Source organism: Apodemus sylvaticus, chromosome 5 (assembly GCF_947179515.1).
Source record: "Apodemus sylvaticus chromosome 5, mApoSyl1.1, whole genome shotgun sequence".
Classification (NCBI taxonomy): Eukaryota; Metazoa; Chordata; class Mammalia; order Rodentia; family Muridae; genus Apodemus; species Apodemus sylvaticus.
Window position 1 is genome coordinate 34,111,426 of NC_067476.1, and position 1,153,433 is coordinate 35,264,858.

The 1,153,433-nt window shown below is 36.7% G+C and overlaps 1 protein-coding gene, 1 non-coding gene and 4 pseudogenes across 2 annotated transcripts; 3 read left to right on the top strand and 3 right to left on the bottom strand.

Annotated features, from left to right (window-relative positions):
• Nucleotides 1-57,539: 57,539 nt before the first annotated feature.
• On the top strand, nt 57,540-60,956 carry LOC127684752 (H/ACA ribonucleoprotein complex subunit DKC1-like; annotated as a pseudogene).
• Nucleotides 60,957-310,386: 249,430 nt separating this feature from the next.
• Nucleotides 310,387-915,001, top strand: Galnt13 (polypeptide N-acetylgalactosaminyltransferase 13). The gene is made up of 11 exons (XM_052182494.1): nt 310,387-310,528; nt 502,891-503,059; nt 635,857-636,023; nt 636,273-636,480; nt 639,026-639,196; nt 657,907-658,024; nt 699,540-699,720; nt 845,568-845,707; nt 855,601-855,699; nt 894,470-894,604; nt 914,861-915,001. Exons 1-11 carry the CDS (start codon nt 310,387-310,389, stop codon nt 914,999-915,001), a joined length of 1,671 nt encoding a protein of 556 aa, XP_052038454.1.
• On the bottom strand, nt 357,539-357,670 carry LOC127686578 (small nucleolar RNA SNORA17). The gene has a single exon (XR_007978185.1). It is a non-coding gene; the product is annotated as a small nucleolar RNA SNORA17 (small nucleolar RNA).
• Nucleotides 547,658-550,144, bottom strand: LOC127686422 (oocyte-expressed protein homolog; annotated as a pseudogene).
• Nucleotides 683,518-684,087, bottom strand: LOC127686423 (dynactin subunit 2-like; annotated as a pseudogene).
• A 200,451-nt stretch (nt 915,002-1,115,452) lies between the features above and the next one.
• On the top strand, nt 1,115,453-1,116,379 carry LOC127684166 (cathepsin B-like; annotated as a pseudogene).
• Nucleotides 1,116,380-1,153,433: the final 37,054 nt, after the last annotated feature.

Genomic DNA, 1,153,433 nt, shown 5'->3' on the forward strand with positions numbered 1-1,153,433 from the left:
CATACATCATATGATGTCCAAGAAGAATGAAGGAGAGGCCCCTGGTTCTAGAAAGACTCAGTGTAGCAGTATAGGGCAATACCAGAACAGGGAAGTGGGAAGGGGTGGATTGGGGAAACAGAGGGAGGGAAGAGGGCTTATGGGACTTTCGGGGAGTGGGAAGCCAGAAAAGGGGAAATGATTTGAAATGTAAATAAAAATATATCAAATATGAAAATGAAAAAAGAAAGGAAAATATAAAATATATGGTTTAAGTATTAAAGAGGGAACAAGAACTGAAATGGAACTGAATCCCATGTTCTAGGAGTTAACAGATTAAGGGATTTGGGGGCAAGATCCTATCCAGCTAAATTTAGATCAAGGTATGGTAGTACACAATTTTAATCCCAGGAGATAAAGCCAACAAGGTCTCTGAGTTCAATGCCAGCCTGGGACAAACCAGGTTCTAGGTGAAGAAAAGCTTAAATCCAGGCATGGTGGTACATGCCTTTAATTCCAGCCTTACAGGCGACAGAGTGATGCAGATCACTGAGTTCAAGTTCAAGTTCCAGACAGAACAAGTTCCAGTAAAGCCAGGCTTGGGCAGAGAGGGAGCTAGAAAACAGAAAGCTGGTAATAGAATAGGTGGGGGGGAGGGGAAGGGAGGAGTATGGTCCAGCCCCAGCAAACAGCTGAGCCACATGGCCAAAGCCCCAGCAAATAGCAGATTTGGCCATATGGCTCTGACTTTAGAGTCAAGAGGAGTAGGGATTACTGGAGCGACTGATGTTGGTCAGCTGGAGCTAAAAGTATCATACTAAGTGAGGTAACCCAATCACAAAAGAATACACATGGAATGCAATCACTGATAAGTGGATATTAATTAGCCCAGAAGCTCTGAATACTCAAGACACAATTAGCATATAAAATGATTGCCAAGAAGAAGGAAGGAGAGGGCCCTGGTCCTGGAAAGGTTTGATCCATGGTTATAGGGGAATACCAGGACAGAGAAATGGGAGGGTGTGATTGGGGATTGGGTGGAGAGAAGAGGGCTTATGGGACATATGGGGAGGGGGAAACTAGGAAAGGGGAAAGCATTTGGAATGTAAACAAAGAACATAGAAAATAAATTTAAAAAAGAAACAAACAAACAAAGAAATTAGTGGTGATTAACAAGAGACTAAAACCACTGTGGTGAAATCTTCTGGGAAGTGTTTTCTGAGTGCTACTTAGTAATGGGTACCCTAGGATGATCACCAAAAACAGCAGCCACAGTGTGAGTGGATCAACCTGAGCTTGGAGTGCTACAGAAGACAGAGATAGAGAAGTAATGCCAGCCTTTTGGAGGAGCCCAGAAGTTCCTGAGTGAATCCCAGACATTGAAACAAAAAGCTGTAACATTGAAGTTGCCCTGGAGCGCCCCACCCCCAAGATTTTACAGTGAAGTGTTTGGATGGATCTCAAAAGAGACTTTGAACTTTGGACTTTTAACATTGTTGATACTACTGTTAAGACTATGGATTTTTTTTTTGAGGTTGGATTAAATGATCTTTGTATTATGTTATGGTTAGATATGGCCCGTATAGACTCATGGGTTTCAATAAGCCTATGGAGGTAGGGAGTACAATGTGATGGTTTGTATATGCTCAGCCCAGGGAATGGCGCTATTAGAAGGTGTGGCCTTGTCCGAATAGGTGCATCACTGTGGGTGTAGGCTATTACAAGACCCTCACCCTAGCTGCATGGAAGTGAATCTTCCACTAGCAGCCTTCAAATGAAGATGTAGAACTCTCAGCTCTGCATGCACCATGCCTGCTTAGATGCTGCCATGCTTCGACCTTGATAATAATGGACTGAATCTGTAAACCAGCCCCAATTAAATGTTGTCCTTTATAAGAAAAAAATTATTGCAAGGACAGCAAGATACTGTACTTGCCTTTCAAACCTTCTGACCCTAGTTTCTTCCTAGGACACCAGTTAAGTGCAAGGAGACAAGCAACTGCTCAAAGTTTTCATGCGATTACACGCATGCAAAGGCATGCATGGGGCCATACAAATGCTAAAAATACAATTATTTTATTATTTTGTTTATTTACATTCCAGTCTTTGTGCCTCTCAATCTACCTTCCCACAGTTCCTCATATCATTCCTCTTTCCCCATTTCCAAGAGGATGTCCCCCACCCTACCAGGTCTCCCCACTCCCTAGAGCCTCAAGTCTCTCAAGTGTTAGGCTTGTCTTCTCCCACTGAGCCCAGACCAGGCAGACTTCTACTATATATGTGCCAGGGACCTCTGACCTGCTTATGCATTCTCCTGATTGGTGGCTCAGTCTCTGGGAGCCCCTGGGATCTAGGATAGTTGAGACTGCTTGTTTTCCTATGGGGTTGCGTGCCCTCCTCTTCAGATTCTTAACCCTTCCCCTAATTCTACCACAGGGTCCGCAAACTTCAGTCTAATGGTTTGATATAAGTATCTGCTTCTGTCTCAGTCAGTTGTTGGTAGGACTTCCTAGAGGACAGCCATGCCAGGCTCCTGTCTATAAGTACTTCATAGCATCAGTAATAGTGTCAGGCCTTTGTGCCTATCCAGGAAATGGATCTTAAGTTGGTTATTGGACCACCATTCCTTCAGTCTCTTTTCCATTTTGTCCCTGTAATTCTTTTAGACAAGAACAATTTTGTTTCAGAAATTTTGACTGTGTGTTAGTAACCCAGTTTCATCACTTGAAGCCTTGACTATCTACTGGATGCAGACTCTTCGTGCTCCTTCTCCCAGTGTTGGGCATGTTGGCTAAGGTCTTCCCCCATTGAGTTCTAAGAGTCTTCTACTCCCAGATCTCTGGTACTTGCTAGAAGGTCCTCCATCCCACACCCCCAGGTTTCTTATCTGCTTATTTCCATTCATTCTATTCATATAGAATATGTATCCTTGTGGTATGGTGGGGCATCTTTTGGGTATATGCTCAAGAATGGTATACCTGAGTGTTCTGGTAGAACTATTTCCAATCATCTGAGGAACCACCAAATTGATTTCCAGAGTGGTTGTACCAGTTTGCAATCCCACCAGCAATGGAGGAGTGTTCCTCCTTTTCCACATCCTCTCCAGCATGTGCTGTCATTTGAGTTTTTTATCTTAACCATTCTGAATGTTATGAGATAGAATGTCAGGGTCATTTTGATTTTCCTTTCTCTGATGACTAAGAACTTTGAACATTTCTTTTAGTGCTCCGTGGCTATTAGAGAGTCTCTGTTACACCATTTTTAAATTGTTTTATTTTTGTTTTGGGGGTTAACTTATAGAGTTACCTAAATATTTTGTATATTAGCCCTTTATTGGATGTGGGGTTAGTGAAGATATTTTTCCACTCTGTAGGTTTCCAATTGCTATTAACTGTATCTTTTGCTTTACAGAACCTTTCAATTTCATGAGGTCCCATTTATCAGTTGTTGATATTAGAGCCTGAGCCATTGGTGTTCTGTTCAGGAAATTTTCTCATGTGACAATGAGTTCGAGCCTCTTTTCTACATTCTCTTCTATTTGATTCAGTGTATCTGGTTTTATGTTGACGCCCTCAAGCCACTTGGACTTGAGATTTGTGAAAGCTATAATATAATTTAAAACATTTTTAAAAATGGTTTTATGGGTACAGAAAGAAGAAAATGTTTTTGGTTTGGTTAATAAAGGATATCAAAGCACAAAGGAGGAACACCTTGTTATAATACTGAAAACCTCTGCAAACATGATACAATGAGACCACAATTTGCACAGAATCTTTTACTTACATAAAGATAAGGAACCTAGCAGAACTTACTATGAAATACATATTTCTGAATATGGGCTTTTCAAAAGACATTTTCTGTTGGAGTAGTTTCAATAATAATGGAGTGTAAAGAGTGTATTTGGTGACTTTGTATACTCTTTCTCAGTTTAGTACTCTTTGTGTAAAACAGAGCAAACCTTATATGTTTCCAAGTTCATGAATTCACAGTTGTGATTTTCCCTGACGCATTAAAAGTGCTATACAAATATTTGTTGAATTAAGTTGGACCTATAATAAAACATCAAACATCATATAATTGATCAAGTATTTGTGAAAATTTACTGGATAGATCTGGAATTGTGAGGCTACCACTTATAACCCAATATGAAGCTGATGTCAGATTGTTTTTTAAAGCCCTTAAGCTAGACATGGTTAAAACACAAGAAAAGAAATAATATTCTAGAAACCTATAATGCCCACCAACACTAAAATATTTACTTTCTGGAAAATTATATCAAATGTTTTATGATTTTTGATCTAAATTGAAAGAATAGTTTCTGGACTTAATCCCAGACATGTGGAACATGTGCAGTAGCATATGCAATAATGTTTTAGATTGGAAAACATTATAAATGGAGGAAACACACCCAACTTCTGCCAAAAATCATCTCGGAAAATTTTAAGTCTTACAAGTGCGTAGATACAGTCTTTTCCTTTGTCACAATATTTGAATGTTGCTGTGTGGGGTCATAACTCCTAAAGATATTGGCAGTCATCTTGAGACAATGAGGAGTGGTCTGATAATTAAAGACAATAAAGAGGTTTGTAGAAAGAAATGATAGATAAAATTAGTGTTCCAATCCTGGGTCTTTAATGATGTTGTTAAACCTCAGTTTTGCCAAACCCAAAAGTATTATAATCATTGATTTTCTTTTAAGTGATATTATGACTACATTTTCTCCCAGTATTTAAGCACATTGAATCACATTTTTTTAAAAAAGTTTAATGACTATAATTAGAATGTGGAAAAATTGTAAAAAGCATTCTTAAATAGTTTGAAATACATGGCTAGCTTTTGTAAATTGCTTAGAAATAAAGAGGACAAGTATATGATAAGTCCACCATCTATCATGGGATTCTAACACAAGAAAAAGAACTACAGGTAACAAATGGTCCTGGGAGAAATAGAATTAACTTCTCTTAGTATTGAACCATTTATTGGTTGCCCATTGTAGAATACTCAGCCTTCAAAACATGAACCACAAAAATGTATTTAGTAGGTTGTATTTATATATTTGTGCATTCATATAGATAAGCATATCTGCATGTAACCAAACTTGTTACATCAACTTGACGATGGGAAGACATAAGAGGAGTCTGAAGAAGAGAACTTGGAAGGGGCTCGAGGACAGAAAGAAAAGGGAAAAACTGTTGTTATTCTAGTTCAATTAGAAATACATTTTAAAATCTATTTGATAATAGCAAGAAGCAGATACATGTACTGTATACATCATAAGTTTATGACATGAGTATATAAAGACTATAGTACTATCAAAAATATAAAAAAGAAAAACTATAATAATTGACATGATTTATTTAATTAGTGCTGTTATTATAGCATACAAGTAGAAAATAGTCCTACTAACATGTAAGACATGATCTTCCCAATTCAGCATAATTGATCATAGAACAGAAAGGACATTCAAACAAGGATGTCATGTATTCATATTTGGGTATAAAGACAAAGCCCTTCAGAAACTATAAATATTACTTGGCCTTGGCCCAGAAAGACAAACACTATGTGTTCTAATTCAGATTTTAGCTTCAAGTCTTAAGTATTTGTGTATTTAACTTGAAGGACAGTTGAAAGTCCAGAAACTAGGGAGGAGACTTAAGGAGAATATTAAGGGAAGACAGATAAATCATATAAATGTAACCAAAGTAGAAATTTGGGAAACTGTGTAGAAAGGCTTAGGCAGGAGAGAGAGAGAGAGTGCAGCTGTGGAGAACTGGAGAGAACAACCTAAAAGAAGAGTATTTAGAAATTCATATGGAAGCCTACTATTTTATAGCTCAATTAAAATGTAATTAGAGGGAAGGCAGAACATATGTAACATGAAAAAAGGGGAGGACCACCGGAGGCTGAATTATTGAATGGGGACAGAGGTAGTAGGAGAAGGAAAGAACAGGGCAGTTGGTAAATTTCCCCAGTGTCACATCTTAATTTCATGTGCTTGATCTATTTGTTCAGCTTATCTATAGACTTAGGCATGTGGAAAATATCACATCTCCGTCATTATTATATCATGTTAATATTGTCACTGAACGGGAAATTACCTGTACTCTGCCAGTTCATATCCACAAGGCCTAACCCCAATTATAGAAACCATTGTCCCTGTATTTTCACTGTTTTTATCATTTTATTCTTTTTGCACAGTGGAATAAGATAGTTGATTGTTAGGGGGGGTCTCTGCAAATGCCATGGCCAGCAAAGAAATGTATAAGAAGTGGCAAGAAAGAGATCTGTGCCAGCTCAGCTTAAGTGGACTGGTTCAAACATTTAAAGTTTGATACCAGTTTTTTTTTTTGTTTTTTGTTTTGTTGTTTGTTTGTTTGTTTGTCATGATTTAAGCATAGCAAATTTTTCAGTTTCCTGATGACAATTAATTCAGCTGGGTGGTATACCAAGACTTAAGACATATTTACATTGAAATTCTGTTACAAAGTACACATGGCTTCTTCCATAAAGATGGATACTGTTGAAACAGTACCAAGAAACAACACTCATGATAAGGGTCTATGGAGGATGGCAAAAGTCATCCAAATAGCCTATGGGAGTCAAGATTGACTTGACCATAAGACAACACAGAATTTACTTGGGACGTTGCAAAATACAAGTGACATTTCACATAAGAATAGGTTTTGTGGTCTCTGAGGTAATGCTGAGGAACTATGAAGTCTAGGATAAACAATATCCTGGAGATTTCAGGTGATGACTGAGCCTACAGATAGCAAAAGACCACAGGGTTTTAAACTGCAATTCTCTCAGTATTCCAGGTGGAAAACAAATAAACACCTCCTCCCTTTGAAGAGATAAGCATGCATGCTTAACTTTGCTGGTTTCCCTAGTACTTATATGTGTGCACAAGAACCTCATACCTTCTACAGGCCAGAGTATATGCCCTTTTCAGACTGGCTTCCTGTACTTAAAATAGTGTTTAAGATTTATTCTAATTTATTTTATTTCATCCATTGTATGGATGTCCCCAAAAGTGCTTATCCCTTTAACCTTTGGAGAGCATCTTGGATGGTTCTATTTGCCAATTTTGAGTAGCATCATTTATGAGTAGTGAGTGTCTTTTGAGTAGAAATTGATTTCTAATGTATTTTCATGGATAGTTAACAAATCACCACAGAGAATCATGCCAAAACTATGTTCAGCTCTGCAAAGACCTGGGAAAGAATCTTACAAGGTAGAGAGGAGTTCTTAGTATCTTACATGTCAAGGAACAATGAATAAATAGTACAGCATATCTCTCCACATCTTCACCAGTATTTAAAATTCTCAGTCAATGATTCACACAAGAATAATAGACAACAAAAATTCCACTACTGGACATAATAAGCCTCCTTTTATTGTTTGGTAAGGGTAGGTCAAGTGGCTCCCAAGAGCTTGAGGGTGGGGTCTCTATTGCTGAAGACATTACACGCAAACTATGATGATTTAAACTAGATCTAATGTGAAAACCACTTGCCTGTAGTTTACCTTCAATGGTACCAAAATGTACTATATAAACTTTCAAAAGAGGAAAGGAATTAAATAGCTCTACCTAGTTGCAAAAATTATGAACCATGAGTGTTACCAATGTGTTATCTATAAGGTGTAAGAAGTGATACTCACCTATTAGTGGTAATCAACATGTAAAGCCTACTCACTATAATGAAATCATGCCTGGTCCTAAAAAGCTAGTCACTTTGACAGGCTAGTGAGGTAGTGAGGTCATGGATATTAGAAATGAATTGACTGCCACCACTTTACTAGATCAGCATAATTTTTTATTACATTCTACACTATTCTTATAGCCACTGAGAAGTGGAGCCTCAACCTCTTATCACAGGATCCTCTCCTTATAGCAAATGGAGATAATCACAGAAAACCAAACTAGACAAAGGGCAGAAATGAATGGATCATGGTGGAGCCCAGTACACAGATACATCTATATCACAGCTCCAGGATTTTTTGGCTCAGACAATAAGACAAACTGGGAGAGGAAAATGATACTTTCTAAAAATCAGAATACTAGGAAGTCTCTTGTAAAACAGTACTTCCTAGAAATGACTGCACAAATGAGACAGAACAGATGGAAATATTAACGTGGAAGGGGGACATTTTCGTGGGTACCGGGCTTAGATGATGAACTACAAGCAGCTAGTGTCTGCAGAGAGCAAAATTACCTCTCCAATGGATGAATTCCATTATTGGTTGTATAATGCAGAATGGTCAGCTCTGAAATACACAAGCAATAAAAGTGGACTCAGCATGCCATAGTTATACATTTGTGTATATGTTCACACGCAATAATGATAATAATAGCAATAATAGTAACAGACTAGCAACTTGAGTTTGGGTCAAAACATAGAAGTAGAGGGCATGTACTTGGGAAAAACAAAAGAGAGGAAGAATGGAAGAATGTAATATGATTCTATTTCAATTAAAAACAGTTTTTAAATGGGAAAATGTTTGCCAGTCTTTAGAAATTTTTTTCTTAGTAAGTATAGCAATATTTCATTGTTTAGTTTATAGTTCTCTAACAGCATACAGTATTGAACATCTTTTCCTATTCTTATTTTATCTCTGTATATTTTTCTATGTGTGTGCTGTGCATTAAGATGTATAGGCGCATAAGTTCATGTGTGCAGGTGAATGTGGCCAGTAATCAACAAAGAATGATTTCCCCTAATTATTAGAAAGAGCTTTGCGCCTAGAGATTTCACTCAGTACAGTAGGACAGCAAGACCCATGATCCATCAGTACTGCATTATAGATAGACACTACTTGTGGTGGTTTGAAAAAGAATGCCCCCTATAGGTTCATGTATTTGAATGGTTAGGGGGTGGCATTAAGTGTTGTGGCCTTGTTGGGGTAGGTGTGGCCTTGTTGGAGTAAGTATGTCACTGAGGTGGGCTTTGATGTTTCAAGTGCTCAAGCCAGGCATAATGACACTCTCTTCCTACAGATCTGGATGCGGAACTCTCAAGTTACTTCTCCAGCACCAAGTTGGCCTAAGTGTGTCCATGCATCCCATCATAGTGACAATGGGCTAAAGACATCTGAACTGTAAGGCAGCCCCAATCAAATGTTTTTCCTTTATGAGACTTGCCTCTGTCATGATGACTCTTCCCAGCAATAAAGCATTGACTAAGAATGAGTATACTTGGCTTCTTCAGAGAATGCTAGTTATCAAACTCATGCTGGCAAGGACAGCACTTTATCCACTATGCCATTTTGTTAGACTTATATTCATCTTTTTTACAGGAAATATGTGCAGAAACTTTACTCTCCTGTTTCTTTTCTTATTGGTGTGACTTTAAAATTCTTTGTTTTGCGTCCTCTTTGTCAGATGCTGCAGTTGGATCTGGAGATCTTTTGTTATTGAACTTTGACTTCAGAAAAGTGAACCATTGTCAGAACAAAGTATGTATCTTGTATGCAACACAAAATTTGGAGACCTGAAACTACTAGAAATGAATGAAGGAAGCATGTTTTCCACCATTACATCATCAAAATGCCAAATCTTAACTATCCTAGCTTGATTGTTTCCACGGGAAGAAGAGACCATTTTATTCAAGGTATTTCTTGTTTATAGTTATCCTTTGAAGCTTTGAGCCTACCATCCAGAACAGTCTGCACACATTTCAGTTGTACATTAACAGTGAAAGTAAAATACAGAATTGCACAGGTTTCAGAGTGGCCATGCTTTTTTCTTCTCACGAAGTCATTCCACCAAATTTCAAGGAAATTGGCAAATATATCTTTAAATTCCAACCCATATTAAATGGAAAAAGTAATCTATGCCTCCCTCTTGCCTTTAGATTGAATCTTTGCGCAGTTCAATCCATATTTGTGCATTACATAACAGAGAGCATAATATATTTTTAGGAAAAATATTTCTCTCAACCTAGAGGTTTTTCCTAACACCCACTTCACCCCCACCCATCCACTCCCTTCATTTTGTCACTCACAACGATAACACATAAATACCAGACTTTTTCTTTCTCCTTTTGAGGTTTAAGAGCATTCTATATAAAGACTAGAAACATATTTGGAAATCTTCTGTTATTTTTATACACTATAAAACCATATCCTCTTCTAAGAAATACAGTCTCTTCTCCCCCCACCCCCCAAGTGTAGTTATTTCCCAACTGGGAAACATCCATCTCTTGATGCTGAATTACTTGCTGTAGTTTCTTAACAAGTCAGTCCTCTGCATATTTTTGAGGAGTGCCTAACTATTGGTTCCAGTGGGTAATCTGCTTATAAGTATAATTTCGACGTTTCTTTCAGATTACATTTTTCCTTGGATCTATGATGCTGAAGATCTGACTTTTTTTTTTTTATTTCCTTGGCAAAAAAAAAAAGTGTTCATAACAGAGCATCCTGTATCCTGTAATACTGTTTTCTCATGTCTTGTGATTTATAAATATCTTATTATAATCAATAAAGTCTGTGGACAGAGCTGTCAATCTCTTTTCTTTTAATAATTCTTGATGTCTGACTTTTAAATCCTCCATACCCTAAAGACTTAAAAATCTAATTAGACACCTTTTGAATGCTGTTGACTTAAGGATCATCATTTTCCATCATCTCATTCAAAGATGTCAGGTACAATGCAAAAGGATTTTCATAACTTCTGGTGGCATATTGACAAATTGTCAGGAAAGTAAACAGAAGTTGTATGGCCATGGTAGTCCAGAACCCATGGGAAAGTGCTTCAATAAATTAGTCAAGCATCATTTGAATTTAATGACTTCACCCAGAAAAAATTCGTGGTGAGCATAAATAACTAAATATAAATCATTAACGAACTAGAATGCTTAACCTTGTATGCTTCCTATGGTGGTGGTTCTGGAAGGTTTTGTCTGAAACAGTGAGACATTCTAATATAATAGAATTCAGTAACTGGCCTCTCATTGTTAAAAGTTTTTTTTTCATAATTTTTCTTCATGATAATATGTTTTGAGAGGTCACTTCATGAATTCCCCACTTAGGGGTCTTGTTTTATACAGAAATAATTGTGGGAAATGAAACAGCATGTCACTACCTGAGTTCTATGTAGTGGTAGAATAAAATAAGGTCTTTATGGAATATAATTTACAAACTAAGCCAGTGATGTATTCTCTGTACATGTGGACTTATCTCTGTGCTTGAGGTTACCTCTGGGATGCCAATATCTGGACTTCCAAAAATGGGAATGTAAAACATGAAGTGTTAAAATAAAGGATTAGTCTCACAGCTGCTGGGTCAACCTGGACTTTGAAAGACAGGAAATCATTTTATAGGAAGGGAATTGAGACAATAGATACTCCCTCCTTCATTTTTGTCTGCTCTTTGTAAGAGACCTAGGTAGTGGTGGTACCCAAATGAAACACCTGTCTCCCTAAGATTTCCTCTCATCCCTAAAGTGATAGGTATAAGAGAATGTTCTTTCCACAGTGTATTCTCTTTTGTTTCAAGTAGTTTGAAGAGATTTCCTGGTATTTGCAACCAAAGAACATTTAACATGATTTTTTTCTTCTTCTTCAATTTTTCTTTCAATACCAGGGCAGAAAAAAAAATATCTTTTTAGACTTTTGAGATTTCAAGAAACTATTTTTTGGATGACTGTAAGAAATTTCAGGGTACACAAAGTAAACTAGGCAAACAGCTGGAAATGTGGGTAAAATCATTTGGAATGTAAACAAAGATATAGAAAATAAAAATATATAATTAAAAAAATGTATGCCAGGCCGGGTGGTGGTGGCGCACGCCTTTAATACTAGCACTTTGGAGGCAGAGGCAGAAGGATTTCTGAGTTCGAGGCCAGCCTGGTCTACAGAGTGAGTTCCAGGACAGCCAGGGCTACACAGAGAAACCCTGTCTAGAAAAACTTTTTAAAAAATGTATGCCAGGTGTTTAGCCTCAGGAGGAGTTTTTGCAGAGTTGAGTAGGTAATTCCCTGCCCCCTGAGGGAAAGAAAGGTCAAGGCCCCTCGTTCAGCTTGCTCCAGGTACAGGCAGAAGACCAAGGACTGCTACCTGCTCCAGCAGTTTCCACAATGAAAGTCATTAAACTTCAAAAGTTCCTCAGATTAATGCGTGGCTTTTTTTTTTTGTACTACCATATTTTAAGAAATAAGCTTTTAGATTTTATCTCAGGCGTGATGCATTCTGAAAAATTAGGACTTCATTTCAATAATGGATTCAACAGAAAATAGGTAAACATGAAGCATATGTGTGCTGGTGGGGAACTCTGTGAAAGAAAAACTCCAGCCTTTCTGTATCTCATTTGTTGATTGCATTTTTAGCATGCTGGGAAGGAAATCAGGCACTAAACAACGATTATGTAACATTCCCCATCCCCAGTTCTCTGGAATCCTTTTGAATGCACACCCACTTATGTATAATTCCACACATTCAAAATGCAGCCACATTCCAAATGGAAAAGAGCTTAAACAGAGACTAGTGGTTAACAACTAGTATTTATTTAAATTCCCTTCTGTTTCCAATTACTGTCTCTAATGCAGAGAAGAACAGTGCAGTACAAGTTTAAATAATTAAATATGCCCCAATAAATAGTTCAGAGCTTCATATTTTATTTCATAGCTTATAACAGTCTAAAAAGAGAATTGAGAGTCTCAGTACATTGGCTAAATGTACTTCTTCTTAGCTTCCTTCTCGAATGGGAATACGGTTCTGTGGCAGAGTGCTAGCATATATGCATGAGGCCTAGATTCAATTCTCCACATTGTATGAGTTAATTAATTTTAAGAATCAGATTTTCATTTGTGCTGCTATTATTGGAAAGTATGTTAAGTGACTACAAATTGTTTTCTACTCTCAAAGTATTTTCTAACTTCAATAAATGTGTGTTAGGTAAATTAAATTATTCTGATTTTAGTTTTGAGAAATTAAGGCTTTTGTAGTAGGTTTTTAGTGAAAGGCATCACAAGTCAATATTTGAAACAATATTGGAATCTAGGCTTCTACTGCCTTCTAAAAGGTGCAGCTCTTGGTCTCCACCATGTATCATTGAAACCTCTTGAGACAATGTGTCCAATTATTATTCCAAATTCCTATGAACTTAAGAAAAGAAATGGAAAATCCAAGGACTCAGTTATGGTTGGAATGTATAGTCTGTACAGGAAAGATAATGCAGTTGGCCTAGTTTGCCTAGAGAAAAGAACACTAAAGATAACTTTCTGCATTTGAGCAAACATTACTTTGGAAAAGGTAGCAAATATGTCTGTGTGGATATGGTAAATTGCAATGGATAACTGGGTTCAATATAGGTAGCCTCTACTAGTACAGTGAATTCACAAATAGACAAGAGGAAAAGATGAAACTTTTCATCACAGTGAAACTTTTAAAAGTTTTATTATCCCTTTTACCTGATTATATTATAAAATGCCTTTTTCAAGCTTGTAATGTTACAGCTCTGATCATGTAGCAATTTGCTTAATTCCTAAAATGTGCTAATCTTATATATGAAGATAACTGTATGAGGTATTAATTCCCTTTGAAGTGCACCTTGCTTCATTGCAAGTGAATCAAATATTCTAAGTGGAAGGAAACGCAGGATATTAAAGTGTATCTTACAATCTTTAATTACCCATGGTACCATAGGCAAAACTCAAACTCTCCTCCTGTGCAATGGGAGGTATCATTCCAGCTTTCTTCTGTCTGTTTTCTCTTTTTTACTTTAGTCACTCTTCTGTATTTCCAAAGATAGTGTATCTTTGCATGTAAAGGCACAAGAGAGAGCTCAATATTTCCTAATGCTTCTATTTCTTACAATGGTTTTTAAAAGCAAAATAAATTAATAAATACCAGAGGAAATCCTTTGTACTTTCTTGAGGCTTTTAGGATTCTACTGTTAATAAGATTTTAACATTCATAACATTTTATAAACACTTAAATTGGTCACTAGTAAAGAAGATATTTACAATAGTGTTCAAAACAATTATTGATAATAATCTACCAACTAACATGGCAAAGAAAAAAACCATTGATATAGTCACTAATAATTGAGCATGTGAAAATACTATGCATATTCCTTCTTTTATACATTCCTTCATTTATACATTCAGTAAAAACATTTCACAGTGCCTGCACAATGCCCAGCATAGAGAGCTGGGAATTCATTCCATCATGAAGCTACAGTTTTAACAAGGGTTAAATGAGAAGCACAGCATGAATTGATCAGTTTGGTGACACTAAAATACAAGAAAATTAAAAAAGGATGGACACAGTAAGACAAGAAGAAAGGTGTTACTAATGTGACTAGCCTTGGGGACCTACATGATTTCCTGTAGACACTGAAGCAAATCTCAGATATCATTGAAAGAACTCCTAAGGAAGGAGTTATAAGTGAATTAAGATTATATTTTTGATTTTATGATGAGAGTAAACTATTAATGAAGAAGAAGGAGAGCTTAGTTATGTATCTCTAGAGAAACAGAACTGATAGAACAAATCTATACCAGACAGGGGATATACTATACTGACTTACATGACACAGGTTATGTAGTCCAAGAATGGCTGCCTGGACTTTGGAGAAGCTGAGAACGTAGCAGCATCTTATTCCCTGAACCTGGATTCCTCAAAAGTTCCAGGCTAGTGCCAAAGGCACAGATGATGTTCAGAGAGCTACTGGCTTCAGCCTCTGTTGGAAGAATCTGGATTCTTTTGTCAATGGAGAATGACAGCAGCCTGGGCAACAACGGAGTTGATGAAAATACTTGCAATCCAACACAATACTTCTTCTTCTCCCTCAGACTTCTTAAAATTTGGCCACTACAGAAGAGGATGCTAGTAAGGAGAGGGTCTTCCCCACTAAGTTAATCCTAGGAAATACAAGAACAGACCCAGTCAGAGGTATGCCTCTCATTGACTCCAGATCTGATCAGAAGATATCCACATTCACTACAGCTATTGGAATGAGTACACAGTAGAGACCAGTTTCTCCATTATGACAACATCAAGGTTGATGCTACATGAAAATAAATGTCCTGAGCTTGATTTAGCTTACAAATAATTAACATGAGCCCAGCAAGAGGAGATAGGTAGGTGAAGAAATGGGAGGAAGCGCTCTTCTGGAGCTTCTGCTTTCTCTTTTGGAGGAGAGATGGCACTAAGACACAAGAGAGCATAGTGGTTTGAAGAATATAGAAAAAGGTGCCATTTTCCTTAGAAAGGAAGAGTAGATCCATTGGCACAGTGAGATGTTTTACTGATCAACACTAAGACTCCACTTGACATCATGAAATTAAAGTCCACATAGAACATCCTTGTACCTTTTTTTTTCTAATCATCTTCCATTGTGTGGGGGCCAAAGGAGTAGGTAAACAGCATGCTTAATTAGTAATTATTCTTTAGCATATGTTAAAGCAGTGATATCTGTTTAATGCTGTTACTTGAGTGAGGAAGGAAAGGGTAAGAGTATGTTGGGATCAGGAAAGGGGGATTCAAATTTGTAGTACTATATCAAATTAATTTATTGAAACTGGAGAACAAAATCATGAGGTAGAAAGGAAGTATAACAATACAATTCTATGAAAATACCTTTTATATTCTATGAGACTGGAACTTTTGCTGCATTCACAGCTGAGTTGGTAAGAAAACATAAGATTATGTGAGACATAATATTGCTGCTCTGCTGTGTAGTCCTATTTGTTAAACCTGGCTTTAAGGGATCAATGTAATGATCAAGCTTTCTTGCTGTGGTTTTTCCATTGTAATCAGCTTTCACAACTGTCTCAATTAGGGATCCCATCACTGTGATAAAACACCATGACCAAGAGCTAATTAAATAAGCAGGATTTATTTAATCTTTCAGTTTATTGGCCAAAATGAAGGGAAGTCAGTACAGAAAATTAAGGCCAAAACCTGGAATGAAGAGCCAAGGAAATGTTGATGGACGGATGTTACTTACCAGTGTGCTCCTCATGACTTGCTCAGCCTGCTTTCTTATACAACTCAGAGCTACCTATGGGTTCCCCCAATATTCATCACTAATTAAGAAAATACCTCCCAGATTTGCCTACATGCTAGTCTGGTGGTTCCCAATTGAACTTGTCTTACCTCAAATATTTATGTCTTGTGTCAAGTTGACATAAAATTGTCCAGCTTAACAACCTAAGCCAGTGAATAATTGTTGTTTTAATTTATGTATTCTTCTATGATGCTGACTCAGCAGTATGTGAACATATGTATTTATGTTAATCATTTGCTGAAAACAGCAAATGCATCACAAGTGATCTTAGGCAACAAATGCTCACTAACAATATTGAACACAGCACAGCTACTCTTGATAAATAAGGCTATCAGTTGGAATAAACATCTTAATCCCTCATAAAATTCTTCTCTTAAAGAATTCTGTAACATATCACTCATTCTTTCCCCATTTAATGCCGTGTGTGTGTGTGTGTGTGTGTGTGTGTGTGTTCTAATAAATATAGAACAAAACCTTTTGCTAAGAACAATAATGAGATACAGGCAATAGAAACAGTTCAGGTACAGGCAGGTACAGATAGGCACACAACTGACAAAGGCCAGACAAGCCAGAAACTATAAGCTACAAACAGAAGACACAGGAAAAGAGATGGAAAAGTCAAACTTAGGTTCACTCTTAGACAAATTAGTCCAAAAGTAAATGTTTCGTTTTCTTTAATGTAACACCAGAACTTTTTGGTACCCACGAGCCTATGCTCTAAGATCAAGAATTGACAAATGGGACCTCATAAAATTACAAAGTTTCTGTACGGCAAAGGACACCATCAAAAGGACAAATCGGCAACCAACAAATTGGGAAAAGATCTTCACCAATCCTACATCAGATAGAGGGCTAATATCCAATATATATAAAGAACTCAAGAAGTTAGACTCCAGAAAACCAAACAACCCTATTAAAAATGGGGTACAGAGTTAAACAGGAAATTCTCACCTGAAGAACTTTGGATGGCAGAGAAGCATCTTAAAAAATGCTCAACTTCATTAGTCATTAGGGAAATGCAAATCAAAACAACCCTGAGATTTCACCTTACACCAGTCAGAATGGCTAAGATTAAAAATTCAGGAGACAGCAGGTGTTGGAGAGGATGTGGAGAAAGAGGAACACTCCTCCACTGCTGGTGGGGTTGCAAATTGGTACAACCACTCTGGAAATCAGTCTGGCGGTTCCTCCGAAAACTGGGCACCTCACTTCCAGAAGATCCTGCTATACCACTCCTGGGCATATACCCAGAGGATTCCCCACCATGTAATAAGGATACATGCTCTACTATGTTCATAGCAGCCCTATTTATAATTGCCAGATGCTGGAAAGAACCCAGGTATCCCTCAACAGAAGAGTGGATGCAAAAAATGTGGTATATCTACACAATGGAGTACTATTCAGCCATTAGAAACAATGAATTCATGAAATTCTTAGGCAAATGGATGGAGCTAGAAAACATCATACTAAGTGAGATAACCCAGACTCAAAAGGTGACTCATGGTATGCACTCACTAATAAGTGGATATTAACCTAGAAAACTGGAATACCCCAAACATAATCCATACATCAAATGAGGTACAAGAAGAAAGGAGGAGTGGCCCCTTGTTCTAGAAAGACTCAGTGAAGAAGTATAGGGCAAAACCAGAACGGGGAAGTGGGAAGGGGTGGGTGGGAGGACAGGGGGAGAAAAGGGGGCTTATGGGACTTTCAGGGAGTGGGGGGCTAGAAAAGGGGAAATCATTTGAAATGTAAATAAAAAATATATCGAATAAAAAAAATAATGAAAAAGAAAAAAAAAACCCTACATCTAAAAAAAAAAGAATAAATATTTTTAGCTATATTTTGTTGTAAAAATATTCCTAATAACCAATTTTTCAAAAAGTTTCATTTTGAATATTGTTTTTTATTTTTAAATTTATTTATTTACATTTCTTTTTATTATAATTTTTATTTTCTATATTCTATGTTTACATTCCCAATGATTTTTCCTTTCCTGGTTCCCCCCTCCCTATAAGTTCCCTAAGCCCTCTTCCTTCCGCCCATTCTCCTATCAACCCCCTCCTACTTCTCTGTCCTGGTACTCCCCTACACTGCTGGAACAAGCCTTTTCAGGATCTGGGACCTCTCCTTCCTGCTTCTTGGGAGTCATTTGACATGTGAATTGTGTCTTGGGTATTCAGAGTTTCTGAGCTAGTATCCACTTATCAGTGACTGCATTCCATGTGTGTTCTTTTGTGAATGGGTTACCTCACTTAGGATGATATTTCCCAGATCCACCCATTTGCCTAAGAATTTCATGAATTCATTGCTTTTAATTGCTAAGTAGTATTCCAATGTGGAAATATACCTCTGGGTATATGCCCAGGAGTGGTATTACAGGATCCTCTGGAAGTGTTATGCCCAGGTTTCTGAGGAACAGCCAGACTGATTTCCAGAGTGGTTGTTCCAACTTGCAACTCCACCAGCAGTGGAGGAGTGTTCTTTCTCCACATTCTTGCCAACACCTATTGTCTCCTGAGTTTTTAATCTTAGCCATTCTGACTGGTATAAGGTGAAATCTCAGGGTTGTTTTGATTTGCATTTCCCTAATGACTAATGATGTTGAACATTTTTTAAGAACTTCCGGGGGAATCAGTATATCATACCTCAAGCAGTACTACAGAGCAATAGTGTTTAAAACTGTATGGTATTGGTACAGTGACAGGCAGGTAGATCAATGGAATAGGAATGAAGACCCAGAAATGAACCCACACACCTATTGTCACTTGATCTTTGACAAAGGAACTGAAATCATCCAGTGGAAAAAAAGATAGCCTTTTCAACAAATGGTGCTGGCTCAACTGGAGGTCAGCTTGCAGAAGAATGTAAATTGATTCATTCTTATCTCCTTGTACTAAGCTCAACTCCCAGTGGATCAAGGACCTCCACATAAAACCAGAAACACAGAAAGTAATAGAAAAGAAACTGGGGAAGACCCTTGAGGACATGGGCACATGGAAAAAGTTCCTGAACAGAACACCAATAGCTTATGCTCTAAGATCAAGAATTGACAAATGAAACCTCATAAAATTACAAAGTTTCTGTAAGGCAAAGGACAAAATGGCAACCAACAAATTGGGAAAGGATCTGCACCAACCCTACATCTGACAGAAGGCTAATATCCAATATATACAAAGAACTCAAGAAGTTAAACCTCAGAAAGCCAAATAACCCTATTAAAAATGGGGTACAGAGCTAAACAAAGATTTTTCACTTGAATCTTGGTTTTAGAGATTTTTGTCTGTGGCTAGTTGATCCGTTATTTTCTGATCTGTTACAAAGTAGAAATCATGTGAGGTATGTATTGAAAGACAACACTGCACAAGGAATTGAGGGTCTGTGACAATGGAAGGAAAAAGGAAAAACACTGTCTTAACATCACTGTTATTTTTTATTTATTTACTTATTACTGTTATTTTTTTAATTTTTTTTATTCGATATAATTTATTTACATTTCAAGTGATTTCCCCTTTACTAGGCCCCCCCCCCCCGCACTCTCCGAAAGTCCCATAAGCCCCCTTCTCTTCCCCTGTCCTCCCTCCCACCCCTTCCCAATTCCCCGTTCTGGTTTTGCCGAATACTGTTTCACTGAGTCTTTCCAGAACCAGGGACCACTCCTCCTTTCTTCTTGTATCTCATTTGATGTGTGGATTATGTTTTGGGTATTCCAGTTTTCTAGGTTAATAACCACTTATTAGTGAGTGCATACCATGATTCACCTTTTGAGTCTGGGTTATCTCACTTAGTATGATGTTCTCTAGCTCCATCCATTTGCCTAAGAATTTCATGAATTCATTGTTTCTAATGGCTGAATAGTACTCCATTGTGTAGATATACCACATTTTTTGCATCCACTCTTCTGTTGAGGGATACCTGGGTTCTTTCCAGCATCTGGCAATTATAAATAGGGCTGCTATGAACATAGTAGAACATGTATCCTTATTACATGGTAGGGAATCCTCTGGGTATATGCCCAGGAGTGGTATAGCAGGATCTTCTGGAAGTGAGGTGCCCAGTTTTCGGAGGAACCGCCAGACTGATTTCCAGAGTGGTTGTACCAATTTGCAACCCCACCAGCAGTGGAGGAGTGTTCCTCTTTCTCCACACCCTCTCCAACACCTGCTGTCTCCTGAATTTTTAATCTTAGCCATTCTGACTGGTGTAAGATGAAATCTTAGGGTTGTTTTGATTTGCATTTCTCTAATGACTAATGAAGTTGAGCATTTTTTAAGATGCTTCTCCACCATCCGAAGTTCTTCAGGTGAGAATTCTTTGTTTAACTCTGTACCCCATTTTTTAATAGGGTTGTTCGGTTTTCTGGAGTCTAACTTCTTGAGTTCTTTATATATATTGGATATTATCCCTCTATCTGTAGGATTGGTGAAGATCTTTTCCCAATTTGTTGGTTACCGATCTGTCCTCTTGATGGTGTCCTTTGCCTTACAGAAACTCTGTAACCTTATGAGGTCCCAATTGTCAATTCTTGCTCTTAGAGCATACGCTATTGGTGTTCTGTTCAGAAACTTTCTCCCTGTACCGATGTCCTCAAGGGTCTTCCCCAGTTTCTTTTCTATTAGCTTCAGAGTGTCTGGCTTTATGTGGAGGTCCTTGATCCATTTGGATTTGAGCTTAGTACAAGGAGACAAGGATGGATCAATTCGCATTCTTCTGCATGCTGACCTCCAGTTGAACCAGCACCATTTGTTGAAAAGGCTATCTTTTTTCCATTGGATGTTTTCAGCCTCTTTGTCGAGGATCAAGTGGCCATAGGTGTGTGGGTTCATTTCTGGATCTTCAATCCTGTTCCATTGATCCTCCTGCCTGTCACTGTACCAATACCATGCAGTTTTTAACACTATTGCTCTGTAATATTGCTTGAGGTCAGGGATACTGATTCCCCCAGATTTTCTTTTGTTGCTGAGAATAGTTTTAGCTATCCTGGGTTTTTTGTTGTTCCAGATGAATTTGATAATTGCTCTTTCTAACTCTGTGAAGAATTGAGTTGGGATTTTGATGGGTATTGCATTGAATCTGTATAGTGCTTTAGGCAAAATGGCCATTTTAACTATATTGATTCTACCGATCCATGAGCATGGGAGGTTTTCCCATTTTTTGAGGTCTTCTTCCATTTCCTTCTTCAGAGTCTTGAAGTTCTTGTCATACAGATCTTTCACATGTTTGGTAAGAGTCACCCCAAGATACTTTATACTGTTTGTGGCTATTGTGAAGGGGGTCATTTCCCTAATTTCTTTCTCAGCCTGCTTATCCTTTGAGTATAGGAAGGCCACTGATTTGCTTGAGTTGATTTTATAACCTGCCACTTTGCTGAAGTTGTTTATCATCTGTAGGAGCTCTCTAGTGGAGTTTTTTGGGTCACTTAGGTAGACTATCATGTCGTCTGCAAATAATGATAGTTTGACTTCCTCCTTTCCAATTTGTATCCCTTTGACCTCCTTATGTTGTCGAATTGCCCGAGCTAGTACCTCAAGTACAATATTGAAAAGATAAGGAGAAAGGGGGCAGCCTTGTCTGGTCCCTGATTTCAGTGGGATTGCTTCAAGTTTCTCTCCATTTAGTTTGATGCTGGCTCTCCATTTAGTTTGCTGTATATTGCTTTTACTATGGTTAGGTATGGGCCTTGAATTCCTGTTCTCTCCAAGACTTTAAGCATGAAAGGATGCTGAATTTTGTCAAATGCTTTTTCAGCATCCAATGAAATGACCATTAACATCACTGTTAAGGGCACCCCTCAAGTGATGCTGTTAAGGACACTCCCTCAAGTAATTAAGAGACAATGGAGCCCACCTACTGAAGTTTCCACCACCCTATAGAAGTGCCAACTAGCAGAGTACTAAATGTGGTTTCCACTGAGTTGCAGTACAAATCATATGGATCGGATTTGTCCTGAAGGTCTGAGAGCAGATACTTAGGGGAATCTGAGAGCTGAGGGTGGCAGGAGGTGATGCAATTTCCAGGTCCTCTACATTCTGTTGTGTGAATGATACTTCCTCATAGTAACACGAACTTTGGGGGGAAAAGGTTGATTTTTAAATCTTTACTAAGATATCCGTGGATTCCTCTTTACACAGCAATGTTGTAGAGGCACAGTGTAATCCAGTGATATTTCAAAAAAAAATATCAAAGGCATTGTACAGATATGAGAAGTTTCGCAGATGGGAGGGGCAATTTGCTACTTTGGAGGTCACATATTGTTGATCAGCATAATGTGAGTTTCAAAATGGGTTCATTTTTTACCAATTCTTTAAAAATATCAAATACAGAGAGAAGATAAAATTATTTCTTTTAACCTTGTCTTATCTTGCCAGGAAACCAAAGATGGAAAGAACCTTTTAGAGATAATTGAGTGCTATGACTTCTGTGATTATCACAGGAAGGCACGGCAGTTCACAGTTCCAGTGCCTAACACTGTATTCTAGCTAGAGTTCTTTAAACATACTCTGATAAGGGCCTGGTACAGCTGTCCCCTGAGAGGTGCTGCCAGCCACTGATTAAAACAGATGCAGATACACCCAACCATTGGACTGAGCCTGGGGACCCAATGGAAGAGTTAGGGGAAGGAGCTGAAGGAGCTGAAGGGGATTGCAACCCCATAGGAAGAACAAGAAGAACAACTAACTGGATTTCCAGAGTTCTCAGGGACTAAACCACAAACTAATGTGTATACACGGAGGGATCCATGACTCCTGCTACATAAGTAGCAGAGGCTTGCTGTATCTGGCATCAATGAGGGAGGGGAGGCCCTTGGTCCTATGGAGATTTGATGTTCCAGCATAGAGGTTTGCTACAGCAGTGAGGCAGGAGTGTAAGAGTGGGTGGAGAAGCACACTCAGAAAGGCAAAGGGGAGGGGGCAACTGGATGGGGGATTGCAGAGTAGAGACCGGAAAAGGGGGACAGCATTTGAAATGTAATTAAATAAAATAACCAATAAACAGTTTAATAAAAAAAGCATACTTAATGTCAATAAGCAAAGTATTTTGCATCATTTAAAAGTGGTCTACATCCTACACATTATTGCTTAGGTTAAGAAAGGGGAATCTGCAGGACACCTACAGAGTTTTAGTCTTTCTATCATCTATCTGCCATACTGTCTGTAAAGTCATTGAGGTCTTTACTGTTGTTGAAGTGATAAATGTATGTAATTTACACGAACTAATAGAAAAAAAATCAAAACATTGAATTTTCTTGGATAATAACTTAATTTCATGCAGATTTATGAAAAATTTCAATATGTTATCTAACAATTATATTCCTTAGATATATTCAGATGATTCAGTATTTTTGCACATTTGATTGGCATTTTCCATGTTAATGCTTGCTTTTTTTGCATTCTTTTATGGAAGATTCCCCCTAATGTTATACAATGAGACTTAAAAATGTGGAGCTATGAACATGTATGCATTTTCAATACAATACTGTGCTTCTATAGCTGTACTAGAAAAGTATTTATGCAGGCAAACTGCTATCTCCAGTAATGGACTCCAGACTTGCCCAAGTCTGGCTATTCCACAACCTGTCTGAGGATTACATATAATAGATTAATTTCCGTGGTGGAGGGGATTTCAAGACAGCTTAATATTCACTTTGTTATATAGTTATAGTGATCACTCTCATGCAGGTTTACAATAAAAATAAAGAGCAATCTGGGCAAAAGGAAATATAAAATGCTGTGTTCTGGAAGAAAAATAACACCAGGAAATTTAATGCTGGAGTCAAGGCTTGTGCTGAAAGAGTTTGGAAGCAATATCTCCTATTTCTCTCAATATCTGTGAGAAATAGTTCACCAGTAAAGGGAAAGGCCCCCTGACCTCCTCCAGTCTTGCCTAGCTACAATTGAGCTCATTCTTATACAAAGTGAGTGAAATTATCCTTGAACATACAAAGCTCCATAATTATTACATATTATCTTGGTTATATATTGACTAGGTGATATCAGTTTACAACTCTCCCGGTCTTACCAATCTTCCTGCTCTTACAGTCTGTTCTGATTCCTCCACAAAGTTTCCTAAGCCTTGGAAAGGATGGCATAAATATCTTATGTAGGGTTGAAAACTCCGTCATCATTTATTTTGAGCACGTTGTAGAGCCATAAATCTTCGCCTTCATCACAGTTCAATAGAGATGCTTCTCTGATTAAGACTTATAATGATAATTACCTGCGTTTGTTATGCACACACACAGACACACACACACCCCCCACACACACAGACACACAGAGTTTGCATTATGTCAATTTAGCTAAGCAACAGGATTAAGACCTCACCTCAGAGTTCTATGATCTCCATAGTCATGAGCTCTTGAAAGAGTTTATGATACTGGTCATATGCTTCCTTTTCTGAAATGAGCCTTGAGTGCAATTACTGAGCTGTTAGCTATCTTCATAATAATCACACCACTATTCCACCAGTAGGTACACTTTGCCTGAGAGGTTGCATCATAGTTTATAGGGGTCATAGCTGGGCAGGACTATTGACTTTTCTCCCTCAGCAGTCTGCTTACCACTTTCCAGTACTCTAATAAATGTGGCAACAGAGAGGAAGTCCCAAGATAACTCCCAATTTGATTCCTTTTTGTTGTGTAACCAAGGTGTGTGTTATGTTTAGCTCTAGGGTCTTATCATACAGTTGTGATGGATGAGCAAGTGGGATGGCAAGAACCTGTACTGTTTTTGGACTCTCTGACGCCTCCATGACCAACTTATTTGGAGTTATCCTATATTGTCACTCAAGTTTTAGTTCAATAACATATAGCTTCAAGGAAAACTCTGTTTCTGCTTTGCAGCCTATCTCCCTTTCAAATTCTTAGCTTGATCACAAAATTATAACTTTCCAGATGGTTTTTTCATACCTCATTCATTTTGGTTGAATGGTCATCTATGTGTCCCTATCTCATTGGTCCATGGATTCCTCCTCCATTAGACTTACAATGTGATATATATTTTCAACATCAACAAAAATATGAAATCTCTATGGTTATTAGAATATCATCCATTAATATCAACTGGGAACAATTAAATTCACCTCTTTGTCTTTCAATATTGTTTTTCTATCTGTTTCTTTTATGTACAGATATATCAAGATGATATGCTATACTGTCTTTGTTTTCATTATTTCAACATTAGTATGAAATGGTTTCTGTATACTTCTTCTTTAAAATTTATGTAAGAAAAAGCTCTATTTGTATATAGTACATCCCAGGATACTTGCTACTGCAAAACATTTTCCCTAATTAAAAACATTCATAAAAATTAACTGTAAAGAGTTAGAGGCAAGGTTACTTCAGATTACAGCCAATATGAAAATGAAGAAAAATGTGAACTTCATGGTATAATGTTCTCTACTGAGCAAGATGCTAGATGTGTCTTTGCTCAAGGTTTGAGTTATATGGTTAATTTTGCACATTAAAATTTAATGACCTTTTAAATATAATATGCCCTTATCAAACAGCTGTGGTTTTTTTCTTTCTCTGTAACATCATTTCATATAATTGTAGAAGTAGTAATTCAAGCATGGCTCATATGTTTTTGGTTCCCCTCTTATACAACATCTATTTTTATTGGTTTTTAGAAGAGCTTCCCTTTAAAAGCACAGTTGAATTTTTCTAGTTCTGACAAAATTCTTAAACAAAGCATTTTAAAATAATACCGTGTTCTTTTTTATGCAGAGAAAAATTAAGGTTACCAAATCCAATCTTTTTTATTGTCATTAAACCTATCAACACATGTGAATGAAAAGCTGAATTTGACTCATGATTTATGGGTTTTGTGAATTAAGGTGATCTTGGACTATAGTATGTATATTTTGAAAATTGACTTTGGAGTATTTGGAGTACATCTTAAGTAGGGAAAGAATTCTTACCTATTGGAGAATGTTCTTACCCCTGAGTGTCTCTGGCAATCTTTCCCTGAATCCAAGTATGTTTAACAAATAGCCTAATTTAAGTGATTCAAACCATTTCAGAAAAAAAGGGCTCTCCTTTGAAGTGCACCAGGAGTGTCACTGGTACTTGTGTACATTTGCTTCTTCTATGATTAATATGAGCCTTTGTGCCTGACTTGGCCAACAGATGAAAGAGGATTTAATTGATCTACATGAAAAAAAAATCATGTGTATGAATAAACAGGTAGCTGAAAAGTAGGATTATCATTACATAGACTTGGTACATAATGTGGTTCCTTCATTAAAAACCAGTATGGTATACTTGAAGTTATTGTAAATGGACAGATCTTATGTTATGAGTTGTTACTATAAACAGGTCATATTGGAAAGGATGAGGAAAGGAAATGTTGAAATGTAAAAGATGCAAATATAGTATGCAGAATGAGATAGACCAGAGAACAAGAAGAGGAGGGTGAGGAGAGAAGAGGAGGAAGAGAAAAAAAATTAATGAGTGTTTGTGAAACAAGTCAGATAGATAAAGCTGGAATTTATGCCTTATATAGAATTAATTTGGGTTACTTATATAAGGGTCAGGTTAAATATACTTTACATTAAAACTATTAGCTCGATGGCTAAAGACAATAGATCAAAACATTTTTTTTTTCGTTTTTAGGATTTACCCTCATAAATACCTATATTTATACATACATTTGAAAATTATAGGATAAGATTTGCATATGCAAAAACCATGGGTTTTTGTTAGTTTTGTTTTGTGTTTTTGTCTCTCTGTATTTGGGTAACCTTACTTTTTTTTTTTAATTTTTTTTTATTCGATATAATTTATTTACATTTCAAATGATTTCCCTTTTCTAGCCCCCCCCTCCCCGAAAGTCCCGTAAGCCCCCTTATCTTCCCCTGTCCTCCCACCCACCCCTTCCCACTTCCCCGTTCTGGTTTTGCCGAATACTGTTTCACTGAGTCTTTCCAGAACCAGGGGCCACTCCTCCTTTCTTCTTGTACCTCATTTGATGTGTGGATTATGTTTTGGGTATTCCAGTTTTCTAGGTTAATATCCACTTATTAGTGAGTGCATACCATGATTCACCTTTTGAGTCTGGGTTACCTCACTTAGTATGATATTCTCTAGCTCCATCCATTTGCCTAAGAATTTCATGAATTCATTGTTTCTAATGGCTGAATAGTACTCCATTGTGTAGATATACCACATTTTTTGCATCCACTCTTCTGTTGAGGGATACCTGGGTTCTTTCCAGCATCTGGCAATTATAAATAGGGCTGCTATGAACATAGTAGAGCACGTATTTTTATTACATGGTGGGGAGTCTTCTGGGTATACGCCCAGGAGTGGTATAGCAGGATCTTCTGGAAGTGAGGTGCCCAGTTTTCGGAGGAACCGCCAGACTGATTTCCAGAGTGGTTGTACCAATTTGCAACCCCACTATCAGTGGAGGAGTGTTCCTCTTTCTCCACACCCTCTCCAACACCTGCTGTCTCCTGAATTTTTAATCTTAGCCATTCTGACTGGTGTAAGATGAAATCTTAGGGTTGTTTTGATTTGCATTTCCCTAATGACTAATGAAGTTGAGCATTTTTTAAGATGCTTCTCCGCCATCCGAAGTTCTTGAGGTGAGAATTCTTTGTTTAACTCTGTACCCCATTTTTTAATAGGGTTGTTTGGTTTTCTGGAGTCTACATTAAAACTATTAGCTCGATGGCTAAAGACAATAGATCAAAACATTTTTTCGCAATTTCCACAATATCTCTGTTACCATTCTCATTCTCAGACAGGAGCATCTTGATCCCAACTCCATGCATTCCTAAAATAATTTTAAAATACTGTGAAGTAGATGGTACTTTTGAGATAAATTGAATTCTATACATGGGATGAACAATTCTTACCTTAATCATGGGGGACTGAGCAGACCTTGGTGCAGAAGGACTGGAGGAGCATAGGGGGATTGCAACTCCATTGGAAGAACAACCTAGGCTGGCCTGACCACCCAGTTCTCCCATAGACTAGAGCACCAGCTAAGGACTGTACCTAACTGGATCTTTGGCTCCAGATGCATATGTAGCAGAGGAGGGCCTTGCTTGACAGCATCAGAAGTGGAGGCCATTGTTCCTGGGGTGTTTTGAGGCCCTAGAGTAGGAGGATTCTAGAGCTGTGAAGAGTGTAGGTTGGTAAGGGAGCATGCTCATACAGGCAAAAGAGAGGGTGGAGGGCAAACGTGAAATCAGGGTGGTGGGGGTGGTGGAGAGGTAACTGGGAAGTGGGATACCATGGGATGGGGGGTTGCTGGAAGGGGTAACTGATAACTGGGAAGTGGGATATCATTTGAGATGTAAACGGGTGGAATTAATAATAATAATAATAATAATAATAATAATAATAAAGCTGGGCAGTGGTAGTGTATGCCTTTAATCCCAGCACTTGGGAGGCAGAGATTACAGTGGTGCATGCCAGAAACCTTTATGAGAGACCAACTTGTAAAATAAAGGAGAAAAAAAGATCAGGAAGCACAAGAAGTCAGGGCTTCAGGATCACCTGAACCACTGGGAGCTTTGAAGAAATAAATGCTCACACTGGACAAAATGACTAATACATATGCAACTTGCTCATTGAGTTATAAGGTATGATTTTCTCTGGGAAAGTTATTATTACGGATGAAGAATCATTTTTGAATACTTTGATTGCTTTAATTATTATGTTTGAAAAAATCTTTACTAGTTAGAATAGCACATGAAATATTGTGAATATAAATATATGTTGCTTGAGATGAAGACAATGTGAGAAACCTGAGTTTAATCAAAAGCTGAGACAGTTTCATGCTCACTCCCACCAAAAGATGACAAAGAATGAAAACCCTGTGGAATATATAATGATACATGAGCTTATCGTAATAATTTTAAATAGCTCCTTATATTAGATGACTGCTTGGGTATCTGGTTATTAATTTGAGAATGAATAGTTGAAATTCCTAGTAAAGTTTCTTCCTTTTGTGACCTTCAGAATGCTAAAGAAGTGCAGGTATGAAGGTGTTCCATTTTGCATGGGAATTTTATGTAACAAATGCAAAGTGAATAGTTAAACATATGATATGAATCCTTTCATATTATGTTATGGAAAATCATAACATAACACAACATAACATAACATATCATAAAAAATCTACACACATGAGACAAAGGTGTTGTTGAAAAATTAACCAATGAATGAGATTGAAATTACTGAAACTAATGATAGATTATTCATAGTCAGGATAATCTTATACTATTTGCTTCCTAATACAACAATTTAAGATATACATGACTATCAATACCTATGGGTACATTAAATGCACAAATATATAATTAAGAGATACTATAATTTACTTGTCTTTAATATGTAATTCTCTGAGTGCCCCAACGTCACCAGTAATGCATTTTCTTAAGGAATAATGTAAATTTAGATGGTGGGATAGAATTTTTTGTCATAGATAATTAACCCATAGTAAGATATCTGAGCTCACACATTTCTGTGTTTCATGATAGGCTGTGACAGTGGCAAAGGAGAGATAAATTAATCATTATTAAAAAGGCTTGATTGACTTTTAAGTAAAGAATGGTTCCACCTGTTCATGTTTCCTAAATAAATTAAGTTCTTAAATTTTAGTATTCCCTAGCAGCCATTTTTGATCCTTTAATTTAAGAGTTTTGCTTAGAGATTTTTCCTGCCAAAATGATGCTGAAATGGTCTATAAAGAGATATATCTTTAGGAGTGCCAATAAATAGATCCAAGTCATTAACATGAGACTGGTAAATAGCCACAGCTTTGAAAATTGCCTGAAGAATGGCCCATGTGAGGCCAGAGGAGGGCACTGAAAGTCACTCAGAACATTGGTTTCTGGATAGTGTGAGAATAATAAAGACTGATATTTTGTAGATACTGGGAATATAGAAACTAAGAGAGTTTCTACACCCAAATTATTCATATAAAACATATTTTGTTTTTTGTTTTTTTAGCGTACTCACTAGGATACTTGATAAGTGCTTATTTTCTTATATTATGTTTATGAGACCTGGGTGGATGATGGTGGATGGCAGGTAAACCTGTTATCACAAAGTTAGCAGATTCATAGTCGAGGGTACACAATGCATTCTGAGACACATCTGAGTATTCTAATAGCTTAATGTTTTAATTTGTATAGTCTGACGACTATCTGATATGCTGTATTAAGCAGGAATGACTATATATCTTAAATATTCTAACTTCTGAATAAAAATTGAACTATCTTTGCAATAAACACCTAATTCTGAGTTCTCTCAAGCATTTTCATGATTATTTGTGTATTTACCTAGCACCAACTAGATGTTAAGGGTAAGTCAGGATTTTCTAGAGGAACAGAAGCAATGAATACATATACATACACACAAACACATATATGTACATATAGTCACTTTACATAATACATATATACGCATATAAGAATTTAGTAAACTACTTTATACAATACCATTGAAATAATAATAGCAAGAGGTTGAGAAACAAGGCATTGCAGTTCATAAGGCTGTGTGCCTCAAATGTCCCAGTCTACTATGAAAAGTTACTAAAATGTCACTGGCTTCTGTCCACAATGAAAGTCTGAAAATTCTTAGGAGGCCATGTAAACAAAAGTTGAATGACCTTTCTTCTTCTACATCCTTATTTATCTGGGCTTCTAGGAGAAAGTGCCTCTCATACTTAGTATGGGCTATCCCACATTCATTAAGGTAATCAAAACAATTACTCATTTGAGATCTTTGCTCAGAGAATTCTAAACTGTAGCAATTTGACATTTAGACCCAACCACCACAATTCACCCTTTGAAAACCTGTCACAAGAACACATCACTTAAACAAATTAAATGACTTACAACTATCTGTAATCCCATTCCAGCAGTTTTGGCATAATCTTCTGGCCTTTGGGGGTATCAGACACACCTGTGGTACACATACACACATGTAAGCAAATGTCCATGCATACAAAATAAAAAGTGCTATAACTTTCCAACCTTTGTCACCCTAATCCTATGTTTATGTTGTAACATAAAATACAGCCAACTTTAAAATGTCCCCATATTCTTAAAAATTTGAAATCATTTAAAGTCTTTTTTTATTTGATGTATTCTTTATTTACATTTCAAATGATTTCCCATTTTCTGGTTCCCCACTCCCTGCAAGTCCCATAAACCTTCTTCCCTCCCCCTGTTCCTAAGAGCCTATAAATATCAAAACCAGATTACATATTTTCAATGGATTATGGAGCAGAGTAAGCATTTTTATTTCAAATGAGACCAACAAAACCATAGCAAATAATTAATTAGAGCAAAGCAAAAACAAGTACAATAGAGAACAAGCCAAAAATTTTAGTTCCAATAACCAACATATGGAACTTGGTTTGGGTAAACAATCCTTCTTTATCTTAAATAATTGTTAGCCCTTTAATACTACTTAACTTAAATAAATAATATGGATTTGCAACACATAACAGTTGATGTTATCTGAATCAGCATTACAAATAATTAAATAGAAGAATTACAATACAAATATCTATGTACTGTGTGCACAATCATGTTCCACAAATAGAAAAAAAGTATTCATTCCGGTTAGAAATCCAGCTCCTGTTACAGATGACATGGCTGTAGCTTATATATAATAACTATCTTCCTCTACTACCAATTCTGTTTCTCCTTCACTGTCACCATGCACCTTAGCAGGTCTTGGTTCATTAGCTGGTAGGGTAATCCTGCCATGCCTTCTTTCTTGGAGGGTTTGGGCCTTTTTCCCTTCAGCCTGGGTTAGATTGTGTTAATTTTCCTATGACCATAATCATAGTTTCAGCAAGAGTTGACCTAAAGGATCTTCTGTACTCTTCATAGAATCTTCCTTTTCTCCACTTTGGAGATGCAATCCAATTTCTCTTTGGTACTCTAAATACATGACTCCTTTTAAACACTGTTTTCCCTTTCTTACTTAACATGTTGACTAAAGAGCATCAAAATCCAAAGACAGCAGAAGTTCTCAGCTTCCAATTCAATGGAATACCTGTTGGTACTGTACTCTGCCCTCTGTAATTGAAACTTCTATGCAAGCACAGTGCAAGATCATATGAACATGAAGAAAACATTTTCCTTGGGGTTCACTAGGGGCACTAGTAAGAGTAGCAATTCATATTTAAATCCTATATTGCTTGGACCTGTGAACCCTGACTACTGATGATTCAAAGTATACTTCAGGAGAATAGCCCTCCAGGTAATTGCTACTTAATTGTTATTTTAGCTATGCCTTTCTACTATACATTTCTATCACACCAGCTGCTTCTAGACTATGAGGAATACAATATGATCAATGAATTCTATGAGCATGAACCCACTGTCATTATTTCCTTACCTATGAAATGAGCTCCCTGCTCAGAAGCAATGGTCTGTGGAAAGTCATGATGGTAACATAAAGTATTCTGTAAGTCCAGGATGGTAATTTTAGCAGAAGCATTATGTGTAGAAAAGGCAAGTACATAAAAAGTAGAAATTTCTGTTCCATCAGTGACAAATACTGTCTTTTCCAAAATGGAAGAGGTCAAATTCAGTCAACTTGCCTTCAGGTCAGTGACTGCAGAAAATGATGTAACCTTGGGGGTTTAGATTTGATTGACATACAGCAGCAGTTGTAGCTAATTCAGCTTTATTAAGTGGATGTCCATGTCGATGAACAAATATATAACCTCCATCTCTGCCACTGCAACTACTTTGCTGATTGTCCCACTAGCAAAAGGCAGGGATTAGAGAGAGTGGCTGTTTACAAAAAATTAATAATGTCTACCCTATTATGGTACTCTTCTTCTGAAGTCATTTTGCCTGGTTATTTATACAGCTTTCTTCATGTCTTTTGCCCCTTTGAAGAGCTCTGTCCACATCCTGGAAAGTTGTAGGTATTCAGTGACTGTTGAATTATAAGCAGAAGGAAAAGAAAATAGTGTTAGCCATGGAGATACAATTCCTGTGACCACTAACTCTCATGGCAGATGATACCATCAACAATAAATCAGAACCTTTTCATACCTACCACCTAGAAATTTTAAGGACTGATACTTTTGAGTAAAATTTCAAAACACATTTCAACATAATGGAAAGTAGTATGGAAATATTTGCCAGGTGATTGTGTTGCAGATGAGCTATAGGAAGCAGGGACATGAAATATTGATTAGGAATTCTTAAGGTGGTAGATAATAGTCATTAAAATCAAGCCTAGTCTAGAATAAGAAGATATTCTGGGAAAATACACAGTGATCTTTTGTTATGAAGTCCTAAATAAAGAATATAAGTTGTTCTATACAGACAAAACTTGGTTGCCAGAATTAATTTGAGAGCTAGAAGTTGAAATATGAGCATCATGGGAAAGTCTTCAATGAGCAGAAGCAGACAATAAATTAAGAATTAAATGTCAGGGAATTGGAAAAAATATATTTGAGATGTGGCAAGCATAGTTTTAAGTTCAGATGGAGTTTCCCACAAGTCTCATGAAACAGACTCTGAAATTCCTACCACATTATAGTGGGGAGGGTAGCACAAGGAGCATGTACAACTTGCTGACATAGCACAGGAAGGTGAAGAACTGAAGCAGGAAGCAAGGTCTCAGAGTGAGTGTTGAGCCCTGGTTACATCACACATAGAGCACACAGATGGCTATCTGCATTTAGAAGGAGAGTTGGAATATCCTTTAGAACACAGCATCTCTTTGAACCAAATTTTTAAAGGTTTATGATAAGTTCATTTAAAACCTCTAATTAGTCTCTTATAGCACAAAACCAATTTGGCATATACTTGAGATCAACTTGGCAAATTTCATTATTAAATATTAAGTCCATGTTCTTATTATCCATTCCTTGTGTGTCCTTTAGAGCTGTAGCTACAGCCTCTGGTTGACTTTGGATATTGATTCCATTTTGCTGCCAACATCCTTCAAGTGATGTAGAAAATCCAGGATGATCTATAAATATGCCTGTTTATCTTCTGTAATATCAGCTGGAAGTAAATTTTTAAAGACTGTGTTTGCATTCAGATATATTTTGAGACCCTTTACTTCATAGGAACACAGACAACAGGTCCAATAAAAATAGATACTACTTGATTCAAGATACCTCAAAAATCATTTTATAAAACCTTTCCAGCTTTAGGTTCCCCATTATTTAACATTGCTTGTAAATCAATTAGGTATTGTACCTGTTTTCCTTTAAAATCCTTGGCTTCTGTGCTTTCCTTTACATGTATTAATTTTACCTGCTTATTTCTTTTTTATTAGATATATTCTTTATTTGCATTTCAAATGATTTCCCCTTTCCTGGTTCCCCCTCCCTGAAAGTTCCATAAGCCCACTCTCCTCCACCTGTTCCCCAATCAACCCCCCTCCCACTTCCCTGTCCTGGTATTCCCCTTCACAGCTGCTTCGAGCCTTTCCAGGACCAGGGACCTCTCCTTCCTTCCTTCTTGGGCATCATTTGATATGTGAATTATGTCTTGGGTATTCTGAGCTTCTGGGCTAATAGCCACTTATAAGTGTGTTCTTTTGTGATTGGGTTACCTCACTTAGGAGGATATTTTCCAGTTCCACCCATTTGCCTAAGAATTTCATGAATTCATTGTTTTTAAAAGCTGAATAGTATTCCATAGTGTAAATATACAACATTTGCTGAATCCATTCCTCTGCTGAGCAACATCTGGGTTGTTTCTAGATTCTGGCTATGATAAATAGGGTTGCTATGAACATATTGGAACATGTGTCCTTATTACATGCTGGAGAATCCTCTGGGTATACACCCAGAAGTGGTATAAAGGGGTCCTCCATGACACGCTTCACAATAGGCACAAACAAAATAAAGTATCTGGTGAGACTAACCAAACAAGTGAAAGACCTCTATGACAAGAGCTTCAAGTCTTTGAAGAAAGAAATAGAAGAAGACCTCAGAAGATGGAAAAACCTTCCATGCTCATGGATTGGCAGGATAAATATAGTAAAAATGGCCACCTTGCCAAAGCAGTATACATATTCAATGCAATCCCCATCAAAATCCCAACTCAATTCTTCAGAGTTAGAAAGAGCAATTCTCAAATTCATCTGGAATAACAAAAAACTCAGGATAGCTAAAAACTATTCTCAACAGTAAAAGAACTTCTGGAAGAATCAGTATCCCGGACTTCAAGCAGTACTACAGAGCAATAGTGTTAAAAACTGCATGGCATTGGTACAATGATAGGCAGGTAGATCGATGGAACAAAATTGAAGACCCAGAAATGACCCCACACAACTGTAGTCACTTGATCTTTGACAAAGGAGCTAAAACCATCCAGTGGAAAAAAGATAGTCTTTTCAACAAATGGTGCTGGTTCAACTGGAGGTTAGCATGCAGAAGAATGCAAATCGATCCATTCTTATCTCCTTATACTAAGCTCAAGCCCGAGTGGATCAAGGACCTGCTTATTTCAAGGTCATATCTCACCACTACAAATGGCCAAAAGCATCAGCTCCTATGCCTTTAACCCTAGATAGAAGTAACCCAAGTTAAAACTTTACTATAGGTGCATTTGTTATTAGAGCCATCTTTGTTAGTGTACCTATCTAAGTTCAGAAGATTATAGAGACTATCCTCCTCCTCAAGTGGTTTAGAGTTTTAGGCTTAAGATTCATTTGTGTTCCTGATGAGCATATTTCTTGTCATTTTGTATTTAGTAAACAATATATCTTCTTTAATTGGCATATTTCTAAGCTATAAAAGCTATCATATTATTAAGCACAAAATTAAATATTGGATGTTTATTTTAGAACTCTAATATTCTAGTATAAAATAGCACTATGGAAATTATTAAAGGCAATAATTTAAAATGGAAACTCTCTGTAAGAATGTAAGTTTAGCTCTACAAGACCTTGAATTTTAAAGCCAGAAATCTATATTTTTGTGCTTTTTCTTCAGTGCTCAATATCTGCTTAAATAGAATTAAATGCCAGGCAAGGTAAAACTAAAACATCTGTTATCCTCTTTATTAGCCAATATTTGTACTTTGCAATATGTATGATACCCTAACATAGTATCTAAAATATGACTTACAGGCATCAACATAAAATTTGAATGCATTAAAATGCATTAATTTTTATAGACAACAGGATAATTAAAAGTAAAAGTAGACCTATCCACATTACAAAATTATATTTCATCTATATATTCAGCAAGGTTTTATGTACAGTTCCTATTTTACAGGAATGCACTAGTGAAGGGAAATGCAGCCATCCACTCTAACATGAGTTACAGTATCATTTATAGAAGAATTAATGTGGACATTTGTCAAGCCCTAATAGCACTTGCCAGATTCTATATCTGTAAGAATGAAACATTTCTGTGAAAACCCAAAGAAGTGTAATCATTGCACATTTTCCCCTGGGTTCAGATTTCAGTTCAGTTTAACCAAAAAACATTGAATGGCTGCGCTGATGGAAACTTTATGTTAGATTGAGAACACAAACATTAGCAAAAGGCTTTACTCTCTCTCTGAACTTCTTTCCATAAACTTTCTTTCCATAAACTTCTTTCTTATTTAAATTTTTCTGTCCCCTCAAAGTTGAATAATTGCTTAAGCAGTATATATGCATATATAAAAATATATAAATTATATAAATATATATTACACATAATATTATATGTATAAATTTTAATATACTTGTATATAAATATGCAAAATATATGTATAAAATACATATGCATAAATATGTGATATATGCACACATTATATATATATATATATATATATATATATATATATATATATATATATATATATATATATATATAATGTAATATAATATATATATTCCAAAGTGCATTATGGGCAAATTTGTAAATCATGTGACAAAATACCTGGGTGTACAAAATTTCACAGTAAATCGTTTTATTTCATCATCATTCTCTGCTGGTTAATTAAAGTTATCAGGTGCAAGTGCATACAGGTAAAGAAGGTGAACATATCAAAGAGATAATTCAGTTATGTGGAAATAGGATAAAGATTCTCTTGAAGCGATAAAGGCAAGTTTACGAGCAACCAGCCATGGGGCTATTAGAGGGTACTATATTATTATTTCAGTATTATAAAGATGAAATAAAGATGTGTATGAGTTATCTGATGTGTCCTACATGACTCAAGATGATAAGAATACAGAGCAAAATACATTGACAGGGTTTCTTTCCACTCTAGACATCAAAGCAAACAATCAAGAATGTCAATTTTGGTTAGCAAAAAATAGCCCACTGATGAAAATAGAAATCTAGTGTTATCAGCATTTATCAATTGTCATTAAAATTGAATAAATCATTGAAATACTTTCTTGAGAAGTAACGAGATGGGTGACTATCAGGAATCCAGGCAGAGAACACAGAAATATACTCTCTAAGTACAAAAAGCAAAGGTGTGTGAAGAGCCAGAATGGGGAGAATCTCAGTAGGAGATAAGAACACAAGTCACATGTGGTCTTCTTGACCAGCAGAAAGACTATTTGAACTGTATTTGGAAATTATTCAAGAGTTTTAAGTTCAAATATCCAAATTATCACATTGTATATTTGAAAGATCACTTTGTTTTTAAAAGACTGGTTGTGTGGCATTTTATTTGTTGAAACAAAATAAAATATTGCCTTCATTTTTGCCAAAAGCATAAAAATGCAAAAAAGTTCTAAGTTTTCCTTGAAATAGCTGATATTAACTCCCTTGTATTGTATTGCATGAACAGACTTGTATATATGACTGCTTCTATAATGCACAATTTAAATATTACTTAAGTTTTACAAATGAGTGTTATCTCCTCTGTGTGCATACAATAAATGACCTAAAAATCTTTATGAAATGTATTATAATATGGCATTAATCTTCAAGGATTTCATAATTGTTCACAATACAAATGTGCTGCAATGAACTTGAAAACTTACTCATGGAAAATATTAAATGTTCTTTAGACAATTTCCATTAAATATAATAATTTCATTGTTTATATATTTATTGATATAAGTGTTACCACATAATTCTTTATATATAAACTTTATATTTATGTTTTTCATTATATGATAATAAAATAATTCTCGTTATAGTCTTAATTCTGTTATGCTGATATAATTACATTTGCACACAGCCATTGCACATACACCCTCATACCATATGATAGATGCTCCAAAGCAGAACTATTATGCAAAGAAGATGCACACTTGTAGTTTGATTGGAGTACCAGACATAGTGTGCTATTTAGAGCTCCATCCACCAATATGGAACCAATACTCTAATTAGCAGAAGTGTTGAGTTCTTCTTTGGTATTTGCTTTCGACTAACAGAACCTGAATAAGCCAGAACCATGGCCATTTCTAAGGAACATTCCATGTCTAAGTACTGGTTGATGTAGGAGTTTGAAGATGTAGTACTTACTCCAAATTGTCAGAGTTGCAAAAAGCTCTCCTAGTTTCTAGTACCCTCATAGAATTCACAGAGCCAATAGTCCACTTATAGCCAGTGGTCAACTTCTCCTTGATGTTTTAAGAGATGTAATGAATTTGAAGGACTCCTATTTCTACTAAAATTTATCTTTTGAAATGTTAAGAATGTAACAAAATTAATGTTTCTTGGGACATATAGAATAATACAGTAGTATCATCAGCAAAGGGATAATTGAACAATAACTAAAATACTAAGAACTGGACTATACAAACTTTTCTTCATATGAGAAAGAGAAGGCCAGTTCAATTTAGGAAGAATATACTTTCCGTTGGTAGACTTCCTCATAATGTGTTGACAATAAATCACTATTTAATTTTGGCCATGTCAAAAAAAAAAAGAGGAGGGGCAAGAAAATGTTTACTGAGGTTTAAGCTATTCCAGGAACTGCATGAAAATACAAGAGATCAATTTCATTACCTGAAAGTAACTGATTGACATTTTGAATGTCAGTTTGAAATATGGCTGTGACAAATCTTATCCAATTAAGGAATGCCCTCATCAGAAACAGAACAATTTTGTGCAGTTCTGTACTGAGGGGCATTGTTGTGCTTATGATAATAAAGTGCAAGGCAGCAGCTGACATTTGAGTTCTCCTTTATTGTCTACACCGTGCCCTGCTAATTAGCTCAACTTCACCCTGGGGAGAGCTGTCTACTGGAGGTAGGGGAAGTTATTCTTTCTCATTGCCAGATTGCTTCTAATTCCTTCCTGAAAAGAAAGTGTCAGTCATGCTTAATTGCTTTAAATTATGTGTGATGGTTTAAAACAGAACACCATGTTCTTAACACTCAGCCAAATCATTCAAATTGCCGTGTCTATCTTGAGTCCTAGGTTGAGCTTTCAGTCATGTCTGGAATTTTCATCCTAGGAATTAAGTAGCCAAGGTCATCTAACCAAATTTTATGATGACATGTCATAATCAAAGTCAAGAGGAGTTAAATGCCAAGATGTTCATGGGTCACTCTAGAACCAGCCCAGAGTGAAAAGCTTGCAGGCCTCTTATTAGCACCATCACTGACTACATAGATGATTACACATAATAAAATTTTTTTATTTATTGTTTTATTGTTCTAGCTTTCAAGTACTATATTAAATACAGGTGGCAAAAGTGGAATACTTTTCCCCAATTTCCCCCAATTTTTATGGAATTGCTCTGAATCAGTGTTGATGATGGCTATGGGCTTCGTGTAAACTGCCTTTGTTAATTGAGGAATGTTGCTCATATTGATAATCTCTCAAGAAATATTATCATGAATGGGTGTTGGATTTTGTCAAAGGCCTTGACTGCCTCTAATGAGATTATAATATAATTTTATCTTTCAGATATCTTTATATTGTGAATTACATTTATTGATTTGCTGATGCTAAACTATTCCTGAATCACTGTGATTAAGCCTACTTAATCATAGTGGATGATCTTTTGAACAAGTTCTTAGATTTGGTTTTCAAGTGTCTTACTGAGAATTTTTCCATTTATGTTCATAAGGGCTATTGGTCTGTAATCCTCTTTCCTTATTGAGTCATTATTTAGTTTAGGCACTTAGGTTAATTTTGACCTCATAAAATAAATTGGGCAATGCTCCTCTGTTTCTATTTGTGGACTATTTGAGTAATATTACCATTAAGTTTCCTTTGAAAATCTGCTTAAACTCTGCACTAAAACCGTCTGTCTCTGACTTTTTGGTGGAGGATTGGGAGACTTAATGACCACTTCCATTTTATTAAGGATTATAGATCCATTTAAATTGCCTATCTGATCTAGATATAACTCTTTAATATAGTATTTATTAAGAAAATTATCCATTTCTTTTAGATTTTCCAATTTGGCAAAAAGAACTCAAGAAGTTAGACTCAAGGGAATCAAATAACTTTATTAAAATGGGATACAGAACTATCAAAGAATTCTCAACTGAGGAATATTGAATGGCCAAGAAGCACCTAAAAATATGTTCAATATCCTTAGTCGTTAGGGAAATGCAAATCAAAACAATCCTGAGATTCCCCCTCACAGCAGTCAGTATGTTTTTATGATTTTCTGAATTTCTCTCAGGCTTTTTTTTTTTTTCTGTTTCTTTTTGTTCAACTCCAAAGTGTTGGTTTTTCATCTCATTTGATTTTGTTACTGATCTGAAAAACTTGCTTATTTTCCTTTTTTTAAATTATGTATATTCTTTATTTACATTTCAAATGTTGTCCCCTTTCCTGGTTCCCCCTTCCCTCAAAAATCCCATAAGCCATCTCCTCTTACCCAATCAACCTTCCCCCGCTTCCCTGTCCTGGTATTCCTCTACACTGAAGCATCATGTCTTTCCAGGACCAAGGGCCCCTCCTCCCTTTGGTGTCCAACAAGACCATCCTCTGCTGCTGATTGTCTGGAGCCATGGGTAACTCCATGTGTATCTTTGATTGTTTTGTCCCTGGGAGCTCTCGGAATGCTGGGTGACCCATATTGTTGTTCCTTCTGTGGCACTGCAAACTCTTTCAGCTCCTTGGGTCCATTCTCCAGCTTCCCAATTGGGGACCTTGTGCTCAGTTCAATGACTGGTTGGGAGTGTCCCCCTCTGTATTTGTCTTGCACTAGGAGAGCTCTCAGGTGATAGCTATATCCGGCTCTGGTCAGCCAGTACTTGTGGGCATCCACAATAGTGTCTGGGTTTTGTAACTGTATATAGGATGCGTCCCTGTATGGGGTAGTCTCTGGATGGTCTTTTCCTCAGACTATGCTCCAACTTTTGTCTTTGTATCTCCCTCTGTGGGTATTTTTTCTCTTTTCTACAAAGGACCCAAGAATCCATACTTTGTTCTTCTTTCTTCTTGGGCATCATTTGATATGTGAATTGTGTTTTGGGTATTCCAAACTTTTAGGCTATTAGTGTTCTTTTGTGATTGGGTTGCCTCACTCAGGATGATATTTTCCAGTTCCATTCATTTGTCTAAGAATTTCATGACTTCATTGTTTTTAATGACTGAGTGCTCTATTGTGTATATATATACCACATTTTCTGTATCCATTCCTCTGTTGAGGGACATCTGGGTTATTTCCAGCTTCTGGCTATTATAAATAGGGCTCCTATGAACATAGTGGAGCATGTGTCCTTATTACATGCTGGAGAATCCTCTGGGTATATGCTCAGTAGTGGTATAGCAGGGTCAGTTTTCTTTTTTTAATTTTTTTAATTTATTGGATATATTTTTATTTACATTTCAAATGATTTCCCCTTTTCTGGCTCCCCACTCCCCGAAAGTCCCATAAGCCCTCTTCCCTCCCCACATTCCCCCATGCACTTCTTCCCACTCCCGTGTTCTGGTATTCCCCTATACTGCTGCACTGTCTTTCCAGAACCAGGGGCCACTTCTCTGTTTCTCTTGGATATCATTTAATATGTGGATTATGTCTTTGGTATTCCACATTTCTAAGCTAATATCCACTTATCAGTGAGTGCATACTATGATTGATCTTTTGAGACTAGGTTGCCTCACTTAGTATGATGTTCTCCAGATCCATCCATTTGTCTAAGAATTTCATGAATTCATTGTTTCTGATGGCTGAATAGTACTCCATTGTGTAAATATACCACATTTTTTGTATCCATTCCTCCATTGAGGGACACCTTCATTATAGCTTCTGGCTATTACAAACAGGGCTGCTATGAACATAGTGGAGCATATATCCTTCTTGCGTGCCGGAGAATCCTCTGGGTATATGTCCAGGATTTCCAGAGTGGTTGTACCAGCTTGAAAGACAGCAAGTGTGTCTGTATTAGAGGGAATAGGAGGAGAAATGTGGAGGAATAGAGTGAGGGGAAAACATAAACAGGATATATTATTTGAAAAAAATCTATTTTCAATAATAAGAAAAATTCATTATTAATTTATTTTTTTTTGTGGTTAGATTCACTAAAAGTTCATTCCAAAGACTTTTCTTTGAGAAAGAATTGCTAATGAAAATAACTAAAATAAGACTTCAGAGACATTTCCTTACAAAAAGAGCTTTTAAAATGTGCACACATTGTTTTCATTTATTTTGTTTTAATTCAATGTGTGTTTAATTATTGTATCTTTAATTATTTATTTAATGCATTAAATGCTTAGTATAAATATTCTAAAACCTAAAAGGAAAAATGTATGGTGAAGCTATTATAACCCTCAAGACCCTGAACTTTTAATTGTTATTAGGTATTTATTGTTAGTAGAATTAAACAAATTACCAGAACATCACTTTTGAAATTTTATTTTAATTTTTGTTTAATTTTCAAGATTCTAGTTTAATTACATTTCTCCATTCACTTTCCTCCCCTCAAACCTTCCAATATACCCCTCTATGGCTTTTCATCTCATGGCTTTAGTCACTAATTGTTATTATATGCATATATATATATACATATGTTTTCCTAAATATAATATGCTGAGTTCATATAATGTTACTTGTATATATATATATTTTTTCAGTGCTGATTTTTTGGTACTGAGCAAACCATTTGGTGAGCCACCATGTGGTGCTAAGAACTAAATACAGGTCTTATTTACCAAGAAGTTGATGTTCTAAAATGCTGAGCCATCCAGCCCTCCTGATTCAGTTTATTTTTAAAACCTATCTACTCAGTTTGTGTTATTAGTATACCCTCAGATGAATAGCCTTCCACTAGAGTGTATCATTTACAATACCCTGAAAACAAACAGAGAAAGCATAGTCCCAGAAATATGAAATAAATCTAGCCAAAGAAGTGAGAGACTTGTAAAATGAAACTTGAAGACCGTGAAGAGAATAACTGAAGAAAATACTAGAAGATAGAAAGTCACAAATAATCATGAACTGGAAGGATTAATAAAGTGAAAACAGATAGGCAGTTCATCTGCCAGACCTCCAGGCGTGGGGCTTGTGTCCTGCCTGGAGAACAGCAGAGGGAGAGAATCCCCGCCATTTTCACTGCCTGCCGGAGCAGAAGAGCATCACAAGGTACTGTATCATCCCGAGCTTTAGATCTCTGGGGGTGCAAGCCACCAGGGGTCTCCCTGCACCCAAGATCTGAGCACATAGGTGGTTCATCTGCCAGACCTCCGGGCATGGGGCCTGTGTCCTGCTTGGAGAACAGCAGAGGGAGAAAATCCCCGCAGCCATATTCGCTGCCTGCTGGGACAGAAGAGCATCACTAGGTACTGCATCACCCTGAGCTTTAGATCTCTGGGGATGCAAACCGACAGGGGTCTGCCTGAACCCAAGAACTGAGCACATGGGCAGTTTGTTTGCCAGTCCACCAGGTGTGGGGCCTGTGTCCTGCCTGGAGAGCAGCAGCAGAAGAGAATCCCTGCGGCCATATTCGCTGCCTGCCGGAGCAGGGAGCAGAAGAGCTTCACTAGGTACTGTATTATCCTGAGCTTAAGATCTCTGGGGGTGAAAATCTCCAGGGGTCTGCCTGCACCCAGAACCTAAGAACATAGGTGGTTTATCTGCAAGCCGGTCAGTCGTGGGGCCTGTGTCCTATGTGAGAATCAGTAGAGGGAGTGACCCCACACACACTATCTTTTCTCCGTAACAGAGCAGTCTGAGAACACCTGGTTCACCTTGACAACCCAAGTATAACATTTCTTGAGGCAAGACTGAGCAGGGCTCCAAAGGCACAAAAGAGGAAGGCAGCATATCAGTAATCTGTGCCAGAGGAAACCCAGTCATCCAGTGTCACGGAAATAGCCCTAAAGGTCCACAGTAGGTTGAAGCACCAGCCAGTGACAATAAGACCATCTAACACCAGTGAGAACTAGATGGCAAAAGGCAAGCATAGGAACATTACTAACAGAAACCAAGGCATTATGGCAGCATCTGAACCCAATGCTCCAACAATAGCAAGTCCTGGATACCCCAACACACCAGAAAAACAAGAGTTGGATTTAAAATCATTGGTCATGATGCTGTTACAGGAACACATGAAGAACATAAATAAATCTCTTAAAGAAATTCAGGAGAAAAATGATCAAAAGCTAGAAGCCCTTGCAAGGGAAACACAAAAATCACTTAAAAAAATACAGGAGAACTTTTATCAACAAGCAGAAGTCATGAAAGAGGAAACAAAAATCTCTCAAAGAATTAGAGGAAAACACAAACAAGCAAATGACAGAACTGAGCAAAAACTTCCAGGATCTAAAAACAGAAGTAGAAACAACTAAGAAAGCACAAAGGGAGACAACTTTGGAGATAGAAAACCTTGGGAAGAAATCAGGGAACATAGATGCAAATATCAACAACAGAATACAAGAGATAGAAGAAAGAATCTCAGATGCCGAAGATACCATAGAAACCATGGACTCAACAGTCAAAGAAAATGCAAAATGCAAAAAGCTTGCAACCCAAAACATCCAGAAAATCCAGGACACAATGAAAAAGCCAAATCTAAGGATTATAGGCATTGATGAGAGTGAAGATTTATAACTAAAAGGGCCAGCAAATATCTTCAACAAAATTATGGAAGAAAACTTCCCCAACCTAAAGAGAGAGATGCCCATAAATATACAAGAAGCCTACAGAACTCCAAACAGATTGGAACAGAACAGAACTACCTCTCGTCATATAATAATCAAAACCCCAAATGTACTAAGCAAAGAAAGAATACTTAGGGCAGTAAGAGAAAAAGGGCAAGACCTTTTTCTGGTCTTCTGATAGGAAGACCTATCAGAATTATACCAGACTTCTCACCAGAGACCATGAAAGCTAGAAGATCCTGGGCAGAGCTCATGCAGACTCTAAGAAAACACAAATGCCAGCCAAGACCACTATACCCAGTAAAACTCTCAATCACTATAGATGGAGAAACCAAGATATTCTATAATAAAACCAAATTTATACAATATCTTTCCACAAACCCAGCCCTACAAAGGATAATAGGGGGAAAACACCATTACAACAAGGGAAACTATACTCTGGAAAAAGCAGGATATTAAGCTTCTTTCATCAAACCCAAAAGAACATAACCACACAAGTATAAAATTAAAATCAAAAATGATAGGAAGCAATAACCACTACTCCTTAATATCTCTTAACATCAATGGACTCAATTCCCCAATAAAAAGACATACACTAACAGACTGGTTACATAAACAGGACCCTACATTTTGCAGCATACAGGAAATATACCTCAGTGTCAAACATAAAAAACTACCTTAGAGTAAAAGGCTGGAAGACAATTCTACAAGCAAATGGTCTCTGGAAACAAGCCAGAGTTGCCATTCTAATATCAGATAAAATTGACTTTCAACCTAGTGTCATCAAAAGAGGGGGATATAGGGGAATACCAGCACAGGGAAGTGGGAAGGAGTAGATGTAGGAATAGGGGGAGGGAAGAGGGCTTATGGGACTTGTGGGGGGTGGGGACCCAGAAAGGGGGAAATCATTTGAAATGTAAATAAAGAATACATCGAATAAAATAATAAAAAAATAAAAAGAAAATAAAGTTAAAACTGTCATCAAAAGCAATCTTCAGATTCAACACAACTTCCATTAAAATTTCATTACATTTCTTCTCAGAAATTGAAAAATTAATCCTACGTTCAAAATGGAAGTACAAAAGACACAGCGCATCCAAAACAATTCTAAATAACTATGACAAAAATGTTTGATTCCTCACTATTAAAGACACAGATATGAGCCCAGAGTTTTACATTCATCTGCTTTTTCTCCGAGTCCAATGATATGATACGTATTTGAGCAAAGATAGAATCTTTAACAAATGTTACTGTATATGAGTGAAATTATATCCTTATTTCTCAGTGTCTTTAAAACTCAATTCCAAATAGAGTAGGGAACTTAATATAAGGCCTGATAACCTAAATCAAAGGGCATATAAATTAGGGAGTAAAAATGAATTCATTTTATAGAGCAGAACATTCTAAAAAAGAGCCCCACAGTACGGAGATTAACATCTGCAACTGAGCAAAGGGATCTTATGGAACTTTACAGATTCTATAGAGCACAGGACACAATCACTAAACAGTCAGTCTACATAATGGGAGAAAATATTTACTAGAAACAAATCTGATAGGGCATTACTGTCTAGAATATTAAAAAAATACTCAAAAAACTAAATATCAAGAAAGCAAATGAAAACATTTTAAAGTAGAACCTGGAACTAACCATAACATTTTCAAAAGATGAAATGCTAATGTCTAAGAAATATATTTTAAAAACACTTGAGAAATATAAAATAATATGATTCCTTTAATCTTTAATAACTATCCTTAATATTATCTTTTCTGTTCTTCCTTGCTCGCCTTGTGTAGCGTCCTCCCTTTTCATTTTCCTAGCTCGAACCCTGTACTCTATTGTACACTCTTTACCAACACTGACATTTTATTTTTTTGGTTTCTTTGTTTACTTTGAATTACATGTTCACATCAGAAGATTCAAAACTAGATACTACAAATGAAAGTTCATATGATGTTTTTCTTTCTGGATATAAATAACCATACCCAAAATCATAGTTTGAGTTCATACATTTATCTGAAAATTTCATGATTCTATTTTTTTAGAACTGAATAGTATTTCATTGTATATATCTATATCTATCTAAAAAATAAATACCATATATATATATAATCCCATTTTCACTATCCATCACTCAATGAGTCATAACAAATATTGTATATCTTCAAATTCCTTTGAATCTTAGACATAACAAATCACATCATATTAAATTAAAACTAAAATTGTTTTTGTTAAAAATAAACAATCCTTAAGTAAGCAAATCAGAAACAAAACATAAGATAGGACCAACATGGTGCAGTGACTCCGAGGATGCATAAGTGCCGTGCATCCTTAGCAATTGCCGATAGCTCTCTGATTGGATTTTGGAGCTGATCAACAAGAGGGAGACCATGTTTGGTACTGGAAACCCAGCTAACTACTCAGTGTTAGAGATATAGTATACTGGAAAAGAACCTACAACCATTAACTTAATAAACAGCATAAGCCCTAATGAGGATCTTTAAATTTTCACTCTTATACCCACAGATAAGTGTACTTACTTATACCCCCTAAGGAAACTTTTGTTTGCAATAGGCATAGACTACTATAGAAAACTACAACTAAGCAAACTGTAGAGCTGTTGAGCCAAGTCATCATGGAAACATCAATGAGACATCCCCCCAATCTAAGGCTCAGGGATCCTTACAGAAGAAAGGGTGGAAAGATTGTGAGAGCTAGTAAGAAGTACAAGGAGTTTGTTGAGGCAATGTGTTTCCTAGTAATGCCAGAAGCTATAGGCATGAAGTCTCGCAAACATGACCACACAAGCTTAATATGGATGACAGCAATGAACATGCCAAACTGGGCAGACAAAAGCCCTTGAGGCCTTAACCCTACACAAAGAACAAGAGATGCCTCAGGTGAGCTGGGGCTGGAAGAGATAGATTTCCCCATGGAAGAGCACAGTAACTGGTTTGTCCAGTACCAAACAATCAGTCCCAAAAATATAACATAAGTAACATTATGTGAACTTAACATACTATATTTAAGAAAATATAAGTATATACATATACACATATAGCAGTAAGTAGTCACTAAATTGTCATGGAATGAAAGAGAATGTAGAGGGGTATTTTGGAAGATTTGAAGGGAGGAAAGTGGATGAAGAAATGAAATGTTATAATTAAGCTATAATATTGAAAATTTTAAAGAAATTGAAATAAAGATTTAATAGTGATGTTCTGGTAACTTGTTCTTCTAACAATAAATATCTAATCATAATTTTAAAAAATCAGTGTCTTAAGGGTTGCAATAGCTTAATCATACTTTTTTTTCCTTCTACTTTCTAGAGTTCACGTTCTCTAAAGCTAGTTCCAGAAGACCGATGATCTTACCTGGGCTTCTTGGCCACCAGACACACACAGCATAAGCATCCATCATAGACCAACCTACCCATACGCATCAAATTAAAGATTTTAACTAAAAATCAAATGAATGAAGAACAGTATTTCAATATTGGCAGGAATCTTTTATGCCAAATGAATTTACTGATGTAGAGTTTCTTCCGGTGTTTCGAACCACTGAATGAAGAGCATGTTCTCTGCTTTAATATTAATTGTGTTAATGTGTTTACTTATGTAGAGGATGATGTGCACCTACTATGGTGAACTTGAGGAACACAGGAGAAAACTTGCAGGAGTCCTTTATAAGAACATGAGTTCCAGGGATCCAACTCAGGTCATCAGGCTTGGCAGAAAGCACTGCAGTTCAGGGTCATCTCTGATGTTCTGGCTAGAGGATTCAGTGCTAAAGAAGGCTAACAGCAAATCTCTTTAGTTTATGCACTCCGACATCCAAAACCTTCACAATCTTTGGAGAACTTTATAAGCCCCTTTTTGAAGATTCGGTGGATTTTTCAGACGAATTTTTTAATTATTATTATTATTTTACTTACTCACTTTACATCCCACTCCCTGTCCTCCTCTTGTTCATCCCCTCCCACAATCCTTTCCCCATCACCCTCTTGTCTTCTGCTCTGAGAGGGTGGGAGCCCCGTGGTTATTCCCCTACCCTGGAACTTCAAGAGTCTGCTACGATAGGCACTTCCTCTTTCACTGAGGCCAGACAAAGCAGCCGAGCTAGAAAAGCATATCCCATATGCAGGCAGCAGCTTTTGGGATAGACCCGACTCAAGCTATTCTGGACCCACATGAAGACCAAGTTGCACATTTGTTAAATATGGCCAGGGAGGCATAAGTAACCTGTGCATGTTCTTTGGTAGGTAGTTCAGTCTTTGTGAACCCCCAAGGGTCCAGGTGAGTTAATTCCATTAACTAACCTGTGGAATTCTTATCCCCTTAGGGGTTTCAATCCTTCCTCCTATTCTTCCATAAGTGTCCTCAAGCTCCATATACTATTTGTCTGTGAGTGTATGACTCTGTCAGAGTCAGTGGGTGGGGCCTCTCAGAGGACAGTCATGATAGACAACTGTCTGCAAGCATAAAAAAGTATCATTTATAGTGTCAGAGATTAGTGCTTGAACCTGGGATGGATCTCAAGTCCGACTAGTTATGGGTTGGCCATTTCCTCAGTCTTTTCTCCATCTCCTATCCCTGCATTTCTTGTACACAGGACAATATTGAGGTCAAAGTTTGGTGTCCCTACCTATCAATTCATAGGGATTCCTGCCTGGCCGTAGGAGGCAGCCTCCCTAGGTTACATATGCCTAATGCTGTGAGTCACAGTTAAGGATATCACCACTGATTCTTGGGCTCCTCTCTTATCTCAGATCTGTGTTTCTTCATCGAGTTGACTTCTACCTCCCAACCCCCCATCAGTTGGAGATTTCCATTTATTCTCGTGGTCATCTGGCCATTCCCACTCCCCCTCCCCACAGCAAACCATTAACCTCCCACTCCTGTCTCATTCCCCTCTCCCACCCAGTTTCCTCCCTCTGTCTGCCTTCCACTATCATTCCATTCCCTCTTCCATGTAAGGCTCAAGCATCCTTGCTTCTGTGATCTTTCCTTTCCAGCCTTCTTGGGTCTATGAAATTTAGCATGGGGAGCCTGTATTTTATGGCTAATATCTACTTATAAGTGAATACAAACCATGCATATCCTTTTGGGACCAGTTAACTCCGGATGATATTTTCTAGTTCCATCCATTTGCATGCAAATCTCAGGATATCTGTTTTGCATGGCTGAAAAGCATTTCATTGTGTAGATATATCGTATTTTCTTTATTCATTCTTCAGTTAAGGGACATCTGGGTTGTTTCTTCTTTCTGGATAATGCAAACCAAGCTGCTATGAACATAGTTGAGTAAATGTGTTTGTGGGATGGTGGAGCCTCTTTTGGGTATATGCCGAGGAGTAGTATAGCTGCGTCTTGAGGTAAAGCTATTTCCAGTTTTCTGAGAAACTCTCAAGTTGATTTCCAAAGTGGTTGTATACATTTGTACTGCCACCAGTAATGGAAGAATATTCCCCATTGCTCCACATCCTCTCCAGCATGTGCTATCACTTGAGTCTTTGATCTTAGCCATTATGATCTGTATATGATGGAGTCTGATTCTGTCTCTGAAACAACATGGAAGTAGGACACAGAAGCTGAGAAAATTTAATGGAGCATGTACACTGAAAAAAATAATTTCTTGAAAAGTACAGTATGTAGAAAATAAATGCATATTATCTGATGAGGGTCATGCTCTAAAAGAAGTGTTGTTTTGATTTGCATTTTGCTGATGACTAAGTACTAGAATAAAATAATTTTAATCGAATCTAAGCACAACAAATTTGTGTTTGAATGCAACATAGGCTTTGAAAAGTGAATTTCAACATATTACAAATAGTATTTTCTTGTTCATTCCAAAGCATATTTCATCCAGAAGTATAAAATTTAGATGAGTGGATTAGCCATGTGATACTTCAGTAGTAAAAACTTCATTTTAAAAATGCATAATTTGATTACATAGATTATTTCCTTCAGGTGATGAAATTCCAGGAGCTCTTAGCAAGTTGCAGCTCCGTTTGCCTGAAAATGAAAACACAGCTTCTGACTAGTTTGAGAATAATTATGTGCACAGTGTGATAAGACAACACTTGGCTAAGTGTGTGTGTTTCAATCACCAGTAGGTTTTCTGCCAAATTTGTGGTCTATATTTGAGTGAATGCAAGGTGTGATTCTGTCTCTGAAACAACATGGAAGTAGGGCACATAAGTTGAGAAAATTTAATGGATGGAGCATGCACACTGAAAAAAATAATTTCTTGAAAAGCACAGTATGTAGAAAATAAATGCACATTATCTGATGAGGGTCATGCTCTAAAAGAATTAGCTACCCATTGCCATAAACTATTTCAAAGAATAAATAGGATTGCAACAATCTGGGCATTATGGAATACCACCAATTCTTCCCAAGTGTCAGATTCTTAAAAATTACTTTTCTCAGATCTGTTCCATTTTAAAGATCAAGTGTTTATGTTATACAGTTTTTATACTATGCATTCATTATCACATTATCGCTAGTAATGGAGATACTGTATAAAGACTACTGGAGCAGCCTAATTCCTCTTATTCGTATCTTCTCAATTTGACTGCCTAAGTATATAACCATAATGCCAGCATTGTAAGTTCTGTGCCCACTCTTATCACATCTGAATCTCCTCAGTAAGTGGAGAGATGTCACTTATCTCTACAAAGACATTTGGGAAGATAAAATCAAGAGATTGGCTGTTTGAGAAAATACCTACACTGTGTGATTCTCTCTCTCTCTCTCTCTCTCTCTCTCTCTCTCTCTCTCTCTCTCTCTCTCTCTCTCATTCACTCTGTGTGTGTGTGTGTTGATGGGTTTTTTCTTTGTTTTAATGGATTTTGCTCAAACAAGGCTGTCTCTCAAAGTATTCCAGGTGAGCCTAGCTTAAACAAGGTACACAGTTACTAGCTATGGTGATAAGAAATTACACTACTTTCTTCCTTTGTTTCTTTGTTTCTTTCTTTGTTTGTTTCGTTCTTTCTTTCATTGGATATTTTATTTTTATTAGATGTTTTCTTTATTTACTTTATTTATTTTCTTTCATCAATAAAGATGTTTCTTTATTTTCCTTATTCACATTTCAAATGTTATCTCTTTTTCTCCTTTCCCCTCTGAAAATTCCCTATCCCATTCCCCGTCCCCATGCTCAGGAACCCACCCACTCCCCCCTTCTCTGTCCTGGGTGTCTCTCCTTTCCTTGATGTCCTACAAGGCTAACCTCTGCTACACATGCAGCTGGATCCAAGGGTCCCTCCATGTGTGTGCTCTTTGGTTGGTGGTTTAGTGCCTGGGAGCTCTGGAGGTACTGGATGGTTCATATTGTTGTTCCTCCTATGGGACTGTAAACCCCTTCAGCTCCTTGGGTCCTTTCTCTAGCTCCTCTTTTGGGGACCGTATGTTCAGTCCAGTGGTTGGCTAAGAGTATCTCCCTCTGTATTTGTCAGGCACTGTTAGAGCCTCTCAGGAGACAACTAAATTAAGTTCCTGTCAACAAGCACTTGTTGGCATCCACAATAGTGTCTGTCTGTGTTTGGTGACTGAGGCAGTCTCTGGATGACCTTTCCTCAGTCTCTGCTCCATACTTTGTATATCCTCCCATGGGTATTTTTTCCCCCTTCTAAGAAAGACCAAAGTATCCAGACTTTTGTCTTCCTTCTTCTTGGGCTTCATGAGGTCTGTGGATTATATCTTGGGTATTCTGAGCTTCTGGGCTAATATACACTTATCAATGAGTGCATACCATGTGTGTTCTTTTGTGATTGCTAACCTCACTCAGGATGATATTTTCTAGTTCCATCCATTGCCAAAGAATTTTTTGAAGTCATTGTTTTTAATAGCTGAGTTGTACTCCATTGGGTAAAAGTACTGCAATTTTTGTATCCATTCCTCTGTTGAAGGGCATTTGGGTTCTCTCCAGCTTCTGGCTATTATAAATAAGGCTGTTATGAATATAGTGGAGCATGTGTCCTTGTTATATGTTGGAGCATCTTTTGAATATATGCCCAGGAGTGATACATCTGGGTCCTCAAATAATACTATGTCCAATTTTCTGAAGAACAGCCAGAGTAGTTGTACCAGCTTGCAATCTCAGCAACATGAGGAGTGTTCCCTTCTTCACATCCTCACCAGCATCTTCTGTCACCTGAGTTTTCACATGTAGAAGAATGCAAATCCATCTATTCTTTTCTCCTTGTACAAAGGTCAATTCCAAGTGGATCAAGAACCTCCACATAAAACTGATACATTGAAACTAATAGAAGAAAAAGTGGGGAAGAGCCTTGAATGATGGGCAAGGGGGAAATTTTTCTGAACAGAACACCAATGGCTTATACTCTAAGATCAAGAATTGATAAATGGGACCTCATTAAATTACAAAGCTTCTGTAAGGCAAAGGACACTGTCAATAGGACAAAAATGGCAACTAACAGACTGGGAAAAGAATTTTACCAATCCTACATCCGATAGAGGGCTAATATCCAAAATATACAAAGAACTCAAGAAGTTAGATTCCAGATAACTAAATAACCCTATTAAAAATGGGCACAGAGCTGTTGTGACTTTCTGTGCTTCTCAAGAAAACTCACGTTCAGTGGAGTTAATAGGGGAGAGAAACTTAAGTACAAAGATGAGCGAAAAAGTCATACAGAGAAGGAAGGGGTTGCGTTTATACGATTTTTTTAAAGCCAGCTGACTAAGAAATGGATAATTTGCTGTATTGCTAGTGCTATTATAAGCTTACAGAGAGTTAAATGACATATAAACTAAGATTGTGTGTAAACAAGTCTGAGAATCAAAAATGTTAGTTTACGCCATAAATTGCATGCTGATTACATTTGTGTAAAAATTTAGACCTCTCCACTGGAAAAAATCAGAAGGCATGGAACCACAGGTTAATATATGATCTTTTTGGTTTTTGTAAGATATTAATTTGTATTAACTAAAATAAAAGATTAATTGGTGAAACAAAAAGAATATTTGAAATATCATATAGGAGTTTACTGTTTTATAAGGCACACACACATGCAAAAGTTTAATTGGAGTTACTCTATGCAGTGTTTTATGCTTACATAACAGGCCAAAATTTGCCAAATTAAAAAGCCAGTGGCAGGTGTGTGGTACCTTCCCTCTAGTTGCTCATCAGTATGCTAATTTCAATGTTTTAATTTATGCATATGAACCCAAAACACTGTGAGCATTAACATCCCTAAACATATAGACCTAGGCTATACAAGAAAGGTAGTTTTATATAAGCCTGAAAACAAACTAGTAAGTAGAATTTCTCTGTGACCCCTGCTTTCTTCAGTTTATACATCATTTTTTCTTATTCCTGAGCAGATTTGTTAACAAGTAGTACAATATATGTACATTAGAGCTATTGTTGCTGTGACAAAAATGACATAACCCAAAAGTAAGTCAGGGAGAAAAGATGTATTGGACTTACACTTCTACCTAGTAGTACATCACTGAAGGAAGCCAGGACAGGAACTCAAATAGGGCAGGAACCTGGAGGCAGGAGCTCATGCAGAAACCATGTAGTGGTGCTGCTTCTGGGCTTGATTCTTATGGCTTTTTTTTTTTTTAAACTCAAGACTCTAAGCCTAGGCACTGCACTACTCACAAGGAGCTGGACCCTCTCCTTAGTTAAGAAATCCTTAGTTAAAAAAATGTTCCACAGGCTAACCCATACACTGATCTTATGAATGCATTTTCTCAAATGAGGTTTTGTTGTTTTAGATGACTATAGTATGTGACAAGTTGAAACCAATTCAGTCAATACACCACCATATGCACTGGACTGAAACTAAATCTTTGTCATCTGCTCTAAAGTGCTTGTGTATTGGTATGATAAACACCATAAAAAAGCAACTTGTAGAGGAAAGAGTTTATTTGGCCTACATATCCCACTCAAAAACCATCACTGTAGGAAGCAAAATCAGCCCCACATACAAGCCCATAGTTCAGTCTCATGGAGGCAAATCATCAACTGAAGTTCTCTCTTTCATGGTGTGTCAAGTTGATAGCTGAGACTGAACATAGTATTCTTCCCTTGTGAAAGTTGATACACAAACATATCACAACAAACTGTAACCCTTCCTGTATTTTTTTGCTCCAAACATCTTATATTAAAATCGCCAGATAAAATACAATATAAATTTTAAGGCCTTTTCACTATAGGCTTTTGCAAAATAGAAAAATAAAAACAAATTAGCCAATTTCTTACTCTAAGAGAGAACAGCAACAGTACAAAATAACCACATTTAAGCAAAACCCAAGTTCAAGTTCAGTGCTGTAGCTCCAAAATCTTATAGCTCAGTGTCTGACAATTGGCAAAATTCTAGGCTCCAGAGGTCATTGGGAGTTCTACTCCTGTGGCTCTGCCTCCCACCCCACACACAGCTTGTTTTATATGATCAAGCCATATCCATTTCATTCCTGCTCCTTTTCTTGAAGAATGTCTCACAGACTTGGCAAATTTAATATCCTGGTGACACCCCTGCAGTGGCATTTTCAATGGCCTTTCCTGCTTTCTTGTGGTTTCATACCTCAGCTTTTATTCATAACCCCTTCAGTCCTGGGATCTCCATTGCAATTGAGCTGCACCTTGTAGCCTCTCCTATCTTCTACCAGTGCCTATTTTTAGCTCCTCTCTGGGAACTCTTCATGTCTTCAAAATCAATATAATGTGCCAAGCTCAGCTATCAGTTTCATATTCACCCTTGGCCTCCTCCATTTTCCATTTCCTGTGCACTGACCCCGAGAAAACACTTCCCAGAAGATTTCATATCAACAATACTAATTTTTTTTATTACAGCTGAACTTTTAGTTATAGCTAACAAGCATAGTTTGTCCTATTAAAATAAAGGTCCCCCCCCCCCACACACACACATCTTATCTGAGCTGCCACCAGAGGGTGCAGCCCAATTTATGGTGGTTCTTCCTCAGCAAATAATCTGATCAAGAAAATCCTTCACCAGAGAACATAAAGATTTATGACTTACATGATTGCACACACTGTCAACAGCAAGAAGGGACCATCATATTCCTGTGCCATGATTAATTTCCAAATGAAAAGAAGGAAATTATCATAAGTCTGTCTAACATAACATTGCTATCTCACATACAATCACAAACAGCATTTGTATTTTATAGTATATAGCTAATTCCCTTGAGGAATATTTAGTCTTCTATTATTTTATAACTTAAATATGATAATACAAATTTATAGTATTTCACCACTGATATCATCTCAATCAATATTACAGCACAAAAAATAGAGGAAAGCTCAAATTTTGTCTTAATACTATGTCTATATGTATGTAGAATCCTGTTAATAAAAAAAATAGGATAGAAATACTCAATTAAAATTATTATTTCTACAAGTTGAAATGTGTCTTTAGCTGGCATTCATGAATACATTTTTATACTTTCCATTCCATATTTCCTCCACCTTTACCAAGTATGTCAGCAAGTGTTGGTTCTTTTACTGAAATGGTGAGCTATACCTCTGTCCCTGAAGGTTCTCTGCCCTTTGTTATTCTGCTTCAGTTAAGGATTGTTGCTGCCTATTCCCTTTTATTAATTACAAAGTATGATAATATCACGAGATGTTCTAAAGTATCTCCTGCACTCTAGATATAATCGTCTATGTTTTTCCATGTAGAGAAGCCGTCCAATTTCCAGCTAAGAGTTTAGATCAATTACCTGTCTTAACACTGTTATTGCTTTATAGCCTGTTGACTTAATGACATCAGAAGCCCCAAGTTGCCAGATGGGAGGCTTAGCTTCCAGTACAGTGGAAATGTTCTATACCTTTGCCCAAAGACTTTCTTTTCTGGATTCAAAACTTATGGACCATGAAAACATGTGGTCAGGAAGATAGGAAGCAAAAATTTTATATTGGGCATCCAGAGCTAATAGTAAGTGAAACCATTCCCATCTTTACACTTTAAACTCTGGGTCTTTGAATCCTGCATATGTGAAACAGGACCTTACATTAGATCCATACACAGCCTTCTGGGGAACTCTTTTCCTGGCCTCCATACCCCTAGGGAATACTGCCACCTATTTGGTCTGTAACTGTGTTGTTAATGAGCCACCCCAATGTTTTCTCAAGCAAGCTCTCAGAGTAGTGGGAAATGTCCTAAAACCAGTTAATTTCATGAACGTGGCTTCACTGATGCACGTCTTTGGCTGTGAAGTGAATTCCTTGGTTTGAAATGGTGCTATATGCAGCTCTGTGATGGTGACTCAAGCATTCTGAAAGCCCGTGGGTGGTTGTTTCAGCAGAAGCATTCCATGGAGGAAAGTAAAGACTGAAAGCAGAGTAAATATCCATTCCAGTACGGGCATCACACTGCTGTTTTTACAATAGAAATGGCTCAGTGCATATAGTCTACAACCAGGCTGCTGACTGGTCACCACAGAAGATGGCTCCATCTTGGGAGTTTGGTGTTGGTATCATATCTGGGCAGACCCTTCTCTCAGGAGAAGCTGTACCAGCTCAGGCTTGGTGAAAGAAAGTCCATTTTGTAAAGCCCATGCATAGTCTCTATATCTGACAGCATGACCATTTTGTTCTTAGGTCCACTTAGCAACAACAAGGATGGCTCCAAAAAGAGTCTGGCTATTCATAAAGGGTATGAATGGGGATGGATAGATAGGCAGATGGGAAAGGGCAATGGGTAAGGGAGGATTAAGCAAAAATAATATAGGAAAATGTCAAGTCAATCTGTTAGTTTGCATTTTAAGTACAAGCAATTAAAAATTACTACAAGAAAGATAATTAACTATTGAGGATGCTGGATGACTCTCACCACTCAAAGGGAGGGACCTTAGATGAAATGCCCAACAGGGATGAGAGGGAACTTGTAGAGTCCACCTCCAGTAGAAAGACAGGGCATCAAGTGGAGGGACAGTGTTGCCATCCCACAGTCAAAAGCTCTGACCCAGATTTGTTCCTGTCTAAAAGTACTGCAAGGACAAAAATGGAGAAGAAACCGAGGGAAAGAAAGTCTAGTGACTGGCCCAAATTGGGATCCATCTCAAGAGGAGGCTTCAAGGTCTGACACTATTACTGATTCTTTGGTATGCTTACAGACAGGAGCCTAGCATGGATTCCCTCTGAGAGGCCCAACAAGCAGCTGACTGAGACAGAGGCAGATGCTTACACCCAACCAATGGACAGAAGCCTGGGATCCCTGTGGTTTTATTAAGGAAAAGTTGGAAGAAGCTGAAGAGGAGGGTGAGCACATAGGAAGACTAGCAGTCTCAACTAACCCAGACCCCTGAGATCTCTTAACTAGGCAGTATACCCTAGCTAGTTCAAGGCCCCTGACATATATACAGCAGAGGGCTACCTGGTCTGGCCTCAGTGGGATAAGATGCACCTAAACCTGGAGAGACTTGAGAGTGTATGGCTTGGGAAGGCCTGGCAGGGGATAGAAGTGGGAGCCTGGAGGCATTGTTTTGGAAATGGGGGTGGGAGATAGGATGAGGAACTTGGGAGGGTGAGTGAGGAGGGGTGTAATGACTAGACTGTCAAGAAAATAAAAGTAGTAAAAAATAAATAAATAAAAACTTCCTCATTTCCAAAAATAGAATATGAGTCAGTCTATGAGATGAGAGAAAATATTTGCCAGTGATTGATTTGATAGACTAGTAAGATCTAGAATAAATAAAGTACTTAAATTATTAAATAACTACAATTCAGTAATCCAGTCAATATATTCATAAAATAATCGAAGAAATACTTTTCAAAATACTAATACAAATGGCAATTAAATCTATGATAAAATTATAAACATCTTTTAAAGAAAAATTACATTGAGATATATCATAGGAACCCAGTCAGACTATATATCACGGGAAAAATATCAAATTCTGAACAAAATGTAGAGAAAATTTATTTATATACCTCAGGGATGTGTTTGTAAATGAAAAAATAGAAAAGGTATCACAACAATAAAGAAGAACAAAATCTAAATCAAACGGTTTCCATGAAAATGGATAGCTTTGGAAGTTAATGTTAATCAAAATGAGCCAGACTTATTTTTTTTATTTATTTTCTAAATTCTTTGTTTACATTCTAAATGCTTTCCCCTTCCCCAGTTTCCCCCTCCCCATATGTTCTATAGGCCCTCTTTTCTCCACCCATTTTCCAATCACCCCCTCCCTTTTCTCTGTCCTGGTACTCCCCTACAATGCTGGATCAAGCCTATCCAGGATCCAGGCCCTCTTCTTCTTCATGGGAGTCATTTGATATGATAATTGTGTCTTAGGTATTCAGGGTTTCTGTGAGCCAGACTTATAAAGAGTATTATAAAGTGGTGCGACCTGACTGGTCACAGACTGTAGGAGTCTGCAACTCTTAGCTTGTGGTGGCTCTGGCAGGATGCAGGCTGTGCAGGGCAAGGAAATTCATGCAGATGCCATGTAGAGCATCCAAAGGTAGGCCAACATGTGCTATAGTCAAGCCATCTTAATGTTTGGACTCACAAACTACTTACTTTCCCAAAGAAGCATATGAAGAAAAAAGACTGAAAGCAATTACAAGAAGATGTAGCTGAAATACAACATGCTGAAGAATTTCTTATCAAACCAGAATTCAACATGACCTAATTGGACACTTCTCAATGGCCCTTACTACTAAAGAATTTTGATAAGTTAAATGTAAGGACAATGCACTATACATTTATACCTTGTGGCTCAAATCCTCTGAAAAGAGGATTTAATGAGGTCTCTTTAACCTTGACAAGCCTTCTAACCCCTCCTCTGATCATGTAGTAGCCTGCATCTGATGAATACTGGGTCAAGAAGACAGACCACAGTGGCACACTGGGTCCCAAAGTGACTGGTTGTTTAATTGTGTGCACTGAATGAGTCATTCGTTTGGTGAAAACACAACAGTGTACAGGTAAAGAATATGTTGGAATTGCCCTGCTGCACAATGCTATTGAAGTGTGTACTCATCTTTCTAGGGTCCTAGACTGACAGAGGCCCTGTTTCAGTAAACCCCACTTACTGCTGCTATAAAAGAGACAGCTATCTATGAGAGCAAAATGGTAGAATATGATCCTGGAAGAAGATTTGGAATCATTTTGCTGAGCTCTGAAGGTGGCACCTACATTCAAAAACCGTGTTTACATCTTGGCTTGTTACTGGAAAACATTGGTTGGATGCAGGAACTTTGGATGGTGCATTCTGAACTCCTGACTGAAAAAGACCACATTGTGACAAATGTGTGATGTGCTTTATGCTCAGTTACTGTATGATAACCATAATGATTAGAGTTACTTGCTGGGAGTGTTGTTTACCCATTGGAAAAGCCATTGACATCTCATAAAGGGCTATGAAAGATATGTGGAGTGAATGTGATCTGCTGTGGAGCCAAGACCATGCATCCTTGTGTTCTTCAATACGAGGTCATGGCATTGAGGTCAACAAGAAGATCATGGTCACTCCCACTTAGGGGAAGCTATCTGCATGGCTATGGCATTGATGACCACAATAGTGATTTCTACCTGTGACCATGGTATAATATAGTAGCCAAGATTTAAAACAGGTGATTGTGAAAAGAGACTCTTATCTTCACAAAGTGAGTTTAAATTCAAAGACAACTCAGAAGATAAAGATCAAGCATGGTAAACCCACAGACAATACCCCTTCCACCTGGAAGCAGGACTACATAGTAATTCTGGCAAGAAACTACTGGTTACTGAAGTGGTATGAGCCCCTCAGTTAGCTGCTGAAGCAGTAAAACCCATGAGAAGGAAGCAAGATAGTGAAAGTGGAAGAGAGTGAAAGGGAAGATGCCTGCAGGACTTTCCTAGTGACTTTCCTAGTTGAAGAAGGAAAAGAAGAAGGATTAAAAAGCCCCAAACTGTGTTAGAAAGTAGGAGCAAGGCTGGAGATGGAGACCGTGACACCACCAAAAAGAAAAAGTAGAAGAAAGTAAAAGTGGTGGAAGAGATATCTGAGTAGTAATAGCCACGTCTTGAAGTATTATGTTCATCTGGGAGGAGAAATTAAAGCCTTATTGAAAAACAAACAAAACAACAAACTTACTTTTGTTTGAGGGAGTAGAACAGTGGTTCCAAACAGAATAGAAACTTCTGATCTACATTAGTTACCACTTGTGACCTCAGTGGTTAGCTGGTGTGACCATTTCATCCAATCCTGTCCTGTTTCAAGGGTATGAGAGATAAAATCAGGTTTTTTTGGTCACAAACCTTTCTACTTACTTGAGGAAACTTCAGATATGGCACTGCCTAGTAATTGTCTGCAGCTGTTTACTAATGACCATGTTAAACAATGTCTTAGGTAGTCCTATCCTTGTTTGCTTTGAAAAAATGTTTGTAAAAATTAAATCTGCTAAATAAAATGGTATAGAATGCTCTGTGAGTAAAAAAGAATGCATTTGAATTATGTTCCCTGGAGAAGTCTTATCTCCATTGTCCCATGAGAAGTTCTTTATTCTGGTATCAGGTATGGACCTTGCTGGCCTGATGGTATCCATGGAGTTTAGGCTAGTATTCTCTGCACTTTTGTTTATAACTCTACCCGGCTACTTATGTTTGTTGTGGAAGCCAAAGCATTCCTATACTTTTCTGTTTTAATGTTTGTTTTCTTTTGAAGAATGGAAATGGTCAGTGCCAGGAGAATATAAACACCCTCATTCATAAAAGAAACTTTAGGAAAGCTCAAAGCATACATTGCACCTAACACAATGATTGTGGGTGACTTCAACACTGCATTTTCCTCAATGGAGTAATCAGGAAAACAGAAACTAAACAGGAACATAGTGAAACTAATTGAAGCTTTGGACCAATTAGATTTAAGATATATATATAGAACATTTCATTCTAAAGCAAAAGAATATACCTTTTTCTCAGAACCTCATGATACCTTTTCCAATACTGACCACATAATTGGTCACAAGACAGACCTCAACAAATATAAGAAGATCAAAATAATCTCATGCCTCCTATCAGATCACTATGGAGTAAAGGTGGTCTTCAATAGCAACAAAAACAACAGAAAGCCTATATACACATGGAAACTGAACAATACTCTACTCAATGATACCTTGGTCAAGGAAGAAATAAAGAAAGAAAATAGACTTTTTAGAATTTAATGAAAATGAAGACACAGCATACCCAAAACTATGGGACACAATGAAAGTAGTGCTAAGAGGAAAACTCATAGCCCTGAGTGCCTCCAAAAAGAAAATGGAGAGAGCATACACTAGCAGATTAATGACACACCTGAAAGCCCTGGAACAAAAAGAAGCCAATTCCCCCAGGAGGAGTAGAAGACAGGAAATCATCAAACTCAGGGCTGAAATCAATCAAGTAGAAACAAAGAAACCCATACAAAGAATCAACAAAACCAGGAGCTGGTTCTTTGAGAAAATCAACAAAATGAATAAACCCTTAGCCAGACTAACCAAAGGGCAAAAAGACAGTATCCAGATTAACAAAATTAGAAATAAAAAGGGAGATATAACAAAAGAAACTGAGGAAATTCAAAAAGTCATCAGATCCTACCACAAAAGTCTATACTCAACAGAACTGTAGAATCTGGAGGAAATGGAGAGTTTCATAGACAGATATCAAACACCAAAATTAAATCAGGATCAAATAGATCATCTAAACAGTCCCATAACCCCTAAAGAAATAAAAGGGGTCATAGAAAGTCTCCCAACCGAAAAAAGCACGGGACCAGATGGCTTCAGTACAGAATTCTATCAGTCCTTCAAAGAAGACCTAACACCAGTACTCTTCAAACTATTCCACAAAATAGAAACAGAAGGAACACTACCCAATTCGTTCTACGAAGCCACAATTACACTGATAACAAAACCACACAAATATCCAACAAAGAAAGAGAACTTCAGGCCAATTTCCCTTATGAACATCGATGCAAAAATACTAAATAAAATTCTTGCCAAACGAATCCAAGAACACATCAAAATGATCATGCACCATGATCAAGTAAGCTTCATCCCAGGGTTGCAGGGATGGTTCAATATAAGGAAATCCTAAATGCAATCCACTACATAAGCAAACTCAAAGAAAAAAAAACACATAATCATTTCTTTAGATGCTGAAAAAGCATTTGACAAAATTCAGCATCCTTTCATGCTAAAAGTCTTGGAAAGAAAAGGAATTCAAGGCCCATACTTAAGCATAATTAAAGCAATATACAGCAGACCACTTGCCAACATCAAACTAAATGCAGAGAAACTTGAAGCAACCCCACTAAAATCAGGGATTAGACAAGGCTGCCCTCTCTCTCCATATCTTTTCAATATAGTACTTGAAGTTCTAGCTAGAGCAATTAGACAACATAAGGAGATTAAAGGGATACAAATTTGAAAGGAAGAAGTCAAATTATCACTATTTGCAGATGATATGATAGTATACTTAAGTGACCCAAAAAACTCCACCAGAGAACTCCTACGGCTGATAAACAATTTCCACAAAGTGGCAGGTTATAAAATCAACTCAAGCAAATCAGTTGCCTTCCTATACTCAAAGGATAAGCAGGCTGAGAAAGAAGTTAGGGAAATGACACCCTTCACAATAGCCACAAACAATATAAAGTATCTTGCTATGACTCTAAGCAAACAAGTGAAAGATCTATACAACAAGAACTTCAAGTCTCTGAAGAAGGAAAGCGAAGAAGACCTCAGTAAATGGAAAAATCTTTCATGCTCTTGGATTGGCAGAATTAATATAGTGAAAATGAGCCGGGCGTGGTAGAACACACCTGTAATCCCAGCACTTGGGAGGCAGAGGCAGGCAGATTTCTGTGTTTGAGGCCAGCCTGGTCTACAGAGTAAGTTCCAGGACAGCCAGGACTACACAGAGAAAATCTGTCTCAATACTACAGAGCAATAGTGCTAAAAACTGCATGGTATTGGCACAGTGACAGGCAAGTAGATCAATGGAATAGAACTAAAGACCCAGAAATGAATCCATACACCTATGGTCACTTGATCTTCGACAAAGGAGCTGAAAACATCCAGTGGAAAAAAGATAGCCTTTTCAACAAATGGTGCTGGTTCAACTAGAGGTCATCACGCAGAAGAATGAGAATTAATCCATTCTTATCTCCTTGTACTAAGCTGAACTTCAAGTGGATCAAGAACCTCCACATAAAACCAGACACACTGAAACTAATAGAAAAGAAATTGGGGAAAGCCCTTGAGGACATGGCACAGGGAAAAAGTTCCTGAACAGAACTACAATAGCTTATGCTCTAAGTTGAAGAAATGACCAATTGGACCTCATAAAATTACAAAGTTTCTGTAAGGCAGGGGACACTGTCAAAAGGACAAAACAGCAACTAACAAATTGGGAAAAGATCTTCACCAACCCTACATCCGATAGAGGGCTAATATCCAATATATACAAAGAACTCAAGAAGTTAGACTCTAGGGAACCAAATAACCCTATTAAAAATGGGGGTACCGATGTAAACAAAGAATTTTCACCTGGAGAACTTCAGATGGCTGAGAAGCACCTTAAGAAATGCTCAACATCCTTAGTCATTAGGGAAATGCAAATCAAAACAACCCTGAGATTTCACCTCAAAATCAGGAGACAGCAGGTGTTGGTGAAGATGTAGAGAAAAGGGAACACTCCTCCACTGCTGGTGGGATTGCAAGATGGTAAAAACCACTATGGAAATCAGTCTGGCGGTTCCTCAGAAAAGTGGACATGACACTTCCAGTGGACCCTGCTATACCTCTCCTGGGCATATACCCAGAGGATTCCCTGGCATGCAATAAGGACACATGCTCCATTATGTTCATAGCAGTCTTATTTATAATAGCCAGAAGCTGGAAAGAACCCAAATGTCCCTCAATGGAGGAATGGATACAGAAAATGTGGTATATTTACACAATGGAATACTACTCAGCAATTATAAACAATGAATTCATGAAATTTTTAGGCAAATGTTTGGAACTGGCAAATATCATCCTAAGTAAGGTAACCTAATCACAAAAGAACACACATGGAATACAGTCACTGATAAGTAGGTATTAATAGGACCAGAAGCTCTGAATAAAGGCAAGACACAATTAGCATAACAAATGACTCCCAAGAAGTGAGAAGAGGGCCCTGATGCAGGAAAGCCTTGATCCAGCATTGTAGGGAGTACCAGGACAGAGAACAAGGAGGGAGGTGATTGGAGAATCAGTAGAGAGAAGAAGGCTTATGGGACATATGTGGAGGTGGGAACTGGGAAAGAGGAAATCATTTGTAATGTAAACAAAGAATATAGAAAATAAAATAAAATAAAATAAAATACAATAAAATAAAATAAAATAAAAACAACGAAAAAACCTGTTCCCGTGGGGCAGTGGTTGTACACGCCTTTAATCCCAGCACTTGAGAGGGAGAGGCAGGCAGATTTCTGAGTTAAAGGCCAGCCTGGTCTACAGAGTGAGTTCCAGGACAGCCAGGGCTACACAGAGAAACCCTGACAGGAAAAAAAATACCAAAAGAACAAAAAAAGTTTTCCTGTTAGATTTACTAATTAATAATAATCTTGGACTGGGAGAAAAAATTGAGAATATTTTTATTAAAAACCTGGGGATCATGTCTCAAAAAATGATGTATATTTAATGTCATATGTCAGAAAGGAAAAGATCAATACAGTGAATAGGACTATTTGGAAGAGGACGGGTTTACACCGAGGCTAAGGGGGCTGCACATAACTAACTTGTTCTATAAATATATGAAAAGCTCACAGTGAAGCACATTTTTGTACAATTAATATAATATTTAAAAACTTCCCTGGTGGAGGGAAAAGCAAGTTTTTAAACTTCCATGGACTTATGGCTTTCAAAGTTTTTTTTTTTTTCTTATTTATTTCTAGCCTTACTGATTTGTTCTGAGAAAAAAAAATATTCAAACAGATTAAAAGTTTTAAATTTTGGTGTTTTGATTATGATATGTAGAGTTACATATCTTTTGTAGTCCAGTCTATTTAATGTTCTGGATGTTTCTTGTACTTTAATAGGTATCACCTTTTTTAGATTAGAAAACTTTTATTTTATGATTCTTTTGAATATGCTTCTTGTACTTGTGACTTTTGTTTCTTTCTTCTTCTTCTTTTCCTACCATCCTCTGATCTTTCATAGAATCTGAGATATTCTTGATGCTTCATGGTATGATGTCTTAGATTTAGCATTTCTTTGTTAAAGATATCCATGTCTTCTATTGTTGTCTCATGGCTGAGAGTCTCTCTATTATCTCCTGTATATGTTGTTTGTGAGGCATACTTTAAGCTTCCTGTCTGAGTTCCTTTGTTTTTCATTTGCAGATTTCTCTCACCTTGCGTTTTCGTGATTGATTTAAAGTTTATCTTCAGGTCTTAAATAGTTCTATACATTTTTTCACCTGTTTATGTTGTGTTTTCATAAAATTTCTTTAACAGAGTCACTCATTCCCATTTTAAGGACTTCTATCATATAATGAAGCTCAAAAAGAAGGAAGATACTTTGGTCCTTCTTAGAAGGGGGAACAAAATATCCGTGGGAGGGGATACAAAGACAAAGTGTGCAGCAAAGACTGAAGGTAAGACCAACCAAAGACTGCCCTACTTGGGGATCCATCCCATACACAGTCACCAATCCCAGAAACTATTGTGGATGACAACAAGCACTTACTGACAGGAGCCTGATGTAGCTGTCCCCTGAGAGGATCTGCTAGTACCTAACAAATGCGGAGGTGGATGATCTCAGCCAGCCATTGGACTGAGCACAAGGTCCTCGATGGAGGAACGAAAGAAAGGACCCAAGGAGCTGAAGGAGCTTGCAGCCCCATAGGAGGAACAACACTATGAACCAACCAGTAACCCCAAAGCTCCCATGAATTAAACCACCAACCAAAGAGTACACATGGAGGGACCCATGGCTCCACCTGCATGTGTAGCAGAGGATGGCCTTGTTGGACATCAAAGGGAGGAAAGGTTCTTGGTCCTGAGAAGGCTTGATGCCCCAGTATAGGGAAATGCCAGGACAAGGGAGTAGGAGTTGGTAGGTTGGTGAGTAGGGGGAGGGGAACAGGATAGGGGGTTTTTAGAGGGGAAACCAGGAAACAGGGTAACATTTGCAATGCAAAGAAAGAAAACATCTAATAAAAAAAGTTTTAAAGTACATGTTAAAATTTGTTTTGTGCCAATCTTTTGCTTTATTCCAGAGACCCTGCACAGACAGGGGATGAAAATGAGTTTTGCCAGGTGTGAGACAGATTGTCCTTCATGCTTTTGTACATTTGGTTTAGGGTACAATTTGATTCTTTTCTTTGTTGGTTTTACCCTGAGAGTTTGTCCATTGTTGATAGTGCAGACTCATAAGCCTCAGATATTATGCTACAGTCTCTCCTCTAAGTATTTGACACATGTTTTTATATATTTGAATGCTGTCATATTAAATGCATATATAGGTACATTTGTATATAATTTTATTTCCAATTTACTTTCATTCCTAATGTGTCCTTTCAGGTGGAGAAAACTTACTAGCAATGCTTATCTTGTTACAGATGAATTGAATTCCATGCAGTTATATTCAGTGTAATTAGTGGTAGTTATGGTTGCACTAAACCTAGTTCTGTTGTAGATCTTTATCTCCCCAAATTTTATACTTTGTTTTGATAATTATATCATTTGTTATATTATTACTATATTTTGAGTTTCTTCTTACCATATTTGGTGTCTTTGCTTTGTAGTTTTCACATGGTGTACACAAATATGTTATGATGATAAAAATCTAATCCTTATTTTTATTTATTTAAAAATTTTTGAGACAGGATTTCTTGTAACCCAGGCTGGGTTTGAACTCATGGAATAGCTTAGGGTAACCTTGAAATCCTGTTTCTCTTGCTTTTACTTTCTAAGTGCTAGAATTTTCTTGGTGCTAAGGCTGTTCTATAGCTCCATCTGTACACACTGGAATGATGAAATATGCAGCCTAAAGTTGTGATCAAATAAAGAGATAGTCATTTGATTATTGATAAGCAGGTAGAAATTAAGCCTATAATATCAGGGATATGTACAGTCTTATAAGGAATGCTTAGAAGTCTAGGGGTTCTATCTGTAGGCTCTTGTCTATATATAGTGGAGTACTGGTTAAGTTTTTTCATCCTAACATAATCTAAAGTCAATCAGAGGGAGAAATCTTGGATGAGAAAATGCCTCCATCAGACTTCATGTAGGCCACTCTGTGGAAGCATTTTCTTGGTTAATGATTAATTAATGTCAGTGTGGACTGTGACACCCATGAACATGTGGTCCCAGGTCATATAAGAAATTAGCTGAGTAGGCCATGAAGAACATGACAGTAAGCATTGGTCCTCCATGGTTTCTGCTTTAGTTCCTGTCTCCAGCTTCCTGCCTTGAGTTCCAGCCCTGACTTCACTCAGTGATAAACTGTGATGTAGACATATAAGGCAAAGAAATCCCCTCTTAAGTTGCTTTTGGTCTTAGTGTTTATTATGATGATAGAAAGAAAACATGAATGGGTGTCTTTATTGCCTTCTAAATAGTTGTCCTTACTGCAGCATACAGACTACTGCATTCTAAGACTTACAGTTTCGCATTTAATCTTTTGATAGGAACTGGATACAGAAAATGTATATTTACACAATGGAATACTACTCAGCAATTAAAAACAATGAATTCATGAAATTTTTAGTCAAATGGTTGGAACTGGAAAATATCATCCTAAGTAAGGTAACCCAATAACAAAAGAATACACATGGAATGCAGTCACTGATAAGTGGATATTAATTAGCCCAGAAGCTCTGAATACTCAAGACACAATTAACATATCAAATAATTCCCAAGAAGGAGGGGGAGGTCCCTGGTCCTGAAAAAGCTTGATCCAGCATTGTAGGGGAGTACCAGGACAGAGATATGGGAGGGGGGTGATTGGGGAAGAGGGCTTATGGGACATATGGGCAGGGGGAACCTGGAAAGGGGAAAGCATTTGGAATGTAAACAAAGAATATAGAAAAAAAAGAGAAGCTGCATTTTCTGGGATCCCTTTATCCTCAGTAGTTAATGTCTTGATACCTTTAAAAACTTCTCTGTTTTCATTTCAAACCAGTGATAGAGAAAGAAAAAAAAAAAAAAACGGAAATGCTGTAAATGTGCGACAAGAAGCAATTTCCACTGCTGTAAAATTAAAAAAAGATATAAATGATCAAAAACCTTCAGCACCTGAAAGTTTGCATTAGAAATCACCTAACAGGAAAGTTAGTAGAGTCAACAACTCTTAAAAATATGATAGTAATATTTCTTCATAATGAGAATGTATACAGATCCTGCAAGCAGTCAAATTTTAACATGGAGAATGCGTGAGAGTACATACAATTAGTGGCAGCAACAGAATAAAAGTTATGACAATCACTAGTGTGAGTTATGTCCATGTTTTCATGTTCAACAATGTTCCCAGTCCATCTCCACAGCAGTTTCCTGGGTCATTGTGTCTGTGTTAGTGCTCTTCTCACAGCTATTATGCATGAATTCTTTATTGCTTCATGAGGAAAAACAGTATTTCATTCCAGTTAAATACTACAAAAAGGACAATTAACCTAATTTTTTTCTGCTTGAGAATCACATCATATCACATATTAAAATATTTAACTAGGGTACTGGGGAGCATCATTAAACACTCATCTGTGGGGAATGGTAAGAAGTGGTGTGAAACACTGTTACAGCACTCATTTATTCTGGCCTCAATGATTCTTTCAAATCATTAATTCCTGATTAATGTCATCATTGCTAGTACTGGGAAGAGTATTCATTTTCCTCTTCAGAATTCATTTTGGTATCACATTTTCAGCTGTTTTATTTACTGTTTCATCCAGTGATACACTGTTTGCATTTGCTCAATAATTAACGGTAAGCAGGGCAAGGTGATACACACCTTTAATCCCAGCACCCTAGAGGCAGAGGCAGTCAGAACTCTGCATTCAAAGTGAGCATATTCTTCAAAGAAAGTTGCAAGACAGCCAGGGCTACACAGAGAACCCTGTCTTGAAAAACCAAAAGCAACAACAACCACAACAAATGGTCATTTACTACATATTGGAACCCGATGAAGATTCAATAACTTGGATCCATTTGATAAACTCTAACCCTATGGAAAGCAAATGTTATTTAGTATTTATGAAAGAACTTCTCAGTCCGTTCCCAAAGATAATTAATGCCAGATTCTGCCAGAAAGTACACAGTGCCTTAACAAGTAACCAAGTCAAATAAAGGAAGTAGAAAGAATTTAGAAATATAAGTATATTTTTAATATTTTAGGTATATCCATTTATATTTCAGTTTATGAAAAAGAGGTATTCAAGGTCTCAATTTATTAAAAAAATCACTTAGGATATTTTAAATATTAATATTTATTACTAATGTTGAAAGAATAGAGCTATGTATTTATTGTTTTCTATTTCAATAACATAAACTAAAGCCTTTAAAGACATCATTTTATCTTATGGAAATGCCAAAAATTGTTCCTGCCTTGGTTTATTAAAAAAAACATAGATAATCTACTTATTTATGTATTACCAAAATATGTGATCATATTGTCAGAGTTGGATAGTAGCAGGAACTTCATGTGTACAAAGCCCAATATATTTATCTTTTGACCACATATAGAGGTTCTCATTTTTGTCTGAAAGGCTTCTGTTAAAAGAAAATATTCTCTAAAACATCTTGAGACCCCTTTCCTCATGCTGGGCTATCTTTTACAGCCTTACTATGAGAGGAAGTACTTAGTGTTATTATAACTTTTTATGCTATGTTTGGTTGATACCCCTGGAAGCCTGCTTTTTACTGAAGGGAAATGGAGGAGAAATGGATCTGAGGGAGATTGGAAGTAGCAAGGATGGGACTGGGAATAGAGAAGGGAGGGAAAAATGTAGTCAGCATGTAATACAGGAGAAAAGAATACATAAAAAAAGAAAATATTCGTAGACAATAAGTTGCTTGAAGGCCACTAAGTTAGTTACTTTATCACAGCTGGGACAAAGCAACTTTGTCTCACAATTTCATAATAGAGTCAATCATGGCAGGGAAGTGAGGGAGGAAAGAGATTGAGCTAGTCACATAACATCTGCAATAAGGAAGCTCAGTTTTCTTTTTCCCTTTCCTTTAGTCTAAGATCCCAGCCCATGCTATGGTGGTACATACAGTTAAGATGGATGTACCAGCTTCAATAAACCCAGTGTAGAAGTTACTTCACTGACGCTAAGAGGCTTATTTCCACAATGACTCTAAATCTCATCACACTGACAAGATTAACCATCATCCCAACTCTACCACTGATCAAGTTGAGATCCAAACATATCTCCATATAGCAGGCTAAATTTCCAAATGAAGACAATAACATACAGATAATTATACTGGATAGAATATAACTATTCCATGAACAATTGAAAAAGGCATTAATTACTTTTCCCCAAAATAGATGGAAAAGTGGTTCTTTTTTGTCTACCACTTAAATGTGATTATGTAGATTTTTCAACCACTATCTCTTGATGTCATCCAAATTTGTGCTTTATTATATGGCAAAGAAACAGAATAATGGCATGAGTGAGCTCACAAAGGCTTTTGTCATATATCTGTTGACCTGAGTTTGATCCCTGTTACCTACATAGAGAAAGTAGAAAACCAATTCTGATCAATGGATTGTGGAGAATTCATCCCCCAAGACACAGTCACATCGCAACTCCTTTATCAAAGGAGTTTATCAAACATGGTACATGTGTTTCCTTTGACAAACATAAATGTAATAAAAGAACAGAAGAAAAAACCTAAACATATAATATGTATATATATACATAATATGTTATACATAACTTGATTTTAAATGAACACCAGTTTTAGACTACTGTTAAAAACTAACACTACTAAACCCATTCCCTTCCATTCTTCCAGATATTCCAGAGTCCCCTCCTTCCAACTCCTTCCATGCCCATTCTCCAACTTAGTAGGTCCTTCTTCCTACATTATAATTGCATGTGGATATGCATGTGTGTCTGTGCGTCTATGTGTCTCTCTGTGTGTAATTTATGTGAATACGAACTGCTGAGTTCATTTTTGTTGTTGTTTGTATGTGTATGGTTTCAGGGCTGCCCACTCTGCATTGGACAACTAATTGAAGGACAAATTCCTAAGAAAGTGTGACTATTCTTCTCCCAGGAGTCACCAGTTGCTGGTAGTTCTTGTCCTGGAGTGGAACCCCATAAAACATTGCCATTGTTTCTGCCTTGTTTGTTTAGTCATTTCAATGAGAGATGGTTTCAAAGCAGACTTCCTGGTATTCCAGCTCTTCTGATATTTTTGCCAGCACTTTTGTACTGATCCCTGAACCACAGATAAAGGAGTTGCAATGTGACTGTGTCTTGGGGGATGAATTCTCCACAATCCATTGATCTCTGCATTGTGTCTAATTGTGGTTTTCTGTGGTAGACGCTATATGCAATAAAGAGAGGCTTCTCTGATGAGGAGTTATAGCTACATTTTCTACATGTATAAGGGTAAGATTTAGAATGTATTTAGAAATAATTGCTGGTCTAGCAAAGTGCCAATATTAGATTCTCTTCTAAAATCCATGGCATCACTTACCTCATGAAGTTGGTTAGAATATCATTACTAGGCATTGTTTCTTTCTTGTTGAGATCTAAATCCAATTAGACAGCTGTTGGTTACATCCAATATATGTGTGCTACTATTGTACCTTTAAGGATATATTGCCATGTTAACAGTTGCTGTGATTTTTAAAGAATATTGTTGGATAGGACTACTGATTTCTTCCGTCCACTGGAAGATTCAATAGTACTTTCTGGAGGTTCCTTCATACTTTCCTATTTTGTGTAGTCACTCTTACTTGAATAGAATAAAGACTTGAATCCAGGAATCACAGCTGATAGACAGTTCCCTTATTAGGTCTGGGTTGCTACAGTCAAGGTCCATTCATTTACCTACAAATTTCATTTTGTTATCTTTACAACAGAGTAATATTCTACTGCATATATGTAACACATTTCATTTTTAATTTATCTCTTCTTTTTACAAACCCCAATTTTATTTATTAATATAGATGCAAAAATACTCAATAAAATACTTGTAAATGGAATCCAAGAATACATCAAAAAGATCATTCTTCCTGATCAAGCAGGCCTCATCTCAGGAATACAGGATGGTTCAATATATGAAAATCAATAAATAGACTCTACCACATAAATAAACTGAAAAACAAAACCACATGATCATCTCATTGGATGCAAAAAATGCCTTAGACAAAAATATAAACAGACATTTATGATAAAAGGTCTGGAGAGACCAGGGATACAAGGTCATAGTCCAATATAACAAAGGCAGTTTACAGAAATCCCACAGCCAACATTAATTTAAATGGAGGGAAACTCAAAGCAATTCCACTAAAATCGTGTATAAGTCAAGGTTCTCCGCTCTATTAATTTTATTTTTTTATTCGATATATTCTTTATTTACATTTCAAGTGATTTTCCCTTTCCTGGATCCCTCCTCCCTGAAAGTCCCATAAGCCCTCTTTTCTCCCACTGTTCCCCAATCCACCCCTTCCCACTTCCCTGTCCTGGTATTCCCCTACACTGAGCTTTTCCAGGACCAGTGGCCACTCCTTTCGTCTTCTTGGGCACCATTTGATATGTGCATTGTGTCTTGGGTATATAGGCTAATATCCATTTATCAGTGAATGCATACCATGAGTGTTCTTTTGAGACTGGGTTACCTCACTTAGGATGATGTTCTCCAGTTCCATCCATTTGTCTAATTCATGAATTCATTGTTTCTAATGGCTGAATAGTACTCCATTGTGTATATATACCACATTTTCTGTATTCATTCCTCCGTTGAGGGAAATCTGGGTTCTTTCCAGCTTCTGGCTATTATAAATAGGGCTGCTGTGAACACAGTGGAGCATGTATCCTTATTACATGCTGGGGAATTCTCTGGGTATATGCCCAAGAGTGGTATAGCGGGGTCCTCTGGAAGTATCATTCCCAGTTTTCTGAGGAACCGCCAGACTGACTTCCAGAGTGGTAGTAACAGCTTGCAACCCCACCAGCAGTGGAGGAGTGTTCCTCTTTCTCTACATCCTCACCAGCACCTGTTTTCTCCTGACTTTTTGATTTTAGCAGTTCTGACTGGTGTGAGGTGAAATCTCAGGGTTGTTTTTATTTGCATTTCTCTAATAGAACTTCTGGGAGAATCAGTATCCTTGACCTCAAGCAGTACTACAGGGCAATTGTGTTAAAAACTGCATGGTATTGGCACAGTGACAGGCAAGTAGATCAATGGAATAGAATTGAAGACCCAGAAATGAACCCACACAATTATGGTCACTTGATCTTTCACAAAGGAGCTACAACCATCCAGTGGAAAAAAGATAGTCCTTTCAACAAATGGTGCTGGTTCAACTGGAGGTCAGCATGCAGAAAAATGCAAATTGATCCATTCTTATCTCCTTGTACTAAGCTCAAGTACAAGTGGATCAAGAACCTCCACATAAAACCAGACACACTGAAACTGATAGAAAAGAAACTGGGGTAGACCCTTGAGCACAGGTCACAGGGGAAAATTTCCTCAACAGAACACCAATAGCTTATGCTCCAAACTCATAAAAGTACAAAGTTTCTGTAAGGCAAAGGACATTGTCAAAAGGACAAAAAGGCATCCAACAAATTGTGAAAAGATCTTTACCAACACTACCTCCAACAGAGGGCTTATATCCAAGATATACAAAGAACTCAAGAAGGTAGACTCCAGAGAGTCAAATATCCCCCTTAAAAATGGGGTACAGAACTAAACAAAGAATTTTCACCTGAGGTGAAAGAATTTTCACATGGTTGAGAAGCACCTAAAGAAATGTGAATTTATCTCTTAAAGGCCGCTTAGGTTGTTCCATTTTCCCAGATATGGTAAATTATGTGGCAGTGAATATTACTGAGCAAGTATCCGTGAAGTAGGATGTTGAGTATTTTAGGCATTTGCCAAGGAGTTTTATAACTAGGTCATATAGTAGATTTATTTTTAGTTTTCTGGGGATTTTCCACATTGATATTCACAGTAGCTGCACAATTTACATTCCCATAAATAGTGAATGAAGGCTCCTTTTTACCTACAATCCCACTACTTTTGTTGTTTTGACAATTTTATACATTTTTTGCAATTTTATACAGCATATATTATGATCACATTTACCCCTCCTTACCTCCTCTCATTCCTGACCACTTCCATGAACCCTATTCTTTCATACTAGTCTTCCTCCATGCTATATCTATTTTTCTTTGACCAAAAGATTTTAATTAGGGTTTCTTGTAAGAGTACAAGATACTGGTAAACGGGTTATTTAATAAACCATAGTAACCAACTTAACCAATGGCTACATCACGGAAACACTTCAGTGAGGGCTAAGATCATGTCCACCACATCTCTAATCCATGATGGGATGTTGAAGAGCCAAATTTTGAGTAGTTCTTGTAGAAATAGCCACAGCTGCTTATATGCTTGTGATACCTGGGAGATACTGCTTCATCACACTCTTCGTTTTACAGCATACACACACACACACACACACACACACAAACACACACACACACACACACACACACACACACACACCAGCCCATGTATGCTCCTTGGTTAGTAACTCAGTCTCTGGGAGCTCCTAAAGTTCCAGGTTAGCTGACACTTGGTTTCCTGTGGGCTTGCCACATCACTCAATTTATTCAATCCTTTCCCCAAATCTGTCATAGGGGTCCTGACCTTTGTTCAAAGCTGGGCTGTGAGTATCTGCATCTGTCTCAATGAGCTGCTGTAGAACCTCTCAGAGTACAGCCATACTAGGCTGCTGTCTGAAAGCAAAACAGCATCAGCAGTTCTGTCAGGGATTGGTTCTTGCCCATGGAATCTATCCCAAATTGGGGTGGTCATTGGTTGGCTAATCAGTCTCTGCCCCACCTTTGTCACTGCATTTCTTTTAGATAGGACCAATTTTGTGTCAAATGTTTTGTATGTGGGTTTGTGTCTCTAGCCTTCCAGTGGAGGTTGTCTGACTGCTGAAGGTTGTCTTTTTAGGATCCGTATTCCCACTGTTGGGCATTTTCTGGCTAAGGTCACCCTCACTGAGTCCTGAGAAGCTCTCTCATCCCAAGTCTCTGGAACTTTCTAGAGGTTCCCCCTGTCTCCCATCCCCAGCAGCTACATATTTGCATTCATTCTCCTGGCACTCTGGGCCTCTCCCCTGTCACCTCTCTTCCCCTCAGCCTCCCAGGATTATTTTATTCCCCCTCCTCCTAAGTGGGATGCAAGCACTTGGGCCTTCCTTCTTGTTTAACTTCTTAGTGTCTATGGAGTATATCCTGGCTATTCTGTACTTTTTGGATAATATCCACTTATCAGTAAGTATATACCATGCATGTATTTTAGGTTCTGGGTTAACTCACCTCTGGATGATATTTTCTAGCTCCATCCATTTGCCTAAAAAATCCATGATGTCCTTGATTTTAATAGCTAAAGAGTATTCCATTGTGTAAATGTACCACATCTTTTGTATCTATTCTTCAGTTGAGAGACATCTGTGTTGCTTCTTTTTTCTGGTTATTATGAAGAAGGTTGATATGAACATAGTGGAACACATGTCCTTGTTCTATGGTAGGGCATTTTTTGGTTATATGCCCAGGAGTTGTACAGCTGGTTCTTCAGGTAGATCTATTTCCAATATTCTGAAGAACCAACAGATTGAATTCCAGGGTGGTTTTCAATTTGCAGTCCCACCAGCTATGGAAGAGTGTTCCTGTTTCTTCACATCCTTCTCACCATGTCCCATGAGTTTTTGATCTTAGCCATTCTGATTGGTATTAAGTGGATTCTCAGGGTCATTATGATTTGCATTTCCCTGATGAATAAGGATATTGAGCATTTCTTTAAGTGCTTCTCTGCCATTTGAAATTATTCTGTTAAATACTCTGTTTCGCTCTGTTCCCCAGTTTTAAATTGAGTTATTTGGTTTTCTGAAACCTTTCATTCCCAGTATTGTCAATCCAATCATTAAGGCTTCTTCACACCATGGTCTGGTCCCTTTCTTACTCCCTAGACTTTTCTATCATTCAATTGCCACAACCACACCCCTCCCCCATGAAAAAGAATCAACGCTAAGATGCAGAAGACAATATATCACTTGTCGTTCTGGGCCTGGGTTACTTTCTCCTTCATCTACTCTCTTGCAATTTTTATAATTTTAGTTTTCTTTAGTGTTGAGTAAGACTCCATTGTGACTACGTACCATACTTTTGTTATCCATTCATAAGTTCATAGCTATGCAGGCAAATTCTATTTCCTAGCTAGTATAAATAAATCAACAATGAAAAGAGATGTGCATATATTTCATGAGTAAGATACAGACTCATTAGATTATTCATTTGAGAGTGGTATAGTTGGGTCATACATTAGCTCTACCTTTTGCTTTTTGAGAAACTGCAGCACAAATTTACATTACATCTATATCAGTTTATACTCCTTTTCCCTTTCACTAGACTCTCAAGTACTGAAGTTGTATAAATAAAACACTATTTCCACATCCTTAATATTTTAAAATAAGATATTTAAATGAGCTCAACAATATTCTTTCAGAATACTTTTTACTCATTTTTGGTAAATAATACATATAGTTCAGTGATATATTACTAAATTAATGCATGTTACTATCATTCAGACTACTAGATAGTTTTTGCCAACGTTTGCTCTGAGGCTTTACCACTCAGAATCTATCACACAAGTGCTGGAGAGTTGACTTCCCAGTTAAAAGCAGCCTCCCTCTTCCAAAGTTCTGAATTCCCTCCTCAGGCCAACATTGGCTAGATTGAACTTCATTTAAAAAGTACTACATGTTATTTCATATGTCTTTTCTTTTCATTCAGCATAAAGTTAGTACTCAAGAGTATTGTAGGAAGCAATGGTTTATTTTTACCAACCCTTAGCCTTAAATTTTATAATAATAATGTTACTTGCTTTTTCTTGAATATTAAAAAAGCATTTAAGTTTTTACAGCTTTATTGGCTATTTGCAGTTTTGTTATGTTTTGTCCAAGAATTTTGGTAAACTTTTGTTTGGTTATGTTTGGTAGGTATCAGGAATTCATTGTTGGATCACAGAAATGTGTGATACCTATGTTTGCACATGTGTGTGCATGTGTGTGCATTTGTGCTTATGATTATGTGTGTGCACATGTGTGCATTTGAATGTATGTGTGCATGGTATGTGTGTTCATATGTGTATGCATTCAGTAAGTACCATCGAAGTGAATTTCTGGGTGAATGGTCCAATTAATTTTTTTACAAATGTTACATGAAACATGTTAATATATACCCATGCTAAAATTCTATATTTAGCTTTTGTTCTGATTATAGTATTACAACATTGCATTAATTTGTGTTTTCTTCATAACAAATATTAAACACATTGTCATACACTAGTATCCATTCTTTTGTTTAACCTATTTGTCCATTATCTGTTTGTCTATGTTGGATTTCATACATATAGAGATAAATATTATTAAAGGAAACTTTGGATTTACTAATGATTTGGAGTTAATAAATCCAACTTGAGGATGTGTTCAATATCTTTAACCTTCAGGGAAATATGTATTAAAACAATTTTGAAATTTAGCTTCATCCCAGTCAGAATGACTATTATCAAGAAAGCAAATGATAACAAATGCTCATAAAGTTGTGAGGAAAAGAAGAACCTGTATACACTGTTGGTGGGGATGTAAACAAGTGCAGCCATTATGTAAATAGGTGTGGAATTTTTTTTAAAAAAGTTAGATATAGAGCTACTATATGATCCAGCTGTACCACTCCTGGATATATACCCATAGGACTCCATACCCTACTTCAGAGATATGTCCATATCCATGTTGATTTTTGCTCTAGTCACAATAACAATGGAAAGCCCGCATACACATGGAAGCTGAACAATGCTCTACTCAATGACAATCTGGTCAAGGAAGAAATAAGAAAAAAATTAAAGACTTTTTAAAATTTAATAAAAATGAAGTCATATTATCCCAAAACTTATGGGACACAATGAAAGCAGTAGTAAGAGGAAAACTCATAGTTCTAAGTGCCTCCAAAAAGAAACTGGGAAAGCTTAGAGTAGCAGTTTGACACCACACCTGAAAGCTCTAAAAGAAAAAGAAGTAAATACACCCAAGAGGAGTAGATGGTGGGAAATAATCAAACTCAGGGCTGAAATCAACCAAATAGAAACAAAAAGAACTATACAAAGAATCAACAAAACCAGGAGCTGGATATCTGAGAAAATCAAGATACATAAACCCTTAGCCAGACTATCCGGAGGGCACATAGGCAGTATCCAAATTAACAAAATCAGAAATGAAAAGGGAGACATAACAACGGAAACCGTGGAAACCAAAACACATCAGATCGTACTACAATAGCTTATATTAAACAAAATTAGAAAATCTAGATGAATGAACAATTTTCTAGATAGATCTCAATTGCCAAAGTTAAAACAGATCAAATAGACCATTTAAACAGTCATATAACCACTAAAGATATAGAAGAAATCATTAATAGTCTCCTAACCAAAAAAAGCCCAGGACCATATGGATTTAGTGGAGGATTCTATCAGACCTTCAAAGAAGACCAATACTCTTCAAACTACTCCAGAAAATAAAAACAGAAGGAACACCACCCTATTTATTCTATGAGCTAGATAAAGGAATTGGTCTTTATTTCCACCAACTGATTGGAAAATGTGATATGTATGTACAACAGAGTTCTGTTAAGTTGTGAGGTAAAGTGAAATTCTAATTTTTTTTTAGGATATATATATCCTGAGCCAGGTGACCAAAGCCTGGAAAGACAACTGTCCCATGACCTCTCATATGTAGATATTAGCTTCAGTTTTTTCGGATTGCTATGCTTAATTTTGAGTGTCTATATAGCATAAGAATAAAAAGGTAGAATAGGCTGATTCCATGTCAGATGTTAAATTGGCAGTTAAGGGAACTAGGCCTAATAACTGGACAAATCCAGGCAAATTCAGGCAAGTCAGTTACTAACAGAAAAAAAGAAACCCAGGCTCCAGCCATCATTACCTGATCATGGTCCCAGAATGTCTAGAGATAGAGTAAAATAAAGCTCATCTATCCTGGAATTCCAACGTGCTTTAAAATGAGCCTGAGTGCACTTGGTTCTCTCTCTATCTTGGTAATGGGAGAACTCAGCATGTTGAAGTTGTGCATGATAAAACATTCTTTGTGTTTACATACTATTTGAGTCCAGGGTATTGCTCTTTGGTGAATCATGGACCTTTACAAAAGGAGGCCTTAGTGTGGGGGATATAGGAGGACACAAATGATATGAAAGTAGAGAGGTTTGAGGAATACTAGAGTTAGAAATGTTAAGGCTGAATAGCTGAGGAAGAATGGAGGAGAGAAGGAGTTGAGGGAGAAAGTTGACTAAAATTAAGGAGATATGAAAATGTCATATGAAAGCATACTCTCATAAGATATTTAAAAACATAGTTTTTTAAAGTGTATGGTTCAGTGGGTAGAGCCAATCACCATACCTGAACATATATGTATTATATCCAGAATCCACATGTTAGAAAAAGAGAACTCCACACATCAGTCATGACATCCATATGCCTATATGTATGTATATATATATATATATGTATATATATATATATATAATACATATACACAAAATGAATAAATAATAAATAAAAAATAAACAAGCAACAATATTTTAAACAGTGTAAGCAGAGACACTTTTCACGAATGACCAATAGTGCTGCAAAATTCATGGTTTTTAAATGAGAATTCAAGTGCCAGATGTAGTACCACCATTGAGTTAAGCAGGTCTGAGAGAAGCCAAAATAAAACAGGTTGTTGCCAAAGCTCTTTCTTACCAATTATAACCATAAGGTAAGGCCCTAATTATGAATATAACTCAGTGTTTGGTTGCAAAGCATAAATAAATCAGGCAGAAACTGAACTGGAAGCTTCCTTTATTCTGACTAGCATTTGTAATGCTAGGTTGCGGTATACAATTTGTATCCCATGCTCACAAAGCCCTACGCCATATATCATGGGTGCTGTAGTGGCATTTTTCTTATGGGGCCAATGAACCATTTTTGACTTGGATTTGAGTCCATTCCACAACAAGAAATCCATGGATTATGCTTTTAAGCTGGTTAAAATCTCATGGCTCATGAAGACAGAGGCTCTATGAGGGTACCTACTAATTGCTTGTTACTACTTGCTATATTGATGCATTGCCGCGTTCTTATCTAAATCAATTTATATTCACAAATGAGTACTTCACTCAGCCTTGGTCACAGATGCTCCCTGCAGTGCTTAATGCAGATTTGTAACAGTCAAAGTTCCGAGAAATAAGCAATCATTAAGATTTTAGACCTAAATGGAACATCTATATTCCCTATCTTCAAGGGTCATGGAACATTTCAGAGACAGAACGCATTTAAGTCAGTGTTTTCAGGGAATGCTTTCATAAATGCTATCTTCTGGATATAACCTGACCTTTGCAATCATGAAATCACTTAGATATAGTTAGCTATACAAGACTTACCTAAAATGTTTCCCTTCAATATTCCTTCCTAGATTGGTGAGGGCTTTGGTGCTCTCCACTTCCCCCTTGTAAAGCCATTGTCAGTTAATGGCTACCTAGAAAGAGGGTATGGTTTCTTCAGTGATGAAGTCATTGATTACTTACTAATTCCTCAATCAATAATCTCTCACCCACACCGTACTAACAGTTCTAATTAAATACAGCAAGTCATGGCAAAAAGAGGAATGAAAGAAGGAAGAAGGAAGCAAGAAAGTAGACAGCCTAGACTAATGCAGACTAGACAAGACCTAAGATGCCTCAACACTACAAAATGAAATGCAGGCAACTAAAGAATGCTGTACCGGACAAATAGTTTTTTCTGGGGTAGAACACACCAGTACATTATTCTGCTTTCTTATATAGCTCAAAACAACCTGCCCATGGATGGCACTACCTTCTGTGTGCTGGGTCCACCCACATCAATCATTAGACCAGGAAATGCTCTACAGACTTGCCTATAAATTCTCAGTTGAGATTTATTTTCTTAGATATCTCTAAATCCAGCTCATGTTTGGTGAAGAAAACACATGATTTTTTTCAAAAAATAATGTTATTTGATTTCCTTTGTGTTGTTGAGCTCAAGTTACACATGTTGAACAGTTTCAACACTTCTATGCTTTTGAAATTGATCTATTTCACAATTTTCAAATTCTGCTTCCTTTTGTGTTTGTTGTACATTTTGTTATTAAATATATGCATTTGAATATTTTCAAATCAATGGTTAGCTTCTAATTTTTTTGTCCATTTTCATCTGTTCCTCTCCTGCTACAATTTTTAAGCTTTCATGTAGCTCTTAAATATGTCAATAGGTTACTCTATACATTTTGGACTATCTGTCTTCATTCTTTTTTTAAAAATTTTTTAATTTATTTTCTATATTCTTTGTTTACATTCTAAAAGCCTTCCCCTTTCCCAGTCCCCCCTCCAAGATGTTCCATAAGTCCACTTCTCTCCATCCATTCTCCTGTCTTTCCCCTCCCTTTTCTCTGTCCTGATACTCCCCTACAATGCTGGATCAAGCCTTTCCAGGATTAGGGCCCTCTTCTTCTTTCTTCATGGGAATCATTTGATATGCTAATTGTATCTTCAGTATTCAGAGCTTCAGGGCTAATTAATATCCACTTATCAATGATTACATTCCATGTGTATTCTTTTGTGATTGTGTTACCTCGCTTAGCATGATATTTTCCAGTTCCGTCCATTTGCCTAAAAAATTCATGAATTAATTGTTTTTAATTGCTAAATAGTACTCCATTGTGTATATATACCACATTTTCTGTATCCATTCCTCCATTGAGGGATATCTGGGTTCTTTCCAGCTTCTGGCTATTATAAATAAGGCTGCTATGAACATAGTGGAACATGTGTCCTTATTGCATGCTGGGGAATCCTCTGGATATATGACCAGGAGAGGTATAGCCCGGTCCTCCAGAAGTGTCATGTCCAGTTTTCTTAGGAACTGCCAGACTGATTTCCATAGTGGTTGTACCATCTTACAATCCCACCAAGAGTGAAGGAGTGTTCCTCTCTCTCCACATCCTCACCAACACCTGTTGTCTCCTGAGTTTTTAGCCTTAGCCATTCTGACAGGTGTGGGGTGAAATCTTAGGGTTGTTTTGATCTGCATTTCCCTAATGGCTAATGATGTTGAGCATTTCTTAAGGTGCTTCTCAGCCATCCAAATTTCAACTATGCCATGGAATGTTTGAGGAGTTTGCTATTGCTGAATTGGGGTGGAGGCTGCAAAGCAGTCAATGTTAGCATTTTCCTTCATGAAGATTTAGTTGTCTTCATACTGATCATTACATTCACGTGTCCTTGATCAAAAATGTGACAGTTTGATGGTAGATTCAGACTTTGTTAAAAGTCTTCTGATTTCAACTGTCCTAACTTAAAATTTTGGGATCAATTACTGGGTGCTGATTTGAAATCCATAAAGACCATTTTGAATCTAAATTGCCAGTGTGTCCACTACCAGCTACATTCTTGAGAAATGACAAGAGATCAGACTAAGAGATAATCTTCATCTTACCTAGGACTTAGTGCAAGGATGAAATGCCATTCCCTTTCCTCTCGGGCTGGACAAATACTGGGAATTCTTCATCCTTGAATAAGAACATTTAAATCATCAAAATAAAGTTCTCATTTTGCTTTGACATGTAAGAAACAAATTCTTAGTTAAGAGGAAAGGAAGTCATATTCAAAAGTACCCTTGGCTTAAAAGCAGTATACTATAGAAGACTAAGGAGTAATGAACAGAAGCAGAAGGACTTTAACTGGTGAGGGGTAAGGGGAGATAATACACAGAGAAAGTGAGTGGAAATGTGTGAAACAGCTATAGAAAATATTTTATGTTGGGCTTACTTAAAAATAAAGTGTGAGGAGGCTGGAGAGATGGCTCAGTGGTTAAGGGTGCTGACTTTTTCCAGAGGACCCTAGTTCAAATCTCTGCACCGACATAGCAGCTCACAACTATCTGTAACTTCAAGATCTGATACTCTCGTGTAGATGTACATGAAAGCAAAACAGCAGTGCACATGAAACAGAGATAAATAAATAAAAATAAATACATTGTATGGAGACATCCCATTTAGGACTGAGTGTTTCAAGATCTCTCATTCTCTGCATAATGTCTGGCTTTGGGTATTTGTGTATCTTTTCATCTGCTGCAGAAGGAAGATTTTTGATGATAGATGAACAAGGCCTTGATCTATGAGTATAGCAGAATATTGTTAGGAGGCATTTCATCACTACCTTTATTTTACTAAATCAATATTATTTAATTTTTTTCTCTTAGGTCCTTGATCTATCTTCTCCCAGGTTCTTGGTTATCCAAGTCTTTTCTCCAAAAGGGTTCCACTGGGTATCCCAACCACTCCAGGACAGGCCTCATGTTCAGGAGTAATTAGCCAACATGTAATAGATTCCACCTTTTCTATGTGTTTTTATGAGGTTACGGGGATGTTTTTGGAGGGGGTGTATCATGATTTTATTTTGTTTCCTTGGTTTTGAGTTGTTGATTTTTTATTGAGAAAGAGCTTAAAGTTTGATTGGTAGGGAGGGCAGAAGAATCTGATAGGAACTGGGTTAAGGTAAAGAAAGAAGAATGTGATCATATCATTTAAATGCAATAAAAATCCATTGTGGTGTTTGTGTTTGTGTGTGTGTGTGTGTGTGTGTGTGTGTGTGTGTGTGTGTGTGAACGCGTGTGCATGCACGTGCATGTGTGAGTGAATGGAAGCAGGCCTCCAATGCTTCCCCAATAACATAGACTATTAACAAACATTTCAGTGCCAGTCCTGCAAGTTCTTCAAGTTCTCAGGTCCAAGCAACTCCAAAATCAAAACAGACTATTGCCTATATGTTTTAGTGTATCTGGTTTTATATGGAGGTCCTTGATCCACTTGGACTTGAGCTGTGTACAAGGAGATAAGAATGGATTGATTTCCAGGCTTCTACATGCTAACTGCCAGGTGAACCAGTACCATTTGTTGAAAATGCTGTCTTATGGGATGGATCTCCAGTGGGGCAGTCTCTAAATGGCCTGTCTTTCAGTCTCTGCTTTACACTTTGTCTCTGAATCTTCTCCCATGGGTATTTTGATCCTCCTTCTAAGACACTTTGGTCTTCCTTCTTCTTGAGTTTTATGTGGTCTGTGAATCCCGTATACAGTTACCAAACCCAGAAACTATTGTGGATGCCAACAAATGATAGCTGACAGGAGCCTGATATAACTGTCTCCTGTGAGGCTCTGTCAATGCCTGACAAATACAGAGGTGGATGCTCTCAGCCAACCAATGGACTGCACACAGGGCCCCCAATAGACCCAAGGAGCCGAAGGGGTTTGCAACCTCGTAGGAGCAACAACAATATGAACCAACCAGTACCCCTAGGGCTCCTAGGGACTAAACCACCAACCAAAGAGTACACATGGAGGGACCCATGGCTCTAGCCACATATGTAGCAGAGGATGGCCTTGTCAGACATCAATGGGAGGAGAGGCCTGTGAAGGCTTAATGTCCCCATGTAACGGAATGCCAGGAAAAGGAAGAAGGAGTGGGTGGGTTGGTGAGCAGGGGAATGCGGGATGGTATAGGGGGTTTTTGGAGGGGAAAAGAGGAAAGGGGATAAAATTTGAAGTGTAAATAAAGAAAATATCTAACAAAATAGGCTCTTGCCATTGTCTTAGGTTACCTCCCAGAACTTGAATGTAAGATTATGTTGCTGGAGATATCACATGTCTTGGAGGAGTTGGGCTGCAACTGACATGAAAGCCTCCTTCATGAGGACTAATTCTCATAGTATCTGAAAAGCATCAAGGAGAAAAGCAGTCAATGGTCCTACCCAGCTATAAAACCTACAAACTACAATAATGACCAAAAATATAAGATATCCCCAAGGAGCAGCACTAGCACTTATATGGTGGGGGTAAATAAGAGTCGTCTAATTGTATTTAATAGCCAGTCATTTAGGAATACTTTATGTCTGAGTTTGTAAAACTAACACACAAGTTTTGGCTGGTATAGTTATGGAGAGGAGAACTTACTACTGCATGTCTCTTAAACCAATATAATTTCTCCTTGGATTCTTTTATATATTTGCTTGTGAGCCTAGACTTTAATGGCTAAGCCATCTCTCCAGTACTAACTACATTCCCAATGGTTATACTCATAGATAAATTTAGCTCTTAGTCTTTATCAAAGAAGTTTCATTTGGCAGCAGAGACCATCACGGAAATGCACATTTGACAATCTGCAACAAAACTAATAAGCCTAAACTCAGAGGACATCACAGAAAGAGATGTGAGAAGAGGATTAGGATATCTTCTGTAGGGTAGTGGCTTCTTTATGACAGAGAAGTTGTATTCATGAAATCTTAACAATATGATTGTCAAAACAAAACCTGCACAATGATGAACCCAGTACACATGTCATAGTGGATGGGAGAAATCTCAAAAGGCCCCATGACTAGTTGAAGAACAATATACAGTTATTGGCCACTGAATGAAAGAGAAGTTTCCTACTATGGAATGGAGAGTCTTGATAAGTTATTCAGTCTCAAGGTATAATTCCTAAACACATGTACATAGAAGCAAGTGAATTCAGCATGTTGTAGTTTATGTCTATACATGTATGAGTGTGTCTGTATGTATGATTTATATAATGTTAATAATTCAAGAGGAAGAAGTCATGAATTTGATAGGGAGTAGGGTGGCAGAAGAGGAGAAAGGGAAGGGAGGAGTAGAATTGATATATTGATATTCACATGCAGTATTCATGTATGACATTTTCTTAAATAAACTAGAAACCATATTGAGAACATAATCTCCTACAATTTTTTCAGGCCTAGTAGGAGAAATATGTCCATAATACCATAATCAAATACTCAGGTGAGTCTTGTTTAAGGAAGAACTTTGAACCAGAACTGGAATAAGTCTTACTACTGTTACAGTCAAGCCTGGCCTCAGCTTGCTCTGTTTTGTTTGTTTGTTTTTTGTTTTTGCTTTTTTTTAGTTGATCATCTTCCCATGTTTTTAGCAGAGGCAGCTTTTATTTCCTCAAATGCTGCTGAAAATTCAAAGAATGTAACTGAATAATGTGAAAATGTACCCAATCTTATTAATGAATCTGAAAAACCATATTATTAAGATCTTAAGAAAAAAATAGCATAGAGAAGATTGTATGTTGTGTTTTAAGTCATATAAGCTATAAAATTTGACAAAAATAAAAGTAAAACTACTATCAGAGATGATCAAGTCTAAGGTAGTTTCAGAGAAATGTAAAATGTTCTTGTCTGTGGTACTATTTGCATGGTTCTATTAGGCAGATGGATGTTCATTCAGCAGTTCACTTACATTTTGTACTTTATACATATTGCACTTTGGTAGAATGGCTTTACATTTATTGAAAAAATGTGAGTATATATTCTTGATGCTTTGTTTCTGTTAAAAGAGATTTTTTCCAAGCCAGGGCATCCCACTTCGTGGCACAGGTGGCAGAAGTCAGCCAGGCCGCCCAGCTTCTCAGTGCAGGTCATAGGCACCACTAAGATGAGCAAATACGTGTGGGAGATAGGGTAGATGAAAAATAAATAGGTCCATGTGCTATGGAGAGAGGTTGCACTGGAGATGCGACTGCACTGAGGGCCATCCATGCTCACATGCCTGGCTTGAGCTATAATGATATGCAGGCCTGTGATGTTACTTAGCTGGGTTCACGACACTACCACAGCCAGAGTCTGTGTTAATGTCTGCATCCCATGTTACCACTGAATGCCATGCTGATGTCAGTTACATGCACTGACTGACTCCTCAAGCCATGTTGATGTCTATGTGACAGAGTTACTGCCAAGGGCCCTTGATAGCCTGAGATGCCACTTGAGGCCATGGTGATGTCTGTGGTCCAGACTGCCTAGGAGTGTCTTGTCTGGGCTAGTCATTCTACTGCCACTGATGGCCATGTTTATAGTCTGTGATGTCACCAGAAACCGTTTGGGAGACTATGACCCATGCTTCCACTAACTGTAAAAAGCAAGGAAGCTACTTTTGCAATGATCTTACTGATTGAAGACACATATTTGAGAAAGACAGGCATGAAAGTCTTCTGTTACAACTCTCATCCCACAAAAAAGTAGGTACTAAACAGGAAGCCATTGAAAAGAACTTTTAAGAAAAGAATTTTGTCTAAACTACATAAAAGGTCTTACATGTCAACATGAGAAAAACTACATTCATTAGGGGAATAATGGACAAAATGCTTGAATAATACACCACACACACACACACACACAAACACACACACACACCAGATAAATGGTTGTACTTTGAATTGAACTATAGAAGGATACCATTATATGCACATTAGTAAATCATAAAGGAAAATGATGGAAAGCAACTGTTGGTCAGTAGGTCGAGCAGCTGGAACTCTCATGCACAGTGGGTGACAGAAAACCAGCACAGCTAGATTGAGAAAAGAAAGTTACTTCTTCCAAGTAAATGTGAGCATGTATAGCTAATAGAACCCATGACTCTGATATAGGAATACAATCCATAGATCATATAATATCTCCAAAAAATGCACTTCAGAATTTTCATAACAGCAGCATAAATGGTGCAAAAATGCAAATAACTCAAGCACTTGCTCTGAAAAGATAATATTTATTATACTTTCACAATAAATTACTACCAAGTAATGGCAATCAAAGATGCCTAGCTCCTTATAATAATACCAGCGAATCTCATAATACATTATTTTTATACACCATATACTATGATATTAGAAAAACTAAATGCAATGCAAAAGGTAAATGATTTATTATTACTCACTCCTTATACATCATATATATATATATATATATATATATATATAAAGGAAGGAAAGCTACACTATTTTGTTAGAGATGAGATAGTGTTTAGTTTATCTTTGGAATGGGTAGTGATTAAGATACACCTGTGGTTTATAGTGGACTGTTACTGCTCTGTTTATCAGGCATCTAGTTGCAGTGTTTACTCTGAAAAATCTGCCAAGCAGTACATTTCTGAGGACTTGAATTACATATGTTAGAGTTGATGAAAACAGTAGCAGCTACTTAGAAATACAGACATATTGGAGCTATTTTCAAAAGGTTTTCTGATAACAGAGAGTACAGCTGGGTCTTGAAGGGCATGGCTGTGTTATCACAGAGTTCATGTGGTCTTGATGTCAGTTGTTACAGATGCTAATTCATTAGATGGGATAAATTAACTAACTCTGTCCCAGATTTCTAGCACACAACTATTGATGTAGCTAAAGGTATTTTCCCTGTATTGATTGCCAAAAATCATCTGAAAAGATTTATTTTCATAATAGCAGCGAAGATTCACTCTGTGGTCCTATGTGTGGGTCTCCGTCTCATTATCCTATACAGTTACTTTGATCAGTATGCCAGATAAGTCATATTGCCGTTCTGTATGTAAAAATAGATTGGTTGAAACAAAAATAAATAATAATGAGAGGATATAAAAAAAACCTTAATGAGACAGGTTCTCAGTTCCATAGGAAGAGGATGTCTGAGATGCTATTACTGGATAGATAAGGGTCAGAGATTAAGTTTGGAACATGATATTTCAAGACAACACCAAGACATTACAATTTGTTACAAATAAAGCAGACAATTAAGGAAAGTAAATTTAGTCAGGGACTTCAATAATTTTAGAATTAAAGAGAGTACTAGTGTAGCTAGAGCTATGTTTTGGAGAGGAGAGTAAGACATAATGAAGCCAGAGGCAACAGCTAGGTCGCAATATGATGTAAGTTTCCAGGGAAAGACTTTGTTGACAATAGAACAGCATTGGTAGTAATTTATTGTGAAATTTGAACAGAATTCAAAACTTCTAATGAATTCTGAACTTAGAGATGATAAGGCTTATGTTTTAATGCTGACTTGGCCTTATTATTCTGTCAATGAGGCAGGCGAGAGGAAGTTGACTGTCATGATCCCAGTGAAAGACAATAATGGCTGAAACCAGGGAGGCTTTCTACAAATACTTTGTATATATAGTCAATACAATTTGCTGGTGTACTAGTTACAGTACATAAGAGGAAACCACACGGATCGCTTCACGTTTGGGACCTAAACCATCAAAGTTGCTATGAGCTCAGGCAGTGCAATGTTCATAGAAGGCACACCAGGATGGATATTAGGCTCTTCATTTCAGGCAAAGATTTTTGTGAGGGGCTTACAGCTAAGAAGATAAATACATGAGCTTGAAGTTCAAAATTAAGATTACATTGAAAATTTACATTTTGTACTAAGAATTCTAAAAGTAGAAAGTAAAGGCATAAATCCAGAGGAGATCACTTGGTGAGTGACCATGACTTAAAGAGAAAGGACTAATCCCTAAACTCCATGGTATCACAAGCTGGAAACATGAAAGGGCAAGGCCCACAAGATAAGATGACAGTAAGGCACATATGCTTCCTGAAGCCAAGTGAAAAGTGATTTCAAGGGGGTGGGGCAAGACACCAACAGATGAGTGGAGGAAAGCAGATGGACAGGTAATGTAAGGTCTGGAATGTGCTGTTAGCTTTGCCAGTGTGACGAGTTTGGTAATTTCCATGACACGATATGAAGGTAAGTGTGATAGACACATGTTCTTCATTCTCACCAATGCTCTCTCGGTGCCCGCTGTCCTTGTCTCCTCTCCCCTTGTCAATAGAAACAAAATTGTTATTCTTTCAAGCAGCTGCCTGTGTTATTTACTGAATCTGATTGTTTTAAGGTTAAAAGCTTCATGCTTGCTTTAACCTTTCACTAGTGTTTTATATGTTCCAAGCTCTTTTCCCAACCTACAGGACACAGAATTTCCATACATTTTCATTGTCTTCTTAGGGTGTATTTCTCTAGAATGTCATTGTCCCTGCCTCTTCCTTTCCATCCTTGCTATTCTATTTGTCTTTTTCTTAGCACTTTTCAGAGTTGTTCTTCATTTATTTAGTTTATTCAAAACAACTCTATGTAAAGCTTTTGTTTATCTAACTATAGCTTGGTAGGATGGACGTCATCTCCTCTTTCATCTTGACTGGGCTTTATGTTTCTCCTTGGCAATATTTTAGTTCAAAACAAGACTCCAGGGACTGTGTGATTGCTCAGCAGTTACTGGTGCTTGCTACCAGGTCTGATAACCTGAATTTGACCCTTGGATCTCATATGGTAGAACGTGAAAACTGACTCTCTAGAGTTTTTCTATGACCTTCACATGTGTACAATGGCATAACTGAACACACATGTGCATACACACCGAGAAAAATAAAATGAATATAAATAAAATAGACTCCAATTAATCTTATATGTCCTTTCCTACAGTGATTAATTTGGTTTGCTAATTATAAGAAAAAAATTGTAGACCACAATGGATGGTTTGCTTAGAGATTTCACCAGGTGTGACAGATTCCTACTATACTAAATAGTAAAATCTGGTAATCACCTTGATAGTTTATTCAGAGTAAATATAGGGATATAGTTTAATTATTCATAAAGGTCTTTTTGTTGGCAATGCCCATTCTTCTATTTACTTATTATTTCTTCACTTCATCAGAATATCCTATTTTTTGTATTCCATAAAATCCTTATTACATATTAAATATACATTTAAAATATCATGATGTTTCATCTTGATTACTAAATATTAATATACTAAATGTTAATATACTAAAGATCAGTAGAAATGACTGACTTTTGTCAATATAGCATTACATTATTTCTAAAAGTTATCTTATCTCTAGAACATTAGGAATAAATATTCAGTATGTTGCCTTAAAGAGGATGATATTGTTAGCTCATTTACTAAATTTGTGATTAAAGGCTAAATTGTTTGTAGACATATTAAATGAAGTTTTTCACTTTCAAGAATTAAAGGAATCAAGGCATGCTTATTCTATGCTGCAATAAAACCCTGTATTGTTAGTACAACTATATTATTTGGGCATCGTATTAAATTTACAGAAACAATGTTAAATCACCTTTTATTTTATCCCACTTTTCACTTCACAGTGAATGGGATGAATATGATTTTCTCATTGGAAACACAAAGCACTGTCCTCCGGTTGTACAAATGCACCTCAGTGTTCAACACAGAAACAAAACTCTCTGCTGGAAGCTTTGGGGCTTGTAGCAATTGTAATGAAATAAGCAAAGTGGCTATTGTCTGAGTGCACATGTGAGCTGGGAGAACTGTCTGGGGAAGAAGGCTATTTTCGTCTCTTCTCTGCAGCAGCGGCCTCCGTTCTGGAATGTAAGTGGCGTCTGAACCACTGACTTATTTCCAATCAGATAGCAAGTTTAGCAAGTGTAGACTGAAGCCTGCAGTTAGGTTAATAGAAATTCAAATATTTTCACACACGCTAACAACACAGGAATTCATTGCAGCACAGAATAAGCATTATATTTCCAATATATTTTTATAAGGTAATAAAAAAAATCCCTGAGGATTGAGCCCAAATAAGTTCCTGTATGCACACACGAGTTATTTGATAAACACTAACATTAAAGCTAGAATTGCAGAAAAATTCAATAACCTCATTTATACTGATCCAGTTAATTTTGGAACGGCCATGTCAACCATTGAACATTGCATACCTCAGCGTTCTTCAGAGCAGTCAACTATATTCAACGGCACTAAATATTTTGCTGCATGTGTAGATTTAGCAGCAGTGGTGGATTTGCTCCATAATCTTGTTCTTATACCATAATGCAACACAAATATTGGTAACAGGCAGGATTTGGAAGTCAGAGCATCAAGCTAAGAGTCAGGTTGACTTTTGAATTACATCATGATTGACAAGTCTTAGATAAGTCACTTGACTTTGCTGTCTGCTCGACCACCCATATATCAGCTATTAGGATTTCTGAGAGCCATGGGCAGCCCATTCAAAATACTTCATGAAAAAAAGCAGTGTTCGTATTATTGTTTGATAAGATAATGTAATAATTGTCATTAGTTAAAAAATCAAAACAACAATAAAAGAAACGAATCTGTCTTTATATTATCTTGGTGCATTACTTTATTTCTCACATCTCTGCAGGTAGTTGGAGTGCAGCTGACATAGGCAGAGTTAGTTGGCTTCCACCCATACAGGTCAGATTCAAGTTCCTCCTACCTTTCTTTCATCTTCCATGAAAAAAAAAAGCCAGCTATCCAAAACCATATTCTTCTCAAAGAAATAGCCAGGCACATAAAAAGTAAGCCTGATTATATTAATGCATCTCAAGCCTTTGATCCCAGCACTCTGTTTATTGCCAAAGCAAGTCACATGACTCAGGCAAGCAACAATGGGACTAGAAAAACTTGTTTTCTACTTCTTATGGAGAGGCAGTGCATAGTGATATGACAAAGGGCATGGATACAAAGTGGAAAAAATTAGCATGCAGTGTCTGACAGCAAATTTTTCTCTTAGCATCAATTTTCTCTAATATTTTACCTATGTTGTACAGATTTTGGAAGGACTACTATAGTCATGACTAGAAAACCATCATTAATAATGATCTTTTAATAATGACAAACCACCATAAAAAGAAATTAAAACTACACAAAACATCACTGGAGATAAATGGTTTTCTTTGTCTCTTTTATTTCTTCTTTTCTTTCTTTCTTCCTTCCTCCCTCACTTCCGCCCTCCCTCATCCCTTCTTCCCTTTATTTCTTCCTTCATTGTCATTTTCTTTATACAAGAATGTGGTTTCAAGCTTATAACCTAGGCTGGCCTTGAACTCATGGCCATCTTCCTATTCCAGTCTTCCAAGAGCTGGATTAGATGGGAGACATCACATTCAATGCTTGTTTCTTTCCATTGTCATCAAATAGCTTCCTTTTTAGCATCTGATTGTCCACAGAGACACCACAAGGCTCCAATAAGCTTCTTATGTATGCATGCACATAACTTTTTGTGGGAGCAGACTTGATTAGACCTGCACATTTTGAACACAGGCTTGATGACTACCTCAAAGTCTTCTTTCACTCTTCTTCATCTTTACTGGGATAAATATTATGGGCTTCATTTCAGGCATTCTCTAACAGTATTGTGAGTGTCCCCTTATGTTATATACTAGTAGAAAAGACAATATATTGTTGTACTAATCTTTCTGATTCTTAGTGGTTATTCAATATTGAATAAGTTTCCTTTATATTCTTAATTTTCTTCCTTGTGTTTAAAGAAAAATGAAGGGAATAATACCCAGAATTTAAGTTGTGATGATAAATGTATTGATTTCTTGACTATTTGTATTGATCAAAGTCTGAACAGGTTACCCTTACCATGTTATATATCACTATACTTCTTATGTTTTTGATTATGTGCCTAGCCTTTAATGGATAAGCCATGTTTCCAGTACCACCATCATAATTCTTGCAGTGTCCAACACCCAAATAAAATATCTTCATCATCATTATGATTTACTTCTGCTGACATCAGAACTCAAATTGTATCCTGATTTCTGTGTGTGGACAAAGGCATGTGAGGTATACATTATGCATCTGGTACACACACTGAAGACAAGGTCACTCTGAAGGTTACTCCCAGAGAGGAATGAGACTGTTTCTATCACGTCTGATTCTCAGCATTCAAAGATTCTTATCCTTTTGTTTTCTGAGAGACCAATTCCAAATTCAAGCTTGACAGGGGAAGATGTCCATTAATAAAAATCTCCATTATACGTATGAGTCAGGAGTATGTTATATAGGCAAGAGAACATGTTTCTTAGATGTAATAGATCAGGCCAAAACTATTAATATCAATATAATAGTGTGAGAAGATTTCTAGACTGAATAGTAAGACTAGTGAGGATTGTGATAAATATATTATTTTGATGATCCTAAAAGTTTTGCTTCTAATGTTCATTAAGTGGTACTTAAATGTCAGAAAATCCTTGCAATCATGAAAGGAAAGATGTCCACATACAGAACATAGCAGCACAAGATTGTGTACTGAAACCCTTCCCTCTATCTCTTTGTTTTCCCATATTAGAGACATACTTGTACACCTTAGTGTCCCACAAAACTCTTTTCTCCATTTTGAAAACATATAAGTGCTATGTGCATCTTTTATTTGTTCTCTGCAAACATGTAATTTTCAGTATGCAACTTCAATCTTTACAAGGGCCCCAAGCTGCTTGCTTTTTCAGGACTGTATAACTCTTAGAGTATATATACTACATAAAAAAAAAAAAACTATTTTTTCCTACTATATAAAATGTAGCAGCTATGCATTTGATTGACTATACTACAAACTAACATTTTTAAAAAATGCATATGCATCTCAGAACCTACTACATTATTCAGACTTAAAATCTTATCAAGTAAAAGTAATCATTTTTCATTAAATTTTGAATTTAAAATTCTTGGGATTCATATGTGCTCCTAAAACTGTGTAGGACCAAATAAACTTGTATATACTGGTTAACTTATTTGTTGATATTATGAAGGACAGTGTCTCATGGTGATGTTAAAAGCTACTCTCTTACCAACACTACATCTGACAGAGAAGTTATATCCAAGATATACAAAGAATTCAAGAAGGTAGACTCTAGAGAGCCAAATATACCCTTTAAAAATGGAGTACAGAGCTAAACAAAGAATTTTCACCTGAGGAATATCAAATAACTGAGAAGCACCTAAAGAAATGTCCAACATCCTTAGTCATCAGGGAAATGCAAATCAAAACAACCCTGAGATTTCACCTCACACCAGTCAGAATGGCTAAAATAAAAAGTCAGGAGAAAACAGGTGCTGTCGTGGATGTGGAGAAAGAGGAACACTTCTCCACTGCTGGTGGGGTTGCAAGCTGGTACTACCACTCTGAAAGTCAGTCTGGTGGTTCCTCAGAAAACTGGGAAAGATACTTCCAGAGGACTCCACTATACCACTCCTGGGCATATACCCAGAGGATTCCCCAGCATGTGATAAGGATACATGATCCGCTATGTTCATAGCAGCCCTATTTATAATAGCCAGAAGCTGGAAAGAACCCAGGTGTCCCTCAACAGAGGAATGGATACAGTGGAGTACTATTCAGCCATTAGAAACAATGAATTCATGAAATTCTTAGACAAATGAATAGAACTGGAGAACATCATCCCAAGGGAGGTAACCCAGTCTCAAAAGAACACTCATGGTATGCATTCACTGATAAATGGATATTAGCCTAGAAGCTTGGAATACCCAAAACACAATGCACATATCAAATGATGCACAAGAAGAAGAAAGGAGTGGACCCTTGTCCAGGAAAAGCTCAGTGCAGCAGTGTAAAGGAATACCAGGACAGGGAAGTGGGAAGGGGTGGATTGGGGAACAGGGGGAGGGAAGAGGGCTTATGGGACTTTCGGGGAGGGAGGATCCAGGAAAGGGAAAAATCACTTGAAATGTAAATATAGAATATATTGAATAAAAAAAATAAGTGAAAAAAATCTACTCTCATAAAGCTTCACCAACATGTCTCTCCAAATATGAGTTGAATGACAGTGAGCATCCCAAAGTGGAAGGAAAGGGCTCCCAAAGCTATAACTCTATACGAAGTATTACAGGCAAGCATGGACTGTTGAAGCTGGGAGAAAAAGTCTTCTTCTGGGAAAAACACAGGAGTCTGTTATCTAATAGCAAATGGTCAGCCCTGAATTCATATATGCAAGAAACATTATATAAGACTGAGAAGTTATATGTAGGAATACTTATGGATGTACATATATGCACACAATAACAATTTAAAAAAATAGGCCAGAAATTGAAAGAAAGCAAGAAGAGGTGTGTAAGGAAGGAGAAGGAGACAGGAAGGAGAAGGAAGTAAGGTTGTAATTATAGTCTCAAAAGTTAAAAAGGGTGTTTGAGAATTGCAAATTTGATGACATGAAAATATAAAGCTATACATTCAATTAAATGTAATAGAGAAAATGTGGTATGAATTCATAAAATAATGCAAGCTAGAAAATGGAATAGCACTTTGATGCTGGGAAGACGAGTTGACCTTGTGGTTCCCTTCAAAAGTCACAATGACAGGAGATCATGAACTACAACATGGTAAGTACATCCAGTTTGAATTATTTGTTTTTAGAGACTGATCTTTCTGCTAAGTTCTCACATAATTATCATCTGAACCTCATGCATAGCCTTTCAAGAAAAAGGAATGTATATTCTGATTTCCCAGTTACACTGTAGCTGCTGGGGGACTCACCCACGGCTGTGCTTTTGTTTAATGAGGGGGTTTTGAAGTCCATCCATCCTAACCATGCCTATTTGCTTATTCCTTATGCTCCTTGTGTATTTCTTTAATTTCATTTTCTGCACATCATGGGAGTAGCTACCAGACATTGGGAATTTTCTAAAATAAGTGACTTACAGTAGGGATAACTAGCCATACATAAAAATTACATACAATATATTTGATTGAGAGCTGGAAAAATAATAGCTCAGTGGATATGAGCATTTATTGCTTTTTCTGAGCACCTGTGTCCAATTCCTAGAACCTACATGGTGGTTCATAGCTCTCTGTAACTCCAGTTCCTTGATATTCAATACCTCTTCTCCTACTCCGAACACCCTCTTCTGACCTCCACATATACTAAGAATGCATGTGGTAAACATGTGTACACACAAACAAAATGTACATAAAATAAATATACCTAAAATATAAAAAAATATTTTGATTATTTATAATAGGTCCCACAACCTCCCCACCTCCCTACCTCCCTACCTCCCTACCTCCCTACCTCCCTACCTCCCTACCTCCCTACCTCCCTACCTCCCTACCTCCTACCTCCCTACCTCTCTACCTCCCTACATCCCTACCTCCCTACCTCCCTACCTCCCTACCTCCCTACCTCCCTACCTCCCTACTTCCCTACCTCCCTACTTCCCTACCTCCCTACTTCCCTACCCATCAAATTTCATGCTCTTTCTCCATCTTAAAAACAAAAGTTAGCAAATGAAAAGTGGGGGGAACAAACAAATAATAAAGCAATTTAAACTAATAAGGCAAAACTACCAAAACAAGGATGTTTTGTATTAGGAACTATGTTAAGACTTAGAGACTGTCTTGGAGTGAAGATGGTATATCTGGTGATACTACTTGATCAAAACTTATTTTTCCTTTCCCAGAAGGGGTCCATGAATAATACTTGGTTAGCGATGAGTGTCTACTTCTCCTTTTATTGCAGGAATTTTATTTAGGTTAAACTTTGCAGATCTTTTGAGTGCTGTCAAAGTTACTGTGAGTTCATATAGGTAAAAGCCCTGTTGTATATGGATGATGTGTTGTTTGTTAACTTGTAACTGACAAGTAGTCTTGAACCCAAATTTCTAAAAACCATTTCCATCCTATATTTTGAAAGCTAATTCTTCTATAGTAAATTTTTTGTTTTCAGTTAATTTCATTTAATAATAAAGTTCTTGCAAGTTTTAGTTCCCCTTTATTTCAAGCTTCAACTCAGAGATTATTTAATATAGTTGCTCATCTCTAACTCAGTTCTCCAGACCATTTTCAGTCACCACTAAAGCCAAGTTTTTGAAGGAGAAATTTATCAATATTACTGAAATGATTAATAAAAATTGCTGTTATGATTTGGCTTATATATGGAGTTTTCTAACACTCATAACATGCATGGAGTTTTATCAATGGATATTAAATAGAAGTCTAGCCTTAAGTTAGTATCTTCATAAGTGGCTTGCTGGATAGGGTTAGCTTAGTGTGATGTGATAGGAATTGTTCAACGCTTTTTATCTCTCCATCGTAATCAATGTGAAAAGTTTATGCATTAGCTATAAATTTCCCATAGATTAAAATATGAAAATTCAGACAAACTGCTGATCTTATCAGTATAACAGTCTAGAAACGGAAATAGCCACAATTCCAATATTTTAATTCTCCTTTAAATGTAGGGTGAACTCCAACAGAAGATGTTGATATTTTGGGAAAATATTGTATAACTGTATCCACTTCCGTGTCTACCATTTAGATGCATGGCAACAGCTGTTGTTAATGGTGTGAATCTAGTCAATATAAATATAGAATTTACTTTACATGTATATTTGTGTGGCAGAGGGGGTTTTATCAGGTAGGAGACCATTATTTCTGAAACCGGCATAGTTGTAACCATCAAACACTTTCTTCTTATAGGTAAAAGACAGAATGCACTTTGATGAAGAACATGCTGCCCATATTTATTTCTCTTGTATAGACTAGTTTAGAGCCAATACAGCTTGAACAGACATCACAATACTGTTGGCTTCAGGGACACTGTGGAAGCTCGAAGCATTTTGTTTCTGGAGTCTTTTCTTCCTTGTTAATGTCTCAGTGCCTCTCACACTGTCAGGTGGATGAAATCTGTTTTCTTTTTCTGTTGTTGACTGTCATTAAAGGCTCCAGGCCCTTCCATCAACAGAGTATTCCTTCCAATGGCCATGATTAACTGGAAAAACTTCAACAAAATTCAGAGAGCTATTCTGTCCCTACTAAATTGCCAACTCTCTCTCTCTTAATGTGATGTCATATTTTGCCACCTTTATGTGAAGACCGTTCCAGTCTGTGACAAACAATTTCAATAGTAACCACTTCTCTCTTCCCTAAATGATGTCTCAGTTGTTAGAGCTCCTTCGCTAAGTCTTGGGGCAAGTTTCTAAGGATGAGTCAGAGGGCATTCAATGATAAAATGTCACTTTTCTGAAGCATCAATATCTCTTGTGAGTCACACATTTCAAAAACACCCCTTAAATCAATCCCACACCATGATGTGTTCCTGTTAATCTGAGACACTAGATAGTTAAACCTTTCATCTTTTCAGTTTAGAATTGATGATTGCACTGAGCCAGAATACCTTTCCTTTCCAAACATCTCAATATTTTCTTCTAGGAGGAAGAAAATTTCTCAACATGTAAAAAATTTTCAACAGATATTTTGATACTTTAGTGAAATAAATGTTATAGGTATATACAGAGTTATCTCTTTTAATATTTTGATAAAATTAAAATATTCTCACAAGTATTCTTCATAGTCTTTGAAATACTGTGTTATGCTTTTCATATTTAAGGATAGTAACATATCCTTGAAAGCTCTCAAAGCCATAATTCTCACTATTCAAAAACTGAATGAATCTGTCATGGGCACACAATTTTTAAGACAGAGAAACACTCAAAGCATTAGTTTTTAACTTTCAAAAGTATAATTAAGGAAGAGAAAAAAGCCATTATCAAATGTTGAATAAAAATTGCTTAAGGTCACTATTCAGTCTTCCAAGAAGACTACAACCTGCTTAAGAGAAACAAAACAAAATGAAATGAACAAACTTGTTGAGTAGAAAGGCTCCTGTGCTAGCTTATTTTGCTATTTAGTCTAAATTTAGATCATGGGGAGAAAACAAAAAGGATAAAGCCATCTCGTGCATAACCCTTCCTTCCTTCTTATTCATCTCTAGTTGCAAATGCCAGTGTTATGAATATTGCCATAAGCTGTTAATTGAGAGCTAATTAAAATTCAAATGCCACTTGGAGATTGCTCATTCCTATTCTCATAGTTTATCCGTGAATGTAAAATACATATCTGGAGAAGTTCATTTTCTCTGTCGGTGTCTGTCATTCAATTGCACATGGTGGAGAAGCTTTTGCTCTTAGCAAACTGTCAGCTTGCAGTGAACAGTGAGCCTCAGGGTTTCACATCACTTTTACCTAAAAACCCAATTTCAGGCACTCATAGCTCTGGGACATTTTCCAGGGACGTGGGTTTCCGATTTGTTATTTAAACTGATTTATAAGGGTTAATTGTAATTGCAGATATCTTTGTGTGCCTACTAAGTGTTAATTGTACCATTGACTTTGCCAGTAGTTTGATCGCCTCTTAAACAGTCGTTAGAAATGTACAGAGCCTGAGAGCAGTTGCTGACTGCCTTGTAGCCCTTCCATCTCTTTGTCTCCCATGAGGGTTAGGCAGGCTTTGGCCTTTCCAGACTGTGTCAGCAGCTCTCTCAACTGTGACTAGTACACTGCCTTTTAACAACTTTAAATGGTAGATGCTAATGGCTCTGCAGCCTTGCCATTCTCCCAGCAGGTTTCAGTGTCTTGTATTACTTTAAGCACTGTACTCTGAAAACATACATAAATTAAGGCTGTAATTCCATCTCCAGCTTTTGGCATGTGATACTTGTCAACGTTTAAAAAAAAAAAAAGCAAATGGCTTCTGCAAGCCTTTCCGGCAGCATTGGGTCAGAGTATTTCCTCCCTCTGCTTCCCTATTAGCCTCTTTCACTCTTCAGTTCATATACTCATCTTTCCTGTTGCTAAGTTTGCAATTTCAATATGAAATCCATGTTCTTCTTAATCAGCTAGCTGTTATCCTCCCTCCCCCTTTCTTCCTCTCCCTGTCTTTCCCTCCCTCCTGACTGTGGCTTGACCACCAGAGCTGTGAACAATTACAATTTTCTTTTCATTTTACACACACATCCTGGAAGTCTTCCATACAAGACCTTGAAGTCTGTAACTATAAGAAATGGGGTAGAATGTCAAAGAAGACATTGTGAGCCAGTGAATAGGAGAAGGATAGAGTTTGACTTGACCATGTAGGGGGAAATTCAGATCCTGGGAATGGCTGAGATCCTTGAGCCTACTCACTGGAGAGGATAATAATCCGTCTTGATATTCATTTAGAAATCATGACTTTTGGGCTAGAGAGATGGCTCAGTGGTTAAGAGCACTGGTTGCTCATGGAGAGGTCCTACGTTCAATTTCCAGCAACCATATGGTGGCTCACAGCTACCTATAATGCAATCTGATGTCCTTTTCTCTCCTGCAGGCATACATGCCAATAGTATTCATATATATGAATAAAAAAGAAAAAAAGAAATCATGCCTTTTGAGACACATCTAGTGGGGGAATGTCCTTAGCTATACACAGCTTAGGTGAAAAATTTGAGATACCCTGCTGAGCACTACTTCAGTATGAAGATCCAAATTGCAACGTAGACAGCTGTATGTGGTTCACTCATAATTCACTGAATTCTGAATAATATTTAACTTAATACTAGAAAAGAACTTGTTATAGCTCCTAATCAGGACTATTAGAAACAACAGTCACCCTGATTACCACAGAAAAGGAGCTAAATAATAAATCACTCCAAGCTTTTCTGTTTCTAAATTAACTAAGTTGGGGGTGTGTCCTCTAAAAGATGTAACATAAGGAAAACATTTCTGTGATCTTCGTAAGGGAGTTGTTCATTTTGCAAGACAGAGCCTAATCAAAATGGACTGTAAGTACTGTGGGTATGTTTCCATCTCTCCTGGCATGCTCTGACCAGAAATGTCCCCACCCATCCCTGCCACATCCTAAGCTCTCCAGTGTATGCTCCACTTACATAGCACATTCCCTGACAAACCTCTCAAAATAACAAGCATTGTGCTTCTGTTTTTTTCTCCCTCCTCTTGGCTGTTTGTTGTTCTTAATTGCTAGCACTGTTACCACTTACGGGAAATAAAAGCTCCTATTAGACAGTTCTGCTTCCGTTCTGCAGGGATTCCGTTCCAATTTGCTATTCTTTTAGACAATAAGTGAAGCAGACTGTGTGGCTGGTGTAGCATTTTTAGGAGAGATTTGAGCATCTAATGAAGAAATAACCTCTAAATGCTTCTGGGAACCCAATTTATGCATTTTTGGAAGCATACCTTTTCAAACACTACTAATTGAGTTAGCTTTTGTTTGGAAAATCAAAAATAGCAAGAGAAAAAAATTAAACATTTTTATAGAGAGAATAAGCACAACTAAAATGTATTTTGTATCAACATTATCTCTTGTACAAGACAAGAGAAACTGGGTTTCTGTATCTAATATTTATAAATAATTTTAAACTGTATATACACAGATTTTTAAGCCTTCATACACTGATGGTACGTTTCATAGCAAGAAAAGAAAGACCCAGCACACATGTTTAATATTTCAGTATCATGCTAAATTTTTAACGATAGAGGCTTGTGATGAGTGCTAAACTAGTCTAATAGTATTCTGGTAACTGGCTTAGTCTGAGAAAAAAAATTGAAGACTACACATTCCTAGTCAGAATCAAAAACTTTCTGATCATAATTTACTGTACACAGCAATCATTGACAGCTAGAGATACTTCCAGTTGACCAGAGCTAGTCAAGATAAGACATCAAAATATAGAACAATGGCAACATGTTTTGACTCAGAGCTTTGGGGGCTACAACTCCTACTTGTAGGTCAGAGTTCTGAAGTCAATTTTGATTCTTTTTAGTTTTTTAAATTTATTTTAATTATTTTTATTTTATTACTTTTTGAGACAGGTTATGTCTGTGCATCCTAAACTTAGGCAGTTCTGTCCCGCTTGCCTCCTATGTGCTAGAACTAAAAGAATGTGCTACCACTGCCTAGCTAATATTTTTTTAATTTTTAAATTTTTTTTGAACTCAATCTGAAAATCACAGAAAGCTTCTCACTTTTCTCCTTGAAATTCGGTAGTAAGATATGGTAAAGTACTGCTGACTGAAGGTCCAGAATTTGTGGAAACTGATTCGATAGAACGGAAATACATATTTTCAGCAATTAGTATCAAAACACAAATTGAACATGCAAGCTGATAAAGCCATTAACCATCAAATGAACAAAGAGGAAGAATAAAAGCAGCAGCAGCAGCAGAAGAAGATGAAAAAGAAGAAGGAGGAGGAGGAGAAGGAGGAGGAGGAGTGGGAGGGAGAGGAGGGGGAGGAGAGGGGGAGGAGGGGGAGAGAGGGAGAAACAAGAAGAGGGAGAGAAAGAAGGAGAGGGAGAAGAAGAAGAAGAAGAAGAAGAAGAAGAAGAAGAAGAAGAAGAAGAAGAAGAAGAAGAAGAAGAAGAAGAAGAAGAAGAAGAATGAATGAATGAATGAATTAAGAATTCATTCCATTAATCACCTTAATCACCTTTGTCTGCTTCTGGTAACAAACATTATGGTACATCTGATATTATGGTCTAAGTAATATATACAGGTATATACACACATTACCCTTTAAATCAGTGATCCTCAACCTTTCTAGTGCTGCAACCTTATGGTGTGGTGATCCCCAACCATAAATTATTTCCTTACTACTTTATAGCTAATTTTACTATAGTTTTGAATCAATGTAAATATCTAATATGTAGATATTAGAAATGTCGCACCTGTGAAAGGGTCATTCCATCCCGAGAGGAGTCAAAAGCCACAGGTTAAGAAACACTGCTTTAAATGCTGGGAAGCCCCCTACAATAATAAATTCCAAGTCTAGAAATATAAGTGGTATTTAAAGCCAATGAGATGTCTAGATAGCTTCACATCATGCCCTTTAGCCCTCTTCATATTCTTATAACTGTGATACTGAGGTAGCAAAGTGTGGACCATAAGATGACCTTGTGGGTTAAGGTCCTACATACACACTGCTTCATTTTGCTCTCACAGTGTTGTGAGGGTCAGTATTGGAATGCATCCTGAAAAACCAGAAACCAGAGACAAGCATGTAAACTGTTCTTCAAGAAGATACTTCTTACACTTTTCATTCAAACAATAATAAGCTTTTTTTCTGTTGTTTGATGTCTGTGAGCTCTGCTTTGTATCTATGTAAGAAGGGATTTCGTTGTACTTACCTTTAGGTAGAGCAGCTCTACCTGAGTTATTTCCCTGATATCCCCTAAGATTCTGTTCTAACAAGTTCTGACAATGATAGTAGGATGCCTTGAGCCTCAGTTCTATATCTTTAGATTTATTATTGGTCTTTTTTGATTCATTACAAGAATCTGATTGTTAGTTGCATAAAGAAAATAGCTCGGAATGAGGGATATGGATGATATATTGAGATAGAATTTATGACTTGAGTGCTTTCAGATGTCTGAATCTCTGTCAGATAAAAAACATGGCCAGATTTATCTATACCCTTTTCTAACTTGCTTGATGGTGAGTTCAAATATCTAGCTTTCAAACACCTTTCTGGAGACTCAATGACCTGGAGAAAAGTCAGCATTGTATGTAATTTATAATGAGGACATAATTGTCTCTACATTTGAAGAAACTACTTATATTAAAATGTAGTTCTCCCTTTAAAATTAAAAACAATATTTATAGCCTGGCAGAGGTGGTGCATGATTGTAATCCCAGCACTCTGGGAAGCAGAGGCAGGCAGATTTCTGAGTTCGAGGCCAGCCTTGTCTACAGAGTGAGTTTCAGGACAGCCAGGGCTATACAGAGAAACCCTGTCTTGAAAAATCCAAATCCAAAAAACCAATATGTGTATATATATTGTACAATATGTGTATATATGTGTATATATATAGTTTTATTATAAATTAAATCCTAAAACAGCATCTATATCTATATCTAATATGTATCTAATCCATATCAAATCTATCTGTATCTATATCTTTATCTATATCATCTATATCTATATCTATATTTCATCTCTAATTTCCATCTCTATCTCTATATATCTATTCATATATACTGTTTTATATATATACCAAGAAATTTTTAAAAATGAATGAGGAAGGCATGGGTTTGAGAAGATATTTTTAGAAAAATAGAGAAAGGAATGTAATATCCAAATCCATAGTGTCCAAGAATCTGGTGTCACATTGCCAGCTTCACAGATGTTACTTTTGAGGAAGATAGATGCTACTGGCAGTTGGTTCCAAAGCTGTAATTTAAAACTTTAATTGGCATTCCTAATGTGCTACACAGTTTAAGCGTGTGAAAGAATGGTGTTTCATGAATTTTCACTTCATAAAGTAACCACATTGTTCTGAAAGTCTAAACAGTTACTTTCCTATCTTTGTCTGGGACAGAAGCAAAGATCATCAGTAAAATTGTTTGTGTGTGTGTAGTTACCATAATTAGCAGTATGGTTTCGTGTGTTACTAGAAAATTCATGGAGCTTCTATTTGTATCTTTAAAATGACATTCTTAGTGTGATTTTCTTGGTGAAGGTTTTACTTTCAATATAATCTCAAAGTGGATCCTTGGGAGATATTCAAACATTTTCCAAGTGTATTTTGAATGGATTTTTATAGTTCTTTATTAGTGTTACATCCACACAAATTCATATTTACACACGTATGGTAAAGGTACACAAAGGAATACTCCTTGAAATAGCATTTTTCCAACCAGCAACCAAGTAAATGTACACATTAATTATACTGAAAGGAGATGAAGAGAGCATCATATATAATATTCTTGTTTGGGAATAATTGCCATTACAGTTGTTTATCATAAAAAATTACTGAGACAGAAGGTATGTATTTAGTTTTTGGATAGCCCAGATAGTTTTGCACTGTAATGTAGCCATAAATTGTAAGCAAGTACCTTTCAGAATTAAATATGAGTACAATGGCTGAACTGAGTCCAAGGCTTCTGTAAGATGATTTAAGTATATCTTCTATACCAAGAAAAGAATTTCAAGTATTTATAAAGGTAAATAAATGAAGCATGCATTTAAGAAAAATATCTATCAGTGATACAAATATAAAATAATTATTAATCATGTACAGAAACTACATTTGATTTTCTAGGTGGTTTGTGCTTCTTTAATTATCAAAACCCTAACCCTCAAAAGGAGATAATAGGTTTCTAAAATAGGAATGAGGATGTAGTCTAACACTGACCAACACATCATAAAAGTAAGCTCAAAAAGAAGTCCCAGATGTTTGGTTTTAAATACAATGTAGAGAAACAGAAAATAGCCATTCTTCTCAAGTTTTTCTTGCCTTATCAAATATTTATAATGATTTTTGTTGCCATAATCACATAAAAACTATAAGGTAACATGCCTTTATATAAAAATTTTCATGAAGAAATGCTAATGAGAAATGCTGGCAAGATGCTTTGTTGTGAATAAACACTCTAAGAGATGAGCTATGATAAATCACTCACAAGCTTCATAATTGTTAACAATGGAAGGAACAATAAACTTTTGTTGAATGCTAAACTGGTAAAAATCATTGTTATCAAACAAATGAGAATAGTGTTTGGCTTATACAGAATCTGAAGAATTCAACCACGTTAGATAATAGGTAAGAAATTAAACTACTGAAATTTAACCTGCAACTCATCTCCCACCATTCTCATGTTCAGAATGGCAGAATCTATAATTTTTAATTCCTATATAGTTTGTAATGCAGTTCTTAAAGCTAAAGGCTTTCAGTAAACTTTTTGAATTGTTTTCTTTATTTTGTAGTGACAAGATTAATAGGTTGCAGCCCTTCCCCTTCCTAATTATTCCTTTCACACTGCAATAACCTTATGAAGACCTATTTGCATAGTCATGCTGCTGTGTTCCACAGCCTCATGTGCAAACCTATTTTCTGCTTTCTTTAAATCACTAATTCCAGTAACCTTGCAATTCTCCCCCTTTTAGTGGAGGCTTTTAGAAGGGATGTTATTAAGCCTCAAAGTAGCTTCCTCTCTGTGTAGGCATTTAAGGTTGCTGGTGAGCAAATGGTTATTGCCAATAACATGGTGGTCTAATGCATAAGCCACTGCAGGCAAAGAGAGCTGAAGTAGTGATTTCATAGTGGGTAAACTTGTGGAATGAGGCTTAATGTAAGTCAAATAATTTTGAATAACCTAAGAGTATGAACTTAGGGACTGTGTTCTTTTAAAATGCCAAAATTCCCTCTCCCATTCAACAACCTTTTATTTCAAATTGTGAAGTTCATCTTGGAGCCTCTATTCTTCACCATTTAGTTAATGTCTACAATTTCTTTTCTATTTTTCTTAGGAAAGCAATCAGATCTCTTGATTGTTATGTACATCCAAGGGCCATGTTGAATATGTCTTTTACTGCTTATGCAGATGGTGAGTAGTCTCAAATAACCTATATGAAAATCCCCAGCGTCTTCAGTTAAGGCTTTTGGCCTCTGGGGGAGTCCCTCAAGCACTTTGAAAAAAAATTTTTTTTCATGTTGCCCACTGAGGTCCTTTTCTCTACTCCATAAAGCCTCCCTTTCCAGCAGTTTTGTTTTCAGTTTAAAGCCATAATTTATGTGCCTCACACAACTGCTTTCCCTTTTACCTCATGTGTGAACGTAGTGACTCTGGGTCCTTGGAAAACCATAGCTGTTAGTAGGAAAACAGAATACAGTCATCTAAACTCTGTTTGATTTGATGACTAATGAAACGATATCTGCCATCTTTGGTGCCCTGAATTTAGAGTAGGCAGATACGGTTTGAATGGAAGCACCAGCCCCACTGGCACAAGTAGCTTGTTTAATCTGCCGTACCTGAGCTTAGGTAGTCTCAGGTATATAAGCTAAAATTGTTGAGTGGTTATAAGAGCAATGGATTCTGACCTGACACATAATAATATGGCTTATATCTCTATAGCACTCAAAAGGTTCTTATTTGAAATGAATTTTCTATTTTGCTTCAGTGTGTTAGAAGTTTCAGTCTGAACATGTTAATAGTTTATGGACTAAGTTATGATTAAACATTTGGGGAATATTTATTTTACTATTTCTCATAATGGTAGGAATTCTTTTTATCTACTGGAAATGTCAACGTTTGAATTTTAGTTTGTAGGTAGCTAGAGGGCCACAGTGAAGACTCACATTCATTTTTCATGTCTCTTCCTTGGTCTCCAGTGATATGACTTTGAGCTATGGCATCTCTATCAATACCTGCAGTTCCCAGCATTCCCATCAAGGTGAGAGCATCACTGCACGATACCATTTGAAATGAAAAACATGAAAATGACAACCACAGGACTGCCACCCCACAGTGTTCAAGTGTCAAGTTAGAAACACATTTCTGAATTTTTACTGTCAAAGAGTTTAATTAAAATCCATAGGCATGTCCTATCTGTTCATATTTCTGCTTTAAATCAAATCTTACTTAAAGGATTTTTTTTTTAAATATGAAACATTGAAGTTGGATTCTGAAGCCTTTTGTTCTTAAGTAAAATAGGTGTATGTGTGTGTGTGTGTGTGTTGAGAGAGAGAGAGAGAGAGAGAGAGAGAGAGAGAGAGAGAGAGAGTAAAGCAAAAAGAAAAGACATTTCCCTAACTTCTTCTGCACTGAGAATATGAAGTTGTTACATACATGGATTTTACTGATTAGCACAAATACCAGCAGCTTTTCTAGATGATTGCAACGCTTTGACCAAGTCTTAGTTGTCTGTAGTTCTTCGTATAGGGCTGAGACTTTCCTCAGGGCACATTCACATATCTGTTGTTCTAGTCCTTGTTTGGTTCACATTAGTTGGTAAAACTCTATGGATGTGGCCTCCAACATTCTTAGAAGAGAGAATTTCAGCAAACTCCCTTCTCCACTGGTTCGTATCTTTCTGTCCTTCCCCTATCATCTCTGGCTCTTGGGTTCCAGAATGGTACTGTAAATGCATTTTGAATAGGTATGCCATCATGTTTCCTAATAGCTAATATTTTATTTTCATTCATTCCATTATTATTCATATTAATCTTTATAGTTTAATTTAGGCTGGGGATTTTTTATAGTTCCATATTTTAACTATATGTGGGTTCTGGTTCTGGATAAATGGTTCAGCAGTTAAGAATAAATCTTGAACACATGGGCCCAGGGGAAAAGTTCTTGAACAGAACACCAATGGCTAATGCTCTAAGAACAAGAATCGACAAATGGGATCTCACAAAATTGCAAAGTTTCTGTAAGGCAAAGGACACTGTCAATAGGACAAAATGGCAACCAAAAAATTAGGAAAAGATCCTTAGCAACCGATAGAGGGCTAATATCTATTGTATACAAAGAACTCAAGAAGTTAGCCTCCAGAGAGTCAAATAACCCTATTAACAATGGGGTACAGAGCTAAACAGGGAATTCTCAACTGAAGAATCTCAAATGGCTCTAAAGCACCTAAAGAAATGTTCAGCATCCTTAGTTATCAGGGAAATGCAAATCAAAACAACACTGAGATTCTACCTTACACCAGTCAGAATGGCTAAGATGAAAAACTCAGGGGACAGCAAATGCTGGAGAAGATGTGGGGAAAGAGGAACACTTCTCCATTGTTGGTGGGATTGCAAGCTGGTAAAATCACTCTGGAAATCAGTTTGGCGATTCCTCAGAAAATTAGACATAGCACTACCCGATGACCCAGCTATACCACTCCTGGGCATATACCCAGATGATGCTCCTACATGTAATAAGGACACATGCTGCCCTATGTTCATATCTGCCATATTTATAATAGCCAGAAGCTGGAAAGAACCCAGATGTCCCTCAACAGAGGAATGGATACAGAAACTATGGTATATTTACACAATGGAGTACTATCCAGCTATTAAAAACAATGAAGTCATAAAATTCTTAGGCAAATGGATGGAACTAGAAAGTGTCATCCTGAGCGAGGTAACCCAGTCACAAAAGAATGCACATGGTATGTATTCACTAATAAGTGGATGGTAGCCCAAAAGCTCAAAATAAAGAATTTACAATTCACCCAGCACAGGAAGCTCAAGAAGAAGGATGTCTGATGTGAGAGTGCTTTGGTTCCTCTGAGAAAGGAACAAAATACAGGAGCAATAAGGGAGACAATGTGTGGAGCAGAGCCTGAAGTAAAGGTCACCCAGAGACAGCCCTACCTGGGGATTCATCCTATAAATAGTCAGAAAACCCCAACACTATGACGAGAAGCGTGTACCAAAAGGAGTATGCCATGGTTATGTCCGGAGGGGAAGTGCCAGAGCCCTACAAATACAGAGGCAGAAGTTAGCAACCAATTATTGGGCTGGATGTGGGGTCTGCAACAAAGGAGCTGGAGAGTGGTCGGAAAGAGCTGAAGGGGTTTACAGCCCCATGGGAAGAACAATGACTTCGGACACCCAGACTCCCCAAGACTCCCAGGGACTGAAACATCAACCAAGGGGTACAGCCAAAAATGTGGTAGAGGACAGCCTTGTTGGGCATCAGTGGGAGGCATTGTCCTTGGTCAGCAAAAGGCTCAATAGAGGCCGCAACAAAGGGAAACCGAGGGGGGGGGTGGAAGTATGTAGGGTAGAGGGGCATATACCTGGAGGCAGGGGTGAGAGGAGAGGTTGGGGTCTTTGGGGAGGGGGGAATCAGGAAAGGTTTTGCCATTGGCAATGTAAATAAAGATGATATTCAATAAAAAAAATAAAAATAAAAAGACTTGCCTCAGTTCAAAAGACTTAAGCCTGATTCTGAGCACCCAAGTCAGTCAGCTCTACAACTGTCAATAACTTTAACTGTTGGAGACGCAACTTTCTTCTGGCTTGAGGGAACCCCAAAGTATGTGAGTATACCAGGTACTTGTACATATGCATGAATAAAAATTAGTTTTTTTTAAAAATGTACTTTTATATAATAGTTAATATATGCAAAGCTACTCTGGGTAATTTGTAAACATCCCATTCATTAGCAGAATTTCAGCAACCAGATTTAACATCTGCCCATAGTTTTGACTGAATTTATTATCACAGTGATAGTTACCAAACAATGGGCCTTCCAACTCTCTATCATTTCTGTTATATATTTTCTAGCCAGTCTACCATAATGGGGGCTTTTCTCCCTATTAATTTATTTGTCTTATCTATACATATATATCAGAAACACATACGCACACACACACACACGCACGCACATGCACACGCACACACACACACACACACTCACACATACACACACAAACGAATTCAGACTTGACAGGTAGCATTGCTTTAATATAGCTTCTGTTTCAATTGACCTGTCTTAATTATTTCTACTGTGTTACAAGATCCTTTGTCTTTTCTTTTATAGCATTGGAATCAAACAGTTCTCCACCTTGGGAATTGTCATTTATTTTGTTGGCATTTTGTGATCAGAAACCAAGATTTATGTTGAAACTGAATTCATTGTTGCTGGAATAATGATGCAACTATGTGCTATTCTGTGGAAAGAAATTAGGAACATGTGAATATATAATAACACAAAATATTCACATTTTAATATACTTATGAAATATATGTATTAATGTATATGTAAAATATATTAGTCCATCAATTAATTATCTACCTATTAAATGATATTAAATGGACATATTATTTAGTCATCCTCTAATGACCTACCACTATTCTCACAGGTTAATGTATCTGTCAACCTTCATCAGAGACATTTCTATTTGCAGTTGATGGTGATTTACACAAATGTTCAACTGGCCAAAGGGAAGAGAACGAGAGGGTGTAGAGTGAGTGTTCAGCCCTAAACTACACACCTATGACACATTCTCTTTTCCCAAAGCTTAAGAGACCACCATGGAAAAGAATGTAAGGTCCTCTGTCATTGAGTGAATACAAGAAAATAATGTTGAACACAGAAAGACACCTGCCCATATGAACTTGTAAAGATTGTGACCACATGCACAATCCCCATTTTAGTTCAAGTCAAACAAAATGCCAACACGGAGTAGAGAGTTGGACATGACGTCCAATCATAACTGAGACACTACTGACAATTGGTTTTTAAGATAGGGAGAGTCAATTTTTTTAAGAGTATTGTCCCTGGCAGGTCAATCATGCTACAATGGAAGACCACATATGCGACAATATTTTGGAAGCACAATGTACTTGATGTGTGGAAAAGGAGAAAAAAGGACACAAAGTTGGGTAGATAGAAAAGTGGAACTCAGTCTGGGAAGGGTGAATATAATTAAAATACATATAAAATTCTCAAAGAACTAATCACAGTAGAGATTAAAAATTCATAATTTAGATTTCTTCATAGTTTATGCCCCTTCTGATTTCTTCACAAAAATAAACTAGCTTTTCATTTTATTCTACTCTAATTGTCTTTGTGTTTACACTGCAGTACATTCTTTAGAGGGTACTTATATTCTCCTTTAACATTCTCAATGTAAATAAACCTGCTAGCTATAAAGCTGTTCTCTTTATTCTAGTGTAAGTTTTTCTGCACATTGATTTTTAGGAGAAACAATCTTAGTGATGTAGTTCTTGAACTATTAAACATGTAAGCATACATAGTATCGATTGTTAGCCTATAGTTTTATCAACTTAGTGTATAGTCCTTTTAACACCTAGTTTACTCTCCAATACAGTGGATATTGCTTTGTTGCATTCTTTAATTCTCTTATAGTTTGTTATAAACTTTGAGACATGAAATTGAAAGAATGTTATAGCCAATACCCAAATGTTGATCACTTATTTTTCATTCCTAGTCTGTTCCAGTTTTTTCATATATATCAGTCCATGTGTGTATATATATATCCCTAAAGGCATTCATTAGTCCAATCGTATATGATACTTTTAAATAAATTAAAGGTAGCATAATAGTTTTCCCTCATGACATTTTAAATAAAGGTATCACTAGTTCTCTCCTGACACTTCACAAAAATATTACTAAATAAAGTTTATTTTATGTTTTTAAATACAGTAATTATATTAGGTGCAATGCTCTGGGGGAAGGCATAACATAAAACACATGCACTATAAAAGGGCTATGAGGGAATCACTAGGACTGGAAGTGTTGATATATGGTTGAAGGTTAGGGGATGGAGTAAATGTGAGGACAAGGGAAAGTGTCAACTACGTATACAAAAGCATCATACAGAAACCTGGGGAGCAAATATTCAAATATATGAACCTATGGGGGTCTTTCTTATTCGAATGACCAGCACAAGTCAAGCTAGAACTGAGAACCCTTCACCCTGATGCCCATTGTCCCTGGTTCTAGAAGGTACAGTGGAAGTTGCTAGGGATGAAAGGGAACAAACAGTCTTAACTGACTGTCAAGCCTTCTTGCTGAATTCCTATCAGTAAAAAGGTAGTTCCACTAGTTCAATAGTTTCACGAATGTTTTGGGAGTGGCCAATGTGTTCTGATTGAATTTCAGGCCCAATTCCATGGGAAGAAATACATACCTGGTCCTGGAATTCTGCCCAAAAACATATAGTTGAATATATCACAAGCCCTAAGTGGTAGGGGAGACTTATAATTAATATCAAGTTAGATGGATATAAAATAGAAATGCCTTTCAGATTTATTTGTTACCTTAGATTTATCTAGAGAAGCTTCTTTTACAGCAATAGTTGATATAGAGACCTATAGTTGATATAGAGACCTATAACTTGCCACAATGCTGAGGATAAATGTCCATTGAGTGCTCATGCCTAAACAGGACATTTATTACTGCTTCCAGTACCTAGGGATCATTGTGAAAAAGGAACAGAGATTGTAAGAGCTGTAGGGTAGGGAGCGGTGCTGTGAAACTCAGAACATGAATGCAGTACAAGATTTAGTTGGAAAGAAAAGGTTCTGAAGGACTTGGATGGTGAAAAAAAAAAAAGAGTAACAGGAATGAATTTCTGATTTAATTTCAGGCCCAACTTCATGGGAAGAATTGCATACCTGGTCCTGTAAACCTGCCCCTAAAGCTTATGGTTGAAGATATAATATATAACAAGCAGGGGGTGGGACAAAATTACTCTTGATACCAAGTTAGATGAATTCACAGTACATTGTATAGATATATGAAATTATCAAAAAATTAAATTTAAAAAGAGGAAACACTCAGATCTCAAGAAATTGCATCCAGCACACAAGGTATTCTGAAAACATTTATCTAATTTCCCTTAGCTCATCTAAATTTAAATGCTTAAATACCTATGTTCCATGTATATTGGAACTCTATTTATTTATAAAATGTGACTTTATATATTATTATTGCTGCTTACCGTTATGATGTTTCTATCAAAACATATTAATGTTTTCTAAAATATAATCACAATACATGCCGAAATCCTCATTTCTCACTTGGGTTTGCCACAGAAGTATGAAATAATAGACAAGAATCTAGCCTGAAGTGATGACTCTTGATTAGTGGTTAGACCATATTGATTCTGGAAAAATCTTTCTGTCATTCTTTGCCGTGCTTCCAATGAAAAGCACCTTTTAAGTAAGTTTAGAAAAGTAGATTAGTACAAAAATTCAATATGAGAAGTGAAAAACAAACTCATATAGTGAAATTGAAGAATTCTAAGCATGCACTCTATTTTTGGAGGCTCTTTGATTTGGATAGAGAGCATATAGTCCTGAAATAAAAGATTTTGTCATCATGGGGCATTCCTATAATTTATGTTATGATGTACACTTATTTACTAGGGTTGAGTAATGTCTATTGTGGAAATGCTAGTTGTCAAAAGGAATATAATCCTTACCTACAAAAAAAAAGTAGAAAGAAAAAATATTGATAAACCTTATGAATTAATGAGAATTTTTATATTTATCAACTGTGCCTAGCTTTGTTAAATAGGTAATTTAAACTTGGCATCACTGGATTAAATTGTTCTTTTTTATATGAGCAAATGTTTAAGTTTATGTTTGTCATGCAGGAAAAAAATCTCAAGACCAACAACTTATATTTTAGAAACTCAATTCAACATTGTTTTACTTTCATTTAAATTTAATATTGAAAAACTCTGTAGTAAATATACACAAAATTAAAAAGAATAAACTAAAAAAATAATTATGATGTGGAAAAAGACATTGTAATACCTAGCAGCACACAGTGTAAGCAGGGACATTATTTTGCTTGAACAGGTGTTCTTTTTAATGTGATTGCACAGCTAGTCATCTAGTTTGTCATTTGGTGGTCACATTTCTTTATCAATTATTCAATGGAATGAATAAAAACACTAACACCTTTCCAGTCCATAAAAATTTATACAATGTGCAAATACATTATTGTTAGTATTTGTGTAACATGCTGAAAATAAACCTTATCTGCATCTGTATTAGTCAGGTGCTGGTCTTCAGGAGGACATAAATAACTTACTTAAAGAAATACAGAAGAACCACACGTAAACAGGCAGAAGCCCTTAATGAGGAAACACATCCAAAAATATTCAGGACACAGTGGAAAGAGCAAACCTAAGAATAATACAAATATTGCCTTTATATCTAAAAATGCAAGGTTGACATGGTGGTTCAGCAAGTAAAGGTACTTGCTCCAAGCCTGAGCAACTGAATTCAACTTCAGGGAAACACATGGTAGAGAGAACCCAGAAATTATCCTCTGATCTCGACTCAAATGCTATAGCCTGTGTGTGCATGTATGTGGGTGTGTGGATGTACATGCTCAGTCTCTCTCTCTGTCTGTCTGTCTGTCTGTCTGTCTGTTTGTGTCTCTGTCTGTCTGTGTTTCTGTCTGTCTGTCTTTCTCTCTCTCACACACACACATACACACAGAGTGTTTTAAAAATACTTTTATTAATGCAACTAAAACTCCTTATTGCTTTTTAGACATATTAATGTAAAATTTAGTAATGATGTCAGTACCTGCTGGATGCTCCAGCCCAGTCCTATATTATCAAATTTCAAGAACCTATCAAGTGTAAATTTCCTCCCTTCAAAGACAATTACTGTTTCACCCTCAGAGAATATGTAAAATGCATGCTCTATTACTTGGGCCTTCTCTTCCTCTTCTTTTTAGAATTTATTTCCAGTCAGTCTCTGTGCCTGTCACCCCTTAAGCCCTCAGGTCACCAATATTCTTCTCTTATTAAACTTCTTATAGCATAGGATATTAAACCAGCCACCTGGCATTTTAATTTGAATAACTGAGATTACTGAGATTTTAAAATATAAAGCCTCATGTGGTATAGACTATACTAACCCATTATTGAAGTGATTTTAAATGTTGAGAAGGTATGTCTATTCCTTTCCCTTCTTTTCTACATTCAAATTCGTGGGGTAAAGGTCCTTGCATCATCCCTGAAGTAATGCTATATGGGTAATCACATTGTGATTTTAAAGGTTTTACAAAGTTCAAGGACGATCCAAACTAATAGAATATATTATCTTAGTATATTGTTTGGGTATAATATATTGCTATTTTTGCACTTCCAAGTATTCAATTATAGTTCAGGGCTTCAGGGGAAGAGTACTATATTAGCTTATAGAAAAGTAGAAAGATTCCTGAAGATCTTAAGGTACTATTAATTTCATAGTCTCTCTTCTTTTTAATCTTAATCCTTATCCCATCACAAGTAAATATATATAATTATAGGTTGGACTATGATGCTTTGATAAAAAAGAGAAGGTACATAAAGATCAACTCCTAAGGCCATAGACTTTGAAGATGGAAATACAGCATGACATGTGCAGAACAAACCACACCAGAACTCGCTGTTCAGAACCCGTTTGTGTTTAAATGAGGTATAAGTCTAACTGTGAGTTTGACTTAACCTTTTATATAGAAGATAATTTTTTCATGGATTCTCCTCTCCCGAATCCTCCTAGTTTTTGCACATCTCCCCATCTACTCAACTCTATACCTTTTTTTAGAAAGAGGAAAAAAGAGAAAAAGAAGAGACATAAGAAACACACAAATGATACACATAAAAACACAAATTTGGAAACTAGAAGATACAAATAGAAAAAAATAAAGCAAAAATTTCCCAATTGAAGCAATATGAAAAGAAATGAAAAAATACTATAGAGTTCATTATGTGTTAGCCATCCATAGCTGGGCATTAGTATATTAATTGTGATTATTATACTCAGGAAAATTTCACTGGGGAAAACTAATTTTTCCTTTTCAAACAGATATGAATTGGACATAGGATCTAGGTTAGGGATTCAACTTCTGTCTACTTCCCCCTGACAGTACTGTGATTCCATATGGCTAGAACCTGTGTGGGGGCTGTGTAGCAGAGCACCATCTTTGTTAGTTCATTTGCAAGTCAGTCGTGTTTTACATGGATGACACTCTTTTCTTGATATCTTGCAGTAATCTCAACTCACTTCTAGATATTAGCACTGTAGTAACACATGCCTATATTTATGTATATAATCAAATCATAATAGATTTGCTTACAGCCTATAGTTATTTTATATTGGTCTATATATTTTATATATTTGATAAAACTTACTAAAATACATAATTTTATGCTATAGAAACTGTAATATGGTTAGAAACTGTAATCTGTATAGAAACATATCTTTTAAATAGTATATGTTAAAATATTTAGTAGTAGAATGATAATGATAACAAATATAAATCTTAAGGGTGTATGAGTAAAATATAATAAATATCTTTAAAAAAAGAAATAGAACACAGTAATATGGAAAATAGCTCTTTAGTTGATATGACCAGACACTGGTAATCAACTATCTTGATTTCATAATAAGAAAATAGTAGATTATGTTGTAACTATCAAAACCATTCAAAAACCTTCTATTTTAAAACATAAGTTACACAGCAGTCTTCCTGATATTCTGAGTCTTGCAATATCTCAGTTCTCTCTTCTGTAGTGTTTTATAAGTAATAGATAGCATGAGTTGTAAAGTAAATGTATATTATAGTTCTGGGCTTTTCATAATTTGTTGATTTCTGAACTATGTTCCATTGTTTACTGTGGGGGTATCCATTTGCAATAAAAAGATAAGCTACTTTGGTGAGGGATGGTAGCCACAGTTATCTTTAGGAGTAAGAATAAAATGTAGAAGAAAGCATTATGCTGGACTTGTAGAAGTCACATGCCATGATTAAAAAGGCAAAACTAGTGCAGGTCTTCCTAGGAAAAGAATTCAAGTTTACTGCTTTATTCAAATTAAGCATGATTTTTTTTTCTGATTCATAAATTCGCTGAGTAGGACAGAGGATGGTTTCTAGGAAAGGTGTAAGTTCTGTGCTCTTTATAGCATCCACTGTAATATTGAAGTCATGGCATGTGGAGGGTATGAGCACTCCCTCTTTAAAACTTATTTAGGACATTCTTCTGGATACAATACTTTATTATGAGCAAAATCAAGTAAAACGTAGAGTCAAAACAAACTGCTATTAAACTAATATTGACTCATTTACCATGGCAGTTTTGAAATTTGGTTTTCAATATATTGTCAAAATATGTAAAGAGTTGCATAGTAACCCTGCATTCCCTCATTCATATGTTGATATATTCTACTCAATTTCAGATTTCTATTAGAGGAAAATTCCAAAGTTATTAGATGGAAATTGCTCATATTATCACACAAGCTATTACCTTACCAACAATAACTTTTGCTGTGAAGTTTCTTTATTCTTTACCATGACTTAAATCTACTTGGACCACAATATATAATTTCCAAGTAGTTTTGAAAACTGTACATCTAATTCTTTTCACCATGTGCTCAGCTTGTATCATGCAACTAATATTTGATTTTATGTTGTCTTGGAAGATTAAAAAAAATTCATGCATTTAACTAAGATCACAGCCTATATTTTCTTCCCCCAACAAAGTGCAATGCACTGCATAATTTTTTATGATTAAGAATTAACAATTTCCAACAATTGTCCATGATAAATATATTCTCTGAAAATTCAATTTCCTCTTCTTTATTACTATGCTTTCTGCTTGCAACTGTATTAAAACTGAGGATTACTCAGAGAAAACTGTGTCAATACTAAATTATGACATTACTCCAAAAATGAAACTGTGATCACCTGCTTGCAAAGACAAGTGAATGAATGGAAACATGAAAAAATAGTGCAGATGCTTTTGTTATCAATAGAAAAACCCAATCTGCCATTCCAAGCATTCTTTTATTTAACTAATAGGCATGAAATAATTTTATGGTATTCAATCATAAAACAAAATAACATTATCTGCTATTTTCATTGAAGAAAAAAATGCTTGAGGCCAACTGCTTTAGAAATCTATAACCCAAAGTAGCCTAAAAGTGAAGGTGTAATGACTTTGTGAATGTTCCCAAGACATTCTAATATTGAAGGTGTGTGTGGGAACTCTGTTGATGTCTTACCAGATCTGATCACTGGCTGCTCTTGCATAGCACTGGTAGTAATTTTCCAGTACCCCATATTGGCTCACTTTTATCTGAACTTCCAATTCCGGGAGATCCAGTGCCCTCTTCTGAATTTTGTAGGCACCAAGTACACATGTAGTACACATCCACATTTTCAGTCAAAACTCTCACATATCAAAAACCAAACCAAACAAACCTAAAATCCATGTTTAATTTCAAACAAAATCAATGAACAAAAATGAAGTGTTTTATAAATTTTCCCTTGGAATGGGCTCATCGAGCCCAAGGAGTTTCCCCTCACATTCCTCCCATGGACCCCTTTACCTTTTTCCAAGCACAATGCATCAATATCCTTCTACAACTATGAAGTGACTTCTAAATGTCAATTCTAGCCATTTAACATCCTAGAGAAGCTTGGTTCAGTTTCTCTATTGTTCAAGCATTTCTCTCCTGATGATTCTATCTGCTCCCAAAGAGTCCTGTCCTAACTCCTTCTAAAGCACACATTTACTGAAAACATTTGTAAAGTGGATGCTTAAGAAAACCCTCTCTAAGCGCCTTGTAGCTTCTTTTCAGCGTGTGACCTTGACATTTCAGTAATTGCTTCACCCTCAGTGAAGCCAGGCTTTGTGCCTCTGCCAGATGAAACACTTCCTGAGATCCTTATTTTAGAAGTTCTCCACTTTGATTACTAGCCACTTGTAGGAAGCCATTAGAGACCCTCACTTTGGCTGACAGGGCTAAGGCCCTGAGAAAAGCAAACAAGAGCCTCTCCCATGGGTATTGGTTTAGCCATTGTCTCGAGATAACTGCAGAATGATCCTGTCTGCGTCAACATCACCGACTCCGGGTATCTTCATCAGATAACCTCCTCACCTCCTGCTGTAAATGCCAGGAATATCTCTGCCCCTCTTTGTCCTTGCCTTGGGGTACTCCCCTTCTGGAAACCTTAAAACCTGGGTACCCCAGTACAATAAAGGAGGCTTTGACAAAACCCAGATTGACTCTGTCTTTCTTGGCGCTTGGCCTCCGTCTCCCTCCCCACCCCTTTTGACCCGCAGGTAGCACCCCTTCGGAACCCTGGAATAACTGACCCGCGGGACGGGTTACAGTGGCGCCCGAACCAGGGACCCGAAGTACGGTCAACTACCGGACGACGGAGGAGAAATCCCGGGAAAAGGAATCAAGGACCCCACAGACCGCATCGCTCGTGCGTCGCTGGAGGGGCAGGTGAGTGGCCAAACATTGTCGTCCGATTGTCATTGGGGGAAAAAAAAAAAAAAAGAGGCTAAAGAGGCTTGATTCATAGGAGAAATCAAGCAATCATTCAGGGAGAGAGGAGTAAGAGTTAAGAAAAAAGATTTAATTAAGTTCTTTTGTTTTGTCATGAGAAATGTCCTTGGTTAATTTTAAGTGGACCTGATATTCACCCGTTAACTTGAGATAAGGTTGGTAAAGAAATTAATAAGATTTTAAAAACAGGTACAGGTGAACCAATGTTTGATACATTCTTTAGTTACTGGAGGCTCATTCAGAGTGCGAACGAGGACCCTGCTGAATATTGCCTCCGCCCTTTGTCTCAGGCAGCTTCTGTGACCTTGCTTTCCCGTAAAAAGAACTCTCCAAAACCTTCCTTGGTCGTTATAGACAGGTCTGAGTCCCCCGCCATCCGCTCCTGTAACTTCTCTTTATCCTCCGCTCCTGAGGGACCCATCCCTTGCTGATATGTCATTAAGTTTAGAGAACCCCTGGGGAGAAAGCCAACTTGGAGGAGAAAAGCTGCAGAGAGCAAGCAGTCCTCTTAAAGGAGCTACGAGGGACAAATGGTCATTCTAACTTCAAGATTTATTTCAAAGTCAAATGCCTAGAAAAAGCCAGAGCCAAAACAAGCCCCTCCACGTGGCCTGCCACCCTATACCCAGCGATAGGCATGCAGCACGGCTCCTCTCAGCAAAGTCCCTCAGACCTTAACTGGGTCCAGGCAATCACCAGAGATCGTCCTATACTCAGCCTTAAAATAAATGGTAAAAGCTTTGAGGGCATCTTAGACTCAGGTGCTGATTCTACTGTGATCTCGCAATGTGCTTGGCCCCCTGCTTGGCCTTTGCAAGCCTCTCTGACCCATCTGCAGGGGATTGGACAATCAAAAAAAAAAAAAAAAAAAAAAAAAAACACTCTCCAGAGCTCAAAGTTGCGGTCTTGGGAGGACAGAGGGAAATACTGGCTCTACTCAGCCCTTTGTGGTTTCTGGTCTGCCTGATAACCTCTGGGGAAGAGACATTCTCTCTCAAATGAAAGTCCTTATGTGTAGTCCCAATGAGGTTATTGCTCAACAAATGCTCTCCCAGGGCTATCTCCCTGGACAGGGACTAGGCAAAAATGGACAGGGGAGACCCATGCAGGTAGAAGTCAGAGACTGCTGCTGAGGCGGCGGAAGAAAAACTGCTCATGGGCAGCATGTAAGACCTGGACTGCAGAGAAATTCCTGGGCTCTCCTCCCCTCTCCACAGGTGTGTGTGTTCGACTAGGCATCCTCCTTCCCCCTTGTTAAATCTTAAGAGAAAAAGCAGGTTGCAGAAAAGCAGTTTTTCCATGTGTAGGACACGGTATCAAAAAAAAAAAAAAGAAAAAAAAAAAAGAAAAAGAAAGAAAGAAAGAAAGAAAGAAAGAAAGAAAGAAAGAAAGAAAGAAAGAAAGAAAGAAAGAAAGAAAGAAAGAAATAGTTAGAAGCTATTTCAAAACTCTCCTGGAAAGGAGAAGAAAATGGGAGACGTCCTGTTTTCTCTCTGAAACCTACTGGAGATCTCCTTAGTTCAGGTTAAGATATTTGGATCTTTTGGGACATCAAGTTCCCTCGTTGTCTATTGTACGTCTTTGGTGCACCAAAACTTGTCTATATGTGTGTCAATTCATGTTGTCTGTTGTTTTGTTTGGCTGAATGATTGGTTGTTTTTATGTTTTATGTAAAAAAAAAAAAAAAAAAAAAAAAGGTAAAAAGGCTTTATCTTGCTGGCAGTCCTGCCAATTGCAGTTTACACAGAGGAGGCTAATTTGAGGTGCCTCACATTCTAAGGTAAGAGTCAAAGACAGCTGGAAAAAAAGCTGCTTCTTAAAGGGCCAGGTGCCGGACAAGTGGAAATGGTTAATTCTCCTAGAAAAATTTCTACCATGATGATGATTGGGTTCAAAGTGCTTTATTCCTCTGAAGTTACAGCTAGAAAAAAATATATATTTGGTTTAAATTTATGAGATTTGTATGATCGCTTCATTTTTATTTCTAATTAGTCTTAAAGTTATAAATGTTTTACATATCTTGGCTATAGAGTTATAAATTAATTGGTTATAATTTAAAAGGTATAGTGTTTTTAAGAAAAGGTTAGTTTAAAACTGGTGATTTAGTGTCAGAGCCATCTTAACTAGCTACACGTGACATGACGCAACCCAGGAAATACAGGCGTTTAAGATGCTTCTAAATTGACATGGTGTTTTGTGTAAATCTTGGCCTGGAGATTGGACTTATAAGAAATACGATTTAAAATAATGTCTCTTCAATAAGTTACAAAGTCATACATTCAAACCCAAGATGATGGACAAACTTTACAATGTAAAAATGTGTTTACCATTAATTTTAAGGAGAAAAGATTGTTTAAAACTGGGTTTTGCTTTCAACAAATTGTAGTTATGCTTTGATATTACAGGTTCCTTTTGTTATTTGACTTCTATACAATAGGGTCTGATTACAGGTTACTCTTTACAGAACCGTGGGTGTAGGTCTGGCCTTAGAGATAACAAACTCTGATCAGGAGATTTACATTTGAGTTAATACAAAGCTCAGAGCTTCCTCAAAGCTGCTCAAAGCTGCAGAGGCTTGAGAGATGCAGTTTTGTCTTGCAGGCCTCACTTAGAGAGTTTCTGGCCAAAAGAACATTTTTAACTGATTCATACAGATATGGTTCAAAATAAAGTTCACACTTAGATCTGTAAAAGATAATAAGGCTATGTAGAAATTATAAAGGCATTAAAATTTGGCCTGTCTACTCCATAGAAAATTATTATAGGTATAGAGGGTAGTTTTTTGCTTTACATTCTGATAATTATAAAAACATTCACTTCTAACTTTAAAGGAGCATAAGCTAACTTTAAAAAACCAATAAAATAATTTCGTTAGAAAGTTATTCCTCAAGAAATGGCTTGCTCTTAACAATGGGCTTTTAAAATTTTTAAGAAAATGATTTTCAAAAGGTGTTAAGATAAATATTTTGCCTAAGAGACTGCTTTAAGTTTGTCATTTAAGCTTCTGATGTTCTCAAGATAGATGCAAAACAAATACTGAGAGACAAAACTTGGAGAAAGCTACCATAAGTATTTGCCAACAGTTTATGATATATGTTCACTTCCATTCCTTAACAAAGAGAACATTAATATAAAATCTCTCCAAATAAGGTTTTGACATGCTCCAATAAAGATTTGATATAATAATAAAATGTTACAAAATAAAATCATAAAAATATTTTTAAAAAGAATGTTTTAAGAGCATGATAAAATGTTTGTTCCTTATTTTAAACAACAATCAAATTGATTATTAATTGTTAATCTATTACATGACAAGCCTTTTTGACAAAATTAATAATTGTTATCTAAAAGATAAATTGTTAAAAATTTGCCTCTATACATGTTTTTATATTGTTATAGATTTATACATGCATCCTATAAAAATGCATCTACTATGGGAGTAAAGCTCATATAATTAGATCACATGTTTATTCTTTTGAGTGTCCTCTTGCTTCAGCACAGATAATTGAATTGGGTGCTGTAGCTGTTCTTTTAAAAGGTTAAAAATCAAACTTTTGATTTTTATATTAATAATATACATATATAGCTCATGGCTTGCAATTGCTTAAAGTTGTTTCTTTTTAATGATACTAATTCTTAAATTTTACAATTATTTATACAAATACAATTCAAAAAATTAATCAAAAATATACATACGACTATTGACAGCTTTTCAGGCTTTCTAGTTATAACTGTTTTAACATAAGAAACAAAAATAAAATTAGTCATTACATATGTTATTTTTAATACTAAATGTTCCAAATCAGATTAAGACAAATATTATAACTGATTATTATAATCAGTCATTTGAGATGTCTTATTAACAATTTGATATTAGTCATATTACTGAGATTCCTCATAATTCGCGAAGAAAAGATATTATAGAACAAGCCCATAGAACTTTACAATATTTTTATAATAAAAGAGGGGAGAATCACATCTCTATATACCACAAAAATTTTAAATTTTAATGCCAGGGAACTCTAAGTGTAGAGAAGAGGTATGTTTGTGTTCTTTCTACAGGATGCTGAAGGAACATGCTAGCTGCCAGAGTATGCTGATGCTGAGATTTCACCCTGGCTTTCCACCTTGCTCTCCAGCCTTTTGGGGCCCCTCCTGGGTCTTTTGTTTCTTTTGTCATTTGGCCCCTGGGCCTTTAACAGATTAACCAGTTTTGTTAAATCACAGATTGATTCTGCCTTGACAGACGTGGAGGTAGCAACCATCGGCCTTCAGTTTTCTACCCTTGCTGCAGGCACAGAGCTTTCTTGGTTCCTAAGCAGTAGAAACGTCAATGCCAGAGAGGGTGACCTCCAGCTCCTAATAGTGGCTGAGGGCCATAAGCTGTGGAGTAGCCAATGACGGGAAATATTGTGGTGCCACGAGCCAGGTGCACACCGCCTCTTGGCTGCAGGGTGACTCCATGACGGGATTATTGTGAGTCCGCTACCTGGATGCCCGTCACACCCACCAAGGGCCTGATTAAGCCATTGGAGTGGGATGTGATGCCAGGAGTGGATGCAACTTACATAGCCTAAGACAGAGGCCCTGCCCTACTAGGATCTAAAAAGGCCTAGTTACTGCGGTGCTGGACGTGGGGGCAAAACCACATAGCCTAAAACAGGCTCTCCACCGACCCTCTTTCCATAGCCACCCCTCAACTTAAGAAAGAAAAAAGGAGGAGTTGTAGGAAGCCATTAGAGACCCTCACTTTGGCTGACAGGGCTAAGGCCCTGAGAAAAGCAAACAAGAGCCTCTCCCATGGGTATTGGTTTAGCCATTGTCTCGAGATAACTGCAGAATGATCCTGTCTGCGTCAACATCACCGACTCCGGGTATCTTCATCAGATAACCTCCTCACCTCCTGCTGTAAATGCCAGGAATATCTCTGCCCCTCTTTGTCCTTGCCTTGGGGTACTCCCCTTCTGGAAACCTTAAAACCTGGGTACCCCAGTACAATAAAGGAGGCTTTGACAAAACCCAGATTGACTCTGTCTTTCTTGGCGCTTGGCCTCCGTCTCCCTCCCCACCCCTTTTGACCCGCAGGTAGCACCCCTTCGGAACCCTGGAATAACTGACCCGCGGGACGGGTTACAGCCACTACTTTCTCTTCTGCCCTATCTAGGGCCTCTTTCACACTGTCAACACAGCTGAATCAAGTGTTTTTGTCCTCTGTAAAAATGGAGAGCCAACGGTGAAAACTGGTTCCATATCATTTGACTTCTTTTAAGACTCATTTTGGTTGTACTAAAGGTATTTTTGAAACTGATTCCTTACTAATTATTTTTAACTAAACCTGATTGACGTTCTATAACATCTACAAAATGGTTCAAATCAGATGTTTATAATTTGATGTTAGTCTCTCATGTATACTGTGTGTTAACTGTTAATATCATTTCAAGTCAAAATGACACAATGTAAGTGAAAAAAAATCAGGAGTTAAGAATGTTATTAGAGAAATAAACCAAAATTAAAGAAAGAATAAGAACCACCTAACTATGTTTTTTCAGGGAAGTATAAATTTTCTCTGTGCTTGAGTGTTGCCTATATAAGTGAGATATTCTGGTGAGGGGGGCAGTAACATCTTGCATGTTGTGTATGTCAAAGTAGTTTCTGTGGTGAATGTTTCTGGACCTCCAAAATTCATGACAAAACTTAATACATGTCTCAGTGAACTAACTACCTGTTGCAAAAAAAAGAAGACTGGAGTTCAAGTCCCCAGCACCCACAAAGAAGGCCATGAATGGTGACTTGTCTGTGATCCTAGCAAAAAGAAGGCAGAATCAAGCTGAACTATAGCTCACTGGCCAGTTTATCTATCTAGTCAATGAGTGTTGAGTTCACAGTAAGAGAGCTTGTCTCAAAAAACAAACAAACAAGCAAAAGACAAAAACACGCAAAACTTGACAATTGAGAAAGACACTTGATATTAAACTGGCCTCCATACACACTCCCATGTGCAAGCAAGTATATGCACACACACACACACACACACACACACACACATATATATGCACACACATGTGAGAAAGGAAGGGAGAGAGAGAGAGAGAGATTAAGAGAGAGAGACAGAGAGAGAAAGAGAAAGAGAGAGAGATTGAGAGAGAGAAAGACAGAGAGAGAAAGACAGAGAGAGAGAGAGAGACAGAGAGAGAGAGAGAGAGAGAGAGAGAGAGAGAGAACAGGTGATGTGCTGTTGTGGCTGGTAACTAGATCATATGAATGTCTGTCTAGGAATCTAGGAATGTTTCAAGCTCCTTACAAGAGTCCTCAAAGAGAATTACCTTGTCCCCTCTTTAACATGAGGAGCCAAATGTGACAACAGCCCTTGTAAACCAGAAAGGATTTCATAGAAAGATCTACTGGTTCCTTGGCTCAGACATCCAGGCTCTAGAGCTTTGAAAAGGAAATTTCTGACTCTATCAGCTGTGCAGTTTGGACAATTTTGTAGCAGCCTAAACAGACTACAAGAGAGGTCCTTTCCTGGAACTAAACTACAAGCTGCTACCTTTTTAAAGGAGATGCAGTGCAATCCTTCAATAGGTTTAACAGTAATAAAGAATGCAATCTATATTAAACACCTCTATGAACAGCATCCTGTCAAAATCTCGTGTATCAATAGTAACTGGTTTCTAAATTTTATAAAATTGAAAAGCATTTGCATATTTTTTCATACTTTCTCTTAGCTATGATAATCCCCAGAATGTAGCCAACAGTTCTAGACAATGTTGTGATACATAACCTTTGTATATATATACTCATTATCTTTGTTTAAAATGTGCTTTTCTAACTTGTCACTATATGCAGATGATTGTGGCTACAGTGCCACATTTTAGAACATGCGATCGATGGCTAATAATCAGATTGGTATTTCTGGCAAGTATCACCTCAGATGTAATTAATTGAAATTCTCATGTTTTCAACTTAATCCCATTATCCTCCTTTGTAAGAGTTAGTGAAGAAATTTTGTATTTTATTTCCATGCTTTTCAATATGGTTTAACCCATATATTTTAAATCTCCATATAGTAGTTTATTTTTTATGATTTCTAACATTCTAGAAGTAGACTTTTGAACATACACTGTGACTCAGGTTTTCTGAGTTTTGTTCTGTTCCTGATTTTCATCTATGCAATGGATGAGCCACTACCTAGTTTATTCTTTTGTGAGAATAAGAAAGAATAGTCCCCTGTCATGAAGTAACCCTCAAATGAGAAAATGAAAATTTGTCCTCATATTTCCTTTGATTCATCATGCAACCAGCTATGTGTTCTTCCATACCCTAAGGAAAAGACAATACTATAAAGGAGAAACAACAAGGAAATGAATTCATTATAGAGATTTTTAGTTCTGCAATCCCACAGTGAGCTTATAAGCGATAGCTTCCTGATATGAAGATATGAATATGGGGCTCAGAAAAGTCCTGCTCTAAACTCTACTTTAATCCCTATTCTGTATCAGGTCAATTTGTTATCTAATGGGAAGAACTTAAATGTAATTTACTGACTCAATTTATTTGCTAAATGTCTATGCTAAAGCACGAATTAACTTACTATTTTGTATTTCTAGGAAAACTGAACTAGAATCAGAATCTGATAATTCCCTCATATTTTGACTGTTCCCAGGAGTACTTCGTTGTATCCTAAGAGTCATATAGAGTATACAAAAACAGAGATTTGAACGCTGGCACCCTGTTTCCTTACAGTCGGGGGAAAACAGCAGAGTAGCAGAGGTATGCATGCCAACATAAAAAAAAGTCCTTTCAGCATCTATTTTGTTCACTGATCTTTAATGGGGATCATCAACACTGGAAACTGAAATAAATTACAAGATTTTTACAGCACAATCTACTTGTGGATCTTATGAATTTAAATAGGCTTAAGTAAATGGTCAAAGACAGTAATTGTGAAATAGTGTAAGTATCTTTGATCCAGTGGAGAGAGAGCTCTTACTAGAGATTAAGTTAAATGTGATGTGTAAAAATAAATATACATTTTCTACTCTGAGTGAGTAAGCTAAGGCTACTATATCTTCTGTCACTTGTTTATATGGTAGCTATTTAAATTCCTGATGTATGTCTAACGTAGAACCATTATTTCAGGTTACATCTAAACTGAGAGCAAGGAGTCTGCCCTAACAAAACTCTCAATAGCAGAAGAACAGAAAAAGCCCAGACCCTTTACAACTACTTCCCAAAAGATTTAAGGCAATGTGGTCCATTCACTGTTAGTCCTGGTCTAAGAAAAGATGATAGCTTGCTTTTAAATTTGGCAAACATGTTGAATCCACAATACGTTTTTAAAAAGGCAAAAGTGTTTCCTTTTGTGCTAAATCCCCTATTTTATTTCCACTCCGTGACTCTGTGGGAAAATTCAGCAATGAAATACTGTTGTAGTGGATTTTGTGAAAACTAGATGTTAAGATGATTATTGTTCACAGAAATTGCTATTTCTGATCATTTTTACTTTCTGACTTTTTCTTTTGCCATAAAAATAAAAAATGCTTTATTCATCATTTCTTTCTTTACTCCTGTCAGTTATTTGTCTTGAATTTGTATATATTTTCTCTCTTATCTCCCACTCATTCAGCATGTATACATTTTCCTTCCTCACAGTCTTTTCTTAACAACACACAGAATACACATAAAGTACAGCACAGAACAAAACTTATTTAATTATGAATTAGCACATTTGATTACTGATCTAAACAAACTTTTCCTCATCTAAATTATTATAAATAAATAATTTAAAATCATGATCATGTAGTCTACAAAAACACTAAGTCTAAAACTACAAAAACAATACTTGACCATAATCGGAATGAGAACAAGTCAAATAAAAATATAACTGTTACAAAATTAGTAGATTTTTAAAATTTTAATGTTGCATGTAATAATAAAAAGAAGAGCAAATTCCCATGCTGTGCCTAGCACCTGTGGGTGCCATCTCAGCAGACTGTCTGGCTTGCGGCTCCTGAAATGTCTCCACCTGACTCGCTAATTTCCCTTGGCAGGTCAGTGCCACAACAGCCTCATGCAGTGACTGCCCATCTCACAATTAAATCTCACAATATCCATTAATCCAGTAAAATCAAAACTCTTGAAGCTTACAATCAACCAGTCAGACGTATATATCAGTAAATTCTCAATTCTTAAGATGCCCACACAAAAAAATTTCAGAGCCAATTGATGATGCAATCATGTTGAATGATGAATAAAGCTGCCCACCTAGATTAAACAGGATACCCAAATTATTTTATCCATATGTGATATTTAAAGCCATGCCGAATCTGAATCATCCGGTTTGTTGCCCTCCATCTTGCTTGCTTCCTCTCTGTGGTGCCCTTTCTCTGCAACTCCTAGATTCACCTCCCTTTTCCCTGTCCAATCACAGACCTCCTGCTGCACTAATATTTTAATTAATTGGACAGGAAATCTCCTGCCACACTTTAAAGATGTTCAAAATTAGTTTGGGTGAAATAAAGAAGTGTAAATTGTGAACATACAGACTAAAAGACATACACATAGATGATGAAATTATAAATTAATACAGTGTTTTTGGCTATACCTATGCCCTATTAGATTATTAGGTATACATGAACAAATAATTTTAAGATTAAGTTTTATGTGACATTAAATTTATAATATATAATTATAGCACAATATGTTATGCATTATCTATAACAACAAAGCTAGACAAGTTTTCAATGTCATTTAGTAGATGATTGATAAATAAAATACTACATGATTACTATGACTACTACTAGTCATTATTATGACTGTGTGTGAGTGAGCTAAACATTCCCTGAATTATGAACAGAAAACTAAGGAACTGAAGTTGAACAATATGACCACCTTGTGTAAAAACAAAGACTACATCTATGTGACTCTCTATGGCTGAATATTTAGAAATCTAAATGCAGGTGGATTGGTGATATATGCCTGTACTCCCAGGATTTGAGCTACTGAGGTAGAAAAGTGGTGAGTTTGGACTTTCTTGAGGTAGATAAAGAATATTTATGAAAAATGAACTCACTAAATATATAAGATGAAGAAACATTTGCTCAATTAGATCAATGCTACTATATAACTTTTGGGGGGGCAGAGAAATAAAAATTAGTAAGAGCAGTTATATTTAGTAAAAAAGACAGACTTCTAAAGTAAAGGGTTGGTACAGGCTTTATCATTTTTAACAAGTATTAAAAAAATAAAAACAAAGCCCAGACACTGTTATGGATGCCCACAAGTGCTGGGTGACCAGAGCCGGATATAGCTACCACCTGGGTGGCTTTCCTAGTACATGACAAATACAGAGGGGGACACTCTCAGCCAGCCATTGAACTGAGCACAGTGTCCCCAATGGGGGAGCTAGAGAAAGAACCCAAGGAGCTGAAGAGGATTGCAGTGTCATAAGAAGAACAACAATATTAGTTACCCACTACTCCCAGAGCTCCCAGGGACAAAACCATCAACCAAAGAGTACACAAGGAGTTACCCATGGCTCCAGAACACCGGCAGCAGAGGATGGCCTTGTTGGACACCAAAGGGAGGAGAGGCCTTTGGTCCTGGAAAGACTTGATGCCATAGTGCAGAGGAACACCAGATCAGGGAGGGGGGGGAGGGCTGACTGGGGAAGAGAAGATGGCTTATGGGATTTTCAGGGGAAGGGGAGAACCAGGAAAGGGGACATTTGAAATGTAAATAAAGAATATACATAATTTAAAAAAGTATAAAAACTGAAGAACATAATTATTAGAAAGAATTCATATATACAAAAGGGTATTTATTAGCATGCTTTATAGGTTGTGGTCCAAATAGTCCACCAATAGCTGTTTCCCAATACAAAGGCCAAGAATCCCATAGTTATTCAGTCCTCAAGCCTAGATGTCACAGCCAGTGTTGAGTGTTCACTTAAATCCCTAAGAAGCAGGTTCTAATACCATTAAAACAGTGCCTCAGCTATAGGTTAGGTAAGCTTGTCCATTAGAGTGAGATCAACCAAGGAAAATATAAAAGCTTCCCTCTTCTATGTCCTTTTATATAGATTACCAACAGAAAGTGTAGCCCAAATTTATAATTGCCCTTCTAATCTCAAAGTAAACAAATGTAGGCTAGAACTTATTTTTTTTCTTTTAATGTTGAAAATTTTGTAGAATCTCTCTTCTTTCCCAGACCTCAAGTTGACCAGGTACCCATACTAAGTTTATGCCTATTTTCACGTGCAATTACTGTTAGTTGGAACTATGTACACACAGGTTATTAACACTAGATGGTTGATAATTGAAGAACTTACCATGCCATCCTTCCAGAAACATTTTGAAGATTGATTTTTAATTAATAACACATTATAAGTCATGGTAGACTTTCAAATGTCATTGAGGTAGTGCAAAGCATATGTTCTTAGAATGAATATCACCTCTGCTATAAAATTATACTTACAACAGAATATTCTATGTAAGGTATATGAAAAATTGTTATTCTTTATATAACAAGAGCTTCTCAATTAGTATAGGGTAGATTTGTTACTGTAAGAAAATGCTACAGTATTTGTATTAGATGTACTTTCTTGATACTATGAGCAGGAAAAAGTAGATGAGAGAGTTGACCCAAAACAATCCTTTCTGGCCATACACACACAGACGTGTTTTTGGTTTTTTTTTTTTTTTTTTTTTTAATTTCCCTATGTGGTCACATGGCCGCATGTACCTAATAAGTGAGGGCATACAATTACCCCTCTCTTAGGAGAAGAAAAGAGATGATGGGGACCAATTGACATGTCTACTGTTTTCATACATTTATTGAACTTCATTTCCCAGTATTTTTACACTAATAAGAGAAGTGTACAAAAGTAACTACACTAGAAGTCTCTAGCTATAATCTCTGCCCTAAATAAATATAGCTCTTCCAACCTCTATTATATACTATACATCTAAGATTTGCATAGTTTCTCTTCCTTTTTTATTTTTGGAATTTTGAAAGCTATCTATCAAACACTATGAAATGGGCAGCACATAGGCAGAAAGAATGACATTCTGAAATGCATGATGTTCTATTAGGGGAGAGGGTTATGATGAACACGTGATTGTTATAAGCTTTTCACCCAGTGCCCAGCACAAATTAAGTACTCAATAAATGAACTGACTTTAAAAGTAGGTGTCTCCTGCTGGTGGGGTTGCAAATTGGTACAACCACTCTGGAAATCAGTCTGGCGGTTCCTCCAAAAATTGGGCACCTCACTTCCAGAGGATCCTGCTATACCACTCCTGGGCATATACCCAGAGGATTCCCCACCATGTACTAAGGATACATGCTCTACTATGTTCATAGCAGCCCTATTTATAAATGCCAGATGCTGGAAAGAACCCAGCTATCCCTCAACAGAAGAGTGGATGCAAAAAATGTGGTACATCTACACAATGGAGTACTATTCAGCCATTAGAAACAATGAATTCATGAAATTCTTAGGCAAATGGTTGGAGATAGAGAACATCATACTAAGTGAGGTAACCCAGACGCAAAAGGTGAATCATGGTATACACTTTCTAATAAGTGGATATTAACCTAGAAACCTGGAATACCCAAAACATAATCCACACATCAAATGAGGTACAAGAAGAAAGAAAGAATGGCCCCTTGTTCTGGAAAGACTCAGTGAAGCAGTATTCAGCAAAACCAGAACGGGGAAGTGGGAAGGGGTGGGTGGGAGGACAGGGGGAGAGAAGGGGGCTTACGGGACTTTCTGGGAGTGGGGGGATAGGAAAGGGGAAATCATTTGAAATGTAAAAAAAATATATATCGAATAAAAAAAATACAGAAAAAAAAGTAGGTGTCTCCATTGACTATAGGATAGCTACTGATTTGTTTGAGTTAATTTTATATCCAGCCACTTTGCTGAAGTTATTTAACAGTTTCAGGAGTTGTTTGGTGGAATTTTGGGAGGGGTCACTTAAGTATACTATCATATCATCCACAAATAGTGATTCTATGACTTCTTTTCCAATTGAATCCCTTTGGCCTCCTTTTGTTGTCTAATTTCTCTAGCTAGAACTTCAAATACTATATTAAACAGGTAGAGAGATAGTGAACAGCCTTGTATAGTCCCTGATTTCAGTAGGATTGCTTCAAGTTTCTCTCCATTTAGTTTGATGCTGGTTACTGGTTTGCTGTATATTGCTTTTACTATGTTTAGGTAAGGGTGTATTGGCTGGTTTTGTGTGTCAACTTGACACAGGCTGGAGTTATCACAGAGAAAGGAATTTCAGTTGGGGAAGTGCCTCTATGAGATCTAACTGTGAGGCATTTTCTCAATTAGTGATCAAGGGGGAGGGCCCCTTGTGGGTGGTACCATCCCTGGGCTGGCATTTTTGGGTTCTATAAGAGAGCAGGCTGAGCAAGCCAGGGGGGAGCAAGCCAGTAAGGAACATCTCTCCATGGCCTCTGTATCAGTTCCTGCTTCCCAACCTGCTTGAGTTCCATCCTGACTTCCTTTTGTGATGAACAGCAATGCAAAAGTGTAAGCTGAATAAACCCTTTCCTCCCCAACTTGATTCTTGTTCATGATGTTTGTGCAGGAATAGAAACCCTGACTAAGACAATGGCCCTTGAATTCCTGATCTTTCCAATACTTTTATCATGAAGAGATGTTTGATTTTTGTTAAATGCTTTCTCGGCATCTAATGAAATGATCATGTGTTTTTTCTTTGAGTTTGTTTATATAGTGGATTACATTGATAGATTAGCATATATTGAACCATCCCTGCATCCCTGGGATGAAGCCTACTTGATCATGGTGGATGATCATTTTGATGTGTTCTTGGATTCGGTTGGAAAGAATTTTGTTGAGTATTTTTGTATCGATGTTCATAAGGGAAATTAGTCTAAAGTTCTCTTTCTTTGTTGGGTATTTGTGTGGTTTAGGTATCAGAGTAATTGTGGCTTCATAAAATGAATTGGGTAGTGTTCCATCTGTTTCTATTATGTGGAATAGTTTGAAAAGTATTGGTATTAGGTCTTATTTGAACGTCTGATAGAACTCTGCATTAAACCCATCTGGTCATGGTCTTTTTGGGTTGAGAGATTATTAATGACTGCTTCTATTTCTTTAGGGGTTATGGGATTATTTAGATCATTTATCTGATCCTGATTTAACTTTGGTACCTGGTATCTGGCTAGAAAATTGTCCATTTCCTTTAGATTTTCCACTTTTGTTGAGTATAGGCTTTTGTATTAAGATCTAATGATTTTTTGTATTTCCTCAGTATCTGTGGTTATGCCTCCTCTTTAAATTTGATTTTGCTGATTCAGGCATTGTCTTTGTGTCCTCTGGTTAATTTGGCTAAGGGTTTATATATCTTGTTGTTTTTTTCATAGAACCAGATCCTGATTTGGTTGGTCCTTTGTATATTTCTTTATGTTTCTACTTGATTGATTTCTGCCCTGAGCTTGGTTATTTCCTGCTGTCTACTCCTCTTGGGTGTGTTTGCTTCTTTTTGGTCTAGAGCCTTCAGCTGTGCTATTAAGCTGTTAGTGTATGCCCTTTCCAGTTTCTTTTTTGAGGAATGTAGAGATGAGGAAACTCTTAGCACTGCTTTCATTATGTCCTGTAAGTTTGGGTATGTTGTGCCCTCATTTTCATTAAATTCTAAAAAGTCTTTGATTTCTTTCTTTATTTGTTCCTTGACCAAGTTATCATTGAGTAGTGTTGGATAAAGAGGCTGATAAAGAAATTAGGGAAATGACACCCTTCACAATAGCCACAAATAACATAAAATACCTGGATGTGATTCTAATCATGCAAGTGAAAGATCTGTATAAGAAGAACTTCAAGTCTCTGAAGAAAGAAATCCAAGATCTCAGTAGATGGAAAGATCTCCCATGCTCATGTATTGGCAGTTAATATAGTAAAAATGGCCATCTTGCCAAAAGCAATCTACAGATTCCCCCACTAAAATTCCAACTCACTTCATAGAATTAGAAAGAACAATTTGCAACTTCATATGGGATAACAAAACACCCGGGATAGTGAAAACTATTCTCAATAATAAAAGAACTTCTGGAGGAATCACCATCTCTGACCTCAAGCTATACTGCAGAGAAATAGTGATAAAACCTGCATGATATTGGTACAGGGACAGGCAGGTAAATCAATGGAATAGAATTGAAGACCCAAAAATGAACCCTCACACCTATGGTCACTTGATCTTTGACAAAGGAGCTAAAATCATCTGGTCGGAAAAAAAAGACTGCATTTTCAACAAATGGTACTGGGTCAACTGGCAGTCAATATGTAGAAGGGTGCAAACTGATCCATTCTTATCTCCTTGTATAGTGCTCACGTCCAAGTGGATCAAGGACCTCCACATAAAACCAGATACAAATAGAATCTGAATCTAATAGAAGAGAAATTAGGGGTGAACCTGGAGCACATGGGTACAGTGGAAATTTTTATAACTAGAACAACAATAGCTTATGCTCTAATATCAAGAATTGACAAATGGGACCTCATAAAATTGCAAAGCATCTATAAGGCAAAGGACATTGTCACTAGAACAAAATGGCAAGCAACAGATTGGGAAAATATCTTTACCAATCCTCCATCCTATAGAGGGATAATATTCAATATATACAAAGAAAACAAGAAGTTAGAATCCAGAGAACCAAATAACCCTATTAAAAATGGGGTACAGAGCTAAATAAAGAATTCTCAACTGAGGAATACTAGGTGGCTCAGAAACACCTAAAGAAGTGTTCAACATCTTTAATCATCAGGGAAATGCAAATCAAAACAACACTAAGATTTTACTACACTCCAGTCAGAATGGCCAAGATAAAAAACTCAGGGGACAACAAATGCTGGAGAGGATGTGGAGAAAGAGAAACACTCCTCCATTGCTGATGGGATTGCAAGCTGGTAAAACCACTCTGGAAATCAATTTGATGGTTCCTCAGAAAACTGGACATAGCACTACCAGAGGACCCAGCTATACCACTCCTGGGCATATACCCAGAAGATTTCCCAGCATGTAGTAAGGACACATGCTCCACTATGTTCATTGCAGCCTTATTTATAATAGCCAGAAGCTGGAAAGAACACAGATGTCTCTCAACAGAGGAATGGATACAGAAAATGCGGTACATTTACACAAAAGAGTTCTGTTCAGCTATTAAAAACAATGAATTCATGTAATTCTTAGGCAAATGGATGGAACTAGGAAGTGTCATCCTGAGAGGTAACCCAATCACAAAAGAACACATGGTATGCCATAGCTGATAAGTGAATATTAGCCCAAAAGTTGGAATACCCTAGATACAATGCACAGAACTCATGATGCTCAAGATGAAGGAAGACCAAAGTATGGATACTTTGATCCTTATTAGAAAGTGGATCAAAACACGCATGGTTCACAGCCAACCAATAGAATGAGAATAGGCTCCATAATGGAGCAGCTAGAGAGAAGACCCAAGGAGCTGAAGATGTTTGCAGCTCCACAGGAGGAACAATAATATGTACCAACCAGTACCCCCATCACTCCCTGGGACTAAACCACCAACCAAAGAGTACACATGATGGGACCCTAATATGTAGCAGAAGATGACCATTTCAGACATCAATGAGAATGGAGGCCATTGGTCCTGTGAAGGCTCAATTGACCAGAATAGGGAAATGCAAGTCAGGAAATTAGGAGAGGGGTGGGCAGGGGGAGGAGAGATGGGATGGGGTTCTCAGTGGAGTAACATGGAAAGGGGTTAACATTCTAAATGTAAATAAAGCAAATATCTAATAAAAACATAAAAACAGGTGCATGTGGTGCTAGTTAGATGAATCAGTAGTTAAGAGTACTAGCTGCTCTTCCAAAGGATCCTGTTGGATTCCCAGTAACAAAATTAAAACTAACTAAATTAATAAATGCATAAGTAAATAAATTGCCTCAATCAAAAAATGGGTGGAAGGGTGCTAGAGAGACTTGGTGGTTAAGAGCCCTGGCTACTCTTCCCAGCAACCTTTATTTCAGGGAATAAACTCAGGACCTCTGGAAGAGGTCTGTAATGAAATGTGATTCCTTTTCAGCTGTGCATGTAAATAGAGCACTCATATACATAAAATAAATAAATAAATCTTTAGAAAAATGGGAATATATGTGGAACAATGAACTTTTCCCAATTTTCTTCTGTAAGGTAGTAGAGAATGCAAGCTCATTTATGCTGTCTGTAGAAATCTTGTCTCCACTGTAAGCATGTGAAGAGATGCTAATGACCACTGAAGGTGGTAGGAATGCACTGTCTTTCCACTAAAACTGAGCCAATTGTGTTAATATGATTGTCAAGTCATGGATTCAGTGAAGTTATTACAGAGACACTGATTCCAATCCTCAGGTGTCTCATTTTTTAAATGTATTATTGTGGTTAAATGCATAAGCACATATGCAATGTTATTTAATGCTTGTATTTCAAATCTTCAGTGAAGTTGAGTATATAGTGTAAATCAAACAAACTATACTTAAATTTCATTATCATGATCTACAAGATAAAGTTTAAATAATACAGCTATTATTTTGGCATATTCCTACGAGTAAGAATTTCAGTATTAGTCCCAAATGCATTTCTATGTTTCATTTCTTTATTATTGAAATAATTTAAAAGGCAACACTGGTGTGTATGCTTCTAGACTCACAATAAAAAGGAAAGATGCAATTCCTCATGAAGGATGATTTTACTTGGCACTACTGCTTTCATAAAACATCTGCATTACAGCAGCTAAACTGGTGCTGGTTTTGCTTAGTTGTAAATGTAATATCTATACATCATAAACAAGAAGATTTTCAGATTTGTTTGTTTTTGTTAGTCTCTGAAGTCTCTGAATAAATCAAGATCTGTTTACCTTTTCTTCACTTTTCAGCTCCATTCCATCTAGTTCTACATTTGGTTCAAGTGTAATGTATCAATTTCAAGGAAATTCTCTATACTTCTGACACCATGCATGATTCAGCAAAACACCATGAGAGACAATAATAGCTCTGGTGAAATACCCTCCTGTCTCAGCCAGACTACTAAAATATACTCTCAGAAGTAGCTGGAGTTCTTTAAAAATTTCATTTTTCATGTTTGTGGCCTACTATATAATGATTTCATATGGCGTGTATTCATGTCAGACATCTAAGGCACCACAATCTTCTGGTTTATAGACTTGAATGTGTGTATATTAGAAACCACTCTTCTGTACAAGCAGCCTTAATCTAATTCCTTCTAAACTTTGCTTTAATCTTCTTCAGAAAATACTAATGGATATTTGCTATCTATTTGGACTGATGGTCCATTAGTGATATTTTCTACAGTTATAGTGGGAGGTCTTAAATTTTCCAAACTCTGATTACTCCAAATTCTGTTCAGGTTCAAACCACTTTTTTGAATTCCCAAGTCTCATCATATTCATGTGCTATACAGTACATAAATATTTGCTTTAAGTAACTGGTGCTTATATAAAAGTTTGATGTGTGTAGAGTCATGCTTTAATAGCAATCACTATATCACTTCTTACAAGTGGTTACAAGACAATTTCTTCTCCATGGAGGAAAATGGAGTACAAAAGGTTCAGGAGAATTCTATTTTACAAAAACCATATACCTCAAATAATTGCCTACTTTTCCCTGAAATTTGAAAAACACTAAAATACCAGTTCTTCACATAAAGAAGGAATTCTATTCCTTGTCATATGCCAATGACTAAATGAGATGCTAAGGAAGATTGATGGCTGGGAAACATGGATGATGTAGTTCCCTCATCCCCAGAGCACATGTGTAGAGGCAAAGATGGACAACTAAACAGGTATAAAAAACAGAATCTGATAAAACCTATGATCCTTTGTTGACGAATATGAACAGATGCATGCTTCTAAAGGTTGATCATTTAAATATGTACCTGAGATGCAATTAGGTATAGGGTAATTGAAGTATGATGACTAAAGCAGGGGAAGCCATGTGTAAGTCATCCAGGCAGGAGGAATATCATGTGGAAAAGGACTAGGGGGTTTTCATTTGCTTTCTGGGAACTGAAGTGCAGGTGCATAAGGCATGGGAATTCATAACAGATTTTACATTACATTTTTTGACTTAGGGTATAACATATTAGACTGTAGAACAATCATAATGTCAGAAAGTATAAAATTGTTGCATTAGCTTTTCCACTGAGCAAGCTCAGGAGTGTGGCATGACTTCCGATTGCTTCATTTTGTTCCTCTTTACCCTATCATCCTGTAGTGTTACAAGAAAATGCACTTACAGATCTCTGGGTGTCACAGAATTAGAATGAACATATCTGTAGAGAATTGATTAGTTTTCTTTCTGGTTGAGATGTACAACATGCACCGGGTGATGAAGCCTTGCTATGCATGCCAGGCAGGAATAAGTAGGCAATCACTCCCCAAGGCATGGATTCTTTTTCTAGCTGTGAAAACTCTGCCATTTGTGAAGAGAGCTTTTGTTTTTATGACCTAGGAAGCTACATTTCTCCTTTTTTTTAACTTCCACAAGGTTACTATAAATGAGGCATTTCTTAAAACTGAAATCTCTGTAAAATTAAAAAGAAATCTAACATAATAAGATATGTGAGGCATTTCCTGCTGCCTCAAAATTAGTCAACAGACATACAGATTGAGGAACAGAAGTGGGAATTACTCTAAATTCTAAAGGGAATTATGAATGAGTGGGGTTAGCCATTACCTGCAGTAAGGAGGATATGAAAAATTGGGATTGGACATCACTTTCAAACATGTATTATAAACATACTCTGGCCTTCTTTGCTCACTCAGGAAAGACAGCTGCCATGGCATCAGCCAACCTGTGGGGAGATCCAAGAACTGATGTTTGTTAGTAGACATTTACTGAGAACCTGAAGCCTGCTCTGGATTGAACTTTACTCATCTAAAACTTACATGTTCCTCAGAATAAGATCTTTATTTCTAAAGTCTTTAAATTAATTATAGTGTGACCATTATGATGGGTGTTAACCCAATATGACAGGTAAAATGAGAAACTTAATACATAGAGAATTTGAGGGTAATACAATAAAAATAGTCATCTATCCACTTCCTCCACTGCTGCCTGCCCCATTCATTCTGCTGTAGTAGACTCATGTCAGTTATGCCACAGGGAAGATCCCATCTCTTGATATTCTCTAGGGAACCAGCAGCATGCCGGGCATTAGACCATTGCCAGGTCTGCCACGGGGAAGAACCCATTTCCAGATACTTTGTGGTGAATCAGCCATATGCAGGGCATTTGAGAGAAAGGGAATCCAAGGAGTACAGAAACACAGGTTTGCAGGACAGAGAAGTCACAGTCAGAGACAGCAAGACCAGCTAACACCATAGATAGCTAGATGGCCAAAGGCAAACACAAGATCATTAGGCCAACAGACACCAAGGCAAAAATGCAGCATCAGAATCCAGTTCTCCCACAACAGCAAATCCTGGATACCCCATCACATTGGAAAAGCAAGAGCTGGATATAAAATCACATCTTGTGATGCTGATAGAGGACTTCAAGAAGGACAAAAATAACTCCCTTAAAAATACAGGAGAACACGGGTCAACAGGTAGAAGTCCTTGAAGAGGAAACACAAAAATCCCTTAAAGAAATACAGGAGAACATGGGTCAATAGGCAGAAGCCCTTTAAAAGTAAACATAAAAACCCCTTAAAGAATTCCAGGAAAACACAAACAAGCAAGTGAAGGAACTCAACAAAACTATCCAGGATCTAAAAATGGAAGTAGAAACAATAAAGAAATCGCAAAGTGAGGCATCTCTGGAGATAGAAAACTCTGGAAAGAATTCAGAATTTATAGATGCAAGCATCAACAACAGAATACAAAAGATAGAAGAATCTCAGATACTGAAGATTCCATTGAAAACAATGACTCAAAAATCAAAGAAAATGCAAAATACAAAAAGCTTGTAACCCAAAACATCCAGGAAAGCCAGGAAACAATGAGAAGACCAAACCTAATGATTATAGGTATAGAAGAGAGTGAGGATTTACATCTTAAAAAGCCAGTAAATATCTTCAACAAAATTATAGAAGAAAACTTCCCTAACCTATAGAAAGAGATGCCCATGCGCATACAAGAAGCCTACAGAACTCCACTGGACTAGAACAGAAATTCCTCACATCACATAATAATCAAAACATCAAATGCACTAAACAAAGAAAGAATATTAAAAGCAACAAGGAGAAAATGCTGAGTAACATATAAAGGCAGACCTATCAGAATTACACCAGACTTCTCCCCAGAAACTATGGAAGCTAGAAGATCCTGGGCAGATGTTATACAGGCACTAAGAGAACATAAAGGTCATCCCAGGCTACTATACCCAGCAAAACTCTCAGTTACCATAGAAAGAGAAATCAAGACATCCCATGACAAAAGCAAATTTACACAGTATCTTTCCACAAATCCAGCTCTACAAAGGATAATGGGTGGAAAATAACAACACAAGTCAGGAAACCACACCCTAGAAAAAGCAATCTTCTTTCAACAAACCCAAAGAAGATAGCTACACAAACAGAATTTCACCTTTAACAAAGAAGATAACAGTAAGCAATAATCACTTCTCCTCAACATCTCTTAGCATCAATGGGCTCAATTCCCCAATACAAAGACAGACTAACAGACTGGATATGAAAACAGGACCCAACATTTTGCAGCATAAAAGAAACCCACCTCAGGGACAAAGGCAGTCACTACTTCAGAGTCAAAGGTTGGAAAACAATTTTCCAAGCAAATGGTCCCAAGAAACAAGTTGGAGTAGCCATTCTTATATCAGATAAAATCGACTTTCAACCAAAATTGTCCAAAAAGATAATGAAGGACATTTTATTCAAATCAAAGGAAAGTCTCCCAAGATGAACTCTCGATTCTGAACATTTATGCTACAAATGCAGGGGCACCCACATTCATAAAAGTAACTTTACTAAAGCTCAAAGCACACATTGCACCTCACACAATAATAGTGGAAGGCTTCAACACCCCACTCTCAAGAATGGACAAATCATAGAAACAGAAACTAAACAGAGATACAGTAGAACTAACTGAAGTTATGGACCAAATGAATGGAACAGATATTTATAGAACATTCTAACGCAAAAGAATATACCTTCTTCTCATCACCTCATCCTTCTCCAAAATTAACTATATAATTGGTCACAAAACAGGCCTCAACAGATACAGAAATACTGAAATTATTCCATGTACCTTATCAGTTCACCACGGCATAAGGTTGTCTTAAGTTCAAACAAAAACAATGGAAAACTCACATATACGTGGACTTTGAACAATGTTCTTCTCAAGGATAGCTTGGTCAAGGAAGGAACAAAGAAAGAAATTAAAGACTTTTTAGAATTTAATGAAAATGAAGATACATCATACCAAGACTTATGGGGCACAATGAAAGCAGTGCTAAGAGGAAAACTAATAGCTCTAAGTGCCTCCAAAAAGAAAATGGAGAGAGCTTACACTAACAGCTTGACAGTGCACCTGAAAGCTCTAGAAAAAAAGAAGCAAATATACCCAAGAGGAGTAGACTGCAAGAAATGATCAAACTCAGGGCCGAAATCAACCAACTAGAAACAAAAAGAACTATACAAAGAATCAACAAAACCAGGATCTGGTTCTTTAAAAAAATCAACAAGATAGATAAACACTATCCAGACTAAGCCAGACTAACCAGAGGCATAGAGACACTACCCAAATTAATACAATCAAACATGAAAAGGGAGATATAACAACAGAAATTGTGGAAATTCAAAAAATCATCAGATCCTACTACAAGAGCTGATATTCAACAAAATTTGAAAATCTGGATGAAATGGAGTACATTCAAGATACATACCAGGTGCCAATGTTAAAACAGGATCAGATAAATTATCTAAATAATCCCATAAGTTCTGAGGAAATAGAAGCAGTTGTTAATAGTCTCCCATCAAAAGAAAATAAAAAATAAAAAATAAAAAAAGCCTAGGACCAGATGGGTTTAGTGGGGAATTCTATCAGATCTTCAAAGAACTAATATCGCTACTCTTCAAACTATTCCACGAAACAGAAACTCAAGGAACATTACCCAACTCATTCTATGAAGCCATAATAATGCTTATACCTAAACCAAAGAAAGACCAAACAAGGAAGGAGAACTTCAGACCAATCTCCCTTATGAACATCTATGCAATAATACTCAACAAAATTCTGGCCATCCGAATCCAAGAAAGCATCAAAACAATAATTCACCACAATCAAGAAGGCTTCATCCCAGGGATACAGGGATGGTTCACTTTACAGAAATCCATCAATGTAATCCACTACATAAACAAATTAAAGGAAAAAAAAACACATGGTCGTTTCATTAGATGTTGAAAAGGCTTTTGACAAAATTCAGCATCCCTTCATGATAAGAATCTTGGAGAGATCAGGAATTCAAGGCCCATTCCTAAATATAGTAAAAGCAATATACTGCAAACCAGTAGCCAATATCAAACTAAATAGAGAGAAACTTGAAGCATTTCCACTAAAATCAGGGACCAGACAAGGCTGCCCACTCCCTCCCTATCTATTCAATATAGTACTTAAAGTCCTAGCCAGAGCAGACAACAAAAGGAAGTCAAAGGTATACAAATTGGAAAGGCAGAAGTCAAAATATCACTATTAGCAGATAATATGATCATATACTTGAGCAACCCCAAAATTTCCACCAGCAAACTCCTAAAGCTGATAAACAACTTCACTAAAGTGGCTGGATATAAAATTAACTCAAATAGTTGCCTTCCTCTACTCAAAGGATAAAAAAGCTCAGAAAGAAATTGGGGAAAAGACACCATTCACAATAGTCACAAAATATATTGCATATCTTTGTGTGACTCTAACCAAGCAAGTGAAAGATCTGAATGTCAAGAACTTCAAGCCTCTGAAGAAAGAAATTGAAGAAGATCTTAGAAGATTGAAAGATCTCCCATGCTCATAGATTGGCATAATTAATTTAGTTAAAATGGCCATCTTGCCAAAAGCAATCCACAAATTCAATGCAATCCCCATCAAAATTCCAAATCAATTCTTCATAGATCTAGAAAGAGCAATTCTCAAATTCATCTGGAATAAGAAAAAACCCAGGATAGCAAAAACTGTTCTCCACAGCCAAAGATCTCCTAAGGAAATCACCATCCCTGACCTAAGCTCTACTGCAAAGCAATAGTGATAAAACCTGTTTGGTATTGGTACAGAGACAGGCAGGAAAATCAATGGTATAGAATTGAAGACCCAGAAAAGAACCCACACATCTATAGTCACTTGAAATTTGACAAAGTAGCTAAACATTGTCTCCATCCAGTGGGGAAAAAAGACAGCATTTTTAACAAATGGTACAGGAACAACTGGAGGTCAGCATGCAGAAAAATGAAAATCGACCCATTCTTGTCTCCTTGTACAAAGTTCAAGTCCAAGTGGATCAAGGACCTACATATAAAACCAGACAAAGTGAAGCTTATCGAGGAGAAAGTGGGGAAGAACCTTGAACACATATGCATAGGGGAAAATTTCCTGGATAGAACACCAATGACTTATGCTCTAAGAACAAGAATCAACAAATGGGACCTCATAAAACTGCAAAGCTTCTTTAAGGCAAAGGACACTGTCAATAGGACAAAAGAGCAACCAACAGATTGGGACAAGTTCTTTACCAGTCCTACATCTGATAGAGGGCTAATATCCAATGTATAAAAAGAACTCCAATAGTTAGACTCCCGAGAGTCAAATAACACTGTTAAACAATGGGGTATAGAGCTAAACAAGGAATTCTCAACTGAGGAAACTTGAATGGCTCTGAAGCACCTTAGGAAATGCTCAGCATCCTTAGTTATCAGGGAAATGCAAATCAAAATCATCCTCAGATTCCACCTCACACCAGTCACAATGACTAAGATGAAAAACTCAGAGGACAGCAGATGCTGGAGAGGATGTGGGGGAAGAGGAACACGTCTCCATTGTTGGTGGGATTGCAACCTGATAAAACCACTCTGGAAATCAGTTTGGTAGTTCCTCAGAAAATTAGACTTAGTACTACCTGAGGACCCAGCTATACCACTCCTGGGCATATACCTAGAAGATGCTCCAACATGTAATAAGAACACATGGTCCACTATGTTCATATCGATCTTATTTATAATAGACAGAAGCTAGAAAGAACCCAGATGTCCTTCAACAGAGGAATGGATACAGAAATTGTGGTATATATACACAATAGAGTTCTGTTCAGCTATTAAAAACAATGAATTCATGAAATGCTTAGGCAAATGGATGGAACTAGAAAGTGTCATCCAGATTAAAAATCCCAATAACAAAACAACACACATGGTATGCACTCACTGATAAGTGGATATTAGCACAAAAGCTCAAAATAATCAAGTTACAAATCACAGACTACAGACAGGAAGCTCAAGAAGAAGGATGTCTGAAGTGGGGTGCTTTGGTTCTTCTGAGAAAGGGAACAAAATACTCACAGAAACAATCAGGGAAACAAAGTGTGGAGCAGAAACTGAAGGAAAGGCCACTCAGAGACTGCCCTATCTGGTGATTCATCCTATAAACAAGTCACCAAATCCAGACACTATTATGGACTACAAGAAGTGTATACTGAAAGGAACCGGTTATGATTGTCTCTGGAGGGACCCTGCCAGAGCCTTACACATACAGAGGCAGATTATAGCAGCCAACCATTGGACTGAGCGTGGGGTCCCCAATGGAAGAGTTGGAGGGCAAACTGAAGAATCTGAAGTGGTTTACAGGCACATGGGAGACCAATGAGGTCGGACACACAGATGCCCCAGAACTCCCAGGGACTAAGCCATCAACCAAGGGGTACACACGGTTCCAGCCAAAAGTGTGGTAGAGGAATGCCTTGTCATGCATCAGTGGGAGGAGAGGTCCTTGGTCCTGTGAAGGCTCAATAGATGCCCCAACAAAGGGAAATCGAGGAGGTGTTGTGGGAGTGGGTCAAGTGGAGGGGCATAAACTTGAAGGCAGGGGTGTGAGGAAGAGTTGGGGATTTTCAGGGAGGGGGTAAACAGAGAAAGGTTTTAGCATTTGAAATGCAAATGAAGAATATATTCAATAAAAAAAAATAGTCGTCTATTAGCCAAGGATTAGCACCTGAAAGAAACCTTAACTTAGAATTCAAAGAAATTCTCATGTTTACCAGCACTTGAGTTTGAATTTCTAGTCCTCTGAACATTTTTGCTGGCTAGACTATTGGGCCTATGAAACATTGTTAGAGCATCACCATTCTTATTGTCTAACAAGAATGTGAATAAATAGAAAATGACATTGAAAGAAGCTTATGCCCAAGTTGAGCTGTAAAAGGTAGAAGTATTGGAAACAGGTATTTCAGGAAAGGGCAGCTGATGTGGTATGAGGTATAAGTTTATGGCTTTTATTGTAACTGATGGATGTGAATTCATCTGAAGAGATGAGAGGTGTTTGAATGAAGAGGACTCTTGCTTGTTCATCCTAGGCAACTACATTTCCCCATTTTCCAAACTTCACCAAGGTTATTAAAAATGAGGCGCTTGCTAAAAATGAAATACTTGTAAAATCAAAAATAAATCTAACATAAAAAATATGAGAGGTCCTTTCTGCTGTTTCAAAAATACTTTGGAGTCACTTCACATGGATATAAGAAGTCTAATTATGAGAACAGGCCACATCTATTGGACAGAAAATCTACAGCTAGAAAATCAATGTGTAAAGCATGAATCTAAACTTTGGGAAATATGTAGCTTTAGAGTGAGACTGGAAGAGAGAATCTGTCATTGAAACCAAGGGGAAGAAATCCTTACAGTTGACATCCATGTGCCTTGAAACCAAGGTGAGAGGAATCATTCAAGGGCAGATGTGTATCTTCTTTCCCCTCACTAGGAGTTTATATTCCAAAAGCCTTTCAGGGTCCCATTTATTTCTTTATCATTGACTTTCAGGATACTTCATCTTTGACGCTTCATTTGAAGTTTAACCTGCATGTTCAGCCCTCCTACGAGCTTCACAAGCCCAATCTTAGCTCTCTCTACAGAGAGTGTGCTGTGACCAGTGGTCCCTTGCCTGCTGCTCTGAGCTTCATATTTTATTTGTTCATTTCTTACATGTTTTACTGCGTCCAGAACAGAACCTTATTAAGCAGTAAATCTTACTGGTGTGCCATTTATGTTATTTTCTAAACATTTTAAGATTTTGAATTATTTTATGATATAAATTAAACTAATGTAAAGTACTCAGATGTTCCTGAAATATAGTAGAAGTTAATAATCCTACTACATTATAGAAACTAAGATTATGGTCTCAAGCTCTAGAGAGATTGATCAGTCTTCAAGAGCATACACTGTTCTTTCAGGAAATTCAAGTTTGAGTCCCAGTACCCATGTAGGGAGAGTAAGGTGTAACTAGAGATCCTGGTGATCTGACATCCTCTGCTGGCTACTGCTGGGGCTGCATTCACATGCAAATATCCATACATAGACAAACATATATAATTTTCAAAAAATAAAAGCCTCATGGCTTATTTTATTAGAATGATATTAAATATTTATTAAAAAGAAATGCTTCTATTATTTCATTTAACTTGAATACATATAATTTTATATTATGCATTTAAATTATATATAATACATAATGTTACCATATATAAGTACATATTATTGTATACGTTGGAATCTTTTTTTTAACCAAGTATCAGTTGTTTTATACTTACAAAGAGGTCAAGGAAAGATTCTCCCCTGTATAGTTATCTTCAAGTCATAATAAATAATATACATGCTATGATAAGTATTCTTATAAAGTCTTTCTTAAAAAATAATTGCCAAAAATAATGTGTATGTGTGTTTCACAAAGTCACATTTTTTTTAAATATTTGTTTTCTAAGTTTGACTAAATCTGATACGGGACCTATAGATATTCAGGGAAGACTGGATAATCTGCTTTTGGTATTTAAGATTCACGGTGATAAGTGTTTCAGCTAACTTTCACTTAAGGTGATCTTCTTAGTGGTTAAACAAAAAAATAGATTTCTACATGTACATTGTGTCTACTTTTATTAGACTTGAGTGATTTCCTTCTATCTAGAAATTTGTATTTGTTTCTCATCTTGTAGATCTAGGGGAACTTTGTAGAAGAGAATAGTCAGGCTAAGGAATTTCCAAATAAGGGAAGAACTGAACTGTGTGCAAACAGGTTTCCAAATAGATTCTCTCCATTCATTCCTTCCAGTTTTGATTCTTTGAGATATTTAATAGTTTTGAATGATTATGGAATTTTTGTGCTGTGCATAACTTTAAGATAAAAACATACTGTTACATAGTCAAACCCTGGACATTTTTCAGAAAATAAGCACAGTACTGGACAATATAAAGTTTCTTTTCTTTTTTTTAACATTCCAAAGATTTTTATGAATTTGTTGAGAATTTCATACAATGTATTTTTATCCTGCTTGTCTCTCTATGCCTCCCTTAGCAAGGTAGATATAATATTCTTCCTAGATCTACCATAGCTTTCAATTCCGTGGTTTTTTTATTCAATAACCCATAAAAATTCAACTTGTGCCACCATCATACTTATGTACCATCTACCAAGGACCATACCTTTAAAAACATGACTCTCCCTGCATCAGAAGGGCATTGGATGTCTATATCTTCTTAATTAGGCACGAAGACACTTCAGTTCTTTGCTATTTGATGCTAGAATTTTAACTAACTTGATTTCTTGCAGATCCTACACAGACAAACACAACTGAGTTCACAAGTACAGTGGCCCTTTCACATCTGGAAGTCACTATTTCTTTTTGGTCCTCCCAGACATCTAGATCATATATATATATATATATATATACATATATATATATATATATATATATAATTTTATATATTATGTGTTTACATTCCAAATGATTTCCCCTTTCCAAGATCCCCCCTCCCCATATGTCCCATAAACCTTCTTCTCTCCACCCATTCTCCAATCACCACTCTCCTTTTTCTCTGTCCTGATACTCCCCTCCAAAGCTAGATCAATCCTTTCCAGGATCAGGACCCTCTCCATACTTCTTCATGGGAGTCATTTGTTATGCATTTTGTGCCTTGGGTATTCAGAGCTTCTGGGATAATTAATATCCACTTATCAGAGATTGCATTCCATGTGTATTCTTTTGTGATTGGATTACCTCACTTAGGATGATATTTTCCAGATCAAACCATTTGCCTAAAAATTTTGTGAATTCATTGTTTCTAATTACTGAGTAGTATTCCATTGTGTAAATATACAACATTTTCTGTATCCATTCCTCCTTTGAGGGACATCTGGGTTCTTTCCAACTTCTGGCTATTATAAATAAGGCTGCTATGAACATAGTGGAGCATGTGTCTTTATTGCATGCCAGGGAATCCTTTGTGTATGCCCAGGAGAGGTACAGCAGGGTCCAATGGAAGTGTCATGTTCAGTTTTCTGAGGAACCGCCAGACTGATTTCCAAAGTGGTTGTACCATCTTACAATCCCACCAGCAGTTAAGGAGTGTTCCTCTTTCTCCACATCCTCGCCAACACCTGCTGTCTCCTGAGTTTTTGACCTTAGCCATTCTGACTGGTGTAAGGTGAAATCTCAGGGTTGTTTTGACTTGCATTTCCCTAATGACTAATGACATTGAGCACTTCTTAAGATGCCTCTCGGCCATCCGAATTTCTTCAGGTAAAAATTCTTTGTATAGATCTGTACCCCATTTTTAAATAGGGTTATTTGGTTCCCTGGGGTCTAACTTCTTGAGTTCTTTGTATATATTGGATATTAGCCCTCTATCAGATGTTGGGTTGGTGAATATCCTTTCCCAATTTGTTGGGTGCTGTTTTGTCCTTTTAACAGTGTCCTTTGCCTTACAGAAACTGTAATTTTATGAGGTCCCATTTGTCAATTCTTGATCTTAGAGCATAAGCTATTGGTGTTCTGTTCAGGAACTTTTCCCCTGTGCCCATGTCCTCAAGGGTTTTCCCCAGTTTCTTTTCTATTAGTTCCAGTGTGTATAGTTTTATGTGGAGGTCCTTGATCTACTTTGAGTGGAGTTTAGTACATGGAGATAAGAATGGATCAATTCGCATTCTTCTGCATGCTGACCTCCAATTGAACCAACACCATTTATTGAAAAGGCTATCTTTTTTTAAATGGATGTTTTCGGCTCCTTTGTCAAAGATCAAGTGACCATAGGTGTATGGATTCATTTCTGGGTCTTCAATTCTATTCCATTGGTCCACTTGCCTGTCACTGTGTCAATACCATGCAGACATCTAGATCTTATAATTTTTCTGACTACTCTTGTATGACAGTTCCTGAGCCTTCTGGAGAGAGTGCTATATACTTTACTGACACTATATTCTGTACTTTGGCCAATTCTGATTTGTATTTGCATTAATCACTATTAAGCTCTCAAGATGTCTGAGAGCTAGTTTAATCTATGGGAATAGATATATGAATTAGAAGGTAATATGATACTAACTCTAAAATGTCTTTAAAAGCCCAATTGAAATCTACTATTTTATTGTATATTCATATATATTATATGTACACATATTCTATATATACATATAAACACATATATATTTTATAACATATACATATAATTATATAAATAAAATTATATATATAAATAAATATACATATATTTAAATATGTATATAATTTTATTTATATGTATTATATGTATATATTATAACATTTAATTGGAGTTACTATACATAGGATACCCAAAGCCATGGGTTACCAAATGAAAACCTCAGGGCCAGATGTGAGATATGTACCTCAAGTTGTAGGTTAGTGGTTTCTGAGAGATCCCCTGCCAAATGATATGGGCTATTGACATTACTCTTGGTTGGCTACCCGGATTTGAGGATAAGACCCTAGTTTTGAAGATACTATATACATTGATCACAAAACATGAAGAAATCAAGTTGGTCCTGACCAGTAAGCTTCTTTTCATCTGGCTAGTTTTTATAATATTGGGAAGTATTATGCAGCCAGTTGGGTAAGAAAGTCATTAGCAGTTTTATCCAACTGTTAACCGTATGCCCCTAAATTTGATAGTAGCACAGATAATATGGAGGTAACCAACCACTTTCTGATTGGACTTAAAGCAACCTCCACAGTCTGCTTTAAAAACCATATACTTGACACCATAATTCTTGCCAGGAAGCCTGGGTAGAGGGGCCTACAGAATCTAGAGATGAATTTATTTTTACTCAATTTAGCTTTTTAACCCCATTATAAAGGCACAGTAGCCAGTGTCTGAACCAAATTCAAATCATGCAAATGATGCTATCCATTGTTGCTCCTTCTGTTACCCCACTTCTGGAACTGGAGTTGTGTAACTAAAACCCACATTGATTTAAAATACTTTCCACAACTTAAAAATGAAGTTTTCTTATATTTTGCTATTTCATAGAGCAAAATCTTCAGATAGATGGTACATTTATATATCAAGGGACAACTCAGTGTTTGGACTTAAGGACTTGTGGTGTATCTTAAGAGAATATAATGAAGGAAGAAGGAAATTTCAATATATGTTATTGTGAATGTTTCTCTTCACCAACTATAAGAAGTCAAATAAAATGATTAAACAAATTAGTGAATAGACTCTCCCACAGTGTGTACATTTTCTCCTTTTAGGAAGTTGAGTCTATTAAGGCATATACATTGTTCTCCTCAATATCAATGTCAGTGACAAATGGAAGAGCTGAGGTTCATTTTAATCCAGAAACCAAGAAACAAACGCAGGTGATATAATCATAAAATTCATTGTTATCCATGATAAAATATAGATTTCTTTCTTTTTTTATTTGATATATTTTTTATTTACATTTCAAATGATTTCCCCTTTTCTAGCCCCCCACTCCCTGAAAGTCCCGTAAGCCCCCTTCTCTCCCCCTGTCCTCCCACCCACCCCTTCCCACTTCCCTGTTCTGGTTTTGCCGAATACTGCTTCACTGAGTCTTTCCAGAACAAGGGGCCACTCCTCCTTTCTTCTTGTACCTCATTTGATGTGTGGATTATGTTTTGGGTATTGCAGGTTTCTAGGTTAATATCCACTTATTAATGAGTGCATACCATGATTCACCTTTTGAGTCTGGGTTACCTCACTTAGTGTGATATTCTCTAGCTCCATCCATTTGCCTAAGAATTTCATGAATTCATTGTTTCTAATGGCTGAATAGTACTCCATTGTGTAGATGTACCACATTTTTTGCATCCACTCTTCTGTTGAGGGATACCTGGGTTCTTTCCAGTATCTGGCAGTTATAAATAGGGCTGCTATGAACATAGTAGAGCATGTATCCTTATTACATGGTGGGGAATCCTCTGGGTATATGCCCAGGAGTGGTATAGCAGGATCTTCTGGAAGTGAGGTGCCCAGTTTTCGGAGGAACCACCAGACTGATTTCCAGAGTGGTTGTAACAATTTGCAACCCCACCAGCAGTGGAGGAGTGTTCCTCTTTCTCTACATCCTCGCCAACACCTGCTGTCTCCTGAATTTTTAATCTTAGCCATTCTGACTGGTGTAAGGTGAAATCTCAGGGTTGTTTTGATTTGCATTTCCCTAATGACTAATGAAGTTGAGCATTTTTTTAAGATGCTTCTCCACCATCCGAAGTTCTTCAGGTGAGAATTCTTTGTTTAACTCTGTACCCCATTTTTAATAGGGTTGTTTGATTTTCTGGAGTCTAACTTCTTGAGTTCTTTATATATATATTGGATTTTAGCCCTCTATTTGATGTAGGATTGGTGAAGATCTTTTCCCAATTTGTTGGTTGCCGATTTGTCCTTTTGATGGTGTCCTTTGCCTTACAGAAACTTTGTAATTTTATGAGGTCCCATTTGTCAATTCTTGCTCTTAGAGCATACGCTATTGGTGTTCTGTTCAGAAACTTTCTCCCTGTACCAATGTCTTCAAGGGTCTTCCCCAGTTTCTTTTCTATTAGCTTCAGAGTATCTGGCTTTATGTGGAGGTCCTTGATCCATTTGGATTTAAACTCTTACATCTAACTTAAAATGTATAAATATATTTTAAAATAATTTCATTATAAAAATTCTAAACAAGCTGTGCATTTTTCCATATCTCTTATTATAGTACTTGAGAGGCAAATGCAGCTAGGTCTCTCTAAATCAGAGACCAACCTGGTCTACAGCTTGTTCAAGGTAGGCTAGGAAATATAGAGATCCTGTCTCAAGAAAACAAAAAACAAAGAAAACAAAGTCTGAAGATTAGCATTCACAGTACAGAATGGGCACAGGACTCATTAGCATTCAGACTACAGAATGAGTACAGGACAGAGCTGATGTTTGCACAGGGTAGATCTATTCCCTCTTTTAGAACATGGCCTATGTTAGTACTGTGAAGTCACTTTGTATTAAATTTAAATATTGGGAATTAATTAATGGGATTTAATTAATGGGTGGTTCTTGTTAAATGAGTCTCCCTTCTAATTTTTTCTTTCTCTCTTTTTTTTGGAATCCCCATACTCTCCTTCCTGTGAAATCATATCTAGTGCTATCAACTGAAGATAGAAACCTGTAATTGAACACAACTCTGCTTAAAGTTTTAAGAGCAGTGACTGTTAGTTTCTGAGAATAGACTCTGTCAAATAGTGTCAAATAAATTTTTACAGTGGCATATCTTAGATATTTTTGAAGAAAAGTGATGGTAGACTTATGAATAGATTTATCTTCTGGTTGTCTAGAAAATAAACACCTCACTTATAGATAAAACAGTACTCCCATAGAGTTATTTCACTTTGTTCTTTTCTGTCACTGTTTCAAAACTCTAGTAATGCTTAAATCAAAAATAATAATAGAGAAAGTGAGGCAAACCTAGAAAGCTTGGCTTTTGGCAGGACCGGAGTAGTAACTGGAGAATACTATTTGTTTGAACTTTCTGCATTTTTTCTTCCTGTCTCTTTAAAAGAAATACTTTTCAAAGGACACTGTCATTCAGAAAAAGCAGCAACCTTCAGAATGGGAAAAGATTTTTTTTTTTACCAAATCTACATCCAATAGAGGGATAATACCCAAAATATATAATGAACTCAAGAATCTACATATCCAAAAATCAAAATAAGCCAATTTTAAAAACAGAGTACCAATCTAAACAGTGAATTCTCAATAAAAGAAACTCAGGTGTCAAAGAAACATTTAAAGAAATGTTCAACATCTTTAGCAATCAGGGAAATGTAAAACAAAACTACTTTGACATTTCATTATACACCTGTCAAGGTGGCTAAGATCAATAATGCTCGTGACAGCTCATACTGGAGAGAATGTGGAATAAGAGCAACTAGTCTATTGTTGGTGGGAGTGCAGACTTGTACAGACACTATGGAAATCAGGATGGTGGTTCCTCAAAAAGATAGGAATTGATCTACTTCAGAATCTAGCTTTGCCATGCTTGGCCATACACCCAAAGAACACTTCATCTTATCACAAGGACACTTTCTCAAATATGTTCACTGTTGCTCCATTTGTAATAGCCAGAAATTAAAGGCAACCTAAATGTCCTTCACTATAAGAATATATTAAGAAAATGTGGTACATTTACACAATAGACTGTTGTTCATTTCAAAATGAGATCATGAAATTTCCAGGGAAATAGAACTAGGAAAAAATTCATCCTGAATGCAGGTGATTTGCCTTGACTTGCGTAATGGAAACTGTGCTCTCTGTTTGTTGACATCAAAGATAAAGGGATTATTCTCAGTAGACCGAATACCCTGATTTAGTGTATGATACACACCTGCTATTGTATTTTGTAAACTGGGCCAAACTCAAGGAACTACTTTGGTGGAGGAACCAGATAAACACATATTTGTTTTGTTTCAGCTAACTGTTAGAGGGCAAAAAAAAAATATATTCTAAAATCAACCTCTGTGGAAACTTGTAGCATCCACACATATGCCTGAATTCCTCTTGGTTGTTAGTTATAGATTACTATAACTAACACTGAGAGAGCCACTTGTGGGAATTCACTGTTGTCTCCTCTTTTGCACTCTGAGGAAAGTTCCTGTGCCAGAGAAGAATTCAACCATTCACTTCCATTGCTTCCCCATATACTTGACAATGTGGTGGTAAGGGTATCTCTGTGAAGGGGAATGGTGTTTTTATACAGGAAGTGTTACTGTTCACCAGACCTATTACCATCCCCAGGCTACTGGGATATCATAAACTGTAAAGAATGTGGGACCAATTACTGTATCAACAGAGGCAGATCAAACATAGCTTGGAGAACATTTTCTCCCAGTGTGCACTGTGTAAAAATATTATAAAAGGTTACCTAAGCTGGGATCCTGTATAATGCATTATTTAGTGAAATCTTTTCTATGTGACATAACTAAGTAAATTCTCATGTTGGTATTCCACAGGGCATCAAGTGAGTTGATGAAATCCATGCCAGTGTAACTAATTTAAGCTTTAATTTATCAATTACCGTGGTAAATGATCTCTTTTGAAAATAAAGATTATAGTCAAACATAATAAAAGTTAGATCATAAATTTAATACATTTCAAAGTACAGGAGAGCGTGGTAGTAGTATAAACTGTTGGAAATTCACTCTTGCTTCCAGATAAGCACAGAAGATGCTGCAACGATATGCATTTCTTTTGTTCTGTGGTTGTTTGCCTAATCTTTTGTTTCTAATGTAGCGAGGTGTGGTTTCATGAAGGAAAGGGTGAACTTGTTTCAAATTATCTTTATTAGCATCCTAATTAAGAAACAAAATTAATGACAAGTTATCCTTCCCTGAATATTCAGAATCATTCATCTCTTCTACTATGGATGTAAAAAATATATTTTTCGAAAATGATTTTAGCAAACAAATGTGACTATTAAAGAAGGAAAATTCATCTTCTACACCTTGGCCCATTGAGTTGAAAGATATGTTTTCATCATCAAATTCACTTTAGTTACATTTCTGACAAATGGAAAAGTGCGATTTCATCTTTACATTTTATGTGATTTGCATTATCAAAGGATGAGTTAATAATGCATTTGATAAGCATTAACATGAAAGCTAGCACTCAGGCCACTATTAATGCTTTCTTTGTCAGCAGACAGAAGAGAAGCAAGGAACAGCCTAATGGAGAGTTTTTCAGATGTAAAATGGTCAGAACCCCCCTCCTCCTTTTCATAGTAAAAGCATCTAATGTTCAGCCTGAGAGAGAACGTATTCAGCAGCATCACCATCATGCTATTAATCACAGTTAAATATGTATATCTTGCATTTCCATAAATGGTTAGAAAGGATGTCCTAGTGATGTCTGTGGTCTTAAGTGCAGAGTTGTAATCTGACCACAGCCTCCCCCCTTACCACTCCATGAACTCATAAAGCCATTCTCAATTTATATGTGTTACAGATTAACCATCCTAAAAATTAATCACCCTGGGTCTACCTGTTTAATCTTAGGGATTCCCTTTAGGACTTTTCTGTGACTCTGCTTCCAATTTCATCTACAGGCAGTGTGGGCAGAAATCAGAGGCTAAAAGTGATTCCCCCAAAGAACTCATCCTCTACAAACCTTTTGGTCCCTGGAAGTGCCTCATGAAAGAATTAGAAACCTCCTCCTGTGATCAGAGGCAAGTACTGCTGTGGGACACAGTCATACCTTCAGAGAAGGAGCTTTGAGGTGAAATAAAGAAAAAAATCAATATAAAGACTGGCAGCAAAACAGGTCTGCCATTTGAGCTTACTGAGACTCAGGGCCCCTGTTGAAGCTGCTGGTGCACAAGGATTCCAGTAAGTAATCTACAAGTAGAACAATTTCTGGTTCAAAGGAGGCCAACAATACTTCTGTATTCTACTACCTTGTCCTTAAGACTTATATCTTCCCAGTTTCTAGCACCTATTTGTGGGTCCAATATCACCATTTCTTAGTAGTTGTTACAAATTAAGAATTTCCCTTGAATCAAAGAACTACATGTTTTAACAAAGCTATGGCTATTTGTTTGTGCCATGAAACAGTAGAGACTCTGTTCTGTATTATTCCTGTTTGATTTAAATTGGCACATGATTTGCTCTGTGCTAATACATAGATTGTCTGGCAATTACAGTTCAGGATTTGATGCTTGTTGCCTTTTTCTCATTAATGGATGAGTGGAGAATGTGTGGTAAGGGAACAGTTTAGCATTCATTCAGAGAAATTATTCTGTTTCAATTAAATGATTCAACAAAAGTTACTCTTTTATGATAATAGGTCTAACATATTCATAGAACAGTTACACAAAGGATGAGACTGGTAAATGTGCATGTTCAGAATTATTCTTCTTATTCACTGTTTTAATCCCGCATTTTTATAATGGGGTTATGTCATGAAAAGGATGTTGTATTTACTTATATTGATGCAATTAGAGAAAACTGGATTATGAAGTCTTAAACTGTGGATTTTAAGTGATACGGAATAATAAATGTGTCCTAGTGGATTTCATAAAAGTCTACATTTGCAACCAGTTGGCTCCTTGCTTCTAATAAACAGAGAAGGGTTAAAGGAAGACTCCTGCAGAGCCAGCCTCAAGAGAAAATGTTCCTTGTAGTATTGAAGAGAAATTCTTTTATATATGTAGTTATAAGTCATTAATTTTCAAACTATGTTCTCAAAATTTATTATAGCATTTGATATCTTTCCATGGCATACTTACTTAATACTTATAGATTTCCTACTAATTTAATATATTTTACTACTTTTAACTGTAAAGCAGTTGAACTGGTTTTTCTATATTCTAATTAGCACTTAATTGAGTAGTGTTAATGAATGTTTTCAAGATGTTATCAATTCTCATATAAAGCTATATACATCAGTGCTTCTTAACCTGTGGGTCATGACCCCTTTGTGGGGTTCTGTCTTAGTTAGGGTTTTACTGCTGTGAACAGACAACATAACCAAGGCAACACTTACAGCTTTTAATTGGGGATAGCTAACTAGTTCAGAGTTTCAGTCCATTATCATCCAGGTGGGAACATGACAGCATCCAGGCAGGCATAGTGCAGGAGGAGGTAAAAGTTCTACACCTTCATCTGGAGGCTGCTAGCAAAATATTGGCTTCCAGGCAGCTAGGATGAGAGTGTCACACCCACAGTGACACACCTATTCCAACAAGTCCCCATCTGCTACAACAGGGCCACACCCTATAATTGTGCCACTCCCTAGGCTGAACATATATAAAACATAATATTCCACTCTGTGGCCCCCATAGGCTTGTTCAAACATATGAGGCTGTAGAGGCTATACCTAAACATAGTATAATGCACAATATTATTTAGTCCTGCTTCAAAAGTCTCCACAGTCTACAGCAGTTTCAACAATGTTAAAAGTCCAATGTTCCAAGTGTCTTCTGAGATTCATCCAATAACATAACTGTAATCCCCAAAGCCAGACAGGAAGCCAGCTGGGATAACTCCAAACTCTGCATCTCCATGTCTGATGTCAAAGTGGTTTTCAAATCTCAACTCTTTTTTCATCTTCATTGACTGCAACAAACTTCTTTCTCCTGGGCTGGTTGTACTCCCTATTAGCAACTTTTCTCAGCAGATTTCCCATGACTCTGGCATCTCTAACATTTTGGGATCTCCAAGGCAATTTCAATATTACAGTTTCTTATTTCAATGTCTGGGATCCACACATTGTCTTCTGGGTTCCTACAAAGGTGTGGTGCTACTTCTCCTGCTCTGCCCTCTGTAGCACTATAAGCTAAGGTTGATCTACTCCACTGCTTCTGCTGTTCTTGGTGATTATCCCATAGTACTGGAATCTCCAATATGCTGGGGTCTTCCACTGCAACTAGGCTTCATCAATATTCTCTCATAGGCAATCTTCATGGTGCCAATCCTCAATTCCTTTGCATGACCCCTTAAGTTCTGGACCATCAACTGCAACTGAGGCTGCACCTTCAACAATTACCTTCCATGGCCTCTCACAGTGCTGAGCCTTAGGTGCTCTCTGTGATTCCTTTGTGCCTTCAAAACCAGTACCACCTGGATGATGCTTACACATTACCAAGTCTAGCTGCAGCGTGAGGTACAACCTTAGCTATCCCTGGAATGCAGCTTCTTTGTGCTCTCACAAAACACTTCCCAGAAGATTTCACCTCAGTCATGCTGGTCTCTTCCTAATTTTTTTTTCTGAGATAGGGTTTCTCTGTTTAGCCCTGGCTGTCCTGGAACTCACTCTGTAGACCAGGCTGGCTTCGAACTCAGAAATTTGCCTGTCTCTGCTTCCCAGAGTGCTGGGATTACAGGCCTGTGCCACCACCGCCCAGCATGCTGGTCTCTTCTTAATCACCACTAATTTCTGAGCTCCAGCTAACCAGAATCAATTGTTGCACTAGTCCCTTCTATTTTTCACTCTAAAGCCAGAGCCACATGGCATAAACTGCCATGTTCTGCTGCTTGCTGGGGCTAGAACATGAAACCCCTTATTCCATTACCAACTTTCTGTTTTCTGACTCACTCTGTGCCTAAATTTGGCTTTCCTGGAACTTGTTCTGTAGATTGACCTTAACTCAGAGAAATGCATGTCTCTGTCTCCTGGGATTAAAGTCACGTATGACCATGCCTGTATTTAAGCTGGCCTTGAACTCAAAGATCTGTTTGGCTTTGTCTCCTAAAATTAAATGTGTACACCACAATGCTTGGATCTAAATTTAGCTAGGTAGGATCCTCCCCCTAAATCCCTTTATCTGTTATCTCCTAGAACACAGGATTCAGTTGCATTTCACTTCCTGGTACCCCTTTAATTCTTAAACCATATATTTTATATTTTTTTCTTTCTAAGCTTGCTATGCTTGTTCAAAACACACTTCATGTGACTTAACCAGAGAACAAAGTCTCTGCTGGACTTTTTGAGACTTTCTTTGTCAATGTTGTTAATATAAATATCTTTACCTTGACTCAGGTAAACTCTTTGGACAAGGGCAAGAAGCAGCCACATTATTCACCAAAATGCCACAAAACAGAATCTAGGCCACATGCTGAAACCTCTTGGGCCACACAATTCAGATCACTCTCAGTGGCAATGTCTTCCATATTCCTGCTAGGATAGCCCATTAAGCCCCATTTAAAGCATTCCATTATTTGCCAAATCTGAAGTCCCCAAATCAACATTCTTCCAAACAAAAACATGGTCAGGACTATCATGGCAATACCCTAGTACCAACTTCTGTCTTAGTTAGGGTTTTACTCTTGTGAACCAATAACATGACTAGGGCAACTCTTATAAGGACAGATTTTATTTTATTTTTTGTTTTATTTTGTTTTGTTCTGGTTTGTTTTGTTTTGTGTTTTTTTTTTTTTTTTTGGATTTGGTTTTTTCGAGACAGGGTTTCTCTGTATAACCCTGGCTGTCCTGGAGTTCACTTTGTAGACCAGGATGGCCTAGAACTAAGGAATCTGCCTGTCTCTGCCTCTCAGAGTGCTGGGATTAAAGGTGTGTGCCACCACTGCCCAGTAATAAAGAGAGCTTTTAATTGGGGCTAGCTGACAGGTTCAGAGTTTCAGTCAATTAACATCAAGGTGAGAACATGGCAGCATCCAGGTAGGCATAGTGCTTGCTGGAGGAGCTGAGAAATCTATACCTTCATCTGAAGGCTGTTAGCAGAATGTTGGCTTCCAGGCTGCTAGGATGAGGGCGTTCAAGTCCACACCCACAGTGACACACCTACTCCAACAAGGCCACATCTACTACAACAGAGCCACTCCCTGAGCTGAGCATATACAAACCTTAACAGTGTCTCATATCAGATATATTGCATATCAGATATTTACATTGCAGTTTTTAAAAGTAGCAAAATTATTGTTTTGGGTGGCAATGAAATAGTTCTATTGTTGGGGGTCATCATAGCATGAGGAACTGATTAAAAGTTTGCAACATTAGGAAGGTTGAGAAACACTGATACACATGAATCCAAGAAATGGCAAATGTTTGTTTTTGCATTATCTTAGCAGAAAGTCTACATGTTTTGTTAGTTCTTATAATATGGAAAGATAGTGATTTTACAAGATGCAAATTTTCTGCTCATTGAACTGCATTGATTGGGTAACTTAAATAACCAGATTGACAGAGTGAGTTATATGCCCCATGGGAACAAATGAATATCAACATAGTTGCGTGTTTTGTGGATATTTTCTATGGATATCCTAATCTATTTTTTTAAAATAAATGTGATCTTACTAAATGTAATGGCATTTTTAAACTAAATGTGATCAATTCTGCTTTATTTGCATACAAGAAATGGAAACTGTAGTCCGATGACACAGTTTCTTGGGACTCAGTGCTTCTCCAGTATCTGTACTAGCTGTTCTGCTTCCCACAGCCTCTTCTCCCAGAAGGGCACCTACAATTGTCAAAAGTCCTTGTCAGCTCTCAATACCTATACAGTAATTATGTTTCATACAACTGGGAGAAATAAAAAGGAATTAGACAGATGTCAAAGAGTCACAGCAATTACCATGCTAAGTCCTGAGACTGATAAATCCTTCAAATCACAGGCATTGCCTTCCTGCTTGAGCGCTCTGCCATTATGCTAGGAGTGGTCAATCATACAGTCTCAAGTTTTTTGTGGCCCATTCCTGTGAAATTCCTGCCTTACATCAGCTCACTTGTATGACATTATTTGGTTAATTTGGACCAAAAATGAGCAAAATGTGGCAAATTATTTCTTTTCAAAGCATCTTTAAATCCTCCTCTCTCAACCCTCAGTTCTGGAATTTTCATGTGATGCTTGGGGTTTTAATTCCTCCTCAACACTGAAACAGAGCAATCGAATCACTGAGTTCTGTTGTATGTAACATGGATTGGAGCTCATATACACATATACACAGTATGTAGAATTGGAGTTGCACTTAGTTTCTCACAAATGGCTTAGCAAATGTTCTACCACTAGGATCCATTGGAGCCCTGTTTTAGATTTTTATTTTGAGATAATACCTCTCTATGTTGCTCAAGCTGGTCTTGAACTCACTTTGTAGCCTAGGCAGGCACTGAACCTAGCTTTTTTTTACTCTCCTGAGTACCATTGCTATAGACTTGAGCCTCCTGGGCCAGATATCATTTTCAATACAAAATAAATTCATCCCCATTGAACGTTCTCACTCTGTCATGCATATGTGTGCATGTGCCTTTTCCTTTTTTGTGTTTCCTATTTGTGTACAGCTTTCATTGATTTATGTCTTCTCCTGGTTTTTGTCCCTTATGTCTTTCTTTTTCGACTACCACCTCCTGCCAACTCTCTGAGTTTCTCATGAATATTCCCCAGCACATTAGTCATTTTATCATCCTTGTTGAGCAGAATGTTCATGCCCAGCCAGTTAATTGGCCACTAGTCAGTCTTTATATTGGCATATATGAGAACTATGTGTGGTATACCATCCACTGCATAAAAATACTTTTGATAACAATTTGCATAATTTGAAAATGTCACATGCCCTTAAGATTTTTTCTTTTTTAGAAATAATGAATAGTTATTAGAATCTCTGTCTGCAAGGCTTTCTTAAAACGTTATCATCTATAAATTGAATAATTGTAACATTGCCATGGATTTTATTCAGGAAATCAAGATGCAATCAAAAGTTACAATACAACTGAAGAAAAATACAAGATTTTCAGTTGAGCTTTCTCTGTATTTACCAAAACACACATTTTAATGAGAGTGACAGGAACCTCTTATTTTAGAATGTTTTATTTGGTTTGTTCTAGTGTTAGTCACTCTAGTATTAGTCACAGGAGACAAATGATGTCATTCTGTTCAATGTTCTCTGTTATCATTTTGTTGCAAACTTTATAGTGGAAAAACTAATCTTCAGGCATTGCTCACTCTGCTGTGTTTATGAGTCTATCTAATTCTTACAACCACATTTTAGGCTGACAATTCTTAAAACACAAGTGGATATGGATGCCAATTTCATGAAATATCCCTGAGAATAATACATCCTGAGCTATTTTTATAACTTGCAGTATTCACCCTGCAGAGAAGAAATCGCTTCAATGTTCTTTCATTTTTTGTTCAATCAATTTTGAGAAATTTGTATTCCTAAGGATGCCTATTTCATTTGGTCCCAGCATTATGGAAACCAAAACCTCAAAATACCTCTAAAACTACTAAATGGGATCCAGTCAAAACGGAATCTCATGCTCCAGTTTAGCATCTGCCCTCAGGGGAAAAAAAAAGAAATGAAGCATTTGCAGAGGTGACTGAGGGAGCAGAGATGGATTAGAAACAGCATGTTTTTAGAGAAAACCCTGCTTCTGCCACTGTTTGAATATGGGATCCTCCCTGCTTAGTGACAGCAATAATGGCATAAGGTAGATTTCATATTCACCACAACCAAATGGTGACTGATTAATATTATCCTTGAGCCTTCTTGTTCTAAAGCCAGAGTTCTCCGAGACTGACAGAATAAAGCACTGTCTCCACAATCCCATGTATCAAATCTAGATGCATATTTGTATTATATTATGTGAAATGAGTCTTTATTTTACCATGTTAATCCTACATGCTAAATAATACTTGCAAAATTCCTATTTGGAAGCCTTAACCATCAAGGAGATTGCATTTAGAGATAGGACTTTCAAGACACAATTATGCTTAATGAGGATATAAGGGCTGAGTTATAATCCAGTATGATTGAATGTCTTTAAAAATGAGAGAAATCTCTCCTTCTATACATATAAGCAACTGAAGTACTGTGAACATACAGCATGAAGGTACAGAGGAGAGCCAAGAGGGAAAGACTCTGGAGGAGCCTATTTTGCTAGTAGCTTGGTAGACTTCTAGTTTCTGGAAATATAATTTTAAAAAAAAAATGATATTTAAGCAACCTAGTCAGTTGTTCTGGAAGGTTAGTGTGATTAACTCCTGTACTGTCAGCCTCTAGTTAGACAACTTTTGGAGTGAACACACCTGTATTTGTCTAGGGCTTCTAGAGACATTCATAAACCAGTAAAAGAGCATTGGCAATCCCAGCACTTGGGAAGCAGAGATAGGCAGAGTTCTTTGAATTCAAGGATAGCCTGTTCTATATTGTGAGTTCCACTGTGAGACCTTGTCTGATGAATGAATGAATGAATGAATGAATCAATCAATCAATCAATCAATCAATCAATCAATGTAAGATCAATGTCAGGCTTGGCAGGGCTAATGAAATAATTTCATATAAAATGAGAAAAAATAATTTTATTTGACAATAAACCATATTAAACTTAAAAAATGCAAGTGAGGAGAATGGTATCTATGGAAAATAAAAGCAGACTAGAGATACATCAACATAAAAAATGTGCAAAATTTATATTTTGTTTCTAAATGATATATGAGGAAATCAAAATTATAGTAAAATATAGGCAATGCTTTGATAAACATTAGAAAAGACTAGGACACAAGAAGAAAGGAGATTAAAAAATTAGTCACAAGTTAAAAGAGACAAAGTAATCTACAGGAAGAAATTCATAACAAGTTACAAATTGTAGCATTATAGTGAATTATTTAATATACATCTTGTGAAATATGGGTGAAAATGAAGGCACACAATATGAAAAAGAAAATTAAAATTGAATTTTTTTTGTAAATAAATAGAAAATTTAAAGAAGAAATAAAACAATGCAACAGCTAAATAAGAAATGGCCAAAAAAAAGCCAACCTGTATGTGATGGGAAATCTCTGCAGGAAAAGACAATAAAGCAAACATGCAGAATAAGTACTGGAAGACAGCAGGTGTCCTCAAGAACATATACCATTGGAAAAAATTATACCAATGATGTAACCAAAACAAAAACAAACTATCTCTTAAAATAATCAAGTCATGGGAATATTAACATGTGATCTTTAGGGTTCCTAACAAAACTGACTTTCTCCCAAAGAGGTATCAGACAAATCACTTTTAGAATGTAAAAATCTCAGGAAATTTTATTCATACCTCTTAAAAATCTATTAAAATGGATGAGTTATAGGGATAATGAATAGGAAGACATTGATAGATGAATTGATGATGATGATGAATGCTCATTATATATTGACTTACACAAAGAATTCTAAATGAGCATTAAGAGAAATATTGGAATATCATTAAGACTGTTCAGACTCAAGAAAACCATATTTGACTCCTGAGTACATGTCACCACTCATGCACAAACATACAGGGTATACTCACAAGCAAAAACGAATATGAAAGAAGATACTTTCTGTGACCAAAAATAAGTATGAAACAAAACATTTTCTGTGGCCACACAGAAGAAGCATGTTCTTTTTTATTGTTTTCACCAAAATGTTTGAGCAGTTCCAACAAATCTTCCTGTACCTCTATCCACGGGTTTCATTCCTGTTTCTTAGTCTAACATATCTGGGACTGCCTTCACAGAAGTTTTCAACTCCACAAAGTCATTCCTGAGAATTGGGATCAGCTTCTCCAAAACTCCCCAGCTCCTGCATTAATCATGAGTTTTCTTGATTGCATCTACAATGGTTATTTCCTTTCCAGAACGTTTTCAATTGACCTTGACCAAATCTAGAAGAGGAATCACTGCCTATAGCAGTTATAGCCTTGGGAAATAAGTTACTTAAAAATAAGAGTTGGAAACTGAAATTACTCACTTATTCACCAGCTGCCAAATGGAAGTCATGTTAATCTCAGTACACATCTACATCAGAGCTCTTTGCTAAACAGAATGCTGCCAGTGTACAGCATTACTATGAAATAATACATTTTTTGGTTTTTTTTGTTTTGTTTTGTTTTGTTTTCTGTTGTTGTTGTTGCTTCTCTGAATAGTAAATCTTGGCAAAGCACGCTGTGAACAGATGAGCTGTCATTCACATTCTGAACACATTCACAGAACACAGTCTGATCAGTTACCAACCACATTAGCACTTAGACCATAACAGAAGTCTCTCCTGAAAGTTTCATTCTTTTTCTCTAGCTATGAGAGTTAATCCCATTATCTCTTGTCAAGGTAGACTTTTAATTTACACTGAAAAACAATCAATTTTTGTGGTTGCCTTTACTGGGGCTCTTAATTAGATTCCCTGGCCAACTTGCTGTAGCATCAACTAAAGAACTTGTTGATTAACACTTTTTTTATGGAGAAAGTTTTTCTCTATATATCTCAAGAACTAACCATTCTGGCTTCAAAATTGCCTCCAGCAACTTCTTCATTTCACTTCAAGGCTTCATAGAATGAATGAGAATGAGGGCATTGTTCTGGACTAGACTTTGGATTACAGAAATATTGTGGGTGATTTATCTTCCACCTATCTCTCCTGTGGGCAATACATCTCTTTTACTTTCTCATTTGTGTGTTTATTGGAATAGCTTTGGATGGACAGCTTGGCCTACTCTGTAACTAGCTAGAGTACTAGTTCTCAGCCTTCAGCCTGCAATGGTTTCTCATATACCTTTCTCAACCAATCATTTCAAGGTTTTTACTTAAAGTGAAAGACATGAGTGTCTTCATTTCACTAGCACCTAAAGACCATAGTAGGGTTATTAAATAGCGTTGTTTCAATATTATTTTATCTCAAGGAAGAAAGAGGCTGGAGAAGAAAGAGATGGGGTATGGATTCAAAGTACATGCATTTATCTGTTGAATTTGCATTTTAAATGGCATGGTTTATGGAGCCCCCAAGCAATCACAACTGGTAACATTATTATATTACTACTTCAATCCAGCATGACAAAGATACAGAATAATGTAGTATCTAAAATTGCCCTTAGAATTATCAAAGTGGCAGAGCAACATAAAACAGGTCCAAGCTACTAGAAACATAGTGCCTACAGACTTGCTGGACTCAGGGGTACCATAAACTTTGAATGTGTTTTTAAAAAGCAGCGTTTTCAATGAGCAATGGAGCAAAGTGAAACGGTGTAATATGCCTGTTTAGCATTAGCACTGATGAGCATGCTGTGAAAATGACTTCTTGAGCAGAGTTCCCTGCGTACCTGTAAGTCCATATCCTCTAACCTCTATTTTCATGTGTATTCCTCCTCCCAACTTCCAGTCCTGGGCATCACCATCTTATTGTTTCTTTGATCAACTTTTAAAATCTCACATAAGAGTAAAAAACACATGTAAGTAGCTTTGCCTGGCCATTTCTCTTAATTTACTACTCCCCATACCCAGGTTTATTCATATGCAAATGACGACAGTTAACTCAGAAGTGAGACTTAATGTAGTGAACAAGCATCCTCAAGGTGATAGCTGTTTGAGGAGAAGCCACTGTTACCTATACTTATTCATCCCATGATGTGCATATATGGTGATGGCTAACCTTGTCAAATTAATGGGATTTAGAAGCACCTGGGTACGTCTGTGAGGAAGTTTCTAGACTGGGTTAGCTGCAGTAGAAAGACCCATTCTCATTGTAGATGGCAACATTCCATAGGCTGGGGGTTCTAGACCTAATGAAACAGGAGAAAGTGAGCTAAGCATTGGCACTGGTCTCGCTGTTTCTTTAGGCAATGGAACTAGATGCCTCATGATTCTGCAGCCATGAATTCCCTACCATGATGGACTATAACCTCAAACCTTAAGTAAAAGTAAAACCTGTTTCCTTGAGTTGATTTTGTCGAATGAGAAAATCCCCTGAACCATCACATTGCACAATTTATCTGTCATTGTAAATTCATCTGACATGGTATCCCAGCCTCCCTCTCTCTCTCTCTCTCTCTCTCTCTCTCTCTCTCTCTCTCTCTCTCTCTCTCTCTTCTCTCTCTCTTCTCTCTCACTCTGTGTGTATGTATGTGTATATGCATGTGTATATGTATGTATGTGTATGTGAGCATGGGATGTGTATAGAAATTTTGTTTGTCCAGAAACAAGGAACAAAACACCTACGCTAAATCTAGGATCTAACACCATCACATTCTCTTGAAAGTCTACTTCTACCCAAGATATAATTCACAGGCCACATGAAGCTTAAGAAGGAAGACCAAAGTATGGATATTTTCATCCTTCTTAGATAGGGTACAAAATATCCATGGGAGGAAATACAGAGACAAAGTGTAGAACATAGACTTTCTATGGAAAGACCATGCAGAAACTGTCCTACCTGGAGATCTATCCCACATACAGTTACCAAACCCAGACACTATTGTGGATGCCAACAAGTACTTTCTGACAGGAGCCTGATGTCACTGTTTCCAGAAAGGTCCTGCCAGTGCCTGACAAATACAGAGAAGGAGGCTCTCAGCCAACCATTGAACTGAACACAGGTCTTCAATGGAGGAATTAGAGAAAGGACTCAAGAAGCTGAAAAGATTTGCAGCCCCATAGGAGGAACAACAATATGAACCAACCAGTACCCCCATAGCTCCCAGGGACTTAACCACCAACCAAAGAGTACACATGGAGGGACCCGTGGCTCCAGCCACATGGGTAGCAGAGGATGGCCTGGTCAGGTATCACTGAGAGAATAGGATTTTGGACCCATGAAGGCTCATTGCCACAGGGTAGGGGAATGCCAGGTCAGGGAAGCAGGAGTGGGTGGGTTAATAAGCAGGTAGAGAGGGTAGATGATAGCAGGTTTTCAGAGGGGAAACAAGGAAATGGGATAGCATTTTAAATGTAAATAAAGAAAATATCTAACAAAAATGTAAAAAAAAGAAAATTCAATGTTAGTATTTTACATTTGCTAGATATCAATAATGTAGGATTTCTGAATTTCTATTACTGATTACACCTCATTTTTGAATTTGTTTGTTAGGGTTTTTTTCATCACCATGGTTAAAATTTGATACATTACACACACACACATACACAAGTCTACTTCTGAACAAAATAGTATAGGTGCTTAGAAAAATGTGTGGCCCACTTAAGTGTACCACTCCATATTATACTAACTTGCAATGGAGCTAGCAAACATTATTAGAGTCATGGCTTAAATTAAGTTAGTTTTGGAGAGGGAAGGGCATAGATAAGCCAGGAGGTAAGTTCTGTGCCTGCATGAGGACCAGAGTTTGTTCCACAGAAGTCATGTAAAATGACTAGGCATGCTGATGAGCACTTGCAATCCCAACACTAGAGAGCAGAAACAGGTAGATCCCTGGCTATTGCTGGCCACACAACCTACCATAGTTAATGTGCCTATGTTTGTGAGAAACCATGTCTCACAAAATAAGGTGGCTAGTAGCTGATGTTGGCTTCTGGCCTCACACCCCCAACACACACACACACACACACACACACACACACACACACATACACACACACATACACAAACACACACACACACACACACACACACACACACACACACTGTGTGCTCACAAAGCACACACACATAAATGTTTAGTTCAGCGTAAATGAGACTATGACTATTTAATGAAGGCCCCTTTGGCCAATGATAGGAAAATTTGTATTTTAGTTTTAATATTACATAAAGTTAACTTAACTACTTCATATACTATATTTCGTACAGATAAATAAGGGTACCTAAATAGGTTTTTAATTTTTACCACAGTACAATTAAGGAATAGGCAAAGTAATTCCTCCTTAAAGTGATATTTAATATAAATTGAAGAAAAATATCACTATATTGCTCTCCCTGATATATTTATAAATTATAATATTGAATAGCACCAGCTGTCAATGGCACTGAAACAGAAGCAACCATATATTATGTGCCTCTATGGGAAAGAAATCAATATCTTTATAGTCTTTTCAATGGACTCAACACAGATTTGTTTAAGCCTCTGTATTTGGCTGTTGATTTGCAGGCATTCACTAGAAGAATGTAAAGGTGTTCATCACAGAGGTGTGAATTCAGAAAAATCCAGTTTGTGAGAAATATCGCAGGTCAAATTATTTGGGTTTCTTTATAAAACATGCAAGCAAAAGCATAGAGGAAGCCTGAAGATTAAAATGAACCTTAAAACAACAACAATAATGACAACAACAAAAATACTTGTGATGATCAAACCTGCAAAGCTACAGTGTCCAGAGACTGCAGAGCAACAATTTGGTGATACAGATAACTATGAAGAATACATGGAAAAAATTACCATAAAAGTTAAAAGGATCTTTATTTTTGGAATAGATCATAGTGATGGAGATTTGAACTGTGTTGGCTTGGCAACGTTCTTATTGAGTCTGGAAGCTTCATGAACTTTCATTATTGTTTATTAAATATGCCTAACATGTATAATAATATAAAATGCAAAATTTATTTTTTGTTTTTAACAACCTCCTTCTAGGTAAGTGATTATGTGAGTCACATTTGTATATACTATCATATGGATTTTTATAATCTTTTATATAATTACTAAATAGAAAGTAGAAAAATACAGATAGTCCAGGCAGATACACAATTGATAAGCAATGTCCAATTGATATGAATGATGTATCCGTTGGGTTTTGTTTTGCTGAAATTAAGAAAAAAATTCAGTCCATTTTTCCCTGTCACCTACCCCATCAGATTTGGAGGCGATATCACTGTCTTCTTTATTTCTCATTACTATTTGTAACCCACTTTTCCTTTCTCTCCTGAAATACTGAGCCTAGTAGAAGGCCTACTATCACATCAGCTCACTGGCTACGTAATTGTACACTAGGACATTGTTATGTATAATCTCCAGTCTTCTTCTCATCTCATTTTCTTTCTGACTTTATTCTCTGTGTCTTCCATATGACTTTATTTACTTTTCTATTAATGTGCCCATTACTCAGCCTCCCTCAACCCTCATACTTAAACACGCTACTCTGACCACAACATGCCCTCTTTGGAGTTATCAGTTTCTCCTTGACAACAATTCTTTTATATCTGATAAAAAAAAATCCAGTTGTTTGACCCAGCCTATTCTTCACTGCCATCTGCCTGATCTTTATCTCAGTTTGCTCTTTACCACTGCCAGCCAGTCTCTGTGATTAACCACTTGAACCACTCCCATGTAGAAGCCCTCAACTCCTTGACCCTTACTCTAGTGTTTAAAAACTTGGCAGGCAAAATGCCAAGCCCATTTAAGCACCTCATTCTGCTTACTGAAAGCACCTGGAGAAAAGCAGCAACATGCTGACAGTGCTTCACTCTGAATTTATAGTCACCAATCTTCAGCATGTGCTCAAAAGCTCTTCCACACTTACCTCTCCCACTGTAGCCATCTACAGAACTTATATGCCTACTCATCAAGATGGCTCCTTCAAGGCCTTTCTCTTTCAAACTGCTTCAACTCTGTCATTGTCTTCCCTAGCAGCAAAATCTATTCCTGCCTTTCTGCTTTCAGGAAAGCCATCAAGAGGAATTTTCTTGCCCTTTTTTCATCATCATCATTATTGTCATCATCATCATCATTATTTTATCTTTCATTCCCATTTGCATGTACATGATTTTTGAAGAGGTTAGGTCAATTTTGGCACCAAAAACTGAGTATAGCACTAAAATTGGGAAGAAACAATGTTTATAATATTATATCAAAGAAAATAAGATATATGTGTTTTTGGTATCAGTTCACTACGGGTGTCTTCTGTGTAATCTTCTTGGCTTTCAGATTTCTTGCAAATATGATCAGTGTTTCAAAACATACATGGTAGCAGTTTTTCATAGTGTTTCTTTTAGTTAAGGGGAAAAAAACAAGCCTCTTCAAGCTCAGACTTTCCTTCTTAACTCTCTATTCATGGCTGTTATATGCCAGCTCCTACGCATATCATTCTCAAAAAGGATATCACACAATAGGTCAGATCTAATCCATTAAAGTGGATGCAGTGAGTGATATTTTAGAAAGACCCTGCAAGCACATAAAAGGATAGGGAAAGAAAGAGCAGTGAGGAACAATTAATATTACACATTACTCATTCACTCTTTGTTATTGTGACCATTCCCATCATAAGCTAAGTCTGTTCTTGCTGAAGATCAGCCTCAGCTCTGCACTAGACTACATCTCCTCTTGGGTGCTTAAAGAATTAGACTTTGAGCCAATTTCTCTTTTTATTAAAAAAACAAACAAAAAACAAAACAAAACAAAAAAAACAACCTCCATTTGTAAACAATGATTGTCATCACTATATAAGATGAAAGATATTTGCATCACAAACTCTTACTTTTGACTTGAAGATAACATTCATTTACATCAGAGGTTTTTCCCAAGGCCTCCGACTATCATTGTCTCCATTTTCTATATCCAGCAAGATTACCTTATGGCTGATTTATAAGGTTAAAAATTTTTATATTCCATAATTACTAAGGTTTATTCTTATCAAAAAATATCTAAATATATTTCCCTGGTTTTCAGAATCTTTTGCTATCTAACTCTTACCTTTTTTTATTTTAAATATCCCTTCAATTGATAACAAAAGGGGAAATAATTAGCATAATTATTTTAGTACATAGGGTAGGCTAGACAGTTAGCCTTTCTCTAATCTAGCCTGATCTCTAATTTCATCATTCATAAAATGAGGATTAGATTTCATTAATGAGGTTGTTCTGAGGGTTGAATCAACTCTACACACAGCAAAGAGAAACCACTGCTGTATAGCTTTAATTGTTGTCTTTGTTGTTTTAAAGGCTGGAAAGTTGAAGTTTAGGAAATTTTAGAGTTTCTTTGTTGGAAATTGATGAATTTATAGTCAGAACCCATGTTTGTTTTATATTTTCATTTTAATCCACTGGTCTTTAATTTATCAGTTTGTTGAACAAAGTGGGTATCACTTAGCATGGATTTTTAACCTACTTTCAGTTTCAGATAAACTTATTTCCCTTTGAAGAGTGATATTTGTATTCTTTCCTGACGATGAGAATTAAAAATCTGATTAGTTTTCCCTCTCTTCACTAGCTGCTGAGACACCGGATCAAATTTAAAGTGCAATCATAACAATTATCTGACTTCTTTGCTTTTTATCTTCATTGCCTTTATCTATGTCTTATTTGTATTCTGCTTTGCCCTGGTAATTACTTTTTACATACATTTTCCTACTAGCTGTCCTGAATTTCTTAAAGAAATTACTCTCAATTGTTGAGCAAATAAATCTCTGCTCCTTACAAAGTAGAGTGGTCTGTGTGAATAACAGATAGATTTCAAGAAAGCCACATTTGGAGCGTCCACCCGTGTGGTCCTTTATTTAGAACTCATAATTGAAGCCACTATTTGTTTTTCCTCTCTGTGATGTCTTAATATATGCAGAATGGTTCTTCCAATTGTCGGCTACACAAGCCTCTTTTATTTTTAAGGTTCAGCTGCTCTGGGGGGGGGGGCACAACAGTCTTTCTTTTGAAGTGCTCAAACCAGGGCTTTTTTTTTTTCAAAATTAACATTTTTTTTCCTCAACAAAGTCCATATATTTTTTTCAATCTCCAGGGTATTCTAAACTTTATATGTTTATATGTGTATATGTTATCAAAGTATGTAAAACATTCCATTCCTAATTAAGCAATTTAATAATTATTTGAATATTTTTACCTTTCCACCCACCATCCAGACCAAGATGCTGATATTTCAAAGATTTTTAAGTATTTTGTGCCAATCTACCTATACTGTTTCTCCCATGGGAATGCTACTGTTCTGCCTTCTAACAGCAGTAATTAATTCAATGAATTATTGAGTCTTCTGTAATAAAACTAGAGATACTGTATGAGCATTTTATGTGTGTCAACACAAATATGAGGTACATCTGTTTTTCACTTGTATATTTGGCGCATTTTTACTACACCTGAAAGCTGCTGTATTTCTCAAAAATAGACTAAATTATTTATCTTCATGTTATATCCCATTATATGAATATACAACAATGTATACATCCATTATTCTTTTGATAAATTTAAGCTATATCCTGTTTGATATTTTTGTAAGGAAATCTTTTATAAACACTCAACTATTGGAAATAAATACATCTTGATATTTATGTAATTCAAGAAGAGGAAAAATAATAGAAACCACTTATTTTGGTTTCAGTCCTGGGTTTCTTTTGTTAATTTTCTCAATCTGATATGGAAAAAAAAATGATGAGGGTAGTTGACTGAAGAAAAAGAAAACTGCAGTGCCTAACATGACTGTGTTAGAATAGGAGAACTTCATTTACTTTAAAAAATATTTAAACATTCTTTCACAGTCCCAACAGTGAGAGATTACTCAACATTCTCTACCTCTGTAACATTCTATATCTGCAACAAAGAGCTTGATCTTTAGACGTAGCTCCTCCCACAAACTCTGCCTCAATCGTTCCCTCACTCCGGTTGTAATTAACAGTTATATTGACCTTTTGTCTCTTTATCTGAGAGAAGCAAGGGCAACCAAGGGCTGTCAACTAATATTTGGAGCTTCAGTGACATTTTCGCTCAACACACATATTCGTTTTCCCTGTGAAGCACAGAGCAGTTCCTTTCTTATCCTATGTAAATAACAATATCTCATAGGAATGTTGACTTTAAAAGATCTTTCATTCTTTCCTCCCAACAAAATTATCTGAATCTTTCTACAGGCAGGTTTTGTGTTATCATGTTCTCTGATATTGTTGATAGATAATAATGTGCAAAAAAAAGTTCAGAGTCCCTCTCCCTTTCATCTTATCTTCTACTTTATATGCTTCATTTCCTTATCAACTTTTTACAGACATGTAACTCCTTATTGGGTTCAACATTTCATTACCATTCTTCCCTCACAATGAGTCAGGGTATGAATTCTGAATTCTTATCTATTTCCTTCCCGTTATTCAAAATCTAGGTATACACATCTGTACTACAAATGAATGAAGAGACACTACCAATGTGGAAGTAAAGGTATGGGGACAGATAGGCAAGATCAAGCAGGGGTTTTCAGAATTCTTTGGAACAGCAATAGCTTGATATTAGGAAAACTGTGTTCTTATTATGTTCATTTAGGTCCATTTTAAATCTACTTTAAATATTTATGGTCCTTGGAGGTTTGAATGAGAATGACCCCTTAGATTCATATATTTGCATGTTTGATTTCTAGCTGGGAAAGGATTAGGAGGTATAGCCTTGTTAGAGGAGGTATGTTACTGCAGGGTGGATTTTGAGATTTCAAAGGCCCACCTGAGGACCATTCTCATTCTCTCTCTCTCTCTCTCTCTCTCTCTCTCTCTCTCTCTCTCTCTCTCTCTCTCTCTCTCTCTCTTGTCATTAACACCCTCCCTCTCTCCCTCTTCCCCTGTGTGTGTGTGTATGTGTGTGTGTGTTTGTTTCTTTGCCTTGTTCTTATAGACAAGGTGTGAGCTCTTAGCTACTTATCTGGTGCCATGCTTGCCTGTCTCCTGCAGTATTTCCTGCCTTAATGGTCCTGTACTTATACTTGGTATAAGGTGTGTTTTCACAGCAATAGACAATAACACAACAAGACTGCAGATGGATAAGTATCTTTGGTTTGCCTATTACTTGTATTTATTCTACTACAGGTAGCTTCTGGAATGAAAACATTAAATCATTTAGGTCATGGCCCATCATCTTCTTGTGTAAACAGAGACCCTATAAAGATGTCTTTGTAGTATTTCATTTGTTAGAAAGGACTACAGAATCCATACATTCCAATTTTCCCTGTTCTATGATCACTATTCACTCTAATGTCCTACAAGCAAGAGGCTTTATACTTGGCATAAGTGCTTCCACAAGTATTCTCTTTCCCTTTGTTAAATCTCTCAGACTTCCCATAGCTCTTACTCTATCTGCCTGTACAATGGTAACTAACTTCTTCAAGTGTAAGGGTTAGGACACTCATTTTAGTTTTTTTCACATTTCATTGGTTCAAACAAGTCACAGACAACCTGTATTCAAGGGATAGAGCTGTAGAAACAAACTTCAAAATTCCAAGCCTCCAAAGGTAAAGCAGAGATATCATGGAAGGCATTGCTGGGAGCATGGGGCCCCATTCAGAATTGAATGTTAGCCTGGACCACTTTTCTTGCTTTACCCTCTGCCAATCTACTTGCCTTGTTCCTGCTTAATGTTGTCTTTATCCACTGTTCAAGACCTTTTTACTCAGAGCTTTAAAATTTCCACTTCTGCCTCTAATCCTAGACTACCTGTCACCTGAAATGTGATATACGAGATAGAAAATTCTGCATCTTAGAAAAAAGCAGAAGTTGAATAGCGCATTCCCTTCCATGTTCTTTATAAAATAATCCAAAAGAATGTTTTGAGTACCACAATTTCACTAACTGAAAATATTAATATTTTTCTGGCTCAATCTATAGATGATTTAAATATTAAATATTATTTAAATAGTAATGACAGTATGAATATTCCCACTCAAAACTTTATTCACTCTTTAATATGCACCTCTTTTTCTGTTTTGTCCTAATCTTATCATTCTCTTATAGACACATTTCAGTTGACTTGCATGTTTTATACTGAAGCAGGGTGAGGGGGGAAAGACCATGGGCCTCCTGTGGGTGGGGGAGTCCCAGAACATGTAAACACACTGAGGAGTAAACTGGAGATCTCGAGCAGGTACCACGGGTATTTTGTCTGTCTCACTGTCAAAGTCTGAGTCTGTAAGTCTGTCTGAACTTTTGGATTGCTTGCAAGCATCTGAGAGCTCAGAGAACCAACAGTGTCTCTGGGGCGGGAGGGAAGGGGGGCAGTCCAAAAGCAGCAGTCAGATGTGCCTTCACATCACAACAGCAAAAAACCTGAAGGACACTTCAGGTCTCTTCCATTAGACCCAGCCCCAGCGTAATCTGGCCACTTCATCTGGTTAACTGGATTCTTCCTTGTCTATGTCTTGATTGTCTTTCTGTATTTCTTAGACTGGGACTGACAGAATTTTTGGACATGGGACAGCAACACTCCATTCTGCTGGTTATTGTCCTGAGTCATTGTGATAATTTCGGGTGGTGGGCCAGTAACTTGTCACTGGAGGTAAAGGAAAAGAAGCTCTGGATGTTGTGCTCATCAGAATAGTTCACCTTCAAAGTTGGATGGCCTCCAGAGGGGACCTTTGACCTCCCTGCAGTTGTAGTTGTCGGCATCCAGTGGAAGGTGGATCTAGATCAGGTGCCCTATATTATGGTCTGGAGGGACTTATTAACTGACCTTTCCTCTTGGATTCAGGCTTTCCTTCCCAGCAGGATTCTGCACCCCCTCCCCCAGGCAAAGACCACACTGCCTGCAGAGTCAGACAAGAAGAAGGAGGTTCTCTAGGATCTGGGGACAGCAGATCCCCAACATTCAAAAAGAGACCATCTCGTATGTCTATCCTCTGCAGAGCCCTAAACAGGTACAGGAATTCCTGGGCACAGGTAGGTTCTGCCGGCTATGGATTCTAGGGTTTGCTGAGTTAACTGCCCCCCTTCTACCCCTGACTAAATTGGAGAGCCCTTCCATTGGGGAAAGAAGAGCAACAAGTTTTTGATGTGATTAAGCAGGCTTTGTTTGAGGCCCCTGCTCTAGGACTACCTGATGCCAGATGCCCGCAGACCTTTCCATGTTTATGTAACAGAGAACAGGGGGATAGCCAAGGGAGTGCACACTTAGTGTCTGGGCCCCTGGAAGCCCCTGGTTGCCTATCTGTCAAAGAAATTAGGTCCTGTCACTGCTGGGTGGACTGCTTGCCTAAGGTTAGCAGCAGGGGTGGTTCTAGTTTAATATTCTGATAAATTAATTCTGGGGAAAAATCTGACCTTGAAAGTGCCCCCCCATGCCTTGAAGAGCATTGTTCTCTAGCCCCAGGATTGATATCTGACCAATGCCTGCATGACTCAGTATCAGACTATGTTGCTAAACTCAGATCTGGTGACCTACATGTCATCAGTGGCTCTCAAGCCAGCCACTCTACTGCCCAACCTTGACCTAGCACTGCCATTTCATGATTGCCAGCAGATTCTAGCTGACCACGAATAGTGAAAGGACCTGTCAGATCAGCTGCTCCCCAATACCAAGGCGATTTGTCTCACTGATGGCAGCTGCTACCTGGTAGAGGGACAACGCAAGGCAGAGTCCACCATTGTGAACTGATGCCAGGTGGTCTTAGAAGAACCTCATCCTCCAGGAATGTCAGCACAGAAGGCAGAGCTAATAGCTCTGATCAAAGTCCTGAACCTGCAACAGGCAAAAAGATCAACATCTACACTGAAGGAAGGTATGCCTTCACCATTGTACATGTACACAGGGCAATTTGCCAACAGAGAGGACTTTTAACATCAAATGGAAGGGAAGTTAAGAATAAGGCCAAAATCAAGGCCCTCCTATGCACCCTCCTTAGGCCAACCAAGGTGAGCATTATCCATTGTCCTGGCCACCAGAAAGGGGAGAGCCATATAGGTAGAGGAAACAATATAGCTGATAAACTGGCCAAGGAGGTATCCCTTAAAGACAGTATATCTGTGCTGATCCAATGGACAAAGCTTAATACACCAACCAGTGGAGAAGTTAAATAATGGACCCATTGGGCCAAGAGCTGCCCATCCCCCAGTCTATACTAAGGAGGAGGAGGCCCAGATCTCTAGCTACCCTACCAACTACTATCTCAAGAGTGAAAGTGAATGGAAAACCCAAGAGGGAAAAGCCATCCTCTCTCAGGACCAGGTCCAGACCTGCTATGACAGATGCATAAGTGGACTCACCTGGGCAGAAGAAAGCTGATAGAAGCCATTGAGGGATCCAGAATGTTCATCATGGACCTAAGATAACTAGTAGAGGAAAGAGTAGAGAGCTGCAGAATCTGTCAACAGGTGCACACCTGCTGCATCAAGATAGGCACAGAGAAAAGATCTAGAAGAAATAGATCAGGAGTTTTCTAGGAGGTAGATTTTACAGAAGCTAAATCTGGAAAATATGGTAACAAATATTTACTATTCTTTGTAGATACTTTTTCAGGATAAGTGTAGGCTTTTCCCACTAAACAGGAGATGGCTCCAGTCATGGCCAAGAAGATTCTAGAAGAGATTTTTCCCAGGCTTGGGGTACCCAAGGAAGTTGTAATGGATTTGTCTTCTTTTCTCAGGTAAGCCAGGGGTTGGCAAAAATCCTGGGGACAGATTGGAAACTTCACTGTGTATACCATCCCCAGAGTTCAGGCCAGGTAGAAAGGAAAACTAGAACCTTAAAGAAGACCTTAACTAAATTGACCTTAGAAACTGTTGGAGACTGGGTGGTACTCTTTCCCTTGGCTTTGTTCTGAGCTCAGAACACATCATATCATTTCTTCTTTTTTTTTTTTTTTTTTTTTTTTTTTGGATTTGGTTTTTCTGAGACAGGGTTTTTCTGTATAGCCCTGGCTGTCCTGGAACTCACTCTGTAGACCAGGCTGGGATTACAGGCATGCACCACCACTGCCTGGCACCTTATCATTTCAAACTAACACCTTTCGAGATCCTCTATGGAGGCCTGGTTCCATTGGTGGCTACTAGACCTAACCTAGAGATCTCCCAAGAAGGAGATCAAGACCCTATCAAAAGACTGGTAGCCCTTGAAGCAGTTCAGAGAGAAATATAGTCCCAGCTGTCTGCCCTTTATGCTCCAGGAATGACTGAAGTGCCACATGGGTTCCAGGTCTGTGATGTTGTATGTTCACTGACATCAGACCCAGTCCCTTGAACCCCAATGGAAGGGCCCCTAGTGGTGTTGCTAACAACCCCTATGGCACAAAGATGGATGGCATAGCTGCCTGTATACATGCTTCTCATGTGAAACCCAACCGGTCCACCCCTTGCAGACCACCTGTCTTGGAGTGTGAAGAAGACAAGCAATCTTTTAAAGCTCAAGATTACTCAGTGAGCTACCAAGGATGAAGAATTTCCTGTCCCTGGTGGAGGTTCTGCCTCTGATAAGGCATAAGGGGCTGAGTGCTGATCTAGCTCTCATCAGCCCACCAGACTGACTTGGATTGTATCATCAACTCTAATGGGCAACGAGGTGACCAGGGTAATCCAAGGCCACCCCTTTCCAGCTGGTGACCACCCTAACTTTCGACCTGTGTGAACTGACAGCTAGGTTAGACACCTGGGACATCCCAAAACAGGAGGTAAAGGGGGGCTTTCCAGAATGTCATGGGAAAGTATCATGCTCACCAATGCCATGCCCAGGAAAGTGGCTAGGGGGAAGCGGCATAGGATGAGGACACCCCCAATTAAGAGACCACCTTCATGATGTCCCAATTTATATATGCCCCCAAGATAAGAGGTCCAGATCCTTAGCCCATCAGTATGGCCAGTTTCTTTTGTCCAGAAAACTTCTACTGTGCTGCCTGGGGCTGTGAGACCTCCGGAGACATCTACTGGAACCCAAGCTCAAGCTGGGATTTAATCACAGCAAGCAAATCCTCTGGAGGAAGGGGACTCACACACAGCAATTGCAGGGGATATAACAGCTCATTGGGAACATTCATTCAGGGGCATGTACCAACATCTGCCGGGGAAGCCAACAGCCCTCAGGGACGTGGGTTGGAGAGGGTCAATGCCTCAATTTTTTTGCAATCCAATCACTGTGCAGTTTACCCAGAAAGGTAAAGAGGCCAAACAAAAATGGCTAAAGAGTAGGACATGGGGCCTCAGCCTATACCAGGAAGGATACAATGATTGACTCCTTTTTATCACCAAACTCAAGATAGAAGCCCCTACCATCCCTGTGGGACCCAATAAGTAGGTTTTGGGTGTCCCCCATACGTTACCCAAGCCCAAGCTCCTGGCACCAACCCAGACAGAGTCTACTACTGTCATGGACACCAACATCCAGGGAACACCCCCTCCTGGTACCTCAGAAATGGCCCCGCTGACTGAGCTTATCAATAAGACCTTCCAAGTGCTCAGTGAATCGAGGCCCCAAATGGCTTTCTCTAGCTGGCTTTACTATGATGTAGCTCCCCCATATTATGAAGGGATTGCCTTTGCTTCCCCCAATATTAGCCTGTCTAAGAAGTCCTCTTCCTGCTGATGGGCCCAGAAGTCAGGTATAGGACTCACCCTACAGCCAGTGACTGGCATGTGACTCTGTCTGGGCCATGCCCCCTCCTCCCATGGGTTCCTTTGCAATACTTTGTATTCCCCTGCCCCAGCTGCTTCATATGTCATCTTTCCCAAGAATGGATGGTGGGTCTGCCCGACGGGGCTTACCTCTTGTGTACACCTCAGTGTCCTAAATATAGATAGAGATCTTTGTATATTAGTTAGCTGGTGCCAGGCTGGTTTACCATCCATATGAAGAAATGTTGGATAGATGCAGTGGGGACTGTCGTAACAAATGAGAGCGCATCACTGCCTTGACAGTGTCTCTCTTACTTGGACTGGGCACAGCCAGGGTAGCAACAATGACTTCTTTCCTTAGTTTTACAATGTAAAAACTACCAAGAGCTCAGGGCTGCCATAGACTTAGACATAGAGAGCATCAGAGAATCAATCACCTACCTTTAAGTGTCCTCCCTCTGTGAAGTAGTCCTACAGAACTGCTGTGGTCTAGATTTATTCTTTTTACAACAGAGAGGGGTTTAAGCAGTCCTAATGGAAGAGTGTTGCTTTTACCTCAACCACTCACAAATGGTTAAACATTCTATGGCAAAGGTGTGAGAGGGACTAGCCAAGAGAAAGAGAGAAAGGGTACAGGCCCAAGGATGGTTCAACAGCTCTCCCTGGTTTACTACCTTAATTTCTGCATTGTTAGGACCCCTGATCATTTTGTTCCTGCATCTGACCTTTGGCCCTTGCATTCGAAACAGCTGAGTTGCTTTTATTAAAGATCGCATAAGTATGGTGCAGTTGAGGGTCATGAGACAAAGATATCAAGAGCTAAGTACAGAGGACCAGGGATATGAGCTGCATAACTATCGACAATAGCTTCACGATTGAAGCATGGACAAAGAAAAGATGGCAATGAAGGGGGTGGGAGACCAACCACCAGCCACCTGTGGGTGAAAGAGGCCCAGAGTATGTAAACACATTTCTGAGGACAGACCAACCTTTGGCCACCTACAGACAAAGGAAGTCCTATAAAGACTAACCAAACCTGCTGCTGGTGATTGCCACTTCTCCTTTGAGTGTAGGGCCACCCAAAAGTGTTAGAACAATAAATTCCTCTTGCTTTTTGCTTCAATTCCCAGCTCTGTGTCTTTTACTCAGGGTGTCTCCAGTAACCTAAGGCTCTCCAGAGACTCACAATACTACAAATGCACTTTATTTAAAAAAAAAAATAGAAAAGTACAAAGATGATGTCATCTACATCCTGGCTCTAGGGACGAAAGACCTTTTACACTTTATTTTGTACTGAGTTTGTGACAAAACAATATCTTTATGTTAGGTTCATACAATTCTTTGCAATCATCTTTTCCTTGTTCTGTAATTGGTACAACCACATTATTTCAGAGAAACAGTGTGTATAGACTTGGATGAACATTTTGAAAGCCAGTTAGAATGGAAGTTCACTTTATTGTAATACCGGTAGAGTATAAAGATCAAATTATGAGATAGACACATTTTAAATAAAATCTATTAAATGAATATTTCAAAACTTAATTACTCTATGGTTTACTCCCACAAATTTCTTAAAGTGTGCAATTTTAAAATAATGTAAGATGAAGTTGATAAGCTACTTTATAACTATTGGAAGAAGAGGGGTCAGACTAAATCATCAATACATGTATCTCATAAGAGGGGAATTTTTAGACTTTCTGTTTTATTTTGTGAATGCTGGAACATATTACAGCATTCAGAAAATGCCATGAAGGATGAAATTATGAAATTCTGATGTAAGACTTCATTAGCCACCTACATTCCTCGTTTTGTGCTTCTATAAAATGTGTTAGTTTGGTCATTTATACTGGGTCTTTACTCCATGATTCCTTATTCATGTTTATTTAATCAGTTAACATGTCAGATGATTCTGTCTACAAATCACTACTCATGATGATCCATTTGTTTCTTAAGTGGATTCATTTAGCATGTTTTCTACATGAAGTCAGGGAACAACACCATGTTCCGGGAAATTTGGTAATTGTCCTTACAGATGAAAATAAACATTTGTGATATATTCATAGACATAAGTTTTGTAGGGCAATTAAACGGAGAATTAGGTTAATTCCACAAATGAAAGAAACATGAGTGATTTTGTGTGTGTGTGTAAGTGTGTATATGTGTATGTGTGTACATGCACACATGTACTTCTTTAAAGGCAGTGAAGACTGTTCTTTGAATCAGAATGCTAGTGTTTGGACAGAATGTGACTCAGCAATAAGAATCCATCTGAAGAGCTGAGTGGGTAGAGCACTTGGTTAGCTTATGGAATATAGCAGAGCCCATAGTTTCATCACAGTCATAGTGTCGGAGTATGAGGAAAGTTATGTGAGCACCAGGAAGTACTCTTGAAATAAGATGAATAAATGTAGTATAGTCTATGCAGTAACTTACACATAATGATCTGTTCAGATTTTAGTTTATTTTCATTATTTTTGAGATTATATTATAATTATATAATTTTCTCCTTTCTTTTCCTCCTTTCAAATCCTTCCATATACCCAACTTGTTTTCTTTCAAAGTAATGTCCTCCTTTTGCTTTAATTGTTGCTGATGATAGTAGCATGTGTCCATGTGAGTGTGTGTGTGTGTTTGTATTCCTAAATAAAATAATAAATAAATAAATAAAACATGGTCAGTTTATTTATAAATATGCATATACATGCACATAGATAGATAGATAGATAGATAGATAGATAGATAGATAGATAGATAGATAGATAGATAGATCAGATAGATAAGGAGTTCAAGATTTATTTTTAAAGTAAGGTAACTACTCTAAAATTGATTATCAGAATGATTTCAAGTGTATAAGTACTTGTAGTCACTGCCCATGGTTACAGCTCAATGCTAGAGCCTTTACATGCTATTCATGAGTCCTTTGGTTCAATCCACAGTTCTGATAAAAAGAAAGGCTGCTATTGTTTTACAAACTTTAAATGGCTACATTTTATCTTTAAAAATCTGTTTTATTTCTCTAAAAAGATGTCTTAGGTTTTTCTAATACTGAAAGTTCATCAAGAATATACTTCAAGTATATGCTTCAGCTCCTATGCTGAAGCAGGGCTGTCCCTAACAGTGATAATAAGTGTTCCCAATAGTTAGAACTTTGAAGGCAACATTAGATTATTACATTAAGAAAGGGAGAATGAATAGTCCATGTAAAACACAGATTCCTAATTAGTGGAAATATTTAGATGACTAGTAAGGGTCATGATGGGAACAATAATGTCTAAGAAACAGGCACTCAGATGGATGTATAGAAATAAACACCAAATATATAGAGCCTTTAGCTCTCATTGATGGCTCTTAGGAACATTAACTACACTGAATAAACAAATGGATAGGCTGATTATACCACAGAGATCAGGCAGTTTCAATGGAAATCACTCCACTGTTTTAATGAAGGGAACCAAAATAGAGGGGAGTTGAGAGGAAGGGTGTAAGAAATGTTGGATCCAGGTTAGTGACTTATAGCTGTAAGGTGACCAGCTGAGAAAGACTTCTGGGTATGCTTTTCCTAAAAAAAAATCAGGACTAACTTCAAACTAGTTGGTTGGATAAGACGTTTTCGAACTTTTGAGGACAGGTATTTAGATTGAAATGTACTGTGAGTGTGGGTTTAGTTTTCATAGAAACAATGCCTCAGCTCCCAGTGACACTGAAAGGTTGACATGGTACCTGATTTACTGAGATGAGTTCACTCAGAATTGCATTATTGTTAAGGAAGTATGGGCCTGGAGAAATTATCATGAACCAAACAATTCAAGGACCAAGAGGACACTAATTTGATAGGAACATCAGAATTCTAAGCTGAGCTCTCAAACCTTCATTGTAGTGCTATGAAGGAATTCTTGCATGTATTTGTCGCCTCAAATTAGTTTGCCTTCTATCACAGTCATTCTCTGAATTGATCTAATGGCTTGATTCCTTAATAGCTGATAATTTTGTCTGTCTAGGATCATGAAGGGAAGTCACAGATTCAAGCCATTGAAATGAATTGGCATGCTGATGTTGGTGTAAAATTGGAAATGGTTTCTTGGTAAAGAATGTAGTGTCTCTTGTCAAGTTGATTGTAGACAAGTGATAAAGAAAAAAAACAATTACATAGGTATAAAATCAATGTAACATGAATAAATTTGGAAGTCATTTTTCCCCATGACCTCTGCATTAGAATTCAACGAAGCCAATTATTTAAGTTCTGGAATATTCTGAACCCAATCAGACTATACATTTGACCAAAAGAATTGTGTACTAATTAGTAAACATTGAAATTCATGATGGTTTGTGGCAATTTTATATTAACAACAACAACAACAAAAAAAAACATGAGTACCAGGGCATGAGATGTTTCTATTAAATGCCAGTCATAAGAGGAGTCAAGGTATATTATTTACTATGAGCTATGAAAAAACTAAGGGTGTGAGGTTAAAGAAGTAGAAATACAAATACAAGAGCCTAATGTTATTCACAAAGTGCTATCCACTTAGAAATGTACACTTTTATTTTTTATCTTTATGAGATCAGCCTCTTGAGGACTAATGTACCTAGCTCTAAATGAAATGAAGAGGCATTTTACAAAGGAAGAACACACAGGTCAAGTCTCACTAAATCACCATCTAGTCTTTTATAAAAGCTTTGTGCAAGTAGAACTGTAGACAATTTAATTGCTTTAGAGATGAGAAGAATGTACTGATTTCATGAAGAGATAGGGCTGCTGTGTATAGTGGTAACAGAGATGAGTATGCCCAGAACTCAGGAGTATTAGTCAATGTTTCTTTCATGCCAGTTGATAGCTGTGCTTAGATACCAGCAACTACAGTAAGACAATGGCACAATAATCTGAGATTCAAATTTTAGAGAACAGAAAATGGTGGTTGATCAGATAGTTGAGCGATACCAGCAACTCTTATCCAGGAGAGGAGAATTTCCCCACTCACTATCCCAACCTCACCTTTCAAGGTTATCAGAAAACAAGTTTGGTGTTTACAGCTTAGTTGGAGGTATGCTGCTGATATCACAACTGAGACCTCCAAAACACAGAATAACCTCTGTAAAGAGAGGTCAAGAGTAGTGTGATAGAATAGCTCAGTATAGATCAGCAAATATGCAGATCATGTTCAAGGAGAAACAGTGGCAGAGAAAGAGCATGGTCATTATAAATTTTAACCTTGAGACTAGTTACAAAGATAGCTACTACAGTTCATATGTCTGTAAAGACTATGGCAGGCCACTGACTTAAAATTTGTTATTTATTAAAGCATTAAATGATTTTAATGTGGGGCTGTAGAAATGCCACAGTGTTTGAAGGTGGAGCCTATTCTTGAGTCCAGTTCTCAGTATTCAAGCTGGGTGGCTCAAAACTGCTTGTAACTTCATCTCTGGGCATTCCAACTCCCTCATCTGAACTCAACAGACACTACACACAAATTCACCCAGAGACACACATGTTTGCACATAATTCAAAATAATTACATTGTGGGTAAAAAACAAGGCTCGGTGGTTAGGAGTGCTTACTGTTTTTTGCAGAAGACCAGAGTTTGGTTCCCAGCACCCATGCTAGTTTCCTCAGCCTGTAACACCATAATGAAGGATCAGAGCTCTCTGGTCTCCTTAGCAACTGATTCCTTCTGCATATAATTGTATAGCCACACACACGTAATTAGAAAATAAATTACTAAATGTTTTTAAAAAGTAGTTCAAAGGTGTACTGTCATACTATTTGTTAGCACTTTGTGTCCCATTCATGACATTTTTCCTTACCTTTTGTAGGTATACAGGTCTGACTTGCAATTGTCAGCTCTTTACCTAGGGATCCTGTGTGTGTGTGTGTGTGTATGTGTGTGTGTGTGAGTGTTTTGGGATTTATGGCACAGAAGTAATTATACATAAGGCTATTTTTACAGGTGAAGAGAGAGATGGATTAGAGCCACCAACTCTGGCCTGGGCTGGATTTGGACAGTCAAATGATAGAGCTAGAGATAGAAAAAAAATTGCCATTTTGGACCAGGTAGTCTTGTGAGTTCTACAGAAGATGAGGAGGGAAATTTTATTAATAAAGACATGCTGGTGAGATAGGCTAGCATAGGAGGGGCACAAATTTCTATGCCTTGGCATGTTCATCTGAGAGCTTCATTAGAATTTTCCATGGAGATGCTGGGTTGACAGTTAAATATGCGTATTGGAGCTCAGGGAAGAAATTCAGAGGTAAAGTTGGAAGTAAAAATACATGTAAATGAGATTTAATCTGCTCCTTAATTTAGAAAAGAAGTTGGTAATATTTGGGAAAAATATCTGACTGCCTTTCAAGGACATTTATAATTTTTTCAAAAAAATCTCCTCAGCTAATATTTAGTAAGATGTGGATTTTTATTCTGTTAATGATACCTTTTATAAATTAATATAGAAATCTTTATGTTTTAGGTTTTGAATATTTAGGCTTTCAAGTTTAAAACATATTTTAGAAAGCAAATTATTATCTAGAGAGCCACTTCTGAGACTAGTTTCTCTTATTTTAAATGTATATTTGGTTTTCTGAAATACTTAGGATCAGAAATATTTGAAAATTTAGAAATTTTTGGAGTGGGGGACTTTTTATAAACTAATCATTACTTAATAATTAATACTAATAGAATTATCCTATAAAGTGCAATTGGAATCTTTACATGTCTTAAATTTTCATACTTTGAAAAATTTTCATGTTCATTACACATACTTATCACGTAGTTTTCAAACACTATCCCATATTTCATCACATGACTTCACCATCACTTATTTATAATTAGACTTGGTAAATTTACAATAGAATTATTATTACAAATGATATGTGTCAAAAATAAAGAAAAACAAATAAATCAATATTTTAAACCTGGTTTCTTCGGTTAAATTACTTCTGCGAAGTTCGAAACAAAAATTATAAAGTGTTCATGTTGCCTACATATTGCTAAGTATAAAGAAGCCCCATTTTCAAAACTTTTTGCCATTTTTTATATTCAAATCATTGCTTACCCCCTCTTTGTCTCTCTCCTTTTTTGTTGTTGTTGTTGTTGATGTTGTTTTGGTTTTCTGTTCTTTGTTTTTTGAGTCACAATCTTTCTGTGTAGCCTTGGCTATCCTGGAATGTTTTTATAGACCAGGTTGGCCTTGAACTCAGAGACATCCCTTGCTCAATTTTCTAAGGCAGAACTTGCAGTTACTATTCATCTGTAAGGCATTTTGGCTGACAAGAACCTTGTCACCTTCTCTGTACATATTTGCTACACTGTTTGGCTTCACCATCCTTTTCTGGTTTTGGTGACTTTACATAGAGTTATTCATTATCTGAAGTCTAAATCATCTTTTGATTACCCCAAGCTGAATCCTTTAAAGAGCACCAAGATTTTTTTCCTTCCTCCCTCCTTTATTTCCTCACCTTTCCTCCCTTTTTTCCTTTGTCTTGTGTTTTTCATTTTATATACTCAATTATTTGATTTAGTTAAAAAGTAATTTTGGTTTTAAGTGTATCAGATTAAGAGAGCTAAAATTCCTTCTAGCAGTTTACAATTGATACACAAAAGTTGAAGATAAATAAAAAGATATAAATTATATCTACTTAATTTTCTCTGTTTAATTGATTTATTGTATATTTAATTTATGGATTGGATTATTGTTTCTATTTTATATTCATGTTTATGGCATTTAACCAATTTTAATCTGCTTGGTGATTAACTTTATTGTTTGGTTTTATTTTTTAATAATTGAGCTTTAAACTGTTTAACTGTGAGGTCTGCTGCCTTGTGCACTCTGATCTGCTGTTGTCTACCACTGAAGCACAACTCTGCAGGACTTTGCCAGCCGTGTTTCCTGTTAGCTGCTGTCTCCAGCTCTGTGGTTACCAGGCACTAGTGAGAGAAAACATGGCAAGGACAGGGATGTAGGATTGCCTTCTTATCTCCCTTTGTGGTCTGCATATTTTCTGTGCTTTCAGTGTCTCCCTAGCAACACATCTCTACTTCAGTAACAACAATTTCTTCCTGTGGGAGCAATAGTATCCATTTTGAATTTTTTTTTCAGTATAGAATAAACTTCAATGCTCCCTCTCAGGGACCAAGCACCAACTGCCATGTCCTCTTTTTTCAACTGTAGCTCTGTATATTTTGTATTTGCTTGTGCTGATCTAGGAAAATAGCTAAGCATGAATAACTTAGAGGGGAAAAAAGAACCCAGAAATCTGCTTCACATGTTTCTGGAGACTGAGGAGGCTAAGGTCAAGGTACTGGCTGTCTAATGAAGGCCTTCAAGATGAAACCTGCAGTGCTGTGCTTCAAAAGGGAGGAGTACCAGGTTCTTGCACTGAAGAAAGTCCAGAAACGATGACAAGGATGAAAAGTCTCCGATCAGACCATTCCACTATGGTACTCAGTCCTCACCACATCTAACCGGCTAACATCTTAATAGACCATACTGGTAACATGACTGTTTCTGAGAAGTAATCTCTAAACCATAGTGAGTCTCCTGCTCAGATATCAAGTATTAACAAGTCCTGGATCCCTTCCTTTGTCACTGTCCCGAACCAAAAGTCTTGTTTTACTGGTGTGTTGGGATATCCAGGGCTTGCTGTGGTAGGAGAATTGGCTTCTGATGCTGCCATGTAGCCTTGGTTTCTGTAGCTAATATTCTTGCCCTTGCCTCTCTCCATTTGTTCTACTCTGGCCATAGATGGAACCCGGAAGGACCCTGTCCCAGGCTGCTCCTCAGTTCCTGTGTCCTGAGGTCTGCCTGCAGGTTCCTCTGAGCAGAAGTTGTTGTCTTACCTGTGTTCACAGGCTTGACAGCATTCCTGGGAGACCAGCTCTTTCCTGGACACATTTCGGTATGGAGTGCTGTGGCACAGACTCTGTTCCTAGTGCAAATAGAATTTCATTAGATTGTAAAAAAGCATTTGACAAAATTCAACACCCCTTCATCTTGAAAGTCTTGGAAAGATCAGGAATTCAAAGCCCACACCTACCCATAGTAAAAGCAATATACAGCAAACTAGTAGTCAACATCTAACTAAATGGAAAGAAACTTGAAACAATCCCACTAAATGGGGGACTAGGCAAGGCTGCTCACACTCTCTCTATCTATTCAACATAGTAATTAAAGTTCTTGCTAGAGCAATTAAACTCTAAATACAAGGAGGTCAACAGGATAAAAATTGGGAATGAAGAATTCAAAATGTCACTATTTATAGATGATATGATAGTATACATAAGTGACCCCATAAATTCTACAGATCCTAGAAAACTCCTACAGCTAATAATCAACTCCAGCAAAATGGCAGGATATAAAATTAACTCAAACAAATCAGTAGCCTTCCTATACTCAAAGAATAAACAGGCTGAGAAAGAAATTAGAAAAATGACACCCTTCACAAGAGTCACAAACAATATAAAGTATCTTGGTATAACTCTAACCAAACAACTGAAAGATCTGTATTGTAAGTACTTCAAGTCTCTGAAAAAATCTAAGAAGACCTCAGAAGATGGAAAGATCTCCCATGCTTGCAGATTGGCAGGATTAGTGTAGTAAAAATGGCCATTATACCAAAAGCAATCTACAGATTTAAAGCAAGCCCCATAAAAATTCCAACTCAATTCATCATAGAGTTAGAAAGAGCAATCCTTAAATTCATTTGGAATAACAAGCAACCCAGGACAGGGAAAACTATTCTCAACAAAGAGAATTTCTGAGGGAATCACCATCCAGGACCTCAAGCTGTACTACAGAGCAATAGTGATTAAAAACTGCATGGGATTGGTACAGTGACAGGCAGGTAGATAAATGGAATGGAATTGAAGACCCAGAAATGAACCCACACACCCATGGAGCTAAAACCATCCATGTGAAAAAAAAGACAACATTTTCAACAAATGGTTCTGGTTCAACTGGAGATCGACATGTGGAGAATGAAAATTGATCCAAAGCTCAAGTTCAAGTGGATCAAGGACCTCCACATAAAACCAGATACACTGAATATAATAGAAGAGAAAGTGGAGAAAAACCTTGAACACATGGGCACAGGGGAAAAGTTCCTGAACAGAACAAGAATGGTTTATGCTCTAGTATCAAGAATTGACAAATGGGACCTCATAAAATTGCAAAGTTTCTGTAAGGCAAAATATACGTTCAATAGGACAAAACAGCATCCAACAGATTGGGAAAAGATCTTTACCAATCCTACATCGGATAGAGGGCTAATATTCAATATATACAAAGAACTCAGTAAGTTAGACTCCAGAGAACCAAATAACCCTATGGGAAAAAAATGAACAACAGAGTTAAACAGAGAATTTTCAAGTGAGGAATACTGAGTGGCTGAGAAGTACCTAAAGAAATGTTGAACATCCTTAGTCATTAGCAAAATGCAAATCAAAACCATCCTGAGTTCTACCTCACACCAGTCAGAATGGCTAAGATCAAAAGCTCAGGTGACAGTTCATGCTGGCAAGGATGTGGAGAAAGAGGAACACTCCTCCATTGCTGGTGGGATTGAAAGCTGGTCCAACTACTATGAAATCAATCTGGTTGTTCCTCAGAAAATTGGACACAGTACAACCTGAGGACTCAGCTATATCACTCTTGGGCATATACCCAGAAGATACTCCAACATGTAAAAGGGATAATAAGCTCCACTATGTTCATAGCAGCCATACTTATAATAGCCAGAAGCTGGAAAGATGCTACATGTTCCTCAACAGAGGAATAGATACAGAAAATGTGGTACATTTATACAGTGCTGTACTACTCAGCTATTAAAAACAATGACTTCATGAAATTCACAGGCAAATGGATGGAACTAGAAAATATCATCTTGAATGAGATAACCCAATCACAAGAGAGCACAAATGGCTCATGGTATGCAGTCACTGGTAAGTGTATCTGTAGCCCAGAAGCTCATAATATCCAAGATACAATTCACAGACCATATAAAGTCTAAGAAGAAGGAAAACCAAAGTGTGGATGCCTCAGTGCTTTTCATAAGGGGGAACAAAAATACTCCCAGGAGAAAATACGGAGACAAAGTGTGGTGCGGAGCAGAGACTGAAGGAAAGGCCATCTGGAGACTGCCACATCTGGGGATCCATCCCATACACAGTCACCAAACCAGGAAGCTATTGTGGATGCTGGGAAGTACTTGGTGATGGGAGCCTGATAATGTCTCCTGAGAGGCTCTGCCAGAGCATGACAGAGTCAGATGCTCGCAGCCAGCCATGGGACTGAGCATGGGTTCTCTGATGGTGGAGTTGGAGAAGGGACTGAAGGAGCTGAGGGGGTTTGTAGCCCCATGGAGGGAGAAACAGTGTCAGTGGGCCAGAACCCCTTGAGCTCCTTGGGACTGGACCACCAACTAAAGAGTACACATGGAGGGACCCATGGCTCCAGCCACATATGTGATAAAGGATGGCCTTGTTGGAGGTTAGTGGGAGAAAAGTCCCTCAGAACTGATGGTGTTCCATGTCCCAGTATAGGGGAATGCCAGGACAGAAAGAAGGGTGACTGGTGGCGCACCTTCATATAGGCAGTGCAAAGCTGAGATGGAATAGGGGGTTTCTGAAGGGGAGACCTGAAAAGGGGAAAGCATTTGAAATGTAAATAGAGAAAATATCAAAAAAAAAGGAGTAGAAACTGAAATGAAACTCTTTGGTGAAAAAAGAGAAAGACAGAGACAATCAGTGTTATTTAAACTGGCAATTTCTTTGGCGAACCATTCTATTGAGAGAATTGTAAAAGTTATTGGTGATTGCTTCTCGGCCTTTTGGCTAAGATCAAATGTACAAATGTTATTGGTGTTATAATCTATGATGACATAAAGGAATTTTAGTTTGCTGGGTGAAAGTATTGATAGATCAGTTGTCTCAGGACCCAAAGAAATGTAAACTAGATAGAGTGATTATGGGTTTAGATTTTTCAGAGACTCAGGTATACTGCAATTAAAGCCCTTCAGATTGACTGAAATGATGGTCTGGGAAGAATAATTAGCATAATAAAAGTTGGAGGGTATGGTTAAGAAATGGCTATTTGATAGCTTACTTCCAGAATTATGTGTGAATAAACACTTTGTAGTGCTACTGAAATGTAATTCTTCACTTCACCCACTTTCAGCATGAATTAAATTAAGCAAAACAAATTTAGACTGGGTAGAAGACCTGTTGTGAAGGGCCATTGTGGTGTAGTTTGAAGACCTAATCTACTTTTCCTATAATAGAGGTTGGTTATTTTCTCTTTTGTCATAATTTGTAAGTATTGTATGTTCTGTGGACCAGACAATCTCTGTCATGGCTACCAACTTTTGCCTTTTTTTGAGAGTGACAGTCACCACAATGGTAAAAAATGAAGGAAACCAGAATGCAAAGTTAATCAATTGGCATCTCAAAAAAGATATATGCAAGAAAAATAGAAACTCAAAAGGGTGTCATAATCACTCTATGGGAGATTTGAGAAGCAGACTGAAAAAGAGAAAGGGAAGGGGAGGGGAGGTATGAGAAGGGAAGGAAAGGGAAGGACAGGATTTCTCCTTGGTGTGGTGGATAAAGCTTATTGTAAATAAAAGGGTGAGGATATCCAGATGCAAGGACATGTGGGAGAGTCCAGAGTGGTCAGGACCCTGAGCTCTGTGAAGAGAGTAGGAGGTGATGAGAGAAGGGAGAGAGAAGAATAAAACAGCAGCAGAGCAAGGAAGACAATGGTACAAAAAAGGTGTAGGTAACCAAAACAGTTGGATTTTAAAGGGAAAAGCTTCCCAGCCATGGGTGCTAGGGAGTTCAGGGTAGGAGGATGGCACAGGTTCTGGGGAGCAGTTAAAATTACTTTGTACGTACAGACACCAGAGTTCAGGACAAGTAGTGAAGAAGAGTCAGACCCTAAAGGAGGCCTTGACGAAATAAATCCTTAAAACTGGGGATGACCCTTCTACCTTGTGCCTTACATAGATAGGGCCAGGAACACACTCTCTACTTTAGGTCTCAGCCCATTTGGGATCATATATGAGAGGCCCCCTCCCATGCTGCCTAATCTTCAGTCTGATAGCTGTATATGACCAACCTAGTTTTCAAAATCCTTAAAAGCCCTCCACAGGGTCCAGAAATAATTTTGGCCTGCCATCTGCTAGGTTTATGAGTCTGTTCTTCCTCTTAACCCTCATTACTTTAAGCTATGTGATTGAGAGACATAACTACCAGACTCTGGAACTACGCTAGACAGTACCCCACACTGTGATCCTGACCAAGCCCACAGCTGTTATGGTGGATGGGATCTGGACATGGATGCACTACTCCCAAGTTAAGCCTGTCAGGAGAGAATCTGGTTTCCTGATCTTCATGTAGATATTAATGACTTCCTGGTTATGATTGCAACTCACCTGGGCCCAATGGAACATATAATCTCGGGCTTTGTACATCTGCCAGGGCATTCTGAAGATCAATCAGCAAACCAAATGTGGAGGTCCAGAGTCCTTTATCTGTGTGGTATGGGAATGAGAATCTTCTGAGTGGATAAGCTAGCAGTGCCCCTCCAAAGATGACTTTATGGCTGTGACCCAGTTTGGAGATACACAGACACCTGGAGCAGGGTCCTACACAATAAAGGACACCCTGCCTCTTAGGAGAGAGACTTAAGGACCTTGTTTTGAGTCCCTTTGTTATCTGGGTATCCACAGGGGGAGACACAAGAGTGTTATGATCAGGTTTATAGCAGCTAACAAGAAAGTCATTTGGGTTGCTGGTAAGACATGGGAACAAAGACTTTACATCTCTGACTACGAACCCGGACTCCTATTTACTGACCAATTGCTCCAACACAGACTTATGAGTGGGATCCATGGTCCCACTAGACCCCAACAAGGTATTAGTGAGGCTGAACCAACCCCCACTCCCCAAACTGCCTCTGCCTACCATCCATCATTCCTTTATCAGGACCTACCACCCTTTTGCCCAATGAGGACTCATTTAATCTAACCAAATGCACCCTAAATCTCTTCCACCTCCTGCATTATCCATTTCATATCCCTAGTCAGGACAACTGCAATTATTAGAAGAAACTTTCTAGGCTCTTAACTCCTCCCACCCAGACTTAACTCAAGACTATTAGTTATGGTTAAATGCTCAGCTCCCCTACTATGATGAAATAACTCTCCCTCGAGATTATTCACAGACTACAGGTAGTACTCAATGTAGATGACAACCAACTAGAGGTAAGCTGGCTCTACATTCAATAGCAGGACAGGGATTCTGTATTCGAAACAAGGTACCCCCAGCCTATTCCCACCTCTATGATTACACTGTCACCCCTACTGTTAAAGGACACATGCTGACCCCAGAGAGCTCTTGGTGGGCTTTTATCTCCAGGTTTATTCCATACATTTTTGGTCTGGCTGTAAATTCGAGTGAGCATTTGTGTGTTCTAATGCAACTTATATCTAGAATGGCTTATTACTCTGAGGAGGATATCATCAACCAGCTAACACTTCCAATTAATTGAGTAAAAAGGGAAGCCATTGCGACTTTGTTACTGGGTTCTCTCTTTGACATAGGGCTAGACAGACCTGCTAATGTGGGGATCTCAGCCCTAATACTCCAAGATAAAAATTGTAAGACCCTACAGATGGCAATAAACACAGATATACTGGAGATGGAAAAGTCCATCGCAGCTCTACAGAATTCCCTATCCTTCCTGGCAGAAGTAGTGTTAGAAAACAAAACATGCCTAGTCTTGCTGTTCCTCCAGCAGAGAGTTCTCTGTGCAGTCATTGTTTCTACGTTGACCACTCAGAGGTGGTGAAAAAGTCTATAACCTTACTCAGAAAGATACCAAAAAAAAAAAAAAAGGGCAACAAAACACAAAACACCCAACCAACCAACAAACAACAACAAAAACAGTCTCAGGGTTGGTATGGGTCCTTCTTCAACCTGTCTCCTTGGTTGACCGTCCTTGTATCTACCCTGACTGTTCCTCTTATGCTACTGATATTGGTTTTGACTTGCAGTCCTGGCTTAATCAATGCTTTAATTAACTTTATTAAAGAACGGCTTTCCACTGTTCAATTGATGATTCTCCAACAACAAAACCAGCCCATAGAAACATTAGAAACAGCTCAAGAATTCAATATGGCTCATTAATGAAAAGGGGGTGGTTGTGAGTGGGATGAAACAGGCTGGTTCTAAGGTAGTGAATTATCTCAATTGTTTGTATACACTCAATTACAGCTTGAACTCCTGTTCTACGCTTTCCTCCCTTTTCACTACTAACTCATGACTAAAGATAAAGCAAGACAAAACCCATTTAACCCTGGATTCCCCTAATGTGCTTTAACTCGAGCTTGCAAGCCCACTTGGTTTTCCACCTTGGAATAAGAGACCTCTACTTGCAGGATTTCTACAGTATAAAACTCTCCTTGCTTTTAAATACTATTTGAGTCTGGAGTATCATTTTTCAACAAACAGCAATGGACTCTTACAGGTCAAAGGCGTTTTGGCTGAATTTTAGTGAAAAATATTTTATATGCCATACATAAAAGATTTGTTAAAACCCACGTAATCTATTCATAATATGAATATGGATTTTATCTATTATCATAACTATTTTCATAATCTCAGTGTTAGAACTGAGTTTGCATATTAGAATATTTTCGATGTACAATTAGGAGAAAATATTAATTTTAAGGATACTTGTACAATTACTCTCAGAATTCAATATATAATGAGCACAATTATTCCAATATGATTCGTGGTAATTTGTCCATTCTGAACAAATAGAATATATTAATCTGTTTTTAGCCAGGTTATTTTTTATTTGGAATAGTGACCCATATCAGCAATACAAATGAAACTGCTTTAATGTAATCATATGAAATAGAGTGAGATCATTTGATCATGTCTATTTATCAGGATTGTGATAAAAACACTTTAGGAAATTAATGGTAGATGATCATTTCAAGTTAGCATATTATCTAAAATATATATGGAGAATATACACAGTTTTAACTTTGGATTAAATGCATTGGCATATAAAGGGAAAAGAACTTAGGAAGGAGAAATACTTCATTAAATATATTTAACATGGACAAAGTGGGTTTTGATATAAAATTCAGTGTGAATTATTATTACAATCAATGAATTTCACACATTAGCAACTTTTATAGCTAATGGTACTTCTTCATAAGATCTTAAAGTCTAGTAGTTAACATGTTCATGTATGACTATGTAAATAATTATCATATTTGTGCAAGCAACATGTTTAACAGAAATGCTAAGTTAGCTGATGAATCTTGACCTCCAGTTCCTAGAATAAAGTTGGTTGATTTTCCATGAGATTCTCCATCAAGAAAGATCAAATTCTACTTAAGCTTGAAATGCCCTTTTCTATTTCATTTGTCCACATGTCTTTTTAAGTAAGTACTACTGTTTTTATTATGTTGGTCTTAGAATATATTTTGAAATTGGATAGTATAATTCCTCTAGCTTTATCATTTTTTTTTCATGGAGATAGTTTGACTATTTTGTTTGATAGAAATTTTAGGACTATGCTTTCATTTTTGTAGAAAACATCATTATAATTTTTGACAAAGACCATTTGCCCCTATAGACCACTGGAGGTAGCATCAATTTTATTAACTCTTTTACTCTATAAATACTATGGTGTTATATTAGTCAAGATTCTGTAAAGTAACAAAAATTATAGAATGTTCAAGTGATTTTTGTCTGTTCACTTTGTATTCTATAAATGTGTTAGCTCTAGTAGTTTATTTGGGGAGGACTTTACTTTTTTATTGATATTTTAGATCATGTCATAAAAAAAATTGTTTCTAACTTTTGACCTTCTTGCCTAAATTTCTTATCTAAATGTCAGAATGTATTGAAGCCGAGAGTAAAAATCCATTTTCTTGTGCCAATGCTGGGCATCTATTAGCTTTCCTTGTACAGTTTGATGTTTTCTGTGAACTCGTTCATGTAACTTGATGTTAGCTGTGGACTCCTTGTTTATGGCCTTTATATGGATGTTCCTGATTTATTGAGTGTTCTTATTGTGAGAAAGTGCTGAATTTTACTGAGTTTTCTCTGTATGTGCAATTATCATGGATTTTACCTTTATAACATTATTCTTAAAGTAATAAATATAAATTGCATAGATATTTTATGATGTTACTTATGGTTTTATATAATTTAAAAATTACTCATTCCTTGTAGCTTCAATAGGTGCTGAACTTTTGATTTGTTTTGAATATGCAGATTTATTATTTTTATTATTAATAAATTGCATACAAGAATATCTGGGCTTATTGTTTGGTTTTGGACCCCAAGACAAAGGCTGGGTGAATATTTTACATATCAAAGCAGACCTGGCCTCTAGAGTCTCTCAGCAACCCTCAGTAACTACCTGACACACCCATCCCTGGACTTTCCAGCCCAGGGCTTGGGCTGCCCTTCCCCCAGAGGCTCTTTTCTCTCTCTCTCTCTCTCTCTCTCTCTCTCTCTCTCTCTCTCTCTCTCTCTCTCTCTCTCTCTTCTCTCTCTGCACATGGGCTCTTTCTCTCTTTCTCTCTCCCTCATCTACTTCCCACCTTTCCTATGGCCTTGGTCCTTGGGAACTTTCCCACCGGAGAGTAGCTTCTCAATAAATCTGCCCTTAATATAATCTAATCTGACTTGAATTAGCTCATTTTACTGGTGGAGAAATAATCTATCACTTATATGGGATTTCTTCTCTAAACCATTGTGTATTTATTGTTTAAAATACTCACAGCTTCAAAACACAGCCCATGTGACACTTTTTAATAAGATAAGTATACTGATACATTTACTGACATCTGTCACTACAGACAGCTTGACTTTGTTACCAGAACCAGATGATAAAAATAGTAATGAGGAGAAGATCATCTAGAACACTTATTCAAGAACTACTGAAAGAGAAGATATGGAAGAGCATTCATGTTAGAGAACCATAGTCAACTACGGAGAGAAAAGATACAGAAGTGTATTCATGCTAGATAACTGTAATCATTTCCTTTATTTTTAATTAATCATGTAATTATACTGAATTTATTACTTTTATTAACATATTTTATATAATATTTTCTCAATGTCTTAAAGAACTTTAACTATCAAACAATAAATATTTTTATAAAATCAGCCAGCACTAAAATTGTACAATGATTTATATATTTTTCTCTGCTTTTGAAAATATTTGGTTTTATGTTCTTATGATGCAGCAACATTTTTTTTTATATCTGCTCACTTGTTTTTAAATTTAAAGGTGCGTATTAAGTAATAAAAAATAGTCACAAGAAATTATGACAGGAAACATTGGCCTTACAAAACTATTTAGGAATCAGGTCATTCTGTGCAATCGGTGCAAGAAATCAATAACCTTCTGGCCAGCAATGGTGTAGTTACCATATTGAGAAGGAGAAAATGAACCACAGCATTCAGAGTTTCCCGTTAAAGAGATGAATTCTGTGCATCAGGGTCACAGCTAGAACAACGATGATACATACAGCTGAGTAATTTGAAGACTATTTCATCCAGGGTAGTGCATAGGTAAAACACATTGGACAACACAGTACTCTGAGGCTTATAAAAGCAGCTTTTAACAGCTGTGTGGTAGAAATTGCCTGGTAGGAAATAAAATCTTAAGCAAAATAGTCTTGACTGACCCCTGGAAGAGGTAGTCTGTTTTCATATATCCTGACCTTATTTTTTCTAATATTCTAATTTTGACCATGTGATGAACTCAACAGCTTTTAAAAACACAGAAAGAAACGCCGAGTGAAGAGAGCAATTGAGAGGTAAGTTGAGGTTACTGATATTTCTTTGTCCTTTTATATAAACACACAGTTAGGAAGTTACTAAAATATTTTGAGTATGAGAATTCTTACACTTTAGATAAAGTCTTTTATAATTAACTGTAAGCTGTCTTAAATCTCTAAAAGCAACCTTGCAATCACTTGGACCTAAACGTTAAGAAAAACAAACATCAAACAACAACAACAACAAAATTTTACCATTTAAATGAACATATCTACAAATTTCATTAAAGATGTCAGCTCAGGCACCGTGGAAAGGTCATGGAACACTTGCCCCTCTGGAAGGGACAGGCTAATTAACATTCCTCAGACCACAGAGGGGAGAACCCACCTGTAGGTGGGGGCACATTCTACAGGACGGACCCACCTCCCTCATTCCCTAGGGAACAATCAGCTTAAAAGTTACACTGTTCTGTGAATCACATTGTGTCTAATGGTGGCTGCCCTGAGGACTGTATAAAGGCTCGTGCAGCCTTCTGCACGTGGTCGTTTCCTCCCCATGTGCAGGGCGACCTGCTCAAGTGAATAAAATTCCTCTTGCTTTTGTATCGGTTCCCATCTCCATGTTGTTCACTCAGGGGTCTCTGGTAAGTCAAGGCTAGCCAGAGTCTTACAGCATCACTATTTAAAGATTTCCTAATTTTTAAATGGTTTTATGATAACCACTTATTCTTAGTTATTTACATAAACTATGATATTAAGGGTTCTATACCAACTTTGCTTATTTATTCTTTTTCTTGCTTTATAGAATGTCAGAATTTATTTATTTATTTATTTATTTATTTATTTATTTATTTTTAAATTTCATATGTATGTCTGTGCACTTACCTGTCTGTATGTGAATCGTGTGCATTCAGGTGCCTGTGGAGGCCAATGGCACAAAAAATTAAGGTGGATTAAGGATCCCAGGAAGGAATGCTGATAGCTGCTAACACCTGTCAGGCTCCAGGAAAGCTCCTAGTAAATGAAGATATGTGGTCTCTCAATATAAGGACATGATGATACTATAAGAAATATCATACAGTTTTTTTTTTTTTCTGTCAATTACTACAAACTCTGTGTTAAGGATGAGAAATGAAGGTGTTTTTCTTTCCTCCACCTTTTAAGACTTGCAAATTGTTTAATCCTACCCAACTAATAAAACCTAGTTGTTAGTGTTTCTTCTAGGCTCTGCCCCATAGTTACCTGGTAAATGCCAGGAAGGCCTGGCTTACTATAAAAGGGGCTATTTGCCACCACAGTGCCCTCTTATTTCTATCTGATTCTCTTTTCTCCTTGACCATTCTCTCTCTCTCTTTCTCTCTCTCTCTCTCCCTCGTCTCTTCCTCTTTCTTTTCCTCTTTTTCTTCCTCTTCCTCTTTCTCTTTCTCCTTCTCTTTCTTGTTCTCTCTGTCTGTCCCTCTCTATGTCTCTGTCTTTCTCCCCCCCCAACTTTCAACTTCCCCATGCCCTAGTTAAATTTTATTTCACATTATACCCACTGTGTGGTTGGTACCTCAAGGGAAAGGGATACCTCAGTATGAGCCAGTCGAGGCACCCCTCCCACCTCACAAGACCAGGCTTCTATCAAACATATCTTGGTCTCTCTTCTATTTATAAAACAAAACAGCCATAGCTGCATTCAAAGAAGTTGGTGGTGTGGAACAGTGACCCTTTTCTCTATGGAACAGAGACTCCTTCACTTCTGTCATTTTCTATGCATCAATTCTTTGCATAGTATCCAACTGAAGAAGACTGTGATATTGGCCCTCACCAATTGGAAACACATATTCACCACCTTTCTTGCTCTAAAAACCAAATATACTTCCTGTCCAGGATTGTTCACTCTTATCCTAAGCTCAAAATCTGATTAAAAGTAAAGTCTATAGACACTTCAGTTGGAATAGTGGTCTCTATTTTTGACCCCAAAAGAACTAACTTCTAAGAAAAATACAACCAGCAGCCACTAGTTCCAGAAACCTCCTGACAAGGGACCCTAAAGGATGGTTAGGTTAGGTCTCATTGGCTAAATAAACTCATTTCTACTTCTGCCATGAGAAGAGTGCCTGAGAACACCTGCCTCCCTAATAAGCTCACACCAACATCCAATAGTAATTAAAACTTTGAGACTTTGGAGAATAGACAGAGAGAAATAGTTTTCTACACCAAGAACTCCTGCAGCCTCTAAAACACAATCCTCCCCCAACCTCTGTGGGGAATGTGCTCATATATTACCCCCCGTTGTCTTATAAAAGGACAGTATTTTCCTGTTGAAAGTCCATTTATTCTTTCTTTTATTTCCACTTTTCTTTGATCAATTCTGATCATCTAATCCCCTGAAGCTAGAGTTACAGAGGGTTGGAAGACACCCAGTGTAGATCCCAAGAACTTGATTCAGTCCTCAGAAGAAACAGCAAGTGGTTTTAGTGTTGAACCATTTCCCTTGTTCCATGTTTTCCTTTCTATTGAATTCTTTTGAATTTGACTCTTTCACTATAATTTATCTTGTTTTATACATAAAATATCTCTAGCCTTAATACTATATAGCTATTCAAGTTATAATAATTCACTCTTTTATTACATTAAAACCAATAATTCTGGTTTATAACCACATATTTTTACTTAACAAGAAATTCATAAAGAGTATGAATGAGCAACTAATACTAATTGAACACTGGGCTCAACTGGGCTTGAATTAAACATTTTACTCACATTATTGCATTTAAACTTATGCAACTCTTACAATGCGTAAATGCTGGATATTTTTTTTTTATCCAAAGAAAACCAAGATATAAATGTAATTAATTTTAGGTCAAGTTATATTCATCTCACTGCAAAACTGAAAGCCTTCTTGAAATACTCAATAGAATTCTGCTATTCTTCTCCATGGTCTACAGCAGATTTTAACATTCATTTGGCAATGTCCTTATAACAACACATGAACATCTGTGTTATGGATGGATTTCAAATACAAACCACAGTGTCTGGAAGCAGGGATGACAAACTGGTCTCTGTTTATTAAGTGGGCATTTCCTCTGTAACAATACATTTTTGAAATTTAAGTGGTCCAAGTCAGCTCTCATAACAAATTTGACAAAAGACAATGTTTATGTTTCTCCTGATTTCTTCTGTTGGCATAATGCAGGATTAAGGTTTAAGCTTGTTGATTCAGAGGGAGACAAGGGAAAGAAGGAAGGGCATCTGAGGAGCTGTGCTTTCTCATGCAAAGTGGTGCAGATTGTGCAAAGGGTGGTTGAGGGAGGGGAGATCCTGTGTGTGCTATGCAGGTGGGGGGGGGCAGGGAGGGAAGGCTGCTTTGAAACAATTCTACCAGTAGACCAAATAGAAAAATATGGGAACAGAAATAAAATCAAAATCTGTTGCACAGTATCAGAAATTTAACTGGTATCCACAGTGTGAAGGAAGGAAAACAAGCTGAAATAAATCTGGTGTTCTTAATCTCTTTCCTTATTTACAAGTTTATGCCACACACAGCTGAGAAAGCCAAGCCCTTGAACAAAATCTTACACTTGATGGATAAGAAATTGAGCAGAACGTCTGCCAGTGTACAGGCAATGGAGACAAATATTAGAAATAAGGGAGTCTGAACAAATAGAAGCCTAAGGTAAGACCCAGGACATATAACAAGCAATAAGATAGTCCAGGACACAAAGAATAGATAATATCTTCAAACCATCTCAAAATAGTAAATTCCTTTTTTTTTTCTACCCATATGGCTTCATACAACTAAAACACATGTTTTTTTGGAGGTGGGGGGGGGAGAGAGAATTAAATATGTGTAAATCTCCATTATTTTATTATGTTTTAAAATTGTAAATTGGTTCTATTAATCCCAGATCCTGGCTCATCATAGGGCTTTCTGGCGAACTAGAGGGTAGAAGGTCTATGTTGTCAGACAGACCACACTCATCTTGGGGAGGCCTTCATTTTAAGACTGGAGAGGTGGTATCAGCCCTAATGTGCCAGGAGATTGGCAGCTGAAGAGGTGGTGAGGATCACAGCATTGGATCCTTTCCACTGGGGCTTTTGAGACTTTGCAGATAACTCCTTGAGGAGTACTTGGTCTCCTTGGGGAAGTGGAGTAGGCTTGGAAACAGTTGAATCTACTAGTGTAGGGGCAGGTAGGTAGTTGTCAGCATGTGAACAAAGAAGGGACCGTAGGAGGGAAAGTTATAGTATGTACCAACTGTGGGGTCTGGGATTGGAGGCAGTGTCTGAAGACAAAGAGTCTTCCATAAAGTATTTGAAAGGACTCAGACCTGTGTGGGTTTGCTTGGAGATGGACAAGGGCAATATAAAGGGAGAGTGAAGATAACCTGAGTTTGAGAGAGAGCTTGGTGAACTCTGTTTGATGAATCCATTGGCTCCCTTAACCTTCCTGAGGATTGTATACAGTAGGAGATGTGGAGTTTCCAGATGTTCAGAGCTCCACACAGGAGATGGATGACCCTGTAAATAAAGTCTGGGTCATTTTCTGTTTGGATGGTCTGTAGCACATCAAATGGAGAATTATGTGTTCAAAGCCCACATGAGCCACTGCATCCACCATTTCCCTGGAGGTGACAGATGCTTAGCTCTACCCTGTAAATATGTCAGCAAGGGTTAGGAGATAGCACAGCTTTTAACAAGAGGACATGTGGATAGACCCAATACATCAGTCCTCACTCAGTTGGTGTCCTACATCTGGTGCTGAGACTGGTGTGTCTGGAGTGCCAACTGTTGGTTGGCTTTGACACATGTCAGTTAGGAAGAGTGGACCTTAAAAACTGCATGCCTGGAGTCAGTGAGAGCCTCCAGAAAGTTGAATAGCACCTTTGGGCCAATGTTCAGTTTGATGGATATCAAAGATGATGAAGAGTACCTGATATTGGGTGGAGGATAGGGTATTTAGTTTTACAGATAGATTTATCCATCCTTTGTCTGTGTGGTCCCTTTATTGAGAATGTGAGGTATTCAGGCTGATACAAGAATGTCAGAAAGAAACTATATACTGTGAACTCAGTAGCAGAAGGGTTGCCTTGACCATTTCAGTGTACAGGCCACCATAGGTTTCCTAAGACCCCATGAAAAGAGGGTAAGTTGAGAGCTTGTGAGGTTTGCTCTAGAAGACTAGGCTGGGGGCAGCCTAGATCCTCCATAGCCTCTGGAAAGGAGTGAGAGGTGCTATCAAATGGATAGGGCCCAGGGAGGAGGATTTAGGGAAGAACTAGAGGTAAAGGTAACTTCGGAGGCAGTTTCTAGATACAGAAGATGAAAGGCTTGGACCCTTGAGGGCCTGAGGTATGAAACAAAGGAATGACTCAGAAGGTCTGAGACATGATAAGTGAAGCATACTATGATAGGTAGGAAGAAAGTGATCATTAGGACCTCTCAGTAGAGTTCTGCCACTGCTGCTAGAATGCTCAAACATGGCTGCCATCCACATATGGTGGGATCTAGATATATGGGCAAAACAGCTACAGCCCTATATGAAGGCCAAACAAGTTGAACTAAAACACCTGTAGCCACTTCAGAAGGGTCAAGGTGGGCTGATAAGAGGTCATCTTGCAGTAAAAAGAAGTGACATGTCTCTGGCAGGGGGAGTGTACAGCTGAGCTTTAGATGGAGAGATGTTTTAACCCAGGAAACCAGAATAGTTTGGGAGTGATGCAGGGATCCATTAAGACAGAGACAGGAAAGGGCTTCAGAATAGAATGCCATCTACATATAGAAGAAGTGTGCTAAAATTAATGTCTAAGGAGGACAGGTCTCACACTAAGACTTGGGGAAAAAAGAGGTCTGTCCCAGAAGGCTGGATGTAGAACTATCCATGTGATTTGTGTTGCAGTTCATGTATCAGGGTCCTCTCAAGTGGAAGCAAGGAGAAAATAGGAGTTTAGATGTAGGGGGATAGTAATGGTCCAAGATGGTAAAGTGGGAAGTTGTAGGAAGAATGTTAGGGAGGAAGGTGTGGGGTGTAGGGATTGATAACCATGGGATGTGTTGGGCTTACTTCCTCATCAATTCAACAGAGGTATTGTACTAAGTGGTAGGCACTGAAGGTCTTATACATTGGAAGAATGAGAGTGGTGCAAGGTGAGGCAAAAGAAATTGCTATTACTAGAGATAGGAGGTTTATGGTAGGCTTGAGACCACAGCAGTGATGGGAAACTGGAATCTGGAGGAAAAGGAAGAAATGTCCTTAAGACAGACTAGTGGGTGGCAATCATCTGTGTGGAGATATTTCATACTTGGAAGTTGAATGGACTTGGTAGTGTAGGGAGAGGACAGACTCAAGTAGGGATCTGAGAGGCAATTAGAGGAAGAACAAGATGGGAGTCAGAAGAGGCTATGGGGGCCAGTGTGAGGGAGGCTCCAAAGTTGCTGAGGATATTGTGGCCAAGTAAAGGCCCTGGGTAGATGGGCATGACCAGGAAAGAGTATGGGAAAGATTATCCCACAAGACTGCAGGGGAGTGGCAAGTGTTTAGGTGGAAAGCAGGGGGTCCCATCCATTTCTGTGACAGAAACTGGTGATGGGATTGTGGGATCTGAGTGAGAGGTTAAAACAGAGAAGGTAGCCCCCATGCTCATCAGGAAGGAGATGGACTTACCTGCTACCTAGAGTTGATGCCATTGACTCTGCATGCTGTCAGTCCTACATCAAGCCAAGAATCTTGAAGGCTGGATGAGTCCATGATACCTGTGCTGTGGGGCAGGGTCTCTGTAGTTGGGCATAGAGGATGAGTGCACAAGGGGGCATTCTGACATTCAGTGGTAGATAGGAGTAATGCAGTGGTTCCCTGTTCCAGCATGCCCAAGAGTGGTTGGTTTTGGTCCCAACTCTTCCTGTATTCTCAGCACCAAGATTATAGGATTTCTCCACCTATGAAATAAACCAGTGTGTCTCAATTAAAAGTTAAAAACATACAACTAAAAACAAACACACAAAAACAAACAAACAGCAACAACAACAAGAAAAGAACAGTGTTATTTAGGACTGGTTCTTGGGTGAGTTCACCAGTATCAGGGGATGTGACTGGAAAAAGTCATACATAGGATATAGTTGAGAAGATTTTTATGGATTGTAAGTGAAGGGAAATGATATGTCAATCTCGTGCTGGGTTTGTTCCCAGGTATGGCTACCTAAGGCAGATATTTGGGTTACTTCTCTGGAGGTGATTGTTACCGCTGTCAGGGATGTGAGAATGTGGAAGTGGGATTTTGATATCTTTTCTCTGTTGGGAGACTTTCTGAGTGGGTGAGGTTGGAAAGAGAGGGGGGCAAATTAGAGGCTCTAATTTAACAAGTATGACCAGGTTAACTTTGAAGAACAAGAAGAGGACAAATTAACACCTTTTCATAGAAGAAATAAAGAATTACATAATAAATAATTGTAAGAATATGATCCAACTTAGTAGGAATATTTTGTTTAAATTTTGATTCATTGAAATATGGAATATGATTTTGTAAAGCTTTCAATAATTTTTCAAGAGGGAAGAATTGATTATTCCATATTTACTAGCATAAAACTGGCACAATTCTATATTTTCTTAATTGAATATATAGAATTATATTTCTCGATTTGTGAACATCTCATTATGTCATACTGTAAAATGCAAATGTATTTTTAGAGTGGGACCTTCATCAGCAAAGAAATACAAAGATGTAGGTCATATTTCCAGGTGAAACTGGAAACACTTTACAGAGATGTTTTATACATCTCTGGGGCAAAGGTAGAGCTAAACAATTTCAGTTACATTTTCTTTAAAAAATTGAATAGTTGCTAATTTCTTAGAGTATCAATTGTGAAAGGTCAGTTTCTATGTTCCATATTAATACCACTGTGTTCTTTAAAGCTAATGGACTTCATTGCTATTACATTATGGTGATGATCTCTCCTCTCCTCTCTCCTCCCCTCCCCTCCCCTCTTCTCTTCTTCTCTCCTCTCCTGTCTTTTATGCCATTAATGATAGCTAATTTTCCCAATGAATGTGTCAATTTCTTGCTGTTTATTATTATAAACATTTCCTTTTCCAATAAAATGGGCATTATATGCAAATTTAAATTGGAAGATATTCTCATTTATATACAAACCCTAGCCAGATATTTAGATATAATCTGAGACCAGAATTATGGCTTCACTTAATACTTTCTACTTCATGTCATGTTCCTTATGAAATGCTGAATAATTTATATGTGTATTTAACATTTTTCTTGGGCAATATCCATAATTTCTGTTTTGTACACTAAATTACAACATAAGTAATTGCTTTGAATAGAATAGTGGAAGAAAAATGAGCCTCAGAAAGAAAAAGCTAAATGATTCTGGGAATGTTTAAAATATTTAAATTTAAAAATAGTGGATTTGATATTTGTCTTTGTTTCTTATTTCTTACTCATCCTAACTGTATTAGCCAACAAGGCAAAAAAGAAAAAGTTATAGCTGTATAGAATAAGAATTGTTGTGAGTCATCTATATAGGCTATCTCTGTTGGATAAAAGACTTTATAGTTATTACATTCATTATGCTGGAGTTATGAGTAGAACCTCAAACAACTAATTAAAACACACTGGGATGTTCCTTATACAAGAGATTGATATTTTAAGAATAGTTTAGATTAAGTCCAAACAAAGACAAATAAAATTCTTTCCGATGTATTAGTCATTTTGAAAAGCGTTCATATTCAAAATTATACATAGGCAAATATTAAATTCATTTTTTCAAGGCAGGGGTTCTCTGTATATTCCAACTGTCTTGATAGCCACTCTGTAGTTCAGAGTTTCCTTGAACTCGGAGATCTGCCTGCCTTTGATCCCTGCCTGCTAGGATTAAAGGCATATGACACCATACCATGCTATAGATCCTTTTATTTATATATTTTAATTTTTTTATTTTCTGATCTTTAATATTCTTAAGCATAAATACATCTTAGCTAGTGTTATAGATTGATTACTCATAAACTTGAATAAGGAAGTATGCTACCCATGGCAGAATAGTATTAATTAGTGCACATTGATTTATATATTATATTTAGTAGATATATCAATACTTACTATGCGTAAGACAGTTTTTAGTATGGGAACCTAAGATATAATCCTTGGTTCATAGGTCTCATTTTAAAGATATAAAGATTATTGATTTGGAAATCCAGTGTGATGGTGCACATATCTCTGAGTTCCAGGTCAGCCCGTTTTACATAGTGTATTCCAATGCAACCAGGACCACATAGGAGATCTCATTTCAAAAAACAACAACAAAAAACACAAATAAAGAAACAACAACAACAAAAAAGAATTCTTGCTTTGAACATCAATGGCACTTAACATTTTAATTAGCATTTGCCTTTTGGACTAATGGAAATGTAGCAAGTTTAACTTGTAATAAAATATTTCCTTGTGTCTGTGTTTTCTCATGTGGACCTGTTTTCTATCTATATACTTTGGTCTTTGAATGTTAGATTCTTGTATAGCCTATCTTTCTTCCTCCTTTTTGTCCTGTACTTTTCTGTGTTTGTATTCTGTATTCAGTGACAGCATAGATGGTAGCATCCACAACTTTGGAAGGCAGGCACTTGCTGCTCTCCATGGTACTGAACAATCAAAGAATCTTAATTTCTTGTTTCTATAATTCTTTGACCTAACTGATTATTGTCCAAACAAGAATTCAAAACAACGAGCAAATGTGTATTGAGGAGAGTGAAAGTCATAATCAGAAAGATTTACACAAAAGATTTATTTCTTAAAAACACCTCGCATAATAGTCAATCAACCAAAAATTAATGTTCAAAGATAGTGCATTCAGTGAAACTACAAGACCTTTCAAATAAACAATTCCATTCGATTTTGTGCATCATAATATTTTTCCCAATCTGTAACATTCATGAATGTATGGCAGTTTTTTGATGATCATAAAAATCCCATTTTCTGAGTAGTTACCGTGCTGTAAGCTATCTTTGTATATTCACTGAGAAAATAGCTACATAAAACTTCCATCAAGTTTGTATCAATTTCCACTTTATTCTTTGACACATACCCATTCCTTAGTGCATAGTGGATGTCTTTGTGAAATTTCTATTGTTGTGATAAGACGCCATGACCAAGGCAAAAGAAAGTGTTTACTTTGAGTTTATGGTTTTAAAGGGTTAGATCATGGCAGGGAACATGGCAGCAGGCAGTCAAACATGGCAATGGACCAGTAACTGAGAGCATATGTCTTGATCCACAAACATAAGACACAGACAACTAAGAAAGACATCGGCTTTTGAAAATGCGATGGCTACATTGCAGCAATGCACTTCTTCCAACAAGGTTACATGCCCAAACAGTTCTACAAACTGGGAACCACATAGTGAAAATTTTGAGAAAATGTGAGCCTTTCTTATTCAAACCGTAACAGTAAGAATTATGTATTATTTACTGTAAGTCACTAAAAGGACCCAGATTGTGCTTTCAATGAGATATTCGCTCATATTTTAGGCATCTAAGTAGGTGGTCCCCATTGGTGGCAGGTTTTGATAGGCTTGGGACTTGTGGCCTTGCTGGAGGAATAATGTCAATGAAACAGGTTTTGAGATTTCAAAAGCCATGCGCCATGTCCAGTGTGCTCTCTCTGCTACCAGTGACATGTGGACATGTCCTCAGCCATCACCTTTAAGTTCCAGTTGCCTATTGCCTCATTTCCCTGTTGTGATAGGGATAGATATTTGCCCTCTAGAACATTAAGCCATCAATATGCCTTTCCTTCTGTAAGTTGCCTTAGATACTGTTTTTTACCACAGCAATTAAAAAAAAAATCCTAAGCAATATAAGATCACTTCAGATATTTTATATTATTCCTTAGAAGTATTGAAAAATGACTAAAATTTTATAATTAAAAGTCATAAGATGTCTGCTTTATAATTTAAAGCTCTTTTTTTCTCTTGATTATGACATTTCTATTCTCATAGTCATATAATCTTACATAGTTAAAATGTTACAACTTTCCCCCCCCTCTCCTTAATTTCTAATTATTTTCCAACATTTGACAACTTAATACCATCAACACACTTAACTAACCCTTTACTTTCCATTTTAATAAGCCTTGGATATTTCCAGAATATATTACTATAGATGTTAATCACACATTGTTGGCTTTGGTCTCTTTGCCAACTTAGTTACTGTCTTAGGGACAGTTTTATTATTGTGAAAAGACACCATGACCCCAGCAACTCTTAGAAAGGAACACATTTCATTGGGGCTGGCTTACAGTTTCAGAGGTTACGTCCAGTGTCATCATGATGGAAAGTGTGGTAGTGTGCAGGCTGACATGCGATTGGAGAAGGAGCTGAGAGTTGTACATCTTTATCCAAAGTCATCAGAAGGAGACTGTGTGCCACTTTGAGTATAACTTGGGTATAGGAGACTTCAAAGCCCTCACAGTGACACAGTTCCTCCGACAAGGCCACACCTACTAATAGTGCCACTCCTCATCTGCCAAGCAGCCAAAAACACAAATCTAAGGGAGCCATACCTATTCAAAGCACCACAGTCAACAAGCCTTATATTTAGTTAATTTTATATCACTGAACACTCCAATTATTTAAACAAATTTCCGTAATTGCTTCTCTTTCACTTAAAATAGGTTTCTATATTTATATTTTTTAAAGCACACTATGAGATTTTTACGACTTTCAAGCACTATTTAAACTTTGATGTTTAGTCTACATGTGGAGTGAGCAACCATTTTGTTATAGATTTTTATTTAACTGACTTTAAGGGAGTTTTACACATTGCTACAAAGCATTTGAATTCTTTATGCAAATTTATCAACAGTGACATGATCTTAGTTTGTGTTATCATACATTGTATCGATATTGCTGGACCATCTGAAAGATTAATAAAATTGAACACCATTTCTTTTTACTTCCCAATATTTCATTATATATTCATTTAAAATTGCTATAAAATTACTTTTAATCATGTGTGCAGGAGTGTCTGTGTGTGCATACGTGTAGGTGGCATAGAAAGCCAGAGACTTTAGGTGTTCTGGAGCTACAGTTACAGGTGGTTGTGAGAGCTGGGAACTGAACTCAGGTACTCTGGGCAAGCAGTACATTCTTTCAGTCATCTCTCCAGCTCCTTATTACCCATTTCTTAAGAGCAAGTGCTTTCTCAGCTATAACCTAGTAAGCTGTCACATGTTAAAAAATAATAATGATTTTTTTGTAAATTATAATAAATTAAGAAAATAAGATATAGGCTGATATTTATTCATCGTTTGCTCCTTGTCCCAGATAGATATCCGCCCCCCAAGACTGTTATTCAGATATGTTTTTCTCAATGAACTTAGCAATGTTCTGTTTTATTATTCTTTAGTGTGGACTTTTTCTTTAACTTTGAGGTGGGTTTCATCACATTCGCAATTTTCAAAACTTTGAATTTGTCTTTGCTTACTCATGAGTGCATCCAGCTAGGCCTTTCAGGACTGGAAATTTAAATAAATTATGCTAATAAAGTTGTTTCCTGCCTCAAGTTATGACCTTTGGCTATCACTTGTCGATTCTAACTTTGATCACTTGGTGAAATATAATGTTCAGATTCATCCACTACAAGTAATTTTTATCCCCTGCTAATTAAGAATACATGTTAGGTGACAAAAATAGCCTTAAAGACTTCATCATCCCTTGCAATAGTACTATGCTGTTTCTTCCATCAAGAAATAGACAGAGCATGCAAGGAAGAAGCCCTCCTTGACAAGTTAGAGAACATGGAGATATTGCAGATGTTTATTGTTTTAGGCCATTAAAACTTCAGATGATATGTTATGCAGCAAAAACTAATGATTTCTAGAAGGCACATAGGGACTCCATAAATACCAGTTACATACATAACTTTTGCCAACGAGATTTATGAATCTTGCCCAAGTTAAGGATTATTACAGAGGTTGTGAAACAGTATTGCTTCTTTTTATAGCAATGACAAATGTAAAGGTGGGGGCTATATGTCTCTCAAGGACACACATGAGTGGTAAGTTATTGTGCCAGTATTTGAACAGTAATCTTTTATTTGTTGGTTCATGGCATTTCTCAATGTGTCACGGAGGTAAACGGCCTGATGTCAGCATTGGAAGTCACAAGTGAGAATAATAAAGACAAATTCTTGAAACTCCCTGGTGTTATCAGTGTGACCTTGTATCTTATCACATATATCAAAGTACCCTGGTTAAAGATTTCATAATTATTGCTAATTTTTAATTTGATACAGGTTTTGCTATATTGTCTTGGTCATCAACAGCTGGATTAGAATCATCTATTACCTCAGTTTCTATAGTAGCAGGAATTGCAAGCTGACGTTCTATATTTATAGTAGCAGGATATGACAATGTGGAAGAAACATTTAATGTGCTTATACTAATTTAGATTGATAATTAATTCATGAAAAGATGCAAAGCTATGTCTCTAGAAATTGCTACTCCTGAGTATAATCAAGAACATCATTGACACATTACATTATAATTAATAGTATCATATGTTTGCACAATATAGCTCTTAATATTTTTGAAGTAGCTGTCATATTGTCCCCTATTGCGCCAAATAAGTCATACGTCATAAGAATACTGTAAGAAGAGCTTGTCTTTTTTTTATGTCTTTTTAAACAGAAGATTAGAAAATGAACAAAATCAAGGACCAAAGGAGCGAATAAACTAAGCAGGTCTTTGAACTCCGCAACCCCGGGTTTCCTGAATTACCCCTCCAGGTCAGTGAGGAAGTTCCCAAGGAATCTTCCAGATTCTACTACTTGAATATTGTCTGCCTTGTGCCAGACACTGTTCTAAAATGCTACATATAATTTAACACCGTTTAGAATGGCAGATCTTCTGTCACAATATACTACACATTAATTTAGCCATGTACACCTTCTGATACTTAAGAGGTGTGGACGAAAATGCGTGTTTACTCGTGGGCGGTCAACTACACCTTCCTGAAGGAGAAATTTAAAGCTCCACTTTTTTTTTCCTTAGCCCCCACCCCAAGATTACACCAGAGCGCCCTCTTTGAGATTGGGTTCAACTACAGGTCTCAGCGGGGCAGGAGGGGGAGGGGGACACTGAGCCCCAGGATCCTGTTAGGGAACATAAACCTTAAAGGAGAAGAGGCCAAAGTCTGTGTATCTCTTCTGCTTCAGAGACTAAGCCCCAAGTTACTGGCTGCATCTCTCTACCGAAGAGCTGACCACCAGGGTGCGGTTTCTGGAACTTTCCCCGAGGGCAGTCCCCAGGTCTTTAGTTCTCTTCTCCGATGCTCGCTGGCGCAGGAGCGAGCACGGGGTATCGCAACCGGGCTTTGTGCCGGGGGAGTGGGGGTGGGGGTCAGGGCTGGCGGCGATGTCCACACACTCTCCGGGCTAGGAGGCGACCCCACAGTTGCTTTTGGGGGCCGTGCCTGCCAAGTATCGCGGGACTTGTGCGCCTCGCAGGAGCCGCGGCTCCGGGAGCAGCTGGAGCGCGCTCGGGTGCGCAGCGCCCCAGCCCGGGGAGGAGCGGGAGCCGGGCGGGGAGGAGGACCGGGGTGCTGGTTACGTAAATGATCCTAGCCCAGTGACAGGCCTCCGGGCTGGGGCTGCGGGAGGGGGAGGGCCCGGCAGAGGGGGCGGGGGCCAAGTGACCAGGCGGTGGCGGCTCTGCCGAGGTGACAATGTGCTAGGAGCCCCGCTCCGTGTCTCCTGTGCCTCCTCGGCCTGGGCGCCTGCTGGCAGCGCTCTCCGGAGCCTCGCGGCTGCCTGCCGCGCTATGAGGGAGCATCTCCCGGGCTGGCCGAGGCCGGGGCCGCCTCGCTCTGCTCGCCGAGAAGTGTGAAGAGAGGCGCGGGCGGGAGCCGGTGCTGCGCGCCGCGGCGGCTCCAGGTGAGCGCGGCTCTCGGCGCAGCCGGCCACTGGCCGGGCTGGATCCAGGCTGCATCCCGTGCGCGGACCGCCGAGCTCTCTCCGCGGGATCCACAGCCACCTTAGCAGGTCTCAGTCTTTCTCTCGCTCTCCTCTGCTTGGTGACGGTTTGGGACGGACCCCTCTCGGACCGCAGGAGAGTCTGCCTGGGCTCCGCAAAGTCCCTCCCGAGAGTGGCAGCTCGCAGAAGCCCAGCAGGGTAGGGGCAGGGATGCGGGTGGATCTGGAGAGTCTGTCTCCTGGGACCTGGGAGCACCGTAGCTCGCGGATGCAGGTGCCGCGGGAGGATGGAGAGGCGCAGAACTTTCTGCAGCTGCCCTCCCTCCTCTAGGCTTTTCCCGCTACCCTCTGAGCTGGGATGCGCCGGTCCCCATCCACGCCCTGGGGGCGCTCTCTGGTGCCTTAAGTGCCTTAGCGTCTCTTCCTAGGCAACTTTCTCTACGAGCTGCGGACACCCCTGGGTGCGATGCTGCCAGTGCTACTACTCTGGACACCGGGCACACTCTGGTTCTTGGATATTTTCCTCGACAGACAGCTTGCTCTTTCTGTCAGTCCCCCAGCCGCCCAGTGTCACATTCTCCTCGTGTATGTCTCTGCCACTGACTCAGTTTGTAGGTCTGGTTTTCTTTCAGGCTTTTGGTCCTAGCTCATATGCACCATCCTTGCGTCTGTTTCTCTTTCATTCTGTTTGCTTGTGTCTTTCTTGAGCTGTCACTGTCGCTGATGTACTGTTTCCTTTGTCGCTCGTGTAGTGTTTCCCTTCTTTCTGTGTTTATGCCCCTTGTTCCCCTGCTCCCAGTCCCTTCATCCATAGATGCTCTTGTTCTGGGAACTCCCAGATGCACAGACCTCCTTATTTTGCGCCTTTGGGAAGGCGGGAGTGAAGCCGCTTTTCAGCATCTGGGCTGCCTTGGAGCTGAATGAAAGGTTCAGGGGCCTGAACGGACGGTGTCGCTCCAGCCTTCCCACCCAGGGTCCAAGGGCGCTGCACTATGGGGACCCAGTTCGCGGAGGAGGCTTCTGGTCTGATCAGCAAAAACATGTGAGAGAGTGAGAGCCCCGCACCTGTCCTGTGCCTTAGACTGTGGTTAGCTGAAATTTCCAGGTGGAGAGTCTTCATTTCCAGCTTTACTGATAGCTACAGGAGATGATTCAGTGGATGGGCAAATAGAATCTTAGGGGTTAAGGCAAGGCAAATGTCAAAAGGTGGATGCTCTCATGAGGGAAGGGCATTGCTAATGGGGAAGGAACTCTGCCTCAGCCATATCATGCTAAGCCTTTAGGAGAGCAGTGTGCCCTGGAGATGTGCCAGCCTCTCTTACCAGAGTACCCTACAGATTTATTTGCAGGATTAAGAGTACGGACCACCCCTATGACATTTTTGGTTTCCTTGGGGTCCCCAGCTTTTGGTGAAATCTGTTGCTCAAAATTAATCAGTCTCTCTCTCTCTCTCTCTCTCTCTCTCTCTCTCTCTCTCTCTCTCTCTTTATCTCTCTCTCTCTTTATCTCTCTCTCTCTCTCTCTGACACATGCACATGCACACAGCTTATATGTTTTTTGTTCATGCCCTCTAGTGTTAAAGAAACCTGCTGGTCTGAGAATTTTGAAAAGTAAGCTCACACTACTGCTCTTCTCTTCTGGCTTCTCCCCTCCAAGAGTCTGCCTCCCTTTGTATACACATTCTTTCCTTTTCCCCATTGACTTTGGCAACTGCATTACTAATCTATTCTTCCCTGATCTGCAGTCTTCCTCCACTGCAGAATTAGATTCTTAATACTGAAACCCTCTTCCTTTGACTTCGGAGAGAGATGGATTTGGAGAATGTCCATTGCCCAAGGCAGGTTTTGAAGGTTTAAGAAAGGTGCATTTCTTTTTCCTGTTTGTTTGCCACAAACCAAGATTTCTCAACTCCTTATTTATGCCCCCCCCATTACCTTCAGCCCCATTGAGAATTTAGCTGGCTGCTCTTGCATGGTTAAACAAAGGCTTTAAATTATTTCCTTTGTTGCCCTTCCTATTTCAGAATGTAAGCTATTTGCTAATAAGGGGCATTTTGTATCAGACTAGGTTTAAGGGAAAAGAAAAGAAGGGATGACAGGGTGTTGCCAGTGTAGATTAGTTCTGAAACAGAAAGTCTACAGTGGAACTGGTGCTCCCTGATATGTAGGCTCTGGAAATGTGTGGGAAGCAAGTACCTAATGAAAACCTGTTGGTTAATGGATTAGAGTGCAGGTCATGTCAAGATTCTAAAGGGCCCAGCTATGCTAATGGGCCTTCTTCCTAGAATCAGATTTATGTCTACCTCTCTACTTCCATCCCTGTTAGTCTTCTATAAGGGAGAGTTGAGAATTAGGAGGGTAGATGTGGGAGCACAATTCTCTACTCTCTTCTCACAGTCCCAGTGAGCACCTTTACCTCTCTCTCTGCAACAATTTGACTTGGCAGATACTGTTGAGAAGTTAGAGGCTCCGATGAGTATCAAATTCAACCTTCGTATCTGGAGGTAAAACAGGACGACGTGACATCATTTTGGGTAATATGTTCGTTTGTTCTCTAAAGGTGAATGCTCATTTTTTAATGTAAATAGCAGGTGCATCAGCTTAAAAATATTTGGGGGCTATAAATTAATCAAAGTTCTGAATCACTTACCCTAAATAGTCTATAGATCCCTTACAGGTTCCAGGGGTCTATGATCAGTGAGATGATACACACATGCAGGGATCTGCCAGACTGAGGAATGACGAACTGCTCCAATCTTCCTTTTGATGCCTTGCTAGTTACCACTTCAAACAGTTTACAATGGATTTGTGCAGGAGCTTGTTTATGCAACTGGGCCTTCTAATATTACTTATAAATTACTTGATGCTGATGTTTCGTATCTAAAAGTTTCATATCTAAAAATAAAAAGGGTAATGAAAATGGAAATTCCAACACTGGTTGAGAAGCCTTCTAATTTCTTATTGATTTACCCATTTAACTGTTAAACAATGCAAATTCATATCAGGTCAAGCAATGTTAGAATGAAATGCATATTATCTTGTAACACTGGCTTTTCCAAGTTATGGTTGCACCAGGAGTTTTTCTATTCAGCATTCTTGTGTGACACGACTTATTTGTTACTGTGAGTTTATGAAACTGGACATTAGAGGAAGAAGGTGTGAAACAACATAAATGTTTTTGGGTTTTTTTCTTCTTTTCTTTAAATTGGGCAAAGGCAGATAGTACTAAAAGAAACAAATTGAGAGCACAACTCTACTAGAATGACGTCTCAGTATGTAAAGTAAGTGACAACCTGTTTTAAATAGATAGTCATTATGTTTACAGTTATAGACAGTTCCCAGAGCCCTGTCCTTGTGCTCCAAGTTACACCTGTGATAGTAACACAATATTGACTGTGACTTTCAATGTATCACCTTCTTGGGGTTGTGTGTCTATAAGTGGGAAAATGTAGACATCTTAAATCTAATGGGATCTGGCAGGATCACTGATTCTGAGTGAGCATGTGGCTACTTATCAAAGAATTGCAGCTGGGCTTTGCAGAACATCGTGATAGAGGAAATTCATAAATATACATACTGAATTGATTAGGTAATGTCTTTGATTGCCTTTCTTATAGCAGCACATTTTCCCAAAACAGATGTCACATACATATCCTCTCCACACCACCAAGTATATATTTGAGACCTTAAAATAAAATTACATTGATGCGATTATAGGACTTGATAAACTGGTTTTGATAAATTAGATTTCTACTTACAGTGCTTATCTTAAGGACAGTGTTTGATTAAAATCATGTGATCCAGGTTTCTAAAGAGTCTAGTTTTCCATTGTGAAATTGAATTCAAAACATCTTGGGAAATGTGTATTTATATTAATTTAGTAATAGCTGGACATACATTTGCAACAGATCCCCTAGAGATGGGGTTACAGGTGGTTGTGAGATGTTTGATGTGGATATTGGAACTGAACCTGGGTCTTTTGCAAGGTCAGTAAGTGCTCTTAACCTCTGAACCATTTCTAAGCTTTCAGACCTTTATTTTTTGAAAAAAGCTATTGAGTCACTGGGTGTTAGCTGTCCAAGATATATGCTATCTGGATTTTAACATGCCAGAAAATTAACTGGGAGTGTTTCAGTTAAACTGCAATGTAGTACCACTAAATCTTATTTACACTCATGTAGAGCATTCAGGGGAAAGTGTGATAAGCCTATTCATCAGCATGTTCTGAATAGAGTACAAGAGGCAAGCAGACACGGTAAACAGAGTTTAAATCCAATCCTACAAATCAAGAGCATCTAGATGATATCACGGACAGTCGTAAATGTCAGCTTAGCCTCTTGCCTTATATTAATTGCTTTGATTTTTATAAGCAATACATCTCTTTTTTCCTATTAATAAAATGGGTTTTTAACATAAGAGGATGATTATGTGGCTTCTTGTAGATCTGAAGCATAATGACTGATTTAATTCCCTCTTAATGGCTTATTATATAATTAGTTTCATATAAAGAGGATGAAATTTATATGACTATCAAGAACAGAACCCTTAGTTCAAATAAAGAAAATGAAAGCAACAAAACACACATGGAATACCACCTTACCTAAGGGGTGATTAAAATTGGTAAATTGAATTATAACTGGCAACATAAAAGAAAATTATTGCATACATAGTTTGTATACAGAATATGCTAAGTAAATACCTGATATGGTTTTAGAATATCGCATCTTTAAAACAGTCATATAAGAGTGGACTGACTAGAAATTTCATAGCTAATATATGTTAGGGCTAAAAATGACACCTGTTCTTCCTGTCTCATCCTGATATTTTCATTAAGAAAAATATACTGTCAACTCCATGTGATCTTTTCTTTTGCAGGTTAAGAAAGATTTAAAATGTCTGCTTATATTCTAATCATTTTACTGTGGTGGACATTTTAACACTGACTGAGATGAAAGAACTGAATTTTAAGGAATAGTTCTTCAAGTTGAGTAAATTTAGCTCCATCTATATTTTTTCCTATTGCACTTTACTTTTTTTCTAAGTTAACAGCTTTACTTAATAGGTGAAAATTGGTCACAGGACATTTTATTCTGTGGAATAACATTGTTCCTGGAAAGTTCTCTCAATCTGAGCCACAGTCATATCCTGCTTCCCCAGGCACCCACATGTTGAACGGCACGGTGGCCATAACTGTGATTCAGTGAGGCTTGGCACCTCCAGCATCTCCCATTTACTTTTTGCTTGCTATCCTGTGTCATAAAATGTAGATCTAGGGAGGATACTAGTAGTTGATTTGGCTTCAGGTTCCCGCACTCCTGACTGCAGAGATGATTGCAGGATGGAAATGAGAAGCTCCTTTGCTGTAGTTAACTACAAGTCAATGTCTCCAAGATGATGTCAGAACAGAGCATGTTGCCAACACTTTTCCTGCTGTCATGGACATAAGGGCTGAGACTCAAACTTTAGACATGAATTTTCTTTTCTTTTCTTTTTCACTTGTTAAGGGTAAAGAATGCTGATAAATAAGATTATATTTAATGGAATTATATAAGATATAACTTATTTTCCTACAGCACTTCTAACAAATTCTTTAAATCACATTAGAATTTATTTATGTTTATTTAAAAGGTAGTGAAAACCATGGTGAATTTCCTAAAGTGTTGTTATTCAGTATTCTATTCTGATTGAATAGCAACACCAATTTATATTTACTTATATAAGAAAAAAATCCCTTACTTTTAATGAATCTTCTGGCTTTTAGTTCTTTGATGTTTTGGCAGTTCATTTGCAAATGAGAATGTAGCCACTGACCACAAATCAGGTTTTACTCAAAAGGATATAAACTTGCCTCTGGTTTCCTTTTAGAGTCAACACCCTGCTTATTACTTCTCATTGTTATTTTTCTAGTCTGCCCAGAGCTTTCTCTTTCTACTCCTTCCTTCTTCATGGAGCCCCCCACTTTAAATTATCTTTCTTCTCTGCATTGTAACTCCTCGTGTAGCTGCCTGAATTATAAACTGGCAATCTTCAGCATGTTGCAAATCAAGTAAATATAAAGCAGGTTCTGTTCGTTTAATCATCTGGTCTGTGTAGGTACGAAACAGACTTGAGAGCTCTTGCATCTGGGTCATTTAACAGGAGGCTGGGGATGCTAAATTCACATCTCATTACCTTTTTCTACTTTTAGAACCCTGTGCCTGGGCCCTGTGGTCACTTGGCATTTGGCTGGCTCATGGCTCTAGAGGAATGCTGTTATTTGAGGATATGCCAATTCCAACCGACACAAGGCTGGTTCTCTCATTTCTTGGTCACATTTTTTCCTTTTAAAACAAACAATGTATGTTTCATTACCAAGTGTAGATTATTGACTTCTTGTCAAAATTTTCTTATGATATTGATAGAGTGTGATGCACACTTTCAATTATTTATGTTCTGCAGTCCCATCTACTTAAGAGAGTAGATACTATTTTCCTACTTGAAGTCCTAGAACAGACGTTTTTCTGCCATACATTTTACAAACACTCTTCTTGTTGTGCCTACGTTGAGATGAATTGTAGGTAATTGGATGGTGCAGCTGAATTAACACACTGAATTGCTAGTTATGAGACACTTCATTTGCTGTTGCCGGCCACAATGGGCCCATTTTGCTCGTACAATACACACATTCTTATTATCCATATAAGATTGTAATTGAAGTAGAACAACATGCATGCTGCACTTCTATTCCTTCCGTAAAGAAAAATGACCCCCCCCCCCAATGTAAGGGACTTGTAGCCATCTCATTAAATAATTTAGAACTTTGATGTTCTTTCATTCATTCTTCCTTGTTTATCTTTTTTCCCTTTCCCTTTTCCTTTTTTTCTTTTTTCTTTTTTTTTTTTTTGTGAGAATGTTAATCTGTTGTCTCCTTCTCCTCTGAAAAGGCTGGGAATAAAACATTTCAGAACCAAGAAGTCAGGGTTTCAACTTCTTTACCATGTCTGTCTTATCATTGCGGATGGGCATGTATTCTGAACAACATTATTGGCATTGTACCTGTAATGATATGCACCAGTGTAGTAGGTTATTCTTAGGGTTTCTTCATTTTGGTGTTTTAGGGATAGTTTGTTGTTGTTGTTTTGTTTTTTTAGGTTACTGGATGTAGTTTTGGATAGCCGAGTGTTCACATTAAGATGAAAATTTGAATGCTCATTCACCTGATTGTTACTTTAACGAGCTGTCAGGTGCAACTGTTGTAAGGTGGAAGAGTAAGCAAGGCAGAGGGTTCTGGAAGCTGTGGGGGAGTGGCGTGAAGTTGGAGTGAGTTACTATGCCCAAGATCTCTCAAGGCTCAATAATGGCAAGAAAAACGGGTTAGAAATTAGGTGCTGGGACCGCATCTTAGCTGAACAAATGCCACTCTGACCAGTGTTTCCTCTCTTTCTCACCAGATCATCCACCCCCTAAACACAAACTAATGAAATCTCGTGAATCAAAAAGGAACAGTGAGCATTAAGGGATGGGTCTTCAGAACATAGAGAAGCAATGCCCTAATATTCTGACCCTGTAGCCCCTCCACGAGCAGGTTCTAGATTACCCTAAAGGAAAGTCTTCTATTAGTCAACCTACTCAAGGACCAAGGGAACCAGCATTTTGTATTCTTTGAACTTTTCTTTATTTTTCTTTTTCTTTTTCTTTTTCTTTATTTTTATTTTTTATTTTTATTTTTGAGACAGATTCTCATTCTGTAACCCACAATGTCTGGGACTTTATCTAGGCAGGCCTCAGACTACTTACAGTCATGCTCTTCCTTCAGCTTCCCAAATGCCAACGTGACAGGCACGCACAATCACATGAGCCTTTTCTCATTCTTTTATTTATAATCTAATTTTAAATTGATGTTTTTCATAAAATGTATTTTTATCATGTTTTCCCTCCTCCCCCCTCCTATAAGACCCTCCCCACCTCCCTCTCACCCAACTTTATGTTCTTTCTCTCTTTCCTTAAAAAAACTAAAACAGCAAAAGAGCTTCATGGAAATGAAAATCAAAATAAACAACCACGGACCAAAGAGCCCAAAAGTCCACCCAAACAGCAACAACAACAGACACCCAAACAGCAACAACAACAGACAGTCCCCCAAAACAAACAACAAACAAGCAATACTCCATGGAGTTCACTTTGTTACCTGTTCCTGGGCACAGGGTCTGTGCATCAGTGTGGTTTATATAATGTGACATTCTCCATGAGAAAACTGACTTTTCCAGTGGTCAGTGTCTATCAATTGCAGATAGCTTTGTGGTTATGAATGAGAGTCAAGGTCTGTTTGTCTTGCAACTCTGAGTGTCTTGAACCTGATAGACACCAATGATCAACAAACATTTTAGAAGTAATTTAAAATCTATTAAGAGACATTTACAATATGAACAATTTTAAAAGGAAGGGAAAGTCAAAAGAAAACTGATTTGAAACCAGACACTGGGACCACATTAAATGTACAAATACAGCCATAGCCAGTTTTTCTTCTCGGTCTCACCAGATCATCCATCCCTAAACATATACTAATAAATTTTCATGGATTGCAAAGTGACCTTGTAAAATACTGAAAGTAAAGAATTATAATTTAGATTTTTAAAGGAATTCAAGAAAACTTTCAGTCATATACTAAACAAGAGGATGATATAGAAATGACACCTTAAATTTGATAATCATTAACTTTTTTTAGAACAATTCATAATTACAAATATAGAAATTATCTCAATAACAAAATCAACTAAAAGTCAAAAAAGTAAAATATAGTGAATCTTTGCAGATTATGTCTTAAATAAAATTCAGATATAAAAACGCATGTAAACATCAGGTATGAATTAATTTAATTTCTCAAATTTATGAACTTGCAGCCTATCAAAAATTTTTAATCAAAGTCAAGGGCAGAGAAAATGGACATTTTCATCAAGTCATTACAAATTGCAGTTAGAGCCAAACAAAGGATAATGTTTCCAGATATAACCATTCTTAAAATGTCACTTCAGGAGAAAGCCCAGCAAAGTATAATGAGCAGAAACATGGTGTGAGTTTGATGATGTCATCCTCTAATCACTCAGTTCTGTTATAAGAAGATGGGCCTTAGTTGGTAGCAGGATCCTGGAAAAAGGAAACATTTAAGGAATTATTGGAAGATAAGTTACAAGAAAAGACATTTGAAATCTACAGAAGAAAAAGAGTACACACATGACAATAACCGTGGGATAATGACTGTCTCTCAGATGAGCAATATGAAAGAAGTGATGTTTGCTGATTTTCAAGTTGTGCTTGACATGTGGCGGCATAAAAGGAAAGATCCTCGTAACCTTGGAATGGAGTGGAGCCGTCATATTCAAAGTACACTTACAGAGAAGAGAGAAGGATGCATGGAAGGAAACAGATTACAACTGTATCAAATGAGATCCCTCAGACTGATAGTGTCTGTAGTTACTACAAGAAATAACGTCTATGATGTAATCCATAAAACTTTGAAGACAACCAATGAAGACTATTGAAGAGAAGATTGATCAAGTGAGGAACATGGTGAAATAATTCAGAAAATATTTAAAGTATTTTGGAACTGTTTAAGTTGGGGGGGGGATCAACGTTGTTCTGATTGTTATTTTTGAAAATGTTTGTATAATTTGGCATGTACCTTCTAGATTTCTTTAAAGTCCAGTGGCTCTCTTTTGATTTACTTAGCTTCAGGAATGTTATCTAAATTTGAATTTTGTTTATTGTAGAACTAATAAATGCTTAAAGTGATTTCACCACAAAGAGAGAGATACTGGTGGGCATTGGGTAAGGAAACACTATATGAAGTAATGTGACTTTTCACTGGATATATTAATATTCACTTGGTTTTCTAATACATCGTTGGGCTTAATAGACAGCATTAGGTTCAAGTCTTGATAAAGACAACTAGTGAACTTTCTAGCAAGTTTCTTAGTTTTTTGGAGACCAGTGCTCTCATCTTTAATATGTTAGAATACCCACTATCATCTATTATTCTAATGTATATACATTTTATGAAGCTGCATGTATCATTTTCAGTGAGAATAAAATTAATTACAACTTTTCTATGTATGTTGAATTCTGAGACAAATGTACAATTATTGTCTTTTCTGGTTAATAGCAGGAAGGTGAACGTTACTGTCTTAACAGCAGTTTTACCTAAGTTAGATATAAAAAAACTTTTTTTTATACATCTGACTTAGATAGCCTTTTATGTCATACCCATGAAACTTTATTTTCTTAATTGGTAGTAATTATTTATCAAATACAGTTTTTTGATAGAATTTTTCATTGTTTAAGGCTTTATTTTTTATATAATTAAAATAATTATCTTTAATAAAAAATAAAGCAAAAGCACTTCTAAACCATTATTTAATATGCGCATTTCACTTCTGTTTTCTGAATAATTTAAAAGTGCTAAACAATAATTTCAAACAACATCTTGATGTGGTTTACAGTTAGTGCAGCAGAAATTTTCTAGTCACCTGAATTATTAAATTACTCCTGCTGCTCTGATTATCTAATATCTTGACATACTCCCAGTAAAGTTGCTGGACAAGAATGGCCCTGTCAGCATTACACACACGGAAAGCTGTGACCATGTTCATTTGCCAGCTGCTCTTGGAATTTTCACTATCCTTAACATTTGGGTTAATGCTTTGATTTTGATGCTGATCAAAAACAAATATTTTAAAGATGCTTTAGCCAGTCCTATGGTTACAGTGTCATTTTTTTCAGACACACCAGAAAGAGGGAATAGGATCCCATTACAGAGGGTTGTGAGTCACCACGTGGTTGCTCGGAATTAAAGACCTCTGAAAGAGCAGTCAGTGCTCTTAACTGCTGAGCCATATCTTCAGCCCATGCTTTAGCATTTGAAAACTATAAACACTTCAGTGAACATGCAAGCACGCAGGTCCCATTGTAGAGTGAATTCAAAATGAAAGGGGGAGAATGATTAGAATGAATGAATTGGTTTGTTTGTTTTGTTTTGTTTTTTCGCTTTTTTCTTTACCTTTGAGCAAATGTTGCATGAAAAAATATGGACATACAATAACAAACATTAACTTTACTATAATCCTTATGTTGTATTCAAGCATTTTGTGATGTACAAGGATAGGGATAAAACCGAATGAACTATAAGATGTATGGAAAACCTGGTTCCTGTATAAAGATGATTGTAATCTGTGGGTCTTTGTCATGTCAGTTTTGAGATAGTGACTTGGGGGAGGGTAACAGATCTTGGTCCTACTATTTCATGTGGTTTGATGAATCAGGGATGCATTGAGTTTTCTTTTAATGGCGAAATTCCTGGCAATTAAATAACATCTTTCAGCATAATGACTACTTGGTTTTAAGAAAATTCTGAAAGTCAAGCTATGAGCAACTGCATCACACAATTAGAGGTAAGGACTTGAGTTTAAGACAGTAGCCTTTGGAATCTCACAAACAGATGAAAAATTCTCACAACTGGAAGACAAAGAACAGTTGCGTCTCACAGCTGGAAGACAAAATATAGACTGGGCACCAGGGTTTCTTTGAGTGCTTTATCTACTGTTACCTCTCTCATCACTGTGAGATGTTTATGCTCATCTTAGCAATTTCAATCACAAGAGGGTTGAGGCGGCAGCATGTGTCATACACTGCTTGCTGTGTTTTGTACATAGTGACTGCTCTGTAGGTGTGCTGTTATTACAGATGCTTCTCTTCCACAGGTCATCCCCTGTCACTTAGTGTGACTGATACCCAGTAAATCTGACCAGCTTTATCAATTTCTAAAATAAATTTCTGAGACTTGAAAGACTCATTGTATGAAGCTACTGCACACTTGAGTTCTGGGTGACAATAAATGAATCAGAGTTAAGAACAGGATTGAAGCCAAGAGAGACAGAAACAGTAAAGCTGTGTCAGTGAAATATTTAGAAATTTATCTAGAAGAGAATAAAAATAACGTCAAACACGCATTCACTTTGGTGTGACCGCTAGAGTGTTTCATACATTGCACATATGCATGATGCTGATATACCCTTTGGGACAAAAAGATCATCTACCTTGAAAGTCATATTATAAGCATTTTCACACAATTTTGGAACTTCCAAAGTCACTGCTGATTTTTGTTACGGGTTCTTGGTTAAAATCACGGAGCCATCAGTATCCCTTCATTTTCTGATCAGTGTTGAGTGCATTGTTTTCTAGTGTGGGCGATATTTTCAGAACTTTGAAGACAAAACTGGGTATTTACCCATGATAAGTTAGTGACAATTCAAAACTTACAGTCATCTCAGCCTTTCCCTCTGAGTCAAGATGACAAAGCAGGTATTTTCGTTTTTCGGAGACACAGGCTTCATTTCTGGTGTATGATGTAGGCTTGTTTTTGAATATATTTGTAGCTGTTTAATTGTGGACTTTGTTTCCTTAGTATAAAATGAAGCGTAATTTGAAATAACAAATTGAGATTCATTTGTCATTTAGAAATATTTGAATTATAATTCTCTTTTCTTATCATAGGAAGAAAATACGTTGTCTTGAGCAGAGATAGTTTGTCATTTCCTTCATAATAATTTGTGCAAATGATGATTATACGTAAATTAATAAACTGCTGGTGGGAATCTAATGATGTCTCATGCTGTTTTTGATTTATTTCTAAATTATTTTCAGGATGTTGAAATGTAGCAGAACTAATTTTTTTAATATAACCTACAACTTTCTCAACTCCAAAAACATTTAATGAAGAAATTTTGTAAACCAAGCCATCAAAGAAATACATTGCATTATGCTTTTTGAAATTGGGGCTGCCTTACAGGTTCAGAGGTTCAGTCCATTATTGCCAAAGTGAGAGCATGGCAGTGTCCAGGCAGACATGATGCAGGAAGAGCTGAGAGTTCTACATCTTCGTCCAGATGCAGACAGAAGACTGGCTTCCAGACAGCTAGGAGAGGGTCTTAAAGCCCAGGCCCACTATCACACACTTCCTCCATAAAGGCCACACCTCCAAATAGTGCTACTCCAGGGGCCAAGCATATGTAAACCACAACATCAACATTGTAAAATCTTCATATTCTAATTAATGACATTATTTAAGTAACAATTTATTTTTTCTCATTGGCATTGAAATATTTTTCTAGTGTTGCTGAACATAATATTAAGCCTCTGGGTTCCATTTCTTCTGTGCTCTGGCTGCCTCCTATCCTGAATTTCTGTGTTGCCTTTCCATGTTTTAGAAGCTACTAAGAAGAATTTCCATTGCAAGCTTCAATAACTCTGTAAAGAATTTCTATTTAAGAAATATTTGAAATCAAGTAATAACTCCTGACTTGTCTGGACACTTTGTGCGAGGTTAACTATTTTCAGCCAATGTTACATTAGTCCGCAGACAGACAATTGATTTATCTTGTATGATTGTACATGTCTGCCAAAATATTACACCTCTGGTAATAATTCCACATTCTGAAAACCCTCTGAAAGTTAACTGTTGATGTTTATATTTGAATAGTTTTGTTTTATTTATCATTCAGTGCTTTGACATAATAAAGTCAGAAAGGACTTCGGAAGTTAGTAATATCAGTAGGTTCTCCATTGTTCTTGCTATCTCTCCTTCTCTTCCCTTTCTTTGTCTCTGTCTGTTTCTTGTTTCATGGTCATATGTTTCTCCAAAGGCTACTATTGTGTCTTTTTATGTTTCCTTCTCTTATTCCACTTTCTCCTTCCTTCCCTCCCTCTCCAGGTTCCCTCCTTTCTTTTCTCATTTTTCTTCCCACTTTCATCTCTATCTCTTTCCCTTCTCTGTCTCTTCCTCCCTCCCTCCCTGCCTCTTTCTTTTTGAAACAGGGTACCATTCTGGTATATTGTAAATCTCTGTGTAGACTACACTGATTGTTGCTTGCCCCTCCCCCCCCACCCGAGTGCTAGAATTAACTGTTTGTGCCAATATTTCAGGCACTGTGGCTATTTTTAAACAAGGACACCCATGGTTTTGTGTTCAGGAGTCACTCAAGCCAAACATAAAGTACTGATCTCTCTTATGGCAGTTTAGATATATTCTTGACTTTCAGTTCTATTGTCTACAGACAGTGGAAGAATTGTTTGCCTACTAGATGTCTTGTCTTGTCTGTCTTGTCTTTCTTTCTTTTTTATTTTTATTTATTTATTTTTGAGATGGGGGAGCCCTGGCTCCCGAAACTTCATATACTAAGGTGACCTTGAACTCAAATATTTGCTTGCCTCTGCCTCTCCTCTTCATGATTGCTGGGATTAATGATATATACCACCACACCTAATTGTCTCTTCTTAAAATCATTATTAAGTAAGAATATAGTTTAAGTAACCCTTCTGTGGTGCTTCTTTCAAACTGAAGGCTTTATATGTGCTGTATATGCGCTCTAATATTGAGCTCTACCCTCAACCAAGTAAACCTGTATTGTGATCTAGTTTTACTCTATAATTCTGATCTTTAACCAACCTCAAAATTTCACATAACCTTTTACCCTTGCTTCATAGTGATATGCCTTAAATGGTATACTAAGTAATAATGTTTTCACTGCTGTGAGTTATTCTATGTTTTTGTTTTCAAATCACATATATCTATTACTTGGTATAAAGTGTTTTATTTCATGGTTTTAATCATATCATACATATTTGTCATTTTATTGCAATTCTCTAAGTGCCCATGAACATTTATTTGTTAAAGGGCCTCATTTCACAATGAGCCAGGGTACAAAATTATGGACCAATAAAATGTTGCCACATTTTAATAAATAAGAGGCTGCACTTCAGTGGTGCATGAAATGGTTTCTGCTTAAGGAGTCAGTTATATACACATTGTGGTAATAAATCTAGCAAGAGGTTTGTGGAATTTACTTACGTTAGGAATTATGCAAATGCAAGATCAGGTGCTCTCAAACTATCATCAGTAGATACTTACCCAAGGGTTTTCCTACTCTTAGCATGCAATGACTGAGTACATTTGCAGTCCATGCACTGGGGCAGGGGGCAGGGTTATCCAGTAAACAAAAAGTCCCCATATTACTCACATGTCTGCACTTCTTCTTGGCTTCCAGAAATCTCCTATTACTGTAGTGGTGGTTTTCTTTTTCTTGTTTCTGAGGCTTATCTTCATGCCCTGCGATGAATAGCATCTGTAGCAGAGATACTTTCTCCACAGGCCCACCCATTCTACCAAGAAAGGACTGTTTTACCATAGACAAGATAAAAGATTATTTTTTGCTCATACAAAAAAAACCCTGCTATTTTTTATTTACATATATGTAATGGTATATTGTTTTATTAAAGGTTTAGTTTTTCTTTGTGTCTTTCTTAATATTTCTGTACTGTGATATAACATCAGCAAGTGTGTGTCTCCTTGGTTCATTTCCTACTGTGCAGAAGCTTCAAGGACAGGGAAAGTCTGTGGTATCCAGAGTACTGATCAAATGAAATGCTTGACTGATTGCTACCAAGGATGTCATTCAGAGTGCTACTTTTTTTTTTCACATGCATCATGCACTGGGTATTAGGGATAAAATTCACTCATGTTGTGTCTCAATTAAAAACCTTTCTGTGATATTCTCTTCTCTTTTTCTTTTTTCTTGAAGACAGCTTTTTTTTTAATTGTTGTTTGTTTTGTTTTGTTTTTCCCGTGTAGTATTGGCTGTTCTGGAATTCACTTTGTAGACCATGGGGGTCTCAGACTCAGAGATCTGCCTACTTCTGCCTCCTGTGTGCTGAAATTAAAAGAGCACACCACGTTGGCTAGTCTTCGCTATTTCCTAAGCCAGGTTTACAATGTCTGCTAAACGGAAAAAGTTCATATGTTCTTGCTTTTGTTCAATATATGCTGGGGACTCCTTCTGTACTACCAAGTATAGTTATTGGAATCTTACACCAACAAAAGAGCTAGTATACCAAGATTGGTGCTGGGTATTATTTTGTGACCCGTTTCTCTTCCCTTTAAGCACAGAACTCCTGCAGCATATTGTACCTCACACAGTTTAACAGCCTTGTCTGTTAATGCTATTAAACCTGGGTAGGAAAGGGTTTTCCATTCTCCAGGGAGAGCTGGTCACTGGTACTTGTTTTCTGACCCTTTAAATCTGCTTACTCTTGAAAAAGAACTAATCTAGGAGTTGTCTTGCTTATTGATGCTCGGGAATCATTTAATGTCACTTTCCTGCTCTGTGGTGATTTAATAAATCAATTTTAACCTGGATTGTAGATACATAGCTACTTTTGTCTCCCTATTACAGGCCATGGCATCCAACGGTAGCCACTTCCTTTCGTGGCTTACCTAGCAAAATGCCTTACACAATTAAGTCCCTACTATGCACATTTAACTAGATTGCATATGCATAGCTAGGCCTGTGGGCTTTCAAGTGCTGCAGCAGTGGCTACTTTGTAAAATGATGCAGGTCAAAAAGTATTTTGAGGTGTTCTTCCCAGTAAGATCATTAAAACTACCTTTCAGCTGGGCTGCTTGAATGTCTCCCATGTGGTTGGTTTTCTTCAGAATTCCATTGTCAATTATTCAGAGACTGTATACTTGATGTATTTCTTGTTAAACTTAGTAGCTGTTTTAAACAGTAGTGTCTTGACAATGTTAACCCATGCCAAGGTTAGGAAGAGATCTTTAACAATTATTGTATTGATTCTTTGTGAATTTCACATCATGCATTACAACCAACCTCATCTCCCCATCTCCATATCTACCCCATGTCCTTGCAACATCCTCTACAAAAGAAAACAAAAAATAAAACTAAAAAATAAATTTAAATAAATCTTGTCATGGAAGCGTCAGTGTGTTATGGTGTACCACACAGTATATACCCTTTTGCCCAAATAACTGTTCTTGCAAATACTCATTTAAAGGACCATTTGGTCTGTTTTTAGGCGTATGACGTCAGCTACCCCTACCCAATACTGGATCCTCTGGAATTCCTTTAGATATCCGGAGGTTTCCCTCTGTCATGGAGATTCTGCAGCTTTGGTTCTGCAGTACTCATGGTTCTTCATGCACTCTAGCAGTTCATATATGGAGTAAATTTTGGGGTAAGGCAACTCAAAACCCCGGATCTGAGCCTGGATTGTAGATGAGTTGGTTAGCCTGCCATCTGACCTGCTTTTCTGAAGAGAGGGATAGGGCCAGCTCTGGTGCTCTCACACCCTTGGCGCTGCATCTCCCATACCTGCACCACCAGGGCCAGCTCTACTGTGCTGCCAAGTCAATTTGCCAGTGCTGTTATAGTTGAGGGGAAGGCCAGTTCTCTCAACCCACCCTATTGAGGGGTAGGGCTAGCTCTGTTTTATACTCACACAGCCACATCCAGCTTTCGCACACTGCTCAGGGAAGGGTGGGAGGTGGGTGCATCTCCACTGCAGAGCCAGCCTGCTCTCCTGTGTTCACTCCTTCCAGGGTCAGCTCTCCCAAGCTCAGCAGGTAGAAAAAGATCTTTAAGGGAGACTCTTGTTAGCTTACCAGCACTCAGGCAAGGAAGTGTTAAATCTAAACCCAGTCATTGTCTTATGCTACTCTAAAATGAAAGTATCACATACTATATTACATCTGTCTTATGCTACTCTAAAATGAAAGTATAACATACTATATTACATCGTCATCTGTATAGTTGTCAGTGAAGGAACCTCTCATAATTCTGATTACGAGAGTTTGTGTTTTATGTATGTCTACATTTTATGTAAATTGCACATGAGGTAGAGTCACTTAAGAGGTAGGAATCTCAATTGAGAGAATGTCCCCCATGAGATGGGGCTGTTGGCAAACTTGTATGACATTTCCTTAACCAGTGATTGATTTGGGATGGTCCAGCTGGTGTTCCTGGGTTCTATAAGAAAGCGAGATGAGCAAGCTCTAAAGAACAAGCAAGTAAGCAGTACTGCTCCATAGTCTATACTTTAACTCCTGCCTCCAGACTGCTGCCTGGTCTGTGCTTCTGCCTTGGTTTCCTATTGTGGACCATGATTCAGGATAGGTAAGGTAGATAAACCATTTCCTCTCCAATTTGCTTTCAGTATTGTCTTATTCAGAGTTTTCTTGCTGTGAAGAGACACCATGAACAAGATAACTCTTATCAAAGAAAAAAAGTTAATTGGTCCTGGCTTACAGTTTCAGAGGTTCGGTTCCTTATCATCATGGCAGGATGCACGGCAACCTGCAGGCAGACATGGTGCTGGAGACAGAACTGAGAGTTCTGCATCTTGATCCAAAGGCGGCCAGAAGGAGGCTATCATCTGTAGGTAGCCAGGAGGAGACTGGACTTTCACACTGGGTAGAGCTAATGCATAGCATAACACAAAGTCTACCCCCACAGAGACACACTTCCTCAAACAACTCCTTATCTACAGGCTACACCTCTGAATACTATCATTCTCTGTGGGGCAAGCATTCAGACACATGAGTCTATGGGGGGTCAAAGCTATTCAAACCACCAAGGTCATGGTCCTTCATCAATGGTAACCTTAAATAAGACAGAAAACTAGCTGATAAATCTTCAAAAGCCCTAACAGTCAACTTTCAACATCTACAGCCTGTCATTCAAAGCTCTTTGTAGGTATATATCCCCAGTGACATGTAGACACATAATGACTGTATATGTCTCATTTCTTTATCCACATTCACTTAAAATGTCACTTGTGGTAGATAATTCCTGGTACTGTAATTTCTCCCCAAAAGAATGATTCTGTTTTTTGTCTTCTCATGATAGTTTGATGCCATTGATGCTGCCATTGCACATTTTATTATTACGGTTTTATCCCAACTGTCTACCCTAGAAGATCATGGGCTCTTTCACAATGACAGTCTATTCTAGAGTGTCCGTAGGCCCCACAAAGGACATAATATAAATAATTCAATAAGTGCCTTGAAAAATTGTTATTATTGATTAAAGAGGATAAAGGGCTATAAAATGAGGCTTCTAATATTGCCTGTCTCTTTTGCTGGAATATGATGAGAAAATAAAAATTACTGTAGTAGCTTGCAAAGACAATTACCACAGAGTTATTACAATCATGGGTCCAGGAGGAGACTAAAAGCCATTTTGTTCCAGGTCATATTCACATTGCACTTCTAATTGGGCTGTGTGGTTCAAAAGGCCACTGTTCTAAATTTAGGTTTAAAGATGTTCAGAAAGGTCTTTGGTGTTTTTTTTTTTTTTTTAAGCAACCTTTAGTCCTGAAAATTCAGTTTTGATTCATAGAAATGATGTCTGCATTTTTCTTAATTTAGCTTTATAGCTTGGTATTTAGGTTAATCTTTCATAAACTAATATAATAAAACTATAACCATTTCACTTTGTGTAATATGAATTTATCAGTTTTGGATTTTAAATATATATCCTAATTTTTTAAATGTCATTTTTCTGTTGTGTTATTATTCTACATATGATTTGATAGGTAAATCACAATAATCATTCAATCCATGACAAATATTTTTTTTTTACTTTTACATGATTATTTTTCAAGACAGTTTCTCTGTGTAGCCCTGGCTGTCTTGGCACTCCCTCTGTAGACTAGGCTGGCCTCAAACTCAGAGATCTGCCTGTCTCTGCCTCCCGAGAGTTTGATATACATGCATTACCTAGAAATGAATACGTTATTATTATACTGAGAAAAAGCAAATTCTTGATATTTATTATTTATATGTAAGTTAACCTTGAAATGTCACCAGGAATCTTAGATCTTTATTGCCCGGGGTCTCTATAGATGCACATTTTGGAGTAGCAACATAAAGAGAGCATGGAGAAAAATTGGGCAAAGAGAAGCCAAACACTATCACAGTTGAGTAACATTTAAAGATTGCATCATTTAGCATCATTTAGCTTATGGGCCAATTTTGTTCACTCAGAATGCCAGCTCTTTTACTCCTGATATTCTATTGAGTTTATAGTCATGCAATTTTTTTTTTTTAACTAAGGCTTTTACTTGGTTGTTTTTAAAATTTTAAACTGGTGAAAGCTTTCGCTGGCCTTGAATTTAGAATCTTACCTCACACTCTTGGGTGCTGGGACTGAATTACCATTTCTAGTCAATTTTCCATTTATATGCATGTATTTTGGCTTATAATTATTTGAGTGATTTTACTTCAGTTTTCTATATTATTTCAAAGTTAAGGGAGTGTGTCACTACCACCACTCAGAAGCATACAATATATTCAGTTCATCCATGCTTATTAGGTATTATCTTAGTCACAATTTTCATTGCTGAGAAGAGATACCATGATCATGGCAACTTTTATAAAGGGCAGATTTAATTGGGACTGGCTTGCAGGTTCAAAGGTTTAGTTCATTTTCATCATGGCAGGAATCATGGCCACATTTAGGGAGACAAGGTGTTAGAAAAGGTGCTAAGAGTTCGACATTTTGATCTGAAGGCCACTAAGAAAAGACTGATTCCCAGGCATCTAGGAATAAGGTCTCAAAGCCTATCCCCAAAGTGACATACTTCCTCCAACAAGGCCATGCCTACTCCAACAAGACCATATCTCCTAATAGTACCACTCCCTGAGTTAACATATTCAAACCACCACAGACATTCTAGATGCATTAATAGATTTATAGTTAAAACCACTATAAATGACACTGGTAACCTTCTTTGAACTTTCCCCCTACATTCATGGTGAATTATTAGAAAAACTTCATGATGTGGTACAGGTTAAGATACAGATATACCCAGAGAAAAGAGCACAGATTTTTCAAAGGCTCTGCAAAAATCAAGTGAAGGTTGTGACGCATGCCATACTTTGAGCATGTATTTGTTGAGAATGGAGGTATGCAGAGCAAAATAGAGGGGTACTGTCTCTCTCTTCAGACAGATGGGTCTAGGGACAAGGAACAAGGCTAACAAGGGTTTGGAACAAATTTTCTGCCATTTCTTTAAACATTCAATTAAATCAGGGAACAAAAATTTGACTGAGATGACAAAATGAGGTAAAAATATACAACTCCGACTTGTTCCTAACTGATTAAATACAGGACTGATAATGGCCTTCAGTTTGTGACATTTGCAATGGGATACTTAATTGTGGTGCAAAGCCTGGATAGGAAGTCAAATAGACAAATTGACACAGGAAAACATACATATTTCCACACACCAGAGGTCCATATTTTTAATGCTTACAATTTAAGCTATTTATTCAACTTTATAATAGAACATAGCATGCACGCAAGTTAGTTTAGGCTATGTGGAGGACAAATTCTGGGAGGGAGAACAGAGAGGAGAGGGAAGAAGGGAGTATGACACTTTAGTGATGACTGGAAGTTATAGATTAATCAGCTCACTTTGATATCTAGGAAAATAGAGGAATAAATCAAAGAGACAATTGATTTCCATACACTTCAAAGGGAAGAAAAAGTAGGATAACAACCAACCTGACTTAAAAAAGTAAATCACTCTGACTTAATCTAATTTCATTCTCTGACACCTTGACAGCACTTAAATATGAGGAGACGTGCAAAGGGTTCATATATCTTTAATTCAGTAAGGTTTAGGCATTGTCTCTCAATAACACTCTCATCAACCAGTAAAGGGAGGTATAGCTTTCTGTTTTTCAGTGAATAGTGACCTGCTGAAGAACACTAATCAAGACTCAGAGTTTATTGTGAGCTTAAATAGGATGTATGTATTAATTTCCATAACCTAATCCACTGTATGGAATCTAAAGAATGGGAAAGTTGTTAAACGTGCAGGAATTTGTAGGACGCTAGATTGAATTTTGGAAGAAAGGTAGGTTGAAATGAATTGAATCTTGAAACGGATCATTGATTTAAGTGGCTCTTTAAAAATATCTATTGCTGGGGAGGTAATCTGACACTCTGCTGCTATAAATTAGAAAAAAGATTTGGTACAGCTTTCTGCATTATTCAAAGGAATCCACTTCCCTGCCTGTCCTTGCACCTCTTGTGATGTATTCACGTCCCTTTGCATGTGCTGATTTATAAGAGTCCAGGTACCCATTGATTTGTGGGTATTTCTTTACTCCTATTTTAAAGTTCTTTATTGGTGCTTTGTGGAGAATGAAGAAAATGGGTTAAGTCCTCCAAAGTGATGATTGTTTTACTAAAGCCTCTCTTCTCACACTTTCCCCCTGATATGTAAAAACATCCTTGGCTTTGGTTATAGTCTTCTGAAAAAAAAATCAAAAGGTTTTTAAATGTATCAAATGTGATCCTGGATATGTGTATAGCTTAGCAAATGTGACTTCATGAAGAACTGGGCCAAAGTAGGGCATTAGCCAGCAACAAATACTGTATTTGAGTACCACTGGCTGCAGTAATTGTGAAATATAACCTGATTTTGGAACCTTGTAAATAGAAAATTATGGACATCAGCATTAATAAAATATGGTTCAAAATGCCATGAGCATCACTTTGGATATCCCAGCCATGCTGTTTCTGGAAAGACAATGGAAAGACATTGTTTGAGATGTGGCAGAAGACATATGAACAAGGCCCTTTGCCTCATTCTGGTTTTGAAACAAATGTTTGGTGATAACCTAAACAGTTTAAAAACAGAATAGCTGATGGTATGTTACAGCAATTGGCTATTGGCCAGTGGCATAGATACCCAGTATGATGCTAAAAATACTCATGCAGCCACACAAGGAAATTCACAGTGAATAAAAAGACCCAGTTTTAAGAGTGTGCTAGGGGTTTGGATAGATGCTTGGAGCTTAAGAGCTGTTTCTGCTTTTGTAGAGGACTAGAGTTTGGTTCTAAGCACCATGTCTGGTGGCTCATAACTACCTATAACTGCAGTTCTAGGGGGATTACTATTCTGAATTCCACTGGCAACTGAATTCACAAATACACACACACACACACACACACACACACACACACACACACACACACACACACACTGTATTTAAAGGTAAAAAAATCTTAAAAAGATTTTTTAATCCATAATTAAAGTATATGGATTCATAATAAGTATATGGATTCTAATCTATTCAATGAAAGTAAAAGACTAAATATAGTGAAATTATGTAATTTTAGAAATTATAAGTCATTTTAAAACTTGATATTTCCTTAAGTAGAAAAAACTTTGGAACTTTTAGAAAAGCAATTATATCAGATAAAAGTCTATGTTGATAATGTTTAAAATGGAGACTTTGATACTGGTCCCTTTTCTTTAATTTCTGTCTGGCTTCATTTATTTGTTTAAATGTCTGCTTACTATTTAACTTTGCTTTAATGTGTCGACAATATTATTATGTTGTGTTTTTAAAAAAAACTTAAAACTATATTATATATTTGTTTTTAACCATGTGTATTTTACTTGTTTAATACATACATATAAATGTATAACATTAATAATAAATAGCTTTAAATATCACATAAGGTTTTTTATCAATTAAATTTGTTCTTTGGCAATTTCATACATGTACTCAGTGTACTCTGATTATGCTCACTAAGGTCTTCTCATATCTTCCATCCATACCACCCTTCTCCCTGTATGACCCTCCACTAGACTCATGTCTGTTGTGTTTGTGACCTACTGGGTTTAACTAGGGCTCTCTGTGTGATCATAGATTTGGGAATATCCATTGGAACCTGGTGAACAAACCCATGGTTCCAAACCTGGAGGCAGCAATTCTTCCAGAATCTGTTGGTAGCCTCTATTTATTTCATCAGGGATCATGGGGCTCTAGGAGTTCCTACCCTGTCCATGGATTATTATGGACAGGGACTTTATTGATCAGACCCAGTGTAGGTAATAACAGCTGCTGTGTCCATGATTGGAAAGACTGTATTCTGCCTCAGATAAGTCATTTCATAGCCTTTCCCCATGTCTTCCACTTTGAGAGGAAGTGTCTAGTTTAGTTGCAGCTTGAATTTCATTCTAATGGAGGTGCATAATACCTTTAGCAATAGTATCTCATCATCTCATTGTGCTGGGCAAGCAAGGGGAGTGGCCTGTAATATTTTATGGGCTTCTGGGAGCTTCTTGAATAACATCTCAGAAGTTTCCCAATCTGCAAGGGGATTTTTGTTTAATATCCCCTGGCTTATAGGAGCATCTTCATTCACCTTAGGCTATTTCCCTATTTTTTTTTTAGATTTTATTTTAATTGGATTACAAGATAATAGGTTGGCATATGACTTTTCTTATATATGTATGCATATATGTACATATGTGCAGGTATATGACATAGGCTTTGAGGATGATACATGTAGTTGACTACATGACACATCTATATATATTTAACTGAATCCTGTCGTGTGTGTGTGTGTGTGTGTGTGTGTGTGTGTGTTAAAAGCAAGGCTTTTCTGTATAGCCCTAGAGGTCACAGAATTCACTGTGTAGACCAGGCTGGCCTCAAACTTAGAGGTCTGCCTGCCTCTGCCTCTACAGTGCTGACATTAAAGACATACACCACCATACCTGACTGACTTTTTCATATATTATTCTTTGAGTTGGGTAGGCAGCTGTTTTTTATATTTTGTTTCCTTTTTCTTAAGCCCCACTCTGCTCACTGCCTGAACTTTTCTGCCCACTGTGTGCCCCTCTCTATTGCATATTTTTTTCTTTATTCAAATATCTCATACCATGGCCCCTTTCTTGGCTTTGTAGGCACCTTACATTGAACACACATATGCAGAAGGATTTATAGCATCTGGGCTTAGGATACCTGAAAATAATTTTTCAACTTTATTCATTTATTTGCAAATTGGTGACTTTCCATTTCCTTTTCTCTTGGAGAAAATTCCACTGTGTGTATGTGTGTGTGTATACATTTTCACTTTCAATCCATCAATTGGTGAACATCTAGGTTGTTTACTTTTCAGGAATACCTTATATCTTTGTCTTCTATTCTTGCTTATTATTTCCTAGCGTTTTCAGTCTCATGCTGAAGCTTTGATCCATTTGAAGTTTATTTTGTGCTGGGTGAAAACTGAGAATCCCATTTCATTCTTTTATAAATGGATATTCACTGTTCCAAATATCATTTGTTAAAGATGCAGTCTTTTATTCCATTGCTTATTTTGAACAACTTTTCAAATCACAAGTGGCTGCTATGACATGGCGTAACTCCACTCTCTGTTAGCCTACATGTCTGTTCCCGTCTTAGTGCCATGCTGATTTTATTCATGGTGTCTTTGAGGTATAACCTGAAGTCTGCATGGTGCTGCTTGCAGGACTCCTATCTAGCTCAGTGTTGCTTTGTCTACTCATGTTTTAAAGATGAATCTAAGATTTTTTTCTGTAGAGAATGACCTGGAGATTTTGATTAGGATTGCATACTTTTTTAGTTGGATGGTAGTTTTCAAAATACTTGTTCCTTCTATCAATAAATGTGGAACATAATCCTAACTTAAGTTTTTCTTGATTTTTTTTCTTCAGAGTTTTGCATTTTTTCATTATAGAAGCCCATCACGTCTTTGGTTAGATTTATATATCTTACTATTTTTTAAACTATTTCTCTATTATTAATTAAATTATTTTCTAGTCCATTCCTTACTAAGCCTGTCATTGCTATATATAGAGACTGCTGATTTTGTATATGTTAATTTTGCATCTTGTTACTGAAAATTTGTTAGTTCTTTGATCTTAGAGATATGGCTATGATTATGGTTAGGGTTACTGGTGAGCTAGGTTGTGCCCTGGCTGTTACAGAATTCATTGTATAGACCAAAGTTAGTGTTAGAGTTAGACTCAAATTAAGTTGTCATTTGGAGTTAGGGTTTGGGTAGGGTTAGGGAAAGATTTAGGATATCACCTAGGGATAAGGTGAGAATCAGCTCTACATCTTCCACTAGTTTATTATTAAGATATTTGAATTCTTTCTAATCTTTTTAAAAATGTAGTTATTTTGCGTGAAAGCTTCCCTTTAGGACTGCCTGTACTGTATCCTGTAGTGTTTGATGTGCTGCCTTTTCCTTTCCGTTTAATTACTTTCATTTAGTTACTTTTTATTTCTTTCTTGATTTCTTTATGATCAATTGCTTGATAGCATGATATTTAAACTACATAATTTTTTTTAGCATTTTCTGATTCTTTTGTTTTGTTTTGAAGTTGATTTCAAGCTTTATTAAAATGGGGGAATGCAAGGTGTACTGGCTGGTTTTGTGTCTCATCTTAACATAAATATGAGTTATCAGACAAAGGAGCCCCCATTGAGGAAATGCCTCTTTGAGATCTATCTGAAAGGCATTTTCTCAATTAGTGATGGGGGTGGAGGGGTAGCCCATTGTGGGTGGTGCTATCCGTGGGCTAGTAGTCTTGGATTCTATAAGAAAGCAAGCTGAGCAAGTCAGGGGAAGCAAGCCAGAAAGTAACATCCTTCCATAGCCTCTACTTTCACTCCTGCCTCTAAGTGCCTACCCTTTGTGAGTTCCTGTTTCTTGGGTGATGAACAGTAATGTGGAAGTGTAAGCTGAATAAACTCTTTCCTCCCCAATTTGCTTCTTGATCATGATGCTTTATGCAGGAATAGAAACCCTGAATATGACAGATTGTACCAGCATATTGGGGTATTACTGTGACAACCTGAGCATATTTTGGGCAGGACTGTGGAAGGACTTTCCAACTTTGGATTAGGAGAGCCATTGTGTCTTAGGAGATCTGTGTGATGTTCTGTAGCTTGGAAGATAATATTGAAAACAGTGCAAATGACGGAAGCCTGGCTTATGACATTTCAGAGGGAAGATTAAAGACTCTTATCAGGGCTGTTGCTGTTTTGATTGTGAAGATTCTGTGGTTTTAGATGGCTGGGGCTGAAGAATTAGTTGTGATTAATAAGACAGAACTACTAAAGCGAAACCTCATTACTGGGACTATTGAGAGTGGTTAGCTGGAGCTAAGAAATTATTCGTGATTAAGAAGAGAAGAGCATAATTGAGGTGAAATTTGGGAAGTGATTTCTGAGAGCACAAAGAATCTGTCTTCTAGAGATAGCCAAGGTTGTACCTTGTGCTGCAGCAGGACTTGGTAATGTCTAAGAGTCACCCAATTGGTTCTGGCTTTGAAGGCAGGAAGGTTCATGAAGAGCAGCTGAGGCTAGGTACTCTGAGAGGCCACAGAAGGCCATTGTTAAAGGTGCAGCCTCAGTTGCAGTTGAAGGCCAGGACTGAAGGGGTCATGCAAAGGAGTTGAGGCTTGGCACCATGAAAAGAGCCTATGAGAGGCTATTGAGGAAGCCTAGTTACAAGAGAAGACAGCAGTGCTTTGTAGATGCCAGTACCATGAGATGACCACCAAGAACAGCAGCAGCAGTGGAGTACAGGCAGCTGGATCCTAGAAGACAAACTGTGTGCTACAAAGAGCAGAGCTGGAGAAGTGACCCAAGCCCTTGGAGGAGCTCAGAAGATTGTAAGTGGATCCCAGACATTGTGCAGTTGGAGCTGATTTTGCTTTTGATTGTGACTGTACCCTGATAGTTTTCCCTCTTAAATTAACAGTTAAGAGACTTTGAACTATAAAAAGAGTGAATTTCAAAAGAGATTGGATATCTTAAAGGGATGGAAATTTTAACATGTAAGAATTTGTAAAGACTCTGGGACTTTTAAAGTTATTTAGATCTTGGGGGTGAATAAGAAAGTATGGGTTGAAGTTTAATAGTGATGTGTTTTTGTGTCAAGTGGACAAGGGGTCAGTTGAACTGGCTGGTTTTGTGTGTCAACTTAACAAAGCTGGAGTTATCACAGTGAAAGGAGCCTCCCTTGAGGAAATGTCTTCACTAGATCCAGTTGTAAAGCATTTTCTCAATTAGTGATCACTACTGGGAGGGCCCTGTGGGGGTGGTACCATCCCTGGGCAGGCAGTTCTGTTTTATTTTTAATTCGTATATTTTTTATTTACATTTCAAATGATATCCCTTTATCTGGCTCCCCACTCCCCGAAAGTTTCATAAGCCCTCTTCCCTCCCCCTCTTCCCCCATCCACCCCTTCCCACTTCTCTGTTCTGGTTTTGCCCTATACTGCTACACTGAGTCTTTCCAGAACAATGGGCCACTCCTCCGTTCTTCTTGTATCTCATTTGATATGTGGATTATGTTTTGGGTATTCCATTTTCCAGGCTAATATCCACTTATTAGTGAGTGCATACCATCATTGATCTTTTGAGACTGGGTTACCTCACTTAGTATGATGTTCTCCAGCTTCATTTTTCTAAGAATTTCATGAATTCATCATTTTTAATGGCTGAATAGTACTCAATTGTGTATATATACCACACTTTCTGTATCCATTCCTCTATTGAGGGATACCTGGGTTCTTTCCAGGTTCTGGCTATTATAAATAGGGCTGCTATGAACATAGTGAACCATGTATCCTTATTGCCTGCTGGGGAATCCTCTGGGGATATGACCAGGAGTGGTATAGCAGGATCCTCTGGATCCTGCCCAGTTTTCTGAGGAACCACCAGACTGATTTCCAGAGTGGTTTTTACCAATTTGCAACTCCACCAGCAGTGGAAGAGTGTTCCTCTTTCTCCACATCCTCACCAACACCTGCAGTCTCCTGAATTTTTAATCTTAGCCATTCTGACTGGTATAAGGTGAAATCTCAGGGTTGTTTTGATTTGCATTTCCCTAATGACTAATGATGTTGAGCATTTTTTAAGATGCTTCTCCGCCATCTGAAGTTCTTCCAGTGAAAATTCTTTGTTTAGCTCTGTATTCCATTTTTAATAGAGTTATTTGGTTCTCTGGGGTCTACCTTCTTGAATTATTTGTATATATTAGATATTAGCCCTCTGTCGGATGTAGGTTTGGTGAAGATCATTTTCCAATTTGTTGGTTTGTGATTTGTCCTTTTGATGGTATCCTTTGCCTTACAGAAACTTTGTAATTTTATGAGGTCCCAATTTGTCAATTCTTGATTTTAGAGCATAACTATTGGTGTTCTGTTCACGAACTTTCCCCCTGTACCCATGTCCTCAAGGGTCTTCCCCAGTATCTTTTCTATTAGCTTTAGAGTGTCTGGCTTTATGTGGAGGTCCTTGATCCACTTGGAGTTGAGCTTACTACAAGGAGATAAGGATGGATCAACTCACATTCTTCTGCATGCAGCAAGCTGAGCAAGCCAGGGGAAGCAAGCCAGTAAGATACATCCCTCTATGGTTTCTGCATCCATTCCTGCCTGTATGAGTTCATTTCCTGACTCTCTTGGGTGATGAACTGCAATGTGGAAGTAGAAGCTGAATAAACCCCTTTCTCCCCAACTTGCTTCTGGATCATGATGTTTTGTGCAGGACTAGAAACCCTGTCTAAGACAAGTGCAGTAAAATTAGGTGCACTCGGGTATGGTGACCATCTTTAGGGTTGTAGTTTCCTTTTCATGGCTTGTTCTCTTATTTCTTCTGATTACTTTTGGCTTAAACTTTATTTTGTCAGCATAGCTCCACTTCCTTTTCCTGATTCCATTTGCTAGAATACTTTCCCCTCATTTTTTCACTCTAAATAGTATCATTTCTTTGAAATGAAATATGTTTCCTGTAGGCAACAAGAAGAAAAGACAGTTCTTAAAATCATTTGACTAGCTTGTGCCTTGAGACTGAGAAATTAAGGACATTAAATTTGAACCTTATTTTGGTGGATTTGTATCAGTTGCTACTATGTTTGTTTATTGGTTTTGCTTTTCAGTTCTATTTTGCAAAGCTGCTCTTCTAGCATCATTTTTTTTCACTATACTTTCTTGGAGATGCTTATCCTTCTCTTCAGTCTAAAGTATTCCTTTCAGTGCTTTTTGTTAAGATGTTTTGGTGGCCTTCAATTCCTTCAGCCCATTTTTATCATGGGAAGATTTTATTTTTCATTCAATTATGATGTAGGTCTGACAGGTGAGTTATTCTGGGTTAGCATCTGTGATCTTTTAGAACTTGATGATCACTTTGCTTCAAGCTCTTCTGACCTTTAAAGTTTAAAAGAAAACTCAGCTGTTATAGTGATGGGCCTGCCTTGATATGTGACTTGGGATTTCTTTCTTGCAGCTTCTAATGCCCTTTGTGTGTTCTGTATGTTTAATGTTTCAACTACATTATGGGAATTTCTTTTATGGTCTTTTCTATTTGATGTTCTCTGTGCCTCTTGTACCTGGATGAATGTCCTTTTTTGCTAGATATTTTTTCTATGACATTTTTTTGAAAATGTTTTTTAAGTCTTTTACCTTCTGTGCACATAATTCATAGATTTGAAAAAAAAAAGTGTAGATGCTTGACAAAATTCCATTCTATTTTTGTGTGGGAACCCCATCAATCAATTGGAATTATCATTCCAATGTTAATCTGTAATGCTGATGAAACAAGCATTATATATACATTTTAATTAAGGAATGTATAATTTGGGCCAGAAAGATGACCCATCAGTTAAGAATGCTTTTGCTCTGTACCAATACCATGCAGTTTTTAACACTATTGCTCGGTAGTATTGCTTGAGGTCAGGGATACTGATTCCCCCAAATTTTCTTTTGTTGCTGAGAGTAGTTTTAGCTATCCTGGGTTTTTTGTTGTTCCAGATGAATTTGATAATTGCTCTTTCTAACTCTGTGAAGAATTGAGTTGGGATTTTGATGGGTATTGCATTGAATCTGTATAGTGCTTTAGGCAAAATGGCCATTTTAACTATATTGATTCTACCGATCCATGAGCATGGGAGGTTTTCCCATTTTTTGAGGTCTTCTTCCATTTCCTTCTTCAGAGTCTTGAAGTTCTTGTCATACAGATCTTTCACATGTTTGGTAAGAGTCACCCCAAGATACTTTATACTGTTTGTGGCTATTGTGAAGGGAGTCATTTCCCTAATTTCTTTCTCAGCCTGCTTATCCTTTGAGTATAGGAAGGCCACTGATTTGCTTGAGTTGATTTTATAACCTGCCACTTTGCTGAAGTTGTTTATCAGCTGTAGGAGCTCTCTAGTGGAGTTCTTTGGGTCACTTAGGTAGACGATCATGTCGTCTGCAAATAATGATAGTTTGACTTCTTCCTTTCCAATTTGTATCCCTTTGACCTCCTTATGTTGTCGAATTGCTCGAGCTAGTACCTCAAGTACAATGTTGAAAAGATAAGGAGAAAGGGAGCAGCCTTGTCTGGTACCTGATTTCTGTGGGATTGCTTCAAGTTTCTCTCCATTTAGTTTGATGCTGGCTACCGGTTTGCTGTATATTGCTTTTACTATGTTTAGGTATGGGCCTTGAATTCCTGTTCTCTCCAAGACTTTAAGCATGAAGGGATGCTGAATTTTGTCAAATGCTTTTTCAGCATCCAATGAAATGACCATGTGGTTTTGTTCTTTGAGTTTGTTTATGTAGTGGATTGTATTGACAGGCAGGAGGATCAATGGAATAGGATTGAAGATCCAGAAATGAACCCACACACCTATGGCCACTTGATCCTCGACAAAGAGGCTGAAAACATCCAATGGAAAAAAGATAGCCTTTTCAACAAATGGTGCTGGTTCAACTGGAGGTCAGCATGCAGAAGAATGCGAATTGATCCATCGTTGTCTCCTTGTACTAAGCTCAAATCCAAATGGATCAAGGACCTCCACATAAAGCCAGACACTCTGAAGCTAATAGAAAAGAAACTGGGGAAGACCCTTGAGGACATCGGTACAGGGAGAAAGTTTCTGAACAGAACACCAATAGCGTATGCTCTAAGAGCAAGAATTGACAAATGGGACCTCATAAAATTACAAAGTTTCTGTAAGGCAAAGGACACCATCACGAGGACAAATGGCAACCAACAAATTGGGAAAAGATCTTCACCAATCCTGCATCAGATAGAGGGCTAATATCCAATATATATAAAGAACTCAAGAAGTTAGACTCCAGAAAACCAAACAACCCTATTAAAAAATGGGGTACAGAGTTAAACAAAGAATTCTCACCTGAAGAACTTCGGATGGCGGAAAAGCATCTTAAAAAATGCTCAACTTCATTAGTCATTAGGGAAAGGCAAATCAAAACAACCCTATGATTTCATCTTACACCAGTCAGAATGGCTAAGATTAAAAATTCAGGAGACAGCAGGTGTTGGAGAGGGTGTGGAGAAAGGGAACACTCCTCCACTGCTGGTGGGGTTGCAAATTGGTACAACCACTCTGGAAAGCAGTCTGGCGGTTCCTCCGAAAACTGGGCACCTCACTTCCAGAAGATCCTGCTATACCACTCCTGGGCATATACCCAGAAGACTCCCCACCATGTAATAAGGATACATGTTCTACTATGTTCATAGCAGCCCTATTTATAATTGCCAGATGCTGGAAAGAACCCAGGTATCCCTCAACAGAAGAGTGGATGCAAAAAATGTGGTATATCTACACAATGGAGTACTATTCAGCCATTAGAAACAATGAATTCATGAAATTCTTAGGCAAATGGATGGAGCTAGAGAATATCATACTAAGTGAGGTAACCCAGACTCAAAAGGTGAATCATGGTATGCACTCACTAATAAGTGGATATTAACCTAGAAAACTGGAATACCCAAAACATAATCCACACATCAAATGAGGTACAAGAAGAAAGGAGGAGTGGCCCCTGGTTCTGGAAAGACTCAGTGAAACAGTATTCGGCAAAACCAGAACGGGGAAGTGGGAAGGGATGGGTGGGAGGACAGGGGAAGAGAAGGGGGCTTAAGGGACTTTCAGGGAGTGGGGGGGCTAGAAAAGGGAAATCATTTGAAATGTAAATAAATTATATCGAATAAAAAAAAAGGAGGGAGGTGATTAGAGAAGGGATGGAGAGAAGAAGGTTTATGGGACATATGGGGAGGGGGGATCCAGGAAAGGGGAAATCATTTGGAATGTAAACAAAGAATATAGAAAATAAAAATATTAAAAAAAAATTGGACATAGTACTACCTAAGGACCCAACTATACCACTCTTGGTCATATACCCAGAAGGTGCTCCAACATGTAATAAGGACACATGTTCCACTATGTTCATAGCAGCCCTATTTATAAAAAAAAAAAAAAATAAGAATGCTTTTGCTTAGGCAGAAGACTACAGTTCAGCTCTAAGCATCCAAGTTAGGTGACTTATAGCTGCCTGTAGCTCTAGCTCTAGAAAGATCTATCACCTTTATCCTCCTTTGACCCACTCACCTTCATGTGCACATTGTACGTGTTGCAGCTCTGAGGGGAAATGTTTTCCTAATGGAAGTGTTAGAGTTCTCAGGTGAAAGGTATTGTCACAGTCAGGAACCAAAAAGCAAACAAACAAACAACAACAACAACCATAAAATCACACCCTACAACAAATACACTTGATTTGTTGGAAAAGACACAAGATGGCAGATACTTCTCTTTGGAGAAACAGAAAGGAAGGTAGGCCGAGGTAGGCTTCGTATAGGGGTTTATTGGTTTGAGGCAGCAGTGGAGCTCTTAAGGGTGGCCTCAAATTGGTGGCATTCTGAGGCCTGATCTTGGAGCAAGCTCAGGGATTGGTGGTACTTTGAGCTCAAGGATTGATGGGATTCTGTGGTCTGGTCTGGGGATTTTTGTTTTTTCTGTGAAGGATGGCCACCTGTATTTTGAGGGGCTGGAAATGGCCAGTAGAGTAGTCTAGAGATGAGGCCTGACCCTTCTTGTGATTTGAGGGACTAACATACAAATTCACTCAAAGACTCATAAAGGATCTCTATATTATATTATTTTAATTTTCATGATTTAAAACTCTTTTAATATTTAAATATATTTTGATCATATTTTTCTCTCTGTGAAGTTCATCCAGATCCTCTTCTCTTCCTGACTCACCTAACTTTAAATTCATTCTCACAAAACAAGCTAAATCCCATGCTTCACTAAAATGCTCCAAACCTAGAAAACCAAATAAGCATCACCACAAACAAAGCAAGACAAACACCACCAAGCTCCTGTAGGTCTGGTGTAGCTCAGAGATTCATGATGGCAATGAATAGATTTTAATAAGAAGGGGCTTTATTATATCTTAGCCCCTGATACTCATGGTACCAGGATTGCAACTGACAGAGCTCTCAAGATCCAGCACCCAGTCAAATCTGTCCAAGGCTTATAAAATCAGAAACCATAAGATTACATGCATTATGTTTATGTGTAGACAGTGTTTTATTTTAACATATATGTCTGGCAGTTGTAGGCATGGAACAGAGTAAAGGAAGTTTGATTACAAAAGCAGAAATAGAAATCAGCCTTATGATCTATTATCTTGCTAGAACAGCAAACTTTACAAGATCAATTTAAGAATAGTTTTCAACATGTGGGAAAAAAGTGGAAGTGGGCTGCTAGTGTCTATGAAAGCTAGGGCCTTACATGTTAGAGGTATTTTTGCTTTTTGTTCCCTCAAGTATAGTAAGTCTAAATTTCAGTGTAATATTAGTCATCACAAGCTATAACCAAATAAAAGCACACATACAAAATATGAGAAGTCCATTATTTGTTGGTCAGCTAATCCTGAACATAAGATCTCTCCTAGAATAGTTGGTAAACCCATCACCGCTCCATTGGAGAAAACTCATTGTTCCTTTCATAGCACATATAAATGACAGTACCCTAGTGGCTAGGTTTGGATTATTCATTTTTGTTGTTGTTTATTTATTTTGTCTTTTAAATATAGTAAAATAAAATATAAGATAAAACAAAAAATGATCACTTCAAAGTTGGACAAGATAGGCCAACAAAAGGAAAAGAGCCCAAGAAAGAGCATAAGAGCCAGAGATGTGTGTTCACATGCTCAGGAAACTCATGCAAGCACTAATCCAGAAGCCACAGTATAAGCACCTGGGACAGACCCATGTAGTTCCTTGCAAACTGCTTCAGTATCTGCGAGTTATAAATCTTGTTGATTTATACTGCCTTGTTTTATTAGTATCTGCCATCTCCCCTGGTTCTTAAATTCTTTACATTTCCTCTTCCACAGAATTCAGTAGCCCTGAGAGGAGGGGTTTGATAGAGCTGTCTCATTTATGGCTGGGGGAGCCAAGGTCTCTCAGTCTCTACGTAATGTTTGGCTGTGGCCTCCGTAGTTGTTCCCATTTGCTGCTGGAGGAAGCTTCTCTGATAATGATTGAAGTGAAGTCTGGGATACTTCACTTAGGATGATTTATGTCTAGTGCCATCCATTTGCCTGTAAATTTCATCAAGTCTCTTCTCTCCTCTCCTCTCCTCTCCTCTCCTCTCCTCTCCTCTCCTCTCCTCCCCTCCCCTCCCCTCCCCTCCCCTCCCCTCCCCTCCCCTCCCCTCCCCTCCTGTCCCCCTCCTTTCCTTTTTTGATGGCTGAGTACTACTCCATTGTGTAAATGTAGCACATTTTCTTTATCTATTCTTCTGTTGAGGGGCATCTAACATGTTTCTAATTTTTTGCTATTGTGAAAGGAACAGCAATTAATGTGGTTGAACAAGTGTCTCTGTGGTATGATGGAGCAACTTTTGGGTATATACCAACGAGTGGTTTCTTAGGGTTTATATTCCTGCAACAAAACGCCATGACCAAAGCAAGTTGAGGAGGAAAATGTTAATTTCACTCCCAGTTCCATATAATGTGTCATCATCAAAACTAGTGAGTGCAGGAACCTATGGAGTGCACCAACCTGGAAGCAGAGGTTTTGGAGGTATACTACATACTATTTTTTCCTCATGACTTGCTTTGTTTTTTGTTCTTGTTTTGTTTTCAAGACGAGGTTTCTCTGTGTAGTCCAGGCTATCCTGGAACTCACTCTACAGACTAGGATGGCCTTGAACTCAGAAATCCACCTGCCTCTGCCTCCTAAGTGCTGGGATTAAAAGCGTGTGCTACCACTGCGCAGCTCCTCATGACTTGCATATTCTGCTTTGTTTTAGAAATCATGACCCCCAGGCCAGGGATGCTACCACTCACAATGGACTACTGTACCCTTGCCTCCCAATCCCTAATTAATAAAATGTCTTTACAGGCTTGTGTAAAAACTAATATTATGGAGGATTTTTGTTAAATAAGACTTCATCATCTCAGAGGACTTTAGTTTTGTCAAATTAACATAAAACTACCCATCATAAATAATCTGGTTGAATCTTGAGGTATTTCTACTTTCCCTAGAAACCACTCTGATTTCGATAGTGGCTCTATGAGATTGCATGGCCACCAGCAATGTATAAATATTCCACTTACACCACATCCTTTTCAGCATGAGCTTGAAACACCATGAGCTGTCTTTTATTTTATTGATCTTATCCATTCTGATAGGTTTAAAATTAAAATCTCAAAGTAGTTCAATTTGCAGTTCTATGATGGCTAAGAAAATTGAACATTTCTTTATTTCTCAGATCTTTGAGTTTCCTCTCTTGAGGATTCTGTTTAGATCTGTACCACTTTTTTAGTTTGTTTTTTTTTTTTTTTTTTAATTTGGGGCATTTTATTTCATGATACCTTGTTTCTCAAGATATATTTTGGATATTAGTCTGCTATTGGATATGTAGTTGGCAAAATCATTTTCCATTCTGTAGAATGCTACTAAATCTAAATGATAGTTTCCTTGACAATGAAGACGCTTTTCTTTTTTTTTCTACTTATTTTATTTTTCAATTTTATCTTTATTTCATAATTTTTAATTTATTTTTATTGAATATCATCTTCATTTACATTGCCAATGGCAAAACCTTTCTCGATATCCTCCTTCCCATAAGACCCCCAACCCCTCCTCTTCCTTCTTCCCCTGTCTCCATGTATATGTCTCTCCACCCAACACACTCCACCTCCCTGTCGTTTCCCTTTCTTCAGGCCTCTATTGAGCCATTACTTGACCAAGGACCATTTCTCCCACTGAAGCCCAACAAAGCCTTCCTCTGCTACATTTTTGGCTGGAACCATGTGTGCTCCTTGGTTGATGGTTCAGTCCCTGGGAGTCTTGGGGTGTCTGGGTGGCCAAAATCATTGTTCTTTCCCATGGGGCTGAAAACCCCTTCAGCCCCTTTGGACCATCCTCCAGCTTCTCAATTGGGGACCCCATGCCCAGTCCAATATTTGGTTGTTAGCATCTGCCTCTGTATTTGTAAGGCTCTGGCAGGACCCCTCCAGAGACAACCATGAAATGCTCCTTTTGGTATACATTTCTTGTAGACCATAGTTGTGTCAAGGTTTGTTGAATGTTTATAGGATGAATCACCAGGGAGGTCATTCTCTGGGTGGCCTTTTACTTCACTCTCTGCTCCACACATTGTCTTCCTTATTGCTCCTGTGACTATTTTGTTCCCTTTCTTAAAGGAATCATAGCACCCTCACTTAAGTCCTCCTTCTTCTTGAGCTTGGTGAATTGTAACTTGTGTATTTTGAGCTTTTGGGCTAGCATCCACTTATTAGTGAGTGCATACCATGCGTGTTCATTTGTGATTGGGTTGCCTCACTCAGGATGACACTTTCTAGTTCCATCCATTTGTGTGAGAATTTCACGTTCTTAATTCAAATTCATTGTTTTTAATAGCTGAATAGTACTCCATTGTGTATATAAAACATAGTTTCTGTATCCATTCCTCTGTTGAGGGACATCTGGGTTCTTTCCAGCTTCTGGCTATTATAAATCAGGCAGCTATGAACATAGTGGAGCATGTGTCCTTATTACATGTAGGAGCATCTTCTGGGTATATGCCCAGGACTGGTATAGCTGGGTCTGCTGGTAGTACTATGTCTAATTTTCTGAGGAATTGCCAAACTGATTTCCAGAGTGGTTTTACTAGCTTGCAATCCCATTTTCATAAAGCCTTGTTTATTAATTGTTGATATTAGTACTCCAGTAATGGTGCTATATTTAGAAAGTCTTCTGTACCACAGCATTGAATTCAAGGCTCTTCCCCACATTTTCTTCTACCAAGTGCAGTGAATCTGGTTGCACATTGAGGTCTTTGACCCATTTAGAGTTGAGCCTTGTGCAGTGATAAGTATGGATCTATTTGCATTGTTCTACATGACCAGTACCATTTTTTGAAGAAGTTGTCACTTTTTTTTCAACTTATTACTGACTTCTTTATAAAAAAAAAGTCAGTAGGTGTTTAAATTTATGTTTACGTCTTCAATCTTATTCTATTGATCAACTTGTCTGGTTTTGTCCCTATACCATGCTCCTTTTACTACTAGAACTTCACTAATACAACTTGAAATTGGGGATCATTTTTTTTTAATCCAGGATTGATTCTGCTGTCCTGGATTTGTTGTGTTCCCATATAAAGCTGAAAATTGTCATTTCAAGATCTGTGAGAAATTGGGTTGTAATTTTGATGCCAAGTGCATTGAATCTCTAGACTAATTTTCATAGGATGTCCATATATACTGTGGTATTCCTACTAATCCATGAGCCTGGAAGATCTTTCCATCTTATGACCTTTTCAAGTTTTCTTCAATGACTTAAATTTTTTTTAATCAAACAAGCCTTTCACTTCTTTGATAAGAGATATCCCAAGATAATTTGTATTATTTGAGGATATCATGAAAGTTGTTGTTTCCTGATTTCTTTTTCTGATGATTTGTCACTTGTATATTTGAGGGCTACTGGTTAACTTTGTATAGAGCTATTTTGATGAAAGTGCTTATTAACTGTAAGAGTTTTCTGGTGGAAGTTTTAAGGTCACTTATGTATAGTACCATATCATCTGAAAATCTTCCTTGCATGTGCAAATACTCACTCATAGATACACAAGCACATAATATTAAAAAAATCTTTAAAAATCTTGTAAAATTTATCCTTAAGTATGCAATACACAAAACAAAGAAAGAGTTTTTTATATCACTAAATATTTCTTATTGCCCTAGTTACTGACAAAACATTGGCCCAATATTTTGATTTTAGAAATTGCATTTATTTATTTTTTATTCATTTGTATGTATGTGCACACACACATGCACAGGCCATAGCAAGTATGTGGCAGTCAGAGAACAACCTGTAGGAGTTGGTGCTTTTCATGATGTGGCTCTAGACCTTAAAGGCTTGTACTAATTGAGTCATCTCACCAGCCCCCTGGTTATTTATATTTGTTTATTTTATTTAATCCTCTTACATTTCATATATGTATACTATGTGTCCTGGTAACAACCACCTTAATTTCCCCATTCCAACTCCTCTAGGACTCTCTGGATACACAACACTCTCCCAATTTAGTGTGTGTGTGTGTGTGTGTGTGTGTGTTGTTTTTTATTTGTTTTTCTTTTGTTTGTTTGTTTTTACCACTTTCCTCTTCCTACTTCTGTTTTTTTTTTTTTCTTGTAACACACTGAATCTAATTAGCACTTTTTAACAGACATCACAACCCTAAAGAATGGGCAATCTACCAGTGGCCAGCTCCAAAGAAAAGTGACTCTATATTAGCAGATATTAAACATTAACGTGCTCTTGGCTAAGTCTAAGGAGCCCTTCTCACCTCCATGGTACGATATGTGATATTTAACTGGCTTGATCCTGTCCAGGTTTTGTACATATAATTACTTCCATGATAGATCCACAAGACAGCACTTAGTAATTAAATTAGTAACCTAATTTCATGGTTAGTTTTAAACTTACACCTGTAGTTGCACTCTGAGAACCTTTGCTACACTCAGTTGTTGATCCTTGGCTTTATGCTTTCTCTCTTATTTCAGCTATACAGACGACCATACATTTTGGGCGATGTCAAAGTCTATGTCTATTACCTAATAATAAGGAAATTTTGTTCTCACACTCAAATCCCAATTATTAAAATTAAGAAATTTTGCATCTTTGCAATACTTTTTTTATCTCATATTATTTCACTTCAATCACAGAAGCATTTGTTTCTCTCCTTTAAATTTATTTTAATCTGAAACATTTTGACAGTTTTTAATTACTTTGGTATTTGAAAGGTTGAGACAGATATTTTGGACAAAGTTGATGTTTATTAATGACCAATTCAGTTTATGTATTTTGGCATGCACATGCAAAGAAGTGTTGAGTATTTAAGTACATCCTGTGTGTGTCCCACTATTGATGCAGTTGTCCTTGACAATTAGGCGAGAGAATCTCTGCCAAGTTTTTCCATTGAAAGTGAAATCTCTTTTATAATTAATAGCAAATTTGTGGGTGGATGCTTCTAGACTTTTGAAATGTACCCCTAAAAGAAACATAGGTATTTTCTTCCCAGTATTATGTTTGCTTAATAGTTGGTTTTCTAACTCCTTCTTACCTCCATTTATTTAGAGGACATTCATAAAAGGAAGAGTTTGCTGTGTTTATTTTATCATCCACTGATATGTTTTTTTAATTTTAATCTTTCAAATAATTATTATTTTTTTAATTTCTATGTTTTTCCAGGTTTATCCTGTGTGACTCTCCTGCAGCTAGTGGCTGTATTCTGTGGTTGACTTCATGCCTTTTTCAAACAACTTATTTTTTGAATATTACTATTTCAACTGTCACCGTAAATTTCACATGTGTGTTTTTTTTTGTTTGTTTGCTTTGCTTTCTTTCATACAGAAAACAATGTGAAAAGGCTCTCAAAGTGACATATTTCATTAGTATACTTAACCCATAATAATACTAAGATCCAATAGTATAATGGGATAGTATAATGTAGGATTTCAGGCCTTTATTTATATAATAAATAAAGATTTATGAAAGATTTTCACTAAGATTTGTGAAAAATGTGTTTGTATTTCAAAACCTTTGCAGTATACCGTAAATGAGGCAGAAGTTTCTGATCTCCCCTTTAGTATTCAGCATTCCCTTGATCAAGTTCATTGAGTTAAATTGAACTTTTTCCTTTATAATTATTATATGGCACAGGCATCAACATAGGAAACTAGTGATGGGAGGGAAGAAGCAACTCCTGTTTGACAATGTCAGGTGTACCTTGGCACATACTTTGCTCCGATAAAATATGCAAAACTGTAAAAATTTAAAAATTATCAAGCATATACTTCAATAAATAGCAGTTCAAACCCACAGATGTTTAAAACATGTATATAGATGAAGCTAATGTGTGAGCATCTGATTTGGGGCATGTTGTGAATGACAGTATCCTAAGGAGTGGTTACAGTAAGTGAAGTAATCATATAAAGTTAAAGGAATGCACAAACTCCAGCTGTACATCACAGAACACTAATGGGTGTTAGCATGAAAGGGCTTAAACCTGGGGCGAGGCATTCCTGAAGTGTTTGGAAAATAACTGCTAGGTGAATATAGAGAATGTATTACATAAGAGAAGCAGACAAAAATATTTTATATGTGCTCTGAGCCCAGCCTCACAGAATATTTATTTTTAATTTACTTGCGATGAATCTTGTTTTTAAACTTCTTATTCTTTATGAGTTTCCCATCATGTAACCCAGTTCCACTCATCTCCCTGTCTCATCATATCCATCCTCTTCTCTTGGAACCTCTCCCCAAAAGAAAATGAGAAACAAACAAAAAGAAACCCCATATAACCAAACAAAATAAGTCATAGAGAACATGTCATGGTAGAAGCTTTAGTGTCACAATGCGCCCCACAGTGTAGCTCTTTGTCAACACATTTTTTTTTTGCTTGAAAATATTCATTGTAATAAATCATTGGTCTGGTTCAAGGTCTCTGGCTTCTACTACACCATCAGTACTGGATCCTCAATGGGACTTCTCTTCATTGTTCTGTTGTTTCCCTGTGTCATGGAGATCCTGCACAAAAGGGACAAAAGTTTCAACATGTTGAAAATCACCGATCTTATTTTCTTAATGGCTTATTTGTGTGCCATTTTCTTTATAAGCTCTGTTGATAATTTCTAGCCCCGCTCCCCCCATTCAGTGACTATGTGAATAGGGATGTAATGAACATGGACACTGGATGTCTCTTCCACAGACTGATGGCCTTTCTACAGGAATAAGATTGCTGTATAATTTGGTGGGTGTTTTTTGAATTTTTTGTGTTCTGTAATATGTATACTAATTACCATTTCTGCCAAACTGTGTAGAGTTTAGAGCTATCTCTTTTCCATGTTCTTTTCTGTTCTTCCTTTCTTCAGTCGTTTTGATAACAGCTATATTTTCTAGAGTGAGTTAATATCTTTTGATTTTGATATGTACTTTCCTGATGAGTTGTGGTACTGAATTATTTTTAACATATTTATGAATTTTGGTAAATGTGTCTTTAAGAATATGTGTGCCTTGAGTTTTTGAAAATTGTTGTATATTCTGAATTTTCTTGTATTCAAAAAATTGGATCCTGTGTCTGCTGATGATTTTCATTTGTTATGCAGAGTATTTCAGGTTACATGCTTTCTTATTTGTTTATCATCACTTTTCTCATCTATACCTTTGTGCTTTTGTCTAACAAATACTTGCTTTTTCCAATGTGTTGACAAATCTTTTTCCTATCTCTTCTTCTGGTGCATTTGTACTTTCTAGTTTTACATTTTAAATTTTTTTATTGGTTCTTTCTTATATAAAGGGTATCAAAGTATCACTAGGGTATGAAGCCTTCACTGAACCAAGGGTCTCCCCTCCCACTGATGCCAGACAAGGCCATCCTCTGCTACATATGTAGCTGGAGCCATGGGTCCCTCCATGTGTACTCTTTGGTTGGTGGTTTAGCCCCTGGGACCTCTGGGGTTACTAGTTGGTTCATATTGTTATTCTTCCTATGGAGTTGCAGCATCTTCTGTCCTTCCTCTGCCTGATCCATTAGAGTCCCTGTACTCAGTCCAATGGCTGGGCTGCAAGTATTCACATCTGCATCATTAAGGCTCTGGCAGAACCTCTCAGGAAACATCAGTATCAGGCTCCTGTCAGTAAGCATTTCTTGGCACCAGCAATAGTGAATGGGTTTGGTACCTACATATGGTATACATCCCCAATTGTGGCAGTCTCTGGATGGCCATTCCGTCAGTCTCTGCTCCTCTCTTTGTCCCTGTATTTCCTTTAGACAGGAGTAATTCTGAGTTAAAATTTTGAGATGGATAGGTAGCCCCATCCCTCAACAAGGGGACCATGCTTAACCTCTAGATATGGTCTCTACAGGTTCTCTTACCCCTCAGTTGGGTATTTCAGGTAATGTCATTCCTACTGGGTCCTGGGAGCCTCTTGCTTGCCTGGCATCTGGGACTTACTGGTGTCTCCAGGTCCCTGTCCCCCGTTGCTACTCACCTCTGTTCAAATTCCTGACCTTCTGTATATCTCCCCATTCTCCTCCCACACCTGATTCTGCCCCCCTTTTTACTCTTCCCCTTCTCTTTTCCTCCTAAGACCCTCCCAACTTCTACCTCCCCTGACTATTTTGTTCCCCCTTCTAAGTAGGACTGAAGCATCCACACTTTGGTCTTCCTTCTTTAGCTGCATGCAGTCTGTAAGTTGTATCATGGGTATTCTGAGCTCTTTTCCTAACATCCACTTATCAGTGAGTACATACCATATGTGTTGTTTTGTGACTGTGTTACCTCACTCAGGATGATATTTTTCAGTTCCATCCATTTGCCTGTGAATTTCATGAAGTCATTATTTTTAATGTCTGTGTAGTACTCCATTGTGCAAATATACCACAGTTTCTGTATTCATTCTTCTGTTGAGGAAGAACATCTGGGTTCTTTCTAGCTTCTGGCTATTATAAAAAAGGCTGCTAAGAACTTAGTGTAGCTTGCATCCATGTTTTATGTTGGAGTGTCTTTTTGTTATGTGCCCTGGAATGGTATTGTTGGGTCCTCAGGTTGTACCAATTTCAGTTTTTTGAGGAACTACCAGACTGATTTCCAGAGAAACAATTAGCAAATAGGGTTATTTGCTTCTCTGAAGTCTAACTTCTTGAATTCTTTGTATATATTGGACATTAGGCCTCTATGGGAAAAGTTCTTTACCAACTCTAGTTTACTTTTAAGTTTGTAATCGACTTTTATACCATGGCGACAGGGGTACTATTTTCATTTTTCTGTGTGTGATGTCCTGTTTCCCATGATCAATTTTTAGACAAGTGGTGGTATCCATAATTTTCCGCTTTTGCTGTTTGAATACAGGTGCGTGTTGATATAAGGGTTTATTCCTAGGCTTTCTATTCTGCTCCATCAGTCTTTGTGTCATTTTAAGCCAGTACTATGTTTTGATTTCTGCAGCGTTACGGTATTGGTATTTTTGAAGTACTGTAGCATGATATGCCAAGAACCATCCTTGGCTCAGTAGTGGGTCCTGAGGAAGTTGTATTCAGGAGGGGTCAAAGAATTACTAGAAGTCAACTGTGGGGTACATGCTGATAGTCTGTGTTCTACAGTGACTACAGTTCTAAAGTGTTGAGGCAACTTTCTCTCCAGATCTCTAAATAGCTCACTCATCAAGACAGCTCTGTTCTTCCAGACCAAAACCAAGTCTTTTATTTACATATCAATTCAGTCATTTACTCCGGTTCCCTTTTTATTATCCCACAAATCAACATTCCATGACCCTAGCCCCTTGATTCTTAGAAAGAGATAGCAAGCACAGTTTTTCAATATTGCAAATGAATTCAGAGACTGCCTGTCTTTGTAAGCACAAACAATTTATTTAGCTGGGTGGGAACAAGTCTTATGATTGCATTCCCCTTTTAAAAGATAAACTCTTTTATCTCCTTCTGTAATATGTTAAAAAGATAAACTCTTTTATCTTCTTCTGTAATATGTTTCTGATATCCAGGCTTTATAATGCAGTTGCCTTTGGTTTTTTAGGTAAGTGAAGCCCCTTATATAATTCATATTACATCCTTATAGTTTGCAGAGTTGAGAAATTACATATTTTCAAGCTCATGTTTTCAGAGTTCTTTCTCACAGCCTTAAGGGATGTCCTGAAGTCTACATAATTCTACCATTTTTGCCGAGTATTCAGAAATACTCTGTCTTCTACTTGTGCTGTCTGTCTCTGACTGACTGATTGATTATTATGGAGTTATCAACCTTGGTGGCCAGAATAACTATATATAATATATATATATATATATATATATATATATATATATATAAATTTCTAAGAATTCTGAAAAGGTAATGCTTAGTGTATGGAATATTTTTACAAGAGTTGTGAGGCAGTGATCACCTCCTACTAGACTGTCTGGTTGAGAAACCACATGAAAATGCTCATGCTCCATTAATGTGCATTTACTTAGTAGATACACTAATATATCAATATGCTTCTTGTTATAGCTTATTTTATTTATCTTCTTTTTGTTTTTATTCAATATATTCTTCATTTACATTTCAAATGATATCCCCTTTCCTGGATCCCCCTCCCCAAAAGTCCCAAAGGCCCTCTTCCCTCCCCCTGTTCCCCAATCACCCCCTTCCTGTTTCCCTATCTTGGTATTACTCTACACTGCTGCATTGAGCCTTTCCAAGACCAGGGGTCTTTCCTCCTTCTTCTTGGGCATTATGTGATAATTGAATTGTTCCTTGGGTATTCCAAGCTTCTGGGCTTATATCTGCTTATTAGTAAGTACATACCATGTGTGTTCATTTGTGACTGGGTTGCCTCACTCAGAATGACATTCTCCAGTTCCACCCACTTGCCTAAGAATTTCATGAATTCATTGTTTTTAATAGCTGAGTAGCATTCCATAGTGTAAATATACCACATTTTCTATATCCATTCCATCATTGAGGGACATCTGGGTTCTTTCCAGCTTCTGGCTACCATAAATAGGGCTGCTATGAACATAGTGGAGCATGTGTCCTTATTACATGCTGGGGAATCCTCTGGGTCTATTCCCAGGAGTGGTATAGTGGGGTCCTCCAATAGTATCATGCCCAGTTTCCTGAAGAACCTCCAGACTGATTTCCAGGGTGATAGTACCAGCTTGCAACCCGACAAGCAGTGGAGGAGTGTTCCTCTTTCTCCACATCCTCGCCAGCACCTGTTTTCTCCTGAGTTTTTGATCTTAGCCATTCTGACTGGTATGAGGTGAAATCTCTGGGGTGTTTTGATTTGCACTTCTCTGATGACTAAGGATGTTGAACATTTCTTTAAGTGCTTCTCATCCATTCAATATTTCTCAAGTGAAAATTCTTTGTTTAGCTCTGTACCCCATTTTTAATAGGGTTATTTGGCTCTCTGGAGACTAAGTTCTTGTGTTCTTTGAATATCTTGGATTTTAGCCCTCTGTCAGATGCAGGGTTGGTAAAGATCTTTCCAAATTTGTTGGTTTCCAATTTGTCCTTTTGACAGTGTCCTTTGCCTTATAGAAACTTTGTCATTTTATGAGGTCCCATTTGTCAAATCTTGATCTTCGAGCATAAGCTATTGGTCTTCTGTTCATTAAATTTTCCCCTGTGCCCATGTCCTCAAGGGTCTTCCCTATTCTCTTTTCTATTAGCTTCGGTGTGTCTGTTTTTATGTGGAGGTCCTTGACCTACTTTGACTTGAGCTTAGTACAAGGAGATAAGAATGGTTCTACTTGCATTCATCTGCATGCTGACCTCCAGTTGAACCAGCACCATTTGTTGAAAAGGCTATCTTTTTTCCCATTGGATGGTTGTAGCTCCTTGTCAAAGATCACTTGACCATTTCTGGGTCTTCAATTCTATTCCATTGATCTATCTGCCTGTCACTGTACCAATATCATGCAGTTTTTAACACAATTGCTCTGCAGTACTGCTTAAGGTCGGGATACTGATTCCCCCAGAAGGTCTTTTACTGTTGAGGATATTTTAGCTATCCTGGGTTTTTTGTTATTCCAGATGAATTTGAGAATTTCTCTTTCTAACCCTATGAAGAATTGAGTTGGGATTTTGATGGGGATTGCATTGAATCTGTATATTGCTTTTGGCAAGATGGCCATTTTTACTATATTAATTCTGCCAATCCAAGAACATGGAATATTTTTCCATCTTCTGATCAGTCTGGAAGTTCCTCAGAAAACTGGGCATGATACTACCAGAGGACCCAGCTTATTTTATTTAAAGTATATGTGAAGACCAATTTATTTATTTTGTTAAGTTCTAAGAACTCTGAAAAGGAAATACTTAGCTTATTGAAAATATGTTTGTTTCATGCTCAACAACCATCAATTCACATGGAAGCCCATGCCCTTCTGGCTCTGTTCCAGTGGCAAGAAACATGTTATGCCATCCTTTCCATGACCATGTAGGACTCAGCAATGATATCTCCTGCTTCATCTTTTTGAACATGTTTTCTTTGATTATCTGTTATTATTGTTGTTGTTGTTATTGGTGGTGTTGTTGCTGTTGTCGGTGGTGTGTATATTGTTTGTGTGTGTGTATGTGTGTGTGTGTGTGTGTGTGTATCCTTCCATATAAATTTTAATACTTGTTTTTATAATTGTATGGATAATGTCATGGGTCAGATTTAATTATACTCCTAGTTTACAGCTTATCACAAACATGTCCAAATTTTTGACATTTTGAAGTTATGTTGTTTTTTTATAATGCTCTTTCTAGAAGACCACAGCCAAGTTTTGGTGTGATCATATGGAAGGTTCTAGCTGGAGAATGACAGAATTGATATAGAAAAGAAAAACAGTCCAAAAAGAAACCCTCAAAATATTTCATGTATGTTTATGACTTTGTATGGTGTTCACTCATAACTATACTCAGCTTTCCATGGCATGGTGAACCCAGGTAGCGCATGCCTCCTAGCAGGTTTTGAAGAGTTAGTTGTGAGGCAGTGATAACTTCCTACTAGTCTGTCTTTCAAGAAACCACATGATTTGTGTTTGACTCAGGCTCCCTTAACGTGCATTTACTTAGTAGGTAAACTAATATAGGAATGTTTCTTATTACAGATTATTTTATTTAAAGTATATGTGAAGACAAATTTATTTATTCTGTTAAATTGTAAGAACTCTGCAAAGGAATACCTAGTTTATTCTTTTCATTTAACTTCAATCCTGATGACTCTATATAGATTTCTTCCTGTTGCTAAGCTATGTGTTAAGTGAAGCAAAATCATTTGTTCATGGGCCAGATAGAAACAACTCTATGCTCTAGAGAACAAATGACAACTTACATTATAACACATTTTGTAAATGTCAGAGATTCCACTGCTCTTTGAAATTAACATTCCTCTAAAGAAGCTTGCTAATCAGGGGAGTAGTAACTACAGTAAGCCTGATCAGTCTGAAATAATATGTAATTTTAATATAATTTTCATTAGTTTGTGGTTTGTTTCTTTTGATTAATTCTTTAGTAAATATATGTTCAATATAAAGTTTACTTAAATGGAAATATTTTTTGTTTCAAAGTTATTGTATACTTTATAATAATAATCCTTTAAAACAAATGAATTAAGACAGCCAGACTAAATACACTTTCTTCTTCGACTCATGTTGGCATTGCAGAAATCAGAAGCCATCTATGGGTGTATTTTTTGTGAGGTATATAAGCATTTTTTTCAGTTCATGATTTCAGTTAGAGTTGACATGCAAATACACTGCGAATTGGTGCAATTCTCTGGATAATTCAAGCAGAATTATCTTCTAATTCAATGATTTTCATATTTAGACAAAAGTACATTTAAAAATTTTGTGTGATTTGAATAATTACCTTAAATATCTACCTAAATTTTCTTAGATCTGTACTATCGTTTTGAGTTGCTTTAATGTGATTTTATTATTTTGTGGAAATGTGTAACTCAAAGTTATTCTGGAGTTTGAGTGCTGTGTTCTTGTATTTTATGAGTATCCTTGACAGTTATTTAAAGTGTTCACTTTTAGATGGACATATTTCTGTTTACTAGCTTTTTTGCTTGCTAGCAATACATGTATTTTGTGAAAATATTATTTCATAATATGAAAGTATGTATTGCCTGTTTATAGACCTTCATCATTTTTTGGTGACTTTGCCAAATTTCTTACATTTTGCATTTTTATTCCTTCACAGACATATTTTGTAGGAGCATTTTAAAGATGGATACTTTCAAATCATTGTGAAACATTCAAACACCATATACAGTAAGTGATCTGTAATTTTGTTTTTCATTCCCTTGTAGTCATGGTGAATTTTTATTGGTCATTCAGAAAAGAAAGCATTCTTATTTCAAGTTCTTGACACTCATGATTGTAGAGAGAATGTTCATAAAGCTAAGAAATAGATAAATCTGAGTTAGGTTGTGCAGTTTTAAGTTTTCTAATGAATGTTATAGTTATTTACTTAAACCATTCTCATTTACTATGTCAGTGGTATTTTATTATCTTTGTCTTTTTTCATTCATTCATTTGTTCATTCATTCATACATTCATTTATTTGCTTTCAATACAACCTCACCACAGCTTCCCTTCCTTCCACTCCTCCCTGTCCCTGCTGCAACTCTCTTCTTGAGATCTGCTCCTTCTTTTTCCTTTCAGAAAAGAGCAGGCTTGCCAGGAATACCTACTGAACACAGCACAACAAGATATAATAAGCCTAGGTGTAAACACTTATGTCAAGGCAGGATGAGGCACCCCAGGAGGAGGGAAAGTTTGCATATATGTTTTTATTCTATATATTCTTTATTTACATTTCAAATGATATTCCCTTTCCTGGATTCCTCCCTCCCCGAAATTCCCTTAAGTTCTCTTCCTTCCTCCTGTTTTCCAATCACCCCTGTCCCATTTCCCTGTCCTGGTATTCCCCTACACTGCTGCACTGAACCTTTACAGGATATTTGCAGATGATATGATAGTATACTTAAGCAACCCAAAAACTCCACCAGAGAACTCCTATAGCTGATAAACAACTTCAGCAAAGTGGCTGAATATAAAGTAACTTGGTGTGACTCTAACCAAACAAGTGAAAAGATCTGTATGATGGGAAGTTCAAAACTTCAGAAGAAGGAAAGACCTCAGAAGATGGAAATATCTTCCATGCTCTTAGATTGGTGGGATTAATATAGTAAAAATGGACATCTTGACAAAAGCAATATACAGATTCAATGAAATCCCCATCAAAATCCCAACTCAGTTCTTCATAGACTTAGAAAGAGCAATTCTGAAATTCATCTGGAATAACAAAAAACCCAGGATAGCAAAAACTATTATCAACAGTAAAACAGCTTCTGAGGGAATCAGTATCCCTGACCTCAGGTACTACTACAGAGCAATACTGTTAAAAACTGCATGGTATTGATACAGGCATATACGTTATTCTTAATTTAGTTGACAGGATAAAGGGAAGCTTAGTGATATCACCCAGGTTCTAATATCAGCTTTTTTTTTTTTCCATGAGCATGGGAGGTTTTCCTGTTTTTTTTTTATTCAATATAATTTATTTACATTTCAAATGATTTTCCTTTTCTAGCCCCCCCACTCCCCGAAAGTCCCCTAAGCCCCCTTCTCTTCCCCTGTCCTCCCACCCACCCCTTCCCACTTCCCCGTTCTGGTTTTGCCGAATACTGTTTCACTGAGTCTTTCCAGAACCAGGGGCCACTCCTCCTTTCTTCTTGTACCTCATTTGATGTGTGGATTATGTTTTGGGTATTCCAGTTTTCTAGGTTAATATCCACTTATTAGTGAGTGCATACCATGATTCACCTTTTGAGTCTGGGTTACCTCACTTAGTATGATATTCTCTAGCTCCATCCATTTGCCTAAGAATTTCATGAATTCATTGTTTCTAATGGCTGAATAGTACTCCATTGTGTAGATATACCGCATTTTTTGCATCCACTCTTCTGTTGAGGGATACCTGGGTTCTTTCCAGCATCTGGCAATTATAAATAGGGCTGCTATGAACATAGTAGAACATGTATCCTTATTACATGGTGGGGAGTCTTCTGGGTATATGCCCAGGAGTGGTACAGCAGGATCTTCTGGAAGTGAGGTGCCCAGTTTTCGGAGGAACCGCCAGACTGCTTTCCAGAGTGGTTGTACCAATTTGCAACCCCACCAGTAGTGGAGGAGTGTTCCTCTTTCTCCACACCCTCTCCAACACCTGCTGTCTCCTGAATTTTTAATCTTAGCCATTCTGACTGGTGTAAGATGAAATCTTAGGGTTGTTTTGATTTGCATTTCCCTAATGACTAATGAAGTTGAGCATTTTTTAAGATGCTTCTCCGCCATCCGAAGTTCTTCAGGTGAGAATTCTTTGTTTAACTCTGTACCCCATTTTTTAATAGGGTTGTTTGGTTTTCTGGAGTCTAACTTCTTGAGTTCTTATATATATGTTGGATATTAGCCCTCTATCTGATGTAGGATTGGTGAAGATTTTTTCCCAATTTGTTGGTTGCCGATTTGTCCTCTTGATGGTGTCTTTTGCCTTACAGAAACTTTGTAATTTTATGAGGTCCCATTTGTCAATTCTTGCTCTTAGAGAATACGCTATCGGTGTTCTGTTCAGAAACTTTCTCCCTGTACCGATGTCCTCAAGGGTCTTCCCCAGTTTCTTTTCTATTAGCTTCAGAGTGTATGGCTTTATGTGGAGGTCCTTGATCCATTTGGATTTGAGCTTAGTACAAGGAGACAAGGATGGATCAATTCGCATTCTTCTGCATGCTGACCTCCAGTTGAACCAGCACCATTTGTTGAAAAGGCTATCTTTTTTCCATTGGATGTTTTCAGCCTCTTTGTCGAGGATCAAGTGGCCATAGGTGTGTGGGTTCATTTCTGGATCTTCAATCTTGTTCCATTGATCCTCCTGCCTGTCACTGTACCAATACCATGCAGTTTTTAACACTATTGCTCTGTAGTATTGCTTGAGGTCAGGGATACTGATTCCCCCAGATTTTCTTTTGTTGCTGAGAATAGTTTTAGCTATCCTGGGTTTTGTGTTGTTCCAGATGAATTTGATAATTGCTCTTTCTAACTCTGTGAAGGATTGAGTTGGGATTTTGATGGGTATTGCATTGAATCTGTATAGTGCTTTAGGCAAAATGGCCATTTTAACTATATTGATTCTACCGATCCGTGAGCATGGGACGTTTTCCCATTTTTTGAGGCCTTCTTCCATTTCCTTCTTCAGAGTCTTGAAGTTCTTGTCATTCTTGTCATCAGATCTTACTACAAGAGCCTGTACTCAACACAACTGGAGAATCTGGAGGAAATGGACAATTTCCTTGACAGATACCAAATACCAAAATTAAATCAGGACCAACTAGACCATCTAAACAGTCCCATAATGCCTAAAGAAATAGAAGGAGTCATAGAAAGTCTTCCAACCAAAAAAAGCACAGGACCAGATGGCTTCAGTGCAGAATTCTACCAGACCTTCAAAGAAGAGTTAACACCAATACTCTTCAAACTATTCCACAAAATAGAAACAGAAGGAACACTACCCAATTCCTTCTACGAAGCCACAATTACGCTTATCCCAAAGCCACAAAAAGATCCAACAAAGAAAGAGAACTTCAGACCAATTTCCCTTATGAACATCGATGCAAAAATACTCAATAAAATTCTTGCCAACCGAATCCAAGAACACATCAAAACGATCATCCACCATGATCAAGTAGGCTTTATCCCGGGAATGCAGGGTTGGTTCAATATACGGAAATCCATCAATGCAATCCACTACATAAACAAACTCAAAGAACAAAACCACATGGTCATTTCATTGGATGCTGAAAAAAGCATTTGACAAAATTCAGCATCCTTTCATGCTTAAAGTCTTGGAGAGAACAGGAATTCAAGGCCCATACCTAAACATAGTAAAAGCAATATACAGCAAACCGGTAGCCAGCATCAAACTAAATGGAGAGAAACTTGAAGCAATCCCACTGAAATCAGGGACCAGACAAGGCTGCCCCCTTTCTCCTTATCTTTTCAATATTGTACTTGAGGTACTAGCTCGGGCAATTCAACAACATAAGGAGGTCAAAGGGATACAAATTGGAAAGGAAGAAGTCAAACTATCATTATTTGCAGACGACATGATCATCTACCTAAGTGACCCAAAGAACTCCACTAGAGAGCTCCTACAGCTGATAAACAACTTCAGCAAAGTGGCAGGTTATAAAATCAACTCATGCAAATCAGTGGCCTTCCTATACTCAAAGGATAAGCAGGCTGAGAAAGAAATTAGGGAAATGACCCCCTTCACAATAGCCACAAACAGTATAAAGTATCTTGGGGTGACTCTTACCAAACATGTGAAAGATCTGTATGACAAGAACTTCAAGACTCTGAAGAAGGAAATGGAAGAAGACCTAATATCAGCTTTTTAAAAAAGTGTTCACTCTATCTATCTATCTATCTATCTATCTATCCATCTATCTATCTATCTTGTACTTTATATATAAACATTATCTTTAGTGTTTCCCCTTCATGATTTGCTCAATGTTTCTTCAAATTAATGACTCCACACTTTCAAAAAAAGTTGTTTCCACCAATAATTTTCGTTCAAGAGCCTACATATTAAGAGTTCACCATGTTCTGATAGCTTTTGAGAAGTTTGGATTTGTGTAAACATTATTTTTATAGGGTTGAAAATGTTTTTCCTGCTATTGTTTGTTCACTTGCTGCCCTTATTTATTATTTCATTGGCTTCTTTTATTCATTTTGAGTGGTGTTTAATTCTTAAACTAGACAGTTTTTTTGTTTTTTTTTGTTTTTGTTTTTGTTTTTGTTTGGATTTGGTATTTTGTGACAGTGTTTCTCTGTATATCCCTGGCTGTCCTGGAACTCACTCTGTAGACCAGGCTGGCCTCGAACTCAGAAATCCACCTGCCTCTGCCTCCCAGAGTGCTGGGATTACAGGCATGCATCACCACTGCCCGGCTTTCTTTTTTTCTTTTGTTTTGTTTTGTTTTGTAGACAGTTTTAAGCTAGAATAAAACTTTAAGCTCATGAAAGAAAGTTGAAATTTTATTTGGTAAAATAAAATTAGAATATTGAATTTGTCAAGTCTTCATTCATTAAATCAAACAAACAAACCTTACAGAACCTATGTTGGGGTATAGACCAAAGGTATGGTACTTGCCTTACGTAAGTAAGGTACAGCAAAGTCAGTATCATAAAAACACCATAATTGAGTGCTGTTGTGAATGGTAGAGACTATAGGGACCATAGCAATTACCTACTCAACTGTCTGGTTTAGTTAAAGAGCATGACGTTGGGGATACATTTGGAGTAAGCTTTCAAAGAAAAAAATAGGAATATAATAGTGGGGGTGCTGATGTTTATGCATTTTTACTAATGTAATCCTATAATATTAGGTATCATGATTAGGTACTTTAGAATCCAGTTAGTAGGTTCAGACAAATTGGCTTTAAATCTTAGATTTCCCAATTACTAGCTATTGGACAATGAACAAATTCCATAAAGTCATTTTTGAATGAATGTAAGAGCAATAATTGTCTCATTCATGTTGAACTGATGTATGTTATAGATATATAGATGTTGAGTAAGTGCTAGAAGTTATTTAGAATTCAGCTACTTGGAATTTTCAATTCAAGTGTTTATTAATTGATAATCATGCAGTATAAAGGATACAATTCAGATATTCAATGAACACTCTTCATTGAAATGATAAACTATGAATTGAATTTCAGTCTTTTTCATAAACAGCAAAATGTTCACTACAGCTTTGGTAGAAAACAAAACACTTGATCAATCAGCATGTATAGTGTGTATGTGTGTGTGTGTGTGTGTGTGTGTGTGTGTGTGTGGTGTAAAATTCTGTGCTAGCTACCAACCTAAGCTAAAAAAATAAGTTTATGAGTTCTTTTAGAGATATGAGGTGGCAATTTGGATGTGCTAATGGAATGAAATTCTTATCTTGAGCAAGACATGAAAAATTTAAAAAGAAATAGTTTTATTTTAGGTTGCCAAAAGTTTTGGGGAACAATCATCCAATTGCTTTATAACAAATTCATGGAAATAGGGTTGTAGTCCAGAGAACATCCATTAAGACTCTGATGTGTACACTTCACTTTCAACAACACAGTTAGCCTGAATAATAGCATCATGATTCTGATATGTTATATTTATTTTCATATTAAGGAAATGTACAATAGAAAGTTTGGCTCTTTCATTTATGGGAGTGCATCTCAAGGCTTATACACATCTACTGCTTTTTTATGCCATTCACCCTAAAGTTAATTACTAAGATGCTATGGTTGACTTTGGTAGGACAATTTCTTTGCATGAAAACACTATTCTCTCTCTTTCTTTTCATTGTGTGAGCATCATAGAGTTTATTTACACAAATTACACAGATCACCTGCTACAGCCAGTAGTACAATGCTGCCCTAGTCTTTAAAAAAATTATTTCATTTATTTATACTTAGAAAGTTGTCCCCTTCCAGTTTCTCCTCCGTATACTTTCCCCTGGTCTCTATGAGGGTGCTGTCCTTGGGGGGGGGTGTCTGGTTGGTTGATATTGTTGTTCTTCCTATGTGGTTGCAAACTCTTTCAGCACTTACAGTCTTTGTCCTAACTTCTCCATTATCCCAGTTCTTAGCCTGATGTGATGCTTGGCTGCAAGCATGCAAATCTGTATCTGTTAGGCAGAGCCTCTCAGGGGACAGCTTTGCCAGGCTCCTGTCAGTAAGCACTTCTTGGCATTAGCTACAGTGTCTGGGTTTGGTGTCAGCAGATGGAATGGATCCCTAGGTGGGTCAGTCTCTGTATGGCCTTTCCTTCAGTCTCTGTTCCTCACTTTGTCCCTGCATTTCCTTTTGATGGGAGGAATTCTGGATTAATATATTTGAGGTGGGCAGGTGGCTCCATGCCAGAGCCAGGTGCTGTGCCTATCTACTGAATATGGTCTGTATAAGTTCTTTCTTTTCATTGTTGGGTATTTCAGCCAATGTCCTCCTTGTTGGGTACTGGGAACCTCTTGTGTCCCTGGCATCTGGGACTTTCTAGTGGTCACCTGCAGTTTCCCATCCCCCACTGCTACACTATTCTCAAACCACAGAATGTATGTTCTTTAGTAATAATGAGTCTTTTATGACCTAATCTGAAATAAAAGAAATAATAATTGCCAAATTTTAAATGCTGATAGGACTTCTTAGGGACCAATTCCCTTGGAAATTATACATTTTTATTTTTTTGCAAAACAACCAAACCAAACCAAACAAGCCAAACCAAAAACAACAAGAAAACCTTTGCATATAAGCTGCTCCTTTTTTTCCTGAGCACAGAGGCTACATGTCTTGTTTCTATTACACTTTTAAAAATTAAAATGGCTGACCACACCTCTTGCTTGCACTCCTCTTTGCTTAGTGTCATGGTGAGCAGTTTAGAATGAGATTTTGAGGTTTTCTACCTGACCCATCTTCTTCTGTTTTCATTGCCTTCAGCTGTGAGGTGTTCTCAGCACCAACTTATGACTGAGTAATCATACTGAAGCTTCATTTTGGGAGATCAAATTTAGCTATTACTGGCTCTAAGTATTTTACACTTCAGTTCTTGAAACAAAATCAGCAATGCATTATTGGGTATATTTTTAAAATGTATTTTTGAAAGATTATTGTTGCAAAATAGAAGAGACTATTTTATTTTTAATGTTCGTTTGTCTTGACCAACAAACATTTAAAAATTTAAATTGTTATTTTACTTTATGTTTATGAATATGCATGGATGGTGTCTGTGGAAGTCAGAAGAAGGCAGCAGATTTTCTAGAATTGGAGTCACAGATGGTTGTGAGATGCCATTTGGGGACTGGGAATTGGTCCTGGGTTCTCTGCATAACAATACTTGTTCTTAACAGCTCACCCCCATCCCCCCACCCCCGCTTTAGGCCCTTGAACAGGGCTATAATGTTCTATCTATATTCATTCTCTTGGTTCGAGTCTGAAAGACTTATAAGATGTTCTGCTTTTATTTTCCTGATTTGGTCTCTGGAAAGCAAATCTAAGGGTTTTGCTTAGTGATTATATTTTATTTAATTCAATTAATACTTAGGGGATATTCCTTAATGCAACAGTAAACAGTGGTAGAAATAGGAGGAAGAAAATAGAATCACTCTCAAGGAAATTTGGCTGTCAGATTGCTCAATTTTACTTAAAACTGTTAAAACTGTTAAAACATGTCATAAAACAATTAAATTTAAAATTTCAAATAGGTACGAAACTGTAAAGTTGTGAAACTGAAAAAATAAAACATGATGAGGAGGTCTGAGGAAGCAGATCTAATGATGGCCTTTTGTTCCATGATTTTGTTATTTGCATTTGGACTAGATCTGGAAGGAGGCAGGAAATGATATCAGGCTAGTAAAAAAAAAATGGGCTAGCAAAGGTAAGAAGAGAAGGGGCATCATGAAGCTCAACTCCTGACAACTGTGTGGTGCACAGAGTAAGTTTATCAAGCAAAGCAAACACTTAGATTGGGATCAAAGGTTAGAGTCACACTTCAAATTTACTGGTAACTATTCAATACATTAAACACAAGTGATAGGCAATTAAAAGGAGAGGAGGGAGAGTATTTTCTCAGCTCTAATCTAGTGAACCAAATTTTCCCTTTCTTTGAATAAAAATTTTGCATTGTCTTCAGAATAGGTTTTGGTTGAAATTTGGTAGACAAGAGGATCAAGTATCAGGAATCATAACCTCGTGAGAATAAAAAGATGATGATAGGACCTGAGGTCATAGCCATGGGAATGGAGAAGCATGATATGGTAGCTGAGATCTAGAAGGGAATAGAGTCAGAGAGGAGTTGAGATTTACCAAGTACAAGGCTCTTTTTAAATGCTACTGACCTTCTTGCTATTCTGCCCAAAAGGATATTGAGACAAACATTAGTTAAATAACTTGTCTGGGTTATCAGGTATAAATATATCACAACCAACACTGGAGCCCCTTGCTCCTGGGACTGCTGTTTGCTTCTCTGCTACTAGTGTTCAAGAAATAATTTATGTTTCCAGGGTGACTGGACTGGGAAGCAAGCTGCTAACAGCCTTTTGCCTATTTTCCAGACTTTGTCTCATCTTTAAACAGGTCCTTGGGCAGGGAGAAAAATCTTTTGACCTTTAGGGAGAAAGCTCCCTTATGTTGAGTGATGAGTCTCTTGTATACATTAACTTGTATGCTAGCAGCAGGAATGGTGTAATTTATGATATTACTCAATTATAAATTAGAATAGTAAATATGTCAACTTAGTGTGATTTATCATCCTTCCTTAGCAGAGCTCAAAATAAAACAAGGCTAGAGTGTTAAATTGAAGATTTAATACCTTGGGTTCATGAAAGACCAATATTTCAGACTTAGTTTACTTATCATGTTGACCAATAATTTTGACAAGGAGAACTAGAGGTTCAGCTTAGGGAGTATCTCCATTTTTTTTTCCTATTTTTTTTTTCCTGTTCTGGAAAAGGGGCAAATCACATTGCTGAAGAAAAGGGCTCAGTTCCTGTGCTGAATATTTTTCATTTTTATTAGATATTTTCTTTATTTACATTTCAAATGTTATCTTCTTTCTTCATTTCCCCTCTGAAAACCCCCTATCCCATCCCCCCTCACCCTGCTCCCTAACCCACCCACTCCCATTTCCCTGTCCTGGCATTCTCTTACACTGGGACCAAAGGCCTCTCCTTTTATTGATATCTGACAATACCATCCTCTGCTACATATGTGGCTGGAGCCATGGATCCCTCCATGTGTACCTTTGGTTTGTGGTTTAGCCCCTTGGAGCTCTGGGGGTACTGGTTGATTCATATTGTTGTTCCTCCTATGGGGCTGCAAAACCTTCAGCTCCTTGGGTCCTTTCTCTAGCTCCTCCATTGGGATCCCTGTACTCATTCCAATGGTTGGTTGAGAGCATCCCCTCCTGTATTTGTCAGAGGTACTAGCAGAGCCTCTCAGGAGACAGCTATATCAGGCTCCTGTTAGCAAGTACTTGTTGGCATCTGCAATAGTGTCTGAGTTTGGTAGCTGCATATGGAATGGATCCCCAGGTGGAGCAGTCTCTTAATGGCCTTTCCTTCAGTATCTGCTCCATGCTTTGTCTCTGAATCTCCTCTCATGGGTATTTTGTTCTCCCTTCTAAGAAGGAACACACTTTGGTCTTCCTTCATATTGAGCTTCATGTTGTCTGTGAATTATATCTTGGGTATTCCAAGCTTCTGGGCTAATATCCACTTAATCTGTGTGTGCATACCATGTGTGTTCTTTTGTGATTGGCTTACCTCACTCCGGATGATATTTTGTAGTTCCATCCATTTGACTAAGAATTTCATGAATTCATTGTTTTTAATAGCTGAGTAGTACTCCATTGTATAAATGGGTCACAATTTCTGTATCCAGTCCTTTGTTGAGGGACATCAACACAGGGTTCTTTCCGATTTCTGGCTATTATAAATAAGGCTGCTATGAACATTTTGGAGCATCTTCTGAGAATGTACCCAGGAGTGGTATAGGTGGATCTATAGGTAGTACTATATCCAGTTTTCTGAGGAACCACCAAACTGATTTCCAGAGTGGTTATATCAACTTGCTATCCCACCAGCAATTGAGGAGTGTTCCTCTTTCTCTACATTCTCTTCAGCATTTGCTGTTCCCTGAGTTTTTTGATGTTGGCCATTCTGACATGTGTGAGGTGGAATCTCAGGGTTGTTTTGATTTGCATTTCACTGATGACTACAGATGTTGAACATTTCTTTAGGTGCTTTTCAGTCATTCAGTATCCCTTAGTTGAGAATTCTTTCTTTAGCACTGTACCCTAATTTTAATAAAGTTATTTGTTTCTCTGGAGTCTAACTTGTTAAGTTCTTTGTATATATTGGATATTTGTCTTCTATCGGATGTAGGATTTATAAAGATCTTTTCCCAATCTGTTGGTTGTCATTTTGTCCTATCAACAGTGTCCTTTGCCTTACAAAAGCTTTGCAATTTTATGAGGTTCTATCTGTCAATTCTTGATCTTAGAGCATACGTTATTTGTGCTCTGTTCAGAATGTTTTCCTCTGTGCCCATGTGCTTGTGGTACTTCCCCACTTTCTTTTCTATTAGTTTCAGTGTATCAGGTTTTATGTGGAGGTTCTTGATCCACTTGGACTTGAGCTTTGTACAAGAAAGTAAGAATGGTTTGATTTACATTCTTCTACATGAGGACTGCCAGTTGAAGTGGCACTATTTGTTGAACATACTCTCTTTTTCCCACTGGATGGTTTTAGCTCCTTTGTCAACGATCAAGTGACCATAGGTATGTGGGTTCATTTCTGGGTCTTCAATTCTGTTCCATTGATCTGCCTGCCTGCCTGTCCTTGTACCAATACCATACAGTTTTTTTTTTTTTTTTTTTAAATCATGATTGCTGTGTAGTACATCTTGAGGTCAGGGATGGTGATTCCACCCAAAGTTCTTTTATTATTGAGGATAGTTTTCATTATACTGTTTTTTTTTTTGTTTTGTTTTGTTTTTTTTTTTTTTTTGTATTCCAGATGAATTTTCAAATTGCTCTGTCGAACTCTATGAAGAATTGAGTTGGAATTTTGATGGGGATTGCATTGAAATTGTAGATTGCTTTAGTAAATATGGCCATTTATACTATTTTAATCCTGCCAATCCACCAATATAGGAGATCTTTCCATTTTCTGAGATCTTTGATTTCTTTCTTCATATTCTGAAATTCTTGTCATATAGATCTTTCACTTGCTTGATTAGAGTCACACCATGGTGTTTTATATTACTTGTGACTATTGTGAAGGATGTGGTTTTCCTAATTTCTTTCTCAGCCTGTTTATCCTTTGAGTAGAGGAAGGCAACTGATTTGTTTGAGTTAATTTTATATCCAGCCACTTTGCTGAAGTTTTTTTAAAAAATAAGGTTTAAAGAGTTCTCTGGTGTAATTTTTGGGTTTACTTAAGTGTACTATCATATCATCTGTGCAAATAGTGATATTTTGACTTCTTCCTTTCCAATTTGTATCCCTTTGACTTCAATTTCTTGTTTAATTGCTCTGGCTAGGATTTCAAATACTATATAATAGGTATGGAGAGAATGGGCAGCCTTGTCTAGTCCCTGATTTTAGTCAGATTGTTTCAAGTGTCTTGCCATTTAGTTTTAATATTGGCTACTGGTTTGCTATATATTGGGTTTACTATCATTAGGTATGGGCCTTGCTTTCTTTTTTTTAATTTATTTTTTTTATTTACATTGCAAATGATTTCCTCTTTTCTGGGTCCCCACTCCCAGCAAATCCCTTAAGCCCTCTTCCATCCCCCTATTCTTCCATCCACCCCTTCCCACTTCCCTGTTCTGGAATTCCCCTATACTCTTGCACTTAGTCTTTCCAGAACCAGGGGGCACTCCTCCATTCTTTTTGGACATCATTTAATTTGTGGATTATATCCTGGGTATTCAAAGTTTCTAGGCTAATATCCACTTATCAGTGACTGCATACCATGATTGATCTTTTGAGACTGGGTTACCTCACTTAGTATGATGTTCTCCAGCTCCATCCATTTATCTAAGAATTTCATGAATTCATTGTTTCTAATGGCTGAATAGTACTCCATTGTGTAAATATACCACATTTTTTGTATCCATTCCTCCGTTGAAGGACATCTAGGTTCTTTCCAGCTTCTGGCTACTACAAATAGGGCTTCTATGAACATAGTGGAGCATGTGCCCTTATTGCATGCTGAAGAATCCTCTGGATATATGCCCAGGAGTGGTATAACAGGGTCCTCAGGAAGTGACATGCCCAGTTTTCTGAGGAACCGCCAGACTGATTTCCATAGTGGTTGCACCATCTTGCAATCCCACCAGCAGTGGAGGAGTGTTCCTCTTTCTCCACATCCTCGCCAACACCTGCTGTCTCCTGAGTTTTTGACCTTAGCCATTCTGACTGGTTTAAGGTGAAATCTCAGGGTTGTTTTGATTTGCATTTCCCTAATGATTAATGATGTTGAACATTTCTTAAGGTGTTTCTCAGCTCTCCGAAGTTCTTCATGAGAAAATTCTTTGTTTAGCTCCGTACCCCACTTGTTAATGAGGTTATTTGGTTCTCTGGGTTCTACTTTCTTGAGTTCTTTGTATATGTTAGATATTTGCCCTCTGTCAGATTTAGGGTTGGTGAAGATCCTTTCCCAGTCTGTTGGTTGACATTTTGTCCTTTTGACGGTGTCCTTTGCCTTACAGAAACTTTGAGTTTTATGAGGTCACATTTGTCAATTCTTGATCTTAGAGCATAAGCTATTGGTGTTCTATTCAGGAACTTTTCCCCTGTGCCCATGTCCTCCAGGTTCTTCCCCAGTTTCTTTTCGATTAGTTTCAGTGTGTCAGGTTTTATGTGGAGGTCCTTGATCCATTTGGAGTTGAGCTTGGTACAAGGAGATAAGAATGGATCGATGCGCATTCTTCTGCATGCTGACCTCCAATTGAACCAGCACCATTTGTTGAAAAGACTATCTTTTTTTCCACTGGATGCTTTCAGCTCCTTTGTCGAAGACCAAGTGACCATAGGTGTGTTGGTTCATTTCTGGGTCTTCAATCCTATTCCATTGATCCGCTTGCCTGATATTGTACCAATACCATGCAGTTTTTATCACTATTGCTCTAAAGTAGAGTTTAAAATCTGGGATATTGAATCCCCCTGAAGTTCTTTTACTGTTGAGAATAGTTATAGCTATCCTGGTTTTTTTGTTATTCCAGATGAATTTGAGAATTGCTCTTTCTAGTTCTATAAAGAACTGGGTTGGGATTTTTATGGGAATAGCATTGAATCTGTAGATTGCCTTTGGCAAGATGGCCATTTTAACTATATTAATCCTGCCAATCCATGAGCATGGAAGGTTTTTCCATTTTCTGAGATCTTCTTCAATTTCCTTCTTCAGAGATCTAAAGTTCTTTTCATATAGGTCTTTCACTTGTTTGGTTAGAGTCACCCCAAGATACTTTATGCTGTTTGTAGCTATTGTGAAGGGGGTCATTTCCCTAATTTCTTTCTCAGTCTGCTTATCCTTTGAATATGTAAAGGCTACTCATTTGCTTGAGTTGATTTTGTAGCCAGCCACTTTGCTGAAGTTGTTTATCAGCTGTAGGAGTTCTCTAGTAAAGTTTTTAGGGTCACTTAAGTATTCAATCATATCATCTGCAAATATGATAGTTTGACTTCTTCCTTTCCAATTTGTTTTCCTTTGACTTCCTTATGTTGTCTAATTGCTCTAGCTAGGACTTCAAGAACTATATTGAAAAGATATGGAGAGAGGGGGCAGCCCTGTCTAGTCCCTGATTTTAGTGGGATTGCTTCAAGTTTCTCTCCATTTAGTTTGATGTTGGCTATCGGTTTGCTGTATATTGCTTTTACTATGTTTAGATATGGGCCTTGAATTCCTGTCCTTTCCAAGACTTTTAGCATGAAAGGATGCTGAATTTTATCAAATGCTTTTTCAGCATCTAATGAAATGATCATGTGGTTTTTTTCTTTCAGTTTGTTTATGTAGTAGATAGCATTTATGGATTTCCTTATATTGAACCATCCCTGTATCCCTGGGATCAAGCCTACTTGATCATGGTGGATGATCATTTTGATGTGTTCTTGGATTCGGTGGGCAAGAATTTTATTTAGTATTTTTGCATCAATATTCATAAGGGAAATTGGCCTGAAATTCTCTTTCTTAGTTGGATCTTAGTGTGGTTTTGGTATCAGCGTAATAGTGGCTTCGAAGAAGGAGTTGGGTAGTGTTCCTTCTGTTTCTATTTGGTGGAAAAGTTTGAAGAGTATTGGTGTTAAGTCTTCTTTGAAGGTCTGATAGAATTCTGCACTGAAACCATCTGGTCCTGTGCTTTTTTTTGGTTGGAACCCTGTCTATGAGCCCTTCTATTTCTTTAGGGGTTATGTGTCTGTTTAGATGGTCTATTTGATCCTGGTTTAATTTTGATAATTGATATCTGTCTAAGAAAATGTCCATTTCCTCCAGATTCTCCAGTTGTGTTGAGTATAGGTTTTTGTAGTAGGATCTGATGATTTTTTGAATTTCTCGGTTTCTGTTGTAATATCTCCATTTTCATTTCTAATTTTGTTAACTTGGATACTTTCTCTGTGCCCTTTGGTTAGTCTGGCTAAGGGTTTATCTATCTTGTTGATTTTTTCAAAGAGCCAGCTTTTGTTCTTGTTGATTCTTTGTATGGTTCTCTTGGTTTCTACTTGATTGATTTCAGCCCTGAGTTTGATGATTTCCCGTCTTCTTCTCCTCCTGGGTGAATTAGCTTCTTCTTGTTCCAGGGTTTTCAGTTGTTCCGTTAATCTTCTAGTGTGAGCTCTCTCGAATTTCTTTTTATAGGCACTCAAAGCTATGAGTTTTCCTCTTAGCACTGCTTTCATTGTGTCCCATAGATTTGTGTATGTTGTGCCTTCATTTTCATTAAATTCTAAGAAATCTTTGATTTCTTTCTTTATTTCTTCCTTGACCAAGGTATCATTGAGTAGAGTATTGTTCAGTTTCCATGTGTATGTGGGCTTTCTGTTGTTTTTATTGTTACTAAAGACCACTTTTACTCCATAGTGATCTGATAGGAGGCATGGGATTATTTCAATCGTCTTTTATTTGTTGAGGTCTGTCTTGTGACCAACTATATGATCTATTTTGGAGAAGGTACCATGGGGTGCTGAGAGAAAGGTATATTCTTTTGCTTTGGGATAAAAAGTTATATATATATATATATATATATATATATATATATATATATATATATATATATCTGTTAACTCCAATTGGTTCAAAGCTTCAGTTAGTTTCATTGTCTTCCTGTTTAGTTTCTGTCCTCCTGATTGGTCCATTGGTGAAAGTGGAGTCTTGAACACACCCACAATTATTGTGTTAGGTACAATGTGTACTTTGAACTTTAGTAAAGTTTCTTTTATGAATGAGGGCACTCTTGTATTTGGGGCATAGATGTTCAGGATTGAGAGTTCTTGTTTGATTTTTCCTTTGACCAGCAAGTAGTAACCTTCCATGTCTCTTTTGATGATATTAGTTTGAAAGTCAATTTTATCTGAAATTAGAATGGCAACTCTGTTCCTGAGTGCAGACAGACCCCCTGGTGGTTTGCACCACCAGAAATCTAAAGCTTAGGGTGATACAGTACCTAGTGATCCTTTTGTGTTCAGGCAAGCAGTGAGTATGACCGCGGGGCTTCTCTCCTTCCACAGCTTCCTCGGGCCTTGATTTGTTGATCTTTCCAAAACTTTTATCATGAACGAGTGTTGGATTTTGTCTAATGCTTTCTCAGCATATAATGAGATGATCATGTGGTTTTCTTTCTTTGAATTTGTTTTTATAGTGGATTACATTGATGAATTTTTATATGTTGACCCATCCCTGCATCCCTGTGATGAAGTCTACTTGATCATGATGGATGATTATTTTGTTGTGTTCTTGGATTTGGTTTGTGAGAATTTTATTGAGTATTTTTGCATCTATAGTTTTAAGGGAAATTAGTCTGAAGTTCTCCTTCTTTGTTTGGTTTTTGTGTGATTTAGGAATCAGAATAATTTTGGCTTCATAGAATGAATTTGGTAGTGTTTCTTTTGTTTCTGTTTTGTGTAATAGTTGCAAGAGTATTGGTATTAGGTCTTCTTTGAAGTTCTGATATAACTGTACTAAATGCAAAGAGTTTCTTGAGTATATGGCTTTGAGATTCACTCAACATTGTTGATCAAGTTCTTCATTTTTTTAAAGGCTATTTTAATAAGAAGTTGTCTTCTACCTATAGTAGATCTGTAGTTCATGCTGGGCTATCAAATTTTATCTCATGCATTAACAATTTTAATTTATCTATCATAATCAGTGAATGTGAATTATTGTTATTTAAGTTTCGATGTGAAATTGTGTAAATCAAATGGATTCACTAACTAGGAATGCATTAACTTTGTAATGTGTTTTATATCACGACTACATCTTAGCATGTATATTCCACATACCATGCCCTGTACAGTTACGTCTATGAAATATATACAACATTTTAAGGAAAAACATTGTTGCAGAGTAAAGAAAACCAGGTACAAATTAGAAATTCTTAATCTCGACTAAAACAAATCTTGCATTTTGTGCAATTATCTTGTATTTGCTGAACAACACTTTTAAACGCATAGTGTTTTTCATTAGGGTTAGGTTTAGGTTTAGAGATATGTTTACGTTAGCACTGAAAGGAACATGAATGCTTTAATTTTGTAATGTGCTTTGTGTTGCATCTATGTCTAAGCACGTATCTTCTTCATAGAATGCACTGTACAGTTATTTCTAAGAAATATAGGTGAGAATACAACAATGTAAAGAAATATAATGTTTCAGAGTAAAGACAACCACGTACAAATTAGAAATTCTTAATAGTTATTAGAACAAATCTAGCATTTTGTGAAATTACCTTGTTTTTGCTAAACAACACATTTGAATGCACAGTGTTTTCCTTAGGGTTAGAGTTAGGGTTAGGGTTAGAATTTTTTTTTGTTAAAAAATTATCCATATAGCCTTCACAAAGACCAAGAAACCTTTTTATATCCCAGATATATTTTATTCCTCCCAAAGATTTCCTGTTTTTATTATTTCCAGAACATTCTGGCCTAAAAATTTAGTTACTTCCTTGCTTTTCAAAATAATTTTTGTACTCTAGCCCGTGTTCCCCACCATACAATTTTAATATAATATGACTTATATACCTCTGACAAATAGTCATGCATTCCACATACATTTTTGCATTTGAGTGGGTCTTTCCTGAATTTGTATTAGTAAATTTTTCAACGTTATGTGAGATTCCCTAATTTTTATTGCCCATGTCATATTCCATTACACAAAAATACTACAGACTATTTATTCAATGCAGTGTTGACGTGGTCTGAGTTATTTCTAGATTTGAGTTATTATGAATCATGTCATTAGCAGTCATTTTGAATCCTTGCTGATCATGCTCATGTATTTCTGTTGGGTGTATACTTAGCAATAGAATTGCTGGGGTCCATTGAATTGAAACCTTCAATTTTAGCAGTTACAACCAGACTGTTTTCCCCAAGTTCTTAACTAATTACACAGCTGTCATCAAGTCTGCAAACTCCCATTGTTTACTCTTACTGAAGCTTAGTATAATCAATCTTTTTAATTTTAGCCATTTTGTTTTCTTCACGTTTCCCTATTAAGTAATGCAGTTCTGAGCTCTGATTTAACTTTCCATGGATATCACTATATATTGTTCAGACTTTTTGTCTCTTTTTCTTTTGGTGCCTTTTTAATTGCTAGCATTCAGAACTTAGTTATCTTTGCGTGAAGATATAGTTGCTTCAGCAAATATGGTAGAATGGATATATTTCCACTGATTGTCCTTGTCTATGATAATTCACAGTTCTCGCTCTTCCCTCCCTTCCTTCTTTCTCTCCCTCCATCCCTACCTTTGTCCCTCCTTCTTCCTTCACATTTATATCTCTCTTTAGCTTTCCTCTCCTTTCTGCTTGACACTCCTCTCTCCCTTTTGCTTCTCTCCCCTCTGTTCTCTTCTCTTCCCCTTTTTTCCTTCTCTTACTCTCCCTTTCCATCCCTTACTCTCCCAGAACTTCACTCCTTACCTTTTCTTCCATCTTTTTGCCCCTCTTCCTTTCCCCCTTTTTCTATTGAATATATTCTTCATTTACATTTCAAATGCTAAAATCTTTCCTGGTTTACCCTTCCCTGAAAGCCCCAAACCCTCCTCCCACTTCCTGCCTCCAAGTATATGCCCCTCCACCTGACCCACTCCCACCTCCCCCCTCAATTTCCCCATGCTGGAGCATCTATTGAGCCTTCACAGGACCAAGGACCTCTTCTCCCCCTGTTGCCTGACAAGGCATTCTTCTGCTACACTTCTGGTTGGAACTATGTGTACCCCTTGGTTGATGGTTTAGTCCCTGGGAGTCCTGGGGCATCTGGGTGGCTAAAATCATTGTTCTTCCCATGGGGCTGTAAACCCTTTCAGCTCCTTCAGTCAACCCTCCAACTCCTCCATTGGGGACCCCATGCTCAGTTCAAGGGTTGGCTGCTAGAATCTGCCTCTGTATGTGTAAGGCTCTGGCAGGGCCCCTCCATAGACAACCATAACAGGCTCCTTTCGGAATGCACTTCTTGTCATCCATAATAGTATCAGGGTTTGGTGACTATTTATAGGATGAATCACCATGTAGGGCAGTCTCTGTGTGGACTTTCCTTCACTCTCTGCTCCACACTTTGTCTCCATAATTGTTTCTGTGAGTATTTTGTTCCCTTTTCCAGAGGAACCAAAGCATTCCTACTTCAGTCCTCCTTCTTTTTGAGCTTCCTGTGGTCTGTGAATTGTAACTTGTTTATTTTGAGCTTTTGGGCTAACAACCACTGTCAGTGAGTGCATACCATGTGGGTTCTTTTGTGCTTGGATTACCTCATTCAGGATGACATTTTCTAGTTCCATCCATTTGCTTAAGAATTTCAAGAATTAATTGTTTTTAATAGCCAAAGAGTACTTCATTGTGTATATATACCACAATTTCTGTATCCATTCCTCTGCTGAAGGACATCTGGATTCTTTCCAGCTTCTGGCTATTATAAATAAGGCTGCTATGAACATAGTAGTACATAATTTATGCTCTTGGAAGATTTTTCTCTTATATTTTCTTGGAAAAAATGATATATCAAAGGTTTTTAGTGTTTGGTGCCTAACCTTTTTAGAGTTACTTGTATGCTTGTATTCAAGAAGAAACCTGGAATCTTTCTCTGTAGCAAAGTATTGCAGTCAGCCATCTAATGCAGTGTTCTTGGTGGCGATAGGAGGTTACAATACCCTTCGATTTTTGTCTTAGATAATAAGCCTGATGCGCTTGGACCTCAGGAACATGGCTCTTTAAATGTGCCTAGCCACATCTCCCATGGACTCAAACTCTTTCCCAAGTCCATAGAGTCCTTTGATAGGAGAGGGGGAATCTCGATCTTTCTCCAAGATCAGCAGAACTTGCTTTGCATTCATGTAGGACATTGGGCACAATAGCTACCTTTAGTACTGACAATGGCCTGTGATATTTCTTCCCATTACCACTTTCAGGAGGATGATATATTTTTCTCATTTTCTCTTAAAGGTTTTCATATGATTGATGCTTCCTCAGAGTGACTGTTCCCTAAGCAATTTTAGTCTGGTTGTTTGTACATGATCCTAGAACTCTTCATGAAGGAAGTCACTATCCTGGTTCTAGCACTTAAATTCTTCTGTCATTAAGGTGTTACACCATTTAGACAAACAACTTCTTCAGTGACTTTCCTTTAATTCAAGACAAATATTAAGATAAGTTGTTATATTTGCATTATGCATAGCAAAAATGAAATAAATAGCATATAAATAACTGGCACATGTCTCTCCTTGGAGAGATCCTCAGCAAGCTCTATTTTATTTCTAGCCATCATTATGTTTAATTATATCTGTAGCTGTTGTATGTAGTATGTCTGTACATATGTACCAACTCTATCATATACCTCGTAGGAATGAAGGGAATGAAACACACTGGATGTACTCTTAGCTATTGTCTCTTAGCAACAAGACACTAACATTTAAGTAGTCTGACTTTGGAAACCAGTTTACCTTGTCTTAGGCAGTATTCTCTTGCATAGAAGAGACAACATGACCACAACAACTCTTATAAAAGAAAGCATTCAATTGGGGCTTGCTTATAGTTTCCAAGGTTTAGTCCATTTACAATTTCAGAGGTTTATTCTATTATCACTATTTCTGAATATATGGTGGTATGCAGGCATACATGGTATGAAGTAGTAGTTGAGAGTTCTATATATGGATTTGTAGGCAGTAGGGAGAGAGGGATGCTGGGCATGGGTTTAGCTTCTGAAATCCAAATCCCACACCCAGGGATATACTTATTCCACCAAAGCAAGCTTACTTCAACAAGACTATACCTCCTAATCCCACTGGAGTAGTGACACTTTTTATAATACATTTGAATATATGAGCCAGGGAGGACCATTCTTATTCAAACCACCAAAGACCAGTACAGTTTCTTTCATGATATGATACTGAATTCTGAGGTATATTCAATAAACTACTAATTACATAGCATCAATTGAAATTCTTATTTGTTATTATATTATCTGTGAAGGGCATTGACCATAATTATGTTGATATGTTTCTGGGGGGTCTATTTCATTCAGAATAATAAATAAATATTATGTATATTCTATTCATTTTGTGTTAATATACATTTTATGAATACAAAGGTAACCTTTTTAAATTCTTGGATAGAGTTTTGTACTTTATTTTTTTCTGTATATGAATTTTTGTCTGTATGCATGTCTGTGCATCACCTGTGTGCCTGATGCCCAAGAGAGTCAAAAGGGGGCTTCAGATACTCTGAAATTAGAAATTCAGGTGACTGTGAGCCACTATGTATGTGCTAGGAATTAAACCTGTGTACTCTTAAGCACCAGACCAATTATCCAGTCTTAAGTTTATAATTTTTTAAATATATTTTGACTTGGTAGTAGTATTACAATTAGTTTTTTTATGATAATACCTTATGTAATATTGCAATAAAATTATGTAAAAAATTCACAATTAGAGTTGGGAATAGATTTTTCCATGAATTTTAAGTGTTTCAGGACTCAGTTTCCTCAGCTGACAAATTAGTCAGGGCGGGAGTTGACCTTTATCATCTGACAGTTTTAAAACACCTTAGTATTGTGATTTTCTTTCTCTAGACAGATTAATTTATCTAAAGATTCCAAGAATGGATAAATGAGTGTAACCAAAGTTTGATTCTTATAAAGATTTTCTTTGTTGAGGTGTTTTACCATAATTTTAACAATGGTTGTAATTGAATAACTTGATTTTGTGTATTAGAAAATTGTCTTATAATTTTTATTTTTGATAATTGCTAAGTCTGACAGCATGTTTAATTTTCAGTGAGTTATTTTAATTTTCTCACCATTAGGTTACACATTAATAACACAGGTAACATATTAATGTCCTGACTTAGACAAAGTAAGAAAATGGTGTTGAAAAGATTTTTTTTTTTTTAATGTTGAGCTCTTTCAGAAAATTCAATGGAAATTGACAGAAAAGCCCCATGATGATCTGGGCTAACAATTATTTGACAGATTTTAAAATTTATGATACAACGACAATGAGCTCTCATTTAAAGCCTATGTTAGCTTTTGCTAATCTTTTGTGTTGTTGTTGCTGTTGTTGCTGATGCAGTTGTTCTTTGTTTGGTTTCTATCCTGCCTATGGCAGTTTTGTGAGTTGGAGTTTGCTGCACGCTCCAGTGGCCAGGCCAGCATGGGATACCTATATTGATTGACTTTTGTGTGTGGAATGTTTCTCTAAGGTATTTTCCACATGCAATCTCTGTTTGCATCTGTAGCATCTGCTTGGGATTCAGTGAAGCTGAAACAATGGGTGTGTCATTTGCTCTATGTGGCTATTACTGCTGTCTGCTTTCTTGAATTTGCTCATCTGAAGTGTTATTTAGGGCTCCATTTCTGTAAATAGTAAGTTATCAGTATAAGCCTGTTTGCCATATGGCAAGAGGGTATATTTTGTTAAACTGATTAAATGCAGTAGAAACTCCTGTTCATTCAGAAGATGCTATCTTCTATTATAAAAGTCTATGGAGTATCTTTATTTTAAAACTAATATATAATGAGTATGTAGTCCTTAGTTTTGTGTGTGTATGCATATTTATTCATACTACCATCACCTTTAACACTCGAGTTGATGTATGTCATATGTACATTAAATTGTGTTAGTATACAGATAAATTTTGCATCCTTCTAATACTGTTGTTTAGATAAAGATACAGAACACAAATAGCTAGGAAGTTCACTTTGCATTTTTATCTTGTCAAAACCCTTTTGCTTTTTAATAATTTTGAAATTTGATTTAACAATAATGGACTTTACAAAACATGTAAGCATCTTAATGGAAATTTTCAACATTTTAAAATTTTCTCAAACCATCAAAAATTTTGACAAGAAACAAAACATCTTATCAATATTGATAAAATGCAGTGGACCACAACAATACCATTATAAGTAGTAAACTTAATTACACACCTGCTGAAATGGAAACAGAATTACCTTGCAAAACCCTCATGAAATTCAATCCAAATATCCCACCTGCAAGCCAGAAAATAGAGTTACCAAACATGCTGCTGAATATTCTGTCTCCTGTTGCCAGGCAACCCACCTTATACACCTAGTTGAGCAGCCAGAGGGTCAAACTTAGAGCTATCTTGGTAGCAGACAGGTCCAATCAGAAATGAAGCAGAAAGAAGGAGAATGAGAAAGATAAGAAAGACAAGAGTGTCATTTCAGAAGTTATACATGTTAATCATGACTCCCTTTTTTTTCTAGTAACATGCATCTAGCTCAGTGAAAATTCACTTGCGATTTTCCTGCCTTAGCCATGACACTCTTTTGTGTGCTTATATATATATGTATATAAAAGATATACATATATAGTGACTTCTTAGAAGAGAGATTGTTATGAACAATTGCTCTCATAATTAGAGTATGTTCCCTAATAGTTCTATGAGATTTTAGTCATATTATATAGTTTGATTGGCTCATGCTCATTTGCTGTGGTACTTGGGATCTAATGCGGGGTATCATGTGGTAAGCAAGCCATCTATACCTTGTTTAGTATCGCCATCTACAAGTCACACTATCAGCTTAATTTAGTCATATTTTAACTGAACTGCAATCTAAAGTGATAACTAACCAAAAGATTGCCAATCCAAATTGAAATATGAACTAATGGTTTTGGAATAAATGAAGGGACAGAGCAGGAAGTGTTCCTTGGTTCCCCATGATGGACCGTGAAGATGAGACATGCCCAGCAGAGGGTGTGAGTTTAAGAGGAGAATCTCTACTCTGAGAAAGATCCTTCCCTGGACAATCTCTGTCTTTCTACATGATTTGATATCAAATGTTTCCACTCAACTGTCCTTCATCCTTACTGTGACTCTTAGTGACACATGACATACAGAGAGAATAGTGTCTGTGATTCTTGAAGATGTGGATGTCTGCCAGTGCAGAGTTGAAGAATCCTTTCACCTTTGCCCTCCAGTGATTCTTCTACCTGTAAGAACCACTGTCTTCATCATTCTGGAGATCTTGTTTCTATATGTTTGTAGAGCCCTAATTTTGATGACTGCCTTCCGTCACATATTCAATATTCTTCCGCTCCGCTGATTTTTCTTGCACATTAAACATATCAATATTTCTTCCTAAAAATACCATACAGGTGTGCATACATTCTTCCCTTTTCTAGATCTGGTTTTGACCATGTTGCAATTCCCATCTCTATTAGTAGCCAAATACTTAATAACTGTGCACACATCACCTATCACCTTTCATAGCTAATGTTTCAAGTCTTTCCTGTATGCTCCTCTGAAGATGCGCTAAGGTCAGCAAATGGAGTCTTATCACTTCACAGAGAAAATACCTTGCTTTTGACCTAGTACAATTTTATACCTTTGATCAGTCCTTGTTTTAGAAACATACTGTCTTGAACATACATTACACTTACCCTGATAATCCTTGCCTAGCTTCTTTCTCTAGCTTATGTTTCTTATAGATTTGTACTTTGTAAGACTCACCTTTTCTCTTGCACATTTTCCCTAAGAACATTTACTTTCTTTCCACAACTTTAGTTAACACTGATTTACTGACTCCCTTATTTTTCCTTCTCTTAGAATTTTATCTGTATACTACTCACTTGCTTCTGGGCACCCCACTGACATACTCCATAGATACTTCAGAGTCAACAAGGCTATCAGTAAACATTCGAATGCCTCTACTCTGACTAATATAAGCTTAATTTTAAAATGTAACACTAGGATATAAAAGGAATAAAATAAAAATACAGTAGTATTATTTACCAATAATGTTGAGCTTAAACTTTATTCCTGAGCATTCTTTAGATTTTTCGCCTAGAAGTGCTATACTATAAAACCCAGTGGACTTGAGTTAAAGACTTTCTAATTCTGCTAGCAATTATTATTGCTTATTTTATTTTTTATATTTCAAATGTTGTTCCTTTCCTGCTTTCCATTCTGAAAATCCCCCAACCCATGCCCCTCCCCTTTGCCTCTATGAGGGTGCTCCCCCTACTACCCATTCCTGCCTTACCTTTCTAGCATCTTCTTAAGTTGGGGTATTGATCCTCCACAGGAGCAAGAGCCTCCCCTTCCACTGATGCCAGATAAGGCAATCATCTATTACATATGTGACGGTACCCATGGGTCCTTCCATGTGTACACTTTGGTTGTTAGTTTAGTCCCTGGGAACTCAAGGTGGTTCAGTTAGTTGATATTGTTTTTCATACAGGATTGCAATCTCCTTCAACTCCTTCAGTCCTTCCCTGTCTCTTCCTTTGTGGTCCCTGGGGTCAGTAGGATGGTTGCCTGTGAGAATCTGCATCTGTATTAGACAGGTGCTGGCAGAGCCACTCAGAGGACAGCTATACCAATCTCCTGTCAGCAAGTGCTTCTTATTATCAGCAATAGTATCTAGTTTGGTGTTTGCAGATGGATGGATCCTTAGGTTGGGCAGTCTCTCAATTTGTATGTGTTTATGTATGTTTTTTTTTAAAGAACAAATAGTGCTTTTCTAGTAATTACTTATTGTTTTGGCCATCATTTGACTATCAGACTTTCTAGAGTTTTAGTACTTCCATATGAATGTACGCATCATCATTCTGAGTCATTATTAATTTTTATCTCATTTTCTGTGTGCTTGGGGGAAAGAACTCGGTGTATGTCTTATGGCCTTTTGCAATAGAAACATTTTCAGTACAATGACATGTGGATACTGAATCCAAATATAAGGATTAGTGTTTCTACATAGAGGATGAAGTAAGTGTGGGAGAGATGGGAAAATAAGAACTATTGACACATAAAAAGGAATAGCTAATCAAATCTCACCAAACCAAATTTTAAGTTAGGTGATTTTTTATAATTAAAAACCAGAGAATATAGAGATTAAATTTGACACACAAAAAAATAAATGTAAGAGTTATGTTAGAAATATAACTTAAATATGCAGAAATAGAATGTATTTTTAAAATATAAAATGAATAGAATAATCAGGAATTAAAATGGCATACTGAAAAAGCTCATACACTGGTTAATATGCTTCACTGATTTAGATTGCTTCCTTTGTACATACCCTCCAGAAATATGAAGCACAAAGGAAAATAAAGAGCTGATTGCTGTTCAGATGGGGTGCAGCTGAATGCATTTGGGAGACCAGAGTTTTATACTGATATTTTTTAAAGAGGGGAATCATACCAGCATTTTCTTTCTCAGTTTGAACACTTTCATTTCACAGAAATTAATAGATAGGAGATCTTTGAATCAAGCACACCTACTGATTTGTTCTGATGCCAATCAGTAGTTAGAATTCATTTATCTTGCTTATCAGAATCAAAGTAAAATATTCTAACTGTTCAGCCTTATAAATGGTGCAGCTTTTCCATGGGCTAAACATATGTTATTGATCTTGAAGCTTTATATCTTTGCTGTTTGAGCTTTAAAAAGCTCCATAAAACCTTTGCTGATGATTTATGAACTATTTGCTTGGAGAATTTTGGCCTTGACTCAAATATGAAATGAAATAAGAAAAACTATTATCTCATTGTATTTCATTGCAACAACATCAGCTATTAAGATACCATTTCTAGAACTGAAGCCTAGCAACTAAGGTAAACTTAGGTAGAGTGATAATCATTCTCTTCGACCTCTTGATATAATGCTCCCAACTGGCCGTGTTCTGCATCGATCACTTATGGGTATATTAAAAAACAAACAATCAAACAAACTTGTCAGACGTGGGTTCATTTGTAAATGTTATGACACACTGATGGTAGAGACTTAGATATATTTTATTTCTTACAATGAAATAGTAGTGAAGTCATGTGGAGTAGCATTCTTGATTAAATATTTGTGAGAGAACTGTAGATTACATAAATTATTTATTTATTCTTATTTAAATTTTTCTCTGAATAAAATCAGAGACCTTGCTTGCTTTTCACAAGTAAGCCCCCTTGTTCATAACTGTACTTCTTAATCTGACCAGTCCTATTATCATCTCAGTCGTAATTTTTATTTTCTATTTATAGTATTGACACTTTTGTATTGTAGCTCTCAGGGTAGTTTCAGGGTCCTCCATTATCATGCAACTTTAGCCTTAACTGTGAAACAATTAAAAATGTTGTGGTCCTAGGATGCATGCCTTCCACATATCAGAGTTTCCTTATGGGAGTGCACAATAAGTTTGGTTCATGTTATGTTAGTTGGAGTTGAGCAGAATTTAGACTTCTAATAGGTGAGTAATTAGAAATGAGTATCATTCCTAATGTCCTATGATCACTGACCTGCTTATATTTTTATCAGTGTGATAAATGTTTTTTAGAAAAAAAGCATTATGACTAAAATCAATTTGAGAAGGAAAGGGATTATTTCATATCATGGTTTACAGTCAACCATCACTCCTGGTAGGAATCTGGAGGCAAAGATCTTGGAGGTATACTGCTCAGCGATCAGCTTGCTCTTGCTAGCTTGCTCAGGCTGTTTATGTATTCTACGCAGGACCTCCATCCTAGGATGGACATCACTCACAGTCAGTTGGATCCTCGCATATTAAGGATGAATCAAGAAAATATCTCATACATTTGCCCACAGGGTAATTGAGTAAGGCATAAAAAAATGCCTTTTTTTTTCAGGAAGAGTTTTCTCTTCCACAGATGACCCCAGTTTGTGTCAAGTTAACAAAGATAGCTATACCATCACTTTGTCTGTTGATATTGATAGATTTGAGAGAGCCATTGGTATCAGCCAAGGTCATATTTACAGTACAATAGCAATGATATAAATTCTCTATGAAAAAGTAGTTTTGGAAACCTAACCATTTTCTTCAAAGGAATGTAAAGTTTTAATAATATTATTTGTTCAGGGTCAGATATATTTGGCAACAATGGTAAGACATTTAAACACTTGTTTAAAGTTGGCCTTATTTAGTGGGAAACTCTGCCTTTCCTTTCTTTCTCACTTTCCTTCTTGTGAATCTTGGGACAGTCTTTTGAGCCTGTTTGTACATGATCTCATGTTAACTCTGTTTTGTTCATATTACTCACATAAGCACAAATACCACATAACATAGAATTTTAGCTTTCATTAATAAACCAGTATATTTTTTGGTTTTCTAATTTACATTTTAACAAAATGCATGTTTTCTGTATCATCAGGTAATATATACCATTTTCTGATTATATAGACATAAAACAATAATAACAAAAAGATTGCCAAGAAAACCCTGTCAGCCTCAACTCCTTTTTGCATACTTTAATGTGAATATATTTGATACAGTTGCACTCATAAGGAATAAATGATGATACCTTAACTTATTGATATTGCCATGTAATATTTCTTATTATACTAAAACTTTTCTTGTATTTCTCATAGCCATGTAACATGCTATTAAATAGTTATATCTACTTCTAATAAAAATTATAGTTACAATATCCAGAAATTAAGGTCTTTCTTCTAAGATGAATTATAAAACATTTCTGGTAGATACATTATTATTTAAAACATAATTTCAATACATGAACTAGGTTAAACATCTTACTTTTAATAAATGTCACTTCTTCCCCAAAATGTTTTTAATTGGTTTACATGACACCTCAAAGTAGCTACAATACTTTGAATTCCCTTTACAAAGCCAGAATTGTTTTTGAATAAAATTTGATTTTAGCATAAAGTTATTAGCACAATTTTCAATTAAAAGATAGGAAAGGCAATGCAGAGACTACCTCACTTAGAGATCCATCTCATCTGCTGACACCAAACCCAAACGCAATAGCTGATTTCCCAAATCTCCCAGGGACTAAACCACCAACCAAAGAGTACATGGACTATCCGTGGCTCCAGCTGGATATTCCTTATCTGGCATCGCTGTGTGGGGAGCCCCTAGGTCCTGTGGAGGTTTGATGAACCAGGGTAGGGGAACTGAGTACTGAGGCAGGAGTGGGTGGACGGGTGGGGCAGAAGAAGTGCTTCTAGACAGGAGGGCGGTGTAGCTGGCTCCTGAGAACCTCTGCCAGTGCTGGACCAATACAGATGTGTACACAGCCAAACATTGGAGCAAGCACGAGGACCCTAATGGGGAAGTTAGGGCAAGGATTGTAGGAGCTGAAGGGGTTTACAACCGCATAGGAAAAATAATATCAACCAACCAGATTTCCCAAATCTCCCAGGGACTAAACCACCAACCAAAGAGTACATGGGCTATCCGTGGCTCCAGCTGGATATTCCTTATCTGGCATCGCTGTGTGGGGAGCCCCTAGGTCCTGTGGAGATTTGATGAACCAGGGTAGGGGAACTGAGTACTGAGGCAGGAGTGGGTGGACGGGTGGGGCTGTATCCTCATAGAGGCAGGGGGAGGGAGGAAGGGATAGGGAGTGGCTTGTGAAGGGGAAACTGGGAAGGGAGATAGCATTTGAAATGTAAATAAAAATAACCAATAAAAAGATGATTTTGATAGGAAAGGCATTGTCATATTTATGGATTAGCTCACTGATTATGTCAGATATTCTAAACACAAAGTGACTGTTATCTTTCTTCATACATTTTAGCAAACTTCTTTATCTTATAGCTTTTCTGAGTTTGTTAAAATTAGATTAGGCAATTTTATTTTGTACTGCTATAGACTGTACAGCAAATTATAGTATTAGTTATGCTGTATTTATTACAAAGTTACCTTGGTAATAAGAACACATGCACTGAACTTTTGAGGATAGAGTACTTTTATTTTGCTGTTAATTAATTGGAGTCTAAGTATTCAATATTCTAATTATTTAGCTCCTTGTTTTCTTATTTTGCTTCTTCCTTCTAATTGCCTGTTTTTCCAGCATGTAATATATGATTAATAGCTTCATCAGGAAAAATTAAAGAAAAAAACTAAAAAAATAAATTAACAAGTAAGTCTGTATATTTAATGAGAGTTTTTGGTATAAAGGCAATTAAATATTTCATCAATTATTACTTGTACAGCTACTTTTAAGAAAGACTCGCAGCTTTTCCTATTGATAAGTTCTGTTTAATAATTCCTTAAATACATAAGTAAGCAAGTCAATTTTTATACACATTTGTGGAGTTTAGTACTCCCCAGAGGAATCTGTGGCAAGGGTGCTTTTGTGCACACTCATTTTTGTTGCTGGAGATCCTTGTGTGCCTTAGAAGTCTGGTTTATTTCTCTTTCTTTGACTGTCTCATTAATTGCTTATCAGGGCAGTAAGAGTGACTCACATAATGCTACATGGTAATTTATCTTATTCTTCATCATTTTCTATAATTGAATGCACCTGTTTTGAAGAAAACACCTAGGTAAGGCATCCACATATAGTCCTGCACATTTCACAGAAAGCAGTTGGAATGCATTCTTTAACTTTTTTTTTTTTTATTCCTTTGGTCAGAAAAAATGTAGAGGCCTTAAGGCCAGCTTGATCTTAAGAATGCCTGTAAGATTGTGTAATCATTTGACAACTCATAAAAGCATTTATTTTCCTTAACCACTCTAGTTTTGTCTTAAATCTCGAGGTTTTATATTTAGTTGGACATTTTAGGTTTGTTTTTCTGCCTTGATGACTACTAACGGATGAACTTAAACCACTGGTGCCAATGAAAAATTTTGAGCACATTATTGATTCTGAAGCAAATTTCAAGTTGATGATTTCTTTCACATAACTTTATTTTCATTATGATGGACATGCACTGCTTTTCATAAGCATCTTTTATATAGACTTAATTGAGTTATCATTGAATAATAATCTATTACTAGTATAATCACCTTATGATGTATTTTGGCTTTTAACAGGTATAGCATCTTCATGGAGTACGGAAATGTTAATGTAGAACCTACTAACTTGACACACAACATTTCTTTTGTGAATGTTGTTATCCTGTGAATATTTTCTGTAAGAGTAAAAATGTTGTACTAAGTTGAACTCATTTATTCTTTGTGGTTGCATTCTTGCCACCTTAATAATTATTCAGTGAAAATGGCCCTTAACGAGAGTTCCACGTCTCTTTCAACTTTTTTCCCTTTCCAGTCTTTCTTCCAGTGCTCTTGATTAAAGTTATCTGCATATTTACTGAATATTAAGACAGAATACACAAAGTATGTTCTTTTACATGTTTTTATCTTTAGTGCTTTGCATAGTGTTAACATCTATATGGGCACTTGCCTTTCTCTTTAGTAGGCATGAAAATCATATTTAACTTTATAGGTCACAGATTTTAAAGGTAATACAAATATGCCAAACATTTTAAAATCAAATTGGAAATTTATCTTAATTTTAATACTAAAAGATTACTAATTGCTTTAATCAGTGTTCTGTTGTTGTGAAGAGTCACCATGACCATGGCCACTCTTACAAAAAAAACAAAGCAAAACAAAACAAAAGCCACATTGGTTTGGGGCTTGCTTACAGTGTTTAAGGTTTAGTCCATTATCATAATGGCAAGGAACATGACCACATGGAAGCAGACATGGTGCTGGAGAGGTAGCTGAGAGTTCTACATGAATATTCACAGACTGTAAGTAGAGTCTGACATTGGACCTAACTAGGGCTTTTGAAATCTCTGTTACTCACTTCTTCCAACAAGGACATACCTACTCAAAAGGCCACACCTCCTAATTCATCTCAAGTAGTACCACTCTTTGATGACTAAGCATATCTGTCTGTCTGTCTGTCTATCTATCTATCTATCTATCTATCTATCTATCTATCTATCATCTATCTATCTATCCATCTATCTTGATATATATTGACATATATTTAGCATATATGGGGTACTATTCTTTTTTAAATAATCGCATTCCACTCCCTGGTCCCTATAGTTCTATAACCATATTATAATGCAAAATTTATTTAATTAAACTTCAACAGAAAAATACAAAATGTATATTTTGAAGAGAAAAAGAGCACTAGTAAATGGAATGCCTCTAAATCTAGTGCTCAAAGAGATAAAAAAAATTAAAGAAAAACCCAATGCAAAATGAGATATTAGGAGTGGTGACTTCAGATCAAGGCCCTATTTCTTATATCAAATTATGTCAATTTTATTTAAAATTTATTTAAAGTTATTATTGCTGTGATGAAACAACATGACCAAAGGAACATGGGGAAGAAAAGTTTTATTTGAACTCAAACAAGACAGAAACCTGGAGGCAGGAGGTAATGTTGATGCCATGGAGGAGTGCTGCTTACTGACTTGTTCAACCTTCTTTCTTATAGAACCCACAAGTTCAGGGATGATGTCACCCACAATTGGCTGCCCCCACTATTCATCAATCACTAATTAATAAAATACCTCATAGACTTGTTACAGCCTAATCTCTTGGAGTCATTTTCTTAATTGAGATTCCCTTTCTCAGATGACTTTATATTGTGTCAAGTTGACATAGAACTATCTGGCACAATTGACTCCTGTTCAGGTTGACACAAGAACATATTACCATTAAGCCACAACCTTCTCATTCATTTTCAAGATCCCACGTTGAAACCACAAATAACTTGTAAAGTTTCACAGGTCTTTACAAATTAAAACACATTAAAAGCCCAAATTCTTTAAAATATCCAGTCTCTTTAAAAATCCAAAATCTTTCTCTGTCTCTTGTCTCCACCTCTGTCTCCGTCTCTCCCTTTGTCTCTCTGTCTTTGTGCCTCTCTCTCTCTCTCTCTCTCTCTCTCTCTCTGTGTGTGTGTGTGTGTGTCTCTCTCTCTTTCTCTCTTGGTCTCTCTCTCCCTCCTCCTTTCTCTCTCTCTCCCCCTCTCTCCTCTCTGTTTCTCTTACTACCACTGTAAAAACAAGGACACAATCTCTTTTAAAAGGTCAAACTCTGAATCTTGCCCTAATGCAAAAATCAAAATTAAGTTAAATAATTATTTGGTTTAAGAGGGAAGATTCAGGGAATAATCAATATTAGATTAAAACAAAATCAAACTCCAAACAACATCAGTAACTCAATATTCTGTGTCTAGAATCCACTAACAATCGTCTTGGCACTTCTAAAGGGCTTGGACATCTCCAGTCTGCCTTCTGCAGCATCCACAGCTTGATATCAAAGCTAGAGTTGACTCCACCCCAATGATGTTGCTGTAGTTATTCTTGGTGCTAATTCCATGGTAGTAGCATCTCCAAATCTCCAAAATACTGGGATATACTGCAACAGTGCTTCACTTTATCCAGTAGCCTTTCCTGGCTTCTCTTCAGGAACTCTAACCTTATAACACAGTCCTTAGCTTCAGCTGCTCTCTATGGACCCTTCACACCTTCCAAAGTAGCAGTACTGCTAAGCTCACCTCCATTGACTCCTGGGTTAAGGTGACAGGAACTCCACTAGAAGTCAGAGACTGAACAACCAGCCAAAGACATAAACAAGCTGGACCTAGGCCTTCCCTCCATATGTAGCAGATGTGCAACGTGACCTTCGTGTGGGTCCTGAACAAATGGAATAGGGGCTCTCAAAAGCTGTTGCCTGTACACGAAATAGGTTCTTCTAGTTGATATGCATTGTCTGGCCTCAGTAACAGATGAAGTGCCTTGACTCAAAGAGATTTGAAGTTCAGGGAGGGGGAGATACTCAGGGGGATACAACCTGCTTACAGAAGAAGGGGAATGGTGATTTGGGAAGATTGTGGGAGGTGGTTACTAGGAGGGGGACAGTGAGTAGGATGTAAAGTGTATAATTAAAAATAAAATTAAAGAAAAAAAAGTAGCACCACTTTGTTGACTCTTACATTTCAGAGTTCAGCTTCCAGTACAAGGTACAACCTTGGCTATCTCTGGAACAGTTTCTGTGTGCTTTCTCTTAGGAAACACTTTGCGGAAGAGTTCATGTAAATGATGTTGGTCTCTTCTTAATCACCACTAATTTCTCAGCTCCATCCAACTGGTATCAAGTATCTTAGCAAAACAAAAGTGATTCACCCTAGTAATTCTGGTATCTTGTTAATCACAGATGGTTCTTAAGCTCCAGCTAACCAACATAACCTGGAAAGGCTCAGTGCAGCAGTGTAGGGGAATACCAGGACAGGGAAGCAGGAAGGGATTGATTGGGGAATAGGGGGAGGGACTTTGGGGGAAGGGGTATCCAGGAAAGGGGAAATTATTTGAAATGTAAATAAAGAATATATTGAATAAAAAAAGGTTAAAATAACAAATTGTTTCAATAGATTCTTTAAACTTTCTCTGAGAATTCACAAACCAGGACTCAGTTGTCTGTGTTGTCTTCAGCATTCTTATGTCCCAAGTGCCTATGAAACAGCCCACTGAGATCTCAATATTCAATGACTTTTCTAGGCAAACGTTTCAAAGTCCTCCCACAATCCACCCTATAACATATGATCAGGTCTTTCATAACAATACCCAACTATCCTGGTTCCAACTTCTGTCTTAGTTTTCTATTGCTCTGAAGAGAAACCATGACAATGGCAACTCTTGAAAACATTTAACTGGTGCTTCCTTATAGTTTCTGAGGTTTAGGACATCATCATAATAGTGGGGTGCACATTTGCACCCACGTAGATATGGTGCTGCAGAGATAGCTGAGAATTCTGTATCAGGATCCATAGGCAACTAGAAGAGAGATACCACTTGGCTTGGACTTTTGAAACTTCAAAGCCTACTTTCAGTGACATACTTTCTCCAACAAGGCCACACCCACTCCAGTAAGGTCACATTTCCTAATCCTTTTTAAGCAGTTCCGTTCTGATGAATAATCTTTGAAATATATTAGCCAAGAGGGGCCATTCTTATTTAAACCACCACACTATTGGTAGCTAATATATCTTTATAGAAATTTTCTGTATATATAACAATGACTACAATTACATATGCTCCCTAATTCTCCCTCTCCTTCCTCCTCCCCTCTCCCTGTCCCTCTATCTCTCCCTCTCTCTCTCCCTCTCCCCCCTCTCCTGTGTATGTGTGTGTGTCTGTGAGAGAGAGGGGGAAGAAGGAGAGAGAGAGGTTATAAAGGGTCTGAAATCTAATTTTACATACTTGAAAGTCCATGTGTTAGCTTCTTGTTATTTCATGGATATTGGCAGAACAAATTCCTATATTAGAGCAAAAGACATTTTTTAACTCATGTCACAGTGAGTAGCATGCATACCAATGTATTTGTATCTGTTCCTCTTGCTGTCATATGCCATGGAGCCTTTGTGAACAGCCCAAATGGATGCCTGCATACTAAATAGATTGTACTGCCGGAAAATCAATAGTATCACCCAAAAATGAACCACAAATGATAATGTCAAAAATCATTTTGTGGGTACCCAACATTGCATGGCGTGTGGGAAGCTTCTTTTCTATGTCCTGGAGGGAGCATCACACTTAATTCTTGAAGATTGTTCACTGCCATGACAACTGTCAAAAGAGTCTGGTATTCCTATACTTGAAAACTGTAGTTTTTGGCATAGCCATTAGAAAGTATAGATGTTCAGGTGGTATAAAAAGGATTGCTCAGAGATTTTAATGCTTTCGTCTCCAATGGCTTCTGCTGAATTTTCACATGAGTATAACATCCATTGAACAATTCATTAATCTGAAAGAAGTTGGAATCAAATTCATTTATTATGTTTTTGGGACTTATTTAAGGCTAATATGAAAGGACTTTCAAGGAGCAGGTAAAACCAATCTGAAACCTCAGCTGAATTGTCCTTGACTCAGTCACAATGATTACATCTCACCAAGAATGATTTCAAACATGCAAGATCTAATTCAAGGGCAATCAACGATCTAGCACAAATAGAGCAAGGTTTCAGCTCATTTGCTGAGCTTTTGTTGATATTTCAGTAGGTAACAAACACTTTCAATTCCAAATGCAGATTGATCATGGTCACTCTAGCCAGTGTACAAAACCATAGTCCAATGGGTCATGCATCTTTCTAGTTCATATTTCTCCGGACCTCACTACAGTTCTTAATATACCATAAGTGAGCTTGGTATATGACCATGAGCTTTAAAGTAGTAGGTCAGAAAGTAAAATTTCACATGTTTTTTCATCATCTATCATTTTGTATCAGACTTTGTTGTGTTTTTGTTTTGTTTTCAAGATGGTCGGTCTCACTATGAAGTCCTGGCTGCTCTGGAATTCTCTCTAGATCAGGCTTAGAACTCACAGAGATCTGCCTGCCTCTGCCTCCAATGTGCTACTAGTTTGTGCCACCATTGCCAGGCTTGACTCTGACTAAAAAAAATATGCATTTTTTTTCTTTCTTTTTTTTTTATTATTCGATATAATTTATTTACATTTCAAATGATTTCCCCTTTTCTAGCCCCCCCACTCCCCGAAAGTCCCGCAAGCCCCCTTCTCTTCCCCTGTCCTTCCACCCACCCCTTCCCACTTCCCCGTTCTGGTTTTGCTGAATACTGTTTCACTGAGTCTTTCCAGAACCAGGGGCCACTCCTCCTTTCTTCTTGTACCTCATTTGATGTGTGGATTATGTTTTGGGTATTCCAGTTTTCTAGGTTAATATCCACTTATTAGTGAGTGCATACCATGATTCACCTTTTGAGTCTGGGTTACCTCACTTAGTATGATATTCTCTAGCTCCATCCATTTGCCTAAGAATTTCATGAATTCATTGTTTCTAATGGCTGAATAGTACTCCATTGTGTAGATATACCACATTTTTTGCATCCACTCTTCTGTTGAGGGATACCTGGGTTCTTTCCACAGAGTGTGTGTGTGTGTGTGTGTGTGTGTGTGTGTGTGTGTGTATGTGTGTGTGTGTGTGTGTATGTGTGTGTGTGTGTGTGTGTGTGTGTGTGTGTGTGTGTTCAGGTTGTATGAGTTTATATGAGTAGAGGACAGAGGGAAATTCTGATTTCCTCCTCTATCACTTTCTACCTACCTTATTCCCTGAGACAAGGCCTCTCATTGGTTAGGTGAATTCCAAGCAAGCAGGAGTGATTCTCTTGTCTCTTTCCTCACCCAGGGCTAGAGTTACAGGCATCAAACTGAGGTCTACATGCTTGATGTGCAAGTGCTTGTACTGATGGAGCTGTCTCCAAGCCCCTTTTTCTAAGATATGTCAAGTGTAGTTTAGGATTATTGAAGACAATTACTGAGTTGATTATTCTGATTGGCCAACTTATTAGAATTAATTAAGATTTTCATGCCATAGCAGGTGCTAAACTATTTGATTTAAGTTAGAACAGGAAGGTAGGGATATGCATATCATGATGATATATAAATCTTTCTTGAAGCTTGCTGTCATATGATATATTCAAATTACTGGATGAATTTCTTCCTCATTATATAATTGGAGGAAATAATTCAGTTGAGAGACACGGACAGTGCAAGTAGAATATTACTTAGCAAAGTGAAACAAAGCATATATTCTATAGAGATTAGCTAGGCTGTCTTGAAGGAGAAGTTGCCGAATGGTAGGCTTGGCATTGTGATTCTTAAGAAACATTTATGAATATTTGTGAGCTTGATGGCCTATTCCTCAAGTAGCAGATAAGCCACAGAGGATGTTGTTTGATGATACTCTTGAATAGCCCACAAATGGGAGTGGTGAAAACCATAATAAAAATGATATAATGAAGGAAGCATTTTGAGATCACAGGCCTGTGTTGAGTTTGGTTTGGTAATTGTGAACCAGGTAGTTTTTCACTTGGGAACTCATTCATTGCTAGGTGAATTTTAGATCAGAAAACAAAGGGTTAAAGAAAGTAACTGCTCCAAGCTATGATAAGGGTGCAGCTACCTCTAGCACAGCCCCAGACTGTTGGTAGTAGCCTGGAGAACCCAACTGGATCTTTACCCAGATGAAGCAAGACCTTGAACATTTCTCAGGAATTTCAACATAAGTCAGAGTGGATGGTGCACATTTTAAACATAGGCACAAGATCTTATCCAGAAGGTCAGGGTCTGAAATCTGCTTATACCCTTCCCTTCAGATCAGGGCAACATAATGAATGTTATCAGATGCAAATAGTTGCAGCTAAAGGCAGATACAAGAGCAAATTAATTCATTTTAAGATAATTGTTAATGTTGGGATACTTATATGGTAACAAGGACTCATTATAGCAGATAAACTGAATCAGGCAAGACAAGCTCATCAATAAAATATTTGAAAATATAAGAAGAGAGGATTTACACTCTGAAATGACAGTTAATCCATTGAATCAATTGTACTTGCAGACATGGACTGTGCTAAAAGGAAGCATGTTGTTGCATTCAATCTGGCAGTATGAAGAAAAGTTCTCATTGTGTTTAATCTGTTCTGCTCACTTAGAAGCACAGTGATAAGCACAGTGGTAACAAACTCGAGATATCAGTAGAAGGAGCAGAGGTAGAAAATTGCCTAAGGGATGGGTTGACTTGTACAGGAACTGCTGAAGTATTGTGAAACAAGGAAAGTTCACTGTGGTAAGGGTTCACAGATTTAAATGTGAATGAATGGAAAAGGAAAGTTGACACAAACTAGAATCATCTGTGAATCAGAAGCTTCAGTTGAAGAATTGCCTTCCTCAGATTAGCCTGTTCGTAAATTTGTGGGGCATTTATTTGATTGATGGTTGATGTGCCAGAGCCCAGATCACTGTGATCAGGACCAATCCTGAGGCATCGTCGTCGTCATCGTCATGGATTATATAACAAAATAATGTCAACAATCCAGAGGATGAATGCTTGTAAGCTGTGTTTGTCCCATGGTCTCTGATTTAGTTCCTGCCCCATTCTTACCCTGAGTTCTTGGCCTTGGCTTCCCTCAGTGAAGGACTGTAATCGTAAGCCAGATAACCCCCTTTTTCCCCATGTTGTTTTTGGTCAGTGTTCTTCACAGCAATGAATTGTATCCACACTTTCCTGCTTTTTTTCAAATTAGGGTTGGAGAAAATTTGCATTAATTGGTATATTACATTGGTGGAGCTTTCTTTACAACGTATAGCGGACTGAGTAGCTTAAACAGTAGAAATTTATTCTCCTAAAGTTCATTTTAGTATGAGAGATCTCTTTGACACTTTTAAAATTAACTTTATTTAGTGTATGAGGTGGGCAGGGTGGGCTCAGGTGCCATGGCATTTGGATACACAGAAAGAGCTTGTAGGAGTGGCTTCTCCCTTTTCACCGTATAGGTGGATCTGAAGATGAATGTTATGTCATCAGGGATGGTGGCAAGCCTGCTGCGCTGTTTCAATGTCCCTCCCACCCTTGGAGCTTACTATGTGTCTGTTACACAGCTGTCTTCAGTCTCTGTTTTCTTGTGGCCTTTACTATACATTTGTGTTTCTTTCTCTTCATACAAGGACTGTAAGTGTTATTGGATTAAGGTTAACTCATAGCGCTTTATTTAACCTTGATTTTTCTTCATTCATTTATTTTATTTTGAAAAAGATTCTGTATTTTCAAAATGGTATGTGTGTGTGTGTCATTGAGTGCATGTTTGTGTGCATGTGTAGGTTACAGTACATCTCTTTGGTTTTGTTTCTTTCCTGCCAGCTTGTGGTATTAATGGATGGAATTTAGGTAATCAACCATGGGACATAACTACTTACCATTGTAGAGCTCTCTTGCTGACCCATAATTACATTCTTAAAGTGATATCTAGTCATGTTATAATATACTGTGATTTAAGACAGCAACATATGCCTCTTTAGCTATGGGAGGAGTGAGAGTTCTTTAATGACTAGTGTTGGAGTTTTAAAATCTAAATATTTTAGAGTAAATAAGAACATAGATGGGAAATATGAAATTATGTTCTCATACAAATTGTTTTTTAATATGACAGGATGCATTGGGAAAAACCAGTTTTTAAATATAGTGTAGACAGATGCTTAGAGAAAAAGTATGGGGGCGTAGGAAGAGGACATGTGTTGTATTAGTGTGTATTGTTAGGGAACAAGAATGAGGGATCTACCAACGTATCACTAGCTTGAGCTAATACTGTGTGCTCATTCCCAAGGCAAAGTAAGAATAAGCATATAAAAAATATCCTGAGGCCCAAGTGATTGGCATGGAGAACAATAGTCTAGAGTGAGATCAGAAAGGTTGTAAATAGATGGGAGTTCTTTTATCTGATATAATTGTGTTGATAAACCAAATCCTGATGAGATCAGAGAATCATGATACTTAGACATAAGATCTGTTTTTACCTTACAAAGAAAGTTTAATTTTCACTGAAGTAAAATGCACATATCTCAAATGCGCACATTTTAATGAGTTTTCAGTATCAAAAAAACTGTGTGATTCATACCTCTTCAGGGGATACATTTATTAAATGCAATATATCTGACATATAATCTATTTATTTTCCAAGTCCCTAAACAGTCACATACTGGACATGTACTGAGTCTGTGAGGGTGCATGAGTATCATCACACTTTTTCTTTTATTTGAAGTTAGTTCTGAAAATATTATTACTGTTATGAATAATACCACCAGCTAATATATGTTTAGTCTCTCCCATGTGGCTGGGAACTTTGCAAGGACTTTACTTGCATTAATCCATTTATATTTATGTCAGTCTTTTGTGGAAGGTACTACTGCTTAGGGTTTATAGACAGAAAAACCAAGTCAATAAACGTTCAAGTAACTTGAACTAATTAGTATTGGGCTCTAGACTTCATGGGTATGTATATGTATATGTGTATGTGTATATGTATATGGTGTATATGTATATGATGCATATGTATATGATGTATATATATATGATGTATAGGTATGGGTATATTCCATACATACAGACAGACATACACATATGTATGTATAAATATACATACATACATACATGCATACATATATACATACATTTAATACTGTTGTGCTTATTTCATGAACTCCGAAGGATCACCGAGGAGCCAATTCTGATGCAATTTCACAATGGTCTTTATTCAAGCTTGAGCTTGGACCATATTCTCATCCTTACTGACACAGCAGGATGGGATGGTTAAGCCCTGAGTCTAATTTCAAGCAAGCATTTATAGAGGCAAGCAGACAAGCAAGGGAGTTTTCAACTTGGCACATGTCTAACTGTTTGGGGGGCGGCTATTAAGAAATTTATTGCCCTTCAAAATGATTGGTTGGTGCTGGGAGCCAAACCATAAACTTTCATATGTAAATATAATTAGGTACAACTGTAACTCTGCTTGCTTCCATACTGGCGGCTGTTAGGGAGTGACCTGGACACCTGTGTGACCTCAAATCAGTGCTATCTAGGTACAGGCCTTGTTTTTATTTTTTATTTATTTATTTTCAATAGTTTTTTAAAATTTTCTATATTCTTTGTTTACATTCCAAATGATTTTCCCTTTCCCAATTCCCCCTCCCCATAAGTCCCATAAGCCATCTTCCCTCCACCCATTCTCCAAACAACCCCCTCCTACTTCTCTGTCCTGGTATTCCCCTACAATGCTGCATCAAGCCTTTCCAGGACCAGGGCCCTCTCTTTCCTTCTTCTTGGGAATGATTTGATATGTTAATTGTGTCTTGGGTATGCAGAGCTTCTGGGCTAACATCCACTTATCAGTGACTGCATTTCATGTGTGTTCTTTTGTGATTGAGTTACCTCACTTAGGATGATATTTTCCAGATCCTACCATTTGTCTAAGAATTTCATAAAATCATTGTTTTTAACTGCTAAGTAGTATTCCATTGTGTAAATATACCACATTTTCTGTATCCATTCCTCCACCAAGGGACATCTGGGTTCTTTCCAGCATCTGGCAATTATAAATTAGGCTGCTATGAACATTGTGGAGCATGTGTCCTTATTGCATGCTAGAGAATCCTCTGGGTATATGCCCAGGAGTGGTATAACAGGGTCCTCTGGAAGTGTCATGCCGAGTTTTCTGAGGAACTGCCAGACTGATTTCCGGAGTGGTTGTACCAACTTGCATTCCCACCAGTAGTGGAGGAGTGTTCCTCTTTGTCCACATCCTTGCCAACACCTGCTGTCTACTGAGTTTTTAATCTTAGCCATTCTTTTTGATTTCTTATCACTGATTTATGTATGGGTCTATAAAGGAAATGTATATAACTGTATGGTCCTTCTCAGTGAGTTTGTAGTTATCTGTAACATCAAAATTTTTCCAAGTAAATGAAACTTCTGAAAGCTCTGTTAGCAATTTCAACCTAGCATCTAGAATTCTCTGGCAGCATTAAGTACAGCCTCATAAAATAGATTGAAAAAAATTCTCATTATGCAATTTTCAACTAAAGAGGATATATGTCTCAGATAAAAATGTCTAATAGCAACTAAGCTATAGTCCCCAGGGAAATAATAACCATCTAATTGAAAACCCAAATAAACAAAGCAATACCCTCATAAGACTTTTGTATTTATCTTAATATGATTGTTTTTAACTCTCTTAAAATTTACCTTGGTTTTAATTTTTATATTTGAAATCCTCTTTCTAATAAAAGTAGGAAAATACTGCACAATTTTAGGTAAAATCTCTATCTCATGTACAATTACTTATGTGTCAAGAAAGAAGGAAATGTGACTTGCAAGTGTGTGCTTGATGAATTTTTGTTTCTTAAAACTTTCCTTCTAGAGCAAAATTATGAAAAGGCTAAAAACTGCTAGACATGGTATTTGTTGTGTGTTTGTGAGCTCAGCACTCAGGAAGTTGAGGCAGGAGGATTTTAAGATGGAGGTCTACAGAGACTATTTTGGGAGATTCTCTGTCTACTTTTTACTTAAAGAAATGTAAGAAATAAAACTAAACTGGGAAATAATTGTACTAAAAGATCTTTGAAGTAATTAGAAAAGCAACCAGATGAGTCTGTCTGTAGATTGTTTATGTTCTGTATTTGATTAGTCAGCCAGATATATTACACAAGTTTGCTTTTGTCATTCTCTGACAAGCAAAAACAATATGTGCAAATAAGTAGAAGTGTAATGCAATAAACACATACTTCAGATGCTGAGTCTCTTAAATAACTGAGGCTACCAAATGGGTTTGTGTTAGTGGTCATGTATACTGTGCTATTTTTCTGTTTGTTAAGGTTTGTTTTCATAAGGTGCATTAGAGTGCACATATAGGAGAATTATTCTACATGTATTAGAGAATGAGATACTGCTTTCCTAGATATACTTAAGTCACACATAGAAATAAAAATGTGACGTATATATGCCAAGTGTGTCTTATAGGCAGACGAGAATATACAACTAAGTATTGTTACTGAAATAGTTGAGTTGAACTCTTTTCACTGTTGTCTTGCGCACATTTAATAGGCTGTGAAAATGGTATAATTTACATAATTCTTGAAGTGGTAATAGGATGTGATTTTGACTATCATAACTGAAGTTAAAATTAAATTCTTCATAACCGCAATTGCTTGGTTCTTATTAGGAAATGACTTATCTTACGCATTTTAATATTTAATATTACATTATTTTAGAGTTTCTTGCAATAAGAAGCATACTTTTCTTTAAAGTCTCTGTCTTGCTTGAGCCTCATAATATTTTGTTTGAGGTGGATAGGGCAGGAAAGATGTTATCAACAAAAATGAAGTGTGCAGACAGGCGGGATGCCTACGGTCATGTTTTCATTTGATGACAGAGCCAAGGGCAGTGCTAACCCCACCTTTAGAATCATTTATTGTGAGGTATTTCTGATAGGGAAGTTTGAAAAGATTCAGTAGGTATTGTTGTTATATACACTTCTCCATAGGTTTCATTTTTTCTACAATAAATTGAAGGCATGAATTCTATCTTAAGAGAAAATTTTATAGACTGGGTTGTCTTATTTTTCAGGTTTAAAAATACACACAGTAATAGAAATACAAATAGGAGAGCTGTACTCTGGTTACTAGCATTGCAGGCTGAGTTCTACCATTTAGTTTTCATTTTTATAGAAAAGTAAAGTAGAAAGGAAATGTACTAGATTATTAACATTTCAACACTGTCTTTTTCAAGAAAAACAAACCCAAAATTATGTAATTTTTGGATTTTCACACATGATTCATCTCTGTCCTTTGATAAATATTTATCTATATATCTGATTGTATATAAATTTTATGTTGTTGAAATTAGAATCTTTGCTCCATTTATATGAATTTTGATTTTGAATGTTATTGGCTTTCATTCGTTGTCACAGGCAACATTTTTATTATCTTATTCTACTAAATTAGTTATGTAAACTTAAAGAGATCTTTTTCTAGCAAATTGTACTTTGTGTTACTATTTTGAAACATAGTCATAAAGTATTTCAATTATCCTTGTATTTCATATTATTCAGCACAAATATCTGTGCCAAAGCAATGTTATTCTTCTTACATATAACAATTTGTACTTTACTTGATATTTATTCATTTATTCTGTGGTACTGGAAATTGATCTTAGGTCCTTGCCTATGCTACCTAAGAACTCTCTACTTGATGTTATCTTTTTTTTCTTTTATTGAAAATAGATTTTCTTCACATGGTTTTTTCCCACAGTTTCTCCTCTGTCTACTCCTCCCAGTTCCTTCCCACCCCCATTCAGATTAATACTTGATATTTAAGAGGAAGTAATATGAGATTGTTTGATTTGATATGTTCATTATATAGAAAATAGTTACATAGTTATTTCTCAATGTTATATATATGTGTATATATATATATAAATATGTATAAGGCATTAATTTTTATTTCTTTGGATGAATCTCAAGAATTTTGTAGCATTTTTGTTTTGTCCTTTACAATGTATATTTATTTTTCATCAATATATTGTTTCCTGCTGATAAGTAGGTCAAATATACACTATGCATGCTGAGACATACACACCTTCTCTGTGTTTTTCTTTGTGGATCAGATAATTTTAAGACTAAGAAGCATTGATTTATTTTATAAATTGCTGATAAGTTGATCATCTTAGAGCTTTTTTTGTTTGAATGTTTTATAAATTTCTGCTTTGAGTCAGGAGCTTCTCTGTGTAACTCTAGCTGTCTTAGAAGTCACTCTGTAGACTAGACCAGCCTCAAAATCAGAGATCTGTTTGCCTCTGCCTCCCAGTGCTAGGATAAAATTCATGTGCCACCATTGCTCAGCTAATTGATAACTGTTCAGTAAGGTCCTTGGTAAGCTTGATTGCACTTAGTCCTAGCAAATCTTTAGATGTGCCACTGTTATGCTTCTTTCACAGATTAGAAAATGGATGCAGAGCAGGTCTCCAAGTACAATCAAGTGAACAGACTGAGAGTTGCCCAGTAGCTAAATGTCAGCTGTTCGACTCTGTGGAACATTGTTATTTCAGGATGATTTATCTTGCAAAACAATATTGGCTAGCCAAAGAACTGTGTCAGAATAAGTGTGCCTTATTGACACCATAGTTCTATATAGGATAACGTGATTATGTATAACGTAAAGTAAATGCCATTGGAAGAAGTCAGATAGTTTTCCCAAGACCCACCTTGCAGCATAGTAAGGACTCAGGGACCATGTGCTAGAATCTTACCTACCTGGCTTGTTAAAGTCTGAGGGGCTTTAGTTTTACATTTGATGACCTGAATGCTGACACATCTGGGAGCATGAATAAATGAACTAAGTCATTTATTTTGTAGTCTACCTACTTTGTACAAAACATCCCTCTATCATAATGAGCATTCTTTCTTTTTTCTGTTCCAATATAGTGGGATGCCTCTTGCTTTTGTCCTGGAGATCACCTCTGTGGCTTGGATTTATCTCAGGAACATCTGTCTTCAGTCTCCGTATTGACTAGAAATCAAGCATGAGGAGATTTGTCTACTGCAAGGTGGTTCTTGCCACTTCACTGATGTGGGTGCTTGTTGATGTCTTCTTACTCCTCTACTTCAGTGAGTGCAACAAGTGTGATGACAAGAAGGAGAGATCCCTGCTGCCTGCGCTGAGGGGTGAGTGCTCATGGAAACAGAGCCAGAGACTTCAAACTAGATGAGTCCTGCTTTACTGTCTTAGAACAGCATTTCAGCGAACTGTTCACACACCTTTAACCATATGGGAGCTGCTATACTTGTGTAGCCTTAAGTGTCTATGTGGAAGAAATGACAGTAGCTCTCCAAACTCTAAGATAACCTTCAGGTTTCACCATTCCAGTGCTATCTCCTAGTATATAATCATTTTGGAATGTTCCTATCAGACAGAATTTGAAGTCTGAGCACTCAGAAACCAATCACCTTAAAGGTGAAGCACATAACACATAGAGGAAATGAAAGAGTGACACGAGAGAAGACTAGGACAATTGGAGGTAAATTCATCTTGGAGGTCACCGAGTCTTAGCTCCAGGGTAAGGGCAAAAATAATTTTAGGTATAGCATAAGGTGACTATTTCTTTAAGGATCAGTTTCAAGGACTAGATAGCAGCAAATTCTAAATAAATATGATAATGTATATTAAAAGGTGATTTATGAAGGAAGACATGAGTTTCAATGTCTGCAAACAGTTTTTGTATATTCTGTTCTTTGACATCAAGATCCAAAATATGTATATTTTTAAAATATTCACAGTAAATGTGACTTCTAATATTTAAAATATGCTTAATGGTATTCAATCCATTGAATTAAAATGGAATCTGTGCTTCATAATAATAAAATAATATATGCATACAAAATAAACATTTTCCTTTCAGTTTAAGGTGAAATGTTTAGATCTATAAATTATTGAGTTAGGATTTTCATTTATTAGTTTTAATTTAGTAATTTAAAGATTATTCTTTAGCAAAAGTACCCTGATAAATGCAATTAAGTTGACAGTATTCGGCTGCAGGAAGCTTAGAAAAGCATAGAGCATTTTTGGAAATTACTTTTAGTTTAAAGTGTTTTATACAGCTTTCAAAAATGATCTTGCTCCGCTGGAAGGATTATAAGCATCTTCCTCTTTTCAAAATTTGTCTGCATCTCTCATTGTGGCTTTGATTTAGCATAGATAATTGAAACTACTGTATTTTGATTTTCTTAGCTTATATATATTTTAAGCCTTTATTCCACAATAATTTGGCAGGGAGAACCTTGTCTTACTTTTGATGAATGAGCATGGGCTCGATTTCCTTGTCTTTAAGGAAAACTCTGGAATTAGTCTTCTCTGCATCTTTACTGGAGTCACTGAGCTGCTGCTTGATTGAGAATAGAGTGTGTTCGATGCATTGTATCAGTGTGGAATGTTCACTTTATCATATTTTTCATTGGAGACACCTAGATTGGGCACAAAGAAATGCTATAATCTGATTCAGCAAAACCAGAGTGGTCTTTCCCACAGCTATAAAAAATATGTAGCTCTGCTGATTTATAACTTTAGTGGTGAATTTTAAATATCCAAATGTGAAATATGATGCCGCCAGGCATGATACTTTTTTTCTGCAGCTTATTTTGTGAAAGTGGCCTCATTTATAAAATACTGCCCTGGTCCATTAGGGCTGCTATAACATGATGGGCAGGCTGGGTGCCATTTACACAGCAGGACTTTATTTTTTTATGGTTTCAAGACCTGGAAAGTCCAAGATCAAGGTGCCTGTTAGATCTCAAAGGAAACCAGGACAATGATTAACTAAGGAGCCAGGACTTTGGCTGCCATTTCTTCTCACCATTGCTTATTCCTATTACAGTCCTGTTTCCTTTGTAACCATTTGTCCTAGGTTTCTTTGAGACCCAACAGTACTGAAAGATGTGATGTTGTGGGAGACCTATTTTTTTTTAATAAAATGCAGTTTTCCTACTAAACTCATATATCTTGTGATTGAAACATTTCTAAGTACCCTTTTTTTTTAAAATCAGTGACCTTTCATGCAATGTCTGAAATTTTAATATTTATAAACATAATATTAAGTAAAGTGATTTATATCAAGCAAATTTCTAGCATATACAGTTCAAAATAAGCACTGATATTGAGGTGCTGTTACTTAAAATCTCTGAGGAAATGGGCAGAATGTGGGAATTTTAATTAGGAAGAGTGTAATGATAATGTAGAATTAAGAGAAGGGGGTAAAACTATGGTAAAGATTTCTGGAAATGTCATAAATATTCACACTGTAATGATCTACATTGAAAAAAACAGTAATCCCACTAGAACACTGAGCTACACAACCATAACATATATGAAGAGAATCACTGACTCTTTTGCCTTCCTTTGAGATTCGGTTTTTGAGATGTAGTAGGAGTACTAGACTGCCTCATCCAGTCTCTAAACGAGACTATCAAGGTTACCTGGTCTTACTGTAGCTTGTTATGCCATATTTCTTCATGTCCCTGGAAGGCCTGTTCTTTCCTGTGGGGATATGACTGAAATGATGGGAAGAAGGAGAAACTGTAGTCAGGATGTAATATTTGAGAGCAGAATAAATAAAAAGGAAAGAAAGCAGAGTATAATGCATGTAAACCTTTTTTAGATGTGTATAGATAGTTTAAACTAAACTGAAAAATTGACCTGAAACCGTCCTATTTGAGGACTTCCTTTAACAGTACAAGAAGGTGCCACGCAAGCCTGCAAAGGAAGAAAACAACCAATGTTTCTACCCAACTGTGATACCTGTGAATCACAGCAGTAGCCAGCATGGTACAATAACTGCAAAGCTACAGTAGGGGTATGCATATCTTTGAGGTAATTAATACCTCTTTAATTGTGTTTAAGACTATCTCTACTAGAAGGAAATCATGCCTAGTATTGGAAACTTAGCTAGCTGCCCAGGGCTAGTGACCTCATGGATCTTGATGGAGAACATACAACAAGCATAATCCTCTAACCATATTCTAAATGTGTTGTTATACCCACAGAAAAATGTAGTTGTCACCCCTCATCAAAGAAATTTCAAATTACAACTGATGGAGACCATTACAGAATACTACAAGGAAACAAAATGCAGAGTTGTGGAGGCCCATTCAAAAGGATGATCTATACTATGGTCTAGGGATATTATGCCATACCATACTTTACCATACCATATTATACTATACTATGGCTTAGGGCACATTGAGGAAGATGATCCAGAAAAACTGTGTGAGCCAGAGGATCAATGAGATTCCTATCATATTGAGTCACCTACTACTTACTGTTACACGATACACTCATGAACTCTCAGCAACATGACTGCCTAAACATAAACTGAACAAGGACAATAACAATAAACATGCTAATATCAACATGTATGGACAAGTGGTGAATGCTGAATTCAGACATAGTCCTTCCCAGGTAAGAACACACGAATCGGTTATCCAATACCAAATGGTTAGCACTAAAAACATTCATACAGTTGACATTATATAGACTGAAATGTATTCATGCATTTAAGAATACACACACACACACACACACACACACACACACACACACGCACACACATTTGTTTGTACCAACAATAAAGAAAGAAGAAGATATGGTTTGAATAGATCAGGAGAATATACATGATACTTTGGAGTACAGAAAGGGGAGGAGGAAATTATATAATTATGTTAGAATTTAAAAAAAAAACAAGAAATTGGCAAAAACACTTCAAACAAATTATGTCATTCTTTTATTTGTTAAATACTGGGCTAATCTCTGAGTCATGTACAAGTTCAATCAAATGAGTCATTGATTGTCTTTAAGAATTACACACTCTTTGAAAACCTCAAAGGAAGAACAACAATATCAAAGAACCGACCCCCCCAAAGCTCTCAGGGACTATAAATCACCAACCAAAGAGTACATGGAGGTACCCATGGCTTGAGCTGAATATGTAGCACCTTATCTATCATCACTGAGAGGGGAGCCCCTTAGTCCTGTGGAGGCCTCATGTATTTGGATAGGAAGTGGTAGGCCACTGAGGCAGGAGTGGGCAGGTAGGTGGGGGAGCACCCTCAGAGGCAGGAGAAAGGGAGGAGGGAATGGGAGCCTGTGGAGGGGAAACTGGGAAGTGGGATAACATTTGAAATGTAAATAAATAAAATACCCCTCCCCCCAAAAAGATAAAGATTTTGGACAAGGCTCAGAGTCAGTATTCAGGGATCAGGGGAAACAAAATGGACTTGGAAGTTCTTCATGTTTATAGCTGACGGTGGCTAGCAGGTGAGAGTAATCAAAACTGAAACAATAAAAATTGGAGGAAGAGCAGAACAAGTTTAAAAGAAAAAAAGAATCATACATTCTAACCTACTAATCTAGCTACATCACAAAGTATAAAGGAGTGACTGCTGAACAGACTATTTTCAGCATTAAAGGTTTTGAGGGATGGAAGACTTCCTGCTTCATGGATGTCGGGAGGGAGGGGATTGCAAAAGGACTAAAGCACTTTCCAAAAGTAAAGAGCCATGCAATCAGTAAATTAACTGATAAAATCTCAATCAGACATAAAAAGAATTACTAGATTGGACACTGAAAGCCAGGATAAAGACAGATTTTAAAGGACCTTGAGTAACTAGAAAAGAATTTTAGCTTCATCTTAGGAACAGCAGTGGTACTGAAACTTGTTAGAAAGGGTAGTTTATATTAATCATCCACACACTTAGAAGAATAGAAGCACATAAACTGTGCCATGGTAGTAGGCAGTTTTATCTTGAATTACAGAAGTAGATATTTAAGTTTTCTTTCTTTATTAAAACCACTTAAATTAGGTGGTAACTAACAGAATACTAACTCATTTAAATTGTTCATTTTGCAAACTCATAAGACAAGTAGAACTTCCATTCTCAAAATTTTATTTTTTTTTAGAATTTATCATTTATTTTTTACTCATTTACTTTATATCACACTCACTGCCCTTCCAGTCATCCCTTCCCACAATCCTTCCCCCATCTCCTCTTCTCTTCCCCTCTGAGTAGGTGTGGTTCCCCTGATATTCCCCTAGCTAGCATTCAAGTCCCTGCTAAGCTAGGTGCTTCCTCTGCCACTGAGGCCAGGCAAGGCACCCAGTTAACAGAACATATCCCAGGAACAGGCAGCTGCTTTTGGGAGAGCCCCTGGTCTACTTGGAGTTTGTATGGCTATAGGATGTGGCCTCTTTAAGTTTCATATCCTCAGTGTAGTGTGTCACAGCTAAGGTCATCTCCATTGATTCTTGGACACCTCCCTGATCCCAGGTTTTCCCCACCTCCTTACCCTTGTCAGTTGCATATTTCCATTCATTTTCCTGGCCATGTTGTCTTTCCCCACACCTGATCCTGAAACTCCCATTCTCCTTTACATCCCCCTTACCCCCAATTCCCTACCTCATCTGACTTTTTATGAGGGGCTATGCTATTCCAACTTCTAAGTGAGATTTAAGCTTCCTCACTTAAGCCTTCCTTCTTGTTTAGCTTGTAGAGCAAGGGGGACAATTCTTCATCTCTCCTGGGAATGCAAACATGTACATCCACTTTGGAAATCAATTTGGCAGTTTCTAAGAAAACAGGGAGAAGTTCTATCTCAAGACCCAGCTATCTTTTTTTTAAATTTGATATATTTTTATTTTATTTCAAATGATTCCCCCTTTTCTGGCCCCCCACTCTCCGAAGGTCCCATAAGCCCCCTTCCCTCCCCCTGTTCTCCCATCCACCCCTTCCCACTTCCCTGTTCTGGTTTTGCCCTATACTGCTACACTGAGACAGAACCAGGCCACTCCTCCATTCTTCTTGTACCTCATTTGATGTGTGGATTATGTTTTAGGTATTCCAATTTTCTAGGCTAAAGGATACATGCTCCACTATGTTCATAGCAGCCCTATTTATAATAGCCAGAACCTGGAAAGTACCCAGGTACCCCTCAATGGAAGAATGGATGCAAAAATGTGGTATATATACACAATGGAGTACTATTCAGCCATTAGAAACAATGAATTCATGAAATTCTTAGACAAATGGATAGAGCTGGAGAACATCATACTAAGTGAAGTAACCCAGTCTCAAAAGATTAATCATGGTATGCACTCACTAATAAAACCCAGCTATCTTATTTCTGGGCATTTCATAGCAGCTTTATTTGTAATATCCAAAAACTGGAAACAATGTTGATGTCTCTCAACTGGAGAATAGATAAAGAAAATGTGGTGTATCTACACGATGGAATACTATTCAGCTATTAAATACAAAGATATCATGAATGTTTCAGGGATGGAACTTGAGAATATCATCCTGAGTGAGGTAACCCAGTCCCAAAAAGGCATGCAGAGTATGCACTCACTTATAAGTAGATATTAGCTATAAAATGCAGGTACCATGTTACATTCCAGAGACCCAAAGCAACTAAACAGGAAGGAAGAAGCAAGCAAGAAGCTTGTATCTCACTTAGATGTGCATATATCACATATGCACATTTTAATTTACCAGTTTACCTCAGTAAATCACTAAAATGTGATTTCTCATCTTTCTGTTTTATTTAAAATATAATTACATTATTTCCCCACTCTTACCTCTTCTATATCCACCTCAATACTTCTTCCAAAATTCAAGTGGCCTTCTTTAACCATTGCTGTTACATATACAGATAAATGAGTAGACACACCAATACAATCTTCTGAATCTGTCAGTGTTGTGTTCATGAATTTATTACTAGGACTGATCACCTTTAATTGGATAATCAATAAGGTGTTTATCCCTGGGGATGAATAGTTCTTCCTCTCTCAGTAGAGCAAATTGCTTATAGCTCTTTACCTAGGGGTGAGGCTGCATGTAATTTCTCCTATCTACATTGGGATGCTAATTGTTCAAATGTTTGGTTCTGCTTTAGGCAACACCAAGGCATGTTCTTGAGATTTCAAGAGAGTAGCTTTCCTGTCACAGCTAGAAGGCATAATTCTCTGGACTTCCTGATCCTCTGGCTCTTAGAATCTTTACACCTCCTCTTCTAGGATTGCTTTTGAGCCTTAGGCACATCAGTTATATTGTAATTGTATAAGTTGTGGATAGGATCCCATGGTTTGTTCTTCTCCATATTTTGACTAGTCATGGCTTTCTTTGATGGTCTCCTTCTACTGCAAAAATAAACTTCTTTTAACAAAGGAGGAGAGCTGTACTGATTTGTAAGTATGAATAAGTATTGAAAATGCAGTTAGAAAATTATACTGGTTTAGGAAGTGGTAGATTGTCTTATAAGATCCTTGACCTCACTAGCTGAAAGTAGCTGTCTAGATTTACAGTACATTTTGTTTAATGTTATGCAAGATCATATTTTATATCCACCAAACATTATTTGAAGAATGGATTCTGTCAGAGCTAATGATAAAATTATAACAAAGAAGACACTGTATGTAGATTTGGCTCAGTGGCCAGATGTTATCTTGGATTCATTCCCTAATACTGCAAAACCAACAAACCAACAATCCATCTAGGCAAACATTAGCAGTGGCATGCCCAGAAGACATGTTCTTGTTTTCATTTTTTTTAGCAAGGAGAAAAGTAATTAGAATTATGCAAATGAAATGTCAAGATACCCATCCTATGCTATCAAGGGAAGTTAGAGTGTATAAGTATTAAATACAGATAACACAATTCATAAGGTATAGTTGTCATTTAGGGGAAAACTATAACTTTTATTTCTGAAAAAACTAAAATGCAGAGTTAACTGACTAGAGAAGATGGGGTGACACTATTTAAAAACTGACCAATAAAATGACTGACTAATCAGGTGCATCCAATGGCAATCAGTGTCACAAATGAGGTGTGTTATATCAGAAACAAGTAAATAATTTAAAATTTGTGTTCATTTTGTCCATTCCTACCATTATTACAGAAGATAGTGCCTGTTTTACAGTGCTCTCCTAGCATTAATATTTTAATGAATTAATGTATGGTCTGATTTATTCTATAGAGGCTTAAAAATGTCATTGCATATATGTGTGGTAATATTGGTAATATTGAAGATGCTCCTAATGGAATGTGTTTTAGGTAGGTATAAAGAATTAATCTATACACAGGAGTGATACTGAGGATTTTGAAAAAAGTCTAGTAAATGGATATGTACTCAGACAGAAAAAGCATGGAGTGAAGAAAATCGGAGATAATGAATGATTATAATAAAACAACACTGGCAGCTTTGAAATGGAAAAATCCAATTAAATAGCAAGAGAATCAAGAATAAACTGATTTATAGAACAGGCCTCATTGTTAGTAAATGAGCAAACCCCTTATGAATACCAGTTTGGGTACAATTAAGGAATGTATAAATTCAAATCATCATATTGAGATATCTATTCAAATGGTTAACATAATTTTGATAGATTTTGAAATATAGGCCTCTGGCTCGTCCTCATATTTATGTACCATTCAAGGCAAATTATTACTTCATATTTCCAGTCAGTTAATTTGATACTCACTAACCTAATTTTGATAAACATTGTTTAGTTTGATCTATTCTAAGAATGTGGAGACTGGGGTCTTGTACCCATCAACGCCCATGCTTGAGTGTGTTTTCTCAGTGTTATGATTTTTGTGTTAATCATGGTTTTGAGCATTATCAGTGAATACCTGACACAGGATAATTTATTTAGAATTAAAGTATATTTTTTCTAGTCTCTGAATGTTGGTAATCTAGGGTCAACTCAGTGAGGTTTCGGTCCCAAGAGGACACACTTTATACTCCAGAGTGAGGCCATTGTCTCTGGGAGATGGGACACCAGATCAGGAAGACCCACTGCCCTCATATTTTTGTAGTATCATGTGTCCACTGAGGTTGGTTCTGCCCCTGTTATCTAAACACTTCTTCTATACTCTACATCTGGACAGCTGCCCATTGAAGAACAGGAAGCCAAGACCTATGTGTGAGACATCCATTGAAATTTAATCCCTGGCATATAGACAGGTAGCAATTGTTTATCTTTTCCCTTGATGGGCGTTTAGGTTATTCTCATTTTTTTACTGTGATGAATAAATCCTCCTGCATTTATGTACAAGTCTGTGTGTAGACATATGTTTTCATAACTCCTGGAAGAATACCAAGGAGTAGAAATGCTGAGTCATATGCTAAGTGTGTGTTTAATTTCGTGAGGTACTGCCAGTCTGTTTTGACAACTTGTTAGACTGTTTTCTGCCCCCCTCAGCAGCGTAGGAGCGTGCTGGATCCCGCACATCCTTGCCAAAGATTCATAGTCACATGTGTTAACTTCAAACCAATTTAGTTAAAGCTTTGTAGTATCTATTGTTATTTGAGTGTCTTGATTGCATATATGCATATATATTACATGTCTGTAGAGGCCTGAAGAGGGTGATAGGTCACCTGAAACTAGAATTAAGGATTATTGTTATCTGTTATTGGGTGCTGGGAATCAAATCCAGGCCATGTGCTGAGGCTTCACTCCAGCCAATAGAATAGATTGTCCTTATTTGCCTTTGATGCTTCCTATCTATAATTTAATTTTGTTTCCTATCTATAAGATCTTTACTTATGCCAAGGCCATGACTGTCTCACTGTGATAAATTTTGCTAGAACATTCATAATTTTTAAAGGCTTGGCTTAATCTTTTTATATAGTAAAACAATGATAATTATAAAGATCTAAGATATTAATAACAGTTAAAAACAATAAAAACAATTATATCTCTGATATATAATTTATTTTTATAAATATTTATTTTATAAAATTAATTTGTCATTTATAATTGACTAGACTTTTATTAAATGAATTTCCAAAATTTGTTAGTATATAAATTTTACTTTTGAATATTTTAATTTTAGTTTTGCTTTTTAAAAATTCTATGTTTGTGTATTATACTTATATCATTCCCCACTTTTTATAGTCCCTCCTTCTTGAATATACATCCATTCCCTCTCAAGTTAATGGTATCAATTTCTTTATTGGTTTTTCATATATATGTGTATCTGTGTGTATATATATTAAATAACTTTCCAAATTTGTTACATATGTAAATATTTCTTTCCAAATCTTTAATCATTGCACTGGAAAAGAAATAAAAAAAATAGTAACTTAATTTGCTATACTTTGTTAAAAGTAGTTCATATTTGTTTTTCCTAATACAATTAATTTATACTAAACATAAAAACCAAACTACAATAAAAATAAGGAAGAAAAGTAGCTTGGAATTATACACTTAATTTTTCTTTATTTTTTTCAATTTGAACATTTATCCTAACTTTAATAACTATCATAAAAATTAAATTATTTGTATTTTTACTACTAAATATCACCAATATTTCATAATGAAGTTTTCTGGAAATGTTATTGATTATTTTCTGTACACTATTGACATACTTTATAGTGGAGTCTAGATTATAAAATGAGTTTTTCAAATATATAAGTGCTCTTCATATAGATATTTTTAGTGAATTTCTGGGAGCCTAATTGATCAAGTCTCATTACCACTATATGAAAATGTTCAATTCATGACTTTATTTATAATATCATTTCTGATGCATCTGATGATTAAATACTTTACAATCATATATTGAATGATAAAAAAAAACTACTAGTGCTTCCTTCTTTTTGAACTTCATGTGGTCTGTGAGTTGTATCTTGGGTATTCCAAGCTTTGAGGTTAATATCCACTTATACACGTGCATACCGTGTGTGTTCTTTTGAGATTGAGTTACCTCACTTAGGATATTTTCTAGCTCTATCCATTTGCCTAAGAATTTCATGAATTCATTGTTTTTAATCGCTGAATAGTACTCTATTGTGTAAATGCACCACATTTTCTGTATCTATTCCTGTGTTGAGGGACATCTGGGTTCTTTTCAGCTTCTGGTTATTATAAATAAGGCTGCTATGAACATAGTGGAGCATGTGTCCTTGTTATATGTTGGAGCATCTTCTGGGTATATGCCCAGGAGTGGTATAGCTGGGTGCTCAGGTAGTGCTATGTTCAGTTTCCTGAGGAACAGCCAAACTGATTTCCAGTATGGTTGTACCAACTTGCAATCCCTCCAGCAATGGAGGAGTGTTTGCTGTCCCCTGAGTTTTTGATCTTGGCCATTCTGACTGGTGTGAGGTGGAATCTCAGGGTTGTTTAGATTTGTATTTCCCTGATGATTAAGGATGTTGAACATTTCTTTAGGTGTTTTTCAGCCATCTGGTACTCTTCAGTTGAAACTTCTTTGTTTAGCTCTGTACCACATTTTTAATAGGGTTATTTGGTTTTCTGGAGTCTAACTTTTTGAGTTCTTTGTATATTTTGGATTTTAGCCCTCTGTCAGATGTAGGATTGGTAAAGATCTTTTCCCAATCATGGTTGCTGTTTTGTCCTATTGACAGTGTCCTTTGCCTTACAGAATCTTTGCAGTTTGACCAAAGAGTGGATTCTTTGATCCTTATTGGAAAGTGGATCAAAATACCCATGGCTCACAGCCAACCAATAGAATGAACATAAGGTCCCCAATGGACCAGCTAGAGACAGGACCCAAGGAGCTGAAGAAGTTTGCAGTCCAATAGAAGGAACAATAATATGTACCAACCAGTACCTCCCAGAGCTCCCAGGGACTAAACCTGCAACCAAAGAGTATACATGGAGGGACCCATAGCTCCAGCTACATAAGTAGCAGGAGATGACCATTGCAGACATCAATGAGAGGGGATGCCTTTGGTCTTGTGAAGGCTTGATTCCCCAGAACAGGGAAATGCAAGTCAGGTAATTGAGGGGGTTGGTGAGCAGGGGAAGTGGGGGATGGGATAAGGGTTTTTGGAGGGGTAAGGTAGAAAGAGGATTCCATTTGAAGTGTAAATAAAGCAAATATCCAATAAAAAAAAAAGAAAGAAAAACAACTAAAAACCAATTAGTGAGAAATTTTAGCTGCTACCTGCAATGTGAAGTATTTAAGAAAAGGTTTTCCTGGTATAACATTGTATGTAACACATTGTAACTTTCATAAACATTTTCCTTTGCATTTTAAAAGGAGAAATAAAAGTTAAAACTGTTACTTTCTCAGTCATTCCTGGCATTGTTACCATGTCCTATGACTGTATTTTCCCTCCTTCTTTAAAATAATCTCTAAAATTTAATTTTTTTGTTTTATTGTATCTGTTTACAACATGACTATATATTTCTTATATAGAGTGTGATTTGGCCTCAAAGACAACTTCCTGGAAGCTGAGAGTTATTCTCCATCCAGGTGGATTATTGCTTTATGTAGGAGGCCTGTGCATGTTGTCAATACCTTCCCTGTCATCAGAGCTTTCAATGACTCAGAATTGACTTTGTGCCAAGCCCACAACTCAAGGTGTCATGTTTTCTTCTCCATCTTCTAACAGCTCTAATGGAGAAAATAAATATCATCTTACAAAAATCCTACATTCCACTAATGAGATCTCATAGCTGGCATGTCCTTATATTGAATAAAAGCCAAGGTCTTCACAATGGCTAACCAAATTTTGTATTGGCGCCCTAAAGTCATTGTCACTAAATGTCTAGTATTCTCTCACATTCATTCCTCCCCCGTGTCCTGACTACTCTGGGATCACAGGCAGTATTTTCCTACCTGAGGGTCTTTTCATTTCTAACTGATCTTTCTGTAATGTTGTTGTTGTTGTTGTTGTTATTGTTATTATTATTATCATATTTTTTACATATTCATAGTCTTGTTTTTTTCCACACTTTTTTCAGATGTCACTGACACAAGTGGCCTTAAAGTTCACAGCTTAAGTGCCTCTTACTCCTTCCTGTGCTTGCTGCCTTACATTATTAACCATGAATATTTCCCTACCTGACGTATTTTATGTTATTTAATGTTTATTTTAAGATTGTATATGCTGCCTAGACTGGCAATCAGATGCCAGAATGAAGAAAGTTCATGATTGCTTCCTGCAGATGGTCACAGTGGAGGGATCTGCAGAGCAAGAATTCAAATTTTGTTCCCACAGTAACACACTACTGGCATGAATCATTTTAAGACTCTAACTAAAAATTTATGTAGAGCAGAAATAATATATAAACATTACCAATAGGTAAAGAAAGCATAAAGATCATCAACATCATTTTGCCACCAGTTTAAAACAACCTTGATTTCTTTTAGTTTGTAACTATATGCATTAAGATAACTGAATATGTCACCACATGGGAAAGATTTCAAGGAAATTTGCCACAATCTTGGCATTTGAAGTGCCATCTAAGCAAAGGAAATAATCTTAATATAAATAGTGTAAATAACACATATAGAAAATAAAACTAAATAATGGTCATTGAACAGCATTACACAAAAATTCCTGGATTGTTGAAAACTAGAAAGTAACTTTATTTGGACACATGGTCTTTGAAAATATGATTAGCTGACAATGGAAGTATTATAGGAATGGATTAGTACCTATGTTAAAACCCAGCATAGTACATGTGACACCCTAATTTTGGACTCAGTGTCAAGGATTGAGAGAATCTTAGTTTTCAACCACCAAGTTAATGTTAGTTTTCTTGTTTTTTTGTTTGTTTGTTTGTTTGTTTGCAGTTGTAGCAAACTTACTTGCAATCTGATACATTCTTATACTTTTCAAATGAAAATAAGCCTGTTCCAAATGATATGGTATTCCATTCTTTTTTTTTTTATTATTCGATATAATTTATTTACATTTCAAATGATTTCCCTTTTCTAGCCCCCCCACTCCCCGAAAGTCCCGCAAGCCCCCTTCTCTTCCCCTGTCCTCCCACCCACCCCTTCCCACTTCCCCGTTCTGGTTTTGCTGAATACTGTTTCACTGAGTCTTTCCAGAACCAGGGGCCACTCCTCCTTTCTTCTTGTACCTCATTTGATGTGTGGATTATGTTTTGGGTATTCCAGTTTTCTAGGTTAATATCCACTTATTAGTGAGTGCATACCATGATTCACCTTTTGAGTCTGGGTTACCTCACTTAGTATGATATTCTCTAGCTCCATCCATTTGCCTAAGAATTTCATGAATTCATTGTTTCTAATGGCTGAATAGTACTCCATTGTGTAGATATACCACATTTTTTGCATCCACTCTTCTGTTGAGGGATACCTGGGTTCTTTCCAGCATCTGGCAATTACAAATAGGGCTGCTATGAACATAGTAGAACATGTATCCTTATTACATGGTGGGGAGTCTTCTGGGTATATGCCCAGGAGTGGTATAGCAGGATCTTCTGGAAGTAAGATGCCCAGTTTTCGGAGGAACCGCCAGACTAATTTCCAGAGTGGTTGTACCAATTTGCAACCCCACCAGCAGTGGAGGAGTGTTCCTCTTTCTCCACATCCTCTCCAACACCTGCTGTCTCCTGAATTTTTAATCTTAGCCATTCTGACTGGTGTAAGATGAAATCTTAGGGTTGTTTTGATTTGCATTTCCCTAATGACTAATGAAGTTGAGCATTTTTTAAGATGCTTCTCTGCCATCCGAAGTTCTTCAGGTGAGAATTCTTTGTTTAACTCTGTACCTCATTTTTTAATAGGGTTGTTTGATTTTCTGGAGTCTAACTTCTTGAGTTCTTTATATATATTGGATATTAGCCCTCTATCTGATGTAGGATTGGTGAAGATCTTTTCCCAATTTGTTGGTTGCCGATTTGTCCTCTTGATGGTGTCCTTTGCCTTACAGAAACTTTGTAATTTTATGAGGTCCCATTTGTCAATTCTTGCTCTTAGAGCATACGCTATTGGTGTTCTGTTCAGAAACTTTCTCCCTGTACCGATGTCCTCAAGGGTCTTCCCCAGTTTCTTTTCTATTAGCTTCAGAGTGTCTGGCTTTATGTGGAGGTCCTTGATCCATTTGGATTTGAGCTTAGTACAAGGAGACAAGGATGGATCAATTCGCATTCTTCTGCATGCTGACCTCCAGTTGAACCAGCACCATTTGTTGAAAAGGCTATCTTTTTTCCATTGGATGTTTTCAGCCTCTTTGTCGAGGATCAAGTGGCCATAGGTGTGTGGGTTCATTTCTGGATCTTCAATCCTGTTCCATTGATCCTCCTGCCTGTCACTGTACCAATACCATGCAGTTTTTATCACTATTGCTCTGTAGTATTGCTTGAGGTCAGGGATACTGATTCCCCCAGATTTCCTTTTGTTGCTGAGAATAGTTTTAGCTATCCTGGGTTTTTTGTTGTTCCAGATGAATTTGATAATTGCTCTTTCTAACTCTGTGAAGAATTGAGTTGGGATTTTGATGGGTATTGCATTGAATCTGTATAGTGCTTTAGGCAAAATGGCCATTTTAACTATATTGATTCTACCGATCCATGAGCATGGGAGGTTTTCCCATTTTTTGAGGTCTTCTTCCATTTCCTTCTTCAGAGTCTTGAAGTTCTTGTCATACAGATCTCTCACATGTTTGGTAAGAGTCACCCCAAGATACTTTATACTGTTTGTGGCTATTGTGAAGGGGGTCATTTCCCTAATTTCTTTCTCAGCCTGCTTATCCTTTGAGTATAGGAAGGCCACTGATTTGCTTGAGTTGATTTTATAACCTGCCACTTTGCTGAAGTTGTTTATTAGCTGTAGGAGCTCTCTAGTGGAGTTCTTTGGGTCACTTAGGTAGATGATCATGTCGTCTGCAAATAATGATAGTTTGACTTCTTCCTTTCCAATTTGTATCCCTTTGACCTCCTTATGTTGTCGAATTGCCCGAGCTAGTACCTCAAGTACAATATTGAAAAGATAAGGAGAAAGGGGGCAGCCTTGTCTGGTCCCTGATTTCAGTGGGATTGCTTCAAGTTTCTCTCCATTTAGTTTGATGCTGGCTACGGGTTTGCTGTATATTGCTTTTACTATGTTTAGGTATGGGCCTTGAATTCCTGTTCTCTCCAAGACTTTAAGCATGAAGGGATGCTGAATTTTGTCAAATGCTTTTTCAGCATCCAATGAAATGACCATGTGGTTTTGTTCTTTGAGTTTGTTTATGTAGTGGATTGTATTGATGGATTTCCGTATATTGAACCAACCCTGCATTCCCGGGATAAAGTCTACTTGATCATGGTGGATGATCGTTTTGATGTGTTCTTGGATTCGGTTGGCAAGAATTTTATTGAGTATTTTTGCATCGATGTTCATAAGGGAAATTGGTCTGAAGTTCTCTTTCTTTGTTGGATCTTTGTGTGGCTTTGGTATCAGCCTAATTGTGGCTTCGTAGAAGGAATTGGGTAGTGTTCCTTCTGTTTCTATTTTGTGGAATAGTTTGAAGAGTATTGGTGTTAACTCTTCTTTGAAGGTCTGGTAGAATTCTGCACTGAAGCCATCTGGTCCTGTGCTTTTTTTGGTTGGAAGACTTTCTATGACTCCTTCTATTTCTTTAGGCATTATGGGACTGTTTAGATGGTCTAGTTGGTCCTGATTTAATTTTGGTATTTGGTATCTGTCAAGGAAATTGTCCATTTCCTCCAGATTCTCCAGTTGTGTTGAGTATAGGCTCTTGTAGTAGGATCTGATGATTTTTTGGATTTCCTCGGTTTCCGTTGTTATATCTTCCTTTTCATTTCTAAGTTTGTTAATTTGGATACTTTCTCTGTGCCCTTTGGTCATTCTGGCTAAGGGTTTATCTATCTTGTTGATTTTCTCAAAGAACCAGCTCCTGGTATTGTTGATTTTTTGTATGGTTCTCTTTGTTTCTACTTGATTGATTTCGGCCCTGAGTTTGATGATTTCCTGCCTTCTACTCCTCCTGGGCGAAATAGCTTCTTTTTGTTCTAGGGCTTTCAGGTGTGTCATTAAGCTGGTAATGTATGCTCTCTCCATTTTCTTTTTGGAGGCACTCAGGGCTATGAGTTTTCCTCTTAGCACTGCTTTCATTGTGTCCCATAGATTTGGGTATGTTGTGTTTTCATTTTCATTGTGTTCTAAAAAGTCTTTAATTTCTTTCTTTATTTCTTCCTTGACCAAGGTATCATTGAGTAGAGTATTGTTCAGTTTCCATGTGTATGTGGGCTTTCTGTTGTTTCTGTTGCTATTGAAGACCACTTTTACTCCATAGTGATCAGATAGGAGGCATGGGATTAGTTCTATCTTCTTATATTTGTTGAGGTCTGTCTTGTGACCAATTATATGGTCGATTTTGGAGAAGGTACCATGAGGTGCTGAGAAAAATGTATATTCTTTTGTTTTAGGATAGAATGTTCTATATATATCTGTTAAATCTAATTGGTCCAAAGCTTCAATTAGTTTCATTGTGTCCCTGTTTAGTTTCTGTTTTACTGATCGGTCCATTGAGGAAAGTGCAGTGTTGAAGTCACCCACAATTATTGTGTTAGGTGCAATGTGTGCTTTTAGTTTTAATAAAGTTTCTTTTACGAAAGAGGGTGCCCTTGCATTTGGGGCATAGATGTTCAGGATTGACAGTTCTTCTTTTTGTATTTTTCCTTTGACCAGCAAGAAGTGTCCCTCAGGGTCTCTTTTGATGACTTTGGGTTGAAAGTCAATTTTATCTGATATTAAAATGGCTACTCCAGCTTGTTTCCTGAGACCATTTGCTTGTAAAATTGTCTTCCAGCCTTTTACTCTAAGGTAGTGTTTGTCTTTGACCCTGAGGTGTGTTTCCTGTAAGCAGCAAAATGTAGGGTCCTGTTTACGTATCCATTCAGTTAGTCTGTGTCTTTTTATTGGGGCATTAAGTCCATTGATGTTAAGAGATATTAAGGAATAGTGATTGTTACTTCCTATCATCTTTGACGTTATTTTTTTAATTTGAATGCTTAACTTCTTTTGGGTTTGATGAAAGGTTACTATCTTGCTTTTTCCAGGGTGAAGTTTCCCTCCTTGTATTGGTGTTGTCCTCCTATTATCCTTTTTAGGGCCGGGTTTGTGGATAGATATTGGGTAAACTTGGTTTTGTCATGAAATATCTTAGTTTCTCCATCTATGGTGATTGAGAGTTTTGCTGGATATAGTAGTTTTGGTTGGCATTTGTGTTCTCTTAGAGTCTGCATGAGATCTGCCCAGGACCTTCTAGCCTTCATAGTCTCAGGTGAAAAGTCTGCTGTGATTCTGATAGGTCTTCCTTTATATGTTACTTGGCCTTTTTCTCTTACTGCCTTTAGTATTCTTTCTTTGTTTAGAACATTTGGTGTTTTGATTATTATGTGACGGGAAGTATTTCTGTTCTGGTCCAGTCTGTTTGGAGTTCTGTAGGCTTCTTGTATATTCATGGGCATCTCTCTCTTTAGGTTAGGGAAGTTTTCTTCCATAATTTTATTGAAGATGTTTGCTGGCCCTTTAAGTTGTAAATCTTCACTCTCATCTATGCCTATAATCCTTAGGTTTGGTCTTCTCATTGTGTCCTGGATTTCCTGGATATTTTGGGTTACAAGCTTTTTGCATTTTGCATTTTCTTTAACTGTTGAGTCCATGGTTTCTATGGAATCTTCAGCATCTGAGATTCTTTCTTCTATCTCTTGTATTCTGTTGTTGATATTTGCATCTCTGTCCCCTGATTTCTTCCCAAGGCTTTCTATCTCCAAAGTTGTCTCCCTTTGAGTTTTCTTAGTTGTTTCTACTTCTGATTTTAGATCCTGGATGGTTTTGCTTAGCTCCTTCACTTGCATGTTTGTGTTTTCCTGTAATTCTTTAAGAGATTTTTGTGTTTCATCTTTCATGACCTCAGCCTGTTGACCAAAGTTCTCCTGTATTTCTTTAAGAGATTTTTGTGTTTCGCCTTTCATGACCTCAGCCTGTTGACCAAAGTTCTCCTGTATTTCTTTAAGTGTTTTTTGCATTTCCTCCTTGTTGGCTTTTGTATTCTCCTGGATTTCTTTCAATGATTTTTGTGTTTCCCTTGCAAGGGCTTCTAACTTTTGATCCATTTTCTCCTGAATTTCTTTATGTATGTCCTTCATGTGTTCCTGTACCAGCATCATGACCAGTGATTTTAAATCCAAATCTTGTTTTACTGGTGTGATGGGGTATCCAGGACATGTTGGTAGAGGAGAATTGGGTTCAGATGTTGCCATATTGCCTTGATTTCTGTTAGTGACGTTCCTGCGTTTGCCTTTTGCCATCTAGTTCTCACTGGTGTTAGTTTATCTTGTCAGTGCTGGACTCACCAGTGCAAGCTGCCCCTTCCAAGTTGGCCTCTGGTGCACAGCTTACCTCCTGCACTGCTTGTAGACAGTGTGCTGCTGCCCAGGCTGTTCTGATCCCAAAGCAGGCACCCGAAGGCTCCCGCTGGGGCCTGCTGGATTCACTGGAGCACACTGACTTCTCCCAGCTGGCCACCCGGAAGCCCAGCTAGCCACTTGCAGGACTTGGAGATGTAATGCTGCCGCCCAGACTGATCTGGATCCGGAAGCGGAGAGAGTAGAGCTAAGGGCTTCTGCCTGAGGCCTTGCCCCAGATTGTGTCTGTGGACCAGATGGAGCCTGTGTGCACCCCCAGGGAGTGCCGACGGTGTATGCTACTGTGACCTCCCCTGTGTTCCGCTCACACCGCTGGGCAGCCGATCCGCCAACCGGGCTGTCGCACACAAGGTTAGCCTGGCCGCCCAGTCCCTGAGTCCAGGCAAAAGCCTGGGAGGCCAAGGTCCGAGCAAAGTTCCCCTAGGGCTATGACTGTTAATTGGGTCCGCCAGGTGACTAGGATGGTGGGCATGCGAGCCCGCGCTCCCTGAAAGCGCCGGGAGTGTCTGCTTTGCTAACAATCACCTGGGCGGGTTGACTCACAGATGGCCCACCAAGCCGCCCAGTTCTTGGGGTCAGTCCTGTGCCTTTTGGGGCCTGGACCCCCGCTTTGTTAGCCTTAGGCTATGCCTGTTACAGGTCTGCCCGCCTGAGCTCTCTGTCGTCCTGCAGGCAAAATGGCGGCGGCGCGCTCGCAGGCCTGGGCAAAAAACCTCCTGGCTGGGTTGGCACCCCGATGGCCCCCCGACCCGCCCAGGGCCTGGGTGCAGGCCAATGCCCGTCGGGCTCAGACCACCGCGGTGTTGGCCTCGGATTATGTTTGTGTACCTCAGTCTGTCCGATCCCTGGAGTACGGAACCAAGATGGATGCACCTCTCCTGACTGGTGGGAGGCCGAGTTCTGAAGTCGGTATTCCATTCTTAATACTGAAGGGATATTTTTTCTTCCCTTTTTAAGATGTAGCTATAATCTAATTGTGTATAATTACAACTTAAATAGTTGGATGAAAGCTATTAAAAAAACTCTACAAGGAGAAGAATACAATTCGAGAGTCTCATTCACATTTGAAAAAGTGAGATAGATATTAAGAATATAAAATTTATACACATTTTGTAGTAGGCTACTCAGTGTCATATTACCTCATTCACTGTTCATCTCATAACCAAAATAAACTACAAATGCTCTCCCCTATATAAACTGCCTCCCCTTTTCTCATATAATTGCCTCATAGTGGGCTCTAACCTTGGTGTTTTATTGACGCCTCACTTCACTGTACATGGGAGCTGGGTTCTATGCTACTGCCTCATTGACCCTGTGTGTGCTCTGTGTGTGCATTTCTCATTCTTTCCATCACAACATCTCTGTTTTATCTCCCGTTTTCTATTTACTCGTCATAGTTTAAGTCCTAAGGGCTTGAAAAACTATTTAAACAGCTTCTTTTTGATATATGACTTAAATACTGAAGAAATATTTGTTGACTGTGGACACCTCTATAAAGAAAACTGGAAATATCAATGAACAAATACTTTTTTCAGCTTGACTCCATCAACATAGGATTCAAAGTTTGATGAAGATGAGTGTAGTTTTCATTTATGTTGAATGAGCAAGATTTATAGCTCTAATATAGAATTGTCAAAATAGTTAATAATACCCTACTATATCTGTGACATTTGTTAAAATAATACATCTTAACCACACCAATTCTATCTCACTACCAAAAAACCCCTCAAAACCAGGATTTGCTTTCTTGTATTAATTTCCTCATAGCCTTTATCTTTTCCTGCCTCAAAGTTTCTCTTAAATATCTTTGTGTCTCTTTGCTTACCTCTTTAAAACTTTTGTTCTATAAAGATAGACTATTTTCCTCATTTGATATTTAATCCTTAGTACTTAGATTATGAAATGTTTGGAAATAGCTACATAGCAATTAATTTTATAAGAGAATGAAACCCTATCCCTAGGATGGATAACATTTGCTATAAAACCACTGAAGGTTAAGGTTTGGTTCTACTTATCCTCATGAACCACTGTCTGTTAAATAAGTTCTCGGAAACTCAAAACTTTCAAGTCTCAAGCTTAGGTACCTCATTTTTCCATATTTAATTTCTTTGCACCCAAGTATTAATTTAGCAGAATATAATATTTGTTACATTTTAATTAAGCTAGTAAAATGATTCTTCTCTAAACAGTGGTCCATGCTGGATTGAGGTGAGATGAGTAAGTAAAACCTTTACAATAAGGTTTGAGCACATGGGCCATTTTGAAAATCCAGATTTAGACTTTACCAGAGAAGCAGGGGGTTTTTGTTGTTGTTGTTGTCTTTGTTTTGTTTTTTTTTTTTTTGCTTTGTTCTTATATATGATTGTTCACATTGAGAATCAAAATAAATATATCAATTTCAAAGTATTTATCGGCTAATTGCTACAGAACATTTGAAACTTTAAAAACATTTACAGATTAGAACATTTTAACAAAAATTTATTACACGAAAATGTGTGAGTTGGCAATCTAGAGTTTTCCAGAAATGCTGTGGAAAAAGGCTTTAAAATTCATTGATGTGAACACATTTGAACTAAATTTGAATTTAGATAGGATAAATTAATCAAATTATTTTATTTTAATATTATTAATGACACATGCCTTCTGTTCTAACAGATCATGGTAATCTTTATTGATGTAAAGACCATCAGTGTATTTTTTTAAAACATTGTGTCAATGTTCTTTAAAACATTGCTTTTACCAATATGAGAGTATATTTCTCTTGAAGAAAGCATTGAGCCCTCGTATTGCACTTTAGATAAAACTGTGAGTGTAGTAAATTACTTTTCATGCTCTACATAATTTGATATAAGTTAAGTAATATTTTGATCCATTCCTGGCCTAATAAAAGGGTACTCATGATAATATTTGAAGTACAAATAGTTGTTTTCTGATAGTACAACTGCTGTTATTTTATTTGGTTTGAATTTCTTGCTATTTAAATCATGGGTTTTTGTTTCTTTGTATTTTTTTTATAATTTTATAGATATATTTTGATCATAGATCATAGTTTCTCTTCTTCCCCAATTCCTCACAGAAACCCTCAAGTTCATGTTTTTAGCTCTCTTAAATGTAAAAGAAAAACAAGGAAAGCAAAAAAGCTTTCTCTCTCTGTGTGTGTGTGTATGCGTATATATGCATATGTATACATATATGTATATACATATATACACACACACATACATAACATACATTCATACCACATACATACATGCATGCATACAAACAAAACATATGGTGTCTGTACTGTGTGCATGAGGCCTATGAGACCTGTTCTAGCATGTCCTTGATATCCCTATGTCACTCTACCGAAGACAGCTGACTTTTCCCTCTCACAGAAACACCAGTTTCAAATAGGTTATTCGCTAGTTGATTTCTGTGCCTACTTCCCCATCTTCATGCTTTCAGGCTGGGCATTTGTCTGGCTTCAGCATGTGCAGGTCTTGTCCATTTTTTTCACAATTTCTATCAGTTTATGTCTACCTGGCCCTCCATTTACCAGGAAAGACAATTTTTTTTGAAGTTGTTCACCATCCTGCACTTTTACAACATTCATCCCTCCACTTCCACATAATTCTGAGCCTTGATGGGAGGTATGTAATAAAGACATTTATTACTGAGTGGTTCACAGTATCTCACTCTCTGCAAAGTTTTCTTGCTAGTTGTGACTGTGTATTAATTAGCCTGAAACATGTTCATTTCATTCAGAATATACTCAGGGATCAAGGAGGAGAAGGGGGCCTTCCAAGAAAGAGGAAATGGAAAATAATGCTACAAATGGATACAGGGGATATTGTAGCAGGAGGATGAGGTGAGAAGAAAATGAAAGGGTAGGGTAGAAGAGGGAATAAGGGAAAGGAAACCTAATATGGAAGGCCTTTTGAAAAACCTTATGAAAATCCACTATTAGAAGTTCCCTAACATATATATATATATATATTACACGTAATACATGTTTAAATGGAGGTATGAAGATATACCTATATAATGGAAATATAATACCATAACTAGACATCATATGCTATCAAATAAAATCATGAATATTAGGAATGGGTTGCATATTTTTAAGTTGTTATCCTAATCCTTACAAATATTACAGACTATTACTGTTACTGAATTCCCTTCATAACCTGATGGTAAAACTTTGTTGCTGCAACTCTGTTGCAATGAATATATAATATATATATATATATCCACTGCAGTGGTCATTTCCTCTGAGGAAACATTTCACCCTGCAGGGAGACTACTTATTACAAAAAAATAAACAATTCAAAATAGCTTTAGGATGTCCTCACCAACCAACCAGATTCATTAGACCCCTTACTCACCAAGAAAAAACAGTCAAGGCTGCTGAAAGTCACTCTCAGACAAATCATGCTGCAAGGAAAACTCTCAGAGGAGTTCAGCTTCAAATAGGACCCAGAGTCCAAACGAGCAGCCACCTAGAAGAAGCAACCAACTAATCACCTGGAAAGTACACTCTCCAGCCTTTTGTGATACCTGCAATCTGTGCAGTGTGTTCTGGCTCTTTTGTGCTGTTATTCATGCTAGAGTGTGCTTTGTGATGCAGCTGTCTTTAGTTTATTCCCATTCCTGCAAATAATCTTTCACCATACTCTTATAAGCATCCATGATAAAGCTCAAGTGGTTCACCTATACTTTGACCTGTTATAGGCTCACTATATGGAATGAGTAGACATTTCTGTGTCTTCCCAGGAAAAATCTGACACAAAGCCTATATCAGAGGAGATACCTAGGAAAGAACGCTTCGAACAACATGCTTGAATTATATGCCTAATGGTCCAAGCATTGAGCAATTATTATGTGTGCAACCAATCACTTTTGCTTGGGATTCAAGGTTTGCTCCATGAGATAGAACTCGCAGGTGACAATATTAATAAGGGCAATAACCTCAGATTGTGAGGTCATGAGTCCAAGGGATAACCTAATACTATTATTCTGCCAAATGAACATAGCACAGAACAACTCCTAATGTCATATTGTTACATCCGCCATAACTCAGGTCTCAACCCTGATCACAGAAGCTTCTTGCAGTAGAGGAAATTGAGATCCAAAGCATGGTTCTCAATATGAAAGTAACAATATTTCCTAAGAACATTTTATAATACTATAATCTCAGGTTTATCCACAGCAACTGGATTGGAATCTGTATAATAACAAAATCCTCAGTATATTTTAGGAACATTCACATTTTAGATTAAAGTTTAAAATGCCTTTCCAGCTTTTGAAATTCTAATGTTTCTCAAGAACACATTCACAGTTACTTCCAAATGAACTTTCTCCTGGAACCTCTAGAATATTCAGGACTTTCAGTCCTGAGAATTATCACATCATTCAAAATTTTGCCTTCAGTCATACTTATTTGGAGAGGCTTGATGTTTGAGGATAGTACATATGTCTATCATCATCTGGCAAAGAATATTTCATACTTCTGTAAAAAAAAGTTTGGTTCAATGATGGCAGCTAAGTTCCTCATAATATTGCGAATCTCTGGTGTACCACATGTAATCCAGCCTAAATATGACAGAAGCAAGGTCAATCACAGCCCACATGATCCTTAAAATACATCTTTAGGTGCTGTGCTTGTTGGTTCTTAATTAGAACATTCCATATTCTTACTCACTGACACAGTGTAGGAATAGAGGGTTGAATACTTTATTCTCTTTCTACTCTGGCTGCACCCTTAAAGAATTTGCTTGAGTCACCCTTTCTATGGGAAGTCAATAGGGCATCTGTGGTATGCCTTCTTCGCTTGTGGGGACTTTGGCTTTCATCTTAATCTTTGATGCCCCAATATTCCTCATCTTAATAACAAGAGTACTTTCTCCATAAAGTTATTTCCCGATTAAGTTATGTTGTATCTGGGGAACATTTTGTACTTTAGTATTTGATGAACACTTGAAAACTGCTGATTTTAGTGCTCATTTTTATTTTATCTTTTATTTTTATTTTTGGGGGGGGTTGTTTTGTTTTGTTTTGTTTCTTGAGACAGTTTCTCTGTATAGCCCAGGCTGTCCTGGAACTCACTCTGTAGAGTGAGTTCAGGCTGACCTTGAACTCAGAAATCCACCTGCCTCTGCATCCCAGAGTGCTGGGATTACAGGCATGTACCACCACTGCCTGGCTGATTTTTATTTTCATTTATTTATTTATTTATTTTGCTATCTGACTGACAAATAGCAGTTGTAAATATTTACACAATTTGAGCTATTGTTCTATCATATTATTTCAGATTTATATTACTTTTACTATAGTCATCTAAGGAAAGCTTAAACGCAACCATTGAAAACAAATTCATAATTACTTTTTATGAAATTTCCAAACTTAATAGCTTTGCGTTTTAAGTACGGGTATTTTTGTAAAGCTCATCACTCAGTTAGCCACAATTGGTTAAGTAATGTTTAAGGTTGCTGAAGGGCAGAGGATCAAAAATTGATGTGACAATAAAAGCTTCCTTACTTTTGAAAAGATCAATATGTGTAAGGGAACAAGAGACACTAACGACTGGATATTCAGAACTGAATTATAATAGAGTCGCATTTGGAGCCTGAGATTATGTTCTCTGTCTAAGCTAGTAACTGAGTGCATTTCTTTTTCTAATACCTTTCTGTTGCACTCATCAATTTTAATAGATATTGACATGCCTGGATGCTTAAAAGGACATTCAAGGGTTGAGCTATTTCTTCAATAACAGCTCTGAAAATACAAATGCAAACTATAATCATTTTGGTAGAATCTTTGTACATAATATCACATGTACAAATAAAATATTTGTATTATGATTCCAGACATTCTTTTCAATCTCATTAGAGACAAAGTGAAGCTGGTAATTGTAGAGGAATGCAATGTCAGCTTTTAATTGAGTCATATATTTTTCTAGGAAAAAAATTGTAAAAGTTGTTCAGTTTTTCAAAACCAGTCACAGTTCTGTGAAAAGTGAGTGGCACATAGACTATATTCTCCCATGTTTTTTATTTTGTGACTGAACATGATGGGATGTCATGCAGCATGCTTCTCTGAAGAATGTGATGCTATGTTCTGTTGAATGATAGAGGTGCAGAGGTCCCAACCTATGTAGAAAACAAACTTTATAGGCTACATGTTGATTTATAATTTTGGTACACCATGTGGGAGCATGAGGGCACATGATCTGCTCTTACCTGCTAAGGTCTAGGAAACCTCACAAGTTGACAATGTTTGAGAGCAGAGACTCTTGGAACTCCAAGATCAAGTCCAGCAGCGCTGTGGTCAAATCATTATAACAGATACTGAATTCTTGCTTATAATTTTTAAAATCAGTGGAATGCCGTGATTTAAAACAGGAAGGATTTAAGGTCAGAGATGAACATAAGAAGTATAACTGCTGTGCAAAGTCATGAAACCTGACAAGTGGCTGGAAAATCAACTGGCAGCATGTTTTTGTCATAACTTGTTTAAATAGATCTAATACTATCCTGGTGCAGTTAGTGGCAGTTCAGCCAGGTGATAGGAGGGTGGATAGATGTGAAAATATAAGATTTAGGATGGTTGGTGGTTATAGTTTAGAGAGTGGAAATAGTTTGGGGTGAGCCAGGGGACTTGTAGGATACCTTTCCTCTTACTTACTGAACTGTTCTCTGGAAATTAGTGATCTTTGGTGAGAGATTGAATTAAGTCTTAGGTAAAGTGCAACTGCTTTCTCATCAAGAGATTCACGGAAAAGTGGGGAATGTGCAGGTCACACCTTCTGAAGCTTAGAGAATTGTGGAGTAACCTTAAAACACTGAAAACTGTCATTACTAAGCAAATGTAGAAGAAATTTCCTTTGTCTGGGGTGGTTACAGTTGGTAAAGTGTTTGCTCTAGGAGCCTGAAGACCTGGATTAAGTTTCAGGTCCTTAGTACTTATACGGGGCTGCCACATGTGGCTGCATTCCTGGATACCGAAGCTCACTGTCTAACTGGTCCTACCATCTTTGCGAGCTTTAAGTTCTGGAGAGAGACCCTATCTCAGGATTTCAGACCTCCATAAGCATGCAAACGTGTACACACTTACTTGCAATCAAGATCATATACACCGTACATTTGAACTAATAATACCAAAGAATATATTTTTAAAAAGAACAAAACATGCTGTTATTTTATACAGGAGCCTAGGAAAATCAATTCTATTCTCGTATGTCTTCAGTGTGTGTAGAAAAAAGAAGGGGGGCTTCCTGTGGGCTAAGAGTCAAACAAAGGGGTTTGCACATCTGATTCCTTAGGGCTCTGAGTACTCATAATGGTAGTTAGAACATCTTGGGTGCCACGAAATGGCAGCATGGAGTGGGTAAGCCACTAACTCATTTGACAACTGAAGGAGCTTTGTTTTTATCTGTTACATGTGTTGTAATTTCCCATGATAGTTTGTGTTGAAATATTTTAAAACATGTACATTAAGGAGAACATATTCCAGCATATTATTAAATGGAAGAGTTCCTAAAAGTTTGATAAGTGATGAGACAGCCATGATGGGTTAATGTCATACTTATATCTCAGACTATTTTTATAGAGACTAAAAAATGGACTGATTACTGTGTAACAACTTAATATCTATATAACCTCATTCAAAAAGCTTTGATAATTATGATCTTTCTTGAGACTCAGTTATTACAAAGTATAATGCATGACTAATACTGTAGTTTGTCCCTTCTCCTCTGAGTATTACAAGGTAATGTATCAGTTTCTCATTTCAGCATTCAGAATGTTTTAGAGTGACTGGCATGGGGGCTCGTGGTCCATATTCAGTAGAATTCTGCCTGAGGTGATATTATAGACACATTTCTTTCCACCCTTTTATTACAATATATACATAATAACATCTGTATTTTGCCAAATATGCATCTTATACTCCAAGATTTTTTGTGAGATTGGTGAGGAATTACATCCTTTGTTCTAATCTCAAGATGAAGACATTCACAAAGAGAATATCCACATTCTTGTATATTCTTGGCGGGCGTTTTCAGTATTCTGATATTCTTGCTGCCTGAAAATCAACACTAACAAAAGACCACATTAACATTTTCTTCTCTCACATTTTATTCCAATTCAAGAGAAAGAACATGATCCTAAAATGTATAATTTCAGGCAGGTGAAACATTAGGAATCTAAGTGACAGGCACAGAGGAAAGTTATATGGTAGAATAAAACTTTATGATCCATTTGCTTCAATGGAAATGCCCTTGGCTCATCTTAGTAAGTAAACACTGCTAAATTTATTTAAATATTGATCTGTTTTCAGTAAAATGAATTTCAAACCGTCAAAGTTATAAATGTAACTGAGTCATTTTTGACTATAATACAAACTGTAAAGTGCTCTTTCACAAGTCTCTAAGTAGGTTGCTGATAACTGCAAATTCTGCTGTAAGTTCAGCAGTCATCTATCAGCGAGTTCATCTGTTGTAATCAGTGAATCCCAGAAGAAACAGTGACAGGAACAGATCAGGTTTGCATAACATCTGTCAGTATAGATAACTACCTCGTTTTATAGGTAAGAAGCTTAAATATCAAAATGCTAGTATGGATCCTGGCTAAAGTTTACCTCTGTCTCCTTTAAGAGGTATCATATAGCTGGAATTTTGAAGTGACTTTCAGAGATATTTAATTAACTCAACAGATATGACTAATTTTTATTTTTGTGAATGTTTATAGAATATGTAACCTATACATTCCCATAACAAATGGCAGGATCATTTTTCTTTATTCTTAAAAAGTTTATATATTTAAAAAATGAAACATCATAGCTACCTCTTCTTTTCTTCAGTTCTATACTTATCTCTTGCAATGTTTTTTCTTCCAAGCGTCATTTCTTGCTGTAATGTTTTTTGAGAATCCACCAAGTGTAATTAGTGCTGTACATATGTTCATTGGTTTGGGGCTTCCCTCTGAAGCATGGGCAACCTACCAGTGGAAATGCCCTTTACAAAGAATGATACTTTATTCCCTAGCAGCTGCCAATTATCAATAGCTCTTCATTAAATTATGGGCCCTGGAGGGCATCTCCCTATGTCAAGTTTTTAGATGAAGTAACTGTAGTTCTTTACCTTTCTGGGGAGAGCAAGAATTTATTCCATAAGAAGTTCTTTTCTGTGTTAGATTGCTGAGAGTTTTTAAAGCTAGGTGAATTTTTGAAATGCTGAGAATTTTATTAACATTGAAAAATGAAACCAAAGAGAGTGAAGTTTCATTTAAATTATGTTTCATTTCAATTTGCTGAAAGAAAATTTGCTTACTTCTACTTAGAAATAATCAAAAAAAAAAAAACCCAAAACAAAACAATCACCCAAAAAGCAAACAGCAAAAACAAACCAGATGGCTAAGTAATGTTAAACTGAATGAAACATTTAAAAAAGGAAGTTTGAAATGCATGTTTATAAACTGCTACCCATGGTGAAATAAGGCATTAATTATGAATAGAAATATTGTGTGGTTTTCTTAAGTATTAAACGATACATTTTCTGTGTGAGTACAAATGCCATTTTTATCTTTATTAATTTCAGGCTGAGATGGAATTTCCAAAACATTATTTTGCATATTATTATAGTAGTTTGACAAAATATAATTATGAGTGCTATTGAAATGTTTCCATCTCCAAAGTTCTCCTTTTTCCTTTACAAATGATGTGTAGTAATATCTACCAAGATTTAAAATAAATGTTGCCATTACTGCTGATATTTGTTTACAAAATCCATATCCATTGAGAATGGCATTCAAAGTCATGCTTTTCAAATAAGGCAATTTAATTCCCTTTCCTTCTTACCCTACATTTAATTTTTGGGTTGGTTGGCTTTACCTGATAGAATTATCCCGCAAGTATACAACGAAGTGTCAAACTGATACTTATGCTCACAGTAATGAAAGATTTAAGCCTTAAACATTTTCTCCAGACCTGATTTCCAAATATAACAAACTCAGAGATTTCATTTGCATAATAAAGTAATAAGCAAAGAATTTCAATATAATTTATTTCACTGCAACCCTTTATGTCCTTGGCATTCTATTTTAATTTCTAACACCCAGCATACGCTGGTCTAAATGAATGAACATATTTCATTCTGTGCCCTTTGTAATGTGCTACAGTGGCATTTTCCGGAAAGGTGCCACTTCCCTTGTTCCATTGAGAGGAAATATTATTGTTCTTCCTAAGGAAAAAGGTAGATGATGTGAAAAGGGAACAGTTAAAGTTTAATACGGCTAGAGAATTATAATGCCTTCTAATGCTTAGCTTAAGGAAAACATGGTTATGTTTGATTATATATATCATCCTTAATTTAAAAGTTTTACTTTTGCAATATAATATTTTAAATAAAATTCACTGAATGACAATGTTTTATTAGTGGTGGACATAGCTTTAATGGTTGGATAATGTATTTTTTGTTAAACCACCTTTCTGGGAAGAATGCTTTTTAGACTTTCAGTCCTAGAATCTCATAATTAATGTAAAGTTTGAACTGAGTGTGGATTTATCTTAAATAATTTTTGTCATCAAACAGACAATTCACATTACTTATTATGTATAGCAGATCATGTGTATGCATCTTGTCCTATATATTTTAAAATATATTTAAATGCTACCTAAGCATGCATGTAATAGCAGCACTACAAGATTTTGAGATACCAGTGCAAGAGAATGTATCGTTACAGTTAAATTTAGCAAAATAAGCCATTCTTTTAAGTGTTATGTAAAAATTATTAGCAGTGAAAAATCAAACCTTGAATTTCCAAATGGACAGTTACTCATTGTTTGAATAATTTTGTCACTTAATATGGTATTTCATAAAAAATAAAGTTCAGCAAATTATTCATGATAGTGTGTTCAGATACAGTGGACATCTGTGTAATCAACATGACCCGAACTTTTACCTCAGTCTCTGGAAATAACAGGGCTGTTTTGAACTGTATTTTCTTTTGCTATGTATGATTGGTAATTGCCCACTATTTTGAATTTTTCCAATTTTATTTCAAATAGTTATTATCAGGTTCAGTGATCTCTTTTGTAGTACCAACTGCTGTTAATTCTACCAAGTTCATCATTCTTTTATTGTATTTTCATATCTGCAGGGATTTCTCTGATGAAATATGCATATTTTTTCGAAAATTTATTCAGTTTCAAATTCTTTAGCTTTATGTTGAGGAGGATATTTAACTGTTCAGCACGCAGGAGTCTTTTATCCACAAAAACCAGTAAAATTATTGCATCTACTTCACAGGACTAAAAGGTAATTCTTCGAATGACATGTATACAGACACTGTAAGTTCCCCATTGACCATTGTCTGTCATGTACCGCTCATGACCCGTTGAGTTTCATTTCTTGCATAACCTTTTTGTTACGTATTTGTAATTTTCTGAAGAAGAGTCGCATCCCTTAGGGCTGCTTCTTTCCAGCTGTAGTCCTGTTTCTTGCTGAGGCAACTCAGATATCATTGTGTTTTTTAAGTATTCTACCAGGTGTTGTCCTCTTCACCCAAGCAAGACTGGCAACACACATTGCAAATATTTGAGCTGGGTCAGAACTCTCTTCCTGTCTCTATGGTATTCCTCATTTGTATAACTTTTTTATGCTAAATTTAAAATTTCCCCTGAGGTCCTATAAAGTCTATCTTTCCCCTCCACTTGTATTTTTACCATCAAACACAATTCCTTGCATATAGTTATTTAATAATGTATGGAAACATAGAAAAAATTAAGCAAGCTATGGAATAAATTAAAAAATTTTTGTTTATGACCGTTTAACATTAGCAGTTTCAATACCCTACAGCAACTTTACATGTTAATGGTGAAGCCACAGAATATGAGGCTCTTACCCTAGTCACTAGCTGACATCACATGAAAGGGAGCCAGGCATTATTAGCCTGATGATGTTTCCTGTTTCATTATTTATTAAAATGTTTTTCAATAGGAAGCTGAATGAGGATATGCCTTGCCATGCTGTGTTTTATTGGAAATCTTTGACTGCACTTAGTTTCCCTGGTGTAAGTGGTTATGTGAGCTTGGAATGCTTGTCCAGGTCAGAGCACAGTTGCATTTGTATGTTAGTTGCGAAGCTGGCCCTTAGCCAGATGCATAAGCATTATCTGTATAGAAAGCAATGTGAAATTGATAGATGGTGATTCCTGTGCCCAGGTATAAAAACACTGGACAGGGGCCGTTTGATCTGGCAGCACAACAATCTCATCCTTGCGACTTTTTCTATTTTTTAAACCATTATCTAACACATGCTTTATATAATAAACACTAGGTTTATATAGTAACGGTACAGGTACATGTACCAGCAAGTAAGTGCATTATGCTTGGCTTTGCTTAGAAATTGTACCACTTTCATATTTTTACTTTGGTTATCCAAAATAGAGGAAAGAATTTCACCCTCAAAAGTATAAAGGACTAATTTAAAGCAAGAAGAATGGACCTGGTTAGTGATAGTACACTTGTCTAACAAGTATGAAGCTGTCGTGAAATCTTCAGTACCATAAACAAAATGAAAAGAGAATAAAGGGACATAAAATGATTGACATACTTATAAATGATATATTCCCATGTAAATTTGATATTATGTATAGTACTGGTAATTGTTAATATTAAACACTACATTGATCCTATAGTAATTGTCAACAGTATAAATACTGGACCCAGTAGGCACACATTTGAAAATTGCTAAACTACAGCCCTTCCCTTGGTAGAAGTTTATTTTTTTTAATTTCATACGTTAAGAACTATTAAACTGCTTCAGACATTTATTTGCAGTCCCTAAACCCTATTAACCCATACTTATCCTCATTACAGTGACCACATTAAATTTTTTAATATTTTTTACAAAGGATCATGAATTTTTATGAGAAATGAGTATTCACATTCTAGAAGTAAATTATAACAAGTAGCATTAATGGTACCATTTCTAATACATTTTATATTCAAGTACAGGATTTTGGTCCATACTACTGTTCCTTTCTTTTGAGAAAATTGATTTTTAAATTATTTTTAAATTTATTCTCTCATATATTACATTCTGATCACAGTTTCCCCTACCTTTCCTATTTCCCAGATCCACTCCTCCACTTTCCTTCAGAAAATATAAGACCTCCACAACACAGCATAACAAGCTACAGTACCAATAGGTACATATCCTCATATTAAGGTTGAATTAGGTAACCCAGTAAGAGGAAAAAGAATCAGAGACAACTTCCATTCCCACTGTTCGAGGAGTCTCACAAGAATGTCAAGCTGACAACTGTAACATATGTGCAGCCGACCTATTGAAGACCCAAGCAAGTTCTGTAATTACCACTTTAATCTCTGCAAGCCTCCATGAGCCCTGCTTAGTTTATTCTGTGGGTTGTGTTCTCCAGGTGTCCTTGACCGCTCTGCCTCCTACATTCCTTTCTCTACCTCTTTTTTGGAGGGCATTTCCAAAGTTCCAACTTATGTTTCCTTGTGAGTCTCTGTATCTGCTCCCAGCTAATGCTGATGGAACCTATCTGATGGAAATTGTGCTAGGCTCCTGTGTATGAATATAGCAATATATGAAAATAGATATTTTCCATTCAATATATTGTGACTATCATTCTACTACCTCTATATCACCCAGTTCTTCTCCATGTTTCCTCCTTTTCTTATCCACCCCTTTTTGTTTATCATTAAAAAACAAGCAGGAGTCTAAGGGATAAAATGTAAAATCTAATAAAATAAAAAAAAATCATAATAAGACCAAAACATAGTCTAAGGAGAAAGAGCCCAAGAAAAGACACAAGACACAGATATAGATACAGAAACACACTCATTTGCATATTCAGGAATCTCATAATTGTACAAACATCAGAAGTAAAAATATATATGCGAAAGCTATATGGGGGACAAAATACCTTGTCACTACATTATGAAACAAAGAACCTCTAAAGATGCCATTGAGTTCGTATTCTAGTCATATTCTCCTCAGCATACATTCTACCATTAAAAGTAGTTTGTTTGGCAGCTAGCACTTTTACCCACTAAGAGGGGAACCTGATCTAGTATTGGGTGATGGAAAAGGAGTAAACCCTGAGTGCCAGCAGAAAGAATGGAAACAGGCAACCTCAGGAGAATAGAGCTTGCGTGGAACCGTCCCGAAGGTACCAGAGGCCTGGGAGGTGGGAAACTCTCAGGACTCAAAGGGAGAGACCTTAGATGAAATGTCCTGACAGTAGGGAGAGGGAACGTATAGAGCCAGCCTACCTCCAGCAGGACCACAGAGCATCAGATGCAGGAGAGGTGGTTGCTGTCCCACAGTCAAAAGTCTGTGACTATATTTATTTCTGTCTGAAAGAACTACAGGGATGGAAATGGAGAGGAGCCTGAGGCCCAAAGTAGGATCCAGCTCAAGGGGAAGTCCCAAGGCCTAACACTATTACTGAGGCTATGGAACACTCACAAAAAGTGACTGTCCTCTGAAAGATTCAACAAGCAGCTGAAAGAGTCAGATGCAGATATTTGTACCCAATCAATGAACAGAAGCTGCTGAGCTCTGTGATTGAGTTATGGGAGAGCTGGAAGAAGCTGAGGAGAAGGGTGACCCTGTAGGAGGACCAACAGTCTCAATTAACCTAGTCCCCCAAGATTTCTCAAATACTGGACCACCAAACAGGCAGCATACACCAGATGATATGAGGCCCCCAACACATATACAGCAGAGAACTGCAGGATTTGTGTTCAGTCAGAGATGGTGCACCTAACCCTCAAGAGATTGGAAGCCCCAGGGAGTTTAGAGGTCAGGTAGGGTGGGGGTTGAGAGGTGAGGGGTGGAGTATTATCATGGAGACAGGGTGGTGAGGAGGAGGTATGGGATGTGGAATGGTTAGAGGGTAGATGGGGGTGGGGGAATAAAATCTGGAGTGTAAATAATAAATAAATAAATAAATACATAAATAACTTTTTTAAAAAGAGAGTAGTTTGTTCCCCAAGACACTCTCTTGAAGCCCCAAGGGAAGATGACTGAATCTTACTCAGAACAGTAGCTAAAATAGACATTGGAGGAGAATGGATGGAGGAAAGTGGGTGCAAAAGGGAATGGTCAGAGGAATGGAGGGGTCAAGTACAGAGGGGGAAAAATACAGAAATCGAGAGCAGGTTGTGGGGCATATCTCGGACTTGCCAGAGACCTGGAATGGTAGTGGGAGGAGGCCCCAGGGAGTCAATGGGGATGACTCTACCTGAGACTCTTAGCAGTGGGGGATATGGAAACTGAAGTACCCCTGTAGCCAGGCAGTACTCCTAATGGGGGGATAAGGGACATGCACACACCTAAAACCCTACTACCCCAAATTGGCACTGCCTACAAGATGTGCAGGGACAAAAATGGAGCAGAGACTGAGGGAATGGCCAATCAATGCCTGAACCAATTGGAGACCCAACCCATGGCCAAGAACCAATTCCTGACAGTATTATTGATACGCTAGTAAACATGTAGGCAGGAACCAAGCATTAATGTTCTCTGAGAGCTCCACCAAGCAGCTAGTGGAAACAGACACGGAGACCTACAGCCAAATATCAGTCTGAGCTTGGGGAGTCTTGTGGAAGAGTTGGAGGGAATATTGAAGGACTTGAAGAATTTAAGAATGGCACAATAAGACCGACAGAACCATCTAACCTGGACTCTTGGTTGTTTTCATAGACTTAACCACCAACAAAAGAGCAAGCATGGGGGTGATATTCAAGTGACGCTTCCCCTCTCTCAGAGGAGAAGAGAAAAGGGAATGGGAGAGGGGTTTTGTGAGGTAGGGACCAAGAGGAGGGGTGGGTTGTAATTGAGGTATAAAGTGAATAAATAAAATCTGTGTGAAAATTTTATGGTAATTAATATATGATCATATTATCTGGAAATAAAGATACTTTGACTTCTAGGTTTACAATTTATATTCCTTTTGTCTTGTTGCTGTAGCTATTACTTCAAGAGCTATATTGAATAGATATGCAGAGTGTAGGCAGCCTTGCCTTTTTTCTGATTTTAGTGAAATTATTTGAGTTTCTCTCCATTTAATTTGATGTTAATCATGGGCTGATGTAAATTGCCTTTATTATGTCAAGCTATCGCCAATCATCCAGGATTTTTATCACAAACGGGTGTTAGATTTCGTCAAAGGGATTTTCTGTATCTAATGAAATGATCATGTTCTTTTTGTCAGTTAGTTTGTTTATTTCTTGGATTACATTAGTTGATTTATTTATGTTATACCATCTCCATATCTCTGGGATGAAGCTCAATTAATCATGGTGGACAATAATTTTGAACGTTCTTGGATTTGCTTTGCATATATTTTATAGAGGACTTTTGCATCTATGTTTATAAGGTGAATTGGTTTATAATAATTTTTTGTTGGGTCTTTATGTAGTTTAGGTACCAAAGTAATCCTATTGTTTTAAAATGAATTGGAGAATATTCATACTTTTTCTAACTTGTAAAATAATTTGAGGAATATTAATTGGCTTTGACTCATTGAATTTCTGTTGAAATCATTTGCTAAAATCAGCTTGCCATCTTTTTTGACTGTTTGGTAACTTTTAATGACTATCATTATTTTACTCTATGTTATAAGTCTATTAAATAGATTATCTTGATCTTGATTTAACTTTTGGTAGGTGGCACATATCTAGAAAATTATCTGTTTCTTTTAGCTATTCCAGTTTGATGGAATATAGGTATTTAAAATATGTCCTTATAATTCCTTAGATTTCCATGGTATTTGATGTGATGTTCTACTTCAATTTCTAATTATTAATATGGATATTCTCTGTATGTTTTTTAGTTAACTTTGATGAGTGCTTGCTTTTCAATCTTACTGATTTTTTCAAAGAACCAAATCTTTGTTTTATTTTTGTTTGTGTTTTTATTGTTTTTTTTCTTTTTTCTTTTCTTTTCTTTTAAATTTCAGCTACAAGTTTGATTAGTTTTTTTCTGCCAGAATCTTTTGATCCTGCCTAATTCTTTTTCTTCTAGATCTTTTAGGTGTGCTATTAAGTTGTTGATATTTAATCTGTTAAATTTCTTTATTCTGGGTCTTGCCTCTTTGAGCTGCCTTCATTCCATTTGATGTTAATCATGGGCTGATGTAAATTGCCTTTATTATGTCAAGCTATCGCCAATCATCCAGGATTTTGGGTGTTGTGGTTTTATTTCCATTGACTTCTACTGATGTTTCAACTTTTTCTTAATGTCTTGATCAGTTTTGTTATTCAGTAGTGAGTTGTTACAAACATTTTCACGAGTTTGTTACCTCTTTTTTGTTTTTATTTTCGTTCATATAGAAACAATACTTTGTGGTCAGATAGGGAATTGGGTGTGATTTCAATCTTCTTGATTCAGTTGAGACTTGTTTGTATCCTAGTGTGTTATTAATTTTGTTGAAAGTTCCATGGGGTGTTAGAAGTGATATATTCTTTTGAGTTTTGTTGAAACATATCTGTAAGTATCTGTTAAGACTATTTGGTTTATAATGCCAGTTAGCTGCAGTATTTCTCTGTTTAGTTTTTTGTCTGGATGACCTTTTGTTGTTATGAGTATGGTAATAAAGTATTGCATGTATCAGTGTTTAAAGTTCAGTATATGATTTAAGTGTTAGTATTGTTTCTTTTATGGACTTAAGGTTTGTTTCATTGTTTCAAAACTGTTAAGAATTTCAGTTTTCTTGTTACAGTTTTACTTTAATGAATATATAGCATCTTTCTTATCTCTTCTAATTAATTTTTATTTGAATTCTAATATGTTAGATATTATAATGGCTATACCTGCTTGGATTTTAAGCACCTTTGTTTTGAATAGCTTTGTCCATGCTTTTACCCTATAATAGCGTCTGTGTTTGATGTTGAGTAGTGGGTTTTTTGTTGTTGTTGTTGTTGTTGTTGTTGTTGTTGTTGTTCTTGTTGCTATGGTTAGAGGAGGAGGGTGGCTCTTGCTTTTGCATTCATTCTATTATTCTGTGTCATTTTTATTTGGCAACTGAGGTCATGGGTGCTTAGAATTATCTTTCAATGAGCACTGTTTCTTGATTCCTGTTATTTGGTGTGTGTGTGTGTGTGTATGTGTGTGTGTCCTCTTTTGATTTTGTGGTATGGAACTATTTATTCCTTGTGGTTTTTTTGGGAACAGTTAACCTTTTCCAGTTGAAATTTTGTTCTACTTCTTTTTATAAAGTTGTATTTTTATATAGATATTACTTATATTTTGTTTTTTCCCATAATATCTTCCCCCCAGATATTGTGATTAACAGTTTACCTGGGATGGCTTGAGCATTTGAAATCTCAAAGCCAACCCACCAGTAACATATTTCTCTAACAAGGCCACGTCAAGTTAAACAAGGTCATACTTATGTAACTTCCTAAGGGCCTAAGAGACATTTTTGTTCAAACCACCACAGGTGAACATTAAACAATACTTTCCCATGGCCTAAGCATAAAATACACAGTTTTTGAATTGAAATATCTCACAGCTCTAGTGGATAGATGCTATCTATTTAAGTATAGTTAGAGCTAAATTGTAGCGCCTAATCTTGCATTTCTTATAAGCAGTTTGAGTAGGGTGATTCATGGCAGAATGGGAAGTTCGGGTTTTTATTACTATAAGGGATTCTTGGAAGAATTGTACTCCAAATGAAATTCTTGTTTCATAGTTGTTAATAAACAGAATTTGCTCCCTTTCTTTATGTTACTAGATAAGTTGTTCCGAACTTATATTTAAATTGTGTTCTGCAGAAAATGATCCTATGAAATCATTCATTTAGTTTCATAACCAATATTGTTTCAACTTTAGTGACAGTGTTAGCTTCAGAGGGCTCTCAGGGTACCATCACTGAAGTGCCTAAAGGAAAGCAGCTAGGTTAAGAAGAGCATGAACCAGGAATTTCAATATTTTCAATTGGCAAATCACAAGTGGATATATCTACAGGGTACAATGTAATTATAGCTATGATGAAATAAATTAAGGTAACATAGTCATTACATCATTTACCTATTACTTTTATACCATGACTTATAAAATTTAATTTTAGATACTTTGAAGTATATGTTCTTGTGGAGTATAAAGACCACAGGGGACAATAATTTGAAAAAAATTTCTGCTGAGACTTTGTACTCTATCCAGTACCTGCCAACTCCATACCTGCCATCAGGTAGAAGTAACCAACATCCTACTCCACAGTTGTTGTTTGATTGGTTATGGCCCCATGTGTAAGTTGGCATAATCAGTACTTTTGTTTCTGTTACTGGCTTACTGTGGTCACCATAACATCCTTAAGATTCATCCATATTGCCACAGATAATTGTAAATTTAACTTCATAAAGGGTAAATAGTTTCTTAGATTACTTATCTTGTTGATTGCTGTGCCAAATTTGACTCAAGTATATTATTTCAAATTAATTGGGAAAAGGTATATTTTGGTTCATAGATTGAGGGTGGATTTCATATATACTTTTAGGAAGGAGTTCATATCAGATAATACGATGGTCCAGAACTTGCAGAATATGTGCACATTGTACAATACTGACACAGTAGGGTCACAATGTCCTTTCCATCTTTATGTTTCTTTAAGTGCTTGATTGTAAGTACAAAAATGTAAAGCCTGCAGGCGTGTTAATAGGCTCATTGAATCCACGATGTTTCACATAAAGAAAGGAATAGTTGTAAATCAATTTGCCACAAGCTGATAATGTTACCTCTAGTAACATTAGTAAGAAGATGTTTACCTGCAGAGATAAAAAAATGAATCAACAACCTATGGATACACACACACATACAAACATATGAATATATGTGTGTAAAATGTACTTCTGAAATCCAATCTGGTATAAATAATATAGATGCTCTTAGTACACACACACTATATAGATATACACAGAGGATGTGTGTGTACAAAGAGAAACTGCACTCATACCAGATTTGTAATTAGAAGTGTGCTTTACATTTAAATATATGGACTGCCCATGTTCAGAATCACAAATTTGGGAAATGGTGACATGGCTGAGAGTAAAGTAAATTGGCATTGCAAGTGAAGACAGGAGGTCGATTCCTGGCACAAACACAAAAAGCAAAGTCTTGTGGCTCTTTCCTGCAGTCCTAGTCCTGGGGAAAAAACAATAGGTTCCCTGGAGCTTGCTACCAGCTCATGTGTGAGTTCCAGAATCACTGAAAGACCGCATCAAAAAGTAGATGTAGAATAATAGATGAAAACACCCTGGATACACATATATGCACATGCACTCACATGTATGCCACACATTCACTGCACACATAATAACACAGTGTATTTAATCAGTGTAGCATAGTGGGAGTTTTAATAAATAAATAAGAAACTAGAATGCATTTTCACTTCCTTAGGAAAACATCTTTAGCATGTATTACAGAATTAATAATGAGCCAATGGAGAATGAGGAACTTCAGTAAACCTCATTACAAGTGAGAAATAATTATTGTAACAATCTGTCAACACCATATCCAGAGGCTATGCATGTCCCCCCGTTTGGGGTATGGGGCCACCCACCAATCTCCAAAATTTTAACCCAGAATTGCTCCTGACTAAAGGAAATACAGGGACAAAGAGTAGAACAGTGACTGAAAGAAGGGTCATCCATAGACTGCCCCATCTGGGGATCCATCCTACATGCAGGCATCAAACCCAGACACTATTGCTGATGCCAAGAAGTGCTTGTTGACAGGAACCTGAAACAGCTGTCTCCTGAGAGGCTCTGCGTTATCCTGACCAATATGTGGATGATTGCAGCCAACCATCAGATTGAGCACAGAGACCCCAATCAAGGAGTTAGGGGAAGGACTGAAGGAGCAGAAGGGGCATTATATATGGCATCAATAGGAGTGGAGGCCCTTGGTCCTGTGAGGGCTTGATGCCCCAGTGTAGAGGAATGCTAAGGCTGTGGCTGGGTGGGTGGAAGAGCATAGAAGCAGGGTAAGGGGGTATGCAATAGGGGTTTGCAAAGGGAATACCAGGAAAGGGGATAACATTTAAAATGTACACAAATGAAATATCAAATTAAAAAAAAGGAAAATGTGTTTGAATTTTAGGATGGCAGTTTTTACTTATCACAGGATCATAGCACCCAAACAAGTATTAAAGGTAGTGATAAAGTAAGACTCAGTGAAGCATCTGATATGTCCTGTCCTAGGCATGCAGCAGACAGAGAATAACCATTTTTTTCCCGCAGCTTCAAATGGCAGCAAACCAATACTTTGGGAAATTGTTGTGCAAATAGTGATAACCATTGTTTCAACATTTGATGAGCAGATTGGAACGCAAAGTTGGCTATTAGCCTAAAGTTTAAGTACTCCGTAGGAAAACAACTGAAGCGAGCAAATTGGCTTCCATTTGGGATGGGTGCCCAGTGTTCTGAATAAACTTGCTCATGGTAACTTCCGAATCACTGGGGCCATATGTTCTTCCTGACCTTTGGTAAATAGAGCAAAGAGACAGCAGGGTATCTTGAAACAGAAACCACCCTCAGGGTTTTACTCAGCAAAACCTCTAAAATACTCTAAATTTTGTTCAAGTAGAACAAATCTAAGCAAACTTTCTTAGAATTTGAAGTGATATTGGGGGATGATCAGAATATTGTTGTAAATATTATGTATAGCACCCTAGTTAGCCATGACTGTTCAGGGAATAAAGCTAGAGAACACTAAGAATCTGATTTTCCTAAGGATTGAGCCTGAATCGACATAAAGGGAGTGGGAACTGCTTTATTCGGATCCATTAGGTGCTAGGATACTGCACAGGAGAATTTAAGTGTAGTTTACAGCTAACAAAGAAAAATAACATACATGTCTAGAGGTCCATGTCAAGGCAGAACATATGGGTGAAAGGTGTAAAGAACATTTGTTTTTTCCTCATGGTTCAGACATTGTTCTTTAAATGAATACATTATCGGTAAACCACTGTTATGTTACTTTACAAGCAAAGCATGAAAGAGGTGTTATTAATACAGATTTAAGGCTTATATGTTAATGTTAAGAAGATAGACCTAACTTCCCAATGGTGGCATGTTGCTTAATGATGAACTATAAAAACAGTAGTGTTTTGTACACTTAGAGTGGACCTGACAGTTTCCTAATTCACATAGTGAATTAGAAGCTAAAGGAAAGATTACAAGTAAGAACAAGAAAACAAATTTAAATTAAGACTCAGAAGGGTTTAAAAACATAACAATCAACATTGACCAGTGTTTAATCATAGACAACAATGTACTAATATTCTACTGTTTGCACATAGAAGGAAAACCACTCCTAAGTTCTATAGTCATAAACTAGTGATCTCTTTACCACTACTAGAAAAGCTTCTTTTTGCAGTTTTTGGAAGTTTATGTAGAAACCAACAATCTGCCTAAGTGCCAGTTGTAAGAGAATAAGACATCATCTTACAAAGTATTAGTTTCTCCAAATACCATGAGTATTTCCTTTGTTGTTTCCCACTCCCATAATTTTGGATGTTTTAGCTCTTAGTGAGACATCTACATCACACACACACACATGGACACACACACACACACACACACACGGACACACACGGACACACATGGACATGGACACACAGTCACATGGACAAATGGGCATGAACACAAGGACATGGACACAGATATATATCTTCACTCACTCATCATGGTACAGAGACAATCATGGAAGAGTGGAAAGGTTGTAAGAATCAGAGGGAGTGAATGCCTGTAGTGAAGAGTACTTGCCAGGTATGACAGTACAGTTACACAAATAAATTTATAATGGCTAATACTACATGCATAGGGTTTGTTCAAGATCAAATCATCCAGAATCCCAGGATGGTTCTGGGAGATGCTCATGCAGGAAGTTGATGGCTACTGGAAGAGGAAGAGTTTGTTTTCTGTGAGAAAAAACCTAAAAAGCTGCCCAGTAGATGGTTCCACACCATGCAAACATAGAGAATGCAATGGATCAAATCATAGTATATGCATGTGTGAATAGCAAGTAAATATTCCATTAAAAAGTGAGAATTGTGGAACTGCGTTTTTCTGAGTGTATCCTTTTGAAATTTTGAACCTTAGTAAATACTCCTACTTTAAGCAGGACAGACTTGTACTTAATGACTCAGGAAGAAAGAAAGAGTGTGTTCTCTAACTTTTAGAAGTTATGGGAGTATGAAATTACAGAGGGAATACTTACATAAGAGCTGCTATTATTTTGAGAAACTAATACTTTCTAATATCATGTCTTATTATTTTGTTTTGACCATCTTTACATATTTATGTTGTACTATTCATTTGTAATTACTAAATATCTAGCCACAGTATTTCCTACTGTGTTTATTACGTATTTGACCACCATGTCTTAAAAGTACCAGAAACGAAACAGTGATAGTAGCCTTACATTTCTATACATATAAATAATTGTGTGTTGAGATAACATACATTTTCATTTTACTAAGCCCCATAGAAATGCTGTTATAAACTGTACATTTCTTATGTCAGAACATGCTTAATCCAATATACAAAATTTGCCTTAGTCATGGAAATGTCTCTAAATCTAAAATGCAATTGGAGAAGATAACTAATGAAACTGCTGTTTTCACATATTGACTGGGATGTCTGTATGGATAAAGTTAAGTTCAAACCAAGGCCTACAGCAGCTGATTATACCACTTGCTCTAAGTGTCTAGATTTCTACACTGTATTCTGGCTCACAGGTCTACCACAATCCCATGGACGTCTCTATCAAGTTTTCAACAAAACAAAATGCATTTTGGTGTGTTATCATTGGTTTGCATAAACAATTAGAGTAGCTAACAAATATTTTCTTTTTTTGATGAAAGGAATTAGAAAAAGCTGATGGGACCCGAGAACAGCCTCATCTTGCTTATTGGAGAATTAGCTATCTGCCTCAAGACCACAGACATAAACTAATGGTCACCAGGGTCATCTTGCTAATCTTCCATCACTTTGATAATGTGTTTTATTCCGTTGTTAAAATATTAAAGTTTTCCAAATGTCTACTTGATTATGACACTTATTGTGAAATCTGACAAGTTGAAGTCTGCAGCAGCATTGATTTGACTAGCAAATGATTATGTAAGCTTTAGTGTGAAGTAAGTAATATTAAGAAACCTGGAGTTGATATATAATTCTAACATTCTTTATATTCCTATCAAACATATAAAGCACAGAATAATTTTATGGCTAATTTTAATAACAAAGATTACAACTACTGATTTGGTGAAGTTACAACTTACCAAAGAGATACTATGTTTGTCTACTAGCCATTCTATACATATACAATTGCTTCATCCTGAAGAGCTATAGTTACAGAATAAAAAAATAATATTGATTTTATGGCCTGATCATTCAAGCTGTGTTACAGAAAGTAAAATGATGTCTCCTAAATTTTATTGCAATATGATTATATTCTACTGGAATATTTAATGATAAGCATTGCAGGATGCAAAATTTTTACTTTCTAAAAATGTGTTGGATCATTCCTTATATAGGAATGATCATATGTAATTACTCAGGATTAAAAAAGTATGACTTAGCATTTGAATTTTCTAAAACCATTCCTTTCCTTCTGGAACTATTGTAGAATATTGTAATCCAAGAAAGTTAAATCCAAAAAAAGTTAGTGAAATAAGATTTCATACATCTAAGAGAACCATAGATTTTATATTACTTCTATACTTTCATATTATTTGCATATAAACTGATTTATGATAATTTTCATATTTGAGAAATTAGCTTATATACGTATACATCTATTTTGAAGTATTTTCATACATTTTAAAGCTGATTTGGTAACTTGATAAAAATGTAGATGTCTAATTTTGTTTTCATTATAAAGTTTAAAATTTATATACTTTATAATTTTATTTTTTACTAATCTAAACTCAGTGCTTGTTTATATATACAAAAAATACTATTGCATATTCATTTGGAACCTAAGAATTATTACATAAAAATTAATATGAACAAGATGCTATTCTTTCACAAGCATTCAAGTATTTTCAGTTATTTCATAATAAACTTCTTAGTTTTCTTTTAATGTTGTTGAATAGAAAGTCTTTTGTCTTCCTTTGATTTCTTTGTTCTTGATATAATTTATTCATGTCTTAGTATTTTTTCTGCTGCAATAGTATTATAAAACAATATTTAAATCTAATGGCATGACTATCAGAGAAAGGGATAGATACTTAACTTTTTCAATTCCACTCATCTCCCTCTCCCTTTATACTTGCTATCCACCTTTTCAGTCTCCCCCACAAAAAAAAGAAAATCTGTGGATGCTGTAGTGTTCCACATTATATCCTTTTGTCCAAACTTCTTTTCTTGCAAATGTTCATTGTAATGACTGGTTGATCTGGTACAAGACTTTTGGCTTCTGCTACTCTATTGATATTTGAACCTCCCTGCAATTCCTCTCAGATATCCTGCTGCTGCTCGGTGTCATAGAGATCCTGTCATTTTATATCTGTAGAAAGCACCCCTTCGTGTACTCTAGCAGTTCTCCCATGGGGTAGATGTTGGGGTAGGACATCTTAAAGCTCTGAATCTGGCTGGTCAGAACACTGGCTCTCCTGCTCCGCTGATCTGGGTGGTGGCTCACCTCCACAAACCCAAAAACCACGGCCAACATCCAGCTCTGCCTTGCTGCCTATGCAAGGTGCACAGCTTGCTTTCCCTAGTGTGGTTCCCTGTGACAGACTGACCAGTTCTCCCACCATAGATGGATAAGGGATAAATAAGGAAGGGGAGGAGGGCATCTCTCCCTCATCCATGACACTGAACTACAACAAGAAGCAGGGCAGGCTTCCCTATGCCCACACTCTTAGGGCCTGCTCACTTGCAGCCCCCATGGCCAGGGACAGCTCTACTGTGCTGCCCAGGTAAGGTGGAGGGACCTCTCTACAAAGTGCTGCAGCTGTTGAGAATTAACAGCCAATTCTATAGGTGGTAAATTGTGTGAGTGTAGAGAGGGCATCTCTTCCTCCCCCATGTCATCACCGTCAAATAGTAGGGCTAGCTCTCCCACACTCACACCCTCAGGCTGGCTAGCTTGTACCTCTGCCACTAGGTCAGCTCTACTGTGCTGTCTAGGCAAGATGCAGGGCCTGCTCTCACAGTAATGTCAGTGAGGGTAGGGCCAGTTCTCCTGTTCTCATGCCCCCAGAACCACCTCTTCCAGGATGCCCAGGTGACATGTGGGACTAGTTCTGCACACTTCTCAGGCATTAACATGTCCCCAGGACGCAGCGCAGACCATGGACATTCATCTGATCATTGATAGTAATAGACCATCTGATGCTATAGGACCATGTACTCACATGTGAACTCTAGTGGCAGCACAAGCCGGAACTGCACAATCATCTGAGGTGGCATCTCTGGATACTCACATCTCTCTATTCCTCATTACCCTTGAGTTTCCAGTTCTTCTTTCTTCACTGTGCCCACATCTTTTTTCTATTTCTCTTCCATTTCTCTACCACCTACTTGCTCATCTTAGTGGTATCCAGGGTCATTGAGTGTCTGATTTCATCTTAGGAGTGGTTTCAAAAGTGCAATGTCCTGCTTAAGCTCTAGGAAGAAGTCATCTTGGGGATGGTCGGCCAGGACTGCACTGTGCCTGATTGGTGGTCAGCTCAGGGCAGCTCCCTGTCCCAGCTCCATGGCTTCAGTCTGGTAGTCATCTCAGGTTCACTCCTTGCTTGGGTCCACCCAAATGCAAGTGGCGCCATGCGAGGGTCATCTGTCTTAGACTCACTCCTGCCTGATGCCTACAGTGAAAGGGTGAAAGTGGGGGTGGGGGGAGAGAGGGCCTGGGGGAGTGTTTCCTCTGGCTTGTTCCATGCCCTGGGAACCTTTCAGTGCCTGCTCAGTGCTGTACCTGTCATCATCTCAGGGTCACTCTTTCCATGGAAGCTACTATATGTTCATTCATATATTCACATTGAGCTTAGACATAGCCTCTCTCCTCTCTGCCAACTGTTGAAGCACATGACACACAGCAGCCACATTTGCAATGCTTGCTTGCCCTAGGGGCAGGGTAAAGAATATTTTCATACACTTCTTTTTCTAAAATGTGTCCCTTATTGCAGAGAGTGAATCTCTACACAGTAATAAGGGAAAAACACTATTATCTGGGTAATGGCTTTCTGATAACCAGCATTTTATACAGTACTTATAGCTCATATTCTTAAAATACTAAATCACTGAAAGATTGCATTCAATTGTTGGTGTATTATTTATTTTGCAATGCTAGAGGGTGAATTAGGACCCCATAAATACCAAGGAATACTCTACGTCCATCGCTATCTTCAGACAAAAAGTGAATTTACTTTTTATTGAAATATTTCTTATTAGGTATATTTATATTTAAGTTAGATATATATTTTATTTTTGTGATTATGCCACAATAACATCGTTTTGCCTCTTTTTAATTGTTGTAGCAAACAGGTAACATTAACATAATTTTAGCAATATGAACTTTTTATTAACTAGGCTGACCGTCACATTTGTTACGTAAAAGTTTAATTTAAATAAGCCTGTGAATTCTTTGTGACCATAGCCTATTAGTCCAGTATAAATCCTTAAAAAGGAGCTTCTTTCACTAAAATAAAATGACAAAAATAGTTATTAGTAATTATTTTCATAGAAATTAGAAGTTTAGTTTTATCTGACAGACAAGAAAGTTTGGTCAATATCTTTAGTGTTGTGTAGCATTATCAATAAATTTTATGTCTGCTTATTAATAAATGTTAAATTTAAAATCTAATATCTATGTTATTCACAGATTTTACTCATTAAAATCAAATAACTTTCTTTTGAATTTTATCATTAGCTACGTTATAAGTGGTGTTCTAGACTTTGTGAGTTGATAGTAACCACTTGTGTATGAGACCTTACAAAATCTCAGAGGTCTTTTGTGTTTCTGGATCAGTGGCTCACATTGTTGCAGAATGCTATATGATATTTGGAACAACATGCTAAAGTGTTACAAATTAAATACAAAATAATTTATAAACACCTCTATGTTTGTAGATTAAATATTTATTAGGGTAAGAACCACTTGAGACTTGGATGGGGGGAGGAATGCAGGAGGGGAGACTAACATTCAATAAAAATGTTCTCTCTTCAATAGCTAATTTGAAAGTGGCATATAACCAAATATGGGAACCAGGAAGGGCCTCAGGTACCTCACTCAGTCTGCACAACCCAGTGGCTGTAGTAAGGATCTGAGTTTTCATTTTATATTACTGAAGGGCCACACTTCATTTGTCAGTGACAAGTGTACATCTAGGCTAGGCCCAAATGTCCCATGCCCTAAATTATCCACTGAATTTGAGCAAATTGGTGCCTGAGATAATATATACTATGATTGTTACTTGTGAGTAGGTTGGAATATGTTGCTAAAAGCAAAAGTTGCTTTGGGATTGGTTCCCTGGCGGTTTAGATTTTTCAAAAACTTCTTAATTTAGGGTTCTTAAATATTTCACCCTCTCTTGTAGCCCATTGACCAGAGGTAGGCGAGAAAGGATAGTAGGAAAAGGGGTTTGTGGACCTGTTGGGAAATAGTTTCTTCAGATGATTTCATTCTTTGGTTTCAGGTCACTATCTGTCCAGTTTAGTAGCAAACAATAAACATGAATTAGGAGTGGTGACTTGATCCAATAGAAAGAGCAAACCTCCAACAAGGTGGCATGAGTCAGCAGATGCAGGAAGAATTAGCTGGAATGCTGACAGAAGATTTTTGGTGGAAAGACCAGTGAAGCATAGTAAAGAACTGAGACAAGCAAACCAGCAAAGACCAGCAAAGAAGCAAAAGATTGCATGGAGTACCAATACAAGAGCATCCTATCACCATTATTGGCATTCCATTTATATTCTTTCTTCCATCATGTGCCTTGTCAAGCATCTGTTTTTAGAAAAACATCTGATGTTCCCTCATAAGACAAATTCCAGAAAAAAAAATTACATGCCACAACTGAATTGGTTTTTTGTTTTTATATTTTTAATTTAAAATTCATTTTAATGGTTATTTTATTTATTTACATTTCAAATGTTATACCCTTTCCTGATTTCCCCCGCCTCCAGAAACCCTCTATCCCATACCCGCTCCTCCTACTTCTATGAGGGTGTATCCCACCCACAAACCACTCCTGCCTCCCTGCCCTCAAATTTCCCTACACCATGGCATCGAGTCTTCACAGAACCAAGGGCCTCTTCTTCCACTGATACCCAACAAGGCCATCCTCTGCTATATATGAAGCTAGAGCAATGGGACCCACTTTGGTTGGTGGTTCAGAACCTGGGGGCTCTGCTTTATTGATATTGTTGTTTTTCCTATGGGCTTGCAAACTACCCCCCTCCCCAACTCCTTCAGTCCTTTGCCTAACTCTTCCCGTGGGGACACCATGCTCAGTCCAATGGTTGTTTTTGGGTATTCACCTCTGTATTTGTCAGGCTCTGGCAGAGCGTCTCAGGAAACAGCTATATCAGGCTCCTGTCAACATGCACTTCTTGGCATACACAATAGGGTTTGGTGACTGTCTATGGGAAGATGTAGGTAGGGCAGTCACTGGATGGCCTTCCCTTTAGTCTCTGCTCCACACTTCGTTTCCATATTAGTTCCTGAGAGTATTTTTTTGTTACCCCTTCTAAGAAGGTCCTAAGGACGCACACTTTGGTCTTCCTTCTTGTGCTTTATGTGGTCTGTGAAATATATTTTGGGTTTTCAGAGCTTTTGGGCTAATACTCAGTTATCAGTGAGTGCTTATTACATGTGTTGTGTAGTGGATAATAATTAAGAAAGATTACCACCCCTGCCATAGACTCTGTAACAGCAGAAATCCCATGGTAAAGCATGACTCTCAAACTTAAATAGTTGACCAAATATCTTTATGTATATAAAACTCCCAATTACATAATGCCAATTTACAATATTAAAGTCTTATGTCAATATTTATAACCTCTCCAAAACACGAGAAATACTTCTGAAGCCATCTGGGTATCCATGTCTCCACCTCTGCTCTGCTAGTCTAGTCTACCAGTTTCTCTACGCCCCTCACTTCTCTTAGCTCCTCCTCATCTCTCCCATCCAATCACTGGCCTCTCACTGCCTCAATGTGAATGGATAGGAAATATCTTGCAACAGTCTTGCTTTGGGATTGCATTATCTCACTCGGGATGATATTTTCTAATTCCATTCATTTGCGTAAGAATTTGATGAATTAATTGTTTTTAATTGTCAAGTAGTACTTCATTGCATAAATGTACCATAATTTCTGTACCCATTCCTCTGTAGAAGGACATCTGGGTTCTTTCTTGCACCACCTTGCAATCCCACCGGCAATGGATGAGTGTTCCTCTTTCTCTACATCCTTGCCAGCATCTGCTGTTACCTAAGATTTTCATCTTAGCTATTCTGAACTGTGTGAAGTGGAATCTAAGGGTTGTTTTTTTTTGCATTTCCCTGATGACTAAGGATGTTGAACATTTCTTTAGCTGCTTCTCAAATATTAAGGTACCTCAGTTGAGAATTCTTTGTTTAGCTCTGTACCCCATCATTAATAGGGTTATTTGATTGTAAAATTTCTTGAATTCTTTGTATATATTGGATATTAGTCCATTATCGGATACAGGATTCATAAAGGTCTTTTTCTAATATGTTGGTTGCCATTTTGTCCTATTGACAATGTCCTTTGCCTTACAGAAGCTTTGCAATTTTATGAGGTCCCATTTGTCAATTCTTGATCTTAGAGTATAAGCCATTGGTGTTCTGTTCAGGATTTTTTCCCCTGTGTCCATGTGATCCAGGTTCTTCCCCACTTTCTCTTCTATTAGTTTCTGTATCTGTTTCTGTATCTGGTTTTATGTGGAAGTTCTTCATCCACTAAGACTTGATCTCTGTACAAGGAGATAAGGATGGATCAATTTTCATTCTACATTATGATTGCCACTTGAAGCAGCACCATTTGTTGAAATTGCAGGCTTTTTTTCCACTGTATGGTTTTAGCTCCTTTGTCAAAGATCAAATGACCATAGGAGTGTGGGTTCATTTCTGGGTCTTCAATTCTATTCAATTGATCTTCCTGCCTGTCTCTGTACAAATACCAAGCAGTTTTTAATCACTATTTCTCTGTAGTACAGCTTGAGGTCAGGGATGGTGATTTCCTGCACAAGTTCTTTTAATGTTGATAAAAGTTTTTTTGTTATTCCAAATGAATCTGAAAATTGCTCTCTCTACTTTATGAAGAATTGAGTTGGAATGTTGATGGGGATTGCATTGAATCTGTAGATTCTTTCATTAAGATGGCCATTATTACTATATTTGTCCTGCCAATCCATGAGGATGGAAGATCTTTCCACCTTCTGAGATCTTCTTGGATTTCAGCCTTCAGATACTTGAAGTTCTTGTCATGCAGATCTTTCACTTGCTTGGTTAGAGTCATATGAAGTTATTTTATATTATTTGTGACTATTTTCCTAATTTTTTCAGCCTGTTTATCCTTTGACTAGACAAAGGGCACTAATTTGTTTGAGTTAATTGTATATCCAGTCACTTTGCTGAAGTTGTATATCAGGTTTAAAAGTTCTCTGGTAGAAATTTTGGGGTCACTAAAGCATGCTATCATATCATCTGCAAATAGTCATATTATAACTTTGTCCTTTCCAATTTGTATCCTTTTGACAAAGGATTTTTGTTTGTTTTCTAATTGCTCTGGCTAGGACTTTGAGTACTATATTGAATAGGTAGGTAAACATTGGGAAGCCTTGTCCAGTCCCTGATTTTAGTGGGGTTGCTTCAATTTTCTTTCCATTTAGTTTGATGTTGGCTACTGGTTTGCTGTATATTGCTTTTATAATGTTTATATATGGGACTTGAGTTCCTAACCTTTCCCTGAATTGTTGAAGAAACCAGAAATTTCCACTTCAGTTCCGAACTATTTTTTCTCACGTTTGAGATAGGGCCTAATCCTGTAATGTTGGCTGGCCTAGAACTCACTTTGTAGCCCAAAGTTCTCTGAAATATGTGCCAATCTTCTCCTCAACCTCTGAGTACTGCTGTTAGAGAGTAAGCTTCCATGGCTGCCTGATTTTGAATTAATAACAAAGAAGTTCACCTTGCAGAGGCTAACCTATTTAGAGAGACCCTCAAACACATAGGGGGAACTTTTCTAAAAATGAGTGTTTACTTTGAGCCTTTGATATAGTAAGGTGGCATTCTGTGAGATGATTCTTTGGCAAGGAACTCTTAGTGCCTTCAACATTTACAACAGCTCCCATCATGAAGAAACAAGATCTTCATTTCTATAACTTAAGTAGAAGGTTGTATAACTTATGTGAGCTTTCAATAATGCTAAATTCCAGTAAGAAAAATGGCCTGATTTACATCTTGATCTTGTTCAAATGTCCCTAAATGATCATATCCTGAGGTCAGCAGAGGCAAAGGTGTGTGTCTGAGGTTAGCCTTGCCCATAGAGAGACTAAAGAAATTAAACAATGGCACACAAATTTGCAACTAAGTCTTATAGTAGAGTTAATCTGTGTCTAGCCTTCTGAACTAAAGAAAATATGAAGATATGGAAAGAAAATTTGAACAGCTTTCATTATATAATATGAATAGTACTTTATACTTCTAAACATATCCCTTATATTTTTAAATATTATTTTATATGATTTTTATTATTTATAATATTTGATATGGTTTTATGTGATACAGTTCCTCAGGGTTATGGAAGTGAAGTTTCAGGAGCCTGTGTTGTAGGGAAGTGTGTGACAGATGCTTGCTCACATCAAAGCAGACTAAGAAGCAGATAGAGTGTAAGAGGCATGAGGCAAAGATAATACACAGCCCACAATCTGTTTTCAGAAACCTCCTTCCTCCAGTTAAGCTTCAAAGTCTCGAGGTTGCTAAACCTCTTAAAACCAGGCTACCAGCTAAATGTTTAATGACATAAATCTGGGAAGGATATTTCATATTCAAAGCACAACACTGTTTCATAAACTACGGATATCTCTAAAACCATCAGTTGTGTATTTAGAGAGCGTGGTAGATTTACATTTTAAATTGATTATGTGACATCTGAAGACGGATTGCTTGGGTATAAAATTTAAAGAAGCTACTTAAAGTCAGGAATCTACTGAAATAGTTTGTGTCAGAAATGTAAGCTAATATTATCATATTAGTATTTGACAGAAATTAAGTTATGGCTATATTGAGCAGATAATTTATGGTACTTGATAACTTAGTTCGCAGACAGAAATTGAAGGATAAAGATAATCTCAGATTCCTTTCTGTTTTCTGACTTATTGATATTTACTGAGTTATAGAATAAAATAGCAGATCCAGTTTTACTAGAAATATAGAATATAGATGTTTGTCATGAGTTACATGCTGGACACTGAGAGAGAAATAGCCAGTAGTTAGGTAACAAACTGGCCTTTTTTGAATGCCATAAAAATAACATAGACTAGTTGGTTCTCAAAAAAAAATTATGGTCTTGCAGGTATAGATATTGATTTAATAATCTGTGAATTCTTATCTACAAAACTTTCTTTCAAATTATGAACTCTTCCTTTAATGTTGTCATACAGATGTACACACCTACTCCTATTTGTATCAATGCAACTTGTTCAGGCTGTATATATGTTTTCAGAGCTGATATATTGGCAGCAGATAATCACTTGGTGTGCTATTCTATGGAAGACTATTTCTTCCACTCTCAACATTAGTTGCCTATATTTCCTTGTGTGGCACTGAGCCTTTTGGGCTTTCATCATTTGTGTAAGTATTGTTGTGTGTGTTCAGGCAGTCATGTTTAAGCAGTCATAGTGAAGACTGGATCTCACAACAAACATCCTAACATCATGGCTCTTACAATCTTTCGGTTTTTCTCTTCTGTACTGATCCCTAAGACATATGCGCAGGAGTTGTGTTCAAGATGTATGTCTTGTGACTGGGATCTATAACTTCACATTTTTGACTGATTGTTGCAGTAATTTCCAACCCCAATTAGTCTATATAATTATAAAGTATGTGCCTAGATCAGTTACATCCAGCACTGTACTAACTTATTCCCCAGCTATAAGACACTTTGCTACTTGCAGTTTCTCCTAGCCATACAGTTCTGATCTGTTGTGCCTTCCTCCTACTCTACTTCCACCCTCTCTTCCCTTCTGGTTCTCCTCTCCTACCTGCCCCAACTCTTAAAGACCTCCTGTCCCAGGTTTACCCTGCATTGCCTAATCACAGGCTTCAGCTTTATTGACAAGTTAAAATGAGGAGAATATTCACATGAGATCACCTGAGTACATGTGGTCTACTGTTTGTTTGGGACAACCCCTATTGAGGGAGCAGAATTAACAACATAATTCAAACAGCATCAGGACAATCCACAGCATTTCTCCCTTTTTTCCCAATTAAAAAGGCTCTTTCTTTCAGATATAAATTGTACACAACCACAATAATTGTGTAAATTATAAAGTATGATATACATTTAACATCTAGTTCATATTTATCAGTTTAGATAAACTCATCTACCATCTATCCTAACTAAAGAGTTTATGATTCTGTGCCTAAATTATCTTGATTTTAACTTATATTACCATCTGAAATCCATCCTTTCCAATCTGAAATGCCTTCTTTAATGCTAAACCACATAAGTTCAATTATGAGACTATAACTAGACTTCAATTCTGCCAGATATCCGAAAAGGAATGAAATATTACTTGAATATGTAGGAAATACAAAAGCATAGCTTTCAAATCTATGTAGAGACAGCTGGATAAGCCCCTAATTTCTTATGACATTGGAGCATTTGTCTTCAACTTCTAGCCCAAAACCATCAGACAATCCTTAAGTGAAGCTGGAATTATGAAGGACTAGCTTCCCTTGTATTGACAGAGCTAAACAGTCTATTATTCCACATCTGTGGGTCCTTTTTGAAAAGTATTTTTGTCTGCAGATGAAATAGGGCAACTCTTGCCTAGTGGCTACCTTGCCATGATCAGCACAACTACACCTGGAGGAAATGGTGCTCAAAATCTTTCTTGAAGTGGAGTGGGGATACTATCAGGAGCACACATGTCATATAGTCAGTTAATCTTTAATAATGACCTCTGACACTTTTGAAGAATATGTATGTATGTATGTATATATATATATATATATATATATATATATATATATATATATGGTCTTATACATATATGTATATACATATATACATATATGTAAAATAACTGACTTATCAAAAACTGATTCTTTTCATGCTGTCTTTCTCTTCTTTCATTCTGCTATATATATAAACCTTACAAGCAAGACATAATTCTGTAAAGATATTTGTATGGAATGTACATGGAACATAGATCAATTAAGAGAGATCAGTAAAAAAAAGACACCTGCCTTTCTTGAGAGGTTAGTTTGTTCAAATAATCAAACTATAATATAAATTTTCATTCATGCCATCCTAAAGAATGGTATGTAATTATGTGAATTTTTTACTCAATAAGAGTTATTGTCTGTAAATTGACATTTAAGTCTCAGCTGGTTTCAATTATGTCTCTGTGTACAGAGACATATACAACACCATATATGTATTATTAATCCTCTTGACCTTGTCAATCTCTTTCCTTTTCTGTCCTTAGTCAAGGTCTTCAAGGAAGTTTCATTTGTCATGTCTGATTTTTATCAAGTTGGAACAAACCCATAACTCTTCTTTTTCTGTGGAAATATAGGCATAACCTCTCCCCCAGCAGAACACACTTCCTGTTTTTATTCTGATGTTAAAACATCCTTAAAATCTGAAAATAAGCAGGATTTTTATTTCTTTTACAACCTAGTGTCTTTTAGCAGCTATAGTTTTTTTGTTCATTAACATTTAAAAATTTAAGGTTAATAAAGCACTATGTACTCTATTTTTGGGGGTCATTGTTGTCCTGTTCTGTCTGTTAAGTATTTCTATCAGAGTATGATTAAATTTCTCTACAACTGTTATTTATTTTGTGTAGGATTATTCAATATGTTTGTAACATGTTTTAAGGATTTGGGGCTCCATCTCATATACAGTTACAAAACTCAGACACTATTATGTATGCCAACAAATGCTTGCTGACCATAGCTGGATATAGCTCTCACCTGGGAGGCTCTGCTAGTGCATGACAAATACAGAAGGGGGCACCCTCAGCCAGTCATTAAACTGAGCACAGGGTCCCCAGTGGAAGAGCTAGACAAAGGACCCAATGAGCTGAAAGGGTTTGCAGCACCATAGGAGGAACAATAATATAAACTAACTAGTACTCCAGAGCTTCCAGGGACTAAACCACCAACCAAAGAGTACACATGGAGTTACTCATGGCTCCAGATGCATATGCAGCAGAGGATGGCCTTTTTGGAAATCAAAGGGAGCACAGGTCCTTGGTCCTGGGAAGGCTGGATGCTGCAGTATAGGGAAGTACCAGGATAGGGAAGCGGGAGGGGGTTGATTGGGGAACAGGAGAGTAGAGATGGGTTATGGGATTTTCGGGAAGGGAGGGGAACCAGGAAAGGGGACAACATTTGAAATGTAAATAAAGAATATATATAATAGAAAAAAAGTTGTTGGGCACCAATTTGTTATACTAAATTCTGACTCCAATAAACCCATAAAAGGATCACAGAATCCAGTTATTATAGTTATAATTATATATCTAAATTAGACATATCTAACACTATATTAACTTATTCTCCAACTATAAGACCCTTTGTTTGTTACTTACAGTTTCTCCTGGCCATGTAGTTCTGTTCCATCATGACTTCCTCTTCCACCTCTTTTGTCCTCTCTCTCTTCCCTTCTTGTCTTCCTCTTCTACCTGCCCCCACTCTTGAAGTCATCTCATCCCACCTTTCCCCTCCACTACCCAATCACAGGCCCTAGCTTTTATTGACCAGTTAAAATTAAAAAAAAAAAAATTAAAATAGATCACCTAAATACATGATCAAATACTTGTTGGATACAACCTCTCTTAAGAAAAGAAAATTAATATAAAAATTCAAACAACATCAATACAAACCACAATTGACTGTTGTTTTTCTATATTGTGCTTCCTTGCTTAGTGGTAAAGTCTACCTAGACTATGTGGGTATAAGGAGAGGTGTTTAGAAGAGTAAGGGGCTGTTTTGTTTTAGTAACATGGCAGTTGTACGTTCTCTTTCCATCATTCTCTAGCCCTGGAAGGATTTGCTAGGTTTTTAGTGTTATGTATGATATACTATTTTTGAGAGCCTCTTAAGTCAAATTTGAGAGCTGTTAATTACCACTGAGGTATTTTCACCAGAAACCTGCAGTTTATTTTTGTGACTACAGAATGTCTGACATTAGGGTTTGTTGCTTTTCTTCAACTATCTCCAAAGAACTTAGAGCGATGAGTTCAGGGTAGGGCCTTGGCATTGTTTTGGAGTGGGTGGTATGGGATGGGGAGTGTTCTTTGCTTGGAGGTAGTCAAACATTAACTTGTCTGAGAAAAATCAAATGAATAAATGTGGCTAATTCTAATATGACAAGATAGCACAAACTTATAGCTAAAGCTAAGAAAATAATCTTATCAAATGTTATAACAATGTACTCTTCCCTTTATGATACTTAGAAATGTCATAGGAGTGCTATAATTTCATTTCTGTTGCTCTGTAAAATACTTTGACCAAAATCAATTTAGGGGATGGTGTATTATATTGCACCCTTTTGTATTGCTTTTAGTTTTGTTAGAGAAATCAATTTGGTTAGCCTGATAAATTCCTTTTCTAATAATTTGGATAATGTTTTCTTAAGTCAAATCCCTTATAATTTCATTCTAGTTTTCTAATTTACTTTATTTTTATGATTTTCTTCAGCATTTTTCTAAAACATAAAACTCTAGATACATTGTTCTGTCATTTTACTATAGTCTACTGCGTGATATAATGAAAGTTGGAACTATATAAACAAGGCTGCACAAAACCGAAAACGAACCAAAAGGAGACTGGCTGAAACACATCCCCTGTTTTTCTTTTATGCTTTTGTTTTTGCTTTGTTTTATTTTGTTTTGTTTGTTTTCTCTAAGAAAAGGGAAAGAATATCTCTTAGCTCTAGAAGTAGATTTTAGGAAGTAAAGGAACTGTAAGGATTCCATCATTTCTAATTTCAGGGTCAGATTTCAGATTTAAGCTAAATCAGAAAAATGAAAATACATGTCAGAAGAATCTTCCGGTAGCCAGACTGACAATCTTCAAATAATAAACAAGAGCAAGGAGAGATAAAGAACAAGCAGAGAGACCTCTGAAGTACTCGAAGATCACACTTGACTTCGAGAGTAGAACAGATACTGGGGAAAACCTTTTTCCTTCTATTGCCCACCTGAAACACAGGATTCTAGTAGAGGTATTTGAAGCATAGATAGTCAGAGAAATTTTGGTAAGAAAAAAAACCCAAACTTTGTTCAGTTGCTAGGTAGATGAATTCACAACACCAGTGCTAACCAAAGGACAACTGCTCTCATTTAAAAACATAAAAACTATTTACTCAGTCTCTAATGTTCCTCACAGGATATTCAGCTTCAGAGAGAATTTATGAGCTGTAAAATGTGACAATGAAAGAAAATGGAAATATTGCCAAGCTAAAAAGATTTCAACCATGTTAAGTATACGACCTGCACAACAGAACTATCAGATAGAACATTTAAACTAACTGCTATTAAAATTGTTAAAACAAATGGAAAAGGGGGACAATATATATATATATATATATATATATATATATCCATAGGTTATTATAGTAGAGAGCAAGAAACCATAAAAACAGATCACATGACAAACTTGCAGGGAAGACCACAGCAGCAAATGTCACAGTGCCTCTACTTGTATGCTTCATATGGGTGAAGAAAATAAATGTTGGCTTGGATGTAAATTAGCAGGACTTAAAGATCAAAGAATAAGTGTAACACAAAACTCACAGAGAATACAGCAAAGTAAAGGCTGGCACAGCATAAAGTGGTATTTTTATGATCTCAGAGAAACGTGTGTTTCACATCTGTGATTCCAAACTGAAATGTGGTGAAACAGCAAACAGAGCTGAAGCACTGTTTGGAGAAATGAAAGCAAAGAATGATACCAAGTAAATATAGAAATATTAATGAGTGCTTAATGAGAAACCCTTAACAAAAGCCTGAAGCACAGATTAAAAATAGCTAAAAATAAATAAGTACATTCATAATACTATAAAGGTAGATTCTATTTAATCTTCTACAAGCCAAAGGCAGAAAGAGAAGTTTGGAGATGTCTAGAGTAGAAAATCCAAATAAATGATGAAGAAATGAATCCAGTCTGAAGAGTTATTATATCTAACTTAATCAAATAAAATATTCTAGTCAGAATTGTATGCTTATAAGGAAAGCACACTATGAAAGAGAAATAAAAGTGACTGATATTTTTGCTAAACATGGAAAAATGTATTAAAGTAGTAAAATTATTTATAATAAATGTTCAGTGGAAATTTATTATTATTATTGTTAGTAGTAGTAGTAGTAGTAGTAGTAGTAGTAGTAGTATGGGTGGTTTTGCCTGTGTATATGTGTGTATGTGTGGTGACCTTGGGGAAAAGGAAATTTTTAAATCCTCTGAAACTGGAGTTACAGAGAGTTGGGAACCTCCACGTGAGTACAGGGACTTGAACACAGTCCTCAGGAAGATTAGTCAGCACTTCTTAACTACTGAGTTATCTCTCTAGAGCAACCGCTTTTAAATTATTTTATTTTATGTACATTAATGCTTTTCCTGCATGCATGCCTTTCTTTATGAAGGTGTTAAATCCTCTGGAACAGGAGTTACAGTTATGAACTGCTATGTGAGTACTGGGAATTGAAGCCAGGTCCTCTGGAAGTACAGCCAGTACTCTTAACTGCTGAATTATTTCTCCAGCCCTCAAGGAAGATTTTTAAGGATAGTGAGTATGATACCTGAATATGTATGTATGTATGTATATCTGTACACACACACACACACACACACACACACACACATACACACACACACACACATATATATATGGCACTAAGAATGAATGAATCAGAGAATCAAAATAAACAAGAATTTTTTAACTTTTATTTGTAACTTACCAAAATTTTCTAAACAAAATATAAGGCCTAGAAATACTTCCCATCAAGCCTGACTACCTGAATTTCAGCACCATGATAAAAAAATGCTAATTCTGATACCTACAACATACATATCACACCACACACATACACACACACACACACACACACACACACACATACACCACTAACACTCTCAATAAGCATTTAAAAGTTTAAAAAAGCAAAATATTATAGAAGCAATAGTTAATTATAATCTATGTAAAACTTGGAAGAAAATAGTAAAATTAGTGGGCAGATAAGGAGTAAGTATATGATGCTGCTAATTTGTTTCATATTGCTTTAATAAAGGCATCATGGTGAAAAGCAAGTTGAGGAAGAAAGGATTTATTTGATCCACACTTCCACATTAGAGTCCATTTTAGAGAGAGTGTAGTCACTATAGATTTCAGGATAGAAACCTTGAAGCAGAACTGAAGCAGAAGCCATTGAGGAATGCTATTTACTGACTTGCTTCATCTGGCTGGTTTAGCTTGCTTCTTAATTATCCATGACCATGTGGCCATGGACTGACTGTACTGTTTCCAGTGGATCAAAAGAGAGTGAGCCTGGGAGAAGGAGGGAGGGAAGAAGGAAGCGGGAGAGAGAGACAGAGACACAGAGAATGTAAATAAGCTGAAAGTAAAATGAAGAAAAATGGGAAAGTTTGGAAGTATTAAGCTCAAAGGAAACAGTATTCGCTATATTAATACTTAAATTCAAACACTGTATATAAACAGGTTAATGAAGACAATTACATTCCAGCTTAATTATGAAAGAAGACATTATTTCATGGTAAACAATCATGTATGTAATGAGGTACATTTAAATTACATAAAATTAAATGGAAACAATTTAAATGTAAATAATGAAGCAATCTACAATTATTAGTAAATACTGTAATATCTCTGACCCACTGATTAATGAACAAATAGCAAATCACTATGGATGAATAAGATTTAAGCAAAGCAATCAACTAATTTTGTATATATGACATTAGGTTAATATAAATGGAAGTTAATATATGGTAAAAAAACATTCAAATTAATAAACTTATATGGATTTTGGCTAAGTAAAATTTCAAGGTGTTAAAAATGACAGAAGTCAAAAAGAAAACATAGCAGCACAGCAAATATTCTATTGAAAAAGCATCTAACAACCAAAACAACTAGAGAATATGCACTCTATATAGCACATGGAATGGTCATTATCAATTTGACTCTTACATGATAAAATATATTCAGAAGTTTAATATATTCAGGGTAAAAATTGGATCAAAGAAAACATGTTCTCTAGACAAATAAATAATAATAAATTAATAGTGGTTCTGGAATAACCTTAAATAATTAGCTACTAAATATATTTCTTTGTAATGTACAAAAATATCAAGACTTAGAAATTGAATTTTGAAAATATAAAATGTTAACAGATATGAAGGCAAAATATCCACTAGTGGGAAATTCATAGTGTAGCATTTTGTTAGAAAGAAAAGAAGAACTCAAAGAATCTAACTTTTCCACTTAGTACATAGGAGGAATGAATTAGATCTTGGAAACCAGGAAAAAGAAAGTTGTATATATAAGGATGGCAGACACTAGAAATGAAAACTGATTCAAGGAGAGGATCAATGGAATGAAAATCTGATATTTGGCTGAAAACACTCAAATTAGTTAACTGGAGGGAAGATTCACCAATCAATTAGGAAATATGGTAGAAATGTCTTTTAAAATGAAAGAATAAATAGTATAAGCTGCACAGCCAACTGAAATGCAATTTATTATAAAAATCATATAACAAATTTACTTCTTAAAAGAAATACAATATAAAATAAAAATCTGGAATTTTATTTGATTCCTATGATATTGGTAAGGGATTAAATAATTTCTTATGACAATTATAATCAGGAGGGATAGTTTTAAGTTAATGTAGATTATCTCCATATACAGTGTGTGTCTGTGTGAGATATATTTTCTTAGAAAGCATTATATTTATTTATTTATTTTGGTTCCAATTCTGCACCTAGAGATAGGCTGGTCACTATTGCCCCATTTCACATGGTCCTCTTTGTTTTTTTTTTTTTTAATTATATATATTTTTTATTCGATATAATTTATTTACATTTCAAATGATTTCCCCTTTTCTAGCCCCCCCCCACTCCCCGAAAGTCCCGTAAGCCCCCTTCTCTTCCCCTGTCCTCCCTCCCACCCCTTCCCAGTTCCCCGTTCTGGTTTTGCCAAATACTGTTTCACTGAGTCTTTCCAGAACCAGGGACCACTCCTGCTTTCTTCTTGTATCTCATTTGATGTGTGGATTATGTTTTGGGTATTCCAGTTTTCTAGGTTAATAACCACTTATTAGTGAGTGCATACCATGATTCACCTTTTGAGTCTGGGTTACCTCACTTAGTATGATGTTCTCTAGCTCCATCCATTTGCCTAAGAATTTCATGAATTCATTGTTTCTAATGGCTGAATAGTACTCCATTGTGTAGATATACCACATTTTTTGTATCCACTCTTCTGTTGAGGGATACCTGGGTTCTTTCCAGCATCTGGCAATTATAAATAGGGCTGCTATGAACATAGTAGAGCATGTATCCTTATTACATGGTGGGGAATCCTCTGGGTATATGCCCAGGAGTGGTATAGCAGGATCTTCTGGAAGTGAGGTGCCCAGTTTTCGGAGGAACCGCCAGACTGCTTTCCAGAGTGGTTGTACCAATTTGCAACCCCACCAGCAGTGGAGGAGTGTTCCTCTTTCTCCGCACCCTCTCCAACACCTGCTGTCTCCTGAATTTTTAATCTTAGCCATTCTGACTGGTGTAAGATGAAATCTTAGGGTTGTTTTGATTTGCATTTCCCTAATGACTAATGAAGTTGAGCATTTTTTAAGATGCTTCTCTGCCATCCGAAGTTCTTCAGGTGAGAATTCTTTGTTTAACTCTGTACCCCATTTTTTAATAGGGTTGTTCGGTTTTCTGGAGTCTAACTTCTTGAGTTCTTTATATATATTGGATATTAGCCCTCTATATCTGATGTAGGATTGGTGAAGATCTTTTCCCAATTTGTTGGTTGCCGATCTGTCCTCTTGATGGTGTCCTTTGCCTTACAGAAACTCTGTAACCTTATGAGGTCCCATTTGTCAATTCTTGCTCTTAGAGCATACGCTATTGGTGTTCTGTTCAGAAACTTTCTCCCTGTACCGATGTCCTCAAGGGTCTTCCCCAGTTTCTTTTCTATTAGCTTCAGAGTGTCTGGCTTTATGTGGAGGTCCTTGATCCATTTGGATTTCAGCTTAGTACAAGGAGACAAGGATGGATCAATTCGCATTCTTCTGCATGCTGACCTCCAGTTGAACCAGCACCATTTGTTGAAAAGGCTATCTTTTTTCCATTGGATGTTTTCAGCCTCTTTGTCGAGGATCAAGTGGCCATAGGTGTGTGGGTTCATTTCTGGATAAGAAAGCATTTTATATTAGCATATTCTTTATTACAGAATGAATAACTCCCCTTTAGACTGATAGTTCACACGACAATCGGTTTTGAAATTCAATTGAATAGTAGAACTTAGAATATTTAGAATTTTAAAATGACTTCAAACTATTCTTTTGCTCAATTTTGTTAATACTTATGCAAAATGTGCTCTCATCACTAGAGTACAAATACTGATATGTTAAAATCAGCATATGTCTTGCCTGTATGTAATTGTGAAAATGTATGATTAAGTATTTTAAAATTGGTGACCTATTTTGAAATGTAGTATTTGAAACTATATTTCACTTTGGAATAAATTTAAGCAGGTTTGTGAGACACATAGAGCCCTTACTGTTGTCAGAAGAGTCTCATTATTAATTACTGGACAAATTATTGGAATGCAGATATCTGACACCTATTTTTAGATAATTTGCATAAATAGTGTTGAAATACATCATAGTAAAATAAAACCATGCTATTCTATAGTAAAATCTGGAAAAAAATATATATATATAGTTAAGGTTTGATTGTCATTATATTATAAATAAGAATTAAACATTTAGTCATGGAAGTTAAATAAATAATTCCTTTGTACATGAAGGGCTCTCTGACATTGTGGCTCTCTGTTTTAAGGTTTACTTTATTTTTTTAATGATCTCTTTTGTTTATGTATATATGTGGCTTTTGAGTGTCCCTGGACCTGGATGTACATGAATTATAAACTGCCTGATTGGAGTCCTGGTCTTCTGGAAGATCTACTGGACCATCTTTCCAATTTTAGGTCTCATTTATTTTAATGATTTTGCTGTTGTTGTTCTAGTATTTTAAACTTATTTCTAATAAGAATGGTGTAGATTTGTTCTAAAAAATCATTTATTGCAGACATATTACCTTCTTATATTGAGTTATATAAGCTTATATACAGCTTGGCTATATAAGTTTAGAAATCTTACTGCAGCAGTAATTATTTCCCCACAGTCTTTAAATTGCAAAGTGAGAATTTAAAACTTGTCACCTCTGAAAATTGACCTTTTGAATGACCTGATATATATTTAATTGCTTAGAATGTGAACCACAATTTCTGCATTGAAGATGTTATAAATGATTATAACAAATAGTTATAATAAGTGCTGTTTAACTTACATAAAATTTATAGAATGATGATGAACTAAAGCTACTAAGAAAAATTATAAGAAGAAACAGTTTATAATTCCCAGATTCTATTCCTCAAGGACAAATTAAGCTTGGGCTGTTATATCTTGGTATGTCATTTACTTGCCTAGTTTGCAGGATGCCTGTAATTCGTTCCCCAAGATTACAGGGAACTGAGCATAATGCTGCTTGTCTGTAATTTAACAACTGGGAAATAGGGATAGGTGGACCTTCTAGAAGTTCAAGCTTCCTTCCTCCATTCTTTTATATGTTTTTAATGAACACTATGTCTGTAAAGGTGTATGAATGTTTATATAGATAGGCACATGTAGATTTTTCATACAATTTCCATATTCAGCTATATTAGTGTTTTATTTTCAGATACATTAGCACATGTAGCTTCTTTGAACTATAACCCCCTCAAATGTTTGAACTCTAATTCAATATGAAGAGGACACACTATATCATAAGAATTTAGGATGACACATTCTGAGAGTCCACAGACTTGGTTCTGATTAGTAGCACTTGAGGAACTTTATAAGATATATTCCCCACTTTCATTCCACCCAAAATGTGTGTAGTAGATTGTAATTAGAATATTATTTTTATAAAGAACTATGTGGTATGGTAGTTTGAAAAAATGGTCCTATAGACCCATAGGGAATAGCACTATTAGGATGTGTAGCTCTGGAGTTGGTGTGGCTTTTTTGGAGAAGGTACAGGTTTATGGATTGGACATTGTGGTTACATGAGTCTCAGAAGATACACTGAACTTTGTACTTTGTCTTCGAGTTTCTATTGATATGAACAGATACCATGACTTTTATAAAGGACATTTAATTGGGGCTGGTTTACAGGTTCTGGGGTTCATTACATTATCTTCATGGTGGAAAGCATGGCACCATCCAGGCAGGCATGGTGCTGGAGGGGCTGAGAGTTCTGTATCTTATTCTGAAGGCAAACAGGAGAAGACTGACTTCCAGGCAGCTAGGAGAAGTCTCAAAGCCCACCTGCACAGTGACACACTTCCTTTAACAAAGTCACACCTACTTCAACAAGGCCACACTTCCTAATACTGCCACTCCAAGACCAAAGCATATTAAACTACCACATACTTTTAAATAAGTTTGATAATTATGAGAACATTTGAAGTTGGACTAAATGCATTTTGCAATATAATATTATTTCAAGTCTATGGGGGATAACAAGTGGAATGTGGTTCTTTGAAAGAAAATGGCCTCTATATGCTCAGAAGAAATGACATTATTAGGAGGTGTGCCTTGAATTAGGTGTGGATTTGTTGGAAAATGTGTATGACTAGGAGTGGGCTCTGATGTTTCTAAAGCTCAAACAGATTCACTTGTTGCCTTATGATACAGATAAAGAACTTACAGATCCTTTTCTAGCACCATATATTCCTATATGCTGACATACTTTCCTTTATGATGATAATAGAGTGAACCTCTGAAACTGTAAGCCAGCCCCAATTAAATGTTTTCCCTTATAAGAATTGCCATGGTCAAGATGTCTCTTCTTAGCAATAAAACCCTAAGACACATGGACTAATGATATAAGAAAATGGATTTTAGAGTATATATTTAAAATATTTATTAATATTATTATTGACATGCATATTTACTGGAAAGATTCAGCAAATCAGAAGCAGTTGGTAAGAAATCTCGTTATTATGTATCTATCCAAGTAATACTTTTTAAATTATCTTTTTTATTGAAAAGAATTTCATACAATATATTTGGATCATGTTTTTCAACTCACTTTCCTCTACAAATTGGAATCATCTCAAGATTATTCTATTGTGAAACAAAGAGTGATGACTACAGGGTTCTTACCCACATTTTGTGTTTGTATGTAATAGGCAGAAGATCCTCATACACTTTTATTTTAAAATTGACTGTAGTTGTTAAACGTTTGTGATGGATTGAAACAACCTCTTTGATGGACTTGTTTGGAAAGGATTACATGTTTGACGTTGTTGGTGAATGTGTCACTGTACCCTCAATTTGATGTTCCCAAAAACTAGCTTCATTTCTAGTGTCTTTCTTCATTCTTGGTCATAGGCTCTTACCTGTATCTGCTGCCATGCCTTTTCTCTGTTGTTATGAACTATAAGACCATGAAACTTTAAGCCTGATTAAATATTATCTTTTATATGTGTTTTCTTGAATATAGTGTTTTTCACAGCCATAGAAAAAGAAAGACAGTTTTTTATCATTTAAAATGTATAGGAGTTATTTTTATAAGTAATTTGAGGTGATTTAATGCACCATGTGTTTCTTTTGGCTACATTCTTCAAGATAATGAGTCTAAATTAAAATATAATCTGTTTTTCTGGTAGAGCATATGCAATAGTGAATGACCAAATTATGTGGAGTGGAGGTTCAGCCATTTCCTAAATACATTGCCAATGATAAAACTTTTATAAAACTCATTTCTTTAAAAAATTGCAGATGGTAAAACACTACTTAGTGTATTTTAAAGATGAAATGGTCTGCATGAGTGTTTTAGAAGGAAAATTTTAAATTTTGAGTGCCATAGGAATTTCTGGATTTATTACTTAGTGCTTTCTATAGCCTGCTTTTAGCATTTTATATGTGTGAATCATTTTTCTGAGACCATTTAGATGAAGGGTATCTATTGTTGATTCACCCATATATTTGGTCATTGAATAATGATCTGATGTTTGTTAGATACTGTCTGTATGTTGGTGATACTAATTTTTTTTGGAAGCTAAAAGTTCAAGCTTTGCATATGTAAAATACAAAATGTCAAATCAACAAGATTATTTAGTCATTAGAGACTAAATCAAATCTCTAAGCATTTTTCAGATGCCTTATAGGCATTGACATTTTGGTGCACTGATTAGCAAATACTATTTATTGGGAGGCAGTATAAATGAATGAGTGGAAATATAGGTTATTTATTTACCCATGTAATGAAAATTTACATAGGAAAACTTTACTCTTCTGTTAATTGTCCTTATCTGTGAGTATGGATAATAGTATTGATTTTCTTAGAGGGAGAATTAATGCAGTAATACCTATAAGTCATTGAATGATGCCTTACATAAGTGAATACCAATATTGCTATTATCTTAAAATTGCTTTTTATGATACGATTTATTATGTTAGAAAAAGATTTCTTCATTTTAAGTCTCAGAATGGTTACTTGAACATATTTCACCTTTAAGAAAACTTAATGAATTGATTGAAAAAATATGTTCATCACCAAACATATTTCACTTTCAGAAAAATAAATGAATTGAAAAAATCATGAATTCATTAGCAAGATATAGGAACAAATTTGCATAAATAAAACAATTTAATTTTAAATGGATAAATTAATGTATTTGTTCTGTCTCTTTTGGCTCACGTTTTCATTATTATTTGGACAGTATTAAAATTCTCTATTTGACACACACACACACAAAATTTAAAATAAAATTCTCTATTCAATAAAATGTTTCTATAAAACATCTGTTTTATAGAAGTAGTACTACTATAGAAAAGCCCTGTTAAGAGACTTTATCAGTAAAAAAAGTAAAGTCATATAAAAGTTTAGAATTGTAGCAAAAGCATGGGGTTATACTGGCTTGCTTTGGCTAGCTGTGAAGAATAGGACACAATTATAAGCTAAACTATATACTTCAGATAGACTGATATTGTAAATTCAGTGGTTATCTTGTTCTTTGTTATAAAATCTTTATTTTATAGATTCCTGGGTCTCTGAAAGGTCACATAGAATATGGTTTCTTCTATAACTGAATACAATTTATCCAAGCAATCTTAAATGGAGCATTCCTTTGACATTTTTAGAATATGCTGTGCTTGTCTTTAACAATAACTGCATTATTACTTTCCTGCCTTGTTTCTGAGAAATTTAGTCATCAATCTTTCTTTTTTTCCTCCCATCTTCCATCTCTCCTATTGTCCCTCCCTCATCTCTGCTCCCCTCTTCTAACCACTCTCTGATAGAGCCATCCCTTGATACATTTATAAGTTGTATGGGTTTTACAGCAGTCCTATTGTGTATGTTTATCTTAGAATATGTTTTATGAACTTTATTCTGGAAAAATATTAGAATAGGATCAATCATAACCATTGTGAGAACTTCATGTTGGAAAATGAGGATAGAAAATGCTGTGAATTAATTGATAGACCTTATCTGGACAGCCTTAATCTACTGAAAAATGAGTTTAGTATTCATTTAGCCTAACTTAATTTGGGAATATGCATTTTAAGCATGTAAAAAAATTTTGAGATACTTTATCAGAGTTTTTTTTATGATGAAACATAGTTTTTTTCACTGAGTGTGGTGCCACATATCTTTATTTCCAGCACTTGGGAGACAGAGGAGGGCAGATCTGTTTGAGTTCAAGTTATTCATCTACAGAGAACATATTCAGTCTCAAACACACACACAAACAATTTTATGCAATTATGGTAATATATTGAATGTTCTATATTTCTAGGGGTTTTATTGTTTTTACATTTTCATGGTTATATTAGTCATTGAAGAATTTTTATCTGCTTTGATCATATCCACTCACTTTACACCCAACTAAGTGTTCACTTTTTTAAAAATTTAAACTTCTCAATTCTACTTATGCTATCCAAATATTTTTGAATGTTGACATCTGACATTCCACTGGAACACAGTCAATCTACCAGGGGCTATAATCTCAAGGAAAATGTACTTTTCCAGCCCTATGAAAGCTGTCCAATAAGAACGATTCTACCAGATCTATACCTGTTTGATTCCTCCATGTTTTGACTATAATTTGTGGTTTCTTCAGCACTAAGGTTTCTTACTTTCAGTAGGGTAATCAAGAGCTTTGGCAATAGCCTGTCATGTTCATTTCCATTACAAATCATGCCACTTCATTCAAATAACAGTGCCCTTTGGTGGACACAATCCTTTTAGCTTCATGAAATCTCATACATTAAATGCTGTTCTTAGCCTGCACCATTAGGACTCCTTTCAGAACTTCCTGTTCCATACCAATGAGTTCAAATGTATTTTCTCTTTCTGTCCAATCAGGTCTTGTTGGGGTTTTAGATGCTTTTGGAGTTGAGGTTTGTACAGGGTAAGATACGAGGAATTAATTTTATTCAGGAAGTCTTATAGAAGAGTGAGGGATAGAATGGAGCCAGTTGTAGAGGTCAAGGATAGCACAAGACCTACAGAACCAATTCAGGTAAGCCATGGGGGCTCACAGAGACTGAACCTCCAACCAAAAAGCATGAAGGGCCTAGACCTTGGTCCCCTATATATTTGTAGCAGATGTTCACCTTCGTCTTCATGTGAGTCCCCTAAGTGGACCACCTAGTTGGACCTAAGTGGGGGAGGATGTATAGACCTATTGCAACTGGATGCTTGAGGATAGGGTAGTGCCCAAGAAGTGCTTCCCTTCTCTGATGAGAAGGGAAGCAGGTAATGGGGGAAGGAACATACAAAGGTAGGACTGGGAGGAACAGAGGGGTTGGGGTGTGCAATTGAGATTTAAATTGAATAATGTTAATAATAACAAATAAGTAACAAGCGAAAACAAAACAAAACAAGCACCCCAAACCCAATGGTTTTGTTCTCTGCTTTTCCCCATTATTTTATTTTTACCTCATATAAACTAGGCTTTAGTAATTTATCAATATCAAATGTAATACTTAGAACTGGAATCATTTGTGATAGACTTTAAAAATTGCATTTATACTCTGCATTTTGTTAACATTAAAAGTGTTACCTCATTACAAGATTATATTTATATTGTTTTGGGTCTATAAGCTTGTGCAAAATGAAGATTTTTCCTGGGCTGGAATACTGGTGTAGATCTTGTATTACAGTTGATTGGAAGGATAACAAGTCAAAGGCTGCCTGTGTTACTGAGTGGATTACATACCAACCTAAACAATTTAGTGAGACTGTCTTGTGTGGTACTATTCCTGGATTGGGGACATGAACAGAAATATACCAACACCAGGTGGATAGACCAAAGTCAGGACACCGCCAATGTCCATCTTAGATACTCAATGTTATTGGGGTTGTTTACAGAATATGGGTGAGGGCTTTTTTATGGGAGCAGAAAAGCCTCAAAATGCCACCCAGAGTTTACCCAATGTGGCTGATGGCTCATAAACAATGGAACTCTGGAGCTTACTACACAGCTTGCTGGCAGCTACGTAGGCTGGAGAGTGTTTCCTTCAGGAAGCTTAGATGGTTTACGCCCCTTCTAGGCAGTTTAGCTTGTCTGATCCTCTATTAGGTAGCCCAGTTGGTCTAAGAATGGGTCACAGCAATCCTTACTGCTTATGTAAGTTTGAAGATAATTGTGCCTGTCAAATCTGGACAGTTCTGGTGATTTCTTGAAGCTTTTGAGTTGTTTTCTTTCTGTGCTTTACAAACTTCCCTGCAGGTAGGAATGCTTAACCTCACTTTTGAAAATGTTTTGTATTTTTTATGTATATTTCTTTTTTATTATTATTCTTTTTACAGTCCAGACTTTATCCCCCTCCTGGTTCACCCCCTGACTATTCCACATTCCATACCTCCTCTCCCACCCCCATATCCAAGAGGGTATCCCCAGTTAGCCTCCCCCACCCTACCAGACCTCCCCACGCCCGGAGGCCACAAGTCTCTTGAGGGTTAGGTGCATCTTCTCTGACTAAGTCCAGACCTGGCAGTCCTCTGCTATATATGTGTCATGGGCCTCATATCAGCTGGTGCATGCTGCCTGGTTGATGGCTCAGTGGCTGAGAGATCTCAGGAGTCCAAGTTAGTAGAGACTGCTGGTCTTGCTATAGGATTTCCCTCTTCCTCAGCTTCTTCCAATTTTTCTAATTCAACCACAGTGGTTACTGGCTTCTGTCCATTGGTTGAGTGCAAATATCTGAATCTGACTCTTCAGCTGCTTGTTGGGCCTTTCTGAGAGCAGTCATGATAGGCCCCTGTTTGTAAGCACAGGGTAGCATCAGTAATAGTGTAAAGCCTTGGCTTCCTTCTAAGATAGGAGGAAAGTGCTATAGATCAGCCCTTACTAACAATATCCTATGGCAGCATGCACAAAGTAACATTTTACCCCATATTTATGTGGGTCTATTGTGTTTGAAAGTACATCATATTTGCACCTGGGAATACTAAGTTAATCAGTTTGGTAGACAGACATTGTGAAACTATATAATTCCATGGAAATTTACATACTACAAGGAAATAGACGAAAATAGGACATGTGTACAGAATAAACCTGTAACCTATCAATTCATCCTCCTGAAGTATAAATCAGAAGCCAAGCCTTGTAAGGAGTTCCATTTGAACTCAGTTTTGGAAGGTTCCATTTAGTTCCATTTAACTCAGATATGAATGAAATAACCAGGCCAGATAATCAGTCATGTAATGTGTAGAGGGTTTGTGATGGGATAATGTGGATCTTTAAAGAAAGCAAATAACTCATGAATATAAACACTATTGTGCATTTGGCAGAGTGGGAGAGAAGTGACTAAGGTTCTGGACTCAGAAGTACAACACTTTGTGGTTTGAGTATATAGTTATCAGAAAGCAAACTGTGAACTGAGGAAATATTGTTAGCAAAAGAAATGACTAAGAAAACATAGTCCTCACATCTTTTATCCTATGTTAGCATATCTTTCATTCTGTGATGTTACATCCTTCATACTGTGTTGTTTTGCTGAGTTACTTTGAAATATAAACATTTTAAAAATATTTTTGCCAAATTTTTATGAGGATTTTCTATATATGCATGTACTACATGCAGAGATAAAGTTTCCATGAAAGGGTTAAATCAACAATTATTTCCCAGTCTTTTAGTTTTATACTCAAAGGATTTATGAGAGTAAAAACAGAAAGGTGACAAACTGAATTAAAAATTCACTTTGGTAGATAAACACTAGAGGATGTTTCACATGAAATAATTACCGTGCAATTAAGTAAAAATATTTGGTGAATATCTCTTCTGCATTCATAGAGATAAGTCATTCATTTTACTTTCAAGGAGTCCACTAGAAAGTAAAATTTACTTACATGAAAAGCATTGTAGCAAACCCATGTCCCCTAGATCTGTTAAAGGAGATAATGAGACATATCTGAACTTGCTTGACTTAAAAAGTTATAAAGACGATAGATTTGAATTAATTTAGTTAAAAAAGATGTTTATTAATAAACCAGTATGAAAAACATGAGAAATATGCATTAGAAATGCATAAGTACTAAGATGGAAAAGAATTGGAAAATGTGAGAAAATAATAGTTATGCTTATACAAAGACCAAGTTCAGTAGTATGAAACCTGAAATCTTGATTGAAAGTGACCTTCACAATATGTAAACTCAGTGTTTTAAATTATGAATTACAGGAAGAGAAACAACTTGCTGATAATATTCCAGAGAAACTGACTTAAACAAACCTTCTAAGGTACAGGAATATAGTTCATATGAAAGTTGTAACATTGAAGGTCAAGTAGAATGTAAATTTATATCAACTGTAATTTAATTCTTAATATATATTCTGTGTCTTTTTGTGAATGTCTGTGCTATCACCATGTTACCTGGCCCTATGTGTGTATGTACAGTGTATACACATGTTTCAAATATTTGTGTTTAGATTTATGCACCCATGGACATGCATGGAGGCCAGAGGATCGTGTAGGTGTTCTGCTGTATCATTTTTGTTATTATTTGCCTTGTTCCTATTAGCTGGGGTCTCTCACTGAACCTGGTACTACTATATCACAGCCAACAAGCTCAAGTCATGTAACATGTAGTGGGTTTGTGATGGGGTCACACGGATCTTTAAATAAAGCAAATAGCTCATGTATATAAAGTCTATTGTTCTATTGAGAGAGTGAGAGAAGTGATTGAGGTGCTGGACTCAGAAGAGCAACACTTTGTGCTTTTTGTATATAGCTTGTCTCAGAAAGCAAACTATGAATTGAGAAAATATTGCACAGCAAGCACACAATACACTATGTCATGCTTCAGACACAAAAGATCGTGTCTCTGTGTGTGTCCTTCCCCAGTTATTTAAGTAATCTTTTTTCTTGTTTCATCAAATTCATTTTAATATTTTTTAAATTTTATTTGATATATTTTTTATTTACATTTCAAATGATTTCCCCTTTTCTGTTTCCCCACTCCCCAAAAGAAACATAAGCTCCCTTCCCTCCCTCTGTTCTCCCACCCATCCCTTCCCACTTCCCTGTTCTGGTTTTGCCCTATACTCCTACACTGGTTCTTTCCAGAACTAGGGGCCACTCCTCTGTTCTTCTTGTACCTCATTTGAAGTGTGGATTATGTTTTGCATATTGAGTCAAACTAACAATTGATGGTAATATATATATATATATATATATATATATATGTATGTATGTATGCATATGTATGTATATATATGTGTAGACTTTATTAAAAGGGACTCAGAAATAGGAAAAGGTTTGGTAAAATTTTTCTTTTTACCAAATTAGTTATAGCAATTGATTCACTGATTTAGTGGATAATTTGCTAATGACCATATCATTTAATGCTGTTATACTTTTCTTACATTCTTTTATTTGTATGGGACATTTCACAAGATATATGACACTTGCTTTACTAGCTGGTTTTGTGTGTCAATTTGACACATGCTAGGGTTATCACAGAGAAAGGAGCCTCCCTTGAAGAAATGCCTCCATGAGATCCAGCTATAAGGCATTTTCTAAATTAGTGATCAACACTGGGAGGGCCCATTGTGGGTGGTGCCATCACTGGGCAGGTAGTCTTGGGTTCTATAAGAAAGCAATTTGAGCAAGCCAGGGGAAGCAAGCCAGTAAGTAACATCTCTCCATGGCCTCTGCATTAGCTCCTGCTTCCTGACCTGCTTGAGTCCGGTCCTGACTTCTTTTGGCGATGAAAAGCAACATGGAAGTGTAACCTAAATAAGCCCTTTCCTCCACAACTTGCTTCTTAGTCATGATGTTTGTGCAGGAATAAAAACCCTGACTAAGACACTTGCATAATAGTAACTAAATTATAACGTTATTAATACTATTGTGTATAGTCTTATTAATAATATACTTCTGCATATATAAACATAAATTATAAGATTATAAAGTTTGTTAACTTTTTATTTATTCTTTAATCACTTTTAAAGTCCAGACTTTATCCTGCTCCTGATCCAGTCCTCTTCTGACTGTTCCATATCCCATACCTCCTTCCCCATCTCCAAAAGAATGTCCCCACTCCCATAGAGTTTGCTAACATTTTGGTGAGTTTTGTTTTGTTTTTTTTTTTTGCCTGCATGTATGTATTTACATCATGTGAATGCCTGCTGTTCATGGAAGTCAGACAGGATGTCCAGTTTCCTGGAATTTTAATTACAGATATTTATGAGCCCCCACATGGGTGCCAAGAACTGATCATGGGGCTTCTTGAAGAGCAGCCATTCTTTCCAAACACAGAGCAATCTCTCCAACTATAATGCTTGCCAACTTTAAGTAATGCTAAGTTTGTTTTTACTAAAATATCTATATTACTCTTATGTATTTGAAAAATAGATGTATTTCAAATGAATAAAATAACAGCAGTATTTACAATGTTGAATTATTACATGCTTTGGTTCTTTTAGTAATATTACTTAAACATTTCATAGAGTAATTATATTGGTAGTTCCTGTTAATATTTAGATTTAAACATGCATGACTCAGGGCCAGAAAATTTAATCAGATGGTAAAAGCCCATGCTGCACAAATTTAACTTCCAGATTTGATAAAATGAATCCTCAATGGAGAAAATGGAATACCCACACTTACACACGCACACACACACACACACACACACACTCACACTGTGCATATAGACTTGGACACAATGACCTCACACAATAATCATGGCCCAAACTTACACAACACTAAGCGTAAAAGATAGAATTTTGCCGGAGGGCTACCTAATGACGCAGTGCTCAATGTACCAGGCTTGTGTTGAGCAAAATTTCATGGACAGGACTGTTAAACAAGGGACACCTAAATTGCCAAAAATGTACACAAGAATGTACCCATAAAAAACAGATTTCCTGTGGAAGAAGTTTCAGATATTTGCTATCCATCATGAAGCAAGTTGCTGCGGCTCTCCTGAGAACATGTTTATGTTTGAGTCTGAGCACTACTTCATGGGCTATGTCCAAATGGATACTGGTTATCTTCATATAAAAGTCTAGTTTTACAGAATGGGAAATGGTGACACTAATGAAGGTTAGGGCCTAAATGCAGCCAGATCCATGGGAAATACTGTATAACAGGGGGAAAGAAGTGAAGAGACGAGAAGAACTAGGGACCCATAGGCACTGAATTCATAGGACTTAGAATTAATCATAGAGGCAATATACAGGGGAAGAAAAAAGAAACAACAAATCTAACATATGCCTAACAACTTCAAGTGGAAACTAGAAGTAGTACACTTGTATATTTATTATAAGATAGTTAAATATGATTTATTTATAATCTGAAGTAGCTAGAGGATAAACTGTAAGACACCTAGTGTGTACGTGTTCACTTAGGTCTAGCCCTTCTTTTATATACTTGAATCTTATAACTTGGGAATAGTTTGAGCTTTACCTGGTTGTTGGAAAATGAGGTGTGTTTTGGTCTGCACAAGATAAAATAGGACACTCTAGAATGTTAAGCATCATGTTCTTAGAGTAATGAGGTTTGAGTCTGAGTATATTCAACGTGTGCTTGAGATAATATATAGTGATTGAACATGGGTGAGTAGAGTGTAGCCATATTGCTTTTGAAAGTAATGAAACGATAAAGAAATGCCATGATTTTAACTATAGTGTGTGTGTGTGTGGGGGGAGTGCCCGAGTGTGTGTGTGTGTGTGTGTGTGTTTGTGTGTGTGTGTGTGTGTGTGTGTGTGTGTGTGTGTGTATGTGTGTGTGTGTTATTTCAGGGCATGAGCATGTGTAACACGGCACATTTTCATGAGTCCAGGCTACAAACAAACTGTCAGATTTGCACTGTTGAGTGTCAAGTGAATATGCCTGCTGAGGCATCTCTCTGGACTCGTGTGCCTTTTAATTGAAGCAAAATTTATGGAAGTAGAATCAAGTCCTAATTATATTATTTAGTGTTTAAACAGACTTGAGTGAAATTAGAGGTTTCTGGATTATAACTTTAGGGGTTCTGGTTGTGTCTGGATGAGAAAGAAGAACATAATAGTCACAGTAGGCATACAGAATAAAGAAATGCAAATTTACAGAACAATCCTTCTACTTGTGACCCACAGAGCTTACAAAATATTTCAGTTGCTCTCCTGTTCCATCTTATATCCCAGTTACCTAAGCAATCTTTTATGAACCTCCCTTTAATCATCCTTTTATTCATTCCTCTCTTCTGTGCTGTCCAACACTTTTTTTTGTCTTGTTTCTGCTAACCCGCTGGGTGTTCCAACAGCTATGAAGGCAAATGCTGTTGCTTCAGGAAGAGAAGGAAAGGCCTTAGTCCTGCAGTTACAATGCTGCTTTCCTGTTGAGCATAGAAAAGCAGTCTTTCAAGTCAAGAAATCTTGAAGCAGATGAGGAATTGCTCTCTCCCTTTACTGATGTGAAGATTTGGTGTGCACTTGTGGTTAGGAAGTGTGTCTGATGATTTCGATTTCCTATCTAATAATACTGTGACATTATAGGACTGTGAATGACACTCTATTGCATGCTCTAAGGTTGATGCATGCCAATTTCAGGACAGGTCTTATATGCAGTCCCCTTTAATCTTGTTCCCTGAATGCCATTATGAGATGTCATGTTGTTATTCATTCTGTTTCTGTCTTGTAGAATTTGGTCCCCAAGAAAATGTTACAGGCTATTCCATTGTCTTCTTATAAATTATTATTCCATATATATTTGCCTAAAGTTACATTTTCCCCAAACTCACATCTTGATGTCTTAATACCAGTGTCTTAGAAATCACATCCAATGAATTTGTGATGTTGAACTTAAGTCCTCCAAGGTTTTGACAGATAATTTTGTTGTTTTAGCCATGTAGTCTCTGCTATTTTGTTCTAGCAGCTATAGAAAACTCTTATGTCTTTCAGTTGGTATGTTGTAACCTTCTCTGAATGGGTTTCTGAAGCATGTAAGGTGTCTCCGAGACGTGATTCTCCAGGGCTGATGATGGTTTGAAGAGCTTCACTTCCCAACTACTTCCCTTTATTCTCTTCATGTTAAGCCAAAGCCATGCACTTTCTGTTCTCATTTTCTTGCTACTGTTATATATTTCATTTAGTTGATTTTTTTATTTTTTAGACATTTTTGAGAATATTTGGTAAAATGAGAATGAGAATCTTAATAAATGAATAAGTAATGATTTAGTGATATCTGCTGTGTGCTTGAAATTTCATTGATCTTCTGGAATGAAATTTTCTAATAGAGACTAATCATGAGGGATTTCTGTAGATTTTATAAAATATGCTTCCCTTTCTATTAAAATATGTATTTCATAAAGCAGCTTTTCCTTCAATTAGTTGTGGTGGTTTACTTCTATGATCTTAGCTTTCCAAGGGTCATGATTTCAAAGCCAGCATGGACGACACAGCAAGATTCACCATCAATTAAAGTACAAATGGACTTTTGGTTTATCATGAAGACATGGAGAGAATGATCAAGAGGATGTAATCTTGATTTCAGATGCTGTGATTTCAATCTCAGATCCACCTTTGAAAATTTTGTGACAATATAGTAATTAATTTAAAGAATTACTCTCCTCACTTAAGGAACAATGATATTTGTATACCATTCTTTTAAAACTGTATTATTTTTATGTTATGAATATGGGTATTCCTTGCATACATGTGTGTGTTCCACATGTGTGCCTTGCTTTTGGAAGAGATAGAAGTAGTATCAGGTTCACTAGAATTGGTGGAATTAAGGATGGCTGTGAGCCGATGGTGCTGTGAATCCAGATTTCTTGAACAACTGGTGCTCTAATAGCTGAGTCAGAAATTCATAGTTCTTCAAGAAGATTGAAAAAGCCTCTTAAGAAGATCATGCGTGATTCTTTGTAGATGCTCCTATACATCTGGGCTCTTATAGTTTTCCTGAATCCTGTTGCCTAATAATCTGATTTAAAAGATTAAGGGATTTAGGATTAAGTGAAACTTTTGGAAGATTATTTATTTTTACTCTTTTGGCATTGTGTTCCTCTTTTAGAGAAGGCTTTCTGATGCTAAATACTGCTAAAATTTTGTGTTAGGCAATTATTTTCCTTGAGAATATTTCATGTACAGAAGACATTTAATAGTAGCTATAAGTTGTAGCAACACATTCCACTGCTCCTTAAGTTATACCAACCCAGTGAAGCTCATGGTAAGTTACATGTACTTTGGAATCAAACTTTGCCTTCAATTGAGATTCCTGAAAAATATTTGACTTAAAAAATATACTTGCCTGGGAAATTATTATATAGGTATTTTATAAATGAACTGGAGCTGATCCTTGTTTTATTTTAAGAACACATGTTAGGATTTTGCCATATGGGTAAAATATGATTTTAAAAAGGTCAGCAGAAATCTAGTTTATAATTTATTTCATTTCAGCACAAGGGCAAAATATATTGACATGTCTAATTTTATGAAACAGTAATGCATAAAATAGGAAATAGAGTTAATATAGAAATTTACGAAAACCTCTTTTGCATGATACAAATTATACCTCATCTTATCAAATGTGACTCAAATGTGAACAGCAACAGGATAATTTCTTTTTACTATTTCTCAAATGATGTGAATTTTGTCTTAAGTAACATTGGAGGTAGGAGAGTTATTCAGATATTCATCAAAGTGTGCTGCAGTATTTAGGGTCGAGGACATAGAGAGAATAGGTTTTATGCAAATATTGCTTATTGTATGTTATATTGACAGAAAGTGAGGTAAATGTCAGTAATGGTAGTGTACATGTGTATATCATCCTTCTAAATTAGAATATTAGTGTGAACTCATTATGGTCAAAGGAATTTGTGCAGAGTTAAAACATCAGTATAGATAGAAAAACTCATGGTATAATAGTACACATGCATCTTGTCAATGGCATCTCTTGTGTTCAGTCAAAGAGGTTAGTACTTTTCAGGAACTGTTAGGTATTGTGTCTAACAGTTGTTGATGGAAAAATTGCAGATCTTCATCACTGATATGCTAGTATCTTGGTTTTGGCTTACAACTGCATTTGTGGATGAATGGACTTTGTGATATTAAGTTAATTTACCTTGTTAAACATTTAGAAAACTTTACTGCCGTGGTGACAAGAGGAAGAGCATGGGTGCCTTTCATAGATTTTTCTTTGGTTGTTGCAAGTTTTCTCAGTGTGGAAATTTTCATTGCTATTTTAGATAACCTCTTTTCTCTTTGTCAGTACTGGCACGTTTTATCAAAAGGAGCATGTATTTTTTGTGTAATCAAATGCCTATTATATTCTTTGGTTAATATTTGAGTTTATGTTATTGTAAACATACTATTTAAAATCCTCTCCTCCATAATAGCAGTGAAGTTTTGCAATATTATTCTCACACATGATTTCCACAGGTTTATAACATTAGTAATGTATGAATATAAATATTCACATCACTGTTTTAGTGCTGTAAAAAGCATATCTATAGGTGAGTGTGAGCTGTAAGTAGAACATGTTATGTGATTCTTCTCACTCCCAAACCTGAGCTCTAAAGCTGCCTCACAGTTTTTTCTAAAGACATGGTTTTGTCACATTTGTCATGAAGATAAAATGAAGATCTTGAAGATTTGAATGGTGAGATCTTCAATAAAGGGAAAATGAGTAATAATGACTAAATATTGACCTGCTGTTTCTGTTGTTAATAATTGGGGCTTACCTGCTTTATATAAGTTTTGCATATATTTCAAGTAGATATTAAAAATAACAGCTAACTGGATAAGGAAATGATAGTAAAGTATAAGTTTGAACTCTAGTAGTTAAATAACAAGAGGGTCAAATAGTTGTAATTTTGTGTTAAATCCATGTGTATGCATATTTTGATTTATGGGTAGATATATTTTAATATTGTTTTAAAGAAACAAAAATATTTATAGAGTGGAGAGAGGGAGTGCCCAGAAATTAAATGCCCATACTTCTTTTTCCATAGTCTCAACTTTAGTTCTTAGGACACACTTGGATGGCTCAGAACCACCTGTAACTCCAGACAATATAAGTAATTAAATGTAAGTAATTAAAAAGAATATTAGGAAAACGTTTAAAAGCAGACAGGAATTGTGATGGTTTCTTATTTAACATGTTTGCCTTTTTGCATTGTATTCAGCACTGGTTACTGCTTACTTTAGAATTACAGCATCCATCTGTAGCATTATCCTACCAAGGATATAACTAAATTTCTGAGAATATTAAAAGAAGTCACACTTTTTGTATTTCAGGAGCCAGAGTTGAGTATTTAATATTTTATCTCACAGCTGCAGTTCTGGACTTTGGCCTCTGGACCATATTGTGATACACTGTAGACTCCAAAGGTAGATTTCTTCTCAGCCACTTTGAGAGAATTGTGTCCTCTTGTGACTGGTGAACAGGGGAGAGTTAGAAACAGTTCAGTTCTCATTACCAGTATCTGCCTTATCATCTGCTGCATCAGTGGTGGTCTTAGAAATCACAAAACAATGCCAAGGAGACTTCAAAAATGCAGAATGTTCCTTTCCATGGAGTATAACTTATTAGATTTCACTTGAATTCAAATCTCGTTTACTAGAAAATGCAGGCATTACTTTGCAGATCACATTTGCTTGCTCTGATAAGAAAGGGCCTAGTGAATACAATGAAAAGGAACCTCAGCTCTTTCTCAAAGGTTAAGTCTTAACAATTAATTATTAATCAGCATTCAAGCCAAGTTAAATGTTCTTTTCATTTACCCTCTTCCTTCTCTGTAAAGTATTTGTGCTTCCGTACAACCATTTTTGAGTGGAGGATTGCTATTAAAATGTATAGTTTCATTCTTTTTTACATAGTCATATAATATGTTTCATCCTCCATATTCTTTGTGGCAAACTTTTGCTTTGGAGATACAACACACAGTACACAAACACACACACACACACACACACAGACACACACACACAGACACACACACACACACACACACACACACACACACACACACACACACATACAAGATAGAATCCATGACGAATGAAAGTAAGATGCCACCAAAATACAACATGGTGAACCAAAGAATTTTATTGGGGTTGCTTAAAGGAATTTGGTTGAAGGGGTTACTTGCAGGAGCAGAAATGATTCAGACCACTGTATCCTCAATGCTCACCCAGCATAACAGTCCTTAAAGGTGGAACTGAAGCCTGAGGCACAGTGGTGGCCTGAAGACAGCTAGCTCAACATGCTGGAGACTACCCTTTCCAGGTGCCTAAGCTGTGTTAAGTATCTTGCTTGCAGCTCTGCTGGTTTCTACTTCTTCTAGGATTGTGATCAGTTTGCAGTCTTCTTTATAGCTCTCATTCCTTACTCTGACAAGGAGGCACCTTCTGGATCTTTTCAGTTTCAGGGAATGCATGAAGCACTTCTGAGTTGTTTATCTTGTGGATAAAGAGCATCACAGCTGTATAAAATGCTTCAGTCTTGAGGAACCTGTTACACAACAGTATATCAGTTATGTATTTTTATTACATAAAGATCTGAGTCACTATTTATTGGAACATTTCAATAAGTTTAAATCATTTCTTATGCTAATTCTGAAATTTCCAATGTCCATTTATGAATGATTTAAAAAAAACAGCACATAATATTAATTGTTTATATTTGTAAATTCAAAAATAACCTCTGAGAGAAAGTAGCTTGAGATATTTTATCTGGAGCCTATGGTTATTGGTAACACTTCTGCATATATATGGTCTCATTTCAAATGTACACAAACTGCTAGAAAATCTTCACCCATAGTCTTTATCTCTTAACTAAATTCTACTTTTCTGAGGCTCTAGACTTGAATCTCTTTGCAGGAAGTTCCTTGTGAATCATACTGGTGGTTAATATTATCCTTACTTGATGACTAAGCACGTTGTACATTTCTTTAGGTGCTTCTTGAACATTCAGGGTTCCCCAGTTGAGAATTCTTTGTTTAGCTCTGCACCCCATTTTCATAGAGCTATTTGACTGTATAGAGTCTAATTTTTTGAGTTCTTTGTATATATTGGATATTAGCCCTCTATTGCATGTAGGATTGGTAAAGATCTTTTTCCAATCTGTTGATTACCATTTTGTCCTATTGACACTGTCCTTTGGCTTACATAAACTTGGCAATTTTATGAGGTTCCATTAGTCAATTCTTGATCGTAGAGCATAAGCCACTGGTGTTCAGTGAACAATGAAAGTTCACTGTTCAGGAACTTTCCCCCTGTGCCCATATGTTCCAGGCTCTTTCCTACTTTCTTTTCTAATAGTTTCAATGTATCTGGTTTCATGTGAAGGGCCTTGATCCACTTGCACATGAGCTTAGTACACGGGGATAAGAATGGTTCAATTTACCCTAAGTGAGGTAACCCAGTCACAAAAGAATACACATGGAATGCAATCTCTGATAAGTGGATATTAATTAGCTCAGAATCCCTGAATACCCAAGGCACAAATCGCATAACAAATGACTCCCATGAAGAAGTATGGAGAAGGTCCTGATCCTGGAAAGGATTGATCTAGCATTGGAGGGGAATATAAGGACAGAGAAGAAAAGGAGGGAGGTAATAGGAGAATGGATGGAGAGAAGAAGGTTTATGGGACATACGGGGAGGGGGGATCAGGGAAAGGGGAAATCATTTGGAATGTAAACAAAGAATATAGAAAATAAAATATTAATAAAAAAAGAAGACAGGTAAAAAAAAAAGAATGGATCAATTTGCATTCTTTTACATGATAACCTCCAGTTGAACCAGCACCATTTATTGAAAATGCTGTATTTTTCCCCACTGGATGGTTTTAGCTCCTTTTTCAAAGATCAAGTGACCATAAGTGTGTGGGTTCATTTCTGGGTCTTCACTTCGATTCCATTTATCTTCCACATAATTTTTATCACTATTGCTCTGTAATACAGCTTGAGGTCAGGGATGGGGATTCCCCCCAGAAGGCCTCTTATTGTTGAGAATAGTTTTGCTCTCCTATTCCAAAGGAATTTGCAAATTGCTCTTTCTAACTCTATGAAGAACCGAGTTGGAGTTTCAATGAGGATTGCATTAAATCTGCTGATGGCTTTTGGCAACATGGCCATTTTTACTAAATTAATCCTGCCAATACAAAGCCAATAAGCACAGGAGATCTTTCCATCTTCTGAGATCTTTTGATTTCTTTCTTCAGAGACTTGAAGTTCTTGTCATACAGATCGTTCGGTTACTTGGTTAGAGTTATACCAAGGTATTTTATATTTTTTGTGACTATTGTGAAGGGTGTTGTTTCTCTAATTTCTTTGTCAGCCAGTTAATCCTTTGACAAGAGGAAGGCTACTGATTTGTTTCAGTTAATTTTGTATCCAGCCACTTTGCTGAAGTTATTTATCAGGTTTAAGAGTTCTAGGGTGGAATTTTTTGGGTTACTTGCTTAAGTATAATATTATATCATCTGCAAATAGTGATATTTGACTTCTTCCTTTACAATTTGTATCCCTTTGACCTCCTTTTGTTGTCTAATTGTTTTGAATTGGACATTGAGTGCTATATTTAATAGGTATGGAGAGAGTGGGCAGTCTTGTCTAGTCTCTGATTTTAATGGGATTGCTTCAAATTTCTCTCCATTCAGTTTAATGCTGACTACTGGTTTGCTGTATATTGCTTTTACTATGTTTAATTATGGGAATTGAATTCCTGATATTTCCAAGACTTTTACCATGAAGGAGTGTTGAATTTTATTAAATGCTTTCTCAGCATCTAATGAGATGATCATGTGTTTTTTTTTTCCTTTGAGTTTGTTTATATAGTGGATTATATCAGTAGATTTCTATATATTGAACCATTCGTGCATCCCTGGGTTAAAGCCTACTTAATCATGATGGATAATTATTTTGATGTGTTCTTGGATTCCGTTTTTGAAAATTTCATTGAGTATTTTTGCATCGATATTCATAAAAAAAATTGGTCTGAAGGTTTCTTTCTTTCTTGGGTCTTTGTGTGGTTTAGGTATAAGCATAATTGTGGCTTTGTAGAACGAATTGGGTAGTGTTCCTTCTGTTTCTATTTTGTGGAATCGTTTAAAGAGAATTGGTATTAGGTCTTCTTTCAAGGACTAATAGTTTTCTGCACTCAAATAATCTGGTTTTGATCTGTTTTTGGTTGGGAAACTTCTAATGACTGCTGCTATTTCTTTAGAGGTTATGGGAAGGTTTAAATGGTTTATCTGATCCTGATTTGACTTTAGCACCTGGCACCTATCTAGAAAATTGTCCATTTCATCCAGATTTTACAGTTTTGCTCAATATAGGCTTTTGTAGTAGGATCAGATGATTTGTTAAATTTCCTCAGTTTCTGTTGTTATGCCTCTCTTTTCAGTTCTGATTTTGATAATTTGGATATTGTCTCTGTGGTCTCTGTTTGGTCTGACTATGGTATAGGTTTATCTATCTTGTTGAATTTCTCAAAGCACCACCTCCTGTTTTGTTTTTTTTTATTCTTTGTATTGTTCTTTTTGTTTCTACTTGGTTGATTTCAGTGCTGAGTTTGATTATTTCCTACAGTCTTCTGCTCTTGGGTATATTTGCATCATTTTGTTCTAGAGCTTTCAGGTGTGCTGTAAAAACCAGTAGTGGATGCTCTCTTCAGTTTCTTTTTGGAGGCACTGAGACCTGTGAGTTTTCCTCTTAGCACTGCTTTCATTGTGTCCCATAAATTTGGATATGTTGTACCTCCATTTTCATTAAATTCTAAAATGTCTTTAATTTCTCTCTTTATTTCTTCCTTGACAAAGTTATCATTGAGTAGAGTGTTGTTTAGTTTCTATGTCTATGTGAGCATTCCATTGTTTGTGTTGTTATTGAAAAACATCCTTCATCCATGGTGATCTGATGGGAGTCATGGGATTATTTCAAACTTCTAGTAGCTATTGAAGCCTATTTTGTGACCAATTGTATGGTTAACTTTGGAATAGGTACCATGACATTCTGAGATGAAGGTATATTTTTTTGTTTTACAATGATGAAATGTTTTATAGATATCTATTAAATCAATTTGGTCGAAAACTTCTGTTAATTTCACTGTGTCACTAGTTTCTCTTTCCATGATCTGTCTATTGCTAAGAGTAGGGTGTTGAAGTCTCCCACTATTATTGTGTGAGGTGCAGTGTGCTTTGAGCTTTAGTAAAGTTTTTGTTATGAATGTGGATGCACTTGTATTTGGAGTTTAGATGTTCCTAATTGAGGCTTCATCTTGGTAGGTTTTTCCTTTGATATGTATGTCATGTTTTTCCTTATCTTTTTTGATAACTTTTTGTTAAAAGTCAATTTTATCCTATGTTATAATGGGTACTCCTGCTTGTTTGCTTGTTTCTTGGGACCAATTTGCTTGGAAAATTTTTTCCAGCCTTTTACTCTGAGGTTGTGTCTGTCTTTGTCACTGAGATATGTTTCTTGTATGCAGCAAAATGCTGTTTATGCATCCATTCTGTTATGTTGTACCTTTTTATTGGGAATTTGAGACCATTGGTGTTAAGAGATATTAAGGAAAAGTGATTGTTGCTTCCTGTTATTTTTGTTATTAGAGGTAGAATTGTATTTGTGTGGCTATTTCCTTTTGGGTTTGTTGGAAGAATTACTTTCTTGCTTTTTCTAGGGTGTAGTTTTCATCCTTGTATTGCAGTTTTCCATCTACTATACTTTTTAGGGCTGGAGTCGTAGAGTTGTGGAAAGGTGTTGTATCAATTTGGTTTGTCATGGAATATCTTGCTTTCTCCATCTACGGCAATTGAGAATTTTGCTGGATATAGTAGTTTGAGCTATTTCTGTTTGACTTTTCTGCTGTCTTAGGGTCTATATGACATCTTTTGTCTTTTATAGTCTCTGGTGAGAAGTCTGGTGTAATTCTGAGAGATCTGCATTTAAATGTTACTTGACCTTTTTCCTGTACTGCTTTTAATATTCTTTCTTTGTTTTGTGTATTTGGTGTTTTAATTATTATGTGACAGAAAGAATTTCTGCTCTGGTCTATTCTGTTTGAAGACTTCTTCAAAGAAGACCAGGCTTCTTGTGTTTTCATTTCTTTAGGTTAGGAAAGTTTTCTTTTATAATCTTGTTGAAGATATTTATTGGCCTTATAATTTGGGAGTCTCTGTTCTCTTCTATACCTATTACCCTTAGGTTTGGTCTTCTCATTGTGTCCTGGGTTTTCTGGATGTTTTGGGTTAGGAACTTTCTGCATTTTGCATTTTCTTTAACTTTTGTGTCAATATTTTCTATGGTATCTTCTGCACCTGAGGTTCTCTCTTCTGTCTCTTGTATTCTGTTGGTAATCCTGCATCTATTACTGCTGATCTCTTTACTTGGTTTTCTATTTCCAGTGTTGTCTCCTTTTGTGATTTCTTTATTGTTTCTATTTCCATTTTTAGATCTCAGATGGTTTTATTCAATTCCTTCACCTATTTGGTTGTGTTTTCTTACAATTCTTTAAGGTATTTCTGTGTTTCCTCTTTAAGGTCTTCTGCTTGTTTACCTGTGTTCTCTTGTTTATCTTTAAGTTGGTTATTTAGATCCTTTTTAAAGTCCTCTATCATCATCATAAGAAGTGATTTTAAATCTGTATATGCTGCATCAAGCCTTTTCAGGATCCGGGACCTCTCTTTCCTTCTTCTTCTTGGGAGTCATTTGATACGTGAATTGTGTCTTGGGTATTCAGAGTTCTGGGCTAATATCCACTTATCAGTGACTGTATTCCATGTGTGTTCTTTTGTGATTAGCTTACATCACTTAGAATGATATTTTCCATATCCAATCATTTGCCTAAGAATTTCATGAATTCATTGTTTTTAATTGCTGAGTAGTATTCCATTGTGTATATATACCACATTTTTGGTATCCATTCCTCCATTGAGGGACATCTAGATTCTTTCCAGCTTCTGGCTATTATAAATAGGGCTGCTATGAACATAGTGGAGCATGTGTTCTTATTGCATGCTGGGGAATCCTCTGGGTTTATGCCCAGGTGTGGTATTACAGGGTCCTCTGGAAGTGTTATGCCCAGTCTTCTGAGGAACAGCCAGACTGATTTCCAGAGTAGTTGTACAAACTGGCATTCCTACCAGCATTGGAGGAGTGTAGAAAGTAGATGTTTGCAAGGATGTGGAGAAAGAGGAACACTCCTCTTACTTTTTAAGTGTCCTGTTTTGTTTCATTTTCTTCTTTTCTTTTTTTATAACTTAATAGTGTATCTGTCCTTCTGGAGTTGGGTGGTGATTAAATACCCATAGAGAAATTAATAGTTTTTATTACTGTTCTTGACACGTCTTTGCCTTATTTATCATGCTTTTTGTTTGTCTTAGTTTTTTCATCTTATTTTATAATTACAGTATTTTTTTCTGATTTTTACCCTCCATATGTAAATGCAGTTCATTGTCTTTCTATGGAGCTCTTTATTTTTCCCCAAACACTTTTAGTATGTATAGATATACAGCAGGGCAAAGGAAATGTTTCTATGTCCTGTGCTGTAGGTCTTTTATTTATTTATTTATTTAGTCATCTTACATATGGATTGTTGAAACAACTCCCTCTTCCCCAGCATAGTCCTTATCCCCATAAGTCCCTCCTCTTCTCTTATGAGAGCGTGGAGCGCCTCCCCCTTCCCCAGGTATCTCTCCAATCTGGCAAATCAAGTCTCTTCAGGGCTAGGTATATCTTCTCCACTGAGGCTAGACAAGGAAACATAATTAGAAGAACAGGATCAACAGACAGGCAAGAGAATAAGGAAAACCTCCATTTTAGTTGTTGGTCTACATGAAGACAGCTTCATATCTGCTACATATGTGCAGGAGGCCTAGGTTTAGCTAGTGTATCATTTTTGATTGGTGATTCAATCTCTGAGGGCCCTCACTCTCCTAGGTTAGTTGACTCCTTTGGTCTTCCTGTGGAGATTCTATCACTTCTGGGTCATTCTATCCTTCCAACTCTTCCATAAGACTCCACAAATATTGTCCAATGCTTGGCTTTGGCCTCTGCACCCATTTCAGTCAGCTGCTGGGTAGAGCTTGTCAAAGGACGGGTATGATATACTTCTTTCTGAAAATATAACAGTATATCATTAGTGGTACCAGGGATTAAAGCTTGCCTTTGTCATGGTTGTCAAGTTGAACCAGTTATTGTTAGGCCATTCCCTCAATATCTGATCTATCTTTGTCTCTAAATGTCTTTTAGACAGGATACATTTTGAGTTGAAATTTTGGTGTGTGGGGGCTCATGTCTTTATTCCTACACCAGGGGTCATACCTGGCTACAGGGGTTGGCCACTTCAGATTAATATTCCCACTGCTAGGAGTCTCAGCTAAGTCCTCCCCATAAACTTCTGGGGCTTCCCCATCACAGGTATCTGACTCATTGTAGAGATGTCCCCCAACACCCGACCCTCTCCAGTAAACAATTTTTATTTATTCTCTGGGCCTTCTGTCTCTCTCTTCTTGTCTCTCCACAAACTTGTAGCCTGAACCCCCATTCTTCTCTCCATCCTGTTTCTTACCTATTTCCTCCCTCTCTCTGTCTGCTATGACTATTTTGTTACCCCTTCTAAGTAAGATTCAAGCATCTTTGCTTGGACCTTCCTTGTTGTTGAGCTTCTATGGGTCTCTGGAATGTAGCATGAGTATCTTGCACTTTTGGGCTAATATCCAATTGAAAGTGAGTACATACAGCACACATACTTTTGGTTCTGAGTTACCTCAGGCAGAATGATATTTTCTATTCCTCCCCCCATTTGCCTGCAAAATTCATGATGTCCTTATTTTTTTTTTTTTTTTGGAGAAAAACCCTATCTTTATATACGCATGTAAGTTGAGCATTTGGGAGGCAGAGAAAGACTAATGATCAGAAATTCAACAGCAGCCTTAGATAAATTTCAAGACACTGTTCTTAAATTTTATTTATTTATTTTTTCAGAGAATATTGGCTCACTCAGAGGTAATCTCTATTTGTGAGTCTCTAGCCTTGATTCTCAACACCTAAAACATACTGAAACAAAAATTACAAGAGAATGCTTAGGTGGCTATTGCCATTGAGTTAGATGTTGGTAGCATTGTGTTTAAACTCTTTAGGGAATTTCTATACCATAACATCATTACATAGTCTGTTTTCATGTTTTCAAACTTGATCTCTCAGTCAAACTTCAGAATGTTCCAATAATTGCAGTATTGTATTTCCTTTCTTTTAAAATATTAACACTGAGTAGAGTAAGCAAAGAGAAAAAATTAATAACAATAGCAATAATGACATTATTTTTATATACTCATTACTTATGTGTCCTGGAAATACAATTAGAAAATTATATTAGTTTTTAGACAATATCAGAAATAAAACTATGGCCAGGTGGTGTTGGTACACGCCTTTAATCCCAGCACTTGAAAGAAAGAGGCAGGTGGATTTCTGAGTTCGAGGCCAGCCTGGTCTACAGAGTGAGTTGCAGGACAGCCAGGGCTACACAGAGAAACCCTGTCTCAACAAACCAAAAAAAAAAAAAAAAAAAAAAAAAAGAAAGAAAGAAAGAAAGAAAGAAAGAAAGAAAGAAAGAAAGAAAGAAAGAAAACTATGATAAAAATGTATTTTTCTCTGTTGTATAATGTTCAAGTATCCATAACTATAATGTCTAAATTATTTTTTTTGAATCTTTTTTTATTCGATATATTTTTTATTTACATTTCAAATGATTTCCCCACTCCCAAAGAGTCCCGTAAGCCCCCTTCTCCCCCCCTGTCCTCCCACCCACCCCTTCCCACTTCCCCGTTCTTGTTTTGCTGAATACTGCTTCATTGAGTCTTTCCAGAACAAGGGGCCACTCTTCCCTTCTTCTTGTACCTCATTTGATGTGTGGATTATGTTTTGGGTAATCTAGGTTTCTAGGTTAATATCCACTTATTAGTGAGTGCATGATTCATCTTTTGAGTCTGGGTTACCTCACTTAGTATGATGTTCTCTAGCTCCATCCATTTACCTAAGAATTTCATGAATTCGTTGTTTCTAATGGCTGAATAGTGCTCCATTGTGTAGATATCCCACATTTTTTGCATCCACTCTTCTGTTGAGGGATACCTGGGTTCTTTCCAACACCTGGCAATTATAAATAGGGCTGCTATGATGTCCTTATTTTTAATAGCTGAATAGTATTCCATTGCATAAATGATCCACATTTTCTATATCTATTTTTCAGTTAAGGGGCATCTGGGTGTTTTCCAATTTCTGGCTATTGCAAATAAAGCTGCTGTGAGCATAGTGGAGCATGTGCCCTTGGTGTATGTTGGAGCATATATGCCTGGGAGTATATACCTTCTATTAGAAGACTTTGAATTACACTGGCCAGACTTAAGCATATATATGAGACCCCAAAGCCTTGCCTCCAGAGTGACATAGTTCTCTAACAAGTCTACACCTTCTACAACAAAGCCACACCTCTTAGTGGTATCATGTCCCATGGGCCAAGCATATTCAAACTACCACAGTTAGCATTTTTACTGCATTATTCTGCCAATCCATGAGCAAGGGAGATCTCTCCATTTTCTCATACCTTCTTGAATTTCTTTCTTTAGAGACTTGAATTTCTTGTAGTAAAGGGCTTTAATTTGCTTAGTTAGAATAATGCTAAGATGTTTTATGCTGTATGTGGCTATTGTACAACGTGGTATTTCCCTTGTCACTTTTCTCAGTTCATTTTTCATTTGTTTAAAGAAATGCTACTAAGTTTTTGAGTTAGTTTCCTGTCCAGCCATATTGGAGAAGGTGTTTATCTGCTGTAGGAGTTGTTTGGTAGAGTTTTGGGGGTCACTTATGTATATTATCATATTATCTGCAAATATCAATATTTTGACTTTTTCCTTTCCAAGTTGCATTCCCTTGATCTCCTTTATTTGTCCTGTTGCAAGCTAGAACTTCAAGTACCATATTGAGGAGATAAGGACAGGGTGTATAGCATTACCTTGTCTCTGATCTTAGTAGAATTGTTTTTAGTTTCTCTCTATTTAATTTGATGTTGACTATTGACTTGCTTTATTGTGTCTTTACTGTGTTTAGGTATATATCTTGTATCCCTTATCCACCATGACTTTTAACATGAAGGGGAGCTGGATTTTTTCCAAAGGCTTTTTCAGTATCTAATGAGATGATCTCTCTCTCTCTCTCTCTCTCTCTCTCTCTCTCTCTCTCTCTCTCTCTCTCTCTCTCCCCATCTCTCTCTCTCTCTCTCCCCATCTCTCTCTCTCTCTCTTTGTGTATGTGTGTGTGTTTTTCTCTTATTTTGTTAATATGGTAGATTACAATGATAGATTTTTATATAATGAACTACTGCTTTATTCCTGGGATGAAGCACACTTGATTATGGTGGATTTGTTTTTGTTGTATTCTTGGCTTTGGTTTGTGAGTATTTTACATCAATGTTCATAAAGGATTGGTCTGAAATTCTAATTCTTTGTTGTCTTTGTGTCGTGTAAGTGCCAGGGTGACTGTGACCTCATATAATGAGTTTAACAGTGTTCCTTCTGTTTTTATTTTGTGGAATAGTTTAAGGAGTATTGTTACTAGCATTCCTTTGAAAGTCTGGTAGAATTCTATACTAAAATTATGTAGCCCTGGGCTTTTTCAGTCAAGATGCTTTCGATAACTGCTCATGTTTCCTTAGGGATTATAGTACTAATTAAATACTTTGCCTGATTTCAATTTAACTTTGTTAAGTAGTACCTATGTAAAACATCATCCATTTTGTTTAGGTTTTATAATTTTGTGGAATACAGGCTTTTGAAATAAGATGTAACTTTTTTTTATTTTCTCACTCTTTGTTTTGATGTCTTTCGTTTCTTTTCTTTTCTAATTTTATTAATTTTCATACTGACTTATTGCCTGTTAGATAGTTTGGCTATGGGTTTGTCTGTATTGTTGACTTTCTCAAAAAACCAACTCTTGGTCTTATTGATGTCTTAGACTGTTCTCTTTGTTTGTAATTGACTTATTTCAGCCCTGACTTTGATTATTACTTGTTGTCTATTTGCTTTGGCAGTTTGCATTTTTCCTAGAGTTTTCAGGTTATCTTTTATATCATTATTAAGGAAACTCTTTAATTTCTTTATGAAGGCATTTAGCATTATGAACTTTCCTCTTAGGACTGTTTTCATTGTGCCGAATATGTTTATGTATGTACCTTCATTTTCATTGAATTTTAGGAAAAATTATTTCTTTCTTATTTCTTCTGTACTGGCTGGTTTTGTGTGTCAAACTGACACACGCTGGAGTTATCACAGAGAAAGGAGCCTCCTTTGAAGAAATGCTTCTAAGAAATCCAGCTGTAAGTCATTTTATAAATTAGTGATTCAGGGGGAGAGCCCATTTTGGGTGGTGCCATCCCTAGTCTGGTAGTCCTGGGTTCTATAAGAAAGCCAGCTGAGCAAGCCAGGGGAAGCAAGACAGTTAGTAAATCTCTCCATGGCCTCTTCATTAGCTCCTGCTTCCTGGCCTGCTTGAATTCTATTCCTGGCTTTCTTTGGTGATGCACAGCAATATGGAATTGTAAGTTGAGTAAACCCTTTCCTCCCCAACTTGCTCCTTGTTCATGATGCTTTGGGCAAGAATAGAAACACTGACTAAGTCACCTTTTTTGACACTGTGGTCACTGAGTAGGGAATTGTTCAGTGTCCATGAGTTTATAAGTTTTCTGTTTTTTTTTTTTTTTTGTTGTTGTTGTTGAAGTCCTATTTTAATCCATGGTGATCTGCTAATATGTAGGGGTTATTTTACTCCTCATCTGTTGAGTCTTGCTTTGTGACCACTTAAGTACATGATCAATTGTGGAGAAAGTTCTATGAGTTTCTGGTAAGAAAGTATGTTTTTAATGTGTGTTTGGGTGAAATACCCAGTAGATATCGGTTAGGGCCATTTGATTCATAACCCCTGGTAGTTTCATTATTTCTGTCTATTTTATGTTTAGAAGACCTATCCACTTGCTAAGAGTGGGGTGCAGAAGTCTAGCACTATTAATGAGTGGAAATCTGACTTAAGCTGTAGTAAGGTTCTTTTACAAATATAGCAGCCCTTGCATTTGAGACATTCAAAATTGAGAAGCCATCTCAGTAAACTTTTCTTTGATAAGTATAAAGTGTCCTTTCTCATCTCTTTTGTTTATTGCTTATGGAACATCTACTTTTTTCAATATTAAACTGTCTACTCCAGCTATATTCTTAGACTTCTTTGCTTGGAAAATCTTTTTCCAGCCCTTTACTGTTAGGTTGTGTCTATTAGGTAGTATTCTGAGATGTGTTTCATGTATTCAACAGAAGGATGCTGTTTGCACTCTGTTAGACTGTGTCTCTTCATTGGGGAATTGAGTCCATTAATTTTGAGAGATATTAAAGAACAATGACTGTTAGTTCTTGTTATTTTGATGTTGGTGGTATTAGTGTGTATGTGTGTTTCTCTTCTTTTGGATGTGCTATAAAATTAATGATTTTTTTTTTTTTGTCTATTCTTAGGTGTAGCTACTCTGCTTGTATTAAAGTTTTCTTCTAGTATCCACTGTAGGGCTGGAATCCTGGAAAGACAGTACTTAAATTAGATTCTGTCATGGAATATCTTGGTTTCTCCATCTATGGTGATTGAAAGTTTTGCTTGGTTTAGTAGTCTTGGCTTCTGTGGTCTCTTATGGTATGCAAGATATCCTTCCAGACCCTCCTGGCTTTTAGAGTCTCTGTTGCGATATAATGTACAATTTTGGTTAGGTCTGCCATTATATATTACTTGGTCTTTGTCCTTGGTACTTTTAATATTCTTTCTTTATTCTGTACATTTAATGATTTGATTATTATGTGATTATTATTATTTGATTATTATTTGATTATTAAGGATTTTATTTTCTTGTCCAATCTGTTTGGTGCCTTGTAAGTTTCATTGAGATTTATTACCAACTATTTCTTTAGGTTAGGGGACTATTCTATAATTTTGTGGAAGATATTTTCATAACCTTGAATCTGATAAATTTATATCATTAAATTCCTAGTAATCTTATGCTTGTCTTTTTCATAGTGGCTCCAATTTCCTGGATGTTTTGAGTTAGAAACTTTTTAAGTTTGTCATTTCTGTTGACCAATATATTGTTTCTTCCATCATTATTTACTGTGTGTGAGATTCTCTTTAAATCTCTTGTATTCAGTTGCTGATGCTTGCCTCTGCAGTTCCTGTTCTTGACCTAGGTTTTTCTATCGCCAGGATTGCCTCTGTTGTTTGTTTTTGTTTTTTACTTTCTTTGATTTTTTTTTTTTTTTGCTTCTTTTACATTTATATTTACAGTTTCAGGTCCAGAGCAGTTCTATTCATTTCCCTTACCTGTTTGATTATATTTTTTCTGTGTTTCTATATATTTATTCATTTCCTTTTTAATGCTTCTAGCTGTTTGATTATATTTTCCTGTATTTATTTAAGTGACTTATTTATTCTTTAAAGGCCTCTATAATTTTCAGAAAATTAGATTTAAAGTCATTGTTTTGATCTTCAGGTGGTTTAGGATATCTGGGGCTTATTGTCATAGCAGAGCAAGGTTCTGATGGTACCACATAATCCTGGCTTATGCTGAGTCTGATCTTGTGCTGGTTTATAGCTATCTGGTTGTCTCTGGGATTGGCTACCATGATAGTTCCTGGTGTTATCAGGAATCTTGGACTAAAGATAGAGATGGTGTAGACATCTCAAATGATTCTCCAGGGAGGCTGGTTGAGATGTGACCTGGGGAGAGGAGTAGAAGATCTGGGATTCTGTGAATTTCAAATAATTCCACTTTGCTACCATGCTATGTGGTGGCATTTTTTGCTTAGGTTATTATTCTTCTCAAAAACAAAAACATAAGAATGATAAAAGAATTTTAAACACAACCATTAAGTGAGTGCCAATTAAAATCTCAATCTAGTAATTTAGAGATATATAAAATATTTTTCATTTTCCTTTAGCATATATTAAATTAAAATGCTTATTTCTTTTTACTAAAATTAATATATATATATATATATGTATATATATATATATACACATATAATCATTCAAATGTTATATTTTTATATATGAATATTCCCAAGTTGGTACCCTTTTATATGACTTTCTCTAGGCATACAGTGCATGAGTGACTTCTGTTCTTTGTAATATCCTTTGAGAAATGCATGGTTGTAGCTAACAAAGCAATGTTTGACTAAGAGGGAAATCAAGCTGACAGTAAATGTATTGATAGTTTTTTCTTCATGGAAAGCTTTATGAAAACTATATTCATAAAATATCTAAGATATTACAAATTCTGAACTCACATAAGCAACCTTTAAATATTCTGCATGAGCAGTGGGTTGAAAGACTCATTTAGTGTCTAATTTTATTGTTGAAACATGACACATACTTTCATTAAAAATAAAATGTATTTTGTCAAACTCTGCATAAACGTGAACATTTACAATCCTTAAGCAAAATTAAGTGGAGGTTTGATCAGAATTCTTGTTCATTAAATCCTACATAATAATGGTTTAATAATTTCCATCATCCACAGGAATTTTTATCATTATTCACTTTATTGCCACACTTTAGAAGAGAGACATCACTTTGAAATAGCAGTGGCGTTTATGAGAAGGTTGTGCTATACCTGTTATTGGTTTATTTACATTTGAGGTCTTTCCTCTTATGCTGTGTCTTCCAACATGTGATTCCTGTATTTTCTTATAATTGAGCTGGTATTGACGATAGAATTGTCCCTGAATTGTAATATATTGCAAATGGGTTTTTAAAAATCAGTGTTATTAGTCCATTCACTATCTAATATTTATTGTGATACCCTGAATTCACAACATAAAGTATGAGTTGAGACACATAAAGTGTATTGCCATGAAAAATGTTAGAGACAAGCCTATAAAAAACTTGAGTCTTCTCTGGAAATCAGTTTGGCAGTCCCTCAGAAAACTGGGCATGTCACTTCTGAAAGATCCTGCTATACCACTCCTGGGCATATACCCAGAGGATTCCCCAGCATGTAATAAGGATATATGTTCCACTATGTTCATAGCAGCCCTATTTATAATAGCCAGAAGCTGGAAAGAACACAGGTATCCCTCAACAGAAGAATGGATGCAAAAAATGTGGTATATCTACACAATGGATTACTATACATCCATTAGAAACAATGAATTCATGAAATTCTTAGGCAAATGGATGGAGCTGGAGAACATCATAGTAAGTGAGGTAACCCAGTCTCAAAAGATCAATCATGGTATGCACTCACTAATAAGTGGATATTAGCTTGGAAAACTGGAATATGCAAAACGTAATCCACACTTCAAATGAGGTACAAGAACGGAGGAGTGGCCCCTAGTTCTGGAAAGACCCAGTGTAGCAGTATAAGACAAAACCAGAACAGGGAAGTGGGAAGAGATGGGTAGGAGAACAGAGGGAGGGAATGGGGCTTATGTGACTTTCCAGGAGTGGGGAACCAGAAAAAGGGAAATCATTTGAAATGTAAATAAAAAATATATCAAATAAAATTAAAAAAAACAAAACAAACAAACAAAAAAAACATGGTGAGTCTTAGCCAAAAGAACTAGAGTGATTAAGCACAGGAAATATTTTAGAATTACATGTAGTAGGAAAGAAAGCCCTTTTGGGTAAGGTTCAGAACCAGTTCATATAAGAATAACACTAGGACTGGGAAGGTGGCTTGATGGTTAAGACTACTGGCTGGTCACCCAGAGGATCCAGGTTCAATTTCAAGAACCCACATGTTAGCTCACAATTGTCTGAAAGTCCAGTTCCAGAGGATCTGACAATTTCACACAGGTTTATATGTAGGCAGAATTCCAATGCACATAAAATAAAAAGAAATAAAATTTTAAAATGGTGCTGGAGAAGGAGCTGCGAGTTCTGCATCTTTAACTACAGGGCACTAGGAGGAGACTGTGGCTCACTGGCCACACTTGAGCATATATATGAGACCTCACAGCACCTTCACTGTAACAAACTTCCCTCCACAAATCCACACCTACTCCATCAAGGCCATACCTCCTAAGAGTGCTACTCTCTATAATTCAACCATTCAAACACATGAGTCTATAGGAGCCACTCCTATTCAAATATCTTCAAACAAATATTGTTAGTATAATAATAAAATATAAGATGACTCATAATTTTGTACATTTTGCTGTACTCATAGATCAATAATTTGTCCTAGTGTTTGTTTAATTTTATCTTCTCTTATTATTCTATAGATGATTGGTTGTTTGCTAACAGCGACATGGGAGGAGTAGACACCTAGAAACACACAAACATATATACACATACAGATAAAAAGGAGAAGGCATGATTTCAAATGGAAGGGGAGGTGAAGAAGATCTTGAAGGAGCTGTGGGAGGTAAAATTTTAATCAGAAATATATAAGAATATATTTTCAATAAAAGGAAAAATAGAAAAGATAATATGAGTAAAGTAAAAATATCCTCCTTTCAAAATTTATTTATTTATTCATGTTACATCCCAATATCAATCCCATCTCTTGTCAGTCACCCTCAAGGTCCTCCCTCATTACCCTTTACCCTTTTCTTCTGAAAATGGAAACATTTCCTCCCTGCTTATCATGAACATCTACATGCACACAAACACAGACAGATAGACAGACATACAGACAGACAGACAGACAGACACACACACACACACACACACATACACACACATGACACGCATACACCATGCTCATATGACATCAGTCAGTGCAGGACAGTACACATCCTTTCCCCTAAGACCAGACAATACAGCCCGAATAGGGGAATGGGATCTGCATAGAGTCAACAAATTCAAGGACGACCCCTACTCCATTTGTTGGGGACCCTCATGAAGACCAAGCTGCACATCTACAAATACCAGGGAGGCCTAGATCCAGTTGCTGTTTGATCACTGCCTGTTGATTCCATTTCTGGGAGCTCCCAAGGATCTAAGTTATTTGGTTTTACTGTTGAGTCCTTATCCTCTTCATATCTCTCTCATTTCTTTTCTAAACTCTTGTACAAGACTCCCTGAGCTCCATTTAATGTTTGGCTAGGGGTCTCTGCATCTGTTTCTTTAATTTCTTTCTTTATTTCTTCCTTGACCAAGGTATCATTGAGTAGAATATTGTTCAGTCTCCATGTGTATGTGGGTTTTCTGTTGTTTTTGTTGCTATTGAAGACCACTTTTACTCCATAGTGATCTGATAGGCATGGGATTAGTTCGATCTTCTTATATTTGTTGAGGTCTGTCTTGTGACCAATTATATGGTCGATTTTGGAGAAGGTACCATGAGGTGCTGAGAAAAAGGTATATTCTTTTGCTTTAGGATAGAATGTTCTATATATATCTGTTAAATCTAATTGGTCCAAAGCTTCAATTAGTTTCATTGTGTCCCTGTTTAGTTTCTGTTTTCCTGATCGGTCCATTGAGGAAAGTGCAGTGTTGAAGTCACCCACAATTATTGTGTTAGGTACAATGTGTGCTTGGAGTTTTAATAAAGTTTCTTTTACGAAAGAGGGTGCCCTTGCATTTGGGGCATAGATGTTCAGGATTGAGAGTTCTTCCTGTTGTATTTTTCCTTTGACCAGCAAGAAGTGTCCCTCAGAGTCTCTTTTGATGACTTTGGGTTGAAAGTCAATTTTATCTGATATTAAAATGGCTACTCCAGCTTGTTTCCTGAGACCATTTGCTTGTAAAATTGTCTTCCAGCCTTTTACTCTAAGGTAGTGTTTGTCTTTGACCCTGAGGTGTGTTTCCTGTAAGCAGCAAAATGTAGGGTCCTGTTTACGTATCCAGTCAGTTAGTCTGTGTCTTCTTATTGGGGCATTAAGTCCATTGATGTTAAGAGATATTAAGAAATAGTGATTGTTACTTCCTGTCATTTTTGACGTTATTTTTTAAATTTGTTTGCTTAACTTCTTTTGGGTTTGATGAAAGGTTACTATCTTGCTTTTTCCAGGGTGAAGTTTCCCTCCTTGTATTGGTGTTTTCCTCCTATTATCCTTTGTAGGGCTGGGTTTGTGGATAGATATTGGGTAAACTTGGTTTTGTCATGGAATATCTTAGTTTCTCCATCTATGGTGATTGAGAGTTTTGCTGGATATAGTAGTTTTGGCTGGCATTTGTGTTCTCTTAGAGTCTGCATGAGATCTGCCCAGGACCTTCTAGCCTTCATAGTCTCAGGTGAAAAGTCTGCTGTGATTCTGATAGGTCTTCCTTTATATGTTACTTGGCCTTTTTCTCTTACTGCCTTTAATATTCTTTCTTTGTTTAGAACATTTGGTGTTTTGATTATTATGTGACGGGAAGTATTTCTGTTCTGGTCCAGTCTGTTTGGAGTTCTGTAGGCTTCTTGTATATTCATGGGCATCTCTCTCTCTTTAGGTTAGGGAAGTTTTCTTCCATAATTTTATTGAAGATATTTGCTGGCCCTTTAAGTTGTAAATCTTCACTCTCATCTATGCCTATAATCCTTAGGTTTGGTCTTCTCATTGTGTCCTGGATTTCCTGGATATTTTGGGTTACAAGCTTTTTGCATTTTGCATTTTCTTTAACTCCTGAGCCATGGTTTCTATGGAATCTTCAGCATCTGTGATTCTTTCTTCCATCTCTTGTATTCTGTTGTTGATATTTGCATCTCTGTCCCCTGATTTCTTCCCAAGGCTTTCTATCTCCAAAGTTGTCTCCCTTTGAGTTTTCTTAGTTGTTTCTACTTCTGATTTTAGATCCTGGATGGTTTTGCTTAGCTCCTTCACTTGCTTGTTTGTGCTTTCCTGTAATTCTTTAAGCGATTTTTGTGTTTCCTCTTTCATGACCTCAGCCTGTTGACCAAAGTTCTCCTGTATTTCTTTAAATGTTTTTTGTGCTTCCTCATTATTGGCTTTTGTATTGTCCTGGATTTCTTTCAATGATTTTTGTGTTTCCCTTGCAAGGGCTTCTAACTTTTGATCCATTTTCTCCTGAATTTCTTTAAGTATGTCCTTCATGTGTTCCTGTACCAGCATCATGACCAGTGATTTTACATCCAAATCTTGTTTTACTGGTGTGATGGGGTATCCAGGACATGCTGGAAGAGGAGAATTGGGTTCAGATGTTGCCATATTGCCTTGATTTCTGTTAGTGACGTTCCTGCGTTTGCCTTTTGCCATCTAGTTCTCACTGGTGTTAGTTGGTCTTGTCAATGCTGGACTCACCAGTGCAAGCTGCCCCTTCCCAGGTGGCCTCTGGTGCACAGCTTACCTCCTGCACTGCCTGGAGACAGGGTGCTGTTGCCCAGGCCGTTCAGATCCCAAAGCAGGCACCCAAAGGCTTCCGCTGAGGCCCGCTGGATTCACTGGAGCACACTGGCTTCTCCCAGCTGGCCGCCCGGAACCCCCTCTTGCCTCTTGCAGGACCTGGAGATGTGGTGTTGCCGCCCAGGCTGATCTGGATCCAGAAGCGGAGAGAGATCAGCTGAGGGCTCCCGACAGAGGCCTCAGGACTGGCTCTGCGTCTGTTTCTATTAGCTGCCAGGTTGAACCGCTTAGAGTACAACTATTCTAGGTTCTTGTCTTAAAGCTTAACAAAGGATCATTGTTAGACCCAGGGATTAGTCCATACCCAGGATATGAGCCTCAATTTGGGGCAGTCATTCATTGGCCATTTCCTCCATCAGTGCTCTTTCTTTGTCTCTGTATATCTTGTATGTAGGACACATTTTAGGTTGTAGGTTTTTTACATGGGTTGCTGTCCTTATCCTTACACTAGGAGTCCTGCCAGTCTCCTAGAAGTGGACACTTCAGGATTCACATTTCACACTGCTAGAAGTATGAGCTAGAGTCATACTTCTAGATACCTCATAGACACCTTGGGATGTTCCCATATCTCAAATTTCTGGCTTATTCTAGAGATACGTCTGCCCTGCCCACTGCCAATTTCCATTTTCTTACTTGTTTTCCCTAGACTTGACCCCTCCACCTGGTTCTGCTTCCCATCCCTTCTCTCACCAAGCTCCTTACCTCCATCCACCTCCAATATATATTTTATGTCCCCTTCTAAGAAAGTTCAACTTGCCTCCCTTTGGCTCTCTGAGATATTTTGGTTATGTGGGTCTGTGGATTGCAACATAAAATCCTGTCCTGTAATTTATAGCTAATATATACTTTTAAGTTAGTATGAACCTCGCATATCCTTTTGGTTCTGGGTTATCTTACTAAAGGTGGTATTTTCTAGTTCTATTTGACTGCAAAATTCAGGATGCCCTTCTCTTTTAGAGATGAGTTCTATTTCATCTTGTGACTGAATCACTTTCTTTTAAATCTGTTCTTCAGTTAAGGCACATCTATGTGTTTTCCAGTTTCTAACTATTATGAATAAAGCTGCTGTGAGCATAGTTAAGCATGTGTCCTTGTGGGATGGTGGAATATCTTTGGGGTATATGCCCCAAGAGTAGATGAGTCTTGAGGTAGAACTTTTTTTCTGAGAAATTGACAAAATAATCTCTAGAGTGGTTGTAGAAGATTGCAATCCCACCAGCAATATAGCAACCCCTTGGTCCACATTCATTCCAGCATGCGCTGTCACTTGAGTTTTTGATCTTAGCTTTTTTCAATGGATGTACAGTGGAATCTCAGAGTCACTTTGATTTGCATTTCTGTGATGAGTAACAACACTGAACATTTCTTTGACTGTTTCTCTGTCACTAGAAATAGCAGCATTATTTATAATAGCCAGAGCCGGAAAGAACCTAGATGTCCCTCAATGGAGGAATGGATACAGAAAATGTGGTATATTTACAGAATGGAATACCACTCAGCAATTAAAAACAATGAATTCATGAAATTTTTAGGCAAATGGTTGGAACTGGAAAATATCATCCTAAGTGGGGTAACCCAATCACAAAAGAATACACATGGAATGCAATCACTGATAAGTGGATATTAATTAGCCCAGAAGCTCTGAATACCCAAGACACAATTAGCACATCAAATGACTCCCATGAAGAAGTAATGAGAGGGCCCTGATCCTGGCAAGGCTTGATCCAGCATTGTAGGGGAGTACCAGGTCAAAGAAAAAGGAGGGAGGTGATTGGCGAATGGGTGGAGAGAAGAGGGCTTATGGGACATATGGGGAGGGGGGAACTGGGAAAGGGGAAAACATTTGGAATGTAAACAAAGAATCTAGAACAAAAAAGAAAGAAATTCCTTTGTTGAGAATTCTATGGTTAGCTCTTTACCATGCATTTAATTAGGTTGTTAGGGTCTAAATTTTTGAGTTCTTTATATATATTGAATGGGTTCAAGGTTATAAAAAGATTCTCTTCCAACAACTTGGAATTAACAGTAGAGACAGCATCACATAGGCAACATGCATTGTATAGGGCAATACCAGAACAGGGAAGTGGGAAGGGGTGGTTGGGGGAACAGGGGGAGGAAAGAGGGCTTATGGGACTTTCAGGGAGTGGGGAGCCAGAAAAGAAGAACTCATTTAAAATGTAAATAAAAATATATTGAATAAAAAATGAGTCACAAACATTTTAAAACACTTCAAAATCCATTTTGCATGAGTTATTAAATTTTCAGGTAATGCTTTTAGAGGATTATGACCCAATCAAAGCAAAGATAATGATATTAGAACTAATGATTATTTAGTGAGTTTGCAAAGGAATGCTTCTAACTTTGGGTCAAGACTTGACTAAGGGAAAAGGACAAGAGAAATCTAAATGTCACTGTTAATCAAAACAGTAACATTGTTTATCTTTGTAATTATAACTCTGTAATAAGCATTTTAACTTGTCAATTTTATTGATACCATAAAGATAAAGGCATACCTAGAAAAATGAGCTAGAGTGTTTTTTTTATTTTACTTTTTTTATTCAATATATTTTTTATTTGCATTTCAAATTATTTCCCCTTTTCTGCCCCCCCCCCCACTCCCTGAAAGTCCCATAAGTCCTCTTCCCTCTCCCTGTACACCCATCCTCCCCTTCCCACTTCCCTGTTCTGGTTTTGCCCTATACTGCTACACTGAGTCTTTCCAGAACCAGGGGCCACTCCTCTGTTCTTCTTGTACCTCATTTGATGTGTGGATTATGCTTTGGGTATTCCAGTTTTCTAGGCTAATATCCACTTATCAGTGAGTGCATACCATGATTGATCTTTTGATACTGGGTTACCTCACTTAGTATGATGTTCTCCAGCTCCATCCATTTGCCTAAGAATTTCATGAATTCATTGTTTCTAATAGCTGAATAGTACTCCATTGTGTATATATACCACATTTTTTGCATCCATTCTTCTGTTGAGGGATACTTGGGTTCTTTCCAGGTTCTGGCTATTAAAATTAGGGCTGCTATGAACATAATGTAGCATGTATCCTTATTACATGATGGGGAATGCTCTAGGTATATGGTATATACATCAGGAGTGGTATAGCAGGATCTTGTGGAAGTGACATGCCCAGTTTTCTGAGGAACCGCCACACTGATTTCCAGAGTGGTTGTAGCAATTTGCAACCCCACCAGCAGTGGAAGAGTGTTCTACTTTCTTCACATCTTTGCCAACACCTGCTGTCTCCTGAGTTTTTAACCTTAGCCATTCTGACTGGTGTGAGGTGAAATCTCAGGGTTGTTTTGATTTGCATTTCCCTAATGACTAATGAAGTTGAGCATTTTTAAAGATGCTTCTCAGCCATCCAAAGTTCTTCAGGTGAAAATTCTTTGTTTAGCTCTGTACCCAATTTTTTAATAAGGTTATTTGGTTTTCTGGGGTATAACTTCTTGAGTTCTTTGTATATATTGGATATTAGCCCTCTGTCGGATATAGTGTTGGTGAAGATCTTTTCCCAATTTGTTGGTTGACGATTTGTCCTTTTGATGGTGTCCTTTGCCTTACAGAAACTTTCTAATTTTTGAGGTGCCATTTGTCCATTCTTGATCTTAGAGTATAAACTATTGGTGTTCTGTTCAGGAACTTTCCCCCCTGTACCGATGTCCTCAAGGGTCTTCCCCAGTTTCTTTTCCATTAGCTTCAGAGTGTCCTTGATCCATTTGGAGGTGAGCTTAGTATGAGGAGATAAGGATGGATCAATTCGCATTCTTCTGCATGCTGATCTCCAGTTGAACCAGCACCATTTGGTGAAAAGGCTAGCTTTTTTCCATTGGATGCTTTCAGCTCCTTTGTCAAGGATCAAGTGGCAATAGGTGTGTGGGTTCATTTCTGGATCTTCAATCGTGTTCCATTGATCTGCCTGCCTGTCACTGTACCAATACCATGCAGTTTATAACACCTTTGCTCTGTAGTATTGCTTGAGGTCAGGGATACTGATTTCCCCAGAATTTCTTTTTTTGTTGAGAATAGTTTTAGCTATCCTGGGTTTTTTTTTTTTTAATTTTTTTATTCGATATAATTTATTTACATTTCAAATGATTTCCCCTTTTCTAGCCCCCCCCACTCCCCGAAAGTCCCGTAAGCCCCCTTCTCTTCCCCTGTCCTCCCTCCCACCCCTTCTCAGTTCCCCGTTCTGGTTTTGCCGAATACTGTTTCACTGAGTCTTTCCAGAACCAGGGACCGCTCCTCCTTTCTTCTTGTATCTCATTTGATGTGTGGATTATGTTTTGGGTATTCCAGTTTTCTAGGTTAATAACCACTTATTAGTGAGTGCATACCATGATTCACCTTTTGAGTCTGGGTTACCTCGCTTAGTATGATGTTCTCTAGCTCCATCCATTTGCCTAAGAATTTCATGAATTCATTGTTTCTAATGGCTGAATAGTACTCCATTGTGTAGATATACCACATTTTTTGCATCCACTCTTCTGTTGAGGGATACCTGGGTTCTTTCCAGCATCTGGCAATTATAAATAGGGCTGCTATGAACATAGTAGAGCATGTATCCTTATTACATGGTTGGGAATCCTCTGGGTATATGCCCAGGAGTAACTCCAAATGGATCAAGGACCTCCACATAAAGCCAGACACTCTGAAGCTAATAGAAAAGAAACTGGGGAAGACCCTTGAGGACATAGGTACAGGGAGAAAGTTTCTGAACAGAACACCAATAGCGTATGCTCTAAGAGCAAGAATTGACAAATGGGACCTCATAAGGTTACAGAGTTTCTGTAAGGCAAAGGACACCATTAAGAGGACAGATCGGCAACCAACAAATTGGGAAAAGATCTTCACCAATCCTACATCAGATAGAGGACTAATATCCAATATATATAAAGAACTCAAGAAGTTAGACTCCAGAAAACCAAACAACCCTATTAAAAAATGGGGTACAGAGTTAAACAAAGAATTCTCACCTGAAGAACTTCGGATGGCGGAGAAGCATCTTAAAAAATGCTCAACTTCATTAGTCATTAGGGAAATGCAAATCAAAACAACACTAAGATTTCATCTTACACCAGTCAGAATGGCTAAGATTAAAAATTCAGGAGACAGCAGGTGTTGGAGAGGGTGTGGAGAAAGAGGAACACTCCTCCACTGCTGGTGGGGTTGCAAATTGGTACAACCACTCTGGAAATCAGTCTGGCGGTTCCTCCGAAAACTGGGCACCTCACTTCCAGAAGATCCTGCTATATCCTGGGTTTTTTGTTATTCCAGATGAATTTGAGAATTGCTCTTTCTAACTCTATGAAGAACTGAGTTGGGATTTTGATGTGTATTGCGTTGAATCTGTATATTGCTTTTGGAAAAATGACCATTTTAACTATATTAATCTTGCCAATCCATGAGCATGGGAGATTTTTCCATTTGCTGAGGTCTTCTTCCATTTCCTTCTTCATAGTCTTGAAGTTCTTGTCATACAGATCTTTCACTTGTTTGGTAAGAGTCACCCCAAGGTACCTTATACTGTTTGTGGCTATTGTGAAGGGTGTCATTTCCCTAGTTTCTTTCTTAGCCTGCTTATCCTTTGAGTATAGGAAGGCTACTGATTTGCTTGAGTTGATTTTATTACGTGACACTTTGCTGAAGTTGTTTATCAGCTGTAAGGAGTTCTCTAGTGGAGTTTTTTTTTTTTGGGTCACTTAGGTAGACTATCATGTCATCTGCAAATAGTGATAGTTTGAATTCTTCCTTTCCAATTTGTATCCCTTTGACCTCCTTATGTTGTCTAATAGCCAGAGCTAGTACCTCAAGTACAGAATTGAAAAGAAAATGAGAGAGATAAGGAGAGAGGAGTAGCCTTGTCTAGTCCCTGATTTTAGTGGGATTGCTTCAAGTTCCTCTCCATTTAGTTTGATGTTGGCTACCGGTTTGCTATATATTGCTTTTACTATGTTTAGGTATCGTAACTTGAATTCCTTGTTCTTTTCAAGACTTTAAGCATGAAAGGATGCTGAATTTTTTCAAATGCTTTTTCAGTATCCAATGAAATGACCATGTAATTTTTCTCTTTGAGTTTATGTAGTGGATTGCATTGGAGGATTTCTGTATATTGAACCATTCCTGCATCCCTGGGATAAAGCCTACGTGTTCGTGGTGAATGATCGTTTTTATGTGTTCTTGGATTCGGTTGGCAAGAAATTTATTGAGTATTTTTGCATAGATATTCATAAGGGAAATTGGTCTGAAGTTCTCTTTCTTTGTTGGATCTTTGTGTGGTTTTGGTATCAGTGTAATTGTGGCTTCATAGAAAGAGTTAGGTAGTGTGCCTTCTGTTTCAATTTTGTGGAATAGTTTGAAGAGTATTGGTGTTAGGTCTTCCAAGAAGGTCTGATAGTATTCTGCATTGAAACCATCTGGTCCTATGCTTTTGTTGGTTGGAAGACTTTCTATGAGCCTTCTATTTCTTTGGGGATTATGGGACTGTTTAGATGATCTATTTGATCCTGATTTAATTTTGGTATTTGGTATCTGTCTAGGAAATTGTTCATTTCCTCCAGATTCTCCAGTTGTGTTGAGTATAGGCTTTTGTAGTAGGATCTGATGATTTTGGGAATTTCCTCATTTTCTTTTGTTATATCCCCCTTTTTATTTCTAATTTTGTTAATTTGGATACTTTCTCTGTGCCCTTTGGTTAGTCTGGCTAATCATTTATCTATCTTGTTGATTTTCTCCTGGATTCATTGATTCGTTGTATGGTTCTCTTTGTTTCCACTTGATTGATTTCAGAACTGAGTTTGATGATTTCCTGACTTTTTCTCCTCCTGGGTGAATTAGCTTTTTTTTTTTTTTGTTCCAGAGCTTTCACGTGTGCCATTAAGCTGCTAGTGTATGCTCTCTCCATTTTCTTTTTGGAGGCACTCAGGGCTATGAGTTTTCCGCTTAGCCCTGCTTTCATTATGTCCCAAAGATTTGGGTATGCTGTGCCTTCATTTTCATTAAATTCTAAAAAGTCTGTGATTTCTTTCTTTATTTCTTCTTTGGCCAAGTTGTCATTGAGTAGAGTATTGTTCAGCCTCCATGTGTATGTGGGCTTTCTGTTGTTTTTGTTGCTATTGAAGACCTCTCTTACTCCATAGTGATCTGATGGGAGGCATGGGGTTAGTTCAATCTTCTTATATGTGTTGAGGTCTGTCTAGTGACCAATTATATGGTCGATTTTGGAGAAGGTACCATGAGATGCTGAGAAAAAGGTATATTCTTTTGCTTTAGGGTGAAATGTTCTATAAATATCAGTCAAATCCAATTGGTCCAAAGCTTCAATTAGTTTTACTGTGTCCCTGTTTTGTTTCTGTTTTCCTGATCAGTCCATTGAGGAGAGTGGAGTGTTGAAGTCATCTACAATTATCGTGTTAGTTGCAATATGTGCTTTGAGCTTTACTAAAGTTTCTTTTACAAATGAGGGTGCCCTTGCATTTGGCGCACAGATGTTCAGAATTGAGAGTTCTTCTTGGTGGATTTTTCCTTTGACCAGCAAGATGTGTCCTTCCATGTCTCTTTTGATGACTTTAGGTTTAAAGTAAATTTTATCTGATATTAGAATATCTACTCTGGCTCATTACCTGAGACTATTGGCTTGTAAAATTGTCTTCCAGCCTTTTACTCTAAGGTAGTTTTTGTCTTTGACACTGAGGTGTGTTTCCTGTTTGCAGCAAAATGTACGGTCCTGTTTCCTTATCCAGTCTGTTATTCTATGTCTTTTTATTAGGGAATTGAGTCCATTGATGTTAAGAGATATTAAGTAATATTGATTATTACTTTCTGTCATTTTTGATGATATTTTTATATTTGAGTGGCTATCTTCTTTTGGGTTTGATGAAAGAAGGTTACTATCTTGCTTTTTCCGGGGTGTAGTTTCCCTCCATGTATTAAAGTGTTCCTCCTATTATTATTTGTAGAGCTGGGTTTGTGGAAAGATATTGTGTAAATTTGGTTTTGTCATGGAATCTCTTGGTTTCTCCTTCTATGGTGATTGAGAGTTTTGCTGGATATAGTAGTCTTGGCTGACATTTGTTTTCTCTTAGAGTCTGCATGAGATCCACCCAGGATCTTCTAGCTTTCATGGTCTCTGTTGAGAAGTCTGGTGTGATTCTGATACATCTTCCTTTATATCTTACTTGGTCTTATTCTCTTACTGCCTTTAATATTCTTTCTTTGTTTAGTACATTTGTGGTTTTGATTATTATGTGGCAGGAGGTATTTCTGCTCAGGTCCAGTCTGTTTGGAGTTCTGAAGGCTTCTTGTATATTCATGGGCATCTGTCTCTCTTTAGGTTAGGTTAAGTTTTCTTCCATAATTTTGTTGATGATATTTGCTGGCCCTTTCAGTTGTAAATCTTCACTCTCATCTATACCTATAATCCTTAGGTTTGGTCTTCTTATTGTGTCCTGGATTTCCTGGATGTTCTGGGATACAAGCCTTTTGCATTTTGCATTTTCTTTGACTGTTGAGTCAATGGTTTCTATGGTATCTTCTGCATCTGACATTCTTTCTTCCATCTCTTGTATACTGTTGATATTTGCATCTATGGCCCCTGATTTCTTCCCAAGGTTTTCTATCTCCAAAGTTGTCTCCCTTTGTGATTTCTTAGTTGCTTCTACTTCTGTTTTTAGATCCAGGATGGTTTTGCTCAGTTCCTTCATTTGTTTGCTTGTGTTTTCCTTTAATTCTTTAAGAGATTTTTGTGTTTCCTCTTTCATGACTTTTGGCATTTGACTCACTTTCTCCTGCATTTCTTTAGTTTTTTTTTTTGTTGTTGTTGTTTGTTTTGTTTTGTTTTTGCATTTCTTCTTTATTGGCTTCTATCTCTTGAGCTTTATTCTCCTGAATTTCTTTAAGTGATTTTTGTGTTTCCATTATACGGGTTTCTAGCTTATTCATGTTCCCCTGTATTTCTTTAAGAGATTCATTTATGTCCTTTTTGTGTTTCTCTAGCAGCATCATGATCGGTGATTTTAAATCCAAATCTTGTTTTTCTGGTGTGTTGGGGTATCCTGGACTTGGTGTTGTTGGAGAGTTTGGTTCAGATGCTGCCATATTGCCTAGATTTCTGTTGGTAGAGTTCCTACGTTTGCCTTTTGCCATCTAGTTATCTCTGGTGTTAGTCGGTCTTGTCTCTGGCTGGTGTTTGAGCCTTCTGTGAGGCTGTAAGGCTATTTTCGCAACACTGGAGGGCTGGGTTTCCCCTGTTGCAGATTGCTGATGTGCTGCCCTCCTCTTGGGTGCCCTTGGAGCCCTCATGCACCTTGCCCCAGATTGTCTCTGTGAACCAGGTGATGCCCGTTTATTCCTTCAGACAGTGCTGATGGTGTATGCTGTGGGGGCCTTTTCAGAGTGCTGATCACTCTGCCGGGCAGCCCATCCCCCAACCGGGTTGTTGCACACAAGGCTAGCCTACCTGCTCAGGCCCTGAGTCCAGGCATAAGCCTTACAGGCTTAGGCCTGAGCAATGTTTGCCTTGGGCTATGACTGCTAACTGGTTCTGCCAGGTAGCCAAGATGGCACTGTGAGTGCCCTCTGCAAGTCCCAGGATAGTCTGCTGCTACTGCTGCTGCTGCTGCCGTCCATCACTAGAGTGGTTTTTATCCTATTATTTGATATATGAATTTTATGTTGCCTGGTGTGGAAGAATAAAATGTCATGTTTTTGATAAATGATAAGTATACTAGAAATAGTAAATACACTATTGAGTTTGTCATTTTCTAAATATGCTCTCATTTTGTCTGAAAATCCATATTGTGTTTTATCTGGTTGATATAACTTCAATATAAGTTAGAGCTAACTTTATTTTATTTATCCTAGAACTATATTAGTTAGTAGTATCTTTGACCTTTTTTTGGAAGTGAAGATACTAATTAGCCCATTCTAGTACATAGGTGTATTACATATTGCTTAAATAAATCCATTGCTTTTTTTCTATTGTGTTTGAACTCATTTTTATTATTTGTCATACATCAAAACTATAAATATAGGGGCTTGATAGATGGCTCAGTGTTTACGAGCACTACCTCATCCTCCAGAAAACCTGTGTTTGGTTTCTGGTATCCACATGGTTCCAGAGGATTCAGCACCCTTTCCTCTAGCATCATTGTGATTCATAAATATACATGGTTTAACAGACAAAACACTCATATACATAAAATAAAAAATTTAAAAAATAGATTAATGTGCATGGTACACTGAACTCATTCAGTTGCCAACTTGCGTGAAATTGTTTTTTTTTTATATAAAATCAGACATTGAGTTTTATAATTAATATACTTACAACACAATCATTACATTTATGGTTCAAGGAGCATTGTGGAAGAGGGAGGTAGAAAGATTTTAACAGCTAGAGGATTAACATCTCTGCTACAATGCAGTCTTTCAAAAAAACAAAACAAAATAAAATATAATAAAAGTCTCAGAAAGCCATAAAGTGTGAATGTGAGGGAGTTGAGACATTGGAGGGGTAGAAGATGATTATAATTAAGACATTATGTAAAATTCTCAAAGAATTGATAAAAATATTAGAATTAAATAGCCACATTGTTTAATGTTAAAAGCATGTCAGACAAAATCATTGAAAAATTAAAATGTAACAGATATAAAATAATTTGTTCATTTCTCCCCCTGGTTTTGTATTTCTAAAATCCAAGAATGACTTTCTTTTATATGATGGCAATGAAATGAAGCATTAGCAAATATTATAGGAAAGAAATCAGGTAATTTTCTTAAGCTTTTATTTCAACAATAGAAAATTGGAATCTGGAGACAAAATGTAGAGGTAGGTTGAACACATTTAGTTACCCCTTTTGTCCCCTTTACTACTTTAATATTTGTTTAATACTGACTATAAATGCTGAGGAAGCTTTCATATGTGAAGGGCATTGTTATTGCAAATTTCATGCTTGACTGTGGAATAAAGATGTATTAATAGCCCTAGGGGAGAAAATTGAGTGCCACAGTGAAGTAGAAAAGTAGAATTGCCAAACCTAGCTTTGAGTCTGAGTGGGTGGGGGATACAGAAGAGAACAATAATGCAGACAGTCTACATGTTTTCACGTGTAAATTATCTGCTCAGATTCGTAGGCATTTCAGATATTAGAAATTATTTTTGTGGCACATAGCATTTAAAATTTTGCTAGTTAAGAGAATAAACATTTGCCAGGAGAATTGTACTTAGGGCTGAGTGTTTCAGTCTTCCACTGTCCACATGCTGCCCAATTCTGGGTCTTGGTGTCAATTACAGTTTCATGCAAGAAGTTGCTCTGATGAGGACTGATTAATACACTGGTCTATGAGTATAGCACTATGATGCCATTAGAAGTTAGTTTATTGGCCTATTATCTTAGGATAATAACAGTTGTATGGTTTCTATGGTCCTATGAATCCATTCTCAGTTTCTTGAGGTCCATCTTATGGAATGCATCATAAATCCTATTGCAGAATAATGTCCAATACATAGCATGCTACATGTTCTTTGGGTGTGTGTGTGTGCTTGTTCTGGTATATTTTGTTTGTTTTATTTGTTTTCTTTCTTTCATTCATTCTCATTCTCTGTATTAATTTTATGTCTTGTTGATTTTCTATTTTGTTGTTGTTGTTGCTTTTTAAAAAAGAGAAGTAGAGGGACAGGAGTTTCATGAAGTTGAGTATTATATGGAGGTGAAGAGAAAGGACCTGAGTGGATTTTAAGGAAGAGTAAGAATATGATGGAATATATTGTGTAGAAATAAATTTAATTAAAAATAAAAACAAACACTGTTAGAATCCAGACAGTCCTGCCATTAGGTCAGTTTTATCATGCTACTACTGGTACCCAAACAATGGTATATGGAGATAAGCACTTTAAAAGGAAAACGATGTTCCAGTAGAATGCATCATTACAAGAAATTCCCAGTGAAATTACTTTTGCTATCTTTCATCTTATGTCTTTCATCCACAAAAGAGCACAGTAATCTTGTACCTTTTTGTAATGTAGGGTGGGTGGGTGAGAGAGTACCCTCATAGAAGCAGGGAGAGGAAGAATGGGATAAAGGCATTCAGGAAGGAACCTGGAAAGTGGATAACATTTGAAATGTAAATAAATAAAATATCCAACAAAAATAAATTTAAAAAAATGAATGAGATAAAACGTTTTTCACCTTTTACTTGAAACCTTTACCAATGGTAGAATTTAGAGACTTTGGTTTTAGAATGGGAACACAAGTTTAAGTAGAGAAGATAAAAGTTGTGGCACTTTGTAGTATCTAAATTGTTATTTTTCTTGATTTATCTTTCCTGTCTTGACTAAGGTTGAAAGGAGAGTGATAAAATTGACATAATAATTTACCATATGAATACTTGGTTCATAATTGCATAGACTTAATTTTGTTTTGATGCATTACCTCTGACTTCCATGTGTGTGCATATGTGTGTGTGTTTGTGTGTGTGTGTTTGTGTGTGTATGTGTGTGTGTGTGAAAATACCATCACTTTATTCACTTACTATTCTATTATGTTACTCTATAGAAATCCACTGCCAAAATGTAGAATTGTATCTTACCACAATTACATTGGTTTACTTCATTGTTTATCTCTGAAACACCTGTTGTAGATCTTTCCAAAATGATTCGTATATACTTTCTCATAAAGCACTTCTAGTAATAGTAGTACTTTCAGGACTTCATGCAGTATGTCTTGATCATATCCACTTTCCAGACACATTTCCCAGATCCACTCCCTTACTTACTCATCCGATTTTATTCTTTTGTTCTTTTTAAACCTTTCATGGACATTTTGTGCTACAGAAAGAGTCTTTGATGTGTGATTTTTTTTTCTATTGCAACATGGTCAGTTCTACCAAGAGCTACACTCTTACAGAGAACTCTCTCCTTATCTTAGCAACTATCAATGGACAGTATCTTCAAGGTTAGGGATATAGATACATACTCCATGCCCTTTTTCATTATTTGGTCTGGCTTAGACTTTCATAGATTTGGTGCATACTATTACAATCATTATACGTTTTTATGTGAAGCTTTCCTGGTGTCCCCAAAACAATGTTTCCTTACAGTCATGCACTGCTTCTGACATTTACACTCTTTCCAGGTCCTCTTCCACAATGATCGCCGAAATAAACAACACACACCCATACACACACACACACACACACACACACACACACACACACACACACACGGGGCGGGGGAGAGAGAAAGAGAGAGAGAGAGAGAGAGAGAGAGAGAGAGAGAGAGAGAGAGAGAGAGAGAGAGAGAGAGAGAAATCTGCATTTTCTTATTCTCTGCATTTTACTCACAGAGCACTGAGGTATTCACTCTATTCTGCAAATGAAAACTTCTCAGATGAAGGTTGAGAGATGCATTCATTTATGAGTTTAATATTAAGTGTAGGAGTTGGTTTAGTACTGTGCCTTTGTTGAAGAATAATATTATAATTTCTCCCCCAGGGCCTATTACCTGTATTTTCATGGATCCTTTGAGCAATAGTTGTGATAAATATGTTTCATCTTAAGGATCAATCCTCAAATCCAATCATAAATTGGTTGTTTTCTCCTCTAATGTTCTTGTCACTATTACACCAGTAGGTGTATATTGTCAAATCAACCATTTTTTAATAGTTCACAGGATTTATAGCTGGGCATGACTTATGATTGATACCAATGCCCTTAGTGCATACCAGAGGGTACCACATAAAAAATGCCAAGAATGGTTTACTTCTTTTGGAATTGTTATCTAGAAAGTTCCCATACATGCCCAAACATTACAAGCTATTGCCATTACTCTTACTTATCCTCCAGACATGTAGTAAGAACCTACTGAGGAAGACACAATGTAATGGTGTCATCAAAAAGATGAAATAAAGCAGCTATAGGTCTATGACCTTCACAACCATTTGCTCAAAATCATACTGTGCACCTAAATAGCTATACTTTTACCACCCACAAAGTATTTTCAGTATCCAAATACTTTATATCATTCCTCTAGTTTCTTCCTATTGGTATACATACAAGATGAGATTTCAAAAGGCATGTAATAGTTTAGTACGAGATAAAGTTTTTTAAAGGTGATATTTTAAAGAGGATCCAAAGGTTAAGGAAAACTTAAAAGGATAGTAAATTTTGGGGAGCTTATGGGACCAAATATATCAATTTTAAATTCATATATTGAGGCCCTACTCCACAGTATGATAGTATTTGTCTTTGAGATGTGATTAGTTTTTGATGATATCCTAAGTCTAGGCACATTTGATGAAATTGTTTTCAATAAGAAGAGGGAGAAAACCACAGAGCTTTTGCTTGCCTCTTGATTAAGGATTTCTAGCATCCATATCACTAAGAAATAGTCAGGGACTATACAGGGCTGCCCCCTTTTTCCTTATCTTTTCAATATTGTACCTGAAGTACTAGCTTAGGCAATTAGACAACATAAGGAGGTCAAAGGGATACAAATTGGAAAGGAAGAAGTCAAACTATCACTATTTGCAGATGATATGATAGTCTAAGTGACCCAAAAAATGCTACCAGAGAACTCCTACAGCTGAAAAACAACTTAAGCAAAGTGGCAGGTTATAAAATCAACTCAAGCAAATCAGTAGCCTTCCTATACTCAAAGGATAAGCAGGCTGAGAAAGAAATTAGGGAAATGATACCTTTCACAATAGCCACAAACATTATAAAGTACCTTGGGGTGACTCTGACCAAACATGTGAGAGATCTGTATGACAAGAACTTCAAGACTCTGAAGAAGGAAATGGAAGAAGACCTCAAAAAAAAAAATGGAAAACAAACCCATGCTCATGGTTCTGCAGGATTAATATAGTTAGAATGGCCATTTTTCCAAAAACAATATACAGATTCAAGGCAATACACATCAAAATCCCTACTCAGTTCTTCATAGAGCTAGAAAGAGCAATTCTCAAATTCATCTGGAATAACAAAAAAACCCAGGATAGCTAAAACTATTCTCAACAACAAAAGAAATTCTTGGGGAATCAGTATCCCTGACCTCAAGCAATACTACAGAGCAATAGTGTTAAAAACTGCATGGTTTTTAACAGGCAGGCAGATCAATGGAACAGGATTGAAGATCCAGAAATGAACCCACACACCTATAGACATTTTATCCTCACTCGACAAAAGAGCTGAAAACATCCAATGGAAAAAAGGTAGCCTTTTCACCAAATGGTGCTGGTTCAACTGGAGGTTAGCATGCAGAAGAAGGCGAATTGATCCATCCTTATCTCCTGGTACTAAGCTCACCTCCAAATGGATCAAGGACCTCCACATAAAGCCAGACACTCTGAAGCTAATAGAAAAGGGACTGGGGAAAACCCTTGAGGACATTGGTACAGGGGGAAAGTTCCTGAACAGAACACCAATAGTTTATACTCTAAGATCAAGAATTGACAAATGGGACCTCAAAAAATTAGAAAGTTTCTGTAAGGCAAAGGACACCATCAAAAGGACAAATCGTCAACCAACAAATTGGGAAAAGATCTTCACCAACCTTACATCAGATAGAGGGTCAATATCCAATATATACAAAGAACTCAAGAAGTTAGACCCCAGAAAACCCAATAACCCTATTAAAAATGGGGTACAGAGCTAAACAAAAATTTTCACCTGAAGAACTTCGGATGGCTGAGAAGCATCTTAAAAATGCTCAACTTCATTAGTCATTTGGGAAATGCAAATGAAAACAACCCTGAGATTTTATTTTATACCAGTCAGAATGGCTAAGATTAAAAATTCAGGAAACAGCAGGTGTTAGTGAGGATGTGGAGAAAGAGGAACACTCCTCCACTACCGTTGGGGTTGCAAATTGGTACAACCACTCTGGAAATCAGTCTGGCGGTTCCTCAGAAAGCTGGGCATGTCACTTCCGAAAGATCCTGCTATACAACTCCTGGGCATATACCCTGAGGATTCCCCAGCATGTAATAAGGATACGTGCTCCACTATGTTCATAGCAGCCCTATTTATAATAGCCAGAAGCTGGAAAGAACCCAGGTATCCCTCAACAGAAGAATGGATGCAAAAAATGTGGTATATATACACAATGGAGTACTATTCAGCCATTAGAAAAAATTTCTTAAATTTATGAAATTTTTAGACAAATGGATGGAGCTGGTGAACATCATACTAAGTGAGATAAGCCAGTCTCAAAAGATCAATCATGGTATGAACTCACTAATAAGTGGATATTAGCCTAGAAAATTGGAAAACCCAAAACATAACATAATCCACACATCAAATGAGGTACAAGAAGAACCGAGGAGTGCCCCTAATTCTGGAAAGACTCAGTGTAGCAGTATAGGGCAAAACCAGAACAGGGAAGTGGGAAGGGGTGTATGGGAGAACAGGGGGAGGGAAGGGGGCTTATGTGACTTTCGGGGAGTGGGGGGGCCAGAAAAGAGGAAATCATTTGAAATGTAAATAAAAATATATCGAACTAAAAAAAAAAAGAAAGAAATTGCCTATGGTATTTTACAGTAGTAGTCTGAGTTGATTAAGGTAACAGGAAGTCTCATAAGACCATGGCTGTTGTTATATGCTCCCTAAATAAGAAGAGTTTTTTTTTCTTAGAACCTGAAGAGAGAAATATTTTAAGTGTGATTAATATTGTAGGAGCAGCTGTTTCAAAAGAAACTTTCAAACTTTGGTAGGAGAACAAACAACAGACTAAAACAGGCTTGATGTACTGGTCTTGCTATTATCTTCCATGATGAAACACAAAAATCTACCTTAGGAGAAAAGGAGATTTTTACTAAATTCCATGGTGGTCATTCTCTAACAAGCAGTAAGACAAGATTAGGAGAAAAATAATAGTTAAAAAAGCAAACTTATATTTTTAATTCTAATTATTTATGTATATTGATTTATATTGAGACTGATCATATTAAATCTTAAAAGCCAATACTTATCTAATCTTTTTTTTTTTTTTTTGGTTTTTCAAGGTAGAAATTCTCTAAGTTTATCTCCTCTGGAGCTCACTCTGTAGACCAGACTGTACTTTAAGTCAGGAATTCACCTACCTCTATCTCCCAAGTCCGGGGATTAAAGGTGTATATCACCATCACATGACTGTAGATAATATCTTTTAGTTTATATGTATTATAGAGATTTTATTAGAAAGTATTTTCAAATTTGCAGAAAAGTTACAAACACAGAAAAGTACACTAAAGAATACTCATGGGCGTGCAGTGGTGGCACATGCCTTTAACGTCAGCACTTGGGAGGCAGAGGTAGGCAGATTTCTGAGTTTGAGACCAGCCTGGTCTACAGAGTGAGTTCCAGGACAGCCAGGGCTACACAAGGAAACCTTGTCACAAAAAAACCAAACCAACCAACCAACCAACCAAACAAACAAACAAACAAAAGAACACTCATATCATTTTCCTAGATTTATATATTTTAAAGCTTTACTGCATTTAACTTATTATAGGTTCATATCTGTATCTTTCTCATATACATTGTATAAGTCTTTTTATAATTATGCTTTCTTAATTTAGACTTCAAATGTTGTCCCCATTCCTGGTTTCCCCCTCCTCCAAAAATCCCATAATCCATCTCTTCTCCAATCAACCCACCCCCACTTCCCAGTCCTGGCATTCCTCTACACTATGGTATCAAATCAAGTCTTTCCAGAACAAAGGGCGTTTCCCCCCTTTGGTATAAGTTTTCAAAAGAGTATGAACATTTTGGCTCTTGACTGAAGAAATTGCTTTATTTAAAAATTTCAAAGTACAGATGGTACAATGTCTGGTGTGGGAATGGTTACTCATTTGATCTACCAAATGATACTATAACTATTCAATTTAAGTCCTGAAAATCCTATGTAGAACATTACTCATGATATAGAAACATCAAAAATTTTGCAAAAATTACAGTTTTGCTTTGGTAATTATCAGTGTTATGTCCTATTCTACAAGTAAAAATCGGCTGCTCTCTTTTAGCCTTCAGCTGGTTATCTTTTCAGTTGGTTAGCCTTCAGTTGTTAGCTTGCTGACAGTGTGCATTGTTTTGCAGTTTCTTCAGGAAGATTCTGTATGTATCATATCTTTGAGCCTGTACACATTTAACTCTATTTTCCTATATGCTATGTACTTGAATATGAATCACGGAATGTCACATTTTATCTGGCATATCTCTTTGTTAATTCATTATTCCATTTGTACCATGTTTTGTATGTTGTTTTGGAGTGGAAAAGTGGAAAAATCTTATTTTATTGCATTAAGAAGTTAGGGCATATCTTTGTTTGAATTCCCTAAAGAATTTGTTTTTAAAATCTACTAACTCTTTGAGATACATACAGAGTTATTGAAATGATATACTTACATTTTGCTTACTAGAATCAAGTCATTTTATTTGGGGAAAGGCCTCATGGTCTTTCTCTGTCTATTTTTTATTGGGAACAATTTTATCTTCTCTCCTTCCTTCTTAAATATGATTTTCAGTTTTTGATGATTTCACTTCCTTATGCAATACCATTTGTTAGGTTTTCATTTGAATATGTTTCTTGCCATTCTTTTTCTTAGACTTTATATCTAATATTCTTTCATTCAGTTTTTTGCCCAACTCTATTAAAATCTCCTGCCATTTCTTCCTATCTGTCCATTTATGAAATTAGGTTTTATATTATTTATTCAAAATACTCATGAGATCAAGTGCATTTGTTTTAGAATGTTTAACTTAGATACGTTATTATTTTTTCTTTTTTATTAGATATATTTATCTACATTTCAGATGATTTCCCCTTTCCTAGATTACCCCCTCTGCAAAAATCCCATAAGCCCTTTTTCCTCCCCTTGTTCCCCAATCCAATCCTTCCTGTTTCCCTGTTCTGATATTCACCTATACGTATGCATCAAGACTTTTCAGGACTAGGGGTCACTCCTTCCTTGTTCTTGGGCATCATTTGATATGTAAAATGTCTTGGGTATTCTGACCTTCTGTGCCAATATCCACTTATCAGTGAATGCATAGCATGTGTGTTCTTTTGTGATTGGGTTACCTCACTTAGGATGATATATTCCAGTTCTACCCATTCGCCTAAGAATTTCATAAATTGATTGTTTTTAATAGCTGAGTAGTATTCCATAGTGTAAATACACCACATTTTCTATATCCATTCCTCTGTTGAAGGACATCAGGATTATTTCCAGCTTCTGGTTATTGTAAATAGGGCTTCTATGAACTTGGTGGAGTATATGTCCTTATTACATGCTGGGGAATCCTCTGGGTATATGCCCAAGAGTGGTATAATAGGGTCCTCTGGTAGTATCATGCCCAGTTTTCTGAGCAACCACCAGACTGATTTCCAGAGTGATTGTACCAACTTTCAATCCCACCAGCCGAGGAGGAGTGTTCCTCCTTCTCCCCATCCTCTCCAGCACCTATTGTGTCTTTAGATGCTAAAAAAGCATTTGACAAAATTTAGCATCCTTTCTTTTTAAAGGTCTTGGAAAGAACAGGAATTGTGGGGGACTTAAACACCCCACTCTCTTCAATGGAGAGATCAGGGAAAAACAAACTAAACAGAGTCACAGTGAAACTAATAGAAGTTTCAGACAAAATGGACTTAATAGATATATAGAGAACATTTCATCCTAAATCAAAAGGATATACTTTCTTCTCAGCACCCCATGGTACCTTCTCCATATAACTGGTCACAAAACAGACCTCAACAGGTATAAGATGATTGAACTAATTCCATGCCTCCTATCAGATCAGTAGGGTCATCTTCAATAGCAACAAAAACAACAAAAAGCCCACATACACATGGAAGCTGAACAATTCTCTGCTCAATGATACCTTGGTCAAAGAAGAAATAAGGAAAGAAATCAAAGACTTTTTAGAATTTAATAAAAATGAAGGCACAACATACCGAAATTTATGGGACACAATGAAAGCAGTCTAAGAGGAAAACCCATAGCTCTGAGTGCCTACAAAAAGAAGCTGGAGAGAGCATACACAAGCAGTTTAACAGAAGACCTGAAAGCTTTAGAACAAAAAGAACCTAATACACCAAGAGGTGTAGAAGGCAGGAAATCATGAAACTCAGGGCTGAAATCAACCAAGTTGAAACAAAAAGAACTATAATGTGAATCATCAAAAGTAGAAGCTGGTTCTTTGAGAAAATCAACAAGATAGATAAACCTTTAGCCAGACTAACCAGAGAGCACAGTGACAGTACCCAAATTAACAAAATCAGAAATGAAAAGGGTGATATAACAACAGAAACTGAGGAAATCCAAAAAATCATCATATCCTACTACAAAAGTCTATACTCAACAAAACTGGAAAATCTGGATGAAATGGACAATTTCCTAGACAGATACCAATTACCAAAATTTAATCAGGATCAGATAGACCATCTAAAAGTAGTTATAAGCCCTAAAGAAATAGAAGTGGTCATTAACAGTCTCCCAACCAATATATATATATATATATATATATATATATATATAAACAGAAGGAACATTACCCAACTCGTTCTACAAAGCCACAGTTAAGGTGATACCAAAACCACAAATACACAAAGATCCAACAAAATATAGAACCTTAGACCAATTTCCCTTATGAATATCCATGTAAAATACTGAATAAAATTCTTGGCAACTGAATCCAAGAACACATCAAAACACTCATTCACCACGATCAAGTAGGCTTCATCCCAGGGATGCAGAGATGTTTCAATATACAGAAATCAATCAATGTAATCCACTACATAGACAAAATCAAAGAAAAAACACATGGTCATTTCATTAGATGCTGAAAAAGCATTTGACAAAATTCAGCATCCTTTCATCTTAAAGGTCTTGGAAAGAACAGGAATTCAAGGCCCATACCTAAGCATCATAAAAGCTATATAGAGCAAACCAGTAGCCAACATCAAACTAAATGGAAAGAAACTTGAAGCAATCCCACTAAAATTAGGGGCTTAAACAAGGCTTAAAACAAGGCTGCCCTCTCTCTCCATATTTATTCAATACAGTACTTGAAATTCTAGCTAGAGCAATTAGACAACACAAGGAGGTCAGGAAGGAAGAAGTTAAACTATCATTATTTGCAAATGATATGATAGTATACTTAAGTGACCCAAAAACTCCACCAGAGAACTCCTACAGCTGAAAAAAAAATTTCAGCACAGTGGCTAGTTATAAAATTAACTCAAGCAAATCAGTAACCTTCCTATGATCAAATGATAAGCAGGCTGAGAAAGAAATTAGGAAATGACACCCTTTACAATAGCCACAAACAATATAAAGTATCTTGGTGTGACTCTAACCAAACAAGTGAAATATCTGTATTATAGGAACTTCAAGCCTTTGAAGAAAGAAATGGAAGAAGACATCAGAAGATGGAAAAATCTTCCTTGCTCTTGGATTGGCAGGATTAATATAGTAAAAATGGCCATCTTGACAAAAGCAATATACAGATTCAAGGCAATCCCCATCAAAATCCCAACTTAATACTTCATAGACTTAGAAAGAGCAATTCTCAAATTCATCTGGAATAACAAAAAACCCAGAACTTCTGCAGGAATCAGTATCCAGGACCTCAAGCAGTACTACAGAGCAATTGTGTTTAAAAAAAAAAAAAACTGCATGGTATTGGTACAGTGATGGGCAAGAAGATCAATTGAATAGAATTGAAGATCTGGAAATAAACCCACAGAACTGTGGTCACTTGATCTTTGATAAAGGAGCTACAACCATCCAGTGGAAAAAAAAAGATAGCCTCTTAAACAAATGGTGCTGCTTCAACTGGAGGTCAACAGGCAAAAGATTGCAAATTGATCCATTCTTATCTCCTTGTACTAAGCTCAAGTCCACGTGGATCAAGAACCTCCACATAAAACCAGACACACTGAAACTAATAGAAAAAAACTGGGGAAGACCCTTGAGGACACGTCATGTGCACAGGGGAGAATTTCCTGAACAGAACACCAATAGCTTGTGCTCTAAGATCAAGAATTGACAAATGGGACCTCATAAGACTACAAAGTTTCTGTAAGGCAAAGGACATTGTCAAAAGGACAAAATGGCAACCAAGAAATTGGGAAAAGATCTTTACCAACACTACATCCGACAGAGGGCTTATATCCAAGATATACAAACAACTCAAGAAGGTAGAATCCAGAGAGCCAAATAATCCCCCTTTAAAAATGGGGGATTTTTACAAAACAAAGAATTTTCACTTGAGGAATATTGAATGGCTGAGAAGCACCTAAAGAAATGTACAACATCTGTAGTCATCAGGGAAATGCAAATCAAAACAACACTGAGATTTCACCTCACACCAGTCAGAATGGCTAAGATCAAAAACTCAGGAGAAAACAGGTGCTGGCATGGATGTGGAGAAAGAAGAACACTCCTCCACTGCTGGTGGTGTTGCAAGCTGGTACTACCACTCTGGAAGACAGTCGGGCAGTTCATCACAAAACTGGGATTGAAACTTCCAGAGAACCCTGCTATACCACACTTGGGCATATATCCAGAGGATTCCCTAGCATGTAATAAGGATACATGCTCCACTATGTTCATAGCAGCCCTATTTATAATAGCCAGAAGCTGGAAAGAACCCAAATGCCCCTCAACGGAGGAATGGATACAGAAAATGCGGTATACATACACAATGGAGTACTATTCAGCCATTAGAAACAATGAATTCATGAAATTCTTAGACAAATGGGTGGAACTGGAGAACATCATCCTAAGTGAGGTAACCCAGTCTCAAAGGAAAACTCATGGTATGCACTCACTGATAAATGGATAGTAGCCTAGAAGCTTGGAATACCCAAGACACAATGCACATATCAAATGATGCCCAAGAAGAAGGAAGGAGTGGCCCCTGGTCCTGCAAAAGCTCAGTGCAGCATTGTTGGGGAATACCAGGACAGGGAAGTGGGAAGGGGTAGATTGGGGAACAGGGGGAGGGAAGAGGGTTATGGGACTTTTGAGGAAGGGGTATCCAGGAAAGGGAAATTCACTTGAAATGTAAATAATGAATATATCAAATAAAAAAATAAAGATTCTTAGTTTTCTTTAAAAAAAAAAAGAGCTGGAATTCAAGGGCCATACCTAAACATATTAAAAGCAATATACAGTAAACCAGTAGCCAACATCAAACTAAATGGAGAGAAACTTGAAGCAATTCCACTAAAATCAGGGACAAGGCTTCCTTCTCTCTCCATATTTATTTGATGTAGTACTTGAAGTTCTAGCTAGAACAATTAGAGAACAAAGGGAGGTCAAAGGGATACAAATTGGAAAGGAAGAAGTCAAATTATCACTTTTGCAGATGCTATGATAGTACACTTAAGTGACCCCAAAAAGTCCACCAAAGAACTACAGCTGATTAACAACTTTAGCAAAGTGGCTAGATATAAAATTAACTCAAGCAACTCAGTAACATTACTATACTCAAAGGATAAACAGAGTGAGAAAGAAATTAGGAAAATTACATCCTTCACAATAACCACCAACAACAAAAAGTATCTTGGTGTGATTCTAACTAAACAAGGGAAAGATCTGTATGACAAGAACTTCAAGTCTCTGAAGAAAGAAATGGAAGAAGAACTCAGAAGTTAGAAAAATCTTCCACGCTTATGGATTGGCAGGATTAATATAGTAAAAATGGCCATTTGACAAAAGCATTATCCAGATTCAATGCAGTCCCCATCAAAATTCCAACTCAATTCTTCATAGAGTTAGAAAGAGCAATTCTCAAATTCTTCTGGAATAAAAAAAAACTCAGGATAGCTAAAACTAATCTCAACAGTAAAAGAACTTCTGGGGGAATCAGTATCCTGGACCTCAAGCAGTACTACAGAGCAATAGAGTTAAAAACTGCATGGTATTGCTTCAGTGACAGCAGGTAGATCAATAGAAAAAAATTGAAGACCCAGAAATGAACCCCTAAACCTATGGTCACTTGATCTTTGACAAAGGAGCTACAACCATCCAGTGGAAAAAAGATAGCCTTTACAACAAATAGTGCTGCTTCAACTGGAGGTCAGCATACAGCAGAATGCAAAGCAATCCCTTCTTTTTTCCTTGTACTAAGTTCATGTCCAAGGGGATCAGGGACCTCCTCATAAAACCAGACACACTGCCACTAATAGAAAAGAAACTGAGGAAGAGGCTTGAGCACATGGGCTCAGGGAACATTTCCTAAAGGGAACACCAATACCTTATGCTCTAAAATCAAGAATTGACAAATGGGACCTCATAAAATTACAAAGTTTCTGTAAGGCAAAGGACACTCTCAATAGGACAAAACAGCAACCAACAAATTGGGAGAAGATCTTTACCAACACTACATCCAACAGAGGGCTAATATCCAATATATACCAAAAAACTCAAGAAGTTAGACTCCAGAGAGCCCCAATAACCCTATTAAAAAAATGGGGTACAGAGCTACAGAAAGAATTTTCACCTAAGGAATATAGAATGGCTTAGAAGCACCTAAAGAAATGTTCTACATCCTTAGTCACCAGGGAAATGCAAATCATAACAACCCTGAGATTTTACTTCATACCAGTCAGAATGACTAAGATCAAAAACACTATCCTTTTTCTAAGGAATATTTATCTGCAACATTTCTGACAGAATTTTATAAGATTTAACAACAAGCCTAAGTCAGATTTTAGAATACTAGATTTTTCTCTGCTAATGGCTGGAGGAAAAAAATGTAAGAACCCATGTGTATATGATATTTGTTCCTGGACTTGCGTAAGAGGGTCTCTCAACTATGCTCCAATACAGGAACTTACAATTCAACATTACCTAGAATTAAAGTAAGAAAGTAAAGAGAAAACTGAAGATGCTTCTGTTACTAAATAAGGGGAACTAGATTGTGTACACTGATTTCTGAAATGTCTGCAGCAACACATTTCACTGACTCCATCCTATAATCACAGCAACAACATTGGTATTGTCAGAAATATTGCATAATAGCATTCAGAATAGGTAAGTCTTTTAAAAGTAAAGAAGAACATAAAAACACTATACATTATTTTAAGTGAATACTCATAGAAAACTCTGTCTTTTCATAAGTAATTCCTGGGTGTTGAAAAGAAACAAAAAAAAAAAAAGAAACAAACAGTATCATCTTACTAACTTTTTTATGCTGTGGTAAATTGAAAATCAAGTTTGTGACTTGGAAAATGGAGAAAATTACCCACTTATAAAGATAAAAATATTTCAATAGGTTCGTGTGTACCTTTAAGTGGATAGAAATGAACTTTTATTTATATATTTCTATATTGAATGCCCCTTTGGACATTTTTGGAATCTATTCATGTCAAGATAACACTAATTTGCAAAAAATAATCCTTTTCAAAATAAAATTTGAGGAGTTGAGAATTGGTGTATGATTTATTTTTGTTGGAATGTAGCATGTTTCTTCCTTAAAGTGTTGTGATTTCACTATCAGTATCCACTCATAACTTGAACTTGGCCCAATAATTGACATATGACCCTTGTAAACATTTGAGTGGAGAACTGAGTATAAAACTATAACTTTTCAAAGCTTATGTTAAATTGTAAGAAGAACTGCAGTCAGCTTGAATCCTCCTATACTGTCACATCCTTAGGTGGCAGCATGTTTATTTTGTTGGTAAAGTAAAACTTTGCTTTCATTTACTTCAGCTTCACCACTCTTACAGTCCTAAATACCTGTGAATTTTATATCTGTTAGCCTCGTCAGTCCCAATTAATATGGAAAGTTTATATGTGAATATAGCTCTTTCCTGAGCATAAATTTGTGATCAGCAAATCGATACTCACATGCTTTTTCCTGCCATTCAGTGGTGTTCTTATAGCCGAGAAAAAATTCTTCTAGCCAAAACATGTGGAGTTGAGTATACACAAAGTCAGGCAACATCCTGTCTGAATTATAGTTAAAATGTACACAATAATTTTGTGATCTATTTAGTACCATATCCTTCAACAATGTGCAGCCTAAGCATAGTATGGAAATACTTTTTGTCCTATGACAAAAACCACAAGAGGACTACGATTTGCTTTGCAAAATGAAAATTTGTGAGACAATTTTTCTTTTGCACAGCCATAAAATTGGACTGTAATCTTCATGAAATTTCAATATGCAAAATCAACAAGAGGATGTGGGCAGACACTGACTGACCTTCCCATGAGTTTACTCTGTAAAGTCTTGATCTACTAACTTTGGAATATTCCAGAGCTACGGCAAAGATGACAAAATTGCCAAGTTTGTCGGATTTATGATATAATGACTACTAAAATTAAAAGTAGAGAGTTTTTTAAGACATAGATAAATAATTTAAAGTCATCTTGTGCAGGTCCTTCAAAACTTTCCATCTTTCTGAGCTAAATAGTTCAAATGTTTATAGCATATATGTAGTATTAAAATATTAAATGCAAAATTAAGGTGATCTTTGCATTTTAGAGGCAGTATATAAGCATTTAAAATTAAGAAAACAAATGTTTTTCAGAAAAGTAGTTAAGAGGAGAGTTGATTTTGAATGATGGTATATTATTTATTTTCAAGAACCATAGTATTCTATACTATAATTTCAGTAATGAAAGTGATAAAGTCAAAGTATTCCTAGAATCCACCCTTACACTGCAAAGTAAAATTGATTGAATCTTCACTAATTTAGTATTCCCATAAACTTTACTGCATGCAACTGTCTAAAATTCAGTAATGTTATAAATATGTAATTAATATATTGGTTAGCATCATGTCTGAATTCTATACAGTGTTGCTGTTCCTGTCCATAATAAAATAATATTTTGTAATTGTTGATACCGGAGCTAGTTTACTTCTTTCTTAAAATATTTTTGGTATATGGGCGATTTACTGTAATCTGCCCCTGTGTGCCATGTATAATTTTGGTGGGAGTGGAGGCCAGAGCAGGGCATCATATTCCTTGACATTGGAGTTACAGAAGGTTTTAAGTGGCCACATAGGTCCTGGGATGCAAATCTGAGTCTATTGAAGATTTGGCATGCTTTTTTCCCCACTAAGCCATCTATTTAAAACTTCAAGTTTTAAGTATTTTCTGTTTTAGTCACCATGTATTGATAACGTCACTCAAAATCCTGTCCATCTGGTGATATTGCTCAATAAATAAAAATGAACTAAATTAATTTAGTTATTTATTGTATGTTTCTAATAGATTACAAAATAATTATGAAAATGTTTAATGATTGCCTTCTTCTCATAAACAACAGAACACAATAGCAGAACAGGAAGCTGCTCATCTGTCTTCTAGGAAACCTTATATCATCCATGCTTCTGGTTGTACCCTCAGCATTGTATAAATCTAAATGATAAGACAGCAATTGGCTTCTAGTTTTTTTGTTTTTTGTTTTGTTTTGTTTTTAAGTAGTGCTGTGAATATTAGTGACACAAAGAATTAAACCGAAGCAGGGGGATATTCCTTCTAATCAAATACAGTGTAACTTTTTTTTTGACTTACTTTATAGAGCTATGAAAGTGCAGACATCTGCATGAGATCAGGACTTAAGGAAAAAAAACATGCTGTGTTAGTGATTCTCAGATTGTGGTCCTTGGATCTCTGTGGGACATTTAAACAATTTCAGAAAGCTCAAGAGGTCCATTAAAAGCATTAGTTATAAGATGCTCTATGCCTTGTTCAGACTGTTAACATTTCTACTTATTAAGCCAAAAAAAAAAAAAAAGTAAGTACATGGTCCAGCTGCTAATGCTTTCAAAGTGTGAAGGTTATCTTGAATAAATGCTAAATGATGTACTTTTCAATTACCTAAGATACAAGCTAACCTAGCCATGTTTTAGAATTATTGGCAGAGATGACATAGATATTTAGTTTGGGAATAGATAGTGTTATTGAACCATAACAAAAGTTATTTACCTCAAGCAAAGCAGTGACTTTTTATTATCAATGATAACATTTGTATTTAAGGTCTCATTAAAATTTAAATATCTTGTGTTGTTCACTGTGATTTTGATAGGTTCCCAAGTCTTAAGGCCAATTCTAAGACAAATAATAATATGTGTTTCATATTTGACATAGGCTGTATCAGTATTTTCAAAATCAATACAATGTTTTAAACAGTGCTTTTAATTTTTTTCATAATTATAAAATATCTGTTTATAAACAAACATACTCACAACTAGTTGTAGTTTAGAAAAAAAAGACTCAAGAATTCCCTGCCCTAAATGATATTTATATTATATACTCTCCTCCCAAGACTCAGGGTTCATTATAGAAGAGGGTGTGGAAAGGTTATAAGAGCCAAGGGTGATGTGTGACTATGAAGAAACAAATAGTTTTTAGACATCCAAGTGTCTAGAAACTGCATATGTGAACCTTCTATAGTACACATCACATACAAAATCTGTACAAGCTCAAACTAGACAAACAGTCACATGGAGACTGGACCTGAGCTCAAAAGTTCAACCCCATGGTGAGCAGCTGGTGGTAATTTAGCTTCTTGGAGCAGGTGTCAGTTTATATTAAGGGTGTAGTACCACATAAGTTGACCATGCTTCGGTGGAACGAACCAAATTCAAGAATATATGGATACTATAAATTAAATGCGAGTGTCAAAAAAAAAGAAAGAAAGAAAGAAAAAAGAGAACACAAAGATGTGTGGGTAGGAAAGACTTGGATGGACCTAGTAAAGATGATTCAAACACATGGTACAAAATTTTCAAAGAATTAAAATAATACAATATTTAGTGCAGCAGTGACTGGTCCAGCTGAAGGGCCATCAGCAGTGGAACCAAGGTGACACAGGGTCCAGTTAGGCCCTGCGCCAATGACCACTGACCTTCTCTGACCAGCCGGGCTGCAAGCAGCAGAGGATTTACGGTGCCTTTCACCGCACAGAAGCCACTTCAGAACTCTGCCTCCCACCAGTCAAGAGGGACTCGCCTCCATCTTGGTTCTCAGACTCCAGAGAGATCAGACAGACTGAGGTACTCAAACATAACCCGAGGCCAACATCGCAGGGGTCTAAGCCCGAGAGGCATTGGCCTACACCCAGGCCTTGGGCTGTTCAGTGGGCCATCGGGGTGCCAACCCAGCCAGGAGATTTTTTGCCCAGGCCAGCATGCAAGCTGCCATTTTGCCTACAAGACACCAGAGAGCTCTAGCAGTCAAAGCTGGCTAACAGGCATAGTCCGAGGCTAACATAGCAGGGGTCTAGGCCCCAACAGGACCTGGACTGACCCCAAGAACTAGGCTGCCCGGTGGGCCATCTGTGTGTCAACCCACCCAGGAGGTTGTTAGCCCAGCAGACTCTCCCGGCACTTTCAGGGAGCACATGCACACCCGCCATCCTGGTCACCTGACAGACCCAATTAACAGTCATAGCCTGAGAAGAACTTTGCTCGGACTTTGGCCTCCCAGGATTTTGCCTAGACTCAGGGTCTGAGCAGCCAGGCTAGCCTTGTGTGCACCAACCCTGTTGGGAGATCAGCTGCCCAGTAGAGTGATCAGCATGCTGAAAAGGTCTCAGCAGCATACACCCTTCAGCACTCCCTGAAGATGCAAATGGGCACCATCAAAAAGGCAAATCGGCAACCAACAAATTGGAAAAGATCTTCACCACCCTACCTCAGATAGAGGGCTAATATCCAATATATATAAAGAACCCAGAAAACCAAATAACCTTATTAAAAAATGGAGTACAGAGTTAAACAAAGAATTTTCACCTGAAGAACTTCGGAATTCAGAGAAGCATCTTAAAAAATGCTCAAATTCATTAGTCATTAGGGAAATGCAAATTAAAACAACCCTGAGATTTCACCTTACACCAGTCAGAATGGCTAAGATTAAAAATTCAGGAGACAGCAGGTGTTGGGGAAGATGTGGAGAAAGAGGAACACTCCTCCACTGCTGGTGGGGTTGCAAATTGGTACAACCACTCTGGAAATCAGTCTGGCGGTTCCTCAGAAAACTGGGCACCTCACTTCCAGAAGATCCTGCTATACCACTCCTGGGCATATACCCAGAGGATTCCCCAGCATGTAATAAGGATACATGCTCCACTATGTTCATAGCAGCCCTATTTATAATTGCCAGAAGCTGGAAAGAACCCAGATATCCCTCAACAGAAGAGTGGATGCCAAAAATGTGGTATATATACACAATGGAGTACTATTCAGCCATTAGAAACAATGAATTCATGAAATTCTTAGGCAAATGCATGGAACTGGAGAACATCATACTAAGTGAGGTAACCCAGACTCAAAAGATGAATCATAGTATGCACTCACCAATAAGTGGGTGTTAACCTAGAAAACTAGAATACCCAAAACATAATCCACACATCAAATGAGGTAGAAGAACGGAGGAGTGGCCCCTTGTTCTGGAAAGACACAGTGAAGCAGTATAGGGCAAAACCAGAACAGGGAAGTAGGAAAGGTTGGGTGGGAAAACAGGGGGAGGGAAGGGGGCTGATGGGACTTTCAGGGAGTGGGAGTCCAGAAAAGGGGAAATCATTTGAAATGTAAATAAAAATATATCAATAAAAAATAATACAATATCTAGAATCTATTAGAGAAAAAAATTGGAATAAAGTAAAGCAAGAAAAACTATGGAATAGTCTTTTTGTGTACTTGTTACCACAAATAGTTATTCGGTCTTAAGCATAATAAATTTTTATATTTATTATGGTTATCTTTATAAAAATTCTAAAGAGTTTAGTACTGCTAATTTAAATATAGTAAATATTGATAGAAAAACAAAAACAAACCATAAGTGATTAAAGGTCCTAAATCCAATAAATGTAGAGATTTTACATGACATATTGAAAATATATTAATAATAGAAAATGTCCATGCTGTAACCCCTAAAACTATTCCTATAAGTTATCTCCATTGTATTTTCTACAAAAATCACCAACTTAGTAATGATATAGTGACATGATAACTTGTCCACATGAAAGAGGACCACAGATCACATATATTCTCTCACTGTAAAATAGATGGCATTAATTCCTCTCCTCCACACATAAGAAATGACACATTTTATTAGAAGATAAAAATAGTCTAACTTGTGAGAGTTTCTTAGTTTTCATATTTTGTAATTATGAAAAGAGAGGTAAAAATTTTATCAGTCTGAAAACAGTTTATTGACAGGACTGGAATGCATATCTGTCCCGTCTATATTTACACCAACTTCACATAAACTATAATCATCTGAGAGGATAACCCTTGATTGAGGAAATGCCTCCAGAAGATTTGGATGTGAGCCAGCCTGTGGAATATTTTCGTAGTTAGTTATTGATGTGACAGCATCCAGCCCATTGTCAGTAGGACCATCCCTGGACTGATTGATGGTCCTGGTTTCTATGAGAAGGCAGGCTGAGCAAGAAATTTGGAGCAAGATAATAAGCAGCACCCTTCAATTTCTTCTGCATTAGATCCTGCCTCCAGGTTTCTGCCATGTTGGAGTTTCTGAAAGGGCTGACTTCAGTGATGGACTACACTGTGCAAGGGTGAATACATTATATCCTATTCTTCCGAACTTGCTCCTTGATCATGAATTTTCGTCACAGCAATAGAAACTCCAATTAAGACAATGCCCCAAACTTAACATTTGTCCAACAATGGTATGTAAAATATGTCTAGAGAAAATGCTTATCAACTTGCAGCATTTTGATGTATATTTCCTAAAATCATTGTCCAAGATCATGTTTAATTTTTCTTCCTTTGATAAGTGATAAATGGTTTGGAAGGCAAGATCTGGTTTAATTTGAGACATTCCCAGGTTAATTAAGATATGTGGTAAGACAAGAGGTAAAATTTAAAAATCACTGTATTAGCAGATACTTATTAAAAGCTTTTGAAGAGTTGGTTATGAATAGTTTTCAAGTAAACACAGAGGCTTCAGCAACAAAATAATAAACTAATAGTCTACAAAATAGTCAATCTGGAACTCAGTGTTTTCTTTGCCAGATATTGTAAGTGGAGCTCATGAACATTTGTAGAGGTTCTGACAATTAAATTTTGTTCTACTTTTGTACATTTTAACTTCTACTTTGAATAATAAATAGTCCATGGTGAGACTGAATGCAGGTTTAAGATTTCAATCACTAAAATAGAGTGATTAATGAGACTTACAATGGAAATTTACTAGTATGAATATGAAAATCATCAAAATTTCTAGGCCTGTGATTATACTCCTATTGTCATTTATATTTAGTAAATTAACTTCTAAATTCAGGAGAATGTATAAACTCTAAAACTTTAATTTTTTTATGTATTAGGAAAATTTAGGAAAGTTTTGATTGTAAACTTTTATAGTTTGTTTTTTGTTTGTTTGTTTTTGTTTTTGTTTTAGAATTCTTCTCTGGTCTTGGCACAGCTTCCCATTAGTTTAAACCTAAGCTTTGAAAATGGAAAACTTACAAATAAAACAAAGTCTCTCCAGAGAAGTAGTCTTAGAATATCAATAAATGTGAAGAAATCTGTAGAAAAGTGCAAATTGATGTCAGGCACATAAAACATGTTCTGTATTTTGATGCTATTATTTTGTTTTAGAATATGATATTTCAATCAATTGAATGTCCAGGGACTACAAATAAAAATTTCACCATTTGTCAGCATTTGCTCCAAGACCCATTATTACGTATTTCTAGTTAGTATCTAAATTACACAAATTGTGGAAAGTAACCTTTTATAACAGATCAGGAAGTCACACGTTCTTAGACACTGTCATCCAAGGATTTATTTTTGTTTTTAATCAAAGTACATCTTAACTTTTGTGCTAGTACTTTTTCTCATATTGAAAAGCTAGAAATATTGATGAAGAGTTATGTTATATCCATATGGAGGAAACTTACATTGCCAATAATGGTAACTCACTTTCAAATATTATGTGTAATTATAACATTTGTTTTACGCTTACAAAATATTTCACAGAGAAACTTAAGAGAAGAAGAGATCTATTTGGACCCTTGTTTCACAGGGTCTTTGTTTACTATAGTTAGGAAGGCATGGTAGATATTTTCAAGGTGGCAGTAATTGTGACAAGAAACAGAACCAGGCAAGATGGAAGGCAAGATTTACCACACAAGATCTCTCATAACTTGCCATATATGCCAGCAAGATCCCTTGTTGTGTATGTGCGTATAGGTGTGCACATTAGTGTGTGTGTGTGTGTGTGTGTGTGGTTAAATTTTAGTGGATTGTTTGTAAGTTGTATAGCTTTGTTTTGTCCTAAAGCATACTGATTGCACTAGTTTAGCAGCCTTGTGTTTCAAAGATCAGTCTCTTCCTGCTTGCCCAGTGCTGGAATTACAAGTACTGGCCATTAGATCCATTTTTTTTTTAAATATGAGTTCTAACAATTGGCTTTTGGTCTTTGAGCTTTAGAAACGCTTTATCAACTTAGCTATCTCCCCAGTCCTGATCCCAGTTCTTCAAGGTCTCACAGCTTTAAATAGTGCCACCAGGTGGAGAGCAGTCATTAGAACATGAGCAGTATATTGCAGATTAAATGCATAATGACGGCACTCGGAAATTTTAATTATTCTCTGTAAGGTTTACATATTTATTGAACACAGGCATTGGGAAATTTTAAAGTTTAAAAATAAGTAAATATTAAATTTCTTTTTCTTTCTTTCTTTCTTTTTTTATGTTTTTTTTTTTTTTTTGATACAGGGTTTCTCCGTGTAGCCCTGGCGAACATCAATAGTAAATTGAGAAAATTGGGGAATTTAATTTGCTTTTGAAAACAGTATTGGTTTATAATATTCTATAAATTTTTATTAATGAAGAAAATTAAACATTTGTTAAATCTGACATATTTTTCTCTGACCATGTTTGTTGACTACTCTGGTGAGAATATAATAATTTCATCTCAGAGTCACTTTATATGTTCTTATATTTCCCCTATTTATTATATATTTTGAAAATTTGAGGATATAGGATCATAAAGTTCTTATTGCTGACATGAATAAACTTGTAATATTTTTTATTTTATAAGAACATAAAATTATCATCTATCACTCAATGGGTTTTATCCTATGGATGAAAGAATAGTTCTTACTATTCTTATTTCATTATTTAATTATTATTTCAGAATAATTTTCTTCCTAAGAGGCTACAATACATAGCTGCATCTTTGAAGAATATAAAATCATATGCTAACGTGCAAAATTTTTTTTACTAGCCTTGTGACTGTGGGAGACAGATTATAATCAATCTGCAGATCCATCATTAAGGTTTCTGGTCAAAGAGAAATGTGGTAAATAGGACGTTTACTGATGACTGACTGTACAATTAGATATCTATACCTATATCTGCATCTATATATATCACATATTATATGATATCCTAAGAACACTGGTAAAAAGGAACTTATGGAATTGGCAAAGGACTGTGTGTTGATAAACAGTTTTAGTTATAAATCAGCCTAGGTCTTTGAATCATTACAAAAAACATAAAAGTATCATCTTGTTGAAATTTTCTTTTTCCAGATTAGATAACTGATAAAAAGTAGATTTTGAAACACTTAAAATAACATGTTTTGATATTTTATTTATATATTTCAAATGTTATACCTTTTCCTACCCCCCCCCAGAAATACCCTATCCAATCCCCTCTCCCCCTGCTTCTATGACAGTGTTCCCTCACATACACAACCACTCCCGTCTCCCCACCCTAGCATTTCCCTGCATGGGGGCATTGAGTCTTCACAGGACCAAAGGCCTCTCCCATTGATGTCCAACAAAGCTACATATGTGGTTGGAGCCATGTTCTTACCATGTATACTCTTTGGTTGGTGGTTTAGTCCCTGGGAGCTCTTGGGGTCTGGTTGGCTGATATTGTTGTTCTTCCTAGGGAGAGCAAACCCCTTCAGGTCCTTCACATCTTTTACTTATTTCTCCAATGGGGACCGCATACTCAGTCCAGTGGCTAGCTGCAAGCATCTGCCACTGTATTTGTCAGGCTCTGGCAGAGTATCTCAGGAAACATCTATATCAGGTTCCTGTCAGCATGCACTTCTTGACTTCCACAATAGTGTCTGAGGTTGGTGGGATAGATCCACTAGTGGAGTACAATCTGGATGGCTTATCCTTCAGTTTCTGCTCCACAATTTGTCTCTGTATTTGCTTTCATTAGCATTTTGTTCCCTCTAGTATGAAGGACAGAAGCATCCACACTTTGGTCTTCCTTCTTCTTGAGCTTCATGGGGTCTGTGAATTGGATCTTGGGTATTCTAAGCTTTTGGGGTACCCACTCATCCATGAATGCATACAATGTGTGTTCTTTTGTGATTGTGTTACTTCAGTCAGGATGATATTTTCTAGTTCCATCCATTTGCCTAAGAATGTCATGAATTCATTGTTTTTAATAGCTGAGTAATACTCTATTGTGTAAATACACCACATTTTCTGTATCCATTCTTCTGTTGAGGGACATCTGGGTTTTTTCCACATTCTGGATATTATAAATATGGCTGCTATGAACATAGTGGAGCATGTGTCCTTATATGTTGGAGTATCTTTTGGATATATGCCAGGTAATGCTATGTCCAATTTCCTGAGGAACCAGACAGACCGATTTCTGGAGTGGTTGTACCACCTTGCAATCCCATCAACAATGGAGGAGTGTTCTTCTTTTTTCACATCCTCACCAACATATGCTGTCACCTGAGGTTTTTTTTTATTCAATATATTCTTTATTTTCATTTCAAATGATTTCCCCTTTCCTGGATTCCCCCTCCCCAAAAGTCCCATAAGCCCTCTTCCCTCTGCCTGTTCCCCAACCCACCCCTTTCCACTTCCCTGCTTTTGTATTCTCCTACACTGCTGCACTGAGACTTCCAGGACCAGGGGCCACTCCTGAGGTTTTGATCTTAGATATTCTGACTGGTATGAAGTAGAATCTCAGGGTTGTTTTGATTTTCATTTTCCTGATGACTAAGGATGTTGAACATTTCTTTAGGTGCTTCTCAGCCATTCAATATTTCACAGTTGAGAATTCTTTTTAAGGAGAAATAGTAATAAAAACTGTATAATGTTGGCATAGAGACAGGCAGGTAGATCAATGGAATAGAATTGAAGTTCCTAAATGAACCCACATAACTAGAGTAACTGGATCTTTGACAAAGCAGGTTAAACCCTCCAGTGGAAAAAAAGGACAACATTTTCAACAAATGGTGCTGGTTACACTGGTGGTCAGCAAATAGAAGAATGCAAATTGATCCATTCTTATCTCCTTGTACAAAGCTCAAGTCCAAATGGATCAGGCATATCCACATAAAAACAGATACACTGAAACTAATAGAAGAGGTAGTGGGGAAGAACCTGGAACACATGGGCACAAGGAAAATTTTCCTGAACACAACACTCAGTGGCTTATGCTCTATTATTAACAATAAACAAATGGGACTTCATAAGATTGCAAAGCTTCTGTATGGTAAAGTACAATGTCAATAGTACAAAACAGCAACCAACAGATCAGGGAAAGATCTTCACAAGTTCTGCATCTGATTGAGGGCTCATATCCAGTATATACAAAGAACTCAATTACTTAGACTTCATAGAATCAAATAGCTCTAATGGGATATAGAGCTAAACAAAAATAACATTTATCTAACTCTGTAACCCATTTTCATGAAAACTATTTATTAATGATTTAATGATCAAATAGAAAATGTATACAAGGCTGGACAGTGGTGGCGCATGCCTTTAATCCCAGCACTTGGGAGGCAGAGTCAGGTGGAATCTGAGTTCGAGGCCAGCCTGGTCTACAGAGTGAATTCTAGAACAGTCAAGGCTATACAGAGAAACTCTTGTCTCGAAAAAAAAAAAAAGAAAGAAAAACAAAGCAAAACAAAAAACAAACAGAAAAAGAAAATGTATACAATATGAAAGTAAATTATTTTGAGCTTTAAATTGTGAAAGATTGACTAAGTAAACATTTATTCTTGAAATTCAACTATCATTTTAATTTTATTTTATGTAACTGAGTTTTTGCTTGTTTGTATGTATATGTACTATATTCATAAATGTAGGCCTAGGAGGCCAGAAAAGGACTTCAAAACTCCTAGAACTTAAGTTACAGAGGTCTGTAATCAGCTATGTTATTACTGAATATGCAATCTGGTTCTTCTGCAAGAGTAGTAAGAGCTTCTAACGTAAGGCAACATATCTCCTCAGAACTTTCATTCTATGGAGTTTTCATAATAAGTTTGGAGTTGAATATATTCAGTACCCAAATACTTGGCACTCATCTCATTCTTTAACTGTCTGAAGGACCTTTAAGTTAACAGAGTGATAGATTTCCTGTACAGTATTTTCCTTTCAGCGTGGAAAAAAAATAACCTTTATGAAAGAACTTAATAGCTTTAGTTGAATTCTATTCACTTCACAAATTATCACTGGACAAATATTTTTCTTCATGCACTGAGGTGACACTTTGATGTTTATATTAAAGCCCACTTATATAATTTATTTTATCAATGAAATTATAATTGTTGAACTAATATCACATTGGGTCACATAATCTTCCTATGTACTTATATTTGACTTGAATGTATCTAATTGAAGACGTTTTCACCTGTGTTTATCACAGATATTGGTAAGAATTTTCCTTTTTTATTTTGCCTATACATGATTTTGGTATTAAGATTACATTGGTTTCACTGATGGAGTTTCAAAGAGCTCTGTCAATTTCATTTTTTTTGAATAATGCAAGAGATATTGCTTATAGTTCTTTGAAGGTCTAGTAGAACTATTCAGTTCTACTTTTGGGACTGGACCTTTAGAAAGATTTTTAATGCAATTTTAAGCTCTTTATTTGTTGAAGGTTCTATTTAAAGTGTGGAGAGTTTGAATGGTTCTACAAATCTATTCATTTTCTTTTTAATTTCCAATGTATTGGAGCACAGTCTCATGTTCTCTCCCACTGTTGTGTTTATTAGATTCTTTGGTTTTCAGATGTGTGTCTATAACCTGGAATAACTGCAGATAAGTGAAAAATAATAAAAACGTGTGTGTGTGTTCTTTAATATATTACTGTAAGCTCTCAGTTAATAATTCTTTTCTTACTCAGAACTAAGAAATTGTTTTCAGAGAACCAATTGGTGCATTCTTCCCTGAGGAATACTGTCCCTCTTTTCTTTCAATATTCCTTATTTGCCTATAGTTCTGTGTAGACTTGATACCCCATGATCTTTTCCCCATTCGTGTTCGCAGCCTCACTGCTGTCATCCTTGCTCAGCTTCTGTTTAATGGGTCATGTTATTGAGACTTTATGGGGAAGGCGGACCTTATGACATAGAATTTTGATTTTGTGTTAATTAAAGAACATTTCCCTTGTCTTATAGAGTAAAGATACTCTGTAGTCCCTTGGTAAACTCAGTGATTCATGTAAGGATACATAAGATGGAGTCAGAGTAACCAGGCCACAGATTTGAAGTAAGTTGTTTGTCATGTTCATAGCTGCCTCTTTTGTAAAATTACTGTGCTATTCAGTCCCATTTCAACACCTGTATTGTGTTATATACTGCCGTTATTCCAAGATCTATAAACTTTTCAGATAAGATTTACAAGAGGAATCTCTGGAATTCAGGTGAAGTGGTAAGCTTCTGCCTCAATTTTCACACTAACCTTCAACTTTGATTTCTTTCATTTTATTTATCCTAATAATTTTCCTCAATTTAAACTATCACATTATTAGCTATTGAGCCTATCTTCTTTATTCCTATTATTCCTTTAGATTGGAAGCTATGCTCGTTATTAATGTGATACATATGTTTATTACCTTTTAGAATTTTCATATCTGTCCTGTCATCTTCAGTATGATAAGAACTGAAACTCAAGTTTAGTATTTTAGACTAGTGAGCAACATAAGAAAAATGAGTTATGGTAGACATTACCCATTCCTAAGTGACTCTTAGACACCACTAAAGTCACACAGCTTAAACACACTGTGATGTATTTCTGCTGGCTTTCACATTAAAATTATTCTCTTTTAAGGCATACTGTGTTTTATTCTCATACATTAGAACATCTTCTAAGTATAAATGCTGTCAGAGATCCGAATCAAATATAGTTTGCTTTGAACAGTAGTCAATTTCAAATACCCATTGATTTATCTTACTAAAGCTTTGATATTATCTGTGGTGTTTGAAAGTATAAAGTTGCCTTAATCTTTAATGGATACTTGTGGTTGAACCACAGTAAAACTGTGCTTGGGTCTTGGTTTTCTTTAGTCTCTAGGCTATAATTTGAGCAATTTTCTTTTTATTACCATAGATTCTTCAAATATCATAGGGATATATGAATGTAGTATAGAACACTGCACTAATATTTTGCTTCTGGTTTAGCAGTGTCAATAGAATATATTCTTAGATATATAATTTTCAGTGTGTCCCTGTATTGTTAAGAGTACTGGAAATCATGAGAACTTGGTGATTATAATACAGTGCTTAAAAGAATTCTCAGTTTTAAGAGATATGACCCATATGATGCATTTAAAAATCTTGTAAAAAATAAACCAGTGTGTTTTAAGTTCCATTATGTATTTAAGCAAGGACAAAAATGGGATGAAATTTGGCACACTGCTCTATGCTATCCAAATAATAGCAATCAAATAAATTGTACTATAGCACTAGATATGTCCACATGACAAAATTCATAATCATTTCATAAAATTTGAAATTATATTTGAGGGTTGATTTTGTTGAAAATTTTTGAGTGTTCTCAGTAGAGAAAAGATAACTAGATATAGCTTTCTCCTGTTGAATGTCATACAATGTCAGTGATGATTTCATTCCTCAGAGAACAAAAGATGAATATCAAATGCAGGGCTAGATATGATAGAGATCAGATTATTTCTCCAAGCCAAAGGAAGATAGAACAGGCTTATTTTGTTTTATTTTTTATTTTTAAGAAACTTTTGAATGAGAACATCTATCCTTACAACAGAAATTTTATGGCTATCTTTTTTTAAAACTCAAAATTTTTCATTTTTATTCGATATATTCTTTCTTTACATTTCTGTTTTTCAAACTCTAACATTATTCACATTTTATTGAGACTGTATTGTCATAAATATATTACCCAATGGACTCACTCAAATGTCCCATCAGTAATTGTTCTATACTTAATTTATTTGTTTGTTTGTTTATTTATCTATTTTCTATATTCTTTGCTTACATTCCAAATGCTTTCCCCTTTCCTTGTTCTCCCCTCCCCATATGTCCCCTAAGCCCTCTTCCCTCCACCCAATCACCCCCCTCCAATTTCTCTGTCCAGGTATTCCCCTACAATGCTGGATCCAGTCTTTCCAGGACCAGGGACATCTCCTTCCTTCTTCTTGGGAATCATTTGATATGTTAATTTTGTCTTGAGTATTCAGAGCTTATGGGCTAATTAACATCCACTTATCAGTGACTGAATTCCAAGTGTATTCTTTTGTGATTGGGTTACCTCACATAGGATGATATTTTCCAGTTCTAACAATTTACCTAAAAATTTCATGAATTCATTGTTTTTAATTACTATGTAGTATTCCATTGTGTAAATATACCACATTTTCTGTATCCATTCCTCCATCGAGGGACATCTGGGTTCTTTCCAGCTTCTGGCTATTATAAATGAGGCCGCTATGAACATAGTGGAGCATGTGTCCTTATTGCATACTGGGGTATATGCCCAGGAATAGTATAACAGGGTCTTCTGGAAGTGTCATACCCAGTTTTCTGAGGAACCACCAGACTGATTTTCAGTGTGGCTGTACCACCTTGCAATCCCACCAGAGAAGTCTTCCTCTTTCTCCACATTACATTTCTAATGTTCTCCCCTTTCGCAGTCTCCTACCCCCTGGAAACTCCCTATTCCCTTCATATTCCCCACTCCCCCTGATTCTATGAGGGTGTTCTAAAAAGTCTAAACTTTTTAGAATGACTTTGACTGAGAATCAAGCAGGAATTTTGCATTGTCTCACAAGGTAACCATATTTCTTCTTGAAACAATTGCTGGTTAAAAGAAGAATGGAGCAGAGTTCTGGTTTCTGGTGACTGCAAATATCATATTACAAGGTGATTGAGAATGGAGTTAACCACTGCAAAGTCAGCTGTTCAAGTGACCAAAATGATTCAAACATGATTTTTTATAGATAATATCACGGTTTAAACGATTATCTTTTGAAAGATTAAATGGGTTACCATTTTCTGTCTGACAAGTGAGAGTGAGTTATTTTGATTTCAATACAACCCATTCGCCATATTTGAGGCCAAAGTTGTAATACTTAAAACATGATATTTTTACTATATGTCACTTTTATTGTAATTTGTTAGAAAGATATGAAATAATCTTATTATTTTTATTACATTTATTTTCCTGATTGGTTACACTATGCATTTGATTTATTATGCACTTTTTGTCTTACATAATTCTTGTTGTACATAAAGTTTAGTATGTCAGTTCTGAGTTTTAAAAGTTAACATACCTTGGCTATGAAAAATAAATTTTAGAAGTAATGTATTTTATACAATATCATTATTCTAATTTTAGCCACAAAATTATATAACATTATTTTTATGTTGAATATAATATAATCTCTAAATTTCTATATTATTTGTGTGCCCTTTGGGAGGTAGTTTAAGTACTGGAACTACTTAATATAATACCAATGCTTTCACCACAGATGTTAAGGAAATTCATTTTATGCTACCTATAATCTTCTTTTTTTTGGCTAGACTAAATGGAAAACTGATTGTTAATATTCATATTATATTTTGTATGAACAGTACTGTTGAAGAAACAATTTATATATTACAAATATTTCCTTTTTTATTCTTTCTAGTTTTGAGCTCTTTGGCACATATATCATGTCTTAGTAACAGTTCATTTGAAATCATTAGAAATATTTTCATGAATTGGATAATTGGTCATGATTGCCAGTTTTAGAAATTACTTTAACTTATAGGCTCGAAATTTAAATTTTTGTATTTCCCTTCTTTGTATATTTTTTTCATGATCAGTAAGGTAATTTCATGGCTTTTTCAGAATTTCAACATCATGCTAGCTACTGGTCCTGTGTCTTTTCAAAGAGGTGTTTCTATAATGGAAATATCAGGAAGCACATTTTCTTCCAATTAATCTCTATTTATTTTCTTACTGAGTGGTATTGATTCTGCAATCTCCTTTTGTTTGTCTAGGAAATTTAAATATATGCTAGGAATAATTCTCTACTGATAAAAACATTTTAAATTGAAGAAAAGTTTCAATTTGTACCAATCCTTTGAAGAAAAAAAAGTGTTTTGTAAATTTCTGCCAAAGTTTGAAATTATAGCAATTGAAAACTGTGAATTGATACTAATTTCCTTTCTGATTCCATGAAAGTAGAAACATAATTTAAATATAAGCAATAATTGTAGTGTTTGAATACTCATTCTCAGCTGTGTAGGCCTTTATTTTCTTTGGGCAAAACAATGGAAACAGAACCTCATAAAGACATAATTGCCTCCTTGTGCTGCAACTGCGGAGAACATGGGTAAAGACTTCATTTAAGTAAATTGCCATCATCGGTTACAGTAGAATCATAATGAGTGTTGGATGTTTTCCATGTTTGTTTTTGTGTTTTTTGTTTGTCTTTTAAAGATGTAGCAAAAGGCTTCGGACTCCAAAGTCTTAGATTTGATACATTTTCTCTTGTGTATTGAAACAGGTTGAGAAAGGCTATCTATGGTCTTATCCTTTTCACTCATTGCTTCTGCAATAGAATTTCCATGAATCTGTGTTTTAAAATCCATGTCAAGCATAAGCACAAGTGGCATCTACAACCAACTTTCTGATTTTTCATTGAATTATTCATCTGTGGACATGATAATCTCATACCAACCTTTTGATTTTGTAGTTAATATTACAAATGCAATATGCACTTGAAAATTAATATACTCTGTTCATTGCCTATATTCAGTGGCCATTTGACTTAAGCAATATGAAATTGATATCATTTCTATTTTTGTTAGTGGTGGGAGTGTGTGTTATAAATAAGTTTAGCATAGCTTTATATACAAGTAATGATTTTCTTTTCCTCTTTTTCACCCACAGTGTCTTTTTCTATTACTACATAAGTATTTATTTTGAACTAAATTTGATTTGAATTTGGGCTACCTTTAAAATTATTAAACTAAATTTGTGTAATTGAATAGTATTTACTAAAGAAACATATAACTTTTTATTTAAATTACAAGGCCTGAAGAGGTCAAAAAATTTCATGTTTGTAAAAGACTGATAATATACTGAATTTATGAATAATTATACAAATTTTGCTTGGTAAAAACTACAAGAATAATGGATGATGAAAATTTGTTCAACATCATTTAATTTTGAATAGGTAAAAAAATATAAATTTTTCTCAACACTCATAAGTTTGCAATTGACACTTCTTAAAGATGAGAAAAAAAGAGATGCATATTTACCCAGATACAAACAGAAGGTGTCTTCTTGTATTTCTCTTTGTAATAAATACCCAGATGCTCATTTTATAAAATAGGAAATGATTAATTTGATTTAGGCTACAAGTATTCCCTCATTTGGAAGCTTGTGAGGCTCCTTCTGGTACCATGAATATTATTAATTAGGGAAGAGGCTTTCAGACCATTTCAAGCTCAAAAGCCTTTCTCCCCTATGTCTGAGGTGCATTTTCTTCAGTAATAGCTGAAAATGTCATAATGAGTCATACAATTGGTATCTATAAAACCTATAATATATGCAATATATTATGTAATAAATGTATATAACATACAAATATATGTATAATATATGTAATATATAATAAGTTAATATATACATATATAGTTTAAATCAATTTTTTTCACCTGAGGAGGAAATGCTCTCTTTAAGAGCCAAAGACTATAACAACAACAACAAATAACACTAGACACTAATTCATGTGAAGACAAAGGACATGAAACATAGTATATATGTAAAATAACCAATTGGAAATGATATTTTCCCTCATGGTAGTTGCATCACTTTCAAGAAAAAAATTAAATCCTGATTAAAGCAGTCATGCTTGCAGAGTCTGTATTAAACATCACAATATATACTAAGACATAGATGAGTTAATATACCTTATAATTGTATTTCATGTATCCTGTATATTTTTATCGTGAAACATAAGATTTTGGCAATGTGGGACTTGAATATGCATGGCATACGGATTGGCACTATTAGAAGGTTTGACCTTATAGGAATTGGTGTGGCCTTGTTGGGAGAAGTGTGTTACTGTGAGTATGAGTACCTCCATCTACCTTCCTGGAAGTCTTCTCCTATTAACCTTTAGGACAAGATAGAGAGCTCTCAGATATTCCAGCATGAAGCTGGAATATCTGAGAGCTCTCTTCCAAACATGGAAGTATCCATGCCTGGATACTTCCATGTTTCCTGTCATGATGATTATGTAGTGAACCTCTGAACCTGTGAGTCAGCCGCAATTAAATGTTGTCATAGAGTTGCCTTGGTCATGTTACAGTAATGGTAACCCTAAGACAGAAGCTGGTACTAAGCATGGGGTATTTCTGTGAAAGACCTGACCATGGTTTTGTTTGGAAGAATGTGTATTTTATGACTTTTGATATGGAAAACACTGAAAAGCTTTAAGTGGGGCTTAATAGACTATCCTCAGGAATATGGAAGACTGTTGCTTAGAATTATTTAATCTGTGGAAAGTAGGCTCTAGAAATTTAGGTGGATAAGAATTTCAGTATGTGGTCTGTTCTTGTAACATTTTGCCCCAATCTGGAAAGTCTGCCTGAGACTAAGTTAAAGAGATTTCAATTAATTGCATTGGAAAGGGAAGTCTCAAAAAAAAGCCCACCATAGGCTTTGTCTTATGGTTTACTCTCCTGACAAGCATTTTGATCAAACATAGCAATATCAGAAAGGAAAAATACAAATTTATGGCTCAAGTAATAAAGCGACACCATACAAGAGCTAAATCCCACATACAAGGATATTAAATGGAATTAAGGGAGTGTTGTTATCAAAACAAAATCCCAGCCTACTAAACTTACTGTTTATATTTTTTCAGTTGAGACAGTTAGTTACTTTTAGTCAATGAAACAAGCTAAAATTCAGATACAAAAGGCAAATCTATGATCCAGATCTTGAGGCATAGTGGCTATGAAAAACATAGGCCTAGGCATGGTACAGACCTTTAAATCCAGGAGAGAGAAATAAACTTATCTCTTGAGTTCAAGGCCAACCTGGTACAGAAAAAAATCAAGGTAAAGCAAAGGACTATGCATGGTGGTATGTGCCTTTAATTTCAGCATCAGGAGACAAAGCCATGGAGATCTCTGTGTTAAATATCTGTCTGTGGAGAGAGTTTCAAGATAGTCAAACCTAGTCAGTGAAAGTGTTGGAAAACAGAAAAATAGAGCTAGTGTGATGTAATAGAACAAGGGACACAGTCCATCCCCAGCAAGCAGCAGAGCATGGCAGCTTCAATCATGTGGTTTTTGGTGTTAGAGTCAAAAATAGAAAATGTTCCTGGGACAGCTGATGCCAGTTAGCTGGAGCTAAGAATTTAGAAGTGATTAAGAAGAGACCAACTCCACTGAGGTGAAATCTTCTGAGAAGTGTTTTCTGAAAGCGCAAAGAAGCAGCATTCCAGAGATAACCAAGGTTGTACAGCATGTTGTAGCTATACTTAGTTATAGGTAAGAATCACTCAGATGGTAGTGGTTTGGAAGGCATGAAGGGGTCATGAAGAGAAGCTGAGGCTTGACATCATGAATAGAACCTATTATAGGCTATTGGTGAGGTTTAATTGCTGTAGAAGACTCCATTGAATTAGAGATTCCAGTACCAAATGATTGTCACCAAGAAAAGCAGCAGTAGTGGAATAGGGCAGAGCTAAAGAAGTAAACCAAACCTTTGGGGAGGACAGAAGATTGTGTGTGGATCCCAGACATTGGAACAAGAATCTATAAAACTGAAATAGCCTTGGAGACACCAAGATGTTAGAGATGCTGAGGGAAGCCACCAATAGGTAGTGGAACCAACCCAAAGCAAAGAAGATTCTTGCAGTCATCAACACTGATAGGCATAGGACATCAGACATTGAGACAGGGAGTTTGAAGTTTGCTCAGCTAGTTTCCTGCCTTGCATTGGTCCAATATTTCCTCACTATGGCATTTTTGGAATGGTAATGTATATCCTATAATGCTGTACTTATATGATCTGCTTTTGCTTTTAATTTTGTAGAATATTACATTTAAGACATTGTATGAATTTCAGAGGTAACTTTGAACTTTATATTTTTTAAATTGTTGATAGTGTTGCAGACTATGGGGAGTTTGGAAGTTGGATTAAATGTACTTTGCATTATGTTATGGCAAAATATGGCTCCCACATTCTTATTGCTTTAAACAAGCCTGTGGGGGACAGGCAGTAGAATGTGATTGTTTGAATATGCTTGGCCCAGGGAGTGGTACTACTAGGAAGTGTGGCCTTGTTGCAATAGGTGTGGTCTTGTTGGAGGAAGTGTGCCACTGTGAGTGTGGGTTTTGAGAACCTTCTCCTAGTTGCCTGTAAGACAGAAGTGTTCTGCTGTTTGCCTTGAAAGGAAGATGTATATTTAGTCCCTGGGAGCTCTGGGGGTACCGGTTGGTTCATATTATTGTTCCTCCTATAGGATTGCAAACACCTTCAGCTCTTTGGTTCCTTTCTCTAGCTCCCCCATTGGGGATGCTATGCTCAGTCCAATGGTTGGCTGAGAGCATCCACCTCTATATTTCTCAGGCATTGGCAGAACCTCTTAGGAGATAGCTATATCGGGCTCCTGCCAGCAAGCACTTGTTGGTATCCAAAATAGTGCCTGGATTTGGTAATGTATATGGGATGGATTCCCAGCTGGGGCAGAGAGGAGAGACCCTTGGTCCTGTGAAGGCTTGTTGCCCCAGTGTAGCGGAATGACAGGACAGGGAGGCAGGAGGAGGTGGGTTAGTAAGCAGGGTAGGGAATGGGATAGGGAGTTTCAGAGGGGAAATGAGGAAAGGGTATGACATTTGAAATGTAAATAAAGAAAATATCTAAGGAAAAAATAACCTATGATATAGAACTCTCAGCAACTCCTACCACATGCTTACCTGGACACTTCTACGCTTCCTGCCCTGGTGATACTGGAGTAAATATATGAACCTGTAAGCTAGCCCCTATTGAATTTTGTCCTTTATAAGACTTGCCTTGGTCAATTGTTGAGTCCACCAAAACCTAGAATGTTACATAGGGACTAGCTGGAAAAGTGGCCACAATCCTTTGGGGGATCCCAGAAGATCATGTGTGGATTCCAGACATTGGCTCAAGAATGTACAAACTTGGAAATCACAGAAAAGATGCTAGAGTCATGGAATACCTGCCAAGAAAAGTTGTTAATAGGGAGTAGAACAACTCTGGAAACACTACATACAATAGCAGTATTAAGTAGAATTGAGGGATAACAAAATGTTTATTTCAAGTATATTTTATATTAAAACGTTATTGTATTGAATATAAATGATTTGGATAAAGAAATGGCTCACTCAGGATAATGTTTGCAACACAAGCATGGGGACATTGGTTTGGATCCTCAGTACATAATTAAAACACAAACACAATGGTGGGCACTTATAATCTGGAGTCTAGATGGTAAGAATGGAGAACCCCTAAAGCCCACTGGCCAGTTAATCTCAAATCTAAGAGCTTCAAGTTCTACTAAGAATCTTGTCTCAAAAAATTATGATGGAGTGTAGTAGAAGACACAAGGCACAACCTTCTGACCCCAACATATACAATGCACATACACACCTTTGTACACACACACACACACACACACACACACACACACACACACACACACATATATATATATCACGTATTTTCTCTTAAAGGTATTCATATTTTCAAATTTCTCTTATAAGATTTCATGCAGACCTATTTTTGTTTTATTTTATACTAGATTAATACAATTTTAAATATTCATTGATACATAAGATATGAATAAAAGATTGGTTTAAAAAAACCAGTGAGCACTATAAGACTGTACAGTCTATAACTAAATGACTAGTTTTGTTTGCAGGACTGATTTTGATGATTGGCTCTTTAACTATACTTTTGAGACCGTATTATGGAAATGTAGAAAGGTAGACCTCTGTCTGGTAATGCAAGCTAAATATAGAGACTGTTGGTGTCTACAGAGGAATTTTATGGTTTTTTGACATTTTTTATAATTTAGGTGTATTCAGTTTTGCAAACGGCTTTATGCTAGTGCTTTAGACATGGCAAGTTTTAGCAGCTCATACCCATGAACCTTACTGTGAAAAGTTATGAAATCTGAGGTTGCTATCTGCGGTCATTCTTGCAAGCTCTCATCATTATTGGTAAAAATTATTGTACATGAATCTCCTTATATTAAATTAAACTTTGAAATCAAGAACTAATTCCATCCATTTCTCTGCAAATTTCATGATGTTCCTGTTTTTAATAGCTTGATTAGTACCCCTAATGGAATAATGTGCCACATTTTTATAATCCATTTTTTAGTTGAAGGCAATCTCAGTTGTTTCTAGTTTCTAGCTATGAATAAAATTGCTATGAATGTAGTTGAGCAAGTTTCCTTGTGGGGTGGTTGAACCTTTTTTTCAGTATATGTCCAGGAATGATATAGTTGTTTCTTGAGGCAGAACTGTTCTCAATGTTTCTGAGACATTGCCAAATTGATTTTAAAAATGGCTTACATTTCCAACAAGAGTGGAAGAATGTTTCCCTTGCTCTATATCTTTTCACTGGCATTTGCTGCCACTTGAGATTTCAAGGACACCACAAGAAGACCTAAACACTCAACTAACCTGGATCATGGGTAATTGAACAACCAACCAAAGAACATGCCTAAGCTGGACATAGGCCTGCCCCATACACATAGCAAATGTGAAGCTTGGTCTTTACATGGGATGCCTAACAATTGGAGCAGTTGCCTATGTTGCCTGACTTTGGGTTGCTTTTCCCTAGCTGGGCTCCTTTGCCTGGCTTCACAAGGACATGATGCACTTAATCATACTGCAACTTGATGTACGATGGAGGGGAATGGAGTAAATGAACTATAAGGGTAAAAGTTGGAGGAGAGAAGCGAGAGGGGATTGTAATCGGGATGTAAAGCAAATAAATTAATTAAAAATAGCAACTAATTAAAATGATTAAGAAGAAAATCTTAGGAATTATTTGACATTATGCATGTATTAGAAAGCCCCATCAATTTATGAAAATGTTTTGCTAGACAACATGATATATGCAAAATGCCTGTCATAAATAAATTGGATCTTTGGGAGTTTAAATTGACTATCCAATTTAAAACACATGTTCAATGCAGGGTTATCTTTAATGCTGAGAATATCTTTCCTATTTACTTAATTACTGAAAATTGTCAGAGTTGGAGTTGTACTAGAATAGCCAAACACTCAAAAAATAATTATTTTTTCTAGATTAAAAAATTCTTTAAATCTACATATTTTTTTTAAAATTTAGGGGTTATTTAACTCTATTAATACTTAGCAATATTCACAATTGTAACAAAATACCCTCTCTTCTAAAATCAACATGCACAGTTTTAATTGAAGTAAGCATGAATAAACACCTCATTTATTTCAATGAGAATTTATTGAGATTACTTTTGATGTAAGAACTATTCACCTTTTAAAACATGGTGTAAGAGATACTTATCTCGGGGAAAAGGCTAATTTTTAAAATCTGGTTGGGAACTATGCTGGTCTAGTAACATGGTAGTAGTAGGTTCTCTTCTAAGGTCCATGACTTCACTAGATGAAGGCAATTGCTTAGTCCCAAGCATTGTTTCATTCCCTGGTGAGTGGACCTTAAGTACAATTACACAGCTGTTGTTTATCATCAATATATCGAGTGTCACTATTACTCATTTCAGAATGTCTTGCTATGCTGGTCATTTTTGTCATTTATAGGCATAGTACTTTTTGATACTACAAAAGCTAGGCTGTAGGAAGGATCATTTTAGTTCAGTTTCTGGTCAAATCTTCTGAGATACTCTTTGTACCCAGTGAGCATCTGGGCAGAATGTTACCTATCTCCCTAGTATGGCAGGTAAGTGCTGTTTACTATCCTTTTTGTTTTTTGTTCTGTTTTTTCAGACTTAACTCTTAGTCCCATAGCAACCTGCTTATAGGAGTTCCTCTTGTGGCCCTCCTATTCACATTGGACTCCACCTTTATGTGTGGACCCAAATACCCTCTTGTGTTGCTCTGAATATTCATGAGTACTGTATACTTGGTCTAGGGAGTGACAGTATTAGGAGTTGTGACTTTCTTGGAGTAGGTATGGCCATGTAGGAGGAAGTGTGTCACTGTCTGTTTGGGTTTTGAGATGTCATCTAGCTGCCTAGAAGTCAGTCTTCTACTGTTGGCCTTCAGAATAAGATGTAGAAATCTTACCTTCTCCAGTTCCATGCCTGCGTGGATGCTGCTATCCTTCCTGTCACAATGATATGAACTGAACCTCAGAATCTATAAGTCAGGCCCAAATAAGTGGTATACTTTATAAGAGTTGTCTTGGTCATGGTATGTTTTTATAGCAATAAAAATCCAAACTAAATAAGTCAATACTTTCTGACAACAGTCTCAGTCTTCCCTTTTACTCCATCTCCATTCTTTTCTGTTAGTTGACCATCCGTTAAAGCATACTCTAACCCTACAACAATTACACTTACATAAAATTTAGAATGAGTAACAGCAAAGAAAAAATGCAGCAACTAACCAACAAGACAACATCAAATTTAATACACATAAATCCTAAATATATCCACATGCCTAGACACTATCACAAAATGACAAACATGAACATCCAAGACAATATGCCTCCAGCAGTAAACCCATTAATATAAACTCTGAGAAATATAAAATAGTTGAGACAAGGGCTTCAAACAGTTATGAGTATGAGTATGAACTTAAATAGGCTGTGAATAAATGCCTCAATAAAACACTCAAAAGCACAAATACCTGAATAAAATAAGGAAAACTATTCAAGACATAAAAGTACAATTTGAGAAGGAGTATGATCACTAAAGAAAACCTAAATTGAAATAAAATAGGAAATGAAAAATTTAGTATGTTAAACAAAATTTCAGAGGTGAACTTCAGACAATATAGAAGAAATGAATACCTATATCCCAAAAAATGTTAAATCTACAAAAGAAAATCAGTCACAAAATATTATGAAACATCAGGACATGATTAAAATGCTAAATTTATGAATATTAGAAATAAAAGAATATACTAAGGTCAAAGTTACACAGAACATTATTTTAACAAAATTAGTGAAGAAAATTTCTCTTACCTAAAGAAGAAGGTGCCTGTTAAATTCCAAGAAACATAGAGAACACTAAATAGACAAGTCTAGAAAAGAAATTTCTCATGACATATAATAATAAAAATACCATATGTCTAGAATGAAGAAAGCTGCAATGTAAAAAGACCAAGTAACATATATAGGCAGGCCAATTCAAATAAAACCTGATTTTTTAATAAAGAATTTGAAAGCCAGAAAAGTTTGGAAGGATGATAAGTGGATATTAATTAGCCCAGAAGCTCTGAATACCCAAGACACAATTAGTATTAACAAATGACTCCCATGAAGAAGTAAGGAGAGGGCCCTGATCCTGGAAAGGCTTGATCTAGCATTGTAGGCAAGTACCAGGACAGAGAAAAAGGAGGGAGGTGATTAGAGAATGGGTGGAGAGAAGAATGGGGAGGGGGGAACTGGGAAAGGGGAAATCATTTGGAATGTAAACAAAGAATATAGAAAAAAAAGAAAAAAAGGAATAAAAGCAGCATGGTATTGACATAAATTGATAAATAGAATTTAACAGAATATACAAACATAACTCTATTTAGCTATGGAAATCTGATTTTTGATGAAGAAACAAAAGATATATATCTGAGAAAAGACATCTGGAAGGAATTGTGGTGGTCAAATGGGATGTACAAAAATGCAATATATAGAAGATCCTTGGACAAATATATTATGAACTTCAATATAAAACTACAGTTAATCTGATCAAAGAAAAATTGGGAAATAGGTTTGAGCTCAAAGGCACATGAAAAGTATTTCTGAATTAGACACTGATAACACAAGTAATAAGACCAACAATTAAGAAAAAGTACTTCATGGAACTTAAAAGATTATGCAAAGCAAACAGCATCATCATTCTGGAAAAGTAGTTAAGGTAGATAATGGTGAAAATTTATGGATCAATTATAGATGATTTAAAGGATATTTATCAAGAAACAAATAACCAAATTTAAAAAAGGGGAAATCAACTAAGCAGAGAATTCTCAAAAGATCAAACACAAATGGCCAAGAAACACTTAAAGAATGTCCACGACCCTTAGTCATCAGGGGAATGCAAATCATAACTACTTTGAGCTTTCATCACATACTATTCAGAATGGTCAAGATCAATAAAACAAATGACAGTTCATAGTGAGGATGATGTAGGGTAAGGTGGAAATGTGAACTTTTATAGCCACTGTGGAAATCAGCGTTGCTTCCTCAGATAGGTGGGAATAAACCTACATTAAGATCCAGCTGTTGCACTTTTTGGGGCTCTACCCAAGGAACTCTACATTATAGTTTAAAGATATTTACTCATTCATTTCACTGTGGCGCCTTTTCATAAAATCAGAAAATTACAGTCATCCTAGATCCATTTCACTGTGGCTCCTTTTATAATATTAAGGAATTGGAAATAACCTAGATGCCCATAAACTAATCCATGGATAATGAAAATATGGTACATTTACATGATCTAATATTATTCACTTGTTACAAACTGTGCAGGTAAATGGATGGAACTAGAGAAAAACCTGAGGGAAGTAAACCAGGTTCAAAAAGACAAATATTATATAATTTCTTATATGTATACTAGATTTATATAATATCTTATATGGATACTAGATTTTAAGCCTTTAATAGGCTTGCTAAAATATTTATATGCACAGAAGTTAGACATCAAGTAAAGGACTACAGGAGAGGGAAGGATATCCCAAGGAAGAGGGAATAGAACATATATTTATAGAGAAACAGGGGAGAGTTAAGTAGGAGGATTAATTATTGTAATAGAAGATAGGCATAAGAGAAGAAATTGTGGGAGAACCAATATTAAGCATTATTTGAGGGACCATTTGCTAACCTACTAATATAGATTACTCATAGAATATATACATATGTGAAAAATATAAATGGAGTCATCAAACAAGGGGCAAGGCAATGCCCTAACTAGGTGATTTTCTTTTCCACTACATGAGACCTCCATTACCACAATGGATTATACCTACTTGAGTTACTGACCATAAGAATCCCAGGGATTTCTCTGCTCATCAGAAATCATTTTCCAAGGTTATTACCTACTCTCTAAAAACTGATTGTAATGCCCTATTACTGATGATAAAAATGATTCATTGAACAAGGAGAAGTTGAATTAGTGCCTAACTAGTACATTCAGTCCTACTGACTAGTGTTTTTGCATCTTAACAGAGGAGAAAGATAATCATGAACCTAGCTAAAAACCCAGTGATTTACAGTGGTGACCTACAAGGAAGATACCCTGGGTCATAGAGTGGCACAAACATAGTGGGAATAGCCAACTACTCTCTAACTGTATTTCACACCTAGTATGTGAGATGGTCACTCATGCTTGACACTGCTTTGGTGACCAAGAAGCTTAGACTTTACAGGCTGTGGGCATAGAAAAGTACTGTATACTAATGTGCTGCTAATAGAATATAATAATAACTCCTAATGACATTTTGCTCTACACTTATGCCAGTGCTTCATTCAGCCATGATCAAAGAAGCCTTCTATATCAGCATATCATTTCTACTACAAAGACCAATAAGTGGATAATGTTCAGAGAGTCTGCCATTTTTGAGAACTTCAGTCCTAAATAGTATGTCTTTACTATCCACATTCCCTAAGGACTCAGGGAGCTATGTGAAAGATGAGATATTAAGATTAGAGAAGTCAAGGGACTAGATTACACAGAGGATACAGGACCCTTCAAGCATAATAGAACTGATACATATGTGAATTAAAAGTCTCATCCACCATGATCAAGTAGGCTTTATCCCGGGAATGCAGGGTTGGTTCAATATACAGAAATCCATCAATGCAATCCACTACATAAACAAAGTCAAAGAAAAAAACCGCATGGTCATTTCATTGGATGCTGAAAAAGCATTTGACAAAATTCAGCATCCTTTCATGCTTAAAGTCTTGGAAAGAACAGGAATTCAAGGCCCATACCTAAACATAGTAAAAGCAATATACAGCAAACCGGTAGCCAGCATCAAACTAAATGGAGAGAAACTTGAAGCAATTCCACTAAAATCAGGGACTAGACAGGGCTGCCCCCTTTCTCCTTATCTTTTTAATATTGTACTTGAGGTACTAGCTCGGGCAATTGGACAACATAAGGAGGTCAAAGGGATACAAATTGGAAAGGAAGAAGTGAAATTATCATTATTTGCAGATGACATGATAGTTTACCTAAGTGACCCAAAAAACTCCACTAGAGAACTCCTACAGCTGATAATCAACTTCAGCAAAGTGGCAGATTATAAAATCAACTCAAGCAAATCAGTGGCCTTCCTATACTCAAAGGATAAGCAGGCTGAGAACGAAATTAGGGAAATGACCCCCTTCACAAGAGCCGCAAACAGCATAAAGTATCTTGGGGTGACTCTTACCAAACATGTGAAAGATCGGTATGACAAGAACTTCAAGACTCTGAAGAAGGAAATGGAAGAAGACCTCAAAAATGGGAAAACCTCCCATGCTCATGGATCGGTAGAATCAATATAGTTAAAATGGCCAAAAGCAATACAATATACAGATTCAATGCAATACCCATCAAAATCCCAACTCAATTCTTCACAGAGTTAGAAAGAGCAATTATCAAATTCATCTGGAATAACAAAAAACCCAGAATAGCTAAAAATATTCTCAGCAACAAAAGAAAGTCTGGGGGAATCAGTATCCCTGACCTCAAGCAATACTACAGAGCAGTAGTGTTAAAAACTGCATGGTATTGGTACAGTGACAGACAGGAGGATCAATGGAACAGGATTGAAGAACCAGAAATGAACCCACACACCTATGGCCACTTGATCCTTGACAAAGAGGCTGAAAACATCCAATGGAAAAAAGATAGCCTTTTCAACAAATGGTGCTGGTTCAACTGGAAGTCAGCATGCAGAAGAATGCGAATTGATCCATCCTTGTCTCCTTGTACTAAGCTCAAATCCAAATGGATCAAGGACCTTCACATAAAGCCAGACACTCTGAAGCTAATAGAAAAGAAACTGGGGAAGACCCTTGAGGACATTGGTACAGGGAGAAAGTTTCTGAACAGAACACCAATAGCATATGCTCTAAGATCACGAATTGACAAATGGGACCTCATAAAATTACAAAGTTTTTGCAAGGCAAAGGACACCATCAAGAGGACAAATCGGCAACCAAGAAATTGGGAAAAGATCTTCACCAATCCTACATCAGATAGAGGGCTAATATCGAATATATATAAGGAACTTAAGAAGTTAGACTCCAGAAAACCAAACAACCCTATTAAAAATGGGGTACAGAGTTAAACAAAGAATTCTCACCTGAAGAACTTCGGATGGTGGAGAAGCATCTTAAAAAATGCTCAACTTCATTAGTCATTAGGGAAATGCAAATCAAAACAACCCTGAGATTTCACCTTACCCCAGTCAGAATGGCTAAGATTAAAAATTCAGGAGACAGCAGGTGTTGGAGAGGGTGTGGAGAAAGAGGGACACTCCTCCACTGCTGGTGGGGTTGCAAATTGGTACAACCACTCTGGAAATCAGTCTGGCAGTTCCTCCGAAAACTGGGCACCTCACTTCCAGAAGATCCTGCTATACCACTCCTGGGCATATACCCAGAGGATTCCCCACCATGTAATAAGGATACATGCTCTACTATGTTCATAGCAGCCCTATTTATAATTGCCAGATGCTGGAAAGAACCCAGGTATCCCTCAACAGAAGAGTGGATGCAAAAAATGTGGTATATCTACACAATGGAGTACTATTCAGCCATTAGAAACAATGAATTCATGAAATTCTTAGGCAAATGGATGGAGCTAGAGAACATCATACTAAGTGAGGTAACCCAGTCTCAAAAGGTGAATCATGGTATGCACTCACTAATAAGTGGATATTAACCTAGAAAACTGGAATACCCAAAACATAATCCACACACCAAATGAGGTACAAGAAGAAAGGAGGAGTGGCCCCTTGATCTAGAAAGACTCAGTGAAGCAGTATTCGGCAAAACCAGAACGAGGAAGTTGGAAGGGGTGGGTGGGAGGACAGGGGGAGAGAAGGGGGCTTACAGGACTTTTTGGGAGTGGGGGGCCTAGAAAATGGGAAATCATTTGTAATGTAAATAAAAAATATATCGAATTAAAAAAAAAAGTCTGTTACAACACACACCGAGTCTTCACAAGCAAGTTCCAGTCATGCAGTATCTCAGAAATGAGAAGGGGAAGTGAACGTGGACTCCTATCCATAACCAAGAGTTAGCTCCATTTGACAACTGCTTTCAAAACAAAAATTAGTTTCCCCAGTTTATTTCCAATAGATGTACGAACCATAATTCAGAGTAGGTCCCTTGCCCAATAGCAGATGGTCCACACAAAAGGAACACAATGACATTTGTAGACATTTTGTGTAATATTGTTTTAGGAGACACTTTTTGTCTTAGTGGTCTTTTCGTTATGATATCTGATTTTGGGATTTCACACATTTCGGGTTTGTGTGTGTGTGTGTGTGTGTGTGTGTGTGTGTGTGTGTGTGTGGTGTGCGTGTGTGTTTTCTTGATTTTTATGTCTATCTTTTGGTTTGCATGCTTGTTTTTAAAGAGAATGACAAAGTGGTTTGGGTTAGGTGAGGGGATCTCATAGGAGGTAAGGAGGGAAAGCAATGATCAGAAGATATTTTATGAAAGCATTTTCGATAGAAAAGGGGACATCATTTGAAATGTAAATAAAAAATATATCGAATTAAAAAAAATCCTACAAAAAAAAAGAAAGAAAAGGAAAGGAAAAGAACAGGGCATGACCTACAGAAAGTGCTTATCATGAACGCAAGGACTTTTTGGACACTCTACTTCCAACCAAAGAAAAGAATGTAGAGGAGCAACACAAACACCTGAAGACAAGAGAAAAGAACTCTGTCATTACCATGCCTGGACAGGACAGAAGAGGCAGAAATGAACAACTTCTTAGAATCTGGGGCTACTTGTGGGGACAGTTGTTATAAAACAACGTTCAACAGGTTCAAACTTGGAAAAAAAAAGAAAAGAAAAGTTAATGTAAAAACTGTAAAACATATATTTTAAAGTTATAAGTTGAAAATAATTCATTATGAGTTCAAGACCTTAAATATAATCACCCAAAAAATTATGTATACTATTATGTGAAAATGATGTAGCCCAATTTTTCTCAACCCATTCTCATTGGTAGAAGAAATACATTAGTACCAATGTAGAAAAATGAGATGGCAAATTATTAGGATGGGCTAAACATTTTTTTTTCAATTAGATTGTATTTCTATAAATGATTTGATTTTAGGTATTTTATCTTTTTTCTTTATGGTTGTTTTTATTATTTTGAGGAGAAATGACTACAGATTATACACAGAAAATTAAATACTAATGTTTATATTTTGAAACTTTCAGTGTATTAGTGCCACAATATTTACTTAGTACCTCTGCAATGCTCTTTCTTCCATTAAGAAAACAGACCATACATAACTGTGTATTTTCAGTAGATAGCATGACACCACATAGAAGAAAAGGGATTTTTTATTTTATTTTTTGTGGGATAATAAGTGTAATAGTTATATTCAAGATATGAGCAAAATTTCTTGGAAATTTTAAAATATTTCATATGAATTAAATTCATATTATATATATATACATATATATATTTCTTTACATATTATTCTCACTGATAATGTATTTATACTCTTACCCAGTGCACATTATGTCAGTAATCAACCAACATAACATAATAAGCAACTTATAATTAATATTGACTCAGTCTTACCATAATATTGCCATTATGAATAAACTGAATAAAAGATAATTAAAGCCATAACTATATGATTCAATGAGCAAACCGACTTGGTGAGAAAGAGCCTTTGTCACACTAAATTATGTTTGTCTATCAAACTTTTCAATGTTAAGAGTTAGACATTTGAGTTTTTAAAGATGTTCTTTAAGGAGCTACCTTATAGATTCTAACAGTAAAGAACCTTTAAACCTGGAGAGAGGATCTATATAGAAAAATCATTGTTATTGTCTTTCCATGGCTTACTGCTTCTGTTTAAAACTCTGTGCTGTTAAGCAATTTGTTAAAGCCAACTGAATAAGGTCCTTTAATAAATATAAGTCACCATGCAGTTTCCAGTGCAATGAAGCACAACTCTCTCTCAAATAGAAGATGGAAGTTTCAAGGAGAAAGGCAGATTTGGGTAGTGTCTGGTTACCTGAGCCTGTTCTTTGTCAGAAAATCTGGGTACTAAGGTTGATGGCTTAGAATTGTATTAATATTTACTAAAATCAACGTTAATTCAATAACACATTAGAGTAGCAAATGAGTCAAAGCCATTTCTCAGCAGTAATAATACTATAAAACTGTAATGTTAGATATATTCTATTGTTTTGTCTAGTTTAGATAAAGTATCCTTGTAAATAAATATTAAATTTTCCATTTGACTTGTGGATATTTTACATTGTATTCAACTCAGCTGCATCTTGCCTATATTCAAGAACCTCTCAGAATTTAATTTAAATCTGAGTAAATATATACCATATTATTGTGGAAGACCAACTTTCACTTTCATAAATAAAGTAATTTTTCTGTTATTCTTTAATCCGTTTTTACAGTCCAGTCTTCATCTCCCTCCTAGTCTGCCTCCAACTGCTGCCATTCTGTACCTTTCCCCATCTCCAGGAGGATGTCCCCACTCCCCACCCCACATTGCCTGACCTCACCACTCCCTAGGCCCTCAAGTTTCATCTTCCCTCACCGAAGCCAGACCAAGCAGTCTTCTGCTGGGTATGTGTCAGGGGCCTCATTTTTACGAAATACAACACTGTCTTAAATGCTCCCATGTTCCAATTAAATCTTACATTTTTTAAGACAGAAATAAAAATAGTTTTATGTTCAAAATAATCAGTTGTTTATTGTCATTTTATCACTCTTAAAATTTTTCATCAACAATTCTTACTTGAAAGCTTTTATTTACTTTATTTTTGTATATTTGTAGTGTGTGTGTATATATGTGTGTGTGTGTGTGTATGACTGCATGAATGTCATGGCATACATGTGGAGCATGTGGAGATTTGAGGTCTCCTATTGTTTCTCTCCTATCATCATGGTGTTCTTGAGGATCTTCCCCAGTCATCAAGCAAATGTTTTTACTCATTGGATCATCTTGATGGTCTTTATAAATTTTAATGCAAGTAATAGGAGTAGAAATCGATAGAAGTTTTCCTGTCACACTCATAAAGCATATTCTGATTTAAAAATTAACTCTTATTTGCCAGATATAACTGTCATCTTGGAAACTTTTTGCTGAATGAGGTCATTATTTCAGTTTTTTTTGTTTTTTCTTTCTTTCTTTCTTTTTTCTTTCTTTCTTTCCTTTCTTTCTTTCTCTTTCTTTCTTTCTTTCTTTCTTTCTTTCTTTCTTGTTTTCTTTTTTTCTGAACTATGGCTGGCTGGTTTCTTTTATCTTCTCAATGAATTTTTCTGCTTTGTCTCAAACAATTTATGGTAATTTATTCTAATCTTCTGGATCCTTCTCATTCTCTGTCTTCAACTTCCTCTGCTGACCTGCAATGAATTGCACTGACTTCAACTCCACTGCACTGATTCACTGAACTCAACTCAACTGACTGACTCTCTTTTTTATTATATATTTTTATTTTCTATATTCTTTGTTTACATTCCAAATGATTTCCCCTTTCCCAGTTCCTCCCTCCCCATATGTCCCATAAACGTTCTTCTCTCTACCCATTCTCCAATCACCTCTCCTGTTTCTCTGTCCTGATACTTCCCTCCAATGCTAGACCAAGACTTTCCAGGATCAGGACCCTCTCCTTACTTCTTCATGGGAGTCATTTGATATGCTAATTATGCCTTGGGTATTCAGAGCTTGTGGGCTAATTAATATCCACTTATCAGAGATTGCATTCCATGTGTATTCTTTTGTGATTAAGATGATATTTTCCAGATCAAACCATTTGCCTAAAAATTTTGTGAATTCATTGTTTCTAATTGCTGAGTAGTATTCCATTGTGTAAATATACCACATTTTCTGTATCCATTCCTCTTTTGAGGGGCATCTGGGTTCTTTCCAGCTTCTGGCTATTATAAATAAGGCTGCTATGAACATAATGGAGCATGTGTCTTTATTGCATGCCGGGGAATCCTTTGGGTATATGCCCAGGAGAGGTATAGCAGGGTCCTCTGGAAGTCTCATGTCCAGTTTTCTGAGGAACCTCCAGACTGATTTCCAAAGTGGTTGTACCATCTTATAACCACAACAGCAGTGGTGGAGTGTTCCTCTTTCTCCACATCCTTGCCAACACCTGCTGTCTCCTGAATTTTTAACCTTAGCCATTCTGACTGGTGTGAGGTGAAATCTCAGGGTTGTTTTGATTTGCATTTCCCTAATGACTAATGATATTGATCATTTCTTAAGGTGCTTCTCAGCCATCTGAATTTCTTCAGGTGAAAATTCTTTGTTTAGATCTGTACCCCATTTTTAATAGGGTTATTTGGTTCCCTGGGGACTAACTTCTTATATCTAATATATTGGATATTAGTCCTCTATCAGATGTAGAGTTGGTGAAAATCTTTTCCCAATTTGTTGGTTGCCGTTTTGTCCTTTTACTAAACTCACCTGCACGTAAAACCAGACACACTGAAACTAATAGAAAAGAAACTGGGCAAAACCCTGGAGGAAATGGGCACAGGGAAAAAGTTTCTGAACAGAACACCAATAGCGTATGCTCTAAGAGCAAGAATTGACAAATGGGACCTCATAAAATTACAAAGTTTTTGTAAAGCAAAGGACACTGTCAAAAGGGCAGAAGGACTCTTTCTTTAGGCTGCTTTCAAATTGCCTCTGCTCCCTTTTCTGTTCCTGTGAAAATTGGGTGTCTCCTATATCTGACTCATTCTGTCAAATATTTCTCTGATTTGGCCTTTTGTCTGCCCCTCAATTAGAGATCACTTTCAAACATGGCTGCTTCCTTCTATAAACTAACTTTACCATCATTTGGGATTAAAGGTGTGTACAAAGTGTCTCATTTCCAGCAGGATCATATAGACCATGGTTTTTGGATGTGATTCCCTTCCAGGGTAGAGACATGTTACTGGGTTAAAATTCCCCTATGTTCTGAGAAAATAGAATCATGATTTATATGAAGTGCTTTCTCATCTCTACCCATAACATCATTACTAAGAGGTACATACTCATTGACCCTTCTTGAAACTGGGTTTGTAGCATATCTAGGTAGTGAAAGAGTAGTTCATAGGAATATATAATATACAAACAGTTCACTTTTTATGCATTCCAACTAGTGTTGGAAAAATGACTCAGAAGTCATTTTGTGGAGGCCAAACAGGTTACTAACGTCTATGTTGGGCAACTCATAGTACCCCTCCCTTTTGGCCTCAGCATGTACCTTCAGTCATAAATATGTGTATGTATACACACTCACACACACATACACACACACACACACATGAATCAATTGGTTCTTACAGGCATTTGGGGGATTCTTTTCATATAAATATTATATTTATAGTATTCTACCTCACACTGTCCTTGTGCCAATTCCTCTCACTCCAAAATCCTCTTAAATTCCTGACCTCCATTCTCTGTGAATAGAGTCAAAGGTTTTTGAAATGTATTAGCATTTGATACCTGTTAGGGGAGACAGGTCCAGTTTTAGCAATGTGATGACTGGTAGGTAGACTACATTCCAGGTCAGTCCCCACTCCCAAGAGTAGTTACACAAACAGACTTGATGTGGGAGTTGAGAAAAGAGACTCTAAGTTGGCAGATAGGGAAGCATAGGTGTAAAGGATATATGACAGAATTGAAGAATGGCAGTGACTATGATAAAAATGCATCCTTTGAAATTCTCAATGAATTAATAAAAATATTATTAAAAACAATATTCAGAGAATAAGTATTTCAGAAGGTTCAGATGCAAAGGGACCATTTATACATCATTCCTCTTTCTAAAAATCATAGATCATTTCCAAAGAGGGAGCTATAAGAATATAAGAGCTAGAGGTATAGAGGAGTATACTCTGGACATAGCAGGGATCTGCAAGCCTGTAGCTCCCTGATAAGACAAACGTGGTCCATCGCAAGACAAATTATCTGAGAATATTTAGATATTCTGAGCAGGTCAAATTGGTCTTGGAGACTTTTACAAACTAAAAATGGAAATGGATACAAAGTTTGTTAGTTATGAAAGGGGCATGGATCTGAGAAGATTTGGCCAGAGAGAACAATGAATTTGATCAAAGCATGTTGTGTAAAATGCTCCAAAAGGTAAAACAATACGCAGATAAAAAGAGTCAGGCACTAACAACTGTATATAATTATAATTACTTGGAAGAAGTGAGTCTAAACTATGATGACAGAGGCGCACCTGTGTGAGCTAATTGTAGAAAAGAGTACAATGTTTCTTCTAGGGAATGACCTATAGCCTCTGTTGTAGTGCTTATACAATGACAGAGGTAATGATTCTTATTATCATTTTATATATATATATATTATATATATATATAAATTTATTATATATATAAATTTATTATATATATAAATAAATTTATTAAATATATAAAAATTATATATAAAAATTTATATATTTATTGAAGCTATTAAATACATTAAATGGATGTATTTTATTATGATTAAGTAAAACATCTAAAAAGGTATATCTAGTAAATGATTATTATTAAGTAGTAGGACTATAAATTTGAAATAATAGTAGTGTAAAATTTTCTTTTAAAACATGGACAAATCCCTTGGTTTGATCTTTAATACCACAAAAATTAAGTATATAAAATGAGAAATATATCAGATTTCACTTTCCTCTTTCATTCCCCAATAGGAGAATAATTAGAATTTACTTCACTGTCAAAGGAAAAGGCTAGGCAATAAAGCAGAGATGAATGTAATTTATGAAATTATAATAACGTAAGACATAATAGATTAGGAACCTTTATATTCCCTTTGTAAACATTACTTTTTAAAGGGAAGGAGAAATCCCAGGGCCTTCTGATGTCTTGTGGGAGGAATGCATTTATAGGATAGAACAGCAGTTGCATAATAAGAATCATTACCTCTGTCATTGCATATTAACATGATTTGTATGTTCTCATGCAGTAAAGGTCATTCTTTGATTCTCTGATATAAGTCTATGTGTAATCGAAGATATGCAGACAATTCCAATACTGAATAGAATTTTGTGTTTCCTAAAGGAATAATTGTACTATTATGAAAAATCACTTTTCCTGTTGAAATATTTGAATATACAGCCTATCATTTATCAAAACCTAAAAGAGTCATAGAATTATAGAATAATAAATTATGTACTATATTTTGTTAATACTTTATGTCTTTCACTGGAATGTAATATTTAATTATTTTTAACTGATGTTATTTTTTTTCCAGTTCAACATGAAGAATTACTAGTCTGGTATTAAAGGGAGACACTTTAAGTCAAAGACAATGAGATTAAATTAAATTATTGAAGAAAATGAGAAATGCCATTCTCTGAGAATTACATAATTAGGCTTGATGATTTTTAATTGATTTATAAGTACATGATATATTTGAATTAGACTCAAAATTCTGAATTGAGTTTAGCCAGCTATTGAGCTCACAATAATGTAGTCATGTTAAAGTCACTGCTCCTAATTATTACTAAAGAGCTTCTAGAAAGATAACAGTAAATAGCACACATTCCTAAACATTGATCAGGGAAAGCTTTGAAGTGTTTTATATACTGTTTCTGTGCATCACCTTCTAGTATGCTAGGACTAGGACATTATAAAAGGCACCCACCTCTTAGGGTTGTCATAATGCTTAAGTGAGTTCCCAAGCTGATTATAGTAGCCATGCCCTCAATCCCCATACTGGAAAGGCAGATATAGGTGGACTCTGGCAAGCCTGGTATATAAAGGAAGAAACAGGATTCTGTTACACAGAGAAATTCTGTCTCAGAAAACCAAACCAATCAACCAACCAACCAAACAAACAAACAGACAAAAAATTCAAAAACAGTTTGGGTGCATAATGGGCACAGCATAATGTTTTAGCATTTTACATGTAGTTTTCTTGGATAAAACAAGTGACCCCTAAATATTATCTAGTGCTGTTTTGAAGAAAGATTATCATAATAGCAAATGGAAGTTTAAAAATAGCTTAAAACTTACAGCTATGGAATTGACAGTATTCTAAGAAGCACAGGAAATTTTCTCTAATTCATTCAAATAATTTTAACTATTTTTAACTATTTAGGTATTTACTAACACCTCCAGCATCTTTATAAATCCAGTCAAAGTGAGTGAATGCTTGAGCTAAACTGAGATGGTTTATCATACTCCAAAGTTAGAACTAAACATCCATATTTATCTCAACAGTTATAATTGCTTAATATACATAAAGGAAGGATTTAGAACTGTTTGGTAAAAGATTACCATAAATTTCAGAAAAGAAATCCTTGAATATTTTACTGACACAAAAAAGGTATACAAAAATATGCCTTGGATTTGGACAGAACAAAGAGAAGGCAACATTCAATAATTCACATCAGATGAGAAACAAATAGGAAATATGGAAAATTTTAAGGAAATATTAACTAATCTTTTGGAATTTGGACTTTATGAGAAAATATGTAATTTTGAGCCTTTCCAGTTAAGCTTAATAATCATTCCATTTCCCCATTTTTATTTTTCTTATCACAAAATTGACAAATGACCAATAAGAATGAAGGTCACTGAACAGTTACAGTAAAAACTCTTGCTCCTTCACTGACAGCTGATATATTTTAATTTTATTTTTGAGATTTAATGTAATGACATCATTTCTCTTTTTCCATTTCCTCCTTTAAAATTCTTCCATATATCTTTCATATTCATAGACACTTTTTCATTAATTGCTGTTAAATTCATATATAGATAGATAGAGAGAGAGATAGATATGCATATATACTATTAAATATAACTTCAATCTATATAATCTTGCTTGGATGCATGTTTGAAAAGCCAACCACTTGATATTGGTTTGCTCTACACTGGGAAAGGTTATTCCTCTCACACCTAGCATTCCATATGTGCAGGTAGTTCTTTCTGTAGGATTGAGGCCTTATATCCCATCCACTTTAGTATGGTGTCATGGTTTGTATATGCTCAGCCCATAGAGTTGCACTACTAGAATGTGTGGCTTGTTGGAGTAGGGGTGGCCGTGTTGAAGGAGGTGTTTCACTCTGAGTATAGGCTTTAAGACCCTCATTCTAGCCACCTGGAAGCCAGTATTCTGCTAGTAGCTTTCAGATGAAGATGTAGAACTCTTAACTCCTTCTGTATCATGCCTTCCTAGATGAAACTTCCTAGTTTCTGCCTTGATGATAATGGACTGACCCTCTCAACCTGTAAACTAGCTCCAATTAAATGTAGCCCTTATAAGGGTTGCCTTAGTTCTGGTGTCTGTTCACAGCAGTAAAACCTTAGCCAATACCAAAGTCTATTATTGTAGTCCTTGTTCTAATCAAGGTTAGACAGTCATGTTGCTAAAATTTTAATGGATGTATCTTCTGACATAACTAGGAAACATAATTTCATAGCAAATTCACTGATCTTTTTATTCTTACAGTGTTACTTCTCTCCCCCACAACACACATTTTTCAATGTTTCCTGATCCTTATGTGGGGAGTAGATAAGGTCAGTTACCCAAATAGGAAGGATGTGCTCTTAACTTTGTGAGTCTATAGATTTGAATGTAATTCTCAACTCAAAGTTACTTTTCTGAACCATTCACTCTCCATTTCTTGATCTGCTTTCCCTAAGACTAGATATTTTTAGCGACTAACTTATTGCAATACATTGTCAAAATGTGAAGATTAATCACAAATCATGGGGAATTGAGTCCATTGATGTTAAGAGATATTAAGGAATAGTGATTATTACTTCCTGACATTTTTGATGTTATTTTTATATTTGAGTGGTTATCTTCTTTTGGGTTTGATGAAAGAAGGTAACTATCTTGCTTTTTCCAGGATGTCGTTTCCCTCCTTGTATTGGTGTTTTCCCCCTATTATCCTTTGTAGGGCTGGGTTTGTGGAAGGATATTGTGTAAATTTGGTTTTGTCATGGAATATCTTGGTTTTTCCATCTATGGTAACTGAGAGTTTTGCTGGGTATACTAGTCTTGCCTGACACTTGTGTTCTCTTAGAGTCTGCATGAGATCCGCCCAGGATCTTCTAGCTTTCATGGTCTCTGGTGAGAAGTCTGGTGTAATTCTGATAGGTCTTCCTTTATATGTTACTTGGCCTTTTTCTCTTACTGCCTTTAATATTCTTTCTTTGTTTAGTACATTTGGGGTTTTGATTATTATGTAACAGGAGGTATTTCTGCTCTGGTCCAGTCTGTTTGGAGTTCTGTAGGCTTCTTGTATATTCATGGGCAGCTCTCTTTTTAGGTTAGGGAAGTTTTCTTCTATAATTTTGTTTAAGATATTTGCTGGCCCTTTCAGCTGTAAATCTTCACTCTCATCTATACTTATAATCCTTAGGTTTGGTGTTCCCAGTGTGTCCTGGATTTCCTGGATGTTTTGGGTTACAAGCTTTTTGCATTTTGCATTTTCTTTGACTGTTGAGTCAATGGTTTCTATGGTATCTTCAGCATCTGAGATTCTTTCTTCCATTTCTTGTATTCTGATGTTGATATTTGCATCTATGCCCCCTGATTTCTTCCCAATGTTTTCTGTCTCCAAAGTTGTCTGCCTTTCTGATTTCTTAGTTGTTTCTACTTCTGTTTTTTAGTTCCAGGATGGTTTTTCTCAGTTCCTTCATTTGTTTGTGTTTTCCTGTAATTCTTTAAGAGATTTTTGTGTTTCCTCTTTCATGACTTCTGCCTGTTGACTCAATTTCTACTGCATTTCATTAAGTGATTTTTGTGTTTCCATTGTAAGGGCTTCTAACATTCATGTTCCCATGTATTTCTTTAAGAGATGTATTTATGCCCTTTTTTGTGTTCCACTAGCAGCATCATGACCAGTGATTTTAGATCTAAATCTTGTTTTTCAGTTGTGTTGGGTTATCCAGGACTTGCTGTTGTTGGAGAATTGGGTTCAGATGCTGCCATATTGTCTAGGTTTCCGTTAGTAAGGTTCCTGTTTGCCTTTTGCCATCTTGTTATCTCTGGCGTTAGCTGGTCTTGTTGTCACTGGCTGGTGTTTGAACCTCCTCTGAACCTGTAAGTCTATTTCAGCACCTCTGGATGACTGGGTTTCCCCTGGCACAGATTGCTGATGTGCTGCCCTCCTCCTGGGTGCCCTTGGAACCCTAGTGTGACCTGCCCCAAGTTGTCTCTGTGAACCTGGTGTTGCCCATTTGCTTCTTCAGGGAGTGATGATGGCAGATGCTGCGGGGACCTTTTCTGAGTGCTGATCCCTCTGCAGGGCAAAAGATCCCCCAACCGGGTTGGTGCACCAACATCCCACCTAGCTGCCCAGACCCTGAGTCCAAGTAAAAGCCTGAGAGGCCTAGGCCATAGCAATGTTTGCCTCGGGCTATGTCAGCTAACTGGTTCTGTCAGGTAGCCAAGATGGCAAGGTGCGCCCCTGCAAGTGCTGGGCAGTCTGCAGGGCAAACGACCTCCGGACCAGGTTGGAGCACAGAGGCCCACCGAGCTGCCCAGGGCCTGTGTGCAGGCAAAAGCCTGACAGATTTAGACCCAAGCGATGTTAGCCTCAGGCTATGTCTGCTAGCTGGCTCTGTTCCTTTTATCACTCTGGCATCCAGTAGCCAAGATGGTGGCACGCAACACTGCAAGTGCTGGGCAGACTGCAGGGCAAACGACCTCCTGGCAGGGTTGGCACACGGATAGCCCACCGAGCTGCCTAGGGCCTGGTTGCAGGTTAAAGCCTGCCAGGCTTAGATACAAGCAATGTTAGCCTCGGACTATATCTGTGTATCTGGCTCTGTCAGATCTCTCTGAAGTCCGGGAGCCAAGATGGTATAGCACTTCTTGTAACTGGCTGGCAGGAGGCAGAGGTCTAATTGGGCTTCAGTGTGGTAAAAAGTGCTGCAACTCCTCACGCATCCCAGCTGGCCAGCAGTGGCCAGTGGCAGCGGGCACAGGACCTGCCTGGTCCCTGTCGCCTTGGTTCTGCTGGTGGTGGCCCTCTCTGCTGGACACACTGCTGCCTTCGCTGCCCTCACCTCCAAACTCTTATTCAATACTGAGATCAAGTATGCCTGAAATAACTTTTTTTCTTCTAGCCAAAATAATTTTTTATGAAACATTCTACCAAATCTTTACAGTTACATTGAACATTTATTTCAGTATCAGGGTCCATAACAACAAATTTAAATTGATTATGTAGCAGCTAGTATAGGATTTAAACTAGCTGTACATGTAAAGAAAATCAAATACTTCTATAAATGGCTGTGAAAAGGAGAAGCTGAGTCATGAAATATTATTAAAAAGCAATATCAATAAAGGTCATTTAGACGGTATAACTGAAAATTAAGGTTCAGTGTATATTACATATATTTATGTTTTAGGAAATGTAAATGCATATATGTAATACATTGATTATAAATGAAAGGACATGTTAAGGGTTTAAAGAAAACAATACAGAAATTAGAGAGAAATACTTTGCTGATTCTCAAGACTAAACATAATGCATTTTATATCACATTTCTACATTAATTTATAGCTTTCAATATCAAAAAATACCCATGATATGGCCTTCATGTTATGAGATGTGCAGAACTTCTTTATAAAAATGAATTGTAGATGCTCAATGTACAGTGTATTTAACAATATTCTATTTTGATGGGATGAGCTAAACTATAGAGAAGCATTGGATGAAGAATTTTACCCGTTGTTACATATTATGTTTATTTTTACCATCACATTTTAAACATTTTATTGAAAATCACTTTTTGTTTTTTTTTAAATATTTTTATTTTCTATATTCTTTGTTTACATTCCAAATGATTTCCCCTTTCCCGAATCCCCCCTCCCCATATGTCCCATAAACCTTCTTCTCTCCACCCTTTCTCCAATTACCACCCTCCTTTTTCTCGGTCCTTATTTTCCCCTCTAATGCTAGATCAATCCTTTCCAGGATCAGGACCCTCTTCATACTTCTTCATGGGAGTCATTTGTTATGCGATTTGTGCCTTGGGTATTCAGAGCTTGTTGGCTAATTAATAACCATTTATCAGAGATTGCATTCCATGTGTATTCTTTTGTGATTGGGTTGCCTCACTTAGCATGATATTTTCCAGATCAAACCATTTGCCTAAAAATTTTGTGAATTCATTGTTTCTAATTGCTGAGTAGTATTCCATTGTGTAAATATACCATATTTTCTGTATCCATTCCTCCTTTGAGGGGCATCTGGGTTCTTTCCAGCTTCTGGCTATTATAAATAAGGCTGCTATGAACATAATGGATCATGTGTCTTTATTACATGCCAGGGAATCCTTTGGGTATATGCCCAGGAGAGGTATAGCAGGGTCCACTGGAAGTCTCATGTCCAGTTTTCTGAGGAACCGCCAGACTGATTTCCAGAGTGGTTTTACCATCTTATAGCCCCACCAGCAGTGGAGGAGTGTTCCTCTTTCTCCACATCCTTGCCAACACCTACTGTCTCCTGAGTTTTTGACCTTAGCCATTCTGACTGGTGTAAGGTGAAGTCTCAGAGTTGTTTTGATTTGCATTTCCCTAATGACTAATGTTGTTGAGCACTACTTAAGGGGCCTCTTGTCCATCTGAATTTCTTCAGGTGAAAATTCTTTGTTTAGATCTGTATCCCATTTTTTAATAGGGTTATTTGGTTCCCTGGGGTCTAACATCTTGAGTCCTTTGCATATATTGGATATTAGCCCTCTATCAGATGTAGGGTTGTTGAATATCCTTTCACAATTTGTTGGTTGCTGTTTTGTCTTTTTAACAGTGTCCTTTGCCTTACAGAATCTTTGTAATTTTATGAGGTCCCATTTGTCAATTCTTGATCTTAGAGCATAAGCTATTGCTGTTCTGTTCAGGAACATTTCCCCTGTGCCCATGTCCTCAAGGGTCTTCCCCAGTTTCTTTTCTATTAGTTTCAGTGTGTCTGGTTTTACATGGAGGTCCTTGATCCACTTGGAGTTGAGCTTAGTACAAGGACACAAGAAAAGATCAATTCGCATTCTTCTGCATGCTGACCTCCAATTGAACCAGCACCATATCTTTTTTCCAATGGATATTTTCAGCTCCTTTATCAAAGATCAAGTGACCATAGGTATGTGGATTCATTTCTGGATCTTCAATTCTATTCCATTTGCCTGACGTTCTTGTCATACAGATCTTTCACTTGTTTGTTTAGAGTCACACCAAGATACTTTATAGTGTTTGTGGCTATAGTGAAGGGTGTCATTTCCCTAATTTCTTTCTCAATCTGCTTATCCTTGAGTATAAGTAGGCTACTGATTTGCTTGAGTTGATTTTTGTAACCAGCCACTTTGCTGAAGTTGTTTATCAGCTCTAGGAGTTCTCTGGTGGAGTTTTTTGGGTCACTTAAGTACAGTATCATATCATCTGCAAATAGTGATAGTTTGACTTCTTCCTTTCCAATTCGTGTTCCTTGGACCTCCTTATTTGTCTAACTGCTCTACCTAGGAGTTCAAGAACTATATTGAAAAGATATGAAGAGAGCGGGCAGCCTTGTCTAGTCCCTGGTTTTAGTGGGATTGCTTCAAAATCACTTTTTCTTTTTGACATAATACATCCCAATTATTGTTTCCCAACTTTCTATTCCTTTCAAGACCATCTCATATCACTTTTTGTCCTCATTCATCCTCTTTTTATCTCTCCTTAGAAAACAAACAAGCTTGTAAGGGATAATAAAATATAATAAGAAAAAACAAAAAAAATCACATTGAATAGAAAAAAAAACCAAACAAGCTAGGAAAAAAAGCCCCAAAAGGTCACAAGAACCAGATATGTATTTATAATTTAAGGTCTTGAATTTTTTGGTTCCTTTTTTTCCCATGGTTTGTATTTCCATAGATTTCTTTAGGAAGTTTATTCATTTCCCCTTTAAGTACCTCCATCGTATTTGTAAAGCCTATTTTTAATTCTTTGTCTTGTGATTCCACTATGTTGACATTTTCATGGCCTACCATAATAGTTGGTGAGCTGTAATGGAGACATATTTTTCTGGCTGTTATTGAGTTTTTATGCTAGTGTCTAGGCATCTGGGTTTGGAAAGAATATGTTATAGGTGCTGATATCTGGTCTTATCTTTGTTGAGTGAGTGTTTTGTTTCTTGGATTCTGGTATTTTTTCTTGATCCTCCCTGTTTCTCTGGACAGCTGGGTGTTGGCATTCCCAGGGCCAGTATGGCCTCATTGTTTTTACAGAATGCCTGATAGAGTTGGGGCTGGGGAAAAGTGACAAATAAAGGAAGAAAGTTTGTGGGAGAAGGTTAAAATGGCTCATTGGCCTTGGGAGCAATGAAGCAATAGCCACAAGTAGTCTTGTGCATAGCTAGGATGAGTCTGTTGGATTAGAATTGAAGGAGTGGAAATAAGTCTAGCAAGAGTATAACTCTTTCAAATATAGTTTGATTTTCAAATTAGCATATATACTCGAATCTTTATGAGATGAGTATGTTGACTTAGATGTGTGTTATCAGAATGGTTAAGCTTCTAGATTCATGTCCTTCACGAAGATAGGGACTGTATATAACTCACTACTAAATGTTTATGGTAAGTTTTCATTCTTCAGTGTATCTCATTCTATTTAATTCTTTTGACAATTAAATAAAGTTATACTTTATTACAGAATGTTGATTTTGTACCCCGGTTCTTTTTTTTATATTAGATATTTTCTTTATTTACAATTCAAATGTTAACCCCTTTCCTCATTTCCCCTCCAACAACTCCCTAGTTCCTTTTATAAGAATTATCTAATAGAAAATGTTTACAGGCCTGAAAAATAGAGTACTCTATATAAATTAATTACAAGTGGTAAGATTTTATAACACTGAGTACATACCAGAAAGGCAGTGGGGTTTATGGCGATGACCAATTAACAGTTGAAATAATAAGAAAATACATGGAAGGGTGGATGGTTGGAGTTGGGGTGACTTTATATTTCATTTCTAAACTTAGCAGTTAGAGTGTCATACTTATTTTTTACACTAGGAAAACATTCCCATTTAAAATATTTATAAATAAACAACATATCTCTTTAGAGTGTCTCTGTAACAGACTTCCTAGAATTTATTTTGAAAATTTGAAATTATTGCAAGGATTTTTAAAAATATCTTCAGAAAGTAAAGAAAGAAGTAAACAAAAATAGATGGAAATCAAGTTATTTTTTACTTTTAAAATAACAAATTTGTAAAAATTTTTATTTCTGAATTTACTAATGAGATATGGGAGTGCTTTCTCACAGCTGTATCTGGTAATTCTGTACTGCACATCACCCAAACATCGATTAGCCTTGGTATTTTTTTTCCTGCAACATTTCAACCTTACTTCAAAGAATGCATTTCAATTCTGATGGGTATTGATAATAAAATTATCAAACAGATATTTCATGATTCTCTTATGCATCCCACCATGATTCTCTTATGCATCCCACCATCTCAAGTCACCCTTCTATTTTTTGTTTGTTGTTGTCAGCTCACATAACTTCACATCACTGTAACACATACCTACAGACAATAGCTTAAAAATACAAGCCACAGAAGGGGAACAGTGAGATTGCTAGCAAAGATAGTAACCTTGTCTAATATTTACACTGTATCTACCTTATAGAACATAGAAATCCTTCCCTCATGTTTCTCTTTTCTTCATATCAAGATTAATAAATAAATCTGATTAGATACTAACATCAACAGTTAGAGTGCTACATACAACAACCAATGAAATACAGTTTGTAAAATATAGTTAAAAATAAGGAGCAATACCCTGTTATCTCTTTATTTTCACAGATTTCCAGAAGCTGAAGCAAATGCGTTATGAAAGCATAAAACTCATAGAAAAATTAAAAATGTTTAACTTTCCTTTACATTTTACTAAAATCTTTTGACATAACTAACTTTCCAAAGAAACTAGAAGTTTCAATGTCAAGAAACTGTATATAGACTTAGGATGGTATCCAACCCAGAAAAAAATAATAATGGATTATTACTAGAAGGATTTAACTAGCCTTTGTCATATAAGTGGGAAATTCATTACAGGTCCCTAATGCCCTTTAAAACTCTATCATAATTAGGAAAATAAAAATATAGTTAAAGTAATTAACTGTCAGTGGTGTAATGCACTATATACTTCTATAGGTGTAGACAGAACTTAGAGAGTACAGAAGGATGGTTTTACATTAAGGAAACTATTAGTTATTTATCTCCCTGACATAGAAAAACAATGTAAATTGAACACAACGTCAAAGAAGAAAGAGTTTATTTTGGCTTACAGTTCCAGAATTTACTGTATAAGAGGTGGACAATCATGAACACAGGACAGGGGATACCTAGTCACATTGCGCCTGCAATCAGGAAACAAAATCCAATAAATGCTTGTGTTTAGTTCTGATTCTCCTTTAGCTCAAGACTTCAGCCCTGTACTCTCTGTAGGTCACTTTGGTCTTAACCCACCTCACTTAACATAGACAATCCTTTACAGACAATATCAGAAGCTTGTCATCTATGTGACTATTAATCCCATTAAATATAAAACCAATATGAACTATTGAAATCTGGGTATTTGAGACCCAATCTCATCAGTCTTAAGAAACAAATTTCTGGCCATATCCAGGTGTTGCAGGGAGGTAGTTAACCACCCAGGAGTATGGAGAGGCCTGAGAGCACAGGTAGGACCACTCCTGGTGCTTAGAGGTCTTTGTCCCGAACCCTCAGGTGGGAGCCCTCTGGTTTCTGTCTCAGGGTAGGGACTATCCTCTGCCACAGAGTGCCATAGCCATATACAGGTAGCAAATGGAGATAGCTAACCTCCCAGGAGTGTGCAAAGGACTGAGAGCTCAGGTAGGGCCACCCCTACTGTGCAGAGGAACTAGTTTGAAACCCTGAGGATGCAAGAGCCCAGGTGCAGCCTAGGACTGGAGTCTCTGGATTTCCTTCTGCACCCAGAGCTGATCCTGGGCCACAGAGCTACATGCACAAATACCACAAGGAAGCTGGTCTCCAAGGTGTGCCTACATACATGTGTGCACAGGTAAGACCACTACATCTCTTCATATTCTTGGCCCAAGAGGGACCTACCCAGAGCTATAAGGATGCAGGATCAGCTGGGGACAGGTTCCTTCTTGTTTCTGTCTGCACACCTGAACTGACCCTGAATCACAACTCTCCATACCAAAATTCCTCCCAGAGAAAATGGGTCTCCCAGGAGTACAGATACACCGACCTCCAGGAAAGATAAGCCACAGTCAGAGACAGCAAGACAAGCTAGCACCAGAGCTAATCAGATGGCAAAAGTCAAATGTAAGAACATTACCAACAGAAAGTAAGGCAGCATGGCACCATCCCATGGTGCCATGTGGGATAATCCAGTTCTCCCACAGCAGCAAGTCCTATATATCCCAACACACCGGAAAAGCAAGATCTAGATTTAAAATCATATTTCCTGATGCTGATAGAGGACTTCGAAAACAACATAAATAACTTCCTTAAAGAAATACACACACACACACACACACACACACACACACACACACCTGTGAACCCAGACAGGAGGGTTCCCCCCCCCAAAAAAAAGAAAAAAAATACAGGAGAGCAAGTGTCAACAAGTAGAAGCCCTAAAAGAGGAAAAATCCCTTAAAGAAATAGAGGAAAACACAAACAAACAAGTGAAGGAACTGAACAAAACCATCCAGGATTTAAAGAATAAAAGTAGCAACAATAAGGAAATCAAAAAGGGAGAGAACGAGATGGAAAACCTTGTAAAGAAATCAGGAGTCATAGGTGCAAACATCAACAACAGAATACAAGAGATAGAAGAAAGAATCTCTGGAGCTGAAGACATAGAAAACCTTGACTCAACAGTCAAAGAAAATGCAAAAAGCAAAAGGCTTGTAACCCAAAACATAGAGGAAATCTAGGGCACAATGAGAAGATCAAATCTAAGGATTATAGATATAAAATAGAGTGAAATTTTACAACTTAAAGGCCCAGTAAATATCTTCAACAAAATTATGGAAGAAAAAAATCCCTGACCTAAAGAAAGAGATGCCCATGAACATACACGAAGCCCACAGAACTCCAAACAGAACAGAAGTTCCTCCCATCACATAATCATCAAAACACAAAATGCACTAAACAAAGAAAGAATATTAAAAGAAGTAAGAGAAAAAGGTCAAGTAACATATAAAGGTAGACCTATCAGAATTACATCAGACTTATCACCAGAGACCATGAAAGCTAGAAGATTCTGGGAAGGTATCATAAAGACACTAAGAGATTCCAAATACCAAAGACTCCTATACCCAGCAAAACTCTCAATCATCATAGATGGAGAAACCAAGATATTTCATGATTAAACCAAATTTATTCAATATCTTTCCACAAATACAGTCCTACAAAGGATAACAGATGGAAAACACCAACACAAGGAGAGAAACTACACCCTAGAAAAAGCAAGAAAGCAATCTTCTTTTAACAAACCCAAAAGAAGATAACCACACAAACAAAAATAGCATCAAGAATAACAGGAAGCAACAATCACTATTTCTTAATATGTCTTAACATCAATGGACTCCATTCCCAAATAAAAAGATATATAACAACAGACTGGATGCCTAAACAGTGCCCAGAATTTTGCTTCTTACATGAACTGCACTTCAGTGTCAAAGACAAACACTACCTCAGAGTAAAAGACTGGAAAGCAATTTTCCAAGCAAGTTCCCAGGAAACAAGCTGGAATAGCCATTCTAACATCAAATAAGAACAACTTTCAACCAAAAGTAATCAAAAAAGACACAGGACATTTTATAATCATCAAAGGAAAAATCTACCAAGAATAATTCTCAATTCTGAACATCTATGCTCCAAATGCAAGGGCACTCACATTCATAAAAGAAACTTTATTAAAGCTGAAAGCATACATTTCACCTCACACAATAATTGTGGGTGATTCAACACCCCACTCTCATCAATAGACACATCAGAGAAACAGAAACTAAACAGAGACGCAGGGGTACAGAGCTAAACAAAGAATTTTCAACTGAGGAATATCGAAGAGTCAGAAGTCCCTATAGTAATGTTCAACATTTTTCATCATCGGGGAAATGTAAATCAAAACAACCCTGAGATTTCACCTCACATCAGTAAGAATGGCTAAGATCAAAAACTCAGGAGACAGCAAATGCTAGTGAAGATGTGCAGAAAGAAGAACACTCCTCCTTGCTGGTGGGATTGCAACCTGGTACAACCACTCTGGAAATCAGTTTGGCAGTTCCTTAGAAAATTAGTCACAATACTACCAGAGGACCCTACTGTACCACTCCTGGGCATAAACCCAGAGGATTCTCCAGAATGTAATAAGGAAACCTGCTCCACTATGTTCAATGTGACCTTATTTGTAATTTCCAGAAGCTGGAAAGAACCCAGAAGTCCCTCAACAGAGGAATGGATACAGAAAATGTTGTGCATTTATACAACTCAGCTATTAAAAACAATGAGTTCATGAAATTCTTAGGCAAATGGATGAAAATACAAAATATCATCCTGACTGAGGTAACCTAATCACAAAAGAACACACATGGTGTGCACACAATGATAAGTGGATATTATTAGTCCAGAAGCTTGGAATAAGCTAAAGATAAAATTCACAGATCAAATGAAGCTCATGGAGAAGGAAAACAAAGTATGGATACTCTGGTTCTTCTTAGAAAGGGGATCAAAATACCCATAGGAAGAGGTACAAAAACAAAGTGTGGAGCAGAGACTGAGGGAAAGAGCATCCAGAGACTGCCCTACCTAGGGATCCATCCCATATCCAGTTACCAAACCCAGACACTATTGTGGATGCCAACAAGTGCTTGCTGACAAGAGCCTGATATAGCTATGACCTGGAAGGCTCAACCAGTGCATGACATATACAGAGGAGGACACTCTCAGCCAACCATTGAACTGAGCACAGGGTCCCCAATGGAGGAGCTAGAGAAAAGACCTAAGTGGTTTGCAGCACCATAGGAGGAGCAAAAATATGAACCAACCACTCCCCTCAGAGTTCCCAGGGACTAAACCACCAACCAAAGAGTACACATGGAAAGACCCATGGCCCAGATGCATAGGCAGCAGAGGATGGCCTTGTTAGATAGCAAAGGGAGGAGAGGCCCTTGGTCCTGTGAAGGTTATATGCCCCAGTATATAGGAATGCCAGGACAGGGAAGCAGGAGTTTGTGGATTGGTGAGCAGAGGGAGGGTTGATGTGTTAGGGGTTTTCAGGGGAGAAACCAGGAAAGGGGACAGCATTTGAAATGTAAATAAAGAGTATATCTAATAAAAATAAATAAATTTATACTCATTGTCTCCATATGCTCATGGACATCTTAAAATACAAATAAATTCAGTCCAACTTAAAATTTTTTCTGTAATCTTTTATAATTTCAAAATAGTTAATGAATTCAAAATCAAGGTTTAGTGTACCATGCAGATTAGATAACATGGACCTTCCATGGCCTGTGCTTTGGCAAAGTGCCATGTTGATGGCTGTGGGTTATACTGCCACTGGAGACCAAGTAGAGGTCCTTGATACATGCTGATGCTGAAGACAATGTGGGTGTTGTCTGTTCTGTTGCCAGATGCCATAGATCCATGATACCAGTTACTGTAAAGAAGAAAACTATTTGTGTATGATACAACTTAGGATGCACAGTTGAGAAAGAGGGACATAGAAGGGTTCTGTGATAACCCTTACTCCCACCCCACTCTCCCACAAAAGTACCAGCCTAAAAATGAAACCATCAAATAGAACTCTTAAAAATTTTGATATGGATGCTGAAGTGTATATCTTTCCACACCTTCTGGCTCTGGGAGGGGGTTCCAGTGATGAAGGACTCAGCTTCCTTTAGAGGGGTGGTCACTGGGAGATTGACCATGCACCAGTGTGTGTATGGACAATACAGAAAACAAAAAAAATGGGCTTTCCCCCTGCCAGGTTTTCTTTTGTGAGAAGTTACATGGTTTGGAGAGTAGACATGGGGGGACTGGGATGTGAGAATGATAGGGATGCTCGATGAGAAATTCCCAAATAATCAATAAAAAATGATATGTTGGGAAAGTAAAAGAAAGTCATCATGAACCTTGATATCTCAGTTTTACTGACTCGTATAATAGGTCAAAGGGCAGAGGTGGGTTACACTACTCGGAATAGAGGGGTCAACAATGAAAAATACTGAACAGTCTGGAGGCAATGAGAATCAGGTAACAGGGACAAACATAAATATTCAATATATGTGTCCTCAAATAAATCTTTTAATTTTAATATTTAAAAGAATAGTTCACTTAATTGTCATGATCCTTCTTATTAACTTATTTATACAATATCAATGTTTACATTTTAAATGAATTTTTGCAGCATATATTTTATTTCTTATATGAAATCATAATAAGCCATCTAATATCACTTGACTTATCTGTGACAAATATTTGTCAAAATTAATCAGGTCTGATCATTTATGCACCTTCATAATAAAAGAAATGCCTCACTCAGAATATATTTAAATAAATATATCTGCTAGATGTGGCCCATAATTGTAGTTCTCTTTTTTTGGCTGAAAGTGAATGTTTTTGCTAGGTAAATAAATCATACCAGAGCAGCTTTTTGTCTATCTTAGAAATAGTTCAAAATAAAAATAATTATTATACAGACTATTATACACATTATAATAATTATTATAAGACTCACCACTGTTCCGCTTGAAATATCCTTATAAAAAATGGTTCCTAAAACATTTGTGAACATGGTGTTTTCCACAAATGATTTATCTTTCCTTGTCTAGTTTTTAACTATGGACATAGAAGTAGAGTTATGAGAAGATTTCCAACTTAAACTGAAATTAAAGCTGCTACTATGACTATTACATGATTAGGGCTTTTGAATGAGGAAGTTCATTCTTAATGCAGAAGGAAATGATTTCATATTTCATCATTATTTTATTACATTAGTGAACACTTAGGAGTTTGGCCAATTGATTCCAGGAAACATTTGTGATGGTAACATGTGCCAGATACCCTCTTATTGTGCTAGTGGTGTGACATTAATGGATGTGTGGAATGCTTTGTAAGGATGATAATTGGAAAAATAAAGAATTTTATTCCACATAAGATCCTTTCCCTAAAAACAGTGCAGGAATGGCACTGATTATATATGTCTATCTTCTGATTAAATGATTTCTTTCTTTTTTTTTTAAATTTGGTTTTTTTGAGACAGGGTTTCTCTATAGAGCCCTGGCTGTCCAGGAACTCACTCTGTAGACCAGGCTGGCCTTGAACTCAGAAATCTGTCTGCCTCTGCCTCCCAGAGTGCTGGGATTACAGGCATGTGCCACCACCACCAGGCAATTTTTCGTAGAGAAGTTTCCTATAGCAAGGTATACCCATAAAGTCTCATGATCACAACCACTCGAAAGAGAGCTTAGCAATGATGTAACCAGTGGCTGTACCAAAGTGGACAGTGAAAAGTCCAGAAAGCCTCAGCCCCATACAAAGAATTAGAGGCAACTAAGGATAGCTGGAAACAGAAGAAGGAATCTTTCACAAAACAAACCAATTGTACTAGGGCCAAAAGTTCAGCCTCGCAAAAATACAGACAAATAACATTATATGAATTGAACCTGTGTGTGTATGCAATAACAATTACTGTTTCAAAAGGGAACTATTGCTGGGCAGTGGTGGCGCACAACTTTCATCCCAGCACTTGGGAGGCAGAGGCAGGTGGATTTCTGAGTTCGAGGCCAGCCTTGTTTACAGAGTGAGTTTCAGGACAGCCAGGACTGCACAGAGAAACCCTATCTTGAGAAAAAAAAAAAGACAAGACAACTATTTAGAGGAAGAATAGAAGAACTGGAGGGAAAAAAGAGAAGGTAGAAATGTAATTAACTTATAATTTCAAAAATTAAAAATAAAACAAATTCTGAAGTATTACCTTCTTGTTTTGACACATAATTTAAGACTTTTGCTTTCTTCCTTGAAGTCTACAATTTTTTTAACCTCTTTATGTCATGGATTTATCCTAACATCACTCTATGCTTATTACTGTAAAATAAAAATGATATTTATTTTTACTTTTGCAAATTTTGTAAGTAAATAGCTGATATTACACTATTAGGTAATGTTGAACAGACTTAAAAATTGAATACAACATAGAATAAAATTGGATCGTCTCTAATTTTAGGAGCCACTGCTAATTTTCCCTACATTATTTGAATCTTTTCTACAAATATAAGCTTATTTTATAACATTGTTTTCTGTGTTTTGAACAGATACTAATTTTTCCCAGATCATGAAACATTTCTGCAGTACAATTTTAATGATACAGTTTTCCCTGACCTAGTTAATATTTTTGGTATATAAATATAAATTGGTGAGACAAGATATTACATTTGTGCGTGTACTGATAAACTCATCTGTAAGTTATATGCATTGTTTTAATAGCCTGGGCAGATAAATCTGTGAGAAAATATTTATTTTCACAAAAGAATTTATGTTTGAAATGGATTCGCAAGTCATTCCTGAGTTTTGAAGGCAAAATAGGTGCTATTAGAAAACAGTGGTAGCATTTTATGTGATATAAGTACGCCCAAAGAGAAGACAGTAGTGTTCTACAGAGTTGATCCAAACTATTGTGTTTGGTGTCACCCTTAGTATATTTTGTACTCTTCCATATGGTCTTTAAATGGACATTTAGAGAAAACACATTTTATGATTTAGGAGACTGTGAGGAGGGAAATAGTAAGGACAAGATGAGCAGAAGGTCTAAGACACCTTGGGTATCCTTTATATCAAAGTCTTTATCAAAAAATGTATCAAACTCTGGCATGTTACTCTCATACCTTCAACACACATAATAAGTATTATAAAAATGAAAAGGCCAAAGTATGTGTCTAGGATACATAGGGAAAAACAGGTTAATATTAACTTACCTCAGTTTAGCAAGTATTCTGTTGATAATCTTTGGTCCTTTAGAAAAATAAATAAGCTAAATATGAATTATTCCTGATGGCAGAGATATGACACAATAGCCAGGGATGTGCTCATTCAAATTCTATTGAAAACAGATTTATGAAGGATAAGACAAAAGTACTATCTTTAGACAATTGATATATTAGTAATAGACTGTTGCTTGCATATCTATGAGAACGACTAAAGTTAAAATTTATAATTTATCATAACTCTCATATTAATAGTGATGGATGTGAATGAAGCATTGCCTTGTTAAATGGAATAAATATTTCCGAAGCACAGAAACAGTAGCAGTAGATTTGACAGTGCTGTTTTGGGTAGGATAATTTTTAAGACCATATTTTGAAAGCATTATATATGTGATAATGTTTTGTTTTTTGTTTAGTATTTAGGTCATCAATATGTATCAGGTATTACTGAGTTCTTTCAGTGAATAAAGCTACTAACTTAAAACAAAATTAATATATTTCACTGCACACTATCTTCTGGGAATAAAGTCCATTTCTCCTACAAATGTCATCATTTGTGACAGAATTCTGAACAAAGTAAAAAGATGGCCATAATACAAGCTGCAAGAACAAATAATACTATTAATATTTGGTAATTAATTTGATATATTGGTAAATTACTTCCCTTATATTTTGTTTGTCCTTTATGAGAACATGCAGATTAAATCAGTTTTCTTCCTCTCCTAAAAATAGTTCCATGTTAAGTTAAATGACAGTGCTAAAAAAAAAAAAAGCTCATGAAATAATTATGCACTTATGATAATTCTAGGGCATTTAGATGATGTTGAATTAAATGTTAATCATTTTAATGATTTTTCCATAGAATGAGCAGAAGGTAACTTGTAATAAACATGTTAATTACTTTTTGTAATCTAAACCAGTCTTTCAATGAGAGCATTTCTGCCCACATATACATCAATCATAGAGAAACTAGAAAGGAGATTTAGCTGCCTTCTCTCCATAGCTGACACTTTGGCATACTGATTGTGGTGTCTATTAGGGGAGATAGGAAGAATAAATATTTTATGGCAATTCATTTTGACTTTGTCCTTTGGCTGTGTAGAATTGTATTTTGTAGTATGTGGTACTCTTATGCTATAAAGTGTAACAGAATGTTCCCTGTCCAATTACTTTAAATATTAATACATCAAGAAGCCTATAACTGGACAGGAGAAAGAGAGGTGGAGTGGAGAGTTTCAGAGATTGGGACAGAGGACAAGGAAGAAAAATGGAAGAGGAACTGGGCAATCCAGATTCTGTGTGGCTTTAAATAGCCACAGGTAGTTATGATTATCTTATAAGGGATAGATAATTACAGGACAATTTGTTTTATATAGGTGAGGAATTTATATCATTATCAACTGGCTTTGAAATTATTGTTTGGGCATCTTGAGTATTGAGAATTTATTGATATTTAAATCTGACTGATTAATTATAAGCTTTTAGAGTTTTGATTTACTGGGTTAAGGGGAATTGTGACCGCCAACCACAGGGGGTGGATGGCTGAGTAGGTACAAGCAACTCTGAGACAGGCGAACCAGAGAAGGGAAGACTGCCAAATGGAACAGACTACCTGGCAGAGAGTAGCTGGGTGTAATGCAGGAACTCTGTGTCTTTTTAAAAAATATTCCCCATAACAATAAAGAGGACAAGAATCAATAGATAAGAAAACTAACAGTTACTGTTTAAAAGTATAGCGTGTCATAAATAAACCACATAAACAAATTGCTTATTGTTTCCCACATCTTATCTATGCTATTTAGAGGACCACTTCTCTCATTTTTCTTTCTTTCTTTTTCTCCACTAGCAAGATGCATTCCTTCAGGTACAATCCAGAAAAAGAAGAAGAAAAATACCTTTGAATCCACACTATAATTAGTTACTGTACTTACCCCCCACCCCTTTTGGAAGGTGAGAAACATCAACCAGTAGGGCTTCCCATACACATATAAAACATTCTTGAAATATCAAATACATTTATTATCTTTGATGAAGAAAATTCATTTACCTTTGTAGAGGAGATACAAATTTTGATAAATCATAAGCTGCTTTTTTCTCCACTAAGGTACTAAGATGGCTAAGGATAATAACCATGTGTGCCTAGTTATTTAACCACGAACAATTTGTTCTTACCAGGACATTTTTCTTTGTAGTATAATAGATTTTTGCCACAGGTATAAGGAGTGCAGGGGTTCAGAGTAATATATTAAAATATACCAATTTGGTAAATTGATTATTTCGATCTGTAGGCACTTAATAAACAACGCATCCAGGGGGAACTCTCTGACCTCTAATCCTAAATTTTACTTAATAAAAGGTGTCACAAATGACCTGTCATGACTGTGGTTCCCTCACTGTACTAAGACAAGTATCAACAATTAGAAAGCCAAAGTCAACACTAGTTCAAAGTCTTAAGTTTGCCGAGATTTGCAATGTTTCCTAGCCTCTGCTCTACTACTGACTTCCTTATCAAAGCTCTTTGTCCTGCAATATACCCACAGCATCTACAGAAAGGAGTACAACCCTGTCTCTATCTCCTTTTCACTTCTAAATATTATCAAGTATGCATATTATCATGTATGCATATAAAATGTGTGCTTTTCTCTTGTTAGAATATCATATATATGTTAAATTATTTTGCTGTATGCATTACCCAAGAGGGTAAAAGGATGCATTTCTTCCCTAGAAACCATATTCCATAAACTGTTAATCCAGACTTGCTTTATCAAAGAACAGGCTAGCATTTTATGCCAAAATTTTATAGTATATTTTTTCTAATTGATATATTTTTTTATTCGATATATTTTTAATTTACATTTCAAATGATTTCCCCTTTTCTGATTGATATATTTTTATCATATAAAATCCATTCATTTTGATATCGATAAGCCTACAGTAAAAATGTGTAAAAAAAATACATAAGGAGAATCTGTGAAGTGTTCTGTACCTGGATTATGCTGTTACTTCAGAATCCAAAGTAAACGTAGAAAGTCATTTAACATTTTCCTTGAAATAAAAACATCTATTCTATTTTAGAAAGTCCTTTATCCCTCAATTTCTGTCTTGATCTATTTTTTTTCATTAGGGAGTTATTCGATTTTCATTGAGCTTGTAAACTTTCTGTTGTTTCTGTTGTTGAAATCGACCTTTAAGGGCCAGGAGATCAGTGGTTAAGAGATTATAACCATGATTGAATTCCCAGCACTCACATGGTGGCTTATAACAGTCTAACTCCAGTCTTATAAATTTATTTATATAATTATATGCATATAATTACATATAATATACTAAGAATATTATAACATAATATATGATATATGATATATATCATATATATGTAACAACTACAATAAATAAACATCAGAAAACAACAAAAAACAAACCACAGAGCAGATGCAAGATGACACATAGCTTCTTGTGGTCTAGAGTCAGAGATCTAATCAAGTCTCCCCAGACCTTCCTGGCTCCAGGTATTTCATACCAGGTCAAAGATGAGGACCCATAGGAGTTCTGCTGAGTTTGGTGTATAGATGAGAGATGCCATCACCAAACTGTTCCCTATTCCTGCTCTGCCATGGTAAAGCCCAAGTATGAAATCCATGCCCAGTCTGTGAACCTTGTCAAAGCCAAGGGACATGCTAATATGTATGCCCCAATATGCCTACCCCAGACTCTGGTAATACTGAGGTCCACGGTCTGTGTTGATGCTGGAGGCCATCTCTATGTCTGTGATCCCTGTTCTTGCTGGAGGCCAGGTGGACAACTGTGGTCTGTGCTATGTCTAAAGGTTATACTGATGTCATAGTTGGGTGTCATGTTGATGGGCGTGGCTTATGCTGCAGCCTAAGACTGTGTTGAACAACAAGATCTGTCCTGATTCCTGGGAGCCAAGTTGATGTCTTGTCTGTGGTTGGTCCTACTAAAGCCACAGGCTTTGGCCCCGTGTTACCCCTGACTGCCATGTGAATATCCACAGCCTATATTGCCTCAGGAGGCCATTCTGATGACCATGGCCCATGTTCTCACTGAAGGCCATGTCTTTTGTCTGTGCTGCTTCCTATACTCATGTGGTTGAAGGCCTTGTCAATGGCCTGCACTCTAACAGAGGGCGATGATGGTGTTTGAGGTCAGTGCTGTGGCCTAGGGCTATATTGATATCCATAGTTTGCACTGCTACCACAGACTATACTGAGGTTGTAGATCTGTGCTGACAACAGATACCATATGGAAATCCATGATTTGTGTTGCCCCTGGATGTAAAAGGCAAGACAGCTTTTTTTGCAATCTTATTGATGACTACAGATTCACAGTTGAGAATAAGAGACAGGGGCTTTTGTAACAACCTCTCTCCCTTATCCCGCTTCATTCGCAACCCACCCCCCCAAAAAAGAAAGAACGCAAGTAATGGAAAAGAAGGCTTAAAATGTGATTAAGGTTGCTTATGTGTAGCTCTTCACATCTGATGGCTTCTGACAATACTGGAAGTGGAGAACCACTTGTTTTCTTTAAGGGGTGGCCATAGGGAGTTTGACAATGCTCCAGTCAGTACATGAAGAACACAAATTAGAACTGGTTTCTTTTTTATTCTTCTTTCTGTAAAAGAAGGTAGAGTGGACATGGAAAGAAGACTCAGAAGTGCATATGATCAAAATGCATGATGTGAAACTCCCCAAAAATCGTTGAAAACATTCTCTTGAGGGAAAAAAAGAAATCCAGTTTAATCAGTTTAATCAGTAGACAGGATGAAAGATATTGCTTCAATTTTCATGATTCTACGGACACTTGCTTTGTGTTACACTATAACTGTCATGTTAGAGAAAGTTAAATGTGGTGCCAAGATGAAGGTACATGCTGTGTTTGGGTGGCATCTTGTGTTCTGAATGTTTGTTAGGTTCATTTGGTTCAGAGCATATACCATTGCTCCAGTATTTATCTGTTTAGTTTTTGTTTCAATAACCTGTCATTGGTATGAGTGGCATATGGAAGTCTCCCACTATCAGTATGTGAGAGTTAATAATTGATTTAAGCTATCATGGTGTTTCTTTTATGAACTTTAGTGTATGCTCATTTGGTTCATAGACATTAAAAATTTTAATGGTCTCTTGGAGACTCCTTTCTTCAATGAGAGCTATTTCTTCTGATTAACTTTGGTTTGAAGTCTATTTTGCCTGATATTAAAATAGCTCCATTTGTTTGATTCTTCGTCCATTTATTCTTTCATATTTTTACTCTAAGTTAATGTTTAACCTCGATATTGAAGTATGTTTCTTGAATGCTGCAGAAGGATGGATTCTGATTTCTCTTCCATTCTGTTAGTCTATAGGATGATGATGATTATTATAATCATTAATCTTTTTATTCATTTATATTTCAAATGATATTCGCCTTCTTGATTTCCCTTCTACAAACTCCTCATTGAATCCCTCCTCCCATTTGCCTCTGTGAGGGTGCTCCTCTACCCACTCACGTACTCACTCACTCCTGCCTCACCACTCTAACATCCCACTATGCTGAGCATTGAAACTCCATAGCACCAAGGGCCTCCCCTTCCACTTTTGCCAGATAAAGCGATCCTCTGCTACATATGTATCTGGATCCATGGTTCCCTCCATATCAACACTATTGCTGCTGCCAAGAAGCACTTGCTGACAGGAGCCTGGTATACTTGTCCCCTGAGAGGGTCTACAAGTACCTGACTAATACAGATGCAGATACTCACAGCACACAGGCAGATTAAGCCCAGGGACCCCAATGGACAAGCTAGGGGAAGGACTGAAGGAACTGAAGGGGATAATCTATATGTTTTAATTGAGGAATTGATACCAGTGTTCTGAAAGATATCAATGAGCATTTTTTGTTGACTTCTGTATATTATTGTAGTGTGTGTGTGTGTGAGAGAGAGAGAAAGAGAGAGAGAGAGGGGGGGAGGGAGAGTGTTGCCTCTTTTGATTTGCTAGTCAGGAAATTATTTATTCCTTGTGTTTTCTTGGATGTGGTTAACCTCTTTATAATTACACACTCCTTCTAGGACTTTCTGTTTGGCTGGATTAGTCAATAGATAATGCTTAAATTTGATTTATCACAGAATGTCTTTTTCCCCCCATATATGGCTATGGAAATTGTTACTGGTTTTAGTAGTCATGTAGTGTTGTCTTGTATCTGTTATCTGTTAGAGTCTTTAATATATAGATATAGATATAGATAGATATAGATATAGATAGATATATAGATAGATGTAGATGTAGATGTAGATGTAGATGTAGATATATAGATATATAGATATATAGATATATAGATATATAGATATATAGATATATAGATATATAGATATATAGATATATAGATATATAGATATATATAGATATATAGATATATAGATATATAGATATATAGATATATAGATATATAGATATAGATAGATAGATAGATAGATAGATAGATAGATAGACAGAGATAGATAGATATAGATGTAGATGATAGAGATGGAGATAGAGATAGAGATAGAGATAGATAGATAGATAGATAGATAGATAGATAGATAGATAGATAGATCCATGCCCTACTGAGTTTCTGCATCACCAATGAGAAGTCACATGTCAGTCTAATGGGTCTGCTTTTGTGTGTTACTTGGTTATTTCCTCTTGCAGATTTTATGTTCTTTCTTTGTTCTTATCATTAGTGTTTTTATTATTATATACTAAGGGGGTTTTCTCTTCCAGTAAAATCTATTTTGTGTCTGTATACTTCTCATTCCTTTATAGGTATCTCCATTAGTTAGGGACATTTCTTCTGTGATGTTTTAAAAACATATTTTCTTTGCGTCCTACTTGGGTTTCTTTCTTATTTCTCTATTCCTAGAGGAATAAGAAGGAATGGAGTCATAAGAATTTCACAGTGTTCCAGATTTTCTGTAAGTTTTGTTCCAGGATGTTTCCAGATGTAACTTTTTCTTTTTTTCCTGTGTATGTTTATTCTGTTGTGTCTCCAATGTCTGAGCTTCTTTCTTCTACGTTTTGTATTCTGGTGGTGTGGGTTGCCTCTGAGATTCATGTTTGTATTCCTAGATTTTTCATTTCCAGATTTTTCACAATTTCAGTTTTCTTTATTGATTCTATTTCTTCTTTCAAGTATTGAGCTATTTTATTAATTTCATTGCACTGATTGTGTTTTCATAGATTTTAAGAGATTTTTTCATTTCGTCGTAAGAACCTCTATTATAATATAAAGGCTATTTTAAGTACTTTGTCTTCTTATACTTTTATGCTTTGATCCTGAGAGTCTATACTATAATAGGGTTGCTGTGCACTTATGGGACATGTTGTCCTAGCTGTTATCGTATTCTAAGCATCTAGTCATTTGTGTTTTGGAAGATTGTGATCCTAGGCTCTGATATTTGGTCTGTCTATTTTGGGTTCTTTGTTTATGTTGCCCTTGATAATTTACAAGAGTATGTGGTGGCTGTGCATGGGATTTTGAACAATGTGCCCACGAGGGATCTTTAGTAAAATAAATTTCTAGGTTGAGAGCTGACATATAGGAATGTGGATGGGCTTGGAGTGGCCAAGGAGTCCACAGTGGAAAGAAAACAAGGTATTCCACTGGTATTGGCTTAGTCCCCAGAGAATGGGCCTGCCAAATGAGGTGAGGCCACAATATGTAACCTGCTAAAAATCTGGATGTGAAATTGAGTTATTGGATTTGGAGAGGAGGAGGGAAAGACATGAAGCTCTTCTACTTTCTTGTCCAGTCTACTTGCTTTTCTAGCACATTTTGCTAGTATAATCACAGGGAATGACCATTGAAGTTTCAGTTGTGGTAACAGTGTAAGTGGGGAGGAAGGCTGGTGAAGGAGATCTACCTGGCTCACTAGATATGGTGATGAACATTGGGGGAGTCTGAGTTGTTCTTAAGAGTTAAGCATGAGACATGAGGATTACATTTTTAAAGAGTGTAGTATAGTGAGCAGGTAACATGATTCCCTGATTGGAGTGGCCTGTTGTATCCCAGGAAATGCCTGTTGGAATTGATATCTTTGATTAAAAATGAGTATGGAGGAACCCATGGCTCCAGCTACACATGTAGCAGAAGATGACCAATTCAGACATCAATGAGAGGAGCAGACATTGGTCCTGTGAAGGCTTGATTCCCCAGAATAGGGGTATGGAAGCCAGAAAATTGGGGAGTAAGAGGGATAAGGGGGAGGGGGATGAGATGGGGGGTCTGGAGGGGTAAAGTGGAAAGGGGATACCATTTGAAATGGAAATAAAGGAAATATATAATAAAAATGAGCAGGGAAAACAAATTTGGATGGGGATATCTGAGCAATCCACTGGAAAATGGGTGTTGGTGGTGGGAGGCTACAAGTCATTTGCTACAAAGCAGGGGATGAGACTAAAGTATTGAATTTGGAAGAGAGAGGCAGGAGATGAAGATCTTCAGTTAAGCTTCCTGTTTCCCTAGTCAGAGTTCAATTTATTTTTGTATAATAATATCAATGGTGAGCAGTATCTTAAAGGTACATTAACATCATCTCAAATCTAGCTTTATGGTTGTTTCAACCCTGTCATCTATATCTATATTTGCCTTCTATCTATCTATCTATCTATCTATCTATCTATCTATCTATCTATCTATCTATCTATCTGTCTGTCTGTCTATCCATCATCTATCCATCCATTTATAAATTATCTATATATCTGCATCTATATATCTAGATATATAGGTATATACACATTGAAACACAGTTTAGAATAGTAAAAAAGTTTATTATAATTATTTCTTGGAAGAAATGGTGAGAGTATTTGTGTGTATCTCAAATGTTTAGTTCTGTGAATGAATTGTCAAGTTGTGGTAGTTTTGTAGTTTTCAAATATGAAATACCCAGGTATCATAACACTTGAAATTATATTTCACCATTGTGAAACACCTTTTAAGCCATTTAAAATGCTTTGACAAAGAATTATCAATCTCTCTTGCTATTGTAAATATCTAATTATAAATGTGTATTGAAACATCAACTTTTAATTGGATTCATAGGTAATTTAAACCTGGCATATATTTTAAAGGCAGTTTGGTTTGCTTATTCTTCAAGTTCACCTGTCTCCGTTAAGTATGTGGCAATTTTGATAAAAATCTTCACGTGTCATTTCATTATGTTGTTTCACTATTAAATATTAGTAGCTGATTAGATCATATTTACTTTGTTCATATTTGAAACATTGCATTGTTTCCTTGTGTACCATGTACTTTGTAACAGATAGTTTAGAGTTTTGTATCATTAAACATTAATTCAGAATAGAATTTTATTTAGAATCTGAGCTTACACTTTTGATTATATGTATGTGTTTATACCTCTATTTTTCTTGTAGCTGTTATTTCAAGAAACCAAGAAGGTCCAGGAGAAATGGGAAAGGCTGTGCTCATTCCAAAAGATGACCAAGAGAAAATGAAAGAATTGTTTAAAATCAATCAGTTTAACCTCATGGCCAGTGACTTGATTGCCCTTAACCGAAGTCTGCCGGATGTGAGATTAGAAGGGTAAGTTTGCCTGTGCAGCGAAACCTTGTGTGTTATAAAATTATATGTTTCACAATTTCTCTTCTGACTATATGAATTTTATATCAAACTGGTTCTGTCAGCCTATGAAATGTAATAAATGACTCTATTTACGTATGCTAAGAAATGTGAATTATTTTCTTTTCAGATAATCCAAACACATACTAGAAAAGGAATTGAAGATTCTGAAAACCTATTAGGATTTTATCCATAGGGCCATCTTTGATTCTTTCTGAATACCAAACATGATATTTCATAAGTTATTTGCATATAAACCTCCTTAGAATACATCACAAACTTCATTTGGAAAGAGAACAAAATTAGCCAATTTATTGCATACTTATTTGACCCTAAATAGTTATTACTAATGAGCACATTTATAGTATTTTGCATTACTATATGGTAATACATTGGCCTAGTATTGTTGAGGCCCTGCATCTAATTCCCCATACCATGCAAAATATTTATCATGACTTTAGAAATGTATACTGTTATTTTAATTGGTTATTCAGTTATCAACAAGAGAAGTTATGTTCCCTTAGAATTAATAATTTGAAATAAATTACATTGAAAATTCTATCATGTATATGATTGACTGTAAGATGCTCTTATAGGTAACCATACTTTAAATATATGTAAAAAAAAATCAGAATATTTAGTGCTGGTTTTACTACCCCACAGTCTTTGTAAAACACTCTCAGCATTCACAAAGACATATTCAGAGATTTTAGAAAGTTGTCACGTTTCCAAGTACATGGCAGGTCACACGTCCTTGTAAATAGACAGTGGTTCTTTTTTATTTTATTTTATTGTTTTGCTACACAATCATAATCTTTATGTAATGACATTATTAGTGGAAGTAATGTTTTCACTAATTATAGACTGTTTTATTAATAGGGGATAATAGCGATATTTTATTTTCTATTTGTGTATTCTTTTCTCTTGTGAAAGTGCTGTGAATAAAACATAAGCCTTACTAAGATTGGAGGATTGGTGATTAGCACAAGATTATTTGGGGAATAAGTGAATGGCTCCTCATATCACACTATTTGGCCTGGAATGTGTCTTTTAACAAAATCAAACTTCAACGTGGTACCATTTCCTGTAATTCCATCAACAGGAGAACAAACTAGAAGGATTTCAGGTTTGACAAGAGAATAGATCAAATTAGACAGTTCCAGACATACTTGGACATAGGAGCATACTGTGTCCAGAGTACTCTGAAGAAGGAAGAAAGACACATGTAATCATATGTCATGCATGCCTTTGTTGCTCAGAAAGTTGATATTGAGTATTAAATGCAATAATCATAAATTTCAAATTTATATATTACATTTAATTATACATGCTTGCATTTGCTTATATGTATTTAGATGTTTTCATTTTAAAGACATATGTGAATCATTTTCAAAATAATTTTGTGCACTTTAAATATTATTTATTATTGTGTCACAGTACTACATGTATTTATTTGTATTATAAGGCATGGTGGGAAAATGTATAAATGTCATGATTCTAGATTTTGAAAAACTAGGCATTTGGTTACAATTTTTAAAATCATTACTTCTAACTGTCATAAAACGAACTGAATTTTGTAACAGATCTATAATTGTTAAGAGAGAAAGAGAGACATGTTTGTTGATTGAAAGAACAAGCAACAATACCAAACAAAACAGCAGCAAAACATGCATTTAACATGTTAGAGTAATGAATATTTGGTAATATCTAAATTGTGGAAAGTTGAACATGCATCAATGGAGAGTTTAATCTATCATAAAAGCACATAAAGTACTATATTTACATGGTTATGGTTATATGAAATCCCAAGAGTTAATAACATCCTATAAGATATTAGTGAAGTACATAAATTTCAGTTGTAATATTTTCTTATTTCACAATGTATGTCATCAGTAACAGAGATAAGATATCTTCAGAAGACCATAGACAAATCATTCTGTATAAAATTTCTCAGGGATGGTCACATGGATTCCTGAGTGATTCAATGTACCACTACTAGCGAATAATTAAACCTGAATCACAAGTCTAGGTTCCAAACTTGTTTTTAAAAATCAAGAAATAATTTTGTATTCATTTTATCTAGAAAATTTGTTTTAGATTTCATTAGCCAAATTTCAATTTTTATATAATTATACCATAATAAAGGCATAAGGATTAAGAAATGTTTCAGCTGTAAAATTCCTTTTTTGGTATGCTTAAAGCACTAAGGAGCATTTTTATTTCTTCAAAAGTGAAGAATGGAAGTAGAGAAGGCATGGATATAGAAATTGGATTTCCCATACTAATAACAAATTAATAGCCATAAAAATGATAAGTTATTACTTGTGTATGTGCAGAAAATTTATAAACATAAATATTTGGCTGAAAGTCTTTCAATTGTGTTTGTGATGAATTTAAGCTACTACTTAGAAATAAACCACCCAATAAATTTCTTCATATATCTATTTTATTACAATAAATTGTTTATAATGAGCTGTCAAAATTATCTAAAAATAATGCTAATAATGTTTACCTTGAATGCCAATCTAAAACATATTCACAGATGGACATTGTGGAGATGTCTCAGTAAAAAAAGTGCTTTACTTAAAGCAAAAGGGCTGAAATTCCATCTAAATAAGCCAGGAATGGCTCCAAGCATGTTCAATCCCAATATTGGGTGAAAAAAGATAGGCAGTTCCCAAAGGTAGAGAGAGGCCGTGCATTCATGGAAGTCAATAGACTCACCAGCCTAGGCCCAAGTTGCAGTGGGAGACCCTTTCTCAAAATGCAAAATGGGAAGATGCAAAGAAATGACATCTGAAATGGATATCTGTCTCCAGACAAATATGCTCACACATGTACACAGCTACATGCGCACACACACACATACACACACACACACACACACACATGCACACACACACACATACACACACATACACACACACACACATTCACTCACACTCAGAGAGAGAGAGAGAGAGAGAGAGAGAGAGAGAGAGAGAGAGAGAGAGAGAGAGAGAGAGAGAGAATCTTAAAATTCTGACCTAGGATGTTGAAAGTAGTTATAGTGACACAATTTGTGAATGTATATTGTCTATATTTCATAACCTTAGTAAATAAACACTTTTGAATCAAAAGAAAATAAATAGAGGTCATTTTGTTCATTTTAATCTACTTTTTCTGTTAAATCTTGGAGAAAATGAAAACCTGTTCAGTGATACTGAGTACATTGTTTTGATCACCAGTTCCCTGTTAAGTACAACACATGAAAGAAATGAGAATGAGTAGACACTAGAGAAGGAAAGTCTCTTTAATAAGCAGCTTGTTTGAGCAAGGTGCATATACCTTGAAGCTATGTTAGGCCATATATTTAATAATGCATAGAATGACCAAATGTTTTATGTATATTAAACAACTATTTCATTATTTTTACATAAGTGTTTGGCTTTTTCTTGCATAAGAATGAGACATTGGACTAAGTCAATTCAGAGTCCAATGTTACATGTGTCACTGGGTTCTCTGGAAGTAGAAGAATCAATCTGACTCTGAAGGTAATCAGTGTTCTGGGAACAGAGTTCCATTCTACAATGCACAAAATTTGCCAAGTGAACAGAGAGAAAATTGTTCTTTAAGCATGCAGCCAAATCATGCAGTTTTAAAACCTGACTCCATGCCTCACTTCTGCTACTTAGCAACTCATTATTCTTCTAAGGCACAGATTCCTTTCACTGCTTGGACCAACTTATCAGTCACTCAGCCAATCAGCAAAGCATGTTGTTTAACTGGTATAGTTAGCCTTCAGGAAAACTAAATATTAAGACTGGGTCTGTTGAGCAATGACAAAATTATTTGTGTAAAATCTAATTATGATATTTTATGAGCACACATAATTGGAAACACTGATGAATACAGTTCCCTTAAGTTCTTAATGATATACATATGTAAAATATTTTCTAGTCTCTATTATTCTTTGCAATTCTTTTATGGCCTCTGGCTATTGGATTGGATTGAAGAAAACCTTTAAGCTATCCACTTCTTTTTCTATACTTTGTAATTATTTTGGAGTAAGAAGTTAACAGTTATTACTGAGTGAATATTTTAAAAGCTGCAAGCAATTGAAATAAAATGGCAAACCTCTTTGCATTTCCTTGAATGCAGAAATTAACAGCACTCACAAGTACTGGCATTGAGCTATTTGAAGGTTGTAATGTAGCTGGCATTTAAATATAATTCATGGGAAAAAACAGGAAATAGGGAATTTATTTCAATTATTTATATCCTAGATCAAATGACTTCTTATATATGCACTCTTGCAAGGTGAAAAATAGAAAACAGTCTCTAGCAGTCTAGCATTAACTGGAAAAGACCCATTGCATACAGATTTTGAGTAAGTTGTTCTCAAAGGATAGAGTTTACTTACTACCTAAAATGAAAATAAGTCATAGTATATATTTTTGCGTGCTCAATTTCAGGAGTGCCTGTCTATTCATATAGATTGCCTTTCCCATCAATTAAAATATGATAAATGTGGCAGTAACTGCACAAAGGAAAAAAGAAAATGAGAATATTAATTGGATTTTTGATCTCTCTTCCACATCTTTTCTTTTTAATTTGAGAATTACTGTAACTCTCATATGCTGGTGGGTTTTTTTCTGTGACAATAGTAATGAGTTCTCTAATGCTTTGGCATATGTGCTCATGTGTGGAATTAATTTCATTACTCACTGTATAAGCTCACCCTTGCTTTCTCCTTGCTCACCTCTCTCCATGTATTACCTTGGTGATAGTAATTCTATTGCCCTATAAGCATTCTTTCAAATGAAGTAGAAGTATCAATCTACTTATGTATGTAGTGGGAACACATTTTAGTACCAATGTTGTCATGGAGCATGCTTTGTCATCATACTTACACTTAACTACTGTTCCACTGTCTCCCCTCATAAGCCAGTTTTGACTTGCTGGTAATGTTCTAATAACTATTATAAACCATATGAAACATAAAACCATCTCTTGTGTTCTTCAATCACAGTTAAATAGTTGTGAATTTAAAGAGAGGTTAGAATGCTATCTCCAAAGATTCAACACTATGACCAAGATAAGTTTTACCGGAGCATATGTGACATTAAAGTAGCTTAGGTAAAATTCATTGTTCCTCTTCATTCACCTAAACATAGTGCACACAATCCTTTTTTATTTTTATTTTTAATTTTAATTTTTTATTTTCTATATTCTTTGTTTACATTCCAAATGATTTTCCCTTTCCCAGATTCCCCCCCCCCCATAATATACTAAGCTCAACTCCAAGTGGATCCAGGACCTCCACATAAAACCAGACACACTGAAACTAATAGCAAAGAAACTGGGGAAGACCCTTGAGGACATGGGCACAGGGGAAAAGTTCCTGAACAGAACACCAATAGCTTATGCTCTAAGATCAAGAATTGACAGATGGGACCTCATAAAAACACAAAGTACATACATTTCAAATGTGATGGTATAGTATACCTCTCATTCAAGGAGGGAAAAAACCAATTTGAACAACAAAATAGATACAAATCCAAGATAAACTTTGTAAACTAAATATTACCGAATCCTTTTTTGTCTTACATTAAATTCCCTCATTAAAAATATCAGTTATAATCTCCCACGCCTATAACATCCCCTCCCTTTTCTTTGTTTTATAATTTCACAATTTATTGCTTATTGTTTGTTTGTTTGTTTGTTCATTTTGTTAGTTATTGTTTTGGATATCTTAATTCTTCTGTGGACCCACATGATTTTTAGGATATCAATCAATTTCTGTGAACGATGTTGTGCAGGCTTTTATTAAGATTTTGTTGAGTTTATAAATCCCTTTTTGTCAAATGGTTCAAGAGACTTCTCAAACTATGTAGGCTACTATCGTTTTTATGGTTGTATCTCAGAAATTGAAGGCAAGTCCCTGCTACCAATGATACTTCATACTTTCAATACAGGCCTGGAAAATCTTAGCTGGATTAGACCTAAAACCTCATTCCTGAGTATTAGCTTTTATGGTACCAGAAGGTTCTACACAAGCTGAAAATAAAGCCAAGCAACATCTGTGATGCCCATAACTCACAACAATCACTAGGATTCCTAAAAGTGCCACTGTGACTCTAAAACCTTGGTGTTATCCAACTGCTGTCTAATTGAATTTGTGTCCCACTCAACAATATGAAAATCATGCCTGATACTGTAAACCTAGCCAGCTACTACCCATGACTAGTGATGACACATTTCTTAGAGGAGAATATATTGATACCACTTTCCTAAACTAATAAAATCTATAACTTGCACTATAAATACTTACCGCTATAACTACAAACAAGTATAATTTTTAGCCTTCATCCAAGTTTTTGACCACAGACTGTGACAATTACAGAAATACAAAACTAGTTAAAATGCAAAGAACAATTGATCTTAGGGTGTCTAGTCACAGTTCATAAATCTAACTATATCTCCTAAAACATGAGGCTCAGAGAATAGGGAAATGGGGGCAAAAATATTTGATGAGCCAGAGGATAAAATCATCTACTACAATAATATGTGTTGTACTTATGCTGAAATATGAACAGTTTGGCTGCTCAAATAAGTCAAATAGTAATGATAACAATGACATGGTCATATAAATGTTTAAAAACAGACTCACGGTGCCCCCACATTTGAGGGGGGACTATAGGGACTATAGGGACTTGAGGGAGCACTATAGACAATGAAAGCAAAGATGTGGAGAATTATTCTTCATCAAGGTTAAGCTTTTGCCTTCAAAGTGCTGTATCAAAGATATGTACTTCCTTCCTGATTATAAACTATAACTTTTACAGCTTCATGTTTGAGGGAGTAGAGACATAGTGGTTTGTCTGTCTGGTTTTGTAAGCATAAATATGAATCATGAGAGAAACTCAAGTACAATCTATATTTACTGTGATGGAACAATAATTCTGCTCATAGGGACATGGAATAGATCAAATTACTTTAGAAACTATTTTCTTAGTGACTTTGGCATCTTTACTAGTGGTATGAAAATTACAGTCCTTCCAAGTTAAGAAAAGATATGTAAAATAGATCAGAAATCCAATTAATGTTCTCATTTTCTTTTTCTCTTTTACAAACCCAGTGTCACATTTATGAATATTATGTCAGAATAATTGTACAATATACCATTTTAAATTATTTTGAGGTTTTTGTTTCCACTTGGTCCTTAACTGGTTCACTGTAGTTAGAATTTGTATATTTTTTACTCATAGAAATATATAATTTAAAAGCTAAAGATGGTTTCATAAATACCATTTGTAGATTCCATTAATAGAATAAAACAGATAAATGTTTAGTTCTGATAAGATTTGAAAAATCTTGAAGAAATATTTGATTTCAGAAACTCTTTCTTCCTTTTTCTAGTCTGCTGTTGACAGATATTTTCTGTGCATATGACAATGTCTTTGGGGAAGTTTGGGTTGATCTAATGCCAACTTACGTTTCCATTCTGCTATAGAAGAATTATATTTCATAGTTAAATAATTTAAGTTGTGATACTAAGATGTAGTTTTATTGACCTGGGAGACATTGACATATGTCTTGAAATTCTCATTGTATATTATAATTAGTTTTCTCAGAAGCATAACATTTTTCCCTGCAGAAATCTGTAAACATCTGAGTGGTAATTGATATGTATATGAGAAAGTTTTTATTTAGGCTTTGAGTGTCACCTTTTACTATTTTATTATTGTTTTTCAAATTGGATGCAATATAGCACATTGAAAATAATTCAGATTTTATTTATATATTTTTATCTCCAACTTTAAAGCAGGAAAACATACATAGTGGTCATAATTTTATGATCAAATATAGTAATACAAATGTATGTATCATATGTTAATGCAGTGCATTGATAGAGTCTCACTTTTCTCTTGAAATAAGAACTTCTTTCTATTACCTGAGTTTGTTTGTGCTTTGCTTAGCATGATTCATGTGGATATATGTGAGACAACTTCACTATTATGGAATAAGAAGATCCTCACAGTATTATATGAGATGGTGTTCTATCTTCAAATAACTATAGCAAAGCTCCAGAGCAATATAGCACTTTAATCATTACTCTATATGAAATAACATGCCGTTTATACCAGAAACACATTAAAAAAATCTATATATAAACTTCTGATTTTAAAAATACACATTCAGTACTCTCTGCCACCTTATTTTATGAGAAATTTAAAATTCAGTTGCACATTGTCTTGTCTTCAATTAGGTTGTACACATTAAATAGAAAATATGGGAAAAATTCCCGGGCTCTTATTAAGAAAAAAAACATATACACATGAATTAACTTAGATGAACATGCCAAAAGTAGTTAGGAGTCAATATTTATTGAATTGTATCTTGGATGCATGAATACACATATAATGAATGTGTTCATTATTCAGCTTTATCATAGTCTCAGGTAATTTTCAATATGCACCTCTTGAAGTGTATGTTATGTTTTATTGTGCTTCTTTTATATATTATAAAATACATTCTCTGAGGATAAAAACCTGCTCTAAGGTCAGTTTTGAGTATGAACCTTCATCCACCATAGAATACCACGTAATGCAAACGAGGAAAAGTCAAAGTTGAGTTTTATATTACTAAAGGTTTCATTAAAAAATCAGTTATGGATTTTCTCTTGAACAATATGGGACATCTGCCATACAATACTCACATTCCTACCCCTTTCCTTCCTTGGAGTAAGAAATGAGATTAACAAAATAGAATGAATGTGTACACTGGGGATGACATTCACAGGGTGTAGGATTTGGGAACCAGTCACAGTGATGCTGCTGTAGAAACTGAATTTGAATTTGTCATTATAGCTCTATGTAGGCCTTAATTCTGTCACTATCACTCTATACTTTCTTTTCTAAACTTCTCTCCACTATGTATATTACCAGTTCATAATTTCATGTTGTCTCAACTTACACTGTCAATCCCCACTCCCAGTCTTCATTGATAAAAATGTAAGCCATTAAAATAAAACCAAAACACAACAACAAAAACCTCTAACTGATTTCACCACAGCATCTATCCATTACTTTAATTCACGTTGCTATTTTCTACCATCTACATTATTGGTACAGATACTTGTCCATGTTTTTAATCACAGCCCTCTGATGCTCTATATAACATCTCCTAAGCTGCCTAAACTGATCCTTCCACCACCACTGGGCTACTTTATGTAAAGTGTCAATTCTTTTTGTTTCTTCTTGTTATTCCAGTGTATGCTCATGGTATTTTTTTCTGGTTAAAGTATAAATCATTTGATATTATTCATGGGTCTGTCTATTTTTTTCTCTAAAACTGTTCATGAAATAGATGGCTAGACTCTTATTTTCCATGTTATTTAATTACACTTCTGTTGAGTTTTATTATCACAAGATCAGTTAAATTCTTTTGTCAAAGGTCACTAATGGTTCCTACATTCATGTGTAGGAATGATTGACAGCTATGTTGCTATATGTAATAGTCAATTACTATTCCTCATATTTCTTGACACACACTAATTTTCCTGTCAGTTGCTATCTGCAATTTGAAACAAAATTTTCTCTTTGATTTTAAGACATTACAATGCCCTAGTTTTCCCCTCAAATTCTCTGGCCACTCCTTTGTTATTTGCATGTGGGTGAATTATCATTTGAAGATTTAATAGGTGCATATAATGTATTTTATCAAGTCCATTCTTCAGTTTCTATCCACCAACTTCTTTCCTGTTCCTTACTACTTTCTCCTACCAGATCAGGTGCTCTTATATAAAACCTAGCAAGCCCACTCAGTGATGCTACCTTATGTGTTGAGTGAAGTCACTTTTAGAATAGGGATAGCATATTCTACATATACTACAATAGTGGCTACTTCCATGGAGAAAACACTCTCCCTACTCCAGTTGGCATCAATCGCAACTCCTCAGCTAGGTGAAGACTTCCAGCACCAATTTACCATCCATGCTGGTGTTGTGGTTAGTGTGATTTTAGGTAGGTATTATGCCTACAGTCATAACTGCTGTGAGCTCATGTGTAGAGAGGTCCTTTTATATCCAAACTACACATTTTCTTATGACCTTCATACATCTTCTGCAATGATACCTCAGCATTTGAGTGAGAGGCATATGATTTTGATGCCTCATATAGTGTTGAGCACTCCATATTCTTATATTCTCTACATGTTGACTTAGTCTGAGTCTCCTTATTAATCACCATGTAAAACAAAATATACCTCTTTTGATGAGATGCAATGAACTATGGATTCAAAGTTAAGTATGCAGGTGACAGTTAAATATGTGAATAAGAATAATAGATTCTTCCCTATGGCCTTTAATCGCATAAAGCATGCATTCCATCTCATTAAGTAGAGTACCTGTTTTTGTTTTTGTTTTTGTTTTTTATAACCCCAAATCCTATACTTAGGAAAGATCTAAGGAAAAAAAGATGTTATACTGTTCAGCATTTTGAAAGTGTTTAATCTCCTAATACATGAGAATCTCTGCCTTTAAAATGTGTTGTGAGTTCAATGAAAACTTCTACTCTATCTCTACAATTTGTATTTTAGCATTCTTTTTATCTTCATTTTAATACATAATATACAAAGTATGACATATCTAAATGTGGGCATCAATTAGTTCTTATAAAACCACCTTTTCCTCTCATAAAAGTGCTCAACCTAGTGAAGCATTATGTGTTCCTTTAGTTGTTCAACACAAATGATGGTGTCTAACTTCAATACTTTACATCACATAGCCAGTATCTCACTTATCCTCTAATTTCACCATTTAGTATTCGTAACCTTTTAACTAGTTACCAGAATTTATTACCTGAATCACTATAGACTACTATTTTTTTGTATTTGTTTTCCTTTGCTGTGCTTTTCTTTTTTTTTCATTTGCCAGCTTCATACCTGAACAATTTAATAGAAGTATCCCTTTAAATATATATGGTTCTAAATCCTATTACAAGTTTGCTTCCATTTCTGTTCTAGACACATGCACACAGTGGGGCACATCAAGAACATTTCTATTTCAAGGCTTTGTACATTCAATTCTGATTGCATTTGACATGTATTTCTTAGTGTTAACATAACATCCTGTTATGATTACTTAGTATTCGTGGTCATCTCCAAAGTTTTATCTTACCCATTGCATAAGATTATAACTTGACATAGTCTATCTCTTTATGCTGCTAACCTAAGAACTTTAGATACTTCCCAACTCTGTTTTACTCTTAAAGCTTTATTTAAGGTTATAATTTCAAGGTGATTTATTCAAAAGATGTTGATCTTTTGAAATTCCTGCTGCCACATAGGTAAGTGATGATCTTCAGTACTTATTTGAAGAGTAAAATGTACCTTTATTAAAATAGGATATACAACAGCATACCCAATAGCTCCCTTCCACCTGAGTCTTTCTCCCACAGATTCTAGGAATGGCTAAGCATGACAGTCACTGTGTCAGCCTGTCTTTTCAACAGCTTCTTGGAAGTTTGGATATTTGCCACAAGCTAACCTCAGGTTTGAGATATGATAGTTTTAGGAAAATATCTTTCCTTATTCATACTTATTCATGTTTCTTTTTATGTAGTATAGAACCCACAAAAGTCATGTTAGAATTTGGTTCTGATCCAAAGTTCAATAGTTTCTTATACCTTTCATTGACTGAAAGAATAGAGAATTGCGAAGTATTTATGAAATGAATAGGAAATTAAGAACCATGATATCTATCATACAATCTAAGTAAGTTTAAATACTGGCAAGTTTACTTGTTTCAATGAGTATCCACACTGTGTCTAAAGACTATACATTCTGATTTAGGATTCAAACTCAGAGGGTATTTCTAAATGTAATAATTCTAAATATATTTATTAAATATAGCTAGAAGGAAGAATGAGCATAAAAGAAAAGTAAATTTGAATTCTACAAGTGACTCACGAAGGGAAGTACAGAATTTCCATGCACATTGGAGAGTATGGGACAGAGCAGAACAATAAGAATCATCAGAGGAGTATGGAAAGGATATGATACAAATTTCAAATGGTTAAATCCATTGTTTAGGGAATAGTAAATGGAATGCCATGGGTATTAAGAAAAACTTGCAAATCCCATGCATGGATCCAAACATTGTAAGTCCTTTGCATATCTACTATGTTTATCTATGAAAAAATGAAATAAAAAATACTTCAAAAGTATTTTTAGTGTTGACTAACATAGAGGACTAGGTTGTAGATAAACATAAGTGGTTGACAAACATGAAAGAAAAATTTTTTTCTGGAAATTTTTTATTACCTCATATGAGAAGCTAGTAAATAACAACAAAAATATGTGGGATAAAATACCACCAGAAAGCTTTACTATTATGATAAAGACATTAGTAGTAGGTCATATATGTTAGCATATATAGAGAGAAATATCTGCTTATTCGCCTCTTGTTTTATGTAGATTTTGAAATTATAACAAGTTTTAAAACCATACTCAGTGTTTTCCATTAAAAAAATGTCATTTGAGGGGCAATTCAGCTGTAAGAATTTTAACAGCATCAAACAATTTCAACTCTGTGCTTAATAGACTGTTTCACAAAACAGAAGTCTGGAAAAGGAGAAGCTGAGGGTATGGTGTCCATGAGATGCACATGATTCATATATTACCATAATAGGTAAAAATCTGTTTTCCATAATATAGACCATAGACACAGACTCTATCAAACAAAATATATTAATTTGTTTAACATATATATATATATATATACATATATATATATATATTTGTCATTTATAAGGTATGTTGTTAGAGACAGAGTCCATTAATATCATGCTCCCATATATACTGTGATTAAAATAACAGTTCAAACAGATTATATTTTATATTTCTGTGTATTTATAGGAAGCTTGTATACAGTAACTAATATATCGATGTGTGTTTCCTAAACACTATTTGCTTTCACCACTCTGAATGTCAGGTATTTTATCTTGTCCTGATTATGCCTATAGATGAGTATATATACTTAGCTTGATTTTTCAAACATATTTATAAAACAACAGAATGCCACCTCTGTGTATATTCTCTGAATATTTTAGTTTTTATGTATTCATCTCACTGAATTGTCCATCCATGTTCTGATGTCTTTGTTATTATCTTGGCAGTTGGACATGCCACCCATACTGTCCAGGAGAACTGTGTGACCCTGCATGTTTACAGTGCAGTTATAATCCACATAATAATAACTAAATGGGAGTCATAAGCACAGATATTAAATTTATGTAAGTATCCTGCAGAATAAAGAAATACTCTGAAAATTGAAAGACATGCTCAAGTTAAGTACAGACACATAGAAATGGCAGTTTTAAGTATTCATTTTAGAATAGCATTGAACAAGAATTGAGAATGATATTTTTAAAAATGTTCTCCTTTATAAACCAACTAGAATCCTTAATGTATAGCACTGATATTCCATAGCTAATGGTATTTTATTTATAATAGTGTTGAACTTATTTTATGTTATTCATGAGTTATTCTATTTCTAAGTATAACTTTATTCAATTGTGAATAATTTCTGATGAAATTTTCTGTGCCACATGACTGGCAATTTATAAAAGACTTTTGTGTCATTATTAAATTATAAAGGCTCGGATATTTTTAAAACCTTCTTGTAGCTCATTTTCCCATATCTACCCTCTCAGAGCTCCCAGAGACTAAGCCACCAACCAATGAGCATACTTGTGCTGGTCCTTCCCCACCCCCACTTGCCCACCCCACTGCCACTCTGACCAGCATGTCTGTAGCAGAGGACTGACTTGTCTGGCTACAGTGGGAGGCGATTTGCATAATCCTGTGGAGACTTGGTATTCCAGTAAAATAGTCTGCTAGGAGTGAGGTGGGGATAGAAGGGTGGGGGAGCACCCTCTCAGACACAGTGTCAGAATTAGCTGAAGAATTCTGAAAGGGAGACCTGGAAAAGGGGCAATATTTAGAATGTAAATAAATAAAATAATTTGATTTTTAAACAGGAAAGAAAAGAAAAAAAAGAATGTAAAAAACTTTAAACCAAAAAATAGTGTCATAATTATTAAGGTAAAATACCAACAAATCCAGAAATGGATAATATTTTAACAATAGAAAATAGCATATAAATACTATAGAAGGATAATCTCTCTCTTTCTTTATATATATATATATATATATATATATATATATATATATATATATATATATATATATAGTATTATATTTATAGGTTATATGAAATAATTTGGAAGTTAGAATGATATCCTATATATTAATAATATTTATATATCATCTCTTTAACTTGAACATGTCATATTATAAACAAAGATAAAAATACATGTGAGGAGAAAAATATATATTCACTGAAGCACATGATAACTTACATTGATATACAAAAAATCTATCTAGGTATCTGTATATCTACTTCCCTACCTATCATCTGTCTATTTTTTTTTTTATTCTGGAGATGAAATTTAAATTACTAAACAGAAATACTGTTAGTTTTATAAAAATTTTGTGCAATTTATGTATGCAATAGTTGATGTTTTATTTTATTTTTTAGTTAAAATTGGAGATTTTCACACAATATATTCTGACCACAGTCTTTCCTCCCTCATTTCCTACTTAATCCTACCAAAATCTCTATACATTTAGCTACTTCTGAGAAAAATTTAAACTTTTATTGCTATATCAAATAATCTATCCGGGGCTGAAGACATGAATCATAGGGGAAAATGTTTACAGCTCATCCATTAGAATTTTGATCAAATTCTCCTTTAGCCAGGTCATGAATGCATATTGTTCCCCCTTGCCAGCACACCATGTATACACACACACACACACACACACACACACACACACACTGATAAAAGATAGTATATATTTATAAAGAATATTTATGTCACCCCTAGTGTCTTTGATTTATAGCTCATTGGCTCAGAGCATGAAAAGCACATGAACATGTATGTAGAACTCAGTCTTTGTCTGCTTGGAATGCTTCTTTGCCTGCCTATGACAAACGGAAAGATAATACAACAATCACAATAATAAATTTGACCTAAGAGGATAGATTTTTTTGTTAGATTTTCCTACACATACATTATGATATTTACTATGTAGCTCAAAATGGGCATATTTAAAGGCTTTCTGATATCATGGTGAACAAAAAACTAATACTATAAATGGAGGGAAGACCTCAGTTAATGGTCTTTTTAAATCCAGCATTTCACCAGTATCCATAATAACTTGTATCCTAAATAAAGTAACATGTATCTTGAAAGTCTAGTAAAATATTATTGACTACCTGTATATACTTACATAATTTAAATAGACAGGTCTGAGGTTCTTCTGCCAGACTGTACAATGTGTGACAAATCATTTATAAATAAAAGAAGAGTATTAATTGTACCACAAAAAGGTCAAAGATACATTTCATGTGTCCATGGATATGATTAAAGAAAAATAAATATACTTCATTAGTATTGAAATACTAATGTGTCCATATCCATGGATATGATTAAAGAAAAATAAACATACTTCACTATTTCTAAATTAGACCCAAGATAAATCATGAGTATAGTCAGAAAACAAGAGGATAATACCTATTTCTTATCATTGAAATATAAAAAAATATATTGTGATTGTAAGTATATGTTGTTTATTAATCCCACCATTCTAAAAATCATAATCATTATCAAAAATGGTTAAGAGAAAAGTAATGGCACAGAACACAGTAATCTATTAGAAGCCAGCTTTAAAATATTTCATGAATCTACATCTTCTTATCTTGCTGCAATTGAAGTTTAAATTTAAAAACTTTATTTTAAATATGAATGCATGGGATAAGTGGATTTCCCGAAAATCCCATGTCATCTTAAAGTTAAGATTCCTGGACCATTCAGTAAAAACATCATTCATGTTATAAATGCTATGAAGAATCCATCTGGCTTAATTATTCCTTCCCCCTGGCTTTCTGGCCACGCTATCAGCATCTTATAACCAATGAGTCCACCAGCCCAGCAGAGGACTATGTCTTCTGACACAGAGCAAATGTCTCCTGATATGTTCTACGAGCCAGGTTATATGATCTCTGTACACTGATTTTACCACAGATTTTAGTAGGGTAAAGATGGAATGAGCTATTACATCATCACTTGTAACACAAAATGCTCCAAAAAACTTAAAGAGGCCACTCCTAATGCTGATTTACAGTCTTTTTCTCTTTTTTTATTCAATATATTCTTTATTTACATTTCAAATGATCTCCCCTTTCCTGGATCCCCCCTCCTTCCTGAAATTCCCATAAGCCCTCTTCCCTCCTCCTGTTCCCCCATCAACCCCTTCCCACTTCCCTGTTCTGGTATTCCCTTACACTGCTGCACTGAACATTTCCAGAACCAGGCCACTCTTTCCTTCTTCCTGGGCATCATTTGATATGTGGACTGTGTCTTGGGTATTCCAGGCTTCTAGTCTAATATCTGCTTATCAGTGAGTGCATACCATGAGTGTTCTTTTGCAACTAGGTTACCTCACTTAGGATACTGATCTCCAGCTACATCCATTTGTCTAAGAATTTCATTAATTCATTGTTTCTAATGGCTGAATAGTAATCCATTTTGTGTGTGTGTGGGTATATATATATATCACATTTTTTGTATCCATTCCTCCATTGAGAGACATCTGGGTTATTTCCAGCTTCTGGCTATTATAAATAGGGCTTCTATGAACACAGTTGAGCATGTATCCTCTTTACATGCTGAGGAGTACTCTGGGTATATGCCCAGGAGTGGTATAGCAGGGTCCTCCGGAAGTGTCATGCCCAGTATTCTGAGGAACCGCCTGAAAAGCAATATACCGATTCAACTCAATCCCCATCAAAATCCCAACTCAGTTCTTCATAGAGGTAGAAAAAGCAATTCTCAAATTCATCTAGAATAACAAAACACCCAGGATAAGCTAAAACTATACTCAATAGTAAAAGAACTTCTGTGGGAATCAGTATCCCAGACCTCAAGCAATACTACAGAGCAATAGTGTTAAAAACTGCATGGTATTGGTACAGTGACAGGCAGGTAGATCAATGGAATAGTATTGAAGACCCAGAAATGAACTCACACACTTATGGTCACTTGATCTTCGACAAAGGAGCTGAAACTATCCAGAGGAAAAAAGATAGCCTTTTCAACAAATGGTGCTGGCTCAACTGGAGGTCAGCATGCAGAAGAATGAGAATTAATCCATTCTTATTTCCTTGTACTATGTTTAACTCCAAGTGGATCAAGGCCATATAAAGGCCAGACACACTGAAACTAATAGAAAAGAAACTGGGGAAGACCTTTGAGGACTTGGTCACAGGGGAAAAGTTCCTGAACAAAACACCAATAGCTTATGCTCTAAGATAAAGAATTGACAAATGGGACCTCATAAAATTACAAAGTTTTTGTAAGGCAAAGGCCACTGTGAAAAGGACAAAACTGCAACCAACAAATTGAGAAAAGATCTTCACCAACCCTACATCTGACAGAGGGCTAATAACCAATACATACAAAGAACTCAAGAAGTTAGACCACAGAGAACCTTGACAATACCAAATACCAAAATTAAATCAGGACCAACTAGACCATCTAAACAGTCCCATAATGCCTAAAGAAATAGAAGGAGTCATAGAAAGTCTTCCAACCAAAAAAAGCACAGGACCAGATGGTTTCAGTGCAGAATTCTACCAGACCTTCAAAGAAGAGTTAACACCAATACTCTTCAAACTATTCCACAAAATAGAAACAGAAGGAACACAACCCAATTCCTTCTACGAAGCCACAATTACGCTGATACCAAAGCCACACAAAGATCCAACAAAGAAAGAGAACTTCAGACCAATTTCCCTTATGAACATCGATGCAAAAATACTCAATAAAATTCTTGCCAACCGAATCCAAGAACACATCAAAACGATCATCCACCATGATCAAGTAGGCTTTATCCCGGGAATGCAGGGTTGGTTCAATATACGGAAATCCATCAATACAATCCACTACATAAACAAACTCAAAGAACAAAACCACATGGTCATTTCATTGGATGCTGAAAAAGCATTTGACAAAATTCAGCATCCTTTCATGCTTAAAGTCTTGGAGAGAACAGGAATTCAAGGCCCATACCTAAACATAGTAAGAGCAATATACAGCAAACCGGTAGCCAGCATCAAACTAAATGGAGAGAAACTTGAAGCAATCCCACTGAAATCAGGGACCAGACAAGGCTGCCCCCTTTCTCCTTATCTTTTCAATATTGTACTTGAGGTACTAGCTCGGGCAATTCGACAACATAAGGAGGTCAAAGGGATACAAATTGGAAAGGAAGAAGTCAAACTATCATTATTTGCAGACGACATGATCGTCTACCTAAGTGACCCAAAGAACTCCACTAGAGAGCTCCTACAGCTGATAAACAACTTCAGCAAAGTGGCAGGTTATAAAATCAACTCAAGCAAATCAGTGGCCTTCCTAGACTCAAAGGATAAGCAGGCTGAGAAAGAAATTAGGGAAATGACCCCCTTCACAATAGCCACAAACAGTATAAAGTATCTTGGGGTGACTCTTACCAAACATGTGAAAGATCTGTATGGCAAGAACTTCAAGACTCTGAAGAAGGAAATGGAAGAAGACCTCAAAAAATGGGAAAACCTCCCATGCTCATGGATCGGTAGAATCAATATAGTTAAAATGGCCATTTTGCCTAAAGCACTATACAGATTCAATGCAATACCCATCAAAATCCCAACTCAATTCTTCACAGAGTTAGAAAGAGCAATTATCAAATTCATCTGGAACAACAAAAAACCCAGGATAGCTAAAACTATTCTCAGCAACAAAAGAAAATCTGGGGTAATCAGTATCCCTGACCTCAAGCAATACTACAGAGCAATAGTGTTAAAAACTGCATGGTATTGGTACAGTGACAGGCAGGAGGATCAATGGAACAGGATTGAAGATCCAGAAATGAACCCACACACCTATGGCCACTTGATCCTCGACAAAGAGGCTGAAAACATCCAATGGAAAAAAGATAGCCTTTTCAACAAATGGTGCTGGTTCAACTGGAGGTCAGCATGCAGAAGAATGCGAATTGATCCATCCTTGTCTCCTTGTACTAAGCTGAAATCCAAATGGATCAAGGACCTCCACATAAAGCCAGACACTCTGAAGCTAATAGAAAAGAAACTGGGGAAGACCCTTGAGGACATCGGTACAGGGAGAAAGTTTCTGAACAGAACACCAATAGCGTATGCTCTAAGAGCAAGAATTGACAAATGGGACCTCATAAGGTTACAGAGTTTCTGTAAGGCAAAGGACACCATCAAGAGGACAGATCGGCAACCAACAAATTGGGAAAAGATCTTCACCAATCCTACATCAGATAGAGGGCTAATATCCAATATATATAAAGAACTCAAGAAGTTAGACTTCAGAAAACCGAACAACCCTATTAAAAAATGGGGTACAGAGTTAAACAAAGAATTCTCACCTGAAGAACTTCGGATGGCGGAGAAGCATCTTAAAAAATGCTCAACTTCATTAGTCATTAGGGAAATGCAAATCAAAACAACCCTAAGATTTCATCTTACACCAGTCAGAATGGCTAAGATTAAAAATTCAGGAGACAGCAAGTGTTGGAGAGGGTGCGGAGAAAGAGGAACACTCCTCCACTGCTGGTGGGGTTGCAAATTGGTACAACCACTCTGGAAAGCAGTCTGGCGGTTCCTCCGAAAACTGGGCACCTCACTTCCAGAATATCCTGCTATACCACTCCTGGGCATATACCCAGAGGATTCCCCACCATGTAATAAGGATACATGCTCTACTATGTTCATAGCAGCCCTATTTATAATTGCCAGATGCTGGAAAGAACCCAGGTATCCCTCAACAGAAGAGTAGATGCAAAAAATGTGGTATATCTACACAATGGAGTACTATTCAGCCATTAGAAACAATGAATTCATGAAATTCTTAGGCAAATGGATGGAGCTAGAGAACACCATACTAAGTGAGGTAACCCAGACTCAAAAGGTGAATCATGGTATGCACTTACTAATAAGTGGTTATTAACCTAGAAAACTGGAATACCCAAAACATAATCCACACATCAAATGAGATACAAGAAGAAAGCAGGAGTGGTCCCTGGTTCTGGAAAGACTCAGTGAAACAGTATTTGGCAAAACCAGAACGGGGAACTGGGAAGGGGTGGGAGGGAGGACAGGGGAAGAGAAGGGGGCTTACGGGACTTTCGGGAGTGGGGGGGGGCTAGAAAAGGGGAAATCATTTGAAATGTAAATAAATTATATCGAATAAAAAAATAACAATAAAAAAATGGGGTACAGAGCTAAACAAAGAATTTTAACTGAGAATTTCAGATGGCTGAGAAGCACCTTAAGAAATGTTCAACATCATTAGTCATTAGGGAAATGCAAATCAAAACAACCCTGAGATTTCACCTCACAGGAGTCAGAATGGCTAAGATTAAAAACTCAGGAGACAGCAGGTGTTGGCGAGGATGTGGAGAGAGAGGAATATTCTTCCACTGCTGGTGGGATTGCAAGCTGGTACAACCACACTGATTTACAATCTTAATACCATATCTTTGTTCGAAAGATGTTTGCAGTAATCTAGATTACTGCTTCTTTTCAGTGACTGGAACACCTAAGTTTACAATCTGCCAAACTGAATTAACACAGTGACAGGGGCCATTACTCATTACTCAGGAAAAAGACACATGATATTATATTAGCATGAACTACCTGCCTACAATTTTATAAAACCTTATGAAAAAGGACTGCTTACCATGCTGAGGCTCTCTCATATAATAGCAGCAGTATAGTAAAATTACCATTAAGGTTCTCCAAGACTGAAACCTCTCTGAATGAAATGTGTGTTAACTGACATACAGCTAAAAATATGTTGGCATTTCTTTAATGTAGTCAGAAAAAAAAATGAAAGATAGCAAAGAACAAACCTTTTCCTGGTGACCTAAAGCTACCACTATTCTGGAAATCATGATGTTATCAGAAGTCTTTATGGAAGAAGAGATGTCGGGGAACACAGTGTTCCGTTGGAAGCTGGCTTTTAAATGCTTCCGTGCCTATGTATCTTCTTCCCATGTTATCCCACTCTTGGAATTGCTTTGAATTTTCAAAGGGCCACTGTGCTCTGTTCATTGAACAATTTTGAAAGTCAGAGAACCAAATGTTAAACTTCTCATAAACACGTATTGAGAAAAAAAAATATATGAAGTATATAATTTATTTTATTTTTATACTAATTTTATTTATTTATTTATTTGATTGAATATTTTCTTTATTTAAATTTCAATTGTTTTCCGCTTTCCAGGTCCTCCCTTCAGAAGCACCCTATTTCTTCCTCCCCTTGCCTTCATGACAGTGCTCCCCCACCCACCCACTCTGGTCCTCCCTGTTGGCATTTCCCTACACTGGGGAATGGAGCACCCTCAGGTCCAAGGGCCTCTCCTCTTACTGATGTCCAACAAGGGCATCCTCTGCCACATATGTGGCCAGCGCCATACTCTTTTGTTGGTGGTCCACTCCCAGGGAGCTCCGGGAGTCTGGCCTGTGGACACTGTTGCTCCATCCTGGGGGCTACAGACCCCTCAATTCCTTCAATCCCTTCTCCAACTCCTCTCTCAGGGACCCCCAAAAGTCAAATCCGTTTGTTTTAAAAAAGCTTTCAAATATTTTCATGTCACTGTATGGAAGTTTGGAAAATTCTCAGACTTACCATCACAACTATCTTGGGTTTTGTTTTTTGTTTTTTGTTTTTTGTTTTTTTTTTTCAAGGCTGTATTGCTCTGGCTGTCCTAGAACTCACTCTGTAGACCAGGCTAGCCTTGAACCCAGAAATCCACCTGCCTCTGCCTCCTAAGTGCTAGGATTAAAGGCAAGCGCAATCACTGCTCGGCGCTGACTTTCTTGTTAATAACAGCATCAACAACTCAGAGTTCATCTGCTTTCCAGGTCACTGACCTGCAGATCACTGCCAGCTTGATTTATGAATCACAGGAGTGACGCCCTAGAGCACTGGTAAGCAGCTCAGAGTGAATGTACCCATGAGTGTCACACAATGACAACAGGAGTGGAATTTGATGCAAACATACAAAGTCCACGTGGGGCTGATTAGCCGACAACATTTAAACCCTACAGATTGTCAGTGAAGGGGTAGGACTACACTTTCAATGCAACTTACATTGCATTTTGAAAAATAACAAACTGGGCCAAAGGTAAAGTTTAAGCTCATTATCATTTTTGATATTCACTGAAAAATGGAAATGAAAAATGACCCTTTACAAAGGCCCTGTTTTCACTTGGCAAAGTTAATGAGAATCCAGGTATATCAGAAATTTAGGTTCATTTTTGGACAATAAAACTTGATAAGAATTAAGAGACCATGATTCAAGTTCAAATGTGTGTCTGTATGTATCCGTATGAGTGTGAGTTATCTCCTTTTGGTACTCACTACAGGTGTTATGTCTTCTTAACAAAATAAAAATTGAATAGAAAGTTATAACAAGTAATTAATAATGAGAAACTCCTAATAGAGTTATCATAACCTAGCCTTTACCATCACCTTCCGAAATGGATTATATCATTAGTGTCTCACAGCAGGCCAGAAGCACAAACCTCTCAAGTGGAACTGCCTTGAAATAGCTGGTAAGTCAAGCTGTGAAGCCGAGAAATAGTTTAGCTCTGATGTGTTCGTACTTCACTGCTGTCTGCCTCAATCAGATATCCAGGAGTTTCTGTTGCAAAGGCCAGGACCTGGGTATGATCAAAGCAGACAAGGCAGTTGCTTTGGAGCTAATGAAGCTAGAGTAGGATCCTGGCTGTCTCTTCTCATTCTCAACTGCATTATCTCAGAGAGTCGGATAACCTCTTGGAATTTCTTATTTACCACCGGTAAAATGAGGTCAATTGATACAGTTAACTCCTAAGTGAGATTTAGTGTGTAAAGCCACTTTATAAACTGAAAGCAAAAAATGCTCAGTCCTGTATATATAATGGCATTGAAGGCAAGACTTTCCACCTGCATCTGGACTGTACCCTTGCCACCCTGCCTTTCAATTTTTTTTCAAATTAAGGTGCATTTAATGATAAAATTGTCTAGCCTTTGTTATGTTTGCTGAAATTTCTGCCAAATCCTACAATAACTTGCTTCATCTCAGTACTTCAAATTTCAGTCACCTTTTTTTTTTCATCAAGAAAAAGAAAATTAACATGAAAGAATGCTAATAAATCCATGAAGGTACTTTAACTAAAATATCTTTTTTTTATAGGTACCAGGTCTTCTATGCATATGTTTTTGTTTCTAGTTTCTTATTATATGAGATTTCACACTGAGTGAACAAATAGATCTCTGATTCTTCTTATGTTTCTTCTTCTTTGATCTTTTTATTCAATTGTTTTGTTTTGTGAAATTCTAATGTGTTATTTTCTTTAAGTTTTATCTAATTATATTATTATCTTTTAGAATCCTCTTTGATTTCTAATGAGAGACAGAAAAGGATGGAATCTAGAGCAGAGGATAGATGGTGAGGACCTAGGAGGAGGAGAGGGGTATAATCAGGATATAATATTTGAGAAAATAAGTATGATTTTCACTAAACGAAAGAGTAGTCAGAAAAAACTCATTCCTAAGACATTGATATATTAATATATAATATATTAATACATCCATGTTTATTAAAAACTAAAAAACTGATAAATCAGTTCCTTAAAAAGCCACATTTATTCTCTTACAAAAGCATAGAATAAGCATAGAAGCCAAAGTTTCTCAACTCAGTTTCCCCTTGGCCTCCATGAATTATTCTTTCCATTAAGATTTCTTCTGAGATTTCTACTACCTTGTCATAGCACCACCAGCTGGAGGTCATGCTCTTAACAGTCACTGATGGGAGACAGTAACCATCTCTCACAGTTTCTGGGTGACTGGCAGTGGCTTCTCCATCAATACCTATAGCACACACATGTACATTTTTGTGAAGATGTCTGCCCTCAAAGCACATCAGGTAAATTCTGCTTGCCTCAGATACTCTTCTGAAAATTCCTCACTTCCAAACCTACATATACTGCACAGCGTTAGAACATGATCCCAATTTATGTCTTGGCTTGAGAATGCTATAGTCATTTTGATCTTTTCAGATGACTAGAACTTTCTCTGTTTCTTCAATAAGGCTATTTTCCTTTCAAACCTCCTATGTTCACTAGAAGAGTAGCTGTGATTTCCTTCAATAACCTTTTCTTCGAATTTAAAACTTAGCCTTCTGGTGGAAGAAGCCGAGTGGCACCCTCTTTCACTTTACATAGCCTTCCTTACTAAGTTTAACACTTTCTGCTGGACTCAAAGTTGTTGTCTCTTTCATTGGAATACTTAGGAATGTTATAATTAGTAATTCACATGAATTTAACAGCTTTCTGTCTCAAGACAGTGATACAAGCAGAGGAGAGAAGGACTCAGAGAGATGGCCCATGGAGTTGGCAGAGCATTCCCAACATATATAATTTATTATCTTACATGGGGATTATTTGTGAAATCTCAAAGAACATGAGAATACCATTGGAAATCAAAATCACATATCAACATAATGAATTCATCATAATGGGGAAAATTGGAATATGTGTACAATTACCTAAATGTGAAAGTAACACATGAAACAAATCCATGTCCTGGGGGAAAATTAGCACTGATGGACTTGATGGATGAAGACTGACTCAATCTTCATTTAAAAAATATAGTATACAAATATAGTATACAAACTGGAAAGGAAAGTTTATAAAACAATATCTGCAAGATACAGTTTGCCCTCTTGTCACTTTTCTTTAGATGGAGTTACTTAATAAATACAATAAACATTTCAATGAATTATTCTCAAACAAGTTAGTTGCTGTATAATTATGTGCACCTATAGGCCCATGTGAATATTCTAAATACATTTAGAAAGTAAAACATAAAGTCTACATTTGATAATTTGTATGTAATAAATCCGTCTTCAACTTATAATAGTTTGATAAGGGCATAATTCTATTACAGGTGGGTAGTGTCTTAATTTGTGGCAATAAATATGGAAAAAGCCATCCACACATAATATATATATATATATATATATATATATATATATATATAATGTAGCCTATAGTTTATATATGTTCACATGCACATTCATTTTATTTATATGCATTGTCTAGATTCAATCATGGATAACTGAACAGGATAGCTGGTGCAACTCTTGTTTCAGGAATGAAAGATTTGTTATACAGTATTCTAAGAGTTCTGTTGACAAAAAGTTCCAATCAGCAATGTTTTGAAGATTGAATAGATTAATAGAGCAGTTTTTCTTAAAACTCTTCTGAAGAAGGCATGTATCCATTAGTAATTGACACAGTGTCTTTTCATCTGATTCAGTTATGTATATGAGACTGAAGAAGATTTTCTTCCTCAAACCCCTCCATAGTTGAAACAACATTCAAAAGGCAGCAAAACCCAACTCAGAAGCATGCTATAGATGGCTAGTACTATATCAATAGAGATGTCATGTTTAAATCTTCTCTACTCCAAATCCAGAATATTAAGTCTGTCACTTAAAACTTAATTATATTTAGTATACTTATGTTTAGAACATACGTCCTAAGTACAATGCTTAATTTTGTCTGTCTTCTTGGCTAGTTCACAGACACTTGATCAAACATTATTTTTACATATCTCTATTAAAGTACTTTTTGTGAGATTTTAATAAATCAGTCATTTCATAATGTTGGTGGGTCACTTTTTGTCAAATTGAGTACCAAAGAAAAGGCTGGGCTGTTCTAGAAAAAAAGGGTTTCTTTCAAACGACTACATTACAATGGGAAATGAAACATTTACTATTCCCATAGCATCACCAGCCTATCCTTCTTAATTTAAATTCTCATGACATATTTTTCTATATAACCTGCCCAAAACGCAGCTCCTTCTGTGGCTCAAGGCTACTGCCTTGGAGCCACTCTTGCTCTGATACTAGTCTGGGAAGAACTCTTCCAAAGATACACTCAAGAATTGGCTCTTCACAACAGGCTATGTCTCATGGAATTAACTCTCTAATCTACAGAAGAACTCATAACCAAACAAGTAGCAAGCTTTCTTTTTTTTTAAAATATTTTTATTTTCTATATTCTTTTTTTACATTCCAAATGATTTCCCCTTTTCTGGGTCCCCACTCCCTGCAAGTCTCATAAACCTTCTTCTCTCCATCCATTCTCTAATGACTTCCCTCCTTTTTTCCTCTGTCTTTATATTCCCCTCCAATGCTAGATCAATCCTTTCCAGAATCAGGACCTTCTCCATACTTCTTCATGGGAGTAATTTGTTATGCGATTTGTGCCTTGGGTATTCAGGGCTTCTGGGCTAATTAATATCCACTTATCAGAGATTACATTCCATGTGTATTCTTTTGTGACTGGGTTACCTCACTTAGGATGATATTTTCCAGATCAAACTATTTGCCTAAAAATTTTGTGAATTCATTGTTTCTAATTGCTGAGTAGTATTCCATTGTGTAAATATACCACATTTTCTGTATGCATTACTCCTTTGAGGGGCATCTGGGTTCTTTCCAGTTTCTGGCTATTATAAATAAGGCTGCTATGAACATAATGGAGCATGTGTCTTTATTGCATGCCGGGGAATCCTTTGGGTATATGCCCAGGAGAGGTATAGAAGGGTCCTCTGGAAGTGTCATGTCCAGTTTTCTGAGGAACCACCAGACTGATTTCCAAAGTGGTTGTACCATCTTACAGCCCAACCAGTTGTGGAGGAGTGTTCCTCTTTCTCCACATCCTTGCTAACACCTGCTCTCTCCTGAGTTTTTGACCTAGGCCAGTCTGAGTGGTGTAAGGTGAAATCTCAGGGTTGTGTAAAACCAGACACACTGAAACTAATAGAAAAGAAACTGGGGAAGACCCTAGAGGACATGGGCATGGGGGAAAAGTTCCTGAACAGATCACCAATAGCTTATGCTCTAAGATCAAGAATTGACAAATCAGACCTCATAAAATTACAAATTTTCTGTAAGGCAAAGGACACTGTTAAAAGGACAAAACAGCAACCATCAAATTGGGAAAGGATATTCACCAACCCTACATCTGAGAGAGGGCTAATATCCAATATATACAAAGAACTCAAGAAGTTAGACCCCAGGGAACCATATAACCCTATTAAAAAATAGGGTACAGACCTAAACGAAGAATTTTCACCTGAAGAAATTTGGGTGGTCGAGTGGCACCTTAAGAAGTGCTCAACATCATTAGTCAGTAGCAAGCTTTCTTAATGCTGTTCTGGTAATCATGCCACTATTGCTGACCTCTTGTATATGCCCTGCCTGAAAGCTTTCTGTCTCTGCTTTGACTGAGCAAGGATCTCATGACCGCTACTACCTCTTCAGTTTGGGCTAAAGTGTATGTAGATAAATGAGAAATCGTGAAAAGAATAAGAGGGAAAGGCATTGATTTATGTTACTTGAAAATTACAAACTGCTCATTCAAAGAAAGGTTGCATTTTCAAAAAGCAACCTTTCTGATCATCACATCCCCTTTACCACAATCCCAATATTTTATCAACTTCTTGGTTTAATAAGTTTTTGAAGTGGTATATGTTGATTCCAGCAACACTTTAACTGATAATGTGGTTTCTAATATGTAAGCCATTCTTTGTGTACTTATCTCTTTCTCTCAACCAGATAGGAAATCTCAGAAAGGCAAAGAATACATCTCACTCACATTTGCAATCACAGGGCTTGGCACAGTTCCTAGAACCGTAACCATATTTATTTAATGAATGAGTTGAGTTTCCTCAGTTCACTCTTACAGAACAAATGTAATACTGATTTGTTTAGTCTGAGATTTAAGAAGAAACTAACTAGTGTAGGAGACCTACATCATAACTTCTAAACTTCTCACAGTCTTAACTAATCTTGTTATGTTATGCACCCAAAGATCCCCAGGAGAAACTCCATTAACTGGTCCTCTCTGGCTTCCACAATCAATTAGAAACCTGATACTCTGTGCAGTTTGACCCAAGAATGTCCTTTCTAATGATTCCAGTAAGAAGTAGCCTCCTTCTTTCTGTGAATTTCCTCTCATCTTGAAGATCATATCCAGGTTTAATTTCACCTTTTTAGCTCTTTGGCTTCATTTGATAACTCTTTGACTAGACTCTCTTTACATCCTCCCAAAAGCTCCAGAACAGCCTTTAGATATTTCACTAGAAGAAATCAGAATTGTTTGTGAGTATCCTTGTAAATTTGATTATATTATTATATAATTATATATTAGATTATTATTATATAATTATTATATTATAATAATTGTGATACAAAATAAACAAATAACTAAGCATGAGTAACAATTTAATCATATCTCAAAATAAAAATTAACTTAATGTGTTTTGTATTTTTATAAAGATTTTTCATGCATATTAGCAACATAGATAAATTATAAAAATATGTTCAAGTTGGCTGCCAACATCCAGATATTGTCAAACTAGCTAATACATGAAAAACAAAATGAAATAATAGAACTAAATACTTCCAAACAAAAACAAGTGGGATAACTACCATTTATTGATTAGGATTTAGAAGACAAGTAAGAATGCAGAAATCTCCAAACTAAAATGTTATATACTTCTAATTTACATTATTTTCTTCTGTTCCTTGAAGAGTAATCCTTTTATATCTATTTTCCACCAATGTCTTAACAATTTAAGTAAGAACAAATAATTGAGAACAAATAATTATATAATAAATACTTTAGTCACATGTTTTAATTGAAACTTAATTTGAACTTTCATTTAAAATACTCTGTGTAAACACGTGTACTGATCAAAGATTTTTTATTTCATGTTCAAGGCTCAACTACACTTTAATTAATTAATTTAATTAAGGTACCTGAATGTAATTGACCACGTACTTTACTAGATGTTGGAATTGTAAGAATGAAAATCATAAGGCCAAACATCTGGTCACTTAAGCTCAAGATCAGCTTTAAATTGCAAACAAAAAATGTACTTTTTAGTTTTAATAAATGGTGGTTATAGTTTTTGAAATATTTTTAATTTCTGAATTCTAAATTTGAATATATTCTTTATTTACATATAGTACATTCAAATATCTAGTGTATAAATAAAATCTAATCTTAAATTCTGATAGTTTCAGATTAATATATTGTGTGTTTTCCTATCATCCATTAAAGTAAAATGTTCTATTAATTACATCTAGGGATATACATGACATATGTAAGCATAAAAAGGTAATTTATATCAAGCCCAATGCTTGATCAACCTAAACAGAGAGAAACTCAAAACATTTACATTAAACAGTACCAAGACATGTTATCCATTCTCTTCATACTTACTGATATAATACCAGAAGACATACCTAGAGCAATTTCATAACTAAAGGAGATCAAGGAGATATAACAAGATTTGAATCTGTCTTTATTAGCAGACAATATCATTTTATGAATAAATGCCCCCAAATCTTTTCAAACATTTCTACAACTTATGAACGTTTTCTGGAAAGTAACAGGGTACAAAATTGACATAGAAAAATCAGTATTGTTAATTTTATTGAAATGATTAATGGACCTAGAAAGAAAAGAAACCTTTCACAATAGTCTCAAATGGAAAAACAATTCAAACAACTAAACAAATCACCACCAACAAAAACAATCCTGCAAACTTCAATATTAATCTAACAAAGTAATTAAAACCTTGTAGAATAAAAATTTTAGGACATTTAAGAATGCAAATGAGCAAATGAGTGCTGGAGCATGCCTGTAATTGCAGCACTCTGGTAGGCAGAGGCAGGCAGATTTCTGAGTTCAAGGTCTACACAGTGAGTTCCAGGACAGCAAGGGCTATATAGAGAAACACTGTCTTGAAAAAAACAAATCCCAAAAAACCAAAAAAAGAATGCAAATGAAGAAAATATCAGAATATGAAAAGATCTCTCATGCTCATGGACCAGTAGGATTAATATAGTCTAAAATGGTCATCCCACTATAAACAAGCTACAGATTCCATGAAGTCCCCATCAAAATTCCAACACAACTATTCACTGAAATATTTTGTCTTCATAAGAAAATAATCAAACAGTGTAGTTAAAGTAATCCTAAGTCATTAAAGAACTGCTGCAATTATACTACAGTGCTATAGTTACAAAATGGAATGTTGTTTGCATTTAAAAACCTTGTAAATCAGTGCAATTCAGTTGAAGACTGAGACATAATTTGACACTCATTTGAAAACCTGCCTTTTCATAGAGACCAAAATACATACTGGAAAAATAACAAAAATCTCAAAAATTGTGCTATTTAAACTTGATGACTGCATGTAGAAGAATGAAAGTTGACACAATATTTATCCACTTGTATATATTACATCTTTAATTGGATCAAGAACCTAAACACAAGGCCAGGAAAAATGAAGCTGATAGAATAGAAAGAGGCAATATTCTTGAATTCATTGGCACTGTAGACGACTTTCAGAACAGCACAACTGATAGCACAATCATAATAAGAATCCAAATAACACTATTAGATATAAAATATGGGACAAAACTCAAATGATCCGCAAGAAATGAAAAAACAATTGGCTGAAAACATTAAAGAAAAGATAAACATTCTCCATCATCTGGGAAATTTAAATCAGAACTATTTTGATATTTTAACACTCCTATCAGAGTATTCAAGATCATTAACTCCAATGATAGCTCATGCTAAAAATAATGGGGAAAAACAAAACACTTATTTAAAGTGTAAACATGGGTAGACAATATGGAACTCTATGTAAAAGTTCTTCAGTAAACTGAAAATAGATTATCCCAAGATCTAATTATACTACTCTCGGACATATTTTGTAAAGTTTCTATATCTTATTACTGGCATACTTGTTCATCAATGTTTATTGGTTCTCTATACATAATACGCAAACTCGAACATTGCCTAAATACTCATCAACAGACTAATGGATCAGGAAAATATGGTAAATTTTAACAAATGGGGTTCCACCATTTGGCACGCAGACTCCAGAGAGATCTAACAGAGTGCTCCAGTTATGCAGACATAGCCTGAGGATAACATCTATTGGGTTTCAGACTGTCATGTTTTGCCTGCACCCAGGGACTGAGAAATTCTGTGGACCATCTGTGTGTCAACCCTGTCAGGGGTCATTTGCCCTGCAGAGTGATCAACACTTGGAAAATGTCCCTGTAACATCAGCCATCTTTACTCCCTGACAGAGCAAACTGGCAGAACCAGGTTCACAGAGACAACCATCTTAAAACAGAAGTAGAAACAACTAAGAAATCACAAAGGGAGACAACTTTGGAGATAGAAAAACTTGGGAAGAAATCAGGGGCCATTAGATGCAAATATCAACAACAGAATGCAGGAGATAGAAGAAAAATTCTCAGATGCTGAAGATACCATAGAAACCATTGACTCAACAGTCAAAGAAAATGTAAACTGCAAAAAGCTTGTAGCCCAAAACATTCAGGGAATCCAGCACTAAGGGCTATGAGTTGTCTTCTTAGCACTGCTTTCATTGTGTCCCATTGATTTGGGTATGTTGTGCCTTCATTTTCATTAAGTTCTAAAAAGTCTTTGATTTCTTTCTCTATTTCTTCTTTGTCCAAGGTATCATTTAATAGAGTATTGTTCAGGCTCCATGTGTATGTGGGCTTTCTGTTGTTTTTCTTCCTATTGAGTGCCTCCAAAAAGAAACTGGAGACAGCATACACTAGCAGCTTAACAGCACACATGAAAGCTCTGGAACAAAAAGAAGCTAATTCACCCAGGAGGAATAGAAGACAAGAATTCATTAAACTCAGGGCTGAAAACAATCAAGTGGAAACAAAGAGAACCATACAAAGAAACAACAAAACCAGGATCTGGTTCTTTGAGAAAATCAACAAGATAGATAAACTCTTAACCAGACTAACCAAAGGGCACAGAGACAGTATTCAAAATTAACAAAATTACAAAAGAAAACAGAGATATAACAACAGAAACTGAGGAAATTAAAAAAAATTAGCAATCATCAGATCCTACTGCTAAACCCTATACTCAATGCAACTGGAGAATCTGGAGAAAATGGACAGTTTCCTAGACAGATACCAAATATCAAAATTAAATCGGGATCAAATAGATCATCTAAACAGTCCCATAACCCCTGAAGAAATAGAAGGGAGTCATAGAAAGTCTTCCAACCAAAAAAAGCACAGGACCAGATGGTTTTAGTGCAGAATTCTATCAGATATTCAAAGAAGGCCTAACACCAATACTCTTCAAACTATTACACAAAATAGAAACAGAAAGAACACTACCCAACTCATTCTGTGAAGCCACAATTAAGGTGATACCATAACAACAAAAAGATCAAAGAAAGAAAGAGAACTTCAGGCCAATTTCCCTTATGAACATCGATGCAAAAATACTCAATAAAATTCTTGCCAACCAAATGCGAGAACACATCAAAATGATCATTCACCATGATCAAGTAGGCTTCATCTCAGGGATGCAGGCATAGTTCAATATACGGAAATCCATCAATGCAATCCACTACATAAACAAACTCAAAGAAAAAAAAAACACATGGTCATTTTATTAGATGCTGTAAAAGCATTTGACAAAATTCAGCATCCTTTCATGCTAAAAGTCTGGAAACAAACAGGAATTCAAGGCCCATACCTAAACTTAGTAAAAGCAATATACAGCAAACCAGGAGCCAACATCAAACTAAATGGAGAGAAACTTGAAGCAATGCCAGTAAAATCAGGCTCTAGACAAGGCTGCCACCTCTCTCCATATCTTTTCAATATAGTGCTTTAGATATTAGCTAGAGCAATTAGAAAACCTAAGGAGGTCAAAGGGATACAAATTGGAAAGGAAGAAGTCAAATTATCACTGTTTGCAGATGATATGATAGTCTACTTAAGTGAATCATAAACTCCACCAGAGAATTCAGTAAAGTGGCTGGTTATAAAATCAACTCAGGCAAATCAGTGAAATGACAACCTCACCATAGCCACAAACAATATAAAGTACTTGGTGACTCTAACCAAACATGTGAAAGATCTTTATGACAAGAATTTCAGGTCTCTTAAGAAGGAAATTGAAGAAGACCTCAGAAAATGGAAAAAATCTTCCTTGCTCCTGGATTGGGAAGATTAATATAGTTTAAATGGCCATCTTGCCAAAGGCAATATACAGATTCAATGCGATCCCCATGAAAAATCCCAACTTAGTTCTTTATAGAAGCAGAAAGAGCAATTCTCAAATTCATCTGGAATAATTTCAGATGAAATTATTCCAGAAAATAAGCCAGGATAGCTAAAACTATTCTCAACAGTAAAATAACTTCTGGGGGAATCAATATCCCAGACCTCAAGCAGTACTACAGAGCAATAGTGTTAAAAACTGCAAGGTATTAGCACAGTGACAGGCAGGTAGATCAATGGAATAGGATTGAACACCCAGAAATTAACCCACACATCTATTGTCACTTGATCTTCGACAAAGGATCTGAAAACATCCAGTGGTAAAAAGATAGCCTTTTCAACATATGGTGCAGGTTCAATTGGAGGTCAGCATGCAGAGGAATGAGAATTGATCCATTCTTATCTCCTTGTACTAAGCTCAACTCCAAATGGATCAAGGACCTCCACATAAAGCCAGACACATTGAAAGTAATAGAAAAGAAACTGGGGAAGACCCTTGAGTACGTGGTATAGGGGGAAAGTTTCTGAACAGAACACGAATAGCTTATGCTTTAAGATCAAGAACTGACAAATGGAACCTCATAAAATTACAAAGTTTTTGTAAGGCAAAGAACACTGTCAAAAGGGCAAAATGGCAACCAACAAATTGGGGAAAGATCTTCACCAACCCTATATGTGACAGATGGCTAATATCCAATATATACAATTAATCAAGAAGTTAGACCCCAGAAAGCCAAATAAGCCTATTAAAAATGGGGTACACAGATAAACAAAGAATTTTCACCTGAACAACTTTGGATGACTGAGAAGTACCTTAAGAAATGTTCAACATCATTAGTCATTAGAGAAATGCAAATCTAAATAACACTGAGGTTTCACCTCACACCAGTCAGAATGGCTAAAATTAAAAACTCAGGAGACAGCAGGTGTTGGCTAGGATGTGAAGAAAGAGGAACATGCCTCCACTGCTGGTGAGATTGCAAGTCTGGAAATCATTCTGTGGTTCCTTAGAAAACTGGGCACAATACTTCTGGAAGACCCTGCTATACCACTCCTGGGGATATACTCAGAGGATTCCCAAGCATGTAATAAGGATTCATGCTCCACTATGTTCATAGCAGCCCTATTTATAATAGCCAGAAGCTGGAAAGAACCCAGATGTCCCTCAATGGAGGAATGGATACAAAAAATGTGATATATATACCCAATGGAATACAGCCATTAGAAACAATAAATTCATGAAATTTTTAGACAAATGGATGGAGCTGGAGAACATCATCCTAAGTGAGGTAACCCAGTCTCAAAAGAACATTCATGGTATGCACTCAATGATAAGTGGATATTAGTCTAGAAGCTTGGAATACCCAAGACACAATCCACATACCAAATGATGTCCAAGAAGATGGGAGGAGTGACCCCTGGTTCTGGAAAGTCTCAGTGCAACAGTGTAGAGGAATACCAGAAAAGGGAATTGGGAAGGGGTGAATGGGGGAAGAGGGGGTGGGTAGAGGGATTATGGGACTTTCAGGGAGGGTGGATCCAGGAAAGGGAAAATCATTTGAAATGAAAATAAAGAATATATCGAATAAAAATATTTAACAATGGAGTATTACTCAGCTATTAAAAAATAAAATCTTAAGACATGTAGCTAAATGGATGGAACTAGAAAAACAAAAATTCAGTATGCATGAGGTAGCCCAGAACCAAAAGGACAAATATATAATGCATTATTTTATGTGTAAACATAGCTTCAGTTCACCAGATGTGTTGTTTGAGAGGCTTGTTCATTCGTTCTAGTTCTTTCTACATTGTGATTGGCTGGTTCAACTCACGTGTTCTGGCTCACTCGAATTTACTTCTTTAGGCTTTGCTTGCCCTCGCACTATCTCTGGCAATTTGTTCTACTCCTCTGGCTCCTTCTTATTCCATGTAGGATGCTCTTCTTAAACAGATCAATCTATGATTCATTCTGTCAGTTATAACCAAGGCTATTGGTTGATCTCTAGAACATAATAAGATCTTATTGCTATAGACAACATTTACAAATATTAATCACCAAGAAGTCATGTTTTTGCCTAAATAGCATCTTTACCACTACTGATTACTATTTATAGTACTGGATGTCATCTTACATGTTACTAAAATAGAAAAGTAAACAACTCAGCTGCAGACCAATCAGTTTTCACCTGCTTGGATGATAAAGGGGAGCAATGGTGGCACAAAGGTATGGAAGTAACCAATCAATCGTTTTCTCATTAGAAATAGAAACAAATTCATGAAACCAAACCCATTCCTAACACTGTGTAGGCCAGATCCTGAGATTAAATAGGCATTGTACCTTGGAGAAAACCAAATCCTTCTAGCTTGCTAAAGGAACATAGCAATAAAATAAATCCTAATGACATCCTGCTATATTCACAGGTAAGTATCTTTTCTCAGCCTTTATCATAGAAACTTCCTCCTGCTATAGAGAGGAACAAATATAGAAACTGAAAATGGGTCTATGTGCAGAGAGTAAAGGGCCTTGGAATACTCAATCCTAAATGAGATATCTTTATCAAATTGATTCTTTCAGAGTTCAGAAAACTGCTGAAACAGATAAGATACTCTGAGCCAGTAATGGTGATGGAAGATAAAAAGGATGCCGTGCCTTCAAGACACAACAGAAGTGATACAAATATAAATTCACAGAGACAGTGGCAGCACGCAGAGGGCCTGCAAACATCAAAATTAGATGTGGTGCCAGGGTTAAGAGCAAAAGTAGAAACAAGCCCTACTAATTAATCTAGAACATGCCTCCAACTGACAACCACTCACACAAGAAAAAACTGTTTCTTCAAATGGTGTCAAACTAGGTATTCAAACCACACTTAAGGGAAGGCCCCTTCTCCAGCCATAAAAGTTAAACACAAAACACAGTCAAAAGTATTTTTTGGAGATGTTTTCTTGTTTTAGTTTGACTAGCTTTTTGTTTTCTTTTGTTTTTGTTTTGTTTTGTTTGTATTCCTTCTGATGTTTTTGGCTCACTGATCTTTTGCTTATATTAGACAGTTTCTGATTTTGTGTTTTCATATGTGAGTGTGTGTTTTCTGCCTGTGTTTTCCATGATTTTCTTTTTTATTACTGTTTGTTTATTGTTTTTTACTCTAGATTGTATAATTTCTCAGGATTTTCTCATTGGTTTTAACAAACGAAGCACGTAATTAACTGTGCTAGAAGGGGGAAAAAGGAAGCAGGATGTGCTTCACCTCTCACAAGATTGATACATTTCTTAAATAAATGGGGACTCAGAGTCACTAGGATAGATATCTGGTGCAACACCCCTCCACAGACTAGTCACTGCCTCTCAGGAGTCAAGAGTCTTTTTACCTTAGTGACAAGATTGTTAAGGTAAGCATTTGACTTATGGCTAGGTGGCAAAACTTTAGTTATGACACAGCATTAATTTTAGTATTCAGGAAGCAGATGCAGTCTGTGAGCTTAAAGCTTCTTGGATTAAGATAGTGAGTTCTAGAACAGTCATGTCTATATAATAAAATTCTGTTTCAAAAAAAAATAAACACACCAAAAAGAAAAAAAAAATGGTTTGTATAATCTAGGCCTCAAAATGCTAATGTGTCAAATAAAGAAACTAAGATTTAGGAACATAATTTTCATTAACTCATTCACTGATTGATTAGTGAAGATGGCAGGGCTGCCACCTCTTTAAGTCTTCATTCATATGTGACTACAGAGGGACAGCCACTTTGCACATGCAAAGTGTCTTTCCTTTTCTAGTCTATTCTTTTCCTCCTCATTCATATTCTTCACATGAGCTAGCTGCAAATATCCAGCAGCAGATTACTGCAGACATCTTACTAAATGGAAAGAGGAGGTGGAAAGGGTGTCTACTACCCTGCCAGACTCCAATGCTAGTAGCCTATATTACCTGTCTATATCAACATGATTCTCGTAACTTTAGCATTCTATAGAATAGCAAAGAATTTTCAAGTTTGAGTTAGAATAGTGTATAAAAATTATTGAAAATGCAAAAATCTGCTCAGCAGACAAACACTGAAAATGGACAGAGCTTTGCTCTTCAACTGTCTGTCCAGCTAACTGTCAACTCTTTTAAGTCCATAAATAAATTACATGTTATTGAACTTTTCTTTCACTTCCAATTCTTCTGTCATTGTCACTGGCTTGCTGAAGTCTCCAATAAACTCTCAGTTTATCTGCCTGCTCACAACTTTGTGATTAACATTTTTCCTATCTAGCAAAGCGTTATTTCTCTCACAGATATTGATTCTCTCACGGTCAGTTTGATTTGATCTCATGGATCTTTGCACATCATTCTCTATGATTCTAATTCAAAGATGGAAACATCCTTTAGAAGTCAGAAGGCCTCTTTTCTCAATGTATCTATAGTTTCTTTGTTGAAAGTGTTATGATAAAGACACACAAAACCCGCCCAATTTATTTAGCAAACATTCTCAGTTTTATACAACCTCTTTTTTGTTCTCTTTGAAAAAATGACTATAATCACAAAATCCACATGATACATTTCTAGACAACATGTTTGACAACCATCTCACCTGTTGAAGGATCTGGTTGATTGGTACTGTTGTTCTTCTTATCGGGTTGCAAACCTCTTCAGTTTCTTCGGGCTGTTCTCTAACTCCTCCATTGGGGACTCTGTGTTCAGTCCAATGGTTGGCTCCACCTCTGTATTTGTCAGGCCCTGGAAGACCTTTGACCATTCTGTATCCTTTGTGATAATTACCTTATTCTCAAAGACCACATAGTGTATCTACAGTCTTCATGCCTACTAAACTATCTCTTCTTCTGGAACATTTTCTTTACATACACACACACACACACACACACACACAGAGAGAGAGAGAGAGAGACAGAGAGAGAGAGAGAGAGAGAGGGAGAGGGAGAGGGAGAGGGAGAGGGAGAGAGATTGAGAGAGAGGGAGAGAGAAAAAGAGGGGGGAGGGAGAGAGCATTAGAGACTAGGTTTTTTTTTGTTTTTTTGTTTGTTTGTTTTTTTTGTCTCTTCTTCCCTAGCAGATCATAAATACTTAGTTGGGTTTTTTGTTTGTTTGTTTGTTTGTTTCTTCTTTCCTAGCAGATCAGAAACACTTAGTTGTTTTAGTGAACAGGTAGATTGGAAATAAATGAGCAAATGTATCTTCACCTAAAATATATGAAACTATTTTTTCAGTAATGGTTAGTTTTATAAGAAATTATGAAATAAAATTTTGAAAAATTACCCATGTGAGTTAACTTCTTGTTATTGCTGAAATTAGACTTAAAAATGAACAAGAAAGAGTTTTACAAGTGAGAAAGCTGGATGCAGATATTCATGCTTGTTATCTTACTTCTCAGAATACTGAGGCAGGAGGATGGTTATAAATGTAAGCCATACAAAGGTACAAAGTGAGCACAAAGGCATCCATGGCTGTACAACAGCACACTGCTTCAAAATAGTGATGTAAATAAATAAAAAAAAAGAAGGAAGAGAAGTAGGGAGGGAGGAAGAATGGATGGAGGGGGGAAATAAGTAGAGAAGGAAGGAGGAACGGAGGGAAGAAACCAGGAGGGAGGGAGGGAAGGAAGGAAGGAAGGAAGGAAGGAAGGAAGGAAGGAAGGAAGGAAGGAAGGAAGGAAGGAAGGAAGGAAGGAAGGAAGGAAGGACGGGAAGATAGGGAGGGATAAGGAAGAAGGGAGGGAGGGAGGAAATAAGGAAGGAAGATAGAAGTGAGTAAGGGAGGGCAGAAGGAAGGGAGGGAGGGAGGAAGGGGAAAAGGAAATGGAAAACAAACAGAAGGGGAGAGTGATAAGGAAGCAAGAGGGGCAGGCACTGACTACTTTGTAGCAGAGTAGTTTTTGCAAGGCTGTTGAGTTGAAGGCTGATGAATGTCCTAATATTTATGTAGAATTTCTGACATTTATTTACTTTACTTTAAAACTGCCTATGAAGAAAATCTAGGTACTAACACATTTTAAAATTTGTTTATTTATTACTCATGTGTATTATGTGTGTATTGTTTGTGTTAGTATGTATTAGTTAGTATGTGTTAGTTACTCTTCCACCAACTCCCCATCCCATCTCCCATCCCATTTCCCCTCCCCTCTCCCCTTTGCCTTGATGAGGGTCCTCCTCCACCCATTCACCAACTCCCTCTTTACCCCTTCAGCATTCCCCTATGTTGGGGCATCAAGCCTCCCTCCCCTCCCATTGATATCAGATAAGGCCAATCTCTGCTACATATGTATCTGGAGCCATGGCTCCCTCTATGTGTGCTCTTTGGTTGGTGGTTTAGTCCCTGGAAGCTCTGGGTAGTTCAGTTCATTGATATTGTTCTTATAGGGTTGCAATCCTCTTTAGCTCATTCAGTCCTGCCCCTAGCTCTTCCAATGGAGTCCGTGGGCTCAGTCTGATGGCTGGCTGTTTCTGCATCTGTATTGGTCAGGTGTTTTTAATGTGATCCAAGTCCTTTAACTGCTGAGCCATGTTACTAGCTCTAGATGCCAGCACATAAGAACTTTTTTCTCTCATCTGACATGTACACCTAAGAGACTTGAGCTACAGTTTTCTACCCAGGCACAGTGGCTTTTGATGAAAAGCTATTTAAGTGTCAGAATTATTGGTATGAGGATCACTTTCCTACTAAATATCTGGGAAGGGATGCTTTCAGCTAACTCTGACAGAATTCTATTTATTACTTGACTTCATAGCCACTTGGGTAGTTTAGGAGACAGATGTTTTGGACAGACATTTTGTAGTAGCTGTCATTAAGTGCATTTTACTATGTGGTTGATTTGAAATCAGATTCCACAGCAAAATGTACTGAGATCTGTTGCTGAGTTTATAATGTGATTCACATACTCACAGTGAATGCTAGTTTATGAAGGTGCCATCAAGTTGTTTAAACCAACCGAAACATCACATTATACAGATGGTGTTGAAGGCATTACTGCCTGGAAAATAATTTGTGACATCTGTGGTTTTTCTCATAATCACTTTGAGTTTTGAGCCTTTTGTTCAGTGGTTCTTAAGCTGTTTCAAAATGGATGCAGACTCACAGCAACACTGAAATTGGTTTAATGAACAGTAGAAATAAAAGCAGTACATAAGATTGTTCCTTTATTTTTCATTACTTTAACATAACTGTTATGTTAAATATATTTTGATAGTTCATTTGCTTTCCTAGAATTTTAGAACTTTTTTAAATCAAGAAATCCATCCTTTAATTTTCACATTGATTTCCTACAATTGTTACTATGGTACAATCATAACTGTGTGTGTGTGTGTGTGTGTGTGTGTGTGTGTATTAACACATGTTCCATTACATAGAAGAGGAACTCAGAGGATGACTTGCAGATATATTTCCATTCACCATGTAATTCCTACAGACTGTGTTCAGACCTTTTTTTTTTAAAAGTTGGATGGCTAATATCTTCAACTAGTGAGACAGCTTGATAGCTCATGGTATTGTTATAATAACCTGTAAGTATACTATCCTTGAAGAAATGCATTCCTGAGCTTTGGTACAAATAAACCATTTATTTGGTAGACCTCATATCTATAGAGCTCCCCTTTTCATAATAAACTCCTAGAGGATTCTTTAGTAAAATAATAATTACTGGCTTTTATTATTTAGTTTTATACTGTTTCCTTAGATTTGCAATTAAAATATGGAGAAGAATCAATATCAATTTGTTTTTCAAAAAAACAAACTTCCATGTCATGAAATATAGCCTTTTAAAATTTAGCACAAAATTCTAAGTATTGAATAGTTTTCAGAAGTGAAAACAGAAATGAATGATCTTATTAGTTATAGGATAATTAGAACTTATAATTTCATGTCTCTTAAAGAATTACACATAAATGCTTACTAGTGTTTCATACTTTACTTAGTTTCTTAGTACTTAAGAATAATATTGGATATTAATGTCAAACAACTTTCATTCATTCATTTCCAAAGACCATTTTTCTTTTTGATTTCTCTATTATTGTTATCAAGTGTCTTTTTTAGAATACTTTTTAGACTTGGAATTTAATAATGATTATAATTTTTACAAATAAGATATTCAATTTTATTATTAGTCATCAACTATATGTTTGCCAGTCTTTTTAAATCTGGGAATATATTAATAACTTATAAGAGTAGTAATAGTACAATTAGTAGTCGCATAATTGAAATACTAGCTGATACCTATTGGGAAATGACAAATTTTATTCCAAAACGTTCATATAATTTGGGTTTTTAAATTTCAGAACCTCCCTCATGGTGGATTATTGTCCTAAAACTGAAATCAAACTAAATCTGGTTTTCAGTGTAATACTGTGGCATCTTCCCAACACTTCTTCAACATTAAAAAGCTTGATTTTTAAAGCAGTGTGTATTATAATAGTAAATTTCTATTAGTTCCAATGAAGCCTGAATTGAAATAAGAATTAAAAAATAATATGGCAAAATTAATTTATGATGTCTATATGGTGATATATAAAAAGTCTTATAGTATTCCTAGTTTTATGTAGCTCATATTATTTTTCTGTATATCTTCATGTGTTCTAGTTACAGGGAACTACCATGTACATATGAGAAAAGGTGATTCTTGAGTCATTAATACATATTGTTTGACCATGATGGAATGATTTGTTTTTCCATAATCAAAGTCTATATTGGACATGTTACAATTTAAGTCTAATATCTGATTTTAAGTTATTTCCTATTGACTTGAAAATTAATTTAAATGCACAAGAGTATTTTGTATTTCCTATATAGTTTCAGTAACTTCTTTGCCCAATCATTCTCCAGAGTTATATTTTTAATAAATGAGTGAACAAGTAAGACAAATGTACAAAGAAAAGATCTAGATATGTTTAGAAGTCCATAATGATTCCAGTTTGAGAGAAATCCCCAGAAACAATCATGGTAACCTACCTCATGAGGACGTTTGGACATCCCTTTCATTTTAAGATTAATTACAGCACTTCATGACCCACAAAATGTTCTAAGCACTTTATCATTTCCTTAAACAACAACTGGTGATCACACTTAGAGAAAACTCTTGAGACTGGAGCTACAGCCAGTTGATAGAAAACTTGTTGCCATCACACAATACCTCTTGGAAGGAATAGAAAGCATTGAGTAATTTTTTTTCATTTTTTTTATTGAGTATCTTCTTAATTTACATTGCCAATGGTAAAACCTTTCCCAATTTCCCCCCTCCCAAAAATCCCCCTCCCCAGCAATTCCCTACTCTTCCTCCAAACCCCTGCCTCCATGTATATGCCCCTCTATCCAATACAGTCCCACCTCCCCCCCAACTCCTCCCCCATCACTTTCCCTTTGTTGTGGCCTCGATTGTGTAATTTATAATACACAAAAAAGACATTAAAAGGTCAATTTTGGCATCTTTCTTAAGAAAAAATTAAAATATTTTGTTTTTATGACTTTATAAAAATTTTCTTGACTATAAGTCATATAACACAGAGAAGAATTGTTTGGGAGAAGGGGCAAGTGGTGTAGAGTGTTCATCCAGCTAGTACTGATAAGAATTTTCTTAGGCAATTCACAGAAAAATGTAGTAGGGCAATTGGGAACCACACATTCTCATCTGTCAGTCATTGTTGTTCTCTCTACATTGGCATGCCTAAGTCCTCAGCATTTTAAATCATCAAACATGGCCTCCTAAATTACTATCAGAAGTCACCACTCTCCTGATTCTAGATATCTAGAAATCACATGAAAGGAACTTATTTTACAGTCAGATAAATATTCTGGGATCAGAACATTGTACTACTGTTGGAGCTATGTAGGCAGAGAATGAGCCCCTGACAATTACCAAAACAAAATTTGTTATTCTCAGAAAAAAAAAAGGGATATTAGCTGGATCAATGATAGCAAGTTTTATACCATAGAGATTCACCATTGCAGTATGATTTTAGTTAAGTCTATTTGAAGTTTTTCTAAATTAGACATATACAATATATCTGTGTTGAATAAAAGTAAAATTCATTACTGGGCTAGTTGCCAGGTGCTGAAAGCAAAAAAGAAAAAGGTACTGTGGTTGTGAGCCCAGGTTCAGATCCAAATTAGTTAGCATTGGTTAATATTAAACCAAATACATAAGTATATTTGTCACCTGAATACCTGACTACTAAGATTACTTTATTTTATAACATTAGTAGTTGAATATTCTATTGTATTTTATGTGCCAAAGTTAGATTTGACCATTTTTTATTATGCTATGCTAGAAACAAAAGTTACCATAGGTAGAAAATACACATAATTTTATATTTAAAATAAAAATCTATCATTAATGCTTAAAATGTGACCTTTTGTTATCTCCACATTTTAGAATGTGGGAAAATATTTTAAGCTTATTTCTAATTGTAGTTGCTTAAACTGAATATAAACAGTTTCTTACTGTAAAAAAAAGTAGATCTAGGAATCCTGTCCAGTACAGTTAGTTTTGTTAATGTAATGTATATTTCACAAAACTGACTAGCTATTTTCATTTCTACATCTTTATTTTTTTGCTCTTCAAATTAGAATATAACCTAAAGTAAACCCAGGATGCTATTTTTTTTTTTGGACTGTTCTTTTAAATGACCTTTAATACACAGCATAACGAAATGTAAATTTTAATGACAAATCAAAAGTGGTTGCCTTCATAACATTCAATAAACTCATTTTAAAATTAAAAAATAAAAAATGGTAGCCAGACATGGTGGAGCACATTACTACAGAACTTAGGAGGCAGAAACAGGTAGATCCGAGTACAAGACCATCCTTGTCTACATAGGAAACTCTAGGACAGGACAGCCAGGGCTATGTAGATATCCTGTCTCAATAAGGAAGAACAAAAGGATCAGAAATTGACATTTTAATGATGCCCTTTTCCCAGTCTGAGTAACTTAAAATAATTTCCTTGACACAGGAGTTAGGGCCCAGCCCAGAAATATATTACCACCATCTCAAACACTTAAACTTAAGTCAACTGTGCCATTCTTGAGTCCCGGACTGAAGTGTGTAAGAAACTGTAGGAATACAACTTCCACACTCCCCCTACATCAAGTGAATAGTCAAGGTTTATAAATTTGACTGTGGCGAAACTAACCGCATACCAAAAAAAAAATTATATTGGAATAGTTTTACAAATTGCTATTTGCAAAGAAAAACAAACAGAAGATGCTCATGAAGGCAGGTAAGAAAACATGTGTAGTGACTTAAGAATCCATCCGCGTTTTTCACTCCAGCGGGAGCAGGCTGCCAGCCAGCTTGAGTCGTTCGATCCTTAAGTTGAAGGCTGAGGACATCTGAGCTTTCAAGTACTCTTTAACTTGTGTAATCTTCCTAGCAAGACGGGCTTCGTCTTCTTTGTGCCAGGCTGCCATGTTCAAAAGAATATTTTTCATTCGAGTCTGTGCTCTGGGTCGTCCAAAGATGATGATTTCAGCTAAGTTCCCAGAGTAGTCCACTCTCAGCAGGGTCTGGGTCATCCACTCTATTTCTGAGATTTCGGCTTGGTCTTGGCCAATGATCATTTTTGCCATCCAGTCTTCCATGTAGAGCACCAAAGGATTACTGAGTTCCTGAACTGGTAACCACCAGGGCTGCACAAGAAGTCGCAGGGACACAGGTGGGACATTGAGTAGCTTCTGAGAGTAAGGGTCTGGCTTGGCATGAGCCTCAGCCGTGTGGGAGCCCACACTGGAACCCTCCGAGTGCAAGCACCAGATAGTGTGCTCGCTGGTTGGCAGCAGGTCTAGCTTTTCAAAGCTGCTCAGCCTGGCCACGCCCCTTCTTGCTGCCCCCCCCCCCCATCAGAGTGCACAGCGCAAGTGCATGGGCTGCCTCCGCCCCCCCTGCCCCCTCCCCCCTGCACTGCGTCCTCTGTCAGGTCTTCAGACTGTCACATTCTAGGCCCTGCCCAGGGTACTGCTGACACAAAGAATTTGATTTGGTGGCTTAACTTGAATCACCTCCTTAATTCCATGTTACTTTCAAAGATGTGGCCCAGGGTAGGCTAGTAGAGTCTGTAGAATGTGTCTCTTCTGCTGTCTGAATTGTTACCTTTAGAAATCCTTTACACAGCTGATTCTTGTTTTAATCTAAAAGAAGTAGTTTTTGAAACACATAACAAGTTTGACAACTTTATTAATTTCAAAGTTCCTAATCGTGTGATTTCTTCAAGTGGAATTAATTCCTGATTAAGGCTTTAAAAAAAATCATTTTAAACCTAATACAATGATGTCTGTCACAGTTCGCATATCTGTTTCCTAGAGGACTTGTCCCTGTCCTGAGGGCTGCTCTGTCTCTGCCAGCAGCACTGACATGTCTGCCTGCCCACTGGAACGCGAACAGCTTCCCACAGGTCCATACATTTGTCTGAGTTATTTTCTGGAAATGCATCCAGATGAAGTTACATTTCTTCACAAGTACACACCAAGCCCACACCCCCTATTCTATTCTATATCTGTTTTCAGATTCCCCCAGGGAGCTGGAGCTAGCCAGGAGCGTTGTTTGTGGGCATCCATTTTTTCAAAGACTTGAGGAAGACAACATCCCTAATCATTCTCATCTGGATGACAGTTAATTTGTGATTTCCTTTTGTTTTGGACACAGAGGTTTTGTTTTGTTTTGTTTTGTTTTGTTTTTTGCTTTTGGAATCCTAGCTTCCAGGATGCTATTTTTAATCATAAACATGGTATTTAAATTTGATGAACTGGATAATGCTATTGACCAAATATTTATGTCTCCCAAAATGGTTATATTGAAGTCCTTATCGCTACTGCCTTAGTATTCATAGCTGTAGCTTAAGGCAAAATGGATATAGTGTCGTGAGATGAGTGCCTTGGAGGGGCAAAGGTAGTCTCTTCACTCCCTTTCAACTTTCCCCTGCTGGAAGGGCACACAGCAGGATGTCACTTTCTATAACAGAGTAGCAGAGTGTGAGTCCTCAATCTTATCTTACAGGTGCCCTGTTCATGGAGAGACAGTTTCTAAAGTCTGTAACAACATTGCTCTACTTTTCAGACACTGCTAAGAAAAATTAAATTAGAAGTTTACTCAGAAAAAAATAGATTGAATTAAAATAGAAAACATACTACTCACAACAGTTTCTATTTACTGTATCACATTTACCTTTAATTCTGCTTTTTACCCTACAAAGGTAGCATCCAGAGAGAATTCTGAACAAAGGGCAAAACTGACCATCATTACTAACAATTATTTCTTAAAAATTAAGAAAAAAAATCTTAGGTAATACTAGTCATATTTGTTTACAAATAACAACACTGCTTAGATTCTTCTATCATATCACCTATAAAATGTCAGTGGTTATCAAATAATAATAAGCATGAATTTGAAGCATTTTGAAGCAGAAATGTGAGCTCAAAAGAAAACACCTTATTGCCATCTGATGTGCATTTCTTTTTGGCATCCTGTTCTCACGAAAGTTCCTCCCAATGTTCCTTAGAGGAATGCTTGTTTTCAGCCAGGCCCATGATGTGAGAGGACTGTAACTCAATTTTCTGATTTAATAGTGCAGGGTTATTCAAGCACGAAATTGCCTCCTTCATGTAGAGCAATCCCCTTTGCCTGTCAAGGCAAGGCTGAAAAGCTTGATGTCTACTGTGATTACCGCTGTTGACCCAACCAATTGTTCCCGGGATCAGAGTTAAGCTTTTCTGTACGATCCACTGAAGAACCATCTCTCCAAACAGTGAAAGGTGAAAACAGGTGTGTGGATACTCTTAAGAGTCTTACCCCTGTATACTCACATTCTGGGTACAAACAAATTGTAGTAAATATTATGTATTAAATTGACTACATTGTTCTTCATAAGTATAAACAAATTTCTTTAAATAAAGTATCTACCGAGCTTAAGAATTACAGAAGAAATAATGTACCTTTGCTTTCTCTGTGGCCATCTGCTATTCAAGAACTAATGGAAAAAATGAGGTACAAGAAGAACGGAGGAGTGGCCCCTTGTTCTGGAAAGACTCAGTGAAGCAGTATAGGGCAAAACCAGAACAGGGAAGTGGAAAGGGGTGGGTGGGAGAACAGGGGGAAGGAAGGGGCTTATGGGACTTTTGGGGAGTGGGGGGCCAGAAAAGGGGAAATCATTTGAAATGTAAATAAAAATATATCAAATAAAAAAAAGAAAAAAAGAATTATGTACTAAAAATAAAACAACTAATGGAAAAAGAATTTTTCCTCAATAAATTAATTAAACACTGCACTGCTGGTTACTTACATTACAAATTTTGAAGCGTGACTATGTTAGTATTGCAGTACAAGCTACAATTGAAGGCATTTATATAGTTGGTGTGTTTTTCTCCAATAATAATAAGTAAACAGAATCATATGAAATTAATATTAGCAACATATATTTCATTTACCCAATGTATTTAGCAGATCATTTCATGGCTTATCTTTTAAGGTATCTTATAAGTATCCTTCTAGAGATTTTATTTTTATTTTTCAAAATTAAGATAAAATTACATCCCTTTTCCCACAAACCCTTACATATACTTCCTTTGTTATGTCTCAAATTAATCGACTCTAATTGTTTTGATAGATAGATAGATGATAGATAGATAGATAGAATAGAGAGGTGAATAATATGGATGTATTCAATGTATGCATATATATTAAGTATAGATATATGTACATATATGTGCACATAAATGCATATATAAATATTTCTAAATATATAAGTGCAAAACTGCTCTGAACAACTAATGTTACTAATATATATATATATATGTATATATATATATATATACATACTGATTTGGATAACCATTTCTTGGGGTTCTTCTCTGGGAAGGACTACTTCTCTACTCTCACAATTCTTAATTTTTCTAGGACTAAGGCCCCATAAGATTTTGCTCTTTCATAGTAACATGTTTATTGGTTTGTGTGTGTGTGTGTGTGTGTGTGAAACTGCTACTGTGTGTTGAGATCCCCTAAAACTGGAATACATACATACTCTGATGTGGTTGATCAGACTTGAACTCAGGATATTTAACTGCTATCCAATAGGTAACCCATAGGTTTATATTTTTCAAAACCTACTTTAATAAGGGTTCAATTCACCAATAAAAAGATATAGGCTAAGAAACAGGATATATAACAGGACTCAGCATTTTGCTGCACACATGAAACACACCGCAGTGATTAAACCAGACACTACCTCAAAGTTAAAGGCTAGAAAAAATTTTACAAGCAAATGTTTCCAAGAAACACATTGGAGAAGCCATTCTAATATCCAATAAAATATATTTCCAACCAAAAGTTATCAAAAAAATAGGTAGGGAAGGACAAACATATTCATCAATGGAAAAAAATTCACCAAAATGAATTCTTAATTCTGAATATCTATGCTCTAAATGCAAGGCCACTCACATTTGTTAAAGAAATATTACTGAAACTCAAAGAATTAATTGAACATCATACAATAGTAGTAGGAGTCTTCAACACACTATCTTCACCAAGGGACAGATTATGGAAACAGAAGCTAAGTAGAGACATAGTGAAACTAAGAAAAGTTATGAACCAAATTGATTTAAAAGATATCTATAGACTATTTCACCCTAAAACAAAAGAATATCACTGTTTCTCAGCACCTCATGATACCTTTTCCAAAACTGACCATATAATCAGTCAGTACGAAACTGACCATATAATCAGTACAAAACGAGCTTCAACAGATACAAGAACATTGAATTCATCCTATGTATTCTATCAGACCATTATGGACTAATGCTGTTCTTCAATAACAACAAAAATAAAAAAGAACACATACACATGTAAACTGAAATTTCTACTCAATATTCATGTGGTCAGGGAAGAAATAAAGAAGAAATCAAGATATTATTATTTGCAGATGGTATGATAGTATGCATAAGTGACCATAAAATTTTTACCTTAAAAATGTTTACTATAGCTGAAAAACAACTTCATCAAAGTGGTTGAATTTAAAATTAACTCTAACAAAACAGTACCCTACAACTACCCAAAGGAAACAAAGGAGACCATATTAGGGAAATGACACCCTTCACAATAGTCAAAAATAATATAAAATATCTTGGTAAGGCTCTAACCAAGCAAGTGAAAGATCTGTACAACAAGAACTCCAAGTTTCTGAAAAAAGACATTGAAGAAGACCTCAGGAGATGGAAAGATCTCCCATGCTCATGGATCAGCAGGATTAACATAGTATAAATGGCCATCTTACCAAAAGTAATCTGCATATTCAATACAATCCCCATCAAAATTGCAACTCAATTTTTCACAGAGATAAAAGGAGCAATTTTCAACTCCAAAGAACTGTATTCCAAAGAATATAAATGGAGGGACCAGTGGCTTCAGAAACCTATGTAGCATAGGATGGCCTTAAGTAACATCAAGGTGAGGGGAGGCCCTTGGACTTATGGAGGCTTGCTGCCCCACTGTCAGGGGATGAAAGAGTGGTGAGGCGGGAGTGGGTGAGTGGTGGAGGAGAACCCTCATAGAATCAAAGGGGAGTCAGTAACCAGGGAGGGGAATATCATTTGAAATGCAAACAAAAAATAATTAATAATAAATGGAGGATGCATGAAAAGGTATATGAAATCCTATTTTCATGCATTTTTCTTGTTGTTTTGCTTTGTTCCTGTTTGTGAATTTGACACAAACTAGTGCCATCTGGGAAATGGAATCACGTTTGAAAGAATACATCCATTGCATTGCCAATAGAACATTTTCTTGATTAATGGATTAGCCAAGGCCAGTCCAGTTTGTGCTTCCACTTAGTGGATGGTCCTGATTCTTGAGCAGTATAGGGAAACAGGATGAGAAAGTCTTAGAAACAGGACAGTACAGAGTTGCTTTGTGGCTTCTGCTACCATTCCTGCCTCTAGTTTCCTCTCTTGCTTTCCCTCAATGGAGTGTGATCCTGGATATGTAACCTTAATAAATCTCCCCAATTACTTTCAGTTCATAATGTTTGTGCTCTGCAACAAAAAACAAACTAAAACACTTAAAATCTAACATTTTCCCATCATTAAAATGGACCAAGAGCACACCCAACAGCAAAGGAGAGGATACTTGGTAGTAAAGTTTTAAGTAAGGGTAGCTAGATTAGAATGAAGAGAACGTATGGAATAGGTTAACTAAAACAAAGTACATATGAAGATGCCAAATGGAAATGAATTATTTACTAAATTGAATAAAGAATATATAATTTTTAATTAAATTTCTTAAGTAAGATATAAATATATATTGCTTTTAAACCATATACATACACATACTCTTATACATTCACATATACAAATATTTATTAAACTGGAGGTGCATGAATGAACAATACACTACTGCCAGAAAGCATAGTTCATTAAATGAAAGTCTCAATGCCAGGTACAAAATATTTTCCTAACAGTTATTGATCAAAGAGTCTCTGGAGGCTTCCAAATTAAGAGATTTTCTCTTAGCAATATACCATAATGAAATGATAGAACCTTACCACTAAAGAGAACATATGCTTTGGTTGCAAGTAGAAAGAAATAAAACTTGAACTTTCCAGGAAACAAACTCTCTCTCTCTCTCTCTCTCTCTCTCTCTCTCTCTCTCTCTCTCTCTCTCTCTCTCTCTCTCTCCCTCCCTCCCTCCCTCCCTCCCTCCCTCCCTCCCTCTCTCTCCCCCTCTATCTCTCTCTCAGCTTACGAAGGCTTCTTGGAAAGAAAGGAAATCTATGATCTTATCTACCATGTGACCCATCATGCTAAAATAACAATATGACAGGGAAGTTGTGCCCATTATACTACAGTGCCATGATATCAATTGCTTGATGATTGGATTTTCAGCTTGCTTTTCAGCAAAGATGCACAACTTTCTCATAAGCCAATGATTGGAAGAGCATAGGGCATAGGTTTGCTACATAATCATGCTGGCAAGCTATCTATTTAATATTTACTTGGCACCCATAGACCATTCCCAACTTTAGTAAAAAAAAAAAAAAAAGCTTGATTTTGTAAAGGACAGTAGCTAATCTCAAGGCTATAACTGGTCAAAATCCCTAGAATAAAAGACTGTAAGTATTCAGGAAGAAACATTATATCAACTCCTCCAATCCTATCCCATGGCCAAGGCTCAGGGAAGAATTGAAGAATGTGGATGTGGAGTGTGAGAGCTTGATGAGGAGCAGAGCTGTAACAGGTAACTTGTAGACACAACATGGTTATTCAGTTTACTCTCATCAGCTGTGGTTGCCTACAAATGATCTGCATCAAATCTACCTAGTGAAAATTCCACTTATTGTCCCACCCTTCAAAGAGGAGCTTTTGGCTGTTTGTAGCTTCTGAGATAAGCAGTGTCATTATTCTTTGAAGACTTCATAGCTGGTGGGTTGCCCAGGTCCCAGTGTATGTACCATTTACATATGGCCAGCACTAATGGAACTCAGAGATTATCAGTAGCAATAAAACAAGAGAACATGAGGTGGAGAGAGACTGAATAAGTTCACTAGAAAGACTTGCTGAGGAGGTAGTGGTGGATATGTATTATCAAAACAGACTGTATAAAACCATGGAATTTTCAAAGAAGAAATAAAATAATTTTATAAGGTAAAAATGACTAGCAAAAACTTTGACTTTACAGTGTCTTGTTTTTGTGTAATAGGTTTCCATTAACCTTTATTGCAGGGTAATTTTAAAACAAAATGTTCAAATATTAATGTTAAAACTGAATTTGGAGCCATGTGTAGCAGAGGATAGCCTTGCCAGGCAACAATGGGAAGATAGACCATTCTTCCTGTGAAAGCTCAGTGTCCCAGTGTAGGGGAATGCCAAGGAAGGGAGGAGGGAATGGGTTGATAGGTAGGGGGAGCACTCTCACAGAAGCAGGGGGAGGGAGGATGGGATTGGTAGTTTGTGGAGGGGAAACCATGAAAGGGGATAACATTTGAAATGTATCTAAAATATCCAATAAAAGAAAAGAAAAAAATGAATTTGGAGGAGGCTCACAGAGAATTAAAATTTAACCAATAAAGATTAATGTAGACAAAAAAATACTCTACGTCCTAGCACACATGTTTTGATTTGGTTGGTTGCTTATATTTGAATCACACAGTAAATACAGATGTATCCATGTTGTTTCCTCAGAAATTCCTGCAGCCTCTTCAGAATACATTTGCACTAGACTTGAGTGAATCTTTTTGTTTGTCCCAGTGTTAGTATAAGTTATGATTTATTAAAGGTCATTTGGGTGCCAAGCATTGTTCTATGGCAATCATATAATATATACCAGCAATACTAATATTGCAATTTAAACAGCCTCTGGCTTATGGTCAGAAAGACTTAACAGAGTGCCATAAGCCATGCTTTTTGTATTTGATGAAGCCAGGATTTTAAGCTGTTTAGCCCTAGCAGTTGCACTCCAGAGCCTCATTCTTAATGCTTTCTCTCATCAGGACTGTAATATCCTTCAACTGCAGTTATTTGGCAGACATGCATGAAAATGAACACGTCATATACCACCATCTCTAGAAAAAGAGCAATATTCCGACCAGGTGCATTGCTTTCTTCTTCCTTCAGTTCTTCCTCAGCCTCCAGTTTTGACCACTGATGTGTCCTTGTACTTGAAATAGCTATTCTTAGCATTTCCAAGTTTTAATACTGTAAAGAACACTTTTCTATTTTCTTCTAAAACCTTACTACAGGATAAATGAAGGATTTTCTCCTTCAAGGTTTTCTTCCTTTCAACATGATTAAATAATCTATAGCAATAAATGAAATCAACCAGGTAAAGCCGGATTCTCAAGGAACTGTAATTTTCCCATGTTTAAACAGCTAAACTCAAATTTCTCAGATAAAGTATTTTCATTTTAAAGTTTATATCACTCGTATTTTGCTAACCTGTGATCCTGTCATTTTTTAAATTTATGACACATTGGTATATGAATTTTAAATTCTTTTATTTTATAATAAAACACAATAGATATCATTTCTTTAAAAATAACTATAGTTTATATCTTCTTTGTGGACATCAGAATGAATCTCTTCAAGTTTTAAAAAAGCTTCAGGAGTTGGATTAAATTAATTTTACTGGTTCATGTCTTATCCTATTAGATATCAATATGCATGATTCAATTTTAGCACTTACAGTGAAGTAATTCCGCAGATCTTTCGATTTCATTCCTCCATCCGGGTAACTGAACCCAGCTCTTCTGGAAAATGTTTCCTCTTCTATTTGTAGAACTATGATTGGGATACTGAGAACCTAGTTCGTCTGGGGTCTAAAACTGTAATCTTATCTTGCCCACGTTAATTTTTTCTAAGTAAGCATGTGAGTCAGCTTCAGCTAAGAGCGTCATATATATGTGCTTTGAATCTGCTAAAGAAGTTTTCTCTTTTCTTGAGAACTATACAATATGTGGTGTGTGCATGCTTAATGTTTGCGCATGCTCATCCATTCATGTATGTGTGCTTGCATATTTATTGTTGGCAAGTTTGTGTGCATGAGTGAGAGCATGTGTGTGCATGTTTATGTGTATGTGGTATACATATGTGTATGTTCACATGTGTATGAATGTGTGTTTGTGTGTTCATGTGTATTTGTTGGGGGCTGCTAGAAGATCTTTTCTATTGAGTATTGGATACAAGAAATAAAGACTTCAATAGTTATTCTCATTTACAATGAAAAGACAAAGGCTAATCTTAGAATTTGATACTCACAGAGAGGAGAAATTATATGAGTTGTTTAATGAGGATTCAGCACAAACAATATGTAAACTGAGAAAACTCTCAGTATTTCATTCCATTTTCCTGCTATAGGCTGTGCTGTCTGTGATTTTGATTAATCATAACAAAAGGGATCCTAAATGGCACTTCAAAAAAATTAATTCATGCTTGAATCATGAACATTTGCAGCACTTATTTGCTTAAAAAAGAAAAGAAAAGAAAGGCCCACAGATGTTAGTCATACCAAATACAGAGAGATTAAATGATTAATTAATCATATATTCAGGATCAGCATGAAAACAAAATAAAAACTCGTGTATGATAAAGCACAATGCTGTTTTAAGGCTTTGGTTTAATCAATATGTAATGATTAGTATGTAAACACTGGTTCTATTACTAGGATGCTAATGTTAGTCATTATGAGTTTGTGTTGAATTACGATCTATAAACTTTATGATATTTTTAAACAAAAACATGTTTAGTCAGTAGTAAGACTCTAAATTTTCAGAATAAAACCTGTTGCTCTTTGAGGGTTTTATATTCATTTGTAAAAGTTTGGTCTTTAAAAATCATTTTATAATCTATCTGCACCAGCCTTCCTGTGACATTCTTGTAATTAAGTGATCTTATTAGCAGGTTGCAAGCACCATGGGATGGGATTTGGTTAGTTTCTACACTTAGTATCATTAAATATGTCCTTGTTTTACCATTCTCTTAATATTATATCAACATTCTACTTAAATATTGAGACTTTTGAAAATTTAAGGTTATCCATCAGATAAAGAGTCATCATTGTTTTTTTAATAGGTATTGTAATAATAATTGTATTTCTTTTTTTTATTCGATATATTTTTTATTTACATTTCAAATGATTTCCCCTTTTCTAGCCCCCCCCCCACTCCCCGAAAGTCCCGTAAGCCCCCTTTTCTCCCCCTCTCCTCCCACCTACCCCTTCCCACTTCCCTGTTCTGGTTTTGGCGAATACTGCTTCACTGAGTCTTTCCAGAAAAAGGGGCCACTCCTCCTTTCTTCTTGTACCTCATTTGATTATGTGTGGATTATGTTTTGGGTATTCCAGTTTTCTAGGTTAATATCCACTTATTAGTGAGTGCATACCATGATTCACCTTTTGAGTCTATTTTATTATTTTCACATCCTGACTGCAGCCCCCCTCCCTCCTCACTAATCTCTCACCCATTAACTCTTCCCTTTTTCCTCAGAGAAAGGGAAGGCATACTTTGCTACTAACCAACCAAGGGATAGAAGTCAAGTTAGGAATACATGCTTCCTCTTCCACTGAGGGCAAATCAGACAGTCCAGCTAGCTGAAGGGGATCTAATGGCAAGTTACAGAGTCAGAGACATCCCACACTCCAATTATTATGGGATACTCATGAAAACCAAGCTGTATATCTGCTACAAATATGTAGGGGCCCTAGGTCCAGGCCCTACACACTCTTTGGTAAGTGGTTCAGTCTCTGTGATGCCCCCATGAGCCCAGGTTATTTGATTCTCTAGATCTTCTTGTGGTGTCCTTGATTTCTTGGATTGATCAGTTCTATCTCCCAAGTCTTCTAAAAGACTGTTAGAGCTTTGGCTATGGCTCTCTATATCTTTATCCATCTGCTGGTAGATGAAACCACTTAGGAGATACTTATGCTAAGGACTTTCCTGTAAGCACATCAGAGAATCAATAGTGTCAGAGGTTGGTACTACCCCATGGGATTCGTCTGAAGTTGGAACAGTCACTGGATAACCAATCTCTAAATCTTGGATCCATCTTTATCACTGCTCATCTTGTACGCATGACAAATTTTGGTTCAAGGTTGTTTGGGTAGATTGATGTCTCCTGTTGCCACTTCAGTCTCCATGATAGAATCTTAGCTACGAGCAGTCCTATAGAATTCCCTTTCCCAGGTTTGTAGCTAGTCTATGAGATGCTCTACACCAATTTCCTTTCTGTATCCAAGCCTACTCTTGCCCATCTCTCCATCAAGTAATACTCATGTAAGCTCTACTCCTTACTCCCCGTCTTATCTAATTATCTCGCTCATTCAATCTCTGAGTTTTATTTCCCCCTTTGAGTGAAATTCAAGCATCCTTCATTTGGTGCTTCTTATGACTTAGTTTCTATAGGTCGGAGTTGTAGCATGATTATACTGTACTTTCTGGCTAATGTCCACTTATTTTTTTATTCAATATTCTTTATTTACATTTCAAATGATTTCCCCTTTCCTAATGTCTACTATAAGTGAGTAGATATCATGGGAGTCTTCCTTGGTCATTCATTCAGGATGATATTTTCTATTTCTATGTATTTGGATGCAAATATCATCATGTCCTTGTTTTTAATAGCTGAATAATATTCCATTGTCTAAACAAACTACAATTTCTTTATCCATTCTTCCGTTGAGGGACCTGTGGTTGTTTCAAGTTTCCAGACTTTTACAAATGAAGCTGCTATGAACATAGTTGATTGAACAAGTGGCTCAGTGTCTGAAAGATCTCAGGGGTCCAGGTTAGTTGAGACTTCCTATGGTTATAGGTCTTCCTATGGGATCAACTTCTTCCTCAGCTTCTTCTAGCTTTTCCCTAATTCAACCACAAAGGTCCCGGCTTCTTTCCATTGGTTGGATGTAAGTATCTGCATCTGACTCTTTCAAATGCTTGTTGGGCCTCTCAAAGGGCAATCATGCTAGACTCCTATTTGGAAGTACACCATAGCATCAGTAAGAGTGTCAGGCCTTGGGGCCTCTCTTTAAGCTGGATCACAATTTGGGGCTGTCACTGGACCCCTTTCCCCTCAGTCTCTTCTCCATTTTGTGTCCCTGTAGTTCTTTCAGACAGGAACAAGTCTGGGTCAAAAATTTTGACTGTGAGATGGCAGCCCTGTCCCTACACTTGATGTCCTCTCTTTCTATCAGAGGTAGACTCTACAAGTTCCCTCTTTCCACTGTAGGACATTTCATCTAAAGTCCTTGCCTTTAAAACCTGAGAATCTCTTTCATCCAGAGTCTCAGATACATTCAAGATGGTGCCCCTACCTCCTACCTCCTGAGGCTGCCTTTGTCTATTCTTTGTGATGGCCCTCTCGGCTCTAGTCCTGTCGCCTCCAATATCCGATCATGTTTTCCTTTTCCCCTTCCAGTTCAATTCCCCATCCCACCCCATGGTCCCTCCCTCCCTCTGCTCCCTATGATTGCTATTTTCTCTCTCCTATGTGAGGCTGACACATACTCACTTGCACCCTTTTTCTTTTTAACCTTGAGTTCAATGGATTTTATCATGAGTATTCTGCTTTTTCTTTTCTTTTCTTTTTTTTTTTTTGCTAGTATTCACTTAGTGAGTACATATCATGCATGTACTTTTTGGTTTGTGTTATGTCACTCAGGATGATATTTTCTAGCTTTATCTATTTGCATGCAAAGCACGTGTCGTCCTCATTCTTAAAAGATGAGGTATATCCCATTGTGTAAATGAACCACATTTTTATAACCATTTTTCCATGTGGGACAACTTGGTTATTTCCAGATTCTGGCTATAACAAATAAGACTGCTATGAACATAAAGGAACATGTGCCTCTGTGGCCTGATGGGGCATCTTTGGGGGTACATGCCCCAAGAGTGGTATAGCTGCATCTTCAGGTAGATCTATTTTCTATTTTCTGAGGAACATCCAAATTGATTTCCAGAGTGATTGTACCAGTTTGCAACCCTAGCAGCAATGGAGAAGTGTTCCTCTTTCTCCACATCCTCTACAAAATGTGCTGTCCCTGAGGGTTTTTTTTTTTTTAATCTTAGTCATTCTAATTGGTTATAGGGTGAAAACTCAGGGTGTTTTTGATTTACATTTCCTTGATGACTAAGGATGTTAAACATTTTTTAGGTGCTTCAAAGTCATAGAAACAGCAATTCTCAAATTCATCTGGTAAAATAAAAACCTAGAATGGCAAAAATAATGTTTAGCAAGAAAAGAACTTGTTGGGGAATCACCATCTCTGACCTCAAGCTATACTACCGAGCAATAGTGAGAAAAACTGCATGAAATTGGTACAGAGACAGACAGGTTGATATCAGAATATGATTAAAGACCCAGAAATAAAACCACACACGTATGGACATTTGGTCTTTGACGAAGAAGCCAAAAATAGACAATGGAAAAGAGAAAGCATCCTCAATAAATGGTGCTGGTCTAACTTGTAGACTATATGTAGAAAAATGAAGATGGATCTATATTGTCACACTGCACAAAGCTCAAGTCCAAGTGGATTGAGGACCACAACATAAAACCAAATAAACTGAATGTAGTAGAAGAGAAAGTAGAAATGAGCCTTGAACTCATTGGAACAGGGGGAAAGTTCCTGAAGAGATTTCCAGTGGTTCAGAATCTAAGATTAAGAATTGATAAATGGGACCTCATGAAACTGGAAAGCTTCTGTAAGGCAAAGAACATAGTCAATAGGACAAATTGGCAACCACAGATTGAAAAAAATTCTCTAACCCCATATCTGATAGAAAGCTAATATCCAAAATATACAACGAACTTCCTTTTCAATTTGAATTTTGTCAAAGCTTTTCAGCATCTAAATGATTGTGAATTCTTTTCTTTCCATTTGTATATGTGGATTACATTGATGGGATTTTCATATATTATACCATCCCTGCGATGTAGCCTACTTTATTATGGTTTCTGATGGCTTTTGATGTGTTCTTGGATTCAGCTTGCCAGTATCAATGTTCATAAAGACATTTCATATGCAATTCTCTTTCTTTTTTGAATCTTTATGTGGTTTAGGTATCAGAGTGGCTGTGGCCTCCTACAATGAGTTTACCAATGTTCTTTTTGGTTGTATATTGTTCTTCACAAATCTGGTAGAACTCTACATCTAAACCATCTGGCTATGGGCTGCTTTTTGGTTGGGAGACTTTAAATGACTGCTTCTGTTTCCTTACAGGTTATAGAATTATTTGAATTGTTTATAGAATCTTGATTTAAATTTGTCAAATAGTACATATTGAGAAAATCATGCAGTTCATTTAGATATATTTTTTTTATTTTGTAGAGTACAATCTATTGAAGTAAGACCTAATGATTCTTTTGATTCCCTCCATGTCTGTTGTTACCTTTATCCTTTTTCCTTCCTAATTTTGTCAATTTAGATATTGTCTCCCTGATTTTCACTTAGTTTTGCTAAGAGTTTGTCATCATATTGACTTTCTCAGAGAACAAGCTCTTGGTTTCATTCATTCTCTGTATTTTTCTTTTTTCTAATTTATTGATTTAAGCACCGAATTTAAGTATTTCTCATTCTCTATTCCTCTTGGGTATCTTTGCTTCTTTTGGTTCTACAGTTTTCAGGTATGTTTTTAAGTCATGAGTATGGGATCTCTCCATTTTCTTTATGAAGTTACTTAATGGTGTGAACTTTTCTTATCACAACTTTCTGTATGTCCCACATGTTTGGCTATGTTGTGTCTTCATTTTAATTGAATTTCATAAAGGTTTTAATTTCTTTCTTACTATCTTCCCTGACCCAGTGATCATTAAGTTGATAGTTATTCAGTTTCATTGAGTATGTAGGCTTTCTGTTGTTTTTGCTGGTGTTGATGTCTAGCTTTAATTCATGGTGGTCTGATAATATACAAGAAAATTTTTCAAATATTTCATATCTGTTGAGGCTTGATTTGTGGCCAAGCATATGGTCAATTTTGGAGAATGTTTTATAGTTATTTTAAAAAGGTATATTATTTTATGTTTTCTGAAATATTCTGTAGGTATATGTTAGATCCATTTGAATCATATTATATGTTAGTTTCATTATTTCTATTTAATGTCTTTTTCAATGACCTCTCCATTGATAAGAGTTGAGTGTTGAAGTCTCCCACTATTAATGTGTGAGATTCAATGTGTGATTATAGCTTTAGTTCTCTTTCTTCTGTGAATATAGGCAAAGACTTGAGGCATAGATATTCAGACTTGAGAAATAATCTTGGTAGATTTTTCCTTTGGTGAGGAATCTCTATTTACTGAATTTAGTTGACAGTCTGCTTTAGAAAATATTAGAATGGCTATTCTAGTTTGCTTCCTGTGTTCACTTGCTTGGAAAAGCATTTTCTAGCCTTTTACTCTGAGGTAATATGTCTAAGGTATGTTTCTTGTATGCAGCAGAATGAAGCATCCTGTTTTCTGCTTCAATGCTGATAGCCTGTGTCCTTTTTATTGAGGAATTGAGTCCATCGATGTTGAGAAATATTAATGAACAGCATTTGTTAATTTCTGTTCTTTGTACATTAGTGTGTGTGTGTGTGTGTGTGTGTGTGTGTGTGTACTTCATTTACTTGAGTTTATTGGTATGGGGTTATTTATTTTCTATGTTTTCTTTGATGTAGTTAGTCTCCTTGTATTGGAGTTTTTTTGGATAGGTATTGTTTAAATTTGGTTCTCTTGTAGTCTTTTAAAGTCTATAAGATATTTGCCCCAGCTCTTTTGGTTTTTAGAATCTCCTTTGAGAAGCTGGGTGCAATTCTGATAGTTCTGCCTTCATGTGTTCCTTGACCTTTTTTTCTTTAAGGTTTTAATACTCCTTTTTTATATACATTTATTGATAAATGGCAGGAGAATTTTTTCCTTGTCCAACCTATTTTGTGTCCTGTGAGTATTTTGTATGTACATAGGCAGATGATTATTCACGTCTTTTCAATTTTCTTACATCATATTGTTGAAACTATTTTCTGGCCCTTGTAGCTGGGAAACTTCTTCTTTTACTCCTCATATTATTTTTAGGTTTGGTCTTTTAATGTTGTCCAAAATATCTTGAATGTTTTGTGTCATAGACTTTTTAGATTTAATGTTTTCTGTGACTAATGTATGGATGTCTTCAGCTGTATCTTCTATGCCTTCTATGTAAGAGATTCTCTCTTCCATCTCCTGTATTATGCTAATGATGCTTGCATCTGTAGTTGTGGTTTTCTCCACTAGGTTTTCCTTTTCCAGGAGTCCCTCATTTTCTGATTTCTTTATTTCTTCTATTCCATTTTCAGTTCTTGGACAGATTTATTTATTCTTTACCTGTTTGATGATATTTTCCTGTATTTCTTCAAGGGATTCATTCATTTCCTCTTTAAAAGCCTCTATTGTCTTTATAAGATTGTATTTATGCTCATCTTTTTTTTTTTGTCACTATGATAGGATGTTCAGGGTGATCCTTTATGCTATAATAGGATAGGTGAGCTCTGGAGGTGCCATATTTCCCTGGTTCTTGTTGACTGTGTCTTTAGGCTGTTCATTACCTATCTGGGTGTTCAAGTTGTTGACTAGATGTGCTTGATACAAGCAGGATTCCACAGGGAGGCAGGCAGAACCTGATAATGAACCTCTGAAAACAGTGTGATGCTCATCTCTGCTAGCTGTGCCACATATCGACCAGGCAGGCAGGGGATTGGCTGGGCATGTGTCTAAGCTGGATAGTCGTGGGGTTCTGCAAGCCTCCTCAGGAAGGCAAGGAAGAGCATAGGCCAGATAATGGAAGTCATGCAACAGCAAGCTGCTCAATCATATAACAATACTTATATTATTATTGTATTTTTACCAGTTCTAAAACTAGTATAAATTGCTTCATACACATCCAACAACCTGTGGCTGATGATGTTACATGTCTTAGAGGAAATCCTGTTATTATTTTACTAAATGGGTATACTTTCTAAATACATACTAGTATATACATAGATTAATGCAGCAGTCATTTTTTATCAGCAAATGCACCTACAGTGGAAAGTAATCAATCCTGAGACTCATAACTGACAGAGTAGAGTGAATGAATGACTGCATAGTGTTCAGCCCTCAACGGGTTTAAGTTATACTTTCTACTGGAATGGTTCAAAGAGCATTGTGAGGAAAAGTAGACAATTGTAAGAATAGTTAAATAGGACTGCCATATTTTGTGCCTTCTAGACAGAGATTTTTGCAGTGATAAACTTGTTGTGATCCTTATCTGCACAGAGCTGCATAGGATCAAATCAGGTAAAATTCCACCATACACCTTGAGGAGGCTCATAATGTCTTTTCTTCTCTTAGGAGTTTGTCAGTTGAAAGCTCTGGTAAAAAGAGTGTATTTTCTCCAGGGACATTGCTGATGGTAGGTTGCTCCAGTGGTCAATCCAATTTCCATGTATTCTTGGACATCACTGATTGGACTCAGGGAAAATGGAGTTTAGTTCTGATCAAAATATATTGTATATGTGTATGTAATGATGACATAATGAAAAAAATAAAAAAATATGGAATCATATTGCATTTGTGTAATTTAAAAAATATAACTTAAACACTTTCAAATTAATATAAATCCTGTATTGATATAAATCTTGTATATATTTTTATTTTACTATGGAATGTGTTCTTTTAAAGGCATGTGAATTGGAGAACGGGCAGAGGGAAGAGGGCTTATGGGACTTATGAGGAGGGGGAACTGGGAAAGGGAAAATCATTTGGAATGTAAACAAAGAATATAGGAAAACAGGCATGTGAAAAATTTTCATCATGACTTTAAAATGTATTTCTCTTATTATGTTAAATATAGTTATATTTAATCTACATTGTTTCTCACTTCCCTTTCCACAACAAAACCTCTGGCCTAAGCATGGCCAAAGCACACACTGATATCCTGATATGTGAAAGACAGAGACACTAAGATCATGACCATTCTGGTTGATGTAGGGAGACACTTTCACACATAAGCAAAATTGCAAATGTAAGACATAAAATATTGTAATATATCATACATTATAATGTATTGTATACATTTGAGATCACTTCTATGTCTCTTTGTAGTCTTTTCAGGTGGCATACATACTACAATATAAACTGTACATTAGCTTGCCAGAGAAACTTTATGTTTTATCTCACAACAATTGCCAAGAAGCTAAATAGAGCTGTCATAGTGCTAATAATGCAATAACCATAGCTCCCTAATGAAGTCAACACTGTCAGTTCTTAATGAAGATAATAGGAAAGCTTATATAAGTTTGCATTGATGACATTTTGGGAGAAGAATTCTCTCTAGGTGCACTTTGAAATTCTGGCATGTCATGTAAGCTATGTTTGATTTGTTGTTGCTGTTCTCCTGACAGAATTCAATTTCGGGAGGAAGCTCTGAGACCAGTGCATCTGTTACCTGCTTTGTGAAGCATGGCCTCAATGATAGGCTCATACCTATTAGCAATCATGAAGAGAAAGCATTTGTAACCATGGCACATATATGCAGCATCAGCCTACTACTTTAGTTAGAGTGTCCTTTAATTTACTGAATAGGTTTAGGTACTTTTACAACTTAAACATATACAGAATATCAAACCATTGACTATAAAATGTATTTCACATCACTATATTTTAAAAATCATCTTTGCTTGTCCACTTCTTTTCCAGTCTTCATTTATCTTTGTTTCATGCAGAAATGAAAGCCATTTCTGAATTTCCTCCCCCCTGCAAAAAAAAATGTATTTGACAAATTCTCTATTTCTTGCTTGTAGAATTGGCATCCAAGTTAGCATACATGTACAGAAAAATTGATTCCTGCCTCACAGTGATTTCCATCCAATTCACTTGAAGTCTTGCTCATTATAAGAGACTATTGACTCGATGGCAGTGCTGTTAGTAGCTTGTCCTTTATCTCTTAGGACTGAGAAGTTCACCTAATTTTATTACAGCCATTTAAAACTATCTCTTGCCAGTCACAGTTTTTCCAACTGAGCTACACTAATGGCAGTGACCTTCATGCTGTCACCCTACTTATCATGCTTACTCATAGAGTTCATTGACCTCAAAACACCTTTATAGAATGCCTGTAGTGTGCTTGGCTATACAGTTTTTGTCTCTATCAGGGAAGACAAACAACTATGTATTAATAATAATGGTGATTTTTTTTTTTATTTAGCAGGAAACCCTTCATTGCAAGGACTGTGTGGAAACAGTTATGCAGGCCTGAATCAAATTACACCTGCACTAGATTTCAAATGTTTTTTGGTGTCAAAGTACATACGTTAACTGTCATGTTTTCCTTAGTGAGATTGTTTTGTCTCTCAGAGGAAAATATTGCTCTCCATGTGTATGGCAATGCAGTTCTTCAACCATGAATACTGATAGTGTTTTATTGTTATTTAAAAAATGTCTCCATGATGAATTCTTCACATTTATGGTTCTGATTATCAAACACTACACTCTTTAAACACAATTAGGGATACCAATGTAATTAAAACCATACAAAAAGATCAACAAAATATAGAAGACACTCTAGATTTAACTATCTGCTAGATAAGAAATAACAATAGTCAGCCATCATGTCTTTTTTTTTCTTTTCTTCTTTTTTTTTTTAGAAGATATATTTTTTTATTTTATTTTCTATATTCTTTGTTTACATTCCAAATGATTTTCACTTTCCCGGATCCCCCCTCCCCATATGTCCCATAAACCTTCTTCTCTCCATCCATTCTCCAATGACCTCCCTCCTTTTTTTTTCTCCGTATATATAGTCCCCTCCAATGCTAGATCAATCCTTTCCAGGATCAGGACCTTCTCCATACTTCTTCATGGGAGTTATTTGTTATGCAATTTGTGCCTTGGGTATTCAGGGCTTCTGGGCTAATTAATATCCACTTATCAGAGATTGCATTCCATGTGTATTCATAAATTTTTAGGCAAATGGTTTGATCTGGAAAGCTTTCATGTCTAAAACGAATTTATATGTTGAATTTTGAGTTAATTAAGACATAGGTATTCATTTTACCACTATGATTGTCCATTGAAAGGTACTAAGGAAGTCATCCTGATTATAATCTGCTTTCCTGTGGCATATTCAGGTAGGTTGTGATCAGTTCACATAGATCTTAAGGGTATACAACAATATCTCATCCCATGATTCCTGCTTCCATTCTAAATGCACATTATCAGCTCCCAGAAACTGTTTTTCTTTTTATTTATTCTTCTCTCATATATTACATCTTAACTTCAATTCTCACCCCCATTCCCTAGTCTTTTCTGCCATGTCCTCTTTTAACCAGATCTATTCCCCCTCCACGTCCCATCAGAGAAGAGGAGGCCTCCCTTCCATGAACACCCACAAAATACATATAACAAGCTATAAGAGCGCCAGGCACATACCTTCACATTTAGGTTGTACTAGACAACCCAGAAGGAGAAAAGGGTCCCAATTAGAGACAGCCATTACTCTCTCCGATAGGATTCCCACAAGAACACTCACTGACCAACACAACCATAACATATATGCAGAGGACCTAGTTTAGACCCATGTAGGCCCTCTGATCTCTGTGAGCCTACATGAGTCCCAGTGAGTTGATTGTGTGGACCTTATTCTTATGGTGTTCTTGATCCCTCTGGCTTCTTCAGTCCTTCCTTCCCCAAAATGTGCAACCCTCAAAATCATGTCCTTCCTACATCTGCCTCTTTTAGCAAATCCAACTGCACATGCCACCATAATTGGCCCACAGAGAGGTTAGTAGAGGTGCACAATCTTGAAGCTGGTATCAGAAATTTTGCCGAAGTAAGTCTGGGTAAAACTAGCAAACTGAGAGTTTGTTTTTATTTGGAAAATAATAAAATTTTAGGCACGGATGGTAAGTACAGCATGCTAAGAGTTATACTTACTGACAGGATTTGTTATATTAGAAAGCGTTCATTCATCAGCTTCTGATACCTAGGCTTTTACAATATCTCTAATATTTGTCATTTATTGGGGGAACATGGAATATCATTTCTAGGTGTTTTAAATTACACCATAGAGTGTTCATTATAATCCCTCTTGACTGATTACAACTAGAACAGCGAAATAGTAGAATAAAAACATTCAGAATATAACGAGCAAATTTGCTTCTGTTAGCCTATGAAAAAGAATGTGGAAACAAGTGACCTAGAGTTCATATTTATACTGTTAGAAATACACTTTCACTCTTCTTATTTATTTATTTATTTATTTATTTGCTTACTTACTTATTATTTTACATTTTCCAATCTATGTGAGACCATGAGTTATTACTAGCCCCTTGTCAAAGGTATGTGAGAATTTACTGTTTATTACAAATATTAGGCAAGAGAACTAGTAAGATATTAAATAATGAAATACATGTTGAGTAGTCCTAACCAGTTAGTCACTTTTGTCTGGAGTAGCTCCAGGAAAAAATGACATGGGGAAAATGATACCTTAAAAAACTATATTTGGTCATTTCAAATTTTGTTTTAATGTTAAACATCTGGGTGGAAAATAGCTTATTAACATTCAACATCAGGACACCTCAATTTATTAAAGTTGACCACCTTGCTGTCCATTTGTCAGGATTGTCATTCTCAGTTGTAACAATAAACTTTTTAATGAACTAACTCAAGTCAGTTTATATTACCTCAAGCTTTTTTTCAAATTTAATACAATTAGTTTTGTATGAATACTTATATGATTCTAATAATCATATTATTATGAAATCTCTTCCTAGTCATGTAATTCATTTCCCATTCTTACAGTATAGGGCTTGGGGATGAGGAGATTGAAATAGCTGAAGATGCCCTACTTTTCTGTCCTCCTCAGCATGAGTAAATAAATTTGTCCATTCTGTAGCTTGGAGAAAACTCTAGGATTATTTCTTGGCTGTGCCTATTTATTGTATGTATCCAATCTTCTCTTTCATTTATTCTTGTCATATGTACTGAATTGATACCCTCTCTCTCTGCCAAGTCATCTTTTCTGACTGAAGTTTTTCTATTGTGTGTTCCATAACCAGTATTCATGAAGTATCACCATAAGACTTTGATGAACTTACATAATACTGCCACATTCTATGTAATTTACTGATATGACTGAATCAAATTTTACTGCCCCTCCCTTAAGAAATAGGGCCTAATGATGTGAATTTTCAATATCCCCCTACATCTATTTAGAGTGTAGCCCATTTTCATCTTTCAGTTTAATTCACGCTTAGACTATGGTGTGTCCTATAGGCCTTCACAATCCTTATTGAGTTGTTACCAACATGGCCTCTTAAGCACTTTACAGCTAAATCTTCATCAGTAGAATACAAGTACAAAATCAGTCTCCTCAAAGAGTTTTTAATAAGTCAACCAAGCTATGCTGTTGGCATTCAACTCATTCTTTTGGAACTTTACTCCTTTAAATTATCTTATGCAACTTAAATTTAAATGTTTTTAAAATCATTATTTTATTATATAAGTCAGCTTCCTGAAAATCATAAGGCTTTGTCTGTCTTATTATTATTATATTGTTAACTGTGTAAAAAAAGGCTTGGATATTATAGGTATAAATATTATTTGAAGAAATCAAATTAGTGCACTTCAAAGCAATAGTAACTTTCATTATTTATGTCATACTTCCGCTGTAAAAATCCCTGCATTGTGAGATTAAGTATTTTAAACCTCAGTTTATAATATTCTGACAATTTTTCTCTCTTTTAGTTTTGGTACTACAAGCTTGATCTTCTGTGAAATTTCAATATCAAATATCTAAACCAGTAGGAGTACTTTGTTGTCATTTTTGAGACCTCTATAATCCATAATCCATAAGATAATGTCAAAATCTGAGCAAGTTCTAAAGGCTTTGTTATTCTTCACTGTTTTTCTACTCTCAGTTCTGCTTCTTGTCCTGTATTTATTGTGCAATCCAAAACTATGACTGAGCCCTGACACCTTGCTCTTTGTTGATTTATGCCCTTACCATACTAGCACCAGGTTCCTTTTAAGTCTCCTGTCATGTCAGTTATTCCAAGTCTGCCATAACACTTGTAAAATATAAAAACTATTAATATATTATTTGTGGTCCTATCTCTGAAGACTAAAGCAGTGATCAGTGTAATATCTATATGATTTCAGTGAGTGGCAGATAGAATGGGGGGATAGCTGGATAGATGGGTAAATTAAAAATGTTTATAATCTCATGATCATCATGTGATTATTGATAGATCCTTTCTAATTTATTAGTCACTCCTGGGAAAGGGCATTAAAAATTTTAGGAACTCAATAACCATGTTGACTAGATGAAATGCCAGGTAATGAATATCATAAATATTAACATTTACATACTTAGTAAAGATAAATTCTCTTCTGAATTTCATTTTCCTATATTATAAATATATATTTTCAAAAATAATATCTATTAATCATCTGATTCTAGCAAGCATGAAAAATATAACTGTTTTGAGATAAATTGCTCCATAAATATAAAGTATAAACTGAATAGAAAAATATAAAAATGTTAAGTAATGATTAGTTTACCTATTGATAAGTCAAAAATTTATATTGAGGGTATTGATTTGTGGAAGGTATGCAATTAAAATGTAATTGACTACTGGTTTTATGCCTTTCATATGATAATAAAAAAATTTTAGAATTATGTATGTGGCCTGAATCTTACTTGTATATTGTCCCAGTTGTAGTACTCACGTTTTACTATATTTGTGTGTCTGCTGTAGCTTATGTATGTATACAGTATGGAAGCTTTCTTTATATCATATTTTGATTTCTATATGAACAAAAGGTTTGATCAGTTCTCTTTTCCCTCCCAGAAAAGTCCTTGTGACCCCTGCCCCATTATGTTGTCCTTGTTACTTAGCATCTTGGTCTGTGTCTTACAGCATGATTGTTTGTTACTTTATAGTCAATAACACTTATAAGTGAGCATATGACATTTTTCTTTCTGTGTCTGGGTTACCTCACTCAGAGTAATTATTTTCTGCTTTCATCTATTTGTCAGCAAATTTTATGATGCCATTTATTTTAACAGCTGTTAAAAACTCAATTGTGTAAATATTCCACATCTTTCCTAATCTTTGTTTGAGAAAAATTTAGGCTGTTTCCAGTTTCTTACTCTTATGAATAAAGCTCCTGTGAATATGGTGAACAAGTCTCTCTATAGAAAGATAGACCGTGCTTTGGGCATATAGTCAGGAATGGTATGGCTGTATTTTGAAGTAGATCAATTTACAATTGTCTGAGAAACCACCATATTGTTTCCTATAGTGGATGTATAAGTTTGCACTCCCACCAGCATTAGATGGGTTTTCTCCCTGCTCTACGACCTCAACAACTTGTGTTTTTGATCTTGGCCATTCTGACAGATAGAAGATGGAATCACAAAGTTGTTTTTGGTTTGCAATTCCAGGATGGCTAAGGATGTAGAACATTTCTTTTTTTTAAATTTATTGATATATTTATTTACATTTCAAATGATTTCCCCTTTTCTGGACCCCCACTCCCCGAAAGTCCCATCAGTCCCCTTCCCTTCCCCTGTTTTCCCACCCAACCTCAGCTGTTTGTAATTCCTCTATTGAGATTTCTCTGTTTAGATCCAATCCCCATTTTAATTGGATTATTTCGCTTATTAATGTCTAGCAAGTAAACTGGGAAGAGAAGGGATGGAGACAAAAGTTTTCAGGTTAGGAAGACTGAGAGAATGCTGGGAGAGAAGAATAGCATTGGGGCTAATTGGGGTGAGTAGAACCATAGTGCAATGGAAATTTCATAGAATCTAAAAGAGTGACATTAGCAAAGAACCCTATTAATGTGCGACATGAAGCCTGAACCTGCCACCTTCTGGAACAGGACCTCATGTGGAAGAATTTGGACACCAACCCTGTCACAAAATAACTGACCTAAAGTTTCTCATACTTTTATGATATGCAGTAAACAAAGCATAGTCTAATTTAATTAGAGAAACCAAAAGGGCTTTATCCAGCAACTGAAGGGAACAGATGCAATGTCCCACGGCCAAATATAAGGAGGAACTCTTGGATTCCTGCAGAAGATTGGGAAAAAGAATCGGAGGATCCAGAAGGATCAAGGACATAACAAGAACAGGGACCAACAGTCAAGTGACTGTAACTCATGTGAGTTCACAGAGAACAGGAAGCCTGTATGGGTTGACCTAGGTCCTCTGCATTTATGTTATTGTTGTGTAGCTTGATGTTCTTACAGGATCCCTAGCAGTGGATGTGGGGGCCATCTCTGACACTATTTACCTGCCTTTAGGACCTTCTATCTCCTACTAGGTTGCCTCATCCAACCTTAATATGAGAATATATGCCTGGTCCTATTGCAGCTTGTTACAACATATTTGGTGGATATTTCTGGAAGACCTGCTCTTTTCTGAAATGGGATGAATCTTGACTAGTGGAGAAATTGGGAGAGACAAGACTAGAGCAGAGTAGATTGGGAAAGGAGAGGGAAGGGAAACTGTAGTTGGGATATAGTATTTGAGGAAAAAACAAAAAATGAAATAAAAAGTAAAAAAAGTTTTGATCAGATGAGTTAAAGATGAGGAAAAGCTCATCTTTTGATCTGTGTTAGTTTTTTTTTTTTTTTTGCATATGTAATTCTAAGTGTTTATTACAGGGGCATGGCAGAAATTTGGATCTTGGAGTTTTTTTTTTTTTTTATCAATAAATGTTTTTTTTATTTGATATAATTTATTTACATTTCAAATGATTTCCCCTTTTCTAGCCCCCCCCCACTCCCCGAAAGTCCCGTAAGCCCCCTTCTCTTCCCCTGTCCTCCCTCCCACCCCTTCCCAGTTCCCCGTTCTGGTTTTGCCAAATACTGTTTCACTGAGTCTTTCCAGAACCAGGGACCACTCCTGCTTTCTTCTTGTATCTCATTTGGTGTGTGGATTATGTTTTGGGTATTCCAGTTTTCTAGGTTAATAACCACTTATTAGTGAGTGCATACCATGATTCACCTTTTGAGTCTGGGTTACCTCACTTAGTATGATGTTCTCTAGCTCCATCCATTTGCCTAAGAATTTCATGAATTCATTGTTTCTAATGGCTGAATAGTACTCCATTGTGTAGATATACCACATTTTTTGTATCCACTCTTCTGTTGAGGGATACCTGGGTTCTTTCCAGCATCTGGCAATTATAAATAGGGCTGCTATGAACATAGTAGAGCATGTATCCTTATTACATGGTGGGGAATCCTCTGGGTATATGCCCAGGAGTGGTATAGCAGGATCTTCTGGAAGTGAGGTGCCCAGTTTTCGGAGGAACCGCCAGACTGCTTTCCAGAGTGGTTGTACCAATTTGCACCCCACCAGCAGTGGAGGAGTGTTCCTCTTTCTCCGCACCCTCTCCAACACCTGCTGTCTCCTGAATTTTTAATCTTAGCCATTCTGACTGGTGTAAGATGAAATCTTAGGGTTGTTTTGATTTGCATTTCCCTAATGACTAATGAAGTTGAGCATTTTTTAAGATGCTTCTCCGCCATCCGAAGTTCTTCAGGTGAGAATTCTTTGTTTAACTCTGTACCCCATTTTTTAATAGGGCTATTTGGTTTTCTGGAGTCTAACTTCTTGAGTTCTTTATATATATTGGATATTAGCCCTCTATCTGATGTAGGATTGGTGAAGATCTTTTCCCAATTTGTTGGTTGCCGATCTGTCCTCTTGATGGTGTCCTTTGCCTTACAGAAACTCTGTAACCTTATGAGGTCCCATTTGTCAATTCTTGCTCTTAGAGCATACGCTATTGGTGTTCTGTTCAGAAACTTTCTCCCTGTACCGATGTCCTCAAGGGTCTTCCCCAGTTTCTTTTCTATTAGCTTCAGAGTGTCTGGCTTTATGTGGAGGTCCTTGATCCATTTGGATTTGAGCTTAGTACAAGGAGACAAGGATGGATCAATTCCCATTCTTCTGCATGCTGACCTCCAGTTGAACCAGCACCATTTGTTGAAAAGGCTATCTTTTTTCCATTGGATGTTTTCAGCCTCTTTGTCGAGGATCAAGTGGCCATAGGTGTGTGGGTTCATTTCTGGATCTTCAATCCTGTTCCATTGATCCTCCTGCCTGTCACTGTACCAATACCATGCAGTTTTTAACACTATTGCTCTGTAGTATTGCTTGAGGTCAGGGATACTGATTCCCCCAGATTTTATTTTGTTGCTGAGAATAGTTTTAGCTATCCTGGGTTTTTTGTTGTTCCAGATGAATTTGATAATTGCTCTTTCTAACTCTGTGAAGAATTGAGTTGGGATTTTGATGGGTATTGCATTGAATCTGTATAGTGCTTTAGGCAAAATGGCCATTTTAACTATATTGATTCTACCGATCCATGAGCATGGGAGGTTTTCCCATTTTTTGAGGTCTTCTTCCATTTCCTTCTTCAGAGTCTTGAAGTTCTTGTCATACAGATCTTTCGCATGTTTGGTAAGAGTCACCCCAAGATACTTTATACTATTTGTGGCTATAGTGAAGGGGGTCATTTCCCTAATTTCTTTCTCAGCCTGCTTATCCTTTGAGTATAGGAAGGCCACTGATTTGCTTGAGTTGATTTTGTAACCTGCCACTTTGCTGAAGTTGTTTATCAGCTGTAGGAGCTCTCTAGTGGAGTTCTTTGGGTCACTTAGGTAGACGATCATGTCGTCTGCAAATAATGATAGTTTGACTTCCTCCTTTCCAATTTGTATCCCTTTGACCTCTTTATGTTGTCGAATTGCCCGAGCTAGTACCTCAAGTACAATATTGAAAAGATAAGGAGAAAGGGGGCAGCCTTGTCTGGTCCCTGATTTCAGTGGGATTGCTTCAAGTTTCTCTCCGTTCAGTTTGATGCTGGCTACCGGTTTGCTGTATATTGCTTTTACTATGTTTAGGTATGGGCCTTGAATTCCTGTTCTCTCCAAGACTTTAAGCATGAAAGGATGCTGAATTTTGTCAAATGCTTTTTCAGCATCCAATGAAATGACCATGTGGTTTTGTTCTTTGAGTTTGTTTATGTAGTGGATTGTATTGATGGATTTCCGTATATTGAACCAACCCTGCATTCCCGGGATAAAGCCTACTTGATCATGGTGGATGATCGTTTTGATGTGTTCTTGGATTCGGTTGGCAAGAATTTTATTGAGTATTTTTGCATCGATGTTCATAAGGGAAATTGGTCTGAAGTTCTCTTTCTTTGTTGGATCTTTGTGTGGCTTTGGTATCAGCGTAATTGTGGCTTCGTAGAAGGAATTGGGTAGTGTTCCTTCTGTTTCTATTTTGTGGAATAGTTTGAAGAGTATTGGTGTTAACTCTTCTTTGAAGGTCTGGTAGAATTCTGCACTGAAACCATCTGGTCCTGTGCTTTTTTTGGTTGGAAGACTTTCTATGACTCCTTCTATTTCTTTAGGCTTTATGGGACTGTTTAGATGGTCTAGTTGGTCCTGATTTAATTTTGGTATTTGGTATCTGTCAAGGAAATTGTCCATTTCCTCCAGATTCTCCAGTTGTGTTGAGTACAGGCTCTTGTAGTAGGATCTGATGATTTTTTGGATTTCCTCAGTTTCCGTTGTTATGTCTCCCTTTTCATTTCTAAGTTTGTTAATTTGGATACTTTCTCTGTGCCCTTTGGTCAGTCTGGCTAAGGGTTTATCTATCTTGTTGATTTTCTCAAAGAACCAGCTCCTGGTTTTGTTGAATTTTTGTATGGTTCTCTTTGTTTCTACTTGATTGATTTCGGCCCTGAGTTTGATGATTTCCTGCCTTCTACTCCTCCTGGGTGAAATAGCTTCTTTTTGTTCTAGGGCTTTCAGGTGTGTCATTAAGTTGGTAATGTATGCTCTCTCCATTTTCTTTTTGGAGGCACTCAGGGCTATGAGTTTTCCTCTTAGCACTGCTTTCATTGTGTCCCATAGATTTGGGTATGTTGTGTTTTCATTTTCATTGTGTTCTAAAAAGTCTTTAATTTCTTTCTTTATTTCTTCCTTGACCAAGGTGTCATTGAGTAGAGTATTGTTCAATTTCCACGTGTATGTGGGTTTTCTGTTGTTTCTGTTGCTATTGAAGACCACTTTTATTCCATAGTGATCAGATAGGAGGCATGGGATTAGTTCTATCTTCTTATATTTGTTGAGGTCTGTCTTGTGACCAATTATATGGTCGATTTTGGAGAAGGTACCATGAGGTGCTGAAAAAAAGGTATATTCTTTTGTTTTAGGATAGAATGTTCTATATATATCAGTTAAATCTAATTGGTCCAAAGCTTCAATTAGTTTCATTGTGTCCTTGTTTAGTTTCTGTTTTCCTGATCGGTCCATTGAGGAAAGTGCAGTGTTGAAGTCACCCACAATTATTGTGTTAGGTGCAATGTGTGCTTTGAGTTTTAATAAAGTTTCTTTTATGAAAGAGGGTGCCCTTGCATTTGGAGCATAGATGTTCAGGATTGAGAGTTCTTCTTGTTGTATTTTTCCTTTCACCAGCAAGAAGTGTCCCTCAGAGTCTCTTTTGATGACTTTGGGTTGAAAGTCAATTTTATCTGATATTAAAATGGCTACTCCAGCTTGTTTCCTGAGACCATTTGCTTGTAAAATTGTCTTCCAGCCTTTTACTCTAAGGTAGTGTTTGTGTTTGACCCTGAGGTGTGTTTCCTGTAAGCAGCAAAATGTAGGGTCCTGTTTACATATCCAATCAGTTAGTCTGTGTCTTTTTATTGGGGCATTGAGTCCATTGATGTTAAGAGATATTAAGGAATAGTGATTGTTACTTCCTATCATTTTTGACGTTATTTTTTAAATTTGATTGCTTAACTTCTTTTGGGTTTGATGAAAGGTTACTATCTTGCTTTTTTCAGGGTGAAGTTTCCCTCCTTGTATTGGTGTTGTCCTCCTATTATCCTTTTTAGGGCTGGGTTTGTGGATAGATATTGGGTGAACTTGGTTTTGTCGTGAAATATCTTAGTTTCTCCATCTATGGTGATTGAGAGTTTTGCTGGATATAGTAGTTTTGGTTGGCATTTGTGTTCTCTTAGAGTCTGCATGAGATCTGCCCAGGACCTTCTAGCCTTCATAGTCTCAGGTGAAAAGTCTGCTGTGATTCTGATAGGTCTTCCTTTATATGTTACTTGGCCTTTTTCTCTTACTGCCTTTAATATTCTTTCTTTGTTTAGAACATTTGGTGTTTTGATTATTATGTGACGGGAAGTATTTCTGTTCTGGTCCAGTCTGTTTGGAGTTCTGTAGGCTTCTTGTATATTCATGGGCATCTCTCTCTTTAGGTTAGGGAAGTTTTCTTCCATAATTTTATTGAAGATATTTGCTGGCCCTTTAAGTTGTAAATCTTCACTCTCATCTATGCCTATAATCCTTAGGTTTGGTCTTCTCATTGTGTCCTGGATTTCCTGGATATTTTGGGTTACAAGCTTTTTGCATTTTGCATTTTCTTTAACTGTTGAGTCCATGGTTTCTATGGAATCTTCAGCATCTGAGATTCTTTCTTCTATTTCTTGTATTCTGTTGTTGATATTTGCATCTCTGTCCCCTGATTTCTTCCCAAGGCTTTCTATCTCCAAAGTTGTCTCCTTTTGAGTTTTCTTAGTTGTTTCTACTTCTGTTTTTAGATCCTGGATGGTTTTGCTTAGCTCCTTCACTTGCTTGTTTGTGCTTTCCTGTAATTCTTTAAGAGATTTTTGTGTTTTTTCTTTCATGACCTCAGCCTGTTGACCAAAGTTCTCCTGTATTTCTTTAAGAGATTTTTGTGTTTCGTCTTTCATGACCTCAGCCTGTTGAGCAAAGTTCTCCTGTATTTCTTTAAGTGTTTTTTGCATTTCCTCCTTGTTGGCTTTTGTATTCTCCTGGATTTCTTTCAATGATTTTTGTGTTTCCCTTGCAAGGGCTTCTAACTTTTGATCCATTTTCTCCTGAATGTCCTTCATGTGTTCCTGTACCAGCATCATGACCAGTGATTTTAAATCCAAATCTTGTTTTACTGGTGTGATGGGGTATCCAGGACTTGCTGGTAGAGGAGAATTTGGTTCAGATGTTGCCATATTGCCTTGATTTCTGTTTGTGACGTTCCTGCGTTTGCCTTTTGCCATCTAGCTCTCACTGGTGTTACTTGGTCTTGTCAGTGCTGGACTCACCAGTGCAAGCTGCCCCTTCCCCGTTGGCCTCTGGTGCACAGCTTACACTCTGCACTGCCTGTAGACAGGGTGCTGTTGTCCAGGCTGTTCAGATCCCGAAGCAGGCACCTGAAGGCTCCCGCTGGGGCCCGCAGGATTTATTGGAGCACACCGACTTCTCCCAGCTGGCCGCCCGGAAGCCCCCACTAGCCTCTTGAGGGACCTGGAGATGTGGCGGCCACCCAGGCTGATCTGAAGCGGAGAGAGTTGAGCTGGGGGCTTCTGCCTGAGGCCTTGCCCCAGATTGTGTCTGTGGACCAGGTGGAACCTGTGTGCACCCCCAGGGAGCTCCGAAGGTGAATGTTGCTGTGACCTCCCCTGTGCTCCGCTCACTCCACTGGGCAGCCGATTTCCCCAACCGGGCTGGCGCACAATAGGTTAGCCTTGTCGCCCGGGCCCTGAGTCCAGGCAAACGCCTGGGAGGCCAAGGTCCGAGCAAAGTTCCCCTAGGGCTATGTCTGTTATTTGGGTCCGCCAGGTGACCCGGATGGCGGGCGTGCGCGTCCGCGCTCCCCGAAAGCACTGGGAGAGTCTGTTGTGCTAATAACCTCCTGGGCGGGTTGACACACAGATGGCCCACCAAGCCGCCCAGTTCTTGGGGTCAGTCCTGTGCCTTTTGGGGCCTAGACCCCCGTTTTGTTAGCCTCAGGCTACGCTTGTTAGCAGTCTCTGCCCTCCCGAGCACTCTGGCTCCTGTAGGCAAAATGGTGGCCCGTGCGCCGGCCGGGGCAAAAAAAAAAAAAAAACTCCTGGCTGGGTTGGCGCCCCATGGCCACTCGAACAGCCCAGGGCCTGGGTGCAGGCCAACGCCCGTCTGGCTCAGACCCCTGCGGTGTTGGGCCTAGGATTATGTTTGTGTACCTCAGTCTGACCGATCTCTGGAGCCCGGGTTCAAGATGGAGGTGAGTCTCTCCTGACTGGCGGGAAGCCGAGTTCTGAAGTGGCTTCCGTGCAGCGAAAGGCTCCGCAGAACCGCAGTTGCTTGCCGCCCGGCTGGTCAGCGAAGGTCAGTGGTCGTGGGCGCAGGGCCTAACTGGACCCTGTGTCGCCTTGGTTCCACCGCTGATGGCCCTTCAGCTGGAGCAGCCACTGCTACCGCCGCCGCCGCCGCAGCCGCCGCCGCCGCCGCCCTGTGTTAGTTTTTTATCATTAATCCCCCTGAGACTTTATAATCTGGTCAACTATTTTTATTTTACCTATATGGCTGTCAAAAATTCTAGAGATAATGTATTTCTAAAATTGAAGGAAATTATTTTTAATTTTCTTTATTTATAGTTAAATTTAATTCTCTATTTGTTGCTTATTAAAGTATTTAAACTTACTCAGAAAATTTTAAACTACTCATATAGTTATTCTATATTTAACATTTGATAGAAGACAAATTTAGTTTTGAACACATTATATATTATTTTTTCAGTTGAGTGAAATTAAATCTAGATACATCTTCTTAATGTCCACTAATATTTTTCGATTAAACATCAAGTAAGTGTGGAGCAGCAATTATCTAAAAATATGATGTAAGGAGAGGCCTGATGCCAAACCCAGAGACCACACAGAATCAACTATCTGGACGTACTAAATTTTTTCATTCTTCTGCTCTCTAGCATCATTAACTTTGCAGTGGCTTTGTTTTTCCTCCCCTTGATGACATCAACAGTCATTTCTCTTGTCTCTATCAAATCTCTCCTACACATTTCTACTGGAGAAATGATTAATTATTTATCATCCCAACATATAATTTCTAGATATTTAATAACTCAGACCCTCTTTGATTCATATCTGTGAAGTCAATGCAGACAGCACATAGCTGGGATCCAGTGGCTGGAGTGTGCAGGGATGCTCCTGTGTACCTGAATCTGTCACTTCTTCAGCACTGCCTCTTACTACTCCCTTTTCTTAAACATATTCTAACAACAATAGCCCCATCTCCTCATCTTTGTTCCCCACTTAGCCTGATTTTTCTGAATCCATGGGTTACCTAGCCCTTAATAATTTATTTTTATATTAAATCCATACTCAATACAATCTTGAATCTACTTACTATGTCTCCCACAAAATGATTATGCTTGTCTCAAATTCTATCTGCTCTGTGTGGTTTATTCTTGTCAGTTAACTTTTTGAATAATGAATTATTTACTGTGTATCATAACTGAATGACAATATATGTGCCTGGAGGATAAGTATCAAAATGTTTGTCTTCTCATGAGTACCATTAAGCTTTACCAGACAGAGAAGTTGTCTGTTACCACACTGTGAACATAGGTTAGCCTCTCTGCAAATCCAGTAAAAGGATTGTAGATCAGCTGATCAGCTACATAATGGGGAGAAAAAAAGAAGTGGCAGTAGAATATTCACATTGGAACTTTCAAAAATGGCATAAAACTAAAATGTCTTGAAGCCAACTTTTCCACGCTTCATAGTGTTATTTCCTCCCTGTCTGAACCTCATACAGCAGCATAGGAATGGTTTGCTCCTGAGGCTCCATTCCTGCTTATTACTTGTCAGTTCCATACAAGTTTGGATCATAGCAACAGACATAGCTTTGGAGTAATTTTCATCATATCTTCTATCTTTGTGTATTGATTTATTTATTATATGTTACAGGTTACTTTCTATTTAAATATTAATTACCCAGAATACTGTTTTAGCAAGCAGTAAGCATTTTAGCATTGAGCATTGCTGTTTTCAAGTGTATTGACATGGAGATATACCAAGTAGAATCAAGTAAGTAAAAGGTCACAACAGAAACTTCAGAAAGGGCAGGAATGTTTTGTAAGAATAAATTGGTGGGTATTTTCTCTTGTCTAGACTCATAATGTTATTCAGTGAGGCTATATACATAGTTTACAGACATCCACTCCTAGTTTTCAGACTTTTGATCTATCATATTGAATATAACAGTGTTTGACACAGAAAAATAGTCAATATTGCATTTATATAAAATATTAAATTACTGTTTATACTTCTCCAAATATAGTATCATAGTGTGTGAAATATAATAATCTTAATTTGAATTTATTGAAAAATTTATTGGTTTTCTATACATAGTCTTTTTAATAATCTATATCTGATGTTGCATGAGCCTCTGGGAGGGGGACACATGGTGTCAGCTCATCAAGATGCAGTCAACATCTGCTTTACCCTAGAGTCTAATATCTGAAGTGTGTGGACACTTTACATTAGTTGTACTGGCTTAAGTTTGTGTGTCTGTGTTTGTATCTATTTAAGCTAGAACAGCACTAGCATTCTATGATAAAAATCATATATTATATTGCCTGATATGATCTCCAGTATCATGGTTTCTCATAAAAGCTTATTATAATTTAGCTCTCTAATCTTCTTAGATATCATTGACATGTTCTATGATGAGATTCTTTATCTTGGTAGCCATGACTATATTACTTGGATTGCAGTAGATAAGGGCTGAAAGTTTTTCTTAATTAACTTTCTTTCCGTCTTGAAGTGAAGGGTTATACATGGCAATCCTACTTTAATGCATAAAGGATAGGACCCTGTTTCCTTTTTATCCTTCCTCTTTGTGCTTTATAATACTGATTTAGATACAGTAATCAGATTCCTTACACCATGTGCCAATTCCTATTAAATGAATAAGAAGCTTCAGTGTTTGGGGACATAACCAAATCTGAAGAATTATGTATTACCAAAGCAAACAAACAAAACCAAAACCCTCTAGATTTGTAAAAATTTAGGAAATAATGTCACTAAGAAATCAAAGGATGTTTCTCACCAGAGAAAATAAGACTTTATAAATTTTCAAAAAAGCCAATGTAATGAAAACTCAGAGTGCAAAAGAGCATAGTGTTGATGGTGGCTGCTGACCTGTATCTAGGTCATAAACCTCAGCAGAAAATGGAAGGAAAGCTGAGGCTGTTTTCAGTCTGCCATAAAGCATGTATGCAAATAAAAACAAACTTTAAAATAAGGTTTCAAGGAATAGTATCCAAAAGATGAACCCAAGGTTAATAACGTCTGACTACAACTGTAAATTGAGGCCATATTCCCGAATGCCTTCAGTTTTCACTTTTCCCCTGCCCACTATCAATTTTCCTCTAAGCATAAATTTTCATTGCTTAATGACTTCTTTTCTCTTATAACATACAAAATCTTATTATTGGTGTTATTTAAGACTTGCAGTGATTTCCGCCCAGTTAAATTTGCTTTAGAAAGAAAAGCATCTTTTTTTTAATATTTTTATTTTGTATATTCTTTGTTTATATTCCAAATGATTTCCCCTTTCCCTGATTCCCCCCTCCCCATATGTCCCATAAACCTTCTTCTCTTCATCCATTCACCAATCACCTCCCTCCTTTTTTCTCTGTCCTTATATTCCCCTCCAATGCTAGATCAATCCTTTCCAGGATCAGGACCTTCTCCATACTTCTTCATGGGAGTCATTTGTTATGCGATTTGTGCCTTGGGTATTCAGGGATTCTGGGCTAATTAATATCCACTTATCAGAGATTGCATTCCATGTGTATTCTTTTGTGATTGGGTTACCTCAGTTAGGATGATATTTTCCAGATCAAACCATTTGCCTAAAAATTTTGTGAATTCATTGTTTCTAATTGCTGAGTAGTATTCCATTGTGTAAATATACCACATTTTCTGTATCCATTCCTCCTTTGAGGGGCTTCTGGGTTCTTTACAGCTTCTGGCTATTATAAATAAGGCTGCTATGAACATAATGGAGCATGTGTCTTTATTGCATGCCGGGGAATCCTATGGGTATATGCCCAGGAGAGGTATAGCAGGGTCCTCTGAAAGTGTCATGTCCAGTTTTCTGAGGAACTGCCAGACTGATTTCCAAAGTGGTTTTACCATCTTACAGCCCCACCAGCAGTGGAGGAGTGTTCCTCTTTCTCCACATCCTCACCAAAACCTGCTGTCTCCTGAGTTTTTGACCTTAGCCATTCTGACTGGTGTAAGGTGAAATCTCAGGGATGTTTTGATTTGCATTTCCTTAATGACTAATGATGTTGAACACTCCTTAAGGTGCCTCTCGACCATCTGAATTTCTTCAGGTGAAAATTCTTTGTTTAGATCTGTACACCATTTTTAATAGGGTTATTTGGTTCCCTGGGGTCTAACTTCTTGAGTTCGTTGTATATATTGGATATTAGCCCTCTATCAGATGCAGGGTTGTACTTTCCCAATTTGATGGTTGCCATTTTGTACTTTTAACAGTTTCCTTGGCCTTAGAGAAACTTTGTAATTTTATGAGGTCCCATTTGTCAATTCTTGAACTTAGAGCATAAGCTATTGGTGTTCTGTTCAGGAACTTTTCCCCCGTGCCCATTTCCTCTAGGGTCTTCCCCAGTTTCTTTTCTATTAGTTTCAGTGTGTCTGGTTTTACAAGGAAGATCCAACAAAGAAAGAGAACTTCAGGCCAATTTCTCTTATGAATATTGATGCAAAAATACTTAATAAAATTCTTGTCAACCGAATCTAAGAACACATCAAAACGATCATCCAACATGATCAAGTAGGCTTCATCCCAGGGATGCAGGAATGGTTCAATATAAGGAAATTCATCAATGCTATCCACTATATAAACAACCTCAAAGAAAAAACATATGATCATCTCATTAGATGCAGAAAAAGCATTTGACAAAGTTCAGCATCCTTTCATGCTAAAAGTCTTGGAAAGAACAGGAATTCAAGGCCCATACCTAAACATCGTTAAAGCAATATACAGCAAACCGGTAGCCAACATCAAACTAAATGGAGAGAAACTTGAAGCAATCCCACTAAAATCAGGGACTAGACAAGGCTGTCCTCTCTCTCCATATCTTTTCAATATAGTACTTGAAGTTCTAACTAGAGCAATTAGACAACATAAGGAGATCAAGGGGATACAAATTGGAAAGGAAGAAGTCAAATTATCACTACTTGCAGATGACATGATAGTCTTCTTAAGTGACCTGAGAACCTCCACCAGAGAACTCCTACAGCTGATAAGCAACTTCAGCAAAGTGGCTGGTTATAAAATCAACTCAAGCAAATCAGTTGCCTTCCTATACTCAAAGGATAAGCAAGCTGAGAAAGAAGTTAGTGAAATGACACACTTCACAATAGCCACAAACAATATAAAGTATGTTGGTGTGACTCTAACCAAACAAGTGAAAGATCTATATGACAAGAACTTCAGGTCTCTGAAGAAGGAAATCGAAGAAGACCTCAGAAAATGGAAAAATCTGCCATGCTCGTGGATCGGCAGGATTAATATAGTTAAAATGGCCATCTTGCCAAAAGCGATCTACAGATTCAATGCAATCCCCATCAAAATCCCAACTCAGTTCTTCACAGAGTTAGAAAAAGCAATTCTCAAATTCATCTGGAATAACAAAAACCCAGGATAGCTAAAACTATTTTCAACAACAAAAGAAATTCTGGGGGAATCAGTATCCCTGAGTTCAAGCAATACTACAGAGCAATAGTATTAAAAACTGCATGGTATTCGCACAGTGACAGACAAGTGCATCAATGGAATAGAATTGAAGATCCAGAAATGAATCCACACTCCTATGGTCACTTGATCTTCGACAAAGGAGCCAAAAACATCCAGTGGAAAAAAGATAGACTTTTCAACAAATGTTGCTGGTTCAATTGGAGGTCAACATGCAGAAGAATGCAAATTGATCCATTCTTATCTCCATGAAAAGCATCTTTTACAACTAGTTCCGCATACCAAGCTGTTCAGTGTATTTGGGCATAACATCACAGTCGGCCTTCATTGTGCCTTTAAAGGTATTCATTAAAAAATAATCTTAGCATTTGTATATACAGTAGAGTATGATATTGTGATATACATAATATAAAAAATAAAGTGAAGATAATTGAATTGTAAATAGTTTTAAAATATTTATTTTGTTTAAACATTTGAAATTTATATCCGAAGAAATTTTTAAAAATATATAAGTATTGCAAAATAAAGTTCACAAACCATAATTTCTCCTTAAATAAAATGTTTTTATTCCTCTTTAGTGGACAACTCCTCTCCTCATTTCAAGCATCTTTGAAATAGTGGAAATCTGTGTTGCGAGTTAAATACAAAGAACAGACATATTTTTACCTATGATTAGTTCTTCTGGTGTGTGTTCTATAAAATATGCTTATTTATCTTTCATTGCAACTCTGAGTCTGTTCTGAGCTGATGGTTATGTGGGATATGAAATAAGAATTGCATTTTTCTGCATGCCTGTTCACATGTAGTTTTCCAAATGCAGTAGTATCTTTATCCTACATCATATTCTAAAGTAACAAGCAACAGTTTAGCATTGGGCTCATTTTTGGTCTCTGTTTTTGTTAATTTTTTTTCCTTTTGGTATTGTTGATTTTGTTTGTTTGATTGATTTAGGTCTAAGAGTCCTTAGTATAAGTAACACTTGTTTCGTCTTTGTTTAATTTTATGACTCTAGAGAATTCTAAGGATTCAACCTTCCCTTATTTTAGTGAATATCATTGACAGAAAATGCCATCAAACATACATATCATGTAGGTATTGTTAGAGTTTAAATACCTTGGAAACGAGAATTTATTTTAAAATCTGATTGCCATTGTAGCTGTGTTGTCAGGTGAACCTTAAAGCGACTGATCATTAAGAGAGAGAAATGGCTTTTTCATGGTACTTAGGTATAAGGGCAGGTAAATTGCAAAAGGCTCCCAGTGATGGTCTGTGTTTTGATATGTATGAGGCTCTCTTGGGTTTTCACTGTGACGTAAACAACTAAAAGACTTTGTCTGATGGTGACATCATTGGCTCCAAGTCTGTAAGTTGTGATGAGCTTTTACCCTTTTAAATTATCCAGTTACATAGATACTGTTGTAGCTACGTCAGACAAGACAGTGAGAAAAAAACTAAAGCTATATTCATGTGAAAAAATATCTGTATACTTTTTCACATTTACATTTAAGATTTGCCAGTATCTATGTTTCTACCCCTGTGTATATTTATTTCTAAGTATTTTTGTTATATCTTAAAGAAAACATGTTTTTTATTTTCCTGAAGATTAATAGTAAAAAGAAATGCAAGTAATATGTGTTTTGTACTTTACATTTTTAGTGAACATGTCCATTGTAGCAATATTATAATCTTTATTATCAAAGGAAACAGTTTTTAAAACTTTTTTATTTTTTGTTTTTACTGCACTTATTTCATACCACTTATACACACAGTGCCCATAGTGGCCAGAAGATGTCATTGGATTCTGTGGAACTGGTGTAACAAACAATGGTGAGCCTTTATATGGGTGAGGGGAATTGCACCTGGGTCTGACATTAGCCAGTGATCTAAATCACCCAGCCATCTATCCAGCCATAGCCTAGACATTTTTTAACAAAATATTTTTGTTAATATTTCTTTTATTTCTCTGCAATACCTTATTGCTCTAATGAGGATTGTACTGGCTAGTTTTCTGTGTCAACTTGACACAAGCTGGAGTTATCACAGACTAAGGAGTTTCAGTTGGGGAAGTGCCTCCATGAGATCCAGCTGTGGGGCATTTTCTCAATGAGTGATCAAGGGGGAAGGGCCCCTAGTGGGTGGTACCATCCCTGGGCTGGTATTCTTGGGTTCTATAAGAGAGCAGGCTGAGCAAGCCAGGGGAAGCAAGCCAGTAAGAAACATCCTTCCATGGCCTCTGCATCAGCTCCTGCTTCCTGACCTGCTTGAGTTCCAGTCCTGACTTCCTTCAGTGATGAACTGCAACAAGGAAGTGTAAGCTCAATAAACCCTTTCCTCCCCAATTTGCTTCTTGGTCATGATGTTTGTGCAGGAATAGAAACCCAGACTAAGACAAGGATACTGTACATTGTAACTTTTTATTTTAAAATTCCAGTCATTTTTCTTTCTAATTCCTAATAACAAATCTATGCATTTAAACCTCTTGAACTATAATAATAATATGTTTTGGTCTAGTAATAATAGTGTTAGTATTATCATTGTAAAGAGATATCATGACCAAGGAAACTTATAAAAGAAAGCATTTAATTAACCACTGTCTTACAATTTTTGAAAGTAGGTAGCTTATATCTTTTATGAAACACTAGAGGTAGGCCACAGTGTTAGAAATTAATCGTAGATGTGTGTTTGGATAAGCTAATTAAGGTAGATTCATAAATAGAGATGTCAAAAATGGGATGAATGGTGGATTGATAGCTGAATTTAGGACATTTTAAATATGAAGTGCCTGCAAAGCATCCAATATGAAATGTCAAGTTCATAGAACAGAAAAGAGATTTTAGCTTCATAAAGAAATGTCTCATCAGCATGCAAATATATGTAAATCCACTAGATGTTATTTCTGAAATGAAAGGAAGAGTGGAGGAAAGGATTTAGTGAGTATGGAGGGTGTTTAGAACATAAAACAAGGAAGACTATAACAAACAATGAGAAACAAATGAGGGTGATAACCAGACAGCAATCTGCGAAGAATTTACAAAGTAGCTCCAATTTCAGAAAAGTGCCCATTGCATTCTAAGTAACATTCCTATAATTCAATGTTTAAAAAATAGACTCAATGGATTCTGAAAGAGAATAAGATAAATGAAGTAAAGGCAAAAGATGTCCATAATTTTGAAAGAAATTGGGTATTGTACTAGAGATGCCCATTTTAAAAATATTTTTAGTTGTATACATTTTGCTCTGTGCATTTCTGTCCCTCTTCTTTTTCCTCTTTTTCTTTCTCCATTTATTTTCTTCTATCCTTATCCTTCTGATTGCTTTCCCTTCATTTGTACCTTTCATCATCAGATATTGTTAATATTGGAGAAAGCATATACCTACAATGATAATTAAATGAATACTATCTTCATTAGTATAACACCATGATTACATAAAACTATATCAATTCCTTTTTCAACAATAGAAGTAAAAGCACGTGCCTCAATATATAGTTGTAGACAGTGGAAGCCATGCACTGTGTAAGCCACTTTAGTTGGTAACTGAACTTATGTGCACTCTTAACAGTGGAAACATCTCAGCCCCAGAAATAATTGTTTTTCATTTTGATTTTCTGACACAGTGAGTTTCCTAGTGACATTATCCTTGTTGTGAATCATTGATTTAGCAAATGTTGTACCCCTTTGACAGAATATCTAATGCAAATTAACGGGAAGATGGGAAGATTGTTAGATAACCATTTCAGGGGTGTCATTCGAAAGTATTGGGTTTTGTTGGTTGGCTACAGTAAGGTATACATTCACAGTAAGGAGAGTGTGTGTCATGCATTATGTAGCTCACTGAAGACAAGTAGAAACTGAAAGAAGGGGTGACTACCTTGATATGATCCAATCTCCAAAGACATAACTCCAGCAACCTCCTTCCTACAATGATGCCTAAATCATCTTCTCATTTCCTGAATATCTTCAAACAGTTCCATCAGTTGAAGAACAATATTACACAAAACAGTACTCTTGTTAAAGTATACTTTATAAAAATCATAACAATGAGGATCAATTTAAAATTAATAATTTTAAATGAAATAGTATCAATCTTAGAAATTATCTCAATATTAATTATTTCTATAATGATGAAATTAAAACAGTAATATATAATATTGAGAATTGCATAATCTCATAATTCTGGAAGGCTAATTCTTCATGGTAAATTTTTTTTCTAAATTCTTTGTTTACAGTCCAAATGCTTTCCCCTTTCCCAATTCCACCCTGCCCATATGTCCCATAAGCCCTCTTCTCTCCATCCATTCTCCAATCATCTCCCTCCTTTTTCTCTGTCCTGGCACTCCCATCAATGCTGGATCAAGCCTTTCCAGGATCAGGGCCCTCTCCTTACTTCTTCATGGGAGTCATTTGATATGCTAGTTGTGTCTTGGGTATTCAGAGCTTCTGGGCTAATTAATATCCACTTATCAGTGATTGCATTCCATGTGTATTCTTTTGTGACTGGGTTACCTCACTTAGGATGATATTTTCCAGTTCCAACCTTTTGCCTAAGAATTTCATGAATTCATTGTTTTTAATTGCTGAGTAGTATTTCATTGTGTAAATATACCACATTTTCTGTATCCATTCCTCCATTGAGGGGCATCTGGGTTCTTTACAGCTTCTGGCTATTATAAATAAGGCTGCTATGAACATAGTGGAGCATGTGTCCTTATTGTTTGCTGGAGAATACACTGGGTATATGCCCAGGAGAGGTATAGCAGGGTCCTCCGAAAGTGTCATGTCCAGTTTGAGGAAATGCCAGACTAATTTCCATACTGGTTGTACCATATTGCAATCCCACCAGCGGTGCAGGAGTGTTCCTCTTTCTTCACATCCTCGCAAACACCTGCTGTCTCCTGAGTTTTAACCTTAGCCATTCTGACTGGTGTGAGGTGAAATCTCAGGGTTGTTTTGATTTGCATTTCCCTAATGACTAATGATGTTGAGCATTTCTTAAAGTGCTTCTCAGCACTGGTTTGTTAAGATCTGTACACCATTTTTTAATAGGGTTATTTGGTTCCCTGGGGTCTAACTTCTTGAGTTTTTTGTATATATTATATTAGCCCTCTGTCAGATGTAGGGTTGGTGAAGATCTTTTCCCAATTTGTTGGTAGCCATTTTGTCCTTTTGAAAGTGTTCTTTGACTTTCAGAAACTTTGAAGTTTTATGAGGTCCCATTTGTCAATTCTTGATCTTAGAGCATAAGCTATTGGTATTCTGTTCAGGAACTTTTCCCCTGTGCCCATGTCCTCAAGGGTTTTCCCCAGTTTTTTTTTTTCTATTAGTTTCTGTGTTTCTGATTTTTATGAGGAGGTCCTTGATCCACTTGGAGTTGAGCTTTCTATAAGGAGATAAGAATGGATCAAGTGGCATTCTTCTGCATGCTGACCTCCAGTTGAACCAGCACCATTTGTTGAAAAGGCTATCTTTTTTCCACTGATGTTTTCCGCATCTCTTTCGAAAATCAAATGCCCATAGGTATGTGGATTCATTTCTGGGTCTTCAGTTCTATTCCATTGGTCCACTTGCCTGTCACTGTGCCAATACCATGCAGTTTTTAACATTATTGCTCTGTAGTATTGCTTGAGCTCTGGGATACTGATTCCCCCCAGATGTTCTTTTATTGTTAAGAATAGTTTTAGCTATCCTGGGTTTTTTGTTATTCCAGATGAATTTGAGAATTACTTTTTTTTAACTCTATGAAGAACTGAGTTGGGATTTTGATGGATATTGCATTGAATCTGTATATTGCTTTTGGCAAGATGGCCATTTTAACTATATTAATTCTGCCAATCTATGAATATGGAAGATTTTTCCATTTTCTGTGGTCTTCTTTGATTTCCTTCTTCAGAGACCTGAAGTTCTTCTCATACAGATCTTTTATTTGTTTGGTTAGATTCACACCAAGATACTTTATATTGTTTGTGGCTAATGTGAAGGGTGTCATTTCCATAACTTCTTTCTCAGCCTGCTTATCCTTTGATTATAGGCAGGCAACTGATTTACTTGAGTTGTTTTTGTAACCAGCCACTTTGCTGAAGTTGTTTATCAGCTATAGGTGTTCTCTGGTGGAGTTTTTTTTGGGTCACTTAAGTATACTATCATATCATCCGCAAATAGTGACAATTTGAATATTTCCTTTCCAATTTATATCCCTTTGACCTCTTTATGTTGTCTAATAGCTCTAGCTAGAACTTCAATTACTATATTGAAAAGATATGGAGGCGGCAGCGGCAGTGGCGGCAGTGCAGCAGTGGCTGGTCCAGCCGAAGTGCCATCAGCAGTGGAACCAAGGCGACACAGGGTCCGGTTAGACTCTTCGCCACAACCACTGACCTTCCCTGGCCAGCCGGGCTGCAAGCCCCTGCAGATTTAAGGTGCCTTTCACCACAGAGAAGCCACATCAGAACTCTGTCTCCCACCAGTCACAAGAGACTCACCTCCATCTTGGTTTCGGACTCCAGAGAGATCAGACAGACTGAGTACACAAACATAACCCGAGGCCAACATCGCGGGGGTCTGAGCCCGATGGGTGTTGGCCTGCACCCAGGCCCTGGGCTGTTCAGGGGGCCATCGGGGTGCCAACCCAGCCAGGAGGTTTTTTTGCCCGCACCAGCACACGTACCTCCATTTTGCCTACAGGACGCCAGAGAGCTCTAGCAGGCAAAGCCGATAACAGGCATAGCCTGAGGCTAACAAAGCGGGGGTCTAGGCCCCAACAGGCCCTGGACTGACCCCAAGAACTGGGCGGCTTGGTGGGCCATCTGTGTGTCAACCCGCCCAGGAGGTTGTTAGCCCAGCAGACTCTCCCGGCACTTTCAGGGAGTGCGAGTGCACATGCCCTCCATCCTGGCCACCTGACAGACCCAATTAACAGTCACAGCCCAAGGGGAACTTTGCTTGGACCTTGGCCTCCCAGGCTTTTACCTGGACCCAGGGCCTGAGCAGCCAGGCTAGCCTTGTGTGCCCCAACCCGGTTGGGAGATCGGCTGCCCAGCAGAGTGATCAGCATGCGGAAAAGGTCCCGGCAGCATACACCATCAACACTCCCTGAAGGTGCAAACAGGCTCCATCTGGTTCACAGACACAATCTGGGGCAAAGCACACTAGAGCTGCAAGGGCACCCAAGAGGAAGACAGCACATCAGCAATCAGCTACAGGGGAAACCCAACCATATAGTGTTGCAGTAAATAGCCCCATAGCCCCTCAGGAGGCCCAAACACCAGCCAGGGACAAGACCAACTAACTCCAGAGAACAAGATGGCAAAGGGCAAACACAGGAACGTTACTAACAGAAATCTAGGCAATATGACAGCATCTGAACCAAACTCTCCAACATCAGCAAGTCCTGGTTATGCCAACACACCAGAGAAACAAGATTTAGATAAAATCAATGATCATGATGCTGCTAGAAGAACACAAAAAGGATATAAATGAATCTCTTAAAGAAATACAGGGGAACATGAATAAGCTAGAAACCCATATATTGGAAACAGAAAAATCACTTAAAGAAATGCAGGAGAATAAGGCTCAAGAGATAGAAACCAATAATGAAGAAACGCAAAAAAAAAAAAAAAAAAAAAAAAAAAAAAAAAAAAACTTAAAGAAATGCAGGAGAACTTGAGTCAAGAAGCAGAAGTCATGAAAGAGGAAACACAAAAATCTCTTAAAGAATTACAGGAAAACACAAACAAACAAATGATGGAACTGAGCAAAACCACCCTGGATCTAAAAACAGAAGTAGAAACAACTAAAAAATCACAAAGGGAGACAACTTTGGAGATAGAAAACCTTGGAGATAGAAAACCTTGAGAAGAAATCAGGGGCCATAGATGCAAATATAAGCAACAAAATACAAGAGATGAAAGAAAGAATTTCAGAAGCCGAAGATACCATAGAAACCATTGACTCAACAGTCAAAGAAAATGCAAAATGCAAAAAAGCTTGTATCCTAGAACATCCAGGAAATCCAGGATACAATGAGAAGACCAAACCTAAGGATTATAGGTATGGATGAGAGTGAAGATTTACAACTGAAAGGACCAGCAAATATCTTTAACAAAATTATGGAAGAAAACTTTCCGAACTTAAAGAGAGAGATACCTATGAATATACAAGAAGCCTACAGAACTCCAAACAGACTGGATCTGAGCAGAAATACCTCTTGCCACATAATAATTAAAACCCCAAATGCACTTAACAAAGAAAGAATATTAAAGGCAGTAAGAGAAAAAGGCCAAGTAACATATAAAGGAAGACCTATCAGAATCACACCAGACTTCTCACCAGAGACCATGAAAGCTAGAAGATCCTGGGCAGATCTCATGCAGATTCTAAGAGATCACAAATATCAGCCAAGACTAATATACCCAGCAAAACTCTCAATCACAATAGATGGAGAAACCAAACATTCCATGACAAAACCAAATTTACACAATATCTTTCCACAAACCCAGCTCTACAAAGAATAATAGCAGAAAAACTCCAATACAAGGAGGGAAACTACACCCTGGAAAAAGTAAGATAGTAACCTTCCTTCATCAAACCCAAAAGAAGATAATCACTCAAATATAAAAATAACATCAAAAATGACAGGAAGTAATAATCACTATTACTTAATATCTCTTAACATCAATGGACTCAATTCCCCAATAAAAAGACAAAGACTAACAGACTGGATAAGGAAACAGGAACCTACATTTTGCTGCATACAGGAAACACACCTCAATGCCAAGACAAAAACTACCTTAGAGTAAAAGGCTGGAAGACATTTTTACAAGCCAATGGTCTCGGGAAACGAGCCGGAGTAGCCATTTTAATATCAGATAAAATTGACTTTCAACCTAAAGTCATCAAAAGAGACACTGAGGGACACTTCTTGCTGGTCAAAGGAAAAATCCACCAAGAAGAACTTTCAAATCTGAACATCTATGCTCCAAATACAAGGGCACCCTCATTCATAAAATGAACTTTACTAAAGCTCAAAGCACACATTGCACCTAACACAATAGTTGTGGGGGACTTCAACACTCCACTCTCCTCAATGGACCGATCAGGAAAACAGAAACTAAACAGGGACACAGTAAAACTAATTGAAGCGTTGGACCAATTGGATTTGAGTGATATTCATAGAACATTTCACCCTAAAGCAAAAGAATATACCTTTTACTCAGCACCTCATGGTACCTTCTCCAAAATCGACCATCTAATTGGTCACAAGACAGACTACAACAAATACAAGAAGATCAAACTAATCCCATGCCTCTTATCAGATCACTATGGAGTAAGAGTGGTTTTCAATAGCAACAAAAACAACAGAAAGCCCACATACACATGGAGGCTGAACAATACTCTACTCAATGACACCTTGGCCAAAGAAGAAATAAAGAAAGAAATCAGAGACTTTTTAGAATTTAATGAAAATGAAGGCACAACATACCCAAATCTGTGGAACACAATGAAAGCAGTGCTAAGAGGAAAACACATAGCCCTGAGTGCCTACAAAAAGAAAATGGAGAGAGCATATACTAGCAGCGTAATCACACACCTGAAAGTCCTGGAACAAAAAGAAGCTATTTCACCCAAGAGGAGTAGAAGACAGGAAATCATCAAACTCAGGGCTAAAATTAATCAAGTGGAAACAAAGAACCATACAAAGAATCAACGAGTCCAGGAGCTGGTTCTTGAGAAAATCAACAAGATAGATAAACCCTTAGCCAGACTGACCAAAGGGCACAGAGAAAGTATCCAAATTAACAAAATTAGAAATGAAAAGGGAAATATTACAAGAGAAACTGAGGAAATCCAAAAAATCATCAGATCCTACTACAAAAGCCTATACTGAACACAACTGGAGAATCTGGTCTAATTGTCTAAATTGTCTAATGGAGACAATTTCCTAGACAGATACCAAATACCAAAATTAAATCAGGACCAAATAGATCATCTAAACAGTTCCATAACCCCTAAAGAAATAGAAGGGGTCATAGAAAGTCTACTAAGTGAGGTAACTCAGACTCAAAAGGTGAATCATGGTATGCACTCACTAATTAGTGGATATTAACCTAGAAAACTGGAATACCCAAAACATAATCCACACATCAAATGAGGTACAAGAAGAAAGGAGGAGTGACCCCTGGTTCTGGAAAGACTCAGTGAAACAGTATTCAGCAAAACCAGAATGGGGAAGTGGGAAGGGGAGGGTGGGAGGACAGGGGAAGAGAAGGGGGCTTACGGGACTTTCGGGGAGTGGGGTGGCTAGAAAAGGGAAATCATTTGAAATGTAAATAAATTATATCAAATTAAAAAAAAAAAGAAAGTCTTCCAACTAAAAAAAGCACAGGACCAGATGGTTTCAGTGCAGAATTCTATCAGAACTTCAAAGAAGAGTTAACACCAATACTCTTCAAACTATTCCACAATATAGAAACAGAAGGAACCCTACCCAATTCTTTCTACGAAGCCACAATTACGCTGATACCAAAACCACACAAAGATCCAACAAAGAGAGAAAACTTCAGACCAATCTCCCTTATGAACATCGATGCAAAAATACTCAATAAAATTCTTGCCAACCGAATCCAAGAACACATCAAAACGATCATCCACCATGATCAAGTAGGCTTTATCCCAGGGATGCAGGATTGGTTCAATATACGGAAATTCATCAATGCAATCTACTACATAAACAAACTCAAAGAAAAAAACCACATGGTCATTTCATTGGATGCTGAAAAAGCATTTGAAAAATTCAGCATCCTTTCATGCTTAAAGTCTTGGAAAGAGCAGGAATTCAAGGCCCATACCTAAACATCGTTAAAGCAATATACAGCAAACCGGTAGCCAGCATCAAACTAAATGGAGAGAAACTTGAAGCAATCCCACTAAAATCAGGGACTAGACAGGGCTGCCCCCTTTCTCCTTATATTTTCAATATTGTACTTGAGGTACTAGCTCGGGCAATATGACAACATAAGGAGGTCAAAGGGATACAAATTGGAAAGGAAGAAGTCAAACTATCATTATTTGCAGATGACATGATAGTCTACATAAGTAACCCAAAAAACTCCACCAGAGAACTCCTACAGCTGATAAACAACTTCAGCAAAGTGGCAGGTTATAAAATCAACTCAAGCAAATCAGTGGCCTTCCTATACTCAAAGGATAAGAAGGCTGAAAAAGAAATTAGAGAAATGGCCCCCTTCACAATAGCCACAAACAGTATAACATATTTTAAGGTGACTCTTACCAAACATATGAAAGATCTGTAGGACAAGAACTTCAAGACCCTGAAGAATGAAATGGAAGAAGACCTCAAAAAATGGGAAAACCTCCCATGCTCATGGATCAGCAGAATTAATATAGTTAAAATGGCCATTTTGCCAAAAGTAATCTACAGATTCAACGTAATACCCATCAAAATCCCAACTCAATTCTTCACAGAGTTAGAAAGAGCAATTCTCAAATTCATCTGGAATAACAAAAAACCCAGGATAGCTAAAACTATTCTCAGCAACAAAAGAAATTCCGGGGGAATCAGTATTCCTGACCTCAAGCAGTACTACAGAGCAATAGTGTTAAAAATTGCATTGGTACAGTTTAAAAATGGTATTGGTACAGTGACAGGCAGGCAGATCAATGGAACAGGATTAAAGATCCAGAAATGAACCCACACACCTATGGCCACTTGATCCTCAACAAAGGGGCTGAAAACATCCAATGGAAAAAAGATAGCCTTTTCAACAAATGGTGCTGGTTCAACTGGAGGTCAGCATGCAGAAGAATGCGAATTGATCCATCCTTGTCTCCTTGTACTAAGCTCAAATCCAAATGGATCAAGGACCTCCACATAAAGCCAGATACTCTGAAGCTAATAGAAAAGTAACTGGGGAGGACCCTTGAGGACATCGGTACAGGGAGAAAGTTTCTGAACAGAACACCAATAGCATATGCTCTAAGATCAAGAATTGACAGATGGGACCTCATAAAATTACAAAGTTTCTGTAAGGCAAAGGACATCATCAAAAGGACAAACCGGCAACCAACAAATTGGGAAAAGATCTTCACCAATCCTACATCAGATAGAGGGCTAATATCCAATATATATAAAGAACTCAAGAAGTTAGACTCCAGAAAACCAAACAACCCTATTAAAAAATGGGGTACAGAGTTAAACAAGGAATTCTCACCTGAAGAATTTCAGATGGTGGAGAAGCATCTTAAAAAATGCTCAACTTCATTAGTCATTAGGGAAATGCAAATCAAAACAACCCTGAGATTTCACCTTACACCAGTCAGAATGGCTAAGATTAAAAATTCAGGAGACAGCAGGTGTTGGAGAGAGTGTGGAGAAAGAGGAACACTCCTCCACTGCTGGTGGGGTTGCAAATTGGTACAACCACTCTGGAAATCAGTCTGGCGGTTCCTCCAAAAACTGGGCACCTCATTGCCAGAAGATCCTGCTATACCACTCCAGGGCATATACCCAAAAGATTCCCCAGCATGTAATAAGGATACACGTTCTACTATGTTCATAGCATCCCTATTTATAATTGCCAGAAGTTGGAAAGAACCAAGGTATCCCTCAACAGAAGTGTGGATGCAAAAAATGTGGTATATATACACAATGGAGTACTATTCAGCCATTAGAAACAATGAATTCATGAAATTCTTAGGCAAATGGATGGAGCTGGAGAACATCATACTAAGTGAGGTAACCTAGACTCAGAAGATGAATCATGGTATGCACTCACTAATAAGTGGATATTAACCTAGAAAACTAGAATACCCAAAACATAATCCACACAACAAATGAGGTACAAGAAGAATGGAGGAGTGGCCCCTTGTTCTGGAAAGACTCAGTGAAGCAGTATAGAACAAAATCAGAACAGGGAAGTGGAAAGGGTTGGGTGGGAAAACAGGGGAAGGGAAGGGGACTGATGGGACTTTTGGGGAGCGGGGGTCCAGAAAAGGGGAAATCATTTGAAATGTAAATAAATATATCAATAAATTTAAAAAATGCAGAAATAAAAAAGAACTAAGTTTCTATTGGCAGGAGAGTGAGCAGAGTTCACATACTCAAAAATCATAAAGCATATGCCTGCCTGAAGTAATGGCTTAGCAGTTAAGAATGTTTGAAAAAAATAAAAAGAAAAGAAAAGATATGGAGAGAGAGGGCAGCCTTGTCTAGTGCCTGATTTTAGTGGGATTGCTTCAAGTTTCTTTCCATTTAATTTGATGTTGGCTACTATTTTGGTGTATATTGTTTGAACTATGTTTAGGTATGGGCCGTGAATTCCTGTTCTTTCCAAGACTTTTAGCGTGAAAGGATGCAGAATTTTGTCAAATGCTTTTTCAGCATCTAATGAAACGATCATGCTTTTTATTTTTCTTTGAGTTTATGTAGTTGATTGCATTGATGGATTTTCTTATATTGAACCATCCCTGCATCCCTGGGATGAAGCCTACTTGATCATGATGGATGATCGTTTTGATGTGTTCTTGGATTCGGTTGACAAGAATTTTATTTAGTATTTTTGCATCGATATTCATAAGGGAAATTGGTCTGAAGTTCTCTTTCTTTGTTGAATCTTTGTGTGGTTTTGGGACCAGCGTTTTTGTGGCTTCGTAGAACAAGTTGGATAGTGTTCCTTCTGTTTCTATTTTGTGGAATAGCTTGAAGAGTATTGATGTTAGGTCTTCTTTGAAGGTCTGACAGAATTCTGCACTGAAGCCATCTGGTCCTATGCATTTTTTGGTTGGGAGACTTTCTATGACACGTTGTATTTGTTTAGGAGTTATGGGACAGTTTAGATGATCTATTTGATCCTGATTTATTTTGGTGTTTGGTAACTGTCTAGGAAACTGTCCATTTCCTCCAGATTCTCCAGTTGTATTGAGTACAGGCTTTTGTAGTAGGATCTGTTGATTTTTTGAATTTCCTCAGTTTCTGTTGTTATATCTCCCTTTTCATTTCTAATTTTGTTAATCTGGATTCTGTCTCTGTGCCCTTTGGTTAGTCTGGCTAAGGGTGTATCTATCTTGTTGATTTTCTCAAAGAACAAGCTCCTGGTTTTGTTGATTCTTTGTATGGTTCTCTTTGTTTCCACTTGATTGATTTCAGCCCTGAGTTTGATCATTTCCTGCCCTTTACTCCTCCTGGGTGAATTGGCTTCTTTTTGTTCCAGGGCTTTCAGGTGTGTCATTAAGCTGCTAGTGTATGCTCTCTCCGTTTTCTTTTTGGAGGCACTCAGGGCTATGAGTTTTCCTCTTAACACTGCTTTCATTGTGTCCCAAAGATTTGGGTATGTTGTGTCTTCATTTTCATTAAATTCTAAAATGTCTTTGATTTCTTTCTTTATTTCTTGCTTGTCCAAGGTATCATTGAGTAGAGTATTGTTCAGATTCCATGTGTATGTGGGATTTCTGTTGTTTTTGTTGCTATTGAAAGTATTGAACACTTTTACTCCATAGTGATCTAATAGGAGGCATGGGATTAGTGTGATCTTCTTATATTTGTTGAGGTCTGTCTTGTGACCACTTATATGATAAATTTTGGAGAAGGTACCATGAGGTGCTGAGAAAAAGGTATATTCTCTCTCTCTCTCTCTCTCTCTCTCTCTCTCTCTCTCTCTCTTTCTCTCTCTCTCCATATATATATATATATATATATATATATATATATATATATATATATATATATATATATATGTTAAATCTAATTGATCCAAAGCTTCCATTAGTTTCACTGTGTCCCTGTTTAGTTTCTGTTTTCCTGATTGGTCCATTGAGGAGAGTGGAGTGTTGAAGTCACCGACAGTTATTGTGTTAGGTGCAATGTGTGCTTTGAGCTTTAGTAAAGTTTCTTTTATGAATGAGGGTGCCCTTGCATTTGGAGCATAGATGTTCAGGATTTTCAATTCTTCTTGGTTTATTTTTCCTTTGACCAGAAAGAAGAATCCCTCAGTGTCTCTTTTGATGACTTTAGGTTGAAAGTCAATTTTATCTGATATTAGAGTGTCTACTCCGGCTTGTTTCCTGGGACCATTTGCTTGTAAAGTTGTCTTCCAGCCATTTATTCTTAGCTAGTGTTTGTCTTTGACACTGAGGTGTGTTTCCTGTATGCAGCAAAATATAGGGTCCTATTTACTTATCCAGTCTGTTAGTCTATGTCTTTTTATTGGGGAATTCAGTCCATTGATGTTAAGAGATATTAGGGAATAGTGATTATTACTTCCTGTCATTTTTGATGCTATTTTTTATATTTGATTGGTTATCTTCTTTTGTGTTTGATGAAAGAAGGTTACTATCTTGCTTTTTCCACCGTGAAGTTTCCCTCCTTGTATTGGTGTTTTCCTCCTATTATCCTCTGTAGGGCTGGGTTTGTGGAAAGACATTGGGTAAACTTGGTTTTGTCAAGGAATATCTTGGTTTCTCCATCTATAGTGACTGAGAGTTTTGCTGCATAGAGTAGTGTTGGCTGGCATTTGTGTTCTCTTAAAGTCTGCATGAGATTTGCCCAGAATCTTCTGGCTTTCATAGTCTCTGGTGAGAAGTCTGGTGTGATTCTTATAGGTCTTCCTTTATATGTTACTTGGCCTTTTCTCTTAGTGCCTTTAATATTCTTTCTTTTTTAGTACATTTGGGGTTTTAATTATTATGTGGCGAGAGATATTTCTGCTCAGATCCAGTCTATTTGGAGTTCTGTAGGCTTCTTGTATATTCATAGGCATCTCTCTCTTTAAGTTCGGAAAGTTTTCTTCCATAATTTTGTTGAAGATATTTGCTGGCCCTTTCAGTTGTAAATCTTCACTCTCATCTATACCTATAATCCTTAGGTTTGGTCTTCTCATTGTATCCTGGATTTCCTGGATGTTCTGGGATACAAGCTTTTTGCATTTTGCATTTTCTTTGACTGTTGAGTCAATGGTTTCTATGGTATCTTCGGCATCTGAAATTCTTCCATCTCTTGTATTTTGTTGTTTATATTTGCATCTATGGCCCCTGATTTCTTCCTAAGGTTTTCTATCTCCAAAGTTGTCTCCCTTTGTGATTTCTTAGTTGTTTCTACTTCTGTTTTTAGATCCTGGATGGTTTTGCTCAGTTCCTTCACTTGTTTGTTTATGTTTTCCTGTAATTCTTTAAGAGATTTTTGTGTTTCCTCTTTCATGACCTCTGCCTGTTGACCCAAGTTTTCCTATATTTCTTTAAGTGATTTTTTTGTATTTCCTCCTTATTGGCTTCTGTATTTTGGCTCATATTCTCCTGGATTTCTTTAAATGATTTTTGTGTTTCCCTTGTAAGGGCTTCTAACTTTTGATCCATTTTCTCCTGTATTTCTTTATGAGATTTATTTATGTCCTTCTTGTGTTCCTCTAACAGCATCATGACCAGAGATTTTAAATCCAAATCTTGTTTTTCTGGTGTGTTGGGGTATCCTGGACTTGCTGTTGTTTGAGAACTGGTTTCAGATGCTGCCATATTGTCTTGATTTCGATTGGTAAGGTTCCTACATTTGCCTTTTGTCATCTGGTTATCTCTGGTGTTAGTTTGTCCTGTTGTCACTGGCTGGTGCTTAAATTTCCTGTGAGCCCATAAGGCTATTTCTGCACCACTGGATGTTTGGGTTTCCCCTGATACAGATTTCTGATGTGCTCCCCTCCTCTTAGGTGCTGTTGGAGCCCTGGTATATCCTGCCCCAAGCTATGTTATACTTGGGTTGTCTCTGTGGACCGAACCTGGTGCTGCCTGTCTGCTCTGTCAGGGAGTGCAGATGGCAGCAGTGATCCTGCAGGGCACAGGGCCCACGCCTGGCTGGCACACAGACAAACCACTGCTCTGCCCAGGTCCTGGACTTAGGAAGCAGCCAGCAACTCGCTGGTCTGCATCCCCAGAGTTCCTAGACTCTGTATATCTCAGTAACTGAGGTCACCTGTTCTGTCCTACTTGGAACTAAGATGAAGGTTGCAGACTTCTCTGCAAGGCACAGGACCTGTGCCTGACTGGCACACAGAGGAACTGCTGCTCTGCCCAGGTCCTGGGCGCTGGTGGCAGCCCACAGCTTGGTGATCTGTGTCCTCAGAGGTCTTAGACTCAGGATATCTCAGTACCTGGGGTCGTGTGTCCTGTCCTACTGGGAGCTAGGATGGTGGCTGCTGACTTCTCTGTTGGGAACATGACTAGAGCCTCTTTTGTGCAGGGAAATTATTTTTTAAACTTAGAAATTCTAAAGATTTGTGTATCTTACTTATTTTGGAATAGAGAAAATGCTTAAGATTACCATTACAAACAGATTCACTCATGTCTTTGCAGATATTTATTCAAAAGAATGTATGAAAGTTAATCATTTTTATCTTTGCTTTAGATTTTTATAATGGCAGTGAGATCAAGTACCTCTCATCTGCTTCTATAATTTTGTTTTTAGTAAGCTATTCCAGTTGCTTCTGTCTTATAAAAAAGAGTCATATTTTATAAAGTTGGTGATTAACTGAGGAGAGTAGCATTTGCCTTATGCTTTATTACCACCATCAACAAATGATATGACAGATAAAAAATAAAATGTGAGCCTCAAATTCAAGCAATGGAATTCTTAGTATTGAAAATACAAGTCACTTGAATTCCTGACTTGAAACATCATAATAAACAAAGTACTATTTCTAGAGGCGATTACATCTGGCTATATATTTTTAAGCCAGCATGGTATACTTAATGGGAAAGTCGAATTGTTTAAACTAGAGGAAACAAAGGGGAACCACAGTATTCTCTAAGTTTGTTTTAATTTTATGCATCACATGTTCCATTCCAATTTAAACATATTGACATTAATAACATCAAATAATATTATACATATGTTCTTACAGTTGTTGACTTCATGAATGTTATTGGTTACTCTCAGTTTGATTATTCTCTTATATACACAAAGCTCTAGAATCACTTCCCATATAACTTCCCATGAAGAATTAGCCTTCCAGTGTTAAGAGAATTATGCAAAAGTAGGATTGGCATGATTTTAATAGTAATACACATTCATCATTATGAAAGAAAAATAAATCATATTCTGCATGATAGTAATATGTGCTTTTAAAGAGTATGCAGATTTTGCATGTGCAGGTTAAGTTTTGCAAGTAGATTTGACAAAGAGCCTTCTTGGGAGTAATTTTTGTGGAATGCCCTCCATCAAACAGTTTTATTGTCAATTTATCCATTCCAGATTGATGTAGGAAAGACCTGCATACTGTGGGTATTATCATTCTTCTACAGGTGGTCTTGAATTATGAAATGAAGATAGCTGAGGAAACCAGAGCAAGGGAATACGTAGTTGTATTAGTTCGTGTTCTCTAGAGAAACTGTACCAATAGAATGAATGAGAGATGGGGGAGGGGGAGGGGGAGAGAGAAAGATAAAGAGAGAGAGGTAATGAAAGGTCTTAAAGACTGTGGTTCAGCTAGTTCATCAATGGCTGCCAACCAAAAGAAGCTCCAATAATTTAGGAGTTGTTCAGTCCACATGTCATAATGCCTTTGTTGGTTTTCAGTATAAATCAGAATACCAAGAAATAGGCTCTAATGGCAGTGAAAGAATGGAGTAGCTAATGAGGGCAAAAGCAAGCAGGGAAAAGATTTAAGTTTCCTTTTTTTCTGGGCCATCAGGAGGTATAGTTCAGATTAAAGGCAGATATTGCTACCTCAAAAGATCTTAATTAAAATGGAGTCATTCCATCTGTCAAGGTTAATTTTATTTCCTCAGATCAAGAGACGAGATGAGAACTGTACCCAAACTGTGGTAACAAATGATGTGGGCTGAGCTAAGAACATTTCTTTTTCTAATCTACCTATTCCTAGTCCAAGGCCAGGAAGCTTTTAGCTTTTAGCCTCTGTACAATCTAATGTTCTGTAAGCCTGGATCTTGCAACTTTTTATCTTCCAGTCTACATCTGCTATGATAGGACTAGATGTTCAACCTTTGAGGCTTATTGCTGAATAAACTCATTCTTTCTCAATTCTGGCTGGTAAAGTCAACTCAGATGTTCTGGCTCAACCACTTCTCTAAACTGACTAACTCAAATTGCTTCTTTTGGCTTCTGAATTAATTTCTCTGATTAGAAAAACTGCATCTGAACTCTCTGAACATAAACTGAACTGCATTGGCTATACTTACTGAACAGAACTGAATGGAACTGCAAAAACTAAACTGAACTTATGTACACTGAATCTAACTGTACAGACTTCAACTGACCTCCCTGCCATTCAACTAAATGGCTCTGAACTCAAATAAACTCCTCTTCATTCTATCCTTTTGTTTTGTTTTTTGTTTGCTTGTTTGTTTGTTTGTTTTTGATGCTTTTTTGGCAGACTGTTTATTTTTATTTATTCTTAATTCAAAATACTAATCTATTGAGAATTTCATGCATGTATACAATGCATTTTGACTATATTAACCCTGTCTTTCCCCTGCAATCTCTTTTTTTTTTGTGGTCAATAATTTTTTTTTTATTTTCTATATTCTTTGTTTACATTCCAAATGATTTCCTCTTTCCCACTTACCCCCTCCCCATATGTCCCATAAGCCTTCTTCTCTCCACCCATTCTCCAATCACCTCCCTCCTTTTTCTCTGCCCTGGTACTCCCCTACAATGTTAGATCAAGCCTTTCCAGGATCAGGACCCTCTCCTTACTTCTTCATGGGAGTCATTCATTATGCTAATTGCGCTTTGGGTATTCAGAACTTCTGGGCTAACATCCACTTATCAGAGATTGCATGTTTTGGCAAGGATGTGGAGAAAGAGGAACACTCCTCCCCTGCTAGTGGGATTGTAAGATGGTACAACCACTATGGAAATCAGTCTGGCGATTCCTCAGACAACTGGACATGATACTTCCGGAGGGCCCTGCTATACCTCTCCTGGGCATATACCCAAAGGATTCCCTGCAAAAAAATAAAAAAAAAAGGCTTGCAATAAGGATACATGCTCCATTATGTTCATAGCAGCCTTATTTATAATAGCCAGAAGCTGGAAAGAACCCAGATGTCACTGAATGAAGGAATGGATACAGAAAATGTGATACATTTCTACAATGGAATACTACTCAGTAATTAAAAACAATGAATTCATGAAATTTTTAGGCAAATGGTTGGAACTGGAAAATATCATCCTAAGTGAGGTAACCTAATTACAAAAGAATACACATGGAATGCAATCTCTGATATTCTATCCTTAAACTGCTTTGAAGTAGCCTCTCTCCTGTCCTCATGAGAGTTGGGCATAACCTATCTCTGACTCATTCTGTCAGTTATTTCTCTGATTTGTTACTTCATCTGATCCTCAATAAGACATCATTATTTTGAGATTAAAGTTATGTACTAAGAGTGTGTGTCTGTATTTTAGGCAGATAATACAGACCTAGGTCTCTGTATGTGATCTTTTGCCAAAGTATCCATGCTGCTGATTTAAATTCTTATATGCTCACCTACAATGTCAAATATAAAATCAAATAGGGGTTTTCTCAATTCAAATGATTTAATTGAGATAAAAACCTCCCAATTAATAGAAAAGTAAAAATGTTTGAAAGTCTACAATAAACCATTATCCAAAGGGGTGATGGGCAAAGTGCTAAATTTTTGGTCTGGCACTGCAACACATTTTTTTGGTTAACTGGTATTGGTAGGGCTCATTATGAAGGGTGATTGTGCTACATAGAGCTATTAGGGGTTCTGAGTGGTAAAATTCACAAAAATTCTTTGTTATTTTTATCAGACTCATTCCTTGTGTGGACGTTGACATAGATGAAGAAAAAGTGGTTTCTCGATCAATAATTGATAGTCTATTTTGTCATTGCCACTACTATCCAGTTTCCTGGACAATCCTGTTGTGGTAGATGTGCAGAACTTCCAACAAGGGAGCAAGAAGAATGTGCTGGAAGAGCAGAGTTTACATCTCTGCTCATTTCTGTTCCAGTATGCTCTTCTGGTTTAAATGCCACGCTATGAGTTGAGGTGGGTAGAAATGTTCAGAGAGGAATTGAACTATTACATTGCCTAGCAAAGAGTCCTTAGAAGAGACCTGGCCTGATGCCATGGGTCTCCTGCATAGAAAGTATGAGAATCCCATATTGAGTGTTCCCCAACTGACCAGATTGATTTTCTGAATAGAGCACATGCATAGTCAAGTGGATTATCTGAACTTCTCTATTGCATGCTATTCTGAAGGGCTTTGCAACCCATAGGAAGAACAATAATATCAACCAACCAGACTCCCCATAGCTCCCAGGACTCCATGCTGTTAGGATCTACCTCCAATAGATAACCCAAGTTATTACTTACTATGTTTTATTTAAGCTGCTCTTAGCTTTAACCAGACAGCCTACTGGAACATCTCCTATTGCCCCAGAAACCATGGTTACTCTTCTTGCTTCACTATCCCATGGCCCCTCTCTTGTCTCCTGCACATTCTTCTAAGGCTTGGCTTCTCTCTCTCTCTCTCTCTCTCTCTCTCTCTCCTCCCTCTTTGTCCTAAGTATAGGAAACTTAAACCCCTTCTATGACTCTTCTCCCCAGCCAATGGCTGCACATATCTTTATTTACAAATCAGAATTAACTGGGGGACAGGGTCTCTTGCTGTCTTGTGTGCAGAATTTCTTGTGTAAGAAGTTTTGAGGGACCCAAATAAGTGCAACAATACAAGCAGCATTGGATCCAACCAATTTCAGGAATCTTCCTCTGTATTTTGCTTATTTATTTATTTTCCTTAATAGATGCAAGAAAAAATATAAACTCTACTTCTTGTCTCTCCTTACCTCTAATGTGTTTCTCTACTTGTTATAATCTTATGCACATCACTCAAGTCTATACCATAGGTCTTCTCAATACTTTCAGAGAGGTCATTATATTGCAAGTAGAAAAGACTATCATTTTCCTCAAATATGCTTTTAATGTATGATGAAGTAGAAACTTAAGAGTTATTTGCAAAGTTGCTTGCATGGTGTTTTCTTAGGGCAAACACATAAAGGAATATTTAGCTGATGTGGACACAGGTAAAAGACAAAGGCAGACTCATGAAGAAACATTTAGCTGATGCAGACTCAAGAGAAAGGATGTTCTGCTAAAGGAAGCAGATGAAAGGACACATGGTGATGGATTCTTTGCTAAGGAGGCATGTATTGCCCTGCCTTACACTGCTTACTTGAGCTGAATTTGTCAGGACTCCATAGAAAGAAATGCATCAAAAGAACTTTTCTTGGTGTGCTACAGTTTCTTGCCACTTTAATGGACTCTGGCAGATTGGCAGGATGATATCATCTGGGACAGATGCTGAGGTAAGACCTGTTGAGAACACATGATATATGGAGGGATATAAATAGGACTTGACAGACGAGGAGGTTGAACTTAGCTTGATTGCATACTAAATGTTTATTGGCCTGGATACTTCTCTGATCTTCACTTCACTAAGAAAGGCACAGCTAAGAACTTTTCCTGGCATTCCTGTAGGCCCAGGCTGTCTCTGCCAGGTAATGCCACTGCTGCTGATTCACATTTGCTATCCCAACTCTACTTCACTAGACTGCTGGTGTATCCATGAAGTGGTTATAAGTTGATCGAGCTGCTGCTACTAACTTGTAAACTGACATGTTATTCAGACAAGACAAACAGGTCCACTTCCCCTGTAGCCTTTCTTTTCCACTACATCTGGTGAATGGTGACCAAAAAGAGAGGTTAAAGTGTTTAAGAACCATCATTAAAAGTAGCATTTGAAAAAGATGAAAGTTACAATATGGTTGGTGAAGATCCTTTTCCAATTTGTTGGTTGCCATTTTGTCTGCTTGACCTTGTCCTTTGCCATACAAAAACTTTGTAATTTTATGAGGTCCCATTTGTCGATTATTGATCTTAGAGCATAAGCTATTGTTGTTCTATTCAGGAACTATTCCCCTGGGCCCATGTCCTCAAAGGTCTTCCCCAGTTTCTTTTTAATTAGTTTCAGTGTGTCTGGTTTTGTGAGGAGATTCTTGATCCACTTGGAGTTGAGCTTAGTACAAAAAGATAAAAATGTATCAATTTGTATTCTTCTGCAAGCTGACCTTCAGTTGAGCTAGCATCATTTGTTGAAAATACTATCTCATTTCAACTGGATGTTTTCTGCTCCTTTGTCAAAGACCAAGTGACCATAGGTGTGTGTGTTCATTTCTGGGTCTTCAATCCTATTCCATTGACCTACCTGCCTGTCACTGTACCAGTACCACACAGTTTTTAACACTATTGCTCTGTAGTACTGCTTGAGGTCCAGGATACTGATTCCCCTGGAAGTTCTCTTACTGTTGAGAATAGTTTCAGCTATCCTGGGTTTTTTGTTATTCCAGATGAATTTGAAATTATTCTTTCTAACTCTATGAAGAACTGAGTTGGGATTTTGATGGGAATTGCATTGAATCTGTAGATTGCTTTTGGTAAGATGGCCATTACAATTCACATATCAAATGACTTCCAAGAAGGAGGAAAGAGAGGTCCCTGATCCTGAAAATGCTTGTTCCAGCACTGTAGTGGAATACCAGGGCAGAGAAGTAGGAGGGGGTTGATAGAATGGACAGAGGGAAGAGGGCTTAGGGAACTTATGGGGAGGGGGGAACCGGGAACAGGAAAATCATTCTGAATGTAAAGAAAGAATATTGAAAATAAAAAAAATTATAAGAAAAGAAAGTTACAGTATATCCTTGACCAAAAAACAAACAAAGAACAACAAAAAAGATCTCTTTTCCTTGAGTCTCAATGGTTGATTTTCTCAATAGTTTTTCCTTTGGCTCCTCTGAAAGTTCTTTTATTATCTTAACTATTACTTCTCACTTTGATAGTATAATTTTTATACATTATTACCGCTTTGAAATTTTTGATGTTTTCATTGTTTTCCATTATAGCTATTAATATTTGGACATATTGTCTGCTTATAACCTTAAATGATACATCTACCCAGTTCTTACTTTTCCCATAATGATTATTTGAGACACACATTATGTTTGTTGTATTATACTTTCAGATCTGTAGCAATTTCCAGTGATCTGTACCTTTTTTATAAACTATAACAAATACCTAAGAATAAAAATATAATTTTTAAAATTGTGATGTGCATCTCAAATTATTTTTATGGTGATGATATCGTGTGAGCATAATAATGATGGCTGCCATTGAACAAGAGATCACTATGACATGGGCATTGTGCCAAGTGCTTCGTATATACCAATTTATTTGATACTCAGAATACATTTAAGAAGTAAACATTATTAATAATTTCATTTTAAGTATGAGGGAATTAAAGCGTGATTAAGCCACCTCATCAAGTTTCATTCCAGAAAACATAAAAGAATCAAGGAGTGGACTTTTGACCCACTCAAGAAGAGTGAAATCATGTCTGCTAGTCAGTGCTAATGATGTCATGATTATTGAAGGAGAATATGCAACCTTTAATTTACTAATCTAGCATAATCTCTAGTAAAAAAAATCTATAAACATTTGTCTTATACATATATAAAGTTTAGACTTCACCTGTCTTCAAGGTCATTTCTCTTGGCAATAGACCACTAGGGAAAAAGCACATTCAATCAAAACACAGGGGTGTAGAGTGAAGTCCCAATTCATGTGTCTTTAAAATACTCATTCAACTAATACTCATGGAAAACTTTTCAAGAAAGGGCAGAAAGATTGATTGTAAGAGTCAGAGTGTCAGAGTTTGCTGTGAGCTTCTGTCTCCTATCAATTTTTGAAGCTACACTTATAACATCTCACAAACATGACCACCCAAATGAGAACTGAATGAGGATGACACAAGTCAATAAGACTTCAAACCTACACAAAGAATTATAGGCAACTGAGGAAAGCTGAGAGTAAGAAACGTGGCTTTCCCTAGGCAAGAACATACAAGTTGATTGTCCAATGACAAAAATTCAGTCCTGAAAGTATGCTTATCAACAACATTAAATAGACTGAGCTGGTTATATATATATATATATACATATACATATATATATGTATATGTATATATATATATATAAAGAGAGAGAGAGAGATTTGGATTTAGATATTGATATAGATATACATAGATATAGACATAGACAGATGTAGATGTAGACATAGATATAGATGATATAGATATGAATATATACATGCTTACATACATAATACATATATGTTTGATCATATATTATAGCAATCCAAATAATAAAGATACAGGTAACCATATTGATTAATTAAAAATATGTGAGTCTTTTATTTGCCAACAACCAACAGAGGGCTCATCCCTCAAAGGTTCTATGTGCTGATGTTCAAGGTTACAGTATTGTTAAATCAAAAATCAAAGATACCATAGTTCACATCAAAATTATGATGAGGGTGAGAGTAAGCCTGAGATATTCATTCCTGGAAGAATATATTTATTTCATATATAACATGATAATAATTTTTTAATTATACCTTCTACAGATATTTTAGTTTAAGTAAATTGTTTTGGTCAATGCATCCAAACCAAAGTAAAGGCCATGAAAATCTCAAATGTATTACCTAAGCAGACATAACTTTTAGAGTTGTAGTGGGGTGAAAATAATCTCAGTAAATTTAAAATTCAATGAGGGCAATATTGTTTTACCTTAGTCACTTCAATATGACATTCATTCATTAATTCATTTGTTTGTTTAAATTTTATTCTGTTGAGATTTAATTTATAATTTATCTGTGAATCTTAGGCTGAACTTGAACTCCCAGTCTGGAAAACTCATCCTTCAACCTTTCACGAAGGTGATACTACATGTATGTTATGCTTTAGGTGGACCATGTGATATTCATATGAGTGAAATAAAGACATGTTATCAGAAAGAAACATACCCATTTCAAATAAGTAAGAAAAGAAGACACAACTCACATATACACAAAGAAATGTGGGACAGTGTTGCCTGTGCCCTGGACAGCTCTCAGCCTGATCCTACCTGTTCTTGGGGGTTGGGGGCGAATTGGCTCAGATCAGACATGTTTTGAAACAGGTGAGAATCCTACAGCAAGCTCATCTGAACATTGCTGCAAGCTCCTTTAATCCCCTCCACCCACAGCCCCACTGGTCCCAAGAAATCATCTCTCCTGAACAGCAGTTCCTGATTGACTAGCACTGTTAGCACCAACAATCCTTGTCCTCTAAGGCAGTTCTCTATTAAATCCTCATGCAGGTATGCTGGTGTCACATATTAGGACATCTTGCAGATACTTCTACAGCTTCCTGGCCCCCCAGCATTTACATAGAGGCAGCCCCACTATTCCTGCTACAGCACAGAAATAGTTTTACATTGTTTCACATCTAGGATAATTTGAGGTTGTCTTGAAGGAAAAGTAATAAATCTCTGAATGTACAATTACTTCTATAGTGATGAATCAGGTTATCAAAGATATGTACATAAAGTGGGAGTTTCAGTTTCTTATATATAAAGTCAGCACACCACTGCTCCAAAACTATGGTTGAGTGGAAATACTTTTTATTATAGATATTAAGGATCATTTAGCCAGGAATGAATCCAAGGCAGGGAGAGAAAGTTGCAGATTAAACATGGCTACAGAATGGACTGTACTATGAAAGGAAGTGAGGAGGGGCAGAAGGAAAAGAGGACCAAGAAAGGAGGACAAGAAAGTAGAGACCAAGAGAGTGAATATAGACAGAATATATTCAAAATGGCAGGATGTACAGGAATGAGAGACTGAGGGGAGAGACTGAGGTAAGAAATTCTCAGAGTAGCCAGAGACCCTGAGTAAGCTAGCGTGTGTTTTGGTATGCTATAGTCTCACAAGTCATCTATTAGTTCCACTTATTTCAGACCAGATAATGTGTAAGCATATTTGGCATTTTGCTGCAGCCACCTCTCTCCACTATCCTGAGCTATGGAGTAACGTCTATGCAACACTTCGCCCAGGAAGGAATGTCCACATATGTTCTAAGCACTGATGACATAGTGTGGCAATATATTACTATAAAAATGATTAGAAGAGACTGTAACTTTTCCTGAATATTAAAAGTGAGTTAATAAAATATGTTGAGGTCATTTAAGGCTTAAAACTGACTCCCGCTATGTGTTAACTTGCTGATTCACCTTCTTGTAGAGATAAATACAACAATCCATTGATTGCCTTGCTTTTCCCATGTAATTACAGTTTATAACCTAAGCGAATGCATAGCTGTAATCTTATTTACTTTTTATTTTTCCATGCCCCTGAGTAAGCAATATAAGTTTATTTATATGTGCTTTAACATAGTAATTTCCTGAAAACATAAAATGGCTTAAAAGTGATATTATAAAACAAATATTAATCATACATTTAGAAAACTGCATGGATATAGTTCATTTGTCATGCTACTTGTTACAGTTGGAGTCACTAATGTTTCATCCCATGTAAAATTTTGTGCAAGATTTCTGTAAAGTATTCCTGAATGCACAGCCAGTTGCAGATTCCGACTCATGCAATACATATCATACAGCTAAACCAGAAACAATGTTTACAGAAAGAAGAGAGACATGGAACGAGGGGTGGAGAATTCCACCTTGGGCTCCTGATGGACAAGGTACCCAAGAAGAAGAGCCAAGGGTTCTTTCTTTAATGTGGTACTGATGTTTCTCTGTATCTCAGAGACTGTGTATAATGTGTTAAAGACACATATCGTAGATGGCTCACAGACCTTCTAGTCCATATATTCCCTCAGCAATTTTAAAGATTATTTCTGCCTAGATCTTAAGACCTTAGATAATAATGACTTTATTTCTTTATCAAAATCTTTAATTTCATGAATATACAAATAGAATCATATGATGAACATATATAAATATGTATAGTTTAATGGATAGGTATGTTTGCATTAAAAACTTGTGATTGAATTTCTACACTATTTAACCATATCCTGAATTTCTTATTATGAATTCTACTTCTGTTGGTGTTAACTAGATCAATGAGGTGAGTTGAAATATATGGATTCATATCCTAATCATCCTGACCATGTGATCAGAAGTTAGTCTTTTTCCAGGAGATGTTTATTTAGATGATTGTGTGAACCTGGCACTGTTCCTTAATCTGAGAATTTGTATTTATAGGATAATGTACCACTTGGGAACTGAGGGAAAATGACCTTGAACATTTAATAACTTCATAGTCACAGCTGTAGTCATTTCTCTATAGAGAGGGAAAGGACAACCTATTTATGGTTTCTTGTGACAACTACTCTCTTCGGCAGCCAGTGGAAAGTGGAATCAAATGTCAGAGAGTGATTATACTTATAGCTCCAGAATCTTCCTTAAGACATAGAAACATTCTGTTTTAAAAGGTGCTAATTAAAATTGTTATTTGACAGTGATATGAATGTTGAAAACACATTATGATAATTTTTTACCCACACACTTTCATATCTCCCTCATTTGCTACCTACATTCATCCTGTCCTCCTTAGAGGCTCCATACCCTCATTTATAGCTTTATTCTTTGTTGTATGACTGACTGGGCCACATATGTGATCATGTCTATAGAACTTTCCAGGCTCATCTGTGGATAAGAACAGTCATAATTTCTCTCTCTCTCTCTCTCTCTCTCTCTCTCTCTCTCTCTCTCTCTCTCTCTCTCTCTCTCTCCTCTCCTCTCTCCTCTCTCCTCTCTCTCCCTCTCTCCCTCTCTCTCTCTCTCTGAGAATCTATCAGTTTAAAAGGAAAGATATGTTGGTTTGTCTATGTCATCTTCACGTAAGATAGAGTCTATTTCGGAAGAGAGATGTTCAATTGAAAAAAAAGTAACTCTGCCTTTCCAATTTGTATCACTTTGACCTCTGGTTTTTTTTTTTTTTTTGTCTAATTGCTCTGGCTAGTACTTCCAGTACTATATATAACAGTTAGGGAGAGAGTGGACAGCCTTGTCTAGTCCCTGATTTTAGTGGGATTGCTTCAAGTTTCTCTACAATTAGTTTGATAACTAAATATCATGAATTTATGAATGAATAGATTAGTTATGAAGACAAAATTTCTGTATTAGTTTAATCCCTAAGTTGTTATTTTACATAGTAAGTTAAATTGGACTGACATAATCATTTTGTTTTTATGCTGTTAGTTCTTCTTAACAGGTGAGCTACTTATAAACTTTTTGTTTACTAGTAAATTTTGACCAGTTGACCAGTTAACCCATGGATTATTCCTGCAGAAGAGAGGCTATTTATTGGTAGATAAAGGAAATACATTTGGTTATACCAGAACCATAGTTGAATTATAAGTTGAATTATAGTTTCCTTTCAAAATTCATGTGTTTGTCATAATGGAAAGGGTGTACAACTTACTTATGCAATACCCTAGGATTTCTTACCATTTTTTTATCTCATATAAATGAATGCTTATTTTTAAACTCTTGACATCATAGTAACAACTATTGTGGGAGCTATTTCTTCAGTATAAATAAGAGCTGAAGCATTCAATATTTTATTTTTTCTTGATATATTGTCAGTATATGACCTAAAGGTATACATTCTCCTTTTCTTTAAATATATCATAATAGTAAGAAAACACATCTCAGGTCATTTTGGCACCATATGCTGTACTTTCCACACCGATAAAAACAGTAAATCTTCAAAAACCATTCAGCTTTCTGATTATATGACTACATCAGAATTACAGTACAAAATGGTAGTATAAGACTTCTATACTTAAAAGTATATACTAAAAGACTCTATTTATTATTTCCTCTTTGCCAGCTTTAAAACTTTCCTTGCTACACCATGTGCCATGATGTCTTTATAGACATGATTTTCCAGGAAGAAAACTGGGCTAATTTTATGGGAGTAAATCCCAATTCCAGGCATCAAGGGATTAACTCCTCTGGAAAGTAATGGAAAGGTGTTAGAAGGGAAATAGAAACTAATCTCCTCATTGTTACTCCTATTCAGGGAAAAAAAGAAACTGGGTGAACATATGTTTTTTCTTCCAAGAATTAGTTCTGCAATTCTCAGTTTTTGGATTGAATTGGCTGAGCAAGAGACTTATTACGTGGTAATAGGTGATATGGATGTCAGCAGAAAAGTGACATAGAAATTTTAAATCCCTTTTTATTCAAAATGTATTTAAGGACAAAGTGAAATTATGACTTTTTGATAAAACTTAAGGTTTAAGACATTTTTTTAAATTCTAGTTGAGAACTGTCATGTTATAGAAAAAGATAAATAATTTCAATTAACTATATGGCTTCTATTTATTAGGTGAACATTACTATTCTTATTTCAATTATTTTAAGGTAGACTCTAGAGTATCCTTAAAATGCAAAATAATAACTACATGATCAGATTGTCTTACATCTTTAAAAATTATTGTAGGGAGCCAAAGAGATTGCTCAGTGGTTAAGGTCACTTAATATTCTCTTAGAGGAAATGACTCTATCTTTCAGTACCCAGTCACAATCAGGCAGGCCACAACCATCTATAACTCCAACTCTAGCCTCCACTGGCACTCACCCATACATGTGCACATACCTATACACAGATACATACACATACACATAAACATACACACACATATACACACACATAAACATAAACACACATATACACACAGACACAAACAAATAACAGTATTTTACAGAATTAACCCATTAATTTTATAATTGCTTTGTTTTCAGTTATTTTCCATAAATACAAATCTGAAAATAAATAATGAAGATAAATAAACATATACCAAGTCTCATAGAGTTCCATATATTAGCTATTAGTAACATATTAAGGCTGATAAGAAGATACCTCATCTATATGGGAAGGATTAAATTTGTTTTTATACTTTCACTATGTAATTGAGTATCTAAAATGGATCTACTTTGATGAAATTTATTATTTTATTTTTAATAAATCATTTGAAAATTATCTCATTACAAGTGGTAATGTGTATCAGCAACAATGCCCAGTCTTCAGTAATAAAGTCTGGCCTTAAGTAGTATAATTCTGACATGAAAAATAGATATGCTTATCAGATTGGTATTGCAGGCACTGAGGCATGACATTTTATGTTGTGTTTAGCATAACAATTGTGCCTGAGTTCATTTATAAGGTGTTAATAATAGGAGGGGTTGATACATGGAAATTGCTTTGACAGGTTATTCAATGTAATTTAGAAAATATTCAGCAGTGTGATACTCTTGAAAATCATGCATATAAAATGTTTACATCATTTTTATATTGGATATATTATATGACATATATTGAAACATGCCATATATTTTTATTTTGTGTGTGTTAAACTTGAAGACAGAGACAAGTAGTATAAAAGAACACCTTTATAAATCAGTGAAGAGTAGACAAAGAGATGGCTCAGCAGTTGAGCATTGGCTGCTCTTCCAGAGGTTCTGAGTTCAATTCTCAGTAGATACATGGTGGCTCATGACTATCTGTAAAGGGATATGATGCTCTCCTCAGGCATACATGTGTACATGTGTTGCAGAGTATTCATATCCATTAAATTAATTAATTAATTAATTAAAAAATAAATTAAATAATGAAGATAATTCATCATAGGACAATAATAACATGAGGAAACAACTAATTATTTGAGTCAAGAGGCAAATCTTAGGAGAATTGTCCATTGCTGTTTTCATTTTTCACATATTATTGGGACATAAGATTATATCAAATGAATCTGTATATGTAACACATTTTGTGTTAAGTAAATATATTGAAGTCAGATTCAATATCTAAGTAGTAGCTATGTTAACAAATAGGAGAGATGCGTGTTAGGACCATGATAATGAAAAAAATATTAGAATATGTAGAGTGGATTTAAGCTGGTATAATATGTCAGAAAATTATTTAAAAAATAGAAAAGCAAAGAAATGCTCAGGTAAAGAATTAGCCTTAACTGATATGAAAACACATTATAAATTTTTATAATTGAACACAATGACAAAGAATCATAGAAACAGTACAGGTAAGTTAAATGAAATAGAAATTATGGCTAGAAAAATACTATTAAAATCGAAGCTTACTTAATGAGAATAACGGTATCTTAAAGCATTGCTACACAGAATGACTTCTGCTGTAGCAACCAGTTAATAGGTATGTTCACAACCATATCTTATATCTCACAGAACTATAAATGCCATGTCAATCAGGAGTAAAACAAAACAAACAAGCAAAAAACAACAAAAGCAAATCTGACAGTGCTAAAATCCCCTGAACAAGGATCAATAGAAATAGTCATGCTCTTGTCACTGTATGCAAACACTAAGAGGAAATATTGATATATCTGAAAACAAGTGACCTCTACATAGCTCATAAAGTAAAAAATATGTATTTGAGAGTCTTCAATGAGGAGTTGGAGGGATAGCTGAGCACGTAAGGGAACATGCTGCTATCGTCTAGTAACCATGTAAGTTTCCTGGATTCACATGGTGATAACAGAATGTTAATCCTTTAGGGAGGATTTAATTCTGAAGCCACTGTTTCTGTATGCTTAAATTCAGACATGCAGACAAAACACCCCTATACCACAATGTCTTAAGAAAAAATTATCAAAACAATATGAATATATTTAGTGGTTTTTCCAATTTTTTGTTTTGTTTTGTTGATTTTAGTTTTGGGTTTTGAGAACAATACTTATAATATGGTGGAGAGTTTTCTGCCCTCCTCTGAATGACTCCACCTTTTTAGCGGGTTAATTTTACCCACAGCCTATTCATATGAAAGAAGAAGTGCTTGAAATGTACTGGGTAATTGATAGAGCATACAGGAGAATATACTTTGAAGAATAAATTGAAAGGAAGAGTGTGCCTTGTGCTTCACCATGGAGCAAATGGGTAATTTCTTGAGAAATGGTACAACCATAAAGAATTCTATAGATCACAAGAGATGATGTCATGAGAAGCTGTCTGTGAAGGAACTTTGAGATGCCCAGTATTACCAGTGTAAGGTGTGATGGCTTCAGGGTCTTTGATAGCAAGCTATGGTGGAAACAGTCTAATCTCAAAGGGATGGAAACAAGTAGAGAGGGGAGTATTGTCACCAGCAAGCAGTCACAGGATTTCCTAGTATCACAGTGTTATCTGAAAGTTTTTTGTTTAAATCAATATATGATCAACTAATACCACAATGCAATTGTCAGTAGAAATCCAGAACCCTCTTCAAGATTATTTAGTTTATTTATATACTGACTGGTTATCTGATGACTTTTTAAAAAACTCTTTTCTGTGCCTTACATAGTTGTCTACACATGAATTATGGCTCCTCACTCAAGTTGGAAATATAGTCACAAAGCCACATTAGTAAGATTTGGAATGGCTTGAATTTAGGGGCCCAATAGGAGAGTGATTGAGATTATATTGAAACCTTGTAGTTAGCCCATAGACTTAAATGTCACCCATTATTTTTTAAATTAATTAATTTACTTATTCACTTTACATCCCAGTATCAGCCCCACCCTTTCTCCCAGTTTCTAGTCACACAGGTCTTCCCCCTATTCCTTCTTCCTCATTCCACACAACTACTTCTCCTGACTCCTGCACATCAAGATTAAATAACTGCAGTGCTACATCCATTCTCTCCCATTGATTCCATTCAAGGTAATCCAGTTAGGAGTAAAGGATCCATTCCACAGTCAGGCAGGCAACAGACTACTGCAATTGTTGGGGTATCCACATGAAAACCAAACTGAGTATCTGTTATATACGCTCAAGGGGCCTAGGTCCAACACTTGCTAACTCTTTGGTTGGTGGTTCATTCTTTAGGAGGTCCCAAGAGTTTAGGTTAGTTGACTCTGTTGATCTTCCTTAGGAGTCCCTGTCTTCTTTGGGTGCCTCAGTCTTTCTCCAAACTTTCCACATCACTCCTTGAGCTCCAACTAAAGTTTGACTTTGTCTCTGTGCATCTCTTTCCATTGACTGCTTGGTGGAACCTCTCAGAGTACAGTTGTGTTAGGTTCCTGTAGGCTGTCAATAGACTTGGGGACAGAGGCAGCTGGAGGTAGGGAAATGGGTAGAAGAGGGGATTGGTAGGGGAGGTGGGGGTCAGATGTAAGGGGAACAGAGGAGAAAGAATGAATATCTCAGTGAAGAGAGAACAAAGTCTGGGAAGTGCCAGGGACCAAGGGACGGAGACCCTTGAAGGTCTATGGGGAGATTCTAGCTGGGACTTCTAGAAGTTTGAGAAATAGATCCTGAATTGGCCACTTTCTCTAACTAGAAAGGATTTAATATTGGAGGGATAAATGCCCTGCAACTGTCATGTGACTTAAGACATCCTGATCTGCCTTTTAGCACTTTTCCTCTTCTCCTCACTGTATCTCTTTGCCCTCTCAGCTCTCCATCTAGCCATTAGGTTTCAAATGTTTTTCCTCCACCTGTTTTATGATGGTATACTATTTTATTTCCTTACTTTTAATTTCCCATTGACATCTAAGCTGTGTTAGGTGGAACGTCACTGCTCTGCTGTTCATTCAGCTCTTTTAATTATTTCCTATTTTATGACTGTCTGTACCTTCAAGCTGATGCCTGTTTCAACTGGATTATTAAGGAATCTTTTCCCCAGAAAGGCATGCTTTCTCTCCACCCCCACCCCCAGGCTTATCCCAGTGCTTAGTGACACAGTAATGACTCTCTTGTTTCCTCAATGTAGAATCCTGCCTATTCTTCATAGTTCAAATACACTATGCTTTCTTCAAATAATCACCCCAAAGTCCTCACTTTTCCATTAATGCTCTTGTTCTAAATGGCGGATTACTTTTCTTTCTTTATTTATTTCATTTGATTAAAACTGGCTGTGCAATTTATTTTGTGAAGTACTAAATTAATTAAAAATAGACCATGAACATTTATTAAAGAAGTTTCATCAGCACTAAAACACTATATAAATCAACTTCTCGTGTGTTATTATTTTCTTCAGAAATCTCTTTCTTATGATTTCAATCAACAGTTCGAGAGAAAAGTTTGTCTTTATCAGTAGAATGGAAAATTAAGCAAAAGATATATTCTTTAGACCAATTTTGTTTTAATTGACTTTTCTATATTTTTCAAAGTAACAGAGGACAACTATATCAATAAGCAATTAAAAACATAGAGATAATGAACTCTCTGTATACACATGTTAAATGGATATTGTATTCTAAGTATTGGCATAAAAGCTTTGGATACACTAATAATTTCTACCCTCCCTGCTCTGTAAGTTAGATGCTGTTTTTTGTTTTCTTTTGTTTAAGTTTTATAACTATGTAAACTAAGAAGTGGCAAATTGAAAATATAAACACCCTGACTCTGAGTTTATACTGCCCCATGGCCTCAGAGCAGCTATTGGATTATAATAGCATTTCAGTATGAAAGACTTGTTTTCTTTGTCTTTGCAGACCTTGAGAGATTCTAGGCACCAAGCTTTGATCGGTATTTAACAGATTTAGACTTCAAATCCATTGTTTGGTTAATCATTACTGAAGGAAGTAAATATATACTCAAATCTTATATATTTCTGTAATGGCTAATGTACAAGAAGAAAGGAGGAGTGGCCCCTGGTTCTGGAAAGACTCAGTGAAACAGTATTCGGCAAAACCAGAACAGGGAAGTGGGAAGGGGTGGGTGGGAGGACAGGGGAAGAGAAGGGGGCTTATGGGACTTTCGGGGAGTGGGGGGACTAGAAAAGGGAAATCATTTGAAATGTAAATAAATTATATCGAATAAAAAAAAGAAAATAGAAACAAATAATTTGCCATTTATTAAACATGTTGCTTAATTAACATAAGATACAACATTGTTACCATAAATAATTCCAGTATTAAGTGAAAAGATACAACTAGTAAATTCCCATCAGGTGAGAGAAACAGAAACAACTCTTGAAATCTAATGTCATTATTTTGAAGCCCAATTTCACCACTGAGAAGCAAGGTACTTACTAGTTTTAACATTAAGTTATTTACTTATTAAGTAGGAGCTCTGGATCAAGAAAAGGATCAGGATTATCAGATGTGCTGCCCCCAAACCACTACAATAGGCTGTTAATGAAAATCTGAGTCCACTTGCATGTCCTAGATATCTTCTGTTTTGTAGAAAGTCTCCTTGTGCTCTCAAAGACAAGCCGTCATGAGGATTTATAGAGCTTGGATGTCCAAGCTTAAACGATATGATACAGATCTTTCAATGTAGATATAGCACCACTGATAAAAAACTATGTGATTATTACTTTTTAGAATTTCTAAACAGTATGACAGTCTTGTACTCTACTCACAATCAACCATGTTCTTCACAGAATATAAATATTGTCCTAGGAAGAGAAGTGCTTGCCCATTTCCATATCCTTCTCTAGAATAAAGGAGGCAGTTTGACTTTACAGCATAAACAAATATTTACTTCAAATTTTTGCAACATGAAAATAATTCATACATGATACTGATGAAATTACACTTTTATTGTATTTCAGATAGCCTATAAGTCATAAAAGTGTCTGGTGTCAGGATCAAATGAGAGTATCAATTTAAACACATATACAGTGGTTGCTATGTAATTAGGGGAATTATTATCATCTCTTGCAATATGTATTTATTGAGTCAGATGTGGTTTAGGATAGTGTGGTCTTACCCTAGCTAAAATGTTCTTTGTTTTTTTATTGGATATTTATTCATTTATATCTCATGTTTCCTCTTTTCTGATTCTCCCCACAGAAACCCCTATCAACCCCCCCTCCTCCTACTTCCATGATAGTATGCCCCTATCCACCCATCCACTCCTGCCTTCCTGCCCTCATATTCTCCTATACTGGAATATCCAGCCTTCAAAGGACCAAGGGCCTCCACTCCCAACAAGGCCATCCTTTGCTTCATATACAGCTAGAGCTGTAGATCCCTCAATGTGTAGTCAGTCCTTGCTTGGTGGTTTAGACCATGGAGATCTAGTTGTTTGATATTGTTGTTCTTCCTATGGGGTTACAAACTCCTTTAGCTCCTTCAGTCCTTTCTCTAACTCCTCCATTGGGGACCCTGTGATCAGTTCCATGGTTGGCTTTGAGCATCAAGCTCTGTATATGTCAGGCTCTGGCAGAGCTTCTCAGAAGACAGCTGTATCAGGCTCCTTTCAGCATGCACTTCTTGGCATATACAATGGTGTCTGTGTTTAGTGACTGCATATGGGATGGATCCCCAGGTGAGGCCTCTCTGGATAGCCTTTCCTTCAGTCTCTGCTCTACACTTTGTCTCCATAATTGCTGTTGTGAGTATTTTGTTACCCCTTTTATAAATGACTGAAGTACCTACACTTCGGTATTCCTTCTTCTTGAGCTTCTTATGATATGTGAATTGTATCTTTGGTATTCCCAGCTTTTGGAAAATTTCAAGACTTGATAATCAAGGCGTCCCTTTAGAACAAGTAGACAACATGAGTCTATTTGGAGAGAAGTAATATGAATTATTATACAATAGACTATGGGTGTTAAAAATGAAACAAGCAGTAAAATATCCAGCAGACAGGCAGACATAACCTCCTTGATTCTTTAAGCAGCAATATTGAGCTGATTTTAAAGAAGTAAGCAGGAAAATCTAAGAGGAGGAAACCAGGAGAAAATCAGAGAAATTTAGAATGAAGGGAAATATATGATATAGAAGGGCATGATGCTCATTGCACTGTCTCATGTTGAATCTCAACTGGTCAAGCAGAACAGTTCTGAATTTTGGTGATCTGTAAATGAAGATGTGTTTGAGATAGGGGGATGTGAAAAGGTAGTCACAGAAGCAAAGAGAAAAATACAAATGACCTTTTAATGGTCAAAATCGTACTAGAAAGAAGGTCAATTTGAGTAATTTTAGAGAATTTGTAATATTTATGTTGTTTTATAATCTAAGTAAGACTCCTATGACAACAGAGTACATTCTTAATATTCATTTATGATTGTATTGCATGTCCTCAAACGTCTTGAATATGTGTTATGACAATCACACTGAACTGAAGTGATGACAACATCGTTTGCATTTAGAGGGTGTACTCATAGGTACTCAATTAAAACAGGACGTTAGTTTTTCAAGGCACAGAGTTTTCTCAATATATCCAAATAAGTACTGTGTTACTTGGCTCTAAAGTAGACGCATTAGAACTGAATGACTTGTGAATCTTTTCTTTAGCTTTCTCATTTCCATATTATTTACCTAATTATTTTTCTGGCTTTCAGTGCCTGTGGAAAATAATCAATGAAAGATTCACAAAATTGTAGAAAAAAATGTATTTGTGTACCTCTAGTTCAGATTATAATAATGGAGAGGTATGACTGGTGAGTTGATCTCAGGCCTTCTATAATAACCTGCCTAATCGTTAAGTTTTAATTAATGTCTTTCATTATCAGATACAATTTTTACAGCATATTGAGTGACAGATAATGGAGTGGCTGAGGGAATGAAATGAAATTTCCTCTTTTGATCTGTTTTAAAGACTCCCCTACTTCCTGGGATGTTAGATTTATTATGAAAGAGTAATAAGTAAAAATGTTGAGGTATATGAGATGTGGAACAGGAAGGGGTTAAATAACTTTACATGGGATTAGATAAGGGAAAAGAAAGAAATTCTCCACTCACTATTTCTGTTCCCTACAGCATATAGTCTAGACAGAGTTCTAAGGTTAGAAGGGCAATATATACAACTAAATCCAAGAAAAATAGTCAAGAAGTAAGAAAATTGTGAAGTAAAATCTTAGCCAGAGGCAATCTTTCCTATCACAACCAATATGTATAAGAAAACAGAAGACTCAAAAGTGGATACAAAAGCAGACTGGATAAAAATAATAAAATTTATACCTGTATTTTAAATAAACATAAAACTTGATTTGCATAAAAGTTAAAGGACTCAGCAAGTTTTGAGAAAAATCATCGGATTCTTGACAACTTTAACAAACTATACATATAAAGCAACCTATAGAAATATATGTAAAATTAAATACTTTATTTTACTTAGGGTCCCCAGCTGTTAAGGGCTGTGAAGGAACTATTTTCTCATTGGCTGAATTTGATTTACATGGAAGCATTGGGATGTGACATAAATTCTGTCTGTGGTTATTCTTATTGGGGAATGGAAGCCACATGTAATTCTGCACATCTCGTAGACCTTAAAAATAAGAAATATATAGAGGGCTTTTGTTACAAGCCTTCAGCTTAATTGCTATTATTAATCTTCTTTATTTGAGGCAGTAAAAGGTAACCACTGGCTCAGTGAGCAGCCTGCCAGCAAGCCAAGTACACCATCGTGTTGACAGACTTTGTTGGGAGTCCTAGATGGATTGTTTCTAACTACACCACTGTGTAGTTGTGGCTCCTTTGTGATTGCACATTCTCATCTTACAGTCAATTCTTCTTCCTTTGATGTATCATGTTGTGTTGAGTAGCTTATCTGAAAACATCAATATGCCTTTGAAAAGGAGAAAATCAAATTGTAACAGTTTATGTTCTCCTAATGTGTGCATAGCCAAGGGGAGAGATGGCAATAGGTACACTGTTTCATGCATTTCCAGATTGCAGCTGTTTGAAACATCCCTGTTCTCCCATATTCCCTTCAATTTGGCGTAACTGAATTTTCTTTTGTATTTATACATCTCCAACCAAAAGGCAGGGAACTGAACATTACTGTACATCTAAATGACATATACATTACAGGTGAAGGAGCTAAGATTCTTCTACTCCTCAGAGCTACAACTGCAGAAAATAGTTTCAAAAGGTATTAATTACGTACATTTAATTTTCAATTATTTTTAGGCAAAGAGGGTGTTTCATTTGTTTTAATAAGTCTGTGAGTAAAAGATTTTAAGGTTATAGTTCTCAGTTTAGAATTCACAAAATATATGTCTAAATATAACATTTTGATTTAACTGTGAAAGTTTTGTACATGTATTCAAGTTATTTTGGTATTATCTACTTAATTACCTTTCCTTAGTTTCCCGTATGAATATCGTTTCTCCAACTTCATTTCCACCTTCTCATTATTATTATTATTATTATTATTATTATTATTATAGTCATTATTTTTATTCCTATGACTACAATTAGTTCTGACCATATGTGCCTGGTATCGCCTCATCCTCTGGGAAACGAGATCTGCTGATGCTAAATCTTTGAAGCAAATCAACTCTGCTTCCCTCAGAGGTCATAAACTGCTAACAAAATTTTAACCAAGGATAGGGCACTGGAAGCATTTCCTTCATCTCTGCTGGAATTTTTACTGGCTTTATCTTGTACAATTCTTCTGCCAACAACCACAGCTGTTGTGAGTCAATGTGCATATCAGCCAGGTTATGTCCAGAAAACAGTATTTCATGGCTGTCTCCTCATCCATCAGCTCTTACATTTTTTCCTTCACCCTCTTTCACAATGTTTCCTGAGCCTTTGAACGATTGTTATAGATAATCTCTTCACATCTGAACACTCACAATCAGTTAACATTTTGAATAATTCTAAACCTCTGCATTAATACTACCTATTGTAGGAAGAGGGTCTTTTAAAAAAGTTGAGAACAACACAAGGTCATGGATATAAATAGAGATACAAAGAAGATATGTTGAGAGTATTACCATCTAGTAAAAGAGCATGATCTATCTGTTCATGGCCTCTTAGCAAGGTTTAACTTATCAGACATTCACTTATGCCGATGAATTAGAAGGTAGCTGGTCTTCCCTGTGATTGTCATACTATTACTGTACCAGTGAATATAGCTTACCTTATAGGTCAGTATTATACTATATAGCATCTAGTTTTGAGCAAGGCAATTGATGCCTTTTTTCCACAGCAGCATACACAGAACCTTCTAGTACTATGAAAACTAACCATCACAGCAAGAGTTTCTTGGTTAACTTTTAATCAGTGCTTGAAACAGAAGTATTTGTGTCCAGGTATAAGAACTTCTTGTTCAGTTATTCTTAATCTCAAATGCCTATATTTTAATGTTCAACATAAAGGTTTTAAAATCTTATTACCCATGCATGAACACATCACTCTTTTAATCAGCATCTCTGTGACTGAAAGCAAGACAACAATATTTTTCAAAGTCATAATCAGGCAATTCTCACATTGATTGAATATGATTAAAGGTCATAAACACATTCTTATGCTTATTCAAAAGATTCCTTTTGTCACTGCTTCTATTTTCTCTCAATGGAGTAACCTGCATATATATATAAAGAATTTTTTTCAAAAGAAGTGAGTTTCAACTTTCTTGCCATCATTCTATATGTTCATCGTCTGATAAGTCTGTATCTTATGATGTATGAAATGTTTATATGACCAAGTTTATGATTTCATTTGAGAACGAGAATACATGTTCTGCCTATAGACATTCACAAATTTATAGTGTAGTCTTTCATTTTTATCAATGTTAACTACATAAACAATGGTTGCAAATGAATGCAAATTTTTAATAATTCTATATGAACAATTATAAAAAACAATAGTGATTTATGAAATATTGCTTGAAATGTATTAACATCTGTATTTATTTACTTATTTATTTAATATTTATTTTACTTTATTATTATTTAATTATGTTTTATTTATTTACATTTCAAATGTTATCCACATTTCCCTCTGGAAAACTCCTAGTCTCTCCCCTTATCCTGCATCTATGAGAGTGCTCCCTCACCCACCTACTCACTAAGACAGTTAATTTTTCCTTATGCTCATATTGAACCCAAGGTCTCATTAAGGACTTGAAAAAGACACTGCAATTCCTAAAAGATAAATTTAAATGTTTATGTTTACTAAAGTAGCCCTAGGGAAATGCCTCTTTCTCATTTCATTTAAACATTCATAAATCAGTTTAATATTAGGTCTATTTTATGTAATGTCTATTTTTTCTGATTAAAAATAGAAAATAGCACTCAAGGCAATGTCAGGGCTGGGCTACTCTCTTGGAATTAGTCTCAAGCTTTACCAGTCATTGATTAGCTACTTCCACATTACTATGCCACCTTTAACCAAGTACATCTTGTAGGCAGACAAATCGTACATCCAAGGTTATGTGGCCAGGTTGGTGTCCCTATTCCTTCACTAGAAGTTTATCCTGGTTGCAGGAGATGGTCAATTCAGGCTCTGTGTTAATTGGTGCAAGGAGTCTTAGATGCTAGGGTTACCAGAAGATGCATAGCCCAGAGACCAAAAATAGAACCAAACAGGACTAAAAAACAATCAATTAAATGATTCCTAATGAGTCTCTGCTATATGAACAGATTGGTGCCTTGCTCAATTGCTATCAGCGAGATTTCATCCAACAACTGAAAGGAGCAGATGCAGACACCCATGGCCAAACATTAGGCAGAGCTCAGGGAATCGAAAAAGATGAAAAGGAAGGGTTATAGGAGCCAGAGGTTTCAAAGACGCTATGAGAATACCCACACAATCAATGAATTTGGGCTGATGAGACCTCCCACAGAATGAATGGATCATCAAGGAACCTGCATGGGACTGACCTATGCCTTCTGCGTATATGTTAGAGTAGTGAAGCTTTGTCTTTTTGTGGGACTCCTAAAATGAGAGCAGGAACTCTCCCAGGCTCTTTTGCTAGCTGTTGGGACCATTTCCTCCCACTTGGTTGCCTCATCCCATCATAATATGTGGGCATGTCTCTAATTTACTGCAACTTGATATCCTTGTTTGATATTCATGGGAGTTCTGCATTTTATGAAGAGAATCAAAGGATAAGTAGATGACAAGGGTGTCAGTGGAAGAAGAGCATATAGTAGATGGGGGTGAGGAACTGGAGGAGATAAAACAGGGAAACTGCAATTTATGTAAAATAGATAGATAGATAGATAGATAGATAGATAGATAGATAGACAGATACATAGATACATAGATACATAGATATATAGATACATAGATAGAAATTAGCAATATTTTTCTAACCAGTATCATTTAAAACTTGAGTAAACATGGAAGATAGTATCAGAAAGATACTATTTTTACAACTAGAATGCAATAAACTGCTTTTTCATTTCACAATGTACTTTTTTCTTTTATTGAAAATAGTATGTATTCTTTTAAAAATGTACCCTGATTACATTTTTCTCTCACTTTACTCCTCCCAGTTTCTTACTACCTCCTTTTCATCAGATTCACTCCCTTTCTGTCTCTCAGAAAATATAAAATATATAAGAAATAATAATAAAATCTAATAAGATGAGATAAAAAATAATTAAGATTAGACAAGACAAATGAATATCAAAAGAAGACAGAAGACTCAGAGAAATACTCTTTTGCACACTAAGGAATTTCATAAAGCACTGAACTAGAAACTATAACATATGCCAAGGTCTGGTGAAGAGCCAATCAGTCTCTCTAAGTTCATATGAGCATTGATCATCTTGATTTAAATTGCCTTGTTTTCTAGGTGCCTTCCATCTTCTCTCAGTCTTAAACTCTTTTGCCTCTTCTTTCCCAAAATTCTCTGAGTCATGAGGGGACAGATTTAATAGAGAAAAGGTCTCCCAATGTCTATTTAATATCTGTCTGTGGGTCTCTGTACTTCACATCTGCTTCAGAAGAATTTAATACTTGATTTCTGGGGTATGAGCTCAGCTTTTGCCTCTAATAAACTAAATGACACAAGTTGAAAATTGAGAATTAATTTTAAAGGAAGTGAAGAAAACTTAAGAGAGTTCAAAATCAATATTACTGATTCAAAAAAATAGATGGAATAATTTCATTGGAAGTGACATCTAAATGAATTTAAAAGTTTTTTCTCTAAAGTCTATTGAACAATTAAATAAACTGTAATAATTAAAAACTTGTGCTGTATTTGCAGCTGGGTCATGGGTTCCTTTATGTGTACCCTTTGGTTGGTACTTTAATCCCTGTGGGAGCTCTGAGGGTTCTGGTTGGTTGATATTGTTGTTCTTCCTATGGGGTTGAAAACCCCTTCAGCTTCTTCATTTCTTCCCCTAACTCTTCCATTGAGATTCATGAGCTCAGTTGTGTATCTACCAATACACACGTGGATGCTAATTGCTGTGAGCATCCACATGTTTACTGGTCAGGCTCTGGCAGAGCCTCTCAGGGGACAGCTCTAAGAGGCTGATGTCAGCAAGTGCTTCTTGGCATCAGCCATAGTATCTGGGTTTGGTGTCTGCAGAAGGGATGGATCACTAGGTGGTGCAGTCTCTGGATGGCCTTTCCTTTAGTCCCTGCTCTACTTCCTGTCCCTGCATTTCCTTTAAATAGAAGAAATTCAGGGTTAATATTTTTGAGATAGGTGGGTGGCCCCATTGCGTTATCTGGCACCACTGTGAGGAGAGGCACTTGGTCCTGTGGAGGCCCAATGCCCCAGCAATAGAAGGATGCTAAGGAAGTAAGGCAGGAGTGGATGGGTATGGGAGGTTTGGGGGAGCACCCTTATAAAAGCAGGGTGGAGGCCAGTGGGTTAGAGGATTTACAGAGGGAAAACCAGAAAGGGGGGCAATATTTGAAATGTTAATAAATAAAATAACCAATAAAAAATGTATAGTTCATTTGTTAAGGTTACTTTTCTTCCCTTGTAGTACATAAAGTCATGGTGTATTTTGCCATAGTTGAACATTATGTGTGTAACATGCAGATATTAATACAAGTTCTGTGTGTTTTATCATCAAATCAGAAAGTAAGGGAATCGCAAAACATTTTTTAAAACGTTAATTGAAAATATATTCTTCTCTTATATGAAACATCCCACCCACAGTTTCCCTTTCTTCTGCTCCTCCTATGTCGATCCCCATCCCCACTAACTCCTATAACCTGCCTTTCCAATATATACTCCTCCATTCCTCTTCAGAAAAGCAAGTCATCAAGAGAGGACAAAACAAGATACAATAAAACAAGGTAAAAGAAAACCCTCATATTGAGGCTGGACAAAACAATCCCCCCCAAAAAAGAACAGGAATAAAAGAATACAAAGAGTAGACAAAAGAGCAAGAAATACACCTGCTCCCACTGTTAGGAGTCCCATAAACACACCAAGCTAACGACGATTACATATACATATATGACATAGCATAGGTTTCATACTTGAGGTTTCAGTCTTTCTGTGACTGTGAGCCTGCTTAGCTTACTTAGTGGGCCATATTCTCCTTATGTTCTCCATACCCTCTGCCTCCTACAGTCTTTCCTTCATGCCTTTTCTGGTTTCTCTAGCTCAGAGGGGTGGGACATGATGAAGACTTCTAATTTAGACTCTCTTGGCATAATGTCTGACTATAGGTCTCTGAACCCCCCTCATATGATGCCATGAGAAGCCTCTCTAATGACTACTGGATAAGGCACCAATATATGAGTATAGCAAAACAGCATTACAAGTCCATTCGTCTTTTCATCTGTGTTTACGTCTCTGGGCTAGCCAGTCTCCAGTTTCTAGCCATTCAGGGAGTGTTGGGATCTTGTGGCCTGAATCTCAAGTTAAATCAAACATTTATTGGCCACTCCCATATATTCTGCACCACCATTGCCCCAGCAAACTCTACAGGCAGGAAAGATTGTAGGTAGAGGGCTTTGTGACTCGCTGAATGTCCAGACTTTTCTTTCGATCGCCTGCAGAATATCTTCTCATGTCAAAGAGACTAGAATTTAATAGTGAAGGCGGTAAACCCACCCCAGCTTGACTTCTCTATGCTCACTGGGCTGAGTGGAAGTTGTCCTCATATCACTGGGAACTCACTCACTGTCAATTTTCAGAGGCCAACCTTCTGTCCTAACATAAGCCTGGTTTATTTAGGGATCACCATGGGAACCAATTAGCCAACAATTCAACTGAATACAATCTACTTTCACCACTAGAAATCTTGCCTGGGTACAAAAGATGATCAGTTGAAACTTTCTCTGTATCCTCTCTTATTAGTCCTCACTAGGTCACCTTTATAGATTCTAGGAAGTTTACACTGCAGTAGGTATCCATACTGTTCTTAGCCCCCCCCAACCCCCATTTCAGCTGTCTCTGCCAAATTCTCTCCTTCCATCCCAATCTGATTCCCTCTATTTCTGCCCTTACCTGTTCCTAATCCACCTATAGAATCTATTCTATTTATTCTTCCAAAAGACATTGAGATTCCTTTATTGAGAATTTTTTGTTTATATCTGTATGGCATTTTAACTGAAGTTTTTGGTTTCTAATATTTAGGTTGTTTTATTTGGTTCTTTACATGGGATCTCTATGGGATGTGGAGTCGGTAAAAATCTTTCCACAGTGGTATGGAAAGTTCCATGACTGCTGAGAAGAATGTATGCTCTATTGTATTTTGGAGGAAATATCTTTGGTTTATAACATCAGTTAACTTCAGCATGTTTTTGTTCAGTTTTTTTCTGAATGACCCAATCATTGGTGAGAGTGGGGTATTAATATCTCCCATTACCAGTGTATGAGGTCAATGCATGAATTTAGCTGAAGTAGTTTTTCTTTTACAAAGGTGGATGCCCTTGTGTTTGGGGTATAGAACTTAAGAATTTAAATGTCAACTTGGTGGACTCTACCCTTGATGAGCATATAGTGTCCTTCCCTAACTTTTGATTATTTTTGGTTTGAAGTTTATTTTATTAGTTATTAAAATGGCTATACCTGCTTGCTTCTTAAGTTGATTTACTTGGAATATCTTTTTCTAACACTTTGCTCTGAGGTAATTATATATATATATATATATATATATATATATATATATATATAATCCTGATATGTAGGAGTGTTTCTTGTATAAAGCAAAATGATGGGTGTTGGTTTGGCAATTAAGGCAATTGATATTGAGAGATACTAATTAACAATTATGGTTAATTCCTGTTATTTTTAGTAGTAGTAGTAGTGGTAGTAGTAGTAGTAGTAGTAGTAGTAGGTGTGGTGGTGATGGTGGTGGTGGTGGTGGTGGTGGTGGTGGTGGTGGTGGTGGTATTTGTGTATGTGCTTTCTTTTAGTTTTACTGATGGGAGATTATTATTTCCCATATTTTCATGTGTGTATTTAACTTCCTTTATTTTAGGCTTTTCCTTTTAGCACCTTCTGTAGGAATGTATTTATAGCTAGATGTTCTTTACATTTCACTTTTTAATGGAATATCTTATTTTCTCCATACATAGTGATTGAAACTATTCCTAGGTATAGTAACTGAACTGGTATCTGTGATTTCTTAGCATCTGGATCATATTAATACAAGTCCATTTGTCTTTTAGTGTCTTGACTGAGTAGTCAGGTGTAATTCTAATAGGATTGACGTCTTGTGTTATTTGATTTTTTTTTCCTTTTTAGCTGTTAATGTTCTTACTTTATTCTTTATGTTTAGTGTTTTGATTATTATGTATTCTGGTCATTTTCTTTTCTGGTCCAATCTATTTGGTGTTTTGCATACTTCTTTTACCTTTATAGGCATCCCTTTCTTTAAGTTAGAAGAATGTTCTTCTATGGTTAATTAAAAAATTTTCTAGGACTTTGCATTGTGTTTCTTCTTCATCTATTCCTATTACTCATAGGTTTGGTCTTTTCATAGTATCCCAGATTTACTGGATGTTTTGTGTCAGATTGTTTTCATATTCTCTATTCTCTTTGACTGATGTATACATTCCTTGAATTGTATTTTCAGTGCCTAAGATTCTCATTTATCTCTTGTATTGTATTGATGAAGCTTGTCTCTGTATTTGCTGTTTGCAGCCCTAAATTTTTCATTTGCAGGATTCCCTCATTTCGTGCTATCTTTGTTGCTTCTGTTTCCATTTTCAAGCCTTGAATACTTTTATTTGTTACTTTCAAATTTTTCTGATCAAATTTCCTAGATAATATCTAAAATTTAACCTTTGTTCTAGTGGGTGATCACCATACCTCTATCACTCTAAAATTCACCTCCATAACTAAAACACTTGTATCCTGTGGTTGATGACTGTTCCTCTATAGTAAAGAGGAAGAACTGATAAATATATTTTTTATATTTTAAATGAGTCATTGGAAAGCTTCTGTTAATATAGTATCTGCATTAAGATTATCTTCCTTCATTATATAAAGAATAGATGAAATGAATATAGAATTAACATTAGTGGGTTTTTTGAAACAAAAAATAAACTTAATAAAAATCATTTAAAGTACTGGAGCTATAGGTCTACATTACTGTTTTCATTATTGTCTCAAATAAGTTCTCAATGTGCAGACAAGGGTGTCCTGCGATTTACTGTGTAGTTAGCCCAGGATATCCTCTAATTCAGGGCAATCCTTTTGCTTCTGACTCAAAGGTGTCGGGCATAATCTATCATACTCAGATAACTTTATTTCTTAAGATAACTGTGTATAGATCCATATTTTCTTAGTTGGCATTTAGAATTCCAAACAGAAAATTCTGTTCTAAAAGAATTTCTTTGTAAAATAACTGACAGTGGGTAGGATTTATTAACTGTTTATTACTGGTTTCAGACAGTAGTTGTTGGCTGTAGGGCTCTCTTCACAATGTTTGTATACATTTACTTCAGCGATGATAATGATTTACTATCATATTTTGCACTTGGCATGCTGAAGTTGAGGGGAGTTTTTGATGAGGCAGAGAGTGCAGGATTGAAGAAAATTGTGGAAAGACACTTGTCATTTACTGGGGTGGCTTTCTCAGTTCATTTGTTGCTGAACTGCCTGGAGATAGAAGTGAGAAGATGACAAAGCCCAAGGACGCTGTTTGAACATTTGCACAGAGTGGAGAGAGCCGTGAGGCCATCACATTTTCTTTTCTTATCTGCACAGTGTCTATTGCATTTTAGAGCTCAGTATGTATTCATTTTCAAATAGGTTCATGCAAAAAATGTTAGAAATTGTATACATGGTCTATAGATATTCATACCTCACTGTATTTAGAAGATTTCACTGACTGGATGAGATTTTAGATTGTTTTAAAAGAGGAAGGTCCTAATGGTAATGCTCAATTTTATTTTATTGTTTGTCTTCATATCCTATGTTACATTGAATGTTTTTCCTTCCCTATGAAATAAATGAATTCTAATAACACTGCATTGTGTAATATATTACCATAAAAGGAAAAAGGTATATGGCTCATTTTTCTTCACAGAATGATTTTATTTATTTTTTAATTCTTGGAGTATTTTAACATTAAACATGTTCTATAGTGAATAATCTTCTACTCCTGCTTCAGAAATCTATGGTGAAGAGGATTTAAAGTTACATGACAGACATATCTAATGGTTTTAAAGTTGACAGAGGAAATGGCCATCTGCATATTTCTTTTCAGGGTGCCTACATACAAAATTACAAAAATCAAACCTTTCTGAATTTATAATGTGAATGCCTGTAGAGTAAGATCTTGGCCCATCTGAATTTGAAACACATTTAAAATTGTTTTTTCAAAATTAGTAAATTGTAAAATATGTGATAATTTCCATTCAACTGCTCATTGATCCATCTTCTCTTGAGGCCAGCAGCAAAGCAGGACTTCAGGCGCCACCTCAGACTTAGCAAATTAGACCTGTGTTTGAACAGACTCTCTGGTGGTGTTTGTACATGTTTTAGTTTGGAAAGTACCAGTAAACTAATTATTTCCCACATGTCCAGAATATCAAGGCATTGTAGGAGCCATGGGTCCTAACCTCCCTTTAAAAGTGGAAATATGGTACTGTATTCTCAAATGCAGTTAAAGCTTATTTTCTAAAATTTTACAATAGATAAATAATCTCAGTCTAACATTCTTTAAAACTGCACAAATGAGGTACAAGAAGAAAGGAAGAGTGGCCCCTTGTTCTGGAAAGACTCAATGAAGCAGTATTCAGCAAAACCAGAACGGGGAAGTGGGAAGGGGTGGGTGGGAGGACAGGGGGAGAGAAGGGGGCTTATGGGACTTTTGGGAGTGGGGGGGGGCTAGGAAAGGGGAAATCATTTGAAATGTAAATAAAAAATATACTGAATAAAAAAATTAAAAAAAAAACTGCACAGATTCATGTCTATTTATACCCATAAAGCTTTTTGAGCTATGTTTTTTTGTGTAAATCAAAGAATAAAATTTGTTTCTAGTAAATGAATTTGTCTGGCTCTATTGTATCTAGTGTTCGTAATTATTTGACAGTTTGAGAATATTATTTCAGTATTCTTAGATTTTTCTCAGAATTATGGAAATCATGCTGCTTTGTTCACTGCAGGAGTTAAAATAAAATATTGGTAATTATGCATATTTAACTTTCAAAAGGCCAAATGATTACTCACAGTGCTTATAAAAAAGGAAAATTATTCCAGATATTCATAAACCATCTCCTTGGTAAAGGACTTTGAAGTCTGAAGTCTTATTGTTATGAATATTCCTACTGAGGAAGATCAGGATGAAACATGAATTTATTATGATCGCTATTCTTTCCCTTTTTTTTCTCAGATGCAAGACTAAAGTCTACCCTGATGAACTTCCAAACACAAGTGTAGTCATTGTGTTTCATAATGAGGCTTGGAGCACTCTTCTTCGAACTGTCTACAGTGTCATAAATCGCTCCCCACACTACCTGCTCTCTGAAGTCATCTTGGTCGATGATGCCAGTGAAAGAGGTATATACGCTTTGCACCTCTGTAAATAGGAATTGTTTTATAGTCATGAACTAGCTGGACAAATATACATCTTGTTGTGTAGAATTATCTAACTGATGCACTTTTTATTTCTGCACTTCTCTTTAAACTCTGTATATGAGATTGTCATGACACACACATTTGATATCTGCATGTATGAGCCCGTGACCGCCCCCCCCTTTGTTTTGTTCTAAAATGTCTCCAATCCTTCCCCATACATTCTTGTTACAGATTTTCTCAAGTTGACATTAGAGAACTACGTGAAAACTTTAGAAGTGCCAGTGAAAATTATTAGGATGGAAGAGCGCTCTGGGTTAATACGCGCCCGTCTCCGAGGAGCAGCTGCTTCAAAAGGACAGGTCATAACTTTTCTGGATGCACACTGCGAGTGTACCTTAGGATGGCTGGAGCCCTTGCTGGCGAGAATAAAGGAAGACAGGTAGGGAGCCCTGTGTTAAGTCTGCAAGGCTTACACCTGGACCTTTGAGGGCAGCTCCAGCTGTCTATCATAATGCCTAGTCCAAATGCTATTTTCAGAAGGTTTATTTCATATGCTTTGAAAAAGGCAGCTTTCCCATTTTTAAGATGAAAATCATACTGATTCGTATTAAGCATGGGTAAGTGATTAGGAATAATCAAATGATACAATGAAAAAAATGTTTGAGCATTTGCAGGTGAAGTTAATCATTCCAGTTTGACAGCATATTATGTTGTAGAAAATTTTCAAAGCAGCTTTGGTTCTCTCAACTCCCCTGTGTAGGGATTGCAGATGTTCTAGCAAACTTATGTTACTGAAAGTGCAGAGAATAATTCAGTTCCTCCCATTCTCCCAGCAGTGTTCTCTTCATTGCCTCTGTGCCTTCAGTCAGTCTAGTTCAACTTCATCTCAAAGTTCTTGAAAATGCACACACACACACACACACACACACACAGCTTCCTAAAATAATACTGTTTCAAAAAATAAGTAGAGCACAGTACAATTATTGAAGCAGTTATTTCTACCTATCAATATCAAAATTTGAGAAATTGAACTTTGTAGAATTAAGACCCCGAAATTCGTCTTAATGAATGTGTCATTTTGTATCTGTTCAAAAGTGTGGCTCCTAAATTAGTGTAGTTCTTAGACCTAATGAAGATAACAAACATTGAATTCTATTTGATGTGATAAATCATTTTAGAACACCTTGCTAGCCTTGCCATTTTATGCGCGGTAGAAGAACCCAGGATTAAATTTTTTAATTAAATGTTTAGAACAGTGAATTATAGTGTAAAATAGCTCAACCCCATTACATAAATGGTGGGATCTGCTCTGTGCCATGAAAAATAGATGGAGGCTATCAATAAAATGTACCCCAACAATTCAAGAAGCCAGTGGGAACTTCTTAGTCAACTCAGTATAGTATACAGCTAATAACAGTTTGTGTATTGTACAGTGCCCACAGAAGAATGAGGCTGACAACGCAAAATGAACTTGGAAAATCTTCAATATATTGTCTGATAATATTTTGTACATTATGCTCTTCTTCAAACAAGTGTTTCACATTTAACTTAATGTTTTAAATGTAATGTTTCATATTTCCATGCATAAACTACTTGCTTTTGTTCTAACAATTCATTTGCATGATGTATATCACACATACGTATATATACATATATATACCATCTGATGTATGTATATATATATACATATATATACCATGCAATGTATGTATGTATGTGTATATATATATATGTATATATAAATGATTCTTTTGTTTCTGATTATACATTTTTACATTGCCATAACTAGACAGCAAATGCATTCAAAAGAATTAGATCTGATTTCTGACCCACTAAAAGTTAAATAATTATATCCAGTAAAAATTAATTAATTAATTAATTAATGTTATGATTTGCTTGTGGCTGATTCATCAAGAAGCTTTCCTTAGGATCGATGAAGCTTAATGTTTTCAAAGAACTTCAGGCCATGACCAATTGTGTAGCATATATAAGACTACAAGATAATGAATGACAGTAATATTGCAGCTAAAACTGTAGTCCTGTTTTGCTTTCCCCACCTGTGAGTGGCTTAGAATGCTCAGGATACTCTGTTCTTCAGAATATCCTACAATCAAAATCATCTTGATTGGACGTGAACATTTTCTGGTGGAGATGATTGAATGGTTGGCCTGTAGTTAACCACTAAAACTACAAAAAGGCAAGAATGAGAGAAGCTACGACATGGATGGAAAGCAAAGTACCCAATGAAATACCTAAGTGAAACATTTGAACCTTAAATAGACTCACAAAAACTTGACAATGCTTTAGTATAGGAAACTAGTGTAAAACACAAACCTAACAGTTACTGCCTTGTTTTAACACAGTATCTGGATTGAGATAGCAATAGACTCTAAGTTCTCTGACAGCTTGCTAATAAGTTCTCATGGTACTGTTGTCCTTCATAGATAATGCTTATTGGTACTTATAGATTGTGATTTTAATTCTTGCTGATTTTTTCCCTAAGGGAAATTTTCTCTATGACAAGTTTTCCTATAATCTTTAAACTAACTTGATCTATTTGAAATTCAAAGCTCCAGATCTAATTTTCTCTCATCTACTCTCCTTCCCTGTATGCTATTGCTTTTCAGTGGGTTATAGCTAAAAATGATACATAATATCAAAGCAATTTGACTAATCATGCTGTGGGTGGTGGTAGCTTATGAAAAATAGGCAGTGTTCATCCTGCTGAGTTAGTACTTAGGAGGCATTCTGAAATCAGCTGGAAGGTCAATTAGAATATTTGATTAGATTTCACATCCTAGCATTAAGGTAAAGGTGAGGAAGAAAAGCAATCTCAGAGGAATTGGTTCAGCATAGAATAAGATAAAATTAAAGGCATAGTAGGGTCATAAACATAATTAAATGTTATTACATCATCTATAATCAAATTGAAAAACTAATGTAAATTATCATTTGTATAAGAATTGGCTTTTGTTTTTCTGTAGGAAAACAGTTGTGTGCCCGATCATTGATGTTATTAGTGATGATACCTTTGAATACATGGCTGGGTCAGACATGACTTATGGTGGTTTTAACTGGAAGTTAAATTTCCGATGGTATCCTGTCCCTCAAAGAGAAATGGATCGGAGAAAAGGAGACAGGACATTACCTGTCAGGTATGCAGATCATTATTTCCAAACTAGTCATGTTTTTATTCCTATGTTTTATTCTTATGTAAGTATGGTCTCAATTTTCAAAAATGCTTAGAAATATTTGCTACTCTCTGTACATTTTTACCCTTTGCACAATCATATAAGAATTAATGACAATATTGAATATGGTTATCATGGGCAAACTTGTATGTTGATATAAATGCCAGGAATTTTGGATATTTTTGTATGTGTATGTTATTACATATATTTAAGATATATAATTTCTAAATACCTTGAAATTTTAAATACATGTGCATAATATGAAATGTATTTCTTATAATAGAAGTGTTCTTAAAAGTGAAATAACCAAAATGTTTTGATAAACATTCTAAACTTACACTCCTAAAAAGTTGTATTCCTGGGCTAGTGAGATGTCTCAGCGGGTAAAAGCACTAACTGCTCTTCCAAAGGTCCTGAGTTCAAATCCCAGCACTCTCACGATGGCTCACAACCATCTGTGATGCTATCTGATGCCCCCTCCTGGTGTCTAAAGACACCAGTGTACTCACATATAATAAATAAATAAATCTTTTTAAAAAATTATATTCCTTTCACAATCATAGAAATAATCATTTGAAAATTTTAATATATTGAAAATATATGTTTTTCATATATCTTTCAAATATATGAACTTTTTTGTTCTGAAGTTTTAAAAGTTCCTTAATTTGAAGCATTCACCAGTGAAATTCATCTTATTATTAGTTTTGAAACACAGTCATCATTATTTTCTAGGAGACCATTCACTTAAATAATACTAGAATGTATCTGTCCTATTGTAAGTCTCTTGCTTGCATCAAAAAATAAATTACCTAAAAATATTTAGAGAATTATTTTGTTAAATTATCTTTTTAACAAATCACTGTTCTCTTGAAAATTTGTGAAAAATGCAAACTTTGAAAGCAACATATATACATTCTGATATGTAGAATGCCTGGCAGTCCACTGTCAGATGGGACGAGTTTACTTCCTAATAATATAATGCATTAAATTAAGATAAAAACTCTGGGTAGTAGAAGAGACCAGTTTAATTATATGTTACTGAATAATGTAGTAGTAAAATTTGTTAACATTTTAGGTGGCATACTACTCAAGTGAGAAAAAATTAGTGTGGCCCCTAATAACTACATAAGACCCATCAATGCTGAGAAAATAATCTAACAATTTTTAAATGCTTTACATTTACCCATCCTAGTTGTCCCTTACATTAACATGTTGAGGATATATAGTAATTCCCACATTTATTAACAATATCGTGTCCTATATTCTAGTTTTATTCAACTTTTTAATGTTTTATCTCAATTGAAAACTATCAGATCACTTCATACACACAAACACAGATACCCTCTTAAATGTTGTTATAATGCAATAAATTGAATGAGTACATATTCTATAGAAGGTGAAGTGTGTGCAAATATGATGAAGAAAGTTTACTGAAATACAGAAGCAAAGGCATACTCTCCACAAAGGCATACTGTACGTTAGCTTGTTATCTCAGTTTGGAAAGGTAAAGATAACGTAGCCAACACTCTAGTAAGACATACCTGATGTCCTTCATAAAGGAAAATAAATGACATAGGAAGCAGCCTCTATGCTCACAAAAGTAAAATGAGAGTCATCTAGCACACTACATATTAAACATGTTGTAGGGTTTTGATAAAAACTTTGAGAAACAGCCAAATCTCTTTCTTTTCTTTATAGACTGAACATTATTTTGTTTTCTAAAATAATGAAAGATGAGTGCAGAAACCTCAGTGTCTGCTGAAGTTTGAAGATTCCTATAGCAAAAGGTTAATTAATTCATGAGCACTGTTGTAACAGCAGGCAGGTAATTTTCATCAACAGTGAACTTTGTATTTCTAATTCATTACTCGGAGATGTGATCATTTCTCTCACCTTCTTGCAAACAGATAAATCATTCTATGTATTGAAGGCAAATTTTCCCCACTTGATTAATGGACCTCTGAATAGCTAAAGGGATCAAAATGAAGTTGAAGTTTTAGTTTTGTTTAGGTGAATGCTTAATTTAAAATCTCCGTTATGACAGAACTTTGTAGTCACTATTATTTGTTAGTCATCACATAAATGTGCAAGCGTGCAACTGCAATCATAGTTCACCAACTTTACCTAGTGACCTAAACTCAGCCATGTTAAAGGCAAAATGTATAGTGTTGATGCTATACAGTACCATAGCATAGATTTAACGATATACTACACTATAATATATCTCTCTTGGCTCTAGAATTTTCATTTGTAAAAGGAAAGGACTTTACAAAATGGAGTTTTGAGCCTGCTTAGTTTTCTTTAATTAGTAAATGTTCTTACAGCATTTAACATCTCAACTGCACAAGACAGTAAGCAGCATTTTAAGCTTGAGAGCGAGATCTAGCAACCGAGGTGGCAAACATGCATGTTACGTGCTTAGTTTTAGTGTTCCATATTTGTAGGAAAAACACTAACATTGAAATGAGATGCTTGAAATATACTTTGGCCCTTGTGGTTATGTTAAAATGGCGCAACATTTCTTCTTGTCTGCACTCAAGGGATCTGAGGAGAACTACCTATACACCAGAGTCATGAGAGCCTAGCGCTTTCCTTGTAACTTCTAGGACTGTCTCTCTGACTCTAATCTTAAGAGTCGGTTGTCATTTTCAGTCTTTATTGTGCTTAAAGAATTAAAATTTATTTTAGCACCTCTAATTCAAACCATATTTAACTATGGTTATGGTCATTTAACCGTATGGTCCATGGTCCCTACCAGGGAAATGATTTAAATTCGAAAGACAATGTACACATTTGTGTCTATGACTGTAAGTATGAAGTAGACAACTGAAATAGACATCTACAAGCAAGGTTGCTTACAAAAGATCTCCCTGCATAATTGGGAACACCTTACTTCAATTTTTTTGGTTTTGTGGTAAAATACCTTGACAAAAGACAACTTGGAATAGAGAGGGTTTGCACTGACTCACAATTCCAGGTTACAGTTCATCATAGCACCTGTGTTAAGGGAGAAAAGAATGAAGCAACTATTCACATCATATTTAGTCAAGAGAAGAGAGAAGGGAACGCAGTATGTGCTCTATTAGGTTTATCTTCTCTTATAATGTCCAGAGTTCAGGAATAGTGCTGATCATTTAGAGCCTGAGTCTTACAACCTCAATAAAGCCATTTGTGGCGATTTGACCTTTACATGGGCATGGGACAGCCCGATCTTCACAGAATCTTAATGAGTATCTCTTCCCCGTGATTCTAGGCTGCATCAAGTTGACAATTAAAACTAGCAATTACAGGAATAATATATGCACTTTGCTTCTACACAAATTTTTTTGAGTTAATTTGAGTTAAATATTGAGATAAATATGATTCTGCATGGAAATGCACATGTATGTAACTTTCTAATCACAGTGTTGGATCCTGAACATATAAAACTCTCACAGCAACCACTTCTGTAGTGCCATTTATTGTTTAATGTTAGACTTACACATTCTAGATGAAGCAAGAGTTAAAATGTGCAGATTTATTGTAGGTGTATGGGATACAACTATGTGAATCCTACAGCAGTGTCTATTTCTGAAAAATTGCCTTATAGATAGCAAACGTATTTTAATTATGCTTGCATGTAACCCTCAATAAATAGTTAAAAAGATACTTGTTTCCACTTTTAATTTCTTACTGATTAAAATACATTTCTGTATTTAATCTTGCTTAATGTAAAATCTTACTGATTAAAATACATAAGAGAGATAGTGGTTACTTCTCATCCATCTAACATTTTGCTCTGCAAAACTTGTGTCCCATTTAGTAGTTATTAATATTCCTAATATAATTTCTTTCATCCTTCAGTCCAGCATACTGTTAAGTGTATTCTAATAATAAGTGAAGAGCTTTAGGCATTTATTTAATTTTTTATCATAGTTAATCACACACCTAGATTTCATTATCAGCTTTTATTCAGGATGTATTTTACTTACTTTTATATCCATGATTATTAATACTTAACCAATACACAATTACTCTTTATTTAATTACAGTTAGGTATGTCTAAAGAGTATCAGACAAGCTTGATAATTTGATTAGTAATAATTTCAATTATAAATGCTATGCCCTAATTTGAAATGATAAGAAATTTCTCAAGTGTTTTATCTACACTATTCTACTGTGCTGTCAGAGAATCAATGTAGAAGCTAGTGTTGGCAAGAAATATGGTTCTTTTCTTAACAACAAAACTGAAAATTATTCTTTCTGCCTTGCTTAAATTATGTAAGGAATTAAAAGTGACACAAAGTATTCAATGAGAAATATCTTTAACAGGAGTCAGAAGTTGAGTTTTAATTTTATTCCTGATAATGAAACGTGTATGCATTGTATAGTCAATGTGACAAATGTATCAACACATAAAAAAGCATAAGACTAAGGGATCCCAACTCAGTTGACATCATATTTCCATCGAAAGCCTCTCTTCAGTTGTACGTAAACATATTTTGAACATTGTAATACTATTCATCTGTATTTTATGCCATTGATCCTGGTGTTGTTTTATGTTTTTGGTTTGGCATAAAGACATTGATTAGATGTTGCTATCTTCCCAGATCATACCCTACTCTATAGCAAAAATTGATTGAACATTCATTTTGTCATTGTTTGTTTTCTGTTTCATTTTGATTTTGGAAATTAGGTCTCTTTTATCTTAGGTTGACTACTAATTTGTTATGGAGCTGAATATGGTTTTTAATTTTTTTATTTTCTATATTCTTTGTTTACATTCCAAAACCTTTCCCCTTTCCAAGTTCCACCCCCCTATTGTCCCATAAGTCCTCTTCTCTCCATCCATTCTGCTTTCTTTCCCCCTCCCTTTTCTCTGTACTGGTACTCCCTTACAATGCTGGATCAAGCCTTTCCAGGACTAGGGTCCTCTTCTTCCTTCTTCTTCATGGGAATCATTTGATATGCTAATTGTATCTTCAGTATTCAGAGCTTCAGGGCTAATCAATATCCACTCATCAATGATTGCATTCCATGTGTATTCTTTTGTGATTGCATTACCTCGCGTAGGATGATATTTTCCAGTTCCAACCATTTGCCTAAAAAATTCATGAATTCATTGTTTTTAATTGCTGAATAGTACTACTCCATTGTGTATATATACCACATTTTCTGAACCCATTCCTCCATTGAGGGATAGATTTCATCTCACACCAGTCAGAATGGCTAAAGTTAAAAACTCAGGAGACAGCAGGTGTTGGTGAAGATGTGGAGAAAGAGGAGCACTCCTTCACTGCTGGTGGAATTATAAGATGGTACAATCACTATGGAAATCAGTCTGGCGATTCCTAAGAAAACTGGACATGACACTTCCGGAGGACCCTGCTATACGTCTCCTGGGCATATACCCAGAGGATTCCCCAGCATACAATAAGGACACATGCTCCACTATGTTCATAGCAGCCTTATTTACAATAGCCAGAAGCTGGAAAGAACCCAGATATCCCTCAATGGTTTTTAATTTTTTATGAACATCTTGCCTCCACCTATGCAGTGCTAGGGTTATACATGGCATACACTATTGCATCTGATTTTTATGCAGAGGTAGAACCCAGTGCTGTGTGCATACTAAGCAAGACCTATACAAAAAGAAGACCAAATAAAAATTTTTATCTGAATTTTAATTCACATTTATCTCTTGTTTTTCCCAAGTACTAGAAATTGAACATGTGTCTTATACTTTGTAGGCAAGTACCGTGCCACTGAAAGACTTCACTCTTTCTATTACACTTTGCTTTTACCACAACTTGTCCAAAGCTATTCTTGCCTTGTTATCTCTTACAAGTTTTGAGATTTTGGCCCCTAAAGTCATTGCTGATCTCAGTTCCTAGTTTCTGTAGTATAAAAAACTAAAAGTATATATTTTATTCTGTAAAATCATCTACAGAGAAGAGATTCTTATATGTAATTCTTCATAAAGCATCAAAACAAAACCATAGAGAGTATCAGCGAATTTAAGCAGAATGTTTGAAAAAAACAGTGAGCAGTGACTGTTGGGCTGTTCCCATTCTTGCATCCTTAGCTTCAAGTCTAATATATGTAGTTTGGAAAGAGTGTAAGCATTTCATCTTAAATAGAACTTTTGAAGCTATAGTCTTCACAGAAAGAATATATTTGCATTTTCTTACTTTCCTCTCGTTAACAGGACATTCGTAAGATTTTTATTAAAATCTGTTGATTTGAAAATAAACAGAAGAATACAAAATTTCAGTGAGATTAATTAGACTGTATGATATTTATCCACTGAATTATGTTCCCACATTAGTCAAAGCATTTCAATGCAGCTAGTTTCTCTTAGTTCTTTTGTTTATTCAACTAGTCTTTAATACAAAATTAAAGTAAGTATAACAACAATAATAAAAACCCTATTGCACCAAATATTAAACAAGAATATTAAGCATACTTTTGGAGATTAAAATATCAGGTGTGAATATTAGGGGAAAAAAGGAGATTGAGAGATGAGGCAGGATTTTCTGTTCTGGAAGTGAGGTCTTTAAGCACAAGACACAATATTCGAGTTCCAAACTTGTTAGGAAATGGTTTCTTAACCAACAAAAAGTGAGTTTGACTCTCAATAACTAAAACTGAGTTTTTAGACTCTAAAAACAGCACTGGAATTGTGTTTTCCAGCTTCTAAGAATTGAATAAGTTTCCTTGCCGAGTATGTAAGCCCGTGTAAATTCTTCTAAATGTGGGAGAACATGTTGGCGAGGGAAGAAGTGTCCAAGGAAGGACTTGGAGGGGTTGACATTTGTGATATAAATAAATAGAATAATTAATAAAAAAATAAACAAGCATAAAAGAACAATCCCTGCTCCTGAGTCAAATGCACTTCACTCACACACATGCCCAATGATCACTGTGCTCTGCAATATTCCAAGGAGCTTATTTTGAGTGTAAAACTTTTAAGTCACATTCAGTATTTAACAGCAGTCATCTTGAGAGAAAGGCGCTGTGTCTTTGCCCACTTCCTTACTTCTGGATGCACTGTACAATGAGAAAAGCATTTAATTTTCACCTAAATTCTGACTGTGTAAAGTACTAACTCATATGAAGCCATCATATAAAATTAAATATATACTGAAAATAAGTTAAAAATACTCCATATTAATATTTGCTGTTATATTAATTTGTAATAATGAGGCACATTATTTTTAATTTTTTCTTCTATTGTAAATTATAGTGCAACAATAGTTTCCCCTCTCTCTTCTCCTCCCAGAACCTTCCCCTACTCCCACCCCATTCATCATCTACTCTTCCTTTTGTCTTGCATGCCCCCATGGATATCAACCAAATATGGCATATCAAATTGCAATATGGCTAGGCACCGCCCCTCTTACTAAGGCTGGATAAGGGACAAAAATACATTATTAGAACAGATTTAGACATAAAATCTAAAACTTATTTTTATATTGCATAAGTCTAGAAATGTCTTTTGAAGGAAATGTGTAGTGAGTAATAAGAAAGATGTAGTTAGTACAAGACAAGAAGTGAGAAAACACAGATTAGCAGTCAGCCTCCCAACTGAAAACACATGATGAATGAATGACCTAAAGAACTAAAGAACACAGAATAAGAATGGCACCCAGGGACACCCTAGGAAGTGATCACACAAGCCTTGATAGTTATTAAATAGATACACAGACAGAGCTTGTAATGCTGTATTTTACATAAGTGACATTTACTAATTTAAGCACATGCCACAAAATGGCAGCAAGTTAAGGAAGTGGAGGGTCCATCAGTAAGAATCATCAAAATAGGAAATGCAAGAGAGTCACCATTGGAAAGAATTTGAAGCAGGTCTGCTGATGAATTGTGCTAAATACTTTCAGAGGAAGCAGTTAAAGAAGTCTGACTGAGTTCAGAATCAATGGGGATCCATGAGAAATAACTCACTGCAGAGGTGGCAGACAGATCCAGCTTCACTTAGGAGGTGAAAGGGAATCCAGGGAGCATGCAGAAAGCATCCCTTCCATATGATATTCAGTGAGGCCATAGATCAGACAGTCCCTCATGTGAAAGAGTCCTGAGATGGAGTAAAGATTATTTTGGTTCAGTGTAGACTTTAACTGAGCAGGTATTTGGGCTCAAGGGGACAATCTAGAAATCCAAGGCATGAAACATAAATGAAACAAGAAATGAACAAGGGGCTAGCTGTAGTCAGAACACCTGAGATCATGGCATGAATTTTAATGTATAAGAGAAAGTAAGATTTATTTTCTTATGAAATAAGAAACACTAGAGATGTATGGGATGGCCCACTAAAAATATTCAGAAAGAGCATGGGTAGTTTGCATTTAACGATTGAGGACTTTGGATTATGTGTATTGCATTAATTTCTAGACAATTAAGAACAATCCATATTTAAAAAAAAATGTAAGTAAGACAAATGAATGGATAAGGACTCACAAAAGAATGGTTTGTATATCAAGTCCAAAATCCATAGCTTGGACTTTAATAACCAATTAGATCATCTCACTATTCTTACTAGAATTCTCTGGGTCTCTTTATCAAAAGTATAAGAAGCAAATTAAAAATTTACTCAGGCATATTGCATTAAAGAAAGAATATGCTTTTTCAAAACAGGGGCATACGAGTACTTTTCACCTGTTGCAGAACATTAGAGAAGGCATAGGATGACGGGAAAAAAATTTCCTCAGATGTTATTAATGTGAGATTGTGGATAAATTCAGGAAACTTATCTGCCAACAGAGGATGATAATAATCAAACAACCAGTTGAGCATGGATACAGTGGATAATATATTAACCTCATTAATGGTTTATTGAATGCTGGGTACTGTGCTGAGTATTTAGTCTCTGAGATCTTAATTCATCCTCATAAAAGTTGGAGTGTTTACAATCAGCAGGATCATTATTACCATTATTACCATTATTACTACGTTGGTGGTTTTGGTTGGTAGTTTCAGGCACACCTTGCAAAATAATTTAAGTTAATTCAATAATAACCTAGCCTTTTCATTTTCTAGGCACTGAACACTGAAATGGCACATACTTGACTACATAACTCATTTGTGATATGATAAAACAGTTAACAGGATGAGCATGCTGAAAAACATGGGAGATGTTTATAATTATTTAAAAATATTATACAGTGTTCTATTTATATAGAAAACATATAAAATCATAATATAAATTCAATCCATCTCAAAGCTTCTGTCTTCAAAAAATACAAGATTATTTTTGGGAATTGATATTCTGTTTTTGTTTTCAACTATTCAAATGTGAGTGAAAATTATTTGATTTGTCCTTATAATTTCATGTAATTTCTTTTTATCTATTCTTTATTTCTCACACACTCACAGGGATGAAAGCCAGCTCTAGGATAAAATTTAATGCACGTCCTTCAAATGCATTAGTTCTTTGTCAGAAAGAAGCTAAGTTGGTGACTTCAAAACTGATCATTAATAATGCATCACTTAATAGTCCCAAGCATTTGGTTGCATTATGGTAGGGCAATTGCAGCAATTTTGTCACTAATTGTATGAAATATGCTCTGTAGTACTATAATATCTGTGTGGATATTATTATAGAGTTCCCAAGGCCCAGTCAGGTGAAGTGATGTCCACATTTTAGAGTTTTACTTTAAAACTCAGAAGGTCATTGATATGGTATATGATAGGGAACCAGCAAGAGTACATGAAATAGAGTGGCTCTGAAGCCATCAAGACGAAACTACTTCAGCTAATCGTCAGCTCATAAGCTGAGCAAAAAACTGTGAGAATACTGGAGAAATAGTTTTGCCGATGATTGCTGTCCATCCATAATATTATTTGACAGTCTTACAACAAAGTACATTATTTAGGTAGAAAACATTAGTGTTATTTCTAACACTAGGTAGTATAATTTCTATAACACAGTGAGTTTTATGGGATTATTCTTAAAATTTCAGGAAATAGGCATGTACATTAAAAATCTATATTACTTTTTCACTACTTCTCTTATTTAGCAAAACATCAAAACAAGCAAGAAAGTCTTGTTACTATTAGGGACCCAGCCCCATGTCAATATGACCTCAGTCTATAGTGGACAGTAAACAAGCATGAACTACAACACAGTATTGTGTGTTCCAGGCCTGCCTGAGTAACAAACTGAGATCTGGCCACAAATTAACTAATTATTAAAGAACTGGGTCTGGTTGTCTGTGGTAGAGGCTGGAGCCATTATGCTCTGATAGTGTTCAAACTTCATTGCCACTGTAGTTCTACCTGGGAGTAGGCAAAATTTATCTTAGCATGTTTCCCATTCCCTAAATGAAAGAGAGTTTATACATGAACTGTTAGCTTAACTACTGAATCCAATTTAATTAAACTTTTAGAATCTATTGGTTCTTTTTTATAGTGAAATAAAGTGAAATATGATAAGAGTAAGCAAAAAGCAACACATCAGAATTAGACAAAACAAAAAAATAGAAGGAAAAGAGCCCAAGAGAAGGCAAAAGAAACAGAATCCCATTTGATTACACACTGAGGCATCCCATAAAAACACTTTACTTGAAGTCATAATATATATACAAAAGACCTGTAGTATAAAAAGAAGAAAAAATGTATTATTAAATAAAATAAATATAAAAATTATAACATTTGTTTAAAAAAAAAAAACAAGGCATAGCCCTGACATGACATTGTTAGACAACCTCCAGAGATGAAATGAAGTTCATTTTTTGTTTCACTTTTTTTAAACTTTTTTATTGGATATTTTATTTATTAACATTTCAAATGTTATTCCCTTTCCTGAAATTCTGTATCCCATCCTCCACCCTGCTTCTGTGAGTGTGCTCCTCCATCCATCCTGACATTCCCCAACACTGGAGCAACACTAGAACCAAAAGCCTCTCCTCCCATTGATGTCTGACCAGGCCATCTTATGCTACATATGCAGCTGGAAACATGGGTCCCTCCAATGTGTACTTTTTGTTTGGTGGTTTAGTCCCTGGGAGCTCTGGGTAGAGGGGCGTTTGATATTGTTGTTCTCCCTATGGGATTACAAATCACTTCAGCCTCTTCAGTCCTTCCCCTAACTCCTCAATTGGGAACCCTGTGCTCAGTCTAATGGTTGGCTGTAAGCATCTTCCTCTCTATTTGTTAGTGTCTGGCAAAGCCTCTTAGGAGATAGCTATATCAGGCTCCTGTCAGCAAGAACGTCTTGGCATCCACAATAGTGTCTCATTTGTTGTCTGTATATGGGATGGATCCCTAGGTAGGGCAGCCTCTGAATGGCCTTTACTTCAGTCTCTTTTCCACACTTTGTCTCCATATTTGCTCCTATGACTATTTTGCTCCACCTTCTAAGAGGGACTGAAGCATCCACATTTAGGTCTTCCATCATCTTGAACTTCATGTGGACTGTGAATTGTAAATTGGGTATTCCAAGTTTTTGGACTAATATTCACTTATCAGTGAGTACATATCATGTGTGTTCTTTTGTGACTGGTTACCTCACTCAGGATGATATTTTCTAATTCCAACCATTTGTCTAAGAATTCTATGAAGTCATTGTTTTTAATAGCTGAGTAATACTTCATTGTATAAATGTACCACATTTTCTGTATCCATTCCTTTGTTGAAGGGCATCTAGGTACTTTCCAACTTCTGGATATTGTAAATAAGGCTGCTATGAACATAGTGGAGCATGTATTCTTATTATATGTAGGAGCAACTTTTGGGTATATTCTTAGGACTGGTATAGCTGGGTCCTCAGGTAATAATATTTTCAGTTTTCTGAAGAACCGCTAGACTGATTTCCAGAATAAGATGTACTAGCTTGCTATTCTGCCAACAATGGAGGAGTGTTCCTCTTTCTCCACATCATCACTAGCATGTGCTGTCAGCTGAGTTTTTGATCTTAGCCAATTTGACTGGTGTGGGGTGGATTCTCAGGATTGTTTTAATTTGTATTTCTCTGATGACTAAGGATGTTGAACATTTCTTTAGGTGCTTCCAGCCAGTCGGTATTCCTCAGTTAGCTACTTAGTCTCAGGACTTGGTCAACCAAGCAGTGTAAGATATAACTTCTTTCTCCTGGAGTAAGCTTTAACTCAAATCAGATATTCCTCAGTTACTTCCAGAAATTTTGTGCCACTATTGCCCTGGTATAACTTGTAGGCAGGATACCATTTTTGATCCAAGGGTTTGTGGTTGGGTTGGTGTTTACATTTCTTCCGCAGTATATAGTGCATCTTACTGAACTAAAATGCTAGGATATAGGGGTGAAGAATCATTGTGGGCACTCAGTTTCTCCATGTTCAATGAATTTTGTTGTCTTCAGCAATGAGATGTGGCTGTCAGTTGGTAACAAGCAATCTGTAGTCTTGTAAATGGCAAGGGTTGTGTGTTGTTCTCATGTGATACTTCGTAACTCAATTAGTTGTCACTTAATCCTGGTATTGGAAGCTTCAGTTGGAGAAATGAGATGGCAATTTGGGTATCTTTATTCCTCAGTATTTGCTGATTTAATTTAGATTATAAGTGTGTGTAGGTGTGTGTGTGTGTGTGCGTGTGTGTGCACACACACACACCCACACACACATGCCCCCACACACAGAAGCTATGACTGTGCTGTTTCCATACTACTTCTCAAATGGCCCTTTCCTTCCTCACATATCCCACCTCATCCCTTGTACATTCTTTATCCCCTCCCTTTACCTCCATAACTACTCTATTTCCTTATTCCAGCTGCATCTTCCCCCACCTTGTCCTTTACTCTTAACCTCTGTATTTCTATTGATTGTAACTTTCTCTTCACTGACGCAATGGCTAATACTCACATATAAGTGCATACATAACATATTTGTCTTTCTGTGTCTGGGTTATCTTTCTCAGAATGATCCTTTTTCTAATTCTATCCAATCCATGGCAATTTCATCCTTTTAATTTTTCACTTCTGAAAGGTGCCTCTTAGTATAATTTTGCCACAATTTATAATCATATTTCTGTTGTGTCACTTCTAGTTAGTTTCAATTTTGGGCTAATATTCACAGATCAGTAATAAATATGTCTAAGCATGTATTTCTGTTGTATAATTTAGCTTCCTTCAGGTATATGGTTAAGAGTGGTCTACCTGGCTCTTAGGATAGATCCATTTCCAACTTTTTGAGGAACCACCATACTGATTTTACTATACATGTTCATACTTCCATCAGCAATTGATTAGTGTTCTACTTACTCCACATCCTCACCAGGATGAGTTATTACTTGCTTTATCAAACTAAGCTATTCTGACAGAGCAAGATAAAATTCTGAAATAGTTTTGATTTGCAATCCCTTATGACTAAAGATGTGGAATATTTCTTTAAGTGTTTCTCACCATTTTTTTTCTTCTTTTGTGAATTCTGTTTAGCTCTATACCTTATTTTTTCAGTTGGGTTATATATTTCAGTTGGGATATATGATTGCTACTGTTCTTTATATATTTTGAATATTCTCCCTCTATCAGATATGTAGTTGACAAAAATCTTTCTTATTATGTATCTGGACAAAAGGTCTGAATTATGGTGTGCTTTGTTGTGTAGAGGCTTTTGAGTTTCTTGAGGTCACATTATCAGTTGTTGATCATAGCATCTTTGATAAGGGTGTTCTGTTCTGAGTCTTTTCCTGTGCCAATAAGTTCAAGGCTATTCCCCCACTGTCTATTTTAACAAGTTAAGTGTATCTGGATGTATGTTGATGTATTTAAGCCATTTGGAGTTGAGTTTTGTTCAAGGTGAAAAGGATGTATATATTTGGATACTTGTACATGAAAACATCCAATTTGACTAGCATCATTTGTTGCAGATACTGTCTTTTTTTGTACTGGGTATTTATAGCAAATTTATCAAAAATCATACATCCATAGGTATGTGGATTTATCTCTGGATCTTCAGTTCTATTCAATTAATTAAATTGTCAGGTTTTGTGTGAATACCATGCTGTTTTACAACTATGGATCTGCATTACTACTTCAAATTTGGGGATGATGATAATTCAAACAGTTCTATTATTATTCAGGATTGCATTATGTGTATGTGTGAGTGTATTTGTGTGTGTGTGTGTGTGTATGTGTGTGTGTGTGTGCTTCTGTGTGTGTGTGTGCGTGTGCTTCCATTTTATTAAGATGAATGTAGACCTTTCAAGATCTACACTAAATGGTGTTGTAATTTTGATGGGGATTTCATTCAATCTATAGATTATTATTGGTAGGATGGCCATTTTATTATGTAAATAATACTGAGCAATGACCATGAGAAGTCTTTTTGTCTTCTGATATCTTCTTCAATTTCTTTCTTCGATGTCTTAAATTTATATTATTAAGTTTTCCACTTACTTGATTAAAGTATTATTTATGAATTTTGAAATGTGTTTCCTCAATATTTTTCTCAGGCTATTTATCAATTGTGTATGGAAGGACCCATGAGTTTTGTGAATTAATTTCATACTCAATACATTGCTGAAAGTGCAGAAGTTTCTTATTGAATCTTTAAGGAAGAGACAACATCACTTATAAATAAAATTATAAATAAGAAAATGTAATTAGGACTGGCTTACAGGTTCAAAGATGTTCAGTCCATTATCATTGAGACAGGAGCTTGGCCGCACCTAGGTAAGCTTGGGGCCTAGAAGAGCTGAGAGTTCTACATCTGAAGGCAAACAGGAGAATACTGGCTTCCAGGCCCACCCCCACAGTGACACACTTTCTCCAACAAGGCCACTTCTATTCTGTTAAGGCCACACTTCCTAATATTCTGCTCCCTAAGCCAAGCATATTCAAATTACTTCAGTCATGTATACTATCATATCACTTTCAAATGAAGATACTTTGACTTCTTCAATTGCAATTTGTATTCTCTTGAACTCCTTCTGTGGCCCTATTGCTGTAGCTACAACTTCAAGTGCTATAGTAAATATGTGTGAGGAGAAAGGGCAATGTTGTCATTTTCTTGAATTTAATGGATTATATTGAATTTCTTTACATTTAAATTGATGATTGTCTTTGACTTTCTGTAAACTATCTCTAGTATGTTGATATATGTTCATTGTATTCCTTATCTCTCTAACACCTTTATCACGAAGAGGTGTTGGATTTGGTCATAAGACTTTGTGCATATGAGATGGCATGTGGTATTTATATCATGGATTGCATTTTTGATTCTTATATGATGAATCATCCCTCTGTCTCTGGGATTAAGGTTCCTTGATCATGTAATATGAACTTCTTGAAGTTTTTTTGGATTCTATTTTCTAGTGTTTTATTCCAAATTTTTGCATCCATAATTATAAGAAATGTTTATCTACATTATATCTCTGTTCCGTTTTGACATGATTTAGGGCTTGGGTGTCAGAGAAAATGTGACCTCCCAAAACAAATTGCATAATGTTCTTTCTGTTCCTGATTCATGGAATAATTTGAGGAATGTTGGCATGGTTATGATTTTTATTATTTTATGAAGATTAGACTTTCTTTTCTCAACCTATCTATTTGCTGTTCTGTATGCTTCTTGTACCTTGGTAGGCTTCTCCATCTTTAAGGTAGGGATGTGGGGCTTTTTTGTTTGTTGTTGTTTGTTTATTTGTTTTATGAAGAGTTTAAAATATTTCTGTGCCTTTGATCTTGTTTTTTTCCTTCTTCTATTCTTATATTTCTTAGATTTTTGTCTTCTCATATTCTTTCAAATTTCCTACATATTTTGTGCAATTCTTTTAAATTTAACATTTTCTTTGACCTTGGTATTTTCTCCATGTCTAAACTGAGATTTTCTCTTTCATCTCCAGTATTCTATTAGTGAGGCTTGCCTCAGAGGTTCCTGTTTAACCTCATAAACTTTTCATTTTCAGATTTCCCTCAATTTGGGTGTTATTTATTGGTCCTGTTTCCACTTTCAAGTCCCCAACTATTTTATTCATTTACTCCTACTCTTTCCATAGTATTTCATAGGTTTCTTTAAAAGATTTATTTGTTTCCTTTTTAAGGTTCTTTGATATCCATAAACATTATTTTAAAGGTTCTCTATATATCCATAAAGGACTTTGCTTTATGCTATAGTTATGGTGTGATTTACTGGGCCTTCTGTGACAGCATGGCTGGATTCTACTGGAGTCATGTTCTTTTTTTTTTTTTCTCTATATTCTTTGTTTACATTCCAAATGCTTTCCCCTTTCCCAGTCTAACCCCCCCATATGTCCCATAAGTCCTCTTCTCTCCATCCATTCTCCTATCTTTACCCCTCCCTTTTCTCTGTACTGGTACTCCCCTACAATGCTGGATCAAGCCTTTCAAGGATTAGGGCCTTCTTCCTTCTTCATGGGAATCATTTGATATGCTAATTGTATCTTCAGTATTCAGAGCTTCAGGGCTAATTAATATCCACTTATCAATGATTGCATTCCATGTGTATTCTTTTGTGATTGTGTTAACATGCTTAGGATATTTTCCAGTTACAACCATTTGCCTAAAACATTCATGAATTCATTGTTTTTAATTTCTGAATAGTATTCCATTTTGTATATATACCACATTTTCTGTATCCATTCCTCCATTGAGGGATATCTGGGTTCTTTCCAGCATCTGGCTATTATAAATAATGTTGCTATGAACATAGTGGAGCATGTGTCCTTATTACATGCTGAGGAATCCTCTGGGTTTATGCCCAGGAGAGATGTAGTAGGGTCCTCCGGAAGTGTCATGTCCAGTTTATGCTCTAAGATCAAGAATTGACAAATGGGATCTCATAAAATTACAAAGTTTCTGTAAGGCAAAGGACACTGTCAAAAGGACAAAATAGCAACCAACAAATTGGGAAAAGATCGTCACCAGCCCTACATCCAATAGAGGGCTAATATCCAATATTTACAAAGAACTCAAGAAGTTAGACACCAGAGAACCAAATAACACTATTAATAATGGGGTACAGACCTGAACAACGAATTTTCAGCTGAAGAAATTCAGATGGCCAAGAAGCACCTTAAGAAATGCTCAACATCATTAGTCATTAGGGAAATGCAAATCAAAACAACCCTGAGATTTCACCTCACACCAGTCAGAATGGCTAAGGTTAAAAACTCAGGAGACAGCAGGTGTTGGAGAGGATGTGGAGAAAGAAGAACACTCCTCCACTGCTGGTGGGATTGTAAGATAGTACAACCACTATGGAAATCAGTCTGGAGTCATGTTCTTATGACTGTATCCTTATTCTAGAGTCTAGCTATCTGGCTTTGGGAAGACAGCAATTCTAGGTGTTGATATCTGGTCCTGTCTTTCTATGTGGATATTTTGTTTCTTTTATTGGGAGGAGGTGTCTGTTTGTATTGTTTTGGTTGTTTTGGTTTGGTTTGGTTTGGTTTGGTTTGGTTTTTCCTCTCTGATCCTTAGGAGAATATGGTATATTGTACGGTAGGAAATACTTCTGGGATCCTGTTTTATGGTGGCCATTAGGTATTACTTCTAAAATGTGTATAATAATTGGCAGGCTATGAGAAGTGAAGATGATCTGGGTGGTATCCGCCGCAGTGTCAGGATCTGGGTAGTCTTGAAATGATGAAAAGGGTGAAGAGAAACCAAAGCATGTGGTCTGTTGCAATGCTCTTGGAATTAGGCTCAGGGATTGGATTTACAAGAGTTGAGGGAGAGGGGAAGATCTACAGTTAGGCTGCCTGATCCCATGTTTTCAAAAGCCTGTGGGTTCCCAGGTTGTACCTTCAGGATTTGGGCCTTAAATAAAGTCATAAGTGGAGGGATAGTAGTTACGAATGGAAGACTTACCTCTATGATCCACTGCAGATTGGTGCAGACCGTGAGGAAATATTTTGGTAGGTGCTCTACTCCAGAACTAGGGATGAGACTGGGAGATTGGATTTGTAGGTAAGGAGCAAGAGGTGAAAGTATGTACATAACCAATTTCCATGGCCATATCTGATGCTTTGTCTTTGTAGAGATATTTCAAGAATAAAAGCCAAATACAAATTTATTTGTTGGTGGAAATTTTTAAATTCTATGTGAAAATCCTTTTAAACCCCTGAATAGCATGTAAGATACATGTGTATATCTAGAGTTAAATAAATAATCATCTTTAAAAATATATAATGAATAATAAACCATTGATTGTAAAACTCATTTACTCACTTTGCTTAAAACCCTTGTGATTAAGATTATGTATTTTCTACAAACATTGTCATAGCAGTTTATACTTCTGTATTAAGATAGATCTATTTTTATAGAGAAAAAATTTTCAGATTCCTGGAATTTGCATTAAGGTGATTTGTAATTCTGTGGCCAAGATCATAACTGGTATTTTTGAGACTAGGTAATCTCTTTAAGGACCATGTAAGGCAGAGCCCTCTCCTTGCTTTGCCTTGGGGAAAGTAGGAGCTGCAGATTTAACTGGGCAATGTTTCTTCAGTGTTTCTATTTTTATCACCTATAATAAAACAAAGTAATTTAATCTAATTTTGCAAAATGTGTGAAATACAAATGTGATTTAAAAGAATTAAATGCTTTCACACCTTGACATTGTGTTTCTAACTTGATTTTTTTGAGGACTATTCTAATATTTAAGATGTCAAAAGTATTTGCTGTAGTGTCACTAAACTCCACACATTGTTTTCAAAACATATTCTTTTCTTTTTGTTTTGTTTTCAACTAGGACCCCTACTATGGCTGGTGGCCTATTTTCTATTGACAGAAACTACTTTGAAGAGATAGGAACTTACGATGCAGGAATGGATATCTGGGGTGGAGAGAATCTTGAAATGTCTTTTAGGGTAATTGTATTTTTCTTTATTTTTAAACTCTGAACATAGTATATGGTAGCATGCACCTATCACACCCAATAATTTACTGTCATTTTTTCTAAGTGATTCAACTTAGTGCTGTTTTGTTTTATATGTTTCTTTTAAAAAATTAATTGAGTTCTATTGCATGTAAATTTTACTGTTAAAATTGGAATTTCACATTTTCTAAATCATTTTTATTATTAGCCACAATATATTAAGGTATTCATTTGTTGAATTAGAGTAGCCTTATTTTCTAATTGAAGCTTTCCCCATAGATCATTCTTGTGTTATTTATTTGATACTTAGAAGTGTTTATGTGACCTGAATTGCAAGTGCTGCACGAGTTTCTTCTTAAGGAACATTAAGTGTAACTGTAGTCAGAGAATTCTGATAATCCAGCTAGAGTCATGACTGTTTTTTTCAACCATAGACATGTTTGTTTCTAAGTTTTGTTTTTTGTTTTTGTTTTTGAAAAATATAAATTCCCTAAGTAAAAAATAAATGAAAATTCAGAGCTAAACTTAGTGAATATTTTATAGGCAAAATTGGAAACATAGGCTCCCAAATGTGTTTTTATTTTAGTACTAGAAAAGAGTTTTCAAGTATGTTACATTCAAGCATACATATTATTTTTAAATGAATTGGTTTAATAACTAGTTATATTTTAAGAAAATTTAATTCAATATACTTAAAACAGTTTCATTTAAAATTATACCAGTAAGTCTGTACACATTATGTAAGTATTTGAAAACTAGTTTTGAACATCAAGTTGAAAAAAAAATGTGTGATGCCTTGTAAGAAATTACTAAATTTTGAGGGACTAGAAAAATGACTCAATGGTTAAAAGCACATGCTATTCTTACAGACTCTACAAGAGTATCCTAGTGTAATTCTCAGTACCTATATGGTTCTTCACAATAATCTATATTGTTAGTTCTAGGAATCTGTTATCCTCATGTGACATGTTCATGAACCAGGCATATGTGATGCTCATATATACAAGAAGATGAAAATTTAAAAATAAAATTTAAATTTATATAATAAAATATTAAGTAAAAATTTACACGTTTCCTCCCAACATTTTAAAAGGTAGTTATTAAATTATTGGATTAAGCTTGTTTTTTCTAATGTAGAATTTAGTTTGTTTGAGATTGTATGGGATTTTTCAAAAGCAATAGAACAACCATTTTGTTTTACATTTGTCTCTAAATGGCATTCATGAACATAAATAGAATATTTTATTATTTATATATGTATATATATGTATACTGTGTATAAATTGTCAACAAAAGATTAAAACTGTCTTCCTGCTATCAAGTATGTGTAATGTTTTGCAGAATCTTTAAAGGCATTTAGAAATCTAATCTTGTTAACATAGACCCCCAAAATGACAGAAATAAATTTATTCTCCCCTAAATCAAAACAAGTAAGAAAATATAGCAAAAATGGAAAATATTGATAAACATAAAAACAATTTGCCTTTATTCTTAGAGGAAATAATCAAAATCTGTAAGGTTTTGCTCTAAGAGAGTCCTTGTGCACGTGCCATGCTTGTGGAAAGAGAAAAAATTTCAGCAAGTGCTTACCATATGTATGTATGTATGCATGTATGTGTATATGTGTATATATATATGCTTTAAAATATTCTCTTGCATATTTTTACATATTAAGCTATATTATCTAGCAGTACCCTCCCTTGTCTTTATTACTTCTCTTACATTAGAGGGAGACTTCATGATATTGTTGACAATAACTACAAAACTAATAAGACCATTAAGAAAGGCCCAGTGAGGAGAGGGCTGTGCAGATGTCAGGAAAGCAAAATGAAGGTGACTGGGAAATACAAGTTGTCATTCTCCAGAGTTGTGATTATTCTCAGAGCTGCCAGTCACCTTCCTCATTGTTATGTGTCCTGGCATTAAATGCTCATCCCTTCTTGTACTATAGTGTGCTGAAAAGTTGTTGTCGTGAAGACAGATGAAACTACCACACAAATATATTCTCCTTCCAGATTTATGTCTTGTTTGCTTCATCTGTGATATCACCTTTCTTTGATTGTTCTCTTCTGTGGTAGAAAATATATAGCCAGAAGCAGCAACAATAGCTACAGAGAGATCCTAATGGCTCTGCAAAAAATAATTTCCCATATTTCTTCTCATTAAATTGTGCATGTCACTGACATAACACAAATCCTAAGAATGATATCTAAACATAAATCAATTAATTTAATGTCATAGAAGATGCACCTAACCCTCTAGAGAGTAGAGGCGCCAGGGAGTTTAAGAGGTCTGGTGGGGTGGATGGTGGGGGTTTGGTAGTGGGGACATCTTTATGGAGACAGCGGGATAGGGAGGAGGTATGGGTTGTGGAACAGTCGAAGGGTAGACCAGAAGGGGAATAAAATCTGGAGTGTAAAAAAGAATAAACAGTTGAATAAATAAAATTGTAAATATAAAATACTTGTAGACAAACTTGAAGGGCTTGTGGTACTTACATTTTAATAAAGGCGATTGATGATATCCAAGATCAATCAATTGTATTAACGTATTAGTAATTATGAATAAAAAATACAGAAAGGATTAGGATGGTGAGCTATTAGTTCTTAGGAGGTGGTTCTGGGTTGGTATTTTATAGAGATTATGGATTTGTAGATTTTATGGAAAGAAGGTTAAGAGAAGAAAAATGATAAAATGAAAATTAAGTTTGAATTACTCTAATGATGTCATCTGTCTTTAAATGGTAATTGTACAAGAATGCCTCCCAACATACATTGCTACTAGAATCCCCTAAATTTCATGAACAGGAAAAAATACATGGAACAGTTGTCATGACACAAAGTGCAATAGACCTCAAAGTCTGTATCAATTTGTGCATGTGATGAAGACCATAGACCACCATCAACTGAATCAGAATTAGTTGGCTTGATTCTGTTAAGGAATCAAAACAGAAAAGTCCTTCCTCTAAGCCAAAATAGAATAATGCTTAGAACATAAAGAACATGCTTTTCAAAAAGAAAGAGAGAAAGAAAGAAAGAAAGAAAGAAAGAAAGAAAGAAAGAAAGAAAGAAAGAAAGAAAGAAAGAAAGAAAGAAAGAAAGAAAGAAAGAAAGAAAGGAGAAAAGAAAAAAGAAGCTTGTACTGGGAGTTAATCAGCCTGCATCTAAACCCCATCTTTTTGACTCTCTATCGGAGTAAGATGGAATAAGTTATCAAATCTGCGAAGTTTTAGTTTTGTCAATCTCTAGAATGGAAAAGATGGACAAATAATTTTTATGTTGGAAAGAAGGATAAAATGAATTGTGGATACAGATTTTAGTACACTGTTTACACACTTAGTGTTTAGTACACTAAGAATTGTATCTTAGAAGTGATGTCTTGAAATATGGTAATAAAGTTTGCAGTTTTAAGCAAACCACACCATTCTTGAGTATCATTTAAAAAAAGCTCATCCTTAAAATATGGCCATGAGAGAATGCCATAAAAAGCCCTTCAATACCTGAATATCTGACACATATATAAAGTGTCTCCCAAATTCCCCACTCAAGAAGAAATAATGAGGATGAAAGCAAAGGTGAATAAATTATAAAGAAAGAAAAATTTTTAAAGAAACATGGTGAATACAAAACTCTGTTTCCTTAGGAAAATTAGTAAAATATTTAAATTTCTTTCTGAACTTGTGATAAACAGAGAGGTGACAAACATTACCAATACTGAAAAAGGGAAAGGAGATATAGTGATGGATTTTTGAGTTTATTAAAGATGTGTAGGATTTGCATGGACAGTACAGCATTATATAATACCCTAGAAAACTTGATTAAATGGATTGTTTCCTTAAAAGAAAGTGTCAAAGCACATAGGAAATCAACATATTAGTCTTGCATCTGACAAATATATGAACCTTGAGAAATATTCTTTGGGCAGGAACTCTTTAGACAGATAACACTGCTGCTGAATTAAAAAAATCAAAGGGTTCTTCAGGAATACATAAATTTTGGCACATATATTTTCAGAAAATTAAAAAATATAATATCTCCCCATTGGTTTTATAAAACCAGCATTTCTCTAATAAAATAAGCCACTACAATATTTTGCTACAAACCAGTGTACCTTGTATGCATAAATCTAAAAAATATTCTTACAAGATTTTAAGTTGATCTTTAATATGATAAATATTAAACCTAAGTGAAAGTAATCACGGAGATGCAATATTGGTTTAGTGTTGAAAATCAACATAAATATCCATGTTAACAAATGAAAAAAGAAAAATGAATTGATCTAAGAAATGGATTTGAAAAGAGTTTTATCTAAAAGAAGATTGCTCTATTTTTAGGAAAGAGAAAGGAAGAAATTCTTTGAATAGTTAAGCTAGTAAAGTTGATAAAGGGGTCACAGTGTGGGGAAAAGTTGATTGAGATTACATATAAGATTTACACACTTCTAGCAAGAAGAAAATATACTACAGAAACTGGGGAAATTTCTTGGTGATTAAATCTTTATTTGAACAAGCAGAGGGTCAAGATCCAGATAAACTTACATAAATTCCATTTGGGCGTGGCAGCCTACCCATTTGTACCCAGAGATAAATGAACAACAAAGCAAGCTAGCTACTAAAACTACTCAAGTCTTTAAACTGCAGCTTTGATCAGGAAACCTTACTAACTTCAATAAATAAAGTGGAATAGGAATAGAGGATAATTATTAACAGCAACCTTGAGTGTGTAGTCATTGACACCAACCTTGAATCTATATACAAACTCTCTCTTCCTCCCCCCACATACACATACACACATGTACAGACATAAATACACATACATTCAGCAGTGCATGTGACCTCACATACATGCACACATGGGTATTTCATGTGCACATATAAAAGAAGAAAAAAAGTGAAATGGAATACTATCTCACACAGAGAGATAAGGAAAAGATGAAGTTGGTATTCTAACCAGCTCTACTTAAATTTATAGTGAAGCTTTTGTAGTGCAATAATGTTAAAAATTCAAAGCAAGACACACACTGAAAGGAGCAAAGTTAAGGACTGTCATTGTAGATTATCTAAAAATGCCCATAGAATTTATAAACTGCTCTTAAAATTTGCGGTAGTACTTTGCAATTTTACATAGGTCCCAACTCTATCAGACTGAAGAAAATATATTATCATATGAAAAATATGATACAGTGATTATCAGACAGTAATTATATTGTATTTTTTACCATGAGAATAAAAAGATTTAAATAAACTAATTAATGCACCACATTTATTGATTGATAGCTTCTACATCATAAAGACACCTTCCCCATGTTTTTCATTAAGACTAAGTAAGCTTTGGGAGACTTTTCTCCTTAAAATTTGACTGGTTCTTCTAAAACCTATATGAAAACATTTGTGTTACAGAACCCTTAAAGTCACTTTGGTAAAACAAAAATATCAACAACAGTAAGATTTCAAAATGCATTGTAAGTTATAGCAATTATGATTGTGGAATAGCAAGACAGTGAAACAAAACTGAAAGTCTGGAAGCAAACCCAGAATATATTGGCATTTTATTGTCAGCAAGTATTCAAAGGTTGGTGAGGGAAAAAAAAAAAGCAGGACTTTTCAATAAATGAGTTTGGAACATTGAAAACACTGGTAGAATTCAAAATGATGTTTCTCCATGTCTTGAACATAATCAGATTGATTAATTAACTCAAGTGTAAGTCTACAGTTAGAAAAAAACAAAAAATTGCACTTCATAAAATATAGTTTGATTATACTTATGGGATTTTTTTAAATTTATTATTGTTATTAGCCTAAGTAATACATGTTTTTACCAGTAACTGAGCATTTACTTAGAGGAATTTACTTTCTGTGTACTAATTTTCTTTTCTTACAGTTTCCATTCTAAAGTGCAATATGTTTTTTGGTTTCTATAACCAAGGAAAACATCATCTTGGTGTATGAAATTGACTTTTTTTCAAACCGTACAAGCAATGGTGTGGAAAGAATTTAGGAAACATAATAAACAGCAGAAAATTAAAAGCAGAGTCTCCAACAAATAGTGTGAGAGATGCTGAAGAAACTGTTTTATGGTATTACAAGAAACTAAAAACTTTCCCATCCAACTTTAATTTTAACAAATGAGTCAGTCAGAATGATGTGCTAGTTGTAAATCTCTTTTGACAAACATCTTTCTGACATACTTCTTACTAGAAGCCCCTGCCTTTTTTATAAACTTAATTCTTTTGCATAAGGAAAGTATATATCTGTCAATGTAGAAAACTTGACTCCAATTTCTTTATATTTGAAATTTATAGGACCTAGAATATGAAGCAAGTCTTTCATTGAGTTGAAATTAATCTTAGTATGCTCATATTTTGTTCATAATTTTTATTTATATGGCTTTTCCTTAAATATTATAAATGAGACTATAATATATAGGTCATATAGAGATTAATTTTGCCATCTTTTACTAATTATTGGATGATAAACTGAGATCATATGTCTACATGACCCCATCATATGAAATTTACAAATTATCAGTAAAATGTTTTTTAAACATTATAAACCAATACTAACGAAATGATCCACCAAACACCTCCCTGATTACCTGTTGACTAGATGCTAAGTCTGACATGCTTTGCTGCACTTTATATTTTTCCTTCTTCTTTTTGCTGCTCCATTTTTTGTTTTGTATTGTTTCTAAAGAATGTCACTGGATATCCCAACCTGATCAAGAACTTACAACAACCACATTCTGATTGCTAGCATTAAAACTACCAGGTCTGGTCTGGTTTTCAATGTCTACTCTATTCTTTTAGATTGACCCATTATGTACACATTTCTCTCTGTTCTTTTTTTTAAACAAAGATTTACTTATTTTTTTCAAAGATTTATTTATTATTATATGTACGCCCACTGTAGCTGTCTTTAGATACACCAGAAGAGGGTGTCAGATCTCATTACACATGGTCGTGAGCCACCATGTGGTTGCTGGGATTTGAACTCAGGACCTTGGGGAGAGCAGTCAGTGCTCTTACCCGCTGAGCAATCTCACCACCCCACACTTCTGTCTATTCAAATGGAGAGAAGTTAAAGGTAATTCATAGAGTAAAATCCCAGAGTCTTTAACTTCTATAATTTTAATGGCATAGAACAAAAATCATATAAGAAATTTGGTTGTTTTAATAGTACTCTGAAGACTTTGTTTTCTGGGGTGTGTGTTTGTGTTTTATTTATTCATTTTTGTTCAGATTGTTTGTTTGGTTGGTTGGGTTGTAAAGAGAAAGAGAAACAGCATGGGGCTTGGTAAGTGGGTGGACCTGGAAAGAGGTAGAGGTAGCGAAGACCATGATCTTTTTTTTTTTATTATTTTATCTGATATATTTTTTATTTACATTTCAAATGATTTCCCCCTTTTTGGTCCCCCACTACCCGAAAGTCACATAAGCCCCCTTCCCTTCCTCTGTTCTTCCACCCATCCCTTCTCACTTCCCTGTTCTGGTTTTGTCTTATACTGCTACACTGAGTCTTTCCAGAACCAGGGGCCACTCCACCGTTCTTCTTGTACCTCATTTGATGTGTGGATTATGTTTTGGATATTCCAGTTTTCTAGTCTAATATACACTTATTAGTGAGTACATACCATGATTGATCTTTTGAGATTGGGTTACCTCACTTAGTATGATGTTCTCCATCTCCATCCATTTGCATAAGAATTTCATGAATTCATTGTTTCTAATGGCTCAATAGTAGTACTCCATTGTGTATATATACCACATTTTTTGCATCCACTCTTCTGTTGAGGGATACCTGGGTTCTTTCCAGATTCTGGCTATTATAAATAGGCCTGCTATGACCATACTGGAGTATATATCCTTATTACATGCTGGCGAATCCTCTGGGTATACGCCCAGGAGTGGTATAGCAGGATCTTCAGAAGTGACATGCCCAGTTTTCTGAGGAACCGCCAGACTGATTTCCAGAGTGGTTGTACTAATTTGCAACCCCACCAGCAGTAGAAGAGTGTTCCTCTTTCTCCACATCCTCCCCAACACCTGCTGTCTCCTGAGTTTTTAATCTTAGCCATTCTGACTGGTGCAAGGTGAAGTCTCTAGGTTGTTTTGATTTGCATTTCCCTGATGACTAGTGAAGTTGAGCATTTTTTAAGATGCTTCTCCACCATCCGAAGTTCTTCAGGTGAGAATTCTTTCTTTAAATCTGTACCCCATTTTTAATAGGGTTATTTGGTTTTCTGGGGTCTAACTTCTTGAGTTCTTTGTATATATTGGATATTAACCCTCTATCTGATGTGGGGTTGGTGAAGATCTTTTCCCAATTTGTTGGTTGCCGATTTGTCCTTTTGATGGTGTCCTTTGCTTTACAGAAACTTTGTAATTTTATGAGGTCCCATTTGTCAATTCTTGCTCTTAGAGCATAAGCTATTGATGTTCTGTTCAGGAACTTTCCCCCTGAACCCATGTCCTCAAGGGTCTTCCCCAGTTTCTTTTCTGTTAGCTTCAGAGTGTCTGGCTTTATGTGGAGGTCCTTGATCCATTTGGATTTGAGCTTGGTACAAGGAGACAAGGATGGATCAATTCACATTCTTCTGCATGCTGACCTCCAGTTGAACCAGCACCAGTTGTTGAAATGGCTATCGTTTTTCCATTGGATGTTTTCAGCCCCTTTGTCGAGGATCAAGTGGCCATAGGTGTATGGGTTCAGTTCTGGATCTTCAATCCTGTTCCATTGATCTGCCTGCCTGTCACTGTACCAATACCATGCAGTTTTTAACACTATTGCTCAGTAATATTGCTTGAGGTCAGGGATACTGATTCCCCCAGAATTTCTTTTGTTGTTGAGAATAGTTTTAGCTATCCTGTGTTTTTTGTTATTCCAGATGAATTTGAGAATTGCTCTTTCTAACTCTATGAAGAATTGAGTTGGGATTTTGATGGGTATTGCATTGAATCTGTATATTGCTTTTGGCAAAATGGCAGTTTTAACTATATTAAGCCTGCCGATCCATGAAGGCACAACATACCCAAATCTTTGGGACACAATGAAAGCAGTGCTAAGAGGAAAACTCATAGCCCTGAGGGCCTCCAAAAAGAAAATGGAGAGAGCATACACTAGCAGCTTAATGAACACCTGAAAGCCCTGGAACAAAAAGAAGCCAGTTCACCTAGGAGGAGTAGAGGACAGGAAATCATCAAACTCAGGGCTGAAATCAGTCAAGTGGAAACAAAGAGAAACATACAAAGAATCAATGAATCCAGAAGCTGGTTTTTTGAGAAAATCAATAAGATAGATAGACCCTTAGCCAGACTGACCAAAGGACAGAGAGAAAGTATCCAAATTAACAAAATTAGGAATGAAAAGTGGTATATAACAACAGAAACTGAAGAAATTCAACAAATCATCAAATCTTACTACAAAAGCCTATACTCAACACAACTGGAGAATCTGGAGGAAATGGACAATTTCCTAGACAGATACCAAATACCAAAATTAAATCAGGACCAAATAGATCATCTAAACAGTCCCATAACCCCTACAGAAATAGAAGGGGTCATAAAAAGCCTTCCAACCAAAAAAGCACAGGACCAGATGGCTTCAGTGCAGAATTCTATCAGACCTTCAAACTAAACTTCAATACTCTTCAAACTATTCCACAAAATTGAAACAGAAGGAACACTACCCAATTCCTTCTATGAAGCCACAATTACGTTGATACCAAAACCACACAAAAATCCAACAAAGAAAGAGAACTTCAGACCAATTTCCCTTATGAACATCGATGCAAAAATACTCAATAAAATTCTTGCCAACCGAATCCAAGAACACAAAAAAACGATCATCCACCATGATCAAGTAGGCTTTATTCCAGGGATGCAGGGTTGGTTCAATATACGAAAATCCATCAATGCAAACTCAAAGGAAAAAAACCACATGGTCATTTCATTGGATGCTGAAAAAGGATTTGACAAAATTCAGCATCCTTTCATGCTTAAAGTCTTAGAAAGAACAGGAATTCAAGGCCCATACCTAAAAATAGTAAAAGCAATATACAGCAAACCAGTAGCCAGCATCAAACTAAATGGAGAGAAACTTGAAGCAATCCCAGTAAAATCAGGGACTAGACAAGGCTGCCCACTTTCTCCTTATCTTTTCAATATTGTACTTGATGTACTAAATTGGGCAATTCGACAACATAAGGAGGTCAAAGGGATACAAATTGGAAAGGCAGAAGTCAAACTATCATTATTTGCAGATGATATGATAGTCTACATATGTGACCCAAAAAACTCCACTAGAGAACTCCTACAGCTGATAAACATCTTCAGCAAAGTGGCAGGTTATAAAATCATCTCAAGCAAATCAGTAGCCTTCCTATGCTCAAAGGATAAGCAGTCTGAGAAAGAAATTAGGGAACTGACACCCTTCACAATCACCACAAACAGTATAAAGTACCTTGGGGTGACTCTTACCAAATATGAAATATCTGTATGACAAGAACTTCAAGACTCTGAAGAAGGAAATAGAGGAAGACCTCAAAAAATGGAAAAACCTCCCATGCTCATGAAGACCATGACCTTAATATGTTGTATAAAAAGTTCAATAATATTTCCTTTTGAGTTATGATGTTTTAATTATATGATGATTCTCTGTATGTCCATGGGTAAAACAAAGGCAATGGCCAAGTGTATTAGACACTAATAAAACCTTAGAATGTTACTGATGATCCTTCATTGCTTACATTGCTTCTAAATGTATTAGAACATGGAGCAATTAATGTGTTAAATGAAACCAGAAAATGTAAAAGAATTATTTTATATGTTCTTCAATGCCTTCTGTAACTTGCATGAGTATTATATAAGGAAAGGGCGTGCAGCATTTTCTTTTAAGTAGAGATTCTCTCATTTAGGGAATCATTTATTTTCTAGTTTTGTCATGACCTACCCATTTTTGCAGTTTAATAATAATCCATTTTGTACATGTATTACATGTTCATCATTCTTTCATCAGTTGAAGGTCATTTTATTTGTCTTTATTTCCTAGATCTTATAAATAGACAGATTATCAACAAACATAATAGAGCAAGAATTTATAGAGCAGGATATTGAGTCCATTGTGCCTATGCTGAGGAAGGGAATAGCAATATCACATGGTTGATCTATTTTAGTTTGTTGATGATGATATTGTTTGTTTTGATTCTTCTCTTCTCTTTTTTAATCTCCCCTCCTCTCCTCTCTTCTCCTCCTCTCCCTTCCCCTTCCTTCTCCTCTCCTCTCCTCCCTTCCCTTCCTCTCCTCTCCCCTCCCCTCCCCTCCTCTCGTCTCCCTCCCTTTCCCTCCCATCCCCTCTTCTCCTTGTCCCTCCACTCTGTTCCCTCCCTTCCTCCCTCCCTTCTCCCCCTTTTCTCTGAGATTTGTTCAGACTGATTTCCAGAATGGCTAAAGTATGGTTCTAATCTGACCAACCATTCTTTGCATATTTGTCAGAATTTTTACTTGCTTTCATAGACTAAAATACTCTGATTAGAGTAAGACAAAATTTGAAAGAAGTTTAACTTGCATTTACTTTAATTTCTGAAGATTTTGAAGATTAAGATATTTCGTATTCATTTTGTTTCTTATTTTGAGTACTCTCTTTATTGTTGCATTAGCCTATTGATTAATTGAATTATTTTCTTCATTCTGTTTTTCTTTTTGATGATTTTATATATCCTTGACAGCAACACTCTATTAAATGGACCGCTGTAAAGTAAAATGTGGTCATAAAGACATACATTTTTGTTTGTGTCTTCTATCTCATTCTGCAGGTATCTGTGTCTGTCTCTGTGACACTACCATCATTTTTCAATTACTAGAGCTCCATGTAAGAGCTTGAAATCTGCTAAGGTACCTTCCATGACCTTCCATGACTTTACTTTTTGCTTATGATCACTTTTGGCCACCTATAGTGTCTTGTGATTCACATTAATTTGAGACTGTGTTTTTCTCTTTCTATGGAGAATGATATGTGGGTTTTGATTTAGATTCCATTGAACCTGTCCATTGCTTTTGGTTTCTCAACCACAGTTCTACCAATCCTTTCCACAGGGAGTCTATTTTCTAATGTCTTCTTCAATCTATTTCATCAGAAATTTAAACCACTGTCAACCTCCCTAAATGAGCAATAATCAACAATCACCAGGCAACTGGGGCTCTAGCATTTACATCCTCTGAAAAGGTCCCAGTATTCCAAATGTCACACAGTCAGAGAAATTATTTGCAGCTGGCATAAAGTTCCTTCTGACAGAGGGCACAGCAAATTATAGACAGGTACTAGAGACAGACTATACCCACTTTACTACCTAAAAAATAGATTTCAAAAATGATCACGTTCTTATATTTCTGTTTTTAAAGAAATCAAAATTACAGAATTCTAAGTACAATGTTGAAAGGATTTGGCATCAGTCTTATTACTGATTTTAATGGGGTTGCTTTCATATTTTTCTGCATTTAGAATGGTATTAGCTGTGGGTGTGTCATATACAATTTTTGTTAAATTGAGGTATAATTCTTCCAAATCTAGTTTTTCTGAATTGTTATTATGAAAATATGGTGTATTTTTTCAAAGCCCTTTTCAGAATCTATTGAGGTGAATATGTGAATTTTTGCATTCAAGTCCATTTATATCACTGTTTTTTAAAAATATGAAAATGTCACTGCATTTGTGAGATAAAACTGACTCTATCATGGTGGATAATATTTTTCACATATGTCTGTATTCTGTTTGCTAGTATTAGTGAGGATTTTCACATGCATGTTTATCAGGCATGTTTACTGCAGTTTTCAAGTGTTTTTACCTGGTTTATAAATTAAAGTGATACTGGCTACTGGCTTCACAAAGAAATTTGAAACTGTTCCTTCTGGGTTTTATTATATTTTTGAATAAATTAACTATTTCTGTATATCTTATTTGAAAGTCGTATAATTGTTCAGTTAATTGACCAGGGCCTGGTTTATTTTTTTAATCTAAAGGCTTTTTATTAATCTTTCAATCTTTTAATTTGTATAAACTATTAATGTCTTCATTTTAATGTCTTCCCTTCACTGACACAGTGGAATATTGCAATTACTTCCTTATACTGAATTGGAATTTAACTGTGTCTTTAAGTCCTATAGTAATCTGTTTATGATACTGAGTGTACCAGGGTTCATTTTGCATACAGTTAGGATTGTGGTGTCTTCTGTGTTAATTGTTTCTTTGATTAGAATGAAGTGTGCTTCTTCATCTCTTCTGATTGATTTAATTTCAGTAGTTTTGATAAATCTAGAAACATCCTTTTAAAACTTCAAGTTTAATTATACATATACATATGTATATACATATACAGCCTGCTTTTGAATTCCTTGATCCTTTATAAGGATAGAACTTTCAAGTAGGTTAATTTGCATAAAATTATACATAGAAAATCTGTTGTATTATCTTTTCACCAAGTCTTGTATAGCCTCACATTAAATATACTTAATCAAACAAAATAGGGTTGAGCAGGCCCAGGAGTTATGGGCCAACAAAAAATAAACATTATGGTACTTTGTATACGTTTTTTTCCCTTTTTGCTTTGTCATTATTTGTCTTATTGTTTTTTTCTAAGTATTGATCTTTTTGTGTTTTTATTGAGCTAGTTTGACTCTTGTTTGTATTTCTTGTTCAGGAAGAAGTTTGAGAGAGCAAAAGACAGACACACACAGAGAGAGAGAGAGAGAGAGAGAGAGAGAGAGAGAGAGAGAGAGAGAGAGAGAAGCAGAGGAAGCATATTAAATTGTGTAGGTTTGAAAGTGAGATGGTTTAGGGAGGAGTTTAGGAAGGTGAAAATATCATTAAAATATAGTGTATGAAAACTATTTTAATAGAAATATAGGATGAAAAGGAAATATTATCTTACTGATTTATTATTCATGTATCCTGATGTATTCTTTTAAGAAATGAATGTTTCTTTTTATATCTAAATATGAGTAATGAACTTAACACACTTTATCTTAGATACTGAGCTTTGATTTTTCTCATAAAAGTGGAAATTTTAAGAAAATACTACATTAAAAGGTTTAATTTTTATCCACATATATATGTATATATATTTCTGTTGCTGAGATACCTGCCATTAGATTAAAATGTTATTTACAAATCATTTAAATTGGACCATTTACTCTTTATCTAAAAAATACCTTCATATATTCAGAACATGTACACATGATGTCTCATGAAGCTCATGCTACTGGGAAATGAGACACAGACAAAAAAATGAGGAAATTCTAAATAATCACTCTTTAATTTTAGATAAAGAGATGCACCTAGTTTAAAAAATGTTATATAAGGATCATAACAAGTATGATGGTGAGTGATGAAGAATTTTATAATTTAGAGTATCCTAGATAATTTTTAAAGGATATTTGAGCCTAAAACAACATCATATGAAGAAATCAATTGTGCAAGTTTTTGTAGAGTGATGCTTAGATAAAGCATATAATGCACATAAAAATGATTTGGGGAGCCATGAAATTTGCTGTGTCTGTTTTTGCTAAATGTACAGGATCACCACATCTGAAAGACATGAAAATGTTGAAAGTACAACTTATCATCTCAGAAAAAAAATATGCCAGTTGACTTGCTTATTTGCTATTTATGAAGCATTGTTTTAAGTATAAGACATAAAAAATAGACACTTCAGGTCATGTTCTAAGAGTTTATATTATTTTGAAGACCTTATTTTTCACAGGACATCATAACACATTCTTATGCAAATTGTCACAATATGTTTCAGCATCTATTAGGCATATATGGTAGTGTTTCTCTTACTAGTTTGAGTCTTCAAAATGCTCAGTTTCTGTTCTGTCACCTCTAATTATAGCAAACATGTGCCCAACTATTCACACTACATATAGTTAACATAATGTTTGCCTAAAAGCCCCCTAGACTCCATGGAGGCTTCCACAATATATGGCTTCTTGATTTCCATTAAAGTTTCCATTGTGGATCTTTAAGGGAAAATGCCATAAAATGGTACAACTCTAGGTCCCTTGACATTGTACATCATAATTACAGAGGAGAGAAATTACTGGGATTTCATAAAGCCAGGGGTGAATTTATAAATTACCAAGTACAGGTCTTAGTGAGAGCCTTCAATCGGTAAATATGCTTGTCATGCAATTCTGGCAATGTGAGTTTAATTTCCAAAGTATACTGTTAGAGGAAAAACAATGACTCCTTAAAGTTGGTTTAGGCTAGAATGGTTCAATAGCATTGTAGATAATGCAAGACATGCAGAGCATGGGCATCAGCAGTCTTGGTTTTTTATACTCTTTATGGGTTCCTTCTTTGCTGTTTGTTATTCAATTTTGTTCTTCTTTATAACTGAATACTAGAATATTTGGATTCAGGTTTGTGGATGTGAAGAGGGAGATAAAACACAGCAAAACAATCTGTGGTTGGATCCCCACATAAAGAGCCTTGTGTGTGTCGTCTTATGGACTGTAGTATCTGCACTGGGGCTCAAAGCCAGGAAGTTCACTTGGAATATAGTTAACCAAAAAGTGGTGTCTGATGTTCTGTGAAAAACTCATTTCAGGAAGTCAGTTGGAAATCAATAGAGGATGGTGCCAGACATCTCTTATTGGCCTTCCTTGGACACACTTGCACATATACACACCACATGAACACACACATACACACATGCACACATAGAGAAAGAGACAGACAGACAGACAGACAGACAGAGGCAGTCACAGAGGCAGACACAGAGACCGACACAGAGATTTCATGTCTTTCCTCCTGTCTCCCCTCTGAGAAATTAAATGAATGAGCTATCGCAAAAGAACTGCATATGTGGTTCTTAGAGCTAGCATTTCATTGACAGACAGAGTAAGTAAAGTATCCATTAAAACCTCATGAAATCAATTTTGATAATCGTAAGAATGTGGTCCCACAATGACTTCTAGGACCAAGTTCCAACACTGCTGCTTTCTTAAACAGTTGAGTAGGAAATCTATTGCTAGTCAGAATTAATGCATTCAAAGACAATCCCGTGTACTTTTTATTAAAGAGCCAAATTTAAATCTCTATGGTAACTACTGCAATAAATGTGCAACATCTTAAGCTATGATTATACTGTCACCCTTAGCGATGTCTATCTTAAGTACTTGACTACCAATCATTTCACTGTTGTTCTAGTCAACTAGAACTGTAGTTAAAAAAAGAAACTAATTATGAAATTCGTTTAAGTAAGCCTCAGCAGTTTCTGCAATAACAGATCCTAGATATGAGAAATGACTCTGAGGTGTAAGATAATACTAAGAGGAGGTTTTGATCTAACTTCAAAAATGAGTTTTATGTACTACTGAAACAGTAATTAAGGATCACTGAAAAACTGATTGTAGAATTTAGCATATTTTTAATTATCTTTGAAAATTATCAACTTCACACTTTTCACAGCCTATGAAAACCTTACTGGATGGATGAAAGGTACTAAGAATGTTTGCATTAATTTTCAAACCAACTACTAATTTGCACTACAAATATGCTAAAATGGATAGGAAATTTTCTTGTGAAATTATTAAGCCACTTTTAGTACCAAGGCAATTCTTAGTTTTAAATCTTTTTCCATGATGTCTCACTCCACTATGAAAGTTTTTTTCTTTTTTTACATTTCCATTTATATCACCATTTTATAGCTAAACAACTTCCAATCTTTGCTTTATACCGTTTCTTTATTTTAATCAAAGAATTAAATTCTGTATTTATGCTTTTTTGTGTTCTATATTTTAACAGGTCAAACAACTGAGTGGTCTATTTCTTAAATGGCCTTCTAAAATTCATGAGGTTTGGAGAAGTCATCCAAATGTTTGAAAGTATTCAAATGAGAAACTTTCATAGTCTATTTAGAAAATGTATCTCAGAAATCCTATGATGACATGTTTCAGTTTACTAATTAGCCCTGAAAGTGGCTATTCCTTGGTCATCTCTGTAACTCTGCAGAAAGAGCCCAGGAACTCAAATCGTTGTCATCATATTTGGTGATGAGAATGGAAACTGGAGACTCCTCAAGGTCATGTGAAGTCAAAGATATACTCGATGAAGTTAGAGATTGTGGTGCAGAATTTAGGCAAAGTATAGGCAAGGTGACACATTTGCAAACTAGCTTTACAGATTTCTACTTAAATAAGTATCAGAGCATGGATAGGTTTGCTAAGAGAGAAAATGGGGAAAGAAACAGAGCAGGGCATGTCCTTACGTCACACCTACATCCACGGGTGGGAGAAGGAAGCGAAGGCGCAGGCAAAGGCAAATCTGTCACAGAGGAACTAATATAATGTCACAAAAACTTAGAAAGTTATGGCGATTGTCAACAGTGTCACCTGCTGCAGAGAGGCAAGAAAGTAAGAAGAATGAAAACTCATAAAAGGCTTCATGAGCACTTCTGGATGATGGATTCAGGATTCTGTAAAATAAGATAAGGTAATTGGATTTTGAAGATATGTAGGGGAAGAAAAACTTTTAAACTACATTTACTAGCAAATGGGAAAGAAACTGCATAACAACTTAAGGGGCAAATATGATCAAAATAATTATTTTATATTTTCTATAATTTTAGCCTAAGGTAATAAAAGAAAATATAAACTGATACCAAATATTTAAATATACAGGGATATGGAAATAAAATGGGTAGATGATTAAATAAATGCCTACAACATTGGAGGTGGTAAAGCAATGTGTCTTATACATTTTGTTGTCAAGAAAGCTGCAGATTAATGATTTGACTACATCCTTAGCAGAGTACTGTAAGTCCTGTAATTTCATTATATAGCTGAGCATTTTGAGCATCATAGATAAAGCTATATGGTTTGCAGTTGGTAATGCTGAATATCAAAACATCCTCTCTTGGGTCCAAGTCTAGATCTCATGTCTAAGTTCTGTAAGCACAGGGTAGTTCATAATTTTAGAGAAGAGTATGAAATGTCTTCATGAAGGAGGAGAGAGGAAAATAAATCTGCTTGAGATATTCTGGTTTTTGTAAATGAGTCCAAGGTGTGGTCAAGTCTTTAATAGCTCAAGAAATGTGAAAGAGAAGACTGAAGTGATAATGGCATCCAATAAGAAACAAATGTGTTTTACTAACCATGGCTTCTTTAGAAAATATTTATCAGGAAGTAACCTTAAATGTCAAAAGATAGGTATCTAGCAAATAAAGAGAAAGACAAGAGGAAATTATCCTTATTATACTTTAAGCATTATGTTGGGTGTGATCAATATTATTTCCACGGATTACACTATATGTAGTCACTATGAGTGGAGTAACATGTTAAATTCTGTTTCGTGTATCATCTATGGTACATACACACACAAAGACAGACAGACACACACACACACACACACACACACACCTCACACTGAAACCAGGACGTTGTGCATGCTAGGATATGCCACTAAGCTATATCCTCAGACTTCTCTTGGTTCTAGAATGCAATGCTATTGAGATTGACTAGTATTAATATATTTTACTAATTAAAACCTGCAACCAATATCATCATCACCTCGCAGTAGGGTTTGTAGACTATGATGAGCCCTGGGGATGACACTAATGTGGTTGTTTTATGTGTTTCATACATGTCTTACTTTACAAAAAGTTACCTGCAAGATAATTGTTGAAAGAAAACCATAGATTCTCACTGGTGGCATTACAATTATTTATACTGACTTGCACATCTGAAAAGATACTTATTTGAAATAAAACTCGAAAAAAAATTTACTTGTCTGTAACAAGATAACAGTGAAGGAGTTGTGAATCCTGGCCCAGAATGGAGTTAGCTTGGCATGAATCATATCCCCTTTGTAAGCATCTTTCCTAAAGTCATGAAATTCTGCTCTTCTGCTGTCAAATGTAAATAGAGGACTAGACTTTGATATGCCCACTTTTGTCATTCACAATTCAGCTACCCCGTGGGCTGCTTGAACACAGAGCAACTTGGTATTATTCCTTCTGTCCATTCATAGCTCAGCAGGGTGCTTGACAAAAAGCTAATGGCCAATGTGTATTGGCTGAACAGATGACAGGCAAATTCTTAGAGAAAATGCTGAGAGGAAGATTCCCTGCCCCAAAGACCATCATCATGAAGGCAAATCACTTGACCCTTTTACAAGTTATACATGAAGCCCACTTTACATATTACACAAGAAGAGCACTTAGGAGTTACACTGTAGACTTCACTTCATCTCAATGAGTCAGCTTTAATGAGACAACAAAAGTTTGGTGTGGATTTACTGTGGAGCATCTCGGGAACAGAAGGACAACTATTTTCTGGGATACCAGGTTTTTCTCTTAGTTCTTTATATATATTTCTGGCTTGTGTAGAAGAACAAGAGATGCCACATACTGCAGCTGTGCACCCAGGTGGTCTACTGATATTCAGAGGGGGATGTTTTGGCATGAATTATAGGGCAGCCTCATGCAGCTGTCGTGAATTTCTCTGGCGTAAGAAGTAGCAGATGTTACTGATTTCTGACAATTTTATCAGATGCAGGATGACATCAATATATAAGTAAAGTGTATTACTTGAATTTCATTAACAAATCATAGACATTTTATTCCAGTACTTGGTGTTGACTACATATGATCAGTTGAGATTGCTTAATGATGTTAATTGTAAATCAATGGAATTATATAATCTAATTTTTTTTCAATATCCTGGAGACTACTTTGTATTCTTCATTCCCTGATTGCTCTATTTATACAATCAATTTAAGGAGAAGGTAGAAGATTTACAACAACACAGTCATGGTCATGGCTTGCCCTGAGTATCTAAAGGAGACAAACAGTTTTTACTAAAAATATCAGCAGTGCTAATAAGATGCAGAAAAATAACTTCACAAAATGCAGTTCTGTAATGCAGTAATTATAAAACTCAGAAAACTTCAGGGTCAGAATTTTTTTTGAAAGGCTAAAGTGTCAATAGTATAAAGATGATCAAATATAGACATGTCCATACTATGAGAATTTTCACTGGGGATATGAATTGTAAAGGATGGGGATTTTTGTTTTAAGAGTATAAAATAAAATTAACAACTCCGTTAGGCCACCACAAACTTTTGCATAAACACAACTGACTTAAGTTTAACCCTGTAGTTTCCCTTAATTCCATTCTCAGTAAAAGAATGCTTGTTTTGTCCTCCTTTTTTAAGTTATACTTTTCCTTTTCGTGACTCAACTTCCCTCCAATAACATTCAATAGTAATGGCAGTGGTAAGACAAACAAAGCAGCTAAGGTTAAAGGCTTTTGAAAATTTAGTTCTTTGAGAATTTTGTACAATAAGTTCTGACCATCCTCATCCCTTCCCTTAACTCCTCCCAGGCCCACAGTCTTTTCCTTATCATACAACCATCTTAGCTCTTCCATCCCCTCCTTCTCCCCAATGAATCCAGTCCAGTTTGTGCTGCCCATAAATTAATGGTTGTGTGACCTTCCACCACTGGAGCTTTTTAGACCTACTAGAAGCAAAATTTTCAAGAAAATTGACTCTCCATTCACAGCAGCTATCAGTTCACAATGTTAGCAGGATTTGGGAGGGATTGCATGTTGAGCTCCCTTCTTTTGACTAGGGTTTTTTTTCTGGCTTAAACTTATTTGAGAAACCTAATTTAGATCCAATTTATGATGTCCTTTAGGAAGGGAGTAGATGTAAAAAGCAAAACTCTACTGCTTTTAGGAAGCTTATTGCTATGTTAAGTTGGGTAATCCTTAAGAAGTAAATTTATAGTCTGCTCCTCATCCTCCTGCTCCTCCTCCTCCTCCTCCTCTTTCTTCTTCTTCACCTTCTCCTCCTTCTCCTCTTTCTCCTCCTCTTCCTCCTCCTTTTCCTCCATCTTCTTTCTCCTCCTCCTACCCCTCCTTCTTTTTGAGACAGGGGTTCACTGTCCTCAAACTTATACTGCATCTGCTGTATAATTGGGTTTCTTAGATCACATATAAGCTGCTGTGAACTGATAATGTTTTTTACATGATTACACGTATAGAGATATACAAAATTGATATACCAATTAAACATTTACAGAAAATACATTATAAGCATTTAATTTAAACTTATTAAGAATGACATTTAGATATATTAAATAGATATATTGTTTATTTGGTACAAATAACTTTGAATGAGTTTTTGGTAATTTAGGACTTGGTTCTTACCCTGTGAGTTGTAACTGCTTTGTGGGTTCGACGACTCTTCTTACATGTATTGCCTAAGAGTGTAGATGTTTCCATTGTGACTCAGATCATGAGAAAAATTTCAGTTATGAAGTAGCAACAAAAATACTTCCATGATTGGAAATCACTGCAACATGAGAAATTGCATGAATGTGTCATAGCATTAGGAAACTTGAGAACTACTGCTCTAGGACATAGAAAATGTTCAATGATTTTCAGAATTGATCCATATTTTCAATTTTATAATTGTTAATGGTGAGAACACCACTAACTATAAATATACAGTGCAAAAATGGCACATTTATATATAAAGCCATTTTAATAAGAGTTGACATTTTTACCTTAATTCAAGCCAAAATTTATTTTAAAAACAATACCCTTTATCAACGATTTCAACAATTTGTAACTCAAGCATCCTAATGTAATATAAATACTAATGTAGATGATAGTAATATAGATGATAGTAATGTAGATGTAGATATTTAGATGACAAGCAATGATGATAGGAAAATGTCACCTTTCTTTTTCAAAATTCAGTCATGAAGGCTTGCCATATAGAGTAGAACAAAAGCTTGCAATGTAGAGTAGAAAGATTGCTAGCCGCTGTGTACAGTTGCCTGAGATCTAAGCTGGTTTACTTCAGGAGGTATGGACTTGCATAACGTCAAAGCAGGCATGGGCAGTACAGAACCAAGGCTTTAGTCTTACATGGCACTGCAAGTCAATGCTTAGTAATGCCAGATATCACTACGATGCAGTAAACATATGATTTTAATTAGTCTTTTAGTCCATGCGCATTCAGAAGACATTTTTTTTTTTTTGCTTTCAAACCTTTATGGCCGAACATTTAGTTTTGTTGCCTCTATATGATGTGAGGTTAAGAAGAAGCTGTGGGAGAGATAGATTGATCCAAATTACTAGTTTTCCAGTTTCCACCTTTGTTGTGCTCATATTTCAGAGCTGCATGTCTATATTTGATGTTTTACTAATTTTATAAAATCTGAGACTACCTCAAAATACACTTCTCTGGCCGGGGGAAAATGTATTGATTTTTTCATAATGAGCTTGACAAGATTACCGTTTTAGATTTTCTCTTCTGTACTGTGTGTGTGTGTGTGTGTGTGTATGTGTGTGTGTGTGTGTGTGTGCATGTGCCCACTTGCACGTGTGTATATGTGTGTGTGTAATGTGAGTTTGTGTAATATATAGGCATTTGTATATATTGCATGTAGAGGTTACATTTCAACCTTTAAAAACATTTTTGAAGTAATATAATTAATATTATTTTTCTCTCCCCTTTCCTCCTTCCAAACCTACATATAGAATTCTTGGTTTATTTCAGTTCTCTGACCTCCCATTTTTCATTAATTTTTGATATATATGTATATATATATATATATATATGTATATATATATATATATTGAAACAGGGTTTCTCTGTATAGCCATGACTGTCCTGGAACTCACTCTGTATACCAGGATGTCCTCAAACTCAGAAATCTGCCTGCCTCTGCCTCCCAAGTGCTGGTAATAAAGGCATGTGCCACCACTTCCCAGCTCTCTCTATATTTCTTAATACACACTTGCACACTGTAAGATGTTACTCATATGCTTGTTCTCAGTGTAGAACATTTGTTATTGGCTAAGCATTGCTGCAGTCTTCCTAGGTCAAACCTATTTATTCTGCATTCAGCATTTCTTATATAGCTGTTCTTTGAGAGGGCTGAGTCCTCCCTGTGCTTGTCCCATTCACATTAGCATGTCCATTGTTGGTGAGGTTGTTCAGCCTATGTTCATGAAGGCTGCAAGTTCACAAGACTTTAAGGTTTCAGCTTCTATCTACAAGAAGACAATCGCAGGTTTTTTAAATATTTTTATTTTCTATATTCTTTGTTTACATTCCAAATGATTTCCCCTTTCCCGGATCCCCCCTCCCCATATGTCCCATAAACCTCCTTCTCTCCATCCATTCTCCAATTACCTCCCTCCTTTTTTTCTCTGTCCTTATATTCTCCTCCAATGCTAGATCAATCCTTTCCAGGATCAGGACCTTCTCCATACTTCTTCATGGGAGTCATTTGTTATGTGATTTGTGCTTTGGGTATTCACGGCTTCTGGGCTAATTAATATCCACTTATCAGAGATTGCATTCCATGTGTATTCTTTTGTGACTGGGTTACCTCACATAGGATGATATTTTCCAGATCAAACCATTTGCCTAAAAATTTTGTGAATTCATTGTTTCTAATTGCTGAGTAGTCTTCCATTGTGTAAATATACCACATTTTCTGTATCCATTCCTCCTTTGAGGGGCATCTTAGTTCTTTCCAGCTTCTGGCTATTATAAATAAGGCTGCTATGAATATAATGGAGCAGGTGTCTTTATTGCATGCCGGGGAATCCTTTGGGTATATGCCCAGGAGAGGTATAGCAGGGTCCTCCGGAAGTATCATGTCCAGTTTTCTGAGGAACCGCCAGACTGATTTTCAAAGTGGTTGTACCATCTTACAACCCCACCAGCAGTGGTGGAGTGTTCCTCTTTCTCCACATCCTCGCCAACACCTGACAATCACAGATTTAACTCTCTGATAATCTAGCTCAAATAATCTTTCAGGTTCCCTTTTCTGCAATATTTCCTGAGCTTTAGGTTACAGAGTTGTTTTTTCAGATGTATACATTGGGCCTGGGCTCTATAACCCTGTATTTTGATTTGTTAGTGTTTTCTGTAATGATATTGAAAAACAGATTTCTCTCTGTTCCAAAGAGAAATTTCTTTAATGGGAGATGAGGATTATACTTATCTCTGTGTATAAGGGGAGATATTCATACTGAGGGCCATGCAAGAGGAGTGGAAAATGGCTTTAGAACCCATGGAGGGCAGCCCTCTGGTTACCATAGATACATGTGGACTACATGTTCTTAGAACTTTAGGCTGATATGGAGTTCTGCTCTGCTTTCTGCCTTCACATCCCTTTCAATGTAAAAATTATATAAAAACTCTAAGGGTGCTTCCAGTCCCTCACGAGGCACTTTGACATTAACAATAGTAATGTGTGATCTCTTTCAGGTATTGCTACACAAGCAGATTGATGATTCAAGATAGTGATACTAGGAAAGAACTTAGAGACACAGATTCTCAGAAATGACCATCATATGTAGAAACATTTGAAAAAATAAAATTGTTAGTGGAGCCAGGTTGAGATATTTTTATGACTTGCTCTGACAAAGAAAATTTTAAGGAACAAATTGAAATTCAGAAAGGCATCCTAATATTAGTTAAGCTGGGACTTTTATGGTCTGGGGACAAGAGCAATGGCAGGTAGCACTGGCTGACACGACTCTCACTGAGGCTGGACTGCTGCTGCTTGATTTCTTATACACCATTTTGTGTTCAGCTTCCTGATATTATTTATTAATAATTTCTCCTATGGTGCTGCAAACCCCATGAGCTCCTTGGATCTTTTCTCTAACTAGTTCATTGGGGACCATGTGCTCAGTTAAATGACTGGCTGAGAGTTTCCCCTTCTGTATTTGTCATGCACTGGCATAGCCTCCCAGGTGACAGCTATATCAGGCTCCTGTCAGCACTTGTTGGCATCTACAACAGTGTCAGAGTTTCGAAACTGTATATGGGATGGATTCCTAGGAGGAGCAATCTCTGGATGGCCTTTCCCTCAGTCTCTGCTCCACACTTTGCATCTCTTCCTGTGGGCATTTTGTTCCCCCTCTAAGAATGACAAGAGTATCCATAGTTTGTTCTTCCTTCTTCTTGATCTTCATTTGATCTGTGAATTGTGTCTTGGGTATTCCAAACATCTGGGCTAATATCCACTTATTAGTGAATGCATACCATGTATGTGTGTTCTTTTGTGATTGGGTTACCTCACTTAGGATGCTATTTTCCAGTTCCACCCATTCGCTTAAGAATTTCATGAATTTTGTTTTCACGGTACAACAGCATTTAATGGTCAGAGATGGCTGTACAGTACTAGACTCAGCCAGAGATGTTGGAGGACACCATCCTGTCCTCTCCCACAGCAGGCAAAGCACTTACTGGATGTGAACTGCATGCGGCTGGGCCCACAACCTCATTCAATAAGCATCCCCAGATCCTACTCTGTTTGTCAGGGGAGGGTGCACACCCCACATGCAAGAAGAACCCTTGCCCTTGTCAGGTGGGTTGGGGCTGTGTGTGACCCTGTGGAAGCAGCTGACAAAGCTCAGGGACAAGGGTCGCCTCCTCTCCTCAGCTCCCCATGGTGCTCACTTTCCCAGCCTCTTCATCCGAGCATCAGTGCTGTCAAAGTTCCCCTCAACTGTGGCCAAGTTTTCAAGCATCCTCATTTGCACCTGGGTCAGGAGAGCAGCATTATCCTTAAGGGAACTGGCCATCATCTGCTGGGTGGTATCCAAGTGTGTCAGGAGCTGACCAAACTGCATAGCTTGATCATGCAGCTGCTAGATGGTGACAAGTCGCTGTACCAGGTCAGGGAGGGTGGCGGTGACAGGGCTCCAGTGCTGGATGGTCTCATAGAGCTGGTGCACCTTGTTTTGTGTGTCTGTGTCCTCCACAGACGCCTTGTGCTTAGCAATCTCATTCACCTTTCCAAGGACACTCTGTAGTTGAGCCTCTACTTGGTCCAGAACTGCAAGGTCCAGGGTGCTCACTTTGGCTTGCAACAGTTCTACAGTTTCCATAAGGCAGACTCCCTATAGATCTACAGACAGGGGATTCTGAACATCCTGATCACAGTGGACAGTGGCCTCTAGTTCTGTCAGATGCTTCTCAAGTTCTGAAACTTTGGCACCTTGCAAGAACTTGTTGAGAGACATCTGGGTTCTTTCCAGATTCTGGCCATTAGGGCTTCTATGAACATAGTGGTGCATATATATCCTTAATTCATGCTGGAGAATCCTCTGGATATATGCCCAGGAGTGGTATAGCTGGGTTTTCTGGTAGTATTATGCTCAGTTTTCTGAGGAATCATCAATCTGATTTCCAGAGTGGTTGTACCAGCTTGCAACAGCAATATGAGACAACCAATACCCCCCAGAGCCCCCAGGGACTAAAAGACTAACCAAAAAGTACACATGGAGTGACCCATGGCTACAGATGCAGCACAGGATGGCCTTGTTGGACATCAAAGGGAGGGGAGGCTCTTGGTCCTGAGAAGGCTAGATCCTGTAGTGTAGGGAATACCAGGACAGGGAAGCAGGAGTGGGTAGATAGGTGAACAGGGGAGGGGGGATGGGTTGGGGGATTTTCAAGGAGGAGACCAGGAAAGGGGACAACATTTGAAATGTAAATAAAGAATATATCTAACAAAAAAGAATTTCTCATGAGTAGATAGGCATTCTGAGGATTTAAGATAGATAAGACTGATTTATATATAAAATCTTAGATTTGTGATTCTTTTAAAATTCTTACTAGATTTCATTTATAGATAAATAAAATAATTATTTGTTTTTACTCTGTTCTTTATAAACACAAATGCTGCCTTCTAGTAAGAGAAACTGGCTGAGAAAACTACCTAGTTTGATTACACTTTGTTAATATATAACAAGCTTTTTAGTTACAAATGTATGTAGGTTCTTGGGAATAAATTTATTTTTTTATCTGTACTATGTAGTGTTGTTTCTTATAAAGGTACTGAAGACATACTGTTTTTTTATAACCATTGACAAGAAGAAAACTAAAACATAATTACATTACAATTTTATAGTGCTTGAAAGATTTTGCAGGGATATACATGTGATGGAAGAAAGAATAAATTATGAAGGTTAGAGCATCCATCAACTATGATTATGTGTAAGGTTTGTGTGTGTCGTGGGTTGGAGCATTGTTTCTTCCATCCATCAAATATGTGTATGTATTTATGTGTAAGTCTTGTGTGAATTGGGGCTGGAATATCTTTTCTTCCATCCATTACCTATTACACACACACACACACACACACACACACATACACACACACATCTTAAATGAGTCTGGGTATTTGTTGGCGCTTGCTCCATCTACCAATTATATGTATTTATGTATTTATGTGTGAAAGGCTTGGAGCCTGCTTGCCTGTACTTTGATCTAACCATTCTATGTGTGAATGTGTATAATCTGTCTGTAGTTCTGTATGTATGCATATATGCATATATATATGTGTGTGTGCATATGTATATATATTTATACATATATATATGTATATATATATTTCTGTATATGAAGCTATTGGATTCTGGCTTTTATTTCATTTACTCAGTGTGTGTCTCTTTCTTACCAGCTGCAAGGAGTTAAAAGAGTTCATAGTTGTCCACTGGTCACAGGGAGCACCATATCCAGTATATTAAGCTTTTTTCCTTTAGAAAAAAAACTGCTGAGTAACTTCTATAATTGCTGGCTGCCTTTGGCAGTACGTATCTTGATCACCTCTCACAGCAACACTATGCATAGATCCCAAACAGCTGCCTGCCTCAGTTTATCCACTACATGGAAACATATTTAGAATGTAGTTATGCAATATGTTGGGTTTCTAAAATGTGGTAGTTGCAGTATTCCTCCAAGAATGATAACTTCACAATCCCCAGCTAGTTGGCTAGATTTCTAGAAAAGGCATGGTTTCTTTCTTGTTGAGTTCATCTGAAATAAAATTAGAGAGCTATTGGTCACAGACATATCACCTTCAGTTTTTAATGCTTTGTTGTTCTCAAATGTGAGGGCATATCCAAGAGTAACTACATAAGCCAGGAAAGTAAAAACAAAAAAGACCAGTGTCGGGTCAGGGACCAATAAAGAGGGGAGTAAACAAGAGACAAGTGATCTAATGGATGGAAATGTGGCTTCTAGTTCGAGACAGAGATGAAGACAGAAGGAGAAAGAAGGTGGAATAACAGTAAGAATATTTGAAACAAGTCATAAGGAATCATTAACTAGCTCCCACCCAAACCCTATAATACACATAAGTCTCCATGTAAATGTAAATACTCACACATAATTTAAATGAAATTTTATATCTGAACTAAGAATGTTCATTCCAAGAAGCCAAAGACCATTCAACAAAACTACAACACTGTTTTTGTTGTTGTTGTTGTTGTTTGGTTTCTTTTTTGGGTTGTTGATCAGGCTTTTCCAAGAGACTCTCAAGACATTAGAGACTATTACCATTACATTCTGTTAACTCCTTAGAGGTAGAAGTTAAGTTCCTATTGCTGAAGACACCATGTACTTTAGACACAAGACCCAGAATTGACACAAATGCCTCCTCCTTAAAGACCATATTTCATGGTACCAGAAGGGGCCTTGAAGTTTACAAAGGAGGGAAGCACCCCACATTCCTACCCAGATATGGCATCTGTGAATCAGACTTTGATTTTGGAAACAAGGTCAGAGACTGGCCTAGAACTTGCCATGTAGGTAGGTTGGCTGGCTAGGGAGGCTCTGACATCTATCTGTATCCCTGGAGGTACAATTGTGAATGGACATCATGATTTTCTTCTTTTCATGTGTGTTCTGGCATTAAACTCAGGTTCTCATACCAGGGTGGCACATACCTACTGACAATGATCCCCTCAGCACCCATCAAGATTTTTTTCATATTCTTCTAATATAGGTAAAGAAAATTTGGGTTACCTAAGTAGGGATGTCTTAATTGAAAATTTATTTTATGGATCCAAAATCATTTTCAACCTTGCTTCTTCTTTTATCTATTCTCTGTTTTCTCAAGATGCTCAGGACCTTAGTACCTTTTACAAATTCTATAATCTCATTGTATCTAATCGGAGAACAAGTCCATCATTAAAAGTCTAAATATAATGCTTTCAGTTATTTTTCAATAAAAATAAGTTCATTTCCCAAGATAAATTTTCAATTGGACTGAGTTGTAGCTTAGTGCTAGAAGGCTTGTTTGGCCTGCATAAACTCTGGTGTGATCCACAGTATTATAAAACAAAAGAAAGCATTGGGCTATGAAGAAGAACGTACTGTATAGATTATTTTAGAAGCTGAATCTTTCTGTTACCTCTGAAACATGACAAGATAAAAGTCACAGTAGTTTGACATACGCAATTCTTTTTTTTTTTTTTTTTTTTTTTTTTTTAGAAATTCACAATTTTTTTTTTTTACTTTTTTTTTTTTATTATTCGATATAATTTATTTACATTTCAAATGATTTCCCCTTTTCTAGCCCCCCCCACTCCCCGAAAGTCCCGCAAGCCCCCTTCTCTTCCCCTGTCCTCCCACCCACCCCTTCCCACTTCCCCGTTCTGGTTTTGCTGAATACTGTTTCACTGAGTCTTTCCAGAACCAGGGGCCACTCCTCCTTTCTTCTTGTACCTCATTTGGTGTGTGGATTATGTTTTGGGTATTCCAGTTTTCTAGGTTAATATCCACTTATTAGTGAGTGCATACCATGATTCACCTTTTGAGTCTGGGTTACCTCACTTAGTATGATATTCTCTATTACCTCTAAATCTATCTACATTAAGATATTATTCCATAGTAAGATACAGATATGGTGGCACACATCTGTAATATAGCATTGAGGGGGCAGATGTAGGAGGATTGTGAGTTTAGACAGCTAAATCTATATACAAGAACTTGTCTCAAATCACATGAATCTCCCCTTACAAAGTAAGATGTAGAACACAACTCAACCAGCAAAGATGGACTCCTCAGTCACAATAATTATTAGGTGCTTTGCTGGTAATATTTGGCCAACACTACTCTTTGAGTGTGTTTTGTTTTGTTTCACTCTTCCTCCCCCTCCTCCTCCCTCTATCTCTCCCTCTCCTCTTCCCTCTCTCTCCCCCTCCCCTTTCTCTCTCTCCCCCTCTCCCTCCCTATCTCTCCCCTTCCCCCTCCCTCTCTCTCCCCTTCCCCCCTCTCTCTCCCCTTCCCCCTCCCTCTCTCTCCCCTTCCCCCTCCCTCCCTCTCTCTCCCCTTCCCCCTCTCTCTCCCCTTCCTCCTCCCTCTCTCTCTCCCCTTCCCCCTCCCTCTCTCTCTCCCCTTCCCCCTCCCTCTCTCTCTCCCCTTCCCCTTCCCCCTCCCTCTCTCTCTCCCCTTCCCCTTCCCCCTCCCTCTCTCTCTCCCCTTCCCCTTCCCCCTCCCCCTCTCTCTCCTTCCCCTTCCCCCTCCCCCTCTCTCCCCTTCCCCCTCCATCTCTCTCCCCCTCTCCCTCCTTCTCTCTTCCCCTCTCCCTGCCTTCCCCCTCCCCCCTCTTTCCCTCTCTCTTCCTCCTCTCCCTCTCTCTTTCTCTCTTTCTCTCTGTCCCTCTGTCTCTGTCTCTGTCTGTCTCTCTCTCTCTCTCTCTCTCTCTCTGTGTGTGTGTGTGTGTGTGTGTGTGTGTGTGTGTGTGTATGTAGGTGTATGTGTGCATGTAATATAGAGTGGTAAAATCAATGATGATTAGAATATACACCATCATTATCACCAGTTTTCTCTTTGTAAGGACAAGGAAATCAATAGTTCTTACTCCTCATACATGGCTACTTAATAAATTAAGCATTATTTATACTATGAACCTAAATTTGATATATAGTTAATTAGAGCCTCGACTTCTTCATCTTTTTAATAAAAATTCAGAAAATTTTAACTATCTAAATTGCATCTCAGGTTTACACAGTAAAACATGATACTTCTTAAATACAATGTATGTATGCATATATGCATTCATTGTGTTTGCATAAATAAAACTCCCGAATTCCAACACAGATATAAATATATATAATGATATAAAAATCTGAACATTAAGTGCTGAGTGGCGAGTTATAGGGGGATAGTGTTATATTTTGGTATAAACCAATCACTGAAAGATAGCAGAGTCAAGAACTGCTTACAAGAAGCAAGCCTGAGAGCAAGGCCTGATAGAGGACATAACGTGTAGAAAAACACATGCATTAATTCATAATTTTAATTTTCCAAATTGTGTCAGGCTATTACACGCCTCTCTGTTTCATTATCATCACCCCAGGACATTATCATCTCACCCCTAGATTATTGCAATGACTCCATAATACATCTCTCCAGTTTACTGTGTTCAAATTCATTTTCTCAGTAAAGGCTAAATGTCTCTATGTAGCTTACTTTGCCTTAATCATCACAAAAGCCCTCTTGGGTACATCTTTCTAATCTTTTTTATTACCTACAACCTAAAACGCAAAGAGAAGCAAGTGAGGTTACTCAGCTGGTAAGGGGCCAAGCAGGAATTGAATTTCTGCATCTAAATACATACTCATAACCATTGTTCCATGTGGCCCCCATTATATATCATTTGTTTTTATTATTGAGGATTTCATGAACAATGGTTTGATGTGGTAATGGTGACAGATAGGGAAGAAGTTGAAACTCAGAATAAAACAGGCAGCTGTATCAGTCTGGGAACAACCTTACATTGGAAACAGTTCATTTTGAAGTACAATTCCAGAGGCTAGCTTATGAAATTTGTCTTTATTGTTTATTTACATTTACTTAATTGAGACATGGTCTCATACTCTAGATTAGGCTGGCCTAAGACTAAGTACAAAGCTCAGGCTAAGTTTGAACTTGTCGGGATCCTCCTGCCTTAATCTTTGGAGTTCTGAGATTATAAGTATGAGCCACCACAACCAGCTGTTTGTGAATTCTATGACCCTTAATTAGAATGTCACTGTTGTAGGTACACACACACACACACACACACACACACACACACACACACACACGAGATAAATTTAATTTTTTTGACAGTGAGAAGAAAATCAGATGAGCAATGGACATTTTACATCTTGATTAATTACTCCACATCATCAAAAGAAGTTTATAAAAACCATCTGGAAACAAGCACAGTTACTAACTTCAATTTCTATGGGTACAAGGCTGTGTTTTTCACACAGTCAAATTAGGTTGAAAGAGATAAAATACATAAATTTTAATCTGTTGGGAGCCTACAAAACAATAATCACATATGCTGGATGATACAAAGAAATTTGTGCATTATAAGCTCATCTGGAAGGAACAACTGTTTTATTCTGCTTATCCTATTTATTTAGCTATTATAAAATATTTTCAGAAAACATACTATTATATTCTAGTTGAAAAGTATCTGACTATACTTTTAAACTCATCATTGTATACCTAAATGTTAAACATTATAATTCTTATAGAAATGTAAAATTCAAGATTGCATTTTCAAAATACAAGGGTCAGCAATACTGAGTGCTCTGATTCTAAGAGGCAAGTGCACATATGTGGCACGAACATTCTTCTAGAAGTCCTTTTATTCTATTTCTATGCTTGTTCACAACTTTCTAGCCTTTCTTCTAAAACATTTAATAAAGAAGCTGGTAGAGAAATCACCAAGGTAGGTCACCCTCCATGCAACTTGTGAGATTCACCCACATATTTTAATTTAGAACTTATGTTTTACCTTCATAATTTTGATCCTACATAGTAATTCTCAACCTGTGGGTCATAACCCCCTTTGAAGTCACATATCTCGCATATCAGATCTTTTTACTATGGTTCACAACAATACCAAATTATAGTTAATGAAGCATTTCTCATTGTATTTATTACATCCCAAACAATGCACCCCTCCCCGTCCCACACTCATAGCGTCCTGCCCCTCATTTCCACTTTTCCTTTGAGATACCCTTTTCCCTGCCCCTGACTGAGATCAGACAGGAAAGCTCTATTGGGGAACAGATACCACAGCCAGGGCTATAGATTTAGAGAGAGCCGCTGCTACACTTGTTGGGGGTCCCACATGGAAACTGAGGCGAAAGTCTGCTACATTTGTGCCAGGAGCCTCATTCCAGCTCATTTATGTTCTTTGGTTGGTAGCTTAGTTTTGAGAGATCCTAGGAGTCCAGGTCAGTTGCCTATTAGTCTTCCTTTGGGGGCTCACATCTCATTCAGGGCCTGCAATCCTTTTCCCAATTCTTCCATAAGAGTTCACTGCCTTCCCCCAATGGTTGGTTGTCAATTTCCGCATCTGTTTCAGTCTCTGCTAGCGGAGGCTCTCAGAGGCTAGTTATGCCAAGCTCCAGTCTGCAAGCCTAACAGTGTATCATTAATCGTGTTAGGGATTGGTGCTTGCCCATAGGTTGCATTTCATATTGGGCTGGTTATTGCATGGCCATTCCTTCAGTGTATGCTCTAACTTTGAGCTGGAATTTCTAGTAGACAGAAGAAATTTGGGGAACAAGTTTTGTGGGTGTGTTGGTATTATTTCCCACTGGAGATCCTGCTTGGATAAATGAGGTAGCCTTTTCTTTTTCTTTTTCTTTTTTTTAATTCGATATGTTTTTTATTTACATTTCAAATGCTTTCCCCTTTCCTGGCTCCCCACTCCCAGAAAGTCCCATAAGCCCTCTTCCTTCCACCTGTTCCTCCATCCACCCCTTCCCACTTCCCTGTTCTGGTATTGCCTTATACTGCTGCACTGAGCCTTTCCAGAACCAGGGGCTACTCCTCCGTTCTTCTTGGACATCATTTGATATGTGGATTATGTCTTGGGTAATCCAAGTTTCTAGGCTAATATCCACTTATCAGTGAGTGCATACCATGATTGATCTTTTGAGACTGGGTTACCTCACTTAGTATGATGTTCTCCAGCTCCATCCATTTGTCTAAGAATTTCATGAATTCATTGTTTCTAATGGCTGAATAGTACTCCGTTGTGTAGATATACCACATTTTTTGTATCCATTCCTCCGTTAAGGGACACCTGGGTTCTTTCCAGCTTCTGGCTATTATAAATAGGGCTGCTATGAACATAGTGGTGCACGTATCCTTATTACATGCTGGGGAATCCTCTGGGTATATGCCTAGGAATGGTATAGCAGGATCTTCCAGAAGTGACATGCCCAGTTTTCTGAGGAACCTCCAGACTGATTTCCAGAGTGGTTGTACCAATTTGCATTCCCACCAGCAGTGGAAGAGTGTTCCTCTTTCTTCACATCCTCACCAACACCTCTAGTCTTCTGAGTTTTTAATCTTAGCCATTCTGACTGGTGTAAGGTGAAATCTCAGGGTTGTTTGATTTGCATTTCCCTAATGACTAATGATGTTGAGCATTTTTTAAGATGCTTCTCAGCCATCCGAAGTTAATCAGGTGAAAATTCTTTGTCTAGCTCTGTACCCCATTTTTCATAGGCTTATCTTTTTTATCTAATACAAACTTTAATATTTTTTATTAGATATTTTCTTTATTTACACTTCAGATGTTATCACCTTTCCCAGTTCTACCCCTGAAACCCCCAATCCCTTCCCCCTTCCCCTACTTCTATGATGGTGTTCCCCCCACCCACCCACTCTAACCTCCCAGCCCTCGAATTCCCCTACACTGGGGCATTGAACATTCACAGGAACAAGGGCCTCTCCTCCCATTGATGCCGGACAAAATCATCCTCTGCTATATATGTGGATGGAGCCATGAGTCCCTCCATGTGTACTACTTGGTTGGTGGTTTAGTCCCTAGGAGCTCTGTGTGTGGGGGGGGGGAATCTGTTTGGTTGATATTGTTGTTCTTCCAGTGGGGTTACACACCCCTTCATCTCTTTCATTCCTTTCTCCAACTCCTCTATTGGAGAGACCCCATGCTCCAGTTGACTGTGAGAATCCACCTTTGTATTTGTTAGACTCTGACAAAGCCTCTCAGGAGACAGCCATATCAGGTTCCTGTCAGCATGCAATTCTTGGCATCCACAATAGTGTCTGAGTTTGGTCACTGTATATGAGATGGATCGCCAGATGGGTCAGTCTCTGGATGGCCTTTTCTTCAAGAAGGGAAACTTTTCAAGTTCCATGTCCCCACTGTTAGGCATCTCAGCTAAAGTTGCCTACACTGACTACTGGGAACCTCCCCTCTTGCAGATCTATGCTACATCCTAGAGATTCCCTCCACCCTCTATCCATCCAGCTGCACATTTCCATTCATACTCTTGTCTTTCTCTGTCTCTTTCCTGTATATCTCCATACCTGAGCCTACTCTCTCATTCCTCTGCCTCTCCTCTGTCCCAACCAAACCCCTCCCTCCCACTGCCTCCTATGACTGTTTTGTTCTATGTATGATTAAAGCATCCTTTCTTGGGCCTTCCTACTTGTTTAACTTATTTGGGTCTTCGGGGTGTATCAACAGCACTCTGTCCTTTATGGGTAATACCCACTTATTAGTGAGTACATACGCTGTGTATCCTTTTGGATCTGGATCACCACTCTTAGGATATTTTCTAGTTCAGTCTATTTGCTGCAAAATCCATGATGTCATTGTTTTAATAGCTGAATAATATTCCCTTCTGCAAATGAATCACATGTTCCTGAACCAAAGACTGGATACAGATATCCACACTTCAGTTGAGGGACATCTGGATTCTTTCTAGTTTTTGACTATTGGGAAAGTTGCTATGAACACATGTCCATGTACTATGGTTTACTATATTTTGTAAATACAACCAGCAGTGGTGTAGTTCAGTCTTCAGGTAGAACGTTTTCCAATTTTTGAAAAAAATGCCAGATTGATTTCCAGAGTGCAATCCCACCAGCAATGAAGGAGTGCTTTCTCCACATCCTTGCCAGCACATGCTGTAGCTTGTTTTTGATCTTTGGCTTCTGATTGGCTTAAGCTGAAATCTTGATCTTAGCACATAAGCTATTGGTTTTTTGTTCAGGAACTTTTCCCTTAGGACCTTTGCCCATGTCCTCAGGTCTCTGAAGAAGGAAATTGAAGAAGACCTCAGAAAATGGAAAAATCTCCCATGTTCATAGATTGGCAGGATTAATATAGTAAAAATGGCCATCTTGACAAAAGCAATCTACAGATTCAATGCAATCCCCATCAAAATCCCAACTCAGTTCTTTATAGAGTTAGAAAGAGCAATTCTCAAATTCATCTGGAATAACAAAAAACCCAGGATAGCTAAAACTATTCTCAACAGTAAAAGAACTTCTGGGGGAATCAGTATCCCATACTTCAAGCAATACTACAGAGCAATAGTGTTAAAAAGTTCATGGTATTGGTACAGTGACAGGCAGGTAGATCAATGGAATAGAATTGAAGACCGAGAAATGAACCCACACACCTATGGTCCCTTGGTTCTTCAACAAAGGAACTAAAACCATCCAGTGGAAAAAAAGATAGCCTTTTCAACAAATGGTGCTGGTTCAACTGGAGGTCAGCTTGCAGAAGAATACAAATTGATCCATTCTATCTCCTTGTACTAAGTTCAACTCCAAGTGGATCAAGGCCCTCCACATAAAACCAGACACACTGAAACTAATAGAAAGGAATATTTGTTTTAAACTATGTATCCAGCAAGGGAAGCACATGGAAATCAGAGTGACCTTTTGGATAGCTTTTATTCCCAAATTCCATGTTCAGATATTTGGAATTACTATCTTCTGAGCCCTATTGTTAACATAGAAGCCTTAAAACTAATGCTATGATAGTGCCAATAAGTCCCTTAATTATTTTCTCCAACCATGTTTTTACATTTTGAAATACTGCCATTCACAGTGCTAATGATTGTAATTTAAGATAAAGTCTCTGTTTTTTCTGATATGCTTCCAATTATTAAAATTTCTTCTCACCTGTGTAAAGACCTTGTTACATAAACAATGGCTGACAGTTGTGTCTTTGCTTATGTTCCCATGATGATGGAGCATATTTGAGTGTCTATTATTAATGGTTAAATATGCTTTCTCACCATCTATTCCAGGTCCAAGTCGGCTAGGGAAATATCATGTATAATATGTTGGATTACATTATGGCTTGCTGTGATTGGCTCTGTATACATCTACCTGCTCTTAGTTGCCTTGACACACTTCCATCATTTTTTATGGTGCTTTAGTTTTTTCTTTATTGGATATTTTTATCTACATTTCAAATGTTATCCCCTTTACTTGTTTTCTCTCTACAAACCCCCTATCCATTCCCCTTTCCCCTGTTTCTATGAGGGTGCTCATCCACCCACTGACACCCACCTCACTGCCCTGACATTTTCCTATAGAAAGGCATCAAGCCTTCATAGGACCAAGGGTCTCTCCTCCAACTGATGCCAGATAAGGTCATCCTCGGCTACATATGCATCTGGAGCCATGGGACAATCCATATGTGTACTCTTTGATTGTTGGTTTAGTCCCTGGGAGTTCTGGTGGGGGGGAGACTAATTGGTTGATACTCTTATTCTTCCTATGGGGTTGCAAACCTGCAGTTCCTGTGCCTTGTGGGCTCCTGGTGGGTCCTTTTTGGTTCAGGTATTGGAGCAATAGTGGTCATCTCACCTGTGCCCTTAGGTTTACCAGCACTCCCGGGAGGCCAGCTCTTTCCTGGTAGGATTTGGGTATGGAGAACTGTGGCATAGGGTTAGCTCCAGTGTGCATGTTCTTTCAACTGTGCTTAGCTTTAAGCAACATCTCTCTGATTGACAAGGGTCTTTAAAAGAGGGTAGTCTCCATCTCCCTGTCACAGTAGAGAGCCAACAACTGTCTTTCTTACGTGTGCTAACACAGTCTGTTCAGCTTTATAGATAGCTTATTCTCTCTCTTATGTGCACCAGATTATACAGGGAGAACCCAGAAACCAGTTGAGGATAGCAATACTTTTAGTTTGTACATCGTTTCACCTATAAGTTCTGCTATATCATTATCCTCTAAACGTATTCTCAAAATTCCCTAGATTAGATACTATTTTCATTGCATTAGAAACACACTTATATTCCATGCTAGATATTTTTCCAAAAACATTAAACACATATTTCTTCATTCAAATGGCAGTACTTGAGTAGATATGTGCTTAATGTTTATGACTAAGTCAATGATGTTGACATTGAAAACAGAGGTGTATCATGATTTGATAAATAGTCTTCTAAAATTCATAGGTTGAAGGGCAGAATCTTATATGACTACACCTGGAGAATGAATTTGTAAGTAGTTGATCTTTAGTTCACAAAAGTGGCACTCTAATCCAAAAGATCTGGGAATGTTATAAGAGAAGGAAGTGACAAGCTAGCTTTCTCTGTATTAGTCTGTAAGGAGACATAAAGCAGGTGACAATTTATGATCTGGGAATATTCTAGCAGCATGATGGTAGATGCACCAACTTTATCAACATTAAAACTGCATTTCTGTTGTTGAAATCAATGTCTAGCTGGTATCTAGTATTTTGTAATGGCATCCTGACCAAGTGAATATTCTCTAAATTATCTGTAATTTCCAATAAGAGTTAATACATTCAATGTGTTAAAAAAAAAGATGAAGAGAAACCAGCAATGACAATAGGTTTGATTTTATTTCCTTGTTTATTTTGACTACTGATATGAGAGACTGGTGACCTTTACTGACAGTTTTTGAATTTCTGGAGCAAAATAATGCCAGACTGGTAGAGGAGGATTAACTTAAAAATTCAACTATGGACATATGTATTTGTTTGTCTCTGAAACAAAATTATTTTCAGTAAATATTTGGCTCTATTAAACCATTTGCTATTCGTAAAGTATAGTCTGAGGTATGAGCATTTAGATCCTATCTATATTAATACACAAATGAGACTAACTGCAAACTTATGGAGATTGAATATTTTTTATATTTTATTTTTATTGGATATTTTCTTTATTTACATACAAAATGTTATCCACTTTCCTGATTTCTCTTCCACACACCCCTTATCCTATTACCCCTCACACTGCTTCTATGCGGGTGCTCCCCCTCCCACCACCACCCCCCTCTCTCTCATGTGTGTGTGTGTGTGTGTGTGTGTGTTTACATGTACTCTGGTAGTCTTTAAAATGTATGGGGATGGGACAATTAGTTCAAAGTCCTGTTACAGTCTCTTACAGTTTCTATTACTCTGAAGACATGCCATGGCCACAGTTAGTATTATAAAGGAAAACATGAAGTTCAAAAGTTTCATCAATATGCATCATGGTGGGAAGCATGGAGGCATACAGGGAGGCATGGTCCTAGAGAAGTAGCTGAGAGTCCTATAGTTCTTTCTGGTTCCACAGACAGCAGGAAGAAATAGTCAGACATCAAGCATGGCTTGATCATCTGAGACCTCAAAGACTAGCGCTACCCTAGTAACACCTGTTTCACTTCCTCCAATACGGCCATACCTACATACCTCCTAATAATACCAAGTCTGTATCAGCACATGAAGGCATTTTTATTCAAACTACCATACACCATGTGTCAAGAGTTGTGACTATTCAAGTCCATTATATAAAAATCATAATATTTGAATATGAACATTTCATCCCTTTCTGTGAACTTGAAAATATCTGAAGATTGGTTGTATATTTTAATACATTGCAAATGTTGCTATGGAATAGTTTATATTCTGTATTTCTATTCCTTTTATATTTGTGTGTGTGTGTTTGTGTGTGTGTGTGTGTGTGTGTGTGTGTGTGTTTTGTAGGTTAGAGAACAACCTTCTAGAATCATGTATCTCATTCCAACATTCAGTTTCTGGAGATTTAACTAAGCTTCTCAGGCTACAGAAAGAGTCCTTATTCCATGAGCCATCTTACTTGCCAAATTGTCTATTTTCAACAACATAAAATCCTGTGCATATTTAATAAAGATAACATTTCCCAATATTTCAATCCAAAATTAATTGAATACACAGATTCAAAAGTTATTGACATGGGAACCAGTGCAAATACTGGTTCATACATATAAAATAATAATAAAGTTTAGCTATACAATGACGTTTCTGAAGTAAAACTTTGTGAAAACTCTATATATCACTTGCCTTCAACTACACACATCTGAAAATATCAAGAAATCCAAGGTGTGTTTTCCAAGAGTTCCTACTTTCAAAGAATCTTTAATAGTATTTTCCTTGAATAAGTAAATGGTCACAATGTAAGAAAATCTGGTCATTACTAAAGCAATGCTATGGTTTAATTAATTAAAATAATACTCAGTCTCTCCAAAGAATGACTTAGAAAAATTAATTTGAAGTATATATACATTGTTAGCAGAAGGAAAAGTATCCTAAAACATTAGTAAGAAGAATGACATTGGTGTATATATGGTTTAAAGAAAAATTTGATGCTAGGGCTGGATTTAACAATTCCAAATGGAGAAGTATTATGATAGACTTTTATGCAAATGAAATTTGGATTTTGACATTGTTTCTCTATATCACTTCACAATGAGATTCACTTATAGCAGAATTCAACTACTAAGTTATCTACTAAATAATAACTAGGTAACTACTGGGCACTATAACTTGGGTTACCTAGTAAAGTGTCATGAAAAGAATTACATCTTAGCTTCAAATATTTAAAGAGATGATCTTCCTTAATAAAATGAAATGGAGAACTACTTGGATAGTAAAAACAGTGAATTTACGAAATTCTTAGGCAAATTGATGGAACTAAAAAATAGCATTCTTAGCAATGTAATCCAATCATAAAAGGACATACATGGTATGTTTTCCCTGATAAGTGGATATTAGCCCAGAAGCTTGGAATACCCAAGATATAATTCACAGATCATTAGAAGCTTAAGAAGGAAGACGAAAGTGCAGATACTTTGGTCTTTCTTAGATAGGGTACAAAATACCCATGAGAGGAAATACAGAGAAAAATTGTAGAGCAGAGACGGAAGGAAAGACCATACAGAAACTGCCCTACCTGGAGATCCATCCCATATACCGTTAGCAAACCCAGACATTATTGTGGATGCCAACAAGTGCTTGCTGGCAGGAGCCTGATATAGTTGTTTCCAGAGAGGCCCAGCCAGTGTCTGACAAATACAGAAGGGGATGCTCTCAGCAAACCATTGAACTGAGCACAGGGTTCCCAACAGAAGAGCTAGAGAAAGGATCCAAGGATCTGAAGGAGTTTACAGCCCCAAAGGATGAATAACAATATGAACCAACCAATAGTGCCAGAACTCCCAGGACTTAACCACCAACCAGAGTACACATGGAGGGACCCATGGCTCCAGCCACATGGGTAGCAGAGTATGGCCTGGTCTGACATCAATGAGAGGAGTGACCCTTGTTCTGGTGAAGGGTAGTGGAATACCAGGACAGAGAAGAGTGAATGGGTAGGTTAGTGAACAGGGGTATGGAGGATGGGATGGGGGTTTCTGAGGGGAAATAAGGAAAGGGATGACATTTGAAATGTAAATAAAGAAAATATATAATATATTATTCAAAAAAGTCACTATTCTAGCACAAAATCTGTGTCTATAGAATATTTTGTTGAAATATAGAACATCTTTAGGTTCTGCCTAAGCTTTGGTCATGACCGGAATTTTCATTGTATAATTTCTACTGGTTCTTACAAGGGATTCTTCTTCTTTCCAGATCTGGCAATGTGGAGGCTCTTTGGAGATTGTGACTTGCTCTCATGTTGGTCATGTTTTTCGAAAGGCAACTCCATACACATTCCCTGGTGGCACTGGCCATGTCATTAACAAGAATAACAGAAGACTCGCAGAAGTGTGGATGGATGAATTCAAAGATTTCTTCTATATAATTTCTCCAGGTATGTAGTGCTGAAATTTGACATCTTCTAGAAGGGGAAGTAAAATTTTAAACATGTTGAATATCTGTTTCATTGTTCTTATTATCCTAAGAGCTAAAGTAAAATGTCATTCATTAGCAGAATATCATGGAAAATTTTGTGTGAGAACACTTTAGGCTAAAGTAATTTTCCCCTAAAATAAGAATCTCAAACAGACATTTTTAAATCTTTCCTTTTTTATTTATTACCCAATTAAAGAAACATGTACATACAGATATTCAAATTTATTTTAATGCATACTAGGACATTTTTAACCTATATTTAAACAGGAATGATTTAGTAAACTGTTAATAAATTTAAGTAAAAAAAGTATTGAAACTTTTTTATATTATCTAAAATCTATAAACATTTAAATATTATTTATTTGAAAAATATTTTAGGAATAAGGAATTTTATAATAATTCAATTTCATGATGGTAAAATTGCATGGGGATTATATTTATTCTTTCCTTTTGATTTACTTCTCTCTCTAATAGTCATATTACTTATTTCTAGAAAAAGAAAGAATATTAATATATTAAAATGAGAAGGAAATAACAGAAAATGTAAGCATGAACATCAGGGCTTCAGGTATATTAAGGTTTATATAAAAAAAACAAATAACTAAATAAATAGATAAATGTTGCAAGAGAAGAATGATTGCCTTCAAGGTGTCATTGACTTTGAATGACATACCTAAATAGAAATAAAATGGAATGGAATACCAAAATAAAAATGAAAGGAATTTGGATATATTAATGAAACTATTGAATGTTTTTTCTTTGATATCTTAAATATGACTTCAATATATTCAGTGACCTTCTTATGTTACCCATAAGAACAACAAAAATTTACACCTTCATATTCTTTCTCACAAAGTAATCTATTATATATAGCTTAAAAGGGCAATGTGCATTGTAAATGGTATGCACTGATTTATGAAGCTATATATAATGTTGGTAATTGATTTTATAATATACAAGTATGAAGAATAGAAAAGTCAGTAAAGACCTTCTTAAAATCCAAAATTCTATATGAGAAAGAAAAATTGAGTCATTGTGTATGTGTGTGAATGTTTGATTAGAAAGACCTTTTCATACTTTTTTCAAGAGCCGTATGTGTCAAGTCAAAATGCTATTTCAAGAACACTGCTTTGTGACTAGAAGTATTTCCTTTTATAGTAGAAATTCTGTCCAGATGTTCAGAGTTCAACAGAAAATGTAAAATCTGCAGGAAAGAAGTGACATTTATGCAACCTTTACATATTGCTTTGTTTATATTTCTTGAATGGAAATCATTACTTATAGAAAATTTTAAAGTTCAATAAAAATAAAGAACTAATGGATGAAGAAAATATATTATGAGGAATTATGTGAGGCTTGCATTGACAATGAGAGTGACTGGGGATCACTGGAAACATGTGCAATGGATTAACTCTCAATGATCATCATGGGTGTCAAGTAATGCTAGGGCAGTCTAAGAGGCCTTCCTTCTCCAATCTCTGAAAGTTGAATGAAATTAACTGACAAGAAAAAACAGCAGTTAAACACATTAATATGCAAAGGAGACGAATGCTCACGGGATTGTGAACCAGCAATCAGCCCGTATGAGCTGAAAAACATCCATACCATTTTCTATAGGAGATGTGGGGCTGTGGGATCATAAATAAATTTTAGAGAAGATTAGGAAGAAGCAGAGGTGTTCCTTTCTTCATTGGCAGGTGGAAAGCTTTGAACTCCTATAGACTGTGGATAAAGCTTATTCCTGTCCTGGTCCAGGGAAAGATAGCTGGGAGATAAGCTTTGGGCTCATTTTTAAATGTATTTTAATTTGTTCCATATCAAATTGATCTTAAAACTTCAGTAATAGATATTTTGTATCATTTTTAGTTGATTGCAAAATGTAGACGAAGGACAACTGTTTTGTAAACTGCACAGAAATTGTCAATTTTGGAGTTTATATAATGTAGTTTCTATGTGAACTAAGGACTTGACACTGAAGAGCAGAGCTGATTGTGTAACTTGGAAGGCGCCCATTTTCCATCACATTCACCTTGGGATGTTCTTGTTCTTACTACCTAGGTTTGTACCTGTGAAAAAGGAGATGGGCAGAATGAACTGTTATTACCCAAGACATTTAAAGGGGCTGTTGAACTTAGGGAAAGGGGGCAATTGGCTTGCAAAGGTAGAAGCTAAGGAAATGATAACTTCTCAGTAGGAAAAGGAGAATTTAATTAGATCAGAATCTATATCTGAATGACTCCAAACAAAAACAAACCATGGCAGGTTGCAAATCACCCTCAATCACGTAGTTAAAATTTTCAAGAAGCTAACAGTCATTTTTAGGATAAAGATTTTAGCCACTACTCAATTATGCTATAGATTATGGTGAATACTACAATCTAAAAGTCAAAATCACAAAAGTATTTATGATTTTCTTGAGTGATGAAAGTTTGCTTCTGTGTGCCCCATGACAATAAGTGGATTTCTAAAATTGAAATACAGGCTTTTACATGTGTACCTAAAATTATATCATTCACTGTATTAAACACAGAGATATGTGTGCTTTAGTTGACGAAGACCCAGCCCACTGTGAGAAGTACAATCCCCAAGGCATTGGGACTTGTATAAGGGAGGAGAAATGAATCAAGGAAGCAAGTGGTCAGGCAGGCCTGAATATATGTATTTCTCTCATCCTACCGTGTGACTTCCTGCTGTGATGATCTATAACCTAGATGGCTAAGCTACCCATTGTATCCTAAGCTGTTTTCTGATCAGAGTATTTTGTCAGAGCAATGAAAATGAAGTGACTGGAGACTAGACAATGTACCTTTAGCACTTACATTGCCATGTTTGATTTATTTACTTATCTCTCTCAATAATGTCCTTTCAGATTTATGTTCCTAGTATCTAGAATTTTCCCTAAGCTTTGTAGGGCTTAAAAGTATTTGTTGACTAGTTTGAAGAACTAACGAATAAGAAATGCATTTTGATGGGAGCCCCTTTGCTTTCTGTTGAATTTCCTATCTATGCATGTCCAGCTTACACCAACGAATCTCATCACTACTGTTGTCCATCCTCTCATATCCACAACAGGGTAAATATCCACATATGCCTAGAAAGAATGTCTAACTGGTTCATTTGTGACTTGTCTTTATAATTTTTACATAATATAATAATAAATAGAACTACACTGCCAAGGGCCAGCCTCAGTTTTCTCGGGGGTCCTGAAGAAAATGTGTTTGGGAGGAACTGAAGAACAACTGGAAGTCAATCATGAGTATTGGCTAGCAGCTCTGTTACCTGTTTGAGATGGCTCTCTAGATAGTCCTCTGTAGATACCTTTGGGCTCTGCAGTCTATTCAAGATAGCTTTCTAATCTCTCTTGCTAGACACAATTCTAAAAGCTCTCAGGATAGCTCATGCATTTCTGACCAAAGTCAAAAAGGCTGCAAAAAGATCTAAACAGCATTTTGGTTTTCTAAAGTCAGAAATCCAGGTACAAAAATTCTAAAGGAGCTTATTTACTCTCCAGGCAGTTCTCTCTGGGAAGCTGTCTCTTGCAGTCCAAAGCCTATCTCTTATTTACATATCAATTCAATCCTCCGTTCCAGGATTCCTTTTGATTACCCCATGAAACAACATTTTATGACATTAGCACCTTGATTCTTAGAAAAGACAAGTATAAATTTTGACATAGCAGTGAATTCAGAGATATGCCTGCTTTTCTAAGCACAGACAATAAACTAACAGGATCCACACTAAGATCAACATCCCAGCCATACCTGGGCCTAAACTAACTCTATCCCAGCCTGACCCTGAACTGAAGAATCTGCCTGTCTTTGTAACCACAAACAATAAACTTAGCTGACAGGATCCTGCCCTGCACTCATTAATCCCCAAATCTCTTCATCTCTTTCCTTAATATTTTTCTGAGAAGCTGTCTCATAGTGCTGCTGCCTAGGTCTGTGAAGCCCTTCATATAATTCACAATGCATCCTTATATTTTGCATAGTTGAGAAATTGTAGTTTCTTGAAGTCATGTATTCTTTTCTTCTCTTTTTGGTGATTTTTTATTAGATATTTTCTTTATTTACATTTCAAATGCTATCCCCTTTCCTGGTTCCCATCCAAAAACCCCTATCCCATTCCCCCTCCCCCTTGCTCACCTACTCCCACTTCCCTGTCCTGGCATTCCCCTATACTGAGGCATCAAGCCTTCTTAGGTCCAAGGGCCTCTCCTGCCTTTGATGTCCAACAAGGCTATCTTCTGCTACCTGCAATTGGAGCCATGGGTCCCTCTATATGTACTCTTTGGTTGGTAGTTTAGTCCCTGGGAGCTATGGGGGTACTAGTTCGTTCATACTGTTGTTGCTCCTATAGGGCTGCAAACCCCTTCAGCTCCTTGGGTCCTTTCTCTAGCTCCTCCATTGGGGACCCTGCGCTCAGTTCAAGGTTGGTTGAGAGAGCATCTCCCTCTGTCAGTTTTTTTTTTTTTTATCCCACAGCCATATGAGCTGTCCTGAAGGTCACGTGTTCCCCATTCTTGCTCAGGAACATAGACACACCCTTGCCTTCCCAACTCATGCTTATTCTAATTATCATGGTGTCATTAACCTTGGCAGGGAATATCTCAAGAGGAAGGAGCCTTATGCCTAGTACGCATCAGCACTCTTAGAGGTCCATACCCTGCTGGCTCTGCTCCAGGGGCAGAAACCCTGTTAAATACCTCTTCTGCCTTGCAGAAATTGGCACTTTATTAATACAGTCTTCCTCACTGTAACTAATTTAAAAATTTTAAAGATACAAAGAAACCTCCCATGCTCATGGATCTGCAGGATCAATATAGTTAAAATGGCCATTTTGCCAAAAGCAATATACAGATTCAATGCAATACCCATCAAAATCCCAACTCAATTCTTCACAGAGTTAGAAAGAGCAATTCTCAAATTCATCTGGAATAACAAAAAACCCAGGATAGCTAAAACTATTCTCAGCAACAAAAGAAATTCTGGGGGAATCAGTATTCCTGACCTCAAGCAATACTACAGAGCAATAGTGTTAAAAACTGCATGGTATTGGTACAGTGACAGGCAGGCAGATCAATGGAACAGGATTGAAGATCCAGAAATGAACCCACACACCTATGGCCACTTGATCCTCGACAAAGGGGCTGAAAACATCCAATGGAAAAAAGATAGCCTTTTCAACAAATGGTGCTGGTTCAACTGGAGGTCAGCATGCAGAAGAATGCGAATTGATCCATCCTTGTCTCCTTGTACTAAGCTCCAATCCAAATGGATCAAGGACCTCCACATAAATCCAGACACTCTGAAGCTAATAGAAAAGAAACTGGGGAAGACCCTTGAGGACATTGGTACAGGGAGAAAGTTTCTGAACAGAACACCAATAGTGTATGCTCTAAGATCAAGAATTGACAAATGGGACCTCATAAAATTACAAAGTTTCTGTACGGCAAAGGACACCATCAAAAGGACAAATCAGCAACCAACAAATTGGGAAAAGATCTTCGCCAATCCTACATCAGATAGAGGGCTAATATCCAATATATATAAAGAACTCAAGAAGTTAGACTCCAGAAAACCAAACAACCCTATTAAAAATGGGGTACAGAGTTAAACAAAGAATTCTCACCTGAAGAACTTCGGATGGCAGAGAAACACCTAAAAAATGCTCAACTTCATTAGTCATTAGGGAAATGCAAATCAAAACAACCCTGAGATTTCACCTTAAACCAGTCAGAATGGCTAAGATTAAAAATTCAGGAGACAGCAGGTGTTGGAGAGGATGTGGAGAAAGAGGAACACTCCTCCACTGCTGGTGGGGTTGCAAATTGGTACGACCACTCTGGAAATCAGTCTGGCGGTTCCTCCGAAAACTGGGCACCTCACTTCCAGAAGATCCTGCTGTACCACTCCTGGGCATATACCCAAAAGATTCCCCAGCATGTAATAAGGATACATGTTCTACTATGTTCATAGCAGCCCTATTTATAATTGCCATAAGTTGGAAAGAACCCAGGTATCCCTCAACAGAAGAATGGATGCAAAAAATGTGGTATATATACACAATGGAGTACTATTCAGTCATTAGAAACAATGAATTCATGAAATTCTTAGGCAAATGGAGCTGGAGAATATCATACTAAGTGAGGTAACCCAGACTCAAAAGATGAATCATGGTATGTACTCACTAATAAGTGGATATTAACCTAGAAAATTGGAATACCCAAAACATAATCCACACATCAAATGAAGTACAAGAAGAACGGAGGAGTGGCCCCTTGTTCTGAAAAGATTCAGTGAAGCAGTATAGAGCAAAATCAGAACAGGGAAGTGGGAAGGGTTGGGTGGGAAAACAGGGGAAGGGAAGGAGACTGATGAGACTTTCGGGGAGTGGGGGTCCAGAAAAGGGGAAATCATTTGAAATGTAAATAAATATATCAATTAATTTAAAAAAGAAGCTTAATACAAATCTCTTGAATATATATATGTTATATAATATATATAAAATATAATATATATATATATATATATATATATAAAATACTTTTACACTTGTCGATTTCTATGTTTTCTGAGTCCTGATTTGCTTAGTGTTTGAAGAGCTCTGATTCTGTGTAAAGCTACACATGTAAACTACATTTATCTGTTTACTCTGCTGTTTATTTTATATCCTGATTCTATTGGCCTTCATTCGACTTTTGGCTGCTTTGAGAGCATGAGAACTAATTCTATCTGTACCTGGAGTTTAATGAGGAGCAATAACACTTAGAAGCACTGCTAAGAAAAGTCTCTAACAATTGTTTAGTGTGCTTTGTGCCTGTCTTCCCAAAGATGCCAATACTCCGTCTAGCATCATGGATTTTAAAGCCCATAGGCCTTTAAAGCCTGAGGCAGTTTTTACTAGTAATTGGGCTGTTTCAGCTAGAGCCAATCTGATGGCCCTAGCAAATCCTTTAAAATGAAGGCATGTACTTAGAAATCATTCTTCACAGAGCACACCTTGTAAACAGATATTTTTCCTTCCTTTTCCTTTTTCTTCCTGTTGGTCAGAAGCATAAATTTTAGGAACTTGAAAATCAAATATAATCATAAAATCACATCTTTGAAACAGTTACTTTTCTATGAACATTTATGTCCTTTCTTTGGGGAGGTGACTTTCCAGCTGTTTGTCAACAGTCAGGGTGATTAGGGCCAGCTATCCTGGATCCTACCCTGTGTTCTCCTTTTCTCAGTTGACAGTTTGTGATCTTGCCTTGAACAAAAACAAAGAGGAAATTAAATAGGAAGTGTCTAGGAATGCACCTCTAATGATTTTATGGAAACAACATATTTTCTTCAGAAATATTGAAGCAATATGATTTCTATTATAGGCAAGAAAAAATCCATATTTAGAAAAAAATCTTGAAGTTCTCTTTGAAATTTAGCACTTGAGAGACAGAAAGAGAGAGAGAGAGAGACAGAGAGAGAGAGAGAGAGAGAGAGAAAGAGAAAGAGAGAGAATACAAAGTTACCTTACCAGAGTATTTAAACAGTATCATCAGGCATCTGCTGAATTTTAAGATCTCTACAAGTTATTTTTTAAAACAATATATGAGAAGTATTTACTCAACTGATTTTCTTTGAGAATTCATGAAAATGTGTTTTTATAACCACTGGTTTGACATTCTCAGGAAAATGTACAGTATGAAAAATGTTATCAGTCTAGTAATATTTTTGCTGAATGTCTTAACATTAATTTCTCAGTAAAGACTATAACATTTCTAAAAAAAGGATAGCTTTGGTGAATTTTGATTTTTTTCATTAAATTCTTTTCCACAGCAGCTAATCTGATCGGATACTGATAGCATCTGACTTGATGATGAGCAAAAGTTTGATAGATGATATTTGTTAATCTTTTTGGTACATTAAGAACCTACATTTTGAAATGTGTATGAGAGTTGCTTTTCATGTTCATGAATGTTTCTCTCAAAAATTTTGAATTTTTAGCTACATGTGGCTTTGAGTTGGTTTTCATTTGAAATTCTTTTGTTGTTTAGCCATATTTGAATTATGGGTTTTTAAATTATTTTCTCTAGTTCTTTGATAATTTTCTTTAATGTGCTTTTATTATATATACATTACCAGCCAACTTCTTTGAAAACAATCTCTTTTGTATGCACTCATATCTGTGTCATCTTTTTGTTTTAAACATTGCAAGTCCAGTTTCTGCTACCCATGTGTTCATGAACACTGACTTTTCAATGAAGCCTGGTTAACCTATAAGAGCTTACGTTCATATAGAAAATCAGCTTCCCTTCCTGTGCCAGACAGTGATTGCCAGGAGCTATTTGGGTACAGATATGACTACATATATTGGCAACTCCCCCCTCCATTTTGATATATTGTCTGGCTTGCACTTGCACAGCTCTTATGTGTGTTGCCAAAGCTGTACTGAATTCAGATGTGTATCCACCCACCCTTTAATGTATAGAAGACATATATCTATGCATTTTATGAAGTTTTCTTAGCGCTGGATAGTTTTTGATATGAGTTTTTCTGGTACCCCAAGTTTGATAGAGAAAAAAGTGGGGCACATACTTGAACTTACTGGCTCAGGAAAGGGCTTTCTGGCCAGGAACTGAATCTCAGAGCAAACTCCAGGATCCCCTGGGTCTTATTATCATCTTTCCGCCCTATTTTCTGGATTTCCTGTTTTTTGTTTTCTTCCCTGCAACTAGTTCTTGTACTCTTGCAAATTCAATCAACTCTCAAAATTTCTCCATCCTGGATTTTACTTATATGCATTTTTTCATCACCATCTCATTGGGTCTGTTTGCATTCTTCCCAATGAGTCAACAACTTCTATGTTATTTTTTTGTTGACATTTGGATTTCTTTTGTGAAGAAAGCTTTTGTAAATTTTAAAACAAATACTTTTGATTCAAGTGCTATTGGATAGTTTGTCACTTTATGGATTAATAAATCTTTATATATTTTGGCAATGAAATTTTATGTGTTACTAAATATTTTCTTTAACTATTTATATATATTCAATTGTTGGCAAAACAGTATTTTAAAGAATTTATGTTTTAAAATACATCTATTTTAAAATTCATTGTTTCTTTGGACAGTATGTGTTTTTTAATTATATGTCCCAATTCTCACATAGTTTAGACAGTGAAAAATATTGTTTAATATATTATTTAATTTCATAAAGGTCACCCTCCTTTTTCAGTGAAAGCAGTAATGTTTCAGAAAAATAAGCATAACCCAAGCTCAGGATTAGATAGTTCAACACCTGATTATGTTTATAATTTTTTTCATAAAAGTATCATGTATAATAGTTATGCTATTAAATATATTAAAGTAATTGTGTTATTTCTCATATTAATTTTAAATATACAGAATTTATTCATGATCTGTAAAACTTTTCAACAAATGATATAAACCATACTTACTGGAAATCACAGAAACTTGGATTTAAAGATTAGCAATACAACAATCTCTTCAGATAATTAACCCCACATAATACTTTTATCATTATCAAATCTAAGTAGTCTCCAAAAACATTTAAAGTGAGCAGTACTAAATTCTACTATGAATTGATTTGCAGTATAGCAATATTCAAACAACAAAATACCTATGCATTTAAATGGACTTTTGTCCTTAACACATACATTACTCTAACTTAATTATAATTTTCTGCAATTCTAGTGAATGAAGCAGTTTAAAATTTCCAATATGTAAGTTTTTCCCCAAATAGATTGGAAGAAGTCATGATTAATTTTCAAGTCTCCCAGTCTTGTTGAACCAGTCAAAGTAGGAAATGTAATAATTATTGAGTTTGGGCAAATGATCCAAATCACTTTATAAGATGCATATTTTTTCTTAGTCTTTTTTAGGGTCAGGAGATGGCTGACAATTTTATTTAATGTAAGAGGATTAAAAATGAATCAAATGTGACTTGAGCACATGCAGTGAGGTTTTATCATAACTACTTTCATCTTGTCAGTGTTTTCAGAGTGTCCTCATTTTATTATTTAGTTCTGTCATAACTAAAATTGAGCAGCTTATGGTTATTTAATGTTTAATTATTTTTAAACGTTCAATTCTAATTCTTAGCAGAATTGAATGGATCATTCTGATACTAAGCAGCAGTCATTTAGAGGAAGCCACCAGTATCCAGGCAGGTTAGACTACAGACTTCTTATTTCTAATATTCTCAGACTAAGTCTCCAATATTAGTTGTTCTGGTAAATCATTTTTACAAGATCATTATGTTATAATTTTTTGTTATTTAAAATAAAATATGAGTTCGAATCTGGAATGACCAAGTTAAATAAAATCTTAGGAAAGTTAAAAAATGTTAAGCTGAATTTGATATATTTGGAATATCTCATCTTTTCTAGATTGAATAATAGAAACCGTTGACTATACTTCCCTCAATGTTCTAAGTTGAAGTTATGGTAGTCACTTTCAAAAGCAAAAGAAAACAAAAGAAAAAAGGAAAACAAATAAAAACATGACATACATTTATCTTCCTCTTATACACATAAATGCTTAGTGACCTTAGTATCAGATTACTTCAGAGATATTGCTTAAAATGCTGTGTTCCATGGTGGTCATTTTCCATTTATATAATCACACAAATCAGTTAGAAAATGTTTTTAATACATATCTGTATTAAACAAGCTACACAAGTCTTACATGGAAGAAAATTCAGGACAATAGATATGGGCTGGGAACAAAAAGACACATAAGAAGTGTTTGTTTAGATTTTGACAAGTCAAGAGAAATTTTTTTCTATTAACAAAGATAGAGACCTATTTAATAAATAGACCCACTGCATAATGTTATCAGCATCACAATAACTATCCAGTCATCAACTATGAAGAGGTGGTAGCCAATGTGTTGTTAAGTGTTTGGCTATAACCTACATAGTGTGAAAGATCTGCCTTAGACCATGTAAATACCTATGAATTATTCATTAAGGTAGTTAATGAGGAAGGTACTAGCCCAGGCACATAAACTAAATTATTTCAATGAAATGTATCAAACAATGAAAGTTTTCTAATTTATGCATGTTGGATTGAAGAGAAGGACATCTGTTCCTATTAAATAAAAAGAATTTTCAGATCTGACTTCTCCACAGCTGGGTTTCGTAGCATACATATATAATTCAGCATCTAAGCCTCAATTATGAAGGTAGTCCGGGTTACATAGTGAGGTTGAGGCCAGTTTGACCTTGCTTAAGGAGAAATAGCAGGAAATAAAGAAGAGGCATTGTCACTACCATCTATTTGTAACATGCAATCATTTCATTTTCTTAACATTTTATATAGCTTTTGCATTCCTAGTGCAGTATGTCTACTAATAAACATCACATATTTTTTAAGAATGGTAAACTAAGGATTTTGGACTACTTAGTAGTTTAGAAATTTGTCCAAGGACCCAGCTATAGTACTCCTGGGTATATACCCAGAAGATGCTCAAACATGTAATAAGGACACATGCCTCATTATGTTCATAGCAGCCTTATTTATAATAGCCAGAACCTTGAAAGAAGCCAGATGCCCTTCAATAGAAGAATGGATACAAAAAATGTGGTATATTTACACAATGGAGTACTATTCAGCTATTAAGAATGATGAATTCATGAATTTCTTAGGCAAATGGATGGAACTAGAAAATATCCTGAGTGAGGTAACCCAGTCACAAAAGAACCCACATGGGATACACTCACTGATAAGTGGATATTAACCCAAAAGTTCTGAATACCCAAGATATAATTCACATACCACATGAAGTTCAAGAAGAAGGAAGACCAAAGAGTGGGTGATTTGGTTCTTCTGAGAAAGGGAACAAAATACTCACAAGAGCAAATATGCACATAAAGTGTAGAGCAGAGACTAAAGGAAAGGCCATCCACAGACTGCCCCACCTGGGTATTCATCCCATATACAGCCACAAAACCCTGACTCTACCATGGATGGCAAGAAATGCTTGCTGAAAGGAGCCTCATATAGCTGTCTCCTGAGAGGCCCTGCCAGAGCCTTATAAATGCAGAGGCATATGCTGACAGCCAAACATTAGACTGAGCTCAGAGTCTCCAATGGAGGAGTTAGAGAAAGGACTAAAGGAGCTGAAGGGGTTTGCAACCTCATAGAAAGAACAATGATATTAACCAACCAGACGCCCGCCAGAGCTCCCAGGGACTAAGCCATCAACCATGGGGTACACATGGCTCCAGCTGTATATGTAGCAGAGGATTGCCTTGGCAGGCATCAATGGGCGGAAAGGTCCTTGATCCCATGAAGGCTTGATAGATGCCCCAGTGTAGGGGAATTGTGGCTGGGAGGTGGGAGTGAAGTGGGTGGAGGAACACCCTCATAGAAGTAGGGGGAGGGAGGATGGGATAGGGGCTATCGGTTAGTGTGTGTGGGGATCTGGGAAAGGGGATAACATTTTAAATGTAAATAAAGAATATATCCAATAAAAAAGAAAATTTTATCATTATAGTGTATTTAATTGTAATTTTATTTAAAAATCTTAATTGAAGTCAAGAAAATACAAATCTCAAGTGCCTGCATAAGGTTTTAATTAAACAAAATGAATAGAAGATTAAATAAAGCTATATATTTATATATACTATTGTGTATCATATATATATGTATACACTACAAATATAGTACACACACACACACACACACACACACACTAGTATTTGATCAATGTCATATAAACAAAGTAAAAAAGTCAGGAATTCATTGTAAAGATCACCTGAGAGAACAGAGTGTTTTTACTAAAATAATGTGTTACACAGAATACCTTGTATATTTTTACAGATTCAGAAAATAAACTATAAGAAGGAATTTTTACATTTGATACAGATAAGCCTTCTAGAATTACAATGGATTCCGTTGCCATTAAATAAGCTTCCTGTTTGGAACTGGTAAACCAGAGATAAAATGTTTACCTTCTAAGGAGTTATGGTGACAATTGAATGAGCCTTTTTCTATGAACCCTTACCACAGTTTTCATTTCTAAAAACCCTGATATCATGGAACCATACATCAATGATTAGAAACATACTTTGATAGCCACAGTACTTAAAATGGAAAGGTAATAGATTTCCATTCAACATGATAAATTTTAACATATTTTTCAACCATGGAAATAGAGAAGCCCTGACATCTGTGTGTGGTAAAAACAATGTGAGTTTCCAACTGATATCTGGGAATAATTAGTAATAACACCCCCTTTCACTAACATCAGTGTCTAGCTTTGAGCATTCAGTTATATGGATGTCATTGTGTAGCCTGTCTATTGAAGTGAGTATTAGAGAGGAATCAATGGACTGATATCCTTTGCAGCCATTCTGTGTGGAGATGTTTCTCTCATTTGGAAAGACCTTTGTTTCACATAATTCTCAGGAAAAACTTATAAGTACTTTAGACTTCTAGCTAATTGGTATGCATGTAACATCTCTGATTTAATGATTTTCTTGATACTTACTAGAAATGGTCCTTATTAAAATGTTCCCTAAAAGAGCCTACACATAGTTTTTATCTTTTTTGGGTTAAAATTATATCACTGTTATATCATAGTCCTTTTGGAAATATACTTTCATGCATCTCTTTTATTAATTTGTGTAGTTAAATTTCCAACTATAAAAAAGTGAAGTTGCCAATGGAATACGAATGATCTAATTTTAATGTTTGTGACACCTCAGAATATCTTCAGTCGTCTCCATGAGAATTTCAATTTTTTACCAAATGTCCTTTGAAATCTAGTGTATGTTACAAATCAATTGAATCCATGGTATACATTTTGATAAGAAGGGGCAATTGATGAGTGAGTAACTTTACCTGCTTAACCACAAAATAATGATGATAAATGATGATTGCAAATCAATATTTAAATTATTTATACAGTAATTGCCTCCAAAGGACTAGGGAGTTCACATACTCAATGAATCACCACCTTATGCTTATATATGATCCTTCAGTCTATTTATCTGCTTATGCCTCTCCCTGTGATTCTCAGCTTCTTTCCATGAATATGTGTGTATGTGTGTGCATGTATGTGTATGTATGTGTATGTATGTATATCTTTTTGTGTTTATAGTTGAATATAACCTGTATCTTTGATTACTATTTATATCTAACACTATACACCTAAGAAATAAACTAAGATTCATCAAATGTTTATCATATTGATAGCATTTTTAGTGAAGACTAAACACAGACATTTCCTCTTAATACACATTTAAATCTTAAGGCCCGGTGAGGTAGACAGAGGAGAAGTGACAACTCGGTTGAAATAACACATCTCATTTTAATTATTTATATTGAAGATTAAATGTGAAAACTATGGTGAATTATGGAAAATAAAAGGAAATAGAAGTTTAAAGGTCATAAAAAATTTAAAGAGATTATTGTTAAGAGAAGGTTTTGTTTCACTTTGAAAGCCTGAGAAAAATGAGCAGTGATGTATAATTAATGCAAATGCCTATTTAAATCACTCTATCACAATACTGAATGGGGCTCAATTGGCTGCCATTTTTATATGCGGTAAATTCTTAATAATATGATTGATTCTACTTCAGATTAAATTTTATCTTGATGATTGTTTCATAAATTTTATTTAACATGATAATTATTTCAATATTAGCTATAATATTGAACTCAAGATATTATTTTTATTTAATAATGTGCTGTGATTCATTTTGTTTATGTATGGTTACTTTGTAAACTTCTTATATTAAATTATATAAATTTGGTTTATTAAGTTAAAAAATAAATTTATTTTAATTGTTTGCTAGATTTTTACATACATATAATGTATTTGGATTGTGTCTGCTATCAATTCCCTCTAGTCTTGTTCTTCCACTATCCTCAACCTTTATACATTCCCAGTTTTATGTACCACCTATATGTTTTATCATCTATTTTTCTATCTTCATGCTTCCTTCCTTCATTCATTTCTTTTTTCTTTTTCTTTCTTTGTTTTCTTTATTTCATCAATCTCTCATCTATCTACCAATCTATCACCTATCAATCATCTATCTTCTCTTTATCATGTTAAGCTTAGAGTAATTGATTAGCGTAGCCAAATTTACATGGGTGCAGGACCATTTACGAGAGAATAGTTAGCTTCTCACAGGCTGCATTCATAAAGAAAATTAATCCTCACCTTTCAGCAACCCCAGATGATGACATATTCTCAGCTAAAGGTATAACATCAAGAACATCTTTCCCACCATGCTGAAATTATCTGACTTTATCTTGTGCAGCTTTGTGCATAGTGTCTCAATTGCTGTGAGTTTATGTGTGCCCTATTTTATCAAGTTGACAAGTTGTTTTTTGGGGTCATATGGCTCTTATAATCTTGATGATTGCTCTTCCACTATGATCCCTGAGCCTTGAGAGGCTTGGATGTGATGTAGTTATCCTATTTAGGGCTAAGTTTACCAAAGCCGCTTATTACCTTGACCATTTGTTGGTCTCTATGTTAATCGTCATCTACTGTTTAAGGAAGCATATGTGGTGAGGATTAAGAGATGCACTAATCTATAAGCATGAGGATAAGTAATTAGGAGTTAGTTTAAAACTGTGTCCATTTAGTAGATTAATAGTAACAAGTTCTTCCCAGAGCCTATCATCTGTCTAGTCATATATTATTGTTCTTGACAAGGTCCTGGATGTGGGTTCCATCTTAGGGAGTATTAAATCAAAATAGGAAGTTGTTGATTACTCCTGTGATATTCTTGCTGCCATTGCATCAGTGGGCATGTCTTTTCATTTGGGCCATTGTTTTATCTCACAGGGATGACTGCATGGTAGAATTGATTTATTTTCTCATTTGACAATGAACATATCTCTATTCAGCACTGTGAAAGCTATTCAGTAGGGATGATGATTCTAGTTCAGCATCAGTTGTATTTTTCCCTTGCTCTTTATATCAAGTATGTGACATATTTAATAACAATTTTTTTCATTAAGTTCTGGAAGTTATTTAAGAGTAATATAAGTAGTTTGTCATGTATGGAGTCTATACGTTCTACTAATGAATAACTCATACAGAGATATTCTATTTCCATAATTGGGTTATTATTTGAGAGCCAGTAATTTTCAGGAAGGGCGCTGTCTTTCTTTTTTAGGGAAAACTTCATTTGAACTTTTCATGTTTATGTTTATATGTATTTGAGAAAGCGTCTTCAATAATAGGTTTTCCATATGACCTTTTCCATGGTCTTTATTGTTAGTATTGTCACCCAATACTTCCTAGTCTAACCTGCCTTAAATCCCTCATCCACTAAATCCTCTGTAATTTCTCCTTCCTTATTTACATCACATGCACTCATCTCTCCTCCAATTAAGCCCCTCCCCCTTGGCTGTCTAATAGTTTTTTGCTCTTTGTATATATTCTAATTAATGAAAAAAATTTATGTAAAGTACTGATGTGTAAGTCTATTTCATATTTTTTAGGATAAGATTTTTTGAGAAACACTGACTATTATTGCAATCTAACTTCTGATATTTTAATCAGAATCTTTTTTAATGACACTAGATCAGTCTTACTTTAACTTTATTAAAAAGAGAATCTTACAAAATAAACATTTTATTGGTAGGTCTTGATAGATTACAATAATATTATCATACTTGATCACAAATTTTTGTTGCAGATTTCTAACTCTATGTTCCAGTCTAAAAATATTTGCCTATAATTCTTTTTAATAATCAAAAGTACTCCTCCCATAAAGAGATTATACAAATTCCATCCTATGAAAGCGTGTTCTTTCCCACTTCAATACTACTTCTGTTATTACTTTGTATAGCAGACATCTGTGTGCTTGTCCCTGCCATCAGTTTCCATGGCACCCAGTCAACACGTGCATTCTTTAAACACATTATCTTCTCATTTATATTTATCCATGCTAAATAGTTGTACTTCTAGTGGACATAGAAATGTTTATGTGTTTTATAGAAAAATAAGTCAATAAATGAAATCACATATGTTAGATGAAATATGAATGAGGTCAATGATTTTTAAAAGATATAGGTCTTTCTTTTGTGAAATTTTGGGTATCTACCGAACTATTGCTTATGTGTATACTACAGATCAATAACTAGAAACTTACATTTGCAGGTGCTGTTTTTCAGTATCTGATTTTTTTCCTGCTAAATACATATGTCATAAAATCGCCATGCATGTATACTCTCAAACTATAATTTACCATAAATAAAAACTCCAAGCAAAAAAAAAAAAGAAAACCTAGAAGCCAATGCTGATGACCTATTGACTACCAAGTGACAATTTATATCTATTCTGCTCTATTTCCTCTAACAGTTTTTTTTCCCATTTTTTCTTTTCCATGTTTTGTTCAGTGAGAAAAGCAAGGAAGGAAAGCAGTGAGTTCTAGACTGCTTGACAGGATTCTTTATGCATATTCTGAAGAGATGTCAGCCAGCAGTGTTCACTTGTGTCCTTGTGCTCACAGAAGTCTGTTTTCCCTATTGTTTTTGTCCAATACTATGGTATTGAAGCAGGTGGCTATGTGAGAAAAAATAACAAATGCGTGAATTAAAATATTATTTATGTTTCATTTATAAAGAAAACTCATGTCCCATGTCTAATCTTCTCCACTTACCCTGAAATGTTTCTTAAGTCTATTTTCAGGGGACAGTCCAGCCTGCACAAGACCTTAACCAGACAGGTTAAAGGTCTCTTGTTTGTTATTTTAAGATGATTTCCTAGTTTAATACTAACATGAAAATATCTCTGAGCAATCTAACATCTTAAAAGAGACCATATATGGCCATAAAATCCATCCCAGATTATACTACTAGTTCAGTTATATTAAAATTGTATTTTCCTATTAGAAACTTTTATAATCAAAATTACATGAAATTCTGACTCATCATTTCCTTCTGTAATATACTAAATACTTTTTGGAGAAAATAGCAATAGAGATGATAAAGACAATATGTGTGAAACACATGAATGAAAACGTTCTACCAACTGGTAACAGAAATATACTTTGTTTGGATTGGGCAAACTTAACTGGATTTAATCAGTTAAGTCTCTATTAACTAAGTATAAGAATCTGAATTTCATTCCCAGCATTCAGTCTATAGAATATCTGTGCACAGCAGCATGCACCTGAATATACTAGTGCTGGATACACAGGGTTCCATGCTCAAGCAGACTATCTGTATCTCTACATTCTAGTTATAGTGAGAGACTGTGTCAAGACTAAAGTAAAAAGTGTTTGACAAATACAACCAACACTGACATCTGGCCTATGCAGGAACATATATACAAGTAATCGAACCAGATCTATGGTAGTTTCAATGAGAATGACTTACACAGTTCATATATTTGAATACTTTGCTCCCAGTTGATAGATTGCAAGGAAGAATTAGGATATGACCTCGAGGAGGAGATATGTCACTACAGTTGGGCTTCAAGAGTTCAAAAACCAACACGAGGCACAGTATCTCTTTCTCTCTGTGCCTGAGGATCAGGTCATAGAGCTCTCAGATACTGTCCCATTGCCATACCTCCTGGATCCCTGCCAAGGTGATAATTGACTAATCCTCTGAAAATGTAAGTTTTCAATTAAATTTTTTCTTTCATAAGTGTTGCCTTGATCATGGTATCTCTTCTCAGCAAGAAAACAGGGATTAGGGTATATAAGCACACACACACACACACACACAGTATATATATATATATATATATATATATATATATATATATATATATATATATATATATATATGTTCATGGAAAAATATCTGTAATTACCCACTTCACTTGGAATAGGAGAATCTGCAAGGTGTGTAGTATAAAGATGAGGCAAAAAAAAAAAGAGGAGATATATGGCATCTTAGAGGAGAAGGAAACCTCATGTTTATAAACCTAGAGTCACCTAGGATACTTCCCAGTGAAAGGCACATACCTAGATGACAAAACTTGTAGGACCAGAGCCCATCTCCCAAACCAGGGCTATGTTCATTATACCAATTATCAAGCCTTTTGTTTTCTCTTGTATTAGGTTTCATTGCAAGCAATATTTTATTTTTGTTTGTACTCCCAAATGTTCCAGTCAACTGGGTTTTAAAAAATATTAATTTATTCAGTGTAGCCAAAACCTGCCATATCTTTTTATCCTCCTCTTCCTCCTGCTCCTCCTTCTCCTCCTCTTCTGCCTCCTTCTCCTCATTAGCAACTTAACTTTTATGGTCAAACATGTCCTAATGGAGCACTAATTATTAAAACTTAAGTTATACAGACTGATCTTATATCAGTTTCTGTATGAACTATATAGGACTGTTACTATTTACCTGAAAATATTTGTAAAAATCAATAAAGTACATGATTTGAAAATAATGCCACAGTACTCAAGTTGCAGCAAAGATTTGGTGATTTATATCTGCAATACTAAAGTTATCTAGAGAAAATAATAGATACAACTGAGATACAAAAACTATAAAAAATATAATATATATATATATAAAAATAAATGTTTATGTTCATTCATTTTATATTTGTTATTACTTAAAGTGTTTTCATACTTAGAGGCTGTTAAAAGTTTATGTGTTTTTTTATAGATTAATATAGTTTTATAGTCATGCAAATTGGTAAAGTGAATAAATTTACATTCAAAGAAATACATATACTCAAATTTATTCATGCAAATCTGAACTTCATGGAAGCGATGATTTCTATTGATGGAATTCCTCAAGAGTCTTACGACCCTAGAGCTAAGATTCTAGCTTTAAAGACAAAAACTAAAGTTAACATTTGAATTAGAATCTATAGATTAGACATTCACAATTTTAATTTGGGGAAATTCATTTAATTTTGTCAGTAATGAAAAACTTTGTACCTATTTCCAACTCTGACTTCCATACTTTTTAAATCTTTTGCTCTCTGAGACCATTTTCTGCCCTTGATTTTTTGGTATAAACATGATGATTCAGTAATACAAAAGAAGCTTATTATCCTCAGACTTGGGCCTTTGCTTTAGGTACAGCCTTGAAGTGAAGGACTCTGATTGAGCTTGGGAAGGCTCTTCAGAATGTTAAGAAGTCTATTTTTGTCTTTAATTCACATTGATTTCTTACTTGTTTTCTTTAAAATAGTCTCTTTTGGTGTCTGTTTTGGTTCTGGATTTTTGATACTGCTTCACTAATTATCTGCAGATTTAGTGGCTTGTTCCAAGCATGTAAATATTAGGTGGTGATTCTGTGAATCAGGAATTGAGGTAGGGTCTAGAACAGAAATTCTTCTGATGCTGTGTTATATAACTCCTTACTATTTCCTGTTAGTTGAAAAAGTCCACTTAATGGTGATGTTCAGCTCTAAACAGGCCTGTTCTGGGAAAACCAAGATGGCTTCTGTCTCCTTTGACCTTTAGGTGTGATGGTTGGGTTAAATTACAGTTAGTAACTGTATTAGTTTGGGTTCTCTAGAGTCACAGAATGTATGGGCAGTCTCATCCTAGTTAGCGAATTTGTCGATGACTTACAGTCTATAGCCCAACTCCCCAAAACTGGGCAGCAGCAGCTGTGGATGGAAGTCCAAGGATGTAGCAGTTGCTCAGTCCCACGAGGCAAGCAGGCAAGTAAAATAGGAGTGAGTAAATCTTCCTTCTTCCAATGTCCTTATATAGATGTCAACATCCAGGTCAGAAACTTATATCTCTGAGCCTCCAGATTAGGATCATAGGTGAGCCTTCCAATTCTAGATTGTAGTTCATACCAAATATAGTCAAGTTGACAACCAGGAAAAGCCACTACAGTAACTATCATGCTAACCATTGGCTGTAACTGCATTGTGTCTGTCAAAAGCAGTAGCTTTGAGGAAAGTTCCCTTCCCCTGGAGCACAAGCTGTGAGTATTGTGACTATATAGACTTGAAGAGCCTAATATGACTCACACACACACACACACACACACACACACACACACGCACACGCACACGCACACACACACACACACACACAAACACACACACACACAAACACACACACACACACACAAAAAAAAACAGATCTTAGACTTCATGTCTCACAAAGTGGAATAGCAAAGACTTGTGGCTCTCTTTGACATACCCTAATTCTCTCACACATTTCAGGTATAGAGTATTTAACTCAAAGGTTTGTAGATCAACATATATTTACATCTAACTTCCTTAAATTGTTTATGTACTTGCTTATTTTTATCCCATCATAGACAATTGAATTTTAAGTATTTTTATTTACCTATCTGTTTATTTAAGTATTTTACTGAAAAAAATGTGGTACTTATATTAATTGACATAAAATTATGCCATGTAACTTGTGTTTCTATAGCATAAAGGTGGTATTGTAGAAACTCATTCCTGGTTTCACATCTGTAAGCTACAAAATAATCAGTAACTAAAATGCACTGTGCTTTAGCTTGACCACGTGGCAACCATTTAAATTTGGTTGATTTAATTCCTGTTGATATTAATAAGTTAATTCCTGTTGATATTAATAAGTTAATCCTTCACCAAATAGAATCAAACATTTCCTATACAAAATAATGCTTAAGTTAAAAGTAACACACACATTCTTATTTGAGATTTTGGTGAATAACATGAATATCTAGGAGCTACAGTCCTTGGCTTTTTATAATATCCTTACAAGTCTCTTCCCATAGATACCTCTTAAGGTCTGTCTATGGTGTTTTAATTAAGTAGATCATTAATTTTTGTTCTGATTTTGATTATGTTGTATATTTACTTGGTTAAAATCTAAAGGACTACAACAATGTTAGTATTGAGAAACATTAATTATATTTCTTCTAATACTATTTCTTTCCTGTATCTTATTTTAATTGTATGTCTTCTTTCTTTTTTTAAACAAACACAAACAATTTGTTAAAACCAATACTTAAAATGAACACAACATTGAAAAGATCAGAAAGGCTATTTCTCAGGGGAGGGGAAGGCTGGCTTGTGGGACTGGAACTATTGCTGGATTGAAATCAGGGGACTGATCATGTGGGGCAGGAGCAGCAGTTGAGATATAGGATAGTCTCAAATTGATGACCAGGGGTGACAGGACCATTCTCCGAATAACTAGGCCCACTGTAGCAGGAGATAACTGAAAAATACACTGAATCTATAAACATGTTGAGACAGAGGTTCCAAAGCTACTGTCAGTCCTGTTGGCTGGACTGATTCTGCCACATCTGGCTGCAGTTACACATGCATCACAGAACCTTCTGGTGAATTTTTGTGCTGTCCAGATCTGGTGCACAAGTTGGATCTGGCTCCAGAGTTCCTGATTTCCCTTCCAATTTACACCCATTGAATCTCTGGATCTGAGCATGTATGTCTCCCCAGATATGAGTCTTCCTTATCCTTGTCCTGTGAATCCTTGGCCTGTTCTTTCTGTAACTGGGTGCGAAGCCTATTGACATGGACAATAAGATGTGAGTGTGGAGTGTACACACTCAGTAGGCCTGAAGGTATGTCAAAGGGAACAGGTCTGTGGGCTCACAAAAGTCCTCCAGGTTCTTGTCCATCCATGTGTCCAGGAAACTACTGAGGGTTTTCTTTACTTGTTCATCTTTTAAACTGGTGGATGTGGCTGAGCCCGATGTTTACAAGGAGCTAAAATTTTGATTACGGAGATGGGAACTGATTCTGGAAAAGTCAGTTCTTATGTAGGAACACTGGCATGATGGGGCTGATGGCTGTCACAGGTATGCATGTGTTCTCATTCCACACAGAACATATACAAGCTCACATAAAATCAAGGAAAGATGGCTTAGGTTTATGTTCGATTGGACTAATTAGGGCTGAGTTTATGATTACGATTACAGATGAAGTTCAAAAGTAAAGACCTAGATTGCAAAGTTGAGGTACTGTAGAAATCCAGAAATCTCTGGAAACATTGGAATGGAAAACACGCGTATACCTGTGTTGATTTGTGCACCTGGGAAGTGGGGGTGCCCTTTAAGAACATCCTGTTGAAAAAGGGACAGTAATGGAACCACCCTTAAGCCAATGACCTAACAATGAAGAACCTTGGTATCCAGGCAACCCACTGGTTAGAGTAAGGTCTACAGGCTCAGTTGTCAGTTACACTAGAGAGGGCAGGATGTTCTCTTGCTCTCTTCAGACTCCTCTAGGTTCCGGCCTCAAGAAAGACAAGGGTAGGCCATGGTGGTGTCTAGAGGCACAGGGTTCACTCTTCCCTTCAACACCTGTGGCCAGTTTTCAGAAATAGAAAAATCTTGACCAAAGGCAGCCAAGACTGGGACTGCTGAGACCTGCATGAGAAAGCTTCTGCCCAACTGGATCTGAGGGAATCCCATAGAGAGCCATGCATCAAAGCAGAGACTGAAGTTGTGAACAACCTGGTGCCTTCTCTGCTGGAAAGGGGCCCCTTTGTCCCTGCCTTTCTTTCCAAATACTGAAGATTTGCCATACTGCTACAGGTATGCTATTTATGAGGTATGCATTATTTAGCCCTTTCTGAAGAGGATGAACAATTAGAGAACCCTCTGTAGTTTTTCTTTGTTTTTATTATTGTTGTTGCTGTTGTTTGCTGTGTGTGTAATTAATAACTTTCAAAATTTAGTTTATGCTCTTAATTTTTTATTTCTTTCTTCATTTAATATATTCTTTCTTTATCTCATTATTATTTGGTATCTTCCTGCCTTACTTTCAATCATTTCTTTACTTATTAACTCTTAAATCATATAAAATGTGATTTTACTAGTTGCTGGATATTTTCATCTTTGTTCTCTAGAGGTTATGAGAAAGTGATATATTTAAAAGACTATTGCTTAGATCCTTTGTGAATGAACTGACAAATGACACTAGAGCATATCTTATGCAACCTTATTCTGTGGGTGAGGATAAGGTAGATTGGTTTGCACAGGGGTATTTCATTGTGTTTGTCATGAAGTAAGTAATCATCTCCCCAATTATAGATCTACACATTAAATGGGGGTGAACACAAAACAGAGAATGGATTATACAGCAAGAAGAAATGGATTTCTAGACTAGTTCCATCTCTGAGATACAAAGGAAGAGAGGAGATATCATAATTCTAGTGCATATCAAAAGATGAAGCCACAGGTTATCATTCTTAGCACTAAGTGCTAGCTGCTATCCATGGAATATGAGACATTAGGCACTGAGTATGAGAGTCCTGTATCTCAGAGTACTGTCACTGCCCCTCTGATATATGTTCAGGAGTCTCTAAAGCTCCAGAAGTTGAGTTTTTCCAATGAAGAGACTTGACCTTCTTTGTGACATGGGCCACTGGTTAAAACAATTACCTTATTTTTCTTTCTGTCAAATTAGGGAATCCAACCTAGCTATTGTTGCTGAGTTCTGCATGCAGTGACACTGCTATACTCTCATAATCTGTTATTGTATTTCTATGTAGACAAATCCTGGCACATCCTAGCTCAGGAAATCAGAAATATTTCATAACGGAACTTCAGATCATGTCTAAACCTGAATATCCACACTGCTAATTATAAACCTGAGATATGTCCAGGCCATATGTAGAAGAGAATAAAAGACCATCGTCATCACATATAGTATGTTTCTAATCCTGCCCTTTTACATAAGCAAGTAGTCGAAATCAAAATAAGCTAATGTTTCTCTATTATTTTCACATTGAAAAAGACTATTAGGTTGGAATCAGATTCACCTTTGAAAGATATTTGTCTACATTAACATAATGAATCCAGACCTTGAAACAGATCTTACTATTATTGGTACTAGGATTTAAATTGTATAACCTAGGGCTATTTGAGTTATATAGCCTGTACTTTATACATCATTATCCTCATGTACCCTCCATTGTATATATTTAAGTTATTCTTTTATCTTTTAAAACATTTCTATAGGCAGGCATTTCCTCTTTATTATATATAATTAAGCACAGTTCCTTGTTTAGTCTTCTTCTTTCATTAACCCATGTAGATACCAAATTTGAAATTATTTTTCTCTAAACCTATAATCTTTTGCCTACCAGCCTACTTCTTTTCTCAACCAGCAAATCCAACATCAACTGATTATTTATTAGAAGCGAATTGTGAAATCAGGTGGTAGAAATCTGATTTTGATCTCTCTAGCTGATTGCATTGGCAGTGAAGCTTCATTCAGACTCTATAGACACTTTCTATATTATGTGTACTATGATCTTTTGTGCTTGCTAAGCATAACTGGTTATTTTTATTGTTATATATTCTTTCCTTCCCTGTTCTTGCCTCTTTAGCCCAAATTCTTATGAACAAGATAATCAATTGTTAAATCTTTAAAATATAAAACTTCTAACTACATGTAGAAGTAAATTCTTAAAAAGAGAGATTCCTTAGCCTTGAATGTCAGATCACAGCAAGCATTTAAATACATGTATGTCCTATTTAATACTGACATCCTTACAATAAATTTTTGTTGAAATGAAACTAATGTTAAATTGGAGTGATTTCTTTCTAATTGCTATGTATAGATCAAATCTGACTTCCATCAGTGTTAACAAATCTTACTAGATTCAGCATTAACACATTTTAAGATAACACTGTAGTTTTACATGTTTTTTTCAGTTCCTTTTGGAAAAGAAAATTTGAATTTGATGTTTCCACTCCCTACTAAACAATTATCTTGGTGATCTTTTGTAATTACTAAGCATATTTAAATAAGCAATAGAGCCTAGCTTTGTCACTTCAGATGAGAACTGAGTTTAGCATATAAATCATCCTGTTATATAACCCTTGTTAGACCAAAGCACTGGAAATATATGCCATTAAAGAAAATTATGACTGGGAAACTTTCTCTAACATATAAAAGTCAGCATCAACTAATTCACAGTGGTAGATTATAACATCATGAGCCCTAAAGCCCATTTTACATCTGAAATTCCAGCTTATCTAGAAGGAAATTTTATTGCCTTAAATTTGATTCCCCATCTACTTGACAGATGATATATAGTCTTCCTGTATTAGGAATGTGTGGCAACATTTGCTGTGAACAGTTCCTCACCAACTCCTTGGATATCCCTTTAGATTCAGTGTCCCTGCTGTGATCTCTGAAAAAAATTGCTGTCAAATACAGGCTAAATGTGGCAAAGAACTAAGCTACTTTTCAGAAGATATCTCTTCTAGTCACTCTCAGCACAAATTTTTCTAGGCATGAAGTACGTTTTTATTTTCATGAAGGTGCTCTATGACAACAAATCTAAATTCAATAATTAGATGGTAAAATCTTTCCTGCTGTCTTTACTTATCAGAAAGTATGTAAATATCACTAATGTACAATGTCATAGAATTAAAGTTTAGAGTAATACCATAGAAATACAATCTGAGGGTCCTTCATTTGTTTTATATTTTGATATATTTGGCCAGTTCATTTTTTCTGGCCACTTAAACTTGTATGTTTTTGAAAATCAAGTCCATGCAGAAGATCACATGCTTAGACTTAACAGGCCACCTGTTCTAGCCTGTGAGTTCCTAGGATGTACACACACACACACACACACAAATACACTGACAATGAAGTATGGCAACTTTTCCCATACTTCAATTTAGGCAATGAATCATGTCCTTAAAGAAAGTGGTTACAGCTGTGGGAGTTCTTTGATAGAATTTTTTGGAGGTCACTTATACACAAATAGTGATATCTTGACTACCTCCTTCCAACGTTGTTTCCCTTTGATTTACTTTTATTGTCTAATTGCTCTGGCTAGAACTTCTAGTACTATATTGAATATATAGGGGAAGAGTGGGCAGCCTTGTCTTGTCTCTGATTTTAGTGGGATTGCTTTAATTTTCTCTCAATTTAGTTTAGTGTTGACTATGGGTTTGAAGTATATTGCTTTCATTATGTTTAGGAATGGACTTTGAATTCCTGAACTCTCCAATACCAAAGGGTTGCTTTGTTTTGTCAAAAGTCTTTTCACCATTTAATGAGATGATCATGGGATTCTTTTTCTTTGAGTTTGTTCATATAGTTGGTTACATTGATGGATTTCCATATATTGAACCATCCTGTATCCCAGTGATGAAGTGTACTTATCATGTTGAATGATCATGTTCTTTTTTTTAATTTCTTATTCTTTTTTAAAATTAGGTATATTCTTTATTTACATTTTAAGTGTAAATATAGCTATCACCTTGGAGGATCTCCTAGTGCATAACAAATACAGATGCGGACACTCTCAGCTAGCCATTGAACTGAGCACAGGGTCCCCAATGGGGGAACTAGAGAAAGGACCCAAGGAGCTGAAGGGGTTTGCAGCACCACAAGAGGAACAACAATATGAATGATCATTTTCATCTCTTCTTGGATTCAGTTTGCAAGAATTTTATTAAGTATTTGTATATCGATATTCATATGGGAAATTGTTGTGAAGTTCTCTTTGTTGGGTCTTTGTGTGGGTTAAGGATCATCATAATTATGGCTACACAGAATTGTCCAAAGCTTAAGTTCAAGTGGATCATGGACCTCTATATAAAACCAGATATGCTGAACCAAATAGAAGAGAAAGTGGAGAAGAGCATTGAACACATCAGCACAAGGGAAATTTTCCTGAACCAATGTCTCATATTCTAAGATCAACAATCAACAAATGGTACCTCATAAAATTGAAAAGTTTTTGTACGACAAAGGAGGCTGCCAAAGGACAAAACAGCAACCCATAGGTTAGGAAAAGATCTTTACCAATCCTACATCTGATAGAAGCCTAATATCCAAAATATATAAAAAAAAACTCAAGAAGGTAGATTCTGGGGAACCAAATAACCTTATTAAAAATGGGGTACAAAGCTAAACTAAATTCTCAACTAAGAAATCTTGAATGACTGAGAATCACTAAAATAAATGTTCAACATACTTAGTCATCAGGGAAATGCAAATCAAACAACCCTGAGATTCTTTCTCACACCAATCAGAGTGGCTAAGATAAACACCTCAGGTGACAGCAGATGCTGGTAAGGATATAGAGAAAGAAGAAAAGTTCCTCCATTGCTGGTAGGACTGCAAGGTGGTAAAACCACTCTAGAAATCATTCTGGCAGTTCTTGAGAAAACTGAAAATAGTTCTATCTGAAGACCCAGCTATTCTGCACCTGGACAAATACACAAAAGATAAACCAAAATATAACAAGGGCACATGCTCCACTATGTTCATAGCAGCCTCATTTATAATAGCCTGAAGCTGGAAACAACCAGGATGTCTGTCAACAGAGGAATGGATACAGAAAATGTTGTACATTTACACAATGGAGTACTGCCCAACTATTAAAAACAATGACTTCATGAAATTCACAGGCAAATGGATGGAACTAGAAAATATCATCTTGAGTGAGTAAACCAGACAAAAAAGAACAAACATGGTATGTATTCACTGTTAAGTGGATATTACCCCAAAAGCTCAGAATACCCACAATACAATCCACAATACATATGGAACTTAAGAAAAAGGAAGATCAAATGTGGGTGCTTCAATCTTATATAAAAGGGGGAACAAAATTATCACAGGAGGTAGAGGGTAGCAGGGACATGGCACTGAGAGAGGAAGAGGAGGTAAAAAAAAATAGGGGACAGTATCAGGTATTAGAAGGACAGGAGAGAAATACAGAAGGTCTGGAAATCAAATAGAAATATGTGGCAGTTGGGGATGGGGAACTTGATGTAGCCACTAAAAGTCCCAGATTCATGGGAAGTAAGAGGCTCCCAGGAACCAATGGAGAAGATTTTAGCCAAAATACCCAACAAAGGCGAGATAGAACCTGTAGAGACCAAAACCAGTAGATAGACATGGCCCTCAGTTGAGGAATGGGGCCACCGACCCATCTAAAAATTGTTAACCCAGAAATGTTCCTGTCAAAGGAAAGACAGGGATAAAACAAGGTACAGAGACTGAAGGATAGGCCATCCAGAGACTGCCTACCCAGGGATCCATCCCATCTGTTGACACCAAAACATGATACTATTGCTGATGCCAAGAATCACTTGCTGGCAGGAGTCTGGTATGTCTCTTCCCTGAGAGGCTTTACCATCACAATACAGAAGCAGATGCTCACACTCAACCATTAGACTGAACCTCAGTAGCCCAATGAAAGAGTTTGGGGAAGGACTGAAGGAGCTTAAGGGGGTTGCAACCCCATAAGAAGAACAGTATCAACTAACTGGATCACCTAGAGCTCCTAGAGACCACCCACCAAAGAGGATACATGGAGGGATCCATAGCCACATATAGATCCATACAGATATATATGTAGTGGGGATGTATCTGGCATCAATAGTTGGGGTTCTTGGTCTTGTGGAAACCTGGTGCCTCAGCATAGTGGCATGCTAAAGCCGTGAGCGAATGGGTGGAGTGCCCTCAAAGAGGCAAAGAAGATGGGGGATAGGATAGGGATAACCAGGAAGGGTGATATCATTTGAAATGTAAATGAGTAAAATGATTTTTTTAAAAAAGTGATTACAGTTTGACCTAGAAGTTCAGTAAGAGGGAAGTTTAAAAAAAAAGAAAATGAAAAAAAATTGAGTGCAGAAAGAATGATCAACATACCTTCACTCAGCCACGAGGAAGTAACAAGGGTCAGAGGGGAACAGAGCCTGAATAACTGGGATAAATTGGTAAAGGGTAAGCTAGAAAAGATGGTTTTGTGATCCATTTGGGATGGGGTCATAAAGGAAAGGGAGACCACAGCAGATTTCCTCTTACAGATCTGGAGATAAGACAGGAGTCAATCTCAGGAACAGTAGAACAGGTTTGCATCATTCTTCAGCCTATTTGTTTATCTGGGAAAAGAGACCTTTCGGTTAACAGTGGATACCTGCTGGAGTTGAGGTCTGGGACAAAGCAACAAATGAGTAGAGATGGAAGCAGGGGTTAGAGGCAAGGGAGGGTCTCTAGGGTCTTCTGCTCTGTATCTAGGGATAAGGCTAGTGGACTAGAACTTGGGTAACAGAGAAGAGAATGTCTACCGGCAACCTGTTTGGTTTTCTGGCAGTCATGGCCTATGAGCTATCAGGGAAGGTCTGCTGGAGTTGGGGCTGTGAGAAAACCATGAAAAGAGGGAGTGATGTTAAAAAAGGATGATCTATGGGATCCTGAGGAGATGGGAACAGGGGTGAGGAGTGGCAGCGAGTTGGGAGAGACTGGGGATTGGAGCTGGGAAAGCAGAGAAGAGAAAGTCTGCAGCCTACCTGACTTTCTCCATGTCCATTTTTCTTTGCCCTTTAATAGCACCCCATTTTCAGTGTTCTGTCGGTTTCCTTAAATCTGGATTTTAAATGGCATACAGCTTCAGTATGAATAGTTCTTGGGTCTTCTCCTTCACACGAGGAATTTTAGGGTCTTTCTTTTCTTCTGGCCAAGCTTTTCCAGTTCTGTAATTGTGACTCAATGATGCCAGTGAAGTTATTTTTTTTTTTTTACAAACATGGGGGCTTGTAATATTTCCTCCAGACCCCGTAGAAATGAATAGTTTGTGAAAATGGAAGGAAAGGAGGCATGAATCCTGACATAGAACAAAGAATAACCACATGAGCTTACTTTTCAGAAACTTTGGTAAAAATGGACTGCTGTCTCACTGCTTCAACATAGCATGGAAGGTAACAGGAACTTTTCACTTATTTTTGCCTTGCACTTCTTTCATGCATGAACATCTATTGAAAGGAAAATGGAAAGACTCACTTATTCCTAGGTGAATATCTGTGGTGTTTTGCAGTGTAAGGTCTCACCTATAAAATAAGTAACTTCCCTGTGAGAGTCACATAGGTTTAATTTGACTAGAAAACAGAAAAATTCCTAGTCTCTGAAGAGAGGGGGAAAGAAAAGAAAATTATTTGAAGTAGTATAAAAATAATCATGTCTATAGAATTTTCTATGACACTGTCTTATATATTTAGAGAGAAATAAAGAATGGAATGCCCTAGACAGAAAAAATTTCAAATAATTTGACAATTAATCTGAGTCATACCAAGGGGTGTTTGTAAATAACAGTTCTTGCCATTGGATCTTAAGTCACTCATTTTTTTTCCTTTAATAAATGTGAAACAAGGAATCATTCTGCTAATTTTTATTCTGTAATTTACAGAAGAGAATACCCCAAGTACACAATCAGTTGTAGTGACATCCAAAATAAGATATAATATGAAGAATGAATGACAAAACATAATTTTGAAAGAACGATTTCAACAATAACTTTACAAAGTCAGAGGAATATTTTGAATTCATTGACTTCTAAAATGAATAGAAGTTAACCTCAGAAAAAGGAAAATAGGGAAATAGTGATGGAATACAACAGCTTATGCCTGCAGAGAATTAGGAGTGAGCATGAAGCTGTCGAGAAACTAATAAGAAAAATAATTCAATTGGAAGAGTTTAGCACCACCATAGGTTCTCAAAGGCAATTGCTTGCCAGTGAAGGACATAAATGGAGATTGAATCACTTCAACCCTTACACAACAACAACAAAAAAAAAATCAGATGATTTGAGACAGCATTATGAGTTTTTGTAAACCAAACATAAAATTTAGCTGTTATGAATACATGCTTAGTGATCATGGGAAGAAAGAATAGAGGTATTTTAGAAGTAGAAATAATAACATATAGTAACAACTTGAAACTTCTATTAAGGGGGGTGGTGTTTGATGGCATAAGATGATAGTTCCTGATGTAAGCTAAATGGTGTATGTATTACCCTTCCTTTTATTGCAGTGATATATCACCCTGTTACATACACACAGGTTTAATATTTTAGCCTCTGATGATAGACAACATAGATTTTAAATCATATGAGTTATTTTCCATTGCTCGCTGAGTTATATTTAAAGGACATTATTTTTCTGTATTGAGAATTATTTTTATTTTCAATTCTGTTTAAGAGCTGTTGATTGTGTGTGTATGTGTGTGTTCGTGTATATGTGTTTGTGTACATCAATGAGTGACCCTTCCTGAAGTAACAAGAATCATAAGGAACTTATGGTATGTGAAATCCTCCATCAGGCAAAAAAGAAGAGAGTTATCAAGATAATAGTAAAAAGTGGATTCAAAACTTTTTGAGATTAGTTTGAGGACTCAACTTTCTAATAGTGATTTAAAAAAAACATCTTAATTCTTTATTATGAAGGGATTCTAAAAAGGATCCTCCAAAATATTATTTGTAAGGAGATAGAAATGAATGTTTAAAGACCCCATGAACAAGATGAGAAATATCTCTGAAGAAACATAGCAATGGGAGATCACCAGCAATACAAATGACTGGCTGTGGTGCTGACAGCCTGAACAAGATGAATGCAGCTGCCTGTGAAGCTTTGAAAGTTACTGTGATTGTGGCAGTGGCCCCTCTTATATTATCAGCCATGATTAGAAAGCAAGCAAAGACATTGTTATTTTCCTTTGTGGAAACAAAAGGCAACTTTGAAATAAAGCATTAGCTTTCATTTGCACATTTGTCAATATAGCTCATTTTCCCCTCTACCAGGAGAAATATTTGTCATTTTAATTTTTCTAAGAGGAGGGATAAGGTGTTAATTACTTTTACAATAGCTGGAGTTGCTCACTTTGGACGAGTATTAGCATTGCCCAACAAGGCCAATTCAAAACATTTCTACATTTCTTTCATAGTTACACAGAGGTATAGAGTGTTTTTTGTCGAGGTAAGTATATTCAGATTTAATATAGTGTGACGTCCTAGACCAACAATTTACAACAAGTTTTTCTATGCATGATTCTTGGGATTTTGTTAGTCTAGGATTAGGATAGGAAGTATTCTCACACCCAATATTATAACTTCACATATGTATATATACACATAAAATTATATGTATACTATAAATAATGTAACTGTATAAAATAATAATTTCCTATATTTTTAAAGCCATCATTAAGTGCTTATATTTCTGAGCATGTTGATGCATGCATGTAATAACAGTGCTCTGGGAGTTAATAAAATACTTTGCCTTGAGATCAGGTTTGAGGCCAGCCTGGATAACCTATTAAATTTGACTTAAATAAAATAAAGCAAACTAAAATTGTTAGTCTGAGGAGCTAAATGGGTTTTTTACATGCAGGCTATGAAGGAAATGCACAGCAGTTCTAAGAGCCACTTTCAGATCATGGACCTTCTTGGTAATTGGTTTTATTTAACTCACTGAACCTCTTCCTTTAGACAGTGAAGTTAGTGAGCAGACAAGATAGATCATTTCTTTTCAAATGTGCTTTTCTTAAGGGGAGCTTTTAGAATTTAATATTCAATTCAGATATCCTCGACTCTTCCCTTTATCTAAGCAAACAATAGGAACACACATCTTTTGGATATAATTATAAGATGAAATTGAAAATTAACCAATTTATTTTCTGATTAGAGATCCCTGGAAGAATTATAATTATAGCTAGGCACTGTTTTTTTACTGTTAATGTTTCTGTTTTAGTAAGGAGAACTGCAGTGAAATTATTTTTACTTAATGTGGTGTTTCTTCTGTTACAGGGTTTTGTAACTGCAAAAAATGTAACTGAACTGGTTAAAAAATCTGTAACAAGCATACTGATTTTCTCAGAAAGTTAGTTTTCCCATCTAATATTCTGAATATCACTTAAGCAAAATCAAATAACCTCATAATTATTAACTAAAGAGTAAAATTTTATATATTTAAAATATTCATTTAAAATCTGTTATTATTAAGTGATTCTGATAGACTTGTCAAACTACAGTAGCTACTATCAAAAAATATTCTGAGTTAAAAGTTGAAAACAATGTCCAAAGTAAATTTCTACAATTTTAAAATGAAAAGTTGTAAGGTACACTGACATCAGTTGAATAGGAAAAGATGCTGTAGTATCACTCCAGATAATTTTAAAATGGTTTTGCTGATTATAAAGTAATTCATGTTCAGAGTAGAAATTTCAAAAAAAATTATGAAAGATAGATTGCTTTTGTTGTAAATTATGATCAAGAAAGAAGAGGGATGGGAGCATTTTTTAAGATGCTTCTCCGCCATCCGAAGTTCTTCAGGTGAGAATTCTTTGTTTAACTCTGTACCCCATTTTTTAATAGGGTTGTTCGGTTTTCTGGAGTCTAACTTCTTGAGTTCTTTATATATATTGGATATTAGCCCTCTATCTGATGTAGGATTGGTGAAGATCTTTTCCCAATTTGTTGGTTGCCGATCTGTCCTCTTGACGGTGTCCTTTGCCTTACAGAAACTCTGTAACCTTATGAGGTCCCATTTGTCAATTCTTGCTCTTAGAGCATACGCTATTGGTGTTCTGTTCAGAAACTTTCTCCCTGTACCGATGTCCTCAAGGGTCTTCCCCAGTTTCTTTTCTATTAGCTTCAGAGTGTCTGGCTTTATGTGGAGGTCCTTGATCCATTTGGATTTGAGCTTAGTACAAGGAGATAAGGATGGATCAATTCGCATTCTTCTGCATGCTGACCTCCAGTTGAACCAGCACCATTTGTTGAAAAGGCTATCTTTTTTCCATTGGATGTTTTCAGCCTCTTTGTCGAGGATCAAGTGGCCATAGGTGTGTGGGTTCATTTCTGGATCTTCAATCCTGTTCCATTGATCCTCCTGCCTGTCACTGTACCAATACCATGCAGTTTTTAACACTATTGCTCTGTAGTATTGCTTGAGGTCAGGGATACTGATTCCCCCAGATTTTCTTTTGTTGCTGAGAATAGTTTTAGCTATCCTGGGTTTTTTGTTGTTCCAGATGAATTTGATAATTGCTCTTTCTAACTCTGTGAAGAATTGAGTTGGGATTTTGATGGGTATTGCATTGAATCTGTATAGTGCTTTAGGCAAAATGGCCATTTTAACTATATTGATTCTACCGATCCATGAGCATGGGAGGTTTTCCCATTTTTTGAGGTCTTCTTCCATTTCCTTCTTCAGAGTCTTGAAGTTCTTGCCATACAGATCTTTCGCATGTTTGGTAAGAGTCACCCCAAGATACTTTATACTGTTTGTGGCTATTGTGAAGGGGGTCATTTCCCTAATTTCTTTCTCAGCCTGCTTATCCTTTGAGTATAGGAAGGCCACTGATTTGCTTGAGTTGATTTTATAACCTGCCACTTTGCTGAAGTTGTTTATCAGCTGTAGGAGCTCTCTAGTGGAGTTCTTTGGGTCACTTAGGTAGACGATCATGTCGTCTGCAAATAATGATAGTTTGACTTCCTCCTTTCCAATTTGTATCCCTTTGACCTCCTTATGTTGTCGAATTGCCCGAGCTAGTACCTCAAGTACAATATTGAAAAGATAAGGAGAAAGGGGGCAGCCTTGTCTGGTCCCTGATTTCAGTGGGATTGCTTCAAGTTTCTCTCCATTTAGTTTGATGCTGGCTACCGGTTTGCTGTATATTGCTTTTACTATGTTTAGGTATGGGCCTTGAATTCCTGTTCTCTCCAAGACTTTAAGCATGAAAGGATGCTGAATTTTGTCAAATGCTTTTTCAGCATCCAATGAAATGACCATATGATTTTGTTCTTTGAGTTTGTTTATGTAGTGGATTGTATTGATGGATTTCCGTATATTGAACCAACCCTGCATTCCCGGGATAAAGCCTACTTGATCATGGTGGATGATCGTTTTGATGTGTTCTTGGATTCGGTTGGCAAGAATTTTGTTGAGTATTTTTGCATCGATGTTCATAAGGGAAATTGGTCTGAAGTTCTCTTTCTTTGTTGGATCTTTGTGTGGCTTTGGTATCAGCGTAATTGTGGCTTCGTAGAAGGAATTGGGTAGTGTTCCTTCTGTTTCTATTTTGTGGAATAGTTTGAAGAGTATTGGTGTTAACTCTTCTTTGAAGGTCTGGTAGAATTCTGCACTGAAACCATCTGGTCCTGTGCTTTTTTTGGTTGGAAGACTTTCTATGACTCCTTCTATTTCTTTAGGCTTTATGGGACTGTTTAGATGGTCTAGTTGGTCCTGATTTAATTTTGGTATTTGGTATCTGTCAAGGAAATTGTCCATTTCCTCCAGATTCTCCAGTTGTGTTGAGTACAGGCTCTTGTAGTAGGGAAATGCAAATCAAAACAACCCTAAGATTTCATCTTACACCAGTCAGAATGGCTAAGATTAAAAATTCAGGAGACAGCAGGTGTTGGAGAGGGTGCGGAGAAAGAGGAACACTCCTCCACTGCTGGTGGGGTTGCAAATTGGTACAACCACTCTGGAAAGCAGTCTGGCGGTTCCTCCGAAAACTGGGCACCTCACTTCCAGAAGATCCTGCTATACCACTCCTGGGCATATACCCAGAGGATTCCCCACCATGTAATAAGGATACATGCTCTACTATGTTCATAGCAGCCCTATTTATAATTGCCAGATGCTGGAAAGAACCCAGGTATCCCTCAACAGAAGAGTGGATACAAAAAATGTGGTATATCTACACAATGGAGTACTATTCAGCCATTAGAAACAATGAATTCATGAAATTCTTAGGCAAATGGATGGAGCTAGAGAACATCATACTAAGTGAGGTAACCCAGACTCAAAAGGTGAATCATGGTATGCACTCACTAATAAGTGGTTATTAACCTAGAAAACTGGAATACCCAAAACATAATCCACACATCAAATGAGATACAAGAAGAAAGCAGGAGTGGTCCCTGGTTCTGGAAAGACTCAGTGAAACAGTATTTGGCAAAACCAGAACGGGGAACTGGGAAGGGGTGGGAGGGAGGACAGGGGAAGAGAAGGGGGCTTACGGGACTTTCGGGGAGTGGGGGGGGCTAGAAAAGGGGAAATCATTTGAAATGTAAATAAATTATATCAAATAAAAAAAAAAGACAAAAAAAAAAAAAAAAAAAAAGAAAGAAGAGGGATGAAGTGAGGTTTCTAGTTATAGTAATACTTGATTTAGAAAGATATGAAAGCAACATTGTAAAAAAATTTATTTCATTTTACTTATATACTAGATGTATAGCTTATCTTTAATTTTGATTTTTTTAAATTTAAAATAAAATGTTTGGAACATCTATAAACCCACTTCCTTCCACATTCATTCCAAGGTTTAGTCTGTTGTATGAATATTAAAATTCATATTTTATTAAAATTTAGAATTGTAAATTTGATGTTTTCCTTTGAACATTGTATAATACACATCTCATGTATAGTTTATAATATATTTTTATTTCCAAGATTACATTAATCTATATGTATTAGACAGCTTAGCTAGTTAGTGTTTTTGTGTTTTGTTTCTTTTATCCTTGATTACAACCTAAGTTAAATAATCTTATAATGTTTTAAATATTACCAAAGTATCCTATATAAAATATGTATCAAATTAATCTCAGAATAACCATTTTAATATTGTGGACAACTGAATAGGTAAAAAGTCTCACATTACTTTCATTAGGTCATGGAATCACTCTCCATGTTTCTAGAAGAAAAATGCCTGAGGCTTGTTTAGCTCAGACATAGTAAAGACAGCCTTGGAAATGACTGTCCAGGAAACAGAAAGCCCTGAGCTCTGGAGACATCACATACTATATGCAAGACCACAAGGAGAATAGGAAAAGTCAAGAAGCAGAATGTATAGAAATGAAGGTTATGCTTTCTGTGATGAGGAAATAGAAGGGAATGTGGGACAGTGTCAGATTATCTATAACATAAGAGCTGACCTAGTTGTCAGATATCAGTATGGAGGACTTAGAGTGTAGGCAGTGGTTTGGGCTTAAGAATGCTACAGAGAAAGTAGGTAATGATGTGAATTGTGATTGATTGATTTATATTTGAAATATAAGCTTTCTTCAGAAGTGCTGTGCCTAGGAAACGAATTAGCTTGAGATTATATATACCTTGTGTCTAAAAGTATATCTCAGAGAATAAATATATATATGGGTAATAGGAATCAGTATGAAATACGATAATCATGAAAAGTATTTTTAATTAAATTTTTGGCAAATATTTCCTAAACTTGTGTGAGACAGTCTTTGGAGAATTAGAACTCAGCAACAACAACCAACCAACCAACAACCAACACACACCTTCTGTTGTTCGGTGGCCTGTCTTTGAGCTCTTCAGAGTTTTGATTTTCTTAGTTCAGATACTTTGAGTTTTATGCATCTCACTTTAACTGGGATCTCCACTAATTTCACCTCTTCCTATTTCTACTTATTTATACAGTCTACATTTATTCTCTCAGCACACTTAATGGGAACAGTTTAGCTCTTATTGCAATTTTACAATGAGTTTTCTTGTTGACCTCAATCAATTTCATTAAATGGTTTCTTAATTCACTTCTTTTTTTATATACTTTGTTATATGGTAATGGCAAATCTAAATGTTTTCCCATGACTCTTAGTCTTTTCCTTCTGTCACAGTTGAAGAAAAAAAATGATTGTTTTATCTAGACTCAAACTAGATCATACTTAAATTTTGCCTTAAAAATCCATGAGAGAAAAATAAATATGGGACTATGATTGACTTGGCTTCCTAACCCAAAATGATTAGTAAAATTATATATACTGAACCTTTGGGATGATCTCATATTCATTAACAATTCACAAGATAGCCTCCAAATCTTCAAGAGATTTTATACTCATGAATCTATGATGATAGACCTAGGTATCTCTATGTCTGAGTATGTCTGTCTGTTTCAAATTGTGTATTGGGTATATATGCAAAATATGTATATATACTTGTAATAAGCAACATAGATATGTTTTAATTTGATTTTAGTCATAAAAATATTGAGCCCCATGACCTGTGGTCACAGTCACACCAAGATCCTATTAGATTCCCAACCATAGTTTTGCTGCTCATTGTAAATTACTCATTCTTCAGCAAACTACAGTATCCATTTGTATTCTTCCACCCTCGGTAGTCTCGGGCTGCTGCGTGATTCTATTGTCTTTTCCTCTCACCTTTCTGTAAAGCTCCTGTTCCTGAAGCATGGTCTCTTTTCTAGCGCCATAAGTAATATCCTCTTTTATTCCCACATATTTATGCAGATATAATAATTAAAAACAAAAATCGGCTTGAGACAGAGAACATATGTTGTCTTTCTTGCTCTGAATCACTACATTTAAAATAATTGAAAGTTTTGTTAGGGAAAGAGTCTTACTATACAGGCTAAGCTGGCCTCACATTACTTTGTAGCTCAGGTGACCTAAAATTTGTACAAATTCTTCATCCACCACTGAAGTGCTAGGACAAGCCAAGTAGTGTTATATCCAATTGCCCTCCAGTTGTTAATTTGAAAAAACAATATTTAAGCTACTGTTTTCCAGTTTTATGAAGGACGCTTTAGTTAGTATAACCCTGCTTTATTACCACCATATATTATCTGCTAAGACATTTGTATGTATAATCACATTTAGTATTGTCTCCAATTGCTTCCAACTTAGAGACTCAGAATATAATATTGAAGACATTGAATAAGTTTATGCAACACTGATTCAGATTATTCCGTATCTTAAGTGCTTTTACTCTACCACAAACTCTGTCACAATTCAAGAAATTTGTAGAGAAAACCAACCCCTGAAATACTACTATATGAAATATAGCCTGATCCTTTAAGAGAATATCAAGATGCAGACCTAGTGAATTTCTTTTTACAAATACAGTATTAAATAACTGTTTCAGTCCTCAGAAGACTAGAACTATTTATTGGCAGGTGTAAGGGTAAGAAGTAAAGTTGTAAAGCATATAGATTATTTGTTAATTCCAGATAAAAATTTAATATAAAATTTGATTTTAATATGTTGTTCAAATTTCATATACTGTTACCAAATGTTGACAAATGACAAATAAAAAAAGTAATGTTCAATACTGCCTGAAAATAGACAGTTTACTATACAGGAGAAAAATAGTATTTGACTTTGGAAATGATACAGTATATGACCAGCACTTTCATTAACCAACATGCTGGAGTAGTTAGTGCCAAACTCTTAGAAATGAATCAATTTCCCACAGACATACTCTTTCCTAGTGTGCTTTTGTTGCATCTGGAAAACAGTGTCTAATTTGAAGGGACCTTGTCTTTGCATCTTAGAAGTCCTATGCCTCCCTGATTACCTCACCATTCACAGTTCCCACAGAGAAATGCACAGTGAATCAAGATCACTCCTAATTATGGAAATAATTAGAAAGGGAGAGGACTGCTCTCAGAGATTTTAGTTGCATGAAATTAGATAATAGATTATGAAAATATTTTGGAAAACAAAATTTTATGGGTGATTCGGGATAGGAAGATAGCTGCTCTGGCTGTTTTTACTGCAACTAATTGAACCCCTGAGAAAGACACTACATTTTGAGAAGATATGTGATTTTGTCACTTGAGTCTATTTATAGACAATACTTCTGAGTATCACCTCAGTGACTTGGAAATAGGAAGAAATATTCTATGCATACTGTTTTTTCCCTTCCTCTTAGTCTAATGCCACATAGACTGTGCTTTCAGAAGAATTTTTATGTTGTCTCAATTTACAAATTCATTAAACTGAGATATTTAAAAAGTTCTGTTTTTAAAGCACAAAAGATTTTTTTGAGAATTGCATAATCACATCATACAATTTTTAAAAATTTCAAGGAAATTCACTCTGTTTCTACATAGCTCATATATGAATGATTTTTTTTTCTCAACAAACTGTCCAGACAGAGATCTTTCACAAGCCGGTATGCTGCTGTTACTGCCATCCTTTTATCTTTGAACTAACAAATTATATTCTGACAGTGTTAAAGGACATCTGATTTTTTTGTTTTGCAGAAACAGCCATAAACTGACATCGGTGTGCTCACAGAGAATAAAAGAAAACCAGTGACAATATTAGCTTGACATTGTGGGAGAAAATTTCAGGAATACATTTATATTCAAATACATTATTCTATGTAATCTGAAAAAAATGTCTTGGAAGTATTAAGTTTATTTTTTCATGTGCAAAACCCAGCTTAAAATGATGGAAAATGCCTATGTCTACATAATTTATGGAGAGCCTTATAGTATGACTCAGTGGTAGGGCTTGTGTCAAATGTGCACGCCCAGGTTTTAGTTGTTTGCAGTATAAATTGACAATGCAAAATAATCTGTAACCGGGGATCAAAAAATCACATGTTGGTGTGAGTATCAAAACTATACAAAAATAATTCGCATCGTGATTTAATGATGTGCCATGTTGTTTGAGTTGAGTGTTTTCCTCCCAGAACAAATAGTCATGTTTAGGGAAGTTTTTTGCTCAATCGAGTAAGTATATTGTACCAGTGAAGCTCTTCCTTACAACATCATGCAGTATGGTAGTTCCTACCTAGATGATACTCTGGAACATTTTTGAGTGTCCTGAGATCAATGGAGCTACTGAAATTTTATTTATTTTATTTTGTGCCTAACCTTCACTGACCTAGAATAGAGGATACAAACAATGGAGCTGACATATCCTAAAATAAAATCTTTTGTGGGGGAGGAACTCCTGAGGAATGCTTGAGTAACACACCACCCCTGAAATTATGAATTTTAGTATCTGGTGGCAACTTTTAGTACCATGGAGTGCGTCAGATCGCTTTTACCTATTAACTGAATCTCAGGCAAGTATCTCCTTCGACTATGAGGACTTTCAAGTCAGAATTAGAGTCAGGTTTCAACTTCTTTAGTAATCTGTGGGTCTATTTAACATTTACTCAGAGATATGAAACAGGAAAAGTGTAAAAAAAATCTCCACTTATACTAGTTTACACTCTAATTTTGCCATCTATTTCAACTGAATTAACCAAAATATCTACGCAATGCAAATTTTCTTATAACTTACAGTAGCATATCTTTCTTTACTGTTTATACTTTTATAACTAGATTGAGTTGAAAAGAATGGAAAATGTAAGCATATATACTTTTTTTTAATATGTATTCCATTTGCTTACATCTCAAATGATAGCCTACTTCCTGGTTATCCCCCATACCAACCACCTGTCCCATGATATCCCAGTTTCTGGTTAGCCATACACCAACCCCCACATCCCAGATCTGCCCCCACCACTTTGCCAGTATGAGAGTAATCCCCCAACCATCCACCTCTCCTGCCCCACCACTCCAACATCTTCCTACACTGGGGCATCAAACTTCCTCAGAAACAAGGGCCTACCCTCTCACTGCTGTCAAGCAAGGCCATCTTTTATTACATATGTATCAGGAGCCATAGATCCCTCCAACAATACTCTGTGATTGGTGGTATAGATTCTGGGAGAAGTGGGTGGTCATGCCAGCCTATGTTATCCTACACTCCTCTAGTACTTCTTCCAGCTCCCCTACTAGTTTCCTTGAGCTCAGTCTGATGGTTGACTCCAAGCATCCACATCTGCATTGGTCAGTTCCTGACAGGAACTCCCAAGGAACCAAAACACTAGGCTTCTGTCAGCAAGCACCTCTCAACCACACAACCACAGCAACAGTGTTGGGCTTTGTGTCTATTCTGATTGGTTTTGTGTCAACTTGACAAAAGCTGGAGTTGTCACACAGAAAGAAGCTTCAAGTGAGTAAATGCCTCCGTGAGATCCAGCTGTAAGGCACTTTCTCGATTAGAGATCAAGGGGGAGGGCACCTTGTGAGTGGTACCATCTCTGGGCTGGTAGTCTTGGGTTCGAAAAGAAGGCAAGATGAGCAAGCCAGGGGAAACAATCCAGTAAGAAACATCCCTCCATAGTTTTTGCATCAGCTCCTGTATCCTGACCTGCTTGAGTTCCAGTCCTGACTTCCTTTAGTGATGAACTGTAATGTGGAAGTGCAAGCTGAATAAATCCTTTCCTCCCCAACTTGCTTCTTGATCATGATGTTTGTGCAGGAAGAAAAGCCCTGCCTAAGACAAACTGGTACAGGCATAATAGAGTATTCCTGTGATAACCTGACCATGTTTTGGGGAGGACTGTGGAAAGACTTTGGAACTTTGATCTAGAAGAGACATTGGAATGTTAAGAGCTCTGTTGCATGTTCTGTAGGAGCTTGGAAGATAATGTTGAGAACATTGCAAAAGATGAAGGACTGGCTTGTGAAATTTCAGAGGGAATATTAAAGACTCTTATTAGTGCTGTTGCTGTTTTGATTGTGAAGGGTCTCGTTTGGGTTATCTGGTGCTGAAGATTCAGCTGTGATTAACAAGCTTCCAGAACTGCTAAAGAGAAACCTTTGCATTACTGGGACTATTGATCCTGGTTAGCTGGAGCTAAGAAACTAGTGCCGGTAAGAAGAGATCAGCATCTTTGGGGTGACTTCTTCTGGGAAGTGTTTTCAGAGAGCACAAAGAGGCTGTGTTCTGGAGATAGCTTGGTAACGTGTAAGAGTCACCCAGGTAGTACTGGGTTTGAAGGCATGAAGGGGGGGTCATGAAGAGCAGCTGAGGCTCTGTACTGTGAGAGACTATAGAAGGCCATTGGTGAAGGTGCAGTCTCAGTTGCAATTGATGATCCAGGGCTTTAAGGCATTATGAAAAGGAGTTGAGGCTTGGCACCATAAAGAGAGCCTATGAGAGGCTACTGGTACCTAGTTACAGGAGAAGACAGCAGTGTTTTTAGAGATGCCAATACCATGAGATGACCACCAAGAACAGCAGCAGCAGTGGAGTACAGACAGCTGGAGCCTAGAAGACAAGGTGAGTACTGCAAAGGACAGAGCAAGAGAAGTGACTCAAGCTCTTGGAGGATCATGAGTGGATTCCCAGACACTGGACAGTTGGAGTTTGATTCAGATTTTGATTGTTACTGCATCCTAATATTTTAACCTCTTGAAGGAAGGATTTTAGTGGAGTTCACAGTTAATTAATTGCAAAAAGATTTTGGATCTTAAAAGAGATTAGATATTTTAAAGGCATTGAAATTTTAAGAATTTACAGTGTGAGAATTTTAAAGTAATTTAGAATTTGGGGATGAATAAGAAAGTAAAAGTTGAGATTTAATAGTGATGTGTTTGTGTGTCAAGTTGAAAAGGGGTCAATTGTACTAGCTGATTTTGAGACAACTTGTCACAAGCTGGAGTTATCACAGAGAAAGGAGGTCCAGGTGAGGAAATGCCTCCATGAATTCCAGTTGTAAGGAATTTTTTCAATTAGTGATCAAGTAGGGAGTGCCCCTTGTGGGTGTTACCATCTCTGGGCTGATAGTCTTAGGTTCTATAGGAAAGCAAGCTAAGCAAGCCAAGGGAAGCAAGCCAGTAAGTAACATCAATCCATGGCCTCTGCATCAACTCCTGCTTCTTGACCTGCTTGAATCCCAGACCTGACTTCCTTTGGTGATGAACAGCAATACGGAAGTGTAAACTGAATAAACCCTTTCTTCCCCAACTTGTTTCTTGGTCATGATGTTTGTGCAGGAATAGAAATCCTGAGTAAGACAGTGTCTGCAGACATCATGGATCCCCAGGTGGCTCCATCTCTCAACCAGCAGCCCTGCCTATGTGCTGGAGGTGTTCTCAACAGGCTCTATTTCCCCATTCTCTGCACATTTTGCCTAAAGACATCCCCACTGGGTCCTGTGTGTCTCACGTTTCCCTGGTTTCTGGCACCCTCCAGTGGCTATTCCCAGTTCCTCATGCCCCTGCTGTATATTTTTGTTTGATTTTCTGACCCTCTGCACCTATCTCACTTCTCATGTTTCTGATACTGACCCCCTTATCTCTCCCCCCAACCTCCAGGGTCCCCCTTTCCCTCCACGTTCCATGATCATCCTGTTACCCTTTCAATACAGGACTGAAGCATTCACACCCTGATCTTCCTTCTACGCTCCATATGGTCTGTGGGTTGTATCATGGCCATTGTGAGCTTTTCGGCAATTAACCACTTACTAGCCAAATAAGTACATATGAGTACATTCTACATGTCTTCTTTTGTGTCTGGGTTACCTCGGTCTGGATGCTATTTATAAACAAAATCTAGGAGAGAAAACATGTGATTGTCTCACTATATGCTGAAAAAGCCTTTGAGAAAATAAAACACCCCATTCATATTAAAAGTATTGGAGAGATCAAGAATTTAAAGTGCATACCTAATTATAATAAAAGCAAAACACAGCAAACCAATAGCCAGCATCAAACTAAACAGAGCATCTCAAAGCAATGCCATCAAAATAAGGGACAAGAAAAGGCTGTCCACTTTCTCTTTACCTATTCAATATAGTACTCAAAGTTCCAGTCACAGCTATTAGACAACAAAAAGAGATCAAAGGGATACAAGTTGGGAGGAAGGAAGTCAAGATATCTATTTTCAGATGATGTGATAGTATGCATAATGACCACAAAAGTTCTACCAGAGAGCATCTACAGCTGACAAACATCTTCAGCAAAGTGGCCAGTTATAAAATTAACTCTAACAAATAAATAGCCTTCTTCTGTTCAAAGGATAAGAGGGCTGAGAAAGAAAATATGGAAATACCCTTCACAATAGTCACAAATATAAAATATCTTGGTGTGATTCTAACCATGCAAGCAAAAGATCTGTATGACAAGGACTTCAAATCCCTGGAAAAAAAAGGAAGATTTCAGAAGAGGGAAAGGTCTCCCATGCTCATGGATTGAAAGGATTAATATAGTAAAAATGGCCATCTTGCAAAAACAATATACAAATTCAATGCAATCCTTGTCAGAATGTCAACTCAATTCTTCATAGAGTTAGAATGAGCAATTCTCAAATTTATTTGAACTAACAAAAAGCTCAGGATAGTGAAAACTATTCTCAACAATAAAAATTTCTGGCAGAATCACCATCACTGACCTCAAGCTATATGATAGAGCAATAGTGATAAAAATTGTGTGGTATTAGTACAGAGCCGGGCAGGTAGATCGATGGAATAGAATTGAAGACCCAGAAATGAGCCCACATACCTATGGTCACTTTTTCTTTGTTAAAGGAGCTAAAATCATCCAGTGGAAAAGAAGACAGCATTTTCAACAAATAGAGCTGGTTCAACTGGTGGTTAGCATGTAGAAGAATGCAAATTGACACATTCTTATTTCCTTGTACAAAGCTCAAGTCCAAGTGGACCAAGTTAAGGACCTCTACATAAAACCAGATATGCTGAATCTAATAAAAGAGAAAGTAGGGGAGAGTCTCAAACAAATGGGCACAGGGGAAAATTTCCTGAACAGAATATCAGTGGCTTATGCTTTAAGATCAACAATAGACAAATGGAACCTCATACAATTGCAAAGTTTCTGTAAATCAAAGAACACTGTCAATTGGACAAAACAGTAGCCCACAGATTGGTCAAAGATCTTTACTGATCCTATATCCAAAAGAGGGCTAATATTCAAAATAGACAAAGAACTCAAGAAAGTAGACTCCAGAGAACCAAATAACCCTGTTAAAAAGTGGAATACAGAGATAGAGAATTTTCAACTGAGGAATCTCAAGTGGCTGAAAAGCACTTAGAGAAATGTTTAACATCCTTGGTCTTCAGAGAAATGCAAATCAAAATGACCCTGAGATTCTACCTCACACCAATCAGAATAGCTAAGATAAAAAATGAAGTTGACAGAAAATGTTGGTGGGGATGTGAAGAATTAACTGCATTAATAAAGCTAAAGCATCAATTAAAATATTTCAAAAATTTGAATTATTGTCTTAACCATGTATCCTTTTACTAACAGTTCTAAGTCAACTTGCAAAAGGAAATATTCATTGGTGGATTTATTACAGTTTCAGAGGCTGAATCCAAGACTATTATGGTAGCAAGCATGGCAGGAAGCAGTCAGGCATAGAACTGGAACAGTACTTGAGAGATTACATCTGGTACACAAGCAATAGTCACCAGGGCTGGGGTGTGTATGATAGAAATGGAAACAAGAAACAGAATGGGCTTTGGGAAAGCATTTAAAACATGAAAACACAACCTCAGTAACACATCTCTTTCCACAAAAGTCAAACCACCTTAATTCTTCCCAATACAGTTCAACCAACTATGGTTTTAGTATTTCATTGTGTAAATGAAGACCTTTCCTTTATCCATTCTTTTGTTGAGGGACATCTCAGTTGTTTCCAGTATCTCACTATGAAGAATAAAGTAGCAGAGACTGTGGGAATGGCTAAACAATCACTTCACAGCTTGAGACCAATATCATGTGAGAGAGCTAACTCCAGACACTATTAATGAGAAGATACTCTGCTATGCTTGCAGACAGGGGGCCTAGAATAGCAAGACTCTGAGAGGCTTGATTGAGCAGCTGACTGAAAACATAGAGACCCATAATCAAACACTGGTCAGAGCTTGGGGAGTCTTATGGAACCATTGGGGGAAGGACTGAGGGGTACAGAAGGGATAAAAATTCACAGGAAGACCAACAGAGTCAAATAATCTGGATCTTTTGGGGCTAGCAGAGACTGAACTACCAACCTAAGAGCATATATGGCTGGACTTAGCATGCCCCCACACACATATATGTAGCAGATGTGCTGCTCAGTCTTCATGTGGGTACCCCAAACACAGGAGCAGGAGCTGTTCCTAAATCTGTCTATCGCCTGCCTATGTATTCTGGTTTTTCTGACTGAACTACCTTGTCTGGTCTCAATTGGAGAAGATGTGCCTAGTCCTTCAATGATTTGATATGCCAAGATAGGAGAACACTGGGAATCCTATCCCCTTCTCAGAGGAGAAGGAAGGAAGACCTCTGTGTGTGTGGGTGGACCAAGAAGAGGGGAGACTGAAATCAGGATAAAAAGTGAATAATAGGGAAAAGGGGGGGGCGGAAATCCTCACACAATCTTAGGTTTCCCTGCATGTCCCCAAACTTCTTTGAAAAATAGTGTGCATTTCCTCCCTTCAGGAGCAATGACCCTGAAGTCTGTCATATTCATAACAAAGGCACAACATTTATTTCAAGTCTGGGCCTGTTCTGTCTCTGATGTCCTATGCAATGCTTCCTAACTGTGCACCACAGCAGGGGACTCTCTTTGAGGAAGTCCCAATATCACTTTATGGCAGAGCACAGGAGAGGCTTCACAAAGCCTTCCCTGACACTTTTATTCTCAGAGCTTCTGGAAATGCACTTGAATATCTGGCTCTTTGGAGTCTACACAATTTTTTCACAGTTGAGCACCAAGGATGAAAAAGTGTAGTCAAAACCAAACAAAGCTTTTCTAGAGTTTCTGAGGGGTCACCAAAAATAAAAATAAAAATAAAGTGAATTTCTTCAGATAACCCTTTCTTCATGATTCTACCAACATTTAGAAATAAATGCTAAGTTTTTTGGATAAATTCTGTTACCGTCATTAAAACATTTTAAATACCCATTTGCTAATAACTACCAGATAAAAGTATTACAGCACTAAAACATGTATGTATAGATATTACTAAGAATGTCTTCCATTGGCCATATGGCATTAATTAGTAAATAGAGCTTATGGAATCCAATGAGAGTTATAAAGATTAAGGTCTAAATTTCAATATCATTATAACCAGTCAATAAAAATACAAATGATGATGTACACTATTGTTTTTATTGTTACTTTTTTCTTTTAATGAATTCCAAATCAAGTGCAAGGATTATGAATTGCTCACATGGACACGGGAAAGATAAACTACTGTCTAAAATAGAAAACTATATTAAATAAAATGAGATAATCTCTTTGTTTCTTCTATTCCAAAATTTAAATAAGCACAGTGAACATTTTTAATCGTAAGTATTTTCATTAGAAGATAGAATGTTTTATTTTATGAAATCATCTTTTTTTCTCAGATACAACATTGCTGGAATATCTAATATTAAAGCTGGAACAAGTAATTTTTTAGACTGTTGCTAAGTGTAGCTGTATTTAAGATGAAATATTTTAATTGAGAAGACACTGAAAATGGATGCGAATCCTAAGCCTCTAGGGGGTTACACAAGTGTAGAGGCAAAAGCAAAAAGAGTAGGGTATGCTGGGAAGATATCCAATGCAATAAGCAGCATAGTATTTTTCCTCTTTGGATTTGATAATAGATGGTCATCTTCATTGACAAGCAATGTGAATGAGTCTAGTGGTAAGTCATTCTGTGGCATGCAGTTGTCGAGTGTAAAATGCTAGGTGAAAAGCGAGATAGAAAAGTAGTGAAGACTTAATGAAAAGTTCAGAAACAGACACAATTCTCCCAGGCATTTCTAAAACCAAGGCAGAATGTCAATAACCAGGAGTCTATAATAGATACAGGCCAAATGATTAAAGTGGTAGCATTTATATCAATAATATGCCAGTGAAAACCAGAACAACAATAAAGATGACTTTATTATTATCTAGAGAATATTCCTACATACAAACAAACATAAGATTTATAGAAATAAGGAAGGGAAAAAACATAGCTAGCCCCAATATGTACATGGACTTTTGTTTTTGTTTTTCTTTTTTTTTTAATTTTTTTTATTCGACATAATTTATTTACATTTCAAATGATTTCCCCTTTTCTAGCCCCCCACTCCCTGAAAGTCCCGTAAGACCCCTTCTCTTCCCCTGTCCTCCCACCCACCCCTTCCCACTTCCCCGTTCTGGTTTTGCCGAATACTGTTTCACTGAGTCTTTCCAGAACCAGGGGCCACTCCTCCTTTCTTCTTGTACCTCATTTGATGTGTGGATTATGTTTTGGGTATTCCAGTTTTCTAGGTTAATAACCACTTATTAGTGAGTGCATACCATGATTCACCTTTTGAGTCTGGGTTACCTCACTTAGTATGATGTTCTCTAGCTCCATCCATTTGCGTAAGAATTTCATGAATTCATTGTTTCTAATGGCTGAATAGTACTCCATTGTGTAGATATACCACATTTTTTGCATCCACTCTTCTGTTGAGGGATACCTGGGTTCTTTCCAACTTCTGGCAATTATAAATAGGGCTACTATGAACATAGTGGAACATGTATCCTTATTACATGCTGGGGAATCTTTTGGGTATATGCCCAGGAGTGGTATAGCAGGATCTTCTGGAAGTGAGGTGCCCCGTTTTCAGAGGAACCGCCAGACTGATTTCCAGAGTGGTTGTACCAATTTGCAACCCCACCAGCAGTGGAGGAGTGTTCCTCTTTCTCCACATCCGAGCCAATACCTGCTGTCTCCTGAATTTTTAATCTTAGCCATTCTGACTGGTGTAAGGTGAAATCTCAGGGTTGTTTTGATTTGCATTTCCCTAATGACTAATGAAGTTGAGCATTTTTTAAGATGCTTCTCCGCCATCCGAAGTTCTTCAGGTGAGAAATCTTTGTTTAACTCTGTACCCCACTTTTTAATAGGGCTGTTCGGTTTTCTGGAGTCTAACTTCTTGAGTTCTTTATATATATTGGATATTAGCCCTCTATCTGATGTAGAATTGGTGAAGATCTTTTCACAATTTGTTGGTTGCCGATTTGTCCTCATGATGGTGTCCTTTGCCTTACAGAAACTTTGTAATTTTAAGAGGTCCCATTTGTCAATTCTTTTTTTTTTATTCTCATTAACACATTTTATTTGCATTTTCAGACAATTAAATACAATTAATATTAATCTGCATGATCGTTGCTACACCATTGTCTATTTCGAAAGATAAAATACAAGAATTAGTGTTTCCTAGATGAACCAGAGCATTTCCAGAATGATGAAAAGTATTCTAGCCCACTGAGTATAAAATTAGATTGCTGAATGGCTGTGGCTGGCTCAGAGTCTGAGGTCATGATGACTCTTCCTTATGCTAAGCAGATGAAATGTCAGAATAAAATCATAGCCTGGCTTTTGTTATGAATCTTAAATTAGGTGAGATAAAAAACCTTTTGAAGTGCCATGTAGTATGATTTAAGTATAGCATACAGAAACTTTCAGAAACTTTCTCCCTGTACCGATGTCCTCAAGGGTCTTCCCCAATTTCTTTTCTATTAGTTTCAGAGTGTCTGGCTTTATGTGGAGGTCCTTGATCCATTTGGATTTGAGCTTAGTACAAGGAGACAAGGATGGATCAATTCGCATTCTTCTGCATGCTGACCTCCAGTTGACCCAGCACCATTTGTTGAAAAGGCTATCTTTTTTCCATTGGATGTTTTCAGCCTCTTTGTCGAGGATCAAGTGGCCATAGGTGTGTGGGTTCATTTCTGGATCTTCAATCCTGTTCCATTGATCCTCCTGCCTGTCACTGTACCAATACCATGCAGTTTTTAACACTATTGCTTTGTAGTATTGCTTGAGGTCAGGGATACTGATTCCCCCAGATTTTCTTTTGTTGCTGAGTATAGTTTTAGCTATCCTGGGTTTTTTGTTGTTCCAGATGAATTTGATAATTGCTCTTTCTAACTCTGTGAAGAATTGAGTTGGGATTTTGATGGGTATTGCATTGAATCTGTATATTGCTTTTGGCAAAATGGCCATTTTAACTATATTGATTCTACCGATCCATGAGCATGGGAGGTTTTCCCATTTTTTGAGGTCTTCTTCCATTTCCTTCTTCAGAGTCTTGAAGTTCTTGTCATACAGATCTTTCACATGTTTGGTAAGAGTCACCCCAAGATACTTTATACTGTTTGTGGCTATTGTGAAGGGGGTCATTTCCCTAATTTCTTTTTTAGCCTGCTTATCCTTTGAGTATAGGAAGGCCACTGATTTGCTTGAGTTGATTTTATAACCTGCCACTTTGTTGAAGTTGTTTATCAGCTGTAGGAGCTCTCTAGTGGAGTTTTTTGGGTCACTTAGGTAGACTATCATGTCGTCTGCAAATAATTATAGTTTGACTTCTTCCTTTCCAATTTGTATCCCTTTGACCTCCTTATGTTGTCGAATTGCCCGAGCTAGTACCTCAAGTACAATATTGAAAAGATAAGGAGAAAGGGGGCAGCCTTGTCTGGTCCCTGATTTCAGTGGGATTGCTTCAAGTTTCTCTCCATTTAGTTTGATGCTGGCTACTGGTTTGCTGTATATTGCTTTTACTATGTTTAGGTATGGGCCTTGAATTCCTGTTCTCTCCAAGACTTTAAGCATGAAAGGATGCTGAATTTTGTCAAATGCTTTTTCAGCATCCAATGAGATGACCATGTGGTTTTGTTCTTTGAGTTTGTTTATGTAGTGGATTGTATTGATGGATTTCCATATATTGAACCAACCCTGCATTCCCGGGATAAACCCTACTTGATCATGGTGGACGATCGTTTTGATGTGTTCTTGGATTCGGTTGGCAAGAATTTTATTGATTATTTTTGCATCGATGTTCATAAGGGAAATTGGTCTGAAGTTCTCTTTCTTTGTTGGATCTTTGTGTGGCTTTGGTATCAGCGTAATTGTGGCTTCGTAGAAGGAATTGGGTAGTGTTCCTTCTGTTTCTATTTTGTGGAATAGTTTGAAGAGTATTGGTGTTAACTCTTCTTTGAAGGTCTGGTAGAATTCTGCACTGAAACCATCTGGTCCTGTGCTTTTTTTGGTTGGAAGAATTTCTATGACTCCCTCTATTTCTTTAGGGGTTATGGGACTGTTTAGATGGCCTAGTTGGTCCTGATTTAATTTTGGTATTTTGTATCTGTCAAGGAAATTGTCCATTTACTCCAGATTCTCCAGTTGTGTTGAGTACAGGCTCTTGTAGTAGGATCTGATGATTTTTTGGATTTTCTCAGTTTCCGTTGTTATATCTCCCTTTTCATTTCTAAGTTTGTTAATTTGGATACTTTCTCTGTGCCCTTTGGTCAGTCTGGCTAAGGGTTTATCTATCTTGTTGATTTTCTCAAAGAACCAGCTCCTGGTTTTGTTGATTTTTGTATGGTTCTCTTTTTTTCTACTTGATTGATTTCTGCCCTTACTTTGATGATTTCCTGCCTTCTACTCCTTCTGGGTGAAATAGCTTCTTTTTGTTCTAGGGCTTTCATGTGTGTCATTAAGCTTTAATGTAAGCTCTCTCCATTTTCTTTTTGGAGGCACTCAGGGCTATGAGTTTTCCTCTTAGCACTGCTTTCATTGTGTCCCATAGATTTGGGTATGTTGTGTTTTCATTTTCATTGTGTTCTAAAAAGTCTTTAATTTCTTTCTTTATTTCTTCCTTGACCAAGGTATCATTGAGTAGAGTATTGTTCAATTTCCACGTGTATGTGGGTTTTCTGTTGTTTCTGTTGCTATTGAAGACCACTTTAACTCCATAGTGATCAGATAGGAGGCATGGGATTAGTTCGATCTTCTTATATCTGTCTTGTGACCAATTATATGGTCGATTTTGGAGAAGGTACCATGAGGTGCTGAGAAAAAGGTATATTCTTTTGTTTTAGGATAGAATGTTCTATATATATCTGTTAAATCTAATTGGTCCAAAGCTTCAATTAGTTTCATTGTGTCCCTGTTTAGTTTCTGTTTTCCTGATCGGTCCATTAAGGAAAGTGCAGTGTTGAAGTCATCCACAATTATTGTGTTAGGTGCAATAGGGTTGTTTGGTTTTCTGGAGTCTAACTTCTTGAGTTCTTTATATACCCAGACTCAAAAGATGAATCATGGTATGCACTCACTAATAAGTGGAAATTAACCTAGAAAACTGGAATACCCAAAACATAATCCACACATCAAATGAGGTACAAGAAGAATGGAGGAGCGGCCCCTTGTTCTGAAAAGACTCAGTGAAGCAGTATAGAGCAAAATCAGAACAGGGAATTGGGAAGGGTTGGGTGGGAAAACAGGGGGAGGGAAGGGGACTGATGGGACTTTCGGGGAGTGGGGGCCCAGAAAAGGGGAAATCATTTGAAATGTAAATAAATATATCAATAAATTTTAAAAAAAAATTGAAAAAAAAAAAAAGAAAATACTTCCTAAACAAAACACCTGTAGTGAAGGCACTAAGATCAACAGTTAATAAATGGGACCTCATAAAATTGAAAAGCTTCTGTAAGGCAAAGGATACCATCTATAGGAAACAAGCAAACTAACTAACTAACAAACAAAAAAGAAGAGCCTATAGAATGTGAAATGCTTTTCACCAACTCAACATCTGATAAGGGCTAGTATTCAGGACTTCTAACACCAGGAGAAGGGGCTGTCTCTGACTCTGTTGTTTGCCTTTGGATCCCTTTATCTTGATTAGATTGCCTTGTTGAACTTTGATAGAATATGTGTCCAGTCATACTACAATTTAATATACCAAGGTGCATTGATATCTGTAGTGCTTTGAATATGCTTGGTCCATGGGCAGTATTCAGTGGTATGGCCTTGTTGGAGGAAATGTTTCACTGTAGGGGTGAGCTTTGATTTCCTATTTTCAACCTCTTCCCAGTGTGGAAAGATGGTCTCCTACTGACTGCCTTCAGATCAAGATATACAACACTTGGTTCCATTAGCACCAATTCTTCCTGTATGATGCCATGCTTCTCAAGATGATAATAATGAACTGAATCTCTGAACCTACAAGCCATCTTCAATTAAATTTTGTCTTTTATAAAAGTTGTGTTGGTCAAAAAAAAAAAGGAGGTTAGAGCTTTGAATTTTGTTCTTAAGACTGCTTTCATTGAGTCTCATATGTTTGTGTATGCTATGCCTTAATTTTCATTAAATTCTAGAAAAGTATTCAATTTCTTTCTTTATGTTTGTTTGTTTGTTTCTTATAATTCCAAGTTATTGTGTAGAGAGTTGTTCAGTTTCAGTGAGTATGTGGGCTTTCTGTTGTTTGTGTTGTTATTGAAGACCAGCCTTATTCTATGGTGATCTGATGGTATACCTTGTATTATTTCAATTTCTTGTATCTATTGAGGCATGTTTTGTGTCTGATCATATGATCAATTTTGGAGAAGGTGGTGCTGAGGAGAATATATACTCCTTTTTTTATGAGTGAAATATTTTAAAGATATCTGCATAATGCAGTTGTTTCATAAGTTATGCTAATTTCAGTGCCTCTGTTCAGTTTCTGGTTCCATGAGGGAAACCACTGGTGAGAGTGTTGTGTTGAAACCTCCCATTATTATTCGGTGAGGATCAATGTGTGTTTTGAGCTTGAGTAATGTTTCTTTTACAAGTGTAGGTGCCCTTGCATTTGGGGCATAGTTATTTAGAATTGAGAGATCATTAATATTAGAATGGATACTTCAGTTTCTTTCTTTGGACCATTTGCTTGAAAAAAAGTTTTTCTAGCCTTTAACTCTGAGGGAGTGTCTGTCTGTCTTGTCCCTTATGTGTATTTCCTGTATTCAGCAAAGTGCTTGGTCTATTTATGTATCCAGACTGTTAGCTTGTCTCTCTCTCTCTTTTTTTTCTTCCAAGACAGGGTTTCTCTGTGTAGCCCTGGCTATCCTGGAGCTCACTCTGTAGACCAGGCTGGCCTCGAACTCAGAAATCCTCCTACCTCTGCCTCCCACGTGCTGGGATTAAAGGCATGTGCCACCACTGCCCAGAAGCTTGTCTCTTTATTGGGGGAGAATTAAGTCCATTGATGTTGAGAGATATTAAAGACCAATAATTGTTGGTTCCATTTTATTGTTAGAAGTGGTATTATGTTTGTTTCGTTCTCTTTTTTGTGTTTGTTGTGAGATGATTAATTTCTTGCTTTTTCTTGGGAGTAGTTTCCCTCCTTGTATTGGACTTTTCCTTCTATTATCCTCTGTAGTGCTGGATTACGGGACAGATACTGTTTACATTTGGTTTTGTCATAGACTATCTTGATTTCTCCAGATATCAGAGATTTTGCTAGTGATTCAGAGTTTTGCTATGTATAGTAGCCTCGACTAGCATTTTTGTACCCTTAGGGTATGCATAACATCTGTCCAAGACCTCCTTGGTTTTGAAATCTCTGTTGAGAATTCTTGTATAATTCTCATAGATCTACATTTGCATGTCACTTGGCCTTTTCCTCTTGCTACTTTTAATATTATTTCTTTTTTTTTGTATATTTAGTGTTTTGATTATTATGTGACAGGATGAATTTCTTTTCTGGAGCAATATATTTGATGTCCTGTAGGCTTCTTGTATATTTATGGCCATCTCTTTGTTTAAGTTAGGGAAGTTTTCTTCTACAATGTTTTTGAAGATGTTTTCTGGCACTTTAAGTTGGGACTCTTCACTCTCTTCTATTCCTATCATTCTTATATTTGTTTTTTTTTTTTTTTCATTGTGCCCTGAATGTCCTGTGTGTTTTGAGTTAGGAACTTTTTACCTTGTATTTTCTTTGACTGTTGAGTCAATGTCTTCTATTGTATCCTCTATGCCTGAGATTCTTCTATCTCTTGTATTTTGTTGCTGATGCTTACATCTGTAACTCCTGGTCTATTTCCTAGGTTTTCTATCTCCAGGGTTGCCTCCCTTTTTGATTTCTTTGTTGGTTCTATTTCCATTTTTAGATCCTTGATGGTTTTGTTTAATTCCTTCACCTGTTTGATTGTGTTTTCCTGTATTTTTAAAGGGCTTTAAGTGGTTCCTATTTAAGGGTTTCTACCTGCTTACCTGTGTTCTCCTGTATCTCTTTAAGATTTAAGGTTATTTCTGACTTCCTTAAGGTCCTCTATCATCTTCATAAGATGGAATTTTAGGTGAGAATAATGCTTTACTGATGATTTAGGGTATCCAGAGATTGCTGTGGTAGGAGGACCTGGGTTCTAATGATGCCAAGTGTCATTGGCTTCTGTTGCTTGTGTTACTTGCCTCTAACCATCTGGTTATATCTGGTATTAACTGGCTTTGCTGTCCCTGACTGGAGCCTGTCCCTCATTTGAGCCTGATTATGATAGACCTCTTCAAGTCAGGATGTCTCTGTGTGTGGGAGAGTGTATAGGGATCATGATCTGTGAGCCTGGCTATATCTGAATTTCTGGGTGTCAAGCTGTCTCTGGGCATGCACTGTGGTTGGGGAATTGAACCCCTAAACTGCCCCAAATACACAGTTGAGTACAAGAAGGCCACTGCTATGTTTAAAGATGTCCTTTATGTCATTTTAAAAAATCAAGAGTGTAAGCTCATAAAATGCTGATGCATGAGATAATAAAAAGTGAACTTTCAGTGGATGATGGAATTGATATGTAACTAAAATTCTGGGCTTTAGTTTGCAAGAGCTGAGCTTTCCAGAGATTTCTCCAGAGCTGTCTGGAGCAGAACAGAAGTCTGTCAGTTTGTATCCATGTTTGACTTCAGTCATTTCTTTGGTTCCCCCAAACACCTCTTTTTTAGATCCAGTCTCCAAGTTGAGGCAAGAGGATAGGATTGATGATCGTTTTCTACTATATTGCTTCTGAGGTTCAAAGTCAGGTCATGAGGCTTCATTGCAGGTACCATCTTTCTGCCTAGGACTCAAGGTTTACAATAAGGAGATTTAATTCTATAACACTAACTTGTATATGGGATGTGCTCATACTTTTGAGAAATCCCCAAACCATTTTGATTGTTTCATACAGATACTGATATTGGAAACATGAATATTGTTCTTATGGGCAGTATCAATTATTTCTCTTTAGATAAATAATTTATCAGAATAAAACCTTTGTGTCTGCATTTTTAAAGTGTATTTTTTCATGTTTTATTGGTTATTTTATTTATTTGCATTTCAAATGTTATTCCCCTTCCAAGTTTCTCCTTCACAAGTCTCCTATCCCCTATCTCTATGAGGTGGCTCCCCCAGTTGCCCACCCACTAGTGCCTCAACAGCTTAGCGGTCCCCTATTCTAGGTCATCAAGCTTCCACAGGACCAAGGATCTCCCCTCCCAGTGATGCCAGATAAGGTAATCCCCTGCTTCATATCCAGCTAGAGCCATGAGTACCCTCTGTGTACTCTTTGGTTGATGTTTTAGTCCCTGGGAGCTTTGGGGCATCTGGTTGGCTGATATTGTTGTTCTTCCTATAAGGTTGCAAACCCCTTAAGCTCTCACAGTCTTTTCCCTAACTTCTCCATTGGATCTGTGAGCTTTGTCAAATGTTGGGCTGTGTACATCCACATCTGTATGTGATCTGGCTCTGGTAGAGCCTCTCAGGTGACATCTATACTGGGCTCCTGTCTTGGCATCAGTAATAGTGTCTGGGTTTGGTGTCTGTAGATGGTGTGGACCTAGGTGGGGTGGTCTCTGGATGGTCTTTCCTTCAGTTTCTGTCCCACTCCTTGTCCCTGCATTTCTGTTTGATGGCAGTAATTCTGAATTAATATTTATGAGTTAGGTTTGTGGCCCCATCTCTCAAGTGGGGGCTGTTCCTTTTCATTGGATATGATCTCTACAGGTTCTATCTCACCTTTGCTGGTAAAAATGTATTTTTAGAAAGAATATTTCAGGGTGTGATGTATGATACTTCAAGTTTATGTACCACGAGTTACATTGAAATATATCTTTAAATGTTCTTATTAGTGTATTTATATATGTATGTCTCTCTACATATATACTCAAATATACTTGTGTCTGTTTCAAATGTATCTATATAGAGTATAAAGCATATATATTGTGATAAAAGTTTGCAGAACTGTGAAAAGAAAGCTTTCTTCTGCTGTTATTCCTGATATGTGTAACTGATAACCCTAGTTTACTTATAAGTATCATAATAATTCCCATAGCATCCACAGATAGCTTTTAGCTTGAGAGATTGCTCAGAGTGGTACTTTTCCATGAACTACTACAGCAAAATTATCCACTTAATAATGTTCTAGAACGTTAGACACAATGTTCTGGCGGAAGATCATTTTTGATAATGGACTGTGAGGTCATTCTTTGTCTTGCTACCATTGTGCCAAGGTGGGAATTGAAGTTTTCTTAGTGATAAAAGTCTCAGTTTCTATTCTATTTTACCCTGCCAGTCTCCTTACCTGCTGTCTATTTTTACTGGAGATAAAATTTATCAGTTTTCATTAAGGATCCCTTGAGTTCAGCATGGCTTCAAACTTCTCAGTCTGCCTTTTTCCATATCTCATATTACTGCATGGCTGCTAAACACATTTCTAGGGATGTTTCTCTGATACTATTTTGCTTCTGGTTTTGAGATAAGCTTCTCATAGCTGGCCTAAACTCACTTTAATTTTCAACAGTTACTTATATAATTGCCTGTAAACCTGTTTCTATCAGGCAAGTAAAGGTAAAGCTAACAGCTACAATGTAAATTTTCTTAGTTCTCTAAATAATAAAAAAAACTATTGATAAAATGAATCACAGTTTATTATTATGATTTTCCTAACTCCAATTCTAAGCCTTTGTGTTTTCAGTTAAGAGTGTGCAAAATGTAAGTGTTCAGTTTGCAGATATTGAATTTTAGTTATGAGAAATCCAAGTTCATGGTGGTCAGGCTTTTTAATCAGCTCTGGAAATCAATGCAGCTCTCAAGTAATAGAAGAGAAATAAATTTTCTTTAAATGTACCGAACAACTAACTATGAAGGAGTATTTTAGCTCTTTTTAAATTTTACATAAAATATTCTTTTTACCTCTAGAATTACTGTACTGCCTTGGATACCCCATTGCTGGCATACTTTTTTGTTAAGTGACCACTCTCCTTATTTTTATAAATCTACTGTGTTTTGATTTATGTTTAATCTTTTTGACATTATTTTTTAACGTTTTTCATTTCTCTAGCCATGTACTAATCAATATTTATTCCACTTTCATTAAGTTGATTTTATATCTTGTGACAGCTTAACTGAGATTGAAGTTATAGAACTGCAAGTCCATGCATGTCATATTTTTCAAAGGTAGATTAGTTGTTATCAAGAAAATTAATAATCATCTGTCATTTATAGTTATCATATATACACCAGAGTAGATATTATACATTTCTTTGAGTACTAAAAACTTTTGATTGCCTTTAATAAAATCTATTTAAAGAGGCATATTTAACAATCATTGTTTTTACTAACTTGAGAATTGATTGAATTTAATTGTAAGCCTTACAACTCAGTGCGTTGAAAATGAGCATTGTATTGAGTACATAAATAGGATAAAGATTTATCTTCCCATTGCTTTGACAGCTCCTGGTTTTGATGTAGTTCCAGGAATCTTAAAGTTGAATCAGTTGCTCCATATGCTCATTAAATCCATAACACACTGAGATTGTCTGTAATCTCTTATCTCTTTCAGAAGACAAAATACATTCCCAGCTGTCTTAAGTAATGTTTCACTTTAGAACTGAATCTTGTGAGTTTTTTAAATTATTCTTTGTTTATCTTTGTTCTCCAAGCTTCATATTTCATCTGAATTATAATTCCCTTATTAAAGGACAGTCTATGGATGTGTATATCAAGTCACCTATAGTGACTACCTGCAAGCTTCCCCCAATTATTCTGATCCTGAAGCTCTACATTGGGAACAAAACTTCAGATTTCATATCCTATGGGTCAAGAGATAATTGATCATTTTATGGGATGGACTCTTTATCTTCTTTACCCAAATGGAATTTCTTCCAAAACCCTAAAAGAGGCTTGAAAAAACAATTAGAACCAAAGTCTACATATACTATATTTTTTAAACATGCACAAATACAATGAAGTTTAAAGATGGATTACAAAGTTTTATGTATAGATTATGTCTCAAAATATCTATTTCTACCATATTCACACATCACTTAGAATTATATGAAATGATTCACTGTCTACATGAAAAGGTGAAACAGTTTAAATGAAATTGTCATTGGATCATAGCATATATGACGAAGCATTAATTGTTAGTTACATGATTAATTTGATTAATGAAGTGGATCCTAAGTGATTAATAGGCAAATGATGTATACAGTGTGGCTACAAAAAATATTATAACCTATCAAATACAGTGGGATAAGCAGAGACTATTAAACATTCTTCCATATGAAATTTAATAATTTTAGTCCACAGATTAACATGATATCCCAGCATCACTTACATTTAACATTTGATTGGAATGATGGAAGAAGCAGGTGTATATCATTGACCTTTCATTGAATGTCTCATGGAGGATGAAGGAGAGCTTGCTGCTTAACAATTTCAAATAAGAAATGTAAAATACACCAATTAACCAAGTAATTAATAGTGAAATTATGTAGCTCCTGCTCTTAAAATTTAGTAATTAATTTTTTATTTAATAATGTCAACAAAATTTAACTATTTCATGGTTAGAGTGGCCTGTGCAATGTCAAAATATTTTTATGTTGTTTACAGAATAGTTGACTTCTTGAAGCCCTCTTCTAGTTTGCTATGCTCATATAAAATGTGTTATGTTTTCCTTGTAACTGTTAAAAAATACACAAAAGCAACTAAGGAGAAGGAAAATCAAGGCAATGGGAACTTGAAGGAACTGATTACACCTGCTGCCACAAGTACCCAATGAATCCCTTATGCTAATGTTCAGGTCACTGACTCCTCTTTATTCAGTCCAGGGCCCCAAACCCAAGAAAAGATCTCACCTATAACTAAGATGGGTCATCTAGCATTGATTAAGTTAATCAAGATAATCTCTCCTTCACGCATGCCCTGAAACCCTTCTCCCAGGTAATTCTAGACTTCATCAAATTGATGACACTAACCATCATAACAAATTACATGATACTCTTTCTGTGCACCATGAATTTAAGAAAGATGCATGCCAAATTTTTAATTTTTTTTCAAGTTACTGCTTACTGCAAACAGTTGGAAAGCTATATAATATGGAAAGGCAAAATCCTGTCTTCATTTTGCTTATTTATTTTTTTCTAGTATTGAATTCAGGGCTGACGGAGATGTTCCAATCAATAAATAAAGAACCGGTGGACCTTGAAATCTGCTGTGTAATATGACAGGGCATCTACACTATGAAATCTCAATACTGAGGGTCCAAACAAGGCCTGCACTATTCCAGAATCAGATATGAGAAATCTCATGTGGCTCACCCTAGACAAAGAACTATAGGTAATTAATGACTGCTGTGAAAGTGTGAATAAATCTTCCTCAAAGATGAGCCCTCAATTAGTTGTCTAACACCAAGTGTTCAGATCTAGAAAGAAGACAATAGGAGAAGAAAACCTGAAAGGAATCAGCAGGGCTGTACTTATAATTTGTTTTATTTATGTGTAACAATAATGATTTAAAAACATGGTGCCAGGAGTTTCAGATTAAGATGGGAGTCAGGCATAGGAAGGGGATGAGGAAAGAATGAAGTAATCAGATTATATTTTAATTAATCAGATTATATTTTAATTAAGTTTTAAAATGGGATCATGTTGATCAGTCCTCAGATCACATATGAAAAAAGAAACCTAGTATCATGTAATCCCATCATGAGGTAAGGAGAAACAGGCAATTTGTTAATCACAGAGCAGCCACCCAACTTAGCCTCTTTAGAGAAGTAGAGATTAGACTCAAAAAAATGAGCATGGTACCTGCTGATCAATATACAAGTTTGTCCACTACCCAGCCCCATTTGTGCCGCAATGCTTGGACATATGAGTATCGATATATTTGCACAAACACATACACATGAACATGAATATATGCATTTGTATTTGCTAATTTGGTTCAGGTATTTTCTTTTTTTTTTTAGTCGATATATTTTTTATTTACATTTCAAATGATTTCCCGTTTTCTAGCCCCACACTCCTCGAAAGTCCCATAAGCCCCCTTCTCTCCCCCTGTCCTCCCACCCAACCCTTCCCAATTCCCCATTCTGGTTTTGCCATATACTGCTTCACTGAGTCTTTCCAGAACAAGGGGCCACTCCTCTGTTCTTCTTGTACCTCATTTGATGTGTAGATTATGTTTTGGGTATTCCAGTTTTCTAGGTTAATATCCACTTATTAGTGAGTGCATACCATGATTCATCTTTTCAGTCTGGGTTACCTCACTTAGTATGATGTTCTCCAGCTCCATCCATTTGCCTAAGAATTTCATGAATTCATTGTTTCTAATGGCTGGATAGTACTCCATTGTGTAGATATACCACATTTTTTGCATCCACTCTTCTGTTGAGGGATACCTGGGTTCTTTCCAGCTTCTGGCAATTATAAATAGGGCTGCTATGAACATAGTGGAGCATGTATCCTTATTACATGCTGGGGAATCTTCTGGGTATATGCCCAGGAGTGGTATAGCAGGATCTTCTGGAAGTGAGGTGCCCAGTTTTCAGAGGAACCGCCAGACTGATTTCCAGAGTGGTTGTACCAATTTGCAACCCAAGCAGCAGTAGTGGAGTGTTTCACTTCTCCACATCCTCTCCAACATCTGCTGTCTCCTGAATTTTTAATCTTAGCCATTCTGACTGGTGTAAGGTGAAATCTCAGGGTTGTTTTGATTTGCATTTCCCTAATGACTAATGACGTTGAGCATTTTTTTAAGATGCTTCTCCGCCATCCGAAATTCTTCAGGTAAGAATACTTTATTTAACTCTGTACCCCATTTTTAATAGGGTTGTTTGGTTTTCTGGAGTCTAACTTCTTGAGTTCTTTATATATCTTGGATATTAGCCCTCTATCTGATGTAGGGTTGGTGAGGATCTTTTCCCAATTTGTTGGTTGCCCATTTGTCCTTTTGATGGTGTCCTTTGCCTTACAGAAACGTTGTAATTTTATGAGGTCCCATTTGTCAATTCTTGATCTTAGAGCATACACTATTGGTGTTCTGTTCAGAAACTTTCTCCCTGTACCAATGTCCTCAAGGGTCTTCCCCTGTTTCTTTTCTATTAGCTTCAGAGTGTCTGGCTTTATGTGGAGGTCCTTGATCCATTTGGAGTTGAGCTTAGTACAAGGAGACAAGGCTGGATCAATTCGCATTCTTCTGCATGCTGACCTCCAGTTGAACCAGCACCATTTGTTGAAAACGCTATCTTTTTCCATTGGATGATTTCAGATCCTTTGTCGAGGATCAATGGCCGTAGATGTGTGGGTTCATTTCTGGATCTTCAATCCTGTTCCATTGATCTGCCTGCCTGTCACTGTGTGAATACCATGCAGTTTTTAACACTATTGCTCTGTAGTATTGCTTGAGGTCCGGGATATTGATTCCCACAGAATTTCTTTTGTTGCTGAGAATAGTTTTAGCTATTTTTTTTTTTGTTTGTTTGTTTGTTATTCCAGATGAATTTGAGAATTGCTCTTTCTAACTCTGTGAAGAATTGAGTTGGGATTTTGATGGGTATTGCATTGAATCTGTATATTGCTTTTGGCAAAATGGCCATTTTAACTATATTGATCCTGCCGATCCATGAGCATGGGAGGTTTCCCCATTTTTTGAGGTCTTCTTCCATTTCCTTCTTCAGAGTCTTGAAGTTCTTGTCATACAGATCTTTCACATATTTGGTAAGAGTCATCCCAAGGTACTTTATACTGTTTGTGGCTATTGTGAAGGGGGTCATTTCCCTAATTTCTTTCTCAGCCTGCTTATCCTTTGAGTATAGGAAGACCACTGATTTAATTGAGTTGATTTTATAACCTGCCACTTTGCTGAAGATGTTTATCAGCTGTAGGAGTTCTCTAGTGTAGTTTTTTTTTGGGTCACTTTGGTAGACTATCATGTCATCTGCAAATAATGATAGTTTTTCTTCCGTTCCAATTTGTATCCCTTTGACCTCCTTATGTTGTCGAATTGCCCGAGCTAGTACTTCAAGTACAATATTAAAAAGATAAGGAGAAAGGGGGCAGCCCTGTCTAGTACCTGATTTTAGTGGGATTGCTTCAAGTTTCTCTCGATTTAGTTTATGTTGCCTACCGGTTTGCTGTATATTGCTTTTACTATGTTTAGGTATGGGCCTTGAATTCCTGTTCTTTCCAAGATTTTCAGCATGAAAGGATGCTGAATTTTGTCAAATGCCTTTTCAGCATCCAATGAAATGACCATGTGGTTTTTTTCTATGACTTTGTTTATGTAGTGGATTGCATTGATGGATTTCTGTATATTGAACCAACCCTGCATCCCTGGAATAAAGCCTACTTGATCATGGTGGATGATCATTTTGATGTGTTCTTGGATTTGGGTTGCAAGAATTTTATTGAGTATTTTTGCATCAATGTTCATAAGAGAAATTGGTCTGAAGTTCTCTTTCTTTGTTGGATCTTTGTGTGGTTTTGGTATCAGCGTAATTGTGGCTTTATAGAAGGAATTGGGTAGTGTTCCTTCTGTTTCTATTTTGTGGAATAGTTTGAAGAGTATTGGTGTTAGGTCTTCTTTGAAGGTCTGATAGAATTCTGCTCTGAAACCATCTGGTCCTGTGCTTTTTTTGGTTGGAAGACTTTCTATGATTCCTTCTATTTCTTTAGGGGTTATGGGACTGTTTAGATGATCTATTTGGTCCTGATTTAATTTTGGTATTTGGTATTTGTCAAGGAAATTGTCCATTTCCTCCAGATTCTCCAGTTGTGTTGAGTATAGGCTCTTGTAGTAGGATCTGATGATTTTTTTGGATTTCCTCAGTTTCTGTTGTTTTATCCCCGTTTTCATTTCTAAGTTTGTTAATTTGGATACTTTCTCTGTGCCCTTTGGTCAGTCTGGCTAAGGGTTTATCTATCTTGTTAATTTTCTCAAAGTACCAGCTCCTGGATTCGTTGATTCTTTGTACGGTTCTCTTTGTTTCCAATTGATTGATTTCAGCCCTGAGTTTGATGATTTCCTGTCTTCTACTCCTCCTGGGTGAATTGGCTTCTTTTTGTTCCAGGACTTTCAGGTGTGTCGTTAAGCTGCTAGTGTATGCTCTCTCCATTTTCTTTTTGGAGGCACTCAGGGCTATGAGTTTTCCTCTTAGCACTGCTTTTATTGTGTCCCAAAGATTTGGGTATTTTGTGCCTTCATTTTCATTAAATTCTAAAAGTCTCTGATTTCTTTCTTTATTTCTTCTTTGGCCAAGGTGTCATTGAGTAGAGTATTATTCAGCCTCCATGTGTATGTGGGCTTTCTGTTGTTTTTGTTGCTATTGAAAACCACTCTTACACCATAGTGATCTGATAGGAGGCATGGGATTAGTTCGATTGTCTTATATTTGTTGAGGTCTGCCTTGTGTCCAAGTATATGGTTGATTTTGGAGAAGGTACCACAGGTATTTTCTGAATGGAACGCTTGTGTTCATAATTTCAATTTCTGTATGCAGAACATTACTTTGTAAATAATTTCCAGGTTTAAACTCCTTTAGTCCACAAGATTCTTTACTGAACAAAATGTTGCTCTCCCCTTCATGTCCTGTGAATTTTTTCAGTCACTGAAATCTCTAAAAGCAGAACCTGTTTACAGCTCTTTCTTATTTCAATTTACATTGCTTATCTGAATAACTGTAATAAAACAGGACAAACAGATTTTTGATGGGCAGTTTCATTCCAGCCCATCTGTTCCTATTTGCTGAAAAGCAGGAACCAGGGCTGATTTGCCCCACACTTGAAGGGATGCTTAAATGTAAAGCATAGCAATGAGAATAACACAGAAGCTCATTTACTTTTATGCCTCCACTGTTCTTTAGATACCTCTTCTGTCTCCCTTCAAAGAGTATAGCCATTGGAACAGGGGCAGGTCTTCTGTTGGTCTTTCAGCACAGTGTCAGTGTGGCAGGTTTCAACTTAAGTCCACAATGGCAGACTGTGATTCAGACATTAGAGACACCATGGATGTACTCTGAGTTCATATGTTAAGGATGAAAACGATGAAGTGAAGGCATAGCTGAGAGTGAGCAGGCAGTCCACTCAATACCAGAGCTGATCATAACCCAGGGTAGTAAAACTGACTCTTGAAGCCATTTTACTGTGAAATACAGTTCACCAATTAAAGGGTTCCTGGGATTGAAAGGCCATTCAGTTGTTGACAATGACATCAGCATTGCAAAGTGAATGGACGCAAAGATAAAACAGCCATCTCCTTAAGTTCCAGAAAACAAATATCAGTTCTACTCTTAGAGTGTAAAATAATCTACTTGTGATCCATGGGTCATGAATTCATTCTCCAGAATGCCCTTGAACATTTTATAATATTTTATTTGAATGTAAACATAATTACTAGAGAATAAATAATGGTTTTTGTTCCTCATTGATTATTCAATGTAAGATGCATTGATCTGCACAAAACTAGCTTAAAATGCAGCAGATGGGTATGTAAAGGTTTACTCAGAATCAATATGAATTAGCTTTCTGCTCCCAAACAAAATGAATGAAATATAAGTTAGAATTACTATTTTCTTAACTTAATGCAGTAGAGTGCTGTCCAAAGCAGTCTGTTATACTGGATTGACTGAAAACAGGGCCATAGATGTGTGTGGGGGGGGGAGAAACACAAAAAGTGTTCTGAAAGAAATGTATTTTAATGAGTGTGGCTATAAATAATCTTATGTAGAGACATATTTTGTCTCTAAAATGCATTTAATTAAGATGGACCTCTGGGAAAAAGTGAGGAAAGATAAAGGTGATTGCGTATTTTTGTGTCACTTGCTATTTCAGTGGCTACCCTTGCTTTTTGATTGGGTGATTACAGAGATCCCCATGTGCATATGTTACAGTTCTTTAATTCTGTCCTCTTCTCTAAATGCAGCAGTGCTGGTTGGATGACTTCTAGTTAAGGGAAGATCGTTAACATTTATGATCTTGTTTATTGCTCTTGCTTACAGTGTAAAGAAAATGACAGTCATTGTACAATTCATATTTCAGTCTCTTTGCTTTGACATAAAAACAATCTAGCTATTCATGTCCTAGGATATTTAGTGATAGGCAGTATTTTGCCCATCAGCCTTGTTAGTCACAATTGGATATTTGTAAAAATCATACAATAAAGTTTGGTGTAGATGAGATGCCACAGCAGAAAATGAATTTTATAAGAAAAGGGGTAATATTTTATGAAAAGTCACTCCAAGGTATGTAATATTATTTGCTACTGTTGTGAATGATGTTATATCCCTAATTTCTTTCTCAATCTGTTTATCCTTTGAGTAGAGGAAGGCTACTCAATTTTTGAGTTAATTTTATATCCAGCCACATGGCTAAATTGTTTATCAGTTCTTTGGTGGAATTTTTGGAGTTAGTTTATACATATTATCACATCATCCACTAATAGTGATATCTTTACATTTTCCTTTCCAGTTTGTGTTCCTTTGACCTACTTTTGTTGCTTAATTTCTCTTTCTAGAATTTTGAGTACTATATTGAATTAATAGTGAGAGAGTGTGCAGACTTGTCTAGCATCTGATTTTAGTTGCTTCAATTTTTTCTCCATTTAATTTGATGTTGACTGTTGGTTTGCTTTTTATTGCTTTTATTATATATAAGTATACCTTGAATTCCTGACTTTTTCAAGACATTTCATATGAAGAGGTGCTGCATTTTGATGGTCTTTTTCAGCATTTAATGAAATGATCATGAGGTTTTTGTTTTGTTTTGTTTTGTTTTTTAGTTAGTTTATATAGCAGATTATGTTGATTGATTTCTGTATATTGAACATCCCTGCATCCCTGGGATAAAGCCTCCTTGATTTTCGTGAATGATCAGTTTGATGTACTCATGGATTTGGTTTGTGAGAATTTTATTCAGTATTTTTGAATCTATTCATAAGGGAAATTGTTCTGAAATTTGTTTTCTTTGTTGGGTCTGTGTGTGGTTTAGGTATCAATGTAACTGTGGCTTCACAGAATGAATTAGGCAGTATTCCTTCTGCTTGTGTTTTGTGGAATAGTTTGAGAAGTATTGGTATTATGTGTATTTTGAAGGTCTGGTAGAATTCTGCACTAAAACTATTTGGCTGGCTCTGGGTTTTTTTTGAATGGGGAATTTTAATGACTGCTTCTATTTTTTAGAGGTTATAGGACTATTTATATAGTTTATCTGGTGCTGATTTAACTTTGGTAACTGGTATCTCTCTAGAACATCCTCCATTTCATCTAAATTTTTCAGTTTTGTTGAGTATTACCTTTTGTAATTGAATCTGATGATATTTTAATTTCCCCAGTTTCTATTGTTATGTCTGTCTTTTCTTTTCTGATTTTTGTTAATTTGAGTATTGTCTCTGTCCCCTCTAGGGGCTTAGGGGTTTATCTATCTTGTTCATTTTCTCAAAGAAACAGTTCCTAGTTTCGGTGATTCTTCGCATATTTCTTTCTGTTTCTACTTGGTTGATTTCAGTCCTGAGTTTGATTATTTCCTACCGTCTATTTCTCTTGGGTGTATTTGCTTCTTTTTGTTACAGAAATTTTAGATATGCTGCTAAGCTGCTAGTGTGTGCTCTGTATATTTTCTTTATGGAAACACTAAGAGCTATGAGTTTTCCCCTTCGCATTGTTTTCTCTGTGTCCCATAAGTCTGAGTATGTTGAGCCTTCATTTTTATTAAATTCTAAAAAGTATTTAATTTCTTTTTATTTTCTTCTCTGACCAAGTTCTCATTGAGTAAAGAGCTGTCCAGCTTCCATGAGTATGTGGGCTTTCTGTTGTTTTTTGTTGTTATTAAAGAGCAGCCTAAGTCCATGGTAGTCTGAAAGAAAGCATGGGACTAATTCAATCTTCTTGTGTCTGTTAAGCCATTTTTGTATCTGATTATATGGTAAGCTTCTGAGTAGATATCATTAGGTGCTGAGAAGAAGATATATTATTTTGTTTTAGGTTGAAATATTCTGTAGATATCTGTTAAATCCACTTGGTTCATAACTTCTGGTAGTTCCACTCTGTCTCTGTTTAGTTTCTCTTTCTATGATCTATCCATTGGTGAGAGTGGGGTGTTGAAATCTCCCACTATTATTGTGTGAGGTTCAATGTGTACTATGAACTTTAGTAACATTTATTTTACAAATATGTGTACCCTTGCATTTGGGACCTAGATGTTTAGAAATAAGAGTTCATCTTGCTGGAATTTTCCTTTGGTGAGTATGCATTGTTCCTTCCCGACCTTTTTTTTTTTTTGATAACTTTTGGTTGAGTGTTTGTTTTATTGGATATTAGAACGGCTACTCTAGGTTGTTTCTTGGGACCATGTTCTTGGAAAACTTTTTCCAGCCTTTCACTCTGAGGTAGTGTCTGTGTTACTGAGATGTGTTTCCTATATATAGTCAGCTAAATACTGGGTCATGTTTACACATACAGTCTGTTATCCTCTGTCTTTTAATTGGGGAATTGAGTCCGTTGTGTTGAGAGATATTAAGAGCCAATGATAGTTGCTTCTTCTTATTTTTCTTGTTAGAGGTGGAATTATGTTTGTGTGATTCCTTTCTTTTCTGTTTGTTTGGAGAAAATTATTTTTTTCTCTTTTTCTTAGGTGTATTTTCCTTCCTGGCGTTAGAATTTTTCTTCTATTATCCTCTGTAGGGCTACATTACTGAAAAGACATTGGTCAAATTTGGTTTTGTCATTGAATGTCTTTGTTTCTCTATGTTAAATCTGAGGCTTTGCTGGGTATAGTAGCCTGGGCTGACTTTTTTGTTCTCTTAGGGTCTATATGGCATATGTTGAAGATCTTCTGACTTTTGAGTCTGTTGAGAAGTTTGGTCTGATTCTAATAGATCAGCCTTTATATGTTACTTGACATTACCCCATTACTGCTTTCTTTGTTTCTGTGTATTTGTTTTTTTAATTATTATGTGATGAGAAGAATTTCTTTTCTGGTCTAATATGTTTGGTGTTCTGTAGGCTTCTTGTATATTTATGAGCATCACTTTCGATAGCATAAGGAAGTTTTATTCTATAGTTTTGTTGAAGAAGTTTACCGGCCCTCTGAATTGAGAATCATCACTCTCTTCCATTGTGGCCTGGATTTTTTGAATGTTTGAGTTAGGAGCATTTTACTTTATGTATTTTCTTTGACTGTTGTATCAATGTCTTCCATGGTATCTTCTATGCCTGACATAGATTCTCTCTTCTATCTCTCTTTTTTTCTTCCACTTTTTTTATTTGATATATTTTTTATTTACATTTCAAATGATTTCCCCTTTTCTAGCCCCCAACTTCCCGAAAGTCTCATAAGCCCCCATCTCTTCCCCTGTCCTCCCACCCACTCCTTCCCACTTCCCCATTCTGATTTTGCCAAATACTGCTTCACTGAGTCTTTCCAGAACAAGGGGCCACTCCTCCTTCCTTCTTGTACCTCATTTGATGTGTGGATTATGTTCTGGGTATTCCAATTTTATAGGTTAATATCCACTTATTAGTGAGTGCATACCATGATTCACCTTTTGAGTCTGGGTTACCTCACTTAGTATGATGTTCTCTAGCTCCAGCCATTTGCCTAAGAATTTCATGAATTCATTTGTTTCTAATGGCTGAATAGTACTCCATTGTGTAGATATACAACATTTTTTGCATCCACTCTTCTGTTGAGGGATACCTGGGTTCTTTCCAGCTTCTGGCTATTATAAATAGGGCTGCTATGAACATAGTAGAGCATGTATCCTTATTACATGCTGGGGAATCCTCTGGGTATATGCCCAGGAGTGGTATAGCAGGATCTTCTGGAAGTGATGTGCCCAGTTGTCGGAGGAACTGCCAGACTGCTTTCCAGAGTGGTTGTACCAATTTGCAACCCAACCAGCAGTGGAGGAGTGTTCCTCTTTCTCCACACCCTCTCCAACACCTGCTGTCTCCTGAATTTTTAATCTTAGCCATTCTGACTGGTGTAAGATGAAATCTTAGGGTTGTTTTGATTTGCATTTCCCTAATGACTAATGAAGTTGAGCATTTTTTAAGATGATTCTCCGCCATCCGAAGTTCTTCAGGTGAGAATTCTTTGTTTAACTCTGTTCCCCATTTTTTAATAGGGTTGTTCGTTTTTCTGGAGTCTAACCTCTTGAGTTCTTTATATATATTGGATATTAGCCCTCTATCTGATGTAGGATAGGTGAAGATCTTTTCCCAATTTGTTGGTTGCCCATTTGTCCTTTTGATGGTGTCCTTTGCCATACAGAAACTTTGTAATTTTATGAGGTCCCATTTTTCAATTTTTGATCTTAGAGCATACACTATTGGTGTTCTGTTCAGAAACTTTCTCCCTGTACCGATGTCGTCAAGGGTCTTCCCCAGTTTCTTTTCTATTAGCTTCAGAGTGTTTGGCTTTATATGGAGGTCCTTGATCCATTTGGAGTTGAGCTTAGTACAAGAAGACAAGGATGGATCAATTCGCATTCTTCTGCATGCTGAACTCCAGTTGAACCAGCACCATTTGTTGAAAAGGCTATCTTCTTTCCACTGGATGTTTTCATCCCCTTTGTCGAGGATCAAGTGGCCATAGGTGTGTGGGTTCATTTCTGGATCTTCAATCCTGTTCCATTGATCCACCTGCCTGTCACTGTACCAATACCATGCAGTTTTTAACAGTATTGCTCTGTAGTATTGCTTGAGGTCAGGGATACTGATTCCCACAAAAATTCTTTTATTGTTGAGAATAGTTTTAGCTATCCTGGGTTTTTTGTTATTCCAGATGAATTTGATAATTGATCTTTCTAACTCTGTGAAGAATTGAGTTGGGATTTTGATGGGTATTGCATTGAATCTGTATATTGCTTTGGCAAAATGGCCATTTTAACTATATTGATCCTGCCGATCCATGAGCATGGGAGGTTTTCCCATTTTTTGAGGTCTTCTTCCATTTCCTTCTTCAGAGTCTTGAAGTTCTTGTCATACAGATCTTTCACATGTTTGGTAAGAGTCACCCCAAGATACTTTATACTGTTTGTGGCTATTGTGAAGGGGTTCATTTCCCTAATTTCTTTCTCAGCCTGCTTATCCTTTGAGTATAGGAAGGCCACTGATCTGCTTGAGTTGATTTTATAACCTGCCACTTTGCTGAAGTTGTTTATCAGCTGTAGGAGTTCTCTAGTGGAGTATTTTGGGTCACTTAGGTAGACTATCATGTCATCTGCAAATAATGATAGTTTGACTTCTTCCATTCCAATTTGTATCACTTTGACCTCCTTATGTTGTCAAATTGCCCTAGCTAGTACCTCAAGTACAATATTGAAAAGATATGGAGAAAGGGGGCAGCCCTGTCTAGTCCCTGATTTTAGTGGGATTGCTTCAAGTTTCTCTCCATTTAGTTTGATGCTGGCTACCGGTTTGGTGTATATTGCTTTTACTATGTTTGGGTATGTGCCTTGAATTCCTGTTCTTTCCAAGACTTTAAGCATGAAAGGATTCTGAATTTTGTCAAATGAATTTTCAGCGTCCAATGAAATGACCATGTGTTTTTTTCTTTGAGTTTGTTTATCTAGTGGATTGCATTGATGGATTTCCGAATATTGAACCAACCCTGCATCCCTGGGATAAAGCCTACTTGATGATGGTGGATGATCGTTTTGATGTGTTCTTGGATTCGGTTGGCAAGAATTTTATTGAGTATTTTTGCATCGAAGTTCATAAGGGAAATTGGCCTGAAGTTCTCTTTTTTTGTTGGATCTTTGTGTGGTTTTGGTATCAGCGTAATTTTGGCTTCGTAGAAGGAATTGGGTAGTTTTCCTTCTGTTTCTATTTTGTGGAATAGTTTGAAGAGTATTGGTGTTAAGTCTTCTTTGAAAGTCTGATAGGATTCTGCACTGATACCTTCTGGTCCTGTGCTTTTTTTGGTTGGAAGACTTTCTATGACTCCTTCTATTTCATTAGGCATTATGGGACTGTTTAGATATTCTATTTGGTCCTGATTTAATTTTGGTATTTGGTATCTGTCATGGAAATTGTCCATTACCACCAGATTGTCCAGTTGTGTTGAATATAGGCTCTTGTAGTAGCATCTGATGAATTTTTTGGATTTCCTCAGTTTCTGTTGTTATATCCCCATCTTCATTTCTAAGTTTGTTAATTTGGATACTTTCTCTGTGCCCTTTGGTCAGTCTGGCTAAGAGTTTATCTATCTTGTTGATTTTCACAAAGTACCAGCTCCTGAATTCGTTGATCCTATGTAAGGTTCTCTTTGTTTCCAATTGATTGATTTCAGCCCTGAGTTTGATGATTTCCTATCTTCTACTCCTCCTGGGTGAATTGGCTTCTTTTTGTTTCAGGACTTTCAGATGTGTCATTAAGCTGCTAGTGTATGCTCTCTCCATTTTCTTTTTATAGGCACTCAGGGCTATGAGTTTTCCTCTTAGCATTGCTTTCATTGTGTCCCAAAGATTTGGGTGTGTTGTGCCTTCTTTTTCATTAAATTTTAAAAAGTCTTTGATTTCTTTCCTTATTTCTTCTTTGGCTAAGGTGTCATTGAGTCTTGTTCAGCCTCGATGAGTATGTGGCTTTCTGTTGTTTTTGTTGCTATTGAAAACCACTCTTACTCCATAGTGATCTGATAAGAGGCATGGGATTAGTTCGATCTTCTTATATTTGTTGAGGTCTATCTTGTGTCCAATTATATGGTCGATTTTGGAGAAGGAACCATGAGGTGCTGAGAAAAAGGTATATTCTTTTGCTTTAGGGTGAAATGTTCTATAAATATCAGTCAAATCCAATTGGTCCAAAGCTTCAATTAGTTTTACTGTGTCCCTGTTTAGTTTCTGTTTTCCTGATCGGTCCATTGAGGAGAGTGGAGTGTTGAAGTCCCCCACAATTATTGTGTTAGGTGCAATGTGTGCTTTGAGCTTTAGTAAAGTTTCTTTTACGAATGAGGGTGCCCTTGCATTTGGCGCATAGATATTCAGAATTGAAAGTTCTTCTTGGTGGATTTTTCCTTTGACCAGCAAGAAGTGTCCTTGTGTGTTCTTTTGATGACTTTGGGTTGAAAGTCAATTTTATCTGATATTAGAATGGCTACTCCTGCTTGTTTCCTGTGACCATTGGCTTGTAAGATTGTCTTCCAGCCTTTTACTCTAAGGTATTTTTTATCTTTGACACTGAGGTGTGTCTCCTGTATGCAGCAAGTTGTAGGGTCCTGTTTCCTCATTCAGTCTGTTAGTCTATGTCTTTTTATTGGGGAATTGAGACCATTGATGTTAAGTGATATTAAGGAATAGTGATTATTACTTCCTGTCTTTTTTGATGTTCTTTTATATTTGAGTGGTTATCTTCTTTTGGGTTTGATGAAGGAAGGTAACTATCTTGCTTTTTCCGGGGTGTAGTTTCCCTCCTTGTATTGGAGTTTTCCTCCTATTATTTTTTGCAGAGCTGGGTGTGTGGAAAGATATTGTGTAAATTTTGTTTTGTCATGAAATGTCTTGGTTTCTCCATCTATGTTGAATGAGAGTTTTGCTGGGTATAGTAGTCTTGGCTGACATTTGTGTTCTCTTAGAGTCTGCATGAGATCTGCCCAGGATCTAGCTTTCATGGTCTCTGGTGAGAAGTCTGGTGTGATTCTTATAGGTCTTCCTTTATATGTTACTTGGCCTTTTTCTCTTACTGCCTTTAATATTTTTTCTTTGTTTAGTTCATTTGGGGTTTTGATTATTATGTGACAGGAGGTATTTGTGCTCAGGTCCAGTCTGTTTAGAGTTCTGTAGGCTTCTTGTATATTCATGGGCATCTCTCTCTTTAAGTTAGGAAAGTTTTCTTCCATAATTTTGTTGAAGATATTTGCTGGCCCTTTCTTTTGTAAATCTTCACTCTCATCTATACCTATAATCCTTAGGTTTGGTCTTCTCATTGTGTCCTGCTTTTCCTGGATGTTCTGGGATACAAGCTTTTTGCATTTTGCATTTTCTTTGACAGTTGAGTCAATGGTTTCTATGGTATCTTCAGCATCTGAGATTCTTTCTTCCATCTCTTGTATTCTGTTTTTTATATTTGCATCTATGGCCCCTGATTTCTTCTCAAGGTTTTCTATCTCCAAAGTTGTCTCCCTTTGTGATTTCTTAGTTGTTTCTACTTCTGTTTTTAGATCCAGGATGGTTTTGCTCAGTTCCATTATTTGTTTGTTTGTGTTTTCCTGTAATTCTTTAAGAGATTTTTGTGTTGCCTTTTTGTGTTGCCTCTTTCATGACTTCTGCCTGTTGACTCAAGTTCTCCTGCATTTCCTTAAGTTTTTTTTATTTTTTTTATTTTTATTTTATTTTATTTTTTTTTTTTTGCCTTTCTTCTTTATTGGCTTCTATCTCTTGGGCCTTATTCTCCTGCATTTCTTTAAGAGATTTTTGTGTTTCCATTATACGTGTTTCTAGCTTATTCATTTCCCCCTGTATTTCTTTAAGAGATTCATTCATGTCCTTTTTGTGTTCTTCTAGCAGCATCATGAACAGTGATTTTAAATCCAAATCTTGTTTCTCTAGTGTGTTGGCATAACCAGGACTTGCTGATGTTGGAGTGTTTGGTTCAGATGCTGCCATATTGTCTAGATTTCTGTTAGTAGTGTTCCTGCGTTTGCTCTTTGCCATCTTGTTCTCTGGAGCTAGTTGGTCTTGTCTCTGGCTGGTGTTTCAGCCTCCTGAGAGGCTCTAGGGCTATTTCTGCAACACTGGATGGCAGAGTTTCCCCTGTTGCAGATTGCTGATGTGCTGTCCTCCTCTTGGGTGCTTTTGCAGCCCTAGTGTGTTTTGCCCCAGATTGTGACTGTGAACCAGATGGTGCCTGTTTGCTCCTTCAGGGAGTGCTGAGGGGTGTATGCTGCGGGGACCTTTTCTGTGTGCTGATCACTCTGCTGGCCAGTGGAACTCCCAACCGGGTTGGTGCACACAAGGCTAGCCTTCCTGCTCAGGCCCTGAGTCTAGGCAAAAGCCTGGCAGGCCAATGTCTGAGCAAAATTCCCCTCCGCTGTGAGTGTTAATTGGGTCTGTCAGGTGGCCAGGATGGGGGCTTGTGCGCACTACCTAAGAGTTCTGGGAGAGTCTGCTGGGCTAACATCCTCCTGGCTAGGTTGGCACACAGATGGCCCACCGAGCAGCCCAGTGCCTGGGGGCAGTCCAGGGCCTGACCGTCTTAGACCCCAGCTATGTCAGCCTCGGGCTAGCCTGTTAGCTGGTTTTGCCTGCTTGGACTCTCTGGATTTTCTTAGGCAAAATGGCGGCAGTGCTCGCACGAGCGTGCACAGGCCTGGGCTAACAACCTCCTGGCCGGGTCGGCACACAGATGGCCCACCCAGCAGCCCAGGGCCTGGGGGCAGTCCAGGGCCTGACCATCTGAGACCCCTGCTATGTCTGCCTTGGGCTATGCCTGTTAGCCGGTTTGGTTTTGCCTGCTAGGACTCTCTGGCTTCCAGTAGGCAAAATGGCTGGGGCGCACGTGCTGGCCCTGGCAAACAACCTCCTGGCTGGGTTTGCACACCAGTGGCCCCCCGATCAGCCCAGTGCCTGGGTGCAGGCCAATGCCCGCCGGGTTTAGACCCCCGCGATGTTGGTCTCGGGTTGTATTTGCGTACCTCAGTCTGTCTGATTTCTCTGGCATCCGAGAACCAATATGGAGGCCTTGTAACTGACTGACGGGAGGCAGAGTTTTGATGTGGCTTCTGTGTGGTGAAAGGCGCCGTAAATCCTCTGCTGTTTACAGCCCGGCTGGCCAGCAATGGCCAGTGGTCATGGGCGCAGGGTCTGCCTGGACCCTGTCAGCTTGGTTCTACTGCTGATGGCCCTTCCTCTGGACCAGTGCTCCTGCTGTTGCTGCTGCCGCTGCCGCTCCAGCAGGAGGCCTAGATTATCTTTTTGCCAAATATACCTCTTCTATCTCTTGTATTCTGTTGGTGATGCTTGCATCTGTGTCTCCTGCTTTCTTTCCTAGGTTTTCTATCTCCAGGGTTGTACCCCTTGGTGTTTTCTTTAATGTTTGTATGTATATGTTTAGATCCTGGATGGTTTTTTTCAATGCTTTCACCTGTGGGGTGCGTGTGTGTGTGTGTGTGTGTGTGTGTGTGTGTGTGTGTGTGTTTGTTTGTTTGCCTGAATTTCTTTAAGGAATTTATGTTTTTCCACTTCAAGGGCTTCTACCTCTATACCAATATTTTCCTGTATTTATTTAAAGGAATTATTTATGTGTTTCTTAAATTCCTCTATCATCTTCATGAGATGGGATTTTAGATAATAATCTTGCTTTTCATATGGTTTGCAGTATGTGAGTCTTACATTCATAGTATAACTGGGTTCTGATGTTTCCATGTAGCATTGGTTTCTATTGCTTATGTTTTTGTGTTTGTCTCTTACACTCTGGTTATCTCTGATGTTAACTGGCTGTTGTCTTTGACTAGAACCTGTCCCGCTGTGAGCCTAGTTATGTTTAGCATCCTTGGGTCAGACTGTCTCTGGGTGTAGAAGGGAGTCTAGACAGCCTGATCTACTAGCCAGGCTGTGTCAGAACTCCTTGGAATCAAGCTGTCTCTGGGTGAGAACAGGGGCTATAGGACAGAATCTCCTCCCAGACACAGTTGGGAACAGGTAGGAAGGTGTATCTTTGGCAGGATTTAAAGGGCTGTATCCCCTGGATCCTGAGTGAATAGGGATCCCAGTTAGGCCAGGTATTGGGCAAAGGGTCTTGAGACCTCATCTGTGACCCTGTATGTGTCAGAACTCCTGGAGGACCAAGCTGTTTCTGGGAGTGGATATGGTGAGGACAGTTGGAGCACAGCATCTGTTCCAGGATGCAGATATGAACCTGGAGGAAGATGTATCTCCAGCAGGGCAAGACTTCCTGTGTCTAACTGGGGGTTCCAGTTAGGCCAGGTATTGGGATGGTAGTGGGGCTCCCACCTGTGAGCCTGGGTATGTCAAAACTCCTGGGGGGGGTCAAGTTCCCTCCACGTATATACTCTTTATACTTCAAAGGTTCAAACAATTGGAATAAGTTTCAAGCTAGGCTACACTACAAATTGAGATAGTATCACAGGTTTATTTTTAAAAAGTACTATATTCAGTTAGCAATGCCAGTCATATACCTTTAGATTTTTACTTTAAGAATAATTAACTTACCAAATTTGTGTCATAACTTAGATAGAGTAGACCTTCATCATGTCTCTTCCACAAAACACTACATTTGTGAACTATATTGACAACATTATGATACTTGGATCAAATGAGTAGAAAATGGCAACCACTTTGGACTCACTGGTAACACCTATGCACATCAGGGAATGGGAAATAAACCTAACCAAAGTTCAAGGCTCCATATCTCAATGAAATTCTTAGGAGTCCAGTGTATGAGCCATGCAAAGATAGTCCTTATAAAGTTAAGAATAAGTATTGTACCTCACTCTTTCCACCAAAGAGAAAAAGCATAACATTTAGGGAATATATTTGGATGTTGGAAACAGCACTTTCTTCATTTGGTTTGTTACTCTGGCACATATATAGAAAGCTGCTAACTTTGTTTGGGACATGGAACTGGAGAAGGCTGTTTAACATGTCCAGGTTGCTATGCAGGGTGTTCTATTATGTAGACCACATTATCCAACAAACCCAATGATATTTTAGGTGTTAGTGTGGCAAATTGAGATGCTGTTTGGAACCTTTGTCAAACCTCTGTAGGTAAATTACAGAAGAGACTCTAGAATTTTGAATCAACGATCTAGCATCATCTATAGACAACTATTATTTTTTGAAAGACAGATCTTGGCCTGCTATTGGGCCATTATGGAAGCTTAATGTTTGACAGTGGGCAACCCAGTTACAATGTTCCCTAAGGTACCCATGATGAGCTGGGTGTTCCCTGATCCATCACACCATAAAGTAGGGTATGCATAGAAGCAGTCTATTGTCAAATAAAAGTGATGTATGCATGAGTATGTTCAAATGGATCCTGAATGCACAAACAAGTTACATGAAGAAGTAGCACAAATACCTATTTTTCCATCTCCCATTATAATTCTTTTGGCTGAATGTATGTAATTTCATGAGGTGTTCCTTATGATCAGGTGACTAGGAGAAATAAGACTACAGTTTTATTCATTCATTGACGGTTCTGCAAGTTATGCACGCAGCACCCAGAAGCAGATAGCTGAAGCATAATAACCCTTTTCTTAGCCAACCTTGAACTACACTGTTCTAGAGAATTCTTCACAGTGGGCAGAACTTTGGCCAGTACACATAGTCATACATTTTATTTAGATGGAGATATCGACCTAAGTGTAATTGTTCACCGATCCTTTAGCTGTAGCCAATGGATTGCCTAGATGGTCATAGGCTTAAAAAGAATATGACTAGAAAGTTGGTGTGAAAGACACCTGAAGAAGTATGTGGAGAGATCTCTTCAAATGGGCAAAGGGTTTTGGTTCCTGGGGTAGAGTGCTCCTTCTTGGAGCAACAACAAACATTCCACTGAACTGACAGCTCAGGCTTCCCCTTGGCCACTTCAGGCTTCAGATGACTTTATGGCAACAAGCTAAGGAAGAGGTAACACTGTAGAGGTCACAGATCCAGATTACCATGGGGAAATTTGGTTGCTTCTCCACAATGAAGGTAAAAATGTTTCTTTTAGTGCAGTAAATCTTTCTTGGTTGTCGACTACTTTTAAAAATAACTAACCATCCTTTCACAAAAAATATGACGGGCACACCTGGGAGAGATTTTTGCTTAATTTGAAGTAGGAAGATCCACTTCTAATCAAGATTTTGAGGCAGGAAGAAACACCTTTAATATAGATCATTGGAATTTGAAAAAGGCATGTCTTTAATCCAGATATTGAGGAGAGAAAAGGTACCTGGCATGGAAGATACCATGATCACTTAGATGGGTATCCCAAGGAAATGTGCTAGTCCTTGTGATTTCCACAAATGTTGGAAATGCAACTTGTCATAGTGGGGGATTGAGTTTGTGATCTCTTTAAAAAAATAAAAAAGCATTGAAACTGAAGATTGCTTTTGGCAAAATGGCCATTTTAACTATATTAATCCTGCCAATCCACGAGCATGGCAGATTTTTCCATTTTCTGAGTGCTTCTTCCATTTCCTCCTTCAGAGACTTGAAGATCTTGTCATACAGATCTTTCACTTGCTTTGTCAGAGTCACACCAAGGTACTTTATATTGTTTGTAGCTATTATAAAGGGTGTCATTTCCATAATTTATTTCTCAGCCTGCTTATCCTTTGAGTATAGACAGGCTACTGATTTGCTTGAGTTGATTTTATAACCTGCCACTTTGCTGAAGTTGTTTATCAGCTGTAGGAGTTCTCTGGTGGAAATTTTTGGGTCACATAAGTAGACTATCATATCATCTGCAAATAGTGATAGTTTGACTTCTTCCTTTACAATTTGTATCCCTTTGACCTCCTTATGCTGTCTAATTACACTAGCTAGTACCTCAAGCACAATATTGAAAAGATAAGGAAAGAGGAGGCTGCCTTGTCTAGTCCCTGATTTTAGTGAGTTTGCTTCAAGTTTCTCTCCATTTAGTTTGATGTTGGCTACTTACTTGCTGTATATTGCTTTTACTATGTTTAGGTATGGGCCTTGAATTCCTGTTCTTTCCAAGACTTTCAGCATGAAAGGATGCTGAATTTTGTCACGTGCCTTTTCAGCATCCAATGACATGCCCATGTGTTTTTTTTTTTTCTATGAGTTTGTTTATGTAGTGGATAGCATTGATGGATTTCCATACATTGAAGCCATCCCTGCATCCCTGGGATGAAGCCTATTTGATCATGTTGGATGATCGTTTTATGTGTTCTTGGATTCAGTTGGCAAGAATTTTATTGAGTATTTTTGCATCGATGTTCACAAGGGAAATTGGTCTGAAGTTCTCTTTCTTTGTTGGATCTTTGTGTGGTTTTGGTATCAGCGTAATTGTGGCTTCATAGAAGAAGTTGGGTAGTGTTCCTTCTGTTTCTATTTTGTGGAATACTTTGAAGAGTATTGGTGTTATGTCTTCTTTGAAGGTCTGAGAGAATTCAATGCAATTCCCAAAATCCCAACTCCGTTCTTCATAGAGTTAGAAAGAGCAATTCTCAAGTTCACCTGGAATAACCCAGGATAGCTAAAACTATTCTCAACAACAAAAGAAAGTCTGGGGGAATCAGTATCCTTGACTTCAAGCAATATTACAGAGCAATAGTGTTAAAAACTGCATGGTATTGGCACAGTGACAGGCAGGAGGATCAATGGAATAGGATTGAAGATCCAGAAATGAACCCAAACACCTATGGCCACTTGATCTTTGACAAAGGGGCTGAAAACATACAGTGGAAAAAAGATAGCCTTTTCAACAAATGGTGCTGGTTCAACTGTAAGTCAGCATGCATAAGAATGCGAATTGATCCATCCTTATCTCCTTGTATTAAGCTCAACTGCAAATGGATCAAGGACCTCCACATAAAGCCAGACACACTGAAGCTAATAGAAAAGAAATTGGGGAAGACCCTTGAGGGCATTGGTACAGGGGGTATGTTCCTGAACAGAACACTAATAGCTTATGCTCTAAGATCAAGAATTGACAAATGGCACCTCATAAAATTACAAAGTTTCTGTAAGGCAAAGGACACCATTAAAAGGACAAATCGGCAACTAAAAAATTGAGAAAAGATCTTCACCAACCCTACATCTGACAGACGGCTAATATCCAATATATACTAAGAACTCAAGAAGTTAGACCCCAGAAAACCAAATAACCCTATTAAAAATGGGGTACAGAGCTAAACAAAAAAATTCACCTTAAAGCATCTTAAAAAATGTTCAACATCATTAGTCATTAGGGCAATGCAAATCAAAACAACACTGAGATTTCACCCTACACCAGTCAGAATGGCTAAGATTAAAAACTCAGGAGACTGGAGGTGTTGGCGAAGATGTGAAGAAAGAGGAACACTCCTCCACTACTGGTGGGAATGCAAATTGGTACAACCACTCTGGAAATCAGTCTGAAGGTTCCTCAGAAAACTGGACATGCCACTTCTGGAGGATCCTGCTATACCACTCCTGGTCATATACCCAGAGGATTCCCCAGCATCTAATAAGGATACATGCTGCACTATGTTCATAGCAGCCCTATTTATAATAGCCAAAAGCTGGAAGCAACCCAGGTGTCCCACAACGGAGGAATGGATACAAAAAATGTGGTACACATACACAATGGAATACTATTCAGCCATTAGAAACAATGAATTCATGACATTCTTAGACAAATGGATGGAGCTGGAGAACATCATACTAAGTGAGGTAACCCAGTCTCAAAAGATCAATGATGGTATGCACTCAATGATTAGGCTAGAAACTTGGAATATCCAAGACATTATCCACATGTCAAATGATGTCCAAAAACAATGGAGGAGTGGCCCTGGTTCTGGAAATGCTCAGTGCAGCAATACCAGAACAGGGATGTGGGAAAGGGTGGATGGGGAAACAGGGGGAGGGAAGAGGGCTTATGGGACTTTTGGGGATTGGGGATTCAGAAAAGGGGAAATCATTTGAAATGTAAATAAAAAATATATCGAATCAAAAATATTTGCAAGAAAAAAAGAGAAAACTCCTCAAAGAAATAAAAAAATAAAAAAGCACTATATTAAATGTAGCATTTCTCAGCATCACATAGAATTGTCCTTGTTTTGCAAATCATTTATAAACTCTACATGTCTTTGAACTTTCATGAATATGTAACTGAATCAGACTATTTCTAATTTTGATGTTGGATAAATATATGACTTTGATTAAATTATCATCCTTTCTGCAATGCAGCTGAATGGTTTCCAGCATTTCTTGTAGCTTAAATGTTCTTTGGAGTCATTGTTTAGACTGTGTAAAATATTTTGTCTCAAACTGTCTTGCATTCCAAGGCAAGCTCTAATAAATAACAAATAGCAGATGTATAATCTGTTATGAGGAGCTTACCAGAGATGACAACAGTGTGTGGTGAATTGACTTTCTTTATTACAGCTATCTTTATTACAGCACTTACATACCCAAGTAAGTGCTCAGGAACCTAGGTATGGCCTTAGTGTCTACATGACAGACTTTTTAAAGGCAGAACAGATTTCCTGACATTTCCCTTGGCATCTGCTTGGGTAGATGCACGGGGCTACTTCTCAAAATAAACAGTTTAATGTAAGCAGTTATAACAGAAGCTAAGATAAGCAGTTAACTGGAGAGGTTTTATACACGAACATCATGAGAACTAGAAAACTACATCAGAAAGGTACCACAAGAATTTTGTTGGTAATTAAGATATATAGTCAATTTTCTGCCTTCAGGGACAGAACAGGGTCACTAGGTACTGTATCACCTTGAGCATTAGGTCTCAGGTGGTGCAAACCATCAGGGCTCTGCCTGCACCAAAGAACTGAGCACGTAGGTGGTTTGTCTGCCAGCCCGCTGGGTGTGAGGCCTGTGTCCTGCCCAGAAAGCAGCAGAGGAAGAGAGTCCCTGAGGCCATAGTCGCTCCTGCCAGGACAGAAAAGCATCACTAGGTCCGGATCACCCTAAGCTTTAGATCTCTGGGGGTGCAAATCTCCAGGGGTCTACCTGCACTCAGGAACTGAGCACATAGGCGGTTCTTCTGCAAGCCGGTCCAACATGCAACATGTGTCCTATGTGAGAATCGACAGAGGGAGTGAGCCCCACCACACCATCTTCGCTCCATAACAGAGCAGTCAGAAAAACTGGTTTACCTTGACAACCTAAGTATAACATTGCTTGAGGCAAGACTAAGCAGGGCTCCAAAGGCACAAAAGAGGAAAGCAGCATATCAGTAATCTGTGCCAGAGGAAACCCAGTCATCCAGTGTTTCAGAAATAACCTTAAAGATCCACAGTAGGTTGGAGCACCAGCCAGTGACAATAAGACTATCTAACACCTGGGAGAACTAGATTGCTAAAGGCAAACATAGGAACGTGGCTAACAGAAACAAAGGCATTATGGCAGCATCTAAACCCAGTTCTCCAACAAAAGCAAGTCCTGGATACCCCAACACACCAGAAGAACAAGAGTTGGATTTAAAAGCACTGGTAAGGATGCTGATAGAGGAACACATGAAGGATATAAATAAATCTCTTAAAGAAATTCCATAGAAAAATGATCAAAAGCTAGAAGCCCTTACAAGGGAAACACAAAAATCACTTAAAGAAATTCAGGAGAATATGGGTCAGAAGTTAGTAGACAATAAGGAGGAAATGCAGAAATCACTTAAAAAATAGAGAAGTTTGATCAACAGGCAGAAGTCATGAAAGAAGAAACACAAAAATCTCTTAAAAAATTAGAGGAAAACACAAACAAGCAAATGACAGAACTGAGCAAAAACTTCCAGGATCTAAAAACAGAAGTAGAAACAACTAAGAAAGCACAAAGGGAGACAACTTTGGAGATAGAAAACCTTGGGAAGAAAGCAGGGACCATAGACGCAAATATCAACAACAGAATACAAGAGATAGAAGAAAGAATCTCAGATGCCGAAGATATCACAGAAACCATGGACTCAACAGTTAAAGAAAATGCAAAATGCAAAAAGCTTGTAACCCAAAACATCCAGAAAATCCAGGACACAATGAGAGCACCAAATCTAAGGATTATAGGCATAGATGAGAGTGAAGATTTACAAATGAAAGAGCCAGCAAATAGCTTCAAAAAAATTATGGAAGAAAACTTCCCTAACCTAAAGAGAGAGATGTCCATGAATGTACAAGAAGCCTACAGAACTCCAAACAGACTGGACCAGAACAGAGATACCTCCAATCACATAATAATCAAAACCCCAAATGTACTAAACAAAGAAAGAATACTTAGGGCAGTAAGAGAAAAAGGGCAATTAACATATAAAGGAAGACCTATCAGAATTACACCAGACTTCTCACCAGAGACCATGAAAGCTAGAAGATCCTGGGCTGAGCTCATGCAGACTCTAAGAGAACACAAATGCCAGCTGAGACTACTATACCCAGCGAAACTCTCAATTACTATAGATGGAGAAACCGAGATATTCCATGACAAAACCAAATTTACACAATATCTTTCCACAAACCCAGCCCTACAAAGAATAATAGGGGGAAAACACCATTACAACGAGGGAAACTATACCCTGAAAAAGCAGGATATTAAACTTCTTTCATCAAACCCAAAAGAAGATAGCCACAGACGTATAAGATTAAAATAAAAAATGATAGGAAGCAGTAACCACTACTCCTTAATATCTCTTAACATCAATGGACTCAATTCCCCAATAAAAAGACATAGACTAACAGACTGGTTACATAAACAGGACCCTACATTTTACTGCATACAGGAAACACACCTCAGTGTCAAAGACAAAAACTACCTTAGAGTAAATGGCTGGAAGACAATTCTAAAAGCAAATGGTCCCAGGAAATAAGCCAGAGTTGCCATTCTAATTTCAGATAAAATTGACTTTCAATCTAATGTCATCAAAAGAGACATGGAAGGTCACTTCTTGCTGGTCAAAGGAAAAATCCAACAAGAAGAACTCTCAATCCTGAACATCTATGCTCCAAATACAAGGGCACGCTTATTCATAAAAGAAACTTTACTAAAGATCAAAGCACACATTTCATCTAACACAATAATTGTGGGTGACTTCAACACTCCACTCTCACCGATGGACCAATCAGGAAAACAGAAACTAAACAGGGAGACAGTGAAAGTAATTGAAGCTTTGGACCAATTGGATTTAACAGATATATATAGAATTTTTCATCCCAAAGCAAAAGAATATACCTTTTTTCTCAGCACCTCATGGTACTTCTCCAAAATCGATCATATAGTAGGTCACAAGACAGACCTCAACAAATATAAGAAGATTGAAATAATCCATGCCTCCTATCATATCACTCACTATGGAGTAAAAGTGGTCTTTAATAACAATAAAAACAACAGAAAGCCCACATAAACAAGGAAACTGAATAATAATGATACCTTGGTCTAGGAAGAAATAAAGAAATCAAAGATTTCTTAGAATTTAATGAAAATGAAGGCAGAACATACACAAATCTATGGGACACAATGAAAGCAGTGCTAAGAGGAAAACTCATAGCTTTGAGTGCCTCCAAAAAGATATTCTAGAGAGCATACACTAGGAGATTAATGGAACAACTGAAAGCCCTGGAACAAAAAGAAGCTAATTCACCCAGGAGGAGAAAAAGACAGGAAATCATCAAACTCAGGGTTGAAATCAATCAAGTAGAAACCAAGAGAACCATACAAAGAATCAACAAAACCAAAAGCTGGTTCTTTGAAAAAATCAACAAGATAGATAAACCCTTAGCCAGACTAACCAAAGGTCACAGAGAACATATCCAAATTAACAAAATTAGAAATGAAAAGGGAGATATTACAACAGAAACTTAAGTGACCTCAAAAACTCTACTAGAGAACTCCTACAGCTGATAAACAACTTCAGCAAAGTAGCTGGCTACAAAATCAACATGAGCAAATCAGTAGCCTTTATATACTCAAAGGATAAGCAGGCTGAGAAAGAAATTAGTGAAATGACACCCTTCACAATAGTCACAAACAGCAAAAAGTATCTTGGGGTGACTCTAACCAAACAAATGAAAGAACTATATGACAACAACTTCAGATCTCTGAAGAAGGAAATCAAAGATCTCAGAAAATGGAAAAATCTTCCATTCTCATGGATTGGCAGGATTAATATAGTTAAAATGACCATCTTGCCAAAGGCAATCTACAGATTCAATGCTATCCCCATAAAAATCCCAACCCAGTAGAGCTAGAAAAAGCAATTCTCAAATTCATCCGGAATAACAAAAAACCCAGGATAGCTAAAACTATTCTCAACAGTAAAAGAACTTCAGGAGGTTTCAGTAACCCAGACCTCAAACTCTACTACAGAGCAATAGTGATAAAAAGTGCATGGTATTGGTACAATGTCAGGCAAGCAGATCAATGGAATAGGATTGAAGACCCAGAAATGAACCAACACACCTATGGTCACTTGGTCTTCGACAAAGGAGCTGAAAGCATCCAGTAGAAAAAAAGATAGTCTTTTCAACAAATGGTGCCGGTTCAATTGGAGTTCAGCATGCAGAAGAATGTGAATCGATCCATTCTTATCTCCTTGTACCAAGCTCAACTCCAAATGGATCAAGGACCTCCACATAAAACCTGACACACTGAAACTAATCGAAAAGAAACTGGGGAAGACCCTTGAGGACATGGGCACAGGGGAAAAGTTCCTGAATAAAACACCAATAGCTTATGCTCTAAGATCAAGTATTGACAAATGAGACGTCATAAAACTACAAAGTTTCTGTAAGGCAAAGGACACTGTCAAAAGGACAAAACGTCAAACAACAGATTGGGAAAGGATCTTCACCAACACTAAATCTGACAGAGGGCTAATATCTAATATATGCAAAGAACTCAAGAAGGTAGAACCCAGAGAACCAAATAACCCCATTAAAAATGGGGTACAGAGCTAAACAAAGAATTTTCACATGAAGAACTTCGGAGAGCTGAGAAACACCTTAAGAAATGTTCAACATCATTAATCATTAGGGAAATGCAAATCAAAACAACCCTGAGATTTCACCTCACACCAGTCAGAATGGTTAAGGTCAAAAACTCAGGAGACAGCAGGTGTTGGCAAGGATGTGGAGAAAGAGTAACACTCCTCCACTGCTGGTGGGATTGCAAGATGGTGCAACCACTTTGGAAATTAGTCTGGAGGTTCCTCAGAAAACTGGGCATGACGCTTCCTGAGGACCCTGTTATACCACTCCTGGACATATATCCAGAGGATTCTTCAGCATGCAATAAGGACACATGCTCCACTATGTTCATAGCAGCCCTATTTGTAATAGCCAGAAGCTGGAAGGAACCCAAGTGTCCTTTAACGAAGGAATGGATACAAAAATGTGGTGTATTTACACAATGGAGTACTATTCAGCCATTAGAATCAATGAATTCATGAAATTCTTAGACAAATGGATAGAGCTGGAGAACATCTTACTAAGTGAGGTAACCCAGTCTCAAAAGATCAATCATGGTATGCACTCACTGATAAGTGGATATTAGACTAGAAACTTTGAATACCCAAACATAATCCACAAATTAAATGATGTCCAAAAAGAATGGAAGAGTGGTCCCTGGTTCTGGAAAGAATCAGTGCAAGAGTATGGGGGAATTCCAGAACAGGGAAGCGGGAAGGGGTAGATGGAGGAACAGGGGGAGGGAAGAGGGCTTATGGGACTTGCAGGGAGTGGGGACCCAGAAAAGAGGAAATCATTTGAAATGTAAATAAAAAATATCAATAAAGAAAAAATGTAAAAAAAAAAAAAAACAAAAACAAAAACATAAAAAAAAGATATATAGTCAAATGGGTGGCCAGAAAAAAGGTACGATATTATGTTTAGATAGACACAAACATAAGAATTGAAAGTTTCTTTTCAAACATGTTTTAATCATCATCATCATCGCCATCATATCATCACCACTGCCACCTCCACCCCCACCCCCACCATTGATTGTTTGCTCTCTCATCATGAAATGAGTTTAGATTTGCACTTAACAATTTCAGTAGACTTACAATGATTTTATAGCATGACAATAAGTTTGATCATCTACTTGAATATCTTGTGTTCTCTCGACCTTTTCTCTCGTCTTTTTCCATTTCCCTCTTCCTCCCTCACCTTTCTTCTTTCCTTTACTCTCACAATCTACCATGTCATCTCTCCTTCTCACCTACACTTCATGTGAGCCAATTCAGCATATTGTAAGGTGACAATGTGAAAAAGTCTTCATTTATCCCATTCTACACTGGCCAGTGCCCTCAGCCTAAAAGCTCTTCCTGAATGTCAGAGGGAATTTGATAAAACAAAGAAAAGGGTAGAAAGAAGGTCTGTTAAACTCAGCCACATTAATGGCATAAAGATTTGTGCTGAAATACTTAGGCTGTTTTAGACTTTAATGTTTGGATGGATTCTTTATGGCAAAAACTGACGGCTACATTTAGCAATGATTAAATTGTCTTCAGAATATTGTCTACAAGTGGCCAACTAATGTTAGTACTAACAAAGAAAAGCTGTTTTCCCAGCATGCCACACTCTGATGGAGAGACCACTCATTTCAGTAATTAAGATCAACATTTAAATCCCTTTATACTATAGAATTTACACGTCGAGTTTCACAAATTCAGACTTAATTCACAGGTAACTAGATCAATTCATTTTGACAGGCCATATTCCTTATTCAACTTTTAAAGTTCCATTGTTCACTACTATTGTAATTTTTAATTTGTGCTATTGAAAGTGTGTTTATTCCACGCGGTGTTGGAGGACTCTCTGGGGTTTGCAGAAATTTTAGAAACACATTTTCATTTTTCTAAGTTTAGCTCCTGCTGTATTACCTCACACTTAGTAAAATTCAACCAGCGTGTTAAGCCAGATGTGTACTTTTCCCATCATACCACCCCCTTTTATAAGAAGACTGTAGATATTTCTGTCATTCTATTAGGGCTTAGATATTCCCAAGCTTTGGCTTAACTCCAACCTTTTAGAATGGTACTCTGAATTATGTATATCATATGTGTTATATTTTTGAAGGATAAACATCCTGTTCATTTATTTTATGATTTTCTGTAACAGACCCAGTGAGTATTGTACCAGCTATTGTTATCTCTCTCAATCCATCAGCTAATTGCAGAACCTCTTCTTTTAAAAAGGCAATTTATTCCAATCACCCTTCTGCATACTCTGACCCATTATTGCATACTATGACCCATTATGGTAATGAAAGAAAATTAAACCATACTCAAAATTTAAAAGAAATAAAGAGGCGAGCACTGTGACAAAATGTAATGGTTATATCTGTAGTCTGAAATCTAAATATGGGCTAATTCTTTGTCTAGGGAGAGTTTTTATGTGAAGCATTTTAGAAATAGATATAATAAAGACTTTAGTTAACCAGAAATATTGAATTGACTCCCGAGCCTGTGTCTTCTGCATGTTTATGCAATTGTTTTTTTTAAGTCAATGTCTTTATTCATCTGAAAATACCACCCTAGTGCTTTTTCCCATCTACAAAGGCAGCACAGGCAAGCTCTGCTCAGTGGTTGGCATAAATGTTTCAATCCTTGTAAATCCATCAGAAGAAACTAACAAGGGAGTGGACTGAGGGTGGGTGAGCAGGTCTCAATCAACTACCTCTAAATAATTCTTTTTGATACACAGAGCAAGTAAAACCTACCTTTTTTTGAGCTGAAAATTATAGAAGCTAAAAATTGTCTGGTTATATACTGAATGGAATGCAATGAAAGTACATGATTTTGAACAGAGATGTGATAATGTCTCCTTTTGGAATTCAAATTATATCTTAATAACTATTTCTAGGCAATCGAGATTTCCTTGAAGGAAAGAAATGATTTGTCAGTCACAATTATAGAAAAATAATTTCTAGTTCTTTCTCACAGTGTTAAAGTAGAAATTAATTTTCAATTTACCTTATTTTAGGAAGTATCATAGCACAAGTTCCTTGTTTTCCAGAACATATTTAATAAAACTTTATAAAAAATTAACACAAAGTTCAAAATTACACTGTGCCAAAATATCATCAAATATGATTATTGTGGAACATAATTTAAGTAATTCACAAGAGAAAGTCTTGTTTCCAGGATATTATATCAAGAATAATGACTTTGAGAAAGAGCAGGAAATAAATACTCATTAGATGTGTTGGATCTAAGAATATTTGTAAATCAGACCAAATTTGCAAAGTTATTTTTCTCCTAGTTTCTTTGGAGGACTTTGTTATAGAACCATTTTCTTTTTGTATAATTAACTATTGATATACCTCTAAAGTTATTCTTTTGCTTACTTTTTTTTTGTTGTTGTTAACAAGGGATTTTTGGTTTCTATACAAGATTTAGGATTATTTTGAATTTTGTGCAGAGTTGCTAAACCATTCAGACAAATTGCACTGCAACCATAGATTTGTCTCCATATGTCTACATGTTGTATATGATCTTTCTATGTTCTGATGTCTTCAAATTTTTCACTATCTTAAAGACATCAAAAATATGTCCTTAATCTCCTTTGACATGTTTGTCCTCAGGTATTTACACATATTTTATTTATTCTCTCAAATTTTTGCTCTTTCTTTCTATTCCTCCTTCTCTCCATCCCTAACCCCACATACTTTGGATGTATACATACCCATAATTTCTATTACTAAGTACTAAACTAAAAAAATAAAACACTAAGTTTTATTTTTTAAACATGAATTATAGCTTTCCATATCTTAGAGTATGAAGATTATTAGAAATTTTAAAATGATAATGAATTTAAAATTAGCAAGAATCCCACAGATATTTATGTATTTATCCCTGAACCTGAAAAAGTAACATGCTATTATTTGAAAACATTGAAAAACTCGGGTTTTTTCCTGTTTCGTCTTTTAGTTCTAAAATATATTATTGATCTTGAATAAAGGTACCTTTTAAATAAAGAAAAATGAGTAATGAAAATGAGATACATATAAAATAAGAAATAGAAATTAGCATAATGGCTTTTAAAGTAAAAATATTACCTGAGGAATAATAAAACTTAGAAGGAAAGGCCCACAAAACAAGGAAGTATTGGAGGAGCCTTTTCTGGAAGCTAAGGCTGTCCAATTGACAAGATTGAGTCACTGTGTCTTTTATGACATTTAGAATGATACTGAACCTGGACTAGGCAAGCACTAGTGGCCTGACAGATATGTCTAAATATTAGTAGCTCTCATCGATGTTTTAGGGGTCTGTACTGACCACAGTTCCCCATGCAGATGGGTCATGTACCTCTTAGTTCCTGAAACTCCCCAGTTTCTTAACTAACAAATTGCACTGTAACTATAGATTTGTTACAAACAAATGTGGATAGTAGAGTGAATGAGAATGGCCCCCATAGGCTCATATTTTTGAATGGTTGTTTCCCAGTGAGTGTATCTGTTTAGGATTGTTTAGCATTGTGGACTTGTTGAATTAGATATGGCCTTGTTAGAAGAAGCATTTTTGCTCAGACTGTGCTTTGAGGTTTCAAAAATCCAAGCTTGTCTCTATGTTTTGGTTTGCTATATGGAGATGAGATCAGAGAGTCACTGCTCCATTGAAATGCCACTGTGCTTCCTGTCCTGAAGATCATGAAATAACCTTTCATAGCTGTAAGAAAGCTCCAAATTAAAGGTTTTCTGTTATAGGAGTTGCCTTTGTTATGGTGTATTTTAACTGTAATAGAACAGCCAGAAATTTGTACCAAGTACCCAGGGTTACTGTGACAGACCTGGCCATACTGTTGTTTGAGGAATGTTGAAGACCTTGGGACTTTGGACTATTAATGTGGTTGAATGCTTCATGTGAGACTCAATGGACTATCCTAATAGGAATTTGAAGACAGTAAGGCTGTAAGCACTGTGAACTTTTAGGAACAAATTCAGGAGATATTACTGGAATATGATATAATCAGCAGGCCTCTGTAGGGTGTGGGACATTACAAAATAAAGGGTAAGAGAACTCATATCCTACTAGAGGTGGCTAGAGATGAAGGAGACTGTTGTGCACCCCTGTGGGCATCTGTCTGTGAGAAGCCACAGGACCCCAGTCTGCAGGGGTGGGGATAGAGCAGTCTGGGGCCCCTGGGTCTCACAGAGGCCATGAATGACAGGTTCTAGCTCTTGGGCATCACAGAAAGCTGCTGGATACCATAGAAAAGATTAGAATCAGTGGAGGCCCCAGGGGAAAAAGGGAAAAAGGACAGGGAGGGTGGAGGTATGCTGGGTGGGTTCAAGTCCTTGGTCCAGTCTGGCAGCTGGAAATACTGGGAGACAATCCATTGGTTTTAGCACTTTATTACAGAAGAGTAGAGTGTGAGAGAGAAGGTAGAGAAATAGAAGCTGGCCAAGGCTAAGGGAAGGGAATCGGGAGAGAGAGAGAAGGAACAAAGGGGCAAGAGACTGACTAAGAGAATAAGGGAATAAAAGAGAGGGGAAGGGGTAAGTGCCCCTTTTTATAGTGGGCCAGTCTCCCTGGCTGTTGCCAGGTAACTGTGGGGAGGGGGCATACCAGGATATTGCCAGGTGACTGTGGGGCTGAAGTCTAGCCAGAATACTAGGGGCTTGGGTCATTGTCTTATGTGACTGTTGGCCACAGGATAATGGAGTTGAAGGCCTCATGGTGTCAGGAGCCTAGTATCTGGGAGTGTGGCTTACAGTTCTCTGCCTTATAGAATTCTCTGGGTCTCCCAAGTAAGCCTTGTTCAACCAGAACACAGACTGCCTTTTATGGTCCAACAGGCTTATAGATGGTTTTTGTGATAGTCTGGCAAAGAATGTGCCTGTTTTGTGCCTTGGTCCTAAAAATCTGCCAGTGGCTAACTTGAAGAGTCTTGGACCAAGCTCTCCCTCTCCCCCACCCCCCCATCTCTCTCTCTCTCTCTCTCTCTCTCTCTCTCTCTCTCTCTCTCTCTCTCTCTCTCTCTCTTTCTTATGTGTGTGTGTGTGTGTGTGTCTAATCTGCCTGCTGCCTGCTGAGGATATAAAATTAAAGGAACAGAAATTATCACATTTTTTGACGTTTCATTGTTCCTTCTAATATGTCCACACATGTAGTTGATTGTAGCTAATTGTTAAAATGGAGGTTCCAACACATAATAGTATCCACGCACAGCCTTCAGAGAGTATGGAGAGTGTAAAGACCCTCTGACTAATAATCCATCATAATAGAGGATAATGATTTTTTTCTTTTTTTAATATTTTTATTTTCTATATTCTTTGTTTACAATCCAAATGATTTCACCTTTCCTGGATCCCCCCTCCGCATATGTCCCATAAACCTTCTTCTCTCCATCCCTTTTCCAATCACCTCCCTCCTTTTTTTCTGTTCTTATATTCCCCTCCAATGCTAGATCAATCCTTTCCAGGATCAGGACCCTCTCCATACGTCTTCATGGGAGTCATTTGTTATGTGATTTGTGCCTTGGGCATTCAGGGCTTCTGGGATAATATCCACTTATCAGAGATTGCATTCCATGTGTATTCTTTTGTGATTGGGTTACCTCACTTAGGATGATATTTTCCAGATCAAACCATTTGCCTAAAAATTTTGTGAATTCATTGTTTCTAATTGCTGAATAGTATTCCATTGTATAAATATACCACATTTTCTGTATCCATTCCTCCTTTGAGGGGCATCTGGGTTATTTCCAGCTTCTGGCTATTAAAAATAAGGCTGCTATGAACATAATGGAGCATGTGTCTTTATTGCATGCCGGGGAATCCTTTAGGTATATGCCCAGGAGAGGTATAGCAGGGTCCTTCGGAAGTGTCATGTCCAATTTTCTGAGGAGCCTCCAGACTGATATCCAAAGTGGTTGTACCATCTTACAGCCCCACCAGCAGTGGAGGAGTGTTCCTCTTTCTCCACATCCTTGCCAGCACCTGTGTCTCCTGAGTTGTTGACCTTAGCCATTCTGACTGGTGTAAGGTGAAATCTCAGGGTTGTTTTGATCTGCATTTCCCTAAAGACTAATGATGTTGAGCACTTCTTAAGGTGCTTCTCGGCCATTCGAATTTCTTCAGGTGAAAATTTTTGTTTAGATCTGTACCCCATTTTTTAATAGGGTTATTTGGTTCCCTGGGGTCTAACTTCTTGAGTTCTTTGTATATATTGGATATTAGCCCTCTATCAGATGTAGGGTTGGTGAACATCCTCTCCCAATTTGATGGTTGCCGTTTTGTCCTTTTAACAGTATCCTTTGCCTTACAGAAACTTTGTAATTTAATGAGGTCCCATTTGTCAATTCTTGATCTTAGAGCATAAGCTATTGGTGATCTGTTCAGGAACTTTTCCCCCGTGCCCATGTCCTCAAGGGTCTTCCCCAGTTTCTTTTCTATTAGTTTCAGTGTGTCTGGTTTTACATGGAGTTCTTGATCCACTTGGAGTGAAGTTTAGTACATGGAGATAAGAATGGATCAACTCGCATTCTTCTGCATGCTGACCTCCAATTGATCCAGCACCATTTGTTGAAAAGGCTATATTTTTTCCACTGGATGTTTTTGGCTCCTTTGTCGAAGATCAAGTGACCATAGGTGTGTGGATTCATTTCTGGATCTTCAATTCTATTCCATTGGTCCACTTGTCTGTCACTGTGCCAATACCATGCAATTTTTAACACTATTGCTCTGTAGTATTGCTTGAAGTCAGGGATACTGATTCCCCCAGAATTTCTTTTGTTGTTGAGAATAGTTTTAGGTATCCTGGGTTTTTTGTTATTCCAGATGAATTTGAGAACTGCTTTTTCTAACTCTGTGAAGAACTGAGTTGGGATTTTGATGGGGATTGCATTGAATCTGTAGATCGCTTTTGGCAAGATGGCCATTTTAACTATATTAATCCTGCAGGTCCATGAGCATGGCAGATTTTTCCATTTTCTGAGGTCTTCTTCGAGTTCCTTCTTCAGAGACTTGAAGTTCTTGTCATATAGATCTTTCACTTGTTTGTTTAGAGTCACACCAAGATACTTTATATTGTTTGTGGCTATTTTGAAGGGTGTCATTTTACTAACTTCTTTCTCAGCCTGGTTATCCTTTGAGTATAGGAAGGCAACTGATTTGCTTGAGTTGATTTTATAACCAGCCACTTTGCTGAAGTTGTTTATCAGCTGTAGAAGTTCTCTGGTGGAGGTTTTCAGGTCACTTAAGTAGATTATCATGTCATCTGCAAATAGTGATAATTTGACTTCCTTTCCAATTTGTATCCCCTTGACCTCCTTATGTTGTCTAATTGCTCTAGCTAGAACTTCAAGTACTATATTGAAAAGATATGGAGAGAGAGGAGAGCCTTGTCTAGTCCCTGATTTTAGTGGGGTTGCTTCATGTTTCTCTCCATTTAGTTTGATGTTGGCTACTGGTTTGCTGTATATTGCTTTAATGATGTTTAGGTGTGGGCCTTGAATTCCTGTTCTTTCCAATACTTTTAGCATGAAAGGATGCTGGATTTTGTCAAATGCTTTTTCTGCATCTAATGAGATGATCATATGGCTTTTTTCTTTGAGTTTGTTTATGTAGTGGATAGCATTGATGGATTTCCTTATATTGAACCATCCCTGCATCCCTGGGATGAAGCCTACTTGATCCTGGTGGATGACCGTTTTGATGTGTTCTTGGATTCGGTTGGCAAGAATTTTATTAAGTATTTTTGCATCAATATTCATAAGAGAAATTGGCCTGAAGTTCTCTTTCTTTGTTGGATCTTTGTGTGGTTTTGGTATCAGCATAATTGAGGCTTCATAGAACGAGTTGGGTAGAGTTCCTTCTGTTTCTATTTTGTGGAATAGTTTGAAGAATATTGGTGTTAGGTCTTCTATGAAGGTCTGATAGAATTCTGCACTGAAGCCATCTGGTCCTGTGCTTTTTTTGGTTGGGAGACTATCTATGACCCTTTTTGTTTCTTCAGGTGTTATGGGACTGCTTAGTTGATCTATTTGATCCTGATTTAGTTTTGGGGTCAGATATCTGTCTAGGATACAGTCCATTTCCTCCAGATTCTCCAGTTGTGTTGAGTATAGACTTTTGTAGTAGGATCTAATGATTTTTTGAATTTCCTCAGTTTCTGATGTTATATCTTCCTTTTCATTTCTAAGTATGTTAATCTGGATACTGTCTCTGTCTCCTTTGGTTAGTCCGGCTAAGGGCTTATCTGTCTTGTTGATTTTCTCAAAGAACCAGCTCCTGGTTTTCTTGATTCTTTGTATGGTTCTCTTTGTTTCTACCTGATTGATTTCGGCCCTGAGTTTGATGATTTCCTGCCTTCTACTCCTCCTGGGTGAAATTGCTTCTTTTTGTTCCAGGGTTTCAGGTGTGTCATTAAGCTGCTAGTGTATGCTCTCTCCATTTTCTTTTTGGAGACACTTAGGGCTTTGAGTTTTCCTCTTAGCACTGCTTTCATTGTGTCCCATAGATTTGGGTATGTTGTATCTTCTTTTTCATTATGTTCTAAAATGTCTTTAATTTCTTTCTTTATTTCTTCCTTGACCAAGGTATCCTTGAGTAGAATATTGTTCAGTTTCCATGTGTATGTGGGTTTTCTGTTGTTTTTGTTGCTATTGAAGACCACTTTTACTCCATAGTGATCTGATAGGAGGCATGGGATTAGTTCAATCTTCTTATATTTGTTGAGGTCTGTCTTGTGACCAATTATATGGTCGATTTTGGAGACAGTACCATGAGGTGCTGAGAAAAAGGTATATTCTTTTGCTTTAGGATAGAATGTTCTATATATATCTGTTAAATCTAATTGGTCCAAAGCTTCAATTAATTTCATTGTGTCCCTGTTGAGTTTCTGTTTTCCTGATCGGTCCATTGAGGAAAGTTCAGTGTTGAAGTCATCCACAATTATTGTGTTAGGTGCAATGTGTGCTTTGAGCATTAATAAAGTTTTTTTATGAATGAGGGTTCCCTTGCATTTGGAGCATAGATGTTCAGGGTTGAGAGTTCTTCTTGTTGTATTTTTCCTTTGAACAGCAAGAAGTGTCCCTCAGAGTCTCTTTTGATGACTTTGGGATGAAAGTCAATTTTATCTGATATTAGAATGGCTTCTCCAGCTTGTTTCCTGAGACCATTTGCTTGTAAAATTGTCTTCCAGCCTTTTACTCTAAGGTAGTGTTTGTCTTTGACCCTGAGGTGTGTTTCCTGTATGCAGCAAAATGTAGGGTCCTGTTTATGTATCCAGTTGGTTAGTCTATGTCTTTTTATTGGGGCATTGAGTCGATTGATGTTAAGAGATATTAAGGAATAGTGATTGTTACTTCCTGTCATTTTTGACATTATTTTTTAAATTTGATTGGTTAACTTCTTTTGGGTTTGATGAAAGATTACTATCTTGCTTTTTCCATGGTGAAGTTTCCCTCCTTGTATTGGTGTTTATCTCCTATTATCCTTTGTAGGGCTGGGTTTGTAGATAGATATTGGGTAAACTTGGTTTTGTCATGGAATATCTTAGTTTCTCCATCTACGGTGATTGAGAGTTTTGCTGGATATAGTAGTTTTGGCTGGCATTTGTGTTCTCTTAGAGTCTGCATGAGATCTGCCCAGGATCTTCTAGCCTTCATAGTCTCAGGTGAAAAGTCTGCTGTGATTCTGATAGGTCTTCCTTTTTATGTTACTTGGCCTTTTTCTCTTACTGCCTTTAATATTCTTTCTTTGTTTAGAACATTTGGTGTTTTGATTATTATGTGATGGGAGGTATTTCTGTCCTGGTCCAGTCTGTTCGGAGTTCTGTAGGCTTCTTGTATATTCGTGGGTATCTCTCTCTTTAGGTTAGGGAAGTTTTCTTCCATAATTTAATGAAAATATTTGCTGGCCCTTTAAGCTGTAAATCTTCACTCTCATCTATGCCTATAATCCTTAGGTTTGGTCTTCTCATTGTATCCTCGATTTCTTGGATATTTTGGGTTACAAGCTTTTTGCATTTTGCATTTTCTTTAACTGTTGAGTCCATGGTTTCTATGGTATCTTCAATATCTGAGATTCTTTCTTCTATCTCCTGTATTCTGTTGTTGATATTTGCATCTCTGTCCCCTGATTTCTTCCCAAGGCTTTCTATCTCCAAAGTTGTCTCCCTTTGAGTTTTCTTAGTTGTTTCTACTTCTGATTTTAGATCCTGGATGGTTTTGCTTAGCTCCTTCACTTGCTTGTTTGTGCTTTCCTGTAATTCTTTAAGAGAATTTTGTGTTTCCTCTTTCATGACCTCAGCCTGTTGACCAAAGTTCTCCTGTATTTCTTTAAGTGTTTTTTTTGCGTTTCCTCCTTATTGGCTTTTGTATTCTCCTGAATTTCTTTCAATGATTTTTGTGTTTCCCTTGCAAGGGCTTCTAACTTTTGATCCATTTTCTCCTGAATTTCTTTAAGTATGTCCTTCATGTGTTCCTGTACCAGCATCATGACCAGTGATTTTAAATCCAAATCTTGTTTTACTGGTGTGATGGGGTATCCAAGACATGCTGTTAAAGGAGAATTGAGTTCAGATGTTGCCATATTGCCTTGATTTCTGTTAGTGACGTTCCTGCATTTGCCTTTTGCCATCTAGTTCTCACTGGTGTTAGTTGGTCTTGTCAATGCTGGACTCACCAGTGTAAGCTACCTCTTCCCAGGTGGCCTCTGGTTCACAGCTTACCTCCTGCACTGCCTGGAGACAGTGTGCTGCTGCCCATGCTGTTCAGATCAGGAAACAGACACCTGAAGACTGGGGCCTGCTCAATTCACCAGAGCACACCGACTCCTCCCAGCCGGCCTCCCAGAAGCCCCTCTTGCCTCTTGCAGGACCTGGAGATGTGGCATTGCCGCCCAGGCTGGTCTGGATCTGGAAGTGGAGAGATCTGAGGGCTCCTGTCAGAGGCCTCAGGACTGGAACCTAAGCTCTGTGCTGTGTGCTCCCAGTCTGCCTCTGGGTGCACACCAGGTCTCCTGTACTTCCTGGAGGCCGAGTGCTGTGGGTCAGGCTGTTCAGATCCTGAAGCAGACACCTGAAGGCTCCAGTCAGGGCCTGCTGGATTCACGAGAGCACACTGACTCCTCCCAGCTGGCCTCCTGGAAGTCCCTCTTGCCTCTTGCCAGACCTGGAGATGTGAAGTTGCCACCCAGGCTGATCTGGATCTAGAAGTGGAGAGATCTAAGGGCTCCCGCCAGAGGCCTCAGGACTGGAACCTAAGCTCCGTGCCACAGGAGCAAGCTGTGCTGTAGGCTCCCAGACTGCCTCTGGGTGCACACCAGGTCTCCCATACTTCCTGGAGACCAAGTGCTGTGGCCCAGGCTGATCAGATCCCAAACCAGACACCTGAAGGCTCCCACCGGGGCCTAGACTTTGCTTCTTTAGTTGTCAACAAGATCTGAGACTTATGAGGACTACTGGACTATTGTCCTAAGAGAACTATTGAAAGCTACCTGCCTTAATCTCTAGGTAAGACTCTTTTTTATCATTTCTATATCCAGCCATGGCTGTAGCTATGTATTGTTTTTTTTTTCTTGGTATTCTGTTTTCTTTTTTCCATGAACATTTTAGCTGTCTTACCACTCTGTTTTTATTTTCTGGTCATTTTCCAATCTTCTTTCTTTGATATAGAGTCTATTCCCTATGTCAAATACAACCAAGTTCTAATCTGTATAAAAATGCTGTTTTTCATGGAGTGCTTTTAAATGAAAATCTGTTCCATTTATAAAAAATAAAACTGAATGCCATTTTACAAACTCCTAAACAATCTAATTCAACACTCTTTAATTCATATATGTAATACAGAACTCAATTTAGTTGGTGAATTTTCTTTTTCTCGATTGCATTCATTTGAAATATGTTTAAGAAAAAAACAATCCTCCTAGAGGTGCTATTTATCATTTACTATAGTCCCAAAATACTCTTTGCAAATATGTTACTCTGTGTTTATTTCATTGGAGAGTAGACATAGTTTTCACTTAAGCAAGTCAGAATCAGTTGTTGAACATGAGTAGTTGTTGATTTAAGCTATCCAATCTTAATCTAAGTTTAAAAAAATTACTAAGGAATTCTGTAATTCCACTAATAAAGACCAAAGGGAAAATAGTTTGCTTCATTTATAAATGGCAAAAGCTTTAAAAGAGAGGATATTTTACTTTGATCTTATACTAAAATACACCATTTATATCACAAATTCTATTTCATTTATCCTATTAATTTTTGTAGTATAGATATGCATAACAGGTTGATTGAAAAGTTTCAACAACTGATTCTGACTTTTCAATTGAAAACTGATTCTCCCATTGACATCCACCAAACCAAGACACTATTGTTGATGCCAAGAAGTGCTTGCTAACAAAAGCCAGTATAGCTGTCCCCTGAGAGACTCTGCCAGAGCATGACCAATACAGATGCACATTCATGCAATCAACCATCAAACTGAGCATGGGGACCTTAATGAAGGAGTTAGGGTAAGGACTGAAGAAGCTGAAGGAGTTTGCAACCACACAGCAAGAACAACAATATCAACCAACCAGACACTCCCAAAGCTTCCAGGAGCTAAGCCATCGACAAAAGAGTACTCATAGAGGGACCCATGGCTCCAGCTGCATATGTAACAGAGGATGGACTTGGGAGGGGAACCCCTTCATCCTGTGGAAGCTTGATGACCAAGCTTAGGGGAATGCTAGAGTGCTGAAGTAGGAGTAGGTGGGTGGGGTAGCACCCTCATAGAATCATGAGGGAAAGGGACAGGCTAGGAGGTTTGTGAAGAGAAAACTGGAAAGGGGAGGGGTAACATTTGAAATGTAAATAAATAAAAAAATCCTTTAAAGAAAGGAAAAAAGGAAAAAATTAGGATTGAATTTACTTTTTAAAAATGTCTTACTTTTCCTTTATATAGTCCAGACATTGTCCCCCTGCCAGTGTCCCCTCCCATAATTCCTCATCCCACTCATTCTGCCCTACCTACCCCTGTCTCCAAGAGGGTGCCCTCTTACCAGGCCTCCTCATTTCCTGCGGTCTCAAGTCTCTTTAGGGTTAGGTATTTTTTCTCCCACTGAGGCCAGACCCAGCAGTCCTCGGCTATGTATGTGTTGGGAAGACACAGACCAGGTCATATATTCTTAGACATCTCAAGGGTCCAGGTTAGTTGAAACTGCTGGTATTCTTTGGAGTATCCCTCATTCTCATCTTCTTCCAGCCTTTCTCTAATTCAATCAAATACAAGGGTTCTAACTTCAGTCCAATGTTTGGGTGTAAGTATCTGCATGCATATCAGTCAGCTGCTTCTTGGGCCTCACAAAGAATACCCATGCTAGGGTCCTGTCTGTAAGCATACCAAAGCATCATTGACAGTGTCAGGCCTTGGAGCCCCCCCTTAAATGGATCCCCAGTTGTTCCTACTTTCTCAAAATCTCTTCTCCATTTTTGTCTCTGCAGCTCTTTTAGACAGGAACAATTCTGAGTCAGAATTTTTGATTGTGAGATAGCAACCCTATCCTTCCACTTGATGCCCTTTCTTTCTACTGGAGGTGGACTCTACAAGTTCCCTCTCCCTACTGTAGAGCATCTCATTTAAGGTCTCTCCTTAAATGAGACTTTCTCACTTCCCAAGTTTCTGGTACTTTCTAGAAAGTAACCCCAAGTCCCATTCCCCATGGCTGCATATTTCCATTCATTCTACTAGACCCTTATACTTGTTAACCTTCTTGAGTTCTGTGGATTGTATCCAAAGTATTCAGAACTGTGTTCGCTATTATCCACTTATTAGTGAGTATGTAACATGTATAACTTTTTGGGTATGAGCTACCGCACTCAGGATGATATTTTCTAGTTCCATTTATTTGCCTGAAAAACTCATGATATACTCGTTTTGAATAGCTGAATAGTATTCTATTGTGTAAATGAACCACGTTTTCTGTATCCATTCTTCGTTTGTGGGCCCTCTGGGTTGTTTCCAGCTTCTGGTTATACAAAACATATAAATATATTTTTTGAATTCTTTTTCTGAAAAACCGTTTTTCTGAAATTATTTAACTGTTGTGTATGAGTGAAACATCAGTCTCCTCTTTGGTTAGAGAACCTACTAGTAAAAAAAAAATAAATACAGTTAATGAAAAATAGATATCAACAAATAATCCATAAATTAGTGAAACAGCATAAATATAATTAGGTCAATAACTAGTTAAAGGAATTAGTGTGTGTGTATGTCTATGTGTGTTTTTGTACAAGCACATGTGTATATACGTACATCTTCCCATATCACACCCGAGAAGCATCCTGAGTATTTAAACTCTTACTATTAAATAAGAATTTTTCATTGCTTGTTTAATGCTATTAATCATTCTGTTTGCAAAGTAAACGGTAATTAAATAGCCCAATTTCTTGTTTCTTTATTTTGGACAGTTCTATATTCTCAACTTTTCTAGTGCAGACATAAATATAATCATTCGGCAGTGACTGAGAATCAAGCAATGTGGAAGAAAACCAATACTACTACACTTTTAAAAATTGAGACAATTTTTATGACCTTGACAATTACCATACTGAAACAAGAGTATAGAGAGAATATTATCTATGCAATAATTTAAGTGACATGCATGGATTAATTGTCTAAAGAGTAGTTTATGAAATAAAATCAATTAAGGGTAAAAAAATTTGATAGAGCATGGTAAGCCTGGGTAAAAAGTAAGTATAAAAGTGAAGTGTGATGACTTATGATAACAGAGATTCTCACAATATTTTTTAAAATGTGCTTAGTTAAAATGACTAGCAGTTGATTAATTGAAGAGAAAACTAGTCAATCGCCTATAAATACAGGCAAGAAATGTATTGGGACTGATCCAAAAATGTCTTTTGATGAGTGGGGTTTTTATTTGTTTGTTTGTTTGTTTGTTTGATTAATTGATTGATTGATTTTTATGATTGTCGCACGCCTATTGTCTCGCCAGCAAGAACGACGCACAGCAACAGGATTCTTCTGTGGACACTCTTTTATTGTTCAGCTTTTTTGAGCAGGGACCCCGAGGGAGAAAAAGGCACAGCTTATATGTGCTTAGGAGACTCATGTCGCTACCTGATTGGTGCAGGTCTCAGTGCCTTATTAACATGCCCCGAGAGCAGGCTGTAACATACTTGGGTCATGCGCACTGTGTCCTTCGGGGTGGACAATAGCAGTGTTCTGCTGACTCATGCAGGAAACCGGCGCCATCTTTGGGCGCGGTACGGGCAGCTGCCATCATATGATTCTAGTGAATTCTCTTTTATTACGAGAAAAACCCTTTGGATTATACAAGGGCTGAAATGTGTGAAAAGTACTTCTTGGCTCAGATAATAAAACACAACAATCAAGGTCTATTCTCCCTATGTAGTAATATGTCTATGTAATTAAAAACCTACATGAATATTCTTTTTCTTGATATTTAATTATGAACTTATTTTCATAGGAAATTAATTAATATAAAGATAATTATTCCTCAGGCAAATGATACAAAAGCTCCTGATATAGTGCTGAACTCCAGCTACAGAACTGACAACCACATACATATCAGTCTTTATCCAAAGGAAATAGGCAGCAAGTGATATGAAAGGAGGAGCAATGCTAATGTGTACGGTATTGAGGCAGATGCTTCCCCGATACTGCTATCCTCATTGGTAGATTGAAATTAAATAGTTTTAATTTCTTAAATTCATTTTGTGAGTATGTATAATTACTTCATTTCCTCGTTACTTAAAACTTTCCAAACCTACTTGGCAACTCTTCCTTGACCTACATCACATTCATAGCCTCTAAATATCACTAATTGTTTTTACATGTATATATTTTCCCAAAGAACTTGCTCATTCTATATAATGTTAATTTCCTTTTTAATTTTTGTTTTAGAACTGTTTGTTATTGACTAATAATTTATATGCTCTACCCTGGTGAAGACTATTTCTTTTCCTTCCATCATTCCTTACTTGCCTGTAATTCTTTGGGTAGACTTTTCTGAGAAGGCAGCATTTGGAACACTGTACTACTTGTAGAGGTTTCAAGTCATAAGATCAAGTCCAAGTGGATCAAGGACCTCCAAATAAAATCAGATACACTGAAACTAATAGAAAAGAAAGTGAGGAAACTCTCTAGCATATGGGCACAGGGGAAATTTTTCTGAACGGAACAGCAATACCTTATGCTCTAGTATCAGGAATTGACAAATGGGACCTCATAAAATTGAAAAGGCAAAGGACACTGCCAATAAGACAAAATTGCAACCAAGAAATGGGGTAAAGGTCTTTACCAATCCTATATCTGATACAGGACTAACATCCAATATATACAAAGAACTCAAGAATTAAGACTCCAGAGAACCAAATGACCCTATTAAAAATGGGGCACAGAGCTAAACAAAGAATTTTCAATTGAGGAATATGGAATGACTGAGTAGCACCTAAAAACAAATGTTCAACATCCTTAATCATCAAGGAAATGCAAATTAAAACAACCCTGAGATTCCACCTCATACCAGTCAGAGTGGCTAAAATCAAAAGCTCAGGTGACAGCAGATGCTGGCAAAGATGTCGAGTAAGCAGGACACTCTTCCATTGCTGGTGGGATTGCAAGCTGCTACAACCACTCTGTAAATCAGTTCTGCGGTTCCTTAGAAAATTGGGCATGGTACTACCTGAGGACCCAGATATACCAACCACTTCTGGGAATATACCCAGAAGATGTTCCAACATGTAATAAGGACATATGCTACACTATGCTCATAGCAGCCTTATTTATAATAGCCAGAAGCTGGAAAAAAACCCAAATGTCCCTCAACACAGGAAAGGATGCACAAAATGTGGTACCTTTATGCAATGAAGTACTTACTACTCAGCTATTAAAAACAATGAATTCATGAAATTCTTAGGCAACTGGATGGAACTAGAAAAAAATCATCCTGAGTGAGGTAACCCAATCACATAATGCACATGGTATGCACTCTCTGATAAGTGGATATTAGCCCAAAACTTTGGAATACCCAAAATATAATTCACAGACCACATGAAGCTCAGTAAGAAGGAAGACCAAAGTGCGGATACTTTGGTCCTTCTTAGGAGGGGGAACAAAATACACATGGGAGTAGAAAAGAGAAAAAAGTGTGGAGCAGAGACTGAAGGAATGGCCATCTAGAGATTCCCCCACCTGGAGATCCAACTCATATACAGTTACCAAACCCAGACACTATTGTAGATACCAACAAGTGCTTGCTGACAGGAGCCTGATATCGCTGTCTCCTTAGAGGCTCTGCCACTGCTTGACAAACACAAAGGTCAACACTCTCAGCCAACCGTTATAGAGAGCACAGGGTCCCCAATGGAGGAGCTGTAGAAAAAATCCCAAGGAGCTGAAGGTGTTTGCAACCATGTAAGAACAACAACAATTTGAATCAACCACTATCCCCAGAGCTCCCAGGAACTAAACCACCAACCAAAGAGTATGCATGGAGGGACTCATGGCTCCAGCTACATATGTAGCAGAGGATAGCCTGGTCAGATATCAATGAGAGTAGAGGCCCTTGGTCCTGTGTAAGCTCATTGCCCCAATGTAGGAGAATGCCAGGACAGGGAACAGGTATATGAGTTAGTGAACAGGGGGAAGGAGATAGGACAGTAGGTTTTCTGAGGGAAGAGGAAAGGAGATAATTTTGAAATATAAATAAAAAATATCTAATATAAAAAAGATAAAGATATGCTTTACATTTCTAAAGAAAGTCTTCCTGAGCTTTCTTTCCTCTGTCAATGTTCGCATTCCTACTGGGGTATTGTCTTTGTTAAGCTCGTGTTTGATCAGTCATGTTAATTAGACTTTATTGGTACAATTTCTGTCATGTACTGTAAGACACACGCTCGCATTAAGGTTCCTTTCCTCTTGGTCTTACAGTCTTTTTAACATTTTTTGAACTTTAGGAACATAATATGTATCCTTTACAACTAGGTTCTACAATTCATTATTTTGATAAATTGTTTATGTTTTCCTGTAATGGTTTCTTCCATCTGTTGAACAGAGAAATTACTTTAATGATAATTACACTTATCAGTGTGGAGAAGGATAATTATTTAGCTTTAATGATATCAGAAGAGTGCATGCAAAATTCCAATGGAAATAAACAACCAACAAGTTTACCCAATTATAATGCTTATGAACCAAAACAATGACCAGCATACCACAATAACTCTAAGGTACAGTGATAGCACATACATCTTGGTGATAACCATGAAGAAAATCATTTCTAGGACTGGAAACTTAGCCACCTACACAAGGCTAGTGAATTAATGGAACTTGGAGAATCTACTAACACCACTTTATTAACCATTAAACATATTGCCAAGTCAGAAGGAAGAAGTTGGATAAAGTTAGCCTGAAATGGGGATTAAGAAAATCCTAGCTTATAAAAATTTATCAAATTGAATTCTGTTTCTGATACTGTCGTGTTATTAGATTATATACTTTATTTGATTTGTACTTGCCTTAGTTTTCTCATTACTAAAATGGATTTAACATGTACCTCATCATATTGTCTTTGAAATTTGTAGCAGAACAAATTAGTAGAAAATGGTGACTCTTTTCATTCTTTCCTCATCTTAACACCCCACGAATTCAAATTTTCTCTCCCTGTCCCTCTCCCTCTCTCCCTCTCCTTCTTTCCTCTCCCTCTCCCTTTCCTTCTCTCCTCCCTTTCCTCCTCCTCCTCCTTTTTCTTCTCTCTCTCTCTCTCTCTCTCTCTCTCTCTCTCTCTCTCTCTCTCTCTCTCTCTCTCTCTTCTGTGTGTTAAGAAAGACTCAGAAACAAGATAATATGAATTCACCATTAGCTTCAATCTTTAGTAAGGTTTTGCTTTATGCCACTAGCTATTAGTTAGATTGTATTCTAGAATTATAAAGCACCTATTATAGACTATGAGTCCATTAAATTCATTTTTTTAGAGAATTGTAGTTAATATATCTAAGACATAAAATTTCCTTGGAGATCTATAAACACCTGAGATATTTATTTTAGCTGATATAAAATATCTAAGTGAATCACAAAGAACTTTGGGGAAGAGATCATGGCACTTTGAACATGTGATTTAGAAAGACTAAGAAATTTCTGCTCATTGACATGTAGGCTTGAGTAATATTTAGACTTAGAAGCTTTCATTTTCTCAACTGAAGTGAAAATAGAGTGATATGCCTAGGTTATTTTGAAAATATAAATCAACAGTAGTCAAATAACTCTTCTATCTCATTAGTAACATCACTTTAAAAGTAAGACAAATAGACACCTTAATTTCCTCATTGCCTGATGCCAAATACTATGTCCATGTCATGTTTATCCGTTAAGTCTCAGGGAATCTTTCATAAACAGGGGAAGAGGGGATATTTGGCATTTCATTATTGATTCCAGATGTTTCTGAGCTAATATACATTTATAAACTATGAATGTATGCCGATAATTCTTTTGGAAATACCACAGTTACCAGGACAGATGACGTCTAGTTTTCATAGAGTTTAAGTATAGTAGGTACATGAATACCAGAGGAGTGAGAAATAGTTAAAATGTAAAAAACATTCAACTACTGCTTAAAAAATAGGGTAAGGCTAAAATCTACTGGCTGCTATGACTAAACAGTTTAGGAAGACTTTTCTCAAATGATAGCATTTGCAGCAGTGCACCACATTTAGGGTGTTCTAATTATAAGATGAAGATATGCTTGACATTTCTGAAGAAAAGGAAAAAAAAGTTGTATTAATTTATTCATGTTCCCATAACACAGAACTTGGGAGGTTAAACAGAGGAAATGTATTTTCCATGGTTTTAAAGCCTAGGAAGTCCAGGATTGCAATGTTCAACATAAATTTGATTTGTTGTCATTTTCTTGTGTTTATAGGCTTTTCTTAATGTGCTTACATGGATTTTCTTCTCTCTCTCTCTCTCTCTCTCTCTCTCTCTCTCTCTCTCTCTCTCTCTCTCTCTCTCTCTCTCCTCTCTCTCTCCTCTCTCTCTTTCTCTCTCTCTCTCTCCTCTTTCTCTCCCCTTCCTCTCTTTCCTCTCTTTCTGCATTTGACTTTGTGCTTAATTTCATGAGAAATCACCTTAGTATCTCACAGTATTTACCTGATTTACAGGACTGAGAAGCTGTGACTAGCCTGATGCCCTTTAAGCCTGTAAGCCTGTCTGGAGTAGAATTCTTTTAGAATAACTACATTTTATTTTACTTTCTTTCTAACCTTCCTGTTTCTTTCTTTCTTTCTTTCTTTTTTTTTGTTTTTTTTAATTCGATGTATTTTTATTTACATTTCAAATGATTTCCCCTTTTCTGGCCCCCCACTCCCTGAAGGTCACATAAGCTCCCTTCCCTCACCCTGTTCTCCCACCCACCCCTTCCCAGTTCCCTGTTCTGGTTTTGCCTTATACTGCTACACTGAGTCTTACCAGAACCAAGGGCCACTCTTCCTTTCTTCTTGTACCTCATTTGATGTGTGGATTATGTTTTGGGTATTCCAGTTTTCCAGGCTAATATCCACTTATTAGTGAGTGTATACCATGATTGATCTTTTGAGACTGGGTTACCTCACTTAGTATGATGTTCTCCAGCTCCATTCATTTGCCTAAGAATTTCATGAATTCATTGTTTCTAAGGGCTGAATAGTACTCCATTGTGTATATATACGATATTTTTTGCATCCATTCCTCTGTTGAGGGATACCTGGGTTCTTTCCAGCTTCTGGCTATAATAAATAGGGCTGCTATGAAGATAGTGGAGCACTTATCCTTATTACAAGCTGGGGAATACTCTGGGTATATGCCCAGGAGTGGTATAGCAGGTTCCTCCAGAAGTGAGGTGCCCAGTTTTCTGAGGAACCACCAGACTGATTTCCAGAGTGGTTGAACTAATTTGCATTCCCACCAGCAGTGGAGGAGTGTTCCTCTTTCTCCACATCCTCTCCAACACCTGCTGTCTCCTGAGTTTTTAATCTTAGCCATTCTGACTGGTGTAAGGTGAAATCTCAGGATTGTTTTGATTTGCATTTCCCTAATGACTAATGAAGTTGAGCATTTTTTAAGATGCTTCTCTGCCATCCGATGTTCTTTAGGTGAGAATTCTTTGTTTAACTCTGTACCCCATTTTTAAAATAGGGTTATTTGGTTTTCTGGGGTCTAAGTTCTTGAGTTCTTTGTATATATTGGATGTTAGCTCTCTATCTGATATAGGGTTAGTGAAGATCTTTTCCCAATTTGTCCTTTTGATGGTGTCCTTTACTTTACAGAAACTTTGTAATTTTATGAGGTCCCATTTGTCAGTTCTTGATCTTAGAGCATACGCTATTGGTGTTCTGTTCAGGAAATTTCCCCCTGTACCGATGTCCTCAAGGGTCTTCCCCAGTTTCTTTTCTATTAGCTTCAGAGTGTCTGGCTTTATGTGGAGATCCTTGATCCATTTGGAGTTGAGCTTTGTACAAGGAGACAAGGATGGATCAATTCGCATTCTTCTGCAGGCTGACTTCCAGTTGAACCAGCACCATTTGTTGAAAAGGCTATCGTTTTCCCATTGGATGTTTTCAGTCCCTTTGTTGAGGATAAAGTGGCCATAGGTGTGTGGGTTCATTTCTGGACCTTTAATCCTGTTACATTGATCTGCCTGTCTGTCACTGTACTAATACCATGCAGTTTTTAACACTATTGCTCTGTAGTATTGCTTGAGGTCAGGGATACTTATTCCCCCAGGATTTGTTTTGTTGTTGAGAATAATTTTAGCTATCCTGGGTTTTTTGTTATTTCAGATGAATTTGAGAATTGCTCTTTCTAACTCTATAATGAATTGATTAATTTTGATGGGTATTGCATTGAGTCTGTATATTGCTTTTGGCAAAATGGTCATTTTAACTATATTAATGCTGCCGATCCATGAGCATGGGAGGTTTTTCCATTATTTGAGGTCTTCTTCCATTTCCTTCTTCAGAGTCTTGAAGTTCTTGTCATACAGATCTTTCACATGTTTGGTAAGAGTCACCCCAAGGTACTTTATACTGTTTGTGGCTATTGTGAAGGGTGTTATTTCCCTAATTTCTTTCTCAGCCTTCTTATCCTTTGAGTATAGGAAGGCTACTGATTTGCTTGAGTTGATTTTATAACCTGCCACTTTGCTGAAGTTATCAGCTGTAGGAGTTCTCTAGTGGAGTTTTTTGGGTCACATAGGTAGACTATCATATCATCTGCAAATAGTGATAGTTTGACTTCTTCCTTTCCAATTTGTATGACTTTGACCTCCTTATGTTGTCTAATTGCCTGAGCTAGTACCTCATGTACAATATTGAAAAGATAAGGAGAAAGAGGGCAGCCCCGTCTAGTCCCTGATTTTAGTGGGATTGCTTCAAATTTCTCTCCGTTTAGTTTGCTGCTGGCTACCGGTTTGCTGTATATTGCTTTTACTATGTTTAGGTATGGGCCTTGAATTCCTGTTCTTTCCAAGACTTTAAACATGAAAGGATGCTGAATTTTGTCAAATGCTTTTTCAACATCTAATAAAATGACCATGTGGTTTTTTCTTTGAGTTTGTTTATGAAGTGGATTGCATTGATGGTTTTCCGTATATTGAACCAACCCTACATCCCTGGAAAAAAAGCCTACTTGATCATGGTGGATGATCGTTTTTATATGTTCTTGGATTCAGGTTGGCAAGAATTATTTTGAGTATTTTTGCATTGATGTTCATAAGGGAAATTGGTCTGAAGTTCTCTTTCTTTGTTGGATCTTTGTGTGGGTTTGGTATCAGTGTAATTGTGGCTTTGTTGCAGGAATTGGGTAGTGTTCCTTCTGTTTCTATTTTGTGGAATCGTTTGAAGAGTATTGTTGTTAGGTCTTCTTTGAAGGTCTGATAGAATTCTGCACTGAAGCCATCTGGTCCTGTGCTTTTTTTGGTTGGAAGTCTTTCTATGACCCCTTCTATTTCTTTAGGGGTTATGGGACTGTTTAGATGATCTATTTGGTCCTGATTTAATTTTGGTATTTGGTATCTGTCTAGGAAATTATCCATTTCCTCTAGATTCTCCAGTTGTGTTGAGTAAAGGCTTTTGTAATAGGATCTGATGATTTTTTGAATTTCCTCAGTTTCTGTTGTTATATCTCCCTTTTCATTTCTAATTTTGTCAATTTGGATACTTTCTCTGGGCCCTTTGATCAGTCTGGCTAAGGGTTTATCAATCTTGTTGATTTTCTCAAAAAACCAGCTCCTGGATTTGTTGATTCTCTGTATGGTTCTCTTTCTTTCCACTTGACTGATTTCAGCCCCGAGTTTGATGATTTCCTGTCTTCTACTCCTCCTGGGTGAACTGACTTCTTTTTGTTCCAGGGCTTTCAGGTGTGTCATTAAGCTGCTAGTGTATGCACTTTCCATTTTCTTTTTGGAGGCACTCAGGGCTATGAGTTTTCTTCTTAGCACTGCTTTGTGTCCCAAAGATTTGGGTATGTTGTGCCTTCATTTTCATTAAATTCTAAAAAGTCTCTGATTTCTTTCTTTATTTCTTCTTTGTCCAAGGTGTCAATGAGTAGAATATTGTTCAGCCTCCATGTGTATGTGGACTTTATGTTGTTTTTGTTGCTATTAAAGACCACTCTTACTCCATAGTGATCTGAGAGGAGACAAGGGATTAATTTGATCTTTTTATATTTGTTGAGGTCTGTCTTGTGACCAATTATATAGTCGATTTTGGAGTAGGTTTCATGAGGTTCTGAGAAAAAGGTATATTCTTTTGTTTTATGGTGAAATGTTTTATAAATATCAATCAGGTCCAATTAGTCCAAAGCTTCAATTAGTTTTATTGTGTCCCTGTTTAGTTTCTGTTTTCCTGATTGGTCCATTGAGGAGAGTGAAGTGTTGAAGTCACCCACAATTATTGTGTTAGGAGGTGCATTGTGTGTTTTGAGCTTTAGTTATATTTCTTTTATGAATGAGGGTGCCCTTTCATTTGGTGCATAGATGTTCAGAATTGAAAGTTCTTCTCTGTGGATTTTTCCTTTGACAAGCAAGAAGTGTCCCTCTGTATCTATTTTGATGACTTTAGGTTGAATGTCAATTTTATCTGATATTAGAATGGCTACTCCGGCTCGTTTCCTGAGACCATTGGCTTGTAAAATTGTCTTCCAGCCTTTTACTCTAAGGTAGTGTTTGTCTTTGGCACTGAGGTGTGTTTCCTGTATGCAGCAAAATGTAGGATCCTGTTTCCTTATCCAATCTGTTAGTCTATGTCTTTTTATTAGGGAGTTGAGTTCATTGATGTTAAGAGATATTAAGGAATAGTGATTATTACTTCCTGTCATTTTCTATGTTATTTTTATATTTGAGTGGTTATCTTCTTTTGGGTTTGATGAAAGAAGGTAACTATCTTGCTTTTTCCAGGGTGTTGTTTCCCTCCTAGTATTGGAGTTTTCCTCTTATTATTCTTTGTAGAGCTGGGTTTGTAGAAAGATATTATGTAAATTTGGTTTTGTCATGGAATATCTTGGTTTCTCCATCTATTGTGATTCAGAGTTTTGCTGGGTATAGTAGTCTTGGCTGACATTTGTGTTCTCTTAGAGTCTGCATGAGATCTGCCTAGGATCTTCTAGCTTTCATGGTCTCTGGTGAGAAGTCTGGTGTGATTCTGATAAGTCTTCCTTTATATGTTACTTGGCCTTTTTCTCTTGCTGCCTTTAATATTCCTTCTTTGTTTAGTACATTTGGGGTTTTGATTATTATGTGTGGGAGGTATTGCTGCTCAAGTCCAGTCTGTTTGGAGTTCTGTAGGCTTCTTGTATATTCATGGGCATCTCTCTCTTTAGGTTAGGGAAGTTTTCCTCCAAAATTTTGTTGAAGATATTTGCTGGCCTTTTCAGTTGTAAATCTTCACTCTCAACCATACCAATAATCCTCTTTCATGACTTCTACTATTTGACTCACTTTCTCCTGCATTTCTTTAAGTTTGTGTGTGTGTGTGTGTGTGTGTGTGTGTGTGTGTGTTTCTTCTTTATTGACTTCTATCTCTTGAGCCTTATTCTCCTGAATTTCTTTAGGTGATTTTTGTGTTTCCATTATATGGGTTTCTAGCTTATTCATGTTCCCCTGTATTTCTTTAAGAGATTCTTTTATGTCCTTTTTGTGTTCTTCTAGCACCATTATGAGCAGTGATTTTAAATCCAAATCTTGTTTTTCTGGTGTGTTTGTGTAACCAGGACTTGCTGATGTTGGAGAGTTTGGTTCAGACACTGCCATATTGCCTAGATTTCTGTTAGTAGCTTTCCTGCATTTGCCCTTTGCCATCTTGTTATTTCTGGCATTAGTTGGTCTTGTCTCTGGCTGATATTTGTGCCTCATGTGAGGCTGTAGGTCTATTCCTTCAACACTGGATGTCTCGGTTTCTCCTGTTGCAAATTGCTGATGTGCTGTCTTCCTTTTGGGTGCCCTGGAGCCCTAGTGTGCCTTGCCCCAGGTTGTCTGTGTGAATCAGGTAGTGCCCAATTGCTCCTTCAGTGAGTGCTGATGGTCTATGCTGTGGGACCTTTTCCAAGTGCTGGTCACTCTGCTGGGTAGCCGATCTCCCAACTGGGTTGGTGCACACCAGGCTAGCCTAGCTGCTGAGGCCCTGAGTCTAGGCAAAAGCCTGACAGGCTAAGGCCTGAGCAAAGTTCCCCTCGGGCTATGACTGTTAATTAGTTCTGTAAGGTGTCCAGGATGTTGGAGTGTGAGTACGCTCCCTGAAAGTGCCGGGAGAGTCTGCTAGGCTAACAACCTCCTGGCCGGGTTGGCACAAAGATGGCCCACTGAGGCGCCCAGGTCCTGGGGGCAGTCCAAGGCCTGTCCATCTTAGACCCCTCTATGTTAGCCTCAGGCTATGTCTCTTAGCAGACTTTGCCTGCTAGAACTCTCTGGCATCCCGTAGTCAAAATGGTGGTGGGCTTGCGAGCAGTGCTGGCCAAACAATGTGGCCAGGTTGGCACATAGATGGCCCCCGGAATAGCCCAGGGCCTGGGTGCAGGCCAACGCCCATCGTGCTTAGATCCCAGCTATGTTGGCCTCAGGTTATATTTGCATACCTCAGTCTGTCTGATTTCTCTGGCGCCCAAGATTCAAGATGGCGGAGAGACTCTGGTAACTGACTGGCGGGAGGCAGAGTTCTGATGTAGCTTCTGTGGGGTGAAAGGCGCTGTAAATCTGCCACTGCTTACAGCCCGGCTGGCCAGAGAAGGTCAGTGGTAGCAGGTGCAGGGCCTGCCTGGACCCTGTCACCTTGTTTCTACTGCTGATGGCCCTTCTGCTGGACCAGCAGCTGCTGCTGCTGCTGCAGCTGCCACCGCTGTCCCTTCGTCGACCAACCTTCCTGTTTCTAAAAGTGATCATATCAGGGGTTATAATTTCAGCATATGTATTTGGAGGGGAGGCACAGATTAATTTTAGAGCAGCTAGGTAGGCATAAGTCACACTAGAGGGATTAATAATACAGGGGCAGGAAACAGAGACTTGTTATCCAAAGTCATCTAGAATTTTCTAAGGAATTTTCTTTTATCCTATGAATCTAAACATATTGAAAGATTTTAAAGCATATTAATAAAATTACAAAATTATTTCTCAAAAAACAATCATAAAAAGAATGAAGTAGGTATTAGCCAGGGTTATAACCAATGAGATATATGTGTAGATATGGGACAGGGGATTTGTTATGGATTGCCTCCTATAAATATGGTGGCTGAGAAATCTCATGGCAGGGTATAGGCTACTAGCTCAGAGATACAAATAGTATGTATCAGTCCAAGTCTGGAGACTTTAGTGAGAAACAAACAAACAGACAAATAAAGCTGAGATATAACTCTCAGGCTAATGCAGAAAGCCAAGCAGCCCGTGGGCTTACTGATGAAGTTCTAGGTGGCTAAGACATGAAGTGAGTAATGAGGAAAGTACCGTTTCCCTTGTTTATTTGTGCCTTTCATGTCTGAACAGTGTATCTATTTTATTTAATCTAGTAGATACACATAAGTGTGATCTCTAAATGTGGCCTGCAAAGCAAACCCAAACTAAGGGTTTTGTAGCTTCATAGGATTTTCTAAATGTTCCAGAATAATATCTAAAATAAAGTTTTATGGTATTTACTAAGGAATGCATCTAGAAGAATATCTCAGTCAATAGCAGAATTTGAATGAACAGTGAGACAATGGCACATTATTTTGGATGTATAGTAAGACAGAGACAACAGGTTTTGGACAATAGGATGGATAGAAAAGGGGTAGGAAAACATAATCATAAACATTTCTAGTAATTATCTTTATGCATTGAATGGAAGCATCAATTACAGAAATGGAGAAGATTAATAGAAAGTCATTTTAAGTTGTGTTAAGATTGGTGCTGTTGCCTTCACAGATATTCAAGTACACTATCAAATAGACAATTAGACTTATAAATCTTCAGCCAAATGGGGATTAGTGTTAACAACACAAGAGTGAGATGTGTGTATATGTGAGCAGTATTTAGATCCAGTGAACTAAAAGTGATTACCAAGAGTTTAAATTTATTCTGAAACAAAGCTGGATTTCAGCATTGAGCCTCAGAGCATAGTATTCAGAAATCCTTCCTAAAATGAAACTGTATCAAAGTAAATCAGAGGTAGCTATAGAAACAAAAAGTGTATGAGTGGAGTATAGTTTTGCAGAAACCAAGAAAAACTGATTTTCAAGTAGGAAATGTTGGCCTGCATTATCTGCTACTAAGAAAGGGTGGGAAGGGACAAAAGGATTTTCTTGGATATGGTTACATGGACTTCATTGAAACTTTTGTGTATTGCAATTTAATTGCAGTGCTGATGGGTTGCTTTCTTTCCTGTGGATTCATTTTCAAATTCCGTGGGGAATTATGGAAACTACTACTGCATGATTCCCTAGCAGTCTAATCTCACATCATATGTGAGTCTTGTGCTGAAATAAGTTTTAGCATGGATATATTTGTGAAACTCAGGCCATTTTAAAAGCATTCTCCTGATGATCAAATAATGTTACAAACATAGAGTCAACACAGTTGAAGTTAATCCCATATATGTGAAGAAACCTGAAGAACCATCATCTGACAGAAAAACTATTTTTTGTTTATTATTTCTGTAAATTTAATCGCCATTTTGTAGAAAATACTACACAGCAATTCTGTACTTCTGAGACAGCCAGTATAAGTATAGGACCAAATGATTCAAGATGAAAAGAAAAACAATTCAGGAGAAAGAAATCTCTGAGATTTGGAGGAACTTCTACATGATTAAAGTTTTGCATCCTTTATTACCATCAATAGGGATCACTGTTTCCTATCTCTAGAAGAATTACCGTGATACCTTTATAGTGTGATTCTGAGTAGAAAAAAAATGAAGGTATGAAGCAAGTTCTTAAATTTGTATTTGAATTTTGGAAAACTGCAATTTTAAATAAGTTTTGTACAATAAAGAACTACAAAAATATCTCTTCAATGTGTTTGTGCTTTAGCTAAGTGCTAATTTCCTCTAGAAACATTATTTTGGGGCTATAATTGCCCAGGCTACGGACAAAGTATCTACAAGTAAGTTTATCAATTGTTTGCTTTACTACATGTGAATGAAAATGAATGAGCACCAGTTCCCAGAATATGTACAAAACATGGAAACACATATCACATTGGAAAAGTATCACTAGCATCCTATTTCATAAATCACTGACATATACTTGGGAAAAAATGCTTTAGCAACACTAGAAAGTATACAAGGCTACTCCTGATAAAATTTTAGGCAACTTCTTTTTAAAAGTCTCCAAATTTTGTTACTTTTAAAAGACAAATTATTTTTGTAGATTGTAAGATACTCAAATTCACAAACAATAGAAAATGTTTGGCTTAATTCAACATTTCCAAGATTCTATACGATTGGGTGAGATCTGTCATTACAGTACCTTGAAATTCATCTAGATTAAGAACATAGTGGAACTTTCTTAGGATAGTAATGCAAAGTGATGCTGATTAAGACTGCAGGGTCAGCTTCGTTTTTTCAAAAGGCAGAAAGAAATATCAGAAATGTTCAGTTTTTCCATAAGATCTATCATATGGTACCCAGCAAATCTGGGAGCTCTTGGGTTTCTTAGTCTTATTTTTTTTAATATTTACTTATTTATTTATTGTAAGTTCACTGTTGGTGTCTTCAGACACTCCAGAAGAGGGCGTCAGGTCTTGTTACAGATGGTTGTGAACCACCATGTGGTTGCTGGGATTTGAACTCAGGACCTTCGGAAGAGCAGTCAGTGCTCATAACAGCTGAGTCATCTCTCCAGCTCTGTTCATAGTCTTATTAATAAAGGAATTTTGGAAAAACACAAAAGAAAATTCCCAGATCAAGAGCAGACTCAAATGGAAGTTAGTGGATAGTTTATAGGCCTTCAAAAGAAAAAATCCCTAGGTAGGCAAACGGAACCTCAAAGCACCAGGGAGTGAGAGACTGGAGAAGGTAAACTGTCACAGGAGTTGGAGACCTGATGAAAGGCAGCCACATGGCATGAAACTGTGCTTGAAGAAAGAAAGAAAGAAAGAAAGAAAGAAAGAAAGAAAGAAAGAAAGAAAGAAAGAAAGAAAGAAAGAAAGAAAGAAAGAAAGAAAGAAAGAAAGAAGAAAGAAAGAGAGAGAAAGAAAAGAGAGAGGAAGGGAGGAAGAAAGGGAGAGAGAGAGAAAAGAAAGGAAAGAAAGAATGCCCAAAGTGTTAGTTAGGGAGTGAGCATATTTAGGCTCTTCTCACCATTTGAAAGAAAAAGACCGAAAAGAAGAATATATTTTTCTGATGCTTAACCTAAAAAAAGCTGACAAGTTAAGCAGCCGACATGGAGTCTCATAGAAACAGCACAGGAGGTGAGGGATAGGGGAGCTATGAGAAAGAAAAATATATTACATGAATGTGAAATTGACTTGCCATAGGTGGTCTGATGGCTCTCACTGGATTATCCCTTAGGGAAGACACAGATGCATGTCTCCACCTAGGGGTAGATTTCCATTCTTTACAAAAGCAAGTTCTGAAGTGAGCAAGCATCTGTCATTCCTTCTGCTCTTATGACTTACCCACGTCGTGTAAATTGGTCCCCGAGCTTCTTTGAGAAGTCGGTTTACATGTAATTACAAAAGTCATACAAATAATTATTCACACATGTATTCATCAGAGTGTTATTTCAAATACTTTATATGATTGAAATCTGAGATGAGATTGAACAACTAATTCCATTTTTCATTATTATGCATTTCTTAAAATATCTGCACAGTTCATTTAAAAATTGTTAAATAAATAACAGAAAATACTAAAAATTATATGCAAACGCATTATTGGTAAATAGAAAATAAGATTTAAAAGAAATGGTACTGATGCTTATGTCTTTGTAGAGTACATAGTGTAAAGAAATACTATGGCCATGACTACTTAGAAAAAGCATTTAATTGGAAAGTGCCTTCCACTTTCAGAAGGTTACTTCATGATCACCATAGAGGAAAGTCTGGCAGCTAGCAGGCAGAATGGCATTGCTACAGTAGCTGAGAGCTTGCATGTGTTCCACAAGTCAGAGGCAGACAGAGATTGGACCTGGCATAACCTTTTAAAACCTTCAAATTCACCTCCAGTGACATACTCCCTCCAGCAAAGCCAATCCATATCCAGATCCTTCTGGATTAAGCATTCAAATATGTGAGCTTATGGTAGCCATTATCATTTAAATCTCTACAATGGATGAGCTCAAACTATGAAAATCTTATATCGTTTTCTATTTTTGTCTCCTAACCATTAAAATCTGAAACATGGATAAAAATTAAAACATGATCTTAATATTTCATTTAACTACTGGTACTGTGTCAGAAATGTATTATTAAGAAAGACACTTTATTAAGTATTTTAATATCAAAGTCACTGGGAATGATAGGAGCTGAGATAAGGTGGGTCATTTTTTAGCATGTTAGAGTTACAGGAAAACAAATTATCAATGTTTCTGGTGTGTTGGTAGTTCTGAGAGCATAGAGGTTTTAAAGTCTAGCCAGTCAATGAGCTGAGTAACTGAAATCAGAGGGCCTTGGCTCATCAAGGTATCAGCTGACCACCAGCCTTGGTCTTTTGCTTCATGGTCCTATACACCCCCCCACACACACACACAATATACACACACAGGGTGGCACACAAAGACACATGCACAACACAAACAGAGAGCAAGAAAGAGAGAGACAGAGAGAGAGAAAAAAAGACAGAGACACATATGCACACATGTACAGACACACACACGCACACACACACACACACACACCTGGAACATTCTTGAATGGCTACCTGCCCCTGGCTTTTCTATGTAATTTGACGTATCCCATTGACCAATCAAAATTCTGCACATGCATTCAAATTGACCAAACAAGATTAATTGAAACTAAATACCTAACCTAAATGCTGATGAGACTATATCAACCAATTTCCATGGTTTGAAATAGCCTAGGCCCAAGAGCTTCTTGGCAGCTCATTTTCAAGGCTTGTCCCCACTTCAAGGATCTGCTGCTCTTTCGTTTTGCTTGCTTGCTTGCCTTCTTCAGTCTGCACGTCTTCTTCCCAATTATGAGAAAAGAAACCTAGGAACCAATGACCCAATGTGACTTTGGTGGCAATTGAGTTTCTCAGAATCTGCGTATTGCGTATTCTTTAGCTGTGACCACCAAGGCCTAAGAAAGGCATTTTAGTCCTCAAGGAATTCCAAATTAGTGAGACTGTTTTAGAAATGAAGAGCAAACAAAATGAATTTACTATGTTTTGTGCAATTCAGCCCTTTCCTATTAGATGTAGATGTTGGGATGGTAACAAACTTTGTGAGCAGCTATCCTGAAAAGAAACAAAGGGCAAAGTGCTGAACTTCGTGATTTTGTTAGCACTGAATTCAACTGATATCATGCATGTATTTCATTCTGAGTTGTGCTTTCTATCTTTTTAGTATTTGATCTGATCTGTCCATATCACTATCATAAAAATCTCGAAGAAAATAGCAATTTTTAAAGTCAAAGTTTAACAGCTTCTAATCTACTTCACAGCCCTAATTTGATAGGGAAAACAATGTCACAAGTTATATTTTTATTTATAATCCATATGCATAGCAAGTACAGCAGGCCCAGAAAGCTATCACTCAATCTTTTTCCTGGAAAGATGTTTGTGCTTGTTACCAAGCATAATGACTTGAGTTTGGTCCCTGGAACTTACATTGCAGAATGAGAGAATTTTCTCCTGAAGTTTGTTCTCTGATCTCAGCCTCCATCAACCATATGAATAAATTATAAACACAAATTTTAAAAGTATTCTACTTTTAGAGTAAATGAATGAGAAATATAAAACTATTCTACATTTCTACTCTATATACTTTAAATTACTTTGTTTTAGAAAATATTTCTCATAAGGACACAAAAGCTTTTGGTCACAGAATAGGGGCAACCGTTTTTGCACCTTGGACACAAGACTTGCCTTGGATTTGGAAGTATATTAGCTTATAAGAGTTACAGGTATAGTGCGTTTAACAATTGGAAAAGTTTTGATTGTTTGAGAGTTTCACATCATGCACCCCCAACCCATTCATCTCTCCATTCCTTTGTATCTGCCCTCTGCGTTTACAATCATCCCCAACACACAAACCAAAATAACCTGGAACAACAAGAACAAAAATAAATAATAATACTCTTGTCATGTAAGCTCCTTGTGTCAAGCATCTTTACTTACAAGTGTTCATTACAATTGAATCAGTCATCTTGCTTGAGGCCTCTTACTTCTGCTACCCAATTAATCAATACTGGTTCCTCACTGGACTCTTTTCAGATATCCTGTTGTTGCCCTGCGTCATGGAGATCCTGAAGCTTCGCCCCTTCCCTTGTTCCAGGAGCTCATAGAGTGGGGCAGATATTGAAGTTGGCCAATTCAAAACCCTGGATCTGGGCCTGAATGTTAGCTGAGTTGGTCAGCCTGCCAACTCTCCTATACCACCAGGGCCAGTTCTCTAGCACCGCCCTGCAAAGGGCAGGACCAACTCTTCTGCTTTCACCCCCTTGGGTGGGCTCTCCAGTTCTACACTAATATGGTCAGCTCTACTGTGCTGCCCAGGTGAAGGGCTGATTACTCTGTTAAGTGCTCAGCCAGCGTGGGGCAGGGACGGCTTTCTCACACTCATGCCCTTGGGATTGGCTCACTGGCATCCCTGCCACCAGAACCAATTTGTGAAGGTTTTCTTCTTTTTCCCTCCCTCCCTCCCTCCCTCCCTCCCTCCCTCCCTCCTTCCCTCCCTCCCACTCTCTCTCCTCTCTCTCTCTCTCTCTCTCTCTCTCTCTCTCTCTCTCTCTCTCTCTCTCTCTCTCTCTCTCCTTTCTTTCTTTTGGTAAGTCTTGTTAACAGGGCTATTTGGAACTTTGTTAATGTTAAGCCACATAGTGCTTTGTTTGTTTTTGTTTGTTTGTTTGGTTTTTTTTGTTTTGTTTTTGGTTTTTTTGTTTTTGTTCAATGAAGACCTTATCCACGGGAATGTCACTTTTCTCTAAAGTTACAAAAATGTACTGTGTTAGTTTCTCTATCAGAGTTTATTATACTCTCTATCAGGCATTCTCTGTTGCCCAGATGGGTAAGGAACAACTCAATAGAGGCACAACCCCAACCCCTTTACCTCCAACTTTCCATCCTCTTGGTTCTTATTCAGTACAGAAATGGAGGCTGTGAGGGGTCTAAACCCTCCACATTCAATATTGATCACACTGCTTAACTGTACTTCTGAAAGTTATTTAGATTGTGAAATATTTCCAACATTCATTGAATATTGTCTAAATATATAAACCTAAATAAGTATCACCCTATCCCTGTCTATGGGACATAGACATGTTAACAAACTGATAATATGGAGAATTGGAGTGACTGTTGTTTTTCAAATATTAATTAACTTTTACTGCCTTTGTGTCCTTAAAAACGTGTGGAGAAATGGTTAAATGAGTTTTCAGTGAAATGTGATCTGATTCATTCTGCTTTGAACAAGAGAAATAAATGAGTGTTTACAACAGTTAGGAGCCATTACTAGAGACAAGGCTCTAAATAAAACTTAACTATGAACTTGAGAACTAATGAAAAGGGAACAAAATCTTCATTACCTAATTATTATGTAATTCAGTGGAGACTACATAATGTTGGTTTTTGTGACTTAGCTATAAAGAGAGGGAGAGCACTGTCACACAGAATTGCCCAGTTATAAGCATTCTAAACATAAAGACCATTCAGCTACCCATTTTAAAGAGAAATGATTTCCTCAACAAAATATCAATTTGATACTGTGTTTCAAAATGTCAAAAACATCAAACTTATACTTCACATTAAAGGGTTCCCTAGAATCCTATCTTTCTTTTAAGTATCTTTCAAAGAGACAGTGTTCTCAGGGACTAATCTAATAGATGAAGAGTGATGTAATCCATCGTAATGATTAAATCTGATCAGTTATTTAGAGTACAGTCATTTCCTGGACAGTCAAGGTCAGGGCCAACTCTGGGTATTCTCAGAGGTCCTATTCAAGTATGATGAGAAGGTCCTGATGACCAGCCTGGGAGTGAGATAGTAGCTGCAGTCTTGGGGGAAGAGGACTCAAAGTACCCACTGCAGTCCTTTTAAGATTCTAAGTTCTGGGTTTTGTTGTTGTTGTTTATCCCACAAGGGTTGAATTTAGATCTTCCTCTGCTCATCTGTGGTTTTCTTCCCATGAGCTATGATGGACAGAAGTAGATGTGGCCATTAGCTTAGTGAATATCACTGTAAAAGGGCAAGAGCAATAGAGATAGTGATGCAGCAAGACAATCCAAACTGCAGCCACCACGAACCTGACTTCAGTAATCATTACATTCGTCCTTCTTTCATTCACCTCCTGGACATCAAAAACAACCTAACTTCGAGAATGCAATTTTAAAACCATTTAGAAAGCAGGTAAATTGTGGGCTTTTTGCTATGCTTGTAGAAGGACATTTTATTTCCTAGCTATTTCCAGCTCCTCTGTCTTGAGACTAGGAAGACAAACCTCATGCATTTGAAGGAGCTTTATTATTTAAAAGGAAAGGTTTCCATCTACTGGTTTCTTTGGGTAATAAAGAGAGAAAGTTGATATTAGAATTTGGTACCCATTCAAAGGCTTTTGTTTTATTGAAAAACATATTACAATTTTTAAACATAATATACAACTATATTATGTTGTATAAGGTAGCATAAATGAATATATAATTTGCCTCTTTTCTCTTGAAGCATATGAATCAAATATATAATCTCTACTTATTAGTACAACCTATAAGATAAATGGACCTTGATATCAAAGTAATTGAGGCAGTGCTATGCATTTCTGTTTCCATTTCTTTACTTCAAAAATTTGTGCTAAGTTTCCCGTGCAGATAACATTTTAATTAAACTCATGATTTGAGTTCAGACCCTGATAATTGATGAATATCTTCTCATATATATTGATCCTTGTGTGATTAGATTATAGCAGCGATCTTCTAGAAAACAGCAAAGTAGACATTGCTACAAAGTGTTTTTTATAAATGTAGGCAATGTCTGTAGTGTGTGTGTGTGTGTGTGTGTGTGTGTGTGTGTGTGTGTGTGTGTGTGTGTATGGTGTACAAATTCAAATGTTTAAAATGTAGTAATACTTGGACTCTTATTTTAAAGTCAACTTAATAGAATTTCAAATGCTCATGTAACATACATTTTGTATGCTTTTAAAATTTCTTAAATTGACTCTTTTTAATTTCAATAACATTAAATGAAGCAATAGTTAATACAGGCTTTAAACTTACACTTTTTAAAATATGTTTCCCCCTTCAACATCTCCCAGCTCCTCCCTACCTCACTCACCTCACTATGTACCCAATTTTATGTTCTCCCTCTCTCAAAAAACCCACAAAATGAAATTCAAACCAAAGAAACAAGGGATAAATAATACAGTAATGTCAAAGATAGCAAAAATTCTATAAAACATGCATCAAATTTATTTTGTGTTGGTCAACTTCTCCTGGGCATATATATGTTTCAAAATAATGGATTTCAGTGTGATGGTCCCACACATGTATAATCATGTTCACTCATCCAGTGAATCTTCTAAGATATTCTACCCTTTCCAACCCCCCCTCTCCCTTCATTCTACTTCCTTGTAGAATGTCTATTTGTCCTTAAGGAGAGTTCATATATGGGAGAGAACACTTTTAAATGTTACTTATTTGACTAAGCATAATGATGTGTAATTTTGTAAAATTTTCAGTAAATTGCTTAAGTTTTGTTTTGTGCTTTAATAAACACACACACACACACACACACACACACTGAAAGGAATCTATACTGACTCTATAACCTGCATCCTGCATTGTGTTGTGTTAAACTCTAATATGAACTATTTCTATTCATTGCTGATTTTGATGTGTTAGATATAGCCATTTTTAGAAATCAAATGCTTTTCTCATGCATACTTCAGAATTAAGTATTAACTTGTATATTGAGCATAGTATTCATGTAAATCTGGAACATAAATATATTGATTTTATATATCCATTTAATAATGTAATTATTAGCTTTGGTGGTAATGCTATTTTTAACTTTTGAGGGAGATTCATGCTCTGTCTTTCATATGGCTCTACTAATTTACAGTTCAACAAGTTTAAGAGGGTTTTACTGCTCTACATTCTCACCAACACAGTGTGTGCTTTTAAAAATACATAATTAACATTATAACTGGAGTGAGGTGATATTTCATTGTGGTCTTAATGAACTGGTGGTGCTGGACACCTCTTTCAGTTGTTCATTAGCTGGTTGTAAATGTTCTTTTGAAAAATTTATATCCTAAATAATTGTTGATTTTTTGTTTTGTTGCCTTGATACTGAGATATTTTAATTCCATCATATTTTAGTTATCAACATCTTGTAAACTGAATAATCTATGTTTATTCTCTCCTCCTCTCCAGGTGACTGTCTCACTTGTTGGACAGAAATGTGTTGTCATGTGGCATTTGTTGCCCATACTCTTAGGGTTATACTCAAAGCTGCACCACCCACACCAAAGTCATAGCTTTTGACTTATTTTGACTTTATTGCATGCCATAGCATGTGTTGTTTTCTTTGTTATTGTAATTGTTCGTCTTCGATATCTTAGGTATTCAAGGCTGGTCTCAGACTTATATACTCAAGACTGAACTTGGACTTTTTTTCTTTATAATAATGCATAATGTATATGTCATCATTATTCATTATTAGTTGAAGGACACATGGGTTTTGTTCATTTTTCTATATATTATTGAATAGAGCAGCAGTGAAAATGGCAGAACAAAGACCGACAGAGTAGAATGTAAAGTCCCTAAAGGGACATTGTTGGGACATATAGTAGATTTATTTTTAGTTTTTTGAGAATTTCTCCACTTGCTTCCAGAGTGGCTGGTAAGTTTGTATTAAAATCTACAGTGAATGGGACTCTTTTTCCTTATGGCCTCCTCTCCTAATTTTTTGTTAGCTGTTCTGTTGATATTAGTGATTTTGGCAGGAATAAAATAAAATCTGAATGCTATTTGGATTTGTATATTCCTGATTACTAAGGATAGTAAACTTAAACAAAAAACAAAAACAAATGAATAAATGGATAACAAAAATATGGTACATATTTTGTCATTATATTATAAAGAAAAATGGTAGGGTGAAAATTGTAGGTAAATAGATATATCTAGGAAGACAAATACTGCATGCTCTCTCTTATTCATGGAGCTTTATTCCAAATCTTTAGTTATGAATATATAAGCTGAGGCAACAACTGAAGTAGCAAATGTAGAATGGAGCATGGGTAATTGGATACGAAGGCGCTCTAGAGTACAGGGAAGTGAGACATGGATCCTGTGAAGGGAGAAACAGAAACCTGCATCATCAGGTCCTTTAAGTGGAGAATGGGGAGAATGAGCAATACACAGGGAAAGCATTGCTAAGAGATTAAAAAACATAAGGACGTTTGAAAATTCACAGGATTGCATTGTTTTATAACTATATATATAATGTATATGTTGTGTACATATGTAAAATTTAAATGGACTTATGCTACATCAGCTTAAATTGTTCAACTTAGAGTCATGGACTTTCTTTTAAAAACTCCAGTGCAAGGAATGGGGATACTTCCCCTCCATTTGTTAATCAGCAAAGCCCCAAAGACTCTGAAATCAATATAGGCTATAGCCATTGCCATTGCTTCACAAAATGTGTAGGTAAGACCCTATTGCTGAAGGCACCACCCACTTTGGATACAGGACATCAATATGTGGAACTTGAAATGACCTGAGAGCCTTGTCCTGAGAACTAGCTCTCTCTCTCTCTCTCTCTCTCTCTCTCTCTCTCTCTCTCTCTTTTCCTTTTTTTTAACTTTTCTATATTTTTTGTTTACATTCCAAATGATTTCCCCTTTCCCAGTTCACCGCTCCCCATATGTCCCATAAACCTTCTTCTCTCCACCCATTCTTCAATCACCTCCCTCCTTTTTCTCTGTCCTGGTACTTCCCTACAATGCTAGATCAAGCCTTTCCAGGATCAGGGCCCTCTCCTTACTTCTACATGGGAGCCATTTGTTATGCTAATCATGCCTTAGGTATTCAGAGCTTCTGGGCTAATGAATATCCACTTATCAGAGATTGTATTCCATGTGTATTCTTTTGTGATTAGGTTAACTCACTTAGGATGATATTTTCCAGTTCCAACCATTTGCCTAAAAAATTCATGAATTCATTGTTTTTAATTGCTGAGTAGAATTTCATTGTGTAAATACACCACATTTTGTGTATCCATTCCTCCATTGAGGGACATCTGGGTTCTTTCCAGCTTCTGGCTATTATAAATAGGGCTGCTATGAACATAATGGAGCATGTGTCCTCATTGCATGCCGGGGTAATCCTCTGGGTGAAAATGCAAATCAAAACAACCCTAAGATTTCACCTTACACCTGTCAGAATGGCTAATATTAAAAACTCAGGAGACAGCAGGTCTTGGCGAGGAAGTACAGAAAGAGGAATACTCCTTCACTGCTGGTGGGATTGTAAGATGGTACAACCACTATAGAAATCGGTCTAGTGGTTCCTCCGAAAACTGGACATGACACTTCTGGAAGACCTTGCTATACCGCTCCTGGGCATATACCTAGAGAACTAGCTCTAATAGTATGTGCTATGCAGGTTAACAAAGGAGCAAAGGTATCAATACCCATGTACAGGTAACATCCAACTAATCACACTAGCTACTCAGCAAGATATCCACAATGGTGCAGTAGTGCCATTTTTATTCTCTGAGTAACCAAGAGCTGTCCAGTTCAACATGAAACCCACTTAGTGGATCTAAATTCATCCCAATACTCTAAATATCACTGATTACCTATAGCTGGAGAGGCCATAGACCATAGAGAAGAACCTATTACTAATACTTTTTGAAAACAATTTCTCACTGTATTCTAAATCCAGTGAGAAAGGATATTTCATAAGGCCCAACCCCTTGATGATGACTTACAAGTAATCCAGAGATGTTCAGAAAAAGATAATTCATTTTGTCCAAGGCTAAATTCCCTGGTAGATTAGACAGTACAAAGAAGTCATTTATAAATACAAGTAGAACTGCTGAAGGAGGTCAATAATAAAATTGTGTATGTGTGTGTATGTGTGTATGTGTATGTGTGTGTGTATGTGTGCGTGTATGTGTGTGTGTATGTGTGTTAATAAATATAAGAAGCCATGAGTTTGAGAGAGAGGAGGGTAACATGAAAGAAATTGGAGAGGGTAGAAAGATGGAAATGATTTAAGTATAGTATTCATGAATAAAATTCCCAAAATATTTGAAAATCATTTCCATATCAATAAATAATCTACACAATTTAAAGATGGATGCATGGTAGTAACAATGCTTCAGTCCAAGGCAGAAAGAGCTTGCAGTTACCACTGCTCACATGTCATAGGTCAAGACTCATCAGATGCCAAAGGTGGTATAATCTTGAAATGCCCACCATGGCAGCCCACCACCACCTCCAAGGCCCCATAATCTAAAAGTTCAGGGAACAACAATAGCCTCCAACAGGGGACATTACACTTTAAACATGAGGTATAGAGGGCACTGAGGATTCAAACTGTAGCAATGACTGTGGAATGAAGTTTTAATTATCTATGACTAAATTCATTGAAAATGAATTCAGTTTAATTTTTTTCCTACTCTAGTAAAAGAACATAATTAAATGAAAATAATTTTCCTTTCTATTAAAAATATCAATCAAGTACAATCAGTAGTGTAGTTCCTTACAAGGTTGCTTTACTGGCTTGTATATGTAACTGAAAATACAATTATAGATTTTTGCAATGGTACATATTAAGATTTTTGTTTGCAATCCAGTACAGGTACTTTGAACATATATTGCTATTTATAAAATCATGATATCATGAAATAGTTAAAATTACTATGGTTATTATTTCCTCAAAATAAAATAACATAAAATTTCACATGAATAACATACAATGGATCTGGGTTGTAGGAATATAGTTGTCATAGTTGGGGTTCCTATTGCTATAAAAAAAAACCGCCAAGATCATAAAGCAAAATGCCTCTGCATAAGTTCTTCCTCCAGATTCCTATCCTGTTTGGGTTCCTGGACCTTTAGTGATGAGCAATAGTATAGTAGAAGTATAAGCCAAATACACTGTCTCTTCCCAAGTTAGTGAAACTTTAAGGGGGAACATTGTATAATGTCTGGTTTTAAATTTTATTGTCAATTATTTCTAGAAGTTCTACTTGTAAACTTTTTACAAATACATTTAAAATCCAAAGATTATCTAAAAACCTTGTAATTTTCATTTCTTCGGTTTCTTTTACAATTGTATACATAATAAGAGACTTACTGCTATCAGTATCAAATGAAGATATAAATGACCCTGTATCATATTCTCTACTAATGTAAAGAGCTACAAAGTTGGTAGCTTAAAAGCCTGAATGTGTATCATCTCAATCCCTTTGGGCCTGGAGTTCAGGACTAGATTATTTGTCTTCAGTGGGCAGAGTTTTCAATCTCTGTAATGAATATGCTCACTTGGTCTAGTGGGTATCTGCCTAGGATACATGGTATATTAGTCATAGTTCTCTAGTGTAATAGAATTGATAGAATATTCACACACTCACATACATACATGCATACATACATACATACATACATACATACATACGTATGTACTTATAATCTATTACAATGTTTTTCAGACAGAGGTCTGGCTAGTACAATAAACTATCTCCCAAAGGAAATTCAATAATCCTGTAGTTGCTTGGTCTATGAGGTTAGATGTCTCAGCCTGTCTTTCATATACTTTTAATCCAAGAGAAATCAGTTCTAATGCCAATGAAAAAATATCTCAAGAGAGTTAGGGCAAGCAGCCAGAGAATATATACTTCATTCTTCGTGTGCTTTTACCAGGGCTGCCATCAGAAAAATGTGCCCCAGATCGAATTTGGGTCTTCTGACCTCAAATGGTCTAGTTGAGATTGTTTCTTCCAACCTCAAATGATCTAATCAAGAAAAATCCCTAACATATCTGCCCAGCTGTTTGGGTTTTGTTGATTCCAGACACAGTGAAGTTGGCCACCAAGATCACCTATAATAGTAGGAAACAGTTATCCTAACAATGCTGTGGGTTAGAATTTTGCTTCTTGCCAACATTATTGCTGAAGTCTAGTTTGCTGAGGGCCATGAGCTAGATGCTTTGCCATGTGTGTCTTTGCCTAGAGGAAATAATAGGCAAATTGGTATAAAGAAATATAACTCTTTTGGCAATAGTCAAAGAAACAGCACCTTCCTTAATCAAGTTTTTCTTATACATATTGAATATGTTGTATCAAATCATTATACCCCATCCATCTTATCTTATATGCTTCCAGATGGCCCTTCATTAGAAAAATACTAATCTATCTCTCCTTGATCATCACTTTCAGATTCTATGCTCAATATACTAATTTATCAGAAACATTTATAATTTCACATACATACATTTTGATTACTGTTGGTAAGTTAATTATTTGAGTAAAACTTCATTTTTATCAGGCTACAAAAGAATACCCTGCTGTTGCTCAATATCCTGTCCCCAGTCATCCAGAACAGCTTATAAAATAATAAACAGAATGTGGGAAAAGAAAGAAACCCACGAAATAATTTTCTAGTGCCAGGAGTCATGGGTATTTTATATGCATTTTCATCTTCTGAGCCTTAAAACTTTCATTTGTAAAAGGTCACTAATAAGACAAATAATTAGAGTTTCCATGAAATTTGTGATTTAATAATGACCCTAATGATCAATTTTTACTGCATGAAATTTTCTAACACCTGCCCTTTTCATCTTCTGACCAATGATTTTGATATATTAACCTTTGGCAAAAGGCAATGTCAGAGGAGGTGAGAAATAATGTAATAAGGACAAAAATCAACACTTAACAAATAAATGAATTTAAAGGAACACTCTTGGTGCTCTTCAGTATCTATAGAATTAAATAACCCAACTCTAAATGTTTTCCTTTCCTGCAGACAGAGAATTATGAAAGAGTGTACTATACATGTGTATTCCCTTTCAAAATGTTAGAACCCTGCCATAATCTTCACTTGCCCAAATAACATCTTTGTAGACAGTTTGTTAAATTACATGGGAATATAGTCCTCTACCAATGATGTTATTAAGATTTTTATATAGAGATATTCTGTGGGATAACAAATTAAAGAATTATGTAAAAGTTCTGTATCACAAATAGTGTAGATTACACAGTTGGACTTTATTCAAACTTAATGTATATTGACTTTACTTAGGAGCTGCTGAGATATTCTTATACAAAGCAGTATTGAATCTGATATAAGAAACTTCAGTATACAATAAATAAATTTTGCTTTGATTTTAGTATTAGTTCTTTAGCATTGTAGGAAAAAGACAAACTCTGTATGGAATACCCAGGAGCAAAATGCCACTGTATCCTTCACAGAAAGGATAAGTCAAGCTCAGTCTTACTGAAATTGTTGTCACTGGTTGTCACTATAGCAGCAGTGCACAGTATCCCCAAGGGTGACTAATGATTCTTCTATAGCCTTTTCTAGCTCACTCATTTATAACAGCTTAGGACAGATGGGAAAAATTGGTTGACAATAGAGGCAAGAATAAATTTTACAATTGTTTGCTTAGAGCATAATCAACATGTTTTCTGTGAGCAGTTATAGAAAAAACTCTTATTCCTACTGTTCACAGTATAGTGTCTTAATTGAGACTGTGATTATGAAATTTGTGTTCTTCTTTGTTAATGTGCCACATGGGCCCAAATCTCTCCAATGCACAATGTAGGCAGAACCAGCTCTTGCACAAGGAGTACAGCTTCAGCTGCATGTTTAGTAGCACTCTGGGGTTAAAAATAATCCTTGGGTTGAGACTGCAAATGAGGCCTGCTGGAGTACAACTCTGAGAAGTCTTGAAAGTGATGTATGGTATACTTCTGACTGAAAGGGCATTGGGGCTAAAGGAATGGTTGATTTCCTACACCATTTGTCTGATATACCACAACAGTACATAGCCTCACAGTGAAACAGGCTTTCTTTGCTGTTGGAAATGATGTGCTTCTGGAAGTTCACATGTGTGTTAAAATAGCAAATATAAATGGTAATCCTTTGGACACATTTGCATCTTTCATTATGTGTTCCTTCACTTACTAATCATAATACTCAGTTTCAGGTGGTTTAATAAAGTAGGAGTCAAGGTACGTCCTGGTGACGTACTCATCATTACATGACCAATATAAGGCAGAGTGGGATAGATCCTTAAATGAATTAACTAGTGTCTAAATCAACCAATATTATCTACATTTTAATTGATTAAAGTTTATTTTCCATCGTGGTTGCAGTTTCTCCTCCCACCCTCCACCCAGTCCCTCCCTCTCCCCCTCACCTCAGAAATCTGTACCTTTGTCTCAGAAAAGGGGATAGTTCCTTTTGATATCAACCAGCCTTGGCATAAAATGTTTCAGTAAGACTAAGGGAATCTTTATTTATTGAGGTTAGACAAGGTAGCACAGTTAAGGAGAAAGGGATCTAAAAGCAGACAGTCAGAGTCAGTCCCTGCTCCCTCTATTGTAGTCTAGCATGAAGATTTGTCTGCACAACAGTTACATATGTACAGAGGGTATGGGTCCATTCCATGTATGCTCTGCAGTTAGCGATCTAGTCCCTATGAGCCCCTACTGGTTCCAGTTAGTTCATTCTGGAGGATTTCTTGTGGTATCCTTAACCCTCTGCATCCTTCAATCTGTCTTACGCCTCTTTCACAGGATTCCCCAAAACCACTTAATGCTTGACTGTGGGTCTCTGCATCAGTTTCCATCAGTTGAAACTTCCATCAGGTGAAGCCTCTCTGAAGACAGTTATGCTATGATCCTGTCTGCAAATACAGCAGAATATCATTACTAGTGTCAGGGCTGGGCTCCTTCTCATGCACAGGTCTCAAGCTGGGTCAGTCATTGCTTGTCTTTCCCTTAAATTCTGCTCCATCTTTTACACTTGCACATTTTGGTGGCAGGAAGAAAGGTTTTGTGGGTGGGTTAGTCTTCCAGGCAGGCATGATGCAGGAGGAGCTGAGAGTTCTACATCTTCAACAGATGTAGAAGGCTGATATCAGAATACTGCCTTCCAGGCAACTAGGATGAGGACCACAAGCCCATACCCACAGAGACACAAGTACTCCAACAAGGCTATACCTCTGAATAATCCCACTCCCTGGACATGCATATATAAATCATCACATCTGCTTACAAGAGATGGCCATTTCAGGCTCCAAATACCCCATTGCTAGGAGTCTTAGCTAGAATCATCCTTAGAATCTTGGGAATTTCCATTTTACTATGTTTCTATCTCATCCCAGATATGCACAAATCAAGTTTTCTCTCCCAGTACTTTCTGCCTCTATGCTATCCACACCTCATCCCTCCTTTTTCCATCCCCATTCCCTTCCTCACACAGCGCCCTACCTCCATTCATTCATGATATCTAATCTATTTCCTCTTCTCAGTGAGATTCAACTGTCTCCCCCTGAGCCTTCCTTGTTACTTCACTTCTTTGGGTCTGTAGTTTGTAGTATAGTTATCCTGTGCTTTATAGGTGAGTTCATACCATGTTTGTCTTTCTGTGTCTGAATAACCTCCCTCAGGGTGACATTTTCTAATTCCATTCATTTGTCTGCAAACGTTGTCATTACTTTTAATATCTCAGAAATACTCCATTATGTAATGTACTACACTTTCATCACCTATTCTTCAATGTTTTCCAGGTTCTGGCTATTATTAATAAAGCTGCCGTGAACATAATTGAGCAAATTGGACAACAGCAGTAATTTACATGCCTCTCAGGAACATAACTTTAAATGTTCATCCTTCTTCCAATTTTCCATCGAGGATCCTGCATATTGCATGGCTCTACCCATATTCAGAGCATGTCTTCCCCTTCAGTTTATTATATTAATCTCTGAAAATATTTTGAATTTCGCAAATATACGTGTGGTTACTAATGTCCTGGTAGTTTCTCAGTCCAACTCATTTGTCAATAAGTACATATAATCACAGAAAGTTTTTTAAAACAGGCAGGATACATTTAATTGTACATCAACTTAAAGAAACATTAATTACTAATATTACAGATGGCTAAAGATTTCAGAAGAAAAACGAGTTATTCATGCTCAGACAGTGACTAGTCTATCATGATTGTCTTCCCACAGGGATTGTAGAATGCTATTTGGTGTAAAATATACCTCTACTTCACAGATGTGACAATAAGATAAGGGCCATAAATATGAGGAAATGGTAATATTAAGAATTGTACTGAATGAAATATATGTAGTGAACATAATTTATAAAATCCCTATGTATCTGTTTTCTTTGGTCAGCCAATAATGCATCGAAACTGTCCAGCTTGTATAAATTGTCAAGTGAGGAGACGAACTCCCAATCATACCTCAATATATCATCTGTATTTATTTCAGTAGATTCAATTTTATCTGAGACTTTAAATTATTACATTATTTTTTTAATGCATAGATGTTTTTTAAACAGGTCCTGTTTTTTTTTTTTTTTTTTTTTTTTTTTTTTTTTTTTTTTTTTTAGGGATAACTGCCATGTTTTATAGCCCTACTTAGATGTTGAGAAACATTATTTTTTTTTTTTTGTTTTCTAGAATATTAAATAGTAGCTGTGTGGTGGTGGTGCACACCTTTAATCCCAGCACTTGGGAGGCAGAGGCAAGCAGATTTCTGAGTTAAAGGCTAACTTGGTCTACGTAGTGAGTTCCAGGATAGCCAGGGCTACACAGAGAAACCCTGTCTCGAAAAAAACATAAACAAACAAAGATATGAAATAGTATGAATTTTGATATTAAAAGAGGAAGTGTCCTCTAAACCTGTTATTTGAAATATTCTGCTGTTTGTTGCTATTTCTTATGCTATGTTCTGTGACTTATTTAATTATTCTAGGTCTTGATTTCACTCTTTTGTGAGGCACAATCAACAAGAACCCACAGGGACATTATAGATAATTAATGAGAAGTGGTACACTACTACATTTACTACAGAAACCTATTCCCATAAAGAACAGTTTGTCCTTTTTGCCCATACTTCTGGAGCATATTCTGGATGAATATATGGATGGCTGTTTTATTTCATAGCACTTGGAGTTGCCTTTTTAAATTATTTTTCCCATGGGCTGGAATGAATAGATGATAAAGGAACATTTCTTCATTTACATAAGTAGCCATTATACAAGATAAAATATTCACTGTGACTGAAGTTTGAAACAACACACAATGCTGTTCCACTGACCAGTTCAGAATAACTACTTTTTGTTGAACTAAAGTAAAAATATCACATATAGAAAATGATTGTAAGCATTACTGTGACATTAATAGTAACATAGGTTATGTTTACATTTCTTATATTTATTTTTTGTGTTTTAGTATTATTTGAAAAGAATATAAACATTAAAACTAATTTTAAGAAACTTAGGAAAATTAACACATTATTTATATACAAAGTTTTCCTTAACATGAGAATAAAAAAAATAATAAAATGAAGACCAGAATGATCACAGTTAAATTAGTAGCATTACAAGCATGTTATTATTCCTTTTGCATTTTCAGTGTGATTGAAAACATGCTTGGACCGATGATGGAGAAATCCTGCCTTGACATTGCTGACAGAAACTTTTTTTAGAGAAAGAAAATTTTATAGTCCATTTGCCTCAACTAATACTAAATAGATATTTGGTTGAAAAAGCTACCGTACAAACACATGTTTTTATTTCTCATTGATATATTTAATAGATCTTTGTTAATACATTGTATTGAATTTTGAGGTGATGAACTAGAAAATTCAAACTTAAGACCTGAACTAACTTTTAACTATGAATATGAGCCAGAAATAAATAAATTGAAACTTACATTTGGTGCATCCAAAGGTGCACTGTAAAACCTATTATAGACACTAGACTAAAATGGCTGCAATAGTAGGAAGTGGTAAATCAAACATGTAATCATTGCATTATAGCTCAGACAATCAACATGCTGTAGATCTGCCCTGTGACATTTTGAACATTCAGTAGCCTGGGTCCTTTGCATATACAAAATGAAAGGATACATTCAGAGTGGATTAAATAAGAAGCTTTGAATTAAAACAACCACAATCTGAAGCAAACTTCTCATATAATGCATAGACCTAAGTACTGAAAATAGAATAATCATTAGTAGGCATTAAAATATCCTTTACTCTTATTATTTTAATTGAGGAAAAGAAAGTGCCAATCTTTATTCAGAAAGCTCCTAAGGGTAATTGCTCAAAATAAAATGTTGTTTTCTACTTACACTAAAGTTAACTGATATAAAATTAAATTATTCACTTGAAGATTCACATGTGCTGTTTTACTCTTTTCATATGCAAATAAAATTTAATATGACATAATTTTGTTCAACTCTGGTTGGCTGCATGATTCTGGCCATGCATGTGCATAGGGAAGTATGGGAACTATAGCTCCTTTCCTCAAGTATTTAAACCAGCAATGGAAAGATACTCTTATTGTCAGTCATGTTTTATAAATCTCACTTTAACTAGTTGCAATAACACTAGTATAAATAAGATGTATTTATTATTATTTTCATAATCTCACATAATTTAAATTGTAAATTTTATTTTGCTGAGTAGTACACTAACAATTTATACATTGGGTACTCAAGAAAAGTAATTTTCTCTTCCTCTACTCCATTTATGGTGCAAAGCAGATTCACATGCTCAACATTCCAAGGATTAACAGGGAATTAGGGCCTTTTGTCTCCTCATCTGGAGAAGAGGAAACCCAAAGTCTACCACTTACTAAGTACCTACCAGCAAAGAATTTACCTGAGATAATTGTGATCTTTTATCTATACCTGTGTAAAATTTTAAGCTACAATTGCTCAAAGTATATCAATTGATGCAACTATACAGCACATTTAGAAATGATGAAGAACAAGTTACTAATAAAATATATGGGCTAAGATGCTACCCTAAGATCCACGCCTGTAAGCTTAGATTGTTTTAAACATATTTTTAATAAGGGTTGTCAAATGCTTCGAACCCGCTTCTAGGTAGGGGAGAAAAGTAGGTAAATAGTAGAAGGGGATGTGGATATGTTTAGTAGTAGTTCCTTAGGGTGATTCAAACCTCTATTGTCAGTATACCAGCAGACCAGTTCAGTAGTGTCAGGATGGTGGCATGATTTAGCCGAAACTAATTTAGGCCACCTCCTAATGATCACAGGTCAACTGGATTGCCCAGGACCAGCCTGGTCACCAGGATAAGATCTCTGCTTCTCTCAAGAAAGTGAAGATCAGCGAAGACAAGACTTGAGATCAACTAAGTGTTAAAATGTTAGCTCTGCAAACATCCCGTCACAGTCCATTAAGTCTTCTTTATAATTTCTCCAAACATTGTGTGTCCTTCCACATTTCTTGCCTCAGCAGAACACCATGTGATTTGGCCTCACCATGGGAATCTGCATCACATGACACAACCATAAACTTCCACTTCACAGACTAACAAAAATTCTAATACCAGGCATGGGAAACCCCCTTAGAGTTGTGGGTCAGGGATATCCAAAACATTGTAACTAATAAACATTATAAACTAATAGTGTTGTCCTTCATTGCTTCACAGAGGTTGAAGGTAAATCCATTTCTGGAAGATACCATGGACTTCAGATGCATGAAACAGAGATCCAAGCTAGATCCAAACTGAAAGCCAATTCCCTGGAGACTAGATTACATAGTACCATAAGTTAGCATTACATTTTCTAAGGAAGAAAAGCAGCCAATAGTCCTACCTGGATCTAATGCCTGTGAATTACAACCACCAGCCTGGCTGAAATACTGGCATTGATATAATAATTATAAACAGCTCCTTAACTTGACTCTGGGTGCAGGCAACAAAAGACAAATCACCTAGCCCACTGGGACCAGCAAGTTCATGGACTTGGAAGATAACTAGCAACCACAATTTTACTAAACTAGCATAATCCCTAACTGAATTTTGAACCCACAAGTTAGTGCAGCTATCAAAAAACTTCTTTGCAACGCAGGAAAATCATTACAGAAAACCACAACCAATGACATATCAGTTAATGACTGATTCGTACCAGAGACAGCACCAACTGATACACACATTCCATCCTGCAGAGACGTTTCTTAAACTGGAAGAAAAAAAGAAACCTCAAAATAGTTTCAGGAATTTCCTGAAATGGATCGTATTATGTAGCCTCCCAAACATACACACCAGAGTAAGCAATTAGGCTGAGAGTCTTCCTATAAACAAGCTGCAAAGGAGACTCGGACAAGCCAAACTGCAAAGAAGATTATGAGAGCAGACAAGACTTCTGCCTGGGAGAAGCAGACATCAGCTTAGCTCTCTGGAAGAGGTTTAGACCAACTGAGTAAAATAGGAAGGACATTCTTTAACCTGGTGAGCTAGCTACCTGCCTGCTGTGAAGTGTGCACCAGGTTCACAGTTTTGTGAGCTGTCAGCCCTGCAGAAGGACTTTGGTGATCCAGCTGTTTTGAGTAATTTCTGTTCCTGTAAGAAACTCCTCACTCATATTTCTGTAGGTAACCCAGAACATTAATTGGTTCACCAAGTGGTATCTGCACTTTGATGTTTTGTGGACTCAGAATCTGGGGTGAGTAGATGTATGTATAGCATCTCCCCAGGAAAAGTTTTATCACATAACGCTCTACACAACTCTTGAACCTAAAGTTTAGGAAACATCATGAAAGAAGAGTACATAGAAAGATTGTAAAAGTTAGAGGACTAGGAAATCTGTGGTCTTCTGTGACATTGCGTCTCACACAAAAGTTAGGGAAGCTACATATATGAAGTTTCAACAGCATGGTCACACAAGCAAGATCTAAGTAAGAACAACACCAAACAAGCATGTTAACATGAAATGGTGAGATCTCACTGGTCCCCAACCTCAGAAACCTATGGCTAACTTAGGAGTGTTGAGAGTCTTCGCTCCAGGAAAAAGCCCTGTAATTGGTTATCCAGTACCATATGATCAGACCTGAAATCATTTCTATACATGTAATATTTATGGACTGAGCAACTGTACATATGTATTTAAGAACATATCTCTCCAATTTGTGTTCTCTCTCTTTCCATCTCTCTCTCTCTCTCTCTCTCTCTCTCTCTCTCTCTCTCTCTCTCTTTCTCTCTCACAAACTTGCTCTGTGTGTGTGAGAGCATGTTTGTGTACATAAACTTGAGAGGCAGCAAGGCAGGTACATTTCAGGAGTTAGAGGGGAAAAAAGAATAAATGATATAATTATAGTTTAATTTAGAAAATGTTAAAAATATTAAATGCTAACTTATAAAGTATTATATTTACTTTTAAGTACAGTATAAAAACTTCTGGTTGCCTCCTTTTTCAACATTTATTTTTTATTCTTTAATCATTTTTTTACAGTCCAGACTTCATTCCTCTCCTGGTTCCCCTTTAACTCAGTTTTTATCTCATTGTTAAATCCTTTCCAAGTTCCTTAAAACCTCATTGGATGACTTGTCAGAAAACTTGGCAAGATTTATAAATTTTCTTTGAAAATCACTAATTCATTAAAACATAATCAGCAGTAATTTCCTCTCCCTTGACTTAGAGTCTATCTCATTTTCACTAAGGTGTGTCGTTGTTCCTGTGCTACTTTCTTGATATATAGAATATGTAGATATGTAGAAGGCTATCATCATGGTAGTATGACTTCTTCTCTTCTTATTTCTTCTTTCTTCCTTTTCCCTCCACACCCTCCCTCTCCCTTCCCCTCCCTCTCCCTTCCCCTCCCCTCCCCCTTCCTCTCCCTTCACTTCCTTCCCCTTCCCTCCCATTCCATCTTCTCCCCTCTTCATTTCCATCTCTTCTGCTTCTCTCACCTCCATGTATGTGTGTATGCTGTGTGTATGTCCGTGTATGTCCGTGTGTGTGTGTGTGTGTGTGTGTGTGTGTGTGTGTGTGTATGTGTGTGTATGTGTATGTGGGGGGTGGGGGTGAGGGGGAGAGAGAGAGAGAGAGAGAGAGAGAGAGAGAAAGAGAGAGAGAGACTTAGATAGGTATGATTGAGGAGATATATGTTGGTCTTTCTTATTCCTACATGGATGTTACTGTCTGAAACCTACTTGTGCAATAGTTTCAGAGTCTCCAGGATAAACTCATCATTATAGTTGCTAATACAGAGGAAGTAGAAATTCAATCTTGCTGTATGTAAGTTTGAATAATGTTATGCCTAGTCTGCCTTAAGTGCCACTTAAATTCTAGCTTGAAAAGGATTTCCTGGATGCTTGTAAGAAATACAAACTCCCAGGTCTTACCTGGACTAACAGCTAGAATGCACATCTTTTTTTGTTTAAAAATTTTTTTTATTCGATATATTTTTTATTTACATTTCAAATGATTTCCCCTTTTCTATCCCTCCCACTCCCCGAAAGTCCCGTAAGCCCCCTTCTCTCCCCCTGTCCTCCCACCCACCCCTTCCAACTTCCCCGTTCTGGTTTTGCTGAATACTGCTTCACTGGGTCTTTCCAGAACAAGGGGCCATTCTTCCTTTCTTCTTGTACCTCATTTGATGTGTAGATTATGTTTTGGGTATTCCAGTTTTCTAGGTTAATATCCACTTATTAGTGAGTGCATACCATGAGTCTGGGTTACCTCACTTAGTATGATGTTCTCTAGCTCCATCCATTTGCCTAAGAATTTCATGAATTCATTGTTTCTAATGGCTGAATAGTACTCCATTGTCTAGATATACCACATTTTTTGCATCCACTCTTCTGTTGAGGGATACCTGGGTTCTTTCCAGCATCTTGCAATTATAAATAGGGCTGCTATGAACATAGTAGAGCATGTATCCTTATTACATGGTGGGGAATCCTCTGGGTATATGCCCAGGAGTGGTATAGCAGGATCTTCTGGAGTAAGGTGCCCAGTTTTCGGAGGAACCGCCAGACTGATTTCCAGAGTGGTTGTACCAATTTGCAACCCCACCAGCAGTGGAGGAGTATTCCTCTTTCTCCACACCCTCTCCAACACCTGCTGTCCCCTGAATTTTTAATCTTAGCCATTATGACTGGTGTAAGGTGAAATCTCAGGGTTGTTTTGATTTGCATTTCCCTAATGACTAATGAAGTTGAGCATTTTTTAAGATGCTTCTCCACCATCCGAAGTTCTTCAGGTGAGAATTCTTTGTTTAACTCTGTACCCCATTTTTTAATAGGGTTGTTTGGTTTTCTGGAGTCTAACTTCTTGAGTTCTTTATATATATTGAATATTAGCCCTCTATCTGATGATTTTCAGATGACGGAATTTTATTTTGTGCACCTATAAGTAACAAGGCAGGAATAGAAAAGTCTTATCCCACATAAACTGAAAATCAAAGAGGAATAGAAATCCTCAGAGAAAATTCATATTTAAGCCAGAGGACAAATTAGATATTAAACATGCAAAAGAAACTAGTATTTATAACCAAATGTATTACATAGTAAGCATTGTTGTATAGGTTACTGTGTTAGTTGTTTTCCAGATAACATTTAAAATTTATTGTAACCTGTAACATATTAATGTGCTGATTTAGACTTCAACAGATGTGATTGTGCACCCAAAATTCTTATTAGCAATAACCAAATAAATCTATATTATGTAATTAAGTCTTAATGAGTACAGTGTAGAAAAGCTAAGAAAAAGAAGGATATAGAAACTAAATAGGAATGACAAAGGAAGTGAGCAATTTAGCTGGTAAAGAAAAGTTTGAGCAAAGATTTGCACTAAGTAGAAGACAACTCAGAGTCCCACAGCAATATCCCAGACATAAAGAAAGGTACTCACAAAGCATTGGGTTGGGAGTGAACTTGATACTTCGAAAGTGAAGCAAAGAAAAAATGAAATATAGCTCCAATGATGAACTTACAGAAATAGACAAGAAGCATTTGATGATGAATATCAGGTAATGATAGGAGATATTATGATAAAAAAAAAGCACTAAAAGCTTTTGAATTGGGAAATGATATTTTATTTGTCCATTAAATGTAGTATCTAAGAAGCATTCAGTAGTGAATAAAATGATCAATAGAAAGATTCAGATGGCTGGAATGGTTGAGGATATAACTGCAGTGTTAGTCAAATACAGAACCAGTAAAAGACGGGAGTATATTCTGAAGGTGAAAACAGAAACAGTTGCTAATAGATAGTGTGTGTTGCGGGGGGGAGTTGAAAATATGCTTCTCAGGTTTTGTAATGAGAAATTGGTAGACATTTGTTCTTATCAAGGAAACCGAGAGCATTAGCAATGAAGCAGAAAAGTCAACTTTGGTCTTGTTAAGTTTGAAATCCCCAATTGAGACCACAGTCACTGCTGGAGGAACAATTGGACAAGCTACCTTGGAAGGTTTGGGTCAGAGATATAATTTTCAGAAACAAGTGAGTTGCTGTTTCAAGCCACAGTGTTAAGAAGATCCTCATTCAGGTTTTATATCACAGTCACTATTATAGTCAAAGACATTCATGCAAACACCAGTATTCTGCCTTGTAATATTACTAGTGGATACATGGCATCTGTTACCTCTGCAGTAGAGGAATGGTGAGCTAGAGAGGCTTGTAGCTACTTGTCTCCCTTTATGACCATGACTAATGCATTTCCTAACTCCAGTGGTTTATTGATCTGACCCAGTCATATGTCCCCACCTAACTGGAAGTTTCTTGGGATGCAAAGATGTTGTTGTGCCTGATGGGTCCTGTTGATTCTTATGTAGTATTTAATTGCTAAGTAGAAAAGTAAGGCTATAGAGCAGTGGTTCTCAGCCTTCCTAATGCTGTGTGACCCTTTAAAAAATTTCGCCATGAATTCTTAGGCAAATGGATGGAGCTAGAGAACATCATACTAAGTGAGGTAACCCAGACTCAAAAGGTGAATCATGGTATGCACTCACTAATAAGTGGATATTAACCTCGAAAACTGGAATACCCAAAACATAATCCACACATCAAATGAGGTACAAGAAGAAAGGAAGAGTGGCCCCTTGTTCTGGAAAGACTCAGTGAAGCAGTATTCGGCAAAACCAGAACGGGGAAGTGGGAAGGGGTGGGTGGGAGGACAGGGGGAGAGAAGGGGGCTTACGGGACTTTCGGGGAGTGGGGGGCTAGAAAAGGGGAAATCATTTGAGATGTAAATAAAAAATATATCGAATAAAAAAAAATTCGCCATGTTATGGAGACCCAAATGATAAAATTATTTTCATTGCTAAATTATAATTGTAATTTTGCTACTGTTATGAATTATAACGTACATATTTTGGGGGATAGAGGCTTGCCAAAGGGGTTGCAACCCACAAGTTGTGACCCACTGCTCTAGGCAGAAAAATACCTTTCCTAATTATAGAGATTATAATTTGCCACAGTCATTTGCATTTCCAAAATTAATTTAACAATCATTTGAGACTACTCCAGTTTCAGTGCTAATGTGAATGGGGTGGCTTTGAGGAGGCAGGGGGTAAAGCTGGAGTTTTTCTTAGTAATCTCTTGTTTTTCATTCTTCATGCAATCCAATATGAGCACTTAGTGCTCTCTCCAATCTATTTTAAAGTGATATTCAAATAAATCTTCAAATATAACTTTTAGGCAGAAAACTACAACTGAAGTCTTTTCAGGAAAATAAGTCCTGAAGAAAATACTGCTCGGTCATAACTTGCTGAAACATGGGAATATGGACATCAAATAAGTCATTTTAGTTAACTTCATCTACCAAAGAAAAATGAACCCTGAACACTAATATTGCTATTGAATTAGCGCCTGGTAGGATTCAATGCTTTCTTTCTAGCCTTGCAGGCATCCCTTTATAATCTTGAAGGCTGTTTATGCAGCTCTAATTGTCATAACTTTTACTACAATAAGCCATTTTTATCCATTTTTCAGCATATGACATATTCTGAATCTCATTCTTTCAAGATTACATTCCAGATTGGAAGTTCTGGATAAAACAATTTTAAAACAGATATTTGTTTCTTAAAAAAAAATCAAAACAAAACAATGACATTTTGTCTAGAGACCAGTTTGAATAAGTGATATTTCTGTTGGAAGGAATTGCTTTTCCTGTTGGAGTGTGATTGGAATAAGACTTTGGCATTTATCATTAAAATAGTCAAGACTTTCAAAAGGCAGAGGATGTTGAGCTAGTGGATATTGGGATTTGGAGTACAGTTGCTTTTGAAAACTGACTTGATAATGGGATTTGTCACAGACACTGGGTGTCTAAGCTACGGCTGCTTCTTTTACAGGAGCTGATGAGTTTTTATCCATTGGAGAAATATAATAGCCTAAGTACTACAAGTTTTTACTACCAGAATCTAGTAGTTGCTGGCCTTAATTATTGAGATATGTGCAAAATTATTTAAGAAATAATTGCTACCTTGATACAATTATTTGATCATTTCAGGCAAATCATGAACAAATCATGTTACTCTTTTATTTTCCTATAGAAATATGAATTAAAATATTAGTATTTTTGTTTCAAAAAGAAAATATCTTGGCATTATCACCAGGAAAATAGTTACTTTAACCCAAATGGTCTGCTGTCATCTGAAATAAGTGATACAGTTTAAACAAATAGATGTGCATATATTCCTGTCCATCATTTATGCTAGCTTCTTAGTATTTACTTACTTACTTATTTACTAATTTTTCCGAGGCATTTAAGTGATGTTTAGTAAGCTCATAAGATAGAATAAAACCAATAAATAATGAATACAGTCTATGGTAAGCTTACAAAGAACAATATTGAACATACTTACAGTCTATGATGAACATCATATTTACATAAATTTCCCATAAAGTCTACAGATAGACAATAAATGACTCTAATGGGAAAATATGAGCATTAACAAAGCAATGAAGTTTTCATTAAGTAAAAAAGAAATCACATTAAATAGTTAAGCTGTGCTTATTAGACACCAAATTAACACCAGTTTATATTTTGCTGATGATTTTTTTTCAATCTAAGAATGACAAGTGCTTTTCAGCAAACATTTACATTTCAAAAGTCATGAGCAATAAAAGAACTGACGTTCTTATATCTATTTAATGAACTAATTAGATGGTAGTGAGAAAGCCTTAGCTTAGTGGCAACTGTACGTGCAGATGAGTTTTATGGAATTATAAAGAAAGCAGGGGGCAAGTAAACAGACCAGAATTGAGCAAAAATAGCACAACTGATTTGTGTTTTTCTGAAACATTCCAGGTGTTGTCAAAGTGGATTATGGAGATGTGTCAGTCAGGAAAACACTAAGGGAAAATCTGAAGTGTAAGCCTTTTTCTTGGTACCTAGAAAACATCTATCCGGACTCCCAGATCCCAAGACGTTATTACTCACTTGGTGAGGTATGAATTATTTATTTTCCTTAAGTTATAAATATATTTTGCAAATGGAGCAATTTCTAAGGAGCTCAATATTTTTGTGTTATAAATAAAATAATATAAGTGTTTTAAATGGATCTATTTTAAAATGATTCCTCACTTTCTTCAATGACTGTGAAGGTCTTCAGCATGATAAATGTGAAGTTTGGAGACGTTTAGGAGTGTACAAAAAGTATTTTATTGTTTCTTTACCAAGAAACAACAGTGTTTTGGCTACATGAACTTATTCTTTTAATTTTTTGTCTGTGAATGCCAAATAGTTTTTACCTCTGAGCATCATAACCATTAATGTTGTTTGGATTGAAAGCAAAATTGAGATTTCAAACATAACAAAGTCTTTAAGTTATGTAGCCACAAATTTTGTTATAGTCATGTATTTCTGTCATATTGTCCAAACCACATTAAAGATTGAAAGGTTTGTTATCAGTTATACTTTATAGGTTACCTCAAATGTCTGGATCAGTAGAGGTAGATGGATTCCCTCAACTGCTCCAATAGTCAATAAGTAAAACACTGTGTCGACAGCCTTTAAAAACGTTGCTTATAAAAAGAAAAAGTGGAATACATAGGTTGGATCTTAGTCTATAAAATGGACTTGACATTCATATGTCTGTACCATTCATTTCCAAAATACATCACTCAAATTTTCAAGAATAGAATTATGATTATATGCATGTACATATAATAATCAATTGTTCAAAATATCAATTATTTCTTAATTATATATTCTTCATATTTGCTGTTTCCCACTTACTATTGAACTTGTTTCTGATTAAAAACTAATTTAATATTAATTATTATAAAAAGCACTTTGACAACAGTAATATAATTTAGGAAATAATATTTAATAAATATGAATTTACATTTTAATTATAATTTGTATATCATAATAGTAAAATATATAATACTTAATCAGTTCCAGTTTAGTATATTTGGTAGTCATCCACTTGTATGGAAAGAAAAGAATAAAATTTGATTTTGTTTAATGGAGCTGAGTAGATTTAATGATTACTTTGTAGTGCCTTATCAATGATCTATTGGCCAAATGGCTATCCTTCATTTGAGTGCAGAAGGTGTGGCTTTCATCAAACACTTAAACTAGACTGTCTGTAACAAAGCCTGGGAGGACACATTATCAGAGCCGATTTTTTATGCTGTTAATACTGGTCTAGGTGGTTTCCATTAATTTTACTATTTCTACCTGACAATATTTCCACAATCTGTGCTTTGTTTTTGTGTTTTAGTTACTGAAAGAATTTGTGTGAGTGATCTAAAGTTCACATAGCAAGTTAATTATTGAAGTCAGAATTCAAATAAATATTGAAATCTCGCACTCTGACCCATGATACTGTGGTGTCATAAAAAAAAGAACTGCATTATATTCACTAAAACAATTTTATTACATAAAACCTGGGTCCTGCTTCATATGCTAAGAATGCAAAGTTAAATGAGAAACAATCAAAATCCCTTAATTTAGAGCCATTCTACTGAAATTGAGAGTGGATACAGGAGTGCCAAGGGGCAATCAAATAAACAAGAGTAAAAGTGGAAACCAAAGTGCCCCACATGAATGGTATAATGTGATATGTATGGTCTTATTCAAACACTAAGTAATTTTAAAGTTTTGGGCTTCTTGGGACGTTAGTGTACTATAGCTTTCCACCTTAAAAGCAGGCTCCAAAGAAATCCAACACAACATCTGTATCCATGGAAACAAAAAGTCAAATTCACCAAGCTCTCCTCAATTTCATTTTGCTTAGCTGTGTATACACAATTTAACATTGACATCTAGAAAATGTGTTAGTGTTTAACTGTGAATGGGCAATGGTCACAATATAAAGCTTTTTCTTTTTACTACCTATCATGTTTTTCATCATGCGAGGAGGAACTTTCTCGCTAATAGAATGTGGAGGTTGTGCCAGATGTAGAAGCTACTTGTTATCGAATTATATTTTAATCTAATCATGGACTTCTCCTTTAATGCCTCGTCAGTTTTAACTATTTAAGATATTTCATAGCTGCAGAGTCCTTTAATTTCAGTTTTCTAAAATGTCTGTATATTTGTTATTGTTCTAAGTTGATAAAAGGAAATTTTCCTTATTGCTTTCTCCATTTTGTTTGATGATGTAAAGGGTCATGGCAATCTGTTTCTCTATTTTTATATATCAGCAACGAAATGAGCATCAGTAAAGTTATTCATGTCAGGCATATTATATTACTGTCTGATGTTTACATATTACTCAGATAATTGAAATATTACTTTCCCCAACCCACAAATTATCTAAAATTGACCATCAGTAGTTAAAAGCTGTGCAATTGCTTTGAACTCAAACCTTTAAGTAACTTAATGAAGCATGTGTCTTTTAGACTCAATAAGCAGATCATAATGGAATAAGAAGGTTGAGCCCTTTGCAGCATTAACTCCTCCCTTAAGTAGCTCTTTAGCTTATGTAGGCTTAACGTGACAGGCTGAGATATTCTAAATTTAAAGACTAATTCAGATACAAGATTGAAATGAATAAGCTTGTAAAATAGAATGTTGCTCCAATTTTTAGTGCTTGGACAGTATGTGTGGCTTTTTGCATGTATGTAAGCTATTTGGAACAAAGGGCTATCCGAGGACAAACGGGTGAACAGAGGATTTCTGGAGTCAAGTGACTTAACCCTTGGTACTTAAAATTTCCATTTGCATGCTGCCTAGACATGTTTTGACATTGGAAGGCGTACTTTGTATTGTGCTGTTGACCTCAGCACTTTCTTTTTCCTCTTAGATCCTTTAGCCATATCAGCTAGCTAATGCCCTTAAATGCATGGTATTTTATTTCTTAAATATTTTTGTAGAGCAAACTTAAATAGACAAAAATAGACATCTGAAAAGCTGCTAGGCAGTATGGATTATGGATACAATCAGTTACTAACGAGTGTGGAAGCTAAAATACTTAAAGGCTTACCATCGTTGGTAATCAGATTTATTTATAGATTCAAAATGTTCTTGACCCTTTAAATAGGTTAACCCAATAAAAATAAGTCTCTTTCTAGGTCAGACACACAAAGGTGGGCATTATCTATTCATGCTTTAATTCCAATATCTTCAGGACCCAGAAGCTGATTTTCATCCAGAATAAATGAGTATATACATCTGTAGGTGAAATAAGAAACATTTTGATAATTTAAAGTGGAATTCAGTTCAATTTTATTACTTGAGTAGATATTGATTCAAATAGCTGCAATAAACTATACCTATATGCAGTTTGGCATCTCAGTAAAGTATGTTTGAACTTATTAACTACACACAAACTGCTTACCTTAGAATTCACTCAAGTTTAGAGGTATATAGTATAATTATTGTATATACAAGAAAGCAATTATATTATGGAAGACTTCCATTACAGTTTAGAGTGATTATTAATATTTAATACGTGCTAAATAATGATAGCCTAGATGATAAACAGTTAATACATAAATATATTGGTTGATTAATGTTTTCTAAGGTTCTTGTTCAAGCATCAATAATTTTATCCTTCACTTCTACAATGAATTCTTTTTATGTAAAGATTGATTAGTTACATGGGGATTATCCCACTATTTTTAGATTAGAGTAATTTTGCTCTTGGCTATCTTGCCAAGGGAATAAAGCTAATTACTACTAAGAGGGTTTCTGGTGAGCAGAAAAAAGCTGTGTATTGCCATGCTTACCCCCAGCATCAGCAATAAAGTATAAAAACAATACCCTCATTTATATCCTTAAGAATTATTTCCAAGCCATAAAAGATAATGTGTAAACAAAGAAACCAAATAGCAGACAACCGATTAAAATTAGAAATGCCTTGGCCCTATGCCATGCAGGCGATGGTATATCACAGCATAGAAAATAAGTAAAAGAGTTTCTATACTTCCAAATTCCCACTGTGCTCTGGTTACTTTGATGTAGGTCATAGAACACACACATGAAGGATTCTTTTTTGTTATTGTTATTTTATTTATTTACATTCTAAATGTTATTTCTCTTCCTGGTTACCCCTCCACAAACCCCCTTTCTCTATGAGGGTGCTCCCTCACCCACCCATACACTCCTGCCTCATTGCCTTAGCATCCCCCTAAGCTTGAGCCTCAAGCCTCCACAGGACCAATTGTCTCCCCTCCCATTGACGGGCAATAAGGCAATCCTCTGCTACATATGCACCTGGAGCCATGGATTACACATCTGAGGGATCTTAAAGGTTAAAACCCTTTACTGTTTGATTGACATTTCTCAAGACTGATATCAGTGGCAGGTCAGGATCTTGCCCACTTTTTTCACAATGATACCCTTTAAGAGGACACACTTGACTGTAATACCAAATTGTTTTTAAGTTTCTGGTTTTAAACTCACATACACAATAGTAAGTGTAGTAGATCAGAGGCAAAGTTACACCATGCAGGGCCTAGTGATAGAAGTTAGACCTTCGGGTTTGGAGGCAAATGACACACTTACTTGCTGAGCCATCTTACTGACCTTGTTTCTATTCTACAGAACTGGATTCCCACTGTTTTTCTAGATGATTTATGACATTATTATGGCCTTTGTTGCCTCTGATCTACAATAACTCTTTTCTTACATGTTCCTTCTAGGCCTCTTCATAACAATCACTTATCTGAAAGTTGGGCCTAGCATTTTCCAGCTTCAATATAATAACTGTATTCACTACTTGTGAAAACTACTTAATGTTAGTTCAATGTTTGTCATTTCATTGGCATAATGGGACATAAATCTTGATTTTTCAACTTGATTGGATTTAAAAGTGCCCAACAGATTAATGAACTACACCTCTGGGTTTGTTTACAGACAATAAGGTAGAAAAGAACACCTTCCCTAAATGTGGGCTGTAAAGCCACATGCCGTGGGAGAAAGGGAGTGGTGTAGGCATTCTCTCTGTTTTCTGGTCGCCATGTTTGAGTAGCTGTGCTCATCCACAACTGCTCTACCTTGGTGGATAAAAATATCCAAAGCAATCTATGAAACCACCTTTTCTCCATTACATTATTTTGCTTAGGTATTTTTTGATAAAAAACAATGACAAAAGGGGAAAAATGAACACAGTGGGTAAAGAGGGCGTCACACATAAGTATTTTCATTATGGTGGAGGTAGCGCTAGCTGGCTGAATAACCTAATACTAGGGTTAAGCTTCAGCTTGTATAAGTGCACCCCAATTTGACAGATTTAACACTGTGTCCATTAATCGAAGCTCATTCTGACAAGTTTTCTAAACCTTCCATCCATGCTATTTCTATTTTCCCACCCTTAGTATCCAGGCAGCTTAACAGACTTAACGTTATTTCAGATATAATAACCACTCTGTACTAAATTCTGAAGGACAAGTGACACTACTTGCACATAAATTAAGAAGTCACAAGCATTGTTGCATCTTCAAAAATAGGACAGGTTTCTACTAATAAAAATAGATTCATTTGAAATTCTTTGAAAATGACATCATTCAACTAAAACAGAAAGAACACCAGGACACTGAAAAACAAAAAAGGAGGGGGGAAGCAAAAAGAAGAAAACATGATGTGACTTTGACACATCAATATCACATAAATGAGATATTGAGACTCACTGAATATATAATGGGAGGTGGCACATTCATCACTGGCATAGCAATCCCATCTTTGCAGAAAGAACAGTAGAAAGAAAGAAGAGGCCAGATACAAACTTGGACATGAAACTCCCATATCTTGTAGTTACTGATGAAAAATTGTTTCCTGTTAATTAACAACTAGCAATTGAACTGAGGAAGAGCATTTTTTTAACCTAGGTGGAGTCTCCACTTTCTCATCTGAAATGTCTCAGAGTCCTGTTTCCTGAAGATTCTTTAAACTTACTTTACAAAGCTCCCCCCTTTTCAGAAAAAACAGAGAATGAAACCAAAGTATAAAGGTAAGGTCAAAGGGGAAAATAAAAGTTTCAGACCAACAAAATGAAACAAAAGAAAAACAAAATCTAAGAGATTAATAAACATAGTGGAAGCCCTTTAATAAACAACCTTTCCAATGTACAGAGAAGACAATTCTCAGTCTGAACTAGAAAATGGCCTCAGATCAACCTTCCCACTTAAAAGTTGAAGAAAATAGGATTCATGAAAGGCAGAAAGTGTAGTTTGAATAAATTATACAAAGGAATGAATGCTAAATGACTATAAAACCTGGCTAACATATATCATACATAATACAAATATATCGAAGTTTCAGATACAAACTAATCATTAAAAAGAAATTAAATATAAGATAAATGTTGTGAACTGTAAAATAGAAAAGAACAGTAATACTCAAATATAGCAAATCTCTAAGGTCTGTCCTTAAAATATAGGAAACTATAAGAAATTAAAGGGAAAATATTCTCAGAAATAATTGCTTAGCAATTGATGAAACATAATCAATAGTATTAACAGAACAACCCGTTTTAACTGTAAGAGAAGAAAGGAAGGGAGAATGACAGACAGATGCCTCGTGAAGTTACAGAATACCATTATAATTGGTGGGTGGCTTTGTCCACAGAAGAGTGAGCAAGGAGAAGGCCATGCACTATGTAGTCTTGGACAAATCCTGCATTCTCAATATGTGTATGCGCAGTAAAACCTCACTTTGGCTGCCGATAGTGGGTTAGAGACAGAACATGGAGGCAGAAAGGAAGTGGTTATCTTACTGCCATAATCTCAGGGGAGCAGTGGTGTTTAGAATAGAGGACAAGAATGGAGATCAGGAGATAAATTATGGTAGCCTTCACCCTCAGCACCAGGAACTAGAAAAACTTCCAAGTAGCTTGTTTATGACCCAGGAAGTAAAATATGCATCACAAAATACACCAAGTTGTGTCCCTACAAATGGACAAAAGGTACCCTTATTTACTGAGAACAATATCCTAGAGTTAGAAAATCCAGAGTCCTTGGCTGACAACCTGATTTGCATACTTTGAAAAGTCCAGTGATTATTTGGTTTGTTCCACCTTAATTTTTGCAAGAATGTATCTTCCTGCATGTCAAGTTGTTTTTACTTATTTAAAGTCTAATAAGGTCTTTTGCTTCTAAATACCCTGGAAAAATATGCTTTATACTGTTACTTTTCTCAATAAAAATTCATTTTTCAGGACTGTCCCCTTGAGTTATACTCAATAATGCTATTTATAGTAAGACATAATTCATTATTTTCCATTTCTCTTTCTCCCTCAAACCCTACCATTGCATTCTTTTCCTTTGGTTATTAGGTTAACACACATATGCATAAATATATACATATAATATAGCAAGTCTGTTTAGGATGCCTTATATGTACATGACTTCAGGGCTGATCATTTTGTATTGAATAACAAATGAGGAGACTTGTCCTTGGGAGAGAGTAATTATCCTTCTCTCATGAGATATTTTAATCTTTTCACATACTATGAATATATTTTTCTGTCATTCTTAAATATGCTTTCTGTCATTCTTAAATATAAGCTGTACAGTGGAAAAATAATATGTTTACTTTGTTTATTTCTATAATATCTTATCCCAAGGAGTAGTTGATGCAAGATGTAGACTTCTTAAATGTGGTATTATTTAATCACTGAATTCATAAGAGAAGACAAAGAATCAAAATCAAATGTGCATGTCTGTCATAGACCGTAGATCAATAAAACATTGTTTCTAAGGATAATATATTTTGGACATTTTTATTATAAAAATAATGTTATTGTAATTCATTCAGAAATAAAAAATCACATACCTAAATTAAAGTAGACATTCAAATATTTGCCCGGTCCCAAACTTGGAGGCTTTTGTACCTAATTTATGAGAGTCAAGTGCCTATTTAAATGCCCTTTTAAAATGCTACTATCAGGTTTTGTACTGAGAAAGATATGCTTTGAGATTTTTATTATCATAGATACAAAGCCTTACAAATGACTTAATATATAACACTGTAACTTTTACCCAGTATTTATTCAAGCTCCATTAGTCTTGTAGTGATCCATATTTTTTAACAAGGTAATAGGAGATAGGATGCTATAACTCAACCATATAGTGTATGATTTATTAGGTTATATGAACTGCACACAGATATATTTGCTGAACATTCTAAAAATTATTGCCTTCATCATTATTGTACATGTGCAAGTTTTTATTATTATTATTATTATTATTATTATTATTATTATTATATTTCTTTCTTACTTTACATCCTTCTTACTGTCCCCCTCCTTATGACCCCTTTTCACAATCCCTCCCCATTCCCCATTCCCCATCCCCTTCTCTTATGAGCAGATGAGGTTCGTTCTGGGTATCTTCCCACCCTGACACATTGAGTCTCCATGAGGACAGGCACATCTTCTTCCAATGAGGGCAGAAACAGCAGGTCATCTAGAAGAACATATTCCACATACAGGCAACAGCTTTTGGGATAGCTACCACTTCAGTTGCTCAGGAAGATCGTAAAGATCAAGCTCCAATTCTGCTACATATGTGCTAATCTTGAAAAAGATTTGTTTGTAGGCTAAAGTCTCAAAAAACTTTCATCAGCTTGAGAATACAGACCAACACTACACCACCATTTGGTATACTTACGAAAGCCTAGATGCTCTCTGTGCAGTAAACACTGTGTTTTATGCCTAGCCCATGGAGTTGTTGCTCAGATTTCTTTATGAACATGTCTATAACTCTGAACTAAATATCAAACCATTGAAATTGCATTTGAGCTACTTCCATCTCTCACCCAGTAAGATCACAACTGTTCATATGTCCTTTTTGAGGTTTACTGCAAATCAAAGAATTTTTCTTCACTCCCAGAAAGCACCATGTAATCATATACTTGCGACATACAAACATTGACTGATATACACTGTATCTGTCTTCTATAAAATTATATCATCATCTCTAATTTTAATAATTTCCAAAAAGGAAGAGATGTATATCCAATCCATAATAACCACGTAGAAATATAATACCAAGGTAATTTCACAGTGTACAATAAAAATATGTATTTATATGGAACAGAGGAACACAATTCTCATAAGAAGGGTAGATAATTCTAAATAGGTGCTTGGGGTTGAATAAGGACAATGGTTCAAAAATACATCATTTAATAGTGGTATTCCTCCGCTTGACTTTTTATAACAGCTTATGCTTAATTTAGAAATTTTAGCATCTTTAATCATAATAAATATCTTTTAAATTACATTAAATTTAAATGTGTATTGACTTTATGTTAATCGTGTAACAAATGTCAATACTTGGTTATAAATGAGTATTCTATGTCTGCACTTGGAAACTTAATCTTACTTTTGAGGAACTTTTAATATTATAGCATTTAGCTTATAACTGTTATTTAGTGTCAAAAGCTTTCTGTTAAGTTTAGCATCAAGAATCAAAGAAAATGACCAAGTGTGTCTTAGTCTCAGAAGCAATGTAAATAATAACATTATGAACAAGACAGAACATATGATATAAATATCTAAAAATATAAACTCAGTTACAAATCTAATTTATTTTTATTTTTTACATATGATTCTACAGGATTTTAATAACTGATTAATTATGTCTATGGAATTTCAAAATATCACAGTGTTTAAAAGATATTTATAACAGAACATTTCCCTCATTTTTTGATTAGATGCTAATTTCAAAGCTAATATTATTTCTATTCAAGCTTGGTAGAGTTTAGAAGTAAGTTTAAGACTGATTTTAAATAGAAAAAGAGAAAGCAACAATTAAAACATATTTCTGGATGCATTTCCTTACAAATTTATATTCTTTTGTTAACAATCTCTAATTCATCAACATCAGAATGAGGTTATACCTTAAGTATGTGGATTTGTTTGACTCTCATTTTTGTGTGTTCCTTTTAGATACGAAATGTTGAAACCAATCAATGCTTAGATAACATGGGCCGCAAAGAAAATGAAAAAGTGGGTATCTTCAACTGCCACGGCATGGGAGGTAACCAGGTACACAGCCTTTTGTTGTCAGCTCCTTCACTGGGGGGGGTGGTAGAGGAGGAATGCTGTTCAAACCATCCATGTATGGCCTGGTATATATGTCAACAATAAATGAACAGGAAGACATCCAATCAACAATGTATTATTCTTATCTCATTGTCTGAACTATCTGAAGACAGCTGCAGTTTTAAATAAAAAGGCCAAAACTTAAAAGTAAGCCTACATTTAATAAGGACAGTCAGTAGGTTATAACATCCCATTTAATCGTGATGCATAAATGTCTGTGCTTTGCTCTATTAACTGGGTAAAAAAATAATGTTTCAAGCATGAAAATATTTCCCTAATGATAATTATTCTGTATTTGCCTTGTTAATGTATGCTAGCATACAACATTCTAAGAGTTTTTGAACCCATGTATGCTTTTCAATACATTTTGAACTATATATGAGTCAGCATGAGCAGATAAAATCCTAGGGTGAATTTTCTGAGTAGCAGTCCAATTAATTATCAGAAATGTACCAGAACACCAAGTGTAATCTTATGTTCTTGAGCCCTGAGAAGTTTCCCTGGGAGGAACACCAAGAGTCTGCTTGACTGTGAGTCACAGAAATGTAGCTCTAATACTGCATGGCCACTCTAGGAAAGAACATTGGGAATTTCTGGGAACTGTGATCACAATGCAGAATTTGAGAGGGCAGAAAATCAGTGAGCAAGCAGTCTGCAGGAACTAATAGGGACCACAGCAGAAAGTTCCATGTCAGTGGTAAATATTACAAATACATAAGTAATATTTATGGGCAGGGTGAATTGAGATTGTAATAGCTTTTCTGTCTGGCTTTCTTCCACATCCTATACAGTGATACATGCTGATGTTGGTACTATAAATCAAGAACAAAATAAACCCAGTTGAATTTGTGATGATGCCTCTCAAAGAGTGTGCATGATGCAATGAAAAATTAGAAAAGAAATTTTCCACCTTAAAAATAAAACACACTTATCAAAATATAAATTAATGTGTTTTGAAGTTTCAGTTCTAGCAAAAAGATATTCAAAATCATTTATAAATACTTCATTTGGGCAAAAGACTTATTGAAGATAATACAAAAATAATTTAGGGGAAAATGGCCAGTTTTATAACTACAAAATCTCCCTTTATTCTATCATGTCTATATTATAGCCTTAATGAGAACTGTACAGATATAATTATTTCAGGACCTTTTAGTCTACAAAGCAACTAATATAAACAGCTAAATGTTTGATATTTGGTTATTTACAAAATGAAGAAAAATATTTCATTCACTTTTTTTCTAAAGATAAATGATCATAATCTAAATGGGCATGTTGCACACAGAATGCCTAGTTCATTCTCACCTGCTGACATTATCTTGATCATTATTCCTAAGTATCTTCTCATATATCTCCCCTTATTGTCTACAGAAAGAAAAAGTTATTATTAAATAATCAATTGTGATCAGCCCTAAAAACTACAAATGTTACTATATGGACCAGGATGGTCATGTTCATTTCTTTTAGGAAGATATACATATGTCAATCTTTTCTGTGTATAATATATACAAGTATAAGTGTAATTCATACACAAATATTTATAATAATATTAAAAGGGAAAATAAACCATAAATTTGAAAGCAAACAAGGAGAGATATATGAGAAAGCGTTCCAGGAGGAAGAAGAAAGCAGAAATTATGCAATTATAATTTCAAAACTAATTTAAAAAATTATAAAACAAAATATTATTTAGAGGCTTAAGCTGAAATTAAGAGAAAGATGCCCTAGTATTGCTCAGTTAACCATAACTTCTTCTTTATTCTAAAAACCTAAATAGTATAAAAAGTTAAACCATATATAACACTCTATTATGATGGGATTGCTTTGTTGAAACTCATTATTTTTATGATCTTTAATAGAGACATGTTAAAATTATTTATTTCCTTAATTTAAGTTTATCTTTTAAGATTTTAATCTGACTTACCCTTTCTGTGTATTTTTTATTCTTTTATGTTGCAATTAAAACAGTATCAATTTTTATAGTTGTCTTTATTAATTTTTTGAAGTAGCCTCCAGCCCATAGAAATACAGCTACTACACAAAAGTTATATCAAACCACATGAGGAATTTGTCTTCTGAACAATGATTTCAATACAGTTCTCCAATTACTCTTCTATTAGAGTATCCAATTTTATGTTGAAGTCTTTGATCCATTTGGACTTGAGTTTTGTGCAGGGTGATAGATATGGTTCTATTTGCATGCTTTTACATGACATGCAGAAATCCCATTAGACCAGCACCATTTGTTGAATGTTTTTATTTTCCCTTGGATGATTTTGGCTTCTATGTCAAATATCAAGTGTTTATAGACATGTGGATTTTTCCTGTGTTTTTATTTTAATACAATGATGAATATATTTGTTTCTTTGCCATATAGATTTTATTACTATTGCTTTAATGTACCGCTTAAAATCTTGAATTGTGATACTTCTAAAAAGTTCTTTTATTGTACAGGATTGCTTTAGCTATCCAGGGTTTTGTTGCTTTTTAGTTTTCCATATAAAGTTGAAAATTGCTCTTTCAATATCTGTAAATAAATGTGTTGGAATTTTTATGGGAGTTGCATGGAATCAGTAGATTACTTTTGGTAAAATGGTTATTTTTTAATATGTTAATCCCATTGGTCCATGAACATGGGAGGTCTTTCTGTCTTCTGATATCCTCCAAAATCTATTTCTGTAGTCACTTGAAGTTCTTGCCATGCAAGATGTTCAATTCACTTGTGTGGTACATCAAGATATTTTATATTATTTGTGAATATTGTAATGGGTGTTGTTTCCCTAATTTCTTTCTTAGCCCATATATTATTTATGTAAAGGGGAACTACTGATTTTCTTTAGTTGATTTTGTATCCAGTCACTTTGCTAAAGGGGTTTTTCAGCTGTAGGATTTTTCTTATGAAATTTCCAGGATCAACCATGTAAAATATCAAATTGTCTATGGATATGATACTTTGACTTCTTCTTTTCTAATATTTAGCCTCTTGATCAATTTTAGTTCTCTTATTGCTCTAGCTAGACCATGAACCACTATGTTGCATGGAAAGGGAGAGAGTTGACAGCCTTGTCTTTTCCCTGATTTTAGTGGAATTGCTTTAAGTTTCTCCCCATTTAAATTGATGTTAAGCTGTTGGCTTGCTGTGTATTGCTTTATTGTGTTTAGGTATGTGCCTTGTACTCCTCATCTCTCCAAGACTTTTAACATGAAGGCGTATTAGAATTGTCAAAGTATTTTTCAGCATCTAATGAGATGATTATGTGATTTTTTTCTCTTTTATTTTCTTTATATGGTGGATTACCTTGATGGATTTTTCTATACTGAAACAGTCCTGCATTGCTGGGATGAAACCTACTTGATCATGTTGGATGTTTTTGATCTGTTCTTTAATCCACTTTGTGAGGGTAGGGTTTTTTGGTTTTGTTTTTTGTTTGTTTGTTTTTGCATCATTATTCATTAAGGAAAATTGGATTGTAATTCTCTTTCTTTCTTAAGTTTTTGTTAGGTTTGGGTATCAGCATGACTGTGGCCAGATAGAATGAGGTTTGCAGTGTTACTTCTCTTTCTATTTTATGGAATACTTTGAGATATATGTGTATTATGTCTTGTTTGAAAGTCTGATAGAAATCTGCATTAAAACCATCTGGCCGTAGGCTTTCTTTTGCTTGGGAAACTTTTAATGAATGCTTCAATTTCCTTAGGGGTTACACAGAATTTTATATAGTTTACTTGATATTGACTTAACTTTGATAAGTGGTTTCTATCTAGAAAATCATCCATTTCATTTAGATTTTCAAAATTTGTGCAGTCTCTAATGATTTATTGAATTTCTGAAGTGACTGTTGTATGTCTTCCATTCTTTTGTGATTTTGTTACTGCCTTTCTGCTTTTTTAGTTAGTTTGACTAAGGGTTTGTTCATCTTGTTGATTTTCTCAAAGAATCAGCTTTTTGGGTTTTTGCTTTTGTATTGTTCTCTTTGTTTCTAATTTATTGATTTCCTCCCTGAGTTTGATTATTTTTTGTTGTCTACTGCTCTTGGCTGTGTTTTCTTTTCTGTTCATTCTAGAACTTTTTGTATGCTTCTCAGTTGGAGTCTGTGATCTCTCCAATTTCTTTATGAAGGCATTTAATTCTGTAAATTAATCCCTCTTAGCTATTCCTCTTAATACTGATTTGTGTCCCACAAGTTTGGGTATGTTGTGCCTTCATTTTCATTGACTTCTAGGAATCTGAATTTCTGACTTTATGTTTTGCTTGTCCCAGTTATCATTTAACAGAGGTTTGTTCAGTTTCCATTGAGTCTGTAGGCTTTTTGTTGTTTCTCTTTTTGTTGAAGTGCAGATTTAATCCATGGTGCCTTGATAGATACAAAGAGATGTTTCAGTTTTCTTGAATCTCTTGATGCTTCCTTTGCTACAGAGTGTATTATCAATTTTGGAGAAGGTTCCTTGAAATGCTGAGAATATGAGTTTTTGTTTGTTGTGGAGTAAGGCTCTGGAAATATCTGTTAGGTTCATTTGATTTACTACCTCTCTTTGTTTCATTGTTTCTACTTTTAGTTTTTATCTCTGTGAACTGTCCATTAGTTAGAGTAGCGTGTTGAGTCTGCCACTATTAATGTGTGGGCTTCTATGTGTCATTTAAGCTTTAACAATTTTCTTTTATGAATGTGAGTGTCCTTACATTTGAAGCATTTATGTTCAGAATTTGTGGAGTATGAAGTATCCTTTCCCATCTCTTTTGATTAATTTTGGTTGAATATCTCTTTTATTGGATATTAAAGTGACTACTCTATCTTGCTTCTTGGACCTGTTTGCTTGGAAAACTTTTTTCTAGCCTGTTACTCTGAGATAATGGCTATCTTTGTTTCTGAGGTGTATTTCTTGTATCCAGGAGATAAGTGTATCCTGTTTTTGCTTTCATTTTGTTAGCTTGTATCTCTTTATTTGGAAATTGAGACCATTAATGTTGAGAAATAGTAATGATCCATGATTGTGAATTCCTATTTTGAGGTCGGTGGTGGTACTCTGTGCATGTGTGTGTGTGTGTGTGTGTGTGTGTGTGTGTGTGTATGTGCTTCCTTTACAGTTTTTTGTTGTTGTGTTAATTTTGTTCTTATTTATTTATTTTTTGTTGGTGTGAATTAGTTATTTTCCTGTATTTTCTTCTAGTTAGTTAACCTACTTCAGTTAGAGTTTTTCTCCAAGTATTATTTTTAGGGATGGAGTTTGGATAGCTATTGTTTAAATTTGTTTATAGGCATCTTTTTCTTTAGGTCAGATAGATTTTCTTTTATGATTTTGTTGAAATTATTTTCTGTTCCTTAGATCCAGTACTCTTCACCTTCTTCTATTCCTATTAATTTTAGGTAAGTTTTTTTTCATAATATCATAGATTTTCTGGTTGTTTTATATCAGAAAAAATTTTAGATTTAAGATTTTCTTTGATGTATCAATTTTTCCATCATATCTTCTATGTCTGAGATTCTTTCTTCATTTGTATTCTCTCAGTGATGCTTGTGTCTGTTTTCCTGTTCTTTTTCCTAGGTTTTCCATCTTCAGGTTTTCCCTCAGTTTGTGTTTTCATTATTGACTCTATTTCCATTTTCAGGTCTTGAACAGTTTTATTCATTTCCTTCACCCATTTAATCATATTGTTCTGTATTTCTTTAAGGGATCTATTAGTTTCCTTTTTAAAAGACTTCAATCTGTTTAATTTTACTTTCCTGTTTCTTTAAGGGGGTTATTCGTTTTTTTCTTTAAAGCTATCTATCACATTTATAAGGTTAGATCTATGGCTATCTTCCTGTGCTTTGGTTATATTAGGATATACAGGGCTTGCAGCAGTGGGACAGTTTTGATCTGACGGTGCCATGTTGCCCTGGCTCTTATTTGTGCTCGTAGCTTGCTTTTAGACATCTGTTTCTCCATCAATGTTCCTGGTATGGCAGGTTTCAGGATGGTAGACCTAATCTGTATGTATCATGTGCAGCAGGCCTCCTTTGGGAAGTGTTGGTCTATATGTTCTTAATTTAGTGGTCAGTAAGCTTTTCAGGAAAGCTGGGCATGTCTTGGGGGATAGACAAGGAAATGGGGAGGAAGGGCTCTAACCTAGATGTTCCTTCTTTTTTTTTCTTTTTTTTAAAATTTATTGATATATTTATTTACATTTCAAATGATTTCCCCTTTTCTGGACCCCCACTCCCCGAGAGTCCCATCAGTCCCCTTCCCTCCTCCTGTTTTCCCACCCAACCCTTCCCACTTCCCTGTTCTGATTTTGCTGAATACTGCTTCACTGAGTCTTTTCAGAACAAGGGAACACTCCTCCGTTCTTCTTGTACCTCATTTGATGTGTGGATTATGTTTTGGGTATTCCAGTTTTCTAGGTTAATATCCACTTATTAGTGAGTGCATACCATGATTTATCTTTTGAGTCTGGGTTACCTCACTTAGTATGATATTCTCCAGGTCCATCCATTTGCCTAAGAATTTCATGAATTCATTGTTTCTAATGGCTGAATAGTACTCCATTGTGTAGATATACCACATTTTTTGCATCCACTCTTCTGTTGAGGGTTACCTGGGTTCTTTCCAACTTCTGGCAATTATAAATAGGGCTGCTATGAACATAGTGGAACATGTATCCTTATTACATGCTGGGGAATCTTTTGGGTATATGCCCAGGAGTGGTATAGCAGGATATTCCAGAAGTGAGGTGCCCAGTTTTCAGAGGAACCGCCAGACTGATTTCCAGAGTGGTTGTACCAATTTGCAACCCCACCAGCAGTGGAGGAGTGTTCCTCTTTCTCCACATCCTCGCCAACACCTGTTGTCTCCTGAATTTTTAATCTTAGCCATTCTGACTGGTATAAGGTGAAATCTCAGGGTTGTTTTGATTTGCATTTCCCTAATGACTAATGAAGTTGAGCATTTTTTAAGGTGTTTCTCTGCCATCCGAAGTTCTTCAGGTGAGAATTCTATGTTTAACTCTGTACCCCACTTTTTAATAGGGTTGTTTGGTTTTCTGGAGTCTAACTTCTTGAGTTCTTTATATATATTGGATATTAGCCCTCTATCTGATGTAGGATTGGTGAAGACCTTTTCCCTATTTGTTGTTTGCTGATTTGTCCTTTTGATGGTGTCCTTTGCCGTACAGAAACTTTGTAATTTTATGAGGTCCCGTTTGTCTATTCTTGATCTTAGAGCATATGTTATTGGTGTTCTGTTCAGAAACTTTCTCCCTATAACGATGTCCTCAAGGGTCTCCCCAGTTTCCTTTCTATTAGCTTCAGAGTATCTGGCTTTATGTGGAGGTCCTTGATCCATTTGGATTTGAGCTTAGTACAAGGAGACAAGGATGGGTAAATTCGCATTCTTCTGCATGCTGACCTCCAGTTGAACCAGCACCATTTGTTGAAAAGGCTATTTGGAGCATAGATGTTCAGAATTGAAAGTTCTTCTTGGTGGATTTTTCCTTTGACCAGCAAGAAGTGTCCCTCAGTGTCTCTTTTGATGACTTTAGGTTGAAAGTCGATTTTATCTGATATTAGAATGGCTACTCTGGCTCATTTCCTGAGACCATTGGCTTGTAAAATTGTCTTCCAGCCTTTTACTCTAAGGTAGTTTTTGTCTTTGACAATGAGGTGTGTTTCCTGTATGCAGCAAAATGTAGGGTCCTGTTTCCTTATCCAGTCTGTTAGTCTATGTCTTTTTATAGGGGAGTTGAGTCCATTGATGTTAAGAGATATTAAGGAATAGAGATTATTACTTCCTGTCATTTTTGATGTTATTTTTATATTTGAGTGATTATCTTCTTTTGGGTTTGTTGAAGGAAGGTTACTATCTTACTTTTTCTAGGGTGTAGTTTTCCTCCTTGTATTGGAGTTTTCCTCCTATTATTCTTTGTAGAGCTGGGTTTGTGGAAAGATATTGTGTAAATTTGGTTTTGTCATGGAATGTCTTGCTTGCTCCATCTATTATGATTGAGAGTTTTGCTGGGTATAGTAGTCTAGGCTGACATTTGTGATCTCTTAGAGTCTGTATGAGATCTGCCCAGGATCTTCTAGCTTTCATGGTCTCTGGTGAGAAGTCTGGTGTAATTCTGATAGGTCTTCCTTTATATGTTACTTGGCCTTTTTCTCTATTGCCTTTAATATTCTTTCTTTGTTTAGTGCATTTGGGGTTTTAATTATTATGTGGCGAGAGGTATTTCTGCTCAGATCCAATCTGTTTGGTGTTCTGTAGGCTTCTTGTATATTCATAGACATCTCTCTCTTTAAGTTGGGAAAGTTTTCTTCCATAATTTTGTTAAAGATATTTGCTGGCCCTTTCACTTGTAAATCTTCACTCTCATCTATGCCTATAATCCTTAGGTTTGGTCTTCTCATTATATCCTGGATTTCCTGGATGTTCTGGGATACAAGCTTTTTGCATTTTGCATTTTCTTTGAGTGTTGAGTCAATGGTTTCTATGGTATCTTCGGCATCTGAAATTCTCTCTTCCATCTCTTGTATTCTGTTGTTTATATTTGCATCTATGGCCCCTGATTTCTTCTCAAGGTTTTCTATCTCCAAAGTTGTCTCCCTTTGTGATTTCTTAGTTGTTTCTACTTCTGTTTTTAGATCCAGGATGGTTTTGCTCAGTTCCATCATTTGTTTGTTTGTGTTTTCCTTTAATTCTTTAAGAGATTTTTGTGTTACCTCTTTCATGACTTCTGCCTCTTGACTCAAGTTCTCCTGCATTTCTTTAAGTTTTTTTTTTTTTTTTTTTTTTTTGCCTTTCTTCTTTATTGGCTTCTATCTCTTGAGCCTTATTCTCCTGCATTTCTTTAAGTGATTTTTCTGTTTCCATTATATGGGTTTCTAGCTTTATTCATGTTCCCCTGTATTTCTTTAAGAGATTCATTTAGGTCCTTTTTGTGTTCTTATAGCAGCATCATGATCAGTGATTTTAAATCCAAATCTTGTTTCTCTGGTGTGTTGGTATAACCAGGACTTCCTGATGTTGGAGAGTTTGGTTCAGATGCTGCCATATTGCCTAGATTTCTGTTAGTAGCGTTCCTGCGTTTGCCCTTTGCCATCTTGTCCTCTGGAGATAGTTGGTCTTGTCCCTGGCTGGTGTTTGGGCCTCCTGAGGGTCTCTGGGGCTATTACTGCAACACTATATGGCTTGATTTCCCATGTAGGTGATTGCTGATGTGCTGTCTTCCTCTTGGGTGCCCTTGCAGCTCTAGTGTGCTTTGCTCCAGATTGTGTCTGTGAACCAGATGGATCCCGTTTGCACCTTCAGGGAGTGCTGATGGTGTATGCTGCCAGGACCTCCCCTGTGTGCTGATCACTCCGTTGTGCAGCCGATCCCCCAACCGGGCTGGTGCACACAAGGTTAGCCTGGCCGCCTAGGCCCTGGGTCCAGGCAAAAGCCTGGGAGGCCAATGTCTGAGCAAAGTTCCCCTCAGGCTATGACTGTCAACTGGGTCCACCAGGTGACCAGGATGGTGGGAGTGCGTGCTCACGCTCCCCGAACGCGCCAGGAGAGTCTGCTGGGCTAACAACCTTCTGGGCGGGTTGACACACAGATGGCCCACCAAGCCGCCCAGTTGTTGGGGTCAGTCCAGGGCCTGTTGGGGCCTAGACCCCCACTTTGTTAGCCTTAGGCTATGCCTGTTAGCCGGCTCTGCCCGCCAGAGCTCTCTGGTGTCCTGTAGGCAAAATGGTGGCTTGCGCTCCGGCCCAGGCAAAAAAACCTCCTGGCTGGGTTGGCACCCCGATGGCCCCCCAAGTAGCCCAGGGCCTGGGTGCAGGCCAACGCCCGTCGGGCTCAGACCCCCGCGGTGTTGGCCTCGGGTTATGTTTGTGTACCTCAGTCTGTCCGATCTCTCTGGAGTCTGAAACCAAGATGGAGGTGAGCCTCTCCTGACTGGCAGGAGGCTGAGTTCTGAAGTAGCTTCTGTGCAGTGAAAGGCGATGCAAATCCGCAGCTGCTTGCAGCCTGGTTGGTCAGCGAAGGTCAGTGGTCGTGGGCGCAGGGCCTAACTGGACCCTGTGTCGCCTTGGTTCCACTGCTGATGGCACTTCAGCTGGACCAGCCACTGCTGAACTGCCGCCACCACCGCCGCCTAGATGTTCCTTCTTAGTCAGGCTTGATGGAGGCCAGATGAGTAGTGGCCAAACTGGGTAGCCACGTTTTTAAACCCCATTTTTTTACGAAGTAAAGGATCAAATAGTATTGACACTTATATACAAATGACCTCTCCTCTCTAAATATATTCAACATATATGTTTTTATTTTAAAATTTGTGTTCTGAACACATTTAATTACCTTGAGACATGTGAAAATTATCTGCCCCCTTTCAATGACTTTGTACAGTAGAATAAAAATTTACCAGTGATATAGCAAAGTAAACTTCCAAATGAATTAAATGGTTTCATGGGGGAAAGACAGAGAGCATCTACTACTATTAAGTAATTACTTAAGTGATATGTGCATTTGAAAGATGAAAGTAAACAGAGTTATTTTTACAAAAGAGAATCTTTTCCAATCGATTTTTTTACTCTATAGGACTTGACAGCCAAGAGAGAACTTCTTTGGAATATTGACTTTAAAGGTCCTATTTGGGTTCTAGGTACATATCTAGGTTGGGTGACTTATAAGCAGCAAAGATTTACCACGTGTTCTGCCAGTGATGGCATCAGAAAGTTTGGGTTCTGATGAGAATGCTTGTTCATTGTTTCACAAATTTACCATTTTAGATGTATTGAATGGGGACAGCCAGATCTCTAGGTTATTTGTTTTTATGTCATCCTAATAATGACAGGGTTTGATGACATAACCACTTCCTTAGAACGCCATTTTCTAATACTATCACTTTGAGGTTTATATCAAAGCATGTAAGTCAGAAGGTAAGGATACAAGCATTCATACCACAACAAATTCTAAATTGTCTCAATCATTTGTCCATGAATTATACAGTCATCAAACTGATTATATAAAATCATTATATATAATGATTTGAAAAATATTTTGAAATATATAATGTGAAAATAAACATTCCCTATTGACCAGGATGTTCTGAAATTATAGATATTTATTTTTAAATGCTCAAAGGCATCAAGAATCCATTTAATCTCTATTAAATATCAGAAGAACCAGCACAAATGACATCAATAAAACCTTACAGGTGTTTACTCAGTAAATTGACTTGTCATAATGTTTACTCTTTGTTCTTCAGGTTTTGTCCCTAGGAACTTGATTTCCTTAAGGAAACTATAACATCATATTCATTCTTAGGAGTCTACCAGTTTCTGAAGATGAACTAATGCATAATTCTACTTGAAAGAGCAATCATAGCCCTGTATCAACTGTGTCTATAAATATCTCACTCTTTTTTCCAAGTCTTTGTCCTACAATCTCCCCATTATTTTTTCTTTTCCTAAAATTACCCTGCCTCTAACCTTCCCAACACAAGTAATGAGCACTATAAATTCTTCCTAGTATACTTTTTGTGTTTCTTTTTTCTTTTCTCTCATTAATAATTCTGTTTCCCAATCCAGACCTTGTTAGTCTCAAATTATTGCAATGGTTTTTAATACGGCTGCTTAGTTCCTGCAGGTAATGAAATGGTGACTTCTTGTAAAACTACCACTATGAACTGTAGATAGCGACAGAAGAACAGAATTCCAAAGGTGTCCCAGGCATTAATTATTTGTCAGTACTCTATACAGTGTGACCTCTTCTTTCAACCATTTGCAATGCTGTGTATTGCACTGATTTATACAAACTTCACAGTACCATCTATATAAAAGGACTAAACTTAAAATATGTGTCATTGTTAGTTCTTAGATTTTTTAAAGATAACCTTGTATCTTTATATATTCATTTGAGGATAGTTTTTCTCAGCTTTCCTATCCTGTAAATTTTATTCCTTTGGCCCTATTTAAAATCTAACTTCCCTGACCATGGCTATATTTTTCCTGCTTTCTATCATATATAGGTTCCATCTTTATTTGAATTTCATGTACCAACAATGTTTTTCTTTTTTTATTTAGCAATATACAATTCTTTCAGCATCTTTAATTCCCTTGATGTCATTCATTTGTGACGTATACTTATTTTATCTCTAGACATAAGATGTAACATCTTGAAAGGAACTATCTTATCTTTAAAAACATACACACATGAGAATAAGCTTATTGAAAATCTGAGGAAGCAAACTAATGAAAGAGAAATTATAAAGCTATTGCAGATCCCATTGGTGTTTAAGGGAAGGCTTGAGAAATTTAGGCAACATATAAAGAAAATTCACCCCTTATAGATGATGACACTAATGTTCTGAAAATACTTAAATAAGAGTCTGTGGTTATCAGACACAATCCCTTCAAACATCTACATCTTACTCTTTGGAATCTGTACTAGTTTGGCCAAACCTATCTTGAAGACATAAGTGAGTGTGATAAGAATCTTAAAGTGGAGGCAACAGCTCTCATGGATTATTTGATGGGTCAAAGCAAAATGGTGGTTGTGATTTTCCTGTTTATAAGAGGAGAAAGTTGTGTAACCATGAAGGCAGATGTTGCTGTGCTATGGCCATAAGATAATTTTCTGTTTTTTATTTTTGTAATGTTAAAATACTAGCTTTAAAAAGTTCAACTATACCTAATGTTTAAATCCTCAAAAATATTTCGTGCATTTTGATAAGAAAAATAGTGTATTGGTGTCAGTAGTTTGAAACAGCAAAGGAAGGTTCTCCCTCTGGAGAACTGCTGTCTCTAATAAAGTCTCAGTTTCCACCTACTTGGATTTGAGGCAGTGAAGTCCCCTTTATGAAATATGAGAGCATATAGTGATATGGCTTTAGCTACCCAAGTTCCTAGTCTTTTATTTTAGCTTATATAGGGAACTAATGTAGGAATTAAGAATAAAAACGTCAGAAGACATTGAGTGAGTGACCATAAACATCACATCAAATTAGAAAAGAGCCCTAATACACTAAGCCTTTGTCAATGGTAGAACAGCTTCAAAAATATTTCCCATCCTATTGTGTTATTTCTTCATAACAGTAGTCATTTTCAGTGACAAATGTTCATGAAAAAGTTTTACTTAGCATATTAAATGGGCCTTATTATGTGATTTTTCAAATATTTATATGAATGAATTCCAAGTTATTCTCAGTCCCACCAAAATTATTCCCACACATAATCTCTACAAAATTTTAAACAAATTATAACATTGAGTCTATTATTTGTATCCTTTCATTCGTTATGTCAGTATTATAAAAACATCATCTTTTAAAGGTTCAGTTATGCTTGATATTCAAATTCTAAACTTTTCATCTATGAATTTTGATAAAAAACAGCAGCTATGGAAAAGGGGAAATGGGAAACACACATGATGAGTGTCAGACTGAGCTTGCACGAGCAGACAGACTGTGAGAAGGCTTTTTGTGAAATGATGATGATAGCAGAGAATGTCAAGGCATGTAACAGAACAAAAGAAACATTCTTTTACTATATAGAATTTGAGTATACCCCCATAATAACCCTAAGCTTTAATTCATTTCATTTCTATAAGAAATAAACTAAAGCAATAGGCTTATATGGACAAATATGGGGAAACATATGTACCCTTGTATGGCTTTGGTTAATGAATTGCTAGATCTTTTGAAAAACTAATTTTATGAACTAAAATGCTATACAGTTATGAAAGATAATTTGCATACAGCCTAAGCCTAGTTTAATAAGCATCTTCTACTATGCACATTCACTTAACAAGACTTGCACCTCTCATAACTCAAATTTCTCAAGAGGAAACTTAAGGGTTCTTTGGAAAGTCAGATGATGTTTTTTTGCTGGAGCAAACAGTGGAGGTGTGGTTTCCTGAAGTGGATACATGTGAAAGACCAAAGCAGACTCATGAAGGAACATTCGCTGAAGCAGGAACAGGAGAATGTGTTCTAATATAGCAAGCATGTGAAAGGACAAGTGATGAGAGATTCAATCTATGTCGTGCTTGTGTTGGTCTGCCATATTGCCTAGTTGAGCTGTATTTGTCAGAACTCCATGGACAATATTTTGGAAGCACCAAAAAACTTCTGCTGCTGTGCTGCAGTTTCTTGCCACTTGCTTGAGCTATGGCTGATTGGCAGAGTAATAATAGCAGAGACAGATACAAATGATGAGGCAGGACATGTATCATGGCAAGACTGATACTGAGGCAAGACCAATGGAAGACACGTGATATGTGAAGGGTATAAATAGGATTCTATGGACAGTGATGAAGGCTGAGCTAGGCTTGTTTATAGAGTTATCTGTATAACACTTTTGGATCTTTAGTCTTCTCTGATCTTCACTCTGCTATTAGAGGCACAGCAGAGAATTTCTCCTGGTGTATCTTCTGATTTCTCCTGCTGCCCTATGCTGAGGCTGAGGCCTCGCTCTCTCTGCTAGGTAGGGCCACTGTTGCTGATTCATTTTTGCAATACAGACTAGATCGCTGGTATATCCATGAAGTATTTGTGAGTGGATCAAGCTGCTGTTGCTGACCTGTGAACTGAACAGCTGATTTCTGGACAACACAGATAGGAGTTGATCCAAAGAATCTTTTAAAAACAAGTCTACTTCACTCCTTATCCTTTATTGCCTACTTTTTCTGATGGACAGTAGGCTAAAAGGGAGCTTAAAGCATTTTAGAACTATCATTAAAATAGAATTTGGAAAAATTGAAGTTATATACTTTCTATAAGAATTTCTTACTATAATAGAAAGCTATTCACAGAAAACCATACTAAACGGAAATGTTTGTTTCTAGCAAAACTGAATTTCTTATCCCACGTATTTACTTTTTCTAAAACTCCTGTTACTTACAGGAGTTAGTCGTGTAGTTTATAAACTTACACACATCCGATTACTTTATTTAAGGCAAATGATTAATTATTGATCCTGAAAATTCATTAAATATGAAGAGGAGGAGGAAACTAATATTTTAGGAGACTCAAAATATTATATGAGTAATCATTGCCCAATATTATAAATGCCACATAATATATTTTGCATGTGAAATAAGCTGTGTTTTCATCATAGAAATTTTAATAAGTAATTTCTTTGTATAACAATTTTTTTTCGAGACAGGGTTCCTCTGTGTAGTCCTGGCTATCCTAGAACTTACTCTGTAGACCAGGTTGGCCTCGAACTCAGAAATCTGCCTGCCTCTGCCTCCCAAGTGCTGGAATTATAGGCGAGCGCCACCACGCCCAGCTCTATAACAATTTTATACATTTATTTTATTGTGTATATAATAGACATTTTGTTGTTTTAAATATGTAAACCAGAGTATTAAATCTTTTATATCTCATGGCTACCTATCATATATAATTAAACTGAATACATACATATACATAATCTAAGCATTTCTAAAATGAACAAAATACAATTTACATAGTTTCAGCATGTATGATGTCTTATAGATAAGAAACATAGAAACAAAATTCTCAGTCAGGTCTGACTAAGTATAGATTATAAAAGATTTCACAAAGCAGCAAACAGAGAAGAATGTAGAGCATGGGAAACTATAGTGGTCAGAGTTAGTACCATGGATTGACTTACAGGCCTGGACCCAGACAGCAGAACATTAAGTTTATAAGTGAAGAGACTAATACTGTAATGGAATATAAATGCCAGGAAGAGAAATATTATTTAAGGGTACAGCAGCAACAACAAAACAATGAAAAAAACAAAACCGCTGATGACTGGAATAGAAAGCTGGTGGAAGGATAAGCAGCAACCTACTAGAAATAATCCTCACATAACCACTTGGACATGCATATTTCCCATGAAAAATGACATAGTGAAAACAGCTCAAATGAAAAGGGCTTTTATTATTTTGGTACTTGGTATCCACGTACAATTTCACAGCAAGCAGGGACAGAGCATAGAACATTTTCATAATTCATTTTTTTCACTCTGTTATCAAAAGCTTTGATCAAATGTAAAACAAGAAACAATATGAGGCATATAGAGAAATGATATCTTTCCAGTAAAGGAAAAAGGTTTCAGTGGGTTACCATGGAAACTGCCTTGTGTCTATTCTAATAGCCATTTTTAATCTGCTAATAAAAAGTTACCAGATAGACGTATGTTCATTGCAACCTTCCAGTTTCAATTCTCTAGGAAGTCCTGGGATGTTTGTTTTATCTGAAAAGGTAAAATAAGAATAAATTTAATGTTACATTATAAAGTAATTTTAGGTTTTTTATGGCAAAAAAATGAACTATATCTTAGGGTCCTTGTAACTGCAGAATGAACAAAGGAGCTGTGAGAAGTTGCAATGCTATTTTGTTTAGTCTGTTGCCTCTAGAGTTATTAACAGCCAGTGTTCGGCCATTTGTAAGTGTCAGAAATTGTCATGGCCCTATCCAACTACTACCAAGGATACATGAATTTGCTATTTATTTAGTGAGTCAAGACATTAAATCATCAACTGAAAATTTCAAATATAAAAATTTTTTAATCTAGTTTAATTTAAGGATCATTCTGAACTTCAGGTTCTCTGATATCTTTGTCTTTGCTCCTTGATAGATGATCACCCACATGTCCATCATTGGGTTTGTGTGCTGATAGATGCTAGGGATTTGTCCAAGAAGATTTCTAAATGTGAAGCAAGAAGTCTACCAAGTTATACTCCAAGCTACAATATGCAATGTATTTTAAATTATAACTTCACTAAATTATAAATTTATAACTACTACTTTGAAGTAGACTTTGCCAGAGTCTATTACACATGATGCACTTCCAACTGTTTAATTTCTCAGTTATCTACTTGTTTCTAGCTCAGATTCAGAATGCCATTTCTTTTGCTCCACTGACTGAGAATTTTCATGATTGAACATCATAGATTACATATTGGATTACATTGCATACCTGGAAATTATTCTATTTTATTTCCCTGAACTACACAGGTAAGCACACACAAAATTAAGACATATGGTATATGGACACAGAGCATCTTGATTCTGTAAAGGATGTGACCCTGAGGTTATTTTTCTACACTAGCTGAGGACACTCAGCAGGTCTATGCTGAGTTATTCTGATACTTTGATAATGTGGCATTCATTGGCTCTTGCTCTGTTCTCATTCAGTACTTGTATTTCTTGGGATCCTTTCGCTAATCAGCTACATACATATGGAGGAATCTAGAGTAGAAGGAATATTCTGTGTGTATCCAACAATGCTGAATTACATCAGTAAATCAGAAATCTTAGAGCTTGGAACAACCCAGAAAAAAATATCATTAGTATCATCTGTACCCAACAAAATGTTGTGTTGAGTTGAAAAGTTAACTTTTAGATCATATTTGTATTTACATACATGATGTATCTACAAATAATATATAAGAAGTGTGTATTTGTACCAGTAAAATACTATAATTTACCTCTTGAGATTTTCCATATTAATAATTTATCTAATATATATCATAATTATTTTATGAAATTCTTTATAATCATTAGTGAAATTTTTGAGGACAATTAAATGCAGCCGAAATAGCAATTTAAACCATCTTCGTAAAGCAAGCAGAAGATACTTTTACCATTAATTTGTCAACATTAAACAGGCAGCTAATACATACACACACATCCATGTACACACACATACACACACACACACACACACACACATGCATACCAATTGGTCTTATGTCAACATGATAGAGAGTCATTTTGAAGGGAGGAATTACAAAAGAGAAATGTACTCATTAAACTGGCTGATGGGCAAGACTGTGGTGCATTTCTTTTACTTACGGTTGTTGTGGAAGGGCCTGACTCACTGAGGGAATTGAAAGCTCTGGGCTTGTGATCTTCAGGGCTATAAAAGTAGGCTGGGCAAGACATGAAAAGCAAGCCAGTGAACAGCATTCCTACATGGACTCAGTATCAGATCCTACCTCTGGGTTCCTGGCATGCTTAAATTTCTGCCCCGATTTACATTAGTGATGGACTGTGTAATTTAAGTATAAGTTGAAATAAATCTTTTCCTCCCAAGTTGCTTTGATTTTGGTCATGACATTATGTGGGTACATGCACACATACACACACACACACAAAGAGAGAGAGAGAGAGAGAGAGAGAGAGAGAGAGAGAGAGAGAGAGAGAGAGACATACACACACACACACTCATGCACACACACACACACACACACAGCATATGTATAGATGCTCAGAAATGTTCAGAAAAAGTATATGTGATAGCATATTCTGTACCTTTAGGCCTTACACTAAAGCCTAAATCAGGACACACCTTCCTAGAGCTAGCTAATATCTATCCATATTCCCATAGTTAAACAGTCGGAACTGTGACTTCCAGCTCTAAGTTTATGGTGATGAGTCCTCCACATACCCTGTCACATGCACTATTTTGAACCACATCATGTGGTATGAAACTCCATGCTATCCTTAAAAGGTTATACAAAGTCAAACCTTTCCTTTTGTCTTAGTATTTGTTCTATCACTGTGAAGAGACAACACAGGCACAGAAACTCTTGTAAAGGAAAACATTTAATTGGGGTTTCAGAGATTTAATCCATTATTGCCATGGTGGGAAGAATGGCTCTGGAGGCAAAGCTGAAACTACTAGACCTGGATTCATAAGCAGTAGGAAGAGAAGAGAGAACCACTAGACCTGGCTTGGACTTCTAAAACCTCAAAAGAACAGCACCAGAGACACTTCTTCCAATAAGTGTGTCTAGCTATCCTCTATCTATCTATCTATCTATCTATCTATCTATCTATCTATCTATCTTATTCCCATATTTCATTTGATATTAAATCTCCATATATAGCACTGTTTTAGAATAATTTTTCACTACATCTGAAGTCCCAGTCACAGCCTTGAAGCTCATTCATTCTAATAAACATTATTAAAGAGATTCTTGCATCAGCTTCTTTTGAAGACCATTTGCTCTTCACTTTTTAATGACAATATCTTGCTTTTCTATATTCCTAACCAATGAAAGAATCTGAAGTAATGTGTGACTTGGCTTCTGTGTGTGTGTGTGTGTGTGTGTGTGTGTGTGTGTGTGTGAGAGAGAGAGAGAGAGAGAGAGAGAGAGAGAGAGAGAGGAAGGGAGAGAGGGAGGGAGAGAGAAAGAGAAAGAGAATGTTGCCCATTACTCAACACTATTCTAACTATCTAACTATCCTACCCATAGGTTCACATTACTTATGCAAATAATGTGTAAAAAAATAATGCAATTTTGAAAGAAATTAGAAAAGGTAGTATCAAAAAATGGTCATTTTGGTCTACATAGCAAATGGTAGGGTAGCCAGGGGTGGATAGAAAAAGACCATGTTTCCAAAAAAATCACTTTTCTTATTAATGATGATAATAATAATTTATTATAGAAATCCCATATGACAAAAACACAGAAAACAGGGTTGGAGGGAGTTTAAATGGAGCAATCTATTTTTATTCCTAGATGCTTAGTGATATATTCAGTTTATAAGAAAAACATAGTGACTTGGCTAAAGCCAAACACTTGAAATTTTGACATTGTAAATGATCTCTGACTTGGCTTACGTATCTTATATATCTATAGTCAAGGTTTTGGATGATGCTATGGTTCCATCTATGGATTGCTTCTAAAGTTTCCTAGTTATTGTCAAAGTCTGCACTCTTGTAAGCATGAGGCTGACCACATCATTCTTTCTTTGTTTTGAAGATTTCTGCAAGTGAGGCTTCCTCCAGCTCCCTGCCATGTGCTTGCTTCCAAACAGCCAAGTCATCCACAAGCAGTAGAAACTTCTCTGTTGTCTAGTGTGAGGTCTTACATAACATCTTACATAATACCATCTGGGAGTCACTTTTCTGAAATGATCACAACCTCATACACAAGGGAAGGACTTTATATAGGACAGTGCACCAGAGCATAGGAACATTGAGCCATCTGTACATTGTACAACACCCACAATCAAGTAACATCTGCAAATTCAAGGAGACCTACTTGGCAATGGTTAGAGAAAGATTCTCAATTAGACTTAACTTTCCTACTTACAATCATTGATCTTGCAGTAACAAAAGATGGATAAATCTAAACCATTTAGAAGGAATAAAGTATTGAGAATGTACACATTTACTATCAATTTTATTAAAAATGGGAGGCTTTAATAGTTACTTAGGATGACAACATCAAAATCAGTCTAAGTGTTTGTTTAATAAGTGTGGCCTACTGTATTATCTTATACTCTTCTTCTGCTTTCTACAAAGTGAAGTTAAGGATTTCAAAGACAGAGGGAATTCATTCTGGTATAGTAAGCATTTATTGTACTAATAGTTCCTTCTTCAGTTGCTAAAAAGTACCAACTGGGAAAACAATCTTGGTATGGTCATTGGGAGAATAAAGTTTTACACAACAACTGTAGTTTTCTATTGGGAATTTTAAGATAGGCTGCAACCAAAAAGAATTTTCCATGAATGTACAAGAGTTGATTACTACTATTCAGGTAGTAATAAATTACCATTTTATTGCATATTTTTATTTACATTTATTAGAAATTGGAACAAAATACTCACAGGTATGTCTGATATTATAGCTTACATAGGTGAATTTTATTATCCTACCCTAAATACAGTCCTAAACATAAGGCTTCTCTATTACTTATCCCAGGTAAAGAAATTAAGGATTTTTATTTAATGCATCTATAGCTCTGGAAAGTAATGGATCTCAAAGCCCCATGACTGTTTAATTTTCCAAAGACCTCAATTTCCCTCTTTCTCAGTAACAGAGTGTACATAAATAATATCAGTCTATAGTAAATTGAAAATAAGCTATCTAATGAAGCATGTTCACAAAGACCCAATGAAAATCATAAGGCAATGTTGGTGTCCTTTATCCTTCACAAAATGAAGTGGGAATCATCCTGCAATAGTATATCATGTAGAACCAATAAGACAACTTGCTGGGCATACAAAAATTAACATTAATTAACATTATTAATATTATATACAGTTCACTAGGAGGACCAATAGTTACAATTATACAAGTGATATTGTAAATAAAAGGAAGTCATTGCATTAATGCACATACCCACATCCTGTTTTTGTATATTCCCATATACACATGTATATGCAGGTGTGATTATATGTCTATGTGAATTTGTGTGAGCATGCACACTCACTCTCTAGATGCTAGGCATCAGTCATGGAGTCATCCACCTTGATTTTTGAAACAGGGTCTCTTCCCAGGGACCTGGGCTTCTTCAATTAAGCAAAGCTATTTGGGTAGTAAGCCCTTCGATCTGTCTGTCTCCTCTACTTCTGCAATGCCATTACAAGTGTACATCACCACTCTTGACTTTGCATGCGCACATACTAGAACTCAAACTCACTTTTTATCCTGATGCAGCAAGCACCTTACAGGTAGAGCCATCCCCAAACCTGTTTTTAGTGATAGAATTCATGAATATTAAAGTTGTAATATACTGTAGGTACTATCTAAGTATGTAAAGCCTCTTTAAGGATCACAGTTGGGAGCCAAATATATTGTATTCTCTACACAAACAGCATGAGTAACAGTCTATCTATGAAGCTTGAATTATTTAGAGATTAGGAAATGCTATCACCTGAGCTTCACTGAGGAGCTCCAATCCATCTTTGCTTATTCAAAATAGTCAAAATTACAGAGAAAGGCATAGAGAGACATAGACAAATAAATGTTTTAAGAAATAAATTATATCTTACTGAAAGCCTAATTGTTTTTTGGTAAACAATCTTTACGTTTTTATTTTTCTGTATTTTTTTCTTACAAATATGGGTGCTTTATCTTTATTCCAACAGGATGCTAATGGTGGTGTTATTGTATTTTAATTTTGTAATATTATTGTATCAGTTCTTTTCATCTAGAGAGTGAAGCAATTGACATATGATATACAGACAACTCTCAAGCTATATTATAGTAAATACAAAGAATGCAACAAAAATAATTTATCAAATAGAACATAAATAAAAGGAAGTCACAGCTTGTGTAGTGAAGCTGATTCCTATGTACCATATCTGATATTCTTCTAAAAATAACCATTAAAAAACAAAACAAAACAAAGAAAACCGAAAACCTTTGTGACAATACAAAGCCAGCAGATGGCGCCCAGCTCCTGAGCAGTTTGCTAAAGACATTAAACAGGAGATAACAAATCTCTAGCCTTTGCAGCTTGTGCTGTTAGAAGCAAGCTTCACTTCAGCTGCTTAGGCTAAAGATTTAAGAGAAAAGGGAAAAAAAAAGACTGTACACATACACACATAGACACACGTGTGTGTATACATATATATTATATATATTATTTTTCAATATTTGTATAATAGTGTTTTGATTTAGGGAGTTAAACACACATATGTATATTATATGTTTGTTCTTAACTGGTATACACACACACACACACATATATATATATATACATATATATACATATATATATATATATATATATATATATATCAAAGATTTTAAAGACATGAATTTTAAAATATAGACTTAATTTTTCATGCTCTTAAATAAAATCATTAAGATAATGAAGAGCATGAAGAACAGATTGTTCCTATAGCTCACTAAAATGAAAGCAAATGAAATATGTGTATGTTCCTTACAAATACAGAGGGGGATGCTCTCAGTCAACCATTGGACTGAGCACATTGTCCCCCATGAAGGAGCTAGTGAAAGGACCCAAATAGCTGAATGGATTTGCAGCCCCATAGGAGGAACATCAATATGAACCAACCAGTAACCCCAAAGCTCCCAGGGACTAAACCACCATCAGAGAGTACATATGGAGAGTACACATGGCTCCAGCTACATATGTAGCCTAGATGGCCTTGTCAGACATCAGTGAGAGGAGAGACCCTTGGTACTGTGAGGGCTTGATGTTCTAGTGTAGAGGAATGCCAGGATATGGAAGTGAGAGTGGGTGTGTTAGTGAGCAGGGCAAGGGAGGATAAGACAGGAGTTTTTTGGATGAGAAGTGAGGAAAGGGATACTGGAATACCCAAAACATAATCCACACATCAAATGAGGTACAAGAAGAAAGGAGGAGTGACCCCTTGTTCTGGAAAGACTCAGTGAAGCAATATTCGGCAAAACCAGAATGGGGAAGTGGGAAGGGGTGGGTGGGAGGACAGGGGGAGAGAAGGGGGCTTACGGGACTTTTGGGGAGTGGGGGACTAGAAAAGGTGAAATCATTTGAAATGTAAATAAAAAATATATCGAATAAAAAAATTGGAAAAAAAAAGATTCTTCAATTCACATCAGGAACATAAGATTTGTTAGTTTTCTTGGCTACTGTAACATATTGGAATAACACCCTGTCTTTAAACAACACAATATTGTTATTTTGAAGGCTGAAGGCTGAAATCAAAACATCAGAAATGCCTCATGCCTCAGAAACCTAGAGGAGAATCATTCCTGCCATTTATCCATCTGCATTAGCTTCCGTCCTTGGTGTTCTGTGGTTTGCAAATATTCCATTTTTCTGTTAACTCTTTTGGGTGGTACAAACAAATGCCCAATCACCTCAGAGGGCACTAACTGCAAAGCACAGTGTGACTGAGAAATCCAGTTCTGTAACACCACCTAGTTCTGTATGATTATCTTACAGAACATAGGAAAGGGGTAATAAGATCAAGGGTGATCTCCAAACAACTGTATCATCAGAAAGTCCCTCTTCATCATGGATGGTGATTTCCTAGAAGGCTCATCATGGAGTACCACTTTCAATCAACCCTTCAGTTCTTATATACTCTAGCATCTCTGATATTACTGACAACTAGGAGGGGATGTGACAGCTGGAATCCTAGGCAAGGATCTTTAGACCATTTGTAGAATGAGTAATAGATGCATTACTAGTGGCATATACCTGTTTACTACTGTATTGTTCTGCTCTAGTTGCCATGGCTGCAAAAACAAAGTATGCCATGGCATCTATTTAGGACCACAGGGAAACATTCAATAAAACAGTCATTCCAGCCTGTGCATCAGCCTCTCAAGACTCCTTATGTCTGTGTGTCATTATGTTCTAAAGACACCAGTCATTTTGGATTAAGGGCCCCTCTAACACTGACATGACCTTATCTTAACCATCAATTACAAGTGTAATAGCATTTCTAAAAGAGATTACATCTAAAGAACATGATATTAAGGCCACATATTATTTTAGAGGATACAATTCAGTATCTATCATGAGACACAAGGATGAAGTTTGAGGCCAGCCTGGTCTACAGAGTGAGTTCCAGGACATCCAGGGCTGTACAGAGAAATCCTGTCTCGAAAAACAAAACAAAACAAAACAAACAAAAAAACAAAAAAACAAAACGAAAAGAATGTGGATGAAACTCTATGATTTTTCTATTAAGGGATCAGTTAGTCTCCCCATAGATGAAGAACTGATGATTGGGAAGCTTTTTAGGTGTGGACATCATGCAGCACCAAGGGACTAAACCATTGTGAAAGACTTGGTGACATTCTTCATAAACAAGGCAATGAAGATTATATGGAACAGCACTCAGAGTTGCTGTGTTCTTCTGGAACATGACAAGTGTAGCAGTCTGTGACCTGACTCCTCTCTGAGGATGTTGGTCTGTATCAGCTGAAATGGGTCTGAACTCTGCTGCCTGTGGTCATCATTTCCTAGAGCTTCTTGGGCCTTAAAATATCCATTGGCTTCCTTGTATGGAAAGAAACGGGAATCATTCCTTCATGGGAAGAAATAATCCAAGAATGGGGAGCCCAAAATGCTACAAATGAGCCCTGAGCAGGGAACTTTGATTCTGTCAGAATAGAAAACAAAGAAAGGAGTTACAATGAGAAAGTTTGAGTAAGAAATCTCCATGAGAATTGAGAGTAGGCAGAAGCAATGGTAAGTTGAAGGGTTTTCAGGGTAATTTAAACTTCCCATGCACATCAGCTGTGAAACCTAAAGCAAATTTAATTTTAAAAAGAGGATAAAATTTGATACCACATCACATCCAGAGTTTTGTCTAAAATTATTAAACAACACATTTTAAACTTTAGGTTATCAAACTATAATAAATAAACTGTTGTTATTAATTCATAGTATAGTTTTTCCTTAGGAGGAGACTAGAATATGTTCTTTCAACATGTTTGCTAGGATTAAAAGATGTGAGCTGAATTTTAGCCACATGTATGTGTTGAACAGATTATAGTTACATTTGAAGATTTGAATTTTTATATTTTTTCTTTCCATAAACTGACATATACTGATAAAAATGTAAAGCTATTTGTAAAATAAAAGAAATGGTAAATTTAATAGTATATTGTATATGAAGAATAGTATGTGTAGAGTTCCTAATACATATAGAGATTCCATTACTGTTTAGTTCTTATTTGTTCCTGACTGATGGAAGAAAAGAAGCACAAAGATAATTGGCTCCTTGTCATCTTAGTTTAATTAAAATGAATCAACTTTAGCTCAATCTTTATTAAAATCAATTTAGGCAATGGAAAACCAGAAAACATGCTAAATCAGCAATTTCTATAATTTACCTCTAGTACTAATAATACTGATTATTACTGGTAAAGACATTTGGTTGGCAATTAAAAAAGAAAGTTGTCATGTGTGTGTGTGTGTGTGTGTGTGCATGTATGTGTATATGTGTGTATGTATGTGTGTGTATCTGTGTGTGTGCATGTGTGTATGATAGAATTTCACTAATGAAGGAAATAAATCATACCAACACGTGTGATAGGAAACGTTAAAGCATTTTGTTCTTAGGTAGGTTGGAGATAGTGTATCTATCTGTTGTACACTATCAACATATAGTGTATCTATATTACACTATCAACATATAGTGTATCTATATGTTGTTCAATATATAAAGGTTAAAACTACAGTATGAGAAAACAAAATGTGTAGATCCAGAAATGGAAACTCTAAATTGCAACTGAAATCAACTATGGAATCTTGGGACACCCAACAGTCAATAGTTCCAGAGATTGTGGCTTTGTATGAAATTCAGCAGGAAATTCAAGGTTGTGTCAGAAGGCAAGCATGTTGCGAATGTAGAATGGGAAGCAGTCAGTAAAGTTTACCTCCAGAAATGAGCACCTTTCCTTCAAACATTTTAGCAGGAGTCACACATAGGCATGAAGAAGACTCTGTAAACCTTAAACTCCAAATCCATTATTGATATAGTAATCCAAATATGCATCACAACCTCACAAATTGTTCCAAGACTGGGATTGTGGTAAATGCTAGGTAGCATAACTCAGCAGGTATTTCATATATTTGCTTCATTAAACACAAAGTAAGTTTCATAGACCTCTTACCATCAGTGACACTTCCAAAAAAGCACAAAATGACACTTGTGGATCATTACATGATACATATGAAGGAAGCTATATAATCTCCTAATCAAAAAATTAAAGATATATATGAACTAATATTTCAAGGAGTTTCACTATAATAGGCCAAGAATTCTAAAACAATTGTACCTAAAATGACATTACTTATTAGGTACCAAGCAAATTAATCTTTTTCTAATTTAATTTTTAAATTTTCATAAAAGAAAATTGTTTTCTTCATTTCTACCTTTCTCTCTCCATCTAATTTCTATTGTATCACTATTGTATCACTTTAATGAACCACAGAACAAACTCAAATTTATAACCTCATCTACAATTATTATTTTATATACTCATATGTATACACACACACACACACACACACACACACGCATTCAGAATATACCATTCAATGTTGCTCATATATACACGTGTTTGGAAGTATCTTAGAATTTGGGAGAATATCATCTGCAAACAGCTATTATCCCTTTGAAATCCAACTTTTGTCCTGCTATTGTACCATAGTGGAAGCTGAACATATTATCTAAACCATCACACTATAAAATAAAGTGTGCACAGCAACAATCCATTTTTAAATGCAAATGGTATATGCATAACTGGGCCCAAGCAACTATTGATAGCACAAACTAGTTATATGAAAATAACTCCCCTATGGGTTCTACCTTCATCACAATTTCATTTACTCTCAAATAAGCACCTATAGCCACATTGAGTGCATTCTATGATTGGTTGACTGAGGAAGAGAACACTTGGACTTGGTTTACAGGTGGTTCTGCATGTTAGGCAACTCTGAAAGATACCAGTGAATAGAAAGATTTACATCAGGCAGAACATTGGGTAGTACACATGATAGTACACTTTCTTTAGAAAAAGAAATGGCCAGATATGTTCATGCTCACTGATCCATGGGCTATAGTCAATGTAATGGCTGGATGATCAGGAACCTAAAAAGAACCTGATTGGAAAATTGGGGAGAAAACTATCTGGAGAAGAATTATGTGAATAGGTATATCCAAATGGACAAAGGATGTAAAGATACTTGTGACCTGTCCCGACAGGTGGGACCTAGTAATTTGGGGTGTCGAGGCGAACCCAAGCCTGAAAGAGAGAAACAAGTGAGAAAGAAGAGGGAGGCCAAGCAATCGGGGTGTCTTTGTCAAAGCCTCTTTAATGAACCACAAAACACTTGGTGATGAACCCTCAGTGAGAGGAAGTAGGGAGGGGCTGAGGGGGATAATAGAAGCACAGAAAATGGAAAGGTCATCTGGGGTGGAAGTTGACTCCAGCTAGAGGCATCTGCAGCTTTCCTGGAATGCTGGTTCTGCCCAGACCATCCCAGGTGTTCAGCCAGGATGAGAACTGGTTGATCAGCCTTGTGTGAAGAAGGGGGCGGGGGGTTCTGCTGTAAACCCGCAAGGTTGGTGAACTTTCAAGGTGAGGGCTCTTGAAACTCTGGTTTTCTAGGGTTTGGTCTCCGACATATTCCCCTTTTTTCTTTAAGTTGGGGGGGTGGCTATGGAAAGAGGGTCGGTGGAGAGCTTGTTTTAGGCTATGTGGTTTTGCCCCCACCTCCAGCACTGCAGTAACTAGGCCTTTTTAGATCCTAGTAGGGCAGGGCCTCTGCCTTTGGCTATGTAAGTTGCATCCACTCCTGGCATCACATCCCACTCCAATGGTTTAATCAGGCCCTTGGGGGTTGTAATAGGTATCACTGTCTTGCTTGTCATGTCTTGCCCACCCTACTTTTATAGCACTGAAGATCACAATAATCCCATCATGGAGTCAGTCACCCTGAAGCCAATAGGAGGTGTGCATCTGGCTCATGGCACCACAATATTTCCATTGGCTATTCCACAGCTTATGGCCCTCAGCCACTATTAGGAGCCAGAGGTCACCCTCCCTATCATTGACGTTTCAGCAGCCTACAGAACCAAGAAAGCTCTGTGCCTGCAGCAAGGGTCGAGAACTGAAGGCCAATGGTTGTTACCTCCACGTTGGTGGAAGAGAGGTCTTTGGCTGAGCCTTGGATGTCAGGCCAATGGTAGTAAACTCCAACTGGTCTGTTTAAGGCAGAATCGGCCTGTGATTTAAAGAAACTGGTTCATCTGTTAAAAGCCCAGGGGCCAAATAACAAAAGCAACAAAAGACCCACGAGGGGCCCCAAAAGGCTGGGGAGCAAGATGGAGAACCAGGTAAAAGTATCAGCATCAGCATACTCTGGCAGCTAGCATGTTCTTTCAGCATCCTGTAGAAAGAACACAAACATGCCCTCTTCTCTACACTCAGAGTTCCCTGGCATTAAAATTAAATTTTGTGGTATATAGAGATATGATTCTCCCTTCCTTTATTATAAAAATATTATAAAGTTCTATGGGCCTGTTCCATAATATCTTGCCTCTGCAAATTATGAGGAATCCCAGTAATATGACTAATAGATGTTGTTACTAAAACATCTCAAATGACTGACTATAATAATCAGTTATAATATGTCTTAACCTGATTTGGAACATTCAGTATAAAAATATATGTAAAAATAGTTATAACTAGAAAGCTTGAAAAGCTGTCAATAGTCATATATATATTTTGATTAATTTTTTTAAATTGCATTTGTATAAATAATTGTAAAAGTTAAGAATTAGTAGCATTAAAAAAGAAGCAATTTCAAGCAATTGTAAGCCATGAGCTATATATATATTATTAATATATAAATCAAAAGTTTGATTTTTAACCTTTTAAAAAGAACAGCTACAGCACCGAATTCAATTATCTGTGCTGAAGCAAGGGGACACTCAAAAGAATAAACATGTGATCTAATTATATGAGCTTTACTCCCATAGTAGATGTATTTTTATACAATGCATGCATAAATCTATAACAATATAAACATGTATAGAGGCATATTTTTAACAATTTATCTTTTAGATAACAATTATTAATTTCACCTAAAAAGGGCTTGCCATGTAATAGATCAACCTTCAATGTTTTATAATAACCAATTTGATTGCTGTTTGAAACGATGAACAAATGTTTTTACCTTGAAAACAGAGGTTTAGGTCTTCCACAGGCAAGCTTAAGATGAGGTTAATATAAGATAAAGCCAAATAATATATCCTAACAACCTTTAAAAATCATTTACATAAAAATTCTAAAAGTTCATAGTTAGAGAGAAAGCCTGTAACAAACATTCCATGAATATTATACACTGAAAAATTTAAAATCCTAGCTTCTTGTATTGAAACAGAGACAAAACATCTTTTCTTACTTAAGGTAAAGCTATTAGCCATTCCTTGAGGGAAAAAAAACCTAATGAAATTGCTTTATTGCTTCTTTAAAGTTAGAAGCAAATGCTTTTATAATTATCAGAATGTAAAGCAAAAAACAACCTTTTAATCTATAATTTTGTATGGAGTAGACAGGCCAAATGTTAATGCCTTTATAGCCTTATTGACCTTACATAGATTTGAACTGCATTTTAAACCACACCTGGATAAGTATTTCAAAAATGTTCTTTTAGCCAAACACTCCCTAGTTGAGGCCTGCAAGGCAAAAACACAAGCTTCCTTACTAGCTTTCACTGAGGTAGCCCCAAGCCTTGCATTAATTCAAATGTATTTCTTTTTCCCTGTGGCCCAAGGACCTACCTTGAGTCCTTGGCAAGGACTTTACATGCAGTTCCTCAAACTTAACCATCTTCTAATCTGAGCTTTTTGTCTAAGATCAGACCCAAACCCGCCTGTCCAGTCCAGCAAGGACATTTTGAGGATTGACTAACAAAAGGAACCTGTAACTTCAGGATTCCAGGAAGAATCCTAGTTTCATAGTAGTCAATGGAGCCTGTTTGATATCAAATTAATTTCCACTGAGATCTCCCTTTTAATCTTGGAGGGTTAAATTTTGCTCCTACCATTGTAGCCTACAAACTCAAGTCCAATCTCCAGGCCAAAATTCACACAAAACACCATGCCAATTTAAAAGCATCTTAGAGGCCTGTATTTCCTGGGTCATGTCATGCCACCTGTAGCTAGTTAAGATGGCTCTGACACTGAATCACCAGTTTTAAACTAACCTTTTCTTAATAACACTATACCTTTTAAATTGTAACCAATTAATTTATAACTCTATAGTCAAGATATGTAAAACCTTATACCATTAAGACCAACTAGAAACAAGAATAAAGTGATTACACGAATTTCATAAGTTAAACCAAAGTTTTCCCCAACCTTGAGGCTTCCTGCTTTAAAGCAGCTTTTTTTCTCCAGCTGTGTTTTGACTCTTACATAAGAAAGAGAGGCACCTTGAATTAGCTTCCTCTGTGTAAATTGAAAAATGGCAGAACTGCCGGCAGATAAAGCTTTTCTACCATTATTTTTTTTCTTTTTAAAATAAAACATAAAAAAAAAAAATCATTCAGCCAAACAAAACAATGGCCAACACAAATTGACACACATATGAACAAGTTTTGGTGCACCGAAGACGAACAACAGACAACGAGGGAACTTGATGTCCCAAAGAGATCCAACTAAGGAGATCTCCAGTAGGTTTCAGAGAGAAAACAGGGCATCTCCCATTTTCCTGTCCTCACCAGGAGAGTTTTGAAATAGCTTCCAACTATTGTTTTTTCTTTTTTTGATACCAGGTCCTACACATGGAAAAACTGCTTTTCTGAAACCTGCTTTTTCTCTTGTTTAAGATTTAACAAGGGGAAAGAGGGGTGCCTAGGTGAACACACACACCTGTGGAGAGAGTTGGGAGGGGAGGAGAGTCCAGGAATTTCTCTGCAGTCCAGGTCTTACATGCTGCCAGTGAGTGGTTTTTCTCTGGCTGCCTGAGCAGCAGTCTCTGACTTCCAAAGAACATTTTCTTCCTCAGAGAGCTCAGCTCGGGCCAGCTGTTCCTGCACTAACTCCATGGCTGTGGACAATTTTTTAGCAGGGAGGGATCTTCTCTGCCTGGCATGCAGGGGGAGCAATGGCCCTTATGAAAAATGGGTATTGTAACCTAGGCCTGCATGATCCATCTTGGGAGCAGTAGCTACCAGCATGGATCTCCCCTGTCCATATTTGCCTAGTCCCTGTCCAGGGAGATAGCCCCTGGGAGAGCATTTGTTGAGCAATAACCTCATTGGGACCACACATAAGGACTTTCATTTGAGAGAGAATGTCTTTTCCCCAGAGGTTAACAGGCAGACCAAGGACCACGAAGGGCTGAGTACAGCCAGTATTTCCCTCACTGCCCTCCCAAGTCAGCAACTGTGAGCTCTGGAGAGTATATTTTGATTGTTCAATCCCCTGCAGATGGGTCAGAGAGGCTTGCAAAGGCCAAGTGGTGGTGGGGGTGGGGGCCAAACACTTTTCAAGATCACAGTAGAATAGGTACCTGAGTCTAAGATGCCCTCAAAGCTTTTACCATTTATTTTAAGGCTGAGTATAGGACGATCTCTGGTGATTGCCTGGACCCAGTAAATGTCTGAGGAACCTTGCTGAGAGGTGCTCTGCATGCCTATCGCTGGGTATAGGGTGGCGTGCCATTTGGAGGGGCTGGAGCAAGTGGCAGTCGATCGGAATTATGGTAATGAGCTGCCTCCTCCTCAATGGTGGCTGTATTCTCAAGACCTAAAGGCTCCTTATTGTGGGGTCTCTTAAAGACTGGATTAGTTAATGGCATATCAGAGGGGGATGGATCCCTCGGGAGCACAGGATAGAGAGAAGTCACAGGAGTGGATGTCTGGGACTCAGACCTGTGTATAATGACTGAGGAAGATTTTGAAGAATTCTTTTTAGGGGAAAGAGAGGTCACTGAGGCTGCCCGAGACAAAGGGCAGAGGCAATATTCAGCTACCAACAAAAGCTGTTGTCTATCGGGGTCCTCATTTGCACTCTCTATTACATCACGAATGAGCCCCCAGTAAGAAAAGGCAGTGGCAGGAACAGCATCAGGGCCCTGCCTGGTCAATTTTTCATTTAGTTCTCGATCCACTTTTGCCATTTTTTTATAGTGAATTTCTGGTCCATCTATGAGGACCATCTATGATCTATAAAAATTTTTATCAAATCCTTTCTTTTAACTCAACTCCCCTTTCCCTGAGAGAAGATTTCAGGTCTCTAATGAAGACCGCTTCTTTAGAAAATGGCCCATTTCCTATGGGACGGAAATGAAAACTTACCCAAGGAAACTTTCTCCCATGAGTGGCGAGAGTGCCTCCTTCCAATGATTTTTTGCTGCTGCAGCCTTCTCCTTTTGGGATTTCCGTCCGATGAAGATTCGTACCTCAAGCACCAGGTAGGACACCAGTTGTCCCGACCAGCAGGACCTAGTAATTTGGGGTGTCGAGGAGAACCAAAGCCTGAAAGAGAAAACGGGCGAGAAAGAAGAGGGAGGCCAAGCAATCCGGATGTCTTTGTCAAGGCCTCTTTAATGAACCACAAAACACCTGGTTATGAACCCTCAGTGAGAGGAAGTAGGGAGGGGCTGAGGGGGATACTAGAAGCACAGAAAGAGGAATGGTCATCAGGGTAGAAGTTGACTCTGGCTAGAGGCATCTGCAGTTTTCCTGGAAAGCTGGTTCTGCCCAGATCATCCCAGGTGTTCGACCAGGATGAGAACCGGTTGATCAGCCTTGTGTGAAGAAGGGGTGGGAGTTTCTGCTGTAAACCGCAACGTCAGTGAACTTTCAAGGTGAGGGCTGTTGAAACTCTGGTTTACTAGGGTTTGGTCTCCAACAGTGGCCCATGAAAAAGCTAATCCAAATGTGACTAGCAGAAGATCAATTCAATAACCAAGTACATAGGATGATCAATTCTGTCTAGAGCCAGCCTGACTCTTCAGCCTTTCCTCACATTATCCAATAGGCCCATGAACAAAGTGGCCATGATGGCAAAGATGGGGGTTATGCATTGGCTCAACAACATGGACTTCCACTCAATAAGGCTGACTACAGCTTCTGCTGGGTGCCATATCTGCCAACAGCAGAAACAAATACTGAGCCCTATATATGACCCTTTTCACAGTGTAACAAGTCAATGACCTGGTGATTGGTTGACTACTTTGGACCACTTCCTTTGTGGAAAGAAAAATGCTTTGTTCTTATTGATATACATAGTTGTCTAGTTATGATTTTGTATTTCCTACACATAACTATTACTTGTGGTCTTATGTAGCTGTCTGCAGCTACGGAAACACAGGTCACCTGGGCCGAGAGTTGAGGCTTTAATAGAATGGGCAGGAGAGAGAAATAATGAGACAAAACGTCATTATTTTTTTAAAGCAACAAAAGAAATATTTTTTATTTTTTATTTTTTTGGAAATTGCATAATGCCGATTTTTTAAATTTTCTATATTCTTTGTTTACATTCCAAATGATTTTCCCTTTCCTGGTCCTCCCCTCCCTGTAAGTCCCATAAGTCCTCTTCCCTCTGCTATTTCCCCAATCAACCCCCTCCCACTCCCCTGTCCTGGCAATCCCATACAATGCTGCATCAAGTCTTTCCAGGACCTGGGCCCTCTCCTTCCTTCCTTCTTGGGAATGAATTGATATGTGGGTTGTATAAGGCTCAAATTTTAATGGGTAGCTTCAAATTTAAAGGTGGTGGAAAACCCTTCCCCCAAAAGCCTGGGAACTTGTCCCCAAAACTGGTTTGTTTGCTCAGCAGGTGGCTGTCTCCTCTCAGGAAACAGCCTGATCCTGGGAGAACAATAGACATTTCCTGGGTCTGAAAGCTCCACCCTAGGTGGGAGGCTATGTCTAGCACTGAGATCTGAATTTCCCTGCTCAAAGGCGGGGGAGAGGGCACAGAGTTACTTCACCCTCATGGTATTCCTTCTGACCAAAGAACTGACTTTACAGCCAGTTCTTTGAAGAAGTGCAGCAGTGGGCCTATGATCATATATATAATCCATTGTTTTTCCTTGTTCCCCATTAACCTGAAGCAGATGACTTAATAGAAAGATGGCATTTTGAAGGCATGGTTATAGCACCAATTATGTGGCAGGAGTCTGGGAAGATGGGGTAAGGTTCTCCAGAAGGTGGTATATGCTTTCATTCAGTATCCAGAATATGGTATGGTTTCTCTCAGCCAGGATCCACAGGTCCGTAAACCTAAGGGAGAAAAAAGAACCAGCTCCACTCATTCTTAAATCTAGTGATCCACTAGGAAAAAAATGCCTCCTGTTTGTGGGCCAGAGTAGTACTAGCCTTGAACCTTTTACTCCAGAGTGGAAGCACCACAGACTGGAAACACAACATACATTCCTTTGAACTGGAAGCTCAGTCATCACCCTTGGACACTTGGGTTTCCTATGCTCTTAAGCCAATAGGCTAAGAAAGAAATAACAAGGCTAGAAGAGGTAATTGTTCCAGGTTTCAAGGAGTATATTTTATGACTATTCTCAGTTGTCAAAGTGACCACATCTGGAATTTTAGGCCATGTTGTTGGATACACTTCTGAGAAAATTAAATCGTTTAAAGTGGCAAAATAGACTTAATTCTGATCTTTCTGATGTGAGAATATTGACCTTTTATCTGGGACGCCTTCTTATAGAGGATGAGGAAGAAGGAAGGTTTGCTTCTTTGCCTAATTACTCTCACTCTCAATGTCAAGGTGATCCTTCAGTGGCACTGGAGCCTACTTCTTCAGGAATCTGACACATCTTGAATTGAGACATTGTGGACTGAACAACTCTACTAGATTCTTGAACTTTCCATTTGTAGATAGCAGTTGTTGAACTACCTGGACCATAGCCTGTGAGCCACTCTAATAAGTTCCCTTTCTAAATCTATATTTATATCTATAACATCTTTATATCTATACCTGTATCTATATCATCTATATCTATGGAGTACTTTATACTAGTATTAAAATAATATATATGGGGAAAGAGGCATGGGTATAAATGATAGAATAGAAATACAAGTTCATTATCAGTTCTGCTTTTCTAGAACAGTGGTTCTTAATCTATAGGTCCCCTTTGGTGGTTGAATGACCATTTACCGATCACCTGTGACCATCAGAAAACACAGATATTTACATTATGATTCATAAAAGTAGCAATAATTACAGTTAAAAATAGCAAAAATTATGTTTTTTTTTAATGGTGTTTTTAATGTCACTACAACATGAGCATGTGGCATTAAAGTGTCACAGAATTAGGAAGACTGAGCATAGGTCTAGAGAGCCCTGACTAGAACTAGGCTCTTACCTCAAGTTCTAGGAAGCAACCAAAGGCAGTAGCAGTGGCTTATATTATTTTGGCAGTTTCTTGGACAATTCTGAAAGACAAACATGGAGGGAGGATTCCCATGCCTTGCTCTGAGATTTTAGTTAGTCTTGTGGGGAGCCATTGTGGCATGGCTCTGTCTCTCTGTCTCCCTTTTGTATGTGTTTAAGGAATGCTTATTATATAATATGCTTCCTTACATTTTTTTCAAACATCCTTAGTGCTAGTTAGTTTTTCCTCCTCCCCTTTTCTCCCATTCTTCATCCCTAGCTAAAGAACTCCAATTTTCTCTTTTTTTCACAGCACTTATGTCCTACTGATTTCTACATCTCCTTCTCCCCTGAGTTTAGATGTTCTAGAAACTACTCTTACAATAACACTGCAGCAAAGAAATGTCAGCTTTGCAAAATATTCTGTAATATTGGCTTAGCGTGGTAATGAATAAAATAAATTTCTCCAACACTTTACTTTCTGTAGATTCACAAATTTTTACACTTACTATTTTCTCAAGATAAATATATTTTTCTGTATAATTTTTCTTTTCCTATTTCTCTGGCTACTTATGTCCTTTTCATAAGCAGGATAAACATGAAAAATAATAGAAATGTACTTGTGAGTTTTTATGTACAAACTCTAATATACAAAATTAATTTAGCATCACATACTTCTCAAATATTTATATTTTATGTAGAATGGATTAGCTTCCTGTAAACGTTTGTTTCCATTGGTAGATGTGAGGAGGTTTCAGATCCATCATAGACCTTGAAAATGTTCTCATATTCTAAGTGATCTTTCTGTTATGTACAGGCAACTGGTTTTACTTTTAAATAATTTAAATGACTTTAAACATTTAAATGATTTTAAATGAATTTGTAATTTTACACATGTATATAAACTATTTTGATCATATTCTCTCCTTTATTCAGCTCTCTTAGGTTATTTATATCATATTTTTTCTAGTACAATTGTTTAACACAACACATACCCACCTTTCTGTTATTTTTTTAATTATAAAACTCACTGGGATGAAATAAGCATTGTTTGTAAATGCATGATTGTGAGGTTATTGCTGCATCAAGGCCAATTTGCCAGTGCCTATACCACTTAAGAAAGATAACCCTCCTCCAATGGACATTATCTACAAATAGCTATGGGGTCTAATTTGCCCTCACAACAATCATTCTGGAAAATTGATGGACTTTATTTTGTTCATGATTTGTGTAGCTAACCATATCTGCCTTAAGTTTATGGATGCAATATCCATTTCACATTAATAATACAGTACTTACATCATATATTCATACCCTGGGTCTTACATTCTTTCTGTTTCCTCTTCTATGATTTTTCCCTGAGTCTTTTGAGGTAAGGAACAGATTACAGTTGTATTTTTCTAAGTCAATAATAGTCACTTATTCTCTGGTCATTTACTATTATGAGCTTCTTTATTAACTGATGCCCACAGTGCAAGAAGCTTCTCTGGCTAAGGACACAATATAGGTATAACCAGAAATATTCAGAAAATAGTTTTACAACATTAGGGTCAGTGACCTTCTGAGAGTTATGGACCAGATTTGACTTCATCTTTAAAATGTATCTCAAATCCCAAAAGAAAGTTATTGGTTGTCCCATAACAATCATGAGACTATTATACACTTGTACACATTCTGCCTGCTGGGTGAATATTGTAGAATTCGGGCCCCATTGCAGAGTAAGTCTACTGATTGATCTGTCTATCGGCATCCTGCATGGTACCCTCCAGAACTGTGAAGGCTAACCAACAGGAAGGAAATTGTTAGCTGTGTTCTAGTTTGATTTCTCTGTGTTTTATAAAGGAACTATGGAGTATCTTCAGCAATAGAATCTTATCATCAAATTCTGATGGGCAACATAGAACAACAAATATATCCTGCATTGTTATGGAGGCTTTTCTGACTGGCAACTCATAGGGAGGTACTCTATGCCTCACACTGGCCTTTTCAAATATCACATGGTTTCAGGCAGAAGTATTATCCATTAATGCCATTCAAATTATATTATTTCAATTTTTAAAATTGACCTACAAGGTACTGGGTTTTTGCAAGGGGTTTCCACATACCCTTAGTTTTATTTAAGCCTTCCCTAACCTCTTGTTTCTCCAATTTAAAATAATATCAATTTATTGTAAACTTAATTATTGCCAGATTTTTTTGTGGGTACTATGGCTTGAGGTTAGGGACCACACATGTTATTCAAATGCTCTACCACTAGCTTCGTCCTTCAGTTATACAGTATTTTTAATACTAACTGTTCAGCCTGTAGGTTAGGGAGCCAGGTTGTTTTGGTTCTTACAGAATTCACTACCTCAGATTTTTTTATAAAACCAAAACCTCTGAGTTGACCTTTCTAGTTATACTCCATCTGACATCTAAATTTAAAAAAGAATACACAGAATAGTGGAGTGTGCTGATCAAAGACAAAAGAAGAAATCTAATTTTACAATTATTCCCATAATAACCCTCATAAACATTAATTAATGTTTTAAATAATGTTTATTGCCACTAACTCAAAATTATAAAATTTGTAATTTCAGTTTTAGTTTCTGTGACTCAATAATCTGCCTTGGCATTTCCTGTGTGTTTTGAAAAGAATTGTTTTGTCAATATTATCCAAAGATGAATGATAATTATAGTAAATGTAAGGGTTATTGAGACCTTGAAAAGACAATAATCCTACAGCTGTAAATCCGATGAAAATATTAGTAAAACTCACACGATGTCCTTAACTTCTAAATAAATGATTGTTTAGATCTATAGAATTGTTGAGAAGTGCAGAGAAGGACAGTTCTCAGAGGAGCTCTTCTGTCTGCAGACTTCAATAAGAACATAAGTGTGCTTCATAAGGCATGTGTCTGAAGGAAAGCAAGGCCAGCACATTAACATTACTGATGTTCTTTGTTAATCAAAGCTTCACTCTAGGCTTGTACAGTCTTCTCCAGGAGTTGATGTTCTTGTATTTGGTTGTTATGCAAAATAACAGCAAGGTTATGCAGCTTTTGCAAGATCATCAGAGGGGATGTGAACCATGTGGATAGGATATGGAAGTGTCCAGAGACACTGCTGCTAAACAATGTGTTTTGTAAATCAGATATTATTTTCACTCGATTTTGTGTTTTCAGGTGTTTTCTTATACTGCTGACAAAGAAATTCGAACTGATGACTTGTGCCTAGATGTATCCAGACTCAGTGGACCTGTAATCATGTTAAAGTGCCACCACATGAGAGGGAATCAGCTATGGGAATATGATGCTGAGGTATGATATTTTCTATGGCTTATTTTTCACTGAATACTTAAACTCAGTTATTTCCTCCAAAAACAAAGGCAAGGCATAAATGTACTTTTGCATAGCTATATGTAGATTACATTAGGGTGGTATATCACGTAAAAAAGTTTGACTTTCTCAAACTATTCTATTGTTACAAAAATAAATTTACATGGTTAAAATTTTGATCTTCATGTATATTTCCAACGTAAATTCAGCAAATTATGCTTCTATGGTATGCATGTGTAAATATCTACATAGAGGAAAATATTGAAATATGTTTGTATTTTTACATCTTGCAATTAAAATATCTGGTATTTATGATTCTCATTCTAACATTGTAAAGATCCGATAAGATTAACAAGATTTTTTTGGAAATAATATTAGAACGAATCTACTTCTATTTAACATAGTGAGCGAATGGTAGACTTGAATTCACTATTTAGTTATATATATGTACATATATAGATATAGATATAGATATAGATATATAGATATAGATAGATAGATATACAAATATATACAAGCAATCCGATATCATGCCCTTATGATGGAGAGCAAGGTAACAAAACAACATTAAAGTGAGAATTTAGTTAGACTATGTGCAAATATTAGTTCTGCCATCAGATGGAGCTAATAAAAAAGAAATATGTTCTTTACTGAGTGACAAGCCTCAGAAATGCCTTAATTTCTTTACATTCTCTTGCTTAAGCAAGATGAATTGGTTGTCATATCACATCTTAGACATTATTAAATGGCAACTGATACAATCACAAGAAAAGCTATACTTTATTCTTATGAGATAAAAATATAATAGAGGTAAAGACACTCTACAATGAAGCTACCCACAAAAGCCCAACTTAACCTTAAAGAAATATTAGCTCTTTGTGTCTCTGATACTGTTGCTATAACAAGATCTTGTAAAAACACATTTTGTGTACCAATTTAATCTCCACTATTTTGTGGACTCATATATTGAATAGAAAAAAACCCATGAATTCTTACAGTATTAAATGTGTGTGCAGGGCTAACTTGAGGACTAAAGTTTGCACTCTGCTGGGCTCTGAGGACATCAGATATTTTTCTGTGACATAAAGGCAAGCATCTTGAATCCTCTGATGCTGCATTAACAATTTCTGTGCAGACATCTTTCCTTATCTGGCCTCAATTTTTTTTCCCTGAACTATGGTCTGCTATTACCACCCTTTGTGTTAAGTCTCTTGAAGACCATTTCCCTACCAAATAGAAGCATAAAATCTGGACATTGAATCAAATTTTGCCTCTTCTATGAAGAACAAACAGAAAAGTATGAGTCCTATGAAAAGTATCTTTTTAAAATGAAACATCGTGTTGTTGCTACTTAATTTCTTTCTAATCCATAAAAATTTATCAGATGTTTCCTAAAAGCAAGGAGATACTTGCATATTAAGAAAGAAGGAGTATGTATTTTATAAGTTGGTTTTCAATATAACACTTCAATCTTTAAAGTTTTCTGAAGCTCTTAGGTAAACAGTAGCTTATAAATTCACAATTGAAATTTTTCATTATTATAACATTGTTCATTATATTTATTTCTTATTTTTCTATCAGTTACATTTATATTGAATACTAAGTATTAAAATGAAAGTGCATAATAATTTTACAACTAAGCAAATTTTGCATACTTCTTATCTCGTATTATATTTCTTCTGCGATATTGCATAGAACTATAAACTTTGAGACATGCTAGGTCTTTGAGGTACTCCTAAAATACTGACAACATGCCTTCCTGTTGAAGAATTTTTACTACAAACAAGTAATCTCATATCAAAAGCAGGTGCCATCATTCCATTTACTCTTGTGTTTATGCGTTAAAAACTCCATTTACAAAATGACACTACTGCCCATTTTTAAAAAAAAATCACACAAACAAAAAATCAAGTATGTCAGAGGAGAGATGGTTCATCAGGTAAATATGCTTAACGTGTAAGTCTGGCATCTAGAGTGCAAATGCTAGAACCCATAGAAAGTGTGTGAGAAGACAACCAACTCCATAAAACTGTCCTCAGACTTCTACACATGTGTTATAGCACATGTGACCCCACATAGTATTCATAGATACATACATGTATCTGAGAGAGCTCACAACTCTCTCTCTCTCTCTCTCTCTGTCTCCCCCCTACTCTTCTTCACATGATAGTATATAAAATAATAAACATAAATCTGTATGTTAATGCAGGGAAGCCATGTGAGAATGGTAAAATAATAGATTACCATGCTCTGTCCTTTAAAAGTTAATTTTGAAATTTGATTATGTTTTAAGGTCACTAAAAAGGACATAATGTGATTATAAAAGTGTAGTACTTTCCTGACTTCCTTTCCTTCTAAGTCTTAAATTTAAAAACCTTTGTTTGAACAGCATTTTCTAATAACTGCTGGAAGCAGTGATTCTAGAGCTAGCCAGATCTTTTGGGACTTGTTAAAAATCTAGAATCTAACACAAGATGTTTTAACACATTAAGTGCAGGTTTCTGGTTTTTTGTTTTTAATATCCAGGTTATTCATATACACATTAGAGTTTGATCTGTTCTCTCGACAGTGATGAGTAAACATATTTCAAAAATTTGGGAGGTGGGGTGGGGGCAGATTACTTACTTTGATATTATGTGTATGAGTCTTAGTATGATGCCATCTGGACATGCAGTGCACATTGAGGCCAGAAGAGGGTGAAGGATCTCCTGGGACTGCAGTTTCAGGCAGTTGTGATCTGGAAATTATACACAACCCCCTTCCACAACAGCCAGTTTTCTTAACTGCTGAGAATTCTTACCATATCTCTTTTTTTCTTAGATTTTTGCAAGCCAGTGTGAAGTTAGGAAAGGACAAAAACTTCTTTGGAAAATGCAAGGAAAACCTTTCAAGGGACCCAGGGGAAGGAAAAGAAACAAACAGATTAGAAAAGTTGAGTGTGAAGAAGTCCTTGCTCAGTGCCTCTATTTTCTCATTTTAATAGTGAAAGGTAGAAAGACCTGCTTGCTTCCTCTTTAATTCAGTTCTTTGTCATTTGCTAGCAGGGTAAAAATTCCACTTCTCTGAGAAACCTCTGAGGTGGTCCACTTTCCAGTCAGAATAAAAACTGGTCGAGTTCACAAAATTACAGAGCTGAAAAGAACCTTAAACTCCATTCCTTTGAGGTTTGTCAGGACAAAGCTAAAAGCACAAAGATTACCCTGCTAGGAGCAGAGCTAGGATTTAGGTCCTAATAAAGTTTTCAAAGAAAGCTAGTTACTAGTCCAATTGTGAGTCTCACAGTGTGAACTGTTGAAATATGCTACCAACTTCTCTGATACTTCCTTTCAGTATTAGAAAAGGAAGTGTCATAAATAGGACGGAACTTTTAGAACACACAGAGCAGCAGGGGCCTCTAACCATGGAGTCTCTCTGACTGGCTGAGTTTGTTATCTGCTTAGGAGAACAAGGAGAAAGGAGGAAACAAAGATAGTGGAATGCTGTGATTTCCCCATTTGCTTAGGCCATTCTTGCCACAGTCTTATGCAGCTCTCTTTAGTCTCTATATCTGTAACAAAGCCTTGTCAATGTGTGCATCAAGGTGACTGTCACTATATCCAGCAGTTTTCCCCAATACCAATTTACCTCCTGAGGTAACTGAAATGCTACAAATAGTTAGATGATCTCAGTGACAAGGATCCTATAAGCTGGACAGACAGTGGGACCACGTTACAAACAATGAATTGATAAAAACCATTTGCAGTGTCAATTTGTATTCATACACAAATGTCTCTTTTCCTTAACGATAAGAAATTCTATCTGAGAGAAATATAATATGTTTAAAGAGGCACAGAGCCGTACACTTACTTACTTTATCATAATACTGGCTAGGAAACTTCAGTTAAATGCCTCATAATGTAATTAATAATTAATTTTTCTTTTAATTGAATAAAGCTGAATATGCATTGGTTAAAAATATGTCTCTCTGACTAAATGATTTCCAATACAGACTTTTTGACTTGCCTAGGTAAATATGTAAAATATATTTTAATTAAAATATGATTACAGCCCTCTTTCCTTCTATTTCCATGCCCTCTCCCTCTTCAACCCTTTCAAATTTATATAGCTATATAGATATATCCATATATCTATATATCTATATATAGATATCACATTCACACACATACACATACTCTGCTAAGCACATATATGTCAATGTTTCTTAAACAATGCAACACGGATAGTATTTGCTCTCCTTGTGGCTGGCCTCTGTGGTTGATTTGGTCAGAATGTGCATGTCTTTACTAGCATCACAGGATACACTTGGAATAAAATATCTATATATTTTAGTGCCACAGACTACCTGTTTCCAGCAAGTTCAAAGAAAGAAACAAAACACTAAATTTCATATCACTAAGCAGTTAAGTATTTTTTTTATTAAAGTGCCTTGCTTGTCCATTTTCTTTCTTTCTTTCTTTTTATTTTTGGATTTGTTTGTATACTGTCTCAACATCACAAATGGGCTCAAATTTATTCCAACTTTACATTTTCCTGCAATACGTGTGCTTAATCACATTTCTTTTCCAACATCCAGGCAGCTACATACAGCGAAGCAATCTAATTTTAGATCAGAGCACTTCTGCTTAACAAACACGATTCCACAAAGATAAAAAGGGAGCCAAATATGATGCTAAAAATAAGCGCTTCTTTTCACATGGCTGAGCAAGTCAGCTTAGGAACCCGTAGGTTGACATCACTTGAAATTACCAAACCCATATAGCCTGGTATTAAATCATTCTTTTTTATTGGTTATTAAACTTATTATATTTCAAATGTTATCCCCCTTCTCAGTTCCCCTCCCCACAAGCTCCCTATCTGCTTTTCCCTCCCCACTGCCTCTATGAGGGTGCTGCCCCACCCACCCACCCACTTCAGACTTAGCTCCCTAGCGTTCCCCTACTCTGGGTCATCAAGCCTCTACAGCATCAAGCAGCTCCCTTCACAGTGATGCCTGACAAGGTCATCCTCTGCTACATATGCAGCTGGAAACACGGGTACCCACTGTGTACTCTTTAGTTGGTGGTTTAGTCCCTGGGAGCTTTGGGGACTCTTATTGGTTGATACTGTTCTTCTTCTATGAGGTTGCAAACCCCTTTGGCTCCTACAGTCCTTGTCCTTACTTCCCTGTTGGGGTCCCTGCACTCAGTCCAATTTTTGGCTGAGTACATCCACATCTGTATTGGTCCAGCTCTGGTACTAACCAAACTCTTGTATTTGCCCTTATCAGAAATCAGGTAAATGGGAATATAATTTTAAGGTAAGTGGCAACTCTCCCACATTTCTGTGTAGAATTTCTAATGAACAATAGTTCAATTTACCTTTTGGAAATGGTGTCCATTAGATTAGTTTTACCTTTCCATGAACCCAGTGACCCATAATTTTGATGTCTTGTTAGAATCCGTTAATGGAATTTCAGTGGATTAAATTGAATTTATATCCCGTTCTTAATCAATTACATTTGATTTTTAGCCTGGAGTTTTCTGATTGTGCAGTATTTATTCATAAGGTACCACAATAAATGTTTCAATAGCAACATTTTAGGAGGGCGTCTTAGCCAAATACTATTTAGGTTTTGGTCTAGAGGTTTTGAAATCTATGACTTATTAAGTTAAAGTAATATAATAATCTAAGGTCGGTCATACTTATCTTTCTGTCTAAGAAGGTGAATGCATTGTTATTTTTGTTTGCTTTTATTTTTTTTATAGACAATGTTTTTCCATGTAAGAGTTATGGTTGTGCTGGAACTTTCTTTGTAGACCTTGCTGGCTTCAAACTAAGAGATCTACATGACTCTGTTTCCTGAGTGCTGGGATTAAAGATGTATGCACCACACCAGGATTCAATTTATTGTTCTTATCTTAAACTTACAGTAAACTGAGATTTCTGTAGTCATCGCTGCCATCACCTATGCAGCCAGGTGTATGTGTACATCAAAATACCATTTTTAAATTAGTAGTTTTAATACACTTGTTATATTATTTTGTTTCATCACCAACATTTTCTTAGCCTAATTCTCAATAGCTGTAGCTGCACATTTGAAGAGTAGATTCTTAAGTAGTTCATGACATATAGGATACAAATATGTCATCAAAAAAGCCACAAACTTGTCATATATATACTTAGATATTGTGATTAGCATTCTGTAGATAACTATGAATCAAAATGCCCAACATTTTATAACAGCATGGTTAGATGATGGTATATTATACACAAAAGATTGTACTTGCTTCAGGCTCATATAACTCTGTTAAGTAATCAGGGGTTTTGTTTTTGTTTCTGTTTTGTTTTTGATTTTTTGTTTTTGTTTTTTATTTTTGTTTTAAGCCACACATGGCTGGAGAGATTGGGCCAATGCTGAGAGCAATGTCTGTTCGCCCAAAGTATCCAGGTTCAAATCCCAGCACCCACATGGCAGTCCACAACTGTCTGTGACTCCGGTTCCGGGAGATCTGGCACCCTCACACAGACACAGATGAAGGTTGATCAGCAATGTATAGAAAGTTTTTAAAAAATTACGAGTTAAGAAATCCCATAGAAAACACATCAAAGCGCACGAGAGCCTGTATGTCACATGGTTTATTTGGAGAAACAACCTAATAAAGAAGCATTCACTGAAAATTTTACACAGATAATTTTATAATCTATTTTTTATCTCTAATGATGTATGAATTTTTCAATTCCTTACATGAGAGTCTTGTGTGCCAAGAAAATATTTTCTAAAAATAGTTTAGAACAATTAAAAAAATCAGTTGAGCAATAGATGATATGTAGTTTGAATAACATAGAAATATTCTATGTAGTTAAGACGACTAGTCAAGCTGTTACCATCAGCATCATTTCATAGGTAAGACACGATGCATTATAATGCTACCTTTGCTAGCTCTGTAGTCACTATATATCATTTATCTGTAGAAGGTAACCCTTGGAAAGGTAAATCTAGTAATTGCATACATTATGCTGCCCACAAATTGGAGTTTACTTCAATAAAAAGTATTTTCTTCATTGGCTTTACTAAATGCTTAGATCACAAAAATTATTTATTATTTCCCAAAGCTGGGCTGGCTGTTGGGTTGATGATTACACACACACACACACACACACACACACATACACACACACAACTATTTTGAGCCTGTTCTGAGAAATAAGATACAGTCAGATAGGAAATTATATTCAAAGGATATTTTGTCTTTCCTTTCACTGTTCTTTCTCTTCATGCATTCTGTCATGCACACTAAGCCATTGCATGTGTGGATGTCTTAGAAAATCCAGCCTTGCCCCATGAAAACATAAAACAAAATAATCTCAAAGAATCTTCCTTGGTGTCCTCTCAGGTTTGAGGCAAACATATGAGGATACTAATATGAACTGTACATTACTCAACTACTTAGAATAACTTCTCACAAAATAAATTACTTGGCACTAAAATGTCTTTTATTATAAGATGATGAGAACAAAGCTTTGCCAAAAAATATTTTGCCAGAAATATTCCACCGTCTGATGTCAAATTTCTCCTTAATAGTCTTTGTCTTAACTCCATTTTCATACCAAATAAAGCTGATATTGAAGCCATCTGAAAGACTGCCACTCACAGCTTCATGGATGCAATTATTGTGAAGTGTGTCTCCCATCCTTTTTTCAGGAGAAATTGTATGTTGTCTGGGATGATTGATTTATTACTGCCTTGGTACTTGATTTGTCATTATTCATTATTTTCTTTGTCAAACAGACCCACACTCTTGTTCATATACTCACGCAGTCCTGCCTCTCAATGGGCAACGTAGCAGATGGCTCTCAACATCTTACCACGGAGACTTGTAACGATAGCACTTTGCAAAAATGGCTACTAAGAAACTATACAAGAGCAGAAGTTTTTAGAAATGTTTTTGGAAATCTTACTGATTATTTTCCTTAATGACTTATAGAGGTTTGTGTTTTAGACTTATTCAATTCATTTAGTAATTTTAATTGTTATTAAAATCTGAAATTTTAATAGAACAAGTATGAAGTTATTTTTCGTTTTTACTTCTTTGTTGGTCATTAATTTGAAGATTGGATATTTTAAATACCAATATTTTAGCTAGTCTATCATTAGCAAAAATTTATTTTCTGTTTCTATTTAAAATGTGTATATATGTATATAAACTGTGAGTATAATTGGTTAAATATATTATGAAGTATTATTTTGTTTTATCCTAACAACAGTGATTTCCATATGAAAACAAATTTTGTATCAAAGGTGAAAACATGGCTAAATATATGTTAAAATGGATGATTTTGGAACATTGAAATTATTTGATTTTGCTAAGTTTTATTCAGATGGGTCAACTCTATATGTGTGAATGTGAGTGTGTGTATGTGTGTGTGTGTGTGTTTGTGTGTGTACCACAGTTCCCATCTTTTATATATTATCATTGTTTTATTTTGAGACACTACGTAAATCCATTACTAAAAACTAAGATATTTTAAACAGCTTCCTGGAAAATGCAGTTTTATCTACACATTTCTTTTGTGTTCCTTAGATAATGATAAGAATCAAAATCTTTCAAAAGAGTACATTTTACTCATTAATTACATAAATTGTGACTATCTTCTCTCTAAATAATTAAATGAATTATTATTCAGTTCATAACAAATACTCATGGAATTTTTTGTAAATAAGATAATTTTTGAATTATTGGACTTATAGGTCTTTTTCTTTTTCTTTCTTTCTTTCTTTCTTTCTTTCTTTCTTTCTTTCTTTCTTTCTCTCTCTTTCTTTCTTTCTTTCTCTCTCTCTCTTTCTTTCTTCCTCCTCCTCCTCCTCCTCCTCCTCCTCCTCCTCTTCTTCTTCTTCTTCTTCTTCTTCTTCTTCTTCTTCTTCTTCTTCTTCTTCTTCTTCTTCTTCTTCTTCTTCTTCTTCTTTTTCAAATCCAAAGAATAATTATTTTATATAGTTAGGCCACTTGTGAGAACATATGGGAGGTTCCAAACTTTTCACTTAACTATCTGGGCACATTTAAAAGCTGAAGCAGAAGCCCAGAGGGCAAAACAGTTATTGTTTGCATTAGAGTACATTTGAGTGAGGGACAGTCCACATAAGAGATAGAAAAGTTGCAGTTACCAAGGCAGTTTGCATAAAGAGGATCTATCCTGATGCAATTTACATGCAACATTTCAATTGTTTTCTTTCTTTCTTTTATTGGATATGTTCTTTATTTACATTTCAAATGTTATCCCATTTTCTGGTTTACCCTCCAGAAAACACCCCATCCCACCCACTCACCATCCCACCCACTCAAGCTTCCCTGTTCTGGTATTCCCCTATACTGGGGTTTTCTATGACCCCATATCTTCTTTGTACTAATGTACAACATGATACATGGGGGTTAAACATTTAACCTCTTGATCTATCAGTGAGTGCTATGGAAGGAGGGTTCTCTCAGCAGGAAAGCATGTAGCTGTTGCCTCGGCATCATTTTTCCCATTTATTTATTTACTTTACATCCAAATATCACCCCACTCTCCCCTTCAAGTACCCCGACAAATATCTGTAGGCTTTAAGTTTTCAAAACCAACTTTAAATGCTTCAATATCCCTCCAACCCACCACCCATAAGAGGCAGTACAAAAGAAAGGTTAATAGGAAACAAGGGTTGTGGACGTGTTTAGAAATAGTTCTTTGGGGCTATTTCAGTCTTCATTGTCAGCAGTCCAGTCCTCTAACAAAACTAACATGAATCTGTAAATGCAATTCAATCCCTAAGAAAATTTGAGTTAGGAGGTTTGTCTGCCAGCCTGCCAGGCACAGGGCCTGTGTCCTGCCCAGAGAGCTGAGGAAGGAGAGAAGGCCTGCGGCCATACTCCCTGCCTTCTGGGACAGAAAAGGGTCACTAGGTACTGTATCATCCTGAGCTTTAGATCTCTGGTGGTGCAAACCACCAGGGGTCTGCCTGCACTCAGGAACTGAGCACATAGGTGGTTCATCTGGAAGCCAGTCCATCGTGGGACTTGATTCTCTGTGAGAATCAACAGAGGGAGTGACCCCCAACACAACATCTTCGCCCCATAATAGAGCAGACAGAGAACACCTGGTTGACCTTGACAACCTAAGTATAACATTGCTTGAGACAAGTCTGAGAAGGGCTCCAAAGGCACAAAAAAGGAAGGCAGCATATCAGTAATCTGTGCCAGAGGAAACCCAGTCATCCAGTGTTGCAGAGATAACCGTAAAGATCCACAGTAGGTTAAAACACCAGCCAGTGACAATAAGACCATCAAACACCTGGGAGAACTAGATGGCTAAAGGCAAAAGTAGGAACGTTACTAACAGAAACCAAGGCATTATGGCAGCATCTTAACACAATTCTCCAACAATAGCAAGTCCTGGATACCCCAACACAGCAGAAAAACAAGATTTAGATTTAAAATCACTGGTCATGATGCTGGTACAGGAACACATGAAGGACATACTTAAAGAAATTCAGGAGAAAATGGATCAAATATTAGAAGCCCTTACAAGGGAAACACAAAAAACATTGAAAGAAATTCAGGAGAATACAAAAGCCAATAAGGAGGAAATGCATAAATCACTTAAAAAAAACAGCAGAACTTTGATCAACAGGCAGAAGTCATGAAAGAGGAAACACAAAAAATCTCTTAAAGAATTAGAGGAAAACACAAACAAGCAAATGATGGAACTGAGTAAAAACTTCCAGGATCCAAAAACAGAAGTAGAAACAACTAAGAAAGCACAGAGGGAGACAACTTTGGAGATAGAAAACCTTGGGAAGAAATCAGGGACCATAGACGCAAATATCAACAACAGAATACAAGAGACAGAAGAATCTCAGATGCCGAAGATACCATAGAAACCATGCACTCAACAGTTAAAGAAAATGCAAAATGCAAAAAGCTTGTAACCCAAAACATCCAGGAAATCCAGGACACAATGAGAAAAACCAAACCTAAGGATTATAGGCATAGATGAGGGTGAAGATTTACAACTTAAAGGGCCAGCAAATATCTTCAATAAAATTATGGAAGAAAACTTCCCTAACCTAAAGAGAGAGATGCCCAAGAATATAAAAGAAGCCTACAGAACTCCAAACAGACTGGACCAGAACAGAAATACCTCCCGTCACATAATAATCAAAACCCCAAATGTACTAAACAAAGAAAGAATACTTAGGGCAGTAAGAAAAAAGGGGCAAATAACCTATAAAGGAAGGCCTATCAGAATTACAACAGATTTCTCACCAGAGACCATGAGAGCTAGAAGATCCTGGGTGGAGCTCATGCAGACTCTAAGAGAACACAAATGCCAGCCGAGACTACTATACCCAGCGAAACTCTCAATTACTATAGATGGAGAAACCAAGATATTCCATGACAAAACCAAATTTACACAGTATCTTTCTACAAACCCAGCCCTACAAAGGATAATATGGGGAAAACACTATTACAACGAGGGAAACTATACCCTGGAAAAAGCAGTATATCAAGCTTCTTTCATCAAACCCAAAGAAGATAACCACACACATATAAAATTAAAATAAAAAATGATAGGAAGCAATAACCACTACTCCTTAATATCTCTTAACATCAATGGACTCAATTCCCAAATAAAAAGACATAGACTAACAGACTGGTTACATAAACAGGGCTCTACATTTTGCTGCATACAGGAAACACACCTCAGTGTCAAAGACAAAAACTACCTTAGAGTAAAAGGCTGGAAGACAATTCTACAAGCAAATGGTCCCAGGAAACAAGCCAGAGTTTCCATTCTAATTTCAGATAAAATTGACTTTCAACCTAATGTCATCAAAAGAGACACTGAGGGACACTTCTTGCTGGTCAAAGGAAAAATCCAACAAGAAGAACTCTCAATCCTGAACATCTATGCCCCAAATACAAGTGTACCCTCATTCATAAAACAAACTTTACTAAAGCTCAAAGTACACATTGCACCTAACACAATAATTGTGGGTGACTTCAACACTCCACTCTCACCAATGGACCGATCAGGAAAACAGAAACTAAACAGGGAGACAGTGAAACTAATTGAAGCTTTGAACCAATTGGAGTTAACAGATATATATATATATAGAACTTTTCATCCCAAAGCAAAAGAATATACCTTTTTCTCAGCACCTCATGGTGCTACCTTCTCCAAAATAGATCATATAGTTGGTCACAAGACAGACCTCAACAAATATAAGATTGAAATAATCCCATGCCTCCTATCAGATCACTATGGAGTAAAAGTGGTCTTTAATAACAGTAAAACCAACAGAAAGTCCACATACACATGGAAACTGAACAATACTTTACTCAATGATACCTTGTTCAATGAAGAAATAAAGAAAGAAATCAAAGATTTCTTAGAATTTAATGAAAATGAAGGCAGAGCATACACAAATCTATGGAACACAATGAAAGCATTGCTAAGAGGAAAACTCAGCTTTGAGTGCCTCCAAAAAGAAATTCGAGAGAGCATAAACTAGAAGATTAACGGGACAACTGAAAGCCCTGGAACAAGAAGAAACCAATTCAACCAGGAGGAGAAGAAGACAGGAAATCATCAAACTCAGGGCTGAAATCAATCAAGTAGAAACCAAGAGAACTATACAAAGAATCAACAAAACCAAAAGCTGGTTCTTTGAAAAAATCAACAAGATAGATAAACCCTTAGTGAGAATAACCAAAGGGCACAGAGAAAGTATCCAAATTAACAAAATTAGAAATGAAAATGGAGATACTACAAGAGAAACTGAGGAAATTCAAAAAATCATCAGATCCTACGACAAAAACCTGAACTCAACACAACTGGAGAATCTGGAGGAAATGGACATTTTCTTAGAAAGATACCAATTACCAAAATTAAACCAGGATCAAATTGACCATCTAAACAGACCCATAACCCCTAAAGAAATAGAAGGGGTCATAGATAAGATTCTGACCAAAAAAAGCACAGGACCAGATTGTTTCAGTGCAGAATTCTATCAGACCTTCAAAGAAGACTTAACACCAATACTCTTCAAACTATTCCACAAAATAGAAACAAAAGGAACACTACCCAATTCCTTCTATAAAGCCACAATTACGCTGATACCAAAACCACACAAAGATCCAACTAAGAAAGAGAATTTCAGGCCAATTTACCTTATGAATATTGATGCAAAAATACTAAATAAAATTCTTGCCCACCGAATCCAAGAACACATCAAAACGATCATCCACCATGATCAAGTAGGCTTCATCCCAGGGATGCAGGGTTGGTTCAATATAAGGAAATCCATAAATGCTATCCACTACATAAACAAACTCAAAGAAAAAAACCACATCATCATTTCATTAGATGCTGAAAAAGCATTTGACAAAATTCAGCATCCTTTCATGCTAAAAATCTTGGAATGGACAGGAATTTAAGGCCCATATCTAAACATAGTAAAAGCAATATACAGCAAACCAGTAGCCAACATCAAACTAAATGGAGAGAAACTTGAAGCAATCCCACTAAAATCAGGGACTAGACAAGGCTGCCCCCTCTCTCCATATCTTTTCAATATAGTTCTTGAAGTCCTAGCTAGAGCAATTAGACAACATAAGGAAGTCAAAGGGATACAAATTGGAAAGGAAGAAGTCAAACTATCACTATTTGCAGATGATATGAAAGTATACTTAAGTGACCCTAAAAACTCTACTAGAAAACTCCTACAGTTGATAAACAACTTCAGCAAAGTGGCTGGCTACAAAATCAATGCAAGCAAATCAGTAGCCTTTATATATTCAAAGGATAAGCAGACTGAGAAAGAAATTAGGGAAATGACTCCCTTCACAATAGGAACAAACAGCTTAAAGTATCTTGGGGTGACTCTAACCAAACAAGTGAAAGACCTATATGACAAGAACTTCAGATCTCTGAAGAAGGAAATCGAAGATCTCAGAAAATGGAAAAATGTTCCATGCTCGTGGATTGGCAGGATTAATATCGTTAAAATGGCCATCTTTCCAAAGGCAATCTACAGATTCAATGCCAAATCTGTAGATAAAATCCCAACCCAGTTCTTCATAGAGCTAGAAAGAGCAATTCTCAAATTCATCTGGAATAACAAAAATCCCAGGATAGCTAAAACTATTCTCAATAATAAAAGAACTTCAGGGGGATTCAGTATCTCAGACTTTAAACTTTACTACAGAGCAATAATGATAAAGACTGCATGGTATTGGTACAATATCAGGCTTGAGGATCAATGGAATAGGATTGAAGACCCAGAAATGAACCAACACACCTATGGTCACTTGATCTTCGACAAAGGAGCTGAAAGCATCCAATGGAAAAAAGATAGTCTTTTCAACAAATGGTGCTGGTTCAATTGGAGGTCAGCATACAGAAGAATGCGATTGGATCCATTCTTTTTTTTTTTTATTCGATATAATTTTTTATTGACATTTCAAATGATTTCCCCTTTTCTAGCCCCCCACTTCCCGAAAGTCCCATTAGCCCCCTTCTCTCCCCTTGTCCTCCCACCCACCCCTTTCCACTTCCCCGTTCTGGTTTTGCCGAATACTGCTTCACTGTGTCTTTTCAGAACAAGGGGCCGCCACTCCTTTCTTCTTGTACCTCATTTGATGTGTGGATTATGTTTTGGGTATTCCAGTTTTCTAGGTTAATATCCACTTATTAGTGAGTGCATACAATGATTCACCTTTTGAGTCTGGGTTACCTCACTTAGTATGATGTTCTCTAGCTCCATCCATTTGCCTAAGAATTTCATGAATTCATTGTTTCTAATAGCTGAATAGGACTCCATTGTGTAGATATACCACATTTTTTGCATCCACTCTTCTGTTGAGGGATACCTGGGTTCTTTCCAGCATCTGGCAATTATAAATAGGGCTGCTATGAACATAGTAGAGCATGTATCCTTATTACATGGTGGGGAATCCTCTGGGTATATGCCCAGGAGTGGTATAGCAGGATCTTCTGGAAGTGAGGTGCCCAGTTTTCGGGGGAACCGTCAGACTGATTTCCAGAGTGGTTGTACCAATTTGCAACCCCACCAGCAGTGGAGGAGTGTTCCTCTTTCTCCACACCCTCTTCAACACCTGCTGTCTCCTGAATTTTTAATCTTAGCCATTCTGACTGGTGTAAGATGAAATCTCAGGGTTGTTTTAATTTGCATTTCCCTAATGACTAATGAAGTTGAGCATTTTTTAAGATGCTTCTCCACCATCCGAAGTTCTTCAGGTGAGAATTCTTTGTTTAACTCTGTACCCCATTTTTTAATAGGGTTGTTTGGTTTTCTGGGGTCTAACTTCTTGAGTTCTTTATATATATTGGATATTAGCCCTCTATCTGATGTAGGATTGGTGAAGATCTTTTCCCAATTTGTTGGTTGCCAATTTATTCTCTTGATTGTGTCCTTTGCCTTACAGAAACTTTGTAATTTTATGAGGTCCCATTTGTCAATTCTTGCTCTTAGAGCATACGCTATTGGTGTTCTGTTCAGAAACTTTCTCCCTGTACCGATGTCCTCAAGAGTCTTCCCCAGTTTCTTTTCTATTAGCTTCAGAGTGTCTGGCTTTATGTGGAGGTCCTTGATCCATTTGGATTTGAGCTTAGTACAAGGAGTCAAGGATGGATCAATTTGCATTCTTCTGCATGCTGACCTCCAGTTGAAACAGCACCATTTGTTGAAAAGGCTATCTTTTTTCCATTTGACAAAATTCAGCATCCTTTCATGCTTAAAGTCTTGGAAAGAACAGGAATTCAAGGCCCATACCTAAACATAGTAAAAGCAATATACAGCAAACCGGTAGCCAGCATCAAACTAAATGGAGAAATACTTGAAGCAATCCCACTGAAATCAGGGACCAGACAAGGCTGCCCCCTTTCTCCTTATCTTTTCAATATTGTACTTGAGGTACTAGCTCGGGCAATTCGACAACATAAGGAGGTCAAAGGGATACAAATTGGAAAGGAAGAAGTCAAACTATCATTATTTGCAGACGACATGATAGTCAACTCAAGCAAATCAGTGGCCTTCCTATACTCAAAGGATAAGCAGGCTGAGAAAGAAATTAGCGAAATGACCCCCTTCACAATAGCCACAAACAGTATAAAGTATCTTGGTGTGACTCTTACCAAACATGTGAAAGATCTGTATGACAAGACCTTCAAGACTCTGAAGAAGGAAATGGAAGAAGACCTCAAAAAATGGGAAAACCTCCCATGCTCATGGATCTGTAGAATCAATATAGTTAAAATGGTCATTTTGCCAAAAGCAATCTACAGATTCAATGCAATACCCATCAAAATCCCAACTCAATTCGTCACAGAGTTAGAAAGAGCAATTATCAAATCCATCTGGAATAACATAAAACCCAGGATAGCTAAAACTATTCTCAGCAACAAAAGAAAGTCTGGGGGAATCAGTATCCCTGACCTCAAGCAATACTACAGAGCAATAGTGTTAAAAACTGCATGGTATTGGTTGCAGGACAGGCAGGAGGATCAATGGAACAGGATTGAAGATCCAGAAATGAACCCACACACCTATAGCCACTTTATCCTCGACAAAGAGGCTGAAAACATCCAATGGACTGCATCCATTCTTATCTCCTTGTACTAAGCTCAACTCCAAATGGATCAAGGACCTCCACTAATTGAAAAGAAACTGGGGATGACCCTGGAGGACATGGGCACAGGGGAAAAGTTCCTGAATAGAACACCAATAGCTTATGCTCTAAGATCAAGAATTGAGAAATGGGACCTCATAAAACTACAAAGTTTCTGTAAGGCAAAGGACACTGTCAAAAGGACAAAATGTCAACCAAGAGATTGGGAAAAGATCTTCACCAACCCTAAATCTGACAGAGGGCTAAGATCTAATATATACAAAGAACTCAAGAAGGTAGAACCTAGAGAACCAAATAACCCCATTAAAAAGTGGGGCACGGAGCTAAACAAAGAATTTTCACATGAAGAACTTTGGAGAGCTGAGAAACACCTTAAGAAATGTTCAACATCATTAATCATTAGGGAAATGCAAATCAAAACAACCCTGAGATTTCACTTCTCACCAGACAGAATGTCTAAGATCAAAAACTCAGGAGACAGCAGGTGTTGGTGAGGATGTGGAGAAAGAGGAACATTCCTCCACTGCTGCTTAGATTGCAAAATGGTGCAACCATTTTGGAAATCAGTCTGGTAGTTCCTCAGAATACTGGGCATGACACTTCCTGAGGACCCTGTTATACCACTCCTGGGCATATATCCAGAGGATTCTTCACATGCTCCACTATGTTCATAGCAGCTCTATTTGTAATAGCCAGAAGCTGGAAAGAACCTAGGTGTCCTTCAACGGAGGAATGGATACAAAAAATGTGGTATATTTACACAATGGAGTACTATTCAGTCATTAGAAACAATGAATTAATGAAATTCTTAGACAAATGGGTGAGGTAACCCAGTCTCAAAAGATCAATCATGGTATGCACTCACTGATAAGTGGATATTAGCCTAGAAACTTTGAATACCCAAGACATAATCCACAAATTAAATGATGTCCAAAAAGAATGGAAGAGTGGTCCCTGGTTCTGGAAAGACTCAGTGCAAGAGTTTAGGGGAATTCCAGAACAGGGAAGTGGGAAGGGGTAGATGGACGAACAGTGGGAGGGAAGAAGGCTTATGGGACCCAGAAAAGGGGAAATAATTTGAAATGTAAATTAAAAATATATCATTAAAAAAGTGACAGAGGAAAAAAAAAGAAAATTTGTGGCTTTGCCAATCTGCCTGTGTCCATCAAAGCAGTAAGAAGCCACCAGAATATCACCAGTTCTTTGGCCAGTTACTCTCCACATAGTTATGACAAGGAAGATCAGCAATGTGATGTAAGTTGAACCAATACAAAAGCATCAACAGCAAATCTAGTGAGACAGCAAGGTGAACCGATGTCAGAGCCTCTTCTTATTGTCTGTGTAGTCATATTCATATTCTTTTTAAACATCACTTGGCAGCTTCAGCAAAACATCCTTTTACCTGTCTGGCCCAGCAAAACATCATATGACAAAACTGAGTTTCCAAAGAAACCAGAAGTTTCTATTTCACATAACCCTTCCTCCGCCCCTTTCCCTTCTCTGACAAGGGGGTGGACTTTCCCACATCACACTACCCTGGCACCTCATGTCACCACAGTACTAGGCACAACCATTTTCACTTCCAGACAAGGCAGTAAGAGGAACTGGATCCACAGGCAGGCAACAGACTCAGAGATAGACCCTACTATGAAGACCAAGCTGTGTATCTGTTACATATGTGCTTTGTTATGCTTGCAGACAGGAGCCTAGTATACCTGTCCTCTGAGAGGTTCCATTTAGCAGCTGACTGAAACAAATGGAGAGAACTACAGCCAAAGAATAGCTGGGCTCTGGAAGTCTCGTGGATGAGTTAGGGGAAGAATTGAGAAAGCAATTACTGACTTGTAATGTGTTTCAGTGAATAGAGATTTTTGGCATGTTATCTTTAAAGCAATAGCTTTTGACTGCTGCTAATACATGTTTTTTAAGGGGAATATTTTGAATACTGATTTGATGGAACAATACTAAATACAAAGTGCTTAACTGACATTACCTGTGTCATTAAAAATTATTCAATATATTTCTTTTAAAAAATCTCTTTATTCCAATATGACATAAGGTAATTGATCAAATCTTTCATCCACTATAGTAGGTGATAAGACTGCAATACACTAATAGCAGTACATTGTGATGTAAGTCGGTGTGTGGAAAGTTACCCAATAAAAGCAAAGTTTGTGGTTTAAAGAGGCATCTTTTAGAAGCATAAAATGGTAAATGCTTCTTTGTAGGAGAAGGTATGCATAAACTAACTCAGATTTGAGACAGAGAAATGATTTTCTTTGTTGCTGTTGCTCTTACCTACACCATTCTTAAAAAGTGAAATAGCTGTTTCATTTAGTTTTATATCTGATTTTTACAATGGCTAGTAGTTAGATTTCCTGTCATACTAAGAATAAACTAACCCTCTTCTTGCTTTCTTGCTATCTTAGGCAATTTCTTTTTTTACTTTACTTTTTTTTCTGCTAAAAATGGCTTGAAATTCTGTATTAAAAAATGATAACAAAGGCCCCAATCTTTACATCGCCTTCTTTTTTAATCGCCTTGGCTTTTAATTTCCTGCTTGAGGTCACAGAGGCACCATTCACAGCAGCCTGTCCGCTCTTATATCTTCTCTACAATAGTGAAGTTAGAGGTATTTCTTGATATTTTTAACATGTACACACCCCAACAAACTATAAAGCATGAGAAAAAAGTATAAAAAGAAGACTTTTTCTATGTTTAATTCTGTTCCTTTGCAAGAACTATGTGTTTCAGTTGCAATTTCCAAGACCTACTTGCAAATCACCTCAAATATGTGCAAGCACTTAGAGAACTTACTTAGAGTAAGTTAGAGAACATTTCCTATAATTTTAGACGTGGTGCATGAAATAAACAAAATGTAATTAATAGGTTGAAAGCATAATATGTTAAAACATGCTGGAATATGATTCCCAGAAAGTGACTTTGATTACAAATGGAAACAAATACTGTGGGATGATTAAGTACAATGCAATTATTAGAATTGTGAAGATAAAATAATATATCATGAATTTTTAAAATTTAATTTTGATAAATTTTTAGATCCTTAAATATGATAAGCATCCCATGAAGGAAAGCTGATTGTCAGTGGATTTAGAAATCACTGGTCTATAGTTAATGTCTCAGGTACTGTAGTTTAGTAGTTTTAATGGTAGCATCTCTAGTCATCTTGCACTTTTTTGTAGCGGTTGTGTAATTGACTTCTATGTTTATCAAATTGTTACTGACTAACATATGGGTATAAAACTAAGTTTCTTTATAAGTTTGCTAGTATTGCCACATTCAACTGGATTCCAAGGTCATAAGTACACTTTTGACAAAGACGTTTGAATTTTCGGCAACCTGTAATAAATATCAGCCCATTTCTTTAACCATTTTTAAATAGAGTTATATTAGACAATGACAATCTTTTTATGGCAAAATTGTATATGTAATTTAGAGAAAGTTATACACAGTTCTGTTATATTTCTATACGGTAAAATTATATAGAGTATTTTTAAAGAGCAGCCTTCATCTAATGAACCAGTAAGTTACTGATTGTGGTTACCTTTTACAGAGACTCACTTTGAGGCATGCTAACAGTAACCAATGTCTTGATGAACCTTCTGAAGAAGACAAAATGGTGCCTACCATGCAGGACTGCAGTGGCAGCAGATCGCAACAATGGCTGCTGAGGAACATGACCTTGGGGACATGAACATCTTTTTTTCCCAAGACGTGAAAGTCTCTATATGTTTGTCTGTCCATTATTTCAGTTTGGTGGAAGTATTAACTTTGCTGAATTAAAAGTTTTAAAAATACTTTTAGTAATATAAAACACAATTGTTTATAATTCATTTTTAGGAATGTTTATTTCCCTACTAAAAAATTTGTATCTGATTAAAGAAGCACATAAAATATAAATAATAGGAAACTGTTATTAAACATTTGAACTGTTTGGGCAAAACACACCTTGTATTTACTTTTAAAATGTCTTCATCAGCCTCTTGTCACAGGGTTACTTGAGATTAGTTTATTTTGTGTTGTAATAACAATTAAAAGAGAGATCATGTAATGCCTTATACAATACCATAATTATAAAATATTAACATAGCTTTATAAAACACTCTTTTTACAAAAGCTTCATGGGACACTGAATTTCTATGCCAACAATAAGAATACATATGGAATCATTCCTGAGCATTGAATTCATCAAACAAAATATAAGGCACTAGGAAAATAATTAAGCTAGCTGTTGAATTTGTAAAATATAAAATCATCATACAAAATAAAGATTAGAATTTTAAAACCAATTCAAATAATAAACTTAAATCAAAATTAAGGAGTACATCAGGTATTAACAATGACAAGAGCTATATAAACTAGAACAGTTGCTGTGTAAGAATATTCAGTCTGAACACAAGCTGAAGAAGGTCTTGTTCTGAGATGTGATGTCAGGACCTGAATCCCCAATTGCTCTCTGTGTCCACACAGATAGTTTGTGTCCATCAAATCTATCTTTGCCCTTCACTAGATGGTGAGATTTGTTGCAGCCTACATAACTGTAAGTGAAGGGTAACCTTTTAGATTTAAATTTTTTTTTTTTTTTTTTTTTTTTTTGGATTTGGTGTTTTTGAGATAGTGTTTCTCTGTATAGCCTTGGCTGTCCTGGAAATCACTCTGTAGACCAGGCTGGCCTCGAACTCATAAATCTGCCTGCCTCTGCTTCCCAGAGTGCTGGGATTACAGGTGTGTGCCACCACCACCCGGCTTAGATTTAATTTTTAAACTATCTCTTTTAGTTCTTCAGTGTTGTCATTGGTACTTTGTATTTTATAAAAGGTATTAATACTCTCAAAATTTATTGCTATGCTATAAAATCCTACATTGGTCACTGGAAAAAAATCAAGTTATTAAAGTGATATTAATTAAACTACTAGATATGATTTTGCATAAACTATGGCTCAGTCATAATTAGGACAAGTTTATGTGTCATTTCCACTTAAAACCCCTTTGTTCACAGTGCATGGACTAAATATATGAAGAAGGAATAATTACCAATTGATGGGATAGTAATAATTGTTTTATATTTGCTACCATTTTAGGGGGCCACATAGTCACTGTGCATGTATGTTTTGGTTGTGTATCTAGCAGCTGGAGGAAGTCTATGGGGGTGAAGATAGAAGACTCATCAGGAGCAGAAAGTCCATTCTTTTGACCTTTAATTTTAAAAGATCTTCTATAAAAAGAGTTAATTGTCTTGCTACATTTGCTTTCTCTTTCTCTACTCTCTGTCTTTCACTGATTCTCTAATCTGTCAATTGTAGTCCCTTTCTTTCTCTCTGTTTCTATTGCTGCCTCTCTGTTACACAAGCACAAACACACACACACAGACACACACACACACACACACACACACACACACACACACACACACACACTGAGACACCTCTGTGTTTCTTATCTCTTACTGTCTTGCATTTCATTTCATTGTTCTGGCTGCCATACAAGTTTCTGCTTTAGTGTTGCTTCTCAGTCCCATAGATGTCATTCACTTCATTTCTTTAGGCTTCTATTTAAACATTACCTCTTCCATGCAACAAACTCTTGTCCTGCCTGTAATCTCCCATTCCTATCTCTGTGAGCAAATCTAAATTTATTCTTTGGCTTATTTCAATTTCTTTCAGCCTTCTACACCAACATACACTTGGACATACAATCACATTTATTTATGGGTTTTTTTTCAGTGCCAGCACCACATTTTTGTTAAGTAAGAACACTACCATTCTACATAAACACATTCACATAAATCCTTTAAAGACAAGGTCTATATTATTTTTGTCCACTGGGTATGTGCTGCTTCTCATGTTATCTCTTGGCTTATTCTAACTACACCTCTTGAACTAATAAACTTAAGAGTATGTTAAAGTTGTTAAGCAGCACAGTATCATACGTTTCCATGTTTAAAAACTTAAAGTGTCCAGCAGTGTCATTATAGAGACTTTCAGATCTTTGTTTCCAAATGTTAATTTTCCTTCTAATATTCTTGATATTAAAGTATGGACTCTATGTTGTCCTTTGTGTTAAAATCACCAGCTTAGTGGAAGTGAAATACAGTGTTTTATTAAAATACTCTTATAAGATATAAGTTGTTTCACTTAACTAAAAATAATTATACTTTCAGTGTTTTGGTTATATTAGATTGACCACAGAAGGGCTAAGATTCTGAGTTTTAGAAAGATGATAAATACATTCTTTTAAAATCATATTTATTTTCATGGTTTGATAATGACTATATGAGGTTTATTTTCAATGTAAAAATCTATTAACAAAATATGATATAGAAACCTTAAAACATTAAAGATGTTATATTATTACCTTCTATGTTTATAGATAATAAAACTGAGCCATGGACATATACTATAGTTTTCTCATAGATCATAGGGTTATAAAAATTTGTGCCCAGGACTCCTAATACTACTGTCAAAAATGTATAAGGACACAATAATGAAAAAAATGCCTTTACTAAAAACTCTCTTATTATTAACTTGATTCTTTAGAATTGTTTAAATTATTGTTTTTTTCATACTTTAATACAATTTGTTCTATACATTAAGACCACAGGAAATAGTAGAAGACCTGCAACAGAACAATAGGTTGCCATCCATTAGGGGGCAAGTAGTTTGAGGAAAGCACCATTAAGCCTCTTCAGGAGCAATTTATTGAACTCTGGTTTTTTGTTTGTTTGTTTTGTTTTGTTTTGTTCTTATATTTTCTTGCAATTCCCTTCAAGTGTCAAGTAAAGCTGACCTACAGCTTGTACAGAGTATTAGACCATCTGTCCCTATGAGCACTGGATGAGTTCTTTATTTGAAGCTTTGTGGACTACAGAGAAACCAGCAAATATCTCTAGCCTTCCCAGTGTCACTTTATTATAAACATAACATGTAAATTTCATTTTTTCATTAGTGCTTAGAAACAGCATAATAAATTTAAAAAATAAAGGAGGGGAATATAAACTGCTACAATAAAATAACATAACTGGTTTTCATTGTTTTTTTTAATTCAGTGGGAGGTTACAAATACAGTAGCATTGCTTCAGCATAATTCAGAATATTGGCTTGCTCCAATGTAGGCTGTTACTCCAGTTAAGAAGTGACCAAGCATAATCATTGCCATTGCATTTGCATCTTATCTATTGGTTCATGCTGTTGTTAAAAGGGGGCAAAGTACAATGCATTCTTACGTTGCAGGTAAAATGATTTGAAGAACTATGAAAAAAATTAAAGACTTCACCAAATGTGAATCATTGTCTGTGAGATGTTATTTTGCACAACTAAGATCTTCCAGTCCTGACTAAAGGCCCAGTTTAGCTGGGCATCAGAAATTCAATGCTGTCAAGGCAGCTTGTGTTTCAGGATTGAGTTACTACCTGCCATTATATGAGATATGGAGTAGAAATACTCAGCTATTCTTCTGTATAGCGTAGGAGCATCTGGTTTGACTGCACCACATTCAGAGTGTTATCAAGCATGAAATACTGTACAAAGCTAAGGTGTTGGATAAACTCTAGCAGCTTGCTTAAAACTAGCTTGTATAGATTTGTTCCCCCAATTTTTGTTTTAAGGTGTTTAATACATTCTAAAGAAATTTTTCATTGAATCTGCATTCAAAAATCCCTCTGAGAAAGTAGTGATGATGCAAGCGATGATGGTCTTTTGTCAATAAATGCATTTAAGATGAGGACCACTTCTGTGAAAATTGGTTCATTATATACAATAATGCTTTACTGACATTGCTAATGGGGTACAATGAATCATTCTCCCATCTTGGGTACTTAGAATAAAAAAATAGAGAATGCTCCATCTCATATGTTAACTGTTTCAAAATTGAAATTTTTACTTTGTGTTCAATTGGAGAGGTTAAAAATTAAGGACAATGCCTTTGGTTCCTGTTGTACTTACAGCTAAAAATAGCTCAAGAGAGAAGCAAAAATCCATAGTTATAAGACTTTCTTTGAGTGGGGTAAGGTTTTCTCTTTTTAAAAATCAGTGTAGTCACAGATAGAGAACATAATCCTCAATGCAGTCTTTAACATTTATAACAGTAGCTTGTGCATAAAGAGTTAAACATTTTAAATGTTATAAGCATTGCTAAATGGTATAATTGTTCTTTTTCTGTAAATTTAAATATTTATACATTTTTGTAGAATTAAAGTATGCCAATTTAGTTTTCCTTTGGTATATGTTGTCTTTTTTCAAAATAAATTTTGCTAGTATTTCAAACAGATAATTTTAGTATTCCATGACTATGTTTTATTTTATAAAAGAAGGAGTGATGATTTATAGCCATTTCTCAGCAGCAAGAAAGTCTAGTTAACCCAATATAATATTATAGCCAAAATATGTAAAACAGAAGCATTGAAATGTGATATATGTATGTATATAATCTCATAATTTTCTTATGACATGATTGGAGATTGGCTTTTTCTACTCTGTAATAGTTTTTAAAATAAGTTAATATGTTTTCAAATACATGGGAATTATTCTCAGGTCATGCCTATATCCCAACTTCTGATGCTGAAGCCTGAAATGCTCCCTGTGTGTTGGTCAGTGCAGGACTTTGCACAGTACATAACAGCAAGATCTAGAGTCAGAATCCAGACAAAAATATAGAAGAAAGGGGAAAGAATAATAAACATGAGAAAGAAATGGTAAGAGATAGACAGATGGAGAGAGGGGCGACATCTCCAGCCTTAACTACTTTAATAGCTCACTTTTAAATGATCCGATGCGTTAACATGGCTCATTGACTGATAGCCATCACGAATGCTTCATTAGTTGTCAACAAATACAAAGGGCATGGATTTTCTAGTTTACACACAGAATGTTACTTCTTAGACTTATATAAGTGACAGCAGAGGGTAGGGCATTAATGTATTCAATCTGTAGATATTTGTTATATTTTGTAAGAATATGGTATTCTATTTCTAGATATAACTAGGTGCTTCATTTAAGTCAGTGAAACTACACTAGCTGCCCAAGGATTTGACAGATGAGTATCTTACCTCATGCCTTTCTGCACCTGATGGAGAAAACAGTGTGGCCTTTCCTTCCCAGAGGAAATAATGGAGACCTCTCTGCTGACCTGTTTATTTTCTGAAATAATGATTCTCTTTTCTACCTTGCCTAGTATATTTTGCACCACTTTCCTTCTATGATCATCACACAATGTGTGGCTAGTCATGAAAAGACTAGACAGATTTTTGGGTTTTTTTTTTAATTTGGTTTTTTTCGAGACAGGGTTTCTCTGTGTAGCCCTGGCTGTCCTGGAACTCACTCTGTAGACCAGGCTGGCCTCGAACTCAGAAATTCGCCTGCCTCTGCCTCCCAGAGTGCTGGGGATTATAGGTGTGCGCCACCACCGCCCGGCCAAGACTAGACAGATTTATACAGAATTGCTTGACCAGTTTTGAAAAGTAACATCCAAAGATCTGAAAACAATCAAGGATCTGAAATAGGTTTTAAATGTTTTTTGTGAGATAATACATTACCTTGTTACAGCAATCACCCTTCATATCCCACATAGTAGCTTAGGTAAGATGGAGGCTTTCAGAACAGCTTGTGTATAGAGACCAGATTTCTAATAGCCTTCATTGAGCTTAATGGTACCTATGCTTTTGGATACGAGAATGAAGCTGAATTTCATTATGTGCATAAGCAAATTTTGTCCTCAAACTACACAATAAATGAAATTGAATACTTGCATTTATATATAGGATCAAGTGGATGTGTGTAGAAATATCTTCACAGTATCTATTCATGTCAACTAAAATGAGTAGTAGATCAATTTCTGTCACTCACTTACCTCTTCATAACTCTAGTTTCCAGTATCCAGTGGACTATCATCTCTTTCCTTGGACATGCTTTATGTTCCCTCCTACATTAGTGTTTTGCATGGTGTGATTACTCCTGACCACTTCCTCTTTTACGTTTGAATAGCTTTGGGATGTGGAACTTGGCATTCTTCTCTATTTGTATGCATTGGATAACCTCATCTAAAACTATAGACTCCAAAACTTCTAGTATTCTGGAAATTAACAGATGTCAGATACCCAATTTAGAAGTATTTGGTGTTCAATAACTAGTGGACAATTTTGTCAGATGACATTCCCTCCCACCACCACAGATCTTCAACTAAACTAATCCATTTGAAGCAGCCATAACAAAACTCCCAAGATTGGAATTTTTGATGAATAGAAATCTATCTGCCTCTGTGGCATCTTACTAGAGACTCCCACTTAGTTACCCCTTAATGGGATGCAGAAAGATAAAAGAAATTGAGATTAAGCAAGTAGGAGCAACTTAACCCTACTTTTATTTAAGATCAAATTTACTTGGATAATATTAAGCTTAATTCTGGAGAAGCATCATTAACCCATTCATCAAAATAGAGCCCTTATAACCTAAGGTACATCTTTGTTAGAAAGGAGTTCTTGTCATCATTGGAATGGGGATGACATTTCCAGGCTATGAACTTTAAGAGAAACATGGAAGTTAATGACAATAAGACTAAACTAAGCATGTCTTTTTGGATCTGAGTTACCTCCCTCAGGTTGATAATTTCTAGTTCCATCCATTTGCCTGAAAAACTCAGGAGGTCCTCATTCTTAATAGCTAAGTATTATTCCCTTGTGAAAATCAACCACATTTTCTGTATCCATTCTTCTGTCATGGGACATCTAGGTTGTTTCCAGCTTCTGGCTATCACAAATAAGGTTGCTATGAACAAAGTGGAACATGTGCCCCTGTGGCATGGTGGGGCAATTTTTGGGTAAATTCCCAAGAGTCGTATAGCTGGGTCTTCAGGTAGATGTATTTGCAATTTTTTTGAAGAACCCCCAGATTGATTTCTAAAGTGATTATACCAGTTTGCAATCCCACCAGCAATGAAGGAGCGTCCCTCTTTTACCACATCTTCTCCAATGTGTGTTGTCACCTGATGTTTTGATCATAGCCATTCTGAATGTTGTAAGGTGGAATCTCAGGGTCATTTTGATTGGCATTTCTCTGATCACTAAGGACTTTGAGCGGGTGTTTTTAGGTGTTTCTCAATCATTCAAGATTCCTCAGTTGTGAAATCTTGGTTACATTCTATACTCCATTTTTTGATTGGGTTGCTTGCTTTTTTGTTTTTGTTTTTTGTTTTTTTGTTTGTTTGTTTTGTTTTTTTGGTGATTAGCTTCTTGAGTTTGTCAAATATTTTGGCTATTAGCCCTCTATCGTATGTGGGGTTAGTGAAGATTTTTTCCCATTCTATAGTTTGTTGATTTGTCTTATTGACTATGTCCTTTGCCTTACAGAAGCTTTCCAGATTCACGAGATCCCATTTATCAATTCTTGATTGTAGAGCATGAGCCATTTGAGTTCTGTTTAGGAAGTTTTCCCCTGTGCTAATGAGGTCAAGGCTCTTTACCTCTTGCTCTTCCATTAGATTGTTTAATGTTGAGGTCCATGATCCACTTGGAATTGAGCTTTGTGCAAGTTACAAATATGAATCTATTTTTATTTTTCCACATACAGACAGCCAGTTAGAACAACACCATTTATTGAAGATGCTTTCTTTTCCATTGTATATTTTTGGGCTTCTTTGTCAAGTATCAAGTGTCTTTAAGTATGTGGTTTTATTTCTTGGTCTTCAATTCTATTCCATTGATCAACGTGTCTGTTTCTGTCCCAATAGCATGCAGTTTTATCACTGTTACTCTGTGGTAAAGCTTAAGGTCAGGGATGGTGATTCCTCCAGAAGTTCTTTTATTGTTAAGAATTGTTTTTACTATTCTTGGTTTTTTTCTTTTTTCTTTTCTTTTTTTTTTTTTTTTTTTTTTTTTTTTTTTTTTTTTTTTTTTTGCCTTTCCAGATGAATTTGAGAATTGCTCTTTCCATGTCCATGAAGAATTGTGTTGGGATTTTGATGGGGATTGCATTGAATCTATAGATTGCCTTTGATAGGATGGCCATTTTTACTATGTTAATTCTGCCAATCCAGGAACAAGGGAGATCGCTCCATCTTCTGAGATCCTCGCTGATTTCTTCCTTGAGAGACTTGAAGTTATTGTCATACAGATCTTTCATTTGTTTAGTTAGAGTTACCCCAATATAGTTGATATTATTTGTGGCTACTGTGAAGGGAGTTGTTTCCCTAATTTCTCTCTCAGCTTTTTTGTCATTTGTATATAGGACAGAAATAACTGATTTATTTGAGTTAATTTTATATCTGGCCACTTAGCTGAAGTTATTTATCAGCTGGAGAAGTTCTCTGGTAGAATTGTGTGGGTTTCTTGTGTGTACTATCATATCATCTGCAAATAGTGTTACCTTTATTTCTTCTTTGCCAATTTGCATTGGTCTCTTTTCTGTTGTCTTATTGTTCTAGCTATCATGTTGAATATTATATTGAGTAGGTATGGGGAGAGTGGATATCCTTGTCTTGTCCCCGATTTCAATGGGATTGCCTCAAGTATGTCTCCATTTAATTTGATATTGACTGTTGGTTTGCAGTAAATTGATTTTATTATGTTTAGGTATGGGCCTTGAATTCCTGATCCCTTCAATACTTTTAACATGAAGGGGTGTTGTATTTTGTCAAATGCTTTTACTGAATCTAAGGAGATGATCATGTAATTTTTTTCTATGAGTTTCATTATATAGTGGATTATGCTAACGGATTTTGGAATATTAAGCCAACCTTGCATCCCTAGGATGAAGCCTACTTGATCATGGTGAATGATGGTTTTGATGTGGTCTTGCATTCAGTTTGAAAGAAATTTATTGAGTTTTTTTTGCATCAATATTCATAAGTGAGATTGGTCTGAAGATCTCTTTTTTTGGTTGGTTCCTTATGTGGTTTAGGTATCAGAGTAATCAAGCCTTCATAGAATGAGTTAGGTAATGTTCCTTCTCTTTCTATTTTATGGAAGAGTTTAAGGAAAATTGCCATCAAGTTTTCTTTGAAGGTCTGGGAGATTTCTGCACTAAATCCATCTGGCCCTGGGCTTTTCTTGGTTGGGAGGTTTTTAATGACTTCTTCTATTTCCTTGTGTAATATGGGCCTGTTTAGATAGTTTACTGGCTCTTGATTTAACTTTCGTGTGTGGCATCTGTCTAGAAAATCACCCATTTCTTCTAGATCTTCCAGGTTTGTTGAGTATACAATTTTATAGTAGGATCTGATGATGTTTTTGAATTTCCTTCATTTCTGTTGCTATGTCTCCCTTTTTGTTTCTGATTTTGTTAGTTTGGATACTGCCTCTCAGCCTTTTAGTTAGTTTGGCTAGGTGTTTATCTATCTTGCTGATTCTCTCAAAGAACCAGCTTCTGTTTGTTTGTTTGTTTGTTTGTTTTTGATTCTTTAAATTGTTTTCTTTGTTTCTATTTGGTTGATTTCAGCCCTGAGTTTGACTATTTCCTGCCTTCTACTCCTCTTGGGTGAGTAGTTTGCTTCTTTTTGTTCTAGAGCATTCAGGTGAGCAGTTAGTGCGATGAACTTTTCTCTTAGCACTGCTTTCATTGTGTCCCATAACTTTGGATATGATGTGTCAATATTTTCATCCAATTCCAGGAAGTCTATAATTTCTTTCTTATTTCTTCCCTAACCAAGATATCATTGAGTAAAGAGTTGGGCAGTTTCCATGTGTGTTTGGGTTTTCTGTAGTTTTTGCTGTTCTTGATGACCAACTTTAAGCCATGGTGATCTGATATGATGCATGATATTATTTCAATCTTCTTGTATCTCTCTAGGGTTGTTTTGTGACCAATTATATAGTCTATTTTGGAGAATATACCATGAGGTGCTGAGAAGAAGGCATACTCTTTTATTAGGGTGAAATGTTCTGTAGATATCTGTGAAATCCATTTGGTTCATAAACTCTCTTAATTTCACTGTGTATCTGTTTAGTTTCTGTTTCAATGATCTGTCCAATGGTGAGAGTGTGGTCTCGAAGTCTTCCACTATTATTGTGTGGGGTTCAATGTTTATTTTGAGATTTAGTAAAGATTCTGTTATGAATGTGTATGCCCTTGCATTTGGGGAATAGATGTTCATAATTAAGACATTCTATTGGATTTTCCTGAGGGTTAGCAGAAAGAGTGGAAACAGAAAACTTCAAGAAAATGGAGGTTAGGGGACCCTGCAGAATGCACCAGAAAACTGGGAGGTGAGAGAGTCACAGGACTAAGGGAGGACAAAGGGAGAGACTTTAGATGAAATGCCTGTCATTATAGAATCTACCTCCATCAAGAAGTCAGAGTTTCAAATTAGGGAGAGGGTAGCCATCCCACAGCCATAATTCTGATCCTTAATTGTTCCTGTTTGAAAGAATTACAGGGATGGAAATGGAGAGAAGCCTGAGGAAAAGAAAGTCCAACAACAGTCTCAAAGTGGTATCCAGTGCAATGGGAGGTCCCATGGCCTAACACTATTACTGAGGCTTTGGAGAGCTGACAAAAAGGGACAAACAGCTGAAAGAATCAGATGCAGATATTTGCACCCAATCAATGCACAGAAGCAGCTTATCCCTACTGTTGAATTAGGGAAGACTGAATGAAGCTGAGGGCGATGCTGTAGGAGGACCAGCAGTCTCAATTAATTTGGACCCCTGGGATCTCTCAAACAATGCACCATCAAACAGGAAGCATACACCAGCTTATATGAGGCCCCTAGCATACATACAATAGAGGACTGCCGGGTCTGTGTTCATCCAGAGGTGATGCACCTAACCCTCAGGAAACTGGAGGCCCCAGGGAGTTCAGAGGTCAGGTCTGGTGGGGAGTAGGGACATCCATATGGAAACAGGGGTAGAGGAGGAGGTATGGGATATGGAACAGTCAGAGGGCAGACAGGGGTTAGTGGGGTCGTGAATAAAATATGGAGTGTGTAAAATTAATTTTAAAAACTTCTCTCAAAATAGAATCAAGACTCATGTGGGCTAACAGAGAATGAAGCTGCACTCGTGAAGCCTGTATACATCTATACAGAGTCCTCTACATAAATGTTTTGCCTGTTAACTTGGTGTTTTGTGGGACTCCTAACAGTGGAATTGGAGGTATCTCAGACTCTTTTGCCTGATCTTGGAATGGTTTTCTTCTTACTGGGTAGCCTTGCCCAGCCTTGATATGAGTTGTACCTTTTATTGTATTCTTGTTTGCATGAAGCAAAGGTCATGTTCATAACCATGCTCAGAAGGACTTAACAAACTTTGCCCTGCTAACTCTAACTTATGATATTTCCAAATTACTCCATCTCTGTCATACTGTCCTCAATATTTCTTTGAACACATGGACCATGCTCTTGCTTTAGGGCCTCACCTAGTTCCTTCATGTGCTTATACTAATGCTTTTATGTACAACATGATTTAAATCACATTAAGATGCCCCAAATACCCTTTCCAACTCTGTGTAGCCCTTTTCACAGCCCTTTTTTAGGTACGTGACCATAGTCTTGCAACTGCAAGCCATATTTCACATTTACTTTTCTGTGGCACATATTTCTTTTTTGTGTCATATATTACACAGTTTAATAATTTATTGGGAAGGGAGATGGGATAGGGGGTTTTGGGAGGGAAAATCAGGAAAGTGGATAACATTTGAAATGTAAATAAAGAAAATATCTAATGAAAAAATAATTTGTGACTTTCACAGTTTAGTTGTTTATTGCCATTCTCTGACAATGCCGGTCCCTACTGAGAAAGTCACTTAAATATAAGATAGCCAAAGAAGGGCCAAGGACTTTATTGTGGTGTATTACAAGCATGAGGAATAATGTGGTACATCCCAGTTGGTTTAAATGGATTTGTTTTCTCCCCATGTTACTAGTGCATTGTCTTGTATGTTGGAGGTTGACAAGGGCGTGGAGGCAGAAAAAAAAAGTTTAGGTTTTGCTTTCTGTTCTCTGTGTTGATCCATTTAAACCTCCTCTCCAGTTGTTAAATGTGCTTCTATTAAAAGAATTTTACTCTTTCCACATGACAAAATTATTAATTTTTAAGAGGGAGCATGTACTTAGAACTTGAGAGAACTCCATAATTATACAAGCATTAGAGTAATTAAATCTGATACGACCCAGATGGGCATTTTTCTCTAATAGAAGCCTGGTCTTCTGAGATAGGATAATGAAATGTTAGCATGACAACACAGCTGGAGATGTGATCGACCCCAGAATAATAAAATAAGACTCACAATCATAGATGGACCTAATTTGGGCAGACCTGCTGTAATTGCTTCTTAAGCTTATTTCTAAAAAGAACATATATACTCCATATAATGACTATGATATACATTTAAGAATAAGTAGCATAGACATATATATTCCAAATATAAAATATTGTATCTGAATATTTTCCTGATGTACCCTAAGGTCAAGCATTTTGTGTATCACTCTCAGGATGACAGAGAAAGGAACATATCTCTTCTACATTTATCTGATAGGTGGTGCATACCTTCTGTTCACTATACCATTCTTTAATCTTTAATCTACTATATGCAGGTCCAGGAGGAGCTATGAACTGTATTCTTTTTTTGATATTTTCTTTATTTTCATCTCAAATGATATCCCCTTTCTTCATTTCCCCTCCAAAACCCCCCTATTCCTTTCCCCCTCCCCCTGCTCCCTAACCCACCCAATTCCATTCCCTGCTGTGGCATTCTCCTACACTGGGGCACTGAACCTTCACAGGACCAAGGGCCACTCCTCTCATTGATGGCTAACAAGACCATCCTCCTTACATATGAAGCTGGAGCCATGGGTCCCTCCATGTGTACTCTTTGGTTAGTGGTTTAGTCCCTGGGAGTTCTGGGGGTACTGGTTGGTTCATATTGTTGTTTCTCCTATGGGGCTGAAAACCCCTTCAGCTCCTTGTGTCCTTTCTCTATCTCCTCCATTGGGGATCCTGTGCTCAGTCAACAGTTGGCTCAGAGTATCCACCTCTGTATTTGTCAGGCACTGGAAGAGCCTGTCAGGAGACAGCTGTATCAAGCTCCTGTCAGTAAGCACTTGTTGGCATGTGTCTGGGTTTGGTCACTGTGTATGGAATGGATCTCCAGGTGGGGCAGTCTCTGGATGGTCTTTCCTTCAATCTCTACTCCACACTATGTCTCTATATCTCCTCCCATAAGTATTTTGTTCCCCTTTCTTGTATCCACACTTTCGTCTTCCTTCTACTTGAGCTTCATGTGGCCTGTGCATTATATCGTGGATATACCTATCTTCAGTGAGGGCATACCATGTGTGTTCTTTTGTGATTGGGTTACCTCACTCAAGATGATTCCTTAGACGAGACCTAAGAGTGCAGGTTCCTACGGTCTGATCTATTGAGACAGATTCAGAAATCTAAGAAGTGATATTTGCATCTGACAGAAATTACTTCCATTAACAACCAATCTTCTGGAAAGCCATGTGCACTCCAGTAAACATTCAGGTCATGTTTATTTATTTTTAAATAGATCCTGGTTTATAGAACTATTCTATGATTAGAATGTATTGTGGGGAGTAATGAATATGAAGCCACTTGAGTTTGCCTTTCATTTATATGAACCCTTTACCAGCTGAACCAAAATAAGCTGAAGTCTCCTAACCCCATAAATCAATAGTGGCCACTTCCAGAGGTCCTTGGAGGGCTCCCATGAGAACTACCCATGATTCATGTAAGGGACTTTTTATCTATCACCACATTTTCCATACAAATCCATCATGTTTTTTTTTTCAGTTCCTCCATGTAAACTAATAACTGGTGGAATAATAGAATGGTATCAAGGAATATATTCTCCTTTGGGCTTCCTTGCTTTTCTACTATGTTCTGTTTTGTACTACACAGTCAAACTAAAACTCCTGCATTTTGTTTCTGTATGTGAAAAGTAAAGTTTAAACTAGAGTACCCCTAAGGAAAGATTTTATTTTAAAGTAAGTGTACTTTTATCAAAAGCAGCACGTTGGTATATTGATATTGCTTTCATTTAGTTCCATTTTAGTTTCAGGAATCATGTTTCAAAGTACCACTATGTATTAGCAATACATAAAATAAGAACCATTTACTTTCCCCATTGTGTTTCATTTAGCACATCTTCATACATAAATTTTCAGGCTATCTGCATAGCAAATCACCAAATTAAAAACATTTGCTAACATCTGAGTAGTACATCTTAGGTATGATTTTACCTCTGAAATTCCTATTGGGTTGAAAACAAATGTTACATGACCCTATAATGGTAAAATCTTCAACTCTAGTACCCTGAAGTGTTGCTAGCAGCTTAGTATAAATATAAGTTCTATTCGGGTTAATGAAAGTTGCTGTGAGGTGAGTTAATTTTTAAGCAAGGATCAGTTATTATGTGATACAATATCTTTTGTCAATACCTTAAAAATTAGGGAAAAACAAAGACAGCCATTCGTTTTCATTTTTACCTATTTGGTGCAGATAGATTAATGAGCTATATTTTTTAAAGAGCAAAGAGGAACCAATGAAAGCAAACAATGAAATATATTTACTCCACAGTCCTCATGTTTTATTCTCATTTTACCTCTTTAATCATAACCTGCTGTCTCTGTGTATAACATATGCCAACTTGAAATTCACAATTGCAAAGGCCATACTTTTCTGCCTTTCTGTGGGTAAGAGCTGAAGCATTTTAAATTTGGCTTAAGGGAAAATAACTTGGAAAAATGAGAGAATTTTGCTGAAAGAAATGTTAGCATTTTTAAACCCTTTTATTTCTTTCTTTCTCCAGTTGCTTTTTTTAATTTTCCAGTTTCATTTATTTTTTATTGTACCTAAAATACACTTTTACTTTAATTTAATTTTTTACTTATTCACTTTGCACCCTGCTCACTGCACACCCCCAGTCACCCCCTCTCACAATCCTTCCCCCATCACCTCTTTCCTTCCTTTCTGGGAGGTAGGGCTCCCCCAGAAAGCCCCCAATTATGGCACTTCAAATTTCTGCAAGGCTAGGAGCCTCCTCTCAAAGTATTTAAACATTTTTGTTCTATGTAATGTAACAGAGCTAATACATCTTATTTTTAATTTTTTTTAAAAAGCTTTTCAGATAGGGCCCGCTCCAGTGTTTGGAACCAACATGAAGACTCAGCTGCATATCTGCTATATACACGTCTGCGGAGTGTACTGGGTCCAGCCTGTGTATGCTCCTTCATTGGCTGTTTGTCTCTGAGAACCCCAAGGGTTCAGGTTAAATGACTCTTAGTTAGTCTTCCTATGTAGTTTCTGTCTCCTATGGGGCTCTCAATCCTTCCCCCAACATTTCAAGTTCAGTCCATAATTTGTCTGTGGCTCTCTGCATCTGTCTGATTCAGTTGCTGGGTAGAGTCACTCAGAGGATAATATGCTCTTCTCTGCAGGCATAATAAAGTATCATTCATAGTGTCAGAAACTGGTATGTGCGCATATAATGGGTTTTGAGTTGGGCTGATTATTGCTTCCCTATTCCCTCAAGTCTCTGCTCCATCCCCCTTCCCTGTATTTCCTTTCCTTTTCTTTTTTGATTTTTTTGCAATTAAATTGAATTCTTTTATTTTAAATATTCACATTACAAGAATGTATTAGGCCCAAATAGAACATAACTATTTACACATTCACTAGCTCCAGTGTTATATCAGTGAGGTGTTTACATTGAATATAGTAAATGTAACATAAGGACTAAACTTCTTACAAACAAGTAGTTTTGTGGGTAGGTTAGTGTTCCTTTCACTCCTGCCTGTCTACAGGAGATAGCTTCTTTAGGTTCCATATTTCCAATGCTGTGAGTCAAAGCCAAGGTCTTAATAAAACCAACTTCCATGATTGAAACCATATGCATAGCCTATCAAAGATTGTCATTTTGCTTACAGAATGCACTGAAATCAAGCATGATTCATTAGCATAATTCCTTATGCTTATTACAGTTAAAAAGTATAATTCATCAAGGGCAATTTATAATTAAAACTCTTTTACAAACATGCAGTCAGTAAATCTTGTTCCTAATGGCTACTCTAAAACCAGATTGCTTGATTATTTTATGGTGATCAGATCGGTAGACAACAAGAAAGTCTCCAAAATTTATGATTTGAATTTATTTCATGACTTCATGCGTATTGTAACTAATATTAGTTTACTTTCAAGTAAGAGATCTATAAAGTGAAGCTTGATAATTAAAGAATCTCCTATGATGATGGCCTTTGAAATTATACTTGATTAAAGCTTTAATCACAAACCTTCACAGTTATAGAAAGTCTGGTAAAATAATACTGTACAAATCAAAGAACAGTCACAAAGTGAGCATATTAGGAACCATATGGCAAACACACAACACTAGAGAAGCACTACACAGATAATTTTTATACCCAACTTTCAAACACCCATCTTCACTTTTCCTCTCTTCTGATGTAATTGTAAACCCAAACCTACCAGACAAGCCAACCATTAAAACATTTGAACTAATTATATTGATTGTTATGGGGGAAAAATAAATATCAGGACAATTAGGTTTCTTTTCTATATCTTTATTATGGGAAACTCATGGAAAATATTGCCATTTTCTTTTAGAGCTATTTAAAAAATAATGTCTACGTTTTAAATTAAAACTGAATGTTGTAACAAAATAAAATTTCCCTTAAGCAAAAATAGTCAATAGATTGAATGTAACCATTTTGTCAAATATTTCAGGAGTTTATGAATTATTATGTTTAAATACTGATACCATGAAAACATTAAACATTTCACCACTAATTCCTATCAAAAGATGACTTCTAAGAATATATTATATTTATGTTGTATTTAGGGTAAAGGCATATAATGTAATATTGTAGTCATGTAATTATTTTCAGAACAATAACTTTCAAAAGACATGATATTCACTTATACTTAAGTGATTAAAGAAATGGTGTCTTATGAAGAACAAAATATCTTTAAGGTATTTCTTCTGGTTCAAAAAGTAACAAGCAATTGTATCCATGGCTGCTGACTCTGGTCTAAATTTAAACTAGAGACTTAGCAAAAACAATAGGTGGACTGATAGTTAACATGCAAAGTAAAACTATTCTTTAATTCCCGTGAAGAATGGAAAATATTTTAAAATTATTCATTCATTGCACATAAAATATGCATACATTTGGTGAGGGTAATGCATGTGGGAAAGACAGAAATAAGGAAGGAGAGCTCCTACATAAAATTCTATAAATTAGTTATTTATATTCTTTGGAATAACTATATTTGTGTGATGTCATGGGCTAGGCATTAAACTCACTGAGGAAATCTGAGCTCTTTCAGTTAAGCCTCTAAATCCATCAGGCAAGGATTGGAAGAGGTATTATTTGCTATGGATTGATCAGGAAGTGAGGATCGAGAAGTGAGATCATTCTTGTCATGAACATTTTCTGTTGAAGTTTAAGTTTGCTGCTTTCCCAACTGTCTTTCTTGATGCACTTCTTGTATTAGTATTCTATGACTTTTGTAACCAAAAATAAAAGCAAACAAACAGACAGAAAACAAGCAAAAACAAAGAAAACTAGTAACAAATATAGAGCCTGTCATGATAGGTCAAATATCTATGCTCACCTGGTCCTTGAGTACATCTTCTTCAATAACTCAGCCTTTGGTTAAGTTTATACTTTCTCATGACATTCTTCAGTCTTTAATGAGAGAGGACATTGCTTAATTGTTAGCAACTGTAGAACATCTCTCTTTCTCCAACATGGCAATACATTAGTCTTGTTTCCTGTGTAATAAATGTGTGCCATGAACCCCTAGCTCTATATGTATAAAACACAGTGCACAGAGATTACTAAAACACACCTGAAATCAAAGATTTGTTATCATGTTTTTTTCTTAATTTTGCCATATTAATAATTTTCAGGGCACAGTTTATGTACACTCACACTGGTACAACCATTTATTTTCAGAATCTTTTTATCTTTACAATCTGAAACCCAGTTCCTATTACCCAGGAGCTTCATATGTCCTGTACCACAGGAGCTCTGGCTATTCCACTTAATGCCTTTGAATCTGATTAACCAAGAGTCTTCCTATTTATTTGTCCAATTGTGTCTACCTTATTGTAGTCAAGTGTCTTCAAGACTCCTCCTTTTTAAGTCTGCATAATATTCACTGCATTTATATACCATATTTGTTTATCCATTTCATTATTTCTGGACTTTGACTTGTTTCCACATTTTGGCTATTGTGACTAAAGCTGATATATGCACTAGTGAACATGTCTTTTTAAGTAGAAGAAAGGGAAGATATGAACATGGTACCCAAAATTGGATGACAATATATCAGCAGACTCTCTTAGGCCCATTGGTGTGCTGTAACAAAATACCATAAGCTTGGTAATATAGATACCATAGATTTTAGTTTTCACATTTGCAGAGACTGAAGAGTCCAAGATGAAGATGCTAGCAGTCTGGGTATCTGATGAAAGACTATCTCCTTCATGGATGGTGCCTTCTAACTCCATCTTTATGGAGTAAAAAGTTAAGGAAACTTCTTGGGACCACTTAGTTTTGCACAAGATTGTTTGCTCATAGTCTGATTGCCTCCCCGAGGTCTGCCTCCTAATATATCACATTAGGAATCAGAAATCAATATACTAATGGAAGAGGTACAAACATTGAAGTCACAGAAGAAGTCCACATATAGTGATGCTTTGAGTTGGTAAGTACAGAATTCCAAAACAAGTGCATTTCCAGTTACAAATCATTGCTCTGGTATACCAAGAAGGATAATTGAGGAGTAACTCACACCATGGTCAACTCAGGTTTTTCAATGAAAGGGTATTGGTAAGTGAAAGGGAGAACAGCTCCCTGAGTAGAGGGAGCAAGGTATACAATGCAGAGTTATGCATCATGAAGGCAGAGTTAAATAGCTATATGAGGTTTGCTAGGACAGAAATATAAGCTCATATGGGAGTATCAAGTATAAGAAGTAAGTTAAAAATGAGCTGTCCTGGAAATTTTGCATGCTCAATAAGAACACAGGGAAAAGTTCTCAATCTATATTTTTATGTATACCTATATTTCTTTTTTTATTCGATATATTTTTTATTTACATGTCAAATGATTTCCCCTTTTCTGGTTCCCCACTCCCCGAAAGTCCCATAAGCCCTCTTCCCTTCCCCTGTTCCCCCAACCACCCCTTCCCACTTTCCTGTTTTGGTATTCCCCTACACTGCTACACTGAGTCTTTCCAGAACCAGGGGCCACTCCTCTGTTCTTCCTGGACATCATTTGATGTGTGGATTATGTCTTGGGTATTCCAATTTTCTAGGATAATATCCACTTCTATCTTACACAAACACACACACACACACACACACACACACACCAAGGAGAACCACTGAAGGATCAAAACCAGGTGGGTGATATAGTCATTGGTGATCTTGTCATATTTAAATTTTGGGAGTGCTACTTTAAAAATCAGGAATAAAGATAGAACTCTTGGCTTGACAGTTTGCCATGGTTTCTGCCAGAAAGGCTTAAACACAGTCCTAGGGATAAAACCTTGGGACAGATTTGCATTATGTCAGAGATGAAACTGTAGGACATAACAGGTGAAAAGGATGCAATAGCACAAATCCAGAGCTGGGATAATAAACATATTTTAATATAAATAGGAAATCTTACTTTTCTAAGATATTTCCTGAACTGTTCAGCTACTGAAGTGTGAGAGAAGTAATGATTTAAGCACATCTGGTAGGTGAGAACAATGGATTATACTTTTCACATGCAATGATATCACTGACTGCTTAAGTGATAGCATTTTGTAATTCCCTATTCTTTGAAAAACCTCAGATCTTCTAGAAAATGTCATTCTTCTGGGCATGGTTCATGTTCCTCATGCAAAATTATTTGTAATGAGAACTTCAGTAGAAATTAGAATCAGTTCCAAATGCAAGCATCCAGTGACGGATATAGCATTTAGGAAGTCTGACATTCAATTTTTTTCTTAATTGAAAATTTCAGTGGAATTGGTCCAAGGGGGCTTTCACATCAGCGCGAATCAGTTTTTTACTTGAATTAAAGTCTCTTTGTCACAGAGGTAGTTACAGTATGAGTTATAACAGATCTCCTGAGACTCTTCAGAATCAAAATTTGATTCAACCGTTAAATATATCTGAAAAGTATAGACAAGTGCTCCGTGGGATTTGATGTAGCCACACAAGTTTCATAGTGCCTTTTAACAAACCAGTTGTATTTTAAAACTCATGCTTCTTTTGTAATTGATTTGAATGTAATTAAGACTCTATGCTTTCTCATCAGGATACATACTGTAGAATAAACATTCAAACAATGTTTTTCTATTCAGAAAACATTGCTTCTTTGCAATGTGATTGCTTCTTTACTGTGTAATGTATATTATCATTTCAAACATATCTGAGATATTTAATCATCATTGAATAATGTTAATTTATACTCCATAAAGAAATTACTTAAAAAAATCTGTGGCTAAATGGGGCTTATCTCAAAGAAAGAAGAGAACACATTGTTCCTGAAACTGAATCTGTATGAAGAAAATGAAAGCAGGCAATTTGAAAATGCAAATTTTCCCATAAAGGTACTCAAAGATTAAAATATGAAGGAGTAAGTTATAAATAAAGTTATTCATTGCAGCATCATTTATATACTAAATAATTTTGTAAGTTGAAACTTTATGTGTAGCAAAATAATTATAACACATCACAAGGAAGCAGGGTGAGAAACACAGCATCAATGACACAGTGACGCATAAAAATGATGTAGCTATAAAACTGAACGAAAGCAGTCTGTCTCTGACTCTGTAGTGAGCTTCTGTAGGAACTTTCTCTAAGATGAAGCATTTTGTCCTTGAGAAAGGATGAGGCTCCTAAGACTAAATAGGTTATAAAAAACATTCAGAACTCAAACAAGTTTCTCAAGATGACTCCAAGGTTATATGGGAGACATTCTTTGACTTTCAGACCCAAGTTTTGAAAGGAGGTCACTCCTTTCATGTGCCAGCATGCAATCTGGAATGAATGTTTTGGTGATACAGCTTTCTTTTAGTTATCCCTGTCCCTAATAAATTGATGGCGTTAGTCTAAGGTAGAGCATTTGGGGTCTGTCTAGAGTGTGTAAATGATTGTTAGCAAGTAACCAAGAAGAAACACACAATAATGAACTCCATGATACACTGCTGTATAAAAGAAGTTACTTTTATACAGAATTACTGAAGAATGTCAGATATTTTCCTAAAACAGTATAACATAAATCTTCAATATGTGTCATATACATTATCTCTTCATTTTAAAATGTACAATACATTATGATTGTGTCAGATAATAGATTACTGACATAATTCACTTCATAACCATGTTATAAATAGTTACTAAGCTACTGCTAGTACCCAGGTTGAATATTTTTATTCAAACCATGTATTGGACATGGAATATTTGCTACTTTATTCACAATGATTCTGTGTGCTGAACTTTTCTGTGTCTTCTGAATTCCAGCCTTACATGAAAATTATATTTTATTCTTCTTTGTGATATCACAGACATGCATGCCTTTACAAAGAAATATACTTTATAGAAATGCCACCTTGTTTCTTATGTGATGGAATTCAACGGGTTCACTATGGGACCTTACCATAAAATAACTTGTCTATTAGAGGGATGGATTGAGTTTTTGGAGACTCAGATATGAAGCCAGATTCTTCGTTAGATCTTTCAAAGATTCAATTTATATAACTCACAATACAGTGTATATTGAAATGAGTGACTCCTATGTAGTACCTCTTCTCTCATTGTTGCGATTTATAGACGTGAAAATTGTAGTCTGTAAGCAAGAGTGACAAGTCTCTTTATACCTAGAGTTATCTTTAATTGGTTCCAATATTGGTAACATTTGATACTTTGATAATACAGATATTAGATTGCAGGTAAAATGCTTCTACAAGAACATGGTAAAGCAACACTAAGTAGAAATGACCATGAAGAAGAGAGTTTATATGATAAACAGACTGTGGCTTGTTGTTTTATACTTCAATTAAGAAAATTATTCTTGAATTCATGATGTATCTGTCCTAAGGCACAGCTAAGAACATTCGAGCCATATCATTGAAGTCAGTGGAAATGAGCATTATATATTTGAACAATGCTAATCTTAAACCTTCAGAAAAACTTAAATCATTCCACTTAACAGAGAACCATCATTCAACAAGGATGTTACCATGGTCATGGAGGATATGAAAGGTATAGGAGAAGACAATAGTTATTTTAAATATCAGAAATGACCATTTTCTTAGTTAAAGAATAGTGTAATCATCATGAATATTCTTTATATTGATATGAATATATTTGCATGCATGCATACATTTAAGTCATGGGTAAGTCTTCATCATGGAGTCAAGTAAGTCATCTTTTCTTCTTAATTCCACTCTTCCATCACATGCTAATAACATAGGCATTACATCTTAATATTTAAGTTATAGAATTCCAAAGAGAGGACATGATTCATCAATAATAATAATAATAATAATAATAAAACCTAAGATAGATAATTACAGTATACATGCATGTATATATACTGTATATATATTTTATCAATACATAAACACAAATGTACAATACTCTGTGTTATCAGAAGAATCAGTGTACATATACAAGTAATTTCTATAAAATAACACTTTCTTAAATCGATGGACTAAACACATACTGAATTACTACAAATTACTTTAAGAAATACAATACTTTGAACCAAATAGATAAAAGAGCACATTCAAAGCACTAAGAACAATTCATCAGAACACCATGAAATGGTGAAAAATTTTAATTCTGAAGTCTATGATACAGATATATATGTGTGTGTGTTTGTGTGTGTGTATAAGCTATACATAATTATAAGTAGATAAAATTATGCTAATTTCATTCATAATCTGAAATTTTTAGAAAGAGAAAAAGATATCTATTTTTAAAAATCTAGTTAACTTTTACACATTAAATAAAACTTGTTAATGTCAAGTGTAAATGTCAGTATGAATTCATGACTTATTGTATTTATAAGATGTATGATTATTTTTAGCTCCAAATCCTAAAGTATTCTAGAAGCAGAGTATCCCTAAAACTCAGAATCTCGGGCAGAGCATGGATAAAGTGAACATGCAATATCCTGGCATATATCAAGACATCTATTAAAGAACTAGAAGCCTCCTTTGCTTCTCTTTTCAGAATCTTGTGGTATATGTATGTGTGTATCTCTCTCTCTCTCTCTCTCTGTCTCTCTCTCTCTCTGTGTGTGTGTGTGTGTGTGTTTGTGTGTTTGTGTATGTGAAAGCCAGGTTAAGGGAGACACTCTTTCCACTCCACCTCCATGCCTTAAGAACTCCAGAGTCTCCTTACATTTTACTTATTGCCATTTTCAGATGTTTTCAGTCCCATGTATCATCTACAGACACACAGAAGCACTCTCTAACCAGGATTTCAGAGCCAGCACAGTTACAAAAGAGCCAGAATGGATAACAGCAACCAAAAGAAAGAACGCCCATCCAAGAAGACAAGACCATATACCTACTCCAAAATCTGCTCAGATACCTTAACTGTCGATATCTAGATGCCAGTGCAGACACACAAGCTTGAATAGTAAAGGCGAGATATTTCTCTGAAACCAGCAATCTTATTGTAAGAAAACAAATTAAACTTAAGCACAAGGTAACGACCTCCAAATAGAACTTATTCTATTCAGGAAAACACAAATAATTGAATAAAGTAATGAAATCACTCGACATGACAGAAAACTATAACAAAGAAATTGAATCACTGGGGAAAATGTAAACTGAAAACTGGAGAGGAAAACTCACAAATCTCAGTGGTAAGTTTTACCATCAGATTAGAAGTTGTGGAAGAAAGAATTAATATCTTGAAGAAAGAGAGAGAGAAATGGATAGCACAGTCAAAGAAATTGTTAAATCATTTAAAATATCCACAATCAAAATTTCTAGCATGTCTATGATACAATTAAAAAAACCTAAAACTAAACCTAAGAATGACAGGTATAGAAGGCCAAAGGTACAGAAAATCTTTTTAATAAAACTGTAAGAGAGAAATTTTCCAATCTAGAGTTTCTAAAGAAAGAATATAGCATAAAGGTACAAAAAGCATAGAGAACACCAATAGGTAGAGTAAGAAATTTCCTGTGAAGTATAATAAAAACACTATGTCATAACAACAAAGTAAGGATATTAAAGTCTATAAGAGTCAAAATATACTAAGTCAAATATAAAGACAGATGCTGTAGAATAACACTTAAGAGCAATGCATATTCTGAATGTCAGAAGGACATGGGTAGATGTTCTACAAACTCTGAAGGATGACAGATACCAACCCTGAATACTACACCTAGCAAATCCATTGGTTACAATTGACACAGAAAGAAAAGTATTAAATGTACTCACTAATAAGTAGATATTAACCAAAAGTTTACAGGACACAATCCACAGAATTAAAGGTTAACAGGCAGAAGGGCCCAAGTGAGGATGCTTTAATCCCACTTGGGAGGGAGAAGAAAGCAATCATGAGGGGCAGAGGGAGGGAGGGTCCTGGGTAGGACAGGGGAGGGGAAAAGGGGAACATGATCAGGTATTGGGTATGGGAGACATGAGAGAAGCCCTGAGGGCCAGCATAGTGAATGGAAATATGCAACCTCAGGGGCAGAGGTAGGAGGGAGAGATGTGGGAGACCCTCTGGAATGTTCCAGAGATCTGGGAGGTGTGAGACTTTCAATTCTCAAAGGGAAGAACCTTAGATGAAATGCCCTACAGTTAGGAGAGGGAACTTGTAGAGTCTACCTCCAGTAGACTTGCCCAGAGGGCATCAAGTGGAGGGATGGGGTTACCTTCTCATAGTCAAAACTCTGTCCCAGAATTGTTTCTGTCTAAAAGAACTGCAGAGACAAAAATGGAGAAGAGACTGTGGGAAAGGAGAACCAGTGACTGGCTGAAATTGGGATCCATTTCACGGGAGGATTCAAGGCCTGACACTATTACTGATGCTATGGTATGCTTACAGACAAGAGCCTACCATGGCTGTTCTCCAAGAGGACCAACTAGCAGCTGAGTGAAATAGATGCAGATATTTACACCCAACCAATGAACTGAAGTCTGGGTCCCACTTGTTAAATTAGGGATAGGATGGAAGAAGCTAAGGAGGAGGGTGACCCCATAGGAAGACCCGTAGTGTCAACCAGGAAATCTCTCAGACACTGAAACATAAACTAGGCAGCATACACTAGCTGGTCTCAAGAACCTGACACATATATAGAGGAGGTCTGCTTAGTCTGGCCTCAGTGAGAGATGTACCTAACCTTTGAGAGACTTGAGGCCCCAGGGAGTGGGGAGGCCTTGTGGGTGGGGGTGTGGTGGAGGAGTGGTGCATCCTCTAGGCGATACAGGGGGTGGAAGGAATGGGGTAAAGTACTGCTGGAGCACAGACTGGGAGGGGGATAGCAATTGGACTCTAAAAAAAAAAAAGTAAGGAAAATGTTTTCTATTTACAATTCTGTTCTACAACAGGCACTAAAAGAAATTTTCAGTTTGAAGACTTTAATCACATCCCAGAAGACACAAGAAACAAATAACCCAGAAATAGTAAATGAAAAGAGAGGCATACTGCCATAACACCACAACAAAAATAATAGGAATCAATAAGTACTACTCATTAATAACTATCAATATAAATTATCTTAATTTCCCCAAAATAGAGGAATGGGTTGGATTAGAAAACAGGATCCTTGTTTCAGATGCATCCAAAAACCCCGCCTCACTATGAAGGATATAGATCACCTCAGGGTAAAAGGAATAAAAAAAGATACTCTGTATTGGATGTAGTGATGTATGCCTTTAATTCCAACACTTGGAAGGCAGAGGCAGAGAAGTGAGGGGTGGGCCAGCTTGATGTAGAAAAATTGTTGCAGGACAGCAAGGGCTACACAGAGAAACCCTGCCTTGATAAACCACAAAGAAAAAGAGCTAGTCCAGCAAGTTGACTCAATAAGCAAGCCAGTGTTGCTGTTTTGTTTTGTTTTTTGTTTGTTTGTTTGTTTTTAGTATCAGATAAAACAGACATCAAACCTAAGCTAATAAGAGGTAGGGAAGGCTACTACAAACCCTTCAAAAAATTGCAATAAAAAGACATTGCAGTTCTAAACATTTATGCCTCAAACACAAGGGTACCCATCTTTACAAAAGAAACACTACGACAGCTAAAATTGCATATTATCCCTCACATACTGATAGTTGGAGATTCAGTATCCTACTCATGCCAATAGACTGGCTATCCAAACCCAAACAGAGAAATGCAGAATTTTTTTTCGATGTATTTTTATCGATATATTTTTTATTTACATATCAAATGATTTCCCCTTTTCTGGTCCCCCACTCCCTGAAAGTCACATAAGCCCCCTTCCCTCCCCCTGTTTTCCCACCCACCCTTTCCCACTTCCCTGTTCTAGTTTTGCCTTATACTGCTACACTGAGTCTTTCCAGAACCAGAGGCCACTCTTCCGTTCTTCTTGTACCTCATTTGATGTGTGGATTATGTTTTGGGTATTCCAGTTTTCCAGGCTAATATCCACTTATTAGTGAGTGCATACCATGATTGATCTTTTGAGACTGGGTTACCTCACTTAGTATGATGTTCTCCAACTCCATCCATTTGTTTAAGAATTTCATGAATTCATTGTCTCTAATGGCTGAATAGTGCTCCATTGTGTAAATATACCACATTTTTGCATCCATTCTTCTGTTGAGGGATACCTGGGTTCTTTCCAGCATCTGGGAATTATAAATAGGGCTGCTATGAACATAGTAGAGCATGTATCCTTATTACATGGTGGGGAATCCTCTGGGTATATGACCAAGAGTGGTACAGCAGGATCTTTCTGAAGTGACTTGCCCAGTTTTCTGAGGAACCTCCAGACTGATTTCCAGAGTGGTTGTACCAATTTGCAACCTCACCAGCAGTGGAGGAGTGTTCCTCTTTCTCCACATCCTCGCCAACACCTGCTGTCTCCTGAGTTTTTAATCTTAGCCATTCTGACTGGTGTAAGGTGAAATCTCAGGGTTGTTTTGATTTGCATTTCCCTGATGACTAATGAAGTTGAGCCTTTTTAAAGATGTTTCTCCACCATCCGAAGTTCTTCAGGTGAGAATTCTTTGTTTAACTCTGTACCCCATTTTTAATATGGTTATTTGGTTTTCTGGGGCTTAACTTCTTGAGTTCTTTGTATATATTGGATATTAGCCCTCTATCTGATGTAGGGTTGGTGAAGATCTTTTCCCAATTTGTTGGTTGCCAATTTGTCCTTTTGATGGTGTCCTTTGCTTTACAGAAACTTTGTAATTTTATGAGGTCCCATGTGTCAATTCTTGATCTTAGAGCATAAACTATTGGTGTTCTGTTCAGGAACTTTCCCCCTGTACCGATGTCCTCAAGGGTCTTCCCCAGTTACTTCTCTATTAGCTTCAGAGTGTCTGACTTTATGTGGAGGTCCTTGATCCATTTGGAGTTGAGCTTAGTACAAGGAGACAAGGATTGATCAATTCACATTCTTCTGCATGCTGACCTCCAGTTGAACTAGAACCATTTGTTGAAAAGGCTATCTTTTTTCCATTGGATGTTTTCAGCCCCTTTGTCGAGGATCAAGTGGTCATAGGTGTGTGGGTTTATTTCTGGATCTTCAGTCCTGTTCCATTGATCTACCTGCCTGTCACTGTACTAATACCATGCAGTTTTTAAGACTATTGCTCTGTAGTATTGCCTGAGGTCAGGGATTCTGATTCTCCCAGAATTTCTTTTGTTGTTGAGAATAGTTTTAGCTATCCTGGGTTTTTTTTGTTGTTCCAGATGAATTTGAGAATTGCTGTTTCTAACACTATTAAGAATTGAGTTGGCATTTTGATGGGTATTGCGTTGAATTTGTATATTGCTTTTGGCAAAATGGCCATTTTAACTATAATAATCCTGCCGATCCATGAGCATGGGAGGTTTTTCCATTTTTTGAGGTCTTCTTCCATTTCTTTCTTCAGAATCTTGAAGTTCTTGTCATACAGATCTTTCACATGTTTGGTAAGAGTCACCCCAAGGTACTTTATACTGTTTGTGGCTATTGTGAAGGGGGTCATTACCCTAATTTCTTCCTCAACCTCCTTATCCTTTGAGTATAGGAAGGCTACTGATTTGCTTGAGTTGATTTTATAACCTGCTACTTTGCTGAAGTTGTTTATCAGCTGTAGGAGTTCTCTAGTGGAGTTTTTTTTTTTGGGGGGGGGTCACTTAGGTAGACTATCATATCATCTACAAATAATGATAGTTTGACTTCTTCATTTCCAATTTGTATCCCTTTGACCTCCTTATGTTGTCTAATTGCCTGAGCTACTACCTCAAGTACAATATTGAAAAGATAAGGAGAAAGGAGGCAGCCCTGTCTTGTCCCTGATTTTAATGGGATTGCTTGAATTTTCTCTCCATTTAGTTTGATGCTGGCTACCAGTTTGCTTTATATTGCTTTTACTATGTTTAGGTATGGGCCTTGAATTCCTGTTCTTTCCAAGACTTTAAGCATGAAAGGATGCTGAATTTTGTGAAATGCTTTTTCAGCATCCAATGAAATGACCATGTGGTATTTTCTTTGAGTTTCTTTATGTAGTGGACTGCATTGATGGATTTATGTATATTGAACCATCCCTGCATCTCTGGGATAAAGCCTACTTGTTCATGGTGTATGATCATTTTTATATGTTCTTGGATTCGGTTGGCAAGAATTTTATTGAGTATTTTTGCATCAATGTTCATAAGGGAAATTGGTCTGAATTTCTCTTTCTTTGTTGGATCTTTGTGTGATTTTGGTATCAGCATTCTTGTGGCTTCATAGAAGGAATTGTGTAGTGTTCCTTCTGTTTCTATTTTGTGGAATAGTTTGAAGAGTATTGATGTTAGTTCTTCTTTGAATGTCTGATAAAATTCTGAACTGAAACCATCTGGTCCTGTGCTTTTTTTTTTCTGGAAGACTTTCTATGATCCCTTCTATTTCATTAGGGCTTATGGGACTGTTTAGATGATATATTTGGTCCTGATTTGATTTTGGTATTTGGTCTCTGTCAAGGAAATTGTCCATTTCCTCCAGATTCTCCAGTTGTGTTGAGTATAGGCTTTTGTAGTAGGATCTGATGATTTTTTGGATTTCCTCAATTTCTGTTGTTATATCCCCCTTTTCATTTCTAACTCTGTTCATTTGGATACTTTCTCTGTGCCCTTTGGTCATTCTGGCTAAGGGTTTATCCATCTTGTTGATTTTCTCAAAAAACCAGCTCCTGGATTCGTTGATTCTTTGTATGGTTCTCTTTGTTTCCACTTGATTGATTTCAGCCCTGAGTTTGATGATTTCATGTCTTCTACTCCTCCTGGGTGAATTGGCTTCTTTTTGTTCCAGGACTTTCAGGTATGTCATTAAGCTGCTAGTGTATGCTCTCTCCATTTTCTTTTTGGAGGCACTCAGGGCTATGAGTTTTCCTCTTAGCACTGCTTTCATTGTGTCCCTAAGATTTGGGCATGTTGTGCCTTCATTTTCATTAAATTTTAAAAAGTCTATGATTTCTTTCTTTATTTCTTCTTTGGCCAAGGTGTCATTGAGTAGAGTATTGTTCAGCCTCCCAGTGTATGTGGGCTTTCTGTTGTTTTTGTTGCTATTGAAAACCACTCTTACACCATAGTGATCTGATAGGAGGCATGGGATTAGTTCGATCTTCGTATATTTGTAGAGTTCTGTCTTGTGACCAATTATATGGTCGATTTTGGAGAAGGTACCATGAGGTGCTGAGGTGTTTAGTACATTTGAGGTTTTTATTATTATGTGATGAGAGGTATTTCTGCTCAGGTCCAGTCTGTTTGGAGTTCTGCAGGCTTCTTGTATGTTCATGGGCATCTCTCTCTTTAAGTTGGGAAAGTTTTCTTCCATAATTTTGTTGAAGATATTTGCTGGCCCTTTCAGCTGTAAATCTTCATACTCATCTATAACTATAATCCTTATGATTGGTCTTCTCATTGTGTCCTGGTTTTCCTGGATGTTCTGGGATACAAGCTTTTGCATTTTGCATTTTCTTTGACTGTTGAGTCAGTGGTTTCTATGGTATCTTTGGCATCTGAGATTCTTTCTTCTATTTCTTTTATTGTGTTGTTGATATTTTCATCTATGGCCCCTGATTTCTCCTCAAGGTTTTCTATCTCCAAAGTTGTCTCCCTTTGTGATTTCTTAGTTGTTTCTACTTCTGATTTTCGATCCTGGTTGGTTTTGCTTAGCTCCTTCACTTGCGTGTTTGTGTTTTCCTGTAGTTCTTTAAGAGACTTTTGTGTTTCCTCTTTCGTGATTTCTGCTGTTTGGCTCACTTTCTCCTGCATTTCTTTAAGTTTTGTGTGTGTGTGTGTGTGTGTGTGTCTGTGTGTGTGTTTTTCTTCTTTATTGGCTTCTATCTCTTGAGCCTTATTCTCCTGAATTTCTTTAAGTGATTTTTGTGTTTACATTATATCAGTGTCTAACTTATGAACAGTGATATTAAATCCAAATTTTGTTTTTCTGATGTGTTTGTGTAACCAGGACTTGCTGATGTTGTAGAGTTTGGTTCAGATGCTGCCATATTGCCTAGATTTCTGTTAGTAGCGTTCCTGCATTTGCCCTTTGACATCTTGTTATTTTTGGCGTTAGTTGGTCTTGTCTCTGGCTGGTATTTATGCCACCTGTGAGGCTGTAGGGCTATTTCTGCAACACTGGATGGCTGGGTTTCACCTGTTACAGATTGCTGATGTAATGTCCTCCTCTTGGGTGCCCTTGGAGCCCTAGTGTGCCTTGCCCCAGGTTGTCTGTATGAACCAGGCGGAGCCTGTTTGCTCCTTCAGTGAGTGCTGATGGTCTATGCTGCGGGACCTTCCCGGAGTGCTGGTCACTCTGCTGGGCAGCCAATCTCCCAACGGGGTTGTTGCACACAAGGATAGCCTAGCTGCTGAGGCCCTGAGTCTAGGCAAAATCCTGGCAGGCTAAGGCCTGAGCAAAGTTCCCCTCAGGCTATGACTGTTAATTGGTTCTGTCAGGTGGCCAGAATGGTGGAGTGCATCCACTCCCAGGAGAGTCTGCTAGGCTGACAACCTCCTGGCTGGGTTGGCACACAGATGGCCCACCGAACACTCCAGGGCCTGGGGGCAGTCCAAGGCCTGTCTGTCTATGTCAGCCTTAGGCTATGACTCTTAGGTGACTTTGCCTGCTAGAACTCTCTGGCTTTCTATCCCATAGTCAAAATGGTGGAGCTTAAATTAAATGATGTCCAAAAAGAATGGAGGAGTGGGCCCTGGTTCTGGAAAGACTCAGTGCAAGAGTATAGGGGAATTCCAGAACAGGGAAGTGGGAAGGGGTAGATGGAAGAATAGGGGGACGGAAGAGGGCTTATGTGACTTGTGGGGAGTGGGGACCCAGAAAAGGGGAAATCATTTGCAATGTAAATAAAAAAACTTATTGTAATGGGGTATTGGATTTATTAGAAATGTTTCAGAAAACACTGAAGTGCTATGAATATATTATGAGACATTTGAACTCATGTATTTTAGGAAGATATTAAATATCTAATATATTTTTCCTAAAAGCATCACTTTCATAAACCAGCATTTAGTCAGTCAGGAAATGACTTTTGTTAGTTAAAAAATTCTGTACAAACATCATAAATGCTGATAAGGATTTTATCCCAAAATAAACTGTAGAAAGAAATTAAAAAAAAAAAAAATGGTGGAGCTTGCGCCAGGCCGGCCAAACAACCTCCCGGCTGGGTTTGCAAACCGATGCCGCCCCCAACAGCCCAGGGCCTGGGTGCAGGCCAATGCCTGTCAGGCTTAGACCCCTGTGATTTTGGCCTCGGGTTATATTTGAGTACCTCAGTCTCTGATTTCTCGGGTGTCCGAGATCCAAGATGGTGGAGAGTCTCTTGTAACTGACTGGCAGGAGGCAGAGTTCTGATGTAGGTTCTGTGGGGTAAATGGTGCTGTAAATCTGCCACTTCTTGCAGCCGGGCTGGCCAGAGAAGGTCAGTGGTAGTGGGCGCAAGGCCTGCCTGGACCCTGTCACCTTGGTCCCACTGTTGATAGCCTTTCCGCTGGATGCAGAATCTGTCATCTAGAGGAGCTGACAGTTCTACATTTTGATCTAAAGGCAGCCAGGTTTCTACAAGCAGCCAGGAAGATGGTCTGATTCCACACACGGGAGAATTTAAGAACTAGGAGATCTCCAAGCCCATCTACACAATGAAGAACTTCATTCAATAAGGCCACACCTCCTCATAGTGCCACTCTCAGTGGCTAAGCACTTAAACATAGGAATCCATGGCGGCCAAATCTATTCAAACCAACATGGTTACATACTGCTGGAGTTACAGGTGATTATGAGACACTTGAGATTGGCAGTCACAACTGAACCAAACTCAGGTCCTCTGCAAGAACTGTACTTAACTGCTCTGCTGTTTTCCCAAGCTCTGAAAATATTAACATGTTTTAGAGAGACATTCCTCTTGGACAGTGGTTGACTGTGGTTTCCTTAGCTCTGAAAGGAACATAGTCCCAATTTCTAATGTCTTTCTTTTCTCTAAACTAATAATGAAAAAGGTCACAGGATATTTTTTTCTTTAAATCTGCTACAAACCTGCTAAAGTTTTCTACATAAATTCTAAAGGAAATAGAACAAGATTAACAGATGATATGAATTTCCAGAATACAAAGTTTAGGAATTTTCTCTGCAAAGACTTTTTATCTTTACTGCCAAAAGATAAATCTGAAATTGGTGGTGGGCGGGGGGACAAGAAGAATTCTCCCATTAATATTTAAATAGGGAACAGAAGTAGTGCATTCTCTGATTTCTGTCTTATTCCTCTACCACAGTTTACCTCCCTTTGATCAAAATTTTATGTAAATAAATTCCTGTCCATGTCATCTCCACATAAATTTGATTGAGGAAGTATGGTTATTTACTTTCAAGGTTTGTGAATGTTCCATATTAGCACATTAGTATTAGAAAATTCAGCAGGTTAACTCATTTTCTTGTACTGTAGTGTAAAACCATGTAGCCATGTTTTAAGTAAAGCATACTGCATGGAATAAATCATGTTCAGATATGTCACCACCTTCACGGCTAGTGAAGTAAAATAAATGTAACCTTACTGTACACACACACACACACACACACACACACACAAATAATACAAGAAATTATAGCTCTTTCTGCTAGGTTTTTTTTTCTTTTTGGTGTAAAGTCATAGTTAATTTAGTAAGCCTTAGGAAGAAGGAAGGTAATTTATTTGTTATTATTTGGTACTCGGAAGAGACTTAATAAACAGAATATTATTTCTAAAATTATTTATATCATGAATAGTACTCTTACACTATATTTAAAATACCTCAAACATGAGACAGACTCACAAGTAACTTGCATAGATGATTTTTAATAAAAAGATAAAAGAGCACTTCATCATACTGTAATTAGATCTACTTAAAATCAAAACATTTTTGACAGTAGAACAGCTGGGACTTTACACAAGAAAGGAAAGGTGAATTGAGCATCAGGAGATGATACAGAGACCAACAAATTCATTTTAAATTTGAGACATTCTTCAGTTAACTGCTTTGCCCAACACTTTTGGTAAAAGTCATATGCATCACTTAAGTTGATATTGTTGGGTGACAATGATAACATTGATACTGATTAATAGAAACTGTTTCTATTATAATTCATTAATTTGGGAACAATATTGACAATGAAGCATTAAAATGCCAGTGAATAATCTTGGGGTAAAATTATAAAACCCTTTATAAAGGCATTTTGACTGGGGTAAGATGAAATCTCAATGTAGTTTTCATTTGCATTTGCCTTATTGGTAAGAATGATGAACAGTTTTTGAGATACTTCCCAGTCATTTCTCCTCCTCCTCCTCCTCCTCCTCCTCCTCCTCCTCCTCCTCCTCCTCCTCCTCCTCCTCTTCCTCCTCCTCCTCCTCTTCCTCCTCCTCCTCCTCTTCCTCCTCCTCCTCCTCCTCCTCCTCCTCCTCCTCCTCCTCCTCCTCCTCCTCCTCCTCCTTCTCTTTCTTCTGAGAATTCTCTCTTTAAGGTCCAGACATATTTTACAATAGGTCATTTGTTTTTTATTCTATTTGTTTTTTGAGTTCTTTATATAGTCTAGATGACACTGTATCAGATATACGGCTAGATAGGTCCTTGTCCATGTGAAAGTTGACAGAAACCAGCCATAATCTTCACCAAAATATCACAAGAATGACTTCTAGGCCCCTCATTCGTAATCGGCTTCTCTGAAACTCTTGAGAATAGCTCTCAGAATTCAAATCACTCTCTGCTGTTTTCCATTCTCCTATTAGTATGGCTCAGTAGGGCCCATACTAATAATTTAAAACATTCAACTGCCTTTCTAATCTAGAGTTCCAATAACTCTACAACCCTCCAAATAAAGGCATGGACAGGCCTATGACAACAATACCCAGTCCCTGTTACCAGTTTCTGTCTTAGGGTTCTACTGCTGTGAAGAGACACCATGACCACCACAATTCACATTAAAGAAAATATTTCACTAGGACTGGCCTAAAGTTTCAGAGGCTTAGTCCATTATGATTATGGTGGGAAACATGGTATCAGGGATGTAGACATGGTGCTATAGAAGTAGGACTTTAACATCTGGAATGATACTTCCTCTAGAATTTTTCTATTTTCTCAGGATTGTTTTTGTTTCCAAGGGTCTTTTGTGGTTCCATATGAATTTTAGGATAGTTTTCTTATTCTATTACAAATAAAGTGAGGATTTTAATTGAGATTGGATGAAATCTGCAAGTATCAACTCTATCCATTGATGATTATAGGGGTGTTTCTCCATTTTATAGCTATTTTCTATCTCTTTCTTCAGAAACTCAATGTTCTCATTACATTTCTTTTCTTTCATTAACTTTATTTCTAAATACTTTCTTTTCTTTGAGATTATTGTGAACAAGAGTATGTCAGTGTCCTTTTTGTATGTTTGCTTTTGGTTTGTAAAAAAGACATTTATATGTGCATGCTAACTATACTTTTTTAAATTGCTCTATTTGTTTTTCTAGAAAATTGTGGTAAACATTTTTGTGATAGATAATGTCTACAGCATCAGGATATCAGAGATAGTTTATTCTTTTCCTATTTGCATGTCGGAGACCAAACCCTAGAAAACCAGAGTTTCAACAGCCCTCACCTTGAAAGTTCACTGACCAGCTTACAGCAACCCACACCCCTCCTTCACACAAGGCTGATCAACCGGTTCTCATCCTGGCTGAACACCTGGGATGGTGTGGGCGGAACCAGCTTTCCAGGAAAGCTGCAGATACCTCTAACCAGAGTCAACTTCCACCCAGATGACCTTTCCTCTTTCTGTGATTCTAATATCCCCCTCAGCCCCTCCCTACTTCCTCTCACTGAGGGTTTATCACCAGGTATTTTGCAGTTCATTAAAGAGGCTTTTGACAAAGACACCCCTATTGCTTGGCCTCCCTCTTCTTTCTTGCCCATTTTCTCTTTCAGGCTTGGGTTCTCCTAGACACCCCGAATTACTAGGTCCCGCGGGTCAAAACATTTGCACCCATTTAATTTTCTCCTCTTAGAGCTTTAAACACACTACTGAAGAGGAACAGGAATAGTTGAGAGTCCTTTGTCATTTGTAACTTTCTGGAATTTCCTGAAGGTTTCTCTATTCAGAATGACATTGGCTATAGTGTTCTCATGTATAGTTTCTGCTATATTGAGGTGAGTTTTCTCTCACACTACATTCTCTAGGACTTTTATCATGAAGGCACAATGAATTTTGTCAAAGTCCTTTTTTGCATTGAAGAGATAATTTTGTGATTTTTATCATTTAGTCCACTTATTATGCTATGATATCATACACATTAATTAGTATATGTTGAGCTGTCCCTGTCCCTGCATTTCAGAGATAAAGCAAGATTGATCATGGCTTTTGATTTTATTGAGCTTTTTGGATCTATGATCATGTGGTAAATTGGCTTGTAATTTTATTTCATTTTTCCTTGTATTCTGTATGCCTTTAACTGATTTTATGTTAAAGTAATACTAGATTCATACAAGGTGCTTAAGAATGCCCGTTTCTCTTTGTCTCTTCTGTGTGTCTCTCTCTGTCTCTTTCTCTCTGTCTCTGTCTCTCTGTCTCTCTCTCTCTCTCTCTCTCTCTCTCTCTCTCTCTCTCTCTCTCTCTCTCTCTCTCTCTCTCTCTCATAGTTTAAGATAAATTCACTGTAGATCTTCTTATATGTCTGGTAGAATTCTTCTGTGAATTCATCTGTTTCTGTCCTTTTTAATTGTTTAAACATCTTTCATCTAGAAGCTTTTTAATTCCTATTTCAATCTCCTGAATTAATATGGGTATGGTTTTGTTGTTGACTTAGTTCTTGGATATTCTTTCCCAGTGGTGGTTGTCTGTAATTGTCTGAGGCAGCTGCTGGGTGGAGCTTCTCAGAGGACAACATCATCCTTTCTGAAAGTATTAGCTTGAGGATTTTTTTTTTTGATTATTTCTTATTCATCATTCAGTTGTGAGTTTTTTTAATCTCCATAAGTGTGTTTGTTGAATCGGGAAAATTATTTATTTTTTATGGTTTCCAAATTAAGAGGTTTTTAAAATTATGGCCTCATAATACTCCGAATTTCTTTGCTGTATAAGATAATGCTTGACTGCTCATTTCTGATTCTGATCATTTGCATTCTCTCTTTTTTTATGGTTAGTAGGTCAATAGTCTATTGATCTTATTTAATTTTGGAGAAACAGCTCATATTTGTTGACTGTTTGCATTGTTTTCTTTGTTTCTATTTCATTAATTTCTGCTTTAATTTTTATTTTTCTTACTATTGACTGTTTTGGGATTTGGTTTGTTCTTGGTTTTGTGTTTGTTTTTGTTTTGTTATATTTTCTGTTTTTAAAGATTTGAGTTTCATCCTTGATTTGTTCTTTGTCTGATTTATTGTTAAATGAGACCTTTAGAGCTTTGAAGTACCCTCAGAGGACTTATTCTGCTGTGTAACAGAGGTTTTGTTGTGTTTTATTTTTTAAATTTAAGTTAATGTTTTCTTTTACTTATTCACTTTATATCCTGCTCACTGTCCCCCTCCAGGCCCCCCTGCCTACTATTCTTCCCCTATATCCCCTTCCTTTCTCCTCTGAGTTGGTAGGAGCTTCCCTGGATATCCTCTCTACCCTAGTACTACAAGTCTTTGAGAGGCTAGGTGTTTCCTTTCCTACTGAGGCCTGACAAGGCACCCAAACTAGAACATATTCCATATACAAGCAATAGCTTTTAGGATTACCCACTCTCTAGTTGTTCAAGACCCACTTGAAGATCAAGTTGATCTTCAATATGAATGGGAGGCCTAGGTCGAGCCTGTGATTCTTTGATTGGTGGTTGAGTCTCTGATAGGTACAACGGTCCAGGTGAGTTGACTCTGTTGGTCTTTTTGTGGAGGTCCTATCCCCTTCTGGCCCTGAAATGCTTCCTCCTATTCTTTTCTAAGAGTCTCCAAGCTCCATCTATTCTTTCACTGTAGGTTTCTGTAACTGTCTGAGGCAGCTGCTGGGTGGAGCCTCTCAGAGGACAACAGTATCATTTCTGCAAGCATTAGCATTAGGACTTTTTTCTTGATTATTTCTTAGAAACATTTCTCAGTCAGTTGTAAGTTATTTAATCTCCATGAGTGTGTTTGTTTACTAAAAATGTATTCATTGTCAATTTTAAGTTTTATTTTATTGTGATCAAATAATATTTCAATCTTTTTGGATTTGTAAATAATTATTCTGTGTCACAGGATGTGGTCAGTTTTAGAGAATTTTCTGTGATCTGTTGAATCAAATGTGCGTTCTTTGTTTCTTGGGTAGAATATTCTGTAGAGAGCTATAATGTCCATCTTGATGTCATTTAATTATGATATTATTCTGGGTTTTGTCCAGTTGATCCATCCATTGCAGAAAATGGAATATTGAAATTGTTTACTATTAATGAATTGATAGTAAATTTTAATATCTGTTTTTAACTATAGTAGTGTCTCTCTCTCTCTCTCTCTCTCTCTGTGTGTGTGTGTGTGTGTGTGTGTGTAAAAATTTGGTATATGAGAATTTCATGCATACATGTTTAAGATAGTAGTATATTCCTGGTTAACTATCACCTTGATTAGAATAAATTATACTTCTTCGTCTCATGTCCAGTCCTGGCATAATCTTAGAGGTTGTTTATAATGCAGGAGGTATAACCAGACTAGGCTGGGGCATTGAATGTGGGACCTAGAATAGTTTTTGAGTTGGAAAGGGTCCAGCAAGAATAGGATTAGACAGGATCAGAAGCTAGACCTTGGAGAAAATTGTTTGGTTCTGTTGGTTTTGGACTGCTTTATTTCTTTGTTCCTATCTTACAAAAAAATCAACTTTAAAATGAGCGTGCAGCTTGTTTTTTGTTTTTTGTTTCTGCTGTTTTCAGTCATTCTCGGTGCATAAAATTAAATCAGTGATGTTCAGCCCATTCAAGTGGCCCTTCTATTTTATAGAATAAAGTATGGCATAGCGATGCAATCAAAAGCAATGTAATATCTGTAAATTGTTATAATTCTTATACTTTTATAGTACTTAGGATCTTATTCATTATTATTGAATTAAGAAATCTAGTTACTGGAGAGTTGATAGGAAAATTTTGAGGTATTTTGTCATTCTTTGTGCCATAAGAAATTTTGGGTATATGCAATCAGACTCCAAGGTGAAGATATTCTGTTTACAAGACTGTACAAGGACTTGGTATACAGTGTTTAAAATTCAAAAATGAAAAGGGAATGCATTGTTATCCTCAGAACACTCCTAAAACTTATTAATATTTTCAGACAGACATGAACTATGGTTTTCAAAACCCTTGAGAAAACTTGTTAAAAAGAGCAAGAGTTGGGTGTGGACTTTGTTCTATTTTTATTCCTCCCTTTACATTTTTTTGTGGTTGTTATATAAAAAAGTACCAGGAGGGATGACAATACTAATTAATATTTCATCTTTATTTTTATCAGAAGCTGTAGGAATATATACTGCATAAAAATCTGAAACATATTAGAGTGTAAGAGAGAAATAAATACATAAATGGATATTCTATCTGATATAGATAGCTCAGAAGTTGGTATAAAGCAAGTGTTGTACTAATATATCATCTGAAATACTTTATGAGAGTTGAAAGCATTGAAATAAATTACTCTATGTTGATACTGTATAGGTTTTACTGAGATATGAACAAAGACTAACTGTTCACCTATATATTGCACTAAGAAAAGGCCAAAGAATTAATTACACCCAAGCCCAGTTTAGTGATCCAGGGATTTATGAGGATTACATCCAAGAGAATGGGTGAACAAAAGCATTGATCATTAAGAGGTAGCTACATCACCAAAAAGTTAACAGTAGCATCTGTGACATGACATCATTAGCAGGTGAATCCATGCAGTACCCTGTAAGACTTGCAGACAGTTGGTCAAGTTTCATAGCATGTCCCCAGCAGTTGGTCTATAACTGTGAACCTTGTCACTTTAAGACACTTTTTGAAACTTTCATCCTCTCCTAGCCCTATGTAGGATAAAAGATTAGAATTTGGAAAAATCAATCACTGTTTGTGGAAAAATTTTTTGATTATACAACAATGAAATGACATATATATATATATATATATATATATATATATATATATATAGTTCATGGTTTACAATTGCTTAAAATTGTTCCATTTTTAATACTGCTAATTCTTAATTTTTACAATTGTTTATGCAAATGTAAATCAAATTTAAAAAAGACATGTTCTCTAAATGACTGGATATCTGAGAGCTAATCCAAAGCCTGGAGAGACAGCCATGGATGCTGGGGGCTGGACTCTTGTATTTTATGGTTGTGAGCCTGGAGAGATGGCTCAGCCATTAAAGGCTGGGTCCTCTATCATGGAATATTGGACCTCAGATCCTACCAACTACATGGTGGCTTACAACCACTTGTGATGAGATCTGACGCTCTCTTCTGGCATGTCGGAAGACAACTACATATACTTATATATAATTAATCTTTAAAAACGTACCTGGACAAGACCCCTTAAGGCAAGGCACATAAAATTTGTATCCCAAACAGGATATATAGAAACAATAGATGTACAAGCGTAGTATTTATATCATCGAAAGGATAATGGCTTAAAAATAATTTTGTATATTTTTACACATCAAATTATAAAGATTTGTTCTTGATGTCCTCGATTTCTATCTCTACCACATAATGCTGTTGAATCTAGAGGACTTAATTAATTATTACAGATAAATGATACTTACATTTCTAATTTAGAAAATTAAAATATGTGCATATAACTATGATTCATTTGGGGGCATTCTAGTTGCAACTGCTCTAGCAAAAAGCAACTAGGAATGCTATGTTTATTTAATTACATAGTTATTGCCTATGTTATGATATATGCTTGGTGTTCCAACTTGGATTGGAACAAACAATAGAACTGGCTATTTAATTAATAAAACTTATTCATTTGAAATGTCTGACAATTTGATTCTTTATTATCCTCAAAGGTGAGATAATATAAACATTTTAAAAAACAAAACCAAATAATATCTTCTTAAAAAGAAAAAGAGAGGGGAAATGGTATCTCCATGTGTATCATTTGAATTATGCTTGTATATTTTAATGAACATTTTAAAATTTGGATGCCAAGGAACTCCTTGCTGAGTGTATATGGCATCCTATAACTAGTTATACTGATACCTAGGTGAGATGGAAGAATTCACTTACTGGCACATGATATGATCCTAACTTAATATTGGGGAAGAAGGCATGTCTATGTTTTTCCACAGAATGCTGCAGAAACATGCTATCTGCCAGAGTAATTGATGTGATACTGAAGATAATATTGACTGCAGGCTTGATGAGTGCCCAGACAATGGTAACAAAAAGGCTATATTGAATACACTTTAATTGTTAATTGTCCCAGATTAAGTAAACTGCCTTGCTTCAAGCTTTTAGAATTGTGGGACAGAGAAATTGAAGACTGTTAAACTAACTTAGAAAAATTAATCTAAAGGAGAAATCATAACGACTCATTTGCCTTTAGTAGAATTGCGGCAAATGTCTCCTCTTATATGGATTCATTTAAGGATGTCTCCTAAATGTAATATCCTGCCATATTATGAGGCAATGGCCCAAATAATTGTACTTGGAAGGAAGCAGTCACTAACGTGTTTTGGCAAAGAACCAGACATCATTATTCAGCCTTTTCACATAAATCAAGATGCTTAGATGAAGCAGCATGGCACAGATTGGTGGCTTGCTCAAATAGGATTTAAAGGAACTATAGATGGCCATTATCCTCAAGATAGATTAATAAAGTTTTTGGATGTGCATGAGGTTGTATTTCCTAATATGATCTTTACAGCTGCTGTATAATGCTCTTTAGATTTTCATAGATGCCTCTTCTGAAGGAAGAGCTAGATATCTTATTAATAATCAACAGGTGGTTATAGAAACACCTAGGCTCAGCTCAGTTAACAGAGCTGACAATGGTATTAAATGTTTTCAACCTATAAATAATACTTTTAACCTTTTTACAATTAGCTTGTATGTTGCAGAATCTGTCCTTTTATTAGAAACCTGTGGCACATTTATTTTAATACGCCATCAGGATCTTTATTTTCACTATTGCAAAACATTTTTGCAAGAAAAAAAATCCCTTCTATGTTGGCCGAATATGAGCTCACTCCAGTCTTCCTGGAGCATTATCTGAAAGCAAACATTACATTGACAGAGCTCTAATAGGAGAGGCTTCAGTTTTAGAACCTGTTAAATTGGCTAGACATGATCATAATGGGTTCCACCTTTCTAACTATACATTAAGACTCTGACATAGAACCACAGAGCAGCAAGCAAAAATGATTATAAAACAATGCCCTAACTGCTTTTCCTTATCTCCAGCTTCCCATTTAGGGGTTGATCCATGTGGCCTATGCCCAGTCATATTTGACAAATGGATATAACTCACTATACAGAATTTGGAAAATTAAAATTAAAACATGTTTGCATTGATACTTGTTCAAGAATTCTTTTCATTTCTCTACATCCAAGAGAAGCCTCTAAGAATGTAATTAATCATTGTTCACAAGCTTTTAATACCATGGGATTACCCAAAGTCATTAAGACAGACAATGGGACAGCCTAAACTGTCAATAACTTTATCTCTTTTTGTAAAGAATTTGGTATTAAACATGAAACTGGAATTTCTTATAACCCAATGGGCCAAGGAATTGTTGAGTGTGCACATCACACTCTTAAAAATTGGCTTTTTAAAACAAAGAAGGGGAAATTATACCCTTCTAGATCATCCAAAGCACACCTTTCTTTTGTTTTATTTGTTTTGAATTTCTTGCAAACTGTTGCTAAAGGTCAGTCTTCAGCAGATCACCATTGGCATCCTGTCACTTCTAATTCTTATGCCATCTTAAATGGTGAGACCCTTTAACTAATACTTGGAACCATCCAGACCATTTTAATATGGAGAAGTTGTTCTATTTATATTTTCTCTCAAGAAGAAGATGGAGCCCGATGGCTGCCAGAAAGATTGGTCTGGCAGGTAAATAGAGACCCTGAATCAGCTGATAAGTATGAATAATTAATTCAATAATGTTCTTAAAGTTGCTTCTTCCATATTGGGAAGGTAGGCTTCTTTTCCTCTAGCCACTAATTTTCAAGCCAGGTTTTGTTCCTAAACTACTAATTTACAAATTAAATACCATCCAGAGACAGCCCAAGCAGTTTCTCCTCTTAATCTCTTCTGTTGTGTTTCAAGCAGGTCTCTTTCAGACACAGCTAAGCAACTTCCAGTACTCGAAGGTGGGCTGCTATGAAGACCAGCCAGCTCACATGGCATTTTCACAGCCAATTCACAGGGCAGTTACTTTACCAGTGGATCTCCAAAACTGGAGCCACATAGAACTCAGACCTATGCGCGTTTGCTAATTAAACAAACATGGGTACCAGCAGGAGGCGCAAGGCAAAGCATTGCAAGGGAAGGACCATGTTTTCTGGCTCTGAGTTCCCTGAAAGCACACCTGACTGCATAGGGGTTGATGTTGAGAGACTGTCCTTATAATAATAATAAGGAAGTCTATTCCCCTCCTCTACAAAAGACGTCATATAATATTTAAGGGGGTCACGGACAATATTTCCCCCCTCTGGTCAAAGCCCACCATCTTTTGACAGATACTTATCCACTGTTTTTTCCTAAAATTAATTAAAAGGGAGGAATTGTGAACTCCCCCAGCCCATTGTTCTCAAAGAATAACAGCCAGCAACCTGACCTCCAACCTCCAGCAGAACAAGCAGAACCAGTTTCCAGCCTTCAGCAGAGGGACTTAGCCTGCCCTTTCATCTTGGGATAGATGCATTAAAGGTTGAGACTTGAACAAAAAGCCATGTCTGTCTCCACATGTTTTCTCTTGCCACCCTGTCCTATTCCCATCTCTCCTTCCAGTGTACCCACCGTTAGAATGTAGCTGCTGGACACTACAGACAAGCTCAAGTCAGAAACAGCAAGACCAACTAATACCAGAGATAACCAGATGATGAGAGGCAAGCAAAACAAACTTTTTTTTTATTCGATATATTTTTTATTTACATTTCCAATGGTTTCCCCTTTTCTAGCCTCCCACTCCCCGAAAGTCCCATAAGCCCCGTTCTCTCCCCCTGTCCTCCCACCCACCCCACTTCCCCGTTCTGGTTTTGCCCTACACTGCTTCACTGAGTCTTTCCAGACAAGGGGCCACTCCTCCGTTCTTCTTGTGCCTCATTTGATGTTTGGATTATGTTTTGGGTATTCCAGTTTTCTAGGTTAATATCCACTTATTAGTGAGTGCATACCATGAGTCACCTTTTGAGTCTGGGTTACCTCACTTAGTATGATGTTCTCCAGCTCCATCCATTTGCCTAAGAATTTCATGAATTCATTGTTTCTAATGGCTGAGTAGTACTCCATTGTGTATATATACCACATTTTTTGCATCCACTCTTCTGTTGAGGGATACCTGGGTTCTTTCTAGCATCTGGCAATTATAAATAGGGCTGCTATGAACATAGTGGAGCATGTATCCTTATTACATGCTGGGGAATCTTTTGGGTATATGCCCAGGAGTGGTATAGCAGGATCTTCTGGAAGTGAGGTGCCCAGTTTTCGGAGGAACCGCCAGACTGATTTCCAGAGTGATTGTACCAATTTGCAACCCCACCAGCAGTGGAGGAGTGTTCCTCTTTCTCCACATCCTCGCCAACACCCAAGCAAAACAAACTTAACAACAGAAACAAAGCTCTCCCAAAACTGTAAGTCCTGGATAACCCAACACACCAGAAAATCAAGATTCAGATAAAAAAATAACACCTAATGATTATGATAGAAGACTTTAAGAAGGACATAAATAACTCACTTAAATAAATATAGTACAGGTAAACAGATAGAAGCCTTTAAAGAGGTAACACAAAAAAAAAATCCCTTAAAGAATCACAGGAAAACACAACCAAACAGGTGAAGGAACTGAACAAAACCATTCAGGATATAAAAACTGAAATAGAGATAATAAAGAAATCACAAAGAGAAACAACTCTGGAGATAGAAACCCTAGGAAGTCATGGATGAAAGCATCACCAACAGAATACAAGATTTAGAAGAAATAATATCAAGTGCAGATGATACCAGAGAAAACATTGACACAACAGTCAAAGAAAATGAACAATACAAAAATCTCCTAACGAAAAACATTCAGGAAATCCAAGATACAATGAAAAGATAAAACCTAAGGATAATAGGTATAGAAGAGAGCAAAGATTCCCAATTTAAAGGATATATATATATATATAAAACTAAATTATAGAAAAAAATCCCTAACCTAAAGATAGAAATGCCCATGAATATAAAAGAAGCCTACGGAACTCCAAAGATATAGGACAAGAAAAGAAATTCCTCCTGTCATGTAATTAAAACACCACATGCACAAAATAAAGTATATTAAAAGCAATAAGGGGAAAAGATAAAGTAACATATAAAGGCAGACCTATCAGAATTGCACCAGCTTTCTCAACAGAGTATGAAATCAAGAAGAGCCCAGGCAGATGTCATATAGACCCTAAGGAAACAAAAATGCCAACCCAGATTGCTATATCCAGCAAATCTCTCAATTACTGTAGATGGAGAAACCAAGATATTTTATGACAAAAACAAATTTACATGGTATCTTTCCACAAATCAAGACCTTCAAAGGATAATGAATGGAAAACACCAACAAAAGGAGGGAAACTACACACTAGAAAAAGCAAGAAATTAATCTTCTTTCATCAAACCCAAAGAAGATAACCACACACATAAAAATTACATCAAAAATAGCAGGAAACAACGATCACTATTCCTTAATATCGCTTAACATCAATGGACTCAATTTCCCAATAAAAAGACAGAGATTAACAGAATGGCTATGTAAACAGCACCCAACATTTTGCCGCATACAAGAAATGCATCTCAGGGTCAAAGACAAATACTGCCTCACAGTACAAGGCCGGAAAACAGTATTCCAAGCAAATGGTCTTATGAAACAAGCTGGAGTAGCCATCCTAATATCCAATAAAATAAACTTTCAACCAAAAGTCATCCCAAAAACACACAGAAAGACACTTTGTACTCATCAAAGGAAAAATATTACAGGAAGAACTCACAGTTCTGAACATCTATGCTCCAAATTTGCACCAGATGCACCCACCTTTGTAAAAGAAACTTTATTAAAGCTTAAAGCACACATCATACTCCACACAATAATTGTGGGTGACTTCAACATCCCACTCTCCCCAATGGACAGATCAAGGAATCACAAGCTAAGTACAGACACAATGAAACTAACAGAAGATTTGGACCAAATGGATTTAATATATATCTATAGAATATTTCATCCTAATTCAAAAGAAAATACCTTCTTCTCAGCACACAGATTCAATGCAATCCCCATCAAAATCCCAACTCCATTCTTCATAGAGTTTGACAAAGCAATTCTCAAATTCATCTGGAATAACAAAAATCCCAAGATAGCTAAAAATATTTTCAACAGTAAAAGAACTTCTGGATGAATCAGTATCCCTGACCTCAAGCAATACTACAGAGCAATAGTGTTAAAAAACTGCATGGTATTGGTACAGTAACAGGCAGATTGAGCAATGGAATAGAATTGAAGACCTCAAAATGAACTCTAACACCTATGGTCACTTCATCTTTGACAAAGGAGCTAAAACCATCCAGTGGAAAAAAGACAGCCTTTTCAACAAATGATGCTGGTTCATTGGGAGGTCAGCATGCAGAAGAATGCAAATTGGTCCACTCTTATGTCCTTGTACTAAGCTCAACTCCAAGTGGATCAAGGACCTTCACATAAAACCAGACACACTGAAACTAATAGAAAAGCAACTGGGGAAGAGCCTTGAGGACATGGGCACAGGGGAAAATTTCCTGATGTCCTTCAGTGGAGGAATTGATAGAGAAAATATGAGATATTTACACTATGGAATACTACTCAGCTCTTAAAAACAGTAAATTCATGAAATTCTTAGGCGAAGGGGTGGAAATGGAAAATATCATCCTATGTGAGGTAACTCAAACACAAAAGAACACACATGGTATGCACTTACTGATAAGTGGATATTAGCCCAGAAGCTCAGAATACCCAAGAAACAATTCACATATCAAATGATGCCGAAGAAGAAGGAAGTAGAGGCCCCTGGTCCTGGAAAGGCGCAATGAAGCAGTATAGGGGACTACAAGAACAGGGAAGTGGGAAGGGGTTGATTGGGGAACAGGCAGAGGGAAGTGGGATTATGGGACTTTTGGGAAGGGAGGATCCAGGAAAGGGGAAATCATTTGAAATATAAATAAAGAATATATCTAATTAAAAAATGAAAAGACAAAACCTAAGGATAATAGGTATAGAAAAGAGCAAAGATTCCCAATTTAAAGTGCCAGTATATATATATATCTTCAACAAAATTATAGAAAAAAATCTTCTCTAACCTAAAGATAGAAATGCCCATAAATATAAAAGAAGCCTACAGAACTCCAAAGATATTGGACAAGAAAAGAAATTCCTCCTGTCACAAAATTAAAACATCACATGCACACAAAAAAAGAAAGAATATTAAATGCAGTAAGGGAAAAAGGTCAAGTAGCATATGAAGGCAGATCTATCAGAGTGATAGGCTAGATGATCATGGGCAGATGTCATACAGACCCTAAGAGAACACAAATGCCAGCCCAGACAACTATACCCAGTAAAACTCTCAATTACCATAGATGGAGAAACCAAGATATTCTATGATAAAACCAAATTTACACAATATCTTTCCACAAATTTAGCCCTACAAAGGATAATAGATGGAATACTCTAACATAAGGAGGCAAACTGCACCCTAGAAAAAGAAAGAAAATCTTCTTTTAACAAACCAAAATGAAGACAGCTGCGTAAACATAATTCCATTTCTAAAAATGAAAATAAGAGGAAGGAACAATCACTATTCCTTAATATCTCTTAATATCATTGGACTCTATTCCCCAGTAAAAAGACATAAACTAACAGACTGGATACATAAACAGGACACAGCATTTTTCTGCATATAGGAAGCACTCCTCAGTGACAAAGACAGACACTACCTCAGAGTAAAACCATGGGAAAAAAAATTCCAAGTAAATGGTTCCAAGAAACAAGCTAGAGAAGCAATTTTCCTAGTGAATAAAATTGACTTTTAACCTAAAGTTAGCAAAAAAGATAAGGAAGGGCACTTCATAGACATCAAAGGAAAAATCAACCATGATGAACTCTCAGTTTTGAACATCTGTGCTCCAAATACAAGGGAACCCACATTTATAATAAAAATTTTACCAAATCTCAAAGCACACATTGCACCTCACACAGTAATAGTGGGAGACTTCAATGCCATACTCTCAGCAATGGACATATCATAGATGGAAACTAAACCGAAACACTGTGAAACTAACAGAAGTTATGAAGCAATTGGATTTGACAGACATTTATAGATCATTTCATCCTAAAAAAAAAGAATATACTTTCTTCTCAGCACTTTATGGTGGTTCTCCAAAAATGACCATAAAATTGGTCACAAAACAGGCCTTAACAAATACAAAAATATTGAAACAATCCCACTCATCCTACCAGATCACCACAGACTAAGGCACTAGAAAGCCCATATACACCTTGAACTTGATCAACACTATACTCAATAGTAATTTGGTCAAGGAATAGAGAGAGACAGAGACAGAGAGACAGAGACACACACACATACACACAAACACACACACACACAGAGAGAGAGAGAGAGAGAGAGAGAGAGAGAGAGAGAGAGAGAGAGAGCGCAAACTTTTGGACACAATGGAAGCAGTGCTAAGAGGAAAACTCATAGCTCTGAGTTTGAAAAAAAGGAGACTAGAGAGAGAGAACATTCACAGCACGTTAATGGTACATCTGAATCCTCTAGAAGAAAAAGAAGCAAATACTTCCAAGGGGAATATATGAAAGGAAATAATCAAACTCAGGGCTGAAATCAACCAAGTAGAAACAGAAGGGAACTATAAAAAGAATCAACAAAATCAGAATCTGGTTCTTTGAAAATATCAACAAGAGAGATAAACCATTAGCCAGAATAACCAGAGGGCCCAGAGACAGTATACACATTATGAAATTCAGAGATGAGCAGGGAGACATTACAAGAGAAAATGAGGAAATCCAAAAAATCATCAGCCTATACTTAGCAACACTGGAAAATGTGGATTAAATGGACAGGTTTCTAGACAGATACCAGGTACCAAAGTTACATCAGGATCAGATAAACCATCTAAATATTTCCATAACCCCTAAAGAAATAGAAGCAATCATTAATTGTCTCCCAACCAAAAAAAAAAAAAAATAGAGACTGAAAGAACTCTACACAATTTGTTCTATAAAGCCACTATTATAATTATACCTAAACCACACAAAGATCCAATAAAGAGAAATTCAGAACAATTTCCCTTATGAATATCAATGCAAAAATACTCAATACAATGCTCACAAACTGAACCTTAGAACAAATCAAAACGATCATCCATCATGAGCAAGTAGACTTCATTCCAGGGATGCAGGTGTGGTTCAATATGTGGAAATCCATCAACATAATTCACTATATAAACAAACTCAAAGAAAAAAAAAACACTTGAACATTTCATTAGATGCAGAGAAAGCATTTGAAAAAATCCACCACCCCTTCATGAGAAAAGTCTTGGAATGATGAAGAATCCAAGGCCCATACCTAAACATAGTAAAAGCAATATACAACAAACCAGTAGCCAACATCAAACTAAATGGAGAGAATCTTGAAGCAATCCCACTAAAATCAGGGACTAGACAAGGCTGTCTACTCTCTCCCTATCTATTCAATATAGTACTAATTAAATATTTTGTTTATTTACATTTCTAATGTTATCCCCTTTTCTGGTTTCCACTCTGAAAAGCCCTTATCTTCTTTCCCCTCCCCCCGGTCATCAGCCCACCCACTCCTGCTTCCCTGTTAAGGCATTTCGCTACACTGGGGTATCTCCTGTCATTGATGTCAAGCCCATTCTACATGTGAGACTAGAGAGTAAAACTGTCTGTAGGTCATTTGATATATGTTAAAAATATAAATAAAAAGCATTCAACTATCCATGCAAATTGTTCCTGGTAGAATATGCTCTTTTAAAAAGCTGTGATCCTATACCACATTTTAAATGGTCACTGAATTGATATTAAAGTTAATTGCATGCCACAAATTTGAAACCACATTGCTTAATGGGAACATATTGGCTGACAAAATTATTTTTAATTACTCACAAAGTTCAACATATCAGTATATGTCTTACATTATTTCAATCTTTCCTTTTGTATGAATTTTGTAATAAAATATAAAATTAAGGTGAAAAAAATGGGGAAGAGCCTTGAACACATTATCATAAGGAAATTTTTCAAGAAGAGAACACCAATGGCTTTTGCCCTAAAATTAAGAACTGACAAATTTTATTGAACCACATAAAATTGCAAAGCTTCTATAAGGCAAAGGACACCTACAATAGGACAAAAGGGCAACCATCAGATTGGGAAAAAATATTTTCCATTGCTGCTGGGATTGCAAGCTGGTACAACCACTCTGGAAATAAGTCTAGAGTTTCCTCAGAAAAATGGACAAAAATATTACCTGAGGATTCAGGTATAGTACTCTTGGGCAAACATCCAAAAGATGCTCCACTATATAAGAAGGACACATGCTCCACTATCTTCATAGCAGCTTTATTTATAATAGTCAAAAGCTGGAAAGAACCCAAATGTCTTTCAACAAAGGAATGGATACAGAAAATGCGGTATTTACAAAATGGAGTACTACTCAATTATTAAAAAACAATGACTTCATGAAATTTAAAGATAAATGGATGGAACTTGAAAATATCATCCTGAGCTAGGTAACTCAGTCACAAAAGAACAAACATGGTATGCACTCACTGATAAGTGAATATTAGCCCAAAAGTTCAGAATACCCAAGATTCAATTCACAGACCACATGAAGCCCAAGAAGAAGGAAGACCAATGTATGGATGCTTCAGTGCTTCTTAAAAGGGAGAACAAAATACTCATAGGAGGAAATATGGAGACAAAGTGTGGAGCAGAGACAGAAGGAAAGGTCATCCAGAGACTGCCCCACCTGAGGATCCATCCCATATACAGTTACCAAACCTGGATGCTATTGTAGATGCCAAGAACTGCTTGCTGACAGGAGCCTGATATGGCTGTCTTCTGAGAGACTTTGCCAGAGCCTAACAGATACAAGAGACAGATGCTCAAAGCCATCCTTTGGATTGAGAGCAGGGTACCAGAAGGAGGGATTGGAGAAAGGACTGACGGGGGTGGGAGGGTTTGCAGCTGCATAAAGGGAGCAATAGTGTCAACTGGCCAGAACCTCCGGATCTCCCAGGGACTGGAGCACCAACCACTGCAGCCAAAGCTCTGGCTGCATATATGGCAGAGGATGACCTTGTTGGACATCAGTGGGAGAAGCCCTAGTGTAGGGGAATGCCAGGGCAAGGAAGCCTGAGTATGTGAGTGGGTGGGGGAACTCCCTCATATAGGCAGGGGAAGGGGAGTAGGATATGGGTTTCCTGAAAGGGAGACCTGAAAAGGGGAATATATTTGGAATGTAAGTAAAGGAAACATCCAATAAAAAAGAAGTGAATATTTGATTATTTGTCATTCCTTTATTAAAAACGTATATGATTATAATTTTTAGTTTTAACCTTTCCATACACCAGTAGAAAAATATTTTGTTAAATATTAGTTATCTTTTACTCTTCCTGTACTCTACTACAATTAATTGGTAACTGATCTCAAACTATTCCTTAGAACTCCAAGATAAATGATAAGTCCTTTATGTGTCATAGCTTTAGGAGAGTCAACCCTGAATTTCCATGAGAATGGAAACATTCTCCTTCACTATTAGGATTCTTATAAAAATAATGGTTTGAATAGAGCCATGTTGACTGCTCTATCTATCACATTGTTCATCTGCCTGAAATAGTTTCCCATGAACTAAGAAAGCATTTATCTGAAAACTGCTTTCCTGTAACTATGGAATGTATCTATCATGTCCATTCCACATGTGCTTATTAGTTGTTGTCATATACACAAATGAGGGATGGGTTTGAAGGGAAAACATCTGTTTAGGAATTGTCTTCATCACATTGGCCTATTAGTGCATCTGTGGGCATTTTTTTTCTATTATTAACGATCAGTGTGAGATGGTCCAGCCTACTGTGGCCAGAGCAACCACAGAATAGTTTGTATTGAGCTGCTAAAAATACAAGCTATGAAAGTACTGTTTTTCCATGGCCTGGGATCAAGTTCCCACTCCAGATTGCTGCATTGGATTCCCTCAGTGATAACAGTAATCTGGCGATCTAGGTCTAGAAGTTTAAACTATTGTTCCCCATGCCCTGCCCTCACAACAAGGTATTGTGTACCACTTCAGTCACAGAAAACAAACCCGAAAACCACTGTAGAACCTGTAGAAACCACTTCTAGTAGATAGGCATGACCCCCTACCCTGGGTCAAGGGATGGGGCCACGCACCCATCTCAAAGTTCCTGTCCAATGGAAAGACAGGGATCAAGAATGGAGCAGAGACGGAAGGAAGGGCCATTTGAGGATTGGGGATCCATCCTTTCTGCAGACACCAAACCCAACACTGTTACCATAGTCAAGATGCACTTGCTGACAGGAAGCTGGAATGGCTATTACTTGGGAGGTCCAGCAACTGACCAATGCAGATGCAGATTCCAACCATTAGACTGAGCTTGGGGTCTCCAGTGGGGGAGCTGGCAGAAGAACTGGAGGAGCAGAGGTGGATTGCAACCTCATAGGAAGAAAATTATGACCTGGACAGACCACCTAGACCTCACAGGGACTAGATCACCAACCAAGGAGTGTGCAGGGAGGGATCTGTGGCTCCAGTTATGTGTGGAAGTGGATGGTATTGTCTGACATCAATGGGAGGGGAGGCCCTTGATCCTGTGGAGGTTTCATGTGCCAGTGTAATGAGATGTTGTAGTGGTGGGACAGGAGAGGGTGGGTGGTTAGGGGAACACTCTCATAGAGACAAAGGGGAGGGTAGAAAGGGCAGATGTGGGATGGGGTGTTGGGAAGTGGTAACCATAAAGTGGGATATCACTTGAAATGTAAATGAATGGAATGATTAATTAAAAAATAGAAAAAGAAAGAAAAAAGAAGGAAGACCTACAGAGTCAACTAACCTGTGCCCATAGAGACTCTCAGAGACTGAACCTCCAACCAAAGAACATGCATATACTGAACCTAGGCTTCCTACACATTTGTAGCAGATTCCCAGCTTGGTCTTCATGTGGGCCCCCTAATAAGTAGAAAGAGGTCTATCTTGGTCTCTGTTCCCTGCCATTGGATACTCTTCCCCTGACCAGAAGATTTGGTTTGGCCTCAATAGAAAAAGTGCACTTATTCTTACTGTGATTGGATGTTCAAAAGTAGAGCTTTACACAATGGGATCTTCCCCTTCTCTGAGTAGAAGGGAAGTAAGAGGCAGGAGTGGTGGTGGGGTGGGAAGGAGGTATAATTGAGGTAAAAAATGAATAAATAAATAATTTATTTTAAAAGGCCAACATATGAAAGAAGGCTTATTCATCAATGAAAGGGTATAGATGATCCTGTGGTTTGGACATGATTTCAGGTTGCCCAAAGGAAGATCCACTGGGAACTTAATTACTCTTGAGAATTAGTGAAAATGTTGAAAACAGTTTGATGAGTTGGGTGAGGGTCTGGAGATTCTTTGACAGTTCTTGTGTAAGGATTATTACAAAATTCTGAGAGAGCCCCTGTACTTCAATTCCCTAATGTGATGAGTACTATCTGTTGTTACTCTTGCCAAAAGCACAAACAATGGGACTACTTAACTGTAAATATTAAGCTTCCCCCGAAAGTGTCATGCCCAGTTTTCTGAGAAACGACCAGACTGATTTCTAGAGTGGTTGTACCAGCTTACAATACCACCAGCAGTGGAGGAGTGTTCCTCTTTCTCCACATCCTCGCCAACACCTGCTGTCAATTCTTGATCTTAGAGCAAAAGTTATTGGTGTTCTGTTCAGGAACTTTCCCCCTGTACCGATGTCCTCAAGGGTCTTCCCTAGTTTCTTTTCTATTAGCTTCAGAGTGTCTGGCTTTATGTGGAGGTCCTTGATCCACTTGGAATTGAGCTTAGTACAAGGAGCTAAGAATGGATCAATTCACATTCTTCTGCATGCTGATATCCAGTTGAACCAGCACCATTTGTTGAAAAGGCTATCTTTTTTTCAACTGGTTGTTTTCAGCTCCTTTGTCAAAGACCAAGTGACCATAGGTGTGTGGGTCCATTTCTTGGTCTTCAATCCTATTCCATTGATTCACCTGCCTGTCACACTCCTGGGCATATACCCAGAGGATTCCCCAGCATGCAATAAGGCCACATGCTCCACTATGTTCTTAACAGCCTTATTTATAATAGCCAGAAGCTGGAAAGAACCCAGGTGTCCCTCAGTGGAGGAATGGATATAGAAAATGTGGAATATTTGCACAATGAAATTCTACTCAGCAATTAAAAACAATGAATTCATGAAATTCTTAAACAAATGGTTGGAACTGGAAAATATCATACTAAGCAAGGTAACTCATTCACAAAAAAAAAAAAAAAAAAAAAAGAAAAGAAAAAAAAAAAACACATGGAATGCAGTCACTGTTAAGTGGATATTAGTCCAGAAGCTCAGAACACCCAAAACACAACCCACATATCAAATCATTTCCAAGAAGAAGGAAAGAGAGGGCTTGGGTCCTGGAAAGGCTTCATGCAGTATTGTAGGGGATTGCCAGGACAGAGGAGTGGGAGGGGGTTGATTGGGGAACTGGCGGAGGGAAGAGGACTTATGGGACTTAGAGGGAGGGGGAAACTGGGAAAGGGAAAATCATTTGGAATAAAAACAAAGAATATAGAAAAAAACTTCCAAAATTGTGAACTAACTAAATATTTTTCTTCATATGTACTATATGTTTATTATTTCAATAATGAAAATCTGACTGATTACCATACTCCAAATTCTTCAGAGTTGAAGAGTTTGTATGAGAACAATTTGAATACTGTAAATCAAAACATTCAAACACAGAAAAGAAAAAAATTAAAGTATAAAATAGGTTGTAAAAGGGCTGGGCTGGTCATATAGTGTATGACTGGCAAAGTGGCATATCTGGATATTTTTTTCATAAAAATTTAGATTTTTTATTACATGTTTTTATTTTAGAGAGATGGATCTCAGATCTGGCAAAAAAGATATTTCCTAGACTGTAAGTTGATAATAAGCTGAACAAAACTCACATGTGTTTCTAAGGGATTAATAAGCAAGTATACAACCAAGTTTCCTTAAGTGAGTGTTCTAACGAGAGGGTGATCAGAGCCTACTGTGAGGAAAGTGCTACTTAATTTCCAATAGAGCCCAGAGGCTATTAAGATTGTCTTTATCAATTAAACTCAAGGAGTTCTAAAGATAATGCAACCAAAAAATGTAAACTTTGGGCCTAATGAATCTAAAAATTATAATCTAGTGACCCAAAATCAACTAATGTGAAAGCATCACAATTGAAATGTGAGTATTATATGATGTGATAGTTAGCTTTAATTGTCAACTTGACAGGATGTAGAATCACCTGGGAAGGGATTCTCAATGACTAACAGATTGTCCCCATTGGTTGGCTTGTGGGCATATCTGTGGAGGCTTGTCTTTGTCATTTTAGCTGGCATGGAAAGACTCAACATACTGGGCCACACCACTCACTCCCAACTTCGTGGTATTTGGACTTCTTAAGAATGTGAAAATCAGGCAGAGAACAAGCAAGGGATCATTAATACATTAATTTCTATGACAGTGGCTATGACGTAACTTTCTGTTTCAAGATGCTGCTATTATAACTTCTCTTCCTTGACGGAAAATAACCTGGAAGTGCAAGCTGAAACAAACCCTTTCTTTCTTTAGTTGTGTACTGTCAGGGTATTTTTCTCACCAAAAGAAATGAAGGCAGGACACATGTGTCAACATGTGTCTATCTACAATATAACATTCTAAATTTCTTTGACTGAGTTATAAATATCTTACACTTCATTATCTTGTGGTAGAGATCGTCCCAGAAGAAATGGAAGGTGACATGGTATAGCTGACATTGCTGTGACATAGAGCACCCAACTGGAAAATCTCCTACTATGTATGCAGACAAAAGGACTAACGTGCAAAGAGGAACTAAAGGGAAGGCTATAAGGCAATACACTGCTGTGTTAAGGGATCAAGGTTTGAAAGTGAATCCTCTGAGTGAGTCCTGCCACTAATTAAATGAGACTTACTGGCTGAAAGTTTGGTGTACCATTTCTGTTGTAGCAATCATTATTTCCACCTTCAATGACAGCTGTGACTGTCTTGTCAGCTTCTCAATTTAGTTTGTGGTGATACTTTTGTTTTGTAGATTTTCAACCTTTGTTTATGTATTGACACACTCAGGGAGAGCAGCACCACCATACATATAGGTAATTTTTTTTTTCCTTTGAGAACTGATTCTCTAGAAGAAACATGAAACAGCACTGACCAAAAATGTACACATAAGGTAAACATTCTAGAAGGCTATTGAGCAGTATTTTTCTCCTCAGAGAGAAATGTTAACTGTATTTTTGTGATGGTGAAAATATTCAGGTAAAATATCATGTATACCTGGCTAGCCTTCAACTAGGTAACTAAGACTATTCATCCTCCTGACTTTGCTTCTTCTGATGTTATGCCTGCCTTGATGCTGCCATGCTCTCACCTTGATGACATTAGACTGAACCTCTGAATCTGTAAGCCACCTCCAATTAAATATTGTCCTTATAAGGGTTGCATTGGTCATGGTGTCTTTTTACAGCTGTAAAACCCTAACTAAGACAGTCTTCTTCCTTGAACTTACTATAGCATCGAGTACCCAAGGCTAAGGCAAATATCTTGAACTAAGGAGGTTAAAAAAGACAAATGGTGAAAGACCAAGCCCTGTAGACAGTAGAGTAGAAATTGAAAAGTGAGAAACCAGTACTTAAGGCAGTTGTGCTGCCAAGTTCATCATATCACCACTATCCAGAAGAGTGAAGACAGAATCAGCCTATCTTTAATGATGGGTAAATGGATAAAAAAAAGCTAATGTTTCTATCTGAATGTTTCCAGGACATAAAAATTCAGTCTTCTTATTTGTGACAACATAGATAAAACTCAACGTCATTACATAAAATTCAACTATAGAAATAAACAATATTTTCACATGTAAAACCAAAATTTGAAGAAAAATGAACAAAGCTCAAATAAAACAATAATTAATGTGATAAGGAAAGAACTGGAGGAAGCAGTTGAGCATAGGGAGGCTGCTGGACAAGTGGAGAGGAAGGATAACAAAAATGTCTTTTTACATTCTATAACACATAGAAATGACAGTGGAATATTCCAAAATACATAGTAGACAGGATAATGATGTTCCCAAGGCAAAAGTAGCAATTATTTATGGTATTATATATGTAAATACCCTGACCTGATCATCAGTCTTCATACTGATAAACAGAATATACATATATATGCTTATATAAATATGCTATTTGAAGACTTATACTACATATTGTTGATTATTAATTATTGTATTAATTAGTATTTATTAATAATCAGATGTTATTTAAAATACTATAGATTTATGAATTAATTAATAATATTAATTATGTAATTGCACTAATGTGATGATTTATAATGTAATGTAATATAATTAATTATATAATATGATGTGATTACATTAATGTGTCTAATGTAATTAATATATGTTTGTGTATAATTGTTATGTATTATTTAATATACATAAACATATTTAGTACATATAAATATATATATATATATATATATATATATATATATATATATGTATGTATTCAGAACTTTCGCCAGTACTTTATAATATTTTAAAAAGTATGGTACATTAGTAATATCATGGGCTCTCAGATAGCCTATTTACAGACTACTTTTATGTGGGTCAAATTGTCTTTTCTCTACTAATCCATGTTAGGTTATTGTCATTGTCCTTGCAAGAGAAAACATTCTACTTAACAGCATTTTTCTTAGAATTGAATTAAAATGAATTCAGCAAAAAACTGCAAATAACATAAAGGAGTTCCTCTGTGTTGTATCATATAGTCAAAACATAGTTCATTTTTTATGGTTTATTTGTGTGTTTATCTGTTTATTGTTTTGGGAAAATTTAAAGGCAATCTAGACAAGCAGTGGTGGTGCAAGTCTTTAGTTCCAGCACTCTGAGACAAATACAGGTGCATCTCTGAGTTCAAGGCCAGGCTTGTCTACAAAGTAAGTTACAGGACAGTCAGGGCTACACAGAGAAACCCTGTCTAGAAAAGCAAAACTTCTCCCCAAAATAAAAAGAAGTAGCAATTTAGAGAAAATTGGTTTTAAATTTTAAATTATCTGCCATTTTTTTAAAAAAAATTCAGGTAGAATATCACATACATATGGGCCCCCTTCAACTAGGTAGCTGAGAATGACCTTGATCTATTCATCCTACTGACTTTACCTCTCAAGTCCTGGAATTACAAACATACACTACTATGCCTGGCTTTAAATAACCTATTTCTGCAAACAGACAAGAGTCCTCTCTTGCGCCTCTACAGACCATCCTTAGCATAAAATAAAACTTAAGCACCATTTTAAGGAATATATTTCACAAATGGTCAATTAAAATAATAGTTGCTTATAATTTTTTATCTCAGAGGTTAGTCCTACTTTCTATATTATTTTTTATTAGATATATTCTTTATTTCATTTCAAATGATTTCCCCTTTCTTAGTTTCTGGAAAATATAAGCCATCTTCCCTCCACTTGCTCCCCAGTCAACCCTCTCCTGCTTTGCTGTTCGGGTATTTTTTTAATATGCTATTTTCTTTATTTAATATTTCAAATGTTATCTCCTTTCTTCCATCCCCTACAAAAAAACCCTATCCCATTCCCCCTCCCCCTGCTCACCAACCCATTCACTCCTGCTTCCTTGTCCTGGCATTCCCCTACACAGGATCAATGAGCCTTCACAGGACCAAGGGCTTCTCATTGGTGTCCAGCAAGGCCATCCTCTGGTACATATGCAGCTAGAGCCGTGGGTACTCAGATACTCACAGGAGCAATTATGGACATAAAGAGCAGAGCAGTGACTGAAGGAAAGGCCATCCATAGACTGTCCTACCTGGGGATTCATCCTATAAACAGTCACCAAACCTGACACTACTGTGGATGGAAATAAATGCTTGCTGAAAGGAACTTGATATGGCTGTCTCCTGAGAGGCTCTATCAGCGACTTACAAATATAGAGGTGGATGCTAGAACCATTAGACTGAGCTCAGAATCCCCAGTAGAGGAATTAGAGAAAGGACTAAAGGAGCTGAAGGGATTTGCAACCTTATAGGAAGAATAGCATCAACCCGCCAGAGCTCCCAGGGACTAAGCTGTCAACCAAGGGGTACACATGGCTCCAGCTGAACTTGTAACAGAGGAATGCCTTATCCGTTATCAGTGGGAGGAGAGGTCTTTGGTCCTAAGAAGGCTTGGTAGATGTCCAGGGTAGGAAAATCGAGGGAGGGTAGGTGGGAGTGGGTTAGATGGAGGAACATCCTCATAGAAGCAGGGGAGGGAGGATGGGTTAGGGATTTTCGTGGACAGGGGGCAACTGAGAAAGGAAATAACATTTGAAACTTAAATAAAGAATTTATTCAATAAAAGAATTTCACAAACCAAATCCAAGAACACATCAAAATGATCATCCATCATGATCAAGTAGGCTTCATCCCAGGGATGCAGGAATGGTTCACTATTTGGAAATCCATTAATGTAATCCACTACATAAACAAACTCAAAGGAAAAAAAACAGGTAGTCATCTCATTAGATACTGAGAAAGCATTTGAAAAAATCCAACACCCCTTCACAATAAGTTTTAGAAAAATCAGGAAAACAAGACTCTTACATAAAGATAGTAAAATCAATTATACAGCAAATCAGTAGCCAACATCAAACTAAATGGAGAGAAACTTAAAACAAGTCCACTAAAATCAGGGGCTAGACAAGGCTGTCTACTCCCTCCCTACCTGTTCAATATAGTACTTGAAGTCCTAGCCAGAGCAATTAGGCAATAAAAGGACTTCAAAGGGATACAAATTGGAAAGGAAGCAGCCAAAAAATCACCATTTGTAGATGATATGATGTATACTTAAGTGACCCCAAAAAATTCCACCAGATAACTCCTAAACCTTATAAACAGCGTCATCAAAGTGACTAGATATAAAATTAAATTGAACAAATCAGTGACCTTCCTCTACTCAAAACATATTTCTCTTTCTAAAACACAAATCATAGAAATTCCATTATCTTGACATTTCTGACATGTGTGTCAGTCTTTCATATCGGACGGTGAGTTCCTGGAGGTTTGGCGCTATGTGCTGTTTATCTTGAGTCCCCTCCACCTCAGCTCTCATTATTTAAGAGTGTCATTTGTCAGTGAGTGCTAACTAAGTGAAGTGATGTTAGAGGTCAGTAGCTAAGTAATTTGTGGAAAGTTGGATGATATGTAAATTGAATCAAGTTCTCATAAAGATAAAAATGTTGAGTGGGTGAAACATGTTCTGAAATGAAAAAAGAAGCAGGAAATTAAATTAAAGTATGCTCTTAAATTAATTTCTGTACCATTAGCACAATATCATGAATAGTTGAATTATTAAGAGTAGGTTACTAATTTACAAGAATTTGGTTAGATTAAATATATAATACCTTTACTTTCTAATTTCTTCATGGTATATATGAATAATTTACTAGAATGATTTTCTTTATTTTGTTTATGGGGACTTAACTTTTCAAATCTGTTCCATGTCCTATGTTATCAGTGACATTACTGGCTGTGCCTCAATCTCTTTCACCTCAGTAATAGAAACATCACACCAGTTTGTCTCATTTGTCTCACAAGGACAATCCTGAGCATGGATAAGGGAGTTAAAAATAATTCTCTCTGCTTGAAATTCAGGAGAAGCAGGAATGTCATCAGTCTTCTATACAACAGCCTTTCAGAATTGTCACCTTCTACTCAAGGGATTTAACATATCTACAAGGCTTTTCCAACCACATATTTTCTCCACAGCTAAAGATGGTTCAGGCATGTGTAAGAAAGAAGGAAATCCACCAAGTGTGTAAACTTAAAGTGTTATCATATGCTAAAGTAATGTGAATTCTTATTTAACATTGCAATCCTTTTACACTTAGAGCTGTCATGTATTTATCACAAAGAGCTTGAAAGCCATATAGGTTTGCAACTTTAGGGAGGATTTGGCTGTTATGGTTCACTGCTTGTTATTGGCTCTTCAACTTAAAAGTTTCCCCATATGAATACTTGATTACTTTGAATACAATTCAGTTAGAGGTTGTCATAAAGGAAGATGTTTACTTAATCAATCTCTGATATTATAGTAAATATTATATCAGGTTGACATTGTCCAAATGAGATAATAAGCCATTTTAAATCTAACTGAAAGGCATTTATATCCATTATCATAGAACTAATTAAAAAACAACAATTAAAAACTAATTAAAAAACAACAAAACTAAATGATATACACTAAAAGAAAAGAACTTTGTCATAGCCATTAGAAAATATTTCTTAGATATTATACTGAGCATATATCCATAAAATAGATGGATAAATAAAAACCTTCCAAAGTAAACACAAACTAAAGAGAATCATGTAGCTTAAACCAGCATTGACAAAAATGTTTAAAGGAATCCTACACTGGAAATCAAGAAGTGATGCAAAGAGATCCAAGAAAGTAAATTACATGCTAGGAGTAAATGACCTAATAAGAACTAAGAAAGAGTTGTTTGCAGTTTACAACATTGGCAAACCACAATATGAACGGGGCAGGATAAACAAATGAGAAACATTTAAGGTAGGTAATCAAGGAATCAGCAAATCTCGATTAAAAATAGCCCTACATGTAAATGGCCTTAATTCTTCAATTACAGGAAACAAGTAAGTTAATCTTATTGGAAAAGATGATGCAATGACTTGTTCCTTGCAATAAACACACTTCTGTGGAAAAGAAATGTATACTGAAAATTAAGACAGAGTGCTGGTCAAGGTGAAGACAAAACCAAGCAGAACTGCCTACACTCATATCTATCAAAGTAATTTTAGCCTACAACAAAGAGAAATAGATTAATAACACTACATATTAACAAATGGAATGAGCCACTTCATTCATTTAGCTTTTAAGTTCTGAATGTGACCTGAAATTCTGTGACCATTAATTAAATCAAGCTTTCAGTATATTCAAGTCAAACTTGGAACTCTGGCCTCTGCCAACGGCAAAGGTAAGAACTCCATAAAAGCAGAAGTCTATAGTTCTCCATGTTGCTGTAATCGCTTGCATAATACTGCCAAAATATTTGTTGTAGTGATCAGTATTTTACTTGATTTATTATTTGGCAGTATAAACTCACGTAATATCTTATACTTTGTCTTTTTTTTTATTTGATATAATTTATTTACATTTCAAATGATTTCCCCTTTTCTAGCCCCCCCCCCACTCCCCGAAAGTCCCGTAAGCCCCCTTCTCTTCCCCTGTCCTCCCTCCCACCCCTTCCCAGTTCCCCGTTCTGGTTTTGCCAAATACTGTTTCACTGAGTCTTTCCAGAACCAGGGACCACTCCTGCTTTCTTCTTGTATCTCATTTGATGTGTGGATTATGTTTTGGGTATTCCAGTTTTCTAGGTTAATAACCACTTATTAGTGAGTGCATACCATGATTCACCTTTTGAGTCTGGGTTACCTCACTTAGTATGATGTTCTCTAGCTCCATCCATTTGCCTAAGAATTTCATGAATTCATTGTTTCTAATGGCTGAATAGTACTCCATTGTGTAGATATACCACATTTTTTGTATCCACTCTTCTGTTGAGGGATACCTGGGTTCTTTCCAGCATCTGGCAATTATAAATAGGGCTGCTATGAACATAGTAGAGCATGTATCCTTATTACATGGTGGGGAATCCTCTGGGTATATGCCCAGGAGTGGTATAGCAGGATCTTCTGGAAGTGAGGTGCCCAGTTTTCGGAGGAACCGCCAGACTGCTTTCCAGAGTGGTTGTACCAATTTGCAACCCCACCAGCAGTGGAGGAGTGTTCCTCTTTCTCCGCACCCTCTCCAACACCTGCTGTCTCCTGAATTTTTAATCTTAGCCATTCTGACTGGTGTAAGATGAAATCTTAGGGTTGTTTTGATTTGCATTTCCCTAATGACTAATGAAGTGGAGCATTTTTTAAGATGCTTCTCCGCCATCCGAAGTTCTTCAGGTGAGAATTCTTTGTTTAACTCTGTACCCCATTTTTTAATAGGGTTGTTCGGTTTTCTGGAGTCTAACTTCTTGAGTTCTTTATATATATTGGATATTAGCCCTCTATCTGATGTAGGATTGGTGAAGATCTTTTCCCAATTTGTTGGTTGCCGATCTGTCCTCTTGATGGTGTCCTTTGCCTTACAGAAACTCTGTAACCTTATGAGGTCCCATTTGTCAATTCTTGCTCTTAGAGCATACGCTATTGGTGTTCTGTTCAGAAACTTTCTCCCTGTACCGATGTCCTCAAGGGTCTTCCCCAGTTTCTTTTCTATTAGCTTCAGAGTGTCTGGCTTTATGTGGAGGTCCTTGATCCATTTGGATTTGAGCTTAGTACAAGGAGACAAGGATGGATCAATTCGCATTCTTCTGCATGCTGACCTCCAGTTGAACCAGCACCATTTGTTGAAAAGGCTATCTTTTTTCCATTGGATGTTTTCAGCCTCTTTGTCGAGGATCAAGTGGCCATAGGTGTGTGGGTTCATTTCTGGATCTTCAATCCTGTTCCATTGATCCTCCTGCCTGTCACTGTACCAATACCATGCAGTTTTTAACACTATTGCTCTGTAGTATTGCTTGAGGTCAGGGATACTGATTCCCCCAGATTTTCTTTTGTTGCTGAGAATAGTTTTAGCTATCCTGGGTTTTTTGTTGTTCCAGATGAATTTGATAATTGCTCTTTCTAACTCTGTGAAGAATTGAGTTGGGATTTTGATGGGTATTGCATTGAATCTGTATAGTGCTTTAGGCAAAATGGCCATTTTAACTATATTGATTCTACCGATCCATGAGCATGGGAGGTTTTCCCATTTTTTGAGGTCTTCTTCCATTTCCTTCTTCAGAGTCTTGAAGTTCTTGCCATACAGATCTTTCGCATGTTTGATAAGAGTCACCCCAAGATACTTTATACTGTTTGTGGCTATTGTGAAGGGGGTCATTTCCCTAATTTCTTTCTCAGCCTGCTTATCCTTTGAGTATAGGAAGGCCACTGATTTGCTTGAGTTGATTTTGTAACCTGCCACTTTGCTGAAGTTGTTTATCAGCTGTAGGAGCTCTCTAGTGGAGTTCTTTGGGTCACTTAGGTAGACGATCATGTCGTCTGCAAATAATGATAGTTTGACTTCCTCCTTTCCAATTTGTATCCCTTTGACCTCCTTATGTTGTCGAATTGCCCGAGCTAGTACCTCAAGTACAATATTGAAAAGATAAGGAGAAAGGGGGCAGCCTTGTCTGGTCCCTGATTTCAGTGGGATTGCTTCAAGTTTCTCTCCGTTTAGTTTGATGCTGGCTACCGGTTTGCTGTATATTGCTTTTACTATGTTTAGGTATGGGCCTTGAATTCCTGTTCTCTCCAAGACTTTAAGCATGAAAGGATGCTGAATTTTGTCAAATGCTTTTTCAGCATCCAATGAAATGACCATGTGGTTTTGTTCTTTGAGTTTGTTTATGTAGTGGATTGTATTGATGGATTTCCGTATATTGAACCAACCCTGCATTCCCGGGATAAAGCCTACTTGATCATGGTGGATGATCGTTTTGATGTGTTCTTGGATTCGGTTGGCAAGAATTTTGTTGAGTATTTTTGCATCGATGTTCATAAGGGAAATTGGTCTGAAGTTCTCTTTCTTTGTTGGATCTTTGTGTGGCTTTGGTATCAGCGTAATTGTGGCTTCGTAGAAGGAATTGGGTAGTGTTCCTTCTGTTTCTATTTTGTGGAATAGTTTGAAGAGTATTGGTGTTAACTCTTCTTTGAAGGTCTGGTAGAATTCTGCACTGAAACCATCTGGTCCTGTGCTTTTTTTGGTTGGAAGACTTTCTATGACTCCTTCTATTTCTTTAGGCTTTATGGGACTGTTTAGATGGTCTAGTTGGTCCTGATTTAATTTTGGTATTTGGTATCTGTCAAGGAAATTGTCCATTTCCTCCAGATTCTCCAGTTGTGTTGAGTACAGGCTCTTGTAGTAGGATCTGATGATTTTTTGGATTTCCTCAGTTTCCGTTGTTATGTCTCCCTTTTCATTTCTAAGTTTGTTAATTTGGATACTTTCTCTGTGCCCTTTGGTCAGTCTGGCTAAGGGTTTATCTATCTTGTTGATTTTCTCAAAGAACCAGCTCCTAGTTTTGTTGATTTTTTGTATGGTTCTCTTTGTTTCTACTTGATTGACTTCGGCCCTGAGTTTGATGATTTCCTGCCTTCTACTCCTCCTGGGTGAAATAGCTTCTTTTTGTTCTAGGGCTTTCAGGTGTGTCATTAAGTTGGTAATGTATGCTCTCTCCATTTTCTTTTTGGAGGCACTCAGGGCTATGAGTTTTCCTCTTAGCACTGCTTTCATTGTGTCCCATAGATTTGGGTATGTTGTGTTTTCATTTTCATTGTGTTCTAAAAAGTCTTTAATTTCTTTCTTTATTTCTTCCTTGACCAAGGTGTCATTGAGTAGAGTATTGTTCAATCTCCATGTGTTTGTGGGTTTTCTGTTGTTTCTGTTGCTATTGAAGACCACTTTTATTCCATAGTGATCAGATAGGAGGCATGGGATTAGTTCTATCTTTTTATATTTGTTGAGGTCTGTCTTGTGACCAATTATATGGTCGATTTTGGAGAAGGTACCATGAGGTGCTGAAAAAAAGGTATATTCTTTTGTTTTAGGATAGAATGTTCTATATATATCAGTTAAATCTAATTGGTCCAAAGCTTCAATTAGTTTCATTGTGTCCTTGTTTAGTTTCTGTTTTCCTGATCGGTCCATTGAGGAAAGTGCAGTGTTGAAGTCACCCACAATTATTGTGTTAGGTGCAATGTGTGCTTTGAGTTTTAATAAAGTTTCTTTTATGAAAGAGGGTGCCCTTGCATTTGGAGCATAGATGTTCAGGATTGAGAGTTCTTCTTGTTGTATTTTTCCTTTGACCAGCAAGAAGTGTCCCTCAGAGTCTCTTTTGATGACTTTGGGTTGAAAGTCAATTTTATCTGATATTAAAATGGCTACTCCAGCTTGTTTCCTGAGACCATTTGCTTGTAAAATTGTCTTCCAGCCTTTTACTCTAAGGTAGTGTTTGTCTTTGACCCTGAGGTGTGTTTCCTGTAAGCAGCAAAATGTAGGGTCCTGTTTACGTATCCAGTCAGTTAGTCTGTGTCTTTTTATTGGGGCATTGAGTCCATTGATGTTAAGAGATATTAAGGAATAGTGATTGTTACTTCCTATCATTTTTGACGTTATTTTTTAAATTTGATTGCTTAACTTATTTGGGTTTGATGAAAGGTTACTATCTTGCTTTTTTCAGGGTGGAGTTTCCCTCCTTGTATTGGTGTTGTCCTCCTATTATCCTTTTTAGGGCTGGGTTTGTGGATAGATATTGGGTGAACTTGGTTTTGTCGTGAAATATCTTAGTTTCTCCATCTATGGTGATTGAGAGTTTTGCTGGATATAGTAGTTTTGGTTGGCATTTGTGTTCTCTTAGAGTCTGCATGAGATCTGCCCAGGACCTTCTAGCCTTCATAGTCTCAGGTGAAAAGTCTGCTGTGATTCTGATAGGTCTTCCTTTATATGTTACTTGGCCTTTTTCTCTTACTGCCTTTAGTATTCTTTCTTTGTTTAGAACATTTGGTGTTTTGATTATTATGTGACGGGAAGTATTTCTGTTCTGGTCCAGTCTGTTTGGAGTTCTGTAGGCTTCTTGTATATTCATGGGCATCTCTCTCTTTAGGTTAGGGAAGTTTTCTTCCATAATTTTATTGAAGATATTTGCTGGCCCTTTAAGTTGTAAATCTTCACTCTCATCTATGCCTATAATCCTTAGGTTTGGTCTTCTCATTGTGTCCTGGATTTCCTGGATATTTTGGGTTACAAGCTTTTTGCACTTTGCATTTTCTTTAACTGTTGAGTCCACGGTTTCTATGGAATCTTCAGCATCTGAGATTCTTTCTTCTATCTCTTGTATTCCGTTTGTTGATATTTGCATCTCTGTCCCCTGATTTCTTCCCAAGGCTTTCTATCTCCAAAGTTGTCTCCCTTTGAGTTTTCTTAGTTGTTTCTACTTCTGATTTTAGATCCTGGATGGTTTTGCTTAGCTCCTTCCCTTGCATGTTTGTGTTTTCCTGTAATTCTTTAAGAGATTTTTGTGTTTCCTCTTTCATGAGCTCAGCCTGTTGACCAAAGTTCTCCTGTATTTCTTTAAGAGATTTTTGTGTTTCGTCTTTCATGACCTCAGCCTGTTGAGCAAAGTTCTCCTGTATTTCTTTAAGTGTTTTTTGCATTTCCTCCTTGTTGGCTTTTGTATTCTCCTGGATTTCTTTCAATGATTTTTGTGTTTCCCTTGCAAGGGCTTCTAACTTTTGATCCATTTTCTCCTCAATGTCCTTCATGTGTTCCTGTACCAGCATCATGACCAGTGATTTTAAATCCAAATCTTGTTTTACTGGTGTGATGGGGTATCCAGGACTTGCTGGTAGAGGAGAATTTGGTTCAGATGTTGCCATATTGCCTTGATTTCTGTTAGTGACGTTTCTGCGTTTGCCTTTTGCCATCTAGCTCTCACTGGTGTTACTTGGTCTTGTCAGTGCTGGACTCACCAGTGCAAGCTGCCCCTTCCCCGTTGGCCTCTGGTGCACAGCTTACACTCTGCACTGCCTATAGACAGGGTGCTGTTGTCCAGGCTGTTCAGATCCCGAAGCAGGCACCTGAAGGCTCCCGCTGGGGCCCGCAGGATTTATTGGAGCACACCGACTTCTCCCAGCTGGCCGCCCGGAAGCCCCCACTAGCCTCTTGAGGGACCTGGAGATGTGGCGGCCACCCAGGCTGATCTGAAGCGGAGAGAGTTGAGCTGGGGGCTTCTGCCTGAGGCCTTGCCCCAGATTGTGTCTGTGGACCAGGTGGAACCCGTGTGCACCCCCAGGGAGCTCCGAAGGTGAATGTTGCTGTGACCTCCCCTGTGCTCCGCTCACTCCGCTGGGCAGCCGATTTCCCCAACCGGGCTGGCGCACACTAGGTTAGCCTTGTCGCCTGGGCCCTGAGTCCAGGCAAACGCCTGGGAGGCCAAGGTCCGAGCAAAGTTCCCCTAGGGCTATGTCTGTTATTTGGGTCCGCCAGGTGACCCGGATGGCGGGCGTGCGCGTCCGCGCTCCGCGAAAGCACCGGGAGAGTCTGTTGTGCTAATAACCTCCTGGGCTGGTTGACACACAGATAGCCCACCAAGCCGCCCAGTTCTTGGGGTCAGTCCTATGCCTTTTGGGGCCTAGACCCCCGTTTTGTTAGCCTCAGGCTACGCTTGTTAGCAGTCTCTGCCCTCCCGAGCACTCTGGCTCCTGTAGGCAAAATGGCGGCGCGTGCACAGGCCGGGGCAAAAAAAAACTCCTGGCTGGGTTGGCGCCCCGATGGCCACTCGAACAGCCCAGGGCCTGGGTGCAGGCCAACGCCCGTCTGGCTCAGACCCCTGCGGTGTTGGGCCTAGGATTGTGTTTGTGTACCTCAGTCTGACCGATCTCTGGAGCCCGGGATCAAGATGGCGGTGAGTCTCTCCTGACTGGCGGGCAGCCGAGTTCTGAAGTGGCTTCCGTGCAGCGAAAGGCTCCGCAGAACCGCAGTTGCTTGCCGCCCGGCTGGTCAGCGAAGGTCAGTGGTCGTGGGCGCAGGGCCTAACTGGACCCTGTGTCGCCTTGGTTCCACTGCTGATGGCCCTTCAGCTGGAGCAGCCACTGCTACCGCCGCCGCCGCCGCCGCCGCCCAAAGACTCCGTCATTTCTTTTAAAATGAACATTTTTCTCATTTCTTTTAAAACAGAATTGTTCCATTACAGCCATAGTAGGAAAACTCAATATCATCAATTTCTAATTATAAATTTTTATATTAAAACATTTAATATTTTAAGAAATCTATTAAAATAACATAAATTATAAAGGTTTCTATAACAAGGATTAGCAGGGATATGGAGGGAAAAAACCTCTATAGACTTCTGGTAAGAATGTAAAGGAATTCAATCACATTGTAAACAAGTGTCAGCTCCTTTAAATGATTATATGTAAAACTCAGACATTCCTCTTCTACTTATTCAATGAAGAGGAATGAAAACCCACAGACATGCAAAGCTGTGTGCAAAAGATTCATGGGAGTTTGCTTCTAAGAGTCCTGTTGGCCAAGAATAAGTCAGTGAAGTTAAGAACAAATAAAAATGTTGCCTTAGTTTAGGTTACTGTTGCTATAATATAACACCTTGGCTAAAAGCAATTTGGGGAGGACCAATTTTATTTGACATATGTTTTCACATCCATAGTCCATCACTTCAGTGAGTCAGGACAGGAACTCAAACAGCTCAAAACCTGGAGGCAGGAGCTGATGCAGAGGACATGAAAGGGTGCTGTCTACTGACTTACTCCCATTGTGTCCTCCTCTGCTTTCTTATGCAACCCAGAATCACCAACCCAGAGATAACACCACTCATAATGGACTGAACCACATCAATCACTAATTAACAAATTGTTTTACAGTTTTATAAGGCATTTTCCTCAACTGGGGTTCCCTCTTCTCAGATATCCCTAGTGTGTGTTCAAATGACATAAAATTGGCCAGCATAGTTGTATTATTCTCAGTCGTTAGATTGGATTTTTGGAAAGGTATTAAATACATGTTAAATTTATCTCCCTTTATCTGTGTTTGCTCTTTGGCGACTTAGATTTTCATGGATATTCTGAATAATTAATTGATTGTCTCATATTCCCATGCATTAAAATATTCACACAATATTAAGGAAATAGCCACTCTCTTTTGGCTTAAATAATCACGTCCCTCCTATCTCAGGTTTCTTTGAGCTTGCCAGTTACAAAGGAAGAGCCACCAAATGGGCCTCAATGTTGCTGTTTTTCTTACTACCTCCAAGTCATCTTCCAGCACAGTTTTACAACAGACTTGGACCACTATAATTTGATTGATATCTAAAATTGTCTGTCTTTCATTGTTATGTCTACATACTTCACTTTCCTTTGGATGACATTGTGGCTTACATACCATTTTTAGCCTTGCCTTTAGCAGCCAGACCTTCTTGGTCCTTGGTTTCCATGGATGAATACTCTTCACAACCTAGTTTTAGCCAATCAATTAGAATGTGTGTAAGTGTAGGGGAGGGTCCTTTCTAGATTATACTTAGTACTAGCTCACTTCTGTAGGCATCCCACCTCACTGTTCCATTAGAAAAGTATCTCTAGTTTCCCACCACCTGGGAAGAGATTTGTTTCTACTGTAGAGTTTTGTGTTCCTCAAGTGCAGCACCAGCTAAAGTATAACCTAGAAAAACAGGTTATAGTTAGTGGTTGTAGTAGCTGCCTAACTTCAAACAACACACTGTAGGTACTGCAGGGAATTCACTACAGTACCACTCCACTTAAGTAAAGGAGGCAATAGCACCTTCTTCCTCAGAATAAAAGGGCAATGTAAAAACAAAAGAAGCTGTCAGTTTCCACAAAGTAACTTTCTTCCAGAAAATCTTGAGCATTCCTTTACATCACCTGGAGGTGGAGACAAGCCTTATGTTAAGCAATGCTCTACAAAATGTTGGTGAATTTGGGTCTTCTTTTTAGTGTATCTTATCAATAACTCCCCAATACTGCCTCCAATTACAAGTGATAAAGTATGTAACAAAATCAAAGAATTCAACAAAAATATAAAGAATGGTTTGTTAAAGATTTTTGTCTTTGCAGTTTTAATGTCCTAGTAATAAAATAATGATCATTATATCAGGTCAAAAATATCTCTTAATGTAATCTAAGACTTGGTAAAACAAAGTATTAAATAAAAATTACTGGGAAAGAAATTGTTTTTGAGTCAGGAATAAGAGATTGAGAGGATAAGAGTGAATATAGAAACTAATAAGGCCACGATTCCTAATTTAGCCAGTATGATTTTGAATAAATAAGAGAATTTACCATTTGTTTTAATTTTCAAGCTAATCTTGGGTAATAAAGACACTGCCTTCTATAATGATTTTTCTCCACTTAAACAGAGCCTTTTAAATTGTACTGTAATGAAACAAGCATCATTATTGTAGACAAGATATTATAGATGCATACAATATGTTTATAATTTATAATACATTCTATATTGTAGTTTATGTGCTGTGTAGAGTTGCCATATACATTTAATATAAGAAATATATTGCCTGTTATTAGAAAAATTCATTTACCTCCAATACAAAGTCATTGTTTTATATGTATATTTGATATTCTTATACATAATATACATGATTATGCATATTTTGCAAACTTTTTACCATATATTGAGATTTCCCATTTTGATTAAACACTGCAGAAACAATGCTTAATATTTTTATATCAAAAAACAAGAGTTTTGACTGCTTTCCTTTAAATCTACTAATATAAAAGTTGGCTTAATTTACTTTTATTTCTAGTTCAAACAAAAGCGGTTTATATTTCCGTTATTAAGACCTCTCATTTTATAGTCTTAGGAGCCACTTTCAAATAGGTAAAACTGAATAGAAAAAAACACGTTTAAATAAGTGACATGATACTCAAATAACATTTTTAATACAATTTTATTAATAAAGTTACATGATAATAATATCTATTCTTTTTGAGCAACTAAATAGTATGTATTAATATCTTTTATTATATAAATGAGATCAAGTGGATAATTACCAAACTAGTCACCAGTGACAACAAATATTTTCATCTTTATATGGATCTTACAAATGTCATAAGGCATTTTGGATTGATGTGGCCAGTGAACACAAAAAAAATTATGTAGAATTGATTTACTGTTTCAACCCTTTTTAACAGTGAAAATACCAATCTTGAAGTTTCATTTCAATATTTATTGAGTTAAATTAATATAATTATTTATTATACAGGGACCAATTTAATTTTTGTAATATCTTCAATTTCTACACCAAAACACTGAATATTACAGTTTTTACTAAGCATTCATTTTTCACTTTTTCTATAAAAGTCCATCCCCCATTTCCTCTTCATGCTATTAGGGTTTATGCACTTTTCAATTATGCTTTCTTTCAGAGCATTTTAGTTAAGAATTTCCCGATTAGTAGGTTTTTGCTTGTTTGTTTGCTTATTTTCTGTTTGTGTGTATGTGTGGTTTTGTTGTTGCTTTGTTTTCTTTTTAGTTAGCTATATAGTTGACTGTAGACATGTGTAAACAATTTTCAGGAATCCAATAAAATCTCTTTAGAAATGTTGCAGTTGAACTCAATTGTTTCCAATGAGCTTACGTGTCAGGACATGGGGAGAAGTCTAATTGATCAAGGCATTTCTTCATGAAATTCTTACCCAGAAAAATAATATAAAAAAGCCAAGTAACCTAAGAAAATCCTTTTTTATTATTGGTTATTCTATTTATTTACATTTCAAATATTATCCCCTTTCCCAGTTTCCTCCTCCATGAACCCCTAGTCCATCTCCCCTTCTCCTGCTTCTAGAAGGATGATTTCCCACTCTTCCCACTTCATAGGTCTGGCATGTCCCTACACTGGAGCATCTAGTCTTTACAGGACCAAGTGTCTCTCCTCCCACTGATGCCTGAAAAGGTTTAGCTGGATAATGAAAATTCTTTTAAAATCTCTTTTCCATGTGAGTTATTTACTTGTTTTTTTTATTTGATATATATTTTATTTACATTTCAAATGATTTCCCCTTTCCTGGCTCCCCACTCTCCAAAAGTCCCATAAGCGCTTTTTCCTCCTCCTGATCCCCCATCCACCCCTTCCCACTTCCCTGTTCTGGTATTGCCCTACACTGCTGCACTGAGCCTTTCCAGAACCAGGGGCCACTCCTCCATTCTTCTTGGACATCATTTGATATGTGGATTATGTCTTGGGTATTCTAAGATTTTAGGCTAATATCCGCTTATCAGTGAATGCATACTCACTGATAAGAGATCAGTGGGTGATTGATCTCTTGAGTCTGGGTTACCTCACTTAGTATGATGTTCTCCAGCTCCATCCATTTGTCTAAGAATTGCATGAATTCATTGTTTCTAATGGCTGAATAGTACTCCATTGTGTAGATATACCACATTTTTTGTATCCATTTCTCCATTGAGGGATACCTGGGTTCTGTCCAGATTCTGGCTATTATTTTTTTTAATTCGATATAATTTATTTACATTTCAAATGACTTCCCCTTTTCTAGCCCCCCACTCCCCGAAAGTCCCGTAAGCCCCCTTCTCTTCCCCTTTCCTCCCACCCACCCCTTCCCACTTCCCCGTTTTGGTTTTGCTGAGTACTGTTTCACTGAGTCTTTCCAGAACCAGGGGCCACTCCTCCTTTCTTCTTGTACCTCATTTGATGTGTGGATTATGTTTTGGGTATTCCAGTTTTCTAGGTTAATATCCACTTAATAGTGAATGCATACCATGATTCACCTTTTGAGTCTGGGTTACCTCACTTAGTATGATATTCTCTAGCTCCATCCATTTGCCTAAGAATTTCATGAATTCATTGTTTCTAATGGCTGAATAGTACTCCATTGTGTAGATATACCACATTTTTTGCATCCACTCTTCTGTTGAGGGATACCTGGGTTCTTTCCAGAATCTGGCAATTATAAATAGGACTGCTATGAACATAGTAGAACATGTATCCTTATTACATGGTGGGGAGTCTTCTGGGTATATGCCCAGGAGTGGTATAGCAGGATCTTCTGGAAGTGAGGTGCCCAGTTTTCGGAGGAACTGCCAGACTGATTTCCAGAGTGGTTGTACCAATTTGCAACCCCACCAGCAGTGGAGGAGTGTTCCTCTTTCTCCACACCCTCTCCAACACCTGCTGTCTCCTGAAATTTTAATCTTAGCCATTCTGACTGGTGTAAGATGAAATCTTAGGGTTGTTTTGATTTGCATTTCCCTAATGACTAATGAAGTTGAGCATTTTTTAAGATGCTTCTCTGAGATTCTGGCTATTATAAATAGGATGGCTATGAGCATAGTGGAGCATGTGTCCTTATTGCATACTTCAATCCTGAAGTAAGCAATGGAGATATCTCTCAGAAAATCTAGGACCATTGCTCAGGATGGATGTCCTTCATCTAAATACTGTTAAGGACATTAACATGCTTCTCACTCTTTCTAGAATGGCTTTAATAAATGTTATTTTTGCTTCACCTACCATTTTTTGGTACACTTGGGCAGAAGGAAGCAACTGGCAACACAAAGAATAGTCCTATTGATGGGCACAACAGTCTCTGTTCTGCTGTGCTATTATAGCACAGATTACCTCATGGAATATACAGTTTCCATTTTTTTCTGCCATCATCACAGTCTTCAGAAATATATGGTTGGCCTCGTCCATGTTCTAGCACCACTGGGTAAGCATTCTGTCTCTAAAACTACTCTCATGATAGTGCTTGTGATTATGCCTAATTATAAACTGCAGTCTCTATGTAGAATAATTTCCCATCTCTGATTTATCTTTCTAGAAACTGCTGCCTAAATTTAGGTCATTTAAATAATGATTTCTAGTAAATGAAGTATCAACTGTGAAGTCAAGTATTTCTATCTATTCTCAACCTAGACTATCCTGGAAATGTGTTCACTTCATGAACACCATGATACATGCCTCTTGAATGTACCAGACACCTGCAACAAGCTAAGGAGGAGTGGGGCAACCCTATAGGAGGACCAACAGTCTCAATTAACCTGGGTCCCTGAGATCTTTCAGACACTGGATCACCAACAACACAGCATACACTAGCTGATATGAGGCCCCCAACACACACACATACAGTAGAGGACTGATGGGTCTGGGTTCAGTCGGAGAAGATACACTTAACCCTTCAGAGACTGGAGGCCAAAGGTAGTTTAGAGGTCTGGTGGGGTAGGGAGTATTGGACATCCACGTGGATGCAGGGGTGTAGAGAGGAGTTACTGTATGTGAAACAGTTGGAGATTAGACCAGGAGAGGAATAAAATCTGCAGTGTAAAATTAGAAAGAAAGAAAGAAAGAAAGAAAGAAAGAAAGAAAGAAAGAAAGAAAGAAAGAAAGAAAGAAAGAAAGAAAGAAAGAAAGAAGGAAGGAAGGAAGGAAGAAAGGAAGGAAGAAAGAAAGGAAGAAAGAAAGGAAGAAAGAAAGAGAAATGAAATGAATAATAATAAAAATAAATAAATAAAATGGCAAAAACTCTTCATTGGTTATTGTGATGGTTTGTATATGCTTGTTCCAGGGAGTGACATCATTAGGAGGTGTGGCCTTGTTGAAGGAAGTGTGTCACTGTGGGGATGGGCTTGGAGATCTACCTCCTAGATGCCTGAGCATGCCCAGTCTGTTCCTAGCCTCCTTCAAATGAAGATGTAGAACCCTCAGCTCCTCCTGCACCATGCCTGCCTTAGTGCTGCTATGCTTCTGCCTTGATGACAATGGACTGAACCTCTGAACCTGTAAGACAGCTCCAATTAAATGTTGTCATTTATAAGACTTGCCTTGGTCATGGTGTCTGTTCACAGCAGTTAAAACCTTAACTAATACAGCTACTAAAAAGACAGATAAACACTAATAGCAATTTTTAACTTTTAAATATGATAATAATACTTGAAAGGTACTTATTACAGTGCCTAAAGACAGGGACACTCAGAAATGGGATCTTTTTTGTTTTAAACATAATGCTAATATGAAAATAGAAATGATTCAAAGTAAACTAAGTATTTAATTTTACTCTATATTGTACCTTCCCCCACAGCATTCCGCTGGTGTTACCCAGCCCATTCAAGCTGTGACATTCCTGGCTGGCAGCCTCCACCCTTCCGCTGGTGTTATCTCCAGCCCTAGTTCAATTAAGAACAATACAGCTGCTTTCACCTAGACAGCCAAGGCTGCCTCAGGGCACTCTCACCTGGAGACCAGCAGAGACCTGCGTGACTGGAAGCAGGCAACCAGCTGAGAAGAAGAACCAAGGAATTCCGAGGTCATGGGGGTGGGGTAGGGCAGGGTTGTTTTCTAAAAACTATATATATTGGCTATAATATATTGGCTAAATAATAGTAAAGTCAGTCTCGGCAAACTGTCCTCTTGACTCAATTCTCTTTCGTCCCCTTCCCGTTTATCCCCAGAATTCTCTTCCAGGTCTCCAGTTCACATGTGGCCCCGGGCCGCTACACTATATATCAATCCTCGTAAATCTTTTTAAAAATTTATGTTCTGCTCTTATAACTGGAGAAAGGGACCCGAGACTCTGCATTTCTCTCAGTCTTCCAGATGACATTTATGTTGAGACAGAGACTGAGAAGCAGACTTCCAAACCATTCAAAACCAGTTCCTATGTAGTCACATGTGTTTGTCACTTCCATAAGATTAAAAATAGTATTTATATCTCAAACACATAGATATATTTTAGGCTAATTTATTATTTCAAAGATGGTAACATCAGGTGAAGGTCCATAGATTGACAGCATTTTACACTCATACTCTGTGAGCCAATGAACACTTCCATTCATCAAATGATCTAGTCTTCAGTAAAGGACACAAGATAAAGGATGAGAGGCATATACACTATGTTCTTTGTCAAGGCTGCTTGGCAGATGACCTGAAGGTCTGCCCTAACTTTGCAATGGTTACTAAAAGATAGATGGGTGATAATTACAAAATTAAAATTGAGATGAATATTATCCTTGAATATTCAGCACAAAAAGGGACCTAAAGAGTCTAAGTACAACATAGTGGGAATTATAAGGCAGTTATTCTATTCATATTTGTTCTAAAAGATAAATAAGTACTGTGTTATGATTCATTTTCTAAAGAAGAGAAAATCATTCTTTGGTTTGAAAAATAAGCTTATTAGAACTGATGACTTACTTTCTTGCCAGTGCCCTAATTGCTCTTGTTAACAAATGAGAGGAGTACAAAACCTTACTAAAAGGTCTGTTACTGTTGTATTTCTCAGAAGCTCTGCATTTACAGGCAGCCTTAATCTATTTTCCAAAATTTAATTTACATGCATTGTGTGTGTTTCCTGAAACAAACCTCGATTCACAGACAGAGCCACATTGTCAGTCCAGCATCAACTCTTCCATAGCAACTGCACTCAGGGTTTATCCAGAGCTGCCCTGACAATTTATAGAAGCTCAGTGCTGTCTTTTGCCTGTTTTCATTGCATTATGCTCCTCAGATCAATTTTACAATTCACTCTTCTGTCAGGAGAAAGTTGTATCTACACTAAGGACCTGGGAACTGATGTAAAGAGCAACAGATCTGTGTGCTTGGCAGTCTTGATGATGGAGTGCATTTAACAGAATGTAGCACAATACAATGATGTTAATTACTGAACAATACTTCAGGGAGAAAGCTTGCTCATAGTTTTACTCCAGAACTATGCATTAAAACTTAGCTGAAACTTTACAGAATAAAACAAGAGCCCATGAATTTGAAAAAGTGCAAGGACTAGTGTATGAGAGTGTTTGGAGGGAGGAAATGGAAAAATAATGCCATTTTATTATAACCTCAAAGGATATATTTTAAGTGTTTGAGTTATTATTTTAAAATAGTTATTTATTTTAAAAAGTTATTTATTTATTATATGTTAGTACATTGGAGCTGTTTTCAAACACCCCGGTAGACGGCATCAGATCTCATTACAGATGGTTGTAAGCCATCATGTGGTTGATGGGATTTGAATTCATGACCTTCAGAAGAGCCGTCAGTGCTCTTAGCTGCTGAGCCATCTCTCCAGCGCAAAAGATATATTTTAAAGTTAATGATTGTCTTAGTCATTGTTCTGTCGCTATGAAGAGATATTATGACCATGGTAACTCTTATGTAAGAAAGCATTTCATTGGGGTTGGCTTACAGTTTCAGAGGTTTAATTCATTATCATGGCAGAAAGCATGGTGGCACACAGGCAGACATGGTGCTGGAAAAGGAGCCTAGAGCTCTACACCAGATCTTCAGGCAGGAGAGAGAGAGAGAGAGAGAGAGAGAGAGAGAGAGAGAGAGAGAGAGAGAGAGAGAGAGAGAGAGAGAGAGAGAGAGAACCACTGGGGCTATCTTGTATTCCAACAAGGACACACTACACCTACTACCAAAAGGCCACACCTCCTGATTCCTCCCAGTTATCAATATTCCTTAATGCCAAACATTCAATATATATGAGCCTATGAGGACACTCCTATTAATAACATAACATGAAATTAATTACAAAATATGTCAAGTTGACAAGAATGGTGTTGTGATTGATATTCTCAGTTGCCAACTTGACTACATCTATAACTAAAACCCTCAAATGGAGGACATATCTGTAAACAAATTTTGCTTAATTTGAGGTAGAACAATCGATTTCTAATATAGATCTTTGAAGTAGGAAGCTACAACTTTAATCTAGATCTTTTGGAGCTCTGAAAAATAAAGCATGGGTCACATCTTCTACTGGAAGCCTGTACAGGAACATGGAAGAAGGAAGCTTTTCTCTTCACCCTTGCCCTCATTAATTCAAGGGGAAAGGGAAAGCCAAAAATAGCAATCATTCTTATGAATGATAAGATGTCAGATGCAGTGGTACAGATGTTAACTGTAATTAACAAAGAAGAATAGTTAAATGTTACCCAATAAAACTCATTGTTAACATTAGTGAAGAGCCATGTTCTCAGAAAGGGAGATCTACTTAAGAAATTAGATAATAAATTTCCAACAGGAGATACAATTCTCAAAATAATTAGCAGCTTTCAATAAAGGAAAACAGTAAACTCTTTTTTATGTCTCCTTCTCTTTCAATTATTATTCAATGCCCTTTATGGCCAAACTGAAAATATGCATTATTTAAAGAAAAGACTATTAATGCAACTTTGTATTGCATTAATTGTATTGCATTATTTATTGTATTTCTCAGACTATCTTTGTTATCTACTACATGCTAGTTAACTTGTACTTATTTTCTTTTTTTAAAGATTTATTTATTTATTTATTTTATGTATAGGAGTACACTAGATATACAGATGTCTAGATGTGGTTGCTGGGAATTAAACTCAGGACCTCTACTTGCCCTGAAAGCCCTGGAACAAAAAGAAGCCAATTCACCCAGGAGGAGTAGAAGACAGGAAATCATCAAACTCAGGGCTGAAATCAATCAAGTGGAAACAAAGAGAACCATAAAAAGAAGCAACGAATCCAGGAGCTGGTTCTTTGAGAAAATCAACAACATAGATAAACCCTTAGCCAGACTGACCAAAGGGCACAGAGAAAGTATCTAAATTTAACAAAATTAAAAATGAAAAGGGGAATATAACAACAGAAACTGAGGATATCCAAAAAATCATCAGATCCTACAATAAAAGCCTATACTCAGCACAACTGGAGAATATGGAGGAAATAGACAATTTCCTAGACAGATACCAAATACCAAAATTAAATCAGAACCAAATAGATCATCTAAACAGTCCCATAATCCCTAAAGAAATAGAAGGGGTCATAGAAAGTCTTCCAACCAAAAAAAGCACAGGACCAGATGGTTTCAGTGCAGAATTCGATCAGACCTTCAAAGAAGACCTAACACCAACACTATTTAAACTATTCCAAAAAATAGAAACAGAGGAACAATACCCAATTCCTTCTACAAAGCCACAATTACACTGATACCGAAAGCACACAAAGATCCAACAAAGAAAGAGAACTTCAGACCAATTTCCCTTATGAACATCAATGCAAAAATGCTCAATAAAATTCTTGCCAACCAAATCCAAGAACACATCAAAATGATCATCCACAATGATCAAGTAGGCTTTATCCCAGGGATGCAGGGTTGGTTCAATATATGGAAATCCATCAATGCAATCCACTACATAAACAAACTCAAAGAAAAAAAAAACACATGGTCATTTCATTGGATGCTGAAAAAGCATTTGACAAAATTCAGCATCCTATCATGCTAAAAGTCTTGGAAAGAACAGGAATTCAAGGCCCATACCTAGACATAGTAAAAGCAGTATACAGCAAACCGGTAGCCAGCATCAAACTAAATGGAGAGAAACTTGAAGCAATCCCACTAAAATCAGGGACTAGACAGGGCTGCCCCCTTTCTCCATATCTTTTCAATATTGTACTTAAAGTCCTAGCTAGAGCAATTAGACAACATAAGGAGGTCAAAGGGATACAAATTGGAAAGGAAGAAGTCAAACTATCATTATTTGCAGATGATATGATAGTCTACCTAAGTGACCCAAAAAACTCCACTAGAGAATTCCTACAGCTGATGAAGAACTTCAGCAAAGTGGCAGGTTATACAATCAACTCAAGCAAATCAGTAGCCTTCCTATACTCAAAGGATAAGCAGAATGAAAAAGAAATTAGGGAAATGACACCCTTCACAATAGCCACAAACAGTGTAAAGTACCTTGGGGTGACTCTTACCAAACATGTGAAAGATCTGTATGACAAGAATTTCAAGACTCTGAAGAAGGAAAGGGAAGAAGACCTCAAAAAATGGAAAAACCTCCCATGCTCATGGATGGGCAGGATTAATATAGTTAAAATGGCCATTTTGCCAAAAGCAATATACAAATACAACACAATACCCATCAAAATCCCAACTCAATTCTTCATAGAGTTAGAAAGAGCAATTCTCAAATTCATCTGGAATAACAAAAAACCCAGGATAGCTAAAACTATTCTCAACAACAAAAGAAATTCTGGGGGAATCAGTATCCCTGGCCTCAAGCAATACTACAGAACAATAGTCTTAAAAACTGCATGGTATTGGTACAGTGACAGGCAGGTGGATCAGTGGAACAGGATTGAAGGTCCGGAAATGAACCCACACACCTATGGCCACTTGATCCTCGACAAAGGGGCTGAAAACATCCAATGGAAAAAAGATAGCCTTTTCAACAAATGGTGCTGTTTCAAGTGGAGATCAGCATGCAGAAGAATGGGAATTGATCCATCCTTGTCTCCTTGTACTAAGCTCAACTCCAAATGGATCAAGGACCTCCACATAAAGCCAGACACTCTGAAGCTAATAGAAAAGAAACTGGGGAAGACCCTTGAGGACATCGGTACAGGGGGAAAGTTCCTGAACAGAACACCAATAGCTTGTGCTCTAAGATCAAGAATTGGCAAATGGTACCTCATAAAATTTCAAAGTTTCTGTAAGGGCAAAGGACACCATCAAAAGGACAAATCGGCAACCAACAAATTGGGAAAAGTTCTTCACCAACCCTACATCAGATAGAGGGCTAATATCCAATATATACAAAGAACTCAAGAAGTTACACCCCAGAGAACCAAATAACCCTATTAAAAATGGGGCACAGAGTTAAAAAAGGAATTTTTACCTGAAAAACTTCGGATGGTGGAGAAACATCTTAAAAAATGCTCAACTTTATTAGTCATTAGGGAAATGCAAATCAAAACAACTGTGAGATTTTGCCTTACTCCAGTCAGAATGGCTAAGATTAAAAATTCAGGAGACAGCAGGTGTTAGTGAGTATGTTGAGAAAGAGGAAAAGTTCTCCACTGCTGGTGGGATTGCAAATTGGTACAACCATTCTGGAAATCAGTCTGGCAGTTCCTCAGAGAACTGGGCACATCACTTCCAGAAGATCCTGCTATACCACTCCTGGGCATATACCCAGAGGATGCCCCAGCATGTAATAAGGATACATGCTCTACTATGTTCATAGCAGCCCTATTTATAATGGCCAGAAACTGGAAAGAACCCAGATATCCCTCAATAGAAGAATAGATGCAAAAAATGTGGATTATATAATCAGAATGGAATACTATTCAGCCATTAGAAACAATGAATTCATGAAATTCTTAGGCAAATGGATGGAGCTGGAGAACATCATACTAAGTGAGGTAACCCAGACTCAAAAGATCAATCATGGTATGCACTCACTAATAAGTGGATATTAACCTAGAAAACTGAAATACCCAAAACATAATCCACACATCAAATGAGGTACAAGAAGAATGGACGAGTGGCCCCTGGTTCTGGAACGACTCAGTGTAGTAGTATAGGGCAAAACCAGAACAAGGAATTGAGATGGGGTGGGTGGGAGAACAGGGGGAGGGAAGGGGACTTATGGGACTTTCAGGGAGTGGGGGGCCAGAAAAGGGGAAATCATTTGAAATGTAAATAAAAATATATCGAATAAATAAAAAATATATAATAAAAAAGATTTATTTATTTATTTATTTATTTATTTATTTATTTTATGTGTATGAGTACACTAGCTATACAGATGGTTAGATGTGGTTGCTAGGAATTAAACTCAGGACCTCTGCTTGCTCCAGTCCAAAGATTTATTTATTATCAAATCCCATTACAGATGGTTGTGAGCCATCATGAGGTTGCTGGGATTTGAACTCAGGACTGACTGACTGATTGAACTGACTGCTCGGAAGAGCAGTCAGTGTTCTTAGCTGCTCAACCATCTCTCCAGTCCACTTGTTTTCAAGTTAGCTTGAAAAGTTATATATAGCTTTTAGTTATAGATGTTTACATACCCATTACTTTCTCTGGTTTTAGGAAGCTGAGGTAGTAGGCTTGATCAAGGCAGAGGCACTTGAAAGCCTGCAATGATAAAGAAAACAGTGGACTTTTTCATATTGCTTTTGTGATCGTGTGTATTATTTTGATGAAGAAAAAGAACAGCAGCCAGAATAAAGTTGAGTAAAGGGACTATGCGCCTGTGGAAGCAAGGGATTGAATTTTTGATAATACTATATTCTTTACGAATAAAAATAGTCTCCTTAGATGATTTGACAATCACATGTGAGTTATGAAAATAGTTTATAAAAGAGATAACCATTTAATTCACCTACTTGACATATGTGTTAATTCCCAACTAAAACAATATTTAGATTTAAAAATGCATTATATGAAAATTTCAAAGAGTTACTAAAATAGAAAAAGCAAAACCTATTTTCACCTACCTTTAAATTTGTAGCAAAATATACATAACCTGAAATATTCCATTTTCATGATTTTCCAATTATTATTTTGTGACATTTAGCTTTCTTTTCATTGCTAACCACTATTACCATCAATTTCTACCCCTTTTATATTTCTAAACCTGAATCCATGTGTCTACTCAACAACTCTTTGCTTCTCTCTTCCCAGCGCATGTTTGTGTTTAGTTTAGCTTCCATTAGGAAGCCCTTCTGTCCTCTGCTCTTCTTCCTTTAACGCACGTGAAGCCTATCCGCACTATAGCTTGCATTGAGATTCTTTTCCTTTTAGAGATTATGAACTACCGATATTGATATTCCTCTTGTCCTTTATCCATTCTTCTGTCAATGGACACTTAGGTTTCTTCTACCTTTGAATTCTGACTAATGATGCTATGAATATGACTATAATTTCTGTTTGCAAATATCTTTCTGTGGAGTTGTTTAACTTCATGGTAAGTTCTGTATTGACATTTCTTGTAGGGTTAACATGTTGTTTCTCAAAAGGCCACAGTAGTTTGCATTCTAAGCAGTGCACACCCATGTTCAATTACATTTTAGATTATTAAGAAAAAATTCATAGGAGAATTTCACTAAAGAAAATGTTCTTTGCTGTATGATGGTTTACATCCTGACAGAGAAACTAAAGATCAATGAAATTATACAATAGAGTAGAAATTAGAATAGCTTGATTCAATATACTTTTTTAATGTCAATTATTGCATTGCATATACATTGACAATAGCCATCTCCTAGTCTCCTCATTTGCTTGACATTATTAGATTGTCAAACACAAAATCTCTCACCCACTTTAGTGCTTGTGAAGCACATCAACACACAAATGTTAGTCCTGGCAGCAGGGCACAAAGAAAAGAGTCAGAATCAAATGTGATGTTTGAAACAGAATGGTGTTCAGTGTACACATTAGTAACAGGAGGGTTTTAAACTTCCAGTTTCTCCTTAGAACTCCAGAGGTCAAAAATCTTGACTTTTACTGTGTATGTAAAATTGATATTTGTCTTGATTTAACGTATTTACTGATCTTTTATTCTGTGCTTTCAAATCAATATAAAATTACAGACTTCTGGTTTTAACTACAATAGGACCGGCATATGTGGACCATTTGGGACTTATGAATAAAGCAACTTGCTGGGCCAACAGCATCTATGCCAGCCTAATTGTTCCAAGCAGTGTTTTGTTCCTTAATGAAGATGCCACGATGCAATTGTTGTAGAAACACAATGATTACTTTAGGACAGATGGCAAAGTGGCAAGATGGGGAAATTGTTCACATAATTGTAACTAAAGTCTGAGTCTGATGAAGAATGCGCTTCAAGGAATATTCTAGGGGGGTATTTATAGAACTCTGAATTGCTCACTTATTACTTGGGACATCATTGTACTTCACTTAAATAACGCAATCTTGAGCTGTAGTGCTTAAATAATGAGTGCCATTGTTAATCTCTAAACTAATTAAACAGTGTGAATAAGGCCAAACAGATCTGTATGTTCTAAATTCTGAAATTCAAAAGAGAGAGAGAGAGAGAGGGAGAGAGAGAGAGGGAGAGAGAGAGAGAGAGAGAGAGAGAGAGAGAGAGAGAGAGAGAGAGAGAGAGAGAGAGAAAGCAAATGTCAAAATATATTTAAAAAACTAAAGCCTGATCGGTTCAGATACTGAATTGAAATTATTTATATCAAAGATGAATATCTACTTTTTAACGTTTATACTTTTGCAGCTGTAGTCTTTGTCTGAAGTATCATTTGTGGATGCATTTCAGAGCATTATTCTTTGAGCTATAAGCAAGCACACACACACACACATCAATAAAAAAAATACTCAGTATATTCTATTGTAAGAACTAATTTATAATTGACTTGTTATTCTAAGAGTAAAAATTTGCCTTTAGGCTATAAATCTCCCCTCATAGAGTATATACTAGGTTTGAAGCTTTTCTGATACAACTTTTAAATACACACCAAGCAACAAGGAAATTAAATATTGATTAAAGCAGGATTTTTTAAAGCTCAACTAAATAAGGGTAACAAAATTTCATGCACAAATTTATGATTGCATATATATATAAGCTTTTTGTCTAAAAGAACTTTTTACATTCACCTAATTGCCATAAAAACATTGTTATGGAATTCAAATAAGGTGAAGCTAAGTATATTATAACGATTATGATAAGTATGACAATTTGATATACAACACTTTCAAAGTTCTTGTATATTTTGATGCATTTCTTCTTTGCTTTTTGTACTTCATAGGCAGATATACATACATACTTTCATTTTCTCACTGGTGTGCATATATGCAAATCTCCTTCTCAGCTGTGTTCACTACCTTTGCTCTTTTGGAGAATGTATGCTTGAGTTCAGATTATTCTTTTGCTATCTATAAATTCTTTGTCTCATCATATATGATAATCTCCTATATTGCATTGTTAGCATTTGTTCATCTGTGAACATGTTTGGAAGACCACTTAGTTTTACACATGGTGCACCATTAATGATTTAAGTGAATGTAAATACTGGAAAAGCAAACATAGTTACTCATATCTTCAGAAACCTAAATCAGAGTAAGGATTTGGAATTTATTTTGTAAAAAGTAAAAAAGCACAGGAGGGTTTTAGTATTGCAAAGGTGCATTTTTTTTTCATATGGCAGTAAGCTGAAGGTTACTTGTAGGAGGATAAAGGAAGAGGCAACAATTCTAATATGAAAGAGCACACTAATTTTAGATACTCATACCAGGAAACAGCTGGAGAATAGAAATTCACTTAGTAGCAATTGAGACAGAGAGGCCAGATCTGGGAGTTTTGGAAGAAATTCTAACTTATCTGTTAGAATTTTCATTTTCTGGTTTATTTTATGCCCAGCTGAAACTACACACAGACATAATGAGATTAAATCATTAAGCTTGAGATATGAATTTAGTTATAAATAGACTTGAATTTATATCGATTCCCTAATTTTAAAGATAAGCATAAGAAGGGGAGTCTTTGATAGAGAGAGAAGGGATAGTCAAGTCTTTCAATAGGAGACATCTTATGATCTTTTATATGAACCCCAAGGTATACAAAGTGCACAGGAAGGAAGTCCTGTACATTGATAATGGTGCCTGTATGAAAACAGCATAGCATTTGTCTTTTGTGATACAGATATCTCCACATATCTGATTGTATCTTTCAGTAAATATAAAACATTGCATTAAAAGCAATATAAGGTATTCTGAACTTTTGTGCTAATATCTACTTACCAGTAAGTACATTCCATTTATGTCTTTTTGGTTCTGGTTACCTCATTCTTCTGGTCAACAGATAAAGTGGTGTTATATACTTACTAATGAGAAGTATAATGCGATATCATTGTCTTCCACAAGTATTTCATTTCACATTGTCCAGCAGTATCACAATTGCCTCAGACAATGTCTTAGTTTTAGGAGACACAGATGTTTTGGCCCTGACCTTAAGTGAGCTCATTAGTGGGCAGCCAGCCTAATATCTACAAGAATATTGAGTCCTAAAGTCAAATGTTGTTCAAGAGCTCAGCATATGTGATGAGTACAAATTGTTAGATGAATACATAGAAACTGGACTAAGTATCTGAGTAAGTACAAACTGATATTAGTGATTAAATGATAGATAGATATTGTGTTGGTACAAGAGCATGGGCAATGTGATATGTGTAACATGAAAGGGAAAGAGAAAGGGAAAGGAGGATGCTGGGAGTAGACATTTTTGATGCTGGGTTTCCTAGTGACGGAGCATGGGACTATAACGAAGAGGAGAAAATGATGGAGATGTCAGCTAAAACCACACAGGTATAATAGTGCCATAAAGAAATCTGTTGCTTTGTTTTGTTTTTGCTTTTTAAGCCATAATAAGAACTTAGAGGCTGAAGAGACAGCTGAATGGGCACTGCTGCTTCCTGGACCTGAATTTAGTTTCCAGAACATAGGTTGAGTAGCTCACAACTCTATATAACTCCAGCTACAGGAGATCCACTAACCAGTTTGGGCCCCTGTTGTGATCTGTACTTACGGGCACATACCTCACACAGAGACATACCTATGCAAGTAAGTATTAAAAAATATTTCAAAAAATGAAACCATGAGTTTGACATATTAAACATTGAATGAAAACATATCAAATATCTTGAAATCTTTCAGAAAGTTGGCTTTATTTCTCTGCTTGCCTGAGACAAGGGCATTTTTCTCTGAAATGCACAGTAAGAAACTCATCTAAGTCATCGCAGTTAGACTCAGGAAGGAGCTTTTGCCCCCTTATACTTGAGATGTCAGAAATTTGAACTGTTGTGTTTACTCTCACCGTGAGCTACAGCAACTCGCTGAGTGTAGTGTGAAGTGTGCCTCTGATAACGGAACCTAAAGTGGGAAACTGCAGCCTTCTCCATATTCCTGTCTGTCTCTGTCGTTTGGAGTCAGCACTTTTTCTTGTCTCAGTTCTGTGCTGCATCCATAAGTATTTGACCAAATATTTTTTTTTTTAGTTTCACCATAACTAAGCTGTTATGAGGCAATAGATAAATAGATAGATAGATAGACAGACAGACAGAGAGACAAACAGATAGATAGATGTCAAATGCTTTACCTGGCAGAGTGGGAAATTTGCAAACTTTAAGCATGCCGGCCAAGGAAGCCAGTACACTAAATGCTGATCTTCACTTCGCCAAATCTAATCCCGCAGCCTCACCCCAAGCTCTGTAGCAGACCTCATGCTGGTGGATTTCCTTTCCTCCCTGTCCCCATCTCCACAGATAATGACCCACTTCCCCACTCATCCTGTTATCTTAGCCACCAACACCAGCAAGCATTCCTTGGGAAATTCCAACAAAGTCTGCCAGAAAAATCAAGTAGGACAGTGCAGCAGTTAGGCAAGTTTCAGATCTTCACGTTGCTTCCCCTCCTCCAGATCTAATCCCCCAGTTTCATCCCCAGTTCTGTAGATGACCACTTTTGTGGCCTCTCCTCACTCTCTACCACATCCCCAAAGAAATAAGCAGATCCTGCTGTAACACCCTGCTTCCCTTCCTCCCATGGGCCCAGTTGACCCACTCTTCACCTTCTTCCCCACCCCCATTCTAAAGGATCATTTCCCAACACTTAAAGACACATCCTACCTGTGACTCCCAGTGGCCACACCTGGAAGGTTCTCAGAAGAATTACTTACCAGACAAAACAGAGCCACCACACCTTGCTATGGGCCAGAGATAGGAAAAGAAATCAAAGAACAAAATAATCACTCATAAAGACACGGGAAGATACCAGTACTTAAAATTACAAGTGTCCAAAAGCCAGATGATGGGACAATGAGATTAAGACACAATCAATGACAGCTAGGACATCATATCTTCAGTGAAGGCAAGCAACTGTGACAGAAATGCAACAGAGCAGAGCAGAAGACAAAGACCTTAAAATAGTCCTTATGAATATGACAGACTTTCTAAAAGAGGAAATAAATAAATCTCATAAGAAAATCTATGAAAACACAAAAAGTATAAGGAAATGATTAAAACAAATCAAGACCTAAAAGTGGAAACAAAAATGAATAAAAAATTTCAAAACTGAGGGAAATCTGGAAATAAAAACTTAGGAATTTGAACAGGAACCTCAGAGGTAAACCTTCCCCCCCATAAAAGAAGAGATAGAAGAGACAATTTCAGGCACTGAAGACAAAATAGAAGAAATGGATATCATGGGGGGGGATGTTAAATCTAAAACACATTCTGTTATGAAACTAAAAAGAAATACATGAAAATATAGAAAAAAACTGTAAGTATAATATGAGTAGAAGAAGGAGAACAAACTAAGGAAAAAACACAGAAAATACTTTCAAGAAAATTGTAGGAAAAAATTTCTCTAATCTAAAGAGAGAGGTATATACCCAGATATAAGAAGCATACAGAAGATCAAATAAACTAGACCAGAAAAGAACGTCCTCTTGGCACATAATAATCAAAACATTAAATATACAAAAAAGAAAGAATATTAAAAGCTGTAATGGAAAAAGAGCAAATAGAACATAAATTTAGACCCATTAGAAGAAGAACTGACTTGTAAATGGAAAGTTTAAAACCTAGAAGGGAATGGGCAAATGTCCTACAAACTCTAAGAGAATACCAATGTCTGTCAACCAATTCAACCCTATAGGAGACGTAGAATGAAAACTTCAACCTGAAAATATTAATCACATCCAAGAAAAGATACAAAATGAATGATTCCCGTGCAGTAAATAAAAAGAGGGGAATTTCACACACACACACACACACACACACACACACACACACACACACACACACACATGCATGCATACATGCACACACCACCACCACCACTACCACCACAACCACAACCATAATAACAAACAGGAATCAACCAACACTGCTCATTGACATTTCTCAATACCAGCAGTCTCATTTCCACAATAAAAATAGTGGACTAATAGAATGAATGTGAAAATGTATTTGTCTTCTAATTGCCCTGGCTAGGATCTCAAGAACTACATTGAATAGATAGGGAGAGAGTGGACAGTATAGTCCCTGATTTTAGTGGGGTTGCTTCAATTTTCTCTCCATTTAGTTTGATGCTGGCTACTGGTTTGCTGTATATTGCTTTTACTATGTTTAGGTAAGTATCTTGAATTCCTGTTCTTTCCAAGACTTTTATCATGAAGGGATGGTGGATTTTGTCAAATGCTTTCTCAGCATCCAATGAAATGTTCATGTGTTTTTTTTCTTTGTGTTTGTTTATATAGCAGATTACATTGATGTATTTTCTTATAGTGAACCGTCCCTGCATCTCTGAAATGAAGCACCCTTGATCATGATAGATGATCATTTTGATGTGTTCTTGGATTTGTTATAGAGAATTTTATTGAGTATTTTTGCATCAATATTCATAAGGAAAATTGGTTTTAAGTTCTCTTCTTTGTTGGGTCTTGAGTAATTGTGACTTCATAGAACGAATTTGGTAGTGTTCCTTCTGTTTCTATTTTGTGGAATAGTTTAAAGAGTATTGGTATTAGGTCTTCTTTGAAGGTCTGATAGAACTCTGCACTAAACCCATGTAGTCCTGGTCTTATTTTAGTTGAGAATGTTCGTAACAACATTTATTATAATAGCCAGAAGCTGGAAAGAACCCAGATGTCCCTCAAGAGAGGAATGGATAAAAAAAATGTGGCACATTTACACAATGGAGTACTATTCACCTATTAAAAACAATGAATTTATGAAATTCTTAGGCAAATAGATGGAACTAGAAAATATCATCCTGAGTAAGGTAAATCCATCACAAAAGAACACACATGTCATGTACTCACTGATAAGTAGATATTAGCTCAGAAGCACAAAATACCTAAGGTACAATTCACGGAATACATGAAGTTCAAGAAGAAGGTATAGTGTAGATATGCCACTCCTTCTTAGAACAGGGAACAAAATGCTCATGGGACGAGGTATAGTGAAAAAGTATGGAGCAGAGACTGAATGAAAGGCCATTCAGATACTGCCCAACCTAGAGATATATCCTATGTACAATTACCAAACCCAGACACTATTGTGGATGCCAACAAGTGTTTGCTGACAGGAGCCTGATATAGTTGTTTCCTGAGAGCTCTGCTTGTGCCTGAAAAATATAGAGGTGGATGCTCTCAGCCAACCCCTGGATTGAACACAGGGTCCCCAAAGGGGCACTTAGAGAAAGAACCCAAGGAACTGAAACAGTTTGCAACCCCATAGGAGGAACAGCAATATGAACCACCCAGTACCCCCAGAGCTCCCAGTGGCTAAACCACCAACCAAAGGAACACATGGAGCTCCAGCTACATATGTAGCAGAGGATGGCCTTGTCAGACATCAATGAGAAGAGAAGACCTAGGGCCTGTGAAGGCTTGATGCCCCAGTATAGGGGAATGCCAGGATAGGGAAGCGGGAGTGGGTTGGTGTGTGAGCAGGGGGAGGGGTAAAGGGACATGGGGCTTTTGGATGGGAAGAGCAGAAAGGGGATAATATTTGATATTCAAATAAAGAAAATATCTAATAAAAATAAAATAAAACAAAAAATAAAAATGAATTAATCCTTCTGATGCATCCAAGAAACACAGATTAACATCGAGGATGGATATCACCTTAGGGTAAAAGAATGAAAAAAGATACTCCAAGCAATAGACATAAAAGCAAGCTGATATAGCCATTTTGATATCTGACAAAGTAGATTTCAAAAGAAAACAAGTCAGAGGAGATAGAAAGGACACTTCATAATTATTCAAAGAAAAATATACCAGGAACACATTGCAATTCTTAAAGCCTATACACCAAAACTAAGAGCACCAAAGTTTATAAAAGAAACACTACTGCAGCTTGATGCACAAGTGACTTTAATACCCAACACTCACCAATAATCAGGTCATCTAGATAAAAACTGAACAGAAATTCTGGAGCTAACAGACATATACCAAATGGAGCTAACATACATTTTCAGAAAATTTCATCCAAACTGAATGGAATACACTTTCTTTTTAACAGCTCACTTTTCCAAAATCGATCACATACTTGGACACAAAACAGGTGTCAACATAAACAAGAAAAATTAAAATAACACCCTGCATCCTATCTAACCACAATGAATTGAAGATAGATATAAGCAAAAAAAACATTCTCATGAAAACAGAAGAAATCATTACCGAATAATAAATGAATCAAATCAGAAATAAGAAAGAAATAGAAGACTTTCTAGAATTAAATGAAATTGAAACTTACGAAACAGAATGAAAAAAGTTGTAAGAAAATGTTCAGAGCACTAAGTAACGAGATGAGAGGGTGGGAAGGGAGAGGGAGATGGAGGCTGAGAGGGAGAGGGGGAGGGGGAGGGAGAGGGGGAGGGGGAGGGGGAGGGAGACGGGGAGGGGGAGGGGGAGGGAGAGGGAGAGGGGGAGGGAGAGGGGGAGGGAGAGGGAGAGGGAGAGGGAGAGGGAGAGGGAGAGGGGGAGGGAGAGGGAGAGGGAGAGGGAGAGGGAGAGGGGGAGGGGGAGGGAGAGGGAGAGGGGGAGGGAGAGGGAGAGGGAGGAGCAGGATAGGAAGAGGGAGAGGGAGGAGCAGGAGAGAGAGAGGAAGAGGGAGGAGGAGAGGGAGAGGTAGAGGGAGAGGGAGAGAGAGAGGGAGAGTTTAGATCTTATACTAGTAACTTAACAGCATATCCAACATCTCTAGAAGGTGGCAACACTTTAATGCAGTTCTTCATCTTATGGTGACACTGAAAAATAAAATTATTTTTGTTTCTACTTTGTAACTGTAATTTTGCGATTTTATGAATCATAATGTACACACAGGTAAATATGCATAATATATAATATATGACAAGAAATAGTACAATTAGGGACTGAAACCAATAAAATAAAAACAAGAAAAAAATAACCCAATGTATCAATGACACAAAAAGTTACTTCTTTGAGCAAACAAAGTCTACACACCCTTATCCAAATTACCTAAAAGCAGAGAGAAATGAAAAATAAATAAAGGATATAACAACAGATGCTGAAGGATCTGGAGAATCATACAGACATACTTTATAAACCTGTATACCAGAAAACTGAAAATCTAAAAGGAATGCATATGTTAGTAAGTATATGCCACTTACTAAAGTTAAATCAAGGTAAGAATTGTGTCTTAACTGTATCTATAACCTAAATGAAATGGAATCAGCAATTGAAAGTCTACCAACTGAAACCAGCCCATGAGCAGATGGTTTTTGTGCAAAATTCTAAGTGCAAAATTTTTGTGCAGACTTTCAAAGAAGAGTTAAAGCCAATACTCAAATTACTGCATAAAATAGAAACAGAAGGAACATTGCCCAGTTTATTTGATGAGGTCACAGTTCCCCTGGTGTCTAAATCACATACTCAACAAAGGAGAATTACAGACCAATTTCCCTTATAAACAAAAATGAAGGAATTATCAAAATGCTTGCAAAACAAATCTAATAAAACATCAGAAAGATCAACTACTATGACCAAATAGATTTTATCCCAGACATAATGGAAAGGTTCAACATATACAAGTCAATAAACATAATTCACCATATAAACAGACTTACATTCTATACTCTGGACCTCTTTACAAGAATATTAAGTAAAGAATTTTGTGAGAGTTTGGCAATGAAGTCTTTGTGTGTGATAACTATGTAACCTTTATTTAAACAAGCACACACACACACACATACACACACACACACACATATGTATATGTATTTGCCAGAGCTCTTGTTTTCCATAGCTGAACTCAAGTTTCTGACTACAGACTGAAATCTCTCCTTTTGGTCCAATTTACTTAAATTTGCACCAATTAAACTGAGTATGTACTTCCAATTCACAATAATTTGTACTCGCATTTATAGGCTTATCATTTGTACACTGAGGTAAATGTAAGGACCTTTAAAATGAGTGCACTGTGAAATTATTGCTCTATCTGTGAAGAGCATCCCCAAAGAATATGGGTGTAGGCATTGATCTTAGGTCGCAGCCTAACCCCATTCTAGAGTAGGAACTATTTTAAACAGCACTAATTAACCATTCAACATCATATTTCCTTAGACTTTAGCCTTTGTCTTCTTTTTTGACTTTGCTTTAACACAATCTCTGCAACTATGACGAGGAATCAAAATCACTCCTTAAATACCAAGACTCAAAGCAGTTGTATATGTAAGATTTTTACGTATTACTACTTTAACAACTGAATTATTCTACAATGCTCAAGTGTATTACTCACTACAGTGTATTACTCAAGTGAAGTGTATTACTTCACTACAGAGAGCTAAGAATCATATTTTATCAATCAACTGCTCTCTCAATATTTGTTTTCATAGTATTTGGCACAGAGTAAAACAAGAATAAAGATTGTTTATGATTATATAATTGAATAATATTACTTTGAGGGGAAAATGATGTATAAATATGTAGATGATGATACAGAGAAGATATATAGAGATGGAAATATAAGAAACACACCACACACACACACACACAGATGTCAATAGATAAAGAAGTATTTTTGCATTCTCTCACATTAGAAACACTTTCTGCTTTTTGTTGCCTAAATCAAAGCCTCATTCAATTGATGACTTTTTAATATTGCAGTTGAAGTTAAGTGGTAGAAGTATATTAGTTTAAGTAGTAAGTTCATTTAGATGCCATAAAGATTATTAATCTAAGATATTACATTGAAGTTTTCTTCCTGTTGGCTTGAATAAAGATTCAGAAATTGTTCATTTCATGACCATAGAGAGCTAGAAGATGAGAAATCCAAATCTATGGCCTTTCTGTCAAAATTCCTTCTTCTTATCAGGCAAATATCTTTTTTGACTATCCTCTAAGCCCCTGAATTTAAATACACAAAAGTTTCACATTGTTGACCTACTATTAATAATGCTTCTTCCCCTAATGGATCAAGACAAAATTTTACAGTAATGGAATTGGAATAAAAGAACAAGAAGGAATACATTTTTATAGCAAAACAAGCATTAAAATTTTCATAGGCCTTATTATTAACAGGTGCTATTTATAGCATGTGGATTTATTTAAGAAGTATCCTCCAAAGAGCTCAAAATAAAATGATTTTGCTGAAGAGAGTTGATCAATTTAATACGCTGATTCTTCAAATAAGTGATTAATGTGAGAGGAAAAAATAAAACAAGCAACTTTGAAAGCTTTTTGAACACTTTCTAGGAAACATGCAAATGTTTGATGAAAGAATTACCTAGTAAGAAATGTTTTATATTGGATGGTATAGCCATCAATAGGATAAATGTTATAGAGAATGCTGTGATTTTTCCTGAAACATCAAAGTATTTATTGTAAGGATTTTATTATTGTTGCTTTTGCTCTTTTGACAGTTATCCTATATGACATTTTTCTTCATATTCCCAAATTCACTGGCTAAGAAAGGTCTGAACTAGACATTCATGTTTAGAATTTTCAATGTAAATTACTACAGCTAGATATTGGTATCTTTTGGAATGTCCTTATTTTTTGTTTCTATTGTTTTAAAGCATTATGCAGAGTTATAATTGTCATGAGCAGTCACTGTGTCCACTTGAAAGGACAATGACCAGAAATAAATATTTGAGAGAAATAAAAGGTGAAATATATCAAATACTATTAGTTATCGAATTGCTTGATTGATAGATAATAAATGAAAGTGAGTAAGTCTCCAGTACATTGGTAGTATACTGGTTAAGAAACCAAATTATGATTTTTCTAAGTTGAGAGTAAAAACATGTATCCTTAAAAAAGATACGTATGTTCACATTGTTCACCATTTAGACATACGGATAATATATGCATTTATTTTCTTACTTATGCATTTATCTTTCAACATATATAACTGTAAAGCTCAAATTAAATTAAGTGCTAATATTTGACATATGGTCATATGATCATAAAATTATTTTAAAAGTAACTAATTACAGGTTTGTAACATTAAATACTTATCAATAAAGGTCTAAATATCAAAGTTTTGTCTGAGTTTGGCGCATGGCCCCATCAATTTTTGTTCAATTTGAATAACTACATGTAGCCTTTGTAGATTAGCGGTGTATCTGCAAAATGTTGAAATATTTAATCTGAGTCTTCTGGGAAGTATTCAAAGAGATAGTATGTGGAAAACATTTTTCAACACAAAGTAACACTCAGTAAGTGAGATAGTAACACATAAGAGAAAAAAACCTCCTTATTTTGAATCCCACAGTCCTTTTTAACAAGAGTTTTGCTATAATTTGAAGGTTACATACTGAGGAAGGATATTGCACTATATGAATTTGCACTATATGAATTGAAGGTTTCAAATGATGTGCTTGTTAAATATAATTACTTTCTCTGTGTTCATTCTCCCTAGTCACTCTGCCTTCCAATTTCTCATTTTCTGAATAGCAGTAAGATCCAATGCTTATACAATTTAGGCAAATAACCAAGGAGTTCTACCTCTGTTGCCCACAGAAAAATGATGCTCAGGAAAGTCTCTAGGCAACAAGCCCCAGAGTTAGAACAGAGATGTCATGTAGACTGGGATTTGGAGAGATCAATTTTATGAATTTTGGCTGATAGGTTTAAAAACAATGGCTCTCATTAAATGTTCCCGGGTTTTTTGTTGTTTTGTTTTGTTTTTTCCTCCATGAATCATTTACAATTTCATTGAGCCTATGCTAGCTTTTTTTTAAAAATTTTATTGTTATCTTCTTTGCTTGTTCTTTATTTTTTTATTTTATTTTATTTTTTATTTATTCAATATTTTTTTATTCGATATATTTTTTATTTACATTTCAAATGATTTCCCCTTTTCTAGCCCCCCACTCCCCGAAAGTCCCATAAGCCCCCTTTTCTCCCCCTGTCCTCCCACCCACCCCTTCCCACTTCCCCGTTCCGGTTTTGCCCTATACTTCTTCACTGAGTCTTTCTAGAACAAGGGGCCACTCCTCCTTTCTTATTGTACCTCATTTGATGTATGGATTATGTTTGGGGTATTCCAGTTTTCTGGGTTAATATCCACTTATTAGTGAGTGCATACCATGACTCACCTTTTGAGTCTGGGTTACCTCACTTAGTATGATGTTTTCTAGCTCCATCCATTTGCCTAAGAATTTCATGAATTCATTGTTTCTAATGGCTGAATAGTACTCCATTGTGTAGATATACATTTTTTGCATCCACTCTTCTGTTGAGGGATACCTGGGTTCTTTCCAGCATCTGGCAATTATAAATAGGGCTGCTATGAACATAGTAGAGCATGTATCCTTATTACATGGTGGGGAATCCTCTGGGTATATGCCCAGGAGTGGTATAGCAGGATCTTCTGGAAGTGAGGTGCCCAGTTTTCGGAGGAACCGCCAGACTGATTTCCAGAGTGGTTGTACCAATTTGCAACCCCACCAGCAGTGGAGGAGTGTTCCTCTTTCTCCACATCCTCTCCAACACCTGCTGTCTCCTGAATTTTTAATCTTAGCCATTCTGACTGGTGTAAGGTGAAATTTTTAAATTTACATTTCATATGATTTCCCCTTTACTGGGTCCCCACTCCCCGAAAATCCCATAAGACCGCTTCACTTCCCCTATTCCCCCATTCACCTTTTCCCACTTCCCTGTTCTGGTATTCCCCTACAATGCTGCACTTAGTCTTTCCAGAACCAGGGGCCACTCCTCCATTCCTCTTGGACATCATTTAATATGTGGATTATGTCTTGGGTATTCCACATTTCTAGGCTAATATCCACTTATCAGTGAGTGCATACCATGATTGATCTTTTGAGACTGTTGCATCACTTAGTATGACGTGATACTCTCTGGCTCTACCCATTTGTCCAAGAATTTTATGAATTCATTTCTGATGGCTGAATAGTACTCCATTGTGTAAATATACCACATTTTTTTGTATCCATTCCTCTGTTGAGGGACACCTGGGTTCTTTCCAGCTTCTGGCTATTACAAACAGGGCTGCTATGAACATAGTGGAGCAAGTGTCCTTATTGCACTCCTGGTATATGCCCAGGAGTGGTAAAGCAGGGTCCTCCAGAAGTATCATGCCCAGGTTTCTGAAGAACCGCCAGACTGATATCCAAAATGGTTGTATCATCTTGCCATCCTACCAGCAGTGGAGGAGTGTTCCTCTTTCCACATCCTTGCCAACTCCTGCTCTCTTCTGAGTTTTTAAACCTTAGACATTCTGACTGGTGTGAGGTGAAATCTCAGGGTTGTTTTGATTTGCATTTCCCTAATGCTTAATGATGTTGAACATTTCTTAAGGTGCTTCTCAGCGATCTGAAGTTCTTTATGTGAAAATTCTTTGTTTAGCTTTGTACCCCAATTTTTAATAGGATTATTTGGTTCTCTGGGGCCTACGTTCTTGAGTTCTTTGTATATATTAGATATTAGCCCTCAGTCAGATTTAGGGTTGGTGAAGATCCTTTCCCAATCTGTTGTTTGACGTTTTGTCCTTTTGATAGTGCCCTTTGCCTTACAGAAACTTTGTAATTTTATGAGATCCCATTTGTCAATTATTAGAGTTCGGTTCAGGAACTTTGCCCCTGTGCCCATATCCTCAAGGGTCTTCCCCAGTTTCTTTTGTATTAGTTTCAGTGTGTCAGGTTTTATGTGGAGTTCCTTCATGGACCTCCTTCATGTGGAGTTGCGCTTAGTACAAGGAGATAATAATGGATCAATTATCATTCTTCTGCATGCTCACCTCCAATTGAATCAGTACCTTTTTTTGAAAATGTTATCCTTTTTCCACTGGATGTTTTCAGCTCCTTTGTCAAAGATCAAGTGAACATAGGTCTGTGGGTTCATTCCTGCATTTTCAATCCTATTCCATTGATCCACTTGCCTGACTTTGTAGCAATACCATACAGTGTTTATCACTAGTACTCTGTAGTAATGTTTGAGGTCTGGGATTCTGATTACCTCCAGAAGTTCTTTTACTGTTGAGAAGAGATTTAGCTATCCTGGGTTTTTTGTTATTCCAGATGAATTTGAGAATTGCTCTTTCTAACACTATGAAGAACTGAGTTGGGATTTTGATGGGGATTGCATTGAATCTGTAGATTGCTTTTGTCAAGATGGCCATTTTAACTATATTTATCTTGCCAATCCACGAGTATGGAAGATTTTTCCATTTTCTGAGGTCTTCTTTGATTTCCTTCTTCAGAGATCTGAAGTTCTTGTCATATATGTCTTTCACTTGTTTGGTTAGAGTCACACCAAGATACTTTATGCTATTTGTGGCTACTGTGAAGTGTGTCATTTCCCTAATTTCCTTCTCAGTCTGCTTATCCTTTGAGTATATAAAGGCTACTGATTTGCTTGAGTTGATTTGGTAGCGAGCCACTTTGCTGAAGTTGTTTATCAGCTGTAGGAGTTCTCTGGTAGAGTTTTTTTGGGTCACTTAAGTATACTATCATATCATCTACAAATAGTGATAGTTTGACTTCTTCCTTTCCAATTTGTATCCCTTTGACCTCCTTTTGTTGTCTAATTGCTCTAGCTAGGATTTTAAGAACTATATTGAAAAGATATGGAGAGAGGAGGTAGCCTTGTCTAGTCCCTAATTTTAGTGGGATTGCTTTAAGTTTCTTGCCATTTAGTTTGATGTTGGCTACCGGTTTGCTGTATATTGCTTTTACTATGCTTAGATATGGGCCTTGAATTCCTGTTCTTTCCAAGACTTTAAGAATGAAAGGATGCTGAATTTTGCCAAATGCTTTTTCATCATCGAGTGAAATGAGAATGTGTTTTTTTTTTCTGTGAGTTTGTTTATGTAGTGGATAGCATTGATGGATTTCTGTATATTGAACCATCCCTGCCTCCCTGGGATTAAGCCTACTTGATCATGGTGGATGATTGTTTTGATGTGTTCTTGGATTTAGTGGGCAAGAATTTTATTGAGTATTTTTGCATCGATATTCATAAGGGATATTGGCCTGAAAATGTCTTTCTTTGTTAGATCTTTGTGTGCTTTTGGTATCAGCATAATTGTGGCTTCGTAGAACAAGTTGGGTAGTGTTCCTTCTGTTTCTATTTGGTGGAATAGTTTGAGGAGTATTGGTGTTAAGTCTTCTTTGAAGGTCTGATAGAATTCTGCACTAAAACCATCTTGTACTGTGCTTTTTTTGGCTGGAAGGCTTTCTATGACCCCTTCTATTTCTTTAGGGGTTATGGTTCTGTTTAGATAATCTATTTGAACCTGATGTAATTTTGGTATTTGGTATCTGTCTAAGAAATTATTCATATCCTCCAGATTCTCCAGTTTTGTTGAGTATAGGCTTTTGTAGTAGGAACTATTAATTTTTTGAATTTCTTCAGTTTCTGTTGTTATATCTCCCTTTTCATTTCTAATTTTGTTTATTTGGATACTGTCTCTGTGCCCTTTGGTTAGTCTAGCTAAGGATTTATCTATCTTGTTTTTTCAAAGAACCAGCTCCTGGTTTTATTGATTCTTTGTGTGGTTCTCTCAGTTTCTACTAGATTGATTTCAACCCTGAGTTTGATGATTTCCTGTCTTCTTCTTCTCCTGGGTAAATTAGCTTCTTTTTGTTCCAGGGCTTTCAGGTGTGTCGTTAAACTTCTAGTGTATGCTTTCTCCAATTTCTTTTTGGAGGCACTCAAAGCTATGAGTTTTCCTCTTAGCACTGCTTTCATTGTGTCCCATAGATTTGAGTATGTTGTGCCTTCATTTTCATTAAATTCTAAAAAGTCTTTGATTTCTTTCTTTATTTCTTCCTTGACCAAGGTATTATTGAGTAGAGCATTGTTCAGTTTCTATGTGTATATGGGCTTTCTGTTGTTTTTGTTGTTATTAAAGACCCCATTACTCCATAGCGATCTGATAGGAGGCATGGGATTTCTTCGATCTTCTTATATTTGTTGAGGTCTGTCTTGTGACCAACTATATGATTGATTTTGGAGAAGGTACCATGAGGTGCTGAGAAAAGGTATATTCTTTTGCTCTAGGATAAAATGTTCTATCTATATATCTGTTAAATCCAATTGGTCCAAAGCTTCAATTAGTTTCACTGTGTCCCTGTTTAATTTCTGTTTTCTTGATCAGTCCACTTGAAGTCACCCACAATTATTGTGTTAGGTGCAATGTGTGCTTTGACCTTTAGTAAAGTTTCTTTTATGAATGAGGGGGCCCTTGCATTTGGAGCATAGATGTTCAGGATTGAGAGTTCTTCTTGTTGGATTTTTCCTTTGGCCAGCAAGAAGTGTCCTTTCATGTCTCTTTTGATGACTTTAGTTTGAAAGTAAATTTTATCTGATATTAGAATGGCTACTCTGGCTTGTTTCCTGGGACCATTTGCTTGTAGAATTGTCTTCCAGCCTTTTACTCTAAGGTAGTTTTTGTCTTTGACACTGAGGTGTGTTTCCTGTATGCAGAAAAATATAGGGTGCTGTTTCCTTATCCAGTCTATTAGTCTATGTCTTTTTATGGGGGAATTGAGTCCATTGATGTTAAGAGATATTAAGTAGTAGTGATTATTGCTTCCTATCATTTTTGGTTTTAATTTTATACATGTGTGGTTATCTTCTTTTGGGTTTGATGAAAGAAAGTTATTATCCTGCTTTTTCCAGGGTATAGTTTCCTTCCTTTTATTGGTATTTCCCCCCATTACCCTTTGTAGGGCTGGGTTTGTGGAAAGATATTGTGTAAATTTGGTTTTGTCATGGAATATCTTGGTTTCTCCATCTATAGTGATTGAGAGTTTCGCTGGGTATAGTAGTCTTGGCTGGCATTTGTTTTCTCTTAGAGTCTGCATGAGCTCTACCCAGGATCTTCTAGCTTTCATGGTCTCTGGTGAGAAGTCTGGTGTAATTCTGATAGGTCTTCCTGTATATGTTACTTGCCCTTTTTCTCTTACTACCTTTAGTATTCTTTCTTTCTTTAGTACATTTGGGTTTTGATTATTATATGACAGGAGGTATTTCTGTTCTAGTCCAGTCTGTTTGGAGTTCTGTAGGCTTCTTGTATATTCATGGGCATTTCTCTTTTTAGGTTAGGGAAGTTTTCTTCCATAATTTTGTTGAAGATATTTGCTGGCCTTTTAAGTTGTAAATCTTCACTCTCATTAATGCCTATAATCTTTAGGTTTGGCTTTCTCATTGTGCCCTGGATTTCCTGTTCTTTATTGTCTCTTCCTGCACATGGTTCATTTTCACAAAACTGAGAGAAACACAGGCATTCCTAAGATTAATTTCTGCTGACCTACACGAGTCATGAATACAGATAGACCATATCAACCACAAATTGACCTAATGGTACTATCAGTTACATGTGCATGTTACTTTTCTCTGTAGTGTAATAGATGATGCTTGAAATATGATTGTCTGCTTGTCAATGTTTTATTTCCAAGGCTAAAATTTTGCCTCTCTTTGATACTCAGAAAGAAGCTTTGTGTTTGTTTGTTGTAAGTAGGTGAAAACTGGACCACCTTTTATTTATTTTTCAAAATTCTACATTTCAAAACAGAAATGAGTATCTAGCCATAGCAATTTCTATCCATTAGTCTATGTTTTGTAAACTATTATTAAAGTAGCAACTAGTAATAATTGAGAATGTGAAAATGTATTTACTGAGTTATAATTGGTATGACATGATGCATGTTTCAGATTAATTGGGAAGACCACTGACCCTATTTTATTTATGTATTTGTGTATTTATTTATCTATTCATTCATTTATCCATTCATTTTATATCCCTATGTTAGCCCCCACTCCTCCCAATAGCCCTCATGCAAGTCTTTCCCCCATTCCACCTTCTCCTTTTCTTTTGAGAAAGGGAAGCACTCTTCTGGGTGACACCCCTCACTAGCATCTCTCTCTCTCTCTCTCTCTCTCTCTCTCTCTCTCTCTCTCTCTCTCACACACACACACACACACACACACACACACACACACACACACATGCACATCAAGTTGCTGTAGGATTTGGACTTAGCACATCTTCTCCCACTGATGCCAGACAGGGTGGTCCATTTAGGAAAGAGTGATCTACAGGCAGGAAGGCCACTGGCTCAGGGACAGTCTCTGCTCCAGTTTTTGAAGGACCGGCATGAAGAAAAAGGTACTCCTCTGTTATATATGTGCAGGGGCCTAGGGACCAACCTGTGTTCACATTTTGATTGATGATTCAGTCTTTGGGATCCCCCAAGGGTCCAGGTTAGTAGATACTTGTAGTGAGCCATTTTATGGTGTCAGGAGCTGTGCCCTCCCCCCCCAGCCTCGGGTGTGTGTGTGTGTGTGTGTGTCCTCCAGCCTTTGAGGGTCTGACCATTTGTTCTCCATAGAACAATGCAGCTTCCTGTTTAATACCTGTGAGCCACTAGCCAACACCTGGTGCTAGACTGGGGCTGAGAGCTGGGATCAAGGTGAAGTCTTGATCTGCCATCAGGCTATCTGCTAAGTAGTGTGGAACTGTAGAGCCAACACTCACTGAGCCAAGTCTCAAGAGATTCACTCCGAGAACCCGCATATTGCCAGAACTCCAAATAAACTTGGGTCTTCGATCAGCAATTGAGTTGTTCCGGCCTTCACTCTTTTTTGCTGCCCCCATTTTCCCCAGCTTATCTTCCAGGGACCCAGTTAGCTGCAGGCAGTTGCAAATACTGTTGGTCTTCCTCTGGTGTTCTTCGCCTCTTCAAGTCCACCAATTCTTTTCCCAACTCTTCTATAAGACTTCCAGAATTTCATCTAATATTTGGCTGTATAATGACTTTATGTTTAATACTTGCCTGCAAAATATATGGTAATAAAGGTCTTTCAATAAAGAAGGTATTAAGATAGTGTTAAATTTAAGAGACAACCTTTAGGATTATCATCATGAAAGATAAAAAGCAGGAGATGTGGAAAGCATGAGGAATTCTGAAAAACATAAGATGGAATGAGTGATTTGAATTAGTTCATTAGTTAATCACCTAAAAGCTTTCTTTTTTTATTGATATAGTTTTATATACATTTCAAATGATTTCCCCTTTTCTGGATCCCCACTCCCCGCAAGTCCCATAAACCCTCTTCCGGCCCCCTGTTCTTCCATCCACCCCTTCCCATTTCCCTGTTCTGGAATTCCCCTATACTCTTGCACTGAGTCTTTCCAGAACCAGGGGCCACTCCTCCATTCTTTTTGGACATCATTTAATTTGTAGATTATGTCCTGAGTATTCAAAGTTTCTAAGCTAATATCCACTTATCAGTGAGTGCATACCATGATTGATCTTTTGAGACTGGGTTACCTCACTTAGTATGATGTTCTCCAGCTCCATCCATTTGTCTAAGAATTTCATGAATTCATTGTTTCTAATGGCTGAATAGTACTTCATTGTGTAAATAAACCACATTTTTTGTATCCATTCCTTCATTGAAGGACACCTAGGTACTTTCCAGATTCTGGCTACTACAAATAGGGCTGCTATGAACATAGTGGAGCATGTGTCCTTATTGCATGCTGAAGAATCCTCTGGATATATGCCCAGGAATGGTATAACAGGGTCCTCAGGAAGTGACATGCCCAGTTTTCTGAGGAACTGCCAGACTGATTTCCAAAGTGGTTGCACCATCTTGCAACCCCACCAGCAGTGGAGAAGTGTTCCTCTTTCTCCGCATCCTCGCCAACACCTGCTGTCTCCTGAGTTTTTGACCTTAGCCATTCTGACTGGTGTGAGGTGAAATCTCAGGGTTTTTTGATTTGCATTTCCCTAATGATTAATGATGTTGAACATTTCTTAAGGTGTTTCTCAGCTCTCTGAAGTTCTTCATGTGAAAATTCTTTGTTTAGCTCCATACCTCACTTTTTAAGGGGGTTGTTTGTTTCTCTGGGTTCTACTTTCTTGAGTTCTTTGTATATATTAGATATTAGCCCTCTGTCTGATTTAGGGTTGGTGAAGATCCTTTCCCAGTCTGTTGGTTGGCGTTTTGTCCTTTTGACAGTGTCCTTTGCCTTACAGAAACTTTGTAGTTTTATGAGGTCCCATTTGTCAATTCTTGATCTTAGAGCATAAGCTATTGGTGTTCTATTCAGGGACTCTTCCCCTGTGCCCATGTCCTCCAGAGTCTTCCCCAGTTTCTTTTCGATTAGTTTCAGTGTGTCAGGTTTTATGTGGAGGTCCTTGATCCATTTGGAGTTGAGCTTGGTACAAGGAGATAAGAATGGATTGATGCACATTTTTCTGCATGCTGACCTCCAATTGAACCAGCACCATTTGCTGAAAAGACTATCTTTTTTCCACTGGATGCTTTCAGCTCCTTTGTTGAAGACCAAGTGACCATAGGTGTGTTGGTTAATTTCTGTGTCTTCAATCCTATTCCATTGATCCGCTTGCCTGATATTGTACCAATACCATGCAATTTTTATCACTATTGCTCTGTAGTAGAGATTAAAGTCTGGGATACTGAATCCCCCTGAAGTTCTTTTACTGTTGAGAATAATTTTAGCTATTCTGTTTTTTTTGTTATTCCAGATGAATTTGAGAATTGCTCTTTCTAGCTCTATGAAGAACTGGGTTGGGATTTTTATGGGGATAGCATTGAATTTGTAGATTGTCTTTGGCAAGATGGCCATTTTAACTATATTAATCCTGTCAATCCATGAGCATGGAAGATTTTTCCATTTTCTGAGATCTTTGATTTCCTTCTTCAGAGATCTGAAGTTCTTGTCATATATGTCTTTCACTTGTTTGGTTAGAGTCACCCCAAGATACTTTATGCTGTTTGTAGCTATTGTGAAGGGGGTCATTTCCCTAATTTCTTTCTCAGTCCGCTTATCCTTTGAATATATAAAGGCTACTGATTTGCTTGTGTTGATTTTGTAGCCAGCCACTTTGCTGAAGTTGTTTATCAGCTGTAGGAGTTCTCTAGTAGAGTTTTTGGGGTCACTTAAGTATATGATCATATCATCTGCAAATAGTGATAGTTTGACTTCTTCCTTTCCAATTTGTATCCCTTTGACTTCCTTATGTTGTCTAATTGCTCTAGCTAGGACTTCAAGAACTATATTGAAAAGATATGGAGAGAGAGGGCAGCCTTGTCTAGTCCCTGATTTTAGTGGGATTGCTTCAAGTTTCTCTCCATTTAGTTTGATGTTGGCTACTGGTTTGCTGCATATTGCTTTTACTATGTTTAGATTTGGGCCTTGGATTCTGTCCTTTCCAAGTCTTTTAGCATGAAAGGATGCTGAATTTTGTCAAATGCTTTTTCAGCATCTAATGAAATGTTCATGTGTTTTTTTATGTAGTGGATAACATTTATGGATTTCCTTATATTGAACCATCCCTGCATCCCTGGATGAAGTCTACTTGATCATGGTGGATGATCGTTTTGATGTGTTCTTGGATTCGGTGGGCAAGAATTTTATTTAGTATTTTTGCATCGATATTCATAAGGGAAATTGGCCTGAAATTCTCTTTCTTAGTTGGATCTTTGTGTGGTTTTGGTATCAGCGTAATAGTGGCTTCGAAGAAGGAGTTGGGTAATGTTCCTTCTGTTTCTATATCTAAAAGCTTTCTTATAATGGGTAAATCAGTGAGGCAACTTGCCAGGGACTTTTGAATCAATGATGAATATTAATATATTTTCCAGTTTAAGTATTCTTTGTCTCAGTGAGCATATAGACAGAAGCAAGAAATGATAACATGATGCAAGTTAGGTGCTTTCAGTGTGATAATCTCATAAGGTATGAAAAAATAGGTGATAATGCTTCAGCTATCAATAGGCAGATCAGCTGAAAGCATTGTTGAGAAAAGTTTCAAAAATGTAGGAATGTTGGTAGGATATTAGCTTTCCAGGTTTAACAGTTCTTGGCAAATTCTTGAGTATGTTCTTCTGACAAAAATCTCTGTTACAAAATAGTCTAACATCTATGTAGAAAGGAAGAGCAGAACGTTGACAAACGTACTATTAGGCACTCATTGTAGACCAAGCTTTCATAAAGGACCAAAAAAAAAAAAAAATAGGTCCTTTTTGCAGCAAATTCTGTAAATGCGCTTAAGAGACAGTCTTATGCTCTTGAACAAGTTTTTCCATGAACATCGTTCTCTGTACCAGTAGTTGCATCATGCTGAGAGAAAGGATTAAAATTAAAAAAAAATGTTTAAAGAGAGTAGTAAGATTCAACTGTTAACTTCAGAGACTGAGGGAATACAATTGAGAAGCTGTAGAAACAAGAGGAAAAAAGATAACTCTTCCTAAGAAGAGTCTCTGATACATATTGATTATGCAAATGACCCAGAAAATTACGCTGATGACCATCACGGAAGGGGAAATTGAAAATTTAGTCTGCATTCTCCAATAATTGGCAGCTGACATATTAAGCATAAGTAGGTATTGAGAGAACACAGCAGGGTTGACATTAGTGGAGAAATAGAAGCTTGAAAGTCATCTGAGGAAAGTCATTCCAGTTAACAGAAAATAATGGAAAGTACATTAATGATTGTGGAATGGAGCTAAGGGAAACACGAAGTGTTATGGAAACTTTGTGTGACAAATAGAGTTAAAAGCAGAAAATTTAATAACTAAGGCCTTGGTTATATGAGTTTCACTTTGGAAAAAGGAAAATTAAGATGAAGAATTGTTTTAGACAGGATCCTAAAAATAGTTTTCTGCTAAAGCTGAGACTTAAGGTGGATATAGATGTCACCTAGCTGCTATGCCAATCTGGTAGGCCATTGATCTTTTGCGCAAATGAGATATCAATCCCCTCTAAGTAGGGAAAGTTCTTCCTTTCCTGAAGAAAAGAAAGGAAGAACTATCACATTTAAAATACAAGTGAAGTATCACAAACAAGGATATGACTGCTATTGTGTTTGCCTTGAGGCATAGAGCAGGTATGAATCAGATACCTGATGTTTGTGATATGGATGATGTTTGGTTTCCCCATGAGACAAGGTTCCTATCTTACATACCAAAGCAGACCTGGTCCTGGTCTCCAGATTTTCTCAGTATCCCTCAGTCCCTACCTGTCAGACACACCCTGCCTCAAATTCTGAACTTATCAGCCCAGGGCCTGAGCTTCTCTTCCCACAGAGGTTCCTCCCTATTTAATCCAGATATTTTGGTCTTTATTTACTTCTTTCTCTTCTTTTTCTGTTCCTTTTGCTCATGTGTCCTTTCTCTCTTTTTCTTTATCTCACCTCTCCCTCTCTCCCTATGGTGACTTCGCTGATCTTAGTCCTTGGGTATAGTGAACTCCCCCACCAGAGTGCAGCTTCCCAATAAACCTGCCTTTATGTAGTATAATCTGGCTTAAATTGGCTCATAACACCAGTGACAGCAGAGAAATAACCTATCAGACAAGGGGATGAGAAGGAGGAGAGAGAGAGAGAGAGAGAGAGAGAGAGAGAGAGAGAGAGAGAGAGAGAGAGAAGGAGAAAGAGAGAGAGAACTTACACTGTATTTAGGATTTAGGAGCTGAACTGAGGTTAGGTGTCTATAAAATCACATTGTTTGCCCCTCATATTTTTAGAACTCATTAGTTTCGTTTCCTCTAGATTTTATTGTGACGCAGCTTGTCACAAAAAATGCAACCTTATAAAGGTCAACCCTATTAAAAGTAGTCTCTGGAGATTTCCTTGTTCTTTTGTGTGATACACCCTAACTTTGAATTGTTAATTGGAACCCATCTTCAACCTGAGGGAGTTGTGCTGAGAAGGCTAGGCTGATTCCATGACAGGCTTTAAACTGACAATTAAAGAGACTAGGCCTGAATCTCTGTTTCCAAGAACTGGGAAATTCCAGGCAAGTCCAAGTCTCAGAAGCTGTTGCCATTTGGCCTGAGGCAAGGACAATGGGTCAGCAGCAGGTGCCAGACTTCCTCAGCTACTTCTTCAGCAGCAGTTTCCAGACTTCTCCAGCAAGTTTCTGGCCCCTACACCCAGGTAATGGAGTATTTGTAGAGTTGGACCCAACAGATTAACATAGAGGTCACCTACTCCAGAATTCCCTAATGTGCTTTAATTCAATTTAGGCCTGCTCACTTGGATGACTGTCTATTCTGATAATGGGCACTGACCCCATCATGCTAGCTGTCTGCAGAATAAAATACTCTGCATTTACATACTATTGGAGTCCAGGATATCACTCTTCAGAGAATCATAGACCCTTACAGTACTTGCAGACAAACTTGTTTCATAATAGTACAGGTTGTCAGATTGACTTGCTTCTTTAGGCTAAATTCTGATTCCACCACTGAAATGGAAAACAGGAAGGCTTTGGAATTCACTGACCTTGGTATGAGCAGAAAGAGTCCCTTACTAGTTTTCTGTTAGTATTAAACATTCCATTGAGCTCACTCAAGTGCCTAACCTAATCATGATAGTGTCTCTTGTTACCAGGTCCTATCACCCTGGAAAGCTTGCTTTCTAAGTCAAAGTACAAAGTTCTGAGCAAGTTCACATTTTGTCTGGCAAGGATCACAGATCCTCTCTCACTGGGGTTTAGTTCATTTAAGCAGTCATGATTCTCAATGTTGAACAAATCTAGGGCAGGCAACTGTTGGTGGATTGGATTCCCGCACTAGATCACAATAGGGCAGATCAAAGAAGTCCTTCCTGAGAAGAGGCACAGAATAAAACAGAAAGGTAAATCCAAACCCAGGCTAAGCCCCCACTGCCCTTCTCTCTCTCTCTCTCTTCCTCTCTCTCTCTCTCTCTCTCTCTCTCTCTCTCTCACACACACACACACACACACACACACATACACACACTCCTCTACCACTCAACACAAAACCAAACAACAACAACAATAACACACATACACACACACACACACACACACACACACACACATCACAAAAATTAAAAAAAAAAAAAAAAAAAAAAAAAAACAAACAACTGGAGATTCCGAGTAGCCTGTGGAAAAAGAGCCAGGCTATTACAGCTAGTCCAAAGAAGTTTCTTTTGCTTATCCCTTGTAGGTAGTATAACTGCTTCAGCCACTGCCTTTTGCTGTTTCACTGTTTCCTTATTTCTATCTTACAAAACACAGGGTTTTCTGCAACTTCCATTTCTATCTATTACTGAATACTGAAGGGACCCAGATTAGGCACAGACATCACCCAAACACCAATTTCTGACATAAAGAGACCGTTTATTAAGCTAGACAGACAGGGTGGCTGAATTTGAATTGGGCAGAAATCACAGCAAGTGGCTCAGCAGGAGTTGGTTTCAAAGAGAAAGATGAGAAGTCTGTGCTAGTGGCTAGTAATTCCTCACTGCAAACAGGTAGAGTGTGTGACCAAATAAGGAATTTCAGTCAGTCCAAGTATTGGTGATCAGACTCAGGAGTGTGTCAGGAATAAGGAAGTGGCAAAATAAGGAGTCTAGTAGTTTAGCAAAACAACAAAAAGGAAGAGCAGGCCCCACCAATGCCAAGTTTGCTGTGTGTGGGCCTGTTAGAACCCTTCAGAGTCAACCCCTGAACTACAAGTAAGGGCAGTTTGAACTTTCAACTAAATTTTTGTCATTTTGTCTTTGGACATTTGGGAAACTTACTAGGCTTTACTTTCTTTAGCTATAGAGTTGAGTTAATAATGAAATTTTCCTGTAGGTTAATATCAAAGAAGATGCATTCTAAATTCTTAAATGTGTTATCTTAAAAGTATCAAGTATTGCTGGGCATGTTTGTCCATGCCTTCCATCACAGTACTTCAAATGCAGGCACAGGAGGGTCTCTGTGAGTTGAGTTGGAGGTTATGTCTGGTCTACAGGATGAGTTCTAGGATGGCCTGGGCTACACAGAGAAACCCTGTCTTGAAAAAAGGCAAAGCATAACAAAACAAGACAACAAGAAATTGTCTTGATAATGGGATTTAGATTTAAAATCACTTAAGCATATTGCTTCCCCTTTAACCATGAAAACTGTTCCATATAGGTAGCTGGTTTTCATGACTACTACTATTGTGTTCACAGTAATATATATATATATATATATATATATATATATATATATATATTATATAAGAAGAAGAAGAAAAGTGTTAGTTCTTGTGGAATTTGTTATTAATTAAGCTATTTTCCCTGTATTACTTCAGTCAATATAAAGAGAGATGACACTCATTAAAATGATAAGAATCACTCAGAAATCTAGATGTGGGCTAAATGAATAGTAACTGGTTTGGTTAAGATTTAGATTGAAGGAGAGGTTACTCAGGTCTGCTGTGAATAGACTAACTTCCCTAAGAAGAGATTTGAATTAGACTTGGATTGATTACTCAGATGTGGATATAAAGGATGGGGAATAAAAGGGCTTATTCTAAGCAGTACTTGAGAAAACACAAAAGCTTCTAGAGATTATGAGGCCTAAGGAACTGATATGCTGTTAGACTGACACAGAGAGCAGTGTACATGGATTTAATGTGGCCCAGGTTCTGCCAAAGGTTGCGAGGGCCAGGAGAGCTGGACATGGGACTTTTGCGCAATCAACATCAAACTAATAAAGAGCTCAGGGCCCCAGTGTCAATATCAAAACTTTTCTTCGAATTGCTGAAAATTTGCTCTGTGGGCCAATATTTGGTAATCTCACATTCTTTTGCCTTTCGCTATCTTTTCTATATTCAAACCAGAAATTTAAATTCAGGCTTCAAGCTCCCTTAGAAAATGGGAGAATTAACAATAATAACCTTGAATATGAATGAGTTTCTCATACTGCAAAAATATTCAGTAAATCAAAACCAAACATTTGTGTAACCATTAGAAAATTATTTATGTGCAATGCTTCATATTGTTAAGCAGAAACTGTATCTGTTCAGCACATAGAATACTGTTTTTATTAGTTGAACGAATCTGTTTTATTGAAAGAGAGTGTTGGTGGTGCAAACCTGTAGGCTGTGTAATCTCTGATAACCTTTGTTAACACAGTAGGCAATCAATACAATGAATTACAAATATTGCTTGGTTATATAAAACCAACTCCGTAAACCTGTGTCCTCCCTTGCTTTCTATTGCTCGTTGCCACCTTTCTGTAGTTCTCTGTTTAGCAAATCAAATAATCATCAGATGTTTTAAAAGCCTAGATGAGAGGATCAGTGGTGCAGCTAAAGCTCACCAGTATTTTTCCTTAGAAACCTCTATTTTCAGAGGCTTGTCACTTAGGTACAAAAATACTGTCATGGTTTAGAACTTGTTGTACATGAACTCACTAGAGACAAGATGGTCACAGATGCATTTTTGCTTCTTTCTAAAATGAGCTATTTGGACTACTTGCTTTCAAAAAAGCTGAGCTAAAATAAGAGGTTGTCATTTTTATAGTTACTCTTACAGCTATAAAAACAGCTCCAGTTAATTGAGGAAAACTGTTTTAGGTCACTATATTATCATGTAGAAGGAAATACATTCATTTAGTAACACATACAAATATGACATTAGGTGTTTAATAAGAATAATAAGTTTCCAACTGAGTAAAAGTACACATATACTGGGGATGCTTCAAATATTTTTATGGCTATTTGTTTTTTCTGTCTTTGATTAGGAGAGGATCACATTATGTAGCCTAGGCTGGCCTCAAAAAAACATTTGTCCTGGGCTGGCTTCAAACTCATGATCTTCCCCTTTTATCCACACAGATGCTATGAATAAGGGCATATATAATCAATTTGTTATTGTGAACTGATGTATTAGCTCTTCTTAGAGTTACTGACTCATTTCAAAATTCACATGTATGGTGTATGTTTTGTTTTCATTTTTAATTTTAGGTATTTACATTTAGTGAATAGAAAGAAAAGATATGGAGTTCTCAGACACACATTGTTACTCAACAGTGAAACAGCAGTATTAAATCATTATAAGTGTGCAAGCAATGGAGTTCTAATAACCATGAAATTCTACCATTTACAACAACATGGAAGGAACTAGAGATCTGTACATTAAGTAAAAGGAGCCACGGCCAGGAAGAGAGGTACACATCACCTTATTTATGTGTGGCATATAAAATTATTGTTTCCCTAGAAGTTGTGAGTACCTGAGTCCAGGGAACATGGAAGGAAGAAAATGATCAGTGGATGCTAGATTTAGTGAGATAGGAAAGAAGTTCAATGTATATTAATGTAAGTGTCACTTTTATTTGCTCTGATGAAGTGATGAGCTGAAACCCATACTCACACTGTGCAAATACAAGGCCTCAGTTGAGTGCAGAATGTTTTCTTTTCTGTTCTATTTATTAGTAGACCTAGGCCTGAAGCTTTCTAGCCCTTGTATAATCCAATTTTTCCAGACTTACTGAGTCAATTCAGCTTCTCTTGGCATCTGAATGAAGTGTTCTGCTTGGCCTCATACTAAACTTTGGCAATGTGTTCCAATCTGCTTCCTCATTCTCTGGTACAGACTGCCTTCACCTGCATCTAGCTTGTTCTCTCTGTAACCTATCTCTAAAATTGCAACAGTAAACACCCATCTCTCTCTCTCTCTCTCTCTCTCTCTCTCTCTCTCTCTCTCTCTCTCTCTGCATGCACATAAGTAGCCTTTCTTTAATATGCTGTTCTCATGAGAGTTGGGTATATCCTATCTCTGACTCATACTGTCAAATCATTGTCTGACTTGCCCCCTTGTCTGGCTCTCAATTAGACTTTACTTTCACACATAGCTGCTTGTTTCAACAAGCTAACCATACTTTCATTGTGAGGAATTAAAGGTGTGTAGTAAGGGAATACCCATACTCTTGCCAGATCATACTGTAATGTAGGGCATGTCTGTACTGCAATTGGATTTTATCTTTAATCTTAGGATATGGTCCTTTACCAGACCAGCCATATACTACTGTAAGCAAGGCATATGTGGAAAACAGTAATGACTTCTATGCTTCCTAAGCTAAAGGAAAATGTTGGAGTCCAGGCATTGCCTCACAAAACACACAACCACCGATCTCAGATAGACAGACAGGAATAGTTTATTGAGCATATGCCACAGTACAGATCAACCAGGGCCAGGAACTTAACCAAGACCTGAGCTAAGTTATATACCAAATATAGGCCATTTTATGATGAGTTGCACACCCTCTGGGGAAATTGATCTTTGAGACAGTATAAGGAAAATCTGGTTGGCATCTCACAAATACTCTGCCATTTTTTATTCTGTATATTTAGAATGAAGTCATGAAAAACTTTATAAAGACATCTTTGATCATACTGAAAAACAACAACAACAACAACAACAACAACAATAAAAAAAACAGGCTTTGTAAGCCCAAAATCCACAAACATATGTTTCTAAGAAAATTTGCTATAATATTGATTTGTGCCAAGTTATTTCACCAATCAATATTATAGGAAATTTTCTTAGAAACATATTTTTTGTTATACAGTTATTCTGCTTCCATTGATTGGGGTATCCAATTATGGTAGAAGACATGCCTAGTCTAATATTCATGTCCTAATTTGTGTACAAGGATGGGATTTGTCTAACAATCATGTCTTAAGTTGTTTGCCAGGATGTCAGTTTCCAGGAAGGTCTTGGGAACTTCAACTTTTTCAGATCCTACACAAAATGGAAGTCTTATTCAAAATAGTTTCTTATATTGGTACGGGTGTCTCACTTATATTGAGGTCTATTCCAGGGGACAGATTATACTTTAAAAGCTAATAAATGGGTGGAGAAAGTGCTTTGGGGTAGATTGTTTGGGTCCAAGATTATTGTGAGCAACTATAGACAACAGATCTATTGACTTTTATCATGATTGGTTTCCAAGGGGTGGAATATAACAATATGTAATCAATCTTGGCATTAGAAAGTTTCCTAGTAACAGATGAAACACATGAGAAAATTTACTTATAATGTCCAGCTAGTCAGATAGAACTGTTACACCCTTAACATTTTACCTAGGCCTAAACATTTCATCTAGGTCTTAATATTTTATAGGCCTTAACAGAAATTATAATAAAATATTTGGCTATAAGGAAATAATGTTTTGTTTGAGGATATATATATAATCTGATTTAAAGTTTATAAATACATGCAGACATCACAATGCATCCCATTATAATGTATAATTCTTATATTTTATATGCAATAAAAATTTTTAAATAAAAGTATGACAAGAATGGCTTACCAATATATTATAGATATAGGCCATTTATAAGTAATCCATATTACTTACCTTTAATAAATACTTAATGGATTTTAATTCATTTGCTAAGGTTTTCTATTATTTTCCCAGCGATGAGGGAAACAGAAATATTATCTTAATTTTCTGGGAAATACTAGTAAAAGACGAAAAATGGGAACATCCTTTTAGTCTATTGCCCTTTCTTTTCTCAAAAGTCCTGTTACTGTGCTATGTTTTTGGACATGGACACACACCCAAACATACAAACACACACAAATATATCCATACACATTTATATTCATACACACAAACACACACACATTTACTATATATATGTATATGGGAGAGAGCATTTATGTACGTACAGAAAGAGAGAAAAATAAATTGCTTTTTTTTCTAACAAGAAGCTGCCTCTCTTTTCTTCACCCATAGTCCTCAGGTCATCTGGGAGTGATGCATTTCTGAGCAAATAGGGTATTATTTTCCTGCTATTGTAACAAGGAAAGGCAGGGATTTTCCTTAGTTGCTACATCTCTATTCCTTGTTATAGTTTTTGCTTTAGCTTGCTTTTTAGATACAATAACTTTAAACTTTTCTTATGTTCTTCATTACTAACCAATTTTCTGCAGTTTCTAAATTATCTGGTTATTCTCTGAGCAAGAAACACCAATGACTTTGAGGTTGTGGTTTTGTTTTCATGTGTGTGTCAGAAAGACTGCAGTGGTGGTTGTTATAGTAACCAGCTCTCTTCAAGAGAGGAAGGGGAATGGGACTTCTACAATGCTTCAGACTTAATAGAAGTAGATAAACTTCTTAGATTTCACATTTCACTAGTTTATTGAAGTGAACTTGCTAGTTTTTAGTGTCTAGTGTCAAGCAAAAGGTAGATTTTACTTCTAAAGCTGTCAGTCTTTCTGAATTAATGTCTATAAATTCAGTCTTCATCTCACGCTTAAAATGATTTACGTAATTATTCATAGAATGAATGTCCCAGTTACCAAAATAATGAACTCATTCTCTGTGGACAGTTGTGTGTGCCATTGCTTCTCACAGACAGCATTCTTCTATTTGTAAATGACTAAGTTTTTGTCAAGTGCTTGCTAATTCTCTTTCAAGTTTTGCTCTCAAAAGTGGATACATGCATGTATAACATGCTATCCAACAGTCAGTCACATCTGTTTCACTTATTTTTTATATTCTATTGTTTTGAAACACTTTTATTGTCTTTTATATTTTAGTTTCAATAGCCCAACTAGTAAATCTACTCATGTGATTAGAATATTATGCTTTGATTTAATTAGTGTTTACACACACACATACACACAAACTTTTGAAATGCATATATTTGATCATTGTGATGGTTCGGATGTGCTTGGCCCATGGAGTGGCACTTTTGGGAGGTGTGGCCTTGTTGGAGTAGGTGTGGCCTTGTGAGTGGTGGGCTTTAATAGCTTTGTCCTAGCTGCCTGGGGGCCAGTATTCTTCTAGCAGCCTTCAGATGAAGATAAAGAGTTCTTAGTTCTGACTGCACCTTGTCTGCCTGGACACTGCCATGCTCCTGCCTTAATGATAATGGACTGAACCTCTGAACCTCTAAGCTAGTACCAATTAAATATTGCCCTTATAACATTTACCTTGGTTATAATGTCTGTTCCATTGTTAGCAGTAAAACCCTAACTAGACAATCATAGACTAGGGAATGTGTTTTTTATTTATAATTCATTTTTTTAATTTTAATATAACTACATCATTTCCATTCCTTTTCTTCCTGTAAAACACTCCCATGAAATAAAGTCCCTTCTCTCTGCAGATGAACACAACATTTGTTGTGAGATTGTGTTTCCTAGAAATGTCAGAGTAGCTTCATCTATGATGTCTCACCAACAAAGTTACCTAAACAAAACTTGAACAATAATACCACCCATAAGCTACCACAAAAGGGGACAGCTCAGAAGGCCTCAACCCTAATTAAAGAATCACAGGTAGCTCAGAATTGCTGAGAGTGAGAACATATTTTTAATTCACTTGTTATAAGAATATAATTTTCAAATTTAGACATTATAGTTATTAAGGATTTCAATGTTTTTCTCCATGATTACTAAAACAATGCCCCTGAATAAGTGCATTCTAATGTTTTCACTAATTTTCAATTATATGAGTCTATTTTACATTCCATTCTTCTTCATTGACTGTAGAGATTTGAATTGGTGTGACTCTAGACACTCTCGTTTTTGAATGCTTGGCCATAGTGAGTTTCACTATTTAGAGGTATTGCATTGTTGGAGTATGCATGGCATTGTTGGAAAAAGCATGCCACTAGGGAATTGGCTTTAAGGTCTCAGAAACTCAAAAATGGGCCCAGTAACTCACAGCCATTTCTTGTTGCCTGCCAATATAGGTGTAGCAGTATAGTATCTACTCTGTCCTGTTATTATTAGTGTTTACTATTATGCAGATCTATAATGAAAAGGGGTGAGCTGAACAAGAAAAAATAGAAAATGCACTATATGAGGAAAAAAGGGAACACAGGAAAGAGGAATGGATTTAAGTCCTGGGAGAATCTCCCTCTTAAGCTTCAGATCCTCCTGCATGCTCTCTTCCTTCCCATCATGATGTTAATAAACTAAACTTCTGAAACCAGAAGCCAACCCCAACTCATTGTTTTCCTTTATAAGAGTGTCTGTTGTCATGCTGCCTCTTCACATCAATAGAAACCCTAACTAAGGCAGAAGTTGTTAACAGGGACTGGAGTGTTGCTGTAAGAAGCCTCACCATCCTTTTGTTTGGTGGGATGTGAACATAGGAACGTTGAAATAGAAAAGAATTTGCAAGTAGTGAACCTTAATGGACCATTTTAGTAGGAACATGGAGGACAGTGAAACTGAGAGTGATTTGAACAGTGGTTGTCTGGCTCAAGAGGTTTCAGGGGAGAAGAATGTTTGCATATGGCCAAGAGACTATTCTTGTGATATTTTCGTGAAGAATGGGGCTGCTTTATGTACTTGTCCAAAAAAGTCTACCTAAGGCTTGTTGGATTAATTCCTTTGGCAGAGAAAATCTCAAAACAGCCTAGTAACTCACTCCTGTGGTTACGAGTGTTTGCTCTTATGCAGATCTATAATGAAAAGGAGCAAGCAGAACAAGAAGAAATACAAAGCATACAGCTTTAAAAGAAAAGGGGCATCAGGAAATGGAATGAAGCTAAGTTCATTCTACTTCAAGAAAATAAACTGATTAGACCAAACCTTTATGTTGAATGGAAGAAACTCAGTGGTGAGTTCTGGACAAGATCCTATTCAATTAAACTCCCAACTTATTAAAAAAAGGAAAAAGAGAGAGAGAGAGAGAGAGAGAGAGAGAGAGAGAGAGAGAGAGAGAGAGAGAGAGAGAGAGAGAGAAAGAAAGAAAGAAAGAAAGAAAGAAAGAAAGAAAGAAAGAAAGAAAGAAAGAAAGAAAGAAAGAAAGAAAGAAAGAAAGAAGGAAAGAAGGAAAGAGAAATAAATATCAGAGCCAGTTGTGGTTGTACATACTTTCCATTCCAGTACTCAGATGCTCACATGGCAGAGGGTGGTAAATTTCCAAATTCAAAGCTAGCTTGTACTAAAGATCAGGTTTTAGGTCAACCAAGCATAGGCTATGAAGGAAAACACTGAAAGTAGAAAGTAGGTGAAGATTTGATTGAACAAAGGGGACATCTTCCAGCCTCAGCAAGAAGCAGAACTTAGCAGTTTTAGCCACATGGTTTGGGCTTAAGATACAGGGAAGGGGTGGGGAGAGATCCCTCCATGACTATAGAAAGCTACTGAAGCTGCATTTATTAGGTATATCACTGTGTAGAAGCTTAGTGAGGCCATTATGTGAAGTTCTGAAGGTAAATCCTTAAAGACGCAAAGACATTGAAAGTGCCAGGTTGTTAGATATTTGCTATGGAGAGCTGCTAACAAGGAACTGAACCAGCTAAAAAGAAAGAAATGTTCTGTTGTCAACAAATCTGAAAGGAGCTGGATAGCAGAAGAGATTGATTGCATCAGACATGGAGATGTAGAGTTTGGAGCTTGACCAGCTGGTCTTGCCTTGGTCCAGTATTTCCTCACTATGCTTTCTTAATGCCTTTTTGGAATGGTAATGTATAGTCTGTGTCATTATATGTTAGAAGCATGTGATCTGTTTTTGATTTTGATTTTACAGAGGATTACAGTTAAGAGATTGCATGAATTTCTGAAGAGACTTTGAAATTTGGACTTTTAAATATGTTTGAAGCTTTTGTAAAATGTGAGGCCTTCTGAAGTTAGGATGAATGCATTTCTTCATTGTAGAGTGGCTACAAGTCAATCGTAATCAGAGAGTGGAATGTGGTAGTTTGATTAGGAATGTCCCTGCTACACCCACTGTCCCTGCCCCCACCATAGACAAGCATGATTGAATGCATGGCAATAAGGGGTGGTGGTATTAGAAGGTGTGGACTTGTTGGTGTAGGTTTGGTACTGTGGGAGGAAGTGAGCCTTCCCCACTAGGGTGTGGGATTTGAGGTCTCAGAATCTCAAAACCAAGTCTAGTGGCTCACTTCCTGTTACTTGCTGGTACAGATGTAGCATTTTCAGCTTTTTCTCTAGCAGCGTCTTCCTGTACACTGTCATGCTTCCAATGTCCCACTTTGACAACAATGGGCAAAACTTCTAAAACTGTAAGCCAGCCCCAATAATTGTTTTCCCTTATAGAGTTGTCAGAGTTATGATTTATCTTCACTGAAAGAGAAACACTAAAACACTGGTAGATGTGTTAATGTCTCAAGAAATCTGAATACACATAAAAATACATACATACATACATACATACATACATATATACTTTACTGATTAATCTGTTACATATTTACAAACTTCCATATGGAAATATTTCTATGTTTTTGCAGATTTTTTCTATAGAAGAATTTACATCATCTATTAAGAAAGTTTATCATAGTTCAGGTGGTCATAACTTTTCAACAAATTTTCAAGTTTATTCCCATTTAGATAGCAGTAGTCCTACAAATAATTTTTAGCATAATGTTATAATTGCCTTAATTGTGGTATATATTCTATAAAATAAAAATTTACTTGATCTCAGTTGACCCTTTGTTCAAATAACTTACTCATTCTTTTATATTTTTCTTATATTTTACAAACATTTTTCAGTGGGAATATTTATTTTATTCATAGTTTAAGTAGCTTAAACATCAGTATTTAGGTATTTCTAGATGACATAATTCATCAAGTAAGCAAATTATTTTGTCTAATGGTTAAAACACTTAGAAATACTTGCTTGATATTAACTGTTGAAATGTATAAGCTTCTTATAAAGAGAAAACTGATCTTCAAAATGTTATCCCAAATAGTGAAGCTAAATGAACTATGACACCCTTTCTCAAATAAGATACAGAAACTCTGCAAAAGTACTTAATTTTTTACAGACACTGAAACATGAACTCCCATGATCTAGTGTGCTTTGATTACTAGAAACATATATAAGATATTTTGTGATATCTATATTTGTTATTTATTCTGTTCTTTTCCAGTTTCCAAGAGGAGAAACTCAGAAATAAGATGTAAGATAAAACCAACTTCACTTCATACCTAAATACACAGACAGGCAAGATACCAAGGAGCTTGGAAAGCAGTAGCCAAGTAGGAACAAATAGCTAGGCCTGGGTGTACATTCTGAATAATACAAGGCACAGAGATTTTGAATACCCTTTCAGGCAAGTTAAAAGTTCGTAACCATTATGCATTTGTATTGGAAATTTCAAGTGAGTACTGGAAGAAACCATGAAGCACAACTAAGGTATTCGGCATAGACTAAGAGAAACACTGGTAGATTTTCATTAAAGATTGAAAAAATCATTAATTTTCCATGATATACAGATGATTTACTCACTTTAGTTAATAAGGATATAATTAGCCTTTTCAAAAGAAGACATAGATATTTGGTATCATACTGAAAACTGGAAACCACAATATACAATGAAACACAAAATACACACACACATACACTATATACATACACACATATATATATATATATATATATATATATATATATATATATATATATATATATATAGAGAGAGAGAGAGAGAGAGAGAGAGAGAGAGAGAGGGAGAGGGAGAGAGAAGGGGAGAACACTCCACATAACTATAATAATCAATAGGAATACAAAGGATGAAGATGGAAGTTGTGAAAACATTAGGAAAGAAATGACAATTGTACTGTAAGAGATGGGAAGAATTCCTTATTTCTTGTACTAGTTTGCAATCTCACCAGCAACGGAGGAATGTTCCGTTTTTCTCCACATGATAAATTATGTCATCTAGCAACATGTATTGTCACCAGACTTTTATCTTAGCTGTTCTGATTGGTGTAAGGTAGAATCCCAGGGTCAGTTTGATTTGCATTTCTCTGATAACCAAAGACTTTGAACATTTTAAGTGCTTCTCAGCCATTTGAGATACCCCTGTTGTGAATTCTCTGTTTAGTTCTATACCCCACTTTTTGATTGTGTTGTTTGGGATTTTTTGGAGGTTAGCTTCTTGAGTTCTTTATATATTTTGGATATTAGCACTTTATCAGGTGTGGCATTAGTAAAGATTATTTTCCCAATCTGAATTTGTCCTTCTGACTATGTCATTTGCCTCAGAAAACTAGAAATAGATTTACTTGAAGATCCATCTACCCCATTCTTGTGCATATACTCAAAGAATGCCCCACCTGCCACAGGAGGACATGCTCTACTATGTTCATAGCAACCTTAACTTTGACAACCAGAATCTGGAAACAGGCCAGATGTTCCACAGCAGAATAATGGATACAGAAAACGAGGTTCATTTACACAGTGGAATCCTATTCAGTTATTAAGATTGAGGACACCAGAGGCAGGGTATTTCTGAGTTCGAGGCCAGCCTGGTCTACAGAGTGAGTTCCAGGACAGCCAGGGCTACACAGAGAAACTCTGTCTCGAAAAAACAAAAACAGAAACAAACAAAAAAAATTAACAAAAAAACTGAGGAGATCATGAATTTTGCATGCAAATGGATGGAAATAGAAAACATTATCCTGAGTGAAGTAACTCAAACCCAAAAGGACATGAATGTTATCTACTCAATGGATATTAGGCAGGAAAGTACAGAATACCTAGGATACAGTCCACAGAACTCAAGAAGGTTAACAAGCAGAAGGGCCCATGTGAGGATGTTTCCATCCTACTTGGAAGGGAGAAATAAGCAGTCACAGCGGGCAGATAAAGGGAAGGACCTGATTGGGAAAGGGGATATAGAGGCAAATGGGGGAACATGATTAGGTATTTGGTAGGGGAACAGGAGAAAAAGAAAAGAATTCCTGACAAGCCACTCTGAGCATGGAAGCACGTAGGCCTGATGATTTCAGACCTTCATGTCTCCTCCTCCTTCAACTCAAATCCCAGTCTCATTCTATTTCTGTAAAACAATACCTGCTTTATTGTCCCTTTGCCCTGATTTTACCTCCAGGTATCCCAGAGAACCTCTCTCCCAATCATCCTTTTACAAACACATTGCCTTATTTCCGGTTCCAACTCCAGCAGGCACTACCTGTGGGCACACAGTCCATTCCTTCCTGGGAAGCAGATAGGGTAACTGTAGATTTTCCCTGCTCCCTCAGTTTCCCCAAGCCGAGACTCCTAGCCACATCCCAACCTTTGTAGCACAACTTCTTTTATGTAGTCTCCTCATCCAATAGCAGGTCACTAAGTAAGTAGATCGAGACAAAACATGCAGCTTTCATCCCTCTTCTGAGTCCTTTCACTATGTCAGCCTATCCCCAATCCTAAGTGTAAGGCCCCAATTCCCAGAAACACATTTGACCTGGAATCCCTAATGGAAATATTTATGAAGACACCAAAAGATTTTTCTACAAATATTATACAACCACCACACTCTCCTAAGAATCAGAGAGGACATAGAAACCAAGATAAGAGCTAGTATTAACACACAGAATTACAATTTTCCCAATACCAGATTCTTTGATGCCTGCATAAAAACATAATAACAATCAAGACAATATATCTCACTTGGGCTCACCAACCCTACCACGGAAGATTGTGAATACGCCAGTGATAACGTAGGAATTACAAAATAATCTTAAAATAGCCTTATCAAATATTTGACATGTTTGAAAAGGAAATTAATAAGTTCCTTAAATAAATATATGAAACTAAAATAAAAAAATGGATGGAAAGTAAAGGAACTATTTAAGAACTGACGGTAGACATAGGTTCAACAAATAAAACTGAACTCTGAAATAAATTTCAAATGAATAACTTAGGAACTCAAAGAGGAACCAAAGAGACAATAAAACCATACAAATAATGAAAGATAAAATCTCAGGCATTTAAAATATAATAGAAGAAATAGATTGGTTAAAAAATGTTAAATCTAAGAAAACTTCCAGTGCAAAACATCCAGAAAATATGGGACACTCTGAAAATACCAAATCTAAGAATAATAGGACTAGAGAAGGGAAAAGAATCCTTGCTCACAGGCCCCAGAAAATATTTTCAACAATATAATAGAAGAAATTTTTCTGATCAAAAGAAGGTGATACCTACAAAGGTACAAGAAGAATACATGGTACCAAAAAATTGAACCAGAAAATTAAGTAGCCTCAGCACATAATAATCAAAACATTAAATGTATGGAACAGTAATGGAATATTAAAAGGTAAAAGGGAAACATAAAGGTAGACCTTTTAGAATAACTCCTGATTTGTTAAGGGAGACTCTGAAAGCCAGAAGAACACAGCAGATGTGCTGTGGACTCTATTAGACCATGAATGCTAACCTATTCTACTATACCCAGCAAAACTTTCCATGACTTTACAGAATAAAGTAAGATTCCTTGATAAAAGCAAATTTAACCAATATCTATCAACAAATATGGCCCTATAGACAGTACTAGAAGGTAAACTCAAAGGAGAAGAGGTTAACTATTTACAATAAAACATGAGGAATGTATAATCTCACACCAGAAAATTTATAAGGGACACACACATTTGTATACACAATGCACACACACACACACACACACACATACACACACACACACACACACCACACCACACCACACCACACACCATGGCCACCACTGCTGTTACTGCCACCACCAACACCACCGCCAACATTTCAGGAAACATCACCCAGCAATTATTGATCATTGATGTCTCTCTACATCAAATTTCTTAATTCCTCAATATAAAAGATACAGACTAATAAAGTGCATCTAAATCCAGGATACATTCTTCTGTTCATCTAACAAACACAACTCAACCTCAAGGATAAACCTCAGAGTCAATGAATATAAAAAGATATTCCAAGAAAATAGATTTTAAGAGCAAGCTAGAGTAACTTACTTAATATCTGGTAAAATAACCTGCAAATCAAATGTAATCAGAGGAGGTAGGGACCATACTATATAGTCATCAAAGTAAATATATTTATCTAAAGAACATTGCAAGTCAACACAAACCAGACATTAAGGCACAGAAGATGATAAGCCATCTAAGGAAACTGAAAGAAAAAACCCACACTATCCTCCCATTAGATTCAGAAAATGTCATAGACAAAAAATCTAATACCCATTCATGATGAGAGTCCTTGAAAGATTAGGAGTGCAAGGGACATGGTCAACATAATAAAGTCAATTTACAGCAAGCCATTAGCTAATATCAAGTTACATTGATAGAAAATCCTATAAGTTCAAGAACAAGACAAGCCCAATACCTATTCTTCACAGTATTTAAAGTCTTACCTAGACAATGAGACAACTGGAAATAACAAGTAGATACTAAATGGAAATCAAAGAAGTCAAAATACATTTATTTACAGATGATATGATAGTATATGTAAGTGACCCAGTACATTTCACCATAAAACTCCTACAAATGATAAACACATTCAGCAAAGTAACTAGATACAAAATTAACTCACAAAAACTCTAGTTCTCCTATATATAAGTGACAAATAGTCTGAAGACATCAGGAAAATTAAACCTTTCACAATAACATTAAAGAATGTATAAAATATTTTGGGATATTTTACCATGCAAGTCAAACTTTAAGTAATTGAAGAAAGAAATTGAAGAACATATCAAAAGATGTAAAATATATTCCTTGCTGATGGATCAGGAGTGAATGAAGGTTGTCCTACTAAAAGCAATATATAGAATTGATACAATTCCCATGAAAAGACCAATACAGTTCATCATTTACCTTAAAGAAAATAAATTCAGCTTCAGATGGACACACACATCAAAACAAATCAAAATCAATATAACAAAAACAAACTGAATAGCTAAAAAATAATCCTTAATATTAATGACACTGCTGAATGTATCACAATTATCATTTCAAGTAGTACTACAGAGATAATTAAAACAGAATGATATTAGAATAATAATAGACACTTTGATTATTGGCATCAAATTGAAGTTCCATACATAAATCAACACCTATAGGTACCTGATTTTGGATAAAGAGGCAATAAACACACACTGGGGAAAAAAGCAGCATCTTCAACAAATAATGCTGGTCAAATTGGGTTATTCCATGTAGAAGAATTCAAATTGATTCACATTTATCATCATGCACATAACTCATAATAGGAGTGTAATTAGAGAAGAGTATCTAATTCAGTGGCACAGGAAAAAGCTTTCTAAAGAGAAGACCATTAGCACAGGTGCTAAGATCAACAATTAATGAGATGTCATGAAAATGAGAATCTTCTACATGATAAAAGATATCATTCAGAAAAATTATTAGCCTATAATGTTTACAAACCACACTTCTGACAGAGGGCTAATATCAAAAATGTACAAAGAACTCAAGAAACTACATGTGAAGTAAACAAACAACCCAGTTAAAATGGGTTTAAGCACATTTAAAGAGAGACTTCTCAATAAAGGAAACTCAAAAAGCTGTGAAACACTTACAGAAATGCTCAACACCCTTAGCCATCTTGGAAATTCAACCCAAAACTACTTTGAGATTTCATCTTATATTTGTCATAATGACTAAGATCAACAAAAACAATTCACAGGCCTATCTGGCAAGAATGTGGACCAGCCATGCCATTTTTGGGTCATATGCCTGAAAGATTCTTCATTCTACCACATAGTAGCTCAAACATGTTCATTGCTTCTCTACTCTTAATATCTAGAAATTGAAAACAATTTCTAGATGTTACTTAATAGAGGAATGGATAAAAACAATGTGGTAGACTTACACAATGGAGTATTAGCTGTTTAAAAAGATAACAATGATAAAATTTCAGAAAAATGGATGGAAGTAGAAAAAATCATCCTGTGGGAGGTAACCTAGATCCAGAAAGACAAAAATGGCATGTATGTAGATATTAGCTGTTAAGTCAATGATAATCAAGCTACAATCTATAGAACCAAGAATATAGATATATAATAAGGAATTATAGAAAACAGATAGGTCTGATTAGGGAAGGTAATAGAGTAAATATTAATTGATAGAATGGGGTATTTGGAATGGAAGGGTCAAGTAGGGATGGGAATGGAATACATGGTTGTGAGAGGCAACATAGAAGAGACAGCTAAAATTAAGGGACATTTTATTTGTAGTATGGCAACCCAATACAGTGGAGACATATTGTTTCTCTACTTCTACCCCCCTCTCTCTTTTTCTCTCTCTCTCCATATATATATATATATATATATATATATATGTATATATGAAATAATTGGAAGACAGAGTCCCAACTGGCCAACTCTTGTAACCAATCAAATTTTGGGTTGGATTTAACTGGCTTGTTGGTTAAAGGGACCTCACAAGAATCTACAAACAAAAGGTTTCTTTGTAGGGTGTTTCTAAGACTATAGCTTGCTCTCCATAAACTGACAGCTAGTCTGAAGACAATATAAGACCCATATAGGTGATTGAACATGGAGAGTTCAACCTGGTGCCTAAATAGAAGCTTCATCCCTATGTTCCAGTATCTGTTTCAAGAAGAAACCCTGCACACTCTCAAAGATAAAAACACCACTCCAGTCACAATCAGAAATTGCCCATGTACAATTATGTATTTCCTGCAAGATGTGCAATGGTGGCACATAGCTTGTAGAAGTAACCAATGTTTAAGTTGTTTAAGGTTCACTCCATAAGATGGAATACATACTGAACAGTGCTTGGGTGATTAAGAACCAGAGATTAAACAGCTCAGGTACTAAAGACAAAAGTAAATAGTGCTCTAAAAGAAGAAAAGAAAATTATAGTGATAAAATGACCCTTAATGATAATTTTGCTGAACTTATACATCTGTGCTTTTCTTAACTATCATCACAGAGGCTTCCTCTTTTAACAGATAGGAACATTGTAGATATCCATAGACAGACATTGTACAGGAAGCAATAGATCTTGGAACACTCAGTCATAATTGAGATTTCTCCATCAAAACCTTATTCTCTGAGGTCAGAGTCCTGTGGATGTGGAAGCAGAAAGAGTGTAAAAGCAAAAGATGATGGATGTGGAACAATTGACCTTGCCAGAAAACTTGGTAAAGTACAGCAGGTCTAAGTCCCTAGGACCCGGGGATCTATCTAAGATGGTAGGTGGCTCCCTGTTCCCTGGGAGATTCCTGGCCTAGAACATGTGCCACACTCCCCATGTCAGTCACTGTGGTCCAGAAAAGAGTTCTCCATGCTAATGAGGTATCTAGAGGATCTGACAGTTTGGCCAATAAGCTTCCCTTCCTGAACATCCCCCCACCCCCCGCAAGAGGTATTTAATGTCTGATTTATCCTGAGAAGCTGGAAAACATACTTTTTCCATAATGAACACGGACAAACATGGACTGTCACTTCCTTTGATACTTCCATAGGGAGCAGGGAGAATGCCTTTGGCTACAGAACCACAGCCTCTGTCTCCCATAGAAGGCTTCTCTGCAATTCCACACAACCTCTGCTGCCTTCACCAATGTCTTAAGCCAGAGGTCTCCATTTACTTGGGCTTCCGAGGGCTTGTAGTCTTCTTCAGCCCATGAGCCCCCTGTGGTTCCAGCCTTAACACAGGTCTGTGGACCCCTAATCCATCATCCCCAACTCCTCTGTGTGCTGTTCCAACAGCAACTAGATGTCCAGAAGTCAGGGAAGCCCAACTTTCTTCTCCTCCTACATAGACTGAATTATCCCACCTCCAGAGCAGTGTCCTAATACTTCCCTGAAGTTCAGAAACCAAAGGAGGTGGTACAAGGAGACAGTCAAGCACTCCCCATGTTTTAGCCTCCTATCATCCATGCCCAGCACCCCAGAGGTAGGGCTGAATACAGACCCACAAATGGAGAATACCAGAGAACAAGACCCTCTAAATCAACACAAACAAAGCTCATATGAATTCAGAGATATGAAGCAGCAAGAGCAGAGCCTACATGATCTGTACCATGACTTTGGTTCTTGTATTAAAACTTGTTCTTTAATGTTTTTTGGTATTCCAACGCATGTGAGTTTGTGGGTTTCTTATTATTGTACCATCTTTTGGGCTGTTTTTCTTCTGATTCTTTAAATTGTCTGATTTTGATGTGATAACTTTAGTTTTATCATATTGCACTGTATTTTCTTGTAATTTTAAAAGCAAATAGATGAATGAATGAATGAATGAATGAAAACCTAGACAGAAGAAAAATTAATGAAAGGCAAAAGAAAGAAGGAGGGAAAAAGAAACTGAAAGTATTAAGCTGAAAAGACTTTGAGTAAAATGAAATGTTCACTGGAATGAATAATAAATTGAGCAGGCTGAAAGGATAAGAAGTGTAGACATACCTTATAATGTATTCTATATGAAGGACAGACAGAACAACTGGAGCAGGTAATCAGCTTAAATGATGAGGAAGGAATAATTTCAACATACATATAATTTTAACTTTTGATTGGGAAAACAGATAGAGATTGAAAGTTACTTGAAAGACCTGTGACCTAAGTTTCCACATTTGTTGTGAAATATCAAAAATCAAATGAGGCTGTGATAGCAGATGTTAGAAAAACAGAACTAGTTGTTCAAATTTAAATAAAAAAATTACCTAGAAGAGGAAAAGTTCTAAGGCAAATACAGAAAGTAGCTAATTATGTTTGTGTGTATATGTGTGTGTGTATGTGTGTGTGTGTGCATGCGTTCATGCATGTATGTATATATGTATTGAATGCATGTGTTGTGCTGGTGTTGATTTTAAGAAACAAGAGAACATGGTGGTGAGGATGGGATAGAGTCCTTATACACAGCTAGAGCCCAAGCCAGTATAGCCAATATGAAAATCAATATTTAGAATCTCTACAGAAGAATGTGAATTGATCCATTCTTATCTCCATGTACTAAACTTCACTCCAAATGGATCAAGGACCTCCATGTAAAACCAGACACACTGAAACTAATAGAAAAGAAACTGGGGAAGACCCTTGAGGACATGGGCACGGGGGAAAAGTTCCTGAACAGATCACCAATAGCTTATGCTTACGATCAAGAATTGACAAATGGGACCTCATAAAATTACAAAGTTTCTGTAGGGCAAAGGACACTGTTAAAAGGACAAAATGGCAACCATCAAATTGGGAAAGGATATTCACCAACCCCACATCTGATAGAGGGCTAATATCCAATATATACAAAGAACTCAAGAAGTTAGACCCCAGGGAACCAAATAACCCTATTAAAAAATGGGGTACATATCTAAACAAAGAATTTTCACCTGAAGAAATTTGGATGGCTGGGAGGCACCTTAATAAGTGCTCAACATCATTAGACATTAGGGAAATGCAGATCAAAACAACCCTGAGATTTTACCTTACACCAGCCAGAATGGCTAAGGTTAAAAACTCAGGAGACAGCAGGTGTTGGCAAGGATGTGGAGAAAGAGGAACACTCCTCCACTGCTGGTGGGGCTGCAAGATGGTACAACCACTGTGGAAATCAGTCTGGAGGTTCCTCAGAAAACTGGACATGAGACTTCCAGAGGACCCTGCTATACCTCTCCTGGGCATATACCCAAAGGATTCCCCGGCATGCAATAAAGACACATGCTCCATTATGTTCATAGCAGCCTTATTTATAATAGCCAGAAGCTGGAAAGAACCCAGATGCCCCTCAAAGGAGAAATGGATCCAGAAAATGTGGTATATTTACACAATGGAATACTACTCAGCAATTAGAAACAATGAATTCACAAAATTTTTAGGCAAATGGTTTGATCTGGAAAATATTATCCTAAGCGAGGTAACCCAATCACAAAAGAGTACACATGGAATGCAATCTCTGATAAGTGGATATTAATTAGCCCAGAAGCCCTGAATGCCCAAGGCACACATTGCATAACAAATGACTCCCATGAAGAAGTATGGAGAGGGTCCTGATCCTGGAAAGGATTGATCTAGCATTGGAAGGGAATATAAGGACAGAGAAAAAGGAGGGAGGTGATTGGAGAAGGGATGGAGAAAAGAAGGTTTATGGGACATATGGGGAGGGGGGATCTGGGAAAGGGGAAATCATTTGGAATGTAAACAAAGAATATAGAAAATAAAAATATTAAGAAAAAAAAGAATCTCTGGAACACTAAAAATAAAACTTACATATGAAGTGTCTATAAATTTCTGGGCATGCCTCTCAAAGAATTGAAGTCAGCATACCACAGACAATATACCATCATATGCATGTTTACTAGACAAATTACTAGAAATAGATAGGTGCCCATCAATATAGAAATGAATAAAAGAGTTGTGGCATATAAAGTGTGGAACTTCTCTTAGCACAGTGAACATATGCCAGTTGCATGAAAACATACAAGGAAAGACAATTCTACTAAGTAAGCTATACTCAGAAAGGCAAATACAACATTTTCTATTATATCTGTAAATTTTATTTGTGTGTATATTTATATATATGAGTATATTATGCACACACATATATTTGGCATGAGAAAGAAATTAGGCATAATTTGAAGGAAAGAAACTGGCAAAAAGATGGTGAGAGATAAGGGAAAGTAATGAAAGCTGAATATAAGCAAAATACAATGATATATATTTTTGAAAATCACTGTTTTCAGGATGAAAACAAGTGTCGAAGATTGTAAAAAAGGATAGAGGCAAAAATATTATGCACATGGAATTTTTTAGAAATGATGTTCCCCTGATAATTCCTGGGCTGATGTGTGACATCATGTTATCACTGAAAGAAAAGAAAATGAAAGAATGAACAAACACATGCTCAACTTAAATTCTACATTTATTAAAATACTATTTAAAAATACTATTTAAAATGAACAATAAATATGTCTTTAATAATAGCATAAAATAAATTTCTCCTAAAGAAGCTTTATAAATGTTTTGGATGACAAAATAAAATACTCTTAGCAAAAAAACTGAAGACAAAACCCTAAAAAGTACAAGTATGTTAATAAGTAAAGAAATTTTGATTTTATTCTATATACATACATTAGTCTGATAATATATTGTTTGTTTGAATGAGTAAGAACATATGTTATGTATGTGAAACAGATGTCCAAATAAAGCATGAAGCAAACAAAGGGGAGACTATGAAAATCGGCAAAATATATCAGCATTTCATAATTTTCTTAAAACTTTTATATAAAATCGTTTTTGAATACACGGTTACTAAAAGTATTTACTTCTGTACAAATGCAAAGAAGGAAGAGAGAATATATAGCAATCAAGACAAACAAAAATTAAATTCTGGTAGGCTGAGATTTTCTCCAAACAATATTTACATCAAGTGTCAGTAGACTGAAAATTTGAGAAAAATATTTTATATTGAATATTATTTTGATGCAAGAAACTACTATGCATATTTTTGAATATAATTGACTTATGCAATTAAAATTAAAATTAAAATAATGAAGTGTTTTAAAAGTCTATTGTCAAGAGTTTCAACATTTCCTGTTAAAATATCCAGCTAATTGAGAAAATATAAATATAGAATCTAATACTAAAGCCATCTAAATAATGAAGGAAAATCTATTAGAACAAAAATGAAATATATAGATATCCATATTAATTACAGAGAATTGCTACAGTCTCAGGTAGAAAAATAAAATCACATATAAATATGTGATTTGAACAATATATACTAATTTATATACTAATTAATCAATTAATCTATTAATTAATATTGAGAGATTATTTTACATCCTCAAAATTGAAGATTAAGTCTTTCTTGGTGTATGAATGTCCAAAAGTCACACAAGAAAGAATAAATATTTATAGTTAAGGAAATGATGAGAATAAGCAATACTATTTTCTTTTCACTCCATCAGCTGCTCTTCAACTTGCCAGGATGCATGAGATCAATGCCCTAACAAATATTTTCTACCATAGGACTGAACTTTCCACAGCTGCAGAATTCTTCTGACTCTAACAATTCATTGTAATTGCTATGAACTACAAGCCCACTAACAGCAAATCTATATATGCTATACCAACAGGGATTTTGTACAAAGGGTACACAGTCACTGCCACCGATTTGATTTAAAGTTGCAATTTAAAAACAATTGCAAATCAAGTGGAAGTACAGAGTTTACAACAGGAAAGGACTTGCTTGGACAAAACATTACATAGACATGGAGTTGAATATTCACAAGAAAAGAACAGGATGGATAAAACTCACCAGAGAGAACTGAGCAGAACACAGAAACCAGATTGTCCACAAAGATAAAAATTGTCCTACATCACTGTCCTCTATTGAGAACACAATGACTTAATTTTTAATTTATTCTTTAAGAATTTCATAGCTGTATGTAATGTATTTTGATTGTATTCACCTCACGCTTAACTCTTCCCAATTTCATGCCTAGTTTTTAATGACCAAATAATCTATTTCTTGTTGATATTTCATATTATACGTAACAATGATTGTTAAAAAATTATTACCAGCTGGGCGTGGTGGCGCACGCCTGTAATCCCAGCACTTGGGAGGCAGAGGCAGGTGGATTTCTGAGTTCGAGGCCAGCCTGGTCTACAGAGTGAGTTCCAGGACAACCAGGACTATACAGAGAAACCCTGTCTCGAAAAACAAAACAAAACAAAAACAAAACAAAACAAAAAAAATGTCAGGGACAATCCCTGCACTCACTATAAAAAAAATTATTACCAAATATATGCTATATGCAATAATATCCTGAGTAACTGCTTTCTTTCCCTCTTCCTTCCTTCCTTCCTTCCTTCCTTCCTTCCTTCCTTCCTTCCTTCCTTCCTTCCTTCCTTCCTTCCTTCCTTCCTTTCTCTTTCTTTCTTTCTTTCTTTCTTTCTTTCTTTCTTTCTTTCTCTCTCTCTCTTTCTTTCTTTCTCTCTCTCTCTTTCTCTCTCTCTTTCTCTCTCTCTTTCTCTCTTTCTCTCTCTTTCTTTCTCTCTCTCTTTCTTTCTTTCTTTCTTTCTTTCTTTCTTTCTTTCTTTCTTTCTTTCTTTCTTTCTTTCTGCTTTTCTGCTTTTACAGCATGCCAAGGGAAAGATGAGTGACGAGCAGAACTGATTATTCTTTTGTGACTATTTAAAGTACTGTAGTGAGAAATCTGCTGCTTGAAATAGAAAACAAACAAACGCAATCAATGTTCCCCTAGCAACAAATGCTCGAGCCTTTGTGTTCTCCTGTAAGCAGTGACAGTGTGGAAGTGGGATTCTGGGGGGTGTGCATTGACATGAAGTGAGAGCTATCGTTGTCATTTAGAAATGCCCTTCTGTGGGTTGCTCTTCCCTCGCTTTTTCATCTCTGTCTGAACTTGGTCCATACTCCCCATGCCACTGTGCTTGACTGTCTGTAGCGCTATTCTTTAACTCTGGTAATTCTCTTCAATAGCATTCAGTCTCATTTGCCATGGATTTCAGATTTTGATGGGAACAGAGCGAAGCCAGGAATTAGAATAAATAAATCAATCTTAGCTAGAACAGCTGTCGCTACTAAGATCATTGGCAAATAAATTAGTAGACTGGAGATTTAATAAGACTATGCTATTTAAAAAAAACTATCAATTCATATGAAATGTAAAATTATATATGTTTATATATATGTATGTATAAATAGAGGTAACATAATGTTTGATACATGGATGCATTAAGTTATGTGAACTTCAATTTATACACAGAAATCTCCTAAAATACCTACCATCTCCATATGTCAAAATAATTTCTTCTCCCTTTTGAAATGTATGGCATATCATTGTTATCTATAGTCACTAGCTATCAGCTGCAAACCAGAGCTTCTTATTCCTTAACTGTAACAACATCTGTGGGCCAGTTTTTCATCATCCATTCTTTCTCTCTATACTCCCCAGCCACCAGTAGCCACTAATTCACTTTCATTGTTTACAAGTTCAATGATTTTATATATCACAAGAATGGTAACATGATCCATTTAAAAAAATAAGGTATTTTAATGCATATATGTAAAATCAGTCTTGATTTTGGCAGAGGCACAATAAGGCAGTTCTCTTTAATTTGCATGTGTTATATGAGGTATCAATTAATTCCCATTATTGTTTCACTTATTCACTTACTAAATAACAAATTGAATTACCTATTGTTTTATTTATTTCAGAACTGAAGAGGAAATTAATAGTAAAACTATGATGAACATAAGAAAAGTGAAGTGAATGAGAATACATGAAACCCCAGTTTTTACAGTAGCCTTTGTGCAATCATAAATGTCTTATTGGCTATTGTACTACAATTTATAATTTCTATGGATTCTATAAAACATTTTTAAAAGAATGCTATTGAAAAACACTTTATGAACATCAGCGTAAACAAAGCTAACTGTTGTCAGAAATGTATTTATGTTTCTTTTTCAAGTCCCATGAAAATTGCTTAAAAACATGATTTTGAGAATAAATTCAATATAATATCCACAGTCTGAAAAGATGGAAGTAGAGTGGAAAGAGATTCAGATAGCTATAGAGCATATTCTGTTGACTTGAGCATAAAACCCATGGCTACTATGAATTCTGCAACCCTAGACAAATGAAAATGAAAACCTCCCTGAAGGCTGACGGGCACTCATAGAACCATAAAGATTTCATTATCAGAAATAGTGAAGGTCAAACAAAGGCCATGGTCTTGGATCAGAACCTCGTTGTTTTTCTATCATTTTCAGAGTCAACCTATATATGCAATTCCCCAAATGAGGCGGATGTTTCAGAAGACACTTACAGAGCTGGCATGTGGGCAAAAGAATCTCAGCAGTGAGAATGATGGGTATTTCTGTCTAATGAATGGTAAAATCATCTTTTCTACAGGAGAGATTTCTGGAAGATACTGGTCTTCTGTGTACATGCTTTGGCTTTTTCTTTTGCAGCTCCATCTCTCCTCATACACAACCAACTTTGATGACTTGGATACTACCAAATTCCTGGTGTATGTTGGAAGAGTTCATCTTTGGTATCCATTCTCAGATTTTGTTCTCTGTCTCCAATTTAATTTTTGGAGTATTTTTGTGGGACTTACTTGTCTTGTTACTTTTGTCTGTTCATTTCTCATAATTCAGCCTTTAAATTTTATCACTGGTCTTGTTCTGTGTATATGGTGCTTTTATCTTCATGACTCAGAACCTGATAACACCCAGGAAATGATAAAAAAAAACAAACAACAAACAACAACAACAAAAATGTTTGCAAACACTCATGTGAGTGTACTAATTAGTACTAGAGTACTAACACTAGTCAGGATTCACTTGTGAGACAATACCTAAAACAATAACTACAGAGAAAATGTCACATTTTTCTTTGATCATTTGTTTTCCTTTCTCCAGGTCCATGGTGAGATAGCAGGTCATGGCAAGGAAAACTTAATAGAAGAAAAATGCTTATCCTCTCTCTGAGTGTGACCTTGCTGGAGAAAGCATTTCACTAAGCTTAGACTTTGAGGTATCAAATGGTAAGACAGATCAAGTATCACACTCTCTACCTGCTGACTGCCTATCCACATGCAGAACTCTGGGTTCCTTCTCCAGTACCATGTCTGCCTGTATGCCAGAAGGATTCCAGCCCTTGATAATGGACTGAATCACTGAAACTTAAACCAGCCCCAAATGTTTTTCTTACTAAGAGTTATCATGATCATGCTGTTCCTTCACAGCAATAGAAACTTTAATTAAGACAATTCTGCACAGCAAAACAATATTACAGAAAAATATCACATTATAAATTTTGATTACAAATATTCCAAGCTCTAATAATTCGTATGACCCAATAAGGGCACAGCATGGTCCTCTGGTTTTCCAAAAATTATAAGTGCAGTTTAGCACTTGAGAGCACAGAAACATCAGTGAACCATTTCATTTTAAGTGAATTTGTTAGGAATAATTTCTCAAAAGTAAATTAACAACTATATTGAACTGACTGGGACATTCAGTTGCTTTCAAAACCGGTAATTTGCTTTTGAGAAAATACTCCCAACATTTCTCCTTGACATGCAATGCTTCATATACAAGGCTCAATGCTAAAGTAGCTTTCTGCAACATACTCTTTATACAATAATAGTCTTTAAGTCCTATAAATAGTTGCTTTTGAAACAGGAGACAGAAGATTCTTGGATTTCTAAGTAAAATGAAGTAGAATTTACATATTAAAGAATGTATACATAAAAGTAGTGTGTTTGAATGTATAAATAAATATATATGCTCAGATTTCTGAGGGAGGAATGTAGGTGGTATTGGAAAGATTACAAATACAATTTGAATACTTATTGTGTCTACACGATGTGAAAACAGCAATACTTCCTTAGTAAAATGTTGCCCTAAGGAAAATCTGTCCTGTGTGTATTAGACCGGAATCTTAAGAAAGGAGAACAATATTAATTTCTACACAGTAAGTTACTTTAGATATCTGTCAGCTCAAATATTTGGAGAAATCTACAATCAGCAGGAGAGCAGATTTGAGGTTCCCATAATATCCATGCATGGCTGCACCCAGATTGCTATTTGCTCTTGGCAATTAATTCCATTGTAAGCAAGTTTAGGGGATGCCTTGAAGAGAGGGCCTGCTTACTAAGGCTTTCTTTGCCTTTCCAAGTCATCCTAGCAATCTTACTGCCACATCTTCTAGTAACTATTCTTTGTCTAAAATAACTATTAGGAGAATGCTTTCTAATTCCCAGGCTGTAGCAGAATAAAGGAATCTGAAGACTTAGTAGTGTTATTGAACATAATAGTGAAGCCTGAATAAACTGTGAAGTGTAATGATGTAATGAAGATCTTGAGGAGACAGTGCTAATTAAATACTAGCAGCTGCTATTTATTCCCATTCTTTGCAGGACAATAGTAACATTATAGAATTAAATGGAAGCAATGATTAGTGTGTTGTGTGTGGGTGTGGGTGTTAATTTGAGGAGGTATAATAATCCAAATTCCTAGTTCTCTCTCTCTATAGGCTATTCTTCTGTTTCTTTCATTATACAAACCTTCAGAGCTATGGCAACTTGGCATGTTCTTGTCTGCAGCCTTTATAATTTTGGCTGAATCTGTTCTCCTTTGGCATATAATTTTTCCCCAAAGTCCCAAATAATCATTTTAATTTACTCTAAATAAGCAATTGTCTTGGAAATCTGCTTACTACGAATGTTTGAATCTTGGGATTCTTTATGGCAATAGGAGTTTGCCATTGATGTAACCCACATCAAACACACAACCAAAAAACATGCCTGAACAGTGTTTCTCAATCTTCCTAAGGCTGTGACCCACTAATTATAGTCCCTCACATTATAGTGATGCCCAACCATAAAATTATCTTTGTTGCTACTACATAACTGCAATTTTGCTACTGCTATACATTGTTAGGTAAATATTTACTATGAAGATGGTCTTAGATAGTCCTTGTGAAAAGACTGTGATACATGGGTTGAGAACTGCCCTAGAAAGATGCAGACATTGCCCTGAAGCACATTAATTCTGAGGAGACTTGGTTTTTCCCACAAAATTTCTATGGACCAGCTTTGTTTTGTCATTTGTAGATGCTATGAAAAATCAAAAACTTATCCCACGATTAATAAGGAAAAGAGTGGAAACTCTTTTTGGGAAAAATTTTGATACTTGAATCAAAATATAAAAGCTGCAATATGGAGTTTTGTGTTAATTAAATAGCATGAAGGTGATGCAATTCACAAGATTTTGTGGGTAGAAACATTATTTCTGTGTGAAATTTGGCATTAATTTTCTAAAATATATATTACATACCCATAGATCTCTTTCAGAGCCTTTGGGTTTATGAATTCAGAAACATAATATTACACACATTAACTAAAAAACTGTATACACTTCTCCTCAAGTGTTAGAAAAAGTTATATAGAGTAGCTGATTCAAGAAAGAAATAATATCACATGGGATATTTTTTAAATTGCTGGGTTTAAAAATAAATACTTTAAGACCTAAAGATTATATGTGTGTCTACATCTCTTTTTATAAATCCATACATATAACTATGTGTGATTGTGCTATTTCTCTATATAGAATAACTATTACAAAAAATAGAAGCAAGTTAATTTCAGTTTTTAAATTTTTTATAACACATCTTCTTGAGATTTTTCCCAACTTTGGTGAAGAGAGCTTGGCACATGGGTTGGGAACTGATATTCTAAAGATGTCTTGCACTGATTCACACAGACTAAACCACTTGTCTCCCTGTGCTTGTTCTTTGGAGAGTGAAGGAAGTGTCAGCCTTTGTTTTCCTGAATATACTATGAGAAAGCACTCTTATTAATATGTTTTTAGTCTCAATTTGTGAATTGATAAGAATACAAATAAGTCTAGAATACAGAATAGGAATGTGAAATAAAAACAATATAAATAGAGCCAAACAGCTGATTCCTGAGAACTACATCAGACAAGGTCTATTCCTAGGTGATATTCTGGGTTACCTGAGGCCCAGCTGAGAAAAATCCTCTTATGTTGTTGTTGTTTTTCATTGGCATCATAGCTGGTTAGGACTTTGGATTGCTTCCCTCCTTTGGAAATTTCCATGGAGACTTTCGGTACCATGAAAGATATTTCTCAAGAAAGAGGTTTTCAAATCAGTGACTTTTAACACTATAAAATCTATGAGAGACAACGCTTCCATAACCTGGAATGTTGTGTCCTGCTACTTTGCTCAATGTATCTATTACCTATAACTTTCCTGGTGGAAGTTTTAGTGCATGTTATGCATAAATTCATATAATATACAAATAATGATAATTTGAATGCTTTTTCCCTATTTATATCCATTTTATCTCATTTATTTCTTGTATTGCTTTAGTTAATACTTCAAACACTGTGTTGATCAGGAATGGAGAGAGTGGGCATTGTGCCTATGGTCTTAGAGGGAATGCTTTGAGTATTTTCTATTTGGCATGATATTGGTTGTGAGAATGTTATAAATTCTCTTTTACTTATGACCCTTTTATTTTGAGTTTATAGGGAATTACAGTTTGCATGAATCTCAGAAAAGACTTTGAACTTGGACTTTCATGTATTTCTGAGACTGTTATAGACTATGGGAACTTTTGAAATTAAACTAAGTGTATTTTGCATTATGCTATGTCTAGGTATGGCCCCCATAGAATCTTATGTTTGAACAAGCCTATGGGGGCCAGGAAGTGGAATGTGGTGGTTTAACTACACTTGGCTCATTGGAAGTGGCAGTAGGTATGGCCTTCTAGGAGCAGTTGTGCCCTTGTTAGAGAAAATGCATCACTGTGGTGGAGGTCTTTGAGGTCCTACAGTAAAGCTCTGTCCAGTGTGAAAGAGAATCTTCTTCCAGCTGCTTGCAGAAACCAGTCTCCTTCTGGCTGCCTACAGAAGGCAGTCTCTTTTGGGCTGCCTTAGCATCAAGAACGGTCAGCTCCTTCTCCAGTAATATATCTGCCCATATGTGGCCATGATTCCTGCAATGATGATAATGGACTAATGTCTGAAACACTAAGTCAGCCCCAATTAAATATTTTCCTTTATAAGAGTTGCCTTGGTCATCATATACTTTCACAGCAATGAAATCTAATACACACATTCATTTTTTTCTTGGACATTTTCTTTATTTACATTTCAAATGTTATCCCCTTTCCAAGTTTACCCCCTCAGAAGCCCCGATCCCATCCCTCCTCCCCCTGTTCTTAACAAAACATTACAGATATACTTATATGTCAATTGTGTTTCTCTTTTCTGTAACTGGTTATGTTACTTTAGCTGGCATTTATTACTACCTTCCTCTACTAACCATCCTGTTCTCTCTCATCTTGCCATGAACCTCACTAGGCCTTGACTTTTTCCTGAATGTGTCACCTATGTCTATATTCCTAACAAGTCTGAGCCATTCGCCATCCTTCATAGATTAGGTTATTGTAGTTTTCCATTCACTTTAATCACAGTACATAGTTAGCAGCAAGAGATTCCCTAAAGGATCTCCTGTACTCCAGATATAATCTTTCTTACTCCCTCCATTTTTGAGAAGCAATTCAGTTTCCCAATGGCAATCTGGATCAATTACCTAGCCTAACACTGTTATTCCTTTCTTATACTATTGATTTAGGGGCATTAGAAAGCTAAAGTGGCCAGGGAGTAGTCTGAGCTTCCACTTCAATGAATGCTTTGTTGTGGCTCCTGGCAGAAATGCTTCCCACTCTAAAATCAAAACTTCTAGAGCAGCAACATTTAAGGTCATAGGAATAGGAAGCAAAAATGTTCCTAGTGGAATATTGGAGCTGATAGTACAATTATTTGCCTTTTCACCCTTTGATCCCTGAACCCCTGTAATCTGGCTGTGGCAAAATCTGTAGAGTTATATTGGATGCAGATTCAGAACATAAATTTCATTCTGGATAATCCTGATCTAGTTCCCCAGGAGAGTGCCATCTAATTTAACCTGTAATTCTGTGTTCAAAAACCATTCCATCTTTCTATCAGGTCAGCTGCTTCAGGATGATGGAAAAATGGGAAGACTAGTGAATTCCATGATGATGTGTCCACTGTCTCACTTCTCTGGCTGTGAAGTGAATTACTTGATAAAAAGCAATACTATATGGAATATACCATATCTATATGGAATAGATAAGGCATTCTGTAAGTCCATTGAGGATGGTGTTATAGAAGTATTTCATATAGGAAAGACAGATCCATAATCAAACTTAGTATTCATTCTAGTGAGCAGAAAGTATTGTTTTTTTCTGTGGAGGAAGTGGTCTACTGTAGTCACCTGGCCACCAGGACACTGGCTGGAGCTCCGTTAGTACCTGCTGCTGACAGTTCATGTACCAGCCGTAGCTATGCCAGTCTTAGTGAGTGGAATTCTATAGTGTCGAGACTCTGCATAACTCCTTCTCTACCATGATGGCCATTTTGTTCATAAGGACATTGGGGAGTAACAGGATTGGCTGTACAAACAGGTTTACTGTCCAAAAATGAATTTTCTTCTCTAGTTGATTATTAAATTCCTCTTCAGATCAAGAGTATTTTCATTGGACAAAAGTATCTTCACATTCTTGGCCAGTTTGGAGAGATACATCCACATACTTGCCCAGATGTTGTTCTTATTCATTTTACATTCATGCTCTTTTCAAGTCTTTGACCATCAAGTCAATCCACTATCTATAGCCCATGGATGAGGGAACAATTGCACATCTCACCATTTCTTCTTCTAAACAAAATATGTGACCATGTATACTCCCCAGTTCAATTCATTGTGAAGAATTCCCTTTTCTGGTGTCTTTCAAGGTTACCGGAGAATGGGGTTGTAATGCTACAGCTATCTACTTCTGGGTGGTACCTAAATAACATGTAGGACCATCAGTGAACCAGACACTAGTGTTCCTTCCCTTAGTCAACTAATTATAGGGAACACCTTTGAGGATATATGTGCATCTATGGTAGCAGGAGGTATTGTAATGGAGTAGTAACCACAAGCATTTAGGTTAGCTACTTCTTCATGTCACTTATTTGTGCTTTTAGGGCATGATTAGACCCAATCATGCACATGACACTTCATGGGCTCAATCATTCATATGACACTTCAATTTGATTATAGATTGCTTTTGTGCACACTCCATTTTATAGCTTGGTAAGTCAGATAACATCAATTTTACATATGCAGAAATGGAGTTTAGGGAGCATTTCACCTGAGTGGACCATTGTTTTGTTGTTGTTGTTGTTGTTGTTGTTGTTGTTTTGTTTTGTTTTTTGTTTTTTTTATTTTTTTTATTCGATATAATTTTTATTTACATTTCAAATTATTTCCCCTTTTCTAGCCCCCCACTCCTCGAAAGTCCCATAAGCCCCTTTCTCTTCCCCTGTCCTCCCACCCACCCCTTCCCACTTCCCTGTTCTAGTTTTGCCGAATACTGCTTCACTGAGTCTTTCCAGAACAAGGGGCCACTCCTCCTTTCTTCTTGTACCTCATTTGATATGTGGGTTATGTTTTGGGTATTCCAGTTTTCTAGGTTAATATCCACTTATTAGTGAGTGCATACCATGATTCACCTTTTGAGTCTGGGTTACCTCACTTAGTAAGATGTTCTCTAGCCCCATCCATTTGCCTAAGAATTTCATGAATTCATTGTTTCTAATGGCTGAATAGTACTCCATTGTGTGGATATACCACATTTTTTGCATCCACTCTTCTGTTGAGGGATACCTGGATTCTTTCCAGCATTTGGCAATTATAACTGCTATGAACATAGTAGAGCATGTATCCTTATTACATGGTGGGGAATCCTCTGGGTATATGCCCAGGAGTGGTATAGCAGGATCTTCTGGAAGTGAGGTGTCCAGTTTTCGGAGGAACCGCCAGACTGATTTCCAGAGTGGTTGTACCAATTTGCAACCCCACCAGCAGTGGAGGAGTGTTCCTCTTTCTCCACACCCTCTCCAACACCTGCTGTCTCCTGAACTTTTAATCTTAGCCATTCTGACTGGTATAAGGTGAAATCTCAGGGTTGTTTTGATTTGCATTTCCCTAATGAATAATGAAGTTGAGCATTTTTAAGATGCTTCTCCGCCATCCGAAGTTCTTCAGGTGAGAATTCTTTGCTTAATTCTGTACCCCATTTTTTAATAGGTTTGTTTGGTTTTCTAGAGTCTAACTTCTTGAGTTCTTTATATATATTGGATATTAGCCCTCTATCTGATGTAGGATTGGTGAAGATCTTTTCCCAATTTTATGGATGCCGATTTGTCTTCCTGATGGTATCCTTTGACTTAGAGAAACTTTGTAATTTTATGAGGTCCCATTTGTCAATTCTTGATCTTAGAGCATATGCTATTTGTGTTCTGTTTAGAAACTTTCTCCCTGTACCGATGTCCTCAAGGGTCTTCCCCAGTTTCTTTTCTATTAACTTCAGAGTGTCTGGCTTTATGTGGAGGTCCTTGATCCATTTGGATTTGAGCTTAGTACAAGGAGACAAGGATGGATCAATTCACATTCTTCTGCATGCTGACCTCCAGTTGAACCAGCACCATTGTTGAAAAGGCTATCTTTTTTCCATTCGATGTTTTCAACCTCTTTGTCGAGGATCAAGTGGCCATAGGTGTGTGGGTTCATTTCTGGATCTTCAATCCTGTTCCATTCATCCTCCTACCTGTCACTGTACGAATACCATGCAGTTTTTAACACTATTGCTCTGTAGTATTGCTTGAGGTCAGGGATACTGATTCCCCCAGAATTTCTTTTGTTGCTGAGAATAGTTTTATCTATCCTGGGTTTTTTGTTGTTCCAGATGAATTTGATAATTGCTCTTTTTAACTCTGTGAAGAAGTGAGTTGGGATTTTGATGGGTATTCCATTGAATCTGCATATTGCTTTTGGCAAAATGACCATTTTAACTATATTGATTCTACTGATCCATGAGCATGGGAAGTTTTCCCATTTTTTGAAGTCTTCTTCCATTTCCTTCTTCAGAGTCTTGAAGTTTTTGTCATACAGATCTTTCACATGTTTGGTAAGAGTCACCCCAAGATACTTTATACTGTTTGTGGCTATTGTGAAGGGGGTCATTTCCCTAATTTCTTTCTCAGCCTGCTTATCCTTTGAGTATAGGAAGGCCACTGATTTGCTTGAGTTGATTTTATAACCTGCCACTTTGCTGAAGTTGTTTATCAGCTAGCTGTAGGAGCTCTCTAGTGGAGTTTTTTGGGTCACTTAGGTAGACTATCATGTCGTCTGCAAATAATGATAGTTTGACTTCTTCCTTTCTGATTTGTATCCCTTTGATCTCCTTATGTTGTCGAATTGCCCGAGCTAGTACCTCAAGTACAATATTGAAAAGATAAGGAGAAAGGGGGCAGCCTTGTCTGGTCCCTGATTTCAGTGGGATTGCTTCAAGTTTCTCTCCATTTAGTTTGATGCTGGCTACCGGTTTGCTGTATATTGCTTTTACTATGTTTAGGTATAGGCCTTGAATTCCTGTTCTCTCTAAGACTTTAAGCATGAAAGGATGCTGAATTTTGTCAAATGCTTTTTCAGCATCCAATGAAATGACCATGTGGTTTTTTTCTTTTAGTTTGTTTATGTAGTGGATTGCATTGATGGATTTCCTTATATTGAACCAACCCTGCATTCCCGGGATAAAGCCTACTTGATCATGGTGGATGATTGTTTTGATGTGTTCTTGGATTCGGTTGGCAAGAATTTTATTGAGTATTTTTGCATCGATGTTCATAAGGGAAATTGGTCTGAAGTTCTATTTCTTTGTTGGATCTTTGTGTGTTTTTGGTATCAGCGTAATTGTGGCTTCGTAGAAGGAATTGGGTAGTGTTCCTTCTGTTTCTATTTTGTGGAAGAGTTTGAAGAGTATTGGTGTTAACTCTTCTTTGAAGGTCTGATAGAATTCTACACTGAAACCATCTGGTCCTGTGCTTTTTTTGGTTGGAAGACTTTCTATGACTCCTTCTATTCCTTTAGGCATTATGGGACTGTTTAGATGGTCTAGTTGGTCCTGATTTAATTTTGGTATTTGGTATCTGTCAAGGAAATTGTCCATTTCTTCCAGATTCTCCAGTTGTGTTGAGTACAGGCTCTTGTAGTAGGATCTGATGATTTTTTAGATTTCCTCAGTTTCCATTGTTATATCTCCCTTTTCATTTCTAAGTTTGTTAATTTGGATACTTTCTCTGTGCCCTTTGGTCAGTCTGGCTAAGAGTTTATCTATCTTGTTGATTTTCTCAAAGAACCAGCTCCTGGTTTTGTTGATTCTTTGTATGGTTCTCTTTGTTTCCACTTGATTGACTTCGGTGCTGAGTTTGATGATTTCCTGCCTTCTACTCCTCCTGGGTGAAATAGCTTCTTTTTGTTCCAGGGCTTTCAGGTGTGTCATTAAGCTGGTAATGTATGCTCTCTCCATTTTCTTTTTGGAGGCACTCAGGGCTATGAATTTTCCTCTTAGCAGACGGTATACACTGCAGGGACCTCACCTGCGTGCTGATCACTCCGCTGGGCAGCTGATCCCCCAACCGGGCTGGCGCACACAAGGTTAGCCTGGCTGCCCAGGCCCTGGGTCCATGCAAAAGCCTGGGAGACCAAGGTCCTAGCAAAGTTCCTCTCGGGCTATGACTGTCAACGGGGTCCGCCAGGTGACCAGGATGGCGGGCATGCGCGCTCGCGCTCCCCGAAAGCATCTGGAGAGTCTGCTGGGCTAACAACCTCCTGGGCGGGTTGACACACAGATGACCCACCAAGCCGCCCAGTTCTTGGGGTCAGTCCAGGGCCTGTTGGGGCCTAGACCCCCACTTTGTTAGCCTCAGGCTATGCTTATTAGCTCTCTCTGCCCTCCCGAGCTCTCTGGGTCCTGTAGGCAAAATGGCAGCGGGTGCGCCGGCCAGGGCAAAAAAACCTCCTGGTTGGGTTGGCACCCCGAAGGCCCCCCGAACAGCCCAGGGCCTGAGTGCAGGCCAACGCTCGTCGGGCTCAGACCCCCACGATGTTGGCCTCGGGTTATGTTTGTGTACTTCAGTCTGTCAGATCTCTCTGGAGTCCGAAACCAAGATGGAGGTGAGCCTCTCCTGACTGGCGGGAGGCTGAGTTCTGAAGTCGGACCATTGTTAAACACTAAGTTTGCATTAGGACCTAATAGCAGGCCAAGAGTTGTCTTTCAAAAGGAGAATACTTGTCTGCTGATGATAGTAGAGCCTTGCTCTAAGACTATAGGATCTCTTCTGTGATTCATCTACAGGGGCCTGACAAAGACTCCAAGCAGCATGCCTATCTGCTATTTACAATTCAGATAACATTAGTTCTGCTGGATAATACACATAGTATGGACAGCCATACTAGGCTCCTGTCTGTAAGCATACCATAGCATCCGTGATGTCACGCCTTGAAGCCTCCCCTTTAGAAAGATTCCAAATTGGGCTGGTCTTTGGACCATCTTTCTCTCAGTCTCCATTATTTGTCTCTGAAGGTTTTTAAATCATTTTATTCATTCACATTTCAAATGTAAATTATATCCCCTTCTCAGTTTCCCCTCCACAAACTCCCATCTCATTCCCCTCACTTTTGTCTCTATGAGGGTGCTTGTCCACTCAACCACCCTGGTGGTCTCATTGCTCTAGCATCCCCTTACACTGGGGCATCAAGCCTCCATAGGACCAAGGCCCTCCCCTCCCACTGATGCCCCATAATGTCACACTTGCAACACATGTAGCTGGAGCCATGAATTCTGCCATGTATACTCTTTGGTTGGTGGTTATTCAATGGGAGTCGCAATCCCTTTCAGGTACTTCAGCTTTTCCCTATCTCTTTCACTGCGGTCCCAGGCTCAGTCTGATGGCTGCCTGTGAGTACCTGCATTTGTATTAGTCATGAGCTGACAGACCCTCTCAGGGGATAGCCATATTACTCTCTTGTAAGCAAGAACTTCTTGGTATCAACAGTAGTGTCTGGGTTTGGTGTCTACAGATCACATGGATCCCTAGGTGGGGCAGTTTCTGGATGGCCTTTCCTTCAGTTTCTGCTCCATATTTTTGTCCATGTGTTTCCTTTAGACAGGAACAGTTCTGGGTTAAATTTTTTGAGATGGGCCGGTGGCCCCATCCCTAAACTGGGGGGTCATATGTATTTACTGAAGGTGGTCTCTTCAGGTTCTATTTCCCCCTTGTTGGGTATTCAGGCTAATGTCAGCCCTGTGGGGTCCTGGGAGCCTCTCCGTTCTCTGGCATCTGGGCTTTTCTAGTGGCTACCTGTAGTTCTCCATTCACCAATGCTGCATTCAATATCCTGACTCTCTGTTCTTTCCCATCCTGATCTTTCACCCTTTTCCCCTTCCTGTTCTCTCTCCCTCCTAGGTCCCTCTCTCCCTCTACCTCCTGTGATTATTTTGTTCCCCCTTCTATGTAGGATTGAAGCATCCACATTTTGGTCTTCTTTATTCTTAAGCTTCATGTGCTTTGTGAGTTATATTGTGAGTATTCTGAGCTTTTGGGCTAATATCCATTTATCAGTGTTTCCATCCTTCTGTTGAGGGACATCTGGGTTGTTTCCAGCTTCTGGCTATTATAAATAAGGCTGCTATAAACATAGTGGAGAAAGTGTCCTTGTTATATGTATGCAGGCAACATTTCCTTATAATTTCTTTGGGCTGTTGGTGATAGAAAATTCTGTTTTCAAACTGCTGTGATTAACATGGTGCTTCTAATAAAATGCTGAGACTTCTAGCACATTTCCTATTGATTGCTGATCAATTTCATCATTGCCTTTTGTGAGAGGGCCTGGTAGACCTGTATGTGATCTGGTATGTGTTATATACAATGGGTAATTTCTATTTCTGAGTACTTATTGTATTTGAATCATCTGGAATAAGTCCAGCAATTTTGACATGTAAAATGACGTTTTCGGCATAACTTTTGGCATAAGAGTCAGTAACTATATTAAGAGATCCAGGAAAGTATAATAATACCATGAGAATGATATACAGCTCTGATTTTTAATAGAATGACAAGCTCTTTGAGCCACTTTACACAAACTTTTCTGACTTATATTCTACTTTTCCTGTTTTATCTGCATCAGTATAGAATGTAGAGACTACAGAAATTGGTGTCATTTTTAACTATATGAGGGGAAATACAATAGTTATTTTTATAAGCTGAAGTCTCTTAGTTTGGGGATATTTATTTGTAATATTTAGGATATTATTAATCTCTCCCAAAAATTACTGCAAGCTCTTTGCCAATGTTCATTTTCTGTCCATATGAGGCAATTTCAGCATTAGTAAAAGTTACTACAATTTTTTCTTGGTCTATTTCTGCTAATTGATAAAGTCTCACCATTCCTTTCAGAATTCAGAAATATTTTTTGTATAAATCTTTAATTTTTTACTCTTTTTGTGTGCTAAAAATATCTGTTCTAAAAGACTGCCCTCTGTTTGTATTCAAATCCCATGGGAGAATAAGTAGAAGGCAAAATTACTGAAATGCAATCCAGCTTCGGATCCATAGAGTCCACATGTGTCTCCTGTAATTTCTTTTCTACCAGACCTAATTCTTCTACAACTTTAGCTGATAATTTTCTTGGGCTATTTAAGTCTTTGTCACCTTGTTAGCTTTGAAATAAGTTACTTAGCTCTTGAGTATTTCCTGAAACCGTGGGCCTTAACCAATTAACATCTCCCAACAATTTTTGAAAATCATTAAGAGTTCCTAATTGATCTCTCTTGGTTTGTATTTTCTGGTTTGAATTATCTGAATTATCTTATATTCAAGATAATTAGCAGAATCTTCTCTTTAGATATTTTCAGGAGTAATTTGCAATCAACAAGACAAAATTCTTTATACTTCATCAAACATTTTTTCTAAGGTATCTCTGTTTGTATCAGCCTGTAGGATATCATGCACATAACGATAAACTGTGGATTAAGGAAACTATTTACAATTATTTCTAATGACTGTTTTATGAAACATATTCACATGTTAGGACTACTTAACATTTATTGTGTTAAGACCCCCTACTGAAAACTTTTAACAGTTTGAACATTTTTGTAAGTAGGCACTGTGAAAGTATATTTTTCTTTATCTTCCTTTTGTAAAGGAATAGTATAAAAGCAGTTTTTTAAATCAATCACTATGATTGACCATGCCTTAGGTAACAAAGGAGGCAATGGGATTCCCAATTATAAAGAGCCCACTGGCTGAAGGATTTTAATGACTATTCTCAGCTCTGCCAAGATCCTCCATTTTCCAGATTTTTTTAAAAATGACAATTATAAAGGAGAATTCCAAAGGCTGATAGACCTTTCTATATGATGAGCCTACAACAGTTCTTGGACTTGCTGTTTTAGTGCCTGTAACTTTTCTTTATTTAAGGGCCATTGTTCTATGCAAACAGACCCATCAGTTATCTGCCTTAGTGGTAGGGCAGTTGGTGTATTATCAGCTGTGGCTTCCCCACACACAGTTGAAGAGCAAACCTCTTAGGTTCCCTACTTATGGACAACCTGAATAGTTTGTGGGTATTCTTGATAATGCATTTTAAGATCTTTCTCGCAAGTATTTTTATTTTATGTCTTATTTGTAAGATTGAAGGAATTTTAATCTGTGTCTTCCATTGCTGAAACAAATCACATCCCCATTAGTTCATAGCTATATTAACCACATATGGCTTTAATTTTTCTATTTGGCCTTCTGGACCTATACACTTCAGCTATCTTGCTCTTGGTTTTCCCTGAGATAAAGTTCTCATCTCTAGAAACAGAATATCTACCTCCTGAAGAGGTATAATCTGGAGACCAAGATTTTGATGAAATCATTTTTATATCTGTTCTTTGTTTATCATACCTTCAATTTTGATATTATTTACAAATACTTTCAGTTTAGCCTCTGACCATTTATAGCAGTTTGCTAAAATACTTGTTTTCTGTTCTCTCCTGAGTTTTCTGTTTTGTTTACTGAAGCTGCTCTGACTTTGATATCTGTGCTAACAATTGTTATATCCTGAGCAGTGCTGTTTTATTTGCCCTAGGATGAGTTTCTCGTAGACAGAAGTTCCCTAATTATCTCTTGATTAGGTCAACAAAGACTGCAGAAGCCAACCATTGGGCGATGATAAAGAGAGGTGCTTTCAGAGTCCCAGAAAGAAGAATTAGAAAGAGGGCTTTTGGGACCATTTGCTTGGAAACCCAGCACAGAAAGCTCAAGAAGAAGGAGGACTTAAGTGAGGGTGCTATGGTTCCTCTGAGAAAGGGAACACAATACTCACAGGAGCAATAAGGGAGGCAATGTGTGGAGCAGAGTCTGAAGCAAAGGCCAACCAGAGACTGCCCTACCTGGGGTTTCATCCTATAAACAGTCACCAAACCCCGACACTATGACAAGAAGAGTGTACCAAAAGACGCATGCCATGGCTGTCTCCAGAGGGGCCCTGCCAGAGCTTTACAAATACACAGGCAGAAACTAGCAACCAACTATTGGACTGGGCCTGGGGTCCCCAATAGAGGAGCTGGAGGGTGGTCCAAAGGAGCTGAAGGGGTTTACCTTCCCATGGGAGGAACAATGACTTTGGACACCCAGACACCCCAAGACTCCCAGGGACTGAACCATCAACCAAGGGGTACACATGGTTCCAGCCAAAAAATGTGGCAGAGGAAGGCCTTATTGGGCATCAGTGGGAGGAGTGGTCTTTGGTCTGGTAAAGGCTCAATAGAGGCCACAACAAAGGGAAATGGATGGGGGTGGGGGGTATTCGGGGTGGGGGGGAGGTGGGACTGTGTCGGTAGAGAGTCATATACATGAAGGCAGGGAGTGGGAGGAGGGGTTGGGAATCTTTGGGAAGGGGGGCTTTGGGGATGGGGGAAATTGGGAAAGGTTTTACCATTGGCAATGTAAATGAAGAAGATACTCAATTAAAAAAAAAAAAAAAAAAAAGAGGGCTTTTCAGCCTAGCTGTGGAGCAGAGAAGCACGGACACCACATAAGCCTGGGGGCTACAGGAACCAGTGGCTGCCTCCACCACTGGATGCATTCTAATATAGAATAGCTGGTTGAGTTTAGGTCATTTGATTCTAAGCCCAGCAGTTGGGTCATCTTTCTGATTTATAAGTATTAAGATTGACTGATGTTTTTTATTCGCAACGACTCAGATGGGCAAGAAAAAGTGCACAACCGTGGGGTGGGCATCCTGCCACCAGTGTGGTCAGTCAGAGGAATGCAAGTGGTACCTCCAGCTCTCAGAATGGATGGTTGTTGGGCACTCGGCTTAGCAAGCCAGCTGTGGGAGCTGGGTGAGAACTTTGCGGTGCGCAGGGCAAGTAGGAACGAAGGAAGGTCCTCTTGGGAATACGGGTAGCAGCTGTTCTCAGAGCATGGCTGTGATCTCAGGAAAGCATAGCTAGCCATGAGGACTGGTAAGACAGCTAGTCCCAGAGGCTAGCCGGATCAAGCTTGCATTTTTAAAATTTCACTCAACAGTTTCTTCTCTGTTGATCTGAAATGCAAGACTTGATTTTGATATCGGGGGCCTGTGGGAGGCCCCCTAGGGTGTTTACAAACAAGGAGTTATCCTTTTCCTCCCTTGTTTATCAGCATTCATTAGTCCAATGCCCGCTTTTGCCTCACCTTCTGCATATTCCAAATGGAATATATAGCAGATCTACTTTCAGAATTAGCCTGGCATTTACTACAATTCCTTTTGAAGATACCTTGCTTACCCCTGCCAAGACATTTGATAGATTGGCTTCTTTCAAAACTTTTTGAGATTACTTTTTTTTAAATTAAAGTTCCATAATATGTATGAGATCCAATTGCCTTCTTTCTAATCCATTCATCAATTAATGCTGATCTTGACTTTAAAGGCCTGATCACCTTTTTGTATTTACAAGTAGAATTTCAAAAGCCAAAGATTTGATCAGTACTTGCCTAGCTTCTGGATCAGATATCCTTCCCTTCTATTTGCAGCTGAAATCAATCTTTGTTGAAAAAAAAAATCGGTAAATGTTTCTTTTGGAACTTGTATAATTTTAGTTACAGTTCAGAGCATTTTTTTCTGTTTCTTCAAACTTGTTCCAAGCACTTAAAGTTGCCATATAACATAGAGACATGATAGCATTATCAAATCTGACCTTCATTTGTACCTCAGTATATTGACCTTCATTAAGCAGCTGATCTTAGGAAATATTGATATCTCGGGCCTTATTTTTTTGTTCAATCTCCTTAGCTTCTTCCTTCCACCAAGATCGCCATTATAACTGATATTGCTTTTGTCCCATCTTTCCAGTCTTTAGGGAAACCTGTATTTTGAATCACCCAGGAATTTATCATTATCTTTCCTGAATGGTGAATGCAGACCATATAAAATAATAGCTTCTTTAACTTTTTAAATCTAGCATTTCTACAGGTTTCCATCTTATTTCTTCATAACTTTAGGGGTACCTGTCATCTGCTGGCATTTGCAGTACAGTTACTGGATAAGTTAAGCTTGGTGTTCTAGCAACTTCTGGCTGACTTTTTAAAATTTGATTATATGGTGGATCTGGTCTTAATTCTTCTGTCTCTGAATATCTTTTACATTGTCATTCTAAGACTTTTCAATTTTGTCCTAAGGGTTTTCTCTTTTCATATTTTTTTCTTTTCCCTGTATCTCTAAAAATTTTTCTTTTAAGAAGATACAGAAAGCCAATGTGGCTATTAAAAATAAGATAGGGAACAGCAGAATGATATGAATAATCATAATAGGTATTGTGTCAATCCCAGCTAAATCATTTATCTTTTCATTTGCTCTCTCTATTTTGAAACCATATAAGACAGCATTACATAGGATTCAAGTGCCCTGTTACTGTGTTTTTCATCTGTGCTTGTCTTATTCCTTTTATTTTTACTTATGTCTTTTGTTAAGAATTTCACTTTGTTATTTTCAAACTATTTTACTACTTTCTATTTTTTTTAATGATGTTTGATTTCTTTCTTTGGCACTTAAGCACAATCCAAACATATTTAACTCATCGAGGTTCATGTCTGGGCTTGAATTTCTTCTGCATATTGTCTCTAGTGCTTCTTTTGAGCTGCTCAGCTTAGAATGTGGTGCTGGCAGCTGGCTATGCCCCTCTGGCTTAGTTTAGCTAGCAGACTTTGCTGGTTCAGGACTGGAGACCTTGTTAGTTTGCATTCCAAGCCCCTCAGCTCACAAGCCTGTGCATGTCTGAGAAGTATCTGAGGCTCTGGTTTGCCACAGCTAGAGTTACTGCTCAGCAGGGTCTTCTAAAGGAGGCATTCTGACACATCCCCCTCCCCCCACCACACACACTAAACACACTTGGCCTCTTGTGGTTTTCCATTCCTGTGTGTGCCTGCCTCAGAGACTGTGTTGCTAGGAAGCAGTATCTGTGCATGTTCCCCACCTCCCAAAGCACTTCCATGGCTCTTGTTCTTACCCTGGCCTAATGCCTTAATCTGTCTAAGCTTGGATTTCTAGTCTCTTCTTTTGGGAACTATTTTTTAGGCTCTAAGCTTGGTTATATGTGTCCTTACATTGGTAAACGATTTAAAAAGGGACTTTCTATGCCCATCTAGCTCTAAATAATGATCTGTAGACTTATATTTATTTATAATAGCCTTAGACCTTAGCTTACTAGTTCCCAACTTTCTCTTATAACTTAACCCATTTATTCTAGTGCGTGTTCTGCCACATGGCTAATGATTTCTCTGTCTTTCATCCTGGCATCTGCTTCTTCCTTTGTGTCAGGCCGATGAGTCTCCCATGTCAGACTCTCCTAGAATTTCTATCTCTGCCAGAAGTTCTGCCTACTCCCTTCTCCTTTGCTATATACCATCAGATTTTTAATAAACTATTTAGAAGGTGAGTGTTTACAAAATATCTAGGCAGGATATCATCCAATAAAAATAATAATACCAAAATCGGGTATGTACTCAAATTTCTGCCACAACAACAACAAAAACAGCATTTGAATAATTGAAAGACAATGTTTACACAGCGCACAATATTATCTCAGTACGTCAGATTTGCTTGTCTATGGCTCCAGTGTGATGTCCCCTTCCACATGTCCTTGTGGTGTGCTTTTCTTACTGTTCTGTGTAATAATATGTACTAGTGTGAATCTGTGTTGGCAATTAGATTATTTATGCTTACCGTGGATGTTCTTTTATCCTTCAATTCGCAACAATAGCTGCAGGACTTAATCTACCTTTGCAGTTATTTTCACATGGTATTTGAAATACAGCATTTTGTGATCTTCCAGCTTTCAGAGTTCCAGTGATAAATCTATTACATTTTTATAATGTTGGTCTCATAAGTGAACTGATTTTCTCCTGTGACTTTCAATATTTCTAGTTTCCTACTGCTGGCATTTTTATAATATGGAAATGGATTTTTTTTTAAAAAAAATTACGATTGTTTGGGGTTCTAATTATCTCCTCTACTTATATTTGTTTTCTATCACATTGAAAAGTTGTTCCGTATCATAATATACTCTTTCTTATTTTCACACTACTCTTATTTTCTATACGTAGCTCAAGTAGTTCTCTTTTGTAGACCAAGTGTGTCTATATTTTGTATGCTCAGTTCATATATTTTTCTGATAGAACATGTAACTATTTTGTGAAATGAATTTTCTTACATTTTTATTATTAAACTACACTCACTATGTTCTGCAGATTGGTGTCACACTCTTCCTACTCCTGCATCAGTCTTTTGAGTGCTAGAGTTCTAGGCATGCGGCATCATTTGGTAACTTTGCAACAGTGAATATCTTGGAGAAAATAATTTGTTTCAACCTCAGACAGACTTGGTATTTGCTATTGTCTAAGGTGGAAGTTTCTGGTTTCGTTGGAGACTCAGGCTATACTGATGTTTTGCTGGGGCACAAAGGGGGAAGAAGTTTATGTTGAAGCAGACACAGGTGAAAGGATGTTTTGCTCTAGCAAACACCTGAAAGAGTGCATTATGTTCAGAAATATGAGCCCACAGATAGTGGGAGCTCCAGCACTGGTTCACATTGCTCTGCCTCACTGGACGTCACTGATGACAGGCATGTATTGGTTCACCTTATATTGCATTACAGAGCTTTGCTTGTGACAGTTTCACAGGGAGAAAGTCACCAAAAACTCCTTGTGAGATTCCTGTGGCTTCTGGCTGCTTCTGTGAACTCGTTCTAATTGTTGAGCCTCAGGGTTCTGCTGGATTGAACTACCTTTACTGATTCATGTGTGGTGTCTACGGAGTGGACTGGACTGCCATGGCTGATTTGTATGTACTGTCTGCTGAGTGGACTGAACTGCAGCTTCTGATTCATGTTTGGTGTTTACTAGTGGACTGGGCTGAGAACAGCAAAGATTTGAATCTCCCCAAAGAACTATTTCTAAATGGATCCACATTCCCTGTGTCCTAATTCTCTTCCACTAACTTGGTGCTGGGCTAGAGGAGAGGTTGAACTCTTATTCAAGTAAGTTGTGAAAAATATATGTCTACAATTGTCACTAATAAAATGTAAGGAAGTGTAACAAAATTATCTACTTTTTGTTTCATATCACAATGCAAAATGGATAAACTTACAGTGCATATGATTCTGCAGTTTTTACATCATTAGCTGTTATCAAAATCTTCTTCATATTTCACTCTTTTTTCTCATACTCTTAAAAGTGCATTTCTACTTCCTTTATTGGAATGCGAAAGCACAAGCATGTGGAAAGAAATTGCTTGCCTTATCCAAGTACTTATTCTCTTTATCATTCATCAACTGATATCTTATTACTCACTTCAAGTGACTAACTGGCTTCATTAAGCCTTAAACAAGAGTTTCAAAAATTTCTATAAGAGTGGGATTGATTAGTCAAAACAAGGAAAGGAAAATTAGCCTTACTCTGTTAAACATTAACATCTGAGAAAATTACTTAATAACTCCACATCAAAATTTTAATTTACATAATCAAACTATGGCAGCATTCCATGTGCTATTCATTTACATTTTCCTCTCTCATTATGGGAATTAAATGAAATCAATGTTTATACTCAATTTAATTTGCAGTCAAATTTCAAAAACGAAAGAGCATTTTTAATATATAAAATTAAATATTTAAAGACATAAGTATTGTTTTAAATAAGTTAAGTACATAAGCCCAATTTTAATAGTGTACTTTAAATACTGTGTTTTCTCACTTTCATAAAATATAAAACGTGAGTTTTTTCTTTAGTAAATTCATTTACCTTATTCACTTTTTACCTGTAGTTGAAAACTAATTACTATTGTGAGCTTGTAACAATTTAGCCCATCTGTAAATAGAAATTACTAATGAAAATTCTCTGATTAATTAGATATTATTTAAATTTAATAAATCATAATAAATAAACACATTGATTTTCATAACATGTGAATATAATAGTTAATCTTATATGTCTTTGCAGTTTGTTGTAAGGATTGACCTTTTATACTAAACAATTCAATGTATCATCTAAACATGAATAAATTAATAATCCACAGTTGTACCTGCTGTACTTTTGTAACTAGTATGATATATGGCTGAGACTCTTTACTAAAGATGGAACTATCATTATCAGATAAATTACAACATGGCTGGAAGGTTAAGATCATTGTCTCCAAGAAGATAAAAGTAAAGTTACTTTAAAATAGATGGGAGTGCTAGAACAAATGCAACATTTCTGTTGGGATAATATATTTTGTAGACAGCATGCTTCTATTACTCTATTATCTATGCTACAATTGCATACTGATAGAAAGTTATTCTACAATCTCTACTACAATGTTAAGAACTGAGATATGAAAACTAAGAAATCCTTAATTTAAATACAATCATTTTCCTTAATTGGGCATATTTCTTTTCATTTCTCAATTTTACATTTATTTTACATAAAACTAGGAAGAAGTATAACTAATTTATAATACCATTTGAGGAATTATAAGAGAAAAGATTATGAAAACATAAATACAACTAGCTACCATTTTTGTACCATTATAGTTATGAGTCTTATCATATAAATTCCCTAAATACCTTAAAGTATGGTCTTTAAGGACTATGGTCCTCAGTTTACCATGAAAAAAGATTGTGAGGTCCTAAGGACAAAATTCATGCCCAGTTGTCAAACTTCTGTAATCTGTCACCCAAACCCATCCCATCTTTCCTACAATACAGTAGGTTTATGATTTTCATTTTCCGTAAGACTAGAGACATAGTACGTACTCAAGAAGTAATGGCAATTAAGGTTTCATTTAAAAGCATCATCCACAGGCTCATGTTATGAATAGATAATTCCCATCCACTATACTATTCTGAAAGCTGTGCTTAGGTGGTATGGGCTGGATGGCTGAACTGGGTAACTAAAAATTGTCTCTGAAGACCATAATTTCCATCTTAAATCTGTATAATGTGAACAAGTCACAACATTATCTTCCATCACTCTGTCTCTCATTATTTTCCATACCATAATGGCATTGTCTTTAAATAGTTAAATGTGCTGGTTTCCTAGGCGTGACCCTGATAGATCCACATCTTTGAATGTTTGACCTGTAGGGAGTTGTGACCATGAGGAAGTAGCTGTGGTCTTTCTGGAGGAAGTGAATCATCATCAGGGTGAGCTGTAATGTCTCATTTGTTTAAGGTAGAACAGAAGTCCTCTGCTTCTTATAACTGCAGACATAAAATTATGTACAGACTCACCAGTTGACTTTACAGCAACTAAGTATATATCATTTTATCAAACTAAATTATATTTTATAATTTTAGCATATAAGGGGTATTAGAATCTATGCACCCTCTTTCTTGATTGAAAAAGCTTTAATATTTTAATTGATGTGCAGTACTTATTCGTTTTATCCTGTGTTGCCAAACTGAAGGTAAAAAGACAATGTCTCTCTTTGATTACTTTGCATTTTGTTGCTATTATTTTTGAGAATTTCACAGCTGATTATACTGTCTTTCCATTATTTCCACCCTTACTTTGCCGTGAGAATTCCTTCTGTGTTTGCCCATTCTTTTTCTAATTCTTGACCTCTTCTTCTATAATATATAATAACTTCTAATATATATTCTAATATTTATACACACATATGTACATATATTGATATTTCTTCTCTGAAGGAGAAAAAATTAAAATCCCTCAATAGTCATTTACAGCTTATAGTTTTCAATCTATGGATCTGTGTGTGGGACCTTGAGAAATTTTCCTTCATTGATACTGGCATGTCAGCTGGTATGGTCTTTTCAAAATTTCCACAGGCAACCATATTGTTGCAAGTTCAAGGTTAATCCATCCTTCTTTAACCAAAAGCCACTATGATGCATCTGCAATTCCCATTCTCAGGCTCTTATAGTTTCCTCGTATTCTCGTTTATGAAATCCCATGACACTTATGTACAGAGGTTGTATTAGAAACTTTAGACTTGACGCTGAGCACCCAACAGTCAGTTCCACTCAGCAGGTTGACCTCTTGTAGATTTCTCTTTGGGTCTCTGTCTGATGGGAAAGTATAAGTTGTATAGCAGTTTAATCTGGCAACATGGTTTCTCTGATCTCATTTAAAGACTTTCTATGTCTGTGTGATTTGGCTGGAATCAAGACACACCCTTATTTCACAACTTTAATCTCTCTGGTTAGAATCCTTTACTCCACACCTTTAATTTCAAACAATGACATCTAACTGAGGGGCAAAGTAATGAATCCGAGAGAGAGATTTGACAGAAAGATAGGATATGCTCAAATATCAGGAGAAAATCTATTTAAGAGTAACACAGGAAGATACAGTGGGGAAGGGAGGAGAGAGAGAGAGAGAGAGAGAGAGAGAGAGAGAGAGAGAGAGAGAGAGAGAGCAGTTTGTTAGCCATGTTGAAGTCAGTGCAGTGAATAATCCAAGTCCAATTAATTTTGCTTGTGAGCTCCTGCAATTCAGTGCAGGTCAGCAGAGGCCATTGAAACCAGAGAATAAGAATGGGCCAGAAGATGAGAACAAATTACCAGAGTTTGTATGAGGTCTAGCATTGAAAAGCTGAGAAAAGCAAGATTGAAACTGTCATCTCGAAGTGTTTGAGTGAGAATACCTGAGTTGAACAAGTTAGCCCAAATTCAGACAGAACTAGAAAAGGTGAGATTATTCAGTAGTAAGCCTTCTAGATCACAATTAAATCTGGTGAATAAAAGTTATTTAACAAAAAGATAATGCTAAGAGCTCCATTTATTTATGGGTGTGCTGTATCAGATGAGAGTTGGAAACTATTCTACTTTAAGAACATGCTAGTAGCAATTTACCTTTTAGTGCTTAAGACCACTCTTACCATGGTTTTAGGTTCTAAGCATGAGTCTATCTTATTTGTCCGTATTTATGTCCCATCGGTTACTCCCAAGATAAATATGCCACTATTGCAATTGTTGGAGGTATCTTGATAGTCAGTTATCCTTGTAGTTCACTGACAACTAATGTTGTTAACTTTCTTGAAGACTAACAGAGCATATTCTGAAGACTAACGGAGTGAGCCTCACAAAGGTGTCTTCCTGGTGAGTAAAAGTTTGAGTCCGCTAAATATTTAACAGAAATATGTGATGTCTTCTGCAATAGGATATTAAGTTTTCATTCTAATGGATAGTCAAGACCAGTGGCAGTAGTCTATAGGGTTTTGGGGGGATCTTTTACTCATCTTAGCAACAATTTGAAAATAGGAACCTTCTTATGATTCCAATAATTAATGGTATCTATTAAGGTCGTATTAGAAAACATAGCTGAGCATGCAAGGATTATAGGAAGAACAAAACCCAGCAGGGAAAATAGAAAATGCTACAGTTCCACATCTGGCATCTAAGGATCCTAATGAAATCATCTAGGTAGTTTTCCTTCCCCACTCCCAGCTCTGCTTCCCACAACATAGCTCCCTTGGTTCTATTCTATCCATGCTGGCAGCTTTCTTTGGTGGATAGCACACCGTTCTAGAAACTCCAACATCTTGGAGACTCCATTGAAACTTAAACCTCATCTTTACAGCTTCAAGCATTTGTCAATCAGAGCCTCTTTGAAGGACCCAGGCTCCTGCACACATGGAAGGATCCATGGCGCCAAATGCATATGCAGCCTAGGATGGCCTTGTTGGACATCAAAGGGAGAAGAGGTCCTTGGTCCTGAGAAGGCTCAGTGCCACAGTGTAAGGGATTACCAGGATAGGGAATCAGGAGTGGGTAGATTGATGAATGGGGGGGGGGGATAGGTTAGGGGATTTGGGGGGGGCATGAAAGAGGACAATATTTGAAATGTAAGTAAAGAATATAGAATATATCTAATAAAAAACTTGATAAAAACAACAAAACAAACAACAACAACAACCACCAACCCCCCCCCCCAAAACTGTGCAATTTAGTGAGGAAAAAAGTGCCAGTCAACTTAACCTTACAGACAAGACAGGGTCAAATGTAGCTGTGAGTGTTAATGAGATTGATGGTATCAATGAGAAGCTATGGTCTAAGCACTCAAAGAACAAAGGGACCCTGGTAATAAGACCCAACTCTTGGAAGGATCCTTCTCATCAAAGGAGAAAAATAAATGGAAAAAATTCCACTGAAAGTGTTCTCTACTCACAATCAACTACCTAGGATAGTATTTCTAGGGTAGCATACAAAGGCCAGTGTATCCACAGTCACCAAAATTTAAATGGATTGGGCTCTACCCTCAGCTGACAGCAGATCTTCACAACATTATCCACATGGTACTGCTTTTCAGGCATGAAAGATATCACATTCTAGGAGTCAGGGGGTTTTGTGCCATGCTTCCTTACAAAACCCATACACTGTTGTGGATGCCAACAAGTGCTTCCTGATGGGAGCCTCATATAAATAGCTGTCACCTGGGAGGCTCTGCCAGTGTATGGCAAATACAGAGGGGGACATTCTCAGCCAGCCATTGGACTGAGCACAGGGTTCCCAATGTAGGAGTTAGAAAAAGGACCCAAGGAGCTAAAGTGGTTTGCAGCGCCATAGGAGAAACAACAATATGAGCCACCCAGTACCCCCAGAGCTCCCAGGGACTAAACCATTAGCCAAAAGAATCTTTTCTTTTCTCTGAAGTATTTGTTAGATGATAAACTGCACTGAATCTCTTTTTTCTTTATATACATATCCATATACAACATATTACACACATACACACATGTACATATTACATATATATACATGCATTATATGATTATGGGTAATATGTATATAATATATTTTTATTATATCATACATATACATACATATATGTATACATATGTATATATAATGTGTGTATGTACATTTATAATATGTGTGTGGTTTCAGGTTGTAGCTTCTTCCAGCTGAGGGTAGACTCTTGATATTTTAAATATCTCCAATGCAAAGAGATGAACACAGTCATACTATGTTCCTTTCAACATCATCTCTGGAATATTTTGAGATTGAATGAATTTAAAACATATTACTAATTGCACTGTAAACAATATGGATATTATTTTCCAAGTTTACATACAAAGAAATTGGTTTTACTGTTTCTTTATCTACTTGGTAATTAATAATCTCAGCCCACATCTCAAATTCTTATTTTAATCTTACTGATAACACACAACATAAAAGTAATGCTGATTGTTTTTTCTCATTATCTTAAATAATATTTAAATTACTACTTTTTAAAGGGAAATAATTTATCAGTTTCTAATAAAATCATAAATAATCATCAGAAAGCTTTATCATTATGTTATCTTAAGCGTAATAAAAAAGAGCACTTGGTAGTACATGAATGAATAGCCTGCTATTACACTTAGAGTGTTAAATTTCCCATAAAAAGAACCTTTCCCAGCATAATTTCCTAGACTCTGGAAGCTATTATGAATATTTTAAACTTGCCATAGATCTAAGATCAGCAGAACAATGAAAAGAAATGAATCACAGACATATGGTTTTAGATTTGGGATGTAGTACCTCAGAAATATACCTTTGCATCAGAAAAAATATTGAATAATATGAATATTAGGTATTTATTGAACCTGCCAAACCTGTAAGCAGAGGTAAAACCATCACCATGCTACCCAGAGTGGTATTTAAAGACACTAACAGCTGAGATTTACCTGACTGGATGATCTAGGTTATGTATTAAAGTAAACTCCATATTATCTGTGTTGAGAGACTTTGAGAGCTGGGGCTTTGGTTGACCCTAGAGACATTTTTTCTCTCATGGTTAGTTAGGTCTCAATACAGTCAATTCCTCACCCCAGCACTGTTTTCTTTACAAACTTATTGATCTAGAGCCTGTAGCCTGACATCTTCTTTGCTGAGCTCGTATTCTTGGCCACTATCCCCCTTCCATAACCACCCCACACCCACACTCTGAACAACAGTACAGCAGCATCAGGGCTACTGAGATGAGTCACACTAGTAGACCAGGAAATTGCTTGTTCTTTCATTCTCCCACCCCTTTGTTTCCCAAAGAAACAAAATTTCAAGCTCGTTCTCAGATTTTTCCATCCATATTCCTGTAAATAACTGTAGTGCTCCCTTGCTGACATGAGTGCATTACATCATAACCATCATCAAACCTGTTTTGTGTCTTTCCATGATCATAGAATGTACTCAAAACAATTCACAGGGCTAACAGTTACAATAACAGCAATCAGTCATAAAAATCTACTCACTTGGGTAGCTTGGCTGAGGTTCATGCAAGTTATCATTCCAGGCTAAATTATCAGTTAACTATCATATCACCCATATGCAGGAAATACATCCCATATATACATTTCCCATATATGGAGATGGGTTAATTTCTGATTCAATAAAATTCAGGGCAGGTCATCAGAGGCAACAGCAGCCAGAGAATGTATATGTATGTGTATGTGTACGTGTATGTGTATGATGTGTATGTGTATGTGTATGTGTATGTGCATGTGTATGTGTATGTATATGTGCATGTGCATGTGCATGTGTATGTGTATGTGTAGGTCTGTATGTGTATGTGTATGTCTGTCTGTGTCTGTTTCTGTGTCTATGTCTATGATGCATATGTTTATGTATATGATGTATATGTATATGTGAATGCATATGTGTATGTGTATATGTATATGTATGTATATATGTATATGCTTATGTGTATGTCTATGTATATGTATAATGTCTATGTCTATGTCAATGTCTATATCATCTATATATCTATATCTATATCTACATCTACATCTATATCTATACCTATACCTATGCCTATACCTATACCTATATCATATATATATATATATATATGAGTTATAGAATTAATACCATTTTAAGAGGCTGCAAAAGATTTCAAATGGTTTTAAAGGTGGAGGGAAAGTATCTGTATAGAAAAGGTAACTAGCCACGCCATTGCTGGAAGAGAGTTATGCTGGAACTGAATATGGACCTAGCTGCTAGTCAGATTTGAGAGGAAACATGCAAAACTTGCTTGGTAAGTAGTATATTTAAGCAAGTCAGGAGCAGAAAATGGCAGGTCGGGCCTTGAGGGATGAGCAGGATGCCGAGACAGTTGAGTAGGCTGTGTCAGACCCAATGAGTCAAGCGGAGTCACGGAGGCCTGTCCTTTTGGAGCCATACCATTGCGCTATCATGTGCTCGTCACAGCATGGTGTCCAGATGACAGATTATTAGCTTTCCGTGAAAGGAACTTTTAATTGCCTGATGTAATTGTCATCTGGGAAGCTTAGCACTGATAAAGTGTATCCTTTCTGGTTTTCTCTGGACATTTGCTGGCTGGTTCAGCTCAGCTGTGCTAGCTCAAACTCCTCTTTAAACTGAGTGACTCAATCCTGCTTCTTTCAACTTCTTACTGAATTGCTCTGCTTGGCCTCAAACTAACTCCAAGTTATTATTCTAATCTTCTGGATTCTTTTTCTTTAAAGAATAAATATCTAGAGCATTTATTAAAGCGAGTGGGCAGGAATAGAGCCCTTTAGAGCTATCTAAACATCAAAACAGTCCTTTATCTCTGGCCTAAAGTGGGACTCCTCTGTGAATCCTCTCTGTGTCTGGCTGGAAGGAACCAGACATAAATTACAAAATTTGAAATCGAAGGAAGCATTTTTGTATACTCTCTTATATTTCTGGGTTTTATTTATATTTCAAATGATTTCCCGTTTTCTGGCTCCCCACTCTCCGAAATTCTCATAATCCCTCTTCCCTCCCCCTGTTCCCCCATCCACCCCTTCTCACTTCCCTGTTCTGGTATTGCCCTAAACTGCTGCACTTTCCAGAACCAGTGGCTACTCCTCCATTCTTCTTGGACATCATTTGATATGTGGATTATGTCTTGGGTATTCCAAGTTTCTAGGCTAATATCCACTTATCAGTGAGTGCTGGCTTCCATTGCCTCTGCTGACCTGCACTGAACTTTATGGGCTCAGAAATGAACTCAACTCCTTTGTTTTATACTCTCTGCACTGACTTCCCTGTGCTGCTCTTAAACAGTCTCTCCTTCATATGCTGTTCTAGTGAAAGCTAAGCATATCCTGTTTTTACCTTAATCTGTCAAATCATTCTCCAGTTATTCACTTTGTCACTTGGCCTCAATTTTATGTCACGTTTAAACGTGATTGGTTTCTTCTAAAAACTAATTTTACTTTATAGGAGTGTGCTAAGGGCATATCTGTATGCCAACCAGATGGATTAATGGTGTGTGGCATGTCTAGTCAGATCACACAGACCTATGTCTTTGGACATGATTCCTTGATTGATTAAAATTTTTTTACATTCTTTCTTCTTTTAAGTGTGTCTGATAAATTGTTGAACAACTTGTTTATTCCTGATATATTTTAATACATGCATGTGTCTCTACTACAAGGATTCCCAACCTGTGTTAAAAAAAAAAGACCTCTTTGGGATATACTGCATATTAGATATTTACATGAAATTCCATAATGATAGCAAAATTATACTTATGAAGTAGCAACAAGAATAATTTTATGAGTGGTGGTCACCACAACAGTGTTAAAGAACCTTAGTAGTAGTAGTGTTGAGAACCACTGCTCTTAAGTTTGAATTATTTCAGATTAATGTAAAAGGTGTCTCCTCTTCTCTTTATAGGCATTTAACAGCTTATGATGAATGTGTGGTGCCTGACCATGCAGTTTTTGGGCCCACCATAGGCTATAATTATATTTCTCCTTCAAAATGGAGTAAACAAAATGCTTATAAAATGGAGTCTTATAGTGCAAAACACACTATCTAATATACTATGATGTAACTTAAAACAGTGTTGAAGTCGGTCTGTTGTTATGTACTGTAATGCTATAAACTGACCCCTGAGGTCGGGTTGTCCCCAGGGACATCAAGTGATGCTATGTAATCTTACTCCTTAATTTAAAACTATTGGTAGACTAAAGAAACCTACAGCCTATAGCTGGATAGAAGAGAGGTTAGGCAGAGTATTGAATCTGGAGCTTTGTGTCAAAGGCAGAGTTCATGAGAGAAGAAGAGAAGGGAAGAGACAGAAGAAGATGCCATGTGTTAGTGAATCATGAAATCATGGCCATTAGGGCTGGCCAATTAGAGTAAAAACAGCTTGGGTAGAACATGGCAAGTTATAAACTCAGGGTTATTGACAGGGAAGAAGACAAAATAGCCATGAAGGATTGATATCTGCCCAGCTCTAATACTGTTGAGGTGTATTATAAATGTAAACGCTTTTTACATGGGAATTGGATGATCAAAGGCGGGGTAGAACCTCCCAATTAATATTAATATTAGCCACAATAGAATAGGGCAGAGCCTGATCAAAACACTTGTATTATTAGCCTCATCCCTGTTTGATGGCTTTGCATAATCATCTCTTGAGAAACTGTAACTATTGTTTCAGTGAAAACTTCCCCTAGATCTGTTGGTCTTTCTATGTCTCAAACTATTACTATACTATTTTATAATTTATTTTATTTTTAATTAAGCATATGTGTGTCTGTTTTAAGTTATGCATGTAGGTGTATGTGTGCAAGAGCACAGGTGTTCAAGGAGACCAGAGGAAAGGAACCCCAAGACCTAGAGTTACAGGTGGTTTTGAGCTATTCAGCATGGGTACTTGTAACTATATTTAAATACTTTGGAAGGGTTGCAAATTTACTGAACCACTGAGCCACCACCCCAGCCTCTAATATACTATTTTTTAAGCTACAAGTTGGTAAGAACCTTTATGTAGTAATATTGATATATTGTTAGTAGTAGCAACACTACTATTACTGCTACTGCCACTGCCACTGCTATTGCTGCTACGACTGCTAGACTGCTACTGCTACTAGCAGTAATAGTAAAGAATCTCCTGGTGGGACAAAGTAGCGGGAGTTTCCCTAATTGATTCATTGGCTAAATGATGACTGCAGAAGCTAATCTCTGGGTGACTTTTGGAGGAGGATTTTCCAGGTCCCAGAGAGGAAGAGGAGGACGTGATAGAAAAAGAAGGGCTTTTCGGACGGCAGTGGGGGAGGAGACTGGCACCCTGTAGCCTGATTAGTTCAGGTTAGTCACGGTGGTGGCCTCCACTACTACTACTGGAAGAATTACAGCCTCTGAAAGCTGAGGAGCTTAGGACAATAGATTCCAAGCCCAGCGGTTGTGACATCTGGTGGCTTTTAAATAAGATGCTCTGGTGTTTTCCATTCGTCACAATTCATGTGGGCAAGAGACAGGGTTCAGCTTCATGGCAATCATTGGTGTTCGATCAGCAGAGCCAGCCACAGGGGTGGATGGTCTGTGGAACATGAGCATTAGCTCCAGGCGTTCTCAAGAGAGACAGTTTCTGAGCAGCTTAGCAAAGCCAGCCAGAAGAATAGGCCGCAGTTTAGAGGAAGATACGAGCCTGAAACATGGCGGAGGCTGTTCTCGGGAGCATAGCTGGGATCTCAGAAAAGCATCAGCTAGCAACTGGGGCTGATTATACTGCAGGCAGGCAGCTGCTAGACTCACAGCCTAGCTGGAGAATGTGCGTTTTATAAAATTACATGCAACAAGACGACTGCTTGTGTGAGGGTTTTACCTGTAGATATCACATTACATTCTTAGGACAAAAGAGCCAAGGTAGATCCCCTAGCAGCTTTGTCAGAGAGAAAGCTATTTTGAAATGGGGCAATTCATTCCCTATTTGCCAATATCATTTTTTTTAAATCTGCATTAGTTTACATGTTTCCTCAATGCAGTGAGTGAACAGGCAAAGAAAAAACTAAAAAGGTCACATGTAAGGAAGGGCACATCCTCTGTAAAACAGATTTAATAAAAAAAAATTCTTTTCTCCCATGCCTTATGAGTACACTGCAATGCACTGCAATAATAGTATATGGTCATTTCAGCAATAGCTGTGGAAACATACTTTATCTAGATAGGAGGTTTCAGAATAGCCCGGGACTGGAAAAGTAAGGACAAAGCCACTATTAGGAAGAAATTTAAAGCTTGTCACAAACCTTAGACATAACCTGCATACAGGATTAATACAAACCCAGGTGCCTATCAACCTCAGTTCCAATTATTCTACATAGTATCCAATTTTCTATTAAAATAATTGTGAGACATTTTTAAAGCTGGAACAAAAAACAAGTTTCAAAGCTATAATGAAGGATAGAGATGTAAAATTATTTTGAGTGAAGAGATCTAGTGGGAAGATCTGATAGCACACAGCATATAAAAATGAAGAACTGAAATGCCAAGGAGAGGGGACACTTAGCATTAACTGGTTGACAAGTCATTAATTTTTTTCTCTAATTTTGAGATTATTATATACTCATAATTTTTCCCTTTCCTCCTCCAACTCCCGTAATAGAATTCTTGCTCTCTTTCAAATTCATGTTCTCTTTTCATTGATATTATATGCATATATACATATAAGTAATATATGTATACATATGCATATAGTTACATTTGAGAGTAGAGCCTCAGTAACAGATTGAATCAGAATATATACATATGCACCCATATACACACACATATATGTATGTAAATAAATATGTAAATATACACATATATACTATTACATAAAAATAAACATATATATACATATATATATGTATTATATACATGTATAATATGTGCGCATATACAAATATACATATATTTGTATATAGATATAGATAGTTTTATATATATACAAATATAATATATTTGTATATATATATAGATAGTTTTATATATATATATATATGTATGTATATGTATATATATATATATATATAATATATATATATATATATATGCTTATCTATAAGTTGCTCCAACTATATAATGTTACTTTTATGCATGTTTTCAGGGTTGACCACTTAGTATTGGATAAGTAATTGATATATTTGTCCCAAAATATACAGTTTCTCCCAGTGGCATCATCCCTTAGTTGCCTGCACTTCTTTGTGTAGGGTTGAGACCTTCTCCCCCCATTCATTTTGACATGTCTATTAATCTTTGCTCAGCTTAAGTTAATGCAGTCACACTGGTAGACTGTGTGGGTGTCGTTTCTGACATTACTAGGATACATAATCTCACAACAAACTCCTGATTCCCTGGCCCTTACAATCGGCCTCCTCATTTACAGTATTCCATGATGATCAGAGAAACTCAGGTTAAACACCTGAGAAATAGATTCAGACTCACATAGTGAGTGACTTTCTTAAGACCTAATATTCTTAGCAGCAGAGCAAATGGTTGTTAATTTTTACTGTGCATCGAGATCACTAGAAGGCATAAAACACAGATTTTTTTTTCTTTTCCAAGAGTTTCTGATTCATTACAGCTCCAGTATGGTCTGCAATGAATTTCTGACAATTATTCATGCAAGCTTCAAGTTACCAATCCAGGCACAGCTCCGTAAGATCACTGTATTAAGCTACATACTACCTCTCTGTGTTCTGCATGTTCAAAATACATAGAAATAATTTTAAATTGTCTGTATTTTTGGGAGAAGATTAAGTCAAAATGGATGATATACCTTGAGAAAGCCAGTGTTATAAAATAATTTTGGTGATTAAAAATATCATAATGAATTTTCATCCTGCTTCCCATTATTATAATAAAAATCAAACTATTTTATAATGCTTTAAAACATTTAATATTTCATGAATAACTTTCTCTGGTAATTCTATGCATGGTATATGCTTACCAGTTCTCCATTATTCAGAGAAAATATCATACCTTTTAAAGTAATTGATTTAATACAAATGTCCAGTTTTGACTCTGGAATTCTAGGGCACATAACAATTTAAGTTAGAAGTCAGGAAGCCTGACATAGTCCTCACATCCTCTCATTTCTTACTAATTATGTGGATTCCCTTCAAAGACCACACAACCCGAAGTTCTCCTTTAAAATATCTCTTAGATTGATCTATATGTTTTCTCTGGAATTCTTTGAAGGACAGTTCAAAACTGAGTACTAATGACCCATCTGCACCAGATCAGAGCCCTGCTTCAGTGACTATACGATGTTCCCATGATGTGTTCCTATGGCTTTCTTGTTACTAAAACAGAGGAAATAAAAGAAAACTCTGCCCGCAGTCCACTAATCATGAATCTGTGCAACACTGACAGCTAAGCTCCTCTTCCTGTTAATAGATGCAGGTGCCTAGAGGGGCTTAACATTTTCCTAGTTTAATAAGAAGAAAAAGATTGAAGCAGAGGCAGAAAGGGATAATTGCACAGCTTGCAGCTATGACAGCGTTCCTTAAAGGAGGAAGCTCAAAGAGAAGGGGAGACCGGATGGAAATTCCTCATCAGCCATGCCCCAAAGTTGTCTACAAAGCAAACCTAAAGCAAGTGATTTGACCTGTGGGAGGGTAAAACAAGAGGATTTCTATGAGGGTGAAGGTAGTGTTGACTGAATGTGGGGTACAGAATGAGACACGGCTACAAAGACAATGAGAACAATACAATTAGCAAGTTATTCTGAATGCATCAGCTTTTGCACCTTCAATTAAAATCCCTTATGAGATTTCTCAGTATCCTCTTGCACTTTATAAAGCAAAGGTCCTCACTGTGCTGTGCTGATTTCCATGAACCTGTCATTGAACACATACTGCAAACTTACAAAATGAGCACAAAACCCTTCTGGCTTTAAAAATTCATTGTAGTTGCCACTTTAGGAAGTCATTAAACCTTATAGTGTTCAGATGTTTCATGAGCATTTGAAGACATGAAGCTTGTGATACAGGAAGGTCATATGAGTGCTTGGAATTCAAATTATTTGCAGCTTTTGCAGCCTTCTTTTTATGCTAGTTTAGTTTCAAGTTAAAGGAATAGCTATTCTCTACTCTTATAATAATCCCCTCTCCCAAAGTGAGAGGAGTAAAGATGAAAATAAGAAGTCATATACTATAGAGCAAGTCTTGCCTATTAATTGAAATCATGGTTTAAAAACTTTAACAGTAACAGCATTCTACAGGAGCTCTTAGATAATGCAAATTCAGTTCCACCAAAAAAAAAAAAAATTGAAGTAAGTTAATACTTAAATAGAGCAAAATCTTTGCTAGCTACATACTAGAATTCCCCCATATTTAGAAAGCTAAATCTGGAAGGCAGACAGTAAGAGGTAACTAATGTGGTGATTTATTTGTTAATGGATCCCCATAGGCTCAAATATTTAAATGCTTAGCCCTTAGTGGATAAAACAGCATGGCTTTGATGGAGGAGATGTATCACTGTAGGGGTTGGCATTGAGGTTTCAAAAGTCCATATAGTTTCCAGTGAAATCTCTCTCCCTCTCCCCTTCCCCCTGCCCCTCCTCTCACTCTCCCCCATTGTCTCCTTCTCCTCCTCCTTCTCCCCTCCCCTCCACCCTCCCCTGCTCCTCCCCTCCCCTCCCTCTCCCTCTCCCCTTCCTCTCTCTTCCCCTCTGCACCTCCCCTCCCTCTACCTCTGCCTCTCCCCCACCCTCTACCTTTCCCTGTCCTTCCCCTCCCTCTCTCCCTCCCTCTCCCCCCCTTACACCTTCGCAACCTCTCTCTCTCCCTCTCCCAATGCCCCTCCCTGTCCCTTTCCAAGTCTTCTCCCTTCCCTCTCCCCTTCCTCTCCCTCTGCTCCTCTCCCTCCCTCTCCCTCTCTTTCTCCCTCCCCTCCCCTCTGTCTCCCTCTCTTTGTCTCCTGGCTGTGGATCAGATATGAATTTTTAGGCACTGTGCTAACACCATGCCTGCCTGCTGCCCTCCTCCCAGTCATTATGGTCATGAACTATAAACCCCAATACACTGTTCTATCAGTTCCTTAGGTCATTGGGCTTTATTACAGCCATCAAAAACTAACTAAGAAAATGAATGTCTACTAAACTGTAAATGGAAGTGTAGGCCATTTAGCAAGAACAAGAGTTTTCTCAGGAGAGTCTGAGAATGATTACACAGATCAGAGCATCTGAGCTAATTTGAAATTAGGGGAGTTTTCAGTGTTACAGAATATTATCAAGATGCCCTCTAAAGAAGATTTCACAGCCTACCCTGAATTGGTTAAATGCCAAAGATAACTGCAAAGGCACCAATATGTATTGGTGTTATGTGTCATATTAAGGAAAGAAAACTCAGCATTTTCCGTTGGATTAATTTGACCAAGAGCAAGCTCAAGTGTGGATTCTCTACTTGTCTCCCTGTATCCTCTATTTGTTTGTCTGGAATTTGTGGTTATCATGCTGATATATCTATGAATCTGACTGTGACCCTCCGGCTCTCTCTGTATCTATGCCTGCCTGATGTTTAACCCTGAATCTGAATATCCTTAACAAAGAATTCACTCTATGTTGATTGAATATTACAGAAAAATGTCATATCAGAAAGGATTTTTCACAGAAGTCTTTAACAGAGTACTACAAGAGGTTCAGTTACTTTACCAACTCTGACTAAGAATAGTAAATAATACTTCATGCATATACTATCAGTCAACATCCATCATCATTTGTTTCGACATTTAAGATAGATATTTGCTGTATAAGTTTATTTTTCAAACCTGTGAGCTGCTTGTACATGCATGTATTATGCTCAGTTAGGGAAATTGATTATCTAGTCTGTTGCTAGTTGTGATGGTTTGTATATGCTCGGCCCATGAAATGACGTTATTAGAAATATGGCCCTGTTGGAGTAGGTGTGACCGTGTTGGAGTATTTGTACCACTGTGTGGACTTTAGGACCCTCAACCTAGCTTCCTGGAAGTAAGTCTTCCACTAGGAGCCTTTAAATGAAGGTGTAGAACTCTCAGTCCTCCTGCAACATGCCTGCCTAAATACTGCCATTCTCCTACCTTGATGATGATGGACTGAACCTTTGAATCTGTAAGCCAACCGGAAATAAATGTTGTCTTTTATAAGACCTGCTTTGGTCATGGTGTCTATTCACAGCAGAAAATCCCTAATTAAGATAGTAGTTTTGTTAGCATAATACTAATCAGGATCACTAGGAAAGATATACCCACATTTGAGGAATTCCACTTCATCAAGTTGGCCAGATCTTTGCAAACATTCTTATTAATGATTGATGTGAATGGGCACAGCCCACTGTAGGCAGTGTCAGCCTTGAGAAGTTGGTCCTGGGTTGTGTAGAAATATAAGATGAGGAAGGCAATTGGGACAAACCAATAAGCAGCATGCTTTCATACTGTTTTACTTCTTATATTTCTAGGTTATTGCTATTCCTGTGATGGACTATAAACTGTCTCCTCCACAAAGTTGTTGAGTCATGGTATCTTATTACATCAATTAAAAGTAACTTGTGCAACCAGTTTCATAAAACACAAAGGCTTTCAGATCGAAGACTTTCCATTTGAAGACTTATAGACAGTCATGGAAAACTGTGGCTGAAAAAAGAATGGGTAGAACCATATTAACAGAATCACAGAAAGCATCACCCGATCTGTCTGTGATACTCCTCTCAGCCTCTCTGTACAGCAATTCCCTAAACATAGCTCAAGGTAGGAAGGACTGTGAAATAAATACCTTCAGTTTTGTTAATAGGGGAGGTTGATTGGAGAATCTCTTTATTATTGACTCCAAGACAGAAAATTAGGGCAAGTTTATAATACTATATTGAGGCTTTGTGGCTTTTAAGGAGAATGGAATCTCCTTTCTGTGGCTTACTTTGTGGAGGAGAAGTTGCTGTTTCTGTATGTCGAGGGAACATGTATAGCCCCTCTATATCTAGGTGTATGCTGTTGTGTAGGTGCAAGTATACATTAGGCCAGATGTAAATGCTGCTATCATTGCTCAGGTGACACTTATCTTGTTATAAGGTTTCTTGTTAGCATGCAAATGATCAAATAGACTAGAGTGGATACTCATAAAAGCCACAGCAACCATACTTAAAAGACTAGTCGAGTTCTGGAAAAACAAGAATCACAGGACCATCATTTCCAGTTTAGTATGTGAGTGATGGGGGGCTGAATTCAATCCTCTGCCCATTGTGGAAAACACCTTTACTATGTAAGCTACCTCCTAACCACTGTTTTACTTCTCTTATGAACTTTTGATTTCATCCGTGTTTTGACTGAAGAGTGGTTTCAAAACCTCTTTCAATATATGTTTCAATATATTTTTCTCTTTTTTGTAATTTTTAAAAATTTATTATTATTACTGCTTATTATTATTATTATTATTGGATTTTTTTTTTTTGGTTTTTTGAGACAGGGTTTCTATGTATAGCCCTGGTTGACCTGGAACTCTTTCTGTAGACCAGGCTGGCATCGAACTCTGCAAGCCTCTGCTTCTCAAGTGCCGGGACTAAAGGCACGTGCCACCACTGTCTGGCTTTGGTAATTGTTTTTAACTGTAGGCCAGTCACTGGTTTGAGTTATTTTACTTGATTATATGTTACTTATTTACATTTTTAAGAACTTAAAAAATAAAATTATTGGATATGAATTTTATTTTAGTAATTTCTATCTATATTTCAATTATTCTTACATATTTTAAGGCATATTAAATTTCAATATTTATATATCATATATTATAATAAAAGTATATCAATTCTAGTAATTCATTTTTCTATTTGAAATGCAGTTTTCTTATCTTTAATATGAAGACAACTTAATACACTTTAGAAAATGTATGAGGATTAAATATCATAAAGATTACAAATCTTTACAAAGTACTTTACAAAGTACTTAAAATGCTTCCATCTTAAATAAATGCTTAAGCAATAGCATTTATATGTAAGGATTTTTTGCACTATAGGTAAAAATTAAGTTCACATCATTAACTCCAAGAGAAAAAAATTAGGGAAGTTTATAATACTATACTGAAGCTTTATGGTTTGTTAGGGAGGGTAGAATCTAGTTTCTATGGCTTGCTTTGGGGAGGAGAAATTTATGTTTCTGAATGTAGAGAGAGCATGTATAGTCTTGTGCTTACACTATGGTGTGGGTGCAATAGGGTTTGAACAAATTAATCTATTGATAGCTTAATATTTGCTTTTTTGTGTGTTATATCCAAAAGGTTATTAGATTTGAAATTTCTACTCACCAATTTGTTGTAAGATGAGTGTCATGAGAATTATTATATTTTAATGGTAATTTATAAATGTTAACTTGTCTGCCATTTTTTGTAACAATGGCTAATCATGCATAATCTACTCTTCATTATATGAATGTTTTTATAATCGTATATTATAAGATGTTTGAATTAATGAGAAATGAAGATTGTCAAATGGTATACCTGTGAATAGGAGAGATTAGAAATGGTTTGGTGATGCTTAAAATGTAGAACAATCGCGTACAGAAATGCACACACACACATACTCACAAAAGCAATATATATAGTCATATACTTACACACATACACGTATATAGGCAAATACATACATTTATACTACACATATGTATGTATAGCTAAAGTCACACACACACACACACACACACACACACACACACACACACCACACACACACACCACAGAGACAGACACACATGCACACACCTTTGAACTTGCCTCCACTATCCTATCCATCCTCTAGTAAGTGAAATTTCTCTTTAAATATCATTCTAGGTATCTTAAGTCACAAGAAGCTTAAGGCTAACACATGTACTAATGGTGATTTTCCAGGCTCTTGAGTGCTGAAATTAAAGGTGTGTTTCACCTGAACATTAATATAAAGTTTTATATTTAGATAATTTAAAATGTGCACATGATTTATATTGTATGGACCAATTGCATTCACTTGTATAATGTAGACCTCATCTCAGTTGCTCAGTTGCCTTCAACCATCAGGGTTGGCAGTGCTAAGCCACAGAGGACCATGGCAAGGTTGTGACTGTGCCTGGCCTATGTATGATAAAGCAACGGCAGGTATAAGTTGCAGTATTTTGAAGAACACGGTGAGATAAATCTACTTTCTTTGTATGAAGGAATGGCTCAAGATCAGGTAGATAGTTCACCAGCAAGGTTATTGATTAAATGACAGAAGAAAGAAAATACCTTGAATATGCAAGCATTCTCTTTGTTAAAATGCATTGTCTTCAAGAAAGATGAAGTTTGATATAATATTCATTGAAAACAATCTTGTAATACATTGTAAATGCTGAGAAATCTGGAGTAATATTTGATTTCTGGAATTGGTTCATGTCTTCTTTCATAGTCTTATTATGTGTATAAAATTTATTCATGTCATAAAAAGACAAGATTTAGATTTGTAATCCATCTTATGTTTGCTTTTATTTCATTATTTTCTTCATTTAAGGTCATTCTTAATTGCATTCTACTTTGAGTGTAACGGTTACTTTTTGCTTTAATGCTTCCTTAAAAATCTTTTTAATGTTTTAAAATTATTTTATAAAAGATTAAATTCCAAATATAGAATTCCTAAAGTTTGCATTAATTTATTTTCTTTAAACATGTTTCATTTCCATCACATTTCCACTCACTCTTCTCCCCCTAGCCCTTCTTTCATGACCCACCTCCCCTCCCTGCCACTGTTCATTCCTCCTCTTAATCTCTTCAGAAAAGGGCAGACATCCCATGGATACCAACCAAACATGACATACCAAGTTGCTGTAAGACTAGGCACTTCCTAAATGAGATAACAGTGTGAGGAAGAGTCTCAAGAGCAGGCAAAGTAGTCAGAGACAGTCCCTGCTCACTATTAAGAATCCCACAAGAGGACCAAGCTATGAAAATGTAACATATATGCAGAATATCTAGATCAGTCTCATGTAGTCTCCTTGGTCATCAGATCTGTTTCTGAAGCACCCTATGAGCCCAGATCACCCCAGCTAGGACACCTAGCAATGGGGGATAAGTAGCCTGAACAGACCATCTTCTTTAACTAGGCAAGACTTACTGTGTAGTGATTGGAACACCAACTCAGCCACAAAATATTTGTCCTACAATTTGTTCTGCCCACAAAGTGTACTGGAGTAAAGATGACACAGAAACTGTGGGAGTAGTCAACTAATGACTGCTCCAGCATTTCTCTATCCATGGGTGGGAGACTTCCCTTGTTACTGTCTAGAGAGTCAAGACCCAGAGGCTGCAGAGCCAAAAGAGACCTAGCATAGAACCAAACATAATTAGCAAATAAAAGAAAATGAAATGATTTTTAATGATATTCTGCTATACTCATAGATTGGTGTCTAGCCTGATTATCATCAGAGAGATTATTATATAGCAAGTGATGAAAACAGATGCAGAGATACACAGTCAAACTTTAGGTAGAGCTTGGGGACTTTTTCAGAAGATGTAGAAGACGTGAGGGCAGGATTATAGTAGCCAGAGATGTCAAGGACACCATAGAGAAATCCACAGAAATAAAAATCATTGTTTGCATAATTAGATATATTTTTAACAAATTATCTTCATCTTTTACTAAATTATCTTCATCACATTCCTTTCTATCTTGACTTGGCTTTTTTAAGTCACACTGTCATCTCTTTGTTCCTTGTAATCATGTTTTATAATTAAAAATATGGACTTTTGTATTATTTTCTTGTTTCTACCTTAATTTCAATATGTTGAGAAAATGTTTAATTATTAATATGACACAATTATGTATAGATATGTTCTTATTTCATGGGGACTCACAGATTGTAACTTTATGTAGCCATAACTATGTAGGGCTTATATAAAGTATTGGTATTACCATATAGGATGTAAAATACCTTTAAAATAGCCTATATAATATTCTTTAGCCTTATATCACTACAAACTTTGGTTTTATATACCTATTTTGGTAGTTTCACATAAGTTTTATGCTATTATTCATTCCAGATTAATTGAACCAGTACTCTTAGTAATTAAGTACGATTTAAATGTATAATATAACTATAATAAAAATATATAAACAAAAGGTCTGGACATTTTTTCTTTAATAATGAGAATTATTAAAGCTACCATAAAATACTCATTTTAATTGCATGTATGTCTTTATCCTCTATTTTTTATTTCTTCCTATTAGATATCTTCCTAAATATGCTTTAGGTAAATTTCTCATAGAGAACGTTATTTATAATGTTAATTAAATATATAAACTTTCACATTTTTAGTTTTCATTATTTCTTTTCATGTGAGACTAACAATAATTAATCAAGTTCAGTTCGAGTGATCATTTTTGTTCCTTGTTTTTTGCTGAAACCTGTGCATTGTTTCCTTTTAGATTTTGTTGTTGTTGTTGAAAATAGATTTTTTTCATACAATATATTGTGATTATGGTTTCTGTTTCCTCCATGACCTGTTAGCTCTTATTAGAAAACAAAAAGGAACCTAAGGAGAAATAATACAATAAAATGAATAAAGACAAGCAAATTGGTATAAGACAAAAACAACCAAACAAGAAAAACAACCAAATAAAAAGCATACACACTTCATAGAGACTCCCAGAGACATGTGTTCACACATTCAAGACACTGTACAAAATAAGAAATATTTTTGGCCCAATTTATCTTTTATCCTGTTTATTGTTGTTGTTGTTTGTATATGTTTGTGTGTTTGATTACATTGTGTGTGTGGATGGGGAATGCGAATGGCATAGTGTGCTTATAGAGGTCGGAGGGCATCCTTGGGGGTTGATTATTTCATATTTTATTTATTTATTTATTTATTTATTTATTTATTTATTTATTTATTTACTTTTTTAAAAAATATTTTTATTTTCTATATTCTTTGTTTACATTCCAAATGATTTCTCCTTTCCTGGATACCCCATCCCCATATGTCCCAGAAACCTTCTTCTCTCCATCCATGCTCCAATCACTTCCCTCCTTTTTGTCTGTCCTTATATTCCCTTCCAATGCTAGATCAATCCTTTCCAGGATCAGGACCCTCTCCATACTTCTTCATGGGAGTCATTTGTTATGCAATATGTGCCTTGGGTATTCAGGGCTTCTTGGCTAATTAATATCCACTTATTATACGCATTCCATGTGTATTCTTTTGTGATTGGGTTACCTCACTTAGGATGATATTTTCCAGATCAAACCATTTGCCTAAAAATTTTGTGAATTCATTGTTTCTAATTGCTGAGTAGTATTCCATTGTGTAAATATACCATTTTCTGTATCCATTCTTCCTTTGAGGGACATCTAGGTTCTTTCCAGCTTCTGGCTATTATAAATAAGGCTGCTATGAACATAATGGAGCATGTGTCTTTATTGCATGCCAGGGAATCCTTTGGGTATATGCCCAGGAGAGGTATAGCAGGGTCCTCCGGAAGTGTCATGTCCAGTTTTCTGAGGAACCGCTAGACTGATTTCCAAAGTGGTTGTACCATCTTACAACCCCACCAGCAGTGGAGGAGTGTTCCTCTTTCTCCACATCCTCACCAACACCTGCTGTCTCCTGAGTTTTGACCTTAGCCATTCTGACTGACCTTAGCAATCTCAGGGTTGTTTTGATTTGCATTTCCCTAATGACTAATGATGTTGAGCACTTTTTAAGGTGCCTCCCAGCCATCTGAATTTCTTCAGGTGAAAATTCTTTGTTTTGCTCTGTACCCCATTTTAATAGGGTTATTTGGTTCCCTGGGGTCTAACTTCTTGAGTTCTTTGTATATATTGGATATTAGCCCTCTCTCAGATGTAGGGTTGGTGAATATCCTTTCCCAATTTGATGGTTGCCATTTTGTCCTTTTAACAGTGTCCTTTGCCTTACAGAAACTTTGTAATTTTATGAGGTCCCATTTGTCAATTCTTGATCTTAGAGCATAAGCTATTGGTGCTCTGTTCAGGAACTTTTCCCCTGTGCCCATGTCCTCAAGGGTCTTCCCCAGTTTCTTTTCTATTAGCTTCAGTGTGCCTGGTTTTACATGAAGGTCCTTGATCCACTTGGAGCGAAGTTTAGTACATGGAGATAAGAATGGATCAATTCGCATTCTTCTGCATGCTGACCTCCAATTGAACCAGCACCATCTGTTGAAAAGGCTATCTTTTTTCCACTGGATGTTTTCGCCTCCTTTGTTGAAGATCAAGTGACCATAGGTATGTAGATTCATTTCTGGAACTTCAATTCTATTCCATTGGTCCACTTGTCTGTCACTGTGCCAATACCATGCAGTTTTTAACACTATTGCTCTGTAGTATTGCTTTAAGTCAGGAATACTGATTCCCCCAGAATTTCTTTTGTTATTGAGAATAGTTTTAGCTATCCTGGGTTTTTTGTTATTCTGGATGAATTTGAGAATTGCTTTTTCTAACTCTGTGAAGAACTGAGTTTGGATTGTGATGGGGATTGCGTTGAATCTGTAGATCACTTTTCGCAAGATGGCCATTTTAACTATATTAATCTTGCCGATCCATGAGCATGGCAGATTTTTCTATGTTCTGAGGTCTTCTTCGATTTCCTTCTTCAGAGACCAGAAGTACTTGTCATATAGATCTTTCACTTGTTTGTTTAGTGTCACACCAAGATACTTTCTTTGTTGGATCTTTGTGTGGTTTTGGTATCAGTGCAATTGTGGCTTCATAGAATGAGTTGGGTAGAGTTCCTTCTGTTTCTATTTTGTGGAATAGTTTGAAGAGTATTGGTGTTAGGTATTCTATGAAGGTCTGATAGAATTCTGCACTGAAGTCATCTGGTCCCGTGCTTTTTTTGGTTGGGAGACTTTCTATGACCCTTTTTATTTCTTCTGGTGTTATGGGACTGTTTAGTTGATCTATTTGATCCTGATTTAGTTTTGTCTGATATCTGTCTAGGAAACTGTCCATTTCCTCCAGATTCTCCAGATGTGTTGAGTATAGGCTTTTGTAGTAGGATCTAACGATTGTTTTGAATTTCCTCAGTATCTGTTGTTATATCTCCCTTTTCATTTCTAAGTTTGTTAATCTGGAATTGTCTTTGTGTCCTTTGGTTAGTCTGGCTAAGGGTTTATCTATCTTGTTGATTTTCTCAAAGAACCAGCTCCTGGTTTTGTTGATTCTTTGTATGGTTCTCTTTGTTTCTATTTGGTTGATTTCAGCCTTGTGTTTGATGATTTCCTGCCTTCTACTCCTCCTGGGTGAAATAGCTTCTTTTTGTTCCAGGACTTTCAGGTGTGTCACTAAGCTGTTAGTGTATGCTCTCTCCATTTTCTTTTTGGAGGCACTCAGGGCTATGAGTTTTCCTCTTAGCACTGCTTTCATTGTATCCCATAGATTTGGGTATGTTGTGTCTTCATTTTCATTAAGTTTTAAAAAGTCTTTAATTTCTTTCTTTCTTTCTTCCTTGACCAAGGTATCATTGAGTAGCATATTGTTTAGTTTGAACATGTTTGTGGGTTTTCTGTTTTTTTTTTTGTTTTTTTTTTTTTTTTTTGCTATTGAAGACCACTTTTTCTCCATAGTGATCTGATAGGAGGCATGGGATTAGTTCGATCTTCTTATATTTGTTGAGGTCTGTCTTGTGACCAATTATATGGTCGATTTTGGAGAAGGTACCATGAGGTGCTGAGAAAAAGGTATATTCTTTTGCTTTAGGATAGAATGTTCTCTATATATATCTGTTAAATCTAGTTGGCCCAAGCTTCAGTTAGTTTCACTGAGTCCCTGTTTAGTTTCTGTTTTCCTGATCGGTCCATTGAGGAAAGTGCAGTGTTGAAGTCACCCACAATTATTGTGTTAGGTACAATGTGTGCTTTGAGCTTTAATAAAGTTTCTTTTATGAATGAGAGTGCCCTTGCATTTGGAGCATAGATGTTCAGGATTGAGAGTTCTTCTTGGTGTATTTTTCCTCTGACCAGCAAGAAGTGTCCCTCAGAGTCTCTTTTGATGACTTTGGGTTGAAAATCAATTTTATCTGATATTAAAATGGCTACTCCAGCTTGTTTCCTGAGACCATTTGCTTGTAAAATTGTCTTCCAGGCTTTTACTCTAAGGTAGTGTTTGTCTTTGACCCTGAGGTGTGTTTCCTGTATGCAGCAAAATGTAGGGTCTTGTTTATGTATCCAGTCAGTTAGTCTATGTCTTTTTATTGGGGCATTGAGTCCATTGATGTTAAGATATATTAAGGAATAGTGATTATTACTTCCTGTCATTTTTGATGTTATTTTTTAAATTTCATTGGTTATCTTCTTTTGGGTTTTATGAAAGAAGCTTACTGTCTTGCTTTTTCCAGGGTGAAGATTCCCTCCTTGTATTACTGTTCTCCTCCTATTATCCTTTGTAGGGCTGGGTTTGTGAATAGATATTGGGTAAAATTGGTTTTGTCATATAATATCTTAGTTTCTCCATCTACGGTGATTGAGAGTTTTGCTGGGTATAGTAGTTTTGGCTGACATTTGTGTTCTCTTAGAGTCTGTATGAGATCTACCCAGGATCTTCTAGCTTTCATGGTCTCTGGTGAGAAGTCTGGTGTGATTCTGATCGGTCTTCCTTTGCATGTTACTTGGCCTTTTTCTCTTACTGCCTTTAATATTCTTTCTTTGTTTAGTACATTTGGGGTTTTGATTATTATGTGATGGGAGGTATTTCTGTTCTGGTCCAGTCTGTTTGGAGTTCTGTAGGCTTCTTGTATATTCAAAGGCATCTCTCTCTTTGGGTTAGGGAAGTTTCCTTCCATAATTTTATTGAAGATATTTGCTGGCCCTTTAAATTGTAAATCTTCACTCTCATCTATGCCTATAATCCTTAGGTTTGGTCTTCTCATTGTGTCCTAGATTTCTTGGATGTTTTGGGTTACAAGCTTTTTGCATTTTGCATTTTCTTTAACTGTTGAGCCCATGGTTTCTATGGGATCTTCAGCATCTGAGATTCTTTCTTCTATCTCTTGTATTCTGTTGTTGATATTTGCATCTATGTCCCCTGATTTCTTCCCAAGGTTTTCTATCTCCAAAGTTGTCTCCCTTTGAGTTTTCTTAGTTGTTTCTACTTCTGATTTTAGATCCTGGATGGTTTTGCTTAGCTCCTTCACTTGCTTGTTTGTGTTTTCCTGTAATTCTTTAAGAGATTTTTGTGTTTCCTCTTTCATGACCTCAGCCTGTTGACCAAAGATCTCCTGTGTTTCTTTAAATGATTTTCGTGTTTCCTCCTTATTGGCTTTTGTATTCTCCTGAATTTCTTTCAATGATTTTTGTGTTTCCCTTGTAAGGGCTTCTAACTTTTGATCCATTTTCTCCTGAATTTCTTTAAGTATGTTCTTCATGCGTTCCTGTACCAGCATCATGACCAGTGATTTTAAATCCAAATCTTGTTTTTCTGGTGTGATGGGGTATCCAGGACATGCTGTTAAAGGAGAATTGGGTTCAGATGCTGCCATATTGCATTGGTTTCTGTTAGTGACGTTCCTACATTTGCCTTTTGCCATCTAGTTCTCACTGGTGTTAGTTGATTTTGTCAATACTGGACTCACCAGTGCAAGCTGCCTCTTCCCATGTGGCCTCTGGTGCACAGCTGACCTCCTGCACTGCCTGTAGACAGGGTGCTGTGGCCCAGGCTGTCCAGATCCTGAAGCAGACACCTGAAGGCTCCCAAAGGGGCCTGCTGGACTCACCAGAGCACACTGACTCCTCCCAGCCAGCCTCCTGGGTGCCCCTCTGGCCTCCTGCAGGACCTGGAGATGTGTTGTTGCAGCCCAGGCTGTTTTGGATCCCAAAACAAAGATCTGAAGGCTCCTGCCAGAGTCCTCAGGAACTCTGGAACCTAAGCTCCATGCAGCAGGAGCAAGCTGTGTGCTCCCAGTCTGCCTACAGGTGCACACCAGGCCCCTTGCACTTCCTGGAGACCGAGTCCTGTGGCCCAGGCTGTTCAGATCCTGAAGCAGACACCTGAAGCCTCCCGCTGGGGCCTGCTGGACTCACCAGAGCACACTGACTCCTCCAAGCTGGCCTCCCAGATGCCCCTCTTGCCTCTTGCAGGACCTGGTGATGTGTTGCATCCCAGGCTGTTCTGGATCCCGAAGTGGAGATCTGAAGGCTCCCACCAGAGGCCTCAGGACTGGAATCTAAGCTCCATGCCTCTTTCTTATTTTTTATGTGTATATACATACATACATTTTATTTCATTTTTTTTCAACAAATTTCTGTATACTAAAATTATGGCTATTTACATGGAAAATAATATGTTGCAATAGAGTTTATGGAGACACACACAGACATTCCTAAATGCATGTATCCCACACATTCTGTAGAAACATAACCTAAGTGTCTTTGAAAAATCAGCAGTCCACATACATGGATGATTTTCAGAAGGATAAATTATTGATTAAATTCCTTTAACTTTTATTTTATTTTATTCGATATATTCTTTATTTACATTTCAAATGATTTCACCTTTCCTGGATTCCCCCTCCCCGAAAGTCCCATAAGCCCTCTTTCCTCCCCCTGTTCCCTCTCCTGATATTCCCCTACACTGTTGCACTTGTTCCCCTACATATGTTTGTACATATCTCTTGTTCATGATTTAAATCTATTCTGTTTTACAAAATTATCAGCCAGTACATATTCACATGTTCTCTTTAGGCTATACTATGTTAAAGTTAATCTAGAATTTACTATAAAGATTTTAAACATATTGATCTTTTGCCTTTAACATTTTTTCATTTCTTTTCAATTTGTGACAATCAGGGTTTTGTTTAATTGATATCTGAGCTAATTCTTTAGTGACATCTTACATATTATTTAGAGCATTTATGAACATTTATTTTGCTCATTTATGGAGAAATATAACATATTTAAGTAATATATTTCCAATATCTATTATTTCATTTGACTATTCATATTTCTTGTTTGAAGACAATGTTGTTACTTCCTGATAATGTGTGTGTGTATATATATATATATATATATATATATATATATATATATATATATATATATATACCTCATTGGTACACTTTTCCTTTGATATATATGTTAATATTTACAAGTATTAAGGTGTGGCTATTCGTTGAATTTTCCTCTATTGCTTCTCATTCATATTTTCTTATTTACCATAAATAGATGACAGATATCAATGTCCTAATGATGACAGGTAAGAATCATTCTTTAAAGTGTGTGTTAGTATTTGATCATACATTTTTATATGATTATTAAAATTAGTCTTCTTGTTATATATTCATATCAACTGACTTTTGTTTTAAAATTTTTGTAAATACATTTTTCAAAGTTTAATATACTTTTAGTTTTATATTGGGCACTACAAGGTTAGATGCTATATTTAAATTTTTAAATAGCTTCTTCTGCCTTTAAAATATTTTCAATTTTTAGTAGGTTTCTCTTGAGTAGTTCATTTCACATATGCATAATGTGTTTCAGAAAGATTAACCACATTTAACTGCAGATACCTCTGCAAACACTGATGCAGGTTAATGTGCAGTTGACCCTGTTGTTGAATTTACATGATCATCATCTTTTCTTTTCTTTCACTTTCAAGGCTTGACATTCTTCCTGGGATTTTGATTCTCTCATTTTATTCTTCCTAGTCATAGTTAGTCCTACCTTTTTTTTTCTACATGTTCCTTGTGAGTCTAAAGGGAATGGTGGGCTATCAGCATGATGAAACCTAAGAAAAGGATGTTTTTTAAATAGGTGATGCATACATATTGTCTAGACTGAATGTAAATGCAACATTCTCTACCTGTGTTAAACTTGTCTCGGGATACCAGGAACTTAAAATATTTTAATTAATATTTATTTTGCATATAGATTCAGCATCCTTCGATATAGATAATAAAGTGGAAATTCCTGTGCATGAAAAGGATTTATTAGGTATGATCTCAGGCAGAACCTCTTAGGAGGTGCAGGATAAGAAATAGTGACCAAAGTATGTGTGTCCAGTGAGTCTAGTTTTAGTGGATCATCACAAGAAATTTTGGTCTATATGTTTCAATGGATATTTTTACCAAATTGTAGACAGCATGGTGGAATTTTTGTACCCTTTCTCATGTTATAATTAAATACTTACTTGGTTTAGTGGTAAAATGTTAGGACTTCTCCTGGAAAGTTTGTCTATATGTTCATGGGTGATCTTCTGAGATAGCACTAGAATATTTAAAGGCAAACCTTGAGGAACGTTTGTGCTGCTATGGAAGGGCCCAGTGATTCAAGTATAAATACCCTTTGTGATAGCACACTGAACAAGGACAAATTAGACAAGGCATATTAAATAAGGACAGGGATTGAGAGGGAAGATACACTGGACAAGGGCAAAGATCCCCAGCCATAGCCATCAAGGTTACATTATAATTTTTGCACCTGTGAACTCTGTCTTTTCCATAAGTCAATACCTATATCAAACACTAATTTTACTGTTAGTCATTTACTACTTACAGTTCCTAGTGGCATTTGTCATGATATTAAAATTATAAGAAATCTACAAATCTGACTGTATCTCTAATTTTGGAAAAATAATTTTGACTCCATAAATGGACTCAACATTATATAGAAGGATTACAATTTTTTTTTAAAAAAATCATATGCTAAAGTGGAATGCCCTGATAACTTATCGATGTAATTATATTAACAAGTAGACTGACAAGTTTTCCCCACTACCACTACTGTTTCAGATCTCTCATCTCCTCCTAGTTCTTTCTCTGCATCTACCACTAAGACCAACAATTAATAAATGACAAGTTTTTATATAAAATCTCTTCTGATGGGCATGGTGACACATGCATTTAATCCTTGCACTAGGAAACAAGAGGCAGGTAGATTTCTGTGAGTTTAAAGCAACCCTGGTCTGCACAGTGAATTTCAGGCTAGCCAGGATTTCATAGTGCTACATTGTTTTACAACCCTCATCATCATTATCAACATCAACATCAACATCACCACAATCATTATCATCATCATCAAAAACAAACAGCTATTTTCTACCTGTTCTTTCTGAGACTCACCTCTTTCCAGATGACCTCTGCTGGAATAGTTATGTGACTGGGTTGTATTTACTAGATTGTCCATCCAGTTGATGTATGTGACAACTAGACCCATTTGATTTATAGGATCTTTCTGTAGAGACTAAAGGGATGCCAAAGTACATGGTGACCTTCAATGGTATGCATTAAAGTTAAGCCTCCAGCTATATTATAAGCTCCTGAATCACTTAAGAGATTGTGTCCCTTCCCTTGCCTTAATGTGGATCCTAAACACACAGCAAATTAACATTTGTAATGGGATTCAGTAAAGATTTGGGTGTATAATGACTATAGTACCTATAATAGTATTGCTTTATTTTAAAAAATACCAAATATATATACCCTCAGGAGCACTTGGTTCTAAAATTCACTAAAGCATTCTGAAATGTCTGCATTTAAGTAACAGGTAAAGAATATGGCATAAAAGTTAAGTTTAAAATACTTTTTCTGTCTATAAATCTTTTAATACTATGTGTATGCATGTGTGTGTGTGTATGTGTGTGTGTAGTGTTTGTGTTTCTGTATGTATCACAGATATACATGTGTAAGCATGTGTACCATTGAATGGATGTTAATAATTTGACTTGATCATTCCCAGCCTTACTTTTGATAACAGTACATCAGTGATCCAAATTTCACTTACTGAATACACTAGCTCTTAAGAGAGCTACAGAGATTCTTTTTTCTCCCTCTGTCTTTCCCTTTGCAGAATCATGACAAGATTTACAGACATTTAGCACATTGCCTGACTTTTCTGTGGTGTGAGGTTGTAAAGTCAGACCCTCATGACTTTGCAGCAAATGCTTTCCCTACTGAATTAATTCTCTAGCTTAGATTTTTCAGCTATACTAAATCATGAATTAAAATTTTCCTTAGCTTTGCATGTTTTGCCCAATGCTTAAAGTAATTACCGACGATCAAGAAAACATGAAGCAATTTTAGAAGATATTGAAAGGAGACATCCTAATGCTGCCTGACATTCTCAGGAGTAATTGCTGTGTTTCATAAAGCAATCTATGTTTGATTTCCTTGCCTGTTACAAAAGCAGATGATTCTGAGTCTCAGAAAGTCCCTGATCATTCATTTCCCTGCTCACAGCTTCTGTATTGAAGATATAAACTAGCTCCTTGGGGAAAATCAGAAAAACACCCATTTTGTCCATTACAAATTTCATTTTACTGAACTCTCCAGGCACTTTAGGTAACCTTTTACTTGCATGATAAAAGGCAAATAAAGTCAGCTTGGATGTAATATTTTACATGCTTAATATTCTTCCGACTGAAATTATTCCCTAGAAGGTAGAATCCCCAGAAATGTAATTTCAAACAAGGAAAGTTCACAGATAATTCAATAATATTCATTACTGCAGTATCTGAATTTTTCATAGAAATATTCATTCCAGACTAGGGCATGGGTTGTAATTCAGGTAAGTTTTGAGGAAGAGAAGATTCAAAATGAACATCTGGGTTCAGCTTTCTTTTCTGGCTATCATAGGAATAAAATGTTTGCTTGTCCCTGAAGGTGGAAGGAGTTGAGGCCCAGTCCTATTAAGAATAGGACAGTAGTAAAAGTTCTTGATCAGCCTTAATGAAACTATAAAATTCTGGCATTTGTCACTATATAAATATTGCTGGAAATCCAGCAGGCATGAGGGTCAAGTATAACAGTAGCTCATCCACACACAGTACCTGGAAAAATGTAACATCATAGAAATTAAGCATCTAGGGGAGGTTTCCAAAGAAGGATATGGGAGTGTGGGCATGGAAATGGTTCGAGTGGGTACTGCATGCAATGCAGCCAGACAGGTAATACGTTAGTGCTATTGTGCAGAAAAGTAAGCTTTGACAGTGATGGACTGTACATTTCAAAGTTTCTAAAAAGCAAAGCAAATTGGAAGTGTTTATCAGAAAAAAGATCATATGTATTTCAACATGCCACATCATGATCTACATGTTTGAAACATGTAATCCATTAAATATGAATGTATTATGTTTTTAATGTATTATTGAAACTATGAAGAATTCTTTCTACTGTGGAATTTTAGGCAGCATGTTTTTCTCAACAGAAGCACTGAATACAGTTTGAACTCTTCCATGATAGTTTTTCTCTGAAACATTTTCAACCATGTGGCCATATTTAGGAGCACTGGTTTGTGGTTTTGTGATTTTCTTTTTTTTTTGTTTGTTTGTTTGTTTCTTTAGTAAAAACATGTATTTAATATGAAAAAGTGCCAAGATGTTACATGAGTCATTGTTTCTTGAAATTGAAAATTATTTGGGAAGTAAATAACATAATAATCCCTTCCTTCCTTTCTAGGCTATTGTCTCAGTAGTAACATAATTATGTCCATAATTATCGCTTCTTAGATATTGTGCATGGTATTTTGGAAAGCAAATGCATATTTTATTGTGAAAGGTCAATGCATTTATTCTCAACATTAACTTTATTTTTTTCTGGCACAGAACAATGAAATCATATACTCAAACATGTTATACAAATAGTCTACCATTGAGCTTCACCTAGCTCTGAAGATTTATTAAGTATCTGTTAAATTTAAGACATTTTAGGAGAACACTTACATTTTAAATAAATCTGACTTCATTTCTGGTATTTAAATCTGGATGAGGTGATCTGAATTATTTTCAAAGGCCATTATTATAATTCCTCCTTCAGTGGCACAGTTCTAAAATTTTATACTATTGATATATATATTTTTTTGATTTATAAAGTAATGACTGGCTGTATTTTTTGGCCAAGAACTGTGTGAGAATATTCTGAATGTTTTCTAGAGACCTGGCTGGAACTATGCACTAATTTACATGATTCCTGTGGGCAAAATTATTTAAGATGTGTGAAATAAATCAAAGCCCTACCTACAATTATTTTTATTTCATTGGTGCTGTAAGTCAGAGTGTACTTTTTAAAATTTATGCTTAGAAATTTTCAAGAGCATCAATATTAGAAATTATTGAGTTGAGAATGAAAAATTTCATTTTGCAAATTAAAGCTCCCATTTTTCTTTCCAATTAGATGACAGATTTCAATGATAGGAAATATTACTCAATTATCTATTGATCATAGTGACATCATTCCAAAGGCAGCTATGATGTTTGGTATATTTTAGATACTACAAGAAAATAATAAAAATCTCTCTATCATTTGAGGGAGTTTCATGAAAGACTCATTTTTCCTGCTTTAACTGTAAAATTACTTAGGTAAAGTCCATATGTGGGAAATGTATAGGATACTAAAACCTTGAGGGAGGAAGGATAAACTCTCTTTTAACTTATGGTGCTTGCTAAATTTTGTAATGGGTTTATTAGCCCTACCAGGTGTGAACTAGAGTACTACTTCGATTTTTGAGCCATATTTAAAACAAGTTTTGTTAAACAGTGCCCAGGACGATGGATACTGGCTAGGTATATACTTGGGATTCACAGAGTAGGGCTGTGGATTATGTTAGCTGGCTGCTTATAAAGGTAAAATCCACTAGGTTATGCACTTCTTGCCTTTGTTCAATCAGGGGCAAACTTCCATCCTCGCACTCTTCCTGCCTGCACATAATCAAGCACATCCTGTGCAGCTGAGACAGCCAACTTTGTTTAAAAGAGTGAAAACATGTGGCTTGTTATCTTACATGACAACAACTCCCAGCATTCCAGAAAGTTGTCTGTGCTTTATAGATCTTTTAATCCCAGTAATTGAAACTTAAAACATAACAGTTTGTCATGTATTTTATTGACTATTCGTGATAGCCCTGTGAATTAAAAATTAGTTCTCCTTTAGTATGAGATACCTCCTTCATTAGTTACTATTAAGAAATGCAGAGACAAAGCTTAATTCTATTTGGTTGTTTAGTTTCCAACCTGTCTGCCTCTTTACTTTGTGGCTCTTAAGTTTAGTTCAGCCTCACGTGATGCTACACACTTGTAATTCTACCATTTGGAAAGATGACACATGAAGACCAAAGAAGCCAGTCTGAGTGAGACACTACCCTGAAACAGCAAAGAACTTTACTCTCAATCTGTATCTTCTATAGGACAGTCTCTCCTGCCTTGGTCACTCTATTACTTTTGTTACTAGGTGTTTGCTTTGTGTAAGGCAATAAAATCAGAGATGTAAAACCATCTCAGCCAAAAACTGTATGAACATTGACATATTGAGGCCCATGTTTGTTTGTGAAGATATCTGCCAACAGGGATGCTCAAAATTGTTTATCTAAAATAAACCAAGGGTTTAGGATGTGAAACAAAGGCAGTTGTCTATACTTAATCAAGACAAGTGTGGCATCTTTGAAATGGTATTTACCCTGATCATTAACATTACAAGAGATCAACTTGGTCATAATGTAAAAGCCCATACCATGAATGCAAAGATTAAGGTCTTCCTAAAGCTACGCTTGTCCCAGCCATCTTAAACAAAGCAAGAGGCAGCAGTTTTTGGATTACTCAGAGGCAGACTTAGCCCACTCATGCATCCCAATCTGAGTGTGAGGTGAAGGCAAAGCAAAGGCTGTCATTTTATCAGCTCTTTTATACACACAGAATCTGTTTGACATCTTTCTGTTATTTGTGCTGTTCAGAGCTATTACTACTTCACAAAGATTTCTAGGACTCTGGCACCAAAGGAGACAGCAATGACATTGAGAAGCAAACATCAGTATTGTCGTGCATTTATTATGTGGTTATTTGTATTTATTAGTCTATGCTCAAAATTTTGTCATTGTAACTCAATATCATTCTTGCTTCCTGCCTTTTTATAAATAATCATAGTATGTCAACTATGTTTGAAAGTTTGTCAGTCTGCTTGAAAGTCATTTCCGTTTCTTTGACAGACAAATTGTCTCCTTCACTCTGACATCTGCTTCCAGAAATTTAAAATTAAGCCCTAGAAAATTAAACCTGTTATATAGTTATTAGCAAAAGATTTGGTACTGGAATATATAGAAAAAGTCATAAAGAATAAATGCTTCACCAAAATATAGTATAACAAACTTGGGTTTGAAAATAGAAAAGCTAATCAAAGTTGATTTCTCTGGGTAGATATCAATACAATATTTGTTAGTAGTTATGAATGGTTACAAATGTAGCAAGCAATCTTTGTCTGGAGATGTCTCCACTATATTTCCCTTGATACCTGATTTTTAGCTATGCTAACTGGAGCTCAAATACAATGGATATGTACTGTTTCTGTTGTGACCCTCAAGGCAATTACAATTTTAAAATTGAGTAGGCTACAACATTTTATATATTACCATACCATTGGAAAGAGATTGAGTTCTTACGCAACTGCTACTTAATAAACAGAGTGATAAAGTAATGAAATAGTCTTGGATATATTTGTTTTAGGCCATGTTAATAGCAACCGCAGTAACAGCAGTTAGAAAACAGAACCTCAACTTAGGAAATTTTTTTTGAGATTTTAATAAGCTTTCAGGTTTTGCTAGAACATTCTTGCTGACTATATGAAGATATTATGATGAATCTCTGGAGAATGTTAACAGCTCTTATTTACATAACTATTCTCTTATATTCTTATTTATTTTTCTTTATTTATTCAGTAGTAAATGTGAATTAAGCATAAATCCCTGGCATCAGTCATAAAAGGTAAACACAGGCTACTGGCAATAAATCATTCTAATTGCTTGTGTCTAAATTTGTAGGAATAATATCCTATCAAATAATAGAGAACACATTTTCAAAATTGCCAGTATCTATGAATCGCTTTTCATTAAATATTTAGTTATAGACATATATTTTCAGGCATTAAAATGTATATTTTTATGAGACATTCACTACTTCTAGCATACTGAGATAGTTTCAATATTGAATGTCCCCTTAGGACCCCAAGTTGAAGCTGTGTTTTAAAGGCGATGCTATTTGCAGTGGTAGAAACATTAAATGAAGACTCGTGACAGAACATTATGAGAACTCTATTGATGGGGATTGTAGCACCCTGTTGCTATACCTTCCTCTCATATGCTTTCTTAATTTGACATGAGTAATTCTCTGACACAGGTCATTTGTGCTGACTAGTCACAGGCTGAATGTAACATGACCCACCTAATTATAGACTAGACCATCTGAAATTATGAAACAGAGTAAATATTTTCTTTATAAAATAGGCGTCTTAGGCATTGTGTGATAGCAATAAAACACCAACTCTATTTACAGAATCAAAATTAGTGTGACATGATAATAATAATGTCCATGATCCAAGTATAAATTTTCAACTTTGTGTCTAGTAAACTGTATTGGGATTTTGCTTCCTTACAGTAATAAACATCTTAAGATTCATGATAATTGGATGCTTCTATTTTCAGAAACCAGTATATATGACTACAAAATCATATACACATGCGCACACATACACACACACTCACACTTGCATATGAATATATATACATATATATAACATACATACATATGCATATGTACTATATATACATATAATAGTACTAGAGCATTCTGTTATTATTCATGTTGCTGTGTTGATTTTACATCATACATTTCTTGAAGCTGTATCATATTTCCCAATATAATTAAACCTACTCCACATTCAAATGTATAGTTATCATGTATATATCTCCTAAATTCTCCTAAATAATTAGCTTTTATTAAAGACCTTATTTCCATGTCACTTGTTCAAATTAAAAATCTAAAAAAATAGAACAAAGAGTTACTCTGTTTCCAAACTTGATTGCAGTGACTACTCCAGGGAAATCTCATGAAGGAGAGATGCTATCATATGTGAGATTCTCCTGTTATTACCTGTCATAAATCTATATAAACTACCATTTTGATCCTTGTTTGTACTGCACTGAAAAACTACAGTAGTTATTTTCATTAATATATTTTACTCTTTCCAATATACATTTAAGAAAAAAGAATTAATAAAATTAAATTGTTCTTGGAGACATCATGAGTTTTGTTGATTTTCTAAGCTTTAGGTTCCTTTCCCCCATTATTTTATTCTTGTAGTTGCCACAAAGTTCTTTCATCTAATGGGGTACTAGATGAGTCTCTTTTATTTTATAAGGGTTAATAAAACAAAATTGCAGCAACTTTTCTTCTTCTTGATTTCTTTTATCTCCATCAGGAATATTAGAATCATCCTTAACTTTCTTTTAATCTTTGACTTAGTAGAAATTTATCACCCTGTCTTCTACAGTGAGTTGTAGCATGCACTTCATGAGTTGTCATGTCAGGTATCCTTGCTAGTCTGCTTAATTCTTGCTGTTCTCAGAACTGCTGATACAGCCACAAACAATCAATTTTGTATTATAAACAATTTAAAATCTAAGTCACCACTTCGTATGTTTGCCAGTTAGCCTTATGTCAACTCTAGTTAACAAAAAGTAGAGCTATCTGAAAGGAAGGAACCTCAACTGAGAAAGTGCTTTCATAAGGTCCACCTATGAGACATTTTCTTATTAATGATTAATGGCAGAGGTCCAAGCTATGCATGGGCTGATGGTCCAGGGTTCTATAGGACAGGAGGCTGAGCAAAGTCATGGGGATTAAGGTACTAAGAAGCCCACCCACCTATTGCCTCTACATCAGCTCCTGCCTCCAATTCCCTACCCTGTTGGAATTCCTATCATGACTTCCTTCAATGAACAGGAATACAGAAGTATACGTCAAATAAACCCTTTTCTTTGTAACTTGATTTTTATCATGGTGTTTTATTATAGCAATGGAAATGCTAAGATATTATATCCATATTATTCACTAAAACTAAATCAACCCTGTACTAGGCTTTCTTGACTAGACTGTTAAATATTTCATTTTTTTATGTCTCCTTTTTGCCCTTGAGTGTGTGTTTTGGTCCAGGCCTTGAAGCTGTGCTTCAAACTGTTTCTTGATTGGTACCAAAATCAAAATCATATTTGTAAGTTGCAGTATTGCTTGGATGATCTGAAGTTACAAATGCCTCCACTTTTAGCAAAATAGTAGGGCTTTGCTTGGATAGACAGACTTACGTTTAAAGAGGATGTATAATTGTTCTAAGCAAATAAATAATATATAATGTAGTTAAGTTCTTAGGTTTTCTGAGTAAAAATGTTTAAAAGAAGGGAAAATAGGACTGAATCCCATGCTGAATCTAATTGTGTGTAATTAGTGCATTGTGACTATCTTCTTATTTTATAGTTTAATAGTTCAGCTTTATGTCAGTAAGATCTAGGATCTATGTTGTTGGTTATAGTTCAGCATGTCTTAATGAGCCATACAAACTGTCTATATGAAATGGGAAATCTGCCAGTCAAATCTAATCACCCATCAATTACTTAACTTTCTGATAGAAATTCTTCCTTCCAGTAAAAACATAATTTGAAAAGCTAGTTATTCATGAAAATGGATTTATCTGGAACCTCATTAGATGCAGAAGATTTGTGACAACATCTGAAAGAATAAAATAATGAAAAATACTCCTATATCTTAGAAAATAAACAGAACTAATGGTGTAGCTAAGAATAAATGAATGGGAAGTTTTGGAGAATTTTAATGGCCATTTCCTAAGATTTCTTGACACCAGCTGAATCAAAAAAGTATTTTAATGAGCCTAAAACTATGAACTCAATTACATCAATGGTGCAAAGGAAAAACACATCTCATATTTACACTTCCTGCCTAAGTCCATGAATTAGTTTATCCTTCCAATGTTTATAGCAATTTAATGCTTCAAATCTATCATTAGTCACCCCATTTTATTTTTCACTCCTCAAAATTACTTTCAGTTCAATAATGAATGAGATGGGGTTGGCATTGATAATGCACATTGCGTTATATGTTGATAGTATATGTTGCCTCTTAGTTTTGTCAGTGTATCTAACATTTGATTTCACGGGCAAAACAATTTGAGCTTGTGCACAGTAAGTGGGAGGATCACAAAACTCTGCATCCACACATTTTCCACTTACGACTGAGGCATGTCTTCTACTCACTATTTCAGTTTCCTTCCATCTATACCACCTTCCTGAATTCAGAGGACATGGGGTTTTAATGTGCTACTGGTGATACAAATGCACAGGTAGGTGAGCTATATTAAAAAGAAATAAAAGAAATTAGGACAGCTATTTTTAAAATTAAGGATTTTCATTTCACTGGTCAAAACCAGGGCAAAGAATGAGCTGATTAATTGAAAGGATAAAGTCAGGAGCACAATTTCTTTTAATGTTATTCTTTTCTTTTGTGTTTCCTTTGTTTTGCACTGCCATATTTATCAAACAAGGTAATCCTTTTAGGATGGCTGTTTACCTACATGGGTTGTTTATTAGTAGAGAGTCCTTTCTGGCATGTTCTAGGCTCTGTGTCTGGTTATTACTAATATTTGTTCTGGTTCTGATATTTATTTTATGTGTGGTTGTGTTATACTCTTATTTTGATCTGCTGTCTACTTAGTAAATGAGTAAATGTCTATCTTTACAGTCCTGTAGGACGGTGTAAGGCAGTCTGTGGCAGCAAGGCTTACGCTGGAGACCCAGTAGAACATTCTTTAAGGGACAGAACCTGTAAGCCATGTTCCCAGACTCCTAACTCAACTCCAAAATCCCGTAGCCATCAGTCATGTGGGGCCACGCCCCAGGCCCCAGGTGTTCTAGCTGGACATTATCCCCACAGTCACCTGGCTACAACCAGGTTTTCTCCTCCCCACAGTTACCTGCAAACAGCCAGGTAGCCCAGCCCACTTTAAAAGGAGGCTTTTTGGCCCCTCCTAGCTCTCTTGCTTTTCTCTCTTGTCTTTGCTGTTGTCCCTCTGTCCCCCTCTCTCCCCATTCTTTCCACGTGGTCATAGCCAGCTCTCATTCCTCTATCTTTTCTTTCTTTCTTTACTTCTCTATCTCCTTTCTCTTCCTACTTTTCTACAATAAAGCTTTGAAACTCTGAACTATCTGTTCTTATCAAAACCCACCATGTAGGAGAATGGAACAGGTCCTCAGCATCTCCAGCCACCAAGAAAGGACCAAGCCTCTTCCCAGCCAGGTACAAGGCCAGGCCATGCAAGAACAGCCCTGCCTTCTGGGCAATGACTTCTTCCTCACTAGCCCGGCAGCCTACCCTCCACAGATACACATGTGCCTGCCATCCCTGTATGGTTGTGCTGGACACATTCTCCAGTTTTCCCGGCGGTGGCTGATCGCTTTTTCCCACACAGTCCCATATGATGTTAGTTCTGATATAAAAGACTAGTGACTCATTAATTGTGTCTGTGTAATAGTGAGAAAACTTTACCACACGATATCAAGCCAACATTCCTTCACATCTCATTGGCTGGTATTAAAGCACATCCTGTATATAAGCTTCCCAAATATTGGGTCAAGAAAAAAGAACAAATGATTGGCTTAGACTCTCATTATGCTCTATTTCTCTATTCATCTAATAGCTGAAAAATATTTAAAAACAACAACCCCCACAATCAATCCTCCCAGCATCCCCCTTCCTTGAGGCATCAGGTTGCTGTGGGACTAAGCACACTCTCCCACTGAAGCTAGACAATGCAGTCCTCTGTTACATAGATTCTGGAGGCCATTGACTAGCTCATGTATGCTCTTTGGCTGGTAGCTCAGACTCTGGGAGCTCTGAGAGGTTTGGGTTAGTTGGTGGGGTGAAGAACTTGGGGAGGGGAGACCAGGAAGTGGGGACAATTTAGGCATGTAAATAAATAATTTATAAAATGTTTAAAAAGTCCAATTTGGAAGATAGAGGTTTATGGAGTATAGCCCTGTAAGTAGGCAGCTAGTACCTTTTGTTGATGCAGTATTATGTGTTTGTTGAGATTCAATGGAAAGTGGGTGTTTACTTTCCTGAGTATTTAAAAAAAAAAGGAAATTTTATTTGAAAAGTTTTGAGGTTGGAATGGGAGAAACTATTTTTTTCCTTTCCTTCATCATTTTGATAATCTTCAGTTTTATAAAATATTGTATCTGTCATTTTTATATGAACTTCATCCTATGAAAAGCCTATCCTTGTTCTTTTTTTACATCATCTCCTATTCTGTTTGGTTTTTTACACACAAATGACATCTTTTTTATTAGATATTTTCTTTATTTACATTTCAAATGTTATCCTCTTTCCTGGTTTCCCCTCTGAAAACCCCCTATACCATCTCCCCTCCCTCTGCTCACCAACCCATCCACTCCCTCTTCCCTGTTCTGACATTTCCCTACATTGGGGCATCAAACCTTCACAGGACTCAGGCCTCTCCTCTCACTAATGTCCAACAAGGCCATCCTCTGCTGCATATGCAGCTGGAGCCATGGGTCCCTCCATGTGTACTCTTTGGTTGGTGGTTTAGTCCCTGGAAGCTCTGGGAGCACTGGTTGGTTCATATTGTGTTTCCTTCTATGGGACTGCAAGCTCCTTCAGTTTCTTAGATACTTTCTCTAGCTTCTCCATTAGGGACCCTGAGCTCAGTCCAGTGGTTGGATGAGAGCATCCATTTCTGTATTTGTCTGGCACTGACAGAGCCTCTCAGGATACAGCTGTATCAGGCGCCTGTTGGCATACACAATAGAATCTGGGTTTGGAATGGGATGGATCCCCATGTGTGGCAGTCTTTGGATGGCCTTTCTTTCAGTCACTGTTCCACAATTTGTCTCTGTACCTCCTCCCTTGGGTATTCTGTTTCCTCTTCTAAGAAGGACTGAAGTATGCACACTTTGGCTCCAGTAGTTAAGAACACTGACTGTGGTTCTAAAGGTCTGGAGTTCAAATCCCTACAACTGCTTCACAGTCTACAGCAGTTTGAACTATAACTATGACATCTTGTATATGTGAAGACCAGAGCAAACTATCATGATCCATTGAAGTGTTGTCTGCTGGAGTTGGAGAGTTGGCTCACTGGTTAAGATCATGAAGCTGTTCCAGAGGATCCAGGTTCAAATCTATTCTTCCAGAAGACACAAGTCTTATTCCCAGAACCCACAGGGAACTTCACAGCCATTTGTAACTCTAGTTTCTCAGGTTCAGACATTCTTTGCTGGCCTACACAATCACAGAGTGTGCATATGTATAGGCCAATGTATAGGCAAAATACTCACAGACATAGAATAAAAGTAAGTAAGCTTAAAACATTTATGAACCTCTGTCTCTAAGAAGTGTTTCATCCTATGAAAAGTCTATACTTGTTCTTTTTTACATCATCTCCTATTCTGTTTGTTTTTTTAAAATTTAATTTTTTGTATATATATGTATATATATATATATGTTTTTATTTTCTATATTCTTTGTTTATATTCCAAATGCTTTCCCCTTTCCCAATTCCCCCCTCCACATATGCCCCATAAGTTCTCTTCTCTCCATCCACTCTCCAATCATTCCCCCTCCCTTTTCTCTGTCCTGGTATTCCCCTACAATGCTGGATTGAGCCTTTCCAGGATCAGGGTCCTCATCTTCCTTCTTCATAAGAATCATTTGATATGCTAATTGTGTCTTCAGCATTCAGACCTTCTGGGCTAATTAATATCCATTTATCAATGATTGCATTCCATTTGTATTCTTTTGTGACTGGGTTACCTCACTTAGGATGATATTTTCCAGTTCCAATCATTTGCCTAAAAATTTCTTGAATTCTTTGTTTTTAATTGCTGAGTAGTACTCCATTGTGTAAACATACCACATTTTCTGTATCCATTCCTCCACTGAGGGACATCTGGGTTCTTTCCAGCTTCTGGCTATTATAAATAAGGCTGCTGTGAACATAGTGGAACATGTGTCCTTATTGTATGCTGGGGAATCCTCTGAGTATATTCCCAGGAGAGGTATAGCAGGGTCCCCTGGAAGTGTCAGGTCCAGTTTTCTGAGGAACCGCCAGACTGATTTTCATAGTGGTTGTACCATCTTACAATCCCACAAGCAGTGGAGGAGTGTTCCTCTTTCTCCACATCCTTGCCAACACCTGCTGTTTCCTGAGTTTTTAATCTTCGCCATTCTGACTGGTGTGAGGTGAAATCTCAAGGTTGTTTTGCTTTGCAAATTGTTTCCAAAACTTTAGGGTCACAATTTATACAAACTATTCATTTAATATTTAAGAAGATTGGTGGACAATAAAAATAAGAACTGTCCACAATTAAACCAATATTAGTCAGGGTTCTCTAGAGTCATAGAATTTATGGGTAGTCTTTATATAGTAAGAGAATGTGTTGATGCCTTATAGTCTGTAGTTCAACTCCCCAACAATGAAATTCCAAGGATCTAGCAGTTGCTCAGTCCCACAAGGCAAACAGGCAAAGAAGAAAGAATACATCTTCCTTCTTCCAATGTCCTTATGTAGGTCTCCAGCAGAAGATGTGGCCCAGATTAAAGGTATGTACTACCATGCCTGGATCTAGGACTTGCTTTGTCCCAGATGACTCTGAACTCAGAGATGTCGCTTTCTTAATATTCTGGGATTCATAGCCACTATGCCTTAAGATCTCCAAGCCAAGATCCAGGTCAGAATCTTGTATCTCCCAGCCTCCAGATTAGGATCACAGGTGAGCCTTCTGATTCTGGATTGTAGTTCATATCAGATATGGTCAAATGACAACCAGGAGTAGCCACTACAAATAGTAATATGCTAAACACAACTACATCTCAAAAATGTTAAGTACCTTACTGAATCTAGGTATGAAATCAATGCTTACTCTATAGCAGTATTTATATAATATTATTAAAAAATGAAAAAATTTGGGCTGGAGAGATGGCTCAGAGGTTAAGAGTACTGACTACTCTTCCAGAGGTCCTGAGTTCAATTCCCAGCAACCACACGGTGGCTCACAACCATCTGTAATGGGATCTGATGCCCTCTTCTGGTGTGTCTGATGACAGCCACCATGTACTCATATAAACAAACAAACAAACAAATAAATAAATAAATAAATAAATAAATAATAAATCTTTTTAAAAAATGACAAAATTGTAGTGGCCTAAGTTTACATACTTCTCTGAGTACCTAAAACAAACTACTTTTTTTTTTAATGATAGGACTTCTTTCTGTCTTGATTTTCCTGGTTATATTGCTCATGTACCTATGTGTATAAATTAATCATGTTCATTAAATTTTGTGAGTTTTATTTTACCTTAATTATACTTCATTATTCACTCTTGGTGTTATGTAAGATTAAAGTCTTCATTTGACTTTATTAAAATATCAAATCTCAAGACAATGTCTTTTAAAGTGTAAAACTATGGGAGCTGCTCAGGTACTTAGGGGTGCACCTGAGAGACTGAGAACAGCTTGGTTCAGCTCAGCAGCTACATGATTAGACTGTTTTCCTGTGCTCAGTGAGTACAGGATGCTGCTTACAGGATGTGGTGGTCCTTAATCCCTCTCTCTTGCCTGCTTGTACTGACCAGTGCCCATGACAAGCCTTCCTTCCACCTACTGTCAGATGACCTGATTAACTATATCAACAAGCAGAATACAGCATGGCAGGCTGGATGCAACTTCTATAGTGTTGACATAAACTCTCTGAAGAAGCTGAGTGGTTCTGTTCTGGGTGGACCAAAGCTATCAGAAAGGGTTAGGTTCGGTGAGGGCATAAATCTACCTGAAACTTTTGATGCACAGAATAGTGGTCCAAATGCACAACTATCGAACAGATTAGAGACCAGGGGACCGGCTCTTGTTGGGTATTTGGAGCAGTGGAAGTCATTTCTGACTGAATCTGCATTCACACCAATGGCTGAGTCAATGTTGAGTTGTCTGCTGAGGGCCTGCTTAGCTGCTGTGGTATCCAGTGTAGGGATGGCTATAATGGTAGTTATCCCTCTGGAGCATAGGCCTTGTGGACGATAAAAGGCCTGGTTTCTGGTGGAGTTTACAATTGTCATGTAGGTTGCTTACCATACACCATCCCTCCCTGTGAGCCTTCTGTCAATGGCTCTCATCCCCTCTGCACTGGAGATGGAGATACTCCCAGGTACAACAAGATAAGCACTATGGTTTCACTTCCTACAGCGTGTCTGACAGCGGGGAGATCATGGCAGAAATCTACAGTGCCTTCACTGTGTTTGCTGACTTCTTGATTTACAAATCAGGCGTATGAAGCTGTGGATATGATGGGTGGGTGGCTACATCATCTGCATCCTGGGCTGTGGAGTAGAGAATGGAGCTCCCTACTGGCTGCCAGCCCACTCTTGGATCATTGGGGTGATGATGGCTTCTTTAAAATTCTCAGAGAAGCACTGTGGGATTGAATCAGAAATTGTGGCTGGGATCCCATGCACTGACTAGCACTAATCTACTGTGACTTGATTGTCCAGTCCTTAGGAGCTTTTCACAAAATTTAGCATCCCAGGCAGGGAGTGAGGCAGACAGGGGAGTCTTTGATTCTTTGTGTTTACCTCACATGCATGAAGCTTTTAGCAACCGGACTAGAGCTGCCTGCCATCAGAGCTACCCTCCAAGTGCTCTGCTCTTACCTGGCTCCCTTCTAGCTTGTCCCATGACAGTACATGATTACAATGTGCATCCTAGCCACTCCCTAGACTCATGCTGCTTGTAGTACCGGATGCTGAAGCTCTGCCTCTCATCCCTCCAGACCCTATCCCAGCATCCCCAACCCAAGGGCTTTGACTACACAATTTCCAAAAGAATGCACACCAACTTCAGGATGAGAGGACACATAGCACCCATCAGCTGCACCTTGAAGCTAGTCACTTATAGGTCTATGGCAGGCATTGATGGCTCAGTGCAGTTCTCTGGAGAAAGCTACATTTTCCCAAGGTATCTGTAAAAGTTTACATTGGTAATGTGTCCATCTTTCCTTAATGTTGTCCTTAGCCGATGCTTTTTCTTTTTCTTTTCTTTAATTTTTTTTTCTTTTTTTATTGTATATTTTCTTTATTTTTTTGGGAAATTTTTTTATTAGATATTTTCTTAATTTACATTCCAAATACTATCCAATTTCTTGGTCCCCCCCCCAAACCCCCTTTCCCATTTTCCTCCCCCTGCTTCTGAGGGTGCTCCCTGACCCAACCATGTACTCCTGCCTCCCTGCCGTGGCATTCCCCTACACTGGGATGTCAAACCTTCACAGGAACAAGGGTCTCTCCTCCCATTGATGTCAGACATGACCTCTGCTACATATTCAGGTGGAGCCACGGGTAACTCCATTTGTACTCTTTGGTTGATGGTTTAGTCCCTGGGAACTCTGGGGGTATTGATTGTTCTGGTTCATATTGTTGTTCTTCCTATAGGACTGCAAACCTCTTCAGCTCCTTCAGTCCTTTCTTTAACTCCTCCATTAAGAAACCTGTACTCAGTCCAATAGCTGGCTGTTAGCATCTGTCTCTGTATTTGTCGGACTCTGGCAGAGCCTCTCAGGAGACAGCTACATCAGGCTCCTGTTAGCAAGCACTTCTTGTCATCCACAACAGTGTATGGATTTGGTGACTGTACATGGGATGGATCCCCAGGTGCAGTCTCTGGATGGCTTTCCTTAAGTCTCTGCTCCATGCTTTGTCTCCATATTTCCTCACATGAGTATTTTGTTTCCCCTTCTAAGAAGGACCAAAGCATCTGCACTTTAGTCTTTCTTCTAAAACTTCATGTAGTCTATGAATTGTGTCTAGGAGTTTATGCTCTATGTACCTCAACTGAATATGAAGAGCTGTCTTCTACTTGTATGGCTTAAAACAAGCTATGTGGTCACAGTTTGCTGGGTGACCAAGAGATACTGCAATGAAACTAGTCTGGTGGAAATCTGCTTTTTGTTGTAGTCACCACTTAACTCTGTCAATTTAACAAAGAATGACTATGCCAATAAACTAATTCTCCCTCTGCTTGAAAAAAATGTGAAAGTATGTTATTAAATAATATTCTCATTTATATTGTTTCATTTGTAGGTAATACTGCTTTTTATATCAACATTAAAATTACATTCTTGGCATCTGCATGTGAGCTAACCATATTTCCTCAGTTTTTCTCCCTCAAATGCATAATACTGAATATTTTGTATTCTCTGTTAATATGTGTCTGGAATTATTAATTTTTCTTCCATTTTAAAAACATTATTTTTAATTAAAAGCTTATTTAGCTTCTGAATTGTACTTGCAACAACTTTCTACTCTAAGAATGTTCATATCTACATTATTTATCTATAATCTGGCCTTGTTTAGTAGAATAGAACTCTTAAACAAAAGGATAACTGAGGTTCACAGAAGGGAGGAACTACTTCAGAATGTGAGAAAAATGCGTATAAGTAAAGACCACTAATGGGATTAGAAAAATAGTTGAAGGGGAATGAGAATAAAGGAATAGGCAAAAGGAGGGGATGGGCAAGAAGGTCAATAAAAAGCTAAGGATGTAAGGATTCCCTGCCATACAATAAGGACACATACTCCATTATGTTCATGGCAGCCTTATTTATAATAGCCAGAAGCTGGAAAGAACCCAGATGTTCCTCAAAAGAGGAATGGATACAGAAAATGTGGTATATTTACACAATGGAATACTACTCAGCAATTACAAACAATGAATTCACAAAATTTTTAGGCAAATGGTTTGATCTGGAAAATATCATCCTAAGTAAGGTAACCCAATCACAAAAGAATACACATGGAATGCAATCTCTGATAAGTGGATATTAATTAGCCCAGAAGCTCAATGCACAAATCGCATAACAAATGACTCCCATGAAGAAGTATGGACAAGGTCCTGATCCTGGAAAGGATTGATCTAGCATTGGAGGGGAATATAAGGACAGAAAAGAAAAGGAGGGAGGTAATAGGAGAATGGATGCAGAGAAGAAGGTTTATGGGACATATGGGGAAGAGGGATCTGGGAAAGGGGAAATCATTTGGAATGTAAACCAAGAATATAGAAAATTAAAAAAAAAAAGCTAAGGATGTATGAAACGATCATGTGAAAGCATACTATTTTGTGAACTAATTAAAATATAATAGCAAAATAAAACTCTAAATGAAAGTATGCTGCATGAGTAAATGATGCTTCACACAGAAGTCATAGGTTATTCAGAAAAATCCCAGTGCTACTGAATGCTTCCCTACGAATTATCTACCAGGGAGGTCTCAGCAGCTTTCCCCAAACAATATAGACTATTGCCATTGTTCTTCATTGTCAACCCATGCTATATGATAGAACCATGTTGTTGGAGATACCACATGACTTGGTTGCAAGGTATAGAGAAATCAGACTGGAATTATAAGAGAAATTTCCTCCGTCTAGGAGGAGTGTTCATTGTACTGGAAGTTGTAATGCAGGTATGGGGAGCAGGTGGTTCATCAATGGTATTAACCAGTTGTGAGCACTGAAAACCAAATATCAACCTGAAAGGCAACACAGAGCTATGGCTATAATGGTGTGACTGTTATGGGTAAAAACACCTGTTTTTATTCCATAAGAAGAAATCTGTGCTTGCTTCTATAAACCATGCCAAAAGCCCATAGCTGTTGTGGAAGTCATACCCCCTCAACCCTTCGCCTACAGTTTGGCTAAGTGAATATGATGTGAAGCTACCTTCAAGATATTTATGTTTATGCCCCATAGATTAACACTACACTCAGCTTTGATCTGACAAGTATCTGATTATAGTAGGCAATGGTTAATGCAGACTCGTACATAAATAGCCAAAGTACTGATAATAAATGGTTACTGAGTTCTCAACTCTTGGTGTCTATATGATCCATCCAATACTTGAGGAGTATTATAGAAGAAGGGAATGAAATGCTGTAAAGCGTTGATGGTGAGGGAGAATGCTGTCTATGTAGCCATAGCACTTACCAACTCATAGCAGCTGTAGTGATCGGAACATGAGACCTATCAACATTCCTTCATGGATGGAGTTGCATGTTTCATCTCTCTCTGAGGGAATATTGGCAACTAATGGTTTTTGGGGGAGGAGTTGTTATTTTCATCATTATTATAGGAACTGAAACTTATCCACGTTCCTTGAAATAAGACCCTACCTGTGTGCTCATGAAAACAACCCTAATTAAATACAATGGGTCAAACAAAAACAACAAGAAAACAAGACAAGACACAAAAAATAAGAGGGGACTTGCTGGCCAGAAAGGATTCAGTGGTAGTAGGAGTGGTGAGAGAGAGCAGTGTAGGTGTAAATAAGCAAAGCCTATAAATGAATAAAAATGCTGATTAATAAAATATGATATTCATGCAAAACCACTAATAAGTTAATATATTTATTATTTTAGATATTAAAAATTCACAGAGGTTGGAAACATGACTATTAAAAGTATAACTTGTTAAACATATTTGCAAACCTTGAAGTTTATAAAATTTAATTGCTGTAATCTGAGAAGTAATTATAATTAACAAAACCAAAGTTCCATTTCTTGGTCAAAATCATGTGTGCTGAGAAGAAACTCCAACCTTCACTCAGATGATGTTCTTAACGAGATCAATGACTTTACACAGCATTTCTCAGGCTGACTTAGACTTTGCAAATTTATAAACTTCGAGCTGCAAACCATGACCTCATTTAACTACACGAATCTCTTGTAGATATCACAAATTCTTATTGGGTTTATTTTATTTTTATCTCAAATGTTAGGACACGGAGGTTTTAATGTTCACAGGTTAAACAGCTTCTAAAGCCTGTAGTTGTAGTTAAAAGAGAACTTTAAAAAAGATAACCGATTTTTAGGCAGTTTTCTGTAACAAATAAAAAAAAATTCTCCACAGGAAATCTCAGGGTAGGGGCAGTTACTTGTAATGTTTATGTTATTAATGAATATTGCATTCATTGTGGGAAATGAGACCTATCTGGAAGGACATTGCCACACCCTCTTGCTCCAGTTTTCAGAAGTCTCTTATTCTGTAATTGTTTCGTGAAACTTAATATCAAATTTTGCTCCTCATAAAACAAAGTGTGTATTTGATGATTGTTCATTTGCTACTCTATCTGGATAATTCTATAAATTATGTTGGTATTCCATATGTGTGTATATCTCTTTATTTAATTCGTTTTGTCTTCAGTTTTAAGTGTTGATCAATTTATTAAATAGTTTATAGGGTAAATGAAAGCCCTTATTCATTAAGTTTGATAGTATTTCAGTTATGTTCAGGCAGCAAGAGAATGGATATAAAGCAGAAAAGAGGTATTGTAGATTTGGAAATGCCAAACACCTTATGAAAAGACTAGGATGTGTGTGTGTGTGTGTGTGTGTGTGTGTGTGTGTGTGTGTGTGTGTGTGTGCGTGTGTATGTAACACATATATATGACACATATATACAAGAACAATTGATTCATACGTCCCCTTTCTGCCATTTAATATTTAGAAACAAGGAATTGTTAAGGTATACATTAGTATTCACATTTGTAATTAATAGAGACTTCTCCTGGAAAACTGAATGGACTTTATATACTGGAAGGATTTAAATAAAGCAGAAAGACTTCAGAGAAGAATGGACTGATGCCTATGACATTTATGAGGGACTAGAAAAAAAGAACAACTGTTCTAAAGCTTTGAGAATGACTTGTATAATAGACAAAATGAGCTACTATAGTTAGGGCCTGCTAAGATGAATCACCTTGTTATAACTTCCCCACCCCCTGTGCTTCAGGTGGACAAGAGTCATTGTTCATAAAGAGGACTGTGCATTACTGCAGGAACAGGCCCATGTATACAGGACTAAGAGGAGAAGTGGTGCCCTATGTCCTCAGGATCAGATGTTCCATTCTTCCAAGAGGGTTAAAACTGGAGAAAAACAAATTCATTCCTTAATAGAAATTTGAGGTGATATTAGGAAGGGGTAATGATTCCTTGCAGATAGAAATTGACTGATGCATTATTTACCAAACTAATAAGAAAAACTTAATGTCTCATTAACTTTAACTTTGCAATGTATAGCTATAAAATTCTTAGAGTTTTAGGAAATTTTTAATATTTTTTGAAATTTTCATATATATATGATATCACAGTATACCAGTTATATCTATCCAAAACTATTTCCCTCTAACTACAACAGCTCCTACCCTCCAAATGTTGTGTTCTCTTTTTATATCAATAATCTTGAGCCCAAATTTTATTAAAAAAGCAAACATATCTACTAATGAGGATATTATATATAAAGGAAAATTAATTGATTCAAATAAGAATGTAATTGATCTTTCACAAATTAAAATGGGAAACTGGTAATGTTTTGTGGAGTATCCTGAAATCAAATAGAAGTTAGGTGGGTTTCCTATGAGGGATTTAATTTTATGTATATTAAAAATACAAGAACTAAAACATACTATGACAATTATTTAGATATTTTACTTTTGTGTGTGTGTCATGACCATATCTCAGTAGAATAGAAGTCATGCCAATTGACTTTACAATGGTATTAAACTATCCCATGTCATGACATACTAGATTTGTGACTCTGGCAAAAAATTTCATCTTTTCCATATGTTTTACTCATGAAAAGTTAGGTCCTCAATGAATATACCATATTCAAAGATGTCATAGAATATAGAAATGCATGTTAAAGCAGTGTGTACGTGTTCATGTAAAGTGACTTAAATACAATTGTTCTGGATTTAGTTGTAACTTTGTATGAATAATGCTGTGTCAGATGATGGTTTCTTTGTTGAATACATAGCATATTATAAAGCTCCACATTTGGTGAATGCTTAAGGTAGTTGAAAAGTCTGGATATGTGAAAAACTACTAGGTCCTGACATTGGCTTATTATGTTGTATTTCCACTGAAATCTCTTCAGAAAGTAGGAATAATATATTGTTCAGATCACATATAATCTGTAACTTGTCTGCTAATGGCTAATGTTATTTGCCATTTAGTACTAATACTTTAATGCCTATAGTGCAAAAATCAGCTTAGAAACTCAACAACAAACAACAAAAGTAGGTAAATTAACCTGAACATTAGTTTGTTAGAGGTAAGAAATGAACTAGAATCTATAGAAATTCTATATTTCTTTGTCTTATTCCTTCAAAATGTAAAACTCTTGTAGTCCTAAGGGCATCAAATAATAGCAGAATTTTCATGTTTGCAATTGAAATCAGAATGGAGAATGCTGACATTTGAGCAGTCTTAATATTATTCTACCCTTAATATGGGTACTTGAAAGAAAGATGTTACCATCATTTTGTTGGTTTATTTGTTTTTTTTTCCCCTCAGTTTAATCAGTCAGTGACTGTCAGTTTTTTTTTTATCTCAGCTTTCTGCCTGTTGATTTTGCCTGTACATGTTTGTTCATAAATCCCACAAGAAAACTATCTTGTATAATAGATGGTTGATTTATTTTTTGTGTGCGTTCCTATCTAAGAAGCTATAACTAAAGAATGTGATTTAATCATGACCAAATTAATCAATGTGACAAAGTATCTTGTTATAATCTTTTGATTAGCCAGACACCAAATTGCCAAAGACCACTTCATTGTAAAGAAAGACAAAAATGATTTTCTGAAGTGAATTTTTGAGCATGAGGCTTATAGAGATTTGTTCATTAATATGTGTAATTTCTTTATTTCTTTTAATGACTAATATCTCATCAATGTAAAATGTTTAAATACTCATATTTTTAAAACCAGAAGGCAGTGAAACAACTTTAAGCATAAGATTTAGGGATGTTCTTTGAAAAATTTAACTCCATGAAGCTAGAGAGATGTTCAGAGGTAAAGAGCACTGTCTGCTTTTTTTTTTTTTTTTTTAGAAGATTTGGGTTAGATTCCCAGCAGTCACATATATATCAACACACAACCTAATGTAACTCCAATTTCAGGGCATCTAATTCCTTTCTGGGGTCTACTGGTACTAGGAACACATGTGCTACATACATGTACAACAATAATGTACATAAAATTATAAATAAAATTTTAATTTACCAAATTTCAGTGGGAAAGAAGTATTTATTCCACCAAGTTCATTATTGTAACAAATTTATATGATGCTAAAAGACAAGCCAATAATCTTTTCCCCATCAGACAGAAATATCTGTATGACATCGTGACTGCAAGGTCTGGTGATCAGTATCAATACCAATATTAATATACTTGATCTGCTTACTAAAATGTAGAATTGTGTGTTCTGCATCATCCATATTATTTGTTAGATTTTTAGTATTACCTTATGAAAATTCTTTCACAGAGTTTCAAAGCCTGCAATGAAAAAATATAAAGTTTTGATGATTTTTGAACTTCACTGATAATTATTGCCATCTCAGCATATTTAGTTTGGGATATGCACTTTGCTTCATCCTTGGTTTTTCAGAAACCTATCTTATTAAAGGAGTTTTGTCTGTAATAGTGTATAGCACTATCCTGGATCTTTTTCTAAATCATGGTGGTAAGTGCTTCAGTTTTTCTTTTGCTGCACTGCCCATGACCTGTTAAATTGCTATTACTGTCAGTGAAAATATGGAGAAAATCAAGTAGATGTGTACAAGAATAACCACTAACCTTGAGTCACCCAGGCCTTGCTAGAATGTTCTTGTCTGTCAATGACTATGCTTATCATCACGGTACAAATGATAGCATACTGATCGACTTGCTGTGGCCAATGGATCCCTCCCTTTTTACCTCAATTATAGCAGAGGGATTCATTCATTCAGTGTCTTGTATAACTACCTTGCTGACACTGGCTATTTTAAACATCATTATGTTTCTTTTATTAGTTGTGATAGCATGGGGTCAGATAGCTGACTCTGCTGTTGGCATGTCTCTGCACTGCTTTGTAGTCTTCCACCTAATCGATTGAATCTCCATTTCCAAAGAAAGTTGACATGTTCGATGATAATGACTCTCTATGACATGGCAAAATAAAAACCTGCACAGACTTATGAAATGTTCATTAAAAGAATATAAGAATGAAATGTAACATTGCTTGAGAAAAATGATGTGCCACAATTTATGATTTCTGCCAGATATGTAATAGTGAAGCCTTTCAGACTTATAAAGCATTGCATAGTTTTAATATCTGCTAATACACCCCATTAGCCTGAGTTTTCCAATGAAACAGAAACGAGAGGGTAGGCAGATAGCTGAAAAGGTAGGTATATAGATAGACAGATACTATTAGGACTCAAGCAGATTTGAGAACCCTGTAGTACATTTTTGAGGTAGGACTTGAAAATTTGAGATTTGAGGGGTTCAGTAATATAATTTCAAATTTTTGTTAGTTATTCTTCTGTTGCTGTGAAGAGACACCTTAATCAATGCAATGTATAAAAGAAAGCATTTAATTGGGGGCTTGCTCATTCATATTTTTGAGGGTAAGTCTATGGTCAGTATAGCTGGGGACATGGCATCAGGAAGACTGCATGCTTCTGGAGCAGTAGCTAGCAGCTTACACATGATCTACTAATCTCAGGTAGAGAGAACAAAGTGGAGTGCTGTGCCCTTTTGAAATCTCAAAGCTGACCTCCAGTGACATACCTATTTAAACAAGGCCATACCTCACATCCTTACCAAACAGTTCCCTCCTATTGGGTACCAAGTTTTCAAATAGGAAATCCACTGGGGGCTATTGCCATTCAAACTATTATACATTCAAAAACCAAAGGCATGAGAATGAAATAGCTGGTAGTATAAATTATGGAGTTTTATACTATCTGGTCCCTTTCAGACTTCCCATATTATAAAATAAAATAAAAGCAGAACAATCTGTTGTTCTTTCTTTATTTCAAAGTCTCATGACATTATAGGTTAAAGACTAAAGTCACTATTTTGTAGAGAAATTTTAATTCAAAAATATGGCTTCTGTGACAAGGAATCATATCCAAAGACCTTATAGGTTTGTGTGATCAGACTAGAATGCAGACTCAACACACACCATCAATCGCTTTGGCTAGAATACATACCTTTAGTATCTCCAGCTATAATAGAAACAAGTTTTTAGTACTCACCTTTAATCCCTAACTATGCCATCTATCTAATTGAGGGGCAGACAAAGTGGTGAATCAGAGAAAGATTTGACAGATAAGTCAGAGATAGGGCATGCCTAAAACATATCCTATGAGGACAACAGACAGGAAAGGAAAAGAGTGGAAACTTAAGAGCAGAACAGGCACAGATGGAGAGGGAGAGTTAGATAAATTGGTAGATAGATAGATAGATAGATAGATAGATAGATAGATAGATAGATAGATAGATAGAGAATTCAGTTCAGTTGAGAACTTTGAACTCAGTTAAGTTAGGAGCAGTTCAGTTAGGAGCAATCAACTTCAGAGTATTTTGGTTTGTACAGTCAGTGTAATTCAGTTCAAGGAATTCAGAGGGAGTCTTTTTAAACAGAGAGATTCAGCCAAAACCCTCAAGAAGCCAACTTGAATCAGTCAGCTTGGACAGGAGTTTGAGACAGAACACTAAAGATGAACTTGCCAGCCAGAGTTCAGAAAGAGCTCAAAAAAGTGAGTTTATTAAGTGGTAAGTCTTGGAGCTTGAAGCATTCTAAGCCTAGGTTGCCAGACAGAGTTTGGCAGCTGAAGCCTTTAAGGTCTGGGCTTGCAGATGCTAGAAGCTGCCAGGCCTAAGCCTAGGGATAGATTGAAACATGATGGGTTTAGCTTAAGTCATATATCTGTAAAGCTTGGCTAGGGCACTCTTCGCTCCATCTGAAGAAACAAAAACAACATTTATAGAATTTTATTAAAAATAATTTTCAATAAATAATTTTCAAAATCAGAACAGGTTTTAAACCTATTTCCAGCAATATTTTTTAAGTTCTGTGGAATAGACTATAACTCATACAAGTATTCCTTAGATATGATAAAAATAGATCTGCTCAAAGTGATAAATTGAGCTTTTGTGAATTGGGGCCCTCTTCTTAGAATTATAGAAGTAGAAAATGAGCTGCCTTGCTTTGCAGCTGGCATATTTATGATCTAGACTCCCTGCTGACTGTAAACTGCATCAGCATGAAAAGCACATGAGCCCACAGAGGCAGAGCAGGGATTTTGATATCATAGGTTAGGGTAACAGGTTAAATGCTCTGTACCTCTGGGTATAGCCACAGTCCCTCTGCTGCATATTAATATGTTTTTAACATATTTGTCCCCAAATTTTTGAACTTTGGATTTTATTTTTGCTTTTATTTATTGCAAAGAAACTCATTTATACAATAGAATTTATGGTGCAAATAATAAAAATGGACTAGGAAGGTCACAAGTGAGAGATATGACAAACTACTTATGAACTGAATGTAAAAACCAAGTGGGCCTTGTTTCTTATTAGCTTCCTTTGGCCAGGGTAATAATAATGAACCAAGGTAGTTCATTATTTCATTTTTCATCATTTCTTCAACTGAAATAAGGAAACATTCACATGATAGGTAATCTGGAATTGAATCTCATAATTAGCGAATTAGGTACATTTATGACAAAAGTCACAAAAAATTTAACATGGCCTCTTATTTCCAATTCACAGCAAAGCCTAATGATAAACCAAACATTCACTGATTTATAAAAGTAATGCAACAAACTTTAAGTAATGTGACCTATGCATATTCTTTTCTGATGGTGCAAGTAAGATATGGCAACAAATAATAAAAAATATAGTGTGTGATGGAATATGAGAAGTATTTCCTTGGAAATACTTTTCCACTGGTGTCACATCCATCAACTAAGAATTTTAACCATCAATGGGTTCATATGGAATGACAAATGACCTGCACTAATGAGAGAGAAGAACATGACATCTTTCTCACCTACTAGGAACGTCACAAAGAACATCCAGTTTTCTTCTCATTAAACATCTCACCACTTCTGCTCTGAGACTCTCAAGAGACTGTTTGATTTTTCATTTTTTTCTAAATTCCTACATTTTTCTTGCTTTCAGTATTATGTACAATCAAAATAAAAGCCCTTGATTTTCTCCTTAAATCCCATAGCATCTGCAACTGAGCTACTCTCTGATAATCCTCAGTCATTATCTAGGTCCAAATTCATCAAACAGTGAATGCTTCTATTCTTTAACTCATCAACTGCCAATCTTAGTAATTACAATATTCTCTACTTCTAAAGGATTGCTATATCCAGGTCCATCCACCACAATCCTTGTGCTCATTTTCTGTCTTAGGAGCTGTGATCTTGTCAAGGCTATATATTGTGTTCTAACCATGATGCTACTCTCTAGCAGACTAGTGGATGGTCTTCCTTTATTTCCTGGGCCTTGCCTTTTTGTGCTCTGAAGCTAGGACCTCTTTGCCTTGCTCCTCTAACGGCGGAGCACTTCTGCTTCCAGGCCTGTAATGCAAGATCCATTCTTTCTATCCTTGGTGAAACCTTAACTGATAACTCATAAATGTCATCATAGAAAATATTCTACATCTTATGATTTTCACAGGGAATAGCTCTGAGGCAATATTCTACTGTGGCTTCAAAAAATCCTACATCAATGAACTCCAGTAGCTTCAATAGTATACTTCTCAATCTTGGCCCTTATTTGGCTCCATTCTGTCCCTGTCCCACTTCCTCTCTTCCCATGACCAGGCGCTTCTTAAGTCACTTTTCAAAGAAATAGCTTGCAATCAAATCCTTATTTGGGGGTTTGATTTGGGAATGCTGAAAAAAAAACCCTAAGCTTTCCCTATATTCATCTCAGAGCCTATTACATAGTCAGTATTGCATTTGTTGAGTGAATGAATGAAAATGAGTGAGAAGCCATGCATTTCATTATTTACTTTAATATATGTAAAGTTTGACTTATATCTTAAAGTTTCAAATGATTCCGACACTTCTTTGCCATTTTTGTCACTATACTTAATTCAGAATCATGTCTACACTGCAGTAAACTTTGATTGTCATTGCTATAAGCTGCTTTACCATGTCAGCATTCCTTTATAATATTTTTTTTCCAGAATGGAACACATTTCCAGAAGAATAAATTGTAGGGATGGTCTACAAATAGCAGAAGTTTAGTACATGTAGAATATGTACGTAGGGATGAGTCACAGAGTGAACATGTTTTAAGCATGCACTATGTGCATCTAGGCAGAAGATGTTTAAAGTATGCATAGTGTGTATACATGTACCAAATACATATATTATGGATTTGAGATGGAAATTCTAGTTTTGTCCTCAAAACAAATCAATAACAATACTTTGATGAAAATCACCTTTGATTTCTGCATTGATTTAAAAATAAAAGGGAGGGGAGCCACAGAAGTCACATCTGTACTTAGAGAAAGGCTTTACTAGAGGCCCTTAATGATTCGCAACAATTTGTAGCCATTCTTCCTTTAAATTTCCTGGGATTGCTATTGTCTATAGTAATTTCTCTATCAGTGTAAAAAAAATTATATATCATATGAAACCTTTAAATTTGAATATGCTTTATTCTCTATTCTGCCCTCCACTGTCCAGCAGAGGGAGCAGTGTGCCATCCAAAGCCCTCTGGCCACATTCTTTTTGTTTTGGTTGGGTTTGGTTTGTTTGATTGGTTTGCAGTTGTTTCATTTAAATGTTTGTGTTGTAATGTTTGGTTTCATAATTGCATCATTTCTACTTTCCCTTTGCTCCCTTCATTCCCTTCTGTATACCTTTTCTTATTTCAAATTCACTGCTTCTTTTTATTAACGGTTGTTACATGCATATGTATATACATATATATTCCTAAACACAACCTACTCACTTTTTATAATGTTACCTGTACGTATGTTTTAAGAGCTAGCCACTGCTAGCCCATAACAAGTTCATGTATTCTTCACTGGACAGGAATATTTCTTCTACTTTCAACATTCCATAACTGCCTATAGTTCTTTGTGTAGGCTTGAGTTCTTGTCAGTCTTTCCCAGTCCCCTTTGGCCTGTGTACAGTATGGTTCTTCTTTGTGTTAAGTTTATGCAGTTATCCTATTAAGAGTTTAGGAGCGTAGTTTCTGATATTATTTGAAAGGACATTCTCATAGCAAACTTCTTGCTCTTCTAGCTCTTTCTACTATCTTTCTATCTCCTTTTCTGCAGTGTTCCCTGAACCTTACATGTGAGAGTTGTTTTATTTGTTTATCCAATAGAACTAGTCTCTCCAGCTCTCTATTTGACTGTTGTTGTTTTCCCAAATATTCCCCATCTTCTGAAACAAGAAGTTTCCTTGATACAGGATGAAGAAATTTATTTGCCACCACTTTCTTACCTGAATATGGACTCTACTAAAAGGAACTGGAATATCAGTATAACATTATCCCTGAAAGAACTAGTGAATAGAAATGCAAGCCAAAATGCCATGGAATGGTGAATGGCAACTCATTTCCCATCAGATCTCTGTCTAAAATCTGTTTTCATGGTCTGTTTATTAGTAAGGGTTCTCTAAAGTCACAGAACTTGTGGGTAGTCTCTATATACAAGGGGAATTTGTTGTTAATTTACAGTCTGTAGTCCAACTCCTAACAATGGTCAGCAGTGGTTATGAATGGAAGTCCAAGGATCTAGCAATTGATCAGTCCCCAAGGCAAGCAGGCAAAAAGAGAGAGTGAATCTTCCTTCTTTTGATGTCCTGATGTAAGACAGAAGGCGTGTCCCAGATTAAAGGTGTCAGTCACCATGCCTGGATCCGGGACTTGCTTTTTCCCAGATGACCTTGAACTCATAGATCTCCCTGTCTTAATCTTCAGGCATTCATAGCCACTATACCTCAATATCCCCAAGCCAAGATCCAGTAAACAGTTCATTCCAGATATAGTCATGTTGACAACTAGGAACAGCCACTACAGACTGTCTGCTCTTTCTGTTGTTTTTCCTGATTCTTCTTGAAAGGTAGAAATCATTTCTAGAAAAATCATTTCCAGCTATGGCACCACAGCTAACTGATATTCACACATGTGCAGTAGCAGCAGTCAGTGTAAAGATGAAGAGAAGGAGCCTCTGGGTTATATTACATCCATCTATGACCCTTTTGCATAGTAACTGTGACTAGAGTCCTGGTCTTAAAAATGGTGATTCCCTTGATGTCAGAGTACAAACATAACTGATCAAATACTATTAAAAAGCTGCTCAAAGGAATAGCATCGGGTTGATATCAGTTTTAATGTAACTGTAGAAAATACATAATTGCAAATAGGAACATATAATAGGGAAATGAAATGATGGCCATTGAATCCTGGAGAGTATTTGTTTTGTTTTTGAGCATTTGTTACTTAGTGTAGGAATCTGGAAGTGTTCACCAAAAGGATCATGGAACTAATAACTAGGTTAAACATAGACTAACTGCCTTGATTTTACCGTGAAATTCCATTCAAGAAGAGGGCAAAATGCTCAACTTTCTCCAAGTCAATTATTCAAGAATATAAATCATTTTTAAAGCTGTTTTATAAGTCCCTGCACTCAAAAGCAGCAAGGAGGATAAGGCTGGCTGGCCTTCCTTTTCTGCTTCCAGTCTCTCTTCAGCAGTGTTTGGCTACACATCAACCATGGTAAGTAATGCATTCCTGAAACATCATCTCTGTGTCCAGTCTCCTTGTCAGCATTTCAAGAGCACCATCCATTAACATTAGATTGTTCAAAGGTATCTCCAAAGCTGCCTAAGGCCAGAGGTACCAAAACTACAATTCATTCATATCATAAGCAATGAAGTCATTTTAGTCTTTACAAATCCCTTAGAATTTTTATTATCCTTAGAAGTCAACTCTATTTTATTCCATTCCATAGTCCACATTTCAGCTCGATTCCCCATGCCCTCCTCAATTTCACCCACCTATATAGAAGGGTTGTTGCTGCAGCAACCTTCCCTAAGGAAGCTTTCGAGTTCTCCTATTTCTGTAAATATTAAGGTGGATTATTGCTGAGGGAGCAATTTCTAAAACAGAAATAAATTTAATTGAAATTATATCTAAACATTTTAAAGTACCAGGACTCTTGGTGTAAAACTATTGTATAACTGAGTTCATCACTTACAAATATAATTGGTGTTATTAGTCTTTGTGCTCATTTTAACCTGGCATTGAAAAACTACTCCCATTTCTTTGTCTTGGTTTATGCCTCACGAGCACATTTTATTTATTTTTTCATTTTAATATTTTTATTTTCTATATTCTTTGTTTACATTTCAAATGATTTCCCCTTTCCCAGATACCCCCTCCCCCTATGTCCCATAAACCTTCTTCTCTCCATCCATTCTCCAATCACCTCCCTCCTTTTTCTCTGTCCTTATATTCCCCTCCAACGCTAGATCAATCCTTTCCAGGATCAAGACCCTCTCCATACTTCTTCATGGGAGTCATTTGTTATGCGATTTGTGCATTGGGTATTCAGGGCTTCTGGGCTAATTAATATCCACTTATCAGAGATTGCATTCCATGTGTATTCTTTTGTGATTGGGTTACCTCACTTAGGATGATATTTTCCGTATCAAATCATTTGCCTAAAAATTTTGTGAATTCATTGTTTCTAATTGCTGAGTAGTATTCCATTGTGTAAATATATCACATTTTCTGTATCCATTCCTCCATTAAGGGACATCTGGGTTCTTTCCAGCTTCTGGCTATTATAAATAAGGCTGCTATAAACATAATGGAGCATGTGTCCTTATTGCATGCCAGGGAATCCTTTGGGTATATGCTCAGGAGAGGTATAGCAGGATCCGAATTCACAAATGCATTTCTCACTGCGGGCTAACATGAGCTTCTTTATCTGCGTTTTCTCTGATTTTTAAGAAATATTAGTTTATACTTTTCCTTTTCCTCCTCTGAATTATTTTATGTGGGAAAAACATACCCATTCTTCAAAGATGAATGGGGCCCTCTGCTAGGTGCATCTATCATGTCAAAGGGAATTGTGACCCCAGTAATTTAGAAATCTGTGATTTCTGAAGGCGCCTTCGGGTGAGTATTAAAAGGAGTGCCAGGCATGAATAGCAGCCTTCTTTTTTTTTTTTTTTAAGATATCATTTAATCTGAAGGTGAAATATTTAGCTATGAGCTTTTTTTTATTCGATATATTTTTATTTACATTTCAAATGATTTCCCCTTTCCTAGCCCCCCCTCCCCGAAAGTCCCGTAAGCCCCCTTCTCTCCCCCTGTCCTCCCACCCACCCCTTCCCACTTCCCCATTCTGGTTTTGCTGAATACTGCTTCACTGAGTCTTTCCAGAACAAGGGGCCACTCTTCCTTTCTTCTTGTACCTCATTTGATGTGTAGATTATGTTTTGGGTATTCCAGGTTTCTAGGTTAGTATCCACTTATTAGTGAGTGCATACCATGATTCACCTTTTGAGTCTGGGTTACCTCACTTAGTATGAAGTTCTCCAGCTCCATCCATTTGCCTAAGAATTTCATGAATTCATTGTTTCTAATGGCTGAATAGTATTCCATTGTGTAGATATACCACATTTTTTGCATCCACTCTTCTGTTGAGGGATACCTGGGTTCTTTCCAGCATCTGGCAATTATAAATAGGGCTGCTATGAACATAGTAGAGCATGTATCTTTATTACATGGTGGGGAATCCTCTGGGTATATGCACAGGAGTGGTATATCAGGATCCTCTGGAAGTGAGGAGTGCCAGGCATGAATAGCAGCCTTCTTTTTTTTTTTAAGATATCATTTAATCTGAAGGTGAAATATTTAGCTATGAGCTTTTTTTTATTCGATATATTTTTATTTACATTTCAAATGATTTCCCCTTTCCTAGCCCCCCCTCCCCGAAAGTCCCGTAAGCCCCCTTCTCTCCCCCTGTATATGCACAGGAGTGGTATATCAGGATCCTCTGGAAGTGAGGAGCCGAGTTTTCTGAGGAACCGCCAGACTGATTTCCAGAGTGGTTGTACCAATTTGCAAACCCACCAGCAGTGGAGGAGTGTTCCTCTTTCTCCACACCCTCTCCAACAACTGCTGTCTCCTGAATTTTTAATCTTAGCCATTCTGACTGGTGTAAGGTGAAATCTCAGGGTTGTTTTGATTTGCATTTCCCGAATGACTAATGAAGTTGAGCATTTTTTAAGATGCTTCTCCACCATCCGAAGTTCTTCAGGTGAGAATTCTTTGTTTAACTCTGTACCCCATTTTTTAATAGGGTTGTTTGGTTTTCTGGAGTCTAACTTCTTGAGTTCTTTATATATATTGGATATTAGCCCTCTATCTGATGTAGGATTGGTGAAGATCTTTTCCCAATTTGTTGGTTGCCGATTTGTCCTCTTGATGGTGTCCTTTGCCTTACAGAAACTCTGTAATTTAATGAGATCCCATTTGTCAATTCTTGCTCTTAGAGCATACACTATTGGTGTTCTGTTCAGAAACTTTCTCCCTGTACCGATGTCCTCAAGGGTCTTCCCCAGTTTCTTTTCTGTTTAGCTTCAGAGTGTCTGGCTTTATGTGGAGGTCCTTGATCCATTTGGATTTGAGCTTAGTACAAGGAGACAAGGATGGATCAATTCGCAATCTTCTGCATGCTGACCTCCAGTTGAACCAGCACCATTTGTTGAAAAGGCTATCTTTTTTCCATTGGATGTTTTCAGCCTCTTTGATCATGTGGCCATAGGTGTGTGAGTTCATTTCTGGATCTTCAATCCTGTTCCATTGATCCTCCTGCCTGTCACTGTACCAATACCATGCAGTTTTTAACACTATTGCTCTGTAATATTGCTTGAGGTCAGGGATACTGATTCCCCCAGAATTTCTTTTGTTGCTGAGAATAGTTTTAGCTATCCTGGGTTTTTTGTTATTCCAGATGAATTTGATAATTGCTCTTTCTAACTCTGTGAAGAATTGAGTTGGGATTTTGATGGGTATTCCATTGAATCTGTAGATTACTTTTGGCAAAATGGCCATTTTAACTATATTGATTCTACTGATCCATGAGCATGGGAGGTTTTCCCATTTTTGAGGTCTTCTTCCATTTCCTTCTTCAGAGTCTTGAAGTTCTTGTCATACAGATCTTTCACATGTTTGGTAAGAGCCACCCCAAGATACTTTATACTGTTTGTGGCTATTGTGAAGGGGGTCATTTCCCTAATTTCTTTCTCAGCCTGCTTATCCTTTGAGTATAGGAAGGCCACTGATTTGCTTGAGTTGATTTTATAACCTGCCACTTTGCTGAAGTTATTTATCAGCTGTAGGAGTTCTCTAGTGGAGTTTTTTGGGTCACATAGGTAGACTATCATGTCATCTGCAAATAATGATAGTTTGACTTCTTCCTTTCCAATTTGTATCCCTTTGACCTCCTTATGTTGTCTAATTGCCCGAGCTAGTACCTCAAGTACAATATTGAAAAGATAAGGAGAAAGGGGGCAGCCCTGTCTAGTCCCTGATTTGAGTGGGATTGCTTCAAGTTTCTCTCCATTTAGTTTGATGCTGGCTAACGGTTTGCTGTATATTGCTTTTGCTATGTTTAGATATGGGTCTTGAATTCCTGTTCTTTCTAAGACTATAAGCATGAAAGGATGCTGAATTTTGTCAAATGCTTTTTCAGCATCCAATGAAATGGCCATGTGGTTTTTTTTCTTTGAGTTTGTTAATGTAGTGGATTGCATTGATGGATTTCTGTATATTGAACCAACCCTGCATTCCCGGGATAAAGCCTACTTGATCATGGTGGATGATCCTTTTGATGTGTTCTTGGATTCGGTTGGCAAGAATTTTATTGAGTATTTTTGCATCCATGTTCATAAGGGAAAGTGGTCTGAAGTTCTTTTTCTTTGTTGGATCTTTGTGTGGCTTTGGTATCAGTGTAATTGTGGCTTCGTAGAAGGAATTGTGTAGTGTTCCTTCTGTGTCTATTTTGTGGAATAGTTTGAAGAGTATTGGTGTTAACTCTTCTTTGAAGGTCTGATAGAATTCTGCACTGAAACCATCTGGTCCTGTGCTTTTTTTGGTTGGAAGACTTTCTATGACTCCTTCTATTTCTTTAGGCTTTATGGGACTGTTTACATGGTCTAGTTGGTCCTGATTTAATTTTGGTATTTGGTATCTGTCAAGGAAATTGTCCATTTCCTCCAGATTCTCCAGTTGTGTTGAGTACAGGCTCTTGTAGTAGGATCTGATGATTTTTTAGATTTCCTCAGTTTCCATTGTTATATCTCCCTTTTCATTTCTTAGTTTGTTAATTTGGATACTTTCTCTGTGCCCTTTGGTCAGTCTGGCTAAGAGTTTATCTATCTTGTTGATTTTCTCAAAGAACCAGCTCCTGGTTTTGTTGATTCTTTGTATGGTTCTCTTTGTTTCTACTTGATTGACTTCGGCCCTGAGTTTGATGATTTCCTGCCTTCTACTCCTCCTGGGTGAAATAGCTTCTTTTTGTTCCAGCGCTTTCAGGTGTGTCATTAAGCTGGTAATGTATGCTCTCTCCATTTTCTTTTTGGAGGCACTCAGGGCTATGAGTTTTCCTCTTAGCACTGCTTTCATTGTGTCCCATAGATTTGGGTATGTTGTGTCTTCATTTTCATTGTGTTCTAAAAAGTCTTTAATTTCTTTCCTTATTTCTTCCTTGACCAAGTTATATTTGAGTAGATTATTGTTCAGTTTCCACGTGTATGTGGGTTTTCTGTTGTTTTTGTTGCTATTGAAGACAACTTTTACTCCATAGTGATCTGATAGGAGGCATGGGATTAGTTAGATCTTCTTATATTTGTTGAGGTCTGTCTTGTGACCAATTATATGGTCGATTTTGGAGAAGTTACCATGAGGTGCTGAGAAAAAGGTATATTCTTTTGCTTTAGGATAGAATGTTCTCTATATATCTGTTAAATCTAATTGGTCCAAAGCTTCAATTAGTTTCATTGTGTCCCTGTTTAGTTTCTGTTTTCCTGATCGGTCCATTGAGGAAAGTGCAGTGTGGAAGTCACCCACAATTATTGTGTTAGGTGCAATGTGTGCTTTGAGTTTCAATAAAGTTTCTTTTACGAAAGAGGGTGCCCTTGCATTTGGAGCATAGATGTTCAGGATTGAGAGTTCTTCTTGTTGTATTTTTCCTTTGACCAGCAAGAAGTGTCCCTCAGAGTTTCTTTTGATGACTTTGGGTTGAAAGTCAATTTTGTCAGATATTAAAATGGCTACTCCAGCTTGTTTCCTGAGACCATTTGCTTGTAAAATTGTCTTCCAGCCTTTTACTCTAAGGTAGTGTTTGTCTTTGACCCTTATGTGTGTTTCCTGTAAGCAGCAAAATGTAGGGTCCTGTTTACGTATCCAATCAGTTAGTCTATGTCTTTTTATTGGGGCATTGAGTCCATTGATGTTAAGAGATATTAAGGAATAGTGATTGTTACTTCCTGTCATTTTTGACGTTATTTTTTAAATTTGATTGGTTAACTTCTTTTGGGTTTGGTGAAAGGTTACTATCTTGCTTTTTCCAGGGTGAAGTTTCCCTCCTTGTATTGGTGTTTTCCTCCTATTATCCTTTGTAGGGCTGGTTTGTGGATAGATATTGGGTAAACTTGGTTTTGTCATGAAATATCTTAGTTTCTCCATCTATGGTGATTGAGAGTTTTGCTGGATATAGTAGTTTTGGCTGGCATTTGTGTTCTCTTAGAGTCTGCATGAGATCAGCCCAGGATCTTCTAGCCTTCATAGTCTCAGGTGAAAAGTCTGCTGTGATTCTGATAGGTCTTCCTTTATATGTTACTTGGCCTTTTTCTCATACTGCCTTTAATATTCTTTCTTTGTTTAGTATATTTGGTGTTTTGATTATTATATGACGGGAAGTATTTCTGTTCTGGTCTAGTCTGTTTGGAGTTCTTTAGGCTTCTTGTATATTCATGGGCATCTCTCTCTTTAGGTTAGGGAAGTTTTCTTCCATAATTTTATTGAAGATATTTGCTGGCCCTTTAAGTTGTAAATCTTCACTCTCATCTATGCCTATAATCCTTAGGTTTGATCTTCTCATTGTGTCCTGGATTTCCTGGATATTTTGGGTTACAATCTTTTTGCTTTTTGCATTTTCTTTAACTGTTGAGTCCATGGTTTCTATGGTATCTTCAGCATCTGAGATTCTTTCTTCTATCATATTTGCGTATATGTCCACTGATTTCTTCCCAAGGCTTTCTATCTCCAAAGTTGTCTCCCTTTGAGTTTTCTTAGTTGTTTCTACTTCTGATTTTAGATCTTGGATGGTTTTGCTTAGCTCTTTCACTTGCTTATTTGTGCTTTCCTGTAATTCTTTTTTTTTTTAATTTTTTTATTCGATATAATTTATTTACATTTCAAATTATTTCCCCTTTTCTAGCCCCCCCCCCACTCCCCGAAAGTCCCATAAGCCCCCTTCTCTTCCCCTGTCCTCCCTCCCATCCCTTCCCAGTTCCCCGTTCTGGTTTTGCCAAATACTGTTTCACTGAGTCTTTCCAGAACCAGGGACCACTCCTCCTTTCTTCTTGTATCTCATTTGATGTGTGGATTATGTTTTGGGTATTCCAGTTTTCTTTGTTAATAACCACTTATTAGTGAGTGCATACCATGATTCACCTTTTGAGTCTGGGTTACCTCACTTAGTATGATGTTCTCTAGCTCCATCCATTTGCCTAAGAATTTCATGAATTCATTGTTTCTAATGGCTGAATAGTACTCCATTGTGTAGATATACCACATTTTTTTGCATCCACTCTTCTGTTGAGGGATACCTGGGTTCGTGTTTCCTCTTTCATGACCTCAGCCTGTTGACCAAAGTTCTCCTGTATTTCTTTAAGTGTTTCTTGTGTTTCCTCATTATTGGCTTTTGTATTCTCCTGGATTTCTTTCAATGATTTTTGTGTTTCCTTTGCAAGGGCTTCTAACTTTTGATCCATTTTCTCCTGAATTTCTTTAAGTATTTCCTTCATGTGTTCCTGTACCAGCATCATGACCAGTGATTTTCAATCCAAATCTTGTTTTACTGGTGTGATGGGGTATCCAGGACATGCTGTTAAAGGAGAATTGGGTTCAGATGTTGCCATATTGCCTTGATTTCTGTTAGTGACGTTCCTGCGTTTGCCTTTTGCCATCTAGTTCTCACTGGTGTTAGTTGGTCTTGTCAATGCTGGACTCACCAGTGCAAGCTGCCCCTTCCCAGGTGGCCTCTGGTGCACAGCTTACCTCCTGCACTGCCTGTAGACAGGGTACTGTTGCCCAAACTGTCCAGACCCTGAAGCAGACACCTGAAGGCTCCTGCTGGGGCCTGCTGGATTCATCAGAGCACACAGACTTCTCCCCGCTGGCCGCCCGGAAGCCCTTCTTGCCTCTTTCAGGACCTGGAGATGTGGTGTTGCCACCCAGGCTGATCTGGATCCGGAAGCGGAGAGGTCTGAGGGCTACTGACAGAGGCCTCAGGACTGAAGCCTAAGCTCTGTGCCATAGGAAGGAGCTGTGCTGTGAGCTCCCAGACTGCCTCTGGGTGCACACCAGGTCTCCTGCACTTCCTGAAGAATGAGTGCTGTGGCCCAGGCTCTTCAGATCCTAAAGCAGGGTCCTGAAGGCTCCTGCTGGGGCCCGCTGGATTCACCGGAGCACACCGACTTCTCCCGCTGGCTGCCTGGAAGCCCCACTTCGAATCCAAGCCTTCTTAACATCCTCTTTTCATTCATTTCCATAGTTCTGCTTATGAATAGTAGATTTCATGAATTTTCAATATATGTCTATTGCCCCCTGCTTCAATTCATAATTGAAAAAATAGGAATTTACATTAGGAGGGGAAGGCTGTAAGTTTTTATAGCTGATGGCCTCATTTCTGAGGCTTGCTAACATCTTCATAGTCCACATTTTTGAGTCTGTGCCTTTATTTCCCACAATTCGCAGTTTTAGTATATTTAAGACTCTGAAGCCTAAGCAGCATTTTTTTAAATAAAAAGAGACACATATTTTTATCCCTTCACAAGATCTTGCCAATTAGATAAAATATAAAAGTTGTGGTATAGCATAATGAATAGTATGTAGATACTGTGTCTCAAAATACGTTGTTCTTAAGCATTTTGATGCTTAGCTACAGGATTTAATGATGGATATAGACATCATACAGCTGTGGAAACAGATACATGGCAATTAAGTAAATTCATATTAATATTGTTTCACATTTGGAATGAATTATGTGGCAAACTTAGATTATATTTTTATATAATCCTCTAACAGTTTGCATAAATGCTTCTACTAACACTGTTTGGATTTTAAGAATCCTAAGTGGTTAGAGGATTCTGTGTGTGTGTGTGTGTGTATCTGTCTGTGTGTCTGTGTGTGTGTGTCTGTGTGTGTCTGTGTGTGTGTGTACACATAGTGTTGGTCCTCATCTGCATATTTTTTGAGATATATACATCATCTAATCCTTGTTTCTGACTAGCCTAGACTAGGTGCCCTACAAGATTCAGGGATCTGTCTCTACCTCTCATTTAGCTGTAGAATGCTGAAATGAGGATATTTATACAGCAAACCTTTATCCATTGAGCCATTTCTAAAGCCTCAACTACTCTACATTTAAAATCTTCAAGTTAACATTAAAATATAGCTTCAAGAACAACCTAAATGCTAAAATACATAAAAATGTTGTATTGGTTTTCTAATTTTTATTAATTATTTTCATGAAGATATGAACATGCATTTCTGAAATTCATTAATGAAAATTGCAAATTGCAGTTGTAGAAAGTGTGGCTTTGGTGCATGCTGTCCAGAAGTTGCTTTCACTGTAAATTTTTTGAGATTCAGGAAATATGGCATTGTTAATGTCATATTGCTGGAAATATACAGATAATGAAAAGATATTTAAATTTTTTATTGTTTCAATATTTATTTTTCCAGACATTTAAAAAGCTAATCATGTAATTTTAGCTTGGGATTTTTTCTCTTTTTATTTTTTTTGAGATTAGAACCATTTCTCTCTGTCTCTCTCTCTCTCTCTCTCTCTCTCTCTCTCTTATTAGATGTACTCTTTATATTTTAAATGTTGTCTCCATTCCTGGCTCCCCCCTTTCCCAAAGGGTTTTTTTATATTAACCCTCTCCTGCCTCCCTGTCCTGGTATTCCTCTACAGCATCAAGTTTTTCCAGGACCAAGGGCCTCTCCTCCCTTTGGTGTCTAACAAGGCCATCCTCTACTGCCTATGTGTCTGGAGCCATGAGTTGCTCCATGTGTACTCTTTGGTTGGTGGTTTTGTCCCTGGGAGCTCTGGGAGTACTGGATGACTCATATTGTTGTTCCTCCTATGCCACTACAAAACCCTTCAGCTCCTTGGGTCCTTTCTCTCCCTCCTCCATTGGGGACCCTATGCTCAGTTCAATAGATGACTGCGAATGCCCCCTCTGTATTTCTCATGAACTAGCAGAGCCTCCCAGGTGACAGCTATATCCAGCTCCAATCAGCAACCATTGTGGGCATACATGATAGTGTCTGGGTCTTGTACCTGTACATGGGATGGATCACTAGGTGGGCTAGTTGCTGGATGGTCTTTCCCTCAGACTCTGCTCCTCCCTTTGTCTTTGTATCTCTTTCTGTGGGTATTTTGTTCCCCTTTCTATCAAAGTTCCAGAGTATACATACTTTGTTCTTTCTCCTTCTTGGGCATAATTTGATATGTGAAATGTGTCTTGGATATTCCAAGTTTCAGGGCTGCCATTCATTTATCAGTGAGTGCATACCATGTGTATTATTTTGTGATTGGGTTACCTCACTCAAGATGATATTTTCCAGTTCCATCAATTTGTCTGATAATTTCATGAATACAATGTTTTTAATAGCTAAATAGTACTTCATTGTGTATATATACCACTTTTTATGTACCCATCCCACCATTGAGGGACATATGGGCTCTTTCCAGCTTCAGGCTATTATAAAAAGGGCTGCTATGAACATAGTGGAGCATGTATCCTTATTACGTGCTAGAGAATCCTATGGGTATATGCCCAGGAGTGGTGTAACAAGGTTATTATAATGCCCAGTTTTCTGAGAAACTGCCAGACTGATTTCCAGAGTGGTTGTACCATCTCACCAGGAATAGAGGAGTGTCCCTCTTTCTCCACATCCTCTCCAGCACCTGCTGTGTCCTGAGTTTTTTTTTTTTTTTTTTTATCTTAACCATTCTGACCGGTGTGATGTGAAGTTTCAGGGTTGTTTTTATTTTCATTTCCCTGATGACTAAGGATGTTGAACATTTATGTAGGTGATTCTTAGCCATTCGATATTCCTTAGGTGAAAATTCTTTGTTTAGCTCTGTACCCCATATTTAATAGGTTCTCTGGAGTCTAACTTCTTGAGTTTGTTGTACATAATGGATATTAGCCCTCTGTCAGATGTAGGGTTAGTAAAGATCTTTTCCCAATGTGTTGGTTGCCATTTTTTCCTATTGACAGTGTCCTTTGTCTTACAGAAACTTTGCGATTTTATGAGGTACCATTTGTCAAATCTTGAACTCATACCATAGGCTATTGGTGTTCTGTTCAGTAAAATTTCCCCTGTGCCCATGTGTTCAAGGCTCTTCCCTAGTTTCTTTTCAATTAGTTTCAGTGTCTAGTTTAATGTGGAGGTCCTTGATCCACTTAGACTTGAGCTTGCTACAAGGAGATAAGAATGGATCCATTTGCATTCTTCTGCATACTAGCCCCCAGTTGAGGTAGCACCATTTGTTGAAAAGGCTACCCCAGGTGTCCCTCAACGGAGGAATAGATACAAAAATGTGGTATATTTACACAATAGAGTACTATTCAGCCATCAGAAACAATGAATTTATGAAATTCTTAGTCAAATGGAGGGAGCTGGAGAATATCATACTAAGTGAGGTAACCCAGTCTCAAAAGATCAATCATGGTATGCACTCACTGATAAGTGAACCTTAGCCTAGAAACATGGAATACACAAGACATAATTCACATATCAAATGATGCCCAAGAGGAACGGAGGAGTGGCCCTTGGTTCTAGAAGGACTAAGTGCAGCAGTATAGGAGAATACCAGAACAAGTAGGAAGGGGTGGATGGGGGAATAGGGCGAGGAAAGAGGGCTTATGGGACTTTCAGGGAGTGGGGAGCCAGAAAAGGGGAAATCATTTGAAATGTAAATAAAAAATAAATCAAATAAATTAAAAAAAAAGAAAAAAGAAAAGGCTATCTTTTTTTTCCACTGGATGGTTTTAGCTCCTTTGTCAAAGATCAAGTGACCATAGGTGTGTGGGTTCATTTCTGGATCTTCAATTCTATTCCATTGATCTATCTGCCTGGTACTGTACCAATACCCTGCAGTTTTAACATTTTTGCTCTGTAGTATTGCTTAAGGTCTGGGATACTGATTCCCACAAAAGTTTTTTACTGTTGAAAATTGTTTTCACTATCCTAGGTTTTCTGTTATTCCAGACGAATTTGAGAATTGCTTTTACTAACTCTATGAAGAAATGAGTTGGGATTTTCATGGGGATTGTATTGTATTCGTATATTGCTTTTGGCAAGATGGCCATCTTTACTATATTAATCCTGCCAGTCCAGGAGCATGGGAGATCTTTCTATCTTTTGAGGTCTTCTTAGATTTCTTTCTTCAGAGACTTGAAGTTCTTATACAGATCTTTCATTTGTTTATTTAGAGTCACACCAAGATACTTCATATTGTTTGTGACTATTGTGAACTGTGTCATTTCCTTAATTTCTTTCTCTGCCTGTTTATCCTTTGATTATAGGAAGGCTACTGCTTTTCTTGAGTTAATTTTATATCCAGGAACTTTGGTGAAGTGTTTATGAGCTGTAGGAGTTCTCTGATAGAGTTTTTTGGTCGCTTACGTATGCTATCATATCATCTGCAAATAGTGATAATTTGACTTCTTTCTTTCCAATTTGTATCCCTTTGACCTCCTTTTGTTGTCTAATTGCTCTAACTAGAACTTCAAATACTATCTTGAATAAATATGGAGAGAGAGGGCAGCCTTATCTAGTCCCTGATTTTAGTGGGATTGCTTCAAGTTTCTGTCTTTTTAGTTTGATTTTGGCTACTGGTTTGCTGTATATTGCTTTTGCTATGTTAAGGTATGGGCCTTGAATTCCTGTTCTTTCCAAGACCTTTAAAACAAAAAGATGCTGAATTTTGTCAAATACTTTTTCAGCAACTAATGAAATGACCATGTGTTTTCTTTTTCTTTGAGTTTGTTTATGTAGTGGATTACTTTAATCGATTTCCTTATATTGACCCACTCCTTCATCCCTGGGATGAAGCCTATTTGTTCGTGGTGGATGGTCATTTTGATGTGTTTTTGGATTCGGTTGACAAGAATTTGGTTGGTTATTTTTGCATTGATATTAGTAAGGTAAATTGGTCTGAAGTTCTCTTTCTTTGTTGGATCTTTGTGTGGTTTTGGTATCAAAATCATTTCTAATTTCATTAATTTGGATACTGTCTCTGTGCCCTCTGGTTAGTCTGGCTAAGGGTTTATCAATATTTTCAATTTTCTCAAAGAACCAGCTCCTGGTTTTGTTGATTCTTTCTATGGTCCCTTTTGCTTCTACTTGGTGGATTTCAGCCCTGCGTTTGATGATTTCCTGACTTCTACTCCTCTTGAGAGTATTAGCTTCTTTCTGTTCTATTGCTTTCAGGTTTGCTGTTAAGCTGCAAGTGCATGCTCTCTCCAGTTTCTTTTTGGAAGCACTCAGAGCTATGAGTTTTCTTCTTAGCACTGCTTTCATTGTGTCCCATAAGTTTGGGTATGTTTTGCCTTCAATTTCATTAAATTCTAAAAAGTTTTTGATTTCTTTCCTTATTTCCTCCTTGACCAAGGTATCATTGAGTAGAACATTGTTCATCTTCCATGTGTATGTGGGCTTTCTATTGTTTTTGCTGTTATTGAAGAACACCCCTGCTCTATAGTGATCTAATAGGAGGCATGGGATTAGTTGATCTTCTTATATCTGTTGAGGTCTGTTTTCTGACCAATTAAATGGTCAGTTTTGGAGAAGGTGCTATGAGGTTCTGAGAAGAAGGTTTATTCTTTTGATTTAGGATGTAATGTTCAATATACTTCTGTTAAATCTATTTGTTTCCAAAACTGCAATTAATTTCACTGTGTCTCTGCTTAGTTTGTGTTTCCCTGATCAGTCTATTGAGGACAGTTGAGTGTTGAAGTCACCCACAATTATTGTGTGAGGTGCAATTTGTGCTTTGAGCTTTATTAAAGTTTCTTTTATGAATGTGGTTACCCTTGCATTTGAAGCATAGGTGGTCAAAATTGAGAGTTCTTCTTTGTAGATTTTTCCTTTTGTGAGTATGAAGTGTCCTTCCATGTATTTTTTGATGACTTTTGGTTGAAAATCAATTTTATCCGATATTAGAATGTCTCATCCAGCATGTTTCCTAGGACCATTTGCTTGGAAATTTTTTTCCAGCCCTTTACTATGAGATAATGTTTGTCTTTGACACTGAGGTACATTTCCTGTATGCAGCAAAATTCTGGGTCCTGTTTACATATCCAGTCTGTTAGTCTATGTCTTTTTATTGGAGAATTGAGTTCATTCGTGCTAAGAGATAAGGAATAGTGATTTTTGCTTACTGTTATTTTTGATGTTATTTTTACCTGTTGGATTTGTTGAAAAAAGATTACTATCTTGCTTTTTCTAGGGTATAGTTGCCCTACTTATATAAATATTTTCCATCTATTATTCTTTTTAGGGCTGGATTTGTGGAAAGATATTGTGTAAGTTTGATTTTATCATGGAATATCTTGATTTCTCCATTTATGGTGATTGAGAGTTTGCTGGGTATAGTAGTCTGAGATGGCATTTGTGTTCTTTTAGAGTCTCTATGAGGTCTGCTCAGGATCTTCTTGCTTTCATGGTCTCTGGTGAGAAGTCTGGTATAATTCTGAAAGTTCTTCCTTTCTATGTTTCTTGGCCTTTTTCTCTTACTGTTTTAATATTCTTTCGTGGTTTAGTACATTTGGTGTTTTGATTATTATGTGATGGGAGGTATTTCTTTTCTGGTCCAGTCTGTTTGGAGTTCTGTAAGCTTGTATGTTCATGGGCACCTCTCTCTTTAGGTTAGGAAAGTTTTCTTCTATAATTTTGCTGAATATATCTACTGGCACTTTAAGTTGTAAATCTTCACTCACTTCTATACCTATAATCCTTGGGTTTGGTCTTCTCATTGTGTCCTGGATTTCCTCAATGTTTTGGGTTACAAGCTTTTTGCATTTTGTATTTTCTTTGACTGTTAAGTCAATGCTTTCTATGATACTTTCAGCATCTGAGATTCTTTCTTCTATCTCTTGTATTCTGTTGTTGATGTTTGAATCTGTGACTCCTGCTTTCTTTCCAAGGTTTTGTATCTCCAGAATTGTCTCCCTTTGTGATTTTTTAGTTGTTTCTACTTCTATTTTTAGGTCCTGGATGGTTTTGTTCAGATCATTCACTTGTTTATTTGTGTTTTACTGTAATTCTTAAAGGGATTTTTGTGTTTTCTCTTTAAGGGCTTCTACCTGTTGATCCATGTTCTCCCGTATTTCTTTAAGCAATTTTTGTGTTTCCTTTTAAAGGTCTTCTACCTGTTGACTCATGTTCTCCTGTACTTCTTTAAGGGAGTTATTTCTGTCCTTCTTGAAATCCTCTATCAGCATCATGAGATGTTATTTTAAATCCAGGTCTTGCTTTTCTGGTGTGTTGGGGTACCCAGGACTTGCTGTTGTTGGAGAACTTGCTTCAGATGGTGCCATATTGCCTTGGCTTCTGTTGGTGTTGTTCTTGCATTTGCCTTTTGCCATCTGATTATCTCTGGTGTTAACTGGTGTTGCTATCTCTCACTGTGGCTTATCTTATTTATTTATTACATGAAATCCATTGTATCTGTGCTCCTGGGACACCCATTCTTTCTGTGTACACCAGTATGTAAGTACTACTGGGAGACCTGCTCTCTCTTGTGGTTCTATTTGGGTATATAGCACTGTGGCCCCTATCAATTCTGGGTGCAGGGTGAAATGGGAAGACTCCTGTACCAGGCTGTTCCTAGGCTCTTTTGTCCTCAGGGCTTCTGGCTGTTTCCTCTGAGCAGCAGCCCTGGTCCTACCTGTGCTGACTGGCCTCTCTGCACTCCTGAGTGGTTAGCTACCTCTGTGCATCACTTCGATATGGTAGGCTGTGCCAGAGGATGGACCCAAGCTGAAGACAGAAACCAGAGGGCTTCCGCCAGAGTGTTCCCAGAGAGAACCTCTGAACGGTGAGCATGGTTCTACCTGTGCAGGCTGGTTTCTCTGCATTCCTGGGTAGTTAAGCTGCTTCCTTGCACCACATGGGCATGGTGTGCTGTGCTCTTAGCTTGGGATGTTGTTTTAGTTTTCTATTGCAGTCATTCTTCAAGAAAATTATATTAAAGATGTTTTTGGTCATAAATTTTCTATTATTTCAGAATGACAAGTGATATAGTTCATATTCATTACAAAGGAGACAGTTCAGCAGCACTACAAGGACTTTGCATATGTATGCATATTTATATATCTCTACAAATTTTATACTGCTTTATCTCCTCACCTGAAAGAAATGGGCAATTCAGTTAAATAATACCTAACATCTGTTTTTGCATGATTTTGCTTCTAAGAATAAACTTATCTATAGCTCATGAGCACCCATCACTAGAATGAAGTTCCTCCATTGCTCCTTATTCCAATGGCTCCTAATTTCTTGATGTTTCCTTCCCTTATAGCTTCTATATCACAATTCTTGCTTGCATATTTTCTCAGTATTTGAAAACCGTCCACATCTATTTCTCTATAGCAGGCTACATATAATACACTAATCTAATAGGTATATGATCATTTTTTCATACATTATAGCCATATCTAAGTTGCCTCCCCTAATCTCATCTTAATCTCTTCCAATCTCTTTGTCACAAAGCAGCCACAGAGATCCTTTAAAGCCTAGAATATGCTCACCTTTTTTCCTCACTTAAATTTAATTAAGGGAGAGCAAGAACTACTTCTGTCAAATAGCAGAAAGCTATACTTACAAATACTCATGTTTGGGTCTTCTATTTATTACTTTGGTCTACATGTCTGTTTTTGTGCTAGTATCATAGTTTGTGCCATCTATATAATCTATCTTGAAATCTAGAATAACAATTTCTCCAGTATTCTTTTGTTCTGATTATCAGGGGTTTATCAGGGGTATTTTCTGGATCCAGATGAACTTTATGATAGTTTTCTTTTCTATGTCTTTGTGTTATATTTGGGTATTTTTGGTTGGGATTGTATTGACTCTATAATCTACATTTAATAGAGTGGTAATTTTATATTAATCCTGACAAATTCTTGTAAACAGGATATTTTTCTACTTTCTAGAGTCTTCCTCAATCTGTTATATTAGAGATTTGCAGTTTTCTATTTAGACGTCTTTTACCTCTTTAATTTGGTTCATTCTAAGATATATTATTGTCTTTGCTGCTATTGTAAATGAGAGTATGCCAAAGAATGATATTTTCCTGAACATTTGTTCTTGGTATGCAGAAAAGCTACAGAGTTGTGTAAGATGATTTTGTACCCTCCTTTTGCTGAAAAATTTTATAGTTTTTAGAAATTCTTTGGTAGAATTTTTGATATTTGTTATTTATATAATATTGTACAATCTGCAAATAGGGATAGTCTGACTTCTTATCCTAACTCTATTCTTTTAATTTCATTTTCATGCCTTCTTGGTGTATTATTGCCTTATGGGTATACTTCTGGCATTAGATTGAATGTTAATACTGAAAGTTACAGCTATGTCTTATTCTTGATTTTAGTGGTATTGCTTAAATTTTCTCCATTTAGAATAATGTTGGCTATGAACTTGCCATGTCTAGAATTTGTTATATGGAGGTATGTTCTCTTTAGTCCTACTCTGTTTAGACATTGATCATGAAAACTTTGTCAGTGTATTTTCTACATCTATTAAATCACAGTGTAATTTTGTTGTTAAATCTATTTCTAGAATTCATAATATTAATATGCTTCCATGTGTTAAACCAAGCCTGCATTTTAGGGACAAAGCCAACTAGATCATAATGGATGATTTTCTAATTATGTGTTTCTCTTCAGTTTGTTAATTATTTATTTAAGAATTTTGTATCTGTGTTCATCCTAGATATAGGCCTGAAGTCTTAGCATTTGTACGTGTGTGTGTGTGTGTGTGTGTGTGTGTGTATCTGATTCTGAGTGGAAATCATGACTGACACTAGAAACCTAGACAGTTTTCTAGGGCTAACAACATGACATAGATCTTAAAAAAAAACAAAAAACAAAAAAAAAAAAAAAAAAAAAACTACCACCACTTTATTGGATCAGCATAAATCCTTTTTAAATGCATTTTAAATCTTAGCATTATTTCTTCAAATAAGTGTAATTATCACTTCCCACCAAAGAAACTTATCTTTACATCACAGAAAATCATAACTGCTGCAATACAGATATCACATGATCTTGACTAGTCCAATAAATAGACCTCCATCACAGATCTTTCATTTGCACAAAATTCATTCTAGAATAGAATGAGGAATAATTGCAAAGAACTAGGATATCAGGGACACATATTTAAGCCTGAATTTCCTAGAAATGGCTGTACAAACAAGACTGAAACAAAGGGAAATATCAATAAATATATTAAAGCAAAAGGAGGGAACTCTTACAAAGTCCCGCCCCTAGACACAGAACGATAGGCCACTAATGAGACTACTGAGAGGATTAATCTCTTTCAGCAAAGATCCCCTTAATTGATTATCCGATACAAAGTTAAGTTGTCCTGTCTAAAACTATACACACACAAACCACAATAATAGACTACTCAGAACATGTTTATGTATTTGTGCATATATGTACATATATACATGTATAAGAATAATAATTTTTAAAACCAAGCTATAAATTTGAGATACAAGCATAGGAAAGGTTAAAAGGAAGGAAAATGGAAGGGACTAATGGTAAGATTAGGAAAAGTAAAGTTATATAGTTATACTTTAATTAAAATATAAATATAAACAAAATTAAACCTGTTCTTTCTCTTAGATAAAAAATACAATGTTATAACTTCATCAGAATCTGTCATCAACTTAATTCCTCAAATCTTTTGTCTTCAAATAAAATATATTATCTCCTTATCATATCTCTGTAAAAACTACTACTGGCACTTTTATATTTGGAACCTTTTATATTTTATATTTTGAATAAAATTTAAAGATTTTTAAGAAATGTACTACAAAATAGCAGTATAATTAGTGTGCTATTTTTCCCATTTCAAGTCTACACTGAAATGTATGTCACATGTAACATCTACAAATAGATACACAATTTTTTTTCACTTGTTGTAACCTAAGGAGTTTCTCAAGATCTTGTTGTCTGTGACTTGAAGAAGTAGGAGTACCTCACATTCATTTCTTCCCTTACCATTTTAATATCTGTACTTAAATTAATTTTATTTAAAATTTAAGATCTATCCTAGACTTTTGAGGCGATCCAGCAAAAAAATCTTCCACATTTTTCTTAGTTGAGTTTTTCTTACATAAAAAAATTTTCAGCCAATAGCCTCAATGCCAAAAAAGTAGTAATAATCTCTGATTAAGAAAGAAAAAATGGTTCTCAATGTAAAATAATTAATGCCTGAGCTCTGACTCTATAGTTATAATGGATGGAGTCAAACTGCCTAATTTTTACATTTCAATGATCGTAACTGAAACAACAAACAATACTATTTAAATTAAACAATACTACTTAAACTGCTTATCTGTTAGTAGACATTCATTGGAAATTATTTTCTGGAATTTTCTTTATAACATAACCATTAGTCAATTGGTCTGCCCACCCTCCCACTCCCCTGCTCTCTCTCTCTCTCTCTCTCTCTCTCTCTCTCTCTCTCTCTCTCTCTCTCTCTCTCTCTCTCCTCTCTCTCCCTCCCCCTCTCTCTCCCTCTCTCTCTCCCTCTCTCTCTCTCTCTCTCTCTCCCTCTCTCTCTCTCTCTGTCTCTCATATTCTTAGAATTCAGCCAGCATCTGAATCATTGAATCATCTGGAAGATTTGATGAATCCTTTGGTTGGCGTCCCAAATCTCCCTGTCCCTTACCCGATCAGCAGATTTTCTGATTGGACATATTATGGTAAGGACTATGAATGTGATGAATTTATATTTTTAGTAAGTTCTCTGAGGATGATGGTGCTGATCCAGAGTGAGTCTCACGTCCACACTGATAATCCCCAAATCAGAATCTCACTGTCTAAAAAGAGGAAAAATATAGTGCCTATTTTATGTCCTTGGTATTCATCATTAATTATAAAGTTGCTGATCCTCCCTCTGCTTTATATACAATTTAATTTTAGTTTTAGTTTTAATATTATAATTTGGTTTTGGCCTTTTGATTTAAAAATATTTTCTAGAAAATTTTGAAGACATTAAAGCTAGAAAATCTCATTATAAGAAATAGAGTCTCATATATTACTATACAGAATTGCAGCATATATAGAAAGATAATTTGTGTTTTCAAATTACTTCATTATTACTTAGGCAGTTATCAGAAACAGTTAAGTTTTCAAACTTAATATTGACAAATAGCATGGCAATGATAAATAGAGCCTTTGCCTCTGGTGTGTTCTTAATTACAGAGCAGGCACTGTGATACAAAGTCCATATATAAACTGTGGATGAACAAAAGCATGAAATTTTCTAATCAACATGAAAATCTGGAGCCATAGGAGGTGACAGGATATAGCAGACTCGTGGTGCACCTGAACTCATCTTTATACTTGGCTCGAGTCACACACAAGCTGTCACACTCTCAAGTCCAGACCAATGCATCTTTAAATTTTATACTTAAGGTGAGGGGTTCTATGAAATATGAAAGCTTAATAAATTGGTGTTCTCTGTACAACTTCAAGATTATAGTTAAAATCATTTGCATATAAGATATATCTATATAAATTGACATATTTATAAATTTTGCATTGCATAAATATATATAAATATACACATTTATCTTTACATATGTATATGTGCATATATTGATATCTAAAGATACATTAATTCCTCTCATTTCCTTCTAAAATTCCCTGGGTCAGATGGTTGCCCTGAATCATATGACAGGTGTTTGAGCATCATAAATAGATGTGAAACTTTTCTACTTCCTTAATTTTCTGTTGGATCTAATTCAGCTTCCATTGTAGATCATTGTTTCCTTTGGACATTCTCTGGAAATCTCTTTTCTGGTCTCTCTTCTCCTTTTCTTCTGAGAGCAGAAAACTATATTTAAAAATTCCTTTTATTTCCTAGCTTGATTTAAAAAAAAAAAAAAGCTTTTCTAAGTTTAGTATGTTAACTTAAGGTAACAGTTGGAGTTGATAATTATAAGGTGACGGCATCAGAATTTGGGATTCTCATCTTCTCTTTACCAAATAGTGGAATATTCAAGGTTTTATGTTGTCTTCTGTAACTACAGCTCTTGGAAATTTTATTATTTAACCTTGGAAAATATATTGCTTTTATTTTCTAATAAAAGACTGATTTTGTTACTCTGAGTATTTTTTTTTTCATTCTTCTGTTTGAACATGTTTTACTTCTCAACTCCAGCAGGAAGTTGAAAACTGGACGGAGTTCCTCCTCCTGGTAAACTGGCATGATTACCTTTTCTTCACATGGAGACAATATAGAAGTAAAAAAAGAAATGTGTAATCCACATTCTAAAAACAAAAATCCTTTTATTATTTCAAGTTATTTCTTTGCTGCTTATGTAAATGTAGAAAAGTTAGTCTGTAAGTGCCATTAAAGGCAAACTTTATTGTTGTGGTTTGGTCTGATGCTTGTATTATGTTAATTGGGTCCCCCAAATTGCATGAGAATCTGCATGGTCCCTTCCCCCAGATGGTTTTCATTGGTAAACAAATTTGCTGCTCACTAATGGTTGGGCAGAGAGACAGAGGCAAGACTTAGAATTCCCCAGCAAGGGACCTAGGGAGGAGGAAGGAGAAAGCTTCAATGGCAGGAAAGGTTTAAAAACCAGGCCTGAATGGCACAGAGGAGGGAACACAGCCATCATGGAAGAGTCAGCAATTGTGGCCCAGGAGGTTTGCAAGTCTGGGTCGAGGGCAGCAAAGATGGAAGATAGGTTTTAGTAAGTAATTGGGATTATCGGAATGTCCATGTGGAGATTGAGATGTTTAAGGCATACTAAAATATTAGGCTGCATGTGTGTGTCTTTCATTCTAGAACTCAGAACATTGGGACAGGTAGTGAGGAACACATCACCATCACTGTACGGATGACTTGAATAGTTACTTGAGTACTGATATACTTTATCAAATAACAGAATTACATTTCAACAGCTTCCTCAATGCCTTTTTAGGTGATTGTATAGCTCTGTCCTCCCTGAACAGGGAATTGTTCCTTTCAGTTGTTTGTAATGCTGGCTACTTAAGTAGAACATACTGATTAACTTGAACATGTCTCAAGTTTCAAAATAACCTTCAATTACTTCCTAACTTCTTTTTATTATGACTTCCTAAGAAAATTATATGATGA

Coding starts and splice junctions, on each gene's coding strand:
- Galnt13 (XM_052182494.1), top strand. CDS start 310,387: ATGAGGAGATTTGTCTACTGCAAGGTGGTTCTTGCCACTTCACTGATG. Junction 636,481..639,025: donor GCGAGAATAAAGGAAGACAG/GTAGGGAGCCCT, acceptor GTTTTTCTGTAG/GAAAACAGTTGTGTGCCCGA. Junction 855,700..894,469: donor ACGGCATGGGAGGTAACCAG/GTACACAGCCTT, acceptor TTGTGTTTTCAG/GTGTTTTCTTATACTGCTGA.